Raw genomic sequence first — 1,090,243 nt, 5'->3', positions numbered from 1 at the left:
TGTGACTTTCTTCTGATTGGTTGGTGGTGAGGTAACAGGATGATGTTCCAGGAATTTTGTGCTCAGTCTGAAATTACCATCCTCCATCTGGGTGGAGGCTTTAGTTCCTCCAGAAGAACTCAAAAGTATTGTTATGTATATTTCTTGAGGAGGAACTAGAACCCTGCCCCAAGGCTGCAGTATTGTTTGTTGACTGCTCCTCCTTGCTTCTGCATTCTCTCCCTTCCCTGATCAACAACTGTTTGAATGAGCCCTTTGGAACTAGGGGAAGATCAAGGAGGCTGAATGAAGCCTATTTTGTACAAACAAGAAACTGGGAACATCGAAAGTTCTCCCTGCCCCAAACAGGGTCCTTCTGGGTTTCATAAGGGTCATAATATTGCTACCCAAAATCTGGGTGTGCCTCTTGGTGGGTGTCAAGCCAAAAGACACAACCAAGCCAAAGATGGGGAGAAGGAAGGATGTATTATGTGCAGCAAGTAAGGGGAACACTGGGGATCTTTCCCAAAGCTGTGTCTCCCTGAACAGCAAAGTTGGGTAAGTTTTAAGCTAAGGGCACATGGGTATTCATGAAGGGGCTTGAGCAGAGGAGAAATCAGCATAGAATTGGGGCAAATGTTGACATAGTCCAAGCTTTAGTTGATTGAAGTCACAAGGGCCAGAAAGGGTTAACATCATCATTCCTAAGGTTCGACCAGTCTGGGGTCTCAGCAAGTAGTTACCATCCTCCACCTGGGTGGGGCCTTAGTTCCTGCAGAACTCAAAGATATGTATCAGATTGTGCGGCATATCCCTTGAGGAGGAACTAGGACTCTGTTTTATATCACTGAACCATTGTTTCGTGACTGCTTTTCCTTTTTTCCTGCATTCTCTTAAGATCATTAATTACTGAGACCTGTTCAAAGGCAAGCATTGTGACCAGGCTTAGATCACAAAATGACTTAAGCCAAAAATGGCTTCTCTTATGTTAGGAAAACCATTCCTGGTTCTTTCTCAGGAGACCTACTAACCTAGACAGAATAACCTACTATTACAAAATGATAGTATTCATTCCAGAGCCAGGTCCACAAACATTTTCATATATTCATAATTTTTAAGCCCCCTCTAATGATTGCTTATATGGTTATATAAATATCTGGTGGTTTAAAATTAACTTTATTTTCATGTTAGCCCATAAGTTAACATATTCTTTTTCCAAATGAATAGGAATTATAACAACTGTCTGCAAAGAGTGTTTACAAGAATAAGAAAAGGTAGAATTTGATCCAACTTACTTTGCATACTAATCACATAATTTGGAAATCTTTGCATTAAAAAAAAACACACATTCTTCCATTCTGATTAATGTTGATTTCACTTCCAGAGTCATCTGTGTTGTCAAGACTATGGAAATTGAAAACTATCGATCCCAGTTTATCCACATGTACTTGAGAAATAAAATCTGCCTCATTTCTAACTTTTTTTTTAATTCATGAGCTTATATCTGGCGTTCAGTCATGCAGGACTGTAATTTGTTACTCTTATAGTCTCTTCATTTTAAAGTCAGCTTATTTGACTCTCTGATGTCAGAACAAATGTGTCCAGAGTTCCAAAGCATGTACATCACCCCTTTCATTTCACAGAGTCCCAGAGAAGTCTAGATCTGAAGCTACTAAGAAAACAGATTGTGCTGACCCCAGGCCAGTGGGTCATGGTAACCCTCATGCCCATGGATCAGAGACAAATGGATCTGTAAAGCAGAAATACAATTATATTCATGTCATTATTTCTGTGATTCAACTGATTTAACTTGGCATTTTATCACATTTTTCATTTGTTCCAACAGCCTTTTGGTAAATAACAGAAGAACCTTGGATTTCAATTAGCAGGAGAAATTCTTAGATGGCAAAAAGAATGAAGAGAGAAATGAGGGAAGGATGCAGTTCAGGATAAGGATAGAATATTTTTAAAAGAAAAGAATGAAGGAGGGGGGACAGAGGGAGGGAGGGAGAGAGGGTAGGAGGGAGTGAGGGAGGGAGGAAGGAAGGAAGGAAGGAAGGAAACCAAGGACTCCTCCAAAACCAGCTTTGTGTTTATTACATTTTCCCATGTTTTTGCTGCCTCTCATTTCCTAGCCACTACTATGCTAGGTAGTTTTCAGACTCTGACTAGGCTGACTTTGTGATTTCTGTCCATTTAATCATTCCTTTTTTTTCCTATTAACCCTCCGAAAGCTTTGAAACAGATATGTTTGCCTATTGACCTAAACATAACATTTTGATCTAAGCAAAAATACAGAGTGAATAGCTGATTATACAATTAACAGCATACACCATTTTAACCTCAAGATTACCAGGGGGTCCTTCCCAAACTCCGAAAGAAGAAGCAGGTTCCTCCTAGTCAGCAAGAGCAACAATAAATCTGCAATCTTATGCTTGGGCTGCTATATGAGAATAAAACGTGTTTGAACAGGGAAGGCTGCAGACTGGTATTGTTAAACTAAATTATCCAGATAATTGCACAGTTCTTCATATCATTACGCTATTAGCAGCTTAAGCTGATATAGGCATCGACCAAGCTAAAGGCTTGTCTGCAATGCTAACTTTTTATTCTGCTTAGGTACAATCATTGAGCTTTCCTATGTTCTTTTTTTAGTCACTAGACTTAAAAGTAAGGAAGAAAAAAAAGCTAGAAAGAAGAAGGAAAGATGAGTGATTTGATCATCACAAACCCCAGAACCCTGTTAAAAGGTATTTGTACTTTAAAAAGTCTTTTTTGCTGAAAGCTTTTTCAGGAGAAATAAATTATACTGACTCTATATAAATAAAAGCAGAAAGAGCAAAGACGAACATGAACATATATTACCAATGCCATTCATCAAATAGAGTTGACACTTCAATCTAATCCAGCAAATGAAAACACAGAAGTTTATAGAGTCATAGGAAGTAAGCAATTTAAACAAACCAGGGCATGAGGTCATCTAACAACACAAGAAGGAAGATGTTCCCTTTTCTTTTCTGTTTTTCTCTTTTGCATTCTTCCACTTCTCTCAGATACAGATTGATATCCATGTTTCTTGCAGGGTAAGGTGCTCTTCAAATCATATAATTAATAATAGCAGTCCAAATGTTCCTGGACAATCCACCGTCCTCTAATGTCATAAAGTAAAAGGACTTTTCATGCATTTCACACCATCATTATGGTGCAAGGTTTCTCTCTCCATAATAAAGTAATACATTTCTTAACTAATTAGGCCACTAATTTTAAATGTGATTCCCAGTAAAAACTCTTGGAGATAATTAATCTTTCTTAAAGTGTGTGAGGTTGTAAAAAACAGTTCCCCAAGCACTGTCACCACCAATCATTAATGGTCTGAATAGGTGAGGAAATACAGAGCTGCAAAAGCACATCTCATTTGTTTTTGAAAGAAAACTTCCAAGGCCACTTTATAACCAGAAATCATATCCACGTCATGAAGATGCTGCGGTAAACTTCACAGTTCCAATTAGGAACAGACAGTTTTCAATGCACTGTTCAAATGCTTTGCTAGCCTATATGTAAATACTTCACTAAAACCACTGAACGGTGATGGTGTTCAATATTAATATCACAAATTAAAGATGACATCTGAATGCCTACTATCCAGAATAGTGATCAGAGCTCATGGCAAGGCAATAATCAGCAGCTTAAGCAACTTTCAGGCACCAAGGGGGAAAAAACAAATGTGATGGAACTTGGAAATTGCACTGGTGCATGAAGAACATACCATATTAAAGAGCAACTGCCGATTGACCTGGTGATGAAGTGGCGGATACGACCATATGCTGCCATAAAGGACATTTGGAAACAGCTTTGAGATTGTCCCCCGAGAGCTCATGACTATTACCTGGTGGATTCCCATTAACTGACAATGTAAACTTTATCTGTAACTATGAAATAAGCTGTCAAAATAACTGCCTGTCCTCCTGGGAGGAAAAAGTTGCCTGAATAATTATCACGCCCAGCACATTTTCCCGACAGAAATACTGAAGGTTTATGATGTCTGGATTTACCTTAAGCTCTGTAGTCATTGCCTTGGAGAAAGAAATAGTTTCCACTTCTCTTCATTCCACGGATAAACTGGATGGGGAAAAATAGGTATGTAAACATGGAAATAGAAATATAAAGTCATAAGAGAGGTAAGACACAATCAATGAAAAGTTTATAATCCCAAGCACGAGGCCCTTTGCCATATGCTAAGGATACTACTCTGGGCCTGCTTCCTTTGGTAAATCATGTTTTACTTATAGAAACCAATCATACAAAGCAAGTAAGGGAGTAGGCACTGATGGTCCCAGACATGAGGCCTAAATCCAAGAATCTCCCCAAAGGAAGCTATGAATCTCCCAAGACACTGCTCCCCCATTTCGTCCTTCATGTTGGGAAAACGTCAAGAAGTGAAAGTGAGCACAAATGTAAATAGACATTATTTTCTCATGACAGTGTGTGCTGGGGTCACAAGAACAGACTCTGCGGGAAAGGCTGCTGGAGTTCAAATCCTGGCCCTGCTACCTCCCAGCTGTGTGGCCTTGGGCGGGTTCCTTAATCTCTCTGTGCTTCAGCTTTCCTCTGTAAAATGTGGCTACCTCACAGACCAGGGCCTGCTCTATGTCTCATAGCTACTACCTCTTATTATTGTCTTCCTGAACCTAGAACAGTGTAGGGACATGTTGAGAGAGCAAATAAAGGATCAAAGTTTGTTCTGGCCTCAGTTCATCCTCTCTCTGCTTCAAAAATGAGAAGGGGAATTTTTTTTTTAATGTCCAGTGGATGAGTTGGGTTTTTTTCTTTTTTTAACTATTATTGTTGGATTCCAAATTCCATTTATTTATTTACATACTTACTTACTTATTTTTGGCCACACTGCAGCATGCGGGGATCTTGGTTCCCTGACCAGGGATCAAACCTGTGCCTCCTGCAGCGGAAGCGCAGAGTCTTAACCACTGATCGCCAGGGAAGTCCCAAGAAGGGGAATTCTGAGGCTCTCTCATGATCGCCTTTGCTGTGTCTACGGGAGAATCCTCACCCTAGCTGCTGAACCTGGACCCAGGCAGGGATGTTCCTCCACAATACACTTTCCACCTGGGCAGAGACCTGGATGGCTGGCCCGGACCACAGTCACCTCTTCTCCTGCTGCCCTTCTCTGCACTCTGTCTTTCCACGACTCCTCTACTCCCAAGCAGGGGGAGACAGATCCAGCACCATGTGGAAAGTGGGGCCATCCCACCACTGACACCTGTTTCCCCCATGTCCCCTACCACTATGGGAAGCTGGAGTCGTCGGATTCCAAATGGCACCACCTCCCCTGGCTTCCTGGGGAAATTTGCATTAGAATCCTTGTCTCAGAGTCTTCTTCTGGGGAAACCCAAACTAAGACCCTCAGTGGGTGTCTTCTGGTGCTGTCACTAGAGTGTGAAATAGGTTCGGGAACTTCAGCGGTTACACTGATTTGGGTGTTACAGATACTGTCAGCAGCAACCACGAAGCAGGCACCTGTGAGCAGGTGAACAAGGTAGGAAATGACCATGGACACTGGCATGCTATACTAATCCTCATGACTTTTGTTTGTGGCCTACTCTTTTTCCGAATATCCTTTTGTTCCAAGAGGCTTTCAACTAGGAGTATGAAAAGAAAAGAAACGGGATACGGAAACAGTACCAAGAGAACGCTGCTTTACGCTATAATTGCCGTGAGCAGAGAGGCTATGAAGAACAGATGCCATGTCGGGTTGAGATTCTCTCCCCTGCACCTTTTCCAGGAGGCTGACGCAAATGGGAGGATGTGACACGAGAGCAGTGTCCCTGTAATAATAATCTACCATGACTGTACAATCCATAATAGCTGTAATAGAGAAAGCAACAGTAATAAAGGCACATTACCTTGCCTCTGTGAGATCAAACAATGCTCAGATTGATGGAGGGTACACTTTGATGTCTCCTGAAAAGTCCATATTTCTGGATATCGCTGAACTACCAAGGCTTTTCCTAAGGTAAGGTTAAAAAAATAATTGTGGTTTAGGCTTCTATTTCAAAAGGAGAACAAACTGCTATTTAAGTTCTGTGTGAGAACAACAGAGACCCCAAATACAGACAGTGTCTCTGACCCGCTGTGCAGCAGAAGAATAATAAAGCTGGGCCATCCATTAATACCTGCCTTGAATTCAGGAGTAGTTGGAGTGGATAGAATAGGCAGGAGGTATTATCACTTTACAATGGCTACTTTACCAGAGATGTACACATGAGCATTCTTCTTGGGGAAAAAGCTCCTATTCTCTAAGACACTTGTCACTCTTCAATTAAAAACATATTTATTGTCAAGGGGTAGTAGAATATTGGTTTCCTTCCACCTCTATTTTGTCTATTGTTGAAAATCTTACATAAAGAAAAAGTTAGACCCCGAGATGAGCTTTTTTCTAAGTCCAGAGTGGGGAAATACTGCCACTTAAAAAATACCATTTGTGAAAGAAAGCAGAGGTGTCAGACAAAGAGAAAAAGGGGAGATGTGTCAGTCAGTCAATAGTCTTTATTGAACACTCACTGTGTGGGGACAACACAAAGGGCATAATATACACTGTGCTTGTTCTCCAGGAGCTTGGAACCAGATGGAAGGACAAGCATTAACACGAGGAAACACGCTGAAAGCATACGACTAATTGAAACTTTAAAGAGTTGTGTGTGAGTGAATGAGTGTGAGAGTGTATATGTGTGTATGTGTGTGTGTGTATTTAAAAGGAGCTTGAAAATAAGACACATAGTAATGAAATCAGAGAATAAACACCATTGAACATAGGAGAAATAATACAAGAATACAAATTATCCTGTAGTACTTTTGTCTTTCAGTTGACTCTTCCCTGAGTGTAAATCAGAAGTAGAAATATAACACAAGATACCTTTCTTGTCATTGGGATGTCAAGTAACTGGCATCCTCCCATGTCTGATAGCTAACACTTCAAAGATATGCATCACATGTATTACTGTTCCACCTCATGGAAGTGACTTGACTTGAAAATGCAATGACAGGGAGCCATATTGGGGAACAGAAATTGTTTACATAATTGCTCGGTCTGTTGGTGAATGCAGGCCTTCACTTAGAATTCATTATTTTATAAACTGCACAAAGGGATTTCCAAGTTGTCAAGCTTGGTTTGTAAAAAATAAAATAAAGATATGATAAAATGTCTGGCACCAGCTTTTCTGACTTTAATTTTTTTTCCTCCGTACTATTCGTCTTCCCAGTTATAGCGGGTACTCCATCAGCTGTGATAGCTGCTATTTTCTCTGGATTTAGATCAAACAACCTCAGAACATCCATCAGGGCCATTTTTACATCCTTTCTCCTTTGATGCCAAACCCCAAAGATTCCCCATCACATAGAGTCTGAAAGTTGTTGGACTGACAAGCATTAGTAACCTTGGAATGTCACCCAGACACCAGCTTTCATACTGGAGAAGGCTAATGAATTTTGCTGCAACCAGCTTGGTCTTGAAATGATTTTTCTTTAGGTCACCTTTCATAGTTAAAATAGTTTGCTTTCTCATAGTTTACTTTTTGTCTGCCAAGTGAAGGTGGCAGAGAGGACTGAGCTGGAGGACAAGAGTCTGGAGCACAAAATTCTGCTAACATGCTTTTAAGACTGTATATTTTTAAATCATCTCAGCAAAACCCTAATTTCTTACACACATATATCAAAATTATATTAAATGTATGTATATTACCTGCTTTTATTATTATTATTATTTTTTGCGGTACGCGGGTCTCTCACTGTTGTGGCCTTTCTCCCATTGTGGAGCACAGGCTCTGGACGCGCAGGCTCAGCGGCCATGGTTCACGGGCCCAGCCGCTCCGCGGCATGTGGGATCCTCCCAGACAAGGGCACGAACCCGTGTCCCCTGCATCGGCAGGCAGATTCTCAACCACTGCGCCACCAGGGAAGCCCTGCACGCTTTTATTTTTAAAGGAGATCTTATGCTTAAAATATTGAAAACTCTAAAGTGTGGACTATACTTTTATAATCATATTTAGCAGATGAGGACCATCTAAGAAATTTAAGTTTTGTCCAGATGATTAAAAAATACAGTGTTAATAGCACATATCAGAATTTTGTGCCCCAGACTCTCTTGTTCCGGGGCTCAGTCCTCTCTGCCACCCTTACTCAGCAGACAAAAGAAAAAACTAGAAGAAAAGAAAATGATTTTAAGTGTGAAAAATGACCTAAAGAAAAATCATTTTACACACACGCACGCACACGAGACTTTTAATTGTCAATGCAATTTTGGCATGCGTAAAAATTGGCATGTCCTTCAAAATAACTGAGTTCCACGGGTTTGAGAACCACTGGTCCAGGGCTATAATATGCACAACTATTTCTGGTCTATAATGTACTCACATAGAGAAAAGTGCCCATGTGGCCAAGTCAAGAGTTGAAGCTCAGGATTCACTCTTTTATGTAATTAATAATATTTGTTGAAGACTAACCACATGCATTTCATCCACCATTGCTCAGGGCAGAAGAGGCGCTCAAAATTTCAATCAAAATAAATTAAAGAGTATATGTAACCTAAGTTTTCTTCTCTCTCTCCAGTTTCTAGCTACTAGCCAAGATACCGGAATAACGGGTTCCTGCCCTCACCACCGTATAGCAGGCCTTGGGCCACTTGAAAGACCCACCCACCGGCTCTGTTTTTCTGCGCCTGCGCCCTGCGCGCGGCTCCCACGCGGAGTCCGGCCCTTGTCTCGCTCAGTGGCTCCCCGGGTCCACTGGAGGGCGCCAACGCGCTCTATCAGAAGAAGCACTCGCCCGGCTTCCAAAGTCGCGTGAACACGGCTCCCACAGCTTTGCCTGCAGCCAGTATCCCATGAGCGCATGAGGAATATCTGAGGAACCCAGATCTGAAACTCTCGGGAGCTCTCCTCCCTATGCCCACCCCCTCCCCCTGCTGCCGCTTCTGGGGCAACTACAGCAGGGCATCGGAAGCTTTTATGCATCTCCATCACCTGGGGATCTCGTTAAAAAGCAAATTCTGATTTAGTAAGACTGGCCTGGGGCTGCATCTATCAGGGCTGGGACTAGGCACAAAATTTAAGGGAGTGACAAAAAGCTTAGTAATCAAGATAGATAATATTTTAATGCAATAGTAATAGTATTTAATGCAATACTTTGAAATATATTTATTAAAATTAAATCTTGGGCTTCCCTGGGGGCGCATACATTTGTTCTCTACATCTGTGTCTCAATTTCTGCTCTGCAAACTGGTTCATCTGTACGATTTTCTAGGTTCCACATATATGCATTAATATACGATATTTGTTTTTCTCTTTCTGACTTACTTCACTCTCTATGACAGTCTCTAGATCCATCCACGTCTCTACAAATGACCCAATTTTGTTCCATTTTATGGCTGAGTAATATTCCATTGTATATATGTGCCACATCTTCTTTATCCATTCCTCTGTCAATGGACATTTACGTTGCTTCCATGACCTGGCTATTGTAAATAGTGCTGCAATGAACACTGGGGTGCATGTGTCTTTTTGAATAATGGTTTTCTCTGGGTATATGCGAGGCAATATTGATCTGACCACATTTTTAGCAACAAGGCCCCATAGTCAAAAACATGTTGATTTCCTCCAAGAGGTAACACACACCCCACATTTTACCAACTGTGTACCGATCTGCTTAATTTGAGCCCATGCTAGGACCACTGATACCTATACAATATCTGTCTCACCCTTATAACAACCATGTGAAGTGGTAACTACAACTAGCTGAGGAAATACACTCTAGAGCAGTGGTTCTCAACTGGGGCAGATTTAGCAGTGCCTGGGAACATTTTGGGTTGTCACAGATCTGAAGGGTCTACTGGCATCTGGTAGGGAGATGCCAGGGATGCTACTGAGCAACATACAATGCACAGGACAGCCCCCCACAGCAAAGAATAACCTGGCCTCAAATATCAGCCCCGCCACGGCTGAGAAACCCCACTATAAAAACAGTATACCACATGTAGATTACACCCCAGATAATAGGGGGCATAACTGAGCTTGAACTCAATTTTCTGACTTTTAAATGTCTTTCTCCTCATCATCTCCGCTCTCCAGAAAGAAAGCATTTCTACTTCTGACACTGGACATTGAGTCAATAAATAACACCTCTTTATGTATAAAGGGACAATGTAAGAAAATTAATACTCTGGAAGTTTTAGGGGAACAGCCCACTGGATGAAAAATAGAAGAGGTTAGGAAAAGTTGCTACATGTTACTAATTTAGAGCCAATTAAGGATGCAAGCTCATTGTGGTCCTGTAGAAAGTTGGCTTCAATGATGCTTAATGAAAGTAAATCTTGAATCAAGTTCTCTGGTGTGGAATTTGGAAAGCTTAACCCTTCCTGAAATTTTGTAGCATGTTATATTTGAAGCCAGTAGAAACTCATCTAACTTTCTAAAATGTTGTTGTATCTGTCAGCTGATTCATAAGATCAGGTACAAAAAAAAGTTTAGAAACGTAATTTAATATATATGATATATAAATATGTATTATTGCATAATATATAGTTATATACACTAATTTGTATCTAATACATAACCTTATTTATAATGTTAACAGAGTATTTTCATCTCATAATAATCTTTTAGGAGTATTACAAATGATGCATTTAACCTTACTCTGTACCCTTGTGATCCCAAAGCTCCAAGGCATAAAACAACTACAGCTGGTTTCAAAGAGTCTTAAAGTAAATTTTGTCTGCTCTGTACAAAAATCTAAACACAAAGGTACTATATTAATTAGTGATTATTGCAGAGCTCTGGACTGGTGATTTGCATACTGTCTCTCAGCTCCAAAGCCACCTTTCTGTGACCTGCTCTGTGATGCTGGGGCTGAGATTCTATGAATGGCACTTCCCAGGCTACCCTGGGTCCACCTTCTGTTAGGTTCCCGAATGGAGGCAGGAGGAAGGGAGAAGGTATCTATCTTGTTCTCCAGCTCCAATAGCCACCAGTCTAGCCTCAGGCTTTTTTGGCACTCCCAGCACCTCAGGAGACCAACACCAGCTGTGGGGTGAAGTGGAGGCCGCCCCTGAGGTCCTAGGTCTTGATGATCCCCTTCCCCTCTCTTTTGTTCCCCCAGGCCTAGGGATGGTAGCTGCTTCCAGAGGTTACTAACCCTAGGGCTACTTCAGCATTTTCTCTCTGCTCTTTTAGACTTCAAACTCGTGTAAATAATTCCCTGTATGAAATTCCTCTGCTTGAAATACTTATTCTGGCGTCTATTTTCCTGACTAAAAACTAGCTGATATAGGCTATTTTAACAATAAAAATAGGGACTATATAAGATACAACAACAAAATGCATGCAAGTGTGACCTTTTCAGATACAGCTTATCAATTGTGCATTTCTCAGTGACCCTACTAGAAATAACATATGTAAAACATTACATTGCATGCTTGGAACAGAGGTGTTCATAAAAGGGGTATATTTCTTTGCCAATTGTACTGTCTTTTTTCTCCACCAGAGGAAGCTGAAGATTAGGCAGATCAAAATTATTAAGAAAAAAAAAAAGATTTCCAGCTGTTTGACCAAAAAAAGCAATGTCTGGAATGTATTTCAATAATGTACCTCAACCAGATGTGAACTAGAGTTTTCTCCTTTTTAAAGAGCAACGATGCCTGTCCAAGAGGAAACACTTTAATCATCCCACTCTCCCTTTGGGACTGTGGAAAATTGTTGCTTGCAGATGCCACAGGCCTCATTGATCATGTGTGGGTATATGTAAGTGACTGTGTATAACTTCCATTACTCTATTTCTGACTCGCCTGTTTATTTTTAACAAATACTTGTCCACTTTTCTATATATCCTAGATGTCCTTAAGTCTTAAGGAAATTTGAATATTTTGGCAGCCTGGCTTCAGTCATTTAAATTATACTATGCACAACTGTGAATGTTTTTCCTAAAATACAGAATCCTAGGAAAGTTGAAATTTTATGAATATTCTGACAATCATTTCATTCTATACAAACACAGCAGTTAGTGATTTTTATACCACCCCAATGACACTTGGTAAGTAGGTAGAAGATAAATAAAAAACTGCATTTTTAGAAAGCCAGTTAGACATCTTAAAAAATATAATACCCATTGTTTGTAATATTCCTGTTAGAGGAAAATGGTTTTTTGCCTCCATCCACATTGACTGAATTGAGTGAAGTCTACAGTTCTATTTATATGGCCACTTTCTGCAGGTTACCAGTGGTCCAACACCATAAACTATCCAGTGAATGTAAAACAACATCTTGGATGCTAGTAGGAGTACCAAAGGGACATAAGATATGGGCCCCTCTTTCTTAATCAATAGTCTCCAGCAGGCAGTGATGGGATAACCGTGTGTCTTTGTATCAGTGTGGTAAACTTTGTAAATATATGCACATGCAGAGGGCTCTTTGTGCTGCACTGAGACATGCTTAAGTGATAGATAATTCATAGAAGAGAGGCCGTGTGGAACTTAGGGGAATAATTACAGTGACCTGGGATGTTTGCCTGTAGTCTTAACCCAAGTTCCTCCTAGGGAAACAAAGCCTGAGCCCTAGGCTTTTGTGCAGGTGGTTTATTCTGTTAAGTGATCCTGGGGACCAAGAGTGAAGGACCAGGGAGAGTGAAAGCAGGAAGGAGGAGAGGGCAAATCAAGTGTTCATGACTGAGTTGGTCACAACTCTGGAGTTCTACCCTGAGGGCACCTCCTGAGTAGCTGAGTAGAACGGTCCACCTAAAGGATCACAGCCTTTATCCACTGGCTCTAGGATCTCCCTTGGCACTCCTTTGGTTGAGAGTTGCCCACTGGGAATTAACTCCTTCTCATACCCGAGGCCGTAGATGTCCCACACCACAGGCAGGGATCCCAGAGCAGGTGAGAGAAGAAATTCCTTCAGCATGAGGCAGAGCTTGTGCAGACCTGTCCACAGTAGCCATGGCTTCAGCGGGAAGCAAGACAGAGGACACGGGGCAGGGCTCAAGGGGGAGTCTGATAGGGCCAAGGAAGTCTCCTACAAAAGAGATTTCACCCTCTATGCTACAGTAAGTGTTTTCATCATAAGTGCCTATCAGTAGGTCCTGATTTACATTTTCTTTTTTTTGTAAAACATTTTATTTTCCCAGACATTTCACTACTAAGAATTAATTTACTTCTTAGCTCCTGTGTAAGTGATATCTCATCAACTTTGAAGAAGGGGAACCATCCTTGTCTTCTTTTAATCTGGCTAGAATTTTAATTCTTGTTGTTTACCACAGGGCCATCCCTACCTTGGGATGGGGGGAGGCAAATATTTTTTCAAAGAGAAGCTGTCTGTATAAACAACTTGCGTTATCCAAAATCAGTCTGGCAGCATCATTCTGGTAGCCCATACATTCCTTTGACAGAAAGACTGAACTTTCTGCAAGAACAATTTGCTCACGTGGCTGCCCTCCAGGAATGGGCAACCAGCCTCAGGGCCCCAGGACAAGCCTCACCAACGTGAGTCCAGCAGTTCCCCAGAGCATCTGGCTGACCCCATACTTGGGGGCTGGGAGGTGAGTATTGGAGAGCACCCCAAAGAGGAGCGATGGAGCCTGGGGCCCACACAGAGTGGTCTGGGGCAGGGCAACCTGCTGGGATGGCACTGCCACTTGGGCTGGTCACAGCCACCAGAGGAGGACCTTAGATCGTTTGAGGAGGTGCTCCAAGCACAAGGCGGAAGGAAGAGGAAGCAGCCGAGGTCCCCTGGCCCAAAGCCCAGCGCTTTTTGTCCAGGTCTAAGGGCAGAACTAGTTTTCCTAGTCACCTGCTTTTTCAAAAGTATCTTTTCTTGGGACCAAACCACTGTTATCCTGGAAGCCTAAACACTTGGAGAAATGGACTTTTCCTTTGTGTGCTAATGCCAAGTGTTTATAAATTGGGCTTCATGCAGTACAGAAATATGTATATATATCGGGAGCCCATTTTTATCTGCAATACAACCAAGGAAAACTCATTAGCAGTATTGAAACACCATCTTCATATGTTACTCTCCAGGATTCACATTACACTTAGAAGACGTTCCTGGTTTGAACAGAATGGAATGTATCTCATTTTCATTTGATCTGTAACAGAATCTATAGGTGACACTGTATATTTTCTTCTTTAAAAGATGCCTCTTTGTTATTTTAACACTTGATTAATATTTCTTCCAACCTATATTTATATCATAGATTCTACAGAAAACACCATTATCAAGGTCAGACAGTGAAGATATTATCACATACACCCTTTCTTAAGAAGACAGCATTAATGCTCCTGTTATTGTTGAACTGTTTCCGATTCATGAGGTTAACATATAAAAATGTATTATTCATGAGATAAAATGCATTACATATATTTGCCAATTGCTACTATGGTTCTAGAGGGGGAAATAAATGAAAATGGTGGTAGTTGTAGAAATGCATCCTTATCAGGAACTTAATATACAATACCAATTTAGACTACTTACCTTCTTCAACTTTACATCTTCCATTAAACTGTAAAGCTTGATGTCAGCTAAACTCTATAAATGTTAATTTAAGGTCAAGGTGCTCCTGGGAAGCATCTGAATGCTTAGAGCAGGGCCAAAGAAAACTTCTTTTCAAAGATTTATGGGATGATATGGCTCCTTTCTGAAAAATAGGAACTCTATTTCTACTTTTTCTAATTATTTTCTATTTCAAGCTCTAGGACACACTTTCTTTTATGGACCTTTCTTAGATGTTTAATAGCATCCTGGAGATGTTAAAATGCAAATATTTTCCCATGTGTAAGGTATAGAGTCTCTTCAATTTAATATTCAGTTAGTAATGGCAAATGCTCTGTATAGTAAGGAATGAATCATCCAAAACTCGGAAGCCCCTTCGTCCATAAAGTAGCCAAGATACAAATGCATCATTTTCAATATCTAAATTATCATGAGGTAGGGTTTTTAGCCAGTAGTCTCTTTTTCTGAAACTAAATCACATACCAAAATGCATTTAAGGTTTGGTTCAAAGAGGCCCAGGGTCCATTTTCCTTTGTTGCCTAAGTTACTAAATGAAATAAAGTTGGGCACACAGGAATCTATACACGTTCCCCCTTTTTAGCCTACCAAAGTTTCTTTCAACCGGGATCCGGAATATTTCTGGGGGGTGGTCAGGGGGAGCAGAACGGTTTATTATTTGCCTGGAAGCCTTGAGGTCACTCCATTCTATGCATGAATGCAGGCTGCTGAGAGGGAGGAGAAGCAACATCGCCTCATCCGCACGGCTTTTTGGGATTCGGACCAGACAGGCCACATTCACTGCTCTCCTAGGAATCACACCCCCTGCCCGTGCCCTGCCGCAGCCACCCAGCTGCTGGTCAAGGAAGGCAAGTCTCGATGGTCCCTTAAGCATTTTATATGACATTTTACGTAGCACACCATCTCCTAGAGCAAGTGACGGAAGACCAGCAAATATTCAGGTTCCCCAGAGGTTTATTAGGTGGTTTGACACAACAGCTTTCTCCAAAAAGGGATAAGGCAGGGCAATGAGATTTTTCTCTTAGAAATTTGAAAGTGAAAAAAGCAAAACCCAGAACTGAGCAATTAGCAGAGGGGTTGGAGGTGAAAGGATACACAGAGAAGGCTGTTTGGAGAGGCCATGAGGGCAGTAAAGGTTGTAAATAAGCAGAAGCTCTAATAATGCCAGAGTCATAAAGCAGAAAATGGACATTGGAGAGAAATTCCTACAAAATACCAGAAAGCAAACCGTATCCATGAGGCCTAGTTGTAAACCTTTTCTTAATTCCCTGAAATACTCGTTGTTCTCATTCCCTGTCTTTCTTGTTAATTGAGATGACCTGAATTTTTTGCTCAGGACCAACAAAAGGGGGCATGCAGATAGCTTAGGGAGCTTCCAGGTAAAGCTTGGAAATCAACTAAGGAATATTTATCTTCTGATGGAGGACTCTTGGAATTACATGACTGACAAGAGGTTGAATCATGCAGACTTAACAATAGTCAGTGCGTTCCTGAGGAAAGTTCTGTTTAAGTAGCACCTCTTTGCTTGGTGGGGCTGCGGGCAGCTGGGGGTTGGCATGGATGTGACTGCCCACAGCAGCTACAGGAATCTGGAGACGGCAGAGTAACCGATACCTTGCAGGCCTGGGGAAAGGATGCCATCCTAGACACACCCTAGTTGACACTATGAGGCCTAGCTTTCTAGATAAGAGCACATTTTGCAGCCTTTCTTGGTCATCTGAGAGTGGAAGAAAGACTCCAAAATGAAACAGTCTCTTGGAGGCCTTGACACGACAAATTTGCTGCAACATGCGTGGGCTGCCCATTAGGAACTCGTTCTCTCAGGGAAAATCTGGTCTATGATCAGAATCGAGGGTAGGAGTGAAATTCCAGTGACCTCATCCAGCCTTGTTTCTGAGGTTGTGGGATGTGGTGGAAAGAGCACTGGGGCGAGAACTGGGAACACGCTTGTAACTGAGAGCGCCTCACTGCACTTCTTGGGCCTTGGCTTCATCATGGGTACACTGGGTGGTGGGATTAGATAAACACTAAGATCCCAGTTCTGAGGTCTCTGATTTGATGCTGACACCTCCACAGGTTTTAGAGTTCTGTTCACTCTCCCTGGCACAAGCTCAGGGCTGGAAAGGAATACTTTTCTGCTAAGAGCTTTGTAATTGCTGGCTTTCATTACTGTACGGTAACTTCCGAGGTTGTAGACAGGTATGTAACTATTGATCCATAGTCAGCTCAGACTCTACAGTATTTTGGCCTAATCAGATTTGAAAGATACATGAATATGAGAAAGGGTAGAGTTTTCTTTAGTAGGCAACATAAACGGCTGACCATCACACAGGCTAGAAGAGCCGGGGAATTGATTCCCCTCTTGAACCCTCAAGCAAAGTCTGACCAGAGCTGGTATACAACTGCCCCTCAGGTAGGATAACTTTAAGGCACATGTCCTGCCCTGGGTTGCAGAGTTTTCCTAGTGAGATTTGGCTCCAGCTGCCCACAGTTTAACCACTTCTGTAAACCTGGCCCGCTGAGCCAGGGTCCACCCCCAATCTCCTGCCTGCCCAGTATATCTGTATGTGTGAAATCTGAGGGCAGGTTAGTTAGTTTCAGAGAGAGAATGCACATGTGCAGAGGCCCAGGGCACAGAAAGAGATGGTGAGTTAGGAACATGGCAAGTAGATCATTGTAACTGGAGCTTAAGGTGGGAAGCAGTGAGAGACGAGATCAGATATGGAAGCAATGGCCAGTTATGCCTAATAAGCCAGACTGAGGGTTTGAATTTTAGTATGTGGTAATGGGGAGTGACTGAAGGCTTTTTGGGGGGAAATGACATGACCAATTTTCCTTTTTGGAAAACTGCTCTGGCTGCAATGTGGATAAACAAGAGGAAGCAGCAAATGGGAGACAGGAAGACCAGCCCTGAGTCACCTGGAGAAGTTTAGATGAGAGACCCTGGGGTTTTGGATGAGGTGGTGGCAGTGGGAATGGAGAAGAGTAGACTGCTAGTCAAGCTTTCTTGGCACCCCCAAGCAGATACAGGTGGGCTTCCTCTATTCTCTCTTTGAAAACTATTCGTCTCTCTGTGTTTACATTTAACGTGACCAATTATAATTGTTTGCTTGCATGTCTATTTCGTCACCAGACAGTAATTTCCTTGAGGTGAATAAATGCTTATTTTCATCTTGTGTCCAGTCTGCCCACTCTCTGCCTGGTACAGAGTAGTTTCCTAGATGTTTGTTGAAGGAGAAATGTGTATCCCTTATACATTCCACCCAATTTTCTAGTTCTACCAGTAGGCAACTGTAAAGAATATATTTAAACCCATTTTGAAAGATACATGCACCCCCTATGTTCATAGCAGCACCATTCACAGTAGCCAAAACATGGAAACAACCTAAACGTCCATTGACAGATGAATGGATAAAGAAGATGTGGTATATATAGACAATGGAATATACTCAGCCATAAAAAAGAATGAAATAATGCCATTTACAGCAACATGGATGCAACTAGAGATTATCATACTAAGTGAAGTAAGCCAGAAAGAGAAAGACAAATACCATATGTTATCACTTAAATGTGGAATCTAAATATAGCACAAATGAACCTATCTATGAAATGGAAACAAAATCACAGACATGGAAATCAGATTTGTGGTTGCCATTGGGCGGGGTGGGGTGGGGCTGGGAAAGAGTAATGGATTGGGAGTTTGGGGTTGGTAGATGCAAACTGTTATATTTAGAAAGGATAAACAACAAGGTCCTGTTGTATAGCACAGGGAATTATATTCAATCTCCTGGGATAAACCATACCTATTTGTAGGGTAGGAATAGAGACATTGACATAGAGGACGACATGTAGACAAAGTGGGGGAAGGGGAGGGTGGGACGAGTTGGGAGATTAGGTTTGACATAAGTACACTACCATGTGTAAAAAAGATGGCTAGTGGGAACCTGCTGTATAGCACAGGGAACTCAGCTCTGTGCTCTGTGATGACCTAGGTGGGGATGGAAGAGAGAGGCAGGAGGTCAAAGAGGGAGGGGATACAGGTGTACATATAGCTGAGTCACTTCACTGTACAGAAGAAACTAACACAACATTGTAAAGAAATTTTACTCCAATAAAAAAAATGGGACACACTAACCCCTTTTCAAGTGCCACTACCCACACATTGGAGGTTCAGATAAAAAATAATATCCCAGAGCCCTGAACCAAGATAGCAGAGTAGAAGGACGTGCTCTCACTCCCTTTTGTGAGAACACCAGAATCACAACTAGCTGCTGGAAAATCATCGACAGGAGGACACTGGAACTCACTAAAAAAGATACCCCACATCCAAAGACAAAGGAGAAGCCACAGTGAGATGGTAGGAGGGGCCCAATCACAGTAAAATCAAATCCTATAACTGCTGGGTGTGTGACTCACAGACTGGAGAACAGTTATACCACAGAAGTCCACCCACTGGAGTGAAGGTTCTGAGCCCCACATCAGGTTTCTCAAACTGGGGGTCTGGAAACAGGAGGAGGAATTCTTAGAGAATCAGACTTTGAAGGCTAGTGAGATTTGACTGCAGGACTTCGACAGGACTGGGGGAAACAGAGACTTCACTCTTGGAAAGCACACACAAAGCAGTGTGCACGTCCGGACCCAGGGGAAGGAGCAGTGACCCCAGGGGAGACTGAACCAGACCTACCTGCTAGTGTTGGAGGGTCTCCTTCAGAGATGGGGGGTGGCTGTGGCTCACCACAAGGACAAGGACACAGGCAGCAGAAGTTCTGGGAAGTACTCCTTAGTGTGAGCCCTCCCCGAGTCAGCATTAGCCCCACCAAAGAGCCCAGGTAGGATCCAGTGTTGGGTTGCCTCAGGCCAAACAACCAACAGGGAGGGAACTCAGCCCCACACATCAGCAGTCAAGCGGATTAAAGTTTTACTGTGCTCTGCCCACCAGAGCAACAGTCAGCTCTACCCACCACCAGTCCCTCCCATCAGGAAACTTGCACAAGCCTCTTAGATAGCCACATCCACCAGAGGGCAGAGAGCACAAGCAAGAAGAATTATAATCCTGCAGCCTGTGGAACAAAAACCACATTCACAGAAAGACAGGCAAGAAGAAAAGGCAGAGGGCTATGTACCAGATGAAAGAACAAGATACAACCCCAGAAAAACAACTAAATGAAGTGGAGATCGGCAACCTTGAGAAAAATAATTCAGAATAATGATAGTGAAGATGATCCAGGACCTCAGAAAAAGAATGGAGACAAAGATTGAGGAGACGAAAAAAATGTTTAACAAGACAAGGAAGAATTAAAGAACAAACAAACAGAGATGAACAATACAATAACTGAAATGAAAACTACACTAGAAGGAATCAATAGCAGAATAACTGAGGCAGAAGAATGGATAAGTGACCTGGAAGACAGAATGGTGGAATTCACTTCTGTGGAACAGAATAAAGAAAGAAGAATGAAAAGAAATGAAGACAGCCTAAGAGACATCTGGGACAACATTAAATGCAACAACATTCGCATTAGAGGGGTCCCAGAAGGAGAGAGAGAGAAAGGACCCGAGAAAATATTTGAAGAGATTATAGTCAACAACTTCCCTAACATGGGAAAGGAAATAGCCATCCAAGTCCAGGAAGCACAGAGAATCCCATACAGGATAAACCCAAGGAGAAACATGCTGAAAAACAGTAATCAAACTGGCAAAAATTAAAGACAAAGAAAAATTATTGAAAGCAGCGAGGGAAAAACAACAAATAACATAGAAGGGAACTCCCATAAGGTTTACAGCTGATTTCTCAGCAGAAACGATACAAGCCAGAGGGAGTGGCATGATATACTTAAAGTGATGAAAGGGAAGAACCTACAACCAAGATTACTCTACCCAGCAAGGATCTCATTCAGATTCGATGGAGAAATCAAAAGTTTTACAGACAAGCAAAATCTAAGAGAATTCAGCACCACCAAACCAGCTCTACAACAAACGCTAAAAGGACTTTTCTAAGTGGGAAACACAAGAGAAGAAAAGGACCTACCAAAAAAAACATATAAAAATTAAGAAAACGGTCATAGGAACATACATATCAATATTTACCTTAACCATGACTGGATTAAATGCTCCAACCAAAAGACACAGGCTTGCTGAATAGATACAAAAACAAGACCCATATATATGCTGTCTACAAGAGACCCACTTCAGACCTATGGACACATACAGACTGAAAGTGAGGGGATGGAAAAAGATATTCCATGCAAATGGAAATCAAAAGAAAGCTAGAGTAGCAATACTCATATCAGATAAAATAGACTTTAAAATAAAGAATGTTAAAAGAGACAATGAAGGACACTACATAATGATCAGGGGATCAATCCAAGAAGAAGATATAACAATTATAAATATATATGCACCCAACATAGGAGCACCTCAGTACATAAAGCAACTGCTAACAGCTCTGAAAGAGGAAATCAACAGTAACACAATAATAGTGAGGAACCTTAACACCTCACTTACACCAAGGACAGATCATCCAAAATGAAAATAAATAAGGAAACAGAAGCTTTAAATGACACAATAAACCAGATAGATTTAATTGATATTTACAGGACATTCCATCCAAAAACAGCAGATTACACTTTCTTCTCAAGTGCGCATGGAACATTCTCCAGGATAGATCACATCTTGGGTCACAGATAAAGCCTCAGTAAACTTCATAAAATTGAAATCATATCAAGCATCTTTTCTGACCACAACGCTATGAGATTAGAAATGAATTACAAGGAAAAAAACACAAACACATGGAGCCTAAACAATACGTTACTAAATAACCAAGAGATCACTGAAGAAATCAAAGAGGAAATCAAAAACTACTTAGAGACAAATGACAATGAAAACATGACGATCCAAAACCTATGGGATGCAGCAAAAGCAGTTCTAAGAGGGAAGTTAATAGTTATACAAGCCTACCTCAAGAAACGAGAAAAATCTCAAATAAACAATCTAGTGTTACACCTAAAGGAACTAGAGAAAGAAAACCAAACAAAACCCAAAGTTAGCAGAAGGAAAGAAATCATAAAGAACAGAGCAGAAATAAATGATATAGAAACAAAGAAGACAATAGCAAAGATCAATAAAACTAAAATCTGGTTCTTTGAGAAGATAAACAAAATTGATAAACCATTAGCCAGGCTCATCAAGAAAATGAGGGAGAGGACTCAAATCAATAAAATTAGAAATGAAAACAGAGAAGTTACAAAAGACACCGCAGGAATACAAAGCATCCTAAGAGACTACTACAAGCAACTCTATGCCAATAAAAAGGGCAACCTAGAAGAAATGGACAAATTTGTAGAAAGGTATAACCTTCCAAGACTGAACCAGGAAGAAATAGAAAATATGAACAGACCAATCACAAGGAATGAAATTGAAACTGTGATTAAAAATCTTCCAACAAACAAAAGTCCAGGACCAGATGGCTTCACAGGTGAATTTTATCAAACATTTAGAGAAGAGCTGACACCCAGCCTTCTCAAAATCTTCCAAAAAATTGAGGAGGAAGGAACACTCCCAAACTCATGCTATGAGGCCACCATCACCCTGATACCAAAACCAGACAAAGATACTACAAAAAAAGAGAATTACAGACAAATATCACTGATGAATATACATGCAAAAATCCTCAGCAAAACACTAGCAAACAGAATCCAACAACACATTAAAAGGATCATACACCTTGATCAAGTGAGATTTATCCCAGGGATGAAAGGATTCTTCAATATATTCAAATCAATCAATGTGCTATACCATATTAACAAATTGAAGAATAAAAACCATATGATCATCTCAATAGATGCAGAAAAATCTTTTGAAAATATTCAACACCCATTTATGATAAAAACTCTCCAGAGACTGGGCATAGAGGGAACCTACCTCAACATAATAAAGGCCATATATGACAAACCCACAGAAAACATCATTCTCAATGGTGAAAAACTGAAAGCATTTCCTCTAAGATCACGAACAACACAAGGATGTCCACTCTTACCACTATTACTCAACATAGTTTTGGAAGTCCTAGCCACGGCAATCAGAGAAGAAAAAGAAATAAAAGGAATACAAATTGGAAAAGAAGAAGTAAAACTGTCACTGTTTGCAGATGACATGACACTATACATAGAGAATCCTAAAGATACCACCACAAAACTATGAGAGCTAATCAGTGAATTTGGTAGAGTTGCAAGATAGAAAATTAGTGCACAGCAATCTCTTGCATTCCTATGCACTAATGATGAAAAATCTGAAAGAGAAATTATGGAAACACTCCCATTTACCACTGCAACAAAAAGAATAAAACATCTAGGAATAAACCTACCTAGGGAGACAAAAGACCTGTATGCAAAAAACTATAAGACACTGATGAAAGAGATTAAAGATGATACCAAAAGATGGAGAGATATACATGTTCTTGGATTGGAAGAATCAATATTCTGAAAATGACTATAATACCCAAAACAATTTACAGATTCAATGCAATCCCTATCAAATTACCAATGGCATTTTTTAAGGAACTAGAACAAAAAGTCTTAAAATTTGGATGGAGACACAAAAGACCCCGAGTAGCCAAAGCAGTCTTGAGGGAAAAAAATGGAGTGGGAGGAATGAGACTCCCTGACATCAGACTATACTACAAAGCTACAGTAATCAAGACAATATGGTACTGGCACAAAAACAGAAACACAGATCAATGGAACAGGATGGAGAGCCCAGAGATAAACTCACGCACATATGGGCACCTTATCTTTGACAAAGGAGGCAAGAATATACAGTGGAGTTAAGACCGCCTCTTCAATAAGTGGTGCTGGGAAAACTGGACAGCTACATGTAAAAGAATGAAATCAGAACACTCCCTAACACCATACAGAAAAGTAAACTCAAAATGGTTAGAGAACTAAATGTAAGACTGGACACTATAAAACTCTTAGAGGAAAACATAGGCAGAACAGTCTTTGACATAAATCACAGCAAGATTTTTTTTGATCCACCTCCTAAAGTAATGGAAATAAAAATAAACAAATAGGACCCAATGAAACTTAAAAGCTTTTGCACAGCAAAGGACACCATAAACAAGACGAGAAGACAACCCTCAGAACGGGAGAAAATATTTGCAAATGAATCATTGGACAAAGAATTAGTCTCCAAAATATATAAACAGTCATGCAGCTCAATATTAAAAAAACAAAAAAACCAATCCAAAAATGGCCAGAAGACCAAAATAGACATTTCTCCAAAGAAGACATACAGATGGCCAAGAAGCACATGAAAAGCTGCTCAACATCACTAATTATTAGAGAAATGCAAATCAAAACTACAATGAGTTACCACCTCACACCAGTTAGAATGGGCATCATCAGAAAATCTACAAACAACAAATGCTGGACAGGGTGTGAAGAAAAGGGAACCCTCTTGCACTGTTGGTGGGAATGTAAGTTGATACAGCCACTATGGAGAACAGTATGGAGGTTCCTTAAAAAACTAAAAATAAAATTACCATATGATCCACCAATTCCACTACTGGGCATATACCCAGAGAAAACCATAATTCAGAAAGACACATGAACCCCAATATTCATTGCAGCACTATTTACAATAACCAGGTCATGGAAGCAACCTAAATGCCCATCGACAGATGAATGGATAAAGAAGATGTGGTACATATATATATTGTAATATTACTCAGCCATAAAAAGGAATGAAATTGGGTCATTTGTAGAGATGTGGATGGATCTAGAGACTATCATACAGAGTGAAGTAAGTCAGAAAGAGAAAAATAAATATCATATATTAATGCTTATATATGGAACCTAGAAAAATGGTAGAGATGAACTGGTTTGCAGGGCAGAAATTGAGACACAGATGTAGAGAAAAAATGTCTGGACACCAAGGGGGAGACCAGTCGGGGGGTGGTGGTGGTGGTGTGATGAACTGGGAGATTGGGATTGACATGTATACACTGATGTGTATAAAACTGTTGACTAATAAGAACCTGTTGTATAAAAAAATAAATAAAATTCAAAATTTAAGAAAAAAAAATATTATCCCAGAAGGCCCTGTTAGATAGCACTAATGCTTCACATGTTTGTCTATTTCATCAGTGAAGGCAGTGCTCTCTGTTATTGGATTTTTCAAGAAAGTTATTCCAACTTTATGTTAAAAAAAAAGGAAAATAAAAAATCATAATGAAAAAGAATATTAAAATAGAATGTCTGTATTTGTATAACTGAGTCACTCTGCTGTACAGCAGAGATTGGCACAACATTGTAAATCAACTATACTGTAATTAAAAAAAATTTTTTGTAATAACCCATTTTGTATTTAAAATCTCTTCAGAGTTCCCCTTTCCTCTTCCAGGTTCAACAACCTAATGCTTTCAATGGTTCAGTGTCTGACTTGGTTGTGAATCCTTCACCATCCTAGATCACCTAATTATGCTAAACTCCTAGGACTGGGCATTGCACTTCTGGAAACTTGAAAGAGAAAAGTCATGCTCCAGAAGATAAGTGAAACTGAAGACTCCACCCAGTACTGCCCTGTTGATCACTGTCCATGTGCTGCCTGCATGATCATTTTCTCCAAGGGCCAAGCTAGAGACTAAAGTGAAAAGGAAGTGAACTTCCCCAGGGAAGTGCTCCCCATGGAAGTGAACAATTTCCCCATGTATTCTACAATACTGTCCTTCATGTAAAGATTGGGGAGGGGTGGGGAGACTGTAGAGGAAGGGTCAGATGGGCAAGAGTGGATCTAGCCCCTAGCAAAGAGGACAAGGACGAACAGCCAGTTGAAACAAGAACCCCAGGCGGTCTGTGTTGCAGTTCATCCCTTTGAGGCCAAAGCACAGAGCATCAACTTCAAGCCCACTCACAAGTTACCAACCCTCTCTTTCCTACAAAACTAAAGTATTTAACACTCCTTGTCATTTTCTTTTAGATATACATGTACAAGCACATACTTTTGACAGGAGAAAGAGAGAGACAGCAATATTGAAGAAGAGAAGTTCCATTGTTCTGTTGCTTCTAAAGTAAATGATGGAAAATTATAAGCTAATTTACATATGGGAGATTAGCAGAGTATCCCTTTATTCCTATTAATATATTTTCTCTTCCTAATTATAAAGATTTGAATCTTTTTAAAACAACTTTATACAAAACATTTGTGTGGATATAAGAACTGCATGTTAAATGCTAATTCTGGATGAGTTATTTGCATAATCTCCCAAAGGAGCTAAATTGCTTGTATTTAATAATAAATAGAGAGTTTAAAAGGATTGTGGATATCTTGAGAGAATGTGAAACAGAGAAAGAATTTGCTTCTATTTTAAGATATAGACTGTTTTTTACCACTTTGAATTTAAAACTACTTGCCGCCCTCTAGGGAAAACTTGTCTTAACTTTTTGATAAGCTTAATATTTCAAGGCTCCAACAACATAGCAATTCAAATACATTGAAGGTGAAGGGCTAATATGTTTTAAAATGAACATGGATAATTTTCAAAAGATAATAAACTGCATCTAAAATAGTTCTACATTTGGAAAGTGGAGACTTTTGAAGACTGTAGATTCTGTGTATGACAAGAAAATGGAGAGAATTGTAGAAGTTATCCAGAGAATTCAGGGAGAATCAAAATTCATGAAGAAAGAAAAGATGGGAGACTTTTCTTTAAAGAATGTGATTTGACAGTGTTATGACTCAGCAGTTGTTATTTCTGCAGGTGAGCAGGAAAAACATGTTAGCAGGTAAAACACATGAAATAACAGATGCTAAATATATCTAATTTTGCTTTGATGTTTATGCTTTTTGAAGTCAAGAACCAGTCTTGGTGGCATTCAATACAGCAGACCATTCATCTTTCTCCTTCTCCTCCTCTCCTCAACTCTTTGTTTTCTTGGTTTTCCTTCTGTCTCTGCCAATTCCTCTTCGGACTCTTTTGCAGACGCCTCTCTCTCTCTCTTTGACCTCTCATTCAGTCCTAAACCCTCTTTCCTTTTCTCTTATACCCCTCTCTCTTGGTGATCTTTTCAGTTTCCATGGCTTTCAATTCTATATCTATGCCTCAAATACCAAATTTACATCCTAAAACCTGTCCTCTGAGTCCTGGTTTACAGATGCTTGTCAGCCTCCTCGTTCAGATGTCTGCCCGCATCTCAAATGCAGCAAATCAGTTTAAAACTACACTCTCGATGTGGCCCACCACCCATGTCTCCTCAGTCTTCTCCACTTCAGCAACTAGCACCACATCCACCCAGTCTAGCTGCTTGATATCAACACACTTTCTCTGTCATTTCATTGAAAAAGCATGTCAAATCCTTTCACTGGTCTTCATTTTCACCACTGTCACCATAGTCTAAGTCACCATCTCACGTAGACTATTTTGTTGGCTTCTCTGCTGGTTACTGACGCTCATGTCTCCTCCAACCTGTTTTTTCTCCAACCAGCTTTTCCCACAACGACAACAAAAAGTAATCATTATATGTCATTAATTATTACCAGCTGCCTTTCCTTAGAATTAACAAGCAGATTCTATAGCTACTGTAAAATAGCTACTCTGGGTTGCCACAAGTCTGACCTGGTCTATGAACATGTCACTTTTCTATTAAAACCCTGTCAGTGGCTTCCTATTACATAAGAATAAAATATAAACTCCTGACAATGGTGTTATATGCCGAATGTTTGTATCCCCCCAAAATTCATATGTTGAAATCCTAACCCCTAACATGATGGTGTTAGGAGGTGGGGACTTTGGGAGGTAATTAGGTCATGAGGTTGGAACCCTCATGAATGGGATTAGAGCCCTTCTAAAAGAGACCCCAAAAGCTTCCTCACCCCCTTCTGTCATGTGAAGACACAGCGAGAAGATGACCATTTGTCATTCAAGAAGCTGACCCTCACCAGACACTAAACCTTCTGGCACCTTGATCTTGGTCTTCCCAGCCTCCAGAACCATGAGAAATAAATGTTTGTTGTTTAAGCCACCCAGTCTATGGTATTCTGTTATAGCAGCCCAAATGGACTAAGACAAATGGTCTACAAAGATCACATGTGATCTAGCCCTTGCCTATCTGACGAAAGTCATCTCCTGCCCATCTACCTTTCTCACTTTCCTCCACCCACACTGACCTTTCAACCCCTCAGATGTTCCAGATGTTCCAGCCTCAGAGACTTTACACATGCTGTTCCTTTACTGAGAATAGCCTGTCCCCTACTTTTTATGTAACTGACACTTTCAATTCTCAGCTTAAATGGCACTCCCTCAAAGGTCTTCCCTGCCTACCAGTCCTGAGTAAGCCCTTCTCTACAATGTACTGTGTATCACTCTACCCTCTTTGTTTCTTTCAAAGCACTGATCATAAATTGTATTTTATATTTTTTTATTTACTTGTGCATTGACATCCTCTTCTACTAGACTGCTAATACCCTAAGGACAGGGATTGTACATGTTTTATTACCTAAAGAGCTTAGTACAGTACCTGTCACAACCTAGGCCTTCAATAAATATTTGTAGAATGAGTGAAGAGTAAATCAGTGAGCTGAGGGCAATTACAGAGATAATGTTTTCTATAAAAATTTTTGGTGAGTGAGCAAAACTAGTCAGCTGCTCAGTATCTGAAAACTCAGTGGTGGATGGCTGTAATTTGCTACCTGAAAACTTGATATATACTTTCGACACAGCGATCTTTCCATGTCTGGAGAATATTAAAAGTTTTGGGAAGTAGCCTTTCAAAATGTCAAGTGCCTATTGTATTGAGGTTTTTAATGTTTTCAAATGATTTAAGCTAATTTGCATTCTCATTACTTATTCCTCAAGCACTTGCATGGCCTGAAGGAATACAGTCAAGCCCAAAAAATGAAGACACAGGGACAGCACACAGAGACTGAAGTGGGCCATTTGTGCCAGTCTCAGATTTCCCTGAGAGGAGACGTAGAAACACCACAGCCAGGTGACTCTGGAGTAGAATTACTCACCAGTGTGGGTTCAGACCAAGTGGCTTGAACTCTGAGAGTATGTGATTCGATGACTCAACATAGTCAACAAGTTGATATAGCTCCTTGGACTTCTATGCTATTTTCTCTGTTCCAGTAAAGTTTTTCCTTGAGTTTTAAATATTGCTTCTGTAGTTACCTAATAATTACCTATGCAAGGATGATGTAAAATCCTTGGCAATTCCAAAAAAATGTTTTGCAACCTGCCAGGGAATAGCCTCTGCCCTGCTGATTCCACTGAGTGACATTTCAAAGCTGATTACTTAGTCCTATTCAGATAGATATCCCACTGCAATCAACATCCTTCTTGTGTTTACCTCAATAGGGATTTTGCCTTAATAAGAAATATAGAATTGGGTTCTTAGTGATAATTATGATAATAATTTTCAAAGGACAAGTCTTTCCCTTAATAAATAATCCTTCTCTAAGAGCAAGCATCCTTGAATCTTATCTCTGCTGTTTTTCAAATGAACATTCTTAAAAATCAATTTTGATACTTGAGACTTATGCAAGGATAAGTGGAACTCATAAATGACAGATTCTGTTTTCATGTGGCTATAGATGTTTTTCTAATGCCAACAGTATGGGAAAAATAAATTTGTTTATTAAGGTCCTCTTTAATCTTTCATTGCCAAAGATAACCTCAGATTCATATTAAATAAATATTTCACCATTGTCCTAAATTAATTAATTAAAATCAACAGAGGCTGCCATATCAGCATATTGTTATCATTGGAGTTTAATACAAGGCAGGCAATGTTTGGATGGCTTGAGGCTATTTAGCACCTCCTATTTCCATCCATTATCCCCATCCATCTCCAATAATATATAATTAAGTAAAAAGAGAGCATTTGTTAGTGTTTAATTCCTCAGCCCTCCAATTAACACTGCTGCCTCGAAGCTGTTCATTTGTGGGAATTATGGACCCATCAGTGAAGACAGCAATATAGTGAGTTAGCTAAGACCATGTAAAGGTTCTGAAGGAATACGTGTAAAGTAAAATACGTGGCCAGGAGGCAGTGGGAGTCTGTACAGGATTCTCATAACACTGTCTCTGCACCATCACAGTTCAAGGCAGATGCCTGCATTTCATTGTTACAATGGTGAGAACACTGAACAAAGAGTTGAGCAAGCAGGAATCTAATTCAGTTATGCCACTAGTAGCTGTGGATCCTTACCTAAGACTTCAATTTCCTCATTTTTAAAATTGAATGTATTGTATTTCTGCTCCTGGGAACATAGAGTAAACATCATTTCCCTGTTTGTCATATAAAATAAAACTTTAAAACCCTGAACATTTTATATAAAACACATAGGATGTCACTGAAAGGTAGAGAGAAGAAGGCAGACAAGAGACTTTGGGACATGAGACAAAACATGGTGGTGGGTTCTCTAAGTTTTCTTTTAACTTCATATATCCAGACCTGGAGCTGAAGAAGCCAACAATATGGGAATGCCAATGGAGGCAAGGAAAAAAGCCACAACAAAACCTGCTTTCTCTAGCCAAGCAATAAAAAAAAGGGCAACCCATCAAGACAGAAAACAATAAAAGCCAAGCACCATAGAAAAGGCTGTGGCCCTACTCCACTCATGCTGGCAAAGACTGAGTGGAGTGAGGAGCTGGGACTTCCACTCACACACACTATAGCAAAGTGCCCCAACACCACTACTAAGGGGATATCTGAGAAGGCCAAGCAGGAAGATGGAACATTTACCCCTGCTGACCAGTAATGAGCCCCCTCTCTTACACAATGTTCCTGGAGACCATGTGAGAGTCTGTAGTTCCACCCCAGTCCAGCAATAATTAGGCACTCCTCCTCCTCCCTGTTAGGGCAGTGTCAGAAGAAGTCTAAGGAAGTGTGAGGACTTTCACCATCAACCAGCAGTAACAAGGCCATCTCCACTGTGATATCAGTGGAGATCGCATCTGAGCTGAAAGTCCCACTCATCCAGCGAAATGAGGATCCCTCCAACCAGGTGTCAACCGAGCCTGGATGGCCACAGAGGCTACCTCTATCTGGCATTAACAAGGAAGTGCCCTCCTCTTTCCCCAAAAGAACAAGTGTCAGAGAAAGAGAGTTAGAATAAGAGGAGTAAATAAGATCCAGAGTCTTATAACAAAACACAAAAATATTCAGGTTTCCACTGAAAATTACTCATCATACCAAGAACAAGGAAGATCTTAAAATGAATTTTAAAAGACTATTGATAAATGTCAATGCTGAAATGGCAGAGATGTTAGAATTATCTGACAAAGATTTTAAAGTAGCCATTGAAAAATGCTTCAGTGAATGATTACAAACACTCTTGAAACTTTTGAAAAATAGAAAGCCTCAGCAAAGAACTAGAAGATATAAAAAAGAACCAAATGGAAATTTTAGAACTGCAAAATACAATCACTGAAATAAAGTGGACAAAACAGCAGAAAAGAGGTGATGAAGTAAAGAATCAATGAACTGGAAGATAAAACAATAAAAATTACCAAATTTGAACAAACAGAGAGGAAATAAGCTTAAAAAATACAATGAACAGAGCCTCAGACACCTGGGGGACTATAACAAAAGATCTAACATTTGAGTCCTCCAAGTCCTGGAGGAGAGAAGAAAATGATGAGATTAAAAAAGTACTCAAAGAAATAATGATTGGAAACTGCCTAAATTTGGCAAGAGACATAAAACTACAGATTGAAGAAGCCCAAACAGGAAAAACTCTATGAAATCCATGACAAGACACATCATCATTAAACTTCTAAAAGCTAAAGACAAAGACAAAATCCTGAAAGCAGCCAGATAAAATAACACATTATCAATGAGGGAAAATAATTCAATGACAGTGGATTGCTCATCAGAAATCATGAAGGTCAGAGGAAAGTGGAAATCGAAAAATACAATGAACAGAATGAAAAGGAAAACACAACATAAAATTTTGTGTGACACTCCTAAAGCAATGCTGAAAGGGAAATTTATAACACTAAAATCTCTGTTAATAAAGAAGAACATTCTCAAATCAGTAGTTTAACATCCCACCTCAAGAGCCTGGAATAAAGAAAGCAAAGTAAATCCAAAGCAAGCAGAAGGAAAGAAACAATAAAGAACATAAGTTGGTGAAATTCAAAACAGAAAAACAATAGAGAAAATCAATGGAAAAAAGAGCTGGTTCTTTAAAAAGATCAATAACATTGATGACCGTTTATTATGACTGACAAAGAAAAAGAGAGAGAAGAAAAATTATCCATATCAAGACTGAAACAGAAGCTATCACTAAAAACCCCACAGACATCAAAAGATAATAAGGGAATGTTCATCAACAAATGAATGGATAAAGAAGATGTGGCGTATACATACAATGGAATACTATTCAGCCATAAAAAAGAATGGAATTTTGCCATTTGCAACAACATGGATGGACTTGGAAGGTATTATGCTTAGAGAAATAAGTCAGACAGAGAAAGACGAATACTGTGTGATATCACTTACATGTAGAATCACAAACTAATGAATATAACAAAAAAGAAACAGACTCACAGATATAGAAAACAAATTTGTGGTTACCAGTGGGGAGAGGGGAGGGGGAGGGGAAAGATAGGTGTAGGGGATTAAGAGGTGCAAACTACTATGTATAAAATAAACAAGCTACAAGGATATATTGTACAGAATAGGGAATATAGCTGATGTTTTATAATAACTATAAATGGAGTATAACCTTTAAAAATTGTGAATTACTATGTTGTACACCTGAAACATATAATATTGTAAATCAACTACACCTCAATAAAAAAAAGAGAAAAGAAAAATAAATAAACATTTACCACCCCCACCCTGAAAAATAGCTCACCCTTGAACAACATGGGTTTGAAGTGTGCAGGTCCACTTATGCATGGAATTTTTTCAATTGTAAATACTACAGTACTACACGATACACAATAGGTTGAATATGCTGATGTGGAATCATGGATATGGAGGGCCAATTATAGGTTATACATGGACTTTTGACTGCATGGAGAGTTGGTGCTCCTAACCCCCATGCTGTTCACAGGTCAACAGTACTAAAAACAACTCTACACAAATATATTTGACAAATTAGAGAAATGGACAGATTCCTCAAAAATCACAGATTACTACAAGTCATCCAATATGAAATAGATAATGTGAATTGCCCTAAAGCTATTAAGGATATTGAATTCATAATTTTTTTAATTACCAAAAAAGAACTCTGATCTTCGATGATTCTACTGGAGAATTCTACCAAATGCTTAAAAAAAAAAAATTATCACCAATTCTACACACAAGCTCCTCCAGAAAATAGAATACCAAAGGATAGCTCCCAATTCATTTTATGAACTAGTATTACTCTGATACCAAAGCCAGACAAAGACAGAAAAAAACAAGAAAACTGTACAACAGTACAACAATATGCCTCATGAATATAGATGCAAAATCTTTAACAAAATATTGGCAAATAGAATTCAGCAATATATTTAAAAAAAGAATTATATACTATGAGCAAGTGAGATTTATTCCATGGATGCAAGACAGTTCCAATATTTGAAAACTATTCAATGTAATCAATTTGACATAATCTACTATATTAAAAAAAGAAGAAAAAATAACATGATGAAATCAATCAATGCAGAACAACCGTTCAAAAAACTTCATGAAAAATAAGAATAAGGGGAATTTACACAACTTGATAAAGAACATCTCCAAAAAGCCCTACAGCTAACCTTATGCTTAATGATACATGGCAAGGATATCTGCTTTCACCAATGTTATTCAACGTAGTGCTGTAATTTCTAGCCAGTTAAATAAGGCAAGAAAAGGAAATAAAAGACATACAGATCAGAAAAGAAGAAATAGAACTGTCCCTATGACAGAAGACACGATTGACTTTGTAGAAAATTTCAAATTCTACCAAAAAAATCTCATAGAACTGATAGGTGAATGCAGCAATGTGGCAAGATACAAGATCTACATACAAAACTTGATTCTTTTTTATATACTAGCAATGAACATATGAATACTGAAAAACACAACACTTGTACAATAGCTTTAAAAAATCCTTATGTGTAAATCTAACAAGACATGCATAGGATTTGTATGCTAGAACTACACAATGCTGATATAAGACATTAAGGATTTAAATAAGTCGATAGAAATACAGAGTTCAAAATCAAAAAAAAAGAAAAAGAAAACACCAGGTACATAATAGAAACTATCTTATTAACATCCATGAACAGTAGTTTGATTCCTATAAAGTAACTGCATAAAAAAAAGAGGGATTTCCCTCATGGTCCAGTGGCTAAGACTTCACCTTCCAATGCAGAGGGTGCGGGTTCAATACCTGGTGGGGAGCTAAGATCCCACATGCCTCATGGCCAAAAAACCAAAACATAAAACAGAAGCAATATTGTAACAAATCCAATAAAGACTTTAAAAATGGTCCACATCAAAAAAAAAAAAATCTTAAAAAAAAAGAACAAGAAATACAGTGTTCATGGATTAGAAGAGTCAACATAGTAAAGATATCAATTTTCCCTAAAGTGATATACAGGTTTGACACAACTCCTATAAAAATTCTAACAAGATTTTTTGGTGAGGAGGTATATATATATGTGTGTATATATGTATATACACACACACACACACATATATATATCTCCTAAATTTTATGTGAAAAGGCAGAGGAACTAGAATAGCTAAAACATTTTTGAAAAAAGAAGAATAAAATTGGTGGAATCAGTCTACTCGGTTTCAAGATGTATTACATAGCTACATCAATCAAGACTTTGTGGTATTGATGGAGGGGTAGACAAACAGAATAGAGAGCCCAGAAATAGATCCACAAAAATGTGTCCTATAGATTTTTGACAAAGGTGCAAAAGTGACACAATGGGAGACAGAAAGTCCATTCAACAAATAGTGCTAAGGAAAGTGGACATCATCTGTAGAAAAAAAAAAGACCCTTGGCCTAAGTATCACACCTTGTTCAAAAAAATTAACTCAAAAGGTATAACAGACAAATTTAAAGCTATAAAAATTTTAAGGAAAAAACTGAAAAATCTTGGATAACTAAGACTAAGCATAGACTTCTTTGAGTTGATGCCAAAATCATGATCCATAAAAGGAAAAATTGATAAATTAGGCTTCATCAAGGTTTTTAAATGTTTGCTTTGTGAAAGACCCTGTTAAGAAGATGAAAGGACAAATTACAGCCTGGCAGAAAATATTTTCAAATCACATATTCAACAGAGGGTTAGTATCTAAAATATATAAAGCACTCTCAAAACCAAAGAGCAAAATTCCTATTAGAAAATTGACAAAAGACATGGAGAGGGCTTCCCTGGTGGCACAGTGGTTGAGAGTCCGCCTGCCGATGCAGGGAACACGGGTTCGTGCCCCGGTCCGGGAAGATCCCACATGCCGCGGAGCAGCTGGGCCCGTGAGCCATGACCGCTGAGCCTGCGCGTCCGGAGCCTGTGCTCCGCAACGGGAGAGGCCACAACAGTGAGGGGCCCGCGTACTGAAAAAAAAAAAAGACATGGAGAGACATTTCACCAAACAGGATATAATGTGGCAAATAAACACATGAAGAGCTGTTCAACCTCATCTGCCATTAGAGAAATGCAAATTAAATCACAGTTAGATATCACTATATACCTATCAGAATCCCTAAAATAAAGAATAGTGATAACACCAAATGCTGGTGAAGATATGGAGAAACTGAGTCACTCATAATATTACTGGTGGGAATGTAAAATGGTACAGTCACTGTGGAAAACAGCTTAGCAGTTTCTTAATAAAGTAAAATAAACATGCAACTACCATATGTTCTGTAGTGGAGAACAGATTAGTGGTTGGCAGCCGTTAAGGAGAGGGTGATAGCAGAGGGGACGAGCAGTGAACCTATACAAAAGTAACATGTAGAATACTTGTGGCAGTAGAAGTGTTCGGCATCTTAGTATTTTGATTGTGACATTGCATTATAGTTTTATAAGATGTTACAATGGGGAGAAACTGTATAAAGGGTACACAGGATTTCTCTGCATTTTTTCTTACAATGTGAATTTACATTTATTCTGCATGTGAATAAACTGCATGTGAATTTACAATTATTTCTAAATAAAAAGTTTAATTTAACAAAAGAACGTATCAGCTGGGTAGTTTCTCATATAACTTCTCAATTCTGAGGGACTGTCTCTCAGTTATCATTTTAGTTGAACGATTATAAATACACAGAAGTGTAAACATAAGACACAAAGCTAATTTAAGCTAATACATTTTGGCATTTATGATTGAAGTAGAAATAGGTCACTAAGTTGAAAATTAATAGACTATATTCAGAATGGTAAATTCTTGCATATTTATCTCAGGTTGAGGATAGCAAATATAGGGTCAGCTTGTGAAATACTATTTGGAATAATGCAAAAATCTCATGTTCATTTCATATAATCCTGCAAAAAGCCTGCAGAAAAAAATTCTATCACAGGCATGTGGCCTAGGGTTAGACTAAGAAAGAATGAAATGACAATTTCCCATTCTCCACAAAATGTCATTCTATTTTATTTTTATTTATTTATTTTTTTGCGGTACGCGGGCCTCTCACTGTTGTGGTCTCTCCCCTTGCGGAGCACAGGCTCCGGACGTGCAGGCTCAGCGGCCATGGCTCACGGGCCCAGCCGCTCCGCGGCATGTGGGATCTTCCCGGACCGGGGCACGAACCCGTGTTCCCTGCATCGGCAGGCGGACTCTCAACCACTGCGCCACCAGGGAAGCCCCCACAAAATGTCATTCTAAAGAAACACAAGGTTATATAAATACTGTGTTAATCTGGCAAAAGCAAAGATAAAACAAACTGTATACATCAAAACAATATAAAAATAAAACAACGACGTATTTCCACAGTATAGCTTTCCCTAAACATAATCCATCCACTCCTGACTGCACTCTTCTCTTTCATTAGCCCAGTTTGACTAGAGGGACTGAGGACCAAGGAGCTCACGGTGCTCTCTGTCTAGTGCTGAACTGAGGTCAAGAATCGGCACTCAGGGTCAAGATTAATAGGTAGAAAGTCAGGCAGGCAGTCTAACTGGTTTCAGCCCCAGAGCCCAAAATGAGAGGCCAAGTCCAGATGTGAGACAGCAGGTAAGAAACCAGGGGGAGCAGAAATTCCATCCAGAGCAGAAGAAGCCTGGAGAGACTCTTCACACCATCAGGGCAAAACCGAAGACACGTTTACAAGGTGCCTGCACTTTCACTACAAGTGAGAGAACTGCTAAAGGTTCAGGTCAGTTCAGACACATTTATTCGACAGCTATTTACTAGGAACCTCCCTGTGTGCCTGTGCCAGGCTTTGTGCTAAGTATTGAGGGAGCAAAGGCCTTTAAGTGCTTACAGTTCAGTCGAAAAGAGGGATAAGGTAGCAATGACCAGGACCTGTGAAAAGATGGAGTAAGCACTGGGTGAGGTGGGTGCCCCCGAAGAGGCATTTCTGTTGATCTGTGGGTTTCTGATGGTAGAGGGATGGAGAGGGGGGCAGGCCAGAGAAACTGTTCCTGAGATCATACCACCTGAACTGGGTCTTGAAAGGACTCATGTGAAGGAGAGAAGGATTGGGAAAGAAATTTCAGGCAGAGGAAAGGAGAAGGAATCTGTGTGAGACACTGAGGCTTGAAAAACTATGATGCCACAAGAAATTTCATTTCTGAAGAAATCGACCACGTTGGGGACTTGGGGGACACTAGACAGAGATCCTGATGAGAGTGAGGCACAGAACCGAAAGCAAGGGCATTAAACTGCACAAAGAAAGATGGATCTTCCAGCCCTACTCTTCATGCAGAATGACAGCCTCTAGGCTCTTTCGCATGAGGGAGAGGTTCATTCAAACGTTAACGCATGGACATATATACACTACCAAATGTAAGGTAGATAGCTAGTGGGAAGTAGCCACATAGCACAGGGATATCAGTTCGGTGCTTTGTGACCGCCTGGAGGGGTGGGATGGGGAGGGAGACGCAAGAGGGAAGAGATATGGGAACATATGTATATGTATAACTGATTCACTTTGTTATAAAGCAGAAACTAACACAACATTGTAAAGCAATTATACCCCAATAAAGATGTTAAAAAAAAAAGTTAACGACGTATGATTCTCTAGGGGATCTTGCTGAAATGCAGACTCTGATGCAGTAGATTTGAGGATGGGCCTGAGATGCTGCATTTCTAACAGGCTCCTGGGATGATGCTGATTCTGCTAGTCCATAAACCACAGTATGAGCAGCAAGGGTTTAGAGCGCACTAGTCTCCAGAGTGGACTTGGAAATGTTCCACTGGAGTGAGGGAAGGAAATGTCAAGACATATCTATAGTCTTTATCAAAAAAGTAGGAAATTAGGAGAAGGCTGTGGTGGTGCAGCTCCGGAGGCCACAGTTGCGATGCTGGCTTTGGCCCCAGCAGCACCATGGTGACGCTTGCTGAGCTTCTCGTGCTCCTGGCCGCCCTCCTGGCCACGGTCTCGGGCTACTTCATCAGCATCGATGCGCACGCAGAGGAATGCTTCTTCAAACGGGTCACCTCGGGCACCAAGATGGGCCTCATTTTCGAGGTAGCTGAGGGCGGCTTCCTGGACATCAATGTGGAGGCTACAGGGCCTGAAAATAAAGGAATTTATAAGGGAGACAGGGAGTCCAGTGGGAAATACACATTTGCTGCTCACATGGATGGAACATATAAGTTTTGTTTTAGCAATAGTGTGTCCACCGTGACTCCAAAGATAGTGATGTACACCATTGATAATGGGGAGGCCCCCTAAGGACAAGACATGGAAACAGAAGCTCACCAGAACAAGCTAGAAGAAATGATTAATGAGCTCGCAGTGGCAATAACAGCTGTAAAGCATGAACAGGGGAGTTTGGGAGAGAATACACAGAGCAATCAATGACAACACAAACAGCAGAGTGGTCCTTTGGTCCTTCTTTGAAGCTCTTGTTCTAGTTGCCATGACATTGGGACAGATCTACTACCTGAAGAGATTTTTTTGCAGTCCAGAGGGTTGTTTAAAAAGCCTTTTCCTGATGAGCCCAAACTCATAATTCACTGTTTACCAAACATCTTGGTCATAATAATGTCATTAGTTTCTACGTTTTTATTTTCTGAACTGTACATTCACAGCTTCTGTTTCTTTGTGATTAAGAGATATTGGGGGAAAACACTTTTTTAGGAAAGTTATAGTGAAGTTTGACATGTGATTGGCATGATTTCATATTTGAATTCTGCCTTCATTATACAGGTCCTTCCAGAACTCAAGCACTGTAAGTGGAATATAGGTGTATAGTCCTTATTATATCTTCTTTCCTTTTGTTTTCATCATAAAATGCAGTTTGTTCAGGATAGTACTTTACTAAAATGACTGCATTCTTGGGATCCCTTATCCTGCAGTTCAAGTCATTAAAGATTCATTTTGTTGAGTCCTTATGAGAAACAACAATCTGAATCTTGACATTTTCTATCCAGCCTAATGGCAGAGCTCTGTGACTAGAATATGCTACCAGGTTGGTACTTTTATACCTTGCCTATCTTGTTTTTGCTTTAAAGATAAGACTTAAGCCAACAACCTTTTTCCCCTTATAGTTTTACTTTGAACCCTAGAACTCAATCACCTCCACTTAAAATTGTTGACACAAGCAGCTAATGACCCTTGTTTTGGTTTCTGCCTAACCTTGTAAGAAGTATCTATTAAAGCCAATTCTCTGCGTGTTGCAGTGAACGATAGTTCTTTTTCTTTCTATGCTAGCACATCCACTTTCTCTACTCTTGGCACATAGGAGGTATGCGTTCAAGTAATTGGAAAACTCTGGATTTCTGATGCCAAAGGGTTAAAAGCCTCTTGGATTTCTTTGCAGTGATATACAGCCACTGTTTTATTTTTGATCAGTGGCATTTGGCCACTGTTTAAGTTAGAGTACTGAACATTACTGTCAGTATTAGGGTTTCTGTTTTTGTTTTTCCTGGGTCTTTCTTTTATGGCACATGTGAATTTTGTATAAAATAAAATGACTTTCTCTTGGTCTCTGATGATGGGTTTGTACATTTTTTTTTTTTGGATCTTTGCAAGGGGAAAACTACAAGTAACGAGTTTTATATAACTAATTTAAATTTATTAAAAGTTTTTATGTTCAGGATAAGCAATTTTTCAACCTTGGGTGAAAATACTTGCAACAGTTTAAGGTGACTGTGTTTTACCTTAGGACAACTGTTGCATGCCAATTTGTGTGTGTGTGTGTGTGAAAACACTGCAAAACTGAGTTAAAAGATGTAAATTTAAAATTGGTTGTGTATCTAATCTGCCCAAGGTTCAGTAAATAAACAATTATTTTTAAAAACAAAAAACAACAAGAACAAAAGTAGGAAATTAAATGTTGTACAGTAATATACAGATCAAATCTGGTACCTTCACTCACTCTGTCTGCTGGACAATGGCATGTGTAATATGTAAGAAATCCTGTGGGGTGGTGGACATTCTGTAACTTGGAGGAGTTGACAATGGCACCTTTTCTCCTATGTCAAATTTCAACTTATAGTCACATACTGCAATTGTATTACTCAGTGGATTTCTGGATTATGTTACCTAATGTTAACTGAGCTTCATAAAATGGACAAGTGGCTTAAAAGGATTCCTACACACAAACAACTGATCAAGAATTACAGTAGGAATATAAATACAGGTGAACAATCAAGTGGCAGTGATAATGTTTCTACTATTCCTGGAATGAGGTCTTGGTAGCTACACAGTAACATCAAAATAATGATTACAAGATCTGACTCCAAGTTTGTTAAAAATAAATCTAAATTATGAATAAGACTATTTGCACTATGTGTTTACGTGTACAAGTATTAACAATTAACCCCACTATGACTGTATATTATTCCTTGGGATATTAGTGAAGCCATCATGATTAGCAGGACTTTTCAAAACAAAGCATTTCCATGGAGCAAACCTGTACTATTTTTCAGCTACACTTAAAGACATGCAACTCTCAATCTGGTACAAAATTTTATTAAATTTGATGTTACATTTTTAGAAACCACTTTTGCATTTTCTTACATAATAGTGGAGACAAAAAGTCATGCACTGGGGAGCGACTTAGTCTTTCTGGTGTATTTCACCACCAAAAATGTACATGAAAAACAGTATGGTAACCAACACATAGAATACCAACAGTGTCTCAAGGACTCCCCATCCTCTAGGTGCCAGGGTCATCTCCGTTCAGCTAAAAGTTGAGAATAGTACACAGGATTTTTTTTTTTTTTTTTTGCGGTACGCGGGCCTCTCACTGTTGTGGCCTCTCCCGCTGCGGAGCACAGGCTCCGGACGCGCAGGCCCAGCGGCCATGGCTCACGGGCCCAGCCGCTCCGCGCCATGCAGGATCCTCCCAGACCGGGGCACGAACCCGCGTCGCCTGCATGGGCAGGCGGACTCCCAACCACTGCGCCACCAGGGAAGCCCCACAGGATATTTTTGATGGGCCTAAAAATTGGCTTACATCACTTTTGCTCAGTTTCCATTCACCTGAACTCAAAACTTGACTGCAACCAACTGCAAGAGAGACTGGGAAGTATTGTCTACCAAAATTTTTAAAAGAGCTGTGTTTGAAGCCAGTATCTCTGGTGAGTAAGTAAAGCTGAGAAGAAGTGAGCCAAAGAACTATTGTATATCATTATACTTGATGGTTAAATTGTGTGCATATTGGCTTTTTGAAAATTATTTCAAAAAATAAATAAAAACAATAATAAAAGTATAAAATAAATGGGCATCCAGTCAGACATTTAGGACTAGCAGCCAATCTGATTTGTGTATGTGATTTTCTTTTTTTTTTTTTTTTTCTTTTTTTTTCTTTTTTCTTTTTAACATCTTTATTGGAGTATAATTGCTTTACAATGGTATGTTAGTTTCAGCTTCACAACAAAATGAATCAGTTATATATATACATATATTCCCATATCTCTTCCCGCTTGCATCTCCCTCCCTCCCACCCTGCCTATCCCACCCCTCCAGGCGGTCACAAAGCACCGAGCTGATCTCCCTGTGCTATGCGGCTGCTTCCCACTAGCTAACTACCTTACTTTTGGTAGTGTATATATGTCCATGCCTCTTTATCGCTTTGTCACCGTTTACCCTTCCTCCTCCCCATAGCCTCAAGTCCATTCTCTAGTAAGTCTGTGTCTTTATTCCTGTTTCACCCCTAGGTTTTTCATGACATTTTTTTTTTAAATTCCATATATATGTGTTAGCATACGGTATTTGTCTCTCTCTTTCTGACTTACTTCACTCTGTATGACAGACTCTAGGTCTATCCACCTCATTACAAATAGCTCAATTTCGTGTGATTTTCTTTTTCAGAGTTTTGTTTTGTTTTTGAGGATATAGCAGTGTCTAGCCCTATTTGAAAAATGTACATAAAGAAACAAACAGGGAAAAAATGCTTAAGGTCAGCTAGCATCTTATTCAAAATACATATAAATGACTTTTTACCAGATTCCTACAAAACTAATGACACATTAATAGATATTAGGGTGTATTATGAAGACTAAACATCAAAATGTATGAATCTAGGCGGGTTTACTTTCTTTTAAAATTAGTCTATAAACTAGTATATAAAATATACATTTCTGAATGCTTAATTGGTATCTAATAATATTCTCTAGAATTTAGGGAATTAATCTAATTAATTTTGCTAGGCTGACAACAAAATCACAGAAGACAACTCAAGAAATGCAGACCATATAACAGATGACTGTTCTTATTATCTCTGGATATAATAGTCCCAGGGAAGATAAAACATTCATTATACTGTTGTAAAATGAATGAAAGCTGCAAATTAAAATTCCAAATCCTGATAACATAACTGTACAAGAGGGAAAAAAGTGAAATTTACAAGGAACAATTATAAATACTTAGGTTTTCTAAAATTATTTTATAATGTATTTGATTGCTGAGCTATTAAGATTTTTCTCTCATAAAATTACAATAAATTCTAGGCAGTCTGAAAACTCTATCAGCAGGAAGCATGTGTCTTTTTTTTAATGCAATGTGGCTTTAAAATGAGCAATTCCCAATTATTAACCTTAAAGCATCCCAACAGACAGAAATAGAGATAAATGCTTTGTTTTTCTAGAGCCTCACACCATGCATTTTCATCCTCTCCTCCTTCCTTCATAGGAAGCAATTAAATCTTTTCATAGAAGATTTACAAGTCTTTAGAAAAGCAAAATCATTAGAATAAAACAATGTGGCCATTTGAAAAGCATATCAGGGTAGGTAATAACAACTGAACTTTCAGTTATTAAAGCAATAAATTTTTTAATCAATTTGGGAAGTATGAGTATCTGAAATCTTTACTTGGCATTAAATGACTTTTCTCTCCTAAGACAATCATTCTGAGACTGACCTCTTAAGGTTTCTCCAAGACCTAACTCAATTATTATTTTTTTCCTCAGACTTTCTAAAGAAATAATGTACTTTTGAAAATCAGTATGGAACAGAGTAGTAGTTACCAGAGGGAGAAGGGTGTGGAGGGAGGGCAAAATGAGTAAAGGAGGTCAACTGTATGGTGATGGATGAAAGTTAAACTTTTGGTGGTGAACATGCGGTAGTGTATACAGAAGTCAAAGTATAGTGTGGTACACATGAAACATATAATGTTATAAACCAGTGTTACCTCAACATACTCATTATGGTATTTGTTTTATTTTGTATAATTCTTTTTTTTCTTTTTTTTTTTTTTTTGGCAGTGCCTTTTGGCATGTGGGGATCTTAGTTCCCCAACCAGGGGTTGAACTCATGCCCCTTGCAGTGGAAGTGTGGAGTCTCAACTACTGGACCTCCAGGGAAGTCCCTATATTGTGTAATTTTTATAGAAGTTAGCTATCATATAAGTCTTAGGATATTTATAAAAACACTTCTCCTTTTTAACCTGATGCAACATTTAGAGTTGCTAGAAGCAAGAGCACCATCATTTATTGCTCTAAGCAGAGTTAAGGTTAATACATGATGATGTTTGGCAGGTCATAGTTGATGACATTATGGTGAGATGGTCCCAGAAACAAAGGAATGAAGCAAGGTACTTCAAAGGCCCAGTTTTAAAGTAAGCATACTTGAGGTTGCAGACAGGAGCTCAGAAACCAAGATTGGAATTTGTTTCAAGTCTCCCGGGAAACTCAGCTAAAGAGAGTGCAAACACACACACACACACACACACACACACACACACACAAATCTTTCAGTTGTTGAACAGCTGAGTGCTGATGAATGTACACCTGAAGGGCTCCCACCAGCAGATTTGCTGGATATTGTCCTGTTTGGGGGAGTCAGCACAATACTATGTACTTACAACCCGCCAGAGTCTAAGGATGGGCCATAGCCCAAAGATATGGACAGCAAAAGACACAGTTCAGAAACACACGACTATGAGTCAAGACCAATTCAAAAATGCCCCAAAATATTTTCAAAGGGATAGAACCATTTATTTCATGGTTACTTTTAAGAAACAAATAAAAATCCTGAAAATACTGCCTCTATCTTTGGCCTGACCTGTATTGGTCTAATTTGTTTTGTTTTGTTTTTTAATTTATTCATTTATTTATTTTTGGCTGCGTTGGGTCTTCGTTGCTGCGTGTGGGCTCTCTCTAGTTGCAGCAAGTGGGAACTACTCTTTGTTGTGGTGCATGGACTTCTTATTTTGGTGGCTTCTCTTGTTGTGGAGCACAGGCTCTAGGCACACATGCTTCAGTAGTTGCAGCATGCAGGCTCAGTAGTTGTGACTCATGGGCTCTAGACTGCAGGCTCAGTAGTTGTGGCACACGGGCTTAGCTGCTCCGCGGCATGTGGGATCACCCCGTACCAGAGCTCGAACCCGTGTCCCCTGCATTGGCAGACAGATTCATACCCCTTGCGCCACCAGGGAAGTCCCGTCTGATTTGTTTTTATCCCCTCAAGCTCATATTTTGAAATCCTAACCTCCAAAGGTAATAGTACTAGGAGGTAGTCCCTTTGGGAGGTGCTTAAGTCATTAGCTGGAGCCCTCATAAATGGGATTAAAGCTCTTATAAAAGGAACACCACAGAGTCCTTAGCCCCCTTCCACCACATCAGGACACAACGAGAAGGCACTGGCCATGACCAGGAAGAGGGCCTTCACCAGAACGTGACCAAGCAGGTGCCTCTAGAACTGTGAGATATAAATTTCTGTTGTTTATTAGCCGCCCAGTCTGTGGTTCTTTGTTATAGCAGCCCAAACAAAGACAAACCCCTTATACCTCTTACTAGGATTATTGATGCAGCTCCTTATCTCCTTCAGTCTCTTCCGTGACTTCTCAAATTTGAGTGTGAGCTCTTGCCAAGCTAGTCTTCCTAAAAATATATTTTCCCTGTTTCCTTATCTTTTCACAACATCTGTACCTCAGTGAGGTTGACCCATGTGGAAAACTGTTTACAAAAATGGCCACTCCAGGGGGCTTCCCTGGTGGCGCAGTGGTTGAGAGTCCGCCTGCTGATGCAGGGGACACGGGTTCGTGCCCTGGTCCGGGAAGATCCCACATACTGCGGAGCGGCTAGGCCCATGAGCCATGGCTGCTGAGCCTGCGCGTCCGGAGCCTGTGCTCCACACGGGAGAGGTCACAACAGTGAGAGGCCCACGTACCGCAAAAAAAAAAAAAAAAAATGGCCACTCCTTGTGGTCCACACCCTTTGCCCAGTGATTTTGCAGCTCTTCCTATTAAGAGGAGTGTAATTCCCCACCACTTTAGTCTGGCTTTGTGATTTGCATTGACCAACAGAACGTGGCAAAAATGATAGTGTGGTAGGTGTGAGTCTGGGCCTTGGCATACTTCTGCTCTTCTCTTCTCCCCTGTACCCCTACCAGGTGGGGAGGAGCATGGACTAGTCAGCTAGAGTATGAGAGACCACCATGTGGAGACCAGCCATAGCCCTTCAGACAACAGCCAGCAAGCCTAACATGTAAGTGAGTTTTTCTAGACTAGCCAGGCCCTAGCTGACCTCTTAGCTGACTACAAGCCTAAGTGAGATCCACTAGGCCTGGCCCAGATCAGTAGAACAATAGGCAACAGCAAATGGCCTAAAGTTGGGAGGTGATTTGTTACATAAGCAGCAATGGATGAATGTAGCCCCCACACATCCATGCTTATTTCCACCTCTTTGATTCTATCCTTACATTGTTCTTCCTAGAATGCCTCCTTCCCTCTCCTCCACCTTCAATCCGTCCAAACACTTCTAAGACCCAAGTCAAGTGCTATCTCACTAAGCCTTCTCTGACTACTTCAATCTATACACATATCTCCCTTTTGTTTAGTAAAAAAAAAAAATTTTTTTCTCCGTAATATTTCATGTATCCCATATTCGATTATACAGACCCTGAGTTACCCCAGTCCCTAACACAGAGCTAGCTCATATTGAATGTTTAATAAAAATTCACTAGCTGAAAGCAAACAGATCTGATAGTCTTTCCACCCATCCAACCTGTGGCCTGGTTTAGGCATCAATACAATTCCCTCAACTGACCATGTCTTGGAACTGATTAACAGGTGCAAAACTTTCCCTGTTGAAGCGCTTTATAAAGAGAATTGATGGCTACAGTTTACTTAAACCATCAATTTCCTTTAAATAAAAGAAATGTGTTAATAGATTTTTCATATATATGTATATAAAAGCTTAAGGGAATTCCTCCTTTATTAGGGCTATCAGTTTCTGTTTCTGCTTATTAAAGATGTACTTCATATTCACTTTACTTGACACTACAGGAAATTGTGCATGTCTCAGGCTACATAATTCTGAGCTTACTTCTGAAATGCTTTGTCTATTATTTCAAACTGTCACAAGGCCAGTTGACTCTTAACATATGTCAGGTAAAATAAGAAATATGTATATACATACTAATTTAAATTCCATAATAAATTCCTATATTCAGTATTATCCATGACCAACTCATGTTGTAATATCACTTATTTTTCAGAATATATGATACTTACACAAGATACTGCAAAAGTTACAACATTGGAGTTTTAGTGCAATAAACAGTTATAGCATATTTACCACTTTGGATTCATTCATTACCTCAATACAATTCCAACAGTGAGACTGAGTAATTTAACTATTTAAAAACTAATTTCTTTCAATATAGTTTTTCTTTTACTGGCTTTTTCTTAGAAATCAAGAAATGCATGCTCATTTCTTTTTTTTAAAAATAAATTTATTTATTTTATTTATTTATTTTTGGCTGCATTGGGTCTTCATTGCTGCGTATGGGCTTTCTCTAGTTGTGGTGAGCAGGGGCTACTCTTCGTTGCAGTGCACAGGCTTCTCATTGCAGTGGCTTCTCTTGTTGCAGAGCACAGGCTCTAGATGCATGGGCTTCAGTAGTTGTAGCACACCAGCTCAGTAGTTGTGGCACACAGGCTTAGTTTCTCCGCGGCATGTGGGATCTTCCCAGACCAGGGCTCAAGCCTGTGTTGTCTGCATTGACAGGAGGATTCTTAACCACTGCACCATGAGGGGAGCCCAAGAAGTGCATGCTCATTTCTAAAAAACTTGTCTCAGCTCAAAACTCTTATGATAAGATTAGTGTTAAATAATGATATCACTGAATATTATATAAAGGCCCCTCAAGAAGTCAATCTAAGCCAATTTACAGTTTACAACTTAGCTCATGCAGAAATAGTCATCTGTTAGAAGTCATGCTAGTTGGAAGGAGTAAGAGTAGCTCTTTCTAACTTGTGGCAACAATTTACTGAGTATTTACTATGCGTCAGGTACATGGAAAGAACTTCAGTTTTATAATCTGATACAATTCTCACAATAATCCCACAAATAATATTAGTCTCATTTTTGCCGATAAGGAAACTGAGGTTCTGAGAAGTTAAGTCACTTACCCATAATCACACGGATAATGAACAATGTTTTTAATATTACATTCCTCCCAAGTTGCTCTTGTTTTCCAGAAGTCCAGAACTATCTTTAAGTTTCCTCTTGAGATCATTGTGATGGCAAGTTTTCTTCCTGTTTTCATACCGTATCCCCTTTATCCAGGTAACTGCTGCCTTCTGTGCACAACCAGCCCACAAGAGTGGGTCTGCTGCACATGTAGTTTCTTTACACATATAATTTTAATTCTTATGTCTTGATATGAGTCTGCTAAACTCAGTGCTAAATTATTAGAAACTTGAGTATTAAATTTTGAAAAACACTTATGTTGTAAAAGAAGATATTTAAAGAGGAATTGCTTATCCAAAGGAAGCAGTTGCTAGTAGTAGAATTTTAGGCAGCTGTGAAGATGTAGGAATAGATCAGTGGTTCTCAGTCTTGGCAGCACATTAGATCACCTGTAGAGATTTTTAAAAAAATCTTTATCCAGTAATCCCCAGAGGTCCGATTCAATTGTTTTGTATGGTAGATTACTAGGTAGCAGTCTATTTTATAAAAGCTTCAAAGGTAATGATAATGGTGAACCAGGGCAGAAAACCAATAGTTTGTATAAAGAGATCACAAAATACCTACATATCTAAAAAGTTGGATTTGGTCTTGGTTTTCCTCAAATGGTGTGTCAGTCTGTGGCACTGAGCTTGCTCTCCCAATGAAACACAGATATTTTACCAACATTTGGGTAGGTGCACTTCAGGATTTAAAAAAAAACTTTTTCTATAGTGCTAGAAAAAAACACGGGGAGAAATGTTTGTAATGCTGAAGTGTGAAATACCTGAGTTAGACATGAATCCCAGAAGCCAAGACAAAAAATTGATAAAGCTACAATACGAGCAATTATTTTTGCATAGGCAAAATAACCATAGATAAAGTCAAAAGAAAAACCTCAAACTAAGAAAAAGCATTTGCCACATGTTGACAAATGGATAATTTCTCAAAATATAAAAAGCTTGAAAGAGCTGAGAGTGCTGTGAGCAACAACACCCCAACAGCAATGAGCACACTTGGAAACCAAATCTTGGTTTCTAAATACCATCCTCCATTAAAAGGATCTAGGCTTCTTAGAGAAATGGCTGATTCCAGCACGAGAGCAGCAAAAGGATGAGGTAATCCTGGAACATTTTTGTGCCAGAAAGTAAGGAAATGTTAAAAGAACTTTGATGAGATGTCAAAAGGACAGAGGAACCAGCTTCAAGAAGATCCCACTGGCTAAATCTGGGACAATTTGAGTATCAAAATAAATACAGTAACTTATTATAATCCATTTAATAAAATAGGGGCCCACAAGTCCATGCTGAAATGAATGAATGAATGAATAAATAAATAAATAGAAACTTAGATGAGGAACAGGATATTTTTGTAATCTTAAATTATCTCCCCACAAAATACTTATTAATTAAAAAGGGAACCTGTAACTTTACAGACACCACTGTAATCAAATGATCTAAGTTAACATCTTCAGTAATGAGATAAATCAAAATCACATTCCATCTGATAGAATGCAAGGAGAACAGAGCTCTGTTCTGTGGTATTCCTGCCAAAGATGTGTAACATCAATCTTATCATGGGGAAACAAAATGAAGGGGATTCTGTTAAAAAAAATTAAAAAACAACAACAAAAGCCCCACAAAAATCTACTGGATTGTAATCTTCATAAGTGTCAGGATCATGAAAGTCAAGAAAAGACTGAGAAACTGTTCTAAACTAAAGGAAACCATGGATACATAACAACTAAATGCCACACTTCATTTCCTACCAGATCCTTTTTCTATAAAGGACATCATTGGGACAGTTGGAAAAACTTGAACGGGATCTGAGGACTAGATGGTAGTAAAATATCAATTTTGATCTCCTGACGTAGGTACTTGTTGTTATATAGGAATATAACCCCTAAAGTATTGGGGGGATTTTAGGACATCAGGTCAGCAGCTTAAGCTCAGTGGTTCAGAAAAAAATCTTTGTACTGTATTTGCAATTTTTCTGTAAGTTTGAAATTGTTTCCAAAAAAATCCAATGCTGGATTCCAATGCTGGAATTTATTAGGAAAGCTCAACGAGATGTGAATCTACATATTTTCCCCCAAGAAAAGCAGGAATAATAACAACTCTCTAGATACTAGTTATGGCTAAACTATAGAGAATTTTCTGGTATCAAAAATCCTACCTTGAGGTTCCACCAGTGATCTTACCTTGCCTTCTAACATTTAGGACTGCTGGGAGTAGAGGGATTTCTTGTAAAGGAAATGACTTTTATGTCCTTCTCAAAATTCAGTGGAAGAAGGAAGGAATCTATAAAGAGAAATATATATAAATAAATAAAGCCCCAAAGTTCCATAGTCTGAACATTTATGTAACTGCGGTTTTTAAAAAATGTTTTTTAAGTACAGACACTTATGAAGTTTCAACAAATATTTCACGAGTACAATTTTTTTTTTCAGAAGTACACTAAGTTTTTTTAGAATGCTACCTCTTATCAGAGATAAGAAAAACATACTGTTCATTGAATTAGACCTTAAAGAGACCTCTGGAGCTCATCTGACCCAAATACCTCCTGCTGGATTATAACCCCCATCACTTTGCTCTGTCCTGGTAAGAGAACAGATAGAAGTCATCCTCTGATCCTGTGAGCTCTGGGGTCTGCAGGCAGAGAGCCTGCCCCCTGTGCAGACCTGTGCAGGCTTCAACCATGCCTGATTCCCCACGGATCTCCTCCAGCCAACGTCGATATTGATGTTTCGTGGTTCACAAGCTCCACGGGCAGCAACCTCTTCAGAACAGCAATGCTTACCTCCCAGCTGGTGTTGTTAATCTTCTTGAACTGTGTGGCTTGTGGACTAAGCTAAATGTAAAAGGGCAGAAACTGCCTTTCATTAGACTCTGAGGCTATCTATGGGACACAAAATGGTCATATTTCACCCCTTCCCAGAGTGTAATCATCTTTCAAACAAGATTGCTTCTTAAAGTTACCTGTCCAGCTTCTCTTCCCAGACTTCACATACCCTGCAAAGAGGACATGCATTCAATCTCATGTTCCTCCGTCCTTACCTATCCTTCTGTAAGATGTATTAACCAGTCACCCATCAAGTGGACTGACTGAATTATCCCTACATTTTTTGCTGTCACCTGATAGGAAATGAGGGCCCAATGTGGAGAGCACCACAGGAGAGGGAAGCCAAAGACAGAGATAATGCTAAAAATAGAGAAATAACTGGGGAAATCTGTCCCGGGGAAATCTGTCCCTGGGAAATCTGAATTCAAATGTTTTATACCTGAAATAAACCACAGGAAATCAATGAAGCTTCATAAAACCACAGAGTGGGAAAAGACTTTATAGTCACTTGTTCTGGCTGAATCCTGTTCACCATGGATATTTACAGTTCTTGAGCTATAATCTATACTCTTCATTAGCAAAAGCTTTTTTCTTTCCTCCTTAGATCCAGAAGAAGCAAGTTTGTGTAGTGTGGCCTGTCCCTATAATTTATTAAGTCCTTAACTTATGCCTGGATAAGGATGTATAGATTCTATATCTCCTAAGCCTCTCAACCTCCTTATGAATTAGGAGCTACTATTTTCCCCTCTTTCTCAGATGAGAAAATTGATTCTTAGAAAGGTGAAGTGATTTATCCAGGGCTACACAGCCTGAGTGGCAAGGCCAGGATTTGAAGCCAAAACTGTCTGATTCTGACAAGTTATTTTAGTAATCTCATTTTGAAAAGTAATTGTACTATATGATAGGTATAGAAGAATATATGTGACATATTTATAATATTCTGGTTATTTATTGCAAACCATGTGGCTTAAAACAGCAATTTATTACTATGGCTCACAATTCTGAGCATTGATTCAGCTCAGCAGGGCAGTTCCCACTTGGGGTTCTGCATGTAGTTGCAGTCAGGTGGTACCTGGGGCTGGTGTCATCTGAAAGCTTACCTGTGCTGGGCACCCATGATGATTTCTTCACTCATGTATCTTGTGCCTCAGCTGGGACAGCTGGTCAGATATCACCCTGTCTCTATGCAGCCTCTCCTTGGCTAACTTGGGCTTCCTCACAATATGGTTGTCTTGGGGTAGTTGGACTTCCTATATGGTGGCTTGCTTTCCCGGTGTGTGTGCTCTAAGAGGCCAAGAAGGCAGATACAAAGTTTCTTATGACTTTGGCTTATAAGTCACATAGTGTCACTTCTGCTGCATCCTCTTGATTACATCCCCAGGTTCAGTGTGGGAGGGGATTATACAGGAGCATGAATACTGGGAAGCATGGTGCATTGGAGGTTCATCTTTGTAGACTAGTTACCAAATATAAGTCATAATGCATAATCAAAACACCAACAGCCATCAAGCCACCCTTCAAATAAAGAAGCAAAACATTACTAACACCATTGAAGCTATTGTTTGTTTCCACCTGATGCATCCTTGTGCTCTACAAGTGGTAAATACTATTCTAAATTGTTTAAATTTGTCTAAATTGTTCTCTTGCTTGTTAAAAACAAAACAACAAAAAAACAGTGTGTGTGTACAAACTGTTTAATAGTGCTCACCTTAAAACTATTTGAATGGTATCATATAATGTGTAGTCTTCAGTTACTTGCTCTTTTAGTCTCAGAACTCTATTTGTAAGTTTCACCTATTCTGCTGAATGTAGACAATACTCACTCATTTTTACTGTTGTAGAATATTCTGTTTTTTGAAAGATATCACAATTCATCCATTCTCTTGTTAGTGGATATCTGGGTTGTTCCTGTTTTTTGCTACCACACACATCACAGCTATGAACATTCTTGTGCTTGTCTCCTGAGGTACATATATTGGATGTTTTCTCAGACACATACCCAGGAAGGGATACTGGGTCATAGATCACTGGAAAGATAGTCTTTCAATCAGTTTCCCTGTCCCCAGACGCATGCCTTTCTAGTCCATTCTCTACACACATGGTACAGTGAACTTTCTAAAATACAAATCTGGTGTTATTTCCTTATTTCAGGACCTTCAGTGGATGCCCACTGACGATACCAGTTATTCTCAAATTTTGTGTATGTTGGACGCAAACTTTGTGTATGTTGTCAAAAACATTAGTGTCCTGGTCCTGCCACTGAAGAATCTGATGCCATTACTAAAGGGAGACATGTGTGTTTTAACAAGCTCCCCATATAATTCTGTTGCATATCAAAATTTGAGACTCACTGGATACATGATAAAGTCCCAACTCTTTACTATAATGTTAAAACCACTCCACAATTTATTTCCTGCCTACGACTCCAGATTTATCTTTATCCCACCTTGTCAAACTCTCTCAAAGCCAGCCAGACCAAAGGGCTTAAAGTTCCCAAAATGTCTCCTCTTGCCCCAATCCCCATCCCATCTATTTCATATTGTTGCATCTGTAATTCTACAGTGTGATTATTTTTACAGTCTCTCTTTACTAAGGTGAAAGAACTTGGAAATCAAGGAATCTTGCCTATTGCCAAAATATCTCCAACATTGTGTATAGTATCTGGGTGCTTACGGAATATTTGTCAAATTCACTGATTTTCTCAAGGTCACAAAACCAGTTAATGGTGCATCTGGAACAAGAACCTAGAGGTCTTCATTTCTAGTCCAACGATATTTCTACACCATGTAGTCGATCTTAATGACCAAAACGCACATTATCATAGTGTTCCTGGTATCTGGACTAAAAGAATGGTGACATTCATCCCCATTCTTCAGAAAGGACTGCATATTCACTCCTGAAGGAGTATATTGAAAAGAGTATAGGAATCTATGTAAATCCTCAGACCTCAATTTCTTTCCCGTAGACTAAATTATGATTCTCCAAATCACAGGAAAGTTTGGTTCTATTAGCTTTGGTAAATATTTTACTTTTGAAAATTTATCAGTACTTTTAAGGTTGCTTTTAGAAAGGTCTGATCTGCTTATTTTATCACCTTATACATTTATCTGTATTATTTATAGTTGTTCCCATCATTTTAATAAAAACCCAAGTAGACAGGTAGGACCTATAGAAAACTGCTCATATTTAATAATGTATTTCAGGGAGATGCTTTTTGGAGATTCCCCATAGAGCAGAATGTGAATGGAGTTGTTGATGTTGTTGTTGTGTTGTTATTGATTTGGCTTCTAGCTTTAGGATTCTCTCCAAATGCTTTCTCAGTCAGACTTCTCGGTTCTTCTACAATTTAGTGTTTTCATGTTTCTGAATTGCTGCTTTGTAGAAAAGCCATGCTGTATGCAACTTCAAAAAATATATAAACAACAAAAAGATTTTTCTGAAAAATCAGTTAAGGTGATTTACTGGTTAAATGAGGTTAATTCCATGCTGAAATAAGCCGAGATATTTCCCTTTATCGACAGGTCCTATTTTACTAATATGAATTCTTGTCCTGACAGTGAGCCACAGAAGACAATTTGAGACAAGAATAATTAATTAAAAGATACATTTCACGAAGCAGATGACATTGACAGAGTAAGAAATGAACAAAGCAGAATTCACAATCTGAAGATGAGGCACTAAAAAAAATTCAGCCCTTTCAAGTTGTATAGGTATTTTCTTCTGATGCACAAAAATGCAGAAGGCAATTCAACCCTTTAGAGGCCTGTTTTTCATCAGCTTTGATCTTAAAATTGAGACAAGTGTTTGGAGTACTGTCGCTGATAAGGAGCAAAGTGAGGGCTGGAAGCACACTCGAACAGAATGTGGTTACTCACACCCGGAACGATTAAACACTCACGCATTTTTTTAAAAGCGAATTCCACAAGTCACACAGTTTCAGAAATCATTACTGAGAAAAAGAACACCACACACAGTACTTTCATAAGAGCAAAAACTGTCATGACCACAGAATACCAAAGCATAAGCTCTGCACATATTCCCAGTTTCAGCTTTAGTTTTTCTTATTTGTTTCTAGACACTGTTTTCTCTGCCACCGACAGTGTTTACAGTCCCTGCCTGTCACATAATGAAACAGAAGCAGAAAGCCTTACTATGGTGCTAGCAAGGCTTTAGAAAGATACCAACATAGCTGGGTATCAGATTTCCTTTGTTTTATTTTATTATGTTTTAAATTCTCTCTCCTGGGACATGCTATTTTCTTGAGCTGAGGATTCTGAGGAATCCTAGGTCAGCAGGGTTTTGGTAACTGAAAAATCACGTTCATAGTCAGTTGCATGGTTGAGATGCAATCCGGTGAGAGACCTAAATTATTAGTTTGTCCCCTAGAAGAGGAAGAGACATCCCATAAGCCAACCCCTCCTTGCGTTCTGAAACCTTAGTGACCAGGCAAGGGGTAGATTGATACAGAGTGGAACTTCCTCAACTGTCCATTTCATTCAGTGCCCCTCTCCATTTCAAGGAGGCAATACTTCATACTCCACAGCTGAAAAACAGAAACTTCTCGCTTAGCTATTGAGCTTTAGTTTCCCGTCTTGCATTAGCAGAATGTGTGAAATCTCTTAGTGTTTGTACCTTTTCGATATTTGTGCTAAATGTGCATGTGAGACAAAGAAGTATAATTCATGAAATCATTTAAACATTACTCAGCACCCACCATGCAGCAGATACTGCAAAGCTCTGGAAGCACAAAAGGGAATATGACATAACATGTCAGGCCTCGAGCAGTCAAGGTCTAGTCAGGGAGACAGAATGGCAAACACCTAATTACAACGTAGTAACAGAAAGTGGGAAATGCTATCATAGGGCCTATGTGGGGAGACGGAGGAGCAGAGAGAAGCATGAACTCATTCTGCTGAGTTTCAGGGAGAAATGAGCCCGGGACACTGTGACAGAGGAAGGGATATCTTTATCACCTGAGCTGAGCTCTCCAGGAAGAGAAGGCATAGAAAGCCATTCCAGAAACAGCAACCTACAAAAGCCAAGGCTAGTTGAGTGTTTGAAAAGGTGTGTGGGAAACAATTCGTTTGGAAAGTTTGTTATCAAGTGACCTTCTCGGGTAAGGGGAAACCTTGGAGAAAAGAACTAATTCCAGTCTCTAACACTGGCATCCAGAGGAAAGCAGACAAAATTGACATTAGAGTTGCTTTGAAAGGGGAAAGAAGAGGTAGAGATGGTACAAAGAGGCAACAGGCGGTGTAGGAGGGAGGGAGGGAGGAGTGTAAGAGGAGGTGAAGCTGGCCCCAGGCCAGTGCCCTTCTGTTTACATACTGTTTCCATGTCCAGACCTTTATCTGGCAGATTCTTAAATTTATTTATTTATTTAGTTAGTTAGTTAGTTAGTTAGTTATGGCTGCATTGGGTCTTCATTGCTGTGAGGGCTTTCTCCAGTTGCAGCGAATGGGAGCTACTCTTGGTTACGGTGCGCTGACTTCTCATTGTGGTGGCTTCTCTTGTTGAGGAGCACAGGCTCTAGGCGCATGGACTTCAGTAGTTGTGGCACGTGGGTCCAGTAGTTGTGGCTCGCAGGCCCTAGAGCACAGGTTCAGTAGTTATAGCACACGGGCCTAGTTGCTCCGCAGCATGTGGGGTCCTCCTGGACCAGGGCTCGAACCCATGTCCCTTGCATTGGCAGGCATGTCCCTTGCTCTCTCCCACTGCACCACCAGGGAAGCCCTATCTGGTGGATTCTTTTTCATTTCTCCACACATTACCCTAGTGATGTGGCCTCTGAAGCAGCACTGACCCCATGAGTGACTGGAATCAGAGATGTTCCTGGCTTTGCCATATCCTAGGGACAGTGCTGTCTAAATCCTAAGAGAGACCTGTAGGCTTGAGGTCTCTTCAGAAGAACAAAAATAGAAGAGAGACAAACACCACCTCCATAGAAGTTGGGATCCTGAGGAGATCAGCTCTTTGGTAGAACTGAGCCTTTGACAGCAGTGAAATTGGGGAGAAAGCAGAAGCCTGTTACCTGAATGACCAGGAACACTCAGCCAGACTTACTACTGATGATGGGAGGAGTGACTGAGGAGAAAGAATTTCCAATCCAATGGGGACTCACCAAAAAGATTTGGGACAGATTGAAATTTGAAAGGAAGAAAGACACGTTCTCACTCATCTCCAGGTCTTGTTACTCCTTCTACCCCAACTGACACTGTATTACTGGTTTTTGTAAATTTAAGTTGTATTGAAACACAGCCATGCTCATTCATTTAAACATTGTCTACTGCTGCTTTTTCCCTACAGTGACAGAGTCGAGTCGTTGTGACAGAGCTTTGTAGCCCATAAAGCCTAAAATGTTTACTATATGGCCCTTTCCAGAAGAAGTTTGCCAACCCCTGCTCCAGATCTATCTTACAATTTTCAGGAAATACAGTGGCTATAAGATCAAGTTAAGGGCTTCCCTGGTGGCGCAGTGGTTGAGAATCCGCCTGCTAATGCAGGGGGCATGGGTTCGAGCCCTGGTCCGGGAAGATCCCATATGCCGCGGAGCAACTAAGCCCGTGCGCCACAACTACTGAGCCTGCGCGTCTGGAGCCTGTGCTCCGCAACAAGAGAGGCCACGATAGTGAGAGGCCCGCGCACCGTGATGAATAGTGGCCCCCACTCGCCGCAACTGGAGAGAGCCCTCGCACAGAAACGAAGACCCAACACAGCAAAAAAAAATAAATATAAAATAAAAAATAAATAAATTAAAAAAAAAAAAAAGATCAAGTTAAAATGGTACAACAATGACGCAATCAGCCAAATCCAGAATGTGGCACATTTTACCCAAGTTTCTTCAAGAAATAAACTGCATTAAAAAGAGGGGAGGGATATTGTAGTACACAAAAGACTTAATGAACACAAGTGCTTACAGGGGGACAAGGAGATAAGTAAATGGGTAAAATTTGCCAAATGTAAACAAGAAGGAATGAGTGGCAGGACCTAAGTGAATTCAAATGCAGTTTTCTAAAAAATGTAATGGACCCAACAAAACATGTTGACAGAAATGACCAGGCACAACTTGTGAGCTGTTTGTGTAGGTGATGAATGCTCCTTAATGCAGTTGATTATTATTATTCATTTATTTCTCAAGCTTCTTCAACTTAAATATCTGTGATTTTATGGTATTAGTTATTAATAGGTCTATTTGTCACTCCCAAGCCCTGTAGAATTTTATCCACTTGGATTTCTTTACACTTGAAATACTAATGTTTTCCCACAATGAACATTAGTTGGTGTTTTCCCAAGATTAATCACGTCATGATTGTTTACCCACACGTTTCTAACCTTGTTAGTTCCATATGTACCATGTTCTATTCTTTCCTCTGTTGAAAACATCTCATTTAGTACAATCTGCAAAGTTTAATAAATTCTTTATTTATTCTCTCATAAAACTAATAAGAATATTAAATGAAGCCTTTTAAATAGTAACCAGAATTTTCACAGCTCAGTCTTTGACTCTGTATGCGATCTTAGTAAAGCTGTTTAATCTCTAGGTACTTCTCCATTTTGGTACTTTTCACCATTGCTTCATGTTTTCCACTTATTTTATTTATTACCTTGAGTGCAATGATTTCTGAGGCTTTCTCCTGCTTTTTATAAGAATGAGTGTCAAAATTATAGAATGGACAAGTTGATATACCTTCTTCCTTAAAAATAATTTTTCATTTGTTCTCACTAAGTAAATATCTCATGAAGGCGTTGCATGAGGGAGTCGTGCATGAATTTGTTTCTTTGATTCTGCTGTTGTCATTTAGCCACATTTTGATCAAAATGTGTTTGTAAAATGCAAACAGTATAACTACAAAAAAAATATGCGAAGTGCTGCTCTAAATTCCTTCTAAGGGAAAATATGGATTATATAAGTTAAATAAAACTATATAAGATAAATGAAAGTTTATCACATAAGCATCAGAATGTGTACAGAATTTCAAATGACACACCTATAGAAAGAAGCCTAAATTTCCCCTTCGAAAATTGAGGAATAAAGGACTAAGAACTTTGTAGGAAAATGGAGAAAAGACACAAACACAAGTCACCAAAAAGATATAAAAATGGTTCATAGTATATGAAAATAAGTTCAATAAAAATATAATGATATTATAAATATTAATTAAGTGTTTTACTCATAATTAGAGAAATTCAAATTAAAACAGCACTTGAGATACAAGTTCTCACTTACGTAATTGGTGATATTAAAAAGTATGACCGGGCTTCCCTGGTGGCGCAGTGGTTGAGAGTCCACCTGCCGATGCAGGGGACACGGGTTCATGCCCGGGAAGATCCCACATGCCGCGGAGCGGCTGGGCCCGTGAGCCATGGCCGCTGAGCCTGCACGTCTGGAGCCTGTGCTCCACAACGGGAAAGGCCACAACAGTGAGAGGTCCACGTACTGCAAAAAAAAAAAAAAAAAAGTATGACCAAAAAATAAAATTAAATTAGAAATATGACAAAAAAAATTAAATTAAAAAAAAAGTATGACAACATATTCTGTTGACCTAGCTATGGAGAAATAGGAACTCTCATACATTGCTGGGAGAAATTAAACTAGTACAACCATTTTGGGGGGAGTTTGGCAATTTCTAACAAAATCATATATATGCTTACTTTTTGACCTGATAATCCCACGTCTAGGAATTTACCCTGATGATATATCTCCAATAATATGAAAAAGTATACTCACACAGCTATTAACTTCAGCATTATTTTTAACTGCAAAATACTTGAAACAACTTATGTGCCCATACACCAAAGGGTGGTTGAATAAGTATGGTATAGCCACACAGTGAAGTACTATGCAGCTGTAAAAAAAAATGAGGAGGATCTTTATTGACTGATATGGATTAATTTCCAGGATATATATTTTTTTAATTTAATTTTATTAATTATTTTATACAGCAGGTTCTTATTAGGTCATCCATTTTATACACATCAGTGTATACATGTCAATCCCAATCTCCCAACTCATCACACCACCACCACCACCTGCCACTGCTTTCCCCCCCTTGGTGTCCATATGTTTGTTCTCTACATCTGTGTCTCAGTTTTTGCCCTGAAAACTGGTTTATCTCGACCATTTTTCTAGGTTCCACATATATGCATTAATATGCGATATTTGTTTTTCTCTTTGTGACTTACTTCACTCTGTATGAAAATCTCTAGATTCATCCACGTCTCTACAAATGACCCAATTTCGTTCCTTTTTATGGCTGAGTAATATTCCATTGTATAAATGTCCCACATCTTCTTTATCCATTCCTCTGTCGATGGGCATTTACGTTGCTTCCATGACCTGGCTATTGTAAACAGTGCTGCAATGAACATTGGGGTGCATGTGTTTTTTTGAATTATGGTTTTCTCTGGGTATATGCCCAGTAGTGGGATTGCTGGGTCATATGGTAATTCTATTTTTAGTTTTTTCAGGAACCTCCATACTGTTCTCCATAGTGGCTGTATCAATTTATATTCCCACCAACACTGCAAGAGGGTTCCCTTTTCTCCACACCCTCTCCAGCATTTGTTCTTTGTACATTTTCTGATGATGCCCATTCTAACTGGTGTGAGGTGATACCTCATTGTACTTTTGATTTGCATTTCTCTAATAATTAGTGATGTTGAGCAGCTTTTCATGTACTTCTTGGCCATTTGTATATCCTCTTTGGAGAAATGTCTATAAAGGTTTTCAGCCCATTTTGGATTGGGTTGTTTGTTTTTTTAATATTGAGCTCCATGAGCTGTTTACATATTTTGGAGATTTTGTCCATTGATTTGTTTGCAAATACTTTTTCCCATTCTAAGAGTTGTATTTTTGTCTTGTGTGTAGTTTCCTTTGCTTTGCAAAGGCTTTCAAGTTTCATTAAGACCCATTTGTTTATTTTTGTTTTTATTTCCATTACTCTAGGAGGTGGATCAAAAAGGATCTATCTGGCTGTGATTTATGTCAAAGAGTGTTCTTCCTATGTTTTTCTCTAACAGTTTTATGGTGTCCGGTCTTACATTTAGGTCTCTAATCCATTTTGAGTTTATTTTTATGTATAGTGTTAGGGAGTGTTCTAATTTCATTCTTTTACATGTAGCTGTCCAGTTTTCCCAGCACCGCTTATTGAAGAGACTGTCTTTTCTCCATTGTATATCCTTGCCTCCTTTGTCATAGATGAGTTGACCATAGGTGCATGGGTGTATCCCTGGGCTTTCTATCCTGTTCCATTGATTTATATTTCTGTTTTTGTTCCAGTACCATATTGTCTTAATTACTGTAGCTTTGTAGTATAGTCTGATGTCAGGGAGTCTGATTCCTCCAGCTCCATTTTTTCCCTCAGGACTGCTTTGGCTATTCGGGGTCTTCTGTGTCTCCATACAAATTTTAAGATTTTTTGTTCTAGTTCTGTAAAAAATGCCATTGGTAATTTGATAGGGATTACGTTGAATCTGTAGATTGCTTTGGGTAGTATAGTCATTTTCACAATATTGATTGTTCCAATCCAAGAACATGGTATATCTCTCCATCTGTTGTTACCATCTGTAATTTCTTTCAACAGTGTCTTACAGTTTTCTGCATACAGGTCTTTTGTCTCCCTAGATAAGTTTATTCCTAGGTATTTTATTCTTTTTGTTACAATGGTAAATGGGAGTGTTTCCTTAATTTCTCTATGAGATTTTTCATCATTAGTGTATAGGAATAAAAAAGATTTCTGTGAATTAATTTTGTATCCTGCAACTTTACCAAATTCATCGATTAGCTCTTGTAGTTTTCTGGTGGAATCTTTAGGATTCTCTATGTATAGGATCATGTCATCTGTAAACAGTGACAGTTTTACTTCTTCTTTTCCAATTTGTATTCCTTTTATTTCTTTTTCTTCTTTGATTGCTGTGGCTAAAACTTCCAAAACTATGCTGAATAATACTGGCGAGGGCTTCCCTGGTGGTGCAGCAGTTGAGACTCCACCTGCCAATGCAGGGGACACGGGTTCGTGCCCCTGTCCGGGAAGATCCCACATGCTGCAGAGCAGCTGGGCCTATGAGTCATGGCCACTGAGCCTGCGGGTCCGGAGCTTGTGCTCTGCAACAGGAGAGGCCACACACACACACACACACACACACACACAAAAGTCAATACCTACTGAATAATACTGGTGAGAGTGGACATCCTTGTCTTGTTCTTGATCTTAGAGGAAATGCTTTCAGTTTTTTGCCTTTGAGAATGTTGTTTGCTGTGGGTTTGTCATATATGGCCTTATTATGTTGAGGTAGGTTCCCTTTATGCTCACTGTCTGGAGAATTTTTATCATAAATGGGTGTTGAATATTTTCAAAAGATTTTTCTGCATCTATTGAGATGATCATATGGTTTTTATTCTTCAATTTGTTAATAGGTATATCACATTAATTGGTTTGTGTATATTGAAGAATCCTTGCATCCCTGGGATAAATCCCACTTGATCATGGTGTATAATCCTTTCAATGTGTTGTTGGATTCTGTTTGCTAGTATTTTGTTGAGGATTTTTACATCTATATTGATCAGTGATATTGGTCTATAATTTCCTTTTTCTGTAGTATCTTTGTCTGGTTTTGGTATCAGGGTGGTGGCCTCATAGAATGAATTTGGGAGTGTTTCTTCCTCCACAATTTTTTGGAAGAGTGTGAGAAGGATGGGTGTTAGCTCTTCTCTAAATGTTTGATAGAATTCACCTGTGAAGCCATCTGGTCCTGGGCTTTTATTTGTTGGAAGATTTTTTTTTAACATCTTTATTGGAGTATAATTGCTTTACAATGGTGTGTTAGTTTCTGCTTTTTAACAAAGTGAATCAGTTATACACATACATATGTTCCCATATCTCTTCCCTCTTGCCTCTCCCTCCCTCCCACCCTCCCTATCCCACCCCTCTCAATTTCATTACTTGTGATTTTTCTGTTCATATTTTCTATTTCTTCCTGGTTCAGTCTCAGAAGGTTGTGCACTTCTGAGAGTTTGTCCATTTCTTCCAGGTTGTCCATTTTATTGGCATAGAGTTGCTTGTAGTAGTCTCTTAGGATGCTTTGTATTTCTGTGGTGTCTGTTGTAACTTCTCCTTTTTCACTTCTAATTTTATTGATTTGAGTCCTCTCACTCTTTTTTCTTGATGAGTCTGGCTAATGGTTTATCAATTTTGTTTATCTTCTCAAAGAACCAGCTTTTAGTTTTATTGATATTTGCAATTGTTTTCTTTGTTTCTATTTCATTTATTTCTGGTCTGAGCTTTATGATTTCTTTCCTTTTCCTAACTTTGTATTTTGTCTGTTCTTCTTTCTCTAGTTCCTTAGGAATAAGATTAGATTATTTATTTGAGATTTTTCTTGTTTCTTGAGGTAGGCTTGTATAGCTATAGACTTCCTTCTTAGAACTGCTTTTGCTGCATTCCATAGGTTTTGGATCTTCATGTTTTCATTGTCATTTGTCACTAGGTATTTTTTGATTTCGTCTTTGATTTCTTCAGTGATCTCTTGGTTATTTAGTAATGTATTGTTTAGCCTCCATGTGTTTGTGATTTTTACATTTTTCTCCCTGTAATTCATTTCTAATCTCATAGCGTTGTGGTCAGAAAAGATGCTTGATATGATTTCAATTGTCTTAAATTTACTGAGGCTTGATGTGTGACCCAAGATGTGATCTATCCTGGAGAATGTTCCATGAGCACTTGACAAGAAAGTTTAATCTGCTGTTTTTGGATGGAATGTCCTGTAAATATCAATTAAATCTATCTTGTCTATTGTGCCATTTAAAGCTTGTGTCTCCTTATTAATATTCTGTTTGGATGATCTGTCAATTGGTGTAAGTGAGGTGTTAAAGTCCCTCACTATTATTGTGTCACTGTCGATTTCCTCTTTTATAGCTGTTAGCAGTTGCCTTATGTATTGAGGTGCTCCTATGTTGGGTGCATATGTATTTACAATTGTTATATCTTCTTCTTGGATTGATTCCTTGATCATTATGTAGTGTCCTTCCTTGTCTCTTGTAACATTCTTTATTTTAAAGTCTATTTTATCTAATATGAGTATTGCTGCTCCAGCTTTCTTTAGATCTCCATTTGCATGGAATATCTTTTTCCATCCCCTCACTTTCAGTCTGTATATGTACCTAGGTCTGAAGTGGGTCTCTTGTAGACAGCATGTATATGCATCTTGTTTTTGTATCCATTCAGCAAGCCTCTGTCTTTTAGCTGGAGCATTTAATCCATTCACGTTTAAGGTAATTATTTATATGTATGTTCCTATGACCATTTTCTTAATTGTTTTGGGTTTTTTTTTTTTGTAGGTCCTTTTCTTCTCTTGTGTTTCCCACTTAGAAAAGTTCCTTTAGCATTTGTTGTAGAGCTGGTTTGGTGGTGCTGAATTCTCTTAGCTTTTGCTTGTCTGTAAAGCTTTTGATTTCTCCATCAAATCTAAATGAGACCCTTGTTGGGTAAAGTAATCTTGGTTGTACACTCTTCCCTTTCATCACTTTAAGTATATCATGCCACTCCCTTCTGGCTTGTAGAGTGTCTGTTGATAAATCAGTTGTAAACCTTATGGGAGTTCCCTTGTATGTTATTTGTCATTTTTCCCTTGCTGTTTTCCATAATTTTTCTTTGTCTTTAATTTTTGCCAATTTGATTACTAGGTGTATTGGCGTGTTTCTCCTTGGGTTTATCCTGTATGGGACTCTCTGTGCTTTCTGGACTTGGGTGGCTATTTCCTTTCCCATGTTAGGGAAGTTTTTGACTATAATCTCTTCAAATATTTTCTTGGGTCCTTTTTCTCTCTCTTCTCCTTCTGGGACCCCTCTAATGGAAATGTTGTTGCATTTAATGTTGTCCCAGAGGTCTGTTAGGCTGTTTTCATTTCTTTTCATTCTTTTTTCTTTATTCTGTTCTGCGGCAGTGAATTCCACCATTCTGTCTTCCAGGTCACTTATGCGTTCTTCTGCCTCAGTTATTCTGCTATTGATTCCTTCTAGTGTACTTTTCATTTAATTTATTGTATTGTTCATCTCTGTTTGTTTGTTCTTTAATTCTTCTAGGTCTTTGTTAAACATTTCTTGCATCTTCTCAATCTTTGCCTCCATTCTTTTTCCGAGGTCCTGGATCATCTTCACTACCTTTATTATGAATTCTTTTTCTGGAAGGTTGTCTATCTCCACTACATTTAGTTGTTTTTCTGGGGTTTTATCTTTTTCCTTCATCTGGTACATAGCTCTCTGCCTTTTCATCTTGTCTATCTTTCTGTGAATGTGGTTTTTGTTCCACAGGTTGCAGGATTGTAGTTCTTCTTGCTTCTGCTATCTGCCGTCTCCAGGATATACTTTTAAGTGAAAAGGCCAGGTGCAAAAGAGTGTCATAGTATGTGTAATATAGTGTGAGAAATATTCCCATATCGTCTCATTCGTGCAAACAGAAACACAGGAAGCATAAACCAGAACTAATTAATTTGGTCACCTAAAGGAGGTGGGTGGGCCTAGATGGAAAGAATAGGAAAATGCGGACAGGGGAAAGGCTGAGGGAAGAATGACACTGCTCTGGGTGTAATGTTTTTGTTTTTTTTAAAGCTTTGACTTTTGGCATCATGGTAATTCTAAATGTAAGTTATACTCAATAAATAGTTAAAATGAATCAGGGAGTAGAGGAAACTCAAAGTACACACAGCAAAAATTTGGAAAACAGTGTTTGGACTATGTATTGTAAGGTTAACTACGAAGAACTGAACAATAGTAAATATTGTTACTAAATTTGTTTTTCACTGAGGTATTGGTTAGCAATTCAATAACTTCTTTACATGCCTTCCAGAATTGATTAAATAAATAAATATGTTGTGGATAATGAGAGTCTGGTTTCTCACTGCTGGAGAAAGAAATGAGGCAGGCTAGGGATTTGGAATCAGAGGTATCAGTGTGAATTCACAGTTTTTAATATATTTAGAGAGAGAGAGAGGTAGAGGAGTGTGTGTGGAATGTATGTGTTAGGCACACATGTATTTCTTATCTTTTTTCCCTACAAGAGCCTAGAAACAGTGACATCTCAGCAGTGAGCCCACCTGGCACTCAGATCTTGGTTTTGTTTTTAAACCATTGTCCAATAAAAGCAGCGTGCATATTCTTGGCTGATTCCAGGACTGAGGCAAGAAAAATGCAAGAGGAGCCTGAAGTATATATTGTGGTGCCAGAGAGTGAGGAAGTGCCACAAAACTGATGGGGGCATGTGAAAAAGACACAAGAGTTCACTTGAGGGAGCTCCCCTGACCAAAGCTCGGGAAAGCCACAAAATAAATAATGAGACTAATAGAATATAACCTATAGAAGAAAATAAAATACCATGATCCATACTGAGAGAAAGAAATCATTAATATTTTTATGCAGACCTTTTTTCCCCATAATATCTTCTTCTAGGGCTAGAAATATTTACCTTGCAGTATTGTTGTGAGGATTAATTGAGGGACAGGGTTTGAAAGAACAGTTCAAAATACATGAAAGGTGCCTATAAATTACTTTATTTTTCTGCCTCATTTTCTTTTTACACAGAAAACCAGAATATCACAATTTTGAAGTTGAATAACTGTAGTTTTGATTTAGTTTTAGAAACATGGTCTTAGTCTATCTTTTTCTTTTAGCAGCTTCCTTCAAAATGGAAGCATCTACCTATTTACTTGTCAGTGATAGATAACCTATTGTAGAATAGTCTTTAGGAATTCATTGTCATTTCCCTGTGCATTCTGCTCCAGCTGCTTCATCCCTCCAGGTGAATTGTGGAAGTGATGCTGAGACTTGAACGGTCAGAATGCTGTGATTCTGAGGCATGCCCTGGACAGCTGGCCATTAGGGAGCACTGCAGGCTTAGAAGAGGCAACTTGTTCCCTGCTTGGAGTTCCGCTCACTAGGTAGGCAGCTGTCATCTGAACAAAGACGCTGATCTCCCGCGGAAGGAGTTTCAGCTTGGCTGGAAGAGGACTTTTTCTGTCCTAATATTTGGGTGGTCCACTTTTAGCGTTGTTAAAAGGAGTTTGATGAACATGTATTTTCTATGCATGTCATCCTGTCCTTGAAGTAATATAATCCTTGAAGGCAGAGAATGTTTCTACTTTTCTTTGATAATCCCTTAACATCTAATTTAATAATCTGCACACTGGACTTGATGCTATCAACTGGGTGCAAACTAATCCTAGGAAACAGATATAAATCCAATCTTCCTTCTGTTAGAAGGAGATAACACTACCTGCTTTTTACATATTATATAGAGGTGTGTGGTAGCATCATTTCTAAAGTTAGACAAACACACTGTGATTTGTGAATAAGTGCTTTGGACTCTGGCATAAAGGCAAATAACTCATTGAATACACTATTACTTCACTTATTCAAAATTATATTATTATTCAAAAGTATTTACCAAGCTTTCATGATACCCCTGGCACTGTTAAGTAGTGAAGATGAATAAGACTTAGGGACAAATAAATGACAGCATCTGCCCTCAATGGACTTGCAGTCAAGTAGAGTGTGATGGTTGTGTAAATACGTGTAGCAAAGTGCTGTGGTATATGTGTCATGATAACCACCTGTACAAGATACACTGGGACACAGGGAAGGTCCAGCAATTCCCCTGAAATTATTGAAAAAGCTTTCACAGAGAAACTATCAATTTGAGCTCTGTTGGAAAGATAATCTAGCAACAGCATGATGAACAGTTAAAAGGGAGGCTTGACTGCAAGCAAGGAGACCAGTGAGGAGAAAATTTCAAGAGTCCAGGCCAGAGAGAGTGAGGTCTAGAGCAGCAGATGGGTGAACACCAGCACTGTGCAGGTCTCAGACGAGGGCCTGAGTCAACATTTATAGAATGTGTGAAAGGGGAAACTAATAGAGACAATACATGTTAAAGTAGACGTGACAGGAATTAATCATTCATTTATTTAACAAATATTTACTATGCATCTACTAAATGTCAGACACTTCTAGGTGATAAGGATATAGAGTTTATAAAACAGACTCTGCTCTCAGGAAATGTACATTCTGATGGGGAAGTTACAGTAAACAGACAAATAAGTATAAGTCAGGTGTATATAAGTGGTATGACGAAAAATGAAGCAGGATAGGGCCCTAGAGGATAGCAGGGGAGTGAGTTGCTGATTTTATGTCAGGTGGACAGGGATGACCTTTCTGATGATTTTTGTATCAGCAGAGAGCTGAGGGAAGGAAAGTGGGGAGTCATGTGAGCATCTGGGGGAAGAAAGGTCTGGTGGAAATAAGAAGGCTAGTATTTCTGGCACAGAGGGAGTGAGGTGGAGGGAGGTAGCAGGTGAGGGCAGAGAGGAAGAGTGGGATGACCTGGGCAGATCATCGTGAGATGTCCTTCCAGGAGCACAGGAGTTCTATGGGTCTGTGCACAGATATTGAAGGGGATCCCTGGGGTCCTCCGCTGGCAGCTCCATTGATGGTGGAGGTGGCGTCTCCTAAAGAACATGGGGCTCCAGAGCCCTAGACCATTGAAAGGGAAGACTCAAGGGTGACTTCTCTTTCTTTGTCGGATTTTAGTGCCATTCAACCAGATATATAATATAGGAAAAGCAGACTGGGAAGATGGCAAATTGATTTCAATTTGGATATTTTGAGTTTGAGGTTTCTAGGGGACAGCCAAGAGAGTGAGTGGGTGGTTTACGTAGGAATCTGTAGCTCAGGAAAGACTTAAGAGCTGGAAAGGAGAGTCATGTGCTTATTAGTGATAGTGATCTCAGGGGAGTTATGTGGTCACCGAGGGAGGGAGGAGAGGAGAGTGAGTGCTGGTGTCAGACCTTGAGGATTATCAACATTTTAAGACAGGGCAGGAATAAATGAGCCTGCAAACAAGTCTGAGAAGGAAAGTTGGAAAGCAGGAGGGGAATTGTGGCAACATAGAAGTCAAAGGAGAAGAGATTCCTCAAGAAGACAGGAATAATCAACATTGTCCAGTGAGCAAATGCCAATAGGAGGTGAGAACACAAAGACATTGAGCATAGACTCTTTTTCAAGAAACTTTGGTATAGGGACTTCCTTGGTGGTGCAGTGAATAAAACTCTGTGCTCCCAATACAGGGGGCCCTGCATTGGGTTTGATCCCTGGTCGGGGAACTAGATCCCACATGCATGCCACAACTAAGAGTTCACATGCCGCAGCTAAGGAGCCCGCCTGCCACGACTAAGATCCAGCACAACCAAATAAATAAATAAATATTTAAAAAAAAGAAAAAAGTTTCAAAATCAATATTAAAAAAGAAAAAGAAACTTTGGTGTAAAGGGAAGATGAGGGAGGTACCAGCTGTAGCAGAGTCAAGGCAATTGAGGTGAGGCAGTCTTAGCTTTGTTTTTATTTTAAAGGTAGTTGACACTTAAGCAGTTTGTTGGTTTTGGGGAGCAAATCTTCCTTAAGAGGAAGCTGAAGATCTAGGAGAGAGAGGAAATAGCTAACTGGGCAAATTCTCACGAGAGACATGAAAATGGGAACAAGAGCTGTCCACTTGGAAGACTGGTTTACAAGTGAGAACACCACTCTTCTTACTAAACAATAATGCTGTCATTATTTAAAATTTGGATATTTCATAAATTATGGATTTTTGCATTAATTTTGATACCTTGAAACATTGCATTAAAATATTATTTATCTTGATTATGAAGTATTTTGAAGTTTTTTCTTGCCCCTTAAATTTTGCACCAGACGCAAGTCCACTTGCCTCAGCCTAGTCCCAGCCCTATTTGAAACAGACACACCTTATCTACCAAGGAAAATGTTGTTAGGATTAATCATCCAGGAAAGAAGTTAATTCTAGAAAAGCACTGGGGAATAGGGATACATTATGGACTTAGGCAGAGATGGACACTGTCTGGGATTCAGAGGTGTGAAGAGCTTGGATTCCAGGAAAGCAGAAACGGTCAATTCCATCCCTAGAAGGACACTATACAGAAAGGCACCCACAAAGAACCCATCCCCCCACATACAAATGGGCCTGGCTTTGAATGTGAGCACATATGATAATAGCCATTAGATGTCCACTAAATCATTCTTTTATGATCTAACCATTCTAACTTCAGTAAAGTCTTCTTTCTACCTATGACAAACTGTTTACTGCCCAGCAAAAATATCCCAGACTCTAGCTAATGAGTTCACATTATTACCAAATTATGAACCCATGCAGTACATTTCTTTCTTTTAATACATTCCTTTCCTTTCGCACAACACAATTTATGTCCTTCCTCTTGTGATAGCTTCTTCTCCATCTCTGTCTGATATATTCACGCAATAGATTTATGAGTTTCATATCTTTACCACTTTTCTAACAGTATAAGGTGCTACCCACACAATTGATTGGCGTAGTTTTTATTTCTTGTTGAAACCTAACTTAATTCTTTACTGCTACTGATTTACAGTGTTCATTGGTGAAAAAGAGAGAACAAGGGACTCCACTTGTGACTATCAGAGTTCACAGCATTATAAAAATAGCTAGTTGATGGTGAAATGTCCCACTAGCTAGTCATGTAAATTTAACTCAGTGTTTTGTTGGGCATCTGCAAAGGAATAGACATCCATTCATACTGTCTTTGCCAAGAATGTGATGGCAAACATTTAACAACTAGCTATCCAGAAAATTTAAAAAGCCCTAATTTTGTTGTGTTCAACAATTTCCATGGTATAAATGTTCTTACCATGATTGATTTCAAGTTGCCAACCTGACATCACTGAATGTAGAATGGGAAAGAGTCACAAAATAGCATAACTGTCTATGAAATTTCCACCATACGCATACAATGAATGCATAAAAGTACAGGTAGTTGTAAAATAACTAGTAAGTGATGAATTTTGAGTGTTTATTAGTTTAAAAAAATTTGCTTAGTTCTAAGTTTACACAATTTAATTTTTAAGAGTGGCTTGCAAAAATTTTGAAAATTTAACAGTCAGCCCTAATGAGCCTTTGTGACAGACCTCCAGGACAACCCTACTCCTTACTACCCTTAGTGAAAAGGAGTAGGTTATGAGGAGACAGACCTGAAGCAAAACTTCCTTATTGATAGGACTAGCAGCAGCTTGGAGGGATGGTGGCTGCCTGCATTGAAGGAACAATGGCAGAGGAAATGCAAGACTGAGGAAAAGGAGCTTTTCGATGCAAGGGTTCAAGAGTAAGTTACATTATCATGACTGTCTTACCCTCTGAAAAATTCTTGATGCTTTGACATATCGAGTTTTGTGCTGCACACGTAGGACCATGCTACTGTATCTGCCCTACTCCACTAGTCTGCTGGGTAACTTTGTTTAGAAACTTGAAAAAATTTCCCCTCTAGGTTTATAAAAACCAAGGATCCCACTCTGGAGTTGGAAAATGGGAGCTCATCATAAAGATGGTTAATTTTCTCAAAAATAATACAGGGGGTTGTTATTATAAAGTAATGCCTCTAGGATCAAAGCTCCTTTTAACGAAATAAGATTTAACATCCTTGGGTTGAGGAAAAGTTCCATTCTCCCCAGTTTTATGTCAAAGTCAGAGCAGTTTAGGAGAATGTCTTTGTACCATCTCTGCTAGAGGTTCCTTCCAGATGGGCCATAATCTGGAACCACATTTCCAGTGATCAGTCACCAGGATTGAAAGGCCTGGTCCTAGGACATGTACAAATTCTAACTACTGGGGGGATGCTCACTCAGGAGAGAGGCAAGAGAGCCTACTGCTTATCATGGGTTGTTCCAGAGCTCCAGCCCGTCACACCTGAGGGAAAGTAGAGAATGCAGACTGGAAAATGCAGTCTTGAACCTGCAGCCATTTCTATTCCTAGTGGCAAGGCATAATACTGTAGTGCAACTTTTTCATAAATGTAGCTATTATATTTTATAATGTTCTATTTATGTGCTACTTAACAAATTTCCATACTTTGAGCAAATTACATTTTGATTGCTTCTCTATTCTGGCTATGAAATCTGCCAGTCAAACAAAGCATTCTTAGCATAGGGTAGTGGTTTTCCAATGATCTTCCTGATAGCAGATGCTTCCTGAGCAGTTCCTTTCGGCTGTTGAGTTCTGAGTAGGGTTTTATTTGATAAAAGAGTTTCCTCAGCTCAAAAGTCAAGTCAGAAACCACTGGTAAGCAAGAAAAGAGTCTGTACCTGTGTTACATGACAAAAGTAAGAAAGAATTAATCTGGAAGCATTGGAACGTCATTGTTGGAATTTAGACTATGATACAAGCCAGTTGGTTTAAAGCTAAAAGAGATGTGAAAAAAGCCCTCAATATTAAATTGAAGATTGTTGTCCTGATATCATCCTTATTCTAGGACTATTGATTTTTTTAAAAAATCAAACTGTTTAAAAATGTTGTGCTAAGGATGAGACCATATTCAATGACAAATGGACTGCATAAACTGTCTTCCTGGGGCCTTATCAAAACTTTTCACATGGTGCTTGGATGGTTTGATGGGCAGAATCTGAGTGGTTCACCCTTATCTGGCTTCATTATTATGGATATGAACATGGTTCCCGAGACTCTCACTGGTTCCACAAAAGGAGATTTTTTTAAAAGGCAGCCCGATAAATTCCCCATTCAATAAGAGCTGAGAACCGTTTTATTCCACTGTGCTGCAGTTTAAAGGCATGTGACCTGAGTTTCTGTAGGAAGTTGTTTTCATAGGGAGAATATTTAGGTTACAAACCTTGACTATTACTCTCCCCACCTTCTCCTCCTCCAAATCTGATTTAAGTGCTTTTCCCCCCACATTTATTTATGCAGGAGAACCTGGAATGAAAGAAAGGGATCAGGAAAGAAGGAATTGAGAGCCCTTTCAAACACCTGGAAAAGCATTTTAGAGGAACCTCCAGCTCACTTCATCGCTGTATGAATTCAGATCCATCCAACTCACTTCGAAAAAAAAAAAAAAAGATTAGTTTTTGATCTGAAGCCCCACAGGACCACATTTTCTACTACTGATGCTCCCCAGTTTGTGCTATTGATCTCTTATGTTTTTTTCATGACTCAGAAGTTGAAAAGGACTTAAGTTGTAGGTCAGGAAAGAAAGAAGCCTGTTACTGGGGTGAGTAATATCAGGCAAGGATATTCATTACAGGCTGGGTATTATGCAAAGGTTATCTGATTTGTTTCTTATAACAACTCCAAGGAAGGAAACCTTATTATCTCTACTTTGTAGAGTAGGAAATTGAGATTTAGAGAGATTATATGATTTACCCAAGGTCACTCAGCTAAAAAAAGGATGTGACACCCCTAGCAGTGGGATCCCAGTTCTGAGCACTTCACTGCAGATCCTACCACAGTGGAGTCAAAGGAGATGGAGGAGGAGTGTGACTCCATCAATGCAGGGATTAAGAGACAGCAGAAGAGGAAGAACAATTGTCCTTTTCCTCGTAGGGGCTATTTTAGGCCTTGCTTCTTAGCATTCATCTATGCACTAAAATACTTTTCATTTCCACACATAATGCAAAATTTTCTGTGTCTCTAAAATTTTATTCTGTGCCTTATGTAATAATTTGTATAAAGTCAAATTTGCATAAGTTGAGTGTTGAGCAACCCAGTGAACATCTGTACAACATTATGTGTAACTAAATAGAAAGGGAAAGGAGAAAGATGGGTAGAATAGGTTTTTTATTTGGAGGCTGAGAGAGGGAATTTATAGGGAATAAAGAAGTAGGGATGGAGAGGAAAACAGAAACTATGAGAAAGGAACTGGGTTGAAGGGGAGAACGGAAACTCTTACTCAATTATAAACATGCACGTGCTAGCTGTGATCCTGCTCATTTCTTTCTCCTTCCCTCCCTCCCTCCCTCCCTCCCTCCCTTCCTTCCTTCCTTCCTTCCTTGTTTTGTTATTAAGCTCTTTCAGATTCTCAGGAACATAAATGTGCTCAGGGCATCTCAACTATGGTAGTTACTTGTAAGAATACTGGAGAAAATAAGGAAATAAGAAAAAAAGGGACAAGTCCAGCATTTAAACTACCAGGTCTTGGGAATAATAGCCTTCCTTTCACAGAGTCAGACCTTGAGGAGAACAGGAACAGCGCTCGTCTACTCGCTGGGTCGCATCTCATCATCTGCCCTCCCCCACATCAGCAAAGCCTCTGGAGTCTCTGTCTCAGCGTCTACTTCTCTTGCAACCACGTATTCTACTTACTCTCTTCCTACCCCATGGCTTTTTCTTACTCTTGACTTTGACTGCCTCATGGCTTTGTCTTCCTTCTGTATATATCACAGCTTTTGACAAACCATACAAGAAAATCTAGTTTACTCATTCTTTTATTCAAAGAATATTTAGCATGAATTAGACACCTCTCTTATATGTTCCCTTGACACCCATTTCTTCCCTGTATTAAATGCTTTTTAGAACATCTGACCAGTTCACAAGAATCCCCTTAACTATCTCATCTACCCCCTTGTGGACCCAACAGTCATTTTGTACATGCCTATCAGACAGACCAGTCCCAAGATCAGCCAATCAGAGTTTCTTTTCTGGCAACATGAAATAGGAGCAAAGAGAATGAGTCTCTCCAGGTGGCTGGGCCACTAACTTGTGTAACTTGGCTGTCTTCCTCTTGCCTATTCATGGACTGTCTCATTTTGCTCCAACCCAGACAGAACTCAGCTCTCTATCACCATTTCCATTACAAGTATCTGGTCATTGAGTATCTTTTAACTTTTGTAGTCTTTGTTGTTAATGAGGTGAAGGGTAGAGAGGTCATTCAGTCTCTTCTCTAAACCCTCTCCTTCCTAACTGTCTCTCCTGGGTCACACCCATTCTTCTTGTTTTATGCATAGAGTTGACAGCAATCAGCTTGTGCAACTCGAGCATGCCCTGAGGGCTCACCCACTCAGCCTACCAACTTATCCAAGGATGATTTCAAACTAGATATTCCTCCTCAGAGGAATTCTGGTCAGTTTGATTATCTTCCTCAGACAGGTTTGTTCTTGGAAGCTGTGACCAGCTTTATAACTGTGACCAGTGCTTTAGAGCAGCAGTCAGACTGGGGAGCAGTCTTTGGGAAAGGATAAAGAGAAGTAGAGAGGAGAGTCAGAAAGAACACTTCTGGGTGGACAATGTCTCTCCAGTTCTTGTCCCTGTCCTCACTAAGGCTAGGCTGCATTCTTTCCCTTGGGTTCTGTGAAATAGCCCATTAGTTAATAATTCCCTTCTTTGCTTAGATTAGCTACGCTATCTATTTGTCACCTAATAACCCTAATTAAATACTCCTCTATCAAGCATCACTTTTTATTACCATTGCCGGGTTATGTCTGTGCTCTCTCTGGATTGAAAGCTTCTTAAGGGCAAGGACTGCAATTGTCTTGCTCACTGTTTTATTCCCAGCACTTAGCATGTTTCCTGGATACTTAATAAATGTACTTGGAATGACTCTGCAGTTATTGATTACCAACAGTACCAAGCACTACTTCACGCACTGCGATTATAAAGATGAAAGACATGATCCTTGACCTCACATTGCTCAGAGTCTAGTTACTTCCAAGTCAGTCCAGTTCTACTTCTACTTTAAGTGTCCCTTGTATTAGTTAGGACTCTTTGAGCTTTGGTGAAGGGGGCAGGGTTGGCTCAAGTGACCAAATCTCACAAGGGCCAAGGATAAAACTGGGCCATGGGAACAGCTAGAACCAGGGACAAATGTGGTCAGGACTTTTCTCCCTCTCTTTTTTCTATCTGTGGGTTGACTTCTCCACGTCAGACTTATTTCCTCCTGAGTATGGAAGAGTAACAACCAGCAATTTTCACTCTTACATTCTTCCAGCTTACCATGATTTTCCATGTTTCCAATTTGAAAAATCCTGGGGAGGCCTTCCAATTGGCTCAGATTTTGTTAAGGGTACTTCTCTGGGCCAATCACTGTGGAGAGAAGGCACCAGGATTATTTTACTTTGGGTTTCCATCCCTACACCAATCAGAATCAGCAGGACCTGTCAGATGGTGGCATGTTCCAATCTTAGCCACATGAATGGGGCCTGGCCAGAAAGGGGGTGGGAACTCTTCTGGGAAGACAAACTAATAGATGTCTGCCTACTCCATCTCCTTAGTCCCACATGCATCAACTCCTTTCCCTGACTTTAACAAATATCTATTAGATGTTCATTTAATGCAAAGCATTGTGCTAGGCTCTTAGACTAAGCATTTACATTTTATGTATCAAAATTAATTTTTTTAAAGGAAAGCAAACATCTTTCCTTAATCCCCACAATCATAACCCAATCTTTCCTGCATTTATTTTTCAGAGTCACAGTATAGCAAAACCTTCAAGCACTGGTTTATTTGGACCATCCCAGTGCACATGAATCAGGTGATTTTTATCTTTTGTTCCTATCCTTGCCATCCCTAATCTGTCAGGCAGTCCTAATCTATACAATCAGGCTTGTTTGTTCTACTTCTCTATTCTTTTATCATGGTTCCATTAACTCACATCCAAGGATGTCAAGAGAATAAATAGCCCAATAAAACAAAAGAATATACTTCCAGGTTTGAAAAGAAAGAAACATATAAGAAATACATAAATCATACTGTATGACAGTAGCCTAGAAGATTGCATGGGAGGATTTTTGTGTTTTTTATAGAAGAAAAGAAAAATGGAATTTTCATGCCTTGCATCAGCACTTGACAGCTGTATATTGGACACTAAAAGGAGGGATGGGCATTAGGAATAATTTTGCCTGAAATAAGCACAATTCCATGGAGGATGACTGCACATTTTCTCTGGTGATCATCTTATAACTCAGGATAATTTAAACATGAGCCTAATTTTGTCTAAGAAATTCTTAACCATGAACATTTCCTCCTCATAAAACATGGTCCCTTACAACATGGGCTTGGCATGCCAACTTCCTATCACTTAATGTCACACCTACGTAATGGACACTCATGTCTCAATGAACTCTTCCCAGATAAGCAGAAGGCTCTTGTCCAAGAGTAATAAACACCTGGTACACAGGTTGCTAAGAGCACAAATAAAGATAAATTTGTTAGTCTGACCTAAATGTTCTCTGGATCTCAAATTAATCTAATGTTATCTGACATTTGGCACTTTCTCTATCTATCCCAAAAAGACCACTCTATTGTCAGGGTCTCATCACTCTTTTTCAAGAAGTAATTGTTCTTTTGCCTCCTGGTGCTTCTCTGCCGCCTCAGTGGGGTACATTGTGAGCTCCAAATGTAGCACCCAGATTCAAGCAGAATATAATTCAAGGTTATTCAAAATCAAATGTTTGGTTCCTAGAGTCAATGCTGTTGTAAGGCTAAGCCTAACATCTAAGGGGAATTTTTTTTCTTTTTTGAGATTCTCTACATGGCTTGAATTAGAAATAAATTATATCAGCATTTAAACATGTACTTTAGCGTTCTCAATTTAAAATCATAGTTTTACAGTTGAGGAAACTCAGACTCCAAGATCTAATTTCCCCAAGGTCACACAGACCTTAGTGAGTGCCAACTTATGTTAGAACATTCAAAATATGTTCTATACATCTTAATATGTTTAGTTATGACAAACAAAGAATTTTTCTCTGTCAGTAGAAAGCTGGATTGGTGAGCAGCCAACAAGCTTACATGCCAGCTTCTATAGACTCACAAGTCAACAATTACTTTACCTTTCTAGGAAATAAAGATTCCGTACACCAAGTTCTGAGAAGAAGAGAATGCAGAGGTGAGAGGAACCACTGAGAAGGTCACCAGCTGTAGGTACAGAAAACACATGCCCCAATCTCCCCATTAAATAAGAACACACTTACACACTAATATTATTACTACTATTACTATTTAACATAATCTAACCTCTGATGTCCTCCCAGAGCAAGCTCTGAAATGTGGTTTACAGCTCTTAGGAATTGATTCTCCTTTTCCAACCTAAGTCTGTTAGCTGTAGTCTGAAAGTCTGGTGTTTGAAAACAGCAGCTTACTGACAGCTAAGACTGAAATGAAACCTTTTCCTCATCACTTCTATTTGAACCTAATCTAATCTTCTGCCTGAAACAGGCAAGATGGCTGTACAATAGGACAGAACAGACCACTGGAGTCACACTGCATGTGCCTCAAACCCACAACTCCAAAGGGCCGTGTGATCACTGTGTGCTCCCTGCAAACCCTCCTGGACTTGCAAATTTCCCTTGTTTACCACTTTGGCCAACTGGTCAATCCCTCTGCTTCATGGTTCTGCCTACCCTCTCCACAGGATTATCATACAATGCTACAGATTTTCCCAAACATCTGCACATTTTATTTATTCAGAAGCAACAGCTCTCCAGCTGACTACATCTGACGTCTTATCAAGACCAAATAGTCTTAGGGAAATTCTTTTTTTATTATTTTAAACTTCCTCCTCTTAAGATAGTTTATTTAATCATGCATATGTTTAACATCAGAGTGAAATTTAAATAAAAGGAAATTCATTAGCCTTTCTACATTCTGCAGGAGGCAGATTACAGGAATTGTAAATCCACATTGTAAATTGACAATACTACACAGCACTGAAACAGAATGGATTCTAGATACATGCATATCATGGAGGAATCTCCCAGATGTAATACTGAGCAAGAGAAGGGGGCACAAAAGAGTACATGCTGAATAATCCCATATTTGTCAAGTTCAAACGCAGCAAACCTAAGTCTATGGTGATACAGGTCTGATAGTGGTTGCCTTTGGCTGGGTTATCAACTGTGAGTGGGCACCAAGAGCCTGCTGGTACTGCCAGAAAAGTTCTGTCTTGATCTGGGCAGTGGCAAAATTAACTTATACTTATGTAAATATCCACCTAGTTGTAGGCTTGAATTGTGTACTTTTCTATATGTAAATATGTATGCAACATGCTGTAATATTAAAAATTGTAAAAACATGTTATATCTTAAAAACTTCTGTTTAAAGATCCAGTGATGTGCTCCAGTCTCTGATTCATATAAGGAGCACTCCTCAAGGTCACCATTCCTGTAATTATAAATTTCCTTTTCATAGTACACAGTCTGTTGTCCTAGCCTTGGTCAGTGGGAAGGCCCACATCTCACCCCCCCGGTCTGGCTGCACCTCCAGGAGACAATCTTGGCCAGGCTGCTCTGCAGAGGATGTAGGCACCCCACCTCACTGCACTTGGCTACATCTTTCAGTGTTGCTATGATCCTGGTCAGAATCATTTTCTAGACTGAGTATCCACACATCTTTCTTTATATGCTAGACATATCCAAAGGAACACTCAGAAATCCTCCTTCAAGTATTTTCAAAATGTTTTAAATATAACGACATCACAATACTAAAGAACACTGTGGTTGATTCATAATCTTCATAATTAATGCAATTATGAGGAGGAGTGGGATACCAACGATTATACCATGTTAGTGAATCACTTGGTTTCCTGTGTCCATGTTCTTTGTCCATCCTTGTATATATATAAAAATAATTTAAAAGATATAATCATATATTGGCATTAAAAATAGGCACATAGATCAATAGAACAGAATAGAGAGCCTTTCCAATTTGGATTACTTTTATTTCATTTTCTTGCCTACTTGTTCTAACTAGTACTTCTAGTACAATATTGAGTAGACGTGGTAAAAGCAGATATTCTTTTATTATTCCTGATCTTGGGGGATCTAGTTTTCCATCATTAAGTATGATGTTAGCTGTGGATTTTTAGAGATGGCCTGTATTAGGTTGAGGGAGTTCCCTTCTACTTTCAGTTTATTGAGTGTTTTTTTCATGAAAGGGTATTGGATTTCATCAAATGCTTTTTCTGCGTCTATTGAGATGATATGTTGTTTTTTCCCTTCATTGCATTAATGTGGTATGTTATATTTACCCATGATTTTTTGAGATAAATCCTACTTGGTCATGGTGTATTATATTTTTATATGCTGCAGGATTTCGTTTGCTAGTATCTTGTTGAAGATTTTTGCATCTGTATTTATAAAACATATTGGTCTGTAGTTTTCTTGTGATGTTTTTGTCTGGTTTTGGTATCAGGGTCATACTGGCCTCATAGAATGAGTAAGAAAGGGTTCCCTCCTCTTCTATTTTTTAGAAGGGTTTGTAAAGGATTGATGTTAATTCTCCTTTAAATGTTTGGTAGAATCCACCAGTATATAATTTCCTTGACACATTTAAATGGTACGGTATTAACACAATGTTATTTTAACTGGAATTTCTTTGGTAACTAACAAGGTTAAACATTTTCCCATATGTTTGCTTGCTAATTATCTCTGTCGGTATGTCCTGTTTGTTCATATCCTTTGCTCATTTTTATATTGGGGTCTCAGTGTTTTTCTTATCAATTTTAATGAGCTTTTAGAGTAGTAACCCTCAGAACATTATATTTTAATCTACTAATTTTTCATTATCCAGAAATGTTAAAGTATTTTAGGCATAGGGAGGATAAATCAGGTTTTAGAAGCACTTCTGCTTACAGTTATTTTCTCACAACTTTATCCTGTTGGCATGCAAAAGTATTCCATATTTAATGGGGAAAACAGGAGGTCACAAATCTAATTAAAAATAAATTTAGATTCCTTGATGCCCAGGCCAATTTTTTAAAATTTATTTTCTTGAATATTTATTTGTTTTTACTATGCCAAGCCAGGCACATATATCAGACATACCCACCCCATAAGGTTTTATCCTCCCTCTGATTTCTTGCTGATGGTTCCATTTAGTGAGTCTGACTTACTGAGTATCATGCCTACAGGCTCAGTTCAGCATCTAATTCAACTTCCCCAACTTTTTTTACCCCAGGAAAACATCAAAATGAGAACCAATTTAACCAATAAGTACCTTGAAAAATTAAGTCTGTTCACTATTCTAATGAAAAACTAATGAAGAAGATTTGATGAGTCTCCTATAGTGTCAAGCATTTGATTAAGAAGGCCAGTTGGCATAAGGTCTGCTTAAAGGATTTTTAGCTAAAATATCATTCCTTATAAGCCTATCACAATGCCTGGACATCCCCCATTAGAAATGTATTATTTGTGATTAGATTTAGAGAAGACTTAATCTATATATATTTTGTGTGGGTTATGTGTGTGTGTCTGAGGGTGAGTGGATTGTGGGTGTGTGAGTTTAAATGAAGGAAAAGGGAATAAAACACACAGAGGCTCAAAGGTGTATTTTTGCTAGCAAAAAGTAGGAATCAAATCACTCTTAAAGTCAGCCTCAAGAAAGTAATTTAAACTACCTAGTGTAGATTTTGCTTGGCTCTTTGCACTGTCATTGGAAACAAAACTGCTGTTTGTGTTAGGAGATTTTTATCTCCTACTCTCTTGTCATTTTAGATGAGCACACAGACCGTTATACAACGTCTTTTCATTCCAAACCTATAGAAATAATACACATGCTGAATATATGGAAGGTGTTTTCATCATTCTTGGGTTTTTCACTCCTCTTTGGTCCATTTCTTGTGATCATAAATTGATGCTATTCGTATACATTTTATTCCTTGAAGAAGTATCCCCACATATTTTTATGTGCAATTTAATAAAGTATAGCTATCTCTAGAAGCTTGCTAGACAATGTATTAAATAAAATTCTACTTTTTATCCCTAAGTTATCATTCTCATTCCATTTTTTGAACTATACAAGGCTGCAAGCTCTATCGTTTATGTCTATGTGATCCTTGTACAAAGTACCTAACCTCTCTGGGTCTCAGTTTCCCCATTCATAGTAGGATGATGACTCTTTCAAGATTGTTGAGAGGTTCTACCAAACTTTTGCTCCAGCCATCTTAGCAGATGTTGCAAGAAGAGAGGACACTGTCCAAAGGGCAGCAGCATAGGACCAAGGAGCATCATCAAGGAAAAAACCCTGTCCTCTCTGCTGTCCAGATGATTCACAGTCCTTGCCCATTAAATGAAAAATCACCCTGGGTGAAGGGAAGGAGAAAAGAGAGAAAAAAAGTGCTGTGTCTAGGGCAAACCATGAGTAACCAAGAAAACACTGGACTGACTGAGTCCACCATGAATTGCCCAGATTGACTTTTCTACATTAACCTGCAGTGGTGAGGCACCTTCCTTAGAGACCAATAAATACCAGCGGTCTATTGTCTTCAGTCACAGCTGGATCTAGTTTGACAGAATGGTTGGAAGATTTGGGAAGGAGTTTAATTAAAGACTGTTTCTGTAGCCTTTCCTCTTATTATTATATCTTTCATGGATATCCTATCCATTACTAGATCCGAAGTGTTGACATTAATACACAGATACCCGCTTCTTTTTGAAGCAGACAAGTGTGTGAGTCACTGCTGGAAGACTTTTCTCCAACCTTAAGTCACGAAGAGCTTCAAGACAGCGGAAGAGTAAGACACGGAGATAACCTTCCTCTCCACAAATACATCAGAAATACATCTACATGTGGAACAGCTCCTATAGAACACCTACTGAATACTGGCAGAAGAACTCAGACCTCCCAAAAGGCAAGAAACTCCCCATGTACCTGGGTAGGGCAAAAGAAAATAGAAAAAACAGAGACAAAAGAATAGGGACGGGACCTGCACCAGTGGGAGGGAGCTGTGAAGGAGGAAAGGTTTCCACACACTAGGAAGCCCCTTCGCGGGTGGAGACTGCGGGTGGCAGAGGGGAAGCTTGAGAGCCACGGAGGAGAGGGCAGCAACAGGGGTGCAGAGGGCAAAGCGGGGAGATTCCCGCACAGAGGATCGGTGCCGACCAGCACTCACCAGCCCGAGAGACTTGTCTGCTCACCCGCCGGGGTGGGCGGGGGCTGGGAGCTGAGGCTCGGGCTTCGGTCACGTCGCAGGGAAAGGACTGGGATTAACTGCGTGAACACGGCCTGAAGGGGGCTAGTGCACCACAACTAGCGGGGAGGGAGTCCGGGAAAAAGTCTGGAGCTGCCAAAGAGGCAAGAGACTTTTTCTCGCTTCTTTGTTTCCTGGTGCGTGAGGAGAGGAGATTAACAGCGCTGCACAGAGACTGGCGCAGGTGGCGGCTATCAGCACGGACCCCAGAGACGGCATGAGACACCAAGGCTGCTGCTGCCGCCACCAAGAAGCCTGTGTGCAAGCACAGGTCACTATCCACACCTCCCCTCCCGGGAACCTGTGCAGCCCGCCACTGCCAGGGTCCCGGGATCCAGGGACAACTCCCCCGGGAGAACGCACAGCGCGCCTTAGGCTGGTGCAACGTCACGCTGACCTCTGCCGCCTCAGGCTCAACCCGCAGCCGTACCCCTCCCTCCCCCAGGCCTGAGTGAGCCGGAGCCCCCGAATCAGCTGCTCCTTTAACCCCGTCCTGTCTGAGCGAAGAACAGACGCCTTCAGGTGACCTACTCGCAGAGGCGGGGCCAAATCGAAACCTGAACCCCAGGAGCCGTGCAAACAAAGAAGAGAAAGGGAAATTTCTCCAAGCAGCCTCAGGAGCAGTGGATTAAATCTCCACAATCAACTTGATGTACCCTGCATCTGTGGAATACCTGAATAGACAACGAATCATCCCAAATTGAGGACGTGGACTTTGGGAGCAAAGATTTTTTTTCCCTTTTTCTCTTTTTGTGAGCGTGTATGTGTATGCTTCTGTGTGTGATTTTGTCTATATAGCTTTGCTTTTACCATTTGTCCTAGGGTTCTGTTGGTCCATTTTTTTAATTTTTTACTTAAAAATTTTTTTTCTTAATAATTATTTTTCATTTTAATAACTTTATTTTATTTTATCTTCTTTCTTTCTTTCTTTCTTTCTTTCTTTCTTTCTTCCTTCCTTCCTTCCTTCCTTCCTTCCTTCTTTCTTTCTTTCTTTCTTTCTTTCTTTCTTTCTTTCTTTCTTTCTTTCTTTCTTTCTTTCTTTCTTTCTTTCTTTCTTTCTTTCTTTCTTTCTTTCTTTCTTTCTTTCTTATTTTTTCTCCCTTTTATTCTGAACTGTGTGGATGAAAGGCTCTTGGTGCTCCAGCCAGGAGTCAGTGCTGTGCCTCTGAGATGGGAGAGCCAACTTCAGGACACTAGTCCACAAGACACCTCCCAGCTCCATGTAATATCAAATGGCGAAAATCTCCCAGAGATCCCCATCTCAACACCAAGAGCCAGCTTCACTCAACGACCAGCAAGCTACAGTGCTGACCAGCCTAAGCCAAAAAACTACCAAGACAGGAACACAAATCCATCCATTAGCAGAGAGGCTGCCTAAAATCATAATAAGGGCACAGACACCCCAAACAAACCACCAGACATGGACCAGCCCACCAGAAAGACAAGATCCACCCTCATCCACCAGAACACAGGCACTAGTTCCCTCCACCAGGAAGCCTACACAACCCACTGAACCAACCTTAGCCACTGGGGACAGACACCAAAAACAACGGGAACTATGAACCTGTAGCCTGTGAAAAGGAGACCCCAAACACAGTAAGTTAAGCAAAATAAGAAGACAGTAAAACACACAGCAGATGAAGGAGCAAGGTAAAAACCCACAAGACTTAACAAATGAAGAGGAAATAGGCAGTCTACCTGAAAAAGAATTCAGAATAATGATAGTGAAGGTAATCCAAAATCTTGGAAATATAATAGAGAAAATACAAGAATCGTTAAACAAGGACCTAGAAGAACCAAAGAGCAAACAAACAATGATGAACAACACAATAAATGAAATTAAAAATTCTCTAGAAGGGATCAATAGCAGAATAACTGAGGCAGAAGAATGGATAAGTGACCTGGAAGATAAAATAGTGGAAATAACTACTGCAGAGCAGAATAAAGAAAAAAGGATGAAAAGAACTGAGACAGTCTCAGAGACCTCTGGGACAACATTAAATGCACCAACGTTTGAATTCTACGGGTGCCAACAGAGGAAGGGAAAAAGAAAGGGACTGAGAAAATATTTGAAGAGAGTATAGTTGAAAACGTCCCTAATATGGGAAATGAAATAGTTAATCAAGTCCAGGAAGCACAGAGAGTCCCATACAGGATAAATCCAAGGAGAAACATGCCAAGACATATATTAATCAAACTATCAAAAATTAAATACCAAGAAAAAATATTAAAAGCAGCAAAGGAAAAACAACAAATAACACACAAGGGAATTCCCATAAGGTTAACCGCTGATCTTTCAGCAGAAACTCTGCAAGCCAGAAGGGAGTGGCAGGACATATTTAAAGTGATGAAAGTGAAAAACCTACAACCATGATTACTCTACCCAGCAAGGATCTCATTCAGATTTGAGGCAGAAATTAAAACCTTTACAGATAAGCAAAAGCTAAGAGAATTCAGCACCTCCAAACCACCTTTACAACAAATGCTAAAGGAACTTCTCTAAGCAGGAAACACAAAAGAAGGAAAACACCTACAATAACAAACCCAAAACAATTAAGAAAATGGGAATAGGAACATACATATGGATAATTACCCTAAATGTAAATGGATTAAATGCTCCAACGAAAAGACATAGACTGGCTGAATGGATAGAAAAACAAGACCCGTGTATACGCTGTCTACAAGAGACCCACTTCAGACCTATGGACACATACAGACTGAAAGTGAGGGGATAGAAAAAGATATTCCATGCAAATGGAAATCAAAAGAAAGCTAGAGTAGCAATACTCATATCAGAAAAGTACACTTTAAAACAAAGAATGTTGCAAGAGACAAGGAAAGACACTACATAATGATCAAGGGATCAATCCAAGAAGAAGACATAACAATTGTAAATATTTATGCACCCAACATAGGAGAACCTCAATACATAAGGCAAATGCTAACAGCCATAAGAAGGGAAAACCACAGTAACACAATCGTAGTAGGGGACTTTAACACCCCACTTTCTCTGATGGACGGATCATCTAAAATGAAAATAAATAAGGAAACACAAGCTTAAAATGATACATTAAACAAGATGGACTTAACTGATATTTATAGGACATTCCATCCAAAAACAATAGAATACACATTCTTGTCAAGTGCTCATGGAACATTCTCCAGGATAGATCATATCTTGGGTCACAAATCAACCCTTGGTTAATTTAAGAAAACTGAAATCATATCAGGTATCTTTTCCGACCACAACGCTATGAGACTAGATATCAATTACAGGAAAAAATCTATTAAAAATATAAGCACATGGAGGCTAAAGAATACACTACTTAATAACCAAGATATCACTGAAGAAATCAAAGAGGAAATCAAAAAATACCTAGAAACAAATGACAATGAAAACACGATGACCCAAAACCTATGGGATGCAGCAAAAGCAGTTCTAAGACTGAAGTTTATAGCAATACAATCCTACCTTAAGAAACAAGAAATATCTCAAATAAACAACCTAACCTTACACCTAAAGCAATTAGAGAAAGAAGAACCAAAAGAACCCCAAAGTCAGCAGAAGGAAAGAAATCATAAAGATCAGATCAGAAATAAATGAAAAAGAAATGAAGGAAATGATAGCACAGATCAATAAAACTAAAAGCTGGTTCTTTGAGAAGATAAACAAAATTGATAAACCATTAGCCAGACTCATCAAGAAAAAAAGGGAAAAGACTCAAATCAATAGAATTAGAAATGAAAAAGGAGAAGTAGCAACTGACACTGCAGAAATACAAAGGATCATGAGAGATTACTACAAGCAACTCTATGCCAATAAAATGGACAACCTGGAAGAAATGGACAAATTCTTAGAAGTGCACAACCTTCTGAGACTGAACCAAGAAGAAATAGAAAATATGAACAGACATATCACAAGCACTGAAATTGAAACTGTGATTAAAAATCTTCCAACACACAAAAGCCCAGGACCAGGTGGCTCCACAGATGTATTCTATCAAACATTTAGAGACGAGCTAACACCTCTCCTTCTCAAACTCTTCCAAAATATAGCAGAGGGAGGAACACTCCCAAAATCATTCTACGAGGCCACCATCACCCTGATACCAAAACTAGACAAAGATTCACAAAGAAAGAAAACTACAGGCCAGTATCACTGATGAACATAGATGCAAAATCCTCAACAAAATACTAGCAAACAGAAGCCAACAGCACATTAAAAGGATCATACACCATGATCAAGTGGGGTTTATCCCAGGAATGCAAGGATTCTTCAATATATGCCAATCAATCAATGTGATACACCATATTAACAAATTGAAGGAGAAAAACTATATGATCATCTCAATTGATGCAGAGAAAGCTTTCGACAAATTCAACACCCATTTATGATAAAAACCCTGCATAAAGTAGGCATAGAGGGAACTTTCCTCAACCGTAAGTCACCATTTATTTTTGACCTATTGCTAATGGAAATATTCTACCCAAAGACCAGGAAAAATATACCCTTTATTCACCTTACTCACATAATCATCAAATTATGAAAGTATCTACAGTCCTAAGCATATCAACATTGCCAATAACTTCAACTAGGTCGTCAGAACTTGAAATTGATAATAAGCATTATCACCAGCAAGAGCCCATAAAGCAGAGGTCAAGAGTTAGTTAGGTTTTCATACAAACTAAAGACTTCTAAAATCTTTAGCATAGGAAACTTTATCAGCTCTTTCCATCCAGTGACATGGATATGCTTTATTCATCTATGGAGTACACATTGATGCTGTGAAACAAGCACTTCCTTCCCTGTAGACAACTTTCTTATCACCATCAGTGATGAATCTTCTGTTAACACAGTGTCTTCACATTATCTCTTTCTACAACTGTGAGCCCTTCTCAGCACATCAGCAAGAGCAGGAAAATGAAGAGCAAATGAAAACCTGAAAACAAGTTGGAAATGGAAGCACCTCATTTAATTGAACTGAAAAGTTCTTCCGAAACTTGCTGCAAACTTACTTGGCAGCAAAGCCTGAACTGATATAAGACTGTTTAAAGACTATTTATCCTACTTATAGTATGACTATTCATTCAGTTTTCTGCAAAAATAACAATACGGTTGATTATAGGGCACAGACCTGTTGGAGAGGTTATATTACATATCAGCACATTACATAAGTTATATGCATTTAATTACCTTCTGAAACTCAAAAATCTCTGAATTTTAAAATACTTGTAACCTCAAAGCTTTTAGATAAGGAAGTATGTACTCATTTTTCTAATTCGGTTATACAGAATTATTCTAGACACTTTTATTTCATATGGCAATATACTTGGTCCATATTCCTGATTCTAGTTTCCTCATCTGTATCCATAACATATCTCATCTTAACTGGAATACTAGGTAATTAATGATAGTTAAGCACTTAACATGATAATATGTGTATATACATATATAAAACAGATATATGTTTATGTGTTTTCAAATACACACACAGAACTGCTATGGAAATCACTTCAAATTTAGTAAACACGGGTTTATAATTGATACTTTCAATCAACAATCTATTTCTCAGAAGCAAAGCTTAAATCAAGAACCCTGGCAGTGATAGGATACCACTGAAATGTCTGGTTTTAAAGAGGCTATCTTCAGGCGGAGAACTCCCAGATCTCTCTTCAAATTGCTGAATACCTTAAAGGAATTTGATCGTCATACTGGAAATCAATCTATCTGTATATTGTTTAAAGAGCTTCTATGTGACATCCACATCTACACTTAGCACTGCAAGCATTTCTTCTTGATTATATTGCAGGAATAGCTTAGGTTTATATTATGTTTTTCAAAGAACTGTAATATGTATTTTCTATATTTGATTTTGTATAATGAGGGTAATAATAGACACAGGGGCTTCCCTGGTGGTGCAGTGGTTGGGAGTCCGCCTGCCGATGCAGGGGACACAGGTTTGTGCCCCGGTCCGGGAGGATCCCACATGCCGCGGAGCAGCTGGGCCCGTGACCCATGGCCGCTGAGCCTGCGCATCCGGAGCCTGTTGCTCCGCAACGGGAGAGGCCACAACAGTGAGAGGCCCGCATACCGCAAAAAAATAAAACTAAAAAAAAAATAGACACATCAAGAGTTGTTTTGAGGGTTAGATAACACACTAAATGTCAAGCCCAATGCATTCCACATGGTACCACTGTGAGGTAGTATAGCTAGCATCATTGTCCCCAGTTTCCAGATGGGGCCCATAAAGTGTAGGTGGCTTATTCAAGGTCACATGACTAGCATACTGGAAAACTGACACTTGATCTCATTTTGCCAGCAGCTAGTTCAGTGTTCTATCTACACCGTCTCACTATCTAAAATAAATGATAGTATTTTTACCATAGCTTTTGGCAAAATGGAAACAGCTTTGTTATTTTTGCTGATTATTCAAATAATACATGCGCATTGCAGATCTAAAATTGGATAGGTGTAAAGAAAAAGAGTACAGAAAAATCACATCCTCCAATCAGCCAGAAAGACCCATGTTTAAATTAATTAGGAGCATAAACTTTAAACGTTTTTCTATGCATAAACACATGTAAATACAATATAGCAATTAAAATAGAATAACACATTTTTATAGTGTGTTTCCTCATATAATAAATTTTAGCTTTATTTACATATTAATAAAGGTAAGTTTTAGTTATTAATTTCAAAATATTTACTGAAGTGTATGAAACTTACAGTAAAATACTGCTTAATTTATTCTGAAGACCCACAGCTAGTAGAAAAGTCAAACTTGGCAATTCATGGTGGACTCAGTCCACTGTTTTCTTGGTTACTCATGGTTTGACATAGTCACAGAACTTCAGGATTTTTTTTTTTCTCCTTCACTTCACCCAGGGTGATTTTTTGGTTAATGGTCAAGGGCTATGAATCATCTTGGCAGAAGAAAACCAAGGTTAGATCCTTAATGATCCTCCTCTGTCTTATGCTGCCTTTTATCTGCCCTTTAGGCAGCAGTTTTCATTCTTGTCACATCTGGTCAAAGGGTTGGAATCATTCCTTGACATCTGGCTGTCAGATTGTACATTCTCCATCCACTTTATACCAAACACAAGGTCTCTTCAAGTCTGCCCACCAACCCATCTGCCTTAGCCTGCTATATCTGAATATACTATAGACTGAGTGGCTTAAACAATAAACATTTATTTTTCACAGTTCCGGAGGCCGGGAAGTCCAAGATCAAGGTGCCAGTAGATTCAGTGTCTGTCGATAGCCCACTTCTTGTTCATAGACAGCTGTCTTCTCACTGTGTCCTCACATGGTAGAAGGGGCAAGGCAGCTTTCTGGAGCCTTCTTTATAAGGGCACTAATACCATTTATGAGGGCTCCACCCTCATAACCTAATTACCTCTCAAAGGCCCCACCTCCTAATACTATCACCTTTCGGGGTTATGATTTCACAGATGAATTTCGAAGGGACACAAACATCCACTGCTTAACATCACCTGTGCCCTGTCAGCTTTTTCCAATGCCAAACTGACGTTACCCTTGGGACCACCTGCTGTACACATCTAATACAGTCATTTCTATTCTACTTCTAGTGTACCATGTTATAATGGCCCCCAAAGATATTCACATTCTCATCATCAGAACTTGTTATTATGTTACTTTACATGGTAAAAGTAATCACAGGTGTGATTAAGTTAAAGATCTTTACAAACAGAGATGATATTGGATTCTCTTGGTAGGCCCAACATAATCATAAGACCCTTATAAAAGGGAAGCAGGAAGATCAGAAGCTGAAAAGGAGATATAATAATAGAAGCAGAGAGAGGGAGAGGCTGGAAGATTCTACACTGCTGGCTTTAGAGATGAGAAAGGGGTCTTGAGCGCATGAATGTAGGTAGCCTCTAGAATCTAGAAGAGGCAAGAGATAGATTCTCCCTTAAAGACTTCAGAAGGAATGTAGCCTTCCCAACCACCTTGATTTTAGCACACTGAGACTAATTTTGTTCTTCTGACCTCTAGAATTATGAGGTAATAAATTGTATTGTTTTAAGTCACCAAGTTTCTGGTAATTTTTTATAGCAGCAATTTGAAACTAATACACACACTAAACATAGAGTTTCTTTAAAAGACCTGCAGTGTCCCTGGGGTGTACTTAGAGAAGTAAAACCTAGGTACCCTCTTCATTGGTGCACCTTAAGTGAAATTGGATTTCTATTCTCCCCACTCATCCCACTTTCAAAGCTTAGTCAACAGGAAAGCAGAGAACTATATTCCTTCTCAGAGACCACTGATAGCAGCCAAGTTTATTACTCTACTCTATGTCTGTGAAAAATAAACTTGTTTCTTTGCCCAGAAAGGAGAAGAAACTCACCGGACAATCATCCAAATCTATAATTTGTTTGAACACTTCAGAGCTTTGGCTTCTAATATGCAAAGCCAAACTTTTCAAACTAAACATCGTTCTCTCACAAACTCCAGCTCTTAAAAACCTAAACTTTTTATTTTTTGCCTTTATTTTATTTTTAAACATCTTTATTGGTGTATAATTGCTTTACAATGGTGTGTTAGTTTCTGCTGTATAACAAAGTGAATCAGCTATACATAAACATATACCTCCTCCCTCTTGCGTCTCCCTTCCTCCCTCCCTATCCCACCGAGCTGATCTCCCTGTGCTATGTGGCTGCTTCCCACTAGCTATCTATTTTACATTTGGTAGTGTATATATGTCCATGCCACTCTCTCACTTCGTCCCAGCTTCCCCTTCCCCTTCCCCGTGTCCTCTAATCCATTCTCTATGTCTGCATCTTTATTCCTGTCCTGCCCCTAGGTTCTTCAGAACAACTTTTTTTTAAGACTCCATATATATATGTTAGCATATAGTATTTGTTTTTCTCTTTCTGACTTATTTCACTCTGTATAACAGTCTCTAGGTCCATCCTCCTCACTACAAATAACTCAATTTCATTTCTTTTTATGGCTGAGTAATATTCCATTGTATATGTGTACCACATCTTCTAAAACCTAAACTTCTTGATTTAAGTTTAAAATTTCATTCACATACATATATATTATGTTATATTTGCCTTCCTCCTGAGCCACTAAATGCATTGATTCAATGATAGGTGGAGAGAGAACCTGGGTTAATATAACCATAATTTAACTCTGTTCATATAAACCTCCATCAACATTTTTTTATTGAACTATAGTTGATTTACAATGTTGTGTTAATTACTGCCATACAGCAAAGTGATTCAGTTTATATATATATATATATATATATATATATAAAATATATATAGTATATATATTCTTTTATAAAATATTCTTTTCCATTATGGTTTATCATAGGATATTGAATATAGTTATCTGTGTTATACAGTAGGAACTTGATGTTTATCCATTCTATATATAAAAGCTTACATCTGCTAACCCCAGCCTCCCACTCCATCCCTCCCATAACCCCCTCCCCCTTCACAACCACCCATCTGTTCTCTATGTCTTTGATTCTGTTCCTGTTTCATAGATAGGCTCGTTTGTGTCATATTTTAGATTCCACATGTAAGTGATAGAATAAGGTATTTGTCTCTCTCTTTCTGACTTACTTCACTTAGTATGATAATCTCTAGGTGCATCCTTGTTGCTGCAAATGGCATTATTTCATTCTTTTTTATGGCTGAGTAGTATTCCATTGTATATATGTACCACATCTTCTTTATCCATTCATCTGTCATCCATCAATATTTTTAATGATAGTAGAATATTCTCTATTATATGGTTACTCTGGAATTTATTTACCTAATTCCCTTTTGATGGACATTTTGATTGTTGCCAAGTGTTTATTAATATAAAAATGCAGGGACTTCCCTGGTGGTCCGGTGGCTAAAACTCTGTGTTTCCAATGCAGGGGGCCTGGGTGTGGTCCCTGGTCAGGGAAATAGGTCCCACATGCCACAACTAAGAGTTAGTATGCTGCAACTAAAGGTCCTGCATGCCTCAACTAAAGATCCCACATGCCACAACTAAAGATCCTACATGCCGCAACTAAGATTGAAGATCCCATCTTCCATGACTAAGACCCAGCACAGCCAAATAAATAAATAAACAAATAAATATTTTTTAAAAATGCAGAAATGAATTCTGATCAGTTATGAAATCATTTATTTAAAAAAAAAGCCTTAGGAACAGATTTTCTAGGTCAAAGTGTATGCATATTTTACACTTGGAAACTTGTTACCAAATTGATTTTGTTTTATGGTGGAAGTAAAAATGAATTGTCCCTTTCATTGTACCAATTTTTCTTTTGTGTATACCCAAGTGTATGAGAGTCCTAGTTTATCCATGCTCTGTCCAATCACAGGAGTTAATAATTTTTCTTTATGCACAATGGATCAACAATAATATCAAATTTTTATTTTACTTTGTATGTCTTTGATTATTAGATTAAATATTTACTGGTCATTTTTATTCCTTCTCTAGATTCATCAATCATATCCTCGGTTCATTTTCTTACATTGCCTTCTTCATATAAGCCTTTACATGCCATCACAACAGTTTTCCCCATGCTTGTCACTTATCTTTTTCCTTGTATTTATTTTTACTTTTAATTTTACTTTTATGGTTTCTCTGCCCCCATGAGATTGTCAAGTATGTCAGTCATTCTTTTAAATTTTCTGATTTAGCTAGTACTTCAGCTTTTAATTTTAGTACTGTTTGTGATTTGCAGAATGTAATATCTGAATGGATTAAGCAGGAACATTTAGAAATAAAAACTTTTCCTTTTTTCCCCCCCAGAGAATATTTATTTGACACAGTTGCATTTAGGTCTCCAATCTTACTATTACTTACTTTTAAAAATTTAATTATAATTGACATACCATATTATATTAGTGTCAGGTGTACAACAGAGTGATTTGATATTTTTATATATTTCTAAAATGATCACCATGCTAATGTCCAGTTACCATGTCACCATACAAAATTATTACAATACCATTGACTATATTCCCTATGCTGTATACTATATCCCTATGACTTATTTATTTTATAGCTGGAAGTTTGTACCTCTTAATATCTCTCACCTATTTCACTCAACCCCCTACCCTTCTCCCCTCTGACAGTTTGTCCTCTGTATCTGTGAGTCTGGTTCTGGTTTGATTCAGTTGTTCATTTGTTTTGCTTTTTAGATTCCACATAGAAGTGAAATCATATGCTATTTGTCTTTCTCTGCCTGACTTACTTCACTTAGCATAATATTATCTACATCCACCCATGTTGTTGCAAGTGACAAGATTTCATTCTTTTTTATGCTGAGTGAAATATTACGTATATATGGAATATTATTTATTTATTATATATATACACCACATTTTTTTTCCATAGTGACTGTACCAATTTACATTCCCACTAAAAGTGCATGAGGGTTCCCTTTTCTCCACATCCTCTCCAACACTTGTTATTGATTGTCTTTTTTTTTTTTTTTTTTTTTGCAGTAGCAGGCCTCTCACTATTGTGGCCTCTCCCATTGTGGAGCACAGGCTCTGGATGTGCAGGCTCAGCGGCCATGGCTCGTGGGCCTAGCAGCTCCACGGCATGTGGGATCTTCCCAGACCGGGGCACGAACCCGTGTCCCCTGCATTGACAGGTGGACTCTCAACCACTGCGCCACCAGGGAAGCCCTCGTTGTCTTTTTGATAATAGCTATTCTGAAAGGTGTGAGGTGATATCTCATTTTGGTTTTGATTTGCATTTCTCTGATAATGAGTGGTGTTGAGCATCTTTTCATGTGTCTGTTGGCCACCTGTTTGTTTTCTTTGGAAAAATGTCTGTCTGGATCTTCTTCCCATTTTTTAATCAGATTGCTTGCTTTTTTTTATGTTGAGTTATGAGTTCTTTGTATATTTTGGATACTAACCTGTTATCAGATATATTGTTTGCAAATGTCTTCTTCCACTCAGTACGTGGTCTGTTTGTTTTGTTGAGCGTTTCCTTCATTGTACAAAAGCTTTTTAGTTTGATACAGTTCCATTTGGGTTTTTCATTTGTTTTCTGTCTTTTGGGGTTTTGTGTCTCTGTGTGTGTATGTATGTGTGTGTGTGTGTGTTTGCTTTTGTTTCCTTTGCCTGAGGAGATAGACTGAAAAAAAAATTGCTAAGACAAATGTCAAAGAGCATACAGCTATGTTTTCTTCCAAGAGATTTATAGTTTCAAGTCTTACATTTAATTCTTTCTTTCATTTTGAGTTTATTTTTGGATATGGTGTGAGAAAGTAATCCAGTTTGATACTTTTGCTCGTAGCTATCCAGTTTTACCAATGTCATTATTGAAGAAGTTGTCTTTTCCACATTGTATATTCCTGCCTCCTTTGTCGTAGACTAATTGACCATATAAGCATTGGTTTATTTCTGGGCTCTCTATCCTGTTCCATTGTTCTATATGTCTATTTTTATGCCAGCACCATACTGTTTTGACTACTGTGTCTTTGTACAATAGTTTAAAATCAGGAAGCATGATTCCTCTAGCTTTGTTCTTCTTTCTCTATTCGTGTTTCCATAAAATTTTAGAATTATTTGTTCTAGTTCTGTGAAAAAATGAGTTTGGTATTTTGAGAGATATTGCATTGAATCTGTATTTTGCTTTAGGTAGTATGGTCAATTTAACAATATTAATCGACCATGAACACATTTTCAGCATCTTACAGTTTTCCAAGTATATGTCTGTTACCCCCTTTGTTAGATTTATTCTTAGGTATTTTACTGTACTTCATGCAATTGAAAATGGGATTGCTTTCCCAATTTCTCTTTCTGATAATTCGTTGTTAGTGTATAGAATGCAATAGATTTCTGTATATTAATTTTATATCCTGTAAATTTGGTGAATTCATTTATTAGTTCTAATAGTTTTTGGTGGTGTCTGTAGGAATTTCTATATATATTATCATGCCATCTGCAAACAGTGACCGTTTTACATCTTCCTTTCCAGTTTGGATTCCTTTTATTTCCTTTTCTTATCTGATTGCTGTGGCTATGACTTCCAAAGCTATGTTGAATAAAAGCTGTGAGAGTGGCCGTCTTTGCCTTGTTTCTGATCTTAGAGAAAATGCTTTCAGCTTTTCACTATTGAGCATGATGTTAACTGTGGCCTTTATTATTTTGAGATGTGTTCCCTCTATACCCACTTTGTTGAGAATTTTTGAGAAATTTTGAATTTTGTCAGAAGCTTTCTCTGCATCTATTGAAATGATCATATGATTATTATCCTTCAGTTTGTTAATTTGGTGTATCACATCAATCAATATGTAGATGTTGAACTATACCTGCATCCCTGGGATAAATCCCCACCTGATTATGATGTATGATTCTTTTAGTATATTGTTGAATTCAGTTTGCTAATATTTTGTTGAGGATTTTTGTATCTGTATTTATCAGTGATGTTGGCCTGTAATTTGTGTGTGTGGGTGTGTGGGTGTAGTGTCTTTGTCCAGTTTTGTTAGTAGATAAGATGTAAATTCTGGCCTGGCAGAATGAGTTCAGAAGTTTTCCTTCCTCTGCAATTTTTTTGGAATAGTTTGAGAAGGATAAGTGTTAACTTTTCTTTAAATGTTTGGTAGAATTGACCTGTGATACTTTCTGGTCCTGGGCTTTCATTTGTTGGGAGGTTTTTTTGTTTTGTTTTCTAACTCAGTTTAATTCTGTTCATATTGTGTATTTATTACTGACTCAGTCTTAGGAGATTTGTAAGAATTTATCTATTTCTTCTTGGTTATCCACTTTATTGGCATATAACTGTTTGTTGTAATCTCTTATGACACTTTGTATTTCTGTGGTGTTGGTTGTAACTTCTCCTCTTTCATTTCTAATTGTATTTGGGTACTCAATCTTTTTTTCTTGATGAGTCTGGCTAAAAGTTTATCAGTTTTGTTTATCTTTTCAAAGAAACAGCTATTAGTTTCCTTGATCTTTTCTATTTTTTTAAGTCTTTATTGATTTGTTATAATATTGCTTGTTTTATGTTTTGGGTTTTTGGCTGCAAGGCTTGTGGGACCTTAGCTCCCCAATCAAGGATTGAACCCACACCCCTTGTATTGGAAAGCAAAGTCTCAACAACTGGACTGCCAGGTAAGTCCCTCTATTTTTTTTTAGTTGCTATTTCATTTAATTCTGCTCTGATCTTTATGACTTCTTTCCTTCTACTAACTTATATTTGGTTTGTTCTTAATTTTCTAGTTCCTTTAGGTGTAAACTTAGTTAGTTTATTTGAGATTTTTCTTGTTTCTTGTGGTAGGCTTGTATCACGATAACCTTCTCTCTTAGACGTGCTTTTGCTGCATCCCACAGATTTTGGATCATTATGTTTTTGTTTTTATTCATTTCTAGGTATTTTTTATTTCCTTTTTGATTTCTTCAGTGACTGATTGGTTGTTTAGTCATGTATTATTTAGCCTGCAAAAGTATACGCACACACACACACACACACACACACACACACACACACATATATATCATTGTTTATTATATACATGTAAAACAGTTAACATTATGTAATGTCTTTTGTGTCTTATAATCTTTCTTTTTTAAAGTCTATTTTGCCTATTATCAATATTCCTACCCTAGTTTTCTTTCCTTTCCTTTTGCATGGAATACCATTTTCCATCCTTCACTTGCAGTCTGTGTGTCTTTTTTTTTCCTTTGGTCATGCCACATAGCAGGTAGGATCTTAGTTCCCCGACCCTGTGCTTCCTGCATTGGAAGTGTGGATTCTTAACCACTGGATGGCCAGGGAAGTCTCCTGTGTGTCTTTAGATTGAAGAGAGTCTCTGGTAGCACATATATGGGTCTAGTTTTTGTAGCCATTCAGCTACCCTATATCATTGGATTGGAGAATTTAATCCATTTACATTTAATTATTCATTAGGTATGTACTTATTTTCATTTTGTTACTTGTTTTCTGGTTGTTTTTGGAGTTCTTCTCTGTTTCTAGCTTCTCTTCATCTCTCCCATTGTGATTTGATGACTTTCTTTAGTGCTATGTTTGTATTCTTTTGTGTGTCTGTTATAGGTTTGTGGTTACCATGACATTCATATATACAAGCATATATGTGCATGTGTGTGTGTATATGTGTATCATCAACTTAAAATAATTATGCATATATATACATAATTGTATTATACAATTATATATATAATATATATTATGCATATATGTCAATATTATTATGTACATAATATATTATATACACATACTATGTATATTTTATATGTATATTTTATATATACATATATTATATATATTAATTTATAATATTTACATATATTTTTATTATATGCAATTATATTATATATAATATATGAATAATATACTACATATTTTTTATAATATATATTATAATATATTATTTATAATTATAATTATATACTATACTATATATATTAAAATAATAGTATACTATATATACGAAAATAATATTTTAATTACATAATTATATATATTATATATAACATTAGATATTTCATATAATATATGATTATATATTATTATATGTTATACAATATAATTATATTATTTTATGTATAATTATATATCATATATATTAAATATAATATATAATTTTAATGTTATATAATATATATAGCATACTATTAAATATATATTACACATACATAAAATACTTTATATATAATGCATACTTATATATAAATATTATATATACAATATGTTTTGTATAATATATTATATATTATAGTATACATTATTATGTATTATATATAATATACTGTAGGTAATACAGTTTTTAAAATATATAGTATCGGGCTTCCCTGGTGGCGCAGTGGTTGAGAGTCCGCCTGCCGATGCAGGGGACATGGGTTCGTGCCCCGGTCCGGGAAGATCCCACATGCTGTGGAGCGGCTGGGCCCGTGAGCCATGGCCACTGAGCCTGTGCGTCCGGAGCCTGTGCTCCTCAATGGGAGAGGCCACAACAGTGAGAAGCCCGCATACCGCAAAAAATAAATAAATAAAATAAAATATATAGTATTATATAAATATTATATATTAGGTATATTATTTATTAATATATTATTATATAATATATTATAAATATAATGTTTACATATTATATTTCATAATATACAATATTGTATAATATTATTATGTTATATATTATGATATATATTATATATTACAATATATAATTATATATAATATATGTTATAGTATATATAATATCTATTAAGATATAATATCTAATTTTAGTGTATATTTAATTTTTATTATTTGTATTATTAATATTTATAATATAATATATTAATATATAATATATAATTATTACATTATAATGTACATAATATATAACATCTATGACATTATGCAATATGTATAATATACATAATATATATTATTACATTAAAATATATATTACATATAGTTATATGTAATACTTTATATTATTTATAATATATTATAAGTTATATTATAATATGTAATTTACTTTATTTTACATAATTTATACATAAAAATGTATAAATGCTTCAGAAATTATATATAAATCTATATAATATATAGATTATATATATAATTATGTATATAAATTATATACAATTTACTCATTATGTATAATTATATATGTAAATTATATATAATTATATATACTTGATTATTTTCAGGTAGTTATTTCTTAAGGTTGAACAAACTCTAACAACCCTGCATTTTTACTCTCCACTTCCCTATGTTTAATGTTTTTTAGTTCAGATTTTAATGTTTTGTGTATCCCTTAACTACTTATTGTGGATTTAGATGATTTTGCTGTTAATACTTTGTCTTTTAACTTTTCTACTAACTTCCTAAGTGGTTTTTCTACTACCTTTGTTATATGTTTGCCAGTGAGATTTTTTTCTTTTCATAATTTGCACATTTCTAGTTGCAGTTGTTTATGTTCAGCGAAGTTCCTTTAACACTCTTGTCAATCCAGTTTAATGGAGCTGAGCTGTTTTAACTTTTGTTTGTCTGTAAAATTCTTCCTTTTCTTCAGAGCTGTATGATGGCCTTGCTGAGTAGAACATTCTTCTTATAGATTTTTTATCTTTCATTACTTTTATTATATTATTCCACTGCCTTCTGGCCTGAAAAATTTCTCCTGAAAAGTCAGCTGATAGTCTTATGGGAGTTCCACTTTACCAAAATAGTTGCTTTCTCTTGCTGCTTTTAAGATTCTCTCTTGAACTTTAACTTTTGCCATTTTAATTAGAATGTCCTGTTGTGGACTTCTTTGAGTTTATCTTATTTGGGATTCTCTGTGCTTCTTGGACCTGGATCTTGTTTCCTTTCCCAGTTTAGGAAAGTTTTCAGCTATTGTTTATTCAAATAAGTTCTCTGCCCCTTTCTCTTTCTCTTTCTATTTCTTGATATTTTAACACACTGTTGCTCTTGGTTCTCTGAGGTTTGTGTGTGTGAGTGAGTTTGTGTGTGTCTGTGTGTATGTTGGGGAGATGCAAGTAGTAAAGAGAGAAATTCAAGCATGTAATTGTTTTATAGATAAAAGTGTTTTGACATGGGATTTTTTTTTCAAATATCAGTAACTCCTTCAAAGACAGTCTTGATGAACTGATATGAATAAACAATTATCTAAATAAATACTACTATAATTATGTTCCAGATAACTTACATGTCCCTACTTAAAATAACTAAGTAAACGATACTGTAGAATATTACATAGCTATTAAAAAGAATGAACATAAATTTAAAATTCATACTTGTTGAACCTTTTCCCTCATGTACGTCTAACAATTGAAACATACTTCAGCCAGCTGATAAACATATTCAAGAATTGTCAAGCTGTGAATGGAAACAAATTGCACTTATTTTTTAAAAAAAAACTTTGACTCAGAAACTATTATATTGAATATTTCTAATTCAATCTAATTGAATTTCTAATCTAATTTCTATCTTCAATACTAGAAATCTTTAATTTAATTTTGCTAAAACAGCTTGGTTAAAAATTGAGTAGTATGTTTTTTCCACTGATAAATTCAAATAGCTTGTATGAAAACTATCTGATATATTTTCGTCTTATAATCTTTACTACAGACATTCAGAAAGCTTTGATTTCTCTTGGCCACATTCCATCTAAATCAAACTCATTTTGTCCAATAAAACGTTCAGGAAGGCTGCATGGAAATACTATGAATGTTGAAATACCAGACATTTTCTAGATAATTCTATAGAAAGAAAAGATAATTCTGAATGGGATTTTTTTTATCTTGATAATGTGCTGTTATTCATTTTTCTTGGAACCATTTTTTTCTAATACATAGTTTTCCTCCTGTAGTGGTGAAACCATTATTTTGTTAATAGTTAACAATATATCTCCCAGATGGTCATTTCCCCTGCTTTGGTTCTTTGACCTTTCTCTTCAGCAGTGAAAAATTCTTTTCAACAAATTCTTTCCAAAGATATCCAGTAGCTTTTTTTTTTTTTTTTTTTGCGGTACGCGGGCCTCTCACTGTTGTGGCCTCTCCCATTGCGGAGCACAGGCTCCGGACGCGCAGGCTCAGTGGCCATGGCTCACGGGCCCAGCCGCTCCGCGGCATGTGGGATCTTCCCGGACCGGGGCACGAACCCATATCCCCTGCCTCAGCAGGCGGACTCTCAACCACTGCACCACCAGGGAAGCCCTATCCACTAGCTTTTAACAATGAGGTTTGCAAGGAACTCAACAAACTCTGTCTAATTGCTTTTCACCTTTGACCAGCCAGTCATTTTTGGCTGCTGATTTATATGTGTCCAGAATACCTAAATTCCTTATCATGCTTGTTATCACTTGTTACTTTGTTTCATACTTGTTATCACTTGTTACTTCATTATTTCTAAATTGCAAAAATTCCTCTTCATTTTCCTTGTTAAAGAAAAATAAAAAAAAAAACAATTTCAGTGTCATAGGACATAATTGATTTCATGCTTGTCCTCATTTATTAGTAAGCTTGCTTCCTTTCTTTGTAATTCCTTCCCCCGATATATTTGTTAACACCCTGCTGATTAGTGTTAATCCTTTATATTATTAGAATATTTTGCTTGCTTGCAAACATATATCTTTTCAACTAAAATTGTCTCCTTATGTGTTTACTTTGCTTCCTTGTCATCTCATTTCCCAAATAGATTTCATTCGTCAAAATCTTTTAGTGGTATGTGCTCAAGCCACTTGTTCTATAGAGTTCTCATTGTTAAGGAGTTAAATGTTAAGCTGGGTTTTCATTAAAATCTCTTAGATTGAACATTTCCTTCACATCTCTTGATTTTAACATATTTTTTCTCTGCACTTGGATTAGTTGGGTATTTTTTTTCATGAATTATTATATAGTCAAGTCTCTACTGTTATACTGGAGTTGTTAATTTTCTCTACTCGTATCTGCTTTTATATCCATAATGTTGTATAAAATACTTATATTTCAACAACAGTATATCTTTTAAAAATTCCTGAAAAGACAGGCATTGTCTTCCATCTCTTCTGTAACACCTTAAGAATCTAAAATTTAAGATAAAGAACTAATTTAAGAACATAATGATGCATCTGAGGATTATTTGGATTTAACCTGTTGAAATGGAAAAATCACAAAATCTATTTAAAAAAATGTTTGAGTCTTAGTACTGCAATTTACTAACTATTATCTTGGTTGGGTTACATAAGTGATCTGTGTCTAGTCTTCATCTATAAATGTTAATATGAAGTAATTTTGAGAATAAAATAAGCACACGTTATTGAAAGAGCTATGTAAGTTGCAGCACATTCTACATAAATTAAGTTTTATTAACACTCCCTCATTGTTTATGTAAGGGATCAGGAAATCTGATGTTAATTGATTTATAGGTAAAAGTTTGTTCTGGGGGAAAGTGTACACATTAAAATAAGATTAGGTGTTAGTTACTGAGGTTAGAGAAACAAGGAAAAAGAGAGGCCTTCCCTTCTTCTTTTGAAGACTTAGTTCTCTTTTTTTCTCTTCTCAGTAGTTAAAGTTAATTAAGAGAGCTTCTCTATTCTCTCCCACTATCTCTCTTTTCTACCTAGCCCATGTCTCAGAACAGCTGTTACCTCGAGCTGGAGAATGCAGCCAGGGTATACTGACTGTATAGGACAGGGTGTCACTTTCCCTGCCCCAAAGATCCTTTACATACATTTTATACCTAATCACTTCTCCTACATGAAAGTTTAGTAGTACAGATTTAGTGTATATCTGTTTCTGTACTGTGGTCATTTAGACAGCCACAAACCATTGTAACTAGTTAAATACTTTTTTGCCCTTATGTACCAATTTTCACCCTCTACAAGGTTATTATTGCCTCTGTGGAGAATTTGTGCTATGGGGGACACATGGGAGGATCAGTATTTCAAGCTCATCCTCCCCCTTCTGTCCATTCTTACAGTAAAACTCCCCTTAGCTGAAAACAACTGAAAGCCAGGGGACAGAGGAGTTCACAGATATAGTTTATGCAGGTCACCCTCCTAGGGCACAGGGCTGGGTAGAGAAGGGTGATGAGTAGACCTGGATGGGTGAATAGAAGATAGTAACACAGACAACACACCAGTAGCCATGAAATACATCTTCTATGTGTGGTGGCTTTGAGAACAGGCAAAGTCGAAAGTCAGAGGAGGTGTGTTCTGAAGGAGACAGAGCAGAAAGGCAGTCAGAGTAATAAAAAGAGAGCTTAACACAAAAAACAAGCTAACAGAAATGGCTAGGATATTTCAAGACCTAGTTCTTCTTCCCAAACTTTAAATGCATGAGTCCTTAAGTCTCATTCTAGGATTGACACTCTCCTGCTCTTGTCTTGGGCTCTTAGTTCATTAAGGTTCTGTCAGGGATGTGGTACAAAAGGGTTGAGTACAACATTTCATTTAATGAAAGGATTAATGAGGCTTAAGAGAAGATGTGATGTGGAAGAATTAGAACTTTTGTCTAATCTCTAATAGATCCCAGGACCTTCCTGGTATATCACATTATACCACTACATTTCTCTGACTGACCCAAATTTCCCAGCTCCCTCCCTTCTACTTAATTCTTTCCCATTTCACTTGACTTCTCTTTAGATTTTACAAACAGTATTGACAGTTATAAACTTTTATGTTGGGAAATTACGCCTAATAAATTATTCTCAAGCATTCACACATTTGACTTTTTCACTTATCACTAATTATGAATGACCTCAAATTTGCATGTCATATAATAATTTGTCATTTTGCTGCAGGTGTTATTTCTAGTTCTTTGTCTTACAATGTAGCTGTCCCTTAGCGAGTAAGTAAGGCTAGCTTACCAACCCACATACACATTTAAATCAGCCTTGTGTTTAGCAACTTTCAGGGCCACCCACAAAGTGATTCATAAACACAAAACATTTGTGTGCAGTGATTTATATATTCATTTTCTGGTGCAAATTATGCATAAAGGTGGTTTTTAGAAATAGAGCAATTTGCAAAGATATAGTGAGGGTCCACTACAGTTGAAAATCTAAGGTTATAAAACAAAAAAGAATGAGATTTCTCACAGGATTTTAATTTTGTTATTTCTTTTAGATGGCACATAAGAGAAGTCTTCAAAAAATGTAGGTAGAAAGAAAAAAGGAGAGAGTCTTAGTCATTATTCTCTTTCTGATAAAGTCCTAGAACAAACTGAGTTTTCTCAATTTATCTAACACTCTTTATAAGAGGCACAAAAATGAAACAAATGGTAATTTTAAGAGAATAAATACTGACTCTGTTCTGCTTAAAATAAAATTACATATTCCCTTGTAAAAGAAAAGATGTCAGAGTTAGCACAGAAGAATGAATTCATGTTATTAAGGATTCACAATTAAAATATTAAAATTCTGACATTATAAAAATGCTCATAAACCCACAACCATCTTTTGATGTCAGGATGATATTATAGTCATTAAAAAGTAATATTACCTAGAAATTCCATCTGAACAAAGAAATTACACAGAAGAATTTTATTAAATAAAATTAGCATTCCTACAGATGTTTGAAATCTACTTTGAGTAACTTTTATGATTGTGAACTGTAAATATGAGCATTAAGTACATATTTCAACCTGGTGAGGTACAATCACTTTTTATTTTGATTACATCTTGAGATCTGCAATTTGTAGGAAATACTAGCAAACTTATATTCAGATCAGCTTTCAATGTTTATGAGTGTATTTAAACACGTTAAAGGTACATTTCTTAGCAACGTGACACCTCAGTAGGCACTATATATAGTGAACTTAGCACTACAGGTGAATTTTATTCACCTATATGCTCATCAGTAAAATACAGAACATGCTTATTTATTTGTTTTTGTCTGCATGGTACAGTAGCATTGGCAGATGGTCAACCTTTAAATGAAAGTCTGAACCTATCCTTTAGCTTTACTTTACCTGGCATTAGAAGCAAGAATTGATTAGTGAAACAGTTTATACAGAGTTGGAAATATGTAATATAACTGCAAACTTATTTACTAACACAAATGATAGTAAAACAACAATAAATGGACATTTTAAAAGTATATTTTTCCCTATGCCATGTAAAATAGAAAAATTCATCTACAGACCATTATGAAATTTCATTTGCCAAGTTTCCTTCCATTCTGTGCTGTATGTATTAGCAATGAAATTTTCAAAATTTGTTAATGGAGGTATTTTTCTGTGGAAAAATGTCTTTATCCCTTATGACGGAGAAAATGATATTCACCACTTCACAGAATATGACACTTGGTTTTATCATACTGCAAATGTGGAAATAAGGATTTTATGATTTTAGGGGATGGTTAAATTTTGTATAACAAAATTATCATTTTCAATATACTCCAGTAAACTGTTATTTTCACTATCTTCATACATATATTGACTCTCTAAGGAAACATATTTGAAATCTCAGGGTTCATATATTCAGTTTAACCAGAAATATCTTTGCAAAGCTTACCAAATTAATTTTTTCCATGCCTACTTTTAGTCCTAGTAGTATACATTTCTTTGAGGTAACTATTTGCCTTAATTTGTAAATGAGACAAATTTATAAATTCTCCTATAAGAATATTTTAGTTACTTACAAGTAAAATATGCGAGACATAGGACATCCTGTCCCCAGTTATTTATTCTACCTCTATGATTAAGAATTAATGTTCTATGCTTTCATTTTCATTGCCACCTACATAATACCTTGCTCTGCTTGGTCAAGTATATTCCTCACCTTCTTCACCGCCTTACTGAAATCATATTGAGGCAGGAGATAGATGGGCCCCAGGTTAGACATTTACAACTGCCCTTCTGCTTATATTTCATGGGGCAGGAAAAAGTGGACTTCAGGCCAGACACTTACAACTAGTCTCCTGTTTGCATTTCCTGAGACAGGAGATAGATGGTCTCCAGGTTAAACATTTAAAATCAGCCTCCAATTTACTCTCTGAAATGGAAGCAACAGAGACAGGGTAAATAGCCAGGCTTTGTCTCTTATGGATGCCTTAATATAACAGTCATGGTAAGAACAAAGAGAGGGCAAAACCTTGTTTGAGTAAAGGATCAAGGGCTCTCCGCTTCCCCCCTCCTTGGGGCAAGGGAAGCACTACATATGCTCAGAAAGGCTCCTCGGGGGTCAAAAGTCAGGGGACAACACCAGGCCACAACGAGTCTTGCTTCCCCCAGACTCCTTTGCATCGAGATCTATCTTGGCTGAGAAGTGCATGTGCACCTAAGAGAAGGGTCCTGAGACAGACTACGCAGGGGAGACAAATCAAGATGATTGGCCAGAAGGAAGACAAAGACCTGGAAAACTGCCCCCTTATAAAGGATTTAAACTTCCCAAAGGCGTGACTCTCTAAGTTCACCTGTGTGTCTTTCTGCATGTACTTTGCTTTTCCAATAAACTTTTTACTTTTCTCTTTACCTTCTGCCTCCTTGCCTGAATTTTTTCTTGACAAGGCAGGCAAGAACTGGGGATCCAGGTCCTAGTCGCTGGCCTCTGTGGTCTAGTGGTTAGGATTCCTGGTCCGGGAACTAATATCTTGTTTCCAGCTACTGCTCCCTGTTGCTTGTGTGCATACGAAATCACTATCACACTTCCATAAACTTTTTCCAAAACTGTAGAATTGTACAATTGCCTTTCCTGATAAATGGCAATGGGTATTGACCATTGTGGAAGGCAGAATAATGGCCCCACAAAGATGTCAATGTTCTAATCTCTGGAATCTGTGAATATGTAAATTTACAGGGCAAAAGAAAATTCAGGGTGCGGATGAAGTTAAAGTTGCTAATCAGCTGACCTTAAAATAATGAGATTATACTTAATAATTGGGGTGAATCCTTAAAAACAGAGGACAAGACTAAAGAGTCACATGACTGCACATGACAGATGTGATGACACATGAAGAGGCAGGTGAGATTTGAAGCATGAGTGGGACTTGATCTGCAGTTACTGGGTTTAAGATGGAGGGAGAAGGCCATGAGCTGAGGCATGTGAGTCGTCTCTAGAAGCTGGGACCAACCTTCAGTTGACAGCCAGGAAGAAATGGGAATCTCAGTCTGCAACAGAAAGACATGGATTTTTTTTTTTTTTTAATTTTAATTTTTTAATTTTTTTAACATCTTTATTGGAGTATAATTGCTTTACAATGGTATGTTAGCTTCAGCTTCACAACAAAATGAATCAGTTATATACATACATATATTCCCATATCTCTTCCCGCTTGCGTCTCCCTCCCTCCCACCCTCCCTATCCCACCCCTCCAGGCGGTCACAAAGCACCGAGCTGATCTCCCTGTGCTATGCGGCTGCTTCCCACTAGCTATTTACCTTACGTTTGGTAGTGTATATATGTCCATGCCTCTTTATCGCTTTGTCACCGTTTACCCTTCCCCCTCCCCATAACCTCAAGTCCATTCTCTAGTAAGTCTGTGTCTTTATTCCTGTTTCACCCCTAGGTTTTTCATGACATTTTTTTTTTTAAATTCCATATATATGTGTTAGCATACAGTATTTGTCTCTCTCTTTCTGACTTACTTCACTCTGTATGACAGACTCTAGGTCTATCCACCTCATTACAAATAGCTCAATTTCGTCTCTTTTTATGGCTGAGTAATATTCCATTGTATATATGTGCCACATCTTCTTTATCCATTCATCCGATGATGGACACTTAGGTTGTTTCCATCTCCGGGCTATTGTCTCTAGAGCCTACGGAAAAGAATGGGCTCTGTTGACACCTTAATTTCAGCCTAGTGAGACCTATTTTGAACTGATTCCAGAACTGTAAGATAATAAATTTCTGTTGTTTTAAGCTTAGTTTGTGGTAATTTGTGTGATAACAATAGGAAACTAATACAATCACATTCACCTCCAACCATTAATGTATTAATTAATTTAGTTATTCTACAAGCATCCATTACCTGTCTTGTAGATAGATAGGGTTGGTTCTGTTCCACTGTGACCAACTGGGTAAAGGGATTTAGCTCCTATTCTTCCCAGAATTCTATTGAAATATTAGTAAAGAAGCAAATAGGAGAATACATTCATTAAAGAATCAAAAAGAAGAGTGGGAACATCAACAGATAAGAGAGTTTAGAAGACAGAGAGTAGTTTGGAGAATATTTATGAGTAATCTGGACTGGAAGAATCTACAGACCAATACCTGCACAGGAAATCTTATAGGGGGAATGAGTATGGTTATTTCCTGCTAAGTAATGGGAGACTTCAGATTCTGTATTGGACAGTTTAAAAATAAAGTGAGACGGAAATCAAGGTGATTATGTGAAGCAAAGTCTATAGAACAGCTGTGCAATTTTCGTCATTTGCATCTCTAGGTTAAAAATAAATGGGGTAACCTGCCAAAGGAGGGCTAAGGATCTAGTGTGGGGATTATCCACCAGAATAAGCCTCCCTCAGACTGAAAGATGGGAGAGAAGAGGACTCCCTGCCTATTCCTTCCCTTAAAGTGAAGAGAGTCAATAGATGTAATTATATTTGTCAGGTAAATGTTATAAATGTTGACAATGTAAAGACAGTAGTCTAAATGATAGAAACAGCAGTGGGGGGCGCTGCTGAGAGAGGTGGAAGGAGCTAATTTCCTCGTTTTACGGTAGTTGAGAGATGTCATCTAAAGATGCTGAAATAAGAAACAAGATTTAAGTATGCATATTATTTAAAATTATGAATGTAATATATTGTGGTAGGCAGCCTCTAAGTAGCCCCAGTAATCCCTATTTCCTGGTATTCACATCTTTGTGTTATCTCCTAACCTTGAGTGTGGGCTAGGGTTATTGATTAACTTCTAATAGAATACAGCAGAAACGACAGGATGTGAATTTGAGATAGATTATTAAAAAAAGACTGTGATTTTAACCCTGAGTGCTTCCTTGGATTGCTCAGCTGCCAGGTTGTGAGACAATGTGGTGAAAAGTCCTGCAAGTGATCCTTTCCCCATCAGTGAACCTTCAGACAACACTGATGTCCTGGTTGGTAATTTGACTGCAACCACAGGAAAAATTTTAATTTTTGTATAGTCAAATAGAGCTCATCCTTTTGCCAGAAATTTTATTTTCCTATCCATAGATTATACATAGAGTATCGAAGATTTTTGTGTAAGAATGTTTTTTTAGTTTTACAGCTATAACTTTAATTCATATGAAATTTATTTTTTGTCTAGAAGAGTTTCCAATTTGACTTTTCCTGTATGCCTAGTCAGTTTTACCAGAAAAATTTATTAAATAATCCATCATTTTGCCACTTATGTAAACAAATAAAATAAATTTAATCAATTATCATATGTACTTGGATTTGTTTTTGAAGGCTATTCTGTTATGCAGATCTATTTGTTTCTTCCTATACCAACCAATATCTTACTGATTTGCTGAATGTACATTCTAGCTAATTAGTAAAGCAAGTTCTGACCCCATCCAAATTGCTTTTCTTTCTACATTTTTTGGCTAGTCAAAATATAATGTACAAAGAGCTCAAGATGGACAAGAAAAAGACACCTCAATTTTTTAAATGACCAAAGAACACAAAAAAAGGTTATTTACAAATAGCAAGTTCAAATGACCAACAAACATAAAACTCTCCAATATTCAATAATAGTCAATTAAATTAACAATAAGGTATAACCTTACCTTATCTGACTGACAACAATTTAAGAGTTCTAATTTCTATTTCCAGTGAGAATGCAAAGTAAAAGGATACTTACCTTAGTGACAAGGGACTGAAATATGCATTGTTACGGCCTTTGGTGAAGCTATCTCGATATCTAAGAGTATACATTTGACCTAGCAATTCCACTCTTGGGAATCTATATCATAGAAATAAATCAAAAAGTACTTAAGACTATTTCTACAAAATGTTTATTCAGCAATGATCATTGTGGCAGAAAGCTAAAAACGTTTTTCATGACCATTAGTAAAGGCATGGTTCAAGAAATCATAGTACATGTATATTATGAAATTTTCAACTATTTAAAAAGAATCTCTTACAATTATACTAATCAATTTAAAGATATTTCCACAAAAAAAATGAGTGAGAAGACGAAAATGCAGAAAAGTGTAGGTAACATGATCTCAATTTTGTAAAATAAACAATGACCAAAAGAACTTCTACAGTATCATCTCTTTGCATGTAGAGTAAGACCATAAAAAATGACTGTGCAAGCTGAAACCATACGCATTGGTTTAATAATCAATAGAGAAAACTAAGATTGTTCTGAAACCCTTAACAAGTTTAGTCAAAACATTAAAATTGCTCTTACTGTCAATTAGGTATAGAGAAATTAGCAAATGTAAAACGATATATTTAGTACACTGTAAGTTAAAACATTAGGAGCATTAAGAATTAAATCGTTTTATTTCATTGTAAAAAACTTATAAAACAAACTTATCAAGGATGATTGGAAGACTACTGCCTTCTCCATTGGATAACTTACTATATGGAGTAAGTATCTTTTCTATGCCTTAGCAAATTATCATTCTTCTTTTTTTTGAATTTTTTTCTTTTGGCCATGCCGTGCTGCTTGTCCTATCTCAGTTCCCTAAACAGGGATTGAACCCGGGCCATGCCAGTAGGCCACCAGGGAACTCACGTCATTCTTCTTTTTAAGATTGATTCAGCTTCTGACATTTTATCCTTTCAGTGTTGTGAAATATCTCCAGAAATGCTTTTAACGTGAAGTTTTTTTTATTGGCATCACTTCCTCAGGGATATCATTCTTTTTATTACAGTCACTTTCCTTATTTATGTTGATAAGTTCATCTTCACTAAGTCCTTCTGGCTGCACAGCTAGAGTCTCTTGAATGGCAGCAGTGTCAGCATTCCCATGGCCAGTTATTTCTTTCATAACTCGATTTATGTTCAGTTGGAATTTCACTGCCAGCATTATGACTTTTCCTTTTATGGCTGCACTTTGATCTTTGTTGCCCATTTCCATTTTTGATTATTCATTTTGTAAAATGTCGTGTAGTTTTATCACGGGAGACAAGGACACAACACACTACATGCTTTGCTGTCTGTGCATGACCTGAATAAAAGACGTGCAGTGACCAATCAATCATCAGATTTTGAAAAAAGTGCCATGACTGGTTATGATCATGGTGTACATTTGTTATTTACAAGATGGTTTGTAGACTGACAAGTTAGCAGTGAACTTTGTACTTTTTTTTATATAAAATTATTTATTTTTGGCTGCGTTAGGTCTTCGTTGCTGCTCGCGGGCTTTCCCTAGATGTGGCAAGAGGCGGTTACTCTTTGTTGCGGTGTGCAGGCTTCTCATTGTGGTGGCTTCTCTTGTTGCAGAGCATGGGCTCTAGGCGTGTGGGCTTCAGTAGTCGTGGCATGCAGGCTCAGTAGTTGTGGCTCATGGGCTCTAGAGTACAGGCTCTGTAGTTGCGGCACATGGCTTAGTTGCTCCCTGGCATGTGGGGTCTTCCCATACCAGGGCTCGAACCTGTGTCCCCTGCATTGGCAGGTGGATTCTTAACCACTGCACCACCCGGGAAGTCCTGAAGTTTGTACTTTATGCAATCATTCACAGTTAATATACTGTGGCAACTGAAATTTAAACCATGTTCTTGGGATACTGGTGTTATTCAACTGAACTGTGGTAAGTGAAATTTGTTTATGTAGGAACTGTGCAAAGTGAAGACTTCCTATATATGAACATATGTGTATGATTATATAATCATGTATTTTTAAAATTTCTAAATTTTGGTAAAAACACATAACATAAAATTTACTCATTCCAACCATTTTAAGTGTGTAGTTCAGTAGTGTTAAGCATATCCACATTATTATACAATAGATCTCCAGAAATTTTTCTTCTTGCAAAACTGAAACTCTATATCCATTGAGCAATGTGTATGTTTTACATGATTATAAAATCATGAAGAAATATCAAAAGATTCTTTATAGGCTGTAAACATTTGTTAATGGAAAGGGACTGTGTTTCTGAATAAAGGGAGGGAAAATTAGGCAAAAAAAAAAAAAGAAAAAAACTGCACTAAGATAAAAGATATACTATATTATCACATTTATGTATTATAAATGTAAAAATATTTGTGTATATATGTAAATAAAAATAAAGGTAACTAATTAAACAGAAATAAAAGTTAAATTAGCAAACCTTGGAGTGAGGAGGTAGCAGAAGGGGTAGGGGTAAGCTAATTTTCTCATCTTTCATAATAGAGTCAGTTGATACTGTTGAGTACTTATAAATTGCAAAAACAAGATGTAAGTGTAATATTCAGTATTACAGAAGTAATGACCAAAGGAACTTGAAATAAAAACAGTTAAATGTGGTTATCTCTGCTAAACAGAAGTAGGAGTAAAGAATGGGAGATTTTTGCTTTGTGCTTTATAATCTTCTGTAAACTGGATTTTTTTATTACCATATTTATTTTATTTTTATAGCTTAAAAAAATGGTAAACTGAGTACATATTCTCTGGGTGATTACCATCAAGTTACACACCACATAAGAATTAAAGTACCACACACGGCAGTAATCATTCAACTGCATAATTATCTGTTTTGAAATATGTATATAATATAATCACTTTTTCTTAAGAAGTGAAGTTTAGTAGCAGCATTAATGAGGAGAGAGGAGGCACTACATCTAAAACTTCTGTGATCATTATGCAGACAGTAATGTCCAACACCATAAAATACTAAGATAAATTAAGGTAAGTAGCAGGACAGCAGTAAGAACATTAATCTAAAATTTGAAACCAATTTAAATATTCTATGGTCAGCTCTACTATATAATGGAAAACCGTGTCAGTTTCCTCATTAAGTGGATCAAGGAACTTTAGCATTACTACTATCGGGCAGACATAACAGAAAAATGGGTCCTGATCTAAAAGGTTTTCTAAAACATGCTTGATGTTGAGTAATTTTAGTAGAAGTCATTCATTTCATTCAAAACTAGTCACATTTAAATCATGGCTTTAAACATAATTGTGGGCAAATTTCCAGACTTCCAGAGAATGTGTGAATATGCATGAATATGGTGGGGGTTGGGAGAGTGACTGAATTTGCCAGAATTTATGAGTAAAAATAAGATAAACTTTTATAGATGTTAAATACCTTGGAGAGCATGATAGTGTGGTAGCAGCTGTGTTTTTTGCTTTGCTGCTGCTGTTCTTTGAAGGGTGTGTGTTGGTATTTCTGTATGGAGCTAAAGAATAAAGATTTTTTATTTGTGCATGATATAAAGTTGTGGTTGGTAACAAACATTCTTCTCCCTAAGTTTTGGCATTGAAAGATGACATATTAATGTGAGAAATTAGATTTTGTTTTTCAAGAGGAGCAGAAGAGGGCTTCCCTGGTGGCGCAGTGGTTGAGAGTCAGCCTGCTGATGCAGGGGACACGGGTTCATGCCCCGGTCCGGGAAGATCCCACATGCCGCGGAGCGGCTGGGCCCGTGAGCCATGGCCGCTGAGCCTGCGCGTCCAGAGCCTGTGCTCCGCAATGGGAGAGGCCACAACAGTGAGAGGCCCGCGTACCGCAAAAAAAAAAAAAGAGGAGCAGAAGATTCAGTTACACTTTCTCAATACTCATTTTCAGAATGGATTGTGTAAATGGACAGAAAAAATGAAATAAATTAGCAAATCACATGTAAGAAAACCTCTGTTGTCTAATCTTATACATGACAAGTAAGGCAAATAGACTATTTGCTTGGTCCCAGCTATCTCTGAATGCATGTGAAAATCCATCTTGCAGCTATGACTGTTGCTTTTCCAGAACTATTACAAAAGCGTTGACTCCTCAGAGTCTGAGAGAGAGAGAGAGAGAGGTTGGTTATATATGTAACATTTAGCATGATTTCTTCATGAAAAAATAAAGGATTAAATATATACAGAGGAGGTTCCATGAACCAGTGCATATAAAACTCTATATTTTCAATTATATGATTTATTTTGCAACCACACACACACAAACCTACTAATCACCTACCATGATTGAATTTTTTTTCCTTCTTAGTTTAGTTCTCAAGATATAGTCCATATTAACAAAAGTAAAGCACAGAAAAGAATCAAGTTAGTTAAATAGATAATTTTCAAAATGTTTAGCTTTTAAGATGACTGGCTATTTACATTAGTGATTGTGCAGTTCTCCTTGTTATCCTGACTATATAACAAAAACAAAATGTTGATTCTACCTTTATGTTTTTCTTTTATTAATTCTCTTGTCTATAATAAATTCCCTATTCAGCTCTTCCTAGAAATTAAACTTAATTCCTTTCTCTCTGAGAGTGTGAAGAGCCTCTTTCTATTCTTCATAAACTTTCAGTAATGCATGGGCAAAGGTGTAGCCAGTATACCCATGTGTAAAAGAAAGGAAACTCTATATAGTTCAAAAGCTGAATGAAAAAGGCAAAGAAATGAAACAGTCTGGATACCTGAATATGTAATGGCAGGTAGGGAATGTCTATAAAGGAGATTCTTAGGATTCTTAGGAAAGTTATACTTGGTAAATTTTAAAAATTCCCTCTTGTTATTTCCAAATCTTCAGAAGAGATTTGTTTATCATGGCAGACTGTCCATCCGTACTGAGGGGAATTAAGGGACAGATCAAATTTTTACAAATAATGTGCACTGGCTCTACTTATGAAACCTGCTCTGGAGAAGAGTAATAGTCTTCACATTGTAAACACAAGTTTCTCGTCACTGCCCTTCCATTTGTCCTCCAGCTTTCTCTCAACCGTTTCTTTTTGTTTTTGTTTTTAAATTTATTTAGTTTATTTTTGGCCGCATTGGGTCTTCGTTGCTGTGCGCGGGCTTTCTCTAGTTGCGGCGAGTGGGGGCTACTCTTCGTTGCAGTGCGCGGGCTTCTCATTGTGGTGGCTTCTCTTGTTGTGGAGCAGGGACTCTAGGCGCACGGGCTTCAGTAGTTGTGGCACATGGGGTCAGTAGTTGTGGCTCGCGGGCTCTAGAGCGCAGGCTCAGTAGTTGTGGTGCACGGGCTTAGTTGCTCTGTGGCATGTGGGATCTTCCCGGACCAGGGCTCGAACCCGTGTCCCCTGCATTGGCAGGTGGATTCTTAACCACTAAGCCACCAGGGAAACCCCTCAACCGTTTCTTATGTGAGTTTTGCAGAAAAGGTTTAGAGCCAGCCAGACTCACTGTGCAGTTTATCCTTTTATATATAAATCCAAAAACTGTACCACTATCCCAAATTAATGATGACATTTTTATACCCTGTGATGCACACTTACATTAGAGAATGTAAAATAAACTAATATTTACTGAATGTCCATACTATAGTATTAATCATCTCACATAATCTTTACACTGTGGATCAGAAAGATTAAAAAACTACAAACAATAAGGATGACAAGTCAAACCCAATGGGTTTTATGTGGATATTTCAGTTTTGCCTACTCAGGATACTGTTCCATCTCATCTTTATTAGTGCAAGCATCCCAATTTTCTTTAAGGAACTCCACAACAATTCCTTGTGATTTGAATGCATCTGCCCACCCCATTCTCTCACTTGGGTAACTCCACCTCTCCCCTGCTGGGTCCCCTCAACAAACCTAGGCATTTCACTCAGATATGACCCGTCGGAGACCTCTCTAAACATTATTTGCTTGAATTAGCAAAGAAGACTGGCTCAGCCATTGCAGTAGGAAAGAATGAGGAAAACATGAAAAAAGAAACAGAGAAAAGTGAATGTGAGCGATGTCAGGGAGAAAGAGAGAAGGAAGGTCTTGGTTGACTTGAATCTCTAGCACACCATCTTCATGGGCATACAACCTGCATGTCACACAGGATTCTGAACTTGGAAGGGCCTCACACATAATGTTGACTGCTCTGCTGTAGTCATCTTGAAATTCTTAATAATTTTTAAACAGGGCATCTTGCTTTTTCATTATGCAAATTATGTAGCCAATCCTGATCTCCAGGCCCAGCTTCTGAGATCTAGTTCTTTTTATTATGTGAACTTCCTTAGTATTTTTTTGTTATACGAAAAGACATGCCCTTCTGTGCTTCAGCTAGTCTGAGCTGAGAATTTGTGACTTGCAACGGAAACAGTGGTGACAAACATACCTTCAAACCTGCACTTTCTATCAGTCTTCAGGTTGTGATACCATCAACCCTTGATCATATGTGAAGGGTAAGGTATTCACTTATGAATGATTTATGACACAGTTTTAACACTAAGTGCTGTTTTCTGGCCATCTGTCATGCTTTCAGCTAGCTTCAAAACATCAATTTGATAGTCTATGGAATGAAAACTAATGTTAACAACTCCTAAAAATATATATGTTTCATTTATATAAAATATAAATACTTAAAATATATTTAAAAAAAGCATATCTGATACCTATATAGCATGTGGCAAATACATGCCAGGGAAAATTATAATATATATATATACTTTAGAGTGATTTTCAATTTATAAAATGTTTATACATATAACATATTACTATAAGCAGTTCTCTATTTTGAATAGAGCTACTGGGCCTATTGATAGGTAAATTATTTTGCATTTTAGTATTTTAAAAACAAATGAAAATTGTACCCACTGCCTTACAGAAGCATGGTTTACCTACATCTGAAATTCAGTTTGTGGTACTGGTAATTATAAGTTAGTAAAGATTTGGACAAGTAGGGAAAAATTCACCTATGTTCAACCAAAACAGCTGAAGGGGTTGGGCGCTGCTCTACTGAGACAAGAACTCAAAGACAGGAATTCTTTCAAGTGGAAGAGAGAAAACTAAGAGAGGACATGGTCAAAATACACGAAATCATATATATGAATTAGATCAAAAAGAACATGTGCTTTACATTCTGAAATATTAAAATGAGGTCCTGTCTTCTAAAACCTCAGTTTAGAAAGTTAGGTTTAACTAGAAGTACTACTTAATTTCAAAAAGCATTTGAGCAAATTTATTAAGGACAGAGAAACATGTGGTTACTAAAAGTAAACAGACTAAGACTGAACACTAAGGTTTAACACAGGTTTGGTGGAGGGCTAACACATGTTTCCATAGCCCTGTGGTTTTATCTGTCAAAAATATAAAAATTAGGAGAAAAAAAAATTCTGGGCTGGAGTCCCCTGTGTGTCCATCCCACCTGAAGACTTTAAGAGGGCCTGGTGTACCCAGCTGTCTGTTCAGCCTCCTTCTGAGCTCTCCTCATTTCTTCCTTTGCCAGCCTAGTTTGTCCTTGCTCAAGACCACTTTTCAGGAAATGGGTGAGGTGCAGCTCTTCCTTGTTATAGTGTAAATGAAGAGAGGATGTTTTATTTTGCTTACAACAGTTCACTCCCTCCTGGTAGTAAGAAGTGAAAATTAGGTCTAGGGAATCACATAACTGAGAGAGGTGAAAATAGAGTTAGAGAAATGGCAGGACCTTAAAATGAATTCAGGATTTAGTAACCATCTGAAGGTCAATAACAGATGGTAAGTTTAGAGGTGTACAAATATAATGGGAAGAGGTCAGATGAATTTCGATAGCAATCGCAGGAGAACTGCGTGATAGTTTTGAGGAATAAAGAAGAGAAGAGAAACCATACGGTGAGATGATAATTAGCCTCCAGCATTTGCCTTTAAGAAAAGAAAAATCTTGGAAACTTATTTATGAAGATGTAACCTGGGGTAAAGGTAAAGATTTATCGGAAAATAGAAGAAAGAGAGATGACATTATGAGTCTAAATTGCAGAATCTTGAAGAGATTTTACAGTAAAATTAAAACTAGGAAAATAAGTAAAGGAAAAATAGTAATTTAAACAACACAGAGCTATGAATCAGGCTTCCTAATGATAGGAAGAGTAGAATAGTACTGAGAAATTGAACAGAGTTCCCAAAGAAATTTTTTTTTCTTTTTCTTTTTTTTTTTTTGTCGGTACGCGGGCCTCTCACTGTTGTGGCCTCTCCTGTTGCGGAGCACAGGCTCCGGACCCGCAGGCTCAGCGGCCATGGCTCACAGGCCCAGCCGCTCCACGGCATGTGGGATCTTCCCGGACCGGGACACGAACCCATGTCACCTGCATCGGCAGGCGGACTCTCAAGCACTGCGCCACCCCGGAAGCCCCCAAGTTTTCTTTTAAGGTCAAGAGAAGGTAGATGTTTCATATCAGGAAACTAGTTAAAATGTTTTTCAGCTGCCCATTCTCCAGTCAAGGCAATGCGTATGCCACATTGGTTTATGGCAGTTTCTGCTTTAGAGGTTTCCAGTCTTATTCTTCTGAGGTATCAGAGAGTTGTGATAGCTGGAGGAGCTGGATTTTAAACCCGAGGAGAAATTAGGCAATCAGATAACCTTTTCAGAGAGAGCTCTGTGGCAGCAGCCTCTAGGATACACTGGTGGGACCAGAGCAGAGTCTGAGAAGGCAGTCAGAGGTTGGTTCAGCCGTGCAGGAGAATAGTGTCTGAGGCAGGGCAATGGTGTGGAGAGAATGGATTTGAGGCGTGTTAAGGGCTAGGAATTGACAGGATTTAGAGACTGGATGCCAAAGGGAGCAGGTTTCTGCTAAGGTAAGTGGGTAGGCCGTGTTGCTATCTGCTGAGGTGACTTGACTGGGTGAGAGGCAGGTAAAGAGACAAAGATGTTGATTTCACTTTTGTATGTGTTGGATTTTAGGTGTCTATGGGATAGTCTCATTTTTTCCCCTCTCCAGTTCTGACTGCCTGCCTTCTGATGAATATTTTTCTTTACATGGAAGTCAAAGTTATCAGTCCTTTAACGTAGGAAAAAACCCAACAATTTCTGATTATATGTTAATTTAATTAGTTTGATTATCAGAAGGGCAAACATTCCTCCTTTTCAGATTTTGGGGTGGTGCTCACTGTTCACCCTGTACCACCGTGACTTGGGTGTAATTTGTCAAAGAGAAGAAACGTCAAAGAGAACTTTCAGGATTGCTGTCTGGAATATTGAAGAACAGCAGTGGTGCTGGCAAACATTAACAACTGGGGTGGAGATTGTGAGAGGTTCAGTTTTGTTATATGCCTAAATTGGGAATATACTAGAATTGAGATATCATAGAATGTCAACATGGATGGGACTTTCAAGGAGAAGGAAAAATAACATTGAATATATAATATGTACCTAGCACTTTGCTAAAACACTTTTGTATATGTTACTTCAATTAATCTTGATAATATGCTTGTAAATTATTTCTCCTGTTTTGTAAATGGAAATAGAGATTCTCAGAGGATAGTAAGTAGCTCAAAGTGACCCAGTTAGTTATGTAGTGGATTATTTAGAGCATTTAGAGGATGGGAAGGGAGCCGATATCACCCTTGGTACCTCATGTCAAAGGTATGAAAACTGGTTCTTAGGGGGCAAAAAAAGGTCTCTCTTTATGTCTAAAGCACTGATAAATACATGGCATATCTAAAGTATTAAAATTTTACCGGGAGGCAATTAGGAAAAATGTCTACGAAGGCTCCTTAAGGGAAAGATAATAAAAAAAAGATTGAGAAAAACTGATTTAGACTCCATTTCATTTAATAATTTTTTTTACTTTTTTCCAAATCCTTTTTTGTTCCACATGAAACCTCTTGTTGAAGAATTCTATGTACAAGTAAAAGCAGTGTTGGTTTAAATGTCTCTTGGGAGAGGGCGCAGAATCATTCCATTTCCTTTTCCCTCCCCTTCTGTGGTGGCCCTGGAGGTACTGATATGAAAGATTAGAGCTCTGAGCATCTTAGTTGGAATATCTGAAGAACAATTTAACCTCTTCATTTTTCAGATGAGTAAACTGAGGCATGCATGTACCGCAGAAGCATGAATTCCACCAGTCATTTGTTATTTGGAGGCTCTGCAAAAAGTGGAACTGAATTAGGTTTTCTACCTTGAGGCATACTATAGGGTGAGATGCTATCCCGAGCAAAGGTCAGGGAAAGAATGTTTAGAGAGATGATGAGAGAAATAAGCGAGTAGAGATGTTGAAGAAGGATACTCATCACAAGAAAAAAATTTTTTTTGTAACTGTATAAAGTGACAGATGTTAAGTAGACTTATTGTGGAATCATTTCAAAATATATACAGGGGATTCCCTGGTGGTCAGTGGTTAGGACTCTGCTCTCACTGCCAAGGGCCTGGGTTCAATCCTTGGTTAGGGAACTAAGATCCCACAAGCCACGTGGCACAGCCAAAAAAATAAAAAAATATATATATATATGTACAAAATCAAATTATTATATTGTATACCTGAAACTAATACAACATTATATGTCAAAAAAGAAAAATAAAGAGAATGCTGTTATCAATGGCAGCAAATGGAGAGGTGATCAAGGATTGAGACCTGACAGCATAAAATTTTGTGGTCACTTGTGACTGCAGTTTCAGAACAGTGTGCAGGCAGAGCTTGATTTCACAGGAAATTGTAAATATTTCAGACATCATAGGCAAAAAACCTAAGGATGCTAACTTTGCTAACCATTGCAACTAATTATACAATACCCTCTCATGACCAGATAGAGACATCAATAGATTAATCATGGCAAACTGACAAAACTGTATTTATTCTATTGTATTAGGATGGGCTCAGCTAAAGAATTAGAACCAAAGCAAATAATACACACAAAAGAATGCCTTCAGGAGAGAGCTCAATAAAGACAGGTTTTATGTACATTTGATTTTACAGAATGTCCAAAACACAGAAATTCATCTGAGGTTAAAAAAAGAAAAACATATATGGTGATGAGAAAGAGACATTAATGAAAGAAAAAGAATATTTGAAAATCTCTATAGGGTACCATAGAATTCTAGCTTATTTTACATGTATTTTTAGCTTTGAGTTACGTAGTTACTATTTGCTATTGTTAGACAAATTATTATCCAAGTGACTCAACAAATTATATGTGGGTGTTAGTAATTGTGTTTTAATATGAAAGAATTAAACTGTAATCTTACAACAGTCTTAATGATTTCTTAATTCCTTTTTGCTACTTATTTCAAATATTGGGAGTGTGATCTGGTAGTGACATCTAACACTTTCAACTGAACCTTAGTTAAATGTTAATATTAGTTAATGTAAGTTAGTTAATATTAAGGAATATTCCTGTTCCCTTTTAAATGGCTCTATCATCTACAAACATGGGTAAATTAATTTTCTAATCAAAATCTGATAGTTTCTAATCCCAGGAAACTATTAAGCATGACATTAAACTGTGTTAATATATTAACTATATTCCCTATGAAAAATTTCTATCTGAACTTACAGCATAAGGCCCTGGAGAAAACTTAGCAGAGCACAAATTACTTAAATGTGTTTTAAGAAGAATCACATATCTATATAATAACTTTCCTTTTCACACCTACCTTGAATCAACTGTTCTCCACAGTGACTCATTATGGTAGCAAGATCTTCTTGGCCTTGCTAAACAGACTTAAAAAAAAACTGTTAAAGCCTGTGTAAATGTGTAATACGGCAAAGGGAAGAATGTGGCTCTATCATGAACATTTGTCCAAAATTAATATTTGCTTCTTACTGGAATACTACTCTCATTGAAGAAAAATAAATAACCGGACAAAACAAATTGTGATACACCAAGGGGGAAAAATAATTTAGCAGGGGTCAGAAAATATTTTTCTGTAAAGGGCCAGATAGTAAACATTTTAGGCTTTGCAGGCCATATGGTCTCTGTCCCAAGTATGCTACAGTTGTAGAGCAAAAGCAGCTATAGACAATACGTAAAAGAACAGGCATAGTTGTATTTCAGTAACATTTTCTTTACAAAAAATAAGCAGCATATCAAAATTACAATGAGATACCACTCCACACACACTAGCATAGCTAAGTTCAAAAAGTCAGGTAAAAAAAAAAAATTGTTGGCAAGGATGTGGGGAAATTGGAACCATCCCTGCTGATGGGAATGTAGGATGGTGCAGCTACTTTGGAAAAGTCTGACAGTTCCTTAAACTGTTAGCATATGACCCAGCGATTTCTCTCCTGTGCATGTATCCAAGAGAAGAAATACTTTTGTCCACACAAAAACCTGTACATGAATATTTATAGCAGCATTATTCATAATAGTCAAAAGGTAGAAAAAAATCCAAATGACCATCAACTGATGAATGGATAAACAAAATGTGCTATATCCATACAGTGAAATATTCCTCAGCCCTTCAGGGATACTTGGCCATGCTTGGGGAAATTTTTGGTGACAACTAGTGGGTAAAAGTCAGGAATGCTGCTACACATCCTACAGTATATAGGACAGTCCCTCCCATAACAAGGAGTTATCCAGCTCCAGAAGTTAATAGTGCCGAGGCTGAGAAACACTGGTGTAGACACATACATCATATAACTGTATCAGTGGTCATTCTGAGGATGTGATTTACTTTTTTCTCATCTAACATTCTATTGTAAAACAGAAGCAATTTTAACCAAGACGGACAAGCATGTGGAAAGTGTGGAAGAAGCCATGCCTCATATCCCGTCTGGGAGGCAACACTGTTTTATCTTGTCATTGAGGGTTCGGAATGAAAGCGCAAAGTTGGTGCTAATGGCCAGACAATTATTTGAATACACTGTCATTAAGCACAAAATGCTACAGAATTTATGTACAGTGAGGCATTCCTCCACTGTAGTCAGGTGGTAAAGCAATGATGAAAATGATAAAGTTAAATTACTTAGGCTTGAATTAGGCTTGTTATTAAGTGGTTCTTGTTTTAATGCACTGACCACTTGGAAAGTATTCATGGCAAAGAACTGAACTTGTAGTTTAACTGAAAGAGGGAAATGTAGCGGTTTTCCTTGTTTCCTAGCTCTCCACCTCTGTGCTAATTTAAGGGAGAGAAGGGAAATTCATGTGAGAAGAGAAGACAGAAAAAAAAGTGGAAAGGCAGGTGGAGGAGGAAATATGACTGATTACTCAAAATTAAAAAAAAATTAAAGTCATCCTAAAAGAAAATTAATTTTTCCTTACATGAACTTAATAGCTCATTGTGGTCTCAATGCCAACAAACTAAAATTTTCTGAAGGAATAGGAAGAGTTAAGGGAGCTATTTCTAAAGTTACTTTATTTCTGTTAGCTTATGTATTTTGTTAAAAACCTTATATATAAAAAACTTATTTTCAACCCCCCCAAAAACCCTTAATATGAAACATTTCCAATAAACAGAAAATTACAGAAAATAATAAAAAATAAAATAGACACAAATATACCCACCATTGAGATTAAATGTGTTAACATTCTGCTAGATTTACTTCAGATGTTTCACTTTTAATAGATAAAAACATTTACCGATACTTCAGCTATAACATTTCAGCTTTAATTCCTTCCTTCTTCTTTCTTCCTTTCCTCTTTGGAACTAGATGACGTTGTTGTGTTAATTTCCCTCGTGTTTTTGCAGTGTTATCACGCACATACACATTACATTTATATATATATATATGTATATATATATATATTTTGCCACTTGATTTTCCTCTTTATTTTTGAGATTTATCCAGATATTCCCTGACTGCAGGATGGCTAAATGCTTTACCCTTTTTTGCTCTTACAGATGTTCAGGAAATACCTTTGTATGGTATCTTTGGCCTTCTCCAGGGAGACTTTAGACATGGAATTGCTGGGTCATAGGTACATGTACCTTCACCATTACTAGGTGTTTCCAAGTTGCTGCCCAAACTGGCTGTACCAGTTTTGCACTCTTATCATCTACGAAGAAATCCCTACATCTTGGTCAAAACTTGGTGATGTGGAACTTTGTAATATTTGCCAGTCTGATGAGGGTAAAATGGTATCTCATAAAATTGTTTGTCACTAAAAAAAAATTTTGAATGGGAATGATCCATCCCTTCCCTCAACTTTTCACAACTTTCTCTCTTATATAGTCATTAAGAGTGAACCCTCACAAGGATTGCATGACTAATTGTCTAGATGTTTAGAATGAACAGACATGATAACGGAAAGAAACATATTCCTGGATTCCAAGCTTCTCCAGGTCTGCCTTTGGTGCCATTCAACTTTGTCCCAGCCCTGGGTACCAAGGCTGGCACAAGGTAGCACTTCCAAAATTGTTGACTCAGTAGGGTATATCATATCCTTCTTGTTGGGGCATCAGAACGAGGGGCAGTGCATGCTGTTGCGATGTCTAAATAATAAACACATATAAAATGCACTTTAAAAATGTGAAATTTAGACAAATGTATTATTTTCACAGGTGCATTGTGCTTGCAAAGAATTTCTATGAGAAAAATGTCAGAGTGCTCTATGTAAAGCCTGAAAATCAATTATAACAGCTCCTGCTTATTTATATTTAGTATCATCTACATGCCAAGAACCTGAGAAAGAAAAAAGCAGCCCTTGACATGAGGGAACTAGTTGCCACTTCCAGCTGGGCCTCAGTGTTTTTAGAAGCTGGCCTGACACTCACAGATAGGCCCTGTTGTTCTTCTCAAGGAAATAACCCATCTTACAGAATAAGGTCAGTGGGCAAATCACTAAATACCAAACCTCCCGAGACTATCAATGACTGCTCCTCCTTTGTCAGTTACATCTTTAGCCTCATTCTTTAGCCTGCCATCCATCTAGATAAGATTTACTAAGCTACACACTCATCAAACTGTCCCCAATCCCTGACAGCGCTGAAATTCAGAGTAACCCTTCTCATTCTTTTTCTGGACTCTTACTGAGAAACCCCATCCCATAGTGCATGTCCTCATTCTTTATGAGTAACAAACTCCACTGGTTCAACTACACATGTTCCTTCTGGTGGTCTTTGGTGGGAGAGGCTTTCACAGACATTTCTAAGAACTTTACATATGCTACCTCATTTAAGCCTGACAACACTGCTTGTTAGGTATTATTATCATCCCCTTTTGCATATGGAAAGGCAACAGAACGAAATTTTAACATCACCTCCAACATCACATAGCTAGTAAATAACGGGAATAAAATTTGCATCTGGGTCTAACGGTCACCAATACATAGGAACGACTTGCAGTTCTCCTGAACTTTCTGTTCTCCTGGACTTTCCCCTAAAAATAAGGTGATTTTTGAGGACAGAGACTGGCACAGAAAGTTTGGTACAGTAAACAAATATAAAAACAAACAAACATAAAACAAACAACCCCCCCCCCAAAAAAAAAACTGTAGTGTGAAGACTTACTTGAAACTAAGGCCCATTTTCTCAACCTCTGTGCTAATCTCCTGAGTTCTTAGAGTTGTTTCTTGTACCCAAATCAGTACTGCATGTTTACCCACACCACCTCCATGGAGTCAGAAGATGGGTAGCTTAAGGAAATAGTTCAAAGGGAGAGACTGCTTTTCAAGGGGAAAGAAAACACGCTTATGTGTGGGAAAACCTCTTTGGCCTTGTATCTCGACCTTGGCTATACACAATAAACTCTTCGGAATGGTTTCGCTCGAGGCCCTTCATTACATGCCCTTGAAGTTTTTTCAACTCTTTGATCTTCACTCCTCTTGGCCTTGCTCCTGCCTGGAACGTCTTTTATCTGAAAGTCCTGCCACTCTTTTCTGTTCAGAGAAAATCTAGGTATCCTTCCTTTCGTCTTTCCAAATCCCCTCCTTCAGATTTAATGTCAATTCCTCTCCCTTTTGTTCTCAATGAACTTTTAAAATAACTGCTATAACATTTACATTATTTTGTTATTTGTGTAAGGATTTGTGAAGCACATTAGACTGTGAGCTCCCTAAGGGCGTGGCCCAGCGCTGATATTTGGTGGCCGTCTCTGCCACCCTGAGCGGGCTCGCAGTACTCCGGCACTCAGCAGGCATTCTGACAGTCTGTTGAGAAAGCATCCTTATGGAGCGCCGTGGGCGCTGGGGTTCTCTCCCGCTTAGCACCCCTTCAAGTACGGGTCCCAGAACTACTTTTCTCAGTGGCCATCGCACCGAGACCTCCCGAGACTTGCAGAGAAGGTTAGCAGATGATTTCACATCCCAGCGCTGTTCATATGGTGGTGTAGGGCGGGTCTCGCCAGACTCCCAGGTTAGCAAGAACCCATTCTCCAAATTCCAAATATACCCAGACAAGAAACTTCCCCATAAATTCTCCACACTTCCCCAAACCCAATCCCGCCCAGTTCCCTTAAGGTGGACTGCCTGGACCAACAGAAGCTTGAACAGCGAAAAGAACGGGCGGAACAGCCAATCACGTTTATTTTTTCCCGGAAGGGGCGGCTCCCGGGACCGTCACTGACCGCGCAGCGCGCGATTGGCGGGTCCCGGGCGGTCAGCGGCGGCGGGAATTTTCGGATGTGTTGGATGTGGCCCGGGAGGCAGCGGTTGGGCTGAACCCAACTGGCGGCGTGGGGGGCGGAACCGGGAAGGCGAGTGCGCCGCAGACCCCTGGGCTCCCGCCTGTGGCTTGTAGAGCTCCCGCCTTCTTTCTTCTCCTACTCCCCCGGAGCTGCGGGGAAGCATGGATCGGTACCGGCCACGGCTGCACCCCGCGGCGCAGGGCTCGGCCGCCGGAGCCCCCTATCCCTCCTCCGCCTCGTTCCGCAGCTGCCGGGACAGCAAGATGCCGCGCAGGAAGGGCCTCCAGCACCCTCCGCCGCCCGGAGGCCCCGAGGAGCCTGGAGAGAAACGCCCTAAGTTTGTAAGTTAGGCCTGAAGCTGGGGGGTGGGGCAGCTCCCACAGTGCCGGTAGGCTGCGGCTCGGTCCCGGGTCCTTCAGTGTCATTCAGATCTGACCTGACTGACAGCGTGGGTGGGACCACAGGGCCTAACTGGGGGCTACATTTTGTTCTAGATTGTCAGAGCTGCCAATCTCTTCGTAGACTTATGACGGCAGGGTCCAATTCTATTTGGATCCTTTGACAAATACCCTGATCAGTGTGTTGCCCCAGATTTTTTAAGGCTGACGTGAGAAGCAGTTCAAATGTCTGAATATTGACGTCACTATGGACTTCACATTTTTTTAAGTTAAACTTTTCCTTTCCCCCCCAGCATCTGAGGGTATGAGATATATCAAAGTGAACTTTTAGGTGATAGTATTTCTTTTTCTGCTTAATATTTAAATCCCAAGAAGAATTTTTAAAAGTAGATTATGATTTTCCAAGTTGAAACAGCTCGTTTAAAATTGGCGGGTCATGTGGTCACTGCTAAAGAATGTTTAGTTTGGAAAGAAGTCTAAGTATTTGAAACCTGCTGTTCTGGTTGCTTCTCTGACTCACTTCAACAGTCAAAGGAAGTGTCATGATTAGCGACTTGTAAATCTTTCTGTTGGCATCAACTAGTGAAAGAATAGACAGTGAAGATTGTTTTGTTGTGTGTGTGTAAATAAATCACAAATTAATCACATAGAGAGTGGATACATTTGGGGTGGGACCAACGGAATTGAAAATTTAATACTAACCCCTCCATTTTACTTCGGAATATGGAAAAACATTTTAGTCATAGGTGAAATTTTACAGCACAGCATGTGCTTTCTGTGAACAAATGAAAGTTGTTAGGAATGTAAGTCAGGATACACAAATTAAGGGAATAAAGTCTTCTGGAGGAGGAGTGAGTAGCTACATATAACAATTAAAAATGATAGATGAATAAAACTGAGAGCAGAGCTAAGAGATGTATCAGAATACTGAAAATGAGGGACAACATGGATTTATTACACAAAATTAAGTATCAACATGGCCATAGGAATGGTGAAATTTCACAGGAGGATCAACTATGTTGTTGATTGTTATCTTGACAGAGCTGAGGAATAAATAAGATAGGGTTAGACTGGCAATGAAAGATTCTATCCCATATGAGAAGAATCCACTGGGCAATGACTTTTCTTCCTTTTACAGTTTACCATCTGGGTTAATGTTGTCATTCCATTTTGTCTCCGACTTCTGTGCTCTGGAATACATGAAGTGTAATTTTCTGTGACTCATTCCAGAACGGAGGTCATGAAAACAGAACCTAAGATAATATTTAAGTTTAGTTTCCTTGAGAAAAGTATCAGGTGATGTGAGTTCTAGGGTCTGTGCTGTTTTTCATAGGTATTTTGTAAAGATAAAAAAATGTCTGAAGACAACACTTTTAAGCCTTAAATTTAATAAACACATCTAAAATACTGTGTGTGTTTTTAGATAGGGGTCTGATTTGAATCAAAACTTTAAATTAATTTAGAAGTAATTTGGATTCTTTGTAATCTCGCAAACTAATTTAGATTCTTGCTTACATGGTAATTTCTTGGTATTTTACATTTCACTAGTTTTGTTATCAGCTATGTCTAATCTATTTAACTTGTGAATATGTGTGTTATCAATTATTTTTTATTTCTGTAAGTTCCATTTGCTTCTTTTTCCAATCTGCCTGGTTATTGTATTCCTGATATTCCTTGTTTCTTATTCCTTTATTTCTTTAGACAATTCCTACTTTACTCTTTTTATTCTTTATTTGGCAGTTCTGGTATGTGCATCTTTGAACTGTCTGACATTGACTTGCACCCATGGTAGCTTGGTCTCTCCCTCTGCGCTTGTTAAACTTTGTATTTCAATAATTTCAAACTCAGTAATTTCATTGCTTTGTCTTAAACCTGTCTTCTAGGAGGCCTAACCGGGGAGGGTTTTCTCTGGAGATGATCTGAGTCTGTTTCCACCAGGAGCCTGGGGGTGCCACCTCCCTATTGAACTGGACTCTTAGAGGGCCTGGGGTTCCAGGCTCAGCTCTAACTCTGTCCTGGCCTAGGCTCAGTATCCCAATCTCAAGGTTACCTTCTGAGCAGCCCTTCCCAGTCTGCCTACTTCTCACTGTTCTCAGTCCCACTCCAGTAACACTTGTTAATGGGTTGGAGGGTGATCTTTGGAGACCACCTCTTCCTCACGAGATCTCTGCAATGCCTCAAAAAATGATTGTTCAGTTGTTCAGTCTGCTGTATTGCCAGACATCAAGTTGGTTCTTGGCTTTCTCTTGATTTGGGATGAAGTGATGCTAGCTAGCCTGAATCTCTTCAGGTCACCTAGTCATTAGGTCCTGTAGTTGCCTGGGGCAGCTGCTTTTGACTGGAACAGGTAGTGCGGGTTGGTGATGGGACAGTAGTAGGGATAATGTAGGTGTTTGGTGTTTGCAACCACAAAGCTACAGACTGGTAGTGGAACTCAGGGCTAACCTGGCCACTGACTCCTGTCTTAGTGTAAGAAGGTAAAAGTGTAAAAGTGTAAAAATCCTGTTTTACTTTGAACCTGGATAAAGCAGACAAACAAATCCTTGTTTTCTACTGCATGTTTGGTTGTGGGCCTCAAGTTACTTCTGAATTGTTTATAAACATCTCTAGCATAGAACTTCTCCCCATAGATGTGTGTAAATAGTAGAAGTCTGTCTATTATAAACGTAGGATAGTTTGGCTGCGTAATGAATCAACTTCTTTTGGGCTGCTTGCGAACTAACCAACTTGGTTTCAGCAGGGAATATGGCAAGCAGTGTGTGTGTATTAAGTTACTGGGATAGTTACTGGGAGATGGCTTGCAACCAGTGGAGGCTGGAAGGACAGTGCAAGAACCTGGGTGAAGACTGTGAAGGTGAATAGAATTCAGTAGGATCATTAAACTTGTACCTGCCCTAGGTCACAGCGTCAGTACCTGGACCCGAGTCCTATTTCCCTTCTAGAACACAACAAAACAGTTTCTTACTCGTCGTGAAAAGCCTGTCAGTGATTCTGGGCATTCCATTCTTACCTCCCACTATTAGAAACACACAGTACGCACAGTGGTGGCTACCAGATCCAGAGTGAGAGCAGGACGTGTGGCTTCTGGAGAAGTTTCCGTCTCTAGGATGTGTGCCAGCCCTTTGAAAGGGGGCCAGTAAATTCCGTGATCCAAGCTGGAAGAGTAGCTCTTCTTTTTCAATTAGGAATATCCTTTAAGTTCTCACAGACTTTAGTGTAAATCTGGCATCTATCTAATCATGGTTTCCATTGTATACATTGTTACTGTCCAGTTATGTCATTACAGTACCATCAGTTTTGGTTGTGAGAGGTTTTTCACCATGTCCATTAATATCTGTATGTCTACTGTGTTTGGTCATTGTTAGCAATAACAGTTAACCTTAGTGAGCCGAGCACTGTTCTAGGTGCTTCATAACTTTCAAGTGCTTTGATCCTTATAACAAGCCTATGAGGTGGATAGTATTAATTAGCCTTGTTTGCTAGAAGGGGAAGCTGAGGAACAGAGGTTAAATTGCCTTTGGTTGCACAGCTGCCAGTGGGTGAGGCTGGGATTTGAACCTAGGCAAGCTGGCTTCAGAGTACACATCCTTAATCCCTATCCTGTATTACTCTCCCATGCTAGTGGGAGTTTTACTGTTTTACTGCTTCTTTTTTCATTCAGAAACCATTAACAATAGTTAGTAATGCCTTTAATGAATATAGAATTAGTGATTTCCTGATTATAGGCAGATTGTGAGGTGGGAAGAGGTATCAGGTTGGAGAACTTTTGCTTATTGTTCTGGGAACTTGAGAGTTGAAATCGTAGTGGGCTTGGTGAGAATAGTGCCTGCTCGCCTTATTTCCTTGGGCTTATTTGGAGGCAGGTGTGGTAGGCTGAGTAATGATCCCCCAAAGTTATTCACGTCTTAACATTCACGTTAATTCCTGGAACCTGTGAATGTTACCTTATGACAAAAAAAGGACATTGCAGGCATGATTAAGTTAAGTTTTAAAAAATGGGGATATTTTCCTGGATTATCAGGGTGGACCCTAAATGCAAACACACTTCCTTATGAGAAGGAGGCAGAGGAAGATTTGACTACAGAAAGGGAGAAGGTGAGGTGACTACAAGGCAGAGAGATTGGGGTTGCAGCCACATGCCGAAGAATGCTGCAGCCATCAGACACTGGAAGAAGCAAGGAACCCTTCTCCCATATCGGGAGATCGGCCCTGCTGACACCTTGATTTTAGCCCAGTTGAACACATTTCTGCTGTTTTAAGCCATCAGGTTTGTGGTAATTTGTTACGGCACCCACAGGAAACTAACAGCAGTTATGAGGATGACCACATTGAAAGTTTTGGTTTCACAGTTTATAAATGTATGTTTTAGGAGAACCATCAGATTCATTTAAATCTCTTCCTGTGGTATCGTTTATTTTGGAAGATTTGTGATTTGAGCGAATATTAGATAACCACAGTTTGGTTTCCTGGAATAATGACTAGAACCTTCATTCATCTTGCTGTGCTGTATCATTATCATAAAGCAACTATGATAATGATACAGGTGATTTCTATGTGCTCTTTTTGAATTTATTTCTTCATTGAGTCCTCAGTTAAAGTGATGCTCTCAGTTGTCCTAGAGTTACACTGTCAAGAATTGGAGATGGTGTTCTTAGTTGAAGGCTTTAGGCACCTGAGTTTTATTCATGTCAAAATTCCACCTAACCTAGCAGGCACTGAAACCTTCATAAGGTAAAAATCACTTTATTCAGTCCAGTCTTCTAAGTATAGTCGTCCTTCGTTATCCACGGGGGGTTGGCTCCAGGACCCTCCTTGGATACTAAAATCCATGGATGCTCAAGTCCCCTACATAAAATGGCATAGTGTTTGCATATAACCTATGCACATTCTCCAGTAAATCATTTCTAGATTACTTATAATACCTAATACAATGTAAATGCTATGTAAATAGTTGCTAGTGTGGGGCAAATTCAAGTTTTGCTCTTCGGAACTGCCTGGAACTTTTTTTCCCCAAATATTTTTGATCTGTGTTTGGTTGACTAGTCAGATTCAGAACGTGCGGATACAGAGCGTTGAATGTAAATTGCTCTGAATCATCCCAGACTTTCTTTTCTTCTATCCTTCTAACAGGAAAAATAAGTTTACTTTTATTTGTTAATAGATGATTTATCAAGAGAACAAAATATATCAAGTGGCTTTTGGGGAGTATATTTAGCTGCTGAAAATAGATAATATATGGTATTTATTACTTCTGGATCACTCTGGATCTTTGTGAGTAAAAAGGGGTGGGAGCAGGGATAATTGTCTTAGATTTAGAGCAAGGCTTAATTGCTTTTTTCAAAGACTTGGGTCTTTAATTATGAAGAAGCAAACTGACATACATTTATTGCACTGTGAAACCTTGCATCTCATCTAGTCTGTCTTGTAACAATTGCTTCTGAACAGATGTTACCTGAAATACCTTTGCGCAGTTGGTAGAATGTGAAAATTTGTCATGTTTTTATTATCGTTGTCTTAAATTAACTCTACTATACGGCATAACTTTATTGCTGTGTCCTAGAATCTTTATATATTTACTGCCTTATAGATTGGATTTAAAATTGGCTTTTTACATAGAATGTAAATTAACCTGTGTATAACTTGTTTATGCTTGCAGAATAATACAAGAAAAAACTGCTATGTATTACACTAACGTAATTGTCTTTAACTCAGCACATAGTATCCTCCAAACTAGGAATGAAATGAATGCTACAGAATATGCTTACCATCACACTCTGCTTGTTTATCCCAGAAACTAATTTGACTTTTAGGTCTATAAAATATAGATTAAGCATAACCTTTTACTTTATGAGATATTAAGGATCAAAGCACCAGCTTTCTTTGAACAGGATCTACAAAGGTAACTTTCTCTCAATAGCAGCAGGGTGGCATTGAAATACCTTACCATTGGGAGTAATTTTCTCAAATAGCAAATCACATAATCGTTATTAACTTAGAGGAGAATTTCAGAGTTTCAGTAAGTTAAGTTTTGGTGCTGGAGTATTCAAGTTTCTATCTAATTAATGAAAAGTACTCGGAAATGCTTTGCCATAGATTTTATTCTTCAAAGGACCCACTGCCAACCTTTCTCACAGTTTTTTGTAGAAGAGGCATTGTGAATGATGTTTACAAGCAGTGACTTGTACCATTTTTAGGGCTTCGATTCCAGCTATGTCACATATTAGCTGTGTGAACTTGGGTGAACTTAGCCTCTCTCTGTGCCTGTTTCCTCATGTGTAAAATGGGGTTGTTGGGAAGATTAAAAGTTAATGTGATGGGCGGAGAACAGGACCTGTAACAGCACTGTAACCTCTAAATATTTACCATTTATAGGTTTGTTGTTGTCATCATTAGTAGTAATAGTAGTAGTAGTACAATTTTGGTCTAGATTTTAGGGCATTGGGGATGTTACATTGGATATTGGAATAACTTTCTTATACTGGGAAATCTTAATTGGAGCAGACTTTTTCCTCATGTTGAGGCGGAGGCATTCTGTTCCCAGGTCTTATCCTGGCAGGTCAGGTGGTGACATGTGCATTGATGCAGACTTCTGATTCTTATTACTGAAAGGTCAGAGCAAGTTTCTGGAGCTTTCTGAGGTGTATGTTCTTATTTGTAAAACGAGTTTTATGCAACTATGAAACTTAGGTACCAACGAAACTTACAAAAAGAAACTGGCAAAGGAAATGACCTCAAACTTAGAAAAAAAAAATTCTTGTGATACTCCATTGTGGATTGAATGATAGTAAAAATGTTACTTATATATGTATAGATATAAAACCAAGTATAACTCTTTATGCTTATGGCTCTTTTACAAAACAGATTTACATATAAAATCCAAAACAAAGGTATAAAACCCATAAAATTTAAATTAACAACATTAACGTGATTGATAATTATTTTTGTTGGAATTGAGTCATCACTGTTGGATTTAATACTGGAAAGATATGTGTGTGGTTTGCTGTTTTCCTTTTTGTCAACTTGACTCTTGGATAGAAATGGAATTCCAGAGCTGAGGAGGCTAAGCACAGACTGATGGCTCCAAAGATCTGGCTGCACACTGTTGGTGGAGGCCTGTTATCTAACATCCCTGTTATTTTCACAAGGTCTGGACTTGAGGTTCTGGGTGAAGTAATGAACTCTTATGATAAAAAGAAAAGAGCCATATGTAAATTTTTTTTTTTTTTTAGTAAATAATTTGAAACTGTTGATAAAGAGCAGAAAGAATTGGAGCCAAGACCACCAGCCTCTATATTCATTTTTCTCTTGAAATTTAACTTTCCATAGCTTTGGGTATATTGTTCCTTGAATAGTGTCATTTTGGAATTAGAACTTTTCGAAACTGAATTCTTCTTAAGTGCAGGAGCTTGTGAACCGTACGTGGCATGATGTCCATGTTGTTGGGCCTGCTGATACCATATTGGTAGAGCACACAGATGCAGGCATGGTCACCAAAAGTGCCTGATGGAACATGGTTCTAGAGGGGTCATTCAGATTGTACAGAACGTGCTTGCTTTATTTCTAACGTTTAATATAATCCTGGAAAAATACAAAGTTTCAAAAGTCTGATAGAATCGGAGAGTCTGTGGAAGGGCCCTGCAGACCTCAGTTTGAGGAACCTGGAGATGCCTTAAGACAAGACGTTAGGAGAGTCCTTGAACAGGCAAAGGTTTTGCACCTTTGCACCTTGAACAGGCAAAGGTTTTGCACAAAGGTTCTTCACCTCTACGTGAAGAGCGAAAAGTGATTAGTAAGAATTTATCAGTAGTGAAGGATGCATACAATGTGCTTTAAAACAGTTTACCTCTAAGTGCTTTTCTAAGGGTCAACATTTCCCTTGTAATCTTTAAACAATATACTTTATCATACAAAAGAGGTATAGAACACAATGTAACTGCTCACCAGTAAGCTTCAGAAATGAAACATCATAAATTCTATTGAAATGTTCATTTCTTCCCTTTCTATTTATATCTCCTTATAATATTTACTATTCATTTCTTTGAAGTAAGGGCTTACAGGATTTAATTTTTAAAAAATTTTGATTAGTATTTTTGTTGTTGTTGTGGGGGTTTCCAATATATATCTCTCTCTTTTCTGTGAAAATAGATACATGAATGGAATTAATACCTAATAACATTCTAATCCCTCCATCTTTTAGCATCACAGCCCATCTTAAATAGCAGAAAAAAAGGGTATTTTCCCCTAAAAATAGATCCATGAATGGAATTAATATCCAATAACTTTCTAATCTCTCTATCTTTGAGCATCATAGCCCATCTTAAATACCAGAAATAAAGGGGGCACTGGGATTTAATGTATCAAACATGTACTAAGAGCATCCTGTGTGCTGAGGGCCTTGGGGTATACCCAAGTAGCTGTGGTCTACGTCAAACCTTCATGGATTAAAGATGGCTAAATAACCTGCTCAAAGCTCTCCAAGGAAATTATTGCTAATTTTAGGTCATTCTAGATGTTAAAAGAAAAAAAAAAGTATATGCCTTTTCTGGGGTTAAGGTGTAGAATTTCTTGAAACTCTCAGTAAGATACATGGATTAATCTAATTGTAAGATCTGTAATGTTACATTTCTTTAGCTAATTTTATTGTGAGGTGTCTTCCCAAGATGCGGGGGAGTTTATCCTATAATTGCTGCATTTTCCTGAGGCAGGCTGTTTATTTGGGTGTCATAAAAATGAAACTTTGTAACATTCAGTTTTTAACCAGGATTTACAAATTGGTGACATTGATTATGGACTGTACTGTAGTATTAAACTGTTTTTGTTTATCAAAACATTGGATAGAATGCAATTCATAAAGACAATTACAATTCATTTCTAATGAAAAATTGACAGCCTGAGAAATGAACATGAAAAATAAAATGCACATAATCTACATTCAGAAACTCAGTATGACAGTTTCATTTCTTTATAAAAGGTGATGGTCTTCATTAAAACCATGTTCTAACTGCACTCATCCTATCTTCTGAGGGTATCATTTTGCTCTTATTGATATGTTATGTCGAGCCTGCTTTCAGTTGCTGTATGCATATGTTTGTAAGCTTTTGGAAGTCACTTTCTCTCATGGTGGTACCTGGTATAGGCTTGAGCTTATGATGTGAACACTTGGCTAATTGAAAATCTATGCAAAACTACTCTTGTAACCTTACACCACCTGGTTCATTAATCTATTCATGATTAATTTTAATTTAAATAATATTGATATACCCTAAATGTCTATTTTATTTTTAAAAAAGATTGCAGTGGTGGTGGGTGAGGGCATGTAAAGACTACCAGAAACATCTGGGTCATTGGAGAACTGAACCTGCCGACTCAAGCTCCTCCAGGGGCCTGGCAGTGTGACTTTAGAACACCCCCTCCAACCCTCCAACCACTGTGATAAAGAGGGCTTGGGCTGGATTCAAATATGGCTGTATGTCCTTGGGAAAATTAACTTCTGTGCCTCAGTTATCCTATCTGTAAAATGGAATAGATAATCGTAGTATTGTGACGATTAGTTGAGGTAATGCATGTTACAATAGCTTGGGCACAGAGCCTAACTGTTAATACATGACAGCTGTTATTCCAGATCTTTCTGGATTTACCATGTGGTTGGGACCCAATAAACCTGTTGTAAGTTGAAAATATAATCAAAAATGCATGGAATATGCCTAACTTACTGAACATTATAGCTTAGCCTAGGCTACTTTAAACGTGCTTGGAAAACTTAACATTGGCCTATGGTCAAGCAAACTCATCTAACACAAAGCCTATTTTATAATAAAGTGTTGAATATCTCATGTATTGAATACTGTACTGAAAGTGAAAAACAGACTGGTTGTGTGGGTCCAGAGTGATTGTTTCTCTCGTGATCGCATGGCTGATGGGAGCTGCGGCTGCTGTCTGCCCAGCATCACGAGGGAGTATCCTACCACCTATCTATCACTAGCCTAGGAAATGATCAAAATTTAAAATTTGAAGTGCAGTTTCTATTGAATGAGTATAGTTTTCACATCATCGTAAAGTTGCAACTTTGTAAGTGGGAGACTGTAGTTTTATTCTTTTGGTTCCTGAACCCCAAAATAGAGGAGATTCCACCTCTGTAGTGTTGAATTCTCTCAGGCTGGTCATCTTGAAGGGCATGTGACATGATCTCAGTTATTGACAGCATTTTGACCTTTCTTCTGCTTCCCCCTTCCCTCCTCCTTCCTCCATTCCGGCTGGACACCTGCATTGTGTCCAGGGACCTGACCTTAATTCCAGTGGGGAACATGCCAAGAGGCTTGGTCCCTGGACATATATCCCCTCCTTTCTGTTTCATCTAGACCTCCATCCCTTGACCTTGCCTCTCTTTCTTTCTCTGTCAGCCTCCTGCTGACAACACTTGCTCTACACTAAACCCACACCCTATGAAAGTAACCCAGGGCTTCCTTTTGAACTAGGATGCCTTTACGTTCCTCGCCTCCTCAAACCTGCCATAAGGTAGAATATAAATAAATAAAGCAGCTCTGGCCTTCTTGTCCACTTGCCTCCTATCTCCAAGCCTGGAACAACCTGATAGGCTTCTCTGTGGCTGACCCGTGCTGCTGCATCCTGGTGGAAACCCCTCCAGCTCTGTGAACTGACGCCCTTAGACATCAGGAATCTACAGACTCACTGATTAGCAGGGTCTTCAGAGATGTTGATCACAGTCATCATCATGATAGCTATGCTTATTCAGCTCTCTTGGTGGGCTGGATACTCTTTTAATCACTTAGTCCTAATACAATGCTTTGAAGTAGGTACCCTTGTGTTACACTTGATGGAACTGAGGCAGGGAGAGAGGTTTGGGGATGGTCCTGAGGTGCTGCAGCTGGGAACAGGGAATGATGGATGTGAAAGCAGCCAGGCTGGGCCAGAGCCCTGGCTTTGAACTAGCTTTTTGGTTACGTCCTTTTTTACTTCTCTCAGCATTTATGCTGAGACTGTATGTATTCACTCTTTTTACCTTCTCTATGGGCCTGATTCCTTTTTGTTGTAAATCATTTTTTAAATTGAAAAAGTAATGTGTGAAACTCTTAAAAAGCCCAACAGTGTATGAGTTCAGAGTGAAATTCACTAAGACTCCCTTACATCCTAGACCACCAGTTCAGATTTTCCCCATACAGAGGCAATGATGACTTTTATTATTTTCTTTTGGATCCTTTAATGATATTCTCTGTGTGTGTGAAGCTCCCACTTGATACTGCACAGGAACATGCCACAGCATTTGCTGAAATGATCTTAGAGATGGTTTCTCCTGACTCTTCACACTCACCTTGACACATTCTTCAGAGAGAAAATAAAGGCCGTACTGCTTGAACTGGCTCAATTTCCTGCTACTGCTGCTGTAATCTTCTATATCTGCAACTCTTCATCCTTTCTCTTCCAATATCCACAGAAGAAGTGTCTGTTTTTCTATTCAAGGTTAATCCCTTTGCCACTGATCTTGATCCAGTCCCATTCCATGAAGCTGTTTCACTCTTCACAGGCTCCATCCCGTAAGAATGCTCAGATATCTTCCATTCTGAAAGAAAAAGCAGAAGCAAAACCAAACAACCTCCCTCTCCAACTTTCCCATGACCCTGTGACCCACTCAATACCATGCTGTTTCCTTCCCTTATAGCCAAATTCTGTGAATTAGCTGTTTTCATTTATTCTGTAAATATTTGAATGGCCTTTAATACCAAGCATAGCACAGGTGGGTACAGTTTGGTTCTTGACTTCAAGAGGCTCCCATTCAGTCTGGCATGGAGAATAGTGGTACAGACCAAGTGTGTGGTATTACCAGGGAGTCCATATTGTGTAATTTTAAAGAACTCGGGCCCTGAAGTTAACCTGGGTTTAAGTCCTGGCTCTGAAATTGGTAGCTATGTGACCTTGGGAAATTACTTTTGTTGTTGTTTGTTTCTTCATCTATGATGTGGGAACAGTAGTACCCGTATTATAGGTTAGACATGATGTTTCAATGTGTTATAATGGGGGTTAACATGTAAGTACTAAATAGCTCTTAGCTTGCTGCTGCTGTCATGATGGCATCGGCCAAGGGTAGGGTGCGCTCATAAGGGAGGGATTCAGACACCTCCCATAGGCTCCTCAACCTGTCTTTGCTTCTGTCATTCCACTGAAATTGCTTTGGCAGGTCAACAACTGCCAACCCAGTGGCCGATTTTCAAGGTTCATCTTACTAGATGTCAAGGTATTAGCACTGATCCCTCACTTCTTCAAACCTTTGCTGTAACTTATTCTTCTCTTCTAATCTTTGCTCATCCCTCTTCCTACCCTCTTAGTGTTCCCAAGTACTGTCTCTTTGATCTTTTACTTTTTTTACTTGATACCTCCTTCCAGCATGAGCTCATTCATTTCATTAGCTTTTACTACCACCTAGATCAGTGCTGTTAAGTACAACTTTCTGTGATGATGGAAATGTTCTGTTCTGCCGTGTCCGATTTGATATTCACTAGTCATATGTGGCTAATACTACCAAAGGGCTGACTTTTTAATTTGAATTAACTTTTGAAATAGCCATATGTGGCTAGTGGCTAATGTGGCTAGTGGCTAATGCTAGCCATATGTGGCTAGTGGCTAATGCTAGACAAATAGACATATGTGGCTAGTGGCTAATGTAGACTTTGGCCCACATTCATGTTTAAATGGACTGCCTGTGGCCTCAGGCACAGGCCATCTACAGGTCAGACTGCCTTCCAATGATGTGACAGTTTATTCCTGCTGGATAACTTGTACATCTTGTTCAGGCAAAGATGGTACACTTTCTTAGCCTCTGAAGCTACCCTCAATGATGGGTTTATGAGCAAAACGACATCAACGATGACAGAAACAGGCATGGGATCACACCTGTTAGAATGGCTGTGATCAAGAAGAGAGAACAAGTGTTGGTGAGAATGTGGAGAAAAGGCAACCCTTGTGCGCTGTTGGTGGGAATGTAAACTGGTTCAGCCACTATGGAAAACAGTACGGAGGTTTTCCAGAAATTAAAAATAGAACTATCATATGACTCATCAATCCTAGTTCTGGGTATATATCCAAAGGAAACGAAAACTGGACCTCTAAAAGGTATCTGGACTCCCATGTTTATTGCAGTATTATTCACAATAGCCAAGATATGGAAGCAACCTAAGTGTCCATCAACAGTTGAATGGATAAAGAAGATATGGTATATATATATATATACACACACACACACAAAGAATGTTTATTCACCTGTGAGAAAGAAAGACATTCTGCCGTTTGTGACAACATGGTTGGACCTTGAGGGCATTATGCTAAGTGAGATAAGCCAGAGGGAGAAAGACAAGTACTATATGATATTATCTATATGTGGAATCTGAAAAAGAAGGGTGGGGGAATGTGTTAAGGGAGATAAACTTTGGGGAGATGAGTTAAAGGGTATAAACTTACAATCAGAAGATAAGTTCTGGAGAGCTAATGTATAGCATAGTGATTATAGTCAACCATACTGTATCATAAACTTCCGAGTTGCTAAGAGACTAGATCTTAAGTGTTCTCCACACAAAAAAGAAATGATAATTATGTGAAGTGATAGAGGTGGTTAGCTAAAGCTACTGTGGCAATCATATTGCAAAATATAAATGTATCAGATCAACACATTGTATGTCTTTAACTTACACAATGTTATATGTAAGTTATACCCGCAGTCCTTGGTCATTTGCAATAGGTTATTAAGATCACTGGGGGCCTTCCTGTGCCTGTTGCTGTCAGCTGCTGACTTCCCCATAAACCTTGTTGACTCATTTTATTAGTGTGTTTGAATCGTGCGATGATCAATATGAAATGTGAAATTATGAATATGAATCAATATGAAACTATGTGTTTTCAGAAATCCTTTACAAATATACTTGGGTTATTACTAGAGAGTCATCACTGAAGTCTCCTTGGTATTGTTGGAAGGTTGCCAAGGGCAGTTTAGGCTGTAGTTTCTTGAGCCTGCAGCTTGACTACAGAAATTGGTGTGTTCAAAACCTAAGTTGTGAGATAGAATTTTATGTGTTGGAATTTCACTATGTCATCGTGTGACATAGTGTAAGTTTGATATAGTATTGGACTGCTCTGTATGTAACCCCATTCAAGGATTTTTCTCTCCAAATTCCCCAAATTTCTTTGGGTGAGAAGTGCAATGAAAAGTATTAAGGTGAGGAACCCATGTATTTCTGTGTGTGTAGCAGTGGCATGATGGTTACTTATGTTACATTATTTTTGAATCACTGAAAAGGGAAAATAAGTGACCCAGGTTATTTCTGTTTTCCTCTAGAACCTGTTGAATTGTAAACTCCTTCAGGGCAGGTGCTGTGTTTTATAGTTCTTTATATACCAGGCCGGGCATGATGTTTTGTTAGCTTAGATGCGCAATAATGATATCTGGCTTGGTTAGTATTTCTAAGAGATGTAAAACATAACCACATTTTATGTATAGTACTGGGACTGCATGTAAGAGCTGGAATTGTGCTCTTTTTCCTCCTTTTTCAGATATTAAATTTGTAAATATGCAATCACCTTTTTGACTTAAGTGACAAACCAATTTAGAGGGTAGTAATAAAAAGTAGTAATCAAATTATGCAGGAAAACTTAGTGGTGATTTAATTATTTAAAAAAGAGTTTAAACATCAATAATTTAAAAATTAAATTTTCTTTATTTAGCTTTTGCCCTGTAATTAATTTCTGACAAGTATGTGTGTGTGTTTTTTTGAATGAGATTTTGAAATGTGGATATTTTTGTGGCTCATGTTTAGTCTGATTTGGAAGGACATGGTGTATAAGGCTTGTGGCATGTACTAACGCTTAAATTCTACAAATAAAAATATAAAAACTATTGATTACATTTCTATTTTACACTTAAGCAACTTTAAAAAAAATAAAGGGGGAAACTCCCTAGCAAAACATATATTTTTGTGTTAGTCAGTTTTCAGAAATTACAATCCCCCCAGCTTCTTATCACCTCAACTTTTAAGATAAGACTTTGTACTCAGTGTTATAACACTTAATAACCGTTCAATTGGAATTATACTTATCTTTCTTTTTATTTATTTTATTTTATTATTTTATTTTATTTATTTTTTTGGGCTGTATTGGGTCTTCACTGCTGCGCGTGGTGAGTGGGGGCTACTCTTTGTTGCAGTGAGTGGGCTTCTCATTGCGGTGGCTTCTCTTCTTGTGGAGCACGGGCTCCAGAGTGCGGGCTCAGTAGTTGTGGCGCACAGGCTCAGTTGCTCCGCGGGAAGATCGTGTGGGATCTTCCTGGACCAGGGCCAAGGAACTGTAAACAAAAGGGCTGTGGGGGACAGAATTGGGATCTTTTCTTGATGATACTGAAGGTTCACCCACCCTTACTGTAAATTTATATGTGCAATACCTACTCAGTCTGTTTTCTTCCCTCACATTGTATTCTCCCCTTTAGCTGTCAGTCTCCTGAGGCCCAGGCAACATGCTGGCTGTAGGGATGGTGCTGGGAAACTGCCACTGCTTGGAGTTCTCAGCCCCAAAGAAAAATCACAGCATGTGAGAGGCCCCAGCAGCTGAAAGGAGGGTGGTCCAATGCAACTGACACCCAGCAAAGCAGAGCTGCTGGCAAAGTGGATTCAACTGTTATTTACTAGTTAAGTTGATTACTTATAACATGTTTTTATACATAAACATTTGTGACTGTTCTGTTAGAATAAAAGCCCATGTCCTTAAGATGGCCTGGGATGGATCTGCCCCCCTTCCTCTTTGATTTGTTTCATGTTGCTGTTGCCACACTGGCTCCCTCCTTCCCTGAACCCTAGAGGTGCTCTTTCCTAATGGCCTTTGTTCTCCCTGCTCTTTTATCTGAAACACTTTCCCTGATTCCTTAGTCCACTCCAGTCTGCTCAGATGCCACCTTCCCATTCAGACTTATGCCTACCCCAATTCCCACGTTTTAAATTGCAGCCCTGCTTTCTGGGCCTGCCTTACTTTGTGCTAATTTTCATTTTTAGCAGAGCTCTCATCACCTTATAACATCCTCTATAACTTATTAATGTGTTTGTTGTCTGTTCCCCAATAGAAGGTAAGCTTCTTTAGGACAGGAATCTTTGTTTTATTTACTGATGGTTCCCTTGTCAATACATAGAAATGTTTAATATTTGTTGAATGAATGAATGTTTTAGGAATCTGTCATTGTGTAAAAAGGACAAATTCTGTACTACCAGTTTTACCTAAATCATGGCTTAATTTGACTTTAGTTTTAGATCATTGCTATAATGTTTGCATGTTCATTAGCAAGTATTTATGCACATACGATTAAAAATGCTGCCTTTTCTTCCTGTCAGCATTAAATACCTCTGTTATGGTGCTTATCCCACTGTCTTGCATTTTGGTTATTCAGCTACTTGTCTTGCTGCTCCTTTGGTTGTAAGCTCATAAGGGCAGGGACTGGGTCCTCTTTATATATATATATATATATATATATATATATATATATATACATATTTATATATATATATATATATATATTTTTTGGCCCTAGACACCCCCCCATCCCTTTTGTCTCTGACTCTACCTCCTAGCACTCTTCTTCTTTTTTTCTTTTAAAATTTATTTATTTATTTACTTATTGGCTGCAGCAGGTCTTAGTTCTGGCACGTGGGATCTTTTGTTGCAGTGTGTGGACTCTTTGTTGTGGCGTGCGGGCGTCTCTCTAGTTGTGGCGCTCAAACTCCAGAGTGCACGGGCTCAGTAGTTACGGCACATGAGCTTTCTAGTTGTGGCACGCGCCTTCTCTCTAGCTGTGGTGCGCAGGCTCTTTGTTGCAGCATGTGGGCTTGTCTCTAGTTGTGGTGCGTGGCTTTTCTCTAGTTGTGGTACGTGGGCTTCTCTCTAGTTATGGCGCTCAGGCTCCAGAGTGCACGGCCTCAGTAGTTGTGGCACGTGAGTTCTCTAGTTGTGGCGTGTGGCTTCTCTCTAGTTGTGGTATGCAGGCTCTTTGTTGTGGTGTGTGGGCTTCTCTCTAGTTGTGGTGTGTGGCTTCTCTCTAGGTGTGGTGCGCAGGCTTCTCTCTAGTTGTGGTGCTCGGGCTCCAGAGCACACGGGCTCAGTAGTTGCAGCGTGTGAGCTCTCTAGCTGTGGCACGTGGGCTCCAGAGTGCATAGGCTCAGTAGTTGTGGCGTGTAGGCTCAGAGCGATTGGGCTCTGTAGTTGCAGCATGTGGACTCTCTAGTTGTGGCACACAGGCTCAGTAGTTGCAGCACGTGGGCTTAGTTGCCCTGCAGCATGTGGGATCTTAATTCCCTGACCAGAGATCGAACCTGTGCCTGCATTGGAAGGTGGATTCTTAACCACTGGGTGGGTCTTCTTTGTATTTAATATAGTGTCTTGCACATGTTGGCAGCCTAATTGTATTGCGTAGTAGAAAAATAGGGTTATGAGGGACTTCTCTGGTGGTCCAGTGGTTAAGAATCCGCCTTCCAATGCAGGGGACGTGGGTTCGATCCCTGGTCGGGGAACTAAGGTTCCATATGCCGCAGGGCAACTAAGCCTGTGTGTTGCAACTACTGAGCCCCCGCACCACAACTAGAGAGAATTCCGCATGCTGCAACGAAAGAGCCTGCGTACCACAACTAAGACCCAACATAGCCAAATAAACAAACAAACAAATAAATAAATAAAAGAAAAAAGACAAAAAGGATTGTGAGACTAGTTCTTACTTGAACAATCATGTCTTATTTCTTATACTTTGTTATCATGTCTTCATTTGCATTGAGTTATCAAGTGAGTGGTATTTACCTTAGCTTTCTTTTTTAAATTTATTTATTTATTTTTGGCTGTGTTGGGTCTTCGTTTCTGTGCAAGGGCTTTCTCCAGTTGCAGCAAGCGGGGGCCACTCCATCGTGGTGCGTGGGCCTCTCACTATCGTGGCCTCTCCTGTTGGGAGCACGGGCTCCAGACGCGCAGGCTCAGCAGCTGTGGCTCACGGGCCCAGTTGCTCCGCGGCATGCGGGATCCTCCCAGACCAGGGCTCGAACCCACGTCCCCTGCATTGGCAGGCAGATTCTCAACCACTGCGCCACCAGGGAAGCCCTACCTTAGCTTTCTTAAGATGGCATGAGATAGTTTACATTTATAATAAGGAAAAATGATAGAGTTCTTTTATTTCTGACATTAATAAGTGTCAAAGTAGAAAAATAAAGCTAAGTCAATATATTATTGTTGCCACAGAAATTGAATTTGTGTCAAAAGGATTTGTGCTTGTGATGTAGTGATTCATATAGTTTTCTTGGAATTAAGTCTCTAGCAGGTGACAACATCAATAATTCACAAAACCAAGGAGACTTTTGAGATTGGTTAATTTATATATGTGGATTAGAAAACAAATGAATAATGTGCTTAATGTATTCTGACGTATTTGAAAATATGCATTAAAGATCCAGCCTATTAAAAAGTCTCTGTTCACAGTATTTATTAGATTTTTTAGATTTTTATTTCTTTTACTGTCTCATACATACATTTTTATTTGAAAAGGAACAAATCTATATTTTCTGTTTAGCGTGAAAAGTATTATCCATAGTAATTAAAAAAAACTTTTCTCATTATAAAAATAAATATGCTCATTCCAGACAGCTAAGAAAATACAGAAAAATGTAAAAGAAATTGTTTCAAATCCCACAATCCAGATATATAAAATTAACAGTGGTTCCTGTCTGGTTTTTTTCCATAAATGTGTATATTAATGAAGTTAGAATTATATTGCAAATGCAATTTTCAATACAGCTTTGTTTCATGTAACATTATATTGTAAGCATTTTTGCTATGGTAAGACTGTAATTTAATCTTTCACATATTCTGGGAAGTTTTAGGTTGATTACAATTCTAGCTATTTAAAATAATGCTGTAGTGATATATATCTATGTATAAGAATACTTGATTGTATTTCTTATTTCCTAAGTATAGATTCTACAAATAGAATTACTAGGTTAAAGAGTAATTACTAGTAGAATTACTAGGTTGAACATAGGATTTGTTTCACCAAATTGTTCTCTCAGAAGGTTTCACCAGATTTATTTCCTTATGGTGATGCTAAAATGTAAACAAATAAAATCCTTCTCAAATATAGAGCAGTGTGATGCGTGGTACTATATAAGTCTCAGGAATATCCAGTCTAAATTCATGTCTTAGACATGACATCTAAGAGGCTGAGGCACTCTCAGAAATAACATAGTAATTAGATAAACTTAAGGGTGATTTTGGAAGCTCTGGGACCATTTAAAATCCATCTACAGCTAATATCTTACTTTTCAGCCTTCTCCAGATAATGAAAAAGGTCTTGGGTTCTGATGACCTCGAACCAGACCTAACTTGTAAAGGGGTTCAGGGATTTGAATTGTCTTTTCCTGGACCCGTTGGAGAAGAGTTTTTGATCTGGTAATTTAGTGAAAGAAACTGGAACAGCTGAAGAGAATATCTTAAAATAGGTATGAAGGCTGTGTTACTAGGATTAGTCATTATGTTTTCTCTTTGAAAGAAAAGGAACACTAGAGTTCTGCTAGAATAAAAAATGACTTGTTAGGTGTTCAGCCCCTGTGATGTGTAATTCAGGTGAGAGTTACAAGTAGCAATTTGAGAATTGGTTTTTCTGGAGAGGTGGTTGTTTTCGAGCAGTTATGTGGTAGACTTTTGATCCTTTTGAAAACCTTGTGCCCTCTTAGAAATGAATCTTTTCATGTCTGTAAATGGTTGAATGATGCCTCCTTCTGAAACCTGGTCTTTCACAAAGAAGGAGTCATGGAGAAGGCAGGTCTGGATTCTTGGATGCTAAGGTGCATAAGCCTTGGAAAATGGGCAGTGGGCAGGTGTTTATCATCCTAAGATGGGCAGGATTACAATTTTGAGTAAATGAACAGATTAAAAGATGCTGGTGAGCTTTTTCTGATTCTCACCTGTTCGTAACATCTCTCTCACTTTTCTCCACCTCAAACTAAAAAAATGACCACATGAAGAGCGAGGCAGCTTAAAAGCTTTACTTTATAGTATCAAAGAGCCAGCTCTACTCTTGTCCTCAGAGTTGGGAAAGCTTCAGTATTATTTTTGGACCCTCCTGAGCTGTTAAATCTGGAGCCCTTGAAGAACAATATTTTCAGATCTAGGTGTGTTGTGTGGTTGCTGGGGAGATACCTCTTCGACCCATCCACAGCTGTGTTTAGTGTCACAGTTGCTAGTAGTATTATTTCACATTGCTACAATCTTTATAATTGGCATTGATATTAAAATAAAGACAGGTGTGTGGATAAGAAATGTTACTAGATTAAAACACATATTTATAAGTGTATTAGTGGAAGGGAATAAGCTGGACTTTAAAACAAAACTTTGAGCACATTATAATTATGATTAAACAGATTACGATTAAGAGAGGACTGAGCCTGGCCCTTTCCCCTTAAGGTGTAACTGTGTTCTGTTGATCAGAACCTGTCACCCGTTTTTTCAAGCAAATAGTGTCATGTCGTGGTTTGATATAATGAACAATTTTTGATACTTAAGTACTAAATATATGCTTATGAGATTGAATTATTGTACCTTAGAGAGAGACTAAGTATTTGAATAAGTGATGCAATTGGTGATTCATCCTGCACTCAGAGATCGTTGAATTTTCTTAAATCAGTGCTAATTGGTGCCAGTCACTTCAGGGCACTAAAGCCTGTCCCAACCGTACCAGCTCCCTGTCTCTCACTTCTTTAAAATCCTCTGTGCTTCCTGTCTGCACCCTTTTTTTCATTTGTTTCTGCGACATAGATTTTAAATGAGGCACGTGACAGACGTTGGTCTGTGTGCAGCCCAGGGGATGTTTAATGCTGATAGTGGTGGAGTGTGGCCCCAGACTCGCTGCAGCAGCAGTGCCCTCGAGCCCCTTAAGTGTACAGGTTCCTAAGCCCCACCTTAGACCTACTGCACCAGGATCTTGGGAAGCTGAGGTCCTGCCATCTACTTTTACAAAGAAAGTCTTGGTGTTTTTCTTGTGCACACTAACAAGCTGAAAACCACTTGGTTTGGAGGGTCTAGTTTATGAGAATTGGGTCCAAGTCACTTGTGTTCGGAGGCTTTAATCTTTTTAATTTTTCCTCTTGTTGCTAATTTCTCATAATGACCCCGTTAAGTGGTGTAAACTTAATAGAATTAAATTGCAACAGCTAAAGATTATTCTAAAATATTACTGTGTATTGCCTCTGCTAACAGTGATCCGAGCCTGCTAGCTTGATGCCTGGTGGGCCTTCACGTGTCTAAGGACATCAGTGGACAGAGCCTTTGCTGTCTGCTAATCCACATGTGCCAACCAATAAAAGAAAATGTAAAATTTGCTAAAACGCTTAGGTTACAGCTTGGAATCTTTTTTTCATTGCATGTGAACCTCAGGGGTTTGTATGTTGCTTTGTATTACATAATTTGTTTGGTCTTTGTTACTTATTTGTCAACTAAGTTGGTGGTGGTGTTCTCCATACCTCGATATTGACAGCATTTTGCACAGTGCTCTGTAAGCTCTGGATCTATTTTTTGACATTATGTACTGTCTTCAATAAAGGTTTTGATGCCTTGCTTAAATGGGAATATAGAGGACGATGTTCTGTGTTTCTGTCAAAACTGCCCCCCCCTTTTTTTGATTCTATGTTCTTTTGAAGAAAAATCTATAAAGACTTGTTCTCTCTTTCAATTCCAGAGTGATCCTCTTGACCATTCATCCTAGGAACTGTCATTAGCAGAAAACCTGTCTACATGTAGAGCTGCTTTCTTTTTAGGGAGAAATAGAATTAGCAGTTTGAGAAACATAGGACCGCAGGAAGAAGGGTGAGGTTTGGCTTGGGAAAAGAGCCCCAGTGTGCTTTAGTACCACACCTTAGCCAATTAATTACCAGTGGTCCTGTGTTCAGAGTTGTTTATATTTTGATAGTATCACCACTTTTATTCTATCTCATGGTCATAAAGCATTAACACTATAGAGTCATAGGCCAGATAGTGTAACTAAAGGTCACAAAGTCACATCTAGGTGTAAGTGTTTTAATGTATCTAAAATTGTATGCTTTTAACTTTTCTCCCCCCTGGCAAATATAACCCTAATGTTGCTATCAGGTTGTTATTTTTAAGAGTGTTCCTATTTGATTCCATTTAATAGTGGTTTTATGATTCTGTTTCCTACTTGGTATGAATGTTAGCAAATTCTACCCATGAACTGGATTGATATGGGCAGTTCCTGTTTTCCCCAACCAGACCATATAGTAAAGAGCATGCTGGTAGCTATAAAACAGAAATACTTCATTTTTTTAAGTGTCTTAGTTAACCAGACATTTGAACAGTATTTCAAGTACTAGTATAAAAGCAATACTTTTTTGTAATAAAGTTTTTTTTTCTTTTATACATTAAGGATGTCACCCTTGCAGTTTTGTATCTCCAAAAGCAAGGCCAAAACCCCAGAGTTATCTGAGGATTTTATGTCAGTCGTTCTCTTCTCCCTCTCCCTCCACTTTTTAGAAGTCTGTAATCTAAACAGGTAGGACTTTGAGATAATGTAAACTTTACAATAAACTTGAATTAATATTAGCATTCAAAGATCCTACAGAAGGATGCCACTTGATCTAACCTTTACATTTTTTCACTAAATATTTAGTGTTTCTTCCTTTTTTTTCCCCAATCATATTTGAAGTGGACTGTGATTAGACATTTAAGTTTGTAGGGGAAATTACTCACACTTAGATCTACTCAAATTTTTTAATGCTAGCTTGTGTTTAGTGGTTTCTTTCAGATTGCATGTGGGTAAACAAATACCTATGTAATCTCTGTTTTCTGAAAGCTGAATCTTGAATTGAAACTTATTCTGTCTCTACTGTTTGGATATAGAAACCAACATTTTTAGATGAGTTTTCCAGTTGTTTACTCTGTTAGTCAACATCTCTAGTTCTGTCATGGGCCCTTGAATTTGCTGTCATCATGCCCTACTGGCTTATCTTGCTGGTGGTAAGAATTGATAGATAAGTGTTTCCCAGAAGAGAAGGAATAGTGAACCTGACCTTAACTTCTTGCTTGTCTCTCAGACTGTTAAACTTCCCACGCTTACATCCCTTTGAGTTTTCTTATTTTTCTATGTAAGCATTATAATTCTGTTGTAATTCATTGCGTGTTCTTTTTTGTGAAAGATTGTGTATAATAATATAGCTTGTAATTGGACTTACATGCATGCCTATATAGTGTTTAAAAAACAGGCCAAGCATTTAACAAATTAATTGAGTTGCTAGATCCTCAATGAAATAGTTTAAGGATATTAAAAAAAAATTAAAAAAATACTATGACCAAAAAAATGAATCCTTATGTGTCTTGTTTCTACTCAAGAGTGACTACTCTTTTTCTGTAAGTTATGAGTCCAACTCTAATTTAAAAGCCTGTCCTATTTTAGGCCATTGAAGGTAAATAAAAATGTTCCTCTTGGTTATTTACATATTCTGAATTTTACATCATGTAACCTACATTCCCTACGTTTTCTGTATAATACTTTCTGTATCTTCTATGCAGCTTTTAGTTCATAAATCTTACATAGGCCCTAGTGTCATTTCTCTTAAAATTGTTTGTCTGCTTTCATTGTTTCTTTTCTCTTCTTTAACATCACTTTATGGCATTTTCTTCAAGGCAACTCAAACTGGCATTTTGGAATATTTCACTTGTGTTAGTACATGTTTTCGCTTTATTGTGGCATACTATTCCAAGTAGGATTTCTGCATGATACTTTTTCATTAGCCTTACTTTTCAAGCATTAGGCCACTTAGAATGCTGTTGTGTCAGAAGTTGGCTCTATTCCTTTTTTCTTGTCAGAGGAACTTGAAATTATCCCTTTCAGGTGTGATGTGAGTTGTGACTGGTGTGATGTGAGTTGTGACTGGGTTGGAGAGGGAGAGAGCAGTGTGGTTAACCAAATGCAGTGGGCTGGAAATCTCTACTGGTGGGAAAGCACACAGACAGTAGCCATGTGGATTTGGGTTCAATTCTAGTCATGGTCTCTGGGATGAGATTGTGACCCTAAGTGCCTCAGGATCACACCCACTCTCACGGGCCTCTGTGCATACTTGTTAATTTCAACTGCTGAAGTTAATAGTGATTAAAAGTAAATTTTACAACCCAGGATTCAACATTAAACTTTTGTTAATCCAGTATTATTATTTCTTTGCTCCTAGGTCAGCATATGTGGTCTACTGATCACGTAATTCAGTCTAGAACTGGCATGATCACTTATCCAGCTGCATTCTCTTTAGTATAAGCAAAGCTCATGCTGTGTCCCTCCAGTTACTGTTTTTCCTGCCGTAGAAGAAGGAACATCTTCTCTGAAAGGGTGGAGAATCTGGGACAGTGATTTACACTGTACAAATTTTTAACCTGGATCATCATCGAGGTAGATTCATGAGCATAAAAGTGCCATCATCAAAAAATCTACAAACAAATGCTGGAGAGGGTGTGGAGAAAGGGGAGCCCTCCTGCACTGCTGGTGGGAATGTGAATTGATACAACCACTCTGGAGAACAGTATGGAGGTTCCTCAATAGAACTACCATACGACCCAGCAATCCCACTGCTGGGCATATACCCTGAGAAAACCATAATTCAAAAAGAGTCATGTACCACAATGTTCATTGCAGCTCTATTTACAATAGCCAGGACGTGGAAGCAACCTAAGTGTCCATCAACAGATGAATGGATAAAGAAGATGTGGCACATATATACAATGGAATATTACTTAGCCATAAAAATAAACGAAACTGAGTTATTTGTAGTGAGGTGGATGGACCTAGAGTCTGTCCTACAGAGTGAAGTAAGTCAGAAAGAGAAAAACAAATACCATATGCTAACATATATATGGAATCTAAGAAAAAAGGAAAAAAAAGGTTATGAAGAACCCAGGGTCAAGACTGGAATAAAGACGCAGACCTACTAGAGAATGGACTTGAGTATACGGGGAGGGGGAAGGGTAAGCTGGGACAAAGTGAGAGAGTGGTATGGACATATATACACTACCACATGTAAAATAGATAGCTAGTGGGAAGCAGCCGCATAGCACAGGGAGATCAGCTCGGTGCTTTGTGACCACCTAGAGGGGTGGGATAGGGAGGGTGGGAGGGAAACGCAAGGGGGTGTAGATATGGGGATATATGTATATGTATAACTGAATCACTTTGTTTTAAAGCAGAAACTATCACACCAGTGTAAAGCAATTATACTCCAATAAAGATGTTAAAAAAAAGTGCATTCTAGTTACAAGCATGAATGATAAATTTCATTCTGTCAATAAATATTGAATTTATTGATACCTATTTGCCACTTATTCCGTTAGATGATGATTGCTAACACATATCCTTTTATACTTTTCGTAGACCTGACCTAATTTCCTGTTTAGGAAATGTGCTTGACACTTTCTCTGCCCTTTTAAAGGTCTAATGCTACAATGAATAAGAAGAAGGAGAATTGGAAATTGATTCCAGCTACTTAAATACAAAATCTTCCCCAGCTCCAGAATTTATAAAAACTTGGATTGTTTTTCCCCCCTAAATGCTTAATTTTGCTTTCAACTCCACTTTGCAGGAAACTAATTTATTCACTTTCTAAAGTGGCCTTGTGTATGTCTAGCAAGGAAATTGGCAAAAGGGTTCTCAAAGAAGTAGCAATGAAATTGAAAAGTGTCTACTGTCAATAACTGGTGATAAATCAAACTGATGTTAGAGATGCAAATAGTCATTCCAGTACTCTCTTCTCTTTTATTAGAATTGTTTAAGTTAATTAGCCAGCAAAGTACTTCATTATCTATTATGCTGCATGCTAATGGTAGATTTAAAGTTTCACTTTTATAATTTGAACACTTTTCTGAAAATCTTATTTAAACCCCTATATCCATTGCATTCTAAGTCTGTATGGTAGCTAATACTGTTATTTGGGAGAATATATTTATTGTTCTACAGTGAGGTTTCTAGTTTGTGAGGTTTACAAAGACAAGAAATTTTAGGAGACTATCACATTCAAGGTAACTTTTGTCCATCTTTTTGAGAAAGTGATTAAAACAATATATAATGCATTTTTATCAGACTGTCAGAAATTGAATTACATTCAACTTAGCGTAGAATTTTAAATGTACTCTATTAACTAATATTAAAAAAGCTGTTATAAATTACTGATATGATTGGTTTCTTTCATTTGCAGCATTTAAATATTAGGACACTGACAGATGATATGGTAAGATTATCCTTGATGTTTCCTTTGTTGTACATCTTAACTAACCATGTAATGTTGATGGTGTGCTGCACTAACACCTTTGAAATTGCTACAAACTGCATGTTTTGGAAATGGACTTTCTTTATAGTGCTAAAGTAAGAGGTAGAACTGGTTGTGAAATACATTAGATTGTTGCTTTCAAATAGTAAAAGGGACTAGTCAATATGTTCATTTAAAAATTTTGTTTAATCACAAGTTGTTAGTCAACTTGGAATCATTCAAATCATCTCTCTTTCTTTGAGGGTGAATCGCACACTTCAAAAAGAGGTACAAAGGATAGCTAAAGACATGTCAGCTTTTCAAAAATATGTAGTTGCTAATTAAAGTAAACCAGACTAAAATATCACACATATAGTTTTTAAAAGTTTTGTTTAAAAACGAGAGAACTAAGCATGCCTTATCCTATATTCTGCATGCTGAAAATAATCAGCTTTCTTATAAGTACTTAACATTTTATATCACCGTTACAGATTCTTATATATTCAAATGAATTTTTCTGAGAAGTATATTTTTGAATGTAACTCTTGGTTAACGGTAAAAAATAACAATGAGAATAACAACAAGACCCAAATAAACAGTAGCACCAAAAACACAGAAGCATGATAAGGAGGACCAAGCACAGCACTTCGATAACTAGGATTTGAATTCAGCTTCACTTTATGTCAAATATGAAACAGTGCCTAGAACTCACTGAGCACTCAAAAAGTGTTTAGCACCCCCAATATCCAAAGTAACATCTTAGGCACGTGGTTTAGGTGGGCATAAAAAGATGAATGAGATGTAGATCTGGACATGCACAATTTAAAAAATTGAATCAGAATGCTATGTTTTATTCCTCTGGATAGTATCTAAGAAAAGGATATTTATGTAAACTTTTCTGAATAACATTTATTTCTCATAGGATAATATTCAGAAATGGTAGTAATATTGAGCACTTATGCAGATTATGTATATAACTTCTCACCCTGCAAGGTGGGTGATGTACTTATTGTAGTGCGGAGTGCATCGGGGCTCAGGCAGCCTAAGTAGGTAGCTTACCCAAGTATGCACAGCTCTCAAGTGGTGTAGCTGTGGCTTGAGTCTTGTTCCATGTAGCTCCAAACCCACACACTTGCTGTGCTGATTTAGCCTTCAGATGGCTCCTAAGGCCAATAATAAAACCATGTGCAGTTATTAAGTATTAACTTTTATGAGAATCTACAGTGGTATATTTGCAAAGCCTTATTGAGGTATAATTCACATAGCATGTAGTTCACCCATTTAAAGTGTATGATTCAATGGTTTTTAGTATATTTGCAGAGTTGTAGAACCATCACCACAATCAATTTAAGAACATTTTCATTACTCAAAAGAATATATATATATATTCTTTTTATATAGGATATACTATATAGAATTTTTATATAAAATATACTATGCCTGTGAATAGTCTCCCGAATTATTCCCAGCTCGCTCAGCCCTAGGCAATGTCCAGTCCACTTTCTGTCTATAGGTTTGCCTCTTCTGGACATTTTATATAAATGGAGTCTTACGTGCGCTTTTGTGACTGAATTCTTCTACTTGGCATAATGTTTTCAAGGTTCATCCATGTTGTGGTGTGTGTGAGTGCTTCCTTTCTGTTGCTAAATAGTATTCTATGTTATGATATTCTTGAGGTTTGTTCATATTTTGTGGGCACTCTACAGTTTTTTTTTTCCTCTTTTCATTCAGACCCCACCCTTACCTTTGTTTCATGACTCTGTCTCTGCACTTTGCCAACACATAATCTCTATTCCAAGTTCTAGAAACAGAGTCATGTTGTGGAGTGGCTTCAGTGGGCCACTCTGGAAGCTATCGTGCTCTGATCTTACATTAGTAAATGGGTTCCTCCTCAGTGAAGACTTTCTCTGTCCATCCTGTCTCCATTCCTTGCCTCTCCCCTCATCCTTGCCCCTGGGCTTGGTAGGGTCAGAACTTTTGGGTTTTACCATAGTGCCCTGTGCATATTTTTATCAAAGCAGTACATGATTTATGGTCTGTCTTTTTTTTTTTAATTTTTATTGGAGTATAGATGACTTACAATGTTGTGTTAATTTCAGATATACAGCAAAGTGAATCAGTTATATATATATATATATCCATTCTTTTTCAGATTCTTTTCCCATATAGGTTATTACAGAATATTGAGTAGAGTTCCCTGTGCTATACAGTAGGTCCTTATTAGTTATCTGTTTTATATATAGTAGTGTGTATATGTTAATCCCAATCTCCTAATTTATCGCTTCCTGCCATATTTCCCCTTTGGTAACCATAAGTTTGACTTCCAGATCTGTGAGTCAGTTTTTGTTTTGTAAATAAGTTCCTTTGTATCATTTTTTATTAGATTCCACATATAATATCATATAATATTTGTCTTTCTCTGTCTGACTTACTTCACCTAGTATGATAATCTCTAGGTCCAACCATGTTGCTGCAAATGGCATTATTTAGTTCTTTTTTATGGCTGAGTAAAATTCCATTGTATATATGTACGACGTCTTCTTTATCCTTTCCTCTGTCGATGGACATTTAGGTTGCTTCCATGTCTTGGCTATTGTGAATAGTGCTGCAGTGAACATTGGGGTGCATGTATCTTTTCGAATTATGTTTTTCTCCAGATATATGCCCAAGAGTGGGATTGCTAGATCATATGGTAGCTCTATATTTAGTTTTTTAATGAACCTCCATACTGGTCTTCATAATGGTTATACCAATTTACATTCCCAATTTACAGTGTAGGAGGGTTCCCTTTTCTCCATACCCTTTCCAGCATCTATTTGTTTGTAGATTTTTTTTTTTTTTTTTGCGGTACTCGGGCCTCTCACTGTTGTGGCCACTCCCGTTGCTGAGCACAGGCTCCGGACGCGCAGGCTCAGCAGCCATGGCTCACGGGCCCAGCCGCTCCGCGGCATGTGGGATCTTCCTGGACTGGGGCACGAACCCGTGTCCCCTGCATCGGCAGGCGGACTCTCAACCACTGCGCCATCAGGGAAGCCCTGTAGATTTTTTTGATGTTGGCCTATGGTCTGTCTTTCTCACTGGTTTAAATCGTTTGAACACAGAGACAGTGAGTTGTTATTAATACTTCCAGGCATGTTGTCTGGCACATGTTAAGCATTTTCATAAATTAATTCAACAAATGAAAGAACGAGTCTCTCTTTTGATAACCTGCCTGGTATTGTGGTTTCCTGGGATCTGGGCCTGGCTTGGTCCTGGTCAAGCTTCCTGGAGATGGAGTCTTGCCTTTGCATAGAGTAGAGAAGCTTTGACCAGGACCTGATGTCAGCCTTTCTGACCACCTGGCTGGATTTCTGACTGTTGCCTTGACCTACCTTCATCTTAGATGTTCACATGATTGACTGTCCTGGATTCCTTGCTACCCTCTCCTTCCAGGGAAAGATTGAGCAGGCAGTCTAGTTTAGGCAGCTGGCCCATTGTTGTGGAGGTCAGAGAATAAGCACGGCTCTCTTGAACAGGAGACACTGACAACTCAGTTCTTTCTTGGTCATTGTTGATTGATGCCGTGTGGAAAGAGAATTGGACTTGGAATCAGAAGACTCTCGTTGGAAGACAGAACTTCACCACTTCTTAGCTCTGTGACCATGGCAGATCAATTATTAGATTGTTCACTTGTCAGTGAAGCAGGACTAATTTTATGCCTTCTCTGCCTTCCTCACAGGGTTTTGGTGAGTCTCATTTAAGCTCAAGTATCTTGACTACTGCATTCAGTTCTGTCCATTTTTACCCCCTTTAAAAAATACTTCCCGATGTATGGACAGAGGGGTGGTGTGACTGACTTATTTGCAGTTGACGCTTACAGGGTATGTGTGTTACAGAGCAATGCAGAGCTTTGAGGAGGGAGAGGATAGCTGGATATTTTGAGGGCTCTTTAAACTATTTCTGGTGAGTCACAGCGCAGGGAAACATTTGCCATTATGCTTTGATGTGTGCTAGCGATATGTTTTGTAATTAAAGTTTGCCACCCCTGCAACATGTGTTGCATGTGTGCTTTTAATTTAGAACTTCCTAAAGTGAATAGCCTTTTTTGGGCAGGACTTGAGAGAAGAAATATAAGAATGGCATCTGCTGTAGTCATATGTTTGAATAACAGTATTTTAAAAACATTAGATTGAAACATCCTGGGAAACATTAATGTTAGAAACCCATCTCTTTAGGTTGCTTTGTTAAAGCCCTGCAAAAGTACTTCACATTTCAAGGTTATTTCTTAAATTACTGTCAGAATTTAATTTCATAGGACACTGTTGGGTTAAAGGAATGAAGTATTACTGTAGCCTTGAGGCCCCTAGGCAGATTTAATATACTTTAAACAGCGTTTGCTCTACGAATATTTGGGCACCCGCTAGGTATAAAGTGCTGTCCAAGGTGCTAGGGTAATATAAAGGTGAAAAAAATCATTTAGCTTACAACGCTTCATTGTTTATACCTGGGTTGAAAGGAAAGCTTTCCTTGTAGAGGCAAAAAGGTTGGGAGGAGGACAGTGAAGGGGGGCATGTGTGAAAAGGTAAGCTGGACAAAATTGAATGTGGATGTCACAATGCTGAGTTTTCCATCAAAGTGTCCACTGGGTGTTTCTGTGGGGCAGGCGTTATTTTTGACCTGCTTTTTTCTCCCTTGTCCCTCACAACTATTTGCCTAAAGTACAGCGCTCCTGCTGATCTTCATCTCCCCTTTCATCTCTCTGCAGCCAACGTTACTGCCGTAATCCCTTGTGTGGCCTGCAGCGATGGTTTTCAAAGCTTTTTTGACTAGGACCCACAGTGAGAAACACACTTTATTTTGTAGCCCAGCACACATACAGAAATTCTCTCTGTCAAAACGAAAGTTTTTTTAAGAACCAATATTTAATGTTTCTAAGCATAATGAACTCTAATCATTTTCTTTTCCTTCCTTTCTACTCCTTTTTTTTTTGTTTGTTTGTTTTGCGGTACGTGGGCCTCTCACTGTTGTGGCCCCTCCTGTTGCGGAGCACAGGCTCCGGACGCGCAGGCTCAGCGGCCGTGACTCACGGGCCCAGCTGCTCCGCGGCATGTGGGATCCTCCTGGACCGGGTCACGAACCCGTGTCCCCTGCATCGGCAGGCGGACTCTCAACCACTGCGCCACCAGGGAAGCCCCTTTCCACTCCTTTTTACTCCTCTCCATTCCATGAAAAAAAAGAAAGGTGATCCATTCCACTAAATTGACTTCAAGACACCAGGTAGTCCACAATTACAGCTAGCAAAACAGACATCGTCCTGTACAGCAACTAGAGGAAGTTCTGAGATCTCCATTAGTGTCTGCTCTTCATTACATGTAGGTGAATGTAGGGGAGCGGGGTTCGGGTGCCAGCTCTGCCATGTACTAGCTTTGAATGTCATTTAGCTTTTGAGCCTTGGCATCCTTGTTTATAGGGGTTTTTATAAGAGCTAAATTAAGTAATATATACTAAAATGCTTGGTAAACCATGCATTCACAATATTAGTGATTAGTAATATGCACTTTTAAAAATTGAGGTATGATTTACATATAATATAATGTATTAATTTTAAAAGTGCAGTCTGAATTTTGACAAATGTATACAATCATGCATACACTACAGTTATATAAAACATTTCCATCACCTCAGAAAGTTTCCGCTGTGTCCTTTGCAGTCAGTTCTCTTCCCCCTTCCCAGCTCTTGGAAAATACTGATCAGTTTTCTGAACTATACAGTAGTTCATTTTCTAGAATTTCATATAAATGGCATTACATTGTATTTTGCCATTGTGTCTGGCTTCTTTTACTTAGCATAATGCTTTTGAGACTCATCTAGTGATTGGGTGTATCAGAAATTTGTTCTTTTTGTTACTGAATAGTATTCCCTTGTTTGATAATACTAAAGTTGGTTTATATATTCAACAGTTTGGGTTGTTTGCAGTTTTTGGCTGTTAGGAAAAACTGCTATGAACATTTGAGTGCAGTTGTTTTTGGACATATGTTTTCATTTTGGAGGGCGAGTCATGTGGTTTTAACTTTATAAGACACTGACAAATTGTTTCCTCCAGTGACTAATTATGTTGGACATCTTTTCATGTGTTTATTTGCCATTCCTATCTTGTTTGAAATGAAATGTCTATTACTAAATATAGGACTATTCAAATTTTCTGTTTCTTCTTGAGTGAGACCTGGTAGTTTGTCTTTTAAGGAATTCTTTTCCATATTATCTATGTTGTTGAATTATTTGTGATATTTCCTTATCTTTTTAATGTAGGATCTGTATTTATTTCCCCCTTTTCCAATTCTGATATTGATAATTTGTCTTCTGTTTTTCCCCTGATTAGTTTGTCTAGAGGTTTGTCAATTTTATTGATATTTTCAAAGAACCAGGTTTTGGTTTCACTGATTTTCTTTATTTTATTTTCATTTATTTGTTAATCTTTATCATTTCTATACTTTTGCTTTATTCTTTTTCTGGCTTCTTAAGGTGGAAGCTTAAATAATTGAGAACTTTGTTTTCTAATAAGAATTTTATGCTATAAATTTCCTTCTGAGAGCTGCTTTAGCTGCTAATCTTCTGAATATTCAAAATAGTTTTAAATTTCCTGTTGATTTCTTCTTTTACCCATTGATTATTTAGGTATATGTTGTTTAATTTTCAAATATTTGAAGATTTTCCTGATATCTTTATGTTACTGATTTGTAATTTAATTCCCTTGTGGCCAGTGACCATACTTTGTATGATTTTAGTCTTTTTCAATTCGAGTCTTGCTTTCTGCCCCAGAATGTGGTCTGTCCTGGTGGATGTTCCATGTATATTCTGCTTTTGTTAGAATTGGTCCATAAATAGTTAATAGGCCAAGTTGGTCGATAGTGTTGTTCACATCTTCTATATTCTGATTTTCCGTCTGCTTTTTCTAAAAATTATTGAGGAGTGTTGAAATCTCCAAGTATAATTTTGGGTTTTTTAATTTTTCTTTTTAGTTCTTTCAGCTTTTGCTTCATGTTTTATGAAGCTCTGCAACTGAGTGCATATACATTTTGGATTGTTGTTTCAATTTATCATTATAAAATAATCCTTTTTATCCCCAGTGATATTCATTACTTTTTAGTCTTTGGAAGTTTAATGGATTTCTCTGCTCTGCCTGATACAGTTATTTCCTTCCTCTTTGAAAAACAAAGATTTCTTGGCTTCTGTGGCACCAAACTATAGGTTTTCATATCCCTCTGATTTTTCCTTTTCTATCTGTATTGTGTGTGTTTTTCCTTTGCCTATCTTAAAACTATTGTCATTTCTCAGGTTGCTTTCCTGAAGCCATTGCTCCTTTCCTGTGTATATAGTACTTGACTTGGTATATCTTTGTGTATATCTCTGTCTATGATCTTTCCCTCAAGTTGAGACATTCATGCATTGACCTAGAATACCTTCACATGGATGTCTCATTTGTACTTGAAACTCTATGTGCCCCAAATTAAACGCTTTACTTCCCTCTTAAACACATTTCTATTCCTATATTTTCATAGACGGTAACTTCACCCTTCCAGTGTTTGATTATTTCTTGAATATATTCTCTTCTCTCAAGTCTTCTATGACAGCACTAGTCCCTTTATTATCTCGTCAGGACTCTCACAACTTTCTATTGCTTCCTAAAAAGCCAACTTCCTGCACAGAAACCAGAGTGACCTATCTAAATTGCATGTCTGACCATATTTTATCCTATTTGAAACTGCTTAATTGCACCTGTTATCTATAGGTCAAGCCTAAAGCTTTTTGACATGGCACATAAGGCCTCCATGGTAGAACCCTGCTTCTCTAACTTGGTATACGTCTCTCAGTCAACATGCAGGAATCTTCCAGGGAATAGAAAGATGTAAGATAAGTTGCTGGAGAATTTACTTAGAGAATGTAGAAACACAGCTGCTGATTGGAAAAAGGAGTGTTATGTGATGGTAAGGACAGTTAATTACTAGCTATGTGCCAAGTAGCATTCCAAATGTTAGCTTTATAAGCACATTCAGTTTTCACAACAAGCCTCTGAGTGGGTATTATTATTATTCCCTTTTTCAAATACAGAGAAACTGAGGCAAGAGATAGTATAAGTAACTGGTTCAAAGTCACATGAGGCAGCTGGGAAAACTGGCAGACTGGCCCCAGAGAACATGATCTTTACCAAGAGAGTTATACTGCCACTTAAGTCCTATCCCTTTCTCCACTCAGAGTGCCAGTGTAAAATCTAGACGTATTCAATATATCTCCTTATTTTCTGCTTTTCTCTTGCAGCCACCCATATGAGACTACTGACCTTGAAACTGACAAGGGAAAGTTGTATCATAGCCATCGATCTTAATCCTGAGAAAATTATAATTGTAAAGACATATTGTATCTAAGAATTTTTCTGTGATAAGAAATGAACTGTTTTGAATATTTCTAGTAAACAAAACTGAAAAAGGTCTGTCTGAAAGGAATAATGATATGTGTGACTGAGAGATGGCAACGGGTAAAGGATATAAGGTTTCTTAATTGCCAAGGGCGTAGAAAAACTTCTGTATGGAAATCACAGATCCAGCAACAATGGCAGCCTGCTGCCAGGTATACGTGCAGGCTTTCCTGGTTCCCCTCGGGAATGGGGTCTTAGAGACGCTGAGGGGTTCATGGTCTGGGTGTGCATTCTGATGGGTGCTTTGAGAAGATTTCCCTGTTCTCCATGGGCTTTCAGACTCACTCAGTATAACTAACTGCTGCCAGGCCACTCCAGCATATTCCTGGGTGTTTTCTGTGAGACTGGTTCACTCGAAGATGAGTTTCCAGATGGATGTGCCTGACAGGCTTGGATTTTGTCTACCTGCAGAGTATTCCTGTGCCTACCTAGATGTGCTGTGTCTTGTGGGATATATGTTAAATTAGATGTCATACTTATGAAAGAAAATAAAATGATTTTGATTATCTGAATTTGTGTCTAACTCGCACGTACGGTCACGGGACCTAAATCATTAACTTTACAAAAAATGCTCAATGGAAAAGAATAATTTAAAATAATTATATTGGCCTAGTAAGATATAAAGCTTTCTGTACTATAATTTGTTTATTTTGCATTTTTATTCTTATTTTTCCTTTTTAAGTTAAAAACGAATGATAAAGCAAAAAGTATGATAATATATTCAATAGCTTTTCTGTAAAACTATATATTAAAAATATTCTGTCTGAAGTAGGTATACCAGCATGGACTGGGACAACTGAATATACATGAAAATAAGTTCTATAAAACTTAAACTATTTACTAAGTTGGGTGGGCCTTTCTGAGTCCATTAATATGAGTTAATTAGAGCTTCCTGTACTTAGATTTTCAGTAGTAACACTTAAGTGCTATCTTGGACTTTTTAAATATTTATGGACTGGTTTAGAGAGCTCCTCTTCAAATCAGTAGAAACTTGGGAATAAGATCAAGAGCTCTCAGAGTTGAATATGCTAAGATGTAGTAGGGTATGCAGACTTGTTTATTCATCCTTTTATCCATTCATTCATGAAGCCTTTATTGCGGGCTTAGTACTAGTATAGGAATACAGAAATGAATAATCTGTCTCTGCCCTCTGGGAACAGTGGGGAAATAGATGTGTACACAACCAGTGTACAGTTGTAGTGCAGTGATATGGGCTGGAATGGCACAGTGGTGTGGTCAACTTTGGTCTTTGAGAAGACTTCATAGAGAAGGTGACTTTTCAGCTGAGTTTTAAAGGACAGGTTGGAATACAGGCTGGCAGGAGTGGTAGTAATTTTTTTACCCTGTAATAATTTTACTTCCTGGATATCAGTGGAATGGATTCCTAGTGGAAGTGTCAGGTTGGCAAGTAGAAAGCCATTGTTGATGTCTTCAGATAATTTTTGTGTATGGGTAGTATTGGTCTATGTCTTAAAAATAGTCTGATACTTATTTACAGAGCTAATTTATATTTCCTTTCAAGCATATAGTATTATAATATTTGAATATATGCAATTAGAAACTATTTGAGTAGATGTGGGTATATATAACTTTGAGGTATTTTGAATATTAAATTCTTTTAAAATGTATTTGTGCTCTTTTCCTTTGAGTGGGTATTTTCCTTACTATCTTATACCATGGTATTAAATTACAGAAATTCATACTTGTTTTTAGTGTAGGGGACTGCACTTTGAAATAACAGTGTTGGGAAGAGTCTGGGTTTTTAAATTTAATATATAAAAGGCATAATGTCTGGCATTCTCCGTGATATGCTGTGTTAATTATTCCTTATTTAAAATATCGTTCAGAAGGATTTAGAAGTGTAAGATGCAGTAGCTTGTGTCCTGGGCATGGAAGCTCTTCATTAATTAACCCAGTTAACAAATATTAATAGAACACCCACTACATGCTTAGGACCATGCCAAGTTCCAGGAACATTTAGTGAATAAAATAACAATTCTTGTTCTCAAGGAGTTAAAGGTTTGTTGAGTAAACATATGTATGATGAAAGGCAGTTTCAGAGTAGTATACATATAATATAATGGAAAGCACTAGGTCTGTGGGCATCTAATCCAGTCTTGAGGTGTCAGAAAGGCTCCTATGTGAGATGTAGTTCAAACTGAAAGCTAAGGATTGAGTTGAAATTAGGCAGATAAAGGGGATGGGATAGGAGTTGTGGGTGTGGATAGGTTCTAGGCATGAGGGATAGCTTGTGCATGTGTAGAAGACTCTAGGTTATTCATTACATCTAGATCATATAAGGGTGGTGGAGTAGTGAAGAGATTGTCTGGAGAGGAAGTAAGATTTAGATTAAAGTGGACCTTTGAGCCATGGTAAGATATTTGAGGGTCATCCTCTGAGTAATGGGGTTACAAAGGCTGAAGGTTTTAAGCACGGGAGTGAGGGACATGATTTGATTTGCGTTTCAGTAAGATCAAATTGACATCAGTGCAGGGAGTAGCTCGGGGAGGGGTAGAGGTAGGGGGCAGTGAAGACACAGGGACAAGTTAGGAGGCTGCAGCAATTGTCCAGGTGGCCTGAACTAGGGTAGTGGCAGTAGGGGCAGAGGGCAGAGAGAAGATAAATTGAGAAGATACAGTCCACATGGTTTGATTTATGTTTCCTAGTTAATTTTCATTAAAATTATTACAATTAAAATCACTTTTCTACTGACCAGAGTCAACATCAGAAGTCATAATCAATCCACATCTTCACTAAGCACCTATGTGCTTCTCCCTCATCCAGGTCTGTTTATTTTTCTAATCTGACAGTATCTCCCAACTTCTCCAGCCTTCGAAAACCCTCCTACTTTGTTCTTTGGAACTCAAAGCCTGTTATCTTTGAATGTTTGCTTTCCTCTTGCTCTACTTGAAACCTAGGGGTTATTTGAGGACTTTATTTTCCTGGTAGCTCTTCATTCAAAAACTTCCAGCTCTTCTTGAGCATTTTTATTTCATTTCTCCATGTTGGTCTCAACTGTAGGTCATCTAGTCCCTCCCATTGATTCACTGCAAGCATTAGAACTTGAGTTGCTTTCTTTTCCACCACTATTTCTGTTATTATTCCATATCTACCTACCAGGGACTCTTAACCTGTGGTCTATGGACTACCAAGGGGTCTGTGGTAGAATTCATGGTGTTATTGAACTTAATGGGAAAGGATTAAATCTTTTTAATTAACCTTTAAGTGAAACTTAGTATTTAAAAAAATTATAAACATAGGCAAAACATAAAAACAAATGAGCAACCGAACACATGCACGCTAGGATTGGACTTGTGACTTTATCACAGATAAAGAAAGACTGAGGCCTTCGTTCTTCCCTACGTGGGCATTTCCATTGGCTGCTCTGCACATGGCACTTGGCTGTGGAATACGTATTGCATGTGGTAACTTATTTTCAAGAAATTTAAAGGAATTTCAATAATATAATGTTTTTCATTTAATAATATTAAAATACTATATGAAATCTAAATGTGAGCAAATCATTGTAAGTAGTTAATTTTTTGGGGGGGGTGGTACTTTTTCATCTTTTCAAAGAAGCGTCTGGCTAAAGACCTTTTCATAAATTTCAATAATACAAGTTAAAAGTGGGAAATGCCCATTTGTAATATTTAGGAACATTGAAGGTAGAATGAGGTAGTTGGTGGGTTTGCGGGAATTGTTATTGGGTGAACCTATGACTGGGGTGGTTAGCTTATCACACCTGAAACAATGAATGGCCAGTTTTCCTCCCCACGACAATGTCTCTTTGTAATAGTGATGTCACTTGCATTTTAATAAAGACCATGGAACAACGCAGGTATACTGCTTAGCTTGTAACATGCACCATCTCCTGTAATTCTCATATCAGCCTCACCAGATTCCCTGTGTATCCCCTTTCCAAAGCCTCTCTTGAGGTTCCTTCTCAACCCCAGAATTAATCACTGGTCTCTATCTGTTGCTAATTTACTTATGATTTTCTTGAGGGCATTTACAATACTTTATTTGTAATTTGTTATTATATTTTTCCCTTAAGTGGTAAACATTTGTGGGATGGCACTATGTTTTATGTGTTTTATCTCTAGTAATTTCTTATTTATCCATACCTTCAAGTACTTATTGACTGCTAGCTTTCTGCCAGCAACTGTTCCATAGGCTGAACACACAACAGTGGCTGTAACAGTTACCTGCTGCTGTGTAACAAACTAAACCAAAACAGCAAACATTTATTATCTCATATTGTTTCTGTGGGTCAGGAGTTTGGAATTTGCTTAGCTGGATGGTTCTGACTTGGTGTCTCAGGAGGTTGCGGTGAAGAGGTTGTCTAGAGCTCTCATATCTGAAGGTTTGATGGGCTTCTGGGATGGCTTAAGCACATGGCTGTCGGCAAGATGCCTCCCTGCTTCTCTGGCTTCTTTAGCTCAGTTCTTTGCCCTTTGGGCCTCCCCCTAGGTCTTCTTCAGTGTCCTCGTGATCTGGCAGCTGGCATATCCTAGAGTGAGTGATCCAAGAGGGAGCAAGACAAAAGCTGTAATGTCTCTTATGATCTAGTCTTGGAGATGACACTCCATAATTTTCACAGTGTGCTGTTGGTTACACAAGTCAGGGGATCACTGGGGGCTGTCCTAGAGACTGGCCACCACAACTAAGACAGTTGATGGTTTGTCTAGCATGGAACTTACATTTTGGTGGGAAAGAGGCAGAGTCAACAATTACAAAATATATGAAAATTATAGGTTTTCGTAAGTCATATGTCAGGACGTATGAAGGAAATAAACCGTGTGCTGTGACAGAGAAAGGGGAGTGGGTGAGCTCATGTTCTACTTTAGATAGAGTGGTCAGCCTTTTAACCCGAAGCTGAAAAGTGAGAAGTAGTTTTATTTCCTATTAACAACTCACTGCCATATTAATTAAGTATGGTATACCACCTCCGAATAGCACTATAATAGAATTCCCTCAGTCTTCTGTATATCTAACCAGTTCTTCACCAAAGATACTATCGTGGAAATTTTAAGTAGTTTGGTTAGGGTAACCCAGCAAGCAAGGGGCTGGGCAGGATTCAGAAGTCAGACTCTGGAGCCATGTTTTTAATCAGCAAGTTGCCTGGTTAGTAATAAAGATAATTAAAAAGCCAAGTTATTTTAGCTGTTAAGGTTTTTCCTTCTCTTAAATGTAGTACAAGATTGCATGAAAATTGATAATTTTAAGTGATATATTTTTCTGGATTTCAGGTATATGTGTTCAAATAGAACTTTAAAAAAATATTTATTTATTTATTTATTTACTTGGTCGTACCCGGTCTTAGTTGCGGATCGCCGGCTCCTTAGTTGTGGCATGCAAACTCTTAGTTGAGGCATGCATGTGGGATCTAGTTCGCTGACCAGGGATCGAACCCAGGCCCCCTGCATTGGGAGCACAGAGTCTTAACTGCTTCGCCACCAGGGAAGTCCCTCAAATAGAATTAATTCATTACTTAAAATGAACTGTTATTTGCTTAATAATTCTCCTGCGTTGCATGAAAATAATCCCTTCTGGGTTCTAAGGAAGTATGTTTATGATCACAAATAGTTTTTCTGACTTTTCAAATTCTAAGATGACTAATAATTACATATCTTCCTTTTTTTTAACATCTTTATTAGAGTATAATTGCTTTACAATGGTGTGTTAATTTCTGCTTTATAACAAAGTGAATCAATTATATACATATGTCCCCATATCTCTTCCCTCTTGCATCTCCCTCCCTCCCACCCTCCCTATCCCACCCCTCTAGGTTGGTCACAAAACACCAAGCTGATCTCCCTGTGCTATGCGGCTACTTCCCACTAGCTATCTATTTTAAGTTTGGTAGTGTATATATGTTCATGCCACTCTCTCACTTTGTCCCAGCTTACCCTTCCCCCTCCCCATATACTCAAGTCCATTCTCTAGTAGGTCTGCATCTTTATTCCCATCTTGCCCCTAGGTTCTTCTGACCATTTTTTTCCTTTTTTTTAGATTCCATATATATGTGTTAGCATACGGTATTTGTTTTCCTCTTTCTGACTTACTTTACTCTGTATGACAGTCTCTAGGTCCATCCACCTCACTACAAATAACTCAGTTTCGTTCCTTTTTATGGCTGAGTAATATTCTATTGTATATATGTGCCACGTCTTCTTTATCCATTCATCTGTTGATGGACACTTAGGTTGCTTCCATGTCCTGGCTACTGTAAATAGAGCTGCAATGAACATTGTGGTACATGACTCTTTTTGAATTATGGTTTTCTCAGGGTATATGCCCAGTAGTGGGATTGGTGGGTCGTATGGTAGTTCTATTTTCAGTTTTTCAAGGAACCTCCATACTGTTCTCCAGAGTGGCTGTATCAATTTACATACCCACAAACAGTGCAAGAGGGTTCCCTTTTCTCCACACCCTCTCCAGCATTTATTGTTTGTAGATTTTTTGATGATGGCCATTCTGACTGGTGTGAGATGATATCTCATGGTAGTTTTGATTTGCATTTCTCTAATGATACGTGATGTTGAGCATCCTTTTACGTGTTTGTTGGCAGTCTGTATATCTTCTTTGGAGAAATGTCTATTTAGGTCTTCTGCCCATTTTTGGATTGGGTTATTTTTTTTTATTTTTATTTTTTTGCGGTACGCGGGCCTCTCACTGTTGTGGCCTCTCCCATTGTGGAGCACAGGCTCCGGACGTGCAGGCTCAGCGGCCATGGCTCATGGGCCCAGCCGCTGTGCGGCATGTGGGATCTTCCCAGACCGGGGCACGAACCATGTCCCCTGCATCAGCAGGCGGACTCTCAACCACTGTGCCACCAGGGAGCCCATGGGTTATTTGTTTTTTTGATATTGAGCTGCATGTGTTGCTTGTATGTTTTGGAGATTAATGCTTTGTCAGTTGCTTCATTTGCAAATATTTTCTCCCATTCTGAGGGTTGTCTTTTCATCTTGTTTATGGTTTCCTTTGCTGTGCAAAACCTTTTAAGTTTCATTAGGTCCCATTTGTTTCTTTTTGTTTTTATTTCCATTTCTCTAGGAGGTGGCTGAAAAAGGATCTTGCTGTGATTTATGTCATAGAGTGTTCTGCCTATGTTTTCCTCTAAGAGTTTGATGGTATCTGGCCTTACATTTAGATCTTTAATCCATTTTGAGATTATTTTTGTGTATGGTGTTAGGGAGTGTTCTAATTTCATTCTTTTACATGTAGCTGTCCAGTTTTCCCAGCACCACTTATTGAAGAGGCAGTCTTTTCTTCACTGTATATTCTTGCCTCCTTTATCAAAGATAAGGTGACCATCTGTGTGTGCGGTTATCTCTAGGCTTTCTATCCTGTTCCATTGATCTATCTTTCTGTTTTTGTGCCGGTACCATACTCTCTAGGTTTCTGTTGCTTTGTAGTATAGTCTGAAGTCAGGGAGCCTGATTCCTCCAGCTCCGTTTTTCTTTCTCAAGATTGCTTTGGCTATTCCAGGTCTTTTGTGTTTCCATACAAATTGTGAAATTTTTTGTTTTAGTTCTGTGAAAAATGCCAGTGGTGGTTTGATACGGATTGCACTGAATCTGTAGATTGCTTTGGGTAGTAGACTCATTTTCACAATTTTGATTCTTCCAATCCAAGAACATGGTATATCTCTCCATCTATTTGTATCATCTTTAATTGCTTTCATCAGTGTCTTATAATTTTCTGCATACAGGTCTTTTGTCTCCTTAGGTAGGTTCATTCCTAGGTATTTTATTCTTTTTGTTGCAGTGGTGATGGGAGTGTTTTCTTAATTTCACTTTCAGATTTTTCATCATTATTGTATAGGAATGCAAGAGATTTCTGTGCATTAATTTTGTGTCCTGCTACTTTACCAAATGCATTGATTAGCTCTAGTAGTTTTGTGGTGGCATCTTTAGGATTCTCTATGTATAGTGTCATGTCACCTGCAAACAGTGACAGCTTTACTTCTTCTTTTGTGTTTTGGATTCCTTTTATTTCTTTTTCTTCTCTGATTGCTGTGGCTAAAATTTCCAAAACTATGTTGAATAATAGTGGTGAGAGTGGGCACCCTTGTCTTGTTCCTGATCTTTGTGGAAATGGTTTCAGTTTTTCACCATTGAGAATGATGTTGGCTGTGGGTTTGTCATATATGGCCTTTATTATGTTGAAGAAATTTCCCTCTATGCCTACTTTCTGGAGGGTTTTTTTTTTTTATCATAAGTAGGTGTTGAATTTTGTCGAAAGCTTTTTCTGCATCTATTGATATGATCATATGGTTTTTCTTCTTCAGTTTGTTAATATGGTGTATCACATTGATTGTTTTGTGTATATTGAAGAATCCTTGCATTCCTAGGGTAAACCCCACTTGATCATAGTATATGATCCTTTTAATACGCTGTTGGGTTCTCTTTGCTAGTTTTTTGTTGAGGTTTTTGCATCTATGTTCATCAGTGATATTGGCCTGTAGTTTTCTTTCTTTGTGACATCTTTGTCTGGTTTTGGTATCAGAGTGATGGTGGCCTCGTAGAATGAGTTTTGGAGTGTTCCTCCCTCTGCTATATTTTGGAAGAGTTTGAGAAGGATAGGTGTTAGCTCTTCTCTAAATGTTTGATAGAATTCCCCTGTGAAGCCATCTGGTCCTGGACTTTTGTGTGTTGGAAGATTTTCAATCACAGTTTCAATTTCAGTGCTTGTGATTGGTCTGTTCATAGTTTGTATTTCTTCCTGGTTCAGTGTCAGAAGGTTGTGCATTTCTAAGAATTTTTCCATTTCTTCCAGGTTGTCCATTTTATTGGCATAGAGTTGCTCGTAGTAATCTCTCATGATCATTTGTATTTCTGCAGTGTCAGTTGTTACTTCTCCTTTTTCATTTCTAATTCTATTGTTTTGAGTCTTCTCCCTGTTTTTCTTGGTAAGTCTGGCTAATGGTTTATCAATTGTTTATCTTCTCAAAGAACCAACTTTTTACTAAGGATTTTTTTTTTTTTTTTTTTTTTGCGGTACGTGGGCCTCTCGTTGTGGCCTCTCCCATTGCGGAGCACAGGCTCTGGACGCCCAGGCTCAGCGGCCATGGCTCATGGGCCCAGCCGCTCCGCGGCATGTGGGATCTTCCTGGACCAGGGCATGAACCCGTGTCCCCTGCATCGGCAGGCGGACTCTCAAGCACTGCGCCCCCAGGGAAGCCCAGAATTAGCTTTTAGTTTTATTGATCTTTGCTATCGTTTCCTTCATTTCTTTTTCATTTATTTCTGATCTGATCTTTATGATTTCTTTCCTTCTGCTAACTTTGGGGGGGTTTTTGGTCTTCTTTCTCTAATTGCTTTATGTTTAAGGTTAGATTGTTTAATTGAGATGTTTCTTATTTCTTAAGGTAGGATTGTATAGCTACAAAGTTCCCGCTTAGAACTGCTTTTGCTGCATCCCATAGCTTTTGGGCCACTGTGTTTTCATTGTCATTTGTTTCTAGGTATTTTTTGATGTCCTGTTTGATTTCTAGAGTGATCTCTTGGTTATTAAGTAGTGTGTTGTTTAGCCTCCATGTGTTTGTATTTCTTACAGATTTTTTTTTCTGTAATTGATATATAGTCTCATAGTGTGGTTGGAAAAGATACTTGATACAATTTCAGTTTTCTTAAATTTACCAAGGCTTGATTTGTGACCCAAGATAGGATCTATCCTGGAGAATGTTCCATGAGCACTTCACAAGAATGTGTATTCTTTTGTTTTTCGATGGAATATCCTATAAATATCAATTAAGTCTGTCTTGTTTAATGTATCATTTAAAGCTTGTATTTCCTCATATATTTTCATTTTGGATGATCTGTCCATTGGTGAAAGTGGGGTGGTAAAGTCCCCTACTATGATTGTGTTACTGTGGTTTTCCCCTCTTATGGCCGTTAGTATTTGCCTTATGTATTGAGGTGCTCCCATGTTGGGTGCATAAAGATTTACAATTGTTATATCTTCTTCTTGGATTGATCCCTTGATCATTATGTAGTGTCCTTCTTTGTCTCTTGTAATAGTCTTTGTTTTAAAGTCTATTTTGTCTGATATGAGAATTGCTACTCCAGCTTTCTTTTGATTTCCATTTGCATGGGATATCTTTTTCCATCCCCTCACTTTCAGTCTGTATGTGTCCCAGGTCTGAAGTGGGTCTCTTGTAGACAGCATATATATGGGTCTTGTTTTTGTATCCATTCAGCCAATCTGTGTCTTTTGGTTGGAGTATTTAATCCATTTACATATAAGGTAATTATCGATATGTATGTTCCTATTACCATGTTCTTAATTGTTTTGTGTTTATTATTGTAGGTCTTTTCCTTCTCTTGTGTTTCTTGCCTAGAGAAGTTCCTATAGCATTTGTTGCAAAGCTGGTTCGGTGATGCTGAATTCTCTTAGCTTTTGCTTGTCTGTAAAAGTTTTAATTTCTCCATCAAATCTGAACGAGATCCTTGCTGGGTAGAGTAGTCTTGGTTGTAGGTTTTTCTTCTTCATCACTTAAATATGTCCTGCCACTCCCTTCTGGCTTGCAGAATTTCTGCTGAAAGATCAGCTGTTAACCTTATGCGGATTCCCTTACGTGTTGTTTTTCCATTGCTGCTTTTAATATTTTTTCTTTTTAGTTAATTTTTGATAGTTTGATTAATGTGTGTCTTGGCATGTTTCTCCTTGGATTTATCTTGTATGGGACTCTCTGTGCTTCCTGGACTTGATTAACTATTTCCTTTCCCATACTAGGGAAGTTTTCAACTATAATCTCTTCAAATATTTTCTCAGTCCCTTTCGTTTTCTCTTCTTCTTCTGGAACCCCTATAATTCGAATGTTGGTGTGTTTAATGTTGTCCCAGAGGTCTCTGAGACTGTCCTCAATTCTTTTCATTCCTTTTTCTTTATTGTGCTCTGCAGTAGTTATTTCCACTGTTTTATTTTCTAGGTCACTTATCCGTTTTTCTGCCTCAGTTATTCTGCTATTGATCCCTTCTAGAGAATTTTAAATTTCATTTATTGTGTTGTTCATCATTGTTTGTTTGCTCTTTAGTTCTTCTAGGTCCTTGTTAAACGATTTTTGTATTTTCTCTATTCTGTTTCCAAGATTTTGGATCATCTTTACTATCATTATTCTGAATTATTTTTCAGGTAGCCTGCCTATTTCCTCTTCATTTGTTAGGTCTGGTGGGTTTTTACCTTGCTCCTTCATCTGCTGTGCGTTTTTCTGTCTTCTTATTTTGCTTATCTTACTGTGTTTGGGGTCTCCTTTTTGTAGGCTGCAGGTTCGTAGTTCCCGTTGTTCTTGGTGTCTGTCCCCAGTGGCTAAGGTTGGTTCAGTGTGTTGTGTAGGCTTCCTTGTGGAGGGGAATGGTGCCTGTGTTCCGGTGGATGAGGCTGGATCTTGTCTTTCTGGTGGCAGGTCCACATCTGGTGGTATGTTTGGGGTGTCTGTGCCCTTATTATGATTTTAGGCAGCCTCTCTGCTAATGGATGGTGTTGTGTTCCTGTCTTGCTAGTTGTTTGGCATAGGGTGTCCAGCAGTGTAGCTTGCTGGTCGTTGAGTGAAGCTGGGTCTTGGCCTTGAGATGGAGATGTCAGAGAGATTTTTGCTGTTTGATATTATGTGCATCTGGGAGGTCTGTTGTGGAGCAGTGTCCTGAACTTGGCTTTCACACCTAGTGGCCCCACTGTGATGCCTGGCTGGAGCACCAAGAGCCTTTCCATCCACATGGCTCAGAATAAAAGGGAGAAAAAATAAGAAAGAAAGAAGAAGATTAAAATAAAATAAAGTTATTTAAACAAAAAATAATTAAGAAGATAAATTTTTAATTAAAAAATATAAGAACAACGAAAAAACGGACAGACAGCACCCTAGGTCAAATGGTAAAAGCAAAGCTATACAGACAAAATCACACACAGAAGCATACACATACACACTCACAAAAATAGAAAAAGGGAAAAATATATATATACATCGTTGCTCCCAAAGTCCACCTCCTCAATTTCGGATGGTTCCTTGTCCATTCAGGTTTTACACAGATGCGGGGTAAATCAAGTTGATTGTGGAGATTTAATCCACTGCTTCTGAGGCTGCTGGGAGAAATTTCCCTTTTTGTTCGCACAGCTCCCGGAGTTCAGGTTTGGGTTTGGCCCTGCCTCTGTGTGTAGATCTCCTGCAGGCGTCTGTTCTTTGCTCAGACAGGATGGGGTTAAAGGAGCAGCTGATTCGGGGGTTCTGTCTCACTCAGGCCTAGGGGAGGGAGGGGTACGGATGCAGGGCGAGCCTGCGGTGGCAGAGCCATCGTGACATTGCACTAGCCTGAGGTGTGCCATGTGTTCTCCCGGGGAAGTTGTCCCTGGATCTCGGGACCCTGGCAGAGGCGGGCTGCACAGGCTCCCGGGAGGGGCTGTGTGGATAGTGACCTGTGCTCGCACACAGGCTTCTTGGTGGCAGCAGCAGCAGCCGCCTTAGCGTCTCATGCCCGTTCCTGGGGTCCGCGCTGCTAGCCGCGGCTCGCACCCGTCTCCTGAGCTCCTTTAAGTGGCGCTCTTAATCCCCTCTCCTTGCGCACCAGGAAACAAAGAGGCAAGAAAAAGTCTCTTGCCCCTTCGGCAGCTCCAGACTTTCCCGGACTCCCTCCTGGCTACCTAGGGCGCACTAGTCCCCTTCAGGCTTTCACACAGCCAACCCCAGTTCTCTCCCAGCGATCGGACCGAAGCCCAAGCCTCAGCTCCCAGCCCCCACCCGCCCCGGTGGGTGAGCAGACAAGCCTCTCGGGCTGGTGAGTGCTGGTCGGCACCTATCCTCTGTGTGGGAATCTCTCCGCTTTGCCCTCTGCACCCCTGTTGCTGTGCTCTCCTCCGCGGCTCCGAAGCTTTCCCCCTCTGCCACCCGCAGTCTCCGCCCGTGAAGGGGCTTCCTAGCGTGTGGAAACCTTTCCTCCTTCACAGCTCCCTCCCACTGGTGCAGGTCCCGTCCCTATTCTTTTTGTCTCTGTTCTGTTTTTCTTTTGCCCTGCCCAGGTACGTGGGGGAGTTTCTTGCCTTTTGGGAGGTCTGAGGTCTTCTGCCAGCGTTCAATAGGTGTTTTGTAGCAGTTGTTCCACATGTAGATGTATTTCTGAGGTATTTGTGGGGAGGAAGGTGATCTCCACGTCTTACTTTCTGCCATCTTGAAGCTCCTCCCCTGCCTTTTGTTTTTAAATTAAAAATAATTACTGCTCTGTTAGCATTTAAAACATTGTAACAGTAAAAACTGTTTTTTCACTCTTACAGTGTTATACAATAGCTAAACATCCAGATAGAGTTTTAAATTTTTTAAAACTGTCATTACTGATTATCAGTATGAGATAATACTCAGTAGAGTGCTCATTTACCTTCCCCTGAAGATAAGTGATATTAATTTACAAAACCCAGTACACCCCAGACACAGCTGAAGCCATATTAATTGTGTTGTGTACCACCTCCAAACAGCATTATAATAGGATTCCCCGAGTCTTCTGTGTATTTAACCAGTTCTTCAACAAAGGCAGATTGTGTACTTCACCTGCTTGGGTTGTGTTTCTAGCTGAACTTTAAGAGAATTTCAGGTGAAATTAGGAGTAGCAGTCCAAGTGCACATTGTAAAACACATACACTTGCAGTGAAATTGCCAAATTAAATAACAATCGACTTACAGTTAGTATGATGGGGATTTCTATCGTGTTTTTATGTACAAAAGTGTTTTAAAAGTTTGCTTTTATGTTCTCTTGTGTCGTGTTTAAGCAAATTGTATGTGTAATTCCATGAAAGATAAATTAGGAGTGGTTTTTTTTTCCCCCATTTATGTGTGGAGTCATAGTATCATCCCTTAAAATAAATGAAACTTCTTTAGAACATTTACACTGATTTGATAGTAATGTTCACTCTGTACCTAGCTTGTAATAGTGCCCAGATTATTTGGAAACTACTTGTAGTGCTCAATAGAGCATCACATACCTGGGAATGCTTTTACTTTAAGCCCGAGGTATTCAACAAATTCAGTTTACTGTTCTAATATAGACGGATTGTATTTATTTTTCTCCCACGGCTCCTTCCTTATTTTGTCTTTCATTCCTTTCTAATCAGGGAAAATAAATAAAAGCATTGAAATTATGAAACACTGATTTTTTTCATCTTTATAGAGTTAGAAGTTAGAAAAGGAATATGCTAATTTTTCCTATCTTGCCTTTATCTAGCTAGGCTAGTGGTCCAGTGCACATTTGTTTTAACACTTGGATAGAAGGCAACCCTCCTGCAGAGTTTAGGTGCTAAGCATGTGGGGGAGGTGTGCTGATTTTGTATTATTGTACAAATTCTGGTATTGTTTATTGATACAAATGCAGTCCTACATCTAAAAACATAATGGGTTGATTTTTTTTTCTTTATGCTATTTTTTATGCTAAATACTATGGCATTTTTATGTTTAAAAGTGTTTTGGAGCTTGTTCTTTGTTATTTAAACATATAGTTTCCTCATTGAAGGATTAAACAAATACATTCAACCTGATGCTTCATTTCAAGCTCTTAGCACAGTGTGTAGATATAGAAGGGGCTCAATAAATATTAGTCATTGTTATTTTTATGACTTTCAGAGATTTTTATTTAAAAAAATTGTGACTTTTGGTGAAAACTAAAATTTTGATTTCTTCTACACTGTTGGAAGTTAAGTATTCACAAATTAGCTTGTGAATTGCTTAAACTTACTATTCCCATTCATTGACATGTTTACATTTATAATATTGATGTTGCATTAGTGATGTTTTGCTTAATTTCACTTCATTATAAGTTTAGCATATTAATTAACTTTTTTTGTGTGTGTGTGTGAAGAGGAGTTAGCATAGTTTCTACACTCAAGAATTGGTATTACATGTATAGAAATGATGGCAATGAAGTAGTGATTCAGAAGACAGACAGAGGAACCAGCCCCATTTCTTAAAACAGCTGTTGGGTGTCCCTAGTTTTTTAAAACAAGTATCAAGGATTGGAGTACTGATGTACATAGAGACATAACTTCTGGACATATATTCATGTGGAGATAATTTTATGTTTCCGGGTTATTTCAAAGGAGGGAAAGTTTATGTTGGTGAGTTAGAGGGCCCTCTTCTTTGCTACTGTGATACACTGTATACACTTCTTGCTACATTGTCTACATAGCTTTATAATTACCTGTCTATGTGCTGGTCTCCTCCACTGGACTGTTATTTGTTATTTACGTTCTAAATAGCTCATTTATCTTTGTATCGCCAACTTCTAATAGAGCAACCTCTCCATTGCTCTTCATTTCTTTTTGTAAATATGGGATTCCATTTCCATCAATTCTGCCTGAAAAGCTTCTTTTGACACTTTTTGTAGAGGAGATCTGCTGCCGACAGATTCTCTAGCTTTTGTCTGTCTGGAAATGCCTTTCTTTTGCTTCTATTTATGAAAAGTATTTTTACTAAACATAGAATTCTAGGATAAGGGTATTTTTCTTTCAGTACCTCAAAGATGCCATTCCATTGTCTTTTGCTGGCATTGTTTCTGGTGAGAAATTTTCATTTGTATCATTTTTGTTTTATATATAATGTCTTCTTTTCTCTGGCTGTACTTTTGTGGTTTGCCATTTATTTTTAATTTTCAGCAGTTTGACTATGAGGCTCCTAGCTGTTTTTGTTGGTTTGGTTTTTGTTTGTTATTTTAGTATTCTTTCTGGGATTTGCTGAGCTTCTTGGATCTGTGAATTGATATATGTATATGTCTGTCTGTCTATCTATCTATCCTCTCTCTTCTGCTTCTGGACCCCAGTTACACTTGTGTTACAACATTTAATATTGTATCACGGATTGTAGTTACTCTATTCTTTTTTTTCCCTTTTCCCATTTTTTTTTTCCTTTTTGTTTCAGTTTAGATTCTTTCTATTGATATGTGTTTAGGTTCACCAATTCTTTCCTCAGCAATGTTCAGGCCATCTAATGAACTCTTCATTTCTGATACATTTTTCATTCTAATAGTTAAAAAAAAATAGTATCCATGGTTTGCTGCTGAAATTCTCCATCCTTCATGCATGATGGCCACTCTTCATTATATCCTTTAGCATATTTTTATAAATCTTATTTTAAGTAGTCTGTTTAGTAATTCTACCCTCTGGGCCATCTCTAGGTGATTTCTTTTGACTATGGGCGCATTTCTCGCTCCTTTGTGTGTCTAGCAATATTTGATTGTATGGTGGACATTTTATTTAATTACAGTAGAAATTAAATAATATTTGCTTCCAAGAAAGGGCATGCCCTTCTTTCAGGCTGTTGGAATGGGGTCTGAGTCACTGTGATCTCTAGTTGAGCTGCATTTGGTTTCCTGCTGCTTCGGTTTTTTATTCAGCTCATCTGTGGCCTCAGATGTTTTGAGGGCTTAGGATCTGAGTGCTAATGAGATTCTGGAAATCTGCTTTTTGACATTACAACTGAACTTTAGCTTTGAAAACGTGGAATATTTCTTTCTGCTTTAAAGTCCTGATGCCCATCTTTAGGGTTACTGTAGCATTCTCTTTTTTGTTTTCAGTTCCATTGCTGTCTCTCTGTTTCTTCAGAGAGACCTGTTATCCTGCTCCCAGCCTTCGTGTGCTCTCTGTCAGCTGTGCTCAGCTGTTGTGTGCTCTCAGAAGGCCTAGATTTCTCTCAGGTCTTCTGTCTGGTCCAGAGCCTTCGGAGAGCAGCTCCTTTGCATTGGGAGAGACCTTTCATGCTTCAGGGAGCAAGCATCCCGCTCAGCTTTCCTGCTCTGCCCCCAGCCATTGGCCTCCTACCCCGTGTAGCTGGTGAAGACTTGAGGGAAAGAGTTGGTAGGAGGGTGCAGACTTGCTCCATGGTTGGGGCTTCATGACCGAGGCCCTTGGAATTCTAATCTCTCATGCCAGTACCCATGCAGCTGTCAAAGTTCATAAAAAAAACTTGGCTGGTTTTTCTTTACCTTTATTTTTCTTCAGCTGTTCGTCAGGGATAAAAGCAGTTTGTCACGTCCCAGTATTTAGTTCTTACAGGTTTTCTTGTTTCCTCAGCTTCCTGATGGGTTGAAAACAGTAGCAAGTACAATTTTGTAGGGTATCTGGCTTCTTTTGTTGTTAGGATGAGAGCAGTGGTGTTTTGTGACTACTTTGTAATCCTGCCAGAAGCTGTCATATTGTTAGTACTTTAATGTTTAGTTCATGTTAGATGGACCATGTGTGAGTGTATAGTACATGGTGTTTTTCCTAGGGATTATCTCCAAAGTGAACTTCAAGACCTATTTTGAAAGATAAACATTATTATCTTTGCATATCATTATTTGAAAAAAGTCCTATTTCTTTAGTGAAGTGAATAATCAATACTGTGACTTACTGTCCTTTTAAACAGAATTTTAAGTGTTATATTTCTTTAATGGGCTGTAGTAGCCCTATCCAGTAGAAACCTTCTGTCACGATAGAAAAGTACTTTGTGTGCTTTGGCCAATACGGGAACCACTAGTCTCTTGTGGTTCTTGAGCACTTGGTATGTGACTAGGGCAACTAAGGAGCTGAATTAAAAAATTTAATTTACATTTAAATAACCACACATAGCTAGTAGCTACTACAATGAATAGTACAGGACTATGTACTACACATATATATGGTGAAAATAGTAGCTTAATGTGTGCACAGTTATGCTGAACAATTCCAGAATCATTGTGCTTTTTAAGTACACACTTCTTTACCTTTTTTGCTGGTTACCACTTGAAACACTGTATGTGTCTGGATTCTCTGTTAGGAATAGAACTTGTGAAATTCAAGCAATTTTCAATGAATGAACAATTAACTTTGTAAACTAGTCTATGCATTTTCAAATATCTGTGGACTATTTGATGATATAATTGTAGAAGAAATCTCATTGCAGCAAAAATCCAGTTTTATTTCCCGAGGCTTTAGCTACTCTATAGTTGTTCATGAAGTTCAAATACAGACCAACCTGAATAAAGAGAAATGTGATGTCTATCAGGCCAGCAAGTTATGGAGGTGTAAGTAAAAGTCAATTTTTAAAATGCCTAAATCATGCCCTGCTCCCCCACCTCCCCACCCCATAGTCTGTACTATGAAAAGGACACTGGATGAGGGGCTGGGGGGCAGGACACTGAGTACTAGTTAGAATGCCAACCACTAAATTAGCTAAGTTACCTTTGTAAAAATGCTTAATTTGTTAATCTGTAAAGCAAACGTCACTCATTAGACTCTTAATTCTATAATCTTAAGATTAGAAGGAATCTTTTGAGGTTGTATATCTCTTCTGCCTTTAGACAGGATGGTTATGAAGACTCTTATTTTTATATTTATTATTTCTTTTAATTTTAAAGATTAAGTGCTGAATTAATTGAAAGCCTCCTGATGAAATCACAGTGATAATGTAATTGACCCTGTTTGTTTTTTCATTTTGGGAATTAGGTAAATAATGTTGGAGAAGAGAATACTTACGTGTGTGCTATTTATTTTATCTTTCTTCATAGCTGGACAGATTTGCCAGCATAAGAATTCCAGGGAGCAAGAAAGAAAGGACTCCACTTTCCAACCTGAAGACTGCATTTTCAAGCAATGATTGCTCTTCAGAGATGAATGAAAACATTCCAAAGCCACTGTCAGAGAAGGAAATCTTAGAGCTATTTGAAAAGATGATGGTAAGAATTTTGATTCCTTATATAACGTTTGATGTAAAAAAAAAGCCTTTGCTTCGGCTCATGTTAATGGAACCACACATGTCTGAAACTCAGGTTCCATAGGTGATTTCTGATGTCACTAAGATAGTACTTAAGGCATAGAGAGTTTTAGGATTACAAAATTAAGAATCCGAAGAAAAATGTCATACCAGTTGTTTTACACAGAAATACATAAAAACGTAAACCTCTGAAGTATCAAATGATATACTTTTTGCCTTAAATGGATTATCTAAGTGGTCTGTCTGGGTCGGTTGCATTTGAGAATGACGGTCACAGCTCTCTGCTGTGTGCATTGTTAAGTGTGCTGATTTTTGGACCTTGTTTGAGTCCTTTCTCAGTTCTCACGATAACCAGGTTTGCATAGTACTGCAACAGTTAAATCTGCACTTGAACTCACTGAATTTGGGGTGTGCCTTTGTAATTCTTTTATCACCACAAGTTGATATAATTTCAGTCTAGAACAAAAGAACGTAACCATTTTTGCTAGCCTTTGCATCTGTCAATGAGACTTGTATAAGGTAGATTTTTTCAAGACTACCTTTGAGGACTCACGATAATAAAGTGCCCCCTCATTCAGGTATCATATGTGGAAGCACTACCTAAATTATCTGTGAGATTCTGGAATGGTACTTTTTTGGTTCACTTGTGACTACCTTGTTAAGAAAAATTTTTCTTTTGGTTCATAATTGCTGGTGTCATCTGAGTAAGTAAAGCAAGTAGGCCAGTGATGTTAGACATTTATGGAGGCTTACCGCAGCTAGTAGTTGTTAAAGTACAACTACCTAGGAAGTACAGAACATAGTTGATGGTATTCTGTTCTGAACATGATGACTTTAGAAGTATGTTTCTGTTAGTCTTTCTTACCCTTCTCCTAGCTAAGAGTATCAATTTTAATTGTATGAACAGGGCAGATGGATTTTGGCGTTTTTGAAGTGTTTACACATTTTAATAACTGGGTCAGATCACTTGTTAAAATCTTTTTTTAAAAAATTTTACATTAATTAATTAATTTTATTTATTTATTTTTGGCTGTGTTGGGTCTTTGTTGCTGCCCACGGGCTTTCTCTAGTTGCGGTGAGCGGGGGCCACTCTTCGTTGCAGTGTGCGGGCTTCTCATTGCAGTGGCTTCTCTTGTTGTGGAGCACGGGCTCTAGGCACGCGGGCTTCAGTAGTTGTGGCTTGCGGGCTCTAGAGCGCAGGCTCAGTAGTTGTGGTGCATGGGCTTAGTTGCTCCGTGGCATGTGGGATCTTCCTGGACCAGGGCTTAAACCTGTGTTTCCTGCATTGTCAGGCGGATTCCTAACCACTGCACTACCAGGGAAGCCCCACTTGTTAAAGCTTAAACAAGTCTCCTTGTTGGCAGAAGACCTTTTGCAGTCAAACTCACTTTACTCAGCAGAAGTAAAATGAATGATTGCTTTCTCAGGGCTGCCCAATTTGCTAATGAGTGAGTTTGTCACAACTAAAGACTTTAAAAAAAATAAAGGTTTTTTTTTTTTTTTTTTCTCCCTTTCTGATACCTTGACCATATCACAGTGGTCAATGCAGGGAAAACCTGCTGGAGATTCTAAAGCTGAGAAGGGTCTTTCTCCTTTAAATGTGGACTAGTGATATTTCTCAGGCTTGGCAGGTGGGATACCACATCTTTGACAAATTTAAAGCTGTTTTTATATCTGGGGAGGATGCTAGATTTAGGTTGGGTTTTATTTTTGGCTTGCACCTATCTGTACCATTTTTATTAATAAAAATTCTTTTGAGGAAGCAACATTGAATAATCTGCCATTTTCATTTTTTGGCATTTGCCAAAATGAGGTTTCATTTAGAAGTTGTATCTAGATTCTTTGTTTTGGCATTGTACAGTTTAAAAAAATCTTGTTTAACGTTATCAAAGGTACTTAGATGATTTTTTACATGAAGTAAAATCTTTGTTTTGAAGAACACCTCTTTTCCCTCCTCAAGACGGTCCTTTGAAAGACAGTGTGTTGACTTGATTACTTAATGAATGCGAAGTACAGTGTAATCCTTCAACATTTGTACTCATTTCACTTTTATTTAGGAAATTAATTTAGTTGGTCGCTGGGTAACATTTTCAGTGCACTTTTTAAAAGTAGTGATGAATTTTTAGTTATGCTACTTCTTAAGGGCTTTTTTTCCTGTTTGTCATCCAGTGAAAGCAGAGTTTTTATCTGAAAGCTCATCTTGGTTTCTCTTTAGATCTTAGATATGTGAAATAGTTGTGTGAGCATTGCTGTGTATACAGCTTTGATTTATGGATGTCAAATTTCAGTGGTTGCTCTTGAACTCACAGTAGATCTGTGTAGCTGCCTTTTTGACCGAGGTGAACATGGTAGGTACAGATTGAAAGTGACTTGTTTGTTCCAGCCATTGCCCCTTTAAACCAGCTCTTTCAGCTTGTTCTTTCCTGCCCCTGGATAAAATTCACCGTAGGTCCCAGAGTTTTCTGTTTGCTTTCAGATAATGAAAACCCTAGTTTAATTTAAATAAGTTAACTTTTATCCAGAGAAAGCCTCTCACTTTCCCTCTTTCAAGGCTGCTCCACTTAAAGCCTCCAGTGCAGGCTGTGGTCATGGTCGTGGCCGTGCTTGGGGCCGTGGTCAGGCCCGTGCTTGGGGCTGTGGTCATGGCTGTGCTTGGGGCTGTGGTAGAGGCTGTGCTTGTGGCCGTGGTAGTGGCTGTGCTTGTGGCCGTGGTTGTGGCCGTGCTTGGGGCCATGCTTGGGGCCATGCTTGGGGCCGTGCTTGGGGCTCTGGTGGGCTCTGCTCTGTTTCCCCACACTGCAGTTCCCTTCTTTCCTGCTCTCCAGACTGAACCTATCTCCTCCAGGATGACATTGGAGATGAGGGGAGGAGGAATAAAAATACTTTGCTGGCTGAGGGTATTTATAATCTAGCGCTGGTGCCGTGGGATGTTGTGTTAGTTTTATTGCTGGCCGTGACAAATTGCCACAGATTTGGTGGCTAAAACCACACCATTGTATTGTCTCATAGTTCTGTAGGCTGAAGTCCAGGTCGATTTAGCTGGTTTCTGTAGGCTGACAAGGCTGAAGTCGGTGTCAGAGGCTCTTATCAGAGGCTTTGGGGAGAATCCTCTTCTGATTTCATTTTGTTGGCAGAGTCCAGTTCCCTGATGTTGTAGGACTGAGGTCCCAGTTTTCTCCCTGATTGTCCTCTGGGGGCTGCCTTAGCTTTGAGAGGCCTCTTTCCTATCCTTCACATGGGCCCTTACATCTCAGATACATCACGTCCATCTCACACTTAGAATTTCTCTGAATTCCCCTTCTGTGGCATCTCTTGCCTCCATCTGGAGAAAGTCCTCTGCTTTTTAGGGTTTATGTATTAGCTTGGGCTCACCCAGAAAATCCAAAATAATTTCCCTGTTTTAAAGTTTGTAACCTTAATTACATCTACAGAGTCCCTTTTGCCATGTCATTTGACGTATTTACAGAAGCCAGGGCTTAGGGCATGGATATCTTTGGGGGACCATTTTGCCTGTCAGAGGTTAGGGGATTACAAATGTGGATTCCTTTCTCCTATGGTATTTTCAGGCTCCCCTGCTCCCAGTCTCACCTATAATTCCCTTGTCACTGGTGACGTCTCCTTTGGCCTTCTGCCCCAGGCTTCCATGAAACCATTCCTCTGGTGGGGTTACCTTTGGGATGCAGTATCTCTTAGATGGCCCGGGCCTGCTTCTCCCTGGGATCCATATCCTGTCCATGGGAAGCTCATGTGTCCTTTACCACAGCTCCTGTCCTTTATCTTGTTCCATTCAGAGCCTGTCCTCCACAAAGAATAGTTTACTCTGGCTCTTTCTACCAATAGCTTTTCATTTTTGCTGTTGTTTTGCTGTAGATGTTTACCCCTCTAACTGTAAGTGGCTTTCCAATCATCAGATCCTGTTTGCAACATGTAACACAGCACAGCTGACCTCTTGTTTGTGTTTCTCTTTTTCCTTTGGGTACCGTGACACTTTTTTCCTTTTCCTGATTTTTCTCCTCTCTAGCCAATTCATACCAGTTTACTTTCCATGCCTCCTCTTCTTTTTATTTCCTCTGAGTGTTGCCTCTGTCCCTCTTGTCTTTTCTTTATCAATTGTTCCCTACACACTCCTTCTAGGGGATTGGAGCCCTTTCATACTGTAGAATATTCCCTATATTCTGACCCTTTGCTGTGTCTTCTACAAAGAGCAGCTATAATCAAGCTCTCGAAGAGATGTTAAACCTCAACAAACCAGAAACTGAACTTATTTTCTTATTTTTTTCCAGTTTTATTGAGACAAAATTGGCATTTAACATTGTGTAAACTTAAAGTATACAATGATGATTTGATAGAGGTATATTTTTTAAGATGATTGCCACAGTAAGGTCAGTTAACACGTCCATCACCTCACATAATTATCATTTTTTTCCCTGTGGTGAGAACTTTAAGGTTTACTCTCTTAGCAAATTTCAACTATATAATATTTTTTTAAACTAGAGTCACCATTCTGTACATTACATCCTGAGAATTTATTCATTTTATAACTGTAAATTTGTATCCTTTGAAGTGGAATTGTTGGATCATGTGATAGTTCTATTTTTAATTTTTTGAGGAACCTCTGTACTATTTTCCATAGTGGTTATAACAATTTACACTCCACCAGCAATGCATAAGGGTTCTTTTTTTTCACATCCTCCCCAGCACTTAATATATATATTTTTGAGAACAGCCATTCTGACTATGTGAGGTGATATAACCATTGTGGTTCTGATTTTCATTTCCCTGTTGATTAATGACGTTGAGTCCCTTTTCATGTACCTATTGGCCATGTGTTTAACCTTTTTGGAAAAATGTTTATTTAGTTCTTCCCATTTTTAATCAGATTTTGTTTCTTTGCTTTTGGGTTATATGTGTTCCTTATGTATTTTGGATATTAACTTCTTACCAGATATGTGGTTTGCAAATATTTTCTCCCATTTCATAAGTTGCCTTTTAATTTTGTTGATTTTTTTTTTTTGCTGTGCAGAAGCTGTTTAATTTGATGAAATCCTTCACGTTTATTTTTGTTTTTGTTGCTTGTGCTTTTGGTGTCATGTTCAAAAAACTCATTGCCAAAACCAACATGAAGGAGCTTTTCCTCTATGTTTTCTTCTAGGAGTTTTAGAGTTTCAGGTCTTAAATTTAAGTCTTTAATCCATTTTGAGTTAATTTTTGTGAGTGGTATAAGGTGGAGTCCAGTTTCTTTCTTTTCTTGCTTTCTTTCTTTTTTTTCTTTGCATGTGATTATCCAGTTTTTCCTCCTTTATTGAGGAGACTATCTCTCCCCACTGAGTATTATTGGCTCCCATTTCAAATATTAGTTGACCATATATGCATGGGTTTATTTCTGGACTCTTGATTCTGTTCTGTTGTTCTTTGTGTTTGTTTTCATACCAGTACTATAATGTTTTGATTACTATAGCTTTGTAATATAGTTTGAAATTGAGAAGTGTGATGTCTCCAGCTTTGTTCTTTTTCAAGATTGCTTTGGTTATTCATGGTTTTTGGTGGTTCCATACAAATTGTAGGACTGTTTCTATAAAAATGCCATTGGAATCTTGATAGGGATTGCATTGAATATATAGATGGCTTTGAGTAGGATGAACATTTTAACAATACTAATTCTTCCAACCCAAGAACACAGAACATTTTTCCTTTTATTTGTGTCTTCTGCAGCTTTTTTCATCAGTGACTTACAGTGTTCAGTGTACAGATCTTTCACCCCTCAGAGCTGCTTGTGTATAAGTCCCTTGTGTAATTTATCCTTTATTTATTATTTTGATATGTCTCTCTGCTAGATTAAATCCATGCAGCATCATCCAACTGGTTTATCATCGCAAATAACTGCCTGTTGAATTAGGTGCATCTTTCTAACTTTTAAGATTTCTAACACTTTACATTTCTTTTCACCTTCAATACTGTGTTTAGGTGGAAATTAGCTTTAATTGCCAGTTTGCTAAATAACACAAAAATGTTAAAATAGTGAATAGGAAGAGAGATTTCATGCATTCATATCTTTTCTTTGTTTTCTCACTTTCACTATCTGTTGAGAGAACGAAAGCTGCAAGAACGGTCATCTATCAAGATGTGATCATCAACAGGCATTAAATGAATGCCAATGATGACAGAATTACTCTAACAAAAATTATTTAAATTCTGGACTTCCTGTCATCATTTGTAAGCATAGAAGAAATGGTCTAATAAAGTTGCACGAATACTTAAGTATGAATAGTAATGATCTAATCTTTTCTTGGGAAGATGTTTACTGTAGGAGGGAGCACATTTATAAAATGCCATCAGCATTATCTCTTAAGCATGTGTTTGAAGTGTTTATTGGCATTAAGAGCTTAGATGACCTACTATTTAATACATATTTTAGCTTTTAGTGTGGGGAAACATAGTATAGATAATCCAAAAGGCATTCAAAAGTTAATTTTGAAACAATTTTCAGTATGTACTTTCAAGTTGAATCTATTTTTGTTCAGTGGTATTTTTAAATAGGGTATGTGAGGTATACAAAAAAGGATAGAACATATATAATTAATTGAAATACTTTGTGTACTCCTTTCAATCACATTCTTCTTTAATTCCTGAAGGTGAACAATACCCTGAATCTGTTGGTTTTATTCCTATATGTTAAAAAAAAAAAGTTTTCTGTGTCTTAATGATAAATGTACAGGAAAAGACTTTTTTTCTGAACTACTTGCTGGTAAGTTGCTGACTCAATGCCTCATAATCCCTTAATATTTTAGTATTAGTCTACAAAAAAGGACATCCTCCTACTTAACCACAATATAACCACCACCATCAGGAGGCTAACACTGATCAATTTCTGTCAACTAATCCTCACGCTCTTAAGTTTTACCAGTAGTACCAGCAGTGCTCTTTATAGCAAAAGAATCCTGTTCAGAACTGTGTGTTGTATTCAGTTGTCATGTTTTAAAATCTCCTCAGTCTAGAAGAGGTCCTTAATCTTGTATCTTATGAATTTGACACTTGAAGATTCCAAGTGATTGGAATTAATTTGTAGAATGTCACTGAGTTTGCAGTGGTATAATAAGGCTTTTTAAGTTTTGAAAGTCTGTTGGATATAAACAGGTTACCTAATACTTTAAACATTTTTTTTTTCTTTGATCATAAGTGAGGTTGAACATTTCTTGACACACTTATTGGCCCTTTGGTTTACTCTCTGGTTTACTCTCTTGTTCATATCTTTTGCCAGTTTTTTCCGTTGAGGTTTTTTTCTTTTTCCTATTGATTTGTAGAATTCATCACATATCCTTAATACTCATGTCAGTTTATGTGAGTTGTAAGTATCTTGTCCCAGTCTGAGTCTTGTCTTTTTACTTCCTTTTGGGGGTGGTAGGATGGATGAAAGTATAGAAATGTAAAAATCAATGTGGCCAGATTTATAAATCCTTTTATGGTTTCTGCTTTTTGTATTGTTAACCAAAATTTCAGAAACAGAGACCTGATTGAATAAACAGGTGTTTATTTAGGGTTTGTTAGGATTGCAGCCCAGGAGATAAAGATTCAAGGACCATTTGAATTGTGTTCCTTTGGACCACAAAATTGGGGAGGGTTATAAAGGCAAAAAACCTGCAAGGTTATTTACATAAGTTGTCTGTCAAGAATTAGGACTGGAGTTAGAAAGAAGTAAGGGTGCTTGTTAATCAGGGATTGGCCGGGGTCTGAACTGATTACATAACTGTGAAGGGGGACAGACTTTGAAACTGCTACGGAGTCCAAGCTGCTAACTTGCTCCTTGCATGACAGGCCAATAAATGGAGAGACTGAGGTGCTGGGGCAAAGAATAGTGACTTTATTCAGAAAGCCAGCAGACCTAGAAGATGGTGGACTAGGGTCCCAAAGAACCATCTTACCCGAGTTAGAATTCAGGCTTCTATACTAAAAAAGGTGGAGGTGTGGCTGGTTTTGCAAACTTCTTGGTGCAGGAATCCCTTGTTCTTGCAGCTGTCCACTTAGGTCTGATCACAATGTTCCTTTAAATAGTCAACAAGACAAATGTTATTTCTGTTCTGGAACTTTTTATCTCTGTAGGAATGAAAGTTTTATACCTTAAAGGTCAAGCCTGGGAGGCAGACCCTTAAGAATGGGCTATCATGTATATTTCAGGCTATAGGCAACTTCTTTTACAAAGGTGCACAGTCAGCATGACTAAGCAAGGCAACAGAGCACAGAGGTTAGAGCTAAAGGAATAGATACAATATGGAGTCAGCTTTGTTCTTCTCTGTTAGAAAACTACAAGGGTGCAGCTGGCAGATACTAGGAGATATTGTTTTGAAATGGCTGGTCCTGTTCTTGAATTTGATACAGTTCAGAGAAAATTCAAGTTCTTAGAGATGCAGGAATGTGTCTGAAACCACATCAACAATGGTCTGGCTCCATTTTGGATGCCTGAGCCATTGTTGCTCCATTTTGATTTTTAAACGGTCTTAAATATGTCATAAGTATATTATTTAAGAAATCCTTCTCTATCCTGACATTATAGATCTGTTCTTCTACATTCCTAAAATTGTTAGAATTATGATATCTTTATGTCTGACGTGAGAGATTGGATCCAATACTTTTCCTACATGGATAACTAGTTTTTCTAGCAGAATTTATTGAATAGCCATTCTTGTCCATCATTTGTAATAACACCACTGTTATACATCAAGGTATTGCTCATATGTAGGTTTGTTTCTGAGGTTTGATTTTGTCCATTGGTCTCTTTGTCTAGCTCTGCATTTATATCCACTGTCTTAATTAATATAACTGTATAATAAGCCTTCATATCTAGGACCCCCTTCCCTTCTTCAAAATTGTCCTGGCTCTTCTTGGCCCCTTTGTGATTTTATATTAATTTTACAATCAATTAGTTAAGTTTTATTATAAACCCTGTTGGGATCTTGACTGGAATAGCAATAAATTTATTGATTTAGACAGGATAAATGCCTTTGTGATATTAAATTTTTCTGTGAACATTGGATATCTTATATCTATTTATTTATTTTGATTTTCTCTGTTCCTGAACTGCAAAGTTTATAATTTTCTCCCTAGAGGTCGTGTACATCTTTTATGAGCTTTATTCCTTGGTTTATTTCTAAAATGTAACTAGTATTTAAAAAAAATTAACATTTTTACTAAGATTATTAATTTGCATGTTGCTTTTGGTATTCAGTAATCTTATTGAATTCTCAGTTTTTATTCTTTGTAGAGTTCCTCATAGTTTTCTGTGTATGTAATCAGAATATCTGTGACTAATTTTTGTATCTTTTCCTATTCTTATTCCTTTCTTTTTCCTTTCTACTCCTTCTGGAGTAGAAAACCCCAGAAAAGAGTTTTTTTTTTTTTTTTTTTTCCTGTTCCTGAAGTATTTGGTAAAGGCCTTTTTTTCATTTTACATTTCAGTTATTTGTATTAAGTTGGCTAGCCCTTCACTAGACTCGCCTTCCAATGAGGTTGACGTGTAGTTCTGCTAATTTTTATCCTTTAAACTGAGTATATCCTCCATTACTGATTAAATGAGTGACTATGTATGATACATTTCTGTTTTCTTTTATTTATTATGCATTAGATCAGTTTTCTAATCTTTTCATAAGAACTCTATTTTATTGGACTATGAACATTTAACTTTATTCATCTTTGTTCCCTTCGTGTCTTCACAGTGCATACTTCATGTATTGTTGAATGAGTTAGTCTGTTTCTTCTGCTTTGGTGAATACCATGTCTAAGCAAGAAAAGATATAAATTAGTACACGTAGAGTTAAATACTGAGATGTCTTTGTGTTCTTTGCTTTGTAGTCAACTCAGATATCTTTGAAACTAAGGTCCAGAGGAAGAAAGAAGAGCTCAAGTGAACTGATAAAATTGAATTTGATTCTTTTTGGTACAGTTGGTGGGAGGAGGGCTCTTACTGCTATCTTTATTCCACATTGCCACTCTTTGGGTACACGCTAAAGACAATTTTTCTTTTTTCATCTTTTTTTCCGCTTTCATTGTTGGTGTTAAAGATTTATGCATAGCTATTTCTTCAGTCAGACAAATGAACACCTATTGTGTTGGATGTGTAAGTGATGTCTTAAGGGTCACCAGGAGTCTGAATGAAACACCAAGGAAAACTCGTTTGTGTTAGTTCTTTAAGGGCTAATTGACTGCTATAGATTCCTACTGGCAGTTCGCTCATTTCAAGTATTAGCATTTTTTACAAATCTACTTTTCTGTATCATGGGTGTTTTTTATTTCTTATAAACTATAAAAGTATATTTTGGGTTGACCAGATAAAACGAGAGAGGTTCTATGGTAATGCTTTGTTCTGATCTATTAGTTGTCACCCATCTCCCTCTCCTTCAGGTAGAAATTGAAAAATTCAGGGAAAGGTTGTTTAAAAGCAATCCAAATAATAATCCAAATGGAGGAGGAGGAAGAGAGGGTAGAAGTGTAAGGCTATTGTCAACTTGATTCATGGGTTGTGTTTGTCAGGGGGATAATGTCAGTGCCTCGTTGTTTCTTCTAGATCCAGATAAATGAGAAAATAAATGATTTAGGAGCCTTAGATTTTGCCTGGTGGGAGTTCGTGGAACCAGTCAAATGATTAGAAAGGAGAGTTTTAAAAGGATAAAGGTTATGTTAATGTTTAAGCTTGCTCTTTCACTAATTAGGAAGTGTGCAGGTACAGCCTTTCCAAACGATGAAGGCTTTTTTTTATTCTTATTTTCTTCTCTAGAAAAGTCAGCCTTTGTGCTTTGTGAAATAACCATTTTATCCTTTATGTAATTTATGAAGGAATGGCCATTTGTTTAGAAAAGTTGAAAAGCAAATAAGTGAATGAAGCCCTTTTTATAAGTAGCAGTGTTCTTTTCTGCTGGATTACGTAACAGTTGCCTGTGATTGTAGGTGCTTATGCATAAGCTTGAACAGTTTCAGCCAGATTATATTCCAAAGTAGAGTTGTGCAGCATGCTGCATATTCATCTCATTTCTTGTCTATTCTGCTAAAATTTATAGCATGTGAGAAAAAAAAGTGGTATTTAAGTTTCTTCTCTGTTTGTTTATTCCCTGATACTGGCATTAGGTTAAATTGTAATTTGGTTTCAAATTGAAATAGTTTGCACTCTTTCTATAAGCTCCAGTTAGAATATTCGGTCGAATAACAATGTTTATGAGTTTGTTGTCAATCTCTGGGTAAATGCTATTTTATGGCTGCTGTCCTGTTAATGAGCTAGCTATCTGATTTCCTGTTAATTTTAATTGGGATCGAGTAAGGACATTGTGGATAGAACAGTGAATCCAACCCCACTATTGGTGAAACCAAAAAATCTGACCTCTTTATAATCAAAGTTATGTAAAGGAAATGAAACGATTATATAAAGGTTAATATAAGAACATAGTAAAAATGATGGACAAAGAAAGATAAGCCGTTTTATAGCTTTAGCATATTTATGGGCATCTTCAATATAAAGTAGTAATAGGGCTTCCCTGGTGGCGCAGTGGTTAAGAATCCGCCTGCCAATGTAGGGGACACGGGTTCGAGCCCTGGTCTGGGAAGATCCCACATGCCACGGAGCAATTAAGACCGTGCGTCACAACTACTGAGCCTGCGCTCTAGAGCCCGTGAACCGCAACTACTGAGCCCGTGAGCCACAACTGCTGAAGCCCACGCACCTAGAGCCCATGCTCTGCAACATGAGAAGCCCGCGCACCGCAACGAAGAGTAGCCCCTGCTCCCTGCAACTAGAGAAAGCCCACGTGCAGCAATGAAGACCCAATGCAGCCGAAAATAAATAAAACAAACAAAAAAATAAATAAATTTATTAAAAAAATAGTAGTAATAAAGTTAATTCCAAGTTCCAGGGTTTTGGTTGTATTTATCTTTTACAGGTTTTCTCATTTTACTTAAGCCTAATCTAAGAATACAATATATTAAATTGCAGAACTACATGAGATTCAGTTAATGTGCACTATTTGGGAGTATATAATTACCTGGAATGAGATCATGAAATCTTTGATGTTTTTATTTGGCACTAAACCACTCATGGTAGTAAGAACATTCCTCAGTAGGGATACACATCAGCAAGACCTTTTGACATTGTGTGATATGGAAGATGAATTCCAGTGTGGTGAAGGACAGAATTATACTTTTAGAAGAAGTATGGGTAAAATTGCTCTTGTAGGATGTTGAGCTCTGAGGTCCCAGGAGAAGTAATTAGGGGATCACTGTGGACCTCTTAAAACGTATAACCAATTTGTGGCTGTAGTGAAAAAAAAACATTAGCAAAACTGCTACCAAGAACAATTATTTTGGCTTTAACCCATGAAACAAAGCATTGAACACTACTGAAATGAGATGATAGCTGTTGACAATAAGAATGTTTGGTTTTGATATTGCTGTGCTTCCAATTTTTACCTTTTAATATTATGCTTATTGATCCTTATGAATGTTTTGATCCATTATTGTACTGTTTTTCCAGGATCCGTTTTATAACTCTAGTCGTGCTTCTGCCTGTCTGTAGTGTTTTTCCTTTCTGGGTAAATTTCCTCACACCTGACCATCTTCAATTTGCTGCTTGTATATTCACTTAATTCTCCAAATAAGTCAATCATTTAAAATTTAGTCTGACTTTCCATGACATTAACTATCCCACTCAACTTGATGTATGTAAATTTAATGAACATGCTGTCTTGTAAAATCCACATCCATGAATGAAAATAGTGAGTCTAATGTTTGTAATTCAGTTGAAAAAATGTCCACTCTCTGTTTGCCATTCTCTGCTTGATTACACCTTGGTGCTCACTAGTTGCATGCATGTGCATGAGTATTAAGATTACATCTTTTTTTCTCTCTCAGTTTTGCCAGAGAAGAAGTAGAAGGTATTTATTTTGTGTTGGTATTTTATCAGCCTAGGATGGAGTCAAGGTGTCTAAAGATAGTAGCAAACTTGGATTTTCCTGGTTTGTGAGAACTTCTGGCCCCATCTGATACATAGGAAAAATCCTTTGGAGCATCTTAAAAGCTGCTGGCTTGACTACATGTCATTGACCTGGTTTCCAGGTCAGGGCCACAGCTACCCATCTGGTGTCCTTGTGCAAATTAGAAAAATGTGTACACCTTCTTTCCTCTGAGAGGACACAACACCACACAAAGTCACACAGCCTGGTGAGTGAAGTCTTGGTAGGATCTCAGTGCTATTCACCTCTCAAGCAGGTGCTGCTTTGCACAGCTCAACCACACACTGACGGTTCCAGGTCACAGAGGTTGTGTGTGGTTCTGCTAGTGCTCCCTGAAGACATGATGGATTTTAGCTTGGCCAGTTTTACCTGTGCCAGTGCCACTGCCTGGAGACCCTGCCTCTGGAGCTGGACTTTGTTTCCATTACTCTTCAAGACTGGGGCTGTGAGTGTTATCTCTGGCTCCAGCTCCATTTCCCAGAAAATTACCTGCATTTCATGTTTGTCCCAAAATAGGATTAGCAAATTCTATTTGGGAAGTTTTGTTATATCTCATTTGACAAATATCTAAAAAGTATATGCAACGTAAAAGAGACGGCAAGTGTAGAAAAAAGTTCTTTTAAAAATTATTTGTGAAGGAGGAAAAAGAAAGGCATATACAAAGGAGAGCTAGGGTTGAGGGGAGGCTTTTTTCTTTTAATTTTTAATCCATTAAGGATTAACATGTTTATATACTGAGACCCAACCAACTGAGAAGAATTTAGTGAAATGGGATTAAAACAGGGTAACTGATGTGCAGTGCCCTTTTAGGAGGTGAAAGGAAAGAGGATCCAGAGCATAAATGAATGGGATTATCTTTGGATAGAGGCAAGAGTTGGCACAGAAAAATTAGTGTGCAAATAAATTGGTAATAGAGGAAACAGGAAATTGAATTATAGGTTCCTTTTCATGGAGGAAATTAAAATTTGCTTACTGAAAATGGTAGGTAGAAGCAATGGTTTCATAGCTCCTGGAAATGGCAAGTTTGAAATGAGTACTCTAGGGAATGTGAGGAGAGACCACTAGGATTTTCCATCAATGTTATAGGAAGTGATGGACCATAAGAGACTAATTGGGAGAAAATGGAGGGGGTCACGACACTGGAGGTTTTATTGAGGTCAAAAAATAGGTGGCTTGGGAGTGGGAGAAGTGAAAAGATAGAAGATTGAGGTCAGAGAAAAGGATCTTGGGGATTATGATGATACTAGAGGTGGAACAGTTTTTAGCTAATGAAAAGGCCCAGGTGTGGTCATGAAGACCGAGGCTGAGGAAAGTGGAAATGAAGATTGCTGGTTGTGGGTGTGAAGGCATGGACTGGCAGAGGAGTCAACACAAGGTGTTGGCTGCCGAGCATGTCAGATGGCATTAGGCCCAGAGGAAGTAGGATTTTATTTATTTTATTTTATTTTTATTTTAATTTTTTGCGGTACACGGGCCTCTCACTGTTGTGGCCTCTCCCGTTGCAGAGCACAGGCTCCGGATGCGCAGGCTCAGCGGCCATGGCTCACGGGCCCAGCCGCTCCGCAGCATGTGGGATCCTCCCGGACCGGGGCACGAACCCGTGTCCCCTGCATCGGCAGGCGGACTGTCAACCACTGCGCCACCAGGGAAGCCCAGAAGTGGGATTTTAGATAATGGAGATAAATAATATGGAAATAAGAATGGAGAGACAAATCTAAGCTACAGGACTGTGGCCAATTTACAGGATTTCCCTAAGTTTTAGTTCTCTCATCAATAAAGAGAGGATAGTACATACCTCAAAGGGTTATTACTGAGTATTAAATAAATTGTGCTTATAAGTATTTTAGCACAATGCCTGGCTCAGACTTAACCGTTATTTAAGATTATAGAAATACCAGGTCCTTGTGAAAAGGTGTAGCAAGTGTTGCTTCGAGAATGAATGAGAAGGATGGTTCAGAGAGTAGATTTGGAATGAAAATGGGAAGACATGTGAGCAACTTGAACTTTGTGTTTTGGAAAATTCCGAAGGATGCCTGACCTTTAAAAGATTTTGAATGGGCTTCTGTTACCTGTGTCTTAACTCTTCCTCTCGGTAGCCTCAGATTTGTCTTGATAGTGGTTTCTTTACTTCCCTCCCCTCCATCAAGTTTGTGTGTATTTATTGTGGCCAATACACTACAAACATTTATTTAGTGGATGTTTAAAAAACTACTGTATTTTTAAAGAATGTAGGATGTTCCATTTTTCTTGTTCTTTTCAAATTAGTTTTTTAAAGCAGAAGTTTTATGAATATTTTAATTTAGTTTTTAAAAAACTTTATTTTGAAATAATCTTAGACTTACAGAAGAATTGCAAAAATAGTACAGAGAATTCTTTTATACCCTTCACCCAACTTCCTCTAATGCCAGCATCTTATATAACTTTAGTGCAATTATTAATACTAAGAAATTAATGTTGGTACAGTAGTTACCAAACCATAGACTTTATTCAGATTTTAGCAGTTTTCTCACTGATGTGCTTTTCCTGTTCTAGGTTACAGCCCAGCATCACATCTTATGTTTGGTTTGCCATGTTTCTTTCATCTCCTGATCAGTAGTACTTCCTCATCTCTCATGACCTTGACACTTTCCAAGAATCCTGCTTATTTTTTAGCATGCCCCTTAATTTTTTTTCTTCAGTATTTCCTCCCTGTATTTCTGAAATCTGCCCCTAGTGCCAGTCAGACTCACATAGTGAAGTAGCACAGTGATTCAATTTAAGTATAGTTTTTAATTAGAAAGTAATTAACTAGAGGAAAATTACTTTTTGATGCTGCGACTCCCAATTTCCCCAGGCAAAAAACTGTGTTTAAGCATGTATATGAAGGTAGTGCTATAAGTGAGTTAATTCATTATGTATGTTGCTAAGGTATTAATAGAACTTTCACAACAAAACCAATAATTACTCTTCAGATTGACAGACACTAAAGTTTTGATTGATGACTACTCAAAAAATATTTTTAAATGAGCTATATTCAGTTAAACAGCCAACTGATAAGGTTTTTCCATTTAAAGAAATAGAATTTATCTCATACCCACTGAAATATTAGCCTCATTCAAATCATTCCTCAGGCCTTGTACAGTTATGTGTTCTATGTATTTGCTGTTTATTATTTTATTTATTACAGATATTTATTGAGTTACATATATATCAATATATAGATATATATATTGAAGTAAGCTGTTTTTCAGGGCTGTTATAAAATCTGTAGCTACAGTATCATTCTGTATCCATACAGTGTACTACATGTCCTGACCTGTGTTTGAATGGAAGAACTGGTTAACACACAGAGGTTTATATTGCTTTTGTAGGCCATAAATGTGGGTTTCTGTATTATTCAGTTCTGCTTAGAAAGAAGCCTTATTATAATATAAAGTAAGTTATTTTCAAATGCTGTAGTGGACACTGTTGGTGCCCCTCCAAGACCCCCTTCACCAGGCTGGTTACGGGCGTACCCAGGTGTGAGTGTTGGCTCCTGGTGGTTCACATCTGCCCTCTTAATCCAGAGATTTGGCCTCAGGGAACTGGGGTCCTGCAGCTGATGGCTGACTGACTTGGGTGGTGTTAAGGCTGGCCTCTCCCTCCAGGTACTATCTACTGCTGTGCACTTCAGGCTGAAGCGAGAATCCAGCTGAGGCCACATTTTCGAATGTCCTTGTCTCAGTCCCCTTTTCCTGAGAGCATCCCCCTCATTAATCACCTGCACCTGCATCCCTGTCCCAGGTCTGCCTCTAGGGAACGTGCCCTAAGACAACAGAAATGCGATATGATCATACTAACCAGCTGTGAACTCACTAATGTGAAAACTGATGACTTGCTCACAAGAGACCCTTTACAGTTATCTGGAAACTGCACTAGACTGGGTGTCTGGGCTCCAGTTCTCAAGCTTCTAACAACCAGATAACTCTGAAAAGTCATTTCATTTCTCTGAGCCTGTATTTTCTGTTGTGTAATACATACATGGAGTTTAGACTATGTGATATTCAAAATCTCATGCTGAAGGTTTTGCCTTAAGGCAGGGGCTTATTAAATAGAGATGCTTGGCTCCCGCATTGCCGCCGACCTCCAGGTTCTTGGATAGCCTTGGAAGATGTTCAGCTTAACTTGAATTGGAACTATAACATAAAATATGGACGTGCATTTTCTGGGAAGAAGCTTCCAATACATTTCACTAGGACTCTGTGGCCCTCGGAGGTTCAGTGCCAGTGTCTTGTAGAGTTTTCTTCTTTTTTAGCCCTGTTCTCCACTGATAAAGATTCAAAATCCATTCTAAAAATCCTGTACCCTATTCCATAGATACATACATTTTTTTTCTTTCCATCACTCCCTTATTTCTCTTTTTCCTTTTGTAAAGGGCAGAACTTTTCTTACTCTTTCGAGTGCCATTTCTTCCTGGATGTAAAGAGAAGGACCATCTGTTAGATGAGTTACATACCTAGTGAGTGATCCTGGAAGGTTTGTGCGATTATGTAGGTGATTCCAAACTTCTCTGTAGTATCATTTCTTCTTTGTTTCCTCTTGTTTTTAAGCAGCCACTGTCATTAAACTTTCGTTATGGAGTTGAGTGTCATATTTAGACAAGAGAGGTGGGGTAAGCCAGAGGAAAGAAGTTGGGAGAACTCTGCGTTTCTTCCTTAATTCCAAACATACAACTTTTGTGTATAAGCTCATGTTATCGTGAAGATGCCTTTCCAGAAAGAAAGCAGTAGTCTTTTCTTTCTTACAACTCTCCACCTTAAAATTTTATTTTGATTTCAGCCACAGCTAATGGGTTTTCTGTTTTTTAGTTTTCTATATCTGTTAAGTATTTTAATTTGCTGGTTAAAGAGGCTGGGTCACATTTGGCCATTAGACAGAAAATAAAAAATACAGTGAATAATTTAAAACAGATGTTCTCTGTGCTCTTAGGTGCCCCTCACACACACCTTTTATAGCAATTGCTCCTTAACTTCTTCATTACTTTTTCTTAGTTCAATTCTTTATAGATTATATAAACTATCTCCACTCATAATTTAAAAAAAATCAACATATAATGCCTACTGTACTATATAATAAAACAGTATGTATTTCATTGTAAACAGTTGGCCATCGACTACTCAAGAAGGCACAATAAAGTCACATTCTGGAGTCTTTGCCTCATGCCACTGTGAGTACAACAGCTACGATGTAGGTTGGTATAGGTGTGTTGTTCTGTTGATTCAGATACCACAAGCAGCATTGTCCTGGGATACCTAAATTTCAGAAATGGAACACAAATGATGGTAAAGCTTAAAACAAAAACAGTGCAACTATAATTTACAGAGTAGTTGGATTCTTGGAAAATTCAATGTATATTAAGTTACATAATATATAAAGTATTAAATATGTAACAATTTACATATTCTGTTTTACATCTAATTTCATTGAATTAGAGTCTAGGCATAGATAATTATGATTTTCCCTCTCTCGTTCTCTCTGTTTATCTCTCTGTGGGACACAGGACAGTTTCTTATTGTGTAGGATTAGCTCATGTGTTGCAGAATGTCTAGCACACCTTTCCCCTGTAAATGCTGGTAGCATCACCTCAGTCACCATGACAACCAAAATGCCCCGAGACATTTCCGGAATGCTTCCTAAGTGGTGTTAAGGTGTATTGAAAATCACTGGCTTAGAGAAAAAAAAAGAAACAAACTAAACCATTATTCACATAATAGGATATTTCTAACCAGAATAGCCAAGAGTGACGTTACTAATTGCTACCTTTTATTGGAGTATCAAACGGGACAACTTCTAAGATCTTAAGTTTTGTATCAAGGTGAAATGAAGGGAATTTTGACTTTTAATTGCTTCACAGTTTTGGTAGCCAAAAACTGAGTCAGCTAAAGGCATAAACTACAGTGTCTGAATTGTAGAACCCTTATAAAACTTAGAAGAAATTTAACTTTCTGGGCTCACTGGGTGATCCAAAGTCCTGATTTTTATGGGCACGTTTCTGAGTGGATATGTAGTTTATATACATTAAGATGTCCTACATTGCACACAGATGACCCAAGGCTAAGATCAGGAGGAAATCCATTTGAGCTGCCCTCTCCTTCAGCCATTTTTGTCTTACCTCAGCCTCCCTTCCTTTGTCAACTGAGCTGATGGATTCTGGTCGCAATTCATATCTTTATGCGGATATTATTGACTTGCAGTTTTTAGTCAGAATTAGGTCTGTAGCAAGATCTAGCTTACCTAAACCTTTATTTTGATTGGTGCTGTTGAGAAATGTTAGGTTTTTAGGTGGTACTTCTTTTTATGAGTGCCACTTTTATGTGATTTAGAACATGCAATAAATTAATTAATGAATATTTTTGATAGGGGTGGAGAAGAGACAGTTAAAACTGTAGGATGCTTCACCTTTTGCTAGGATCAGTATTAGGTATTTGGTATGTGCTTGTAGCTTATCAGAATCTGAAAAGGGATTGGCTTATTTACCTTTTAATTCTTATGATATATGGAGGAGCGCTTTCAGAATGGTGCAAGATGGCTTCAGGTACAGCTGTTGTAAAAATATGTTTATATTTTAAAATATATTTATATAAATTATAAATATTATATATTGACTATAATATATATAGATAAATATATTTTTATATGTAATATATATATTTCACAATTATATATAAATTGTGAATCCTAATAAGCTTATGGAAGGCAGAAATCTTCAACTGTCTAATTATCTATAGTGATGTGAATGTAATTTTACTAGCCTGCTGTGAATTTAAAAAGTTTTTCTGGTAAGTGTTTTACCTGCTAAAATGATCTAGAATACTCTGTTCTCTGTATCTCCAGGTCCTTTCTCTTTTTTCTCCTGGCAGAGCTACATGTAAATCATTCCAAAACAGTTAATGCTGCTTTAGTCACAAAGTATTGATTTTCTGTTCATTGTGTATGTAGAACTGTTGCTCTACTTAGATTCTAAAACGAGGCTTTTTAATTGTGTTTTCCAGGAAGATATGAATTTAAATGAAGATAAAAAGGCACCATTGCGGGAAAAGGACTTCAGTATCAAAAAAGAAATGGTGATGCAGTACATTAATACTGCTTCCAAGACAGTAAGTAAAACTGTCAAGTTGAGAAGTACTGCTGAAGCATGTTGTGGTATGGAAAACAATACATTTACCTAATGAAGTGCCTAAGTTTGCGGGCAGCTGTAATCATAGAGCTTTTGTATGTATAATTAAAGGTACAAGTATTATAATAAGTTTGTTTAATTTGAAAGCATTTCTCACCTTATAACTTTTAAACTGCTTTTGCTGTTTGGCCACTCACACTGTTAAGAAGCACTGTGGTTGCTTGGTCCACTCACTCTAGGACACCCCTCCTTGTTAGTGAATTAAGATGGGTATTGATTTCTAATGTCACTTATAAACTGGGATAATACTTGTATTGTAGAAAAGTGAGACTGATTTTACTCTAACTACCTAAATCAGGATACATAATAGTGGCTTAGAGGCCTATCTTTAATGTGAGTTTCCCTGTGGATAAAATTAGCTTGTAACAAATTATAAATGTAGACACTGCAAGGAGCATTAAGAATCCACGTGGCTGCCACTTTTCTAGGGAAACATGAAATATGTGGGTGGAAGTAATAACTAAATGTCTGAGAAACATGACCAGCACACAGAATCAATTATATTTATTTCATGGAACAACAAATGAGCTTTGTTGTCATAAAAAAATTGCGACTAACTGGATTGGATGAAAAATATAAGATGGAAGCTAATGAAGAAGCAAGGCTCAGTAGAAAGACAGTAGAAAATGCTTTTGGCTGAACATAAAATAGAATTGGATTTGAGAAAAATAACTAAACACACTGTAGTTTTCACTGGATACTTTAACCCAAGGGCAGCTTTTAAGAATGTAAGTTATTTATACTTTAACTCCATTTATCTACTAGACCAGTCCGTGATTCTGAGGTATTTCTTTTGGAGGAAAGACTCAAGTGATGTTTAATTTTTAAACATGTCTCATTTTTTGGCTGCCTGATGTTCAGGTGTAGAATTCACTGAGTACTGTGCTTTTCCCAGTTCTTTCTATGGGCTCTGTATCTTGCCATTGAGATGTGAATTGCTTTTGTCCCTTGATGATACTTGGCCATCACAAATTAACAGTGGGGATTTAGGAGTCAGAGCTCTGTGTTTTGGATTGACTGTTTATCCTCTGTTTGATCTTGGACATCTTATTTTATCTTTCTGATCCTCAATCCCCTCGTCCATAAGATGGGGCTAATACGTACACCATAGGCTTGTTGTTAGAATTAAATTGTTTATTCTGTGATTAGAACGTAACAGATTTTTAACTGGTGGCTGCCTCTTGTGGTAGCAGTGGTTGTAGTAGCAATTGTTTGTTTTTTATTTTTCTTTGTGATTTACTGTTGAAATCATTACACCACAATTAAAAATATAAGTAAATGTACCTCAGTAAAAATACAAATTTCTTATTAGTGAATCTACATTTCTAAGACGTTCATTTGTCCACTCAACACATTTATTAAGCGTCTGTATGTCGGGCACTTAATAAAAGTGTCTGTATTTAAGGCCCCAGCGACTGAGCACCAAGATAGTGTGTCATTGTTTCCTATGGAGCAATGAGACACACATGACAGAAACACACAAACACATGTAATGGGAGGTGAAATGTGATGTGGGGAAAAAAATGCAGGGGGAGTGGAGATGGTGTACCTGTTTTATGTTGAGTCATCAGGGCAGAGTCTCCTGTTAGGGAATTTTAAATCCAACAAGCATGAATCCACTTAATATAATTACAAGAGATAATACATTAGTTAGAACTGGTATAGAAAACCCTAGCATAATAGTGCAGTTTAATTCTGGAATTTCAGATAAACAAACTTTTTTATAGAATAAAACATTTTGGACTTCTTCACAGTGGATCTGTTTCAGCTTACATTCACTGATTTTAAAGTTTAATATTTTGGACTTGGGCTGGAATTTATTTACTAGAATTAAGTAATTAGGTTATCAGGATTGAAATAGATTAGTTATCTAAAGTATGATTAAAGCATTTAATTGGTGTGTGGAGAGTCATGGCTTTTCCTAGGAGGGTTCTGAATAATTCAGCAAATGGTTAACATTGTAGAAAGTTCAAACTGACCAGTCATCTGTTTTTGCTCTGGAAGTAAAAACACATTTTATTAACTCTAGGATATGGGCTTTGTTATGCCAGTATATTTAGGTCAATGAGTACTGCAAAAGTTTCTCTGAGAAAAACAAAGTTCATAGATAGGTTGTTCTAGAGAGGATGTGGGGACTTTGTCAGATGTTAACATTTTAGCCTTAGAATTTGCTTTGCGATTCTCTTTTGTGGGTAAGCATTAATATTATTTTTTGGAAAATAGTATTGATGCCTACAGTTGATTTTTTGAAAACGCTTCTGAAACGTTAACACTCAAACTAGCCCTAAAGTAGATCAGCTTGGTTTTAAAATAGGAAAAAACAAAAAAACAATAAAAACCATCGATCAAACTAGGTTGTTTCCAAGATCTTAGTAGGTTTCAGTTTAGGTGGCCAAATAGTAAGACTGAATTTCTTCATTTAGGAAAGATTATTAAAATTTACTAAGCAAATATCATACTTGAGGCTAAAAATGCCAGATTCACGTGTTTCTAAGTTCCTAGGGCATGGGTATGTGATCCAGGTTTGGCCAGTACAGTCTGATGGCCAGGTCTGGTGGGGGCTTCTGAGAAAGGTTTCTCTCCCTCATAAAAGGGTCCAGAGCAGGAAAGCTGCCATTCCCTGCTACTTGTCGTGGCTGTGAGGGGGTGTGGAGTGCTTGACGCCTGACGTCATGGAGCTGCTGCTCTGGCCCAGTGCAGTCCTGCCTCCCAACTCTTCCATTATATGAGGTGATGCCAGTTCTTATTGAAGCTGCTTTAAGCTGGGCTTTTGCTTTGCTGCTGTAAACATCCTGATAGACCATCCAGATACATTTTGGCCTACGTGGGCTATTTCTTTAATTCACTCTGGAAATTTCTTTTTCCATCCAAAGGAGTATCTTAAAAGATCCTCCCCTCACCCAGTATACTCAGAGCATAGATGGGGAGGCACTGCAAGGCCAGGTGCCCATCCCTTGGTAAATGACTTGTGCTTAGCAGCAAGTTTATTGGAGAAAACTTCTTTCAAGAAAGAACGATACAGATTTTACCTATGTACTGTGACTTGCTGGAGGGTAAGACTATTCTGCAATTAGTGGTAAGGACCTTATAAGTAGGATGTGACATGATAGTCCAAATGGAAGAGAACCCACAGTTCCTGAACAAGGTAGGATGAAGAAAATTCTAGAACAAGAGAGGATCTCTTAAACCACAGTTGCCAAAGAATTTTCCTATTTTCTAAATGGAAGTGAGCTAGAATTTAAAATACAAATCTACTATATAAATGTATTTAATTATGCTTAACCCAACTGTGAGTATAATTCTCTTTTATTACGTGTGGTTCAATTATTTTTAATCCTTTTTTTCCTTAAACATTTTTTAAAGCCCCCTTCAGATATTAAGTGATGATTTTTGTAGTCAAGATTCTTTTGAGTGGAACCAACCAAGCTTGGGAGATATATCCTAATAGAGTTGCTGCCTTCACCAAGTTTTCCTTTTCTTATTTCTTCTTTGTTTAGGTGTACCATACCCTTTATCTGTGACATCAGTGTATATGTTGTGTTCATTTTCTGGGTGTATTTTGTCTGGGTAATATGGAAGTCTCCCATGACAGGGTTAACAGAAAACCATGGATTAATTTATATGCAACTAAAGAATGTGTTAAAGAGGATAGCTGTAGAGAGTAGGATTTAGATCAATGAGTTGCCAACACCCCCCTACTCCCACCCCAACGCGTTACAAAGGATTAGTAAAAATAAAATCTCTTTTCTATTTGTTGAGAAGAAAAAATTTGCTGTTCCACTTCTAGGCTTTTTCAGGGTGATGCGTGGCAATTCAAAACTAGAGACAACTTAGAGAGGCCAAAACCTATATCCCAGAAAGTGAAAGGAGGAAGAGGAGAATCAGCCAGGCGTGTTTGAGCGATAGGACAGGAGAACCAGAAAGATATCTGGTCCTCTGTGGGGAGGTGGAGTCTCAGGGGGAGAGAGAGAGAGACATTTAAAGAGTTTTGAGGAACATTTTGTTTTATGCTGTGTAGTATAACACCTTTATGATGTCTTTAAGAACGATTATGTTTCTAAGAACCATTCATATTCTTTTTTTCCTAATTTATTTTTATACATTGAGATGACGACACTGTCCAGACAGTTTACTTCTATACAGACTACAACCACTACAACTATGACTTATCAGCACATGGTCTTTTTTGGCTGTACCATTAGGTGTGGATATAATGCTTTAAAGATCTCTCTTCAAAATGCATACTTCTAGTTCCTGAGGATTGCACTAGGTTGGAATCCAAAGTTCTTACAGGCTCCTTGACATCCCCCGCTGCCCCCCAATATGTCATAGGAAACTGTATCCCAGCTGCAAGTAACAAGGTCATTTTAGGTGGGCTGACATGAAATAAAAAAGGCCTAATCTCACATTTCTAAGGTGCATAATTATAACATCCATCCTTTAGTCCCTATTTGTATTTAGTTTTTTCCTTTTTGATTTCTTTTTCCAGGGAATGAAGCAGAAATCCTCTTTTATAAGTGCTCCTGGAAGTTTACTAGCTTCCTTTGACTTTGTTTCTAATTTTTTTCTTTCCTAGTCAATCTAGACTGCAGTCAAGTGACTTCAAGGGCTCCTCCGAGGCATTTGTTAGAAAAGTTTGGATGGCGTTTAGCTTTACTCCTTGAATCCTTTCTTAAGTATTTCTGTAGTTCTTGCTTAGTCTTCTTTAACAAAAAATAAAGTTAAATAACAAGTATTATAGAACATAATTTTAAAAGGCACATAGAAAGATTGTAACAAAAGTTTCTCATGATGAAATGACTGAGTGTAAATTGAGTTCGTAAGCGCAGGATTATAGACTTTCACATATGTGTATGTATGTAGGTGTGTATATGTAGTGTTAAAAGTATTTTGGAAGGTATCATCACTTGTTCTAGCTCAGTAGGTCATGGTGTTCTCAAACATGGAGGACAGAGTTTTCTGCAGTATCAGCCTTTTAGGCATATTTTGATCAGAAGAGAACTGTGTTTTGAGAAAATATTAGTTGTGTGTTCATTTGTATATATGAACGATTTCTCCAAGTAGAAAATCTAGACTTGATTGAGGGTGTTTTCATAACTTTCAGTGTGTGTTTTATTTTTTAGATTTCAGTTTCATATGTAAATTTTGGAAACATTGTCAGATACAGGTAAATCAAGTTGTTGTTGTCCTTGTTTTTGTTTTTTTTTTTTTTTGCGGTACGCGGACCTCTCACTGTTGTGGCCTCTCCCGTTGCGGAGCACAGGCTCCGGACGCGCAGGCTCAGCGGCCATGGCTCACGGGCCCAGCCGCTCCGCGGCATGTGGGATCCTCCCGGACCGGGGCACGAACCCGTGTGCCCTGCATCGGGAGGCGGACTCTCAACCACTGCGCTACCAGGGAAGCCCTTGTCCTTGTTTTATTTCCTCTATTTTTTGTCATCGTTGTTATTTAAAAAGCTTATATATTTTAACCACTAGAAACTTAGATGAACCATAAATAGTTACACATTCTTGGTAAAATAAACACGGGTTATTTTTTGGCTTACATTTCACGTTAGGGATTTGATCAAAGCATCCCTGCCACATAAAAACTTGGTAAAAGGGGCTGGAGCTCAGTATTAGACACTTACCTGTTTATCATCAGTACCCTTACAATACTTTGCCTGTTTGTCTCCAGGTCTTGCTTGCTGACTAGGAGAAAATTTCAGAGCCTCAGGGCAATGAACCAACTTCTTCTTGAGAGTATTTCCTAATCTGTCTGGCATTTTAATTTCCATTTGTGCGTATATAGGACAGGTTTTATTTATGTACAATTAAAATTATCTTCTAACAGCTCAGATTCATCCAGCTTTCTTACACGTCGTTCTGAGCAGCACCAGTGGTGTATAGTGTTCTCTGATGTTACTGCATTGTGTTTTTGTTTAGGCAGGAGATGAATATGAAGAAAGCAGTCATCTTTTCTTTTTTTATATAGGATGAAATTATATTAGGTTCAAACTAGAATTGTGTATTTTGGGTCTTTTAAAAATGTTATGGCTCGTTAAGACATCTTTTCTTTCATTATAGCACTTTTTAAAAGATTCGCCAGATATAGAAACATTGTTAGTTACTAGTAAAATTTACTAGAATTTTAGAGCCTGAGAGGGCCAATGGCGCTTATACCAGTTGCGGCATTAGAGGTCATCTGAGGTTGTTTTCATCTTGGTTATTGAGTTGTTTCTTGATCTAAGATATTTTTCTATGTTCATGCTTACTTTTTAGACTTTAATGAATATAATTAAGCTTATTTCTGATAACTGCAAAAGTAGTGAAAACTTTGAAAGTGCCAGAAAGAAGAGGCATGTGATTATAATGGAGATGAAAGTGAAGAGCAAATATCCATATGGAATGAACCTTTTGAAAGAAGGAACAGTTCTGAAGGAATAAGTGAAAAATTGAGAAATGCTATGTATTATGTACAGTTGGTTTTCAGTGAGTGAATGGAAAAGGTATGTCAGTGGAAATAATCAATAAATGATCTATAATGGGAATAGAAAAGAGTTTTATTTGAGCCAAACTGAAGACTATAGCTTGGGAGACAGCCTCTCAGATAACTCTGAGGAACTGCTCTGGAGAAGCATGGTTTTCAGCACAATTTTATGTCTCGTCAGAACAAAGAACATCAAACAAGTCAGGGATACATTCCTTCAGGGTTTCAAAAAAATACCCAAAACACAGATCAGCATGTACATAGTATGGCCTTGGCATCTGGGAAGGGAGTCTTATCATTTAAGGAGAATCAGCATTGGCCTCCCAGGTAGGGAGGCATTTAATCTTTATTTTTAACATGGACATTCTTTACTCCTGGTCAGTGCACACTTTTCTTTAATGATTAAAGCAAATGTACAATGTATGTTTGATAGGCCACAAACAGACTGTTTTAGTCAGCATAAAATACAAATTAACTCATGTATAAACCAGAATAATGTCCCCGTACCTCAATATGTGAAAATTTCTTCTATTAGGTAATTGAAGAAATAGGAAAAAAAGTTGCCAGGAACAGTAGTGCTCAACCTTGATATCCATTAGAATCATCTGGGGAGCTTTAAAAATCTTGATATCTGGGTCCTGTCATTTACAATTAAGTCAGGTGGGCCCCAGGCATCAGTATTTAGTAATGTTCTCTCGGTGTTTCTAGGGTACAGTCAAGGATGAGAACTGGGCTGGACAAGATGAGAGTCTTTTAGTGTAACGTTAATTGAGCCAAAGACTAGAAGTTAATAGGATTGAAAGGCTGAACATGGTGAACATTACTCATAAAACTGTTATCAAGCCATTGTGGGTTCCACGCTAGTTTGCACGTGCATAACGTCAAAATGAGTGTTCAAATGGCATACTGTAGCTACGAAGAAATTCTCCGACACTTGGCCTCTTGTAAAAATCATCAAAGGGGGGAAGGTTATCTACTGTAACAGATGGAAGAACTTGGTCTTTTTTGGAAAAGGATGCCCAGTAGAACACGTATGAACAAGGAGGAGAAGAGTGTGTCTGGTTTTAAAGCTTTAATGGTGGCAGTAAACTTAAACCCCTCTTTATTTTGGTTTGTACTTGAGAGACATCCTTTCAGTTCTTACTTATTCCTAAAGAGAATAAATTCTATACATACTTTAAAAATCCATAATGGGTTAATCATCTTGATGTACAAAAGGTATTCATTCCTAATTTCATGCTTCCCTGATTTACTACCATTTCCTAACTGGTACAATATAATGGTTTCTCCCCACCCTCAAGAAAATAAGTGTGGTTGGTATAGCTTCTTATCCTCAATGTAAAAATTATTTCAAATTCTTTTACTGTCAGAAGTTTTCCAGGGTAGTTTACATAAACTGGGAACCCTGCCCTTGGGATTCTTTGAGGTATGAAAATAAAATTGTCCAAAAGAAAATTCAGGCAGTCTTAGGTTTTGTCTACTCCTTGTATATTATTACTGTTACGCTAGATTTTTTTCTTTGGTAGCCTTTGGGAAAGCTGTATTGCATTGTTTTGGTGAGTTAAAAATCATCTTCTGGCTTTTTTTTGTTAAGGATGGCTTTGTTATACTCTTTCATTTAGTAGAGATTTTTGTAGTTACTGAGGTGGTTTTTTTTTTTTTTTTTTGCGGTACGTGGCCTTTCACTGTTGTGGCCTCTCCCGTTGCGGAGCACAGGCTCCGGACGCGCAGGCTCAGCAGCCATGGCTCACGGGCCCAGCCTCCTCGTGGCATGTGGGATCTTCCCGGACCGGGGCACGAACCCGTGTCCCCTGCATCGGCAGGCAGACTCTCAACCACTGCGCCACCAGGGAAGCCCTGAGGTGTTTTTTAATTTATATTAGGTCTGGAATTATCTTAGAGCATCTCTACATTTTGCAAATGAAGTGTGCAACAGCCCCCAGTTAGTAGCTAGGACTAGAAACCAGGGTTTCTGATTTTTTTAACTTTTGATTTATAAAATGAAACACAGTTATAGAAAACACCAACAAATAAATATGTAGCTTAATAAGTTATCATAAGAACACCACCCAGATCAATAAAGAGAACCTTGTCAGCCAACTTAGAAAGCCCTCCATCTACCCTGTCTCAAATCTTGCTTTTTTCCTAAATCACTACCTTGACTTTTATAGGAACTACTTCCTTGACTTTCTTTAATTTTATCTCCCAAAATTATACCACTAGACATCATAGTTTATTGTTGCTTATATTTTAAAATTGGAATATCTTTAACTTTTTTTAATCTTCAGGTTCCCTTTATTTTATCTAAGGCAGTCTGTATTTTGCCGATTGCATACTCGTGGTAAAGTTAACATGTTTCTCTTTCCTTTGCATTTCCTGCAAAGCCGCAGCTAGATCCAGAGGCTTGATCAGACTCAGGTTTGATCCCTTTGGTAAGACCGTAGGAGGTATGTTCTGTATTAGGGAGTACTTCATATCCAGTTTATCATTAAAATTCTGTAATTTTATTTTCATTTATTAGTTGGAATATATTTATAAAGAGACATTTTCTCACAAATACTGATTACCTTATGATATAGGAAATTTAGGATAAATGCTTGATTCTTTTATTTGCCAGTTTTCAAGATATTGAATTGGTTCCCTATCATCCTCTAAAGGTGATATATTATTTTTAATATTATTATTCTTAGTGAAGCTTAAATGTCCCATCTGCAACCAGTGGGACCTTGTCCAGTTGGCTTCTAGTCATTTTGGTTGGCATAGCCCTGTTATTTTACATTGTTTCATTTCTATCTGGTAAGGTAAGATTACGCAGACTCCCCTCTTTTCCCACACTAGACCTGGAATCTGTCATTTCTTTTAGTGGGAAATGATATTTCAAGAACAATCTGGGGGTCAAGGATACTTATTGCTATTGGGTTAATCACTGTTTGTAGGCCTTTTCAGTGGAGAGAGAGCAAAGGAAAAAAGTATGCGTATGTATTTATGTGTATGTATTTAAAATTTTTTTCTTTCGCATATGCTGCCCACATCTCCAGCTGTTGTTTTTCCTGTTGTACTAATGGAGCATATAGCCATTACATTTTATACTCCTTTAGCATTTACTAACTGTGTTTAACCCCTATTTAGTCTTTAATTCTCTGAGTAACTGTATTTTAATGCTCACAACCAGTCCTTTTGTTAGTATTTCTCTTAGTCATTTTGTTTGTCTGAAGTTTGTTCTTTAGTAGATTTGTCTGAAGAGGTCATGGAAACAGTATTCCCTGAGTTTTTCATGTTGATAACAGTATTTGCCCATTATTGTTTAGTCAGTTTTACTGGATATAAAAACTTTGGCTCACATGTTTTTTTCCTGTAGGATCTTAAATTTACAATTTTTTTCCCTTTTCTTTTTTTTAAATTTTATTTTTATTTTTGGCCTTGTGGCATGTGGGACCTTAGTTCCCTGACCAGGGATTGAACACATGCCCCCTGCAGTGGAAGTGCAGATTCTTAACCACTGGACTGCCAGGGAAGTCCCACAATTTAAAATTTTTTCTAGCATAAAGCATGACAGCATTGCTCTTAAAAGGTCTGCAGATAACTAATTTTCATTCCCTATAGATTACTAGCTCTCTTTATTTATATGTCTGACTTGGGATTATAAAATATGCAGATACCCTTTCATTATGTACTTACTTTGATTTTCTTCTTCATGGATCCTATTATTGGTATGTTGGATTTTTATATATCTTCAATATGCCATTTTTTCCCAAATCCTTTTACCTTACTCATTTCTTTTTGATTGTTTTTGAAAAAAAATTCTGTATTTCATTTCTAAATCTCTTATGATTTATTATTTTTTGTTCTTATATTTCTTCTAGTTCAAGCTTCATTTCTGAAGTGATTTATTTCCATTCTTTTTCCTGAGTTTGCTCTCCTCACTTGTCTGAGTTTTTCTAATTCTGCTTTAGGTATTTGTTTTCATGTTTTATATATTTTTTAAATGTCTCTTAGTTCATTTTGAAATCGTAAGTGACAGTTTGCTGTGTTTTATGGTTATGTTTTTGTGGTCAGTAGGAATGTTTAGCTCCGTGTTGATTTCACTCTCAACACTTTCTCCACATTGTGGGGTCCTGTCCTGGAAGGGAGCCCTGACCTCAGTGTTGGGACTCAGAGGACATTGACAGTTCCAGTCTCTTCAGCTCTTTTCTGCTTCCTACGCTCACCCACAGCTGGTGTGGGCCAAACCCCAATCATTTTCAGCTGCTGTTCTCAAATTGCTAAAGAATACCTCTGGGCTACTTTAGAATTCTCCTGTTTTCACATCATCAGACATCTTGTTTATTTCTCTGCTTCTTTCCACACAGACCGTGATGCTGTGCAGATCGTGTGACTGTTAGTGGTTTCTCTCCAGCTGCTTGTATTTTGAGGATCATGGAGATACCTTATTGCTCAATATTGTTAGGTTTTTGGTTTTGCTATTTAGTTGTTTTGTTTCTTTTTCTGTGGAGATCCAGGCACTTTCAGAAACTATGCTCCTGCTGCCATCTGCCCAGGTCCTTTAGTCTTCTGATTTTTGAATTATTTTCCTCATTTTAGGTCAGTTTATATGTTTGGTTAAAAAACCATTTCTGGATTGTTGGTATTCTTCCTCTTACTCTCCCCCAGCCCCTCTTGACTTTCAGTGGAGAAAATGATGATATATTAATTCATGACTTTTTCCTATATAATGTCAAATGATAGCTCTAGATTTTGCTGTTTATTTTACCGGTAAACTGTCATCAAACCTCTTAATGGTCCATGACCTACAAATAGAATTAAATAAAACACTAGTTTTAGTCTTAATTTCTATATTATGTTTGTGCAGTGCTATCATCTTATATAATTTAAATAAGTTATGCAAAATGTATTCTTTCTTATATCCCACTGATAGTTGGGAAATTCAGACTGCCCTTCAGTACTTTAACCCCACCCCTGGAAAAATAGGTCTCATCTGCTTGTGTGTGTCTATAAATTAGTGAGTGTGTTAAATCTATCACAGCATGAAATCACTTCAAGTGCTGAAAGACTATCTTAAAGAATTTAAATTGATTGCAGATGTTGGTGCAATTAAGCAGGCCTGATGAGCCTCAGAATCATGTTTCCCAGATTTGAATATGAATGCATTTAAAAAATTATAGTGATGTACTCCATGTAAATGGAGTTCATAGGCATCTGAGAGTTTCTATCACCTTGTGCTTTAAAATGGTTTAGCAATGTGAGAAGTGATGTGTGACCCCTTATGCAGATACCTGTATTACTTAGAATGAAAATGTATTATTCATCTTACGTATGTACTTCCGTGCCATCCTTAACCAACTAGAATTGACTTAGAATGATTATTTTCCTTCGTTATTCCATTTGTCTACCAATTTTTCTACCTTTTATGCCTGTAATTCATTTGGAAATTATTCTATAGACAGAGAAGGAAGTATAATGTTATTTCATTTGCATTTTTAAGAAGAAAAAGAGTATAACAAGCCGGATGTGTTGGTTTAGATAATAAAAGCATAGGACTTTTTTTCCCCTTGAGGTCAGATCTTTTGACTAGTAGGACTCTTCTTACCTTTAGTTGCTTTGGCTTTAAACTGCTGAGATGTAAAAGAAAGTTTTCTATTTATTATTTTAAAATATAACCTACTGGGTTGCAAATTAGGAAGTGAATTTTGAAACAAGTTTGTAACAAGATTAAGTAGAGTGTACGGCATGCTCATTTTCAATTTATTTCAAATTGATCTGTGCACATTAAGTAATTAAACTCATCAATTTCTGTAACACATTGTAAAATGTTATGGACATTAGGACTTTATTATATATATAGTAGTAAAATAAATTACAAAAATGGTGAGTATATTTAGATACTATTTTTAAATACTAAGAAAATTACTGAAATAGTATAGTAATATTAATGATTTGAAATAGGAACAAAGAATACATTATATTTTTTTCTGGATGGTGTGAATTAAAGCTGTGTTCTACAATATTTTATAAAAGGTTATTTTATTCATCACAGCACACTATACTTTGTTTTTAGGAGTTGAGAATCCAGCTTTGCTACTTCTAGCTTTGTGATTTCAGAAAATTCATTATGCCTCTTGAAAACTTAGTTTACCAAATAATAAAATTTAGGAGTGTTTTTATGAGAATTATGGTATGAGAAGTAGGGCAATGATTAAATAAAGTCTCTTATGTTATCTTTATCTTAAATCTCTTGATAAGTCATCTTATCAAAGTTTAAAGTGTAAAATGGGACTGTGTGAATGCTACAGATGAAGCATTCTTAAATCTGATTATATTGGAATAAAAAGTTAAATACAAATTATTAAAACTGGTCATCATAAAAAAATACATACAATCTTTTTTCTACTTAGAGCATAAAATTATATATTCACATCTCAGTATTTGAATACAGAGCCAAGCCCTTTTCTTTGAGTAGGAGTTGTTCCTACTTTGATTTTTCCTACATAAAGCATGAAGCATCATCTGTGATCACCACTTGTGTATTTTAATTCAGCCAAGAATTTATACTTGTAAAAACAGTCTAAGTTCAGACCTATGAGAATTTGTATGATTTTTACAGTGAGATCTTTTCAGTTCTCTTGATCATACCTAATTTGAAAACAAGTTTTTTTTAAAGCAACTCAGCCTAATCTTGATGTTTCTAAGCATTAATTTGTTACAGAAACAACTCTTTTCATTCTCGTATATTATTACATTAACAAGAATGATATTATCATACTTCATAAACAGTTTGGGGTTTATTTAAAAAAATCACCTCTTGGTATTTACAGAATTTGATTCATAGGAGTAACTGTGTTGCCTACAGCTTACTTTGGGCATCAATCACTCTATTACAGACTAGTGGAAAGCCTGATACTGGATGTCTGTCTCTAGCACCTTAAACAAGTCACACTCCGGTGAACTTTATTTTTCTCTTTCCTTTATCTCTCCAGTGGGGTCGTAAAAATACAATTTTCTGTAACTTGTTTTATTTGTTACCCTATGTGAATGTTCTACCCTCTGTTAGAAGTGACTGACTCAGCTCCAAGTGACTCAGAAAAACAGGAACATGTTGGTTCCTGCATCTGGGAAGCCCTGGGATATGCTGGCTTCAGGCCGGCCTGGATCTAAGTTTTCAGGTGACGTAAGGACTCGGTCTTCCGTATCTCTTAGCACTGTTTCGCTATGTCTTGGCTTTATTCACGCAGGTTCTTTCCATGGTATATCTAGATGGTTAACAGAAGCTTCTGGCTTGTTTCCTGTATTTTAGGTCAGTAGTCTCCAAAATTTTTTGATCACTTAAACCCTTTCAATTTAAAAAAAGCTGATCATATATGCCACTAAGCCAATAAATGTTTATTATAAACATTTCCATTGTATTAATACTTCATATATATTACAGTAAGTCCCCTACATACGATTGAGTTCTGTTCGGAGAGTGCATTCTTAAGAGTCCAATTTGTTTGTAAGTCCAACAAAGTTAGCCTAGGTACCCAGCTAACACAATTGGCTATATAGTACTCTACTATAGTAGGCTTATAATACTTTCCACACAAATAATACATTAAAAAACAAACACAACAAATAAAGAAAACATTTTTAATCTTACAGTACAGTACCTTGAAAAGTACAGTGGTACAGTACAACAGCTGGCATACAGGGGCTGGCATGAAGTGAACAGGCAAGAAGATTTACTGACTAGAGGAGGGGAAGGAGGTGGGAGATGGTAGAGCTGAAGGATTGTCAGCAATAGGAGATGGAGGGAAAGCTGCAATTTCACTCACACCTTACGTGATTGGACATGCGAACGCACATTTGCATCTTTGAAAGTTCACAACTTGAAGGTTCGTATGTAGGGGACTTAGTAATATAAATTAATGTATTAATATTTTATCCCTAATATATAATATGAATTGAAGATATCATTAAGATTTATAAATCAAAGTTTTAATAATTCATTAGAAAATTTTGCCTCATTCACAAACCCATTTGGTTTTTCTTTTTTTGTTTAGTTTTTTTTTTTTTTTTTTTGCGATACGTGGGCCTCTCACTGTTGTGGCCTCTCCCGTTGCGGACCACAGGTTCCGGACGCGCAGGTTCAGAGGTATGGCTCACGGGCCCAGCCGCTCCGCAGCATGTGGGATCTTCCTGGACCTGGGCACGAACCCGTGTCCCCTGCATCGGCAGGCGGACTCTCAACCACTGCACCACCAGGGAAGCCCTTTTGTTTATTTTTTATCACACTTTAACTATACTAGATTCATGACAAACAGATAAATATGCCTTTTTTCCCTACTCACATATTTTTGCACAACCTACAAATTACTTGATGACTTGTTATTTTCAAGAACTATACAACTTTCTGGGCTTGGTGCCTTTTAAAAGTAAACTTTTAACTTAAAAATTTTTTTTTATCAGTTTTCTAAAAATTATACTCTAACCCCCAATTTTAAATCTCCTTTTAAATTTAGTTACCCATTATATTCATCCTCTTATAATGGAATCTATCATACCCATTCAGGAATGTTCTGGGAGCATGTCCAAACCTGCAGTAACCTTTGTTCATGGGGAAACCTTTGTTCCCCGAAGTTCCTTTTGACTTCCATCTTGTCCACATCAACCCTTTTTTGTTCTTGCCTGTACTAGTTCCTCTATTCTTGTACCGCTATCTAGCTCCCATCCTCCACTTAGCCACATTTAATTAAAGACTCAGTTTGTGCTGTTTTGACCTCAGTACTGCCACTCTCTTTGCCAACTTGGTTAGTGCTTGAGGGCCCAGAGAAGGTACAACGTGCCCTGGCTCTGCCTTTGTGTATTGTACTTGGAGGAAAAAGACAGAAGAAAGACATGCATCGAGCTCATGAGTTATCTGGACAAGGTAGATTCCTTTGTGACAGTATTACCTTCGTGAATTCATGACTGTCTACAGGTGATGGATTTTGAAGCCTCACAAACTTGACTGGTCAACATTCTAAGACTCTATGTATTTTGTGGGTAGGTATACAATCTAAGCTAATAGGGACTGATGTATTAAAATCCAAATATCACTTTAACAGTCCGTAATCAGAAATACTATTATTAAGGAGAAAATTCATATATTTTCTTCTCTTTTTAGGCTAGTCTATATTGGATGCCAAATGACAGAGAGTTGCTTACTTGGTTTGTCGATGATCCACTATGAGGGTAATGGGGTGTGTGCCCATAGCATCATATGCTTTTCCTATCTGAACTGTCCTCATACTTCATGTATAAATTAAATTAGTTGAGTTAATGTGATGGACTAGAAACCCCATGAAGGCAGGGAATACATGATGCAGCACAAATTAGATGATTGTGTTAATATTTCTGGCACCCCTTTTTCTGGGGAGTCTTAGTGGGGCTCTCTGAAGAACTCTGGGTCTCTGGACATGTCTGCAGGTAGGCCTGCAGACTGCTTCCTCTTATAGCACATACTCAACACTGTTAGAGTACCCTGCAATTCTGGAGGCCATACTTTTTATTGTAATTAAAATAAATTCTTGATCTTGGTGCACATGTGTAATCTCTTGGGTCATTTTAATAGGAGGCTAATTATCTGTTATATTTTGATTTTTCCTAATTCATTATCTGAAGTCAGTTGTAATTTAAGATATGGGGGTATCTTAACAGTTGGTAAAATGTACCTCCCTTGAGGTTCACTTCTTAACTCCTTTTAGAGGAGAAAGTGACAGGAACTGGTGTCCTCATTTTACTCTTTCACTAAGAATTTTTATTTTTATAACTTCTGATCTTTATATATTTCCCCCTGTCATTTAAAAAAAAATTCTTAGGAGACAAAGGCTGTTTAATCAAAATGATTAGAAATTCTAAGATCAACTTATTTAGTAATCAAGTAACATTTTAAGTGTCATTCATTTATTCAGATGCTCAAATTTTAAATTATTAAAATCAAAGATACATCTTAAAAAGCTACAGAGTATCACTTAATGAGGTGGTCTTCAACCCATATGGTACTATCCTGTTGTTTTGTCTGTTCTTCCTTACTGAGAAAAGTATATGATTTCTAAATACTTTTCACATTAAAAGTTCTGTAGAGGCCTGGTTTTCTTGTGAGATATGATCAGAATTCAAATATCATCTTAAAACAAAATAGAAATAAATAAATGAATGAATAGAATGGCTGTAAGCAATTATTTACTTTTGTATAAAGCTTATTTAAAGTTAATAACAAAATCTAAGTTAAGAATGTGCCTAATGGGGAATGGACTGAATAAAGGTACTTAAACTGTAACAATTTTAACAATCTTTTTTCTTCTTATTTCAAAAACAATGCATTGTTACAGAAAATTTAGGAAGTATAAGACATTATAAAGAAGGAAAGAAAAAAAAAATCTATCAACCCAAGATAAGGCATTCAGCTACAGTATTAAGGATGTTTTGATTCTGAAAAAGTCTAAAAAGGAATTATTATAACAGTAAAACTAAGGTTTCTATAGCAGAAATATTTAATGTGACTTCTACTGTGTTAGCATTTTGGCAGAAGTACAAAGGACAAGGATAGCAAGTGGGCTAATGATAGCAGATATCAGAGCAGTGTGGCCATGAAAAGTGATTGTGAAATGGATTGTGCTACCATTAGCTCATTGAATTCCAGGCTCTATAAGAATAGGTTAACAAATATGTAAAAAATAGAAGATTGATAGAGGCTTTCTTTGGAGATACAGGTGTCAACTATGGCATTATCTCCGACACCTTTTAAGGGAGTAGAACCAAATGAGTGGACATTTGAGAGAAGCTGACTGTATCCTTTCCAATTTAAGGACATAGGAATTAGAAACTGGCTCTATTTGTGAATGGTGGCTCTAAAGGTAAGGGCTATGTGAACTGCTTTGGTGGCAGAGCGAGGAGAACGGCTTAGACCTATTGTTGGAACAAGTTGGACTTGTACCAGAACATTGACTGGATGTGGACCTCTCCGAAGGGAGTTGACTTTGAGTTGTCTTGGAAGGAGTTTTGCCCAAGGGGCCCACCTGCACGTGCAATGACCCCCAACAGAGAGAGTATGTGGAGTGGACTGCCAAGTCTCAGCAAGGGAGTCTGAGTAACCCACATGCGCATCCCACAGAAGGAGGCAGCATTTGCCTATCAGCCATATCCAGAGGACAGTGGCACCGGCGTGTGCCAGTGATACCTGATTACAGCAGTTTTCTACATCTTAACTTTCCTCCCTACTCTCTCTCTTTTCAACCCTGAAGGTGTTGGAGGAAACGTGGTGAGTAGGGATGATGGAATTGAAGGACAAGGTGGGAAGATAGTGAAGATCCACAGCCCTGTCCAACATTATAGATTTCCTAGTCCGAGTGAGGGCCACACTGAGGAAAGGGGAACTTTAAGTTAGTTAAGATTGAAGTTTTAAGATTAGGCCTATCTCTTCAGTAAGAAAAACTCATCTTTGCTAGGCTGGGTAAGTTATATGAAATGTAGAACATCATTCTGGGGTGATATTACTAAAAATAAGCTTGGAGTGAGACAGTGTTTTTAAGCAAGTTTAAATCCAGAAATTGTATAGGAAAAGATGGGTACATTTGTTAATATAATAACTCAAAACTTCTATATGGGCAGTGACAGGGAGAGGGAGGGAGTAAACAAAATTAGAAGACATAAAAAACTGGAAGAAAATAGTTGCTAACGTATCACTAACGTGTAAAGAACACCTACAAATCATTAGGAAAAAGATGAATAACCCAATAGGAAATTTTTTACTTAGTATGAGTAAGCAATTTGCCCAAGGAAAATACAAATGGCAAGCAGCCACTTGAAAAGATGTTCAATCTCAATATGTAAATTAAAATAGGTATGGAGAGCATTTTTCATCTGTCAAAATAGAAAAGCTAAAAAAGAGTGCTGACAGTAAGTGTTTGGTGAGGGTGTAGAAATATAAAGCAGTTCAACCTTTTGGGAGTATAATTTGGCAGTATCTTTCAAAATAAAAAACTTGCATACCCTACTGATCTAACAGTCCCAGATTTTGAATCTGTTTTTATCAATAGCTTTAATATATAAAGATCTATGTATGAGGTTGTCCCTTGTAGCACTGGGTAAAATGTCAAAGAAATTTAAAATAACCAAAATAACCATCAATGGAGAAATGATTAAGTAATTTATAGCACATTCATGTAGTGATCGATAATACAGCTATTAAAATGAATGAGTTTATGATTTGGAAAGTTAGCTGATATAGAAAATGGTATAGAAGCACATGTATAGTATGAACCACTTTTTGTTTAAAGAAAGTTGTGTGAAGATGTACATGTATATGTGAATGAGTTGGTACCTGTGTGTATTTATTCATTTAAAGGAAAACTCTATGTATTCTAACCAAACTTGTTAAAACACTCACAGTTGTCTGTCATTTTGGCCTAGAATTGGAGAAACTGAGGAAAGAATTCCCATTTCCTCTCATATTCAAACAAAAAGGAGTAGTGGGATTATGGGTGACCTGTTTTTTGATGTTTTTGTGTATTTCTCAAGATGAACAGGGCTTTTTTTTGGACAAAAAGCAAAGAGGATGATATGGGGGGAAGAGTGGGACAACCATCTACCAGATTATATCAGACTGTTGCATGTTGCCAAGTGCTTGCTCCTTGATTTTAAGCTGTAGTGATCTGGTCTTTCTTCTACTACATGCGAGAAACTTGGAGAAGCTAATGTCAGTTAAGACAAGGTCTCAAGTACATCAAGGAGCTCACAGTTTAGTAGAGACAAAGTGTATCGGCAGGTGAAACGAGTACAGTGGAATACATGGGCCCTAAGTGCATGTTAAAGTGCTGGATTGTTGCCTGCAGCCATGTTGAGAAGGCCTCATACTCTGTCTTGGGAGGGTTAGTGGGGAGACCCTGGACTCTCCGCAGTCTCCTACGGGCTGCTCCTACTGCGGCTTCCTTTATCCAAGTTTTCGGTACTGGTACCAGAAACTGTCTTTTCAGAATAATATTTTCTTAGCAGAAACAAAATCTGATGTTGTTGCTAACAGAAAATACCATTTTTATCTTGTTTACCAAGTCATTTTGCCATGGCGCAGATGGCCTGATAACACGGACCACATTTCAATTAGGAAAATAAAAACAAATCAGCAGAGCTAATAGTATGCTGTTTGCAGAGCTTTTAAATGTAACTTGGAATAGCACACAGATTCATTTTACATTCTTGTAGTAAATTGGCCCTCATTTAATAATCACTTTTATTTACAGAACTTATGTTTTGGAAACATCTGGATAAATCTATGAATAATTTAAATGTTCAGTTTGTGATCATTGCCAAATAGTGTTTATTAAGCACTTACCTATGTGTGACAATGCTGGATGATGCAAATACCATAATAAATGAAAAATATAGGAAACCTTGGAGACTTGACTCATAAGAGGTGTATTACTACATTAAAATATATGAAAATAATTATTTATACTTGAAGTATTTCATGTGATTTTTCTGTCTGCCTTAGAATTTATTAAGTATTACTAAAATTGATTTTTTTTCAATATGAAAAATTAGGGGGATAGATCTGATAACATCTAAGTTACTTTTCATTTCTGAAAATTCTTTGATTCCTTCCTTTACCAGGAAATGTTTCTCAGTTAGATTTCCTGCTCTCAAAAACTTGATGTCTTCATCTTAATACGTTTCAAAAGTAATATATAATCATTGCAGAAAATACATATAAACCAAAAAGGAAAAAATGAAAACCATCCACAATTTCTTCACTAGAGATAACTGTTGTTAAACATTTTTGGTTACTTTTATTCAGAATGGAAAATGTGGTTGAGAATACCAACCTCAAGATGTAGTTGTGGAAAGAATGAAATACGGAGTGTTATTACCACACACATGGTATCTGGCATATATGTTAGGTAAAGCATCTAGTAGTCCTAATGAAAGGTATATTCTTTGTTTTCTAAAGTGTCAGCATTATTTCTGATGTTTTTCTTTTTTTTCTTTTAATGTTGTCCTAATTATGTTCCAACTCCTTTTGTTCTGAGACTGGTTAGAGACCCTTAGTAACTGTAATGTATAGTAAGTAGTATAAGATACTCTTTGTAAAAAATACATTTGTCCTCTAAGTGTTTTTTGGCATTATCCAATGTCCCATTTCAAGAAAATTTTAGTGTTTGTGTATATAGAAGTTCAAGAAGTACATATTTTTTCCTGAAATTCATGAAATTGGTCATGGCATGTCAGAAATTGGTCATGCCAGAGATTAGTTTTCATGTTTCTTGGTAAAAAGACATGGTTGAAAACTTCTCAATGAAGTTAACTTAGCAAGAAGAGACAAATGATGGAACCATTGTGAAAGTTTCTGTTAAGTGGATAGAGGAGGAGATTCTGGAAAGGTGCTACAGCTGTATCTTCATCTAGAGATATGATATAGACAGCTAGAGAAGAATTAGAAGGGATAGTCTAGGGAGAGGAGGGCTCAGATGGGAAAATACAAAAAACGTTTTGCTTCAGGGAGACTAGCAGAGGGGGACCGAAAAGAGACATGGATTAGGAGTTCCCTGATGGTCATTTGTAAGAGAAACTCTGGGAGAGGGCTGATGAGGGCAGAGGTAAGCAAATCTATGAAGGCTTAAGAAGTGAATGCATATTGAGGAAGGGGGGAAAGTGAATACACACCATACTTGTCATTGTTTTAGTGGTGATAGAAAAAAAGAAATGAATTAGTAGCCTGAGGGGAAGCAGAATTGAGGGAGGTTTGGGTGAGAGGGTGGGTCTGGTTGAAAGGTTTGTAGAAAAGGAATCACTACAGAGAAAGAGGGAAATAAGGACTGGGATTAGACTGCTGGTTTAATGTTAAAAGTCATAAGAATAAAGAAGCACACATGTTTTTCTGGGCAGGGAGTCTGGTAAAGATAGAAGAAAACTGTTTCCTTGATGGAAGAGGAAAGTTGAGTCAACTGCCTAGTTTCACTGTTCTTAGTGAATTAAGGGGAAAGTCATAACGCTAAGAATAGGGCAGAGACAGGGATAGAGCTTTGAAAAGAGCCGATGGGATTTAAACAGGTATTGAAGGAATGGAATATGAATAAAAATATCTGAAAGCTTCTTGAGGGCCCATGTGAGGTTGGAAAATATAAACAAATACTAATGAAAATTCTCTTTAGTGTAAGAACCTTTTTGTGACTATATAGTCTTATATAGCTCCCTCACTACTCCCCCATCATATCTCAAAAATAAAAGTGGATCTGTTCTGTTGAAAAAGAGTAGTGGGCCTTAGAGGCCATGGTTAACCCTCCTGTGGTCAACTCTGACCACGTCTACAGAAGCCTAGAGTTCCAGGGGATACAGTATAGACTAACATAGCCTGTCCTGATAGGGGACAAGTAGAAGGCACAGTAAAGGAAGATGATAAATTAGAACCTTGATATCATCTTCCCTTTGACTACAAATGGGCCAAAACAATTCTGATCCGGCAAATAGCACCAATTCAAGTGACTCCCAGGTTAAGGCCAGGCTGAGGAGCAAGTAAATACCAGAAGTTCAAGTAAGAAGCTAGAATACATGCCTAGGAAATCATCCAAAGAAGGAAGCAACATGTGGTTCTGAGGGGTTCATGTTAAGCAAGTGCTTCCAGAAGTCTGGGAGTCAAAGAGAAGTTGTGCAGAAACAGTATAACGGATGAGGTCAGTACTGAGTGACTGGCCGTCATCCCATCTTTGTGATACCACTGGGTATGGATAAGTCTGAGTGTGGTGTTGGTGTTGGGAATGAGGTCTGGGGACTAAAGACAAATGTTGCTTTTGGATTTATGTTTGGCCATTGTTGAGAGGAGGTGTCTGGAGGCTTCCTCAATATCCCCTTGCGTGGGTGCTACAAACAGCGCTCAGTGCTTCCGTGAGTCTGCTGCTGCCTTGAAATGTGGCTTGTAAAGCTCAGGGAAGGCCTTGCAATAGCCCATCAAGTTGTGTAAATGCAGTGTGGGCTTTATTAAAACTTCCTAGAGATCTTGATAAGGGTTCATGGCTCTGTTTTTGCCCAGATTCAGAGCTCCTGTGTGCTGAGCCTGCGTGTCTGAATTCTCACTCCTTTCCTCCCAGCACGAGAGGATCTCAGCACTGGGTATTTGGGGCAGCAAAGTGTTGACATAAATTTTGCCTTATGTGGTTGTTATTAAATGGTTATTATGTAGCCCAAGTTTCTTTTCTCATCTTCCTCTAATTGTTAAGAGGAAGAATTGTAGAATTATATATATAGGAACAAGGCCTTCAGGAATCTTAAGTTTTAAAATGAGAACAGCCATGTAAAATTGTACTTTCTAAAATTAAGGATTAGGCGTCATATCCATAACTTTCTAGCCCAGTATCTGGAAATGAAGCTTACTTCACTTATGGTATAAAAAGATAAGATTCAAAGGATAAAAATTGTGTGAAATTGTGTGCTAAGAAAAAGACACATTTTTCAAATGGAAACTCTGAGTGTACTTTTACTGTAGTTCTTAAGGGTAATTTAAATAATACTGTCAATTATATATAAGTTTCAAAAGCTTTAGCTGTTGTGCATTAAGAAATAATTAGATTCATTTTTCTTAAACCATGTAGTGATATTTTCTCTTTATAAATATGTGGAGACTTAGGAACATTGACATGGGTAATGAGAACAGGAAATAATTGATATAGTACTGATTTTCTGGTACTGTCATAAAACCCACATTGTGTCAAACTTAGCAGTTCATTTGGGTAAGAACATTGCAGTATTAATCAAATCTCTTTTAGTTGTCAGTGATAGAAGCTTACCTTGAACTAACTTGAGCAAAAAAGGCAATTTATTGATTTATTGACTCCTACCTGGAAGAGAAGGGATGGCTAAAATGAAGATCTAATGCCAGGACCTTCTCTTCCCTTTCCCCTTGGCCTCTGAACATTGGTGTTGTCTTCTGACTACAGAACAGCTTTCCCCCAGAAATGGAAACCTTGAAACTAAAAGAAAACATAGGCATAATCAAGTGTTCAAAGAAGAATTTGTATAGCAAACTAAGCATAGGTAAAAGACAATAGATGTAGTAAAAAATATTACTAATGATTTTGACAAAGGGCTAATATCTGTTATCCTACGGTGAGCTTTCATGAGTTGACTAGAAAAAAATCCAATAGAAAAATGGGCTAAGGACAATTTAAGAAGAACAAATCCAAGAAGATAAATACATATGTAAAGATTTGTAGTTATGGATATTCAAATTAAAGTAACTATATCCATCAGATATTTACTGTTTAAGTGGGAATGTGGGGAAAAAGTACCTTCATATGTTGCTGGTGGAGCTGTAAAATGAATACAGCATTTTTGGAAAGCTATCTTAAATGTTTATGAAAAAAGGAAAATATACATGCTCTTTGACCCAGGGATTCCACTCCTGGGAATCTGTGAAGAAGGAGCAAAAGCACTAATAGATGAGGACATATGCACAAGGATGCTTCTTTCATTATTATTTACTAAGTTAAAAACCTGGAAACAAAAGGCAATGGCTAAATAAATTATGGGTAGCCATACTGGGGAGTATTATGCCAATATTAAAAACAATGAATTAAAGTTATACTAGATAATTTGAGAAACTTCCATGAGGTTTAAATCACAGAAGAGCAAGATGCAGAAAATTATGTAACATGAGGCACGGATAGCTCTCCCTACTAGGAAATCTTTCAGTGGGTGCTGGGACCTGCCCTGCTGGCCGGGGAGGGTGCGGATAGGTGCCCCCTCTAGGAAATTTGCCCAGAAGAGGGGCTGAAACCACAGCTGAGCCCCAGGGGCTATGTGACTAAGGAAAAAGAGCTGAAATCTCTCCTTGTGGCTGCATGGACTGCAGAGTTACACCCCTGCTGATGGCTTCCTAAATTCAGCGGCTGTGAAACATCCGAAAGGACAAGTGCTCCTGCAGCTGGGACGGGTCTGGCTTTAGCAGCTGTGGGCTCTGTGGGCGCGTACACGTGGGGGTTGGGCCAGGCCAGAGTTCAAGTGGCCTCCATAGCTCCCACAGCGGGTCCAGGTGCATGACTAGTGCGGCACTGGGACCTGACCTCAGTGGACCTGTGCTGGTGGCCGAGTGAAAACAACTCCTGAGGGTCACCAGGGCCAATTGCCGGCCTAACCCCAGTTAAGGCAGGACTGAGAGCAGTGCCAACAACAGTGTACTTTGTGAGCCTGCGCAACAGGTGAAAGGGGACACAACAGAGCGCATTCACAGGTGAACAGCTCCAAAGGGAGAAAACTCAGTAGCTTCTCTCCTAGTGGGAGTGCTCCAGTCCCACTTACCTCACACCGTAGATCAGAATCACAGCTGAGAAACAGATCCGGGGGCCTCAACTGCAGCAACTAGGGAGCAGCCCCTGCCCCTGACAGTGACAACCACAGAACAAAGGGGAGGTCCCACTCAATCTCTAGGGCAGGCTCTGGTCACCACAACAAAAACCCCCTGTCAAGGGGATAACAGCACAAGCCTCTGGACCAATCTCACCCACCAGGGGGCAGACACCAGAAGCAAGAGGAGCTGCAGTCCTGCAGCCTGTGGAAAGGAGACCACAAACACAGTAAAGTTTGACAAAATGAGTTGATAAAGAAATATGTTGCAGACAAAGGAGTAAGATAAAAACCTACAAGAACAACTAAATGAAAAGGAGATAATCAATCTGAAAAAGAATTCCGAAGTAAAGATGATTCAAGATTTTGGGAAAAGAATGGAGGCATGGATTGAGAAGATAACAAGAAAAGTTTAACAAGGACCTAGAAGAACTAAAGCACAAACAAACAGAGATGAACAAGACAATAACTGAAAAGAAAATTATGTAAGATGATAACATTAAAAAATAAACTTTCTGGGCTTCCCTGGTGGCGCAGTGGTTGAGAGTCCGCCTGCCGATGCAGGGGACACGGGTTCGTGCCCCGGTCTGGGAAGATCCCACATGCCGCGGAGCGGCTAGGCCTGTGAGCCATGGCCACCGAGCCTGCGCGTCCAGAGCCTCTGCTCCACAACGGGAGAGGCCACAACAGTGAGAGGCCCGTGTACCGCAAAAAAAATAAATAAATAAACTTTCTACCTGTATAGTTCTGTGTGTGTGTGTGTGTGTGTGTGTGTGTGTGTATGTATGTATATATGTATGAAATTATGTGAGCCTGGGTTAAAATATGGACGGTTATATATACCAGGCTTTTTACATGGGTTACCTTACAATGGGAAGGTGGGGAAAGAGCAGCTAGGTAAAAAATTTCACTTTTATGGATTTATGAGAAGTTTTATATATATGTGTATACACACACACACATGAATAAAGAAATTAAGAGTTTTAAAAATTATGAAAACCTTATCAAGACGGCAATACAGGTTTGGTTATACTCAGAAATTATACTAAAGGATTACAGAATGTCACATTTATCAATAACATGTTTTACATTGAAATATAGTTGATGTACAATATTGTATTTCAGGTATACTACATAATGACTTACATTTGCATACATTATGAAATGATCACCATGATAAGTCTAATAACCATCTGTACCCATGCAAAGTTATTACAAATTATTGTCCATATTCTTTATGCTGTATATCACATCCCCATGACTTATTTATTATATAATAATAACACTGGGGGTTTGTACTCTTAATCCCCTTCACCTACCCACCCCCACCCCCCAGTTCCTTCTGAGAATGCTATGTTTTAAATCCCACTACTCAAATTAAAGAAGTTGAGAAACATTGAAGACCCTGATCTTTGGGCATAAATTGAAGATGACTAATAGATTTACTGTGAAGGAAATAAACTTGAGGCAGTGATATATCTTAATCACTTTTGTATCTTCTTATCCTAGCAAGGGGTCTGCTATCAGTGTATATATGTATATCTGGCATTTAATAAATGTTGAATAAAGGAATGTGTATGCCGGGCTTCCCTGGTGGCACAGAAATGTATATGCCTAATGAATCTCTCTCTTTCTCTCTCTCTCTCTCTCTCTCTCTCTCTCTCTCTCTCTCTCTCTCACACACACACACACACACACACACACACACACACACACACCAGGCATGCTCGTGCTCCCCCTCCCCCACCCCATATATAAAATGCTTAATAATATTGGTTGAGTAAATGTATTGGAAGATGCAAATTAAAAGAGAATCAGACTTTTAGAAAGAAAATAATTAAAAAAATATAATTTAGAGTACTGATTACATACATGTAATAAGCATAAAACTCTTAGGAAGAAATCTTTAATTCATTGTCACTTTGCTATATTTAGGTTAACTTGTTACTTAATATTGAGACAGGATGAAGTGAGATTGGTGGTTGAGCAACCTAAAATGAATATTAGCTGTTGCAAATGTGAAGATGAAAGAAATATGTTTGTTTTAGATTTTTAAGTAATTTGAAATTACATGCCATTGTGCCATTCCGATTTTCACAAGAACTCTAATTTCACTGAAGGCAGGAATTGTGTAATTTTTATCATGCCTCCATGTACAGTAAGTTACTGATGAATAAATAAATAAATGATTTATAAGTACAGTATGTGCCAAACACAAATTAGTCTAGCACAGTGTATTTTTCACTGGTGGTCTAGAGCCAGTTTCTCTGTCACATTTGGTGGCATTGCATTTGTTGCTTGTAATCGGCCATTTGGGAGTACTTACATCCCATACATTGGCAAATACTACCAATAAGTTGTTTTTCTTTCCCTGAGAGATGGTTGTAAAACATTTACCAGCAACGCCACTGTATTTAATTATAAGTCATGACCTGTGAGGTGGTAGCTGTAAAAAAGGGAAAACCAATTATATATTCCAGAATTTAGTTTTTTTATCAGGAATTCAAGTGTAACATGTTTATAACATACAGGATATTTGCTTTTCTTATACTTAAAACTTTATAATTTTGTTTTATGCATTCTTACTTAAAAATTCAAGTGTGAATTTATTGCTTTTCCATTAATACATTTGGGTGTGGTAGTACTTCAATGATAATCCCAGTTTATGCTTAGTAAGTGACCTATGCTTATGATACATATCAGTGAATGGAAATGGCATTAAAATTATATTCCTGTAAATTAATATTATCTACTTGAATTTTCTTAGCCTGTTTATCAAGAAATATGTTTTATTAAAAGTCATATTTTATTTTGCTATTTAGTAATAATTTGTAGGGAATGTATAAGTTTCTACAGATCGTGAGCATTATTCATCATTCTGAAATATATCAATCAAAGCAGTGATTAAATAATGCCTTTTCAGGACCACTGTATTTTCTCATTGGTTTTCTGTTGACAAATTAGATACTTAATTACCTTATCTCCTTCCTATACGTGAATGTGTACAGTTCTTTATGGAGCACTGTGTTTTGTTGCTCAAAGCTATGATGAGTGGATTTACCCTCCTCTTGTGTTAGCAGTGATGACAGTACAAGTTAATGACAGGGGCTGGGAAGGTGGCCTATTTATAAACTACCCAGGGGATTTTTGAAAAAAAATTATTTAATTAATTTATTTTTGGCTGCATTGGGTCTTCGTTGCTGTGTGGGCTTTCTCTAGTTTCAACGAGCAGGGGCTTCTCTTTGTTGCGGTGCCCATGGGCTTCTCATTGTGGTGGTTTCTCCCGTTGTGGAGCATGGGGCCTAGATGTGTGGGCCTCAGTAGTTGTGGCATGCAGGCTCAGTAGTTGTGGCTCACAGGCTCTAGAGCACAGGCTCAGTAGTTGTGGCATGAGGGCTTAGTTGCACCACGGCATGTGGGATCTTCCTGGACCAGGGATTGAACCCGTGTCCCCTGTATTGGCAGGCGGATTCTTAACCACTGTGCCACAAGGGAAGCCCCGAAAATTGTTTTTTAAGATCCAGTCCAGAGATGAAAAATGTTGATGGATTGACACAGGGCTGGTCTCCAAGTCATGATCTTTAGTTTGAGTCATTATAGTACCAGTGTATCTCTTAGGATAATAGAGATATTTAACTCTCATTCATTCGTCCATTCATTAATTCATTTTCTTTTTTCTTTAAAGAAATACTGCTCTGTGCCCGGCACTGTTCTAGGCAGTAGGGTTATTGTGATGAACAAAGCTGACCATATCCCTGCTCTCACGTAGCCTGTACTTTAATAATAGAGGAGACAGATAATCAATAAATATGTAATATAAGGTCGGGTCTGAGAACACGAGGAACTTGTATTAATTATTTTTTACTAGTAGTATTTATGTTCATATTCTTCCAGACTACCACAGAGTTTGAGAATCTGACATGTTTATCCTTTCTACCAGGACAGATATTCTTATTTATCCATAAGGTTCATGAGGGGCAGTGCTTGGTAGATACCTGAAGGAAAGGTTTAGGAGGTAATTGAAAGGAAATATGCTGAATCACTGTCTAAGTAGTAGTGATACTGGAACTACTCTGGGAAGGAAAGAATTACCTACCAAATAGGTAAAAATCTCAAGAGTATATTTCCAAAACTTAATAGGAAGTTTTGATGGTTTTGTTCATTTCACCATTTTTAACATATAGAACACTGCCTGCATGTAATAGATGCTCTGCAAATATTTTTGAATGAATGAATGAGTGTAACTATTGTTTTAACCAACTGCCCTAATGTATTAATAGTTTTGATGAAGGTAAGATTTTTAAATTTCTTAAATGGTTTGAATTCCTGTTTTCTGGGATGCATATAAACATAGCTGTAGGAAACACACCGGCAAAGATGCATGTATGTGGGAAAAACTGTGATGTGCACATGTGGATGGGAATTTGTTCTTTTATCTTCGGTGAAGTTCCTATGAAAGAGAACAGTGGGATATGGGGTTGAAAAGGTAGGCTTGGAAAAATATATATATTTTTTCTTTGGTAGAGCATTGAATATTTTTGAGAAGAGTGGGATGTTTAGAGAGAAAGTCCTTTGTGTCTAATTACAGGAGAAACGATTCTTCCTGTATTTTGTCTCAAGTGCCTTGGAGACCGAACGTGTTAGGTCTCCTTAATGTGAGGTGAACCCACTTTTGTGACCAACTCTAGTAACTCATTCATTCATCCCTCCATCCTTCCCTCTCTCTCCTTCTCTCTGCTTTTCTGTCTGTCTGTCTGCCTCTTCTTTTTAAGGTTATAATAGAGCTGAGAAGATGAGTTCTATCTTACAAGTTCTGAACTGGCCTTGTCTCTCTAACCTTATAAGCGTTCTATCTAACATACAGCTTATTGTATTTTATTTCCAGTTCTGCAGTGACTTCCTATTATATGTGGGTGAAAGTCTGCTTTCCTTGGTGTGAAGTAGGCACCTTGTGTGTTCTGGTTCCTGTGTATTTTCTGACTGCATTCTCTCTCCTCCCTACACCACCAGTGATGTATGTAGACATGTAGTTCCTGAAAGGCACTGGCTCTTTCACCTAACTGTTGTCTGTGTTATTCTACTTTGCATTCCCCATCCTTTAAGATTTGGTTCTTGAATTATCTCTAATAGGCAGCCTTCCCTGATTATCCACATGACAGTTGGGACATCCTCCCTTCTGCTTATTGAGAATGGGTTCATATCCAGCCTCCCCCATCTTACAACTGTTTAGATGCTCTTTCTTGCCTGATGACGAGCACCTCATGGACAGGATTTTCTCCTAACTTGATTTTGAGTCTCAGTGTTCATAATAATGGTTGGTACATAAAAGATACAGATGGTTATTATTGAATCAATTCTTAGATGGATAGATAGGTTTTATAGAACATCCTAGAAATTATAAACTTGTAAAATTGTTACCGTGCTACTATCAAAGTTTTTAACCTTTTTTGGATGTTGTTAGCAGGAGCACAGAAGTTGCTCAGTCAATTCAGATCCATTACCCTCTTTATTTTCTCATTTATTTAAGAAGCATTTATATAGTATCTGCTTAGAACATAATAAGGCCAGGGATTCTGGGAAATACTAAGAAATTTGAGACAGTTTCAGCCTTTTCATATCTATATACTTAGTTTCAAGGAGGGTGAACATCTAACCCCTTCTGGACTTGAGTTGTTTCTCCTCATTTTGATGAATTCATTAGTTCATGTGGCTCCTTCTCTCACCCACCCTACAGAATGTGAGTCCTTCCTTCCTTTCCTTTGCTTTGATCTGTATACTGCACAGCTTTAAAACTTAATTTAAGAGAAGGGAATATTTGTTTATTATGACAAAATCAGATAATACAGGTATATTTCAAGTGTGTTTCAGTTGCACAGCTTCCTCCACTCTATAAGCACTGTAAATATTTTACACCGAGGAAATCATAGGTCACGGTGGAATGTGATTCTTATGCAAAGATCTTGTTTCTTCGTCTCTGCTATTTATTTTTATCCTATATTTAGCTGTTAATATTATTTATAAGAAGAATAATCTCAGAAGTGTATTAGATTTTGTGCTGTTATATGTTTTTGAGCTTTTTACTAACATAAACAGATTAGATTTGTAGGCTAGCATGTATATATGAAGAGGCAGGGTGGTTTTCTTCTATAAATCAAGAAAAAGAAAGAAGAAACAAAGGAAGATGGGCTTACACTATAAATGTGACAGTGACACTTGAAAGTAGTATTCAGAATTGTGGAGGCAAATAATTGTGTAATTACCTGGAGGGGTGGAAAAACAAATTGCCTAATTTTAAAGACTAGAACAGCTGGTGTTTTCTAACCCCTCACCCCACTACAACCTTTTTCGGTAAATGCCCAATGAAGTTTTGTTGTGTTTTTTCTTTCTACATAAACATAATCAACACAGTAAAGAAGATAAGGAACCAGTGACTAAGAACATCAGCACATTTTTTTCTTTCTGTTCAGATATGCCAAATAAATCTTTATCCTTCATTGAACCATCAAATAGAGACTGGCAAATTAGAACATCCATGTTTATTTAATCAGCTCCGTCCACCCCCAAATTTGGGCTTTTTCCCCCCCAGTTCCAAAAAATATACTGAAGATGCTAAATAAAAACAAGTTGGCCTTATTTGACTTAGTGTAACTTTTTTCATTTAATTTAATGTTTTAGCAGGGAAATATACTATATTCTGTTTAAAATATTTTAAATGGCATTTTTTAAACATCTTTATTGGAGTATAATTGCTTTACAATGGTGTGTTACTTTCTGCTTTATAACAAAATTAATCAGCTATACATATACATATGTCCCCATATCTCTTCCCTCTTGCGTCTCCCTCCCTCCCACCCTCCCTATCCCACCCTCTAGGTGGTCACAAAGCACCAATCTGATCTCCCTGTGCTATGTGGCTGCTTCCCACTAGCTATCTGTTTTAAGTTTGGTAGTGTATATATATCCATGCCACTCTCTCACTTGGTCCCAGCTTACCCTTCCCCCTCCCCGTGTCCTCAAGTCCATTCTCTAGTAAGTCTGTGTCTTTATTCCCATCTTGCCCCTAGGTTCTTCATGACCATGATTATTATTTTTATATTCCATATATATGTGTTAGCATGCAGTATTTGTTTTTCTCTTTCTGACTTTACTCTGTATGACAGAATCTAGGTCCATCCACCTCACTACAAATAACTCAATTTTCTTTCTTTTTATGGCTAATATTCCATTGTATATATGTGCCACATCTTCTTTATCCATTCATCTGTTGATGGACACTTAGGTTGCTTCCATGTCCTGGCTAAATAGAGCTGCAGTGAACATTTTGGTACATGACTCTTTTTGAATTATGGTTTTCTCAGGGTATATGCCCAGGCGTGGGATTGCTGGGTCGTATGGTAGTTCTATTTTTAGTTTTATAAGGAACCTCCATACTATTCTCCAGAGTGGCTGTATCAATTTATATTCCCACCAACAGTGCAAGAGGGTTCCCTTTTCTCCACGCCCTCTCCAACATTTATTGTTTTACATTTTTTGATGATGACCATTCTGACCAGTGTGAGGTGATACCTCATTGTAGTTTTGATTTGCATTTCTCTAATGATTAGTGATGTTGAGCATCCTTTCATGTGTTTATTGGCAATCTGTATATCTTTTTGGAGAAATGTCTATTTAGGTTTTCTGCCCATTTTTGGATTGGGTTGTTTGATTTTTTGATATTGAGCTGCATGAGCTGCTTGTAAATGAGATTAATGCTTTGTCAGTTGCTTCATTTGCAAATATTTTCTCCCATTCTAAGGGTTGTCTTTTCGTTTTGTTTATGGTTTCCTTTGCTGTGCAAAAGCTTTTAAGTTTTATTAGGTCCCATTTGTTTATTTTTGTTTTTATTTCCATTTCTCTAGGAGGTGGGTCAAAAAGGATCTTGCTGTGATTTATGTCATAAAGTGTTCTGCCTATATTTTCCTCTAAGAGTTTTATAGTGTCTGGCCTTACATTTAGGTCTTTAATCCGTTTTGAGTTTATTTTTGTGTATGGTGTTCGGGAGTGTTCTAATTTCATTCTTTAACATGTAGCTGTCCAGTTTTCCCAGCACCACTTATTGAAGAAGCTGTCTTTTCTCCATTGTATATTCTTGCCTCCTTTATCAAAGATAAGGTGCCCATATGTGCGTGAGTTTATCTCTGGGCTTTCCATCCTGTTCCATTGATCTATATTTCTGTTTTTGTGCCACTACCATACTGTCTTGATTACTGTAGCTTTGTAGTAGAGTCTGAAGTCAGGGAGCCTGATTCCTCCAGCTCTGTTTTTCTTTCTCAAGATTGCTTTGGCTATTCAGGGTCTTTTGTGTTTCCATACAAATTGTGAAATTTCTTGTTGTAGTTCTGTGAAAAATGCCAGTGGTAGTTTGATAGGGATTGCATTGAATCTGTAGATTGCTTTGGGTAGTATAATCATTTTCACAATGTTGATTCTTCCAATCCAAGACCATGGTATATCTCTATTTGTATCATCTTTAATTTCGTTCATCAGTGTCTTATAATTTTCTGCATACAGGTCTTTTGTCTCCTTAGGTAGGTTTATTCCTAGGTATTTTATTCTTTTTGTTGCAATGGTAAATGGGAGTGTTTTCTTGATTTCACTTTCAGATTTTTCATCATTAGTGTATAGGAATGCAAGAGATTTCTGTGCATTAATTTTGTATCCTGCTACTTTACCAAATTCATTGATTAGCTCTAGCAGTTTTCTGTTAGCATCTTTAGGATTCTCTATGTATAGTATCATGTCATCTGCAAACAGTGACAGCTTTACTTCTTCTTTTGTGTTTTGGATTCCTTTTATTTCTTTTTCTTCTCTGATTGCTGTGCCTAAAACTTCCAAAATGATGTTGAATAATAGTGGTGAGAGTGGGCAACCTTGTCTTGTTCCTGATATTAGTGGAAATGGTTTCAGTTTTTCACCATTGAGGATGATGTTGGCTGTGGGTTTGTCATATATGGCCTTTATTATGTTGAGGAAAGTTCCCTCTATGCCTACTTCCTGGAGGGTTTTTATCATAAATAGGTGTTGAATTTTATCAAAAGCTTTCTTTGCATCTATTGAGATGATCATATGGTTTTTCTCCTTCAATTTGTTAATATGGTGTATCACATTGATTGATTTGCATATATTGAAGAATCCTTGCATTCCTGGGATAAACCCCACTTGATCATGGTGTATGATCCTTTTAATGTGCTGTTGGATTCTGTTTGCTAAGTGTTTTGTTGAGGATTTTTGCATCTATGTTCATCAGTGATATTGACCTGTAGTTTTCTTCTTTGTGACATCTTTGTCTGGTTGTGGTTTCAGGGTGATGGTGGCCTCGTAGAATGAATTTGGGAGTGTTCCTCCCTCTGCTATATTTTGGAAGAGTTTGAGAAGGATAGGTGTTAGCTCTTCTGTAAATGTTTGATAGAATTCGCCTGTGAAGCTGTCTGGTCCTGGGCTTTTGTTTGTTGCAAGATTTTAAATCACAGCTTCAATTTCTTTACTTGTGATTGGTCTGTTCATATTTTCTGTTTCTTCCTGGTTCAGTCTGAGAAGGTTGTGCAATTCTATGAATTTGTCAATTTCTTCCAGGTTGTCCATTTTTTTGGCATAGAGTTGCTTGTAGTAATCTCTCATGATCCTTTTTATTTCTGCAATGTCAGTTGTTACTTCTTTTTCATTTCTAATTTTGTTGATTTAAGTCTTCTTCCTTTTTTCTTGATGAATCTGGCTAATGGCTTATCAATTTTGTTTATCCTCTTAAAGAACCAGCTTTTAGTTTTATTGATTTTTGCTATCGTTTCCTTCATTTCTTTTTCATTTATTTCTGATCCGATCTTTATGATTTCTTTCCTTCTGCTAACTTTGGGGTTTTTTGTTTCTTCTTTCTCTAATTTTTTAGTTGTAAGGTTAGGTTGTTCATTTGAGATATTTCTTGTTTCTTAAGGTAGAATTGTATTGCTATAAACTTCCCTCTTAGAACTGCTTTTGCTGCATCCCATAGGTTTTGGGTTGTTGTGTTTTCATTGTCATTTGTTTCTAGGTATTTTTTGCTTGCGTCTTTGATTTCTTCAGTGATCTTTTGGTTATTAAGTAGTGTATTGTTAACCTCCATGTGTTTGTATTTTTTTTTACCGATTTTTCCCTGTAATTGATATCTAGTCTTATAGCATTGTGGTCGGAAAAGATACTTGATACAATTTCAATTTTCTTAAATTTTCCGAGGCTTGATTTGTGACCCAAGATGTGATCTATCCTGGAGAATGTTCCATGAGCACTTGACAAGAATGTATATTCTGTTGTTTTTGGATGGAATGTCCTATAAATATCAGTTAAGTCCATCTTGTTTTATGTATCATTTTAAGCTTGTATTTCCTTATTTATTTTCATTTTGGTTGATATGTCCATCGGTGAAAGTGGGGTGTTAGAGTCCTCTACTTTAATTGTGTTACTGTCGATTTCACCATTTATGGCTGTTAGTATTTGCCTTATGTGTTGAGGTGCTCCTATGTTGGATGCATAAATATTTATAATTGTTATGTCTTCTTCTTGGATTGATCCCTTGATCATTATGTAGTGTTCTTCTTTGTCTCTTGTAATAGTCTTTGTTTTAAAGTCTATTTTGTTTGATATGAGAATTGCTACTCCAGCTTTCTTTTGATTTCCATTTGCATGGAATATCTTTTTCCATCCCCTCACTTTCAGTCTGTATGTGTCCCTAGGTCTGAAGTGGGTCCCTCATAGACAGCATATATATGGGTCTTGTTTTTGTATCCATTCAGCCAGTCTATGTCTTTTGGTTGAAGCATTTGATCCATTTACATTTAAGGTAATTATCGATATGTATGTTCCTATTCCCATTTTCTTAATTGTTTTGGGTTTGTTATTGTAGGTATTTTCCTTCTCTTGTGTTTCCTGCCTAGAGAAGTTCCTTTAGCATTTGTTGTAGAGCTGGTGCTGTATTCTCTTAGCTTTTGCTTGTCTGTAAAGGTTTTAATTTTTCCGTCAAGTCTGAATGAGATCCTTGCTGGGTAAAGTAATCTTGGTTGTAGGTCTTTTTCCTTCATCACTTTAAATATGTCCTGCCATTCCCTTCTGGCTTGCAGAGTTTCTGCTGAAAGATCAGCTGTTAACGTTATGGGGATTCCCTTGTGTGTTATTTGTTGTTTTTCCCTTGCTGCTTTTAATATTTTTCTTTGTATTTCATTTTTGATAGTTTGATTAGTATGTGTCCTGGAGTGTTTCTCCTTGGATTTATCTTGTATGGGAGTCTCTGTGCTTCCTGGACTTGATTAACTGTTTCCTTTCCCATATTAGGCAAGTTTTCAACTATAATCTCTTCAAATATTTTCTCAGTCCCTTTCTTTTTCTCTTCTTCTTCTGGGACCCCTGTAATTCGAATGTTGGTGCGTTTAATGTTGTCCCAGAGGTCTCTGAGACTGTCCTCAGTTCTTTTCATTCTTTTTTCTTTATTCTGCTCTGCAGTAGATATTTCCACTATTTTATCTTCCAGGTCACTTATCTGTTCTTCTGCCTCAGTTATTCTGCTATTGATCCCTTCTAGAGAATTTTTAATTTCATTTATTGTGTTGTTCATAACTGTTTGTTTGCTCTTTAGTTCTTCTAGGTCCTCGTTAAACGTTTCTTATATTTTCTCCGTTCTATTTCCACGATTTTGGATCATCTTTATTATCAGTATTCTGAATTCTTTTTCAGGTAGACTGCCTATTTCCTCTTCATTTGTTAGGTCTGGTGTGTTTTCGCCTTGCTCCTTCATCTGCTGTGTGTTTCTTTGTCTTCTCATTTTGCTTAACTTACTGTGTTTGGTGTCTCCTCTTCACAGGCTGCAGGTTTATAGTTCCCGTTGTTTTTGGTGTCTGTCCCCAGTAGGTTAATTTGGTTCAGTGGGTGTTGTAGGCTTCCTGGTGGCAGGGGCTAGTGCCTGTTTTCTGGTGGATGAGGGTGGATATTGTCTTTGTAGTGGGCAGGTCCACATCTGGTGGTGTGTTTTGGGGTGTCTGTGGCCTTATTATGATTTTAGGCAGCCTCTCTGCTAATGGGTGGGGTTGTGTTCCTGTCTTGGTAGTTGTTTGGTATAGGGTGTCCAGCACTGTAGCTTGCTGGTTGTTGCGTGGAGCTGCGTCTTGGTGTTGAGATGGAGATCTCTGGGAGATTTTCCCCGTTTGATATTACGTGGAGCTGGGCGGTCTCTTGTGGACCAGTGTCCTGAACTTGACTCTGCCACCTCAGAGGCACAGCCCTGATGCCTGGCTGGAGCACCAAGAGCCTGTCATCCCCTCGGCTCAGAATAAAAGGGAGAAAAAGAAAGAAAGAAAGGAAGAGAAGATAAAATGAAATAAAATAAAATAAAGTTATTAAAGTAAAAAAACATAATTATTAAAAAATATTTTAAAAAAGTAATTAAAATAAAAACGGAGAGACAGAACCGTAGGAGAAATGGTAATAGCAAAGCTATACAGACAAAATCACACAGAACCATACAGATACACACTCACAAAAAGAGGAAAAGGGAAAAAGTATATATATCGTTGCTCCCAAAGTCTACCTCCTCAATTTGGGATGATTCATTGTCTATTCAGGAATTCCACATATGCGGCGTACCTCAAGTTGATTCTGCAGATTTAATCCGCTGCTCCTGATGCTGCTGGGAGAGATTTCCCTTTCTCTTCTTTGTTCGCACAACACCTGAGGTTCAGCTTTGGATTTGGACCTGCGTCTGTGTGTAGGTCACCTGAGGCCGTGTGTTCTTCATTCAGACAGGATGGGGTTAAAGGAGCAGCTGTTTCTGGGGCTCTCTCTCACTCAGGCCGTGGGGAGGGAGGGGTACGGATGTGGGGCGAGCCTGCGGTGGCAGAGGCCAGCGTGACGTTGCACCAGTGTGAGGCACGCTGTGTGTTCTCCTGGGGAAGTTGTCCGTGGATCACGGGACCCTGGCAGTGGTCGGCTGCACAGGCTCCTGGGAGGGGAGGTGTGGGTAGTGACCTGTGCTTGCACACAGGCTTCTTGGTGGCAGCAGCAGCAGCCTTAGCGTCCCATGCCCGTCTCTGGGGTTCATGCTCTTAATTTCCTCTCCTCGTGCACCAGGAAACAAAGAGGGAGGAAAAAGTGTCTTGCCTCTTCGGCAGCTCCAGACTTTTTCCTGGACTCTGTCCTGGCTAGCTGTGGCACAGTAGCCTCCTTCATGCTGTGTTCAGGCAGCCAACCCTAGTTTTCTCCCTGGGATCTGACCTCCGAAGCCCAAGCCTCAGCTCCCAGCCCCCACCCATCTTGGCCGGTGAGCAGACAAGCCTCTCCGGCTGGTGAATGCTGGTCGGCACCGATCCTCTGTGCAGTAATCTCTCCGCTTTGCCCTCTGCACCCCTGTTGTTGCGCTCTCCTCTGTGGCTTCGAAGGTTCCCCCTTCCACCACCGCAGTCTCCGCCTGCAAAGTGGCTTCCTATTGTGTAGAAACCTTTCCTCCTTAACAGCTCCCTTCCACGGGTGCAGGTCCCATCCATATTTTATTTTATTTTATTTTTGCGGTACACGGGCCTCTCACCATTGCAGCCTCTCCCGTTGCGGAGCACAGGCTCCGGATGCACAGGCCCAGCGGCCATGGCCCAGGGGCCCAGATGCTCCGTGGCATGTGGGATCCTCCTGGACCGGGGCACGAACCCGTGTGCCCTGCATCGGCAGGCGGACTCCCAACCACTGCGCCACCAGGGAAGCCCCCTTCCCTATTCTTTTGTCTCTGTTTTTCCTTTTGCCCTATCCAGGTATGTGGGGAGTTTCTTGCCTTTTGGGAGGTCTGAGGTCTTCTGCCAGCATTCAGTAGGTGTTCTGTAGGTGTTGTTCCACATGTAGATGTATGTTTGATGTATTTGTGGGGAGGAAGGTGATCTCCACGTCTTACTCTTCCGCCATCTTGAAGCTCCTCCTAAATGGCATGATTTCTAAATGTAAATTAAAGATTTAAAAGGAATTCTATTTGCATGTACCTGTCTAACCTTAGAAATAGCATAAGGCATCAAACTTAGCAAATTTGAAAATGGCTTTTTAGTACTCTACATTCATAAAGTCCACATATCTTTAGTCTAGTGCTAGATAAACTATTACAGAGTAAATGCACCCATGTAATCAGGACTCAGCTGGAGAACTAGGACTGCACTAGCAAGCTCCAATGTCCCAGTCATTCCCCTTCCTCCTCCCCAAGATATTTCCTGTTCTGACTTCTAACACAACAAATTTATTTTTTTCTGTTTTATAAATTTTTAAAAAGTTTCTTGTGGTGATATAAAATTCATCATTTTAACCATTTTATAGTGTACAATTCATTGGCATTTATTATCTTCACAGTGTTGTGGAACCATTGCTACCATCTAGTTCCAGAACATTTTCATCAACCCCAAAGGAGACCACATGTCCTTTAAGCAGTCACTCTACATCCCCTACCCCCCCCTTTATATTTGACCAGTAGAAACCCTTTCAAGCTGGTTCTTCTGTCCTTCGGCATATCCCCTTCATTCTTTGAGCACTTCCTTACTGTCTTGCATAAAATCTTCCAAGATCATCTTGTTCTGTCCTAGCCCTTATCCTTTTTGTGGAGAATGCAATTTAAAAATCATTATCTGGGTTCTAGGTCTTCTACTAATAGGATGGCTTTACTTCTAGGCCCTTCAGACAGAGCTAGGACATAAACATGTGTATGTATGTGCATGTAGACATACATACATACATGTATATGCTTGTATGTATGACACGTATATATAGTGTGCATATTTGGATATTGCATATATGTATGTATAATGTGTACATATATAATATATGTATATCCATATGTGGAATACACATGATATGTGTATACAGACATGGATCTTACATATATTTCATTCTCTATCTTTATCTATTTATGTATCTCTCTGTCTCTGTATCTATCTAAATACCCCCCTCCCAAAACCAGACCTTCAAATTTCATATTCTTGCTTATTTCTCTGCCATTATTATCCATTTGAAATCCATTTGTATTTGGATTCATTTCATTTTAGGATTTTCTTCCCATTGTTCTTGATTTTTTTCTTTATGAGTATATGAAACATCACCATAGTTCCAAAAATCTGAACTATACAAAAAGGTATATTCTGAGACTTGTCACTTACCGTCCTTTCTCTTAGGTGTCCTACTCTCCCATCTTATCTACTATGTTCCCTTTCACCCCTGGAAGGGATAGTCTCATTAGTTCCTGGTTATTCCTTCCTGTGTCTTCCTGTACAAATAAACAGATATATGTATATTTTCTTATTTATCTTTTATAATATACAAAGTATTATACTACAGATATTCTTTTATAATTTTTCCACTTCAAAATATGTTCTGATAAGCATGCCATGTCAGTTCATAGTGATATCTTCATTCTTTATAACTGCATGTTGTATTTCATGCTATGTGTTCACGGTGTGTGGTGCTATAGTTTTTGCAGTGTGTTTGTGGGGTATGGCTCACCGTGGTTTATTCAGTAACTATTCTCTGGTAGAAGCAGCTGACTGTTAACTGTTATGGTATATCCTTTTTGAGGCTTAAAAGCTAAAGAACACCTTAGTTCTGCTCATGGTAAGCAGGTGGAAATGTTATAATGCATTCAGCAGTTGGAGCAACACTTTTTAAATACATAAAATTGTCTAAATAGTCGAGTGTCTTTTGAAGGCAATGGGCCAGCAAAGGAAAGCTTTCCTTGTGAATGGAAGGGAAATCGATGCTAGTTAGGTATTGATGGATAATAAGAGAAATATAGTGTGTTGAATTTCTTTTATTATTTATTCAAGTTAACTTCTTAGTGACTAAAATTAGTATGGGGTCAATCAGTTTTTTTTTTTTTCCTCTATAAAGATATTTTAGAAACTGACAGGGGGAAGAGCAGTAGATTTTCTGTATTTTATCATGTTTCTTTGTAAAATGTACTTGGTAATTCTAAACTTTTAACATATGTTATTTTTACTGTACACTAAAAGCAGTTTTCAAAATTATAGGCAGAATTTTTGGTTCATAATGGTGTTCATTAAATGCTTATGGAAAAAAATAACTCGTTAAGGGAGTTCTTTGCTAAACTTAATTTAGTGAATGCTCCTTTCTGCAGTACTTTTCATCGCTCATTGTTTCTACTATGAAACAATATCTTAATATCATAATATAGCATAATAGCATAATATCATCTCTGAATGACAGGTTTTATTGGCAGCGGAGATCTATTGGGATCACAAATATTCTGAAAACAAGTAATTCATACTGCAGTGACAGGTTGGTGTTTCTTTTGATCAGTAACATTAGAGATGCTAGAAATCATTTGAAAAATGCAAGGAAATTGTCACAATGCATTTTAATAGCAATATACATGATAGTAATTTAGATTTATTTACCCGCTTGGCAGCAACTGTGCCACCCCTTTTTTGTACAGTGGTGACTCTGCTGTTTTCTTAAAATGTTGTCATTATCAATGCAAACTTTTTCTTTAAATACTCTCCATATTTCATATTATCTTATTTATCTTCACAAGTCTCATCATCTGAATAGGTACCAGGAATTTGGGAATTGCAATGCTAAAGAGAATCTGAGGCAGTTAATTTGTTACTGACATAAATAAACAGACATAGAGATAGACATATACACACCCATGCAAGAGTACACATACTCAATACTATGAGAACTTAGGTGTTTTGACTATTTTGGCTTTTTGTTTATGGAATTTTTCTGTATTCTGAAGTTAACCTGCTGAAAATTACAAAGTGAATGTCATGGAGAAGGATCTTGAGTCTAGTAACTCTTCATATCTTCATACAAAAAGCACTTAAATCTTCAATCTATTCTTACAGTCCCCCAATATTTTAATTTTTTAATCTCTAGAGGCTATATTTTGGGTCTTCATGTTAAGAAATGCTGATTTTTCTTGATAGGTTTAGGTATAATAAAAAAACTGAACAATTCCCTGCAGTTGGAGATGCTGCACGGTGAATTTTGGTATAGGCTACCTACTTTCTGAGAGGAATAAGATATGATTTAACAAGTTGAGCAATAGTTTACAGTGATTGGAATAGTATTTTAAGGATACAGTTCCTGAATTCTGTGATGTCTCAGATAATGTAGGCAAAGTTTTGCTTAAAGCAACCTACCATGTGTTAAACACTCTACTAGGGACTAAAAGGCCATTGTCCTCACCCACATGGGCATTATGCTGTGTCGGCTTCCTGCAGAGCATGCAGACTTTCTAGATTTAGCTTTTTACTTTTATTATTTTAAAAATCAGGTCATCATTAAGTGGTAGATTCACCATGGTTGTATAGAAATAATTCAATTATTTGAAAAAGGAAAGAAAGTCAGCTCTTTAGTACTTTTCACCAGTAACTCGGAAATACAACAAAACAAAATACAATACAGTATTTTTAATTTGTCATAGAAATGGTATTCCAAATTACTCTCCAAACAAATAAATGAGACAGAATAATGAAGAAATATGCTGAATAAGTCTTACACCTAAAATGAGATGAAACGCCGGCATCAAGGCAGGTACAAATGAATCTGTTCTAAGACAGGTCAAAGGAAATGGTTACTATTACCTTTAATAGTTACATAGCAAAAGAATGAATGTTTGATTTTAGAGAAATAGAACAGGTAAGGGAAATAAGTTGTGAAAGGGTATATTACTTTTTGTACCTTAGAATATTTTTTAATAAAAAATGACAAGAATAGTGTATGTACTTTTCTTTTTATCCTGCATATGGTATTTTAGAGTAAAATTTACTAAGGGATTAAAAAAGGTTTAAAAACTATGTTGTATAAATATCATTCTAATTTTTGTGATGTCAGGCGGACATCCTTCTCTCGCTAATGTGTTTTGATGCCACGGGATAAAGCTTTCTAAGTATTTTCATCTTCATGGCTAATGGACTTAGAGATAGGCAGACGTGAGTATCCTCTTCTTCCTGGCTTCCTGCTTCCTTTGAAGTTATGTAAAATGAAAGAAACACTGGAAGGGCTTTGTTTAAAAGGAATATTTCTGATTACTCATGTAACATAATATTTTCTCCCCTCAATTTCCTTTCTTTTGTACCTGTATTTTGATAGTAATATAATAAAAGGGGGGAAATGGTGCTGAAAACTAATCTCCCAATTATCTGGTCTATTTCCTATGTCTTTACATTGAAATAGTCCTTTCTAGCTAAGCATTCATTCTTCAGAATTTTTTTTTGGTGTGACTTATCTGCCTCTCCTTTCTTGTTGTAATCCTTAGTCCATGTGTGCCTTCCATTTTATAACCTCATTCATTCATTGAATGCTAGGCACTTTACCAGGGACTGATGACACAGTGCTGAATTAGGCTCCCAGAAGCAGACGCTGCCCTAGTAGATGTGTTCTAATGGAGAAGATGATACCACACAGAGGTGCTGACTATTCCCAGGAGGTTTGCTGACCTAGCTTATTGCTTTTCTTCCTGCTCCCTCCACTGTCATCATCCTTCCTGACTTGATCATTCACATAGATGATCAATCTAATACTTCATCCTCTTATCTCCTTGACTTTATCACTCCCAACAATCTTTGTTTTTCCCCCCAATCTCACCCACCCATTTCCTTGGATAATATTGATAAAATACCACCTCTAAATATGGTTTACAATCTTCCTTTCCTGACCTACTTACTTACTTAACATTCCCACGTTAAGAATTCTATAACCCTTTTAGAACTGCTAATCTGTCGACTCTACCATTTTTTCATGTCCATCTCCTCTCCACCCTCACCATGCTCTTACTTCTTGTCTTATTGACCTTAGACACACAGTCCTTTGTTATCTTACATAAATTTTCAGTTCATTTGCCTCTCTGTTCATATAAACTCTGCCCTTGGTTAAATGGAACTTCCCACTTCCTCTGCACTTGCACGTCAGCACAGCATACATCTGGGAGGAAGCACACAGCCACACTGACTAGTGTTTTCTGAATGACCACAGTTGGCAAAGCGAGCCTTTAACAGATTACGTTAACAGATATTCTACCACATGGCCTTTGTCAGTGTGCTTTTTTACTTTCTGAAAATGATTTCATATCTCCTCTCATACCTTTAGCTCTGCATCCTCACTTTTAGCTGGTTATATTGCCGCTTCTATAACCGAGACTGTTGATGTAATCAGAATAGAACTGCCGTACCTTACTTCCTAGTCACCAGATCTAACAAGCTACCTGAATCTGTTCCCTTAGATTCTGCTTTTGCTCTTCTTAGAATGATCCACTTTCCCTGCAATTGTGTAAGGTCAATCCTTCCTCTTGTATAGTAGGTCACATCCTCTGTCACCTACTTAAGGGTTTTTTGTTGTTGTTCACTTGTTTGTTTTCCTGCATCTATACCTATGCTTTTCATCATCAGTTTCTTCCTCTTTGCTTGGTTATTCCCATCAGCATGCAAACATGTTGTGGTTTTCCCCCCAACACCCCAAATCACACTGCAGGTTCCTTTCTAGCTACTGCCCTTGTTCTTTGCTCCCATTTACAGAATCTTCTCAAGAGTTGTCCATTCTTCTTGCTTTCTCCCTTGAATTTCTGTTCAGGCTTATCTCCAATCCACCATTCAAGCTGCTCTTGTCAGGGTCACAGTAATCAGAAGATGGTGACACCATTCCCTTAGTTGTTGAGAACAAAAGGTTTGTCATCATCTTTGAATTTTAATTCTATCACACCTCACCCCTCACATCCAAACTATCAGTAAGTCTGATCTGATCTTCCTTCATATTGAGCAAATCTGTGCCTTCCATCACTGACGTCATATACTAGGCTGCTGTCAACTCTTTTTTTGTTTTCTTTTTTTGCGGTACGCAGGCCTCTCACTGTTGTGGCCTCTCCCGTTGCGGAGCACAGGCTCCAGACGCGCAGGCTCAGCGGCCATGGCTCACGGGCCCAGCCGCTCCGCGGCATGTGGGATCTTCCCAGACCGGGTCACGAACCCGTGTCCCCTGCATCGGCAGGCGGACTCTCAACCACTGCGCCACCAGGGAAGCCCTGCTGTCAACTCTTGACCAGACAATGTAGAAGGCTTCTACTTTGTTTCCTTGTTTCACGTTTTGCCACTTAGAGTTTGGTGCCACACAGTAGTTAGAATAATCTTCTAAAAATGTTTGCTCTATCTTATAATTTCTATGCATGTTTTTCCATCCACTTAGAATACAAGCTAAAGTCTCTACCATGGTTTTTAAGACCTTATCAGGGGCCAGTAAACTTTTTCTTAAATGGCCAGATCGTAAACATTTTAGGCTAGGGTGTTATGTATGCTTTCAGTTGTTTCTGCTGCTGTTTCTTTCTCTTCTTTCTCCGCCTTCTCCTCCTCTTCTTCTTCTTTTTTACAAGCTTTCAAAATGTGAAAACCATTCTTAGCTCAAGTCATACAAAAACATTTGGCTGTGGTTTGTCAGTCCCCTGCTTCCAGGATTAGATGTCTGCCTGTCTTATCTGTCCTTGTCATCTATAACTCTTTGTCACACTCACTGGGATTTAGATGAATTTTCTTGCTGTCCTTCAAATATGCCAAGTTCATTCCTACCTTAGGGCTTTGTATTTGCTTTTCTATTTGCTTGAAATACCCTTCTTCCAGAATGCCCATGTTCCCTGCTTTTCTTTATTTTGGTCTCTGCTCTGATTTTATTTTCCTAGACAGAAAAAAATGTCATTTGATCAAACTTACGACTTTTAAATAGCTGCTTCCTCTATTACTCATTCTTTTTCTTCCACCTTTCCCATTTAAGTAGTTAGCACTACATTTTGGCTTAGGCCCTAAACCTAGGAGTCATCTTTGACTTTTATTTCACCAGTGTAGCCACATCATATAAACAATGTGGGCACACAGTAGGTACTCAATATATCCTTTAAGCAATAAATAGCAATTAAAGTTATTACAATACAGAGTGGTGAGTGTTTTGAAAAAGAAATCCATAGATGGGGTGGGGGGGACTCAGTTTGTGTGGCTTATAAAAAAATCCTTCCGGGAAGTTAGTTTTGGCCCAGATCTAACTGATGTCTGCGAGTAGCCAGCACGAGGAACCTGCATAGTAGTGATGCTGCGGGTTTGGGTAAGAAGGGAGGGTGTTAAGGCAGGAATCTCAGGTGAAAATGCAGAGACCTTTACACAGTAAATGTTTCAAACTGGAAAAACCTAATATGGTTGAAATAAATAATTATTTTTTGCCAGTAAGTTTATTCTTTTTTTCCCAGTGTTTATTGGGAAAGTCTACTTGTTGCCCCATTTAAGATGTTGTCTGCGTTTACCTTCATTCTCTAATCAAACACACAGATAATTAACAGCTCAGCTTCTATGTCTTGAACCAGAGTGGCCCCAGAGAAAAGATTGACAGATTGGTCTTGGTCTTTCCTATAAAGGGAACCATACATTATGCTCTATTTTTTGTTTTGACTTCTTTAACTCAGCATAGTTTTTTGGATTCATCTATCTTGTTGCATTATCAGCAGTGAAGTTTTTTATTGTTGCATAGTATTCCATTGTATGGATACACAACAACTTGTTGATGATTGCTTGCATTGTTCCCAGTCTTTGGCTTTTATGAATAAAGCTGTTCTGAATGTTGTATGGATTTTTTTCCCTCCTGCTTGTGCACTTGCTGAGTCAGTGTGCACTTGCTGAGTCAGTGTATATTTAACTTTAAAATAAATCTCTAAACTGTTTTATAAGTGGTGGTACTGTTTTACATCTCCACTAGTTGTGTAGGAGAGTTCCAGGGGCTTCACACCCTCACCATTCCAGGAGGTATGTAGCATTATTTTGTTTTTGGTTTTATTTTGCATTTCCCTGATGACAAATGATCTTGAACATCATTTCATGTGCTTATTGGCCACTCATACATCTTCTTTTGCAAAGTCTGTTATTCACGTTTTTAAATGGACTGTTTGTCTTATTACTATTGAATTGTAGGAGTTCATTAAATGGTTTCATCTGCTGCTCCCCATCACTTGCATTACTGCCTGAACCATCCCCCCAAGCCCCTCTGTCTGTGGAAAAATTGTCTTCCACAAAACTGGTCCCTGGCGCCAAAAAGGTTGGGGACTGCTGTTGATGAGATATATTTATCGTTGGGAGAGCCAGTCTACCATGGGCCCTGGATATCCCTGTATATTCTTTCTGGTTATGCCAACATGCAAGGCCTGACCATTCTTTATCCAGGTCATTTCTCAGGACTGCATTTACAGTGAAGCAACTTTAGAGATGAAGTTATATCTCTGTGGATAATGAGCGGGTTTGTTACTGTTCACTATAAAAGTGGTGATTGCCCGAAGCTCAGTGTTCTTCCCTTGTTATACAGTCCACTGTGTGTGTAGTATCCGTCATTCATCAGGGATCTCTGCATCATCCCTGTGGGTTGGTGGGTTAGGGAACCAACATGTATAATAGAGTCCTTTTGTCTCTAACTGAGGAGTCCTGTGTTTTCTGTCGGAATTCATGAAATAGTAACAGGCTAACTTAGCTTGTATGTGGGGTAAAATCTCAGCCTCTGTACAGTTCTTGACACATATTGCAATGTTTTCTCAGTCTGTGGCTTACCTTTCATTTTCTTAATGAAGCTATCTTAATAAAAAAAGAGGTTTTTGAAAAGTGGAAGGTTTACATTTTGATGAAATCCAACTTTATAGTTAGTGCTTTTGTATCCTAAGAAACCTTTGCCTTCCTCAGGGTAGTGAAGATTTTCACTATGTGTCCTTCTAGACATTTTATAATTTTAGCTTTTACATTTAGGTCTAGCATTTAGGTTCACATTCTTTCATGTGGATATTCAATTATTCTAACACCAGTTGTTGAAAAGATTCTTCTTACCCCATTGAATTACATTGAGATCTTTGTTGAGAATCATTGACTACATAGATTCAATATATTTCTGTACTCTCTTCTGTTCTGTTAATGTTCCATTAATTCTACTTTGATTACTGTAGCTTTTCAGTAAATCTTGAAACCAGATAGAGTAAGCCCCTAACTTTATTCTTTTTCAAAATTGTTCTATTGTAGGTTCTCTGCATTTCCATATTAATTTTAGAAACTGCTTCTCAATTTCTTCAAAAAAGCTTGCTGGAACATTGATGGTGATTATATTGAATCTATAAATTATTATTTTTTAAATGTATTTATTAATGGATTTCTTGATATTGAGTCATCTGATCCAGGAACATGGTATAGCATCTTCATTTATTTAGGTCGTTTTTCTCTCCACAATGTTTTATAGTTTTCAGTGTATAGGTATTTCCCTTCTTTTGTTAAAAATTTTCCTAATGATTTTGTATTTTTTTGATGCTGTTAGAAAACGATATATTTAAAAGTTTTATTTTCTAATTGCTGGTAGTAGTTAGAAAAAAATTGTTTTTCTATATTGAATTTTATTCTGTGAGTTTGCTAAATTCATGTACATAATCATCTCATTTGCTAATAGACATACCTACTTCTTCCTTTCTAATCTGTGTGTCTGTTGTTGCTACTGCCTTACTGCACTATCTAGGACCTTCACTACAATACTGAATAGGAATGGTGAGAGCTGACATTTCTTCTCTTGTTCCCAATTTTAGGGGGACCAACATGTTGATTTGACCAACATGGAAGTTATAACAGCTGGAAGACTTTACTAATGGGGACATTCTGTTCATTAAGTGCCCTATTCTGGGCAAATTAAGGCAAATTATTGTTAGGGTTTTTGGATGCCTGAACTCATCTCTTTAGGAACTTTGCTGTAAGGATCCCATAGAATGTGGATTCAGTTAGCTCCCATTTCATGGAATGGCATATTTTTCTTTAGTAAATTATGACTTGCTATTTATGAAAATCACCTGTTTCCCAGGGCTAATTTGTTTTGCATTATTGGGAATGTTTCCTTGTGCAATGCTGTAGCAAATTAATAAAAACAAAAAGAAATGAAAAAATACATCTAATTTCCTACCATCTCAACTTAGCTGCTTTTGGGCATGTACAGTTCCTTTTCTTCCCATTAGATTTGTAATCTGTAATTTAAATAGATATAATTCTGGAGTTTATTATTAGTTGGGCATCCTCATCATTTCCCATCTGGACTATACACATACCTTCTCAACAGGTCTTTCTGCTTCTGATGCTTCTGATCTCAGAGTAAAAGTCAAGTTCTTTGGTGGCCTGTAAGGACTGCAGTCCCCTCCATCACAAATTTTTTCCAGATATCTGCATGTTTAGAGCTCTCACCTCCTTCAAACCTTTATTCTAACATTCAGGTTTGAGGCCTTCAGAGTCTTTTCTGTGAGACTTTATTTTTTCTTCGACCACCCTCTTTGAAATTGCATCCCACCTCCTAATGCTGCTTATTCCTCCTCCTGTTTTTATTTTTCTCTATAGCACTTAACACTACAGTGAGATGTATGTTAATTATTTTACATTTATTGTCTGTCATTCTTTATTCTTCCCTGTGGAGAATAAAGCTCCGTGCAGGTAGGTATCTTTGTCTCTTGTTCACTGGTCTTTTTTCAGCACTTAGCACAGCGACAGGCACTTAGTAGGGAATTAATGTTTGTTGAATAATGAATGAACTCCAGCTCTTCTCATATGTATTTCATACTGCTGCCAGTGTGATCCTTCCAACCCCCCTGGAAAAGCTGTTTGTGTGGTAGTGCTTTACCACTCCAGGACCTGGCGTCTATCCTCAGTTATATGTGCTATGTGCTTTTGTTTTTCTTTTTGGGTATGTGCTTTTGTGTGATGTTTTAGCCTGAAAGGTATTCTTGTCTAAGTCTTTGCCTCCCTCTTACTTACCTTCCCCTTGGCTTCCCTTGTCTGTTCTGCCAAGTTGGGTGTTCCTCCTTTGGTCCCTTGGTGGCATGTTAGAGGAATTAGACTGCTCTGAATAGTACTGTTTCCTTGCTTGCGTTTCTCCTTCCAGACTTAGGTTTTGATAATCTCTGTGTCTGTATTGCCTAGAACTAGGTGCTTAAAGATTTACAGCTTTTTCTGTGTTGCTTGGAATATTAATTTTAATAGGGTCATTCTTGTATTAAGTTTTGGTTTTTATTTTACATGTGCCTAAAACACATTGGTATATTTTCAGATATTTCCTATGTTTTCCACGATAGTCTGGATTTGACAAAGCAATTATTTTAATTTGAAAACCTTTTGATATTATGTTGCTATCTTTTGTGGATACCATGGATTATGAATTTATAGATTTATGGGCAGAAGTAAGGAAATCATCCTCTCAAAGTAATGCTACTCAGAGTAGTTGTGTGCTGCTGTTAATATGAAAGGTGGGATTAATGTAGTTACTATTTTAATGGATAATCTTCACACAACATGAATTAAAAATTTTTAACTTATTTTACAGGGAAGTGTTAAGAGTAGTCGACAGATCTCACCTCAGGAATTCATCCATGAACTGAAGATGGAGTCTGCAGATGAAAGGCTCTTCACGTGCCTGGAGTCCCTCCGCGTGTCTTTGACGAGTAATCCCGTGAGGTAATTCGTCTTTCTGAACATGAGGGCATATTACTGAATTAAACAGATGCCATGATCTGCCACTTTTATGCAGTACTTCATGGTGCCTGTGAGTAAATAGGTGGTCTACCTCAACAACTTCTCAAGGTAAAAATTGAATGCATAATTTTTATATGCATGTGGAAATACAGTCTCAATAGTACCTTTTGTGTTTATTACTGAGTGATATGTAGCCTGTGGACTTTTAAAAAAGTCATTCTTTTTTTTTTCTTAGAATTTTTAAAAACTTGAGGCGTTTTTCAAAAGAGAACAGTCATCAGAAACTGTCAATTTAATGGGGCTGAGTTTCACTCTGAATTTTGGTATTGTACATATATATTGGCTCATTCCTGTTTGATATACAAGAAATACCATTAATTTATTATTTCCTTTATTGGAATTGGTATCTTTGTAGGAGCCCATAGGAGGTTAGCGTTGTCAGACTTAGCAAATAAAAATATAGGACGCCCAGTAAAATCTGGGTTTTAGACGTAGTTATGCTAAAAAATTATTTGTTGTTTTTCCAGAATTCCACGTTTAACTGGGTGCCCTGTATCTAGCCACACTACAATAGGTGTCTTGATAAATCAGTTTTTAGACCTTTTAGTCCAGCATATTCTTGAAAAATTTTAAGTAGGAATTGTTATAAAATGTCTGAACAGTCATAGAATCAGAATTTCTGAGCTGCAAGAGTCTATGGTAGATTAGTTTTGATTTCTTATTGTATAATGAATGCTTATTTCTGCATAAATATATATGAATATTTTCTAGCCCTCTCTTTATATACATATATATATATATGCATATATGTGTGTGTGTGTGTATAAAATATAGACAAAGGGCTAGAGGGCCAGAATGAAAAACTATGATTGGAGGTTAATGATATATAAAAGACTTTTTTTGGTATTCTGATATTCCGAATGTTTCTGAAGTTTGGCTACAGTATGATAAAGATCCTTGACAGTATAAGTATTTGAAATAAAAAGACCCTACCTGCTGAGAGACATGAAAGTGAGGTTTAAGTAAGGAGCATGAAGAGTAAACAAAGAATCTCTATTATTTCAATTTTATCTTTATTTTTCCATATTTTACCACTTTCAGTGTGTTCTCTAGGCTGTAAATTAATGGTGGGCATGAGACCAGGGATTTCATATGTCTTATATACCTCTCTTTACCAGGCACAGTGCTTTTAGCACATAGAAAGTGCTCAGTGAAGATTTGATTGAAACAATTTTAACCTTCTTCAGTTTTATGTTGGCTATTGCTAGAAACTAAGTTGAATTAGGAGTTTGTTTATTTGACAGGTATAGTCATACATGAAGAGCTCTGGTCTCCATCTTAATCTTTACCTATTAAATGTTTTCATTTAAAAAATGGTTATTGAGCACTTGCTGTTTTCCAAGTACCAATGTTTTGTTTCCAAGTACCATCTTAGACGTGGGGCTTGAGTAAATAGCAAAGCAGGTCCAGGCCCTGTTCCTGTGGAGTTTAAATGTAGGAAGAGGGTATTTTGGGGTCAACTGGGGAGCTACAGTCATTTTTCAGTTTATCCGGCAGCTAATGGACACCGGAAATAACCATGGAATTTCAGTATAATAAGAAATAGACCCTGCCATTACCTCTTCTAATTTTTCATATTTTGAGTAGATGAACATGATAGTGAAAGAAAAACTGTGAGAGGATTTTATGTATGAATTCAGGCATATTACAATGGATACAGTTATTTATTGTGATTCCATATAAAGACAGTGGGAAATAATGCTGTATGTTTCTTTCATTTGAAAGAATAAATATTTCAAAAATAATAATTTGTGGAATTATTTCCCTGAGAGTGGCCAGTTCTATTGAGCCAATATACGTACAATAGAATATATTATCAGCAATTCACAAGTGTTGCTGTTTCCTACGAAGTAGTCTTTTTAATTGGAAAGAATAGAAAACCATGTCATTGGAGAAAGTTTTCTGAAATCATGGCACTTTATGTAGATAGAAAATTGAGACATGAGTATTTCTGTGCCCAGTGCTCCAATTAGAGGAATGACTTAGCTGAACATGTAAAACTTGAAGCTATTTCTGATCAAATCTTTGGACTTTGCAGTTAGTTATGATGTGTCTGCTGATAAAGTCAGTTTTCATATTTTCTTTTTTATGTACAGTATGTGACTAAATTTCAAGAGAGAAGGAATTCCAACTTTTTGTAAGCTTTTGAGATTATTATTAGATCTGTAGTATTATTGAGAAAATCAGAGTGAAATTCTTTAATGTCTGTGAATACAATTGAAAAAGAAGCAAGTGAACTAATTAATGACAGTTCTCCAGTGCTGGTTTGGGATCAGGATTTATTTAAATCAAAAATCAAGGAGGGCTTCCCTGGTGGCGCAGTGGTTGAGAGTCCGGCTGCCGATGCAGGGGACACGGGTTCGAGCACTGGTCTGGGAAGATCCCACATGCCGCGGAGCAACTAGCACTGTGAGCCACAATTACTGAGCCTGCGCGTCCGGAGCCTGTGCTCCGCAACGGGAGAGACCACAGCAGTGAGAGGCCTGCGTACCCCCCCAAAAAAAAAATCAAGGAAAAAGTAGAGCACCCCTGCACCACCCCATCCCTGATATGCAGTATTTTAGAACCATTCACCAACCTCTGAAAGTCTGCGTAACGATTATGAGACATGTCATCCTTTGACTATCTGCATAGTGAATTATGTGAAAACCAGCACTTTAAATGCCAAATTATTGGCCTTGTTTTATAAAGACTTGATTTGAAGATCACATAGTTCTTCTGTTTGAAGTTATATTGATTATTCAACATCAAGGACAGTTTTGAGCTTAAAGACATAGAAGCTTTATTTTTGGAACACAAGTGAAAAGACCAATTTCTTCAAATTATCAAACATAACTTTTAGTGGATCTCAACACAGTCAACAGTTATGTTTGAGCTTTCAAATACGTGGAGGTAGAAACATAAAAAGGTAGACACTAACATCATTATGATTGATATTAAGCGTTTTAGTCCATTACCCATCTTTGCATATAGCAAATTAGTTATAGAATGCATCTTCATTTGCTCAAGTTGATGTGGTCGTCAAGGATAAGGTTTCTGTCTCAGAAATACCAGTCTTCTTAGATTTTTGTGTTTTGTGATATTAGGCATTATCTTTTTTTAAAAAATTATTTATTTATTTATTTTTGCTGTGTTGGGTCTTCGTTTCTGTGCGTGGGCTTTCTCTAGTTGCGGCAAGTGGGGGCCACTCCTCATCGCGGTGCGCGGGCCTCTCACTATCGCAGCCTCTCTTGTTGCGGAGCACAGTCTCCGGACGCGCAGGCTCAGTAATTGTGGCTCACGGGGCTAGTTGCTCCGCGGCATGTGGGATCTTCCCAGACCAGTGCTCGAACCCGTGTCCCCTGCATTGGCAGGCAGATTCTCAACCACTGCGCCACCAGGGAAGCCCTAGGCATTATCTTCCTTTACTCATGCTTAATGTGTGCATTTTGAAGTTTACAAGAGATATTTTACAATTTATCATTTTGTTAGAAGATTTCTAAGGAGGTTTTGGAACTAGATTTGATTGTTAACTGTAACTTCTAGAAGATCACTTTAGAAAATTTTGCAGTAAAATATATGTTTACTGCAGAGCAAGTAAGCAGCCTGTATGTGTCATTATTCCATTTAATCAGTTTTATGTTTAGAGTGTAGTTTTCCTGCATTTCTGGGCTTGAAAACATAAAGCTGGTAGGAGAGCTTATCTTTGGATTGCTGAATGTTTTGTGCCACGTACTGCACATGAGGATAGAGACAGGAGGCTTGTGGCAAGCAACGAGATCACTGTATTCCTTGATGTCAACCTGATCTGAAGAGAAAAAGTCAAGACAAAAATTTGAAGTTACTAATAGTTTGACTTACTATAAAAATTATTTTTATAAACTGTTAAACATATAAAAAAAGGCTGTTTGTCATTATAGTGAAATAAGTGCCCACTCACCTACTAATGAGGCTAGCATATAGATTACTGCCTATAACTCTGAAGCTTCTATGCCTCCCTCCTTAATTCAGTGTCCTTTTCTTGCACTATTCCGTGGTGACCACTGTCATGAATTTTGGATTTCTTTGCATTATAGATTACCATATATGTATTCCTAATATATTGCTTGGTTTTATATCTTTTTGAACATTATTTAAATGGCATCATCTTCTATGTGCTCTTTGAAGACTTGCATTTTCCTCTCAGTATTTCATATATTTATGTATGCTGTGTGCAGCTACTCACATTTTATCACAATTAATCATTTTTCATACCTTGTTCTTATATTTTAGGAACATCCATTGTAAATAGTACATGGATGCTTTTAAAAAAAATCTTGTCTGATAATCTTTGTTCATATCAATTGTAGAAATATATTGGGATTTATATGACATTCCATTTAAAATTTTCAGTTTATGCTGCTTTTCCATGTTCCTCTTCCTCCTCCTCCTGCTCACCCCTCCCCCATTCTTTTCTGTATTCTTCCTTCTTCTTCCTCAAATTCTTTTGATAGATTTTAAATTTCTCATTTCATTTTTCCTCATTTACTAATTTGGAAGACATTCTCTTCGATCTTAAAACAGAAGAGAAATTTATCATGCACACGCTTAAAAAGGAAACTGTACATGCGTGTACTTAAAAGGGACACAAAAAAGCAGTCTCTCTTCCTCTGAACCTAAAATACGTTAACACCAATCATCCTCTCTTGATTTGTATGCTAGTTCTGTGTGATATTTTAATTTTCTCTTTTTTCTTTTTTTGTATTGTAAATTAGCTATTGTTACTACTGAGATATACTACAAATATGTATTTATGTATATGTGTTTATACACATACATACTCATCCTTTTTTGGTTCTTGCACATTTTTTTCTGATTTTACTTTTAGCTCAAGTATATCATTACATTCTTGTAGTGAGGGTCCTTTGATGGTAAAACTTTGTTTTATTTGTTTGAAAGCGACTTTATTTACCTTTACTTTTGAAGAATAGTTTTCCTAAGGGCATGAAATTAAGGTTTTCTGATATCTTTTCTTAGTCCATTGAAGATATTATTTTTTCTTCTGTCTTACATTGCTGTTTTTGAGAGGTAGGCTCTTTTATCTAAAACTCATGCTCTTCTAGGTAATCTGCCTTTTCTCTCTGGTTTTATTATGTTTTGTTTTTGGTGTTCTATAGTGTGTTCTATGTGTCTAGGTGGAATTTCTTTCTTATTTGTTTTTACTAGGGATTTTTTTGGACTTCCTGAATATGATTAGTGTCTTTCATAAGTTCTGTGAAAATTTCAGCCATTAACTCTTTGAATATTGATTCCCCCCTCTCTCAGTTTTGTATGTGTTAGAGCTTCTTACTCCATACACCATTATTTGCTAATCTCTTTGAAGTTTCCATCTGTTTGTCTCTCTGTACTGTATTCTGGGAAAACTTTGTAATATCTTCTAGTTTCCTAATTCTTCACCATTGTCTAATCTGCTATTTAATTTATAAGTTGTATTTTAAATTTCCATTATTATAATTTCATCCTCATAATATTTTTGGCTGTTTCAAAACTCCTTATCTTTTTTCATGATTTTTCATAATACTCCTTGCTTATTTTATTTTATTATTTTATTTTTTTGGTATGCGGGCACCTCACTGTTGTGGCCTCTCCCGTTGCGGAGCACAGGGTCCAGACGCGCAGGCTCAGCGGCCATGGCTCACAGGCCCAGCTGCTCCGCGGCATGTGGGATCTTCCCGGACCAGGGCACGAACCCATGTCCCCTGCATCGGCAGGTGTACTCTCAACCACTGCGCCACCAGGGAAGCCCCTCCTTGCTTATTTTTATCCTGTTTATTATTTCTCTAAACATATTAAATATTTTATATTCTCTGTAATTTTAGTAAATAAAGGTTTCCTAGGCCTACTCCTGGTGGTGGTTATTTGTTTGTTTACTGTTTTCACCTTTACTCATTTCTTGTTTCTTTGTGTGTTTTGTAATTTTAGAGTGTGACCTCCTATTCCTTGGACCTTTTTCTTTGAGATTTATTTTGAAGATATTTTGCTAGAATGAATTAATGCTTTTCTACTACTAGGAACGTAATGATCCAGGGCTGCCTTAAACTAAAATGACCAGTTTGAGGTTTTTGTTTTTTCGTTTTTTTTTCCTCCACATATGTGTGTGACTGGGTTATGAATTATCAGAAGAAATTTGCCTTGATGTCCTCCTTTACGGGGCAGGTTTATTGCTAGGTCACCTTCTTACTTAAGGTGTGGCCCTTTGAGAGCCTTGCTTTTTGCCGGCGTTTCTCAGGCTTGAGGCTGTAACACTTGTTCTATTCGCTCTGCTCAGCTACCACAAAGGAGATGTTGGGTTTCCAGGGCTTCATGTTTGTCCCCCAGAGCAGATGAGGCTTGAGGCAGGCTTACCTGTCTAAATTCCTCTCTCTCTCTCTTTAAATTTTGCTTTTGAGGAGACTGTACTTTCTTGTCACCTCAGACACAATTTTAAAATCATGTCTCAGTGACTGTTGTTGGGAGGGTGGTCATGGATATCTAGTTTAATACCAGGAAAAAGAAAGTTGGATAAGAAATTTTAAATTATAAAGGCATTGTATTCTTATGTCAAAAATCTGAATTTCTTAGACGGGTATAACCAGAAAAGAAAAAGTCTTCATCTCTTTTGTCATTTGATTGTCAAAGCCTGCTGCTCAGTGGTGAACTGTTAATAGGGTCTTGTGTGCCTTTGCCCTAAATTTTTAATGCATATGTTAGTATTATGTTATTTTACTTTACTGTTGCTTGCTTTTTAACTTTTTATTTTTTAAAGATAAACCCCAGAAGTTGCAGGTTTATTGCCCTGCAGGATATTAATTAGTTTTATATTTAAATTATTGTTCTTCTTCTACTATCCTTTCTTTAAGTCATTATATATCTTCTGATGTTTTTCCAATTCTTTTTGAACCAGCCTCACCATCTTGCTGGTTCTCTCATTAATGTGGTAAGTATTTGACACTGCTGGCTTTATTGGGGTGAGCAATGTTTTTATCTTTCTGAAAATCATACTTTGACATTAGACATTTGTGGGTGTGTTAATATTCCTCAGAAACATCCAAGAAATGCATGGAGAGAGTGAACCCGGTAAAAGTCTGGGTTTCCTACATCCCCTTTCCCTCCCATAGTTGAGGGAAGGGACAATGAATATGATGTAGAGATTGGGTGTTACTTGAGTGAGGAAGGCTTCTTGTCCCTCCTTTATTATCACTGCCAATCCCCCCAGGCCTTCATCCTTCAACTGTGCCTGCAGAGTCCCTCGTCTTGGTCAGTGGATTCTATCAATGACATTGTGGTGGGGTAAGGGTGGTGCAGGCTCTTTAGAGCACTCAAACTAAAACATCTACAAGTCAAACGTTTCTCTTCTTAAAGCTTTATTATACCATATTATGATTCTTAAAGAGTTTCTGTTCCTTTCCTTGTTCTTACCAAAGATGCTTTCCTAGGAAGAAGTTGGAGATGAAATCGGAATCAAACTGTAATGCACAGATATGTATATGTGTGTATTATACATGTTGTCAGGGTCCTGAGAGGAAAACAGGAACCAGAGCGCATGCTATACGCTTTTTAAAAAAGAAGTTAATGCCAGAAATTGGTTAAATGGGTGATGGAAAGACTGAGAAACCAAATAGGGAGCAGTGAGGTAGTGGAGGTTCGCAACAGCCAGAAGTTGCTCCACCCCTGTGCTGGAGGGAAAGGCAATGCTCTGGAAGCTCACAGCCTGGTGTTGAGTGGAAGAAACTGGATCCATGGGGAAGATGCAACTGTTGCAGAGAAACTGCCAAGGGAGAGAGAGAGGCCTTTTTATTCTTTCTTATTCTTTCTTCACCTTCCCTCTGGTCAAACCTAGCAGAGAGCAGTTGATTACAAAGCCTGGGAACTGCAGCCTGCAGGTTCAGCCCCTTTGAGACGAGAACAGAACAGAATAGAAGTGGGGAAGGGGAGTGAGAAGAAATGGGCTGAGTACCAGTGCATTATTTATTGGGATACATAATAGGTCAATAAGTGTTAAATTTTTGTTTCTTCCAGTTTTTAGTTTCATTGGACATTTAGCTTCTTTATTTTAGTATTAGAAAATATAAACAAAAGTGCTTTTATAGTGTGCCTCAGGACTTGAATCAGGTCAAAAACTTTCTAAGATACAAAGGGTTACCCTGCTCTGAATTTCTTGAAACGACCTCTACTTAAACACAGTCAACTTGGTCAAGTGAAATAAACAGTCATCTCTCAGGTCCTGCATTTGCTTCAGCACTTTTTCAGTATCTTTCTTTTGCTTGGCCTCCCAAAGTCTTCTTTCTCTATGACTCACCCCTAAATCCCACAAAAAAGAGACCTGTTACCATTTATTCAGTTTCCTGTAATTCAACTTCTGTCCTGTTTGACATGTATACATGCAAAATACTGGGTTTTATGGTGATGCTAATTACACCGTCTTTTTGCTTTTGCATTCTGAAATACATTTAAAAAGTAGATACAGAAGCAGGGTAAGAAACAAAATCAGCTGTACTGCTGGAAAAGCTAGAGTGAAAAGCAAAACTGGGGTTTGAAGGTGAAATATACTTCTTACTTCTTCCCACTGAATCACTTATCATGTAGTAATAGGTAGAGAGAATAGGTAACTGCAGGCCAGGTTCCTATGCAGGTAGGAGCGTTCTGTTTTTTTCTCCACTTTCACCAATTTGATAAAGTAATTTTTCCTGGGGGATATTCCAATAACGAGGTAGAGGGAGTGACCAGAAGTAACCCCCAATGTTGCTTTATGGGGAATATAGTAGAAGACCTCTCCCTTTGTAGAAATGAGGAAGGAGGATAATGTTCTTTAATAATATGCTCCAGTTTATTTTTATTCTTGTGGTGTTTTGGAATTTAAATTAAGACATGAGATAAAAAGTTTTTTTTTGAAAATCAGCCTTAGAAAAACTAGCAGTTTATACATATTTACAGTGATAATTTCTGAATGGGCAAGAGGAGTAAAGGTGTTCCTTGGTAATGTACATTCTTGTAGTTTTCATCTTTCCTTTTCCTTTCCTTTCTTTCTCTTTCTTTCTCTTCAGTAATGATGTCAGGAAGGTTAGTAATGTAGATGACTGTGTTTTCTTTCCTGTGCTGTTCAATACAGTAGCTACTAGTCACTTGTGGCTATTTAAATTTAATTAATTAAAGTTTAATGAAAAAAAGGGCAACATTTCACGTGCTCAGTAGACACATGTGGCTGTGGCTACCATATTGGACAACACATACATACCATTTCTGTTATATTTTATTATACAGTGCTGCTTAAATGCCTTGGTTCTTCTGAGTAGCTGCATATTTCTTTGATATATTTATTGCATGATTATTATTTTCTCAAAGGTATGTTCAAGACTATGAGAATACATATGAAGTTAAAGTCTTAAAGACTAAAGCTTATATTTTAAAATCTCCAAGGATGAGTAGACATTCATATCAAGAGAATCAAAGAGTGATCTAAGGGAGGCTGCCTATGGCAGGGACTATAGTCTTGGTGGGATAAGGCTAAGGGAGTGGGCTTCATACCAACTATAAAAAGTAGGAAAGGAAAGGAGAGGCTGGTCTGACAGAGTGCTATAGCTTTGGTCCATGGTGGCCTTCACTTTGGCTACCTGTGGTCAGGATGAGGAAATTGGCAATATGGCACAGCATAGAAACATCCCCTTTGGTAGAGTAAAAATATTAGTGAGGTTCGTGTTTTTTTTAAACAGAAATTTCCTCAGAGATGTGCTTACTTTTACCTCTTACAAGCATTTTTTCCAGGCTGTTTTCCAGTAAGAAGTCAAAGCGTAAGGTAGGATGTTAATATTCTTCTTTACCTCTTTAGACATTGCCATATATCTTGGGATATGCCTTGCATTATTTATGTGTAAATTATCATTCAGGATTTGTAACTTTTATGACAGTATTGCTTATTAAAGAAATATTTGTTGAGAATTACCTCTAATTTTAGGCCATTTTGCTTGCTGTTCTTTCCAAAGTGCTTTAAATGAATGAAATATTAATAAAACATGCCCTGGAAGAAAATAGGTATTAATGTTTTCAAGTGAATACTAACTTGATATTTTTGAAAGGCAAGCCATTACTTTCCAATGCATTTTTCACAACAGTTCCAAAGCTGGTGTCATTTTTCTGAGAGACTCTCTAGAAGGTTGAATGTTCCCCATTGGTTGGGAGGCTTTCTCCTTTGTGTATTGTCATTCATACTGTAGCTTGGCTTTGGCTCATAGATATATTAAAATGTATTATAATTATTTGGTTTCAAAGTTAACTTTACCTGTATCTTAAAGCTTTGACTTTGAATGCAAGGTTAACAATAAAAGTAGAGTACATCGAAAATAGAGTAATTGCTTTTAACAGAGAAATACATATTTTCTGCAAATGGTGAATAAGAGCTATATAGCTCAGTTTATACTTGACATGAAAAGTCCTAGAATTGTAAAGTGCTGCCAATCTATTTTAAAATATATGTCTCCCAGTCTATTCAAAGTGAAATATAAATTGCTGTTTGAATAGCCAAGATTAATTAAAAAAAATCCTATTCAAATATAAAGTCAGTTACAATGTAACATAGAGTCTCAAATTTTTGCTTTTAAAATAGAGTAGTTTGATATTCAGGCATAAAAGGGAGAATATATGAATGAAAACTATTTGAAAAGATTCGATTACTGCAATTTGGGGAAAAAAACTGCTGTTAATCTTAAACAATTTCTTATGGATGTAAAGGCAAAATATAAGAAACTTTCTTCTTTTCAGTGATGATTGTCTGCGTTTTCAGAAATGTAAACCTTCTGTGTTCAAATCTATAATAGCTATCAGTATGATGTTATTTACTGAATACTTTGGTTTCTTTGGTAAAGATAAATATTTTCAGTGGAAAAATTATTTGTACTGCAGGCACTAAAGCTTCTAGTTATTTGGTATCCTACAAACGAAAATTTATATAGTTTAGTTCTGAGACTAATTTTTTGGTCTTGGCATTATGTGTTGAGTATATTGCTGAGTGGGTTAAGTAAAGAATTTAAGTAAGTTGATCCTTGTCTTGATATTCTCTGACATAACTCTACATAGAGAAATATATAACTATAAATAAAGAAAGGCCTTAATATTAAAGGAGGCACAATATATTGGCAATAGAAGGAAGTTTTAATTTCTTAGATTCAGAAAATCGTATAGAGTAAAACTCAATTTTATACTGGCCACAGATTTCTGTTTATTTTGTTACAGGTGTGATATACATCAGAAAGAAATAGGTATACTTTTCATATGTTAAACATCTTTTGTATGTTAAAATTTATAAAAGGTAACAGAAAAGAAACACTCACATTAAGCTTAGAACCAGGAAGGTCACCTGGAGTGTCTCTGCAGGGCCAAAGAGAAATTAGGCTCATTTGAACAGAAGTCCAGTAACTTTGTACAGCGATGGAAATGCTCTGTGTCTATGGTGTTTCGAACTCATCACAGGTGGCTATCAAGCGCTTGAAATGTGGCTACTGTGACTGAGCAATCAAATTTTAATTAATTTAAATTTAAATATACATACGTCGCTAGTGGCTACCTATTGGACAACACAGTTGTAGAGATCAGAAATTCATGTAATTTTCCTTGTGCATTTGTTTTGAGCCTTTTCACTCTTGAGTCTAGGTATGGCTGCTTCCTCTGTCATGCTGTGAATTTCTGAGGAGGGGGACAAAATGTTCTGTTGTTGTAGAACCGTAATATGGGGCTCAGAAGAGAATATCAGAGTGCAGGTTAAATGAACTTAAATAGTAAGGAGAGAATAGGGAACTTAAAGCATGAAATGAAGTGATATGCATGAGCCTGTCTTGCTCATTCTTCAGGGTAGAAGGCCAGGTACTTTAGTGTCTATATGGACCTCCCTGTTACAAAACTAGAAGAGGTGCAAGCACTTCTCCTGGTCCTCACATTGCTCAGATTCCATTTGGAGAGAAATGCCTAACAAACACTAAAGAATAAATGTACCACCAGCTCTTATCTAATTAAGTCCTTAAGTATGTGTCATGGATAACATGCCACTAGAGTACAGCCGAGGGTGTAATATTCTACCTTTGTGAGGTACCACAGTAACAAGAGGCATACTGGGGAAAGTCATAGAAAATAGAAGTAAATAAAAGATATCATCAGTTCAGTCAAGAAGAAGTATGAGACCAACAGTAAAGCATAGAGAGCTTTTAGATGCAAGCTGGTCAGAGAAAGTCTGAGATGGTGAAGTTTAAGAGATCAGGAGGACACGGAACTAGATAAGAGAAGCTTAGGCATTGGTGCTGGTCCTGGAGCACCTCCTGGGCAGCAGAGACCTGAGGTGGAGAAACAGTGGCAGGCGGATGGGGCCGTCAGAGAGGTGGGCAGTGGCCAGGTCATGAGGGTCTTAAAGTCATGGTAGGGAAATTGGATTTTTATTCTAAGTAAGTGGGAGGCTATTAAGGAGCTTAAAGCAGGAAGTGATGTATTCTAACTTACCTGTTTAAAAGATCACTCCTGCTCTGTGGAGAGAATAGATTCAAGATGGGAGAGAGTGGACAGGGAGAGCAGAAGGGAGGCTGTGGAAGTAGCCACAGGAGGGATGAGGAGGCTTGGATAAGGATTGTAGTAGTGGGCGAGGAGCTGGGTGGATTTTGCAGATAAAGTGAAGTAGAAACAGTAGGACATGTTGATGGATTGGATGTGGGCTGTGAATGAAAAGGAGAACCCAAAACCTGGAGTTTTGACTTGAGCAAAGAGGTGGATAGCAGTGCTGTTAACTGGTGTTGACTGAAAAAAAATTGCACAACCTAAAAGTTGAGAGTTATGTTTTATTTAGCAGACTTACTGAGGACTTAAGCCCAGGAGACAGCCTCTCAGATAGCTCTGAGGCACTGTTTGGAAGAGGTAAGGGAGGAGCCAGGATATATAGGAGCTTTTGTAAAAAAAAAAAAAAAAAAAAAAAACCCCAGGTAGTCAGAATATCTAAAAATTACTGCTAATTAAAGAAAACCAGACATCTCAAGTTAATGAATTTAGCAGTTTTCTGTGTATGGGAAGATGCAAGAGTCTGGGCTTGTCGAAATTGTTCTTTGATATGCACCTTAACTATCCAGGGCCAGTATCATGTTTTTCTCCATCCTGAATCCCCTCAAGGTGCACCATTGGGGGTGGCTACAGAGGTTGATGTCTACAACATCCTTCGTGCATGGCAGGCGACATTCGTCATCCATGCTGGGAGAGAGGAAAATGATTGTTACTGATTCCATGCATTTTGGAGAAGAAAATCAAATATCTCTTTTAAACATGTTAAGTTTGATGTGTCCAAGAGTTTCACAATTTGAGATATCGGGCAAGGAGCCAGATATGTGAGTCTGCAGCTCAGTGGAGAACTGTGGAGTGGAGATATGTACTGTTGTTTACATGTGGATTGTACATAAAGCTCTGAGAATGGCAGAGATCCAGGGCTGGGGTGTGTGTATCTGTGCACATGCATCTGGAAAGAGAGCAAGGTACAGAGGAGTTCCTGGAAGAAGCTCTGAGGAACTCAGCAATTATTTGTGGCCCAGAAAGGGAGGAGAAGCCAGGGAAACAGATTGAGCTCTGGCTGGTGGGGAGGAGGAAAAACCAGGAGGCTGATTTCCTGAACCTAAGAGAGGAAGAGTGTTTCAAAAGAAGGGGGTGGCAAACCACATAGAATGCTGCTGAGGTGGGGCAAGGTAATACAGTGGGAATTAGCAAGGGGAGGGCTGTTAGTGACCTTTGAGAAAAGTAATTTTGTGGAGTCTGCGTGGCAGAAGCCAGATTGAAGTGAGATGGAGTGAATGGATGAAGATGTACTGATTACACCTGTGATGAAATCATTTGAGACCTGCTATAAAAGAAAGGAGAGAAATAAATGGGCAGTAACTGGAGGAATATCTGGGATCACGGGAATGAAACCCTTTGAGCAAATGGAGAAACTTAAATTAGTGAGAGTTCAAACAAGGAGGAAACTTGAACTGGCCCTTGAAAGATGAAATCGTTTCATTGGTTAGAGAAGAGGTAATTCTGTGGAGGGGAGCATTATGAGTGAAGCTAGGAATGAACTTGACAGAATTAAGGGCAGATTATGGACTTAATAATTAGATTTATGGACTGATCTGATCTGTTGGACTAGTATTGGGCAGTAGTAGCAAGTATTTAGGGTGGGAACAGATGGTGGAAGGCCTGAAGTGTGATGACAATTTTTCTTTCCCCATTTGTTGGCTGTCAAATTAGTCTGTATTTAAAATGAATAATTCAGTTAGTGCTTTCCTAAAGTAATGATGCATTTGATACTAAGAAATTTGCTTACTAATACTAAAATGAATAATTCAGTTAATGCTTTCCTAAAGTAATGATGCATTTGATACTAAGAAATTTGCTTACTAATACTTAAACTATTTAATAGTTTTAAACTATTTCAATTTCTGCAATATGTTACTTTTAATAGTAGGCTTAAGTTTTCATTAGAGTGCATAGTGATTATGTTATTTTAAATCTGTAGTTCTCCTACTATCTTTTCATCTAAAGATAAAGAACTCATGTTTCTTGTATAAAGTGCTTTGTTTTTCGTCATTGCAGTTCATCTGGTTTTCTTTACATTTTATTTGGAATACTTTCTCTAGACATTTTATACCCTTGAATATGTTGTAGCTAAAAAGTAACTATGAGAATGGATTATTCAGTTTGTTACTTCATTATTTCATCTAATATTAGAGGGGGGAATAAATAGCTAGTTTTAAATACATAATTTCTTTAAAAGTCAATTCCTAGAAAATATACGTTAATGGTTGTATTTTGAAGTTTGGTAGCTTTTACAATCAGAACATTATTTAGTTCCTAAATTCCCTATCCGCCTGTATAATTTAGTGTCATTTTTGTGGATGGCCTGTTGAATGGGATGTAGGTGTATGTTTGTTTTGCCCTACAGAGCATGTTAATTGCTCTGTACTCTCCCCAGAACTCTTCATCTTAAGTAATTAGTCACCTTGCTAAGAGTAGGTAAAAATGAAAGCTTAAAATAAGCTATAATTATATTCGGCATTGGTGATATATTGCTCTGACATGGGAATGTAAATTGGATCTGGATATTATACATATTAAAGCTGACCTTCTAAGTTTAAGGTCTGAAATTTGTTGCTTTGTCACATGTGACCGGTGATGTATTTTTTCCTCTTTTAAGAAGCTCCTTATGTTGATTTTTAGCAAAATAACTTTGTGCTTCCCTAGGCGTTCATGTAAAATTATTGTTTTTCGTAATTAAAAAATGCTGTCTTACTATTAAAAATATAAATTCATGGCAGGAAAATAAACAATACACAAAAGCAAAATGAAGGAGAAATGACTAGCATCACCTACTTGGACACTGTAACTTCTTGGGTAGGAGTGGGTGTGTGTGAGGAGGTTCTCTTGTTTACCTCTATTGCTGTTTATTTGAAAAAAGTTGGTTAAAGCAGGGAATCATAAACTAAATGATTCACATATACCCTTTTTTTTAAAAAGTTCAAAACATAAACATCCATTTTTTTCTGTAGATATTCGATGTGGAACCCAGAGCTGTTCTTGGAGGAGACAAAGGCTGACTGCATAAACCACAGTCATGATGCGTTGTCGCCCTCATGATGGTGTTTTACTGGGGAACAGGAAAGTGGGGGCTCTAGAAAGTAACCTGAGAATAGAATTCTTACTCTTTAAAAAGAAGTCTTTTTGATGATCTCTCAATATATTTACGCTTGCGTCTACATCTACTTCTATAGCACTGTTTAAATGTCATCTTTTAAAAAATGTTTCCAAAGCATTAGACTTAATTTTCATAGGAACAACAACACTTTTCCCAATGATATGTTGTCTGTTTATGTAGTTTAAATTACATGATTATAGCAATAAGTACAACTGGCAAAAATGGATTTGGAAACCAATCCATCTGATTCTTGGTGGGAGCAGAAGCATGTGGATGTATGAGAGAGTAGAACACTTGCCTGGAATGCTCATTTTGCAATGGATGTTAGCCAATGTTTCATACATGGATTGGAAACCAGCAGGTAAATGAGTGAGCTGATTAGGTAGGAGATAATTAAGAATGTGTCTGTATAGCTCCGCATACGTGACACATTTCCTATAAAGGAACAAAAACACATATTTTTGAAAAAAAGTAGAAATTACCGTATTACCATATCTGCTTTTTAAACTGAAGATATGTTAGCATCTTTCCATGTGAAGATTGTAGGCGTAAAAGTTTCTTTGATTGAGGATTTTTTTCTAGCCCCTGCCACATTAGGTACTTACCTTACCTGCTTCTTTAGCATCCTTTGCTTACGTTTGTCCTAATGCTTGTTATACCCTATTTTAATTATTTGTTTGTTTACCTCTTCTTGTTTCTCCTGCAGATTTTTCCCATTAAATCTTTATCCCCTATTACATTTATTATGTCTATTTTAATCACCCTTTTTCTTTTTTTAATTCTTCTGCAATCAGAATTTTACTATTACAGAGTTATTTATAAACTGGTCTTGAATTCAGCTTTTAATGGTTCTTTTCAGTTTTTATTTGACCTCACTTCAGCAGTTGACCCTTGACTCTTATCTATTTTCTCTCTTCTTATGATTTGTTTTTTTTAAAAAATTATTTATTTATGAAGTATTGATTTACAATGTTGTATTAGTTTCTGGTGTATTCCTTAAGATTTGATGTCATCTTCACTGCCTTTTCTCAGGTGCCTTGGTTGGGAGTTTCTGCCGATTCTCACATGTTAACTGTAAATGTTTCAAACTTGTGTTTCTAAGAAGATGAAGTAGATGTACTTTTACCTATTCCTCACTAAGCACAACTAAAAAAATAAGACATTGTATATGAAATAAATACAAAATGGCACGTAGGCTAGGGAACTTGGGACCCAAGGAACAACATGGTGGTGAGTTCTGTGAATTTTCTTTTTGCCTCTTCGATCCCAGATTTGGACCTAAAGAAGTCAGCAACCTAGAAATACTAATAAGCGTAGACAAAATCCCAATAAAAGGCTACTACTACTCTTAAGCCAGGGGACCATGAAAGGGGCAGCCAGCAAGACAGAAAACTGTGACAGTAACCAGTGTATGCCTACCAAATACCACAGAAGAAAAATAGTGTCCCATCCCCACCCTCACCATCAAAGCCTAGTAGGGAGCCTGGACTTAGACCCCCAGACAGCAATAGCGAGGAGCTCTTCCCTCTCCCCACTGCGATGGTGTCATAGGGCACCAAGTAGAGAGTCAAAACTTGCACCACAATCCATTGGTTAACAAGATAACCCTCCTCCCTACCTCCCTTGTTGGTGCCAGTGGAAGTTCCATGGTGAGCATAATGAGGCAGTCCTATCTTTCCCTGCCAGGGAGGTACCATGGTGGCCAGGTGGGGAGCCCACACACCCACCATGTCCACAGTAACAGGGAACCTCTCGTCAGAGATGTGAGTGGAGGCCAGGTGCAGAACCTGGACTTCTGTTCCCACCTTGCAGTCTTGATGTGCTGCCTCTCCCTCCTCTACTGGAGCAGTATCACAAGAAGCCAGCTTAAAAATAAGAGATTTAAATAGGTCCAAAGTCTCCTAGCTTGGTACCCAAAATTTCCAGGATTCAATATAAAAACCTGTCATCCCAAGAAGCAGGAAGATCTCAAACTGATAAGATAAAAAAGATAATTAATAGATGCCAGTACTGAGATGACGTAGATATTAGAATTATCTGACAAGGATTTTTAAAGCAGCCATCATAAAACTATTCTAATGAGCAATTATGCATATGCTGAAACAAAAGAGAAAATAGAAAGCTTCAGCAAGGAAATAGGAGAAACTTTATTCTTCTTTTTTTTTTTCCTGTATTCTTCTTTAAAGATCCAAATGGAAATTGTAGAAGTGAAAAGTATGGCAACTGAAATTAAAAAAAAAAAAACTTACTGAAGGGGGCTCAATAGCAAAATGTAGGAATGAGAGGAAAGGATTGGTGAACTGCAGTATAGAATAATAAAAATTAAAAATTACCTAATCTGAACAATAGAGAGAACATAAAAAAAAAAAAGAACAGAGCCTTAGGGGCCTATGGTACTATAACTAAAGATCTAACATTGCTGTCTTTAGAATCCTGGAAGGATTTGAGAAAGAGAGCAGGATATTAAATTATTTGAAGAAACAATGGCTGCACACTCCCCAAATTTGGCAAAAGACATCAACCTACAGATTCAAGAAACTTGAATGAACCACAAACAGGATAAACCCAAAGAAATTCACGCTAAGACAAATCATAGTAAAACTTCTGAAAGCTAAGATTTTTTAGAGAGAAAAATCTTGCAAGCAGCAAGAAATGACACTTTAGTTATGTGAAAAAGCAATTTGAATGACATTGGATTTCTCATCAAACTATGGAGGCCAAAAGCAAGTGGTAAAAGTTTTCAAATGAAGAAAAAAAGAACAGTCAGATCAGACTCTTACATACTGTGAAAATATCCTTCAGGAATGAAGGGTAAATCAAGACATACTTAGATGAAAGAAAACCAAGAGAATTTGTAGCCGGTAAACTTAACCTAAAAGAATGACTAAAGAACATTTTCTAAGCAGAGGAAAAGATAAAAGAAGGAACCTTGGAATATTAGGAAGAAAAAAAGAACACTGTAAGTAAAGATAAGGGTATATATAATATACTTTCCTTCTCATGATTTCTGTAAATTATGTTTGATGGTGGAAGCAAAATTTATTATGCTGTCTGATGTAGTTCTGAATCCATGTAGAAGAAATACTTAAAAAACAATGATTCTATAAATGGGAAGAGTAAAGGGAGAGCTGTCATAACAATATACTACAGACTGGATGACTTAAACAACAGAAATTTATTTTCTCACAGTTCTGGAGGCTTGAAACCTTAAGATCAAGGTGCCAGCAGGGTTGGTTTCTTCTGAGGCCTCTTTCCTAGACGTGTAGACGGCCACTGTCTTACTGTGTCCACACTTGGCCTTTTCTCTGCATCCCTGGTGTCTCCTACTCTTGTAAGGACACTCGTCATACTGGATCAGGGCCCTCCTCTTATGACCTCAGTTAACCTTAATTAACACTTTAAAGGCCGTATCTACAAATATAGTCACATTGTGGGTTTGGGTTTCGACATATGAATTTTGAGGAATACTTTTCAGTCCATAACAGGAGGCAAAATTTCTATAATTCACTCAAACTTGTGAAATGGTGACACCAATAAACTGTGACATATTATGACATAATATCTAGAACAAACACTGAATAGGCCATACAAAGAGATATACATGAAAAACACATTAGGTAAATCAAAATGGAATTCTAAAACATGTTGAAGTAAACCATGGGAAGTCAGGAAAAAGAAGATAAAGTGAACAAACAAAAACCAAAAAAAAAAAAGGTTGACTGAAACCTTAACATATTAATAATTACATTAGGTGTAAATGGTTATATGCTAATTAAAGGAGATTTGCAGACTGGATTAAAAATATCACTAGTTATATATTTTCTATTAGAAATTTACTTCAAATATATTGATATAGGCAAATGGAAAGTAAAAGCATAATAGACATATATACAAATGTTAATCAAAAGAAAGCAGTTGTGGCTATTTTTAATATAATTTAGACCTCAGAGTAAAGAAGTAAAAGAGATTGATTCTATATAATAAGAGTCAAACCACCAAAAGCTCAATCCTAAATGTGTATGTGTCAAATCACAGATATGCAAAACACATGAAACAAGAAATAATAGAACTGAAAGGAAAAATAGATAAATCCACAATTAGATATGGAGACTTAACAACTAAGTCAACAATTGATACAACATGTGGACAGAAAATCAAAAAGGGTATAAAAAATTCAACACCACCATCAAGCAAAAGCATATATTTATAGAAGAATCCATCCAATGATAAAAGAATACACATTCTTTTCTTATTACCACAAAACATATACCGAGACAGACCATATCCTGGGCTACAGAGCAAACCTCATCAAATTTAAAAGAATTGAAATCATACTAAATGTGTTCTCTCACCAAAATGGACTCAAACTAGAAATCACTAACAGAAAGATAACAGGAAGACTTGTGAACATTTGGAAAGTAAACAACACACTTCTATCTAGTCCTTGGGTCAAAGAAGAAGTCTCGAAAGAAACAAAAAATATACCAAGCATAATGAAAATGAGAATACCACATTTCAAAATTTGTGGGACACATCTAAAGCAGTACTATAGCACTAAACACATACATTAGAAAAGAGGAAAAGGCTCACATTAGTAATTTCAGTTATCACCTTAAGAATCTAAAAAAAATAGGGAATTCCCTGGCGGTCCAGTGGTTAGGACTCCGTGCTCTCACTGCCAAGGCCTTGGGTTCAATCCCTGGTCAGGGAACTACGATCCCGCAAGCTGTGTGGTGCCGCCAAAAAAAAAGAATCTTAAAAAAAAAAGAAAAGAAAGTAAGCCCAAAGCAAGCAGAAGGAGGGAAATAATAAACAGCAGAAATCAATTAAATTGAAACCAGAACAACAATAGAGTAAATCAGTGAAACAAGGAGCTGGCTCTTTGGAGAGATTAATAAAATTGACAAGCCTTTGTTAATATTGATGAGGAAAAAAAGAGAAGACACAAGTTACCAATATCAGGAATGAAACAGAGAATATCACTATAGACCCTACATCAAGAGGGTAATAAGGAAATGCTACAAACAACTGTAAACACACAAAATTGACAACTTAGATGAAAAAGACCAATTCTTTGAAAAGCATAAAGTACTACAACATTCCCAATATGAGATAGAAAATTTGAATAGTCCTCTATTAAGGAAATTGAATTACTAATTTGAAACTCCTTGAAAGATCAAGTACAGATGATTTCACTAGAGAATTTTACCAAATATTTGAAGAAAAATAATATCAATTCTACACAGTCTCTTCCAGAAAATACAAGAGCAGGGAACAGTTTGCAATTTATGAAGCTTGTACAGATAGCAAAACCAGACAAAAACAATAACAAGACAAAACAAAAACAAACCTGAAACCTCCACCTTTACAGAGCAATGTCCATCATGAATATAGACAAAAAAACTTATTGTAATATACTATATGGACAAGGCTAGAGAAGAACAGTCGCCTGATCATATCAATTGATGCAGACAAAGCATTTGATAAAACTTAACCCCTATTTCATGATAAAAACTGTCATAAAAATAAGAATAGATGTTGTGGATTGGATTGTGTTCCCCAGAAAGATATGTTTAAGTCCTAACTTGCACCTTAGAAATGTGACTTTATTGCAGATTAATTAAGATGGGATCATAGGGAGTAGAATGGACTCTTAATCTGATATAACAGGTGTCCTTATAAGAAGAAAAGAGACATCGGGAGCACACAACGTGATGACAGAGGTATGGGAATCCTAGATTAACAGCTACCACCAGAAGCTAAGAGGAGGCAAAGAAAGATTCTATCCATAGCCTCAGTGGGAGCCTGATTCTGCTGACAATTTAATTTTGAGCTTCCAGACTCCAGAGCTATGAGAATAAGTTTGTTGTTTTAAGTCACCCACTGTGTGATACTTTGTTATAGCAACCCTAGGAAACTAATACAGAGAGGTACTTTAACTTGATAACATGAATCTACAAAAATCCTGTAGCTACTATGGTATATAGTGGTGAACTACTGAATGCTTTTCCCCTCTGACTGGGAACAAAGCAGGGACTTTCCCTCTTAACACTCTTAACACAGTGCTAGAAGTTCTCGCCAGAGCAATGAGGCCACAATGAAATAAAACACATGAATCAGAAAGGAAGAAATAAAACTGTCTGTATTTACAGGTGACATAGTTGTTTACACAGAAAAGTTCAAAGAACTTTTTGAACTAGAACTAATCACTGAGTTCAGCAAGATTTCAGGATTCAGGATAAACAAAAATCAATTGTGTTTCACAAGAGGAAACGTTTTAGAGCTCTGTTGTACAACAGTGGGAATGCAGTTGACAGTACTGTACTGAACACTTAAATATTCAGAGGGTAAATTTATATTATCTGTTTTTTACCTGAACAAAACGATCAATTGTATTTCTATATTCTAGCAATGACTTTTGGAAAACAACACTATTTACCACTGCTCCAAAACAAACAAACAAACAAAATACTCTGGTGTAAGTCTAAACAAATTGTGTATAGGACTTATATGCTGAAAACTACAAAATCATGGTGAAGGAAATCAAAGAAGGTCTTAATAAATGGAGACATGTTGTATGTTCAAGAATGAGGAGACTCAACCCTGTTTGCTTGATCATTTGGGTTATTAGCAGAATTCAATTCCCTGCATTCGTGAGACTGGCGTCCTGTTTCCTTGCTAGCTGTCAGTTTAGGGTTGTCTCAGCTTTTTAGATTCCACCCACATTCCTTGGTTCATATTCCCCTTCCTCCATCTTTAAAGCCTGTAAAGGCAGGTTGAGTCCATCTCATGCTTTGAATCTCCTTTCTTCCATTTCATCTCTCTAACCCACCTGGGAAAGGGTCTCAGCTTTAATGAATTACGTAATTAGATTTGGTCCATCTGGATAATCTAGAGTAATCTCCCTATTTTAAAATCATCTGGTAGCAACCTTAATTCCGTTTTTAATTCCCCCTTTGCTATGTAGGGTATTCATAGGTTCTGATGTTGAGACGTGGCCATCTTTGAGGGGTAGGGGTGGGATTACTCTGTCTACCACGTATGCCTAACCCTGTAGTGGCTTCTTATTGCCCATGGCATTGTTCAGTCATCCCTTGGTATCTGTGGGGGATCAGTACCAAAATCTGAGGATGCGCAAGTTCCTTACATAAGATAGTATAGTATTTGCATATAACCTATGTACATTCTCCTGTATACTTTAAATCATCTCTAGATTACTTATAATACCTAATAATGTAAAGGCTAGGCAAATAGTTGTAAATACAACAGAAATGCTATGTAAATAGTTGCTGGTGTGTAGCAAGTTCAACTTTTGCCTTTTGAACTTTTTGGAATTTTCTTTTTTTCAAATGTTTTTGATCTGCAATTTGTTGATCCCATGGATATGGAGTGCTGACTGTATATAGGTTTTTCACAAGCTCCTTCCTACCTGTTTGGTTTTTTATCTCAGATACAGCCACTTGTGCTTAGCACAGGCCATGCCTTTCATATTTAATGTTTTTGCATGTATTCCCTCTGGCTTAGCGACTTCTCTTTCTTTCTGTAACTTATCCATCAAGACTGAGGGCAGACATCAGCTGCTTTGTTCCCAGGAGAGGTAGGTGCTGCACCTTCTTTCTGTTCCCTTAGCACCATGATTATAGCATGTCTTACATTATGGAAATAATTTTGCTCGACATTTGTTTCAACCAGTAGTCTGTGAATTTTTTCAAGGGCAGAGAACATGTTTTATTCAGCTTTGTATTTCTCATCCCTAGTGCAGTATCGAGCACACAGTGCGCCCCTACTAAAGGCCGACTGACTTAGTTAATGACCATTTGTTTTAGTAGTGGTGAAACATCATCCTTTGAGCAGCAGTCAGTCAAGTCCTAAAGTGTGATGTAGGACAGGGACTCAGATTTATCTTTCTTGGTTAAGTATGTGTAAGTACCAGTTCTAGAATCAGAATTGATGTTTCTGGCATGAAGATTGAAACAGTGTCAGTGATGTTGCATGGAATGCGTCATCACTTGGTGCCTTTTTCTAAATATATAAAGTTAAGGTCATGAGCCAGGGCATGCATCGGCAGACTTAGTGCTATTTCTAAGCGACCTTAACTTCTCTCTGTGTCCCTTTCCTTATACAGTTGACCCTTGAACAACATAGGTTTGAACTACATGGGTCCACTTATAAGCAGATTTCTTTCAATTGTAGATACTACTATACTACACAATCTGAGGTTGGTTGAATCTGAGGATGCTGAACCGCGGATATGGAGGTACTGCAGATACAGATGTGGAGGGCTTACTATAAGTTATACACCGATTTTTGACTAAATGGAGGGTCAGTGGCCTTAAGCCCTGTGTTGTTCAAGGGTCAACTGTATATAAAAGTGGAAGGAGTTTCACTTTCATTCCAAAACTATCTTAGTGCTTAATATGTGCTAGGTGCTGGGATTTAAAGACAAATAAGCAATAGTCCCTGTCCTGCAGGTGTATGTAACAGGTGAGGTTGCCCTTATGATCTGGTAGGTTTATTCCAACTCTGACAATCCATGATGCATTTGTCTTTCTCTTCCTTAGAGCACACTTGGGAAGAGAGGTAATAACTTTTAACTTTAGTCTATGGGAAACATATAGATGGTGATTTGTTCCTTTGGCCAGGAAGTAAATTTGAGACCTGATTACCATTTCTGCTTTATGAGGTGACTGTATTTGCTTCATACACCCAAAATTACACTGTAAACCACTCTGCACTTTTGATTTCATCCTCTGTCTCTGGAAGCAATAACAATTTCCAATCCTAAGCTGCTTTGAACATTTGAAGGTGGTTTGACATTTAATCCTAGAGACCAGTTGCCCCTCTCCCTCTTTTTATTTCTTCTGTCACCTTTTCACCTCTTTTTTTCTCCTACATTGAGACCCCTACTAGGAAGTGCTAAATGGTAATACACTTAGAAGTTTTTCTTGAAGCAATTAAAAGAGAAGGGTTTGGTATTTCCAGTTACGGAACTTTTTTTTTTAAACATCTTTATTGGAGTATAATTGTTTTACACTGGTGTGTTAGTTTCTGCTGTATAACAAAGTGAATCAGCTATACATATACATATATCCCCATATCCGCTCCCTCTTGCATCTCCCTCCCACCCTCCCTATCCCACCTTTCTAGGGGGTCACAAAGCACCAAGCTGATCTCCCTGTGAGATGCAGGTGCTTCCCACTAGCTATCTATTTTACATTTGGTAGTGTATATATGTCAGTGCTGCTCTCTCACTTCGTCCCAGCTTACCCTTCCCCCTCCCCGTGTCCTCATGTCCATCCTCTATGTCTGCATCTTTATTCCTGTCCTGCCCCTAGGTTCGTCAGAACAATTTTTTCTTTTTTAGATTCCATATATATGTGTTAGAATGTTGTATTTGTTTTACTCTTTCTGACTTACTTCACTCTGTATGACAGACTCTAGGTCCCTCCACCTCACTACAAATAACTCAATTTCATTTCTTTTTATGGCTGAGTAATATTCCATTGTATATATGTGCCACATCTTCTTTATCCATTCGTCTGTCGATAGACACTTAGGTTGCTTCCGTGTCCTGGCTATTGTAAATAGTGCTGCAATGAACTTTGGCGTGCATGTGTCTTTTTGAATTATGGTTTTCTCAGGGTATATGCCCAGGAGTGGGATTGGTGGGTCGTATGGTAGTTCTATTTTCAGTTTTTCAAGGAACCTCCATACTGTTCTCCATAGTGGCTATATCAATTTACATTCCCAACAACAGTGCAAGAAGGTTCCCTTTTCTCCACACCCTCTCCAGCATTTATTTGTAGATTTTTTTATGATGGCCATTCTTACTGGTGTAAGGTGATACTTCATTGTAGTTTTGATTTGCATTTCTCTAATGATTAGTGATATTGAGCATTCTTTCACGTGTTTGTTGGCAATCTGTATATCTTTTTTGGAGAAATGTCTATTTAGATCTTCTGCCCATTTTTGGATTGGGTTGTTTGCTTTTTTGATATTGAGCTGCATGAGCTGCTTGTATATTTTAGAGATTAATCCTTTGTCAGTTGCTTCTTTTGCAAATATTTTCTCCCATTCTGAGGGTTGTCTTTTCGTCTTGTTTATGGTTTCTTTGGCTGTGCAAAAGCTTTTAAGTTTCATTAGGTCCCATTTGTTTACTTTTGTTTTTATTTCCATTTCTCTAGGAGGTGGGTCAAAAAGGATCTTGCTGTGATTTATGTCAAAGAGTGTTCTTCCTAACTTTTTCTCTAAAGAGTTTGACAGTGTCTGGCCTTACATTTAGGTCTTTAATCCAGTTTGAGTTTATTTCTGTGTGTGGTGTTACAAAATGTTCTAATTTTATTCTTTTATATGTAGCTGTCCAGTTTTCCCAGCACCACTTATTAAAGGTACTGTCTTTTCTGCATTGTATTTTGCTACCTCCTTTGTCAAAGATAAGGTGACCATATATGCATGGGTTTATGTCTGGGCTTTCTATCCTGTTCCATTGATCTATATTTCTGTTTTTGTGCCAGTACCATACTGTCTTGATTACTGTATCTTTGTAGTATAGTCTGAATTCAGGGAGCCTGATTCCTTCAGCTCTGTTTTTCTTTCTCAAGATTGCTTTGGCTATTCGGGGTCTTTTGTGTTTCCATACAAATTGTTAAAGTTTTTGTTCTAGTTCTGTGAAAAATGCCAGTGGTAGTTTGATAGGGATTGCATTGAATCTGTAGATTGCTTTGGGGAGTATAGTCATTTTCACAATGTTGATTCTTCCAATCCAAGAATATGGTATATCTCTCCATCTGTTTGTATCGTGTTTGGTTTCATTCATCAGTGTCTTATAGTTTTCTGCATACAGGTCTTTTTTCTCCTTAGGTAGGTTTATTCCTTGGTATTTTTTCTTTTTGTTGCAATGGTAAATGGCAGTGTTTCCTTAATTTCTTTTCAGATTTTTTCCCTATTAGTATATAGGAATGCAAGAGATTTCTGTGCATTAATTTTTTATCCTGCTACTTTACCAGATTCAGTGATTAGCTCTAGTAGTTTCCTGGTAGCATCTTTAGGATTCTCTATGTACAGTATCATGTCATCTGCAAACAGTGACAGTTTTAGTTCTTCTTTTCCGATTTGGATTCCTTTTATTTCTTTTTCTTCTCTGATTGCTGTGGCTAAAACTTCCAAAACTATGTTGAGTAATAGTGGTGAGAGTGGGCATCCTTGTCTTGTTCCTGATGTTAGAGAAAATGGTTTCAGTTTTTCACCATTGAGAATGATGTTGGCTGTGGGTTTGCCATATATGGCCTTTATTATGTTGAAGTAAGTTCCCTCTATGCCTACTTTCTGGAGAGTTTTTATCATAAATAGGTGTTGAATTTCGTCAAGAGCTTTTTATGCATCTATTGAGATTATTGTATGGTTTTTATCCTTCAGTTTGTTAATATGGTGTATCACATTGATAGATTTGCGTATATTGTAGAATCCTCTCATCCGTGTGATAAACCCCACTTGGTCATGGTGTATGATCTTTTTAATGTGCTGTTGGATTCTGTTTGCTAGTATTTTGTTGAGGATTTTTGCATCTATGTTCAGCAGTGATATTGGTTTGTAGTATTTCTTTTTTGTGACATCTTTGTCTGGTTTTGGTATCTGGGTGATGGTCGCCTCGTAGAATGATTATGGGAGTGTTCCTCCCTCTGCTATATTTTGGAAGTGTTTGAGTAGGATAGCTGTTAGCTCTTCTCTAAAAGTTTGATAGAATTTGCCTGTAAAGGCATCTGGTCCTGGGCTTTTGTTTTTTGGAAGATTTTTTTAAAAAATAAATTTATTTATTTTTGGCTGTTTTGGGTCTTTCATTGCCTCCTGCAGGCTTCTCGTTGCGGTGGCTTCTCTTGCTGTGGGGCACGGGTTCTAGGTGCGTTGGCTCAGTAGTTGTGGCTGACGGGCTCTAGAGCATAGGCTTAGTAGTTATGCCACACGTGGCATGTGGGATCTTCCCGGACCAGGGATTGAAACTGTGTCCCCTGCATTGGCAGGTGGCTTCTCACCCAGTGCGCCATCAGCAAAGCCCTGTTGGAAAATTTTTAATCACAGTTTCAATTTCATTACTTGTGATTGGTCTGTCCATATTTTCCATTTCTTCCTAGTTCGGTTTTGGAAGGTTGTGCCTTTCTAAGAATTTGTCCATTTCTTCCAGGTTGTCGATTCTATTGGCATAGAGTTGCTTGTAGTAATCTCTCATGATCCTTTGTATTTCTGCAGTGTCAGTTGTTACTTCTCTCTTTTCATTTCTAATTCTGTTGACTTGAGTCTTCTCCCTTTTTTTCTTGATGAGTCTGACTAGTGGTTTATCAATTTTGTTTTTCTTCTCAAAGAACCAGCTTTTAGTTTTATTGATCTTTGCTATTGTGTTCTTCATTTCTTTTTCATTTATTTCTGATCTGATCTTTGTGAGTTCTTTCCTTCTGCTAACTTTGGGGTTTTTTGTTTCTTCTTTCTCTAATTGCTTTAGGTGTAAGGTTAGGTTGTTTATTTGTTTCTAGGTATTTTTTAATGTCCTCTTTGATTTCTTCAGTGATCTCTTGGTTATTTAGTACTGTACTGTTTACCCTCCATGTGTTTATGTTTTTTACAGTTTTTTTCCCCTGTAATTGATATCTAACCTTATAGAGTTGTGGTGGGAAAAGACACTTGATATGATTTCAATTTTCTTAAATTTACCAAGGCTTGATCTGTGACCGAAGATATGATCTATCCTGGAGAATATTCCATGAGCACTTGAGGAGAAAGTGTATTCTGTTGTTTTTGGGTGGAATGTCCTATAAATATCAGTTAAGTCCATCTTGTTTAATGTGTCTTTTAAAGGTTGTGTTTCCTTATCTATTTTCATTTTGGATGATGTGTCCATTGGTGAAATGGGGTGTTAAAGTCCCCTACTATTATTGTGTTACTGTCAATTTCTCCTTTTTTGGCTGTCAACATTTGCATTACGTATTGAGGTGCTCCTATGTTGGGTGCATAAATATTTACAATTGTTATATCTCCTTGGATTGATCCCTTGATCATTATGTAGTGTCCTTCTTTGTCTCTTGTAATAATGTTTATTTTAAAGTCTATTTTGTCTGATGAGAATTGCTACTCCAGCTTTCTTTTGATTTCCATTTCATGGAATATCTTTTTCCATCCTCTTACTTTCAGTCTGTATGTGTCCCTAGGTCTGAAGTGGGTCTCTTGTAGACAGCATATATATGGGTCTTGTTTTTCCATTCATTCAGCCAGTCTATATCTTTTGGTTGGGACATTTACTCCATTTTCATTTAAAGGTAATTATTGATATGTATGTTCCTATTACCACTTTCTTAATTGTTTTGGGTTTGTTTTTGTAGGTCTTTTCCTTTTTTTGTGCTTACTGCCTAGAGAAGTTCCTTTAGCATTTGTTGTAAAGCTGGTTTGGTGGTGCTGAATATTCTTTGCTTTTGCTTGTCTGTAAATGTTTTAATTTCTCTGTCAAATCTGAATGAGATCCTTGCTGGGTAGAGTAATCTTGGTTGTAGGTTTTTCCCTTTCATCACTTTAAATATGTCCTGCCACTCCCTTCTGGCTTGCAGAGTTTCTGCTGAAAGATCAGTTGTTAACCTTAAACCTTATGGGGATTCCTTTGTATGTTATTTGTTGTTTTTCCCTTGCTGCTTTTAATATTTTTTCTTTGTATTTAATTTTTGACAGTTCAATTAATATGTGTCTTTGCGTGTTACTCCTTGGAATTATCCTGTGTGGGACTCTCTGCACTTCCTGGACTTAACTATTTCCTTTCCCACGTTAGGGAAATTTTCAACTATAATCTCTTCAAATATTTTTCAGACCCTTTCTTTTTCTCTTCTTCTTCTTGGACCCCTATAATTCGAATGTTGGTGCATTTAATGTTGTCCCAGAAGTCTCTGAGACTGCCCTCAATTCTTTTCATTCTTATTTCTTTATTCTGCTCTGTGGTAGTTATTTCCACTATTTTGTCTTCCACTTTGCTTATCCATTTTTTTCTGCCTCAGTTATTCTTCTATTGGTTCCTTCTAGAGAATTTTTAATTTCACTTGTTATGTTGTTCATCATTGTTTGTTTGCTCTTTAGTTCTTCTACGTCCTTGTTAAGTGTTTCTTGTATTTTCTCCATTCTATTTCCAACATTTTGGATCATCTTTACTATCATTACTCTGAATTCTTTTTCAGGTAGACTGCCTATTTCCTCTTCATTTGTTTGGTCTGGTGGGTTTTTATCTTGCTCCTTCATCTGCTGCATATTTCTCTGTCTTCCCATTTTGCTTAACTTACTGTGTTTGGGGTCTCCTTTTTGTAGGCTTCAGGTTCATAGTTCCTGTTGCTTTTGGTGTCTGCACCCAGTGGGTAAGGTTGGTTCAGTGGCTTGTGTAGGCTTCCTGGTGGAGGAGACTGGTGCCTGTGTTCTGGTGGGTGTGGCTGCATCTTGTCTTTCTGGTGGGCAGGGCTGTGTCACATGGTGTGTTTTGTGATGTCTGTTAACTTATTACGATTTTAGGGAGCCCCTCTGCCTAAAGGATTGTTTGTTTTCTTGCTAGTTGTTTGGCTTGGGGCATCCAGCACTGGAGCTTGCTGGCCATTGGGTGAAGTTGGGTCTTAGGTCTCTGGGAGAGCTCTCACCGATTGATATTACATCGGGCCAGGAGGTCTCTGGTGGTCCAGTGTCCTGAACTCCACTCTCCTACCTCAGAGGCTCATGCCTCACACCAGGCTGGAGCACCAAGACCCTGTCAGTCACATGGCCAGGTACGTGTGGATTTTTTAATCCTTTGGGACATTTGAGGTCCTCTGCCAGCGTTCTGTAGGTGTTCTGTAGGAGTTGTTCCACACATAGATGTATTTTTCATGTACTTGTGGGGAGGAAGGTGGTCTCCACGTCTTACTTCTCCACCATTTTGAAGGTCCACCCTAGCAGTAGTTTTTTAATGGATAGTTCCATTGTGAAATCTCTAGAAAATACAAGTTGCTCACAAACCACAGGATTAACATCTGAATGTCCTCTCTGTGATCACCCTCTTTGAGGAATGGGGATGGTAGGCATCCCTCTCTCTTCAAAAAGAGGGCTTCTAATAGTAGCTGCTGTCCGGTTAAGGTGTCCGAGAGAGTTGTTGTCAGTTTTCATTTCTCAGATTCGTCCTTGATGGAATCAAGACATAACGTTTCCTTCTAATTTGCTGCAACATTCTTCAAAAGTCAACGCTTTCTGCCTGTCCTCTTCCTGTGAAAGAAGTTGTGTCTGATGTACTGCACCCATATCATTGAGCTCTGTATCTCGATCTTTCAGTTCTCCAGTGAGCAGCTGCAGCTCATTTCCGTTGTTTCTCAATAGTGGAAATCTCACCTTCTCCCGTTATGGAATTTTAAGAGGTAGATTTTGTGTTAAATTAGTACTTAGCACATTACTTTCTGCTGTTTTAAAGCGTTTTTTTTTTTTTCCATTACACGTCATAGTAATCTCTGTCATTTCTATTCACAAATAAAAAAACATTTGCCCAGTGCTTATTCATCCATGAATGCAGGTGTTTTAGTTAAACCACATAATGCCCTATGGCACTATGCTGTCAGGCACAGAATAAATAGCACAGATTTTGTTTCCTGAATATTGATCATTTATAGATCAGTTGATAATTTTTTTCCAGGTTGCTTCTTACATTGATGATGAGAAATTTTTCACTTCTGTAGAAAGCTATCGATTTTAATAAACCTCTGTCAGCACTGCAGACCTGCCTACTCAATATCACTTTTTTATCTTGAACATCTTTTCCAGAAGAGATAGGAAATGATATTTGCTCCTATTCTTAAAAATAACATGCTGAAAATAATAGGGGTGAGGGCAAGGGTTTTGAGAGAATGGGTTTGTGAATGATAACTTGTTAATACAAGAATATGTTGGCCTTGCAAATTTTTAAGAAAAACATGGAAACTTTTTATGAACATTTAGTTTGTATTATAATATTACCTTTTCAGTAAGTATTTTCATCAGCTTTCTTTTTATGTTTACATATTATTGTTTCTTTTGTTATCAAGCATCTTATCTTCCTTTCCCTGCACCCTGTCTGACTTTCCTTGTTATTGACATGTTTTATGATGTAAAGTATAGTCTGGCTTTCAGAAGGCTGTTGCCAATCTCTCTGATATTATCATTGTCAAGAAATTAATTCCCACCGTGAGTTAAAAGGTTGTAGTGTAAAGTAACTGGGTATAATGCTTCTTTACATTCAACCTTAGTAAGTTTCTTTTATAGAGAATTAGTTCATATGTAATATGCATGAGTGGACATAAGTTTTACTTTAATGACTCATGTTCTGCATTGTAGAAGAGAGTTATTTAGTGGGTCCAGAAATAGTTGATTTGAGAAATTCTGTGGGTCCCAGTATTGTATAGTTAAATAGTTGTTATAATAGGGTGATAAATCTTCAAAATAGCTGTGTTCTATTATTTATTACTCAGACTTGATTTACCTGGATTGATATGCTTCCTGAATTTTATAGTGGGCTCCAACATGAGCATATCATGTGCAAGAAAATCTTTTTGTTACATTAACATAATTTTAAAATACTTTGTATATTTTGTTATAAGGCAGTTTTAGGAATAGTAACTTTATTCTGTATGATGATTGAAGGTGATAGCAGTATGAAGAATCCTAAACCATTTATATTAGCTTTATGATATCTTAATGGATATACTTTTGAATATAGAGATTGTTGAGAAACACTTCAAACAAAATACTGAAGTCTTACTGTGAGGTACTAAGACAGGAGGGTCTGATGAACAGTCTGTCCACACATCTCAGTTCCAGCCCAAGCAAAACGTTCAAATTACTCCTTGCATGTTTGATTTCAAGCTTCCCTGTTGCAAGTGAAATAAGAATAAATACAGAATTGGATGCCAACAAGGCAAACAGTTAAGTGGGATGCTGTAGGCGTTTTCATGAAATATGAAAGCAATATTTGAAATGCCTACAAGTAATCTGTGTGATGCTGATAGTGGAGAGTAAACTCTTAACTTTTGAAGTAGCATCCTGGTTTGAAAACACCAACTTATACTGAACTTTTTTTCTTCACCTTAGCTATAATAGTGATCTTCAGTCTTTTCTTTTACATGGAGTATCTTTCCTGTTTAAGTGCATTCTTGAATTAGTTATTCTGTGGTTTTCATAGAGAAGAGATGAGTAAAATAGTCTGAGATGAGTCTGCCAATCTAAATGGCAAATTCTTTTCTTTGTGGGGGGGGGTGGTTAAAATCAGAAACTCTGACTATTTGTAGGTGATTAAGTCGTGTTCACAGAAGTGTACAAGTGAAGAAGAGGGAATTTTTTTTTTTTTAATTTTTGGCCACACCATGCCAGAAATGTGGGCTCTTAGTTCCATAACCAGGGATCAAACCTGCGCCCCCTGCAGTGGAAGTGCTGAGTCTTAACCACTGGACCACCAGGGAAGTCCCTGGAATTTTTAAAATAATATTTTTATTTTTCATGCAAATATATTACATTTGGTGTTTACTCTTATTTTCTAAGGAATTAATATTGTGTCTTAAGTAAGAAAATGGCATTATAAGCTGGTATGTGACTTAAATTTTTTATTCTTTATAACATCCTGCTTTTGATTATTGGATGAAAGTTTGTTATTAATATTCCATTTTTCAAAGGCTACACACAGACACACATATACACATAAAATCATACATACAAACAAATATGTATACAAGCACATATATACAAAGAAATACACATATATAGCATATTATATCTTTTTCTTTCCTCTACTTTTTGGAAGACTTATTGTTAACATTATTTTATTTATTGTGCTAGGCTTTCCAAATCAACACTGATTTGTCCTAAGGTGGTTTTCCTATAATCAAGGTGAGCTGTTGTCTATTGGCACTGCTATCCTAATTACATACATACTTTGATTATATTAATGAGTTTAATGGAATAGAGGTGGTTGGGTCAAGATGAAAATATTTATTTAAAAATAATGATAGGGCTTTCCTGGTGGCACAGTGGTTGAGAGTCCACCTGCCAATGCAGGAGACACGGGTTCGTGCCCCGGTCCGGGAAGATCCCACATGCCGCGGAGCGGCTGGGCCCGTGAGCCATGGCCGCTGAGCCTGCGCGTCCGGAGCCTGTGCTCCACAACGGGAGAGGCCACAACAGCGAGAGGCCCGTGTACCGCAAAAAAATATAAATAAATAATAAATAAAAATAATGATAAAGCTCTTTTTAAAAGTACAACTGAACGTTGAAATTTAAGAAATTGTTAACATTTATAAAGATGTATTTTAGTGGTTTGGAAAATTCTCCTAGAACATGCTTTTACAATATTTTGACTAATTTTTTCAGTAATCTTTTTCTTTATGTAGACTGGAATCTTTTCTCTTTAAATATTGCTCCCTTGCCCAATTTCTGCTCTTTGGAATAGTCCAGAGTGAGGCTTATCCAGTGGTGTGCTGTTAAATGTTTAACAGCCAGCTCTGGGTGAGGGGATACTCTGATTGGCAGCATTTGCTGATTTCTGTAGTGTCAATACTTCCAACATGGCAGGTTTTAAGCTACTAACATGATGTCAATGGACATGGGGCATGGAAGAGCTGGGCACACTCAGCTCTCACAAGCCAAGTGCAAGCTGGGTTCAGCACATCACTGGCTTATCACATCATCGCTCCTTTTTTCACAAAAATTATGAATCCTGAATGATTTTACACATAGTGTTATTCTTTTATTGTATTTATGAGTAGAATACAACAAGTGCAAAATATTTGTGAGTATATAGCGTTATTGTGATATTCCAAACTAGAATACTGACTTAATATATGACTACCCTTTCTTCTGTTTTTCAGTTGGGTGGAGAGCTTTGGACATGAGGGGCTTGGATTATTACTGGACATTTTGGAAAAGCTGATTAGTGGCAAAATGTAAGTATTGCTAATCATTATTTCTAATTAAGCTACATTTGCATGTCCAGTGATGATTCCAACATTGATATCTTTTATGCAGACAAGAAAAAATTATAAAGAAGAATCAGCACAAAGTCATACAGTGTCTAAAGGCCTTGATGAACACCCAGGTATGTACATAGGTAATTGTAGTTGTTCTTTATCAGTTCTTACAGAAATTCTTATGAAAGAAGAGTTATGTAATATAGAATTTGCACTAAAGTGATGCATTGCTTTGATAAGCTCTTCAGTATACAATGGAAAAAATATTGAAGTATTGATTTCTAGTTTTCTGTCAAATCAACTCTCTCAACAGGAGAAACTTGGGGATGAATAGATCCTCTTCTGGTGCTTAACCCTTCATGCACAGATTAATTTTCTTTTCCTCCTGTCCTTCCTCCCTACCTCTCTACATCCTTATCTGTCCTCTTTTTTGTTCCCTTCTCTTCCTCCCTTCCCTCTTCTCTTTTAATTTTCAGAAGTATAGCATGAATCAGCTTTGAAATCATAAACGATTATTAAATGTGGTCTGCAGTAATACTTATTACCAAAGAATTAAGTTGGAAAGACTTCGTTTTTATAGTCTAGAGATTTAAATTTTTAATGAAATTAATGTGAACAGATATGAACAGGTCCCAGAGGTGGAGGAACAATGATGCTTAATGCAAGTACAGTTGACCCTTGAACAATATGTGTTTGAACTGCACTGGTTCACTTATATGTGGATTTTTAAAAATAAATACATGTTTGTACTGTAAGTGTATTATTTCTTCCTTCTGCTTTTTTAAAATAACCTTTTCTATACCTTTATTGTAAGAATATAGTATATAATACATATAGCATACAAAATACGTGTTAATCAACTCTGGGTTATTGGTAAGACTTCTGGTCAAGAGTAGGCTATTTGTAGTTAAGTCTTGGGGGAGTCAGAAATTATACTCGAATTTTTGACTGCATGAGGAGTTGGTGCCCCTAACCCCTGTGATGTTCAAGAGTCAACTGTAATATTGAAACCAAATATAATATGACAGGTCTGCAGTTTGAATATTTAAAGAGGATACATTAGAAGAGAGAAATGGTTTATGCTCTGTACTGAAGCTGGGTTTATCTAACTGTGTTTCCTTTTTTTCATACTGTTAATTGCAGAAATTAGCTCTATTCCATGCCATGTCTCTAGCTCTAACATCTAATCATATCTATCTCATGATGTGTGCAGTAATGATAGGTGTTTTCATTCATTAGACAGCGGGAGAGGAACTTTTATCTATATTGGGTGATGATTTGTGTTTTATAGCAAAACTGTGTATTTCTGATTAATTTTAATTTTTAATATTTTTGCCTTATCCTTATTTATTTATTTTTTGAAGATGTTGGGGGTAGGAGTTAATTAATTAATTAATTTATTTTTGCTGTGTTGGGTCTTCGTTTCTGTGCGAGGGCTTTCTCCAGTTGTGGCAAGCAGGGGCCACTCTTCATCGTGGTGCGCGGGCCTCTCACTATCGCGGCCTCTCTTTTTGCGGAGCACAGGCTCCAGATGCGCAGGCTCAGGAGTTGTGGCTCACAGGCCTAGTTGATCTGCGGCATGCGGGATCCTCCCAGACCAGGGCTGGAACCCGTGTCCCCTGCATTAGCAGGGAGATTCTCAACCACTGCGCCACCAGGGAAACCCTATCCTCATTTTTAAAATAAACTTGTAGAGAACTTCGTATTTAAGTACTTGTACTTAAATTATTGACATTTACATTTCTTTTTATTAAATTCAGCAAATATTTATATTTTCTAATTATTTTTTAATTGAATTATTTATGGATTTTTCATCATTTTCTGGAGTTAAGTTTTCTATTTTTAACCAATGAAATATTTTTCACCTCCCTGCTTCCTCCAATCAGATACGATTTTCAGGGAAAATATCTGATGTAGAAATCACAAGTACTTTCTGTACTGAACTCACTGTTCTGTGAGAATTTGATTTTAGATATATTATGTAACCTTTGTAGAGTATGTTTTAAGAGTGAGTGAATAAAGGAATCAAATTGCTCATAGGGAGACTGGAAATTTCACTGATGATGGGAAGGCTAAGAGCAGCGAAAACCCAGGAACCTTTTTCCAAAACAAAGGGGCACGGGGCATTTGGATCATAATTTGAATTTAAGAATGTCATGGTTAAAGTGAAGTGGTATATAGAAGATAATATTCCTACTTGGTTTAAGACTGAATTGGAAAAGGAGTAAACTTTATGTATTTATATTCTAATTAATATAATGTGATTTATTGTTAAATAATGGATTATTTTGTTTATAGTTTATGTGGAGCTGGAATATATTCCATTTGCATTTATTACTGTCATGCTGCTATGAATAAAAAGTTATTGGTACTTGGAATTATAATGTCTGAATTCTAAACATAATTATATGTGAAATTTTTTGGTAAATATATTTTTTCCAGGATTGGTTGATGGTTTTTCCTCTACCTTACTGTGCAGTCTTTATAAAAGTTCATTGAATGATGAAAAATATAGGCTTTAAGAGAAAAAAATGTATGTACTAGTACCTTATTTGGTACTAGTAATTAATCATATAATTGATATTATGAATGAATCTGATATCATTGTATGAAATTGAATTTTTTTATAATACTAAATTGAACTTTATAATAGTGTTTAAATAGAAGAAGATTTTGAATATTTATTAGGAAGAAAATAAAAGTTAAGATAAAAAGTTAAATACCTTTAAATTAAGAGGTAGTCAAAACAGGGGTTTCTTTTTGGCCAGTTAACTTTTTGTGTTAAGGTGTGTACCCCCAGCGAGGGTGCCTTTTTCCTGAAGCCAGCCCCCTCCCTACGTTATCTCTGCTGCTGGTATTAACTCAACGTGGGTAGTCATTCAGCACCAATGTTCATGTAGGGCATCTGACACAGGGATTTAGGGTATTCACCTTCCCCTGCCTAACACACCTTCAGTGGCCTGTAGTTCTATGAGGTAATAATAGGCCTCAAGTAGAATGCAAAGGGAACTTACCACTGGTCCTCAGTTTAGAACATTTGAGTTTTCCTAAACTCTGGAGTGGATCCTTGACATTCAGTGGAGAGACAGACCTTCCAAAATTGGTCACTATCTCTCTAACCTTGTAATAGCCTTCATTTAATGCACTTTAAGTGCCAGCACTGGTAAGTTGACTATTTCTCTCACAGAGTCAACGGGTTTAGTTTTGCTTTGTTTTTTTAAATAATTGAATGAGTAATTTTATACAAGTAGGCAGCAGTTCAGTCTTTAATTCTAGATACAGTAGTGGTAACCTGGCCTCATTCCAGTCTCAAAATGAGCACCGTACAATTTTCCATTAGCGAAGTCAGAGAATATTGCCAGTGATGCAGCTTTGAGTTCACAGGACACTGGTCGAAACTAGGAGATCAGAGAATGCTCCTGTTCCACTCTTGACACGTGGTTTAGGGTCAGAGGGCCTGACAGAGAAGGTAGGTGGTATCCCTTAGAGGAAATCAGTATGAGTTGCTTTGAATGGCTGGAGGAGCCACAGGATTCTGATTCCAGAAGGGCAGGTGCTGGCTCATGCCAGCCCAGAGTGGGGGAAGTGAAGGAGGAAGTGCTGAAGGCAAGCTTTACTCAGTCTCAGGTTTATTAGGACAGATCTAGCCCTTTGGTACTTGGTAATCATTGGCTGATTGAATTTTTGAATTGGGTCTAAGTGGTACATTACAAAACTCTGACAATTCCCTGGAATGATTGTCGAGGCATATTGTAGTCTTTGGCCCCATGCCTGCTTTTCTTTGTTTCCAGTTATGAAACAGCCCAGAGTACCACAAAAGTGAGCATTTCCTGGTTGGTTTAGCTTTTTCCTTGTAAACGTTTCCCTGTCACCAACAGGACAGAGAAGTCCCTTCAAAAATCATACCCTGGGGCCCTTGACCCTTCTGTTTGTACTTCCTTCTTTGTACCTGTGTTCTTTAGATAGTGGTTTAAAGCAAGTGCAATATTTCACCACAGTGTGAAGCTTCTTTACGTAAATGCGATATACAAGACAGGAAACTTATAAATAAGTTTTCATAACATTCATAACATTCAAAGCATTTGGATTTAAGCTTGTTATAGATTTTACTTTGATACCAATACCTAGTGCTAATTTTGAGTTCATAGGTCTGTAATTGAGATTAAGTTCCTTTTTAGTGCTTAGTAGTAATTCTAATCAACTAAATTCTCACTCTTTAAAAGGATCCTCTGGGATGTATGGTAGATAAATAGTACTGTTTTATTGCTTGTATTCATCCTCTGTTATTTGATACTTATCTTCCATAAATTGTGAGTAGACCCTAAGAGATGTATACATCCTTAAATCAAAACACTAAGTCATTAACATAACTCCTATCTTCCAATTGAATGTGACATCCTGGCAGTAGCAAACTTTGGCCTCATTCAAAATCATTCCATTTATATAATGTGTTTACAACTGCATTGTCTTTCTGATAACAAAATATTGTTCAGATCAGAATACACGTGTTCTTATGGCAGTTTCTACATGGTATCAGTCCGAATCACCCTTCAGCTTTTGCCTGTTCATGAACTAAGTGTTACTATCTAGGCCTGCACTGTGTAATGTGGTTGCCACATGTGGCTACTGAGCCCTTGAAATGTGGCTAGTCTGAACTGAGATGTGCTGTAAGTGTGCAATACACACTAGATTTTGAATACTTAGGAAGAAAAAAAAGTAAAAATATCTCATCAATAAATGTTCTATATTGATTATATGTTAAAATGATAATATTTTGGGTATATCGGAATAATTCTATTAAAATCAGTTTTACTTTTTGTTTGAAATTTTACATTGCACATGTGGTTCACATTATATTTCTCTGGGACAGTGATCTGTGCATTTATTTGTGGTACTTCTTACCAACCTTCCTTGCCAGTAGAGCTCCTCACGGCCTCAGTGTCTGGTTCAGTATCAGTCTGTTCATTTTGTATGTTCCTGTTGGGAATCTCAGTATTCCTCACTGCTTCTCTCTTTCTCTAGTTGGCCACTTATCTATCTTAGTAATTATCAGTCATATTGCTATAAAATTACCTTTGAGGGGTTATCTATATTTGATTGATTCTCATAGTTCTTAATGTAAAGGGAATACTTCTATGAATTTTTTTAGGATGTTATGCATTCTTTATATTTTCTGGCTTTACTACATGTACACGTGTATTATCTTATAAACATTTTAAAAATAACTACATTTCCTTCAGGGCACTATTTTTTCAACTAACCACTAAAATTTAACCTCTTATTTCCAAAATGTTGTAGTATGGCTTGGAAAGAATTATGAGTGAAGAGAGGAGTCTTTCTTTGTTAGCCAGAGCCATTGATCCTGAGAAGCCCAGTATGATGACGGATGTGGTTAAACTCCTTTCTGCAGTGTGCATTGTAGGGGAGGAAAGCATGTAAGTCTTCTCAACTTATTTCTCTCATTACATAATAATTTAATACAGTTTGAGTCATATAATGTTTTCATTATTCTATTTTAGTCTAGAATTTACTTTAAAAAAATGAACTATACTTAAGCAGGTGATTTAGATTTATATTGGCTGAACAGAAATGTTTGAGTAGTAATTTTTTTCTCTTAATCAATATAGTAGTTATGGGCTAACATGTTTCTATGAAAAGTGGATTTCTTCATTATATTTAAACTGTTCTGAACTCAAAACCTAAATAAATATTCTAAATGGAGACTTTGAAAAATATACAAATTGGTTCTGTTTCTTATTTATTTATTGGATAGAATTAATTCAATAATAAGTGTGTAATTGATAATGTAATGGTTGAGGGTGCAAGGTCCTTGACAGTAAAGTACATACTAAAGTTTTAACTTTAAAGACATTATCCACAATTGCTAGAGCTGTAACTAAAAGACCATTATATACATATTAAAAGATAAATAAAAATAAACCTGTTTTTCTTTTTAAGGAAGATTAGTGTTCTTATTACAAGAAAGCATTTAAAATTTATTTAAAATACTTTTTATAAATGATAAAGATATACAAGCTGAACAACCAAAAGAACAAACAGAAATGGCCCTCCCTCCTATAAGGGTAGGCAGAGCCCTGTAAGTGAAACCTCCTGCACACATTTAAAAATTGTCCATGTAGAGGTCCTGTGGGGCCGATGACTGTTGCGCCGCTCAGTTTGGACTTAGTTGGAGAGTCAACAGGCACCACTCAGCCCCGGCCCTCTGCCCCCATATGTAGCTATAGTGTGTATCCCTGGATGAGGCCGTGCCTGCTGCAGTCCCAGCTGCAAAGCCAGGCGTACAGCTTCTGCACTTTCCCATTTTAAAAAGGCCATGTTAATTTTGGTGCAGAAACCTAAGTGTGAGTTTAATGTCGACACATAAGATACTTCCTGTTCTCCCCCAACTCCTTTCTGCTCCTCCTCCATCCTCCTCCCTTGGCTTCCCTCCTTCCTCTTCCCCCCTCTCTCCCTTACTTCTTGTTTCTTCTCTTTTCTCTTCTTCCCTTTTCCTTCCCTATCCCTTCCTCCCTCCTTTCCTTTCTACTTGTCCTTCTCCTTTACCTTCTCTTTCTTAATCCTCTTCCTCTTTTTCCTCCTCCCTCTTCTACTCCTCCTCCTCCACTTCCATATTATTTTTATTATTTCTTGACTTCAGGATAGGTCATCAAAATGAGTAAATAACTCTTAGGACTAAAGTGTCTACGTCCACAAACTGTGTGAGCTTTTACAGTATGCTGGGTACTGTTAGCATAAGCATTCTTTAAAGAAGTAGCAAGTATACTTCTTGCATAACCATTATTCTTTATATTTGACTGTAATTCCTTAGTACTATATGTTTTTGGGCACCAGAGCTTCATTTATTTATACTCAAGACAGAGTAGGGTTATAGTGGTTAAGAGCATTTATATAGTGCTCACTACACAGGTTTATCATTTAGTAGACCTGAGACCCTAGACAAATGGCTTAACCTTTTTCTTCCTCAGTTTCCTAACCTATAATATGGGATAAAAATAATTATCCCATATTATAGAGTTCATAGAATTATATACATTAAAAATGGTTAATATTTGTAAACCGGTTTAAATAGTGCCTGATGTGTAGTAAGTACTATATAAATGCTTGGTAAATAAACATGATCATAGGGTTATTATGAGGAATAAATGAATTAAAACATGTAACATAGGTCATGCTTGATATGTGCTATATGATCAGTAAGCTACTTTTAAAATGTTATTGGTTGCCTAGGAGTAGTCACTCTGGAGTTTAGTAGATTAAGCTATTGTATTGGGTTATTTGCTGTTTGTAATTTACTTTATAATTTCAAATTTTCCAATAGCCTTGAAGAAGTTTTAGAAGCTTTAACATCATCTGGAGAAGAAAGAAAAATTGACAGATTTTCTTCTATTGTGGAAGGTCTTCGGCACAATTCAGTTCAATTGCAAGTAGGTTTCATGTTTATCATTCATACTGTTTTTTGTAACTGTTTCCTGATTGACTTATATTTAATACTGTAGTATGAAACCCCACATGCCATTTAATATTTTATAGCATTTTAAATAAATACAGAATTCTAACATATCATAATTTATCTTATAGATACAAATTTATGTACACCTATAATTATTTCCTTAGGTTCCTAGAAGTTGACTTACTAGATTTCTCTGTGAAATATATAATCATAGTCCATGAATTGTTATCTCAATTGTTGATTTTTATAATTTTTTAAGAAGTCTAGGCAATTGAGTGAATTGTGGCTTTTCGTTGTATTAGTTTTATATCTGAAAAGTTGAGAGTGTCCATGAGTAAAAAGACCAAGATACACTTAGAAAAATCCTTTCAAAGATTTTTTTTTCTTTCAAAGATTTTTAAGCACTCCCAAAAAGTCACATTTAGACTTGAAACACTATAATACCCAAGCTGCATGTCTAATATTCATTTAATTTCTCCCTTTTTTTTAAAGACACAAGAATTTTATTGCTGGAACTATTGTTACAATCATTGCTAATCAAACCTAAGTATTTTTAAGGAATTATCAATGACTGATTCCTACCTTCAAATTAAAAAAAAGAATAATTGGTGTGGTTGGGACCTGGCTATTGGGATTTTTGAAGGATCCTCAGGTGATTCTAATGTGCAATAAAATTTGGAAACCAAGGTGCTAATAGCTGTGAAGTAAATCTGTTTCACACTTAATAGTAAAATATTATAGTTTTAATTTTTACTTGAAAGCTCTGTGTACTTTAGCCATTTAATTGTTTCTCATTGTGGTAGGAATGGAAAAGCCAGATCTTAGTGTTAAGTTAATAAAAAATAAACATGGTATTTGATGAAAAATCAGAAAATGTTAGGGACTGTCATATTAATAATTTATTATGACATTTCTGAAGATGGTATTTTGTGAATCTGCTTCTGGTGACAGTGTTTGTGAATGGTGGTGAGGAACCCTGTGTGACTGGTTTCTCGGGACAGTATGCAGACTTGAAGATCTGAGTACGTGTATGGTCACTATTGCGTGGGTCCAGTTCCTGGAGCTTCTGGAAAAGAGCTCCTCCTTCCACATCTGGGAGTGGGGGCCTGGGCTTTGTGTCCACCGCTGACCTCAACCCTGCTCCTTCAGTTCCTCGGTGGGCTGGGGTCTGTTAATCCATTTACCGTTACCCTCATTTCCCTTTCCTTCTCATTTCTCATTGGCCCCAGATTTCCTGTTCACCACAGGACTAATGAAGAGTGAGCCTAAAAGAAACTGTGTAGAGAAAAGCTGAACAATTACTTTATCTGGGTTTTCCTCTAGTACTCATGTAACTTTTACTTGCACGGTGTTTGTGCAAATACCATTAGGTTATTAGATTAATTTTGGTAATTTGTGCAGCTTATTAGAAATTATGTCTAGTTTAAAAATCTCACTATGAAATGTAATAGTCCCATGTAAAGTTTATTCCCTAAGTAAAGACCTTTTGGTTCTAATGCATACTTTTTGTATTTAATGACACACATGTTACAGGAATGATGAAAACAATAGAGTTCTGAGTCAGGCAGGCTTGAATTTGAGTCCCAGCTCTTCACATCGTAGCTTTAGTGACTCTGGATCAGTTCCCAAATCTTTTCTATACTTCAGTTTTCGCAGTTGTAAGATGGCAATAATCTCAGTACCTAGCTCACTGTTGATGCAAGGATTACATAGGATATAGGTTTAAATGCTTAGTACGCTGCTTGGTTCATTAGCAGAAACGTTCAGTAAATGCTAGCTTTAAAAAGTAATTTTGGTAAATTAAAAAAATAAAGTCAGTGGAGATTAAATGTGATCTTCATTTTTTAAAGAAACATTACCAGTGTTGATATTAAAATTGATACTTTACTATACAACCCAGCATTTAATGAAAACTTGCTAATGAAAACTTATGTTCACACAAAAATGCATGCACAAATTTTTATAACAGGTTTATTTGTCATAGCCCCACACTGGGAACAACCCCGTGTCCCTCAACAGGTGAATGGTTACACTGTGGTACACCGTACATATAATACTATTCCACATCAAAGAGGAATGAACTACTGACTTAACGCAACTTGCGTGAATCTTCAGAGAATTATGCAGATTGAAAAATGCCAGTCCTAAAAGGTTACACACTGTTGAAAAATGCCAGTCCTAAAAGATTGCCCAGTGTGGTTTCATTTATATAACATTCTTCTTTTTTTTTTTTTTTTTTGCCGTACGCGGGCCTCTCACTGTTGTGGCCTCTCCCGTTGCGGAGCACAGGCTCCGGACCCGCAGGCTCAGTGGCCATGGCTCACGGGCCCAGCCGCTCCGCGGCATGTGGGATCCTCCTGTACCGGGGCGCGAACCCGCGTCCCCTGCATCGGCAGGCGGACTCTCAACCACTGCGCCACCAGGGAAGCCCTATATAACGTTCTTGAAATAACCAGATTATAGAGAACAGTTCTCTAAGAACAGTTTACTGCTTTACTGGTTGCCAAAGATTTGGATTGGGGTCCGGGAAAGTGTTGGGTGTGGCTGTAAATAAATAGCAGGAAGGAGTGTCGTGCAATTAAAGCAGTTCTGTATCTTGATTGTGGTGATGGTTACACAAATCTATACATGTGATGAAATTGCATAGAACTGTACATGCATACACAGATGAGTGTAAAGCTGGTAAAATCTGAAAAAGCTCTGTGGATTGTACCAATTTCAACTTCTTGGTTTTGGTATTGTACTATAATGATGCAGGATGTTACCAATGGGAGGAATTGTGTGACGAGTACTCAGGACCAACCTGTACGTATTTTTTTTTTTTTTTGCAACTTCCAATGAATCTATAATTACTTCAAAATAAAAGTTTAAAAAATCTTGATAAAATTGGGGTTCCAACTTTTTTTACAACATTATTACATCATTTGATGTTTGAAAGCTGTGAGGGAAAGGATAAAGAAGGGCTCTTTAAGAACAAAGTCAAGTTTTGCCTAGGTAAATGACATGATTGACTCATTAATTGGAAAGTTTGACTATTGCAACCTTAAAATTCTTGGTTATTTGGCATATTAAATTTGTTTTGGCTACCAGACATTAAACTAAATCTATCTGGTCTTTTAAAATCCTGATTACTGTATGAACTTGAAGGCAAACTACATGAGTCAAAAAAATTCTTGGGTAAATTTATTCATTTCTATTATGGGTAGTTAGTCTGATTTTACTGAAGGTGCTAAGTTATGGAAAAATAACTTTATAGTTACGATAAAATATGATAAAAAGAACTATTAATTAAAAACTATAAATTAAGATTACTATTCCATAGAAGACAGTAAGACTTGAAGAAATGAAAATATATTCGTCTAGAGAATTGATATAATTTTGAAATGATTTTTTTAACAGTTTTATTGAGATAAAATTTATTCATTTAAAGTGTACAATTCCATGTTTTTATGTATATTCAGAACGGTGCAATTTTCACCACAATCAATTTTAGTACATTTTCATCATCCCCAAAAGAAAGCCCTCATGCCCTGGCCGTCACCCCTCGGTGCCCTCATTATCTCTAGCTGTAGGCAGCCAATACTCTACTTTCTCCCTCTATAGAGTTTTGTATTCCAGATGTTTGGTATCAGTGAAATCACAGAGTATGTGGTCTTTTCTTCCTTCTTTCACTTAGCATAGTATTTTCAAGGTTCATCCATGCTGTAGGATGTATCAGAGCCTCATTTTGTTGTGGTTGTTGTTGATGCCATATATGATGCTGCTGTATGGTATCCGGCATTTCGTTTATCAGTTGTCAGGTGGTGGGCATGTGGGCTGTTTTAAACTTTTTGGTTATTGTGAACAATGCTACTGTGAATATTTGTGGGGATGATTTCTTTCTTAATGACGGCTTATTTGCCATATTTAGTGTTAAGGCATTAAGGGTGGAGAGGAGGGGCTAGCAGCAGCCTCTTTCTGGACAGCTGTGGAAATTGCTTGAGGAATTTTTATCAGGATACAGGTGGCTGATTATATTAGCTTTTATGAAACTAATTGCTTAAGTTGTAATTAAGTATATTTTCTGTTACACTTAGTAGTGTCATTATTTTTTGATGTCCTATAAACACTATAATTTCTTGATATAGTTTTTAAAGTTTAATTTTCAGTGAGAAGTGAAAGGTCATTTTAGCATCATTTAAATTCATTTCTTGTGAATTGTTCTCAATCGAACAATTCAAAGAATTGTTCTCAATTCTAATATTCCCTACTAAACCATTTTGTTGTGTGTTTATACTCTAATGGATGTTTCTTCTTCCTGTTAAGTCAAATGTATGAAATAGCTAGCAGGTAGCAAGCTTAAGTTAAGAGTAAAGTTATTGTTTTCCTGATAGCTAACTTAGGGGGAAAAAAGTAAGTAGATTCTCTTTTCTGGGGTTGCTAATTCTATTTCCTTTAAAATGATCAAGCAGTACTTTAGTAATATCTAAATACTTTTCTCTCTGGGTGTTTCTAAAGTTAACAAAAATAAAAAAAATATTTTAGAACTAGCTGATTATCAATTTTCCCATAAAGCTATTGCTCTAAGTACCCATTTTATTCCATTAGCTATTTAAGTTGCATTTATTAAAATGTACTAGTCAGGGGTGATATTAGCAAATGAAATTAAAAATAAAACTTGTTTGTTTGTCTCTGAATAAAATAGAAACCAATTGTTTGCTTTTAAATTGGAGAAAATGGGAGATAGTAAAATTAAAAAATTCCTCATTTTTCTCTTAGTGCAAAGTATATTTATTTCAAAGTACTTTTTAAGGGAGGATTGTTACATTTACTTAAGTCTGCTAATAATAATGATGAAGATAATGTGACTACCTCTGATTCTGATAGGGTCCAGTCTTCATGTGTGTGATTAGCTCCTTGTGTTGCCTGGGTCTTCCTTAGAAGAGGGTTGGAATAATGTGAGTGTACCAATCTCTAGTATCTGTCACACTTTGATTTTCATTGTTATTTTCATTTCTATCCTCTTATTATTATTTTTTCTTTCTATGTGTGTCTTCTTTCTTCTCTTGTTAGAGCCATACTTTGCTAGAGTGTCTGAAGCATTATCTAGATCCTAAAGAGTTTGTTCAAACCCATGTTGTTGGGCATAGGGCTGATGGGATTGTGGTAGATTTTTGTCAGGAAAGGAATCAAAGTGTGGGAATCCTGGAGTTTTTGGGGTTGGCTATTTGACTTTTCCTCTGCATCTGTGTCCTCAGTGACGGCACGCTGTACCTTCCCTTCCTATGGTGTCTTCCTAGACTCCTGGAGTGTCAAGAACACAAAGAATCTGTGGTTTTATGCTACTTGTAAACTACTGTGTTAGTCTGCCACACTTGTATGGGTGCTGCTGTCAAAAGACACAAACTTCTAGGTCAAAAACAAAGGACTTCAGTTACCCACAGCCATAGCAGTAGCTCAGGTATCAGCTTTGTCAACCCCAGTTTCCAGTTTCAGTGGGTTGTGTTATAGGGACGACACCCTGAGCTTAGAGAATCCAAGTCTGGTATCATGGGCAGCAGTTACTCTGACTGATACAAGCTGTGATGAGCTCCATTCCATTTGTCTCCCAGAGTATTTAATTAAGCCTGCTGGTCAGCAGTGCTCCAAGCAGCAGGTTGAGGCTGCCCTGCAGTACTGACCTCAGGCATGCCTTCCAGGTCCCAGATCCCATCAGCTGAACAAATCCTGTAAACCGTCAGGGTCTATCTTAGGACACCAGGAGGCTTTCTTATCTTCTTCTGTTGCTCTTTCACTCGGCCTGAGGTATTAATGATTGCACAGACTTCTCTTTGTTCAGCAAGGAGGACATCTGGGGCAACTCTTTCATCTGTAACAACCCTGCCAGTGAGTGAAAGCTGACCTGAGTGCCTTGCAAGGCTGCTGCAGTGTCACTGATTACTTCAGCTAAAACCAGGGACACATTTCGTATCATCTGTTCTAATTCAGTGACTCATCGTAGGGATAACTGTCTGCAGGTGCACGTATGTAGTGATCAGTGTTCTCTCCAGGAAACTCCCCAGAATAACCAAAGTTCGCCTGGGTGTGGAGAGATGGCCACAGTTGTCTGAGGCTGTACGTGTGCTGGTACTGTTTCCTCACACACCTGAGCATCTCTTATGAGCACCTCTGTGGTGTAAGTCATGGTGTTTTCGGAGAGAGAGGCATGTTAATGCCTGGCTTCCCCACAAGATACATAGTTTTGAAGGTGCACATGGTGTTCCTGGAAGGAACATGTTGTTTATAGTTGTTGGGGACCCCCAATTGGGATCTCTATCAGTTGGGGCTACCAGGTGACAGTGCTTTCAACAAGGCCTCCCAGCCAGCTGATAAATTTTTGGGTTCTCAGTTCAGGAAATAATTGAGTCCAGTCTTTATTTTGGAGGGACTGTCTGAAGACATGGCTGCAATGGCAGGTCGTGTTACAGGAGCTTGGAGAACACAGATCTTTCAGAATGGGCTGTGGGTCTGCCTTCCCTTTTGCTCTGGAGGGGAGATGCTGTCTCTGTCTTCCAAGATGGTGTGCTATACAGACATCCTTGTCAAGGTCTTGCAGAAGAAAACCATCTGTACCTCTACTTGCAATACATGCAGAGACACAGAGAGAATTGCCTGGCAGCAGAGAGCAGACCGTTGCACCTCCTTCTGTCACCTTTTTGGCTTCTTTTCCTTCAGCCTGATGCTCCTGGTGTTGTTCCTGTATACACAGAGGTGTGCGTTTGTTGTACCTTGATGTTGAGTGAATGGAACAAAACCTTCACTAATTTCGGTTCATATGATATTACAGAGTAGTAGTACAAAGTACTCTGTACTTTGAAATATGTTACTTGGCAATAATCGACAAATATGACATTGAAACAAATCAGTTACAATGCCTTTTTGAATTTAGCCAAGTTTATTAGCTTCTGTTTGTTTTGTTTCCCTTACCCCTTAAACGCTCAAAATGTACCCAAGTTTAATTTTGCACGAGACCAAACGAAGGTCTTCCTATAATGAATAGTCATATCTTGATTTACTGTTTCTTTTTGTTTCAAGTATCTCCTACCCCCTCAAACAAGTCAATGTTAACTAGAGTTATTTTTAATATCAAGTAAGTCGTTCGCACATTTAATGAAGGATACAGAGTGTAGTAGAACGTTTATCTTTAGGATCACTGTTGGGGCATTCCAGAAGGATGCAGAGATCAATTTATTTTAATTCCTCTCTTTTTTTACCACTACTTTTATTGAGGTTTGCAGCAGTTTGGTTACTGTATCTATATGAATCAAACTGTTAAACATATTAAAATGGACTAGTAAATAATATGCCATTAAGCTAATAAACATTAAAGAAACAGTAAAATAATACACCAACGTGAACTCATATTGTCATGTGGAGCACACACCTACTAAACTAAAAAAAAATTTTTGTCCTAGAGTATACTGCCAATTTTCTGAGTCTGTGTAATACATTTTTTCACTTCTGCTACAATAGACCACCAAAAAGATACACTTAATTCATGACTCAAGGTAACTGCAAAATTTCATAATTAACCAGTCAATTAGTTAATTATTCAGAGATTGCCGTTCAGGGTTCTGCTAGATATTAGAACTATAAAGATGAATGAAATACACTGCTTAAGTCCTTAAGAAGCTTATACTCAGGAATTTATAGCTGGCTAATGTTTCATATGAAAATTGCGATACTAGGAGTTTCAACAAAATGGGAGAACACAGAAGAAATTCATGATGTCTCAGGGGGAGTGTCTGAATAAACCTTTAAAAATCCAAGTTCTGTCTTGAATCCAACTGTTCCTGTTCATATAAATTAGGGCCTCTTGAATCCTTCAGTTTATTTCTCTGCATCTGTATGAGATATATGCAGTTACCTCAAGCTCTGACTTGTCCTCTTACTGTGTTCATTTACCGAATATTTAATTGGAAATATAAGTAAAATTATAGGACTTTATATATGCTGATATACTTCACTCTTTCTGTGTTTGTCTACATGATGTAGTAGTCTATTTTAGTTTATATTCTGAATTAACACATGAGATTTTAAAATTCTTTGGAGTTTCTTTAGTTGCACTGGAGGCAAGATATTTCTCTATAAGCATCATTTACTCATTTTAACTTGATAATGTAGAATTTGATTGTGCAAAGAGAGACAGATGATTTCTGCTATGGGGTAGAGAAGATGAATAGCGGTCTGACCTGTGTCTTCCAGGCCCAGATAGTAAGTATTCACAGATTCTGATAGGATTTTTATTTAAGTACTTTACTGGTGCTTGTTTCCAGTCTGAATTTAGCTTTGGAAGCTGATACGTTTTCAGTGTAGTATAGCCATCATTTTACATGTGAAAACATGTTATATTCAGGATGAATATGTTGACCAAGTGTGAACTTTCTAAAGAATGTTTGCTTTTGCTGTTTGTTGGATACCTTTTCAATTCCTTCCACATAATCGTGGAGAAAGCATCTGTGTTGGTGGTCTTTGCAAAACCTGGACAGGCCTGTGTTCGAGGCTCAAGCATCACTGCTGTTAGTATACCTGGCATTTTGTACTTAAACTTGTTTGTCTGAAAAGGGTTGGAAACCAAAGGTTAAAGATGCATAAAGTGTTTATTTTTTCTCCTGTTTGTGTTGCACATAGTGATAGACAGCAGTAAATTAAATTGTGTGCTAGAGGAACTTTAGGTGATGCATATTCACATGTGAAGAAACCTTCTCACTTCATTTTCAAGGGCAGAAAGCTGCTTTGCTGATTAAGTGATGTCAATTCCAGCATGTGTCTTTGTCTTGCTGTTTAACCTCTTTCTACTTCTAAAGATTTTCCTTTGATCATTTGCCTTGTTCTTAAGATTGCCTTTGACAAGCTCTATCCCTCATATTGAATATCTTTGAGATTTTTGCTTACAGTTTATCTACTTTGTCCCCGTTATATGTCTTTACCCCTCTAGTTTACAACATTGCTGACATTTGTCCCACTATTTGTAATTACTGTTTTGTCTGCTTATTTTCCTAGTCCTTGGCTATGTGGGGTTTGCTGGTCTCAGCTTTTGTAGGACATTTTCTGTCTGTTGCTGTTCTTGAGGAAATCCTCAACTGTTCCGAATTCTAGCTGGATATGTGTGTGCCTCTGTGTGCAGACACATCTTTATAGCTAGAAGTTATGTTAAAAATACCTTTTCTCATGTAAGGCTCCTTTTTGATAATTGGGGCAAGAGTAACAAATGAGGTTACAGCATTTACTTTCCATATCATTAGAACTGAGTACATATCTAACACCTAAAGATGTGTCGAACTTATAAGCCTTGTTTAAACCAAAGGTTAATGAGCAGTATTTCTAAAGTATAAAGGTACATTTGGAGCAAGGAGAATATTTTAGAGCCAATTTTAATTGTATGCTTTCATTTACTGGTTGCATATGGTACATGTGAGAAGAAAATGTTTTCCATGTGCAGCAGCAGTTCTGTCCCTTTGTAGAAACTTCTCGTCAAGTCACCAATTTGCCAGATGCAGTGGTAATTATCTTATTTGACCTATTAGAGCATTTGACACAGTTGATCACTCTCCCTGTTGACACACTTTTCTCCCATTCTTCCAGGACACCACAATCTCTTCATTTATCTTCTACCTAGTTGACAGCTTTTTACTTTTCTTTAACTCATTTCCTCAACCTTCAAATCAAAACCTACAATTGAAATGTCCCAACCAGTTCTTGTACCTCCTCTTCTCTCTCTCTTTACTACTCTCTCGGTGATTCCATCTAAGGTCTTGGTTTTTACATACAAATGCTATGGTAATCTCTTTCTCCAACTGGAGTCTCCTATATCCAATTTCCTTTTCTAGTTTTTTCGATGAGGATCAATAATAGACAATATTTCCAACTTAACATCTCCAAAACTTAAGTCCTGATCTTTCTTCCCAAGTCTGTTTCCTCTGTTTATGCTGATTTTTTTTCTAGCTTAATAAATGTCAGCCTTTGAATTGCCCAGGCAATTCAAACTGTGGATTCAGTCTTGCCTCCTCTCTTTCTATAGTAGTGATTTCTGTCTTTTTCATTTCATAGCTGCATCCCTAGCACCAAGAAGTGCTTAGTAGACATCATTAACAGGCTTGGAAGGAATGAAATGCATGAGCTAGTAAACAGAGAAGGTCTGGTGCCCAAAGATAGAACCTTCAGATAAGTTAGGATGCTCCCAGGAGGGCAGAAACTCTTGTTTTCTTACCCTCGTCAGTTCCAGAGGAAGGTGGCTTTTGCCTGCTGTTGAAACTGTTAGTATGGCATAATTAGTGCAAATTAATGGAGATCATATATGCTACATTTTGGGAACATCAAACAGAACATGGTGATTAATTCTTTATGATGAATATCACAATTTCATTATTTTCTTGAGCTTCTGTTAATATTCCAGCATTCACTAATTTCTTAAATGAATGTATGATTCCTAATGTACATTTCAATCTCAGAATTTTAGAAGCAGGATTTATCCTATTCTCCTGTGAAATTTGTTTCTTTCCTTGCATTTTATGTCTCCGTTAATGGTCCCACCTCCTATCTAGTTGAACAACAAAGGTGGGAGGACTTGTAAATTCTTTTCTTTTGCCTCAACCACATGTTCACCCAGCCATCAAATGTTTTTCAAATGTTGTTCAAGACCTCCTCATCGCTCAACGAAGCTACCTGTATGATAACTTCTTAACTTGAATCTATTACCTCTATTATCGCCGCTCCTGCATAAAATCCTTTATGATTTCCCCTATTTCCAGCTGAGTCAGAAAGTTCCGATTCGGCACATGAAGCTGTGCCTCCTCTGTCTGGCTTCATCTTTATTGGGTCCTTCCCCTGTTCTCCCACTTTCCGCCTTACAAACTGCTCAGGAAATCTGAATTCCTTGTAACTCAGCAAAAGAGCCCAGATCTTTGAACATGTAAACTGCTCTGCTTTAAACATCTTGGTCCTCCTTTTCATCTGGCTGTCTCCCTATTAATCCTTAAGAGTCAGTACTGTTCCTCAGCTTTCCTTGTTTTTATTTACTGTCTCCACATTCTCATCATATACTGAACACATCTCTTACAGTACATAGTATATTTGTGTTACTGAACCTGCTTATCTTCACTAGGGGAGGCAACATGTCCTATTTTACCTTTTTAGTTCCTGAGCCTTTTCTACTGTCTCTAGGAATTGAGTTATATGGGATAGATGCCAGATTGGCTCCCGCTTATGCTGGTATGCTATACCAGTGTGAAATCATGTGATAAAAAAGGTCTAAATGTCTCAATATATGTATTAGAAACCTAGAAGGAACTCTTTGGTCTTTATCTTGATTATAGAATTTTTTATCTGTAAGGATGTAAATCAATACATTTTACTGTATGTAGACATATGTTTACATGATATAAATTAATCAAAGAGTGGTTGTAGGTCATGATAGTGGCAAATTACTGTTACAGTTGGGAAGGGATCCTAAAGAATTAAATTCATTCTTTCGGCTTAAGTCAGTTCCTAGTTTTCTTTTTATGAAAAATTGCCTTTTAAAATGTTTCCTGGGAATAATTTGGATGATTCTTTTCCCTTCTTTCTCCTCAATTTCATGCTAATATTATTCTACACATATCAACTTTCCATTTAGGTGATATTTGCTGCTAATTTTTATGTTGTTTATTTTTGCTTCTTTCTTTGAGTTGTCTATAATTTGCATCTTTTCCTGGAAACCTGGTGGCTAATACTAATTTAATTTCTCTGAACGTAGAGAAATTAAATTAGTATGCTAATTTAAATATTTGTATGCTGTTTGAGATCTTTTAAAATGCTGAAAAAAACATTTGTGGGTATTGGGTAATGACTGGCAAGGAAGTGGAAAGAAAGCATTTTAAACTTGACTTTCTGACATGACCTGGTTACAGCTGAGTGAACGTGTACTGGAAAGGTAGACGCTGTTTTAAGTTTTTTCTTTTTTTCTTTTAAATATGTTTTCTTTTTCCCTCTCTTTCAAGTTTTGGCAGTAGAGGCATGCTGGCCAGATTTTAGTGTTTAGATATCAAATAGAACAATTATAATATATTTCAACCAGCAGGAACTGAGACCCCTGTTGGTGTCTTAATCCCAAAATGGCATTTTAAATTCATATAAACCTTGCCTTAAGGGATGGAAAAAGGACAATTTAGGGAACAGCATGAGGTTAAACACATTGATCAGTAAGCTGGTCTTTCTTGTTAGATTTTGGTAGAATGTGGACTTAGAAAAATAACATCATCAACAACAGCAGAGAATTCTTTGCTTCTCTAGAAGCAACCTCTTTTGCTTCCATTATATAGATTTTGGATAATGAAAGATATAATTCAGCCAGGGATTAAAAAAAAAGGAGATCCAGGTTGAAATTTGGAGTGTTAAATATGAATGGGAAAATACAGCGATTTTTAATTTTCATCATTTAAGTTATAAACTAAAGCATTTAGTTAGCTATGTTATTTCTTTATGTCTTCTTAATAAGCGTAACACACAGTAAGCTGAATTTTTGTCAAAGTGTAGGAACCATTGCCTGATAAGTTAACTTCTAGTAATTAGCTGTGCAATGTTCATAATATAATTTTTGGTTATAACAACCCCATTAACTAGTTTCAGGCCTTTGCTAACTCTCATTGACTTAAAGTCTTTGGGTTTCTCTTGATGAATGAGAAATTATTTTATTATCCTATTTTAGGATAGGATCTATCTAAGGATATTTATAGTTTTTCAACTAGTGTGTGTTCAGTTTATGTCTTATGTGTATGGAATGATATTTTTGGAGAAGAACTTAACTTTTGGATGGAGTGAATTAAAAATTCCCCTGAAACTATATTTCTTGTCTAATTTATAATTGACTAAAATATTTTACATACAAATTATCGTTTTAATAGACTCACCTGTGAAGGAAGATATTTGATAATACTTGGAACACAGCCTTGATGTTTCAGTTCTATTACTCCTTTAATGTCAGAATCCAAGTCTAAGTCTTGCTGTGTAATTTATTGTAGGTAGCATGTATGCAGCTTATCAATGCCCTTGTTACATCTCCTGATGATTTGGACTTCAGGCTTCACATCAGAAATGAATTTATGCGTTGTGGATTGAAAGAGATATTGCCAGTAAGTGCCCTGCAGACTCCTTATTAATATTTAAATTAGAGAAGTACTTGAGTAGGGGGAAATTTAGATAAATTACCTTCAAGAATAATTTATCTGTGGGAAAAAAGGCTTGAGTATAAAATCTATTTTTGAAATAGATGATAAGGTTTGAGTATTATTTAACACTTTAAGTGTTTGAATGCTGTAAATCAAGTTGAATGGTTGGTTTATTGTTTATGTTTTTCATTAATTTTTTGCATCGTTAAAAACAAAACTGTTCCTTATAACTCCTATTTAATATCTCTAGAATTTAAAGCGTATTAAGAATGATGGCCTGGATATCCAACTTAAAGTCTTTGACGAGCATAAGGAAGAGGATTTGATTGAGTTCTTCCATCGCCTCGAAGATGTTAGAGCTGAACTTGAATATCCTTTTGTTCTGAAGTCTAATCAAATATGTAAAATTACTGCTAACCCTTAAACAGCCCCCACCCCATAAAATATTAAACTTCTGAAGCCATTTCTAGATAAATGATATAAAATCAAACCTTTATTGAATCAGAAGGATGTTTGTATAAACCTTTTTTATTTTATTAGTTTATGTGCGTTTTTGTGAATACATGCATATGCAAATGGATGTTACAATCTCCAAATGGATGCTTTTTAGACAAGCCTCTTATGTATACATGTACAATCTGTTCTTTTTGTTTGGCACCTCCCCTCCCCCTAGTCCCTTCATCATTAGGAATAGGTGCCCTTAGCCTGCTGGTTAGTTCCTACCCTGTACCTTGGGTGTATCCTCATACGGGCCTTTGTTAATTCTGTGCATCTGCAGATGTCTGTGCTTGTCCAGAGATCTGCCACCTTTCTGTCTTCCACTGGGGCTGCTCCATGGTAGGTAATGCCTGGCACCAGCCCTCTTGGTCAGGGCTCCCCCAGAACCCAAAGACTTCATTCACAACCAGCTGCCCACTACTCTTTCTGCCAGCAGTATCTTGGCTCAAGAGAGGAATATTGGTTGGAGTTGATTGTGGAGGAGAAGCCAGGAAGTGTCAGGTCAGGTTGTCATTTGCACATAGTTTTCCCTCTATTCTCATTCCTAACTACATGTGTTTTATTATATGCTGAGTATATATGATGCCTATTTTAGGTTAAGATACACAGTAATCTTTCGAAGCCTTACAGAGCAGATTCCGTGTCACATTATTGCAGTTGTTCGGTATAGAGGATAAATAAATCCACATATTCCTTAATCAGTTTACTGAAGCGAATGATCTTCACAACATGGTGTGGAACACAGTTAAGGAAACCAGAGCAGAGGGATATTTCATTTCAATTCTGCAGCATCTTTTGCTGATTCGAAATGATTATTTTATAAGGTAAGAGGAAGCTATATTCTAATATTTTCTTTCACTAATAAAATTCTATTAATTGTGAAATTCACCTGATGTTTGATTTGGGCAAGCAAATATTTTTAAGTTTTGTATTTCTTTCGTAATATTGATTCATAGAATGCACTGTTTCCTCTGGGCATATATTTAGGTAGAAAATAGTATAAAATGATATTACTATTACTTTCTAAGCTCCAGCAGATTCTTGGTTACAACTTTTCAGCTGAATAAAAATGCAAACTAGCAACAAATTACTAGTTTACTGCGGATGAATAATGTTTTCTGGTTAGTCCCTAGGCAGTAGGAATGGCAGATACTAAACATCACTTTTATTAGTGTTTAAGTAGCTAGCAAGTTCCTTAATAATACAGTTGTGTTTAATGTTGCTAATGTATCAGAAAGCTAGACAAATGACTTCTCAAGTTTGATTATATCCTAGACATCTTGAGCGTAACAAATTGTTTAAAGAAAATAATTGTTTATCCATGTTTATCTGTAGTTATATATGGATAGTAACACTTAAGCTGCTGGACTGTTATGAAGATTAAAATGGTAACATGAGTGAGACTCCTAGCCAAATATCTGGCAGATGGTGTATGCTCAATAAATGTCCTCTATACCCTCTTAACTCTTTTATTACTGTTTTATGAAGGAAGCTGAGATCTTTGAATATAAAACCACTTTGGTCACCTTTAATTTAATTTTGCTGAAATTCATTCTCAAATACTATGGGTAGTATGTCTTTTCTTACTCTAATTTCAAGTAGAAGGAGTTGCTAGACAGTCTCATTCAGGCTGTGTCCTCTAGGTGATGTCAGAGGGTGCAATTTATGTTTTTGATGTACCTAACAAGTGAATAGAATAAAAGTCTAAACGTGGTAAAACTTTAGGTTCTTCGAGATGAGCACAGATCATCCACCCTACCTCTTTCCTTTGTAGAATTTGGAAGTCCCAGTGATATTCTAAAATAGAGTTCAGGAACCTGTTTTGAGACTTCATTTGCTTCTTTCTCATATTTTATTAAAATAAGACACTTTAAATATTTAACCACTCTATAAATGCTAGATAAAAAATACTAATACTTGATTAATAATATTTTTAAGTATCATAGGTACCCCACTAATTGTAATACTATACTCTCCTGAAGATTTACCTAAAAATAAACTTGGAACTTCCATTTATTCTAAAGTAGCCCCATCCTTTTCTTGATACCTGTGTGGTTGGTCCTGTCAACCTCTGATTTTTTGCCGCTTGAATTTCCAAGAATTTAAGACTGCTGTTTGCTTTTGAAGCGTTGAATGTGTCTACAGTGTTACAAAGGGGGTTATTTAATCCCTTCATCTGTGTTCCAGGGAGCATGTGGTTGTGTCTAACTTCAAAACAGATTAAAAAGCACAACTGTAGTGGGGCACACTCAGGCGAGCCTTTCACTTTAGTGGAATCAAGAGTCTAAAGAAATATTACATTGTAGCATTACCAAAGTGACATTAGTGAGGCATAGAAGTTCATCTAGTTTGGTCATTTTTTGAGTAGTACCTTTTAAGTTTGATACTCGTCTATGTTGCCTTCTTTCTTGGCTCTTTAAGCCCGAGGCCCTTGGTCTTTGTTCCAGATATGGTTGCTATGAAGGCAGAATTCTTCCCATGACGGCCGTAGTGAAGATGATCCCATCGATTCTTTCCTATGTTCCAAAATTCTCAGTTATTTATTACTATTATTGTTGTTGTTGATTCTTATAGTGAGTATACATTTATTACAAGATAGAGTCAGAATTGTGGTCACTTACATAATATTTTTATTATATATTCATCCTTTTAATTAACATACAGTAAATTTTACTCTTTTTGCTGTGTGGTCCAAGATTCATAAATCTTGTTCTTTTGGTTTTACCTTCATTTTTCGGTTTTACTATCTCGAATGGACCTAGATTTCGCCTTTCAGAAATATTCAGTTATCTGAACATTTTTGACTGATGAACATTTAAAATTAATATTGACATTAATAAATACAAATTTTGAAGTTTTTTATAAGTTATTTTTCATTGTAGAATGCAAAATATTGTCATTTAAAAGAATTAGTGGATAGGAAAATTAAAATCTTTGCTTACTTTCACATCTGGAACAAAAGGAAATTTTACTGAAATGGAACTTGATTGGAGAATGTACATCAAAGGTCCCCAAGAAAAATCAAATGCAGTAAGATAATTGGAAGGTGGATAGAAGATCAAATTCAATTCTGTAACAAATTACTAATGGCTTATTGTGTGCAGAATAGCATGTTAGTTGAATGTGCATGGGAGATAATTTCTGATATTTGGTAAAAAAAAAAAAACTGCAGAGAAAGTGAAGGTGATTTCAAAATATTCTCCAACAAAAATGACTTTTATTAATGAAGTAATGACATTTATGTTTATCCCTTAATTAGGTTGTTTACATATTCCTTTGACATATTCACTACCTTACCAATATCACTCATAGAGATTATTTTCTAGATTTACATTTCTGAATTCCAGACGTACATTGTTCTTTACTAGTATTGCCTTACTGAAAGAGTTTTTGCATGAATTTTCAGCTACATTATAAATGAGCTCATAATTTAGGGTTGTGGAAGTGAGAAAACACTTAATGACATTATGTTTTTTAAAAACATTATACACAATAGCTGGTGTTAATTTAAGCCATGTTTTTATTAAAACAACATCAAGATAACATTAAAAAGAGTAAAAAAGGGACAGAGTGTGTCATCTCAGTTTTTAAATGTGATAGCTAGAAACGTGTGTGCAATTTATGTACCTCAAGTGTAAATGTGGTTATTATAGCTAAAATATTAGGGAATGGGAGATTATTTCATTGAAAGAAGTTGAGAAAATTGATGAAAGCATTGATAATACCTTCTTGCTTTAATTGGTATCCAAGAACACTATGTCTTGAATATTCTTACTCTATGACAATTAATGAACATTGTCTTATTTGCTAATGTTAAGCTGTAGTGAATTTTATTCAGCATAATGGATGGTTTATTAGGTACCAGGTAAATAGGTCCAGGGCAGTAGGTCATAGTATACAGGGAAGGAAGTCTCAAGTAGCTGGAGGCATCATCACATACGTAGTGAGAAGGGGTTGGAGAGGAAAACTGCAAAAAGTCATTGAGAAGAAATAGTCCTAGGTGGTGGTTCGGATGGAGGACTGTATTCATTAGAATATTACCCACCCTCTCTATCACTGTCTCTATCACTGTAGTTTGGTTTTGTTTGTAAAATCTTCTGGATATTTCTTTCACGTTTGTTGGCTTGAGTTTTAAGGGATGTATTTTAGCTTATTACTAACACAGGTGGATTGAACTTAATTGTACTAACACATGAAGGCTATTTGGGGATTTTAATTAAATTTAAATTTTGGACAAAAATTGTTATACTGAAGTTTTCTAGCTTTCTTTTGAGTAAGGAACATTCATTTGATATTGTTTATAATTCACAGTATCACAAACATTCTAAAAACAGTGAACTGTATGTTTTTAAGAACCTTCCAGATAATTTTTTAGAAAATATATCTTTTGGTTTGTATTAATAAAATGAATTAATGGTAGCTCTTTCAGTATGGTACAGTGATAGGTTGATGATCTCTGCTGAGGACTGCTTTTAAGTACATGTCACTTCATTTTAATATTCTATTTCTTACTGCCTACTAATTAAGTCAATATTCTGACTTTTGCAAGAAAATGATCTTTAAAGCACACTGTATTTATAGCTAAAAGATCATAAAAAATGTAATGTGTTAAAATCATTAGAAGGAAAGTGGCAGTTGTATTTACTCTCACTCGCATGTTAAATCTATATGTCAACTGTTGAAACTATACAGTTGTATATTATTGAAGTAGAAATCAAGCTACTGAAATGTTTTGATGTAAAGTTACACTAATAGAGTGTACATTTATTCTTTTCCTTGGTTCTAGGCAACAGTACTTCAAATTAATTGATGAGTGTGTATCCCAGATTGTACTGCATAGAGATGGGATGGATCCAGACTTCACATATCGAAAAAGACTAGACTTAGATTTAAGTCAGTTTGTTGGTGAGTGTTTCTCTGTTATTTAAATGAAAGTACCTTATGTCCCTTACCCATGGGTTAGTGCTAGAGTGTTGTTTCTCACAGTGTGGGCTGTAGACTCCAGAGGGTCCTGGATACCTTTTCAGGAGGTCCTAATAGTCAAAACTATTTTCATAACAATACTGAGACAGTTATTTGGCATTTTTACTCTGTTGGTATTTTCAACGCAATATTGGGAAAACTGCTGGTACTTTGTTGTGAATCAAGGCAGTGGCACCAAACAGTATTAGTAGCCATGGGATTCTTTATTCTCAGTAAAACAAAGGAAATTAAACAAAAAAAGTGCCATTTTTTATTTAAGAATGTCCTTGATAAAGAACTAAAAAAAGTTAATTTTATTAAATATCTACCTTTGCACACACATCATTTCAATATTCTGTGTGAATATATTCAATATTCAATATACTGTGTGTGTGAATCACTTGTGCTGCAAACCAGAGTCCAATTGGAAATACTTGTGTAATCGTCTGAGCTGCCAGCTGAAATGCCTGCTTTTTTTTTTTAACTTTGAAAAAAGGATCGTCATACAAATTGTGGCTACTCAGATGTGAGTGTTTGGCACACACTTTCCTAAAAATGAAATAAAATGTGTCTGTAACTTCAATGAAAATGATAGAATATGTTACCAATGATAAAATTGGAATATTCAGGTAAATATTTGAGTTTTGGAAAACTTGTACTTGCTACCATCATCTTGGCAACTTTGCGGTCCTAAATTTTTTTTCTGATGAGATCAGTGGTGGTATTACCCTATCTGTTTATTTTGATATTGTATGATGAGATGTGTCACCATTTGGAGGATCTGCATGACTCTGCAAACCACTCTTTCCCAAATGACCAGGGCTTGATGTGTCTAAATGATTTAAAAGTAACAGTACAAAATGGTCATTGACATCATACCCGATTCCACATTGTAACTAATGTTTAAGAAATTACCATATGTCAAATCTTGGTTTAGCATTAAAAAGGAATATCTATTATTTGCATGAAGTTGTTTTTTCTTCATATAATATTTGAGTTCAGGAAGAAGTGTGGAATGTATAGAATGAGAAAGGAGTACATAATACTAGTGAGACTGATAAAGTGAATACTTGTTTCTCTCTGCAGGAGAGAAGAAATTAGGAGTTCTTGGGGGTGGGAGGGACATAGAAATGAAGAAAAATATGCTCTAAATATGTAGCAAACTAAAATGTGGAATGATTCTGAATAGTGTCTGAAGAGAAAACTTTTTCTACCTGGACATTAGGAATATTTTTTCTTGAGTAGGTGAGAGGTTTTGACATTGAATTCTTGAGAAGGAAATACTATATAATCTTTGAATACTTCTTGGCTATATAAGTGAAACATGTTACATAGTTATAATAAGTCCATTGTGTTTATTTATTGTAAATGTTTAGAATAAACTTATAGACACAATGCAGAAGACTTAAGTACAGAAGAGAGTGTCCCTGTATTTACACGCTTAGGTGAGAGAGGACAGTAGGGGAGACAGATATTGGAAAGTATAGGGCACAGATAACTCCATATATTAAAAGAGGGATTCAAGAGATGCTGTCTGTGCAACAGGAATCAGAGGATTAAGTATTAATTTAGTGCTACAGAGCCAGCCAAATGAAAGTAAAATTATCAAAAATTGGGATTAGATGGGAAACAGTGTTTTCTTATTTCATAGTAGGAAATTATCTATAATGTCCTAAATAGTTAAATCAGAAAATAATGGTGTACACACTTTATTTAGAGTTAGGAAGCTAACCACCAGAGCTGTAAGAGGAAGCATTTAGGAAGTGGGGCTGAGTTTTGGATGCAATGATTTGGTTGACTTTTGCTTCTTCTAACTTGTTCTGTGGTATATTTTCTTAAACCATTTTCATTATTACTTTCATTAAAAAAAGAAAGAAGGGATACAGTACATTCATGAGACATCCATAATGAATTCATTCATAATATGAATTACTTCTCTTGCCAAGTATCCCATCATGTGGATACATATCAGAGCTTATTAGTCAATCTATTATTGGTGGACATTTAAGTTATTTGCAGTTTTTTGCTAACATAATATTTTAATGAATATTCTTGCTTAAAGGCGAAGTCCTAGAAATACATTACTGGGTGAAAGAAAATATTAATTTTAAGTTTTAGTACATATTGCATCATTTCTCATCAGCAAAGTTCCTTAATTATACTTCCACTGTTTTTAGGAGAGTAGGGTTCCCTGTGCTATCTCCAATACTTGACATTAGGGATCATTTAATCTTTGCTTATTTCTCATTAAAACTTTTTATATTTTCATATTACTAGGGAAAATCAAGTATCTGTTCTTATGATTTAGCAATTTTTAATTTTTTTATTCCTAATTTTCTGCTCATTACTATTGCACATTTTCCTAGTTGGTATTGACTATCCTCTTCTCCTCTTTTTTCAAAATATTTATGAATTGAGGATAGCAACCTTTTAGTATTGTATGTTACAGTTGAACTCCCTCCTCCTTTTGCCTAATACAAGGTTAGAATTGTAATTTGGTTTATCTTTCTCCTTATATTTTGTGACCTTGGTATCATGCTTAGAAAATCCTCCATTCCAATATTATATGTTTCACCATTTTGTTGATTTTATTACTGACACTATTTCTAATTTTTCTGTTTTTTTTCTTTTTAAACTTTTAAAGTAACAATGAATTTAATAAAAATTTTGTCATTGCAATTTTAGATATTTGCATGTATCAGGTGAAACTAGAAGAGTTTGAAGAGAAAGCATCAGAACTTAACAAGAAAGTAAGTAATCTGACTAACTTTGCAAGACTATATGGGGGCTCCTGCAGCTCTGCTTCTGCCTCATGGACTCTGTGCCTTCTTCTCACTTCCTTCTTTACCTCCTTCAGGGATTTGCACAAATGCCATTCTCTGAGGAGGACTTCCTGGACCATTATATTTAAACATTTAAACTCCCCACTCCCAACTCTGACCCTCCCTGTGCTTCTTTTCTTGTTTTTCTACTGTTGTATTTATCACCATCTGATCCTTTGCACAATTTAGGTATCTGTGTGTGTATATGCGAATGTCTTGTTTATTTCTCCCTCTGGAATAAACTTTATGAGGGATTTGTGTTTGCTTTATTCACTATCCTGGCACCTAGAACAATTCCTGGACTGAGAACTAAAACATATTCTTTGAATGAGTTGAATGAATAAATGATTGACAATGTATAGCGTCAGCATTTTAAGATTGGAGTATTTCTCAAGACATCATATAAATTCAGGCCCTTAAGATTGAAATTATGTCTAAAAATTTTAAGAGAAAAAGTTTAACTTGCTTTCTGTTTTGATTAAAGTTACTTCATTAGACTAAGAGGAACCACATAAAATTATCATTTTCATAGATAAAAAGTATTGAATGTCAGCAGTTTCATTTGTTTCTGGCCAATAGTATTGCTGACCATCTAGCCATTCCCCACTTTTCTTTAAGGTACTGTTTTGTGCTTTTATCTCTACTTAATGGGTATCTATTGGACTTTTTCTCTGTTTTTAAAATTTTTCTTTTAAATTTTATTATTTTTTGTTGTTGTTGGATTCTTTACATTTTAAGTAGTCATTCTGATTTGAATTCTTAGGGCTGGTTCCTCACATTCAAAGAATCATGGTAATTACTGCTACCACCACCTCAATGAACACATACAAAAGGAACATTTACACTGAGTTAGGCACTATTCAAGAGAGTCTACATTTTTGATGTGTCAGGCCCTAAATGAATCTTGAGAGAATTGTACATTTTTTATAGACTTTTAAGATAAAACATAACTTGCAAATGGTAGACACTTTCATAAGTTATTTGTAACTTATGAAAAACTTTGTAAGTATCCTGTCTAAGAAGTCCTAAGTTTCATCAAATACTTAGTGAGAGGATATTATCTCCCAGGCCTTTGGCTGTAGGCTTGGATTACAGCTGTGGATATATCACCATTGCTGCGAAGCAACTTAGTTTACAGGGGGAAACAAATTATTAGATCCTTTAAATTAAGTGTCATAAGTGTTCCAGTTGATAAATGTTTGTGTTGTATGGTGACCTTTCACCCCACTGACTCTGTATTCCAAGCTCAGTAAATACTTCAATTCATCGTGGGAAAGTAGTAGCAAACTTTCAACTGTTTGATTTGAATGCATCCCAGATAGTTTAAATTTCCTTTTTTTTAAAACATCTTTATGGAGTATAATTGCTTTACAATGGTGTGTTAGTTTCTGCTTTATAACAAAGTGAATCAGCTATACATATACATATATCCCCATATCTCCTGCCTCTTGTGTCTCCCTCCCACCCTCCCTATCCCACCCCTCTAGGTGGTCACAAAGCACCGAGCTGATCTCCCTGTGCTATGCGGCTGCTTCCCACTAGTTATCTATTTTACATGTGGTAGTATATGTAAGTCCATGCCAATCTCTCACTTCATCCCAGCTTACACTTCCCCTCCCCATGTCCTCAAGTCCATTCTCTAGTAAGTCTGTGTCTTTATTCCCATCTTGCCCCTAGGTTCTTCATGACCATTATTATTTTTTTTTAGATTCCATATATATGTGTTAGCATATGGTATTTGTTTTTCTCTTTCTGACTTCACTCTGTATGACAGAATATAGGTTCATCCACCTCACTACAAATAACTCAATTTCGTTTCTTTTTATGGATGAGTAATATTCCACCGTATATATGTGCCACATCTTCTTTATCCATTCATCTGTCGATGGACACTTAGGTTGCTTCCATGTCCTGGCTATTGTAAATAGAGCTGCAGTGAACACTCTGGTACATGACTCTTTTTGAATTATGGTTTTCTCAGGGTATATGCCCAGGAGTGGGATTGCTGGGTCATATGGTAGTTCTATTTTTAGTGTTTTAGGAATCTCCATACTGTTCACCATAGTGGCTGTATCAATTTACATTTCCACCAACAGTGCAACAGAGTTCCCTTTTCTCCACACCACCTCCAGCATTTATTGTTTCTAGATTTTCTGATGATGGCCATTCTGACCAGTGTGAGGTGATACCTCATTGTAGTTTTGATTTGCATTTCTCTAATGATTAGCGATGTTGAGCATTCTTTCACGTGTTTGTTGGCAATCTATATATCTTTTTTGGAGAAATGTCTATTTAGGTCTTCTGACCATTTTTGGATTGGGTTGTTCATTTTTTTGATATTGAGCTCCATGAGCTGTTTGTATATTTTGGAAATTTATCCTTTGCCAGTTGCTTCATTTGCAAATATTTTCTCCCATTCTGAGGGTTGTCTTTTTGTCTTGTTTATGGTTTCCTTTGCTGTGTAAAAGCTTTTAAGTTGCATTAGGTCCCATTTGTTTATTTTTGTTTGTATTTCCATTTCTGTAGGAGGTGCATCAAAAAGGATCTTGCTGTGATTTCTGTCATAGAGTGTTCTGCCTATGTTTTCCTCTAAGAGTTTTATAGTGTCTGGCCTTACATTTAGGTCTTGAATCAATTTTGAGTTTATTTTTGTGTATGGTGTTAGGGAGTGTTCTAATTTCATTCTTTTACATGTAGCTGTCCAGTTTTCCCAGCACCACTTATTGAAGAGGCTGTCTTTTCTCCATTGTATATTCTTGCCTCCTTTATCAAAAATAAGGTGACCATATGGACGGGAGTTTATGTCTGGGCTTTCTATCCTGTTCCATTGATCTGTATTTCTGTTTTTCTGCCAGTACCATACTGTCTTGATTACTGTAGCTTTGAGTATAGTCTGAAGTCAGGGAGCCTGATTCCTCCAGCTCCGTTTTTCTTTCTCAAGATTGCTTTGGCTATTCGGGGACTTTTGTGTTTCCATATAAATTGTGAAATTTTTTGTTGGTAGTATCATCATTTTGACAATGTTGCTTCTTCCAATCCAAGAACGTGGTATATCTCTCCATCTGTTTGTATCATCTTTAATTTCTTTCATCAGTGTCTTATAGTTTTCTGCATAGAGGTCTTTTGTCTCCTTAGGTAGGTTTATTCCTAGGTATTTTATTCTTTTTGTTGCAGTGGTAAATGGGATTGTTTCCTTAATTTCACTAACTGATTTTTCGTTGTAGGTGTATAGGAATGCCAGAGATTTTGTGCATTAATTTTGTATCCTGCAACCTTACCAAATTCATTGATTAGTTCTAGTAGTTTTCTGGTGGCATCTTTAGGATTCTCTATGTATAGTATCATGTCATCTGAAACAGTGACAGTTTTACTTCTTCTTTTCCAATTCGTATTCCTTTTATTTCTTTTTCTTCTCTGCTTGCTGTGGCTAGGACTTCCAAAACTATGTTAAATAAGAGTGGCAAGAGTGAACATCCTTGTCTTGTTCCTGATTTTAGTGGAAATGCTTTCAGTTTTTCACAATTGAGTATGCTACTTGCGGTGGGTTTGTCATATATGGTGTTTATTATGTTGAGGCAGGTTCCCTCTGTGCCTACTTTCCGGAGAGTTTTTATCATAAATCGGTGTTGAATTTTGTCAAAAGCTTTAGCTGTACCTGTTGCGATGATCATATGGTTTTCCTCCTTCAGTTTGTTAATATGGTTTATCACATTGATTGATTTGCATATATTGAAGAATTCTTGCATTCCTGGGATAAACGCCACTTGATCATGGTGTATGATCCTTTTAACATCCTGTTGAATTCTGTTTGCTAGTATTTTGTTGAGGATCTTTACATCTATGTTCATCAGTGATAGTGGCCTGTAGTTTTCTTTCTTTGTGACATCTTTGTCTGGTTTTGGTGTCAGGGTGATGGTGGCCTAGTAGAATGAGTTTGAGAGTGTTCCTCCCTCTGCTATATTTTGGAGGAGTTTTAGAAGGATAGGTGTTAGCTCTCTAAATGCTTGATAGAATTCACCTGTGAAGCCCTCTGGTTGTGGGCTATTGTTTGTTGGAGGATTTTTTATCACAGTCTCAATTTCAGTGCTTGTGACTGGTGTGTTTATATTTTCTATTTCTTCCTGGTTCAGTCTCGGAATGTTATCCTTTTCTAAGAATTTGTCCATTTCTTCCAGGTTGTCCATTTTATCGGCATATAGCTGCTTGTAGTAATCTCTCATGATCCTTTGTATTTCTGCATTGTGAGTTGTTACTTCTCCTTTTTTCTTTCTAATTCTATTGATTTGAGTCTTATCCCTTTTTTTCTTGATGAGTCTGGCTAATGGTTTATCAATTTTGTTTATCTTCTTAAGGAACCAGCTTTTAGTTTTATTGATCTTTTCTATTGTTTCTTTCATTTCTTTTTCGTTTATTTCTGATCTGATCCTTATGTTTTCTTTCCTTCTGCTAACTTTGAGGGTTTTTTGTTCTTCTTTTTCTCATTGCTTTAGGGGTAAGTTTAGGTTATTTATTTGAGATATTTCTTGTTTCTTGAGGTAGAATTGTATTGCTATAAACTTTCCTCTCAGAACTGCTTTTGCTGCATCCTACCGGTATTGGGTTGGCGTGTTTTCATTTTCCTTTGTTTCTAGGTATTTTTGATTTCCTTTCTGATTTCTTCAGTGATCTCTTGTTTATTATTAAGGAGTGTATTGTTTAGCCTCCATGTGTTTGTATTTTTTACAGATTTTTTTCCTGTAATTGATATGTAGTCTCATAGTGTTGTGATCGGAAAAGATGTTTGATGCGGTTTCAATTTTCTTAAATTTACCAAGGCTTGATTTGTGACCCAGGGTATGATCTATCCTGGAAAATGTTCCATGAGCACTTGAGAAGAATGTGCATTGTGTTGTTTTTGGATGGAGTGTCCTATAAATATCAATTAAGTCCATCTTGTTTAATGTATCATATAAAGCTTGTGTTTCATTATTTAGTTTCATTTTGGATGATCTATCCATTGGTGAAAGTGGGGAGATTTTCAACTTCCCTACTATGAGTGTGTTACTGTCCATTTCTCCTTTTATGGCTGTTAGCATTTTCCTTATGTATTGAGGTGCTCTCATGTTGGGTGCATAAATATTTACAATTGTTATATCTTCTTCTCGGATTGATCCCTTGATCATTATGTAATGTCCTTCTTTGTCTCTTATAATAGTCTTTATTTTAAAGTCCGTTTGTCTGATATGAAAATTGGTACTCCAGCTTTCTTTTGATTTCCAGTTGCATGGAGTATCTTTTCCATCCCCTCACTTTCAGTCTTTATGTGTCCCTAGGTCTGAAGTGGGTCTCTTTTAGACAGCATCTATACGGGTCTTGTTTTGTATCCATTCAGCCAGTCTGTGTTTTGGTTGGAGCATTTAATCCATTTACATTTAAGGTAATTATCGATATGCATGTTCCTATTACCATTTTATTAATTGAATTGTGTTTGTTCTTGTAGGTCTTTTCCTTCTCTTGTGTTTCCTGCCTAGAGAAGTTCCTTTAGCATTTGTTGTGAAGCTGGTTTGGTGGTGCTGAATTCTCTTAGCCTTTGCTTATCTATAAAGGTTTTAATTTCTGCATCAAATCTGATTCAGATCTTTGCTGTGTAGAGTAATCTTGGTTTTAGGTTTTTCCGTTTCATCACTTTAAATGTGTCCTGCCACTCCCTTCTGGCTTGCAGAGTTTCTGTTGAGAGATCAGCTATTAACCTTATGGGCATTCCCTTGTGTGTTATTTGTTGTTTTTCCCTTGCTGCTTTTAATATTTGTTGTTTGTATTTAATAGTTGATAGTTTAGTATGTGTCTTGGCATGTTTCTCCTTGGATTTATCCTGTATGGGACTCTCTGTGCTTCCTGGACTATTTCCTTTCTCCTATTAGTGAAATTTTCAACTATACTCTCTTCAAATATTTTCTCAGACCCTTTCTTTTTCTTTTCTTCTTCTTGGACCCGTATAATTCGAACATTGGTCCACTTAATGTTGTCCCAGAGGTCTCTGAGGTTGTCCTCAATTCTCTTCATTCTTTTTTCTTCTTTCTGTTCTTCAGTAGTTATTTCCACTATTTCGTATTCCAGGTCACTTCTGCGTTCTTCTGCCTCAGTTATTCTGCTATTGCTTCCTTCTAGAGAATTTTTAATTTCATTTATTGAGTTGTTCATCATTGTTTGTTTGCTCTTTAGTTCTTCTTGGTCCTTGTTAAACATTTCTTGTATTTTCTCCATTCTATTTCCAAGATTTTGGATTATCTTTACTGTCATTACTCTGAATTCTTTTTCAGGTAGAGTGCCTATTTCCTCTTCATTTGTATGGCCTGATGGATTTTTACCTTGCTCCTTCATCTGCTGTGTGTTTCTCTGTCTTCTTATTTTGCTTAATTTACTGTGTTTGGGGTCTCCTTTTCGCAGGCTGCAGGTTCGTAGTTCCCGTTGTTTTTGGTTCCTTCCCCCAGTGGCTAAGGTTGTTTCAGTGGGTTTTGTAGGCTTCCTGGTGGAGGGGACTACTGCCTGTTTTCTGGTGGATGAGGCTGGATCTTGTCTTTCTGTCTTGCAGGACTGCCTCTGGTGGTGTGTTTTGGGGTGTCTGTGACCTTATTATGATTTTAGGCAGCTTCTCTGCTAATGAGTGGGGTTGTGTTCCTGTCTTGCTAGTTGTTTGGCATAGGGTGTCCAGTACTGTAGCTTGCTGGTTGTTGACTGGACCTGGGTTTTAACGTTCAGATGGAGATCTCCAGGAGAGCTTTCGCTGTTTGATATTACATGGAGAAGGGAGTTCTCTGGTGGACCGATGTCCTGAACTCGGCTTTCCCATCTTAGAGGCGCAGGCCTGACACCTGGCTGGAGCACCAAGACCCTGTCATCCACACGGCTCAGAAGCAAAGGGAGAAAAATAGAGAAAAATCAAATCAAATCAAATCAAATAATTAAAAAAAAATGATTAAAAATAAAAAAAGTTAAAAAGTAATAGAAAGAAGAAAGAAAGAAGAGAGTAACCAAACCAAAAAACAAATCCACCAATGATAACAAGCGCTAAAAGCTATACTTAAAAAAAAAAAATGGACAGACAGAACTCTAGTAGAAATGGTAAAAGCAAAGCTATACAGACAAAATCCCACAAAGAAGCATACACATACACACTAAAAATAAGAGAAAAACGAAAAAAAATATATATCTATATATTAAAAAAAGAAAAAAAGGAGGAAGAGTGAAACCAAATCAATAAACAAATCTACCAATGATAATAAACTCTAAATACTAAACTAATATAAACGTAAAACCAGGAACAAATTAGATGCAGAAAGCAAACCCCAAGTCTACATTTGCTCCCAAAGTTCACTGCCTCAATTTTGGGATGATTCGTTGTCTATTCAGGTATTCCACAGATGCAGCCTACATCAAGTTGATTGTGAAGATATAATCTGCTGCTCCTGAGGCTGCTGGGAGAAATTTCCCTTTCTGTTCTTTGTTTGCACAGCTCCTGGGGTTCAGTTTTGGATTAGCTCCGCCTCTGCGTGTAGGTCACCCTCTGGCGTCAGTTCTTCGCTCAGACAGGAAAGGTTAAAGTAGCAGCTGATTCGTGGGCTCTCGCTCACTCAGGCCGGGAGGAGGGAGGGGTACGGAATGCGGGCAGAGCCTGCAGCTGCAGAGGGCTGGGGATGTTGCAACAGCTTGAGGCGAGCCGTGTGTTCTCCCGGGGAAGTTGTCCCTGGATCATGGGACCCTGGCAGTGGTGGGCTGCACAGACTCCCGGGAGGGGAGGTGTGGATAGTGACCTGTGCGTGCACACAGGCTTCTTGGTGGCTGCAGCAGCAGCCTTAGCGTTTCATGCTTGTCTCTGGTGTTCGTGCTGATAGCCGTGGCTTGTGCCTATCTCTGGAGCTTGTTTAGGTGGTGCTCTGAATCCCCTCTCCTCATGCACCCAGAAACAATGTCTTGCCTCTTAGGCAGGTCCAGACTTTTTCCTGGACTCCTTCCTGGCTCACTGTGGCCCCCTAGCCCCCTTCAGGCTGTGTTCACGCAGCCAACCCGTCCTCTCCCTGGGATCTGACCTCCGAAGCCTGAGCCTCAGCTCCCAGCCCCTACCTGCCCCGGTGGATGAGCAGACAAGCCTTTCGGGCTGGTGAGTGCTGGTCGGTACCGATCCTCTGTGCGGGAGTCTCTCCAGTTTGCCCTCTGCATCCCTGTTGCTGCGCTCTCCTCCGTGGCTCCGAAGCTTTCCCCCCGCCACTCCCCGTCTCCACCAGTGAAGGGGCTTCGCAGTGTGTGAGAACTTTTCCTCCTTCACACCTCCCTCCCAGAGGTGCAGGTACTGTCCCTATTCTTTTGTCTCTGTTTTTTCTTTTGCCCTACCCAGGTACCTGGGGAGTTTCTTGCCTTTGGGATGTCTGAGGTCTTCTGACAGCATTCAGTAGGTGTTTTCTAGAAGTTGTTCCACATGTAGATGTATTTCTGATGTATTTGGGGGGAGGAAGGTGATCTCCAAGTCTTACTCCTCTGCCATCTTGAAGGTCTCCCCTACATTTGCTTTTATAATCATTTTTATGTATACAGTATTCATATATGACTGGTGTTAAACTTGATATCTTTCTTAAGACATTGTTTTAAAATTGTATGCTTTTCATGTAAATAGAAGAAAGAACTTGTTCAAGGTTAGTTGTCTCCTTTTAGTCAGCAGTTATATGTGTTAGGTATACTCAGAAAATATTTTTTGCTCCATAGAAGATTTCTATTGCCACATCATTTTGTATGTGTCAGCAAGAATTTTTTTCTGATAGCTTTATAAGGACACATGTAAATACTTTGCTTTAGGCAGGAAGCTATCATGGTTGCTAGACACATTCTTTATTTTAGTGCATAAATTTGAAAAATGAAGACCAGAAATGTCAGAAAGTACATAGAGTATATTGAGTTATCCACCTTCTTGTACAGATGCACTAATACATTTACCCTAGGGAATGAAATTAAGCAGAGCTTCAACCTTAACTGTGTTTCTTGACATTTTTGCATGTAATTTTGTAAGCATAATACTGCTCTGCTAACTCTTTTGGAGAAGAAGGCTATCATATCAGTTTTTATAAAGTACGTCTTTAATGGAGATTCATTTTATCCCCAAGGCTACTGTGATTTGACTATAGATATAAAAATGCTAAAGCACACTTTATATTTCGTCTGATCGTTTTATAGGGGAAGATGTAGAAATTTATCTCTTTGGTAAGTAATACAGATACTCTCAGTATGGTCAAGTTAATTTTAATAAGTTTTCTTTGAGTGTACTAATTATGACTGGTTGTTTTTATAGTTTTATTTTTATTCCTATAAATAATTCTTTTTCCTTTTGCATCTTATTGTAAGGCCTATAAGATAGGATAGTGTACATATTGATATTGTGAAAAAGACTTCTTCATTCTTAATCTCCTAAGAATTTAGTTTTTTATTTCTTGCTAAGTAGCAGTAAACATTGGCTGAGCAGTTGTATAAAGGAGAGTAGAAAAAATGACCTCTCAAAGATTTTTGAGGCTGGGAGATTGAGGACCTAAAGGTATATATGATATTGACATGGTTATACAACATATAAAGGAAGGTGTGACAGAAACAGTCTCATGACTTCACTCAACGAATATTTATTGAGTTTAATTATAAGTATAAAGCTTTGGAAAGGTGATGAATAAAATAGAAAAGGTTCTCACTATTAGTGAGCTTCCAGGTTGGTGGGTATTATTGAGGTGTGTGATACTACATTTTGATAATTTTGTATTACAGTGTGATAATTGTTGTGGTAGGAAAACCCTATGTGGTTTGTAAGCCTATAGATCTTGTGTGGCCAGGGAAGACTTACCCAAGGAAGTAAGAGCTAATGTGAGCCCTGATGTATTAGTGTGAGGCAACAAGGTGAGATGGCCAAGGAGGAGGCATATATAAATTTTTTCTTTTTAATAAATTTATTTTTTTATTTTTATTTTTGGCTGCATTGGGTCTTTGTTGCTGTGCGCGGGCTTTCTCTGGTTGCGGAGAGTGGGGGCTGCTCTTCGTTGCAGTGCACAGCCTTCTCATTGCAGTGGCTTCTCTTGTCGCGGAGCACAGGCTCTAGGCACGTGGACTTCAGTAGTTGTGGCACGTGGGCTCAGTAGTTGTGGCATGTAAGCTCTATTGTGCAGGCTCAGTAGTTGTGGCACACGGGCTTAGTTGCTCTGTGGCATGTGGGATCTTCCTGGACCAGGGCTTGAACCCATGCCCCTGCATTCGCAGGCGGATTCTTAACCACTCCGTCACCAAGGAAGTCGTGGAGGCATATATAAATTTATTTTGAATTTCCCATAAGTATCTGAAGCTTAATACCTTCAAAACCAAATTCATCGTTTTTGCCCATAAGTATGTCATTCCCTCAAATTATAGTACTTTGTTGCTGGCTTGCAAAGCAACAGAACAATGTCGTGATCTTAGATATATTCCCCTCACTCATTTCCTTTGTTCAGTCAGACACTAATATTTTGGATTGTGTTTATATATATATATATATATATATATATATATAAAATACATATTTTTTTCTTTTCTTTCCGTTACCCTATTTTCTACCTTCATTTAGGAAGGGCTTCGGTTCTTGCTTGGATAACTTCAGTAGCTCTACACTCATTTCTATGCCTCTAGTATTTATCTTTCAGTCCATTGTCCACACTGCTGCTGGTTGGGTTTTCCAAAGTGCAAATTTGATTATGTTGTTTTCTTATGATAAATACTCTAATAGCTCTCTACAGTTTTTAGGTTTTACAAAAAAGAAAAAGCTTCTTGGTTTATTGTGAAATTCCTTTCAACAGTTTCACTCCTGTCTACCTCCAGCTTCATCCTGTGCAGTTTGTTCTCATACCTCCTTTTGTGCCCCTTACAGGGGATGGCTTGTCATTCATGTACACCCTGTGCTAGTCACTCTATTTGAAATGCAAGCTACACTTCTCAGCTAATGACTCAAGTTCTTTAAACCTGAGATCAAGCATCATTCCTCCAGGAATGATGCACATGCCTCCAGTCTTTCTCTCTTTATTGCTGGTAATTTTCATAGATTTTGGGTGGTTAGTTTGCTTTGACTTTGCCACCAGACACTATGCTTACTAAACACAGTGATCATACTCTCTTAAACTCTGTACCCCTAGTCTCTGCTACTCTGAGAAACACATAATAGTCATGCTATTAGATATTTATTGAATAAAGGAAAATGATGGTATGGGACCAGATATCAGGGGATACTTAGATATTAGGTTAATGAGTGTGGCTTTTATAATGAAGCCACTAAAGGTTTAAGAGCAAAGGAGTCATGATATATGCGCTATCTTTTAGATGAAACAGCAGTATTCAAAAATCGAAGTTTGTAGAGAAGATGATAATATTGGCTTTGAAAATACTGGAATGCTTTCTTAGTCTTGAAAAATGTTCATTAAGTTGGAAATATATTTATAGACTGGTTTACATTTTGGAGTGCAGATGTGAAGCTGAGCTGGTGGTAGGGACTTGGAAGCCATCAGTGTATGGAGTCCCTAATCCTAACCCTGAGCCCAACCCTAACTCTCTCAAGGCTGCATTTGTGAAATATTTGTATTTTCTTAAATGATTATTATTATTTTTTATTTTTAAAAGGCAGTCAAATACTTGTTCTTGATTATGAGCAGTACTCTATTTGAATTCACCTCTGCTAGTAGAGGTTTTTAGTCATGATGATGGCGAGGTGAAGGTGTTTGAATACAGGATGGTGACTTGTGATGAGTGGCTGTATCAATTAGAAAACTCATTCAATTCACCAAATTTTATTATTTGCCTTCCTCCCACAAAGTGTTGCACTAAGGACTTTGAAAGACTAATTTATCATTCATTTCCCAAAGATTAATGATAAATAAAATGGACTTTATCCTCTTAAACTGTTGTTGAAGGTTAGAGCCTGCATCAGGTCCTTAAACCTCATGATGTTGTAGTAAGAAAAAAGAAAGTAATTGATGCATTTACAAAGTGGAGTTATTTATTAATAAATAAATATTCAAGTGGAATTCTTTTAAATCATGTTGATAAACTTCAGACAAGTTTCAAGTATAAGTTTTTGCAGGTAAGGGTCAGGGAATTCAGTACAATGCCTAGCTCTCTATTATTTTACACAAAGTTGCAATGATATTTAGGGACTTTTAAGAAAAATGCCAGGGTTCCGGATAACTGTGGGCCCAGTTTGTTCTGCTGAGAGGAGATGGTCACAGATTTCATTTCTGGCTTTGTCTGCTCCTTTGCAAATGAATGATTTTGGTGGGACCTAGAGGGACCTAGAGAAAAGCTGTGGGTGACTTAGCAAAAATCTACCACTCCTTTCATAAAAGTTTATGTTCTACCAACAGATCATTAGAATCAAATTTCTAGATGAAGAATAGTGCTTTGTATTTTCATCTTACTCTCTTTCTTGTGTGTTTTTGTTTCTTTTTCTTTTTTCCTTTTCAGTTTGAAAAAGAGTTTACCGACCACCAAGAAACTCAGGCTCAATTGCAGAAAAAAGAGGCACAGATTAACGAGCTTCAAGCAGAGTTACAAGCTTTTAAATCACAGGTAAAATACCATCTACCTGGAGTGAATTTGGGTATTGAAAGCTCACCAGGGGAACAAAGGTCGTATCATATCTTCATAGCATCAAAATGTTGAAACTTTAATTTCCCTTGTATGTTTTCATATTATTGTTTATATGTATTTCTATTCCGCTGTGTTTATTTTTAAAATGATTTTGCCCCTTTTTTTCTGCTTGCATTTTTAAGAACGTCTAAACTTTTACTAATCTACTTCCTTATGTTTTGTTTGGGTTTTGTACCTGATGTCACGTGTTTGCTAGGTAATTAAGCGTTAAGGGTAAGAAAGTCTTTTATTCTTAGACTTGTCATTCATCACTGATCTTTATCCCACTACAGAAAATTATTGCTCAAGCTATTTATTTTTTGAAAACCTTCAGCCTATGGGTACCTTGCAGTGAAAGATAACCTCTAGCTGAATGAGAACATTTTCTGATAATTTTTCAATTTCCAAAAGTAAACATTTAAAACATGACAAAAAAGAGAGCAAATCTGGATTATGGAGCAGATAATACATACACTCACATACGCTCTCTACACATAAAGCATTTAGGTAGCAAGAAATATATCATCTGCATGTTTTAAATGGATGAAAGTAAGGAAGTAGAATTTTCACAGCTAAATTTTTTCATGTAGATTTACACATAAGATGATGAGCAATAAGTATAGTTTTGCTGTTTTCCTTTCATCCTAATTTATGGTTATGTTGAAATAGTCTTAGGTATACTATTTCTTATGTTATTTTGAGAGTTTGTTTTCTTTTATACTTTAGTGCATAGTTTTGTTGCAGAGTCTGTCTGAAGATACCCTAAGAGCTATATGTTAGTGTTCAGTTTTGGAAAAAAAAAAAATAGAATCTATCTACAAGAAAATTCTCACTGATCATCTTTCTTTAGTGCTGCAAGAGAAGGTACCACAATTTATTGAAAGTTTTCATCTTTCTTATGTGGCTCCTTGTCTCTCATATTAAAAAAACATTTGTGTTTTTTAATTTCAGACTGAGTTATAGACAATGGCTGAAATATTCATGAAAAGTTTTTCCTGGTCTGGGCTAGTATAAATTTAGACTTTCCTTTCTTTTTAATTTTTCCCAGTTGAAGCATTACTCGTAAATCTACTCTAGAAAATTTCAATTTATAGAAAACATATTCACCATCTTTGGATATGTTATTGCTGCATGTGCTTTTATGTCAAATGGGAATATATTTACATTTTGAAGCAGATTAAATCAAGGAATCTCCTGTGTTGTTTTAAATTGTGTACAGTGATGACCTTTGTTTATGTCTATTAGAGGAAAGCCTGTAATTAGAGACTTGACACTGGCCACAATATTCATTTTTGAATAACAACTGACAAATACTTCCTTTGGATAAGTTTGTATTTCTCATGAAATCTATGCATTTGTCTTAATATACTTCTCTTTGATCAAAGCTATGCTGATTATAAAGGTTATGAATAAAATATGTTTTATTATCTGTGACTTCATTCCTTCAGTCACTTAACAGCCAAGTACTGTTAGGTGCTGGGGATAGAATGGGAGGCAAGGTGGTCACAGTGTCTGGCCCCATCAGTGATAAGTCTGTCACACCCATCAAAATCTAGAGCAGAAATTCAACCATACCTTTGTTTTAAGACATTAATTGTTAACCATAAATGTATACTGAGTGTGAGTATAATGTACATACATCCTTAACATTGAGAGGGCTGTGCTATTCATGATCACAGCAACCCAGCATAACACTAAAGTGATTCTTCTTTATACTTAATGTTTTTGATAAGGCATGTTTTTTGACTGTGGTTTCAACTTCTCTTAAATACTTTTTCTTTGTGCTGACCTTGGATATCGATTTCAAGCCTTTATACATGATCTATTTTCCATAATTGTGCCATAAAACTTTTAAATGATTTATTAATACTCCTATAGCTGTATGGCTCAGAGTTGAAGTTAGTAATTTCAGGAAATAACCATATCACAAAAAATTATTTATCAACCCAGATCACCTTTATGATAGTAAAAATGCATCTATTGTTATTATGCCATGGAAACATAAGGACAGAAGTGCCTAGTGGTCACAGGGACCAGATCGTGACATGCTCTGAAGGTCCTCCTAAGAATCTTAGATTTTTTTTCTCAAGGGCAAAGGCACGATGTGGCAATATTATTTACCTCTCTTTTTCTGGATCTTATTTTTTTTTTACTTACCACTTAAATGCTGGTGTCCTGTAGAATTCTGTATACAAACTTTTCCTCATGCTGCATACTCTGGGTGAACATATCTACACCCATGGCTTCTTCAGCTGTCCTGTAGAGACTGCTGACTTTCAGATCTTTTAGGCCCATGTTGCCATTTGCCTCCTGGACATCTCCACCTGGTTGGCCATAACTACCTCAAAACGGGGAGTAATATTTCTGACAATTACATTTTTATGAAAACAAAAGCTATAATATTCTTAAATTGGGAAAAAAAATCTTTGAAATTTTGTTTTTAGGTTAAACCACATGACGTTACTGAAATTCAGTTGTTTTTGGTTTAAAATAATACTTTATTTTTGAGAAAAGTGTACTTTAATGTGTTTTATAGAGAGTTCTTTGTCATATTTCTTCTTTTTCTTTCCCCTATAGTTTGGTGCCTTGCCACCGGGTACCTATTTGCCTTCTTCAAAAGAAAATGGAACTGGCCACGCAGCACTTCCTCCACCGCAGCCACTGCCCTCTTGTGGAGGCTTGCCCCCTCCCCCCCCACCTGCACCCCCTCCCCCCCCCACCTGCACCCCCTCCCCTTCCAGGAATGCCCATGCCATTTGGTGGTGGTCCTGTGCCTCCACCACCTCCCCTGGGATTTCTCTGTGGACGAACCTCTCCCCCACCACCAACCCTGCCTTTTGGGTTAAAACCAAAGAAAGAATTTAAACCGGAGACCAGCATGAGAAGATTGAATTGGTTAAAGGTAAAACAGAAATAGAGAAATAATACTGTTACCTAGATTAAAACTTAAATATAATTGTATTTAGTTTCCAATGGGATCCCTATTCAAAATGACATTAAATAAACAGGCATTATTTTAAATAAAAATGTTGAGTCAAAGCCCTTTGCTATTGACTAAAGCTCTCTGGTTTATAAATTGGGTAGGAATTGATGTTAGTTGTTACAATGGGATTTGATTGTAATTAAATTGCCAATTCAACATTATTGTGTATACTCTGTATTTTGAAGTGTTTTTCAAAAGTACAAAAAAAATAGTATTCTTAGGAACTTTTTTATATTGATAGCTTTTGGGAAAAGTATCACTACTTGTCAGAAGTGGATAGTTAGTCGAGACATAGGAATTCTGAATCCTGCAGAATGATGGTTCCATGGTCACATAAATTGAACATTGCTAAAGACTAGGAGAAGTATAATTGAGAAGAAACAAACTTCATTTCATTCAACTTCAAATTCCCAACTATTTGAGAGCGGAACCTTTTTTTTTTTTTTTCTCCCTAATAACACATTAACTTCCTGCAGAACTTGTATTTCATTGAACATACTTTGGGAAAAAAATCTTACAGAGATTACTTCATAAACATCTACTGGCAGCTCTGGGGCACTGGGTGTAGACATGGTGATTGGGTGTGGGGGACAGATGAAACACTCAACTGTGTGTGAATCTGTCTTCTCTCTGGCTGCAGATCAGACCTCAGGAAATGACTGAAGACTGTTTCTGGGTAAAAGCAAATGAAAATAAGTATGAAAATGTGGATTTGCTTTGTAAACTTGAGAATATGTTTTGTTGCCAACCAAAAGGTAAGTTTAATATCTTGGTTATTTGTCACTCTTAGTATTTTAATATTGTAACTTTTTATATGCTTACCTTTAGAAAGTATTATTTGTGTCATATAAATGGTATTTTTTTATGTTACTAATGGATAAATGAATAATCCAATGAATAATCTGAAGTTAATTTTTTATATAGAGTATCAACTGAACAATTTTTAAAATACAAATGATTTAATACAAAACTTAAAAAAATTTCTTTATAATACCTTCTTTGAAGATATTCTAAATTAGACTTTCGTAAAGGAGGGTATTTTCAGAGAAAATTTTGGTGTGAAAATTCCCTGTAGTCAATGAGAAATAGAAAAATGAAAACAAAATGTAACTCTTCCTCTAGTCAGAATTTTCCCACCCTTTAATGTTACAGTGGCTATCACATAATTAATTAGTATGACTCACATGGGATAGAAATATCAAATTTATAGAGCGTCTTGAAAATTAGTTTGAAATAGAGTCTAAGCGCAGTCAATTTCGCAGGTGAAGTCTAAATAGAGAATTAGTTTGAAATAGAGTCTAAAAAAGCCATCACAGATAGCTTTTACCTGTGCAGTGTGATTTTTCTCTTTTTAACAATTATATTTAGGAATTACTCTTATCTGAAATTTGATTTTTTCTCATCCAGCGTCATGGGCCTACCACTTATGTTTCAGGGCTGATATGCACATATACTGTTCAGTTCATTTTTAAGTAACACATTTTAGGTTTGTAGTACAAGGCACTTAGGTCAGTCGTTATCTTTTTTTGTTTGTTTTAATTATTTTTTAAAATTATTAGTTTTTTAATTTTTGGCTGCGTTGGGTCTTCTTTGCTGTGCGCGGGCTTTTCTCCATCTGGATGGAGATGGGAAGGCTTGGTATAGACAGAAGAATTGATTTCTTAAAGTGCCCACCGTGTACTAGGCACCATGCTAGATGCTTTATATACGTGATTTAACTTGATCATCACAGCAACCAAGGGATGTTGGCAGATAGCAAAAAAACATTTGCTTTCCTTTGAAATGCTTTCTAAAATATAAATTAAAAACTTAAAAAAAATAATTGTAAGTTAGAAACTCTAAAAGGTAATTGTAAATTAGATTTCTAGAATTTGTGTTAAATCCAAAGCCTTTATCAGATATTTTGGAACACCATTGGTCTTGACCAAAATAGTAAAAATGAAAACCAGGGGCATTTTCTTAGCAAGCTTACCATAGGGAAACTTGTGAAGTAAGCAGATCTTAATTTTATCTTTTGATTATGGAGAATCAAAATTTTCTTTGAATAAGATTAGTGCACTCTTCAGGCAATCAGGGAAAATATATGGCAGTTAAAATGTGTATTTACATGTAAAACACTTCAGAATTTCAGATTTCATAATCTGGAATTGATTAGTTTTCCCTCTGCTTTTCTAGTAGGTAGAAAGGGTGGTACCTAAAAGCTATTTAAGTAATTCTGGGATCCAGCTTCTCTATTTTTTTTCCCTCTTTACTCTGATTACTTTCTTAATTAATGAGGCTCAAAAGGGAAACTTGTTAGCATGTCTTTAATTTAGCTGTAGTGTTAGCCCTAAATGAAATAATTGGACCTTTAAAAAATTCTTGTCATCTAACTTTAGTCTTACGATTTAAGGTTGAAAAAAATCAACATATTTGCTCAATCTAATACTAGTTGTAAAGGTTAAGGTGAGGAAATAATGATCCTTTTCTGAATATTCCATATATCAGTGCCTCTCTGGATTGGTGCATGCATCCACACTGCCCTGAACCTCTCCTTGGTTTGACTTAGAGGCTGGCAGAGGCTATGACTTCTTTTCTCTCAGCTCAAATGCTGCTTCCTCTTTTCTGGGACCAGTAGATGATATTTCCATAATCAACAGAAAGATAGGGAAGCCCAGGGTTGTAACGCGGGGCAGTGCCAACATTTCACAATGCCAACAGGTGGCGAGCTGAGAAGGTGACTATTTTTGGTTCGGATTTTAAAGAATAATTCCTAGAAGGCATTATTTGAGGAGCCTTAAGTGTTCTTTTTGGCATTATTAGTATTTCATTAGAAAAGGCTATTCATTGCTGCTTTCAGAAAGACAGGATTTCAGTAGATATTTTATAGGAAAGGTCAGAAAGGAAGGTAAGAGAAAGGTGCTTAGAAAACTTGGACAAGACAGAGGGCTGGTGGATAGGTTGCTCCTTGTCTCTTTATTCGTGGCCTGGCTGCGAATATTTGCCTGTTTCACGTGACACCAAAGGTTACTTTGAATCAATTTTGTCATTTCTGCAGAATTCAAAATTAAACCTATTATGCATTGTTGAGTTCCAGGTAGAAATATAGTTGCTCTCCACTCTCTAGCAGGCAGGGGGAGATAGAGGCACGGGCTGCTAGTTGATTGTCATCATTGGCTTGCATCACAACTTGGCAGGGAAGGACAAAGAATTCAGATTACTGAAGAGTTGTGGATTTTTAGAGAAAAGATTTTTTTAAACTTTTTTTTTAATTGAAGTACCTGTTTGGACTAAGAACCAGGGCTCTTTCTCTGACATAGTTGAATGTTCCATTCCAGGCATTTTAAATGGTAGATGCCAATGTTTGTGCTTTCTAAGCATTTGAAATTGGCAGAAAGGAAAAAGAAAGAAAGGAACTGAATCCAATAATCTAAAAAGAACCTTGGGATTTTCTCTCATGTTCTTTATTTTTTGTCCTAAGTATGGCTATTTATTTTACACTGCTTTAGGTTTATGAGACGTTTAGGTTAAGATTGTTGGGTTTCAGAGGTCTCATAACCTGGGAGTTGGAAGAGGAAGAGGAACTAATAATCCCTATTGAGTACCTGTGGTATACCAGCCCTGAGCTGGGTCTTCTTCATGTGACTTTGTTTAAACTTTACCACATCTCTGCTGAGGTTTTTCTCTTGGTCTATGATTGCAAAACAGTTCTAACTCCCCACAATAGCACCCTGCCCCACTGACTCATAGATGGAGCAAGATGTTATTGGTAAGCGAGTTGGACGTTCCCTCTTAACTCATATTGCCCTTTATTATATTTCTTCCTTTTTTCCAGTTAGATTTTACTTACTTTGCTTTCTAAACTAATCCCCTCCCTGTGACTTTTATAGCATTGCTTCAATGAAGCGTGCCTCATGTCATATCTTTTTTTTTTTTTTTTTTTTGCGGAGCATAGGCTCCGGACGCGCAGGCTCAGCGGCCATGGCTCACGGGCCTAGCAGCTCCGTGGCACGTGGGATCTTCCCGGACTGGGGCACGAACCCGTGTCCCCTGCATCGGCAGGTGGACTCACAACCACTGCGCCACCAGGGAAGCCCCCTTGTGTCATATCTTAAGGAGTACGGAAACCCCCCTCTAAGCCATTTCCTATGAAATCAACATTTTTTTTCTGATTCAGTAGTATCATTTTCTTTTTTATACTTTATTTCCCTATTAAGTATCTCACTTTGTTTTCCTTGCTTCTCTCCATCCTGAACTTTTGAGATACATCTTAGCTTTCCATAGTTTAGATTCTTTTGAAAATAACATGTAGACATTTTTCCTGATCATCTTTTTCTTTTATTTTTCTCATCTGCCTCTTTAATTTCTTCTGCTTTTTCTCTTTATCCTATTTGGCTACCATTGTTCAAGTCGACAAGTATTTACAGGGGACACATTGAATGTGAGGCCTTGTGTTTAGCACTGGGGACACTGTGGTGAGGGGCCCTGTACTCATGTTACTCTGTGGCCTTGGTGAAGCGCAGTCAAGTTCGCAGGTGAAGTCTAAGAACAAGGAGTGGGACAACCAGTACTGATCTTGATTGTAGAAAAGACTGCCATGTTTTACTGTCTCTGGCTTCTGTTAAGACTTAACAAGGTTATAAAAGAACATTGTTTGTATATCTCTCAGAAATTTAATCACAATGTTCATATACTATATTGAACATTTGGTATCATCAAAATAATGCTAATGGCCTGCATATTTTTTACCAGAGTGGAAGCATCTGTTGGTTAATTTTTACAGGCTGTTGGAAAATGGATTAACGTATACTAACGGGTTATTGGTGTTGGATTTATCGACTAAAATTAATATTAATTACTTTCATTATTCACAAACTGTTAACTTAATAGGGATTAAAGGGCTTTCTGAAAGTATATGAATAGTCTAATTCTCATAGACTGATTTATTATGAAAATGTGGTTCCACAATTGTTAGCTTTCTGAAGTAATCGAATTTTATAACAGGTGCATCATATTTGCCAGATAGGGCCAATAAACTGGTTTATAAATAATTTCTCAACTGAACAGTTATGGCATATGGAAACAGTTAATGGATTATGTACTTAAAAACAAATCAAGCTTCGATTTCTGACATCATAGTTCCGTGGACAAAGTATTGGGGTAGGAAGTGATAAACCATGGAGTATCCCTGTGACTTGGCTGTGTTCAGTTTGTTGCTTTGTATCTGAAACACAATTTATTCCTCTGTATGAACCAAAGTGTATAAAAAATCCTGAACTACCTCAGAAGCCTACATTAAGGTGAACAATATAATTTATAACAGAAGTATGGTTCTTGAGAGCATGTTAATATAGAGATGATGCCAAAATGAATGTAACATATCTTCAACATCTTAAAGGTTTCTGAAAAGACATTTGACAAACACTAGTTTGGGAAGATTGGGGAGGAAGTCAGTGGCAAATTAAATATTTCTCTAGGGATTTATTTTGGTTCTTGTCTGTGGCTGAATCTGGAAAGAACTTAAGGAAATTATGAGATAGGTCAGGAATGTCTTGCTTGTTTCACCATTAGAGAGTATCTCATTGTTACCAATTATATTCTCTGTTGGGTTGCAAAAGAAACAGAAATTTATTCTGAAAGCTTTAGAGAAATAAAACCTATAGAGAGAGCGTAAAGAAAGGGGTTATTTAGGTTGGAGCCACAGGCAACTTTCAAGTCCACAAAATGCTTCAGTTACACACTTAGTTACCCAGCATATCTTTGGCATGGTGTGATAGAAGGTTTAAAGGTCCCTGTAAATAGGCATGTTTCTTATATATTGTACTGATGCTATAAACAGAAAAGGAGGAGGCTTGGACTTGTATGTATTGTATTGGGGGGGGTATGCCCATAAACATGGCTTTTTTTCTTTCCTTTTTTCTATTCTCTTTTTTTCTTCTTCCACTGGAGAAAAGAATGGTATTAGGGCACTGGATTCAACTAGTGTCACTTGACTAGTGGTAGATTGGGGGATGCTGTCTCCCTTCCGTATTACAAGTGGCTCATCGTGGTATTTTAATTCTGGTAGCAGTTTTCAGTGGTGCGCCTGTAGCTGTCAAACCTTAACAAAATTGTAAGGTCATTACATGCCATTGTCATCGCTTAGGATTTTGTCTCTTAGGATTTCTCTTCCATTTCCTGCATTTCCTTCTTCTGTCTTCTTCCCCATTTACCCTGGCATCTCTTGTTGCCCTCTGATTGCTCAAAGTGCATTTTTCGACTGCCTTGTCTGCAGTATGTTCTATCACTCAGGACTCCCACTCATAGTTAGTGCACACCATTGTTCTTCTGAAAATATAAATGAGGCTCCTCCTTCTGAATGTGCTATTTTAATCTTAAAGTAATATTTTGTAAATCTGGCCATTCATTTCCTCTCTTCTCTACTCTCTCTGACCCCCATGCCCTCCTCCACACACACCACTTGCCAGGCTTGGAAGAGAGAGAATCACATGGAGTTAGCACTGTACCTGGATCCATCCCTGGAGCACAAGGAGGGAGTGGGATCGTGGTAGGAGAGTCATAAGGAGATAAGCGCTTCTTGCTGGATTCCATGCTATAGGAATTCGATATTAAATAAACAGTGTAGTAAATTCTTTTGTAACAGAAAAAAAAACTTTCTGTGGAAATAACTTTATTGTAATTTTATAACTTTGAATTTCATAACTTAGGTTTGGAGGTGATTATATATTCATGTGTTTAGGTAAGCTGGGTGTTGTTGTTGTTTTCTTGGTCCCTCAAGGTTAGGTCATTTGGGCATATGCTCTGATACCTTGAACATGTTCTGTGTTTACCACAAGCTTTCATGGCTGTCATGGCTTCTGAGGAGAATGCCAGTTTAGAGACCTTTGCTTATCACAGCTCTGACTTGTCTGAGTAGGTGTCTGTGCCTTAAAAGAATGGATATTTCAAAGTCAGACACACACTACACCAGGAGTTCTTAACTTGAGGCCTATGAACTTGGCTAAGAAAAAAAAAAAATTAGCATCATCACTTTCATTAACCTCTAACTGAAATTTAGTTTTTCCTTCAATGATAAATATAGGCAACAAACACAGCAGTACCTATGTCGTTTCCACCTGTAAGGTTCATACGTACTTTCATATCACATGAGAATTGCTTCAGGTACATTGAAATATCATTGAAACTCATCACTACTTCAAAATTAGAGTAATTATTAGACCTGCAGCTAGACCTTGTTACTTAAGACATTAATAAAGAAGCATATTTTGTCTGTTGGGTCCTCCAGGAAGCAGATGCTGAGATGTTGAAGTGTAGGAGGGTTTTTTTAAGGGGCAAGGGATGGGTTATGTATGTGAAAGGTAAAGGCAGTTGAGAGCAGGACTAGGCAGGAAGAACCTGGGACTGTGATGCAAATCTGAGAAATCTTCTCAGCCAGCGCAGCTGGGAGGGAGTGCTGGAGCCCAGAATGCCTGTCAGAGGAGTCCCAGGTTGGGCCGTGATGGCCAGGCCTGGTTACTTCTGCCGTGCTCAGTCCTTGGCTGGGGCTCCAAAACTGAGGAGGGTCCTGAGGGTGCTCATGGCTTGGAGCCTGTCAGCTAAGTGTGTTCCTTTGTAACCGAGTGGAAAGTTCTTTCCTAAAGGGAGATCTGAGCAGTCCATCTCCATGGTTGCCATACATGTTTGTTACCAGTCCATAAACAGTGCATTTTAATAACTGCGTTCGAGAACAATTTGCTTCCTTTGAAATCTTATGTATTTAAATTATACATTTAAAAATTATTCTGAGAAGGGGTCCACTTCTCTGATTGCCAATGGAGCTCCATGGCAAAAAAGGTTAAGGACCCTGCTGCAGCATGTAGAGGTGGGAGTGAGGTGGAGGTCAGGGGCCTCGCCTCAACTGCTGCCTATTCACAGGTATGTGGTTTTTGGGTTTGTTTTGTAATTTAAAGGGCTAGTGTGTTATTTGTAATGAGATATTTTATCCAGCTTAGAATAAGTTTTTATGGTGGTTCCAACATCTGGCCATCCATTTTTTAAATCCATGTTAACAGGCCATAATGCATTTGTTAATAAAAGCATATATCAAAAATGGAAAAAAAATAGAAAACTTATTCCCTAATTAGACAGTAATAAAACAACAGTATTAATAATGTGTCTTTCTTTTTAGCAGTTATGTTTACTTCATTTATATCGTTTTATTTGCTCCTCAAAACAGTTCTGCAAAGGGCCCCAGGCAAATGTTGTATACATTTTATCATTAAAAAAATTTGTGCTCTTCAAGTGAAGTTCAGCTAAAAGGAGCCGCCACTGTGAATGGAATACAGATATGAGTGTAAAGCCATTGCTCCTTCTGCTATGCCATGCTGCTTCTCTGATTAAAAGAAATCCTATTATGTTTTATTTAAAGTGCTCTTCTTTGATTTAAAATAATTTTCCTCTCATCTCCTGCCACCTTACCACTGCCCCACAGCAGTTCATCCTCATCCCACAATTTATATTAAAGGCTTTAAAAACCTGCCGTTTTTTATTAAGACCATCTTTCATCATTTGGTACCTCTCTTTACTTCTGTAAGTATTTGAACTGTAAATACTAACATCACGCTGTGGAGTCTGCAGGAGAAGTGAGGCACTGTGGAATCCACCTACAAGTGTGCGACCCCAGCCCTTACAGCTGTAGGTCTTTCCTCTCTAAAATGGGGGAGTTAAGATCCAGCTCATAAGTTTATTGTGAGGATTATATGATGAATATTTTAAAACATATTTTGCAATGCCCAGTTCATTGTAGCAGCAGTTGTGGCTCGCAGGCTCTAGAGTGCAGGCTCAGTAGTTGTGGCGCACAGGCTTAGTTGCTCCGTGGCATGTGGGATCTTCCCGGACCAGGCCTCAAACCCTTGTCCCCTTCACTGGCAGGTGGATTCTTAACCACTGTGCCACCAGGGAAGTCCCTGGCCTTATTTCCAAATGAAGCTTTCTAAACCATGAAACTGCTCTGTTAATGGACCTATGTTAATAGCCACTTAGGAAGACTTTTAGAATACTGGTCTATACCTCTTGTTTCTTGCATTTTTGTGTACATCTTAACTGTCAAATGCTTTATTAAGTTTCTGTAGAGAAGGATCTGTTGAATCAGGAATAAATGTAAAGACCTGTTTGGGATTTTATTTCCCTCTTTTTTTAAAAGTTTTTCTGTGATGTTTTTTCTTTCTTTCAGTTTATGTCGTTAATGGAGCTGGTGCCCATTAATGGAGCTGGTGTGTAATTTCATGAACTTTAAAAATTGAAAAATTTAACTTTGTTTTTCTTGGTGTGATTCTGTTTTAGAGCATTGAGCTGATGATTCGAGAGTGATCTTGGAAAGCTCATTCAGTTCTTTATAAAAGCTTACTGGATCGTGTCAATAATTCCTTTTTTTTTTTTTTTTTTTTTTTGCGGTACGTGGGCCTCTCACTGTTGTGGCCTCTCCCGTTGCAGAGCACAGGCTCTGGACTCGCAGGCTCAGCGGCCATGGCTCACGGGCCCAGCCGCTCCACGGCATGTGGTATCTTCCCGGACCGGGGCACAAACCCGCGTCCCCTGCATCGGCAGGCGGACTCTCAACCACTGTGCCACCAGGGAAGCCCAATAATTCATTATTTTTGACACTTATTTACAGTTTCAACCTAATGAGGATGGTACGGACGGCTTAATGTCATTGTGGAACTGGGGTGCATTAAGGCGTAGGGAACATTTAGTTGATAGGCAAATAAGAGTACCAAGTAGAGCTGATGGCCTAAATTCCCCCCAGGGTTTGCAGAAAGGATGATAACTGTTCATTTTCTTCGTTTCATAGAGTGTTAGCATGATGTTCACAGGAGTGATAATTTCTCAAGAATAGGTTACTCCTCCAGCTCTGTGATGTAAGCTAAAGAAATTATTTAGGTCAACTGTATACAATTGTATTTTATACATATGGTTTAGCCTAACTCTTGTTTCCTGAACTGGTGACAAATTAAGGAAATACATGAACAGATGTCTGGAACTTAATTGAAAATGGGTGTTGGTATTTCTTCTTCTCTGACAGCCTGTCTAGTAATAGATAGGGGAGGCAAAACTCTTGAAGTGAAAAGTGTTTATCTCAGAATGACTCACAGCCCCCAAATCAAAGATTGGATGATGAACTTAGAAACTTACATGCTGCATTAGTGTATGTAAATCAATCTTTTCTGGTGACTCTGTGAGAAAGTTTGCCTGCGGGAGACAGTACCCAGTTAAAAGTGATTTAAAAGGGAAGTCTGGTGGTTGGTAGTCCCAGAGTTAGTAAGTTCAGTATCCCAGTGATGTCAGGACTCTCAATAGGCTTCTCATCCGTTTTCCTCTCTTTCCCTCCAGTTTCAGCATAGTTTAGCTGGCAAAGGTGGGAAGAATTATTATGCTCACAGGTGGGGCTTTGTCTTAGTTTTTTATTGCTGCTATAACAAATTACTCCAAATTTAGCAGCTTAAATAACGCAAATTTACCATCTTACAGTTCTGTAGGTTAGTCTCACTGGGTTAAAATCAAGGGCTATGTTCTGGAGGCTCTCAGGAGAATCTGTCCCTTGCCTTTTCCAGCTTCCAGAGGCTGCCCACATTCCTCAGTCTGTGGCCTCCTTCTAGATTCTTCAAAACCAGCAGCAGTGAGCTGAGTCTTCCCCACCTGATTTCCTTGAGTACATGCTTCTCAGATTCTGACCTATGTCAGGAGAGGTTCTTTAAAGACTCATGTGATTAAATTGGGCCCATCTGGATCGTCCAGGAGACTCTCCTAATCTCAGGGTCTTTAACCTTAACCACACTGGCAAAGTTCCCTTTTCCATGTAAGGTAAGATATTCACAGACTCCAAGGATTAGGACGTGGACACTTCTGACAGAGGACGGGGTTTGGGATAACTGGATGCCATAAAATTGCAGCATTTCACAAGGTACTTGGCCCTGTTGATTCCGCTCATTAAAATTATGCCAGTCTCCTTTAGCCCTGCATTCCCTTTATAGGAATGTCATTTTTGGGTCCTGGGGCATTTTGGCTTAACTGTTTAAATCATTTGTTCTGTTCACTAAATGTTTATTGAGCTTTGGATCTTTACTAATCACACCAACATATGTTTTTGTTACCACAGCCAAGTGCCTTTCCGGAGTTTTAGGAAAAATCCTCATATGTCTAAGTGCCAGGAATGATTTTTCCTCTTCTTTATTTAAATATACTATATTAAATTAATGTGAAAAGGTATCACAGACTACTGTATATTTTCCAGTTTGTAATGTATACTATTAATTTCATTTTTTCTAAGATGTTAGTAAATTCTGTATATATGTTTTTACTTAATTTTTTTTTTTTCCAAGCCAGAAATACCCTTCAAAAAGCTAGGGTAAAGAACCACTGGTATTTAAAAACAAATTGGTTCTTGACTTTCACTTGTTACTATGTAAGGAAGAAAGAAAGACTGGTTCTAATTTAGAAAAAGAAATGTGTTATATTTTATACATTATAAACTTGTGGGAGATGACTGTTTCTATATTGCCTTGTTGAAAAACTTAATTCCCTCACCTTAAAGTTTAATTATATTTTAAAATACAGATTGTTACTCTTGTTTTACGAAGTTTCACAACATATTTTTATCTGAATCATATTTATTATATTTATGTAATATTTATATATTATAAATATTTATATAATATTTATATAATAGGGACTTCTGGAAGAGGGACCTTTTCCTAGTCCAAATATTACTCAGACCTAATATGAACACACAGTTTCATTACAGGCTGGGAAATGTTATTATAATTGCATATTTCACTGGATAATTTAAATACAATATATAAAAAGTTTATTTTAATTGGAAAAATTTCACCACTGAGGGATATCACATTTATCAAAAGATCTAATACAACCACATTTCACACAAAGTAAGCAATTTATTTTAATTTAATTGTTGGCTCAGTTACTTGCCAGTCTACTCTTCTGTCATCGTATTGTCTGAGACTTTTTCCTCCTGAAGCAGGGCTCTTTTCCCTTCTTTAATCTTCTTTTCTTTTTCAATTAGAGAACCAATTATTTTTGAGGGTTTCACAGGTCACAATGGGATAGTTTGGCGTTCTTGGTCCCGTTAGTGTAAGATTCAACCCAGAAGCGTTGAAATAGCCAGTGGGATAATTGTGTTTGTTTTTAAATGATGGACATTAGTTTTTAGAGCTTTTAAGTTTTTGTTTAAAAATTATCCTTTTTCTGAATAATATTTTTTAATTTTCCCAAGTTTTATTTAACTTCATTTAAAATCTTATCTATCTGTAAAAGTGAATATGAGTTTTTAAAATTGACCAGTCATTTGTATTTCCATTAAACTTAAGCAGATTTATCTGCTTTTAATACCAATAGCAAGGAAAACAGCAGTTTGTATCAACTTCAGTGTGGTAACAGTACTTTTGTAATAGAATTTACTCTGTATGTGTGTATACATACATATATGTATATATACACATATATGTATATATCTGAAAGAATACTGTTCTGTAGACTAGGCAATCCAAAAATGACTAATCAGTGGATTACTGGTTTTTTCTTTTTTAGCTATCATTTTTCCTCAGCAGGATTGTTGAGTGCAGAGAATGAAACTGACATGATGGTCCCATGCCCACTTTTGTATCTCTGAGGTGTGCTTTGTCAAAAGAGCCATTTTCGTCAGTGTGTTCTTGATGAATAAGCATAACCTACAATCTCAGTAAATCAAAATTTCTCATTATTCTTGATTATTCTAGAGTTATAAGAAGGCCAGAACAGCTGGTGGAAGCAAACAAGAATGAGAGAAAGGAACTGACTTACAAAGTAAAGGAGAAGTGGGTGCCTGCTCAGCTCCTAACTGGGCCCGGTCTTCACATTATAAGAGTTAGTGTGAGAAGCTGTTGCCTGGAGAAGTTAAAAATCTAATCCTCAAGGTCGCATCATTAGAAAGAAGTTGAAAGTCAAGGGTTTACTTCTTAACTTCATGCCTCATGTTCGTTCCTCTGACTCCTGTTGGGACACTAGAGAGAAGGAGGGAGGGAAAGGCGTGGGAGCATGTTGGGGGGAGCCTGGGTGGAAGTCGATACGCATCGGTGTGGAAATGACCTTGAGACCAGCTACCGTGACTATCAGTGCAGCATAATGACGTACCTTCTGTTTTGGTCCTTTAAACTTTAGAAGCCATGATAGCCATTTCACTCATTATGTACTTTCTTCAAATCTTTTTTTTTGTATTGTTTTCTCATAGTCTTTCTGTTTTTAAGACAGTAATATAAACTGTCTTCAGATTTATCGTCCCTACAGGTCTCCCACATGTGCATTCATTCTAAGGGATTAAAAGAAAAAAGGCCTTCCCTGTCTGGCATTTGTAGCCTTCTGCATTCAGGTCCAAATTGTATTTTTAGCTGTATACTTCTTGCTATTTTTCTATTCTACACACCATTCTCCGGTAAATTTGGTCTACTTTTTCCATTAAATTTGGCCATGCATTGCATTGCCTCTCTCTGTGTCATCACTTACTCTGAATGTTTTAATTTGCAGTCCCTACCCATTCTTTATCTCCTAGGAAAATTCCCCATGGGAGCCTCTGCTGCCTTGCTGCCGATGTGTCCTTCACCAGGTTAGCACTGGAGAGCCTGCCTGGCCTCCACCTCTGTGCAGCCGTCCCGTCTGCCGTTACGTGGGCCAGCCCTTTCTGCTGGGAGAGGGCTGAAGCTTTGGAAACCACTCTCACTCCTGCTCCTCTGCTTTCTCACTTCCTCTGCTACAACCTTCGTCTCAGTTCTTTCACTGCAGTCACACTGGAGAGCCTCTGTGATTCACCTCAGACATACCAGGTAGACTCCTGCCTTGGGCTCTTTCCTGCCTGGAACACTGTTATTCCAGGTGTCTGCTTGAGTCAGCCCGTTACCACCTCCAAGTCTTGATTTAAATGTCACCTTCTCAATGAGGCTCCTGTACTTACCCCCAGTTTAGTACTGCCACACTGCCTGTGTTCGCCCACAACCTCTCCAACCCAACTCTCCCTACCTTATTTTTCTTTTTTTAAAATACCATTTATCACCTTCTAACATATTGTTTATTACTTATTTAGTAGGTATGCATTTGTCTTTTTCTCTCTCCGCACCAATTGGAATTTAAACTCCTTTAGGAGAGGGATCTTTGTTTCGTCCTAAGTACCTAGGGAACTGCCTGGCACCTAGTGGGCACCAAATTAATGTTGGCTGAAATTAATGTTTTTTTATTCCTTTAAAGCAGAAATATAATAATTTCAACCTCCTCAAGCAAACTGTCATTTTTCATTTTAAGCAAATAGGAATTTTGGAAGGAGAGTAGAATTATTTAAATGATCTAGATTCCAATTAACTCTACCACTGATGACTTTAGCTCTAAGTGAATAACGGGCTAAATTAGGTAAAAAATTCAGAGAATAATGAAGGTGGTTGAGAGTGGGGTAAGTTCAGAATCTAGATGCTAAAATGCTTCACCTTTTTTTCCTGTTTTAGCAGCAAGAATCTGTATAAGAAGGAGGAAAAAGTTTAGGTAAATTCTGTTATCGTTGGATGGACCTTGATTTGATGTCTACAAACCCCAGGAATAACTGTTAGCAAACAGATTGTAACACATTTTATTGTTCATAGTTTTTTTTTTCCTTAAAATTGCTCCTTTGTTGAGTATTGATTTTTTTATAGTTGTTGTTAATTGAGGTGCAATTCACATCACATAAAATTAACCAAAGTATACAATTCAGTGGCATTTAGCACATGTGCCACCACCCCCTCTATCTACTTACAGATGATTTGCATCAGTCCAAAGTAAAACCCTGTACCATTAACCAGTTTCTCCCCATTGTCTCTTCCCTCCAGCCCTGGCAACCACCAGTCTGTTTTCTGTCTCTGAATTGATCTAAGCTGGGTGTTTGATTTAGATGGGATCATGCCATACGTGGCCTTTTGTATCTGGCTTCTTTCAGCTATCAGTTTTGAGAATCGTCCACATTGTAACATATATCACTACTATGTTCCTTTTAATGGCTGCATAATATTCCCTTGTATGTATTATACCATGATTTGTTTATCCATTCTTTCTTTGATGGATTTGTGCTGTTTCCTCCTTATGGCTATTGTGAATAGTGCTGCTCTGAACATTTTTGTACGTGTATTTGTTTGAGTACCTGATTTCAACCCTTTTGGGTTGATTTTTTTGAGTGGAATTGCTGTATCCTATGGTAATTCTATGTTTAGTTTTTTGAGGAACTGCCAGCTGTTTTCCAAAGCAGCTGAATTACTTTATATTCCCACCAGCAACATACAGGGGTTCCAGTTTCATCCTTGCTAATATTTCTTTTTCTTTTTTTTTTTGGATACAAATAATATTTAAATATAACAAATTTATTGAGTGAAATGTGGTATAGTATTCAAAGGTATTATAACTGGGAAGCTTGCAATTTTACATGAAAGATAAATGTTTTATGGGTTATTCTGTATTATAACTATAAAGTATTATATGTGTGTTAGTAATCAAGCAACAAAATATTACTTATGTTTTTATAAAATTATGTAAAGATAATTCACTTAACTATTTAAACTGCTATAAAACTATTATGTTAGAGAAAATTTAGAAGTGGCTGAAAGAAAAAATACTACCCTAAACTCTACTACCTTACTTGAATTAATTATAGGATTTGACTGTATTTCCTTTTATCCTTTCAACATTTGTATATGCAGTATAATTTTTTGTTATTTTCATACATACTTTCTATGCTAAGTAGCTTTTATCATACCTTGACTGACCATATTACATCAAGTCATTATATCACAACTATTAGACATATTTAAAAATCGTTGATTTACACTGGGGTAATTAGAAAAGACCTTATGAAGGAGGTAGCTTCACCTTGCTGACCCCATACATAATTCATTTCTTGACTTATGTGTCATTTTCTTAGAGACATGCCTTCTCTAACTTCCCAGATTAGGGTAGATCCCTTTGTAATTCAGTCCCACATTGCCCTTTGTTTTTCATTCATTACACTGGTTTGTGATTCAAGTAAAATTCATATCTGTTTGTTTATTTAATGTTTCTTTTCCTATTAGATTGTAATCTTTCCATGCGCAGATACATGTCTTCTCCCTACTGCATTCCCTTTACTCAGGCCAGTGTCTGATGTTAATTGTGCTTTATAAGCCAGTCGGATGGATGAGTGAATGAACACACAAGGAGAGGGAGCTGAAACTGTGAACATGTTTGCTGGGCACGTTTGGCAAATATGTAGGCTTGGAAGTTAAGAGTACTGATGGAGTGTACTTCAGTCTCTGTGGGGATGGGGAGATGGATGGGGCAATGATGAACCTGGAAGATGAACCTGGAAAGAGGTTCATGTCACTCATTTATATAGATTAAGTTAATAATTTAAAATATTAAATATATTAAATTCTATCACAAAGGTTGGACTGTTTTGAATAAATGTATAACATGATATAATCTATGCTTTGGCATGAAAATTCAGTATCGAGTTGCTCTGTGACATAGTAGAAAGTCCAGGGGCTGGAATATCAGTTAAGAGACTAATTTAATTACCAGGGGATTGGTGATGAAGTCCTGAATCTAGGATACTTCCATGGGAATGCATACATAGGAGAGAGATTTGTGGATGTATAATCAACCAAGTTTAGATAATCATTAGCTGATGGACTTTGGAAAGAATTGTAGAACCATGGGGTAATTTAGGTTTATAGCATGAATTAGACTGGTGTCTATAGATTCTAGGCTGAAGACAAATGGGTTTTTATCCAGTTGACTTGAGATGCTGTTATGGATCTCCAGCATAGGGTGGCAAAGCTTTTCTATAAAAGGCAAAATAGTAACTATTTTAGTCTTTGTGGGCTTATAGCTTCTGTCATACTTATGCCCCTGTGCTGTTGTAGTACAGAAGTAGCCACAGACTCTATTTTAACTATTGGTCATGGCTGTGTTCCAGTTAATAATTTGTTTACAAAACAAGTGGCAGATGGGCCTTAGCCCATGGGCCTATAGTTTGCTGATCCCTGGGTTATGTTACTGAGGTCTTATTTTAGATCATATTGAATATTATTAAAGCATAGTGGATCCCAATGTAGGTTATGTGATTTCCTTCAACAAGGATCACTAATTGGAAATAGGACTGCAGAAACAGACATTATATTTACTTAGGTTTGGTGATCCACCTCCCAGACATTTGTGGTTAAATGTCAAATAAGCAAGACGGAAAAGACATAGTAGGAGCTACCTTAAGAAGTTTGATCTGGAAATCTAAGGTGGGTGGTGAAAGAAATAAAGGCTGGTGGAGTGTCAGAGGGAAACTAGGTAGAACTACAGGGTTAGAGATTTTATGAATGCTAAGAGCAGGTTTCTTGGACATGAGAAGAGTAGAAAACTGTGGAACATTAAGTGCTGTGTCTTGGAATGCAGTTAAGTCCCCTACATACAAACCTTAACGTTGTGAACTTTCAAAGATGTGAACGTGCATCTTGTTCCAGCAAGGAACCAGAACCTGTGCCATCAATGTCAGGCGTGAGTGAAACTGCAGCTTGCCCTCCGTCTCCTTTTGCTGATGATCCTTCAGCTCTACCATCTCCCACCTCCTCTCCCTCCTCCAGTCAGTAACTCTTCTTGCCTGTTCGCTCAATGCCAGCTCCTGTATGCCAGCTGTTGTACTGTACTACTGTACTTTTCAAGGTACTCTAAGATTAAAAATGTTTCATTTTTTGTGTTTGTTTTTTATACATTATTTGTGTGAAAAGTATTATAAACCTATTACAGTACAGTACTGTGTAGCCAATTGTGTTAGTTGGGTACCTAGGCCAGCTTTGTTGGACTTACGAACAAATTGGACTTATGAATGAGCTCTCAGAACGGAGCTCGTAGGGGACTTACTATAAAAACCTTGCAGAGATAGGTCTAATTCTAACAATCGTGCAGCCAGAATGTTAAAATGAAATAATGGCAATAGAAACAAGATTCTAATGCAGAAATTAACAGTGAAAACCTTCAGTTTTTGAATCAGACTGCCTGATTGGAATCCTATCTCTGTTTTTTTTTTTCTGTTTGTTTGGGTTTTCTTTGACTTTGGATACATTTTCACTCTTTTTCAGATTAACTTCAATTTTCTCATTTGAAAAAGAAGGTTAATAGCTTCTTAAAGTATTATTAAGAGACTATGTCTATTGAATACCTAGCATGATACCTGATTCACATTACTTCATAAATGGCAACTAATTTATCATTATATTAATTTCATTTTATTTGTATTGCATCATGGCAAAGAAGTAGAGTAGCTGTTGAAGCTTTTATTAATGGGACATTGGACTGGATATTCTCTAATTCCCTTCTATATCTAGGATTTCTTTTTTATTGATATCATTCCAGGTTTCTTCAGTGGTATTAATTTCTCTGAATTCACTTTTTTTTTTTGCCGTACGCGGGCCTCTCACTGCTGTGGCCTCTCCTGTTGTGGAGCACAGGCTCCGGACGCGCAGTGGCCATGGCTCACGGGCCCAGCCGCTCCGCGGCATGTGGGATCTTCCCGGACTGGGTCACGAACCCGTGTCCCCTGCATCGGCAGGCGGACTCTCAACCACTGTGCCACCAGGGAAGCCCTGAATTCACATTTTTAAAGCATAGTATTTAGTCCCACTTTTTTTAATAAAGAATAATCTTATGAGATTTATTACAAAACAATGTTATTGGAAAGATGTGAAACTCTCCCTTCCCTCTTGATAGTCTTTAACTTAGATCATAGGTTTAGATTATGTCAGATGGTACTGCATCAAAATTATTGCTTCTGTTAATGCAATGGTGCAGTAACTGGGGTCGATGGCTGCCACTGGTTTATTTCAAAACAGTAAAGTGTTAAAAGAAGCAGACAGTGGGCCATGCAGAGTTAAAGTTAGGATCACTGTTTTTGCTAATCACATTTTCTTAACAGTTTTTGAAAACTATTGAACATGAGCATATGAGTTTTTATACTAATTGTAATGCATTACTGTACCCCATAATCTATGAGAGTGTTCACCTCTGCACTCTGCCTGTCCAGCTGTTGTCTTGAACAATTATCAGCGAATTATTATTCTGGTATGAGCTGTGTCATGCTTGAAAGTGGTATGAAAAAAATGTTAATGAGTGTGCATGAATGTTGGTTGATGAAGGTTAAGTGGTTGCAGATATGCTCCCTGCATTCTTTCCTGTGAATGTTCAGACTGAGGCAATGGGTTCTGATGAGGGATTACAAACAAATGGTGCCGATTGACATTTTTTGATTGAACATTATAGTGGTATATAAAGGCAGATTGTGTGTTTCAGCTGAACAATAGACACAGTGTTGTTGACCCCCAGTGCAGCACCACACTTCAGCCATCAGTTTTATTTTACAATTTCCATTTTTTTCTATTGTACTAGATTTTCACATTCTCTCATTTTATATTACACATTATTTTAAAGATGTGCCTGGCAGTGGTGGTGTCGTTTAACAAATTTTTCAACATGTCTATTATGTACTTATGTTTTTTTAGACTAATAACTGCAATTTTAAGTATGATCAAATTATTGTATCCAGTAGCTGTTCATGTTGATAAGCCTGGGCCAGTATTCATCAGCAACATGTCCTTTCCTTTGTGTCTGTTTGCCTGTATTTTGTTATTTGTGTACTAATTAAAATTAGCTGTGTATATATTCTTTTGGAATCTTTCGGGTTGATCTTTACGAACATTGCATTTCATATGCTATATATTGAACAAGAACTGTACTTTTTTTTTTTTTAAAGAAATGACAGTATAAGGAACAATATGAAGTAGTGTTGATAGGGCTTTTGTTTCCTCATCATTTTCTTCATTACTGATAAACTAGAACTTGGTGTTCCAACTGGAAACTATGCTTTGTAAAGTGTAAAACGTTATACAGATATTTGTTTTTAACCTTTTTAGCCAAAAGGACCACCCATAACGATCATAGTGCTTTGCATCTTGTAACAGAAAAAGTAGGAATGTTTGTTAAATAAACATTAACTGGTAAAGTTAATAGGATCTATAGTGATCATTTTATCATTTAATAGGTGAAAAATTTGATGGCTAAACATAGTAGACTTAAAGCCTTTGCCGATAGAACCGTCATTGGATGCATTTGGGTTATTTGTTGATCATTGAGAAATATTTTCTTTCTTTTTTATATTCCCTATAATTCATTGCCTACTTAATGTAAGAGATTTTAATAATAACCCAGAAGGTTATTCTTAATTTTTTTATATAAGCATATTTTTAATGTGTAAAACTTGCTTTTAAAAATTTAATTTATAGGTTTAAATAAAAATTAATTCATGATTATTATAGAAAATACTCATACACACACCCTGAGTTCTGAAAGAAACAGGACAGGAATACCCACCCGTACCTCTTGGCACTTGTTCCCACATCTATTCTGCGGATCGATACTCCTCTGCAGAAGAGGGGCCTTCTTATCTCTAGCCCAGCAGCTTTGTGCTTAAGGACTATTTCTCCTCAGAGCTCTGTAATCCTTATTGTATTAAGTGCTTAAGTTTTCGTGCTCCTGTGGCTTTTTTTCTGTCAGTGAGTGAAATTGGATATACAAATCATACTCCCTCAGGGCTAGCTACTTCTTAATTCTATGACTAGGATTGCAGTTATCTGCCATCAGCAAGCAATGGCTCTGGTTTTGGTTATTGAATAAATCATGGCAAATCATGCAGCTCAGTCGACCAGCCAGCTGACCAAACAACCAGTCAGCCAAACAACAAATAATATTGGATGTCTCCCCTATAAAAGGTACTGTGCTATCTCCTGAGATGCAGTGCTGAGCAAGACAGATACAGATCCTGCCTTCGTGTAGTGTATTTTCAAATGGAGAAGATAGAAAATGAATAGGTAGATAAAGAAAAATAACCATAGTTTTTGAATGTGCTCTGAAAGTAATGAGCAAGTTGTGATAGGTGCTGGATTGGAGAGGATGGTCATGGAAAGCCTCTGAGGTCATGACATTTAAATGCAGACTCAAAAAGAAGTAGGAATTTGCCAGGCAAGGGATCAAGGGACAAGATCTCCAGATGCAGGAAATCGCACGTTCAAAGTTCCTCAGGTTGGAAAGAATCTGTAACCTAGGATCCGTCAAGTTCAGTATGGCTTGGGCACATTGTGTGAAGTGGAAAATGGCAGGAGATGAAGTCTGAAGCCTGGACTGTTTGGAAAATCTGAGTTGTAATGAAGGATGACTATGATTTTTGAAAGCAGGGAGGAAGGAGAACGCTGTTCCTGCAGAAGGAATGGTCGGGGCAGAGGAAGAACTGACACACTATTGAAATGCCTGCTAACTTAGGCATAGGAAGGTAGATGGTGATGATGATGGCATTGCTGGCCAGGTTGGATGGTGGTGGTGTTACAAAGCTAGGAAGTGGCCTGCTACGAGCCTAGAAAAATTGATGCTAACGGCAAGTTCTTTTTAGAGGCTTTGCCTCTCTTAAAAGAGGTGAAAAGGTCTATAGCCCCTTTATTTCTAACACACAGAAAAGTTTGGTTGAAACTAGTTTTTGAGTCAACTCTGCATTAATAAATAAATATATTTAAATAAATAAACTATCAAAAATCCCATTGCATACAAATCATGGTGTCCATTGCTTTAGTTCTGCTTTCCTGTAAGGATTGGTTTCTCTTTTGTCTCAGAGATTCACGAGGAGTTCATGTATGATGATAATTCTTATATTAAACCCTCCTGTTCTGCAGTTGCCTTAAGTGGAATAAGACTGGAAACAACCGAAGCTCTTGCCCTTTGGATTTGTTTGTTACTCAACTTTCCTTCTACATTCTATAGAAAACTTATTCAGGACTATATTTTACTATATTGTGTGTATAAACAAATTCATATATTTATATACAGAAAGCGACTATTTATGGGGGGTGAGAGAAAATGAATGCATTCTAGTCCTGTCTATTCATCTTTTAAGGCCCACATCTGATACCCCTTGCTCCATGAAGATTTCCCTGATCAATCTGGCCATATGTTATTCTTTTTGCTTCTCTGAACCTCCATGCATCTTTTTCTTGATTGGCCTCATTTCTTTTAGTCATTCAAAATTTTACTAATTTTTCAATAAACTCTTTTTCTGGGCTTTTGATTGGTTATGTATCAAATGATGCTGACTTCTCTAAAACTTTCCACTTTATGTAAGTGATTGTATTATTCTATAATTTTATCTCTGCCCATCTTATTGCTCCAACTTTAACTAAAATTCTTTAAGGACAGGGACTGTTTTACTTTCCCAGTTCTTCTGTGGATAGCCTCAGTGCCTTCTGAGTGAGTAAGTGAGTGAGTGAGTGAAATTTAAGATTGTCTTTATAGTGGCAAAGGCATCCTTGGGGAGCTCCATACTGACAACCATTACAGGTCCAGTTGTTATCACTGCTCTGACAGGGCTCTCTGCCCTGGATGTCCTCTTCCAGGAAGTGGAGTATGGTACAGTGAGAATGGCCTAGAATCAAGCTGGATTCTAGTCTTGAATCTACCACTAGGTAGTTGTATGGCCTTAGAAAGGTTAGTTCTCCTGGCCTCAGTTACATATCAGTAAAATCAGAGTTAATTTTAGTTTAATATTTATAAGCTACCAAAGTAAATTTTAAAAAATCTGTTTTATCCAGGTAGTAGAAGAACTGTGCTAATAGTGATAAATTGACCATACTTCTTTTTTTCATATAAGGGAATGAGATTATCACTTAGGCACAGTTAAAAGCAGAAACAAAAAAGCTTATACACATAGGAAAAAATATATGTATAAGGATGTTCACTGTAATGACATTTTTGATAGCAAAAGTTTAGAAACAACTTAAATACTCACCAATAAGGAAAATAGTTAAATTATGATATTGTTGAATTACGGTACCTAGGAGATATACTATGAAGCTGTTAAAAAGAATGTGGTCAATCCATAAGTATGAATATAGAAAAATATTAAGGGTTTATTGCTTTGTGAAACAAGTAAAATATAAAATATTATATATGGTAAAAGCTAATTTGGTTAAAAAGAAAAAAAAAACCTAAAATGTAGTTTGGTATGCACGTAATATACATCTGTTTGTGTTTATACTCATACCCATTTTATGTGTAGCCTTTTAGAAGACTACCAGTAGCAGTTTTTGTTACCAGTAACTATCATTACCAGTACTCATTATCTTTGGGGAATATTTATAGTAACGTGTAAAGGAACCTTCACTTTATGTACTTTTATACTGTTTGAATTGTTTTATAATGAATTTTAAAATTAATTTCTTTTTCCTAGAGAACAATTCCAGAATAATTTGGCAATTAGCTGGAATTTTTATGTTCAGTCTTTTTTTAAAAAAAAATTCTTATATATTTTATATGTGTATTGTTTAACCAGAAGGTAAAAGGGTGACTTTGCCTTAGTCAATGTAAATGAATCCCCAAACTTGTAACAAGATATGTAAGTCATTTGTTTTATTTTTAAACAGTCACAGCTTAGGAATGACCTTAGGTTTCTGAAGTGGAAGAAATTTTTGTCAAATATATTACATACACAAGGTTCCATTAATTCAGTAAACTGCTTTCAGAAGGCAATATATTTGATAGTTAATTATTCCAAATGGTGCCAGTGATCAAAAGAGACACCCATTTGTAATACAGGGAATCTGTGTAATGGTTATTCCTGAAGAATGTTTGCTCACCTGCGAGGACAGAAGTAATTGATGAAGTGAAAAGTTGCATATCTCTTCCTCAGGCTTAGAAGGAGCAGTTTGTGAAAAGCTGAGAAGGCATTGTGAGTATTCAAGTAACCTAGGAGGACTAAGTATTGGGATAAGATTTTAAATTTGATAATTTGAGGTCAAGTTTTATGTGTCAATAGAAAAGATATTTTACATGTTACTTTACTTTGGGACATTTGTATATACATATTGGGAAGAAATATTTTTTTGCAGTTCCTCTCACCGACTTAGTCTTTAAAGTTTAGAATATAATATTTACTGCTAGTATAGATTGTTTTCCTATTAGAATTGCAGGGGAATTTACATCCAGTGTGAATTTCTCAATCATTATTTGAGAAGTCTAATGTAGTAGAGCACATATTTCTGAAAATATGTCTACTGATGCTTTAGCACTTGCACGCCCCTGTTTACAGAGCAAGATACTCTTACAGGCGCCCTCACTGTCTAAATGTGTGGGCGCCATTCTTCTCCAGAGTTTGCCCTGTGTTGGTAAAAGGCCACTGAGAGACAGTCTGCTCTGAGGTTTCCAAACCCTCTTTGGTGTCTCTTTACTCCCCAGGCCTCTCCCCCAGCCCACTTCCATCTGTGGCAGGAGGAGGGGAACACACCTTCCACAGTTGGGTCTAAAATCTGATCCCCTACAAATTCTCCATTGGCCCAAGAAGGGTTTTTTTGTCTTCCCTGTGTCTAAGACTTCGTGCTTCCCCTACATTCTGCATCTTTCCTTTCCACTGCTCGTGGGATCCTGTCCTCAGTTTTATGTAGTTAAAGGAAAATTCTGCAAATGCATTAAACTTTTTTTCCCTCTGAGTACTCAGTTCTTGCAATTGAACCACATAGCTTTCAAGACTTTTGTCTCACTGTAGATATTAACAGTAATCTAATTTTATACTCAGTGTTGAGGGATGACCTCTTATTCTAAGTGTTATCTTTACCCCAGAGGAAATAAATGCCATTGATCCTGAAATGGCAAGGCTGTGGGAAAAATCTCAGCAAAGAAAAAAAATTAATCTTCAGTTATCATCTCCAATTATTATCTGGCTCTACTTTCTCTGCAGGGTAGAATGACTCCCCGCCTTTAATTCTGTTCACTTCTCACATCATCACATTCGCAGTTTCTACTGATAGGTAGACTAGATAGGTTTCAAGTGGCCAGGATGGTAAAATTTCTAGTGGAATAAGCACAAGAAACAGGAGTCCGGAATCCTGATGTGCATTTGTCAGACTCTTAGCCTCACTCTGCTTTAGTTTTCTTGTTGTAAATTGAGATTTTTATTAGATGATTTTTTTTACTATCCATTTTAATTGGGGGAAAAAAGGATTTGAAGCTTTCAGAAATTCAAGTAATCATTTGATATATGGAGTTGATGTTTCTAGCATGAAGTAGAATAGTCTTAAGAATAGAAATACAATATATTAAAACATTTTAAAGGTTAGGAATTTTGACATGCACCAGAGAATCCCAATTAATAGGTGTTCCTAGATGTCAAAATTGTTGTTTTGTTTAATATTTCATTTCCTGTTCTGCATTGGCTTGTTGGTATATGCCTTTTGTTCATTAACTTTTAATGTCTGAGATTTTCATACAGCATTTAAACTAGAGATAGTTTTTAATTAGTAAGTTTAGATAGTTTACAGTAAGTGAGTGATGTTTCAGTTCCTGTAGATTCTTCTCCACTAAGATGTTAATGCTTCTCTGCTCAATTGTCAGGTGGCCCTACATAATTGTGAAGTAATTGAGTTTAAAGTGAGATTCTCTAATAAAATTTAAGCCACTGCATTCCCATTAATGAAAGGTTTCTTCCCTTCCCCTTTCACAGAATGGTCTGTTAAGTAGTTTCTTTTTTCCTTTTAATAGCACATTTGGTTAGTCTACTAAAGGTAAGATGGTTTTCAGGAGGCAGGCTGGAAGACATTGGGAAATTATGATTTAAAAACCAGTAACTCTAAATATAGACATTTGGAAGGAGGTGGAAATTATGTTCCTCTTAAATTCTGAGGAATTTTTGTTGGGCTTGGAGATTATAAAGCATCAGGGGTTTCTGAATCCAGTGTTGGATCAGCTCTCCTTTCTCCTTTTTATATAGTAAGATATACCCGTAGGGATCCACAGCACAGGAAGATAAAACCATTTTATTACAGTGGCTTTTGTCTGAATATGCTAAATAGGACTCTCTGGCCTCAGGTAAGTGGCTTGAGGCTAAGAACCCATGTAGCAGCTGCCTAGATGGAGCAGCAACCAAGGAGATGAGAGGGTCAATTCCAGTGCTGGAAAATGTCAGGCTGTCTTACCTGTGCCAACTCTTAAGCAAGGAAGGAATTAAAAGGCGGGAGGACTACACTGTGTGCCTAACCTCTTAAAGTGGAGGGATAAGAAGAAGTGAGAAGAGGAATTAGATCTCCTTTTGTATAAAAATCCACCCTTGTTTTCTCACTTGTCATCTCTAATTGCAGAGTAGTTGACATAGGCTACCATATTCTTAGAAATCTGAGAGCTGGGTTCTGACATTCAAGAAAATGGAAATATGATTAGGTACTTAAAACACTGAATCGCCCAAGAATTAAATTCCTTGTACAATTTGAAGAGATAATCCAGGGTGAAGGGTAAGAGAGGAAGGATTCTTTTGTAGCAGTATTTTCTGTGTCATCAGAGAAGTAGTCAAACCACTGTATACATGTGGGGGTATTGTGCAGAGTAAGTACCATCTTGGCCTCACCACTTCTTGGGAAAGTGGGAAAAACCATACGCATTTTAAGTGATCCCAGCTTGGTCTGGTTCAAGAATTTTGGAATCACTTAGATTTCTGTTTCTTCTATTTAAAAAAAAAGTTTGTACTCATTCCTACATATATTTCCAAATCAAGAAGAGGTCAAATTAATATTATTAAAAAAATGGTTTGAAATCCAGCCTTAATAAATAGTTTTCCTATTTTTGAAAATTGTGGTTAATTTACATAACAGAATTTTACAATTTAAATTATTTTGAAGCACAGTTCTATGGCATTAAATAGATTCACATTGTTGCACAGCCATTACCACCATCCATCACTAGAACTTTTTCATCTTCTCCAACTGACACTCTGTAACCATCAAGCACTAACTCCCCAATTTCTTGTCTGCCAAATAAAGATCATTTTTAGAACAGTTTCCCAGTCACAGTATAACATATACCCTCCTAGTGCTCCCTTAACCACTTCCCTATAGTGGAAAGGTACATATGGAACATTTGGGTTGCATCAAAGGAGGGTGATGCACGGAAAACAGGTGTGTACATGAGCCAAAGTTCAGGTGGTTATGGGAAGGAAATTAGCACATAATAGTTGATTCTAGAAAATAGCCCAGACAAATAATGGAGCTCCATTTTAGGTAGAACACCTGGAGACCAGAATGGTCTAGAACATGGGCAGTATCCTGGAACACAGAGGAATAAAGATTCAATAACTGAGAAATCAGGCAAATAACTTGAATTTTTAATGGAGCTATCGGAGACAGGAATATAAAATCAGAGGGACAGGATAACTACTTATCAGAAAGGCTGTATAATTAAGGTTGAATTGAATTGAATAAACATCCAGGCATTGTCTCCATCTCTTCTTCCCTATACTGGCTCCCGTGCACACAACACACACACACACACACACACACACACACACACACACACACACACACACTACGGTATCTTTTTGATCAGAGACGACATATATACCCCTTTCCCAGGGCAATGCCAAGCCCATAGTTGTAGAAAAGTCCAAGGTTTTTATGATAGAGTACCAGAGCTTATTTTTCTTTTCCTAACACTAAAATGTTAATGTGAAATTTGTGTGTATCCTCCACACTCTGATTAGTTTTTTGCAAAAATACAAGATCCTGAAGAATGTAAGCATGCTATCATTGAATAGAATTATGTTCATTGTAAAATTCTGCTTTTTTTTTTTTTTTTCTTTGCGGTACGTGGGGCTCTCACTGTTGTGGCCTCTCCCATTGCGGAGCAACAGGCTCCAGACGCGCAGGCTCAGCGGCCATGGCTGACGGGCGCAGCCGCTATGTGGCGTGTGGGATCTTACCGGACCGGGGCAAAAACCCTCATCCCCTGCATCGGCAGGCAGACTCTCAACCACTGCGCCACCAGAGAAGCCCTCTGCTTCTTAAACCTGAAATTCTTTCTCAGTATTTTGGAATAATGGTCATTTTAATGTCTGATCACATTTCTCCTACCAAGCTTTGGATAGTCTTGCAGGCCACTCTGATGAAAAGCTGTATTGTTTTCCCCGCACACTGATACATCAGGGATGACCTGCTCCCTATTTATTTATTTATTTATATTACTGTTTTTCTTTTTTTTTTTAATGCTTACTTCTAATTTTTTTTCTTATTACGTATGCATTTTATACACATCAGTGTATACATGTCAATCCCAATCTCCGAAGTCATCACACCCCCACCCACAGCCCCTGCCACTTCCACTTTCCCCCCTTGGTGTCCATATGTTTGTTCTCTACATCTGTGTCTCAATTTCTGCTTGGCAAACCAGTTCATCTGTTCCATTTTCTAGGTTCCACATATATGAGTTAATATACGATATTTGTTTTTCTCTTTCAGACTTACTTCACTCTGTATGACAGTCTCTAGGTCCATCCACATCTCTACAAATGACCCAATTTCGTTCCTTTTTATGGCTGAGTAATATTCCATTGTATATATGCACCACATCTTCTTTATCCATTTATCCGTCGATGGGCATTTAGGTTGCTTCCATGACCTGGCTATTGTAAATAGTGCTGCAATGAACATTGGCGTGCATGTGTCTTTTTGAATTATGGGTTTCTCTGGGTATATGCCCAGTAGTGGGACTGCTGGGTCATATGGTAATTTTATTTTTAGTTTTTTAAAGAACCTCCATACTGTTCTCCATAGTGGATGTATCAATTTACATTCCCACCAACAGTGCAAGAGGGTTCCCTTTTCTCTACACCCTCTCCAGCATTTGTTGTTTGTAGATTTTCTGATGATGCCCATTCTAACTGGTGTGAAGTGCTACCTCATTGTAGTTTTGATTTGCATTTCTCTAAAAATTAGTGATGTTGAGCAGCTTTTCATGTGCTTCTTGGCCATCTGTATGTGTTCTTTGGAGAAATATCTATTTAGGTCTTCTGCCCATTTCTGGATTGGGTGCTTGTTTTTTTTTAAATTGAGCTAAATGAGCTGTTTATATATTTTGGAGATTAATCCTTTGTCCGATGATTCATTGCAAATATTTCCTCCCATTTTGAGGGTTGTCTTTTCGTCTTGTTTATGGTTTCCTTTGCTGTGCAAAAGCTTTTAAGTTGTGTTAGGTCCCGTTTCTTTCTTTTTGTTTTTATTTACATTACTCTAGGAGGTGGATCAAAAAATATCTTGCTGTGATATATGTCAAAGAGTGTTTTTCCTATGTTTACCTTGAAGGGGTTTATAGTGCCCGGACTTACATTTAGGTCTCTAATCCCTTTTGAGTTTATTTTTGTGTATGGTGTTAGGGGGTGTTGTAATTTCATACTTTTACATGTAGCTGTCCAGTTTTCCCAGCAACACTTATTGAAGAGACTGTCTTTTCTCCATTGTATATCCTTGCCTCCTTTGTCATAGATTAGTTGACCATAGGTGCGTGGATTTATCCCTGGGCTTTTTATCCTTTTCCATTGATCTATATTTCTGTTTTTGTGCCATTACCATATTGTCTTGATTACTATAGCTTTGTAGTATAGTCTGAAGTCAGGGAGTCGATTCCTCAAGCTCCGCTTTTTTCTCTCAAGACTGCTTTGGCTATTCGAGGTCTTTTGTGTCTCCATACAAATTTTAAGACTTTTCGTTCTAGTTCTGTAAAAAGTGCCATTGGTAATTTGATAGGGATTGCATTGAATCTGTAGATTGCTTTGGGTAGTATAGTCATTTTCACAATATTGATTCTTCCAATCCAAGAACATGGAATATCTCTCATCTCTTGGTATCATCCTTAATTTCTTTCATCAGTGTCTTTTTTTTTTTTTTTACATCTTTATTGGAGTATAATTGCTTTACAATGGTGTGTTAGTGTCTGCTTTATAACAAAGTGAATCAGTTATACATATACATAGGTTCCCATATCTCTTCCCTCTTGCATCTTCCTCCCCCACACCCTCCCTATCCCACCCCTCTAGGTGGTCACAAAACACTGAACTGATCCCCCTGTGCTATGTGGCTGCTTCCCACTGTCTATCTGTTTACGTTTGGTAGTGTATATATGTCCATGCCACTCTCTCACTTTGTCACAGCTTACCCTTCCCCCTCCCCGTGTCCTCAAGTCCATTCTCTAGTAGTTCTGTGTCTTTATTCCTTTCTTACCCCTAGGTTCTTCATGACATTTTTTTTCCCTTAAGTTTCGTATATATGTGTTAGCATACGGTATTTGTCTTTCTCTTTCTGACTTACTTCACTCTGTATGACAGACTCTAGGTCCATCCACCTCATTATAAATAGCTCAATTTTGTTTCTTTTTATGGCTGAGTATTATTCCATTGTATGTATGTGCCACATCTTCTTTATCCATTCATCCGATGATGGACACTTAGGTTGTTTCCATCTCCATGCTATTGTAAATAGAGCTGCAATGAACATTTTGGTACATGACCCTGTTTGAATTATGGTTTTCTCAGGGTATATGCCCAGTAGTGGGATTGCTGGGTCATATGGTAGTTCTATTTGTAGTTTTTAAGGAACCTCCATACTGTTCTCCATAGTGCCTGTACCAATTCACATTCCCACCAGCAGTGCAAGAGTGTTCCCTTTTCTCCACACCCTCTCCAGCATTTATTCTTTCTAGATATTTTGGTGATGGCCATTCTGACTGGTGTTAGATGATATATCATTGTAGTTTTGATTCGCATTTTTCTAATGATTAATGATGTTGAGCATTCTTTCATGTGTTTGTTGGCAGTCTGTATATCTTCTTTGGAGAAATGTCTATTTAGATCTTCTGCCCATTTTTGGATTGGGTTCTTTGTTTTTTTGTTATTGAGCTGCATGAGCTGCTTGTAAATTTTGGAGATTAATCCTTTGTCAGTTGCTTCATTTGCAAATATTTTCTCCCATTCTGAGGGTTGTCTTTTGGTCTTGTTTATGGTTTCCTTTGTGGTGCAAAAGTTTTTAAGTTTCATTAGGTCCCATTCGTTTTTTTTGTTTGTTTTTATTTCCATTTCTCTAGGAGGTGGGTCAAAAAGGATCTTGCTGTGATTTATGTCATAGAGTGTTCTGCCAATGTTTTCCTCTAAGAGTTTGATAGTTTCTGGCCTTACATTTAGGTCTTTAATCCATTTTGAGCTTATTTTTGTGTATGGTATTAGTGAGTGATCTAATCTCATACTTTTACATGTACCTGTCCAGTTTTCCCATCACCACTTATTGAAGAGACTGTCCTTTCTCCACTGTCCATTCCTGCCTCCTTTATTCAAGATAAGGTGACCATATGTGCGTGGGTTTATCTCTGGGCTTTCTGTCCTGTTCCATTGATCTATATTTCTGTTTTTGTGCCAGTACCATTCTATCTTGATTACTGTAGCTTTGTAATATAGTCTGAAGTCAGAGAGCCTTATTCCTCCAGCTCCGTTTTTCGTTCTCAAGATTGCTTTTGCTATTCGGGGTCTTCTGTGTTTCCATACAAATTGCAAAATATAATGTTCTAGTTCTGTGAAAAATGCCATTGGTAGTTTGATAGGGATTGCATTGAATCTGTAGATTACTTTGGGTAGTAGAGTCATTTTCACAATGTTGATTCTTCCAATCCAAGAACATAATATATCTCTCCCTCTATTTGTATCATCTTTAATTTCTTTCATCAGTGTCTTATAATTTTCTGCATACATGTCTTTTGTCTCCCTAGGTAGGTTTATTTTTAGATATTTTATTCTTTTTGTTGCAATGGTAAATGGGAGTGTTTTCTTGATTTCACTTTCAGATTTTTCATCCTTAGCGTATAGGAATGCCAGAGATTTCTGTGCATTAATTTTGTATCCTGCTACTTTACCACATTCATTGATTTGCTCTAGTAGTTTTCTGGTAGCATCTTTAGGATTTTCTCTGTGTAGTATCATGTAATCTGCAAACAGTGACAGCTTTACTTCTTCTTTTCCGATTTGGATTCCTTTTATTTCCTTTTCTTCTCTGATTGCTGTGGCTTAAACTTCCAAAACGATGTTGAATAAGAGTGGTGAGAGTGGGCAACCTTGTCTTGTTCCTGATCTTAGTGGAAATGCTTTCAGTTTTTCAAAATTTAGGACGATGTTGGCTGTGGGTTTGTCATATATTGCCTTTATTATGTTGAGGAAAGTTCCCTCTATGCCTAGTTTCTGCAGGGTTTTTATCATAAATGGGTGTTGAATTTTGTCGAAAGCTTTCTCTGCATCTATTGAGATGACCATGTATTTTTTCTCCTTCAACTTGTTAGTATGGTGTATCACATTGATTGATTTGTGTATATTGAAGAATCCTTGCATTCCTGGAATAATCCCAACTTGATCATGGTGTATGTTCCTTTTAATGTGCTGTTGTATTCCGTTTGCTAGTATTTTGTTGAGGGTTTTGCATCTATGTTCATCAGTGATATTGGCCTGTAGTTTTCTTTCTTCGTGGCATCCTTGTCTCTTTTTGGTATCAGGGTGATGGTGGCCTCGTAGAATGAGTTTGGGAGTGTTCCTCCCTCTGCTGTATTTTGGAAGAGTTTGAGAAGGATAGGTGTTAGCTCTTCTTTAAATGTTTGATAGAATTCGCCTGTGAAGCCATCTGCTCCTGGGCTTTTGTTTGTTGGAAGACTTTTAATGACAGTTTCAATTTCAGTGCTCGTGATTGGTCTGTTCATATTTTCTATTTCTTCCTGATTCAGTCTTGGCTGGTTGTGCATTTCTAAGAATTTGTCCATTTCTTCCAGGTTGTCCATTTTATTGACATAGAGTTGCTTGTAGTAATCTCTCATGATCTTTTGTATTTCTGCAGTGTCCGTTTTTACTTCTCCTTTTTCATTTCTAATTCTATTGATATGAGTCTTCTCCCTTTTTTTCTTGATGAGTCTGGCTAATGGTTTATCAATTTTGTTTATCTTCTCAAAGAACCAGCTTTTAGTTTTATTGGTCTTTGCTATCGTTTCCTTCATTTCTTTTTCATTTGTTTCTGATCTGATCTTTCTGATTTCTTTCCTTCTGCTAACTTTGGGTTTTTTTTGTTCTTCTTTCTCTAATTGCTTTAGGTGCACAGTTAGGTTGTTTATTCGAGATGTTTCCTGTTTCTTAAGGTAGGATTGTATTGCTATAAACTTCCCTCTTAGAACTGCTTTTGCTGCATCCCATAGGTTTTGGTTTGTCGTGTCTCCATTGTCATTTGTTTCTAGGTAATTTTTGATTTCCTCTTTGATTTCTTCAGTGATCACTTCGTTATTAAGCAGTGTATTGTTTAGCCTCCATGTGTTTGTATTTTTTACAGATCTTTTTCTGTAATTGATATCTAGTCTCAGAGTGTTGTGGTTGGCTAGGATACTTGATACAATTTCAATTTTCTTAAATTTACCAAGGCTTGATTTGTGACCCAAGATATGATCTATCCTGGAGAATGTTCTATGAGCAGTTGAGAAAAATATGTATTCTGTTTTTCTTGGATGGAATAACCTATAAGTATCAATTAAGTCCATCTTGTTTAATGTATCATTTAAAGCTTGTGTTTCCTTATTTATTTTCATTTTAGATGATCTGTCCATTGGTGAAAGTGGGGTGTTAAAGTCCTCTACTATGAATGTGTTACTGTCGATTTCCCCTTTTATGGCTGTTAGTTTTTGCCTTATGTATTGAGGTGCTCCTATGTTGGGTGCATAAAGATTTACAATTGTTATATCTTCTTCTTGGATCGATCCCTTGATCATTATGTAGTGTCCTTCTTTATCTCTTCCAATAGTCTTTATTTTAAAGTCTATTTTGTCTGATATGAGATTTGCTACTCCAGCTTTCTTTTCCTTTCTTTTTTTTTTGCGGTACACAGGCCTCTCATTATTGTGGCATCTCCCGCTGCGGAGCACAGGCTCCGGACGCGCAGGCTCAGCGGCCATGGCTCACGGGCCCAGCCCCTCTGCGGCATGTGGGATCCTCCCGGCCCGGGACACGAACCCGTGTGCCCTGCATCGGCAGGCGGACTCTCAACCACTTTGCCACCAGGGAAGCCCCCCAGCTTTCTTTTGGTTTCCATTTACATGGAGTATCTTTTTCCAGCCCCTCACTTTCAGTCTGTATGTGTCTCTAGGTCTGAAGTGGGTCTCTTGTAGACAGCATATATATGGGTCTTGTTTTTGTATCCATTCAGCCAGTCTGTGTCTTTTCGTGGGAGCATTTAATCCATTTACATTTAAGGTAATTATCTATATGTATGTTCCTGTTCCCATTTTCTTAATTGTTTTATGTTTATTATTGTAGTTTTTTTCCTTATCTTGTGTTTCTTGCCTAGAGAAAATCCTTTAGCATTTGTTGTAGAGCTGGTTTGGTGGTGCTGAACTCTCTCAGCTTTTGCTTGTTTGTTAAGGTTTTAATTTCTCCATGAAATCTGAATGAGATCCTTGCTGGGTAGAGTAGTCTTGGTTGCAGGTTTTTCTCCTTCATCACTTTCAGTATGTCCTGCCACTCCCTTCTGGCTTGTAGGGTTTCTGCTGAGAGATCAGCTGTTAATCTTATGGGGATTCCCTTGTGTGTTATTTGTTGTTTTTCCCTTGCTGCTTTTAATATGCTTTCTTTGTATTTAATTTTTGACAGTTTGATTAATATGTGTCTTGGCATATTTCTCCTTGGATTTGTCCTGTATGGGACTCTCTGTGCTTCCTGGACTTGATTAAGTATTTCCTTCCCCATGTTAGGGAAGTTTCCAACTATAGTGTCTTCAAATATTTTCTCAGTCCCTTTCTTTTTCTCTTCTTCTTCTGGAACCCCTATAATTCGAATGTTGGTGTGTTTTATGTTGTCCCAGAGGTCTCTGAGACCGTCCCCAGTTCTGTTCATCCTTTTTTCTTTGTTCTACTCTGCATTAGGTATTTCCACTACTTTATCATCCACGTCACTTATCCGTTCTTCTGCCTCAGTTATTCTGCTATTGATCCCATCTAGAGTATTTTTCATTTCATTTATTGTGTTGTTCATTATTGCTTGTTTCATCTGTAGTTCTTCTAGGTCCTTGTTAAATGTTTCTTGCATTTTCTCTATTCTGTTTCTAAGATTTTGGATCATCTTTACTATCATTATTCTGAATTCTTTTTCAGGTAGACTTCCTATTTCCTGTTCATTTGTTAGGTCTGGTGGGTTTTTATCGTGCTCCTTCATCTGCTGTGTGTTTTTCTGTCTTCTCATTTTGCTTATCTTACTGTGTTTGGAGTCTCCTTTTTGCAGGCTGCAGGTTCATAGTTCTCATTGTTTTTGGTGTCTGTCCCCAGTGGCTAAGTTTGGTTCAGTGGGTTGTGTAGGCTTCCTGGTGGAGGGTACTAGTGCTTTTGTTCTTGTGGATGAGGCTGGATCTTGTCTTTCTGGTGGGCAGGTCCACGTCTGGTGGTGTGTTTTGCGGTGTCTGTGGACTTATGATTTTAGGCAGCATCTCTTCTAATGGGTGGGGTTGTGTTCCTGTCTTGCTAGTTGTTTCGCAAAGGGTGTCCAGCACTGTAGCATGCTGGTCGTTGAGTGAAGCTGGGTGTTGGTGTTTAGATGGAGATCTCTGGGAGATTTTCCCCGTTTGATATTACGTGGAGCTGGGAGGTCTCTTGTGGACCAGTGTCCTGAAGTTGGCTCTCCCACCTCAGAGGCACAGCAGTGACTCCTGGCTGCAGCACCAAGAGCCTTTCATCCACACGGCTCAGCATAAAAGGCAGAAAAAGTAGAAATAAAGAAAGAAAGAGGATAAAAGAAAATAAAATAAAGTAAGGTAAAATAAAGTTATTAAAATAAAAAAAATAATTATTAAGCAAAAAAAATATTTTTAAAGTAGAAAAAAAAAAGAAAAAAAAAAACGGACGGAGAGAACCCTAGGACAAATGGTGAAAGCAAAGCTAAACAGACAAAATCTCACACAGAAGCATACACATACACACTCACAAAAAGAGGAAAAGGGAAAAAATCATAAATCTTGCTCTCAAAGTCCACCTCCTCAATTTGGGATGATTCCTTGTCTATTCAGGTATTCCACAGATGCAGGGTATATCAAGTTGATTGTGGAGCTTTAATCTGCTGCTCCTAAGGCTGCTGGGAGAGATTTCCCTTTGTCTTCTTTGTTCTCACAGCTCCCAGGGCCTCAGCTTTGGATTTGGCTCCGCCTCTGCCGGAGGGCGTCTGTTCTTCGCTCATACAGGACGGGGTTAAAGGAGCCGGTGATTCGGGGGCTCTGGCTCACTTAGGCTGGGAGGAGGGAGGGGCACGGAGTGCAGGGCGAGCCTGCTGCTGCAGAGGCCGGCATGACGTTTCACCAGCCTGAGGCGCGCCCTGCATTCTCCCTGGTAAGTTGTCCCTGGACCAGGGGACACTGGCAGTGGCGGGCTGCACAGGCTCCCCGGAAGGGAGGTGTGGAGAGTGACTTGTGCTCGCACGCAGGCTTCTTGGTGGCGGCAGCAGCAGCTTTAGCGTCTCACGCCTGTCTCTGGGGTCCGCACTGTTAGCTGTGGATTGCACCCATCTCTGGAGCTCCTTTAAGAAGCGCACTTAATCCCCTCTCCTCATGCACCAGGAAGCAAATAGGGAAGAAAAGGTCTCTTCCGTCTTCGCCAGGTCCAGACTTTTTCCAGGACTTCCTTCTGGCTAGCCATGGTGCACTAACCCCTTCATGCTGTGTTCATGCCACCAGTCCTCTTCCTGTGCTCCAACTGAAGCCCGTAGCCCGAGCCTCAGCTCCCAGCCCTGCCCGCCCCCGCGGGTGAGCAGACAAGCCTCTCGGGCTGGTGAGTGCTTCTCGGCACTGATCCTCTGTGCGGAAATTTCTCCGCTTTGCCCTCTGCACCTCTGTTGCTGCGCTCTCCTCCATGGCTCCGATGCTCCCCCCTTCCACCATTCGCAGTCTGCGCCCGCGAAGGGGCTTCTGGTGTGTGGAAACCTTTCCTTCTTCACGACTCCCTCCCACTGGTGCAGGTCCCGTCCCTATTCTTTTGTCTCTGTTTATTCTTTTTTCTTTTGCCCTGTCCAGGTACGTGGGGAGTTTCTTGCCTTTTGGGAGGTCTGAGTTCTTCTGCCAGCATTCAGTAGGTGTTCTGTAGGAGTTGGTCCACGTGTAGATGTATTTCTGATGTATCTGTGGGGAGGAAGGTGATCTCCGCGTCTTACTTGTCCGGCATCTTCCCCCACTCTCCCATCAGAGTCTTATAGTTTTCTGCATACAGGTCTTTTGTCTCCCTAGGTAGGTTTTCTCTGAAGTATTTTATTATTTTTGTTGCAATGGTAAAAGGGAGTGTGTCTTTAATTTCTCTTTCAGATTTTTCATCATTAGTGTATAGGAATGCAAGAGATTTCTGTGCATTAATTTTGTATCCTGCAACATTACCAAATTCATTGATTAGCTCTAGTATATTTCTGGTGGCATCTTTAGGATTCTTTATGTATAGTATCATGTCATCTGCAAACAGTGACAGTTTTACTTCTTCTTTTCCAACTTGTATTCCTCTTATTTCTTTTTCTTCTCTGATTGCCATGCCTAGGACGTCCAAAACTATGTTGAATAATAATGGTGAGAGTGGGCATCCTTGTCTTGTTTTTGATCTTAGAGGAAATGCTTTCAGTTTTTTGCCATTGAGTATGATGTTTTCTGTGGGTTTGTCTTATATGACCTTGCTATGTTGAAATAGGTTCCCTCTATGCCCACTTTCTGGAGAGTTTTTATGTTAAATGGGTGGTGAATTTTGTCAAAATCTCTTCCTGCATCTATTGAGATGATTGTATGGTTTTTATCCTTCAGTTTGTTAATATGGTGCATCACATTGATTGATTTGCGTATATTGAATAATCCTTGCATCTCTGTTATGAATCCAACTTGATCACGGTGTATGATCCTTTTAACGTGTTGTTGGATTCTGTTTGCTTGTGTTTTGTTGGGGATTTTTGCATCCATATTCATCAATGATATTGGTCTGTAATTTTCTTTTTTTGTAGTATCTTTGTCTGGTTTTGGTATTAGGGTGACGTTGACCTCATAGAATGAGTTTGGGAGTGTTTCTCTACAGTTTTTTGGAAGAGTTTGAGAAGGATGGGTGTTAGCTCTTCTTTAAATGTTTGATAGAATTCACCTGTGAAGCCATCTGGTCCTGGACGTCTGTTTGTTGGAAGATTTTTAATCACAGTTTCAATTTCATTGCTTGTGATTGGTCTGTTCATATTTTCTGTTTCTTCCTGGTTCAGTCATGGAAGCTTATACCTTTTTACAAATTTGTCCATTTCTTCTAGGTTGTCCATTTTATTGGCATAGAGTTGCTTGTAGTAGTCTCTTAGGATGCTTTGTATTTCTGTGGTATCTGTTGTAACTTCTCCTTTTTCATTTCTAATTTTATTGAATTGAGTCGTCTCCCTCTTTTCTTGATGAATATGGCTAATGGTTTATCAATTTTGTTTATATTCTCAAAGAACCAGCTTTTAGTTTTATTGCTCTTTGTTATTGTTTTCTTTGTTTCTATTGCATTTATTTCTGCTCTGATCTTTATGATTTCTTTCCTTCTGCTACCTTTGGGTTTTGTTTGTTCTTCTTTCTCTAGTTCCTTTAGGTGTAAGGTTAGATCGTTTATTTGAGATTTTTCTTGTTTCTTGAGGTTGGCTTGTATAGCTATAACCTTCCCTCTTAGAACTGCTTTTGCTGCATTGCATAGGTTTTGGATCGTCGTGTTTTCATTGTCATTAGTCTCTAGGTATTTTGTGATTTCCTCTTTCATTTCTTCAGTGATTTCTTGGTTATTTAGTAATGTATTTTTTAGCCTCCATGTGTTTGTATATTTTATGTTTTTTTCCCTGTAATTGATATCTAATCTCATAGTGTTGTGGTCAGAAAAGATGCTTGATATTTTTTCAGTTTTCTTACATTTACTGAGACTTGATTTGTGACCCAAGATGTGATCTATCCTGGAGAATGTTCCGTGCACACTTGAGAAGAAAGTGTAATCTGCTGTTTTTGGATGTAATGTCCTATAAATATCAATTAAATCTATCGGTCTATTGTGTCATTTAAAGCTTGTGTTTCCTTGTTAATTTTCTGTTTTGATGATCTGTCCATTTGTGTAAGTGAGGTGTTAAAGTCCCCCACTATTATTGTGTTACTGACGATTTCCTCTTTTAGAGCTGTTAGCAGTGGCCTTATCTATTGATGTGCTCCTATGTTGGGTGCATATATATTTATAATTGTTATATCTTCTTCTTGGATTGATCCCTTGATCATTACATAGTGTCCTTCCTTGTCTCTCGTAAGATTCTTTATTTTAAAGTCCATTTTATCTGATATGAGTATTGCTACTCTAGTTTTCTTATGATTTCCATTTGCATGCAATATCCTTTTCCATCCCCTCACTTTCAGTCTGTATGTGTCCCTAGGTCTGAAGTGTGTCCATTGTAACCTGCATTTATAGGGTTCTTGTTTTTGTGTCCATTCAGCAAGCCTGTGTCTTTTGGTTGGAGCATTTAATCCATTCACGTGTAAGGTAATTATCCATATGTATGTTCCTATGACCATTTTCTTAATTGTTTTGCGTTTGTTTTTGTAGGTCCTTTTCTTCTCTTGTGTTTCCCACTTAGAGAAGCTCCTTTATCATTTGCTGTAGAGCTGGTTTGGTGGTGCTGAATTCTCTTAGCTTTTGTTTGTCTCTAAAGCTTTTGATTTCTCCATCGAATCTGAATGAGAACCTTGCTGGGTAGAGTAATCTTGGTTATAGTTTCTTCCCTTTCATCACTTTAAGTATATCATGCCACTCCTTTCTGGCTTGTAGAGTTTCTGCTGAGAAATCAGCTGTTAACCTTATGTGATTTCCCTTGTATGTTATATGTCATTTTTCCCTTGCTGCTTTCCATAATTTTTCTTTGTCTTTAATTTTTGCTAGTTTGATTACTATGTGTCTCGGCATGTTTCTCCTTGGGTTTAACCTGTATGGGACTCTCTGCACTTCCTTGACTTGGGTGACTATTTCCTTTCCCATGTTAGGGAAGTTTTTGACTATAATCTCTTCAAATATTTTCTCGGGTCCTTTCTCTCTGTCTTCTCCCTCTGGGAGCCCTATATTGTGAATTTTGTTGCATTTAATGTTGCCCCAGAAGTCTCTTAGGCTATTTTCATGTCTTTTCATTCTTTTTTCTTTGTTCTACTCCACAGCAGTGAATTCCACCATTCTGTCTTCCAGGTCACTTATCCATTCTTCTGCCTCAGTTATTCTGCCATCGATTTCTCCTAGGGTATTTTTCATTTCATTTATTGTATTGTTCATCTCTGTTTGTTTGTTCTTTAATTCTTCCAGATCTTTGTTAAAAAATTCTTGCATCATTTCGATCTTTGCCTCCATTCTTTTCCCAAGTGCCTCTTCTTCACTATCATTATTCTGAATTCTTTTTCTGGAAGATTGCCTATCTCCATTTCATTTAGTTGTTTTTCTAGGGTTTTATCTTGTTCCTTCATCTGGTACATAGCCCTCTGCCTCTTCATCTTGTCTATCTTTCTGTGAATGTGGTTTTTGTTCCAGAGGCTGCAGGATTGTAGTTCTTCTTCCTTCTGCTGTCTGCCCTCTGCTGGATGAGGCTATCTAAGAGGCTTTTGGAAGTTTCCTGATGGGAGGGACTGGTGGTGGGTAGAGCTGTCTGTTGCTCTGGTGGGCAGAGCTCAGTAAAACTGTTATCTGCTTGTGTGCTGATGGGTGGGGCAGCGTTCCTTCCCTGTTGATTGTTTGGCCTGAGGCTACCCAGCACTGTAGCCTACCTGGGCTCTTTGTTGTGGCTAATGGTGGACTCTGGGAAGGCTCACGCCAAGGAGTATTTCCCAGAACTTCTGCTGTCAGTTTTCTTGTCCTTTGGTGAGCCACATCCACCCCCGCCTCTGCAGGAGACCCTCTAACACTAGCAGGTAGGTCTGGTGCAGTCTCCTATGGGGTCACTGCTCCTTCCTCTGGGTCCTGATGCGCCCACTACATTTTGTGTGCCCTGAGCGGAGTCTCTGTTTCCCCTAGTTGTGCCGAAATCCTGCAATCAAATCCCACTAGCCTTCAAAGTCTTATTCTCTAGGAATTCCTCCTCCCGTTGCCAGACTCCCAGGTTCAGAAGCATGACGTGTGGCTCAGAACCTTCACTCCAGTGGGTGGACTTCTGTGGTCTAAGTTTTCTCCAATTTGTGAGTCACCCACCCAGCAGTTATGGGATTTGATTTTATTTTGAAAGTGCCCTTCCTACAATCTCATTGCGGCTTCTCCTTTGTCTTTCCATGTGGGGTGTCTTTTTTGGTGAGTTCCAGTGTCTTCCTGTCAATGATTGTTCAGCAGTTAGTTGTGATTCCGGTGTTCTCGAAAGAGGGAGTGAGAGCATCGACCTTCTCCCTATTTAATATGGCATGGCTTTATATCTGTCAGTTAATATAATTTATTGTTAGTTTTTCTGTTCCCAGGTTACTTAGCACTGTGTGTACAAATACTAATAAGTTGGCTTATTAAGTCTTTCCATTCTACAGCATGCTAGATATCCTGAATTACCTGTGTCCTCATTTGGACTTAATCCTTCTTTTAAATTAGGAATGTACACTGAGTTCTCATTCTTTTCATAATAAGGTTCTTTTCCCCTTCAGTTGATTCTCTTGTGTATGCATTAGCATGTCATACATTAACTTTTATTCTTTGCTTTGTAATTTCTTTAGCAGAGGTATATTTCTACTTTGTAATATCATCAGAGGATATATGGGAGTAGCTTGTACTGGCAAAAACAATAGTTAGAAAAAATATTTTTTATGAATACACATATTATTCTATGAATGGGAAACAGCAACATTCAGAAATAATTCATACGGGTGGGTTCTAGAAACATTCCATATAGTGGAGAGATTTTGAGGATACAATTTAGGGATGTTTTTATAAGAAGTTGTGATGAGCCAAGAAAGATCATGTGAGAATGGGCTTCATTCTCTGGTAGCTGAGTGATTCCTTTTACTTTCTTCCCTCATACCTATGGTTTATTCAATCAAAACTCATCTCAATTTGTAACTAATTTAATTAAAACAATTAACACTAAGATATACATGATAAATAGGCTTAACTGTCCTAGGGTTATTTTTCACCCCAGCAAAGCTTGTTGAGTTAAAAAAAGTTGTTGAATATGTGATTTTGAAGGGTGTTGATAATTTTATTTGGTTTGAACTCCTGTTTTTCTGCTATTTAAGTCTTTGGTCATGAAGGGTTGTTCACACAAGGGAACCTGAAGAAAGTGGTTCTTTTAGTTTGTAGTGGTAATACTTTTGAGATGAGCAATATTGCTTATTTCTGTGGTTGCAAAGGTCCTTAGAGATGAAGTAGTTTCTATAACAGTTTGTTTTGATCAGCTTGTTTTTTCATAAAGGAAAAAGAGACATAGAAAACAAACTGCTTTTAGTTAAGTATGTAGAAATCAAGTGATCACTTTGAAGTGTATGTTTTAAGTTTTTTATAAAGTGTATTCTCAATGCCTTAATAATCCTTTTGTACATCGTTTAAAAAAAAAATCTACCTACACCTCTAGTTCAAGGCTTGTTAAGTAGTGAAATCCTTCTCCCTTATCCATATAGGACTTGAGTTATAGAGAAAAAGTCCTTCAAGAAAAGTTGTTTTATACCCTTGTCTTCTAATTGTATAGAGAAATGTGCATTTATTTGCTATACTTTTGATCGTTACTGATGTTGAAATCATCTATTCCATAAATTTTATTTAGTGGTTCAACTAGTCTTCTTATATACTATATAATTCTTAGCCTTGGGTTGCCAAACAGATATCTTTTTGCTAGTAAAATGCTCTGATTAGTTATGGCAGTCATATATTAATATTTGAGTAAAAAATAATCTGTTTCTGTCCTATTTATTTTCTTTGCAGTTAGGCACATAGCCATTTATTTTTGTGCCTAGAAATATTAAAACTGGGTTTGACAGATCAAACCATTGACAGATATGACTAAAGCTATTTATGCAATTATAGTTTTCAGTACCAAAGTGTTTACTTTGATATTTTGCCAAGGGGATAGTGCCAACTTAAAAAATGCTAATTTATTCCAAGTTTTCACTTTTTTCTATGGATTTTGTATGTATCTTCTATCTTCGATCTGCCTAAACCTTCCTTGAAACCATATCGTCCTATCACAACTCCAGCAGTACTAACTCTCAGAAATCTGCTTTCTTTTCTCAACCATTCACCTGTTCTCAATACCACCCCTAAGACTTCCATTCCGTTCACCCCACGTAGCTGAATAACTGAGCCTCGTCCAAAGGGAGCCACCATGTGAGAGTAGTGATGGGTGAATTCTCAACTTTCCCTTTGGAAGTATAGTTTTTTTCCATAACTTTAAATTCTGCTCATTGTGTTCAGGAGACCAAGCATTTCTCTTCCTTCCCCGGGTCCACTCACTGCCTCACCTCCTCTCCCAGTAAACATGTGCAGCAAGGGAAAATTCCACTACCTGAAAAAGCAACGCTTGGGGAGTTAACTTTCTCTTATGAGCTTGGTTGCAGACTGTTTTCCTGCTGCAGATTCCCTGTCCCAGAGCTGCTCTGGGCCTGTGATGCAGTGGTCAGTGTTCTTGTCTGGGATCTGGTGACAGCTGAGGCCTTTGTGTGACCTCGTGCAAGTAACTCATGTTTTCTCTACTTACGTTTCCTCACTGATAGATGAGGTAGTTAAACTTCATATTCAAGGGCTGTTTGCTTCTAAATATCGGCCCAATAAATTTTTGATACTCTTTATTGGCCTCTTAGAACCTCAGTAGTTAGAAAAGTCAGGAAGAAAAACAACCACAATTGTGCAAATAATCTCTAGTTTATAGCTCTCTCCCTGCCCCCACCTTTCACCCTATTTGAAGGTTGTGGTAGGCCTCAGTTTCATTTCCTAATCATATGATTTATGTTCGCTTTATTTCTGTAGTTGAGATGATTTTTATTGGCTTCTTTTAGTGTCATAGAGAATGGTTATTTAATCATTCAGTCACTTCCTTTTATCCTCTGAAGGCTAGTGCTATAATAATCTAATGAACAAAAAAAAGGTAATTTATTTTAAACATACAACATGTAAAATTTAATAGCACTTGTACTAAATGAAAACCAGAAAAAATTAAAATGCTTAGTATTTTAAAAACGTTGTCATAAGATAGTTACCCAGGAAGCTCTGACAAAAATAGAATAAAAAATTGTTATTCACATTTACTGATTTAAAATACTCAACTGTGGAAAGAGAAACTATAGTATTTATTACATTTTGTGCTTCTACTAGGTACTCACATGTTTAGAATTGTGAGAATTGTGCATATTCTAGAATTGTGCATATTCTAGAATTATTTGCAGTGGTTAAATAATGTACTGTAAAATTTATGTGGAATCCTATTCCTAGAAAAAGGTCACATTTTTAATCAATCTGATTAGAAAATAATGGAAAATGAACTAGAGTAAGATGTATAACCATGTACCATGGAACTGTGATATTTAATGGAAAATTTAGTATGAAAGAAAAGATTTTGAAAGGAGATTCTTTATATAATTCTGCTGCTATTTTTGAAACTTTGAAAACAGGAAAAGAATAAAGAGAAAATGTAATTAAAAAAGACTTTTTCAGTTCATAGCTCTCGGCAACAAAGAGTTTTGCCATCTTTGACTTCTTTCTGACATAAAACCCTCATGAAATGCGGCATATGCTGTGTTAGTGATCAGAACCATTCTTGAACAGGATTAATCTTCTCTCGGAAAAATGTAGCCTTACTCAACATCTCTAGGAAGTAAGGTTAAACATGGACTTCTAATGGCAGAAAAGCTAGATCACAAGTACAGATGGCACTAATAATCTGACTTTATGACTCATACTTGAGGAGAGGTAGTCTTTTAGTGAAAATGTGTTGGTACTGGGTTTAGAATAGGAGCTCCACCCATGCATGAGATGAATCTAAAATGTGCTCGCCTCTGGGCTCCGGAGCTGTGGTCAGGCACTCTGTTTCTTATCCCTTTTTTCTCTGTCACTGCTGAGGTAGGGGATGGTTTCAGGAAGGTAATGATCATTTCACTTCATTCTCACAAGTCCTTAGAGGGCCAGTGTCTCCAGGTGAGGGATGTAAGCCGCAGTGGACTGTGTCTGGTACTCTGTGGGGCCAGGATGGCAGAACATGGCATTGAGATTCCAAGCCTGAGTTCCCTGCAGGACCCTGCACTCTCCTGGCTAGTATTCCACAGAGATACTGTCAGCATGGGAAACTGAAACAGGATTTTGTAAAAAAATTTCATTCCCGCTAAACAGCCTCCTTTATTCTTATTCCTCTTTAATGCATCCCTGTTGTTGTCAACATGTATTTTCTGCTTTATCAGTGACATTTGCATAAACATTTTCACTGGTTTTACTCTGATTTGAGGCAGTCCATTATCTGGCTGTGTTTTTTCCCCAGCAGTACTTTTCATTATTTCTCAGTATGAAAGATTTTAACCAAATCAGTCTGTTTGGATAATAAACTGATTATCTGGTTTCATATCTACATAAGCATATTTCTACCTTTTTTTTTTTTTGAATCTTGTTTTCTGTCTTAGAAAACTCTGCTTCTTCCCCCCTTTACCCTATTTCCATTCCATCTTTCCCCAATCATCCTTTGACTATATGGAGTAGATAAGAGAGGAGAAAGCCATGATTTCATTGCATTATGGGTATGCTGATACATTAAACTCAATAAGAGTCTAATTTGTCGTTTCTATAAAAAAGCCGAATTGGTTAAAATTGCTTCAGTTTCTGATTTGCAGGTTAAAGTGGTCAAGATTGCTAGATAAACTTTTTTCTTTTTTTTAATGTGACACCTAACATATTTTACAACTAGTGGAAAGAATATTAGAGTCAAAGTGTAGTGACCCTTATTCTTTTATCAGATCTGTTGCTTTTAAAGCTACTTACCTTAAGCATTATCTTTCTCATCATGATTATGATGATGATGACAGTAGTCACAGAAATAGTATTACTCTTATGAGAATTATATAAGCAAGTGTAACAGAAAATGTTCAGTGCAATGCCTAGTAGATGTTAAGTCAATATTATTTAAAATTTAAGGTTATTCGTTTCTTTGACTTTTTTCTTTATGTAGACCAGAAAATGTTTCAGAATGTGGCAGGTTACTGCTGTTGAGAAATAAACTGATTTTTAAAAACTTAGAATCAGCCTTTTTCTTGAGGATAAAGATAGGAAAATAAAATGTATACATTTTCTAACGAGTAAAGGATTGCCATTTGGTCAGGTTGAGGAAAGGAAGTTCACTAATAAAATTTTTACTCACCTTCATCTGAAAATTTTAACCAGTATAACAAGACAAGGAAAAGATTTCAATACTAGGAATAAGGAGACAAATGTGTCATTATTTGCTGATACCTGGAGAACCTGTGACAGTCAGTAGAGTAATTATTAGGACTGATACCTGTATCACTGTTTCAGGTTTCTCTTCTGTACATTCAGCTGCCTCTTGTACATGACTATGTGGAGATAAAAGAGCTCCTCAAACTACACATGTTTAAAACTGGACTAGGTCAAAACTGTTCCTCATTTGTTGCTGAATTAAATAAACAGCACCATCATCATCTGCCTGGTTACTTAAATCCTTCTTTCTCCTTTAGTCTGCAGGTACGTACATACCTACAGACATTTACTGAGCTTCTGTTATGTTCCAGGCTTGATGCTCAGCATACAACGGTGAACAAAGTTCCTGCCTCTAGCAACTTGCTTTCTAATGGGAGAAGAGAGACAGTATCAGATTTATGATATGTGAGGAGTAAGTGCTTTGGAGGAGAAAAAAGGCAGAGTGATGTTGATAGAAAATACTGGGTGAGGGTTGGGGTGCTATTCTGTATAAGGAAGTGAGAGAAGTAAACCTTTTCTGTTAAGGTTTAACAGGAGTCTTTTGCTGTGTTGTGGTGAAGAGACTGCAGTTGGTTAAGCTTGGAAATGGGGAGACTAGTTAGAAAGCAATTGTGATCCAGGTGAGAAAGGATGGTAGCCACAAGTGGGGGAGTATAGTAGCCCCTGCTTATTTTAGTGAATATTAAATTTTAAATTTAATACTAAATTTTAGTGAACATTTTAGAGTTAGAATTGATGGGGTTCACTGATGGACTAAATGTAGTTTTGGGTTAATGGAAAGAGGATGACTTCAAGCTTTGTGACTTGAGCAATTGCAATAAGAGCATTCCCATTTCTAAGATGAGGAAAATTCCAGGAAGAGCAGCATGGAGGTGTGTGAATGTGGGTTTTGGACACGTGAAGTTGAAGGTGCCCATTAGACATCCAAGTAGAGGTGTGAGACTAGGCAGTTGGATAGTCAAGTTGGAACTCAAGAGATGGGTCTGGACTGGATTCTGCTTTGAGGGCTCATCTATTCTCTCCATCCTGGTGGTCTGGGTGAGGTCCCATTTTTTTCTCATTTGGATTACTACAACTCCCTTCTGTCTTGCCCTTCTACAATTATTTTTGCCACTCTTTCAATACACCTTCAGTAAGCTGAGTTTTTTCTATAATTCAGTTCTTTTGATGTCTCTCTCATGCTTAAGCCTTCACTGGCTCCATGTTGCTCGGAGGATAAAAGCCAGAATTCTTATCATGGCTTAAAAGGTCTTGCATGATCTGATGTCTGATTAATTTCTGGTGTCATTTATTTACACCCAATATTCTTTGTTCTTCTTCTTTAATTAATTAATTTATTTATTTATTTTTGGCTGCGTTGGGTCTTCGTTGCGCGCACGGGCTTTCTCTAGTTGCGGTGAACTGGTGCTACTCTTTGTTGTGGCGTGCGGGCTTCTCATTGCGGTGGCTTCTCTTATTGTGGAGCATGGGCTATAGGCACGTGGGCTTCAGTAGTTGTGGCACGCAGGCTCAGTAGTTGTGGCTTGCGGTCTCTAGAGCACAGGCTCAGTAGCTGTGGCGCATGCACTTAGTTGCTCCGTGGCATGTGGGATCTTCCTGGACCAGGGATCAAAGCCGTGTCCCCTGCATTGGTAGGCAGATTCTTAACCACTGCGCTGCCAAGGAAGTCCAGCTCTTACTATTCTTTTTTTTTTTTTTTTTTGTGGTACGCGGGCCTCTCACTGTTGTGGCCTCTCCCGTTCACAGGCTCCGGACGCTTAGGCTCAGCGGCCATGGCTTATGGGCCCAGCCGCTCCGCGGCATGTGGGGTCTTCCCGGACTGGGGCATGAACCCGTGTCCCCTGCATCGGCAGGCGGACTCTCAACCACTGCGCCCCCCAGGGAAGACCCCAGCTCTTATTATTCTTAATTCTTTCTGTGCCCTTCAAGTTCTCGCAGAACCTGAAACACTATCCTTCCGTTATCTGTCTGTGTCCTTCCTTCCCGCACCCTAAAACTTTCTCACCTGACTAACTTCTTTTCGCTTTCTAGCTTTTGCTTAGATATCATTCATTCCATGAAGACTGTCTCTGGCAAGTATAGGTTAATTTTCTTTAATATCCTGTGGTTCTTACCCAAACACTGAAGATATATCTATGTACTGTAATTGCCATTTACTTTGCAGTCCTCTCTATTGGTCCTTAAATTCTTTGAGGTCAAGACATCTCCATTTTGTCTACCATGGTCTTTTTTAGTTGGTGCTTAATAAATACTTCTTACTTGAATGAAAGAATAAATAAGTAAAGTGAATGATTATAAAACATATATGTAAAATTCAACAGTTTCTGTATTCCAGCAGTAACTAGTTGCAAAGTATAGTGGGGAAATGTAGAATTAATCAGTACCCCCAGGAGTATAATAGGAGTGTAATAGACATACTTAGGATACCTAACACTAACAATAAATGTACAGGATGCCTACGCAGAGTACTGTGTTAAGTTAAAAAGTTATAGACACATGTCATGTTCATGATTAGGAAGTTTAGAAATTGTCAACATATCAAATTTGCCTGAATCTGTTTACAAATGCCTTGCAATTCAAATACAATTCAAGTGGATTTTATTTTTGGAACTTCGGAATTACTCTAAGGTTCCTGTGGAAAAATAAATGAGAAAAGTGAAGCAAGTTTAGAAAAGGAAGAAAAGTAATTTGAACAGCCAATTATATAGTAAGATATATCATAAATCCTATGATGCTTAAGACAGAATGATAATAGCACAAGAGTAGTACATGGAACAGTGGAGCAGAATTAGAAGTCCAGGAAAACACATAGACTAAAAGTGTAATATAAAATCAGTTGAGAAAGATGGTTGATTATTCATAAAATGATAGAGATAATTAGTTAATAAACATTTTGAAAAGTATAAAATTTGATCCCTATTTCACACTGTGTACCTAAACATGTAATTATAATGCTTTTCTGATATACAAAGAATTTAATTATAATGTGCTATCTTGTATGTGAAGATTGTTTTCGAAGTTATTCTTCCTCAACATTTGTGATTTATTTGTACGTATCTAACTAAACAATTTGATCCGTTGTTCTTTGTTATCAAGATCCTAATTTTGTAAAGATGACTTACGTTCATCAGAAGTGCTGTCAACGTATGCAAAAGAGACGAGAGGAAAGATGACAGGATCGCTTTATAGGTTACAGCTGTTAACCTTGACTCTCATGTGCTGTGCTATAATCACAGTTCATATATTGTTGTTTAGCATGATGTATTTATTCTCTTATTTTTTAGCAAAGACAGAGAGGTTAAGTGCATTTGCTGAGTTTTAAAAGCTCAGATACAGTAGGTTGATTATCAAAATTTGAATATTTTTCTAAGATTTGGAAAACGAATTGTAAACATTCTACTCTTCAAGTTTTACATGAGCTGTCTTTTTAAATGAACAAGGTATATCAAACGTAAAACAGCTAGGTGTTTGTCTTTGTTTAGCGCTCTTAGAGCTAACTCCTTAACCTATCCTAAGTGTAATACATTTACTTTTATAATTGTGTACTGTACATTGTTCAAAGGAGCTAACTGTACTTATTCTTCACCTGATAGCATTGGTTTCCATAGTGCACATCAGCTTTGTTTTTGTTTTTGCTGTTTAGACCTCTAAATATTTACTCTTAGTGGTTTTTCTAGGGAAAGAGCCGCCACTCCCTATCTGAAATAGTTTAGGTCTTGGGATATCTATTATTCTATTATTTTTATAACTGATTTAAATGATTTATATCTCTTTTTAGATTCTTTTATGACAAAGTTCATATCCTGTCTTTTGGCAATTGAGTGCCTACCACCCTTAACATGGATCTATCCTTGATTTTACAGAGAGAAGAGAAGAAGATTTTGAAGAGAAGAAAGCTATTAAGAGAAGAATTAAAGAACTTAAATTTCTAGATTCTAAAGTTGCCCAGAACCTTTGTAAGTATCAGATTTCAATACAATTAAATTAGTGAAACACACCACTGAACACTCTGGTTCGTTTAAATTATTTCATTTTCTTTTTGACTTGCTTTTCATTTTATGTTAATTTTATTATTATTTATAATAAATTCAAAGATAATTTTCCTTTCCTTTAGGTAAATTATGAGTTAAATTCTTCAAAAGATTAATGCATATTAGAAGATAAAACTAAGAAAGGGAAATATATTTCCCGTAACTGAAAAGAGACCTACCCTTTAAAGTCTTTCTTTTAAGTATAACAGTAAAGAATTATGGAATTTCGGTGATGACATAATATTTTGAAAAATATTGGTAGTGGATTATTTCTTCTATACCGCTGAATCTCTATTATTTGTGATACTTGATCACACGCAAAGGAGGTTGGAATGTTAATGGAAATAAGGATGATGATTAAAATGAATTCTGTTATCCCATCTGAGCAGTTCAAAGCCTTTCCTCAAAAGTACTGACTGGAAATATTTTAGATTTAATTACTGTTACAGGAGCTAAATTCTTAGTATTGAATTGTTTTCCTGACTGAATTATTGTGGGAGAAGAGGGCAAATAGTTTTGCTTTTGACTGATTTCTAACTGCATCTTAAATGCATCAAAGATAGTTCTATTTGGAACTGAGATAGTATGATCTGGATATATTACTTTTTTGATGCTATAAGAGGGATAAAATGTGGAGAGTCTAGAGGCATGAAGAGCTAACATGGCTTTTAGTCTGCTTTTCAATTATTACATTCCTCAAGTGAGCTTTTTGCAAGTATTGGGACAAAACAATTCTTGATGAGAGGATAAAGATCCATGCTATTGATTAAAGAGGGAGTTAAGTTAGTGTACAGAGAAGGCAGAGTTGACATTCCTTTTGTGAAAGGTTTGGAACCCTCTTGTTTTGCAACTCATTATGGCAGAGGGCCATCTCTTGTCTGCAGTGTAAGCCTGACAGAATCCCCACGGGCAGTGTGCAGACATTAGTGCTATTGGCCAATACACAGTTTTCTATTTCTGGGCACATACCTGCCCCTTTCAAGTTAGGTGGTACCATGTGACCTGCTTGGGCCAATGAAAATATCAATGGGGATGAGGTAACTTATGTGTGGAAGCGTTAATTGCTGATGGGAGCAGTGCTCTCTGCTCCGCACCCAGAGTGGTGTTCATCATCCTGATATGAGGATGATAAGTAAAAGAGCCTGTCTTCCTGGTGTGTGATGGACATGTAGTCTGAATTAGAAATATGTTTTGCAGGGGAGGTTAGACCAGTGAAATTTTGGGGTTTGTTATGTGATACAGATATTTCAGGGCATTTCCCTCTTAAAGGAACATTGTCTCTGTTAAAAGCATTAGTAACTTAGATAATGTCAAAAAGTTCTATACTCTGTGATTTGAAAGATGATTTTTGTCTTGAAAAATGTTTATGACCTGCGTTACAAATTGTCTTGTTAGGTAGGTGTCCTAAAGAAATATCATTTTGAGTATAATTCTTTTTAGATGGGTTAGCCATGATAAGATAGCCTAAATAGCCATCTCAAAGTTGAATACTTGACTTGTTGAATAGGGTTCTACTTACATATTACACACGTGCTAAATGGGATTTCAAATTTAATTGTAATAGCTGCTGTGCTAGTTCTGTATTTAGCTCTTTAACCTTTACTACAGTCTCATCATGTAGGTAGTAGTATTGACATTGTAAGTAGGGTATCTGGTGGGTGTAGCAGTTCAGTGACTTGAAAAAGATTGCTGATTTCGAAAATGGCCAGTAGGTATAGGGCATATTTATTCCTGTTTAGAGATAACAAAATTATATTATCATAAAGAAGGATATTATTGTCTGGGTTGCTGTAGCTAGGGCATATGTATTCATTCATTTAATTGTTATACATGTTTTAATGTATAAGATCAAAAGGTCAGAATTCATACCAGGTCATCATATTATGAGGTAATCCATCTCAGATTATTCTTACCCTCTCTGATTGTAGCAAGTGTTATGATTTAAGCTTTAAGAAGCTTTAGCAGCCTGTAATCTTTACTGTAATTATAGTCTGATTCACAGCTGGTTTTTGTCTAGGAAATTCAGAGTCTTCTGAGATACTGAATTCTGAGAAGAGGCTTGTGATGGTGACAAGACTCTATCATATCACTTAGAAATCTAAGATACTTTCTCTTAGATTTCCCTTAACTGAAATATTTCACAGAGTTTTGCAGAAAGGATCTAAAATCCACAGATTTATTTACCTATTTATTTAAAGGTGGGTTGAGATCCCTATATTTTGAGTTTGTAAAGGTTTTGGCAGACTCTGGGCTCAGTTTAAAAGATAGAATTCTAGCCATTCTAGGATCAAGATATGGCTCAGGAGTTTTACAAGGTTCATGTGCTTTACCAGATTTTTTGGAGTGGGTAGTAGAGCTATAAAGGGAGGAACCCTGAAACCTAGGAATTAATGTAAAGGTTTAAATATTTATAAGTTCCCTTGCAAAAAACATGTGTGACTGGTTCCAAAATCTGCACACTTTACACTCCTTCACTGCATTCAAAGCTTCCCACTGGGGTCAATATAATCACATTTTGAAGGATAAAGTGCATGCTAGTACAAAGATTCAGTTTAATGGATATTTTTTAAGCTTTAAATGAGTATCTCATTATTCTCAATAACTTAAAATTTTTTTTAAAGGTCTGTGCTTATTTTCTGATTTGTGTTATGCATTAGGCCATTTTTAACTCTTCTGTAGTTGATTTGCCCTTAGTTATAGCAAATGTTTTCCCCAAAACTTATTCATAAACTATAAAAAAACATACTTCAATCTTTATAAATATATCTGTTTAATATATATGTTAATTATGGAATAATACCTGAAAGTAGTGGATGAATTACAAATATAGAAGAAAGTTAAGGAATAAGTTACGTCTGTCTGCAAAGTAGATTTTTCTAGTCACATTTAATTTTTTCTTTCATGTATTATTGTATGTTGTTAAACATGTATTATTAATTGTATATTATGTTATTTATGTTTATATAGTTACGTAATTGTATAAGTGAGATCATATAGTTGTTTTATTTGCAAAGTTAGGGGGTCCCCAAGACTACCTTCACTTCTGACACCAGTTGCAAATTTGGGGGTCCCCAAGACCACTCTTAAGTTTGATAATTTGTTAGAAGGACTCATAGAATTGACTGAAAGCTGTTTTACTCATGGTTATAGTTTATTACAGCAAAATGGTACAGATTAAAATTGGCAAAGGGAAGAGGCATGTGGGGCAGAGTCCAGGAGAGTTGTAAGCATAAAGTTTGTAGTTGTCCTCTCCCAGTGGAACCATGGACAGTAGTAGCTTCTCCCAGCAATGATGTGTGACAGTTCTCACAGATTATTGCCAATAGAGATGCTCACCCTAGCCTTGGTGTTCAGAGTTTTTACTGGGTCTTGATTATAGCTAAACCCCCATATGATGGCCTTAGTTCCCAGCCCCTCCACAGTGCAAGCTAATATTGTGTGACCCAAAGCCCCCACCATAAATCACATTATTAGCATAAACTGTCTGGTGTGGTCCAGTGAATGCCCCCAGTAAACAAAGACACTTTTTTCACACAGGGCATTAGGGCTTACAGAATACCTCATAGGAGCCAGACCTTACTTGGGTAAACTTAATCCTTTACCACACAGTATGTCACCTTTTTCCAAAACTTAATCCTTTACTACACAGTATGTCACCATTTTCCACCAGATGCATTTTGTTTTCATATTATTCATTTAAATTTGTTTTAAATATATTGTTATGACGTATTATACATACGAGAGTATATATGAAATGCATGATATATAAATCAAACATTCATACCTAAAGAAATGGAACATTACTAATACTTAGGGACTTATATATGACCCTCTCTAATCTTATCCCCCTTCCTGTGAGAAGTAACCTTATCCTGAATCTTGAGTTAAATATTCCCTTCCTTTTTTCTCTACAGTTTTACCAACCACATACATGTTCCTAAACAATAAGTTGTTGGTTTTGACTAATATTGAATATTACATGTATAAAATCATACCATATTAATGCATCTAGCTGTAGTGTATTCATTTTCATTGCAGTTTAGTGTGTATAACATTCTTTGAATATTATACTTTATTTCATTCGACCTCTGGATTGTTTCCTACTTTTGGTGATACTAAGGGTGTGGCATACTATAGTTCTCAGGCTAAATGTCATCCATTGCCTGCTTTTTTAAACAGGTTTTATTGGAACTTAGCCAGGGCCGTCTTTTACATATTATCTATGGCTGCTTTGGGGGCTGCAATAGCAGAGTTGAGTAGTTGTGACAGACTGTATAGCTCACAAAACCTAAAATATTTACCATGTAGCCGTTTACAGAAAAAGTTTGGCTTTTCTCTAAGTATACCTCTACCCTAAGGATATATACCTGTTCTGCATTCGTACCAATTTTCTCTTCCAGTATCAAAGCTTGAGTGTTCCCACTGTACAAACTCTCCCATGCTTGGTGTTTTACAAGAAGCTAAGGTAGCTTTAAAGAAAAAATTATGTTTAGGACTTGTTGAGCCTCCTTGTTCTGATGATTTGTCTCTCTCTAAAATTCTGGAAAATGACATTTTCTCTTTAAATAGCCTTCTTCCCTGGTGTGTGTGTGTATGTGTGTGTGTGTGTGTGTGCGCGTGCGTGTGTGTGTGCGCACGCACACGCGTGCATGCGTCTGTGTATGTGCATGTGTTCCTTTTGGAACTCCAAGAAGACATTTTTAGGTGTCCTTACTCATCTTCTATGTCTCTTAACCTAGTACTTTTCCATCTCTTTGTCTTTGTGTTTTGGGTAGCTTCTCTGCCTATGTCACCAATTTTCTCTTTATCTGATGTCTAATCCATGTGAGTTTTCCATTTCAGTAGCTAAATATATATATTTTTATTTTTAAAGTTTTTTTCTCCCTCAAATCTTTGTTTCTCTTTAATAATGTTCTTTTCTTTCCTGTCCAGTGTTTCAAACTTTTCTTTCATTTCTTTAAGTAATTATTTCATTTTCTCCAGGATTTCTATTTTCCTTTCTTTCACTACAGCTCAGAAATAGATTTAAGATTAAGATAAAAAATAACTTTTAAAAAATATTTCAAGGTTCTCTGTCTACTTTGCCATGCTGCCTGAAATACAAAACTATAATTTCTTTCTCTCAATTACTATATTATGCCTTGGTATAATTCTTTCCTTTTAATCTTGCTATTTAACATTATAACCTTTTCTACATTTTGTTATTGTGTCCATGGTTAGGTTTCTTGAGTAGAATTTACTGTCTCTCAAAGGGAATTTTAAGGATTCTGATTAATCTTACTATCTTTCTAAGTTTGCAATACAGGTACTATCTTAACAATTTGCCTTCTCAATTTGCTTACTTCTGATGTTTAACATATATTTATTATTTTTTTGTAACTTTTTTCTTATTCCTTTGCGTTTTCATACATTTTTCTCATTTTCCTATTTGGACCTCACTGTTTTCTAAATGAAGTGGGAGAAAGCCCTCTGAATTTTGAGGCAGGTTCATTCCCCCAATTTCCTTGCTTTCTAATTGTTTTAAGCGCTTTTAATTGTTTTAGTGTTTTCTTTTTATTTTGTCAGATATCAATCTTTTCATATGTTTTTCACTGATTTTTATGATTAAGAAGTTCTTCTCTAACCATAAATGAGCTAATTTGCCATGCTAAATTTCTTTTAATATTCCTATTTGTTAATATTTATATTTAATCCTACAATCATATGCAACTTGTTTTATACATGATGTACAGATTTAGATTTTATTCCCTCTCTATCAATTATTCATTGATTATCTCTTTGAGATCATATATATATTATATTTTTGTGCTTTCTAATGTCTATAATGGGGTTATCCTTTTATAATTCCACTAATCTCTATCTTTTACAATATCATTTAGCTCCTTTGTTCCATCTTATGCTTGGGATATTGAGGATTATACACATTTATAATTTCTAGCACTATTATCCCACATTTATGACTGTGTGAGTTCAAAATGTGTGAATGAAGCTGATGATAAGAACACAGATGGTGCTCTCGTTGTTTGTCTGTAATTGATCCATGGTATCCTCAGGAATACAACCTTACTCCAAGAAAGATCATGTTTTCTCTGTCTTATGTAAAATAGTGTTTTTATATGAAAATACCTACAAGTGAAATGATATGTTTGGTATATAAAACAAAGTAGTAGGTAGTGGTAGCAAGGTCTGTGTGTGTTTAAGAAGTGACATCTGTCACTGGACAGAAGAAACAATAATACTAGTCAAATAAGGGGGGAAACAGTAAAAGCATTAAATCTAATGCTATGAAAATATTCTTATATACTTTTGAAATCATTGTGTTTTAACATAAGATGTATGAGGTATAAAAATGGAAATAATGTTGAAATTCTCATTAATAACATATTATCCCATCTGGTCCATTTGGACAGTTTTCCATTGAAATTTGTGTTCTAATATTGCATATTTAAGCTTTAGTTACATAAAAAAGGTATTTCTCTGGCATATTGTCTACAATATTTCTGAACAGTGAAGTGCTATTATAACTTGGAAAAGTGTTAATGCACTGCTTAGCAGTTTTCTTAAAAAAATTTTTTTTCTGAACTATTTAGTAAGGCCAGAAGATATTATGCAGGCTAATAACACACATGTGTAGATAAATATTACATGTACATATTGAGGTTTTATGGTTCTTTTCATTACAACGTGATATCTCTATAGTGTTCTAAACATATTTCAGTTTTCTAAAATCACATCAAAATTGGCACCATTCCTATGTTAGGCTAATAACTAAACATTCAAAATCAACCTCAGAACCAGCATAATAATATAGGACTGTTGTTTAAATACTAGTTCTAAAACTGGAGAAGGGTATAAAATGTGCTAATGAAAGTTTCCCCCACAGTAATTATATTAAATAATTAAAATCTCTCACTTTATGAATTATTTTTTATTTTATATATAGAACTACATCTCAAATTGTTTTCTTACCTTCTTCATTATTAACCGTTTTTTTCCTCTTCCTCTTAGCAATCTTCCTAAGTTCTTTTCGGGTGCCATATGAGGAAATCAAAATGATGATATTGGAAGTGGATGAAACACAGTTGGGAGAGTCTATGATTCAGGTAAACAAACAGGCAGAGAGCTTAAATTCCAATATTTCATTGCAAGCTTCTCATTAAATAGAAATCTGTAAGTGAAGCAAAATTCTTAAACTAAATCATTCAACTGGAAAATCATTGCTGCATAATTAGTTTGAGCATAACTTCTGCATTGCCAGGAGATAAAGCTCTGCATCTTCTCTTAACTGCAAACTAAATATAATGCTATCAAATGATTACATTTCAATTATTTCAAATGACTGTTTTCGAAAGGCAAATTGTTTACTTTTACATGTACGTTTATGTTACAGTTAAGACTAGTAATATGCTAATTTAAATTTATTTGTATAATCCTTATAGAATGTATTTTTCTTGGGCTTATATGTCTTATAAAGGTATATTATTGTTTGGTATAGAAGACTGAGGGAATTTTCTCTTTATTTAGAGTTACCTTGATTAACAACCCTTACTTGAATCATTTATGTTCCCATGAATTCTAGAAATTTGTTTGCATGGTATTCTGAATCATTCAGAAGGCTGGAAGATTTTTAAAATATTTTCTACTCACAGGATTATTTAACGAATGCTAGTATGGTTTCAGAATTACTTGCTGAATTCTATACATAAGGTACAGTAATGCATGTCTTGACAGAATTTAAAGTTGGAGAAGCAGACCACAAATCATACAGTGAGAGAATAATATCTTCAGTTTGCTGTCTTTTATTCTTATTAGTTATTTTAACAACTGATTAAAAATATTCTAGATGTTTTAATCCATTGTTAACAACTGATTAAAAATATTCTAGATGTTTTAATCCATCAATAAGTGGTATCCTTGGAAGTTCTTGGTTTTGTTTGTCCCATCTTCTAAGTGTGGTGGTAATATATAATCCCATCAGTGATTTGTGCTGAGTCTCAGACTCATAAACTATCTAATTCAACAAACCTTTTTCAAGCATTTTTTTTTCCTCTAGTAGTTTCTCTTTACTACATTTTGTCTTTATTCCTGTTGATTGTGAATGTGCTTTGTTCTTGAGAGTAGATTTCCAAGTCCCTTCAATAAAATATTTCTACTTAATGCATATGTAATTTTTACAATGTATTTGTTAAATATTTACAGATAGCTTTTAAGTTGATTATATGAATATTTTGGATGATCATGTGGCTTTTGTTGTTTGAGATGGAAAAAAGTTTGCATTTTAAAATTCATGTCCTAAGAACATTCAGTTCCATATAATTTATTAATATATTAGTTTTCTATTACTGCTTTAACAATTTACCACAAATCTAGTGGCTTACTATAAAACAAATGTATTACATTTTTGTAGAACAGAAGTCTGGTGTGGGCCTTACCGTGCCAAAGTCCAGGTGTCAGCAGACTTGCATTCCTTTCCGAAGGCTTCAGAGGAGAGTTCATTTCTTTGTCTTTTCCAGCTCCTCATGGTTGCCCGCATTCCTTGGCTGGTCGATGCCTCTCTTTAATTTCGAAGCCAGCAATGTTGCAGCTCTCTGTTCCTGTCTTATATAGTCATATCTTCCTCTTACTCTGTTATTCTCTCCCTCTTCCACTTTTAATGACCTTTGTGATTACATTGGGCACATTGGATAATCCAGGATAATCTCTCTAGTTTAGGGTCAGCTGATAGCAACTTTAATTCCATCCCAAACCCTAATTCCCTTTGTCATGTAACCTAATATTTCACAGGTTCTGGGGATTAGGTGTGAACATTTTAGTGGGATTGGGGCATTATTCTGGTTATCACACTTGCTAAATATAAAACCAATCTTATGAATTTAAAATCTAAAAATTTAGTTTGGACATATGCAAAGTCTTCAAATATTCATTAACAATAAGAATTTTATGCTATTTGAAGTTTTGTTTTTAATTTTAAAAATACTTTCTAATTGTAAAGTGAAGAACTTGCCTGTTTTGAACAGGGCATGGAAAAAGCATTACTTTGTAATAATCATTATTTTGGTAGGCTTTGTTCATTGTCATGATCTTATTATGGCATATCTAGTTATTTATTCATATATAACAAGATGTCAGTATTGATGTCATCTTTGCATGTTATTTTTCCACCTCATTGTTACCCATTTACCTTTGTCCCGTCAGTCTTTAATTAATTAATTAATTTAGCACGTATTTCATGGTGCTCACCATGTGCAGGGCATGGTGTTAGGCTCAATCGGACATAGACTTTACCTTTCTGGAGTGGCAAGGGAGATGGCATTTATATATAACTATAATACAGGATAAACATGGCTGTGTTGATAGAACTAGGTAATGTGCTAAGTGTGCGTATCTGTGTGTAAGTGTCCTTAAAGGTTGAATATGGCATGTATGTAGAAAAGAGCAGAGGGATCCTGTGAGGGAAAAGCTGGGTGTGTGGGGGCAACTGAAGAATTTAGTTCGATAGGAGCTTAGGATGGGAAATATGATAAAGGGAGAGACAAAGGAAGGTCGGGCCTGTACTCTTATAAATCACAATAGTTTCATTACTTTAGAAAGCAAAAATAATGAAGTGAAAAATTAATGAATTTGTGATGAAAGATGAAAACTTAAGTATATATTAACTAAAAATACTTAAGGGGATATGATGATTATCTGAAAGGATGCTGAAGAAATTCAGAAGCCCAATGTAATAAATAGATCAGATGTCAACTAGAATGATTAAAAGAAAATATTAATAACCAGGTGTTTTGATCTCAGGCAATTCTACTAAGGGAAGCTTCTGTTTATATGGGAAAATCATATACCTTTATTGTTTTTATTCAGTTTGATAGTATTAATGGTGAATACTTTCTTTAGGGATGATCTTAAATTGCCACTTTTTTGTTTGTTTTTGGCCAGTCAATCAAGTTTATGTCCAAAGGTACACAGTGAGTCAAAAACTTGTTCTTTGATCTAACTCTTTGATATGTAACATTCTCTAACATTATTTTTTAACTAATAACACCTTTGGGTTTTTTTTTCCTCCTTAAATATATTCAGCATGATGTAGGGTTAATTATAATTTGTACTTGACTTTGGGCTTGTACAGAGTTTATAGATGGTGTAATTTGGAATTGTGAGCACCAACCACTCTTTTCTTTCTTAATTTTAATATCCGTATACTAACTCGCTATAATACTATTATAGTCGATTATATTTTGATTATATTTTGATACAGAGGATCTATATAGACTTTGTCTAAGGGATGGTTTAACAGAGAAGCATAATTATATGTATTCCCTTGGTCTTTCTCCATTGGGAGTGTTTCTGTTGTCTAAGTGTGTGGCTTGTGACATGTTGACATGTCCTGAAATGGAAGTGATCCATTTCTGTGGCTGTGCGTGGACAAAGGAGCCAGAACAACCAAATGAACCTGTGGTTTCTGGGCTGCAGATGATATAGGCAAAGGGCTGTTACAGCCATGGCACTTAAGTTCTCTCTATATGCTTTCATCTGCAAGGTGTATCATCCTGTGTCTTCAATGCCTTTTCAAATTTTCTTTCGCATCAGAAAAGTTACTTTGTTTTAGAGATGTCTTCATTTTTATTATTAAAACTGTAATCATATTGGTTAAATCTTGCAAATGCTGTCATTACAATTCCCTTGATTTCTTTTCCATTCTTTACCTTGCCTATTAATAGCAATATGATGATTTCTTTTATCCCTGTGAGTGAAGTGCTAAAATATGTTTGGCTTTGCCTGAAATTTATGACATTTAATTCCCTAAAGCTGAAATGTAATTGATCACATTTATCCAGGTGAGAAAGCTGTTCCTTTGGTATAGGTTGAATTCTTCTTTCTCCAATATATAGCTAATCAAATAAACATTCAGTAGTACTTGATTTGAATATATAATAACCCTGGATAGAGAAGAGGAAAATTGGTTGCTTTCAAGATGCAGAGAATGTAGCTTAAGGTTTAGTATTAGGGAGGTTACCTAGAAATAAAACTAAAGATTAACTTCTTCAATGATTTCCTTCCCATAGTTTATTAAAAATTTTTCCTAGAATTTAAGAAGCACATTTAGTGAAGATATTTTCTTTTGGTTTTAATTTTTAGAACTTAATGAAGCATCTTCCTGATCAAGAACAGTTAAATTCACTGTCTCAGTTCAAGAGTGACTATAACAACTTATGTGAACCCGAGCAGTTTGCTGTTGTGGTAAGTACTGTCTCTCAGTGTCAGCTCTCTTTGGAGGGGATTTTTATACTGTGCAAAAACAGAGAAAAGGAAATGTAAGGCTTTTCACATCATCATTGCTCAAAAACATTTAATGTCCATCTTGCATTTTTTTTAAACCTGAGGATATTTATGGGAAATTATCTTGATTTTAAACTATATATTGAAATTCTAGCCATAAATGAAGTCCAAGGATTTTTTTCAAAAGCATAAACATGATTTTTTTTAAGTTCTCTTTTTAATGTCAAAATATAAAATGAAACCTGTACTCCTAAGACTAGAGAGTATATTTGTGATTTATTCTAGAGCTGTGTATTCCAACATATTGCAAGAGTATCTTCAGTTTTTCGTTCTAATCATTCACGTCAGTTCATCTCATATTTTAGACTCTGAAATTAGAAATATAGTCTCTTTCTTGGCAATGAGGGTGAAAAATGAATACATTTTAGAAAATCTTCAAGACACCTTGATAATCACCTTGTTCCGGCTTCCTACTTTATAGAAGTTGGGGTCTAAAGAGGTGAAAAAAGACTTTCCAGTGTTATATATTAGTGGTATTGTAACTTTAAGATTTTTTATCAAGCTTTCTTTTCTCCTGCTCTTTCCTTCTACCATTAAATTATCATTTTGAGATTGGTTACACTCAGCCATCATGATGATATTTTAAAGTAGTATTTCATTTTTTTTAATATATAAGATTATTTTTTTCCTGCAGCCTTCAGCTATATTATTACCAACTTCCAGGGACATGATGGAATTGTATTTGATATAATTTTGAAAATTTGGATTGGATAACTAAAGGACTATGTCTACATACTATATTTGGCATGCTGTCGACGTTTGCTCTTAAACTCCTTCCTGTGTCTTCATGAACCCATTCTACTCAGCCCTTCCTACAGCACCTCCCCTCCTCCCTCACCCTCCATCCTGAACCCAAAGTTCACAAACTCAGAAGAAAAAAAAGCACCTTTTTCCTGTTCACAGCCTTATAATTTTTATTATGAAACTTTTAAATTTATTATCTTTAGAAAAATGCTTTTTTTTTTACCCAATTCTCCAGAGTACTCTTTCCTCCTCATCTTGTTTTTCTCTTTTCTTTTTTTTTTTTATTTCCTTATTTATTTTCTTTCACCTGGTCACTCTGTCGTTCTCTTGATCCCTGTTTGGCATAATATCTTCCATATGAGACACAGGAGAATTTGCATTACATTTTTAACCACAGACTACTTAGAGTTTTGATTTTTGCCCATCTTTTTTGACTCTTGAATGAAAAGCATAACATGTAAAATTATAATTTTGAAATATTCCCATCCACATTAAGCCTGAAACACATACAAACTTATGTGAAAATGTCTATTTAATGAGTAACCTTTTATGTTGTATATCATCACAGAGATTTAAAACTATTCCCATGTTCTTTCTAGTGATTGTCACAGAAGAATGAACTCAAACTTGCAGATATTTCAGGTTTATTTAAATAGCCAGGTTATGCCCGCCTTTGAAAACGAGAGTTCACATCAAAGAGATATGATTTACAAGCAATGTGCTCAGAGGGATCAGAAAGTTAAAACAATTATATTCCCAGATACCAGGGCTAGAGGTTATAGTTTTGATTTTAAGACAGAAATGGATCGCTTCCATTTCAGGACATGTCAACACAAACTTGACCTTGACTCTCCACATTCCATGCTGGATCATACCTGACTACAAATGGAATATAATGAGAAAGGAGTGACACTGTTGAAAACCATCTGCTATGGAAATATAAACAGAGCTTCATTACCTGTTGATTATGAATATTCCTAAAAATATTGTTTCAAGTTCTGGTTTGTGTTGTACTAACATTGTAAAATATAATTGTCTTGGTGAAGAAAGCAGAAAGACAGTTGAAGAAAAAATGAAAACTTTCTATATACTCTTTTTTGGGAGAGGGGGTGACAAATGGTAATGTTCTTCAACTTCACCTTTTTTTCCATATCAATTATTCACCATTTCCAATCTGGCTCTCCCTACTTCTCAAACTCCCGCCCATCCCCCAAAAGACAGGAAAATTTGCTTAGAGTTCTCAACAATACTTGAGAGTTACCCAAAAAATGATGAACAACATGGAATGCCTTGAAGTTTTCTGTTCTCCTTTCTGGATTAAAAGCTCAATAAGTTCACTAATTCATTAAAGAGTGATGTGTTTTCAATTTATCAACATTGTATAAATGATATAAATTTGGTGGTTTTAGGAAACTGAGTATAATTACCAGGTACATTTTTAAAGATTCCCATAATGCTGTTTTATTTTTATTTTTATTATTTTTTTTTTGCGGTACGCGGGTGTCTCACTGCCGTGGCCTCTCCTGTTACGGAGCACAGGCTCCGGACGCACAGGCCCAGCGGCCATGGCTCACTGGCCCAGCCGCTCTGCGGCATGCGGGATCCTCCCACACCGGGGAACGAAACCGCGCCCCCCGCATCGGCCGGCGGACCCTCAACCACTGCGCCACCAGGGAAGCCCCGTTTTATTTTAAAAGTTATATGCTTAATGTAATTGTGTATATGTCAAAGACGGGCTGTTATCTTGAGGTAAGCTAAACTGCAGATTCCTACAAGACTTTTCTCTTGTAGAAAAGCCTTTACTTATTGACTAAACCTACAGTGCTAATCATTTCTAGATGAAAAATCATCAGAGTCATAAACAAGGAAGAGTCAAAGGTTGGGATAGCCTTTGCACCCAAATAGGGCCAAAGCTTGCCTTTTTATTTGTTTTCACTATAGATAGACTTGCTGTTAGCTCTGTTTCATCTTCAGGTTCTATACACTGATATTGTGATTTCTAGCATTGTTTTCATGTTAACAAAAATCAGTTAAAACCCTGCAGTTATGTTACTTGCCAGTCAGTTTACATTTTTCTTTTATCCAGTTATGTAAATTCATTAATTTGACTCATGTGAATTACAGAAGTATTCTTTTTAAATAAACACTCAAATTTGATACAATCGATAAAGTCACTAAGGTTGTTTGCATTATATAATCAACTTTAATTCCAAACAAGAATTATGTAAAATAGTAAACAAACAAAATGCAGCTTACCTGGACATCTGTGTTTGTTTACATTATTTCTCTTTGGTAGAAAGGCAGTGTTCAAAAGTAACACATCTAAAATGCTAATAACCAATGTCAATTAAAGACCAAATAGAATGTATAAAATATAACATATAAATTAGAAATATGTTCTACTTTTGTCATGTATTACATACAACTATCCAGGGTTCTATGTCCTATAGAGTATGGTATACAAATATAGTATTCAGAAATATGTGAATATCCATTAAGTTGTACATCCTTTAAGCTTTCTTTCAACCACTAAACCATTTGCTATGTCTATATTCTTTCCAGGTTTCCTGTAATACAGAGTTTCATATCCACTTTTATTTATTTCTCCCTTGAAATTGGAAGCAAAATTCTTTAATCCTGATATTATCTCTATTCTTTAAAAAGCAGTCTTAATGCAGGTGTAGTAGACCTGGGTACTTTTATGGTTCTAAGGGTTTAGTCACTCATCTGTTATTACTGGTAACTCAGAATCTTAAGGTATCTCCCTGAACGAATTCTCCCTGCAGCCCTTCTGACTCGGGCATTGGCCAGTTTGAGCAGGACAGTTCTGAGGTGTTCCAGAGCTGGCCCTGTCTATGCCTTGTAGTCTAGTAGTGGTGTTGACATGGTGGTGGCTGGTACCTTTTAGAAGTGATATCCAGTGCTGTGAATTCAGGACCTAGTAGTTTAATGCTATTATTGACTTGTTTTGTGTCTGATAGTGTATTTATATGTCCTTTGTTTTCCAGGGGATTTTGGCATAAGAAAAACAATAACCCATCAAAAAGTCTGAACAAGCTGTCATTTAATGTTGAAAGACTAAGTGTTCTAGTCAAATGGTATTTTGTTATTTTAGAGGAGCGTTCTGGGAGGTGGTTCATCTCTATATCTTTCTGTGTGACTTGAAATGAATGAGACCGTTTACATGCTCATTTTATTTGTTGGTTTAGGTTTGGGGCAGAAGACACTGAGTACTAACTGATGTGCTGAAGTTGAAATATTCTTTTCCCTGGATAGTCCAGGACACAACTTTTTGCTGAGAAATTGGTTCATATTTGGCATGTCCTTGCCTCATGCTTTATTCAACTTAATTTTCTATCAATAAGATTTAGAAATGAAAATATTCTTTCTAGAAACTCTCACTCATTGGATCAGTTACCTGTCTCTTTTCTTGGATTCTTCCCTTCCCTCTTTAGCCCCAGAACCTTCTCATTTATTTCCCCAAAATATTGCCTACTTACCAAAAGTTGGTTCCCATTGTGTAGAACCTGATTTTAGTTACGTGACTGTATTTTTATATTAGCAGTGATCTTCTGATCAAAAGCCATTAGGTAAAATCACTGTGCTCACAGTAGCATGGTTAACTGTGTGAGAAATAAGATATGTAAATATTCAGTGGGATCACAAGATTTAGCTGAAGTTTAGAAAGAGGCCTACAATTTGCATTTGAAACTTGGTGTACTAGACTTTCTTTGATTAAAAATGCTAGGTTTTTGAGTATTTGTTTCCACATTATTTAGTTCTGTTAAGCTGCCAGTTCTTCAAAGGAATCATAATGTTTATAGGAAATTGAATTAAACAATGTTCTTTTTGTGTACTGTATTTTGATCTACTACCATTTGGTGTCACTGCAGGGCAGGGCTTTTAAACTTTGTGCAGTAGAGACCTCCTGTTTTGTTTTTTTTTTTAATCAAAAAATGTTGTAGGAAGTTCATGCAAATTTCCCTGCATTAAAAATGCCTCATTTTAAAATACACCTAAATATTCGTGTTATAAAATATTTAAATAGCATATAAAAATATTGAATACAATGTAGAAGCTCCTTGTTTCTCACTACCCACTGCATTCCATATAAATGATCATTTTTAACATTTTGTTGACTTTCCGATCCTATTTCTTTGTATTTACAAATGTATGCATGTTCATATGCACATTGTTCTGAACGTTTTCACCGTGAAATATGTTTTGGAGGCTTTTAGTTTTATAATGTGTTGTTTTGAAATTCCTATGTGGTATTTCATGGTCCCTACTATGACTTTTTCTGTAACTATTCCCTTAATGAAGGATAGTTGAAAGAAAGCTTCAAGGACGTACAATTTAATGGATATTCACATATTTCTGAATACTATATTTGTATACCAAACTCTATAGGACATAGAACCCTGGATAGTTGTATGTAAGTAATACATGACAAAAGTAAAACATATTTCTCATTTACATGTTATATTTTATATATTCTATTTGGTCTTTAATTGACATTGGTTATTAGCATTTTGGATGTGTTACTTTTGAACACTGCCTTTCTACCAAAGAGAAATAATGTAAACAAACACAGATGTCCAGGTAAGCTGCATTTTGTTTGTTTACTATTTTACATAATTCTTGTTTGGAATTAAAGTTGATTATATAATGCAAACAACCTTAGTGACTTTATCGATTGTATCAAATTTGAGTGTTTATTTAAATAGAATACATCTGTAATTCACATGTGTGAATTGAAGATCCACATTACTTACCTAAAGGAACGTTCTGTGTTTTGGGAGAAGCTTGGTTCTTTGCACATAATAGGAACGTGATAAAATAGCAGTTGATTAAGTCTTTCGTTTGATTGTGTGGAACATCTTGTAAAGTTGTGAAATAAGCAATGAAATGCCACTGACCATCCCTCACTAGCTCCCTAAACTGCTTCAGTTGCTTCCCATAACTTTTACATGGATGTCTAAAATTTTTAGAATAGCATTAAAGTTTTAAAAACAAACAAACCAACAAAACTTCATTGAGCTATATAATTGACATACAGTAAAATGCACATATTTAAAATTTGCAGAATTTGATTAATTTTGACATAAGTACACTCATGGAACCATCACCATAATTAAGATAATGAACATACCGATCACCCCCAAGTGTTTCCTCAGACTTCTCCATAATCCCTTCCTTCCTAGCCACCCAGTCACCCAGCATTAGGTCTTTAAGGAGGCAATTCCTGCCCCGTCTGCTGTCTTACTTTCTCCTTGTGCTTTGTCTTTCCTCCACAACTTGCTGTGCTCTCAAGGCACCACACTCAGGGCTGTCAATAGGCTGCTTTTCCTTTCTTTTTGCTTTGAGGAAGCCCTTTCTGGAATTCTTTCCCTAGCATTTCTGTTATTCCCTGTAGAATTCAGGATCCTGCCTCTTTGCTACCATAATACCCAGTGTATATATCTAAATGGTTCTTATTACCCTGGAATATAGTCATAGTATTCATGTATGCTTGGAACTTTTTGACATGGTATACTACACAGACACATCATAATTGTCCAAAGTCCATAGATTACCTTAGGGTTCACTCTTTTTTTTAACATCTTTATTGGAGTATAATTGGTTTACAATGGTGTGTTAGTTTCTGCTTTATAACAAATTGAATCAGCTATACATATACATATATCTCCATATCTCCTCCCTCTTGTGTCTCCCTTCCACCCTCCCTATAGGGCTCACTCTTGGTGTTGTGCATTCTGTGGATTTGGACAAATATATAATGACATGTATCCATCATTATGGTATAATACAGAGTATTTTTTTTAAATCACATTTTGAAATGAAAATGTTAGATAGTTTTGAGATAGTTTTTTTGTTTTTGTTTTTGTTTTTTGTGGTACGCAGGCCTCTCCTGTTGCGGAGCACAGGTTCCCGACATGCAGGCTCAGTGGCCATGGCTCACGGGCCTAGCCGCTCCGCGGCATGTGGGATCTTCCCGGACCGGGGCACGAACCTGCGTCCCCTGCATCGGCAGGCAGACTCTCAACCACTGCGCCACCAGGGAAGCCCTGAGATAGTTATTTTAATTTTTGTTAAAATGGGTCTCCAGACAATTATTTCTCTGGGTAAGAATGGGTTAATTCAAAAGTAGACCAAGTACCCAACACTTTTGGGCATAAAAGTATAATTTCACACTTTTTTTCAAAACAGAATATAATCACCCTATATGATCCTGCCACCTAACTTGTAAACTTGTCACAGTATTCCACTTTTCTCCTGGTACCACACCTACGTTGGACCTTTTCCTGATCCTTCTTTAACTCAGAAGGCCATGGTGTTTAAGTCTGTCAATACTCAGGTACTCAGTGGTTGTATATTCTAAAAAGTGTTGAGGAAATTGTGATTTGGTATAAGAATCACAGCTTATTGAAACAATTTAAGAAAAGACTGATCAAGATTGGTGAGGGACCTGAAAGAAGATGTCCACTGAGCCATCGCTTTCCCATATTTAAAATATCCATCTCTCTCATTCCTCAAGTGCTGATTATTTTGAGTGCTTTGCAAATGTCCAGACAAAAAATCATTCATGTTTCACAGAATTATCACTTTAAAACTTAACAAAAGACATGGAATTAGTGTAATACAGTGTCTTCTTCAAGGACCCACTTTGGCTTCTTATAATTACTATTTCCTTTACTCTTTAATAATTCATCTTCAGTCTTGTCTGTCAGTGGCATAAATCTTGCCAGTCTCTCCTCCTGGAAAATATGAAGTTCTTTTTGTCTTCAGTTGCTGCTTTTTGGTACCTGTCCAGTTGTCCCAGGTCCTTCATATTCCATGATGTTCTAGATAGCACTCTGGCAGTCTCATCTGCAAATCTACCCAGGAGGACATTTGTTTAGAATAATAAACTGTTATAACTCTATCCATAGCTATTTAAATCTTAGAGGTCTGCTTCTCTTAAGATCACAAACGTTCAGCTGTTGTTCAGTTATTCTTGTCACTTTGCTTTGCAACCTTCTTGACATGCTTCTACCAGGATCCAGGACTTAATATAGGCTCACTAGCGCAGATGGCTTTTCTTCCACCTAGTTTAGAGCTTATTAATTTAGCTTGCTTTCAATTGTCATTGATCTGTAGCCTGAAATTCTTCAGACATGTAATACTTCTGTCATTTTCCTTATGATCTGATTTCTGCTTTTCATCTCCTTTAGCAGTCTAAGTCAAAATGATCACAGTGCCATTTGAATTTTTAGTGAAACTTATAGAAATTCTGTTGGTTTAAGTAGTTAAACATCAGTTGTCAGCTAATGTCTGTTGGTTTAAGTAGTTAAACATCAGTTGTCAGCTAATATCTGTCTTGCCCATCGTAGTATTTTCTCTGAAGATCTTTTCTCTCACAGATTTCTTCTTAATTCTGCCTACATATGACACAATGGGGGTACATGTTGACAGAACTCTTAAAAGGCCATTTACACCTTTTTCTTTACATGTTTAACAGATAGTATAAAATGTGTAACAGATTTATCGATTTAGGCAAATATACTGAAATTCACAGAAAATTAGAGGCTTTTTTATGGTGGAACTTAACATAGCTTCACTGCTGATAGATTGAGTATATTTAAGAACATCTCTGGTATTGATCTGAGTTCTCATTAGATGCTTCTGAGGAAATAGCTTCGGGTCCATTAGTGTTGCCTCAGCCTTTTGGTGTTACAGGGGTCTGGATTACCAGGTGTTTTATGGATGAATTTAGACCTTGAGATTATATTGGTAACTGTACTGCTGTCTCATGTGTTTTATTTCAATACCCGTCTCCTTGGTTCAGCAATGATTCATTCGTTTGTTCATTTATTTGGCAAATATTTATTGAACACCTACTGTGTGCTGGGCATTGCTCTGGACTCTGAGTTTGTTGCAGTGAACATGTCTCTTACTCCTTCTTGGTCTTACATTTTGGTTGAGTATAGTAACAATATACACAGAAACAAAAACGTGATGTAATATCAAGTAATACTAAGTACTCCTCAGGAAGTGGTGGCATGAGGGCGGTGCATACGTGTGAGATTAACATGGCTGGGGAAGGCCTCTCCCATCTGAGCAGAAGCCTGTGTGGCTGTCTTGGGGAAGCATGTTATAGACAGAGGAGACCACAAGCGCCAGGCTTTGAGGGATATGTGAGTGTGACACAGCTGAGGCCGGGGCTGTGGCAAAGTGAATGAGGGGGTGTGGGAATAGGAGGGGACATCAGAGAGATGCCACCAGGACCTTGCAGCCATGTTGTGAGGCCCGTGGACATTATCCTGAGAAAGCCATTGGAGAGTTTTAAACAAAGAAGTGAAATTATCCTATCTGTGCTTTAGATTTAGATCAGATTGATTATTCTGGCAGCTGTGTGAGGAACAGATTGCGGGCTGGGGCGTAAATTGAAGGCAGTGGCCAGTTAACATGTTATGACAATGATTAAGGTGAGACATAGTGGTGGCTTGACAGGCTTGATGGCAGTGTCTCTCGTAAGAAGGGCAGATTCCATATGTATTTTGTAAGTAGGGAAGCCGGGATTTCTGACAGATTGGATTTAGGGTATGAGAGGGAGTCAAGGATGACTCCCAAGGTGCTTGGCCTGTATAATTTGAAAGATAGGAGATCCTGTTTACAGAGAAGAGGAAAAGACTTGTAAGAGAGACAGACTTTGGGAGGGAAGATCACTTAAAACACCTATAGACATATAAGTGGACCTATGAAATATGTAGTTAGGATGTAAGCTGGGAGTTCAGGGCTGGAGGCATAAATTTGGGAGCCAGTCATGTACATGTGGAATTTAAAGCTGTGGGACTGGATGAGATCAGCCAGGGAGTGAATTAGAAATGTAACACAGGAGACAGTGAAGGGTAAGACAAAATATGCAAAGCTTACTGGTTTTCTCAATCTTCTCCTTTGAGAGAGACTCATCGTCAGCAAGGTTTTGTTTGTTTTTGCTGCTGGTTACCACCTCTCTGAGGAAAATTGCAATCCATGGTCTAGGGAATTGTACAAGGTGATTTTATAATGTGACACTATTGCAGTTTGTTTCAAAAACTAAGCATGAGGAAGGGTGAGAGGGCTGTTTGGCATTTGTGGAATATAATTCATCAGGGACCTTTGGAAAGAAGCTAGTGGTCATGAGAATGTGTATCTGTGGAAAGGAAGAAAAGACTACTTTTGCCTCTAGATTTTGCTCTCATATGAAAGAAAATGGAATGATCTCTAATATATCATAATAATAAATGTATAGCGCCTATATTATGAACTAAGATAAAGTTAAAATGCCAAAAGTGTGCAGGCATATTCTGTGATAAAGTCTTGTTTAATCAAGGGATTGAGTTCATTTAGTTCAAATCTACATCAAAATAGTAATATCAAATCCTGCCATTAATGGGAAAAAAATCACTTACATACTACCAATTGTGTTCTCTGTAGAGTGGGAGGATAAGTGGAATTGAACTCTGAATGAATTCTCTTATGAGCTTTTGTTACCTTTGTTCCCCTGAAATTAGTAGAATGTCAGCTATATTAAATAACTTTGCAATTCTTTAATTTATTAGAACGAATAAAAACACAGCATGATCAGAATGATATGCTATTTCATTGAGTTGCCAACTCTAGTGAGTTTCTCAAAAACTGAATTTTGTGATTTATATTGATCTTACCCCTTTTTTCATGTGGTGGCAAAAGGTACGCAATTTTGTTTGTGTTCTATCTAACATGAAAGTAAAATGTAAAATGTTGTGAAATAATTTGATAATATTAAGAAGTGATATCTGTGTCAACTTATCTATATCACAGTCTGTTCTTAACACAGCAGCTAGTGACATAAGGCAGATAATCTTCTGTCTCTACCTGTAACCTTATACTGGCTTCCCACCTCAGAGGAGGAGCCTAAATCCTTGCTATAGTTGACAAGGTTCTGCATATGTGCCCCTGCCTCGCTGTTTCGTGCCTCATTTTCTACCACTCTCCCGTAACTCAGCTTTAACCACGTGGCCTCTGTACTGTTCTTCAAACATGCCAATCACATTCTTGGGAGGTTTACATTGGCTGTTTATTCTCCTTGGACTTATTTCCTACATATATCCAAATGGCTTGCTTCCTCATGTCCTTTTGATTTTTCTTCCTATGTCAACTTTTGGAGGTCTTCTCTGAGTACCCTATTTGAAATTGCCCATAACACTTCTTTTCCTCTTCCCTGCTTTATCTTTCCCTCAAGCACTCATTACCTTCTCATTTACTATATTAAGTTCTGTCCATTAATCTGTCTATTAGTTTATCATAAGAATGACCGTGATCATGGCAGGAATCATTCTCTTAGACACCTACTGGTGAATTTCTAATGTCTTGAACAATACCTTGCATGTAATAATCACTAATAAATATCTGATAGATGGATAAATAACTTTCCCTAAGGTGCTTTATGGTTTATTTTAAATACTGAAAAACTAAAACCATTTAGCTCTTGGCTTACTGAGACTTGCCATGCCACATGTTCCTAGTACTGAAACACAAATCTGGGTTAAAATGACTTTGTCTTGGTATTCCAGGTTCCTTCAAATATCCTCCATTGCATTTCTAGTCTAATTAGACTTGGGTTTGAATTCTTAAAGTACCATATACTGGCTATAAAATTTGGGGGAAGTTTCTTAATACCCCTCAATTTAATTTTCTTTATTTATAAAGTGTATGTGAATTTAGAGCCTATCTCATTAGGTTGTAGTGAGATTTAAGGGAGAGCGTGCATGTGTGGAGTCAATAGTGAATAATAAGTGCTCAATTCTGTTAGCTGTTTCATACCCTCCTCTTTCTCAATGATTTTATTCACTCCACAGTTGTTTTCTAATAACTCTCTTTGACCATTTTTTTAGATCTCCCAGACTTTTTTGTACTTTGACTTTTAAATATACACAATTTAATGTCCAAAGCAGCAAAGGTCATGGGTTAGGAGTGTGGCCTAAAGGCCAGTTCTGACTCATGAGCCATCTCAGTTATGATCAGCTTTCATGACTTCCAGGTCTCATGATGAGATATGGTGCTGGAGTATTTATTTTCTGTTCGTGGGACCAGTTTTCAGGGGGACAATTCAAATTACTGAAAACCTGATTAGGATGAACGTCTCGTATTAGTGGCACGTGTTGGAGCCAGAAATAACCTCTAGCTCTCTGACTAGGTATATCCAACTGAGGGTCTCTGCCTTAGGAATCTCCTGAAATTAAAATCACCCAGTTGCATACAATAATAGCTTGATGGTTATTATAGAAGGTGTGCTCAAGGACCAAAAAATACTCCCAAATTCATTTTAATTATCTGAGATATTATAATATAGCAGGTTAACCTTCCGCTTGTAAATCATGTCATGCAATAGGAGAGCAAGAGGAGATTAAAAACTTACTCTACATTAGTTTAGTCTGATTATTTTTTAATATGGTTTCTGAGACTTATTACACTTAGAAGACGAGAGTTTGGATAATAGGAGCAAGGAGAGAGATTAATTTTGGAGTTTCAGGTCAGTGACATAGGTATTGTATCAAATTAGCAACTATACCACAGTCAAGTAATTACATGACAATTATATTATTTGGCTTTAGTGATGCACAGTTCACAAGGTATATTTGTATACATTGACCTGGTAGATCTATCCCTCTGATACGACAGCCTCTTAGGCTTATAAGAACTGAAACTCATATAGAAGAGGTGACAACCCAGGACCCCGCCCCCCACCTCATAAACAGAAGAGAAGGATTCAGACTCAGGATTTCTGACTCCACATTTCCATATTTTATTTTGTCTCCTCCATACATGTTGCTTCTAAATACAGGGTTCCTGATCTATTGGTAAAGAATTGTATATATACGGGAGGTGGGAAAGGCTAATGAATGCAAAGGGAAGGTTTTTAAAGGTAGACTTTAGCCTACATTACACTTGTGCTCAGGACTAGTCCCATCCCTGCTTTTCTTTGTAGAAACTAAATGCTAACCATTTTTTATCTTTAGAAACTCAGGGCCCAAATGGGAGGGAAATCTTCTGTCCTTCCTTGAAAAGCCTGGAATATAAACTGCCTTATCTGGCTCCATCACTCTGTGAGCACTCACTTCACTTGAGAAGCCTTCTCCTCATTTTCTGTCCCCTAGTTGACAGGGAATTGGTGTTAAGAGCCCTTGAAAATATCTTTGGGATACCCAGAACCTCAACTGCGTAAGTTTTATTCATTTTAATTTGCTTGTGGCTCCTGGCACAGAGGATGGCGGTGTTTCAGTCCTGTGTTTATTTGGTTCTTTACACACTTGTCTGGGCTTTAAAAACTTTTTTTGTTGTTGCTTTTTGGTTCTTTTCCCTCTTTGCTTATATTTTTATTTTGTATTAAATTGTATGTTTCATTAAACATCCTTATCTTCCATACCAGACTTGGCTCTTTTGAAAGGATAAATGTATTTGTTTTCTTTTCTCTAACACTGGGTCAAGTTTCCTGTCCTGAAACTTAGCTATTATCCGTTATTAATGCTATTTTTCTTTCTTTACCAAGAATGCCAATTTTGTATCCAAGTTGACATATTTATTTAAGGAATAAGATGGGGAACAAAGTAATTCTTTTCCCCTTTAGTGAAAAGCTAAGGTTAACTTCCATACCACCAATATCACTGCTACCAAATCATTTGACTTTTATTTTTGTCCAAATTCCCATCTGCTAGAAATATCTAATTCTGAGTGTGTGTATGTGTACTGTACCACTTATTGACTTAATGTTATTGACCACCACTGACTTACATTAATATATTAAATAGTCAATTCCGTATAAATTTTAATATGTTTGAGTTCTCATAGTTTGTGGCTTTATGCTGAAACTGATTGGACTAGTATTCTGTCAATGTTTTGTTCATTGGTGTCACATTATGGATTTCTTCCTGTAGAAAGAAATTCAGGATTTTTGAGCCCACATTTCCATATTTTATTTTGTTTCCTCCATACCGTGTTGCTTCTAAATACAAGACTCCTGATCTATTGGTAAAGGATTGTATATATACGAGAGGTGGGAAAGGCTAATGAATGCAAAGGGAAGGTTTTTAAAGGTAGACTTTAGCCTACATTGCATTTTTGCTCAGGACTAGTCCCGTCCCTGCTTTACTGAAGTTTTGTGCTATGGGCAAGTAGTCTTTCAGTCCTCTTTTCTCAGTGTTTACTTTGTAAGTAGCTCCACTTGGAACTACTCACCACAGTAAAGCACCTCAGTCATTCTGATCAATTGAATGCTGGTATATTCTGAAAGGATTTAAGGTTCCAGTAGCTTTGTATTATGGGTTTCCTTGACACTATCGTTATTTATGCTTTTTCTAATTTCTGACCCAGAATTTTTTGAGGCATTCTATATATATATATATATATATATATATATATATATATTTTTTTTTTTTTTGGCAGTATGCGGGACCTCTCACTGTTGTGGCCTCTCCCGTTGCGGAGCACAGGCTCCAGACGCGCAGGCTCAGCAGCCGTGGCTCACGGGCCCAGCCGCTGCGCGGCATGTGGGATCTTCCCGGACCGGGGCACAAACCCATGTCCCCTGCATTGGCAGGCGGACTCTCAACCACTGCGCCACCAGGGAATCCCGAGGCATTCTATATTTTGAATGCAATTAAGAAGAAACTAGTTCAGTTAGCTTCATGACAGTCCTTTCCTTTATTGCTTAATTGTCTGTTTGCTATTCTGTTCTCATTCTATTACTTTATGCACTCTTTTTGCCTTTTTTTTTTTTTTTTTGCTTTGCTTGTTCTTAGCCGCTTATTTCTTAGTGGATTTTTATAACCTCCTTTGGAACTCTCATTCTGACTGTTGGCTTTAGTAATTACCTCTTTTGCCAGTTGAAGACTACTTTTTCCCCTCAACTTTAACCACCCCAAAATTCAGGTTTCCATCTATTTTTTTCTAACCACGGGTCTTAGCTGTAGCCTAATCCTTTGTTAGTTATGTGCCTTGTCTAAATCCTGCCTTCACACTTTCCTTTGTCTTACCACACCTTAGTCAGTATCCACATAATTCTCCCATTTTGCCTGAAGTGCAGATCACAGACCTGGGCCCTCTAGCATCTTCAGACAAAGCAATAGACATACTTTATTACTGAAGGGCAGAAGAGTTGCCTGAAAAATGTATCAGGGTGATTTGATTTGAACACTCCCAAAACGCACCCACCAAATCAATGGCTTGAACTGAAGCATGAACCCAAACACTGAATGAATTTCTGAGAGGCCATTGATTTGCTTTTAGAAGCCCCTGAATGAACTGTATTTGTCCTAATGTAGAAACAGAATAAAAACTGCAAGCAATCAATACTAAGAAATGCAGCAAGGTGTCATTCCTAATGGGTTTCAGTTTGGAATAAATACAGAAAAAGCTTTGCCATTAATATTCTGGTATTAGAGAAGGAGCAAGAATTTGTAAAATGGCATAGGAAAAAATAAAGTCGAGGCAAAGAGTAGATCATTTAAGGGTATTTTGAGGACAGTTATTATTTTAAAATATGACTCAGATAACAAATGTTACCGGAAAAGGCCCTCTTATTCTTTATTACTTTTGAGTAAGCTAATCTATGCCATAGTTTTTCCTGTGTCACTTTCTCTTACTTCCACTACCCTGACCCTGCCACCCTGAAGTACCACCCCAAACTTTAGTGCCCGCTAGTGAGGTCAGCTTCTGGAGATAGAGATAAAAGGGTCAGCTGGCTGGCATCGCATCCAAGGATCCGAGTTCGACTTTTTGATGTCCAGCTCCAACTTTCCCTTTTACTCTGTGACTAACCTTTACCTGGTCCACTGATTAATCTTGAACATGTAATTAATTAACCACTTGTGAGTTTAGGGGATTTAGCCAAAGTGCCTCTTGAATGTAAGTATCTTGTTTATGGTATTTTAATGATTTCTCATAATCCCTCTTTTGTTAAATGAAATTCTGAAAGTCAGGCAGGGGTTGCCACGCCTAAGGTGCTTTTGTTTCATACACGTTAATGAATGGCAACGGGAAGACAAATTTAAAGTAGAATAAAGCATGGGTATTCATTTTAGAATAATATTGTTGAGAAAGGATAAAATCTCAGGGGTGGTAATGCTGGGTCAGCCCATCATAACTGTATATATTTTTGTGTTTGCCATTTGTTGATAACCTATTGTGTTTCAGGCCCTATGCCTCATGTTTTGAATGCTCTGTCCTTTTCCACATAGCAGCTAGAGATCTTTTAGTATAAAAGTAAATGTGTGCTTCCCTGGTGGTGCAGTGGTTGAGAGTCCACCTGCCGATTCAGGGGACGCGGTTTCGTGCCCCGGTCCGGGAGGATCCCGCGTGCCGCGGAGCGGCTGGGCCCGTGGGCCGTGGCTGCTGGGCCTGCGCGTCCGTCCGGAGCCTGTGCTCTGCGGCGGGAGAGGCCACAGCGGTGAGGGGCAGAGTCTTAAAAGTAGATGTGATTATGTCACTTCCAAGCTTAAAATACTCTAATTGTCTGAAGTTTACTTTGTGTTATATTAATATAGCCAGTCCAGCTTTATTTTGATTAGTGATAACTAATTTTTGTCCTTTTCCTTTTAACCTACTGTTGTTACAGGCAGCATATTAGTTGAGTATTGCTTTTTTTTTTTTTTTAAATCCAGTGTGATGATTTCTCTTTTTTAACTAGAGGGACCATTTTCTGTTAATGTGGTTATTAATATGGTGGGATTTGAATCTCCCATCTTGTTATTTATTTTCTATTTATCTCATCTATTCTTTGGTATTCTTTTTCTCTTGGATTGAGTATTTTAATAACTTTATTTTTCTGTTGGTTAATTAGTTATTACTTTTTGTTTTATTTATGGTTGCTTTAGGGTTTACATAATATATTTTTAACTACCTTCAAAGGATATGATACCACCTTAAGTGTGGTGTGAAACCTCACAACAATGTTCTCCCATTTTGGGCTGTGTGCACTTGTTATCACACATCTTACCTTGGCGTATGTTTAAACTCATAACATTTTGTTATTTTTACTTTCAGCAAATCAGTTGTCTTTTTTATCTACATACTCCAGCATTCTTCACTCTGTTGTGTACATCTTCCATCTGGAATCATCTTTCTTCTGCCTGAAAAATTGCCTGTAACATTTCTTCCAGTGCTAATGAATTCTTTCAGTTTTTATATGTCTGAGGAAGTCTTTTTTAACCTTCATTCTGAAGTGTTTTCATGGGCATGAAATTCCAAGTTGATAGTTCTTTCTTTCAGCACTTTAAATATGTTACTGCACTGTCTTCTTGTTTGAATTATTTGGGCAGGAAATCTGCCATCACCCTTAACTTTGTTCCTCTGTACATGTTTCTTTTTTTCTCTGGTTGTTTTTGAAGATTTTCTTTATCGCTTGTTTTGAATAATTTGATTATGATGTACCCCGGGTGTGGTTTTCATCATATTTTTGTCCTTGGGTTTCATTGAGTTTCTTGGATCTGTTGGTTTATAATTCTCTTTAAATTTGGAATTTTTTTAGCCATTATGTTTGTCAGATATCTTTTCTATACCTCCCTTCTCACCTCTGTATCAGAGACTTAAGTTACACATATATTATTCTATTATTACATATATGTTAGGCTTCTTAAACTTGTTCCACAGCTCATTGATGCCCTTTTTATTTTCTTTTTCCTCTTTTTTCATTTTGGACATGCATTCCAGTTCACTAATCTTTTCTTTTATGGTGTTTAATTTGCTGTTTTTCCTATTTAGTCAGCTCAGATATCATAGCTTTCTATTCTAGAAATTCAGTTCAGGTATTTTTGAAAAAATACCTCTCATGTCTCAGCTTAAAATCCTTGATCTTTCCTCAACCTTCTCAAACATATGAAATATAATAACTTTAAACTTTCCCGTCTAGTATTTCTATCATCTGTGCATTTGTAGGTCTGTTTTTATCAAATTTTTTCCTCATTGTTTGTATTTTCCTGATCCTTTGGGCTCCAAACAAAAATTTTACCATGTTGTACTCTAGATACCTTTGTATTCTTATAAATATTCTTGAACTTTGTTTTAGGAGGCAGTTAAATTACTTGGAAACCGTTTCAGACTTTTATGGCTTGTTTTTAAACTTTGTTACATGGTATCAGAGTAGCCTTGAGACTAGACCTTATTTTTCCCCACAACTAAGGCAATACCCTTCTGAGTACCCTACTCAATGTCCCATGAATTATGAGGTTTTTCCACTCTGCCTGTTGAGAACAAATAAGTGTTCCCAGCTTTGTCTGAGAATCGGGCACTATTACCTCCAGTGCTTTTGACTGATTCTTTCCCCAGCCTTCAGTAGTTTTCTCACATGTATGTGGTGGATACTACAGTTAAAGACATGAGCGGGAAACTCTTGATATCTCTGGAGCTTTCTGTCTGTGCTACTCTTTCCTTTCTGATACTCTGTCCTGAGAACTCTAGCTGCCTTGGCATTCCCAGACTCTCACCTCCTTCTCAATCATGGACACCTCCTGCTCCACCTGGGTTCCTTCTTCCTGTGCTGCAGTTTGGAAACTCTTTCTAAACAGTAAGCTGGGACGGTCACGGGGCACACCTGTTTTCCCTTTCTCAGGCACCACCATCCCACACTGCCTGGAGTCGGTGCCTGAAAACTGTTGCCTCAGGGCAGCAGGGGGAAGGGAGATAAGTCCAGTCCCTGTTTTTCCATCTTTGGCCAGAAGGGGAATTTCCTTCTGGTCATTCTAATGGTTTCTACTTTCATTATAATTTGTAAGATAATCTTGTGTCTGTTTCTTCAGTCTCATTTTTTTTTTTTTTTTTTTTTTTGCGGTATGCGGGCCTCTCACTGTTGTGGCCTCTCCTGTTGCGGAGCACAGGCTCTGGACGCGCAGGCTCAGTGGCCATGGCTCATGGGCGCAGCCGCTCCGCGGCATGTGAGATCTTCACGGACCGGGGCACAAACCCGTGTCCCCTGCATCGGCAGGCGGACTCTCAACCACTGCGCCACCAGGGAAGCCCCAGTCTCATATTTTACCACTGCCTTCATTGTCCGCTGTGTCTCAGCCACATTCGTTTTTTGCTCCCACCTCAGATTTGCACTTACTCCTGCTGCAACCTCTGCTTCAGCCCAGGTGCTACTTTCCTGTGGTAGGGCTCATCATCCTGGTGTCCCCCTCACCATCATCCTACTTATTCATGAGCACTTATCCTTAACTACAGTGATCCTGTCTATTTGTTTTATTGTTTTTCTGTCTTTTTCTCTCCCTTTCTCCATCTGTTTACTTTAGTACAGCCATTTGGACCAGGTTCCTGTCATCTTATTTTCAGTGTGATTCCCCAAGGCCTTAAACAGAGTTTGGTACATAATAAGTATTCAGTAAATACTCTGATACATAAATAAATGAGTAATTATATTTGACTCTCACATAACTCCAGAAATAGGCATTACCATTTCAGAGCTGAGGCAACTTGTTCACTCAACTAGTAACTAGTACAGCTCAGCTGTGAACCATAGTTTTATGACATTAAAGGATGTCCTTCATTTTTTATGGTGGCAGTCACTCTTGTGTGTTTGTTTGCTGTAGGTGCCCACTGTACTCGAAGTTGCTTTTAGCACTGGTTTCTGTATGCTTCATCACTGGAGAAAATTTATTTTTGATATTTAAAGATTAACTTGAGTTAATAATAAGTACAAATTACTTAGTATGTTTATGTAGGAGCTTAAATTATTGAGTTGTTGAACTTGAAATTAAGTTTTAGGAAATTTTGTCAGTTACTCCTTTTTCTTCTTTGGGATTTTAGATCTTCTAAATAGGCAACTAAAAAGTGGGGCATCGGGCTTCCCTGGTGGTGCAGTGGTTGAGAGTCCGCCTGCCGATGCGGGGGATGCGGGTTCGTGCCCCAGTCCCGGAGGATCCCACATGCTGTGGAGCAGCTGGGCTCGTGAGCCGTGGCCGCTGAGCCTGCGCATCTGGAGCCTGTGCTCCGCAACGGGAGAGGCCACAACAGTGAGAGGCCCGCGTACTGAAAAAAAAAAAAAAAAAAAGTGGGGCATTTGAGTCCATAATAGGAATTATGGTTGTTTTTTGGTATAGAAACATGATGCTTTCTAGTTAGACCATCTATGTAGTATTGAAATTTTATGGCACAATCTGCTTAATGTGTTTCATTTGCAAAAATGAAACAAAACATCATTATAGTCACATACTAATTACTAGCCATGCATCATTCATTTGAAATAAAGCCTAAAGCATTTTGTAGTTGTAAGCAAAAAGGTCTCTTATGATTCATCGCTTTGCAAACAACATTGTTTTAAGGTTGCTTTTTAGATCTGAGTATCATCTAGTGCCTGAGAAGCATTTCCTGTATTCTGCAAATCTCATCATACAGGTCTCGATATTCTCTTCTAAGACTACTTTGGAAACATAATGGAAAAGAGAGACTGGACTAATGAAACTAAGTTACTATAGAGTTAGGCAGTTTTATCGCAGTGGTGGCTTAAGGTGTAATTGTTGTAGATATAGACTGGCTTATTTTATATCTCATTCTTGACGCCATCTGGAAAGGTCTGTAAAGTGCATTTTTAATAAAGTTCAGTAAATACTATAACCAGTATTCTACTTAATGGCTCTCCCCATTAACACAAAGGTGAAAATTTGATGAAAATAAGTTGTATGCATACTATATTTATATAGTCTCAAAGCATCTTCCTATAAGTAACATTAATTATATAGGGAATATGTTGTAACTTTACATTGATTGGAAAAACTGGTGGACATAACCTTAGCTAAATATTTATGTATTATATTATAGTATATATACACATATGTATTTCCTTTATAATACATATATGTGAAGAGGAAGAGAGAGAATATGATGGAGCAAATGATACAAAATGGAAACACTTGGTTAATCTGGGTAAAGAGTTTTTTGTATTCTTAAAACTGAAATTGTAATAAAAAGGTTTTAAAATTCCATTTACAGTAACAAAACTATAAAATACTTAGGAATACATTTTTAAAAAGCTGGGTAAACCACTAACAATGATAAAATGGATAAAATATTCAGGTCCTCCATTTTAAGGCCATAGACAACCAGTAGAAGAAAACTGCAAGCTTTGGGAGAATACAAACTGCATGAACTTGTGAATGCCCAGCTTTTGTTCTGGCGAAAGTTTTCCGATAATAGCACAGAGAGCTGGGGTTTGAGCAGAAAGTGTGGTTTTCTCTGGAGCGTGGAAGCAGGGATCAGAATTTATAGCAGCTGAAACAGGGCAGGCCATTATAGGGGAATGAACTGTTCAGAAAGGGACTCCAGTTTTCCATGTGGGAGTCTCCCTGGAGTCTGTGCCTGGAGGCTGAGCTGTTCATATGCTGAGCAAGATTTGCCAGATAGCACCTGCTGCACAGTGAGAGTAGAAGAGAGATACTAGGGGTCCACATTCCTAGGAGGCGTTGGAGTTCTGGCCCTGCCAGAATAGAGATAGCTTCTTGACACCTCATTAACTTACTTGGTATTCACTCAAACAACTGGAAAGGTTATATCTTAAGAAAGAAGACCAACATCCTAAAGGAGTACCTACTCTAGACTCACCCTAAGAAAACCTATAATCAAGTCTACAGGCTTCTTGGGAAGAATGAGTCCTACCAAGTTAGAGGGGCTAGAGAAACAACTCCCACTTTCCACAGAGCCACACTAACAAAGTGTGAGCTCAAGCCTATTAAGCCTCTAAATAAGCCTACTGAGAAATTTAAGGTGATCACCCAATGACTGATTTGCCTGCTAAAACAAGAAGGAACATTCTTCAAAGGAATATTGAAACTCAAGAGTGGTTATAACATTTCATCATTTCATTAAGAAGTAAAGATTAATAAAATGGGATGTATTGTAAAAAACAGTCAAATGAACAAGACAGCCCAGGTTTTAGATTTCAAATGCAAAGACTTTAATGTGCATATTATAAATATGTTCAAAGAACTAAAGCAAATTATCTTTTAAGAATTGAAGGAAAACATGATCTTAATTAAGGAATCTTTGCAGAGAAATGAAAACTATAAAAATTTGCCATATGGGAATTCTCAAACTGAAAAGTTCAATAACTGAATTAAAATATTCAGTATATGGGTTAATAGTATATTGGAGAAAAACAGTCTAAAACACCTGTAATTGTAGTCCCAAAAGAAGAAAGTGAGATTGTGGCTGGCAAAATATTTGAAGAAATATGGGCCAAGAAATGCCAAATTGAGTGGAAAATATAAACTTATGGTTCAAGAACCTCAGCAAAACCCAGTCAGGATAAATATAAAGAGAAAGACATTTTGGCACATTCTAGTCAGACTGCTGAAAGACAAAGACAAAGTCATGAAAGTGATTTGAGGAGGGGAAACATGTAAGAAAACGAGGAGAGAGATTTAGCTGCCCTTGCAGAAATAATGGAAAGCAGAAGTCAACATTAGGGTGTATTTTAAATGTTGAAATAAAGAAACTGTAAACTCAAAATTATCTCTTTAGTAGATAGTCTTCCCAAAATAGGGTAAAATAAATACATTTTTAGTTCTGTGAAAACAGAGTTTGTGACCATCAGACCTGCCCTACAAGAAATGCGAAAGTTGTCCTGCAGGCCAAGTGGAAATGATACTAAATGAAAAGTGATATCCACAAAAAGGAATGGAGACCATGTGAAATAATCAACGAACTATGTTTTCTTTCTTCTCATAATTTACTTAAAACTAATAATTAAAAAAATAACATTGCAGGATGAGGTTTATATGTATATAGAAGTAAAAGATATGATAGTAGCACAAATGATTGGGTAGGACAAATGGAATTATGCTGTTGTAACATTATACCACACATGAAATGAACCAGAAGGTGGGAAGTGTGAGTGAAATACTGGAAGGGGGAGGCAGGAAATGAAACCTACGAACAGGCACAATACTGACTTAATAGTCACTCTAAGTAGACTACATAAAGAGGCATATTGGTAGTCCTAGAGCAGCCAGGGAAATATAGTAAAGAGATATAGTTAAGAAGCCAGTAGAAGAAATAAAATGGAATACTAAAAATTGCTTGATAAACACAAAAGCAGGAAGGGATAAAAGAGAGGTAAAACGCAGAAAGGACAAATGGAAAACAGATACTAGACAATAAGAAAAGTAGCATAGCTTTGTATATTTCAGAGAATGTATATTTCAAGACAAATCATATTATAAGAAATAGAGGCATTACACAAGGATACAAGGAGTAATTTACAAGAAACAGTCATCTTAAATATGCATGCACCTAATAAAGAACATTAAAATTCATGAAGCAAAACCTGTAGAATTAAATGGAGAAATAGATAACTTCACAATCATAATGAGACCTTAATGCCCCCTTTCAGTAAATTCTAGAAAAAGTAGATCAAGAAACAAATCAGTAAATAATTAGAAAATCAAGACAGTTCTATCAACCAGCTTGTTCTAATTGGTATTTATAGAACATTGCCCATATAACTGCAGAATATACATTTGTTTCAAATACACATGGAACATTCACCAAGGTGTAGACTATATGGGAACATAAAATAAGTTTCAGTAATTTTCAAAAGACTGAAATCTTGTAGAGTATGTTTTCTATGTAAATTGGAATTAAATTGGACAACAATAATAGAACATCTCTCACTGTTTGAAAATTGGATAACATAGTTTTAAATTATTTATGGTCAAAGAAGAAATAATTTTAAACCTAATGAAAATGAAAGCACTGAAAAAGAAAACTAAATTCTCATATTTCCATCAGGAATCAAAGAACGGAATCTACTACAGAAAATTAGAGACCCATATCATACATAAACATATATACAAAAATTGTCAAAATATTTTTGTATCAAATAGTGCAATGCCTAAAAAGGAGAGTGTGTCATTACCAAGCTGTGCAAGGTTGGTTTAACATTTGAAAATTAAGGTAGTTGACCATATTATCAGAAAATAGGGGAAAAAATCATATAATTATCTAGATACAAAATAAAAAGCATTTGACAGAATTGTATCTTGTTTATGATATATAAAAACTCTTAGCAAGTAGAAAAAGAAGGAAAGTTTCTCAACCTGATAAAGGACATCTATGGAAGACATGGAGCTATCCTCATACTTAGTTGGGAAAGATTAAATTCTTTGTCATTTATGATTGGAAACCAGGCAAGGATATCTATTTTCATCACTTTTCTGCATTATAATATATGTTCTAACTTGTGTAATAAAAAAAAATGAGATAAAAGGCCTGTACATTGGAAATGATGTAAGTGAACTTATTATCTATGTAAATACATAAGGAATCTGTAGTAAACTTTGTTAGAAGGTCACAAAATAGTCACTGTACCAAAATCAGTTGTAATTTTCTCTATAAGCAATGATATATCGGAAAGCAAAATAAAAATAGTACTGTTTTCAATAGCATCAAAAAATGTAAAATACTTAAGGATGCATTTCCCTGAACATACGCAAATTTTCTACACTGCAAACTACAAATTATTGGTGAGGGAACTTGAAGAAGTTGTAAATAAATGGTGATACATACCATGCTCCTGGAGTGGAAGACTCAATTTGTTAAGACCTCATTTTTCCCTCAAATGATCTATAGATTCCTAATACACATACGATACACATTCTCAATCAATCCCAGCAGGTCTTATAATAGTAACTGACAAGATATCACAAAAATTCATATGGCATGCAAAGGACCTGGAATGGACAAAATCAATTTTGAAAAACAAACTTGGAGGACCTAGACTACTGATTTGATATCAAGACAGTAAGGTTTTGGTTTAAGGATATATAAATGTTTTTCTCAAAAGTATAGAGATAGATTTACAAAGATACCATCAATTGATTTTTCAACAAAGACTTTAAGGCTAGTGAGTAGAGAAAGGAACTTCTTTGTACCAAATGATGCTGCGAAACTTGGATATTCTATTGACTAAAATGAATCTCAACTCCTTCATCACACCACGCAGAACAGTTAATGAGGGATGGAATATAGACCTAAATGTTCAAAGATAAAAGCTTCAAGAATAAAGCATAACATTGGCAAAGGGGGCGTAAAGTGTCATAAGCCACTTTGTAAAAAATTTGACAATTTATTGTAAGGTTAAGTATGCATTTACACTATACTATTTAATGGAAATGAAAAGACTCATACGAGAATATTCATAATATCCTGTATTAGTTTCCCTGGGCTGCCATAACAAATGTCCACAACGTTAGTGATTTAAAACAACAGTAATTTATTCTGTCATATTTCTGGAGACCAAAAGTCCTACATCAAGCTGTTGGCAGGGTTGGTTCCTTCTGGAGACTCTGAGGAAGAATCTGTTCCATGCCTCTCCTTAGCATCTGGTAGCTGCTTGTAGCCTTTGGTATTTCTTGACTTTTAGTATCACTCCAGTCTCTGCCTCCATCTTCACAGTCTTCATGTTGCCTCCTCCTGTGTGTGACTTTCTCTCTCCTTTCTCGTAAAATGACATGGCATTAGATTTAGGGATCTCCCTGAATCCTGCATGATCTCACCTGGAAATCTTTAACTTAATTACATCTGTAAATACCCTATTTCTACATAAGGTCACCTTCACAGGTACCTGGTTTAGGATTTATCCTTCCAATGCCTATTCATTCCAACCCACTACACAGCGCCAAACTGGGAAGAAACCAAAAAGTCCATCAACTTTTTGGTTTAGGAAAGAGGCTAAACAAATTTTGGTGTATTCTTGCAATGAAATATTGCTCATTCTTGCAATGAAATATTAATAAAAAGGAACACAGTACTCAATCATACTAACATGTGTGTGAATCTCAAAGTCATTTTATTGAGTGAAAGAAGCCAGACACCAATAGTGTTTCCTGAAAGTTTCATTTATATAAATTTCAAGAACAGGCAAAACTTAGTTATAGTGATAGCAATCAAAACATTGGTTTCCTATGTTAGGGTGGGGATCGTCTGGAAGCAGACATGAATGAATTTAAGACACCAGAAAGTTTCTGGGTTTTATGCCAGCTTTTTAATTCATCAGATATGAAACTTATGTGTTGAGTGTTTGCTAAGACTGCCAAATTAAATAAGAAGTCTCTCGCTCTCTAACTTTACCACTTTCAGATCCTGAGTATCTGTGGAACTCATTTGGACCTCCTGTGAAATCCTTCATGGTCCAGAATTGATAAGCATTTGTAGACAAAGAGAAAGCATATCTGATGTCTATAGCTAATTGTCTATTTATTGACTACCTGGAGGAATATACATTTTATCCTTTTATTTTTTTTTTCTTTTTGTATAATTCTTGGCTTTACCTTGCTCCTTTGGAAAAATGTAAAAAATGCGACTTTGGGGCTTCGCTGGTGGCGCAGTGGTTGAGAGTCTGCCTGCTAATGCAGGGGACACGGGTTCATGCCCCTGTCCGGGAGGATCCCATATGCCGCGGTGTGACTGGGCCTGTGAGCCATGGCCGCTGAGCCTGCGCGTCCGGAGCCTGTGCTCTGCAACGGGAGAGGCCACAGCAGTGAGAGGCCCGCGTATCACAAAAAAAAAAAAAAAAAGCGACTTTGCCATAGCAAAGTACAAAAAATGTACTTTGCTGTTGTGTAGTTTTAAAAAAAATAATTTTAGCTTATGAGTTTTATTATCATAAGAGCACATTTATTTTAAAAATACTCTTGATATTCTAAGCACTACCCAGGCATAAGGCACTTGAATAGCTATGTTTTTGATGCCTTTCCTAAAGTGAAATGAACTTTTTTTTCTGAGAATTCTGGAGATTATGAAAATATTGGCCAGCTAACAGTAAAGGGAAGACATTTTTCATATAGTTTAATTAGAAAAATCAAGTTCAAAACTTTTTCCTAAGTGTCTTAAGTCTGTTGTTAGATCACCTTCCTTTCTCAGATGTCACTTTTCTCCCTCAACCCTTTGTTGTTTTCTCTAGTTTTGTCTTTCACAAAGATGCACTAGTTTTTTCACAGTCTCCTTGCTTCTCACACCTCTCTTACGGGGAGTGGAAGAATTAGCAAATATGGAAGTAAGAGTGGAGAGTGCAGTGTAATGGGACAACAAAAGTGGATCTGGAAACATACAGGGGTAGTTAGGTATACCAAGAAGAAAGGAAAGAAATATGAAATAGTAGCAGGCAGAGCTCACAGCAGGGTCAACCTGTCTCCATAGTGATTTGTCTGATAACTACCATGGAGAAATGAAAGTCTCTTCCTACTCATAGGAAAACATAGTAGAAGTATTGGTAGTTTGAGTATCAGGTGGCTTTTAAGTTGCCGTTATTAATTTCCACATTGTGATTCTCTGAGTGGCATGCACAGTTAGTTGGCAGCAAGTTAGCTCTAGGCTCATGCCCTACTGTCCCTGTGCCCTTGAAGGAGTCATTTAACCTTACAGAAACGCCGTCCCATTATTCCTTATAATTATGTATTTACAACATGTATAACGTAAAGGTTTAGAGTAGTAAATCGATTAAGACTCAAGCTAGTAGCTTTTCAATCAGCAGGTTACTTGTATTAGAAGGAAAGTTGAATGATTAATTAGTCTTACCACAACTTTAGGGAAGAATAATGAAGATGTAGAGGATGTTCTCAAATTTCTTTTGAGGTGCGCCTACACAAGGCTGCAGGCAAGAAGTGGGGGAAAACCCAACAAGTTTTGAATAAGTTGGTTTCTGAAAATCTCATATTTATAAAAGAAACTGAATAAAGAGGATATAGTGTTAAATGTAGTTGGTATAAAAATGTCAGATGGATTCTGTTTTTTCCCCCTGTGAAATAATGGATAAACTTAAAATTATATGAGAAAAAGATAACCATAGTGAGATTATGGGAGAGTACATCTCCCTGAAGACTTTTTCTCCTTTTTGCCCTCTAAGACAGATGGAAAGAATTCAGTGATACAAGGGCAGCAACCACCACTTCTGTGCCTTTTGCAACACTGAGTGGGCACCCAGTCAATGCTTTTTGGTTCACAGATTTTCTCAAGGTCTTTTCATCTTACTTTGTACCTGCTCCAACAATGTGTATATTGCCAACAAACAAAATTTTGAAATAAAAATTACCCTTAGTGTTCTGGATATTGTTTGTTGATTTTATCCAGTCACTGTTCTTAAGGTGTTTTCATTCAGGCCCATGACATCTGCGGTGGTGTGATGGGGTGGTTGCCGGAGTACTGCTGCCTGCTTTCCAAAAATAGTAATAAAACCAAAATATTTTAACTTTCCTTTTTATGCCTTTAGGTTGGTCTCCAGACTATAACTCATTATTGTCAGATTTTGGTGCTATGTGTTTACATTGCTAGGACTCTGTACTAATAAATGTAAAGGATACCTCTGTAAAAATGAATTCTAATTTCTTCTAACATTCTAATTATTAACTATCTTACAGTTAAACTTTTGCAGTAACCCTTCCTTTCTTCATCTCTTTTTTAATGACTTTCTGTTACAATTGAGAATATTATTTGAGCATCATAGCTCTCCATTTATGCATTCAGTCTAGTCTTTGGCAGACAAGTCATAGTTCTAGATTCTTGGGCAAGCAAACAGAATGCAAATGTCCAGTGTTTTTTTTTTTGTTTTGTTTTTTTAAATATTTATTCATTTGGCTGCATCGGGTCTTAGTTGTGGCGCATGGGCTCCAGAGGCGTGGGCTCCCCAGTTGTGGCACGCGGGCTCCACAGTGCACAGGCTTAGTTGCCCTGCAGCACTTGGGATCCCAGTTCCCTGATCAGGGATCGAACCCACGTCCCCTGCATTGGAAGGCCGACTCTTAACCACTGGACCACCAGGGAAGTCCCAGCAAATGTCTAGTGTTGATAGAATATGTGAGGGGGTGAAGAAACATTCTTCAGGATTTAAAAAATATATATATTTTCCCTTTTTTTACCTTTTTTCTTTGATCCCATCTGAAGAAATAGAGTTTGATTTGCCCAGTGAGAAAAATAACTCTGCTATTACCTTCATAGATTACAAGATTTAGATCTTAGAACATTAACTTTCATTGACTTTTTTTTGTTGTTGTTGTTTTTTTTTTTTTTGCGGTACGCTGGCCTCTCATCATTGTGGCCTCTCCCGTTGCAGAGCGCAGGCTCAGCGGCCATGGCTCACGGGCACAGCCGCTCCGCGGCATGTGGGATCTTCCCAGACTGGGGCACGAACCCGTGTCCCCTGCATCAGCAGGCGGACTCTCAACCACTGCGCCACCAGGGAAGCCCTGTTGTTGTTATTTTTAAAATAAAAGGGGCAGCCGTTTGGCCTAGGGGATTAGCGTAGGCTAAATGGTAGACCCTGGACAGGATCTAGTTCTGGTGATCTCTCAAATTCCTTTCCAGTGCAGTAATTTTGTTCACTAAAATGCATTTGTTTCTTATCAGCCAAAATACTCACTTTTTCAAAATTTGGAAGAAAGAACAATATGAAAAGGACATCTAATTTAAAAAGGTGTTCAAAGATCTGTTTAGGTTACCCTTCCTGACTTGGCTTTGTCAGGGTATTTGATAAACTCAGCACTTTGTTCTGCATTACATCACAGACTTACTCTGTTTTTTCAAGGTACCTGTCCCTAGTGCCAGGTAGACTCATTACTCATACAAATCTAGGTTATATTTTTCTAGGAAAATTAATTACTTTGTACTGGCTACATATGGCTAGCTTGTCAGCAGGAAAGCTTTAACATACTTTGGGGTAGTTTTTTTTTTTTTTTTTTTTTTTTTTGCGGTACACGGGCCTCTCACTGTTGTGGCCTCTCCTGTTGCGGAGCACAGGCTCCGGACGCTCAGGCTCAGCGGCTGTGGCTCACGGGCCTAGCCGCTCCACGGCATGTGGGATCTTCCCAGACCGGGACACGAACCCGGGTCCCCTGCATAGGCAGGCAGACTCTCAACCACTGCGCCACCAGGGAAGCCCCAGGGTAGTTTAATGTAGACATTTAAGTAGTCTTTTTTCTCTTTGCACATGAAGTGGTACATTAATATATGTTAAAATTAATATATTTTGCAATACTAATGTTTTGCATGGGGTACTGGAGAATTCTTCTCTTGTTATTGCAAAGTACCAAATACCTGATTTCATAATCATGATTGAGGGCATAGGCTGAAAGCAGAGATGCTGTGGGCCCATCATACACCTTCTGAATGGCCATAACTGTATGAGCTCATGTGAGTGTTCCCTTTATATGTCTTAGTATTCTAAAGGATAAATTAAATGTAACAGAGCATGGTACAGCCTTGGTCCAGTATAATATGAATGTGTATAAATATTACATTTGTAATATTTAAGTAAGCGTACAAGTTCCAGGTAAGTGAGTCCATTTGGGAGCATTTTAAAACAAATGAAATGACTTTATCAGAAGTAATCACTGCTTACCTCTACTTTGTGTGCTAGACATACAATGTCCAAACAATGATTCATGCCCACTAAGAATTGGTATTCTAATAAGGTCTCACTTTGTCTTTCATAAATTTTTATATTACTAAAATATATTTTATAAAACCATCGTTAGTAATGTTTCTTTGTACTTTAAAAAAATGTCATTTTTGAGCTTACAGTTTCTTTCCTCTCTTCTAGGAGAAAAAATTTTATTTTCTCTAGATGGGATTTTGAAGATGTTTCTTGAATTCAAGGAATTTTAAGACATTCCTTAGAATACTTGTAGAGGAGACTTCTTACTAATTATATTAGTTGAGCTCTTAGAGTCTTGGTTGCATACACATAAGCATTTAACACGTCAAGTTGCTGGGGAGAATGCTTTATGTAAATTAGATATATTATTTGCTGAGAAACTATTTAGTGACTGTAAGAACTTGGTTCCTCTGAAGATATTCTCTCAGAGGTATCTACTGAGAGCTCTTTATTGCTCCGATTTTGTTAGATGAGTAAACTGGGTTATGTTGTTAAGTCATTAAAGCAGTGCCTGTAGTATCCTATTGGAATCTAATAAGTTCAGGCTTTTGTATGGTACAGTTTATTTTAAATAACAATCGTTATATTATGAGCAGATAGTTTTTAACAGAAATCCTATAAGCTTTATGTGGCATTGTTTTTTAGCTTTTCGTTGAGGGTCAGTGATTAACAGAACTATTCCCTATTTTGATCCTATCATGTTCTGTCACTGTTTTTTTTTTTTCTGACCTTGCCTCAAAGTGCTTTTGATGTTTATAATCGTTGTTGAAGTTCACCTGTTTTACCACTGCTGCCCCATCAATCTGTTTTAAGTCTCAAATTCCTAACATGTTTGGTCAAGGAATTCACACGTAACTTAAATGTGGTATGTCTCCAGCCTTCAGGCTCTACCCCCTCACGTGTGTTGCTAGCACATGGTTCGGGGGTAAATTTAAGGCAAGAAGTTGCTGACCCTCTAGCCCTTTTGTTCTTTCAACACTTTCAACCCCCTTTATACCCAGTAAGGAAACACAGAGTCCCAAACAGGGCTAACCTGGCACGTGGTAGACCTGTGGCTTTGCACCGCTTCTGTCTCCTGCTCTGCCCATGTTTTCTAACTCTGACTCTGCTAATTTAGCATGTGTCAGGAGTCATTCTGCTGTCCTGTGTTTCTGAAGAAAGTCAATTTAGTACAAATTGGGACCTATTTACTCTCCTTCAATCTAACACATACTGTTAGTCAGCAGGGCTCCTGTGGACATCAATTGCTATTTGAAGAAACAAACCCTCTTTAGACCTTTCTGAATATGTTTTAAACATGACCCAGCATATTTCAGTATTGAACAAAAATTAAAGCAGTGCTATGAATGCTTTGTAATTTGTTGCCTCTGTATCCTGTTACCTTTTAAAAATTCAGTTTTTTTAAAAAAAAGATATATGTACTTTATTTCTTAAACTTTGTCATTTAAGTAAAGCTCTCTTTTCATCGAGCATCTAAATTTTTAATGTTTTCTTTGAGTGATGACTCAGGATTCCTCACAAAAACACGCAGGGCTTTTCTCTCTTCCTGCTATCAGTTTCAGGGGACATATTGCTTTTTCCATACTGTCATACCAATAAATCATCCCAGATTACTTGCAGCCGCACAGTACTAAAGTATACCATGCATTTTAAAGGAAATCTGCTATTTTCTTTTCAATCAGATGAGCAATGTGAAGAGACTACGGCCACGGCTCAGTGCTATTCTCTTTAAGCTTCAGTTTGAAGAGCAGGTGAACAACATCAAACCTGACATCATGGCTGTCAGTACTGCCTGCGAAGAGATAAAGAAGAGCAGGAGCTTTAGCAAGTTGCTGGAACTTGTGTTGCTAATGGGAAACTACATGAATGCTGGCTCCCGGAATGCTCAAACCTTCGGATTTAACCTTAGCTCCCTCTGTAAAGTGAGTTTGTTTTTTCAGAACATATAATTTGCCTGAACACTTATTCTTAAATGTCAGCCCTGATTACATTACGTATTTTTTATTTTGATGTGCTCATTGTCAAGAACTTAAACTGAACCATCAACCCAAACCCAGAGTGAACTGAGCTCAACTCAGCCTCTGAACTAAATCCAAATGTTAATTTTCTCTGATCTGCAAATTCAACTGAAGAATTTTGTTTAACTGCAAAATTATGTTGTAAACCTGTGCTTTCTCGAACTGATGAAATGGAACATCAAAATATTATTTAAACCTAATATTCGTTCAATATAAATACGTGCATATGACAGTATATATATTGAGCATTACTTGGAATTGCCACGAAAATCTTTACCTTTAACTATTTAAATATTTCTTTGCATTTTTCTTTTTTGAAAGCTGACTAAAGGGAGAGAAAAGTGAGACTGCTTTATATAAAGGGAAAATCATTATATTAGGAATGCACATAACTCAGATGTTATTATTTTGAAATGTTTCTATCTAAATATAATTTTAGAGGAGATGAAAATTGAGTAAGTTTAGAGATTTTTTTTCTTCCAGGTTCTTCCATAGTTTAAATTTTCTTACAGCAAATGTATTCAGTGTTGTATATAACAGAGCTCTCTGTCTTAAGAAGTGGGCCATAGTAACAGTGCTTTATTGATCAGCTTACAACAAATTCTTCTCAGTTACACATCACAAGAAAAGCTTTCTCTTGTTCTTGAACTCGTAACATCTACGCTCCCTGATTAAGGAATTTGATTATTGCGATTACCGGTTAGATTGGAAGGTGAGAAACAAGTTCAGCTTTAGCTATGGGTTTACTGAATAGTTGATCTCTTCGTGCTTTCATGGCTTTTCTTACACAATTTCCCTGGCTTATGCTTTCTGTTGGTATCGGTGACTTGTGAGCTTTTCCCCTCTCCCATCTCCATCTTTTTATTTTCCTCTCCTTGCTTTTCATAGCCTGCTGTGTTCAGTTAAGATTCCTAGCAAGTATTATGATGTGATTCATAAGACTGCACATTTATAGAGTGCTTACTTACCCCTGTGCCAAATGCTTGACCTGATCATCTCATTTAATGTATGTGATTAATATTTACCTGGGATAATGGGACTCATATTTTTCACATGTAAGCCATTAATTATGCTTAGATATTTTAATGGCGCTCTATACTAAAGTTATGGCAGCAGAGTTAAGAGAGAGTGGCTAGCTTGGCTAAGGAAGGGCAGTTTCACACTCAGAGTGGATCAGGAATTTGAGCTGGATCTGGAAGGACGAGTGGATGTTCCCTGAGAGGAAAGGGCATTCTAAGCAAGTGTCAACAGTTCACATTAAGGGTTATATCATGGCACAGTTGGAGCCTGGATGGAAGAGGAGTGGAGAAAATGGAAATGTGATAGTAAATGGGTCTAGATGGTGAAGAGCTTCAAATGTCACACCTTATACTGAAGGTTTTATGGAGACATGTTACTTCTGTAAGTCAAGTGATATTATCATCTATCTTCCAGGAAGATAATTCTAACAGCAGTATGGAAGAAAGGTAAGCTGCACTTCCCAGTACTGTCACCATTAGCCATACATATTTAAATTTAAATCAGTTACTATTTAAATAAAATTAAAAATTTAATTCCTCACACTTACCATGTTTCAAGTGAGTCAGTGTCCATACATGCTGGCAGCAAATATGGCACATTTCATCATTGCTGGAAGTTCTATTGGACAGCACTGGGTTGGGGGTGGGGGGTTATAGTGGGTAGAGACTCGGTGATTGGCTGACCTGTGTCATGTGACCTGGGAGGATGCCAGAGGAAATGGAGCTGAGAAGATAGATGGGAATGGTGGAGGAAAAAGGGAGGGGTCAAAGATAACTCCTTGCTACTGACATGTTTGAAGTAGTTGCTCAAAAGAGAAAAGAGTTCAGGCTGATTTTGGTGTGTCCTTCTCCTAGCTTACCTCAGTGTCTTAGAAGGCATCTGACTGAAGCTGCCTTATTCAAATGTTTTACCAAATATTTGAGTGTCCACTATGAAACTGTCACTGTGCTTTGAGATGTTGGAGGTCTGAGCTAAGGTAGTGGTAAAGGCGTTGAAGGGGAAAGGGGATGGAGGGAAGTGTACACATTTAAGGAACATCTAGTTATTGTCAGGCCATGGTGATTATTAACTTGGAGGCTGAAGGATAAGGAGGCAAGTAAGACTGCCAGGTTCAGGCTTTCTCTGAGAAGGGAAGCAAAGGAAGAAAAACAGGATGAGGAACGAGGTGGGGGAGAAGTTAATTCCACACGTACAGACCTACTGGAGTTTGTTTCATAGTGCCAAGTGTCTGTTCCTCTTTAGATTTTGCATCTCAGAACTACAGCCAACTCACAAGAAGTTGACCACGTACCCTCCCTTATTTCTGCCTTGAAAGAGAAGTGTAGACAAGAGATTAGGTCTGATTAATGAGGTGGAATTCCCTAATACAGTACTTGGTACATAGTAAATACTGAACAAATAGCTGTTGAATGGATAACAGTGCAGTGGACACAATGCAGTACATACAGTGTTGTGTAGAGACAATGTTATTATGTAGCTGAAAATAGAAATCCTCTCATGTTTATATACAGTCACTGATGCATAGTGATTTAAAACCTCTTACAAATACAATGCATGCTGCTACGATTTTACTATAGTCATGCTGCAAACCAGTTAATCTGTCTCCAGGTAATAGAGTTGACTGTATTTTCAGTCAGTGGTACTGGCTATTTTGATCATCCCTATTAGGAGCCTTATGTTGTACAAGAAACGAAATAAATACTACAACTTCATATTTTTTTATTAGCCTACATGTCAAGTAGGCTATATAAGCATATATTGAACAAGATGATATCTCATCATGTTTGTCATCAGAAGTAGCAGCTTGATCGTTGACAATTGTGAATTTCACACCGAGTGTAAAGCATTTGGTTTGATAATAAGCCCACACACAGGGAATTCCATATTTATTTGACAGTAGAAAGACAGGGTAATATTTTAATCTGTTCGAACATGCTGGGTAATTATATGACATTTACTATTCTATATCCAAAATCTTTACTTTTAAATGCCCTTTATAAATTTAGCTTAAGTATGAACAGTGTGTGAAAATTCATATTAAATTGTTAACTTTGCGTTGTTTAGAAATAAATACAGGAGTCATGAATCCTGTATGCACTGTAGTTTGGTTTTAGGGTTTATATTATATATTTGTATACATTTGTAATTGAGATGACTAACTACAATAAATGAGTTCAGAGAGAAAAGATTTTACTTTCTTTTACTTAAATATTCGATAGGGTCTGTGATAAATAAATATAAATGTTAAATATGAGATATAAAGTAACCATAGACTAGAATGTATTAAGATGTAAACATAAATTAAAGTAGACGTATAGGTTTGAGGCTTTCGGATGGAAAAAGTGAAGTGCAAAGCATGGTCATGAAACTTTTCCTGAGCTAAAAATTGTGGTTTCTCCTATTAGCCAAAGCTGAACTTCACGAGAAATTTTGCGTTTGTGTCATTATAAAGGGAAAATACAGTGTTGAGCAGTGTTCCTTTAAACAGCAAGTGAAAAAATCCATTTCATGAGGTTCTTTCTTTTAGAACCATCTCCCCTTGTCTCCTCCATCTTCCCCTCCCCTCCCCTCCCCTGACAGATATGTACTCAGAGCCTCTTATGGGGTAACACTCCAAGAGAACCCTCATAGTAAGATACATATGTACTTTTCAGTTACAGTAATGCTATCCCTAGTTTAATCAAAATGGTGTAAGTATTCAATACCTTGCTTTCTGGCGACTTGGCTTTTTAAAAGGATAAACCTCAGACTATATAGAAGAATGGACAGACTGCTTGTCATTCATAAAATCCTCCAAAGATATTACTAAACTTTAGATAAATTTGGATAATAAGCAGTTTGAGATTATATTCTTTTTTCAGGACCTGTATTGGTTAATTTGTATCCTTAGAAATACAAGCAGCAAAATAGTAGGTGCTTGCCTGACCAGAATGCCCACCTAGAAAAATTTGTATGTCATTAGTGTTGAAATTAGTGATTGTAGTGAATCTGTGCGTAGAGCCAAGTAGATCAGCATTCTAGCAAAAAATGAGTTGACTCAACCATCAAAGTTCAACACCATATTAAATATATGAGATGATTTTAACTTGTTATTTAAAAAGCAGACGTTATTAATCCACGCACAATGACTATAACATGTGTTTGATAATGTTTACTAATGTCTACTGAAATGTTTGATTCCTGAGTAACAAATCATCTCAATCAATACAACTGGATGATGGAGCTGTAAATTGTAGCTCTTTGTTCTGTATAACTAAATAAAGTGACTACCTATATTGGGATAGTAAATATAAATTGTGAAAGAGTTTACCAATTGTAATAACTTATTTCTATCAGTTTATGCTGTTATTTGGGGGGAAAATTGCAGAAAAATTCACTATTGATTTCCTCTATAAATTTATCCATATCATTACTTTGTAGGAAATTTTCTGTTATCAATAGAATATGCAATTAGTTCCTCTCAAAGATGAAATTATCAAAGGATACATAGTAATGGGGCTGTTGGTGTTGGGAGTTAGGTGATAAAAGGCAGTGGTGGCAGGTCAGATTGATTTTTGTCTAAGTTATCTTTTCTAGTGCATGAAATTCTTATCTGGTCTGTATATTTCTTTCACGAGCACAGGCTAACCAAAAGTAGAATAACTTCACCAGAGCTGTGATGGGGAAGATTTTTTAGAAAAAATGTTTAGTTTCCTCATTCTTTAATGCCGTCACCAACTCTAGTGAGTGATTTCTTAAAGTTGTGAACAGCTCTCCTTGTGGGACATCAATTCTCAACCCACAGTGCCCTTTAAAAAATACTGATGCATCAGCCTCACGTCAGATCAATTACTTCAGCATGTATGCATGTGGATCCTGTTTAGTGGCATTTTTAAAAAGCTCCCCCAGGTGATTTTAATGCACAGACTGAACTGAAAATCACTTTGTCTGTCTTCTGCCCTGCTTACTTATCCCAGAATGAAAACCCAATTGGTGGCCTGGAACCAACCAACCAACAAACACACAAAAGCAAAACCTTACCAACACAAGAACAAAATCAGAAATGAAACAACTCTACTTCCTCACTTAAGGATGAGAGGTGAAAATATTTCCAAAACTGCTGCTTTTCTTTCATGCCACGCTGGACATTATTCTGAAAGGAAGAAAGGGAGTGAAAGGAGTATGAATCTCAGGCACGTGGTGGAACTGAAATAAGTTGATGGTCAGTGTTCTGAGTTATTTTGCAGGACTTGACCTTGGAAAGTAGAGTTTCAGTGATTATGAAAAGCAGGAGGCAAATCCCTCTGCCTGTCACAGACAGTTTCTATTTCATAAGCCTGTCACAGTCACGTGGGTTGCCACTGTGAATCTTTGTGAAATTTTGGTTCTTGTATATCACCTTTTCCTTTACTCCATGAAGTTATTTTTAAGAAAGACTTCTCCCAAACAAATCCATTATTCCATCTGCATTTACTGTTTTATAAGGATTTTAGAGGGCTTTTTATTCTTTATCAGATTGGAAAACCACCCTGGTAAGTTTTGGCACCCTTCGAAAATAAAGCAGTTTTTGGCCAAAGACTTACAGATAACAAATGCCATTCTTATTTTACATCCAGCCAATTAAATCACTGAAAAATACTGACTTCCAAAGCAATGTGAAACTGTTTAGAGTCCTTAACCCTCTTTGACTCATTCGTTAACACATTTAGTCTATAGCATTTTCCAGGAATTATTTAATTAGCTTTACTAAGTAGTGTTTTTGGTAAATGTATTCACATTACCTTTGTTTTTTCAGTTACTACTAAACATTGTAAATTAGAATTATTCCTTTAATCAAATTATAAAAGATAAGTGGCTTTGCTCATGAACAGCAAATGCACTGCTTATGTGCTGTCGTCTCACCACTCTCAAAACCAGCATTGCTAATCTGTCAAACTTCCTTTCCCTGAAGCAGACAGCCTCAGAATCCTCCTTAACAACATGCTTAGAGATAGCTACTACCCATCAGAGGTAGTAATGAATCTTACCAGCCATCTTTGGTTCAATCTAGTCTCCTGTTTTTACACATTTTATAAATGAAAATAAAAAATTAAACAAGATACCCCATTCCTGATACTCTAGGAGGCTTTCTTTTATCAAAGGTCTGGATCAGAGACAAAACATGCAACACTATTATCTGTATAGTAATACTTAGCCAATAGTATTTGTGAACATATGTGCTTAGGTAGCAGGGAAGAGTCTGATGATGAAATGAGTGCACACCAAAACCAGACAAAGACATTATAAGAAAGGGAACTTATAGACCAATATCTCTTATGAACATAGATGCAAAAATCCTCAACAAAATATTATAAATCAAAGCCAACAATATGCAAAAAAGAATTAGATACCATGACCAAGAGGGATATATTCCAGGTATGGAAGGCTGGTTTAACATTTGAAAATCAATTAATGTAACTTATCAAATCAACAGGCTCTAAAGGAGAAAAACCATTTGACCATATCAATATATTCAGAAAAGACAGCTAATCAAGTACAATACCCATTCATGACAAAAACTTTCAACAAACTAGAAATACAGGGGAATTTCCTTAAGTTGATAAAGAACATCTATAAAAACTACAGAGAGCATCATACTTAATGATAAGAAACTAAATATTTTTCCCCTAAGATCAGGAACAAGGAAACATGTCCCTTCTCACCATTTCTATTCAGCATTGTACTGGAGGTCCTGGCTTAATGCAACAAGACAAGAAAAGGACATAAAAGTATACAGATTGGGAAGGAATAAATAAAATTGTCTTTGCTCATAAGTAAAATGATTGCCCATGTAGAAAATCCCCCAAAATTGATCAAAAAAAAGGAAAGAAAGAAAAACACTTTCTGGAACTTAATAAGCAATTAGAACAAAGTTTCTGGATATGAGATTGGCATTAAAATGTTGACTACTTTTTTAATATCAGCAATGAAAAATTAGAATTTGAAATAAAAAATGGAATATCATTTACTTTAGCACCAAAAATTTTCTACAATATTTGTATGAGGCAGATGACAAAACTTTGATGAAAGAAATAAAATAAAATCTGATAAAGAAATAGATATCCCATGTTCATGGAAAGGAATATTCAATATTGTTAAGGTGTCAGCTCTTCCCAGCTTGATCCATGTAGTCAATGAAATTCCAATCACAATCTCAGCAAGTAATTTTGTGGGTATTGACAGATTGATTCTAAATTTTTTATGGATATGTGAAAGACTCAGAATAGTCAATACAACACTGAAGAAGGAGGAAGAAAAGGAGGAGGAGGAAGGGGAAGGACTGACTTCAAGACTTACTATAACATTACAGTAATCAAAACTGTGGTATTGGGGGGAAAAAGATATAGTCAGTGGAACAGAATAGAGAGCCCAGAAATAGACCCACACAGGTATAGTCAACTGATCCTGGACAAAGCAGCACAGGTAATTCAATGGAAAAGAATCGTTTTTTAAAGAAATGATGCTGGAAAAACTGGACATTTATAAGTTAGCCATTATTTGAATTTAAAAACTTCTGCTCTGTGAAGTGAAAAGACAGTCCATAGAGTGGGATAAAATCTTTGCAAAACACCTATCTGACAAAAGACTTGTATCCAAAATATACAAAGAACTCTAAAACTCAACAATAAGAAAACAACCCAATTTTTTTAAAAAGGCCTGAACAGACATCTTACTGAAGATTTACAAATGACAAATAACTGTATATACTCAACATCATATGTCGTGAGGGAATTGCAAATTAAAAAAAATGAGACACCATTACACATCTATTAGAATGGCTAAAATCCAAATCACTGACAGCACCAAATGCTACTGAGGATGTGGTACAACAGGATCACTCATTCACTGATGAAAGGAATGCAAGATACTACAGCATCTTTAGAAGACTGGCAGTTACAAAGCTAAACATAGATTTAACATAGGATTCAGTTATCACATTCCTGTTTACCCCAAGGAGTAAAAAACCTGCATACAAGTAGCAGTTTTATTCGTGGTTGCCAAAATTTGGAAGCAACTCGAGAAGTCCTTCAATAGCTGAATGGATAAAACCCACTGATATAGTCATACATATAGTCATACAATAGACCAGCGATGGGGAACGACAGGGGGTGGCAGATGAAGCTTCGCTTGCTCGCCTCTCTGCTGCTCACCTCCTGCTGTGCGGCCAGGTTCCTAACAGGCTGTGGACCCATACTGGTCTGTGGCCTGAGCGTTGGGGACCCCTGCAGTAGACTATTAAATCAGTCATAAAAAGAAAATCTCTTAAGCCAAGAAAAGACATGGAGAAATGCATAATACTAAGTGAAAGAAGCCAATCTGAAAAGCCTCCATCCTCTGATTCCAGCTATATGACATTCTGGAAAGGACAAAATTATAGAGATAGTAAAAAATTCAGTGGTTTCTGGAGGTTTGGGGGGAGGGGGAAGAAGGAAGAGATGAATAGGTGGAGGACAGGGGATTTTTCAGGATGTTGAAACTATGCCCTATGACTCAGTAATGGTAGATACGTGACATTATGCATTTGGCAAAACCCATACAACTTTAGAACACAGAGTGAACCCAAAAGTAAACTGAGGTTAATAATTAATAATAATGTATCAATATCATCAATAAAGGTACATAAATTTTAACAAATGTAACGCATTAATGCAAAATGTTACTGATAGGGGAATTTGTGTATGTGGAGGGGAGAGTATATGGGAATCTGTCTTTTCTGCTCTATTTGTCTTAAAGTGAAACTGCTCTAGAATATAAAGTCTGTTAATTAAAAAAATTAAGAAGTATAAAAACCATTTAATTTAAAATTAATGTATTTGAGCCATTTATATTAACTAAAGAACACTGAGCTATTTTAAATCTCTTGTGAAATAAGGGAATAGTGTAAATAATAGAACATTGAACAATATAGTACTGCAACAAGATAAAATTTTACTAAAATGCAAAAATGCTTTTCATGCTGAAGTGCTCACTGAAATCCAAGAGAAATACGTTTAAAATATAATTCAGAGATAGTGTGTCTATGGAGATATAGTAGAAGTCAGTTTAATTATAGAAGCTGACATTATTTAAAGCATTTTCTTCCTTATTTAATGTTTCACCTGTCATCATTTTAAAATGAAAACTAAGCAATAAATGTTTTTTAATATGTGAATGCTATAAATTTATCTAATATCTATTTTACCTAATATTAGTTTATCGCTACCTATCTTTAAAATCACTATGAAAGTTTTATTATAGGTATTAATAGTGACGGCAGTGACATAGATGATGCAAAGCATATTGTTTAATTTATGTTAAGATTTTAAATTTCCTTTCATTTTGGAGGGATACACAGTATTTTTAAAAATTTAATCAGCACAATGATTGATTTTTAAAAATGTATTTATATATATCAGGAAACAGTTCATTCTATAATTGTAGTTGGTTTCACTAGTGAATTTGAACCTACGCATTGACTTTTTGAGCTTCATATCTGAGCAATTATGATATATTCTTTGGCAGTTCATATTCACACATCCATTTTCATGTGGATACATGTAACTTACACTTAGAGATGTTTCAAACATATACAAAGCACCTTATTCTGCAAATGATTTAAGATGGAGTATGATGTTAGTAGATATGCTTGGTTGGGTCTGTTAAAGATGAAACTTTACAGTTTCATTCAACCATATTTTTATCATATTTTGTGAGCACTGATCTATTAGCAATATGGAAAGACTTTGCATTTGCGGTAAGATTCAGGTAGCATTTTATTAATTGTATAGATAAAACAATAGAAAGAATGCCATGCTTTTAGAACTAGAAGTGACCTCAGGATAGGGGTGTAGAGGCTTTCCAGGATAGAATTAGCAGGTTATAGGGCTTCAGTATTTTAAATTGCATTAATGAACACTATTTTACTGTTTTACTACTATTTTTATCCACTGTGTTTTTGAGAATTTTGTTTCTTTTGATGCATAATAATCTATATTAAATAAAGATTTTGTAGAGGAACTGCATTTTATAGTGGTTAAGAGCTTTGGATTCACACAGAAGTGGGTTCAAATAAATCTTGGCTCTACTGGATAGTAGCTATGTGATCTGGGGTATGCTACATGATGTTTCACATCTCTTTTGCCCTCTTAATACCAGTTCCTTCCTCATAAGGATGGTGTGTGTTTCAAGCACTTAACAGGTTTGTATTATTTGGCCAATCCCTGTCTCTTAGGAAGTGCCACACAAATAAGAGTGGCTGCTGTTGTCCTCAGCATTCATACTGTTTACAAGGTAGGGTCTTCTAGAATGTTCATGGAGCCATTACAGACCCTCATAATTTTGTCATTTTTCTGGTGTTCATCAATGTCTACAATATCCAAAGAGTGCTGTCTGGATAACGTAATTGAAGTATAGGAACATGATAATGGGGAACAGCTACTAGTTTAACAATATTCTTAAGATAAAGTTTTATTATTCAGAGTGTAAGGGGTTGTAGTTCTTTGGATTCTGAAAATCACCAAGACGATACTTAGTTTTTATTTTAGGAATTTTCTTTCTTGTGACTAAAACAATGGAATTTTCTTTAAATGTCATCCAAGTTCGTGCTGAATAGCTTAAAAATATTCCCAAACCTTGCATTGTAGCTACAAAGGAGTTCTATCCAGACTGACAACTAGGCCATGATTTATTACAGGGTCTGCTTTTAACATTATTTTGTCTGGAATGAACAGAGCGGTTGAAGAAACTCCATCCATCTTTTTGTTTATTTGACATCTATGCCACATTAAATGTTCCTTAAAGAAACAATATATAAACAAGAAATTCTCCTTAACAGTGACGATTACTCATCAGTAAGATAAATCTCTTGACAGTGATACCAAAGGAATCCTGTCAAGCAATGCCGGTGAAAATTTTTAAAAAGCATTTTTTTTAAACTTAAGAATAAATTTTTAAGCCAGATATTTTAGCTTCATTTTCTTTCCAAGAGTTAGCACTACAGAGTATGCTCAAGTTGTTTTTTCTCTTCAACAAAATTAGCACCATCTCTCAAGCTTTCCTTGTTCTAGCTCAATCGCTGATTATGTATGATATGAATAATTAGTAGAAATAGAGTGTGCCCTTTTTGTTGTTAATGTTTATCAAAAGGTGAAAAAATATTGAGCAAGTAAATGAAGACTGTGATAAATATATTTTGCTCTGCTTTCATATATTTTCACGTGCTTTCTGGGAGGGTGTTTTTGTTTGGTTTTTGTTTTGGGTTTTTTTTTTTTTTTTAAGTGATTTGGGGGAAGGAAGGAAGGAAGGAAGGAAGGGAATAGAGTAATTGAGGCAGGAGGAATACCTCCCCAGCACTGTGCAGTTTTTCCTGAGAACGTTAGGAACTGAATGAAGAATCTCTGTCCTGGAATTTAGAGCAACTAGTAGTTTGTAAGTAACCATGCATTGTCAACAAATAGTCACTCTCTGTGTTTCTTAACTTCTTATCTTTTATTAGGTATATTTTCAGATTTATTTATTTGGGAATTTGAGTGGGTTTTTTTTTTAAGTCTCCTGGTTGTTAAATATAGATTCTGTTCTGGAGGGATGGGAGATTTCTATTTATTATTCAGTGAGTATATTTTAAATATCAGACTGTGACCAGTATGTGAGTTGCTAACCAGTTGATGTTTTCAATAGTACAGCCAGGATAGCAACATCCTCCATAAGTTAGTGTTTAGCTTTATGATTGCCTCTAAATATTTGAATCTGTGTTTGACCTGCATCCTTAACATTTATTAAATTGGTAGATGCTATATAGGTTATAGAATTCTAATTCTGAATTCTTATTGCTCATGAATAAAGATCAAGATTGATCCAGTTGCTTATTGTTGGATCATAGAGATTTCTTGATATATTAATACTAGCAATTGCTGGCCATTTAGCTATATCACAAATAGCCCTGGAAAGCTCTTTCCAGGTGCTTGTCTTAATCAACATTCCACACAGGACATGTGTCTAGTTTCACATGAACGGAGCATGATAAGAAAGGTGTAAATTGGTGACAGTCAGGAACTGGGAGTCCACCGAAGGAACGGTATTCTCTAGTCATTGCTATAAAGAGGGAGGTGGGGGAACAGAAGAGTTAACCATTAGAGTGCTTTAAAAAAAATAGCAAAATTAAAATCAAAGGACAGTTTTTATACTGACTGATGGTTGTACCAGGGAAAAGTATTATATTTGTGAAAGTTTGCTACTTTTACCCTAGCCTTATCCATTAAAGATGATAGTACGAATGAAATTGTAGAGTTGAAAGGTAACTTTTATAAATCGGATTAACATTCTCAGTGTATGTGAAAGCTGAAACTGAAAGATTTTAACTGACCCAAGCATGCGAAAATAACTTCTGGACTGAGATTATAACTAAGTTTCTTCATTTTTATTCTAGTATTTTTTAAAAATAGATTTTGCAATGTCTACTAACACAAGTCCACTGTAAAGTATATTTAATATTTTTGGAGTGGAAAGTGAATTTAGAGTTTCCTTTTCCTGTCCAGTTCCATATTCTCACTTTATTTATGTGAATCTGAGGTCCAGTAACTGGCCCAAGGTGACATAGCTAGTTAAAGGCCAGTTTTAGTGTTATGTTTTAGCTGGTCGTTCACACGTTAGTGGCAATCAGTCTAGCTAGTGATCAGAGTCAGTTTTTGAGGAATAATTTTTCAGAACACTCAGATGAATGTTGTGATTTATGTTCCTTTTAAGAGGCATCAAATAATGGACTCTGTTCATATCAGTTTTTAAAGTGCCAGGAACAATTGCTGCTGAATGGTTTGCATGCCGAACAGGCCAGTGCAGCATTTGAACCTGTTATAAGAGTAATCATGTGAAAGCCTGGCTGTCTATAGTAGGGTAGCTCTGTGTTTCCAGGGACAAGATAGTTTGTGCATTAATAAGTCATGTGTGTTAATATTTGTGATGGCACAGAATATCTCCTTCTGCCACAATCGGATAGTAACTTTCATTTGATATTTTTCTGATAGTGATATAATACTTAGTGACATAGAGTTTGAAAAAAATACATATGGATATATATGTGTATGTGTGTGTATACACTTATTTTAAGGTAGGAAATTGTTGGAAAGGAAGCAATAGGGTTGTGCACAGTTAAGTATACCAAGAATTTCCAACTCTAAATTAAATCCTGGTGTGAAAAGAGTGGTTTTTTCTCCCCTTATATGTGTATCTGACCTGGATGATTACTCATTTGTAGGGAACACTATCAGATTATGTATTTGCCCTGTGTTCACACCCAACACCCCCTACCCCCATCACTCACAAAAGCTAAGCTGACCTCTATTTGTACCTAGGTTGTAGCCTAGCCTTTCTCCCTTCTAATTCATTCCTCGGCCTTTTCAGATTAGGATTGGTCCATCCTGGCCTTCTCTTCAAGCCTCTGTTCTCCTTTCTTTTATGCTGTGTACTTATTTGTGTTTATTTGGTCAACGTTTTAGCTTTGGAGGCTAAGAGCTCACAAACCGGTAATCCTAGAATAAGTTCTCACTATGTATTCTCTACAGTTTATCACCCTCAAGGGATGGAAAATTCGTTCTCGGGGAGCAAAAATATCTTTCCTATCTGCCTCTGTTTTTATGTGTAAAGCACAGATGTACATGCAGTACCTAAACAGATATACAGTATATGTATCATTTTAAAATTTCATAGGTGCAAATGATTCGGAAAAATACGCCTAAAAAAACTTAGCCAGCAATAATGAAATAAAGGTTGAGAACACTGTTCTACACCTATATATATCTATATCCTTTCCCAGCGTCTCCACTTAGATGTTATTCAAAAACTTCAAGTTCACTTGTCCCAAACTGAAACAATTCTTTTTTCTCCACCCCACCCAAATCTTTTTCTTATTCTTTCTGTCCCGTTTCAATAGATGTCATCATGTGGGTTTCCATGCCCACCCTGTCCCATTATCTCATGCCTAAGGCATTACCTCATCTCAAGGCTGTTTTCTTTCCCTGCCTGGATTATTGCTACAGCTTTTAAAATTATTCTTCCTGCTCTGTTTTTACCCTTGCTCTAATCTTTTATCCACACTGTGCTACAAGGAGCTTTCTAAAATGTACGTCTGATTAGCTCTCATCTAGTTTAAAACCTCCCAGTTCTTAGGGATCAGAATCCTATATCCATAGCATGGTCTGCCTTTCTTTTAATTTTCTGGCCTTCTCCTCATATTTCTTTCTACTCTCCCTACTTCCCCGTCCCCGCAACATGTACTTTTATTTTGGAGTCACTTGGACTCCTCTAAAGTGCCACTTTCTTCCTCATCTATGTGCCTTTGAGTTTTTTCCTTCCCTTCCCCAACCCATACAACTTCCTGCCTGCTGGTGTTCAGTTCAGGTGCCCTGTCCTCCTAGGCATACTGTATGATTATTTTCACTATACTCTTTGTCACACAGGGGAAATGCATATTTTCTGGGGTTCCCCCCCCCGCCCCCACTAAATGGCTTCTTGAGGAATGACTTATTGGTTGTTGCGTCTCCGACTCCTGCCGTACCTAGTAGGCATTCTATAAATCTGTGCCAAATGAAAAAATGAGCCAGCATGTGGGATTGTTTTAAGTGTTGATATTATATACGTTCCCAGGTTGTCCTGTTTTCCTGGGCATTTCACCATATTTTTTTTCCCCCCATGAAACATTGCATACTAGATTGAATTAAGCTTATTCCTTCTTTACAGTAAATATTAATGACTTAGACCAAACAACAGTATATGAAGAGTAGCTTTTCAAGTGTTTAAATAGTGGCTTTTCAAAAATAGCATTAACTAATTTTACAGCTCATTTATTTCTTATCTATAAAAAACAGTATTAACATTATTTAAGTAGAGAGACTATCAACATATTTTTGACTCTGTATTTTTTCTCCCTCTCATTCTGTTTAGCTAAAGGACACAAAATCAGCAGATCAGAAGACAACACTACTACATTTTCTTGTGCAAATATGTGAAGAAAACTACCCTGATATCCTCAATTTTGTGAATGATTTGGAACATTTGGACAAAGCTAGTAAAGGTTTGTACTTTTACAGAAAAGATTTTCGTGCTCTGGGTCTTCAGTTGGTACAGAAAATAATGTCTTTTATTTGAACATACTTGCCACTTTGTCACTGTGTTTTCATACTGAATATGCCATTTTAAAAATAGAAAGTTGTAGGACATTTACTTTATCAATTGTCATTATTGGAGCTATGACTTTAATTTTTTGACTGGATAGTGAGGCCCTATATACAAAAACATATAGTTTTGCAGTTGTTTTTTTTTTTTTTTAACATCTTTACCGGAGTATAATTGCTTTACAATGTCACGTTAGTTGCTGCTGTATAACAAAGTGAATCAGCTATATCTATACATATAACACCATATCTCCTCCCTCTTGCGTCTCCCTCCCACCCTCCCTATCCCACCCCTCTAGGTGGTCACAAAGCATCGAGCTGATCTCCCTGTGCTCTATGGCTGCTTCCCACTAGCTATCTGTTTTATATTTGGTAGTGTATATATGTCCATGCCACTCTCTCATTTTGCCCCAGCTTACCCTTCCCCCTCCCCACGTCCTCAAGTCCATTCTCTACCTCTGGGTTTTTATTCCTGTCCTGCCCCTAGGTTCTTCATAACCATTGTTTTTTTTTTTTTTTTTAGATTCCATACATATGTGTTAACATATGGTATTTGTTTTTCTCTTTCTGACTTACTTCACTCTGTATGACAGACTCTAGGTCCATCCACCTCACTACAAATAACTCAATTTTGTTTCTTTTTATGGCTGATTAATATTCCATTGTGTATATGTGCCACATCTTCTTTATCCATTCACCTGTCGATGGACACTTAGGTTGCTTCCATGGCCTGGCTATTGTAAATAGTGCTGCAATGAACATGGTGGTGTATGTTGCTTTTTGAATTATGGTTTTCTCAGGGTATATGCCCAATAGTGGGATTGCTGGGTAATATGGTAGCTCTATTTTTAGTTTTTTAAGGAACCTCCATACCGTTCTCCATAGTGGCTGTATCAATTTACATTCCCACCAACAGTGCAAGAGGGTTCCCTTTTCTCCACACCTTCTCCAGCATTTACTGTTTGTAGATTTTCTGATGATGGCCATTTTGACCAGTGTGAGGTGATACCTCATTGTAGTTTTGATTTGTATTTCTCTAATGATTGGCGATGTTGAGCATCCTTTCATGTGTTTGTTGGCAATCTGTATATATTCTTTAGAGAAATGTCTATTTAGGTCTTCTGCCCATTTTTGGATTGGGTTGTTTGTTTTTTTGATATTGAGCTGCATAAGTTGCTTGTATATTTTGGAGGTTAATCCTTTGTCAGTTGCTTCATTTGCAAATATTAGCTAAAGGACACAAATTTCTCCCATTTCTCCCATTCTGAGGGTTGTCTTTTCATCTTGCTTATGATGTCCTTTGCTGTGCAAAAGTTTTTAAGTTTCATTAGGTCCCATTTGTTTGTTTTTATTTCCATTTCTCTAGAAGGTGGGTCAAAAAGGATCTTGCTGTGATTTATGTCATAGAGTGTTCTGCCTATGTTTTCCTCTAAGAGTTTGATAGTGTCTGGTCTTACATTTAGGTCTTTAATCCATTTTGAGTTTGTTTTTGTGTATGGTGTTAGGGAGTGTTCTAATTTTATTCATTTACATGTAGCTGTCCAGTTTTCCCAGCACCACTTATTGAAGAAGCTGTCTTTTCTCCATTGTATATTCTTGCCTCCTTTATCAAAGATAAGGTGACCATATGTGTGTGAGTTTATGTCTGGGCTTTCTATCTTGTTCCATTGATCTATATTTCTGTTTTTCTGCCTGTATCATATTGTCTTGATTACTGTAGCTTATAATATAGTCTGAAGTATGGGAGCCTTATTCCTCCAGCTCCGTTTTTCTTTCCCAAGATTGCTTTGGCTATTCGGGGCCTTTTGTGTTTCCATACAAATTGTGCAATTTTTTATTCTAGGTCTGTGAAAAATGCCATTGGTAGTTTGATAGGAATTGCATTGAATCTGTAGATTGCTATGGGCAGTATAGTCATTTTCACAATGTTGATTCTTCCAATCCAAGAGCATGGTATATCTCTCCATATTAACAAATTGAAGGAGAAAAACAATATGATCATCTCAATAGATGCAGAAAAGCTTTCAGCAAAATTCAACACCCATTTATGATAAAAACTCTCCAGAAAGTAGACACAGAGGGAACTTACCTCAACATCATAAAGGCCATATATGACAAACCCACAGCCAACATCTTTCTCAATGGTGAAAAACTGAAACCATTTCCACTAAGATCAGGAACAAGACAAGGTTGCCCACGCTCACCACTCTTATTCAGCATCGTTTTGGAAGTTTTAGCCACAGCAATCAGAGGAGAAAAAGAAATAAAAGGAATCCAAATCAGAAAAGAAGAAGTAAAACTGTCACTGTTTGCAGGTGACATGATACTATACATAGAGAAAACTAAAGATGCTACCAGAAAACTACTCGAGCTAATCAATGAATTTGGTAAAGTTGCAGGATACAAAATTAATGCACAAAAATCTTGTGCATTCCTATACACTAGTCATGAAAAATCAGAAAGAGAAATTAAGGAAACACACCCATTTACCATTGTAACAAAAAGAATAAAATACTTAGGAATAAACCTACCTAAGGAGACAAAAGACCTGTATGCAGAAAACTATGAGACACTGATGAAAGAAATAGAAATTAAAGAGGATACAAACAGATGAAGAGATATACCATGTTCTTGCATTGGAAGTTTTGCAGTTTAAACCTTTTGAATACCTGCCAGCCCCACCCTCTGCTGCTAAGCCACTTCCACTGTGTCCAGTGCAGTTCTCTTTGGATGAGTCATTCATAAGCACCTGGGATGATTATGCATCTGAGCCAAGCACCTGTAGTCAGTGTCCCCCTTGACCTGATTCTGAATCTCCATCTGCCTACCTTGCAAGTAGAGCCTGCTTCCTTTGCCTCAGTAGGCACCAAACTGTCATAGATTCCAGTCACTCCTTCCTAATAGCTCAGTTTCTAAGCTCCTTCTTAGCCCCTGCTGTGGGCTTAGATCTGGTTACAGAAAGGGTCAGAGAAAGGATACTCCTATTATTTATATTTGGTTTGAATATGACTTATGCAGTTTTTTGAACATCTGAAGCATCCAGGTTATATATCACATAGGTTCTGTGGGAAAAAAAACTTTACTTGCCTCAAAAAATAATGAATTTACGAATACACATTTGTGTGAATATATACAAATGTATAGATATACATTTTGGAAGATATCTCATTTGGTCTGGGAGAGTATCTCTATTCTTTTTGTACAGACCAATGGTCATTTGTCAACGTAAAGAAAGATACTTTTTTCCGGTATTATAGTGAATTTTTCTTTTAAATTAAAAAAAATCACTTTTATCATTTCATACCCTGTTTATTTTTTATTTTTTTGAATTTTATTTTATTTATTTTTTTATACAACAGGATGTTATTAGTCATCAATTTTATACACATCAGTGTATACATGTCAATCCCAATCTCACAATTCATCGCACTACCAACCCCAACGCCCACCGCTTTCCCCTCTTGATGTCCATACGTTTGTTCTCTATGTCTCTGTCTCAATTTCTGCCCTGCAAACCGCTTCATCTGTACCGTTTATCTAGGTTCCACATATATGCGTTAATGTACAATATTTGTTTTTCTCTTTCTGACTTACTTCACTCTGTATGACAGTCTCTAGATCCATCCACGTCTCAAAAAATGACCCAATTTGGTTCCTTCTTATGTCTGAGTAATATTCCATTGTATATATGTACCACATTTTTATCCATTCGTCTGTCAATGGGCATATAGGTGCCTTCCATGACCTCGCTATTGTAAATAGTGCCGCAATGAACATTGGGGTGCATGTGTCTTTTTGAATTATGGGTTTCTCTGGGTATATGCCCAGTAGTGGGATTGCTGGATCATATGGTAATACTATTTTTAGTTTTTTAAGGAACCTCCATACTGTTCTCCATAGTGGCTGTATCAATTTACATTCCCACTAACAGTGAAAGAGGGTTCCCTTTTCTCCACACCCTCTCCAGCATTTGTTGTTTGTAGATTTTCTGATGATGCCCATTCGAACTGGTGTGAGGTGATACTTCATTGTAGTTTTGATTTGCATTTCTCTAAAAATTAGTGATGTTGAGCAGCTTTTCATGTGCTTCTTTGCCATCTGTATGTCTTCTTTAGAGAAATGTCTATTTAGGTCTTCTACCCATTTTTGGATTGGGTTGTTTGTTTTTTTAATATTGAGCTGCATGAGCTGTTTATATATTTTGGAGATTTATCCTTTGTCCGTTGATTCATTTCCAAATATTTCTCCCAGTCTGAGGGCTGTCTTTTCGTCTTGTTTGTGGTTTCCTTTGCTGTGTAAAAGCTTTGAAGTTTCATTAAGTCCCATTTGTTTATTTTTGTTTTTATTTGCATTACTCTAGGACGTGGGTCAGAAAACATCTTGCTGTGATTTATGTCAAAGAGTGTTCTTCCTATGTTTTCCTCTAAAGGTTTAATAGTGTCCGGTCTTAAATTTAGGTCTCTAATCCATTTTGAGTTATTTTTGTGTATGGTGTTAGGTAGTGTTCTAATTTCATTCTTTTACATGTAGCTGTCCAGTTTTCCCAGCACCACTTATTGAAGAGACTGTCTTTTCTCCATTGTATATCCTTGCCTCCTTTGTCATACATTAGTTGACCATAGGTGTGTGGGTTTATCGCTGGGCTTTCTATCTTGTTCCATTGATCTATCTTTCTGTTTTTGTGCCAGTACCATATTGTATTGATTACTGTAGCTTTGTAGTATAGTCAGAAGTCAAGGAGTCTGATTCCTCCAGCTCCATTATTTGGCTATTCGGGGTCTTTTGTGTCTCCATACAAATTTTAAGATTTTTTGTTCTAGTTCCATAAAAAATGCCATTGATAATTTGATAGGGTTTACACTGGATCTGTAGATTGCTTTGGGTAGCATAGTCATTTTCACAATATTGATTCTTCCAATCTAAGAACATGGTATACTTCTCCATCTGTTGGTATCATCCTTAATTTCTTTCATCAGTATCTTATAGTTTTCTACATGCAGGTCTTTTGTCTCCCTAGGTAGGTTTATTCCTAGGTATTTTATTCTTTTTGTTGCAGTGGTAAATGGGAGTCTTTCCATAATTTCTCTTTCAGATTTTTCGTCATTAGTGTATAGCAATGCACGAGATTTCTGTGCATTAATTTTGTATCCTGCAGCATTACTGAATTCATTGATTAGCTCTATTAGTTTTCTGGTGGCATCTTTAGGATTCTCTATTTATAGTATCATGTCATCTACAAACAGTGATAGTTTTACTCCTTCTTTTCCAATTTGTATTCCTTTTATTTCTTTTTCTTCTCTGAGTGCCGTGGCTAGGACTGCCAAAACTATGTTGAATAATAGTGGTGAGCGTGGACATCCTTGTCTTGTTCCTGATCTTAGAGGAAATGCTTTCAGTTTTTCACCATTGAGAATGATGTTTGCTGTGTGTTTGTCGTATATGGCCTTTATTATGCTGAAGTAGGTTCCCACTATGCCCAGTCTCTGGAGAGTTTTTATCATAAATGGGTGTTGAATTTTGTCAGAAGCTTTTTCTGCATCTATTGAGATGATCATATGGTTTTTATTCTTCAATTTGTTAATATGGTGTATCACATTGACTGATTTGCATATATTGAAGAATGCTTGCTTCCCTGAGATAAATCCCACTTGATCATGGTGTATGAGCCTTTTAATGTGTTGTTGGATTCTGTTTGCTAGTATTTTGTTGAGGATGTTTACATGTATATTCATCAGTGATATTGGTCTGTAATTTTTTTTTTTTTTTGTAGTATCTTTGTCTGGTTTTAGTATCATGGTGATGGTGGCCTCGTAGAATGAGTTTCAGAGGGTTTCTTCCTCTGCAATTTTTTGGAAGAGTTTGAGAAAGATGGGTGTTAGCTCTTCTCTAAATGATTGATAGAATTCACCTGTGAAGCCATCTGGTCCTGGACTTTTGTTTGTTGGAAGATTTTTAATCACTGTTTCCATTTCATTGCTTGTGTTTGGTCTGTTCATATTTTGTTTTTCCTCCTGGTTCAGTCTTGGATGGTTATACCTTTCTAAGAATTTGTTCATTTCTTCCAGGTTGTCCATTGTATTGGCATAGAGTTGCTTGTAGTAGTCTCTAGGATGCTTTGTATTTCTACATTGTCTGTTGTAACTTCTCCTTTTCCATTTCTAATTTTATTGATTTGAGTCCTCTCCCTCTTTTTCTTGATGAGTCTGGCTAATGGTTTATCAATTTTGTTTATCTTCTCAAAGAACCAGCTTTTAGTTTTATTGTTTTTTGCTATTGTTTTCTTTGTTTTTATTTCATTTATTTCTGCTCTGCTATTTCTGATTTCTTTCCTTCTGCTAACTTTGTGTTTTGTTTGTTCTTCTTTCTCTAGTCCCTTTAGGTGTAAGGTTAGATTGTTTATTTGAGATTTTTCTTGTTTCTTGAGGTAGGCTTGTATAGCTATAAACTTCCCTCTTAGAACTGCTTTTGCTGCATCCCATAGGTTTTGGATCGTCGTGTTTTCATTGTCATTTGTCTCTAGGTATTTTCTGATTTCCTCTTTGATTTCTTCAGTGATCTCTTGGTTATTTAGTGATGTATTATTTAGCTTCCAATGTGTTTGTGTATTTCACGTTTTTTTCCCTGTAATTGATATCTAATCTCATAGCGTTGTGGTCAGAAAAGATGCTTGATATGATTTCAGTTTTCTTAAATTTACTGAGACTTGAATTGTGACCCAAGATGTAATCTCTCCTGGAGAATGTTCTGTACACACTTGAGAAGAAAGTGAAATCTGCTGTTTTGGAGTAGAATGTCCTGTAAACATCAGTAAATATACCCGGTCTGTTGTGTCATTTAAAGCTCGTGTTTCCTTATTAATTTTTTGTTTGGATGGTCTGTCCATTGGTGTAAGTGAGGTGTTAAAGTCTCCTGCTATTATTGTGTTAATGTTGATTTCCTCTTTTATAGCTGTTAATAGTTGCCTTATGTATTGAGGTGATCCTATGTTGGGTGCATATATATTTATAATTGTTATATCTTCTTCTTGGATTGATCCCTTGATCATTATGTAGTGTTGTTCCTTGTCTCTTGTAACATTCTTTATTTTAAAGTCTGTTTTATCTGATACGAGTATTGCTACTCCAGCTTTCTTTTGAATTCCAATTGCATGGAATATCTTTTTCCATCCCCTCACTTTCAGTCTGTATGTGTCCTTAGGTTTTAAGTGGGTCTCTTGTAGACAGCATATATATGGGTCTTGTTTTTGTATCCATTCAGCAGCCTGTGTCTTTTGTTTGGAGCATTTAGTCCATTCACGTTTAAGGTAATTATCAATATGTATGTTCCTATGACCATTTTCTTAATTGTTTTGGGTTTGTTTTTGTAGGTCCTTTTCTTCTCTTTTGTTTCCCACTTAGAGAAATTCCTTTAGCATTTGTTGTAGATCTGGTTTGGTGGTGCTGAATTCTCTTAGCTTTTGCTTTTCTGTAAAGCTTTTGATTTCTCCATCGAATCTGAATGAGATCCTTGCTGACTAGAATAATCTTGGTTGTAGGTTTTTCCCTTTCATCACTTTAAGTATATCATGCTGCTCCCTTCTGGCTTGTAGAGTTTCTGCTGAGAAATCAGCTGTTAACCTTATGGGACCTTCTTTATTTTAAAGTCTGTTTTATCTGATACGAGTATTGCTACTCCAGCTTGTATGTATGTTATTCGTCGTTTGTATGTTATTGTATGTTATTCGTCGTTTTTCCCTTGCTGCTTTCCATAATTTTTCTTTGTCTTTAATTTTTGCCAATTTGATTACTATGTGTCTCGGCGTGTTTCTCCTTGGGTCTATCCTGTATGGGACTCTGCACTTCCTGGACTTGCTTGGCTGTTTATTTTCCCATGTTAGGGAAGTTTTCGACTTTAATCTCTTCACATATTTTCTCTGGTCCTTTCTCTCTCTCGCTTTTCCTTTTGGGACCCCTGTAATGCGAATGTCATTGCGTTTAATGTTGTCCTAGAGGTCTCTTAGGCTGTCTTCAATTTCTTTTCTTTCTTTTTTCTTTATTCAGTTCTGTGGCAGTGAATTCCACCATTCTTTCCTCCAGGTCACTTTTCTGTTCTTCTGCCTCAGCTATTCTGCTATTGATTCCTTCTAGTGTAGTTTTCATTTCAGTTATTGTATTTTTCATCTCTGTTTGTTTGTTCTTTAATTCTTCTAGTTCTTTGTTAAACATTTCTTGCATCATCTTGATCTTTGCCTCCATTCTTTTTCCAAGGTCCTGGATCATCTTCACTATCATTATTCTGAATTCTTTTTCTGGGAGGTTGCCTATCTCCACTTCATTTAGTTGTCTTTTCTGGGGTTTTATCTTGTTCCTTCATCTTGTACATAGCCCTCTGCCTTTTCATCTTGTCTGTCTTTCTGTGAATGTAGTTTTTGTTCCACCGGCTGCAGGATTGTAGTTCTTGCTTCTGCTGTCCTCATACCCTGTTTAAATTGTTTCTTCTATAAAGTGGGGATTGTAGCACTTTTTTTTTGCAGAGAGGCATGTGATTGGATGAGATGTTCCTTCACACTTTTTCCTGAGATATATGTTTGTTTGAAGTGTATATCTCATATAGTCTGTTGAAAAAAAAAATTGGAAACAATATGGATTTTTAAGCCAAAAATAAGTCTTTTAACTTTTCACTCTTGCATCCTAATGTTCTAATGGATTACTACTTACTTTGCCCTGTGTACCTTAAAATGTTCATGGCATAAGAAGATAATGTCCCTATGTATAGTTGTAAGTGTTTTAAGGGAATTTAAGAAGGGAAAATAATCCAAAGCATCTTCTCATATTAAACAATGTGAGACTGGGCAAAAAGGCACAGAGGAAAAGAACATTAAAAATAACTCACAGAGGGCTTCCCTGGTGCACAGTGGTTGAGAGTCCGCCTGCCAGTGCAGGGGACACGGGTTCGTGCCCTGGTCCGGAAAGATCCCACATGCCGCGGAGTGGCTGGGCCCGTGAGCCATGGCCGCTGAGCCTGCGCATCCCGAGCCTGTGCTCCGCAATGGGAGAGGCCATAACAGTGAGAGGCCCACATACCAAATAAATAAATAAATAAATAAATAACTCACAGATACTCGCAATAGCTTTTACGTGATTAGTTCATTAACTCAAGGAAGGCACCTTTCTTATAATGAGATTTCTGGAATTCTGGAATAAAATTTAAGTAAATGGGATGAAAAAGAATTGAAAATGCGTGTTCTTGATGAATATTAAGCTTGATAAGCAACAGAGTACTAGGTGAAGAAGTGCTACCTTCAAGTGCCTTGAAATATAGAGCAATTTCTTTTTCTAGGGAAAAGATGGTTGAGTAGTTAATAGCTTACATCAGCATTAGGTTTTTAGCAAAAATAAAATCAATATGGGCGTTTTCTCATAACAGCAGTTTGAATTTCTGGTCACTTTACTATTTTTCCTACTAGTTCTCAAACAAAATAGTAAGCTGGAACATACTTCTCTTTCAGATGTATTTTTTATTGTATAATACATTTTCTAGCAGTTTTTGCTATGAATTAAGATAAATGTCATTTATCTATTTTGACTCATTTGATTGTACTTAAAATTCTGTATAAATATGACAATATTTTGCTTTTGAAAAGTATGTAACATTCATATGGGTTTGCTTGCAGAATTGTAACTTGGTAATGATATTCTTCTGTTTGTTTTCTTTCTTGGTGTTTCTGTGGGGCATTTTGGGGCCTTTAGGGGTTTTAGTTTCCATCTTTTATAGCGGAGGCATGCATATGTGTATGGGCCAGCAGATACTGAGAATGTGTTTCACAGGGAGTAGCCAACTTCATATTTGAAATAGAAAAGCCATCACTGAGAGAATTTTTTTTACAGTGTAGGTGATTGTTGAGCTAGATTTCTTTTCATGAGTTTATTACCCTATTAATGGATGAGATTTTAGAGGAATTAATGTAGTCTTGGATGAAATAAGTCTTTATTTTCTTTGGAAAATTTCAGTGCTCTTATATTATACATCATCATTTGAAAGTTTCCAGATTTGAAATCTCCTCAGTGAGCTATCACATGAATTTAAAAGTACCTTTGTTTTTGAGACATAACATATCCTGGCCATTAGGTACTCCTGGATCAGCAGGGGGAGCTTTCATTGTAACTAATGAGCTTACCCGTATGACAGTTTTCAAGAATCTACTTCATTAGGGCTGCTTCTTTGCTTAAAGATAACGGCTTACAGCTTTTCTGTTGTATTTCAGTGAAAATATTTTTTGATCATTATTGTATTTCTGTATACCATTGTAATATTTCTTTCCTTTATGGACTTCTAAGGGTTGAATACATTTTTCCCTTGTCTAAACAGTTGAAATTAATGAACTCTAATCTGTGATGGTTTTATTGATTATTTCACAATAACCTGTTTCATATTAATTTGGAATGGTATTTTATTAATGAATAGAAAATATGACCAAACTTTGGGGGGGTTTGGAGTGTATTAAAATAATACCAAGGTAAATTTACAGTGTCACCTTGTTCAGCCCATGTCTTTTTTAAGGTATTATAGCTCTTCCATATATTTCCATTTTTCCCTAAATAGTTAACTCTGAATTCTAGAGATACCATGCTAGTCTAGTCTGTAACTCACTTGTTCACTCATTCATTTAACAAGCATGTGTTGTGTGATTACTGTGTCAGAAACTGTGCTGTCTTGCTGCTGGTCCAAGGTGTGGTTTCTGTGTCTTGGTGCAGCCCTGGTTACCTCACTCACATCTGACTTCTGTCCCAGCTGTCTCCTCTCTTTATATACGCAACTTCCTCCCCTTTTTCTATGCACCCTCTAAGTATTGCTTATATTATTAGCCTAATACTGAGTCCTTCTCTTTTTTCTCTCTGTAGCTTCTCCTTAGGTGATCTCTTTAGTCTCCAAGGGCTTAAATAGCATCGTTACATTAATGACTTACAGATTTATATCCCAGACTTCCTTCTGAGCTCCACACTTGCATATCCAACATCTTACTTGCCATCTCCAGCTACACTTCAGTGTGTAGATCATGATGTGCTGTAAAATGTGGCTCTTGATTCCTACTCCCTTACTCTGTCCTCCCCAGATTTTATTTACTTGAGAAAAATCCTTTTTGGCTCACTTTCTTCTGATTTCCTTTTTCTCATTTCCCCTGCCTCTAGCCTTCAGCACGTCAGCTGAGAGCTGTGTGGTAGGTTCTGTGGGAAGTGGCAGCTGTGGCCTAGAATGTTGTCTAGGTCTCTCCTTTGTCAGGTACCTTAAAGCAAATGTCCCTTTCCCTTTGGTACTTTTTCCTGATGCTTGCTGGGAACCTCACCTAAGTTTCTGTGTATTCCAATCTTTCTTTAATGATAAATTCATAGGTTTTCCAGAAAATCTTAAACCACTATTCAAGAACTACTACTCTAGATTAGAGACTATTCCTGGAACTGCTGGGAATGAAATTAGCTTCTTGAGAAAGGACAATATTCAGTGTATTATCAGAGTGGATTTAATGATTGCCCATTATAAATTTTTTTCACTTTTACCATTTCCACATTTTCACCTTTCAGGAGCATTCTTTGATGTTTTATATTTGAGTTTTTGTTTGCTCTGTTTTATAGACCTCTCTGCTTTTAAGACTGTTTGTTTGCTTTTAGCTAGTAATACCTTGGTCTGGCCCAAATATTTGTCTAGTCAAATACATCTCCTGGTTTTCAATTCCTCATGACTTTCCAACATTTTATGATAAATGCCTTACTAAATACTGAATGCTTGTCTTTTATTCACCTACTGTGAGCACTTAGAACACTTAATTTCCAGGTGGCTGTCACCTGGAAATGCAGAGTGTTTGAAAATTTCAAATTCATCTGCTGTAACAAGCAAAAAGCATTTTCAAAGGCTTCCATTAACCTCCTTATACTATAAACTTCCAAAAATGCCAATTAAAATGTATTAGCAAGTTGGATATGTATTTTAGATATTCAGTATTAGTTATTAATTCAACTGCATTTTATATTTTAAGTGTATATTGTAAATATATAAAAATGTTTATTATGCAACAAAATTAACAACACAACTAACATGGTGTTAGTTGGAACCATTAAGTCATGGAGATTAAAGTTGGGGCCTCATAATTTTGCAAGATAAATAAATTCTTTTGGTATTTTAAACCAATTGTAAAGTATTAAGAGTTTTATGAAAATACACATTCTTAGTGTATATTTCTGACAATACAATGAAATAATTTGACAGGACACATTGTTGATGGTGGGGGCATTTATAGTAAGATAATTTAGTTACAGAAGACAACCATGTAGGATATTGCTTTAATGGTCAATAAAGAGCACAAAATATATTCTGTTATGGGCTGAATTCTGTCCCCATATATTGAAGCCCTTTGTTTGTTGAAACCCTGACCCCTGGTACCTCAGAATGTGACTGTATATGGAGAGAGGGTCTTTAAAGTGGTGCTTAAGTTAAAATGGGACCCATAGGGTGAGCCCTAGTACAATCTGACCTGTGTGCTTATAAGAAGAGGAAATTTAGACCCAGAGAGACATCAGGAGTGTGCATACCAGACCAGCCATGTGAGGACACAGAGAGAAGATGGCTACCTGCAAGCCAAGGAGAGATGTTTCAGAAGAAATCGAACTTGCCAACAGTTTGAGCTGTGAGAAAATAAATTCTATTGTTTAAGCCACCCAGTCTGTGGCATTTTGTGATGGCAGCCCTAGCAAACTAATCCAATAATTTAAGACATTCTTCTTGCTTAGTTTTCTGGCTTTAGAAAAGAGTGGCCTATACTGCATGATTTTTTACTTTATCAGATAATTTGAAGAAACAGCCCTAGACCTGCTGTGTTGGATGCTCACTAGTAATCAATTTAGGAACAGCAAAGGTTCTTACACAAACCATGAATTATCACATGATTTTAAATAATTCCAAGTATGCCTCAATTACTTTTTTTGAATAGACAACACATAAATTAGTACATGTATGAGGAAATATTGAGGCATTCTAAATAAATATATTCATGAGCATTTACATTTAATTTTCAGGGTGAGATCTGTGGCATATCCTGGATCTTATTTTAAAATGCATTCATTTACGCTGAACTAAGTGTACTAAGTGTAAATTTTTGTTTTGTGTTATCATGTCTTTTACTCAGTATATCCCTACATATATTTCTTTACCACTTCTCCCTGTTTTGCTACTTTAATAGTTGTAATTTTCTTATAAGCAAGTAGCTAACAAAGACTAGTAACACTCTGAACTATCTGTTGACAGTTTTCTAAATGTGAGGTATGAATAGATGGTTTTACCTTTTTTTTTTTTCATTGTCCTGTGGAAATAGTGAAAGTATTCGATGTCTCCTACTTGTGTACCATTGATTCCACATATAGATGAAGAGTAAGAAGCTATGTCTGGAAAGCTAGTTTATGACTCCTATGTAGTTATATCTCAACTATTTTGACTGTCTGTAGCCATCTAATACATATGCTCAGGGACTGTAAAACAGTTTTAATATTACTACAAGCTAAATATAATTTAAAAATAAATTTATTTTTAAAAGGCAATTCACATGTAGGTCTCCATATACTTACTAAAAGGACTATATATATAAAATTTTACATTCAGCAAATTAATACTTTTAACATAAAAAGTTATGATGAAATATAACTGAACCATTCACAAGGTAATTGCAGGATTTATGAAAAATATTTCTAGTGTACTGGGAGTGCAGTGTACTGGTAAAGAGCCACTAGGTCCAAGTTGTTTGATGAGCAACATTTTATTTAAGTCCTGCCAGTTTATTTCCAAGGATTATCTATGTAGATTGGCATCAAAAGTTTAAATTGGAGACCTGAGTGTGATAAGGTTGTATTACACTATTTTATGGTGCAAATATAAACTATTTTGGAAGGCAGCAGAAAGGAATATAGACAGAACATGGCCAGAATCTCTAGAAGGATTAAGGATTCTTTAGAGTGACGTTGAAGAACACTGACATGGAGGAACTACTTGCAGCTAAAGATTGCTTTTTAAGATACTGAGCTAGGAACATTTCCTGAATTGGCTGCTGCTTGGGCTGATAGATGATGATGAAGAAGAAAACCACACCAGGAAGACCTCTGTATCTTTTTTGGAGGTTAGCAGACTGAAAGTGGCATCAATACAGCATTAATCTTTTCAAGAAACTAACAGTTTACAGTGTTTGCAGATTTTTGGCCAGCTACAGATTTGAAATAGCTATTTGGATAGTTCTATCAGTGTCACCTATGAGCCATAGCTAACATCAAGTAACAGGACAGGATCAACAGTGATGACCAAGGTCTTATTCTTAGACTGCTGGCTGGGAAGCAGTATTTACTGCACTTCAGTTTTGCAACATGAAGTGAGAAATTACAAACCAGGTAGATGAAAGAAAATTTTCCAGCATTTTGAAGGATAGCTTAACATAACAAATTTGTATACTATAAAGAAACCTAAGCAGTGGATGGAGCAAACACAGTTATGGCTGTCTGTTGAATCTCATTGCTTACAAAACTGACATGTTACCAACTGGGTGAAGAGGCATGGAGCTGATAAGATGCCGAAGGTAGAATTGCCAACTGCTTCCCAAAACCAGACTGTGTTTATATAGCTTGCAAAATCTTGAATTAGTAGTTTTAGTTTCCTAGGGCTGCCATAAACTATCACCACATACCAGGTCACTTTAAACAACATAAATTAATTCTCTAACTGTTCAGGAATACAGAAATCTGAAATCAAGGTGTCGGTAGGATTGGTTTCTTCTGTAGTCTCTCGGGAGAAACCATCCAATGCCTCTCTCTAAGCTTCTAGTGGCTGCCAGCAATCCTTGGCATCTCTGTGCCTCTATTTTTATATTGCTTTCTTCTCCATGTCTTTGTATCCTCACATCTCTTTTTAATGAAAGCAATCACTTGATTTAGGGCCCACCCTAGATCCAGGATGGTTTCATCTTGAGATCTTTAACTAATTCTCTTTGCAAGACCCTGTTTCAAAATAAGTCACTTTCTGATGTTCTGGGTGGACATGGAGTTTGGGGGACACTCTTCAACCCACTCCAGTCATCCTTGTCATCACTCCTATAAGTGCATGGAGGCAGCACCATCATCTCTGAGTATTATGAAATAGTTAAGGGTAACTGCACTGTTAGCTTTATATATAGAAAGCGTTTATATTGTGAAATGTTTTGGTGTTTAAGGGTTATTGTTGATGATGAGCTTCGAAATACCTTTTTCTTATATCATCATATGCAAATACTGAAGCAGTTAAAGCTGAAATTCATAATATGCCACTGAATTTAAGGAGTTTTTATTGACAGTCAGTGACAATTACAGTAATTCCAATAAATGATTTCAGTGGGTGAAATAAAAACGTGATAGAGGCATTATATTATAGGAGAGGCTGTTATTACAGTCATGGACTCGAGCTAGACACCTGGGGTTCAAACCCCAACTCTGCCCATTGCCAGAGGAATAAACTTGGATGAGTTTCTTATCCTCTCTAGGACTCTGTTTTCTTGTATATAAAATGGGGATAATAGTAGTATTAATTTAGAGGTTTGGTGTGAGGATTAAATAGGTTTGTATGTGTACATATTTATAAAGCTTGTATGTAGCACCTAGTAAGCACTATGTAAATATTCTCTACATTTGTTGTAGTTGTTTTTCAGTGGTTCTTTCTTTTTTTTTTTTTAACATCTTTATTGGAGTATAATTGCTTTACAATGGTGTGTTAGTTTCTGCTTTATAACAAAGTGAATCAGCTATACATATACATATGTCCCCATATCTCTTCCCTCTTGCATCTCTCTCCCTCCCACCCTCCCTATCCCACCCTCTAGGTGGTCACAAAGCACCAAGCTGATTTCCCGGTGCTATGCGGCTGCTTCCCACTAGCTATCTGTTTTACATTTGGTAGAGTATATGTGTCCATGCCACTCTCTCACTTTGTCCCAGCTTACCCTTCTCCCTCCCCGTATCCTCAAGTCCATTTTCTAGTAGGTCTGCGTCTTTATTCCCGTCTTGCCCCTTGTTTACACACATCTGCCTATGCTGTCATTAATGATGCAGGTAAGCATGGATATAATATATTATTACAGAATTTTAATATATATTCTCGAAAATTGTTTGAACAGATGCCAACTGTCTTGCCTAAAAATCATGCAAGCTTTAGAGTACAAGGCCAAGAATTCTGTAGATTTGTGTTATTGAAAAACTGTTGTACTTTCTAAAAATTAGATAATAATATACATAGAGGAAATTGTACAAATCATAAATGTACAGCTCAATGCATTTTCTCCAATTGGACATAATAGCATAAGGAATGGAATATGGAAAATTCTATTTACTCTTCTGTGCTTCAGCCTGACACTATTATTAATTCATATTTTGAACTTTGATATAAAATTTCTTTTGAAAAAGGGTTCCTACTACTAAACAACCTTTGAAAACAACTAGTCTCCAGCAACTCTTCAACAACTTATAGTTATTTTTTTCCTGGAGGTGTTTGCATGTTATGTAAAATCAAATTTATCAGCCCAGAAATATTGAGGAATGCCATATGGAAATATGAACTAATACTGAACATAGATGATAGAAGTAATAGAAACATCTAAACAGATGTTTACTCTCCTTCATAGGAAAACCTAAAGAAAATGTCTTTTTAGTTAATCTTCCCCTCTGTCCTCAGAAGCAAAGATTTAAAACTGATCCGTTGGGAGACCCTTGTGTCATGTAAATATGTCTGTCACCTTGATGGCAGCTTCTCAGTAGCTGTCTGTCAAACTACATATTTTACGGAAAAAAGAGCTAGTGCTCATTAATAGTTTTTGATGTTTTGACCCTATAAGGAAAGAATTCTTTCCAAAAAGTTTATCGAACTCTTGCTGCATGGTAGACACTGTCCTAGGCACTTGAATTAATAAGGATTAGACAAACACAAAAAACAAAAACCAACCAAACAAAAAAGAATAAGGATTAGACTGACTTTGAGTGACAGAAAAAAAAGTAACAGTGGCTTACATAAGATTCATTCATTCAGTATTTCGTGAGTTGTTTTCTGAATGCCTCTTCTGTCTCAGGTTCCATTTGGGTTACTGGATAGAGTAGTATATGAACACAAAGGAAAAAGTCTCTACTCTCTTGAAATTTACATTTTAGGTAGTGGATACAGAACAAAGAAAGAAGTCAATGTATATTATGTCAGGTGGTTAGCTGTGGAATCCTAGGCCCGGTGTTTTTTTGTTTGTTTTTTGGAATGTAGGTTGGGAGGTCAGAGAAGGCCCCATAGAGAAGGCCTTTGCGTGAAAGCCTGACAGAGGAGTGAGGAGGCATGACAAGGTGTGTGAGAGAAGCACTCTAGGCAGAGGGAAGAGCAGGTGCCTAAGCCCTAGAAATGGATGTGAGACTGGATCAGAGGGAGGCGGGGGTGGGGGGGGGAGGGCGTAATGGGAGATACGGTCAGAAAGGTAGCAGATCCAATAGGACGTTATTGGCCATTATAAGGATTTTGACTTTGCTCTGAGATGGGGAGCCATTGGAAGGGCTTTGAGCAAAAGAGTGACATCTGGCTTGCATTTTCAAAGGATTGCTTTGGCTGCTTCTTTGGGGAAAAATGTAGAGGAACAATGGGCAGATGCAGTGAAACCAGTTTGATGCTGTAAGAATAATCCAGGGGAGAGAGCATGTTGGCTGGGACCGAGAGGTTGTAGCAAGGGAGGTGAGAAGGACTTAGGCAATGCACCTACATTGAAGGTAGAAATCAACAGCATTTACTCTGTGATTGGGTGTGTGGGGTATGAGGGAAAGAGAGGAGTCATAACACCAATCATTTACTGAGGTGCAGGAGCAGATTCCAGAAGGAAGATAAGTTCCAATTTGAAAATGTGAGTTTAAGATGCCTATTAAATATTAAGTAAAGATACTCAATGGGCAGTTGGAGTTCAGGGGAAAGATCTAAGCAGGAGAAAAAATCTGGAATTTTTCAAGTTTAGAGATATGCATGCAGTCCAGGACTTGTTAGGCTGCATGGTCTCCAATAGCCATACATGAAAACTCATCTCATAATTTGCATGTCAGTTAGTCTATATTTATCATGGGCCACATTAAAAGCAGCCACACCTCCCTCCCACAAACATGCACACAAAACCATTATCTTGAGGGAATATTTTGAATATTGTTACGAACATCTCTATTACGGGCCTCTTTTCTTTAATATTTACCATTTTCTTGAACATCTTATTTGCAGAAAGGAGTTTTCAAATTCTTATAGGTAAACATGATTTTCCATTAGATAGGCTTCTCCCACTAATATTGTTTTCTCTTGTAAAAAGGTTGTTATGCCTTTAGCACCTTCTTTATAGTCAGAGAGGACAAAGCTGCTTCTTTTCTGCCCAGAGTGGGGGAAATGGGTCAGCAGAACCGACTGGAGCCCTTTCACTGGTTGTGCTTGTCATTTCCTCTGCTTGCCTTCTGCCTACCTGTCCTCTCTCCAGACTCCATAACAAATATAGGCAATTCCTTTGCAGTGTGATGTATATAAAAAAGGTAACAGCAAAACCGTCATTGCATGTATAGATCTTCCTTGACTTATGATGATGTTACATCCAGATAAACCCATTGCAAGTTGAAAATACCATAAGTTGAAAATTCATTGAATACACCTAACCTACCAAAGTTCATAGCTTAGCCTGGCCTAACATACACGTGTTCAGAACACTTACATTAACCTATAGTTAGGTAAAATCATCTAACACTAAGCCTAATTTATAATAAGGTGTTGAATAGCTCATGCAATTTATTGAATACTGTGCTGAAAGTGAAAACCAGAATGGTTCTCTGGGTACAGAATGGTTTGTAAGCGTATCGATTGTTTACTCTTGCATGGCTGACTAGGAACTGCGGCTTGCTGTCCATCATCACAAAAGTGTGTACCACATATTGCTATCCTGGGAAAAGGTCAGCATTCAGTATATGAAGTATGGTTTCTATTGAATGCATAGCTCTCCCCACCGTCGTAAAGTTGAAAAATTGTTAAGTGGAATGTAAGTCAGGGGTCCTCTGTAGTACTGGGTTGGACAAAAAGTTCATTCGGATTTTTCTGTAACATCTTATGGAAAAACCCAAACGAGCTTTTTGGCCAACCCAATATAATAAGTTAATTAGGGGATGCAAATTATAATGTATTATTATGTGGAGTTCCATCAAGAATCAGAACAATGGGAAGAAGGAAAAGCTGAGCAGAAGACAAGCTGAGGGTGACTGGCCAGTCACTTAGCATTGCTTCTTTCAGTTTACACCTTTGCCTGTTATAAACCAAGCTGCAATTTATTTTGAGTTTCTGCTTTTTTTACCATCTTATTTCAGTTTTATGCTTTTCCATCAACATAATGAATGTTATAATGATACTGTAGATCTTAGATTTTGTTCTAGGCCTATTTAATGTTAGGGATTTCTTTTAATGGTACTGAGGTTTTTGTCCATCTTGTCCATTCATTTTATTATTTTTAATGTGCATTTGTGAAATATTCTTACAGCTTTATTAATACCTTTATTATTACAATCGTCTAGGAAAAATCACTATGTTGAAAGCTTGAAATGCTATAGGCTCTAGTTTCTCTCACAAAACAATTGTGTCTAGGAGCATAGGGAGGGTAATTTAGTTTGAATGTTTACAGTTTTTTGTTAATAAGTTGCTGTTTAAGCATTCTTTAAAGGAATCAACTTCCCTGAAATGTATCATGCTATGTAAGAATGACTGTGACATTTCTTAGTAAGCTTGTTATAAAATAATGACCAATACCTCCATGAGATATTCATAGACAATTATTATTTAATTACAGAGATTACTTAAATGTATACAATTTCTCCTTTTTTATTTGAAATCTTAACGTGGTAAATCATAGAGGGCATCATATTACAGAGAGCCTATATTCATGATTTCTGTAAATCTAAATATTTATGGTTGTGATTTTGACTTTTATTCAGAACTTTTCTAACACCTCTAGTGTATAATTATCATAATAACTAGGCACTTGGAGAAAAGTCTGTGTCTTGGATTTTAAGGTTTTAGATATTTAATCTGTTATATTTTCCCATTTTTAATGCTTTTATCTCAAGAGGTTAAAGTTAAATACAAAATCCATTCCTTCAACAAACATTTGAGTATCTGCACTATGTTATGTAACCCCAGGTACAAAGATGAATAAAATATGGCTCTCTTCCCTTAGGAATCCCCAGTTAGTTGGGAGAGGAAGACACATAAAACGATAAAAGTAATAGAGTGTAGTAATTGCAAAGATAGAGATAATTACCAGGTATGACACGTAGGGAAGGCATGTCACCAGGGGCCTGACCGGGGTTTTGGACTCATATTGTAGAGTATGAATAAGAATGGCTTGGGTGGAGTGGGCAAGGCAAATAGACACGGTACTTCCATCATCAGGTACGGAATAGATGAAAGGGTTTGGGAGGAAGGGAGCTACAAGCAGGACTGTTGACTTGGGAGTAAAGTGTGGCTGATTAGGAGGTAGAGCCAAGTTGTGGGTGGAACTCTGATGTTGTCATGTAAACAGTTTATTGTCTGGTTTTTAAGCAGGGAAGGGACATCTTTAAATTAATGTTTGTCTGGAAACTTCCATGTACAGTGTGGATATGGCTCTGAGAGAAACAGTAGGAGACAAGAGGGCAGAGAAAAGTGTTCCAGATGCCTTGAATAGTGTTCAACCTAGCAAGGAAGTAGGTCCTATTTGTCAAGTAAAATGTGAGGAATGTCACGATCCTTTGGATCTGAGGGTTCAGGAGAGGGAAGGGTCAAGACTAGCAGGTTTCTAGCACAGGAAACAGAATTTATGGTTCTGCTGCCCACTAACGTGTGGAGATTACAGATGGGCAGTTAGCTGGGGACAGAGATACATGGTATCTGAGGTGACATCCCATCTGATTGAATATTGAGTAAAATGCAAAAATTGAAATTGCCTTAAAAAAATCTAGTGAATTCTGTTTGATGATGGCTATGTTTTGTTACTTCTAAATAATGAAAAGGAATTAAAAATAAAAAAATAAGATTAATTTCTTGGTCAAGAAATGTGACAAAGTTGAAAGATAAAATTCATACACAGGTCAGATACAGAGACACCAGTAAATTAACACTTCTTTGAGGGTGTACAGTTTAAAATTCTCTGCTCCAGTTGGGATTTCTAATACAAAAAATTATAGTCGCTGACCTCAAAAAACTTGACACATGAGAAAAGTGTGGCTAAATGATGTTCACGGATGTATAAAGGTGCTATCTTTGTAAACATAATTGCTGAAAAAGAAAAACACCAAAGAAATTCTTAAATACTCTTTAGTTTTACCCATCAGATGGCCCCAAACATTGGATTGTATTTTATTCTCCTAGAACTTGCACACACGTTTCTTTCTTTCAGTTGTGCTTTGGTCTTCATTTAAAAACCAGCACTGCTGGTTTCACTAAAAGTTGATCAATCACACTTAAATTCTCTTAACTATAATACATAAATGTAATCAGATAGTGCTGATGAAGCTTAAATAATGGCTTAATGGGATTTCTATCTGTAGAGTAGCCACAGAACCATTTTTTAAGACAACCTGCTTACTCCTTATGATGTCAACCTTAAATGTTTGAATATGCCCCAAAGCTTCCTAACATCCCAAACATTTTGCTCTTGAAATTAGCAACTTTTCTTTTTAGCCTGAGTTCTACAACACTGTTCCTGGCATGTTGATGATGATGGTGATGATGACGATTTTTTTTTTAAGTTTCCTTAGATTCTAATATTACTGACTTTAATCTTTAAGGTCTTCATGTCTTACTGAGTTCTAAGAATAAGAGTAACATCTCATAATCCATTTTATTTAAAAAAAAATTCTTCATCCTATATCATAGCATTTGATCTTTATGAAATAGCAGTGAGGTAAAGGTATGAGGCGAGATTCTTCCTATTTCACTCATGTGGAAATTGAGCCAGTGAGAAGTTGCTTCATATCACAGTGATAGAACGTAGTCCCTGACCCACTGCTACCAATGAGTTGGAAGAGGCTCAGAGGATCCCCTAATAAGCCTTTCATCTGAACCTGAAGCCCTTCTCTCTTCCCACTGAGAAGCACTCACTCACTGGGATAGCTTTATGTTCAATTACAAGCAGCTGGTCTCCTCTGAGGGCTGCCCAGGCTGTTAGGCAGCTCTGAGGGTGACAACTCATAAATCAAAAACGTACTCATCTTATACCTCCTCACAGGTACTGGAGTTCTGCCTTCTGACCAGACATGCACTTCAGTGTCCATGCGGCAGAGTAAAAACTATATATTGGGTCTTATTCCTGATTCCTAAAATCTTTCTTAAATGATGAGAGTGTATTTTGTATGCTACTGAGATGACTCAAGGCAGATGGGGGGGAGGGCCAGCTTAGGGAACTTCAGGATGGGGGCACTGGTTGACAGAGGTACCAACCATGTGATTAGAGGGTTAGAACTTTCAGCCCACCCTCTGAGCTCCAGTTCAGTCACCAATCGCCAGTGATGTACTCAATCGTGCCTGTGTCGTGAAGCTGCGATGAGACTGAAATGACGAAGCTAAGGGAGCTTCTGCTGTAGTGAGCATAGGGACATGCTGGGAGGGCAGCGTACCTGGAGAGAGCATGGAGACTGTGCTACCCCCTCCCTCCCCATTCCTTGCCCTATGCATGTCTTCCATTTGGCTATTCCTGAGTTATATCCTTTATAATAAAAACTGTAGTAGCAAGTATAGTAAGTACTTCCCTGAGTTCTGTGAGGGAACTCACATTATAATTTTTCACATTCTAAAAAATAAATGGGTTGGTGGGGAGGGCATGGGAACCCTTGAATTTATCATTGGTTAGAAGTATGGGTGATCCCTGGGACTTGTGACTGTCCTGTGAAGTGAGGGCAGTCTTGTGGGACTAAGTCCTTAAACCTGTGGGTTCTGGGCTAACTCCAGGCAATTCATGTCAGAATTGAAGTGAATTGGGAGACACCCAGTTGGCGTTGGAGAATTGGTAGCTATTGGAATGAAGTATTAGGTGTCAGAAAAAAACAAATAATCCACCTATGTTCCTTCCCAGTGTTTGCCTTGTGCGTTTTGTTACATGGGAGTCCCTCAGATTTTATTTGTCTTTTCACTAGGTGTTTCCCAAATTTGATGTGTGTGTGTAATAAAATTTGATCAGCAAACTTAATCATAATGTTTTAAGTATGTGATTTTGTCCAATGGTGTGCTAACACATTCAATTTAAATGTTAATTAAAAATTATAGTATATCTCTCTTCCATCCAGCCATCTATCCATCCATCCTGGGTTTAGCTGTATGTGAAATCACTTGTGATTTGCACTGGGCAAGAATGTACACACAAAAAAATCTTTATTAGTTAATAAACACAGATTGTCCTCATAGTACCACTAAAGAAAGTTTGACATTTGTTTCACATGTTATTCAGATAACCCCTGATACCTTTTCGTTCCTGTCATGGGAGACCTTGAACAGAAGAGCATACTTTCTCCATGTTTTCCATGTATGTTTTATTTTTCCCTCTCAAAAGATCATGATTTTGAAAAATGCTAAAATTATATTGAAATAGTTTTAATTTTAAAAACAATTGTCTTTCTTTGCCTTCTTTTTCTGAATAGACTGTTTATTTTGTTTTGTTTGTAGAGGTCAAGGACTCTGATTTTCAACAAAAAGTATTTCTTGAATGTGGTTTGTACATGTGAGCTTTTCCTAAATTTCATCTTCTGTTTTAAATAATCTTTTATTAAATTTTCTTCATTTCTGGATTTAAAAATCAAAAAATTTAAATGAAATTTACCTTTCATTTATTTTAGTGGATTTCCATTATTATTTTAAGGTTTTTCACAAATGTTTTGCTTCTAGAGTGTTTTACTTTTTTATATTATAATTTTGTCCTTCTAATGCGTATAATATTCTCTCTCTTAGTTTCTGTAGAAACGCTGGAAAAGAATTTGAAGCAGATGGGAAGGCAGCTTCAACAGCTTGAGAAAGATTTGAAAATCTTTCCCCCTCCTGAGGACTTGCATGATAAGTTTGTGACAAAGATGTCCATATCCTTTGATATCTAAATAGCTTAAGTCACTAGTCAATTAGGAGTACGATTTACTTAACATTTTAAGTATACTTGCATAACCAGAGATCACCCTACAGAGCCAAGAGCCAAATTATAGAAGGTTTAACCTTTGCCTTCTTGCAAGGAAATTTATCAAGGCTTTTACATATCAAGAATAATATAGAAGTTTATTGATTTCAATCCTTTTTTTCCTTTTTATTAATATGAATAATATGTTGTCTCATCTTTTTCCTTCCATATGCCCTATTTCCTTCTGATGTTCATGGTAAACTGAAAGGATAGGAAAACTCAATTTGAGGAAGTTTGAATCTAATGTCATGTTGTGATTTAGATACTTTTGAAATGTTTTAGGAAGCAGATGAAGACTTTATAAACTGTTGTGACTAGTCAGCTTAATTTCAAGAGTTGTTATATATTAAAAATTAACTCATATTCAAGAAGCTTTAAAATCTCCTTTAGAAATACGACATGGTTCCAAAATCAGAACCGAACCTATCCCAGTCACTACTGGTGTAGGTATTCTCTAGACCCAAAATGACATTGACAAAATATGTGTGTGTGTATGTTTATGTGGAAGTGTGTGTGTGGATATACATATATACATAAAAACTAATAGCATTAGGATTGTGTCCTGCTTAATTTAAGGTTCCTTGATATTCAGTTTTCTTTGGTTTTACTAAGTTTGTCAGTTAATCTCTAATGAGTGATTGAAGTAGTAAACTTTTTTTTTTATTTCCAGAAACTAATGTTGAGTTGCTTTCCAAACCATTCTGTGAAATTAGATGTCTTTTGCCTTCTAATAAAGTATTACTACTATGCATTATCAAAATTCCATATGAACTTCAGAATTCTATATGAAAGGATAACCCACTTCTAAACGAGCTCTTATAAATAGATACTCCTAATATTTTATTTTAAACTGAGATACTTGAAATAAAGTAACTACTTTTCCTCTTTCTATCTCTTCTCCCCTGAGATTTGTCAAATCACAAAATTATTACCTGGCTTGTCATAGATTTTATTGTATTATATACTTTCAGCTTAATTGTTAATTAGTTCAATTTTAGCTTTCTTCACTGTCTCTTTTGGGAGATATCATAAAAATGCACTCCAGCAACAATCAATTCAGGCTAATGTGTTTGTTTCCTTTCATATGTTTCCTATCCACCCAGTTTCTTCTTTTATTAGGCAGGATGCCTTTATCACTACATTTGAGAAGGTTGTTTTTTTAAAACTAAAATCTGTGTTTATCCATCAAATATATATTTGCCACACCTTCTAATTTGGCAAAGTATGCTTTTTAAACAAAATTTGTTATTGTAGAATTGTATCAGATTCATCATTCTTAGCTTCCCCCCCAATTTTATCATATTAAAATATTCATATGTGACAATTTATTATAATCATTAAGAACTGTTCACTGAGGCACTTTTTATTGTTCCCTATAGATAGAAAGCATTTTATAAAAGGTTTTGCTTGCATACAGTTTCTGGTAATATACTGTATGTGTACTAATTATGAAGCTCAGTTACCTGGAACATAGGACCTGAGATAAATTCCTGAGCTTAGAATACAGGTGGTAGAATCCTGCTCAGCAGGTGATCTCAGGACCTATGCATACTTGTGTTCATATGACACAGAAGCTGAATGATGTCAGCTTCTTGAAAGGTATGTAGCTCATAAAAAGCAACGAGCAGGAAATCAGAAGTAGGAAGGATGAAGCTTTGTTGGAAACAATTTTTCATTCTGAGTACAATTACACTCCATGGACAAGAAAGCTTCTACATCCTGTCGCTAAATATCACAACCTAGAAGCCTCTAATGAACTGATTAGCATTCATGTATTTCTTGGAAGTCAGATATATGAACAGTTGGTGCACTTTGCTATTGACAAAGCTTATAATCATAAATATTCTTTGCTGAGATTAGATTGTACTCATTTGCTTTTCATCTTAGTTAGACATACTAGTTTCAAAGTAATTAAATTCATTCATTGCAAAGCTTTGTTTACTTTAATTAGGACTGACAACAAGTCAGATTTTGAATATTAAATGCATTTATACAGACCTTATTAAAATGGCAAATTGTGAGCTTCTTACATCTTAGAAACTGGAAGAATTTGGAAACTAAATGCACAATGAATAAAAATGTGTTTAAAGTTTGGGTTGTTAACACTGGAATTTTATGTTTTAAGTATTAGTGCTTATTAGCTAAAGCACATATCAAATGTTTGGATCATCAACAAATTCTGAAAGCATATGTGTGTTACCTAAGTTGTTAAGGATGCATTTTTGCAAATAGATATTTACGTTAAACAATCATGATTTAGTGAGCTTTTAATCTGTTAACTGAATTGTTTTAAACTATAGTGTACAATTTTGTTATAATTTTACGAAATGAAATTTCACGAATAGCACTCAACTATAGTATACTGTATTTTTATTCTGCGAGTACTTGCTTTCTTTACATACACTTCTTAATATTAAAAAATACAAATTTAGTACATTCTTTAAAAGGCATGCACAATTATTTCATATACATCACATTGACTTTTTAGTAATAATTATGTTACTTTTCGATTGCAAAGCCTGGTCAAAAGTATAATTAGAGTAGAGTAGTTTCACTGTAAATATTTGCTTGAAAATGTGTAATGTGTTTTGTGGTAGGGTCACCAATATTGTTATATATAAAGTATTATATGTGAGGTATACACATTTATTAAATTCTTTATCAGTGAGAAAATTAGGAAAATGCCAGGATTGGTGTCATGCGATGCTTTTGCATTTCTTCTGAACTTTACATTCTGGAATATATGTTATTTTGAGGAAAATAACAAATAGATCCTAGAGCATCACCCTTGAAATTCTCCTTGCACAAGGCTTTACCTTTCTCTTTTCTCCTCATCCTACCCCCTCTCCCAAGTCTCTTAGAAAAAATCATTTTGCTAGACATTTCTATATTTTTGTATTTGTCACACAACTTACGTGACACGTTATTCGACTCTTCTCCATTTTATAGTCTTTAAATTTCTTCATTGTTATTGCACTTTATTTTCACTTTCTTTTTTGTTATTACACTGTATAGCAATATTTTGGATGCTCCTCAAATTACTATGTAGATGCTAAAACTGAGAGAAAGACTTACATCTTACTTATATCTATATTCCACACTGCATAAAGCACAGCATTTTTCAGGTAAATGAATTTAGTACATTTTTATTTAATTGAACTGTGGTTAGGAGTAAAATAGAAGAGTAGAATGGGTGAGATGTAAACTAGTATAATACATGGTCCATTTGCAAGAGTGGGAAGTTGCGTAATTGAGTGATTTGTAAGAGGAGAGTTTTTCTTTTGAATTAGTCTTCTTTCCTCCCTTGCCTGTTTTCTCTCTCACCTGTTTTCCATTTAACCCATTCTTAATAAACTTTTAAGTCTCAGATTAAAATATCCTGCTCAAGAGCCCTTCAAGATGACAGAGGAGTAAGACGTGGAGATCACCTTCCTCCCCACAAATACATCAGAAATACATGTACATGTGGAACAACTCCTACAAAACACCTACTGAACGCTGCCAGAAGACCTCAGACTTCCCAAAAGGCAAGAAACTCACCACGTACCTGTGTAGGGCAAAAGAAAAAAGAAAAAACAGAGACAAAACAATAGGGACGGGACCTGCACCTCTGGGAGGGAGCTGTGAAGGAGGAAATGTTTCCACACACTAAGAAGCCCCTTCGCTGGTGGAGACAGGGGCTGGGCAGAGGGGAAGCTTCAGAGCCACGGAGGAGAGTGCAGCAACAGGGATGCAGAGGGCAAAGTGGAGAGATTCCCGCACAGAGGATCGGTGCCGACCAGCACTCACCAGACCGAGAGGCTTGTCTGCTCACCCGCCGGGGCAGGTGGGGGCTGGGAGCTGAGGCTCGGGCTTCGGAGTTCGGTTTCCAGGGAGAGGACTGGGGTTGGCTATGTAAACACAGCCTGAAGGGGGCTAGTGTGCCGGGAGGGAGTCCGGGAAAAGTCTGGAACTGCCTATGAGGCAAGAGTCATTCTTTCAGGGTGCGCGAGGAGAGGGGATTAAGAGCACCGCCTAGGGCTTCCCAGGTGGTGCAGTGCTTGAGAGTCCGCCTGCCAATGCAGGGGACACGGGCTCGTGCCCCAGTCCAGGAAGATCCCACATGCTGCGGAGCAGCTGGGCCTGTGAGCCAAGGCCGCTGAGCCTGCACGTCCGGAGCCTGTGCTCCGCAACAGGAGAGCCCACAACAGTAAGAGGCCCACGTACCGCAAAAAAAAAAAAAAGAACACCGCCTAAACGAGCTCCAGAGATGGCACGAGCCGCGACTATCAGCACAAACACCAGAGACAGGCATGAGACGCTAAGGCTGCTGCTGCAGCCACCAAGAAGCCTCTGTGCAAGCACAGGTCACTACCCACACCTCCCCTCCTGGGAGCCTGTGCAGCCTGCCACTGCCAGTGTCCCGTGATCCAGGGACAACTTCCCCAGGAGAACACATGGTGCACCTCAGGCTGTTGCAACGTCATGGTGGCCTCTGCCGCCACAGGCTCGCTCCACACTCCGTACCCTTCCCTCCCCATGGCCTGAGTGAGTCAGAGACCCCGAATCAGCTGCTCCTTTAACCCCGTCCTGTCTGAGCGAAGAACAGATGCCCTCAGACAACCTACAGGCAGAGGCAGGGCCAAATCCAAAGCTGAACCCCAAGAGCTGTGTGAACAAAGAAGAGAAGGATCTGCCAGCAGCCTCAGTAGCAGCAGATTAAATCCCCACAATCAACTCAATGTACCCAGCATCTCTCGAATACCTGAATAGACAACGAATCATCCCAAAATTGAGGCAGTGGACTTTTGGAGCAACTGTAGACTTAGGGTTTGCTTTCTGCATCTAATTTGTTTTTGGTTTTATGTTTACCTTACTTTAGTATTTACCCTATATTATCATTGGTAGATTTCTTTATTGATTTGGTTGCTCTCTTCCTTTTTTTTTTTTAATATATATATGTATGTGTGTGTGTGTGTATATATATATATATATATATATATATATATATACACATACACACACACTTTTTACTTTTTCTCTTTTTGTGAGTGTGTATGTGTATGCTTTTTTGTGTGATTTTTGTCTGTATAGCTTTGCTTTTACCATAAATCCTAGGGTTCTGTCTGTCCTTTTTTTTTTTTTTTTTTAGTGCTGGTTATCATTTATGGCTTTGTTTTTTGGTTTGGTTGCTCTCTTCTTTCTTTCTGTCTTTTTTTTTCTTTCTTTCTTTCTTTATTACATTTTAATTTTTTTAATCTTTATTTTAATAACTTTCTTTTCTTTCTTTCTTTTCTTTCTTTCTCTCTCTCGCTCTTTCTTTCTTTCTCTTTTTCTTTCTTTTCTTCTCTTTTTCCCTTTTCTTCTGAGCCATGTGGCTGACAGGGTCTTGGTGCTCCAGCCAGGTGTCAGGCTTGTGCCTCTTAAGGTGGGAGATCTGAGTTCAGGGCATTGGTCCACCAGAGACCTTCCGGCTCCATGTAATGTCAAACAGCGAAAGCTCTCCCAGAGATCTCCATCTCAACTCTAAGACCCAGCTCCACTCAATGACCAGCAAGCTACAGTGCTGGCCACTCTATGCCAAACAACTAGCAAGACAAGAACACAACCCCACCCATTAGCAGAGAGGCTGCCTAAAGGCAAAATACTTAACAGACACCCCAAAACACACCACTGGATGTGGTCCTGCCCACCAGAAAGACAAGGTCCAGCCTCATCACCAGAGCACAGGCACCAGACCCTCCACCAGGAAGCCTACACAACCCACTGAACCAACCTTAGCCACTGGGGACAGACACCAAATGCAACAGGAACTATGAACCTGCAGCCTGTGAAAAGGAGACCCCCAAACACAGTAGGTTAAGCGAAATGAGAAGACAAAGAAACACAGCAGATGAAGGAGCAAGGTAAAAACCCACCAAACCAAACAAATGAAGAGGAAATAGGCAGTCTACCTGAAAAAGAATTCAGGGTAATGATAGTAGAGATGATCCAAAGTCTTGGAAATAGAATGGAGAATAAACAAGAAATCTTTAACAAGGACCTAGAAAAACTAAAGAGCAAACAAACAATGATGAACAACACACTAAATGAAATTTAAAATTCTCTAGAAGGAATCAATAGCATAATAACTGAGGCAGAGAACGGATAAGTGACCTGCAAGATAAAATAGTGGAAATAACTACCACAGAGCAGAATAAAGAGAAAAGAATGAAAAGAATTGAGGACAGTCTTAGAGACTTCTGGGACAACATTAAACACACCAACATTTGAATGATAGGGGTCCCAGAAAAGAAGAGAAAAAGAAAGGGACTGAGAAAATATTAGAAGAGATTATAGTTAAAAACGTCCCTAATATGGGATAGGGAATAGTCAGTTAAGTTAAGGAAGCACAGAGTTTCCCAAACAGGATAAATCCAAGGAGAAACATGCCAAAATACATATAAATCAAACTATGAAAAATTAAATGCAAAGAAAAAATATTAAAAGCAGCAACAGTAAAACAACAAATAACATACACCAGAATCCCCATAAGGTTAATAGCTGATCTTTCAGCAGAAACTCTGCAAGCCAGAAGGGAGAGGCAAGACATATTTAAAGTGATCAAAGGGAATAACCTACAACCAAGACTACTCTACCCAGCAAGGATCTCATTCAGATTCCACAGAGAAATCAAAACCTTTACAGACAAGCAAAGGCTAAGAGAATTCAGCAGCACCAAACCAGCTTTACAACAAATGTTAAATGAACTTCTCTATGTAGGAAACACAGGAGAAGGAAAAGACCTACAATAACAAACTCAAAACAAATAAGAAAATGGTACTCGGAACGTACATATTGATAACTACCTTAAATGTAAATGGATTAAATGCTCCAACCAAAAGACATAGACTGGCTGAATGGATACAAAAACAAGACCCGTATATATGCTGTCTAGAAGAGACCCACTTCAGACCTAGGGACACATACAGATTGAAAGTGAGGGGATGGAAAAAGATATTTCATGCAAATGGAAATCAAAGGAATACTGCAGTAGCAATTCTCATATCAGACAAACTAGACTTTAAAGACTATTTCTAGAGACAAGGACACTACATAATGATCAAGGGATCAATCCAAGAAGAAGATATAACAATTGTAAATATTTATGCCCCCAACATAGGTGCACGTCAATACACAAGGCAAATGCTAACAACCATAGTAGGGGAAATCAACAGTAACACAATCATAGTAGGGTGCTTTAACACCCCACGTTCACCAATGGACAGATCATCCAAAATGAAAATAAGGAAACACAGGCTTTAATTGACACATTAAACAAGATGGACTTAATTGATACTTATAGGACATTCCATCCACAAACCACAGAATACACTTTCTTCTCAAGAGTTCATGGAACATCTTCCAGGAGAGATCATATCTTGGGTCACAAATCAAGCCTTGGTAAATTTAAGAAAATTGAACTCGTATCAAGTATCTTTTCTGACCACAATGCTGTGAGACAAGATATCAATAACAGGAAAAAAATCTGGAACGAATACAAACACATGGAGGCTAAACAATACACTCCTAAATAACCAAGAGATCACTGAGGAAATCAAAGAATACCTAGAAACATATGACAGTGGAAACACGATGACCCAAAACCTATGGGATGCAGCAAAAGCAGTTCTAAGAAGGAAGTTTATAGCAATTCAATCCTACCTCAAGAAACAAGAAACATCTCAATTAAACAACCTAACCTTACACCTAAAGCAATTAGAGACTGAAGAACAAAAAAACCCCAAAGTTAGCAGAAGGAAAGAAAGCATAGAGATCAGATCAGAAATAAATGAAAAAGAAATGAAGGAAACAATAGCAAACATCAATAAAACTAAAAGCTGGTTTTTTGAGAAGACAAAAAAGATTTATAAACCATTAGCCAGACTCACAAGAAAAAAAAGGGAGAAGACGCAAATCAATAGAATTACAAGTGAAAAAGGAGAAGTAACAATTCACACTGCAGTAATACAAAGGATCATGAGAGATTGAGACGGGCAACTATATGCCAATAAAATGCACAACCTGGAAGACATGGACAAATTCTTAGAAAAGCACAACCTTCGAAGACTGAACCAGGAAGAAATAGAAAATAGAAAATATAAACAGACCAATCACAAGCACTGAAATTGAGACTGTGATTAAAAGTTCTCCAACAAACAAAAGCCCAGGACCAGATGGCTTCACAGGTGAATTCTATCAAGCATTTAGAGAAGAGCTAACACTTATCCTTCTCAAATTCATCCAAAATATATCAGAGGGGGGAACACTCCCTAACTCGTTGTACAAGGTGACCATCACCCTGATACCTAAACCAGACAGAGATGTCACAAAGAAAGATAACTACAGGTCAGTATCACTTATGAACATATATGCAAAAATTCTCAACAAAATACTAGCAGACAGAATCCAACAGCACATTAAAAGGGTCATACACCCTGATCAAGTGGGGTTAATCCCAGAAATGCAAGGAGTTTTCAGTATATGCAAATCAATCAGTGTTATAAACCATATAAACAAATTGAAGGAAAAAAAATATGATCATCTTAATAGATGCAGAAAAGCTTTCAACAAAATTGAACACCAATTTATGATAAAAATGCTCCAGAAAGTAGGCATATAGGGAAATTACCTCAACATAATAAAGGGCATATATAACAAGCCATAGCCAACATCTTTTCAGTGGTGAGAAACTAAAACCATTTCCTCTTAAGATCAGGAAGAAGACAAGGTTGTCCACTCTCACGACTGTTATTCAACATAGTTTTGGAAGTTTTAGCCACAACAATCAGAGAAGAAAAAGAAATAAAAGGAATCCAAATCGGAAAAGAAGAAGTAAAGCTGTCAGTGTTTGCAGATAACATGATAATATACATAGAGAATCCTAAAGATGCTACCAGAAAACTACTAGAGCTAATCAATGAATTTGGTAAAGCAGCAGGATACAAAATTAATGCACAGAAATCTCTTGCATTCCTATACACTAATGACGAAAAATCTGAAAGAGAAGTTAAGGAAACACTCCCATACATCACTGCAACAAAAAGAATAAAATACCTAGGAATAAACCTACCTAGGGAGACAAAAGACCTGCATGTAGAAAACTATAAGATACTGATGAAAGAAATTAAGGATGATACCAACAGATGGAGAGGTATACCATGTTCTTGGATTGGAAGAATCAACATTGTGAAAAGACTATACTACCCAAAGCAAGTTACAGATTCAGTGCAGTCCCTATCAAACTAGCAATGGCATTTTTCACAAAACTAGAACAAGAAATTTCACAATTTGTATGGAAACACAAAAGACCCCGAATAACCAAGGCAATCTTGAGAAGGAAAAATAGAGCTGGAGGAATCAGGCTCCTGTACTTCAGATTATACTACAAAGCTACAGTAATCAAGACAGTATGGTAGTGGCACAAAACAGAAATATAGATCAATGGAACAAGATAGAAAGCCCAGAGATAAACCCACACACATATGGTCACCTTATCTATTACAAAGAAGGCAATAATATACAATGGAGAAAAGACAGCCTCTTCAATAAGTGGTGTTGGGAAAACTGTACAGCTACATGTAAAAGAATGACATTAGAACACTCCCTAACACCACACACAAAAGTAAACTCAAAATGGATTAAAGACCTAAATGTAAGGCCAGACACTATAATACTCTTAAAGGAAAAATAGGCTGAACACTCTGACATAAATCACAGGAAGTTCCTTTTTGAACCACCTCCTAGAGAAATGGAAATAAAAACAAACTAATGGGACCTAATGAAACTTAAAAGCTTTTACACAGCAAAGGTAACCATAAACAAGATGAAAAGACAACCCTCTGAATGGCAGACAGTATTTGCAAATGAAACAACTGACAAAGGATTAATCTCCAAAATATACAAGCAGCTCATGCAGCTCAATATCAATAAAACAAACAACCCAATCCAAAAATGGGCAGAAGACCTAAATAGACATGTCTCCAAAGAAGATATACAGACTGCCAACAAACACATTAAAGAATGCTCAACATCATTAATCATTAGAGAAATGCAAATAACAATTACAATGAGGTATCACCTCACACCAGTCAGAATGGCCATCATCAAAAAATCTACAAACAATAAATGCCGGAGAGGGTGTGGAGAAAAGGGAACCCTATTTCGCTGTTGATGGGAACGTAGATTGATACAGCCACTTTGGAGAACAGTATGGAGGTTCCTTAAAAAACTAAAAATAGAACTACCATGTGACCCAGCAACCCCACTACTGGGCATATACCCTGAGAAAACCATAATTCAAAAAGAGTCATCTACCACAATGTTCATTGCAGCACTATTTACAATAGTCCGGACATGGAAGCAACCTAAGTGTCCATCGACAGATGACTGGTTAAGCAATATGTGGCATATATATACAACGGAATATTACTCAGCCATAAAAGGAAACGAAATTGAGGTATTTGTAGTGAGGTGGATGGATCTAGAGTCTGTCATACAGAGTGAAGTAAGTCAGAAAGAGAAAAACAAATACCGTATGCTAACACATATATATGGAATGTAAAAAATATATATATATTGCTTTGAAGAACAAAGAGGCAGGACAGGGTTAAAGACGCAAACATAGAGAATGGCCTTGAGGGGGAAGAGTAAGCTGGGACAAAGTGAGAGAGTGGCATGCACATATATATACTACCTAATGTAAAGTAGATAGTGGGAAGCAGCCATATAGCACAGGTAGATCAGCTCGGTGCTTTGTGACCACCTAGAGGGGTGGGATAGGGAGGGTAGGAGGAAAACACAAGAGGGAGGAGATATGGGGATATATGTATATGCATAGCTGGTTCAGTTTGTTGTAAAGCAGAAACTAACACACCATTGTAAGGCAATTATACTCCGGTAAAGATGTTAAAAAAAAAAAAAATCCACAAGCAGTAAATGCTCGGGGGTGTGTGGAGAAAAGGGAACCCTCTAGCGCTGTTGATGGGAATGTAAATTGATACAGCCACTATGTAGAACAGTATAGAAGTTCCTTAAAAACCTAAAAATAGAACTACCATATGACCCAGCAATCCCACTACTGGGCATATACCCTGAGAAAACCATAATTCAAAAAGAGACATGTACCACAATGTTTATTGCAGCTCTATTTACAATAACTACGACATGGAAGCAACCTAAGTGTCCATCGACAGATGAATTGATAAACAAGATGTGGCACATATATACAATGGAATGTTCTCCATAAAAAGAAACGAAATTGAGTTATTTGTAGTGAGGTGGATCACCTAGAATTTGTCATACAGAGCGAAGTAAGTCAGAAAGAGAAAAACAAATAGTGTATGCTAACACATATATATGGAATCTAAAAAAAATGGTTCTGAAAACTCTAGGGGCAGGACAGGAATAAAGGTGCAGACGTAGAGAATGGACTTGAGGATATGGGGAGGGGGAAGGGTAAGCTGGGACGAAGTGAGAGAGTGGCATGGACATATATATACTACCAAATTTAAAATAGATAGCTAGTGGGAAGCAGCCATATAGCACAGGGAGATAGGCTTGGTGCTTTTTGACCACCTAGAGGGGTGGGTTAGGGAGGGTGGGAGGGAGACGCAAGAGGCAGGAGATATGGGGATATATGTACATGTATAGCTGATTCACTTTGTTATAAATCAGAAACTAACACACCATTGTAAAGCAATTATACTCCAATAAATATGTTAAAAAATTGTATATACTTCTCATCCTGTATGAATCCTCAAGTCTATGATGATCTCTTTCTTCTCAGAAATCTTACTACATTTATAACGTCGTGTTCACGGCTTCTTGACAGTCATGCTTCAGTCACTGTCACCTTCTCTGCCAGGACTTCCCTGACTACGCAGCATAAGTTAGCCTCTGTCACTGTATACAATATCACACACAAACTTTTGTTTTCTTCATCATGCTTATTATTGTCTGAATATCTCATTAATTTTCTTCTTTATTACCTGTTCACCACACTCTAGAATTCATGTTTCATGAAAGCAGGGACTTTGTTTACCTTGTTAACTACTCGTTTTCCTCATGTCTAGAAGAGTGGTACTTAGTGGTGTTTAGTGACTACTTATAGATTGGCTGCCAACCTGGCTGGCTGGCTGGCCAGATCCCGGGTACTGAAGAAGATCTATAAAATGTTTTAGATGTAGGGCTTCCCTGGTGGTGCAGTGGTTGAGAGTACGCCTGCCGATGCAGGGGACACGGGTTCGTGCCCTGGTCCTGGAAGATCCCACATGCCGCGGAGCGGCTGGACCCGTGAGCCATGGCCGCTGAGCCTGTGCGTCCGGAGCCTGTGCTCCGCAACGGGAGAGGCCACAACAGTGAGAGGCCCGCGTACCGCAAAAAAAAAAAAAAAAAATTTTTAGACTATAAACATTGTAGGACTGATTGAAGCTGGTCCTTGTAAGATGATTAATGGAAGTAATAGACATCCTTGGTGGGGAAGGTGCAATAATGGGGGCAAAACATGAGAATAAATGTAGATTTACATTTAGAATAAATTTATGCTGGGTGGCTGGGTGGCTTGGGAATGAACAGTACTTGCTAACCAGGAGTTAAATCCCACATCTCATTCTGACTACTTAGTTGGCCAACACTAAACATTTTTGGTTCAATGTGTGTGAACACAGTTCTGGTTGTCATGTACCTTCATATGGGAAAATTATACTTGTTCAAGTAGAAGTTAATCAGAATTTGGCCTTAGTCCTGGTAAAGGAAAAGAAAATAGGTTTTACAAAAATATCAAGTAGTTGGATATATATCAATATTTCTGTAATGAATTTTATCAGAGTTTAATTTTGTTGTATAGCTCACCTATTTTTCTCAAGCTCTTTACAAATATAGAACTTTCTGGGGAAGAAAATAAAGCCTTATGACTACTATGGATATGGGCATTAACTTCTAGCTGGAGTTTAACAGTTGGTACAAGAACATCTGTGTTTGTTTTTTTCTTTTGGATAATGATGATTTTTTATGTGAATGTTCCCTCATCTGTTAATGAGAAAGTACCCAGCGTAATGATGTAGAGTGCCTCATTAAGGTAACCATTTATTCCATTCTATCAAATAGTCATTTTAAACTTCTGAGAATTTATTTGGCTATTTCCAGAATTATTTCAGTTCAATCACAATTTTACCGTCTTTGTGGATAATTCCACTTATTTAAAGCTCTACTTACTTTCCTTTGGGAGCAAATTGTTTTGTAGATAAAAATGATAAGAAAGTTAACTTATAAAACTCTCTAGCTGTTAAAACAAGACCATGTAATTTCCATCGTTCTGGCTCTTGGTCTTCTTTCCCATCACATCATTTAATAGAATTTTACTGTTTTATTTAAGTATGCTCAAGCATATTTCTGATATGTCATTAACTTTTGATTCTTAACCTACAATCTAAGAAGTGTTATTGAGTAATAGAGCTTTATTTTAACCTATTTGCCAAACTGATTCCTGTGAATGGGCATATTCCCAGGTATTAGAATAAAATTACTCATATTTATTAAAACTCAAAGCCTTATAAGCAGTGATAAGGGCAAAAAAGGAGTAGCTGTAGAACCATACAATTAGAAACACCCACCATAGTAGTGCAACCTGTTGTCCAGGGTAACTACTTTTTAGGAACTCTGTTAGCTCTTAACATTACATCCAAATTGTATGTGTTCGTGTGTGTGTGTGAATGTGTATATGTGCAATTTTATGAAGAGAAGTTCCTTGACTTACATCAGACTTTTGAGGAGGCCTGCTACTCTTCCCACCGAAGTTTGAGTGATGACAGTAGGGTGAAATAAGTCATTGGCACCAATGTAGCTGCAGATGATTAGACTTAATACAGCATCTAGAAAAAGGGTTAATAATCACAGGTGATCACATGGCAAAAACAAAACACTACTAGGGGATTGTACTAGAAGGGAAAACAGAGAACTTCATTACAGAGATACCTGGACTAAAAGTGCTATATATTCAGTGGAAGAAATGATCACTCACAGTTGCAGAGATTAGAGAAGGTGGCTTCATGGAAGAGGAAGAATTGAACCAAACTTGGAATGATAGGTTTGGACAAGCAAAGGCAGAAAATGATTCCTCTTTTAGGCAGGAGTTAAGGATATATAAATAATCCATGTGGATATAGTCTCTATCTGGGACATAAATTTTAGGTGAGAGTTTATAGATGGAATATATAAACCAATGTTGATTTCTCAATTTGCTAGGTAAATGAAGGGATACTTACTGCACATTACAAATCAATCACCAGATGTTCCATTTAATGATAGTTTCTGAATGCATTTCAAGTGTGATTTTTATTTACATAAATTTACTTTACTTACAGCATTTCACAAATATGGATGTTTCATGAGACAAAGTATATGGAAACTTGTGACTGTGTTATAATTTCTTATGATTTTGTGATTTCACTAATACAAAATCTTTTGTTCATCCAAGGATTAAAAAATGATGCTACATATAAATGCATCGACCACTGGTACTATTATGATTTAGATTCTTAGAAAGTATGAGGAGGCATTTTGCTGTTTAAACTAGCCAAAGAAAGATCCATAGATTTTCTAAGCTCATTAGAAAAAAAAAAACTCAATTTAACCTATTGCATTAGAATCTAGACTCCTTACATTCTAGTCTGTTCTTCTAAAATACTATATATTTAATTAAGCAGAGCATAGTATTAAAAAACAAACAAACAAAAACAGGCATGGAAGGGCAGTATGTAATCTGTGGATTGACCGTAGACATGGGTACAGGTGATTGATGGGGATGCCTTGTTTCCTTGTGGGAGCAGCATTCTTCTCTGCCCCAGGTTCACCACATATCTGGCAACAGTGCTACCTCTTTCTTTCATTCTTTTTCTCAAAACAGAGGGCCTGGATCATTTTCCTTATTTCATCCTGTACTGGAGAATGCTCTGACCAGAGGAACCATATCTTTTTGAAATTGTGGACAATTTTTCTTTTTAGACATAAACATTCCATTTTTTTATTTTGTTCTCCCAGTCTGAGTCTAGTTATTCTTATTTTCTGACTTCTGAAAAAATGTGTTAATATCTGTTTATCCTTTTGTGTTAGAGACAATATAATGACTTCAGTAAGTTTAATGTCCCAGTTTAAAAGAGCCATAGATAATTATGACTGATGCTGTAGCGGAGTCGCCTTTTCAGAATGTGGTATGGAGATTTTTTATCTGGCTACCACAGCAATCTGTCACACCACAAAGGAAATTCTATTGTTTGTTTAGAAAATGTGTTCTAATGCCACCACCACATTCACAGAAAGTTAGTCTTCTCAGTCTCAGTGTGCTTTCAACTAATTGTCATAAATAAGTGAGAAAAGAACATTTCTGTGTGTGTGTGTAATCATAATTTTAAATCATGTAATTCATAGAAGAAATTGTATACCAATTTTCCAAAGAAGTTAAAACATGAATTTACTTATACAATATAAGAAGTTTTTAATGTAACTCAAAAAATTTATTGCTTTTAGAACCTTAAGTAGAGCTTAAATTGAATAAGTGGGCAATAATAAGACCAAGTATTTATATGTATTACGAAATACCATTTTTCTAAGAACTTTGTATGTATTAACTCATTAGTCCTCACAACAGCCCTATAAGTGATGTTATTATTATTATTCCCATTTTACAGGTGACAAAATTGTGGCACAGAGAAATGAAGGCATTTGTCCACAGGCACAATACTACCAAGTGCAGGAGCTAGAAATTGACCCCAGGTTGTCCAGTGTAACTACTATGCAAAATGCCTATGTTATTGATTTCAATATCATTGAAACTACTGAACTATAATTTTAAATCATATTGCATGATCTGATAAGATAGGCAAATTTGAAGAAAAATTTCCTTGAACTTAATTGTAAAAGAGAAATATTAAATATATAAATAACTTTTCTGATAACTTCACCAGTGTTAATTAGGAAGCACACTTAAGATTTCATCACTGTACAGTGTAGATTGAATTGTAAGAATGGTTAACTATTAGAGCTAATTTTGGCATTTTGGAGATATGTAATAATGACTAACAATTAAATTAAAACATTGGACTTATAGGATTTTTTTTCCCCTAAAGCATTACTTTGTAAATTTCAGAATACCTTAACTGTAATATACAGCTTTGTTATCAGTGCAAAAGAACACTATGAGAAACTTTCAAAATTACATGAAAACATGGACAAGTTATACCAGAGTATAATGGGGTACTATGCCATCGATGTGAAGAAGGTGTCTGTGGAAGACTTTTTGACTGATTTGAATAACTTCAGAACCATGTTCATGGTATGTTAAAAATCTTAATTTGTTTTTTAAAAGTATTTGTATCTATATTACTATTATTACATTACTATAATGTATTACTATATTACATATTATAATTATATATTATACATATAATGTAATATATTACTATCTATTATTACTCTTATTACTTCATTCTACTCCTGTTGTCTGTAGTAAAATCTACCTTTTCTGATATTGAAAGTTAGCTTTAAAAATTTCAGATTTTTAAATCTATTGAAAAATGTGTTTTGTCCTTTTTTTGGCCTTCCCAACATTAAGCTGTAATCAGAAATTTTGATTGAAAAAGTGACAAATTCTGAAGCTTTTCGTAAAGACTCCCCTCCTGGCTGACTACAAAGCACTTTTGTAGTAAGCTTTTGGCTATGAATTTGTTTCTTTATACTTAAGATCAATTTGTATTTTTGTGGTATAATTTTACCAAATTCTGTGCAGTTCTTATGAAGCTTTTTTCCCCTTTTCTTAATGCATTGTATAATAAGCTACCTGCAATTTGCCTTTGAATGGATTTTACATTCCTAGGGTTTCCTTTAGATACTTTAATAGGGAGGTCAGGTCTCTGATGTGGAATCCTTTCATTTAGGCATTAAAAAGATCTTTTGAAAAGTATTAGCTGATTAGATGGGGGAGAAAACCACACACGTATTAAAGTGAGAAAGCATTGTTTCCTCTAGGGAAACTGGTAATACATTTCTACAACAAAAAATAACGTTATTCTTAATAGATGGGTGAGTCACTTTTGTGTTTCAGCAAATGTTTGTGGGGATTAAAAAGTTTTGAGGTGTAAAGAAAAAGAAGGTTGAATTTAAAGAAGGTTGAATTTCTTTTTAATCTCAGGAAAACTTTATTGCTGAATTTATTGGACTTGATTATAATCACCTGGTTGTGACTAGATACCCTTTCAATAAAAACTCAATATTTTAAATGAAAACTGGTCTACAATAAGTGCACATTTGCTCACAGCTCTAGTTTATTTCTTCCACAAATTCAAAGTGATTTTTTAAATTATTTTTTCACTACCAGAAATGAATCTATTAAATATATTTATTATGTGCCTATATTTGTGACGTATAATATACTACTTTAATTTTTATCATATTTTATGAGACAACATGGCTTAGTGGAAGTAGCAAAGGCTTTGCAGTTTGAGAGAGCAAGGTTTGGATTCCACACTAGTTAATATATGACTATGATTCCTTTTAACTTTCTCGAGCCTCAGTTTCCATATTTGTAAAAGGGGATGTTAATTCCTTTCTCATGAGAGTATTTAAATATTAAATGAGATAATATATATTAAGTGTCATAGCTCCTGGTGCATGGTAGTTGCTTAATAAATTATTATGCAGTAAAGGGTTAACTCAGTGGGCTTAAGGTACTCAAACCCTGTACATTTTAGAGAAAGTAGTGGCCCTTGACTGGCTCTGGAGAGAGCAGCTGTGAGCCTTGGAATATCCTGCCCAGTATGGCCTTCTTTGTATACCTGGGGCCTTGGGCCAAGCTAGATAGTTTATGCAAAAAATGTGATTTACGGTGAACACCTACTTTTGTTCACCAGGGGCCTTGGGCCACACTGTCAGTTCATCGTCTGTGGGGTGCTGGAGACTGAGTAGCCAAGGTCATTCATGCAGGGAGTCTATATTCATGCCTGCATGACTGACCTCAATAACTCTTATTATTTATTTATTTATTTAAATTTTATTTTTTTTTTTGGCTGCATTGTGTCTTAGTTGCGGCACGTGGGATCTTTTGTTGTGGTGCATGGGCTTCTCTCTAGTTGTGGCATGCAGGTTTTCCCTTCTCTAGTTGTGGCGCGCAGGCTCCAGGGTGAGTGGGCTCTGTATTTTTGGCATGCGGGCTCTCTAGTAGAGGCACCCGAGCTCAGTAGTTGGCTTAGTTGTCCTGAGGCATATGGGATCTTAGTTCCCCAACCAGGGATCGAACCCATGTCCCCTGCATTGGAAGGTGTATTCTTTACAACTGGACCACCAGGGAAGTCCCCTCAGTAACTCTTGACATCAAGGCTTGGGTAAGCTTCCCTGGTTGGCAGTACATCACACGTGTTGTCACACATTGTTGCTGGAATAATGAAACTCCACTGGGAGAAGACAACTGTGATTTTAATCTATATCCTTTCACTGTAAGAAACTGTTAACAGTGAGTGTAACAACTTTTCTGAGTTCTGTGAGTCCTTCCAACAAATTATCAAGCCTGAGGGTGGTCTTGGGGACCCATGACACAATTATGCATAAAATTATAAAATGCATATATAAAATAATAATACCCATCAGATATTGAGTATTTTGTATGAACCAGACATTTTTCCAAATGCCTAACATATATTACCTCAGTCAATCTTCATGATAATTCTGTATCTTTTCGTTGTTTCTATCCCCCTTTGGCAAATGAAGAAAGAGACCAAGGCCGTATTGTCTGGTTTTGAAACCAGATCTAATTCCACATCTTCCTGAGATCTGGTAGGAGTTCTCTGGGTGACTTGGCATTTCTGTTACTAGGTGATGGGCAGAGAGAGAAAGTGTTTGAATGGAGAAGGATTCAAGGTGGAGGGTCATAGAGTGACAGCTATATTTTGCCTATTTCACAGTTTACATGGTCCTAGAAGTAGCTGCTATCACACACACATACATATAGACACAGACACACACACACACTCATATACACATTGTACTAAATTAAAATCATTAGAGCTAAGTATAAAACACTTTATCTAAATAAGTAATCTGGAGAGGGAATTTTCTTTAGAATAAAAATAAGCATAAAGAAGACTGTAAGGGAAGTATAATTTCACACACAAATTTTTTCTTCCTTTCTTTATAGTTATACTCCTTGAATTTTGGACACTGTATCTTTAAAAAGACCACAGCGTCAAGACTGATAGAAATTACTGACAAATAGATGTCTATTTGTCAATGTCTTCTGATCTCTTAGGTTGCTATTTAATTCCATACAATTCAATTGTGGAAACCAGGCTAATTTCAATGAGTTAGTGTGAAAATATTGGGGATAGATGTGGACCTTTAATATGTTGAAGGTTTGTTCTGGAAAGCCACATTAATACAATAGGCAAAAAATATATTTTCTCTTTAAGATACACTTAAGATATGTTTACATTGTTAAGTATAGTTGATACATTAAACTATGTTTACACTATTACTTCATCCACTGACATTCATGATCCCTGGTCATGAATGAGCAGCAAATGTTCCGGTAAATTGGAGGTCCGTTTTGTATTACACATAAGAAGTTGGAGCACTGTCCTCATTCTACACCTGCCCTCCACTACAGCAGCTTACTATGGAATGTTTTCTCTCAAGTTCTGGCCACTCTGCTCATTGTTCCCTATGCCTGGCACACTCCCTCCATATTTTGCCGGGCTATATTATTGTACTCGCACTTCTAATCTGTGCTCAGAATTTCCTTCATCTAGTATCAGATGCCCCCATCTACAGTGGGTGGCATTCTCTAATAGCTAACACATATACTGCCAACCAAGTGCCAGGTGTTCTCATTCATTTTGTCGTTACAACAACAAACAGATGTGGTATGTGTACTGGATTATTCCCATTTTACAAATGAGGAAACTGAGGCTTAGATAGATAGTGACAGCTAGCAGGTGACTGAACGGAGATGCTAAGCCAGGGAGTCTCACCAGTGTTAACTAGGATCTCTCAACTAATTTGCATAGATAGAGCTGTTCAGCATCTTCCCTTCCTTCCTTCCTTCCTTCCTTCCTTCCTCCCTTCCTTCCTTCCTTCCCTCCTTCCCTCCTTCCTTCCTTCCTTCCTTCCTTCCTTCCTTCCTTCCTTCCCTCCTTCCTTTTGTCTCCCTGAGAGACTTTTTACAATAGGTAACAAAGGAACATCTGTTTCAGTCTGCTGCCTCAAGCCCAGTAGACCAAGGGGGGAAGCTTTCATGATCTTGTGGCTTCCTCTGAGGAACAGCTGTTCATTGTGACAGTTTAACTTACCCCTTTTCTATCATCTTCAACCAAATACAGCTGCCACTGATGGAATTGCTAAGACCCTGTGCTAGGTGCTCTTCATGTGTCATCCCACTTAGTCTTCACAACATTTTTATGAGATACAGAATGTTACCTGGAGGGAACTACAGGCCAGAGAAAGAAAATCCATGCCTTGGCAGACGCACTTCAGAATTGGCAGGGGCAGGATTAAATGGAGGCCTGACTGCCTGACTCCAAAGCCTGTACTTTTTTTTTTTTTTTACCATTTCCAAGTACATTGCTCTCAGAGAGTTTGTAAGAACAATCAAAATGTAATTTTTAAGGTTGTTTTTTATAACTTACTAGAGGGAATCAGCACAAGGCTCACCTTATTTCCTCACCCCTTGATAGAATAACTTTCTATTTACATTGATGAGCTCACGATAGAAAAATGTTTGCAGGTCTGGTTCTATTTCAAAGCATAAAATGTTCACTTTTAAAATTATAGGCCTATTAATGCAAAGCCTTGTGGCTGGGATGAGGGTTAAGGTGAGCGGTACAGAGTCAGCACCTCTCTGTAATAGATTTTTATTTCCCATAGGACTCATGTGAGGCATAAAGTTCAAATTGGAGGTACTAGGTGGAAATGTTTGGCCTCACACTATAGGCTGAGCAAATTGGTGACCCACCAGGAATCAAACTTCACCAAATGAAATTCGTGCCTTCAGTGGTGTAGTGTTACATAGAAATCATCGTTTTCCACTGTGGTCTGGTTTTAGACTCATTGTTATATGCCATTACCAATGCACCTGTTATTAAAAGAGATAACATGCTTCTCCAGGATGAATTGAGCTCATTATGGAATTTTGGTTGGATCTTACAAAGACCCTCTTGTCCCCCTTTATATATATATTTTTAACATCTTTATTGGAGTATAATTACTTTCAATGGTGTTAGTTTCTGCTTTATAACACTATATCCCCATATCTCCTCCCTCTTGCGTCTCCCTCCCACCCTCCCTATCCCACCCCGCTAGGTGGTCACAGAGCACCGAGCTGGTCTCCCTGTGTTATGTGGCTGCTTCCCACTAGCTACCTATTTTACATTTGGTAGTATATATATGTCCAGGCCACTCTCTCACTTCGTCCCAGCTTACCCTTTCCACTCCCCATGCCCTCAAATCCATTCACTACGTCTGTGTCTTTATTCCTGTCCTGACCCTAGGTTCTTCAGAACCATTTTTTTTTTTTTTAGATTCCATATATATGTGTTAGCATACGATATTTGTTTTTCTTTTTCTGACTTACTTCCCTTTATCTTATCCAACAGCTGTAGCAGGCTCATGTTTGTCATTTGAGTTTAAAACTAATTTTTGTGTCTCTCGTTGGTCACTGTGGCTTTGAAGCATATGTATGTCCTGGTCCCACCTCCCACTCATCTTTATATTACATAGTCTGCTCAAACTGCTTTTACTCCCTTGGGCCCAAATTACATGGTTTCTTCTTCAACACACTCACGTCTTATCCTGATGATGCTTCTTTTTTATCATTGGAAGGTCTTTTGCTATTTTCTTTCTTTACCCAGAATTATTAGCACAGTACAACAACACTCTTAACTCCTTGAGCAAATTTCACCTGACACCTCATTTATTTTACTTAACATCTCATCTTAGAGAAATACTTCCGAATGCTTAGGATTCCTTTGTTATTTGTCTTCTTATAAGTAACATGTTTGAAAACAAATTTTCTAATAAGTTTTACTTATTAAGAATATGTCATTTTTCTGTTTTAATTAGACATATGTAACTATGTAGACCCTTTGAGTTTACAATATTATATATTCGTGTATAGAATTGATGTGATTACACTTAAAGAAGTCAAACTTTTTTGTTCACGTAGCTTTTATCCTGAGCACATAAACATTCTCTGTTGGGATGTTGAAGTACTAGAAAAGTCACTAGACATCCTTCTTTATTAATAGGTTCAAAGACCCTGCATATCTGGACACCCCACTTTAGCGTTAGGATTTTGAGGATAGCAGAAAGCAATCCCTGCCTTAAAAGGGATTACTGTTGCATACACAAAAGGTGGAGGTGCCTTGTATTTTTTTTTTTTTTTGCACTGGGTTTAGATATATGTGCTGAAATTTGCAGTTATTAAAGTCTATAAAGTCCAGTTTGTTTCTCCCTAAATTTTGTTTTCCACATATATACCTCCCATCTGAATTGTGTGATGACAGTCAAAGAAAAATAATTTCCTCTGATTTCTTCACATTTTAAATGATTGCTGAATTCTGCCTATGATAAGCCTCACACTTTGTTTGTTTTAAATAGTGATGTTTTTCCTGTCCACGTCACTACTGGGGAGACAGCAGTGGCTGGGAGTGCAGGCTTTGGCATCCGAGTGCCTTGGGTGTTATGACTTAGGCAGATTACTTAACCTCCTGAGTCTCAGCTCCCCATTAATAACAGCATGTGTTTCTTAAGGATGTTACAGTTCGAAGATCAAATAACATAATGTTCATATACCCTCAAAATAAGTGATCTCTCTACATAGAATAGAATTAATTTTTACCTTTCCCATTTCATTTTAATAAGATCTATAGTTTAAGGATTTTATCTCTTTTTAATTTTATGCTTCCATATAAAATACTCTGAAATAAATGGCTATTTTCCATCAATAGCTTTGTCTTTAGATTATGTCTACAGTTTTGTTAAAGTTATGTTTCATCTAGTTAAAGATTTATCATTCATGCTGTTTGCAGACTTTAAGTTGATTTTTGGTTCACACAATTGAAAGATACCGTGTAGTAAACAAATATAAAATCAGTTATAACTCATTTTGTCTTGCTGCATGTGTTGATCAAATACAATTTATCCTTCTAGTGAATACTCAGACTAAAGTAGTGATTTGCCAAACAAAAATGAAATCATCCAATGAGAGGGTATTTTTAGTGTAAATTTTTTTCATATAGAGTACAGCTAGAACAAAACTCATTTTGCCGAATCATTTAAATTACCCCAGTTTGATGCTTCTCAACTCTAAATGTCATTTCTGATGATTACTATATAGACCAACTGGGTGACCAGCAGGAACTCCAAGGCATTAAGCATTTTCTGTATGCTCCTTAAATCTTGTAGATGGACTCATTATACACTGTCAGAGAAAAGAAAATCATGTAAAAGTCCTGTGATTGGATGTTGAGCCAGCTTATGTAATTATAATAGGAAGTATCTTCTATCCTTGCTGATTTGGGTGAGGTTACGACTTGAAAATTATCTTCACTGGCACCATTGTTATTCTGAGATCGTACTTAGAGGTATAAAGCTTAGAGGTATAAAGCTCCAAACCTAGAACAAAATAAATATTCTAACTATAGAATCTTCTTTTCTTCTTACCTGTTAACATCTGTTTATTTAAAGAACTAGATCAATTCCAGGTGCTGAATATTTGGGTTTGCAGCCTTGAAAATGAATTCTGTTTGGTTCTTCTAATCTTTGTTCTTTAGGCTTTTCACAATAAAAACACACCTAGATTACTTGGCTTAATTTTTCTTTTTACTGATAAGATTTATTCTTAGTATGCATTGCTTAGTGGGATAATAAATGCATTTGACTGACAGATTTCTGTATGACTAAATGACTGGTGATTTGTATATCCCTTTTACATTTTAAGTATTTTGTATATGGAAATAATATAGCAAAAAGTAAAGACTGAATTATTTTAATACTGTAATAAGAACAACAATTGATAATGGAGAAAAAAGAAATCAACTACATAACTGATACAGCATAATAAGTATATTAACCCATGTAATTGGAAAGATAGCACTAAACGAGGATACCACAAATGAAAATGAATAAAACGGCATATTCTTTGTACATCAGATATACTGGTCTTCCATGTCCTGAACAGGAGAGGACAGGGGCTTCCCTGGTGGCGCAGTGGTTGAGAGTCTGCCTGCCGATGCAGGGGACACGGGTTTGTGCCCCGGTCTGGGAAGATCCCACATGCCGCAGAGCGGCTGGGCCCGTGAGCCATGGCCGCTGAGCCTGCGTGTCTGGAGCCTGTGCTCCGCAACGGAAGAGGCCACAACAGTGAGAGGCCCGTGTACCGAAAAAAAAAAAAAAGAGAGAGAGAGAAGGACAGAAAAAACACTATTGGCTTAAGGCTACTTTTTATGTTATGTTTAAATATTACCATGTTTATATGGAATATTGTTGGGCTTTGGTTGGATGTTTTCCTTGAGGAGCTGATTAGCAATAGCTCAAAAAAAAAAAAAAACAATGCTGTCCTATCAACAGGCCTATCTTTAAGCACCATTCTTCATGGCTGCTGTCTTGTGCCTAATTGTGCCTTTATTTAGCCTCATGATTGGCAGATAAAAAGAAAAAGAATATTTTTATAGTATATCACTTCAAAACACAAGAGAAGAGAACATATTTAATGGAAAAATCAAGTTCTACTTTGGGAAAACCTTAACTGTGAACATTTTATACTTTATTTATTAAAGACATTGTTTAATAGTTTGAAAAATCTCATTTGCTTGAAAATTTTGCAAAGTACTTGGACGAATTACAAACAAACTCATGGCATAATTATGAAGGGCCAGTAATGTTAAGTCCCTGATGGGCTAATAAGTAATTTGGTGTTTCATCTGAGGCTGACTTTACAATAAAGAGCAACTTGAAGCTAAAACTGTTTAATCATCAGCACCTGCACATCCTTTGGGACATTCTCAAAGGATAGTTTTCCATTTTCATAAGTTTCTCGGGTCGTAGAAAGTTCAACTAAAAACACTTTGTCTTGAATGTTAAGGTGATGAAGCGTTGGTGCCGGTGTATAGTATATCATGCTTTCCTGTTCTCACTGATAGCATTTTTTAATTGGATTTGGTAATACCAGAGAAAATAATTTGATTAATTTTAACTGTCATTCTAGATTCCTTTCTAAAGCATCTACCTTATAATTATTGCAAATAAAGGTTTCTAAGAATAAACGTATTTTCCACAAAGTAGTTATAATCTATTTAGTTAAAAAAGTAATTTTGATGGAAAACTGATAAGTAGATCACATACCTTTTACATTCTTAGAGACTTATGACTGGTATTAATTATCTAAATGTTTTTTCTTTCATGTTGTGTATATACAGGAGTACAGGAATGCGTTTTTAAAGTAGTCATCAGGAATTTCTGGGAAGCAGTCATTCCATATGGCTGAGTGTTGCCTCTTAAGGTTAGGTAAAGTCCTAACAAGCATTTAGTGGGAATGTGCTGGACTCTTATGTGGTTGTTTACTTTGAGAGAATTAGCCTATGTCTTCATAGTCCTAACATCCATCTCTTTGGAAGGCATGCAGATTTAAATTCAGTTTGTCTAATCTCATTTTAGGGACTTGAGACAAAATTGAATACTTAGGCAAGAAGAAAAGATTCTTGAGTTTAGTAAAAACTGTACTAAGAGATCCCTGGCTGACATAGGTTAAATATCCATTAATGGTGAAAGAAATATAACTCTGAACAAGAAGATACTTATAAACTTAATATTTTTTTCATTTAATAAAATTGCCAAAATTTTCTGTTACAAAAATATATAAGACATTATCATATGTTGAAAAATGTTGAGTTGGACAGATTAAACTATTTAAATAGGCTAAGAATCAAATGGAGAAATGCAATCAAAAAGTGAGGATCGGGCTTCCCTGGTGGCACAGTGGTTGAGAATCTGCCTGTTAATGCAGAGGACACGGGTTCGAGCCCTGGTCTGGGAGGATCCCACATGCCGCGGAGCAACTAGGCCCGTGAGCCACAACTACTGACCCTGCGCGTCTGGAGCCTGTGCTCTGCAACAAGAGAGGCCGCGATAGTGAGAGGCCCGCGCACCGCGATGAAGAGTGGCCCCCACTTGCCACAGCTAGAGAAAGCCCTCGCACAGAAACGAAGGCCCAACACAGCAAAAATAAATAAACTAATAAACTCCTACCCCCACCATCTTCTTTAAAAAATAAAAAGTCAGGATCTGTGGAAGTCTGCTTGTGTCTTATACTCAAAATTTTATTTTACTACAATTTTATCTTATAACTTAAGGCTAATATATTTGTCAAGTAAAGGCGTAGTTGGAATATAGACTATTTCTTAGGCTTTTTTGGGAGGGGGTAATATGCACATTGATTTTTTAAAATTTTACTTTTGGGGAAAATAAAACGACTGTTGTATAATAGGGCAATATTTTAAGTTTATCAGAAAAGTCAAATTTCAAGTGAGGAATTTATCGAGGGGAAGAACACAGGAAACTAAACTCTTTTCCAGAAAAAATCTCTTAAAGTTTACAAGAGTATTAAAAACAATGTGTGTGTGTGTATGCCAGGCACTTCTGTAAGCCATTTACATGTATTAGGTCGTTTAATTCTTAAAATATCCCTATAAGCTGTGTATGTGTACATTTATACATAATTCATATATATATATATGTTAAATTTTTAGCAGTAAATAGCTAGACTTCAGGTCAAGAGTACACCTAGCTTCCATGTTTAGTTCATCTCTTTATCTTCCCTGCCAAGTAATCTAGCTGTATTGGATGCATGCTTTGGTACTTCCTATCAACTCCATGTACAATCATATTCCAACGTCTCTGGATGGAAGGAATTTATATTCTCATAAGATCTGTGAAAATTGGCATCCCCCCTTTTTCTTGATAGAAACATATAAATGATGTAAGCTAGAAATGGCTCTTCATTGATTTGTTACTGGATAAATAATTGTGTGTTTGAGGTATTTGGTTAATGACATAGTAATAATGAAAATAATTTTATAAGTTTGTAATAATATAATATTACTACTAATAATATTAATAATTGCTAACATTTATATAGGTCCTACTATGTGCCAGGCACTTCTGTAAGCCATTTTCATGCATTAATTTATTTAATTCTTAAAATATCCTCATAAAGTAAGTATTATTTTACCCATTTTACTGAAGAGGAAACTGAGATACAAGTCACACAGCTATTTAGTGTCAGGTGGAGATTCAAACAAAGGCAATATGACTTCAGATTTCCTCCTTCTAACCAGTATGCTCTTTCTAATATACAGTAATAAGCTCAGATAGATTTTTAAAAATAATTTCTGAAAGCAGTGAAAGGTCATATTTACTGTATTTTTTAAGACATTCTTTTCATTCAGCAAACTGTTTTGAGTGCCTGCCTAGGACTGACTTTATATGGCTGTGCAATGTTAAATTGTTTACCTTTAGATTCTAAAACATACATGTATAATGTACCCAGGGAGAAATATACAGTGTATAAGAACTGCCACATTATACAAAAGTATTTAAAGATTTATTTTTCATTTTATTTATTTATTTTTAAATTTATTTATTTTTGGTTGCGTTGGGTCTTTCATTGCTGCACGCAGGCTTTCTCTAGTTGCTGTGAACCGGGGCTATTCTTCGTTGCTGTGTGCGGACTTCTCATTGAGGTGGCCTCTCTCGTTGCAGAGCCAGGGCTCCAGGCACGCGAGCCTCAGTAGTTTGGGCATGCCGGCTCAGTAATTGAGGCGCATGGGCTTAAATGCTCCACAGTGGGTGGGATCTTCCCGGACCAGGGATCGAACCCGTGTCACCAGCATTGGCAAGCGGATTCTTAACCACTGCACCACCAGGGAAGTCCCTACGAAAGTATTTAAGAAATAAAGATTATGTGTTGGTCAACCTTCTATAAGAACAAACTTTTGAGGACTTTGCTTTTCACAATATGTTAATAGGAATTCCTTTTTTTTTTAACATCTTTATTGGAGTATAATTGCTTTACATTGTTGTGTTAGTTGCTGCTTTATGATAAAGTGAATCATCTATACATATACATATATCCCCATATCACCTCCCTTTTGCATCTCCCTCCCACCCTCCCCATCCCACCACTCTAGGTGGTCACACAGCACCAAGCTGATCTCCCTGTGCTATGTGGCTGCTTCCCACTAGCTATCTATTTTATGTTTGGTAGTATATGTAAGTCCATGCCACTCTCTCCCTTTGTCCCAGATTACCCTTCTCTACGTCTGCGTCTTTATTCCTGTCCTGCCCCTAGGTTCTTCATAACCATTTTTAAAAAACTTTTTAGATTCCATATATATGTGTTAGCATACAGTATTTGTTTTTCTCCTTCTGACTTACTTCACTCTGTATGACAGACTCTAGTTCCATCTACCTCACTACAAATAACTCAATTTCGTTTCTTTTTATGGCTGAGTAATATTCCATTGTATATATGTGCCACATCTTCTTTATCCATTCACCTGTTGATGGACACTTAGGTTGCTTCCATGTCCTAGCTATTGTAAATAGTACTGTAATGAACATTGTGGTACGTGACTCTTTTTGAATTATGGTTTTCTCAGGGTAGATGCCCAGTAGTGGGGTTGCTGGGTCATATGGTAGTTCTATTTTTCATTTTTTAAGGAACCTCCATACTGTTCTCCATAGTGGCTGTATCAATTTACATTCCCACCAACAGTGCAAGAGGGTTCCCTTTTCTCCACACCTTCTCCAGCATTTATTGTTTGTAGATTTTTTGATGATGGTCATTCTGACCAGTGTGAGATGATACCTCATTGTAGTTTTGATTTGCATTTCTCTAATGATTAGCGATGTTGAGCATCCTTTCATATGTTTGTTGGCAATCTGTATATCTTCTTTGGAGAAATGTCTATTTAGGTCTTCTGCCCATTTTTGGATTGGGTTGTTTTATCGATATTGAGTTGCATGAGCTGCTTGTATATTTTGGAGATTAATCCTTTGTTAGTTGCTTCATTTGCAAATACTTCCTCCCATTCTGAGGGTTGTCTTTTCACCTTGCTCATTGTTTCCTTTACTGTGCAAGAGCTTTTAAGTTTCATTAGGTCCCATTTGTTTATTTTTGTTTTTATTTACATTTCTCTAGGAGGTGGGTCACAAAGGATCTTGCTGTGATTTATGTCATAGAGTGTTCTGCCTGTGTTTTCCTCTAAAAAAATGTGTCTGGCCTTACATTTAGGTCTTTAATCCATTTACAGTTTACTTTTGTGTATGGTGTCAAGGAATGTTCTAATTTCATTCTTTTACATGTAAGCTGTCCAGTTTTCCCAGCACCACGTATTGAAGAGGCTGTCTTTTCTCCATTGTATATTCTTGCCTCCTTTTTCAAAGATAAGGTGACCATATGTGTGTGGGTTTATCTCTGGGCTTTCTATCCTGTCCCATTGATCTGTTAATATGGATTCTTAAATATCCATCCCACTGCAATACAACAAAGCATTTTAAAACATGGCTGTTTGGTGTGAAAGCAAGGGAGATCTCTGAGGGTAAAAAGGGTTAAAGAGAAAAGGACAAAGCTGAAACTTACATGTTGAACATAACATAGGTACACAAGGGGGAAAGCCAAGCTTGCCTTGGGATGCCAAGATTAAGACCAGGACTAAATGCAGGTTAGGTACACTGCATAAGATTTATATGCCAAGCCTAGGACAAAGGAAATTAAACTTATACAGGTTACAAATGATACCTGATTATTTACAGAAGCAAATTAAAAACTCTGTGCAAGAGGCAATTACAATTTTGATCCTCTAGATTCTTGCAAATTAAGTTTAATCAAATAAGAGCACTTAATCGCAATCAACAAACACACAAAGAAACAAGGCGTTGTATGGTGAAATGATCATGATAGAACAGAACAATAGATATAAACCCCCAAGACTCTAGATATTGAATAACAATTTTTGATGTTGAAGTAAATAACAGATGAGATTAAAGAGAGAGAAAGAAACAGGAAATTACCAAAAATGACGAAGTAGGTTTGAAAAAGAATTAAGATAGAATTTAAGGAAATGGAAGCATGATGGTTGAACATAAACATGTATTAAACAGCAGACTACATTCAGCTGAAGAAAGAAATGGTGAATTAGACAATAGATCTAAAGAAATTGTCCAGTGCAATCCAGGGAGACAATAAGATAAGAAGTGTAAAAGACATGTTAAGAAACATGGAGGACAGGGTGAGAAGGGCTACCCCTTGTACCATGAGAGTCTCAGAAAGATAGACTCGAAGGAATGAATGAAAGACAATATTCAGAATGACGGCTGTGAGTTTTCCAGATCAAGAATCCATAGAATAGGAAGTACAGCCTATACCAAGCCAGATGAATAAAATGAAATTCACTTAACAAATATTGTAGTGAAACTGTAGAACACTACAAGACAAAATCTTAAAAGCAGCCAAAGAGAAAGATACAATCACTAATGTAACGACAGTTAGATACAGATGACTTCTCATTAGCAAAAATGGAAAATAGAAGAAAGTGAGATATTTTCAAGTGTTGAAAAAAAATTACTGTTCTCTTAATTTTGGGTATTCAGCATAAGCTCTTTATAGAACAAGGGCAAAATTAAACTAATTTCATGTAAACAGATAATAAAGGTGTTTTCTGTGAATATCCCTTTGTTAAAAGACCTTCTAAAGCAGAGATTGGCAGACTTTTCAATGGGCCAGATATTAAATATATGCAGCCTCTGTTGCAACTACTTAGCTCTGCTATAGCCATGCAAAATCAGCCACGGTCAGTAGGTAAATGAAGGGGTGCAGCTATGTTCCAGTAAAACTCCATGTACAAAAATAGGTGGCCGAACAAGTATTGTAGTTTACTCACTCCTGCTCTGAAGGATGCATTTAAAGAAGCAGAATTTTTAAAGAAAAAGTTGAGAGACAAGAAGGCATACCTACCATGAAACTAAATGTATAGAAATGAAGTATACAATAAAACAATGTGTAGCTTGTTTTGCAGAGAAGGGGAGACAGAGCTTAACTATTGGACAAATTGTTAAGTAAATTGAATGATATGTTTAGAGTTCAGGTATTTTATATTCTCTGTATTGTTCAAAGGGGAGAAAGGGAGGTCAAGATATCAATTAACTTTAAACATCATTAATTTGTGTGATAAAATTACAAGTATAGTCAGTAAAAAATAGTATAAGTTCCAAACTATAGGGTAAAATGGACTAAGAAAGACATATGAAGTAAAACAAACAGACAAAAACTACATGTAAAAGGAGGATAGATTAAACAGAATAGAAGAAATAATGTAAGTTGTGGACACAAATATTTTATAAATTATAATAACATTTTAAAAGACCATAAGATTGGACAAAAAACAAAATATAGTCTTATGCTGTTTATAAGAAAATAACCAATAACCCAAGGATATGGAAAAGTTTGAAGTAACAAAACAGTTAGTGAAATACAAGACAAATATTAATTAAAAGAAAAAGGGAAACTATGTTAATAACAGATAAAATAGACTTAAAGGAATATTATTTCATGATAAAAAGCTTAATTCACCAGAAAGATATGATTCAAAAATTTGCATGTGCATTATAACATGGCATCAAAATAAACATGTAAATTATAGTAAACTATAGGAATAAGTTGACAGATAGCATTATATTGGAAAACTTCAACAAAGTTCTCTAACTTATTCATGTGTCAAGCATAAAAATATTGCCAAAGATATGGGAGCTTTAAACAATTCAATTAATTGATTTGATTTGATACATGTGTATAGAACCCAACCCAGCAATTAAAGAACACATATTCTTCTCAATCACAGGTAGACCTTTTGTCAAGTTAATCACATACTAGAGATTGTGAAACAAATCTTGTAAGTTTCAGGTTTATTCATGACCACAATAACATGAAGTTAGAAATAAAATTTTAAAAGGGTGACCTTTTAAAACCTTTTTAAAAAATTCTAAAAACATACTAAATTATTCATGTATCAAGGAAGAAATCATAGAAACAAACAGACCTGAAAGTACTGAAAATACATCAGAATTTGTGGGCCAAAATAATAGTCGTGTAAAGAAATTTATACCCTAAGTCTTTATATTAAAAAATCAGAAAGACAGAGCTTCCCTGGTGGCATAGTGGTTGAAAGTCTGCCTGCCGATGCAGGGGACATGGTTTCGTGCCCCGGTCCGGGAAGATCCCACATGCCGCAGAGCGGCTGGACCCGTGAGCCACGGCCGCTGAGCCTGCGTGTCAGGAGCCTGTGCTTCGCAACAGGAGAGGCCACAACAGTGAGAGGCCCATGTACCACCAAAAAAAAAAAAAAAAAATCAGAAAGACAAAGTTAATAAGGTAAGCATCTGACTTCAGAAATTTAAAAACAATTATACAATCCAGAAAAAATGGAAGGAAATGAAGGGGAAAAAAATGACTTTAGAGAATTTTTAAGAACCAAAATGTGCTTATTTCAATAAGACAAGTTAATTAGATAAGTTTCTGAAGAGATTAATCAAGAAAAAAGAGAAACAATATTGAGAATGTAAGGAATATAACTATAGATATAGAAGATACTAATAAAAAGAGCATATTGTAAAAATTTGTAGGCCAGAATTAGAAAGGTCAATGAAATGGATAAGTTCCTAGGAAAAAAATTACATATTGAAACTGACTTTAAAAGAAATAGAAATCTTGAATAGGTCTATGACTAATTTTTAATTCAATGACTTAAAATCTTCCAACAAATTAAATACTTGGCCCAGAAAGTTTTACAAATGAGTTTTCCCAAATTTTAATTAAACGATTATTCCAAACTAATAGAGTGTAAAAAAAATTATGACCAAATGTTCAAAAAGGTAAATTCTTCATGTCCAAGTTGAGCTTATCTCAGAAATGGAAGCGTGGTTTAGTATTAGAATATCCATGTCACTACATTAAGAGTTTCAATAGGTTGAGAAAACATTTGATAAAATTCAACCGTTGTTCATCTTTTAAAGCAAGAACAATAAACTGGTTGAACCCTCTATCCCTAAATATGAAATGTAGGACAAAGGGAACCTTCTTTACCTAATAATGGAAATTTAACTTTTAGCTACTACAGTACAATAAGACAAGAATGAAAAGTATAAAAACTGAAAAGGAAGAAACTAATCGTCCATTATGTATTTCTTATTTTTAATAATTTTAATAATTTTCCTGTAGGTTCCTTTTTGCATTATTCATAGGAAAAATTCATAGGAATAATGCAAAAATGAACCTACAGAAAAATTATTAAAAATAAATTTTGTCAATGGAATGTATAGAATCAAATACATTTTTACACATTAGTTACAAAATATTGAAAACTCATAATTTTTAAAAAATACATCATTTATAAGAAATAGGAAGAGAAGATACAGACAATAAATCTAACAAAAGATGTCCAAGACCTGAATGGGGTAAATTCTAAGTTTTTTTCAATAGACTTTTAAAAGATGAAACTTAATGGAGAGCCACATCATGTTCATAAATAGAAAGATTCAATATTGATATAAAGATATTGATATAAAGATATCAATTCTCAATTAATCTACAGAATCAGCAATTCTGTTCAAAATCCTCATAAGCTTTTTCAAAACTCTTAATAAGTCTATTCTGAAATATAGATGACAAAGCAAAGGCCCAAGAATAGTGCAGTCATTTCTAAAGAAGAAAAGGAAGAAGAAGAAGAATATATAAGCTATCATAATTAAGACAGAGTGTTATTGGTACAAACATGGATACATTGATCAAATGTATTAAAACAGCCCCAAAACATCAACATGTATATGGACACTTGAAATCCAGAAGAGATGGCTTTGTAGATCAATGGGGGAAAGGACAGGCTACTTGTGAAATTGTTATGGGTCAACTCATTTTTCATATGAAAAAATGAAATTGGATTCCCAGCTCATTTTATTCACAACTGTATTCACAAATGTTGATCCCAGTTAAATAAAGTAGCTACTGAAATGTGAGCATCATTTAAAATTTTAAGAAGAAAATATGGAGGAATATTGTTGTCTTTGATGTAGGGAAGGATTTCTTAAATAATATATTAAAGGTATCAACAATAAGGGAAAAGAGATTTTTGACTACTACATAAATTTGAGAACTTCTGTTTACTGCAAGACAACATACATAAAGTACAATGACATTTACAATCCAGGACATATTTATAAAGCTAACAAAAGATTAGCATCCAAAATATTTAAAGAACTACAGTCATTAAGAAAATGATAGCCAAATGGAACAGTGGATAAGAGATAGGAATAGGCATTTCATAGAATAGGAAATACAAATATTTTATAAACATGTGAGAAAATACTTAATAACATAGATATACAAGTTAAAAGCATGATGTGATACTATTATATACCTTCCATATAGGTAAAAACTGATGATAACAGTCTTGGTGAGTATGTAGGCTATGATTATGTACTGATGGTGGGGGTGTACTTTGGCTCAAGCACTTTGAAAACACTTTTACATCACCTAGTGAGACTGAAGACAACCCTCTCCTTTCATTTGTCAGTTGTGCTCCTATCCTAGAAAGCAGTGGCTTTCAAAGTATTTGACCCTAACCCACATTGTAAAATAATATTTTATAATGGGACCCAGAACTCTTATATTTATATATTTTTTTGAACAGAAACAAGCAATACTTATCCTCACTGCTTATGTTATGTTCTAAAATGTTCTGTTCTCTTTCACTTAAAGAGTATCTTTCAACAATTTCTAAACAGATCTAAGAGCCAACGAGACCTGCCATTAAGAAAAACTCTTAACACATGTACACAGGGAAACATACAAAAATGTTTGTAACTGCATGGTTCATCATAGCCCCAAATTGGAAACAACCCAAATCCCACTGATAGGAGAATAAATAATAAAACACAAGTTATACATAAAAATATGGATGAATCTTAGAAATGTAGAGTGAAAAAAGCAAGTCATAGAAGTTTATAATAAAGGATAATGCAAATATAAAAAACTCAAAGATAACATTTATGATAATAGCCACAATTTCTGGAGGATTATACTCTAAATTTTAGACTTCTAAATTTTACATACATACACATACACACATTCATTTAAATTTACTGACTTTGGTTTATTTTGCTTTCTCTGGGAGAAAATGTGTTGTATAATGCTATAATGTGTATTTAACTAGTTGTGGGAAAGTTCTTGTTATTACATTTAGTTATGTAGAAAACAAACTATAGGAGGAAAACAATTGTGAACTGGTGTATTTTATTTTCTTCCAAAATACACAGACATGAACACATACAGACACATGTATATTTGTTAACATATATCTATATATTTTTATATGTACATTTATTAATATACCTCTGTATTTTTTAGAGATATTTTAGAATCTTCTATTACCATAAAAAGCACGTGAGCCTTAGGAACCCAGGTAAATTATTGGTTATACCTTTGAAGTGAACAGTCAAAATGTGACTGACGTTTTAAAATCCTCTAGACTGGTAAGCCCATAGATCTTTCAGACAAGAGCATGTACCAGGGTGTGTCTGGAAGTTCTGCAAGCACTCAAAGAATTTCTTTTGGCTTTACATAGATGAAAGTAGTTAGTGGCAGGGCAATTTATTTACCAACTGACTATATGGAAAACCAGGTCAAGAATAAGTTGATTAAAAAAGAAATTGTTGTCTTATAGATAACTATGTATATGGTTCACCCGTAACTTTCCTTTCTGGCTTCAAATTTTAGAATTGAAGTAACTAAGAGGCAATTATATCTAGAATAATGCGGTTTTCTAAACTTTTCTGTTTTAGGCTGCTTTTACTTCTCAAAATTTAGAATAAAAGAAAACTCCAAATTACTATTTGAACTGAGATAGTATTTTCAGACTAACTGCCTATTTCTGTGCTGTCTGTTGGTATTTTTCCAGCTAAAATTCTTCTAATAGTTATAATGTTAGAATAAGATATGTTTTCAATGAGATAGGCTTTTAAATGAAACTCTATAGTGCATTTTCCATAAAACAGAATAGCTTTAAGAACTACTTCAGACCTTATTTCTAAAGGTAGACATTATTTTTATAGATCCTAAGAAGTAAATTTGACTTTTTATTGCCCAATGGAATATTAAAAGGGTGTGGCAATTATATCTGGTAATAGGTGATCTATTCAATGTTCTCATTGAAATGCATCCAGTCATTAAAGTAGAAAATTCACATCTGGAAATTGTATGCTTTAATAAGTTTGAAAAATAATCTACATGATATATTTTTTATCTATTACCCGTTCCTCTTACTCATTTCCCTCAAACAAGAAATAAGCTTTGATTCCCAAATATTTGCCTAACCTTTGTCCTCCACAATCCACCTTTCCTTTCCCATCTCCCTTATACATACATACACAGGTGCACATGCACACACACATACAGATATACACACTTGTCTGTGAAACCACATGTCTTTTCTTTTTAATAGATCTTTATTGGAGTATAATTGCTTCACAATACTGTGTTAGTTTCTGTTGCACAACAAAGCTAATCAGCCATATGCATATACATGTCCCCATATCCCCTCCCTCTTAAGCCTCCCTCCGCTCCTCCCTCTCTCACCCTCTAGGTCATCACAAAGCACCGAGCTGAGCCTATCTCCCTGTGCTATGCTGCTGCTTCCCACCAGCCAACTATTTTCCATTCGGTAGTGTATATATGTCTATGCTACTCTCACTTCGCTCCAGCTTCACCCTCCCACCCCATGTCCTCAAGTCCTTTTTCTATGTTTACCTCTTTACTGCTGCCTTACAACTAGGTTCATCAATACCATGTTTTATTGTTTGTTTGTTTTTAGATTCCATATATATGTGTTAGCCTACGGTATTTGTTTTTCTCTCTCTGACTTACTTCACTCTGTATGGCAGACTCTAGGTCCATCCACCTCACTACAAATAACTCAATTTCATTTCCTTTTATGGCTGAGTAATATTCCCTTGTATATATATATGCCACATCTTCTTTATCCATTCATCTGTCGATGGACACTTAGGTTGCTTCCATGTCCTGGCTATTGTAAATAGTGATTCAGTGAACATCGTGGTACATGTCTCTTTTTGAATTATGGTTTTCTCAGGATATGTGCCCAGTACTGGGATTGCTGGGTCATATGGTAGTTCTATTTTTAGTTTTTTAAGGAACCTCCATAATGTTTTCCATAGTGATTGTATCAATTTACATTCCCACCAACAGTGCAAGTGGGTTCCCTTTTCACCACACCCTTTCCAGCATTTATTGTTTCTAGATTTTTTGATAATGGCAATTCTGACCTGCATAGGTTGATACCTCATTGTAGTTTTGATTTACATTTCTCTAATAATTAGTGATGTTGAATATCTTTTCATGTGCCTCTTGGCCAACTGTATGTCTTTGTTGGTGAAATGTCTATTTAGGTCTTCTGCCCATTTTTTAACTAGATTGTTTGTTTTTTTGATATTGAGCTCCATGAGCTATTTGTATATTTTGGAGTTTAATCATTTGTCTCTTATTTCATTTGCAAATATTTTCTCCCATTCTGAGGGTTGTCTTTGTGTCTTGTTTTTGGTTTCCTTTGCTGTGCAAACACTTTTAAGTTTAATTAAGTCCCATATGTTTATTTTTCTTTTTATTTCCATTACTCTAGGAGGTGGGTCAAAAAAGATCTTGCTGTGGTTTATGTCAAAGAGTGTTTTTCCTCTAAGAGTTTTATAGTGTCTGGTCTTACATTTAAGTCTTTAATCCATTTGGAGTTTATTTTTGTGTATGGTGTTATGTAGTGCTCTAATTTCATTCTCTTACGTGTAGCTGTCCAGTTTTCCCAGCACCACTTATTGAAGAGACTGTCTTTTCTCCATTGTATTTTCTTGCCTCCTTTGTCATAGATTAGGTGCCCATATGTGCGTGGGTTTATCTCTGGGCATTCTATGCTGTACCATTGATTTATATGTCTGTTTTTGTAGCAGTACCATTCTGTATTACTGTAGCTTTGTGGTATAGTTTGAAGTTGGGGAGCTTGATTCCTCCAGCTCCATTTTTCTTTCTCAAGATTGCTTTGGCTATTTGGTGTCTTTTGTGTTTCCACATGAACTGTAAAATTTTTTGTTCTAATTTTGTGAAGAATGCCATTAGTAGTTTGATAGGAATTGCATTGAATCTGTAGATTGCTTTGGGTAGTATAGTCATTTTCACAATATTGATTCTTCCAGTCCAAGAACATGGTATATTTCTCCATCTGTTTTTGTCATCTTTGATTTCTTTCATCAGTGTTTTATAGTTTTCTGAGTACAGGTCTTTCGCCTCCTTAGGCAGGTTTATTCCTAGATATTGTATTCTTTTTGTTGTAATGGTAAATGGGAGTGTTTCCTTAATTTCACTTTCTGATTTTTCGTTGTTAGTGTATAGGAATGCCAGAGATTTTGTGCATTAATTTAGTATCCTGCAACCTTACCAAATTCATTGATTAGTTCTAGTAGTTTTCTGGTATCATCTTTAGGATTTTCTATGTATAATATCATGTCATCAGCAAACAGTGATAGTCTTACTTCTTCTTTCCCAATTTGTATTCCTTTTATTTATTTTTCTTCTCTGATTGCCATGGCTTGGACTTCCAAAACAATGTTGAATAATAGTGGTGAGAGTGGACATCCTTGTCTTCTTCCTGATCTTAGAGGAAATGCTTTCAGTTTTTCACCATTGAGTATGATGCTTGTTTGTCATATATGACCTTTATTATATTGAGATAGGTTCCCTCTATGCCCACTTTCTGGAGAGTTTTTATCATAAATGGGTGTTGAATTTTGTCAAAAGCTTTTTCTGCATCTATTGAGATGATCATACGGTTTTTATTCCTTAATTTGTTAATGTGGTATATCACATTGATTGATTTGCATATATTGAAGAATCCTTGCATCCCTGGGATAAATCCCACTTGATCATGGTGTATGATCCTTTTAATGTGCTTTTTGCTAGTATTTTGTTGAGGATTTTTGCATCTATGTTCATCAGTGATATTGTTCTATAATTTTCTTTTTTTGTGATTTCTTTTTCGGGTTTTGGTATCAGAGTGATGGTGGCTTTGTAGAATGGATTTGGGAGTGTTTCTCCATCTGCAGTTTTTCGGAAGAGTTTGAGAAGGATCGGTGTTAGGTCTTCTCTAAAAGTTTGATAGAATTTGCCTGTGAAGCCATCTGGTCCTGGACTTTTGTTTGTTGGAAGATTTTTAATTATGGTTTCAATTTCATTACTTGTGATAGGTCTGCTTACATTTTCTAATTCTTCCTGCTTCTGTCTTAGGAAATTATACCTTTCTAAGAATTTGTCCATTTATTCGTGGTTGTCCATTTTATAGGTTGCCTTCACTTTTCCTAACTTATGTTGACTTTTTAGCAGCTGTCGTCTTATAGCTGGTGCTTAACGTATGCTGCATCAATATGAAGCCACATGGTGGAAAAAATATAAACTGTAGATAGCTTTCAAGTCTTGCTTCTGCCTCTTACTTTCATTGTAGTGAACAAGCACACAATCATTCTGAGTCAGAATGGAGGATGCAGATTCCATTTTGAGGAAAGGACGGATTGCATATTAAAATATGTATTATTGCAGCTGGTATTTCATAGCTTAGCAATAATATTTAGTGTTACTATATGTCACGAACTGTGAAGAATCTGAGAATTTATCAAAGTTTCATGATTTCCATAGTTTCGTAGATGTTGGTAAAGACAAAAGACCATGGGGTCAGAAACAAAGAATGGTTTATTACAGCACTAGTCATAGCTAGAGTAAATATTTTCATAGATTACTGATCTCAGGTTCCCACAGGGCAATGTGAAGAGGGCTGGGTTTAATACCTACACACATAGTGCTTTGTATTACTGGAAGGAAATCCTGAATTTAGGGAACCCAATCGTTTTTCAGAATTAGTAAGACTATTTGACCTTTGCTCCAGTTTATCATACTGGACAGTAAACATATCCATTTGCTTAAGAGGTAGACACTACCTCTACCAAGAGTGTTCACTATATAAATATCTTTGAAAAAATAGTTTGGAACAAAGGTGCTTCATTAGTACTTGTATCTTAGAGTACTTAGTTTCGCACTCTCTTACTTGAAAGTCTTTAGTTGTTTCCTACTTCCTTGAAAGAAACTCTAACCCCCTATCTTGTTCTAGAAGATCCTAAATGATCAGGCCCCAGCATATCTTCTGACCTTATCTAACACCACCATACTGGCCTCTTTCTTCTCTCTCCAACCCACCAACAGCCTTTGCATTTGTTTTTTTCCCAGATCATTATCTGGGTAGGTCCTTGACTTTGAGCTTGAATCAAATCAGAAAGGGAGGCCTTATCTGACCACCTAATTAATGTAAGTTAACTGTCCAGGCATTCTATCACATCATTCTTTTAATTTTTTTTTTGTAGTACTATATTTATTAAAGATTTTAATTGTTTATCATCTGTCTTTGCCTCCTGTCCCACACTATCACACAGAATGTAAACTTGTTTTAGAACTATATCTCTATTTCCCAAGTCTTTAGGTTAGTACCATTTACTATTCAGTCTTTCAGTAAATGTTTATTGCATGGATGGATGAATGGCTGAGTTTAATATTCCCTTTATTCTGTGCTTTTTATTCCTCCTTTTTCTTTGCAATTTTCCTTTTATTGTTTTGATCAATAATACTTTATTCTGTTTTTTATTTTATTTCTAAAGAAAAACTTGCATTATCCCTAGGGTAAAGAAAAAAGAAGAATATTATAGTAAAGAAGAAATTAAAGCCTCCCCCCAAAATAACATGCCACCTACTTGCTAAAGTTTAATTATATACTTTTCTACTTAATTCTATTAGTGATAAACTAGCAATTAGATAACCTGTTTGGATTCATTGGTCCTGAGAATATGGTCTCCACAGGAGAGTGTAATATCATGCCATGCTGTTTGTTGGCACTTTGAAAAATCTGTGATTACCTGCTAATTCCCACAAATGCCACATGAGTGGCATTTCTTGATTTGCATAAAAATTTAAAAAATAAGAAAGTAACTAATCACATATCTATTGAGATCTTCTTATGGTTCACATGTCATTATTGGTTTTGATGAACAGTCAGAGGGCCTGACTTTGAAATGCTAAATATTTCTTTAGTCATCCTTGTGACACTTCTCTCTGTATGAAAGAAATTGTTAAATAATGGTTTGTAATCTAAGGTAGCTATTCATGTGCTAATATTTTAAAAGATTGTGTTACTAATATAAGAAGTAGCCATTACTTAAAGGACATTTAATCACAATTCTACAGATTAATAATTTTCCATTTTCTTTGTGGAATCCCTGTGGTTAATATTGATCATTTTCCAAAATTTGTTTGTAATAGCAAGCAATGAAGGACAATTTCAAAAAAAGAGAAGCAGAGGAAAAAGAAAAACGTGCCAGGATAGCCAAAGAATTGGCAGAGAAGGAAAGACTTGAACGCCAACGAAAGAAAAAGCGCCTGTTAGAAATGAAGACTGGTGAGTACTATCAAATTTGCTATTTATACTGTGTACACCAAGATTAATATGGGTTACTTTATCAGCAGTTTAATATACTTCTGTGAAAAAGGAAGACAGGATTGCTTATTTGTATAGCTAAACAGTAGAGCAATTCTTTCTTTTATGGGCTTTCCCCACTTTAGTTTACTAACAAGTAGTGGTTTAATTCTGATATTGGTCATAGGTGATTTTGGTCCTCTGATGTACTGTTGTAGTTCCATTATATTAGCAGTTCTTTGGCAACTACTTAAATAACCAGTTCTTTGGCTACTACTTAAATAACCAATCTGCAAGAATTTATGTCAGTGAATAAATTAACTATAAGAAACTGTGGGAAATTCTCTGGGACAAGTAACCTGTTTTCTTTAACAAAATACTCTTAAGGAAGGGGAAAATATGATGGAGGGGAAACTTACTGATTAAAAGAGACTTAAAGAGACATATCGACTAATTGTAATAAATGAAACTTATATATACTCTGATCCAAACAAATGTAGAAAAAAGTAGTCTGAAAAATTTCAATACTTTATTTTTTTCTTGTAGACGTGACAACATTGTTGTGAATATGTTTTAAAGTCTCTTTTAGAGACTCGTACTGAAAGTTTATAGATGAAAAGATATTATATCTGGGATTTCAGTCAAAATAGCCTAGCATGACTGGAAAGTAGGCAGGTGTATAGATGACACAAGATTGGCTGTAAATATTACGCGGTAAAGTTGGGTGATGGGTACTTGGAGGGTTGGATGTGTTCACTACACCATTTTCTCTACCTTTGTATTTTGAAATTTTCTGTTTTTTTTTAAAATTATTTTGTTTATTTATTTTTGGCTGCGTTGGGTCTTTGTTGCTGCGCACAGGCTTTCTCTAGTTGCTGTGAGTGGGGGCTATTCTTCGTTGCAGTGTGGTGGCTTCTCTTGTTGTGGAGCATGGGCTCTAGGCACGCGGGCTTCAGTAGTTGTGGTACATGAGCTCAGTAGTTGTGGCTCATGGGCTCTAGAGTGCAGGCTGAGTAGTTGTGGCGCACTGGCTTAGTTGCTGTGTGGCCTGTGGGATCTTCCTGGACCAGGGATTGAACCTGTGTCCCCTGCATTGGCAGGTGGATTCTTATCCACTGCGCCACCAGGGCAATCCCTGAAATTTTCTTTATTAAAACGTTCTTGGGGGCTTCTCTGGTGGTGCAGTGGTTGGGAGTCCTACTGCTGATGCAGGGCACACGGGTTCGTGCCCCGGTCTGGGAGGATCCCACATGCCGCAGAGCGGCTGGGCCCGTGAGCCATGGCCGCTGAGCCTGTGCATCCGGAGCCTGTGCTCCGCAACGGGAGAGGCCACAACAGTGAGAGGCCCGCATACAGCAAAAAAAAAAAAAAAAAAGTTCTTGGAAAAAATTTAAAAGAAAACGTAGGAAAACTACTGTTTTACAGAGACGTATATGTATATTTTCTAAAGCTAAAAGTTACCACTAAGTTAGAAGCAAAAGAATTAAGTAAATTGTAGTTATATTTTTACCCTCTCAAAATTCCGTCTCTTCCACCTCCAAGCCACTAAGGATTGCAGAAAACTTTAATTAAAATCCATCAACTTCACTGCTCAATTACCATAGTTTACAACTCAGGGCTGCAAATTCACCTAAGGTTTCCCTGGGGTAAACCGAGATGCCTTTTTTGCCTTCTTTACTTTCACTTTTACAGGCATATTTTATCTTTAATAAAGCAAGCTGAGTATCTTAATGTATTGTACATGTTTCTTCTAGGGGAAAAAATTATCCAAGCACAATTTCTTGTTCACAGGAGTACATTTGAAATTCAGGAAGTGTTCTCAGAGGTATCTTAAAGTGTTAACAAAATGGAGATCAGGAAAACTTAGCACTGATTTTTAAAAGAAACTTCTGGACACCTTTTTAAAATAATGTATTACTGCCTAATTTACCAGACATTCTGATATTTGAACATTAGCTCATTTTGTGTTGGTTAACAAGTCATCTAGATGGGTTACTTGATGGCAGATTGGCTGTGTACTGTTTGTGGGTTTTACCTAGGGGTCTGTCACACAGAGCCTTTTTAGCAATCAGTCTGGAAAGTTGAAACCTGACAGGAAGCAAAAATTTTAATGAAACCTCACATCCAATGTAATCTTAATAATGTTTTCATTTAAATTTCTATTTCTCCTGAAGGAAGTTTTCATTTTTAAAAATAATTAAGTTTATTTTATTTTCCAATTTGAAAATAATATTTTCATGTTATAGAAAATCACCTAAAAAGTATTGGATCAAAGACCATTATCCATAATCCAAAGAATCACTGTTAATATTTTGACACATTTTTCCTTCAGTTTTAAAAGCTTGTACCTTTTAACAACGTGAGCTTAGTGTCTCACATTACCTTGCTGAACTTCCTGAATGTTTCATGTTTTACATAACTTGTGATTTTTAATTTGTAATTTGTAATATCTATGTTGTTGCCTCCACTGGATATACCATGTTACATTTGTCAATGTGAGGTCATAGAACAATAGTTATTTCCAACTTTTCAGTGTGTTATTTATTTATTTATAACTAATTGAAACTATTCGTAATTATTAGAATATGGAATAGAAAAGGGTAAATATTTTTAAGACTTTTGGTGCATGTTACCAAATTGATTTCCAGAAGTATTATTCTAATTTCACCAACTTTTAACATTTAGTTAGTTTATGAATGTGTCTTAGTTGCGTATTCTCATTTTTTAAGGTTTTTGTTAATTTAATAGATTAAAAAGTTGTATTTCATTATCTTCAGTTGCAGTTCTTTGAATATTACTGAATCTGGACATTTTTTCAGTGTTTATGGTGCATTTGTATATCCTCCTTGGTGAATTGTGTTGTCTTAGTCTTTTTCCTAATTGATTTATGTGTTAGTTTATTATGCATCAATATTTACCTTTTAAATAGATTTTCTCAATTTGGCTTTTTATTTTTATATCTTGTAATGTGTTTCTTTTTATGTAATGTTTTATTATAATCGTTGTTTTTGTGATTTTTTTCTATCATCTTTAGGTTTAGAAAATCATCCCTTCAGCAATTTCATATTCTGCTTCAATCTTTTTTTAGTTTAAGTTATTCATAATACTATTCTGCTCCATTTATTTGTAATTCTTTCTTAATCATTCATATATTTGATGTATAATTTTTAATTTACTAGGGTCTGTTTCTGAATTCTATCAAAACTGTTCTAAAATTTGACGATCAATTATGGCTAATAGCTGGTTTATTTTGTTTTCAGATACGTAATTTTATGTTGAGGTTGTTACTTTTCTATTCTTAATTATTAAAATAAATTTGAATATTTTTGATTTTTCAAATAAATTTAAGGAAAGTTTTCTATTACATCTTTTGTAAATTGGAGCTCATCTTATTCGACCTATTGGATTATTTTATGAGATTTTTCTATACTATCTCTTCCCAAACATGGTCTGGAAATTATCGTAGATGGGTTTCAAATAAATGTAAGGCTCTCACTTGATGGGAGCTCCCAAAGCCTTTATATGCAGAGGTCCATATGTACCATACATTTTGACATTTTCCGGAGAGTATTCTTCAAAGGATAGTCTGGCTAACATTGATTTATATAAACAATATTAAATAAATACTTTAATACTATATATTATGTGAATATTTTAATAGATTTAATCAGTCATTTGATAAAAGATCATACAGCATTTGATACAATAGAAAGCTATGATGCAGTTCTTTTGAAAATTTTGGAAATCAACTTTGAATTATTTTCCTGTACTATAGAATTTTAAAGAATTTAGGGCTATATCCCAAATTTCATAGCACCTAAATATATAATTTTCTCACTGAAGTAAAAGACCTCTTCTAAAATCCCAGTAGATGATGATTATTCTGAATGGTCTTTAATTTTCCTTTAACCATAACATGATTATTAGCACAGAAAAACAAAATATTCAGTCTCAGTATTAATGTAGTGGTTATAGCCAAGTAAGTCATATAAGAATCAAATATATTATTACTATTTGTTGATACCTTTTTTCATATTTAAAAATAGTACTGTTTTAAAAATAGTACAAATATGAAGTCACCTTTTTCTTTCCATATTAGATGTAGAACATGCTTTTCGTCAATACATTGTATTATTATGAAAAATATAATTGCAGTGGTCTTCCATTATTATTTTATTGGTATAGAAAAAATTAATAGCTAGGCCACTTTTGTTTCTTTTATTCATCAACAGTTTTTTTTTCCTATGTGCTGTGATTACAGTGGTAAATAAGGATAAATAAGGTTTCTGCTGTGATGAAGTTTATAATTATAATGAGTGAATCAGACAACCACATATGTAAGATAATTTCAGATTATAAAAAGTTATGAGAAGTAAAGTAAGACAGGATAATGAGATGAAAATAGAGACTGGCTGTGTTGGTGTGTGCTGGAGATGAAATTTGGTCTTCAGAACTAAAGAGAATATTAATGTATATCAAACTTATTCATTTAAAATATTGGTTTTAAAACTCCTTATAAACTGATAGGATAACCGGTCTCCTGTATATTTACTATGCTATATATGCTAATAGTAGGCATTTTTTAAACATCTTATTGTGAGGATCAGCTAAAACTTTATATTATTTTTCTTTCTGGGTGTTATATTTTCATACAGAATATGGTATTGCTCTAATCTTTGTAGAAATTGTTGCCCTGGTTTTCCTTTTTTCAAAAGAATGTAGAAGGGCAAATTGTTCAATTTATAGTAGTGTTTTGCCACCTCTCTGGACCAGGAACTTCTTGTTTTTTCTTATTTCTGTATGTAGAGCACATACCCCTGAATGATAGAGAAGGAGAAAAATCTTCACATAACCCTACCCTAAACCCACAGGAAGCTTCCTTCCGTATATTTTCATGACTTTAGTATTTTCACCATGCAAATAAGAACTGTGTTTTTTCACAGATGTACAAACTCTTGTACCATCACCCGAGGCAGTAGAGTAAATTCAATCCCTGCTTTTCTTATCCATCATAAATCACTACTTGCCCTTGGCAAGACAGCAAGCAACTATTTTCAAGTCTACTATTTATTGTCACTATCATTTCAGAATCTTATTTTTGTTAGTAGAATGAAAATAAACATGGGATGGTGGGGTTGTTTCCCTAAGAAGAAAAATGAAGCATTAAAAATCCTTTTGAGCAGCAAAACTAAGAAGCACAGCATCTTGTATTATGTAATGGCATTAAAAGGTCATTTGTCTCATTTTTGTTTTCTTTAAAAATGATGAGCCTGGAGGTCTCTTAAATATTCACATACACAGTTGTGGTTATTTCTGTTGAATGATTCGGTATTACATTAAACAAACAAGCAAATTAACTACATTTTCATGATGTCCTTGTTTAATTGGTTGAATTTTGAATATTCTCTGAGGTTGATGTGTAAATTTGAATTATTTTTATTTAGAAGATACTGAAAGTATTAAACATCTGATATAGAAATTAAAGTGTATACAGTGAAATTTATTTAAAGTGTGTAGCTATCCTTATGTGTGATCATTTCTAGTAAGACAAATAGTGATTTTATGTGATTATGTACAACTTTTTCAAAGCTGCACTTCTGTTTCTTAATCATGGAAATGAATAGGGTGTTTGATAATAGAATTCAAATATTATGCTTTAAGACTTCCTGAGTATGTAAGTTGATTCACTTAATTTTTAAATAGCACATCAGAATGGTCTTGAAATGGACCCAGTGTTGTATAATTATGTTTTGTGAAGGAAGTAAATAAGAGCTTATTTAATGCAGCAATAAAAACTGTATGAGCAGCTTCTATATTTTAGTCTTTAGGTTACAATTTGTTTATTATTTATTAGACTTAAATGTCTCATTTGGTACAACTTCAGTCTATTAAATAAAGAGATAATTAGCTTTTAGAAATCTGTTGTTTACCTACATGGCCAAAACTGCTCCTTTGTTTTCCATTCTGCAATTTAGAATAACTAAGCAATTAGGCCTCCATTTTAGAGGAAGTACATATTACAGAAATACTACTTGGGAATGTCTCTTCCAGTCTCAAAGTTATGCAATTAATGTGTGTACTTGCTTTCAAAGGCTTGACAATTACCGTGTCCTCTACATATATCGTAAAACTTAGATTATTTTCCATAATTGCATACATTCTAGTTTTATAGAGTAGTGCTTTCAGTTTTTTAGCATCTTTTGGCCATTTATGCATATCAAACAGTTTTAATTATTTCTCTACTTAGAAGAATAAATAAATTAGATTGCATTGGCATTGATTATTTCTCTTTTCTTACCTTCATCTTTTAAGGAATAATAATAATAATAAAAGCAACAACACCCACTACTACTGCTATCATTACCACTACCACCACCATTTTATGTATCACATATTTGCCAGGCTCTGTATGTGTTCATTATTGCATGCAATAGTTGCAGTGATCTTAGAAGACTATTTTTATCAAAGAGTCAGTTAATTCCTTTTGTACATGGTCACAGTTTTAGCAAGAAGTGAAGCCAAGACTCATGTTTTCTGACCAGAGGTCATGTTTTTATTTTTAGTTCTTTAAATTTTTTTAATTGAACTATGGTTGATTTACAATATTGTGTTATTTCAGGTGTACAGCTTTAGATTCTTTTTCATGATAGGTTAATACAAGATATTGAATATAGTTCCCTGTGCTATACAGTAAATCCTTATTATTTATCTGTTTTATATATAGTGGTGTGTAGCTGTTAGTTCCATAATGCTAATTTATCCCTCCCCCTTCTTCTTTCCCCTATGGTAACGATAAGTTTGTTTTCTATGTCTGTGAGTTTGTTTCTGTTTTGTAAATAAGTTGATTTATATTATTTTTTTAGATTTCATCTCTAAGTGATATACTTTTCTCTCTCCATCTGACTTACTTCACTTAATGTGATAGTCCCAGAAGTCGTATTTTTAACTATTGTGCTGTTATTCCTTTACCACTGATGACTTAACCATAATGCAGAAAATAGGGACCAAAACAATTTTAGTAATTGGTGACTGGCACTAGACTATACCTATGTATTGTATACATTTGTTGAGAATTGTCTTCCCTTAAAACCTGTGAGAGGGACAACTATCTCTTTAGTGCCATATCAATGGTTTTAAACTAGATAGCCTCTTCCTCTGTCTTGGGAAGTTTTGAGAGAATTGCCAAATTAGGAATGCTTCCCAAATTCTTCAGATTCTACTTTGATTCTTCTGCTTATCCAAAGATTTGTATATCCCAATGCCTAGAACTAGCACCTCCCTGCCCCACTTTTTCTTTTTAATTTTTTTATTGAAGTATACATGATTTACAAGAGGTTTAATTTTTTTTAATTTTTATTTTATATTGGAGTATAGTTGATTTATAATGTTGTGTTAGTTTCAGGTGTACAACAAGGTGATTCAGTTATACATATACATATATCCATTATTTTTCAGATTCTTTTCCCATATAGGTTATTACAGAATATTGACTAGAGCTCCCTGTGCCATACAGTAGGTCCTTGTTGATTATCTATTTTATATACGGTAGTGTGTATATATAATCCCAAATTACTAATTTATCCCTCCCCCCACCCCACATTTCCCCTTTGTAACCATAGCTTGTTTTTGAAGTCTGTGAGTCTGTTTCGATTTTGTAAATAAGTTCATTTGTATCTTTTTCTTTTTGAATTTTATTTTATTTATTTTTTTACATAGTAGGTTCTTATTAGTTATCTATTTTATACATATTAGTGTATATATGTCAATCCCAATCTCCCAATTTATCCCCCCACCCTCACCCCACTTTCCCCCCTTTGCATCCATACACTTGTTCTCTACATCTTTGACTCTATTTCTGCCTTGCAAACTGGTTCATCTGTACCATTTTTCTAGATTCCACATACATGCATTAATATATTTGTTTTTCTCTTTCTGAGTTACTTCACTCTGTATGACAGTCTCTAGGTCCATCCACGTCTCTGCAAATGATCCAATTTCGTTCCTTTTTATGGCTGAGTAATATTCCATTGTATATATATACCACATCTTCTTTATCCATTCATCTGTCAATGGGCATTTAGGTTGCTTCCATGACCTGGCTATTGTAAATAGTGCTGCAGTGAACATTGGGGCACGTGTGTCTTTTTGAATTATGGTTTTCTCTGGGTATATGCCCAGTAGTGGGATTGCTGGGTCATATGGTAATTCTATTTTTAGCTTTTTAAAGAACCTCCATACTGTTCTCCATAGTGGCTGTATCAATTTACATTCCCACCAACAGTGCAAGAGGGTTCCCTTTTCTCCAAACCCTCTCCAGCATTTGTTGTTTGTAGATTTTCTGATGATGCCCATTCTGACCAGTGTGAGGTGATACCTCATTGTAGTTTTGATTTGCATTTCTCTAATAATTAGTGACGTTGAGCATCTTTTCATATGCCTCTTAGCCATCTGTATGTCTTCTTTGGAGAAATGTCTATTTAGGTCTTCTGCCCCACCCTGCCCCTCTTGAAGGAGGGATTTTTCAATAGTCTAAATAGTTCTGGGCCCAGAGCTCAACAGCTCTGAAAGGGGTGAAACTGTCTTCAGTATTTTCACTGTTTGACCCACGTTAGAAGTTAAGGACCCAGGGAACTTGCAGTATAGTATTTTTGAAAGGGCACAAACACCTTAGTGTGCTTTACTGGAGCACAAATGCCCTGAGACACCCCGTCTCCACCCCCATCTCTACCATGTGACATTTTCTTTTTCTGATGGTATTAAGAGACTGAGACCCCATGAATAGTATCAAGGGGTGTCTGGTGGGAGACTTTTCCTAGAGAGTCTCACTAATAGTTATACAGGTTTTCATTTGTGTGCAGGAGTCTCTCACTGGAAAACACAGCTTCAATTTGTGGAAACTCATTTAGAGAATAGCTTTTGTGTGCACTCATAGATGGCTTCTCTGTGTAGCTGTGCAAGGCTCACATACCATTTTGTCTCCTTCCAAAATGCCCCAGAGAAGAGAAATTAGGAGAGGAGGCTCTCAGACTTCTCTAGCACAACGTATCTTGAAACCTTGATTCTTTTTTTTTTTTTTTAACTTTGAGCTATGTGTGTAGTTCTTTGTTAAACATCATTCTGGTACATCCTCACACTGATTGGTTTACTGCTCATCCAATATTTAAAAACCAGGGCTTCCCTGGTGGCGCAGTGGTGGAGAGTCCGCCTGCCGATGCAGGGGACACGGGTTCGTGCCCCGGTCCGGGAAGATCCCACATGCCACGGAGTGGCTAGGCCCATGAGCCATCGCTGCTGAGCCTGAGCGTCCGGAGCCTGTGCTCCGCAACGGGAGAGGCCACAACAGTGAGAGGCCCTCGTACCGCAAAAAATAAATAAATGAATAAAAATCATTTGCATTGCCCTTTTTATGAATATTATATAATATTAACTACATGCCAAGTAGAAAATAGACTCCGTTTTTTGTTGTTTAGGTTTGTTTTGGAGTGAGAGATTAAATGCCAATCATCGGGGGAAAATCATTTAAATCTTTATAGCACAGATTTCTTTTACGAATTTTACCAAAGAAATCTTTATATTAACATCACTTATTCATAAATTTTTGTGTTACTAAGCCTAGATTCACCCTGTTTATATTCTAGGCAGAAATCATATCAATCAGTAATTCTGATCTTATTACAATATGGAGATGCTATAACTTTGATAACATCAGTTACACTTATTGTACTATAATTGAGAACTCAATCACAGTAGCATCTTCTTTGTGTACAACATTGAGTACTCCTTAGATAACTGTCTCCCTAATCAGTAGTTATTTACACAGTGTACACTTTCCAAGCCAGTGGATTGTTGTCACCATGAGCCCTTCCAAGTCAGATTGCCAGTTCTGAGTGGAATTATTATTTGTGTTTGATGGGAAGTTGTTCTCTTCAATTTCAGAGATAGACATTGAATGTTGTCTTATTTCAGACATAATCACAAATCTCTTTGTCTTTTAACAGACTTATCTTGTTTCTGTAATCTAATGTATTCCCTTTAAACATTTTTTAAACCTCTGTTTTTAGCATTTACCCTGAGAAACAGAGGCCTCCATAAACCTCCAATTGTTTTAGATCCATAGAAGATAGACTTTTGAACCTGGTTGTTACCTTAATAGAGTCCAACCCAACACTTTACACTATATATATACACACACACATATATATATGCACATATGTATGTACATACATATGTATACACGTATATGTATGTATATGTGTGTATGTGTATACATACGTGTGTGTGTGTGTAATATATATATACACACACACACACGTACCAGGGATGGTATAAATTTTACCTTTTTTCCAATTGTTATATGTGTGTGTGTGTATGTGTGTGTGTATGCTAGTCAAAAAAACTATAGCAAACAATCAAACAAAATTGCAACCAAAACAGAATTTCTTAGGTCCTTCAAGCAGTTAAATATGTCTACATCCCCTTTTATAATTCAAAAATGCAGGATGCTCTGAAAACCAAAAATTTTAAAGTAACTTTAGTGTCCAAACTGATCTGATGCCAAATCTGACCTGAACTGATAAGAGGTTCCATCAAATGTGAATATTCATGCTGCAGAAATAATAAAATTTTTAATTAGAGGATGCTGCTCTAAGTTGCTCTGGATGTATTATGATTTTACAGCATATACACCTTTTTGACCTTTCTGCAGTCTGAAAAACTTCAATTCTGAAATATCTGACTGAAGAGGTTACAGATAAGAGACCATGAACTTGAAATTCTCAGTGACTGTCCTCTGTCTCTGTTGAACTGGTTATACTATCCAGTGTACCTCTGGCATAGTTATTCCTACTTCTCTGCATTTATTTCTGATGTTCTCTCTCCCATAAATACCTTTTCTCTAATTCTTAACTGACTGAATCTAACAAAATGTGATTTAACAATTCTTGCATTCTCCAAAAAGTCTTCTCCTAATATTTGCTCTTGATAATAGTCTATTTTTTATAAACCATTATAGTCTTGCCATATAAATTATGTGTAGAATATTTAGTTATCCTCATTTTATTTGCTTTAGTCCTGTGCTTCTAATAGTTTGTGCATTTTTCAAGAATATGGCCTTATGCGTTCTTCTCGTAGGACTTAGCACACTGTGTGCACATAGTAAATACCATGGAAGGCAGTCAGAAGATTTGCCAAAAAAATGATACATATTTAATTGGCTGAAAGACATCTCTTCCATTTTGTGTTCAGTTGAGCTTATTGTTATTTATATGTAAAGTAAAAATGTAGATCAAACTACAGCCCTTGAGCCAAATCAGCCTGCACCTCTTTTTATAAGTAAAGTTTTGTTGGAAAATAGACACACTCATTTCTTTACATATTGTCTGTGGCTGCCTTTTTGCTACAAGTGCAGAGTTGAGTAATTGGGACACAGACCATTTGTCCCATATTTGCTATCTGGTCCTTTACAGAAGAAGTTTGCCAACTCCTAATATAAATAATCTATAGAGACTATTCTTTTGAGTTTTATGACACAGAGTAAAAAAATTGTTGTTAACTTTTTTCTTATCTTCCTATAGCCAAAGCATGCATTTGCAAAATGGCTGATCTGTGTTGCAAAACGAGGATCTAGTAGTTAAATGAGTAAAAATATTGACACAAATCATGGTAATTGTTAGGGAAAACTTAATCTTTCAACACATTTCCGACAGCAGAAAAATTACCTGACTTTTAGATTCTGTTAATTTGAAATGGAAAGTTGTGCACTTGAACTTTTGAAATGCTAACAAGAGCCTGGGCTGTCAATTGTTCCAGTAACCAACCTAGCACAACCATTGTGCTCCTATCCTTTTATCCCAGCTTTTGTCCCCAGTATTTCTGTACTATTGTTTGTATATCTTTTGAGATGAAAATATCAATGTGTCAAAAGGTCATAGGGGGAGCCAGCTTTTTCTTTATTAATAGGCTGTCTCTTTTCTCTTCCTATTTTTGGTCATTTTGACATTAAATCCTTAAAGTTGAAGGAAATCCATTCAGTGGTGTTGAACTTGGTCATGAAGGTTGCTCAAAGTCTGAAGTGATTATCTTGCTGAGTAAAAGAGGAACTCAATAGTATTTGGCTTTTGATGGTAAATAAGTATACCCTAGGGCAGACTGGAAAAATTAAGCAGAGAAATTGAATATTTATGTGTTACTTGAAAGTGGTATAAATAGGCATTAGTGTTTAGATGAAATTAGACATTATTTTGTGATAGGATTTTAAAATATTGTTTCCTGAATAGCTTCCTTCCTCAGATACCCAATGTTCTTCAAGAAAATTAGAAGCAGCATAATATTAACAAAGTCAACATCGAGGGCAGCCTTAACACAGGAGAGGATGCCCCAAGGCAGGAAGAATTTGACAGACTAGTGTAATACAGAAAACAGATGACTGACTGTTTTTGGAACAAGCAACTCTTGGGAGACATTACTGGCTAGAATAAATTGTGTCACCATAGAACTGTCACCAGTAATTATCATTAATGGGTAAAAGTGACAGTAATTTTAGTAATATAATCCTTTGAATGTTCATTTTTAAACTATTAGTGGTATTCATGCAGCAATTCTTGCAAAGTGGAAACATTTTTTGTCAAATTAGTGTTGAGTCAGAGGCTCCATCACTAACTTTCAAGAGGGTTGTGTAAAGGAAATACAGCATTAGGAGGCTGGATAGTTTCCCTCCAAAGCCATTCCCACTCTGATTCTTTGACTTGCCGTTAGTTCTAAGCTTCTAAATGTGCAACAGTTCCTCTTTTTTAAGTTAACTCAGAATAGCCTTCAAATGTCATAAAGTCAAGAAGATTGGTGAACAAAAGGGACTCTCTGTATTCAAAAGCTAAGAATTAAGAAAAAGGGGGGTTTTTCTATTGCTATTTTCTATTTCTATTACTTCAGATATATTTTATAACTATTGATTGTGTTAGTGCTGAATTGCAGTTATTAGCTCGTTTCCAGTGGATATTCTCAATGCTAATTAGATTATATTTTCTGTTGGTTTCATGAGTGAATAAAAGTACTTTCTTTTCATTTTCTTTGCCCTCCATTATTTATTTTAAATGGAACAATGTTAAGCTCTCAAAAAAACATGGCAACTTTTGATAGTAGTCGCTCACTATTTCTTGTTTGCGTGGAGTATTTTTATTAGATAGATATTAAATCAGTAAGTAAATAAATAGATCTATTAAATGTTTTAATAGACGATTCTACCATTTTGCTGTGCCTCTATCATTATCCTCTGATTTCAACTTTGGTAGATGAAAATATCATTTATGATCATTGGAAGCACCTTTCATCCTTTCAGAAAGACCCTAATGTTGCTCACCTTCCCTGTAGACTGCAGCCCTTGGAGAGCTTTTCCATGGGATGCTCAAGGAACTTGGTCCAAGGAAACATGGGGTTGGGGTTATACTGTGTCCTAACTGATTTTCCCATTTCACTTTTCTGTGCCCAGCATTGCAGTCTGGGGAAGTGATGTTTCCTAAATCATCTGCTGGGATTGAACATAAAATGGCTTCATGTTATATTTGGAGGCATAGTAGGGAGTTTATGAACTATTTCTTCTCTGCCTGGAAAATTAGAAGAGCCCAAATGACATCAAGCTTTGTTCAGAACTACTGCACTCATGTCATAAGGGAGAGCTTGGGAAGGAGTGTTGTTTTTCCAATCTTTCCTCCTCCCGGGGAGGAAATTCCCATTTTATGTTTGGCACCATCCTATTCCTAAAGCAGTGCACTTTGGTGGAATAGAAATGGAATACCAACTCAGTTGCTATCTATCAACTTTAAAAAGAGAAAGGTAAGAAGAGAAGGGAGAAATATCTGCAACAGTGTTTACATTGTTAGAATCTGAGGAACTCTTCAAGGTAGAAAAATTTCCATCTGAGAATTACAGCTTAGCTAAGGGAGGCCTGTGTGTGTGTGCATGCTTTTAGCCTTCTCCAATCTGAGATCAGTTAATTATGAAAATAAAAATCAAAAAATTTGAGAATTTGTTGTATTCCTCCTAAAAACTTATCAGAGGCCTCTTTGGAATAAAAGGTTTATCTCATTTCACTAATTAGATATTTATCTTCTATAAAATGTGAAAAAAGAAGAAAATGACATGAAACATTTGCTATAGTTATTTGGAATGATACTTCAATTAATGTTCTGATTTAGCTATAAAAAATCTGCTTCTTTATACATGAAAATCAAACATACTATTATTTCTCAAGAAATCTCACAAAAATAAAATTCTTTCATACAAAATTAGTCATGTTTAAAAAAACAATAAACCTTTCAAAGTGAGTTTCTATTTCTAATATAGTATCTTTCCCTAGCAGGTATTCAATAAGCACTTTTAAAATATTTATGGAATTCATGGCTGCAGGACAAAAATTCCTCAATTGTACATATTCTATTTGAGCAGACTCACTTAAAGGTAAATTGGCCCAGTCCTAGGATGAGATATGACATCTGTCATGTTTGTTTTGTTTTGTTGCTTTTATAGTATTGGTAGCAAATAGGTATTTCAGTCAAGAGAACAAATCCATGTGTAATATTTCTATAGATGTAATAGAAATATTACACGCAAAGATGTAATATTTCTATAAATACAGTTTAATTTCTGACTCTGAACCACCAGCCTGCCTAATGGTAAACAACTTAGTCAATTCTCTGTCTCTGTGTGTTTTAGCTCAGTAATTCCAGTGTAGAATTCAGTTATTCATGTTTGAAATTCCCTGCCAAGCTCTCTCCCTAAAGGGGACCCCAAGCTTGAAAGTCAGCTTGGGGTACACATCTAAGAATGTGCATTCTTCTTGGTTCTGTTCTGTCTGGGCCCAGAACACCCTCCCTACTTCCACATAATTTCTCCTGCCTGCTTTTGGTAAAGGTGATGTCTGTTTTGCTCTTGAATGGTGATGCCGGAGATCTGTCAGATTGCTCATAGATACCTACCTCCTTTGCTCCCTGACATTGGTGATTCTCAGGAGTATATCCGCGTTCTTTGGTTGGACTTTCTCTCTAACTTCCTTTCTCCCCAGCCAGTGCCCATAGGGAGTTCCTGTGTTCCTCCCACAGCTCTCAAGTCCTAGGGGGGCTTCTGCAGCCCTCTTGTGCCTAGACTTGTTCCCGGGCCACCTCTTGGGAGCACATGGTGCATCCACACGATGCTTCCCTGGATCCGCCGCTCTCCCAGATCTGCTCGTTGGACACAAAATGCTTCCACTCTTGGATTCCACTCTCTGTGACTCCATGGGAAATTCTGCCCTTTAGTCCCATATCCTTCTGGAATGAGGAGCAGTGTGCTGGGATCCTATGCTGCATGGACTCTCCTCATTTTCTAGTCTCTCTCCCAGCAGATGGGGGCATCTTTTTCATTTATAACCCAAGTATGGGGACTTCCCTGGTAGTCCAGTGGTTAAGACTCCACGCTTCCAATGCAAGGGGTGTGGGTTTGATCCCTGGTCAGGGAACTAATATCCCGTGTGCCACGTGACCAAAAAAAAAAAAACACCCAAGTATGTGGTTTGCATCCTCTCTTATGTGGATAGGCCCTATATTTTAAAGGTCCTTTTGGCTTCCACATTATGGTGGAAGAAGGGAGGTGGGCTGACATCTGAGCAGTAGTGGTCAGACCTCTACTCGTACTTAGAAATCCAGAATCTTGAATTAGGTGGATACCAAGTGAACACAAACTGAAATAAGTCAGGGCTTCCACTGAGCCTTCCAATAAGCCTTGGAATCCACTGGGCTAAATTAAGACACAGAGCCATCAAATTCATATTTGGACAGCAATAAACAGTGTAGCAGGCCTGGAATGATCGTTGAGTAGCGCTGTGGGGAAAGACGAAGCTAAATTGGAAGACTGGGGAGTGTGCTGTTTTGGGTTTCTGCTTCATCCTCCAAGGGCATTGTCTTCTTTTAGAGAGATGGATCTCATGGCAAAAAGGCAGATGGATGAGTATATGTAGAGGGAGTAGAAAGACTGAGACCAGTTAGGAATCTGTTGCAATTTTGCAGGAGTTAAATGCCAAAGGCCCAAACTAGAATGTACTGAAAACGGGAAGACAAGATAGATTGGAAAGGCAGTTAGAGGTAGTACCAATAGGCCTGTGTCGCTGATTGGGTGTGGGGAGGCAGGGAGAAACTTCCACGACAGGGTGGATTATGCCTATACTAGCTTTAGGACACATTGAGTTTGCATCTCCAATTTAAAGCCTTTTTATTTGGGGGGTAATTTTACCTGAAAGGGACTGGCATAGATTATGAAACACAACAACTGCACATAAATGTTAGCTTCTTTCTTAGAGGAAAGAAACAAACTTCTTTGTTAACAAAGACAGTTTAGGTGTTTTAGTAACTACACTAACCAAGAACATTTAAAAACAAATCATGTTAGATCATAAGGATAAGCTGGGGGCACCCTTCCCCTGGAGTCTGACAGAAGCTTGGGATGCCGGTAAAGTAAGACAGAGAATATGTCCCATTCTCCCCTTTGAAGGAAAATGGGTCACTCCTCCTTCCACTTCAGCTGGTATCAGCTCAGATATTCAGTTCCAAGGCTCTGGGATTCTCAGTATTAAAATTTGTTTTCTTGTTTATTTACCTGGCATATGCGATGTTTCAGTATTTTGTGATTTTTTTAAAGCATTAATCACACCTTATCTAGCATAACAAAAGGCATTCCTAAGGTTCCTGTGTGATTTGCTCTTGTGGTTTTAAATTTCTGACCAAAAATTTATAAAAATTGGCAGTGGAGTGCCTTCCTTCATTAACAGAATTATTACTGTAATGGTGAAAAATATCCTTCCTATCAAAATGTTGCCTTCATTTAACAAATATTTATTGAACACATTATGTCACGGCACTATAAAATGAGCAAACATCCCTGCCACTTGAGGGCTTGTATCCTGGTGGAGAAGACAGTGTTTAAGATAAATATACTATAGTGTTAGAAGTCAGTAAGTTCTGAGGAGAATAAAATAGAGCAGGGTCGTGGGGACTGGAAGCGTGGGAAGGAGTAACATTTTATATAGGGTAGTTTTTTTAATTTGCCCCAGTTCACCATGTTGTGGACAGTGCTGTTATCCCCTTGGACTATGAGCAGCCTGGTACAGTGCTGAGTGGCCCAGCCTAGTGGTCAGCGTGACCAGGTTTGCAGACCAGGTAGCTTCCCAGAACAGAAGTCTTCTCATCCATAAAATAAGGTTCCTTTGGCCTCTGAAATCTCATTTATATTCTGCAAATTAATTTTTAAGTAAAAAAACGAACCTTGTTAGAGCCCAGGCAATCAAACTTAGTTTAGTTCTCCACTCACTCATTCTACAACACTGTCCTCTATTAAAATACAAACTCTATTATGGTAAGACTCTTTCCATTTGGCAGTAAATAGGAGTCTTCTCTCCATGTGCAGTGTATTGTTTTTTTTTTTTTTGCGCTTCCCATTTGGTTATAGGACAAATGTATTTGAAAGTTAACCTGTTTCGAATGTTTTCTCCACATTTTTGATCAGTAAAAGAGAGACCTGAGTTTAGAAAAAGTTACTGATATGGGGAACTTAGGGAAATACGTATATATGCAGATATGTATGTATGTATGTATGTATATGGACAAATCTTTTCAGTAATGAATTGTCTCATGTCAATTACTAGTTTGCTTCTATGCTATCTTAATTTTCTGAATGGAACGTGGTTAGTATGTATGTAGAACAGAAATGAAAATGCCATTTATTATAGAACCGGTTGACCTTTTTACAGATTGACAACTTCTCATCTTCCCTGACATATACTCAATCAGCACTTCAGTCTATTAAGAGCAGAACTCGTTAACATGCATAAACTAGCAGCCTGATCTAGTTATAATGCATCTTTAATGTGTGACTTATACAGCATAGTGTAGGTCCTCAGTCTTGTAATAAAACGTAGAGTAGCCTCCAGTGATCAACAAGGTTCCGAGATCAATTTAACCTGGGTAAAACCTTTATCCATAAAAACTGTCATTAGGAATGACTAACATTTCACTAATTAGCTCACCATTTACAACCCATAAGCTTCTCACAGATGGTGAATGTTTATAAACACCCACAGATGTGTGCACAGCTGACTCCCAGTTATCCGCAGGAGTAGGGGACATAGATAATTTAGATTCGCTTACAATGCAAACCCCTCATTTTAGCTAGTTTCAAGCTCCTTTCTCTTTGGACTTTTTACCACAGCTGTTAATGAAGTAGCAAATTAACTAATCTTATTTCAGCTTCTCCTCTTACTGATGCATATACCCCCTGGTGAAAGCACTAATATGTACAAATGTGATCACAAGATGGCTGGCAAGAGGATGAAAATGGGAAGTTCACGCTTAGATGAATATATGGAGCATGGAAAATCATCATATACGTTTGTAGCTGTGTGTCTAGTAAGAGGTTTCAAGTTGTGAAAGCACAGCAAGGCTCCCATTTCAACAATGTTATACCTAAACTCCCAGAAATAGAAGAGAATATCTTCTTAAATTTGAGAAAAAGGAAAGGACACCATTTCCCTTTCCCATCAGGCAGTCTGATCCTGTGTTAATTGTTTCTTTTCCAATAACTCTGTAATTTGGTCTCAAGTTTTCATTGTAACTTAAGCCTCTTTATTGTCTGGTGCTGAATTAAGATGAGGAGATGTAAATATGATAAGTTGAGTACCATGAAGTTATTTATTTTCTTCAGTCTAAAGAGTCTTAGATCTTGCTCTTCTCTTGTAGGTTCTTAATCTGAAACTTTTCTTCATTCTCCTTTGTGCACTGGGCTGTATTTCACTTGTCCAAGCAGTTTAAAGGCATTGTTTGATTGAGCACACCCAGAGTCAGGAGTCATGTGGAGATAACTGAGGTCCACAGACCATTTACAGCAGTGCTCCCCAACCTTTCTGGCACCAGGGACCAGTTTCATGGAAGACAGTTTTTCCACGGAAGGGGGGTGGGGGGATGGTTTCAGGATGATTCAGGCGTACTACATTTATTGTGCACTTTATTTCTATTATTATTACACTGTAATATATAATGAAATAGTTATACAACTCACCATAATGCAGAGTCAGTGGGAGCCCTGAGCTTGTTTTCCTGCAACTAGATGGTCCCATCTGGAGGTGATGGGAGAGAGTGACACCCGAAGTCTGTTGCTTATGTCTAGTCTACTCCATAAGATGCAGCTTAATTGTCACTTGCCACTCACTGATAGGGTTTTGATATGAGTCTGCAGCTCTAAGGAGAGAGGAGAGGGTCTCTGTGCAGTCAAACCTCTCTGCTAATGATAATCTGTATTTGCAGCTGCTCCCCAGCGCTAGCATCACCGCCTCAGCTCCACCTCAGGTCATCAGGCATTAGATTCTCATAAGGAGCACACCACCTAGATCCCTCACATGAGCAGTTTACAATAGGGTTTATGCTCCTATGAGAATCTAATTCTGCCGCTGACCTGACAGGAGGTGGAGCTCAGGCGGTAATGTGAGCAATGGGGAGCGGCTGTAAATACAGATGAAGCTTCTCTCACTCGCCCTCGGCTCACCTCCTGCTGTGCGGCCCGGTTCCTAACAGACCATGGACTGGTATCGGTCCGTGGCCCAGGGGTTGGGGACCCCAGATTTACAGAATAAGCTGTGAAGGGCAACCATTTTGCTTCCCAGTGACCTGCAGGATATGTACCATGTCTTCAGGCTGAGATATTCATAAGTTAATACAAGCTGTTTCCCAGAGTTTCCTTACTCAAGAAACATTGCTTTATTTTAGCTTATTGAAGAGGAAAATTAACCATTCCATAACAGCATGTTAGAAATATCCAAAGGAGTTTAAAGAAGAAATTTTATAAATTTTATAATTTTATAATTTATAGAATTAGTGTCAAGAACATGAATGGCAAAAGAACGTGGCACCGGCATCGAGGAAAGAAATGTTGCCCCACTGGAGCTTTCCAGTAGATCTGTAACTTTTCAGATAAAAGATACATTAGTTTTTGTTGTTTTTTCATTGGGGAGAATTTGTAAGTGCTAACAGGTTCTATAGGAAACTTATTGGATATTTCCCCAGTGAGAAAAGAGACTGGGAACTCAGTGCTTTGAGATAGAGAGATCCTTCTACGTATACCTGTCTTCAACAGCTGCCATCTGACTTTAACAGGTGGTGCCTTTCACTGACATAAGGAACACCAGGACAAGATGAAGTTTGGGGGAAATGGTGATGAAGTATCTGTAGGACACCTGAGTTACCATGTCTAGTGAATGATTGGGTATGGTCTAGGGTGCTCAGCTCATCCCAGTTTGCCTGAGCCTTTCCCAGTTTTAGCACTGTAAGCCCTGTATTCCAGGAAACCCCTTAGTCTTTGGCAAATGGGGATTGTTGGTCACTGTAGCCAGAGCTCAGGAGTAGAGCTTGTGCTCTGGTGATGGAAACTTGGAGTTCTCAACATGCAAAGCTGTGGGAGTTAAAATGCCAGTGGAGACTGTGAGGAATGGTGTACATGTAGGCAGAGGAAGAGGAGCCAGGAAGAGAGTGTGAGAAGGAGTCGCCGTGGAGGTGGGAGGGGAACTAAGAAATTCTGGTATCATGAAGCCCAGGGAAGAGACCATTTCAAAGGAGAAAGGGTAGTCAATATTGTCAAATGCTGCCAAGAGACCATAGAATAAACAGACTGACAATTGTCCCATTGACATCAGCTCTAAGGAGAGAGGAGAGGGTTGATAAATGAGTATGGGAAGGGAGACTGAGATGTAAGAAATGTAGTAGCTAGAGGGGTTTGTTGTCGAGAGGGCAAAGCATGTGTTTGAATTTGTTTAATTGTAGGTTGGGGAAGATGAGGAAGGAAAGGAGGTTGGGGAAGAATGATACTCAATAGAGCAAGGTCCTGAGGGCAGCTGGAAAGAGTGTGGAGGATGAGATATCAGCACAGGTGGAGGAAGTTGTCTTGGAAAGTGACATGCTCTGCTAATGTGATGAGTGGGAAGGAGAAAAAGCTGGGCCCAGGTGCAGATACATTTGTAGATTTGATGGTAGGAAGTTAAGGTTTTTTTCATCAAGTAGTTTCTATTTTATATATGAAATAGAGCAAGTGCTCTGCTGAGGAAGGGTAGTCGGTTGAAAGAAGCATTGAAACAGCCCCTCTCAGGGAGTGGGAGTGAGAGCCTCCAGGTAAAACATAGATGGTGTGTTGGATAGTACTAAGAATCCAGTTGAGGTTGGTAGCTGTGATTATGTACCAGCCCTGATCCTGCAGTATTATTTTTCACCACAGTTATTCAGCAGCTAGTGTGTAGTGCCAAGAAGATAGAATTTTCAGTTCATTTAAGTTTCACCAGTAGTCTGAGAAAGGACCGTAATGGAGGAGGAAAATAAGATATTGGCCAGTGAACCGTGGTCAAAGTGATGAACCACGGATAGGCAAGGAAGTGAAGACAGTGGAGCCAGGGTGTAGGAGATTTCCGTGGATAGATGACAGGACGAGGGTTAGGGGGAGGGAGAGGGACAAAGAGAGAGAAAATAAGGACAGATGGCTTGTATGAATCCAAATTAATAGAAATAAAATAGTTGTGGATGGTAGTAAAGTTCAGATTATGGATGTGAGGGTGGGTGACGGAAAGTAGGGAGAAAGGATTCGTCCCTGGAGATGAGGGAGGTCAAGGAACTCATTTGCTGTTGGATTAGTAGTTCACATGGAGTTGAATTCATGCAGGATGATGGCAAGACTTGACTGGCAGAGGAAGACTGAATCAGGTGACAAAGTCAGATGACAAGGAAGTATGAGAGGATGAGCAATGTCAGCTAGAAGGGGGCAGGGAGATCATCCCTCCAGTTTTCCAGTTGCAGTGAAAGGAGTGTTCATTGAAGACATCAAGATAGTAGAGAAGTTGCTTACGTTAATAAATACTGGAAGAAATAGGGATCAGAAAGAACCTATCTCTTAGATGGAGTAACTGAGAATGATAGTGGTTTGACTGGCCTCAAGGTTTTAATCCAACTGTAGCAGTTGTCCAGTAGGTGGCTTGTAGGGAGGGACCAGGAGGCCACTGCAGACTGGACTGATTCTAGTATGTCCAGGTACTCCTGGTCCTGGGAGAAGGACGATGTCTCTGGCCTTTCCCTATAAGGAAGGAGTCATCAGTGACCTGCATCTCACTTATCACCTGGTTCTGGAGAAAAGTGCCTGGCTCCCAGTGAATTTGGGGAGGCCTAATCTGTGCTTGTTGGTTGAGTTCCCAGCTATGAAAGCCACTGTCTCTTTGTGCCCTGAGGCATTTCCTAAAGCAACTCTAAGTACAGCTCAACAAAGCTGAGGGTCTGAGTACTTCTCAGTTATCACACAACGCAGATGCGGAGTATCTAGAGGATCGTAGTATCAGTGTGTCACAATACAGAGGGTCAAGAAAAGTGAGTGTAACGGAAAGAATGTCAGTTTCAGAATCAAAAGATTTTGGTTCAAACCTCCCCTTTGCTACCTACCTGTTGTAGGGCTTTTGGTGCATTACTTTACCTGTGCGGGCTTCAGGTTCCCTGGCTTTAAAATGGATCTGACAATAGCTACCTTGCAGGGCTGGAGACTTATATCAGAAAATCTAGGTAAAATGCTCCACACAGATCCTAGTACATGGGCATTCAATGATGTTTCCTCATATATCTAACTCACATTTAGTTTATGTTCTTTTTGTTATGTATTTTTTCTTTTCTAAATAAAATTGTTCTCAAACTTACCTAATATCAGTTTTTATTTAGGGGCTTCTGTATTCATTTTGTCAGCTTTCTGTAGCTGAGGGAAAAACTTCCATTGTTCTATTGAGAGAGTTTAGCACATTTTTGCCTCCAGTTTCTTTGCAGTCGTTAATGAGTTAATCAAAAGTTCAGTTGTCTCCCATTTTCTTTTCTTTTCTGTGTTATTTGCTTTCTCAAAGCATATGTCAATTCCTTTTCCTCCTCACTTTCCACTCATTCAGACTTGCCTTATTGTCTTTTCTGACTTCCTTTCTTTCAAAAATATGTTGCTGTTAACCTGATTAGGATTTTAAAATATCTTCAGTTTGTAATATTAATGTCATCATTCCTGCATCTGATTGGGGAAGGAATACTATATTTGTGCAGAAGAAATCTGTATTTCTCCTTTGAAATGAACTGAAAAAATAATGAATACTTAATACTTGAACCACAAATTCATATTCGAAATGAACCTAGAACCTGAATCTAGTAAAATTACTTTGGGCAGGATTGGCAGTAGTGAGGTGGCACTTGACTACATTCTTGGCACCCAAAATACAAATACACAAATTTCCACTGTTTACTGTGCTATCTATAGGGTCATGTGTTTTAAAGTACAAATAAAACCTATCTTCAGAAATTTAAGTGCAAATACAAGTACAGGTACCAAAGAATAACCTCTGAAATCATCACTGGGCAGCCATAGCTATACCTCTAACCTACTGCCTCTGTATTAAGCAATTTCATACCACTTGGCTTTCTTTTTTGGAACATTCGTCATACAGGTAGTGACGAATTATGTGTTGAAATTGCCCTAAGACTGCAAGTCCCATGAGAACAGGGCAGGGCCTGGTTTCAGTGCCTGCCACATATTCCTTGGTGCACATTTGTAAGATTGAATTGAACTACAGACTTTATAGTTTTATATTTCCAACTACTTCCTGGACAAAAGAGTTTGACTGTTCTGCCAGCACCTCAAAATCAGTTCATCTAAAACCTAACTTGTCATGTTCCACATAAAACCTGATTTTTATGTTCTCATTTTGGGTTAATGATACCACTGTTTCCCCAGTCACCCAGGCTTGACACCTTCACACTGTGCCAGCTTTAATCACAATGAAGTCCAATTTTGATTATTTCACACCTTTCAAAAACATTCTATGGCAGTTCTTCAGCCTTGAATCCAAGCTCCTTCAGCCTCCCTTCCTGACCTTATTTTCCCCTTCTTCCAGTATGCACCATATGCTGCTGTCACAGTATGACTGGTGGTTCCCTCTGGGCCCCATTCACTCTTCCAGGTACCGCTGGTTGAGAGTGGCCTCTCATGGCCTCAAGTCCGTTTGTCCCAGCTTCTCCTGAAAGAAAATTCCTGCAAAATCACCTCTATTCCCTAGCTTAGCCTCCCCTTGATTCTTGGTATTGAATAAGCATTTTTATTTTCTCTATCTGAAATCATTTCATTCTTTGTTCAAAAACTTCATGAGGAACAAAGCCATTGAAAAGTCTTTTCAGATTTTTCTAATATATGAAAATATTAAAACAAGTTTAAAATACATCTAATATATTTTCAACAGGAAGTAAGCAATTGCCGAGCTTAAGCACTGTCAGACTAATTTCTCAGGATAAAATGAAGCTCTTGTGGGTGACAAGTTAAGCTTCTGCTTAGAATGGTGGTGTTCTACCGTGTAATTAACCTTTTCCTCTCTGGGTTACTCTGTGATTATAGGGTCATGGGTGTTCACTGTGAGTGATAGTCACATCTTGTTAAATGTCATTATCATTTCACGTCTACATATGTATGTAAATAGATACATTATTTTTCCCCAGACACTCTGTACTTTTGCATCTGAAGACCTCTGTTCAGCACACTCAGCCCTGTACAACACACAACTTTGGCAATGTTCTTTTTGCCAGGGAGACAATACTGGTTTTAAATTTTGTTTTCTTTAGTAATTGTTAGAAAAGGTCACTGTGAACAAGCTAATCAGAGTTGGTCACTTGGATACTTACATGGGAGATATTTTAACAAACACTTAACACAGAAAGAATGATTAGTTAGTGCCTTTCTTCAACATCATGTGGTGGAGTAATTGCTAAGCAGGAAGTCAGGAAATTTATCCTCTGCTTTGTAGCTAATAGCCGTGAGTGATCATAGAAAGGTCTGTACTCAATGTCCTCATTGATAAGTGACTGGCTTTTTTCACTTACTATGTTTTGGATATGGTCCATATCAACAATTTAAATATGCTTCATTATTTTTTCCTCATCTCAGCATATTTTAGTATATGAATGTCATAGTTTATTAAGTCTGTCTCTTGCAGATGGGCGTTTAGGTCATTTTCAATCACTTGTTATTATAAACATTGTAATAAACATCCTTTGTACATATGCCCTTGCACTCATGAGTTATAAGTAAGATAATTTTCTTAGAAAAAAATCATTTCATCAAATGGTATGTGCAGTTTTATTTCTGATACAGATTGCCAAATTGCATTCCCAAGAGGTTGCATTAGTTTTATATTTCCACCAATAATGTGTGGAATGATCTGTTTTCCAACCTTTACCAATTATCCTCAGTTGTTATTATTGCCATGCTGATAGGTAAAAATGATCTCTCATTGATGTACTTGGAAAATCTTTAATTATGAATGACGTTGTGGATTATATCCTCTATATAAAAGCCCTATTTGTCTTTATGATGGATTCCCTGAACATATTATTTGCCTGATTTTTTGTTATTTTTTTATTGATTGTTGATTTTTTTTTTCTTGAGTCATAATGTTCTTTATTTCAAGAAAATCAGTTTTAGGGAATACCTGTTTTCAATTTTTTTTTTCCCCTGGTTTCTCCTTTCATTGTTTATGTGTAGACTTTGTTCTTATTGTTCTTGCGATTTATAGACATTTATTATAGTACAAACTATATGACATTTGGGTATTCAGATTTTTCCCAGGAAAATCGTCTCCTTTCAGAACCAATGAAAAATATACTTTTCTATACTGTCTGCTATATTTTGCAATTTAATTTTTTCATGTTGAAATAGTTGGTATAAATAGCAGGGTGGGATCCAAGTAAACTACCATCATAGTAGTTATTGAATCTTTTCTTATCCTTTACTGATTTGAAACGCCACATTTATCATGAATCATGAATTGAGTTTTCTTAGTCAATGTGAAATTCAACCATGAATTTCGTTTCAATACTCAATATGAATTGCCAAGAGCAATATATACTATACATTATTTTCCAAGCATATCTGACAGCAGAACCGCCCTACTTCCCCCACAGTACACACACATGGACACACACACAGAGCTTCTCATGGGTCTAGCGTTCTGTGGTACACATTTTGGGAAATTCTGTCTGTCTGATTGAAGTTGTGTTTTGGTGTATTTTTTTTTTTAATGTTGGATGTCAATTTAATACAGCACAACTAAGTTTTTGCTATAATATTTCGTAATGACAAACTCATTCATTGACTATATGGTTTCTTTAAATTTTGTGCCTTAAGTGTGCTTACATTCCAAAAGTGGTTATGCCCTTTTTATTTGAGAGGAGAATTAAGTGAGCAGACAAGTAACTTATTTTTCTGGAATTTGGTCAATTGTTTATATTAGTTTTTAAAATGAAAGAACTTTCATAAAAAATTCCAGAAGAAGGTAAATTAGATATCTTCATGAGTTAAGCTGAATGACTATGATGCCAAAATCACTTTCGTACAACAGAATCTAGATCATAAGAAATTTGGAGATTAAAAGTTAACAACAATACACTTTGATTTATATATAACAGTATATTTATTTTACCGCTTTTTCTTGGTGGTTTGTATAATTAGAATAGAACCATGCTTTATATATGACATCCAGTAATGGATTTTTTTTTCTTTTTGAGACTGGAGAGTTCATATAAGAAAAATTCTTTATTTTACAAATATCTCTATAACTATACTTACTATAAGACATGAAATCATTTAGATTCCAGTCTGAATACAATGTAATAGTATAATAATTATGGTTTACACATTCAAATGTATCTGCAAAATAGTTTTCACTGAAGCTTTGAAAAATATAGCCTTATATTTTATCCAGAGCAACTAAAAGAATGGCCCCGTGGTCTGTGCTCAGAGTTATGATGACTGTCACATGTCCAAGCATATTCAAGGTAGCGAGAAGGGGTAGCAATGTGCGATAGCAGCCACAGCTGTCACAGCTCCGGTAGATATTCAAGATAGGAGGAAGGGGGAGAGTGGCTATCAGCATCTGCCTCTTCTGTTTCTAGCAGCACCATACAGGTGATCACTTACACTTTATCAGTCAGAAATGCATCATAGGGCCACCCTCAGCTTCACTACAAGGAAGCTTTGGAAAATGAGGTTTTAACTTTTCCAGCTTCTGTAGTGGAAGCAGACAAAGAGAGGGTAGGGAATGGATGTGTTGCACTGGCCATTCAGCAATGTGTGCCATATTAGTGAAAAAGAAGAGTCATCATAATATTAAAAATAATAGTAATATTTATTGAAGCCTTACTGTGTGTGAGGCATTATCCTAAGCTCTTTACATGTATTAGCTCACTTAATCCTCACAACAGCCTTTTGAGGAGCGTACTATTATTATCCCCATCTTATAGAGGAGTAAATAGGGAGGCACAAGATGGTCTTTAAGGGGCACACAGCTGGCAAGAGCCAAGATTTAAGCCCAACACTTTGGCTCCTTGACTTTGCTCTTAAGTTTCTTTTGGAAAAAAGAAAAAATAACCTTACTTCACTGTAAAAGATTCTACATTTTTCCTTCTAGCTTGTAACAGGAAATATATTTAATTCAAGATATGCAAATAATGAAGAATAGTGAATAAAACCAGAAATATTAAAGTATTGGGTTTCTAAATATAAAATTCCACTTCTTATGGTTGAGCCAGTCATTATAATATACAAGAGAACTGTTCTAATTATCATTTTATCAGTTAAATCCCAATGAAAATTGGCTTTCTAATTCCCTTGACTCAAATAAATTTTCAGTTTCACATCTAGATTAAGACATGTTCGAAGATGTTGTTTTGTGTTATTCCTGTCTTTTTGCTGTCTGGGTTAAGTAGTATTTTGAGCTTTGTTCTAGAAGGTTAAAGACTGAACTAGGTTAGCAAGTAAATCAAATACAGCTTTGTCCCCAGAAGGTCTATAACTAGCAGCATGAACAGTAAATTCATGTAATTTTGTTGGGGCAACTGTCTTGTGTTTCTTTTAGAAAGAGGTGGGTTAAATTCTGAGTCTCTGAATTTTGAGTATCAGCTGCGCACTTCCAACAATTCTTTGGAGAAACTGAGCTTTCCTTCCCTATCCTCTTGCCAAATTCCAGGTGGTTATTATATGTCTTACTACTACTAAAGTCATATCAAATGTGATGAGACTTAAAGAAAGTGTGCCAGAGACTGTGGGAGTGAAAAGGGGAGCTCTGGAAGCACGTGCAAAGTGAACACAATGGAAAATGGTCACAGGTTGAGAACAGTTGGTTCCTCCTAAAATCCCCTTTGCATATTAGCTTGCCATGTGGCTTCCCCTCAGCTCTTTCCTTATGTCTACACACACCCTTCCTAACAGAACTCATGCTCTGCCATAACATCAGTAATGACCACAGCAAAGATTAACTGTTATTAAGTTCTTATGATATGCCAGGCACTCTGCTGAGTGTTACACATGATTTATCTCCTTTAATCCTCCCAATAATATTATGAAGTAGGCGCTATTATTAATCACACATCAAAGTTGAGGAAAAAAGAATGGAGGTTAGTAAGGTTAAGTAATTTGCCCAAAGCCACACTGATTTCTAATTGGAAAGCCAGAATTTAAATACAGGTTGTCTAAATTCAAAACTTGTGTTCATTATCATTTCACTGTGTTTATGTTCTTTTCTGTAGCTTCCAGTATGACCAGTATGCTTCTAAGTTCAACTTGTTAGTATAATTAATTCCTCTCCCCCAAGTTGTAAACCTGTGAAACCATCATCCTTCTAGACACCTTTAATCACCTGCAGTTGGATATCTCATGAAGATCTCAACATATCCAAACTGAATTCTTCTCTTGTCTCAGCCCCATTCTACCATGAAACAAAAATAATTCAGTACTTGGTGAATAATACCAACATATATCCAACTGGCCGAACCGGATACTTGGAAATTAGCCTCGACTTCATTTTTTAGTACTCACATCCACGCAGACCAAGATTTTTCTGTTTTTCCTCCTTTCTCTTTTCCTTTTTCACCACTTCTGTTCTTTACCTGATTCCCACAATCGCATTTTGCCTGGACTTAAACCAGGAAACCTGCCTTCTCCTTATTTTCCTTGCCCTTTGTCTTGTCTCTTCTCAGAGTGATCTTTGTAAAGTAGAAATTTGACCATGTTAATTCTTCATTTAAAATAAGTTAATGGCTCCCTTCCAAACTCCACAGTCTGGCATGTTCTTCAGCGCTTGGTGCTTTGGCCACTACCTGTCTCCTCAGCATCACCTCTCAGTAACCCCTACTGTAACCTGCCCTCCATTCCCATGGACATGAGAGTTCTCCCAAGTGTTTCATGTCCCCTGTACAGCTGTTCTGTGAACTCTGCAGGACCTTCCCTCTTCAGGAAGCTCTGGCAAATGTAAAGACTCCTTTAAGTCTTAGGTCTTCAGGAGGCCTTCTGTGACAGCTTTCCCTTCTCCCTCTGCCCTATGCCAGGTGCCCTTCCTGGGTGGAGATCTCCATCACAATGCTCATCATTGTATATTGGACCATTTGTTACCTGTCTTCTTCCCCTTGTCATAGGAAAGCACGTTAAGGTCAAGAAGCAACCTCTTTCTCTCCTCTTCCTCCTTCTTGGTTGCCTCTTCCTGTCAGGAATGTTTTAGTTTCTTTGTGTGTATCAGTGTGATTTCTGCACATTCCTAAATGAAATACAGTAGGCTTATAGCAAAATAAAATACACTCTCCTTCACTGTCTCAACTTCCTCCCCTTTCCCAGAGGCAACCACTTTTAATTCTTAGTGGGTTTTTTTTTTCCTGATATTTACCTCTTCCTTATTTCTAGATAATGTACTTAGATTATTATTTGTCAGTTTTTCATTTTAGTCATTGAGTTCCTAAGTGGTAGAAGGTTTAGTTCCTTTATACCTCTCCCCGCTTATACTTTCCTCGTATACCCCTTCTCCTTTACCTCTGCTGTCTTCACATTATAATTTTATCATACCTGATGGTCAGACGAATAGCCAGTGTTTATAATAGTGCAATGGTGTAAATATTCCTCACCCCTCCAGTTAACATGCCATGATTACTTCCTATTGGACAACAATATTATTTCTAGGTTTATACTAATATTTTTTTAAAAAATGTGCTGGGTATTTGTGTATATATACCTGTCACTGTTTTATCCAAACTCTCTGACAGGTCTGTGAAATAAGGAACAATCCTTTTTCCAAATGGTCAACCCAGCAGATTTGCTTTTAGTTTCTCAGCCACTGTTCTCTCCTGTGGCCCAGTTGTCTCCCATGTGATCTCCTTAGCAGATCCCCCTCTGCCTGTCCTCACATCCTCTTGATTCTCCTTTAAAAATATCTCATCCCTACCTCTCCCTTCTCCATTTCCCTTGATGCTGTACGACTTCTTAAAATACGATTTACAAATTAAACAAGGTGATATGTTATTCACACAAAGCACAGCTTTGACTATTGCAGTTAGTCTATTTATTTAAAAGAGTTTTAACAGCAGGAGAGAGACTATAATAAATATTTTGAATATCAATTGACTTGTAGTTAAAGAAGTTGAATTCTAGTCTACAATAAAAATGGCTAGTTTTTATTTCTTTGGTTTGTATTAGAATAATGTAAATATGAGTCCTTTAAATACTTTATTATACCTCACTTTTGTTTTTATTTATAACTTTTGCCTTTGAACCTGCTATCTCTTCTGCCAGGTATGCTGTTCCCTCCCCAGTCCCTGCCATGGTCAACTTATGCTTGTTCACCAGGTCATAATTCACTAGGAAAACTTACATCTCCGATAGAACCCTCCCATACCTAGCACACTGTTCTGCTTCTGGAGAGCTGAAAACATTTCTTGTTAATTCTTGGGATCTAGATATCCTTCATGCCTAGTAATGTTCTGGCGCATCATAGCCCTCAATAAACATGTGTCAAATGAATATTCTAAATGCATTTTCAGCGTTTGGAAAAACATCTTCATTTTATGTCTCCATCTTACACATTGGATTGTTTTAAGAGTCTACCTGTATTTCTGATCAGAGCTTCCCTTAGAAATGATGTTATTAATCACATATGCTATTAAAGAGTTATTTAATTTATAATGGATCTAAAACAATGCTGAAAACCTAATCAGATATTACATAAACTTCCTATAGTGCACTATGGAGTTCATTTATGAATTTATTTCCCTACATTTTTTTATCTCTTAGCAATTTACCACTGCTTTCATTTGTATGATCTCATTTGATCCTCTCATCAACCCTAGATAGGTATTATCTCTATTACACATGTCAGGAACATGTAGGAACATGTAGCCAGTTGACAGCTCAGACTAGAATGCAGATCTTCTTTCTCTGATACACTATTCTTTCCATCGCGGGAGTGGGGAATGAAGGCCAAGCAAAGCCATTAGCTCTGGGGGACAAGACCAAGGATAGAATTTCCAGGTAGAGACTGAGGGATGGGAGAGAAAATGTTTGTGGAGAATCACAGGCAGTTGCCTTTAGCTGAGGAACAGATTGTGATGTTGGAAACCAGAGATAAGATTTAGAAAGCAGTTGCAGTCAGTGTCAGGGCCAAGAGAAAGGGTTGGGACTTTATATTGTGGGAAGTGAGTGATATTGAAAATTTGTGACCAGGGGATCATAATTCCGCTTTAGTGCTCTATGGGATGAATTAGAATTAGGGAGAAACGAGAAGCAACATCATTTTAGGCAACTCATGCGATATTTCAGGTGAAAAATAATTCAGTTCTGGACCACCAACATTAAGTTTAGTCAGAAAAGGAAACAATGGATCACTTCTTGGGATACTGGCATGTACATGAGCAAGGTTTGGCAACTGAATGGTTGTGTGAGCCCAGGGAAAGGAGGGAACAAAGCTGTGCTGTTTACAGTGGTGGTGGGAATGTGCTCCTGCTGGTTCCCTCCCCATCGTGACCTTTATTCTTCTACGTGGTGACTCCTTCCAGCTGACCACGCTAGTGCTTCATTTGTTAATATAGTCAGCATACGTTAATGAACACTTTCTTTGCTAGGTGTTAAAGATAAATGGAAACCACAATCCCTGCCCTCGACAAACTCTCTGTGGTAGAAACCATCAAGTAAACAATATTGTAAAGGATTTATTGCTATATGTAGCACAAGTCATTAGGACACAGAGGGGCAACCAGTTCAGCACACACAGCTCAGGAAAGGATTCTCAGTTATCTATCTTGAAGGAGAAGGAGTTAGATTGGTGAAGAAAGTGGGAAGGATGTTCTGTGTAAACAAAACAGCATGATCAAAGGTGTGAAATTGGGAACGTGGAACTGTGATGTAAGTTGTTTAGTGAGCCTGAACATGTCAGCATCTATCTCCTAAGAACAGTGACATTATCCTCCCTGATCATAATATAATTATCAAACTCAGGTAACCAACATTGGTACAATATAATTACTTAATACCCAGCAAATTTAAAATTTGTCTAATTATCCCAATAATGTCATCTGTGACTTTTTTACAATCCGAGAGCTAATGGAAGATTGTGTGTTGCATTTAGTTGCCATGTCTATTTAATCTCCTCTAAGCTAGAATGCTGCTTCCCTAAGCTTTTCTCCTCTCTTTCTCTTGCTTGGTCTTTCATGATATTGATGATTTTTAAGAAACCAGACCAGTTGTTTCACAGAATGTCGCTCACTTTGGATTTGTAAGATGGTTTCCTTACGTTTAGATGCAGGTTAAATTTTTTTGTTGTTTGTTGTTTCTGTTAAAGATGGTTTTAAGCTTTTGTTTATTTATTTATTTATTGTGGCCATGCCGCACGGCTTGTGGGATCTTAGTTCCCCAGCCAGGGATCAAACCTGCGCCCCCAGCAATGGAAGTGCATAGTCCTAACCATTGGACTTCCAGGGAATTCTCAGGTTAAATATTTTTACACAGTTTATATTGTGTCCATCTCACTGCATCACTTCAGGAGACAATTATTGTCAGTGTGCCCCATTACTGGTGATGTCAAATTTGATTAGTTGGGTAAGGTGATATCTTTGAGATTTCTCCATACCATGTTCCTCCATAACCTTACATACAATGGGTTTTGTAACCATCGATGATTTCTGCCTAATTAATTCTTACTGTGTGAGTTGTGATATGGTGAATTTTCTGTTTCCCTCATCTATCTCTTATATTAGTGGAACTCGGTCCTCTTTATATCTTTGACATCTATTGGTTCACATTCTTATTTAAAGCAGAGCTTTTTCTTCCCCGATATTTAATAAATTTTTAAATTTTCAGCATCAGTATGGATGCATGATTCTTTTTTCCAGTGTGTAATAATCCGTTCCCATCATTACCCATTCAGTGCTCCAATTGTCCTAAATTTGGCCAAGGCTGTCCTTCAGTCTGGCTCTCTGCCCTTTTGATATATCCCTGTCTGTCTTTGAGCACTTTCTTATTTTCTGGCACAGTAATATTTTCTCAACTCATTTCATACTTTCTTGATCTCAGTCCTAGAATCAGCCATTTTTCTAAGTATTCCGGTTCCTATTAGTGAGTAATAATATTTAGAAACCAAGATCTGAGGGCCGGCTGTGCTCATTGCTACTGTAGTGTCATTACCTCTAGGCTCTTTTGGGCCACGAAGCTAGAAAAAGCATTTTTCTTAAAGCTTGATCTTCTATGATACCTTTAGATCCAATCCAGCACTTCATGGTTCTTCCTCTCCTTCTCCCACTCCATATTTGTATCTCGCATCCCACAGCAAGCATCCCTGTTGCCAACAGCATCAGCATGTTTACCCATCTGCTCAGGCTTATAATACACATGTAATACTTTCACAATCACGTCATCAGTACCACTAACAACAGCAAACTTACTAAAGAATGTTCAGTGTTTCCTTTTACTAATGAAATATATTCACAACCTTAAATATTTAGCTTTACCTGGAGTTCTTTTTAGAAAAAATATAGTTGAGTTTGAGTGTAAATTTTCAAAGATAGTTACTAATTAAAGTGTCTGAAATATTTGACGTATTTTAATTAAAATAGCCATCAAGCCACTTTAGAATTAAATTTACGTGTAAGTTAACAACCTCCAAATACTCTGTTTCTCACCCACCTGTTTTTGGATTATACCTACGAGGTTTAGTACTTCTCTAAAAATGAAACAGAACCAGATTGAAAAGGGCTGACACATGTTTATATTCACATATCTGTTTATAAACCGTAAATGAATGTGTTATTTGTACTCTACTGCATTCATTTGTCATCTGTTCCCTATAAAGGGATTGCGTTTCAAAAAAAGAAATAAAATATCCAGAGGAAAATAGTTTTCTAGTACTTTACACATGACGGTATACCAGACATAAAATTTCATAGAGAATGCCTGAAAATAACTTCTCTCTAAGGGACAAAAAAAATCTTTGGCATTTTCATGAATTTAGGTTGATCCAATAGTTTGTTTGAAGCTTTTTTTTTTTAACCGTTTCCTTTAAATAACATCATTGACAACTGTAAATAGCTATAGATTATTACAAGATAACCAGATAGAGAGAAATGGCTCTATAACCACATCTTCATCAATTATATACAGAATATCAGTTTAAACTAATCATAATGTGATATAATCATTCAGATTTTTGAGAGCCTCTTTTGGTTTATTTTTCATTGTAGAAGACAAACTTTTCATACATTCTGTAAAAGTTTGCAGTGATTGTTCTGTGTCACCTAAAGTCTGGGGACAATTATCCTGATATGAAGAATCAATTGTTGGGAGCATGTTCACAGAAATTAGCCTGGAAATATAATTTTGTATAAGTTTAGACAGCAGAATCTCAATAACGACAACAGAAATAGTCTCCCACACCTGGTCGATTTTAGAAAAGGAGCCGATGCCTTGAAAATAACCCATTTCTACAAGGGAAATGTGATTTATGATAACCTGAGACACAGATATGACTAGAACCACCTTCCATTTAAAGTTATTTTGCCACCAGACTATAAAAGCAGTGCTCTGAAGTGAATCAGTCGAACTCGGTTGTCTTTAGTGGACAGTAACACGGACACTAATGAGACAGATTTCATTAAAAGATATTTGATTTATGAGAGAGTTAAGTCATATCATATTTTGAAATTGCTGGCTTAGTCCTGGCATCTGATCTTTTTTCCCCCTACCATACCATCACCAGTTTCTGCGCATGCTTTGACATTGCTATGGTAACCCCGAGGGCTGATGGAATTCCCTGCATCTCTTTTCACAGAGGGTGATGAGACAGGAGTGATGGATAGTCTGCTGGAGGCCTTGCAGTCGGGGGCTGCCTTCCGCGACCGAAGGAAAAGGACACCGAAGCCGAAAGGTGAACGTTACACTTGTTTCCTGTTCCTTTCTAGGGGACTATCACAAAGAACAACCCCCCCCCCCAGCACCCCGCGCGCGCCAACATCCCCCCCGCCCCCACTTTTTGTAATTCTTTTAAAGTCATGTGTCAAGAATGCAGAGCTGTGGGCAAAAACTCTTCAGAAGTTTTATAAGTTTGTTTAATCCTTCCCTCGCAAGTGTCAGAGAGAGAAGCGTTCCAGTTGGCCAGTGTCAGTAGCGCATTAACAAATCAATGCACTGAACCTGGAAAAGCCTGATTAGTGTGACAGGTCTCATCTAAAGAACCATATGTACCTTATCCCAGTGGAGTTCACAGTAGCATAATTAAATGAGAAGTAAAAGTCATAACATTATTGCTTCAAGTATTTCAGGGTATTGAAGCATTGCTTTGCTTCCAGAAATACTTAACCTTGGAAATACGGTGAATACTGTTATACTTCCTGAGATGAACAGACCTCTATATTAAGATTCTTTTATATATATTTTTTAACAGATATTCGGCGAAGTCTCAGTCCAGCGTCTCAGCCTGTTCTGAAAGTTTGTAACCATGGTAATAAACTGTATTCATAAATTGCACATTCTCCTTATCTACTTTTATCCTCTTGATCTGTGATTTTAGTAGGTTGCTGTGAAGTTCTCGAGTTTCAGTATGACTAAAATAGTAAAAATGTGTGGATGTACATATTTGCGATGCGATTGTGCACTCATATTTTCCATCCTTCCATTATTGCCTTGAGGTAGTGTCGAGAATTCTTCTTTCAGGTCTCAAGTGCATGTTTTACTTTTAATATTATTATTTGAAGTTAGCTCACACATTTCTGATCAGTGTTGTCCAGTGTATCCTTTCAAAAGCATTGTGCTTTCTTAGAACTATTTTAAGTAGTGGGTTTGCTTTACATTAAGATACAATTTGAAATATTGAATTGTTACCTGTTTTACTGTACCGTATTTGCCAGTACAGTGTGAAACACTGTGACCAGCATTTTGGCAAAATCTTCAATACAGGTGAGCTTCATGTGATATTATTGTGGCGGGATGTGCTAGAATCACTAAAAAGAAGGTGAGTTAACTTAGTCTCCGATATTTATCTGAGACTGACTCCTTTCAGACATCTCTAACTGGCTCCTGAACACGCAACCTCTTGGAGCCCTCTTCCTGTCTTCAAGATGCCATTTTGTGTTGATTGGGTTTTGTTTACTTTGGTTCCCTTTCCCTCACTGTTATGTACTACAGGGTTCTGCTTACCTTTCATAGTCAAAGTCAAATTCATCCATCATGATTGCCGTTTATTCAGTGAGATTGTTACCAAAGTTTACCAGATTTAGAAATGAGAAGATACTTGACAGATTTTTTTCGAGAGTTGTTTTGGGTACAGATGAATTACGTTCTAGAAGTATTAATGTCTGACTGAGTAGAGAAACTTAAGTAGAATTTCTAGGATAACATAAAAAAGAGTATGCGGTAAATAAGAAAAAGACATGAATGTAATGATCTTTTAATAGCTGTGTAGATCCTGACTGCTCAAGGTAAAGTATACATAATACATGCTTAATAAATGAGAGAAAAGGTAAAAATCTACACCAAAATTTTAAATAGATCTTTTGACTTTTTTCAATAGTATGTTTTTATTGTTTTGCCTTTTCCTAGTCTAACAATAGGAAGAAAAAATTGTAATAAGTCAGAAAAATTCATTGTGGATAATTAATCCCTAGCTTTGGGTTATTATTTAGAGTAATTGTGATATAGTAAATAATGGCAAAAACTGTAGAGGACAGAGAAACTCAGAGAGGCGGAAAACTTTCTTAGAGTACAGAGCTTTTTAGTGACACAACCGTAATATAGTTTTGATTTCCATCATGTTTCTTGTTTGATTGAATATAGGTACTTAGATTTTTTAATGATTATTATCAATACAATATATGAAATAAACAACTCAGCCTCCATTGTAAGTCATTAAAGAAAAGACCCACAGCCATGATATGATATGATTATAATGGCATACATATACCCATGCTGTGTTTAATTTAAAATAAATATGTTGGCCATTTTGTAGGGGGAAATTATTTAAGATAAGTTTGTGTACTGGCCTTGAGAAACACAGTCCTTCTGTGACTGTAATGTTAGTAAAGTGTCCAGGCTACAAAGGTTCATCTATAGTTGTAAATTGTGATACTTTTGGTCCAGATGAAAAAAGCAGGTGAGCATTACATTTCTATCTCTACCAAGGCCAATGTACTATCGTAAGTTCTAAGGCTTTTGTGATAATTAAGCAAGTAGATTATACAGCAAACCAAAGGAGATATACCATAAAGATCAAATTCTCTGTTCTAATAAAAATGTAGTGGATTAAAATATTTTAAAAACTTATTTTCATTGATATTTCTTTTGTTTTCCCTTTATACTTCTAACCAAGTGAAAAAAATTCAAACCACCAGACTAATCTTTAAGGATTGTATGTATAAAGATAGATTTATCCGACTAGACATTGAAAAATGCAGAATTTGGTTAAGGACATTGCAACAAGCATCATGCATATTTTTTAGAAAAAGGTGACATTTCAGAGTTCATTTTGAAATCTTTTTCTAAAAATTAGTGTGTTTTCACTGGAAGTACTAACCCTACAACTGAACTATGCAACTGAAATTTAACATGGAAACCCCGTTTATTTTTTAATTTGCTTTCATGTACTTAAACAAAACTAACACCTGATATTTATATTTTCTAAAAATATATAGTAGTTGATATTATCTCATTAGTTTTAAAAGATATATGAGATTTTCTACAATTATTTTAAATTTATTTGCATCCTAAATAAAATAATAATATTAATAGTAATAATAATAAGTTAATATTTACTGTTACTTTGCTTGAGTTATTTAAATTAAAAGCCAAGCAATATGTTGAAATGCTTTATACATATCCCATTTAACCTTCTCAATAATCCTATTAGATAGTCAATGTTTTTATCTCTATTTTATAGTCAAAAATAACCAAGGATTGAACAGGTCTGATAGTTTGTGTCCAGTCCTATGACCAAATTTCAAACCCAGGTCCATCTGACTTTTGAGTCCAAGCTCTTAATCTCTCTCCCACATCGTGCTCTGAATACAACTGCTTGAATCCCTATCTTTTCCTCTTCCCATCATCTGGGTGAACCACGTGTGTACATTTTTTTCTCTTGTGGCATAAGTTCGAGCTATTGAGATACACCCTCACACCCTCTCAGAGGTTTTCTAGCCTCTGGTCTATCTTCTCCCTTGTTCTCAGATTGAACCACTAGATAGCATTCTTTTCTTTATCTGAGGCTTCGATTACAAGGATAAACCACCTTCTTGAATGAGGACCACTATTTATTTCTTTTAATAAACTCTCTATTAAAAGATCTAAATTAATCTAATAAGTTTATACTCTGTTAGAAAGATCATGGAAATTTTAGATTATATATAGATTATAAATATAGACTTAGACTATATATGTGTGTGTGTGCGTGTGTGTGTAGAGAGAGAGAGACAGAGATCATCTTTTATTGCAGAATGAGAAAATCCTTATAAAGTATCCTGTGAGACCTTGGGGCTAAAATATCACAGAATATATTTTGGCAAAAGATGACCTCAAAAGTACAATATTCTAACTCCAGAAATTGTACACACTGAATAATTCAGCCCTTGTATTGTGCTCCAAATCTCTACCCAAAATACTTTGGTTAAAACCTTTCCCTGTTTTATCTTTTGCTTTGTCTGTTAAGACCTAGGAAGAAATTAAGTATTTGGTATTTTTCCTTGCTAAACCTTCACTCATTCATTTATTTAGACAAATATATTAAGCACTTGCTGGGCACTTAATATGTAGTGATTCCCTCTAAGAACCCACTATCCAGTTGGGAGACAGATGAGCAACAATTCGCATATATCTGATTAATGCCAAGATAGCGGTAATGCACAGAGCTTTTGGAACACCAAGAAGTCTGAAAGACCAATCCAGACTTTATGAGGACAATTCAAACTTGGCTTCTAGAAGGACCTGAAATCAAAGCTAAGTTTTGAAGGATAAGTAGAAATGAGGCAAAACCCTGAGGGCAAGCGTGAGCGAAGAAGCAGAAGCAGCATGCACACACTTTCCCAGGAGGTCTTTTCTGAACCTTAGTCTGAACCCTGTAAAACTGTATGCTCTTATAAGCACCTATATGCTCTTACTAGCACCCTGGTTGTTCCTATTATGCAACACACATTTGCCTTAAAATGTTCTTATTCAGTGTCTGCCACACTACTCCTGAGATCCATCAGGGTGCAGACAAGACAATAAAGGAGGGTTTCTGGCTTGTTTACTGCTATAACCCCAGTTCTTCCATGGTTGGTGCCCGACACATGGATATTTAGTAAGAATGTGTTGAATGAACAGACATGCTTATGTTTAGGCTTGCATAGAACAATTAGTGTACATTGAGCAAAATCGGGTCTACGGTTGTCACCCAAATAAGTAGGACTTAGTATGCCAATTGCTAAAGCTCTATCTGTAGCTAGAAGGAGTTATCCTTCTCATCTTCTCCCTAATATGTTATCTGTCATCAAAAGGAGATATTTGACCGTCACAGGTTTGAAGGTTGTTGCATTAGATGTGAAGGGTTAGGCTCAATCTTGATTGGATTATTTACTCCTTAGCAGTGGAGAGTTACTTATTAATTAGATTTCTTTCCCTTGCTTAATCAAGCAAAGTTTAACAACAGTAAATAAATGAAAGCATCTGCTAATGAGTACAGGGCATTATCTCATTTCTTTACTTAATACAGTGCATTTGAAATCTAAAGATTTTCTATAGTTTGTAGAAAATAGTAAGTCAAGATAATCAAAATATTTATTAACGCATTTTAATAAAATCATACTATATTTGGGTGTTGGTGAATCAGTGTCAGTGAATCACCTGCCTGGTTAAAAATAAAGGACCAGATAGGGAATAAGTATATTGAGAGTCTGATGCCAGACCAAGAACTTGGACTACTGAGGTTTTTGAGCAGGAAAATGACAGGTCTGAGCACTTTGTATGGAATCAAAGTGACAAATGTTAGAGAGAAGAAAGAATCGAAAGGACTTTGTAGCCGCTTTGAGCCGACATGGTTTGGCTGCAAGGAATGGGGAAAGTTAGAGAGCTGATCAAGGTGCGAGGGGAGAAGCCAAGTCTAGAGCTCTGTGTTGATACCCTCACAAAGACTTGCTAACACTGCATAAGCAGATGAGTTACCTGCAGGAAATCTTCAAAGCTAGAGAATGCAAGTCAAGGACTGAGCCTTAGGAATGGACACAGGTGAGTAACAGAGTGAGTGAGAGACAGAAAAAGGATGAAGATGGGAAGGATTGCATAATAGTGGAGCCCACATTATGAAGGTTGAAAGAAGACTTTCAAGGACTTGGTATGACTCCAAGTCCTTGAAATGACTTGGTATGACTCCCATTTCTTTTTCTTTGGTTGTTTCTTTCTTTTTTTCTTTATAAAACTGAGTGGTATTACCACTGAGTGACTAGTGTTTTTCAGGGTACAGTGATTTCTGCTCTCTTCAGGGACTTCTTTTCCCTTGTAGACTCTGTAAAATGTTTGTGACAAAGCTTCCACAAATATGAATTGTTCGGCCACACCTTATGGTGCATCTGCCTGCAGTTTGATTGCATCTCATTAGATGGTTCTCTTTTCATTAAGTGGTACAGTGGGATTTTTTTTTTTAATTAACTGGATATAGAGTAATCAGAAAGAATTCTATAAACTATATGCTATTAAAATGCCTAATGATAAAACTATTTAACTGTGACAAAATAAGATAAAACATAATCAAAATTTTAGGCAAACAAGGATTACACATTTTCAGTGAGCATCCATAACCTAAACAAAATCTTGCTATATTATCTTTACACCAAATCAATTCTTAATAGCCTTAATTTGGATTTGATTATCTATTTTGACTCTTCCACTTATGTATGGAGCTTTGAGAGATTTTTATAGAAATAAGATTGTATTGCCTCCAGGCACAGCTGCTCTGCCACTCCAAGACTGGAAGTCAGAATTAAATGTGAAGCTAGGTAGATATCTTTGAACTGGCATTATTTCCCACAAAATAACACTAAGGGGGGCGCACAAGACAGGCTTTGTTGTTGATATATTAAAACTTCACACACAACCATCCCCCCTCCCTGCTTCACTCAGCCTTGGGTCCCCTTATTTCTTGACCTACCTTTTTCCGAAACAGCAAGAATTTGTCTTGAGGCAGAATTATGAAATTTGTAAGCTTTTCAGTGGTGTCTATTGAGCACTAACTACCATAAGGCTTTTCTGAAAACAGTGAGGACGATACCAAACCAGTCTTTGTCTAGAAAACCTTATCTATCAAAGTAGTAAATGGTGACAACTACCATTTCCATTTTTTTTAACTGTATCCTATTTTAAAGTAGAAAGAGCATAAAGAATAATATAGTCAAATTATATGATTTTGCTAAATGTCATTGGCTTAATTTCTTGAGAATCTTTTTTGTTCTCTTTCTGATGAATTTGTGCCTGCCTAAGGAAGGGAACTATTAAAATACTAATTGTTTTTGACACCCTTACACTTGGGCTTTCAAGCAGAATTAAGTACTACCTGTAAGTGTCAAAAGACTTAAACATTTTTTAAGGAGACTTTTCTAGCCCAAGAATATAAAACAATTTGGGTGATTTCACATTTTATTCAAACATCAGTCTCTGCTATTTACTATGTAGTCAAGCAAAAGGAAGAACAAACTCAGCAGGGCTCCTGCCTGGGTAAGGATGCCCTGTGGGTAGACGGAAAGGCCTTTCTAATTTATAGTCAGGGCAGGACAACCTTTTGGCTAGTCATTATCAAACAGACTCTTAAGCATGAACAGGTTAGAAAGTTCTCAAGTAGTGAAGACCTCAAGTTGTTTTAAAAGGACATTTATGCAAGAAATAGCAAATGCCTCTCATTTAATGAGTACTCACAGATGTAAGTTGAAGGCTGAGACTAAATTGAGTGAAAGGAGATAAAGAACTATTGTATAAGAAAAGTTATGTCCTTGACTTCTCTGAAATAGTTGTTATGATTAATATGTCTCTTGTTCTATTTGTGTTACACAGTGGACTATAATTGTTATCTTTAAATTTTGGGGCCCATTCTAAATGTCTCCTTTTCTTATAGCATAGGTTCAGAGTCTGGATTTATAAGGAGTCAATGGATAGACTCTAGAAGCTCCTTTAACTCTGTACTTTCATTTTAGATTTTGTGCTTGGGCATATTTTTTTTCCTGCTCAAAGGATCTGTTGATTTTATCAAATTCTCCAAAGAATAAAAAATAATTCTTTTATTGTTTTATTACTGGTTTGTTACAAATTTTCTCTATTTTTACGTTACATTTTTATGCATATATACATGACATGTTTTCCCCATTTGTGACTACGTCAATAAGAGTCTAGTTCTCAAATGACTTTTACTGTTATTTTTTTGTCATTTGAAAACTAAACTTTCATTGACATAACCACAAATGTGGAAAACATATCAAATGGTTGGTGGATCTACAATTTTAGTGACAAATAAATTGTTTCGGATAAACAGTTAAGGTCCAGTGAACTTGTGCTACTGTGGAGGTTCACTCAGGAGGCAGGGAGGGCAAGACATCACCTGTACCCAGGACTGTCATTAGTCTTGCTGGATCTCCCAGGCAGGAAGGTGTGTGTGCAGGACTCACTGGGTTATGCAGCTGGGAAAGAGCAGTCTCCCAGAGGCCAAGAGAAAGAGCAGTCAGCAAAGCCATAGGCTTCAGAAAGGCCAGGTAAGGAAAGGATGGAGGAGTGCCCAGGCACAGATTGGATTGAAGGACACAGGTCTCACTGTTCACCTCTGGAAGAGCAGTTGTGGTAGAATAGTAGAGAATGAAGCCAGACAGTGTTGGTTAGAGTAGTGGAGGCTGTCCTTTCTAAAAGCCTGGGTATGAAAGAATGAAACAGAAGGGAAATAGCTGGAACTAGAACAGGTTGTAGTTCAATGAAGGGGTTGTGTTTCTTTGCCTTTCGTGTGGCTCTGGCTTTACTGTCTGTATTCTGAAGGGAAGGAGCTCCGGAAGGGAGGGATGAGTGTTTGGTGGGGCAGTATTGAGGGTGAGGTTGCTGGGGGATGGGATGGGAGAGCACCTGGACGGTGGAAAGAAAGGATATATGGAGAGAAGTGGATACAAATATTGAGTAAGGGAGTTTAGAGGTCTCACGTGATGAAGTTTTTTTTCTCTGAGAACTAGGATATAAGGTCTCCTCCTGAAAGTGACCGTCTCTGGGTGAGGAAGGAAGGCAAGGGCAGTGGAGGATGCCATGTCTCCTAGATGGATTGTGAGAGGTTACTGCTCAGGGAGATGCAAGATAATTTTTGCATCAATGGCCCAGCTGAAAAAAGAGGCTATTACTTGTGTAATAATAGCTGTCCGTAAAGTCTGAGGGAAAGAAAAGTAGCCCAGGTGCTTCACAGGCCCTGTGACAAAGGGCATTTTGTTCTCCAACTGCCTAAAAGTTCTAAAGGTTAATCTCCAGATGTAACCATAGGGGTCAGTTTGGCAGTAGGCCAACTGAGTGTGCTTTAGAGCAGGAGTCCCCAACCCTCAGGCCACGGACCGGTACCGGCCCGCGGACTGTTAGGAACCGGCACAGCAGGAGATGAGCAGCGGGCAAGCGAGCGAAGCTTCATCTGCCGCTCCCCATGCTCTCATTGCCGCCTGAACCACACCCCCACCCACCATCCCTGGAAAAATTTTCTTCCATGAAACTGTTCCCTGGTGCCAAAAAGGTTGGGGACTGCTGCTTTAGAGCACCAGCCAAGCAGAGTCATCCCTTTTTTAGAGGATAAGGTATTTCATGTTTTAAAATAGCGTAGTACTTAATTAGGAAAATAATGGACACTCTGTTGGAACATCTATGCCATCTAAACACAATGCTGAAACTGTGTTTAAGCATTGTTTGGGTGTCGTGCTACATATGAGGAAGGCACTCTAGCAGGGATGGTGGGGACCCTAATGCAGCTGGTTTTCCTCCAGGCATGTGCCAACTACATCATGTGTCTGAGACCTTTTCCTACAAAAACAACGCTTGGTGCTAAACTCAATATTTCTAAGGTACTACTAGATTTACTTTTATATTTTATTTTATTTGCCCCTCATTAAAGTTCAGTCTGGAGTAGCCACAGATACAGAAACCACTTTTCAAGATTGTCATCAGTATCAGAAATAAAGGTTTTGCCAAGTGCCTGTCAGGTATTGTAGTTACTTAAAAAATAGCAATAGCTGTTCTTACTCGCTGACTATTTGTGAAAGCATAAAACTAGCCAGATTTTGAATCCTGCTTATAGAAGCCTTGGGTGATCTGGTCAAACAGTATGACTTGAAAACAGCATGGAGTCAGGCTCGGGCTTTAGAGGCAGACAGGCCTTGGTTTGACTTCTTGACTTAATAAAAGGGTGACCCTAGCAGCTTATTTAACCTTTGGATTTCCTTTTCCTCAGCTGTAAGAGAAATTACACTATGTGCTTCATAGACTATTTGGAAGATTAAATAGGGACTATACTAAAGTACCTACAGTTGAGTAGATAGTTAATAAATTCAATAGATGTTAGTTCCTCCTCATTCTTCCCCTTCTCTGCCTACCTTCCATGATGCATGTGTCCATAGAAAGATTATAAATTCTTGAGCAAAGTGACAGTAGTATGCAGAATGGGTGTGCTAATTGGAGAGATTGAAATTAATTCTGTTACTATGAATAGTTCCTATACTGCACTTAAAGTGCATTAATTGGTATGAATTAGTTTAGAAAAGAAAAAGACAAAAAATTAAAAGTCTATAGAGACTTTTGGTTTTAAAATAAAATAATAAAGGTATTTTTACCTCCTTTTCCCCATGGGAGTCACCACAAAGCCACAAGGAAAAGGAGTAATGAAAACCAGTGTCAACTTCTATGAAGTCAAGACATGTTTAACCTGGAACAACTGCATATAAAGACAGGGAAGCAGATGTTGCGGGAGAGAGGAAATTGGAATCCAGGTGTACTCATTTCCAAGGCTACCAAACAAATTACCGCAAACTGTGGGCCTTAAAACAACAGAAAATTGTTCTCTCACAATTCCAGAGGCTAGAAGTCCGAAATCAAGGTGTTGGCAGTGTTGGTTCTTCCTGGAGGCTCCGAGGGAGGACCCGTTCCCCCTCTCTCATTTCTGGAGGTAGCCGGCATCCTCGGTGTTCCTGGGCTTGTGGCTGCGTCACTCTCATCTCAGACTCTGTCTTCTCATGGCCTCCCTGTGTGTCTCTGTGTCTTCACATGCCCTTCTTATACGGCCACGAATCATTTGGTTAGGGCTCACCCTAATCTAGTGTGACCCCACCTTAGCTTGATTACATCTGCAAAAGCCCTATTTCCAAATAAGGTCACATTCACAGGTACCAGGTGTTAGGACTTCAACATAAATTTTGGGTGACACTGTTCAATCCCCAACAGTGGGGGATCCCAATGAGAAACAGACTGATGTGCTCCTCACAGCATCACATAAGGGCTCAGGAGTCACAGGTGCCAGGAACCACTGACAAGAGGAATGAGACATCCAGCTGAAAGTGGGGGTGATGGCAAAGGAGCACGTCAACCTCCATCCAGGCAGCATGGCTCCCAAGTCCAGACTTGTGACCCTCCGGCTGCACTTCCCTCCCTTCCTTTCCTCCTCCTCTCCAGGAGGTGGGAGGTACAGATGTTGTTTGGAAAAATTGTGCTGGAAACTATAAATGGGGTGCAAGCCAGAGGTGAGGTGCTGCACTGGAAACAGGGGTTACCTGAACACAGAGGTGGATCTCCAGGAGAAAAGAGGAGACGTGAATGGCACAGTCCTCTTCTGGCCCCAGCCACCACTCAGTGGAAGCCAAGCTTATACTCCAAGCAGATGACAGAAGATTTTTCTGGAGATAATGAACAGTCTAGAGAAAAGATCTTCAGATACTGGCATTATGGGCCCGCTTCCCTCAAAAAATGCTAACTTACTGCAAGAGCATTCCACTAGTTAACTAGAGAAGCCCACTAGTTAACAAGCCTACTCACACAAATTATTTTCTCTGAAATATTAATTTGGCCCAAGGACTCATCAGCTGACATTTGAGGAAAACATTCAACATGAAAAAAGAAGGGAAACAAACCAGAGGAACTCTTAGTAAACAGAGAATAACACCATAATAATTGCAAAGATGTCAAATATTTCAATGATGAAAAGAATAGGATGATATATGTCATATATATAAGATATATATGTATGTATAAAAGGATTAGAAACAAAAATCTTTTGGATATGAAAAATATAGTAGCAGAAAAAACAGTACAGTATTTTGAAAAGCATAAACATACAGAGTTCTAGGGAAGATAAGGGGGAATGTAGAATTTACAGATAATCTGATATATCTGACTGTACAATTTTTATTATATTTGTATAACTGTATACGACTGTGTACAATCGTATAATTGTATTATAAAGCTTTGGGGACAAGTATGGAAAGAGTGACAGGCACTAGGAAAATAAGAAGCAATTGTTAATTCTAGAAAAAAGTGATATACAGTTGACCCTTGAACAACATGAGTTTGAACTATATGGGTTCACTTATATGCACATTTTTTTTTCAGTAGTAAACATTATAATACTACACGATCTACTGTTGGTTGAGTCCATGAATGTGGAACCACAGTTGGGAGGAACCTCGTGTATGGAGGGCTGACTATAAATCCTATGCAGAGTTTCAAATGCGTGGAGGGTCAGGGCCCCTATCCCCGTGTTGTACAGGGGTCAACTGTACAATCATGGTACACTACTGGAATTTGGCGTGGCCTTGTATGCTATTTTACAGTCATAATAGTAAAAGCACTGTGGTAGGCAGATTCCAAGATGGCCCTCGGTGATCGCTGCCTCCTGTTGTTCTTTCTCATGTAACCCACCCCCCAAACATTTTCCAGCATTAGTCTGTATAACCAGCGGAATGGGGTAGAAATGATAGTATGTCACGTCTGAGATTAGGTTACAAAAGATACTGTGACTTTCGTCTTGGGTGCTGTGTCTCCCCGTTTCTTGGTTCTGGGAGAAGCTATGTTGTGAGCAGCCCTATGGAGAGACCCAAGCTGTGAGGATATTAAGCTTCAATCTATCACAATAGAAAATCAATAAGTAATGTCTATAATTGATGAATCAAGAGATAGCAGGAGAAGCATCAATAAGGAAGAGAGTCAGGGACAGTGGACTGCTGTGTTTCATTGGAAGCCTTTTGGATTTCTTCATAAAGTAACCATTAACTTTAAAGAAAGTTAAAGTTAGAAGTATGAAACATCTAAATGGGCAGCAGGTGGGCAGTCAGGATGGCGAAACACCTAATGACTCAGTTTATCCCTATTGAGAATAACCAGAAGCTAAAATCTCTCGTAAGTTGTCTATCTCCTTCTTTACTAAAATACACAGATTTTACTTTTATTTTTCATTTTCACTTTCTCTCTTCTAATAACTGTGTATAAAGGAGACTTCCCTCTGTTCTAGCTTTCAGCTTTTCATTTTTATGTGATCCAGAGACTAAAGTGCTCTTCACTATGCTTTCTTAAAGAGTGATGATATGGGTGATGAGAGTGAGTTACGGTGGTACCTCTAGCTCAGGATAATGACTGTGCTTCTCCATATAAATCATACAGTCTTCCCACTTTTTTTTGTGTCCTGTAGATAGCATTGGCCAGTGATTTTGCAGCACATATCTGAATATATTTGTCCTTTGTAATTCTTAATGTGAGAGAAAATGATGGAAATGCATAATAGAGAAAATCAAGCACCACTCTATTTTTTTTCTTTTTTTTTTTTTTTTTTTTTGCCTTTTAGAGCAAAAGTAGCCTTCCGGTGCTGCATAAGAACTTGATGGCTAATCTGTATTCACTGACTCCTTAGGAAACAAGAGAATGGGATGAGATTTGCATTTGGAATTCATATTAGTTACAGTTATTGAGTGAGTGTTTGTAAATTAGTGTCTTAATACATTACACCGGCCTCATGAAAGCCAAGGATGTAGCTAATGTAGCTAGAAGAACTATTTGTGCTTTGGAGGGGAATGGTGGTATGACTACTTTGTTATGTAGTCTAGGTAAGGAGGTAAATATTTTCTACTTTATGAGGGTCTATAAATTTATTTAAGAAAGCATTGACATGCATTAAGAAAGCTGCATGTCCCATTGATTCCCAAGTAAATTAGAAATTATTAGTGTTAGCCATGATGTACGTTATTGTGATATGATAGCATTTGGCTTAAACAGTTTCACCATTTATTAGCTCTGATATTAGAATAAATGACAATGATCATTAAATGCTATGTACATTATCATTTAACTAATTATGCTCGCAATCTCCTTCTATTAGTCAAACATCTTTGGGTTAATTAGAGGAGCTGCCTAATCCCGATTTCTAGAGGAATAATGAAATAAAGGAACATTGAAGTATGCTAAAGAAAGTGTTAGCGCATCACCGTTTACCTCATATATCGACTTCATTTACCCTCACCCAGTGCATTATCGTAGCCTCGAGGTTAAAAGATTCTGGCAATTCTTTTTATTTTGAAATATGATTAGGCCGTTAAATTATATGTTCATACTTTTCCCATTAAAGCATGTATGCAGCAGAAAAGTGCTAATATGCAGATGAAAACAAAATTCTCATACCCATATGGAAAGATGAACCAAAAAACACTGTTTAGATTAAGCATTAAAAATGTTAATAACACCTTGTACTTTGATTCTGACAAGCTAATAACTCAAAATCCATAGAATTTTAAGGTTACAAGTATAAGACACAACCAAGAAACTTTTATTATTAGTCCTTTTATTTCTTATTCTTGTTAATATAGTTAGGCTAAGGGATTCTTAAGCTGATGTTTGTTAAACCATGAGCAGGGTTTTATTTAATCCAAAGTATATTTTATCATTGGGTGAAAAGTATAATTTCATCCCTTTGTCTTAGTCTTCCCCATGTCCCAAAGGAGGAGAAAAAAAGAGAAAAGTATCTTTTAAAATTCATTGTGACCTGTCATGAGGCAACTTCTCAAATAATGATGATGAGGCTCTATTTTTGAACGTGCAGACAGAAATAAATGAAGGGCATAGGGCGTGAAGAGGTAACTAGTACAGTCTCCCAGGCAGAGAGAAGCACTGCCCAAGAGAGCCCCTGGGATCCCTGCTACACTTGCAGCCGTTGGCAGCAGTATCCTCTCTAATAAGTCTCAAGGTTTTCATCACTTCCTGAACACTGCTCTGTCTGTTTGCTACTCATTTGCTGGAAACTGGACAAGGCCTATTACTCTCCATTCTATTAACCTCCTTTCTCTTCATTCACTGATCCCCATTCCCTTTCCTCACCTAAATATAAAAAGACATGATCTGCTCAGGGTGAGAGATAAATATATTCAGTAATGGAACTAAGTAGGCAGAGTCAGTAACTCTAGGTACTATGTCATAGTAACTTGTAATGTTTCCTAGAAATTAACTCTGTGTCTTCTACATATTTGTTTGTTTTAAAGCCAGGAAAAGGGAAGGTTTTGAGAGTAATGTTTTTAGTTATTAGTTTGTGATGAGTTTTCATGTCTTGCTGGTATGCTCTCTTTGTGGTAGTTTCTCTGCCCCTGGGTCCATGCCTATCTGTTTTGAAAAGTGTGATTTATTTGTTTCCATGTTGTAGACCTATAGGGTTAGTCACGTGTTCCTCTTCTAAACAGATCTGTAGTCCTACCTAGAATGTCTTTATAGTTTTACACTAAGATCTTCTTTAACCCTTCACTGTCCTCTTTCAAGAAATACCAAATACTATTTCTACTTTCTTTTTTTTAAGTAAAATTATTCTTTATTATTTGAAAAAAATTTAAATTTAATTTTTATTTTATATGGGAGTATAGGTAATTTACAATGTTGTGTTAGTTTCAGGTGTACAGTAAAGTGATTCCGTTATCGCTTCTCAGCCTTTTGGCTGAGATCAGGTGTAGTATCTGTTCTTATTAGTATTTCAAAATCAGGAATAAAAGACTTATAAATGTACAAAGTATTGCCTCAGCAAAGCCCTCTCTTTGTTTCAGTAAAGTACTTGGCACTATGCATTTCACTGCACTGGGAAGTATTATTTTGTTTTGTTTAAACATTTCTTATACTCTTATACTTCTTACTGCATTTTAAATGTATACTGTATATAGAAGAATAACATATAGAAAAGTACACACTTCCTGAGTACCTGGCTTGATGAATGCTCGTAAAGTAAGCTTACCTATGTAACCAATACCCAGATCAAGAAACAACGTTATTAGAAACACAGAGCCCCTTCCAGATCCTCCCTTTCATAACCTCGCATCCTACACGTATCTTGACTGTGACAGCAGTAACTAGACTTACTTTGTCCTTTTTATAAATACAATCTTACACTTTGTATCCATGCTGTTGTGTGAGGTTGTAATTTGTTTGTTCTGATGGTTATTTAGCATTCCACTCTGAATATGTGAATTTTTTTTTCTTTTGTTCGTGGATATTTATATTGTTTCTAGATTTGGGCTATGACAAATAGTGCTGCTAAGAACATTCTTATACATGTCTTCTGGCTCTGTCAGAAATATACCTATTGATCTGCATGAGCTGTTTGTATATTTTGGAAATTAATCCTTTGTCTGTTGCTTCATTTGCAAATATTTTCTCCCATTCTGTGGGTTGTCTTTTTGTCTTATTTATGGTTTCCTTTTCTGTGCAAAAGCTTTTAAGTTTCATTAGGTCCCATTTGCCTATTTTTGTTTTTATTTTCATTACTCTAGGAGGTGTGTCATAAAAGATCTTGCTGTGATTTATGTCAGAGTGTTTTTCTTATGTTTTCCTCTAAGAGTTTTATAGTGTCTGGTCTTACGTTTAGGTATTTAATCCATTTTGAGTTTATTTTTTTGTATGGTGTTAAGGAGTGTTCTAATTTCATTCTTTTACGTGTAGTTGTCCAGTTTTCCCAGCACCATTTATTGAAGAGGCTGTCTTTTCTCCATTTTATATTCTTGCCTCCTTTGTCATAGATTAGTTTACCATAGGGGCATGGGTTTGTCTCTGGGCTTTCTATCCTGTACCATTGATCTATATTTCTGTTTTTGTGCCCTACAAACAATAAATGCTGGAGAGGGTGCGGAGAAAAGGGAACCCTCCTGCACTGTTGGTGGAAATGTAAATTGATACAGCCACTATGGAGAACAGTGTGGAGGTTCCTTAAAAAACTACAAATAGAACTACCATATGACCCAGCAATCCCACTACTGGGCATATACCCTGAGAAAGCCATAATTCAAAAAAACACATGTACCCCAATGTTCATTGCAGTACTATTTACAATAGCCAGGACGTGGAAACAACTTAAATGTCCATCGACAGATGAATGGATAATGAAGATGTGGTACACATATATAATGCAATTTATTCAGCCATAAAAAGAAATGGAATTGGGTCATTTGTAGAGATGTGGATGGGCCTAGAGTCTGTCATACAGAGTGAAGTAAGTCAGAAAGAGGAAAACAAATATTGTATATTAACACATACATGTAGAATCTAGAAAAATGGTACAGATGAACGTATTTGTACGGCAGGAATAGAAACACAGAACTAGAGAATGGACATGTGGGCACAGGGGGGAAGGGGAGGGTGGGATGAATTGGGAGAATAGGTTTGACATAAATACACTACCATGTGTAAAATAGATAGCTAGTGGGAACCTGTGGTATAGCACCGGGAGCTAAGCTCGGGGCTCTGTGATGACTTACATGTGTGGGATGTGTGTGTGTGGGGTGGGGGATGTCCACGAGGGAGGGGATATATGTATACATATAGCTGATTCACTTCACTGTACAGCAGAAACTAACACCACATTGTAAAGCAATTATACTCCAAAAAAAAAAAAGGAAATATACCTAGATGTGTAATTGCTGTTTCAGTGGATAAGTGTATCTTCACCTTTAGTAGATACTGACCAGCAGTTTTCTAAAATGATTGTACCAGCTTATACTTCCATCAGCAGTGTATGAGAGTTTTCACTTCAGCAATTCTGGTAGGATAGCTCATTGTGGTTTTGATTTGCCTTTCCCTCATGAGTAACTTGAATACCATTCCATGTTCTTTTGTCTTTTTGAATATCTTATTATGTGAAGTGCCTATTCAAGTCTTTTGCATATTTTTCTATTGGCTTGTAGGTGTTTTTCATATTGACAATAAATAGATTTTGGTACAACTTAGAACTCCATCGTAACACTTATGTCAACCTGCCCATTAAAGGAAAGACTGTGTTACTTTTTAGTAATATAATACTCCACATCACTCAGATGTTCTAGTGAGAGACCTTAGAATGACAGGTCTGGTCAATATATGTTAAAAGAGCAAGCATGTTGTAGACTCTGCTGCCTATTTACCCTCTTCTGTTAAATTCCCTTTGGTGTACCTGTCCATTGTCTTTTCCTCCTTGTTGTCATGTGAGAGCAATTCAGGGCCCCTCTAGCTTTTCTGACTGAACTGGGGACACTACAAGAACATTATTCTAGAAAAGCTATGTCATGGTAAAACTTCAGAAAACCATTTGTAAAATGAATGAATGAATAAATGAGTGAATGAGTGAATACATGAGTGAATATGTGAATACATGGAAGAAAGAATAAACACATGATGGCATAACTGGGTCTTGAAGTTTGGCCTTCCAATGCTAATCTTGATATAAATTCCATTATGCCCTAATATTTACTGTTAATCAGGAAATATTGAATATGGTAAACTATTGCCATAAAACCTTGTCCTCAACTTGTAACTCACAAACGTGTATCAGAGGTGAACTCTCAAAGTAACAAACTTGTGATGCATTTAGATTTAATTTTATGATAAAATTTGAGTAGCTTTTTTTATAAACTATTTTTGAATACATAGTCTATTACCAAAGAAAAAATTCAGTTCAATGCACATGATTCTACTATTGATGAGTTAGATCCAGATTAAGTGAATAAATGTATACATTTCTCCTAGAAGATCACTGTCATTTATATGTCACAAAAAAATGTATCATATCTTCCAAGGTCAAATATCAACATATTAATTAAGGTAGTTTTAAACTGATACAGAATTAATATGAAGTAGAAGCTACTCTTAGTTTTTATTTATTTTTTTATTAATTTTTTTTTAAATTGTGGTTAAAAAAAACACATAAAATTTACTATCTTAATAATTTCTAAGTGTATAGGTCAGTAGTGTTAAGTATATACACATTGTTGCACAAACAGACCTCCAGAACATTTTCATCTTGCAAAACTCAAGCTCTATAACTCATTAAACAACAACTCTCCATTTCCACCTTCCCTCAGCCCCTGGCAACCACCATTCTACTTTTCTGTTTTTATGAACTTAATTACTATAGGTACTCATATAAGTGGAATCATACAGCATCTGTCTTTTTGTGACTGGCTTATTTCACTTAGCATAATGTCCTTAAGGTTCATCCATGTTGTAGCATGCGTCAGGATTTCCTTCCTTTTTAAGGCTGAGTAATATTCCATAGTATATATGTACAACATTTTGTTTATCCATTTATCTGTTGATGAACATTTGGGTTGCTTCCACTTCTTGGCTATTGTGAATAGCGCTTCGATGAACACAAGAGTGCAAATATCTCTTCAAGATCCTGCTTTCGATTCTTTTGGATATATACCCAGAAATGGGATTGCTGGATCATATGGCAGTTCTATTTTTAATTTTTTGAGAAACCACCATACTGTTTTCCATAGCAGTTGAACCATACTCTTAGTTTTTAAATGTTGATTCTAATTTATGGAAGGGGGAAAATGATATGTAGTTTACTAAGTATGTGTTCTTAAGTTCATTACTTACCATGCTTCCTTCTCTATAAAATGTGGTGTTAGACTATCCCATAGTAAGGATGGGCCCTACATTTTTAACCAGCTTCTTTAGGGTTTTATCTTTACATGGTTTAAAAATTTTTACTGTTTAATAAACAGCACTATTTATTCAGGACAAGTTAACAGATATGAACAATTTTAAGGCTTTGTTATTCATATTGCCACACCGACGTGGGAATGGTGAAGAGATTATACTAATTTATACTCCTACCAGCATCCAGTGACTGTGTCCATTCCTCAAACCTTCAACAGCACTAGATGTGTTTCACAATTTTCAGCAATTAGACAAAATAGTGTCTCATCGTTTTGCATTTTTAATTAGCAATTAAATTATATCTTTTTGTCTTTTATTATAACTGACAAAATGTGAGGGGCAGGGAGATCAGAAACAGAGGAGGAGGAAAGAAACTTTCTCAGTATTTCTTTTCAAAATATGTCATCCATTAAGGAAAAACCATACATTTTAATGTTGTTATCTCTTCTGTCTTATTTCTCAGCTAGGAGGAGTTATTATTACTGTTTATTTGTGATGATTTTTCAATGCTGCTAGTCCAGGAGTAGGTTTTTTTTTTTACATTTTGGTTGTTAATAACAATACATATAACCATCTCTTGATTTATTGGAGTAATGAGGTAGAGATAGAGGGATGGAAATCAGAGACAGACCTAAATCCCAGTGGCACGTAAGTGGTAAAGGGAAAGCTAAAATCTCAGGGGGACTCACACCTCCTTCCCTGGGGGTTTTGGGTCATTAGGCAGCAGCTAATAGATCTGTATAGATGCTTGTGACTAAACTTAGTCTAATTGATGCCAGCAGAGCCAGTTGAAAGGTAAAGAAACTGAGCCAACCAACAAACTGCTTTGGGACAATTTTGGCAGCAATATTAACAGATTTTTTTTTCACTGAATTTATCACATGAATCCTTTTAATAAAAGGTATTTCAGTAATGAAGGCATTGTACATTATGAGCACTTGGCTAAAATGTGAGTTTTTAAAAATTTATAATTTATATACCTTACTTACTTCTAGGAAGAATTTGGGATGGCTTTCAAAAGAAAGCATATAACAATCCTAATTGTAATTATAAGAGAAAACAGATACTGTAAGAAAACAAGAAAGTTGACTCCTTAGCTTACAGCTTTGGTTCTCAACTTTAGCATCTATCAGAATCCCTTGAGAGGCTTAACCAAACACAGGTTGCTAGGTCTACCCCAGAGTTACGGATTCAGGAGGTTTGTGGTGGGCATGAGAATTTGCATTTCTCATAAATTCCCAGAGGCTGCTCATCCAGGAACTACACTTGGAGAACCACAGATCTTCTATCATCATGTTTCTTGAGTATTTGGAATCATGATTGATTAATATTAGATATTTTTATTAAATAGTTTCTTTTTGTGAACATATATCTCACTATCTAATCACACATAACAGCTATGTTATTATTTTCATAAGGCTCTTCATATGGATATAAAAGATATGATTGGTTATAATTTCCAGTCATTTTGAACCTTGGCCACATTAAATACACCTAGAGAGTTTTTAAATAACACCAATATAGAACCTTATTTCCACGGATTCTGATTTAATTGGTCCATGATGAACAATATTTTTTAAAACTTTCCTTGTGATTCCAAAGTGCAGCCAGAGTTGTAAGACACTGATAGGTAGAGAGAAGAATAGCCCATATTGCCAACAGATAATTAGGTTGTTTCATTTGTGGCTTGGGTCCCCCCCCCCATCAATTTGCCTAGCTACTCATTCCCATTTTTATCTGTGTGGTATGCTTTTGGTTCTTAAGTATGCCATTTTGTTCTTCTCTTAATTGAACTTTGTCTGTTTTTGATGAACTATTTCTCTAATCTATCAAGGTCATTTTAAATTGTATTTCTTTCTTCGAAAGTGTTTAACCCCTGCCCAACTAAGTATCATCTGCCAGTTTAATGAGCAGATTTTCAATTTCCTAATTGAGATTGTACTCATTAAGTTTTAATATTTTATAATTTTATTGCAAATTATTTCTAGCGTGCGTGTGATGCTACCTTGACTTTGCCTTGGCCGTGCACATTTTCTTCATTATCAGTGAACATTTATTTAGTGCTTACAGGTTGTGTGTTATTGAATCAAGTTCCATGACTTCTAAATAGTTGAAAATAAGTGCTGAATCTGACTCTATGTAGTTTTAACTCTAAGGAGAATGTGTATGTAACATGAGCTGCATGAACAACACAGGACATATAAGCATTTAAACACAAAAATTGAACATTGAATCTACAGTTCATTGGTCAGGTGGATGTTGTGACACTAACTGTGGCTGTAGAGAATAGAGGTCAAGAGTACCATCTGCCTCTTATTAGTTGTGTAACCTTGAGCAAGTTACTTGCTCCTTGTGCCTCAGTTTTGTCATCCATAAAATGTGATTCTAATCATTCCTGCCTTGGTTTGTTGTAAAAATTTGTGTCAGATAATGCATGGAAGATTCTCAGCACAGCCTAATACATAGCAACAGTTCAAAGAAATAGTAATGATTAAGAATCAATTAATTGAGGAATTGATAGTGGAAGGTATTTAAGGTTTGGTTTGACAAGACTGATCGTTAACAATTTAAGTGACACAGAGATGATTGGTCTGGGATCTGTCCCTAATCTGGAACTTTTGGTTTTTACAAGTTCAAGCATGTTTTTATGTAAGCAAATAGTTTAGATTTTCATTCTCAGTGTGCTATGTTTATTATTGGAAAGGGTTCTTTTGCAGATAATTATAACTACTGAGTGGCAGAGCCAGGATTCAAACTCAGGACTTCTGTCTACATGATGCTAATTGCTAAATGGTAGAAACAGAGAGAATAGATTGCCCCAGACATAAAGGGTGAGGGGAGTGAGAATCTATTTCAAAAAATAAGATTCCATGAAGAATAAAGCAGCCAGTATTTGACCACTTACTACGTGTTAGACATTGTTGAGTACATTATTTGCATTGTCTCATTCAGAGGCTTAAAAAGGTTAAGTAATCCTTGCCCCAAATCATAAAGCTGATAAATGGCAGAGCTAGGAATTGAACCCAGATATGTGACAGCAAATTCCGTTTTCTGAATCACTTCAATAAACTGCCCATCCTTGAATAGAATCAGATTACTTTTTTCTAGAATAGAAGATGCACTCAAAAATATGATTTAGGGTACAGAAAGATAAGGTGAGACAAAAGTTGTGTTTACTTCCTGTTTTGTGACAGAGTAAATTGGAACAGTCAACTGAGGAATTTTGTCTTGAGTTTAGCATGTATTTAAATTGTTTAAAAATAGCTGAAAAGTGAAGGTGTCCCGGGAGAAGAAGGCTGGAGATGGCCTAGATGAGGGTTTTAGAAATAGAGAGAGATTGGAAGGGGTGGGTTAGAAGCGGAGGCAATTTATGTACTTCATCTTCTTTTCTCCACTGATTTACTTAAAATAAGTAAACATCAAGAGTGATTTCTTTGAGCTTTTGAAAGCTAACACATTTTTGATGAAACACACATTTTTATGTCACATTTACAGTTTTCAGAGGGCTTTCACATACATTCTTTTAATTTTTTTATCTTGTATTGGTGGGCACTTTTACAATTTTGCTTCTATTATCCTAAAATATCCGTAAGTACAAGAAACATTTATACCAAATTGAATAGAAGCTACAACTGCACTGAGTTTCTTTGCACGTACCTTTTTAATGTGTTTATTTCATTATAAATGACGTTTAATTATGGTCAAATTAAACGTAGGTATTATTTGGAAAATAGTGGCCATCAGGCAGTGTCATGGAGGATCTTGCTTTTCTCCCCTGTCATTTTACACATTGTTTTTCTATCTTAAAAATCTCAATACTGCCACTGCTCAAACATGTTCAAAATGAAGTAATTTTCCCTATGTAATACAGTTTTGAGTCCCAAAATATCAGTTTGATAAAAAACTATATTTTTCAGACTTCCATTACTATAGCATTTTTTATGACTATAAAAAAAGAGCACTTTGTACTGCATTTTGTCTGAAGTTTAATGATTTACAAAAACTCTTGTTTTCTTAAATTAGAATTACATAAATAAATATCTAGTGAGTCATGAAAGTAGAAGCTGAATTTCCTGGAAAGTCTTCTAATATTTGCCCCTTACCATTAGATTGGACTAAAATTAGACTTAGTCAAGTTTATTTATCTACATATATAAACAATTTTTTTAACTCTAAAATTATTTATTTTTGTTCTTTGACCTGGCATTAACTGAAGTGCTAAGTAATACTGTATGACCTGAACTCTGGAGGTATCATTTAAAAACTATAAAGCAGGATTATTTCTACCAGACAATAAAATAATCTTACTTTTCATTAATAGCTATTTACTACTAATAAAGTGTTTACTTTTTAAAATAATCTTTTATGGGCTTCCCTGGTGGCACAGTGGTTAAGAATCCGCCTGCCATTGCAGGGGACACGGGTTCGAGCCCTGGTCCGGGAAGATCCCATATGCCGCGGAGCAACTAAGCTCGTGCGCCACAACTACTGAGCCTGAGCTCTACAGCCTGTGCTCTGCAACAAGAGAAGCCACCGCAATGAGAAGCCCACACACCACAATAAAGAGTACCCCCCGCTCGCCACAACTAGAGAAAGCCCGCACGCAGCAACAAAGACCCAACGCAGCCAAAAGTAAATAAATAAATAATAAATTTTAAAATAATCTTTTATAAAAAGAAAATAAATGTCTATATAAGTTAAGGGTTATAATTTCTGGTCAGATTGTTTGTATGTGTGTTTTCAGACATTTTGTACCAAAACCAGTAGCTAATATGCTCAGTGAGAGTTCATTTCTCTCTCTCTTCACACCGACTAATCCATAGCCCCAGATAATTAAGAAATCTGACTAAATTGAGCATCATTATGCTTATTATATGTACTGCTAATTTTGTTTTCATTTAGACTTTTCCCATTTTAGAATTTGTACTTACTGTTGTTCTCAAAAAAGACTGAAGCTTTAAAATTACTACATTAGTAGTTGTGGTGTAACACAATATAGCTGAAATAAAGAGAATACTATAGGATAGAACTAGTTTTGAATTTCAGCTTTTCTGCTTATATGCTGGCAGTTACTGAATCTCTTTGCATCTTGGTTTCATCATATGTCAGTGGGTGGAAACTATGCCCACCTTATAGGGTAATTGTGAAAACTGAATTTAACAAGCCATACAAAACACTGTGCATTCAATAAATGTTCACTGTTATTATTGATAATATTTGGTCCCGTGCTGACAGGAATGTTGGTTTGGGAGGGGGAAATATTTGAGTTTTGGAAATTTTAGAAAAGAGGATCGTCATCTGCCAAATAATAGCAACTAGCCTCATTGTCCCGTGCTGCCTGCACATCCTCCCCTTCATGGCTCATTAAAAAGTGCTCCTGGATCATATCCACGGAATGGTTTACATGACTATGAGTGGGGCTGATCCAATTATGTAGCTTGAATGCAGAGCCATTTAATGGTAGCCAAGGTAGCTTATTTCTGTGTCATTTAGATTAATTTTTTCCATTTTACTTGTATTACTACCAAACCGATTTCAAGATATTTTCAGCTTTCTGCTTTAAAAGTTTACTTTAAAAACAGTGATAAACAGGCTTCTGTTTGATTTTAAATGATTTTCTATAACTGTACGATTGTAGCTCTTGATATAAATTGCTTAGATATTGTTGTTCCTTCCTAAAATTACACACAGCTAAGGCTTGGTTGAATATCCAGGTGTAAGGAAGCTCCTGTTAATTTTTCAAACATTGTATACATTTCTATCATAGCAACTGATTGAGGGAAAAATGAGTTTGTAAATAACACTGTTAACAGCAATATAAGTAGGAAGGTAGGAGTATTTCCTACTCTTAAGGTAGGAAATAGAAAAATCAAGTTAAGACGAATCTAATGTGATCACCTAATGTGATCACTCTAATTGTTTTACTGGAGTTTTAAAAGAATGGATCAATAATGATATTTTGTTTCAGGCTATTAGCAGCCAGAACCTTGTCTTACAAAATTAAGAAATCAGCTCGCGTTAATTAAACTTAAATATGGTGGCAGAGATCTTTGTGCCGTGAAGCGAGAGCCTGATCTCTGGCTATTTTGTTCCGTACTTGGTATAATGCAGTACACTATTCTCAGCCAAAGCCCTATGTTGTCTGGGCAACTCCCGTTACCATAGCAATGAAATTCTTTTGCGAGAGCAGGGCGAATGCTAATTGTAGCCATTTGTTGTTCCTTCTGTCGATCCCTTAACTAGCACAGTTGTAGAGCAGCCAGAGACTCTGGGTGAACAGCACGAAGTGCCCCCAAAAGCATTGCTGCTGAAGGCAACCGGCTGCTCTGCTTAAAAAATTATTTGAGTAGCTGACAGTGCTGACAGTGCCACTGTGGGCAGAAGCACAGCTTGACTCAGACCCTGACAACTGTTGATCTGGGACTTAGAGAAAAAGAGAAGACTGTTTAAAACCTGTTGAGAAGGTACTGATGACATGGAGATTAATTTGACACCAGTCCCTCAGAGGTAGGTGGTAGGCATATCATAACAACTGTTTATCCGGGCTAAATGCAGTACTGGAATGCCCAGAGGCTGTAGGAGACAGATCAATGGTTCTTCCTTTTATTTCCATCTGAAACTGCAGTACTGTGGCCTAAGGTAAAATAATTCATTTGTCTAGAACCAACCAATTGTAATTCATATAGGTATTAGATTCAGTTAATACTGGTAACTCCCCCCTCTCTTTATAAAACCTTATTTTTAGAGACTTATGATTTAGTTGCTAGAAATGTGTTGAAACTGAAAATCAACTCAACATGAATGAGAACAGACCCCTTTTGAAAAATAAATGACCAAGTGATATCTACCAATTGTGTGGTCTATCGTGCTACTTTAATTTGAGAAAATCTTATTAACCTGGCTCATGATTCATTGTAAAACCTAATTGTTATAGGTACTTGGGGAAGAAAAAAATATTATAATGTAAGAGAAAACATGTGAGGCACAATTATACTATTATATCTTCCCTTTAAAAGTGTTTTGATCCTTAAAAATAGTCAAGTTCATGAGATTTTTAAAAGCAGCTACTGTGTAAACATAGTAATAAATTTCAAAGTATTTTTTTAGGTATAAATTTAACGTATGTGTCTCTCAATTGAATAGACTAAAGGTACATCCTGGCTGAAATGTCCTTAAAATGTAGAGGAACTAGTATCATAGGCTTGTTTTAGCAAGCTATTCCTCACCATAGCTTTATATTTGTTTGTATTGAGATGGTCAGAATTGGTATAAAGATAGCCCTATCATAACTACAGATTCCTCTTTTTACTGGCAAGTAGGGAAAGAAGGCCTTTCAATTCAATGTTGTTGTTTTTTTTTCCTTGAAAGAACTCTATGTGTATTTAATAATTTTATTGCTTGTCCTGCTCTTTCCAGGGAGGCAACTACCTGAATATCATTCAGTGCCCTGAAAGAAATTAGTGTCCTATGATAGTGATCATAGTAAGTCATTTGTGTGCTTCAAACACTAAACAAATTAGTCCCATCCCACTGGTTAGATATTCAGTCCATAAATTCCAAGGAGGAAAGACTTGAAATTTACTTGTTGAAATTTTCTAAGATGTACTATTTTCTTCTTTTAATAATTTTTAATTAAGACAAGAAAATACCTATAAACTATATAATAAATACTATTTTTTTTTTTTTTTTGCGGTACGCGGGCCTCTCACCGTTGTGGCCTCTCCCGTTGCGTAACACAGGCTCCAGCGGCCATGGTTTGCGGGCCCAGCCGCTCCGCGGCATGTGGGATCCTCCTGGACCGGGGCACGAACCCGTGTCCCCTGCATCGGCAGGAGGACTCTCAACCACTGCGCCACCAGGGAAGCCCATAAATACTATTTTTTAAATGTATATATCTTTTTTGTGAATTTTATATGTAAGGTATCTCAGATATTCCTTAATAAGTTTTTTTGGAATATTCTTTTAAAGGTTATTTTTACTAAATCCTCAACTTTAAAATATTTGGTTGTACTTCTAAAACACTGCATTCTCAGTATAATAAATGAGAAGAGAGCTTATTTGTTATTAATGCTCTTAATTCCTCTTAATTCCTCAGTCAACGAAGTTCCTTACTGTCAAATTTACTACCAATCATGACTTCTCCCATAGTGTTCAGAGAATAAATGAAGTCTAACCTTACCATGAGGCTGCACATCCATTTTTTTTCTTTTATTTTTTTGATAGAGAGAATTTGTGTTAACATATAGCTTAGCAGTGGACTGGATGATAAACGGCACGGTAGATTTCCATCACGATTGGTCTACAGTAGCCCTCTGGAGAAATCAGAGTAGACCATCCATCCTCACTCAACCAAAGTTCTTTCTCAATGACCAGAGAGATGACAGTCCTAAAATCTGAATATGGGATGAGGAGTGCTCTGATATCAAGCAGTGTTCTGAAAGCACATCGTATGAATGTTAAACCTCATCCGGAAAGCCAGCTCTTTGTGGTACCTAGAGCCCCCACCAACTTTCTTCCAGGGGCAGACCCAGACCACTGCTGAGGCTGTGTTCCAGAGCCTCCCTGTGTAGAAACCTGCAGCCCAGCTTGTCTTATTGGGTTCTCTGTAGGCCTTTGCTTTTAGCGATACAGCATGCCAACATCTTGCTCACTTGGGCCAAACAAACCAAAGCATTTCCAAACAACTTCTAGTGGACGTGACAGTACACAGGCTTTTAGAATCAGGTTACTTGATTGGAGTGAGTCTTACAAGGACTATCACCTGGGAAGGAGGAGTTGACTATGAGGAGACGGAATCCAGGGCCCAAGCTGCTTCTCCTGGCCTCAGTCTGGTGTGGGTGACAGGATAATCACTTCCTGAAATGATAGGTCACATGTGAGATAGTTGGCCTCTTGAAGAGAGAGCGCCTGCTAGGGTGTGTGTCAGGAAACCCAAGAGGAGATAGATGTGTCTGAGCAGTCATGAAGTTAGGTGGCCCTCCATTTCAGCTTGAGATTTCTTCTGAGGAGGGTGGGCGTCAGCAGGGAAGACAGAGCCTGATGGCTTAAAAGAACCACCCCACTGGGAAAATGAGGGAATGAGTGACCTAAATTTTAAAATTCGTTTTTAACCCCAGCTCAAAGCACTCACTCCTTGTCCCTCCTTTTAAATCAAGGAAGCTCAAAGAAGGTATGTCCCACTGTGATTCTCCCTGGAAGACTGATGAACCATTCTAGCAATACATAGATGGAGGCAGCCTGACTTAAAAATGTAGCTGCAAAATCTGTACCTCATATGGATATTTATTAGAAGATTCTTGATCTATGCCACAGTCAAGCCTTCCAAGGACATTATCGGGAAGTCCATTCCTTAAGTACATACACCTCACTGACAGTCCTGAATAATGGTGGCGTTTTTTGTTTTTTTTTTTTTAATGTATTGGTAATTGGTAACATGGATCACCTTAGCAACCTGTTAGATATTTTTTAGTAGTTTTGTGGTTTACAGTTTGGCTCATTTTTACAGTTATTTCTCAATTATTTTTAGCCAAACATGTCTTATTCACAGTTCAACATTCTTTTTCATTGTGCCCAGCATTTGCTCCTAAGAAAACTGGTGGAAAATTAATGATTCCACCTACTAATTATATATTCTTTTTTCTTTTTTGAAACTTAGCATGATTTTATAACTTTTGGATGATAGTTCAAGGTTAAATTTTTTAAAGTTAGACTCATTTTTCTCCTTGTCAGTCATTACATGAAAATGATTAGTCAAAAGCCAGAAACTAGCACTCTATAAATTATACATAATGAGAAAAACTATCAGTGGTTCCAAACCTTGCTCTGTGTCATAATCATTGGGAAGCCTCATTCCAGACCCACTGAAGCAGAGCCTCTGGGGGTAGGTTCTCTGTTTTTAAACAAATTTCTAAGATGATTATTGTGTTCGTAAGATACCCCTAGTTGGAGAAAGAACATTTTGGAAAAAATGGTCTGGGGGTAATCTCTCTCACCTTTTAATATCAGGATTCAATGTGAAAAAAAGTCTTAAAATGTTGATGTCAATTCCAGAAATATTCACAACTAACTGGCTCATATTTTTCATTTTGGTTCTTTTTTGATGTTTGTTTTTCTTTAAAATGAAAATATTTCCAATATCTGATTATAACAGATATATAAAATTAAAAAACGATGTTAAATAGGTAATGTAAGTCTTATTGACTGGAAATAAATTTTTAGCAATACAGAACATGGACAGAATTGCTGTTTTTAAGGTATAAAAAGTTCTTTAAAAAGCACACCCCAGGGCCTCCCTGGTGGCGCAGTGGTTGAGGGTCCGCCTGCCGATGCAGGGGACACGGATTCGTGCCCCGATCCGGGAAGATCCCACATGCCGCGGAGCACCTGGGCCCGTGAGCCATGGCCGCTGGGCCTGCGCGTCCGGAGCCTGTGCTCCACAGCGGGAGAGGCCACAGCAGTGAGAGTCCCGCGTACCGCAAAAAAAACAAAACAAAACAAAAAAAGCACACCCCAGAGTACAAAAAAAAATAATTGTGACTGCATGAACCAGTAGATTGAAAAGATTCATTTTCAATCCATATCCTTCCAGACTATTTACTTAGACTAGCTTGAAACATACTTTCAACATTAGCGGAAACTGCCAAACACAACAGACATAATTGGCTGAAATTTCATTAGAAAATTTCTTCGTTTAAAAAATAATTTTTAGAAAACCCTAAAGTGTGCATTGATTATATGCATTCATTTTTAGTCAGTTTGCTAGTGACAGTTCACCTAGAGCTGAGAAGGACGACTCTAGGTCCAGCCTGCAGTTTCCGAGCTATTAGCAGCTCATTGTTTCAACAAAGTCTGGGCTATTGGGAATGGGACTATACTGAGTGACAACTTAATCTATACTTATACGTAGGTGCAACCTCATTTTTGGTTTTTTTTGAATTTTATTTATTTTTTTTACAGCAGGCTCTTATTAATTATCCATTTTATACATATTAGTGTATATATGTCAATCCCAATCTCCCAGTTCATCACATCACCACCCCTACCCCGCCACTTTTCCCCCTTGGCATCCATATGTTTGTTATCTACATCTGTATCTCTATTTCTGCCGTGCAAACTAGTTCATCTGTACCATTTTTCTATGTTCACATATATGTGTGAATATATGATATTTGTTTTTGTCTTTCTGACTTACTTCACTCTGTATGACAGTCCCTAGATCTATCCACATCTCTACAAATGACCCAATTTCATTCCTTTTTATGGCTGAGTAATGTTCCATTGTATATGTGTACCACATATTCTTTATCCATTGACCTGTCGATGGATTTAGATTGCTTTTTGAAGCATTTAGATTGCTTCCATGACCTGGCCATTGTAAATAGTGCTGCAGTGAACATTGGGGTGCATGTGTCTTTTTGAATTATGGTTTTCTCTGGGTATATGCCCAGTAGTGGGATTGCTGGATCATATGGTAATTCTATTTTTAGTTTTTTTAAGGAACCTCCATAGTGTTTTCCCTAGTGGCTGTATCAAATTATATTCCCAGCAACACTGCAAGAGGGTTCCCTTTTCTCCACACCCTCTCCAGCATTTGTTGTTTGTAGATTTTATGATGATACCCATTCTAACTGGTGTGAGGTGATGATGCCTCATTGTAGTTTTGATTTGCATTTCTCTAATAATTAGTGATGTTGAGCAGCTTTTCATGTGCTTCTTGGCCATCTGTATGTCTTCTTTGGAGAAATGTCTAGGTCTTCTGAACATTTTTCAATTGGGTTGTTTGTTTTTTTAATATTGAGCTGCATGAGCTGTTTATATATTTTGGAGATTAATCCTTTGTCCGTTGATTCGTTTGTAAATATTTTCTCCCATTCTGAGGGTTGTCTTTTCATCTTCTTTGTAGTTTCCTTTGCTTTGCAAAAGCACTTAAGTTTCATTAGGTCCCATTTGCTTATTTTTGTTTTAATTTCCATTACTCTAGGAGGTGGATCAAACAAGATCTTGCTGTGATTTACATCAAAGAGTGTTCTTCCTATGTTCTCCTCTAAGAGTTTTATAGTGGCCGGTCTCAAATCCATTTTGAGTTTATTTTTGTGTATGGTGTTAGGGACTGTTCTAATTTCATTCTTTTACATGTAGCTGTCCAGTTTTCCCAGCACCACTTACGGAACAGACTTTCTTTTCTCCATTGTATATCCTTGCCTCCTTTGTCATACATTAGTTGACCATAGGTGCATGAGTTTATCTCTGGGTTTTATATCCTGTTCCATTGATCTATATTTCTGTTTTTGTGCCAGTACCATATTGTCTTGATTACTGTAGCTTTGTAGTATAGTCAGAAGTCAGGGAGTCTGATTCCTCCAGCTCCGTTTTTTTCCCTCAGGACTGCTTTGGCTATTCGGGGTCTTTCATGTCTCCTTTCAAATTTTAAGATTTTTTGTTCTAGGTCTGTAAAAAATGCCATTGGTAATTTGATAGAGATTGCATTGAATCTGTAGATTGCTTTGGGTAGTATACACATTTTCACAATATTGATTCTTCCAATATGAGAACATGGTATATCTCCCCATCTGTTTGCATCATCTTTAATTTCTTTCATTAGTGTCTCACAGTTTTCTGCATACAGGTCTTTTGTCTCCCTAGGTAGGTTTATTCCTAAGTATTTTATTCCTTTTGTTGCAGTGGTAAATGGGAGTGTTTCCTTAATTTCTCTTACAGATTTTTCATCATTAGTGTATAGGAATGAAAGAGATTTCTGTGCATTAATTTTCTATCCTGCAACTTTACCAAATTCATTGATTAGCTCTGCTAGTTTTCTGGTGGCATCTTTAGGATTATCTGTGTATAGTATCATGTCATCTTCAAACAGTGACAGTTTTACTTCTTCTTTTCCAATTTGTATTCCTTTTATTTCTTTTTCTTCTCTGATTCCCAAAATCAGAGAAGACTTTCAAAACTATGTTGAATAATAGTGGCGAGAGTGGACATCCTTGTCTTGTTCCTGATCTTAGAGGAAATATTTTCAGTTTTTCACCATTGAGAATGATGTTTGCTGTGGGTTTGTCATATATGGCCTTATTATGTTGAGGTAGGTTCCCCCTATGCCCACTTTCTGGAGAGTTTTTATTGTAAATGGGTGTTGAATTTTGTCAAAAGCTTTTTCTGCATCTTTTGAAATGATCATATTTTTTTTTCTTTAACTTGTTAATATGGTGGATCACATTGACTGATTTGCATATATTGAAGAATCCTTGCATCCCTGGCATAAATCCCACTTGATCGTGGTGTATGATCCTTTTAATGTGCTATTGAATTGTATTTGCTAGTATTTCGTTGAGGATTTTTGCATGTATATTCATCAGTGATATTGTTCTGTAATTTTATTTTTTTGTAGTGTCTTTGTCTGGTTTTGGTATCAGGGTGACGGTGACCTCATAGAATGAGTTTGGGACTTTTCCTTTCTCTGCAATTTTTTGGAAGAGTTTGAGAAGGATGGGTGTTAGCTCGTCTATAAATGTTGGTAGAATTCACCTGTGAAGCCATCTAGTCCTGGACTTTTGTTTGTTGGTAGATTTTTAACCACAGTTTCAATTTCATTACTTGTGATTGTTCTGTTCATATTTTCTTTCTTCTGGTTTCAGTCTTGGAAGGTTATACCTTTTTAAGAATTTTTTCCATTTCTTCCAGGTTGTCCATTTTATTGGAATAGAGTTGCTTGTAGTAATCTCTAAGGATCCTTTGTATTTCTGCGGTGTCTGTTTTAACTTCTCCTTTTTCATTTCTAATTTTTATTGATTTGAGTCCTCACCCTCTTTTTCTTTTTCCTTTTTTTTTTTTTTTTTTGGTACACGGGCCTCTCACTCTTATGACCTTTCCCGTTGTGGAGCACAGGCTCCGGATGCGCAGGCTCTGCGGCCATGGCTCACGGACCCAGCCGCCCTGCGGCATGTGGGATCATCCCAGACCGAGCCACGAACCCGTGTCCCCTGCATCGGCAGGCGGACTCTCAACCACTGTGCCACCAGGGAAGCCCTCACCCTCTTTTTTTAATGAGTCTGGCTAATGGTTTATCAATTTTGTTTATCTTCTCAAGGAACCAGCTTTTAGTTTTATTGATCTTTGCTATTGTTTTCTTTGTTTCTATTGCATTTCATTCTGCTCTGATCTTTATGATTTCTTTCCTTCTCCTAACTTTGGGTTTTGTTTCTTGTTCTTTCCCTAGTTCCTTTAAGTGTAAGGTTAGATTGTTTATTTGAGATTTTTCTTCTTTCTTGAGGTAGCCTTGTATTGCTATAAACTTCCCTCTTAGAACTGCTTTTGCTGCATCCCATAGGTTTTGGATCGTCATATTTTCGTTGTCATTTGTCTCTAGGTATTTTTTGATTTCCTCTTTGATTTCTTCAGTGATCTCTTAGTTATTTTGTAACGTAATGTTTAGCCTCCACTTGTTTGTGTTTTTTATGGTTTTTTTTTTCCCTGTAATTGATTTCTAATCTCATAGTGTTGTGGTCAGAAAAGATGCCTGATATGATTTCAATTTTCTTAAATTTACTGAGGCTTGATTTGTGATTCAAGATATGATCTTTCCTGGAGAATGTTCTGTGTGCACTTGAGAAGAAAGTGTAATCTGCTGTTTTGGGATGGAATGTCCTATAAATATCAGTTAAATCTGTCTGGTCAATTGTGTCATTTAAAGCTTGTGTTTCCTTATTAATTTTCTGTCTTGATGATCTGTCCATTGGTGTATGTGAGGTGTTAAAGTCCCCCACTAATATTGTGTTACTGTCTATTTCCACTTTTATAGCTGTTAGCAGTTGCCTTATATATTGTGGTGCTCCTATGTTGTGTGCATATATAGTTATAATTTTCATATCTTCTTCTTGGATTGATCCCTTGATCTTTGTGTAGTGTCCTTCCTTGCCTCTTGTAACATTCTGTACTTTAAAGTCTATTTTATCTGATATGAGTATTGCTACTCCAGCTTTCTTTTGGTTTCTATTTGCATGGAATATCCTTTTCCATCCCCTCACTTTCAGTCTGTGCACTTTCAGTCCCTAAGTCTCAAGTGGACCTCTTGTAGACAGCATTTATATGGGTCTTGTTTTTGTGTCCATCCAGCAAGCCTGTGTCTTTTGGTTGGAGCATTTAATCCATTCACGGTTAAGGTAATTATCGATATGTATGTTCCTATTACCATTTTCTTAATTGTTATGGGTTTGTTTCTGTAGGTCCTTTTCTTCTCTTGTGTTTCCCACTTAGAGAAGTTCCTTTAGCATCTTTTGTAGAGCTGGTTTGGTGGTGCTGAATTCTCTTAGCTTTTGCTTGTCCGTAAAGCTTTTGATTTCTCTGTGGAATCTGAATGAGATCCTTGCCGGTTAGAGTAATCGTGGTTCTAGGTTCTTCCCTTTCATCACTTTAAATATATCATGCCACTCCCTTCTGACTTGTAGAGTTTCTACTGAGAAATCAGCTTTTAACCTCATGGGACTTCCCTTGTATGTTATTTGTCGTTTTTCCCTTGTTGCTTTCAGTAATTTTTCTTTGTCTTTAATGTTTGTCAGTTTGATTAATGTGTTTCTCAGCATGTTTCTCCTTGGGTTTATGCTGCCTGGGACTCTCTGCACTTCCTGGACTTGGGTGGCAATTTCCTTTCCCATGTTAGGGAAGTTTTCAACTATAATCTCTTCAAATATTTTCTCGGATCCTTTCTCTCTTTCTTCTCCTTCTGGCACCCCTATAATGCAAATGTTGTTGCGTTTAATGTTGTCCCAAAGGTCTCTTTGGCTGTCCTCATTTGTTTTCATCCTTTTTTCTTTATTTTGTTCTGCAGCAGTGAATTACACCATTCTGTCTTCCAGGTCACTTATCCGTCTTCTGCCTCAGTTATTCTGCTATTGATTCCTTCTAGTGTATTTTTCAATTCATTTATTGTATTGTTCATCTCTGTTTGTTTGTTCTTTAATTCTTCTAGGTGTTTGTTCTTTAACTCTTCTAGGTCTTTGTTAAACATTTCTTGCATCTTCTCGATCTTTGCCTCCATTCTTTTTCTGAGGTCCTGTATCATCTTCACTATCATTATTTTGAATTCTTTTTCTGGAAGATTGCTTACCTCCACTTCACTTAGTTGTTTTTCTGGGTTTTTATCTTGTTCCTTCATCTGGTACAAAGCCCTCTGCCTTTTCTTGTCTGTCTTTCTGTAAATGTGTTTTTTGTTCCACAGGCTACAGGATTGTAGTTATTCTTGCTTCTGCTGTGTCTACTCTGGTGGATGAGGCTATCTAAGAGGCTTGTGCAAGTTTCCTGATAGGAGGGATGGTGGTGCATAGAGCTGGGTGTTGCTCTGCTGGGAAGAGCTCAGTAAAACTTTAATCTGCTTTTCTGCTGATGGGTGGGGCTGGTTTCCCTCCCTGTTGCTTGTTTGGCCTAAGTCAACCCAACACTGGAGCCTACCAGGCTCTTTGGTGGGGCTAATGGCAGACTCTGGGAGGGCTCACACCAAGGAGTACTTCCCAGAACTTCTGCTGCCAGGGTCCTTGTCCACACGGTGAGCCACAGCCACCCCCTTGCCTCTGCAGGAGCCCCTCCAACACTAGCAGGTAGGTCTGGTTCAGTCTCCTTTGGGGTCACTGCTCCTTCACCTGGGTCCCGATGCGCACACTACTTTGTGTGTGCCTTCCAGAAGTGGAGTCTCTGTTTCCCCCAGTCCTGTGGAAGTCTTGCAATCAAATCCCGCTAACCTTCAAAGTCTGATTCTCTAGGAATTCCTCCTCCCATTGCCGGACCCCCAGGTTGGGAAGCCTGATGTGGGGCTCAGAACCTTCACTCCAGTGGGTGGGCTTCTGTGTTATGAGTGTTCTCCAGTTTGTGCATCACCCACCCAGCAGGTATGGGATTTGATTTTATTGTGATTGCGCCCCTCCTACCACCTCACTGTGGCTTCTCCTTTGTCTTTGGATGTGGATATCTTTTTTGGTCAGTTCCAGTGTCTTCCTTTCTATGACTGTTTAAGCAGTTAGTTGTGATTCCAGTGCTCTCGCAAGAGGGAGTGAGCACACATCCTTCTACTCCGCCATCTTGAACCAATCTACAACACCAAGTCTTCATCCTCAATGGAGAATCCGAGGAGTCATGGTTTCAGATCCCTCTCAGCTGATTATGGTTCTTAGAGGTAAGGGAACCAAGGCTTTCCATAATCCAGACAATGCAGAGCTTGTCTTTTAGAGTACCAGCACTGGATAAATACTAATCAATTCGGAACCTCGTTTTGCCTCATATATTACATACACTTGGGAACTGGTAACCATTGGCTCACAGGTAATTCTCAGTTGAACAAGGAATATCTCTATTGCACACACCAGTGTCAACTGAAAAAGAAAAAAGAAAAGAAAGCACAGAAGCCTGCAAGTAAGAAAAGAGTTTATATGGGGTCTTAAGAATTATAATTTGGGAGACACAGATTCAGGGAAGAGCAATAGTTGGGTTTATAAAGCAATAGCTGTGAAGCGGTACTCTGACACAAGAAAGGAAATATTTGTCCTTGAGGAATGGCTGTCCCAAGTTCTTTCAGGACAAGAGTCTGATAAGTATTTTGAGTTTCTGGCTAATGTTCTGGATGCCTTAATTAAGACAGTAAGTGGTAAAAAGATGAGATTCCATGCAGACTGGGACATGTGTAAGCTACGCTTCCTCAGTGGCTTCTGGCCTCCATCTTAGAGAGTTCGCTTAGCAATACTGTCTCCATTGTGAGTTTCCTTCCACACCAGCCATTAGTGAATGGCTTTACTTCCCTTTACCGTTTCTTCCCTTTACCCACTAAAATTATAAGAGAACTCAGTATCCTTGAACTATTTATCTGAAATACTTATTCCAAGTGCTCCTCTAGTATTGGAAGGATCACCCTCCAGATATAGCAGAAGAATTGCTAAAACCTTTTGCATTCTGTTTTTAAAAGATAGTTAACCCCTAGGTTAAACAATATTCACACTTGAAATAGTACTGGCCCCTGCCATGTTGGGTTTTGGTCCTTTCTCCCTTCTATTTCGCCATCTTTTTTTTTCTCTTGCTTTGTTCTTGTTTAACATGCTGACAAACCTCAGGCTGTGTGTTAAAGCCAGAGGAAAAAGAAAGACGTTTTAAAATACTTACTTCCAGGCAGGCTAAAGTTGTCAGGTCTTATGAAAGCAAGTGCAGCAAGAAACCTTTCTGGAACAAAAATGCCCTGAGTTTTACAAGTTGTCCATCAACTCGACTCTACTCGTCCCTAACTAAAATACTTTATTCGCTCCACATCTTACTCCCTGAGATTCTTTTTCTCCCTTGTCAGGCACATTCATCGTTTCAAAGCTCCCTTTCAGATGTTACCTTCCAGGCCCACCTCCCATCCCACTCCTGGTCAAAGAAAAATAATCCCAGCTGCTCTGTGCTGCTCCCTGTGCCACCTGGTTATTTGTCGATGCAGTTGTCATTCTTACTGGAGTATGAACTCCTGGAGGGCGGGGACCATCATCTTCATTTCCCATTCCCTAATACTTAGCAGAGTGCCCAGAAGATACATGTATTAAGTGACCTTAATGGTTATTATTATTTCTACCCATAATGTAATTTGTCTCTAGATCATAATTTTTCGGATAATTGACTGGTATCAGAATCCAGATATTGGATATTACATCTTCATGGAGTATCACACTTTTAATCATTTTAAAAGTTGAGGTTTTAGTTTTAGTTGCTGCAATTTTCTTATTTAATTTTTCATACGTGCAGAAGATGCACAAATCATGAGTTCAGTGTATTTCCTCAAAATGAACTCACCATGTAACCAGCACCCGTATGGTTTTTCAGCAGTATAGAAACTTAAAGAATTGATTCTAATACAAACTTAGTGTAAGAAATGGTTTGCCACCGGTTTACTTGATTTTGTGTGTGTGTGTGTGTGTGTTTGTGTGTGTGTGTGTGTGTGTATGTTTTGAGACAAGGAAGTGACAGTGATACCTGTAGTGTGTAGTTTTTTCCTCTATTAAAGTGCTTTTTAAATTCTCCCTTTTGCATTCCCTTGGCAATTTCAAAGGAAATTGAATTTAAATGTGTTTTTCTAGCTGCATTTAAATGTATGTAAATGGATTGTAAATAAAAACTTTAAAGGAAATGAAAATGTTTTACAAATATCCCATTAATTCCCCAAGCATCCCTATATGACTCTGAAAAGAGCAGTTCTTTTCAAAAGGCTACAAGAGACCCTTCAGTAGATCTATGAGTAGCCATTACAGAAAGATAATTGGCCACTTTCTCTTTAAAATGTTCAGAAAAGGAAATTTCATACTTTTTCAGGACAGTCCTCAGTCTGGGCTGTCATGCAGACCTGTAAGTGTTGAGGCTAGGATGAGAGAGTTCTCTCCGTGGGGAGTCATTCCTCAGGCACCTCCACCACATGGTGCATCTGGAGCCTCTTATCCTACATCCTAACTCCTGCTAACCCAACCTTTATTACCATCCCTATGATGGAAACCTCCTCCCTTGCTTTGTCACCTCCACTACCACATGTACACAGCATTCGTCACCAAGGGCAGTTTATCCCACTTCCCTGAGGTTGCTCACACCTGGCCTTCCCTCTCTTTGAACACCACTGCCTTCTTCCCATCCATCCTCATTTCTAGATGGTTGGTTTTATTATAGTATCCCCATTAGTCTCCTTCCCTCCAGGTTTCCTCCCATCCACTTCACTCCTCTGCACTACTACTACTAAAGAGATCATCCAAAAATACAGACATTTTCATGCTCTGTGTAAATGCCAGTGGTTCAGAATGTAACCCCTCACGTGATCCTGCCTGTACCTCCCTAGCCTCACCTTTCTGCGCTCCATCACCGGACTCCACCACTTGGCTATACTTGAGCCATTTGCAGTTCCCAGTGTGACCCAAACTTTTCAACTTGTGCAGTTTCTTCCTGTTCTCGGAATGGTGCCTCTGTATTTCACATTCAACATTTCATTAAGATTAAAAATGTGAACTCCCACTCTGAGCACTGCCACCTTCAAAGTCTATCATTTCTTCAATTCTGAAGAATCTTGTCATAATTCATGAAGGGTGAATTGTCAAAGCTGCTTCAATATAAACATAAAATATGATAAAATAAAGTAAAAACATGACCTACTGTGTTGAGTAGACATGTCTTGATCTGTTCTTTTTCTCTTTTTTTCCCTCCTTTTAGCAGGATCTGTATTCAAATCACATGCTGGTCTTTTTAGATTACTACTCATTTGTGGATTGCTGGAAATAGTATGAGGAGGGATTGAGATGGGTGGGTGGTGACAGTGAGTTCGTGTAGTCTCAGGCTGAGATTCAAATCTCTTCAAATATTTTCTTATTGCCCTGAGTCTTCTCTTGCTTTTCAGTGTCCAGGTAGTTGTGGCTTGTGGTAATGCTTCTTATGTCACAGGCTTTTTGTCTTGGAACCTAGTGTTGTCACTGCTTTGCCTGTCTCCCTTGGCTAGGAAGGTGGTATGTCACCATTATTTCTCCTTCAAGCCTACATTCTGTACTGTATTGTGGTGTCTGACTTGTCTCTCCTTTGCCCCAGCCATTTCTTCATTTGGCTTTTGAATCAAATACTGTTCAGGACTCTGAAACTTAAATTTAGAGAATTTGTGTTTGCTGCAAATCTGCAGGGGTATGTGTCAGCAATTAGCATCCTCCATTTCAGTGTTTTACAGATAAGCCTTTTAGTGCATTATGATTCTTTCCATTATTTCATTGAAAATTGAGGATTTTTTTACATTGTCATTAACTGTTTTCTACTTTAAGTTTTAATGTGCTGTTTCATTTTTGAACTTTTTACTGAAATATTACATACATGCAGAAAAAGGTACAAATTGTAGAAGTATATATAGCTCAGTATATTTTCTCAAAATAAACATGCCATGTAACCCCTCTCATACCAAGGAATAGAGCATCACCAATACCCCCAGAAGCCCCATTACTAGACCCTTCCAGTCCCTAACTCCTCTGCTCCCTCCCCCCCACCATCTCCTCTCAAGGATAACCATTCTGTGCCTTCTAAGACTATTGGGTACTGTTGCTTCTTTTTGAACATCGTATAAATGGAGTATTAGTCTGTTCTTTTTGGAATTTGCCTTCTTCCACTCAACATGTCTATTATAGTCAATCGTGATGTTACACAGAACAACTGTTTGCTAATTCTTACTGCTAATGTTCCATTATTTGAATGGTCTATAACTTGTCCATTCTGCTGTTGAAGTACCTTTGGTAGGTTTCCAGTTTGGAGCTATTCTGAATAGTACTACTATGAACATCCTCAAACATGCCTTTTGGTGCACAGATATATGCATTCCTATCAAGTAAACACCTAGGAGTAGAATTGCTGGATAATAGTGTACGCTAATGTTTAGCTTTCACGAACACTACTAGAAGATTTTCCAAATAAATCTTACTAATTTATACTTCGATCAGCAGTGAATGAAATTACAGTTGCCTCATATTCTCAGCAACACTTGGTGTTGCCAGTCTTTTAAAGTTCTTTTTTTATTTTAACCATTCTACTGGTGTGTATTGGTGTTACATTGGGGCTTTAACTTGTATTTGCTTTAATTTTGTAACCTCTTTCATGAAATGCCTGATTAAGTCTTTGTCCCTTTTTCTATTAAGTTGTCTTTTTCCTATTAATTTGAGAAGTTCTGGATATATTCTGGACCCAAGTCCTCTGTTGGATATATGTAATACAAATATCTTCTTCCTCCCTGTAGCTTGTCTTTTTCACTTTTTCATTTTTTTAAAACAAAAAGACCTTAATTTTAATGTAGTCCAATTAATTGAACCTTTCTTTATGGTTAACACTTTTAGTGTCCTGTTTAAGAAATCTTGCCTACCTCAAGGTCATAAATGTTATTTTCTTCTAAAAGCTTTTTTAAAAAGATTTTTTTTAATCTCCTATATTTAATGCTACTATTCAGAATATGAAGTCTTTAATCTTCTATTTTGTATTCCTTTTATTTACATCTTTATCTTGTATTTTTCATCCTTTTTCTCATATATGTATTTTTTACTATAGTAAAATATATTAATCATTTTATATTTAAATATAAAATAATTAATCATTTTAACCATTTTTAAGTGTACAGCTCTTTGGCATTAAATGCATTCATATTGTTGTGCAAACATCACCACTCTCCATCTTCAGAACTTTTCAGTCTTCTCCAACTAAACTCTCTCTCTACTCGGTAAGCCTTAGCTCCACATCCTATGCATATATTTTAAACAATAATACTTTTAATTCTTCCCACTTTTCTTGTAACATTAATACCAGATCTGCATACAAAAACATATTTTGCTCTTAATTCCAAATTTTTACAATTCCTAATTCATAACTTTAAAGTGCAAACTGTCAAAAAAGAGCAAAATGTAAATATTTGAAAATTTTTTGTTGTTCATATATTTTTTACTTTACACTACATGAATTTGATTTAGCATTATTTTGTTGAAACTACATAGAGGAGGCTGAAAAATATTCTTATGTCAATTTAAGGTAGTGCTCATGACAAAAAATCAAATAAGAAACCATGAATAATTTCCCCAGTAATTTCCACAGACTTCTTTTCTTCTATTTATAAATCATGTTATATTGAATAATATTCAAAGGTCCAATTTTGGAATTTAAGAGACTTTATTTTATAAACTTTTACTCTAGGCATATTAGCTATATTTGAATTGGGCTAAAGATTTTACTCTTGTATGAAATCTTTATCAGTCTAGCTAATCATTTTTAATTTATTTAAGATTATGTAAATAATTTAGCGTTATAGAGTGGAATATATATCTAAATAAGTAACATTTTGCAACCCTGTCTCTAATTGCTAGCAATACTTACAGTTCCCTGATTACTAGCAATTCCTTTCATTGGTATTCTTCTTTCTAAAATACTCTTAAGTCTGTAATATTAAATTTGTAGTATTATGCAGATATGAGAAATTCAAGTAAGTAGTATAATAGCATAAGGACTATTAGAATTTTTTCTTTTCTCTTTATATTTACTCACATTTTCTCTTTGTGTTTTTGTCTTCCATGCACGTACTCCTAAAATATCCCTGTAATGGGAGGAAGTTCAAGGAGAAAAAAACAACTTCTCTGTGAATTTCTTCTTTCCTAATTACCCTATCCCTTTTACCTATTATCTTTCTTTTAAATAGCACCTGCTTGATTTTAAATTTTTCTTTACGGTGATCATGTTTGTCTTGTCAGGGATGACAGGTGGTTAAACTGTAAAAATGACCTGTTAATGGCTAGAGTGGGGCACAGGAAATAACTAGCCCCCTTGCTCCCCTACAATTCCAGGTCACCTCTTAACCTCACCACAGTTTGCTCACCATCCCCATTGTTCCTTTTCCCTTCCCGGCCTTAGTTGTGGATACCTAGAGCTACTCCACTATTCACCAGCTCAGAGAAAATGCCCTCCATGCTTTTGGGCTACACCTTCTCTATTCATCTTCTTGTTCCACTATCCCCTTCTCCTCTTCCCTTATAGTGTGAAAAATATGAGAGGAGGAGTAAATATATTGTTTCTCTAATATAGATCAAATGATTCTAACTTATAAAGGAAAGATAGATAAGTTATCTAATTCAAGCTCGTTAAAAGTTTCTTGAACCTTTACATACAACTTGATGACATTTTTCTCAAGATACCAAAGCTAGAATTTAACTTGCTTTCACTTTCTTCCATGACATTTTTATTACTTCTTAGATGTTCATCGTTTGCTAATTTTACAGTTTCTAGAAGGCCTTGGTCCAGGGTGTTAGACATAGCATGTGGGAAATCCCAGTACACAGGCTAATTAAATGTCATTAGTACTATCATTGTAATTAATATTAGAAGGCACCGTTTACTGAGCGTTCTCTATGTGACAGGCACTGTGTACTTACTTATCTTAACTCTTACAATGATGCTGTGAAGCAAGTCAGACTATTCCTATTTCCAAGGTAAAGAGTGGTGAAATCATTAATATATGGTCTCATAGGTAGAGTATGGTAGGGATGGATTGGAACTTGGATCTTTCTGACTCCAAAGTAGGTATCTCTTGAGTTCTGTGCTTCAAATGTCCCTTAATTGTTCTTAGACAAGAGTATGTTTTCAAAGGAAACAAAGAAAGAATATTCTGAGATGATTCTGCAACCTAACCTTGGATAAGTAGGTGAGAAGGGTGCATACACGGTATCAAAAAGGTGCATGGTGCATGTCTGCTAAACTTCCATGATTGGCATGTAAGTACGTACACTCTTGTGTATTTTCCAGTGCCCTTGGTTGCATTTTTGTAGTGCTTAACAGGAGTCTATGTAGCACTGTGGTAAGAGGATATGCATTGGGATAAGCAGACCGGGGTTCAAATCCCAGCTTTGATATTTACTTAATGTTTACTCTCTCTATGCCTCAAGGATCCTCGTCTTTAAAATCCATAAAATGCATGTATTTTGTAGATTGCTGTAGGTATTAATTAAATTCTGTGTTTCAAAGCTTTTCACAGAATGCTTGGTCCAGATGATACTTACAGACCTGAAAAACCGTAGATGGCATTGTACTTCTGATGCTACTGGTACTGGTGGTATTGTCATTGGTCCTCTGAACAGCACCAGGAGCCACACATGCTGATATTAGTATTCCCAGTTAATAAATGAGAAAATGGGTGCCCGGAGTAGTTAACTATCTCACATGGGTACATAGAGATAAAGAATTTCTAATTCTTGCATCTAATGTGGGTTTTCTACTATACCTTGCAGCTTCCAGTAGTTCTGTATTAGAATGTCAAATACATTCAAGATTCAAATTACAATTCAGTAGATGAAATGTCATTAGTTTATTTTCATACAGCACGTTATTCTAGAGGATCACCTTCTTAACAAAATGCAGATTCAAAACTTCAAATCCCTTTAATAATCCCTCTATTAACAGTGGTCAGTTTTGATACTTTGGACCTAAGCATGAGGGAGATAGATCCTTAAAGCATGGTCAGGAGAAATGGAAGGCCAGTAAGGAGAGAATTTAAACTTCACCCCTGAAATGTTCTTAAATGTTCTTAATCTGAAATTGAATTGCTTCACTGTTGTTTGACCAAAAAACAAGGAAAGAAAAAAACTTCCAGAAGTGGGAAAGCCATTGGTTGTGAACACAGTCAAGTTTTTGTGGACAGATGATGTATTGGTAAAAATATTTCAGTATAAAAGAGACATAGGTAATAATGTTCAATTGTTGACTGACTAACTAAAATTTAGTAAGAGAAATTCAGGTCAATCTGTAACTGTTATTGTAACAGATGCAGAACTGACTTGATCTACAGAATTCCCTTATGGCACTTAAAACTATCTTCATGGGTTAGTGGAATTATAGGTTTTAATTATATAATGTTGAGGAATATAGTCTCTTGTGCATATTTTCTTCTTGGTAGTCATAGTATTTGACAGTCTTGCAAATCTTTACCAGTTGGGGGCTGCCTAACATAACAGCCCCTTCCCTTTCCAGCAGAAGGAGAGAGGAAGTGCACTGAAGGGAACACGACAAGTCTTAAGCACCTTAGATACTGCTTTGGCAAGTCCGCATCTTCTGGGTCTGGCCAACATGTAGAGCACAGTCCCTCTGGAGGCAGCTCTCCTGAGCCCTTCCTACTTCTTCAGCAGCCACTCCAGGTGCTGAGACCCCATTCTTCACCCTCTTACTGCTGTGGTCCCTGTACTTTCGCAGGCCACCTTCTTGACGAAGATCTTTATTAAAAAGACCTCAAACCGTTGTTACCACGGGTACCAGTTTTGGTCAGGGAATTCTATAAATCAGGTAATTTTACATTTTAAGTGAAGAAGGTAGGTCTTGTACGTTTCTGAGGATTGGCAACTAAACTTGGAAGGTGTTTGAAGGTGAGGATTTGTGTATAAAGGGGAAGTGAAAGTAATATTTAATGAGCAACTATCAAATGCCCAGTGTTTTCTTGAATAGGTTAATTCATTTCAAACTCAAATTAACCTTTTTGAGGTAAATCCATTTTTATAGGTGAGAAAAAGGCAAACTAGGAGAGTAGCTTATCCCAGATCATGTATCTAGTTAGCTGAACTGAGATTTTAATCAAGCTTTGTGAGTACATACATGTTGGGGTTTGGAGCTGGTAGAACTGTTACTGCCTTACTCACTGCGATGCTCTCTTTTTATAACCATGGCTGCTACAAGCTCTCTGGTTTGGTGTCTGTTTTGTTTACCTGTAGTCCCCGTGCCTGTGTTTTATTCATTTTTCTATGTCTGATGCTTAGTTTAGCATAGAGCACATAATAGGTTCTCAATTAGTAGTAAGTAAATGATAAATGAACATACAAAGAATATAGGCATTGAAATCAGGTTGAACTGACTTCAAATTCAGTTTGACATGCCCCTATGTCCTTTTTTGAAAATTGGAATAAAAATGTCTACCTTAGGTGTTTGAGGAGCCAATGAAATCATGTATATAAAGGCCCTATCAGTGCCTTATGTAAAATACGTCCTTAATGTTTCTTCCCTTTCCTTGTCCTCTCCCCTTATATAAATGCTTCTGTTATTATGAATGATCTTTGTTTTACTTTTATTGTGCAAGATTCCTGCAAGAATCATTCATTCCCGCTTAAATGAGCTTGCTACCTAAGCGATGCCAGATGTATCCAGGTTTTTTATTAGGTATTTTTTGATGTTGAAAATTGCATAGTGAGGTGTCACAAATTCTCAAAGTGTTCTCCAAGTTCTACAAATTCAATCAGGGTTGTTTTCTTTTCCTTCAAATAACTCAGTGTTATTCAACTTCACAAAATATTTAAAGGGCACTAGTCTTAGTCCATAAGTAATAACTTTTGCAGAAAAAAATTATGTATGCATATCTGCAAAGTACAGTCTTCCACAAGCAATTAATATTCAATGCTTATTGACTGATATTTGCTTATAATATTATATTTAAATGTTTAGTGCATTTTATAATGTCATAGCTAAATAGTAAAAAAAAAATCTGGTTTGGGGAGATTTTGTTGAAATATTTCTTAAATAGTCATTTAAATACATGATGTCGGATCTGAAATAATCTAAAAGGAAATGTCATTTGTCTCTATTATACATAAAATTGTAGCATTTGAATCTAAAATTTCCTCTTGCAAAGTTTTAGTGGTGTTTTAGTCATTCACCTTAAAAATCAAATTAAAGAATAAGAACATTATGTGGTGTTAAATTATGAGATTACTTTCATGTAATATTAGACACTTCAAGAAATAAACTTTGGGCATTAATCTACCTTAATAGTTATATATTTTTTAAATTTGAAAAGAAAATGAGGCCAGATGGACTAAAGAGAGTTGCCAGCACCTTTCTGCCTGGTGGAATTGCTATTGATTTATGACAAATTCCAGTAAGAGCAGGCTGGGACTGGTTTGTTGCTGTCAGATGAGAACTGAAAGCAGACAGGTTTTGTTATCAATCTCTGGTTGGCCGTGTCAGACAGCAATGGCTGTTATAATTGATTTGATGGCTCCGAATGACTTGAGCTTTAGTGACCAAAGCAGATTGTGGCAACTCAGCCATGCAAGATATTGACATGAAGAGGAGGTGACACGAGCCCTCAGAGGCAAAGTCAGATGATCTAGAGGGGCAAATTTACTCACCAATTCAATAATACACAAACTTTAACTTTTTTTTTTTTGCGGTACGCGGGCCTCTCACTCTTGTGGCCTCTCCCGTTGCGGAGCACAGGCTCCGGACGCGCAGGCTCAGCGGCCATGGCTCAGGGGCACAGCCGCTCCGCGGCATGTGGGATCCTCCCGGACCGGGGCACGAACCCATGTCCCCTGCATCGGCAGGCGGACTCTCAACCACTGTGCCACCAGGGAAGCCCGCAAACTTTAACTTTTGATATGAGATGATGTTGATGAGCAAAAAGAGAAAATTAGGTTTTTGTTTTTGACAGACTTTATGGTGCTTTTTGTTGGGTTAGACTAGCCTTTCATGTTTTTCTTTTTACCCCAAGACTCTGTTACCTATAAGTAATGCTTACTATATTTGTTTTAATGCAGAACATCATGTATTATATATCACTTCCATTACTAAGCCATTTGATGGGAATGTGTGCTTTAATGGGGAGCAAAGAAAGGGAGGTAATATGGACCAGATATCTACCTTCATATATGACCTTGATTCCTGAATTTGAAGAATATAAATAAGTTGAGTTTCCTTGAATAAAGCAACTTCAGGAACTAAACACAGTAGAAGGTTTGAATTACTGACTATATCTGCCTCATTGTCTGAATGAAAACAGATTTCTGAAGGCATGTATGTTATCAGTCAGTTGGGCAAACATACAGGTGTGTGTGTGTGTATGTGTGTGCATGTGTGTTGACAACCTAGTTTCCATGCCCAAGTTTTCAGACATACGTGGATTATGATCTGGGCCAGATGTGGAAAATGTTTCCTCTCAACAACCTATTGATTGGCAGTCATTTCCTGGAGCACTGGGTTGGGAAAGGCTCAGTTGGAAAGAACATTGTGCTCATTTAGTGACGTCTGTGGTGGATGCTGAATAGGGAAGGGAAACATTTGCCCTCTCTGGATGCACCTTCGACCTGTTGAGGTTAATAGTGGAAAGAGATTGGGGTGAATATTTGTTTGGAGTTTTCTTTTCCTAAGTAAACGTATGTCAGAAATCTAAGAGACCACTGATACTGCAGGCACAGAAGACTTAAATTAAATATAATTAAACCACCATATCTTGGATATCATTCTTCAAATTTTATCTGCAATGAATTCATCAGAGGTGATATATTTTTCTTTTTCTAATTTATATTTAACTCTTTTTTAATATAAATTTATTTATTTATTTATCTTTGGCTGTGTTGGGTTTTCGTTGCTGCACGTTGGCTTTCTCTAGTTGCGGCGGGCAGGGGCTACTCTTCCTTGCGGTGCACGGGCTTCTCATAGCAGTGGCTTCTCTTTGTTGCAGAGCATGGGCTCTAGGCACGCGGGGTTCAGTAGTTGTGGCACGCAGGCTCAGTAGTTGTGACTCGTGGACTCTAGAGCTCAGGCTCGGTAGTTATGGTGCACAGGCTTAGTTGCTCCGTAGCATGTGGGACCTTCCCGGACCATATATTTTTGTTTTATAAGGATGTCTTCCAGAAACCTTTCAGGATATTTTTATTTTAAACTTAAGAATAAAATGATGGAACACGCTAGTTATACACTACTTTTTCAATAGTAGCTTTTATTATTTTCTTCTCAGTAGTTATACTAGATTATGGTGTTTTAAATTGAAAATTTTTATGGAAATTAAGTTCTGGCTTTGTTTTGAGAAAAAGGAATTGCAAGGAATCTATTTCTTTCAAGTTTTACTCAGTAATGAACATTTTTTTATTCATTAATGTACTTATCTATTCGAATTTTTTAAATAGTCTCCTCTGGACAAAGTTACATCTAATTCAGGAATAGTTCTTAATGAGCAGTGATGTAAGAAAAAAGATTAACACCTAAGTGAATGCCTTAGAAATTACAGAATGTAGATACTGAAGGAACCTAAAGATCTTCTATCCCCAGTGACTTTGGAACTTTTTTGACTTAAACCCACACTTAGAAAAACATAATACAAGACCCACTATATATACATGCACACACACCTATTTAAAACCAGAAAACAAAAAGTTCAGTTTTTACCTTTACTTCATTGTGATGTAGTCTATTTTCTTTTCTAATCCAATCTCTTCTAATCTACTGTATTTCATTAAAAGTAAAATATGGGGGCTTCCATGGTGGCGCAGTGGTTGAGAGTCCGCCTGCCGATGCAGGGGACACGGGTTCGTGCCCCGGTCCGGGAAGATCCCACATGAGGCGGAGCGGCTGTGCCCGTGAGCCATGGCCGCTGAGCCTGTGCGTCCGGAGCCTGTTGCTCCGCAACGGGAGAGGCCACAACGGTGAGAGGCCCGCGTACCGCAAAAAATAATAATAATAATAATAAAATAAAATAAAATATGTCGCACCAGTCTTGATGGATAGAAACCTGATATTTTAGAAAATACTTTTCTAATTTTATTCTCTCATTTTACTGATTAAGACACTAAAGCCCAAACTGAGAGGTACTCTGTAAAAAAAAAAAAAAATTAATTATATTAATAAGTTAGGACTGCCCTGATAGCGCAGTGGTTAAGGATCCGCCTGCCAATGCAGAGGACACAGGTTCGTACCCTGGTCCGGGGAGAACCCACACGCCGCGGAAAAACTAAGCCCGTACGCCATAACTACTGAGCCTGTGCTCTAGAGTCTGTGAGCCACAACTACTGAGCCCACGTGCCACAACTACTGAAGCTCACACACCTAGTGCCTGTGCTCCTCAACAAGAGAAACCACCACAATGAGAAGCCCGCGCACCGCAACGAAGAATAGCCCCTGCACGCGGCAACAAAGACCCAATGCAGCCAATAATTAATTAATTAATTATAAAGAAAAGTTAATGCAAACCCCACAGTCTCCTGTTAAAATGTAAGAGAAATTGAGCTCCAGGCCTTCAAGGAATGTATAGACTGAAATGTAAACAGGACAAACACAATTGTATATATTACATCATTAACAACCAACCTTCTTAATATCAGATTATAACAAATAAAATTATAAATACTTAGATTATACTAACGAGAAAGCATATGGATAGACTAAAAAACTTTATAAAGAAAATGTTATTTGAACTAAATTTTGAAGGCGTAGAGAAAGGTAATTTTTTTTTCTGGAAAACGACTGCTTAGGAAAGATGTTTTAATAGCATTCTGTACAGATAAAGAAAACATGACAAATCAAATTTTACAGAACAATGAGGGTCAAAGTTGGAGATTGTTAACTCACTGTTGTGGTTCTAAATTACTCTAATATCCTACAAAGTTCAGCGTAGTTTAGCACAATGATCAGAACACTGATCAGATCAATGTTCTCATAATAATAGGCTTTTAAAATATTTTCAGTGACGTAGACACCAGGGTTCTGACAGATGATCCGTAAAGACTATCTAGATGTTAAAAGTCTTCAAATTCAAGTAAAACAAGCAGAAAATAAGCTAGAAATCTTTCTAAATTTAGGTACAAACATTTTCATTTCAGCTAAGAAAAGGCAAGCAACCTGACTTTTTGGTTCTTCTTGCTGTTTTCCTTTTTTTTTTTTTTGGAATAATTATATTGAACTATAGATAACAAGCAGGCTTGCATGGTCTTTGAATATGGCAATTAACATCTTTTGCATTGATTTACTAGCTCATTCTCTTTCTAAGCTTTTTAACTGTGGTGATCATTGTAATTACAGAGCTGCCTGTATTGTGTGAAGGTACAATTTGTAGGTCAAAAGTGTTATACAGAAGTAGGTATGGTGGCTGTCTAATTAGATTGCTTAATATTTTTCAAAATGGCACTGTTTTTTGTTGTTGTGCTTTGTTTGTCTCAGTGTTCCAAATGTTCTCTTTTAATATAATTACATGATTGGATTTTCTTTTGAACTTTATGAGACATTAATTAGCATTAAACATTTAAGCTTGAAATATGATTTGCTGTTGGACAAAATTCTACAGTTTCTTCGTCAATGTTTTGTAGTCGAATGCTGAGAACTCACTCAATAGATAGATGTTCATTGTGCAGCTCCGGGTAGCATCTGTCGTAGATGCTGGGGCTCTAGCTATTTTTGCCATTATGGACCTTACAAAGTTCACCTTCTCTTGCAGCAGCATTCTGTATTGGTGGAAATTCTAAAGTCCACACCTTGCCAGCAAACCTGGTGCTTTTTTCTTCACCATGTGAATGTTTTGGTCACAAGCTGTTCCAACTTACTCCACCAAGTGCATTATTGTGCCTTCTGAGTATCTCATGATTAGTGACGTCCTCCAGAGATTTCAGCTCCCTGGAGCTAAGAGCAGTTCAGTGAGCAGAGTCTACTCTCCTGCCAAAACACTGGTTTATCTGACCTCTTGCAGCCCTTCTTTGGAACTCTTCCTACTTCTTGCAATATATCCTGTCTTTGTGGAACTATGTTCCTTACTTATAGTGCCCTAAATAGATGCTTCTCTATTTTATACAGGTGGAGAAAAATTCACCTACATAAGTGTATTGGCTTTTTTTCATTAGGTATAAATACTTCCCTATGGAACAAGGATCAAATCCAGTTTATAAATCATATATACAAGAGATGTAAGATGACTCCCGAACACCCCATCCCAGACACGTGGTTTGTGTTGTCACTGCAGTTGGTGGCTGGGCCTCCCTTTAACATCAACGTTCAGAAGAGAGTGCATTGTATTGTTCTCAGTCAGGGACAGAATTTAGAATCTTTGGTATTGACCGCTGAAAATCAGGGCATTCGGTTGTATGCCTGATCTGACTCAACCCAGTCCCTTCTGTCACAATTAATGTTTTCTGGTTACATTAAGAGCATTAAATTTCCACAGGGCAGATTCCCATTTCAACAAGGTGTGTACAGCACACTAATGATGTTCTCTAATGAGAAAGCGGTGTGCATCCATACAAATTGAGATCACACCTCCATCCTTAGAATACAGTTGTGATTACATTAAAGACACATTACAAGTCAACAACAAAAAACTTCCTTATGTATTAAATTAGTAAAAATTTATATATCTTATTATAGTCACCTGTTTTTGTATTACTTCATGTCCTATATATTAATTTTCCATTTTAATTGTCACAATTGACTACTGTTTATACATACTTAACTTATTCTACTAAGCCATGATTGTATTTATTTTATAATTAATTTCATTTTTAATAGATAGTACACTCTTATGGTCCAAAATTAAAACTTTATAAAACTTTCACTCCCACCCCTGTCCTTTATACACAGTTTCTTTTCAGAGTCAACTAATGTTACTAGTATCTTTTCTCTCTTTTAATTTTTATATATCTTACATCTCTTTATATCCTTTTCCCATTTTTGTTGTGTTATTTGGTCTTTTTCCTACTTTTTTCTAGGAATTCTTTATGTATTAGTTCATAAAGATATCAGTCAACATTAAGTCATTTACAATAAAATTATCCATTGAATTTTTTTTAGAAATAGATAAGCTAATTCTAAAATTCAAATGGAAAAACAAAGAAGCAAAAACTAGAAAAAATATTAAAAAAAAAAAAAAAGGGAGAGAGAGAGAGAGAGGCCAGTGGAGGTCTAGCCTTACCAGATATTATGACACAAAGCAACAACAAGAAACTCAGAGAATATATTTCAACTCCCGAAAGACTAATTTCTCTGTTTTCTTTTTGATGCCCAAATTGTCAGACTTGTCCAGTAAGAACCGTCTTCAAGTTTCTGTATCCTTTTAACACTGACCCAGGCTTTTTTTAATGTGTCCTTACATTTTGGCAACAAGATGCTCCAGGCTCATTTTGAGTATTTTTTTTCCCTGCTGTAGAACTTGGAATCACTTTCTTTAATGGAGAAGACTGTTAGAGACCAAAATGTGAACATTAGTGCTGCACGTCAAATTATGTACAATTGGCCCTCCATATCCACGGATTCAACCCAGTTCCAGAAAGAAAATATTTTTAAAATTCCAGAAAGTTCCAGAAAACAAAACTTGAATTTGCAGCAGGCTAGCACCTATTTATATAGCATTTACATTGTATTTACAACTATTTGCATAGCATTTACATTGGTTCAGGTATTTTAAGTAATCTAGAGATGAGTTAAAGTATACAGAGGATGTTGGAGGATGTTCCAGGATTACGTAAGTTATATGTAAATACTACGCCATTATATATAAGGGACTTGAGCATCCATGGATTTTGGTATCCACAGGGTTCCTGGAGCCCAGGGTTCCTGGTATCCTTGGATACCAAGTGACAACTATATATGGTGGTAGACTGGCTGCATAAGACCATAACCAGGCCACTTTAATAATAGACTAGACAAGATATTCCTTTTTTAAGTGCGTAAGTTCACGATGGTTTATTTTCTCTACATCACATCTTCCTAACAATAGAAATAACAGCCAACATTTATGTAGCTCTTACTATAGCTAGGTAGTGTTTTGCCCTTACATGTAGTAACTCATTCCATCATCACAAAAATCCCATAAGGCATAGATATTTATATTTGTGTGTGTGTGTGTGTGTGTGTGTGTGTGTGTGTGTGTGTGTGTGTATAAAAGAGGGACTTCACAGAAAGTTGTTAAATAACTTGCTCAAGTTTAAATAACTAGTAAGTGTCCGAGGTGGGATTCAAACCCATGCATTTGTCCATATTCTTTACTTGAGAAAAATGGATGAATGAGTATAAGGACTCCTATGGGAAAGAGTTCCAAATTCCCCGGTTCATTTCAGGCAAACATTTGAGAAAGAGGCTGACTGTGTCAGCCCAGACAAGTTCTAATAGTCCTCTTCCCTGAATATTAAATAATTGTTTACTATGCTTTATGTGACCTTAAGGATATAAGACCTAATTATTCTCCCAGTTTCTTAAACAACAACCTATACCCCTAAGGATTTGAGCACCTAGCTGTTGCCAGGGGGAAATAAACACCCCTTTGTTCCTGCAGGTCACACTGACCTTATAAGAAATCAACAGAGGTTGGCTTTGTTTTTGAAGAGGCTTCTTTAGATAGAATTAATTCACTGCCTCCATTGAGAGACACGGTAAAGAATAAAATATTTAATGTGAAAAAGAGACCCTCTTTCTTTGAAGGTCTTCAGTCTTTTTGTAGAAAAGATAATTTGTATGAAATGCCTTTATCAACTGAGTACATTTTATTATCATCGTTGATTTCTAGCCTCTAATCTCTTATACATTCATTGGGAGCTCTTAGCCAAAAGTCATACATTATTATTTTTAATGTGTTTGTGTTTACTTCTCTGTATTACCTAAGGCTAATTTTATTATTATTACCATCATTATTAGTAAATTGCATTTTAATACCCACTTGCCTGTTTTTCTCAAATGTCTAGTGAGGATAGTTAACTCTGAGACAGGAAGAGTCCAAAAGATCAACACTCTTATGAGTGAGGGGTCGCGAGATCAGCCATCTGAAGACTCTCACACTAGATCTGTGCCTCAGTGAATTGGAAGAAATACAGAAAGGGTTGGGGATTCCTTAGTTGGTTAGCTGGACCAGGAGGCTCAATTATCTCATGAGGCCCTGAAGTAGATATAAGGATCTATACACATAGTACAGAGCCCAGCGATGGCGAGGTCAGAGAAATGAGAGCAGGCAAATGGACCCCACCACTGCCTGGGGGTGATGGTTACCCTATCCCGAGGTGTTATGTTTAGATTAGCTAGTTCTATCTGTGAACAACATATTCACAGAAATTCAGAATCATAAGATTCCTGTCTTATTGTATGTGCATGCTGGAGAAAACATCAGTTACATATAAAGAATTACATATGTGTATACATATGTAGGTCCATACATATACATGCACACACAGTTATTATTTATATAGGGGTGGAAATAACTGGCTTTGTACAACATTCTTTCTATCAGTTTGGTTATATGAAATAATATATGTAAATCTATACATTTAATTCTAGAATACAACACTTGTAAAGTGAAGTTCTAGTTTATGTGATAGAATGGACCTCGTAATCTGTTAAATATGGCAGCTATGTTTTCAAAAGAAATACTTTCTCCCCAAGTTAATAATAATCAAGGTTTGAGTTTTAATAAGTAATTGTAAAATTTTAGCAGAGAAAAGACATTGGTCAGCAAAGCGTATGATGCTATTTTTTTCCTGTCTTTTATCTTTGTAATAAGCCATTTTTCATAAGTCACTTTCTGCCATTGAAAATGGTAGTATTCGTGTTCTAGCAATAATTGTAGAGGTTTGAGTTATTATAAACTTTGAATATCAATTCCCCCCTTCTGTGACAGTTCTACCACTAGGGAAGTCAGGCTTGCAAGGTCTAATTACTGCAGCGTTTTGATATCCCCAGCTACAATATTGGCAGGAATTTAAGCCATGGTAGAATTCATTGGTGACACCATTGTAACTAAAAAGCACAGAATCTGTTTTTAAGCTTGTTCAGGGTGGAAAAAAGTATTGGATGATGTCAAATAGTCTTGCTGTAAGTTCAGAAGTGCCTCGGATGATTCTAATATGAAATGCTAATTATTTGCAATAGGATGTAAATAAGGTGGCACCAAGTCTTATTTGCAGTGACTAATGAAAGCTGTTGTACGGTAATCAGTGAGATACAGAGCAACAGGGCAATTCATTAGGAAAACCATAGTTGACAAGCAGTTAATGCATGCCAGTCTGGACCTTTCCTCTTGCTTCTGTTTGCTTCTATTATTTCTCGTTGATAATAATAAGTCCCATATGGAAAACATATAACAAGGATAAGAAGAAACTAGCAGCTAAATTTTGCGAAGCTAGGCCGAATATCTACAGGCTGTAAGTCTCCCTTTAGCTTTTCTCTGCCTATGAAAAACAACTGCCATATTAGGCTGATTGAAAATACAGTGATTTTTCTAGTCAGCAAACTGCTAGTCTGAGAATTTTTCATGTTATCTCTCCAGACTTGAGCAAAACTTAACTATGCTGCAAATTATTTTATATTCCAGATATATATTACATTTCAAAGTTTAACCACATTTTCACTTCTCATACTTTAGCAACAGAATACTTTTAAGAAATAAAAACACAAAATTGCTTGATATACTGCTCTCTTCTCTGTGTTATCCAGTACATGCCTTAGTAAATAAAAGTTGAAACTCTGGAATAGCTTTTCTGCTCTGGGTTGTACGTTCATCACAGCAGCAATAGTATAGGACACTACACTCTTTTAAAACTTGTATAGCCAAATTTCTAACATATAGCTATTAAAGTAAAGGAAATAATTATGTTTTATTCCCCACAGGTGGAAAAATTAGGAAGGTGACTACTGTCGTCTGTAATTTTTAGAGCTGTTTCTATCACTGATTATCCATGACTACCATAAAGGAAAGCCAACTCATTTGATTCAGTGAGCATTTTATGGTCCCTCTCTTTTTTAAAAGATTTTAAGGTACCTTGTCTATTTAAAGCATGGAGAAGTAACTGAGAAGTCAGTACTGTGATTTATTTCTGAGCTTCCTGACAGCCAGTGGGAAGAAAGGAAGCAGAGCTGGTTCTAGAGTACCAAAACTTGGGCTGCATCCTCTGGGCAAGAGAATACTTGAATCTAGGTTCAAGGAAACAAAACCCAGGAAATACCAAGGGTCTAAGGCCAATGGAGAGTTTAATTTAGTCTTTATTCCCCATTATTTAAAATGCCATGAATTATCCACACTGAGCTCTTTCATTTTATCTGGAGGTGTCTTAAATCCTTTAGACAATCTCGGACCCCTAAGCTTGGTACAGAATAAGATCACTCTGCAGTGGTAGTGCATGCAAGGGGTTTTGCACAAGTAGGATTGCCAGATAAAACACCGATGGTCAGTTAAATTTGAATTCCAATAAACAATGAATACTTTTTTAATATCAGTATTTCCCATAAATACTTTAAAAATATTATATAAATATATCCCAAATATTACATGGGACTTACTGATACTAAAGATATTGTTTGTTATTTATCTGAAACAATTGTTAACCTGAAATTCAAATTTTTGTCCTAAATCTGGCAACCCAACCCACAGCCTGCAGGCTAAGCCTCACAAACTGTAATAGGGAACTGTCCCTTTATCACAAAAACTTAGTCTTTTTTTTCCTTCTTTTAACCTTTGTTGAGATATTGATGGTGATAGATAGAAAAACCATTATTTTCTAGCAAGGAGACACTTAACAAAGGAGCTTTAAGCCATACATGATAATCAACCCAAAAAGGAAGCTTTATCAAGGGGCTATTTCAAGTGAGCTGTGGATTGGTGGGGAAAGAACACACACACACACACAGAGTACAGTTAAATTAAGCTTCCAGTTAAAATTGCCAGAGAGATAGCATCTTATGGGAAGTTGGATGTCTGCATGGTGCGAGTGTGTATAGCGTATCTCAATACCCCATTGCCTCTGGAAACTGATAGGGGCCTGCAGCTTCAGGAACACAGTCCTGGGAAGTAGGGTCTCACTGACTCTGAAAAGCTTAGTTCTTATTGTACTTACTGTTCTTTTATCCTTGGGGTTTTAAATCTTGGATATTATTCTGGAAGTACTTCTACTAACAATCTGGACACTTTGCATCAAGGAACTGTTTTAAACATTGGCCTCTCATCCTTGAACACATGTCAGCGTCACCAAGAGCACAAAAGATTCTGAGTGAGGGAGAGCTGAGTAGCATCCTTTAGTCCCTGAACATTATTTTGAAGTGTTCCCTTCCGTATAGACTTTGAACCCTGTATTGCTCTTCCTCTCCACTACAAACTGGAAATTTATTTCTTGAAAGGAGTATGTATGTGCTGGCACGTGTTTAGGTCAAGCTTCAGCTTGAGACCAGAATTCAGTTTAAGCAGAGAAGTACTGATAATGGCATATTAAATGGATTGCAGTATCATTGGGAGAAATGAAGAAGCACTCTAGATTGAGTTTTATGAATAATATCCAAAGCCAGGACACAGGCCATTAAGGCAATTGCTCCCTCCTCTGTGAGACAGAACTGCCTGCTCAATTGGGAAGCTGCTGCTCTAGAACCTCACTGCCACTCCTGACACAAAGTCCCTATGATCTGGAAGCTACCGTCATTACTGCCAGCTACAGAACTGCACAGGGCCCTTGCTGTCTACCCCAACATAGCAGATACCCATCTTCCCTCTCAGCACCCACAAAGCTAGTGACCAGATACTGGGAACTTGCTGATGCTTCCAAAGTCACATTTGAGAGCAAAACCAGCAAAAACACGGCCTCTACTTTACTTCCACCTTTCTAAGCCTTGAGCAGTTTGGAGACTAGCCAAACCAAATCATATCCAAACTGCGAGGGGATCTTTGAGATGGTTCTTAGCTTTCCAGCCAGTATAATACAGGAAGGCACTGTAGTAGGTGGTTAAATGGACGTTGACTGTCAGTTCTCCATAACCTTGTTTACAAGTAATCGTCACATCTTATTAATTACTCTGTCCCCTACAGAGGGGAAAAATCAATAAAGACCATGTCATAAGGCTGTCAGATGCTTTTTGGAAAATGTTTCTGAGGACCTTCTGTAAGTTAGATCATTAGTATTTCCGTCTGTAAGGTCATATACCAATTCTTGAACAGTGGCAAGTTTTTTTTTCTGACCTTGAATTCCTAAGGGTTTTGAACACAGAATCTTTGACAGGGGTAATGACATGTCTTATGTACAATGTTCTGACAACAGTTTTATGTCAAACGTAAAAGCTTCTTTATATGGTTGTATCTTTATTCAGAAGTGTTTGCCTTGCTTCTGATGCTCCTGAAAGGGCATGAGCTGCCAGCACCATTCTGGCCGTTACTTTGATGGTGCTCAGAAACTGTTCTCAGAACTAATCTACCTTGTTTCTGTTTTGGTTCCTCCAGACACAAGCAAGTAACCTGATGGGACTGGAATTCCTTCCCTTTTCACCTACTGTTATGGCTGGATTGATGCCAAGTGGGGCATACGCAAATCCACCCAAGTTTTCTTTGGTTTATTGTACATCCTCTTTTCTCTGTCATTAACCATTATTTTTTCAAATAGACCCAAAGCGAAAAGGTTCCTAAGGCAATAGTGAGAGGCAAATAGAGTAGAATTAGTGATAGTCCAGAAATACTTACAGGGCTATTTACAGGACTGGATTTTCATTTGGTAGGAATTAGAGAAACCCACATCATTGATTCACCTGGTTCTTATACAGTTGTGGAAATGTTGACAAATAACTTTAAAAGAAACATGAGTTAACAGCTTGAGTACTGAAGTATGGTTCCTCCTTTTATATTACTTGAGGAGCCATTGTTGTATAAAAATCACAGTGCAATAAATGCAATAAGAATCATCTTTATTTATCAAAATATTATTTATTACCAAGACATGAAAAAAAATGAAACTGACAAAGTAAGTTACACATTACTATCAATCTTTTGCAAGTTTCATGGATTCTTTCAGTAAAAAGGCCATACTTGCAAATTCCACTTGAGCTTTTCTAATCAAATTTTCATATAAGTTGGTTATAATTGTTAACAATCCCTTGTGGGAAAACGGATGATTTTTTTTCTTAAATAGAACAAAAAAAGATGTGCTATAGTATAAATGTAAAATATAATTCAAAAATCTTGACTTATGTAATGTTTAGAGAGTTATTTGTGGAATTTTTCAATATGAAAATTCAGCCAAGTATACATTTAGTAAGTTGCATTATTTTGGATTGCTTTAATAGGGTAAAAATCTTAGAAAAATAAAAGTCATGGGAATTAGGGCTAAGTTCCTACAATACTTCTTTAATAGCAACTGTATGCCTCACCCCACATAAATATTTCTTAAACTTTCATTTGGGATTGTTACATATGCTAGTCAGTCAATGAAAATGAGTTATTGGGGCAGATAAATAAATGGGCTTAAAATATTTACTTACTATCTTAAATAACTACCAAGAACTGTATTCTGCTAAGCTTCGAAAATTCTAGTCATTTTCCTCTCTGTTTGCCTAAAGTCTTTCTCATACATTCAGCTTTATAGATAACTGACAGGCACATACGGAGGAGAACCCTTGCGTTGGTGATATATTTTATGGCATTTTATTCGCTCAACCAGCATTTTTGAGCACCAACCACATGTGGAACCTGCCTTTGTTACAAAGGTGACACAGTGTTTCCTGGTCTGATGTACTTCCGTGTTTTACAGAAGAAACTATTGAGGTTTATATTATTATACATTGCCCATATTTATTAAAATAAGTTATTTCCAGATTTTATGAACTTTTTTCATAGAATAAACCTAAATGTTTTCATTAAATGTTAATAGTTTGTAATATTTCAGACGTAGTATTTTATTAATATTTTTAGACTCTATATTTTAATTAATTTTAATTTTTGCTAAGTAAAACATTCACATGGTTCAAATTGAGAATTTCAAAAGAAGATGCAATGAACAATCCCCCTCCCCTTTGTCCTCCAACCAGCCAGTTTCGCCCTCCCCAGCAAAAATGCATATTGGTTAAGATTAGGTTCAAGTGCATATAAGAGAAAACTCAAATATCATTGACTTAAATACTTCAGTTAGAGAAATTCAGAGGTGTCGGTCTGATGCTTATATGGAAGTTCCACAATGTCATCAGGGACTTGGACTCCTGTCTTTTTTGTTTGTAGTTTTATAACTTTATTTCACAGTGGTTAGCTCTTATCCACACTGACTGTAGATTTTTGAAGGTGATGACAGGAACATTAATAACCAACATATAGAGCTTGTTTGGTGAGTCTTCATCCTCTTTACGTTTTCTAAACAACCACACATGGATCCAGTATGGGACATTCTGATTCCTTTGGCCCAGACAGCTTTGTTGAGCCTGATGTCAATGTGCACATCTGGAGTTCCCATCTCCTTCATGGAGAACTTCTAATTTTTTTGAGTGTCTGAGGGGCAGGCATCTTGAACCCCAGTCCATGGATGTGCTTGTGAATGTTGATGGTATATTCTCTGGTCACCACTTCATTGATGGCAGTCCCTCTTCTTGCCACCCTTCTTTGCAGGTGTCGTTCTTCCAGGCCCAGGTTGGAAAGGATGAGGGTGAGGGATTATCTCCTTCGGTCTTGATGCTTACCATCTTTAACCTTTAGCTTTTAGTCTGGAGGCTGCCCCCGGTCCAGTTTGGCTAGTGGAATGCCATGTCATTTCTGTATTCCAGGGAGGAGAAAGAAGTCAATAAGAGCCAAAAGTCATGGCTCTATAAACAGCTTTCCCCAACATGAAGAAGAGGAGTTTAGCTCACAGGGTACCCATGTGAAAGAAATGCCTGTAGCAGATAGGACATGAGCAGCTTGAGAGAAAGTATTCCCTGGAACGGAACATCACCAGGGACAGCAGTGGCCAAAGGCAGACTTCACGTATTTTACTTTTTTGTTTAGGACCAACCTTTTTAAATAACTTACATGTATCATAGTTTGTTAATACATTCTTCATCAAATCATAGTATCTTATTTGTAAACTGAAATTTTACCTAGAAATGTGACATGGAACTGATACTAAATGCTGTATTTGATAAATATTTTCCCTAAGTAAGAATATTGCTCTTTATTCATTCTACAGTTCAGCCCGAATTACATAAGTACCCGGGTCCCATTTCGCTTATACACTGTTTTTCGAGCAGGACATTTTATTTCATGGCTTAATTTCAAAGGGAAAAATATTCTAGAAGGAAGGCATTATATGGGGTGTTACAGAAAAAGCAGCCTACTGTTTTTTGTACTAAAGAAAACTAAGGACTTTTTAGAAAGATGTGATTCTTATCAGAAGCAGACCATGAGCTAAATCTCAGGTTAAGAGATGCACTATCAGTGGTTGTCACAGTATACTTGTTTCAGATTTGGATTCTGAATATACTTTGTATAAATTATCAGTAGAGTTGGCGGGGGGGAAAAGCTTTTTATGAGGTGGCACTCTCATTAAAGTATATGAATGTGAGGTATCTGTTACTTCTCACAGAAGCTGTAATAAATTATATGGAAAACTATTCTCCAGTCTTTTTTCAGCTTTTATGAGTTACAGTTGACATATAAAACTGTAAGATGTCTAAAGTGTACAACGTAATGATTTGACATACGTATACATTGCGACAGCACCCCCATTGAGTTAGTTCATGCATCCATTACCTCACATCTTTCACATATTCATCTTTCTTTCTTTTTTGGCAAAAACATTTAAGGTTTTCTTTCTTAGCAAATTACGATTATACAATGCAGTGTTACCAACTGTAGTCACCATGTTATACATTAGATCCCCTGACCTTATTCATTTTATTAATGAAAGTTTGTGCCCTTTTACCAATCTTTCCCTGTTTCCCCCACCCCCACCTCCTACTCCTGGAACCACTTTTTTACTCTGTTTCCATGAGTTTCTTTTTTCTTTTTCTTTTTTAGATTCCACAGAGAACTAATTCCATGTGGTAATTTCTGCCTAGCTTCTTTCACTTAGCGTAATGCACTACAGATTCATCCATGTTGCCAGGATGAAATGGCAGGATTTCCTTATTTTTAAGGCTGAAAAATATTCCATTACATATTGTATACGTATATATACACACCACATTTTCTTGATCCATTCATTCATTGATGAGCACTTAGGTTGTTTCCATACCTTGGCTATCGTGAATAATGCTGTAATGAACATGAGAGTACAGATATCTCCTTGAGATAAGGGTTTCGTTTCCTCTCTAATCTTATTGAAAATTAAAAACCAGCTCAGAGCCAGCTCTACCCACCACCAGTCCCTGCCATCAGGAAACTTGCACAAGCCTCTTAGATAGCCACATCCACCAGAGGGCAGACAGCAGAAGCAAGAAGAACTACAATCCTGCAGCCTGTGGAACAAAAACCACATTCACAGAAACATAGACAGGATGAAAAGGCAGAGGGCTATGTACCAGATGATGGAACAAGAAAAAACCCCAGAAAAACAACTAAATGAAGTGGAGATAGGCAACCTTCCAGAAAAAGAATTCAGAATAATGATAGTGAAGATGATCCAGGAACTCGGAAAAAGAATGGAGGCAAAGATTGAGAAGATGCAAGAAATGTTTAACAAAGACCTAGAAGAATAAAGAACAAACAAAGAGAGATGAACAATACAATAACTAAAATGAAAACTACACTAGAAGGAATCAATAGCAGAATAACTGAGGCAGAAGAACGGATAAGTGACCTGGAAGACAGAATGGTGGAATTCACTGCTGTGGAACAGAATAAAGAAAAAAGAATGAAAAGAAATGAAGACAGCCTAAGAGACCTCTGGGACAACATTAAACACAACAACATTTGCATTGTATACAAGAGAGAAAGGACAAGAGAAAATATTTGAAGAGATTATAGTTGAAAACTTCTCTAACATGGGAAAGGAAATAGCCACCAAAGTCCAGGAAGTGCAGCGAGTCCCAGGCAGGATAAACCCAAGGAGAAACATGCTGAGACACATAGTAATCAAATTGGCAAAAATTAAAGACAAAGAAAAATTATTGAAAGCAGCAACAGAAGAATGACAAATAGTATACAAGAGAACTCCCATAAGGTTAACAGCTAATTTCTCAGCAGAAGCTCTACAAGCCAGAAGGGAGTGGCATGATATACTTAAAGTGATGAAAGGGAAGACCTACAACCAAGATTACTCTACCCGGCAAGAATCTCATAAAGATTTGATGGAGAAATCAAAAGTTTTACAGACAAGCAAAAGCTAAGAGAATTTAGCACCACCAAACCTGCTCTACAACAAATGCTAAAGGAACTTCTCTGAGTGGGAAACACAAGAGAAGAAAAGAATCTACACAAACAAACCCAAAACAATTAAGAAAATTCGTCACAGGAACATACATATTGATAATTACCTTAAACGTGAATGGATTAAATGCTCCAACCAAAGCACACAGGCTTGCTGAATGGAAAGAAAAACAAGACCCATCTATATGCTGTCTACAAGAGACCCACTTCAGACCTAGGGACACATACAGACTGAAGGTGAGGGGTTGGAAAAAGATATTTCATGCAAATGGAAATCAAAAGAAACATGGAGTAGCAATACTCATATCAGATAAAATAGACTTTAGGGGCTTCCCTGGTGGTGCAGTTGTTGAGAGTCTGCCTGCCGATGCAGGAGACACGGGTTCGTGCCCCGGTCCAGGAAGATCCCACATGCCGCAGAGCGTCTGGGCCCATGAGCCATGGCCGCTGAGCCTGCGCGTCCGGAGCCTGTGCTCTGCAACGGGAGAGGCCACCACAATGAGAGGCCCGCGTAAAGCAAAAAAAAAAAAAATACACTTTAAAATAAAGAATGTTACAAGAGACAAGGAAGACAACTACATAATGATCAAGGGATCAATCCAAGAAGAAGATATAACAATTATACATATATATGCACCCAACAAAGGAGCACCTCAGTACATAAGGCAACTGCTAACAGCTCTAAAAGAGGAAATCGACAGTAACACAATAACAGTGGGGGACTTTAACACCTCACTTACTCGAATGGACAGATCATTCAAAATGAAAATAAATAAGGAAACAGAAGCTTTAAATGACACAATAGACCAGATAGATTTAACTGATATTTACAGGACATTCCATCCAAACCAGCAGATTACACTTTATTCTCAATTGGGCATGGAACATTCTCCAGGATAGATCACATCTTGGGTCACAAGTCAAACCTCAGTTAACTTAATAAAACTGAAATCATATCAAGCATCTTTTCTGACCACAACGCTATGAGATTAGAAATCAATTACAGGGGAAAAAACATATAAAACACAAAGACATGGAGGCTAAACAATATGTTAATAAATAACCAAGAGATTACTGAAGAAATCAAAGAGGAAATCAAAAAATACCTAGAGACAAATGACAATGAAAACACGACGATCCAAAACCTATGGGATGCAGCAAAAGCAGTTCTTAGAAGGAAGTTTATAGCTATACAAGCCTACCTCAAAAAACAAGAAAACTCTCAAATAAACAATCTAACCTTACACCTGAAGGGACTAGAGAAAGTGAACAAACAAAACCCAAAGTTAGCAGACGGAAAGAAAACATAAAGATCAGAGCAGAAATAAATGAAATAGAAACAAAGAAACAATAGCAAAGATCAATAAAACTAAAAGCTGGTTCTTTGAGAAGATAAACAAACTTGATAAACCATTAGGTAGACTCATTAAGAAAAAGAGGGAGAGGACTCAAATCAGTAAAATTAGAAATGAAAAAAGAGAACATACAGCGACACCACAGAAATACAAAGCATCCTAAGAGACTACTACAGGCAACTCTATGCCGCTAAAATGGACAACCTGGAAGAAATGGACGAATTCTTAGAAAGGTATAACCTTCCAAGACTGAACCGGGAAAGATAGAAAATATGACCAGGGGCTTCCCTGGTGGCGCAGTGGTTGAGAGTCCGCCTGCCGATGCAGGGGACACGGGTTCATGCCCCGGTCCGGGAAGATCCCACATGCTGCAGAGCAGCTAGGCCTGTGAGCTATGGCCACTGAGCCTGCACGTCGGGAGCCTGTGCTCCACAACAGGAGAGGCCCGCGTACCGCAAAAAATAAATAAATAAAAATAAAATAAAAAATATGAACAGACCAATCACACGTAATGAAACTGAAACTCTGATTAAAAAGCTTCCAACAAACAAAAGTCCAGGACCAGATGGCTTCAAGGTGAATTCTATCAAACATTTAGAGAAGAGCTAACACCCATCCTTCTCAAACTCTTCCAAAAAATTGCAGAGGAAGGAACACTACCAAACTCATTCTATGAGGCCACCGTCACCATGATACCAAAACCAGACAAAGATACTACAAAAAAAGGAAATTATAGACCAATATCACTGTTGAATATAGGTGCAAAAATCCTCAACAAAATACTAGCAAACAGAATCCAACAGCACATTAAAAGGATCATACACCATGATCAAGTGGGATTTATCCCAGGGATGCAAGGATTCTTCAATATACACAAATCAATCAATGTGATACACCATATTAACAAATTGAAGAATAAAAACCATACAATCATCTCAATAGATGCAGTAAAAGCTTTTGACAAAATTCAACACCAATTTATGATAAAAACTCTACAGAAAGTGTGCATAGGGGGAACCTACCTCAACATAATAAAGGCCATATATGACAAACCCACAGCAAACATCATTCTCAATGGTAAAAAACTGAAAGCATTTCCTCTAAGATCAAGAGCAAGACAAGGATGTCCACTCTCACCACTATTATTCGACATAGTTTTGGAAGTCTTCTCTGATTTTGGGAATCAGAGAAGAAAAAGAAATAAAAGGAATACAAATTGGAAAAGAATAAGTAAAACTGTCACTGTTTGAAGATGACATGATACTATACATAGAGAATCCTAAAGATGCCACCAGAAAACTACTAGAGCTAATCAATGAATTTGGTAAAGTTGCAGGATAGAATATTAATGCACAGAAATCTCTTTCATTCCTATACACTAATGATGAAAAATCTGTAAGAGAAATTAAGGAAACACTCCCATTTACCACTGCAACAAAAAGAATAAAATACCTAGGAATAAACCTACCTAAGGAGACAAAAGACCTGTATGCAGAAAACTATAAGACACTGATGAAAGAAATTAAAGATGATACAAACAGATGGAGGGATATACCATGTTCTTGTATTGGAAGAATCAATATTGTGAAAATGACTCTACTACCCAAAGCAATCTACAGATTCAATGCAATCCCTATCAAATTAACAATGGCATTTTATACGGAACTAGAACAAAAAATCTTAAAAATTGTATGGAGACACAAAAGACCCCGAATAGCCAAAGCAGTCTTGAGGGAAAAAAACGGAGCTGCAGGAATCAGACTCCCTGACTTCAGACTATACTACAAAGCTACAGTAATCAAGACAATACAGTACTGGCACAAAAACAGAAATATAGATCAATGGAACAGGATAGAAAGCCCAGAGATAAACCCACACACCTATGGTCAACTAATCTATGACAAAGGAGGGAAGGATATACAATGGAGAAAAGACAGTCTCTTCAGCAAGTGGTACTGGGAAAACTGGACAGCTACATGTAAAAGAATGAAATTAGAACACTCCCTAACACCATACACAAAAATAAACTCAAAATGCATTCGAGACCTAAATGTAAGACCGGACACTATAAAACTCTTAGAGGAAAACATAGGAGGAACACTCTTTGACATAAATCACAGCAAGACCTTTTCTGATCCACCTCCTAGAGTAATGGAAATGAAAACAAAAATAAACAAGTGGGACCTAATAAAACTTCAACTTTTTTGCACAACAAAGGAAACCATAAACAACACGAAAAGACAACCCTCAGAATGGGAGAAAATATTTGCAGACGAATCAACGGACAAAGGATTAATCTCCAAAATATATAAACAGCTCATGCAGCTCAATATTAAAAAAACAAGCAACCCAATCCAAAAATGGGCAGAAAACCTAAATAGACATTTCTCCAAAGAAGACATACAGATGGCCAAGAAGCACATGAAAAGCTGCTCAACATCACTAATTATTAGAGAAATGCAAACCAAAACTACAATGAGGTTTCACCTCACACCAGTTAGAATGGGCAGCATCAGAAAATCTACAAACAACAAATGCTGGAGAGGGTTTGGAGAAAAGGGAACCCTCTTGCACTGTTGGTGGGAATGTAAATTGATACAGCCACTATGGAGAACAGTATGGAGGTTCCTTAAAAAAGTAAAAATAGAATTAGCATATGATCCAGCAATCCCAGCCCTGGGCATGTACCCAGAGAAAACCATAATTCAAAAAGACACATGCACCCCAATGTTCATTGCAGCACTATTTACAATAGCCAGGTCATGGAAGCAACCTATATGCCCATCGACAGACGAATGGATAAAGAAGATGTGGTACATATATACAGTGGAATATTACTCAGCCATAAAAATGAACGAAATTGGGTCATTTGTTGAGATGTGGATAGATCTAGGGACTGTCATACAGAGTGAAGTAAGTCAGAAAGAGAAAAACAAGTATTGTATATTAATGCATATATGTGGAACCTAGAAAAATGGTAAAGATGAACTGGTTTGCAGGGCAGAAACTGAGACACAGATGTAGAGAACAAACTTATGGACACTAAGCGGGGAAAGCTGCAGGGGATTGGGGGTGGTGGTGTGATGAATTGGGCGATTGGGATTGACATGTATACACTGATGTGTATAAAATTGATGACTAATAAGAAGCTTCTGTTTAAAAAAATAAATTAAATTTTAAAATTTTGAAAAAGCAATCATATTAGACACTACAAGACCAAATATGTAGACTTTAATCTGGGAGAAATCAAAATGCTTTGTATGCTGAAAGCATCTCAAGAAAAGCTGGCCACACTTTCTCTCACTTCTGTTAGAACTAAACAAAATTATCTCTTTTTTTCACAACTTTATTGGATTATAATTGCTTTAGAATGTTGTGTTATTTTCTGCTGTGTAACAAAGTGAATCAGCTATACATATACATATATCCCCATATCTCCTCCCTCTTGCATCTCCCTCCCACCCTCCCTATCCCACCCCTCTAGGTGTTCACAGTGCACCGAGCTGGTCTCCCTGTTCTATGTGGCTGCTTCCCACTAGCTATTTTACATTTCGTAGGGTACATATGTCCATGCCTCTCTCTCACTTCATCCCAGCTTACCCTTCCCCCTCCACTCGCCCCCCCCCAAAAAAAAAACAGCTCCAAGGGTTACTGTATTGGATTACAGTCTACCGAAAGGATTTAACAAATAATCATTACTTTTTTAAAACAGATATTACTTTTTTCTGCCTTTCTCAACATTTCACTATCAAAGATGTCTCAATTACACATACTGTATAGTACATGCAGAGTTTGTCTTTAAGAGATATTATTAGAAGACAGTACCATCTGACTTTGGAAACTTGGTTATGGTGATCTCCTTTCTTCCTGGTATCATCTTAACAGTCTCATGGCATTAAGCTAATTATTTTAGCACTTCACATTCAGTAACTGTGAATAGGATTAGGTAGTCTCTTTTATTTAGGCCAGGAATACTCTGGTGTTTATAATTTATAATGCTTTTCCCTGAATAAAACCCTATCTATGTTTCTGAAAATTCGGATGGATTGTCAAGTGCTAGACAGCTTTGATTTTCTTTTTGAGCTATTCAAACATAGAATGTAGAACAAGAGGAATTTAGCTTTGTAATTACAAGGACTTATCACAGTACCTTCTCTAAAGTTTTAGGACCTTGTTAGAGTGGTTTATGTTCAATAATATTCTTTTTAAAGGGAGGAAAGTTTAGTGTGAGTTTTTCCTCACCACAGGCAACATCGTGTCAGGAAGGGAGCCAACAACATAACCTTGACCGTTAAGCCTGTTTGCTCACCATAACACTGAAATAACAATTCCAACCATAAAAGATTGTTATGAGTCTGAAAATGAATATATAAGGGACCTGGCTAGTGCCTTGTATATGCCAGTTCAGTAATTATTGATTTTTCTTTGTGCTGTTAAATTTCCCTGTTGTGGCGTAGTGTTCTCTGTAGAGATGGGTTAGAGATTAAAAGTTCAATATGATTAGTGACATATAGGACTGTCTATTTTAATAATTGTTTTTTTGTTTTGTTTTGTTTTGTTTTTACCCTTGGAACTCAGAGGCTAGCACTTTGGAAGATTTATCCTCCTATACTATAATTCTCTTCATTACTATCAACTCAATGGTGGTAATATTGAGGTGGGTTTATGGTTATAGGGAAAAGTTACCAATGTTTCTCTTGCATAGGTAACTGGAAACATAATGTAACCATTATGGGTTTTGTGGGGGGTTTAGTTCTATAAAGATAGTATTTTCGTTATATAATATTCATTATTAAGTACATGGCCAAAAAGTAAGATTTGTCCCAAAGGGTCTAAGTGAGTAGTCAGACTTGGCCTTGGTTGGACCAGGAGGAGTGAGCTGTTGGGTGACAAATTAATGCAGGACTTGGAATTAGATGAAGCAACAGAGACCACAAGTTCCTTCCACCATGGATCACTGGATGGCACTGAAGGTGGCTGGTTGGCAGATGGCTACCCTCTGTGCAAACTGTAAAGTAGGCCCCTAAGAAAGTGCTTGCAGCTTAAATAAATGCATATAGATTAAAAATTGAAAATTTAAAAATTGTACCCCATATATTATAAACTTTTAACATTTAAATGATGGTTAAGAGTTTTAATTGTTTCACAGCAAACTCAGAGTAGTTCTAAGCAGTGTTTTTCTAAAATTATACCAACCCTTGTTGATCCTATATTTTGATTACTATTTAAAATGTCAACACTCCTGGACTGTTATGTTGCAGAGCTTTTGAATATATCTTGTCAGTGGTTTTGAAAATATTACATTCGTACTTGATATATACCGTTCTGGGTGCATTTTGTGAGAGTTACTCCAGTGTACAAAATTTTTTTAAAAAATTAAATTAGAATGTTTTTATTAGTATTACCTTTTATTTTTTTAACAGGCATACCAGTCACTAGTCACAGTCATCATAAAGGAGAGATGATGTAATAATGTGAAATAGTCACATATTCCCCTATTGGTAGATAATCTCATTTAAAACAGAATTCAGTGCAGTGAGTGAATATATTTTATAATAATTCTCTCAGACCCACTTATTTTATGTGTTAAGGAACTAATAGAGGGAATATAACATCAAAGACCAGGTTTCAAATTCAGCCTTAGCCACTTATAGTGTGACCTTATTTGAGTAAATTAAGCTATCTTAGGTTCAGTATCATATTTATGAAATGGAAATGTTAATAATAATATCTACTTCAGAAGGTTTCTGTGAGCACGTAAAGCTATTTAGATGTGAAGAGTTTAGTATGTTGCCTGGCACAGAGCACTTCTCCATGAGAGGTACCTGTATTTTTGTTGTCGACATCATCTTCGTTATCATCGCTTTTGAATTAACAGTTCTTGGATGTCCAAGTCCAGCATTATTCCTGTGAATGTAAGAAAAGTGGAATCATGAATATTTATGCATTTCAATATAAAAATTTTCATCAAGAGACTAATACGGCTCTAGACATTATAACCCGTATATAACTGAGGTTATTTGTTAAATGACATATCTGTGCATTAAGATTTTTAATCTAATTGATATTAATATGGCTGGTCCACTTCACAGTGTAGTTTTTGAACACTTACTCTCATCCTTTTGCAAAGGGTAATCTTTAGAAGTGCTCAGTGGTGTCATCTTCGTGCACACCTTAAAAAGTGCTTACGTGGGGCTTCCCCGGTGGCGCAGTGGTTGAGAGTCCGCCTGCCAATTTAGGGGACACGGGTTCGTGCCCCGGTACGGGAGGATCCCACATGACGCGGAGCGGCTGGGCCCGTGGGCCACGGCCGCTGGGCCTGTGCATCCGGAGCCTGTGCTCCGCAACGGGAGAGGCCACAGCAATGAGAGGCCCGCGTACGGCAAAAAAAAAAAAAAAAAAAATGCTTACGTGCCAGCAAGCACTGTGTGTGCTCACTTATGTTATCTCATTTATTTTTTACAATGAATGTGGCAGGTGAAGATTGTCATTCTCGTCTTAGATAAAGAGAACATCAGTCTCAGATTGTTTATAGGACTTGTTCAAAGTTTTACCTCGTCTTGTGTCACTAGGTCACTCTTAATTCCATCAAACCTCCACTACTTTTCTTTAAAGGGCCATAATTGGGACAGACTATGGGAATTTCCTCTCTGTTAACTGGGGAACAGATTTTGTCTCACTCTAAAGGAGATCATGTTAACAGTCAGGACTGTATAATGACAGGCTGACCTCCCTCAGCACGGAACGACCTCTTTACCAGTTGTAAGATTCAAGCGCAGGCAGAATTGTTGTTTGGCAGGAATGTTATGAAGAAATTGAGGTTTATATGAAGGACTGGGTTTTGTATCTAATAAAGACCTTCCAAAGCTCAAAATTGTACCTTCTAGTGATTTATTTCCTCACCCCCTCCTCTAATCAGATGCTGTATCCTGAAGATTTTACCTTCACAAAGTTTCAGAACCCTCACAAATATTATACTAGAGAACAGATGCATTAAACAAATATTTGATTGCCTACCATGTGCTGGGAACTTTGCTAAGCAGGTAATTTGTGATGTCTTCTTAAGGTGAATTCTGAATAATTCTTTGAGGACAGAGAAAATGATGTGCTCTTACTAACATCTAAGTAATAGATGGTTATATGATGAACAGTAGCAAATATTGGATGGATGAAAGGAAGGAAAACAACCATATGCCTCATATAGATAGATAAAGGGGGAAATAGGGTCTATCCTACTTGCTGGTACATAAGCATCTCAGTTTATAAGAAGTTTTCATTAAAAGAAAGAAAATTATTTCAGTACTGCCCCTCCTCATTTGTCTCCCTGTTTTCTTATTGTATTTGGGGGAGGGAGAATTTAATTGGAGAGTTTTTTTGATGGGTAGAATACTTATTTATGTTCACTTTTCATATAAAATAGAGCTGTATGTTACATGTTAGAAAATGGGATTTCATGCTCTCCGTACCCCAGCCAGCTCCCTGAGAGCCCCAGTCAGCCATCTCATGAAGCCAAGAAAGCTGAGATTTCTTGATAACTGAGATAATAAATACACCTCTTATTTAAGTCACTTTAATAAGTAATGCATCTCTTAAAGTTGGAGCATGCTAACTTATTTGGATGGGATGAGTGGAAAAAGCCCTGTGAAGGTAAACTTTACCTTCACAGTTGAGAATATGACATCTTATTGGAGGAAGAGGGACAGAGGTTTAAGATCTCGACTTTTTTTTTTTTTAAGTAAACCTTATTTTTAGTTTGATCTTTATAAAGCCTTCAACAATGTCATCAAGGATTTGGACTCTTTTTAACCTTCCTCTTTGCTCTCCATGGCTGTTTTTTCTTGGGCTCATCAGTTTATGCTTGCAAGGTAACTGGCATCACAGCCACACACAGCCATGTCCAGAGATGTCAGGGTCTGGGAAAGGGATCTCTTCTTTTGAGTCTCTGCTTTCAGGAAGGAAAAATCTTTCCCGACAATCCTTTAACTGACTTCTCTGTCAGGACTAAAACACATGGCCATATGGGAGGCTGTCTCTGCCATTAAAAAAGCCTCTCACGTGTAGCGTTCTAATTGCACCCCTGCTCTTCCTTCTTCAAGTCTTAACACTCCTTAGTCCATCCACTGCCACCAAATTTTCCTACCTAAAGCACAGATCTGATCAGGTCATTCTACCACTTAAAGATTGTCAGTGGTTCCCCTTTAGATACTGAAGGAAGTCTACCTCCCACCCCTCCCCCATCCCAGATCACTCTGCGCAGTACATGTATGATGTCAGTCCTCCATGGAGGTGGGCTAGTTTCTAGTTCTGTTTGTAAACACTTTCAGATCATACCTTGAGTGTTTTTTTTTTTTAGGTTTCTAGAAACAGAGACCTTCAGGATACTGCAGATGATGTGTTATGTGAAGAAACAGTCATCAGTATTTATTAAGCAAATATTTATTGTATACTCCTTCTGGGTCAGGCACTGTACTTGGAGTATAGGATTGAACAAAACAAACACAGTATTGTCTTCAAGGAGCCTGTGATCTAGAAACAGAGACTTGTTAAATTGAACAAGTAATTCTAAGTCAGTGTGACAAGTGTTAGAAAAACAGCGAGTGTCAAAAGACTCACTAACAGGAGGACCAACCCCACTCTGAGGGTGAGCTTCCCCAAAGAAAGTGTTTTAAATGAGAGATGAGTAAGTCCTAGCCAAGTGCAGAAGGTGGGGCTGGAAGGCCAGCCATGTGGAGAATGGATGGAGATTGGCTGGAACTTGCCGTGATCCAGACAGGAGATGGTGGTGGGCTCGACCAGAACTGAAGCAGTGAGGATAGAGAGAAAATACAGAACACGATACGGGATTGTATGTGGGGAATAAACATGTGACTTGAGCAGATGGATGAAACTGTTGTATTCTGAGAAAAGGATTGGTGCTTGGATGGCAAAAGAGGAACAAGAAAGAGTTTAAAAGAGCACGTTGGCAGCCTCCGCATCAGTCAGCCACTTGGAGTACAGAGTGATGTTCAGGTTATTGCCATTGCCTCAAGGGTGCTGTGCCATCCAAATGATGTGTCCTCTGTCTCTGCCGCTGTTGTTACTACCAGCAGATATAATGCTTTTTACCTTTTTGGCTTATGTTTACACCGATTTTCTTGACTTTATGACTCTAACCTATTGCCTTCTCTCCTGTCCTTTTAGTGTTCCTATACTATGTGTGCCCCTCTCTATGTGTTTCATTGTCCCACAAAAGGAGTTTACAGGGTGAGCTAGATAATATCAAGTCTAGAATATCCTGTCAGTCAGCATCTCCTGCCAGTTGTCCAGTGAACCATTACCACTGCTTCATGACCTAAAGCGCGGCAACTTTTATTTATCCATTCATGCAACAAATAATTTTTTAGCATTAGCTCTGTGCCAGTGATACACTAGGCCATGGTAAGAACATGTGCTTTGTAGTTATTAAAACTTTGATCTAAATTCTGGCTTTCTCATTCACCAAATACATGAACATAGGCCAAAAACGATTCTTAAGTTCTCTGTGCCTTGATTTCCTCATCTATAAAACAACACATCTCAAGTTGTTGTGAGGATTAAATGGAATAATGTAAGTAAAGGGCTTAATTTATTCATATCGATCATGAGGAGGGGTATAAGGGTAATGGCGGTGGCCGTGATAGCAGGAAAGGGAATCGTTGAGGCAGTGGGAACATGTGGTGGGAATGGAGGCAAGGGTAGAGACTTTGATCATGAGAGGTGAGGGGGTGGTGATAGTTGGTTACAGGCACAAAGTATCTAAAGGGAAACCACTGCCCTTGGCTGCTTTGCTCAGAAGAGCTGTGGATAAGAAAGGTGCTCAAAGCTTCAAGGACTGTCCAGTACAAAGGAGTTTTTAAATTTAGTTGGGCTCTATTGTTAAGAAACAAATCACTGTGCTCACTTAAACTTGGACCTTGGAGAGTATATTTTATGAGTTCAACATGGAATTACTTTCACAGTTCAAGAACACTGACAAAGTGACTTAAAAGTGTACAACAATTATCTACTTCAGATGGGGGGGAAGTCTATATTAAAATGGAAAGAACAGTACTCACCTGCATGTGCTTTAAAAAGCAAGTTAAAGCCCCACTTCTTGGCCAGGGTGCATTATGGTCATTCAGTTACATCCTCTGAGCATTTTGTCTTTTTGACAGAACAAACTGATTTCAAAGTATAGCTTTGTTCTCTGTAATGAACTGTATTGCTTAAAAACTTTCAGGCAGAATTCAGAGCTCAGTGTGAATATTCTCTTTGTTTTAATTATTTTTGTTACTTGTTCATTTGAATAGCTCTGGTGAAAAAAAAACTTCTTAGGAAAAAAAACAAGGTGTAGTAAACAAATTTAAGAAATTAAATATAATGGTAATAATAGCTAATATTTGTTAAGTCCTTAGTTTATAGATCAGGCACTGTGCTAAGGTATTTACGTGTATTATGTTACTTAGTAATCACTGTCATGAGATGAGAGCCAGCCTTATCTTCGTTTTACAGATAAAGAAACTAAAACTTAGACTGCCCCATGCTCACACAACTTGGAAGAGACAGAGCCAGCATTCACACCCCATGTTTTTAACCATGTTGTTAGTTGAACAAGTTCTTTATTATTCCTTCACCCTGTTTGTTTAGCAATAATTGGATAAGGATTGAGTTCAAATTCAGTAGAAGTTGGATTGTATATTTTTTGAGAGTTGAATCACCATTTTATTATTACATCCCCAATCTCCTTCCATGTTTTAAATTGCATGCCTTTTTCAAATTGCAGTTTTGATTATCATGTGTTGTGTCATTTTTTAAACTAACTTTAAATGTAGAGAATACATTTGAAATAACAATAATGAAGGATTTTTTTTCCTTGAAGTCTGTAATAAGATGTTTGCAGATATACTGTAATTTTTTAAAGCACAAATTTTCTGTCATCCATCTGTTATTTTTCAGAAAGACCAACTTAATAAAAGTGAATCATGTTAAACTAATGCTTCTATAAAATCACAGGCTCACTCAGAAATAAAAGTTATTCAATAAAAATATGAAAGAGCACAAAATTATGTGCCCATTTAAAAACATTTTATCAGTTACTATTTTGTTTCAAATGGGCATAGATCCTCTTTATTTCTTCATAGACTTTAATGAATTTGTATGTGTATGAATATAGTTAGACCTAGGTTTTGGGAGAACAGGTGATTTATTCATTTTTATAGCCCTCATACCTAGCAGTTAAGAAAATCATACATGTTAATAAAGGTTTTTTGAATGAATGCACTTTTAAATTAGTTTTTTTTTAATAAATTTATTTATTTTATTTACTTACTTTTGGCTACGTTGGGTCTTCATTGCTGCACCTGGTCTTTTTCTAGTTGTGGTGAGCGGGGGCTACTCTTCTTTGCAGTGTGCGGACTTCTTATTGCAGGGGCTTCTCATTGAGGTAGCTTCTCTTGTGGAGCATGGGCTCTAGGTGCACAGGCTTCGGTAGTTGTGGTGTGCGGGCTCAGTAGTTATGGCTCATGGGCTCTAGAGCACAATCTCAGTAGTTGTGGTGCACGGGCTTAGTTGCTCCGCGGCATGTGGGGTCTTCCCTGACCAGGGATCGAACCCGTGTCCCCTGCATTGTCAGGCAGATTCTTAACCACTGCATCACCAGGGAAGCCCTAAATTAGTTTTTGATTGTCCACAATAAATAGAGTCCTTTTTTTTTTTTTTTTTTTTTTTACTCTGGAAGAAAGGCAGCATGGGAGGTGGGGGGAGATTATAAAAACAATACATCTTTAAAATATTCAGAACATGCATACCAAATATAGGTCAGGCCTGTGGAGGTATAAATTTGGGAATTCTCAGTAGGCAAATGGTATTTAAACAGTGAGACTGAGTAGCTGACTTTGGAAGTAAGTGTGGGCAGAAAGATAATGTTCAGGGCCTGAGCGCTGGGACTGGCTAATATTAAGGTCTCAGGATGAGCAGGAGACACATCAGAACACGGAGCAGGAAGACGAAGCATTCTGATGTCCTGGAAGCCAAAGGACGGTGATCTCAGGAAGGAGGCAGTGATGCCTGTGTCCTCTACTGACGAGGGGTCAAGTAAGGTGAGAACTGAGAAGTGACGGTTGGATTTATTATCATGGAGGTGACTGTGCAGTGGGTAGGACGGATACCTGATTGAAATGGGTTCAAAAGGGAATAAGGGGAACTAGAAACTGAGATTATAAATAACTTTTTCTAGGAAGTTTGCTATAAAAGGAAGGAGAAAAATGGGTTGGTAGTTTGAGGAGGAATTGGGGTCCAGGAAAGGGCATTTGTCTAAGATGAGAGAAACAGTGGCACGTTTGTTTGCTAAAGAGAAGAATCCAATGACGTGGGGAGAAATTGATGGTGTTAGAAAATGGTGAGTGGGTCACTGGAGTCTTGTCCTTGAAAGAGAAGCTGTGCGGTCTGGGTTGCAGGGGATGCGTTGGCCCTGTTAGAGCTCGGACAGTTCATGGGTGGAAATGGGAGGGAAGGTAGAGTGTGTGAGACAGTGAGGTGGGTGGAAAGATGTCACCAGTGAAGGGAGTTTCTGGAAGTTCTTGTCTCACTGGTTTATAAGTAATTTTCATTTCTTCTCTTCTAGTTTAAGAATTTTATGAAAAGCTTTTTCTGAATTGTACAGTTCATATAAACTACCTTCATGGAAATATCGAACCTTGATATGAAATGTATCATCCACTCTTTTAAGTTGTAAACTGTGGGGGATTTAAACTTTCCAGAAATAACAGATTTTTACTTCAATCCCTTTGAGTCCAATTGCCTTTAATATGTTCACCCAATTTTAACTTTCTAAAGCCTTATTCAGCAGTTTTCTTCCTGATATGTTGTAACTGAGAAAGTCCATTTTATTTCTCTGAGCTTTCACAGTTAACTTGAGAAAGCCCTGTTTTCCAGATATTTAACCAGTTTCTAAATTACCAGGTGCCAGTGTACTACATTTAATGTACCAAGTAATGATTACTGATTGCTGGTCAATCCATATTCTAATTGCCTTTCTCCTCAAGGTATTGTTCTCTTGGGGGAAATTGTCAGCTGTTCAATGTTTTGAGACCAGAAACATTTAAAAATGCATGAAAACTTAAACTATGAGCTTGGTAGAAACACACTTAGCTGGCTTTACTACTAGGTTCTGATCATTTTTCTCATGTAATGAATATGACTTCATTTTGTGTTAAAGTCTGTTTTCTCAGACAGATGGATATAACCATTTTCTGAAATTATTTCCACAATAACTGCTAATAATAGAATCATAATTACTTCCTTCCATTTATATGTATGTGTCAATTCTTCTCAATCAAAATATTCCCATAGAAAATATGTTATTAATATAAAATATTAATATTTTTGTTGGTAGTTTCAATTTGAAGAAATCAATTTTAACTCTCTTACTGTCCAAAAATGCTCATATGACTAACCTAAATTATCGATAGTAATCTGCGAATGACTAACAGGAGAGAGAAGGAGGAGAAGGAAGAGAGGTGACCTCTCAGGGGACTACTTTATTTCCTGGTATTAGTAACAGATCTCTCACAGCTAAAGCTTATTTTGTTCAAGAATCTAGGTAACAAAAGAAATAGCCTCTTAAAGTGGTAGTGTGTGGCTTTGGACACTTTTGAGTATCTCTTTGTTTTGGATCTTCTCATAGTTTATAAATTAAAATATCAGGACATTCTTCAAAGTATATTAAGAAAATATATTGAATTAACTTAAGCACCATTATTTGCAGCCAACTTTCAGCTTCATAGTTTGTATTTTACTCATGTTCTTAATGATTCTCATTTCTTCTTCTCTGTTTGATCTACTGACTCCTCAACTGAAGTTGGGAAGAGGTGGCTTTATTTCCTTACTTTTTTTTTTAATATGTATTATTGTTTAACTTTGAGGGTGATTCAGAATTGTAAGATGTAAAAAATACATGCAGACTTGTATCTAAGTGGATAACAAAGATATCAACAGTAAGGAAACCTATGAACAGTATGGACACAGTTCAGTCTCATGAAACACAGAATTGTTAGAGACCTGCTTAGTGACACTAGCACAGCAAAGTGTTGCATTCTAAGCTGGGACATACAGACTTTGTTTGTTTGTTTTTTTTGTGGGGTGTTTGGTTTGTTTGTTTGTTTTGCTCAATCCTTTTTTTTTGGTTGAAATATAGTCGATATAAAATATTATGTTAGTTTCAGGTGAACTGCACAACGATTTGACATTTGCATACATTGTGAAATGATCACCATGATATCTAGTAAAGGCTTTGTAAACTCTAAATAATTTCATCTAGGGCTTCCCTGGTGGCGCAGTGGTTGAGAGTCCGCCTGCCGATGCAGGGGACACGGGCTCGTGCCCCGGTCCGGGAGGATCCCACATGCCGCAGAGCGGCTGCGCCCGTGAGCCATGGCCGCTGGGCCTGCGCGTCCGGAGCCTGTGCTCTGCAATGGGAGAGGCCACAGCAGTGGGAGGCCCGCGTACCGCTAAAAAAAAAAAAAAAAAATTTCATCTACCATAACAATTCCTAGACTTCTCTGGATTCTTAATATTTTAGTTCTTCCATGTATTCTTAATTCTTACCTTCCAATGGGCATTGTATACTTTGAAAATTATATGTTTAACCATAGGACTAAACTAATGAAACAAAACACTAAAATACTTATTTCAACAGTATTTTCACTCTTATGTATTTTCCAGTTTCTTGAAATTGCCTTCAGAGCCAGTTTACAAACCATACAAGAATTCCCAGGAGCAGTTTTTCAGAGCTATCTGAAACACTGTCTCCCGGGCTGCAGTACTCATTTTGCCCCAAATAAAACTTAACTCCAAAAAAAAAAAAAAAAAAAAGAATTCCCGTTTACCACACAGTCTTCCCTTCACTGATCAGAAATGATTTTATGAGTTTCCTTTTTCATCAAACCTCACTCCAAAGGGATTCTATTTTTTTTTTCTAAAGCCAAGCCTACTTTCAAGGGGAAAATGTTTTGCCACCATTGAAAATTAAGATGCTGCTGGCCCTGAAGGCCATTATAAAAAAATTGACAGATTGTTCTGAGCAGAATCAGAGGGACGTCAAGGGAGTGAGAGTATAACTTCCCACAGAAACTTTTGGAGGAGTTGTTGTTAATCAGGGTCATTAGAGGTTTAAAGATTCATGGTTGCTCTCTTGTCATGCCAAGAAAGTACATTTTGTTTTTTTGGTAGGATGAATATTTCTCGGAGGGGTAAATTGGTTTGTCTTTACTTAAGAATCACTTTTATTCAGGCTTCTCTTATCTTACCAATGCAGTGGTCACAAATTCATTCTTTTATTCTTTCCATGTATTTTGAGAACTGAAGATGCAGATGTAAAACAACAGACAAAACTCCAGTTCTCCTGGAGGATACGTTCTACTGAAGCGAGAAGGTGATAAACTAAGAAAATAGAATACATAGTGTGTTAGATGGTGAAGTGTGCTCTGGAAAAAATAATAAAGCAAACCTCTGCTTCTGAGTGAGGGTGGAGCTGGTGGCAGGTCATCATCCCTAAGGCTGGAGACTGGAGGCTGGGAATCTTGCCTTGGCCCCAGAAAGAGGGTGGCTACTTCAGAGCAGCAAAACCAGCCAAGTTCTGGCAGTTGTGTGGTGCTGGACTGGCAGAAAAGGAGCCTGGAAGGTCCTCAGCACAGAGCCAGCTTCCCCTTTGTGACGTTTACTGTATTCTGAAGCTGTGGGAGGTCAGGAGTTGCAGGAGACTAAAAGTCTAAGCAGAAAATACCTTGTTGAGGACATCACAACCTGCCAGGCTGTCATTAAAAAACTCTAGAGGGCAATGCCCTAGGAACTGGGGAAATCAGAGTAGACTGAGTCTTACTAAAACTACAGCTTAGGCTGGGGTCAGTTCAGTCCCTGATTGAGTGAATCCTAAGGTAGTCACTCACTCATTCTTCCTAGGAGAGGAGAGTGTGAACCCTCAGGGAGAAGCATTATCATCAGGGCATAAGTATATACTTAACACATAGATTGCAATAAAATGTTTCTAGTTATGACAAGAGATAAGGACGTATGAACACACTCACACTAGAAATAGATACACAGATGATCCAGACATTAGAGTTATTAGACAAAGACTTTAAATGAGATTAAAATATTCAAGAAAATAAAGGAAAAGAAAAATAGTTAAGAAGATGGAGTGTTTTGCTGAAGAATTAGAATCTATAAAAAGAATTCAATGGAAATTCTAGAGTTGAAAAATACAGAATATGAAAACAAGTTGATGGGTAAAATGATGGTTGAAATGTCAATACAGACAAAACAGAATTGGTGAACTAGAAGACAGGTCATTAGAAAATATCCAATCAGGAACACAGAGAGGAAAAAAAAGGAGGAAAAATGTAATGAACATGAGACACCCAAAAATGTTTAACAGCACTGTCCAATAGACATAAGATGGCAGAATACATATTAACTTAAACAGTTGAAATTAATTAAAAAATATATTTTAGGGCTTCCCTGGTGGCGCAGTGGTTGAGAGTCCGCCTGCCGATGCAGGGGACACGGGTTTGTGCCCGGATCCGGGAAGATCCCACATGCCGCGGAATGGCTGGGCCCGTGAGCCATGGCCGCTGAGCCTGCGCATCCGGAGCCTGTGCTCTGTAATGGGAGAGGCCACAGCAGTGAGAGGCCCGCGTACCGCAAAAAAAAAAAAAAAAAAATGTTAAAAATATATTTTATTTGACCTATTATTTAGTAAAATATTATTTCAACATGTAATTAATATGAAGATATTGTTAATCAGACACTTCACTTTCTTTTATTCATGCAAAGTCTTTGAAATCAATGTGTGTTTTACACTTGGCCACATCTCATTCTAGACTCTCCATGTGGCTGTCACATGCGGCTGTGGCTGCCATACTGGCAGCTCAGGTTTACATGTGTGTAATTAGAACCCCAGAAGGAGGAGAGGAAAGGAGTCAGAAGCAATATTTTTTTGAAGATTAGGTAGGAAAAGCGATCGAGAATGCTAAATATTGGTAGTGGGGACATGAGGAGGTATATGGTTTTAAAGAAAGAAATGAGGGAAGGCCTCCCTAAGAGCAATATTTGAGGATAGACATGAAGGAGATGAAGGAGTAGGTGGCTTTTGCAGATGGAGAAAACAAGAAGATTGAAGGCAGGGTCATGAGGCTGGAGTATGCTGGCATTTTTTAAAAAAACATCAAGGGGCCTGGTATGTGATGGAGGGATTATCTGGGAGAGAGAAGATTTAGGGTCAGAGAAGCAAAGGGGGGCCGAGCATGTAAAGCTTTGAAGCCTTGATAGACTTTTTAAAGTTTATCTAGAGATAAAGAATATATGGGCATACCTCATTTTATTGTGCTTCACGAACACTGTGTGTGTGTCTTTGGTTTTTTGGTTTTGGGTTTTTTTTTTTTTACCAGTTGAAAGTTTGTGGCAACCGTGCATAGAACAAACCTATTGGCACCATTTGCTCACTTCATGTCTCTGTGTCACATTTGGTAATTCTCTCAGTATTTCAAACTTTTCATTATGATTATATTTGTTATGGTGATCTCTGATCAGTGGTCTTTGATGTTACTGCCACTCACTTGAAGGCTCAGATGATGATTTTTTAGCAATGTTGTATTTTTAAATTAAGGTGTGTGCATTTTTAAAACATAATGCTATCACACATTTAAATAGACTACAGTATAGTGTAAACATAATTTTTATATGCACTGAGAAACCAAAAGAATTGTGTGACTTCCTTTATTGCTTTACTGCAGTAGTCTGGAACCAAACCCATAATATTTCTGACATATGCCTTATGTTTACATTTTTATGTTTTGTTTACTCACTTCGTATTGTTGATCTAAATTGAATAGACTGCCAGTTATTTCTCCACCAAAAATGGGTTTGCTCGGGATCAATAAAGAATTGTAATTCAGGATTTGCAACCATGGCAAGCCATGTGCAGTTCCCACACAGCAAGGAGAGGCCTCTTTTAAAAAGGGAAAGGAAACTGGGAGGGCTATAGTAAACAAAGAGTCTATGTGAGGATTTGAGGATTTGAGAATTTGAGGTATAGTGGCTTTTCCTTGGCTGAGTTGTGATAAAACAACTGCTGTGGTAAAAAACTGCTGCTGGTAAAAAAAGAGTACCCAGATTCCTCTCAGTGTCTGAGTCCTTACCAGGCAAGAAAGGTAGTCTTTCTCCTTACTATTGAGCTCTGCTATCGTCATAGGGTGTGAGAGCTTCCCCTTTGGCCTCCCAACTCAATTTTAAGTGAGGTTTCTGTTTATTAAGTTTTACAATATTAAGGGGTGGGGGAAATCTTAAGCCTTAAAAATTAGCTTTGGTTTTTCTTCTGTTGTTAATTAAAAAAATACTTCCTAAGGGTAACTGACTGGTAGTCATGTGATACCATCATAAGTGTGCCACTAAATGTGCAGTGTGAAGAGTCAGGGAAAGCGTGTGTTTGTTTTCAGGTTGACTTTCAGAAATCCTTTTCCCCTAGTCCCTAGGATATGATCAAGCCTTGTTAGCATAAGTTTTTTTAAATAACAACTTTTCCACAGTGAATGTAATAACTAGCAAGAAAATCAATATAGTTATTCATTTTTTAAATTCTTACGTTTTGTTTTCTATTTTAAAGATTGAAAATAACCACTTTCAATTAGTTAAGCATGGATTTTTTAAATTATAAATAGCTTATTCTTCAGTATATTGTATGTTAGGGGACAGGAAGATACCTGGTTAGAAGGATAAGGCATTTCTTCTCCTGACAAATGAAGATATTAAAATGAATGATGCCTGAGTGTTATATATTGTCTTCCTGCTCAAAGATGTGTAAATATGTAATTCTTATAGCCAAGATGGGAAAATAAATATGAGTCTTCATTTGCTGAGGTTGAATGAGAGGATTAATTATGGTAAAGGAACTTTCTTAGACAAGGAAAACAAAAGGTAAGAAGAAAAAGTTGAGAAGTTTAAGGACTAAGTCTCTTCAGGGATTGATATTAGCTCTAGGCTTACTTAACACTTTTATAAATAATCTGGAGAAAGACAGTTCTTGGTCAAATATCAGAGGTTTTAGAGAACGCAAAACTTTCCAGTAGGAAAGAGTCAATAAATTGGTGAGTGTCCTCAGGGAGGCCCAAACAGTTCTGTGGAGGTGGGCAGTGAGTGTTGAAATGGGCAAATGCAACAACACAGAGCTGGTCATCGAGAGTCCTGTGTATGTGTGCCTCTGTGTATGTGTGTGTGTGCGTGTGTGTGTGTGTGTGTGTGTGTGTGCGTGACTTTAAGGCAGTGGCTTTTTCCCTTTTTGAAGAGTACCCAGATTCCTCTGAAAATCTGATTAAAGTTATGAATCTTCTCCTTAGGAAAAAGCTAATAATCCCCACAGTAAGAAGTCATGTTCCAAGATGGTGGTCTTGAACTAGCTTAAAAATTCAAAAATAATTTTCCTTAATTTATTCAGTGTGGGAGCAAATATTTATTGAGCTTCAGTTATAATCTTGGCCCTATATTAAGTACTGGAAAGACAAACTTGGTATCTGGCCTCACATAGGTTACAATTTGGGGACAGAGATAGACAATCAAGCATTTGTGCTGTAATGTGATAACTGTTCCCATCCCCATGCTAAAGGGCTGTAAGAGACCCTGGAGAGGCATCTAATTCAGACGTTAGAGGAGAAACGGAGATTTCAGAGATGGCTGTGAGGAGACATCTAATTGACATCCAGGGGTTACCTTCAGTCAAAATTTCACCCAAAAAAGTCCAGAAACAGAAATTTATTATAGCTATATTGCAAACATTTAGTATCTGTAGGTCTGATACACCTCAAGATAGGTTCAATGGAATAAAGCAACTAATATGAACAGAAGGACAAGAGCAATTTTTAAGTGTGATATTTTTGGACTAGAAGGCAGAGGCTAAGTAATGTGTATACACACACACACACACACACACACACACATACACACACACACGTACATTTGAGAAAACGAGAGAGTCAATGTAATGTTAGCAAAGACTTACTTACCAAATCCCTCAATACTAGAATAAAAGATATATAGCCTTGAAACTTGATCTGGGTAACTTCCTTTACTAAGTAAAGAAATTTCTGGATTCATTATCCTAAAGATGATACCAGAAGGAAATATTAATGGAAATTAAGATTTTAGAGAAATTTTAGAATGACACGAGTACTAAAATAATCTATTTCACCTTTAACATTGACTTACCAAGGGTACCCAATCTTTATTAGTCAGGGTAATGATGACTTAACTGTCATAGCAAACAAACCCTGGAATCTCACTGACTTAACACAGTACAAGTTTATTTCTCTCCCACATGAGGTCCAGCGTAGGTTAGGAGACCTCCTTCCATCACGTAGCTACACTCTCTGGAAGACCACAGTCTCTGCCAAAGGGAAGGAGGAAAGGAGGAGACACTTTGGCTCTTAATTGCCTCATCCCCAATGTGACACACATCACTTCAACTCATACTCAGAGACCAGAACTAGTCACATGACCCCAACATAATTGCAGAGCATTCCGGGGAATGTAGGAATGCACATGGAATATTTGGTGAGCACTGTATCTGCCACACCTTCCAATACTACATTCTTTATGGACAGTTGTTGGCCAAAATATCACTGTGGCCTAACAAAGGAATTTGTGTGTACCTGTGTGTGCACCCCTACACACACACATGGCTCCCTCTTTTCTAGGGTTCTCCAAAACAAGAAGCTCCTGCCAGAAAAATATCTGGCTACTATTACAAAGAGTTCTACCTGAGTGATTGCTGGATAAAAGGGAAGCGGACAATTTGTTGTAGAGAAATATGCTGTTAGAATTCCTGTTCCCTCCCCTTTGTCCTTCCCCAGGATAGAACTACTGCAAGGGGCTAAGCAGGAAAATGGCAGTACCACTAAACAAAAATGTCAAGGCAAGGAAGAAGAGCAGGTGTTTCTCCCAGGGAGAAAATAAGTCTGCTTTTAGACATGAGGAATTTGAAGGGGAAGGTGGCATTCTATACACAGACAGAAACTGAGATCTGCAACTCAGAAAAGTGTTTAGCATAGAGGTGTAAAGTTTGGAGCCAAAAACCTACAGTTGAAACCATGGGCATAGGTGAGCTCTCTAGAAGAAAGTGCCAACATTTAAAGTTGACAGAGAGAATGTGAGGTTGGAGCTCAGAGGATCACAGGGTAAAAGAAGTGAAGAAGCCATATGACTTTAGGGGCAGCAAGGATATAACAAGAAGTTTGGAAGGAAAAGGAAGAAAAAGAATAGCTCTTTCCATCCAATTTAGAGATTAGAAAATCCAAGTGAGGGAATTCCCAGTGGTCCAGGGGTGAAGACTTTGCCTTCCAATGCAGGTGATGCAGGTTCGATCCCTGGTCGGGGAGCTAAGATCCCACGTGCTTCACGGCCAAAAAACTAAAACATAAAACAGAAGCAATAATGTAACAAATTCAATAAAGACTTTAAAAAATGGTCCACATCAAAAAGAAAATCTTAAAAAAAAAAAAAGAAAAGAAAATCCAAGTGAGGCCATCATGCTAATTCCGCTCCAGCAGTCAGTGCAAGGTCACTAACTGCCCAGAGGGCTCTGCTTCCCTGGAGAAAGTCCAGCTACAGATTGTGATGGAGTGGATGACTGAAATCGCTTTCTAACAAAAACCTGGAATTAAGACCAGTCTCTGCCTAAAAGAATTCCTCAAAAGAGTGGGATGCTGGGAAATAAATTTAAAAGTCTATTAAAAATTGCTGTTGAATCGACATCTCGTGTTTTCTCTGGACCTCTTAGGAAGGAGAGCAAATCTAGTCACATCATCTGTCACGTGGATTATTGGAATCACCTCTTAACTGGCTTCCTGGTCTCCACCCTCATCCTCCTCTGGTCTGTTCTGAACACAGCAGCCAGGGTGAGCTTGTTCAAGTGTAGGTCAGACTGGATGCTCTTCATCTGAAAACCTTCCAGTGGGATAAGAGACGTACAAGGCCAAACCATCCACCCTCCTCATGTCTCTGACCTCATTTCTGCTGCTTCTGCCCTGGCTTACTTGTCAGCTGACCCAGCCACCTTGCCACCCCTAGAACACGTTAGTCTGTACCTGCTGTTCCTTCTGCCCAGAATGTTTTTCCTTTCAAAATTATGCATACTCATCCAGTTTTCCTGCAGATCACCGCTCCATTTTCTCTTGATCTGAGAAAGTTATTCTGACCGTTCTTTATAAAATAGCCACCCCAGCCCTCAGTGCGTTTACTTTGCCCTTTTTCTCCATTATGCCAACCACCCTCTGACATATGATACATTTACTTGTTTTGTTTGTGTCTTGTGAGCCTACCTACTGCCTTCCCCCAGAATTCAAGGTCCATGAGGGCAGGAACCTTTTCAGTTTGCTGTCTGTTCTTTCTAGAACAGAGCCTGACCAATAATAGGAGTTTAGTTACTAACTATTGAATGAATGAATGGATAGAAAAATGATCCTTTGTAGTCACCTATATTTCTTTTTTTTTAATTGAAATATAGTTGATTTATAATGTGTTAGTTCCAGCTATACAGCAAAGTGATTTAGTTATATATTTTATTTTTCAGATTATTTTCCATTATAGGTTATTACAGGATATTGAATATGGTTCCCTATGCCATTCAGTAAATCCTTGATGCTTACCTATTTTATGTATAGTAGTTTGTATCTGTTAATCCCAAATTCCTAATTTACCCTCCCCTCCCTCCCGCCTTCCCCTTTGGTAACCATAAGTTTGTTTTCTATGTCTGTGTCTGTTTCTGTTTTGTATATAGATTCATTTGTATTATTTTTTAGATTCCACATATAAGTGATATCATATAATATTTGTCTTTCTCTGTTACACATATATTTCACTTTTAATAAGAATATTTTAACACCCCCAAGAAAAAGACATATGGTAATTTTACATTTATATAAATTTAGCTTCAGGAATCATTATTTTTGTCACTTTGCCTCAGTGAATACTTGCGAGCACTGTTGAGGACCTCTTTACCATGCCATCCTAATTCTCTTAGACCTATTAATCCTTGCCGTGTAGTATTTGTGTTGTTCATAGGAAATAAATTGCTTCAAGCTGATTTAAGGAAATAAGAATATTGCTTACTTCCTATTTTTAAGGAAAGCAGGAATAGGGCTTATTGTGCTATTCTTTTTGTCAAAATATACAATTACAATACTTTTTTATGTACTAATTTAGCAACACTTGTTTTTTGCATATTCATTCCATAATGTTTTCAAGACAAATTTTAGAAAGACGGATGAAAGGAATATTTGTTGGTGCTTTGTTATCTTTAGTATCATTAAATATTATTTTCATAGTCAAGTTGCTTCAATAACTGCTGTGTTCTAAAGTTCCGATTTCCAGATGTATCAGGTTGTCATAGAAAGTTTGTTGTTAGTACTTTTGTTTTTTCTCCTTTTCTTTTATTAGTTGTTTTGAGGCAGTAAAATAGTCCTGTGTTCCTTCATTAGAAAGACATCACTTTAAGTTATTTTAAGTCCTTGAAAAGACCACTTTACCACAGGGAATCAGAGACAGCAGACGGGAAAAGACTTTAAAACCCCATATTAAGCTCAGAGTGAAATTGTAATCAGACAACCAATTATTTAATTTTCTTAACGATGCACTTTATAAATGTCAATGCAATAACTTGTAGAGAGAAAAATAGTAAGGGTATGAAATATATTGATAATTATAAAAAGGAAGAAGACAGATCTTTGAAAGATGCTGCCCCTGTTTCAATAGTCATAAAATAAGCTTTCTTTGTTTTATGCATATTTGGGCAAATGTACTTTATTGAACTTTCCTAGGTGTTTAATTCTTACCAACACATAACAGAATTTTCCTTTCTTTGACTACCAGCACTTAAAATATTAGTAGAAAAAAAAGCCAGGGGCATTATTTATTTCTAAACAAAATTTTTTATAGAAGTAACCATTTTATAATACAAGCACAATTAACATCTGACAATGAAAGCCTAATCATTCACTATTTCTAACCCCTTTCTTGTAAATATAAAAAGGTTAGTGTAATAAACAAGTAGTTGATAATTAGTTGGGTGATTTAAAGTTGTTTTTAAACATCATGAACGCTTGTCGTTCTTTGCTTTAATCAAAAGGTAGTCTTTATTCATAGCTTGTATGGAAGTGAAACCTCAGATTCCAGATTGGTCCATTGGTAAGCCTGAAACAGGAGTCACAGTCATGAAAGGGAGGAATGATTCTTAGATATGTCACACGTTTACAATACATGTCTGTTGCAGCCAAAGAGACAATATAGTCTCCTAGTAGCTATGATGAATAATGGGCACTCACACATTGCCTGTTTGTGGTGATATTTAAATATACTGTGTGTGTGTGTGTGTGTGTGTGTGTGTGTGTGTGTGTGTGTATATACACACACACACACATAATTATCGATGTTGGTACATGAACCTCAATTCCTTCTTTCAAAAGCCTTTCTGCCTTCTTGCCTGTTACTGTCAAAATGTAGAGTACTATGAGGAGGTATTACTAATAATATTTCACGTTGATGTGTCTGAATTTTTACAACTATCATTGGGTTATGTAGCCTTAATATACCACATGCTAGTCAAGTTAAATGATTCAGAGGTTTAGAATGAGATAATCCAGATCTCTTGGGATGTGATTTCTTAATCTATTTGAAATACAATTAAAAGTTTTGTTTTACAATAGGATAGAATTACAAGCCTGTACATCTTAATTAATACATCTTAACTAATAAAATGAGAAGATTTTTTGGTTTCTTTATTAAGGGTTGGCATAAAATCAGGAGCCTACTTATCATATACAAATAGAGAAAACATAAAGCACTGTAGAAAATTCAATTTAGCATTACAGAGATTACAGCAACGTAACAGCTCTTCATCTGTACTAGTATATAAAAGCACCCCTAACAGTGCATCAATTTTCACAGCCATTTAGTAGATTAGAAAGCAATTGTAAACAGTGTAAAACACACATTAACTCTTGTCAACATCCTGCCTTTTTGCTCAGTTATGGATTTGTTTGAAATAACAGTGAGATCTAAAGTGATTGCATCGACATCACAGATTGTATTATAAATTTGAATGAACCTACTGTAACAGGATGCATAGCACTATATGGCAGGCGTTTGTCCTCCCTATCATGGTAACAGGTTTGTGACATAAGGGAACATGGCATTGTCTCTAAGAAATAACTCCACATGTTCTCAAATGATAATCATATCGACTGACAGGTTTTCAGATTGCCCCAAATTTTGTATTCTAATATTCCACCATTACTAATCATATGTTGTTTAATGTTTAAAAATCAATCTAGATGATATGAAATCCCTTGAACTATTTCTCAAAAGTGATTATTAATTTAAATAATACGCCATTTTGATTTTAGTAGATTATCTTGATTGATCTCTGGCTAAAAGCATAAGATCAAGTAACCATCTCATCTGAATAGAAGCTAGTGAATGTGATTGGGTACAGCTAAAATGGAAATTCTTTTGAGTGAAAGACAAGAGTTGCTGCATCCTTACCTTTCAAGCTTCAGTAAGGATTTAGTAAGCTGCTGTTTTCTTGTGTTTGGAAGATGAGAGTATATCATAGTCTCTGATTTTTGTTTTGTTTTTAAAGATAACCACACTGAGAGGATTTGGTGGTGGAACAAGGAATTTTTTTTAAAGCCATTTTTTCCATACTGTTAGATTAGAAGAAAATGTACTAGTGCATATCTTTTTAATTGCTTGATTCAGCTTGAATTGTCATTCTTTTTTAGATAAGGGTCATTTTATCCTACTACTTAATGTCCTTTTGTTAGAATACTCTTACTCTTATAAAAGGTTAGTACTAACTTAAGTACATCTTTTAGTCTTCAGAAAGAATAAATGCTCGTTTTAGTATCAGAACCGTGAATCTAATTGTGTTGTGACAGTTCACTTAATAGGAGATGATTTACCTGATTGCTGACCTCTCTTCTTTGTTAGGAACTTTGCTGTTAAGTTTTCTGATGCTTAGCGGAGGGGGCAAGTGGGCACCTGATGGAAATATTTGTTTTGTGACTTTTACATAAGAAGTACCATGCTTAATGCTTTACATACATTCTATTATCTCATTTAATAGTCTCCTTTTAACTTGTAAATATTTGAAGGGGGGAATTATCCGAACATATTAAACAGTGGTTTATTTCCAAATACACAGTTTATTTGCAAAAGCAAGCCCCAGGAGAGAGAATATAGGATTTAGTATTACTCCCCCTGGCTTTTCTCATCCTAACTCTAGCCATCACCTGAGTTCCAGAACCAGGGAAGATGAGGAAAGCCCCACAGTGCTCATCTCTGAGGGAGAGACACCCATGCTTACCTTCAAGTAAACATCAGCTACACCCAGGAATATTAACTCCTACCTGCCTTTCCCTATAGATGGGACTGGCCACATCATATCTATGGGAGTCCTGTTCTTCAAGTTGAGACTGCGTGCACGATGAAACCTAACTAGAAACCTACAAAATATATTCACTAGACGCTATGGCAGTGGTTCAAAGTTAGAAAGATGATTAGTATATTCATTTTTATCCACTGTAGTACTTTATGATGCTTATGGAAATATTCTTGGTAAATTATTCAATCAAATAAATTTTGCATGAGGCTTTTACTAACAAGTCTAAAAAATTATTTTCAACTAAATTCAGTCAGACAGATGGATTTTGTTCTCCAGGTGCTTGCGTATTTTTTGCTTGATAACCTATTTGGCAGCACTCTTTTGAACCTGTGAATATTTATATTTCAGGGCCCTCTCAATAATTAAGAAATCCACATTCAGTACCAGATGTTGCAGATGACTAAACAAGTTTGTTTCATTCTAGAACTGTAACTTTTTTTTTACTCTCTTTTTTTGTTGTTTTTAGTAAAATTTTCCTAAAAATTGGAAACTAAGCAAGTATTTACTAAAGTCTTATATTCACCAAGAAGCTATATTAAGGCTAATTTCCTTTATTAAGCAGAAACGTAGGTATCCCAAGAGCATTATTTATTTAACAATCAGGTATTTTAGAAGCTATAAATATCAGCTGGTTTATGATGTTTTCAGTTCTTAGGTTGTTAAAGTACCCAACTAAGAAACAAATTTAACTTTAGAAACTATGAAAATATGCTTTCCTCCAATGTATTATGTAACTTTTTGATGTAGAGCTTTACATTTTTCTGTTAGGAATTGTAATACAAATAAAAAATGACATGTCCTCCTTTCTCATAAGCTAGACAAAAATCAAAATGTATCAACTTCATAAACTTATTCCTAGAATAAAAACCCTAACCTGAGAAGAGATTCTTGATTCCTATAGCAAATAAATCTTGAGTGTCCTATGGAGGTTGGTGGTCATACACAATTCTCTGAGTTTTTGCCAGTCTCTGATTTTGTTTTACCTTGATTAGATCCATTCAAAGACTTTTCTTTTTTTTTAATTTAATTAGTTTATTTATTTATTTGGCTGCATCGGGTCTTAGTTGCAGCACGTGAGATATTTGTTGCAGTATGCAGGCTTCTCTCTAGTTGCAGCTTGCAGGCTCAGTAGTTGTGGTGCGAGCTTAGTTGCATGTGGGATCTTAGTTCCCCGACCAGGGATCAAACCCATGTCCCCTGCGTTGGAAGGCGATTCTTAACCACTAGACCACCAGGGAAGTCCCAACTTATTTTTTTTAGTATTATTGAGGTTGATTATTGGTTATTAATTTCAAAGCCAAAAAATTTAATAGCGTCTCATATCTGTCTTTCTCTACAAAGGTAGGCAAATTGAAGGTGGAGTATTTGGCACCTGTGGTTTATATATAGCACCACAGGAATAATTCAGGATCACCAAAACAAAGCCACTTATTTGAACAATCACATTTCAGGATATTGCTAAGGATTTTTCTTTATGGTGAATTTAGAATGTTGTATACTAAACAGATTGTCATTTCAGAAAGTTTATTTCAGAAAGTATTTCACTGAAAATTCACTTTTGACCTTTTAAAATAAGAATTATAAAGATCCTTTAAAATTCAGACTAGAAAATACAATTTCTGAAGTCTGAGTCTGTTTCTGTTTTGTATATAAGTTCATTTGTATCATTTTTTTAGGTTCCACATATAAGTGATATCATACATTTGTTTCTGTCTGACTTACTTTACTTAGTATGATAATCTCTAGATCCAACCATATTGCTACAAATGGCATCATTTCATTCTTTTTTTATGGCTGAGTAATATTCCATTGTATATATGTACCACATCTTCTTTATCTGTTCCTCTGTTGATGGACATTTAGGTTGCTTCCATGTCTTGGCTATTGTAAATAGTGCTGCAATGAACATTGGGGTGCATGTATCTTTTCGAGTGGGATTCCTGGCTCACAGATTTCGAAAACAAACTTATGCTTACCAAAGAGGAAAGGTGGGGGGGGGGATAAATTAGGAGTTTGGGATTAACATATACACACTACTATATATAAAATAGATAATCAACAAGGACCTACTGTATAGCACAGGGAACTCTACTCAATTTTCTGTAATAACCTATATGGGAAAAGAATTTGAAAAAGAGCAGATATATGAAAATGAATCACTTTGCAGCATACTTGAAACTAACACAACATTGTAAATCAACTATACTCCAATATAAAATAAAAATTAAATTTAAAAAAAGAAAAAGAAAATACAATTTCCAATATAAATTATGCCTCCAGTTTTACTTTGCAACTCATACTCAAATTTGTCATATAATTTTGTAACAATTTCCTTTGTTTTTTTATAAAAAACACTATATAGTTTTCACTATTTTGAAGATATCACATACTTTGTGAATTTTGCACAAGCTTTGTTACTTTTCTCTAAGATTGGGATGTATGCTATTTTTGTTCTGCAGTTTGTTTTCGTGTTAGATTGCAACACTAGGGTACTTTATATGATGCTACATAAAGACTATCAAAAGAGCACTTGCCTTGAATTGTTTTTACAAATAGGAGAGAAGATTTTGCACTGTTAACTCTATTCATTCTTTGAACTCAGAAGCTGAGTTCTAGTGTCGGTTATCCATTTTAAATATAGTGGTGTGTACCAACAGGGACCTACTGTATAGCACAGGGAACTCTGCTCAATATTATATAACAACCTAAATGGGAAAAGAATTGGAAAAAGAATAGATATATGTATATGTATTACTGAATCACTTTGCTGTACACCTGAAACTAACACAACATTGTTAATCATCTATACTCCAATATAAAATAAAAAGTTAAAAAAAATACCTGAGTTTTATGACAAGGACCATCAGAGAAATGCACATCTGGATAGGTCACACTCCTGCTTAACATCTGTTAGTGGCATCCCATGGTTCTTAGAATAAAATTCCAGACCTCTGCAATCTCAGTTGAGTGAGTCACTCTTACTTTTGGTCACTACATTCTAACCACAAGAGTCTTCCACCCAAGGGCTTTATGTAGATCCTTCTGCCTGGAATGCAGTTCTCCCATTAAACCTGTCTCGCTAACTCTTTAATTATCTTTCTGGTCTCAAGTATTATTTTCTCACTGAAGCATTCCTATAACTGCCTTGTCTCTGAAACTTAAGTCAGGTCCCCCGTTACACTTCATAATCGCATCCTTTACTTTTCCTTCACTGCATTTACAAATTATAATTACATATTTGTTGGATTATTTGTTTAATGCCTGCCTCTCCCAATAGAATATAAGCTCTGTGATTAAAGAAAGAGTTGGAGTCAGAGGAAAGACTTTATTATATACAGTATTTCATACTTTTGACAGGTAAATTAGACCAAAATATTTCCTAGGGAACAACACACAGCCTGCAAACCATAAAATCAAGGAGCAGCTCTGTAGTGTCATTGAGGTGCACAGACTGATTTTCAGAGGCCTCAAAGAGGAAGGGGTGCTGGTGGTAGGTGTGTTTTATATGGAAAGCGTGTACCATGACTATTCATTTGGGGCATGTCTCTTGACTACTCTGGGCTTCAGTTTCCTTGTCAGTAAAAGAAAACCTAAAGTTCCGTGACTATAATATTGTCAGCCTCAAACGGAATAGAGTGAGGCTTGGGCTCTAGTACTCTTTGGTTTCTAGAAGGTGGGTTATAGTTGGGAATCATGCTAAGGATTCCAGACAGCCAAGAATATAAAGCTTCTTGCAGGAAGGGTGGTATGTAGAAGGGCTGGAGGAGGGACACAACTAGAAACTAATAACCTCTTTGGCTCCAAATTTACAATGAGTTATTTATCATTCACACCCCTTCTTAGCAGACTAGTCCTAAACCTCAACCCTCCTTTCTGTCACCAAAATTTCACTGATAAATTCTCAGGATTCGGGAAAATAGCCATGAAAGCCAGTAATTTCTCAAAGCTATGAGGAATCTGTACCAAGTAAGATGGGAAAAATATAAAATTTCATTCTGTTTTTAGTTACCAAAAACATAAAACAGATTACTAACCACTACAGCTGGGGTATCCTACATTCTAAATGCTGTGAGTGGCTTTTTAAAATGCTTTTTAACTTGTCTTAGGCTCAATGAAGTCCTAACATGTACCTTGTGTAAGCGTTACACTGAAGGGTCAAGATTATTTTTAACTAGTGTTTACAATGGATCAGTGGACTGTATCCTTTTGTTTATATTACACTTGAAAGAAATATAGTTTACTTAGTCCTAAACACTCTCCTTCAGCCCTCTGCAAATGGATCATGTACTTGAATATTAAAAAGTTCCTTGTAAACTTAAAAGGTACTTGAGCTGAAACATTCCTTCCTTTTTGTTTCTTTCTTTACCTTTCTCTAGCTTTGCTTCCTTTCTTTTGTTTACGTATATGCATTAACTAAAATTGATCTGTGTACAGACTGAAATGTTGGATGAACTTTTATTCTGAATCTTCCTGAAGCATGTGTTTACAGTGAGACAGTTTCATATAGTGAAAAGGATTATAATTTTGCTCATATAAAGAACATTAGTTTAACAGAAGCAAGCATAAGGAAATGGTTAAAATATGCCAATTTTTATTTTAAATGCTGATCCTTTATCATATTTCCTAAAACACTAAATATCATTAGGCAAGCTTTCATCATCTTTGATTTGATATAGTTCAGCAAAAGATTGGTGACAGTTAATAATACAACACATGGAGTTAAAAACAATACTAATGAAATGAGTAGGTAGAAATCTCCATCTTCTGTGCAAGCCAGGGATCTATTTAACTTTCTTGATCTAGCCATCCTCTTTCCTTTGGAAAATCCAAGATGATAAGATAGTCCAAGAGGCCCCAATATGGACCAATTTTGCTTATACACTAATTTTGATCCTTTCTTTTTTGGGGGTGGGGGTGGGGTTCACTTTTGCTAGAGAGTGAATTTTTTTCTCTGTATTTTAAGAAGTATGGTTGCTTTACAATGTTGTGTTAGCTTCAAGTGTAAAGCAAAGTGATTCAATTATGCATATGTGTGTGTGTGTGTGTGTGTGTGTGTGTGTGTATTTTTTCAGATTCTTTTGCCTTATAGGTTATTACAAATTATTGAGTATAGTTCCCTGTGCTTCTTTCTTATTCCCTGCACATCTTAAGCACATTTTATAGTCTGCATTCCACAGATTACCATATGTTTTTTTCTTCTTGGTATCAAGAAAAAGGTCCCTGTTGATCATCTATTTTATTTATAGTAGTGTGTATATTTCAATCCCAAACTCCTAATTTATTCCTTTCACCCCTCCACCTTTCCCCTTTGGTAACTGTAAGTTTGTTTTCTATGTCTGTGGGTCTGTGTCTGTTCTGTTTGTATATAAGTTCATCTGTATCACTTTTTTTTTTAGATTCCATATATAAGCGATATCATATATTTGTCTTTCTCTGTCTGGCTTACTTCACTTAGTATGATAATCTCTAGGTCCATCTATGTTGCTGCAAGTGGCATTATTTCATTCTTTTTTATGGCTAAGTAATATGCCATTCTGTCAGTATACCATATCAACCTACAGAATGGAAGAAAATATTTGCAAACAATGTGACCAACAAGAGATTAATCTCCAGAATATACAAACAGCTCATACAACACAATATCAAAAAAAAAAAAAAAAACTACCCTCTCCCTTTTTTTTCTTAATGAGTCTGGCTAAAGGTTTGTCAATTTTGTTTATCTTTTCAAAGAACCAGCTTTTAGTTTCATTGATCTTTTCTATTGATTTCTTCATTTCTATTTCATTTATTTCTGCTCTGATCTTTATGATTTCTTTCCTTCTACTAACTTTGGGTTTTGTTTGTTCTTCTTTCTCTAGTTGCCTTAGGTATAAGGTTAGGTTTTTATTTGTGATTTTTCTTGTTTCCTGAGGGTAAATTGTATTGCTACAAACTTCCCCTTTGAACCCCCTTTGCTGCATCCCATAGGTTTTGGATCCTTGTGCTTTCATTTTCATTTCTCTCTAGGTATTTTTTTATTTCCTCTTTGATTTCTTCAGTGATCCATTGGTTGTTTAGTAGCATATTGTCTAGCCTCCACATGTTTGTGTTTTTGACAGAGTTTTACTTGTTGATTTCTAGTCTCATAACGTTGTGGTCAGAAAAGATGTTTAATATGATTTCAGTTTTCTTAAATTTACCGAGGCTCGCTTTGTGGCCCAGCATGTGATCAATCCTGGAGAATGTTCCATGTGCACATGAAAAGAACGTGTATTCTGCTGCTTTTGGATGGAATGCTCTATAAATATCAATTAAGTCCATCTGGTCTAATGTGTCATTTAAAGCCTGTGTTTCCTTACTGATTTTCTATCTGGATGATCTCTCCATTGGTGTAAGTGGGGTGTTAAAGTCCCGCACTATTATTGTGTTACTGTCGATTTCTCCTTTTATGGCTGTTAGTATTTGCCTTATATATTGAGGTGCTCCTATGTTGGGTGCATATATATTTACAATTGTTATATCTTCTTCTTGGATTGATCCCTTGATCATTATGTAGTGTCCTTCTTTGTCTCTTGTAAGAGTCTTTCTTTTCTTTTTTTTAAAACATTATTCTTATTTAGTTGCTAGAATCTTCCCCCCATATTTCAGACCTTAAACTAACCTAGCACTAACCTTCTATTTTGATTCCATTGTTGACAAATACAGAGCACTCATTTTTTGATAACCACATGACTTACTCCCTTATTTCCCTCAAGTCTTTTTTTTTTTTTCAAGTATCCAATTATATTCTGGGGTGAGCATAAAAATAAACATCACAACACAAAGTTTTAACAGACAGTTCCAGTATAATAGCTGCTGGAAGCACCAGACATTATTGGAATCTGTGGGGGTTTTTTGGGGGGGGTGGTTTTTTCTTCATTTTTTTTTAACTTTTTATTATATATTGGAGTATAGCTGATCAACAACGTTGTGATAGCTTCAGGTGCACAGCAAAGCGAAGAGTCTTTATTTTAAACTCTATTTTGTCTTCTATGAGTATTGCTACTCCAGTTTTCTTTTGATTTGCATTTGCATGGAATATCTTTTTCCATCCCCTCACTTTCAGTCTGTATGTGTCCCTACATCTAAAGTAGGTCTCTTATAGACAGCATATATATGGGTCTTATTTTTGTATTCATTCAGCCAGTCTGTGTCTTTTGGTTGGAGCCTCTAATCCATTTTCGTTTAAGGTAATTATTGATATGTTTGTTCTTATTCCCATTTTGTTAATTGTTTTGGATTTGTTTTTGTATGTTTTTTTCCTTCCCTTCTTCTTTTGTTCTCTTGTGATTTGAAGACTGACTTTAGTGTTGTGTTTTGTTCGATTCCTTTTTCTTTTTTGTGTGCATATCTGTTGTAGATTTTTGGTTTATGGTTACCATGAGGTTTTGATATAGCAGCCTATACATAAACAAGATTGTTTTACATTGCTGGTCTTTTAATTTCAAATGTATTTCCAATATCCTGCATTTGTGCTCTCCTCTTCTCACAATTGCTGTTTTGATATCATGTTTGTGTTTAGATGATTTCCTACATTTACTATATGTTTGCTTTTACTGGTGAGCTTTTCCATTCATAATTTTCTTGTCTCTAGTTGTAGCCTTTTCTTTTCTGCTTAGAGAAGTTCCTTTAGCATTTGTTGCAAAGATTTTTCAATATCCACAAATCAATCAGTGTGATACACCACATCAACAAGTTGAAGAATAAAAACCATATGATCATCCCAATAGATGCAGAAAAAGCTTCTGACAAAATTCTACACCCATTTATGATAAAAACTCTCCAGAAATTGGGCTTAGAGGAAACCTACCTCAACATAATAAAGGCCATATGTGACAGCACTACAGCTAACATCATACTCAATGGTGAAAAGTTGAAAGCATTTCCTCTCAGATCAGTGGACAAGGATGTCCACTCTCACCACTTTTATTCAGCATAGTTTTGGAAGTCCTAGCTACAGCAATCAGAGAAGAAAAAGAAATAAGAGGAATCAAAATTGGAAAAGAAGAAGTAAAACTGTCACTTTTTGCAGGTGACATACTATACATAGACAATCCTAAAGATGCTACCAGAAAACTAGTAGAGCTCAACAATGAATTTGGTAAAGTTGAAGGATGCAAAATTAATACCCAGTAATCTGTTGCATTTCTATACACTAACAATGAAAAATCAGAAAGAGAAATTAAGGAAACGATCCCATTTACCATCTCATCAAAAAGAATAAAATACCAGGGAATAAACCTACCTAAGGAGACAAAAGACCTGTACTCCAAAAACTGTAAGATGCTGATGAAAGAAATTGAAGATGACACAAAAAGATGGAAAGATATACCATATTTTTGGATTGGAAGAATCAATATTGTCAAAATGACTAAACTCCCCAGGGCAATCTACAGAGTCAGTGCAATCCCTGTCGAATTACCAATGGCATTTTTCACAGAACTAGAACAAAACATCTTAAAATTTGTATGGAAACACAAAAGACCACAAATAGCCAAAGCAATCTTGAGAAAGAAAAATGGAGCTGGAGGAGTCAGGCTCCCTGACTTCAGACTATACTGCAAAACTACAGTCATCAAAACAGTGTGGTACTGGCACAAAAACAGAAATATAGTTCAATGGAACAGAACAGAAAGCCCAGAAATAAACCCACGCACCTATGGTCAATTAATCTACAACAGAGGAGGCAAGACTATACAATGGAGGAAAGATAGTCTCTTCAATAAATGGTGTGGGGAAAACTGGACAGCTACATGTTAAAAAAAAAAAAATTTAGAACATTCTTTAACACCATACACAAAAGTAAACTCAAAATGGATTAAAGAGCTAAATGTAAGACCGAATACTATAAAACTCTTAGAGGAAAACATAAGCAGAACACTCTTTGACATAAATTACAAGAGTAATGGAAATAAAAACAAAAGTAAACAAACAGGACCTAATCAAACTTACAAGCTTTTGTACAGTAAAGGAAACCATAAACAAAAAGAAAAGACAACCCACAGAATGGGAGAAGATATTTGCAAACAGTGCAACTGACAAGGGATTAGTCTCCAAAATTTATAAACAGCTCATACAGCTCCTTCAGCTCAATATCAAAAAAGCCAATAGCACAATCAAAAAAATAGGCAGAAGAACTAAATAGACATGTCTCCAAAGGAAACATACAGATGGCCAAGAGGCACATGAAAAGCTGCTCAACATCACTAATTATTAGAGAAATGCCAATCAAAGCTACAGTGAGATATAACCTCACCCCAGTTAGAATGGCCATCATCAAAAAATCTACAAACAATAAATGCTGGAGAGGGTGTGGAGAAAAGGGAACCCTTTTGCACTGTTGGTGGGAATATAAATTGATACAGCCACTATGCAGAGCAGTATGGAGGTTGCTTAAAAAACTAAAAAGAGAGAACAATATGATCCAGCAATCCCACTCCTGGGCATATATCCAGAGGAAAACATGGTTTGAAAGGATATATGCACGCCAGTCTTTGTTGTAGTGCTATTTACAGTAGCCAAGACATGGAAGCAATCTAAATGTTCATCGACAGATGAATGATTTTCTTTATTAGTCCTTTCTCCAGCAGTTAAATTTTTATGAATAAAAAGCATCTTGACAGTTCACAGCCCAACTCCTTCTGCCAGTATTCCTGCCATCATTTCCCCAAACCCACCAGACGCTTTCACATCTGGTATTTTGTTTCTGCTCCTTTTACCTGAGATGCCCTCCTCCCTTTCTTTATGTGATAGACTTGAACTCATTTGTCAAGACTCGACACAAATGTTACTTCCACCATCAGTCCTTTGGACAGAGGCTTAGTTCCTCTGTCCTCTTTGCTCCAGCATCATTTTTCCCCATAACTCTGTTTTAGCACTTATTTATAATTTATTTGTTTTAATAATGTGCTTTTCCCTGCTAGATAGGAGTGCCTCAAGGTCTAGGACCTCCTTCACCTTTGCATTCTCAGCCCCAGCACCATGACTGGTAGGTGTGTAGTAGGCAATCTGTTACTGTTTCTTCAATGCATGAATTAAGTAACCAATTATATGAAATGTCTGAGGGACAGTCTTCTGCTTTGAAACCACTTATATTCCCAAAGTTAATTTTTAAATCTGTTGTTTTGGAACTCACAAAGCAATTTCCCACAGAAACAATGTTATAAATGTTACAAATGGTGGGTAGGTTCCCAGGCTAGACCTCAAGAGTCTGTTTAACCCATAATGTAGCTGAAACACTATGCAATTGTAATGAAAAATAGCAGAAAGCAACAGTGATACAAACGTGCAGTATTTTCATTACATTAAGTAAATAAATTCCTCTTCTGTGTAGAAACTGAATTCCGGGGCAAATTATACCGATGGGCAAGCGTAACATGACCCAGCAACAAGAGCTGCATATAGGCCAAGCTTCTCTCACTAACTTGCCTCATAAGTTGCTTGACTTGACTATCCCTGAGTTTCTACATCTTTCCCCCCCAGCTTGGTATTTCTTGCCTGCTCCCCCTGAAGAAAGAGCAAGGTATAAGTACATATTGAAACATATAGGGGGAACACTGTATAAATGCAATGTGTGTCATGGTATAAAGTACCTACAGACAAATGAAATTAAACTGAATTATAAACATTTAATAGAGTAAACCTGAGGTTTAAACCTCATTTGGCCTGCCCCCGAAGCTGGGAGTTGGACAACCATCATGTTACCCTCCTTCCATAATGTCCAGCTCTAGGATCTTTGAGTTAATCTTTCTGGGCCTTAGTTTCCTCTTGGGCAAAGTGACACTGGAGTTGATGACCTTCCAGTTCTGAATGTTGTCTATCCTTAATATTATTTGGACAGAGTGGTAACTTTGGTAGGATTTTAAAATGTCCTGGAGGGCTAATAAATATGCTCTCAGTTTCTTCAATTTGCTCTTCTGTCATGGGTTTGCTTCAAGCTCCACTTTGCATACTTCATATCTTTACTGCTTTATGCAGTTGTTTCCTTAGTGTGCTGAATATGCCTACCTTAAAAGCAATGTGTTCCCCAACATCTGCCATGGGAATCTACATAGAAACTAACTTCTGTCACATAGCGTCTCCACCCAAACTTAAAGAACAGCTCTCTTCTTATTCCTTACCCAGAATTCTGGTTTGTCCCAGGAAGAAGAAAGTTTCTCCATTGATTCTGGATCAGTAGATACATGCGCCAACTAACTGTCTAATCCAACTTTCTTCTCTATTAGGAGCCATCTGTTTGCCAATGACTACTCTGTTTGTTTTTTATTTTAGTGCAAGCCATTTTAGCTCCTTCGTCTGTTTTTATCATGCCACCTGTGCTTCCCAATTTCCCCGCTCATTCATTCCTTCATTTTGTGTGCGTGCCGGAGGGGACAGAGTGTGATGGATCAGCAGGGGTCTGCTGTCCTCCAAACAAAATGCTGGAGGCTCAACCCCTTCTCTCTGACTGGCTGGAATGCTTCCATCCTCAGTCTGTCCAAACCCTCTTCATTTTCTGCCCTATATTTAAGCTTCCCCAGAATATTTGTGGCCTTTCAAGAGACTTTCCTGGAACAAAAGAAAGAAGTTGGTAAATTCTTGAAATTTTTAACTTTCTGTAACAGGAGGTTCACATTTGTCTCTCCCTCAGTCATTGCTTTCCTTCTGTGCCTGAGGGTCCAATAGTATGTAATAAACGTGTAACCCCTTCTGTGGAAACAGTCATTATTGGGTCAAACACCATTAGAAAAACGTTTTCTGTGTGATATTCCTGACACAATTTGATATTAAAAATGCTAGTATTTGATGACCCATGTTATGTTTTCTTGATTGCCTTCATATGTTCATCTGCATGAGTGTCACTTGTCCTGAGCCTTAAGATCTACTAGGTCGGACCTTTGTAACATTTTTTAGTAAATTTCCCCTTAAGTGGGGTGCCCTGCAAATTGTTTCTGAAGTGTCTTAAGTCCTAAGTAAAAAGTGTCTTTTTACTGCAAAGCTCAGCTGAGTCCCTGCCATTGTGAAGCCTGCCTTCACTTAAACTATCCCCAGGTACACCTCACTCCTCTGAAATCCTAGTGCGTTTGCTGTGTGCACAACTCCTCTGGTACTTCCCTAACACTAAAAAATGAGCCCAATAAGCACTTCTTTTGTCCACGGTCCCTTTCAGACCAGCAACAGTACCTTCAACTTCTTGGTAGTATGTAACTCTGTAGTTCATGCATGTAGGTGCACTGTAAACCTTCATCGATTCATTATTCAATTACATATTGACTTATTTGTTAAGTTGAAGTTTTCAGCGGATTCATTTTTTGACCTTTTCAGTTATTAGTTTTTTTGTCAGTGTTTTTGATCACTCAGTTGCATTTTTGCCATCAATAGGTTATGTCTATAAATAGAGGTCTAGAGACATTTTTAATGTGTTTGGGAAGAAGTTCAGATTTTAAAATTGCAGATGAATATTGTGTTAGTGATTAACTGTAGCAAACATATTTTGAAGCAGTTTATCTAGCTGAGAAAAAGACAACAATAGAGCCATCCCTTGTGACTAGAGTTTCAATGGCTTCCTTCAAAAACAGTCATTTTAAAGTTTGTGTTTCCTTTTCTTTTAATCTCTCATGTAATGAATAATACTTAGTTGAACTCCCAAAGCAACTGGGGAAAGAAAATCTTTGCTGTTGATTTTGGATAAAATATGAGACATTTACTTTTGTGAATTTTAATCTCAGGAGACTTGAGCACAATCTTTTGTTCTCTGGTCTCTTGGGTCATTCAAAGATTTAAATTTAAATCTTTGTGTTTTTGACCATAAGAAAGCCCACTGAAACATGTAAGTATGGCAGTTTTAGTTATTAGTATCTATAGAAGTTCAGTACTCTTTTAGTTACCATTTTAGCAACTTCCAGATGGGTAATACCTGTCCTTCTGTAGGCAGTTTATAGAATAATCATCCTAATGTTATACTATGTTGCAGTTCATTATTTCTCTGAGCTTTTTGTTTTACTCATATTTGCTTAGCAGCCAAGTTAATTGTTCAAAAATTATCATTCTGGGCTTCCCTGGTGGCGCAGTAGTTGACAGTCCACCTGCCGATGCAGGGGACACGGGTTGGTGCCCCGGTCCAGGAGGATCCCACATGCCGCGGAGCGCCTAGGCCCATGAGCCATGGCCGCTGAGCCTGCGCTTCCGGAGCCTGTGCTCCACAAGGGGAGAGGCCACAACAGTGAGAGGCTGGTGTACCGCAAAAAAAAAAAAAAAAAAAAAAAAATTATCATTCTAATTAATTATGCTCTGAATCCTTTAGATGTATCATTTCAAAGCACTGAGATGTGAGATTTTGTCCTGACTTGTCAAAAGAGGTAACACTCTACTTCCTACATTTTTGACCTTATAAAGTCCTTTCTTGCTACAAATTTCAAAACCTTATTGATCACAAAGTACACTAATAGATCTGAAAATTCATGTGTTCTTTAAAAATATGTACTTGTCGAGGACATATATTAGATCAAAAGTTTTGTCAGCTGTAATTCCCTTTTATAATTGTTTTTTAAAAGTCCAAACTAAGTTACTTCTCTCTGGTTTAAACACGTTGGCTGATTTTTAGACTTGGATGAATTTCACTGTAAATTGCTGTTTGATGTGACTTGAGTACCCAGGAGCTGTCAGGATGGCTCAGTGATTTAACGTTGGTGTCCTGCAGCTTTGACTGTAATCAGCAGATGCTGTGGTATTACCATAAATGTTTTCCTAACTGCTTCTGTCAAAAAGAGAAAATTCTTCCTGCCCCGAGTCTGCTGCTTCTGATTAAATTCAGTTTGCCTTCTTTTGCATAATTAATATCCCATGATAATCTCTAACCTTTTGTTTTTAATATTGCCTTTTGGTCTAGACTCACTCTTTCTGGGGAGGCTCCACTAAGAGCAGACAAGGAGAAAGGGATGTTGCTTTTACATGAACCCCAGCACCTCCATGGCTCTGAAGTTGTTACTGTTTTCTGTACCATCACTTGTCAAAGATCATGAAAGGTTCTGGTCTCTGCAATGTTTTTCATTGTTGTGCCACTGCTCTGTTCTACTTCTGAAGGCTGTTTCTGCAATGCTTTGGTGTACATGGTTTTACATGAGGATGTGTGATGATGGAATCTGCTTTAGAATGTGCTCACCCTGGGTGTATAAACTGTGATAAACTTCTGGCACCAACCAGGCAAAAAGCTTATTAGCCTGCAAAACTTTCTGCACCTCTAACCCAAAGCAGATCAGAAAACTGTACGTGGCACAACAAAGTAAACGTCTACAAAATATAAGTATGTTAAAAATGAATGCCCTGTTTTGTCAGTGAAAGCATTCTTTATGTTATCTCAATGGGAAAAAGGTCCTTGAATTTCTTAAATAGCAGTAACTTTTCCCTGAAGAGCCCAAAGTGCTTCATCATTTTCCTGTTTATTCTTTTAGAACCTGTGAGTACTCCTGCTGGTAACCACCTGTGACTGTTTTTTCTTTTCCTAGTAGAACATTGATGTAAATAGATAGCCTTTGTGATGTTATTCTTACAGTGTAAGATAAAAAGTATACGTGATATCTCTAAGGTACTAAATCCAGCCAATAGTAACTGGCAAATTTACGTCTTAGAAATAGTCTGTCATCTTATCATCTGAACTTAGGATTCTGCATGCTCCTTTGTTTCAGAAGAAAGGATAAAAGGCTGAGCTTCACATTTTCTGTGGTTTATCTACTTCTTTCTCATATAGGAGATTCTACTAACAAATATTTATCACATTATTTTTAGTATCATTTTCTTCATTGAATCAAAGAACTTTAAAATGGAAAAGGATCTTAGAAAAGCGTTCCTTTTGGCACTGACCAAGCTGAGCCTAAATGTCATAAAGCCACAGGTAGTGGCACATTTCGTTTGGGGATTTCCAACTCTTAACTATTGAAATGTTAACTTTGAATATAGATTTTTGTTTATCTCAGATTAAAAGCAAATAAGAGAAACAGGGGAATTTCAGAATAAACCTATCGATCCCCAAACAGATTCCACATAAAAGCAAGAGTTATGATCAACAAAACTCGTTTTTTCTTACTCAAGCTCTGTTGCTACAAAGTCTTTAAGCTCATAGCTGCTTAGATCTCCTGAAACTCCACTATATTCTTTTTTTTCCTACACAACCTCCAGCAATACCACTTTTCCATATCTGTTCATATTAGCCAACCACTTCTACAATAAAGAGCACTCCCTTCAGCAAAACAGCTAATCTGTGACCCAGAAGACGATGGCAGGGTCTCACATAAGACAGAGAGACTTTTAAATGTTCATTCTGCCTCTGCTTTTTCCTCACTGTGCCACTGGAGTAATCCACTTAATGTCTGGGCTCAATTTCCTTGTCGGTAAATGGAGATAAACAATAACCACCTCACAGGAGGATTAAATGGATGCCGTGTGTGCTAATGTGTCCACACACCTGCTTCTTTGAGACCTGTATTTGATAGCCAAGGAGAATGAGGAAGACACTTGGAAAAGGGGAGAATATAAGAACAAGAGTGCTTATATTTAATTAGAGATTTCAATGGTTCTTCTTAGTCTGTTTCCTCATTCCCAGTTAATTCGTGAACATAATGTTACTACTCAAAAAGACAAAAAGTCACAGATATGTCTCTTTCAGGTTAGTTGAATGTGAGAGTAGAAGGAAATCACTTAGAAAAGCACCAACATTTTAGAGAAATGTGAACTATTTATCTGGCTCTATGAATGAAAAATCTCCTTTCTACCCCAAGTGCTACCCCCCCCAAAAAAAAAAGCTTTTCTTAATCTCTTTCTTAATAGGTAGAGGCCCTGAAATCCTCAAATTTGATTCTTAAATGTATTGCTGTTATCATGCTTTAAGAGGAAGCTGCCAGCTTATTTTAAATGACAAAGAGCTGTAATTCATAAGTAGTGCAGCTTCCATTCTCATGAGATATAGTCAGAATTTGGATATCCACCCACCTATTCCCAGAAAATTAACACATAAATACACATGAGTGGATTTATGACTTTAACCACGAATTTAATGATACATGTAAGTATAGCCAGTTTGCTGATGAAATGGATTATGCTGAAAATATTAGAAATGAATTTTTATTTTTGTTTTTTACATTAAAAGACATATCTTGATCAATTATTCCAAAAGCATCTATGCCTCTGTTTTTACTCAGAGTTATATGACTTCAGGAGTATGCGTTACTAATCTTTATGCTGTAAACATCAGATAAGAGGCTGAAACACAGCCACTTTCAAGATTTGTGATGAGTGGACCCTTACAATGCTGTACATTTGTGTGGTGATCTGTCCATCTAAGAGCTTTCATACATATTGTTTTTGTCATAAATATCCTGTGTAGATTTGGCTTATTTAATCAGGGCCAGTAAACAAAGAAAGATGCTGAAGTTAACAGAGATTAAAAGAATCATTCCAGGATATAAAAAGTGAATGATAGTGCTAAAAAGAAACCCTTACAATTTTTCCTTTTAGATATAAACTAACCCCATAATAGAGCACCTTCTGACCCAAGTTGTCACAAATGTGGAGTTTGCAGCTAGCCAGATGAGCCAGGGAAAATTGGTGTTGGTTCTCTTTCACATAAATCCAAAGAAACAAATCAATGAGCATACAGCTTGATAAACAAAAAGGCTGTTCCATGGTGGTAAGCTCAGTTAAAACCAAATCTGTAGAGACAGCAGTGGAAGGAGTAAAGCTAAACTTGCCTCCCACAGAAAGGCCTTTAACCTGCCTGAGGAGATCATCACAGCCTCTCCAGGAGACAGGGAAGAGTCACAGCAGCAAAGCCAAGAGCATTGTCATGGTCTGACAGATCAGTGGCTGACCTCTTGGCCTTGATTTTCTTCCTGTATAATGGGGATATCAACAACAGCTTCGGGCTTCCCTGGTGGCGCAGTGGTTGAGAGTCCGCCTGCTGATGCAGGGGATACGGGTTCTGTGCCCCGGTCTGGGAAGATCCCACATGCCACGGAGCAGCTGGGCCCTTGAGCCATGGCCGCTGAGCCTGCGCGTCCGGAGCCTGTGCTCCGCAACGGGAGAGGCCGCAACAGTGAGACGCCCGCGTACCGCAAAAAAAAAAAAAAAAAAAAAAAAAAACAGCTTCGCAGTGTGTGAGAATGACCTGGGGAAATGTTATTAAAGACCCCTCCAATCATGTCTAGCACACGGAGGCATACTAAATGGTAGCAGTTTCATCATTACTATTTGGCTGAGACCCGGTGAGAGATGTTTTTGGTAGAATGTAGTGGAGAAAACAGATATTAAATATGCAATTACACAAACACATCATGTTTATAGTAAGTGCCGAAGGAAAAGAACTGTGAGAATGAACAGCAGGGGTGGAGGGGCAGGGGTTAAGGAGGCTTCCGGGGGAGTGACTTCCTGTGCCAAAGCACTTTGACCTGGTTTCAGGCTGACTGGAGAGAATGGGAAACTAGAACACCAGTGTCTTAAGAGTGGGCGAGGTGGAATGACGAATTCGGGTCATACTTCTCCCTTTTAATACAGTGTTGACAACAAGGAGAATAATAGGACTTTAACTGCAAGGAAAGAACAGTGGAGGCAGCCACCATTCTCAACTACATCTGGAGCAAAAGTGTCTCGAACTCAGAACTTCTGATTACAAATCCATCTCCTTCTTCATGTGGTATTCCCCAAATCCTGCCCAATTCACCCTTTATAAACTATTCCTGATTTGATCAGCTCCTTACCTGCATTTCTACATAGGCTCTTTTTTTCCCTCCCTGTCTCTTGCCTGTCAATCCATCCCGCAAGTAGCCTAGTTCATTAGCTCTCCTTAGATTTTCTCTGATTAGGCCCTGTTACCTTCAACACTACTTCTGTTCCCTTCTTCATCATCTCCTACAAGTGACATATCCCCCTGCACCCTACGCATTCTCTTTTGAAATCTAACACACCCACAGGACTTAAACATTTGTGTTTATTATTTAAGAGGCATGGGTCCTAGTTTTGCTAAAAGCCGTAACAGATACCAAATCCAATAATGCATTAAAAAAGTGAGAGACATAATTGACAGCTCAGAACACTTTGAGCAGTTCTTGCTATTTCTCTTTACTATATATGGAAGATAATAAGGAAATATCTCTATAAATATAGATATGTCAAGGCAGTTAGATGGCAGGCTTCCTGAAGGCAGGAACCATGTCTGCTTATTCTCTGCTGTATTCCTGACACTTAGCATAGTGTGGCCCACTGTACATACTCAGCGTTTTTTGACTAAAGGAGTGAAAGCAGTTGTCCATCTTGTATCCTACATCATGCCCAAAAATGATGGAACATAGACTCTGCCCCCTTGAGTCTTATGATGAAATACAACACACATTTGCATATAAAGCACTGCATCTAACACCACGAGGGATTAGAAAAACACAGATCCTACTCCCAGTATTTTATGGTCTTGTCACTCGACTCTGGCCTGTAGCAGGGACACAAAAAACTATAACACTAAGCAAACAGGATGTGTAACACATGAAAGTAGTACAGCAGAAGGCAAGGGACTTCACAACCTTTTGAGAAATCAGGAGGTAGCATTTGTGAGACTCGAGGGATTATAGATTATTGTAGGCAATGCTTAGGACAGAGGAATAGAGATGGGTAGAAGAATTGCATATAGAGTTCACTGCATAAGTACAGCTACAAAAATGCATGTCTTAGTTTAAGGAATAGTAATTTCCTCAATTATGGATTGCTAGTAAGAGAAAAACTATATGCAAAAATTTTCTAATTTAAGATAGAATTGAGGCATTGTGGTTAGTTCATTTTATTTTTTTAAAAACTAGAAAATTTTATAACTCTGGACTCTCCTTGGTACAAATTTGGGTAGTATCAATTAAAATGTAAAGTTATTACATGTAATAATGTCAAAATAACTAGCTTTACCTATTTTCTAATGTACTAGTGAATCTGAGCCATAGATTTTTCTTCTATGAATAACTAGTTATATTGCAGTTTTAAGTACAGGCAGTACTTTATACCATACAAGCAAAAACCCTGGAAAAGTATATTCCTGGTTCATTTCAACTAGAGAGCTCAATAGATTTTTAAGGTATTTGTCAGAAACAATATTGGTAAAAGTGAAGTGTCTTGTAGTTCCTTTTTGGTTCCTTGTGCTAATATAGGAATACTGTCTGCTTCTCCTTAAGCATTTGTAGCTTATTTTTTTTTTTTTTTCTTCAGTTAGATAACAGTGCTATAGTTTGAAGCCTGGAGCTGAATCTGGCTCCAATTGTGCTTGAATCCTCCCTCCACCTTCACTTTCCTCCTGACCTTGGGCAAGTTTCTTAACCCCTCAACGCATCCCTTCCTCAACTGTGAAACGGGGAGAATAAATGTCACACTCCATTAGATTGTATGATGACTCATGTAAAACACCTCGTGCAGACGGGCACTTAAGTGCTCAAACACATTAGTATTGTTTTTATTATTAGTCTTTTATAAAACAAAACCTGAAGTGGGGGGGAACCTTACATACAATTATTTTATTAATTGTAATTTTATTCATTATAATAAGATGGTGATAATGACTATATTTTTGTTAGAACTAAACCTGAATTCCATCTTTGCAGATTGTGTTATAGTTGAAAATTTTGTTGTTGTTTCTTTTAACCAATATTTTTGGTTTGTCACATAGTAAACCTCATTGGACAGATGAGGAGTGACCCACCCCTTCATTATAATTACTTCTTTCCTCTGATAAGATATAAGATGATAAGGCTTGTATACCCCAGGAGAAATCAGACACAAGCTATTACATTAGAGAAATAAAGTCATTCATGTTGGAAGGGCCATGAATGTTAGGGTCACCAAATGGACTTGGTAAAACTGCAGAACACAGCACTTCTCTGTTATACTCCAGAAGAACCCTTTTTATGTTGTGGGATTCCATTATTTGCAATGGTTTCTTTCCTCTTCCAATCAAGTGAGAGCCCATATGGAAAGCTAGTACCACTGCAAAATCTAAGTCCATTAGAAATAGAATAGTCAATTAGCAGACATGTTATTACTATATTGTAACAGTTGTAAAAGAATGTATTATGTTCCATATTTTTAAGTCACTAAAAGTTATTCAAAGTGCTATAATACCAACTTAATGATTAGTGACAGGTGTAACTGTCTGACCTCTAGTGGCTATAGCTCATTGCTGCATCTCAGTTGATGGGTTAAAAAAACAACAACAAACTAAGACTATGGAAAGAAATCTCAGCTCCTAATAATAGAGTTATACAAGTGAGTGTATAGAAAATTTTATAACTAGAAATTATAGTTGCTCTGAATTTCTGCTGCTCTGATTTTTGGGGTGCTGCCTCAAAGGACAGAGTCCAGAACCAACTTTGTGAATCTCTGAGTTCAGGTGCTTGAAATGTGTCAGCAGATGCTGCCCTGAGGCCCAGTAGTCAGGTTTCTCTACAGCATTTTTAATAGACATTCTGAAGTTCATAGCAAGCTTCCAGCATCGATGTTCAGCATTATTTTATAGGTTTGCACGAAATTTTTTTAGAAGAGCTATCAAATGTCTATATGAATAATATGTCTTTCATAATGTGCAGATGTTATAGGTTTATGTGAATATTTTCTGATTCAAGTTGAATAGCATTACCGTTCCTTATATACTTCATCACAAGTTAAGGATGCTGTTTGTAAACAGGAAGCAGATTGGAATCGACCAACAATTGGGGAGATGAACTGATTATACTAAAACACTGAACTAAATAGACTTAGATATTCTGTTTAGTATGGTGCCCCAAACTGAAAAAGACTAAAAAAATTCACATTATCTTAAGGCTGAATAATAAAAAATGAGAACATTCTGCCGTATGCTAGTAACATATTTTCCTGTCTTTAACATAAACCATTTTGGAATATTTGATTTAATTTTTTTCTTTTCATACTTGGTATCTCAATTAACTGAATACTTTCATCTCAATAGTTTAATGAACTATAAATTGCTGGACATATATGGCTAGTGTGGATCTGCAGTAATTTTTTTTTAATTTCAAATACCATGTGGGTTATAAAGTTCCATATACTTTAAGGCTTCTTCTGTGCCAACACTTGTAGCTCTTTTAGGAGAATATACAAGAAATGGAACAACTAACAATTGCTCCATCTTGTCCTCTGTCCATTTTCCTGCAGTCAGCACCTTCTTTAGCTTGCCAAGAGTACTGCACTCTAATTTCTTTCTTTTCTGCCTGCTGTACAGTACATTTCTACTGCTTTGTGTTTTGTGTTACCATAGAGACAGGAGGTGCTCCAAAGCCCTGGGAAGATGGGTAGAAGCGGGTCTTTGAGGAAACAGTCCCTGCTGGCTAGCGAAGCCTGAGGCAGGAATCTATAGCAGTAAATGGAAAGAGGGAATTACGTGGTCAGATCCGACTGTGCGTCCACAGGGTCTTAGGAAGTGCAGGCCCAGCCTGTGCTGCATTCAAAATGAGTTGTTTACAGAAACCAGTTTTTCAGAGATCTCGATGCAGCGTGAGGTTTCATAGGAACCAAGCTTAGGGTTTTATTTGCAAGAAAATAACTGAAGTGACATTGACTTATTCCTTTTACTGTTTCCTCATTAAAAGGGAGCAGCTTCTAAGAAAGGTCCTCTTTGCCTGACTTATTTTGCCAATCAAAAATTTCACCTTTAAAATGCAGATCAATATTCTTTGACTCAGCCGAAACCATCAGAAGTCAGATTGCAGGCTGAGCACAAGGGACTCTACATCCAGCGCCCAAGTCATTGATCCAAATATGCTAGTTCTAAAAATGAGTAGTTTTTACCCTAAATTGTCATGTACCCCTTCCATATTTTAGAAACATAACTTCAAGCTTTTAAACATTTCTGTTCTATGTCCTACTGTATTATTTTAGCTCATACTTGTTAATATTTTTTATTTAGGAGAAATCTATAATATTTCAAAATAATATAGTTTTTTTTCTTGCCTTTTCCTTCTGATATGTATGTGGGAATTATCGTTAAAGGCAGCCTTTTTTTTTTTTTTTTTTTTTTTTTTTTTTTGGTGGATAAGATCCATACTCAGAGTATTTGTTGGATTTTTGTCATATATGTAGTAGTCTAAGCAGGGAAAGAATTCAGAGAAATTCAGAAAACATCAACATGTCTTCCTAGGTTACCAGTCCAAGGGCATAGTATGCAGAATTGTACTTTGGATGAAGAAGGCCAGTAATCTGTAAATCTGTAAAAAAGGAATATGGTTGAGGAAGGTCCTCTGAGGTACTTCTTTCCGTAGGAGGCAGTAGTTTACTAGCCTGAACTCCTCTCTAAGGTAATGCCAATGACTTGTGCCAAATTTTTTTTTACTCATTTTCTAGAAATACAAGAAACCAAAATCTTAGAAGTAGTTTAAGATTTCATAATGAAACTTGGTACCATTAATACAGTACATATTAATGCTGCTGGGCTATGAATAGAACAATCAAAAAAGGCAGGTCTTTCAGCCTTAATAGTGGTGCCTCTGTGCACCTGGCCCCAATGTAGGTCCTGTTCCAATTCGAATGGGAGAGTGACAAGAAATAAAGGTCAATCTCATTTTGGAAAGAAGGAGAGTCACATTTAATATGTTAGATCCTTCTAATTTTCACTAATTTACTAAAATGTCTACAGAACTATGAAGTAAAAATAGAAGAGTCTGAATGGTAACCTGGTCTCCCTATGCCTTGGGGGCTAGATAAACATATGTCAAAACAGAGAGAGTAGAAACAGTAGGTATGTCATTATAGCAATCAATTTCATGATTGCATTTTGAATCTTTAGCCATTGTCTGTTTTACCATTCACAGAAGCTACGTAAATCCAAATTACCTAGGAATGTACAACTGTGTCTTCCTTTCTGTATAAAACAAAATCACAGTGAAATGCTAAATTTTGGAATATTGCATTCTTTCATTTGATTGTTTTTCATGTAGCTAAAAAAATAATGTTTGAAAAGCATTTTACTTCTGTAATAACTGATTCCATTCACACGTTATCTTTCACTTATTGACCTAATCTCAATAATGTATGTATTTTGGGATTTTTTTTTCCTCAGTATTAGGGTTATATTTATATCTGCATTTATTTCCCTATGTAATTCAAACAGCACATATTTATTTGGTAACTAATTATGATTATTATACAACCTGTGACCATAGAATGAAGCTAAGATTACTAGTCTGAATTACACAGGGAAATAAATTGCTGATATAAATGCATCCCTGATACTGAGGAGAAAAGTTCCAAAGTGCATATCCACATAAGGTTGGGGCCTGTGATCTTGATATTACTTATTTTTGCTTTAGCCCTGTGAACCATATGTCCCTATATGGTGCCTTATAACAAATTATAGAAGTATTTTTAGTAAATATGGGGAAATGAACAATATTAATTTCCACTAGGATATGAATTATTCCAATTTGAACGTCTAACTAAAGTTTAAAAAATTATAATTCCTAAATTCTTTTTAATAATAATTATTAGCTTTCTAACAGTACAAAATCCAACTGAGATTGTTACCCATCACTGGAATTTTCTATGAAGATATCTGACTCAAAAATTTATAGGTATTAGCACTGTAGGAACTCCAGGTTACTATGCTACCAATATAGTAGCCAATAGTCATATGTGGCTCTTGAGCTCTCGAAATGTGGCTAGTCTGAATTAAGATGATCTCTAAGCGTACAATACATATTTGATTTTGAAGGCTTAGTACAAAAAAAAAAGTTAAAGATTTCATTAATACATTTTTTATTTTGCTTACATATTGAAATAATAGTTGAAATTTGGTTAAGTAAAATATATTGTTAAAATTAGTTACACCTGATTTTCTTTCCCAATATTTAATGTGACTACTAGAAAATTTTAAGTAGCTTATGTAGCCCGCTTTCCTGACACTCATATTTCTATGGGACAGCGCTATTCTAGACTCAAGTCTAGGTCCTCAAGAGGCCAGAAAGCACAAAAATATACATCAAATAAAAATGACATGTAATCAGTTTGTTATTCAGGGAATGTTATTCTGAAGTGTTTTCTTTGGGAAGGATTAATATGAAACAAGGTGGTAAAATTATGCCATGCTTAGGTTCAGTCACTCAAGAAATGATGTTTTAAACACTCATTATAAAGCAGGCACTATTCTAAGTACTGTTTTATTCTAAGTGAATAAAACAAAGATTTTTGCCTTTGTGGAGCTTACATTCTAGCAAGATAGATCAGAATTAGATGGATATGAGTTTGTTTTTCTTGCTCCTTGAACATATTACTATCTCCTGGATATAGCTAGTGACATTTATATTTAGTGACAGGCTGGGGAGAAGTAAGGGAACATTTCTATATATAAAGTCATACATAAAATTATTTCATTTAAAATCATCTTTATTACAAATGTATCCCAGGATTGAATTCTCTAATGAATAAAAACAGATAATTTTAAGCAGCTTTTATTAGGCTGAAAATCAACTTCAAGTTTTTTCTTTTTTTTTTTAATTTTTCAATTTTATTTTATTTATTTTTTTATAGCAGGTTCTAATTAGTCATCAGTTTTATACACATCAGTGTATACATGTCAATCCTAGTCGCCCAATTCAGAACACCACCATCCCCACCCCACTGCAGTTTTCCCCCTTGGTGTCCATACGTTTGTTCTCTACATCTGCATCTCAACTTCTGCCCTGCAAACCGGTTCATCTGTACCATTTTTCTAGGTACCACATACATGCGTTAATATACGACATTTGTTTTTCTCTTTCTGACTTACTTCACTCTGTATGACAGACTCTAGATCCAGCCATGTCTCAACAAATGACCCAATTTCGTTCCTTTTTATGGCTGAGTAATATTCCATTGTATATATGCACCACAACTTCTTTAATCATTCGTCTCTTGATGGGCATTTAGGTTGCTTCCAAGACCTGGCTATTGTAAATAGTGCTGCAATGAACATTGGGGTGCATGTGTCTTTTTGAGCTATGGTTTTCTCTGGGTATATGCCCAGTAATGGGATTGCTGGATCGTATGGTAATTCTATTTTTAGGTTTTTAAGGAACATCCATACTCTTCTCCACAGTGGCTGTATCAATTTGCATTCCCACCAACAGTGCAAGAGGGTTCCCTTTTCTCCACACCCTCTCCAGCATTTGTTCTTTGTAGATTTTCTGATGATGTCCATTCTAACTGGTGTGAGGTGATACTTCATTGTAGTTTTGATTTGCATTTCTCTAATAATTAGTGATGTTGAGCAGCTTTTCATGTGCTTCTTGTCCATCTGTATGTCTTCTTTGCAGAAATGTCTATTTAGGTGTTCTGCCCATTTTTGGATAGGGTTGTTTGTTTCTTTAATATTGTGCTGCATGAGATGTTTCTATATTTTGGAGATTAATCCTTTGCCTGTTGATTCGTTTGCAAATATTTTCTCCCATTCTGAGGGTTGTCTTTTCGTCTTGTTTATGGTTTCCTTTGTTGTGCAAAAGTTTTAAGTTTCATTACGTCCAATTTGTTTATTTTTGTTTTTATTTCCATTACTCTAGGAGGTGGATCAAAAAAGATCTTGCTGTGATTTATGTCAGAGTGTTCTTCCTATGTTTTCCTCTAAGAGTTTTATAGTGTCTGGTTTTACATTTAGGTCTCGAATCCATTTTGAGTTTATTTTTGTGTATGGTGTTAGGGACTGTTCTAATTTCATTCTTTTACATGTAGCTATCCAGTATTCCCATCACCACTTATTGAAGAGACTGTCTTTTCTCCATTGTATATCCTTGCCTCCTTTTTCATAGATTAGTTCACCATAGGTGCTTGGGTTTGTCTCTGGGCTTTCTATCTTGTTCCATTGATCTGTGTTTCTGTTTTTGTGCCAGTACCATATTGTCTTGATTACTGTAGCTTTGTAGTATAGTCTGAAGTCAGGGAGTCTGATTCCTCCCACTCCTTTTTTTTCCTTCAAGACTGCTTTGGCTATTCGGGGTCTTTTGTGTCTCCATACAAATTTTAAGATTTTTTGTTCTACTTCTGTAAAAAATGCCATTGGTAACTTGATAGGGATTGCATTGAATCTCTAGATTGCTTTGGGTAGTATAGTTATTTTCACAATATTGATTCTCCCAATACAAGAACATGGTATATCTCTCCATCTGTTGGTATCATCTTTAATTTCTTTCAACAGTGTCTTATAGTTTTCTGCATACAGGTCTTTTTTTCTCCCTAGTTAGGTTTATTTCTAGGTATTTTATTCTTTTTGTTGCAGTGGTAAATGGGAGTGTTTCCTTAATTTCTCATTCACATTTTTCATCAGTGTATAGAAATGCAAGAGATTGCTGTGCAATGATTTTGTATCCTGCAACTTTACCAAATTCATTGATTAGCTCTAGTAGTTTTCTGGTGGCATCTTTAGGATTCTCTATGTATAGTATCATGTCATCTGCAAACAGTGACAGCTTTACTTCTTCCTTTCTAATTTGCATTCCTTTTATTTCTCTTTCTTCTCTGATTGCCATGGCTAGGACTTGCAAAACTATGTTGAATAGTAGTGGTGAGAGTGGACATCCTTGTCTTCTTCCTGATCTTAGAGGAAATGCTTTCAGTTTTTCACCATTGAGAATGATGTTTGCTGTGGGTTTTTTGTATATGGCCTTTATTATGTTGAGGTAGGTTCCCCCTATGCCCACTTTCTGTAGAGTTTTTATCATAAATTGGTGTTGAATTTTGTCAAAAGCTTTTTCTGCATCTATTGAGATGATCATATGGTTTTAATTCTTCAATTTGTTAATATGATGTATCACATTGATTGATTTGCATATATTGAAGAATCCTTGCATCCCTGGGATAAATACCACTTGATCATGGTGTATGAGCCTTTTAATGTGTTGTTGGATTCTGTTTGCTAGTATTTTGTTGAGGACTTTTGCATCTATATTCATCATGATATTGGTCTGTAATTTTCTTTTTTTGTAGTCTCTTTGTCTGGCTTTGGTATCAGGCTGATGGTGGCCTCATAGAATGAGTTTGGGAGTGTTCCTTCCTTTGCAATTTTTTGGAAGAGTTTGAGAAGGATGAGTCCTAGCTCTTCTCTAAATGTTTGATAGAATTCGCCTGTGAAGCCATCTGGTCCTGGACTTTTGTTTGTTGTACGATTTTTAATCACAGTTTCAATTTCGTTGCTTGTGATTGGTCTGTTCATATTTTCTACTTCTTCCTGGTTCAGTCTTGGAAGGTTATACCTTTCTGAGAATTTGTCCATTTCTTCCAGGTTGTCCATTTTATTGGCAACTGCTTGTAGTAGTCTCTTAGGATGCTTTGTATTTCTACAGTGTCTGTTGTAACTTCTCCTTTTTCATTTCTAGTTTTATTGATTTGAGTCCTCTCCCTCTTTTTCTTGATGAGTCTGGCTAATGGTTTATCAATTTTGTTTATCTTCTCAAGGAACCAGCTTTTAGTTTTATTGATCTTTGCTATGGTTTTCTTTGTTTCTATTTCATTTATGATCTTTATTATTTCATCTTTATGATTTCATCTTTATGATTTCTCTCCTGCTAACTTTGGGTTTTGTTTGCTCTTCTTTCCCTGGTTCCTTTAGGTGTAAGGTTTAGGTTGTTTATTTGAGATTTTCCTTGTTTCTTGAGGTAGGCTTGTATAGCTATTAACTTCCCTCTTAGAACTGCTTTTGCTGCATCACATAGGTTTTGGATTGTCGTGTTTTCATTGTCATTTCTGTCTAGGTATTTTTTGATTTCCTCTTTGATTTCTTCAGTGATCTCTTGGTTATTTAGTAACATATTGTTCAGCCCCCATGTGTTTGTGTTTTTTACGTTTTCTTTTCCCTGTAATTCATTTCTAATCTCATAGCATTTTGGTCAGAAAAGATGTCTGATATGATTTCAATTTTCTTAAATTTACTGAGCTTGATTTGTGACCCAAGATGTGATCTATCCTGGAGAATGTTCCATGCGCACTGGAGAAGAAAGTGTAATCTGCTTTTTTGGGATGAAATGTCCTATAAATATCAATTAAATCTATCTGGTCTCTTGTGTCATTTAAAGCTTGTGTTTCTTTATTAATTGTCTGTCTGTATGATCTGTCCGTTGGTGTAATTGAGGTGTTAAAGTCCCCCACTATTACTGTGTTACTGTCGATTTCCTCTTTTAGAGCTGTTATCAGTTGCCTTATGTATTTAGGTGCTCTTATGTTGGGTGCATATATATTTATAATTGTTATATGTTCTTCTTGGATTGATCCTTTGATCATTATGTAGTGTCCTTCCTTGTCTCTTGTAACATTCTGTACTTTAAAGTCTATTTTATATGATATGAGTATTGCTACTCCAGCTTTCTTTTGATTTCCATTTGCATGGAATATCTTTTTCCAACCCCTCACTTTCCATCTCTATGTGTACCTAGGTCTGAAGTGGGTCTCTTGTAGACAGCATATATATGGGTCATGTTTTTGTATCCATTCAGCAAGCCTGTGTCTTTTGGTCAGAACATTTAATCCATTCACGTTTAAGGTAATTATCGATATGTATGTTCCTATGACCATTTTCTTACTTGTTTTTGGTTTGTTTTTGTAGGTCCTTTTCTTCTCTTGTGTTTCCCACTTAGAGAAGTTCCTTTAGCGTTTTTTGTAGAGCTGGTTTGGTGGTGCTGAATTCTCTTAGCTTTTGCTTTTCTGTAAAGCTTTTGATTTCTCCTTCGAATCTTTATGAGATTCTTGCCGGGTAGAGTAATCTTGGTTGTAGGTTCTTCCTTTTCATCACTTTAAGTATATCATTCCACTCCCTTCTGGCTTTAGAGTTTCTGCTGAGAAATCAGCTGTTAAACTTATGGAAGTTCCCTTGTATGTTATTCGTCGTTTTTCCCTTGCTGCTTTCAATAATTTTTCTTTGTCTTTAATTTTTGCCAATTTGATTACTATGTGTCTCGGCATGTTTCTCCTTCTGTTTATCCTGTATGGGACTCGCTGGGCTTCCTGGACTTTGGTGGCTATTTCCTTTCCCATGTTAGGGAAGTTTTCAACTATAATCTCTTCAAATATTTTCTCTGGTACTTTCTCTCTCTCTTGTCCTTCTGGGACCCCCATAATGCAAATGTTGTTGCATTTAATGATATCCCAGAGGACCCTTAGGCTGTCTTCATTTCTTTTCATTCTTTTTTCTTTATTCTGTTCCACAGCAGTGAATTCCACCATTCTGTCTTCCAGGTCACTTATCCGTTCTTCTGCCTCAGTTATTCTGCTATTGATTCCTTCTAGTGTAGTTTTCATTTCAGTTATTGTATTGTTCATCTCTGTTTGTTTGTTCTTTAATTCTTCTAGGTCTTTGTTAATCATTTCTTACATCTTCTCGATCTTTGCCTCCATTCTTTTTCCGAGGTCCTGGATCATCTTCACTATCATTATTCTGAATTCTTTTTCTGGAAGTTTGCCTATCTCTACTTCACTTCATTGTTTTTCTGGGGTTTTATCTTGTTCCTTCATCTGCTACATACCCCTCTGACTTTAATCTTGTCTTTCTGTGAATGTGGTTTTTGTTCCACAGGCTGCTGGATTGTAGTTCTTCTTGTTTTTTCTGTCTGCCCTCTGGTGGATGAGGCTGTCTAAGAGGCTTGTGTAAGTTTCCTGATAGGAGGGACTTGTAGTGGGTAGAGCTGGCTCTTGCTCTGGTGGGCAGAGCTCAGTAAAACTTTAAACCACTTGTCTGCTGATGGGTGGGGATGAGTTCCCTCCCTGTTGGTTGTTTGGCCTGAGGCAACCCAACACTGGAGCCTACCTGGGCTCTGGTGGGGCTAATGACAGACTTGGGAGGGCTTACACCAAGGATTACTTCCCAGAACTTCTGCTGCCAGTGACCTTGTCCCCACAGTGAGCCACAGCCACCCCCCGCCTCTGCAGGAGACCCACCAACACTAGCAGGTAGGTCTGGTTCAGTCTCCCCTGGGGTCATTGATCCCTCCCCCGGGTCCCGATGCGCACACTACTTTGTGTGTGCCCTCCAAGAGTGGAGTCTCCCTTTCCCCCAGTCCTGTCAAAGTCCTGCAGTCAATTCCCACTAGGCTTCAAAGTCTGATTCTCTAGGAATTCCTCCTCCTGTTGCCAGACCCCCAGGTTGGGAAGCCTGACGTGGGGCTCAGAACCTTCACTCCAGTGGGTGGACTTCTGTCATATAAGTGTTCCCCAGTCTATGAGTCACCCACCCAGCAGTTATGGGATTTGATTTTACTGTGATTGCGCCCCTTCTACCGTCTCATTGTGGCTTCTCCTTTGTCTTTGGATGTGGGGTATCTTTTTTGGTGAGTTCCAGTGTGTTCCTGTCAATGATTGTCTAGTAGTTAGTTGTGATTCTGGTTTTCTCGCAAGAGGGGGTGAGAGCATGTCCTTCTACTCTGCTATCTTGGTTCCTGTCCAACTTCAAGTATTAAGTCTATATGGAAAATTTTTAAAGGTTATATTCAAAAGGATTCTCTGAGCAAATTATTCTTTTGTGTTATAGTACTGGATACACTAGTTGGATTTGTTTTTTTTCCATAATTTTGAACTACTAAATGAATATGGTTTTGTATGTTCATAAAAATGACAGGACCCTAAATGTTTCAAGGACTCAGCACCTAGCATGGTGTATAAGTACACAGCAGGTTGAGTTGACTTAACCATAACTTCAGCTCATGATCTCTGGAGGGACAGTTGAAGAAATTGTGGCTGTTTGGCTTGGCAAAGATTTGGGGAGTGTGATAGCTGTCTTTAAGTATTTGAAGGGCTGGTGAGTGGAAGAGAAATTAGACTCTTAATATAGCCCTAGTGGGAAAATCAGTAGGGCTAGTGACTAAGATTTCAGGGGAACAAACACTAGATAAATATAAAGTAAAACATGTAATTAGTAGAGGAATATATTGCCTTGTGAGATTGTGAGGCTGTGACTGGAGGTCTTCAAACTTAGGCTAGACAGCCACTTGACAGAATGCTGAGTGAATGGAATTCAAGCATTGGATAGGTGGTTCTACCAACTAACTAAGGGCTTTCCGATCCTGAGATTACATGATTCTATATTATATGATTCTATGAAAGTGAAATGGAGTTGAAATAGCATACATTACTCATTCAGAAAAAAAAATCTGTACATTCGAAATATCTAATAAATATTGAATTAGGAAATATAAAAAATAAAGAAAAATACTTGAAAGCACACTGTAAGATACTACTTAGAAATGGCTTCAGGAAAACAGCTTCCTTCCTGGTCATTAGCACTGGGAATAGGCCTGTCCTCAAACCCCAAAATATAAAGTGCTCTTTACCTTTCACAGTATCTTTTTGCCATGGCTTCATCATGTGCCCCCAGAGCCATGCATGGGGGAATAAGATTTGGATTGGATTTCCCAGAAGCAAATATCAAAGTCTGTGTGGCCTTGACAGTTCGTGAACTTCTCTAAGCCTCAATTTCCTCATTTATGAAACAGTTGGTAATACCTATATTTTAGTGTTGTTGGAAAATCTTTTAAATAACATGTAGAGGGTTTAAGATATAGTATGTGTTCAATACTGTAATACCAAAGCATATCCCTGTGTAATTTTCCTACCTTCTTGTCCTTATAAACCACCAGACCAACCGATTATTTATAATTTATAAATAAATAAATTATTTATTGTCTGGTATCTATTAGCTGACAGGCAATTGCATACTTTAGAAACCATTTATTTAATAGCTACTAAGTCACACACTGGTGACCACAAGTGCCTGGTAGCCGAGACAACTGTCAGTGACAAATAGCAGGACTGGTAAACAGATGCTATCATTGATTTTGGTATGTTAGTATAAAGAGGAAGTTGCTTTGAATGTGAAAGTTTGACTCAAAAAAGTGTTGTGTGATTATGGTAGGGCGTTTAGATGGAAATGCTGAGGTAGGCACAGTACCAAAGCTCTCCCGTTAGGGCTGGAGATGCAGATGTGGGTGTCTCCTTCCTAGAGGAGATAGTTGAAGCTGTGAGATCTTGGTAAAGAGAATGTAGAAAGGACAGAAATGAGCCACGGATCTAACCATGAGAAATGGCCACACGAAGAGAGGTATCCTTGTGTTTGGGAGGTCTGAGAAGGTAAAGTAAATTAGAAGGCTAAGAATGAATCATCAATAAGTGGAAGAGTAAGCATGGTAAAGGGCCTTGTCATGATGGAAGGTGCTAACCAGGGGTCTGAAGACTTGAGTTTTGTCTCTGGCTCTGCCTGAAAGTTATGTCTGCTGCCTCAACTCTGTAAAACAAGGTAAATACATCCATGTCACTTATCTCACAGGAGTGTTATAAGAGTAAAATGAGTAGATGCGTGGGGAATTGCTTGCAAGCTATAGCATATCTATGCATAAAGGTAAGGCGGTGATACTGATGTTAAGTTATAGATAACATATAATGTATCTGTAATGTAATGACTTATTACATTACAATTACAATTGTACATTACAATTACTTATTACAGCTGGACGCCAGCTGTCCAGAGTTAGACCAAACTTTACAAGTCACAGTCCTCTAAAAGACTGCTCTTACTTCATACACTAGCTGCAAGTTTGAGGGCTCCCAAGTCCTCCCACACTTCTGACCAGCTGGGTACAAATTTAGGGGTTTTCACTATCTCCTCAGGTTCAGTAATTCACTAGAATGACTCCTAGAATTCAAGAAAATGCTCTACTTACTATTGCAGCTTTGTTATAGCAAAAGGACACAAGCCAGAACCAGCCAAACAGGTTCCAAACATAAAACTTCTGCTGTCCTCAGGGATATATTACCCTCCACCCCCCAGCGCATCAGTGTGTGACAATATACATCATATTGTCAGTGTGTGATAATACTTATTGCCAACCAAGAAAACTCACCTGATCCTCAGTGCCCATAGTTTGTACTGAGGCTTCATTACTTGGGCATGATTGATAGGCCACATGATTGAACTCAGTCTCCACCTCCCAACCCTCCAGTCACATGATTGGTCTTTCTGATTTGGCCATCCCCCATTCTGAATCACTCATTACCACAAACTAAATAGGGTCCCGTCATGAGTCACCTCATTAGCATAAATTATTAGGCATGGTCTGAGGGGCCCAGGAGTGGGAAAAGACTAACCAAATTCTTTATTACACACACTCTGAAGTGTTGCAACTGTAAGAGAAAATGAGGCATGGGAAAATTCCATTGAGTTGAGGGATTTTGAGGCTTCTGATAATCTTGTAAAGAGCAGTTTTAACAGAGAGGTATGGCTGAAAGCCAAATTAGAATTTGCTAATAACTGGGTAGAAAGGTGAGAAAGAGGGAAGCAAATATAGAGTGAGACATTCAATTCAGGTAATATATTGCAAATCAGAAAGATAAGCAGTTGACTGGAAGGGTTTGCATTACTATTCCCTTTAGAGAAAAGAGCTGGATTTATCCTGGTTGTCCTGTGCCCAGGAGCCTGCAGCATCTCTAGTTCCTTCTCACACTGTGTCAAATTAGGAAGGCCAGTATAGGAAATTGTAAAATGGCAGTGCTGTCTTTAAATTTTTATTTAAAGGGCAGTGAAATAGACCAAGACTGAATAGAAGTGTATATATGACGAGTTTATGCAAAAAACCTTCTAATTTAATTGTCAATTATCTCCTTTATTCAGAAATAACTTGCATCTATCATCTCTGTCTTGTCTGTTTTGTTAGAATTAGGGGAGTAACTGCTTTGTTTTTTTGTTTTTGTTTCTACATAATTGGTTTCAATAAGAGTTTCTTGGCACTCCTAAAAAAATTTAACTATATACAAAATGCCCTTTTTGCTCTTTTTATCATTTTTATATATTTTCAATACAAAAGATAAAATAAACAGCAAAATGAAGAAAGCGAAGACAATTATTTATAGCATCAGTAAATCAACAGTAAGAAAAACCACAGGGATATGGGCTGCTGGTGGCCAGCACTAACTTCAGTTATTGCATAGATTAAAAACATATATTTGTCACACATTTTACTATCATGCAGACCCACTAGTGCTTTAAAAATTATATTTATGGGTCATTTTCTTCTCCTGTCAAAGTAATGGCATTGCTGGGGTGAAATAAACAGCTACTTAGTAGGTCAAAGTAATAGTTAAGAGCAAAAGGTAAAGAATTGTAAGGAGAGATCAAATTTCAGGAAGACTGAATAGATGCAGTCAATTTAGAACACCAGAGTTCTATATTCTTACTCCTGTCAAAGCTGCCACAGCCTCACCATTGACCACAAAAGGCAGGAGCTCAATTTTATATGTCATCTGAGAGTTGGCACTTCTGAGAAGCCAGTGCCCATTAGAACCACAATGTGATGGAGGATCAATACCGACTTAAAGGGAATAATGCCTCTTTCTGAACCATAACTGAGATTTCCTGTAGCAGAGAGGGTTTTCCGCAAGGGCTGTCAGCCAGGGCCTTAGCCTTGCCTTCTTAGCAAAGGAAGCATAACAGCTGTTGGCTGAAATATTTTCTCATTTAGATGCCAAGTTGCATATGTTTATATTTTCGTTTTTGTCAGCAACTTTCCTGGTTCCTATGTCTTTTGTGTTACTTAAGAAACAATGCAGGGACTTCCCCGGTGGCGCAGTGGTTAAGAATCCGCCTGCCAATGCAGGGGACACGGGTTCGAGCCCTGGTCTGGGAAGATTCCACATGCCGCAGAGCAACTAAGCCCGTGCGCCACAACTACTGAAGCCTGCGCTCTAGAGCCTGCGAGCCGCAACTACTGAGCCCACATGCCACCACTACTGAAGCCTGCGCGCCTAGAGCCCATGCTCCACAACAAGAGAAGCCACCACAATGAGAAGCCCGTGCACCACAAAGAAGAGGAGCCCCCGCTCGCTGCAACTAGAGAAAGCCTGTGCACAGCAACAAAGACCCAATGCAGCCATAAATAAATAAATAAATAAATTTATTTTTTTTTAAAAAAAGAAACAATGCAAAAGTTAGCTCAGGATGGTGGGTTTGGGGGTGGTTTTTTGTTTGTTTGTTTGTTTTTAGCTTTCTTTGTCATCCAAATCTGTAGTCTGCCAAGGTCATATGGGATCCAGCCCTGATGTGGTTTAAGGCGTTTATTCTCTCTCTCTCTCTCTCTCTCTCTCTCTCTCTCTCTCTCTCTCTCTTAAGTCTAGTGGGTTCTCTGTATTTGAGAGCCATTCAACTTTTCAACAATTTTCAACTTTTCATTTAATTTCAGGAAAAAGCTGTTGTGGGACTCCAGAATCAATTCTTATAGTAAGAATCATATGAGGAATTAAATTGAAATAAGTGAGTTTTCCTATCTTAAAGGAAAACAGCATGTATTCTCACCCTGTTTAATATTTCCACAGAAACATAAATACAAGATGTGTGGATTGGATTCCCTTACTGACCTAGCACTAAGAAAGGCAGCTGGTCCTTGCCCATCTGTACTCCAATCACCAAGGGCCTGGATATTTGCAATAGTCCTAGATAGATCATACTTCTCTTCACAGACATCAATTATAGTGTCTTAAAGGCAAAAACAAAAAACAACCTTGGATTCAATTCATAAAATAATAGCACAAGCTTCCTATCTTTGGAGAGTTAAGCAATCATTCTACTTTGCCTTAATGTTTTTTGTTTCCATTTAAAAATGTGTATTGGTAAGGATTTGACTTGAGGGGAAATAGAAAATGCTTCTCTTTTTATTGACATCCAGCCTTATCTTCCACTGAAAGAGTCCGTGTGTCCAAGTGTGTCATCTTGTATTTGGAACTAATTTCATATAAGAAAGGTTATGAGCCCACTGGCCTCCAATTACAATTTATTTCATACCTCTGAATACCTATATAGAGTTTTCGCCAACTTGCAGGGTTGTGGTATCCCCCTGATGTTTGAAGTGAACTATTTATAAACTAAGTGCGTGTTTTTGTGTAGAATTTGGGTCTCCAGTTCAACCCACATGAAACCACCAATAGTGGACTCTCAAAATAATAGTAATGGCAAAAGACACCTGGCCTTGAACCAACATTGTAATAAAATTTCTGTATAAAAGTGAACTTGCAACTTGAGAGCTTTCTCTACTTGTAAACATTTTCTCTAGTTTGCAGTGGGACAGGAGATTCATTCTCCAACCCAACTTCATTTGTCATTTTGCAGTTTAGGGTGTGACTCCCTCAGTTCCACAGTTTGGGCCTCCCAAGGCTGGGGACCCAGATGGGGGCTGTTAGGATGCTGAGAGATAAATGTGAGGGATGGAGTGAAGAAGTGTTATCTAGGAATTTCTAACAGCTATAAGCTCATTCTAAAATAAGCCCCTTACTTTCTTTTTTATTTCTTCAATGGTCTCAGGAATGACCTCTTTCCGTTTTATACTATCTTGTCTATTGCTTCTCATGAAAGATTCTCCACCTAAAACCACAGAAGAGTTACATGCCAGCTTGGGTTTTCTTCTTATCATTTTGTCCCTAAAGCTAGCCCACACCTATCTGGAGTTTTCTCAATAGGGTGGAAACACTTTTGCCTGCATTGGCCACCCATTGTTATCCCCCTAAGCATCCAAAGAAGTTCAAAGAGCAAACAGTAAAGAAAAACCCAGGCTCTGCTGGGCATTTCATCCTTGGATCTGGTATAGGTCAAGTAAAGGAGGACAAAAATATCCAAGTGTGTATACAGGTCTTGTTTTTGGCAACACTAGTTTATTAGTGACCTTGACGAGAACTGTTTCAGAAGAGTAAAGTGTCAAAAGCATGACTGGAGTGAGTTCAAGAGAAAAATGGGAAGAGAGGAAATGAGACAGTAGTATGGGCAATTCTTCTGAGATGTTTTGCTACAAAGGCAGTCAACAACGGAAGCAGTAAATGGAGCAGGATGTGGAATCAAATAGAGATTTTTTCTCTAAAGATTGGGACTGTAACTACACAGTATTTACGTGCTGAGGGGAATGATTGCATGAAGAAGGAAACCTTTATGACGCAGTAGAGAGAGGGCACGGCTGCCAGAGGGATGGACAAGCTGGCACCCACCTTGAGGGGTTGGTTGTCCTCAGAGGGGAGCACAGGAGATCCCCAGGAGGGAAGAAGTGGGCGTGCCTGCAATCAGCATATAGGTGTCGGGGGCACAGGAAGCTCATGGGGGTTCTCTTCTGATTGCCTCTATGAGTGAGTGAAATGAGAGTGAAGGAGAACAGGTTGGACGTTTGATGGGAGAGAAGAAGGGCTGAAAGGGTTGTCTAGGAGAATGGACAGTGAGTGCTAGGGAACTGTAGTGAATAAAGGTCGAACTTGAAGTTCGCAGTCAGGAACTTAAGTAATACCAGGAGAGAAAAGGAGTCCACGTGTGACCTTGGAGATACAGTGCTGAGGTAGTTTCCATAGGTATACTATCTGCTTTACAAAGTTATTGGGCGTATTAAATGTGTCAGAAAGCATTTTGAAGCATAAGTACAGGATATCCTTATTATGAAACTTAGCTTTGAATTACTTAGCACTTTTTCTTGGCAAAAAGCTTTTTAAATTTCTTTAAGACAGCCTTACTATCTCCAGAGACAGCATTTGGCTTCTGCCACTGATTTACTTAGTAACTAAGTCTAAGCAAATGACTTAACCTCCTTTTGCTTTTTACCTCTCAATCTATAAAATGACAGTGGCAATGTTTCAAGTGCAACAGATGCTTTAGAAATAAAGGTGCTACATAAATACAAGCTATTAATAGAATGGCATTTCAGCTCTCATGGGTATGGTCACCAGAAAGTCAGAAAGGTCAGAGCATCTGAACAAGCCTTGGGTGGTAGAAGCCTCCCTTGGAAAGCTTGGAGGGAGCTACCTCAAAGAAGGTGTCACCCACCTCCTTTCCTTTAGTTCTGGTGGAGATTGATTATTAGAACCTGAGACTCAAAGAGGTGAGATAACTTGTTAGGGCCAAGGGGTTGGATTTCAACCCAGATTTGCCTTAAAATCCCATGCTCTTTTCACTTTGCCACATGTGGAATTGGGCTTGATACATTATAGCCAGGGAAGGTATGGAATACTTTACTTATGTATATTACAGACCCATATTTTAGCCAATTTAATCTCTTCTCTGTTGTCAAAAATGTAATGAGAGTCGCCCAGCGGCAGAATAAACTAGTTTGTTGGAGATATCATCATGATGGAGTTGTTTACAAGAAATCGAATGACAAGAAAAGGTAGGAACATTTTTAGGGAAGGAGCAGTAAGCTGACTAAAAATTTGCACTTAGCTACGATGCAGTTTTCAAACACCTTGGGGCAGGAGAGTGGGTGATAGAAAATAAATAAATTTGTGCGGTCATGGAAACTGTAGGAATAGAGTGTCAGCTGTGCTTTTTTACTGCAAACATGATATGTACATTATAAACTATAGAGCATAAACAGCTCTAAGAGAAAGTCACTGAACTGTTAGTAACTTTTGAGTAACAATTGCCCACCTGATAGGGAAGGTGATGATAGGAAAAGTGTATTTATTTTCTTCCAAGAGCTAAAAAGTGATCAGACTTCTAAAACTTGTTGAGATTGTCCAGGAAAGTGTGTAAAATACTCATCCATCATTGGAAGCCCCTGGTCAGGAAATGACAGTGCAGTAAATATCTTCAGCAGTCACCTTTTAATGTACAAGCTGTTTTCGGTTGGAATTTTCAGCACTCACATAAAACACACTGTCATGAGTGACTGCTTCTGCTCCAAAGTAATCACTATTGGGATAATGGAACATCTCTCTGCAAATAACCAAAAAACGTTAAATGTCATGTCAAGTTTGTTGAAGCCATTTTCAAGCTCTGTTCAAGGTTACATGAATATTGAGGGTGTCTGTTTTTTTTTTTTTAATTTGAGATCTACGAGAGAGATCACTCATAAGGTTGTGCAGTGTGAGAGTCAAGTTAATTAAAAGAAAATCTGTTGCTCTTTGGGAAAGTCAATCAGCTAGCACCATTTAGCCGTTAGCTATTAAACCTCTCTCCTCACAGCCTGGATAAGTCCAGATCACTGTCACTTACCAATGAAAGAATATATATGTGTGTATAGGTTATAGGTCTGTATGAATATATGGGTACGTATTTGGCAAATTATGACATTATTTTGATTTGCTAGGAAGTTTTAACAATTTGCCTGCCAAATTCAGTATTTTTTTTAAAGGAAAGCATTGAATTTTAAAATTCCTATTAGAAACTTTCCTCCTTAGATTTGTTTAAAAAGGAAATTAATCTTTTTATTATTCAAACTAACGCCTGTCTTGGGTCATAGAGTGTGGAAATAAATTCTTTGCCCAATGCATATTTACTGAGCATCCGCTGTGCTCCACGGCCATCCTAGGCACCGACGTTACAGCAGTATTTAGAACAATGTCCTTGCTATCTTGGAGCTTACATTCTAGTGAAGAGGTAGACAACAGACAAGTAAACAAGTATATGATGTGTCTGGTGGTTATAAGTTCTGTGAAGGGAAAGATGAGTGTAAGAAGATAGAGCGATGAAAATGTGAGTGCTATCTTAGATGGATGGTCAGAGACGGCCTCTCTCGATAGCATTTGAGCAGGGACCCAAATGAAATGCAGAACTAAGCCTTGCTAATAACTGAGTGATGGGCATTTCAAGCACAGAAGAAGTAGGAAATAAGTATTAATGCTAATGAAATTGTTGTCTATATTTTTTAGCTCATTCTTAACCTCTGTGTGTTTATTTTATTTATTTATTTTTTTCCAATTCAGCAAGCATTTATTTTAAAATTTTAAAAATTTATTTACTTTTAAAGTTAGTTAATTAATTTTAATTGAAGTATAGTTGATATACAAAATTATATGTTACAGGTGTACAATATACTGATTCACAATTTTTAAAGGTTATATTCCATTTATAGTTATAAAATATTGGCTATATTTTCTGTTATGCAATATATCCTTTTAGCTTATTTTATACCTAATAATTTGTACCTCTTAATACTCTACCCCTATATTGCCCCTCCCCACTTCCCTCTCCTCGCTTGTAACCCCTTAGTTTGTTCTCCATATCTGTGTCTGCTAATGAAATAGTTGTCTATTTATATTTTTTAGCTTATTCTTAACCTCTGCGTGTTTATTTTAAATCTACCTTACTCTTTTGAATATTTTTTAGTTTAGTCTGTCTAAGAGGACTTGTTTGTTGAGAATAATTACTTTAATGTTTCATAATGTGCACAGTGCTTGCTTATCACAGTGGTAAGTTTTATGTTTCTTTCTTCCTTACTGTAGAAAATCAGAAGTTGCAGTTGACAGAAGGGTCACATTCACACTACAGTATCAATTGCAGCTCCACAAGGACTGCAGTCACCAAGGAGCTTAATTATAATCTAGACACTCACACGTCTACCGAGAGGATCAAGGCAGCTGAGAAGAAGGAAGCCTGTAATGTAGAAAGCAACAGAAAAAAGGAAATGGAACTTCTTGGCTCTGTTTCTAAAAACGAATCCATTCCCGAAGTTGAAGCCCTGCTGGCAAGATTACGAGCTTTATAAATTAAAGTGGTAAAAATGATTAAGCCAAATATAAAGCCATGCTCTAAGCTATACCACTTGAAAAAATTGCTTCTTATATAAGTGACTTTATATGGTTTTAATTTATGATATATATTAGAAAAATAAAACTCAATACATGATTGCAGTGCTTTTCCTATGTACTTGAGGTCTTGGCTTATTCAAGATTGTAATGGGCTTTAATGCTTTTTTTGTCTCCTGGTGTTCATGTGTTCTGTATTTGGTGGTTGAATTTTCATATAATGCTTTAGAGAGCAGGTAGGTGGCCATGTGTTCAGCAGTGTGTCCTTAAGAAAATACCATCTTCCCAAGTCACCGTAATTTTTACTTTAGTATTTTCCAACATTAATGAACATCAAATCATCAACCTCAAATCTTGCTACATACCCCATGTATATTTCGTTTATGTTATTTATATAGGCCCAGGTTTCTCTTTAATTGGGATCTGTATGCTATCAGCGTAGCACGGAAAACATAAAACTGAATATAACATCTATGAGGAAATGATTGGTAAGCTCATTATCATCATTGTTGAATTCATGTTAATTAGACCCTGTAGGAGACTATACAGCAATTGAACACAGTTCCAAAAATGATGAATAGGAATATATGCTCTCTCTTTGCAAAATGTACATGCCTTTGTATAAAGTGGGTGTACACAGTATTACAGTGCTGCCGAAACTCTTAGCCGGGAGAGCATTCCCCCCGCGCCACGCCGCCCCCCACCCGGTAATTATGACTCTAGGATCGAATTGCCATTTTGAAACTTCCCAAGTAAGGAATTTTTTTAATTTCTGTGAACAAACTAGAAATTGCAGATTCTCTGATCTGACAATCAATAACTTTAACAAAGATCTGAAGTGTTTCAAGGAAAGCTTTCCTATGCAAATGTTGCAACTTTTCCTCACTGGGGGCATAAAATTAACTCTGTTAATTCTATATCAAAGAAAATAAACTTGTTACTTGCACTAAATGGAAAAAAATGCTTCTTTTTTTTTTGTAATTACCATGTTCCATGGATTAGCTGGAAACAGACTGTGCTCTGCAGTCTATCTAAGCATCTCTTCTGCTTTATGACGTACAATAAGCAAGTGACTGTTCTTTTACCTCCAGTTAAAAAGCAGTTACATGGAACTAGTCTGCGAGGTCCACTGCCTTTTATTTCCATGTTTAAGTTGTCACCTCCTTTCAGCTCCAAGTTAATAAAGTTAATTAATTAGAACTCTGAGCCAGGCCCTGGTTATAGACATTGGGGAACAGAGTGTTATCCACAGCCAAGGTGGGAATAAGTTGTTCTCATCTGTATCGCTGAAATGTGCATTTTGCCCTCCAGTTGCAATTCCTGTTTTCCTGAGAGCAAATCTTAAAAATCAGGAAAGGTGAAGGACATTTAAGCAGATGGAAGACCTAACCACAAGGAAAGAAGTTAAATGAAGGAATTCTGACTGTTCTTAACATAATTTTGCAAAGACTTGGGATTTTCAGAAATAAAACTGAAATTCAACCCAGTAGTTTGGACACACCAGATGGCAGGTAAATACTGTCAACTTAGGGCCGGGGAGCAGACACAGGGGAGAAGCAGCCTGGCCAGTAAAGGGAAGTGATGATGACACAACCTCCCAGGGGCAGAGGAAGGCAGGGAAGTCCCGAAACAGCAATCAGCCCCCAGAGCATCTGTCTGCAGAGGCTGAAGGACAACCTTCAGGTGAGGGCCAGTAGCCGGGAACTGTACACACCTGTACTGCCTCGCCCTCGCTGAGGGAGCTTTTTCTGAACAGGCCTGAATAGGAGGGCTATAGCTATGAGGAGGAAAACACAAAACAAAGAGTTGACAGAGGTAAGAGCCAACCAAGAAACATTGGTTTCTGTTGCAGATATTTCTTTCAACAATAGACGGGGGTTATAATTAGGGTTTTAAAATTCATAATATTCCTTTAGTCAACTACAGATGGAAACTGTAGCGATGACCTTTAATTTGAAGGCGGACATTGCGGTACAAGGGTGTGTTTCTGAGCAAACAGATTTTGTTCATTTGAATTAGTGGATAAAAGGCACACTGGTCGGTGCCTTGATGAGGGTGTTCCATCCAGGCTAGTGACAAGCCCCGAATAGATTCCCTTCCCCTTTCTCTCACACCAGGGGAGAGAATTTGGCAAGAACACAGACCACTAAGTGATCACTGAGTGGTCCAAAAGCAAAGACTTGTTGCTAACAAGTTTCCCAATCAAATATTTAAAGTAATTTAAAAATAAGGGGGCAATCTAATCATATATGCATGTATGTCCTTTTGTTAACATACTTGAATAGTTAAACAAAATGTGCCAAACACCTAGTATTTATATGAGGAAGTAAACATTTCAGTAATTTATATGAAAAAAATTCTGCTAAATCTAGAAAATGCAATTATTTATACCAAGTAACTCCAAAACCCTTTTAGTTGTTACCATACAACTAAAACCATTATTCAAAAACAGGAGTTATTAATGACTTCAAAATGTTAGTTTAGCCGCAAATGATTATTTCCTGGGTGATTCGTTCTCATTTTAAAGTATCATAATCCAATGTAGATCTGAGTTTACTAGTTAGAAACTAAATCTATAATGTACATATCTGTGCTACATTTCATCTTATTAATTAAACTTTCATTTATAGATAAACGGGTGCACTGGGAGCATATTTGGTGATTAGTTTTGTGACAACCTTTTGTACAGAGTGTAACTTTTGGAAAGTTGTAGGTCCTAATATAAACTGCTAATATGAATGAAAATTTTTAAAAGTGGCATTCATTGTCTTTTTCTTCATATTAAAAATTTTGAGATCCAGGAATTGTAGCTGGCAGTGACCCGGTCCCCATTTTTGTCTGGTGAATTGTTGAATGGTAGCTGTTACCTGCCCTTGCCAGGCATGACTGTTCTTAAAATACGTCCTAGGGCCAAACTGTTCAACCATTTTGCTCAAGAGCTACTGTTTAGCAAAACACGTGGAGCTGCCAAAGAACCACAGAGACTGGATGGCATTTCAGAACTGAATCCAAATCTCCCTATAAAATGAAAATAATGGAACCTTAAACCATAAAAATTCATTATTTCTAAATAGGCCATTGACTTCTTTGTGTGTGTGTGGTACGCAGGCCTCTCTCACTGTCGTGGCCTCTCCCGTTGTGGAGCACAGGCTCCAGACGCGCAGGCTCAGCGGCCATGGCTCAGGGGCACAGCCGCTCCACGGTGTGTGGGATCTTCCCAAACCGAGGTACGAACCCATGTACCCTGCATCGGCAGGCGGACTCTCAACCACTGCGCCACTAGGGAAGCCCAGACCATTGCCTTTTAAAATAGGTATGAAGGAAGAGGTTACAGCTAGGGTGGGGATGGGGTCTGAGTTAGAATGAAAGTTAGCTGTGCCCCTAATTAGGGTTTGGCTGTGGTAGGCTCTTCGACTCCTACTCACCTAGTTAGAGTTGAGTGTCACATTTGTCTGCAACCATACTCTCCCTTCAGCATCTCCAAGAGACAAGAACTTAAAAGGAATCTTAATTTATTTCAGGAAACCTTAAAATGATAGATTTTTTTCCCCTCTACTATCCATTTTGAAACTCCAACCATTGGATAAAAAATGTTTTGAAAATTCCAGAAATTGCCTCCTTCCAATGAATATCACTAACATGCTCCAGGTTCTGGCAGATCTATGTTGTTATACATTTTTTAAGCTATTTGAAATATAATTTTTTTAAAGGGATTCTGTTGATGAAATTAGAAGCCGAATTTTTGGATTATCACTTCAGGACTGCCTATTCATTTTCTTTTACAACAGCCTTTTAACATATTTTAGTAAGTCTATTATTTACCTTAGTTTTTTTTTTAATTGTATCTGAAGTTTGAGACTTTACATTTTTTCTTGGCATTTTTATTCCATGTTATGTTTGGATTAAAAACCTATTTATAAAAATTTCTCCTTTTTCCTTGCTTTCTAACTATGCGTTATTAAATATTTATTTTAAACATGAATCTCCAATGACAATCTAATGTTAATATTTTATATATAATCTGACTGGGTGTGATTGATGATCAAACATTAAGATGCCAGAATAAATTAATTAAACAGATTGAATCAAGCATTCTGATGAATTATTTCTTGAGAGGGAGACCAAGTGCTCAGATGGGTATATTCCAGTTAATTTTTCCCCAAAGTATCTGTTTTCACAGGCATGGCTGATCCTGGTGGAACAGGTCTATCTTTGCATAAAAGAACAAATATTTATGGTATATTAACCATAGATATTTAATAACATGCATATTTAATTTAATATACTTAATAACATGTATAAAGGCAAATTATTGTTGTACAGATATATTAATAATATGGATATTTTTATTTACATGGTTTGTCATAATTTTAAAGTTCAATATGTGTAAAGCATTCTCTGTTAAAATATATCACAATCTGGCAACAAAATTTAGACATCATTATTAAAGTATCCGACCTCTGAGGGAAGGTTGATTTTTAAATGAAGTATTTCTTCCCTTCCCTTCTATCAGGCACAGATGGCCCTTTCCATGCAAAACCAAGCAGTTGCCTAATAAAAACAAACAAGTGCCTCTCCAGCCTGAAAAAAAACGGCATTTCTTTGGAGGGTCTCATCTTGACTCCTTTCCTTTCCTTAATGACCTAACAAGGGCCATTCTGCTGATTGTGAGAGCCGTGACTAACATCCCACACCTGTGGCCCACCCAGGGCGTCAGAGTCCAATTTGGGGTAATAAATAAAATCTTGTCATACTATTATAAGATGTTTGGCAAGGACAAGAATTAAGGCACTTTTATAACTCCCCAAGGAATCTGGTGATATTTCTAACATGATCTCACACATCATTCTGTCCTGCCTGACCTTCCTTGTATCACCCTCCTGAATTATAGCTTGTATCCGTTACCCTCCCCTCCTTCCACAGCCTCTCCCCCAAATAAAGGAGTGCTGACCCGAAGAAAACATCTGATTTTTTTTTTTTTTCACTTTATAAGAAAGTCAGTTAAAATGTCCTGGAACTCACTCCATATGTTTTCTGCAGAACATTTACTGCCCCCATTCGATTAAATGTATGTCTCACATTATGAAATGAATACTGAAGGTCTCTTAGAGATTAAAGAAGTGTCCAGAGTGTCCACCGAGAAGTGTCCAGCAGCTTCATGCCTTAGTAACTTCTGGGGTCTCAGGATGTTATAGGAAACATGTATTCACCAAGTTCACCAATGTACCACCCACTTTTTCAACGGTTAGTTCCTTTATCCTGTCACTTGGAAGTGTTGCCTCTCAGGCACTTTCTCATGATTCCACTTCGGGAGTTTTTTGATATGTTGTAATAGCTCTCCTCATACTCTACAGAGAATCTTAACAGCTTCTGTCTGATGAGCCGGAGGAGAACACACTTACGTAAGAACAGGCACACTTCAAGGACACTGTTAAGCATAAAGATATTAGTGGCTCATGGGAACGGCAGCCATGCCTGTGGAGACCAGATGCCCTGTTCAGGAGGGTGACCTCGGTCAGGATGACGGTTCTCTGGGCATGCCCCAGGTACAGCATGAGGAAGGTAAGTTTGATTTTGATAAGCCCCAGTGTTCCTGAGAAGCTGGGCTTCTGCCATCCTTATGGCTTCTCCTCCTCTATACTTGAACCTCCTTTGAGTTCTTTAAAGTGTATAGTAACAGCAGTGTTACCCTTTGTTGAGGGCATATGCATTTTACATCTGACCTGTAAGGGTTGAAGGCCTACTGATGGAGAACTGAGAAGCAACAAAATGAGGGAATCTACGCCCACACATTGAATGGAACGCTGCATCCCAACTTCCCCTTGTTTCAGTCTGAATAGCATTGTCGCCACCATCTTGTCTTCAAGGGGAGCCAATTCCCCTTTAAGGCTGTGGTCAAAACATGGACAAGAGTCCCTTTCCTCCATCCTCCTGAAGAGTTGAGACAAGATAGGATTTTGAAAACACTTCACAGAGCTCTGAGTAGAAAAGCAGAGGGATAGATTGAGGCAGGAAGAAACAGAAAGGCATCCAAGTGAATAAGCAATAGTTATCCTCCACAGCAAACACATACCCCACCCTGTGCCATTTTGAGGAGAAGCTGGCTGGTGGGCACAGTCCTCTGGTAGGACAGCACATGAGGGAGGGGTCTAGTGGCCCATTTCTTAGGAACAACCCAGCCCTCTTACAGCTTTGGATATCCTACAGAATGGCAACCAGATTCATTCCCAGAATTATGGCTCACATACCCATTGGGATTGTCGGCATTTTAGCCTTCCCTAAAGCTCAGAAACAAGACACCATGCCTTGCCTGAACTATATATACAGACTCTGGGTTGACTGACATCTTTGTTGATTTGGGTTTGGGATGGTGCACTGACTGGAGGGTGTGGGTGGGAACAGAGGCCATGCACACATGTGGGGAGTTAGGAGGAGGGCAGAATAGGCCACCGAGATCAGAAGAGATTTGCTGAGCGGTGCTGGAAGGGAGGTCTCCACGGTGAGGGCTGGAAGCAATACTGACGCACAGTGTGTCTGTGTTCAGAGCACGGGAGGACTCAGAGGACAGGACAGCTGCCTTCAAATCCTTCAGATTAGTATGGAAAAGATAATGAATGTATCCTGTGTGTCTCCAGAGGATAGAGCAGGGGCCAACAGCCTATATGGGAAAGTATTTTAACCATAGAGCCGCCCAGTGAGAGGCTGTCCTTCAAGGTTATGAAGTCATCGAGACTTAAAATTCAAACAAGTCCTTATGAGGGACATTGGAGGTCACCTAATTCAAACCCCTTGTTCTTCATCTGAGGGATGAACGGACTTGCTCCCCCATCGGAGCCCCTGTCTCCTTGCTCTTTGTACTCCCCGCCCTTATTACACAGCCTCCTTCACCAACTTACTTCAGCAAGCAAGGGCCAGTCTCTGTTTGATTGGGATGTAATGAAGGAATCTATTACTCAGGTAGAAGGTTAGCCTATGTGAGCCCTGGAGGATTTTATCACTCTCAGAATCTGTGTTCTGTGACTTCATGAAATCATAAGTGGGCACCCTAGCCTTGGGCTTATCACCTTCGCTGCATCACACACTCCGCTTTGCTTATCTGAGGGTCATAATAACTGTCCTGGTTTATTCATGTACCTGCACCAGGTCTTGCAACTGAAATAAATCAGCCCTATCCTAGAAAGAAGGGGTCTGGAAAGGCAAAAAGCCTAGTGGGAAAGCATAGCTGCTAAAGATCTGGGCTGGTGTGCTGCCTCGGTCTGAGCAATAGAGCAACTCATTCCCAGCATGTGGAAAACATTAATGTGGGCTAAGCACAGTTCCAAGCATGTTATGTGTCTTATCTCACTTTATGTGTGTAACACCCTCATGAAGAAGAGTTGCTTTTGGAGCCCATTTTACCAGTGAATGAGTAGAGAAGTTAAATAATTTATCCATGGTCATCAGCCAGTAAGGATTGAACTCATAATTAAAATCTAAGCATTCAAAAACTCCAGACCCTGTGATCTTAAGCTATACTGGCTCCTTTTGCGATTCTAAAATGCCTTCTAGAAAAACAGTGGAGATGTAAGACTCAAACACCCTGCCTGCTCCATGTTTTGCAGACAGTTTTGTAGTTGCCCTTAGAGATGACTCACCACTCAGCTTCATTATTTTGTTTCAAAATGCTATGATTTCCCAGAATCTCCTATACCTATATGTCAAAGATGAAAATAGATAATTTTATAAAATATTTTCTCATTTGAATTCCTGTCATCAGTGCTTCTCTTTGAGTACAGTATTGTCAAATAATCACACATAAGGCGACTAAGTTTAAACATGAACATTTGCTGCCATTGTTGGTCAAAGACAGAAATGTTGGGTCCTCTGAGGTTAGTTGACTTTGCAGACACTCCTCCCACTAGGAATGCTCTTCCTGCACAGATGAACAGCTTGTCAAGCCCTCCGTGTTTTGAAGACTCGTGAGATTTCTGTTAGCATGGTATGTACAAAAGATGAGTTCTTCCCAAACCGTTAGCCTCTCAGCAAAATAAAAATGTACATCATTTTTGTTTTTCCCTTGGCTTCCTTTTTTCTTTCTGAATTTAGGGAGAAATGGAAGTACAATACATAAGCTGTAACTTTGATAAGACTTATTTTTTGCCAAAACAATCACTTTGTTTAAAATAGGCCTTTTAATAATATCTAGAAAATTGAGTACATTCGAGCTTGGGGTTTTTGAAAAAATAAATTCAGAATGTGTGAAGTTTTTAAAGTTTTCAGTTCACTCATCAAGGTATTTCTCATACCTTCGATTAGTAGTAAGCTGTGCATTTTGGATTAGCATTTTTTGAGAGGTTTCTGAATTCCATTATTTGGATGAGCAGCAATTTATGTTCCAATCATACTGAAGATAAGAGATTTATTGTACATGAACTGAACTGGGTATTGGCCTCCCATATGTATGCTTTTTCCATTCTATAGTCAGCAATACTAGCAAATAAATAATTGAATTTTTAAAAGACAACTTAAATGAAAAGCAAACTTGCCTGTTATTACTAAAACATTCCAGTATAAAGTTTCTATCTGTCCATCCTTTTTGTTCCCAAATTTAATCCTTTAAAGTTAAGAGTTGCTGACATTATCCTTACACACAAATCTAGTGGCATACGTCTCCAGTATCTGACTTGCTTACAGAAAACAAGCTCTATGTTTGGTTAATTACCGTATCTTCAGTGTCCTGCATGATACCATAAAGCTTAATAAAATTTACTTCAACTGTGTTGCAAATAATTAATGAACAATTCATTTAATGAAAGAAAACTGAAGGATCTGTTAGAGAATGATATTGGTTTATTCTTGGACAACTCTGACCGTTTTGCTAAAGTCCAGCTGTGCATGTAAAATATTAATTAGATGCAAGAGCCAATCATAAGCTGTTCAGATATCAGTTCTTACTATAAACCCACTCATTCAGTAATGCCAGGGACTCTGCTAAAAACTGGGGCTATAAGGCTCAAGAAACAGAGCCTCTGCCATTGAGGGGTGTATAAGTCACCAAGGAAGACAGAGTAAGTGTGCATGGTCTAGGAAACAGGCTTTAGGACAATGGGAGGCTAACTGTGTTGATGGGGGGTCAGGGAAGCTCTCCTGGGTAGTGACTTAATTCACGTGGAGAGAATGGTAAACTAGGCAGGCAGAGAGAGCTCCAGGTAGAGGGAACAATATAGACAGAGGCCCTGAAGATGGAAACAGCATGAAATTTTCATTTGGGGACACAAAATAAGTCTGAGGTTGAGCGGCAGGTAACCAAGCCAGCATCCTACTTTGTCTATAACAACACACAGACATACATTTTTCTTGAACCATTAGAATTTTTTTTTTAATTTGACAGGAGGTTGTGTAAATTTTGTTAAGCCACCTACAAAAGGAAAATAACTAACAATTACTCATGGTATCAAACATCCTAAGTTTTATTTCATCTTCATAAAAGCAAATCTAACTAAATTAGGAGGCTTCAAATTTTTATTAATTTTACATGCATCAAGATTTATATTTGAGGTATTCCAAGGTGAACATCTGTTACTATATTAATTATGGCAAAAATTAGCCTGTACTAAATTATCTTGGTATTTAAGGCAAGCATATCACCTTCCTACCTGATACATTTTCAGTATATGCTTTCCTGTGTTTATTTTAGGAAATAACCATAGCGTTTGAGATTGTCTGTCACTCTAATTTTTTTTAACTTATTTATTTAATTCATTTATTACTTTTGGCTGTGTTGGGTCTTCGTTGCTGCACGCGGGCTTTCTCTAGTTGTGGCAAGTGGGGGCTACTCTTCGTTGCAGTGCACGGGCTTCTCATTGCGGTGGCTGCTCTTGTTGCAGAGCACAGGATCTAGGCACACAGGCTTCAGTAGTTGTGGCGCACGGGCTCTAGATCGCGGGCTCGGTAGTTGTGGCGCCCGGGCATAGTTGCTCCGTGGCATGTGGGATCTTCCCAGACCAGGGCTCAAACCTGTGTCCCCTGCATTGGCAGGCGGATTCTTAATCACTGTGCCACCAGGGAAGCCCTGTCACTCTAATTTTTAACACTACTGGTACATGCCATTAGATCACCCACATCACTGTGGGACATACATTCTTTAGAAATGATGGGGAGAAAAATAAGAATATGTAGAAATAAGCATCTTGTCTGATTTTTCAGAGAACTGAAAAAAAATTTTTTTTTTTCTCCACAGATGCTTACTTTTCTGACAAATGCTAACAGTGGTGTTTTATCTAAGATCCATGCAGACAAGGTTGTATCCACTAGGGAGCTTCCCAAAGACAGTCATTTACGAACAATAGAGCAACAATGCACAAATCAGCCAACTAATTTATGCTCCATCAATTTTACACACCCAGAAAGCATGAAACTTTAATATGATCTCACCAAAGTCAAATAAACCGAACAGAAGCTACCAAAACAGGCCTGGCGCTTTTATCTAAACAAGCTCTGTCACGCGGCCTTGGAGAGCACAGTGTGTTCTGAAAGGGCAGGCCAGTCTTGCTCCTACACGCATGTTCTACTAGACGGCAGAGAACTATAGAGGACGCTCAGAGCAAAGTGTCTGGGAACCCAAGCTGATTAATGTGTAGCTTTATTTCACTTCAGGGTAAAGCACTAGAGGGAAAAAAAGACCATAAGCTCATTTGACAGCTGTAAAGGTCACAAAGGAAATGATTGTAGGAAACATGAAGTTGTCAGCGAGGCCGGGACCCCGCACTCAGAATGCGAGGCAGAGCCTCCAGGAGTGAGTTGCCAGGCGGGCTGCCAGCCAGTGAGGGCTCGAAGACAATTGAAAAGGGCAACAGAAACATGAGCCCCCTAGAACCCCAAATTCTAGTTCGTGGCCCTCTTCCCCAATAAGTGAAATGAAGCGAGTTGTCTGACACTAGGATTCTCAGCTCCTAGGTCTTCAGTGTGGTCAGTGTATTGTAAGTGTCTGACAGTAAGCTTTTGACTGCTGGGCATCCGTTTCACAACCATGCACCTCAAATTAACATATTGCCAGCTACACAAGTATGGAAGGAATCAGGCCGCCCCACCCATGAAGTTCTCCTTTGAGAAAGCCCTGCGTAACTAGATAACTGACCACTTAGGGGACCCTGTTTCTCTCTTCCTGTGCTCTTATGTTTTAAATTTGCCAATAGAGTGAACCCCTGACACCCTAGACACCCTACCTTTGGACCCTAATGAAGGCAGGCCCCAGGTCCACATTCCTTCCCTCTCACTCTGTGCCGTGTACCCACCAGGACTTGTGAGTAATAAATCTTATTCCTCAAGTTCCCTGACGATGTGTTACTAGAGGGCATCCTGCAGTCATAAGGACCACAGAGGTTGGTCCAGCCACCACACTGGCCCTGGTGGCAGAGGGGAGCGTTCCCTGGGGCTCACTACAAGTCCTGTGGACATTCCTAGCTGAGAACACTGCTAGCATCAGACTGGGACCAAACAGAAAAGGCGGATATCTTCTGATCTCCTGCTCTCACTGGCTCATGGAAATCAGCTTGACACAGACCTGAGGGTCACTGAGAGCTAGAAATGGTAGTGCTAGTTAATCTCCATCATTCCCTGTTGCAGAGCAAGAATTTGGACAGAACCACAGCCATCAGAGGGCTAAGACAGGCGCTTCCACCGGTTTGCTTTTTGTCTGCAGACAAGGAAATACCCTGTTCTTTTATTTCTCTAAGTCTTCAGGCAAACAACCTGAAGAGGTACCTGTCCTCAAAGATCATATAAAGATGGACAAATGAGCCTTACACAACCTTGCTTTTAGGACCTCCATAGAGTGAGAGTTCTGGGGAAAATGGAAATAAACTGAACAATTCCCAGCCCCTTCTGTCAGTGGCCTGGAGCATTAGCCTCCGAAACTGGTAACTAAGAATTACAACAGACATTGGTAGAGATCAAAGCCTCACCCTCAATTTCTGGGCCTTGCACTTCCCTAAAACCTTCCCAATTCATTTAGTTAAGGGCTGTGGGTCTGTTGGAGAACTAAGAGCTTCTTCCTAAAAAGTGGAAAGAGCATAGAAAAGAATCATCTGATCAATACCATCCCACAAAGCTCACATATCAGTATGATAGGGACAAAAAAATTAATGTGGAAGAATTCACTCACACCCTCTTTCCTACCAACCCGCATCCCTTTGCTTGGATATTTCCACGGAGATCAGGGAGCTGAGTGAGGGGTGGATATTTGGGGAATCTGTAGAATAGGGTAGCAGGATTTACACTGAAGAGAACAGAGAGGGATGAGCAAAAGGCAGCAGAGGATAGAGGAGGAAAATGTAGAGATTTCCACAGTGCGAGGTGCTTTTGCAGCCACTGTAGGTATCTGGTGAAGATGGAGGGTGAAGAGGCGTCAGAAGGCATTTTTCTGTGTGTACCATGTTTGAAGCCCTGCAGCGCTCCTTCCTAAAGACCTTTAAGAAATATCCATATGATTTCTCAAGGCATCCGGTGTCAGATTTGCGGGATGTGTATAAACGGCTCAGCTATACTTGGATAACATCTGAGACAGGCTCAAGAAGAGCCATCAAAACAGGAGACGACTCTTCTGAAATTCCTGCATCCCGTTCCAGAACAGCCCATGTCGTTTAGTTTCTGTTATAATTCTAGTTTTAAACCTTTTGTTTCCTGTAAATATATGACTTGTTGCTGCTATTTTTGCACTCTCAGAACTGCGGCTTCAGCTTCCAGATCACATTTCCATCCGTAATTGTAACAAACCAAATGGTTCTAGTGGAAAATACCGCTCTGCTTAACTTTTGGCATCTGAGATGTACCCCACAGAGTGTGCCTCTGTATCACACTGAGTGAAAAGACGAACAGTTCTGCACCCAGGAGATCAAATTAACTAATGAGGTAAATCTGACATTCATGGGTGAAACACCACACAGTGTTTAAGAATTCATCTGAAAAGAACTTTAGAGAAAATCATTAGAGAACGAAGTTTCATTCTCAGGCTATTAGGAGCAACTCTTGAGAATGTGCCACTCGTTGAGTTAGGGTAGGAAGACAGTGCAAACAAAGAGACCCGAAGACTCCGGGCTCAAGACGCTGGCAGCTCACGTCCTGCTCCCCTCACAACCCAGAGCGGTTAAGGGCTGGCCTGCAGGTGGGGCGGGATGCCCCACAAGTCTTTCAGAGCCCAGGCTGGCAGTGGCTTTGCCACTTCAGCATCTGGCTCTGGGGTTGCTGCGGGTGAGGAGGTGGGGAGAGTGGGGGGCAGGCAGCTTAAGGAGAAAAAGACCATGAAGGAGGGGACACCGGAGGTTTTCCTGGCCAGGCCTGGGAGTAGCGGACACCATTTGTGTTCACGTCCCAGTGACGAGAAGCGAATCACCTCACTACAGGGAAAGCTTAGAACTGTACCGCCGCTGTGCGCCCAAAGGAGGGGAGAAGAGTGGGAAAACGGATGATCTCCACCACAGCCGCTTCCCTGATCTTCCCTTCTGCCTTTAGGGATATTATTTCCTGGAGAAATTTATTTGTATTTAATATGAACAGCTAGTTATTTGTATAAAGGAAGGGGAAGAATCATGACTCCTGGCCCAAGATATTGAAACGATGATGGTGCCATCGATGAAAATGAAAGAACTGGGAAGTGTGCACGTGTGTGTGGGGGGGGGCGGGGCATGTGTGAGTGTTGGGAGGGAGGGCTGAAAAGGATGGAGGGTAGAGGCGTTTTGGCAATGAGGAGAAAATAAACAACAGGATAGTAGTTAGAACAGGTAAAATGATCGAAAAAATATTATTTACATGTATTAATAATTACAGAAGGCCCACAATATGGGAGTCCTCTGTTGTAAGATGACATAGTTTTAAGATGTGGTTAGGGCTTCCCTGGTGGCGCAGTGGTTGAGAGTCCGCCTGCCGATGCAGAGAACGCGGGTTCGTGCCCTGGTCCGGGAAGATCCCACATGCCGCGGAGCCACTGGGCCCGTGAGCCATGGCTGCGGAGCCTGCACGTCCAGATCCTGTGCTCCGCAACGGGAGAGACCACAACAGTGAGAGGCCTGCGTACCGCAAAAAAAAAAAAAAAAGATGTGGTTAGATGACACATTCGTGTCGCAGCATGAATGTGGTTTTATTAAAATGATCTCTTGAGAGAAGAATGATCGCTAAATACTAACCCATGTAGGAAAGGTAGTGATAACAGTAGCATAGATGGGGCTTGAGAGTTTATAAAGCACAGCCCACCTTAGGAAATTCAGTTAGAACATTAGAAACTCCAAAAAATATACTTTCAGGGTGACTTCTAGGGAATTACAAACATTGGCCCTTTGAAAACACGGAAAATTCCCTTTGTTGTGTCCTGCAGTCAGATAAATTTAGTTTCATACACATCTTAGTTTTTATGTAAATATTATAAATACAAATATGAAGAAACTGACAAATACCTGAAATTTCACTAAGAGTCATCACCACTAACATTTTGGGATGAAGGTGCTGCTGAAAACTGGTCCTCATGCGCCCTCCTCCCCAGCTCTGCCCTGGGTAGTCCAAGACCATCCTGCTGGCAACTCCACTGAGCCCAGACTAGCGGCCACACTTTGTGTCCAGTCTCCACAAGCTTTCTCTGTGGGTTTTCCATATGTGTATATATTCCTAAAAATTGCATTTTAATCCTGTTCTACCCCACCCCCAACTTTTCTCACTTCATTTCTTTCCTCTATCTGTTTGAAAGTTACACTCTATTCTTTTAGTAGTTTCCCTATTTTGATAGCTTTATCTTTAAAAGTTAATTAATTATTCTTTGTAATTGAAAAACTCAGTTTTTTTCTTCCTATGCAGGGAAAAACCCAATTTTTCACTTTTGCGTTTTCCTCCTGTGACTCTCATTTACTACTCACACAGGACGCTTCTGACACTTCTGGTCACCAAATGTGTGGGGTTTTTCCCACAACAACAAGCAAGTCTCAGACACCAGCTGGGTGTCCTCCAATTTAATTTGATTCTGATACTATCTACCTGGAGATAGCATCATATCCCACAGGTTGAGGGCTCAGTCCCACAAATTACCACCCTCCCAAACACACACACACACACACATACATACACACTTTAGAACTCAATCCAAAGCCCAGGTTATCACCTGCTCTTCTGACCAACCACCTAGAGATCAGAGGCTCCAATGACCCCCTCCATTGGTTTGCTTAATTTGCTAGAGCGACTCACAGAACTCAGGGAAATGCTTACTATTACCAGTTTATTAAAGATGATCATAAAAGATACAGACAAATAGCTGAATGAAGAGATACATAGGGCAAGGTCTGGGAGGGTCCTGAGCAAGGTCCTGAGCACAGGACCTTCTGTCTCTGTGGAGTTGGGGTGTGTCACCTTCCCAGCATGGATGAGCTCATAAACCTAGAAGACTCCGCAAACCCCCAATTATTGGGATTTTCATGGAGGCTTCCTCATGTAGGCATGATCAATTATTGACTCCATCTCCAGCCCTTCTCCTCTCTCTGGAGAAAGGGGGGTGAGGCTGCAAATTCCAAGCTTCTCATCATGGTGTGGTCTTTCTGGTGATCAGCCTCCATCCAGGAACCCACATGGAGTCACCTCATTAGAACTAAAGATGCTCCTGGCACCCTTATCACTTAGGAATTCACAAGAGCTTAGGAGCCCTGTGTCAGGGACAGGGTCAAAGAAAGACTAAATGTTAGAACAAGGGATGCTCCTTGCACTCTCATCACCCAGAAAATTACAAGGGTCTGTGCCGGGAACCACGGGCAGAGACTATATATATATATATATTTTTTTTTCATTGTTTAACTCTTCTTCCAAATAATACAACTTCTTAAATACTTTAACATCAACTAGACCCTTCAAAACTACATACAATCTTTCTTTTTAACTCCATAAATTAGTGTTATCACTGTTTTACACATTTTTTTCATTTATGCTATATTTATCAGTATCATTTCTTCTTTATTTCAAACTCTGCTGGAATCATTTTGCATCTACCTTCAGAATTTCCTTAAGTAAGAATCTATCAGTAGTAAACAGTTTTTGAGAAGTTCTCTTTATTTCACTCTCACTCTTGAAAGATGTATTTTATGTTTGCCTATTTTCTTTGAGCACAATGATGGTATCATTCCACAAATTGCATTTTTGCTATTGAGATATTGGTTTTCAGTCTAACTACTGTTCTTTAGAGGTAATCTTGCTTTTCTTGCTGAATGTTTTTATATTTATCTTTGAGGTTCTGCAGTTTCACTATGACCTATATAGGTATGGCTTTGTTTTTATTTATTCTCCCCAAGATTCATTTAATTTCCTGAATTTGAACTTTGGTGTCTCTCCACAATTCTGAAAACTTCTGGCCGTTTTCTCATTGGGCATGTTTTCTCTTTTGTTCTATCATCTTTTGGAAAATTAGATATGTCCAAGATGTTGTCTATCTTCCATGTCTCTTAACTGTACTTTTGGATAATTTCTTCCAATCTATCTTACAGGACAGTAATTTCTCTCCAGCTGGTGTTAATCTTCGGTTTAATCCACCCACTGTTTCTAACATTAACTGTTATATGGTTCATTTTAGAAATCTGTTTGCTTCTTTTTCTGGTCTGCTTGGTTGTATCTAGTACCCTACTGTTTCTTTCATATTATTATTATTATTATTATTATTATTATTATTATTATTATTATTTGCGGTACGCGGGCCTCTCACTGTTGTGGCCTCTCCCGTTGTGGAGATGCTCAGGCTCCGGACGCACAGGCTCATCGGCCATGGCTTACGCGACCAGCCGCTCCGCGGCATGTGGGATCTTCCCGGACTGGGGCACGAACCCGTGTCCCCTGCATCGGCAGGCGGACTCTCAACCACTGCGCCACCAGGGAAGCCCCTCCTTTCATATTTTTATTCTCTTTTATTTACCAACACATATTAAATACATATTTTAGAGTTTATATCTGATAATGCTGATGTCTAAACATTTTGCAAGTTTGTATCTGCTAGCTCTTGCTTCTGGTGCCTTGTTTCCTTTATTTTTGAATATGAGCTTATTTTCTTTGGACTCTTATCTCTAAGAGTTCTTTGAGGCTTGGGTTGAATTTTCATGCCTTCAGAGAGAATCTGTACTTGCTTCTGCCTGTTGCTTGGGGTCACTGCCAGCTGGAACCTTTTTGGACTAACTGTACCAGATAATGAGAATTCTGGGTGCAGAACCCCAGGAAGGCTGGCAAGTCCTCAGGGTAGGATTTTTCCATTCAGTGGAAATGGACTGGTCCATGCAGTGCCAAGGCAGTGGCAGGCAAGTTTCCCTGCTCTCTCCTTCTACACAACAGGCCTTAGTTCTTGTTCACTCTTACAGGGAAAGGTATAGCCTTAGTGGTCCCAGTCAGGCCTTTGCTTTATCTTGTCCCCTTCTCCTTGTAGAAGCAACAAAAAGAGAAGATCTGGGTCATAAGGGTTGGCAGACACTCTCAGAATGAAAACTGTTTCAGTCCTCACTTATCTCACAGGGTTCTACTACAATTACACTTTTGACCTCTGGTAACTCCTTAGTTTTATCCCAGCTCAGTAATATATTTAAAGAGCTTTAACAATTTTTAATCCAGCATTTTTAGTTGTTTTCAGCAGAAAAAAAATTCAGGCTATGTATTCCACAATACTGCCAGTAAGTTCTCTATACATAGAGAATTCTAAAGATCCATCAGACAACTACTAGAGCTAATCGATGAATTTGGTAAAGTTGCAGGATACAAAATTAATGCACAGAAATCTCTTGTATTCCTATACACTAATGATGAAAAATCTGATAGAGAAATTAAGGAAACTCTCCCATTTACCATCGCAACAAAAAGAATAAAATACCTAGGAATAAACCTACCTAGGGAGAAAAAAGACATGTATGCAGAAAATTATAAGACACTGTTGAAAGAAATTAAAAATGATAACAACAGATGGAGAGATATACCATGCTCTTGGATTGGAAGAAACAATATTGTGAAAATGACTGTACTACCCAAAGCAATCTACAGATTCAATGCAATCCCTATCCAACTACCAATGGCCTTTTTTACGGAACTAGAATAAAAAAATCTTAAAATTTGTATGGAGACACAAAAGACCCCGAATAGCCAAAGCAGTCTTGAGGGAAAAAAACGGAGCTGGAGGAATCAGACTCCCTGACTTCAGACTATACTGCAAAGCTACAGTAATCAAGACAATATGCTACTGGCACAAAAACAGAAACATAGATCAATGGAAAAAGATAGAAAGCCCAGGGATAAACTCACGCACCTGTGGTCAACTAATCTCTGACAAAGGAGGCAAGGATATACAATGGAGAAAAGACAGTCTCTTCAATAAGTGGTGATGGGAAAACTGGACAGCTACATGTAAAAGAATGAAACTAGAACAGTCCCTAACACCATACACAAAAATAAACTCAAAATGGATTTGAGACCTAAATGTAAGACCAGACACTCTAAAACTCTTAGAGAAAATTATAGGAAGAACACTCTTTGACATAAATCACAACAAGATCTTTTTAGATCCACCTCCTAGAGTAATGGAAATAAAAATAAACACATGGGACTTAATGAAACTTCAAAGCTTTTGCACAGCAAAGGAAATGATAAACAAGACAAAAAGACAACCCTCAGACTGGGAGAAAATATTTGCAAACGAATCAATGGGCAAAGGATTAATCTCTAAAATATATAAACAGCTCATGCAGCTCAATATTAAAAAAACAAACAACCCAATCCAAAAATGGGTAGAAAACCTAAACAGACATTTCTCCAAAGAAGACATACAGATGGCCAAGAGGCACATGAAAAGCTGCTCAACATCACTAATTATTAGAGAAATGCAAATCAAAACTACAATGAGGTATCACCTCACACCAGTTAGAATGGGCATCATCAGAAAATCTACAAAGAACAAATGCTGGAGAGGGTGTGGAGAAAAGGGAACCCTCTTGCACTGTTGATGGGAATGTAAATTGATATAGCCACTATGGAGAACAGCATGGAAGTTCCTTAAAGAACTAAAGATAGAGTTACCATATGATCCAACAAGCTCACTACTAAGCATATACCACCCAGAGAAACCCATAATTCAAAAAGACACATGCACCCCAATGTTCATTACAGCACTATTTACAGTAGTCAGGTCATGGATGCAAGGTAAATTTCCCTCAACAGATGAATGAATAAAGAAGATGTGGTACATATATACAATGGAATACTATTCAGTCATAAAAAGGAATGAAATTGGGTCATTTGTTGAGACATGGATGGATCTAGAGACTGTCATACAGAGTGAAGTAAGTCAGAAAGAAAAACAAATATTGTATATTAACACATGTATGTGGAACCTTGAATAATGGTACAGATGAACCGGTTTGCAGGGCAGAAGTTGATACACAGATGTAGAGAACAAACATATGGACACCAAGGGGGGAAAGTGGTGGGGGGGTGTGGGTGGGGGTGTGATGAATTGGGCAATTGGGTTTGACATGTATACACTGATGTGTATAAAATTCATGACTAATAAGAACCTGCTGTATAAAAATATAAATAAAATTAAATTAAAAAAATATTTTTTCCTCATATATATACTGTGGAGTTCTTTTTTAAGAATACAGAATTTTGTATTTTACATAACAATTAAGAATGAAAACTATATTATTTCATATTTTCTTGACATGATTAGAAACAACCATAAACAATTTCTCCAAGATTATAAATTATGTTCTTCGAGTATTTTTATTGTTTGTTTTTTTCCCATTAAAATCTTTGATTTCTCTGCAATGTGTTGTGATATAAGTAATGAGGTTGGGAATCCAGTGTTTTATTTTTTACAAATGGCTGGCCAGTTACCCTAACTCTTTTTTACTAAATAATCATTATTTTCCCTAATGATTGGAAATACTACCATTTTCATACATTCCTGAACACTTTCCCCACATTTTTTTGTGTGGATTTCTAGACTCTCTATTCTCTTTAACTCATCTGTCTTCTGCTCTCGCACAAGTGTTAATTTGTTTCAATTTGTGAAATATTAAAATCAATTGACATATCTGCTAAATTGAGAGCTCTTTCATTGCTTTTGCTTTTTAAATATTTTTTCAGAAAATTTTGGACTATGTTCTTGAGTACTTTTTCTTCCAGATGAAATTCAGATTTATTCTATCAAGTTTCTTTGGTGTGCTCCAAGGACAAAGAACAAGATAAGCTCAAAGGGCCAATATTGCCAGAACAAAAAGTTACAGGACTCCTATCACTGTCATAATGCGACCATTGGAATGTCCCAGAGCCTTCCCAAGCAGCATGCCCTGTCCCTTTCCCATCCTATATAAGGAAAGACATTTGCCACATTTTTCTCCCGCTCAGCACACTGAAAGTATACGTACTCTGCCCAGTCAACAGATGACTTGCAGCTTCCCTGGCTATAAAAACAGACAAGCAACCCATGCTCATTGTCGACTTTCCCTGGCTACCAAGAAGTCAGCCATTGTTCTTGCAGCCATCCTTCTCTTTAATAAACTCTATCTTCCTTACATTCTGCCTTATGTCCAGATTTCCAACCCATGCTCGGATCACAACATTTTCTATCAAGTTATTCTATCAAATTTCCCAATAGTCCTGTTAAAATTGTGACTAGGATATACATAGTTACTTCCATACTTCCCTTTACATATTTTTAAATGGGTATCATTAAAATATTGCCGTGGTCTCCTTCAAGGAGCAGTCAGAAAGCAAAGGTACCTTCAAAGGGTTTCACTGAAGAGAAGTTAATGAAAGGACTACTTCCAGAGGTGTGGCCAGGTATGAAACAGATGGCAGAGCATGGGGAAGCACCAGGGGCAAAGGGTGGGAAGCCATTTAGTGCCCCTGAGTCTGCAGGGGCAAAGGAAGAGACACTGAGACCCGAGCCCACAGGAGGGGCCACATGGCAAAACACAGCCACTGCTCAAACTTTGACAGGGAAAGGACAGGTACCCTGGCCTCCCTCATCCTGTCCTCTGATCTCCTGCTGGCGCCCCCTATTGGACAAGCCCAATCAGAAACCAGAGAACAAGGAGATTTGGTGAAAGAGTTTTTAAATGTCAGCCTCCTGCAGCACAGAGAAGGTGGGAAAATGGATCTGTAGGGGCAAAGGCAAATGACAGCACAGCTTAATTTATGGCCTGGTAGCTTTTATACCTGCAACACTGTAGTGTTAAAATTTGAAATGTATTCACAAACTCCATGGAAAGTCATTCTAGAGAAATAACTGACTCATTATTATGTAGCCAGATGACTTTGTGAAAATCACATACGTTGTTACCTGAATTGGTAACAGTTGTTTTTCAGTTGAGGCATGACTTGTTCCAGGCTGCAAACCTTTCTTGTTAGATGGTAAAGTTGAGATTTTTCTGGTGACAGAGAACAGCAGCAGGCAGATAACCTGTTTTCTCCATCCCTTCCCTCTGCAGACACAGAGCCTTACATTCCATCTATTACAGGACATGCTCTCATTAGCTTCAAATTTGAAATGCAGTTTTCTACTTTCTGATTGTAAAATCCCCAGCGACGCTGCAGAAGATTTTAATTTTTTCTTCCAAAAAATGCAGAATGGTAAATCTTTCATAAAGAGAATCCAAAGAAACTAATAAACAGTCATTTAAATTCAAGAGTACCTGGAAAGTGTGCAGAGATCAGCAGGTGAGGATAAATTGGGCCCTTTCCAGGAAAGGTTATTTAGGATCATTGCTTTCCTCCTTTTGCCAATTTCTCTGCTGGTCTAACCACATGAATCTGCAGTCAAAGGCCTTTGACTTAGAGAGTGAGAGGTAAAAAATCCAGTGAAATCAGCCTTTGTCAGTCCTCTGCCAATGGACATCACCCCTCCTGATTTTAGCTGGGACCAAGAAGGATGCTGAGCCTTTGTTCTAAGAACAAACACAGCCCACTCTTCCTGGGAATGCAGGGCAGCATGATAGCACAGTGCCAATAGGCTTCAGCTGAAGGACAGACGTGAGCTGCAGTGAACTCTCTGCTCTCGCATTATCGCCAGTCATCTCCCCTGTTATATGCCAACAGGGTGGTATTAACCACGAGCCATTGTTTTCTGTGGAAATAACCGCCTTTGGTCATGATAATGTGCTTTGGCATCAGAGCATCAAAGCAAATGCAGAGGATGCCCCTGTGCAATCCCCGGCTGCACTGATAAATCACCCATCGATGGAGTATCAGAGAGAGACAAGAGCAAATGAACAGATTATTGAATTTTTTCAGGTCATTTGACATATGCAAGCCTGCCTAGGATAAAGAAAGCAAATAGGTCTGTCGCTTTTCTGTGTCACATTTGTTCTTCTTTTTTTTTTTAACCTCTGCATTTTTATAATTAATTAATTAATTAATTAATTTAACATCTTTATTGGAGTATAACTGCATTGCAGTGTTACGTATTTTCTGCTGTATAATAAAGTGAATCAGCTATATGCATGTGTATATCCCCATATCCCCTCCCTCTTGTGTCTCCCTTCCACTCTCCTTATGCCACCCCACTGTGTGATCGCAAAGCACAAAGGTGATTACCCTGTGCCATGCAGCTGCTTCCCACTAGCTATCTATTTTACACCTGGTAGTGTGTATATGTCAATGATACTCTCTCACTTTGTCCCAGCTTACCCTTCCCCCTCCCCGTGTGCTCAAGTCCATTTTCTATGTCTGTGTCTTTATTCCTGTCCTGCCCCTAGGTTCACCAGAACCATTTTTTTTTTTTTTAGATTCCATATACATGTGTTAGCATACAGTATATCTTTTTCTCTTTCTGACTTACTTCACTCTATATGACAGACTCTAGGCCCATCCACCTCACTACAGATAACTCAGTTTTGTTTCCTTTTATGGCTGAGTAATATTCCATTGTTTATATGTGCTGCATCTTCTTTACCCATTCATCTATCGATGGATACTTAGGTTGCTTCCATGTCCTGGATATTGTAAATAGTGCTGCAATGAACACTGTGGTATATGACTCTTTTTAAATTATCGTTTTCTCACAGTATATGCCTAGTACTGGGATGGCTGTGTCATATGGTAATTCTATTTTTAGTTTTTTAACAAACCCCCATACTGTTCTCCAGAGTGTCTGTAACAATTTACATTCCCACCAACAGTGCAAGAGGGTGCCCTTTTCTCCACACCCTCTCCAGCATTTATTGTTTGTAGATTTTTTTTTTTTTTTTTGCAGTACGCGGGCCTCTCACCGTTGTGGCCTCTCCCGTTGCGGAGCACAGGCTCCGGACGCGCAGGCTCAGCAGCCATGGCTCATGGGACCAGCCGCTCCGTGGCATGTGGGATCCTCCCGGACCGGGGCACGAACCCGTGTCCGCTGCATCGGCAGGCAGATTCTCAACCACTGCACCACCAGGGAAGCCCTGTTTCTAGATTTTTTAATGATGGCCATTTTGACTAGTGTGAGGTGATACCTCATTGTAAGTTTGATTTGCATTTTTCTAATGATTAGCGATTTTGAGCGTCTTTTCATGTGTTTGCTGGCAATATGTATATCTTCTTCGGAGAAATGTCTATTTAGGTCTTCTGCTCATTTTGGGATTGGGTTTTTTTTTTTTTTGATATTTAGCTGCATGAGCTGCTTTTATATTTTGGAGATTAATCCTTTGTCAGTTGCTTCATTTGCAAATATTTTCTCCCATTTTGAGGGTTGTCTTTTCATCTTGTTTATGGTTTCCTTTGCTGTGCAAAAGCTTTTAAGTTTCATTAGGTCTCATTTGTTTATTTTTGTTTTTATTTCCATTTCTCTAGGAGGTTAGTCAAAAAGGAACTTGGTGTAATTCATGTCATAGTGTGTTTAAGAGTTTTATAGTGTCTGGCCTTACGTTTAGGTCTTTAATCAACTTTGAGTTTATTTTTGTGTATGGTGTTAGGAAGTGTATTAATTTCATTCTTTTACATGTAGCTGTCCAGTTTTCCCAGCACAACTTATTGAAGAAGCTGTCTTTTCTCCATTGTATACTCTTGCCTCCTTCATCAAAGATAAGGTGACCATATGTGCATGGGTTTATCTCTGGGCTTTCTATCCTGTTCCATTGACCTATATTTCTATTTTTGTGCCAGTACCATACTGTCTTGATTACTGTAGCTTTGTAGCATAGTCTGAAGTCCAGGAGCCTGATTCCTCCAGCTCCATTTTTCTTTCACATGATTGTTTTGGCTATTCAGGGTCTTTTGTGTTTCCATACAAATTGTGCAATATTTTGTTCTATTTCTGTGAAAAATGCCATTGGTAGTTGGATAGGGATTGCATTGAATCTGTAGATTGCTTTGGTTAGTATAGTTATTTTCACAATGTTGATTCTTCCAATACAAAAACATGGTATATCTCTACATCTGTTTGTATCACCTCTAATTTCTTTCATCAGTGTCCTATAGTTTTCTACATACATGTTTGTCTCCTTAGGTAGGTTTATTCCTAGGTGTTTTATTCTTTTTGTTGCAATGGTAAATGGGAGTGTTTCCTTAATTTCTCTTTCAGATTTTTCATCATTAGTGTATAGGAATACAAGAGATTTCTGTGCATTAATTTTGTATCCTGTTACTCTACCAAATTCATTGATTAGCTCTAATAGTTTTCTGGTAGCATCTTTAGGATTCTCTCTGTATAGTATCATGTCATCTGCAAAGAGTGACAGTTTTACTTCTTCTTTTCCAATTTGGATTCCTTTTATTTCTTTTTCTTCTCTGATTGCTGTGGCTAAAACTTGCAAAGCTATGTTGAATAATCGTGGTGAGAGTGGGCAACCTTGTATTGTTCCTGATCTTAGAGGAAATGGTTTCAGTTTTTTACCATTGAGAATGATGTTGGCTGTGTGTTTGTTATATAGGGCCTTTATTATGTTGCGGTAGGTTCCCTCTATACCTACTTTCTGGAGGTTTTTATCATAAATGGGTGTTGAATTTTGTCAAACCTTTTTCTACATCTATTGTGATTATTATATAGTTTTTCTCCTTCAATTTGTTAATATGGAATATCACATTGATTGATTTGCATATGTTGAAGAATCCTTGCATTCCTGAGATAAAACCCACTTGATCATGGTGTATGATCCTTTTAATGTGCTATTGGATTCCATTGACTAGTGTTTTGTTAAGGATTTTGCATCTATGTTCATTAGAGATTTTGGCCTGTAGTTTTCATTTTTTGTGACATCTTTGTCTGGTTTTGGTGTCAGGGTGATGGTTGTCTCATAGAATGTGTTTGGGAGTGTTCCTCCCTCTGCTATACTTTGGAAGAGTTTGAGAAGGATAGGTGTTAGCTCTTCTCTAAATGCTTGATAGAATTCACCTGTGAAGCCATCTGGTCCTGGGCTTTTGTTTGTTGGAAGATTTTTAATCACAGTTTCAATTTCATTACTTGTGATTGGTCTGTTTATATTTTTTATTTCTTCCTGGTTCAGTCTTGGAAGGTTGTGCTCTTTTAAGAATTTGTCCATTTCTTCCAGGTGGTCCATTTTATTGACATATAGTTGCTTGTAATAATCTCTCATGATCCTTTGTATTTTTGCAGTGTCAATTGTTACTTCTCCTTTTGAATTTCTAATTCTGTTGATTTGAGTCTTCTCCCTTTTTTCTTGATGAGTCTGGTTAATGGTTTATCAATTTTGTTTATCTTCTCAAAGAACCAGCTTTTAGTTTTATTGATCTTTGCTATTGTTTCCTTCTTTTTTTTTCATTTATTTCTAATCTGATCTTTATGATTTCTTTCTTTCTGCTAACTTTAGGGTTTTTTTGTTCTCTCTCTAATTGCTTGAGGTGTAAGGTTTGGTTGTTTACTTGAGATGTTTCTTGTTTCTTGAGGTACGATTGTATTGCTGTAAACTTCCCTCTTAGAACTACTTTTGCTGCATCCCACAGGTTTTGGATCGTCATGTTTTCATTTGTTTCTAAGTATTTTTTTATTTCTTCAGTGATATCTTGGTTATTTAGTAGCATATTGTTTAGCCTCCATGTGTTTGTATTTTTTAGAGTTTTATTCCTGTAATTGATACCTAGTCTCATGGCACTGTGGTAGGAAAAGATATCTGACACAATTTCAATTTTCTTAAATTTACCAAGGTTTGATTTGTGACCCAAGATATGGTCTATCCTGGAGAATGTTCCATGAGCACTTGAGAAGAAAGTGTAGTCTGTTGTTTTTGGATGGAATGTTCTATAAATATCAATTAAGTCCATCTTGTTTAATGTGTCAATTATAGCGTGTGTTTCCTTATTTATTTTCATATTGAATGATCTGTTCATTGGTGACAGTGGGGTGTTAAAGTCCCCTACTGTGATTGTGTTACTGTTGATTTCCCATCTTATGGCTGGTAGCATTTGCCTTATGTACTGAGGTGCTCCTATGTTGGGCACATAAATATTTACAATTGTTATATCATCTTCTTGGATTGATCCCTTGATCATTATGTAGTGTCCTTCTTTGTCTCTTGTAATAGTCTTTGTTTTAAAGTTTATTTTTTCTGATATGAGAATTGCTACTCCAGCTTTCTTTTGATTTCCATTTGCATGGAATATCTTTCTCCATCCCCTCACTTTCAGTCTGTATGTATGCCTAGGTCTGAAGTGGGTCTCTTGTAGACAGCACATGTACAGGTCTTGTTTTTGTACCCATTCAGCCGGTCTACCTTTTGGTTGGAGCCTTTAATCCATTTACATTTAAGGTAATTATCGATATGTATGTTCCAAGTACCATTTTCTTAATTGTTTTGGGTTTGTTTCTGTAGGTCTTTTCCTTCTCTTGTGTTTCCTGCCTAGAGAAGTTCCTTTAGTGTTTGTTGTAAAGCTGGTTTGGTGGTGCTGAATTCTCTTAACTTTTGCTTATCTGTAAAAGTTTTAATTTCTCCATTGAAGCTGAATGAGATATTTGCTGGGTAGAATAATCTTGGTTGTAGGTTTTTCCCTTTCATCAGTTTAAATATGTCCTGCCACTCTCTTCTGGCTTGCAGAGTTTCTGCTGAAAGATCAGCTGTTAATCTTATGGGTATTCCTTTGTATGTTATTTGTTGCTTTTCCCTCAATGCTTTTAATATTTTTTCTTTGTATTATTTTTTGATAGTTTGATTAATATGTATCTCAGTGTGTTTCTCTTTGGGTTTATCCTGTATGGTACACTCTGCGCTTCCTGGACTTGATTGACTATTTCCTTTCCCATGTTAGGGAAGTTTTTGACTATAATCTCTTCAAATATTTTCTCAGACCTTTTCTTTTTTCTTCTTCTGGGACCCTTATAATTCGAATGTTGGTGCTTTTAACATTGTCCAGAGGTCTCTGAGACTGTCCTCAATTCTTTTCATTATTTTTTCTTTATTCTGCTCCCTGGCAGTTATTTCCACTATTTTATCTTCCAGATCACTTATCTGTTCTTCTGCCTCAGTTTTTCTGTTATTGATTCCTTCTAGAGTGTTTTTAATTTCAGTAATTGTGTTGTTCATCACTGTTTGCTTGCTCTTTAGTTCTTCTAGATCCTTGTTAAATGTTTCTTGTATTTTCTCCATTCTGTTTCCGAGATTTTGGATCATCTTTACTATCATTACTCTGAATTCTTTTTCAGAGAGGTTGCCTATTTTGTCTTCATTTATTTGGTCTTGTAGGTTTTTACCTTGCTCCTTCATCTGTAACATGTTTTTTGTCATTTCATTTTTTTTTTTTGATGGGTCGTGCTGTATTCCAGTCTTACTGGTTGTTTGGCCTGAGATGTCCAGCACTGGAGTTTGCAGGCAGTTAGATAGAGCTGGGCCTTGGTGCTGAGATTAGGACCTCTGGGAGGCCTCATTCCAATTGATATTCCCTGGGGTCTGAGGTTCTCTGTTAGTCCAGCAGTTTGGACTTGGAGCTCCCACCACAGGAGCTCAGATACAACCTCTGGCCTGGGAACCAAGATCCCACAAGCTGGTAACTGGGCATTCCTCCCATCCCCTTAGGTGTCCATGGTCCCCAACCAGTGCCTGGTAGTTACCCTAGTTGTGAGGAGATGCGAATTCCACATCCTCCTAGGATGCTATCTTGACTCCACCCCTCATGTTCATTCTTTAATAGAACAGAGTGGTGCCAACCTTAAGGCCAGTCTCACTCTGGCTAATTTTTGTGCATCATTTCTGGTTAATGCACCATGTTGTGAATATAGTTTAAAAAATAATTCCAGAAACAGATTTGTTTTTTGTTGGTTTTCTGGACAGGAAGTTGTTTGGGCCTGATTTCACCTCTCCTTGTGGAACCTTCCCTGTTTGCTTCCCATGGCCTCTGCTATCCTGGGTCACTTACTAAGGCTTTCTTCCTCCACCCGGTGTCTCAGTGAAGATCATCGCCAACATCTGTCTTCAGGCACCATGCCCCCACTCTCTCCACTCGCTTAGGCTTTCACCCAAGTCTGCATCCACAGCACAAATTCCTAGCTTGAACCCTAAATTTTCTCTCATCTGTTATATATCCCATTGTATGTTCTCCTCTTACCCAAACTGCACATGTGGGAACTCAGCTGGCCATTTTCCCTCAACACCAAAGCTCTTCTTCCCCCTCACTTGCCTGTTCCTTCCCTACTAGCCTTGCACCATTTTCTAATACCCAGGATGAAGACCTCAGACTTAATATTTCAGTTTCCCTTATTGCTTCATGTTCATTCTTTTCAAGTAAGGCTCTTATCATCTCTTACCTAGATTATTATTATTACAATAGACACCCAAGTTCTCCTCTCTGTGTCTCTAATCTCTTCTGATTCAGGGATCAGAGGATGCTGCCAGATTAACCATACTAAAAACACCACTTTAATCACATACCTTCTTTATCTAAAACTTGCTATGGCTTTTTGGGCCATATGTGGGCCTATTACCTGTCTGGTAACTTATTGAATCCACAGTTTAGGATTCAGGGTGCTGTACCAGCCTCAAATGAATGGTAACCCTCTCATTATTCCCTGGACCAGGGGCCAGCAAACTGCAAACCACTGGCCAAATTTGGTCCATCACCTTTATTTTTAATTAATTAATTAATTTTTTGGTTGCATTGGGTCTTCATTGCTGCACGCGGGCTTCCTCTAGTTGCAGCAAGCAGGGGCTACTCTTCGTTGCTGTGCACAGGCTTCTCACTGTGTTGGCTTCTCTTTGTTGCAGAGCATGGGCTTTAGGCGTGCGGGCTTCAGTAGTTGTGGCTCGTGGGCTTAGTGGCTCCGCAGCATGTGGGATCTTCCTAGACCAGGACTTGAACCTGTGTCCCCTGCACTGGCAGGTGGATTCTTAACTACTGCACCACCAGGGAAGTCCCCATCACCTATTTTTGTAAATAAAGTTTTGTTAGAACACAAGCACACCCACCTGTTCACATGCCATCTATGTCACCTTTCACACTGCAGTGGCAGAGCTGAGTAGTTGCCACAGAGCCTCCGTGGCTCAGAAAGCCTAAAACCTTTGCTATTCAGCCCCTTACGGATAAGTTGGTGGATCCCTGCCCTAGACATATCCTTATATTAAACTAAACTCTGTTATTTGCCACGTTCCAAACAGTAAGCCCTGAACTTCTCATTTATACATTCTTCACTCTTCTGGAACATTTTTCCTGCCCCAACTCTACCATTTCTTCAAAATTCTCCTCAAATGTCACCTCCTACAGAAACTTTCATCTGGTTGCTCTTGTTCTTTCATCATTGAATCACTTGTTTGGCAAATGCCTTTATTGAACATCTATCATCCAAGCACTGTGATAGGCCATGCAGGCATTGTGGGAAATAATAGCTCCGATGAACTTGCTGTTTACTAGCAAAGAACCACTTCAAACAACTACACACCTATGTGTGTGATGGCAAACTGTAATAAATGGTATAAAGAAATGTTATGGTGCTATGAAAGAATCAAGAGAGTCTTCTTTGAGTTTGAGACCTAACTGGTGAAAAAATTGGGGGTGAGAGGGTTCCAGGCTCGGGGAGTAACTGGGGAGGTGGCCTTGGGCCAGGACAGAGCTTGGCATAACTGAGGAACTAAACGTGGATTCATGTGGTTGGTGCCTTTCCAGGAAGCAAGGAAGAATATGTACATGACAAGGTTGAGAGGCAGGCAGGGGCCCAGTCAGAAGGAGATTTGAAGGCCATACTAGGAGTTCAATTTTTTTTTTTTCATGAAAAACCACTGTATAGTTTTGAGCCTGAAAGAACATACTCAGAATTTTTTAAAACTTATTTTGGCTTCTCTGTGGAGAATAGATTGGAGAGGATGGCAAGGTACATTCTCTGTCATCTAACTCCCAGTGCACTTTGTTAAGCCTCTTTTATGACCTCCATCACCTTCTACCTTGTCTTATTGTTAGTTGTGTAATAGTTATGTGTGAGCATGTCCTGTGGCCCTGCTAGATGCTCACAAACTGCATCCTGGATTCTCTTACCCATCTTAGAATCTTCTGCACCATCCACCACAGTACACTGCACAAAGTAAACACATAATATTTGATGAATTAGGTTGAATTAGTTGTCCAGATTGCCCTGAAGTCACAAACTTCCAAATTTTTCTGACCCCAAATTTTTAGGCTCAGCTGAATTCATTAATCTCATTGGAAGGGAACTGAATTTCTCCTGGATATCTCCATAGGCAAAATCAGGACTGATGGGGAAAAGTTATAGAGAGTCAATTTGGGCACAATATTGGGCACAGTAAGAAGACTCTTTACGAAATTTGAATTTAGCAAAGATGGAATCACCTGCCTTGTGAGGGAAGGAGTTGCTAATCATTACAGGTTTGTGCTGTGATGGCCAGAGACACCACGGATGATGCTGTGGGTTGAATGGTGGCTCCCAAAAGATCTGTCCATGTCCTAACCCCAAGAACCTGTGAATATGACCTTATTTGGAAAAAGGATCTCTGCAGATATAAATAAGTTAAGATCATCCTGGATTATCTGGGTGGGCACTAAATCCAATGAGAACAGTCCTTGTGAAAGACAAAAAGTGAGAGGATGCAAAGCCAGTGGAGAAGACCATGTGAAGATGGAGGCAGAGATTGGAGTGATGCTGTCACAAACCAAGGAATGCCTGAAGCCACCAGAAACTGGAAGAGGCAGGAAAGACTCTCCCACAGAGCCTCTGGAGCAAACTGACCTTGCTGACACTTTGATTTCAGACTTCTGTCCCCCAGAACTTTAATTTCTGTAGTTCAGAAAAAATGAATTTCTGTAGTTTTAAAGTTTGTGGTAATTTATTACAGCAGCAATAGGAAACTAACACAGAGGGGGTTCCTGGATAGGGAAATACGGTTCCCTAGATCTATGGTTTTCAAGCAACTTTTTCAAGGTTTAGATCCTTTAGTTCAAGTGGAATATTACCTGGAAGATGAGAGGTAAAACATATAGAAATTCCCGTGCTCTAGCTGAAGAAAATGGCCAGAGTCCTGCTTTCTTGCCCTTCCTCCACCCCCAAAGGTCTGTCAGGAGCTAGAAGATTTGGAAGGTCCCGTGCAACTCTATGATTCAGTAGGAAGACAGAAGTCCAGGAAACATGGGTGAGTTAGGTTGGGTACCCCCAGAAGCCAACCTTGAGTTTATTTGGGAAATTATTCCAGGAGGGGACAACAGGGAGTGGGGAAGTGAGATTGGGAATTGAAGGAAGCCGAGACAGGGTGCTCAGAGGACAGGTTACTTCTGTGGGTGACTGGGTTGCATCCTCTAAGGGGCGTCTGAGAGATGGTATAGAATATGCCTCAGAAGTATTCCACCTGAGAGGCCAGGAGGGTGGAACGCGGATCCACTCATCCCATTTCACATCTGGTTAGTGCTGCACCAGCGGTGGCCACTCCCCAGTGCCTCTGACATTTCCTCCTCTCAGGCTGAGCATGCTTGTGGCCAGAGGGAACCCTTAGAACCCGGGGTGCTGGCAGCATAAAACCACTGGCACAGACTGGAATGATCTGAAGTGAGAGGATATGGCTGGGGCTTGGCTGGCAGGTCTGGGAAACCCTCCAGTTGGCACCCCACACCCTGTGTGAGAAACAACACTGTGTAAGACCACTTACCCTGTCCAGGAGGGAATAGGCAGAGCAAGCCCTTTGTCTCCCCATTGTTAATCTTAATCCTGGAATGGAAACTTTCCTCTAAAATGTGCTTCTGTGCAGCTATAGTCAATCAACTATTTGTATAAATAACTCACAGAACAACTGAGCATTTGCAACACAGTGACACATATAGCATATGGGCATACGAAGAAAGGAATAGAAAATGTTAATTATCCAAATAAATACACTACCTTTGTTTTAAATAAGTTTTCAGGGGGCTTCCCTGGTGGCGCAGTGGTTGAGAGTCCGCCTGCCGATGCAGGGGACACGGGTTCGTGCCCCGGTCCGGGAAGATCCCGCGTGCCGCGGAGCGGCTGGGCCCGTGAGCCATGGCCGCTGAGCCTGCCCGTCCGGAGCCTGTGCTCCGCAACGGTAAAGGCCACAACGGTGAGAGGCCCGCGTACCGCAAAAAAAAAAAAAAAGAACAAAAGTTCTCAGGAAGAAGAACTAGGAACAATGTCCCAATATTTTTATTAAAGGGTGTTGAGGATAAAACGCCCTTAAACAACAGGGGCAGCCTAATTCTAGTGAGGCTGCTGGAGTGACATAGCGAGATTAATGCCTATACATAGTGGGGCTTAAAACATCATTTATTCACCTCTGTTGTTTGTAAGATTCTCAAGACTTTGGTTCTATGTTGCTCAGGGAAACACAACTGAAGGAACAAGCAGAGAGGAGATTTTGGACCTCCTGCTCCTGCAAAGGCACAGGGCAGGGGTAAAGATTTTAGGTTACTGTAGTTTTCTATGGAGATGTTCAAACCTGGGGCATAATCATTGGTTGAAAGCATGTCAAGCAGTGGCTTGAGAGCTAGGGTAAAATCAAAGCCTGTAGAAAAAGAGGAGTAACCTCTCTGCCCAGGAACATGATGTCCCGAAAGGTCTGGAGTTCCCTGGTCTGAGAGGAGATGAGTGCTTCCGGTGGGCAGGTGGCTGTGCGGCTTCCAGCTTCCCCGACAGTCCTGTTCCGGCTCCCCAGACTCAGTCCCTGTTGCATTTTCCCAGAACATCCACATTTCCCACTAAATTTTCAAAATGCCCCCACTGTGAACCCTCCCACTCCAAACTACTGACTGTTCATAATTATTTTAAGCAGATGTAGTGGAATTAACAGAAAATCTATTTATAGGGTTTTTTTCTTGAGGAACTTGAAGATAAAATTTGAGCAATGCAGAAGTCCTCCTAGAGTTATTTCCGTACCTGCAGAAAGGTAGATTAGCAAGATGACTGTTGTCTGATGAATGGCGTGAATCGTTTTCGGGCTAAGATCCTGGTGATTCGGTGCCCGCTGTGAGGCCAACCCCCTGGCAGGCCAAGGCAAACTGCTGACACTCAGTGTGCCTCAGTTTTCCCATATGCAAAGTGGAGATAAAAATATACCTCTCCAGTGGGGATGTTCTGAGGATTAATGAAACAATATCAGGGAAGCACTTTGTGGTGTTATATATATCAAAAGGTATTACAATTATAAAAATGCACAAGGTAAGGCTCTATTTTTTACTTTGTGACTTTGATGACATGAACAAACTTCACCCTCCAGCTTTTAAAATATGATTATAAGCTCTTTACAGGAATATAGCTTTCACACGGCACAGCAGGATACATAATATTTCTTATAAATTTAATTTAGAAAACGGCAGGAAAATAATGTCAAGGATTTTCCTTAAACCTACTAAAGCAAGGCAGCTCCATTAGTACTGCCCCTCCATCTATAACTCCACACACTGTGCTGTAAGATGACAGTCTTCTAAGATCCCTGCTATTCTTTGGAACAATAAAGGTAAACTAGAGATATAGGACACATTTTGTCTCTGAATTTGTTTTGCTAAAGCTGCACAGTCAGATCCCTAACAACGCCCTTCAAGTTTAGCTCTTCTTTTGAAGTAGTAGGCTGAAAAGTTCTAAGGTAAGTTTCACTTTGACTTCCAATAATGGATGTTCTTCCCTTAGCATTCTGCTGCCCACCCAGGGCTTATGAATGCCTATGGCCACAGAGGAGCTGGTCTGAATAGCATATGCCACAAGAGAGAGTGGAATTGGGAAGCTTTCAGCTTGTGGTAAAAGATGAGCAGGTGCTCTCCACAGAGACTGAAAAATGATTCACTACTTTGGATAAATTATCCCTGGTAGGAGGGCATCTGGATCTCCACCTCAGAAGGGACCTGTATTAGTTTTCTGTGGCTGTTGTAACAGGTGATCACAAACTGAATGGCTTAAAACAACACGCATGTATTATCTTACATGTTCTATAGATTATAAGTCCAATGTGGGTCTCACGGGTACCCACAGGGCTGTGTTCCTTCTCCAGGCTCTAGGAGAGAATCTGTCCTTGACTCTTCCTGCTGTCTGTATTTCTTTCCTCGTGGCCCCCTTCTCCCATCTTCAAAAGCAGCAGTAGGGGTCAAGTCCGTCCTATATCATCACTCTGACCTCCTCTGCAGGTTCCCTCTTTTACTGTTTTTTTTTTTTTTTTTTTTTTTTTTGCAGTATGTGAGCCTCTCACTGTTGTGGCCTCTCCTGTTGCGGAGCACAGGCTCCAGACGCGCAGGATCAGTGGCCATGGCTCACGGGCGCAGCCGCTCCACGGCGTGTGGGATCTTCCCGAACCAGGGCACAAACCTGTGTCCCCTGCATCGGCAGGCAGACTCTTAACCACTGTGCCACCAGGGAAGCCCCCTCTTTTACTTTTTAAAGATTTTTGTGATTACATTTGGCCTACCCAGATAATTGAGGATAATCTCACCTATCTCCAGGTGAGCTGATTGAGACCTTAATTCTATCTGTAACCTTAATTCTCCTTTACTATGTAATTTAACATATGCAAAGCTTCTGGGGATTAGGACATGAACAACTTTGGGGGTGGGAGCTGTTATTCTGCCTATCACAGGACCCAAGTATATTCCCCAACTGTTGTTACAATGGTTGGGCCTCACCAACTCCAAGGATGACACCATGGGATGTTTTCCCTGGTGTTGGAATGTGGGATGGACCACTGATCTTCCCCACTGCTTGAGTTTCTCATTCCATGGGCAATGCTGTCTTTCTTTTCAGTCCTTGCACCCCAAATCAAATCTTCACTCTACTCGTGTGAGCAGCTCATCAAATCCAGGTCAATGACGATATAGGCATCTCATGTAGACAATAGTTATCATCTTACAAGTGGCCTGAATGCATTTTGAATATTCTAAACACTTACTGATGAACCGAGTCCTCATGATAGACTTCTGCCCTACATTTATTGAAATAACAACTGATTTATGTTTTTGTGTTCTTGACTGAAGCCAGGTCTGGTCATTGTTAAACTCACTTGGGCACCCACTATGCACGGGGACCCAGCACCCTCATACACCTTGAGACACTCAGAATGCCTTTTTTGGTGCCCTTTTCCATCCGTTTCCCTTTATTTTTGTGTGGAATCTGTCTTAGAGCAGACTCCCGGGTTGGAAGCAATTGGTTATTTGCCTAGGAATTTCTTATCCTTGGAAAGAAGCCCTAAGGAGCAAAAGAAAGGAGTAGGGGTAGGTTCCCACACCCTGACACTCTGACAAGAAGATGCCTTTGGTCCCCAGGGGTCCTCAAATCCTTCCATAGCGCAGCCATCTATGTTTCAGCCACAGTTCATTCCACATGGAAGAAAATGAAGCCGAAACTTCCCTTCTGTGAGATTCTATAGAATTCAAGGAGGAAAGTGAGTTAGACTGACTGGCAACCAAAGATTAATTGGGTCTGTGTGGGTAAGTGGTTGATGCGACAAGGTCAACTTCTGCTCAGTGTCGGCTTGAAAGGGGATGTGGGGAGTGGAGTCAGGAGGCTGTGAAGGGCAGCCTCAGGGTCAGAATGACAGCAGCTCGGGGAAAGCTCTGGGCTGTGAAGTAAGACAACCACAAGTGTAAATGACCCGGGGCTCTGATGATGTGTGGCAGAGATGTTCATGCTTTTAGACTGACATTCAAATGACTGAAATATCACCTGCCTCAGCAGCCTGATCTGCGCTAAGGGAGAGTGAACTCAGATCATCGACCAAGAGTTTATCGTTTACTAAACAGAGTGTTAAAAGGTTCTGGGTCCCTGAGGTTTGAAGCCTCTGTGATAATGCCACAGTAAGGTGCAGTTAAGGCAATGAGTGGGTGGCCCATTTAAAATATTTACTTCTAAATGAGCCCATTAAATTTCTAAAAATATTAAGTCTATAACAGATATAGCTCTTTCCCCCAAAGACAGATTAAAAGAAAAACACATGAAATGTCTCAGCCGGTGTCACTCCTGACCCATTTGAAGCTCAGAACTGTAAAGTGGCCCCAGTGATTTCTCATTCTATGCAGATATCCATCTTCAAGGGAAGATTTGGGGGAGGGAGGTAAAAGAAAAATAGAAAATTTTCAGTATTGGAAGAGTTATCATGTGGAAGAGTGATTAGATTCAAAGCACGGGAGTCCATGTGCACAACTGGGAACGGCTGTCCAGGACAGCCTGGGGTTGCTCTCCTGGGCCTGGGCCTTTGGTGCAGCCATTGGGCAGGGCCTGGACAGCAGCCTTGGAGGTCCCACACCTCTGTGTTTGTTTTTTCCCAGAGAGGAATAAGTTCAGGGGACTGATTCAAGCTAACAAAACTCAAAAGAGACTAAATGTAAACATGGTGTTATCTTATTAATATTCATCAGGAAATATGCTTTTATTGGCAGCCAAGGATACTAATGAATCAGGTATGTAGGAGGTCAAGTTAATAATCAGAGAGTTGCTTGACTTGCAGAGAATCGTATCGAAAGAGGTGGAAGCTATGGAGGTGTAGTTCATCCCACTCATGGGGTGACATATTAGAAGTGTTCAGGTCCATAACAGAGCACACCTAATAATATCACATTAAAACTAATATTTATTTAGCATCCACACATAACAGGAAGAAAGCTGAGCAGTTTATATGCTCACAGTTATTATTCCTACTTTACAGAAGAGGAAATTATGGCTTAGCATTGATAACTTGGGCTAGATCACATAAACTGCAGAGTGACAGATTTGAGGTTAAACCCAGGTCTCCTCCCCTCCTCTCCCTCCAGTTCCTCATTCTGCCCCTCCCCCCTTTTCTAGCTGACATCATTCATCCTTTTATTCCACAAATATTTATTGAGCATTGGGTACATTATCAGGCACTGTTTTAGGCCCAACGAGATAGACATGGAGCTTCCATTTTAATGGTGGTGGACAAACAACAATCAAATAAACCAATAAAAAGGGATAACCCCAGAGTGTGATAAGTGGTATGTGGAGAATTAAACTGGTGGTGATATGATGGTAAAGGGAGAGCTCAAAGAAGATGTCTGAGGCTATAACTCTATGCTGTGATCTGAGTGATGAGAGAACCAGCCACGTAGATTAGGAGGACCAGCCTGTACAAAGGCTCAAAGTGGGAAGGCAGTTGGTGAATATGAGGCACAGAAAGTCCAGTATGGCTGGGAGTGGGCCATCATAGTAGGAGTTGAGCTTGGAGAGAAAGACAGGGACTAGATCATATGTGCTTTCATAGCCCCGAAAAAGGAGTTTGAATTTTATTCCATTCAAGGGGAGCCACTTTGCACTGATAAGTGGCACAATCTGGTTTCCTTTTTTTTTTAAAATTGAGATGTAATTGACATACAGCTGGTTTCCATTTTAAGAAGTTTGCTCTGGCTGCTGAGTTGGAAATGGATGGTGTGTGTGCTGGGGTTGGAAGGGCAGAACAGAGGCAGGGAACTCAGTTAGGGCTCCACCGAGGGCCAGACGAGAGGTGGCGGGGCTGGACAAGAGCAGTGACTGAAGACTGTGAGACGGTGTACATTCAGTGTGTTTTGGAGTTGGCCGAGTTTGCTTCTGAATTGGGGGTGAGAGGTCAGGGGAGGTTTGAGGTTGAAGGAAAGAGGTGAATCAAGGTTGATTCCTGCTATTTGGTCTAGGCAACTGAATGGATGTGGGGACATATTCACAGCTGGGAAAACTGAGGGAGACACTGGTAAATAAGGGCTGTAAGTTCTGTGAGGGCACGGAAAGGTATGCGAATGATAAATACATGATATATGAGTAAGTGAATTATTTCACCTTCTTCTATTTACTGTATTTGGATTAGTTAATATCTCTGACTCAACACAAGTGATTGTGTACTGGTTATGTGTTGTAACATCTTGGCCATGCACAGATTATTTCTTGAGGTCAGTCCTTTCTCTATCTAAATAATCTCATCTCCTAGATTTTGATTCTGATTTTACACTTAGCATCATTGAGGGTCCTAGGGAGAGCAGGGGCTATGCTTTATTTGTTTTATCACCAGCCCTTAGTGCGGTATCTAACATGTACAGATGTTCAGTAATAATTTATTAAATGAATAAACTGACCAATGTCTAAAATATACATGAAGGCAGACTTCAACTTTATCAAACATTTTATAACAATTGGGGCATTGGGATTGCCAATCTGTCATCTCCCAAATCTGAGTTTTTTATAATAGAGACGGCTGGGTGAGGTGATAAATGAGCTTACAAAGGGATATTATTTAAAGGAATGTATTATTTACAGCAACACAAAATGAAGTTTCAAACATTCCTATGACTCTATTTATTATCTTCTCTTTTCTTATGGGAAGATCACTTGGAAACTGAGGAGGCTCCCGGGAACAAGATGATATTCTGAGTGTCCCGAGCTTAGATTTCCAAACCAATTTCAAGTAGCTCAACTCTTGTGCTATAACGCAGAGGATCATATTATTTCCTACTTTCTACCCACCTACTTTAGGGAGACCTTGATGTGAGGATTAACTAAGAGATGAGTATAAACAACTTTGCCTTAGTAAGTGCTGGGTGTTACACTGTACAACCAATTTGAGCAATGTCTGTATTTATCCAGTAAAATTTGCCTTCTAATAATAAGTATTCAGTTATCCTGTGATACCAGGGCTTGGGTCATTTTGGTTACAAGTTCTAAGTCTGAATAAATACAGAAAGCAGCCTTTGTGTATTTATTGTGAAATACACAATAATAAATGTGTGGAATAATAAATTATGTGAAAGCTTTGGAGTCCAGAACAGCTTTTGTCTCCATTTTCAATAATCAGACTCAAGAAACACTTGTCTATTAAACCATCATATATTGAGTTTCATTGTGGTTGTAAAGTAGGTGGCAAAAACCGAATGAACACTTTAGGATTCAGCGTAAGCACTCTTTGGGAAGTAACAAAAGTTTAAGTTCGTTCCAAGAGTAATTATAGGTTTTTAACAGAAAGGAATGTTGAGTAAAGATTCCAGTCTTAACAAAACTTTCCCCGGGAGCAGTGACACTGAAATGACTAAAAGATCCTGTAGGTAAAGCAATCAGATTATACCTAGTACTTTAGATTTATCTATAATCTCTGAAGTTTTTGTTTCCTGGCAAGAAGATAGAAATCTCTGAGTTAGAGGATGTATATGGAGACAGACTAACCAGGTGACTGGGGAATTATTTATTTTTTTTGCAGCAAAGGAGTAAAAAGCAAAAAGAAGCAGGAGTTAACTTGTTTTCCATACAGGAAAACAAACAAACTCCTTCACTATAGCTAAGTCTTGATGATTTTGTCTTCCAACAAACCCCCAAACATACAGAAAGTGCTTCAAGTGCCAGTTTGAATTTGGCAGGCAAGTTGGGCTGCAAATGATCTAATTTATCTCAATTCAAATCAGCTTAGCAGATTTGGAAGATGCTACATGAAAATAGGTAACGCGGGAGTCACAAACACATGAATTTTAAAGTCTTTAAGTAGCAGTGACTTCCTAGGACAAGCTGCTTCCTGTTATCCTTCCAGTAAACAGTACACACGGAAACCGGGGAGATAGGGTACTGGGTAGAAAGCTTGCCTATTTAAATGCTTGGCTCAAAAATAACAATTACAAGCCACCTGCCTGCTTTTCAGAAGGAAAGAAACTTTCAAGAGGCAACAATCTAGCTGAAACCCTAGGGAGAAGTGGGAGTACAAAGAGAGGCCGCAGTGGGAGAACACAGTAATTATTCAATAATTATTGGCAGTGAATAAAATGCATGAAATGCAGGTGTAAATTATAATGCAAGAATGCCATAATATCCTAATGGCACTGCCTCCTCAGGCCAGAAAAGAGCACCTCTGTGGATTCCTTTTCCAAACCCTTTACTTTGCTAAGGGGAGCTTTAGAAAGGGCAGCAGATTGGGGTTTTTAAAAGTCACAGCACATTTAGTAAGAGGATTGGGCCTCGGGTCACTGAAGAATTTTAGAACTTTACCTTCCCTTTTCTGAGTTTGGCAATTTTAGTATAAAACATAAGCAGTAAGTGGGAGGTTTGGTTCCTTAACCTAAGAACAATAACGAAAAACAGTAACACAGGGACTTCCCTGGTGGTCCAGTGGTTAAGACTCTGTCCTTCCAAGGCAGGGGGCATGGGTTTGATCCCTGGTCGGGGGAAAAAGGATCCCACATGCCGTGGGGCACATCCAAAAAAGAAAAAAAAAAAAAAAAAGGAAGAAAAATAGCAACACAAAAGAAAACTGAACCCCAAAATGAGGCTTTCAGACATGGGCAAACTGATTGCTATTTCTGTGGCAATTAGGGCCACTGAAAACCCGTGATTAGTGTTATAGAATGCCTTATGTGGTGTATTGCTTTATGTTTTACAAGGTGCTTTTATATCCATTTCCCGTGGCTCTTACAGCAACCTTGTTTTAGGTAGGAATTATTTATTTATGTATTTATTTGTTTTTGCGGTACGCGGGCCTCTCACTGTTGTGGCCTCTCCCGTTGCGGAGCACAGGCTCCAGACGCGCAGGCTCAGCGGCCATGGCTCACGGGCCCAACCGCTCCGCAGCACGCGGGATCTTCCCAGACCGGGGCATGAACCCGTGTCCCCTGCATCGGCAGGCGGACTCTCAACCACTGCACCACCAGGGAAGCCCAGGTAGGAATTATTAAACGAAGCAAGGGGTATGCAAGATGTCTGCCATATACTTGGCATGTAGTTGGCACTTTACAAGTGAGAACACTGCAGGGCAGAGAGGTTAAGTGAGGAAGCCAAGGTCACATGTCCTGTTTGTACCTAAACCACCTCAAATTCAGGTCTTCAGATTCTCAGCACAGACCACATTTCCACTACCTCATACTGATTTTCTGAGTTCTCAGGGCACAGAAAGAGACAACCTAAAAACGTCCACTTATGCTAGAGTTTCCATTAGTTTCTCCACAGAAGCTGTTAATTGGTAGTAATGTTAAATGATTTCATTTCTTTGTCCTCTTCTAGAGGTGATGATGGGCAGAAAAATGAGCCATCAAAAGGAAAGAGGATATTTCATCCCTCAACTCATTAATCATTGTGCTCTACTGAAATAATTGCAGGAGATTCAAGACTTTTTTTCATGCACTCATTCCTCGGTTATACAACCTCAAACAAGTAGTGCATTTATCTGATCTGTGAATGGTGGAAACTTTCCAACTCATACTTTTCAAAATCTTGGTGCCCATCCAGCACAAAATGAGGATGGGATTTAGAAAACATGGGATTGATTTTATCAATATATAAAACTGGAAACCATTTCTGCCTGCCCTTAAATGTTCCCAAGGGGATTGCCTTCAATTAAAGCCTGAGACTTCAATTTATCCTTTGCCCAAGGACGGTGCCTTTATATGTCCCACCCAGACATCTTGTGAGCTCCAGACCCTAATCCTATTGGTCGTCTCTACTTGGATAACAAAGTCAACATCATAAATGAAACTCAACATTTTTCCCTCAAAAGTGTCTCTTCTTCCTCACTTGCGTTTTGGAAGGTGACCACACCATTTACCCATTAGTCTAGCTAAAACCCAGGAGGCCACAGCAGGGTCTGAGTGGGCCCGCAGAGGTCCAGATGCCACAGGGAATACCCAGCTCTCACCCTGCTGGCAGGATGCAGGGCCCTAGAATAACATCAACTCTCCGTGAGAATACTATTCCCACCACCCTCCTCTGACCTCAACCTGCTTTATGCCTGCAACCACCCAACTAACAGTCCCCAAAACTCATCAATCAACTCCACCTCAGGCAGGGGTCGGCTAACTACCAGTTTCCTCTAATGAAGTTTTACTGGGACTCAGCCACCCTCATTCGTTTACGCACATCTGAGGCTGCACTGCCAGAGCTGAGTGATCGTCGTGACAGAGAACTTACGTTCCACAAAACCTGTCTGGCTCTTTACAGAAAATGTTCTCTGGCTCCTGCCCTGAGAGAACATCAGACTAATCCCATGAGTGCTCAGGGTATTATCCCCATCATGGCTCCATGCAGCTCTCTCCCGACCCCAGTTCCTACACCTCGGAGCCTTAAACTTGGCAACTGTATTTTCTAGAACTCACTGAGGGTCATCAGCAAAATCCCCTAAATCCTTCAAAGTGCATTCCACCTTCTCGTTCCTAAGGAAATCTGGCTGTCCCTTGAGGCCAGCGTTTTCCCTGTAGCTTTCTCAAATGATGGCCGTTTTCCTTCCCACCACCCCATGGACCACTGGACCTAGAGTGGTAATGCTCTTCATTCCCACTTCCAGACCATCATTCCCCTGCCTCCCTGACCCCACCCAATGATTTGACTATGCTATTTGGTACCCCTCTTTTTAATAATCACTTACCATCCTTCTAATCTTTTGCCTTAACTAGTTGAAGAATTTAGGCCCTGGATCACTGGAAGTTTCCCTATCACTATTCTATTATTATCCTTTGTATCTTTTATATCCTTTATATCTATATGGATAATTTGTCCAACACGTTGTCTTTACTTCTAATGTTCTTGTCTTCCATTGCACCTTAGTTATCCAAATCCATGGTATGCTTTGTTACCCTTACATACATCTCTTTCAAAATCTCAATTTGAGGCATCCCTCTCTGATCATTACCTCCTATTTTTCCATCTCACACTAATAGCCCCATACCAATAATTTTTTATCCCCCTGAGACCTTCTATCCATTGACCCTACCTCTTTCTGCTGTCCTTCAATGCCCCATGTCCTCACTTTGCTCCTTTATATAATTTAAATGCCAGAGTCCATATTTATAATTGTTCCCTTACACACCCTCAAATCCGTTCTCCCCTTCTCTCTCCATTGTGTTCACATTCAAAACTCTAATCATGATCAAATCCAACTTTTCATATTCTTCATTACTGTTCCCAAGCAGCTGATCATGGCTGAAACCAAAGCATGCAGGCGATGTTGCTGGCTTTAAATTAATGACTACAATCCTCAAGGGGCTCTCAATATTGCCCAGGAAACCTACAACATTTCCATAGTCAAAGCATTCTGTCACTCTCAAATATTTCACGCTTAGTTTTCTCCTGTAACACCCCCCCCCCAACACACACACACATGGATTTAGCAATGCCCCTGCTTCTTATTCCACCAGGGAAATAGGTGCAGTGTACTGGTCTCCCTACGTCTGTCCCTTCCCTCTGGTTCTACCTTTCCCACTTGTTAATGAAGGAAGAATAGTCTCTGTTCCTATCGTACATTAACCCCTCGTCTTGTGCACTGGATCCTATTGCCTTCTTGCCCAGTCAAGGACTTTGCCTCTGCTTTTATTCCCTTCTCTTCCTGTATCACCCATTTCTCCTTCACTAGACTATTCCCACAGGCACATAGACTTGCTGGTATATCTCTAATGTGAAAAAATGAATAAAAACAAAAGCAACAACACCTCCTTTGACAATGCATTGTCCTTCAGTCCTTTTTTTCTGTTATTCTTTGGAATGAAATTCCTTAAAAATTTCTCCACATGGCATCAAAAGTAAACCTTCAAAACTGTAAACCAAGTCATGCCACACTTGGCCAATCCTCCAGAATTTTCCCTACACACTGAAAATAAACTCCCAAGTCCTTACCACAGTTTAAAAATCTTACATAATCAGGCCCCAATTTGACCTCTCCTTTCATTCCTTTTCTCCCCAGTCATACCTTCCATCTGCTTATCCTGCTTTATTTTTCTTCATAGTAGTCAGAACTTGACTGTGGTTGGATGAATAATGGTCCCCAAAAATGTCACATCCTAATCCCCAGAATCTGTCATTAATTTTGTCAGTTTACATAGCAAAAGGTATAGAAAAACGGACTTTACAGATGTAATTAAGTAAAGGATATCAAGATCATCCTGGATTGTCTGCGTGGGACAAGAGTACTTATGTGAGGGAGGCAGGAGGATCAGAGTCAGGGAGGGAGATTAACAGGGGAAACAGAGGTCAGAATGAGGCTGTTGTAGGAAGGGGGCCATGAGCCAAGTAATGCAGGTGGTCTCGAGAAGCTACAAAAAGCAAGGAAATGGATTCTCAGAATGCGGTCTTGTTGACACTTTGACTTTAACCCATAAGATCCATTTTCAGACTTCTAAACTTCAGAACTGTAAGATAATGAATCTGTGGCATTTTAAGCCGCTAAGTTTCTGATATTTTGTTACAGCAACAATAGGAAGCTACTATACAGATATTATGTTGTTTCTTTACCTCTTATTATCTGTCTTCCCTAATATAATATAAGCCCCATGAATTGAGGGGTTTTCTTTCTCTTTTTCACTACAGTATGCCCAGCAGTCAGAATGATGGATATTTGCTGAATTAACAAATGCCTACCTGACTATAGAAAAATGAATGAGAATCACTTCCTCCCTAGCTCAAGTGTGTCCTTCATGCTTCCTTTTGGCCACATGGCCGTGGTCTCTGGAACCAAAGACCACAAGAGACAACCCAGGGTACTCCTTTGACCTCCATGATTCTGGATTTCCACACAGGGTCTAACAGTATCAAAGAACAAGTCCTGAACTCTCTCCAGCACCCAGATAATTTGCCCGTGGATCACCATCAGAATGTTAAATTAAGGAGTTCATCTTATTTTCTGGAAAATTGTCCATTTCTCCTGTATACTGCCTGGTATATGAGAAGATGGATTAAGAGAAAAGGCATGAACTAGAAATTGTCTTAAACTCATTTAAACCCATTTGTTTTTCTTCCTCACTAGAATATAAGTTCATGAGGGACCAAATGCCTTATTCATTGCTTTATCCTCAGGGCTCAGAAACATGCTTAGTACTTAGTAGTCTGTCAATCAGAATTTAATGAATGAACAAGTTTTCTTTAATTTCTCCTCCCCTCAACCTCAAATGCAGGCAACCTCCAAATCCTGTAGATTATCTTCCCTAGCACATTTAAATCTTCCCTCCATGCTCCATCCCTCCTCTTTCTGGCCTTCTTTCAGGGCCCCTCACCCTCCCTACTGGGATGAATGGAGTATTCCCAGGGCTTCTGCACACTGCTGCTAGAAGGGCTGTCTCAGATCTGATCATATTAACCTCCCACGTCCCCTCTAAGACCACTTCAGTGGCTTCCCCATTGCCCATAGAATAGACTGCCCCCCTTGGTATGGCATCAACAACTGTCCATATCCTGTGCCTGACCCTGCAGCCTTATGCCATGCTTTCCTTCTATCCCCTTTCCTCAACTTCAGTGAGCCTGTGATGCCCGACGTCAGGCTGTTGTTCAGTGACCCTGTGCTGTTACTTCAGCTTCCTCCTTTGTGCTCTAGTTTCTACTTCTATGTAAGAAGCTGAAACTGCACAATTAAGATTGGGACTGGAACCCACAAGCTGGGACTCAAACCCAGCCAACACCGAGATTGGAATTTAAACCCAAGGGCTGAGACTCAAACCCGCACAAAACCCAGATTGGGACTTGAACCCACTGTCTCTTAATTGAGATCACACACCTGGTCTGAGGACTTAATGAAGCACAGGTTTTTTTTTTTTTTTTTCTGTTTTTGCGGTACGCGGGCCTCTCACTGTTGTGGCCCCTCCCGTAGCGGAGCACGGGCACCGGACGCGCAGGCTCAGCGGCCATGGCTCACGGGCCCAGCCGCTCCGCGGCATGTGGGATCTTCCCGGACCGGGGCACGAACTCGTGTCCCCTGCATCGGCAGGCGGACTCTCAACCACTGCGCCACCAGGGAAGCCCAAGCACAGGTTCTTGATGTCTTGTCACAGAAAGAATTCAGTGAGAGACAAAGTGATAGGTGAGAAGTGGATTTCTTTTAGAGAGATACACATTCCATAGACAGAACGTGGTCCATCTCAAAAGGTAAGAATGGCCCTGGGAGAAACATACTCCACAGACAGAGTGTGAGCCATCTCAGAAGACGAGAGGCCCCAAAATATGGGGTAGTTAGTTTTTATGGGCTGGGTAATTTCATAGGCTAATGAGTGGGAGGATTATCCCAACTATTTTGGAGAAGAGGTGGAGATTTCCAGAAATAGGGCTATTACCCACTTTTTGGCCTTTTATGGTTGGCCTCAGAACTGTCATGGTGCCTGTGGGTGTGTCATTTAGCATGGATATGCATTACAATGAGTGTATAATGAAGCTCAAGGTCTACTGGAAGTAGAATCTTCTGCCATCTTGGACCTAGTTCATTCTAACCAGTTTTTTTCATGTCCTATGGCTATGTCATTCTTTTAAAGGTTGTGCCCTGCCCCCTTCCCTCCTGTTTCAAACCACCCCAAAATACTCTGGCTTACAAACAACAGTCATTTACACACAACTGTTTTCACTCAGGGTGGTAGAGGATGACTGGGCTCAGCTAGATGATTCTCACCTGTGTTCTCTCATGAGGCTGAAGTCAGACAGTCGCTGGGGCTGGAGTCACCTCAAAGGTTTCCTCATTTGGAGGTGTGGCAATTCATAGTGGCTGTGGGCTCAGCCAGGGCTGACAGCTGGGGTCCTTGGCTCCTGTCCACATGGGCTCCCCCATGAGGCCTGGGCTTCCTCATAATATATAGTGTCTGGGTTCCAAAAGCAAGCACCTCACACACACTAGGTAGAGGTGGCATGGCCTTTTAAAATCTGGTTTTGGAAGTCACACAGTGTACCTCTGCCCCTTTCTACTAGTTAGAAGGGGTCACTAAGATCGGCCCATATTCAACGGTTGGGAAATTAGATCCAACTCTTGATGGCACAAACATCATTTGGGTATGAGGTGGGAGGGAATTGATGGTGATGGTCTTTGGAGACTAGTGGCCACAGTCAGGAATGCTTTCTTCTCTTCCTCTTCACTTCTATAAGCAAAATCCTTTACCTTTGAAGAACAACTTCATCTCTGACTCACGGACCTCAAAGCAGAATGAAGCCCACCCTCCTTTGTAAGCCTACTCTTCCTCTGTGGGCTTCTCATTTGCCATCCACACATATTGTTTAATTACTCCTTGGCACATACACCTCTCCTAAGCACTTCTAGGAGCCCGAAATTTCTATTAGTCTTCAGGGAAGAGCTTTTATGGGCAAAATCTGGGGAGAGGGCTGCAGGGTGTGTGACTTTTTTCTGATTGGTTGGTGGTGAGGTAACAGGGCGGTGATCCAGGAATATCAATCATCAGCCTTCTGGTTCCAACTAGTCTGGGTTCCACTGCTTGTGCTCAGACTGAAGTTACCATCCAACACGTGGGTGGAGGCCCTAGTTCCTGTGTGACTCAGAGCTCTGTAGCAGACTGTTATGTATATTCTTTGAGGAGGTACTAGGACCCTTTCCCCATTGCTGCACGATTGTTTCTTGTCTGCTCCTCCCTTGTCTCTGCGGCCCCTCCCTTCCCTGATTAGCAACTTTTGAACCTGCCCTTTGGAACTCAGGGAAGGTCAAGGAGGTTGAATGAAGGCTATTTCCTACAGATAAAAAAACGGAGACACTGAAAGATTTGTACTGGGAGGGCCCCACAGGGTTTTGCTCACTTTCAGTAGTTCCACTTGCCGAACGGAAAAAAAATCTGTTTGTTCTTGAAGATTAAATTAACGAGAAATATGCTTCACACGATTGGTATTTAAGAGAAGAAAATTCAAATGGAGATGCTGACAGGGGAGTCCTAGGAAGCTCATCCCTGAGGCACACATACCTGGGTCACCCTGCACATTGGGATTTCATAGGATCCTGGCCATATTTAAGATAAAAGGGGAAAAAATCACCTCAGTGTCAGGAGGTATTTTAGACTCATTTGAAGAGGTCGAAGATCATAGCTGTAAATGGAACCTTCTGTTGAAGTAAAGGGGAATTTTGAATGTCGCTGAGCATTTCAAGTGCTCCCAGGCTGGAAATGCCTTTGGAGGTAGAAAGAGCTTTAGTGCTCTTTTTTCCCCTTAGTGGACTCCAGCTGTTTGTGGTGAGTGCCCACGGGGCGCCAGGGCACCCACAGAGATAATGGGCCGGCTCTGGAGCTCCAGCTGACACCACAGCTAGGAATTATCACCAAAGTTTACCGACTGATCAAGTGCATAATAAATTAAGGAAACATTTAGCCAGGAGTGATAAGAAAGTCTAAAATACTTCTCTATTCAGATTTAATTTTCCAAGCAATAGTTTCTAATATTAACCAAGGCGGTGGAGCTCCTAAATTATTTTTAAAAATCTTTTAAAATTTCTTTGAATATCTCATTCCAGTGACTAATCAGATGACACCAAAATAGCAGGTGACTTAAATTGTTCCATCAGTATAACAAAGCCAACATTTTATGGATTCAGTCCTTTGGGGTTTGATTTCCTAATTAGCTTTTAAAAGAGAAATACAAAGGTTAAAAGCTGCTGCCTTTCTAGAATTCAAGTATTTAAAACTCCACTGGAAACTTAATTTCAAAATTAAACAATCTGCCCAGAGCATCTAAATAAAAATCTAATAAAATCTGTTTATAGGTGAACCAAAGTAAGACTTGTGACAAATCTTGCTATGATCTGCTCCTTTTTAAATTCAACACTTTGTGGGCATAAATAGTGTCTTCATAAACCCTATACTAAGGCTTATTTCATGCTGTTGGCAAGGTGTGAAACAAATTTTATGTATATGTCTGATAGTCTTTCAACTGGTTCTTTAGATCAGATTAACAAGAGGTTAGAGAACCAGAGAAGAGTTATAAATGAGGCAGGCAAGTTTGGAGACATAATGACTCATATTTTTTCAGAATCCTATCTATATAGTACATTTTCTTATTTAGTTTGACTCACCAAATTATAAATATTTTCACCCATCAAATGTATTCATCCTTTCCTTTGATTTCTTTCATGATTTTATATATAGAAAGCTCCTCCAAATCCAGATTTTAGAGCATATGCATCCATGTTTTTTTCTGTAATTTTATATACTTACATTTTTATTGAGGTGAAATTCACATAACTAATCATTTTATTATACATATTTATTATATATTTTAATGTATTATGTATATATTTTACATATATGAATAACCATTTAATTTATAAAATATATGACTTAGTATAATGTGTATGGAGCAAAACTTGCCACCCCAAAATGTGTTTCTTTGGCATGAGGATTAATCTAGGCAGATTATTTTTAAGACCCCAAAGACTCAGGAAGAACCATTGACCTTCTCCATAACTGCCCAGAAGAATGTAGGACTTGTTCCGACAAGGGAGCCATCACCATAGATAATATGAACTAGATAGATGTGGTCAACAGAGAGGAACCCAGCAAAGTCTATTTGTTAAAATTACTCTCTTTGTCCCACTGTCTCTGAATAGCCCAGCAGACATTTGTTTACCAAACATTTGCTTTTCCATCTCCACATGAATTGCTTTCCTTCCCTTGGAAGCCCCAAATCCCTAGGCCCAACCACCTCTTTTGTTTTTAGCTAAAGATGGTATTTAAGGTGAGGGTGTCAGCCATTTTGGGGAGTTAGTTAGTTTTGGGGAGTTATTCAGTTTGGTCTCTCCCATGTATGCATGTTATTAAACTTTTGTTTGATTTTCTCCAACAGGAGAAAATCCGTCTCATGTCAGTTAATTCTTAGGCCAGCTAGAAGACCCTAGAAGGGTAGAGGAAAAACTCTTCCTCCCCAACAAATATTTTTTAGGTTCATCCATCTTGGAGCATGTATAACTGTTACCAAATTAAGTCATATGGACCCCTGCTTGAGCCCTAGGCTTCTGCCTTCTTTTTCTGTTGGGTTCATACAGCCAAAAATGAAACCAAAACTGAGATTGAAGCAATGCAAGTTTTATTCAATTGCCAGAGACTGGAGAAGTGGGAATTTATTTCACAAATCAACTTCTCTCCTTAATGGTGAGAGGAATTTATTTTAAGGACTAAGGACATTATGGGGAGGAGTGAGACTAATGATGGGGAGGCATAGGCATTAGTTTTCTGGGAGAGAGGCAGGGCTTTCCTGGAAATGGTTTTTTGGTCACTGAATTCCCATTGTGGTGCTTGTAGGTGTGTTAGCTAATGTAGTAAAATCAGTGTAGAATGAGACTCAGGGTCAGCTGGAGGTCAGATTAATCCCATCTTGGTTTTAGCTGGTTCTCTCTGGTTCTTCCTATAGCTTCCTTTCTTTGTGTACAGACCTGTGACTTAAAAATATATGTTAGCTCCTTTTCAAGGGAGGGGTTTTGCAAGGGTCTGGTGGCAACTCTGGTAACATAACCACTTCAATCCTTTGTATGAATAGTATTTCATTATATGATATACTATATATTTTTAACCATTCATCCATTGGTATACATTTGAGTTGTTTCCACTTCTGGCTATTGTGAATAGTGCTGTTGTGAACATTTGTGTACAAGTGTTTGTTTGAATATCTGCTTTTAATTATTTTGCTGTATACCTAAGAGTATAGTTTCTGGGTCTTGGCATAATTATATTTTAACTTTTTGAGTAACTTATTTTTATGTTTAATTTTTTAAATTCATCTGTAATGTGAGGTTCTAAATGGATTGTTTCTAAATTGTTGATGTAACCAAAATTATTTATTGAATAATTTATTCCTTATCCTATAAATTTGCAGTTCTATTGTTTCGTCTGAATATTTTCTCAGAATTAGACACTTGAAAAATTATTACTGTAGCTCTGAAGATTTAAAATATCTGGTAAAGAAACCCCTCCTTTATCATTTATCTTTTTCAAGATTTTCTCAGGTAGTCTTGCTTTTTAATTTTTCAGATTAAATTTAGAATCATGTCTGTCAAATTTTTTTAAAAGTCATTGCTCTTTTAATTGATATTGTATTCAAGCTATATATATTATTTTGGAAGAAATTGAGATTAGTTAGTGTGCCTTTCCACTTGGTCATATTTTCTTTGGGATCTTTCTGTAGACTTTATAGTTTCACTTGTAGGGGAGGAAAAAACCCTCTTCCTCTGCCTTCATAGGTTCAATGGCTAGGGCCTGAGATTCACACTGGTAAAGACATTAAAGAGAGAAAAAACAATTTTCATTACTTATGATGACTGATGTCCAGAGTTTTGTATAAAGAAACGAGACTCAAATTGGTAGCCAGATGATTGAGGCTCTATACCATCTGACACTTAACGAAGAAAAAGGGGTTTGGGGCTTCAGGGCAAAGAGGCAAGTTATATAGGAAGGTGAGGGGAGAAAATAGATGGTAAATAAGTGTTGTCTTATGCAGGTAAGAGTCTCAGGTGATAAGGATTATCTCAGGGGTAGCTCTCTTCTGGGTGTGGAGACCCCTTTACAAATGAAAATTTCCTTCATAAAAGGGGATGTTTCTACAGTTGACCCTTGAACAACATGGTTTGAACTGTGTGCATCGACTTATATGTGGATTATTTTCAATAGTAAATACTACAGTCCTACATGATCCACTGTTGGTTGAATCCATGGATGCAGAACTGTGGATACAGAGGGCAGACTATAATTTATATGCAGATTTTCCACAGCTCGAAGGGTTGGCGCCCCTGACTCCTGAGTTGTTCAAGAGTCAACTGTGGTCTATTTTTAGGCAGTTAGGGAGAGGTAAATAGATTGCCCTGCCTTTGCTGGATCTCAGTAGTCTGGCCCCAAATAATCCATATGCCAAAGAGGCATATTTTGGGGTGGCATATTCTAGTACTCTTCACATTCATTCTGGTGTCTGCATATTCCTTGGTAAGGTACTTAATTATTTTATCTTTTTATTACTTTATGCATAACATTTCCTCCCAATATTAATTTGGAGGCATTTATGTTTTTAATTTCACTTATTAATTCTAGTTCATTTTCAGTTTATTATCTGATATTTTCTACACAAACTACTGCCTACATAAACTTACATGATTTGTAAGTGACAATAATTTTCTTTCTCCTTTCCAATAGCTATATCTTTTTTTTTTCTTTCTTTTTTTTTTTTTTTTTGCAATACACGGGCCTCTCACTGTTGTGGCCTCTCCCGTTGCGGAGCACAGGCTCCGGACGCGCAGGCTCAGTGGCCATGGCTCACGGGCCCAGCCGCTCCGCGGCATGTGAGATCTTCCTGGACAGGGGCATGAACCCGTGTCCCCTCATCGGCAGGCAGGCGGACTCTCAACCACTGTGCCACCAAGGAAGCCCCTCCAATAGCTATATCTTTATATCTTTTTGTTTGGTGAGAACTTTCAAGACAACAGACTTTATTTTGTTCATTTTTATACCCCCAGGGCCAAGAAAAATGTATGTGCTTAATATATATTTTTGAATAAAGATGAGGGATTTTTGTGTAATAATTATTTTAGTAGGCGTTATTGCTTCATTCAGATTTTACTAGAAATATGTACAGTATTTTACCATTGACTATGATATTACCAATTGGTTTGAAATAGGTATTCATTATAGGAAAATAGTTTTCTATTCCTAATTTTTAGAGACCTTAAAGTTAAGAATAAATTTTTATCAAACACGTCTTCTGAATGCACTATTATATTTTCTACTTATTTTGATGTTTAAAATGTTATATTAACAAACTTACTGTAACAAATTATGCTTGGTGAGATAATGAATTATTATTTTAATGTACTGTTGAATTTAAATCATTAGTACTATATTTGGAATTTTCATATAAGCTTTCAAAATTAGTTTGGAGGGTGTGAAGTTCAAAGGCTTGCCTCTGAGCTCACTTCCTGCCTCACTTCCCCTCAGGGTGTGGTCCATATGTTCCTGGAAGGAATGGAATTAATATCAGAAAGGATAGGATTAGCACAGCCCCTAAGGAAATGGGGACTTAGTATTGCACATTGGAAATCAATCCTCCTCGTTTTCTTCAAATTCTCGGAAGCCACAGACTGGTGTCAGCTAAGGTAATGTCTGGAGCCTATTGTTAGGTTAAAGTGTTTGCACCAATCCCTCATTGTCTACAGATTTTTCTTTCCTTTTCCATGGTCATTTCCTTGAAGGAGACTCAAGCTATCATGTAAGTTGCATTTTCCCATTTCATGGGATGTTTTTATTGTTGTTTATTGTTGTTGTTCCCGTTGTTTAACAGAGATAAGTTCAGCACCATTATTTGCATACACTTTGTTGGGCATTAGGAGTCAAAACCCTTTCATCAGAAGCCAGAATAACTGGTAGAAAGAGGATTAAACAATTCATATGCAGAGCACACCACACAGGGTAACCTGAGAAGAGTGCTTCCTGGCTCATTGATAACCATCCTGTGTCCTAACACCACAAACATGGTGCAAGAATGCATAACATGGAGAATGCACAATGCAGTTTACCATGCAAGTTTTTGCTGCCTCAAAGTACAGAATAGTGTCAGGGCAGGGGAAAATCATCTAGTAACCTTGAAAAATGTTTCTGCTACCGACAGAACACTTGTGTCCCCCTCTCCCCCAATTCATATGTTGAAATCCTAATGCCCAGTGGATGGTATTAGGAGGTGGGGCCTTTTTGAGGTGCTTAAGTCATGAGGTGGAACCCTCATGAATGGGATTCGTGCTTTTATAAAAGAGACCCACAGAGTTGTCACTCTCCTTCCACCGTTTGAGGACGAAGATTGTTTCAGACATAGTTTGTGACTAATCAGTGCTTGCCGTGACCGCATTAAATCGAATATGCATGTTTCAGAACACACCTCAAAGACAAACAGAAATGATTATTTTAAATAACATACCAACTTGAATAATAGAAAATATTATTACCTCCTTGTAGATAATGGAAGGTTGATTATAATCTAGGTTCATTTCTATATGAACATAGTAGATTTGGAAAAGGCTAAAATAACTTGTGGGTGGCTAAACTTTATCTTTTTGGCCATACTGTGGGTGGAGTTGTGGAAACATTTTCCACATTCTCAGGTGGTTAGGACCTGCCTAAACAAGTTGACCTGACCAAAAGTTAATACCACATCCACCAGATACGGTGTTCACAGTGCCTGGCACATTCTAGGTGTTCAATATTTGTGGACTAAATAAACGAATGGATATTTTTGGTACCAAAAGATGTAACTGATTATGTTTGGATAAGTATGAAGAAAGTGACAAATATTTTCTACCCTTTCATGTAACACTATAATTTTTAACAAAGAACTGAGAAAAAAATTACCGATTTCTGTGAAGTTACTTTAAAGACCTGGAGGAGTAGCCCCCAAGGTTATGCATTCAAGGTTTCTGTTGGCACATCCCCTTCCCCTCATGTCCTCTTAGTAACAGAGGTGGGGACAGGAGTGGGGTGGAAATTGAAAATGGCCTTCAGGGAACAGCCATAAAAATGATGAGCAAGTGGGCTTCCCTGGTGGCGCAGTGGTTGAGAGTCCACCTGCCGATGCAGGGGACACGGGTTCGTGCCCCGGTCCGGGAGGATCCCACATGCCGCGGAGCGGCTGCGCCCGTGAGCCATGGCTGCTGAGCCTGCGCGTCCGGAGCCTGTGCTCCGCAACGGGAGAGACCACAACAGTGAGAGGCCCGCGTACCGCAAAAAAAAAAGAAAACACCCTCATTCTTGTAGTTTATATTCATCAATGCTAGAAACCTCAAGGAATAAAGGTTGTCTCTTGTAAGATAAAATTATTGGTTGTTTTGGGATATAACCTAGATTGTAATCAACAATAGTGAAAACTGCCCCAGAGTAAAAGGGAATTCCTTTTGCTCCAGAAGTTACTAAAGGTACTTCACAGAGAGTGCCACCTTAGGAAAAAAAAGAAAAGAAAAAGTAAACCACTGGCATTTGAACATCAAAATTTCAGGATCTGGCAAGAGATGTGGACACACAGTGTGACGATTATGATTAGGGATGCTCTTATGAGACAGCGTTAATGAAGAAATGAAGAATAGTTTGTACTAGGGAGGGTGCTATAAAATAGGCACTCTTACACTGCTAGAAAGATTGAAAAAGCTACAACCATAGTCTTTCTGGAGAAAAATTTGGCAGTGTGCATTAAGAAGATGTTCTACCTCATTAATTTACTAATTTAATTTTTCGCAACTTAACCTAAGGAAACAATCAGAGGTGTAGACTAGAATGTTTGTTGCAGTCTTATTTGTGGTTGTAAGAAATTTTAAAGCAATCCCTGATGGCCTGCAGATTTTTCACACATAGTCAAAGAAGTAAAAGTGACAATATATAAAGGATATATATGTAAAAGAAGTATTCATATATTGTTTGTAGTGCCAAAAACCCCCACAAAAACCCAAAACAACTCAAACAAACAAAATCTAGAAACAAGTGAATGTCCTTCCTTAAGAGAATGGTTAAATAAACCCTGGTAATTTCATGGAATATTATGTTGACATTAAAAAGAACGAAATTTAAACCACTGTCTTAGAGGATTTTCCATAATGCATTGTTAAGTGATAAAAGCAAGATGAAAGGAAGAATTCATAATATGTTTTCATTAAAAACAACTCATCCCTATATGTGTACATGTTTGATTATATTAGAATGTATGAATGTGGAAGCAAGCCAAAATATGTGTTTAAAAAAACATGGCTATGATAAAATTAACATGCATAATAAGGCCCTGTTTATGTAAAATTATACAAATTTATGTGTATTTGTTTGTAGTAAGATATTTGAAAGTTTGTTTACTGACCGTAGTTCTCTTTGGGTTGTAGGATTTAACATGATTATTGCTTTAGTCCTTATTCTTTTATATACTGCTTGATTTCTTTGTATAATGAGTATACAGAACATAACATTTTTTGTTGTTAAAACAAAAAAAGCCCCACCACTGGAAGTATAAAAATGAGCAGAATCCACTCTCTGTCATTATTTAGGAAATAGGAAGCAGAGGAAAAGCTGTGCTGGAAAGTATGAATGACCAGAGATGGCTTTCATAGAGAAGTGTTGGATGAGGCTGAACAGAGGGGAAGGAGTTAAGGAGAAATGGTGGAGGAGGCATCAGACACAACAGTTAGAGGTGGTCTGTGCAGAAAAGGGCTCTGAGAGCCTAGAATTGCTTGCATTCTGAGAAGAAGGAATCCATGTGCCTAAGGTCCACTGAGATGACTACACCAGCTCTGTTGGTGGCGGGGGAAGGTAAGAGTTGGGGTATTTTCAGGAAGCTTTCCTGTTGACCCCTGGCATGCAAGTTACCTGTCCCTTCTCACTGTTAATGACTCCTATTATCTACACTCCCTCGAATATTCTCCGCTCTGCCCTGCTTGTACTTCTGGACAACTGAGGCAGTAAGACTGGGAGAAAAAAGCAGGAAAGGAGATCCCTGACTCCTGAGTCTCCCTGCCTTCTCCAGTCTTGGGTCCCTGGTGAGAGGAAATGGGTTTCCCTTCTTATTCTCAATCAAACGCCCTGTAATTGGCTTCCTTATAGCACTTACCATAGTTTCTAGTTTCTTGTCGTTGTTAGTGGAATTATCTTTAAAGTTCTTTAAGATTACAATCTGATATTATAAGATGTAAAATGTAGGTTAAGCCCATATCCAGGGATTAATTTAGAAAGCACGGTCAAGACTGGTCAGCTAGGATGCTAATTAAGTATAGCTGAAGGGTCAGAAAGCACTCTATCAGAAAGGACCACACTCCAGAGGTAGCTATTGCAGGCCCTCCAGTTATCCACATCTCCATCAACAACATTGTTTCTAATTAGCATATTTGATGTCAGAAATAGGTTTCTATTTGCATAAAATGCAGCCTGTTGTTTAATGTGGGGAACATTAGAAAATAAGCTGTCAGTTGTGAAATTAAGGAATTTAATATCCAATGAATGTTGAATAAATAGCATAAATAGGGTATAAGAATCCAGCAAGATTTGTGACTGTACCCTCAGGGACTGCGCTTGAAAGGTCTGGTTTGTAGCCATGAGCTCTAGACTCTGTCAGGCTATCAGGGTGACAGAATCCTGCCTCTGGAAACTTGGCATTGTCCTAAAATGAGCCTTTCATGCAAGTTAGTGGTTAAAACATCTGAAAGGGAAGAGAATGGAGGCCTTCTCCAGTCTACAGAAGTCATAAGAAATTTTTTTTTAATACTTGCTTTGCTAATAAAATTTTAGTTAATAAACATCTATTGGTCTGACTTGTTTTAAGCATAACTTATTGTCAGGAAATGGCTGACTCTCTCTACTTGAAACTTCTTTGGTGGCCACCATTTTCTACAAAAGACCCTAAGAATTGTGCATGTGGTCAATAGGTCAGTTTGCAGTAGTTGGCATCGTGTTTGTTGTATTCCTCTTTCCTTAGTCTGTAAACTCCTCATCTGGTTTATACACTGACACCTAGTGCAGGGGCTGCTACTGTAAGTGTGTAGAAATAACTAGGTCGTGATTCAGTTGGCTGTGCTCTCTGGTGCTCTTTCCTACTCTTCTCCTATCTTCCTGCTGAAAGTAATCAAAGAAGCAGGACCTTCTGACACTGCCCAGAGAACGACCCAAAGCTTCAATGAGTTTAGTCAAGGAAAAGGGACTCTCTCCAGGCTGAGTTATGAATCTTATTCTTGGCCCTTGGGAAATATGTATAGTGGCCACATGTTTACACAAACTTCTTTTTAGGAGTGGTTGTGAAACCATGCACCTCAGATTGGGACTTGAACCCGTGTGCCAGGACTCGAACCCAGCCAAAACCCACAGTCTTCCAACTGAGATCACACACCTGGTCAGGACTTAATGAAGCTCAAGTTCTTAATGTCTCATGGCAGAAAGAATTCAGTGAGAGACAAAGAGATAGGTAAGAAGTGGATTTAATTAATTAATTTCCTTTTGGGCTGCGTTGGGTCTCCGTTACTGCGCGCAGGCTTTCTCTAGCTGTGGCAAGCAGGGGCTACTCTTCGTTGCCTGCACAACGACTATAGTCACAGGCTTCAGTCATGTGCATGGGCTTCTCATTGTGGTGGCTTCTCTTGTTGTGGAGCATGGGCTGTAGGCACACGGGCTTCAGTAGTTGTGGCATGCGGGTTCAGTAGTTGTGGCACATGGGCCCCAGAACGTGCAGGCTTCAGTAGTTGCTGTGCCTGGGCCCAGTAGTTGCAGTGTGCGGGCTCTAGGGCACGTGGGCTTCAGTAGTTGTGGCATGTGGGCTTTAGAGTGCAGGTTCAGTAGTTGTGGTGCACAGGCTTAGTTGCTCCACAGCATGTGGGATATTCCCAGACTAGGGATCAAACCCATGTTCCCTGCATTGGCAGGCAGATTCTTAACCACTGTGCCACCAGGGAAGTCCTGAAGTGGATTTATTTAGAGAGAAACATGCTCCACAGACAGAGTGTGGGCCACCTCAGAAGGCGAGAAAGGCACCAGGGTATGGGGTTGTCAGTTTTTATAAGGGTGGGTAATTTCATAGGCTAATGAGTGGGAGGAGTATTCCAGCTATTTTGGGAAGGGGTGGGGATTTAAAGGAATTGGGCCACTGTCCACTTTTTGATCCTTATGGTGGCCTTGGAACTGTCATGACGTTGGTGGGTGTGTCATTTAGCTTGCTGATGTGTTACAGTGAGTGTATACTGAGGCTCAGGGTCTGGCGGAAGTCGACTTCTCTGCCATCTTGGACTCATTTTGTTCTAATCAGTTTATGTCATGTCCTTGGGCTATGTCATTCTTTCAAATGTTGTGCCCTGCCCCCTTCCCTCCTGTTTCAGTTGTGGCAGATTGGACAAGTGGAAATGAAATAGCATGGTCATAAAAAGAGTGGTCGTAGAATCAAACAGCCTAGTTAAACTCTGCTCCTCTTCTTCCTGGTATGATTGTGGACAAGTTTCCTCATAAAAGCAGGAGTGACTTACTTACAGGTTTGCTGGGAGGATTAAAGGAGATAATACATGTAAAATATTTAGAAAAGAGCCTGCTGAGCCTGAGGTAAGCTCTAGGTGATAATTAGCATTTCTTATTATCGTCATTATTTATACCAGGAAACAGTTGTGAATAAAGTGTTTGGGTACCAGGTGCTCATTTCTCTAAGTAAGTGTTTTCAAACTGGGAAGAACATTGAATCATCTGGAGAGCCTGTTAAATATTTGGATTTTCATCCCCTGCCCCTGGAGACTGATTAAAAGTCTCTGATCTGTAGTCAGAGATTCCCCTCAGGTGATCCTTCTGTTAAGCCAAGTTGGGGAACACTGCTTTAAGTGAGTAAGGAAATGAATTTCTAAGCACCTGCAATCATCTAGTTTAAAGTTGGTTTCTGATTAAGAAACCTGCCTGGGGCCATCTTTGGTGCCTCAGGGCACCTTTTGGTAGAGAGAGCTAATTTTCTTCCTTAAAGCAATAAGAATTTGGACTTTGGACTCTAAAACAGTTGGGTTTGAATCTGTTACTGGAGTGTGACCTCTAGCCTTTCTCCACTTCCATTTCCTTGTCTGTAAAATGTAAACAATAACAATTTCCTCCCCCGGGGATTCTTGTAGGATTAAATGACATTATTTATTTATCTACCTACCTATCATCATCATCTACCAACTATCTATCTATTTATTAATCACCGAGCAAATTACTTTACTGAGCAAAGGCTCAGTAAGTAATTATAAATCATAATTAGGATTAGTCATAATCTGACCTCCCCTTCCAATGTGGCTTGGGTAACCTCTACTGAGCCTACCCTCCTGCTGGTAACTATAAGTTCTGGACAAAACTGAAAAACCAGTGACCTAAAGGCATGAGAGAATGAACAAAAGCAGGCAGATTCTGGAGAGAAGCTGACACTTTAAAAAAGTGAACTGCATGGATGAATTACCCATTTTCCAATAGTATTTAGTCTGAGGGCAGGCCAAAGTTGGCATCAAGATGTCACTAAAACTCTAAAAGAGGGGCTTCCCTGGTGGTGCAGTGGTTGAGAGTCCACCTGCCGCTGCAGGGGACACGGGTTCGTGTACCGGTCCAGGAAGATCCCACATGCCGCGGAGCGGCTAAGCCCGTGAGCCATGGCCGCTGAGCCTGCGCGTCTGGAGCCTGTGCTCCGCAACGGTAGAGGCCACAACAATGAGAGGCCCGCGTACCTCAAAAAACAAACAAACAAACAAAAAACCTCTAAAAGAAAATTTTCAATTTTTCTGGCCTAAAGAACCAGAGCACAAGTTTGGGCAACCACAGTTTTGACAAATGAAGAGGAAATTCCAGAGACTTTGAGAGGGAGATCTCCAAGTTCTGTTATAAAATCTGCCCAAGTCTCTGGCTAAATGTCAAACCATGCATGGGACAGATTCCAGCCAAATATTAAAGAACTGAACTAAGTTTTAAGCTATTTTCCAAGATACAGTGTTTTCAGTTTGACTCCAACCAAATAATTGTTTACTAAAACAAAATTTACACTCTTCAGAGGAATATAAGTATCAGTTTTTAAAACACAATCCTTACAATGTTGAGGATACAATCCTGAATAACTAGACATTTAAAGAGCCAGGAAAATATGATCCGTTCTCAAGAGAAAAGACAAATTCTGAGGTGGACAAGATGTTAGAATTAGCAGGCAAAGATTTTAAAGCAACTATTTAACTATGCTTAAGGATGTAAAGAAAAATATGTTTGCAGTGAATTAAATATAGAAAATCTCCACAAAGATAATGAAAAACCATTTGGATTCTATAGAAATAAAAATACCATATCTTAAAATTTTAAAAAGTTACTGAAGTAGACTGTAGCTTAGCAGTAGACTGTAGATGAGAGAGGAAAACCAGTTAACTTGAGATAGATTAATAAAAATGATCAAATCTGAATTCATAGGAAAAAAGATTGAAAAAATTGAATGGAGCCTCAAGGTACTATGGAATGATATAAAAAGTCTAACATATGTAAAACTGGAGTCTCAGAAACTGAGGCGAGAATGAAATAAATTCTAATTCTAACCCTGATGTGAGTAAAGAGAGATAGGGTAAAGATGTAGAAGGAGGCATGAAGAAATTTACCAGAACTTCGCCCGGTGGGGAAAAAGTTCTTTTAGATGTCTTCCTCTATCATCTATTATAATCTTTCTAAACTTTCAAAATGCAGATAGCATCTCTTACTTGAAATGTTGATTCTTTGAAAAGTTCTCTCTCTTTCTTTTTCTGCGTTCCTTCTTTCTTTTTTCCTTCCTTCCCTGCATTCCTCCTCCTTTTCCTTCTCCTTCCTCTACTACTACTACCTCTCCTTCTCCTCCTTCTTTCTCTCTCTCTCTCTCTCTCTCTCTCTCTCTCTCTCTCTCTCTCGCTCTCTCGCTCTCTCGCTCTCTCGCTCTCTCGCTCTCTCTCTCGCTCGCGCGCTCTCTCTCTCTCTCTCTCCTCCTGTCAGCAAATGTTTATTGAGTTCTTAATACATTTTCTGGAGAACAAGAACTTTATCTAGTTCCTATTGCTGGCCTCCTACTGGAGAGTACCTATAAAGCTCTTTTCTTGGTTTTAAAGGTTTAATGCATGCTTGGGTTGAATTGGGGCGGGGTTCGATTCAGCAGCACTTTTCTCTTGCCTAATAGACTTTCCTGTTTTCCTTGCTCTCTGGAAATATATCCCTTAATCTTCTCCTTTACCGTGCAACTGGAGTGGGTTTTAATATCTTAACACTGGTTTAAAATTTCAGTGGCTCATAGTTACCTTCCCAACAGAGTCTAAGCTTTTTATTTTGAGATCTAGGCTCCTTGTGGCTTCCAGGCTCACCTTAAGCTCTCACCAACTCATTTATACCCCACTGTGCCCTGTTGCTTCATGTCTCCATGTTTTCTCCTCCCCCTCCCATATCTGCCTGATGGAGGCCTATCCAGCAATAAGACAACAATTGAACAAAAACATATTCAGGTATGACCTCTGAGAATCAACCCAGACCATCCTAGAGAAAGTTAATGATTCTTTCCTTTATATTACCATATTAGATCAAATCTAAAACACAGTTTTTCCCCTACATCTTATCATTTCTGAAATCAGAGAGCCTTTATATTTGCTGGTATCTTCTGATCACTGGTGGCCGGGCAGACAGCAGTTATAACATGGTTGTTGCTTTATGCACATACTTAAAGTTGGTTATTATTTATGGAAACATGACTGAACAACTGCAAACCCTCATTGTAAACACACTATTTAAGGAAGGCTTTCAAAGAAGGATCATGAATCTTGTTTGAAATCTTTTGTTGACAACTTCTCCATAAAGTCAAGAAAAAAGTGGGCAAATACTTGCAGAAAGAGTATCAGCAACTTGAAAGAAAATCCTACACTGTGTTGAAAGACATAAACATGAAAAACTCTGACTCAAAAAGTAATATTGAAAAGAAAAACTCTGAATTGGAAGAAATTTCAGGAGCATATTAATCAATTTATTTCACTTACATTTTCCTTTTAATGTACACACAATATAAATATGTATGTTCAAAATATATATGCAATGATATATAAGCTATCTATCTATGCACAAAGTACAGTGTCATGTATATAGGAGATTTTTATAAATATTTCTTAAAATAAACTAAACACAACTTGTAAAGGAGACCAAGAACTGACAAAGAAGCATTAAAAAGATCAAATGGGTCAGAAGCAGTCCTAGGTCAAATGTGCTCACAAACCTCCTTGACTAATTGTCTCATTCACTTTTTGTTTAGATTGGCATTGAAAGTCTATTATCTCCACACCCAGAACACCTGACTCTAAGACTAGCCCTAGGAAGAATCCAGTAGTGACTATGATAGAAGTGCAAATAGAAGAGGGGTTGAATCCTACAAATCCAGTGTGAGTGGCTATGTAGCCATGTGGTGGTGATAGATGGTCAGCACCCAGAGTGGTCTGGGACCATTGGGAAGAAGGTCAGGTCTGAGAGATGCTGGGCTTATGGATATGGTCTTCAAACATTTTTTTGCCCTTCTATGTATTTTTAAAATGACCTCAAAGAATTTTTACCATAAGTTTAGATAATTGCAAAGGGATGCAGATTTCTGGTATTTTCTAAATATTGACATTTAAGTGTGAAACTGTTACATCACCCTTTTAGATGTATCCAGTGGAATCTAAATACCACAATGATTTTTTTTTTTTTTTTTTTTTTGTGGTACGCGGGCCTCTCACTCTTGTGGCCTCTCCCGTAGCGGAGCACAGGCTCCGGATGCGCGGGCTCAGCGGCCATGGCTCACGGGCCCAGCCGCTCCGCGGCATGTGGGATCTTCCCGGACCGGGACATGAACCCATGTCCCCTGCATCGGCAGGCGGACTCTCAACCACTGCACCACCAGGGAAGCCCCCATAATGATTTAATATCCATTATCATCCAGTTTAAATATATATAATTTTGCTCTTAAGTTTAGAAACTTTTATAATTTTCCCTGTCTCCTTGAACTTGAGTTTCTGATTTCAGGAAAGCAAAGTATGCCAAAAAGATTCTATCAGACTTATCAAATGACAATTAATTGTACCTATTATTTTAAAACTTATAGGCACCCTGTTTACTCAAACCCAGTGTATACTCAGAAAGGATAGGGAAACTAAATACAGTGTTAATTTTATTCCACTTTTGCCAGTATTATATTTTGATAAAATACTTCTATTTTATCATGTAGCTTAAATAGTTTTTCATCTAAAACTTAGAGTAGAAAATTTAGCTCATTAATGATCAACATAGAGATTACTTAAAAAGCAAAGGCACATTGCCAAACTGATTAACTTAACTTCATCTCAGAAGATGTCTAACTTCATTTTTTTGGAAAAAAATTTTAAACATTTTTAGATCATTATAGATTCACAGAAAATTCCAAAACCAGTAGAGAGAGATCTCATGTACCCTTCACTCAGTTTCCCCCACTGGTTACATCTTACATATCAAAACGAGGAATGTTAGATCTTTTGTTATAGTCACAAATCTTTAAGGCTCTGTTAATTGTTTTCAGTTCATTTTTCTTTCTGTTGCTTAGACTGCGTAATTTCTATTGTTCTGTCTTTTAGTTAACTGATTCTTTCCTCTGTCCTCTTATTCTGGTGTTGACCCCATACACTGAGGTTTTAAAATTTCAGCTATTGCTTTTTTTGGTTCTAAAATTTCCATTTGTTTTTCTTTTTTTATATCTTCTATTTCTTTGCTGAGGTTTCTATTTCCTTCCTGAACCTTCCTATTTCTTAAAATTTGTTTAAATCATGTTCGTAATTGCTGCTGAAACATTTTTATCATGGCTGCTTTAGAATCTCTATCAGATAATTCTACCATCTGTGTCATCTCCATGTTGGGGTATGTTTGATTATCTTCACTCATTTGAGTTAAGATTCTCCTGGTTCTTGGTAAGATGAGTGATTTTTTTATTATATCCTGTATATTTTGAGTATTGTGTATTAGACTCTGGATTTTATTTAAATATTTTGTTTTAGCAGACTTCCTCTGATGGCATGCTGGTGGGCAAAGGTGGACACCACTCAGTTGCTGTCAGGTGCAGGTAGATGTCCAGATTCCATGAACACTCTGGGAGAGGGTGCCTTTGTTACTGTTGGACAGGGGTGGATGTTTAAGCTCCTCATGTAGCCTCCACGGGGATCTCTTTTTACCACTGGGTGGTGGTGAATGTCCTGGCTCCCTGCTTAGCCTTGTCTGACACCACCCTGGCAGTAGGAAGGCACACCTTGGGAGTGGGAGTATGGCCTTGACTTTTTTCATGGTATGTGGCTGGAGTAGGGCAGTATTGTCTAAAACTTTTCTTTCTTGCTGGGTAACCCTTTCCTGGCCCTTTGGCTAGAGAAAGCAGGCTTTGGGGGCGATTTTTTCCCCCCTGTACCTGTTGGTGTTTCTGGCTTCTCTGGTGCCCAGTCTAGAATATATAGAAGGCAAACAGAAAAACTAGGGAACTTATTGCTGTGCTGTTCCATAGGTCCCAAGGTCCCTCACTGGTCCAACTTCTTCCTTTCAGAGACTTCTTGTTTGTTTTTTTATATAATGTACTGAATTTTAAGTTGTACTTAGTTGGTGGAATATAGAGAAGTGTGTCTACTCCATCTTTTCCTAGAATTGGAGATCTCTCTGGCTTCATTTTTAAATTAAATAAATGTATCAATAAGTGGGTTTTGAAGTATATAATGGAAACTCTGAAGAAAGAAATTATAGAATACATCTTATAAAAGTGATTACTAAAACTGTTAAATCAATATTTAAATGTTTTTGATTTAATACATCTAATTTATCCATTTATACTAAGACATAAAAACAAAATAATTCAATATATAGTTTCTCATTACTTAATTTGTAACAATGTAGTGTAATGTATAGGTAAACTTATGTCACCAAAAAATTAAAGATTATAGTAAAAGTCATGACATTTCTTAGGTAAATATGTGTGCATGTGCATACGTGGTGTGTGTGTGTGTACATCATATTTTGGTGTCTGGTTGTTAAGTATAATTAAATAATATGCAGCTATACACATAAGTAATAACTCCATTATTTTAGTTTGACACTATGATCAAAGTTCCTACATATGAAACAAAAGAGAAAGGTATATAAACTGCTGAAAATGAATCAGTCTGGCAGCTAGCATAATTTTCTATTTTATTAATAGCAGGTAGAAATACTAAACTTTTCATAAGATGAAGATTAGAATAAATATTTCAAGATATGACTAGATAAAATAGTTTTAACTACCTTATTTAATAATACACACCAATTTCTGAAAGAAATCTTATAGAGGTTTATATGTGGGTTTTACCTAATCTATCTTGCAAAATTTGGAAACCTAGGAAACATTCCACTTACATTTAAAAGATCTATGTCACTAACCCATACTGTTTTGGCTGATGGAAAGTGCTTTTCTTTTTTCTGATGCAAGCTGTTTTTTCCCAGCTAATAACATGTCTTAGGGATGAGCACTGAGAATAGCTGAAAAGAAGTGCTTATATTTAAATACATAAAAAGAAGGTACCATTTTTAGACTTCAATACTTCCCATAGATACTCCTTTTGCCTTACTCTCAACAGATTCTCCCTCATGAATAATGAATCTTTTGATAATAATCTGAGTATAAAAGAAGTAAAGTCATTAAGCAAAAATGATCGTTACTTCCACATTATTTTATTTTATTATCATCAGCCCCACTTTATTGTATATGTGCTTTTAGAACATACAAACAGGGACCAACATTTTTCATTTTTAATGCCCGCCTTCATTCTTATCAGAAGTACATAAAAAAGAGGAAACGACTGGAAGCTGTAAGAACTTAGAGTGTCTTGCGTAGTCATGAAAGAAGGTCCTCTTCCCTGATGATTCTTACAGTGGGGGTGGGGAGTGAAGCTGTGGCTCACTTTTTGTAAAGCAAGAAAGGGGCTCTTGGTGAACCCAGGTGCATTCTCAGGCAAATCCTTCTTAGGAAAGGGTATGAGTGGAGTCTGAGAACCTGGAAATTGATTTTCTTAAATCTATAGGGGGATTCTGATTCAAGGTGGTGACATAAGAGGATCCTGAACTCATCTTCCCCCACAAACACACCAAATATACAGGTACATATAGAATAACTTGCTCTGGATAAAACCTAAAAACTGGCTACACATCAGGCTCCTACCCATCAGGCGAATGAGAGGAGACCCACATAGCTCAAAGCACGTAGGAGAGGCTGGGACACAATTTAGTCATAAACCCCACCATGGTAGGTATGGCAACTACAGTTAATAATACTGTATTGCATGTTTGAAAGTAGCTAGGAGAATGGATCATGAAAGTTCTTATCACAAAAGATTTTTTTGTAACTATATGTGGTGATGGATGTCCAGTGAACTTATTGTGATGATCATCTTGCATCTTGATACAAATATGGAATCATTACATTGTACACCTGAAACTAATGTAATGTTCTGTCAGTCATACCTCATTTTTAAAAAAAGGAATGCCCAGACAACTATAGGAATTCCCATACCCTTTGGAAAGCCTTTATACTCCCAGAGCTACGAGTATCCCATTTGACCATCCCTGCTCAGATCACTGCCTTAGCGTGTGGACCTTGGAACATGAGAGGGAACAAGAGAACTGACATGATATCAAAGCCCTAGGAAGAGTGCCTCTTTCAATAGCTGTTAGATTATCAGTGTGTTCGGTGATAACAGTGACACAGAAGTTGTGAGAGATATCAGGACACACGCTGAGTTTGAGAACTTAGAATTGTTTTTTTTTTATTGGTTAGAATAACCATACATTCCCTTTATGTGCACTCTTGCTTATTTATGAAATTTTGACTCTTTTCATTAAAATTATATGGGGTAATCACCCATTGATAGAGGTTTACAATTAGCTGGAAGGGTACAAGGGTCACTAATTGGATTAATTAATTCAAACAGTGATGCTCTCTCAGGGTTAGTAATACTGCACTATGCTCCCTTTCTCATGTGACAAGTTTGACTTTTGTTGATAACATTGGCATATGTGTATAAAGGAGACAAAAATCTTGCAAGTTGCTTGTACAGCAGTTAGAGAAATCCTTAGGATTTCTGTAGCCAGAATGAAGAAGATCTATTGGTTAGGGATCATTAAAATTGTAAGTCAGAGACTGGGAGCTGATGTTGCATAACATCCTTGAGTAGAAAAGAGTGAATTGATATCATCATTGCATCTAAAAAGACAGAGTAGAAATTTTATGTCAGGACCTACAGGCATATTATCAGCCTCCACGTCCTCCACATCCCCTTTCATTCAGGCTCAGTGTGGTTAGTTTGCAACTTGTCATTTCCATTATTTGCAAAGTCTGATGAGAAGCTAGATTTGAAGGTGATGTAAGAAGGAAATTATATGGAGTAAAGTCCGGGAGGCCAACAACTAGGGTGGTCCTCACTGAAGTTAGAACTCCCAGTTTCCTGCAGAGAAATTATGCATTGGAATGCACAGTCTACGTGTCTGGACGTCACCCATTCACCCACCTGGTTCTGTATCCAGTCAAAGAGGATCACTTGGGGAGCTAACTTTCTATCCACCTTGGAAGAACCCCTCTGAATCAGGAGTGGGATGGAGTACTTGTTTCTTTTTTTTTTTTTTTTTTGCGGTACGCGGGCCTCTCACTGTTGTGGCCTCTCCCGTTGCGGAGCAGAGGCTCTGGATGTGCAGGCTCGGTGACCATGGCTCACAGGCCTAGCCGCTCCGCGGCATGTGGGATCTTCCCGGACCGGGGCACAAACCCGTGTCCCCTGCATCGGCAGGCAGACTCTCAACCACTGCACCACCAGGGAAGCCCTTGCTTCTTTTATTTAAAGTATTCCCAGTTCTCCATTTACAATTTTGTTAGGTCCTTCATGAAAAATTCCTTTGGATAAGCTATAATTAATTTATGCCAGAAGAACAAGACAACAGAAATTGTGCTTCTTTTTACATGTTATGTCTGACTGAATTGATTCTAATCAGTAAATCTGTACATTTGAACTTAATTTTGGTGCTTTTCTCAGTAAGCCCATAGTAGTTATGAGCTTGGGATGGAGGGTTTATGGAGATATCTTTTAATGGCCTTGATGTAAAGCACCAAGAAACTTTATAATAATTTTAATTGATAATGAGCAAGCAGAGGAGCAGAACAGAAGATAGTTTCTTAGTGTATAGAGACCTTGAATTTATTGTTTCCTTTGCAAATTCTATTAGTAACCCCTGACAAGAAGCCTGCAAGTTCAGGTGTTTGCAGTTGCCTAACCCTTCAAAGCTACTCTTTGTGGGCTCTTGATCTGGCCTGGCTGCTGGAGGCTCTATTTTATATTTATTATTTGACTGAAGACTAAATAACTTTATTAAAGAGGTATTTTCCCCATTGTGCAGCTGGGAAGTGGGAATCAGAGAGGGTTGACCCACAGGTCACAGCTGTTGTCACTGTCAGAGTTGGGATTGACCTAGGTCTGCTCAACTCAGCTGGACGTACATTTTCTACTACATTTATCCTATCCACCATTCACTGAAGCAGGGGCAGAGCGAACCCAGACTAAAGTTCTCAGGAGCCAGTGGACATTGTGTGTCAGAGAGGACTGGAGGCAGGTAAATCTCCTCCAGGACCATTGCCCACTCCCCACTGAGCAGTGAATCTCAGGTGGTTCCTGTAGTCCTGGCTGGTAGAAGAGGGTTGAACTCTAAATTTGGGTTCACAGGCCTAGGTCTTTGCCTCCTACCCATCCTTTAGAGCTTTGCCTAGACTTGATTCCCTCAAGAAAACCCTCTCTGCACTCCTATAAAATGGGTTTCCAGATCATAATGCTTATCAAATCATGTTTACTTATCTTTCTCCCATTAGACCATAAGATTTGTGAGGCTAATCTGATCAGCAAACACAGCTAGCAGGTATGAGAATGTCACACGGTCATTAGAAACAGGAGAATATGTTAGCAATTGTACTTAACTCTTGAGCTTATTTAACCTCAATTAAATAAACTCAAGAAAGATTGCCCCTTCAAAAAAAAAAAAGATTTGTGAGTGCTTTGTTTACTGTTGTTTTCACAGCATCCAGCAAAACGTCCAGAGCTCAAATATTTGTTGATAAATGAAGAATGTCATTAGCTCCCTGAGTGACTTGGGAAAGATATGTGTCTAGGTATTAATTTCCTCTAATGAAAAATGAGGATGTTTTCCTGTATGGTCTCTAAGATCATGTCAGACGTAGGGTTCTGATAGTAGCTATGCATGCTACTAGAAGATATTTGACCTCCTTGATAAATTCCAGAATGCTTTTCTTGCTTATTGATGCAGGGAGAGGAAGGGACTCTGTTTTATCCCCCTTTTTTCCCAGAGCCCATGGTATAGGCTCAATATATAATCACTGAATGCATCGATCTTTAGTCTTTAGTTCTTAATAGATAATGTCTAAAGACAACAAAATCTACTTCATCAGCATGATCATGTGGCCTTGTGAAGGCAGGATTCTACCTGTGGCTCTGAGACAAAGTCAAAATGCTCCATTGTGGCCTTCATTTAAAGATGTCTAGTTAGGCTTGCTGGGCAAAGGCTCAGTTCCACTAAGCCATAGAAACTTAGGCCTCCAGTGACTTTCAATATTCCAACAACATTTCACAGCTGAGATTTCCTTGCAACTGGAGTGATTTTTTTCAGGGTCACATAGGCCGGTAGTGGCAGAGCTGGGACTCAGTGCCAGGCCTTCTGACCCCAAGTCTAATACATTTTTAATCCCACATGTTGTTTGCAATAAGTTGATTATCTTGGCTCACCAAGACTAGCATCCTGAATATGCATGTCATTGATCACACACGAGAATGATTTACTGCAAACCCATCACCATCGCTTGAAACAGTGGCAGACACATACCCTGCCCCTTAAAAGGCCCCATTAAACAAGGATAATGTTGAGAGGGGAACATGCTCTCTGGGGCTCACAGCCCCTATAACACCTTTCTTTGATGCTCTTGAAATTCCCATTGGCAACCAGGAATTTCCTGCTACTTCTTACCTCCTTCAAGAGGAACACCAAACTAGAGTGTTCTGTCAACAAGTATCTCTGTCTGTTTTCTCTCTAGACTGTCAGATTCCTAAGGGCAGTGACCATGAGTAGTCCCTTTGAAAACTCCTGTCTATTACAATAACTATCGCATTGAGACATCCAACCCGCAGATGCTGAATGAATGAAAGGGCTTAGAGAACTCGAAATGACTTGTCTAGATGGAATTAGCATTGAGGAAGTTAAGTAAATATTGCATTATTGAAGCAAAATAAATACTTAAATAACTGCTTATTTTTTGAAATGCCAGTTTCCTTCACCGTTAGGGGCTTCCTCCAGGCTTGCTGAATTTGACTCCCTGAGTCTGTAGTTTCATTTGCTACAATTTTGTGGATCTGGTCTTTCCTGCTCCATCAGTTGTCAAGCTGCTTCTCTTTTAATGCATGCATAAAAACCTATTTTAATAATGCATTTGTTGTACAATGAGGTCCTCTTAAATCTAGTTCTGATGGCCGTTTGGAAGCGCAATATGCTTATATTCTCAAATTTCACTGTTAAAGAAAACTGAAATCTGAATATTTTCCTATCATTCTGATAAATTTCCATCATGGACCCTCATGTGAATAGTACAATTTAGCCAATGGCCTCCTATGGATAATAGAACAATATGTCAGAATTAAACAGAGCCGAGTCCATGCATCTTTTAAAATTGTCAAATACAAAGTCCTCCTGGTCACATAAATATACATGAAAGCTTGATTGTATCACAGTCTGCAGGCGTATAGCAAGCGTGTGTTATGATAGCCACATGCCAGCATATGCTATTGATTATTAAAGTCAGATATGAATTTTTCCAGCAGGGTCTTCAGAATTTGGACTCCTTAGTTTTTTCTTGTTGGCCACATTTTATAAAATCTATATATTTTTTCCTTTTGTATGCAGGAGGGAGGGATCTTTCTTAGGAGGCCAGGACAGTGCTTTGGGTCTAGTGGGAGGGAAATGGGTTCTCATATTGCAATGTGCTGGCACTGTGTCCTCAGCACAAGACCACCATGGTCCTTGGTGGGGTGGTCCTGGGAAGCTGGAGGAGAATTCTGCACTACTGCACTGTTTCTGACACAAGCTAGACTGTAGATGTCTTTCCATTGGTCTTTTCCAAGCAAACCCCGAAGGTTTTCAGACTACCTGTCATTACTCCTTCAACCCAACACAAATTCTGTGGAAGGGAGAATCCTCAAGTGGGGTAGGAGGAATGGGGGATTCACAGAGGTGTTGCAACAGGTACGTTCACAGAAAGAATGGCTCAGATTGTTTTTCTTCCCTATGATCTCAGGAAAGGACGCACTGTAGATATCAGTGGCTCTAGAATTTCTACAATATTAAGTTCAACCATGTGAAACTGTGGACATGCAACCATTCTTGACATGTAAAAAGGGTTATTTAATATGGTTCAAACTAATAGAAACGGCTTAGGGACAGCAAGTGGGTTGGAGATGGGAACTTGGGAGGCTCATAATTGGGCTTGCTAAAGAAAAAATGAAACCACGTTGTTTTACTTATATATATGTTTTTATTGTATTTTTATATGGATTGCTTAAGGGAAGCACCAATGGAGATTATCAGTGGGTGTTAGGGGGCCAAAACCCTCTCAGGAGACACTCGCTATGCTGGGCTTGATGGAGAGAAGGCAGTTGGGTGAAGGGCCCTGGTATAACCATCAAGTTAACAGTAGTTCGTATTCCTCTCATACACACACTCTTTTCCTTTCCTTTGCCTTTGTGGTTCTTCTATTTTTCAATTGGTCAGTGACCTGAAGAAGAGAGAAAGAGGTAATTTTCCAGAAATTAGAAAATATCCCCCAAATGTATCAGCTATAAAAAGAGTCAAAATTCAGTGAAGCAGAATCAGACATGAATCATAAGCCGTGATTTTACTAGGGTAAGCACTTATGGGAGCAATTTTTCAATATGAAAGAATGTATTGTGAAAATCAAAGAAAACATACTTTAGGCACTCAATGGCACTGTATTCTATGTTGCACAAGAATCCTGGTCAAGCAGACTGTAGGTGTGTGGCACTGATAGGGGAGCACTCTCCGTTTGGGGGGCTCAGTGTGTGTGTGTGTGTGACGTGGGAGACTACAAGGACATTTATAGGTGTGTAAACTTCTTTGTGAGTCTCCTTTCTTTACTTCATCCCCCTCAATTTTTCTGCTTCCTAACTTCAGTCTTGGCTGTCATTTAGTAGAAGGAAAATGTCACGTGATGAGGCTGTGTTCTCAGCATGAGACCACCCAAAGCCCTCAGTGGAGTGGTTTTGGGATGCTAAAGCTGTTTATTCTACAATTTAAATCCTCCGTAAAACACCAGTACCCCTAAGAAGGATAGCACACTGACTTTTCCATCATTTCCGATCTCCACTCCATTACCAAGTCCTGTGTTTTTTATTTCCTACATGTTTTTCAATTTTTTTTCTCTTCTTGTTATATCTATCATCACTGCCTTAGTTCAGTCTCTCGTCCTCTTTGTCCTGGACTTCTACCACCACCTCCCAGTGGGGGTTCTGCCTCCAACACTCTGGTCTCGTCCTCCTCAAATGCCCTCTCCACACTCTGGCCGGGGTGACCTCTCTGACATTCAAAACTGACCAGTTAATCTACCGTGCAAAACCCTTTCTCCACAGGGTAAAGTCTAGGTGCCAGTCATTACATACACCAGCCCCCTCCCTACCCTCATGGAGTGATCCCATCTCTTGCACTGCCCCTTCTCACTGGTGATTTGCCACACAAAGCATGGTGCTTCACACCATCTCCCTTTGCTCTGCCCGGAAAATTCTCTTCTGCCTAGAATGACTTTCTCCAAACCTGGGCCCACAGTATTTTCACAGTCACGCCCATGTGCTTGCTTCATTCACTCATTCTTTCTTTCTTTTTCTGCTCTGTCGTAATGGACATAAGGTTAAATCACAGGTAGTACTGACCTTACTTCTATGTCAGGATGAATACAGTAGGCCCTCTGTATCTACAGGTTCTGCATCCATAGATTCAACCAACAGTGGATTGAAAATATTTGAAAAAAATTCCAGAAATTTCTAAAAAAGCAAAACTTGAATTTTCTGCATACCAGCAACTATTTATGTAGCATTTACATTGTATTAACAACTATTTATATATGTTTTACATTGTATTAGGCATTATAAGTAATCTAGAAATGACTTAAAGTATACAGAGGAAATATATATGCACACTTATGCTCATTGCAGCATTATTTACAATAGCTGAGATGTGGAAGCAACCCAGGTATCAATAGATGAATGGATAAAGAATACATGGTATGTATATATATATATATATATATATATATATATATATATATATATATACAATGGAATATTACTCAGCCATAAAAAAGAATGAAATCTTGCCATTTGCAACAAGATGGACCTAGAGGGTATTATACTAATTGAAATAAGTCAGAGAAAAACAAATACTGTATGATTTCATTTCTATGTGAAATCTAAAAAACAAAACAATAAGCAAATGTAACTAAACAGAAACAGAGTTATAGATACAGAGAACAAACAGGTGGTTGTCGGGGGTGGAGGTGGGACATGAGAGAAATTAAGTGAGGGTGATTAAGAAGTACAATTTTCCAGTTACAGAATAAATGAGTCATGGATATGAAATGTACAGTGTGGGGAATATAGTCAATAATTATGTCATATCTTTGTATAGTGACAGATGGTAACTAGACTTATCATGGTGATCATTTTGAAATGTATAGAAATTTTAAATCACTATATTGTACACTAGGAACTAAAATAGTGTTGTAGGTCAATTATACTTCAAAATCAACAAACAAACTCATCGAAAAACCGATCAGATTTGTGGTTACTGGAGGTGGGGGTTAGGGGAAGGGGGATTGGATGAAAGTGGTTAAAATGTATAAACTTCCAGTTATAAGATAAATAAGTATTAGAGATGTAAAATACAACATGATAAATATAATTAACGCTGCTGTATGTTACATATGAAAGTTGTTAAGAGAGTAAATCCTAGGAGTCCTCATCACAAGGAAGAAAATTTTTTTTCTATTTCTTTTATTTTGTATCTATATGAGGTGATGGATGGTCACTAAATTTACTGTGGTAATCATTTCATGATGTATGTAACTCAAATCATTATAGTGTATACCTTAAACTTATACAGTGCTATATGTCAATTATACCTTAATAAAACTGGAAGGAAAAAAATCCAAACACAGGCTTCCCTGGTGGCGCAGTGGTTGAGAGTCCGCCTGCCGATGCAGGGGACACAGGTTCGTGCCCCGGTCCGGGAAGATCCCACATGCTGCAGAGCGTCTGGGTCTGTGAGCCATGGCCACTGAGCTTGTGCGTCTGGAGCCTGTGCTCCGGAACGGGAGAGGCCACAACAGTAAGAGGTCCACGTACTGCAAAAAAAAAAAAAAAAAAAAAAAAAAAAAAATCCAAACACAAATAAAATAAATAAAGTATATGGGAGGCTGTGCCCAGTTTATACACAAATACTATGGCATTTTATACAAGGGATTTTAGCATCCACAGATTTTGGTATCCATGAGAATCTTGGAATCAAACTCCATAGGTACCAAGGGACAATTGTACTAAATTTCAACCAATGGGGCTTTGGAGCAAAAGGGGAGCAAGAAGGTATTTTGACTTAATTATCTAATATTATTCCCTTAGAGATAGGTTGATGGGTTCTTAAGTTGGGCTCCATGGACCTTGTGTGTCAATGTATTTCTGTCTGGGGATAAATCCATAGCTTTATTTAGATTCTCAAAGGAATCCAAGACCCAAAAGGATTAAGAGAAGAGTGTCTGTGTGTGCATGTTCCAACTACATTTTCTTATTCTTAGAAAATTTCCTTCTATTTTAGACCATTTCTACTCATATGCTTTTTGCAATAAATTGCTTTTTCTTTTATACATTCCCATTTATGCCTCAATTGAAAAATCCTTACTGAAATTTTAGGCAATTCTTTATCTTTTCCATAAAACTGTATTATTAGTTAAAACAGATGTCTGACAGTCAATAGACAATGTTTAAACTTGGGCTTCAAAGTTTTTGAAAGATGTCAGGTAACAGAAATAATGATTACTTTTATCATGGATCTATTACTAAAGATCAAAGTCACAAAATAAAATTTGTCAAAACAAGTTAGAAAAGGGTAAAATAACAATAGCAACACAGATAAGAAAATATCTAAAGGGGTTAAAGGTACTGTTCTTGGAAATATGTACTTAAATCTAACACAGTAAAACAAACATAGAAATATGTAGACAGATTAAAAGCCTATCAAATGCTCAGTTTAAAACACAATTATCTAATGAGACCATCGATGTGAAAGAGGGTTTTTATTTTGAAAGAAAAATTATCTTAGATAGAAATTGAAACTGAGAAAATTTGTAAAGAATGTATTAAGGAATTTGCAAACACTTCCTCTGATATCTAAATGAATAATTTTTTTAAGTGAAAAAATCAAAGCTTGAACTTTTAAAATAAAGACAAATGAGAAATGTTTCTATGCTAGGAAGAATAATTTAGTGTAGTAGTCTTAAGGTTTGTTTATTTGTTTTTTCTGAATGTTCTAAGTTACAGTATGCCTGGGGGTCAAGTGGGATAAAGGTTGCCCTGGGAAATTTAGGTAGGAATTGGGCTTCTCCCCATTTGGAAAATACACTAAGTGACTGAAACTACAGAAATGATAAAAAATGTCCAAGGTGAAGGAGGAGAAGAAAGAATTAGCGAAAAAAGGGAGGAAGGAGAAAAGAGAGAGGGAGAGTGAAAAAAGAATAATGGCAAAAAGGCTAAAAGAAAGGAAGGAGGGGGAGGTGGAGGGAGGGGGGAGGAGGAGAAGGATAATCGAGAGGAGGAGAGGAGGAAAGAGGGGAAGGTAGAGAGACTGGAGATACAAGACTGCTATAAACGTGGCCTCTCAGAATCCTGCTGGGCTGGAATACCTTACTTGTGATTGCTATGTGATCCTGAGGAATCTTGAGAATCATGTTCCCTGACCCCCTAAACTGCCTGGAAAAGGGTCAGGGGAGAACTTTGTGGCAGCAAGACCCAAGTGGCTACCCATTTGAGAAGTGTATGATGATTGCCTTTTCCCAAGGTCTTAGCTGGGCCCAGAATTTACAGAACAGAGAATTTATTTCAGAGCAAAAGACATGAGCCAATGTGCACATGCCATAGGATTCACTGGCCCTACTGTGTACCCTGACATTCAGAAACAGCTGGCCTGGTAGCTCAGTGGGATGGCCCATGAAGACTCAGTTACCACTCTGGTTGGGTAACAGCTCTGTGTGCAGGCTGTGTGTTATTTTCCAAGATGTGGTTTTGACCTGAGCCAGTGACCAATATGTGGTGCCGTTTCCTCCATAGCCAGAACGCAGGGGTCCTGAAACCAAGGAAGTGGGTAATAGTGGCATATTTCACTATTATCACCAAATAACTCTAACAGTGTTTACTTCCTCTCCTTGGGTTACCAAACTCAGTTTTGGCTGCTCACAGCTCAAAAGCCAATAACTGAGAGACAAGTGTTGGTAGGAATGCAAAAGTTGCTTTATTCAGGAGGTCAGCAACCAGGGGAGAAGGTGGACTAATGTACAAAAGCCAACTCCCTGCTGCCAATCAGCAAGACCTTTTAAAGGAGGATTTTAGGGGTGTATAAGCAGAGGGAGGGGGCTACATGCAGAATAGCACAGTCGGCTCTGGCAATCATCTTGAAATTAGTCATGTGGTGGTCTGATCAGTGCCATCTTGATTGTTGTTAGTACAGTTAATCTTCGGATCCAGGATCAGTTTGATCCCATTTCTTTGAGGCCAGTTCTTGGAATTATGTAAGATGGAGCAACTTATGTCATGGCTGCACTCTGTTCATCATGCAGTTAACTTCTTCCACCTGGTGGGGGTTTCAGTATCTGCAAAACAGCTCAAAGGATACAGCTCAGAATATTATCTGTAACCCTTGAGGAGGAACTAAAGGTCCTTGACTTTGTTTAATAACTAAACTATTATTATTTTGTCCTGTTTGACTGCTTTTCTTTGCTTCTTCATTTTTTCATTTCTCTGATTAAATTTATTCGAAAAATCATTGCCAAGACCCATGTTAAAAAGCTTTTCCCTGTGGTTTCTTCTAAGAGTTTGATGGTGTCAGGCCTTACATTTAAGTCTGTAATCGTTTTGAGTGAATTTTTGTGAGTAATGTAATAGAAGGGTCTAGTCTTATTCTTTTGCATGTGAATAGCCAATTTTTCCACAACATCTTTGTCCCTGTTAAATATCCCTTTTAAAAACTTCTTATTTCATCACCAGAGCTGGCTTTGTTGTATGTAATCAAGAGCTCTGCCTGATATCATCCATTGCCCGCTTACTATCTTACAAAACTAGTATTTACAAAACTAATAATTTATGAAACATTCATTTAAGTGACTAGGAAGATTCTTGGATCTTGGAAATTGTAGGCAAATGACAGTTTCTAGACATTATTATGATATCCATTTTTTATAGATGGGAAAACTGAGGCTTATAAGAGTCAAGTAACTTAATCAAGATACCATACTACTATGTGGCAGAGCTGAGGCCTGCCAATGATGTGTTGCTCTATCCTGTAATTCTTTTATCAACAACTATCCGGAAGAGATGAGAGGAGAAATTGTCAGACCTGAGAGTTTGTCATAACTGAACTGTGAGTTCACTGTTGTCAGAATGTATCAATATTCACTTGAAAGTTTTGTCTATTCTTAGTACACTTGCTGCTGGGATGAATAACCTACCTGCCACTACAGGAGAGTTAATTCTTAGAGGACCCCAGGAATATGGGTCAGAGATCTCTTCTAAGCATTTCCTTTGATATGTGAATGGAATCTTTTCTGCTCATCCTTTCCAGGACTGGAAGGAGTTCTGGAAATCACAAGTCTTCCTTATTTGTTTGTAATGCATTCTCTTAGCTGCATAACCCTGGCCCAGAGCTCCCTATCTCAAGGGCCTCAGAGGCCTGTGTTGGTGCTACTGAGCCCTAGGGTCCTGATTTCCCTGCTCTTTGCTCACTGGTGGGCTAATGTTTTCTCTTAAACTACCTTACAATCCTTCCCACTACTTCTCCTCTTCCCCACAGAATGGGAAGTTCTGGAAGAATGTTCTTTGCACCTATCACTTAGATCTAATAGCTTTTGTGGATGGGAAAAAAGTTTCCTGATATTTCTGAAATAATGCCATACTTAACTTCATTATTTCTAGTTACAAGCCTTTCCCCAGGCGAAATAATTGTTATTCATGGTGTTTGCACCTTCCAAATAATTGCAGACTTTTCTTTAGTCTTGAAATTATAAATATTTATCCCCATTAACTCTTTTATTTGCATCACACTTGGTGATTCTCCATTCAGCTTTGTTCTCTATTCTCAGGCTTTTTCAGATTGAATACAGGGTTCCAAATTAGACATGCTGTTCCAAGTTCAGGTCCATTAGAGTTGTAAGGAAGGGACATGGAATTTCCTCTCTCCATGAGCCAGTGCCTTCATATTTACCCTAATATAGGTCTCCTTTTCGGGGGCATGGTAGCTCTCACATAACATTATAAGACACACGTATTCTGTATTGCTATCATATTTGTATTGCATATTCTGTATCTCTTCCTTCTTTTTGCTTCCCTGTATTTTTAACCATCGCAGGTTTATTTATTACTGTGTTGTCTTCACTGGTATTAGCAACAGCTCTTAATTTAGCGTCATCTGCAAATTTCATTTAAGTACCATTTGCTGTCTCTGCAAGATCATTAATAAAGATGTCAACCATAGCACCTTAGAAAGTCGCTACAACACTTCTTCATCTTTAGGAAAAAGGGAAGATGTAGAGGAAGTTTTCTCTGACATAAAATATTGAGCTCCTCTCCTTGTTTGACTTCTGAGGCCCTCCCAAGTGTCTGTTGAGAGGCGGCCACACCATTAGCAGGGACCTGGCTGCATGCTGCTTCTTGTCATGTTTTCATTGTGTTAAAATGAGTTTTCTTAAAAAAAAAAAAATCACTGGTTTGTATTAAATCAACAGGAGAAATGTCAAATATTTCTAAAAATTTGAAATATTGATGTTTGGGAAGTCAGATAGGCCAAGAACGGAGAAATAGGAGATTTGATTCTCAAAAACCTGATTTTGAGCCAGAGAGTTCTGTTCTCTCAGGAGGTGGATGTGGATAGAAAGCAGCCTAAAGAAAGAAAGGGACCCATTTACCTGCCCTGGGTGTGATTTGAGTGAAATTTATATTTTTCCCTCTTTGCCTCTTCTCTGTTCTGCTCGGGGCTCCCAACACTATTCCACGTCCATCTGCTGGCCTGGGTTTGTGTAATAAATATAAACACTTCAAGCTTTATGACAGCCTCCAGGTTCTTTATCTTAAACCAGGGCAAACTTTGTGGGTTTGACAGTTAAATGAGGAACCTCTCCTTTTTTCATTGTGTCCTCTTGCCACTCTCCTTTTCTTCTCAGACATGAAAGAAGACTCAGACATGGACACATCACTTAGGTGCAGGTTAGCTGACCTTTCCAACTCTCCAAAATCTGACCAGTAACTAGGAACCAAGCAGAAAAGAACCTGCCAATTTAAAACAGATAGTCCATGTACCAAAGTACATTCATTCTGATTTTACACACAATTCCAGTAAGTTGGTGGCAAAATAAGTGATTCTTTGTGTGTGTATTTGCTGTGTTTTCCCCTCCTCTTCCATTCTAAGCAGGTAGAAATTTTGCAGGGTGGAAAGCAAAGCCTGCTGAAGGCTGGAGCCTTTTCTGTCATTTGTAATGTTAGTCTGGACTTCAGGCTTTCACAATATTTCCCTGAACGTTACTGTGGGAGAGAAGAAAGGTTTATACAAAACTGGGATAGTCAAAGCAGAGCTGGAGGCCTTGACTGCAGCAGTTTTAGGACCCAATCCCCGGCAGGGCTGGGGTGGGGCTGGGAAATGATGGTGGAAAGATCCCAGAGGTAGGGCCTGTGCTGTGCACACGTGGCCTCAGAAATACTCCTGGGTTCTTTGTGCCACCCAGAAAGCACGGAGTCTGGCACCTGGAGGAAACCTGCACCTGATGTGCAATGACAGGTGGTGACCACAGGAACTCAGGGGAAACTTTGACACAACCCTGGGAGAAGAGACCAGTAATGCCAAAGAGTGAATTTCTTGCCAGCCAGATGGCATGGGGCTTGGAGTTAGATTTAAAGAAAATAAAGGAATACAGTTACTTTTTCCCACCCAAGTTTGTGGTCTTAGATTTCTCCTTTGCTCCATTTGACTATCTACTTGCTCAATGAACAGTAAACTAAAGTGGGTAACTGGTTTACTGACAGTCACAGAGTGTTTCCACTACTGACATAAGGAAAATAAAACCCTTAGATTTGGAGGGAACAGTTAATAAAGGATCCCTGGGGACCTAGCAGTTGTGGAAGAGTTTATTGTCTCCAAGTATCTCTTCTCTCCTTCCTTCAAGTCATAGAGCACATCCCCTCCCACTGTATTTCCCAGCGTCCCTTACAGCTAAGGGCAACCATGTGACCAAATTTTGGCTGCTGGGATATGAGCAGAAGCCACTTTGCCACACATCCTTAAAAATAAAGTAGAACTTGTTCTCTTTCCTCCTTCCATTAGGCTAGAACTGGAACATGACACCAACTCAGCTTTGATCATGCAAGAAAAAAGATAAGCTGGTGGAAGGTGAAGAACCAAGATAGAAGAAACCTGGTTTCCTGAATGACTTTTCAAAGGGAAGCTACCCAACAAGCCTACACCACCCAGGTGAGTACATGAGAGAGCAATAAACCTCTGTCTTATTGAAGCCTTTGTATTTTTGCTGTCTTTTTGTTATAGGAACTTAGCATTTACCTTAACACATATAGCAGATACCAATATTCACTTGCTATATCTTTTGTCAAACATGTAAACAATAATGTTAGCATCTTCTGTTTAAGAAGTAGAGAGTGAATTATAACAATTCTGAAGATTTGATGTTTAAGTTTTAGGCAGTACCATATGCATAAACACTAGCTTTGTCCTTGAATTTTATGTTTAATATATAATGAGCAGCTCCACCTCACCTCCCCCCACATCACCAAATATTCTCCAGAAACATTCTTTTTAATGACATAGCATCTGGATATACGTAATTTATGAATGAACCTCCTGTTGTTAGGTATTTAAATCATTTCCAGGTTTTTCTGTTATTTGTAGTGCTACCATGAATATTTTGGTACAACAATCTTGGTCTTTATCTTTTATAATTTCTTAAGGATGGAGTCTTAGAAGTAGAGTATGCTATATCACATTTCCTCTTTTTTCCAGTCCTGGACCACCCAAGACCCATCTTCAAATAGCCCCAATACCAAAACTTCTCCTTATGTATCCCCAAAAGAAAATATTTGAAACAATGTCTTGTCCAAACTTTCCTCTAGAATGAAATCTATTCTCTGTAATACAGACTTCAGGACCTTCCTTGATTACCAATTTACCTTTTACAAACTTATTTTTAAATTACACTTGTATATGAATACTCTGCTTCAGTTCAAAAACTCTACTCCTTGAATGCACCTTAATATTTCCTACCTTCATGCCCTTTTACTTGAATGGAGCACCCTTTAATCTTCTTTCCATGTCATCATATACCCATTCTTCAAGATACCATTTACTATTCACCTCCTCTATTGAGGCTTCTCAGAGCTTCCACCCACATGGATATCTACTACCATGGAAACGTTGGAGCACTTCCCTTTTTACTATATATTTGGCATATACCTTACATGGCACCACTGGGGTAGCCCTAAATGCCTTTGAATGGCATGTATATATATGTAAAAAGGATATATTTGGAGGTGCTTACTTTCCACAGTCCTATAAAGCTCTAGGTGCTCACAAACCTCCAGCCAAACTGATAAACAGATGAGCTTCTGAGTCAAGGGCAAGCAATGCAGAATGACTATAATGGTAAGGAGGATCCTACCCGACAGAAATGACAGACACAATGCTGGTCACGTGAGGCAATGGGCCCTAGAGTTCAGAGTCAGGGTGTGTTGGGCCATGTTCAGATATGTGAGCAGAGGAAACCAGGCAAGACAGAAAGTAATTCAGAGTAAAGGATTCATGAAAGGTAGAGTTTAGAGATCTTATCATCAAAAGAGGGAGAGTAAGTCCCTGCCTCAATTCCTAGAACCGTTCTGATTTCCAATCTAGTTTACATGAGGCTCAGCCATATTTCCTTTTCTTGTTTAAGATAGCCTTACAATAAATCACAATTTTATTTGAGTTCTCTTGAATGGGTTTCTGTTTCATATGATTTAAAGAAACTTGAGTAGGACAGGTCCAATCAGGGGTCTAGGTTCTTTAACAGTAAGAACAATACCCTATACTTTGTTATCTCTCCTGCAGCTTTGTCCTATAAATTGGTTCAAGCAATTTCTTTAAAAAAATCTTTGTCTCTTCACAATCTCTTATTTCTATCATAAATGATATCCTCTCCAATGTATCATATCATCCAAATATTCTTACAACTTCAACATTTATATGGGTCTGATTGGATTTGAGTCCCAATTCTACCATTTACTAGCTGTGAGATCTCACTATGAGTGAAAAGATTATACCAGCAGACAGCTAGAAAGCATTTATACCACTGGGATTAGAAGCCATCATTAACCACCAGGGAAAGAAATCTGAGTTAGTGGTCTAACAATTACATTCATAATTTTCCCACTGAGCAAGTGCCATGCATGGGATAAAAATATAGCATTTTTAATAAAAACTAAGTTCATCAGCAGAGCATATGAAAATATTATGCTATTTGGGGTTGGAAGATGTAGCACTCTATTCAGATACAGTGTGTTTGTGTAAAATATTTAAAGGAAAACAAAACATATGTAAAATTGGAAGGTAATTGAGACAATGCTACTGGATAAAATTTAAAAAAAGAAACCCAAGACAGACAATGAGATCTTTCAGGTAATGCATTACTCAGTTTATTATGAATGTTCATTATTAACAGATATCTTTATTTGGGGAGAGTTATAGCAAGAGCTCACATTTCTGGGGTTCTTACTTTATGATCAGCATTTTACTCACTATATGTGGTATACAAATCAGCCTCAAACAGTCCTATGATGTGAATTCTGTAATAGTTTCCATTTTACAGAAGAGAAAATTGAGGTTTATGGAATAAAATGATCTTTCCAAGGATTTGAACATAAATAATCTCTTTGATTATTCACGTCAAACTATATCACTTCATTGATGACTCCCTTTTGACATGTAAGAGTGAAGAAAACAACAAAACCTTGTATATATCATGGTGTTTCTTGCTTACACCTGCTAGAGTGGGACCTCCAGAGCCTTATGAAGTTCAGCCTAGTTACTTCTGGCAGTGTCCAGAGGGTGTTTTGTATGTGTTAATGACCAAATCTGATGGGCCACCATGGGATGCACCAATTACTTGGGGTCAGATAATTGAAAGGACTCGAAGGACTCTAACAAGGTATATGCTCATGAAAGATTGATTACAAGCAAAGGATACAGGCACCAGGAGCCAGAAAGCACAAAGCAACATTACAGAGGCTGGAACACCTGGGCACAGCTTCCAGGGTCCTTTCTCTGTTGTGCAGAATATGCTCTGTCTCAGGATCATGGTCTACCAATATGAGCACGAGATATCTGTTTCAGGGAAGACAAGGCACCAGTTTGCTTGGAGATCTTTCATACCTCACTGATCACACAGCCAAAATCAGGCTGAGTGAGCAGGTAAACCAGGTGGGGAACATCAATCTATACATTGTCACTAAACAATGCAGACAAGCTGGCACTGGGCATCTCCAGGGGAATTTGGGGCTTTAAACAGCACATCATAAATCATTAGCTAGAACATTTCATTGCTATCTTGGCCAAGGGTCTGTACCATAACTGCAGGCATCCCTGGAGATGCCTGCAGATGAGCTGTAATTTAATCTTATTCCTATGTAATGTGGATTTGTCGCTTCAGAAGTTCTTCCTTTGCTCTAGCCCAGTGCTAAAACAATAAACTTTCTGTAAAGATGAAAATGTTCTTGATCTGTGATGTCCAATACAGTAGCAATAGCTGTAGCAACTCGTGGCTACTGCACTCTTAAAATGTGACTAGTGTGACCAAGGAACCGAATTTTAAATTTAATTTTTGTTTAAGAGCCACCTGTGGATATTGGTGACCACATCAAACAATGCAGCTGTAGTCTGTCCCTGTGCTGGACTCAGCTCTCTCTGTCGGACACCATCGTGTCTGCTGGCACCACTGTGGCTTCCATTTGGTACCGCCTTTCTATCTGGGTACTGCTTTGGTAGGCATTGTTGCTACTTCTGCTAGTATGGCTCTGTCCACTGGCACTGCTGTGCCCTCTGTGGGGTATGGTGGTGGATATTCTGAGCCACCCAAGGTAAGTGGTAGGCACTGTTGATTGCCTATCCAACCCCCCACTTGCTTGATGGCAGAACCTGCCTCCCACTCTAGAGACTGAAAATTCTAGATTCTCATTTCCATCCCACTTTGTACTTATGGCATGAGCACGTACCCCCACCCTGGTGAATGCAACCCAAAGGAACATCTGCTTTAGTTGTTAAGATACGTTTCCTCTGTAATAAAAGAGGTGGATTCAAGGAAACAACTCTTTTCTTCAAGCTGATATGGGACTGTGGCATCTGCATGGCCACATTTGCGAGGGGCAAATCTCCTCAGATTGACCCAGCCAATGCTCTGAGGATGCCCGTGTAGAAGGAGCCTGGCTCCTGGTGACAGTGTTGCAAGACTGAACCAATCCTGGAAATTGCTACTTCCTGATTTCGCGTTATGTTTAATGATGAAATTGTGCTGTAAATCTCACAGTGCTTTAAGTTATAGCTTCCCCTCTCCAAAGATATGATGGCAGGGTGGGAGGAGGTAAAAAACAATTTTAATTAATAACACTATATTTTAGTCAGAATATAATCCTACTGAGGCATAGTTACTTCAAAAACAAGAAAACCCTTAAGAGTGGATGGGAGGTAAGGAAATGTGTGTATAGGAAGCTTGATGGAGCAGGACTCTAAGTGGAGGGAGGTGTAGTCATTGCGAGGGCACATTGGAATGCTGATGGAAAGACCACACAGACAACACTCAAAACAACAACAACAAAACAAAACGGAAAAAAGAGAAGTGAAAGAAGACCCTACATGGAGGGGTGAAGTGTTGTCAGAAAAAGGAACACAGCTCTGATTTTAAAGTTATGATTGCTCTTCATGTTTATCCTTCTCTTTCTTGCATCTCTAACGTCTTCCTGATTTGTCTAACTGGATTACTTCACCTCGTTTGCTTAGGAGACATTTTTAGAGAAATAAAACATTCTAGAGTGAAGGCATTCCTGGCACTGCTCTCTGACCTCATCGTCCTCCCTCCAAGAGACCACTACATTCTGAATTTGTTGTTTATTTTTGCCACACAAGTCTTTGTTCTTTAGAACATATGTATGTATGTATAAATAAAACACAGTACTGTCTTCCATTCTTTTAAAGGTTTTATGTCTACCACACTCCACATCTCTTTCTGAAGTTTGCTTTGTTTTGTTTTCTGTTCCACATTATTATTGAGCTTTATCCACCTTAAAACGTGAGTCCCATCTGATTACTTTAAGAGCTATACAAAATCTACCGATTAAATTTACCATTTGGTTATTTTCTTACTGATGGAAAAATATTCAGTATTCTTAAAATTTAAATTAAAAAAATCTAAGTTTTATATACACTTGGAGTTTAAAAGGGTCGCATTGTTCCATAAGCCTTCTTAAATGACTCTTGCCACCCTTAATGCGGAACACCCTGACACAGCCATGTTCAACTTTTGCAGCTGATTCATTTGGTATTTGCCTCTAAAACTCTAAATGTTTATAGCACTACTTATTTTTAGACTTTAAGCTTTACATATTATTTGATTTTCCGCTATCGGAGACAGTTTTAGCTCTCTTTTCCACAAATACCCACCTCTCCCACACGTTGCGGTTCTTACCCTCCATCTTTTCAGTATATGTAGTTCTATCATAATATTTTAAATTTTTATTAAAATTAAAAAAATTATGCAATATTTAAAGGTTACGTTCCATTTATAGTAATTACAAAATATTGGCTATATTCCCTGTGTTGTACAATACATACTTGAGCCTATCTTACACCCAGTACTTGTACCTCTCACTCCCCCCACTCCTCTATTGCCTCTCCCCCCACCACTAGTTTGATTCCTGTATCTGTGAGTCTGCTTCTTTTTTGTTGTATTCACTAGTTTATTGTATTTTTTTAGCTTCTAAATCCTCTAATATTTATTTTATTTTTTAAAATTAATTTTTATTGGAGTATAGTTGCTTTACAATGTTGTTAGTTTCTGCTTTACAGCAAAGGGAATCAGCCATACATATATGTATATCCCCTCTTTTTTGGATTTCCTTCCCATTTAGGTCACCACAGAGCACTGAGTAGAGTTCCCTGGACTATACAGTAGGTTTTCATTAGTTATCTATTTTATACATAGTACTGTAGATGAACTTATTTGCAAAGCAGAAATAGAAACATCAGACATAGAGAACAAACATATGGATATGAAGAGGGGAAAGGGAGGGTGGGATGAATTGGGATATTGGGATTGACATATGTACACTACTATGTTGTATTTTTTAGATTCCCCATATAAGTGATATCATACAATATTTGTCTTTCTCTGTCTGACTTATTTCATTTAGCATAACGCACTCCAAGGTCATCCATGTTGCTGCAAATGGCAAAATTTCATTCTTTTTTATGGCTGAGTAGCATTCCATTGTACATATATACCACATCTGCTTTATCCATTCATCTGTTGATGGACACTTAAGTTGCTTCCACATCTTGACATTTGTGAATAATGCTGCTATGAACATTGGGGTGCATGTATCTTTCTGAATTAGTGTCTTTTTTTTTTTTCAGATATATATATACAGGAGTGGAATTGCTGGATCATATGGTAGTTCTATTTTTAGTTTCTTGAGAAACCTCCATGCCATTTTTCATAGTGGCTACACCAATTTACCTTCCCATCAACAGTGTGCAAGTGCTCCTTTTTCTCCAGATCCTCGCCAACATTTGTTATTTGTGTTCTTGGATGGTGGCCATTCTCACAGGTGTGAGGTGATATCTCATTGTGTTTTTGATTTGCATTTCCCTGAGGATTAGTGACATTGAACATCTTTTCATGTGCCTGCTGGTGATCTGCATTTCCTCTTTGGAAAAATGTCTATTCAGTTCTTCTGCACATTTTTTAATTGGGTTGTTTGTTTTTTTGATGTTGAGTTGCATGAACTGTTTATATACGTTGATATTAATCCCTTATCAGTCATATCATATGCAAATATTTTCTCCCATTCAGTATGTTGTCTTTTCGTATTGTCGATGGTTTCCTTTGCTGTGAAAAGCTTTTAATTAGGTCCCATTTTAATTTTTGCTTTTATTTACTCTATCATAATTTGATTAGATCAATGTATAATGTTTATTATGACTTTGAGACCATTATCAGAGTTGAGTCATACAGTGATCAATGATTACTATTTTCTTTTTCCTGCCCAACTTTTTGTCCCTTTTGGAGTTAATAACAGTCATTTTGTTTATTTGGATAGTTCTGTGTAGTTGTGTGTTTTCTGAATCCATATAAACATAGTTGATATTCTCTCAATCTCATCTTCCTGAAGCCATTTCTACCAAAACCTTGTGCTCTGCTCCAGTCTGGAGTGGGTGCCCTGTGTGCTGTATGACTTGCAGGCTTGGTATTTTGCTTTACCACAATCTGAGTTCTAAGAAATGGAAACTAATTCCTGGTTTCAGGATCCTATGTCTTTTTCTTTCTTGACTTTCTTTCTCATTTTGATGAAGCTCACTGTTGGTTAGCTTCCTGAGAAGAGGTCAGTGGGAAATAACATTTTTGAGACATTATTCACTCCTCACTTTTATTTCATAATTTGGCTGGGAGTAGAATTCTACATGACAAATACTTTTCCTTCAGAATTTTACCAACATTGAAAAATTGTCATGCAGTCTTCAGTCTGTTGATTGCAAAGTCTGATGCCATTTTGATTCTCGATTCTTTATGTAAGTTAGGGGTTAGCAAAGTATGACACACTGCCTGTTTTTAATAAAGTTTTATTGGAGCACAGCCATGCACATTCATTTGCATATTGTCTATATCTGCTTTCACACTATAACTGCAGAGCTGCATAGTTTTGACAGAGATATTATGGCTTGCAAAGTCTAAAACATTTATGATTTGGCTCTTTACAGAAAAAGCTTGCCAATCCCTGATATAAGTCCTATGTTGGTTTCCTCTTTAAAGGCTTGTAAGATTTTGTTCCCAGTGTTCTAATGTTTCTTGGTCCATGTTCATTCATTGTGTTAAGTACAGTGTCCTTCATTTCTGGTATATTAACTTGAATTATCCCTACTATAATTTCTTCTCCTTCTTTTATAATTTCCTCATTTCTCTATTTTTGGAGCTTCTATTATGTGGATCATCCTTTATATTTTCTCTCCTTTTATCTTTTTTAAACCTCTTTGTCTTTTTACTCTAATTTCTGGGATATTTTTATAACTATTTGCTAAAGTTTCTACTAAGAAACTTTAAAAAGCAGAACTTTTTTGGTTCTGCTATCATACTTCAATTAAAAAATACTTTTCAGTTCTCGTTTCAATATACCCTCCTTAGTCTCTGATGATAGTTTTTGTTTTTGACATTTTTCTCTTTCCTTTATAGCTTCTGTCTTCCATGTTTTTTGTTTGTTTTGTTTTTTTACATTTTTGCAGCTCTTTTTTTTTCTTTTTTTTTTAAACATCTTTATTGGGGTATAATTGCTTTACAATGGTGTGTTAGTTTCTGCTTTATAACAAAGTGAATCAGTTATACATATACATATGTTCCCATATGTCTTCTGTCTTGCGTCTCCCTCCCTCCCACCCTCCCTATCCCACCCCTCCAGTCTGTCACAAAGCACCGAGCCAATATCCCTGTGCCATGCGGCTGCTTCCCACTAGCTATCTACCTTACTACATTTGTTAGAGTGTATATGTCCATGACTCTCTCTCGCCCAGTCACAGCTCACCCTTCCCCCTCCCCATAACCTCAAGTCCATTCTCCAGTAGGTCTGCGTCTTTATTCCTGTCTTACCCCTAGGTTCTTCATGACATTTTTTTTTCTTAAATTCCATATATATGTGTTAGCATATGGTATTTGTCTTTTTCTTTCTGACTTACTTCACTCTGTATGACAGACTCTAGGTCTATCCACCTCATTACAAATAGCTCAATTTCCTTTCTTTTTATGGCTGAGTAATATTCCATTGTATATATGTGCCACATCTTCTTTATCCATTCATCCGATGATGGGCACTTAGGTTGTTTCCATCTCTGGGCTATTGTAAATAGAGCTGCAATGAACATTTTGGTACATGACTTTTTTTGAATTTTGGTTTTCTCAGGGTATATGCCCAGTAGTGGGATTGCTGGGTCATATGGTAGTTCTATTTGTAGTTTTTTAAGGAACCTCCATATTGTTCTCCATAGTGGCTGTACCAATTCACATTCCCACCAGCAGTGCAAGAGTGTTCCCTTTTCTCCACACCCTCTCCAGCATTTATTGTTTCTAGATTTTTTGATGATGGCCATTCTGACTGGTGTGAGATGATATCTCATTGTAGTTTTGATTTTTATTTCTCTAATGATTAATGAAGTTGAGCATTCTTTCATGTGTTTGTTGGCAGTCTGTATATCTTCTTTGGAGAAATGTCTATTTAGGTCTTCTGCCCATTTTTGGATTGGGTTGTTTGGTTTTTTGTTATTGAGCTGCATGAGCTGCTTGTAAATTTTGGAGATTAATCCTTTGTCAGTTGCTTCATTTGCAAATATTTTCTCCCATTCTGAGGGTTGTCTTTTGATCTTGTTTATGGTTTCCTTTGCTGTGCAAAAGCTTTGAAGTTTCATTAGGTCCCATTTGTTTATTTTTGTTTTTATTTCCATTTCTCTAGGAGGTAGGTCAAAAAGGATCTTGCTGTGATTTATGTCATAGAGTGTTCTGCCTATGTTTTCCTCTAAGAGTTTGATAGTTTCTGGCCTTACATTTAGCTCTTTAATCCATTTTGAGCTTATTTTTGTGTATGGTGTTAGGGAGTGATCTAATCTCATACTTTTACATGTACCTGTCCAGTTTTCCCAGCACCACTTATTGAAGAGGCTGTCCTTTCTCCACTGTACATTCCTGCCACCTTTATCAAAGATAAGGTGTCCATATGGGCATGGGTTTATCTCTGGGCTTTCTATCCTGTTCCATTGATCTATCTTTCTGTTTTTGTGCCAGTACCATACTGTCTTGATTACTGTAGCTTTGTAGTATAGTCTGAAGTCAGGGAGTCTGATTCCTCCCGCTCCTTTTTTCGTTCTCAAGATTGCTTTGGCTATTCGGGGTCTTTTGTGGTTCCATACAAATTCTGAATTTTTCTGTTCTAGTTCTGTGAAAAATGCCAGTGGTAGTTTGATAGGGTTTGCATTGAATCTGTAGATTGCTTTGGGTAGTAGAGTCATTTTCACAATGTTGATTCTTCCAATCCAAGAACATGGTATATCTCTCCATCTATTTGTATCATCTTTAATTTCTTTCATCAGTGTCTTATAATTTTCTGCATACAGGTCTTTTGTCTCCTTAGGTAGGTTTATTCCTAGATATTTTATTCTTTTTGTTGCAATGGTAAATGGGAGTGTTTTCTTGATTTCACTTTCAGATTTTTCATCATTAGTATATAGGAACGCCAGAGATTTCTGTGCATTCATTTTGTATCCTGCTACTTTACCAAATTCATTGATTAGCTCTAGTAGTTTTCTGATAGCATCTTTAGGATTCTCTATGTATAGTATCATGTCATCTGCAAACAGTGACACTTTTACTTCTTCTTTTCCGATTTGGATTCCTTTTATTTCCTTTTCTTCTCTGATTGCTGTGGCTAAAACTTCCAAAACTGTGTTGAATAAGAGTGGTGAGAGTGGGCAACCTTGTCTTGTTCCTGATTAGTGGAAATGCTTTCAGTTTTTCACCATTGAGGATGATGTTTGCTGTGGGCTTGTCATATATGGCCTTTATTATGTTGAGGAAAGTTCCCTCTATGCCTACTTTCTGCAGGGTTTTTATCATAAATGGGTGTTGAATTTTGTCAAAAGCTTTCTCTGCATCTATTGAGATGATCATAGGGTTTTTCTCCTTCAATTTGCTAATATGGTTTATCACATTGATAGATTTGCGTATATTGAAGAATCCTTGCATTCCTGGAATTAACCCCACTTGATCATGGTGTATGATCCTTTTAATGTGCTGTTGGATTCTGTTTGCTAGTATTTTGTTGAGGATTTTTGCATCTATGTTCATCAGTGATATTGGCCTGTAGTTTTCTTTCTTTGTGACATCCTTGTCTGGTTTTGTTATCAAGGTGATGGTGGCCTCGTAGAAGGAATTTGGAAGTGTTTCTCCCTCTGCTATATTTTGGAAGAGTTTGAGAAGGATAGGTGTTAGCTCTTCTCTAAATGTTTGATAGAATTCGCCTGTGATGCCATCTGGTCCTGGGCTTTTGTTTGTTGGAAGATTTTTAATCACACTTTCAATTTCAGTGCTTGTGATTGGTCTGTTCATATTTTCTATTTCTTCCTGATTCAGTCTTGGAAGGTTGTGCATTTCTAAGAATTTGTCCATTTCTTCCAGATTGTCCATTTTATTGGCATAGAGTTGCTTGTAGTAATCTCTCATGATCTTTTTTATTTCTGCAGTGTCAGTTGTTGCTTCTCCTTTTTCATTTCTAATTCTATTGATTTGAGTCTTCTCCCTTTTTTTCTTGATGAGTCTGGCTAGTGGTTTATCTATTTTGTTTATCTTCTCAAAGAACCAGCTTTTAGTTTTATTGATCTTTGCTATTGTTTCCTTCATTTCTTTTTCATTTATTTCTGATCTGATTTTTATGATTTCTTTCCTTCTGCTAGCTTTGGGGATTTTTTGTTCTTCTTTCTCTAATTGCTTGAGGTGCAAGGTTAGGTGGTTTATTTGAGATGTTTCCTGCTTCTTAAGGTGGGCTTGTATTGCTATAAACTTCCCCCTTAGAACTTCTTTTGCTGCATCCCATAGGTTTTGGGTTTGTTGTGTCTCCATTGTCATTTGTTTCTAGGTATTTTTTAATTTCCTCTTTGATTTCTTCAATGATCACTTCATTATTAAGTAGTGTATTGTTTAGCCTCTATGTGTTTGTGTTTTTTATTTATTTGTTTATTTTGGGCTCTGATCTTCATATTTGTTATCTTCCTCAAATGCAGGTGATTCTTGGCTTTTGCCACTGTGGGCTTCTCTATAAAGTAATATGACAAGGACTTTTTCTGGGAGAAATCCTTGATAGAAGTATCTCTGTAGCCTTTTCTTTGGGGCTTGTCAGGTTTTCTAGGGAAGGCTCTTACAATATCTGGCCTGGGGGCTTAAGCTGGATTAGAGTTAAATGGGAGAAGAGGTCTGGGGGTGATCTCAACATTTAATATGTTCAGTTTATCTAACACCCAAGTTTTAAGAATGGTCTCCCAGCCATCAGCTGACTCTAGTGCTCCAGTCAAGACACGATCTGTCCTACCCCTCATCTTCTACCCACAAGAGGAAAGGGTGATTGCTCAGTTGCACGAATGGGCAATGGGGTCTGGGAGGGACTCCGTGTTGAACAGATGTAGCAACTCAGCTTCAGTACTCTTTCTGTTCCCCCTGCTATCATGACTCTTTTGAACTCTTGCTTGTATTGGAGGAGCTAGAAGCCCAGGAACTACATTCCCAGAATTATTTGCTGGCCAAGTTCTGGATTCAAGTCTGCCAATAAGAGACACACCTACAAGAATGGAAGGCATCAAAAACGTGGAAACCATGTTATTTATTGCCCTCTGGCAGTTGTAGGGAATTTTGTGGACTTCAGCATATATGAGATTTTACAGCAGCCTCAGAGTATTTTCTTGCAAATCACCTGCTATGATGCTTCAGACAGCTGTGATCATCTTTGGCAGTTTTCTGAAGTTTTGCAACTTCTTGATTTTCTGAAAACTGACAGTGAAACTGAGAAGTAACCATGGCTTTCTCTGACCTGCACTTCTCTAGTTTTCCCAACAGTTTTGTAAGCAGCTAATTCTCTGTATTGAATCATTTCTTGACTGGTACAGAGTTTCTCTGATTCTTTTTTTTTTTTTGCGGTACGCGGGCCTCTCATCGCTGTGGCTTCTCCCGTTGCGGAGCACAGGCTCCGGACGCGCAGGTTCAGTGGCCGTGGCTCACGGGCCCAGCCGCTCCGGGGCATGTGGGATCTTCCCGGACCAGGGCACGAACCCGTGTCCCCTGCATTGGTAGGCGGACTCTCAACCACTGCAACACCAGGGAAGCCCTTCTCTGATTCTTGAATGGACTTTCAAGCAATCCTTCTGTTTTTAGATTCACCTTTACCCCATGTCTAGAGGTAACTTGGTAAACTGGGCAACTTCTTCACTTTCCCCACTGCTGACTTTCTCAGAGTTGATAAATCAATTACCACTTGCTCACATGCTTTTCAGACTATAAAATTTTGATGCCGTTTGTCTCTTCTGCATCTTTCTTTGTTCTTGGGGGTTTATGCCTTTTATAAAAGATTTATTTTCTGTTTGTCATTTTATAATGAATTTGGGGAGGAAGCAAAGAAATTTAATCCTGCATTCAATTCACTACTAGTCTATATCAACTCCTCTATTCACTCTTCAATCACTCCAGTCTGGACAGTGGCCTCATCTCCAGCCTCATCTTGTACCACTTTCTCCTTTACTCCATTTACACTGACCTTGATGATATTCCTTGAACCCACCAAGGTCTTTCCTGTTTCCAGATCTTTTGCATTTTCTGTTACTTTGCCTGGTCCCTCTTCCCTCTACTTGATGAGTCTAAACTTGCATCTGTTCTTTACATCTCTCAGAGAGTCCATCCCTGACACACTCACATATAAATAATGTTATCCCCATTTTTCTCTCATGGAACACAATTCTTTTCCTTTATTGCACTTATGTTTTATGGTCATATTTATTTGTTTATTTATTTAATGTCTATCTCTTTTACAAGAATATAAACTTTATACCTAGTATACATAATAGAATCTCCATCAATAATTGAATAGGGGAAATTATTTTTAAGAAAAATTACAGAAAAGGAACATTATGTATTGCCTGGCCTGTCTGTTGCAGTATCATTAAATAGAAAGGACATTACAAAAGATTAATTTCTTAAAAGACTCACCCTCAAAATATAAATTTCCCCATCCTCTTTTAATTCTACAAACTATCATCAAGGATAAAAGGAAAAAGGACCAATTTATAGGCTATATGGCTTAGTATCTCCATAAACCCTTTCTTTCTTCCTTTCCTTTGTTTTTTAACTGAAGAAACTCATTCATTTCCTTTTTTTCATCCCCTTAGGCTTGAGCCTGTTGGGAAAAAACTTCCTTAATAGTGTTCAAATGAAAACAAAAAAAAAGAAAAAAGAAAAGAAAAAGTGATGAGAAAATTAATATAATGAAATAATCAATGCAAATGACATTCCGTTGTCCAGGAAAAAACCCTCAATCAAGTCTCTTAGAATTACAGAATCTGATGAGCAATTGTGGCTTAATCTCTAATTGTAAGATCAAGGCACATTGTCAGGAGTACTGCCAACATTAAATAGACATTTTATAGTGCTCATTTTAAGGTAGAACTTTAAAGAAATTGAAAACCATTAATCAAAAACATAAATCACCTACACCAAATATTAACTGAAAATCCCTAAGTCTGGTAGAACTAAAATTTACATTTGTCATCAAATAACACTCATCAATGCTTTATTTTTCTAGAGTCTTCAAGAGTAAGAAAAGTTTAGAGGAAATTTTTTATAATAATTTCAAACTATATCCTTATCAGATGACTGAGTGTGAAGTGTGTCCACACAGCTAAAGAATCAGGGTTTTGGGAGTGGGGGTTGGGAAGGGGAAGATACTTATTTATAGTATTTGTTTTATGAAAATATGTAACAATGAATACATTGCTTTAGTTTTTCTTCTATGTTGTTTGGGAAAACAATTTAATAATATTTTGTGTATGCACACGCACAGCAGTTTACAGTTTTGAAAATGCTTTCCCATGTATTACTCATTTTATAATAAGTTTTATTTTTATAATGATTTCTTAACCTCATTAGGTCTTAACAAATGAAGTGGCCGGGGTGAGCAATCATTAAGGCTTTTTCCAGCTTTTATCCTATTATGTGTTCAAGCTATGACTCTGCCTAATCACAAGCACAGCTCAGTAAATTCCTCTCCTCTGTGTGTTTCTGTTTGTCTCCGTCACTTTGGCGTTCTCCCAGTACACACGTCGAAGGGCTTGCTGATTAAATTAGTCAAATTAACTCTTTGCCTGACTCGATCCTCATTAGGCTAATGAGCAGACTCAGGAGTACATCTGTGTGTCTAAGTTGTTCTAGGTCAGAGGTACCGTCACTAGGAGCACCAATGAAAAGTTGTAATTGTGACACTCTTTAGGAGTTTTTAGCTGGCAGCTCATTTTCCTTCCTTTCTCAAGAGGGAGCATGTGGCTCCGCTGATAGAAGCTGTAATGTGTTGGGTGATCTCATTTTCTCTGCTGGATCATTGTAAAGGAGGGTGTAATTTTGTTTCCTCCCGCAGGAAAGAGTGTCTTGGGTAGGCAACTGTGAGAGTTGTTGAACAAGCGTTCATCAAAGGGGGAACATTCTATTACAGCCATAAGGTGCTGGGAAGTGATAGATCTTAATGATGGAGTAGCCATGAGAATAGCTACTCCATGGGTTTGTTTTGAAAAAGTGTGTGTTTGTATGTAGGGGATGAGAGGAGGTGACTTGGAGATGGGTGTGGGGGAAAGATGGGTGAGGACGGGAAGTGGGGTCGACCAGCTTTGAAGGTTGAGTGTCCTCTGATTCTAAAAGGCGTGCATCCTGGTCCAAATGACACAACAGGACAATTTATTTGACTAAGTCAGCGGTCCCCGACCTTTTTGGCACCAGGGACCAGTTTTGTGGAAGACAATTTTTCCAAGAATGGGGGTGGGGGATGGGGGCGGGATGGTTCAGTCAGTAATGGGAGCCGCGGGGAACAGCAGATGAAGCTTCACTCACTTGCCCGCAGCTCACCTTCTGCTGTGTGGTCGGTTCCTGGGTGTTGTGGACCCCCGGGCTAAGTGACATTTCATATACATATTAAGCATGGATCTAAAATTTTCACACTGGCCAAATAATTTTCAGCGTTTGGGTACATTTATAAAACTTAAAACACTGAAGGTTGATAGCAAAGTGGCCTGCACATGATAGGTGCCAAATTCATGGATCTGAGTGGTCGGAAGGCCACTGTGAGCCACAGTTGTGTTTAGATATCACCTCTGGTGGAGTCCCACTGGGGCCTGCAGTGGCCTATACAATAGCTTCCTCTGGAGGAGCAAATAGTGTGGTTGAAGAGATAGCAATACATACAGGGATTATGGTCCATTTATGAGGGAAGTCCTTATTGGTTTTCTAGAAGGAAAAAAAATTGCTGTCTCTAACCTTATGAGTATTGGGTGGGGCGGAAGTTTCTCTCCTTGGGGCTTTCAGGTGAAAACTGTATCACCACATAGGCCTGAAAGTAAAAAAAAGATGCATATACACAACCAGCAAATGTCTAATGTTCTAGAAATTATGTGAAAACTGTGAGTCCTTCAAAGATGTTTGACAATTTTTTTTTTCAGTTATGGTTTGTAGGGCACAAAACCCTTTTTTCAGTTCAAATCTGAATACTTCTCAGTGTGTGACATTCTCCTGGACAGCTCAGAACATTGATCAGTAGATCCCAGAGCTGTGTTTATGGCTCTGTGGCAGCTGAGAAAGTTGTCTGCTGGGAATCATAACTGATCCGAGGAGTGCCTGGCACAATTTCTGTAGCAACAAAATACAAGTTTCTACACTTTTTGACTTTTTATTTGCCCAGCTCTTGCCAAGATGGTTAGCAACTGCAAAATATCTAGATCCATCTTTGTTGTAGGGAACAGGCATACCATAGGGACAAGTACCATGGGAAAAACAAAGGCTTTCAGTAATGGAACACTCTTGTCACCACACTGTTTCAGATTTCACCGGGAGGTTTATGTCCTGGCTCCACATTCTACCATCTGTCTGTTCTTACTGTCAGTCTCCCCATCCGTAAAATGGGGATAATTAAACTACCTACATCATAAGGTCATTGTGAGGATTAAATGAAGTAATCCATGCAAAATGCTAATACTCTACCTAGCACAGAGAAAGCATTCAATAAATGTTAGTTGTGATTACACGTGTAGCCTGTTGGAGCTAGGGCTGGCATAGTTGCTTGAATCTTTTTTTTTAATTGCAGTATAGTTGATTTACAATGTTGTGTTAGTTTCAGGTGTACAGTAAAGTGATTCAGTTATGGAGTAATTGCTTGAATCTGGAAGTATTACGGTGATTAGTGACAACTTTTTTTTTATTTGACAAAATACAGCTTTTTTATTTGATGAAGTGAAATCTTCCTAGTCAAGAGGAGATCCCATAGCTACTATGGGCCCATGGAACTAGAATGATTCTTTGAAGACTGATTTCAACATTGTCATTCTTGCAAAATGCAGAGGATGCTCTTTCTCTATTTTTCTCCATTGGAGGGAAGGGCTATGCCAGCAAAATGACTTATGCCCCACAGTCTGAGTTTGGTGACGTAGCTCTCTTAGTGAACACTAGCCTACCCAGTGCGCACAGAGGAATGGACTTTTAAAATGGTACTGAAGTTTCACAGGATATGGGGAACGTTCCAGACCGAACCGCGCTCAAAGGCCCAGAGCAGGCTGGGGAAATGTGAGGAAGAATTGTTGGTGATGCGTGACCTGGGGCCACAGTGAGGTGCAGCCCAGGAACCTGGAAAGATTACCCTCCAAGTGTTTCTATGAAACAAACATTTAATATATCAGAGCAAAGATATATGATTACCTTACAGAGGCAGAACGCCTCCCAGGCTAAAATTGAAGGGAAGGTATTCATGTGGCAAAGGGAAAAAATGTCTTAATCTGAAAGCTGATTGGTCAATAATAGGGCCAGTCAAAGGGGACGAAGATGGGCTCTCCATCTCCAGCCTTCTCCGGAAGACTGGGTGTCCTGAACCATGAGCTCAAGGTCCTGGCCTGTGCAGTGCAGGTATCTCACAGCAGATGTTCAGGTCAGGCAGTAAGCTTCTGACTCTATATCCATCAAGCAATCTTCTGGTGAGCATTGCCGTGTCTGGATCTACCCATGCAGAGGGACAGTTTTGCTATAAGTGAATAAATTGGCGCTGTGGATTCTTAACATCAGACTTGGAAGCTGGATTGGTGTGAGTATGTCTCTGAGCCCAGTTACCTCTGGATGCGCTGACCACTGAATTTCCAACCTGAGTATCCATGATCCAGACCCCTGGTAACCACATGAAGGCTCTCCTTCTCTGTGCGAACTTGTCGGAGGCTAGTTGGCTTTTCCCAGGAAGTATTGCTTTATCTTTTTCAAACTACAGTATGCATTCAGCATAACCATAAGGGGAAATCAAGGGCTTTGTCACTGCAGTTAGTGTTAATATTGTTTTTGCCATTACCATAGAAATACTTGGGAAGGGGATTTAAAACTTGCCTCTGAATTTGAACTTCTTTCCAAAGTCTTCCAAGTACTAAAAAATGAGTCTCTACAATAGGACTTTTCTACTTACAGAAAAACAAAAGACAAGTCCCTTTGCAAAAACCATCTCATCTACTAGTTTTTAAGTAGGAATGTGTTAAGACTAAGTTTAAAAAACAATAAAATTAATATGCATGCCATAAATTGTAATGAAATTTGAGCTTTGAGCAGATGTAAGAATGATCTCTGGTACCATAGATCAACAAATCTATCAATGGTTTAAATCTTTTCTAAAGTTCTTTTCCTTCTTTCATATAATTTGATACTCATAACAACCCAGTGGGGTAGTAGATAAGTGAATATTATTATATCATTCCCATCTGAAAGTTGAAGAAACTAAGAGATAGGAGTTTATAGGGCTTCCCCATATGGGACATCAAGTGGCTGGTTAGTGGAAAAGAAAAAAACAGGCTCAAGCCTCACCTCGATTCTTTGGGTGTGTCCCCCCACTGCACCATGCTGTTTGCTCATGTTCACTTTGGCTGTTGATAACAATCACAGCTGCAGAAGTGATTGCAGAACAATCTCCACAGATAGTAACAATGAAGCTTGTGCCATAATCCACTCATTTCTTGTCTATGGGTAGTTGTAGCCTAAGAAACCTCCAGCTCAAATAATCATTCAGATTAGTTCATGGGACTGTCCTCAATTGACATGATCACCCTGATCCTTTATTATGCGTTGTTTCTCCACAGATTGTGATGGAATCAACTCTAAATAATCAGGTCCATATTTCTAGGTCTTTTCAAGATTTTTAGCCGGGGATGAAAGTCTATTTCTTGTCGTGGAAAAGTTTGATTCCCATAGAGGCATCAAATCTGTAATTCTGGTCTTTTCATTATAGCCTCAGATTAAAAAAAAAAAAATCACCTTATCCCTTCCAACATAACTCTCAAAATGGCTATTTATTCTTTTATAAACCCTTTTTACTTTGCTGCAGTTTCCTTCTGAGACTTCCTGCTTTTCACTGATTCCACTCTGGTCAGTTGAAAATGCTAAAACATTTTTCTTTTTCAGCAGATCTGTTCTCTTCAAATTCCTTTGCTGCCTTTTGGAACCACATTTAAACTTTGTGGGATTTTTTTTTTCTTTAAGATTCCTAACAAACTGAATTTTTAAACCAATCAAAATGAATAATAACTATAATACAAATTTTCAGCAATAGATAATTCTGGCAATCAGAAGGAAAAAAAATTAAACTAATGAGTGCATTTCCATACTACGCTGAGAAGAATAACTGTAGGAAATTATTAGAGTCTCTTCTGTTAAGTGTGTTAGCATAGAACCTGACGTTCTGCTCTGTTCCTGCCCCCCTACCCCCCGCCCCCCAACAAAGGGTGTGAATTATCTAGTCAGAAATTTCTATAAAGGTAAATGTGAACCAGGTAGTATAAATAGAATAAGAAAGGGAGCCAGGGAGGGGAGAGAGAGAGAGCGAAAGATTGGGATGATTGGAGAAAGAGAAAGCAGTGCTTAACACAAGTTTGTGTTACGCAAATTCTCTGACATGATACTGCCTAGGAGAAGGATCTGGCAAGATTTTTCTACATCCATAGAAGCAAGGAGCTCTGACACTTTCCAGCTTCTTTAGAACAACATGTGATGGCTCTGGCTCCTACAGTTCCTGTGTTTGCCCCAAGGAATAGGAACTGATGTGTAAGGAACAACCACAGTTCACTGGAGACTCGTTTGTAATCAAATTAAAAACTTGAATTTTCATTCTTCTCCCATTTTAGAAATGCACCACTTATTGAATAAAATGACCAAGGCACTCCACAGTGCATTGTAAGTATTTCTATAGGCCTTCGTGAAGGATATTGCCTCTGGAGACAAACATGGTGTTTTCTATAAATACAGCTCAGGTCAAAACTTGTTAATCTTTTTTTAAAAAAAATTTGGTTGTGTTGGGTCTTTGTTGCTGTGTGCAGGCTTTCTCTAGTTGTGGCGAGCAGGGGCTACTCTTTGTTGCGGTGCGTGGGCTTCTCTTGTTGCGGAGCACGGGCTCTAGGTGCCCGGGTTTCAGTAGTTGCAGCGCATGAGCTCAGTAGTTGCAGCGCGCGGGCTCTAGGGCGCCTGGGCTTCAGTAGTTGTGGCTCGCGGGCTTAGTTGCTCTGTGGCATGTGGGATCTTCTTGGACCAGGGATCAAACCTGTGTCCCCTGCACTGGCAGGCAGATTCTTAACCACTGTGCCACCAGGGAAGTCCCAAGACCTGTCAATTTTGATTCACTGGTATTTCAAGCTGTGTTACCAGAAGTCCGGGGCAGGTGGGGGATGACTGAGCAGACACCAGTCAATCCTGAACCCACAAGGTATATTGAACTTGATATTCAAATACTCATGATAGAAGATATTTGTCATGTCGGTCTCCCATCAGCAGGAATGAATGCAAAAAGCTTTAGCTTTTCAGAATTACTTTATGTAAAATGACATAAATCAGAAATTAAGTTTAGGAATAAGGACAATTTTGACAACAGTACATTACAGTTAGCATTAACTGTATTGACTGGTCTATGACAGCACCGTTTACCAAAGCAATCAAGACGCGTCTGCTCTTCTGTAACTGCTTATTTGGGTGGAAGTTTATGACGTTTCTATGCGAAGTGTCTTGCCTTAAATCTCTTTTTCTTTCATGTTGGTAAATAGAAATAAGAAGTTTTCTTCTTTATAAATACAGACCAGAAAGAGATCAATAGAAAGCCAGTAATATATTTTTAAGCTTAACAGATGTTACTAAAATGAGATAATAAAAATTGCTAATTGGATTTGGAAGGCAGAACTGTGGCAAGGAATAATTTTTAGAGGGTTTAAAAAAATTTTTCTTTTTATTCAAAGGAGGTAGATTAGAAGACAACCCTGGCGTTGGGATCTGGAATGGTCTAATTTTCTTTGGAAGGTCTCAACTTGTTGGTTTATTGAATCCTGTTTTCATTAACTTCTTCGAACAGGGTACTCAGTTTTCTTAGATTATCTTCTCTGTTGCAAAATGATTAAAACTACTTGATCTCAATGGATAATTTTTTTCTCTGGAAAGCTGCAAAAAAGGCAGCAGGCAGCAATTATTTATGCATTTACTATTTCATTGTTAGTGCCCATATACCTGCTACAAATAAGCTTTTCATATTTGCCAACCTTCACAATGATACATTGGTCTTAACTACTACTGCCTTTTCATATGTGTGTATATCTGTACATATATGTCTTTGCAGAAAAGAATATCCTGTATACCGTTGGAAGAATTTTAATTAAAAATGGTTATAACTTCAATTTTCAGTTAGAATGCAAGGAAATACAGTTTTAGTTTTAGCCTATTGTCGAGATAATTTGAGGCCTAGAAAATTACAAGCCTTTCATTAATATACTTATTGGAAGAGAAATTCCTCTCTGAATATTTAGTAGGTTGAAGATTCCTGGACAGTGAATGAGTCTTACATGCCTTTTTTTGCCACAGCATCTAGTAAGAGTTCTGTAATTTGTAATCTTCTTGCTTCAAAAAAGTATCGAATGTAGATTACCACTGAAGACACATGTAGAGTAGAATTGCTAAAGATAAAAGGAAAGAATTAAAATATGATAGGCAGGAAGAGAATTATATCCCAAACCTGGGCTAATATTGAATTCTGCAATTTTATCTCTAAGCTTCCTAAGACAAGAAATAAAACATAACGGATAAATATTTTTCATTATTGAGTACAAGAAAGTAAATCATTTTGACAAGAGCAACAAGCTTTCACTGGTAAAAACATCTGAAATAGATTCATCATATGGATCTGCAGGAGGAGACTACTGAGCTACATCAAGTCTATCTTAAAGAGGATTTTTTTTTAAAGCCGAAATGTTCTTGGTATGATTATTTCTTATACTGATACGTGAACAAAAATAAACTTGCTTGCCTATTATGAAGACGTAACTCAGCAGTCACCACGGACAAAAATGCTGCATGGAAAGATCGTCATATCCTCGAAATTAGATGGCTGCTTAGAGTTACATAAACAAAGAAGAGCTGGAAAGAGTTCAGCATTATAACAGCAGCAACAAAAATACACTCAGGCAAAAGCTGCACTAAACAAAAGCCTCACCCTGGAAAGCCACTGAGGGAAGTTACTCAGACCAGGCAGAACCCTTCCTGAGAAACCTCTGCTTCCTGGTTGGAAACCTTTCCTCCAAATCCTAAGTTTTCCAGTCATTTTTTGAGAATTTTGCCCAGAGGGACATTTGTTGGGTTCCACGTCCCTCACTGCCCCCTGATCCAGACACCAGGTGAAGGAGCTCTCTCTTACCTCAGTGCCTTGGCACATACAACTTCTCTGCTAAACGCCTCCATGGCCACCTCCTCTCCCTGCTGGGCCAAAACCTACTCATCAGTCCTGGGGTAGTCTCTGCTTAAATACACTTTCTTCACAGACTAGTCCTTGCTGCCCAAATCCAAGATAGGTGTCCCCAGATCAGTGGGTCTTATCCCTGGCTACATGTTAGAAACACCTGGTATGTGTTTGAAACATGCCAAGTCCCCATCTCCATTTTCTCAGATTAAAACTAGAACACTCTGCTTTGATTGGTCTGGGTGAGGCACAGACAGAGAGAGGTTTTTTTTTTTTTTTTTTTTTTTGCGGTACACGGGCCTCTCACTGTTGTGGCCTCTCCTGCTGCGGAGCACAGGCTCGGGACGTGCAGGCTCACCTGACATGGCTCACGGGCCCAGCCGCTCCGCGGCATGTGGGATCTTCCCGGACAGGGGCACGAACCCGTGTCCCCTGCATCAGCAGGCGGACTCTCAACCACTGCGCCACGAGGGAAGCCAGAGAGAGTTTTTAAAAGTTCTCCAGGTGATACTAATAAGCAGGCAATGCTAGGAAACTCTGTTCCATATGATCTCTTAGTTCTCTGGCCTTCCCTATCATGACACTCACCACCAATTCAATTTAATTCAATACTAATTTATTGAGTCTTTTCTATGTGTTTAGGATAATTTGGTGACTAGTTAGTGAGTGAAACAGGCAAGATCTCTACCTTAATGGAGCTTACAGATGAGTAGGGAGACAAATACTGAACAAATTATTTATAAGGGCAATGAATAATTAAAAAGGATCAGTACAAGGTACGATGGTTAGCTGTAACAAAAAAAGTAACCTAGTAGAGTAAATTGAATCATAGTTTGCCATTCTTGACATTCACCCTGTTATAAGCAGACTATGGAACTTGGCAGTGCCCTCCCACAGTGGTCACATCCTGTTGCATTGACGCTGAGGTTGCATTGACATTGGCCATTGACTTGGCCAATAGAAAGTTAATGGATGTCATGGAGCAGACAATTTTAATGCATTTGACATTTTGTGCTTCAGCAATCCACCATGAGGAGAGCATGCTTTGAGAAGTCTGTGTCCCAGAATGAACACAAGTGTCTTAGACCAGAAGCCAACTCACAGCGAGGAGCGAGGCCCAGCCAAACTTCGGCTTGAAGCAGAATGTCTGCAGGAACCCAGCCTGGATCGAGCAAACTACAGAGAACCTGCAGACCTGTGGGCAGGAGAACACATGCTGACTCTTGTAAGCCTCCAAGTTTTGGGGTGGTTTGTTATGCAGCATCACAGTGGAAATAACTAACTAACGCACCAGTCTGGGGGTCAGACCACATTGCATTTGCTGAAATAAGCCATGTTTACTTGTTCATCATTGTTTTTCCTGTTCCTGTCACACTGTGATATGTAACAGGTGCTCAAAAAATATGTATTGAAAGAATGAAAATGTGGTTCCTGGCCTCTGTGACCTCTTAGGCTAGTGTGTGAGACAGGTCTGTGAACAAATAGTTACAATGTGAAGTAATAAATGCAGTAATAGAAGAGCTATGATCACATGGAGGTAGAAAGCCTTCAAGTGTGGTGTTACCTACACCAAGGGAAAGTGTCAAAAACCAAGCACTCAGATTTGAACATAATAAGAACCACTTACTTTATCATCAGAAGCTTTTGTTAAGCTTCCTGATGCAAGCCAGGTTACTTTAAAAGTCACATAAATAGATGTATAGTTTCTCCCAAGACCCAATAAATTGTATGTGTTTAAAAATTTCCAACATATATACTATATATATAACTATATAACTATATGTATATATAACTCTCTATATATAACTATATATATATAACTATATATACATATGTATATTTTAGCTGGGTTTGGGAAAAGAGAGGGCCAAAGTGTTTGTAGTTAATCTGCCATTTTTCAAACCAGAAATCCAAAATATTGTTCATTATAACTAAAAATCGGAAACAACCTATATTCCTCCAAAGAAGGAAGTTGTTGGATAAATGAGGTATATGTGCATGCCAGAATAACATGTAGGCACTCAAAATCATATACTGAAGATTATTTAAGGACAAGAAGAAATAGAATAGAAAATGATTGCAGAAGTCAGAATATAGAATTCTCTTTACCATGTGACCTACCTCAACTTATTCACTGACATATTAAAATAATAGTTCTTAGTATATTTGGATGAGGAGATTGCAACAAATTTATTTCATTTATTTCAAGACATTCAGCTTTTTTAATGTTACTTTTATAATCAGAAAAATAATTTTAAAAAACTATACCAATATTTTCTTCATGTCTAATTGTTTAGCAAATCTCTCCAATCTTGACTACAGATAATTTTATCTATTGGTGAATAAAGCAATCATAATCTGATTATTTTGCCATCCAATTACCAGATTGATTGGTTACATAATTTTTCAAAGCCTCAAATTCCCAAAATGTACATGCTTAAAAATAGCATTTCTTCTGGGACATTTTCCTGCTTCCCACCACTTTCCAGATGAATAAAAAAAGGTAGTGGGGTTATAGAGAGAAAAGTCTTCAAAATTCAGCATTACTAACACAAATACACTTTTTCAGTCAACTACCCTTTTGCATTCAGCTTTGCACAACTGGGTATGAAAAGCATTCCCATTTCATCTATATTAAATGTTCTAAATTACATTCTCAAAAGTCCCTTAGGTGTATCTAACTAACAGTCCACTAATAATTTCAAACAGCATGACCAAAGCAGGAAGTTGCATCCCTAAATAAAGCAGGAGGTTCTGCTTAAAGCCTCACCATGGGACATTTCATTTCTTCTGAATCTGTGTGCCGTGATTTGTTCATTTCAAAATTTTCAGATTGCAAGCAAGCCTTCTAGATTATAGAGGTGAGAGTACTAACATTTTCATCTAGGTTGTTACATTTCTTAGCTCAAGTGAGAGGGTATGTACATCTATAGTCAATTACCTTAAATGTCATGATAGTTGTTTTTTTTTTAAAGTCTCTTGCCCTTGAATAAAAATCCAAGGTCCTCACCATGTTCTTTAAGGATCTGTTGTGCAGTCTGTAAAGTTAACGTTAAAGAAATGAACAGGATTAGTAAGGGTCTTGGAGGGTAAGAGATGGGATAGTGTGGAGAACCCAGAGCTTGTGATGAGACAGAGCTTGGCTTTTTCAAGGAATGGCGAGAAAGCCGCTGTGGCTGAAGCACAGGGAGCAAGATGGAGAATCATATGGCTTTTCAACAATACAGTAGCCGCCCTCCCTTATCTGCAGGGATGTGTCCCAAAACCCCTGGTGGATGCCTGAAACCGAGGATGATACGGAGCCCTATATATACTGTTTTTTCTTATACTAATGGGCAGGTGGTGTGTTCAGCGTGGACACACCAGGCAAAGGGATGATTCAGGTCCTGTGGGATTGAGGCCAGAGATCTCATCAAGCTACTCAGAAAGCAGGCAATTTAAAACTTATGAAGTATTTCTTTCTGGAATTTTCCATTTAATATTTTCAGAAAACTGTAGACCATGGCTGGCTGAAACCACAGAAAGCAAAATTTTGGATAAAGGGGGACTATACCATATTGTTCTTGATTAACCCAGATCTCTGAGTTGGCTATAGTGCCTCCTCCTTAAATTGTTGATCCAGTGTTCTGTGTTCTCAACAGCCGACATCAAGGCCCTCCTGCCCAGCTTTGGCCCCAGCAGGCTGGCACTACAGCAGGCCAGCAGGGACACTGGGGTGCGCTCTGACCCCAGGATGAAGCCCCTAGAGCAACCTTCCCTGCTGGCTGAAGACAGCCCTAGACTTGTAGTTACTTCTTACTGACTCACAGGACCACCCTGCCTGCGATTCAGACAAGAGAGAAACTTTGAGATAAGCAGAAAATAACTTAAGAAAGTAACTATTCTCATTCAGTAAATATGCAATCCAACTTGTGAGAAATTCTTGTACTTCACCACAAAGAATAGGATGAATGGGTGTGAGATATGGGGAAAAAGACTAATGTTGGTCTCTTCTTGTTAACTTCATCTGTGAAGACTAGAAGTATGCCTGGCACATGTAGGTACTAAAATATTGTGATATGAATGATAAATGGCTTATTGTAGGGCTGGGACAGGAAGGTATAAGATGAGCCTGGACCATCTTGTTATGCCAGAAGTAAGGAAGTGATCAAAAAAATGCATGGACATAACAAAAGCATAGGTAAGCCAGCTTGAAGAAGTTTTGCTGGCCAAATCTGGGACAATTTTAAGCATCACAGTAAATAAGGATAGTAACCCACTGAATAAAATAGTAATCTATGAGTCTATACTGATAATATTAATATAGTAAAAAAAATTGGAAAAGGGAGTGTTCTTCCTTTAAGAATAAATTCAGACAGATAAATGTGGATGGAAGGGCTTCCCTGGTGGCGCAGTGGTTGAGAGTCCGCCTGCCGATGCAGGGGACACGGGTTCGTGCCCTGGTCCGGGATGATCCCACATGCCGCGGAGCGGCTGGGCCCGTGAGCCATGGCCGCTGGGCCTGCGCGTCCGGAGCCTGTGCTCCGCAACGGGAGAGGCCACAACAGTGAGAGGCCCGCGTACCGCAAAAAAAAAAAAAAAAAAAAAAAAAGTGGATGGAATAGTGGACTTGGAAATTCACCATTTTCCAATTATCATAATAAAGATTTATTTGGGCAAGAATCATTAACAGATGCTAAATCTTGGGGAAAGAGTGTGATGAAGAGCAGGATTTTTATATATTCTTAATATGACTACCTCCAGTTTGCTTATTAGCTGTGATGATAAATTCAAAGAAATGACATGACTTTGATTAAATGCAATCTAAATGAACTATGTGATCTTAAACTGGATCCTGTGTTAGAGGTTACAAAAAAATTAAAAAGGACTTTATTAGAATAATTGACAATATTGGAATATGGACTGCTTAGATAAAAAGTATCATATCTATGTTAAATTTCCTGAAGTTGATAACTGTACCAAGGACACATAAAATAATAGCTTCATTCTTAGGAAATACATACTGAAATGCTAAGGGATAAAGGGGCATGATAAATACCACACATCTGAAAGAAGTTCATGAGGGATATATTGGACATAACACATGCCTACAGAGAAAGGAAAAGATACAACAAATATTGCAATGTTAAAATTTGTTTATCTGTGTAAAAGGTATTATGCTTTGTATTATGTTGGCAACTTTTCTGTGAGCTTGAAATTATTTCCAAATGAAAAGTTAAAGATATAATATAGCAAATACATAGAACAAAATAAGGTCAGAGAGGGTATAATCTGAGTACTACTGCTGGTCAAATAATGGGAGGAATTTTGACCAGAGGAAATGAGAGGGCAAGGAGGTCTTTAAGCCAGGAAACAAACAAATAAAAACAAAAGACAAAAAAACTTTACAGGAGCAGAGATATGGAGGAGAAAAATAAAGGCATAGGGAGAAAAGAGTCCTGTTTAGCTAGGTGTATACGATTATAGAGATAAATCAATAATGGTAATTTGGAGATATATTGTGAGAATCTATCTTGAATGTCCAAGTACAGATTATCAACTCAAATCCAAACAACTATATTGTAAGTAATACATCCTATCTTCATATATGATGTTACAATAAAGGCCATAAAGGAAGATTTTTTAAAAGTATCATTTCAGAGAAGAAAAGATTATTTCTAGCTCCTTTTAAATCAAAATAAATGCTAATCAAACAAAAAAATTGGAATATGCTGCTCACATGTTTAGTTATAAAACCAAACCCCAAATATGCTGCTCAGAAAATTAAAAAAATAAAAAGTGGAGACAAGTTATTACAGTGAACTTTGGACCCAATTCAAATTCCCTCAGAATTTTCATTTTATTCAACTATTTGTTAAGTTCATGAAAAATTATTTGAAAGAAGATTTGCATTTTCTAATCATAGGCAGCTCTTTTCTTTCCTCAAGTTACTTCAGCCTGCAAAATCAACACTTTCAAATGAAAAGGATTCTCCTGTCAAGGCTTCTCTCTCTGAGCTGGGAGCTACTTTGTAGCAAGCAAAATATGGCGGGTCAGCTGCATGCTGTTCTGCATTCTGGGCAAAAGAACACATTCTGCCTGGTCCTTGCAGGAGTTATCAATGGACCCAAGGAGAGTGTTTCACAAGATCAAAGGGAGCTGTGAGGCCAAGGGGGCCTGGCTGGTGCAGAGGTCAGGAGGCTGAGCCCCCTGGAGGAGCTAATTGGTAGCTTTGTGTCTCAATGGAGTGAAGTGGGTAAAAGCTGGATTAGAGAAGGTCAAAGAGAGAATTGAAGGAAAGAAATTTACAGGAAACAGTGTGAACTTTTAGCTAAGAGAAATTATTTAACCAAAAGAACAAGGTTAAGAGGAGAGATAATCAAAGCCCAAGGAGTCAACAGGGAATATGGTACTCTCCCTGGACAGGGCTCAGAACCTGGGCACAGTGAACATGAGGGAGCTGGCAGTACAACCAGATGAGGGGGGTTGAAAATCAAGGTTAATGGAAAGCTACCTATTATGAAACAAGAGTTGGGAAAATCAGACTTGGAGAACTTGAATCCAACAGAGTATGTAATAAGAAGGGCTTTTAAATCCATATGTCAGAGTGGTTAATGGATTAGAAGCTGTGAAAAGTATAAGTGGGACAAAGAAAAAAGAGGAAAGAGTGTTACTAAAGAAAAAAGACCAGAGAGAGGCTTCCAGGAAGAAATATTTTATGTTAAAAACAGTGGCTAAGCCAACAAAAGAAACTCAGCAGCATGTTCTTTTATATAGGTATCTATAAGATTTGTTATTTAAAAAGTTTTAAGCACAAAATATTTGCTTCATAAAAACTCTACATTTAATACACATATAAAATGTAAGACATAGTAATCAAATGAATACTCACAACACTAGCACCCTATGTAGGAACTAGCACATTACCAACTTCCTGTAAAAGGGAAGCCTGAGCTCCCTCCCCTGCTTCCCTGCACAGAGGTTATGTGGAATCATGCAGTGTGGGGCTTATCTTTTCCTTTGTAAAAATATTTTTTCCACATATGTATATATCCCAAAACATTATATTGGTTGGTTTTCTCTCTTTTTGAGCTTTATAAATATGGTAACACAGTACCACTGGATGTTATTTTATATGCTTTTATCACTGATGTTTATGCATTGTGTTAGTCAAGTTTCTCCAGAGAGGCAGATCCAATGGGAGGTAGATATATATTTATTTATTTTAAGGAATTGACTCATATGATAGTGGGGACTGGCAAGTCTGAAATTTGTAGACCAGGCTGCCAGGCTGGAAATGGAAACTCAGGCAGGGTCTCTATGTTTCAGTCTTGAGGCAGAATTCCTTCTAAAGCCATATATGACAAACCCACAGCCAACATCATTCTCAATGGTGAAAAACTGAAAGCATTTCCTCTAAGATCAGAAACAAGACAAGGGTGCCCACTCTCACCACTATTATTCAACATAGTTTTGTAAGGTTCCATGGCAATCAGAGAAAAAAAAGAAAGAAAAGGAATCCAAACTGGAAAAGAAGAAGTAGAACTGTCACTCTTTGCAGATGACATGATACTATACATAGAAAATCCTAAAGAAGCCCCCTGGAAAACTTCTAGAACTAATCAATGAATTTGGTAAAGTAGCAGGATACAAAATTAATGGACAGAAATCTCTTGCATTCCTATACACTAACAACGAAAGGTCAGAAAGAGAAATTAAGGAAACACTCCCATTTACCATTGCAACAAAAAGAATAAAATACCTAGGAATAAACCTACCAAAGGAGGCAAAAGACCTGTATGCAGAAAACTGTAAAACACTGATGAAAGAAATCAGACTATACAAACAGATGGAGAGATATACCATGTTCTTGAATTGGAAGAATCAACATTGTGAAAATGACTATACTACAAAGCAATCTACAGATTCAATGCAATCTCTATCAAATTACCAATGGCATTTTTCACAGAACTAGAACAAAAAATTTTACAATTTGTATGGAAACACAAAAGACCCCAAATAGTCAAAACAATCTTGAGAAAGAAAAACGGAGCTGGAGGATTCAGGCTCCCTGACTTCAGGCTATTGTACAGTAATACAAGGCAACAGTAATCAAGACAGTATGGTACTGCCACAAAAACAGAAATGTAGATCAATGGGACAGGATAGAAAGTCCAGAGATAAACCCATACACATATGGTCACCTTACCTTTGACAAAGGAGGCAAGACTATACAACGGAGAAAAGACCATCTCTTCAATAAGTGGTGTTAGGAAAACTGGACAGCTACATGTAAAAGAATGATATTAGAACACTTCCTAACACCATACACAGAAATAAAGTCAAGGGCTTCCCTGGTGGCACAGTGGTTGAGAGTCCACCTGCCGATGCAGGGGACACGGGTTCGTGTCCTGGTCCAGGAAGATCCCACATTCTGTGGAGCGGCTGGGCCCATGAGCCATGGCCAATGAGCCTGCGCTTCCGGAGCCTGTGATCCACAACGGGAGAGGCCACAACAGTGAGAGGCCTGCATACCGAAAATAAATAAATAAATAAATAAATAAATAAATAAATAAATAAAGTCAAAATAGATTAAAAAACTAAATGCAAGACCGGACACTATAAAACTCTTAGCAGAAAACATAGGCGGAACACACTATGACATAAATCACAGCAAGATCCTTTTTGACCCACCTCCTAGAGTAAAGGAAATAAAAACAAAAATAAATAAATGAGACCTAATGAAATTTAAAAGCTTTTGCACAGCAAAGGAAACTATAAACAAGACGAAAAGACAACCCTCAGAATGGGAGAATATATTTGCAAACGAAGCAACTGACAAAGGATTAATCTCTTAATTAATTAAGCTGCTTGTAAAGTATACAAGCAGCTCATGCAGCTCAATATCAAAAAAACAAACAATCCAATCCAAAAAAGGACGGAAGATGTAAATAGACATTTCTCCAAAGAAGACATACAGATTGCCAACAAACACATGAAAAGATGCTCAACATTACTAATCATTAGAGAAATGTGAATCAAAACCACAATGAGTTATTAGATAAAGAAGAGATCTCAGTGGAGTTGGAATAACTAGGCTCCAGTTGTGTCCATGGGCCAAGCATGTCCCCCTGTGGACCTCAGCTTCATCATCTCCAAAATGATTAGATTCAGTTCATGGGACCTCTTCCAGCTCCAACATTCAATGATCCTATTATGCCCTGACCCTCCATTCCTACCTGACTGCAGAGCACAGCAAGAAATAAGCTTCCTTCCAAATAATGACTTGGGACACCTCCACCCCTGTCCGTGAGCAGCCCCACCACAGTGCTCTGGTAGACCAGGAGAAGGTTTAGGTCCCTGCCACCCCCTCGCTGCTCCCTCTTCCCTTCCACTTTTCCCCTCCACACCTGTCTCCAGACCTCGACTTCCTGGGTCACAGTGGGAAACTCCCACCTACCAGCCGGGTTGGTTTTATTCTTGAGTAAAGAGAACAGCTGGATGATTTAAAGATGGAACTTACGACCCACTTAACTAATCAACTCTAGTTGTCAAGCCCCAAAGCTGTATTTAAGGATAGGAGTTGTGGATGTGACATGAAAGCCAAGAGGCAGTATGGGATAGATGCATACGATCTAGACCCTGGCATTAAAGACCCGGCAATATCACTGGGGAGACAGTATAATAATATAAACAACTTGTAATAAATAATGTTTCTAGGCACAAAAGTCCTTATTGCTACACCACCGAATATGCTGAATGCACCTGAACAAGGTACTTAACCTCTCTGTTTCTTGGATGCTACCTCTGTAAGAAGATATTATTTACATACACACAAATATAGGTAGTAACTAATAGAATTAAATATAAAAATTTAATATTTAGAGAATTTATGCTCATGACCCTGGGGATGGGGAGAGGTCTACAATTTACTTTGGAACTTTCTGCCACAGGGCTGCTCACAGATCACAGAGAACGCTGAGGTTCCACTGTGGCATTTACCCTCTCCTGGCCCTCCCTCAAAACAGGGTCCTTCTCTGACCATCCGTCTTTGGGGGTCTTACCTCTGATGTAGCCCCAATGTATTCCTTTGTGATAGACCCCCATACTGCCCTTACACAAGACCTTGATAAAGGAGTGTGTTTCTCTCACTCTTTGAAGCACCCAAGGTGACAACATAACTAGTCTAACAGAGAGTGATCGGTGTTAGAAGGTGAGGGTCACAGATGAAGTGGCTCCTTGTAACCCTTTGCGAGGTTACAAGTGATTTAGCAGGTACCTTGGTGGTCTAAGCCAAAAAATGAGACAAATGATAGTAACTGAGGACTATGTCTTGAGAACTCTGACAATCCTTTAAGGATTCCTGCATTGATTCACTGAGTCCCCTTGTCTAAATATAAACATTATGCAGTCAGGTGTAGAACGGAGCCGGGAAACCTGGGTTTTATTCTTCCCTCTGCCACAGCTGTATGATCTTGGTGAGAACTTATATCTCTGATTCCTAGTTTCTTTGTTTTCTCTGTGTGACCTATAAGGTTGTTAAGGGACTGTAATGAAATAATGTATGTGAAGGCACTGACTATAAAGAATATCACACCTAGGAGAAAAGGAACCTTCCCACACTGGTGGTGGAAATGTAAATTAGTACAGCCGCTATGGAAAACATTATGGAGGTTTCTAAAAAGCTAAAAGAACTACCATATGACCACCAATTCCACTCCTGGGTGTATATCTGAAGAAAAAGAAAAACACTAATTTGAAAAGATACATGGACCCCAGTGTTCATAGCAGCATTATTTACAATTGTCAAGATGTGGAAGCAACCTAAGTGTCCATCAGCAGATGAATGGATAAAGAAGATGTGGCATTTGCAGCAGCCTGGATGCATTTGGAAGGCATTATGCTAAATTAAATAAGTCAGAGAAAGGCAAATGCTGTGTGATGTCACTTGTATGTGGACTCTAAAAAGAAATACAATAAACTAGTTAATATAACAAAAAAGCAAACTCACAGATATAGGGAACAACCAGTGGGGAGATGGAAGTGGGAGGGGCAATAAAGGATTAGGGGATTAAGAGCTACAAGCTATTATGTATAAAATAAGCTATACACAGGATATGTTGTACAACATGGGGAATATAGCCAATATTTTATAATAACTACAGACCATAACCTTTAAAAATTGTGAATCACATTATTGTACACCTGTAACATCTAATGTACAGCAACTATAGTTCATTAAAGAAAGAAAAAGAAAAAAAAAAACCCACAATGAGGTATCACCTCACATTGGTCAGAATGGCCATCATAAAAAAATCTAGAAACAGTAAATGCTGGAGAGGGTGTGGAGAAAAGGGAACACTCTTGCACTGCTGGTGGGAATGTGAATTGGTTCAGCCACTATGGAGAACAGTATGGAGGTTCCTTAAAAAACTACAAATAGAACTACCATATGACCCAGCAATCCCACTACTGGGCATATACCTTGAGAAAACCATAATTCAAAAAGATACATGTGGGACTTCCCTGGTGGCATAGTGGTCCCAATGCAGGGGACACGGGTTTGATCCCTGGTCCAGGAAGATCCCACGTGCCACGGAGCAGCTAAGCCTGTGCACCACAACCACTGAGCCTTCACTCGAGAGCCCGCAAGCCACAACTACTGAGCCTGCACACCTAGGGCCTGTGCTCTGCAACAAGAGAAGCCACCTCAGTGAGAAGCTTGTGCACCACAATGAAGAGTAGCCCCTGCTTGCCACAACTGGAGAAAGCCCGCGCGCAGCAACGAAGACCCAATGCAGCCATAAAAAAAAAAAAGATACGTGTACCACAATGTTCATTGCAGCACTTAGCCAGGACATGGAACCAAACTAAATGTCCATCGACAGATGAATGGATAAAGAAAATGTGGCACACATATACAATGGAATATTACTCAGCCACAAAAAGGAATGAAATTGAGTTATTTGTAGTGAGGTGGATGGACCTAGACTCTGTCATACAGAGTGAAGTCAGAAAGAGAAAAACAAATACCGTATGCTAACACATATATATGGAATCTGAAAAAAAAATGGTTCTGAAGATCCTAGGGGCAGGACAGGAATAAAGATGCAGATGTAGAGAATGGACTTGAGGACACAGGGAGGGGGAAGGGTAAGATGGGATGAAGTGAGAGAGTGGCATGGATTTATATATACTACCAAATGTAAAATAGATAGCTAGTGGGAAGCAGCCACATAGCACAGGGACATCATCTCGGTGCTTTGTGACCACCTAGAGGGGTGGGATAGGGAGGGTGGGAGGGAAGCTCAAGAGGGAAGGGGATATGGGGATATAGGTATACATAGAGCTGATTCACTTTGCTGTACAGCAGAAACTAACACAACATTATAAAGCAATTATACTCCAATAAAGATGATAAAAAAAAAAAAGAACAGAAGCTCTCCCTAATTTCCTGGGTCACAGAAATGTTGCCATTCTCTTCAAGCCTAAGAAAGGGGGGAGCAGATGTTGAAAATTACAAAAAAAAAAAAAAAAGAAACCTCAGTCTTTGCTCTTAAGTCCTTCAACAGATTGGTTGGGGCCCACCCACATTATGAAGGATAATCTGCTTTACTTAAAGTCTACTGATTATACATTTTGATCACATCTGAAAAGTATCTCCACAGCAACAACTAGGCTAGTGTTTGACCAAACCACTGGGCACCATAACTTAGCCAAGTTGACATGTAAAACTAACCATCACATGTTTCTAAGATTCACCCTTGTTTTGTGTAGCTTTAGTTCATTTCAGCTCACTTGCCATTCCGTTATTTTCACATTCTCTCCTCAATCAATGCTTAGGTGTGTCCATTTCTCTGGTGTTGTGAACAAAGCTGCAATAAACATTCATGTGCATGTCCCCTTGTGCACATATGCAAGAGTTCTTAAAGAGTGTAGGAATGGAATTGCTGGGTTGTAGACTATATTAATTCAACTTTAAAGGATAGTGCTAAACTGCTAACTAAGGTGATTGCATCAAGTTACATTCTTTCAAAACATTTAATTAGGTGGAATTGTGGTTTTCAAAATTCGAGTTCCAAAAACAGGTGAAGAGTAGAATTCATTTGACGATTTGATCCTTTTCCATGCTTTCTCCCCTTGTACCTCCATATCCACCTCTCAATTATTTAGAAGCTGAAATGTAGAAGTGAGGCAAGGTTTATGAAGAGCTTTTTTTTTTTTTTTTGTGGTACGCGGGCCTCTCACTGTTGTGGCCTCTCCCTTTGCGGAGCACAGGCTCCAGACGCGCAGGCTCAGCGGCCACGGCTCACGGGCCCAGCCGCTCCACGGCACGTGGGATTCTCCCGGACTGGGTCACGAACCCGTGTCCCCTGCATCGGCAGGCGGACTCTCAACAGCTGTGCCACCAGGGAAGCCCTATGAAGAGCTTTTAATAAAGACATAGTAAGCTACTCCTTCATGAAGCAGGAGCATCTGCTAAGTACCCAGCACTGTGCTGGGCATTGGGCAGGGTATGTAATGTTGGATGATGCCCCATGCACGCCTTCATAACTAAGAGTCTGGAAGGGACACAGATGTATCAATAGGCAATTATAACTGCTAAGATTGAGTAAGTATACATATCAGGATACAGTAGGAGTACCTGTTTATAGTCTTGAGGATTGGAGGACATTTCATAGGATATTTAACCACTTATGGTAACTAATAATATATAGGCATTGGTAGACATGGTAGATATATGCATGGGTAGATATGTGGCATTAAAGCTATTAAATATTTGAGTTGCTATATAGTGTCCACTGGAGACTGTACTAAGCCTACCTCCCTGGGGTAGTATAAGACTTCTCACATATACAGAGAAGTTCAGTGAAGGAAAATTTCAGTTTTCCATAGTAAGAAATCACTACCCTCAAGGTGGGAGAGACTAGTATTAGGGACCCCAAATTCTCCTGATCATTTCAAAGCCATCTTTGAACATTTCTTTTGGAAGCTTCTTCTTATCCCTTTGAGCAAGGTACCAAGGAAGCTGTAGAAGTGAATTTTTTCTTGATCCTGACATGAGTGTAACTTGAACCAAGAGTTTAGGAAGAGAGCAGAGAGACTTTTCATTACCTCCCAGTGATGGCACAAGAGCAATTGCTTTTCATCTGCTTGTTGAGTTGTAGGATGTCATTCACATAAGTTTTCCAAATGATGTGGTTTATTTCTAAATGATACTCTTCTTAGAATAACAAGCATTTATTTCTAGGGTAGTGGTTCTTAGCCTGTTGTTTCTTTGCTGCATATTTGTTAGCAAGTATATTGATTAAGAATGCAAGCTCTTTTCTTTGCATAATTCATTTTCTGTAGCTACTCTTCCTAATCAGGTCTTTGCATTCTGTAATAAGCGTCTTTATAGGAATGCATGACTATAAAAATAGGTTGAAATTCAATACACAGAAACAGCGAGCTTCAGACCAGCTAGCAGGAAGATTTATTTTAGCAATATAGCTCTATGGAGGCTGCTGCTTGGTACTTTTTATCCAGCTTACAACACTTTATCTCCTTATGTTGGCCAGAGTTAGTCCTAAGAGTAGGATTCATCTTTAGGAAACCTTAAGTGTCAATAAACTGCATTGGTCTTGCAGAAGTCTCCAGCCCCATGAATTCTGAGAAGTATGGCATACCATCCCAGTAACATATCAGTTCCTTCAGACTCTATACTTTACCTGCCTCTTTTGTCAATTTGTCTGTCTCCCCTCTCCTAGTAACACTAGGCATCATAGTACTTGCAGTGGGTGGGGCAGGGAGCTGGAAGCAGGGCCATTAAACTGCACTAATCTATGGAATCCTCCACAGTTCACTGTCCTCCCTAATCCCTGCTTTTCTAGAATGCAAATGTAACTACACAGGACCCTATGGGGCCTTCCCAGGGCAGACCCCTCTCCCAAATCCTCTGCTTTAGCTCCTCTCTGAAGTACCTAGATATTAGAATCTGATGCATAATTCCTGAGTTGTTTTACAGATGCTAAAATCCCCACCAAATAGAAGAAATTAACTACTTGATGACCATGAGCACATAACCCCCAGGCCTCCTGGTGCCTTAGGATTGATAATGGTAACTCCTGTGACACCATCATCAACCAATCAGAGAATTGTACACGAGCTGATCACATACCCTGGGATGTCCCTCCCTCATCTTGCCTTTAAAAATGCTTTGCTGAAAGCCATAGGGAAGTTTGGGCTTTTTGAGCACTAGTTGTCCTGGGCTCCTTGTGTGATGCCTTATAATAAACACTGCATTTTCTTTTACCACAACCCGCTGTCAATAGATTGACTTTACGGTGTGCTTGCGAGTGAAACCACGCTTGGTTGGGTAACACTAATAGTCAGTTTTATGATGCCTCTTCACAAAATTCCCCTGCCCCCAGGGAGGGATTAGAGAATTTTTAAAGAAACACAACTCTTCCAGAGAAGGGATCTCCACATACTGATATTTCTCTTTTACCAAAAGCCTTGTTTTCTTCAGAGCTAAACATCACCAGTTTAGCTCATGAGTGGACAAGTCATGCCCATGTGCACCACACTCCACTGATGGACAAGTCATACTTGGGAACGCTGAACTTCTAATCAGCAACTTTGAAAGTGTCAGCCTTAAATGTGAATGTTCAGCCAAGGATCACTATATATTTGAGGAATGCATCCAACATTAAAGAGAAAAACAAACAAACAAGTAAAAAAGGTCCCATAAAGCACAGAGACAATGCAGAAGAAAACAAACAAAAATCTATATTTAATATCTTCAGAGCAATAAAAGATACTACATCTATAAAACAAACACAAGAGGCTATAAAAGAAATCAACGGATTAGAAAGAGCCCTTAAAATTAGAAATATGGTAGTAGAATACAAAATTCAATAAAAGGACTAGAGGATGAAGTTGAGGAACTCTCAGAAAATAGAACCAAAGGGGACAGAAAATGGAAGAAAGAAAAGGAAATTAGAAAATCAATCCAGAAAGTCTAACATCAGACTAGTAAGAGAGACATAAAGACAAAGATGAGGAAATTATAAGAGAAATAATAAAAGATTTTCCAGACATGAAAATACTTAAAAAAAGAAAAGATCTTCCTTGCTTCCCTTCTTGGGAGGCAGCTGGAAGATGAGCTCCAGCAAAATAGGGAGTAAACAAAGAGGAAGACCAAGAAAAATTGGTACCCATCTAAAATCAGAAGGAAGAAAGGGAAGCCCTAGATGTGCTTGCGGGGAGGAGCTGACTACTTGATCTAGATCAACATCTAGTTAAACAATCGAAAAATATTAGGGGGCGTTGTAGAGAAAAGGAGAAACTATTAACTTTAGGAAAAATGTTGTACAAGAAAGGAAATGTAATTGTAGCACACTTCTTGACTCAGTACAGTATATATGTAGCTATGATAATATAAAATAAAGATGGTGAGATAATATCGGGAGGAGGAAGGGACAGGAAGTAAGGATGAGTGGGGATGGGGATGATGCAGGAGAGCTGAAGTCTCAGCCACCATAATAAGATCAGTATATTATGTCTATAATTAACGAATCAAGAGGTAGCAGGATAGGCATGTTATTTTAAAATACGAGTTACACATCAGAAGAAGCCTATCGAAGAGTTGAAAGAGATGGAATCTATGGAATGGGCTCTGAGATGGGAAATAGGGGGGCAGGGGTGGCTATGTTCACCATAAATCTTATAACTCGCTTCCTGTTTAAACTATGTGCATACATTCCATCGATAGAAATAAAAATTAACTTTCAAAATAATGCGATAGGGGTTCTTTCATATAAATTACTATGCATAGCTCTAATTTTTTCCTTAGGATTGATCACTAGAAATAAAATTACTGGATCAAAGGACTTGATCATTTTAAGGCCACATATATATCTATAGGTCTGTAATTCTCAATCTACTATCTATCTATCTATCATCTATCTACGTATCTATCTATCTATCAGTTTTCTCCCTGGCTTACTGGCAATTCATAGAGTGCCTGTTTCCTCACATCCTCATCAACGTGAGATATCCCCATTAAAAAGTTTTTGCTGGTCTGATAAGTAAAACTATTTTAAAATTTGTTTTAAAATTATTTTAGTCTCAATATTTTGATTTATTTTAATTTTTGGTAGTGCAGTGTAATACATCTATGGTAAATGATTCAAGCCTTACATAAGCAAAGATTAAACAAAGAAGCTAACCTTTCAATCCCTTTCTAGTCTCCACTCCCCTACCTAGGAGTGACCAGGCTTAACAGGTTTTAGTTTATAGATAAAATAGATATACAAATAGTTATTTTTATATAAATGGAATAATACAACACTTGTTTTACAAATTGCTTTCTATGCTTAAGAATACATCTTGGCAATTTCCCCAAGTCAAGTTTTTAAATAATATTTGCTCGTCTGCATTTGGAACAAGGCGTTGTGGTCCATCCAGGGAGGCAGGTGGACCTCCACCTCAACCGTGGTCGTGATGACATTACACAGGCATCAAGAAAGTGTAAAAATGTTTATTACTCACATAATGAGGCTCTCTGGGGAGAACAAAGCAGGCTCCCGAGCTGGTCTGAAAAAGGCTTGAGAAGAGAAGGGAGATTCTAGGGTGCTTAGGGAGCTGTGGCCGGGGAGGGGTTGGGGTAATGTTCCCCACCTCCGGACTGTGGCTTGTGTGGTTTGAACTTGGCTGTGAGCGCCAACGGCTTCCTCGTCAGCTAGCTGGGATGTGAGGCAGGGGAAGGGGATGGGGGCGCCTGGAGAGCTGTCAGCAGCCAGACATCAAAGGTGGAGTCTCACTCGTCCTTTCAAAATGTTGGCTGTTCCTTGAGAGCTTAGTTTTCACGGGTCCCCTTTACTCTGGGAAAATAATTCTCCGGCTTCCAAAGAGTAGATGGAGCTAAGGAGACAGACTAAGGCAATGACTTTGTGTTTGCTGTTGCTTTAGTAACCTCCCAGGCTGCCGACCACGCTCCTGATGGCCGAAGAATGGCGGGTGACGAGTCAGGCTGGCTCGCCAGCGCACGCGGCACCCACGCGGGTCTCCATCTGGAGAGGCCGAAGCGCGCTCTTCTGCTCTGGTCTCATTTTACTGCTGTGTGCGAACCCACCCACCTTGTTCTTGACAGTCCGCGTTGCCGGCCTGGTTGTGACCAGCTTCCTCGTGCGGCCTGATGTTGCTTCAGGCCTGTTTTCCGCTAGCCTCTGAAGGGCTTTCTCTGTCTCTTTTATGGAAGTGAGTTACCCTAGGCTTTGGTCCCAGGAGGAGGACTCATCTTTGGCCTTCCCCCCTCAGAGCTCTGTAGGCAATGAGATTAAGAGTGGAAGGAGGGGGCTACCCTAGTGGCGCAGTGGTTGAGAGTCTGCCTGCCGATGCAGGGGACACGGGTTCGTGCCCCGGTCCGGGAGGATCCCACATGCCCCCGTGAGCCATGGCCGTTGAGCCTGCGTGTCCGGAGCCTGTGCTCCACAACGGGAGAGCCACAACAGCGAGCGGGCTGCGTACCACAAGAAAAAAAAAAGAATGGAAGGAGGCCTAATATGTTCCGAGTCTCAGAACCACATGATTGACTGTTGTCTACTCAGCAAGTGTGAAGGGCTAAGTGAGAGTAACCGGAAGGCATGATGACTGAGGTCTAATCACTGAATTTTGAGTAAAAGCTTGAAAATGGCCTGTTGATAGTACATAATAGCCAGAACAATTGTTCTCTCCCTTGCAGAGAATTCTAATTAACATGGAAATGCAAAAGAAAAGACTGAGTTGAGAACAGAAGGTCTTAAGACATCAAGAGCTTGGCTTGATGCCTTAAGCAGAACTTACAGCCCTAGGAAGTATTTAGGCCCAATTTGACATTTCAGATCGGAAAATTGAAGTCCAGGGTTTTTTCCACCTGGCATAATCCCAGCCTGTGGAAGCCACAGTTAATAATTATTTCCCTGGGCCTAGAGAGCGTTTCACAATAGAATCTCTGACCCTGGCAAGCCCAGGGTGAGTTGTGGCCAGCATTTTCCAAGCTGGCAGACAAAGGCTTGGCCTGCTCTGGGTGAAAAAGTCCTTGGCATGAAGTGCTGCTGTTCCTTTGTCCCCCGCCACTTTTTGACCACCTCTGCATCACTAATCTCTCAATTCCACTTGCACTCTTGGCACTTGAGAGTGACTTGGCACTTGGAGGAACTGGCCGGCATGTGCAGGAACAGGAGGGAGAGTTTTAATGGCTGTGCATATCAGGATAGATCGGCCAAAGGTCTACAGTGGGGCTGGATCTGTCAAGCACTTTGGAAACTTGAATTGCTGACAAACTGAAGGGTAAGGATTTGGTCCCTCACTAATGACAACAATGCGGGGTCACTCAGGATGCAAGAAGTTACCATCCAAGGCAAACCCACACATGAACATTGGGCACCTGTGCTGTCCAGTGTGCTGTGCCAGATATTAGGAGACACTCAAAGCCAAGTTGGTAAAATGGCAGATAATGTGCCCAGAGGAAGGAGCTTTAAGGCAGAGTTCCGGCCATTGACTCACTGCTCTCAAACCACAGGCCCCAGCTTTGCTTTGTCATCCGTAATTGATGCACTTTTGCTCCGTTCCTTTTCCTAGAGGTAAGTCTTAGGAGACAGGTACTAATCTACTAATGATTCCAGTTTCTTCCTGGAGATGTAAAATCACAAATACCATCAACTAAGGTAATGTATATATCACAACACTATGCTGGGGACACAGTGCTCACTTAACTGTTATCATCATCTACGCAAAGATGCATGTCCCAGTCCTTCTCTTTCATCCATTTACTTCTTCCCTTCCCTCTCATGCCTCTTCTGCATTCCCTTCCTCTCCCCTTTCCTCCCTTTGCCTGATCTTGTTATTTTTGTTGGGTATCTCTCTCCATAGATGCTCTCTCTCCTGCACTGGATTGGAAGCTCTTGAGAATAGGGCCTGTGTTTCTGGGTTTTGCTCTCTACTTCCATTGACTAGCACAGGGCCTCGCTGGTGGATTCACTTATACACACCAGAAAATGACCTGCATCTCAGCCCTAGTGGAGATTACCTACTATGGGAATTGCCTACCTCATTATATCGTCACCCAGTTTAAAGCAGGGCAGGATTGGTCCCAGAGCCCTTAAGTGTTACCATAACTACTGTGTCCAGCCTACATGTATAAGGTATGCAGGTGGAGAAAAGGGAAGGGAGGCAGAGGTGCTGCTAGGCAATAGCTGCAGCTCTTTTCCTGTATTTTGTGGACTTCAAAACTGACCAAGGCCACCTCGAGGAAGCTTTGTAGCAAAAGGATGGGAGGAGGATGGTTTGTTTGGGAGGTTTATCCCTGCTGCCTGAACTCAGAAGATTTTCTCAAACCGTGGCCTTTCTAGCTAAGGGATTGAACACCTGTATGTCATACATACTTAGAGAAAACCTTAGGCAAAGTGCCTAAGAGAGATGCAGAAATTTTCTTCCCTTTTCTGAGAAAGAAAGGAATGAAAAGGTAAAATGCTGCTAGGAGATATAGTTCTTCTCCAGGGAAGGAAGTACTGGTCATTGGTCATTATTCATGGGTCCTTAGTGTGTGGGTATCAATCACCCACCTACTCCAATGCTCTTTCTCAGTCTCTTTCCCTCCATTTCCCCACCTATTATAAATACTCACTCTGCCCCTCAGAGGCATGTTTACTATCCAGACCTTCAGATTCCAGGTACCCAGCATGGCTCTGTACCGCGCCCAGGGTATCCTCCCTCATCCCATTGCATCAGTTACCTCTGTCTTCTGTCCCACTAGTTCAGGCCCTGATTGCTGACTGGAAATCCACACTTTCTTGGGCCATTTCAGGGGACAGCCTCTGCTGTCTAATGCATTATTTCCATTTAAACAAGATTCTACTTGGAACCCAATGGTTTAAATCCAAAGAAGAACTTCTGATGGTGAGGTTTTCAGGCATAAAGCCAGAGTAGTAGGGTTGGTCGATCTGAGTGGAGAAGAAGACCAAACTTGAGCCCTTGGTGTTCCATTGCTCAGGTTGGAACAAAGCTTCAGTCTTCACTCGTAACGCTCAGCTACCATTTCTGAGATGTGCTCTAGTACATGTCTAAAACTATTTCTTGGGTAGGGTGTCAGAAAACCTGAGTTCTAGGTCCAGGCTACTGCTATACAGCTGTGATATTAGGAGTCTGGGTCTGAGTTTCTCATCTGTGAAATGAATGTGAAGGATTAGGTCACCTTGGAAGTTCCTTTCAGCTGTGATTCCACGACTTTCTGATACGGAACTTCGTAGGACTTGATTTAAATGTGGTAGTAGGAAATTATCAAATGGTACCTGGAGGGGGAGGCTGAATGCATATGAAATGCCAGGGTAAATCTGGTCGTTTTGTCATCTCTGTGTGAAAGGCAACCCAGAAGGCAGTCCTTCCCTAAGCAGCTCTAATTTGTGTGGAATTTCTGTTGCTGAAGTAGAAACACTCATTGCTAACACTTTCAATTAAGTTAAATGACTTCATGTTCTGTTAAGTTCAGGCTGGCTAGGAATTTCATGACTTTTCCCTGAGTTCATTACAATAATGCTTAGCACTAGGTTCACATGGGTGATGTCTACTTGACAGTATTTTCATAATTGTGCAGCTATCATCAAATTATGTTGATTCATGGCTGGTTGAGAAATGACAGTGAATAGCATAACTGTGAAACTTCACAAGGCACTGACATTTGTGCTTAAACCACAGAAAAATTCAGCAACTAAGACTACTACGACGGGAGTGCAATTGTGAAGACTTCGTGGAAAAGTTCACGGATTCAAATGTAATTAAGCATGAATTAAACATGGTGAGCTACAGGGCTAGTTCTAGCAGTGCTGAAGCTACATTATAGAAAACCTCTTCAGAAATATGACCAGCTCCTTTTTAAACATATGTCAGATGCCTAACATATGGTCTCCTAAGGCCTCCAGCATACCTTGGGTGAGCCAGGGCAGTCAGCATATGCTTGGCACTGTTGAAGGTCTAGCTTATCAAGCCAAGAAGCCAGGGAGCATGATGGGGAATCAACCCATGATTGTCAGAATCTCACTTCTCCTTTAGAACAAGTATTATAAATTCAAAGAGAAGTTTGAGCCTTTGTAGGATATAGTGCTGTGTTCCGACTTTTCATGCTGGTGTAAGAAGCAACAAACCATGAAAGTAGGCTGATGTCTATTTACAATCAGTTTATGGGGATGATAACAAAGTAAAGAGAGAAATTTCATAAGCTATGCTCACTAATGAAATCAATTGACAACTCTATACCTTGTATTGGTTGAGGGACAGAGGTAACATGGAAAACAACATCCTTATAACTATCTCTCATCCCCTGACCTCTCTCACATCCCTGTCCCCCAGTCTCCTTTGCACCCTCCTCTCAACCTCAAAGAGAAAAAGTAAGAAGCTAGGAGTCTGAAAAGCAGAATTGCATGTTCAAACCTTCCACTGACTGCCGCGGGTGGGGAGGGGTGTTGATCTGCTTTCGGGGTCACCTTCCTTATATGTAAAATTAGGATAATTATGTTACCTTTCCTACCTCACAGGGCTACTGTGTGAATGTGATGTGATGACTGCAAAAGACCTTCATCTGTATCTGTCTGTATTTATATCACCTAAGTAGAAGATAAAGTTATGATTGGCTCTCTTTTCTGGTCATATCCCTAGTAGACTATGGGAGATAATGATCAAAATGATGAGAATAACAACAGCAATGATGACCATGTATTATATTATTCTGTGCCAGGCACCATACTAAACATCTTATATTTGCTTTGTGTATTTATAGAGAGAATTTAATTGTATAACACGATCCTTTCTGAATCCTAGAACTGTAAAGTGTAAAAAGAATAAAAATATCTAAAATGTAATAGCTAGTTTCTCTTAAAAATAACATACTTTCCTGGCTGTAATTACTGAAGTGAAATATGTTTCTCCATTATTGGCAGTGTTTTGTGGTCTTCATGTTGAAAGTTGTGGCTGCATCCTGCCCCAGTGAAAGGTTTTGGGAACATTAAGTATTTTTTAAATCATATCTCATAGTAGTACAAAGGAAGTTCCCTCCATCCAGCCCTTTGTTTTTTTCCCCCAAATCCAGGTACACAGAATGACCTTCTTTCAACTGGAAAGAAGTAAACTTGGAACTTGAGAAGCTCACTGCCCAAAAATGGTGGAGGATACTAATCACATAAACAGCTTGCAGGCCTAGTTTAGATAAATAACAATGACAGAGCATTAATGGAGGTTCAGGTGTGTCTTGAAGGTTGATGTGGAAGAGCACAGAGACATCCTTTTGCAGCATAAATTTCAGTGACTCAGACAGAGACAGGATCTGCCACCTGGGACCCTGCAAAAAATTGTGTTTTTTTTGTTTGTTTGTTTTGGGGGGGTGGGGTTCACGGGCCTCTCACTGCTGTGGCCTCTCCCATTGCGGAGCACAGGCTCCGGACGTGCAGGCTCAGTGGCCATGGCTCACGGGTCCAGCCGCTCCGCAGCATGTGGGATCTTCCCGGACCGGGGCATGAACCCGTGTCCCCTGCATCAGCAAGCGGACTCTCAACCACCAGCGAAGCCAATTGTGTTTTTATGTAAAATCTTCCTGAAGGTTACAGGGGTTAGAGGCTTCTTTTGGCAAGCTTAGGTAATATAGGTGGGGAAGAGAAGAAACTGTTTATTGGCATCTTCACTCTCATCATTTGATCATCTTATCATCATCAGTTACCTAAGGAACATCAGTTAGAAGTTGAGCTTCCACTGTGTGCAATATAGTTCTTGCCCTGTATGTGTCTATACTCAAAGGTTTCAAAGAAGTGAACAAGCAAAGAAGAACGTGCAAATGAATCATCCCCAACGGAAATAAAAATAAGAAACCAAAAAAGAGATCTCACAATTAATGTGATTTTTTAATCTCAAATTGATCTGCAAAACCCAGGAATGTGGTCTTTGGACTACCGAGGTTCCTAACTGGCATCATAGTAGCAGTTGCCTCCCCCTTAGCCTGGAATCTGAGGTCTGCTGTGCTCATATTTAGTTTTCTGTGCTTACAGAACACTGGGATGCAAACCACCAAATCCTCTGCTGAGTGTCTCAGTCATTTATTTATCTATTGAACATTTATTGAATTCTTACTGGAATATTCTCTAATTTGTCTGAGTACTCTCTTTGTATGAGATACTTTTCTGACCATTTTATATGTACTAACTCATTTATGCCTCACAAAAACCTTAGGCAGTAGGTATTATTAATTCCCAAATAACATACTTATTAATAGGGGTGGTAATTGTGTTCTTCAGACTGAGAATCATCTGTATGACATGCTAGGAAGTTTTGTTATTTTCCCTGTAGTATGTATTTTAAGGGACAAAAGCAGAGGAGAACTCTTTAGGATATATTTAAGGGGGAGCAGAGGAGACACAAGGAAATATATCAGGAGTCCAGTGCTACATTTCAGGAAAGTAATGACCAGAGCCTAACCATAGCATTGAAAGTGGAGATGGATGTGAGTGGAGCTGTGCAGAAGTATTTAAGAGGGACAGTCAATAAGATTGGGTGTGAAGGCAAAGGATAGGAAGAATCTCGATGGCCTCTCAGGCTCTGGGTTTGGGTGACTAGGGGTGAACTGAGAAGCCATCAGGGACAAGATGTTTTTTGTGAGGAAGCTTTATTCAATTTGGGATGTGATGAGTTAGACATAGTTCTGGGCTTTCTAAAGAGAAGCTTTTAGTAAACTCATGGACAGGGGGATTGGGAACTAAGGAGAACAGGATTGCTATTTGAAAGTCCTCTGTGTATAAGTGTTCAGCAATGGCTGGTGGGCGAGTTCTTGTAAGTAATATGTGACGCTGAGACAAGAAAGGGAGCAGAAGAGAAGTCAGCAGGAGAGACTACAAAGGGATGGAGAGATTGAGGGTTGGGGTCATAGGAGCTGCAAGAAGAGAAGGTGGCCAATGGTGTCAGATGCAGTGAGTGAAACAGACAGAAAAGTGTCCGTTGGGTTGTTGTTGATTTGGTGAGAGCTGTTTCAGTTATGCCAGGTGAATCAGAGGGGACAAAGTACAAATTGTTAAGTATAAAAGAGGCCTTTTAAGTCACCTATGAAAGTGGGGAAGGAAAGAGTTAAAGGGATAACAATTCTTTTAAGCAGGGAGAGACTTACCTGCCAAGAGTGAGTAGCACAGGAGAAGCTGCAGACAGAGGAAGGGAAGGGAGGCCATAACTGATGGAACAGGCTCTTTGAGGACTTGGACGAAATGTGATCCTGAGCGCATGGTGGGGGGGCTTCACCATCGGCAGCAGAAGAACCACCTCTCCTTCTGAGGTGGAAAAGAAGAGAGCAATTATCCAGACACCTTTTGAGGTCAAAAAGTAGGGAGGGGAGGTTGAGGTGTTTCCTTTTCTATGGCTTTTATTTTCTCCATAGAATAGGAGGTGTAGTTGGCTGAGAGTCAAGGTGGGAATGGGATTTGATGGGAGCGGAGACAGTTCAAAAGACCCTGCTCAGATGTTAACATTTTGGGACGGCATCTGGAGAAAGGTGACTAGGTGCACCGGGAGCTCAGATTGTGGGCACGGGTGGGGGTGGGGTTCGTTAATTAGGAATTGTACCATTCTACACAGTTAGGACAATTTTATCCTGAGTTATACAGTCGTCAGACCAAGTATGTGAAAGGAGAGGTAGATGGGTGAATTGATTGAGGAGGTTTTCCTGGCAGGTTCATCCAAGGGACAAAGATCAGAAGATGACTGATTAAGAGCCTGCAGATAGAATCTCAGGAAGATTCAAGGGCAAGGAAGCGTGATAAGGTAGGGGTCAACCTGGTCAGCTTTATCCTCTTTGTTTCTCAATTCTCTCCCTCCCCCTAATCATGAACCATTTGCTTGGCCATGGACCTTGATTCTACCTGCCTGGTTCCCACTATCCCTTTTCTTTGCATTGAATCCTGCCTCTAGCATCTTTCACTGTCCGTGCCTCAGGCACCACCTGATGCCCAGAAATTCTGCCACCTGGAGATCCCCCGTGGTGTCAGCCAGGCCCCTGGGACTAGACCCCTGCATGTTGCTCCATTCCAGAGTAGGCAAACCTTCATTGCACACCCTGGGCCAGTGTTCCTGAGCTCTTGGCTCCTTCCTGGAGGTGGTGTGTCCCCTCTCCAGGGGGGTTACTCTCCTGCCTCCATGTTCCAAGGCCAGGATGCGATATTTTTGTGGGAGCAAGGAAAGAGAGGATCAGAAAGCATTACCCTTATATTTACTAAATATCTTACTAAAATATGTCACCTGGAAATGGCAGAAAGAAGAAAAATCACCGTTGAAACATTTAGTCTCCTGCTTTTTGAGACTAAAAAGATGATCGCACATTATTAGGTCATACAAGAGTGGCTGATAAATGGTCATATATTCAAATATTGGTCATATTTTCAGCTTTTCTGGAATAACTCCAAGAAATCAGCCCATTCCTTTTCTCCATCTGTACCATGTTTTACTGGACCCGAGAGGGTCAAAGCCAGAGCTGGCCTTGTATTTTATGGATGTCAACAGGCTGCTGGCTTTCTGCCCTGGAGTGTTTTCCTGCTCCCTACTTTGTATGCAGGTCATACCTGAGAGCCCTTCTATGAGGCTGCTGCAGGGTTTCCATCTGTCTTGAGCTCAGCAGAACTTCAGGGATCACAGTAGGAGATTCACGTGCGCTGACAGGGTTTTTATTTCACCTGCTGTTGACAGTTGATAAATAAGACAAAAGTGAAAATTCTATATATTCAGGCTATTCCTTTTCTTTCCAGAGTTCATTGAATAAATATTTATTGACCACCTAAGTGCCAGACACCCTCCTTGTTGCTCAGGATGCTAGAGAGAACCCAAGTAGACATAATTCTTGATAGTCCAATGGGGGTAGAAGGAGAGTAATTAAATAATTTTTGAAACAAATGTAGAATTTCAGTTATAATCAGTGTTACGAAGAAAAAGCATATTGTGTTTTGACAATAGATGAGAGGTACCCTGCCTTACTCTGTGAGGTTAGGGAGGAGTTTTTAGAGGAAGTGACATTTGAGTTGAAATACGAATGATGGGTAGGAACTAACTAGGTGCAGAGTGGGAGGGATGGGTAAAGGCAGAATGGAACTGAAGGGTGGTTATGGGCATGAGTTCAGAGACTGAGTGAAATGTGGGGCAAGATGAGTCCCCAGAAGGAAATGGGAAACTTTTAACATTCTTTAAACAAAGGAGTAATATTATTAGTTAATATTTGTGAAAGGTCACTCACTTACTGCAGTACAGAGGATGGATTCAAGGTGGGAAAAATGGATATTGGGATAACAGTTAAGGGACAACCTCAGTGGTTCAACTAATCACTGTTAGTAGGCTGGATTAGGATTGCGACAGTAGAGACTGAAAGGTGTAGAAGAATTCATGCTGCATTTTGGAGATAGAACTAATAGAACTTATTGGTGGATTAATGTGCCCCAGGGCAGAGAGAGTGAGGAATGACGGATGATTTCCAGGATCTGGCTTTGGCAACTGTAGGGATGGTGGTGACAGTTTGTGTTCATTCAGAAGACTAAGGGTGAAGCAACTTTGGTCAGTTAGGTCCTAACATTAACGTAATGACGTGGGATTTTTTCCATTTCATGTAAAGTTCAGAACTCCTAAATTATTATTTTCAGTTTTTTAGAATTTGGAAACAAATTATTTGTGAAAAGTGTATTTGTGGGTCATTTGAAGTCATGATTGGAGATAACGTGTAGTCAAAGATAGAACAACTGCGTTTGCAGCAAGAGACATAATATATGTATAGAAATATGTAGGACAAAAACTCAAAAGGAAGTGGGAATTTAAGGCTTCCCATAGAGGAGTGTGTGTGTGTGTGTGTGTGCGTGTGTGTGTTGGCTGTATGTAGGAGTATATGTGGGCAGATTATAGTCAGTAGATGAGCTTATTTCCTTAGCTACCACATCTATAAACTGGCTACAGTCTTCCCCCACCTTGGTGTGTCATGAGTATAGTAGACCTTATCCTCCTGTGTAATGATAAATTGAGACAAATTTTTCCTTCTTGGTTTTATGGCTATTTCTTCTCTCTAAAATCTGGAATAATGTTTTTTCTTTAAGTTACTGTAAATAATCGTTCAACTTCAATGCTGAATATTCCAGCTCTTTTTCCCCCCTAGTTCATAGCTATTGCTATTTTGTGTAAGATGGGGAACTGGGTCCAATTATAGCTTTGCATTTCATTATAAACTTTGCATATGTGTGCATTAATTAGAAGATTTTATTGCTTTGTATTTTATGGCTGGAGGTTGTGAACTATAGCAATCCAATATACCACTTAAGGGTATAATACAAATTTAGAATAATACAAAGAAATTTATAATGATCGTTTCAGGCATCCAAAGTATTGTATAGAAAAATAATAAAGCATAAATGCAATATACACAAGACTCAAGCCCATTCTCCATCTTTAATTAAGAGGTTTAATCTTGTAAAGAAGACATGTAAAGATCTGGCGCAATATATATTTGACACTTGTTTAGGCTAAGGATCTAAAAGTAGGACCTCAGAAGTGTGTTTAAATGTGCCTGCTCTCTAGAAGAAAAGGGACCATTATGTCAAAACCCAATGCTCTAAGGTCATATGTAAGTGAAGAAAGGGTCCCATGCCTATGAGAAGGGACACAGGTTGCTTGAAGAATCCCTCAGTCAAGAATCTTACTGCTAGAAAAGAGTGAACCTAAGTAACTTTGTAAAAGAGTATTCTGACTGAATATTGGAAGACTAAAGACAAAAGTAACTGTATACAAATGCTGTAATCTAGTTAGTAAATGTGCTTCTAACAGGGGCATGGGCTAGAAATCCTGAAACACTTCATGTAAACGCTAGAGATGAACAAAGGAGGTCATATATTCACTTATAAGTAATAAAGTAGACATTAAACCAGGTTTATCTTTATTGGAGGAAGGGGGAAGGCTAAAACCTATAAGGTTGGCCTGGAATCAGAGGTATCAGTATAAACTCATGGACATATATATATATATATCACATATATATATATATAATATATATATATCACATATATATATATATAATATATATATATATCACACACTCACTCACACACACACACACAGATGGATACAAAAATACAGATAAGTGTGTACGCATGGGTTAGTATACACACAGGTATTTCCTAGCTCTGTCTGCTAAGAAGGCCTAAGAAGCAATGGCACTGCAATAGCAGAGTATGCCTGGTGTCCAGATCTTGGTTTCTGAACACTGTTCTTCAATAAAAGGAACCAGAGCTTCATAAAGAAGTGATTGATTCCAGGGGGAGGGCAGGGAAAACACAAGATTAACCAGGATCATCTTGCGGCACAAGGAAGTGCTAGAAAAAGGAAGCATGCTTGCTGTAAGGACATAGGAGGAGTTAACCTGAAGGGACTCTTAATGCCCAAAGCTGGAACAATTTGAGCAAGAAAATAAATAATGGAAACACTGATTATAATTAGGGTTTCCTCAAAGGGTGTCTTTGAGAAGAGCTGGTTCTAGAGACCATAAGGAATTTCAAGAAGCAGCTTGAGGATCCAGGGGAGGAAATTGGGCACAGTTGTCTTTGGTTTGGGAGGGAAGTAGCCCCCTGAAGGAGCAGAGCCTTGGGAGAGGCAGTGATGGCAAGAGCTAAGTGGGGTAAGAGGCATTATTTAGGCAGAATAGGTCCAAGTGGGAAGAAGACTCTGAGCCTGGGTTAGGTTGTGTCACAGTGTCGCAGGGTTGTCCCCCTCTAATGATTCCGGATAAACAGACCACATGGTCCCTTTGTTTTCTTTGCAAGGACAAAGAAACATTTTGGGAATGAGAGTGGGAAGGGGTTTCCAGGACTGGCATACACAAGGTGCTTGTCAGGTATCTCTCTGCAGTGAGTATATTGGCTCCTCTCTGAGGGAGGGGCCTCTAGAAGGAGGCCTGAGAGACCTGGTGTTTCCCTCCCTTGTGGCTCTCAAGACCTCCGAGAGCAGAATGTGATGAGGAATATTATGAATTATGCCACATGCAAGGAGTAGGCTCACCTGCTGCCTTTCTCCAAACTCTGCTCAGGCTTCCCTCAGTGGAGTAGTCTGAATAGCCAGACACCAGCCTAATGGCTTTCCTTAGTTCCTTTTATTGTCCCAACTAACTGCTTTAGATTATCCTGATTATTTCCAGGATAAAACCCCTTCTTATTACTATGTAAACTTTAGTTTGATTGCTTCCTCAGAATTATATGGGTAAAATATATAAAGTGTTCCAAATATTAAAGTAGCAAAAGATTAAATAAAGGTCAGTGGACTTGATAACATCAGTAATCTTCCCTTCTACCCCAAACGAAGCTAGGATGCTAGGACAAATGGATCTGTGAAGAGAAGCTTCTATGAGTCTGGTCCTTGCCCCTTGGAAGATTACCTGAAACCAGTAAACCGCTTTAAGATTCACTATGACCAAAGTCTCTGTCTTTTCAAAGTTCCCCAGGCCAATAGGTGATGGTGCTGGTGAGGAAATGGGGTTAAAAATGAGGCTGTCAGTTGCCTATCTAACATTCACTGCCTATCTACTCTTAACACAAACTCACTTTTGTTCAGTACCCTGCCCACCCCACTGCAGCCAAATGGGGAAGTGGATCTTACCTCCAGCTCCAAGGACCTGACTGGTTCAAGGGGTATCACATTTGTTTAACAAATATTGAGGGAAACTTATGTGCCATGCCTTGTTTTAGGTAAGTAAGGAAGTTCCAGATCCCTGACACAATGAAGTTGATGTTATAGTATGTGTGAAAAGAAAATGTACAAATAACAGTGCGAAACACATGGTGATAAAGACTAAGGAGGAAAATAGGGCCTCGGCAGGGCCAGAAGGGGATGTAGGAAGATGGTGCTGGGGAGCAGTTGTTATTTTAAAAGGCTGATCAGGGAAGGGCTTGATGAAGTGACATGTTCTGCTTCCCATGTCCTGCTATAAAATGAGGTCAGTTCTGCTAATGAAACCAGGGGGCAGTCTACTGGGGAACCTGTAGGAAAACGTTTCCTCACAACAAAGATAGAGACGCAGGAAGAGGCGATCTCTCTTCTTCCTCTGGATGTTACAATTGTATGTGATGCCAGGAAGAGCAGCAGACACCTTGCTACCAGCTTGATGACACCAAGAATGATAGGATGGAGAGAGAGAACAAAATTTGACCTCGATTATTTTTTTGAGCCACAGAATTAACTAACCCCGAAGTCTGATCTGTGTCTATACTTCTTGTAACATGAAATAGTAATTTTTCATATTGTGTATGCCAGTTTAAATCAGGGTTTCTTTTTCTTGCAGCTGAAGTCATCCTAACTGATATAGAACAGGTTCTGGTAGCTCTAATTGACTGCAATAAACCAGTTTGCAAAATTCGAAGTAGAGAGGGGTAGGAACTTGTGACATTGCTCATAACACTGGCATTTTTCCTGCACACAACCTTAGAGGTAAGCTTAATAGAGTTTGAAGCAGTTGGCTAGAAAAACGACTACCTGTTAGAGCTCATTTGCCCAAGACAGTGACATAAGGGAATCCAGACAACATTCTTAAAAACCTTGTGTTCAGGGAGTCATGGTCCATATACCCTAATTTCCAACTAAGTGTGTATAAGAGCTACATAGATGGAGGAGGTGTGGGTTAAGACTACTCTAGAATAAATAAATGATGTAGAAGCACTGGAGTGGCTGTGATGGTGGTTATGGTGGGGAGGTGGCCACATTGAGAGTTTGGAGTTAGCCTTTCAAAAATTCCCATTGTAACTGAGAGCTGGTAAAGAACTACAGCCTCTGATTTCATTGCCACAGGTTGCTAACTGTGGTAGGCAGAATAACAGACCCCACCTTCCTCCAAGATGTCTACATCCTAATCCCCAGAATTTGTCAATATGCTATGCTATGTGGCAAAAGAAATTTCTGCAGATGTGATTGCAGAAGTTGATAAAAGTTATGGAGATGGGGAGATTATCCTAGATTATCAGGGTAGGTCCAATCTAATCCCATGAACACTAAAAAACAGAAAACTTTTCCACCTGGAGTTAGAGAAATGTGATGGACAAAGATGCAGGAGAGATTCTAAGTATGAGAGGGACATCACCTTGCTGGCTTTGAAGATGGAGGAAGGAGCTAAGACATGTAGGTGGCCTCTAGAAGCTGGGAATGGCCCTTAGCTGACAGCCAGCAAGGGAACAAGGTTGTCAGTCCTCTAGAAGCGAGGAACTGAATTCTGCCAACAATCTGAATGAGCAGGAAAACAGTCTCCTCTGGGGGCTCCGATAAATGAGCACAGCCATGCCGACACCTCAATGTTAACCTGGAGACCTGTGTCAAACTTCTGACCTACAGAAGTGTGAGATCATAAAGGTTTGTGGTTGTGAGCTGCTAAGTTTGTGGTAATTTGTTATCACAGCAACAGAAAATGAATACGCCCACCTACTAGAGAGCTGTGTCCTGCGCGGATGAGCATGGACCGAACTACTGGGCAGTGTGGAGGGGGAGGGAAGTGCAGCTTTGAAGCGGCCCAAGTAAGCTGGAGGCAAGGGGGTCGGTCTGAGTGGTGGGGTGGAAAAGACATGGAAAGTGATGGAGACACAGTGGGTATATATTCTGTGTAACAACTATCCCCAAACTTAGTGGCTGAAAACACCAACAGTTGCCCATGGGTCAGCAGTTAGCACAGGTCAGTTCTTTGGTTCTCCCACTGAGCTCAGCTGGGCCCTGCTGCTTTCGTGGGCGGCTGCCTCTGGGTTGACTTGCGGGCTGGGGTGACAAGAGGACTGGCCGTGTGTTTCTTACCATCCAGCAGAGTAACCCAGACTTGTTCACAGGGCTGCTGGCAGGGATCTTGAGTGCAGCAAGAGACACTGTTCCAGTCTCTGCTTGTGTCATATTTGTCCTGCCCCACTGGCCCAGGTGAGTCACATGTGTGGCCCAGAGTCAGCATATTAGTTTGCTCAGGCTGCCTTCACAAAACACCACAGACTGGGTGCTTTCAACTCACGAAACACCACAGACTGGGTTCTTTCAACTCACAAAACACCACAGACTGGGTGCTTTCAACTCACAAAACACCACAGACTGGGTGCTTTCAACACAGAAATGTATTTTCTCACAGTTTTGGAGCCTGCACCTTCAAGATCGAGGAGCTGGCAGGCTTGGTTTCTTCTGAGGCCTCTCTCCTTGGCTTGCAGATGGCCTCCCTCCTGCTGCCTCTTCACATGATCTTTTCTCTGCATGTGCTTCCTTGGTGTCCCTTCTTCCCAGACAATTTGGATAAGGGCTCCACCCTAACGTAATCGTTTTAACATAATCACCTCTCTAGAAGCCTGATCTCCAAATGTGGTTACATTCTAGGTACCAGGGGTTAGGACTTTAACATGAGTTTTGGAGAAACACAATTCAGCTCATAACAGTCACTATGCGGGGAGACTGCCCAGAGGCATGGCTAGTGGAAGGCACAAAGAGATTGGGCGTGGGGAGGGAATCATTACTCTAACAATTTACCATAGAAGGTTATTGAAATGTGGACTAGGAACTGAAAATTCACAGTATTTCCCAGGGTTGACTTTGTTTAAGATACAGTATTTTAGAGAAGCGGGTCTGCAAACTATGGCTGTGGGCTAAATCTGGCCCCCAAATTATTTTTGTAAATAAAGTTTTATTGGAACCCAGCCACACTCATTCATTTGTGTCTGGTCTGTGGCTGGCTGGCTTCCTGCTACAATGGCAGAGTTAAGTAGCTGTGACAGAGACTGAATGGCCTATTGACTTTTAACCTTTTCACTATCTGCCCTTTTTTTTCTTAATGTTTATTTTTTATTTATTTATTTTTCTTATTAGTCATCCATTTTATACACATCAGTGTATACATGTCAATCCCAACTGCCCGATTCATCACACCACAACACCCAACCCCTGCCTCTTTCCCCCCTTGGTGTCCATACGTTTTTTTCTCTACTTCTGTGTCTCAATTTCTGCTCTGCAAACCAGTTCATCTGTACCATTTTCTAGGTTCCACATATATGCATTAATATACGGTATTTGTTTTTCTCTTTCTGACTTACTTCACTCTGTATGACAGTCTCTAGGTGCATCCACATCTCTACATATGACCCAAGTTTGTTCCTTTTTATGGCTGAGTAATATTCCATTGTATATATGTACCACATCTTCTTTATCCATTCATCTGTCGAGGGAAATTTACCTTGCATCTATGACCTAGCTACTGTAAATAGTGCTGCAATGAACATTGAGGTGCATGTGTCTTTTTGAATTATGGGTTTCTCTGGGTATATGCCCAGTAGTGAGATTGCTGGATCATATGGTAACTCTATTTTTAGTTCTTTAAGGAACTTCCATGTTGTTCTCCATAGTGGCTGTATCAATTTACATTCCCATCAACAATGCAAGAGGGTTCCCTTTTCTCCACACCCTCTCCAGCATTTATTGTTTGTAGATTTTCTGATGATGCCATTTCTAACTGGTGTGAGGTGATACCTCATTGTAGTTTTGATTTGCATTTCTCTAATAATTAGTGATATTGAGCAGGTTTTCATGTGTTTCTTGGCCATCTGTATGTCTTCTTTGCAGAAATGTCTATTTAGGTCTTCTGCCCATTTTTGGATTGCGTTGTTTGTTTTTTTAATATTGAGCTGCATGAGCTGTTTATATATTTTGAAGATTAATCCTTTGATGATTCATTTGCAAATATTTTCTAGCATTCTGAGGGTTGTCTTTTCATCTTGCTTATGATTGCCTTTGTTGCACAAAAGCTTTGAAGTTTCATTAGGTCCCATTTGTTTATTTTTGTTTTTATTTCCATTACTCTAGGAGGTGGATCAAAAAAGATCTTGCTGTGATTTATGTCAAAGAGTGTTCTTCCTATGTTTTCCTCTAAGAGTTTTATAGTGCCTGGTCTTATATTTAGGTCTTGAATCCATTTTGAGTTTATTTTTGTGTATGGTGTTAAGGATTGTTCTAATTTCATTCTTTTACATGTAGCTGTCCAGTTTTCCCAGCACCACTTATTGAAGAGACTGTCTTTTCTCCACTGTATATCCTTGCCTCCTTTGTCATAGATTAGTTGACCATAGGTGTGTGGGTTTATCTCTGGGCTTTCTATCCTGTTCCATTGATCTATATTTCTGTTTTTGTGCCAGTACCTTATTGTCTTGATTACTGTAGCTTTGTAGTATAGTCTGAAGTCAGGGAGTCTGATTCCTCCAGCTCCATTTTTTTCCCTCAAGACTGCTTTGGCTATTCGGGATCTTTTGTGTCTCCATAGAAATTTTAAGATTTTTTGTTCTAGTTCTGTAAAAAATGCCATTGCTAATTTGATAGGGAATGCATAGAATCTATAGATTGCTTTGGGTAGTATAGTCATTTTCACAATATTGATTGTTCCAATCCAAGATCATGGTATATCGCTCCATCTGTTGTTACCATATGTAATTTCTTTCAACAGTATCTTATAGTTTTCTGCATACAGGTCTTTTGTCTCCCTAGGTAGGTTTATTCCTAGGTATTTTGTTCTTTTTGTTGCAATAGTAAATGGGAGTGTTTCCTTAATTTCCCTTTCAGATTTTTCATCATTAGTGTATAGGAATACAAGAGATTTCTGTGCATTAATTTTGTATCCTGAAACTGTACCAAATTCATTGATTAGCTCTAGTAGTTTTCTGGTGGCATCTTTAGCATTCTCTATGTATAGTATCATGTCATCTGCAAACAGTGACAGTTTTACTTCTTCTTTTCCAATTTGTATTCCTTTCATTTCTCTTTCTTCTCTGATTGCTGTGGCTAGGGCTTCCAAAACTATGTTGAATAATAGTGGTGAGAGTGGATATCCTTCCCTTGTTCCTGATCTTAGAGGAAATGCTTTCATCTTTTCACTATTGAGAATGATGTTTGCTGAGGGTTTGTCATATATGGCCTTTATTATGTTGAAGTAGGTTCCCCCTATGCCCACTTTCTGTAGAGTTTTTATCATAAATCAGTGTTGAATTTTGTCAAAAGCTTTTTCTGCATCTATTGAGGTGATCATATGGTTTTTATTCTTCAGTTTGTTAATATGGTATATCACATTGATTGATTTGCGTGTATTGAAGGATCCTTGGGATAAATCCCACTTGATCATGGTGTATGATTCTTTTAATGTGTTGTTGGATTCTGTTGGCTAGTGTTTTGTTGAGGATTTTGGCATCCATATTCATCAGTGATATTGGTCTGTAATTTTCTTTTTTTGTAATATCTTTGTCTGGTTTTGGTATCAGGGTGATGGTGGCCTCATAGAATGAGTTTGGGAGTTGCCTTCCTGTGCAATTTTTTGGAAGAGTTAGAGAAGGATGGGTGTTAGCTATTCTCTAAATGTTTGATAGAATTCACCTTTGAAGCCATGTGGTCCTGGACTTTTGTTTGTTGTACGATTTTTAATCACAGATTCAATTTCATTACTTTTGATAGGTCTATTCATATTTTCTATTTCTTCCTGGTTCAGTCTTGGAAGGTTATACCTTTCTAAGAATTTGTCCATTTCTTCCAGGTTGTCCATTTTATTGGCATAGAGTTGCTTGTAGTAGTCTCTTAGGATGCTTTGTATTTCTGCGGTGTCTGTTGTAACTTCTCAGTTTTCATTTCTAATTTTATTGATTTGAGTCCTCTCCCTCTTTTTCTTGATGAGTCTGGCTAATGGTTTATCAATTTTGTTTACCTTCTCAAAGAACCAGCTTTTAGTTTTATTGATCTTTGCTATTGTTTTCTTTGTTTCTATTTCATTTATTTCTGCTCTGATCTTTATGATTTCTTTCCTCCTGCTAACTTTGGGTTTTGTTTGTTCCTCTTTTCTGTTTCCTTTACGTGTAATGTTAGATTGTTTATTTGAGATTTTTCTTGTTTCTTGAGGTAGGCTTGTATAGCTATAAACTTCCCTCTTAGAACTGCTTTTGCTGCATCCCATAGGTTTTGGATCATTGTGTATTCATTGTCATTTGTCTCTAGGTATTTTTTGATGTCCTCTTTGATTTCTTCAGTGATCTCTTGGTTATTTAGTAACGTATGTTTAGTCTCCATGTGTTTGTGTTTTTTACGTTTTTTTCCTTGTAATTGATTTCTAATCTCAGAGTGTTGTGGTCAGAAAAGACGCTTGATATGATTTCAATTTTCTGAAATTACTGAGGCTTGATTTGTGCCCCAATATGTGATCTATCCTGGAGAATGTTCCATGTGCACTTGAGAAGAAAGTGTAATCTGCTGTTTTTGGATGGAACGTCCCATAAATATCAATTAAATCTATCTGTTCTATTGTGTCATTTAAAGCTTGTGTTTCCTTATTAATTTCCTGTTTGGATGATCTGATCTGTCCATTGGTGTAAGTGAGGTGTTAATGTCCCCCGGTATTATTGTGTTACTGTCAATTTCCTATTTTAGAGCTGTTAGCAGTTGCCTTATGTATTGAGGTGCTTGTATTTACAATTGTTATATCTTCTTCTTGGATTGATCCCTTGATCATTATGTAGTGTCCTTTGTCTCTTGCAGTAGTCTTTATTTTAAAGTCTATTTTGTGTGATATGAGAATTGCTACTCCAGCTTTCTTTTGATTTCCATTTGCATGGAATATCTTTTTCCATCCCCTCACTTTCAGTCTGTATGTGTCCCTAGGTCTGAAGTGGGTCTCTTGTAGACAGCATATATATGGGTCTTGTTTTTGTATCCATTCAGCAAACCTGTGTGTTTTGGTTGGAGCATTTAATCCATTCATGTTTAAAGTAATTATAGATATGTGTGTTCCTATGACCATTTTCTTAATTGTTTTGGGTTTGTTTTTGTAGGTCCTTTTCTTCTCTTGTGTTTCCCACTTAGAGAAGTTCCTTTAGCATTTGTTGTAGAGCTGGTTTGGTGGTGCTGAATTCTCTTAGCTTTTGCTTGTCTGTAAAGCCTTTGATTTCTCCATCAAATCTGAATGAGATCCTTGCTGGATAGAGTAATCTTCGTTGTAGTTTATTCCCTTTCATCACTTTAAGTATATCATGCCACTCCCTTCTGGCTTGTTGAGTTTCTGCTGAGAAATCAGCTGTTAACCTTATGAGAGTTCCCTTGTATGTTATTCGTCGTTTTTCCCTTGCTGCTTTCAATAATTTTTCTTTGTCTTTAATTTTTGCCAGTTTGATTACTATGTGTCTCAGCGTGTTTCCCCTTGGGTTTATCCTGTATTAGACTCTCTGCACTTCCTGGACTTTCATGGCTGTTTCCTTTCCGATTTTAGGGAAGTTTTTGACTATAGTCTCTTCAAATATTTTCTCGGGTCCTTTGTCTCTCTTCTCCTTCTAGCAGCCCTATAATGTGAATGTCGTCCCAGAGCTCTCTTAGGCTGTCTTCATTTCTTTTCCTTCTTTTTTCTTTATTCTGTTCCACAGCAGTGAATTCCACCATTCTGTCTTCCATGTCACTTATCTGTTCTTCTGCCTCAGTTAGTCTGCTATTGATTCCTTCTAGTGTATATTTCATTTCAGTTATTGTATTGTTAATCTCTGTTTGTTCTTTAATTCTTCTAGATCTTTGTTAAACATTTCTTGCATCTTCTCAATCTTTGCCTCCACTCTTTTTCCGAGGTTCTAGATCATCTGCTCTATCCTTATTCTGAATTTTTTTTCTGGAAGATTGCCTATCTCCACTTCATTTAGTTGTTTCCTGGGGTTTTATCTTGTTCCTCCATCTGGTACATAGCCCTCTGACTTTTCATCTTTTCTATCTTTCTGTGAATTTGTTTTTTCCCCCACAGGTTACAGGATTGTAGCTCTTGCTTCTGCTGTCTCTAGTGTGGTGGATGAGGCTATCTAAGAGGCTTGTGGAAGTTTCCTGATGGGAGGGACTGGTGGTGGGTAGAGCTGGCTGTTGCTCTGGTGGGCAGAGCTCAGTAAAACTTTAATCCACTTGTCTGTGATGGGTGGGGCTGGGTTCCCTCCCTGTTGGTTGTTTTGACTGAGACAACCCAACACTGGAGCCTACCCGGCCTCTTTGGTGGGGCTAATGGCGTACTCTGGGAGGGCTCACGCCAAGGAGTACTTCCCAGAACTTCTGCTGCCAGTGTCCTTATCCCTTGGTGAGCCACAGCCACCCACCACCTCTGCAGGAGACCCTTTAACACTAGCAGGTAGGTCTGGTTCAGTCTTCTATGGGGTCACTACTCCTTCCCCTGGGTCCCAATGTGCACACTACTTTGTGTGTGCCCTCCAATAGTGGAATCTCTGTTTCTCCCAGTCCTGACAAAGTCCTGCAATCAAATACTGCTAGCCTTCAAAGTCTGATTCTCTAGGAATTCCTCCTCCTGTTGCCAGACCCCCAGGTTGGGAAGCCTGATGTGTGGCTTGGAGCCTTCACTCCACTGGGTGGACTTCTGTGGTATAAGTGTTCTCCAGTTTGTGAGTCACCCACCCAGCAGTTATGGGATTTGATTTTATTGTGATAGCACCCCTCCTACCGTCTCATTGTGGCTTCTCCTTTGTATTTGCAAGTGCAGTATCTTTCTTGGTGAGTTCCAGTGTTTTCCTGTTGATGATTGTTCAGTAGTTAGTTGTGATTCTGTTGTTCTCGAAAGAGGGAGTGAGAGCATGTCTTTCTACTCCACCATCTTGAACCAATCTCCACTATCTGCCCTTTTATAGAACAAGTTTGCCAACTCCAGTGTTCGAGAATTACAAGAAAGCCATGAATCGAGTAGAAGTAGGGTAAAAGAACCAGACAACCAGCAGCAGGACACATGCAGTCCAAGGAAGGTGGAGGCAGAATTTCCCTTGCTGACTTCTGGTGAACAAATTACCAGAGAAACAACAGGTCAGGAATTGTTACAGGCTTTGTTCCTAATGTGCTGCTTGTGAAGTTGGCTGAACTGCTTTCTTGGAATGCTGTTTCACACAGCCTTGGCCGCCCACCCATCTGCTGCCCACACAACTTAGTCCTTTCAAGTATTATCTAGAGGTATCTAGTTGTCATCCACAGAGAACAAAGTAAGAGTCTCCGCCTTGACAGGGATTTCTCCTCTTTTGATATTTCATGCTAAGCCTCATTCACACCCAATATGAAGGCAGGGCTGCTTTTAAAACCCACTTCACATTTTAAAACCAATTCTGTTAAGCATGACTTCAGCTGTCACTTCTTGTTTTTTGGAGAAGCTTGACGCTCATGGGTTTGAAACATCCCATCCATTTGTTCAATGGACTTCTGATAACTATCCCTGACCAAATTAGTATGAAGTTGACACCAATTATGCGTCTGACCACCTTCACAATAGAGTGTTTTAGAACAGCCCACGATGCTTGGTCATTCCTTATCATGTGTGGATGCATTGTGCTGAAAGGCCTTGGAAAATGGTGCCATTTTACTACTGCTGCAAGTGAAGAGTGCAGGGAAATTTTGGGAATGAATGAAAGCTGAGAGTAGGCTGAGGGCTGTCTGCTCTGCAGACATGGTCCGTAACCCCTTTGGATTCAAGAGAAGCAGGCTTTTCAAACCCTTGCTGCATAAGCGTTGTTATCACCAAAATAGACCACTTGAGATGGAAGTACAGACAGATTTGCTGATGATGACAGCTCACCAGGACCCAGCTCTCCATTCAGGTACATTGATACGCATATTCGCTCTACTGGGAAAAAAAAAATCTCTTCTTCTACCCTGGGATGCTGCTTCTGTAGGCTCAGATTCTGCTATTTTATACCCACCCGCTGCTGCAGTATAAGCAGCCGCAATAGGCGTCAAGCTATGAAAAGCTCTGAGGACCACTGTTGCCGTGCAAATTGCTTCCTTGCTGGGTACTGCTTGGTGATTGCAAGATGGATTGCCAGATTAGCATAGGCATGTGGTGTTTGTGTAAGGAACAGGGAGGGTGATTTTCCCCTGCTTCTCCCACCAGCTATTTCTTACCAGTCCCTTTGCTTCCCACAAAAAATGAGGTATTTGTTAATGTCATTTCTTAGTGGAAATTCAAAGGGCAGAATCACTGACGCAAGCCCAAAGTGAAACTACTCTGTTTCTTTCTGCCCTCCTACTGCCAGATAAGAGCCTCTCAAGCTACTGGAAAAAGAGGTCACTGGCCTATGCCACTGCCAGCTCGTGGAAGCTTTCAACACAGTGGTTTGCTGTCCTTTGCTGTTTTATATCATGAACTAACTAAATCAACATAGCTACCTTTCCTGAATGCAGAAGGTTGTTTCCAAACACAAAAACAAGTTGATGAAACAGGTAGAACTACAGGTGGCCTGGAGGCATGGAGGCTGCCTCATTCTTTGGGAGACTTGTGCAGCCTGTGTGGGTAATCTGTGTTAACATCTTGTCTTCAAGACGTTGACCTCACTTTGATTCAGACATTCTAGAAAAGAATTCATTTCTTCTCCATTTCAAAGCTGTTTATCTGACTTAGAAAATAGCTGCTTTAAACAGAAGCCTTTATACTTGTCTGGGTAAATTCTGTTCCAATTTTTGCTTTGGCCACAAGTCAAAGATAACAGCTGTGCACTTGTGGGTTCACTGAACTCTACGTGCTTGTTGGCTGCATCACCAACCAGAGGGAATAACCAATAATTAGAACATTTCAGGTCATCTTGGGAAGAACAGAGTTTTCTCATGTTTGGAAAGGTGATGCGACCTCCCTCTGATTTTCCTGAATGTGGATCTGTCTGTGACTACATGTGGAGCTGAATATACAAGCCTGGACTCACAGCCACTGTGTCCTCCCTTTCCCAAAATATCGCCTGATAAATGGAGGCTGAAAACTATATTTAATGTTTTTCAGCTTAACTCTAGCACTGCAACAGGCCTGACCCATGATAACAAGCAAAAGTCCTTGCGTATTCCTAGTACATCAGCATTTCTGGTCATAATGATTTGTGATTCAGACCTTGAAAGCTGTGGGGTTTCTTCCTAGTTGAATCAATACAAGTTTACATAAATATATGTTTCTGTTTTCCTTTTGTTCTTGCTTCAGCATTCATGTTTCCTCGCTGGCAACAACAGACTCTGGGAGGGTGGGGAAAAGAGAAATGGAGCAGATAGAGAGACAATTCAGAAGAAATTATTTGGGCGGGTTCTAACTTCTTTCCTGATTATGACTTTTTTGTTCGTTTCATTTATGAACGGTAATGTGTTGGAATTTTCATTGGAAAAGGTAAAATATATCCCATGTATTTAAAGAATATAATCGTACATGTCTTACATCTGATTGTAAACTAAAGCCATTCCTACACGAGCTGCTTGTGTCAAGGTGTTTGGTGTGCTAGCACTTTTCGTGGCAGCACTAGGTGTCCCAAACCATTAATCCAACAGTGAAGGAGAGGCTGGTTTGCTACAGATGCAAAGAACCAAGTGATCATTCCCTCTGTCTTCAAAATCCCCCCGGTCAAGGAGACAAGGTTGGCAAGAGATATGGTGGTTATTTTTTGCTTGCTTTTATGCCATGGATGGGAGAACTTTTCACTTTCACTTGAATAACCACAGGAAGAGGCAGAGGCTACTTTTTTGAAGACTCACCTGAGGGACAGTCCTTATTACCAGCACCAACCCATCCAGATGCCTTCTTTCACTCTGCTGTGGGAGGTGCCCCGTGCACACGGAGGCTGCAGCTCTCTGTGACTGTGCTGCTTGTGAAACATACAACAACCACTGAAGTCACAAGTGGGATCTAAAATTCAAACCCCCTTTTTCTGCTCAACAAACTCTGGGCCCACAGGGCTGCCTCTGCTCAGGGTTGGGGCAGGGATCCGTCTACATTTTCTGTATTGGCTAGTGGCAGCTCTCAGCATGTTTGTGCTCTTGGTATCAGTTTGAACCCAAGACCCTCTACTTTAATCAACCCTGACTTCCCTAGCCTTCAATCCTATGACAATAAGAGAGTAAATGAACGATTGTTGTTATTAGTTAATATTGATACATTTTCTGTCTGGGTTCACTTGGGTAAAGCCCAGCTACATATAGATATTTGTGTGGGTTATCTACATATCTCCCAGTTATTTCTTTAAGAATACTTCCAATGACATTTTATACTCAGAGAGAAACATTGGAACTAATTAGAAGGCTATGGGCATATATTATATCCACTCTATTAACCAGCATTTGACCACTGAAATAGATTCTTGAAATCTAACCTAGATCAGGATTGATATTACTGGTTGGTAGCAAGGAATCCTGCCTAAAAAGCCACAATATGAAAATATCCATAGCTTGTCTTGATTCCTGAGGTTACATACTCAGAGCACAGTGGGTACCACCAAGCCGTTTACTGGCTGTGTCCTGAGGGCTGTTTCCTAAACTGGTCCTGAGAACAAAGAGCTCCAAATGAGCCAGGACTGTTTAAATTTTTCATCAAAGATGGAACGTGTGAGTTCAACTGGAGGAGACTGGGAACCACTCATCTTCCTGAAACAAGACACAAACATGCTGCCACACTTCTGGGTCACATTTCCTGTCTGCTGGGAGCATTCTTCTAGGATTGAGGGAACAAAGAGAGGTGGGAGGGACAATTCACCGAATCTCAGAGATGTCTGTGCTTGCAAATTATTTGTGTGTGAAGATTTAGAATCTGGGGAAAGACAGGATAGTGTGCAGCAGGGACTTCTTTTTTTCCTCTTCAGCACTTCTAGCAATGGACTGATTGGTGTGAGAAATTAGCTGTCCTGCTGAGGAGTTAGGTGTAGCATCATAATCGGTCCTTCAAGTGAGCCTCTGTTTCTAGTCTTTTTCTAGTCTTTTCTGGTCTTTTAAACCGTGGGGCCTTTCCAGTAGTTTTCCTCATTACCTTCCTTGCATTGTCACACAATGGGTATAGTAAACAGATGGCGGGTCTGTATCCATTAATATGTAAAATCGGATTAATTTTTATTAATCAGTGCTTTTTCTCTTTTATTACTCAAAGTGGCTTTATCTCCTTCACTTCTGTCCACGCCACCTAGGTGCTCATTTAACGATGAAAGAGGACCTCCAGAGTGTCTCCTTCTGTTGTGTGGACTTAAATGAATTTAATGACTGCAGCAGGGCTGATTTCCTCCTAACACACAGGAGTAAATTATGATTATGTTTTCTAGGGACCTAAAGAGAAAAACATAGATGTTTCTATTAAAGAAACAGAAGGCACTTTGCCTATGATCTGAAGTTAGATATTATTAATAATCATTATTATTGTCATCCTCATTTTATTCCTACATAGAAGTCATTCTTTCTGACCTATAAACATCATGAGAAACAAATATTTGGGGAAGGAATAAATCAGTAGATATTGTATAGGCAGCAGTGTCTTAATGCTAGAACTGATTCCCTGCTTCCCATTAGCCTTTTAACCTTAAATTATTAGTCCCTTAACAGTGTTTAGTAAATGCTGTCTTTAGCTTAAGGAAAGAAGAAAGGAAATAAATCTTTTAAACAACCTACTATGTGTCAGGTGTTATGCTAGCTGCTTCTTATTTGTTATCTCAGTGAATACTCATAACAATCTTGTGAGGTGGGTGGTGTTTTTGTTTTACAGATGAGGGAAATGAGTAAAATAGAACTAAGTAGTAGGTGGCGGGGGCGAGGGGGGCAGAAGGACCAGGAACTGGGGTTCCAGTTCTTAGTCATTTGGGCTCTGACTTTACTGTGCTTTCTGACCTCAGCATTACAGTGGCCCCATGTGGCATTTGAAAGGGGCAGAGCAGAGTTGTTCCTGCTGGGAGACCACAGGGGTACTTTTGGATCTGAGGGGGAGCAGGATTTGTTACCCCCAAATACTCCTTTTTGGCATAAAGATTATTTTAGGCTGATTATTTTTAAGAAACAGCAGACAACGGAGAAGCTCTGAAGACTGAGTAGCACTTACCCTTTTCTAAGAGACATTTACATGCATAAGGGAACTGTCCATTTCTAAGTGTGTTTTCCTTTCTGTACCAGGAAGAAGAGGATAACCAGATCTCTAGAAACTCTTAATCAATGGAGAAGGCATAACTACCATGCCCTTGTTTACTGCACTTTTCCTGGTAACGGCCTGTAACTGGCCTTCCCCGTACTCCCCAACATCTTTTGTCTTTAGCTAGAGATGGTATTTAAGGTGGTGTCTTGGGTCATTTTGGAGAATTGCTCAGTTTTCCTGGGTCTCTCCCAGGTATACAGGAGGTATACATGTTGTTAAACTTGTGGGTTTTTTTTTCTCCTGTTCATCTATCTTTTATAATGGGGGAATCTCAGCCAAGAACCTAGAAGAGTAGAGGGGAAAATGTCCCCCTTCTTTAGGAATGAACTAACCCCAACAGGAGAATCTGCTGGCGAGAGCATAGGGTGTGGGTGCCGTCCATGCAAAGGCTCTATTTTGGTCATATGGTGACATAGCTCCACACAACTCCAGAGCTTGCAAATATTGTATAAATAATGACTTACACTTACTAAGCACACACTCTGGGACAGGCACTGTTCTAATGGCTTAACATTTCATCCTCAGAACCCTATAACGTAGATAGTAATATTATCTCCATTTTACAGAAGGGAAAACTGAGGTAGCTATTGAGTAGCAGAGAGGATAAGTCCCCTGTCAAAAGTCACAAGTAAGTTAAGTGGAAGTGGGGTTTGCTCAGAGGCAGGCTGGCTTCCGAATGATGTTCTTCACCACTTCTGCTCTTGCCTTTCACCCAGGCCCTCAGGGCTGTCCTTGGTAAGGCTTACTTTTGGGGATGAGGCTCCTGTTCCTGTGACTGTTTTTTTCACCTCCTCCTTCCAAGTTGCTGCCTTCTGACTTACTTTCATTTTGGAGGGATCTCTCCTTCTTTCTTAGAGGGACTTCAGCTCTCTTGAAACCCTGTTTTCCTATGTTCTTGCAGAGTGGATGACCCATTATTGGGTTCAGCATTTTTGGAACCCAAATTGTTAGCAATCGGTAAGATAGCTTCTTTTTCTTGGAGGGCAGGGAGAGCTCAATCTTCACATTTTCTAGGAGATGAGAAGAAATGTTTTCTTTCCATCTTTTTAATGTAGCAGAGAAAAAAAAGCCAATAAAACAGTAGCATTTAGACAAACAACTACATATCCTGCCACAGAGATAATCAAAGGGTAGTTCACAGAACTATAGTAAAAGCTTCGGTTTATAGCTTCACTCCTTCACATAACTAGCCGGGTATGTATAGAACCACTCCAAGTCCTTGGCTTGTCATCTATAAAACAAGTTTAATTTCTAGCTTATTGCATGGTTGTGAGAATCAGTGAAGATGTTGTATAGAAAGTGCTAATCACAGTGCTTGGCTGTAGTAAGCTTTTAATAAAAGATATTTTTATTAATTATTATTATTAAAGCCTGGATGACTAAAAAACTGGCCAAGCCTATTGTATCTTAACTCTAGAGATGTCTTGAAGACACTTACTGTGACTTGGAGTATCTTAAATCAGTTTGGGACTTGCCATGCTTTGATAGCCCCTTCCTTATTGAACACTTCGCTACATGGGAAGCACTGTGCTAAGTGCTTTTTACATACTCTCTAAACTTCACAAACTAACGTCTTATGGGCCTTGTCCATCTCTAGCCTTATTTCACTTTTCCAAGCTGGGAAGGGGCAGAGGTGGGATTTGAATACAAGCTTCAAATCCTCACCATTATATTTTGCTTGTGTCCAGAAACAGAAGTAAGATGACTCCTTACTGGAATCCAAGTTCTGAGTGCAGACCCTTTGACTCAAATTCTTTTTTGTTTTAAATTGAAGTATAGTTGATTTACAATGTTGTGTTAGTTACTGCTGTATAGTAAAGTGATTCAGTTATACTTATATAAACATACTTTTAAAAAATATTCTTTTCCATTATAGTTTATCATAGGATATTGAATATAGTTCTCTGTGCTATACAGTAGGACCTTTTCATTTATCTATTCTATATATAAAAGCTTACATCTGCTAACCCCATCCTCCTGCTCCAACCCTCCCCCATCCCCCTTCGCCTCAGCAACCACCAGTCTGTTCTCTATGCCGTGATTCTGTTTCTATTTCATAGATAGGTTCATTTGGTTCATATTTTAGATTCCACATATAAGTGATATCATATGGTATTTGTCTTTCTCTTTCTGACTTACTTCACTTAGTATGATAATCTCTAGTTGCATCCATGTTGCTGCAGATGGCATTATTTCATTCTTTTTTTATGGCTGAGTAGTATTCCATTGTACATATGTACCACATCTTCTTTATCCATTCATCTGTTGACGGACATTTAGGTTGTTTCTATGTCTTGGCTATTGTGAATAGTGCTGCTATGAACATAGGGGTGCAAGTTATCATTTTTAATTATAGTTTTGTCCAGATATATGTTCATGCGTGGGATTGCTGGATCATATGTTAATTTTATTTTTAGTTTTCTGAGGAACTTCCATACTGTTTTCCACAGTGGCTGCACCAACTTACATTCCCACCAACAGTGTAGGAGGGTTCCCTTTTCTTCACACCCTCTCTAGCATTTGTTATTTGTAGACTTTTTAATGATGGCCATTCTGCCTGGTGTGAGGTGGTACCTCTTGTAGTTTTGATTTGCATTTCTCTAATAATTAGGGATGTTGAGCATCTTTTCATATGCCTATTGGCTATTCTGAATTTCTTCTTTGGAGAAATGTCTATTTAGGTCTTCTGCCCATTTTTGGATTGGGTTGTTTGTTTTTTTGTTGTTGAGTTGTATGAACTATTTGTATATTTTGGAAATTAAGCTCTTGTCGGTCGCATTGTTTATAAATGTTTTCTCCTATTCTGTAGGTTGTTTTTTCGTTTTATGGTTTCCTTTGCTGTGCAAAAACTTGTAAGTTTGATTAGGTCCCTCTTATTTATTTTTGTTTTTATTTCTATTGCCTTGGGCAACTGACATAAGAAAACATTGGTATGATTTAGGTCAGAGAATGTTTTGTCTATGTTCTCTTCTAGGAGTTTTATGGTATCATGTCTTATGTTTAAGTCTTTAAGCAATTTTGAGTTTATTTTTGTGTATGGTGAGAGGGTGTGTCTAACTTCATTGATTTACACATGGCTATACAACTTAGACTCAAATTCTTGATAGCTAAGTGAGCCTAACTCCTCTGAACCTCTCTGACTCTGTTTTTTCAACTAGAAAATATGATGATGACCAATCCTGAAAGGCTATTTTGAAGAAACAAATGAAATAATGATCAGGGTCTGGCATGGATGTTAAATGGGCCTGATGTTGAAAAAGACCTTTGTTTCCCAGAGTATGAAACATGTGAAGCCAGATGGCTGGGGTATTTGTTGTTGCTCCACATCAGGGAAGCTGAGAAATGGGTTTACTCAGGAAAATGAAGGTACTTTAGGAAAAAGTGCTCATCTGGCAAAATAGCAGGGCAGACAGTCTACTTACCCCAAAACTCACTCTCCAAATTGTAGGATATGACTAAGAGAATATTCTAAGTATAGAAGGCATAACCATCAATGATTAACTATCTCTTTAAAGACGAAAACTGATTCTTTTATGATGTGAGACTGTAAATTAGCTGCTTCTAGTTCAGCAGTTAGAGTCATGTGGTCATGAAACTAAGGATGGGCTAGATCCAGAAGGCATGAGTCTAAGGTTAAAAGAAGTCAGTTTAGGGCAAGTGAAGACATGGATAAATTTGTAAAATATTGCCCAAAGAGCCTGAGTTTTCTACTTGTTCAGCCTTTTGATGCCATTACATGTATCATTTTGACAATAAGCATAAAACGGTGATTTGAGTAGGTGAAAATTTTGCTTCCTTGCAAAGAATTTTACTGGTTGGATTTCAAATATGTAGGAAAGGTTTATTCACGTAATTGAAATAAAAATTTTAAGTGTGACTAAGGTGGTAATGAAAAAAAAATCACAATTCTCTAAATGTCACTTCATTCAGCAGTGCCCATTGTCTGCATTTCTTCTCAGCAAGTGGGGAAATGAAAACTGTCATGTACACACAAGGTTGCCAAATTGATTTTTCTTTGTGAGTACACATCTCTGCGTTAAGAATCAAGAAAAAATATTTGTGCTTTACGTGTTTAATGCTGAATTTATACCACTTGGCCCATTTAAAAATTGCTGAGAAGAAAACAGAGGTAAGACATCAATATTTCTGTGATGTTTCGATATTTACTGGCAATGCTTTCTTAAGTATCACCTGCTCCAATGAAGCTGAATTCAGAAGGTAAATAGTAATTTTCAGGCATTATTATTTATTTTCAACATTTCTAGATAGAAAATGTAAAATGTTAAAAATAAATCAAAATGACTTGATATGTAATTTTTGCTCTTTCAAAAATGGCTTGATGTGTAATTTTTGTTCTTTCTTCACTCAGAATTTCTAAATTCACATATGGTCTTTGTTCTAAACTCTGCTCCTGTGAGAGACCACAGCCCTCAGGATAAATATCAAATATGTAATTTTCCCCCTGAGGTCATCTGTAAGATGATTCCCCAAAAGAACAAAAGAATTGCTTTTAAACAAAGGATAAACATGGAGTTTTGGAAACTCTGATTAAACTTCTTTGAAAGTTTTAAACCAAGGCAAAAGGGGACAAGTGAGACTATAATAGAATTCATCTTGCCAGCAGCATCATATAGCATTTGGTCTCCTGCACACTGATTTCAGCTGTGATTTATTAGGGGACCAAGTTCATGTCATTGCGCCAGATCTTCAGAGACCTGGCTTCAAACCCTAATTTTACTCACAATCGAAAATGAGGCTGGTGGTCAGGTCCTAGCCTCCTTTGACATGATTGTCAGCCTGCACTCGGGAGAATGGCCGTCTGGACAAACAGGGAGTGTTAACTTGCGGGTCAGGGACTCAACTGTGTATCAGTGGAGTTTTTATCTGCAGTGAGCCTGGGAGGGGCTGTGTCTGTGGCTCCTGACCCTCTCAGTGGGAAGCTTATTAAGCTGCCAGACAAAGAAGGCTAATACAATCCTAATATCCTCTGAAGGAAGCTTTTGTTCTTTCTTCTTCTTTTTTTGGGTCGAAGCTTAAGAAAAAGACTAATTATTAAAATTTTGGAAAAGAAATAGCTCTGGGACTTGGAATGTCTGTGTAAAATCTTAAAGGCAGCCAATTTTGCTTCCTGGCATTTACTTGCCCTGTGCAGCTTATAAACAGTTTCCATGTGGCTGCTGCTTCAGTGCAGACCTCTGATAAGACGATGGGGAAATTAGTTTTGTAGAAGTCTGTCAGTCTGAGGATAATGTGTATGCCTAAGTGTAATTGTTAAAAAAGAATTTTTTTGAGGGGTCTAGAGAAGGAAGGTTATTTGCCAGCTTCTGTGGAGAACAATAGGAAAAACAGAAGATTTATGATAATTAATTTTATAATCTAAGACAAAAAAGCCAATTAATGGAATTAATTTCAATGTTGAATTTAAGAGAAGAAAGAATAAAAGATTTGACTATAGTTCAATGCTAACTTGTTATCAGATCTTGAGATCTCTATTGCCTTGAGACCACCTCTTACTTTTGGTTGAATATCTATTTCATACAAGAAGGAGATGTTGGACCCCACTATGGCCAGTGTCTTGGGAAAATGTATGCCATTCATTCACTGGAGGGAAGGGGACATTATTTGAATATAATTCTAGTGAATCTTTTTGGTAGAGAGAAAGGCTGCTTCAGACAGATGCTCTCTTTCCCCCAGAGAAAGGTCATTTCATCTATAGAAAAGCAGATATTATCTGGAATGAATTATGGTTCGCCACCCTGTCTTGATAGGCATTGAATGGGGAAGGGGCTCATGATACTGACTTTTATTTAACATAACCTTTCAAAGCACTTACTAAGGGCCAAGCACTATTCTGAAAACTATACAAATATTAACTCATTTACTCCTCATAACAACCCTATGAAGTAGGTGCTATTATTATCCCCATTTCCCAGATGAGGAAACTGTGGCACAGAGAGGTTGAGCCGAAGGTCCAATATGTGGTAAATGGGGAGCCAGGTTCAAACCCAGGCAGTCCATTCAGCTCTGTGGTCCTTGCTCATTCTAAAGTGCTTGATAGTGGTGAACCCCGACTAACTAGTCTTTCCCACTGAACCAACCACAGATTTAGCACACAAGAACTTTCTACAGATGCTCAGGGGTCATCCTGACTACGGGATTCAATCCATTTTGAATTCTGCATGTGGTGCTGGGGTAGCTCATCTTGTGCAAGAACACAATAGTTTAACTTTAAATGCTTTTTCAAAATTGAAGTATAAGGTTTCGCTGGTGGTGCAGTAGTTAAGAATCTGCCTGCCAATGCAGGCGACATGGGTTTGAGCCCTGGTCTGGGAAGATCCCACATGCAGCAGAACAACTAAGCCTGTGTAGCACAACGACTGGGCCTGTGCTCTACAGCTGGCGAGCCACAACTATGGAAGCCTGTACACCTAGAGACCATGCTCCACAACAAGAGAAGCCACCACAACGAGAAGCCCGTGCACCACAACAAAGACTAGCCCTGCTTGCTGCAACCAGAGAAAAGCCTGCATGCAGCAATGAAGACCCAACGCAGTCAAAAATAAAAAAAAATAAAATAAAATTGAAGTATAGCTAATTTACAATGTTATGTTAGTTTTCTGCATGCAGCAAAGTGATTCAATTTCATATACATATTCAAGTTTATGTATATATACAAATATTCTTTTTCAGATTCTTTACCATTATACATTATTACAAGATATTGAGTATGGTTCCCTTTGCTACACAGTAGGCCTTAGATTGGTTCAAGATGGTGGAGTAGAAGAATGTGCACTCACTCCTTCTGGCGAGAGCACCGGAATCACAACTAACTGCTGAACAATCATCCACAGGAAGACACTGGAACTTACCAAAAAAGATATTCCATATCCAAAGACAAAGGAGATGCCTCAGTGAGACGGTAGGTGGGGCACAGTCACAATAAAATCAAATCCTATAACCACTGGTTAGGTGACTCACAAACTGGAGAACAATTATACTACAGAAGTCCATCCACTGGAGTGAAGCTACTGAGCCTCATGTCAGGCTTCCCAACCTGGGGGTCCAGCAATGGCAGCAGGAATTCCGAGAGAATCAAACTTTGAAGGCTAGCGGGATTTGATTGCAGGACTTTGACAGGACTGGGGGAAACAGAGACTTCACTCTTGTAGGGCACACACAAAGTAGTGTGCACAACAGGACCCAAGGGGAAGGAGCAGTGATCCCATAGGAGACTGAACCAGACCTACCTGCTAGTGTTGGAGGGTCTCCTGCAGAGGTGGAGGGAGGATGTGACTCACCACGGGGACAAGGAAACTGGGAGCAGAAGTTCTGGGAAGGACTCCTTGGCATGAGCCTTTCTGGAGTCTGCCATTAGCCCCACCAAAGAACCTGTAGCCTCGAGTGCTGGGTTGCCTCAGGCCAAAAAACCAATAGGGAAGGAACTCAGCCCAACCCATCAGCAGACAAGCGGATTAAAGTTTTACTGAGTTTGCCCCCCAGAACGACACCCAGCTCTACCCACCACCAGTCCCTCCCATCAGGAAACTTCCACAAACCTCTTAGATAGCCTCATCCACCAGAGGGCAGACAGCACATGCAAGAAGAACTACAATTCTGCAGCCTGTGGAATGAAAACCACATTCACAGAGAGATAGACAAAATGAAAAGGCAGAGGACTATGTATAGATGAAGCAACAAGATAGGCAGAGAAACGAAGTGGAGATAGGCAAATGAAGTGGAGATAGGCAACCTTCCAGAAAAAGAATTCAGAATAACGACAGTGAAGATGATCCAGAACCTCGGAAAAAGAATGGAGGCACAGATCGAGAAGATGCAAGAAATGTTTAAAAAAGACCTAGAAGAATTAAAGAACAAACACCTAGAAGAATTAAAGAACAAACAAACAGAGATGAACAATACAATAACTGAAATGAAAAATACAGTAGAAGAAATCAGTAGCAGAATAACTGAGGCAGAAGAACAGATAAGTGAGCCGGAAAACAGAAAGGTGGAATTCACTGCTGCAGAACAGAATAAAGAAAAAAGGATGAAAAGAAATGAAGACAGCATAAGAGACCTCTGGGACAACATTAAACACACCAACATTCTCATTATAGGTGTCCCAGAAGGAGAAGAGAGAGAGAAAGGACCCAAGAAAATATTTGAAGAGATTATGGTGGAAAACTTCCCTAATATGGGAAAGGAAATGGCCATCCAAGTCCAGGAAGCACAGAGAGTTCCAGGCAGGATAAACCCAAGGGGAAACACACTGAGACATAGGAATTAAATTGACAAAAATTAAAGACAAAGAAAAATTATTAAAAGCAACAAGGGAAAAATGACAAATAACATACACGTGAACTCTGAGAAGGATAACAGCTGAGTTCACAGCAGAAGGTCTACAAGCCAGAGGGAGTGGCATGATATACTTAAAGTGATGAAAGAGAAGCACCTACAACAAAAATTACTCTACCCAGCAAGGATCTCATTCAGATTTGACAGAGAAATCAAGCTTAACAGACAAGCAAAAGCTAAGAGAATTCAGCACCACCAAACCAGCTCTACAACAAATACTAAAGGAATTTCTCTACGTGGGAAAAAAAAGAGAAGAAAAGGACCTACAAAAACAAACCCAAAACAATTAAGAAAATGGTCATAGGAACATATATATTGATAATTACCTTAAATATGAATGGATTAATTGCTCCAACCAAAAGACACAGGCTCGTTGAATGGATACAAAAACAAGACCCATATATGTGCTGTCCACAAGAGACCCACTTCAGACCTAGGGCACATACAGACCGAAAGTGAGGGGATGGAAAAAGATACTCCACGCAAATGGAAATCAAAGGAAAGCTGGAGTGTCAATACTCATATCAGATAAAATAGATTTTAAAATAAAGAATGTTACAACAGACAAGGAAGGATACTACATAATGATCAATGGGTCAATCCAAGAAGACATAACAATTATAAATATATATGCACCCAACATAGTATTACCTCAATACATAAGGCAAATGCTAACAGCTATAAAAGAGGAAATCAACAATAACATAAAAAGAGTGGGAGACTTTAACACCTCACTTACACCAATGGACAGATCATACAGACAGAAAATTAAAAGGAAACAAAAGCTTTAAATGACAAAATAGACCAGATAGATTTAATTGATATTTATAGGACATTCCATCCAAAGACAGCAGATTACACTTTCTTCTCAAGTGCACATGGAACATTCTCCAGGATTGATCACAACCTGGGTCACAAATCAACCCTTGGTAAATTTAAGAAAACTGAAATCATATCAAGCATCTTTTCCGAACACAACACTATGAGATTAGAAATAAATTGCAGGGAAAAAAACATAAGGAACACAAACACATGGAGTCTAAACAATATGTTACTAAATAACAAAGAGATCACTGAAGAAATCAAAGAGAACATCAAAAAATACCTAGAGACAAGTGACAATGAAAACGTGACCATCCAAAACCTATGGGATGCAGCAAAAGCAATTCTAAGAGGGAAGTTTATAGCAATACAAGCCTCCCTCAAGAAAGAAGAAAAATCTCAAATAAACAATCTAACTTCACACCTAAAGGAGCTAGAGAAAGAAGAATACACAAGACCCAAAGTTAGTAGAAGCAAAGAAATCATAAAGATCAGAGCAGAAATAAATGAAATAGAAACAAAGAAAACAATAGCAAAGATCAATAAAACTAAAAGCTGGTTCTTTGAGAAGATAGCAAAATTGATAAACCTTAGCCAGACTCATCAAGAAAAAGAGGGAGAGGACTCAAATCAATAAAATTAGAAATGAAAACTGAGAAGTTACAACAGACACTGCAGAAATGCAAAGCCTCATAAGAGACTACTACAAGCAACTCTATGCCAATAAAACAGACAACCTGGAAGAAATGGACAAATTCGGAGAAAGGTATAACCTTCCAAGACTGAACTAGGAAGAAATAGAAAATATGAATAGACCAATCACAAGTAATGAAATTGAAACCATGATTAAAAATCTTCCACAAAAAAAAGTCCAGGACCAGATCGCTTCAAAGGTGAATTCTATCAAACATTTAGAGAAGAGCTAAGATTCATCCTTCTCAAACTTTTCCAAAAAATTGCAGAGGAAGGAACACTCCCAAATTCATTCTATGAGTCTACCATCCCCCTGATATCAACACCAGACAAAGAGACTACAATAAAAGAAAAGAAAATTACAGACCAATATCACTGATGAATATAGATGCAAATATCCTCAACAAAATACTAGCAAACAGAATCCAACAACACATTAGAAGGCTCATCTCTTCATCTATTAAGGAAACAATCACATTCACTACTGCAACGGAAAGAATATAATACCTAGGAATAAATCTACCTTAGGAGGCAAAAGGCCTGTACTCAGAAAACTATAAGACACTGATGAAAGAAATCAAAGACTATACAAAGAGATGGAGAGATATACCATGTTCTTGGATTGGAAGAACCAACATTGTGAAAATGAATATATTACCCAAAGCAATCTACAGATTCAATGCAATCTCTATCACATTACCCATGGCATTTTTCACAGAACAAGAACAAAAAAATTCACAATTTGTATGGAAACATAAAAGACCCTGAGTAGCCAAAGCAGTCTTCAGAAAGAAAAACAGAGCTGGAGGAATCAGGCTCCTAGACTTCAGACTATACTACAAAGCTACAGTAATAAAGACAGCATGGTACTGGCACAAAAACAGAAATATAGATCGATGGAACAGTATAGAAAGCCCAGAGATAAACCCATGCATGTATGGTCACCTTGTCTTTGATAAAGGGGGCAAGAATATACAATGGAGGAAAGACAGTCTCTTCAATCAGTGGTGCTGGGAAAACTGGACAGCTACATTTAAAAGAATGAAATTAGAACAATCCCTAACACCATACACAAAAATATACTCAAAATGGATTCGAGACCTAAATGTAAGACCAGACACTATAAAACTCTTAGAGAAAATCATAGGAAGAACACTCTTTGACATAAATCACAGCAAGATCTTTTTTGATCCACCTCCTAGAGTAATGGAAATAAAAACAAAAATAAACAAATGGGACTTAATGAAACTTCAAAGCTTTTCCACAGCAAAGGAAACCATAAACAAGACAAAAAGACAACCCTCAGACTGGGAGAAAATATTTGCAAATGAATAAACGGACAAAGGATTAATCTCCAAAATATATAAACAGCTCATGAAGCACAATATTAAAGAAACAAACAACCCAATCCAAAAATGGGCAGAAGACCTAAATAGACATTTCTCCAAAGAAGACATACAGATGGCCAAGAGGCACATGAAAAACTGCTCAATGTCACTAATTATTAGAGAAATGCAAGTCAAAACTACGATGAGATATCGCCTCACACTGGTCAGAATGGCCATCATCCGAAAATCTACAAACAACAAATGCTGGAGAGGGTGCGGAGAAAAGGGAACCCTCTTGCCCTGTTGGTGGGAATGTAAATTGATACAGCCACTGTGGAGAACAGTATGGAGGTTCCTTAAAAAACTGAAAATATAATTAACATACAACCCAGGAATCCCACTAATGGGCATATACCGAGAGAAAACCGTAATTTAAAAACACACATGCATCCCAATGTTCATTGCAGCACTATTTACAGTAGCCAGGTCATGGATGCAAGCTAAATTTCCCTCGATAGATGAATGGATAAAGAAGTTGTGGTACATATATGCAATGAAATATTACTCAGCCACTAAAAGGAATGAAATTGGGTCATTTTTAGAGACATTGATGGACCTAGAGACTGTCATACAGAGTGAAGTAAGCAGAAAGAGAAAAAGAAATATCGTATATTAACATATATATGTGGAATCTAGAAAAATGGTACAGATGAACCAGCTTGCAAGGCGGAAATAGAGACACATATGCAGAGAACAAATGTATGGACACCTAGGGGGGAAAGTACAGTGGGTGGTGGTGGTGGGATGAATTGGGAGATTGGGATTGACATATATATACTAATATGTATAAAACAGATAGCTTATAAGAACATGCTGTATTAATAAAATAAAATTCAAAAAAGAAGAAAAAAGGATTTTACTGTCAGCAATCTATGGTCATATTTAAGGTTGTGGAAATAAAACTTAACCTTCCATCATGCACAAAAAACTAACTAACTAAGTAACTTACTAACTAGAGATTTCTTCTCTGGGAGATAACAATCAAAGACACTCAAAACCAAAATAACTTAGACTCAAAACCAAAATAACTTAGACAATACAAAGTGAGAAGGCAACAATGGACTAAATAATTCTCACTTATCCAGGCTATTTATATGTTTTTGAGGGGCATAGCTGAGTTTCCCTTAATTGTTTTTTTCTCCTCCAATTGGTTACCTGCCTATTCCTTAAGTCAAATAAATCTTCACTGTATTACTATTCCTAATAAGTGGTAGACAAATTTGAAAGTAGTAGTAAAGGTAGGAATTGGAGATATCAAGGAAAAAAAACAAAACAAAAAATACAGTAGGTCCTTGTTTACCTATTTTATATATAGTAGTGTGTATATGTTAAGGCCAAACTCCTAATTTGTCTCTCCCAACCCTCCTCCACCCCTGCTATCCCCTTTGGTAACCATAAGTTTGTTTTCTATGTCTGTGAGCCTGTTTCTGTTTTGTATATAATTTCATTTGTATCTTTTTTTTAGATTCCACGTACAACTGATATCATATGATATTTGTTTTTTGCTCTCAGAGCTGGTTAACCCTGCCTGGGCATCTCCAGGTCGACTGAAATCCTCCATCAGAATGAACTTCTAAGAACTAAATTTTGGACAGATTTTCCCCCTAATTGGTCAAGAAGCTTTTCCCAACCCTTTGTGGGTAGCTGTCCCGTATTGATTTATAGTGATAAACCTGGATTACAATGACCCTTTCCTTGATTGCCTCCCTCATATTATATAAGGTTTGTGAGACAGGGTTTATGCCTTATTTGTCTTCTCTCAACCTCTTCCTAACAAAGCACCTGATCTGCAGTAGGTACTCATAGGGATTCAGAGAGGTTTCTGACTGCATCGGACCAGCTGAGCTTTGCTGCCTGGTTTCTGGGTACTTCCAGGCTGTGCCAATGAACAAAGACTGTCTCTTCTCTACCACGGGGGATATAGTTTGTGATTGATTTTATGAAGTTAGGAAGTATCTTTACTTGTGGCATTACTTGTCAAACTAAATTTACTGATTGTCAGAGATTTTAAAATAGAAATGGGGAAAAATGGAATTTTTTATTTGGAGAAACTCCCCAAATAGTTATTAAACATCAATTTCACAGAAGAAACTAGAGGGATTTAATTGCCTCTGGACACATTTTGCCAATGCTAAGGTGTCTTAAAAAATGAAAATAGTGCCAAATAAGAGGTTATTATGAACATAGAAAAAGTGATTTTAGAGTATAAAAGCTTCCCTCATATTTGTCCTGTTTGTCACTTGTGATATCTAGATTACAGGAAGTGGTGTAGCAATGAAACTCCCTTGACCTAAAGTCCAACATTTCCCAAGTAATCTAAGTACATAGTCTAACCTCTTAGACCTCACCCAACACACTTACTCACTCTAATTATCTCTGCCCCCAGAGTCTTGCAAGTCCTGTCTCCTCGCTGTCATCTGAGGTGATTTTCAATTTTATGTGGTCGTCTCTGCGTCCCTCCCACATGACTGTGTGCATGCATGCGCACACGCACGCACACGTAGAGTGGAGAGATTTTATCTTCTTTTAGCTCTTTCACTTCTCTCCTCTCTGCAGTTTCATAGTAAAGATCATAAGATAGCAGGGCTGTTCTGTGGATGTGGAAGGAGGAGATAGTTAAAGATAAAAATTGGCTACCTCTTGCCTTCTAGATGTGTGGCATTTTCTTATCTGCTTGTAGGCGAGGGTTAAGGTTTGCTCAGCTAGTAAGGAGTTATTTTCAGGAGTCCAGAGGATTTTCCAACAGGAGTGGTTTAGACTGTTTGCTAAAGCAGCAGAGATTACAAGCAACCTAGGGAGGGTATTTGTAGTACCGACTTCCAAGCAGGGATGAGCATGTTAGCTGTGGCCTGGCTTTGAGGTTTATAGGGCTAGGCTGTTTCTGCACGTGGTAGGTACATCACTGTTGAAGAAATATACTAAACCTTTGAATAACTGCATCCTTGACAATAAGTATCCTTTTCTAAGGAAGAATGCTGCAGTTATCTAACAATGAATTACAACACTCCATAGCTGTCTGGGCAGGTAATGAAAATTATCCTGGCTATCTCAAAATGGGTGTTTGGAGAAAGTGGGAGGGCCCAAGAGTTGCTACAGACTATTCTGGATTTAGGACGCTGAGCCTGCCTGATTAATTTTATCTCATATTACAGGGTCCTTGGCTATTAGATTTCAGATAGCTTTAAAAGATTTGAACCATCTAAAATCAAACAGCATGGTTACATAGATTCCAGACCTATGAATTAAAGTGAAAAATATGTCTACTTTTGGCAGTAGGAAGATTTCCCTTCATCTTCCCATGCGATGAATAAATTTCATTAAAAAAATTAATATCCGAGTTACCTCAAAGTTAAATGTGATGGAGCTATGACTACTGGGGTATCACTTAGTAATTATTATTCCAGAAGACAACTGGTCTTATTTTTATAAAGAATGTGATCATTGAATAACTGCTCATCCAATGGCCAATTTGTGTGCCGTCCATACCACTTCACAAAGTTGCATGTCCCAAGCACAGCTAAGATCAGACTACTCCTCTTCCCAAGGAACCATCAATGGCTCCCCCATTGTCCTCAGCAGTGTTTTTGAAACCATAATGTGCAAAGATTCACCTGGGGATCTTGTAAAATTGTAGATTCTGGTGTGATTGGTCTTGGGTGGGACCTGGGCTTCTGCACATCTAACAAGTTCCCATATGTTCCTGAGGTTCCTGTTCTTTCTAGTGCACTCTTTTTTTTTTTTTCCTTTGGCCATTCTGGGCGGCTTACTGGATCTTAGTTCCTCGACTAGGGGTTGAACCTGGGCCACAGCAGTGAAAGCGCCAAATCCTAACCACGGTACTTCCAAGGAATTCCCCCGACCAGACTCTGAGTAGCAAGGGTCTACAGGAGGAGCCCGACAATTATGGCAATACACTTGGCTTCCAACATCTTCCCAGGCTGATTGCCCTTAATATTCTTGATTCCCCACAGTCACTCTACTGTTTGGCCTTCCCAGGCTATTACTATTTCTCAGATGCATACATGCTTTCTTCTCTGCTTCTGGGATGTTAGTTCCTATCCATGTCTTACTTGCCTTTATTTACCCAAAGAGCCCGCATCTCTACAATCCCTTCTCAGACTTGTCTCTACCCTGCCTATCGTTAGAATCACTCTTTTCCTCTCCTACTCTCTTCTTGCATTTTAGTTGGAGATCGATTTTGCAGCTTAACTACTGTCTGCCAGATTATACATATTGGGTGTATATCTGTCTTTCTCAATGAACCGTGAAACTCCAGTGGACAACAATCTCATTCTACACCTCTCTGCTTCTTCTGCAGCATTTTGCACAATTCCCATGTAGAGCAGGTGCCAATAAAAGTTTGCTGGAATCGAATAAAATTCACAAATTGTGTAAAATCACTCTTCTAGATGGCTTTCTCTTGAAAAGCTGAAACTCACCAGCATTCAGAGAAACCTCTTCAGTGTTCTTTCCTGAGAGGGTATGTCTTACTCTTTGGTAGTTAGGAATCATTACTACCAAATAATGGGTGTTTTTAAAAAAGGTTTTGATTTAGAGGATCTACGAATGTGACTATGTGGGCTAAGCTACTTAAAGGGGCAACCAGCTGAGAATCACAAAAGAAAGCTGAGGCTGCTTCCTTTGCTGACCATACAAACTGGTTTTTCCTTGTGCTAATGAGAGCCACTTATGTTGACTGTCTAACAGGATGTACCTTAATTCTTTCTCATTAGACTTCTAAAATTAACCTTATCTTGCCCTGCCCAAAGAATGATGAGATACGCCACTTTTTCAGTTTCAGGCAGCATGATGGGAGAATTGGTAGTCCATGCCTAGAGTCTGGGAGGACATTCCTAGCTGGGCAATATTAATGAACAAGCTTTTTGAATCATAGTGACCTGGGCTCTAATTTTGTCACTGCAATGTGTTAGCTTTGTTATCTTGAACACAATATTTAGCCAATTTGAGCCTCATTTTCCTCATCTCATAATACAGTAAATCATACCCACCTGAAAGATTATTGATATTAAATAGAAGAATGTGTATAAACTGTTTGGCCCCATAACAAATAGTGGTGGGTGTTATTACAATCAGCTTTTGAACATCACCGGTCAATCTTTCAGTACTTGAAGTCCATCATCCACGTTTATTGATCACATCTCAACTATTAAAACTCGGGGATGAGAGAGGGGCTTTTTTTTTTTTTTCAGGTTCTTCAGGAGGCAGGAAGCCAAGAATAACACAAGTTGAGTTGGCACCATAGAAGACTGGGAAGGTTAATGGAAGGATGGAGAGAATTACCCAGTCCTCCCCCAGTTCATTTTCCCTGCTCAGGAAACCCTAGAGCAAAGATGACTATTTGAGGCAAAGAAGGAAGGGTGGTTTGATAACCTTTCCTATTATATCCTGTGCTGGGAACTATTGTCTTTCAACCATATCTGGGTTTTTGATATAAAATGGTTTCTAAGATAAAATGATGATCTCAATAAAGTTTGCAGTGATAGTGAATAACATTCCAAGTTAGGAAACTTCTGTTTTGGATGTGGAAGTGAATTTGCCCAAGCAACAAGTACACTGTTCACCATTTATCTTGGTCCAGGTGGTAGATCTGTGTGCAGGGCTGACTTGCATCAATAAACGTTAACACAGTGGATATGGAAACATGTCCAGGCTTTGCTCATCCGTTCCCATTTTCATACTTCTTGCGTAGGCTGGGAAATGTGGAAGGACAGCATGAATTCAATTTAACAGTCCAGTAAGTGCCAAAGAAATGATCATATCTCTGAAACTAAGTGTTTTAAACAAGATTTTTCAGATGGTAAGAAAAGACAAATTCCTTGTTTAGTAAACAACAAACACTTTAAACATTAATCATCCACCAGACATTAAATGTAATCAAAGGTTCAATTTTAGTTCAAATACAACTTATGTTCCCCAATTAATTACTTACAGGACTATGTAGTTTGCATTTTTAAATGAATTTTCTGCTTCCCAGATGTCTCCTTATAGGGATGCTGTGACCCTTCATAGAGAGGCTGGTTCTCTTACCACAGTGTTTTCAAGGCCCCTTGGGGTGTGAAAAAATACGATTTAAGTACCACCTGCCATATTGGACTGAATAAGGAATTCGTGAAGTTGGAATGCAGTTCCTACACTTAAGTAGGTTATATTCTTGGCAAAGAGGCTGTGAGTTGAGATGATGTAATTCAAATTTGATTTTTTTCCGGAGAAACATTATTATAATGGGGTTATTTTCTTGACCAAGGGTCAAGTCTTAGTGGGTTAGCAGAAATGAGACTATCAGACTAGTAAGAAACATCAGAATAATCTGGGTCAGTCCTCTTTCGTGAATCAGAAAAGTGCTATTCTCACTTTTCAGATGAGACAAGTGAACTTTATTTAGAGGCTAAGTGTTCTGCTAATATGCCAACTAAGGGTGGGGTTTTTGGAGGGTGAAGAAAGGATCTAGAACAGCACCGTCCAATAGAACTTTCTGTAATGATAATGTTCTATATCTGCACTGCTCAACACAGTAGCAACTAGCCACATGTGGCTACTGAGCACTTGAAATGTGGCTAGTGTGACTAGAAAATGGAATTTTCAATTTTATATAATTTTAAATCATTTAAATTTAGATATAGCTAGCCACATGTAGCTAGCACAGGTAAACTAAACCTAATTTTAGGCATTTTGAAAGGCAAGGGCTAGGTAACAAAGTGAAAAGCATAGCCAAGAGAATAAAATCTGATAACTACCTTGCTGACTGAGTTGGTTATTTCATAGTGATGTTTAAGGATCGTCAATCTGTTGGTCAATACCAAGGAATTTTAGTGGTTTATAGCATGGTAAAGTCTCAGAGTCATTTAAAAAATTTTATAGTACAGGGAGGAAAAGGCACACAGAGAATCCTAAGGGCATGGACAAGTATGGAATAAAACATTTAGACTTAGGGCAAGACAAAAATGCCATATCTCATGACAGAGTTAAGAATTTTAAAGAAAGATTTCCTAAGGACAAAGGAGGGAGTTGCCTTGGAAAATTATGGAATATATTTCAAAAAACAAAACTATACATGGTTTTGACTGTGGCTGGCCGTAGGTCTAGAGGCAAAAATTACACTTCTTATAATTCCTTTCACTAGTTCGCTTTTACTTTCAATTTTAACATATACCTACCTTTAAAAAAAATTGTAAAAAATACACAAGACGTAATCTTAAATTTTTAAGTGTACATTACAGTATTGGTAATTATAAGAACAATGTCATACAGCAGATCACTAGAATTTTTTCATTTTGCATGACTGAAACATTACACTTATTGAACAACAATTCCCAGTTTCCCTCTTCCCCCAGCCCTGAAACCACCATTCTACTTTATGGTTTGTTTGACTGCTTTAGATACTTCATGTAAGTGGAACCATACAGTATATATCCTTCTGGAGCTTATTTCAATTAGCATAAAGTCCTCAAATTTCATCCATGTTGTAGCATAGGACAGGATTTCCTTTCTTTTTAAGGCTGAATAATATTCCATTGTATGTATATACCACATTATCTTCATTCATTCATCAGTCAAAGGACATTTAGGTTGTTTCTACCTCTTGGCTAGAAGGTTTATAAATAATGCTGTAGTAAACATGGGAGTGCATACATCTCTTGGATATTCTGATTTTAGCTTCTTTGTGGGGGATAAATGACCAGAAGTGGTTGCTGGATCATATAGTAGTTCTATTTTTAATTTTTTAAAGAACATCCATACTGTTCTCTGTATTGGCTACACCATTTTACATTCCTACTGCAATGTGTAGGGGTTCCAATTTCTCCACATCCTGACTCATACTTGTTATTTTCTGTTTTATTTATTTATTTATTTTTATAATGGCCATCCTAATAGGTATGAAGTGATATCTCATTGTGGTTTTGATTTGCATTTCTCTGATGATTAGTAGTGTTGAACATCTTTCATATACCTGTTAGCTATATGTATGTCTTTTTTAATTTAAATCTTTTGCCCATTTTTAAATCAGGTTATTATTATTTTTTCCTATTGACTTATAGGAGTTCTTCAAGTGTTTTGGGTGTTAATCCCTTTGGAGATATACGGTTTGCAAATATTTTCTCCCATTCCATAGATTGCCTTTTTACCCTTTTGATTGTTTTGTTTACTTTGCAGAGCTTTTTTGTTTGATATAGTCCCACTTATTTATTTTTGCTTTTGTTTTCTGTGTTTTTGGTGTCATATCCATTGCCAAGACCAACATCAAGAAGTTTGCCCCTATGTTTTCTTCTAGGAGTTTTATGAGTGTAGATCTTACATTTAAGCCTTTAATCCATTTTGAATTGATTTTTGTGTATGGTATAAGATAAAGGTCCCATTTCATTCTTTTGTGTGTGGTTATCCAGTTTTTTCAACACCATTTGAAGAAATAATGCAATCTCCATTGAGTATTCTTGGCATCATTGTTGAAGATCAGTTGATCATATATGCATGGGTTTATTTCTGGACTCTCTATTCTGTTCCATTCATCTATATGTCTGTCTATCTGCTAGTACCATATTGTATTAATTACTGTAGCTTTGTGATATGTTTTGAAATCAAAAAGTGTGAGGCCTTCAGCTTTACTCTTTCTTAAGATTATTTTGGCTATTTAGAGTCTTTTGTGGTTTCATATGCATTTTAGGATTTTTCTTCCTATTTCTGTAAAAAATACTATTGGGTTTTGATAGGGATTGAATTGAATCTGTAGATCACTTTGGGTAGTATGGACATTTTAATAATGTTAAATCTGCCAGTCAATGAACGTGGGAGGCCTTTCAATTTATTTGTGTTTTCTTTAATTAATTTCAGCAACGTTTTGTAGGTTTCAGTGTACAGCTTTTCCACCTCCTTGCTTAAGTTTATTCCCAAGTATTTTATTAATTTTGATGCTATTGTTAATAGAATTGTTTTCTTAATTTCCTTTTGGATTATGCATTGCTAGTGTATAGAAACGCAACTGATTTTTATTTGTTGATTTTGTAGCTTACAAGTTTTCTGTATTCATTTATTAGTCCTTACTTTTTGTGTGTATGTGTGGAATCTTTAGGGTTTTCTACATATAACATTATGTCATCTGTGAACAGAGATAAATTTACTTCTTCCTTTCTGATTTGACTACCTTTTATTTGTTTTTCTTGACTAATTGTTTTAGCTAGGACTTCCAGTACTATGTTGAATAGAAACAGAGAGAGTGGGAATCCTTGTTTTGTCCCTGATCTCAGAAGAAAAGTTTTGAGCTTTTCATTGTTGAGTATGATGTTAGCTGTGTATTTTTCATGTATGGCCTTTATAATGTTGAGGTACAATCTTTCTATTCCTAGTTTGCTGAGTCTTTTCATGATGAAAGAGTGTTGAATTTTATCAAATACTTTTTCTGTGTCTATAAAGCTGATCATGTAATTTTTATTCTTTATTCTGTTAATGTGATGTATCACCCACATAGATTTATTTTCATATGTTGAACATGAACATCCAGGGATAAATCCTACTTGGTCATAATGTATGATCCTTGTAAGGTGTGTTGAATTTTGTATGCTAGTATTTTGTTGAGGATTTTTTTAAACCTATATTCATCAGGAATATTGACTTTATAGTGTTTTTTCTGGCTTTAGTATCAGCATTAGCTGGCCTGATAAAATGAGTTTAGAAGTGTTTCCTTCTCTTCAGTTTTTTTGAAGAATTTGAGAAAAATTCGTGTTAATTCTTCTTTAAATGTTTGGTAGAATTTACCAGTGAAGTCATCTGGTCTTGGGCTTTTCTTTGATGGGAGGGTCTTGATTACTGATTCAATCTTCTTACTAATTATGGGCCTATTTGATGTTCTATTTCTTCATGAGTCAGTGTTGGTAGATTGTATGTTTCTAGGAATTTAACCATTTCTTCAAGGTCATCCAATTTGTTGGAGTATAATTGTTTATAGTTGTCTCATCATCCTTTTTATTTCTGTGGCATCAGTTATTAACTTCTTTCATTTCTGATTTTATTTATTCGAATCTTCTCTCTTTTTCTTGGTCAGTTTAGCTAAAGGTTTGTCAATTTTGTCCATCATTTCAAAAAATGGACTCATTTTTGTTGACTTTTTCTGTTGTTTTTCCATTTTCCATTTCTGCTCTAATCTTTAGTATTACTTATCATCTGCCAACTTTGGGCTCAGTTTGTTCTTCTTTTTCTAATTCTCTGAGTTGTAAAATTGTGTTGTTTACTTGATTTTTTTTTCTCTTTTAATATAGACTTTTATCCCCATAAACTTCCCTCTTAGTACTGCTTTTGCTACATCTCATAAGTTTTGGTATGTTGTGTGTTTTGTTTGTCTTGAGATATTTTCTAATTTCCCTTTTGATTTCTTCTTTGTTCCACTGTGCAAGAGTATGTAGTTTAATTTCCACATACGGCAAATTTTCCAGTTTTCTTTCTGTTATTGATTTCTATTGTGGCTGGAAAGATACTTGGTATGATTTCAATTTTCTTAAATTTGTTAAGACTTGTTTTGTGATCTAACATGTGATCTGTCCTAGAAGTGCTCCATGTGTGCTTGAGAAGAACATGTATTTTGCTGCTGTTGGGTGGAGCATTCTATATATACCTGTTAGGGGCATTTGATATATTTTTTCATTTTAAAATAAATTGATTTATTTTATTTCTTTATTTTTGGCTGCATTGGGTCTTTGTTGCTGCATGCGGGCTTTCTCTAGTTGCAGCAGGTGTGGGCTACTCTTTGTTGTGGTGCACGGGCTTCTCATTGTGGTGGCTTCTCTTGTTGCAGAGCACGGGCTCTAGGCATGTGGGCTTCAGTAGTTGTGGCACATGGGCTCAGTAGTTGTGGCTTGTGGGCTCTAGAGTGAAGGCTCAGTAGTTGTGGCACACAGGCTTAGTTGCTCCATAGCATGTGAGATCTTCCCAGAGCAGGGATCGAACCTGCATCCCCTGCATTGGCAGGCAGATTCTTAACCACTGTGCCACCAGAGAAGTCCCAGGACAATTTGACCTTTAGTCTTAGTCAAGTCTTTTGTTTCCTAATTCATCTACTGTTTGGATATTTTATCCATTATTGAAAGTGGGGTATGGACAACTCCTACAATTATTGTGTTGCTGTCTATTTCTCTCTCCAGTTCTGTCAATGTTTGCTTTATGTATTTAGGTATATATACCTCTGATGTTGAGCTATAATTGTTATATCTTCTTGTGAATTGACCCTTTTATCATTATATAATGTTTTATCTTTGTCTCTTTTGACAGTTTTTGACTTAAAGTCTATTTTGTCTGATATAATTATGTCCACTCTTGATTTCTTTTGGTTACCATTTGCACATAATATGTTTTCCATCCTTTCATTTTCAGCCAATGTGTATCCTTAAATGTAGAATGAATCATTGTAGACAGCACATAAGATTTTGTTTGTTGCTTTTTAATTAATTCAGCCTTTCTATGTATTTTGATTGGGGAGTTTAATCCATTTACATTTAAAGTAATTATTGATAGGAAAGGATTTACTATTGTCATTTTGTTGTTTTCTGTCTTGTAGTTCTTTGTCTTTTACCTTAGAATTTTCAGGATGCTATTAAAAAATGCCACAGACTGGGTGGCTTATAAACAACAGGAATTTATTTCTCATAATTCGGAAGGTTCAGAAGTCCAAGATCAATCTGGGGGCAGATCAAATTTTTGTTTTGTTTTGTTTTGTTTTGTTTTGTTGTGGTATGCAGGCCTTTCACTGCCGTGGCCTCTCCCGCTGCAGAGCACAGGCTCCGGACACGCAGGATCAGCAGCCATGGCTCATGGGCCCAGCTGCTCCGCGGCATGTGGGATCTTCCCGGACTGGGGCACGAACCCACGTCCCCTGCATTGGCAGTCGGACTCTCAGCCACTGAGCCACCAGGGAAGCCCCAGATCAATTTTTTCATGTTGCTGATGTTACTCTTCTACATACCTGATTTTGATTGTGTTTAGTGCTTTCATCTAGGCCAAATGATTGAGAAACACTGTATTTAAAAGTTACAAATTATTTCCTGTCACTTAGTCAGGGTTCTTCAGAGAACTAGAACCTTCAGGAAACATATATATATATATTTTTTTTTTCTTTTTTCTTTTTTTTAAGGACCTGTCTTATAAGATTGTAGGGGCAAGCTTTAAATCTATAGGGCAGGTTGGTATACTGAAAACTCAGGTAGGAATTGGAGTCTTGAGTCCAAAACTGGTAGGGTGGTCTAAAAGACTGAACACTCAGGCAGGGTTTCTCTGTCATAGTCTTGAGGCAAAATTACTTTTTCTCTGAGAAACCATAGTTTTTCTCTTAAGGCCTTCAAATGACTGAATAAGGCCCACTTACCTTATTGAGGATAACCTCCTTTACTTAAAGCCAACTGGTTGTAAGTGTTAATCACATCTATAAAAAATATCTTCACTACATCATCTGGATTAGTTTTGACCAAACAGGTGGATACGATAGCCTAGCTACGTTGACACATAAAATTAACCATCACAATACCTTATAGTATATGAATTGACTAACCTAACCTCACAGAGAATCAAAGATATCAGGGTAAGGACACTGAGACCTAGCTTAACAACAGGGCTCTCCCTGGTGACGACGCCACAAGAAGATGGTGGAGACAAAGAAGGCACAGGGTCTTGACGTTCTGGCCAGGTGTCAGGCCTGTGCCTCTGAGATGGGAGAGCCGAGTTCAGGACATTGGTCCACCAGAAACCTCCTGGCTCCACGTAATATCAAACGGTGAAACATCTCCCAGAGATCTCCATCTCAATGCTAAAACCCAGCTCTACACAATGACCAGCAAGTTACAGTGCTGGACATCACATGCCAAACAACTAGCAAGACAGGAACACAACTCCACTCATTAGAAGAAATGCTGCCTAAAATCATAATAAGGTCACAGGCACCCCAAAACCCACCACCGGACGTGGTCCTGCCCACCAGAAAGACAAAATCCATGGTAATCCACAAGGACACAGGTACTAGTCCCCTCCACCAGGAAGCCTACACAATCCATTGAACCAACCTTAGCCACTGGGAACAGCCACTGGGGGCAGATCAAAAACAATGGGAACTACAAACTTGCAGCTTGCAAAAAGGAGACCTCAAACACAGTAAGTTAAGGAAAATGAGAAGACAGAGGAAAACACAGCAGATGAAGGAGCAAGGTAAAAACCCACCAGACCAAACAAATGAAGAGGAGATAGGCAGCCTACCTGGAAAAGAATTCAGAGTAGTGATAGTAAAGAAGATCCAAAATTTTCAAAATAGAATGGAAAAAAGGCAAGAAATGTTTAACAAGGACCTAGAAGAGCTAAAGAGCAAACAAACAATGATTAACAACACAATACATGAAATTAAAAGTTCACTAGAAGGAATCAAGAGCAGAAAAACTGAGGCAGAAGAACAGATAAGTGACCTGGATGATAAAGTAGTGGAAAGAACTACCACAGAGCAGAATAAATAAAAAAGAATGAAAAGAATTGAGGACAGTCTCAGAGACATCTGGGACAACATTAAATGTACCAACATTTGAATTATAGGAGTCCCAGAAGAAGAGGAGAAAAAGAATGGGACTGAGAAAATATTTGATGAGATTATAGTTGAAAAATTCTCTAATATGGGAAAGGAAATAGTCAATCAAGTCCAGGAAGCACAGAGAGACCCATACAGGATAAACCCAAAGAGAAACACACTGAGACACATATAATCAAACTATCAAAAATTAAATACAAAGAAAAAAATATTAAAAGCAGCAAGGGAAAAGCAACAAATAACATACAAAGGAATCCCCATAAGATTAACAGCTGATCTTTCAGCAGAAACTCTGCAAGCCAGAAGGGAGTGGCAGGACACATTTAAAGTGATGAAAGGGAACAATTTACAACCAAGATTACTCTACACAGCAAAGGTCTCATTCAGATTCGATGGAGAAATTAAATCTTTACAGACAAGCAAAAGCTAAGAGAATTCAGCACCACCAAATCAGCTCTAAAACAAATGCTAAAGGAACTTCTCTAGGCAGGAAACACAAGAAAAGGAAAAGACCTACAACAACAAACCCAAAAGGATTTAGAAAATGTTAATAGGAACATACATATCGATAATTACCTTAAATATAAGGGATTAAACGCTACCAATAAAAGACAGAGACTGGCTGAATGGATACAAAAAGAAATCCTGTACATATGCTGTCTACAAGAGATCCAATTCAGACCTAGGGACACATACAGACTGAAAATGAGGGGATGGAAAAAGATATTCCATGTAAATGGAAATCAAAATAAAGCTGGAGTAGCAATTCTCATATCAGAAAAAATAGACTTTAAAATAAAGACTATTACAAGAGACAAAGAAGGACAGTACATAATGATCAAGGGATCAACCCAAGAAGAAGATATAACAATTGTAAATATTTATGCACCCAACATAGGAGCACCTCAATACATAAGGCAAATGCCAACAGCCATAAAAGGGGAAGTAGAGAGTAATACAATCATAGTAGGGGACTTCAACACCCCACTTTCACCAATGGACAGATCATCCAAAATGAAAATAAGTAAGGAAACACAAGCTTTAAATGATACATTAAACAAGATGAACTCAACTGATATTTATAGGACACTCCATCCAAAAACAACAGAATACACTTTCTTCTCAAGTGCTCATGGAACATGCTCCAGGATAGATCATATCTTGGGTCACAAATCAAGTCTTGGTAAATTTAAGAAAATTGAAATCATATCAAATATCTTTTCTGACCACAATGCTATGAGACTACATATCAAATACAGGAAAAAAAAAACTGTAAAAAATACAAACACATGGAGGCTAAACAATATGTTATTAAATAACCAAGAGATTACTGAAGAAGTCGAAGAGGAAATCAAAAAATGCTTAGAAAAAATGACATGAAAACATGATGACCCAAAACCTTTGGGATGCAGGAAAAGCAGTTCTAAGTGGGAAGTTTATACCAATACAACACTACCTCATGAAACAAGAAACATCCCAAATAAACAACCTAAACTTACACCTAAAGCAATTAAAGATAGAAGAACAAAAACCCCAAAGTTAGCAGAAGGAAAGAAATCATAAAGATAAGATCAGAAATAAATGAAAAAGAAATGAAGGAAACAATAGTAAAGATCAATAAAACTAAAAGCTGGTTCTTTGAGAAGACAAATAAAATGGATAAACCATTAGCTAGACTCATCAAAAAAAAAAAAAAGGGAGAAGACTCAAATCAATAGAATTAGAAATGAAAAAGGAGAAGTAACAAGTGACACTGCAGAAATACAAAGGATCATGAGAGATTACCTCAAGCACCTATATGTCAATAAAATGGACAACCTAGAAGAAATGGACAAATTCTTAGAAAAGCACAACCTTCCGAGACTGAACCAAGAAGAAATAGAAAATATAAACAGACCAATCACAAGCACTGAAATTGAGACTGTGATTGGAAATCTTCCAACAAACAAAAGCCCAGGACCAGATGGCTTCACAGGCGAATTCTATCAAACATTTAGAGAAGAGCTAACATCAATCCTTCTCAAACTCTTCCAAAATATAGCAGAGGGAGGAACACTTCCAAACTCATTCTATGAGGCCACCATCATTGTGATACCAAAACCAGACAAAGATGTCACTAAGAAAGAAAACTACAGGCAAATATCACTGATGAACATACATGCAAAAATTGTCAACAAAATACTAGCAAACAGAATGCAACAGCACATTAAAAGGATCTTACACCATGATCAAGTGGGGTTTATCCAGGAATGCAAGGATTCTTCAGTATACTCAAATCAATCAATGTGATAAACCATATTAACAAATTGAAGGATAAAAACCATATGATCATCTCAATAGATGTAGAAAAACTTTTTATAGAATTCAACACGCATTTATGGTAACAACCCTCCAGAAAGTAGGTATAGAAGGAACTTACCTCAACATAATAAAGGCCATATATGACAAACCCACAGCCAGCCTAGTTCTCAATGGTGAAAAACTGAAAGCATTTCCACTAAGATCAGGAACAAGACAAAGTTGTCCACTCTAACCACTATTATTCAACATAGGTTTGGAAGTTTCAGCCACAGCAATCAGAGTAGAAAAAGAAATAAAGGAATCCAAATCAGAAAAGAAGAAGCCAAACTGTCACTGTTTACAGATCACATGATGCTATACATAGAGAATCCTAAAGATGCTCTGAGAAAACTACTAGAGCTAATCAATGAATTTGGTAAAGTAGCAGGATACAAAATTAATGCACAGAAATCTCTTGCAGTCCTATACACTAATGATGAAAAATCTGAAAGAGAAATTAAGGAAACACTCCCAGTTACACTGCAACAAAAAGAATAAAATACCTAGGAATAAACCTACCTAAGGAGACAAAAGACCTGTAGGCAGAAAACTATAAGACACTGATGAATGAAATCAAACACAATACAAACGGATGGAGAGATATACCATGTTCTTGGATTGGAAGAATCAACATTGTGAAAATGACTCTGCTACCCAAAGCAATCTACAGATTCAATGCAATCCCTATCAAACTACCAATGGCATTTTTCACAGAACTAGAACAAAAAATTTCACAATTTATATGGAAACATAAAAGACCCCGTATAGCCAAAGTAATCTTAAGAAAGAAAAATGGAGCTGGAGGTATCAGGCTCCTGGACTTTAGACTATACTACAAAACTACAGTAATCAAGACAGTATGGTACTGGCACAAAAACAGAAAGATAGATCAATGGAACAGGATAGAAAGCCCAGAGATAACCCATGCACATATGCTCACCTTATCTTTGATAAAAGAGGCAAGAATATACAATGGAGAGAAGACAGCCTCTGCAATAAATGGTGCTGGGAAAACTGGACAGCTACATGTAAAAGAATGAAATTAGAACACTCCCTAACACCATACACAAAAATAAACTGAAAATGGATTATAGACCTCCATGTAAGGCCAGACACTGTAAAACTCTTAGAGGAAAACATAGGCAGAATACTCTATGACATAACGCACAGCAAGATCCTTTTTGACCCACCTCCTAGTGAAATGGAAATAAAAACAAAAATAAACAAATGGGACCTCATAAAACTTAAAAACTTTTGCACAACAAAGGAAACCATAAACAAGATGAAAAGAGAACCCTCAGAATGGGAGAAAATATTTGTAAATGAAGCAACTGACAAAGGATTAGTCTCCAAAATTTACAAGCAGCTCGTGCAGCTCAATATCAAGAAATCAAACAACCCAATCCAAAAATGGGCAGAAAACCTAAATAGACATTTCTCTAAAGAGGACATACAGATTGCTCACAAATATGTGAAAGAATGCTCAACGTCAGTAATCATTAGAGAAATGCAAATCAAAACCACAATGAGGTATCACCTCACACCAGTCAGAATGGGCATCAACAAAAAATCTAGAAACAATAAATGCTGGAGAGTGTGTGGAGAAAAGGAAACCCTCTTGCAGTGCTGGTAGGAATGTAAATTGATACAGCCACTATGGAGAACAGTATGGAGGTTCCTTAAAAAACTAGAAAAAGAATTACCATATGCCCCAGCAATCCCACTACTGGACAACTGAAAAAACATTCCCTGATTTTATTTCAGTCTAAATAAATGAGGATGGCATGGATTAAAAAGTATATGCAGTTGACTGGATAGTCTACCACATTTAATAAAATTTCTTCTTATTTAATATATTTAATTATATTATTTATTAAATTTATATTTAATAAATAATATAATTAAAGTTATATTATTTAATTATTTATATTTAAATAAATTTATTAATATTAAATATATTTAAATATAAATTATTATATTTATTTATAAAATTTATATTTAATTAGTCATATAATTAAATTTATATCATTTAATTATTAATTAAATTTATATTATTTAATATATTCTTATTATTTAATAAAATTATTTAATATAATTTCTTATAAACCCTGAGAAAACCATAATTCAAAAAGAGTCTTGTACCACAATGATCATTGCAGCTCTATTTACAATAGCCACAATATGGAAACGACCCTAATGTCCATCGACAGATGAATGGATAAAGAAGATGTGGCATATATATACAATGGAATATTACTCAGCCATAAAAGGAAATGAAATTGAGTTATATGTAGTGAGGTGGATGGTCCTAGAGTCTGTCATACAGAGGGAAGCAAGTCAAAGAGAGAAAAACAAATACCATATGCTAACACATATATATGGAATCTAAAAAAAAAAAAAATGGTTCTGAAGAACCTAAGGGCAGGACAGGAATAAAGACACAGACGTAGAGAATGGACTTGAGGACATGGGGAGGGGGAAGGGTAAGTTGAGACAAAGTGAGAGAGTGGCATAGACATATATACACTACCAAATGTAAAATAGATAGCTAGTGGGAAGCAGCCGCATAGCACAGGGAGATCAGCTTGGTGCTTTGTGACCACCTAGAGGGGTGGGATAGGGAGGGTGGGAGAGAGTCGCAAGAGGGAGGAGATATGGGGATATATGTATATGTATGGCTGATTCACTTTTTTATACAGCAGAAACGAACACACAATTGTAAAGGAATTATACTTCAATAAAATTGTTAAAAAAAAAAGATATCAGGGTAGAAAATGACATGGGAGACCATACAGTCTTCATTTTACAGGTAAGGAAAGTGAGGCACAGTAAGGTGTACTGACTTAGTGGAGGCAATGTGAATTAGTAGATAGGATTTGAGAGTCAGAAAGATATAAATGTAATGGGCAGTTTCATGTTTTATCAGTTGTATATCCTTGGACAAGATATTAACCTCTCTCTGTCTCAGTTTTAACATTTGGGAATTATCTACTACCCTTACAGTAACATTTTGTAATAACAGTCTGTTGCTTTATAAATGGAAATTAACTATAATCATTGTTGACAACAACATGGATACTTAAAAGGTGGCTTTCCACTTGCTTAAGAACTCAGCTAAGTGGCGGAGAATCTCACCTTCCTAGATCTTTGTTCTCTATCATAATGGTGCCGTCACTAATAATAAGAAATTATATTAAATGTAGTAGACTATCCAGTCAACTGCATATACTTTTTAATCCATGCCATCCTCACTTATTTAGACTGAAATAAAATCAGGGAATGTTTTTTCAGTTGCAGATTCTCATCAGGGTTAGGAGATTCTAGAAGTTTTTCCCATTTACAGAGAAATATTTGGAGGACTGTTCTGGTAAGGAGTCCTGGATCCATGCTGGTGAATTTCTGAGGTGTTGATCCAGGGTTGTTTGTTTTGTGGCTTTTGTGTTCTCATCATGAACACAGCTTTGCAAGCATGGGGCTTAGAGCTCACGGTGCTGTCCTCTCTGTTTGGAGTCAGAATGTCTGTTTTTGCTGCCTTGAGCCACTGGCTTGCCAGCTTAGCCACTTCCCCGTGCTTGTGGATGTTATGCAGAGAATACCTACATTGGCAGAACCTGAACTAACCCTCCCTTGTGAAGAAGTCTCCATCTTTTGATCCTTTACCATGCTGTTGCTTCAGTGTCGAGAGCCTAAAATCTTTGGTTTGAATGGTAGCCAAATGTACAGGCATTCAGGACTGAGCTTGATCCTTAATCCACAAAATCAAAGGTTCTCGTCTCTCAGCCACAGGTCCTGCTGGTTACCTTATAAAATTGGATTAGTACTGTCACTGGAGCACTGTCTTTTCCTTTATCAGCCCATCTAAAAACTTCACTGCAGGTGTGCTTTTTTCTTTTATGTATGTATGTATATATTTATGGCTGCATTGGCTCTTCGTTGCTGCATGTGGGCTTTTCTCCAGTTGTGGCGAGCGGGGACCACTCATCGTTGTGGTGTGCGGGCTTCTCATTGCGGTGGCTTCTCTCGTTGCAGAGCACAGGCTCCAGGCGCATGGGCTTCATTAGTTGCGGCACGCGGGCTCAGTAGCTGTGGCTCACGGGCTCTACAGTGCAGGCTCAGTAGCTGTGGTGCATGGGCCCAGCTGCTCCGCGGCATGTGGGATCCTCCCAGACCAGGGCTGGAACCCGTGTCCCCTGCATTGGCAGGCGGATTCCCAACCACTGCACCACCAGGGAAATATTGAGACAGCCCCCACTCCCCACAAACACAGCAGAAAAACTGCCAACTAAATCTGTCTTTGGAAGTCATTTTTCTTCAAATATTGTTGAAACTCACTTCTTAGAAATTAAAAAAAAAATGCCTTCTAGTGACAGTTTTAACAAAAGAGAAAAATTAATGTTGTTACGTTAGAGTCGGAGGACATTCTTCTAGGCTTTATGGTATTTTTCCCCTTCATTTTCCCAGTTTTTCTTGGAGAATGGGAGGTGGAGGAAAGAATGGGGGAGTCAAAGCTAAGAAGTCAGACAGAAGCTGGGGGACCTGGATGGAAAGCATAGGGTAATGCTTCTCAAACTTTAATGTGCATGAAAATCTTTGGGGATCATGTCAAAGGGCAGATTCTGATTCAGCAGGTCTAGGGTGGGGAGTGAGGGTCTATGTTTCTAACATGTTTCTAGATACTGCTGCTGCGGGTCCATGCCCTGTTTTTTTTTCTTTTTTTTTTTTAATTTAAGTACAGCTTATTTACAATGTTGTGTTAATTTCTGCTGTACAGCAAAGTGATTCAGTTGTACATACATATACATTCTTTTTTATCTTTTCCATTATGGTTTATCATAGGATATTGAATATAGATCCTTGTGCTATGCAGTAAGACCTTGTTGTTTACCCATCCTATACATAATAGCTTACATCTGCTAACCCCAACCCCCCACTCCATCCCTCCCCCAACATGCCCTGTGCTTTAAATAACAAGAACACAGGGAAAGGAGGAAGCCAAGGTATCAGGCTCACTCTGGACCAGATATTTAACAAGCTCACTCAGTCACCCCTCACCACAGCCTTGTAAGGTTAATTTTTCCCTGTTACAAATAAAGTTTCAGACTCAAGAGAGTTTTGGTAGCTGAACAGAGTTGGGGTACAAATGCCGATCTAGCTGACATCAAGGATCACAGGTGGCCTCCTATCAGCCCTTCCTGCCTTCTGATGCTACTGTTGCTCAGTCCCCAGCAAGGTGCATACAATTCTGCTCCATGGAGGTTTCTCATATCAGCTGTCCCTTTCCATTCTCACTCATCCAGGGGCTTTGGTTTGGCTACAGCCTCCTTCCCTACCTCTATCTCTTTTTCTCCTCCAGTGACAGTACTAATCTCTTTTTCTCAGACAGTGACAGTACTAATCCAATTTTTTGGGTTGAATTCTCTATTCTAAGATTTCCATTTATTTCCTGGTCTAGATTTTCCCTTATGACAGAGCTGGCAGAGTGATGTTTAAAATGCAGCTCTAATCAAGTGCTCTTCTGCTCCAAAAGCTTTTGAATATATGACACGCTCTTTGGCTTGACATTCAAGGCTTTCCATGATATCATCCTGCCTTCCCAGGTCTCTCCTGCATATCTGCTGTGCTGCCACCAAATGGGGCCACTCCCGTTTGCTTGAATAGACCCTGAACTGCCCTGCTGCCCAACCTTTGCTTATCTGATCTTTCTCCTGCGATGCTCGATGCTCGACCCTCCATCTCAGCACATTAAGATCCTTCCTGTGCCTGCTCTGTCCCCCTCAGCCAGATACCAGTGGAAGTTTCCAGAGTCTGTCCCTGATTAAATGTTTCTTACTCATGTGGTATCAGCTCATTTGTTTGTACCAATCCCATGCTAGAGTAGGATGCAAGGCAGTCTTCATAGGTGTCATCATCATTTCATACTTAACCGGCCCTCACCTTGCCTATCAGGGGCCCAGGGAGTAGAGCCAGCACTAAACAATATTTCATGAATTAAGTTGCGTGATACTGTGAGAGTGAAAACTGTGAATAGGATTAGATGGTGAATGAATTGTAAGTTAAGCACCACTGGAGTATTAGTTCTTAGGTTTTTGTGTTTTTGTTTTTTTTGAGACTCTAATGAGCTAACTAAAGCTCAGAATCAAACCTATGCATGAAAACAGAATGTAATGTGTCCAAATGCTCATTCTCATCATTATCTGTAAAATGCAATAAATAAACCCCTGGCTCTTAAGATTGCAGGGTTTTTTTTTTTTCTTTCTGAATCTGAGGCCATAGGAGGATAACTAGCACAGTGCCTGGCATAAAGGAGAGGTTTACCGAATATTGATTTCCATCACGGCTCTCTAACTTAATTGTATAGGACTGCTGAAGGGATTTCTTTGATCTAGAAAGCTTGCATAGCAGTGAGAAGGGAGTGCTCGGTTTTCTGTTTTATTTAACTGCTAGGTGTAGAAACATCTTGTGAAGGAGAATGTGGGAAGCCACATCTCCCTGGAAACCTTTTTAGTATTAGACAAATCAGAAGAGCAATGAATAGCCACTGATAATAACAATAACTCACTAAGCATCACATGCCTTTGTCTTGGTGGAATGTTTTCGAATGACTGTCAGTCTTCGAGTTCTTCCATGAAGCAATCTTCCTGCTATGATTCAGTTTGAGGGAAGACTACCCCTTCTTCACCTATGATGGAGACTAAAGAAGGAAGATGAAACACAGTAGAGACACAAACTTAGTGAGAGAATTATTCAAATCACTGTACTCTTCCCTCATGTCACTAGCATTGATGTCAAGATAGAAAAGATTATTCCCTACATGTATTGACAACAGTGACCATTAAATTAAAATGTGCATAAGAACCTGGGAAGCTTTTTAAAATGTAAATCTCTGAGAAATTCTGATTTAGTGGTTATAGAGTAGGACTGAAGACTCTGATGCAAGTGACTCTTAGATTACTTTACAGTGTTTATAAACAGTTGAGGAAACTGGGGGTCAGAAATGCCATGGGATTTTCCAAAGGTCACATAGGTAAGAAATATAGAACAGCCAGGATTCCAGCCTAGGTGTTTTGTTTTTTTTTTAATGTCATTTATTTGTATGACTTCTAACTCACAGTTACCTCCAATTATCTAGGGATATGCATCTCAAAAATTAATGTACATTAAGAATCAACTGGTAAACTTGTCAAAATGTAGATTCTGACACAGTAGGTCTGAGGAAGGGCCAGAGATGCTGCATTTCTAATCGCCTCCTGGGAAATGCTGCTGCTGCCTGTCTGTGGAGCACATGTTGATAGCCAGGATCTAGTACCTCACTAGGCATGGATTGAAATACTTAAGGAAATGAGAGCTGGCCATGAGCTAAAATAAATTGACCCTTTCTGACTTGTAGCCTCTATTGTGGATAATACAGGCCTGAGTAAACCGAAGGCTACTAGATAAGTAAAAATAATATTTAGTTGCTGCAAGGCCCAGGGGAATCAGTGAGCCTAAATTTAGGTGGTGGCCCTGAGCAAAACTTGGCTTGCCTCTTTTTTTCCCCCTTTGGTATAGTTTTCATGGTGGTCTGTTTCCCTGGGAAGTGAGTGAGTCTGATGAAGGCAGATGCTTTTTCCTAGAGAAATAAGCAAAGTAGCAAGAAATAGAGAAGATGCATGGGAAGAAATAGAACCCAAAGCATGGCTGGGATTAATGTGGATTTTTTAAGTTTCTGAAATGACCTAAAAACAAAAAATGAAATGAAAAACATTTCTGTGTGTTCATAAGTACAGGCAACAGGTTTTCAAAAAATATCATAAAATTAGGTTGTGGAAGTAAGATTATTAACCAGAAAAAGAAAAATGGACACATAAAATTACTTGCTACTTTTTCTGAAGTTTTTCAGAAGACTAGCTGTTTTATACCTTTTCAGAAAAGGGAAGAGAAGTAAAAATTTGCATTGCAGTAGAAGTATTTCATTTGGCATAAGAGAAAAGTTCAGAGTCTCTAAAGTCTGAAAATAGTGTATTGGGGGAGGATATAGACACAACATTCCCAGAAATTTTTAGAAAGTAGTGTTTCTTCTCTGAAGAACTTTAATCAATTAAGATTTGAGTTCCTATTATGTGCCAGGCACTGGGCTGGGCACAGGAATACTGCAATGATAAGAACAGGCACAGGAGACAGGAAACAGATATGCAAATAGAGAATTACAGCACAATGGAATGAGTGCAGTCTTGGAACTGTGATCAAAATGTGGGAGATCAGTGGAGGAAGTCGCTCCATCCAGGGCACTTAGGGGAGTCTGCAGAGAGGATGTAAGCATGGAAGAGATGGTCCAGAAAAGTTTCTTAATATTTACTCAGTAAATATTATTTACTGGTACACAATGTGGATAATGAAGGAAGATGTCCTACGGAAGCTGATAGTCTCGGTTTCAAATCCCACACTACTGCTTCTTGGTTGCATATTGGTCATATTATTTAATCTCTCTGAGCCTAGATTTTCTAATTTGAATAAGAATATGGTATGTCCTATGAGGAAATAAATGAGATAAATGAGAAAACAGTAAGTGCTTGCCTTTCAGTCTTCTAGATATGCCTGAATTCCAAGGTCAACAGATTTAGTGTCTAACTGGGATCCTAACTGCATTCCCGAACACATGATTCTTTGGAATGAGGCTGCTCTTCTTGGGTTGAATTCTCTATTCTAAGATTTCCATTTATTTCCTGGTCTAGATTTTCCCTTATGACATTTGTACTGTGTTAAATAGTGTCCCCCACAGAATTCATGTCCATGCAGAACCTTAGAATGTGACCTTATTTAGAAACCATGTCTCTGCAGATGTAATTAGTTACATTACGACCAGGTCATACTGAATTAAGGTGGGGCCAAAAGCCAGCATGACTTGTGTCCCTAGAAGAAGAAAAGAAGACACACAGAGAACCTGGGAAGAGGTCATTTAAGACAGAGGCAGAGACTGGAGTTATGCTGCCACAAGCCAAGAAACACTGAGGATTGCTGGCAACCACCAGAAACTAGAAGCAAGAAAGGATTCTTCCCCGGACTCCAGAAAAGCCTTTGAAGGAAATGTAGTCCTACTGACACTTTGATTTTGGAATTCTAGCTTCTAGTACTGTAAGAGAATAAATTTCTGTTGTTTTAAGCTGCCCAAATTATGACACTTTGTTACAGGAGCCCTAAGAAATGGACACAACACCTATACACCATCCACGTTCAGTTAGAATCACAAAGTCAGTTCTAAAAGCATGTTCTTGCTCTGCAGCATGTTGACTTGACCAGGCTGGGCTGCATTTCCCAGAATCCCCCTCCTTGTATGTTTCTAATCAAGGCAGGTACAAGAGATATTTTTGTGCAAGCTTTAGGGGGCACAACTGTAACAGCAACTACCCTATTGTTTTTATGCTTGGAGGACCGGGAAGGGTCACCAGGTCCTTTTGTCACTCCTACACAGAGGTGAGCATCTGCTCATCCACTGCCAGGGTGAGGGGCAGCAGCTGGGTCTACAACTGCTCCGTCTTCTCCTGAATCCTTCTGCAGCTTCTCCGACTCCTGGCCAAGTGTGAGTTTGTCCTTGTGAGGGACTCTCCCCAGATTCCAGCTCATCCTCCCTCACTGACCACTTTACATCCACCTTCCCTTCTGGGCTGCCTGCCCTCTGCACATCAGGCTCCAGCATCAGATGCAAAGACAACAGCTTTGCAGAGGCTATTTACCAGCTCCCTCAATTTTGTAAGTCAAATCCGCACAATAAATTGCTTTTCTGATTGGACCCTCACAGATACAGGCACTCAGAGCCTCATAGTTTAGTCCCAAGGTTTCAGGCAATCTGTCCCTGTCTGCAGATGAGACGGCTGTATTTTTAAAATCCTTGCACCCGAGGTTCTTGAACACACAAGGTGAAACGCCAAATGGTGTCGGAAGTGAACTTAACCTATTGCGGTTTTCAGATTCCAGTGAATTTAGCGGCTCAGCATAAAGATCTTTTCCTCTCCCTTCTGTTTCCTCTCCCTTCTGTTAGTGACACTTCTCCTTGCTCTGCTACCACAGAAAAAGAAAATTACAGTCAGTTCCTACCATTCCCTGATTCTCCTCTTACTGGGAGCAGGAGGCTCCAGGGTTCACGTTCTGTTTTTTTTTTTTTTTTTTTTTTTTTTGCGGTATGCGGGCCTTTCAATGCTGTGGCCTCTCCCATTGCGGAGCACAGGTTCTGGACGCGCAGGCTCCGCGGCCACGGCTCACGGGCCCAGCCGCTCCGCGGCATGTGGGATCATCCCGGACCGGCGCACGAACCCATGTCCCCTGCATCGGCAGGCGGACTCTCAACCACTGCGCCACCGGGGAAGCCCTGTTCTGTTTTATAAAGGCCCTTTCAGCCCTTGTTCAGGCCAACTTTGGCTCGACTCTCAGCTTGGTGCGTGGTGTCTGCAGCTGGGGCCTCAGAGGAAACCCTGCCTCTTCAGCGACACCCCTTCCCTTCAGCCTGGCCCTAGATCTTTTCCCCAAATGCCAGATAACCTAATCTGAGACATCCTGGTGCTGATGGGAAGAAGATGAATCACAATGATAATGGACGTTGACTTTTTTTTAAACTCCCATTCACTTTGTGCATAAAAGCTGGACATGACATTAGCAGCTGGCTCTACCAGCCCATTGTCCTCGTGCCAGCCCTGAGTATGCTCTCCTAATGCAGCCCACAGTGAGAGCTTCCTGCAATTATAGTGAAGATCCTGTAGTTGGATGAATGACTCCATTCACTGCAAACATAGAACTTTCTATGGAGGTTCAATTACATGAGATGCCTCCTGGATGGTGTAGAAGGGGAGGTGAAATGGTGATATCAGCTTGGGGGAGGAAGGTTAGTATAAGCAAAAGGACCCTTGCTGTTCTCAATTCATGCCAGCATGCCAGTAGAGTGGTGTCTGCAACCTGGAACTCTGCTCCTAATAGGTTGTTGATAACAGTTGTTACTCACTGGTTTTAGAGGATCCTTCCATAGCTCCCTTGGCCCACAGGACTGACTGCCAGTTCACTAACCTAGCATACAGGCCCCTTACCAACCCAGTCCCAATGTAGTGGCTCTAAACCATTGACCATTCCTTTAGAATACCTGTGGTCTGTATATTTTTCTGCCTTTATTTACCCTATGCTTTCTTCCAGGACATTTCTTACCTCTTTTCTACTTTGGAAACTCTTACATTTTAAGAACTAGCTCAAACATTACTACCTTTGACATCCTCAGACAAAATTGAGAATTTTTTCTACTGTTTTCCTGTAGCATCTTCTTTGAGCTTGTATTACTATCCACAGAACTAATCATGTAATTATTGACTTACCTGTCTAACTTAAAAGTTTTGAGTTTCTGTGGACTTAACTGATTCATCAGAATCTAGAGCAGTTTCTGGAACTCATGCAGAATTAAAAGCTTTTCTTTTTGAAGAGAATTAGATAGTGTTGGGAAGAGGGAAATTGATTTCACCAAAGAGCTTTAAATTAGGGATTTGGGCACCTGGGTTCTAATCTTAATTTTGTTTATCTCCATACGACCTTTGAATGACTGGCCATAGTTGAGTGACACTGACAACCATGGAAAGTCTCAATTTCTTCTTGCCTTGATTTCTTCATTGGTCCTTTGGAGAATGTGATATTTACTTTTGCTAACTCATAGTTGTGTATTAAAAATCAAATGAAATAAAAAATATAAAAATAACCCCCCCACCTCTATCCCCAGAGAGCATTGAGAAATACTGGTTATTTCAAATAATTCTTTCCCCCTTTCTTCAAAGGTCACTAACGCTCTGACAGTGGGCTGTTAGAACAGGCTGATCTGGACAGAGGGTTGGTTTCTCTGACAACCATGATTGGTGGGGAGGAGGTCCAGTGAAGGGCAGTGGCTTCCAAGACTTAGGAGCATGAACCTTGTTGTGTGGCCTGTTTGTTGTGGGCTTTCCTGCTCCTTCCCCCCGGCTTCTAACATGTGCCAGAACCTTGGTAAAAATAGTGGTGATCAAGAGAAAAACATGAGCTTGAAATCCCAGGTCATTTAATGGACTGAACTCCCCAAGAATGATCATTCAAAGAACATTTCTTGGGAGGCTCTGGAGGGTTACCGAGGGATAGTGTAGCTCTTCAGAGGCCTTTACAAAGGAGAGACTCTTACTGGCCCAGGGCTCCTCTTATTTGAGACTGTTTCTACTTCCTGCCCAGATATAAGCTGACATAACTATTTTCTTTGGCAGTTGGCTTCACTATAACCCAGGAAAAACTAAAAAGCAGGAAAAAGTGGCCTCTGGTGTCTTCACATCCCCTTATGTACTTTCTCCAGCATTCTTACAGGTTCTTTTCCTTTACTTTCTAGGATTCAGGGGCCTTATTTTACCCCTTAGCTGTCCAAAAGTCACTGCTCCCTTTTTTTCCTTTTCCCAAAAAGAATTAGTAGCTTATTGTTTTAATTATAAAAAATGCTCATTTTTTTATGAATTGATATATCTTTCTTCTCTGTCTCCAAGCTTTTATTGGGAGTAATACAGTACAATTTCAAAACAGACTATAGTGATACAAACCACAGAGGAATGTTTTTCTCTGATAATTTCAATATCTGTGCTAATTAATAGTTGTAGACATCTGCACATTTGATTGTGATGTGTATTGTCAGAATTTTAGTGATTTCTCTTGTGTCTATAGAGAAGAGGTGAACTTCAAACACTTTCCAAGTGGAGGCTCTTAAAATCAGGAAACAATTCATGCCTCTAGGCCAAGTCAAAATAAGACAATCATTGCATTTGGGGGTGGGGGCAGTGGTGGATATAAGATAAAAGGAGCAGATTTTGTTTTGCTTTTGTATTAATAACACAGATGGTGACACTACTGAAGACAGCCACATCTTAATAAATTATAGTTACACTGGGAGCAACAAAGAAACCTAGAATGAATACAAAGCAAAGCAACACACTTCTTCATGAAGTAATAAGAGTTGCCATTAACATGATGAGTTTTCAACTGGTCAGGTAAAAATACAGTTTGCTAATGAGATATGACAACCTTAAATAAGGCACACGTAGTGAATTCACATATTAGGTACAGAAAAAACGAGTTTTCTAGTTATAAACACAAGATATTTGTGTCTCATTAGCGAAAAATAAAACTTACTAATAGGTGATAGCCTTGTTATATCAGTGACATCAAGAGTGCCTTAATTGTCGTAATGCTGTAGGAGTGCCTTCTATGTCTATTAGCAAAATAGACTAAAATTATCCCCCTGTGAAAACGAGTGATTTAGTGCTATTCCCTAGACAGGAATGGTTTCATTTAAAGCAGTAATAAACACCTGGCACGTGCTCATCTCTGCTTTCTCTTTCTGTCCAGCTTCTCTCTTCATTTCATAGACCCTTAGTTGGGAAGGGTCCCCTTGCTCATCCACTCATGTGATGCTTGGATATTTTCCAAAGAAGAACAAACAGAAGGGCTTGGACTGCTCTGGTGAGTGACCTCCTGAGGTGACCCATTCTGAGTTTGGACGCCCCTGACTTCTCAGAGTCCTCCCTCTGCATCTCTTTTGCACTGACCCTGACTCCACTTACTGGGACTACACAGAATAATGCCAGCCCCTCCTGAAAATGATAGCCCTTCAAGTATTCATCAGGTCATATGGAGGCTTTTTTCCCCTCAGACTAAACATTCTGCATCTTTCTATCATTCCTCACAGGACAAAGTTCAGAGTCCCTTCACCATTCTGGCCACTTTCTTCTGGTTATCCACGTGCTTCTTAAATGCAGTATCAAAATGAAATGCAACTCTAGATGTGGTCTAACCAAGAAGAGGAGGACTATAATTTTCCTTAATTTATATTCAAATGAACATATATTAATGTTGCTTGAACTTAACCCTTTCAAAGTCATATGAGATTGACTGGTATCAGTGACTTTTAAAAAATCATAGAGCTGCTAAACAATGGCTTCACTTCATCCTGTCCTTGTACAGTTACTTATATGGATCCACATATCAGACCTTTTATTTATTCCTACTAACCTTCATTTTGGGCTTTTGATTCATTATTCCTACCTATTACACTTTTTTTCAAAATACTTTCAGAGTATGAGAAAAATGTAGAGATCATCCAATCCAACCCCAGACAAAGATGCAAAGTCATTGACCTCAGTGACTGACAGTCAGAGGTTTCCTTGCATCCTTTTCTCTGTCTTGGTCTCTTGTAATAATCTCTGTGCTCTCAGCAATGTTGCCTTTTCCCTTTGGGTTATTGAATGACTGATTTTAAGAGCCCACTAACTTTCATTTGGATAACTACTGTAACGCATTATTGTGAAAGATACTTTCTCATTTCCTTTACAGAAGAAGTCCTGAGATGAAAACAATTTCCTGTCTGAGATCTGGTCTCCCATTGACCTTTTGAGATACAAAGTTAATGATCATGCTGATTGATCAGCACTTACCTCAAATTGTAATTGCTTTAATAATAATAACAATAAAAAAGATGAACCTCCTTACAGTGTTGAGATTCAGGAAATGTTCATTCTAATCGGGACAACTCCCTGGGCAAGTGAGTTCATGTCTCTGGGACTCAGTTGCTGGAACAAAAAGAGCCAGATTGTGTTTTTTGGCCTCATGATCAGTGCTTTGGCTATGTGTAGACACACCATAGTTTCTTTATCAAGGAAGCAAGTTTAAAGTTTCGTCATTAGAAATTGAGTCCTCTGCGCTAAGGCAAGAGTTTTCCATTCAAGCCTAAATACACCATGGGAAAGTTCACACATTTAAATTAGCTGCTAATACTTTAGAGTACAGCTTTGTGGAAGGTGTCCAATGGAACAGATAGCTGAAGGAAGCTCTGAACTGGATGAGATTCATGGTAGGAAAGTATAGGTGGGAGATAGCTGAAAAGGCCCACGCTGGGAAATGGAAGGTCTCATGTGCTCTATGGGGCATCTGGAGGTAGGCTTAGAAGCTGTGAGCCCAATTATGGAGAGATGAAGACACATTATTGTGGGAACTGGAAAGGGAGTTAATGAAACCATTCAATTCAATCCCCTCATTTTCTGGATGATGAGACCCGAGGTTGCCCAGCTGTTAAGTGGTGGGGTCAGGTCCCTGATTCCGGTGCAGTGATTTTCCTCTAGATCATGAAGACAAACTATACCATTTTGCCTAAAATGTCATGCTCTCAGGTTCCAGCACCATGCAAAGTGAGCAAGATTGATGAGGTGGTTGAAGCAGTCTCTCTGGGAGTAGAAAAATCCTCTCCCTGACGCTGCATGGCCATCGTCTCAGCAATGTTTGGGTAAAGGCATCAGTGTGGTCGGTCTCTGTGGAGATTGGCAGAGACCACAAAATAGAGTCCTCTTATATTGCTCTTCTGTGGAGGCAGATTGTACTGATTAATTGGACTCAAAGTCCTAGCTGAGGACATTCACAGAATGATTTTGTGGCTGAACATGTAGTCCCAGATGTAGATAAATATTACCAGGCAAACGGATCCTAGATGAGAGGAGAATGTTCATGGAATGACACGTGAAAGCCTTTAGTGGGGTAACGAGCTCCATCGTCTTTGCTGTCTCCCAGGGCACGTGCTGAGTACTCTCAGTATTAGCATTTTCAGGATTTATTCCTGAAAGGTTTCCTCTTTAGGATTTCTCTTGAAGCTTCAAGCTTGCTCATTGTGGCTGAATAAACACTGGTCATCTCCTTCTACCATCCTGGCTCTCATTTTAAAGGAAAACCTCCAAGGATAACACTCCCCCCCCCACTTCCCCCCCGACCCCCCAACCTAACTCTGCAGACTTAGAACCAAGGCCAACCTTGTTTCTGGAGCAGCTATCTATGGTGGTGCTTTTCAAACACGCAGGGGCATATGAATCACCTGGGCATCTTACAGTAATGCAAATTCTAATTCAGTAGTTCTGGGATGGGGCCCGAGATTCTGTTTCTCAAACAGGCTCCCAAAAGATGCTGATACTGCTGCTCTGTGGACCATACTTTGAGTAGCGAGGTGGACCATACTTTGAGTAGTGAGGCAGAGCTCCATCTTAGCATCAGCCTGACATGGGGAGAAGCTTGTGAGGTCTGCTTAGGTGGGCTTTTCCCCACTCCATTCCTAGAAGAGTGTTTAACCTGGACTTTCCTGGGCCCAGAGGGAAAATTATTGAGTCTATTAGGCACTAGCAGTGAACACGGATCTTTGCACCTAAGCCTTCTTAATCAAATCTGCAATATTTGTGGGTGGCACTGTTTGCTTGCACAAACACCCTACACTTGCCCACAGTAATTAGGTAATTGAATTGCAAACAGTAATTAGCTGCCTAACTGCCTGCTTGTTCATGCAGGTATCTAATTTGCTTTTGAAATATAGGCTTATACTGGTGAAAATGGAAGCTGCCTTTATTATAAAGACTCCAGACAGGATTAGGAAGACCCACTGAAAAACCAATCCTAAGTTAGCAGCTGATGACTACTTCTCCCTTATATATATATATATATATATATATATATATATATATATGTTTATTTTCTCCCTATTCTAGTTACTCCAATTACATTTTTTCTCTGTGGACTTGGAGAATCTCAATTCCATTGTATTACTTAGGAGAATGGAGAGGTGGTATTGGATGTCTGTTTTTGTGTCTCTGGGATAAAATGAAAGACTAAGTGTTGTGCAACAGAGTGACAGCTGGTTCGCTGCTTTCTTAGTGAACTGACAAACTTGTTTACTTTTCAAGAGCTTGTCTTTCTGCACAGCCCATCAGAAAACAGGTGAGGGCTTCTGCTGCCATTTCTCCCATCTCTCCCATACCTGTGGGATTCGTGCTTCAAATCGTGGTCCAACAAACACAGTTCTCTTTTAACCTGTGCTTATTTTCATAACAAAGAGAAAGCTAGAAATAAGAAACATCTGCTTCTCTGATGCAGTGGGTTAGTGTCCAGGCTTCACAAGAAGCTTCAGTGAGGACATGAGGCGATTTCCTCCCACTCTTTCGGAATCCTTAATTCTTTTAAAACATGTCTCACAATACTGTCATCCCACCCACTTCTAACGTCTAAGACTCAGACTCCTCTGTATCCAGGCTGTGGGTCCCTGAGCATCTGAGTGCCAAGCTCTGCTGAGGTTGGTATGGTTATCTAATTCACATCATGCTCTGGAGCTCTTCAGAAGGTGCTTCTAAGGGGTGACCTTGAACCTGCTGACCTACAAAACAGTGTTCAGCTAAGCCGGCCCATCCTTCCTAACAGGTGAAAACCTTTGGAATACACAATTATTCCAAGTGTAGAACAACAGAGAGTTTGGTTAGCATGGTGCAATCTTTGTAAATTATATTATAATAGTATTCATCTACCCACACTGAATCGTGGCTCTTTTCAGTGCTTTCATGTAGCAATAATTTTGACCAGATTTTAGCAGAAGATTTAAATTTTTAGGGGGAAATGTATCTTGCAAAACTCCCCTCTTTTTAAAAAATAATTGGCACAAAGACCATTGTGTGGTCTCCAACTTTAAAGGATATATATATAAAAAAGGATGTAGAAACATTAAGTTGAAATCTATTTAGTTTTAATTTTATTATGAAGTGTACTAAAGGTCCCATGGTCAAGGCTGTTACTGAGCTTTTGGAGGTGGAAATCTGAGGTGTCATCAGAAAAAAATGAAAAGAAAGAAACACCAAAGGTGTTTTTATACTCAGTGTAACAGAATAAAATTAGGATACAGAAAACTATGAGTTTTAGAAATCATGAGGCAACTTACACGTTAAGATGAGAAATTAAAATATTAATGACTGTCGCTCCTATAAGATAAAGAAATAAGGTGTATAATTTTAAGGTTCCCCCAATTTTTTCCCCAGTATTTTTCAACAAGCGTGAAGACTTCCTAATATTCTTCTTTATATAATAGGGGCTGTGAAAATCCCCAGAAGGATTCCTTGGGGGTTCTACTTTTGCTTTGTTTTTTGACAAGAGGAGAGTAACTTTTCACAGTGTATAATTCTGAGTACAACATTCAACTTGGGTTTTCCTCTCCATACCTACAGGAGTTGCTTTAGTTTAGCCTTCATATGTCTTTGCTGGACCATGGCAATCCCACCAAATTGTCCCCTCATCTTTTTTCTCATCTTGTGCATATTGTCCACACTGTCACCAGGATTATTTCTTTCAAACAAAAAGCATCACATTACTGCAAAGGATTCCTGTTGCTCAGATATGAAATCCATTCCATAACATATAAGGCTATGTACAGCCTGGCTCCTAACTCATTAGGCAGACCTGTCATCAGCCCTCTGCCTGGCTGTGCACCCAGCACCCTTGTCATGTTCAACTTCTCAACCTTCCCTGAATTCATCCATCTTGTTACACTCTATCCCCTGGTCCAGTGGACAGGGACTCAGACTGGGATAAAAACAGGGACCAGTTGTAGGGTATGGTCTAAACTCTGATAGAAGGGAAGAAATTATGGGTAGATAATTGGGAGTGATTGTACTTTAATCCTTTCAAAGGTTTATTGAGTAGAAAGAACACTTGTCTAAATAAGCTCAGTGCATAGCAGTTATCCATATCACATTGCTTTATAACCAACATTCAAGGAATTATATTAGCCTCCTGGCTACAGAACATATGGAAGTCCAGATGGATGTAGGTTTTTTTCCCTTTTCATTTTGTTCCACTTGTGCTGACAGTATCAGATTTTCCATCTCCAGAGTCGTAGCTTGTACTTGTAAACATAGTGGGTTCAGTGGAAGAGGAGAGGGAAAGGCAAAAAATGTCTTTTGTGAGGAGAGAACAGAGTTCACCTTCCTTCTTAATGTCTGGTAATAACATGGGTATCCATGAAGATCAGCTCCTCTCTGGCAGGAAAAATTCAAGGTTTGGTGATCTTTAGGAAAGAGTCCATTTATAACATCTGCAGCTTCATAGAGCTGAACGGATTTTTTGGTTGAGTGAAATTTTCCCTTTAGATAATCTGTAATCTGAGAATGGGAGTGAATTCCTGGAAACAGCAACCAATCTTTTATTTTGCTGCTTATTCTGTCTTCTCTATCTTGTGACACTCAGAGCAGGGCAGGGACCCTTGGTCTTCTAGAAAAGAGGAATGACCTCCATTTCCAGGAAGCTGGAGAGGGGAGGGCCAGGGGAAGCAGTGCTGGTACTGAGATTCCTCTTGTAGTTGGGAGAGGTCTCTAATGCTCGGTCCACGTTTCTTCCCCAGGAATGCTGGCAAATGAGGGGTGTCTAGGAGTCCTCACACTAGGAAACAGGACCCAGCAGGCATGCAGACTTTAAATTTGCATAGACCATGATAAAAATGCACATGGACATGGCTGCCTTTCAGTCACAGTTGTGTGACTTATTGTAAATGAGTGCATGTTCATTAGGAGGACACTTTGTGAGAAATTTAGTGAAATGGATAATGTCAGATGTTTAGTTAGAAGAAACAAAATTTACCCTGTATTATGTAAAATATAAAAGCACATAAACCCTTACTGCCAGCTGCACTCTTGTGAAGGCCCTTCCTTGATTGCCATTCAGATGAATCAAACCAGAAGCAAAGCCAATCAATGGAAAGTCAATCCTGTTTAGAGTTGTCTCCTTCAGCTAGATAATGAGACTACATAGAGCAATGGGGAAAAAAGTGAAAACCAATGACTGATAAGCTCAGACTACCTTTCTCTCATCAAGAATGGGCAGACAATCTGAATCAGATTACTTGGAAAAGCCAAAGGCAGTGATTCAGGAAGCTTAAAACTTGCCTCACCTATGACTGTGGTAGCCCTAGAGCTGCCCCTAAAGGAAAAGTATATTCACTCATCAACAGGCTTCAATTAGAGTTGACATTTGAACAACATGGGTTTGGACTTCGCAAGTCAACTTATTTGTGGATTTTGTCAGTAATAAATATGGCAGAATTACATGATCCATGGTTGGTTGGGTCCACAGATGTGAAACTGTGGATATGGGTAAAGGTTTATACAGAGGGCCAACTGTAAGTTGTATGTTTTCCACAGTGTGGAGGGTTGAGTGTCCCTAACCCTCGTGCTGTTCAAGGGTCAACAGTACTATGTATCTACTACCATGACTAGAACTGGGGAAATCTAGTGAATGTGGTACATCTCTGCTCTGACAGGGGTTGATGTCTGCTGAAAGATACAAACAAGAAGGAGTATGATGGAGGTCAGCTTACTTAGAGATACATTATTCAGATAGCTCCTGATTGTGTCAGACACTGTGGTAGACAAGGCTTTAAAATCTCCCAATGGACCCAGTATTCTATTTTGAGGTTTCTAAAGCCTTGACTCTCATAATCCACACTGAATTTCTTCTTTATTTCAAGAGCAGAAGGGAGAGGCTGAGAGCTTCACGTGCTGCAGTGGGGAGTGCTGCATTAACTGTCCATATTGTGCTAAGTCTTCTTTAGTCAAGCAGATCAAAGTTGTAGCTTGTGAAGTTGGATAAGATGATGCCTGGAACTCTACCCACCACCAGTCCCTCCCATCAGGAAACTTACAAAAGAGTCTAAGATAGCCTACTCCACCTGAGGGCAGACAGCAGAAATAAGAAGAACTACAATCCTGCAGCCTGTGGAACAAAAAACACAACCACAGAAAGAGAGACAAGATGAAAAGGCAGAGGGCTATGTACCAGATGAAGGAACAAGATAACACCTGAGAAAAACAACTAAATGAAGTGGAGATAGGCAACCATCCAGAAAAAGAATTCAGAATAGTGATAGTGAAAATGATCCAGGACCTCGGAAAAAGAATGGAGACAAAGATCGAGAAGATGCAAGAAATGTTTAACAAAGACCTAGAAGAATTAAAGAACAAACAAACAGAGAGGAGCAATACAATAACTGAAATGAAAATTACACTAGAAAGAATCAACAGCAGAATAACTCAGGCAGAAGAATGGATAAGTGACCTGGAAGACAGAATGGTGGAATTCACTTCTGTGGAACAGAATAAAGAAAACAAGAATGAAAAGAAATGAAGACAGCCTAAGAGACCTCTGAAACAACATTAAACACAACAACATTCACATTATAGGTGTCCCAGAAGGAAAAGAGAGAGAGAAACGACCCAAGAAAATATTTGAAGAGATTATAGTCAAAAACTTCCCTAATATGGGAAAGGAAATAACCACCCAAGTCCAGGAAGTGCTGTGAGTCCCATACAGGATAAACCCAAGGAGAAACACACTGAGGCACATAGTAATCAAATTGGCAAAAATTAAAGACAAATAAAAATTATTGAAAGCAGCAAGGGAAAAAAGACAAATAACATACAGGTAACTCCCATAAAGTTAACAGCTGATTTCTCAGCAGAAACTCTACAATCCAGAAGGGAGTGGCATGATATACTTAAAGTGATGAAAGGGAAGAACCTACAACCAAGATTACTCTACCAGCAAGGATCTCATTCAGATTCACTGGAGAAATCAAAAGCTTTACAGACAAGCAAAAGCTAAGAGAATTCAGCACAACGAAACCAGCTCTACAACAAATGCTAAAGGAACTTCTCTAAGTGGGAAACACAAGAGAAGAAAAGGACCTACAGAAACAAATGCAAAACAACTAAGGAAATGGTCATAAGAACACACATATTAATAATTACCTTAAACGTGAATGGATTAAGTGCTCCAACCCAAAGACATAGGCTTGCTGAATGGATACAAAAACAAGGCCCATCTATATGCTGTCTACAAGAAACCCACTTCAGACCTAGGGACACATACAGACTGAAAGTGAGGGGATGGAAAAAGATATTCCATGCAAATGGAAATCAAAAGAAAGCTGGAGTAGCTATACTCATATCAGTTAAAATAGACATTAAAATAAAGAATGTTACAAGAGACAAGGAAGGACACTCCATAATGATCAAGGGATCAATCCAAGAAGATATAACAATTATAAATATAAATGCACCCAACATAGGAGCACCTCAATACATAAGGCAACTGCTAACAGCTATAAAAGAGGAAATCGACAGTAACACAATAATAGTGGGGGACTTTAACACCTCACTTACACAAATGGACAGATCATCCAGACAGGAAATTAATAAGGAAAGACAAGCTTTAAATGACACAATAGAGCAGATAGATTTAATTGATATTTATAGGACACTCCATCACAAAACAGCAGATTACACTTTCTCCTCAAGTGTGCACAGAACATTCTCCAGGATAGATCACATCTTGGGTCACAAATCAAGCCCCAGTAAATTTAAGAAAATTGAAATTATATCAAGCATCTTTTCTGACCACAACACTATGAGATTGGAAATGAATTACTGGGAAAAAATGTAAAAAACACAAGCACATGGAGGCTAAACAATACGTTACTAAATAACCAAAAGATCACTGAAGAAATCAAAGGGAAATCAAAAAATACCTAGAGACAAATTTCAATGAAAACACAATGATCCAAAACCTATGGGATGCAGCAAAAGCAGTTCTAAGAGGGAAGATTATAGCTGTACAAGCCTACCTCAAGAAAAAAGAAAAATGTCAAATAAACAATCTAACCTTACACCTAAAGGAACTAGAGAAAGAAGAACAAACAAAACCCAAAGTTAGCAGAAGGAAAGAAATCATAAAGATCAGAGCAGAAATAAATGAAATAGAAACAAGAAAATAATAGCAAAGATCAATAAAAGTAAAAGCTGGTTCTTTGAGAAGATAAAGAAAATTGATAAACAATTAGCCAGACTCATCAAGAAAAAGAGGGAGAGGACTCAAATCAATAAAATTAGAAATGAAAAAGGAGAAGTTACAACAGACACCACAGAAATACAATGCATCATAAGAGACTACTACAAGCAACTCTATGCCAATAAAATGGACAACCTGGAAGAAATGGACAAATTATTAGAAAGGTATAAACTTCCAAGACTGAACCAGGAAGAAAGAGAAAATATGAACAGACCAATCACAAGTAATGAAATTGAAACTGTGATTAAAAATCTTCCAACAAACAAAAGTCCAGGACCAGATGGCTTCACAGGTGAATTCTATCAAACATTTAGAGAAGAGCTAACACCCATCCTTCTCAAACTCTTCCAAAAAATTGCAGAGGAAGAAATCCTCCGAAACTCATTCTATGAAGCCACCATCACCCTGATGCCAAAACCAGACAAAGAGACTACAAAAAAAAGAAAATTACAGACCAATATCACTGATGAATATAGATGCAAAAATCCTCAACAAAACAATAGCAAACAGAATCCAACAACACATTAGAAGGATCATACACCATGATCAAGTGGGATTTATCCCAGGGATGCAAGCATTCTTCAATATATGAAAATCAATCAATGTGACACACCATATTAACAAATTGAAGAATAAAGACCATATGATCATCTCAATAGATGCAGAAAAAATTTTGACAAAATTCAACACCCATTTATTATAAAAACCTCTCCAGAAAGTGGACATAGAGGGAACCTACCTCAACATAATAAAGGCCATATACAACAAACCCACAGCAAACATCATTCTCAATGGTGAAAAACTGAAAGCATTTCCTCTAAGATCAGGAAGAAGGGAAGGATATCCACTCTCACCACTGTTATTCAACATAGTTTTGGAAGTCCTAGACATGGCTATTAGAGAAGAAAAAGAAATAAAGGGAATATAAACTGTTAAAGAAGAAGTAAAACTTTCACTGTTTGTAGATGACATGATACTATGCATAGAGAATCCTAAAAATGCCACCAGAAAACTACTAGAGCTAATCAATGAATTTGGTTAAGTTGAAGGATACAAAATTCATGCACAGAAGTCTCTTGTATTCCTATACACTAATGATGAAAAATCTGAAATAGATATTAAGGAAACACTCCCATTTACCATTGCAACAAAAATAATAAAATACCTAGGAATAAACCTACCTAGGGAGACAAAAGACATGTATGCAGAAAACTATAAGACACTGATGAAAGAAGTTAAAGATGATACCAACAGATGGAGAGATATACCATGTTCTTGTATTGGAAGAATCAATATTGTGAAAATGACTATACTACCCAAAGCAATCTACAGATTCAATGCAATCCCTATCAAATTACCAATGGCATTTTTTTACGGAACTAGAACAAAAAATCTTAAAATTTGTATGGAGACAAAAAAGGCACTGAATAGCCAAAGCAGTCTTGAGGGGAAAAAATGGAGCTGGAGGAATCAGACTCCCTGACTTCAGACTATACTACAAAACTACAGTAATCAAGACAATATGGCACAAAAACAGAAACATAGATCATGGAACAAGCTAGAAAGCCTGGAGATAATCCCATGTACCCATGGTCAACTAATCTATGACAAAGGATTCAAGGATATACAATGGAGAAAAGACAGTCTCTTCAATAAGTTGTGCTGGGAAAACTGGACAGCTACCTGTAAAAGAATGAAATTAGAACACTTCCTAACACCATACACAAAAATATACTCAAGATGGATTTGAGACCTAAATGTAAGACTGGACACTGTAAAACTCTTAGAGGAAAACATAGGAAGCACACTCTTGACATCAATCACATCAAGATCTTTTTTGATCCACCTCGTAGAGTAATGGAAATAAAAAGAAAAATAAACAAATGGGACCTAATGAAACTTCAAAGCTTTTGCACAGCAAAGGAAACAATAAACAAGACGAAAAGCCAGCCCTCAGACTGGGAGAAAATATTTTCAAACAAATCAATGGACAAAGGATTAATCTCCAAAATATATAAACAGCTCATGAAGCTCAATATTAAAGAAACTAACAACACAATCCAAAAATGGGCAGAAGACCTAAACAGACATTTCTCCAAAGAAGACATACAGATGGCCGAGAAGCACATGAAAAGCTGCTCAACATCACTAATTATTAGAGAAATGCAAATCAAAACTACAATGAGGTATCACCTCACACCAGTTAGAATGGGCATCATCAGAAAATCTACAAAGAACAAATGCTGGAGAGGATGTGGAGAAAAGGGAACCCTCTTGCACTGTTTTTGGGAATGTAAATTGATACATCCACTATGGAGAACAGTATGGAGGTTCCTTAAGAAACTAAAAGTAAAATTACCATATGACCCAGCAATCCCACTACTGGGCATATACCCAGAGAAAACCATAATTCAAAAAGACACATGCACCCCAGTGTTCTTTGCAGAGCTATTTATAATAGCCAGTTCATGGAAGCAACCTAACTGCCCATCGACAGACAAATGGATAAAGAAGATGTGGTACATATATAGAATGGAATATTACTCAGCCATAAAAAGGAACGAAATTGAGTCATTTGTTGAGACATGGATGGATCTAGAGACTGTCATACAGAGTGAAGTAAGTCAGAAAGAGAAAAACAAATATTGTATATTAATGCATGTATGTGGAACCTAGAAAAATGGTACAGATGAACCAGTTTGCAGGGCAGAAGTTGAGACACAGATGTAGAGAACAAACGTATGGACACCAAGGAGGGAAAGCCGTGGGGGAGTGGGGGTGGTGGTGTGCTGAATTGGGTGATAGGGATTGACACGTATGCACTGATGTGTATAAAACTGATGACTAATGAGAAAGAAAGAAAAAAAAAAGACGATGCCTGCATTCATCCTTCAAGCAAGAATAATGTGCAAAACTTTATGAACAGTAGAGTCATGATCACTGATCTCAATAGATGATCCCCATCTTTTGCTGTTACAGGCAGAAGTTTCCCCCCATAATTCATTCATTAAGGTCCTACCCCCCAATATCTCAAAAGATGACTTTATTTGGAGATAGGACCTTTAAAGAGGTAGTTCAGTTAAAATGAGGGTGTTAAGGTGGGCCTTATTCAATGTAACTCATGTCCTTATAAGAAGAGACTAAGACACAGAGAGAGACACCAGGGGTGTTCATGCAAGGAGGAGAGACCATGTGAGGACACAGCGAGAAGGTGGCTATCTGCAAGCCAAGGGGAAAGGCTTGGAACAGACCCTTCTTTTATGGCCCTCAGAGGAAACCAACTCTGCCAGAACCTTGATCTTGGACTTCCAGCCTCCAGAACTATTAGAAAATAAATTTCTGTTGTTTCAACCACCCAGTCTCTGGTTTTATATGGAAGTCCTAGCAAAGTAATATACTTGACTTTGTATCCTTTGAGTATTCTGTGGTCCAGTAACTTGACGGACTAACCTTTCAAAAGAGAGGGACTTTACTTTTCCTTAGTTGCCACTCAAACAAGGATTATTTTTCCATCACCTCCCATGGCCACCAACCTGGACTCATTATGAACACTATATTTACTATTTAGTAATCTCCCAAATACAAGGAGGCACTATTAACTTGCCTTACATGGATTGAGTTCTTTAAGAATGGAACCTGAAAAATCTGCTAATATTTGATATTTTAATATTGACATGCTTGAAGAGAGGGCTAGGAAATAAATGACCACTTCAGATCTGTTCTGGCTCAGTGATCCACAAGCATACCTTGAAAGGACTTTGATCTTCTCCAAGCCTCTATGTAAATTCAAAGTACATAGTATTTCTAAAATATCATCTGCGACTAAAATTATTTTTCTATTGGATGTGGTTGAAAATCACATAGATAATATTTAATAATCAGGAGATTGACATGTAAATCTCCATTGTTTGAAAAAGCTCACTGATGCAAAGATGTAATTTTCTCTCTCCTCCCTAAACCAGTAAGAAAGCAAATAATAACCTTCTTGTAATCCTGTGGTTAATAGATTGAAGATTTGTGTTGGGGGATATTAGAAACGCTATTTTTCTGGAGCTTTCTGGTTGATAAAGTGTTAGATAATGCAAGCTTTTTACTGAAATTCATTTCCTCTGCTTAATGACTAATTGCAGCAGAATAGACATGGCTTCAAAATCATGTCTTTTCTATTTGCATTTTTTCCTTCTGATTCTTAGATTTAAAATTCCAGTTGTGCTAGAAATCATGATATGTCTAACACTTTTTGAAAATTATATAGATCAAAAGAGAAAGCATGTTCATAAAAAGCTTTGATAGTCTCCTTCTAATAAACCCCCTTTTAGACATTTTTAATTTATACAGAAAAGTAATGTTCCGTTGGGAAATGTTCAGATATTGTGCTTTAAAGTCTTAATTTATGTGATCAGTTTGATTCACATGGTGCACATTATCCCTAACTGTCGGCAGAGGGAAAAATTTAGCTTGATAATATTTTCTACCCTTTGTGAACAGAGAATATGCTTATTAGGGAACCCAGGAGGCAATGCTGAGCTGCTGCTAGCACAAGTACTAACCTAATGTGTGCTGAGTTGCTATGATTTGGCTAAGGAGACCTTTCCCTGTCCTTTTCTGTTGCTATAGTCCCTTAGAGATCACTAATTCCTTTCTTATTCTATAGACAAATCCAATAGCAACAGAAGACAACATCTTTGTTCAATGGGTATATTTTTGCCAGCTTACATTAAATAATTCATTACAAATGTTTGTAGGGCTGAAACTAGCCTTTATTAAATATAGAAGCAGGCATCATCACCATTCCCCGATGAGAGCAATCAACCCCTTTAATGATTCCTCTCTCCAAGTGCTATTGTAAGGACTTTACATTTTTTTTAAGCATTTCTTACCAATTTTTATGGTTGGAATTGTGTCTCCCCCCCAAAGATATCGAACTCTTAAACCCCAGGACCTGTGAATTCAACCCTATTTGGAAATAGGATCTTTAGGATCATCAAGTTAAGATGAGGTCATCAGGGTGGGCCTTAATCCAATGTAACTGGTGTTCTCATTAAAAGGAGAAATTTGGACAGAGACAGACATGCACATGCAGATGCTTACAGAAGGAGGACAATGTGAAGCCACAGGGAGAATGCCATCTACAAACCAAGGAATACCTGTGGCTACCAGAAGCCAGGAGAGAGGCCTGGAACCAATTCTCTCTCACAGCCCTCAGAAGGATCCAGCTCTGCTGATGCCTCGATCCCAGCCTTCTAGCCTCTAGACCTGTGAAGCAATACATTTCTGTTGTTTAATTCACCCAGCTTGTGGTTCTTTGTTAAAGCAGCCTTAGGAAACTAATGTACCAACTAAGTCTACTGTACCAGGGTTAGGACAATTCCATCAATTAGAAGTCTTTGAGTAGTAACATGTGCTCCCATGTTAAATTATCCCCTCGTAAAATTGCATTCCCAGACACTTCTTATGCCCTTCTATTTTATTTTTCTCCTTAGCACTTATTGTTTAACATGCAATACATTTTATTTATTTGTTCTTTTTTCATCTGTCCCCTCACTAGAATGGAATCTTCACAAGGGCAGGGAGTGTTGACTATTTTCCTAAATGATATACCCAGCTTGTACAAAGGTGGTACTCGGATACTGTGAAATGAATGATTAAAAGAATTAATTGCTTCCTCCTCTTTCTCATCTCTCTCCATTCCACATAATCCTCAACACCCATCCTACTGTGAACACAACCGCTCCACAGAGACCACTGCCAATTAAGAAAAGGAAGAGGAGAAATGAAAGGATGCTGTCTATGAGACGCTGGAAAACTTGCCTAATCTAGGATCTATTTCATTCCAAGTCACAGGTAGTAGGAGAATAAGATGATTGTTCTTTAGGACAGATCCTTTCATCTTTCATTTCTGTTCATCCCTATGCCTTGGGGTCAGCCCATTTCAAGTCTATGAGATTTCAGTAATTTTTGAATAAGTACCATTTATTTCCTAAGGGATGGCACAGCAACTTGGAACGTCCATGTTGAAATCTCTGGTTTTTAGATTAACTACTCATAGGGAAAAGTCATGAAGTTATAACCTGCCTGGGTTCAGATTTCCATCCAGTACACTTCAGTACACTATGTGTGAACAAGCAAATCATCAAGCCCTAGTTTAAGGTTCTGAGAGGGTTTCGTGTCTGTGAAAATACTGTCTTATAAAAGAGAGGGCAAGGCTCCATTACACTGGCCCCTGTGGGCAGGGAATTCATTTATCTGGTTAAGGTTACAATGTCCCAGTCTGAGCTCCTTCCTCAACCTCTTCTAACCTAGAATAATGTGGTCTGGGCTTTCCAGGGGTTTTGTTCAATTTCTCTCAGGGTTAGCCCAATATAGTTATACCTAGTTGATCACCATGGTTTTACACTGCTTAGACTGCAATATATAATTCACTTGTGGGTTATATTTCCAGTTCCAGAACAGAGAGGAGCAATGGTCTGGGATCAGAAAGTCTTACCACTCTCTGTCATGGGGTCTTGGGCAAATTATTTTGCCTTTTGAAGCCTATGAAAAAGGAATAATAGTAACTAACCTTACAGGATTATTGTTTAGAGAAAAAAGAATATGTAAGGCTCTGGAACACGATAGGCGTTCTGCAAATGGCACATTGCTGTTTCCCCTGGAGGCTGGCAATTCTGATAATGTATTTACTTAACCTATGGGCTCTGGGCTGCTCAGACTTCAGCAGAAGTATTAACAGTGGAGCTCTTCCCCACTGGTGGGGCAGGGAGGGATGCCTCTGATCGAATGGGCTCTTCTGCGTTGTAGATCTGGATGTGATTCTGTGTGGGAAATTCAGGTTGCAGGTGCCAAGGGGAGGAAGAGGAGGGATGTGTGTGAACTCTCACGAAGAGCCTCGAGGGCTCTCTGACAGAGTCTTCCATAAAATCCCACTTCGAAAACTCCCCAGGGACCAAAAACCTCTTGCTTTGATAGTCGCTGTGATTGTCCTGGGCCCAGCAGGGGCTTTGTGAGTCCACTGCTGTACCCCTTGGGCAGAAACACTCAGACATCCTTGAGCAACAACCTCACCTGTTTTTCCAAAAAGCACTATCTCCCAATTCCACTGAGATGGTGTGAATGTTCATTAAAGCACTTCACCAGCATACAGAGAAAAAGGAAATCAAATTGAAAAATAATTGATGAGCAACACTTTTCAGTGTTTGAAAATATGCCAGCACATCTAGCAGAAGCCACTCTGGTTGTCATGGATTTTTTGTTATTGTTGTTTGTCATTTTGGTATGATAACCACCTGTAGTCATTAACTCTCCCTGTTTCTAGCACAGGGTCTCAAACATCTGCTGCTGCCGTCAAAATGTCCCTCAACAGACTTAAACTTTAGGTCCTTGAAATGGGAATTTCATCTCCCATTGTTGGAATTACGCATATGTCTTCTTCAGCCTGCAGTCTGGTGATTCTCTGTGCTCCTAAAGCTCTGTGCTCCTAAAGCAGTTTGCGCCACCCTGCTCATCCTCGTAACTGGGCTTTTGTTTTTAGGCGTTCCCATGAGTGTCTTATCCCTCCTGCTGGACTTCAGGCTCACTTAGGGCAAATATAAAGCTTCCTGCAGTTTTATGTCTCATTCTGAACCTAGCAGAGTAGGGGGCTCAGTAAATGCTTCTTGTATATATTTTGCATGCAGTTCTGTAGAAATAATAATACTGGACAGCTGACAGATAGGAAAAAGGGAGGAAAGGGAAGAAACTAAAAGAAATCACTTTGGTTGTTTCTTTCAATGAAATTATTCCTAGAGTCATACATTGGTCTTAAGTCCTAAATTACTGCAGCAACTCGAATTATTCATACTTATGATAAAGTGTGAAAACTCTACACTGATATATATTGGAGGTTTTTGTCTTCCGCTCTAAACGTAGGTTCTCAAAATAAAGGATGCTAGATTTTATTTTCCCTGCAAATGGTTTATTCTGGAAATCCTTTTCTCCTAAGCACAACTCCGGGTATTTACAGCTGCTGCAGTTTATTGGTCTCACTTCAGTAAATTATCCTGAGAGATCACAATATTGCATCTCAGAGGTTTTAAAGATATTAACATTCTAGTATGACACTTTTTTTTTAACTGGAAAGAAACTGATGTAATTTGACCTAAAACTATGAAAATGTGATCTTCCATTCAGACCAAACAGAGGCTTCATATCTCATGGACCATATTTCCTGTAAATGTTCTACGTGTGTTCTAAAGGATGTGTTTTTCATGGTCCCTAAGTGAAACTTAAGTCGCGTGCACTCAAAAATGTTTTGCTTTCCAGAATTTCCTGAAGGCTTAAAGAAATTTAAGTATGAATCACAATATGAATATAATTTACCACCTAGGTGGCAGTTATTTTGAGTAAAAAAAAGTTTTTATTTTCTATAGATACAGATATATTATTCTTATAAATGATGAAATTATATATTATGTTAATTATAAAAAGAAATGTAGAAAATGAGACATAAAGAAAACTGCTTAAGTTAGTCTATATGTACTCAGGGGGATCCCCTGGCAGGCTGGAGTCACTGTCTTGGTCTATATACTGACTTTCTCCAGGTTTAACACAGACAATTTCTAAAAAGAAACCAGATGAAACTTAGGAAACCAAAATGTATTGGTTTTTCTTAATTTACGACATAAGCGGCCAGGACATCATCTGCAGTAGCTGAGGACAGTGCTGCCCAAAGTCCCTTGTGCTGCCTTTCCAGATAGCCCTCCTGGCACGGACACTGAGCTCAGAAACACAAAGTCTTTCTAATGTCAAGTCATTAGAAATAGAAGATGAAGGAGATTTGCAACATTTCTTTGCTGCAGGCTCAGGATTGCTGACAATGTCCAGTCTGTCAGAGAACAGAAAATAAGTGATATAAAGTAATTTTCGTGAGCATTGCCTTTTGAGCTCATTTACCTCATGATAGAAGCCAGAGAATGAATGTGAGTATGTGTCAGTGTGTCGGTGTTGTGAGTGTGTGTGATGTATATATGTGTGGTTTACATGTTGTATGTGTGCATGTGGTGCTAGTGGGTGTGTTCTGTGCTATGTTTGAGTGTATATGTACATATATGTATATCTGGGATATGTGTGAATGTCTGTGTGTGGTACATATATATGTGCCTGTGATGTGTATTTGTGTGTACATGTGTGTGTTTGTTGTGTATGTGTATGCATGTGTACATGTGTGTGTTTGGAGTATGTGGTATATGTGCATTTACGTGCTGTGTGTGGGTGTGCAGTGTATTATGTGAGTTTTGTGAATGGTATGTATGTGTGCACAGGGTTATCTATAAATATGTTTTTGTTGAAAGAAAAGTCCCTCCAAATTTTATCCCTTTCAATCCATGCTCCTCTTTGCTTCAGGGTTATCTTTCTAAAGCACAAAGCTGAGTTGAGCTTATCCCTGCTCAAGAAAAAAAAAAAAGGAAAGAAAAAGGAAAGAAAAATATGGCTCCCCAGAGCCTAGAGAGGGCAATCGAAGGAAGGCCTTTCTCAGCCTGGCCACAAGGTGCTTTTCCAGCTCTCCTTAGACAGAGGGAATGATAATAGTACCTTTTCTCCTTGAAGAATGAGGATGTCACTGTGAAGATGAAACAAGTTAATATATAGAATGAACTTAGGACTGTGTTGGAGCAGCGAGTGAGTGCATGTAAGACTCAGTGATTATTTGTCTCCATGCATACTAGTCTCCATGTGTACATTTTTCCCTTTGGAATGCCTTTTCCTCTCCTACACATGTGAAATACCTTTGGGAATCAGCAGTGTTAAAGGAGCTTATGTATGGGAACACTGTAGTGGAGCAGTCCCCTCCACTTTGGATTCCTTTGGCATTTTTTTTTCTGGATGCATACACCCAATTATCTGCCTTGTGTTATCCTTACCTTAGTGCATGTCTAGATTGCATCAATTATTTTTCTTTCCCTCCTTTGACTAGTACAGTGTTATGTTCGTGATACACCCTCAAAAAATATTTGTGGAATAAGCCAATAATGAGAATGAAAGAGGAATCAGAAAGTGAATCATGAGTTTCTAGGGTCAGCCTAAAAGCCATTACTGTAAGAATATATAACGATATTGATAAACATTCAAAGAGCTGCCTTTAAAAGTTTCACAGCTCAAAGAGACCCTGAAATCTTTGGAAGGCAAAAAAGACTTTTAAGAACATACTTTAATTTGTTTTCATCCCCATTTCTTTTGTTGTCATGTGGTGAAGAAGGCTGATTCTCAGGGTCATAGCAAATTGATTTTGTGCTGTGCACTTAAAAACTGAAGTGGGTTCTTAGAGTTTTGTTCACTGTTATTGCTCCTAAGGATTCTCATGCTGATCATTGATTTAATTTTTTTTTCGGTAATAGCTTTTTGAACTACAACAAAAAATTATTTTAGCAAAAATATTAGCCCTGTGGATAATTGTTAAGGGACTTTTTTGGGTGTTGTAAATATATGTGTAGAAATACTGTAAATCATATGATTTTCAAACATCAAATTTGTGGAGTGCAATAAATATGGTATGTTTCTGGTAGTTATATTTTTAAGTGCCTTTAAAGGTCTTTTTATAATCCGTTATGCAAATGTTCATGATCTGTAGTTGTAGTCAAAATGTGGACAGTAAGAGGGAATGTGTGTAAAATGTTATATTTTATCATTTTATTATTTGTATACCTCTCTTTGAGTGTTTCAAAACTGCCATTTCTTAATTTTTCTCATTGTACTTGAAAAGGGCTTTCACACTGCCTGTTCTAACAGTTTACAGCAGAATCCAACAATCACCTTTGTAAATTTCAGAACTGATACATAAACTCCAGAGGGACCAATCTTTAGCAGCCCGAATTGATCACTAGGAGATTGATTTTATGAATTGGTATTCAAAGTGTTTCTTGCTTTAATAAAATGTAGCCTCTTCATCCACCTGAATAGGGTTCTATAATCCACTATTTTCTCAGATTCTTCAGCTGTTTTTTCAAATAGTATTCTTCTGGGAGGCTGTGTCCAACCATCTTACACAACAGTAATAAATGGACTGTTTGCCCTTTGCTGTGGTTTTAGTCAGCACCTTGGAGAGTAGAGGTTAAACCTTAAAAAAAGGAAGTGATGGAAAATAAAAAGGGAAATTTCACAAGGTGATAAAAAAAATCATTCCAATTATAAGTGGGTGATATATACAAATGCTCCATTGATGAAATGGCTTTCCTCACTGTGTGTAAATTAAAGAATCCTTGGACCCAAACCCCTTTAATACCCCCAAATAAGACTCCTGCCACACCAGGAAGTCAATTATCTCCATGGCAACCAAAACAAATAGTGAATATTGCCTTAGCAGACAAGGTGGATAAAAGGTGCATCTAAAATTAATTTATGTCTTGAGATTGCGCTTGCGATGAGAGAACTGGTCCATAAAGTACCCAAAAGGAGCTATTAAAAGAGAAACAAAATAAGTCCCTTGTTGAGTTCCCAAGAGAGCTGTGGCTGAAGCATATAAATCCTTTTTGCTCTGCCTTTAAGTGGGAAAGTTGTCAATATGTCCCCATTTACATGGCTGCTTTGATGATGGCCCCTGTAAATCTCAGGCCTGCCAAAGAATGTCTATTAAGAAGTGCCTTCAGGAGTGATCTCTTAATCCATCCTCTAGTACAGTGGGGATATTTTTTATTATTATATACATCAATTCTGAGATGCAGAGATGCTCCCAAAGATTAAAGTTCAGAAGATTTTGAGTCTATAAAAATCTTGCATTAAAAAAATAGGAAGAAAGAAAAAAGTTCTTTCACAAATACATAGAATCCTCAGAAGCAAACGTGGAGCTGTAAATTTTTCATTAAGTGCAGAAATTATAAACAGTAATTAAACCACTGTTTGGAAAATAACTCCAAATATTGAAAGGAACTTTTCAGGGGGAAAAGTGTCTCTGCATTTCTGTGCCTGGAGCTGTGGCTCTTGAAGTCAGGGGAACTCAGGTGGGTACCCGCTTAGTGGGGAGTCCATTTCTTACCCTATGCATGGACATGAAGGCTGAACAGGATGCTGACCCCAACCCCTCCCTGTTAGGGCAGAGCTGTTCTTCCCAGACTGGAATCACACTTAATGCTTAACCTGACTCAGCCTTCCTCTTTGTAGTAGATTTCATCCTGTCCCACCCCTCTACCATTTCTCTAAGATCACAGTTTCCTCTTTTACATGCAACTTTCAATGAATCCCAGAGTGCAGCTGTTTCTTTCTTCCTGAGACTTCTTGCCAATTTCCCTTCCTTTCTATCCACACTTATTATTGCACAACTGGATGACTATAATAGTCCCCTAATTTACTCTGCCATCTTCTTGCCCTCCTCAGTCCTATCTTTCCTATACACTGGTTGGATTCATTCAGAAGATCATTTTATTATTCACTCGTTCTAAAAAACATAATGACTTCCTGCTGCCTGTAGAATAAAACTCAAATTCCTCTATGTGGCATTAATGGTTCCCCACCAGCTGACCTTAATCTGTATTCTAACATATCTTCCCACTAATTGCTTCCACAAATCCATTGTTCTAATCATTATCATTTACTACAAATGCCTTATACTTTCCTGAGTGTCCTTACTTGTGCAATTCTTGTTACTAACTGGAATAGCCTCCCGCATGGGCATTTATTTCTTCCTCCCCAACACAAAGAGCAGGTCTCATGCATCCTCTTAAAAGCCAACTCCTGTTTTATATCCCTGAACACTTTCCAACCTCCCAGTCTTCATTATCTCATTTTCCTCTGAACTCCAGTAGTACTTAATACCTGTGGTAGGCAGAATAACCTACAAAGATGTCCATACACTAATCCCTGGAATCCATGATGTGTGACCTTATGGGGCAATAGGAATTTGGCAGGTGTAACTAAAGTTACAGACCTTAAAATAGGGAGGGTATCCTGGATAACCCAATCTTATCACCTGTAATAAGATTGATAAGGGCTTAATCTTATCACATGAGCCCTTATAAGAAGAGAACTTTCTCTGGCTGCAGTAAGAGAGATGGGGCAGAAGAGTAGCCAGGTGAGATGCAGCAGAAGGAAACGTTAGATATAAGTGTGAGGACTATTTCATGTACTGTTGCTGGCTTTGAGATATAGGGGCCCACATGGAAGGACTGGAGAGAGGCTTCTAGGAGCTAAGTGACTCCAGGCTGACAGCCATCAAGAGAATGAAACTTCAGTCCTTCAGCTGCAAGAAACTGAATTCCTCCGACAGCCCAGATGAACTAGGAAACAGATTCTTTCCAGAACTTCCCAGTAAGAGCCCAGTCTTCCAAGTACTGACCAGGCCTGACCCTGCTTAGCTTTTGAGATCAAATGAAATTGGGTGCATTCAGGATGCTATGGCCATAGACAACATATAGAATGAGAGAAAATATTTGCAAATGATGTGACAGTTGAGGGATTAATCTCTAGATTATACAAATAGCTCATAGAGTTCAATATTAAAAAAATAAATAACCCAATCAAAAACTGGGCAGAAGACCTAAATAGATATTTATCCAAAGAAGACAAACAGGTGGCCAACAGGCACGTGACAAGATGTTCAACATTGCTAATTAATAGAGAAATGCAAATCAAAACTACAGTGAGGTATCACCTCACACCAGTCAGAATGGCCATCAACAAAAAGTCTACAAATAACAAATGCTGGAGAGGGTGTGGAGAAATAGGAACCCTCTTACACTGTTGGTAGGAATGTGAATTGGTATAGCCCCTATGGAGAACAGTATGGAGGTTCCTTAAAAAACTAAAAATAGAGCTATCATATGATCCTGCAATCCCACTCCTGGGCATATATCCAGAGAAAACCATAATTTGGAAATATACATGCACCCCAATGTTTATTGAATCACTGTTTACAATAGCCAAAACATGGAAGCAACCTAAATGTCCATTGATGGATGAATAGATAAAGAAGATGTGATATGTATATACAATGGAATATTACTCACCCATAAAGAAGAATGAAATAATGCCATTTGCAGCAAAATGGATGGATCTAGAGACAATCATACTAAGTGAAGTAAGCCAGACAAAGACAAATATCATATGATATCATTCATATGTGGAATATAAAAAAAATACAAATGAATAAATCCATAGACATAGAAAACAAACTTATGGTTACCAAAGGGGAAGGGGTGAGGAATAAATTAGGAGTTTGGGATTAACATATACACACTACTGTATATAAAATAGATAACCAACAAGGACCTATTATATAGCACAGGAAACTATACTTAATATTTTGTAATAACCTAAAAGGAAAAGAATCTGGAAAAGAATATATAATTGAATCACTTTGTTGTACACACCTGAAACTAACACATCATTGTAAATCAACTATACTTCAATTAACAAAAAAAAAGAACTTAAAAAAAATAGAGGGCTTCCCTGGTGGTGCAGTGGTTGAGAGTCCGCCTGCCGATGCAGGGGACATGGGTTCGTGCCCCGGCCCGGGACGATCCCACGTGCCGCGGAGCGGCTGGTCCCTTGAGCCATGGCCGCTGAACCTGCGCGTCTGGAACCTGTGCTCTGCAACGGAAGAGGCCACAACAGTGAGAGGCCCGCATACCGTAAAAAAAAAAAAAAAAATAGAGCCCAGCCTTTATTTTGGTTTTGTGAAACCTGGAGCAGAGAAACCAGTCAAGGCAACCCAAGCTTCTGACCTACACTACTGTGAAATAATACATTTGTATTGTTTTAAGTCAATATCTTTGTGGCAATGTGTTATGTCAGCAATAGAAAATTACTGCAGTACCCTAACAGCATTTCACAAACTGTGGTGTTCAAGAGAATGGGATTTAGATTTGACTGCTTGGGCCTGCATTCTGCTTCAATGCCTTCAAACAGCATGACCTTGGTCAAGTTACTTAACCTTTTAGGTACTAAGGTTTCATCATGTCTACTAATAAAACCTATTATCACTCAAAATAATTCATAGGACTATAATGAATACTAAGATAGATGATACATATAAAGGCATTAGAAACTTGCCTCACACATACCAGTAAAATATTGCTATGTCTGGTGGCAATTTATACTTATGATTTCTGCAACTAGATTCTAAGTTCCTGAGATAGGGAGAAGTGATGGATTAAAAATGATCACCAACCCTTCACAGCTCTTCCCGCAAAGAGATGAAGCCTCTTTTTCCTCATCACTTACATCTGAGTGGGTCTTTTTCTCCTTTTGTACAGAAGAGCATAATAGACTTGATGCTGTGGAAGTCTCAAGGAGACTGCAGATTTTGGTTTTGCTCTTGCTTCTTTGAAATGCTCTGCCATCACGTGAAGAAGCCCAGGATGAAGGATCAAGTAGAGAGAGGTCCAGCCATCTCCGTTACCTTAGACATTCCCACTTAGACCCCAAGCCATCAGAGCACCCAGTGCCAGCCAAGCCACCAGCCTACTGCAGCCCCAGAGTCCACTTGAGATCAGCAGAACTGCCTGGTCAGTCCACCAAGGGGGGAAAGTGGCGGTGGTGGCGGTGGTGGTGGGATGAATTGGGAGATTGGGATTGACATATATACACTAATATGTATAAAGTGGATAACTAATAAGAACCTGCTGTATATAAAAGAAATAAAATAAAATTCAAAAAAAATCCTGAAATATAATAAATTGTTGTCTTAACCTGCTCAGATTCATTTTTTGTTTTGTTTTGTTTTTTTTTGGCAGCAATACATAGCTGATGCTGGAGGTTACCTTAAATTTCTTTGCATTTGCCCCATTAGCCTCCTTAGAACTTAGCCCAGCACCTTGTATATTATAAACACTCAAGTGTTTGTTAATGCAATTAGTACCTGCTTTTTTCTTGATCTTTTAAAATATTCAACTTATTGAATTTTATTTAATTGTTTATTAAGTTAAAAGTTTTAGTTTACTCTGGTTATAAAGAAGCCTGACCACATATTTGTAAACTAGTTTCATAACTTGAATAAAAATAGACTTATTTTTAAACTGTGTAGACAGGGTAAGGCAAGTAAGAAAGGTATCCCTGACTATAATAACTGGATAAATGTGTGAGTTGCATATCTTTGATTTATGCTGATTTTGCATAAGTCATATAACTTCTTGGGCCTCAGTTAGCTTGTCTAAGCTGGGAGGCCTGGATCAGAGGATCTCTACCATATTTTCCAAACATTCTATTTATAGACCTGGCTTAGATAGTTGTGGCCATAGGGGCAAGAACTGCTGAGTTCATTCCAAGTTTAAAGTAGTTGTCAAAGAGGAGAAACCGTTGCCTTTGGGGTAGAAGCCAAGACCCAGTGGTCACCAGTTTCATGATACGTTTTGTCGTTTGTTGGGAAGGAAATTAATTGGTGATCCTTGTCTAGCTCCCTCCATCTACATCATAAAATACATCACAATTGGCAGGTGGCTGGCATCCTCAGCAGGGAGAAGAGAACACGGAATGATTTTAAGAATGAATGGGCCTCGGAAGGAAGGCTTTGCTCCTGCAGATTCCAGTGCCTCATAGCCGACCTGCTACTGCTTTCCCCTGGGTACTGGGTCAGAAATGATGAGTTGCTTTGACCTTCAGGAAGGATTGGATACAGTCATTCTTTAAGCTATCCTACTGGAGGTGTCCTGCAACGTTGGACATACGAGGTTCAAAAGAGGGATCTGGGCTGGAGATACAGATGAAAGGAGTCATTATCATACAGAAGAGATGGATCCCATGTCACATTTACCATGTAGTACTGCAGTCTCAAGCTCTTTTACATTAAAAAGAGCTGCCAACCAAGGAACCTCAATTTATTTGAACCACATTCAAAGGACTGTGTATTGAAAATGGCTTCCTAGTTCTCTGCACTCAATTATTCTAACAACAAGAAAGATCTCTCTAAATACAGAGTAATGAAGATAAACAGCAGACTGCGAGAAGCAGTTTGTGGGACCTCCCATACATAAGAGAGAAAAGTCAACAATGGTCTGGTCATGGAGAGGAAAGGAAGTTTCACAAAAGTTCAACGAAGAGGAGAGACAGGAACAAAAAGGCAACCAGGAACATTTTCTGACTTACTGGTCTACAAAACTGAAGCCTAATTTTTCCATTAGTCCAAGATAAATACCGACTTAGCTTTGGTGGTAGATTCAAATTACTATAGTCTGCAAAGGAATACTCAGACCCCCTGTCTTTTCAGAGCTCCACTAGGTCAGCAGACTTTGTTGTAACTGAAGGCTGGCCACCCCGGAAAGTCTCGGACAATGACATGTTTCTTGAGCAACCCTAAGAAGTAAGGAAGGTAATCTCCATTTTACAGAAGTAACAGAGGCTCACGGGGATCCAAGAGCTTGTCCATGGTCATCCCTCAAACACCCTCGAGTCTGTCTAGCTCCTTTGTCCACACTTCACAACCAGGAGAGACTATGCTAGATGCATTCCAAAAGCCAGTTAACTAAATGCTAGGAGAGTGAATTTTATGTTGTCCCTTAGTATCCTAGGGTGATCAGTTCCAGGACACCCTCAAACACCCATCCCCGTGGATACCAAAATCCGGAGATTCTCAAGTACCTTACGTAAAATAACTAGTGTCATTGGCCCTCTGCATCCATGGGCCTGACTGTACATTCCTCCACAGATCTACATTGAAGTTTCAAGAATTAGAAAATAAAATTCATTGATATACTGTACTATTTCAATCTTTTAAGAAACCATCTTGAGTAATTGGCATGGCACAAGGAATATCACAGAAGTAATGTTAGCCATGATTTTAAGTACTTCAACAATCTCTAAATTAATCTGACAATTGTAAATTTCTTTTCTGAATCTCAGAATAAAAATTCAAAAATCAAAAAAAGAAAAATAATGAATGGGCCTCTTTCACCTTGCAGAGTGGCAGTTTCTTTCACATTTCTGTTGCAGTAAACATGTTGCAGCAGTGCTAGAAGATGCCAAAACTTGTTCTATGTCTGGTCAGTAAGAGGAAGTAAAAAGATAATTTTCTTAATCTAAACTAATCTAAATAATGTCTTATGCCTTAGGGAGATAATTTATGCACACAAATTTCTTTTCTGTTGTTGTTGTATAATTACTGCTCTCTCTTAGTAAATGCGTGCTGCTGATCACAACAGAATGAAATGCTCTGTCCCTCTGGATGAAGTATTTAATGCCCACTAATGGAGGGACAGAAATTGCTAGATTACAAGCTGTTCCATCCACTCTCAGCTCTGAGGATATACAAGCTGCTACCTCTAACCTCCTGCTCTCGAATTCAGACCTTCTTATTGTGGCTGGTTTCTCTGGTCTTCATTTCATAGCTTAGGAACCTGAATACTTCATTCTTCCTCTTGGCCATTCCCACCTGCCTCTCCTGGTTCTAGCCCAGAGACCTGCAGTTTGAGAGCAACTGACCTCCCTCCTCTGAGCCTCGTCCACATTCTTGGAACTAATACCTTAACCCTGTTTTGGGAAGGAAAGATAAAACATCTTTCAAAGTTTCATAGGAATAGAGACAAGTATAAAAGTTCTCTTTATTTCTAGTCTGTCTCATGCAGATGGAATACATCTCCACATATGAGATAGAAATAACTTCAATGTCAGTCACGAAACCCAGCAACTTCCGGTTCTTTCATTGTGGATCCTGTTACAGACAGTCATGTGTCACACACCTGCACATTGTCCATAACTTTGGTTCAGTGTACTTCCCACAGCATTCTTACAAGTAATTACCAAATATTTTTAGACTTAAAAATAAAGTCAGCATTATAAAAATCAATGGTCACCAGGCCACCTGCAAAATGTTAATATAGATTAAAAATTATAATACTTAAAAAATTTTTTTGATAACCCTCTCTTCTAAATCGGTATAAATTGAGGTATATTGAGGAGCTTGCCGTATTCACTAGACTTTAAACATACAAACACTAGAGATAAAAATACGTTTCAAAACTCTTGCAAGTACTTCTTCCAGCTATAATGGAACAGAGGGACCAGAACTACCCTCCCTTCTTAAACTACTAGAAAACTGGACAAAACATATGAAAAAATGATGTTCACCCATTGGAAGATAGGTACTTGGACAGTGATTCCTGGAGAAGGAAAACAAATGAGGTATTTTCTGTAACTGACCCAGTTTACTGACTGGAAAGGGTGTTCCAGCTACACAGCAGGGAGGGGGAACCAAAAGCAAGCCTGAGGATCCACTGACTTGAGGATACAGAGTTCAAAATTTAGGAAGGACAGGATCAGGGCCAGGACTAGTGTGAGGAGAGTAAGCCACTTGTCTCAAGCACAAGTTGAAAGGGATGCCAAAAAACTAAGTAATCAAGATAAATACTATTTTAATCCCATAGTTTAAAAATTAAAATTAGTATAAAAAGTTCATGATGAACAAAATATCAAACTTTTAAATAAAGACAGAGACTGACTCTGAACGTGCATGATTTGGCTGCTCTTGCCTCACCCTGATCCTGGCTCTGTCAGAGATTTTTAATTTTGATGAAGTACAACTTATCAATTATTTTTTGTCTTCTGTTTATGAAATATTTACCTATATCAAGTTTACAAAGATTTTCTCCTATGTTTTCCTCTAGGAATTTTATTGTCTTCTCTATTAAATTTAGGTATGAATTTTATCAAATTAATTTTGTATATGGTGTCAGATGCGGTCAAGATTCATTTTTTTTTTTCATACAGGTATCTAGTAGTTTCAGCACCACTTGATGAAGTGAATATGTTTCTTTATTTGATGACATTTTGGCTTTTGTAAAAAATCAATTGGCCACATATATGTGTATCGGTTTTTGGACTCTATTCTATTTCCATGATACTTTTGTCTGTCATTACACCATTATTGCATTGTCTTGACTAGTGTAAATTTTAGTAAGTCTTACCATGAGATGGTGTAATTATTATAGCTTGTTCTTTAATTTTAAAATTGTTTTGACTATTCTAGGTTCTTTTATTTGTATATCAGCTTTTGAATGAGCTTATTAATTTCTACTGCTGTGACTTTTAAGTGAGATTGCTTGAATCTGTAGTTCAAATTTGGGGAGAATGAACATCATAATATCAAGCCTTCCAGTTTATGAACTTGAACTTGTAATATTGTATATCTCTCCAGTTAGTCCACTGTAATGTCTGTCCATAATGCAGTATAGTTTTTAGTATAGAGATCATGTACTTTTTAAATTAAATTTATTCAATTAATTTTAACTTTCCAGTTTGTTGTTGGTGTATAAAAATACAATTGATTTCTGTGTATTAAATTTTGCTAGCTAAATTCACATATTAATTTCAAAAAAATTTGTAGATACCTTAAGAATTTTATGTAGAGAAAATCATATGGTCTGTAAACAGAGATAATTCTGCTTCTCCATTTCTCTTTTCAAATCTTTATGTGCTTCCTCCCTCCCTCCCTCCCTCTCTCTCTCCCTTCCTTTCTTTATTTTGTCTATATCTATCATCTATCATTTTCCAATTGTAACACTTGAGACCTCTTGGGGCTCTGTTCATTTTTCTTCAGTATTTTCTTCTTTCTGATTTTCAGATTGGATTATCTCTCTTCATATATCTTGAAGATCACTAAATCTTCTGCCAACTCTAATATGCAGTTAACCCCATTTTCTCATTTTAGTTGTTCTACTTTAAGTTGTACAATTTATATTTAAAAATTTTTAAATTATCTTCTGAGATTTTCTACCTATTTACTTGTTACGACCAACCATATTTTCCTTTACTTTTAAAACAATTTTTCTTTAGCTCTTTGAACATATTTATAGTCACTGCTTTAAAGTCTTTGTTTGGTAAATCAAACATATGAGTCATCTTGGGAAGGGTTTTTTATTGACAGCTTTTTTTTTTTTTTTGCGGTACGCGGGCCTGCCACTGTTGAGGCCTCTCCCGTTGCGGAGCACAGGCTCCGGAGCCATGGCCGTGGCATGTGGAATCTTCCCGGCCCGGGGCACAAACCCGTGTCCCCTGCATCGGCAGGCGGACTCTCAACCACTGCGCCACCAGGGAAGCCCTTGACAGCTTTTTTACTATGACTCAGTTTTCTTGTTTCTTTATGGATTTGTTTGTTTGTTTGTTTTTTAAAGTCTTTATTGAATTTGTTACAATATTGCTTATGTTTTATGTTTTGTTTTTTTGGCCCTGAGGCATGCGGGATCTTAGCTCCCCTACCAGGGATCGAACCCGCACTCCCTGCATTAGAAGGTGAAGTCTTAACCACTGGTCGGCCAGGGAAGTCCCTGGATTTGGTTTTATAGCCATCATCTTTGATAGTACATTGTTGAGACTCTGGAAAATGTTGATTTTATTTTAGCAGTCAGTTCAATTATTGGCTGATCACCTTGCATTTTGTAACCTTAGCCTTAGTTATATGCTTTGTCAGGATAGATGTTCGGAAAGGTGTTTGGAGGTGTTTTCCAACCTCCTCTTGATGGGACTCAATTTCTGCACTCTGTCTTCCAGCTGATCTTGTCAGAGTTTGGTTTTAGGTTTTGTTTGGGTGGGTATGGAGTAAGACAGAGGCTTTACTTCTAAAGGGCAGTCTTTTTTGCCCTGGAGGATATCCAAAGTGCTAGTGACATTTTAGCTTGACCACTAATATCTCTTTTCCAGGTTGAACCCTGTAGCAGCTGCTCTCTGGCAAGCCTCATGTGATATCATTTTGACCATGCACAGCACAGCCTTTTGTCATGTGGTGCATGAGGAAACCCCATTCAAACTTTTAAAGTTCCATGCAGCTTCTGCCTCTGGCGTTCTGGTCCTATAGATTCTAGCTGCTTCAGTTGCCCCAAATCTGATCTCTGGCTCCTCAGCTCAGATAAATTGCCTTGATCTGCTTGGACTCCAGCTCACTGCACTGTAATCAAGAATTTGTCCCTAGTCAGACACCTGGGCTATTACGAATGAGACTCACATCTTGAGTTCCTTTTTCAGGGAGCACAGCCTTATACTGTTTGTAGTCCAGTACCGGAACCAAGTTGCCTCATATATTTGCCCCGTTATTACACTCATTTATGATGGGAGTGCTACTTTGGTACTAGTTACTGCACTATTGTCAGGATCATTTTAATCTTTATATAATATTAATGAAAGAGCTCATTTATATTTATTTGACATAGTATTTTTTGATCATACATCACTCCTGTGAATACATGTAAAACAAAAATGTAAGTGAAATGAATTGGATATTATTCCTAAAACTTCAAATTCTTTTGAATTACTTCAGCTCAAAGCTGTCAGTGCTTGTATTTTTCCATACCACTGTATGGCTCTCTGGGCCATTGAGATCACTAGTGACGCGGGATTCCTCAAATGACTGATTTATTGATTCTGTGATTCTCTTCCAAGTTGCTGTCACTTCTACATTTTGATGTTGATACGTTTAAGGAGTGTAAATGTTCAGGCAGCGTCATATGTTATGACTGCCACCTGGTCCATGGTAATTATGAGATGTCATGGACAGTAAGAAGGCATCCAGATCTCCAAGATATTAAAATGTGGGTAAATGTGCAGACTTGAATCAGTGTCATACGGTATCTGACTCTTAAACTGTATGTATCTTAATTGTGAGAAAAATAGAAACTAACTCTTAAAAAAATAAAAACATTTTTCTTATGGGGACTGTATTTAGCATGACTCTAGAGTTAATCACCAGTCTTTACTATTGTAACAAACCTTGGATATATAATGTAATCAAGTAGTAATTTTTATTAATGTAACTAAATAGAGAGTCAAAGTTAATTTTGAATGCCAACGTGAAAAAAAATGTGGAGAGGAAAGAAGAATATTTACCTACAAGTATCAATCTATCTCCTGTGTTAGGGCCAAGGGCAGGCTGCCCCAACACATACCTCAATGGCATACTTATTATTTTGAATTAAAGGTAAATGAGAAACAGCTGGTTAAAAAAAAAATGATATGTAAAAAACACTCTTACCCCCCAACTTTCCCCTAAAAGCAGGAAATAAATCTCCCATGTGAAGGCCTCCTTCCTATACCAGGAGGATAGAAAGCATTCTTATCAACAAAGTTAGGGAATTCAAGGCTAAGAAAGCTGTATAAACAGACTTTGTTATTTCTTCATTAGCCTGCTACCCGAAGCACAGTCCCTTTCATAAATACTTTTTTCTTTGTCTAAAAATGATATATAAACAGCCTACTTTGGTCACTTCGGGGGCCCTATTTCTATGAGAGCTCTGTGCATATGAATTAAATTAGTCTTTTTCCCTTGTTAATCTGTCTTGATCAATTTAATTATTAGACCAGCCAAAAGAACTCAAGAGGAGTAGGGGAGAAATTTCCCCTTCCTGACACTTGAGAAGAAGTTAGGAGAAATGAGTTCTAAACTTGAATAGCTAACGTACTGGCACTGTTCTGTGAACTTTCAGTACAAGTTTCCTTGGCCACCTGGATTGAGAAGACTACTTACCTTTCTCCATATCATCTGTAAAACACACTGACATACTTAAGGCACATCTTCAGGAAGCTGACCACCATTGCTCCTCTAAATCAAGGTACATGTTATCGAGTCAGAGATATTCGGACCCAAATCTGATTATACCAGTTGCACTTGTTACAACAAAACATATTTTTATTGAATATAACACAATTCAATGAAGTAAGAATCCCAGTAGAAAAGAAGGTTATGTTTATAAAAACTAACTTGAATGTACTGGGAGGATTCAATCAATATGATATAGTTTTCAAAAAGGTGTTGAATTAGGTACAGGTAAGACAACAGCTATACATTTGGAAACTGTAAAAATCTAAGAGTTCTGTGCTTAGATGGACTTACAATGTCTTTAAAATGCTTGCTGTACTTTGAAGGAATGGAACCTTTATGGATGACTGGAAACAAAGTAGGATGGCTTGTACTCAAAGAAAAGGCCTTGGCCCTACATGAAAGATGGATAAATAAAATAAATACGTTTTAGGTTAAAATAAGTAATTTATTGTGTATTTTTTAATGTATCACTGCTTACAATGAAATTTTGATACTGTTGTCTTTATGACATTGAATAAGAGGGCTTCCACTCTGCTATTATTATGTCTATTTTACAGATGAAGAAATTGAAATAGAAACCTAGAAAGATTAATAAAGAAACACGCTATGGTCACATAGTCACCAAGTGATGGAAGGGGGATGCTCAGCAGGCAGTACAATTCCAGAGCACCCACCCTCAAGCTTAACAGCCTCCCACTGATTCACCGCGTGTACTTAGAAAAAATATTCACCTTCTCCAAATGTGAATATTTATATCTGTAAAACAAGGGAGTTGTTTCAGATATCTTAGTTCCCATTTTAATTCTAAAAAATTAACTTCTGTGACATAATTCTCTACCACTTGAGCATGGTTCTGATACTTAAGCTCTTCATGAGTGCTTTTACCAGACAGGAGCAGGTGAGGAAAAACACTTTCAATCTTTATTTGAATTTTTACAACATCATACGGATAACAGCATGGCTGAACTGGGACAGTCCTACTAAGAGATGCTGAGCTCCTCTTTGATGATTTTATACTTATTCCAAGTTTCAAACTCATTTCTAAGGACTCAAAAATAAAGACAGTGACATTTCCCTTGTCAAATATCGTGTAACTAAGGCTGTTCAAATTTTTGATACCTAAATTCAAATATCCTTTTTGAATAATTGTTACACTCTGTTCCTTTTGCAGCCTCATAAATCTTTCCTGGCCTTAAGTAATGAACGGCCTTTGGTGGACATCTAAGAACACCCTCTGATAGCACCTCACTGTTCTGGAATCTTCCAACAATCTCTCTTTGTTGGTCAATATGTAATAGGCATTCTGTTTCACTTTAATCATAACTAAAAAATCTACCACTATTTGGTAAGCTTCTCAAAAGATTTGACATTATCAGTGTCTACTGGGCAATATATCAAAAATGGTATTTTTCTATAAAACTGTGCATGTTTGGAATCCTAAGTGTCCTTATAAGTAGAGTTGAGCTAAAAATGTGTATAAAATAAATGACAATGATTAGCATAGAGTGCCATTGAAAAAGTGTGTAATACTACATAGTAAAACAGATATACTCAGGAAAGTATAATTTTGCAATGTATGGAAATAATTCTATTTTCACATAATCTATAATTTGATTTAGGTCAGAGAATTTTATAATTAATTCCCAATCAATTCTTGGCACAGTTTGTTGCTTTTACTTCCAGAAGATAAAGTGCATAGCAAGAATAAGCTATTTCTGAATTTTTCCATGTTCTTGAATTCTATTACTTTAGCCCTGCATTTATCTCTATGTGTTCATGTACAATGATCTAAATGAAATTTTTGTGATGAATATTAGTTTTTTACAACATACCAACATCTGTTCCCAATAGAGGTAATAGGGTTATAGTCAATGGGATATAAACTACTCATGGAAGCATTCATGTTGAGAAAGAACCTTCTGGGACAATTGAAAAATGGATCTTCTGTTTCCTAGGTGAGTGCCTTCCACTGGAGGCTGGGGAAGCATCAAGACTGGACGACAACACAGATTAGCACCGATACAAAGATGAATCTCAGACACAATCTGAGATCAGCCACCCACAGAGCTTTGTTTATTTTTAAAATGGTTGATCAGATATGGCGTTCCTTATGTGGAAAAATGTAGTAAATGAAAAGACAGAGGGAGAAGTGTGACTGTTCACCAATAAGCTTGAAACATTTATTAAACCTTGTTTTATCTTAAGCATTTCACTAGGAGAGTATGTGTAACTTTGACTTAATATCAGGGTAGTGACTGAGGAAACTAAAAAAGTGTATCTCAGAATATATTTCTTTAAACAGATTCTTCATTTATTTATTTAAAGTCTTTTTTAAAAGAAGACTTTGTTTTGATCCATATGACAATTTTAGATTTGAGGAACAAAGGGAACCACATAGGATAAGTTATCAGCAAAGGGAACAGAAGTTAATTACATATACCTTCTTGCCTTTTCATATTTAATCAAGCTTGTTTCATTCTATTTTAAAACACTTTTGTGTCAAATGGAATATTGATAATTAGTTTCGATATAAAATCTGAGCAAGGGTGAGGTGGCATGTTCCAGGATGCTCTGATCTCAGGAAGTTTTCTTGTTGTTCTGAGACAGACACTATAGGAACGTTTGTTTCATCTGTCTTCCTGGAATCCCTCACTCTCCAGCAGAGACCACAAACTACACCTGAGGGTCTTTGGCTTTTTTTTTTTTTAACATATTTATTAGAGTATAATTGCTTTACATTGTTGTGTTAGTTTCTGCTGTATAACACAGTGAATCAGCTATACATATACCTATATTCCCATATACCCTCTCTCTTGCTTCTCCCTCCCACCCGCCCTATCCCACCCCTCTAGGTGGTCACAGACCACCGAGCTGATCTCCCTGTGCTACGCGGCTGCTTCCCACTAGCTATCTATTTTACATTTGGTAGTGTATATATGTCCATGCCACTCTCTCACTTCATCCCAATTTACCCTTCCCCCACTCCATCCTCAAGTCCATTTTCTACATCTGTATCTTTATTCCCGTCCTGCCCCTAGGTTCTTCAGAACCATTTTGGTTTTTTTAGATTCCATATATATGTGTTAGTGTACAGTATTTGTTTTTCTCTTTCTGACTTACTTCACTCTGTAGGACAGACTCTAGGTCCATCCACCTCACTACAAATAATTCAATTTGTTTTCTTTTTATGGCTGAGTAATACTCCATTGTATATAGTGCCACATCTTCTTTATCCTTTCATCTGTCGATGGACACTTAGGTTGCTTCCATGTCCTGGCTATTGTAAATAGTGCTGCAATGAACATTGTGGTACCAGGCTCTTTGAATTATAGTTTTCTCTGGGTATATGCCCAGTAGTGGGATTGCTGGATCACATGGTAGCTCTATTTTTAGCTTTTTAGGGAACCTCCATACTGTCCTCCATAGTGGCTGTATCAATTTACATTCCCACCAACACTGCAAGTGGGTTCCCTTTTCTCCACATCCTCTCCAGCAATTATTGTTTGTAGATTTTTTTATGATGGCCATTCTGACTAGTGTGAAGTGATACCTCATTGTAGTTTTGATTTGCATTTCTCTAATGATTAGTGATGTTGAGCATCCTTTCATGTGTTTGTTGACAATCTGTATATCTTCTTTGGAGAAATGTCTATTTAGGTCTTCTGCCCATTTTTTGTATTGTGTTGTTTGTTTTTTGATATTGAGATGCATGAGCTGCTTGTAAATATTGGAGATTAATCCTTTATCAGTTGCTTCATTGGCAAATACTTTCTCCCATTCTGAGGATGTCTTTTCGTCTTGCTTATGGTTTCCTTTGCTGTGCAAAAGCTTTTAAGTTTCATTAGGTCCCATTTATTTATTTTTGTTTATATTTCCATTTCTCTAGGAGGTGGGTCAAAAAAGGTATGCTGTGATTTATGTCATAGAGTGTTCTCCCTAAGCTATCCTCTAAGAGTTTTATAGTGTCCGGTTTTACATTTAGGTCTTTAATGCATATTGAGTTTATTTTTGTGTATGGTGTTAGGGAGTGTTCCAATTTCATTCTTTTACATGTAGCTGTCCAGTTTTCCCAGCACCACTTATTGAAGAAGCTGTCTTTTCTCCATTGTATATTCTTGCCTCCTTTATCAAAGATAAGGTGACCATAGGTGCGTGGGTTTATCTCTGGGCTTTCTATCCTCTTCCACTGATCTATATTTCTGTTTTTGTGTCAGTACCATACTGCCTTGATTACTGTAGCTTTGTAGTATAGTCTGAAGTCTGGGAGCCTGATTACTCCAGCTCTGTTTTTCTTTCTCAAGATTGCTTTGGCTATTCAGGGTCTCTTGTGTTTCCATACAAACCATGAATATTTTTGTTCTAGTTCTGTGAAAAATGCCATTAATAATTTGATAGGGATTGCATTGAATCTGTAGATTGCTTTAGGTAGTATAGTAATTTTCACAATGTTGATTCTTCCAATTCAAGAACACGATATATCTCTTCATCTGTTTGTATTGTGTTTGATTTCATTCATCAGTGTCTTATAGTTTTTGGCATATAGGTCTTTTGTCTCCTTAGGTAGGTTTATTCCTAGGTTTTTATTCTTTTTGTTGCAGTGTATCTGGGAGTGTTTCCTTAATTTCTCTTTCAGATTTTTCATCATTAGTGTATAGGAATGCAAGAGATTTCTGTACATTAATTTTATATCCTGCTACTTTACCAAATTCATTGATTAGCTCTAATAGTTTTCTGAGAGAATCTTTAGGATTCTCTATGTATAGTATCACGTCATCTGCAAACAGTGACAGTTTTACTTCTTCTTTTCCAATCTGAATTCCATTTATTTCCTTTTCATCTCTGATTGCTGTGGCTAAAACTTTCAAAACTATGTTGAATAATAGTGGTGAGAGTGGCAACATTGTCTTTTTCCTGTTCTTAGTGGAAATGGTTTCAGTTTTTAACCATTGAGAATGATGTTGGCTGTGAGTTTCTCATATATGGCCTTTATTGTGTTGAGGTAAGTTCCGTCTATGCCTACTTTCTGTAGGGTTTTTATCATAAATGCATGTTGAATTTTGTTCAAAAGCTTTTTCTGCATCTATTAAGTTGATCATATGGTTTTTATACTTTAATTTGTTAGTATGGTGTGTCACAATTTTTGATTTGCATATAGTGAAGAATCCTTGCATTCCTGGGATAAACCCCACTTGATCATGGTGTATGATCCTTTTAATGTCCTGTTGGATTCTGTTTGCTAGTATTTTGTTGAGGATTTTTGCATCTATATTCATCAGTGATATTGTCCTTTAGTATTCTTTTTTTGTGACATCTTTATCTAGTTTTGGTAATAGGGGGATGGTGGCCTTGTGGAATGAGTTTGGGAGTGTTCTTCCCTCTGCTATAGTTTGGAAAAGTTTGAGAAGGGTAGGTGTTAGCTCATCTCTAAAAGTTTGATAGAATTCGCCTGTGGTGCCATCTGTTCCTGGGCTTTTGTTTGTTGGAAAATTTTTAATCACAGTTTCACTTTCAGTGCTTGTGATTGGTCTGTTTACATTTTCTATTTCTTCCTGGTTCAGTTGTGAAAGGTTGTGCTTTTCTAAGAATGTGTCCATTTCCTCCATGTTGCCCATTTTAATGGCATATAGTGGCTTGTAGTAATCTGTCATGAACCTTTGTATTTTACAGTATCAGTTGTTACTTCTCCTTTTTCAGCTCTAATTCTGTTGATTTGAGTCTTTTCCCTTTTTTTCTTGATAAGTCTGGCTAATGGTTTATCAACTTTGTTTATCTTCTGAAAGAACCAGCTCTTAGTTTTATTGATCTTTGCAATTGTTTCCTTCATTTCTTTCTCATTTATATCTGATCTGATCTTTATGACTTCTTTCCTTCTGCTAAGTTGGGTTTTTTTGGTCTTCTTTCTCTAATTGCTTTAGGTGTAAGGTAAGGTTGTTTGTTTGAGATTTTTCATGTTTCTTGAGGTAGGATTGTATTGCTATAAACTTCCCTCTTAGAACTGCTAAGCTGCATCCTATAGATTTTGGATCGTCGTGTTTTCATTGTAATTTGTCTCTAGGTATTTTTTGATTTCCTCTTTGACTTCTTCAGTAATCTCTTGGTTATTTAGTAGCATATTGTTTAGCATCCATGTGTTTTTATGTTTTACAGTTTTTTTTCCCTGTGTTTGATATGTAGTCTCATAGCATTGTTGTCGGAAAAGATACTTGATACGATTTCAATTTTCTTAAATTTACCAAGGCTTGATTTGTGACCCAAGATATGATCTATCCTGGAGCATGTTCCATGAGCACTTGAGAAGAAAGTGTATTCTGTTGTTTTTGGATGGAATGTCCTATAAATATCAGTTGAGTTCATCTTGTTTAATGTGTCATTTAAAGCTTGTGTTTCATTATTTATTTTCATTTTGGATGATCTGTTCATTGGTGAAATTGTGGTGTTAAAATCCCCTACTATGATTGTGTTACTGTCCATTTCCCCTTTTATGGCTCTTAGCATTAGTCTTATGTATTGAGGTGCTCCTATGTTGGGTGTATAAATATTTGCAATTGTTATATCTTCTTCTTCTTGGATCAATCCCTTGATCATTATGTAGTGTCCTTCTTTTTCTCTTGTAATAATCTTCATTTTAAAGTCTATATTGTCTGATATGAGAATTGCTACTCCAGCTTTCTTTTGATTTCCGTTTGCATGGAATATCTTTTTCCATCCCCTCATTTTCAGTCTGTATGTGTCCTTATGTCTGAAGTGGGTCTCTTGTAGACAGCATATATATGGGTCTTTTTTTCATATCCATTCAGTCAGTCTATGTCTTTTGGTTGGAACATTTAATCCATTTATATTTAAGGTAATTATCGATAGGTATGTTCCTATTATCATTTTCTTAATTCTTTTGCATTTGTTATTGTAGGTCTTTTCCTTTTCTTGTGTTTCCTTCCTAGAGAAGTTCCTTTAGCATTTGTTGTAAAGCTGGTTTGGTGGTGCTGAATTCCCTTAGCTTTTGCTTGCCTGTAAATGTTTTAATTTCTCCATCAAATCTGAATGAGATCCTTGCTGGGTAGAGTAATCTTGGTTGTAGGTTCTTCCCTTTCATCACCATCACTTTAAATATGTCCTGCCACTCCCTTCTGGCTTGCAGAGTTTCTGCTGAAAGATCAGCTGTTAACCTTATGGCGATTTCCTTGTATGTTATTTGTTGCTTTTCCCTTGCTGCTTTTAATGTTTTTTCTTTGTATTTAATTTTTAATAGCTTGATTAATATGTGTCTTTGCATGTTTCTCCTTTGATTAATCCTGTATGGGACTTTCTGCACTCCCTGGATTTGATTGACTATTTCCTTCCCTTATTAGGGAAGTTTTCAACTATAATCTTGTCAAATATTTTCTCAGTCCCTTTCTTTTTCTCTTCTTCTTCTGGGACCCCTATAATTCAAACGTTGGTGCATTTAATGTTGCCCAGAGGTCTCTCAGACTGTCCTCAATTCTTTTCATTTTTTTTCTTCATTCTGCTCTGTGTTAGTTATTTCCACTATTTTATCTTCCAGATCACTTATCCGTTCTTCTGCCTCAGTTATTCTGCTATTGATTCCTTCTAGAGAATTTAAAATTTCATTTATTGTGTTGTTCATCATTGTTTGTTTGCTCTTTAGTTCTTCTAGGTCCTTGTTAAATGTTTCTTGTATTTTCTCCGTTCTATTTCCAAGATTTTGGATCATCTTTAGTATCATTACACTGAATTCTTTTTCAGGTAGACTGCCTATTTCCTCTTCATTTGTTTGGTCTGGTGGGTTTTTACTCTGCTCCTTTATCTGATACATATATCTCTGTCTTCTCATTTTGCTTAACTTACTGTGTTTGGGGTCTCCTTTTTGCAGGCTACAGGTTCATAATTCCTGTTGTTTTTGGTGTCTGCCTCCAGTAGGTAAGGTTGGTTCACTGGGTTGTGTAAGTTTACTGGTGGAGGGGACTAGTGCCTGTGTTCTGGTGGATGAGGCTGGATATTGTCTTTCTGGTGGGCAGAACCACATCCAGTGGTGTGTTTTGGGGTGTCTGTGATCTTATTATGATTTTAGGCAGTCTCTCTGCTGATTGCTGAGGTTGTTTTCCTTTCTTACTAGTTGTTTGGCATGGGGTGTCTATCACTGAAGCTTGCTCATTGTTGAGTGGAGCTGGGTCTCATCGTTGAGAGGGAGATCTCTGGGAGAGCTCTCACTGATTGATATTACATGGGGCTGGGAGGTCTCTGGTGATCCAATGTCCTGAACTCGGCTCTTCCACTTCAGAGACTTGACTCCCGACTGGAGCACCAAGACCCTGTCAGCCACACAGCCAGGTATGTGGGGAGTTTCTTGCCTTTTGGGGCATCTGATTTCTTCTGCCAGCTTTCAGTAGGTGTTCTGTAGGAGTTTTTCCACATGTAGATGTATTTTTGATGTATTTGTGGGGAGGAAGATGATCTCCATGTCTTACTCCTCCGCCATCCTGAAGGTCCTCCACCTGAGGGTCTTATAAGTACCTGCCCACATCTTGGGTCTGGCTGAGCTTCCTTTGTTACCACTGCTCTAACAGTGCGACTGGTTCAATTTCCTCCTTATAGAAAGAAAAAAAATGTCTTTATTCCTTGAAGTGTGATAGCTTCTGGAAGTATTTTTGAATAAACATCATTTTCACTAAGAAGAATTTTCTCCCTGTATCTCTTTGTCAGGCTATTGTTCTCCCAGAGGATTGGCTTTGAGGTTCTTCTTTTCCAATTGTGCTGACAAAACCAGCCCGTGTAGGTGATCCTACCAGGGGTAGTACTGCTTTCTCAGGGAAAGCTCCTTGGACACTTATTTAAGATTCCTTAACCTATGCACCACTGAGAACTTCTCCTCCAGTTTGAACGTATACACATCTATGGAAGATAATCTCCTTCCCTCTACCTTCATCCATTCCTGTGTCTCCCCATCCTTAATAAAAATGATCTACAGGTTCTGAGAGGCACCTCCTGAGTTGTTCGTCTCTCTTTGCCTCAAACCAAAGAAGGCCTTTTAGAAGCTGGGATTGTCTTTAACCAGAAACCTCAAAAGTGAACTCTACAAAGAAAATGTGTATGTTTGCGTGCATGTTACAGGATGATAGGAGAATAATACCTTTACGAATTTCTTATAATAAACTGTTAATTAAAAAGTTTAAGAGTTCACTTAGGTCCTAAGGGAAGTACAGAGACAAAAGTAGACCCCTAATAGTTGGAGTCTCCTAGAACCTAAATTATATTCTTAGAGTTTTATCAGGTTGTTTTATCCTTTAATTAAAAGAACAAGTTTTGAACATGGGGTAAATCCTGGGAGGTGCCACTTAGTTCGTTGTAGCAGGAATTTAAAAAATGGCAGCCTGGTGACTTGACAGATTTTATGCCATTTCAAAAAGGCCAGCCAAGTTTATATTCAGACCCAGGAAAAATCTGGAATGTTATCTGCATATATCTTAATCAGCTACTTCCTCTCAAAGAGACCTCAATGACCAGTGTACTACAAAACCAGGGCTTCTGAAGGTGTTGTCAATGTCACCTCACCAAACTCCCAGGAGCAGTGACCTTGGTTCACCTTAAAACCATCATGCCTTTGCTCTGTGTTTTACAAGGTGTTCACCTCCACTATGCGATTTCACTTCCAGGCTCTTCATCTCTGTGGAGAGAGTCAGTGCCAGTGCCTGCACCAACATTTCAAGAGGGTAAAGGAAGAACTCTCAGTGTGGTCAGAGGTGTCAGAGACCTTAACACCAGGCCCAAGGACTGAAATCTGGTCTGAACGTGACAAGTCAAGAGGGAATGGCCAGCACTGCAATACACTCACCTACCAAGTCACTGTGATTAAAAAAAAAAAAAAAAAGCCTTTTAGAGAACATATTGGCGTAACACGGAACGGGAAAATGTCAAGTTTAAGGAGAAGGTATAGAGAAGGTAACTGTTGCATTTTCAGAACCGTTGCCATGAGTTTCAATGATTTAAAAGTTTTGAGTTCTAATCCTACCTTCAAAGCTTTCTTATTCCTTACAATTTTGTTTCCCCATTTATGGTAACATCCTCCTTAAGGCATTATGGTGAGAAATAAGTCAAATGCATTTAAAATTATTTTTTTCTTTGGGACAAAAACATTGCTGTTTAAATGTGAAATAAAAGTTTCTGGTTTCATTATTTATTTTTCTCCATCTGAGGTGTTGAACCAGTTGGAGACTAAAACTACCAGCCCACTAAAGATCCAACAGAATCATGTTCACTGTTCAGCCTGGGTTGCAAGCAGTGTTTCTAGTGCAAATGCTCAACAGACATTCAGTAGAACTACTCACGCTTCAAATTCTGTAACACCTGGCTAGTCATCAAACCTCTTTTTAAAAAAGTAACTGAAAGAAATATCAATTATAGCAGATATTTTAAACTCTTATATTGTCTGTTCACAGCAGACCTTTAGATTGGTAGATTTCCAGAGAGAATGAGCTACTCAGTGAGTTCAGCCCACAGTATACCAGATGCCTTGTCCAATCTGCATATATTCTTTCCCCAGCTCCCATTGCCTAATTACATGTAATAAATGTGTTACAGAGATTTGACTTTCTTCCCCTGACCACAATGAAAAAGAGAGCTTATGTTTTCCATACTTATTCACATGCTCATGATTTTCCTGCCCTTCCATGTAGGGTACGTTTTGGTCACAGGACAACCTCCATCCAAATTCTTGTAGCTAAGAGCTTGGTGATGAAATCTTTGAAGGAAACTGCTTTTAGCTGCAGCTCTGTCATGGGACTACAGGACTCTGTTGGAGTCTAGGTATATTCACGGGATCTAAGTATTGGTGGTCCATTCTGACTGGACTTATCTTCCTTCCCGGGAAAACAGACAGCCACTGTTTAGGATGATTTTGGAGTATTAGGCCTACTATTAAGCAGGATAATTTTTTGTTGCGAAGGACTGTCCTGATCTTGCAGAATGTTTAGAAGCATCCCCAGCCGCTGTCCTGCTGATGCCAATAGCCCCTCTCCTCTGCTCCTGGTTGTGACAACAAAAAATGTCTCCAGGCATTACCAAATATCTCCCGGGAGGTAAAATCACTCCCAAGTCCACTCCCCTGAAAACCAATGGGTTAAAGGACTGTTTGACAACATCCTGCTGTTAGTACTTGGAATTTCAGTTTCACCTGAGTTAACACATTCGTAGCAGTGTATTGCATTTATAATTTGCAAAGTGCTTTTCACATAGAAGTACTATATTTAACTTTCCCAACACTCCTAAGACACATTTGTTGATATTCTTTCAAAGAAGTAGAGACTAGCTCAAGGATGGTAGGTGACAAACTCTTAAAGTGACAGGTGACAGCATACTTAAGGTGGGGCTTCTGGGATACTCCCCTTGGCCTTCAGCCCCTACATTCCAGTTGTTCAGTCTGTCTGCTATGACCATGCACTGGGTTGTCTTATTAATTTTTCTTATGTTAGGGATGGAAGGAATCCAAGGGTTTTCAGGTCCATCCCTTCTATTTTAGAGAGGAGAAAACTGGGTTGCAGAGGACATAGGTGAGTTGCCCAGATAACTAATGTGGCAAAGTCAGGACAAATCCAAGTCTTCAAATTTCCTAACCAATGTCCTTTTTATTAGGTGTTGCTGGATCAATATTCCATGAGTGGATGAAAAAACAGGATAAAAATAAATACATTTGTGTGTTTGTGTGTGTGTGTGTGTTGATGAAGACAGAGCTCCCCTCTGTGTTCTGCAGTGTTGGAAATGGTTGTGGCTGCCTCTCCCAGTATTATCAGGCAGAATATTTGTGCCTTGGAATGAACATCAGAAGAGAAAGAGGTGGTGGGAGGAAGGGAGTCCTTTAAGGAAAGAAATTATTGTGCTTAAGAAGACAGCCTTCCTGGTAAACCTCAGCTCCGTAACCTCTCTCCTTATAGTAGATGAGAAATCTTCAAATCCTAGATTTGATTGGGTGGGGGGTGGGGGTGGGGGAAGGTGCCAGTGGTTTGCTGGACCCGCTGTCTGGAAATCAGAATGCTCTATGCTAACAGCGCTCCAGTCCTTCACACTGATCCTTTGTTTCCATGTCCCCAAAGTCTTTGCTTATGCAAATCAAACTACAGGGGCACTTGAACATGGAAATCACATAATCTCCCTCACGTGGGATGAATTGACAGGATTTAAAACTCCTTGACTGTTGGGAGATGATGAAGGGTACTTATTTAACCGGCATCGTTGCACTGGGCACATCTCACACCGGGCTTTCCTCGGTGGTGCCGCCCTGCCAGCGGAGAGCCGGCGATTATGAACATCGCTGTCAAAGGAATCAGAGGGCCTCGAACCTCAGAAATACTAACCCCCTTTGAGGAGGAAAGTAAGTCATTCCTCAGGAACTGCTCTGAGCTCTGTGTCTCCCTTGCGGGCGGGTTTTTCTTTGATTACGTTGAATGAACATTGAGTCTTCCTGGAAAAGGCTGTTTGCGGCCTGTTTCACAGGTAAAAGAGCCAAAGAGAGTTAAAGGGACATTTCAGGTCCCGCAGCCCTGAGGGAGTCCCAGGCGGAGGCTGGGGCAGGGGCAGGCCCGCCTTCCCAGCTGCAGGCTGCAGCCCTGATCCTTCCTCACGCCAGCTTCCTTCGTATGACGGGGATCATGCTGGCGATGGAGGGAGCAGTGACCAGACCCTGTTGATAATGAGAGCTGAGCTGCTTGGGCAAGATGTGCTTGTTCCAGAAATGAAGTGCGATTCCATTAAAACGTGTGAGCTCTAGAGATAGCCTACCTTGTTTTGGAGTGTGTGTTACTGGATTTATTTGTTGGGAATAAATTGATGAGAACTATATTTTGGCCCTCCAGCATGAGTTTGAGCAACTTCAGCTTTTAATCGGCTGGTTGCTCTTCCTCTGTGTGTTTGAAGGGTTTGACAATTATGACGTACTCATTTCAGCCACTACCTGTGTGGCAGTCCCCAGCTGGCAATGTTCCAAGACTTCTTTTGATCTGAGTAGTTGGAACTCAATACACATTTTCCCATAGGAACAATGGCTGTAAGCCTTCTTGGATGGTGGACAAAAATTCATTGGACCAGAATGTAGCGGAAATACTGTGCGTTTTGTATTTCAAAGCTAGCAAGAAAAATTAGAAGTATTAGAAATTTCCTTTTGTAAAAAATATTACATAATGTATTTAAACCTATCTAAGCACTGCAGAATTTAAAACTACAAGACCCTTGGCCTAAGCTGCCTGCCTTAGTCGATCCTTTTGGAGGAGTGGAAACAAGAGCCCCCTTGGAGCATTTCCTTAACATACCACCAGAGTTTAGGAGGGAGGAGGAATGAAAAGGGGATGCTGACTTAATAAGAGGGGAGAAAATTTGACTTAATCACCCTAAGTCAGACTCTCTCCACCCCTCGCTGCTCCTCAAATTATCGGGTGAGGGGGTGTGGTCAATGCTGTGGAGCAGCATCCACGCCCCCTTCCAGTGAAAGACACCAGTCCCCCAGATTCTGGGGGTGTTGCTGCTGAAGACTCACAGCTGAGCCCCTCCCCAGGAATCGCTCTCTATCTGCTGGAGCTGCCTTACCCAAGGCCAGGATCACTTCCTAGAGCAGCCCTCACCTAAGAACCTGTCAACTGAGGAATATAAAGCCCCAGCCCCCTTGCCGTAACTGGGACAACTCTGAAGGACCATGCTAGCTTCAGTGCTCTCTGTAGCTCTGGCCCCCAGTGTGACTACATCCCAATTCATCTCCTTCCTCTTACCGCGCACCCCTTTCCTTCACTTCTGTTCTTCACTTCCGTGTGCACGTCGGTCCTAACTGCATGCCCCAATAAAACTGTGTGCAAGTCTCTGTCTCAGGGTCTGTTTCCAGCAAACCTGACCTAAGACAGACAAGCAGACAAAGACAAGTGAAAATAAAGAAGTGACCGATAGATACGCTGTCCATTACTGGTGGTAAAGGGGCTGGTAGCTGCCCCAGAAGTAAGAAAAGCACCTGTAAGGATTCTAGAAGAGTGAATCCCACACTGAGGTGAGAACAGTTATTCAGGCAGAGTAGGTGGTTAATATTATTTCTATGTGAAATAGATCCAATGACTTGGCCAAAGCCATCTTTACACAGAGTGGTGAAGAATTCAGGTGAGCTGCACTCGCTGACCTTCCTCTAGAGTTTCAGGAAGGTGAGTGACATCTCTGTTTCTGAAGCAATTTGGGTGTCTCATTGCTTTCTCAGGAAGACTCTTGTTGAGTTCTAAAGCCTGATATTTCTGAATAGGATGCTCAAAGATTATTGATCACAGAAACACCTTTCCTCCAAATGACTTCTTGCTGCCAGCTCAATCAGCAGTGGTACTGTATTGGGGTGGGGGTTTGCTCACATTATTAACCTGAGTTTATATGGCTTCCTCATCCCATGGCTCCAATTCTTAGTTTCATCACATTGAGATTTTTATGTGCATCAGATACACACTAAAAAATGGGCAGTATGAAAAAGTATTTTCAAGATTTCTGAGAGCTGGCCATCTTCTCCAAATGCTGAGACTAAGGTATGTCCAGTAGGCAGTGGACTTCCAGCAGCCGTGAGTTTACAGTGCTGTGGGAGGAAGTTGGAGAAGGGCAAGGACCCTAAGGTCAGAGTGTAACTATCTCCCATGCTAAGGAGCTGGCTCTCAAGGTCCATCAACTCTTGTTTTCAAAATGTCTGTTTTCCTGAAGACGAAATATGGTGCAATGCTATTCGGGGAGTTCACAAAACAACTGGAAGGCCAGAAAAAGGAGAATTTGACATGACATGCTCAGCAGACCCCAGAACAAAATATTATTTCATGCTCCGATGTTTAGCTATTGTTTTCCGGAAGGATAAGAAATGTAAAATGGTAGTGGTAATACTCATCCAATGATCGGCAGCTTGCAGGAGGAGTAAGAATACAGAATTGTTCTGGAGGCCAGAGTGGATGGTTTAAACCTGACCTTCCCAAATCCAGCACTGTGTTGGCTGATCTGGTGATGCCAGGGCTGAATTTTAGGAGGAAATCTGACTGCAAGCCTGAATTTTAAGCAGTTATTACATGGGTTTCTTTAGAGAAAGGCTTTTTTACCATGTCAGTAAGAGGTCACTAAAAGACCCTTTGATTTGGAATCGTGGGTACATTGCAATGGTAAGATGAGGATCATAATAACCTCAGAAAAAGCCTAAACCCATCATTTATTAAACAAATGTCACTGACGGCTAACCATGTGGTGCTGAGCAAATGTTTGAAAAACTGGAGAAGTGAAAATTTCCTTCCAGATTGCAAATTATTTTACATAGAACAAATGATTCCAATTATTGTTAATTTTCATGATATTAGGAATATTATAGCATTTTTATAGATCTGTGTGTAAAATCCAAACTTCTTATGAAGGCTTATAAAAGACCTGTGTGACTGTGTCCTGCTAATCCTTTTACAGCTGCGCCCCTCTCGCTCAGTGTGGACCGTGACTGTGTCTTGTTCTCTGTATCTGCTCCTCTCTTTGCCTGGGAAACATTTCCACATGACACCTTCCCCCAGCCCCTCTACCAACTCTCCCTTTGACTTGCTAACTATTACTCATTCCTTGGATCTGGTATTAAATTTCATTTTCTCTTGGGAGGACTTCTATAAACCCTTAAGATTGGGTTAGGTGCTCCTATAATGCTCTGTGATTTTCCTATTGAATCAGTCTGCTAGAACTGACATCACAAAATACTACAAACTAGGTGGTTAAAGAACAGAAATTTTCTGGAGGCTGGAAGTCCCAGACCAAGGTCCAGCAGGATTGGTTTCTGGTGGGAGATCTCTCCCTGGCTGGTAGACAGCCACCTTCGTGCTGTGTCCTCACATGGTGAGGAGAGAGCAAGATTGTGAGCTCTCTCCACTCATGTCTCTTCCTACAAGGACACTAATCCCATCAGATGAAAGCTCCAACCATGTGACCTCATTTTACCTTAATTACCTTCGTAAAGTCTCTGTCTCTAAATATAATCACCTTAGGGGTTGGGGCTTTACATATGAATTTCAGGGAGACACAAACATTCAATCCATAACACCCATTATATTTCTTATCCAGAGCACTACCCACATTGCGGTTTGTGAAAATGTCCTTCAGGGAAAAATGTAAATGTCCAGGTACACAGACTACAATGTGAGTGGTGCCCTCCCAATACTGCACTCATCATACTGTATTGCAATTGATTGTTTACTTGTCTTTATCCTTCACTAGAACTAAAGCTTCATGAGGGCAGGATCATGCTTATCTTATTACTGTCTTCTCAGTACTGACCACAGTGCTTCATAAATATAGAAACTAAATGAACTCATTGAGTAAATGACCTTGACAACAAAACACAACCAGATCAAATCTGTTTGTGATTTTGTTGTAGTCATTTGAGGACAACATATTTACTTGGATCATGGGTTCTGGTGCAAAGCCTTTAGCTATGTCCTCTCGTCCTATTGCTTTTCTCAAATGGATGTCTTTATCAGTTGTACTTTCTCTAGAATGTACTTTAATTATCTTCCTTCAGATACGTTATTTCTTCTCCAATGTTGTCTTCCTGTACCAGCCAGCTTTTTCCTTCTGTGCTTCACAAGTTCTGAGTATCTTGACTTTATTTCATAAAGTATCTTTTAATTAAGGTGTATGTACACTGTTTTTTAAAATTTATTTATTTATTTTTAAGATTTGATTTAATTTTTATTTTTGGCTGCGTTGGGATTTTGTTGCTGCGGGCTTTCTCCAGTTGCGGCGAGCGGGGGCTACTCTTGGTTGTGGTGCACAGGCTTCTCATTGCTGTGGCTTCACTTGTTGTAGAGCACGGGCTCTAGGCACGTGAGCTTCAGTAGCTGCAGCATACCGGCTCTAAAATACAGGCTCAGTAGTGGTGGCACACAGGCTTAGTTGCTCCATGGCATGTGGGATCTTCCCGGACCAGGCATCGAACCCCTGTCCCCTGCATTGGCAGGCAGATTCTTAACCACTGTGCCACCAAGGATGTCCCATGTATCTTGACTTTTTTTTTTTTTAAAGGGATGTTGTTGGTTAGTTACAGACCCAGCCAAAGCTATTTAGCAAAGTATGTGATTGTCCTGCCTGATGGAAAATTTTTTTGATGCTGGGGGTAGGAGTTTATTAATTAATTAATTATTATTTTTGCTGTGTTGGGTCTTAGTTTCTGTGCGAGGGCTTTCTCTAGTTGTGGCAAGCGGGGGCCACTCTTCATCGCGGTGCACAGGCCTCTCACTATCGTGGCCTCTCTTGTTGCGGAGCACAGGCTCCAGACGCGCAGGCTCAGTAGTTGTGGCTCACGGGCCTAGTTGCTCCGCGGCATGTGGGATCCTCCCAGACCAGGGCTCGAACCCGTGTCCCCTGCATTAGCAGGCATATTCTCAACCACTGCACCACCAGGGAAGCCCTGTATCTTGACCTTTAATCTTGGCCTCTCCAGATATTTCTGTTAAGGTTTTTACAAGACAGAAAGAGACTCACCGAAGTTGACACTTTCCCAAGGCCTTTTGGTAATACAGAGGCAGTGCTAAAACTAGAACCTGGAAGAGTTCTAATGTTGCAGGACAGAAGCATTCTCAGGAGATTTCCAGGCCTGTTTGGTCAAGGGTTGCTTGCAGTTTGGTAGGGGAATGCGGAATAGAGAGGGCAGTGTAGTGCCCTCTCTACACTGGGTGTGAAAGAACACCCAGCAAACCAGGAGATATTTGAATAGTTACAACATACAAAGCACAGGACTAGGTGTAGTGGAGCTATAAAAATAGCATAAACCAAGATTCTTGGAGATTATAACCATTTGGAAGATATATCAATACATTCATAAAAAGTTAATCTTCAGTACAAGGCAGAATGTGGGAAAGACTGAATGATCATCTAGAGAGTGAGAATATTAGGAGTTAAAAGGAGAAAGATCATCCTGGGAAGGGGTAGTCCAGAAAAGAGTCATGTATGAGGTGGGGCTAGAACTTTTCCTAAAAAGGATGGCTTTAGATAGATTGACTTCTAAATGTCTTTCAAATTCATCCTTTCCATTCAAGGCCACAGAGTTGAGTCACTTGGTCATTATTTCTTAAATTTTCTTTCTTTAAATTATACAACTAAGAGTTCTCATTTAAAAAAATTCAGGCAGAATATAGTAGTAAAATGTGAAGTGACACATAAGCACATAAATAAAGAAGGTTTTAAAAATTAAACAAGATTATATTATACAAAATTTTTTGCAATTTGGTTTTACTGTGAAAAATATTCCTTGAAGATTTTTTTTTATGACAGGATATACAGCTCATCCTTTTGTCTTCCCTTTTTGCTTGGACTTTCGTGAAAGACTATTCTATTGACATCTGGCCTCTTCTAGTACATTCTTTTCCCAGTTCCTACCAGTAATATTTTAATAAAATGTATATACAATTATGTTACTTCTTTGCTTAGAGTCTTTTGTTGGCACTTGTATTAGTTAAAATCTTTTGGTGGAAAGAAACAGCAAAACTCAAAGTGGTTTAGGTAATAAATAGAATTTTATTGGTTCACATCACAAAAGATCCCAAAGTAGGTGGACTTCAGACAAGACTGGACCCAGGGATTCAATGTAGTCATCAGGAGCCTGGTTTCTTCTTCTCACTCCAGTATACCTGCCAGAGTGTCCACTTCATTCTAAGGCTGTCTTCCCTCTTAGCCACAGTGAATCCTGTACAGTGGTCTCAGCATTATCAATAACATTTTTGGGTTTCATTTTGTTTGGACAATCCCTGGAACTATCTCCAAATGGACATTGGAGGCTGATGGGAAATGGAGAAGTTATGCTAAGGCAGCAGTCATATATTTACACTAAAGCTCTTTGTTGTTGAGAGTAAAGTACAAATTACAGTTGACCCTTGAACAGCATGGTTTGAACTGTGTGGATCCACTTATATGCAGCTTTTTTTTTTTCAGTTCTAAATATTACAGTACTACACGATCTGCGGTTCATGGAATTTGAGGATGTGGAACACGATATGGAGGGCTGACTATAGTTATATGCATATTTTTGACTGTGTGGGAGGTTGGCGCCCCTAATCCCCACATTATGGGAGAGTTAACTGCATCTGGCATGGTTTACAAGGTCTTTCACCACATGGTCTCTTTTTATCTTTTCAACTTCATATTTTGGTCATATGTGTACTCCACCTACTTTGGCAATGGTGGTCTTGCAATTCCATGTTCACTTCATATATTCTCATGCACTTTTTCTCTTTTCTGGAATGGCCTAGATTAAATGTTACCTCTATGAAGCTATTATTAACCTTTTTCTGTTACCAGCAGGATTGCTGTGGATGGCTTCTCAGGTGGTACATTACACAACGCTAGTGTCATCACTCACAGACACTGTGACATGAATGTTGCCCCCTGGATTGTGCAGTGTAAAACCTTCACACTGTCCATGGTGGCCTTTGCAGGCTTTCCATAATATCACACTACATTCTAATGGTTTATTTAAATGTATACCAACCTTCAAGTCTGTGAGTTTCATGAAGGCTAGCACTGTATCTTAAGAGTATGGTTATATTACTTGCTTCCTCTAGATCTGTATCTTTCTTGTCTGTCAAATGCTAAAAACACTAAAATAGTTATTGAATGAGTCAATAAATAAATAGCTATCATTTTTGAGTGTAAGTTCAAAAATAAATTATTTAACCATCAAACCATTCTTAAGAGGTAGGTATTATTTCCCTTATTTTGCAGCTGAGGAAACTGAAGCTCAGAGAAGTTGGGTCATTTGTCTAGGGCCACACAACTAGTAAGTGAAAGAGCTGAATATTTCTCTCTTCCTCTCTCTCTCAAGTCAGAGTTTTTCAGTTCTGATAAATGGTAGACATAAAGTTTCAGCATTGAGAATGTCTTGTTCCGTTGCTTTAACTGCATAATGGAAAGACGAACCACTCAATCTACCTCACAGAGTTCCCAGGATTAAGTGAGATTATGTCTGTGACTATGCTCTCAAGCACAGAGGTACATAATACTATGTAAATATAAGATATCATAAGATTACCTTGGTATTGATAGCTTCAACTTCATAATTAGCTTAGGATGCACACTTTAAGGAGGTGCATATTTTAATATTTTTATGCATGTGAAAATGGAATCTTGAAATACATTTGCAGAGAGGTGCTGTAGTCCCTAAGGGAAGCAAGGCAGCCTAATTTTATGGCCCATGTACAGGGCCAAGACCAAGAAGCCTCACAAGGCATCTTCCTTTTCTCTTAGTTCTCATTAGCTGAATTCAAATTCCAGCGGTGATAATACACAATTCTTCAGCTGCTTATAGATTCTGCCTCTACAAAAGGAAAAAAAAATCTATAAATGTAAGCATCTCTCCCTTGTCAGCTAATGTACCACAGTAGTAACTATAAAACGGTTTTCTTTAGGTGCTTTTGTGCGATTTATTCCTACTGGCATGGATCGGGATATGAGCAGCATTTTGTTTCAATAGAGCCTTTCTGTAGCTTTTAACCAGTTACAAAGGGTGTCTCTCTATACCTGGACACAATCCTGCAATAGAAATGAAACAGGCTTTTAAGTCTTGAAAGAAAGAAAAATAGAAGGCCAGTGGCAAATTGTCATTTCATCATCTTGTGGGGCAAATATTATATATCTGGGAAAAAGACTTTTTAAAAGTATGTAATTTAGGAGTGTGTAAAGGTGTTTTGTTAGGTCAATTGTGTACCAGAAATTTAAAAGGAAGGTCCTATAGATCTTTAAATGCCCCCAGATAAGGGGAGCTTAATCTATTGTAAATTATACTTCCCACTCCCTATCTAGGAGAAAGGTTTTCTGTCTTGCTTTCAGTATTTAAAATCTGAAATAATATAGACCCAACTACCCAGGGGTCTGCCTCTTGGCCTGATGCTTTGTCATCATAATTGAGATGGGCAGGCTGGAAGCAGCGGCATGTCCCCCAGTGTAATTCACAGGGGCGAGAGACAGTGTTGTCTGCGTTTTTCCCAGAGGCTGGCTGGAACTATACTCCCCTTGAGTTTCCGCCAAAGCACATCACTAAATAAGAGGGAGGCAAAATAATGATAAGATTTCACTGCTTCTTTCCAGGGAGGCTTGGAGACAGTCTCACTTCCTTTTTTAAAAGTTGGAGCAATTTTATTTGTTTGGGCAAATGTTATGGGAAATGAATAAGTATCAACTGACATGCTTCAGTAAGCTGAAAATAGATCCCAGTACACGATTTCTTTTTTATTATCAGCCATACGTATTTATTCCAGGTTTCCTTTTCACAGCCTCCCAGATTGGGAGCATCAGAGATAGTAATAGCTAGCAGGCACAGATCACTTTTAGTTTGTTTGTTTTGGAGGTTACCTCCCAAAATTTTATTTTGAAAAATTTCAAACCTACAGAGTAGTTGAAAGAGTAATATAAACATTTTGCATGTTTGCTTTCCCTCTCTCTGTCTTTCTTTTTGCCTGAAGTTTGAAAGTAAGGTTCATGTAGAATCATGACAGTTCATCTATAAATACTTCAGCATATATTTTCTAAGAACAAAAACATCTTATTATAATCATATCCAAGGAACTTAACGTTGATATGATGATATATTTTAACCTACAGTCCATATGCAAATTCCCCCCAACTGTCCCAATAATGTCCTTTATGGTTATTTTTTGTGGTTGAATTCAAGATCCAAGAAAGGATCACACATTATATTTCATTATCTTGTCTCTTTGGTCCTCGTTCATCTAGTACAGTCCCCCTTGCCTATTTTTTTCAGTTTTAACATTAATATTTTTGAAGATTCCAAGATGGACACCCTATAGAAAGTCCCACAATCTGGATTTGCCTGATAAGGTCCTACCAAGTGTATTGTCAAGACTACAGTGTTCAAAACAGTCTGCTTCTCTGTGTGGTTATATCATCAAGTTGATATATGGTTAAGTTCATTTTTTTCTGTTTGTATTCAATTTTAGAGCTTGCTTTTTGTAAATCCTTTTTCATTTAAATTTAATTTTTGAATATGTAAAACATATGGTTCAAAAGGCAAAACTGCATAAAAAAAATCTATTCAGAGAAACCTTATTTCTACCTTTCTCCCAATTTCCATCTACCACTTATGGGTTGTTGTTTTTATTAGTTTCTGGTTTATTCTTCCTATATTTCATTTTGCAAAAGTTGAGCAAATAAGTTACATATGAATATGTGTATCAATATTTGCATAGGTATACATGCATATGTATATGTATGTGTTTCTATATATGCATGTAGATACATACATATTTCTGATTTTCTGTCTTATGATGAAGGTTTTACATATATATCATAATATTCTTTTGCATTTGCTTTTTTCACTTAGTACATCATAGAAATCCCTTGATATCAGTTCATACAAGTACTTCTCACTCTTTTCACAACTGCATAGTGCTCTATTGTGTCAATCAGCGTTCTGCGGTGGCACATTTAGATTTTTTTCAATACTTTGCTATCACAAACAAAGCCTTGACAAGTAACCTTGTGTCTATGCTGTACTCTACTTGTGGAGGTGTACTTGTAGGTGCAATGCTGGACCAAAAGGTAAAATACACACGTGGTTTTGTTACATATTGCAAATTCCTCTCCATAGGGTTGTATCATTCTGCACCTCCACAGTGTGTGAGCGTGTGTGGCACAGATATAAACACTTCACATTATCTCACTGAATCCTCACAACAACCTTTTCAGGAAGACTGTTTTATTACCCCCATTTTATACCTAGGAGGATAAGGCTCAGAGATCTTGACAAATATCTCCAGGTACACATCGCTAGTAAATGGTATAGCTAGGATTTGAACCCAGACTCATGCAACTAGCCACCTCACTGTACCATGTGTTGCTTGCATTAAGCTGCATGAATCATATTTTGGCATCCTGATAAAATTAATGAGAAATCATTTATTTCCGGAAATGAAGTTCCTGTAAATGTCAAGAAATACGAGAGAGTCAAGAAAATTTACCATCTCAAGGAATGTTGGAGGAGTAAGAAAACAGTCTTCATGTTCAGCCTGTTTCTCAAGGAGGTGAATATTCAACCAAAGTTCCTAGGTCCAAGCCAAAGATTCTGATCTAGTGAGTGTAGCTTAAAGATAATAACTTTTAGGAAGGTCCCTTTGTGAAAACAAGGCATGAGGGTACAGGGAGCCACATCTAGTTCTGAGACAGAAGGTGCTGGTAGGAAGAAGACAGGCATCAGGGTCAAACATAAACATGTCAAGATTTGAGGCAGCCCCCAGTCCCAGCAGAGAGTGGGAAAACAAATCAGAAACCTGGAGAGAATCTAAGGACCACACTTAGATGGTCAGAATGGAGGAGAAGCCCCAGGGAAGAATGAGGCTATTCAGAGACTCAGCCTATGGCAGACAACAAGAAAATACCTGATGTCAGATACAGATAAATGCTATGATCCAAGGAAATGGAGTAGAGAGCAGTTAGAATTTTAGAGAAGACCTCTTGAGGATGTGACATTTGAGGTAAGACTTGAATAAGAAGGAACTGGTTATCCAAAGACTTGGAGGAACAACCTTCATGGTAGAGGGAACAGCAAATGCAAGGGTTCTGAGGGGAAAATGAGCATTGCAAGTCATGTAACATGAAGATTGGTATGGCTGGGATATATTAAATAAGGCAGTAATAATTGATGAGCAATTGACAGATCAGGCAAGGCCTTGTCGGTCAGGGTTAAAGAGTTTGGATTTTATTCTAAGTGCATCTTGGTATTCTTGGGGTAGGCATGTTCCAAAGGACTTTTGGAATGAGTGGCATTTTAGTAATCTGAGAATGTATTTAAATTCATTTATATGAGATATGATGCATTCCAAGGAAATATAAATAGAAGAAATTGTTATTGATGGTCATATGTTTATTTATTTTTAAGTGAGAGTTATTTTTCTTAAAGCAGCCTATCAAATGAGGCTGAACCTGAAGTTTGGCCAGCAGTGTGGGTTAAAGGACATTTACAAAAATAAATACATTGCTACTTACATTTACCACCTCCAGATGACTCATCAAGAGAAGCATGTTCTTTACATTCAAGTGTGAATAAACTACTTGTTTCAGTAGTATATGTATAGTAAACATATTTTATTTCATGGAAATAAGCAAAAAATATAAAATATCTTGTAATGTGCCACATGTGAAGCTCAGAATGTGGGCCACGGATGGATTTAAATAGGCAGTACCACCCACCCCCACCCTGTTCATCAAATCTTCATTTTTTGGTGAAATTAGGTAACAGAAACTTTCTTGTGCTTATATCCCTCATTTTGCCTTCAGTATTTTTATAGATTCCTGAAATCAGAGAGATTTGTAACATTAACTAAGAAATCAAGCTGTTAAAATTATAAATCCTCAAGAAATAGAGTGAAAAAACTTGAAATATGCCATATTACAAAACAGCTAAAACAGAGTAAATGGCAAGAGCATAATTGAGAAGAAACACTGAAGTAAAATGAATGACAGTAAATATATTTAAAGTCGTGACAGACACATCAAAATAAGGATAATTTAGTACCAAGTCAACTTATAAGAAAAAAAACCCAAACATAATATTTAACATTAAAGCCAAATCATAATTAGCTAAGTAAAAATTCAGTAGGAGCATTAAAAATATGGAAATGTGTTTTACATGTCCTAATTATCTTTCTTCCTTAGGCTGATCTATAAGATATGCCAATGATCCAGGTATCTTTAAATATCTAGGTGTTTGATATCATGTAGATCAGAAATGCAGACTTTTGACTGAATTTTCTAATTTTAGCTGGCTATTTAGAATCATATAGAAATAACCTGAACAATCTCTTTAAAACTTATAAATTAGGCATAGATAATTTTCCTTGTAGGTAACATATTATCTTAGGGAAAAACCAGAACGAACTTTTTGGCCAACCTTATATAATGTAATAAAACCAAAAGAGTGACCACCCAAAGAACTAAAGATTGTAGTTGTTTGTTTATTTAAGATAGCCATCATAGATTTATTTAATAAGCATTTTTTTACATCTTTATTGGAGTATAATTGCTTTACAATGGTGTGTTAGTTTCTGCTTTATAAAAAAGTGAATCAGTTATACATATACATATGTTCCCATATCTCTTCCCTCTTGCGCCTCCCTCCCTCCCACCCTCCCTATCCCACCCCTCTAGGTGGTCACAAAGCAGGGGGCTGATCTCCCTGTGCTATGCGGCTGCTTCCCACTAGCTATCTATTTTACGTTTGGTAGTGTATATATGTCCATGCCACTCTCTCGCTTTGTCACAGCGTACCCTTCCCCCTCCCCATATCCTCAAGTCCATTCTCTAGTAGGTCTGTGTCTTTATTCCTGTCTTACCCCTAGGTTCTTCATGACATTTATTTTTTCTTAAATTCCATATATATGTGTTAGTATATGGTATTTGTCTTTCTCTTTATGACTTACTTCACTTTGTATGACAGACTCTAGGTCCATCCACCTCATTATAAATAGTTCAACTTCGTTTCCTTTTATGACTGAGTAATATTCCATTGTATATATGTGCCACATCTTCTTTATCCATTCATCTGATGATGGACACTTAGGTTGTTTCCATCTCCGGGCTATAGTAAATAGAGCTGCAATGAACATTTTGGTACATGACTCTTTTTGAATTATGGTTTTCTCAGGGTATATGCCCAGTAGTGGGATTGCTGGGTCATATGGCAGTTCTATTTGTAGTTTCTTAAGGAACCTCCATACTGTTCTCCATAGTGGCTGTACCAATTCACATTCCCACCAGCAGTGCAAGAGGGTTCCCTTTTCTCCACACCCTCTCCAGGATTTATTGCTTCTAGGTTTTTTGATGATGGCCATTCTGACTAGTGTGAGATGATATCTCACTGTAGTTTTGATTTGCATTTCACTAATGATTAATGATGTTGAGCATTCTTTCATGTGTTTCTTGGCAGTCTGTATATCTTCTCTGGAGAAATGTCTATTTAGGTCTTCTGCCCATTTTTGGATTGGGTTGTTTATATAAGCTGCATGAGCTGCTTATAAGTTTTGGAGATTAATCCTTTGTCAGTTGCTTCATTTGCAAATATTTTCTCCCATTCTGAGGGTTGTCTTTTGGTCTTGTTTATGGTTTCCTTTGTTGTGCAAAAGATTTGAAGTTTCATTAGGTACTATTTTTTTATTTTTGTTTTTACTTCCATTTCTGTAGGAGGTGGGTAAAAAAGGATCTTGCTGTGATTTATGTCATAGAGTGTTCTGCTTATGTTTTCCTCTAAGAGTTTGATAGTTTCTGGCCTTGAATTTAGGTCTTTAATCCATTTTGAGCTTATTTTTGTGTATGGTGTTAGGGAGTGATCTAATCTCATACTTTTACATGAACCTGTCCAGTTTTCCCAGCACCACTTATTGAAGAGGCTGTCCTTTCTCCACTGTACATTCCTACCTCCTTTATCAAAGATAAGGTGAGCATGTGTGCATGGGTTTATCTCTGGGCTTTCTAACCTGTTCCATTGATCTATCTTTCTGTTTTTGTACCAGTACCATACTGTCTTGATTACTGTAGCTTTGTAGTATAGTCTGAAGTCAGGGAGCCTGATTCCTCCAGCTCCGTTTTTCATTCTCAAGATTGCTTTGGCTTCAGGGTCTTTTGTGTTTCCATACAAATTGTGAAATTTTTTGTTCTAGTTCTGTGAAAAATGCCAGTGGTAGTTTGATAGGGATTGCATTGAATCTATAGATTGCTTTGGGTAGTAGAGTCATTTTCACAATGTTGATTCTTCCAATCCAAGAACATGGTATATCTCTCCATCTATTTGTATCATCTTTAATTTCTTTCATCAGTGTCTTATAATTTTCTGCATACAGGTCTTTTGTCTCCTTAGGTAGGTTTATTCCTAGATATTTTATTCTTTTTGTTGCAATGGTAAATGGGAGTGTTTTCTTGATTTCACTTTCAGATTTTTCATCATTAGTGTATAGGAATACCAGAGAATTTTGTGCATTAATTTTGTATGTTGCTACTTTACCAAATTCATTGATTAGCTCTAGTAGTTTTCTGGTAGCATCTTTAGGATTCTCTATGTATAGTATCATGTCATCTGCAAACAGTGACAGCTTTACTTCTCTTTTCTGATTTGGATTCCTTTTATTTCCTTTTCTCCTCTGATTGCTGTGGCTAAAACTTCCAAAACTATGTTGAATAAGAATGGTGAGAGTGGACAACCTGGTCTTGTTCCTGATCTTAGTGGAAATGTTTTCATTTTTCACCATTGAGGATGATGTTGGCTGTGGGTTTGTCATATATGGTCTTTATTATGTGGAGGAAAGTTCCCTCTATGCCTACTTTCTGCCGGGTTTTTATCATAAATTGGTGTTGAATTGTGTCAAAAGCTTTCTCTGCATCTATTGAGATGATCATATGGTTTTTCTTCTTCAATTGGTTAATATGGTGTATCACACTGATAGATTTGCGTATACTGAAGAATCCTTGCATTCCTGGAATAAACCCCACTTGATCATGGTGTATGATCCTTTTAATGTGCTGTTGGATTCTGTTTGCTAGTATTTTGTTGAGGATTTTTGCATCTATGTTCATCAGTGATATTGGCCTGTAGTTTTCTTTCTTTGTGACATCCTTGTCTGGTTTTGGTATCAAGGTGATGGTGGCCTCATAGAAGGAATTTGGGAGTGTTCCTCCCTCTGCTATATTTTGGAAGAGTTTGAGAAGGATAGTTCTTAGTTCTTCTCTAAATGTTTGATAGAATTTGCCTGTGAAGCCATCTGGTCCTGGGCTTTTGTTTGTTGGAAGATTTTTAATCACAGTTTCAATTTCAGTGCTTGTGATTGGTCTGTTCATATTTTCTATTTCTTCCTGGTTCAGTCTTGGCAGCTTGTGCATTTCTAAGAATTTGTCCATTTCTTCCAGGTTTTCCATTTTATTGACATAGAGTTGCTTGTAGTAATCTCTCATGATCTTTTGTATTTCTGCAGTTTCAGTTGTTCTCCTTTTTCATTTCTAATTCTAATGATTTGAGTCTTCTTTCTTTTTTTCTTGATGAGTCTGGCTAATGGTTTATCTATTTTGTTTATCTTCTCAAAGAACCAGCTCTTAGTTTTACTGATCTTTTCTATTGTTTCCTTCATTTCTTTTTCATTTATTCCTGGTCTGATTTTTATGATTCTTTCCTTCTGTTAACTTCGGGGTTTTTTTGTTCTTCTTTCTCTAATTGCTTGAGGTGCAAGGTTAGGTTGTTTATTTGAGATGTTTCCTGCTTCTTAATGTGGGCTTGTATTGCTATAAACTTCCCTCTTATAACTGCTTTTGCTGCACCCCACAGGTTTTGGGTCGTTGTGTCTCCATTGTCATTTGTTTCTAGGTATTTTTTTAAATTTCCTCTTTGATTTCTTCATTGATCACTTCGTTATTAAGTAGTGTATTGTTTAGCCTCCATGTGTTTGTATTTTTTACAGATCTTTTCCTGTAATTGATATCTAGTCTCATAGCATTGTTGTCGGAAAAGATGCTTGATAAAATTTCAATTTTTTTAAATTTACCAAGGCTTGATTTGTGACCCAAGATATGATCTATCCTGGAGAATATTCCATGAACAATTGAGAAAAATGTGTATTCTGTTGTTTTTGGATGGAATGTCCTATAAATATCAGTTAAGTCCACCTTGTTTAATGTATCATTTAAAGCTTGTGTTTCCTTATTTATTTTCATTTTGGATGATCTGTCCATTGGTGAAAGTTGGGTGTTAAAGTCCTCTACTATGAATGTGTTACTGCTGATTTCCCCTTTTATGGCTGTTAGTATTTTCCTTATGTATTGTGGTGCCCCTATGTTGGTTGCATAAATATTTACAATTGTTATATCTTCTTCTTGGATCAATCCCTTCATCATTATGTAGTGTCCTTCTTTGTCTCTTCTAATAGTCTTTATTTTAAAGTCTATTTTTCTGATATGAGAATTGCTACTCCAGCTTTCTTTTGGTTTCCTTTGCCTGGAATATCTTTTTCCATCCCCTTACTTTCAGTCTGTATGTGTCTCTAGGCCTGAAGTGGGTCTCTTGTAGACAGCATATATATGGGTCTTGTTTTTGTATCCAATCAGCCAATCTGTGTCTTTTGGTGGGAGCATTTAGTCCATTTACATTTAAGGTAAATATTGATATATATGTTCCTATTCCCTTTTTCTTAATTGTTTTGTGTTCGTTATTGTAGGTCTTTTCCTTCTCTTGTGTTTCTTGCCTAGAGAAGTTCCTTTAGCATTTGTTGTAAAGCTGGTTTGGTGGTGCTGAACTCTCTCAGCTTTTGCTTGTCTGTAAAGGTTTTAATTTCTCCATCAAATCTGAATGAGATCCTTGCTGGGTAGAGTAATCTTGGTTGCAGGTTTTTCTCCTTCATCACTTTAAATATATCCTGCCAGTTCCTTCTGGCTTGCAGAGTTTCTGCTGAAAGATCGGCTGTTAACCTTATGAGGATTCCCTTGTGTGTTATTTGTTGTTTTTCCCTTGCTGCTTTTAATATGTTTTCTTTGTATTTAATTTTTGACAGTTTGATTAATATGTGTCTTGGCATATTTCTCCTTGGATTTATCCTGTATGGGACTCTCTGTGCTTCCTGGACTTGATTAACTATTTCCTTTCCCATATTAGGGAAATTTTTAACTATAATCTCTTCAAATATTTTCTCAGTCCCTTTCTTTATCTCTTCTTCTTCTGGAACCCTTATAATTCGAATGTTGGTGCATTTAATGTTGTCCCAGAGGTCTCTGAGACTGTCCTCAGTTCTTTTCAGTCTTGTTTCTTTATTCTGCTCTGCAGTAGTTATTTCCACTATTTTATCTTCCAGGTCACTTATCCGTTCTTCTGCCTCAGTTATTCTGCTATTGATCCCATCTAGAGTATTTTTAATTTCATTTATTGTGTTGTTCATCGTTGCTTGTTTGCTCTTTAGTTCTTGTAGGTCCTTGTTAAATGTTTCTTGCATTTTGTCTATTCTATTTCCAAGATTTTGGATCATCTTTACTATCATTATTCTGAATTCTTTTTCAGGTAGACTGCCTATTTCCTCTTCATTTGTTAGGTCTGGTGCATTTTTATCTTGCTCCTTCATCTGCTGTGTGTTTTTCTGTCTTCTCATTTTGCTTATCTTACTGTGTTTGGGGTCTCCTTTTTGCAGGCTGCAGGTTCATAGTTCCCATTGTTTTTGGTGTCTGTCCCCAGTGGCTAAAGTTGTTTCAGTGGGTTGTGTAGGCTTCCTGGTGGAGGGGACTAGTGCCTGTGTTCCAGTTGATGAGGCTGGATCTTGTCTTTTTGGTGGGCAGGTCCACGTCTGGTGGTGTGTTTTGGGGTGTCTTTGGACTTATTATGATTTTAGGCAGCCTCTCTGCTAATGGCTGGGGTTGTGTTCGTGTCTTGCTAGTTGTTTGGCATAGGGTGTCCAGCACTGTAGCTGGGTGGTCGTTGAGTGAAGCTTGGTGCTGGTGTTGAGATGGAGATCTCTGTGAGATTTTCGCCGTTTGATATTATGTGGAGCTGGGAGGTCTCTTCTGGACCAGTGTCCTGAAGTTGGCTCTCCTACCTCAGAGGCACAGCACTGACTCCTGGCTGCAGCACCAAGAGCTTTTCATCCACATGGCTCAGAATAAAAGGGAGCAAAAGAAGAAAGAAAGAAAGAAAGAAAGAAAGAAAGAAAGAAAGAAAGAAAGAAAGAAAGAAAGAAAGGAAAGAATGGAGGGAGGGAGGGAGGAAGGAAGGAAGGAGGGAAGGAAGGAAAGAAAGAAAGAAAGAAAGAAAGAAGATTAAATAAAATAAAGTAAGATAAAATAAAATAACGTTATTAAAATAAAAAATAATTATTACGAAAAAAAGATTTTTTTTAAAAGAAAGAAAAACAAAAACGGATGCATAGAACCCTAGAACAAATGGTGGAAGCAAAGCTATACAGACAAAATCTCACATAGAAGCATACATATACACACACACAAAAAGAGGAAAAAGGGAAAAATCATAAATCTTGCTCTCAAAGTTCACCTCCTCAGTTGGGGATGATTCGTTGTCTATTCATGTATTCCACAGATGCAGGGTACATCAAGTTGATTGTGGAGCTTTAATCCGCTGCTTCTGAGGCTGCTGGGAGAGATTTCCGTTTCTCTTCTTTGTTCTCACAGCTCTCGGGGCTCAGCTTTGGATTGGCCCCGCCTCTGCGTGTAGGTCGCCAGAGGGCGTCTGTTCTTTGCTCAGACAGGACAGGGTTAAAGGAGCAGCTGCTTTGGGGACTCTGGCTCACTCAGGCCGGGGGGAAGGAGGGGTACGGAGTGCGGGGCGAGCCTGCGGCTACAGAGGCCGGAGTGACGTTGCACCAGCCCGAGGCGCGCCGTGCGTTCTCCCGGGGAAGCTGTCCCTGGATCCCGGGACCCTGGCAGTGGCAGGCTGCACAGGCTCCCCGGAAGGGGTGTGTGGATAGTGACCTGTGCTCGCACACAGGCTTCTTGGTGGCGGCAGCAGCAGCAGCCTTAGCGTCTCATGCCTGTCTCTGGGGTCCGCGCTTTTAGCCGTGGCTCACGCCCGTCTCTGGAGCTCCTCTAAGCAGCGCTCCCAATCCCCTCTCCTCGCGCAACAGGAAACAATGAGGGAAGAAAATGTCTCTTGCCTCTTCGGCAGCTGCAGACTTTTCACCGGACTCCCTCCCGGCTAGCCGTGGTGCACTAACCCCCTGCAGGCTGTGTTCATGCCGCCAACCTCAGTCCTCTCCCTGTGCTCCGACCGAAGCCCGAGCCTCAGCTCCCAGCCCCGCCCGCCCCGGCGGGTGAGCGGACAAGCCTCTCGGGCTGGTGAGTGCTGGTCGGCACCGATCCTCTGTGCGGGAAACTCTCTGCTTTGCCCTCCGCACCCCTGTTGCTATGCTCTCCTCCGCAGCTCCAAAGCTTCCCCCCCCCCGCGCCACCCGCAGTCTCCGCCCGCGAAGGGGCTTCCTAGTGTGTGGAGACCTTTCCTCCTTCACAGCTCCCTCCCACTGGTGCAGGTCCCGTCCCTATTCTTTTGTCTTTTTTTTTCTTTTTTCTTTTGCCCTACCCAGGTACGTGGGGAGTTTCTTGCCTTTTGGGAAGTCTGAGGTCTTCTGACAGCGTTCAGTAGGTGTTCTGTAGGAGTTGTTCCACATGTAGATGTATTTCTGGTGTATCTGTGGGGAGAAAAGTGATCTCCACGTCTTACTCTTCCACCATCTTCCCCTCGTCTTCCTAATAAGCATGTTTTAAACAGTCTTTTCGTAGAAACTTATCTGGTGGATATGTGTGGTTGATGGAAACACCCATTGAAACAGGTAAAATATTCAAATTCTTTTAATGCAGGTAAAGGACTCAATTTACTATACATAAATGGCCTTCTACAAAGGGGCATAGCAACCTCTGGTGTCAAAGAATGGAGTTTTCCTGGCCCTCAAATAGTCTTGAAGATGTCTGTGGCCCCTGACAGCATGTAACTGAGGTGAGGAGCACTTCAAGCTCTTCCAAAAGACTTGCTCCATTTCTGGAGGGATTCCCTCTTGGGCTTTACCACATTCCATGGAGATTATGGCTTCTCGTCTGTCCTTTCCCCAGTACACGACATTCCAGAGTGTTTGCTTTGAGAGTGGCTGAACCCCAGGCCCACTTCCCACACATCCCATTTCCCCAGTGGGAATACCTACAGACTGTTACAGTCTAATTGGTTGAAGCCACCTTAATGACACCCAGGGTCTAACTTAGGAGTTTTTTCTTGATCTGGTAGGCAATAGGGAGTCATTGTACCTGCTTGAGGAAGGGTGTGCTAAGATGAAAATGATGTTTGAGGAAAATACTGATGGCTTTTTTGGAGTGACCTGGAGGTAGGAGAAATGGAAGAGAGGCAGAATATGTGATAAAAACATGATACGTATGGGTCTGTCTATCCTTCTCTGCTACCTTTGGTTTCAACAATTTTCTCAGCTACGTTACTAGCCTGAGTCAAAAACCGTTTACAGGTGATCTCGGTGGGAGGTAGGAAGTGAAGGGAAATGGTTAGTGGCACTCAGGTAAAACACATGTGTCTGTCTCTAAGGGGCCAGTGGACGTGAATTGAAAGATCAGATGTAGTGACAAGTGTTGCTTTGACAGAGAGCCATGGTTAGCCTGAACAGTCATGGAGATCAAAGTTATTTGAGAAATGCCTATATTGAGTAGGTTGGTGCAGAACTGACTAAGCTTATGGCTCAAGATTATTCCCAGAAGGGATCCTGGGATAGAGTCTAAAGAGGACTTTAAGAAGGATGTACAACCCATGTGTATCACTCAGAGTCCACTCAGGAGGTAAAATACACACCCATTATTTTAATAGAAAGAATTTAAAATAGAGAACTATTCGATACCTATTGTTACCAGGTACTGCAGAAATGAAAAGGTCAAAAGGGAACACTAAGCACAACCCCAGGACGGCAGGAAGAGGGAAGAGATCGGGATTATCAACACTGAGTGGCTGTGAGAGGGGCTCTGCAGAGCCTCTGAGTCGTGTGTTGAGGCTGGTTCTCTGAGTGTTGTAGACTGAGATCAACGACTACATTAGAACCAACCATCAGGGTGAAGAAAAGCTGTCAGAGTGACACAGAAGAGGAAAGTCAAGCAACAACAGAAAATGAAAATGGAAGCAGGACGCAAACAGGAAGGAAGAACTTCCCTCTAGCATCCCCTTGTGTCAGAGCCTAACAGGGAGCTGCTGGCAAAGGAAGAGGAAGGTTTTTAGAGTCTCAGCCCTTGTGTTGCCAAACAGAGTATAGAAAATAGGGTCTGACGCTGAGAGACAACAGTTTAATAATTAGGAAACTGGGACATAGATACTGATTGGTGGAATGGGTGTCACAAGGAGAGTGGAGTGATCAGTAAAAACTGGCCATGGACATTTCTTTGACAGAACATGATTGAGACAAATGATGAGCTCAGGGCCTCTTCCAGAAGGAAGACCTATTTATCTTGAGACTATGAACAGCTAATGGTGAGTAATAAAAGTACTATCAAGAGCATCACTTGATGAGTACTTTTTAATGTGCAAAGTTGTGAATATAATCTCATTTACTCTTCACAACCATACAGTGAGGGTAGGTATTATTGTCCTCATTTTGCAGATGAAAAAAGAAGAATCAGGAAGAAGAACATCCAATATGATTGGTAGATTTATGATTCAAACCAGAGTCTGTCTGATTCTAAAGCCTAAGTAGTAAACTACTACTTGAGTTTCAATGATTGTCAGCTCCATCAGCTCTCTTTAAAACAGCCATCAGTGATTGCTTTAATAAATTTCAACTATTCTGGGAGAGTATGTCAAAAGAATGTGGGCAAAGTTGAATTTTATGTTGAAAATGGGAGAACTCATTCAAAAAACCTCCACTATTTTATGTGGTGACTTTGTGAATGCCCCACAGATACTGTTTAAAAAAAAAAAATGAACCAATGTTCTCTTTTTCTTATGTGTGTTTTTGTCTGGATTACTTTGTCCCTTGGTGGTTTGTTTGGGCATGGTGTAAGCTTTCCTAAAGAGTTTAATGATATTTGGTTGATTATTCACACTTTGGTGAGGTACTGAAAACCTGATGAAATCTGCATTTTGTTGATAGAGTTTGTTGACTGAGGTCTTCTTCTGGTTAACTGAATTTTGGGGGGCAGGGGAAGGATCTTTAAATATTGGTATCTATAGGTATTTTCTCTGGCTACCAAATTAGAAAGAATTTCAAATTTAGAGAAAAATTTTAAGACTAGTAAATATACACCCCCCCCTTTTTCTTTTTCTGTATCATATGAGAGTAAGTGGCCTACGTGGTACTTTTGTGTGTATTTCCTGTATACAAGGACTTTTCCCTATATAACCAGATTGTACACCAAAATCAGGAAATTAAGATTGCTGCTGTTTAACCTTCAGATCTCATTTAAATTTTCCCATAGTGTCCATTATGGGAAGAATCCAGGCCAGTCTCATATGTTGCCTTTTGCTGTCATATCTCTTAGGCTCCTTCAGTCTAGAAAAGTTCCTCAGTTCTACCTCAACATTTATGACCTTAACATTTTTGAATGTCAGATATTTTGTGGAATGTTCTTCTATTTTGCCTTTTACTAATAGTTCCTCCTGATTATTTTCATGTTATGTGTCTTCAGCAGGAATATCACAGCAGTAAACTTCTTACTGCATTCTATCATGTGGTGCACAATTTTGATTTGATCCGTTATTAGTTATATTAAGTTTGAACATTTGAGTTAGTTGGTGTCTGCCAGGATTCTTCACAGTAATGTCACTCCTTTTCCCTTGGTAATTAAGATGTGTTTTATGTGGGAGGTGCTTCAAGATTTTGTAAATATCCTGTTTTTCATCAAATTTAATTCATTAGTTAAGATCAGTATGAACTCACAGATTTCTATTTTGTTGAATGGTTATAATTTGTTGCTACATAGTTTTCTATTGATACTCAAATTGTCCCAGATTTGACAAGTAGGAGCCCCTTCAAGATGACCTCTGTATCCTGTTGACACAGCCCCATTATTCCTGGAGCACTTCTTTTTGTCCTTGGCACAAGATCATCTAGAAGCCAGGAATCAGCCCTGGAATCAGCCCTTGTTCCTTTTAGCAACAAATAGTGTTTAGAAACCCTGATCTTTATGCTATGTATGCTCTACTCAGGTTCCAACATGCCACTCCAAGCCCCCTCCCCAACCCCTCAACTCTTCTCTTCCTACTTAGTTCTAATATCCCCTCTGTTGATGCTGCTTTGCCTTCCCTCCTTCCCCAGAAATGCAAAGCTATGTATCTGGTTTGGCCCCAGCTACTGATTTGAGGTCAATTTTTCAAGAATAGAAGAGAAAAAGGAGAGCCAAGACCCATATTCTAAAGGAAACTCTCAGAAGAATGGAGAAACTTCTGGAAGTTGGAGTGGAAAGGCAGAACTACGCTGCTGAGTTCCACTATGATTTCAATTTTAAGAATACACACATACATATAAGTAATATAAATACATATAAGTAATGTATAGCCTTCAAGCCAAGTCAGTTACTTTACTAGGTCCTCAACCAAAAAGAAACAATTTATTTCCACATTTTATTGAAAGAAAATATAACAGTTTTATTGAGAGCTCTTCTTGGGTTCCCAGGAGCTGACTTAGAGACAAAGATTCAAGTGTAAGTGATGTGTATGGGAGGTCATCCCAGGAAATACTGGGAGAATAGAGAAGTGAAGGAAGGAGATGAAGACAATTAAAGGTGTCCTCTGAACAGTTATCTCTGAGGATATCTGGAGCTCAGCCCCTCAAGGGAACTCTGGAGGACAGTGTGAACATATTTCATTTGTCCCAACTGATGGCCAAGGAATAAGTGACATTTACCTATCAATTGCTTGTTTGTCATTTGTTGAAGATTCTGAGAGGCATTAACTCTCCAGACTTCTGGCTGACCCTAAACATGGGCTGAGGGTGGGCCCACAGACATATGAAAAGTCCTTGAGCAGAGAGTTGGCAGGTGTTTGCATGCAGTAAGGATATCAACAGGGCACCAACCGTGTTTGATATAGATGCTGTGTCTTTTCAAGGCTCTGTACCCAAAAGAGTCCATACTACCTTAGGGAGATTTTCAAGGGCATGTTAGGTTATGCTGTAGTTTGTGTTACACCCCAGTGAGACTCCAGTGAACCAGAAAAAACCTAATAATATATAACATACATATATAACATATATAATAATAGCTTACAATATCCCATATTTTGAGTACTTACTATAGTGCTGTAATATTTTATACAGTTAATCTTCAAAGGAACTCTTTAAGACCAGTATTGTTAAGTATTTACATTTAATATATAAGGAAACTAAGACCTTGAGAGGATTAGCAAATTTCTCAATGTGGCAATGCTGGTAAGTGGTGCTGTTGGGTTATAAATGGAGGCAGGGAGGCTCCAGAGCTACCTCGTAGCCAGTTTCTCTGTTTGCTAAAGCAAAGCCATTGGAGCTTCCCCAAAAGCAATAGAAAGAAGACTTCTGGGGAGGAACCACTAAATGCTCCCACAATCAATCATCTAGTGAAGAAACATCGATTCATTGATGAGGAAAGCTTGGATTTAGACCGGAGGTCTATAAATGTAAGTAATCAGCCTTAGATTCTAATTGGAACCCTGGTGTAAAATTTTACCCCAAAGAAACCTATTGAGTTCAAAGCATCAGTCATGGCTATGGAACTCACTTCCAGCTTCCATAAACTGCTAATGAGAGAATCCCAGCAAATGCAACAGGGATCTAGAGGCTGGAAAAAGACCATTTGCTCTTCCAGGACCCTGACCTGAGAGTTGAGATGTGTGAGCCATACACTTGGGATCTTTCACTCACTTTTCAGTTTAAAAAAAAAGGTACCATGCTTGTTCTTTTTGATTCAGATTCTGACAGAGTAGAAATTCTTTTTCTTAAATTTTTTTAAATTGAAATATAGTTGTTTTATAATGTTGTGTTAATTTCTGCTGCACAGCAAAGTGATTCAGTTATATATATCCATTATGGTTTATCACAGGATATTGACTATAATTCCTGTGCTATACAGTAGGACCTTGTTGTTTATCCATTCCATATGTAATAGCTTACATCTACTAACCCCAACCTCAACCTCCCACTCCATCCTTCCCCCAACCCCATCCCCCTTGGCAACCACGAGTCTGTTCTCTATGTATGTGAGTCTGTTTCTGTTTCATAGATAAGTTCATTTGTGTCATATTTTAGATTCCACATATAAGATATATCATAGGGTATTTGTGTTTCTCTTCAGAGCAGAAATTCTTAATGCAACTAAAACTCTTCTTTGCAACATAGAGAATTACTTCTTGTCTCCAAAAAATCTAGGAAAAAAGGAAGATGAGTATTGATTATAAAGTCAATCTAAGTTTAATTCCAAATGGAAGTGATTGAAAACCACGTTAAGATGCTACAAAATAATTTAAATTGCATTTTTAAATGTCTTAAGGAGCTAAAAAAACTGTCCTTGGAACACAGGTGCAGTATGGTTAAATGGTTAATATGTTTTTGGTTGAAACTTCACCACTTTCTATTTTAACTGGGAAGCTTTTGTTTCAGCTTTAGTGTATTTTTAAATACAGTATTGAAAAATGCATTTGTTCAGAGGCATTATTTATATTTGGGCTTATGACCTCTTTAAGTGTGTGCATAGGAAAATGAGTAGAGCTATGAATCTAATTAATGTGGATCTAAATTGAAGAAATTTAAGGTGTCTATTAATCCAAATCTAGAGGAATCATTCAACAAGAGGAACTAGACAGAAATAACCAAGGATAAAAACGTAACCGTGGGGAGGACAATACTAGCTGGATTAAAAAACTGTTTCTACCATCTATACCACTGTTCACAAGACTTTACAGACTATGAAGTTACAAGCAATTATTTAAGTTTTCAGGTCCTGGACTGAACTGGTGAATAGTCATTTAGCTTTGGTTATTTAGCTAGGACTCAAATGGATCAGGAAGACATGTTTTGATTGTACTCAAGCCCAGTCATGTGTTTTGTACAAAAAAAAAATAAACTTTTTTTTTTCTTGTGGAAAAATATATTTTGGAAAAGCAGATATTGGCTTTACTGAGACATATACTCCATACTCCAGTGATCTAAGTGAGTAAACACTTCTCTTCCCTCCATAGATTTTGGGTAATTGTTTTGCTTCTTTCTTAGCCCTGTAAAGGAAACTTTTAAGTAGTAAGCACTAAAAATCCCAAGAAAGTAAAGAAATAATAAAAACAAATGAAAATGTTTCCATCTGGAATCTCTTCAGATTTCAGGGTGAATAAATTGGCACATACCTGGTAGAGCCCTGGGGCCAAAAGCTGAGCTTATTTTATTTCTGTTTTCATTTCTCCTTTTTCCTCCTTGTTAGTTGAATAAAATCTCTGCTGATTTTCTGGAGACTCAAGCCTTCCTGATGGCCATTTGTCACTCCCTCAGCTTCCATGGCTGCTGGCTGTGGATACCAAAAAAGCACCAAGGTGAAGAAAAAAAAATCAGGAAATAATGTTTAGTTGAATGTTGTCTTCCAGAATTTCAATTAAATCCATAAACTGAAGCCAAGTGGCAAAGTAAAGATTTTCTTCCCATGGATCTTCTAATTGCCCCCAAAAGGCAGCCCTTGGGGTCATTGAGGATTTTAAGCATTCAAGGTGTGTTGACTGTAGGCTGATAGTCATAAGGCAGATGGCAGGGAATCTACTGGAAGGCTGAATTTTCACTGGTGCCAAGTAGAGCTGACTGCACAGTAGTTAAGTGGGGTAGCTGTCAAGGAAAGAGACGCTTTCCCTCCCCTACAGGGACAGTTGAACCACACAGTTCCCCGTTCCCAGTTGCCCTGGGCATTTTTCTCTGTTACAGCATTTCACTCCTGAAATGAATGGCACTTAGCAGGGAAGGTGTCTTTGGTAAGTATTTTACAACAGTGCAGGAGTTAACAGTTTCTTTTTTCATTAAAAGTGAGTTTTGGTGGCTTTGTGACTGGCAGCCTGGAAACTTCTTACTTCCCTTTGATGCAGTGATCTCATAAAGGGTCTCCTTTTCTCAGACATCTGCCAAAGGGAAGGTTATGCTTCTTTCCTCTCATTCTTCTGCCTTTGTTCCCTGCTCCTTTTCCCTCCCAAGAGTCATAAGAGAGATTTTTGCAAAATCCCTGTGAATATGCAGCAGTGATAGATGCTAGGTAATACCATAAATACCACCATCAAATGATTTATTTAGTAAGGTGTGTGTGTGTGTGTGTGTGTGTGTGTGTGTGAGAGAGAGAGAGAGAGAGAGAGAGAGAGAGAGAGAGAGAGAGAGAGTTTCAAAATAAGCTTGGGTGACATAGGAGGTAAAGTTATAACTCATTGAAATAGATAACATAAAGGAGAGGAGAAGAGAAAAATAGTAGCCACTTTACAAATCAGTGGACATACCAATTGTTATTTTTTAAAATGTAGATCTGTTGCTGTTAATATTCCACTTACAGCCAATTAAATATTGATAAGGCAATTCTATTGCAAGGGGGATAATATACTGTTCCAAAGTCAGAATGTGTCCTCCTTAAGGACAGGCATTATATCACACTTATTACGGCTGCACAGAGCTTACCATGGGGCTTGGCACAAAGAAGGCGCTAGATAAAGATTTGTTAAGTTGAATTGAAAAAAGTTAGTAGATCACTACATTATGAACGCTGCAAAAGTATTTATGAGAATTAAGGTAGTGATTATATGTAAGTGGAAGCTGATTTATCTGTTATTCTTCTGACCTACACTTCTTTAGCACAATCACTCTTCTGCAGGAAGATGCACCTGAGACGTTAGCAGAGCTTAAAGTATCATCTGAAGCATCCAAGAAAAATTTCATTATATTCTGTATAATTTGAGTACTTTTAATCTTAAGGGTATTTTACTGTACTTTAATTATTTGAATATTGGCAATCCATTAATGATCCATAAGATAAATGGCTAGCATCAGTCTCTAATTAACTAGGGCGCCGAATGTGCATCGATTAAAAAACTGCTTTCAGGTGGACAGAACTGAGGTGGAAGGCTGATTTTGCAGTTGCTAGCTTTGGGATCTTGGGCAGGCCCTTGAACCTCTCTAAACTTTGGATTCCTCGTCTCTATAAAATGGGAAGAATAACACCTTCTCCCTCCAGGGCTGTTGGGAGGATGGAAGAAGATAATGGCTGTGCTCAGCAGTGACAGGTACTTGAAAACCGTTCTGTAAGTAGCAGGAGTCGGCGTCGTAGCAGCCCTGGTGTCTGTACCATGCTCCACATTGGCTGTGCCCTGCCCTATGTTTATAGTATGGAAGATATACTAGGAGAGAGGAAACCCTGGGTGTGCACCATTGGGCTTCCTATATTTCTGCTCTAGGGCTTAGAACTTTATACTAAGAAGGAAAATTATAGGTAGGGGAAAACTTTTCCAGTGTTTGGCAGCATGTTATTAGTATCAGGAGTGAATTAGTCTAGATGTATATTTTTCCAAATATAATTTGTTACTTTCTAAGGTGGATCTATACACATACCTGTGTTTTTACTCCAGTCCCACAGGCAATTTGAGATCAGTTCAGTGAAAATGCCATCTGTTCTTTGTAGTCAGAAATGAAAAGAAACTGAGTTTTCAGTCTCACTCTGAGATTTGCATTTGAATAATAGGTGTCTGGTACACTGGTACCCATTTCTTTGAAGTGTGAAGTTAAATGCTTGTGACTTCACTCAGTGTTGGGAAGCAAGACATTAATATCATAATTATCTTTTTCCTTAATCAGATGATATTGAGAAGCAGGTTTAGGAAAACTTATCGAATAAGATGCTGAGAATGAAGGAAAGGTGAGTTGGCTGGATTTTCTTTCTCTCTCTTGGTGGGGCTTACATTGGAAAGAGGAAGAAGAATCCATATGTTGTTGCTGAGAAGCTCAGGCTACCCTTCTTGGATGCCTAGACCCCATTTCTGTGAGCTGGATAAGGGCTGAAAGTCTGAGGAGCTCTGTCTTCTGACAATAGTTGGCTTTATAGGGCTAGAACCCTTAGAAAGTTACTGCAGAATTTCTAAAGCATTACAGATTCTCCCCCATCCCTCTGACCTTCTCCACCTGCAATTTCAGGGGTCCCCAAGACCATCCACAGGTTCAATAATTCACTAGAAAGACTTGGAGAACTCAGAAAAGCTGTTATACTCACGGTTTGGGTTTGTTATAGTGAAAAGATGCAGATGAAATCAGCAGAGAGAAGAGTTGCAAAGGGAGGGTTCAGAAGATATGGAATGGAACACCCAGTTTTCCTATTCCAGTGGAGTTGTGTGGACAGTGCCTATTTCTCTCAACACCTGGAGTACTGCCAGCAGGGAAGCTTACCTAATCTTTAATGTCCAGAGTTTTACTGGGGCTCAGTCATATAGACATAGTTGACTGTCCATGTGGCTGACCTTAGTCTCCAGCCCATCCAGAGATTGAGCTGATGCCATGTGGACAAAGCTCCCCACCATAAGTCACTTCGTTAGTATAGACTATCTAGCATGGCTCAACCACGCCATCCCCACCACCAACAAAGACACTCTTATCAGTGGACATTCTAAAGGTGTAGAGATTACTTCCCAGGAGCTGAGGGCAAAGGTCAAACCTCAATCTGGGCTAAATTAATCCTATACTGTATACTACTCTGCCCTCCTTCCATACAGAAACATAATTTTGATCCTGATACAGAATTCGAGTTGAGGTGACTATATAGAGCAAGTTGAGAAGCAGCATATCCAGTGTAGGTTCAACTTATTTCTGGCCCCTTGATTTCTGAAGGAACTTGCAATTGTCAGTGACACTTTCTATGTAGGTACAATTCTGCCAGAATTAAGGAAATGGACAAATTCTTGTAATCTCGCTGCCCTTTTGTACTCAGGCATTACCTTACCATACCATAAAATGTACCCTGATAATCTATTCAATTTTATTTAAGGACTTACTTATAAATATTATCTTCCTGATCCTTGAATAAAATTTAACACTGGAAAGCAACATCCCCCTGTTTGGGAGAAAGTGAATATTCCTGCTAGCTTCTATTAAAAGAGAATTCATCTAAGAATGCAGGCTCACTCATCCCAACACTGTAGAAGAGTCTCTTGGGAGTTATCAAGAAAATAGAATGCTTCCTTTCTTTAGTTTACCTTATTTTTTCATCCATACAGAGAAGGTATGGGAGAACGAGCCCTGAAGTTTGCATTTTCTCACTACATTTCAAGCAAACCTATTGTTAGGATGTATTGAGCTATTATCAAAAGTTCATGTCCCTCCATATCTCACCTCCCTTTTTACACTCAACTACGAATCATAAATACAAATGCATATGGAACTAGGTGAGTAATATAAATGTGTGAACTAGAACAAGCAAAACAGGAGGGAAGGGGGCAGGGCACAACCTTTAAAAGAATGACATAACCTGACATAAACTGATTAGGACCAAATAGGTCCAAGATGGTAGACGAACTGACTTCCACTAGCCCTTGAGCCTCAGTATACGCCCATTATAACACATCAGTGACCTAAATGACACACCCACAGGTGCCATGACAGTTCCAAAGTTGACCATAACGGTCAAAAAGTGGGCAGTGAGCCAATTTCTGGAAATCCCCACCCCTTCCCCAAAATAGCTGGAATACTCCTCCCACTCTTTAGCCTATGAAGTTACCCACTCCTATAAAAACTGACAACCCCATACCTTGGTGCCGCTCTCACTTTCTGAGATGGCCTACACTGTATCTGGGGAGTGCATTTCTCTCTAAATAAATCCACTTCTTACGTATCACTTTATCTCTCACTGAATTCTTTCTGCAATGAGACATCAAGAACCTGAACTTCATTAAGGCCTGACACTAAGTGTGTGATCTCAGTTAAAAGAAGGTGGGTTCAAGTCCCAATCTGGGTTTTGCCTAGGTTCAAGTCTTGGCCCGTGGGTTCAAGTCTCAATCTGAGGTCCATGATTTCACAAGTAGATGACTGGATATTACTGGAGATTATGGCAAAGTGGAGATTATCAGTCTGCTACAGAGTTCATGTTCAGATTTAAAAAATATTTTACAGGCAAATACAACACATCTTTTGGCAGACATGGCCCATGAATCTCCAGTTTGGGACTCCTATAACAAAGGGATACAGGAGCAAATGTCCATATATAAGTAGGACAGAAGATAGAATTTACCTTTTGGCTCAACATTTCAGGTATTTTCAGATTATGCAATCTAGCTTGATGTTGACTATAAAAATTCAGTTTTCCAGCTTTCATAAAAAATGTAAAAATAAAAGCTAAACAAAGAAATATACTAAATAGTGGACGGAGACATCAAGCAAAAAGAATTATGATTTCATCCTATTCATTTTTCATTCTTTATGGTAAGGACTTGACCAGGAAAGGGAGAATTGAAGCAGAGCAGGACCCTGTGAAGCTCCCAGGTCAAAACCTTTCTGTGTCCCTTGCTTCTTGTTTGTAGGAAATAAGCTTCATTCAGCCTCCTTGATCTTCCCTGAGTTCCAAAGGGCAAGTTCAAACAATTGCTAATCAGGGAAGTAAGGGGAGGCAGAGACAAGGGAGGAGAAGTCAAGAAACAGTAGTACAGCTTTGGGGCAGGGTTCTGGTTCCCCCTCAAGGGATATACATAATAATACCTTTGAGTTCTTTTGCAGAACTAAGGCCCCCACCCAGGTGGAGGATGGCAACTTGAGACTGAGCACAAGATTCCTAGAGCACCACCCTATTACCTCATCACCAACAAATCAGAAGAAAGTCACATACCCTGCAGCCCTCACCCCACATTTTGCCTATAAAAACTTCTGCCCCCTAAACCATCAGAGAGCTTTGGGTTTTTGAGCATAAGCCACCCCCCCCCTTTTCCTTGCTTGGCCCTGCAATAAACCTTTCTCTGCTCCAAACTGATGTTTCACTTTGTTTGGCCTCACTGTACCTTGGGCACACAAACTTTGTTTGGTAACAGAATCAGTGAAAACTTTTGATTAAAAGCACCTAACCTGCTCTGTGATAGAGATAATGGAAATATGTATTTTAAGGTGAAGAAAGTAAATAACAATATCTAATCTTTAAATTCTAGACAGTGAAGCAAGTGTAGTAGGGAGACTTACACAGTAACATTTTTGACATTTCTAATCTAATTTAAGGTCACAAAGTATACAGTCTATAAAATGTATTTATGAAAAGTAAGTCTATGATTATTTCATTGAGATTGAAGTAAAGCACAGTTTCCTGCACTTCTATCATGTAGCAGGCATTTAATAAACCTTTACTGAATGAATAAAAATATGTTTGTTTAGGTCTCTCCTCAGTGCCCTACTGGGATTTCTAATCATGTATAGAGCCCACCTCCCATGAAAGAAGATAAATTGTGCATAGTAAACAATGGCCCTCTTTTCGTCATACTCAGAATTAGAAGCAGAAAGGCTAGTGTTTGAGGGGAAATTATTCTCTTGATAAAATTCTAAGAACTTGAACTTTTATAAGGCCGACCTTCCCAGTGAGATTTTAGATCCAAAGTTTTAGTAAAGAATCAGCGTAAGCACTCACAAGTTTGGGTGCTTATCCAAACTGAAATTAATCTCTGAACCTTTTAAGGTTTTCTGAGTTCTAAACAAAGTTGAGAAAGCCAGAGAGGGCAGAGAAATCAGAGAAAAACCAAGGAGAGTGATCATAGGAAAAGCTTGGGAGGCCAGAAAGATCACAAGGGTGAGTGGAGGGCAGGGGGAGCAGAGGAGGTCATGGAAAGGGCTACTGAAATAGAATAGGATAACGGAGGAGCAGAGGCAGCTTGGAGACAGCCAAAGGAGCCAGAGCAGAAGAGATGCTGGGGGCAGGGACAGCACAAAGAAAAGAGAGCCGAGTGGAGAGATTACAGAGAGGAGAGCAGGGGTAAAATTGTGGACAGAGCAAGCAGCACAGAGGAGGAAGGGCAAGAAACATGTTCTCAAGAAGGGCTAGACTCTCAACTCCTTCTGTTTACAGGGAAGGTGTTTGTAAGAACTTTTATTTTGATAGTGACAGTCCAAAATCTTGAAAAGTTTCCTCTCCTTTCCTTTTCTCTTTTCTTCTCACCTCCCTTTGTTACATTTCCTCTAATAAAAGAGTAGAAGAGGAGAGAAAGGGGATGATTTGAATTTTTCCTAGATACTTTGAAGTTTGATTATCAATATGTCATGTGAGACTTAAAATGCAATGCAAGACTGAAAAGATGAAACTGACTTGAAACAGAATATATCTTTCTCCTTTCTGAAAACTCTCCATCTTTATTTCTTCTGAAAATTCAATGTGAAGAAACTACTATATTTGATGACAAGGAAAAAAGCATTTTTTAGAAATATTTAAAAAATGCTGGTAATAATACAACAAAAATAAGTGCTTATGAGTTCAAGTATTACACAGTAGTATTGTTTACTGGACAGAATCCCTTTATCACACAATGAAAGAAGAGCTGGGGTGAAGCACATCAGTGTAATACAATGTGCTGCAAGATCATTATGTCACAGTACCTAGAACTCCAGTTTTAGCTGATTTTGGAGTTTATATCTCTTCCCAATTCAATCCCATCTTTTACAGATGAAGAAAAAGATATTCAGAGAAATTGGCATAGTGTCTTAAGGCCATACACTACTTAACAGTAAGACTATAAAGTCTGTAGTAAACAAAATTCTGATAAGATGTGTAACATTTTATACCTTCTTAGGTTCTGAATCACAATTTATCTGTAGGTTATGTTGAGGTAAACTGTCATATGTAATTGAAATTAAAAGCAGAAAAGCAGCTATTTTAGTGTGACCCCTGAAATAACCTCTGGGTCTAGTTCCTGGGTACTTATGGTGGGATGTCTTCCTGGTTCTGTCATAACATGTTGATAAGAGCCAACTTTCTTTCTTTTCCCCAGACAGCTCTCGCATGTACAACCTAACCCAGTCCATTGGGATTCGTTTTGTTTTGTTTTTTTTTATCATAGATGTGTGATGTTTATTGAGAGGGAAGGTAGGAGGGAGGGGTCAAATAAGAGAGTAGATGAATAAGCTCTGTCTTTCACCAGTATAAAAACATGCAACTACGATCATAACAGGTAAAGGCAGTAATCTTCATGTTAGACATACAGTATAGAATATTTTTTAAAATTTATTTTATTTACTTATTTATTTTTGGCTATGTTGGGTCTTCTTTGCTGTCCTCCGGCTTTCTCCAGTTGCAGAGAGTGGGGGCTACTCTTCGTTGCAGTGTACTGGCTTATTGCGGTGGCTTCTCTTGTTGTGGAGCACGGCCTCTAGGTGTGCGGGCTTCAGTAGTTGTGGCACAAGGGCTTAGTTGCTCCGCGACATGTGGGATCTTCCCGGACCGGGGCTCGAACTCGTGTCCCCTGCACTGGCAGGCGGATTCCTAACCACAGAACCACCAGGGAAGTCCTTAGAATTTTTATCATTATAAAACTTTCCTTTTCTCCAACACAGCCTTACTACTGAACAAGAAACCAAGAGAGTACAGTGCTTACTCTTCCAACTTCTTAGACTGGCTGGATAAGAATGTGCTACACTCAAACGCCATCATTACTCTCATTTCAGATCTTGGTCCTGAGTTCATACAATGGAAATTTTTATTAACGTGACTTCTAACTTCCAGCAGCAATTGGGTTACAACAGCTCCTCCACCTACAGCATTATCCTACCCATCAACATGAAATCCTCTCCATCTGTTCAAGAATCTTACTCAATGATTTCATTGTGCTCTTTATTCTTTTCTCAATAATAACTTTAATTCTTTCTTTTGCAATAATCCTGTAAGTAATCTAGTGGATATTAGATTAGCAGACAGTTATTTTTTTCAAGTATCAATATTTTATTGGGAGCTAAAGTGGAGCTGTGTTGGGAATTTCCGGGTGGTCCAGTGCAGGGGGCTTGGGTTTGATCCCTGGTCAGGGAACTAAGATCCCACAAGCTGCACAGCAAAAAAAAAAAAAAAAAAAACCAAAATGATGAAGCTGTGTTAAATCTTTTTCTTATTTATATGGACTTATGTGCATATCTCTTCGTCAAATTATAAGTCGTTTAAAGTTAGAGACTTCAGTTCTCCTTATCTAACTCCCCACAGTCCATGGTATGGTATTCAAAAAACAATAATTGTAATTTCTGGGCTAATAGGCCTCTGCCTAGCCTCCCTAGGATCTTAAGCAGTTTGTCTGACTTATTCAACAGTCATTATGGGCAAGTCAACTTCTTCAGTCACAGCATCTATCATTTTTCCATCTTATTCTTTTATTTTTTCAGAATGGATCCCATTGATTATTGTCTTTCATTTACCCATGCCTGGTTCTTTGCCTTTTCACTCTGAGAGAATAACACCTATACTACTTCATGGGCTTGCTGTGAGGACCAAATGAAATGCTGTATACATTTGAACAGTAGGTATAGAATGCATTACAAGTAGATGTTAGTTTCTTAGAGCTGTTTCCTTCAGTGTGAAAGTAGAGAATATAGGCAATTTGTTTGTGAAGCAGGGTATAAATATATTATTCATAAGTTTGGCATATGGAAATGTTAGAAATTCTATACATTATAACAATTAGAAACACATTTTTATGAGGCCAACTATCAGTAGCAGTAATCAAGAAAAACAACAGGTAATAGAAAAGCAATTTTGTTTCACTGTTCAGCGGACCAGAGATATACAATTAGATGCAAGCACCACTTATATATGCATGATGCAAGATCACATGCCCACTCAGTCATCCTCTCAGGCTCAGGAAATATTGTCAGGCAGGAGCATGGACTCTGGAGCAAGACTGCCTAGGTCAGAATCTGGCTCTTCTACTTAGTAGCTAAGAGTTCTCTATAAAGGGCTTAAGAAAGTGCCTGGCATATAGAAAGCTCTATATAGTTGTTAGCTGTTATTAGTCTATTATATCAAAACAACTGATTGAAATGTGAGAAGTGTAGCCAACCATTCTGGGTTTTGTTTTCCCAGACATTTAACATCAGGCTTTGTTTGTGAACACGTAGATGGTAGACAGTACTTCTCGCTCACTTCCAATCCTGGCTGAGCTTTCCTGGTGAAGACCTCAGATCCCACTCAGTGAGGAGGGAAAGGAAGAGCAAATAGTAGATAATAAGTGAATGTTTTATAAGATGAAATCAAACTAGATAACCTGCCATTGCCAAATGGCCAAGAGCAAAGGCATTGGAGTCACTCCTGGGTTCTTATCCCAGCTCTTCCCTTGAGCAGTCAGGTGGGCTACACGTTCCAAGCTGGGAGGCTGCTTCATGGCACAGCGCAGAGCAGAGGGCATGGCGGGTGACGCACCCTGCACGGATGTTAGTTTCTGTTCAGTTTGGCCAACTACACATGGTTCTGTTTTGTTTAAACTCTCTGGCTTTGCTTTAATGACTTGAGAGAAACAGCAGATATCCACTCCTTTTTGCAAATATTTTAGCACTTCAAGATTATCATTCGCACAGTTATTACATCGATAACAAAGCAAGCCTGATCCCTGCTGGGGCAGGGTCTGTTCCCGGGGAAATAGCCTGTCTGTTTCTTCTTTGCCTCCTCTGCTATGTATATTTCAGTTGTTAGTTGGAGATGGAAATGTTTCCAAGCTTTCTTCCTCCCTAGGTATTGATCTTTTGGGTGAACATAAAGTCTTAACCTCTTAAGCTTTATCACCATGCTTTCTCTACCTTATCAATTCAGATCGATTTAGCATGTATTATCAGTATTTAGATTTTGACTTTCTACTTCTTTCTCCTTTAAAGCAATCTGTCTAGCTACAAACCTCTTGTTAGAAGAGATTATATGATTGTTTTGGGGGGTTTTAATCTGTTTGAAGAAGTGGCGGCACACTTGAGGATTTAAAATGATGTCTCAACAGGAAACAGCTTCTCTGTTGAAAACTTGATTTCTCACAGTACTGCTTTTTCTTTCTTTATACTTTTTTTTCACATTTGATCACATTGCTACCAGGATATTTGGTTTTATTTAAATGCAGCAACACAAACATCACTAATCTGGTTTACCCAAATTCATTTGTGCACTCCCTGTCAACAGTGGTTTTATCAGCCATCAAAATCTAATTGAAATGGCAGTGCTGCATGTAGTCATCCAATAATTAGAAAATAAACAGACTGAAAATTCAGATGCATTTGAACAAAACCATCAAAGTAACATAAACAGGAGAAAAGGTAATTAAAGAGCTTTCTCTCTTCAGCTTTCAACATTGCAGGTTTATTTAAATGCAGCAGTAGCAGGAGACATGAGCTGGATTGATTGGCCAAATTTGTTGGCTGATGCTATTCTGAAATGTGCCTCATTAAAAATGCGGCAAAGAAATTTAAAAAGCACGATGATCATAGTACCTCAACATCACACTTTACTTCCCCTTTGAGAACTTCCGTGGTAATGCACACATGTGACAGTTAATAATAGATGACAAAAGGCACTGCCCTTTATCATCTAAACACCAAATCTTCAGAGGCTTGGGCAAAAAGAGCAGTCTGGTCCCTGACTATAAAACTGTGGCGTCAAAAGATTGCTCTGCACAAGCTGCAAACCTCCACTTGGGTTTTTCACCTGCTGGAGAAAAGGAAACCGCCTGACTATCAGAGACTGTAATGCATGAATGCAAGCAGTTTAGCAATAAGAGATTCAAACTTTTGAAAGAGAGGTAACAAAGCCCTAAGAATAAGCCCTGGTCATGAATGTATATATAGTCCTGGAGCTGGTTGGCATGGCAACTATTTCTGAGAACCCTGGTGCTGCTTAAGTAAACAGCTGAAGCACAGAGCATGCCTCAGCTAAGCTGGGTCCATCTGTAGTATCAGCATGTGAGGATCAGAACAGGAACATTTTCTCCAGCGAATCAATGATATTTTGGTATTTCTTCCTAATAACTCTATTGTTCTCAGAGCTTCATGGCAAGCCTCTGGTTCTCTCTATTTTTTCATATGGCTGTTTTGTTGAACAATCTCAACATAGGTGAATCTGACTGGGTTGGTTTGGGGATAACTAAGAAGTGTCCAAGCCCAGTATCTTTCATCTGTTATTTGCCAAGAACTTCCAAGGAAAACAAATTGATGATTCAACAGCAACTTATTATGATGATTCAACAGAAACCATAGCTGCTGAAGTTTTTACTGAAAAGTTCAGCACGCTAGGTAATTGTAAAGGTTTTAGAATCAAACTTAGCTGTAGTTTCTGGCTCCACTATGAAAAATGCTGTGACACTGGGCATATCACTGATCTATTAGGCATAGTATTGATTCTTTCCACAACTGTTTTCTCATATGTAAAATGAGAATAGTAATAAATAGCTCATGAGTATTTGAAGATAAAATAAAATATTGTATTAAAATGCTAAATGCAGTACTCAGGAAATGACAATGCTAACAGACCCTGCTGGGTTCCTAACCAATGGACATTTTAGAACTTAATGTGTTCAGTGCCCACCCCTTCCCACATGATTCAGCAATAAACCCTGACTTGTCCTAGCCAAGTGTGGTAGTCTAATTCCCCTCACCAGTGGCTGGATATGTCACCAGAAGTGGATGTGTGAGTCCAAGCTTGTTCTGCTTGCCACATAACAGGCCAATAAAACAGGAGATGAGGTGTTGGAGCAAGGAATAATGACTTTATTCGGAAAGTCTGAGAAGATGGCACACTAACATCCTAGAGAGCCATCGTACCCAAGTCAGAATTCAGGCTTCTTTTATGCCGAAAGGGGAGGGGGTGTGGTTGATTGTTACAAACTTCTTGGTGTTGGAATCCTTTGCTCTTATAGCTGTCCAGGTAGGTCAGGTCAGATGTTCCTGTAAACCTCCAACAAGACAAATGTTATTCGCTATTCTGCAACTTGTTATCTCTATATGAATGGAAAAGTGTTACACCCTTAAAGATCAGAGCCTTGAGAATAGTCTATCCTGTACATTTCAGGGTATAGGCAACATTCTTAACTAAAGCTAAAGCAATAGAATACCAACGTTAAAGCAAAAGAAATAGATCTAATATAGAATCAGATATGTTCTTTCCTATTATATGACCTCATTCTGGCCACTGACACAGGAGGAGAATTCTTCGTAAACAGGAGAGTGGTAAGAGAGTACATGAACTTGGACTAGGGTAGCAGGAGGCTCCCAGGAGTTTCAAGGTTATAGAATAGACAAGTATACACATGATGAGAAGTTTTATGCACTTGTAAGCAGATACAGTTAATACTTGGGGTTTGTGAGTAGTGATTGGAAATTCCTGTTTGGGCTGGACTTCATTAGAAGTGATACTCTTTGGGAACTGCACTACGCAGACTATTGCTTTATAGGCATTTTAAAAGTACACACACTATGATGCTTTGAAAATATATGTAGTTGAGTAATTCACCAGTGTCTTGTTTCTGTGGAGAAAGGACACAAAAGAAAAGCTCTATCTCTTGGAAATGTTTGAGGTCTTCCTGGAAAACACTTTTTAGCTCTTGAGAGAATGTGAACAAGGGTTTTAACTGACAGACCGTTTCCTTCCTTGGGGGTCTGCTCTACCACCCATTTCTGATGAGGGAAGAAATTTTAATGAGAAAGACTCAGCGGTGAGGTCAATTTGAGTCTCTTTTATTGATATCAAAAGAACTGTGCTTCCTGAGAAAAATGAACTGAGAATCATTGAGAACTTCTGAAGTCTGGAAAAGAACTCTGAATGTTTTATAGTCAGACTCCCATTCCTAGATACCCCTTATAAATCTTTACCCCAAACTAGTCCTTCTAAGTTCAAAATGATTTATTTTTATCTTGCTTTTACCCCTGATAATTTTATAGTTTTGTGTTTCCAAGAACTTGGAGTGTTTTCATGAATCATGCCTTTTTCTGATCATTATAAGTTAAGATTTTTCTTACTCTGTGAAATTCAGGAGTTTACAAAGAAGGATGAGCTAACAAAGGATGAAACCTAGCGTCTGTCTGTGAGCTGCAGATTCCTCTCCTTGGGAGTTTCACTGAATAAGCTGCCACTAATATGATGCATGATATTGTCTTGTCAGTTTATTATTTTGAGGCAATAGAACACAACACATTGGAAGGAGCTATCTTGATCTATTATATCAAGAATCTACAATTTATACTTCTGTCTATTTGGTAGTAAAAAGACACTCTCTGAGAATTAGAAGGATTGTAGGTATATGTAGTGATAAAAATATGGTCCTTTAAAATATTTTGATATCATTATAAGGATGCTCAACATCACTAATCATTAGAGAAATGCAAATCAAAACTACAATGAGGTATCACCTCACACCACTCAGAATGGCCATCATCAAAAAATCTACAAACAATAAATGCTGGAGAGGGTGTGGAGAAAAGGGAACCATCTTGCACTGTTGGTGGGAATGTAAATTGATACAGCCACTATGGAGAACAGTGTGGAGCTTCCTTAAAAAACTAAAACTAGAACTACCATATGACCCAGCAATCCCACTATTGGGCACATACCCAGAGAAAACCATAATTCAGAAAGAGTCATGTACCACAATGTTCATTGCAGCACTATTTACAATAGCCAGGACATAGAAGCAACCTAAGTGTCCATCGACAGATGAATGGATAAAGAAGATGTGGCACATATATACAATGGAATATTACTCAGCCATAGAAAGAATTGAAATAGAGTTATTTGTAGTGAGGTGGATGGACCTAGAGTCTGTCATACAGAGTGAAGTAAATCAGAAAGAGAAAAACAAATACTGTATGCTAACATATATATGGAATCTAAAAATAAAGAAAGGGACTTCCCTGGTGGCGCAGTGGTTGAGAGTCCGTCTGCCGATGCAGGGGACGCGGGTTCGTGCCCCGGTCCGGGAGGATCCCGCATGCCGCGGAGCGGCTGGGCCCATGAGCCATGGCCGTTGAGCCTGCGCGTCCGGAGCCTGTGCTCCACGATGCGAGAGGCCACAACAGGGAGAGGCCCACATACCGCCAAATAAATAAATAAATAAATAAAAATAAAGAAAAAAAAAGTTCTGACAAACCTAGGGGCAGGACAGGAATAAAGACGCAGACGTAGAGAATGGACTTGAGGACACGGGAGGGGGAAGGGTAAACTGAGACAAAGTGAGAGAGTGGCATGGACATATATACACTACCAAATGTAAAATGGAAAGCTAGTGGGAAGCAGCCACATGGCACAGGGAGATCATCTCAGTGCTGTGTGACCATCTAGAGGGAAGGGATATGTAGGGTGGGAGGGAGATGCAAAAGGGAGTGGATATGGGGATATATGTATACATATAGCTGATTCACTTTGTTATACAGCAGAAACTAACACAACATTGTAAAGAAACTATACTCCAATAAAGATGTTAAAAAATATTTTAATATCATTACATTTGAATGGTATCTATGATTAGGGTGAAAATCCCTTTGTTTACAACCTTATATTTTATATAAACATATGAAATATGTGTATTTGTTAGATGTACATTATTATATTTAATCTCCACCACAATCCTGTAAGGTGAATTATATGAATTCTCGATGCACAGATGAAGAGCCTGGGATACAGAGGAAGTTAAACAACTTGCCTAAAGCCACATAGCAAATGAGTGACAGAGGGACTCAAACCCAGGTCTTTTGATTCTTAACGGTGCTGTTTATTTTTTCACAGCTGCTTCTGTGAGTATCTGTGGTTTGGCCCAGGGCTAATTCTATTTTTTCATAAACACTTGTAATTGTTTTGGAGATGCTGTGCTCACCCATGGCTAAAGGCTGGTCAGTTCCCCTTCTCAGAACTGGTCAAGTCCATATCCCAACCATTTCCCTTATGGAGCTTCCACACTCCAGGGCTAATATGCACCCACTGTAATTGCCCCAGAGCCAGATGCCAGACAACAAGGGCAGCCCCTATACCCGGGAACCCACGGAATTATTCAAATTAGCTGATCCACAGGAAGCTTGAAAAACCTAGCTCAGCCCACCCCACTTGCCATACTTACCCTGCCTCTGTCCCCAGCTTGTTGTCATTCTTCCTTTATCCAGCCGCTAAGTGGCCTTGCCTGATAGCCTTCTCTCATTCGATGCTGAAGTGATAGAGTTTGTTTTTTGTCTCATCTATCCAGCTTTCATTGCACTATGTCTCGCCCTCAAAAGATTCTTTAAGTCCTTATACAGCACCACTTTGGAGTTTAAATTGATCTCTAACCTTCTTAGTTGAACTGTGGTATATCTGGAAGAGCTTTGGCTAGAGAGACAAGTAACTGGTCTTCTACTACAAGCTTTGCTTGGCCTTAAGCAGGTTTATATGACTTCTCTGAATCTCAGCTTTCTCACCTATAATATAAGTGACAACCCTCAATGCAATGGCTCCTGTTTTGGGTTGGAATTCTAACATTTTGTGCTATAAATTGGTGTTGCCAAAGTACAAGGGTATCTGGGGTCAAATTGAAAGAGAAATATTCAGTTAGAAGGCAGAGCCTACATTCTGTAAATGTGAATCATTCAGTATGGTTCATCCACATTTAAGTCAGGATAACATGACAAAAGATGTCATGAAGAAATCCTTTTGTCAAAATGATAGAATAGCACGCAAAACTGGACTCTATCTAATAAAACAATAATGATCGGTACCTACCTAGGCTGGTTGGTAACCCATCATTACAGTCCCAGAAACTTGCTTGTTATGGGGTTCTGAGAGTCTCCTTTCCAGAACATAGCCTATGAATTCTAAGACCATGTGTTTTTGTTCCTTTGAAAATGTTTTTCCTTTCTCTCTCTCTCTCTCTTTATTATTATTTCTTTTCTGGTCAGGGACTTCAGAAGCTCCTGAAGCTGCAGATTTTGGTATCATTGACCTGCCTTCCTTTTTGTTTGGCAGTTGATGAATCCTTGGGGAGAGGTGTCTGCAACCCTGATGGAGAGCCAGAAAATAGAGTTTCTGTGAACAACAGCCCCTGGAGACCTGATTTTTCTAGAAGATAGGCTCTTGATCAGGCAAGCAGGGCCTTAGTGATTTATGCCTTCATGCTCAACTCCAGATAAATTTAGACTATATCATAAAGTGTATATAGGAGGAAAAGCTATTACAACACTTTACTTATTAGTGATAAACTCTGGAAAAAAAAGAGAGAGAGAAAGAGAAAGAGACATATTATTAAATAGCTTGTATTTGAAGTGGTCTCCAAATTTTAGCAGCCCAGGAATAATGATAATAATAGAAGAGGAAGTCTTAAAACACTTTAGGGATTCTCATCCTGTTCCACCAGGCTTTCTTCTTATTTAAGACCTAGCTCAGAGTTTTATGCTGTATTTGTACTTTAGAAACAGAATGGGTGAGAAATAGCATGTCTAAGGTTTAGAAGAAGCATGAGATTTTTCTAACCTTTCACCAGCTCTTTTCTAAAGACAAATGATTGTGTTTTAATAACCCCCAAAAGAGGTGAGCTTAAGATCCAGCCTTGGGATTAGAAATAGAATTAAGTGTCTAAGTTATAATATTGAATCATTCTAGAGTTCCCAAGAGGTTCTACCTGTTTTATAATTGGTTAGTCATCTCAGATTCTGTAAAATACTTTCTTCTTCGTGTCTATCCCAATTCTAGCTATCCCATAAGGTTCCTTACAGGTGATGAGCCTTCTCCTTGAATGGAATTTTCCCTAATAGAGAAGACCTTGGTGCTCTATGCAGATGACCTCAGATCTCTTCACCATTTCTGTGTTCTCACTTGGTTTCAGCGTGTTCTTTCTTCTGACCGCTGACAACTGCAGCTGTCTTTTGAGGACTTCCCTCAGGCTACTGCAGCCACTTCTTTGCAGTTCAAGGGGTCCCACCAGGAGCTGGTGTGCCTGGGAGCTTCCCTGTCTTTCAGAGGCCCTTGGCCAATGGGTACAGAAGTACGGAAGCTCAGGACTCTCTCTCTAAGCCGTTCTCATATTCCTGACTTATCATATAGGATCAGGTTGAAACCATCTTCCATGAGACTTTCAAAATTTTCCTGGCTTGGCTTTTTCCCTTTCCCTGCCCTGTTTTCTTCATTTCCTTAACAGTTTATTTTGAGGGCACTTTTGTAATGCAAATCCTATCTCAAGGTCTGCTTCTGGGGAACTTGACCTAAAATACAACTTTTCTGGTATCCCTTTCCTTGGAATTCTAACAGCAATCTCTGTGTGGTTGAACACTAGTAATAGACTGTGTCACATTACTTGGTCTCTTTTCTCTCCCATGAGATTGTGATCTCTCTGATGGCGGCTGGAACCCTATCTTAATGTCTTCTATTTTTACTTTGTTGTTTTATCCTGCATCTATTTCCAAAAAGACTTTAGGAGCTTTACAATAAAGGAGTAAGAAGAATAAAACCAAATTCAGTGGACAGAAGACAAAAGATAGGAAACAAAAAATAGAGGGGTGGGGGGAAGAAGATAAATCAATAACTATAGACTGAGAAAAGCAACCAAAATCAAGAATCATATTTAGCTTACATTTCTTAGCAGCGAGGACAAAGATGGAAACATGATTTCCTTGCTAGTTTTCAATGTTTAGTAGTATGAAGTTGCCTTAGTTATCTATTGTTGTGTAACAAGTTACCCCCAAATTTAGCAGCTTGTAACAACAAACATTTATTGTCTCTCACAGTTTCTCAGAGGCAGTAAACAGGGAGCATCTTAGCTGGGTGGTTCAGGCTTACTTTCTCAAGCTGCAGTCACACTGTTGGCAACAGCTGCAGTTGAATCAAGGCTTGACTGGAGCCTGAGAATCCAGTTCCAAGCTCACTCATGTGGTTGTTGGCAGGCCTCAGTTCTTCACTGGCTGTTGTCCAGAGGCTTCCCTTCCCACCACACGTGCATCTTCACAGGTGACCTGAATGTCTTCATGACACAGCAGCTGACTTCCCCCAGAGTGAGTGATCTGAGAAAGAGAAAGAAAGCCAAGACAGAAGATGCAGTCTTTTATATGTACTCTGGGAAATGCTAAGCCATCGCTTCTGCTCTAGGTCACTGGTCTCACAGACCAAGCCCAATACAACACAGGAGGGGACTACACAGATTGTGAATGCCAGGAGGTGGAGATCATGGGGGTCATCTTGGAGGAACATGACCACAGAAGTATATCACATATATTCATTTCTCCTGAAAGCTAAGAGTAAAAAAGATACTTCAAAGGAAGACCACATATGTACTTTTTTTTTGTATGCTCCATGTTCTTGTCATATAAAGGGTTTTCAATGAATATTGATGGGTATTCAAAACCTACTAGTCTTCCAGGATGTTTTCTCCATAAAGAAGAGTAAGTCAAATAAAATGAGGATAAAATACTCTGCCCTAGATACTATCAATACACTGGATGCTGATTTAGGTACTTGTAAATCAATCTTCTTTTAAAAAATGCGATAGGGATGCCACTTCCTCTTTATTTCTAACGCTAACACTCTAAAGCAAATGCTTAGATTTCTTCAGCAGTTTCTCAATGAGCCTTCCTTTGTCTAAATTCTCTTCATCCTATATCTCACTTTCATCATGTCATTATTGCTTAATGACTCATTACTAATAGAATAAAGTCCAATCTCCTTGACTTTTCAAAAGCAGAATTTATCTATCCAAGTCTCTCTTCCATAGCTTCCATCATGAGCCCTTTACTTCAACCTGGAAGTACTCTCACTGTATTCCAAATATCCATGTTAATTTTTAACTTGTAACTCATTCTTGTTGCTATTTAACCTGCTGGGAATTTCTTTTTCTAATATTTGTTATCTCCAAGTGCTTGTTGAATTGACCTCCTCAGTATTTCCTTTTCTTCATCACATTTGCCTTAGTCTGAGATCTCAGTATTTCTTAGCTGAATTATTATCTTAACTGTTTTTTAAAACTTTCTGGTTTCTTTCTTATTCAGTCAATCCTCCATATTGCTCCATTGTTTTTTATAACATGTCACACTGATCACACCATTTCCTTGCTTAAAATGAACAAAACACTTTGAGGGCTTGGCACTTAGTAAATACTCAGTAATTGTTAATTGCATGAATAAAAGGTCCAGGTAAAGTCCCACTCTCTATTGTCATGAAGTTTTCTTGTAATTCTGCCTCTCACTTTGATCTTTCCCTCTTTTGAAGCTCTGTGATCATCTGTATTGTCTGGGTCACTCATTTTGATGTTCTATAATGTGCTTCCTCCTATTATCACTTAACTCTTCTCTTTCATTCTTTTATCCATCTATTAATTCAGTACATTCTTTGAGTCCATATGATATGCCACACACCGTGCTAAGACTTGGGGAATACAATGATTAGGAAAAACAGAGAGGCTTTCTGCTTTCATGGTCTTTAGAGCCTAGTGGCCGATAGGGACAAAATTAAATAATCACATCAAAGAGAAAAGTGCTACAAAGGAAGGGCACGTAGTTGTATAAAGGCACATTACACAGAAACCAGCCCTAGACTCAGGCTTTAGAGAGAGTCCTCTGAAGAAGTGACTTTTGAGCTAAGATCTGAACAATGAGTAGAAACCACATAGCAAAGAGAGCTGGGGGGAAGAGTGAGGGTAAGAGAATATTTTAAGTGATACAATGACATGCATAATGGCTGTATGATGGGATAAGCATTTAAGAGAAGGGAAGGGTGATTAGACCCAGGAATAGAAAAAGAACATTAATGGAAAAACTGGTGAAATCTAAATAACGTATGGAGTTTAGTTGATAGTAATGTACTAATGGTAGTTTCTAAGTTTTGACAAACATATCATAGTTACATAAGATGATAACATTAGGGGAAACTGAAATTGAGTGAGCTGTGTATGGAAACTCTCTACTACCTATGCAACTTTTCTGCAAATCAATGATTATTCCAAATTAAAAGTTTATTTAAAAAAGAAAGCCAGAATAGAAGAAGCTCATATGTAAAGGAACAATGGTGCAAGATAAGGCTGAAGATTTCTAGGGACTTTGTGCAGTCTTTATCTTGCAGTGAGGGTAAGACACAGCAGAGCTACATTTGAAAATATTACTGGCCTGGGGGCAGTGTGGAGAATGGATTAGAAGTGTGCTTGGGTGGGTAAGCGAGGCTAGGTGTGACACTCTTATAGTTATTCAGACAAGAGCTAAGCTACATCGGGACTTCCCTGGTGGTCCAGTGGTTAGGACTCCATGCTTCCACTGCAGGGGGCATGGGTTCAAATCCCTGGTCTAGGAATTAAGATCCTTCATGCTGTGAGGCCTGGCCAAAAAAAAGAAAACAAAAACAAAAAAACAGGTAGATTAAGGTGGGGCAGACTCTCCTTAGCAAGATATATATGTTTTGGACTGCTTTTATTTCTCTTTAGTGTCTGTCACAGAATTCTGTACATCATATCTACAAATTACATATTTCACAGTTGAATAAATGAATAGATAAATAGATGAATTAATGAAAAAGGATCAGCTCAGGTGAAGTCAGCCGTGGAGTCAGCAGCCCCTTGGCAGTATCATGGTGACACTATCCCAAACTCAAGGGCTGGGACTGGTGATTTCTGACAGAATCAACAGACTATTCCTCATGGTTTTTCCCTAGTTTCATGGACCCTTATTCCAGAAGTGGGTGATTCCTTGTCTTATTTTTGGAATGCCCAGTGCTTGCACAGAAGTTCTGGGAGGAGCACTGAATGTAAAAGCAGAGGCTCAAGATACACTTTGAAAGAAAACTTGAGAGTGTTTGATACCAGAAAATGTAAGAAACAAGTCAAGGTGTGGTGAGACATCTGCACAATGGCTTCTTCTTTTGAGCAAGTTCATTCTGCGTATAATTTGTATTTCTTTGGCAATAGTAGCAATCTTAGCTTTCTTAGAGCATCCATAATTAGGAGATCTTCACCTCTTGGGGGAGTTTCTAATTTCCTGACAGATAAAGCAAGGCTGAGGAAGGGTTGTGTATGAGGAAGGTGCCAGACCAAGAGTTTTGTTTGCTCACTTTGGTGAGATAGAGGAGTTTGGGCAGGGGCAGGTCTGAGTTTTCTGCAAGCCTTTCTCATTTGAAAAGACGTTCAATGGTTTTTTAAGAACCATCTCTTGAACTAGCTTGAAGATCAGGAGGAGACTGCGGGGTTGCTTTCGATCTAGGGGAAGAAGAAAATACGAATGATTAACATTCCATGATTATTTCAGCCAGGTAACCCTGAAGATCCCAATTTCCCTCCTAGAACCTTTGTTCTAACATCTGAGCTCAGTGTATAGAGAGGGTTATCGCTATCCGTGTTTGGTTTCTAACACATGACCAGTTTTAGCCAATGGAGTTTATATCATGGATCTCAGAGGTTAATCTCTTCCCTTTCTTGTCTCCTCTCTGACCCCAGACATGCATTCATTTTGACTGGCAGCCTGGAAAATTGAAAAATGCCACAGAGGTTATTAAGGTTGAAATCGTCTCTGCTCTTTGAAGCTCTGCAAGCTAGTTATTCTTGCACCTATAATATTCAGGCATCAGAACAGCACATATTGTTCTTAGCTTGCTTCACACAGGCCCATCTCAGCTGTAACACCCAGATAGAATGAAGGGGTCTCAAGATGTCATTTCTCTACTCTGAACTATATCTTCAGTAGATTAAATCAGAGTCCCTGAAGTTATTAGAATGTATTCTGTGTCTTTGTGCACACACATTTGTTTTACTTTTGTTCTTATTAAAAAGGTAAGCCTAGAGAAAAGGAGAGAAGAGAATCTTCCATAATCCATATTTTAAAAATTGCCTGAGCGCAATTTACTCTACAGAGACTTTCCTGTTTCTGTAACTATTTACTTGGCTCCTTTACGAAATGTGTATTACTTACCTGGCCTGGTAGACCATGACACAGCTTCTGGCTTATCATGTAATCCTGCATTTGGCTCTCCGTGAGTCATTATGTCATGTCAAATCTGTCTGTAAGGTGGAGGTATTATTTTAAGGGATCTTTTTTCACAATAATGGCTGCAAGTTGTATAAATTGTATTGAGTCATTATGATGTTAATATATAAATATTAAGAAAACCTTTGAGAAAAAGTTACTGTGTAATTGAGATAGCTTATTTTCCAATGTTAATAACTTCTTCATTAATTTTTTTTTCTCCGTAAAAATATTGAGGGAGTTTAATGCACATAAAAACTTATAAACATTTATTTAAAAAGAAGAGATCATTTCTCACCCCACCTTAGTAACAGGAAAAAATACCACCCCTCCATAGAAAACTTCCATTTCTTTGTCATTCAAACAAAACAAAGAAAGAAAAGAAAAACACTCCAAAGTCAAAGTACCACCATGGTAATAGAAACTTCAGAGAGATTCTTCAGAAGAGGGAATTTGTTTCTATTTAGCTTTAGGGCAATAATCTTTTTCACCATGTTGGCCCAGGCAAATGATTCAATATTAATAGTAATGTCTGTTTATGACTAAGAACAGGAGGATGGAAGATACTCTACAATAACAAAAAACCCTAATCATAAAAATGAACTTAAATCCATGTCCTTCAAAAATTCCATGCATGTAGTTGGTTTACTACTATACTGGTGTATCAGTCAGGGTCCCTGCAAGAAACAGAATTAATTCCTGATGGTTCAAACGAGAAGACTTTAATAAAAGGCATACTTTTAGGGGTGTGGTGGCTGGGATCAAATGAGAATGAATGAAGGATGAACAGGTGCTCCACTCAGGGGCTGAAAGCAGGAACCCATTTCACACCCTGGGCTGAGGGACTGAGGGGAGGAAATATGTAACTGGAACCCAGTGAGCATTGGAATTGTGGAGGGAGAGGGCTGCTGTCATAGTGAGTGGATACAGTTGCCACCACAGATATGGTATGAAAACGGAATGAGTAGGGAAGAAACAGCCCAGCTTCTATCCTGCCAACCATCTCCTGCTGGTCCTTCTGTTGGCCGACACCACCCAGAAGGCAGCTAGCAAGAGATTCCAGGAGATGTGGTCTGCAGGAACCAACTCCTGAGCATCAAAGCAGGACAGAGGAAGAAAGGAAGGAAGTGAAAAATGGAAAATATCTAGAACAGTTGGTTTCTGGATCACTAAAGAGTTAGCATTATTGATGTCTAAAGAACTAAATTATTATCAAGGGATTATGCTTTTTACCCTTCATGAAAAAGTAGCTAGAAGTTCCATATTTTGTTCCACATAAGACAAGGATTTCAAAATGATCATAGGCAGGTCTTTCTCTTGCTTTGCAAAAATTTCCCAAATTTATAGAAAATTACCATTTTCAAAGGACTTTTTCCAGACAGTATCTCATTTAACCCTAACTTATATCCTAAGAGTTAGGCATTATTTGATTTATTTTACAGGTGAGGAGACTGAAGCTCAGAGCATAAAGTGACTTCCCCAACATCCTAAGTCAGAATTAGCAGCATCAAAATGCATCAAAATGCAAACCTAAGTTTCTGGACTCCAGCTTCCCAGTTGTTTGTCTTGCACCACTCTGCCTTTTTCAAAATAAGAATGTCATAAACTTGTGATAGCAGCTACGCTGAAAGAACAGAACTGTCTGTACCTTGCAGAAAATTGCATTTACAGGGGAACTAGAATCTTCACATCAGGCAAGCGCAGTTTCAGGAAGTAAAGGACAGTCCAAATTATCAAGTTTCAAGTGGAAGGAAATGATGCAGGGAGAGATTCAAGGAGATTTGGGAGGCAAAGACTGGAAAGACACCCCAAGGAAATGGTAAGAAGTAGGGAGGAACCTTTTATGAGGAATGTGCCTTCCTGAGAGTGTTTGGTAGAGAGTATTAAGGATGTAAGCAAGGCTTCTCAAGTGTTAAGCAGAAGGCTGCAATATTTCTTAATGTAAGTATTATTCATGGACCACTTACATCAGAGTCGTCTGGGTTACTTATAATACAGGTCTACACAAGATCTCCTCAGACTTACAGAGTCAGATCTATTTGAGAGGAACTATGCAGTTGGGCATTTGACATGTCCTCCCCATTAGTCCCCTACCCTGCCCCCTCATCCTTTCCCCTCCTACATATACACAGAAGTGGAGAACCACTGATGGAGAGCAAATTTAGACAGCTTGACTAAAAAGAGCTCTGTAACAGAACAATAAATATTTGGTCACAGCTCAATTTTCTGGCATGGCTGAACATAAGCCATCTGATTACCTATCTATCATCCCAACTTCTATTTCTTTGCTTCAATCATACATTTTGAATATGTTTTTGAAAATGTATTTTCTAATTTTATGCTTTCATAAACAAGGTATATGAAACGCAAATTGACTTTTCAGACTCTTATACTACCTTGAGTTTAATATTTTAAGCAACAGTTATGGTGAACATTAAAGATGTAATTGTAGTAAGTTGAGAAAGTGGGTTGAAACTGTTTGGAGGCTAAGATTGCTTTTATAAAGGAATCCCTAATACCAGAATATGCTTTTGTTATTTAATCTTGTTTTCAGAAAAGTAATGTGACGAATGAACAACTTGCAAGAATTCGAAGGTGAGATAATATGGTTGTCTTTTTTTTTTTTTCAAAATTAATTATCAACAACAGATGAAGTCATTTCCAAGATGTTTTCTAATCGACACTAAAAACTTCTTTTCTGTTTTTATCATCATCCTTTTGCAGCATTCAAAACATTATGTATTGTCAGCTTGCTTTAAGACTCAAGTGTTTGGGTGAGATTTCTGGGTTTAGTGTTTATGGTACAGAATGGAATTTTGATCTTCACTGTTTTCAGTAAAGGTTTTTTTGGTCATTTGGAACTTCATTCTGTAGAATATGGATGCTCTACCTTCCTACTCTATTATAACTTTCTTTCCATTTGGAACCCTATAATCTAAGTCATCTCTCAACAAATGGCATTTCAAATCCTGTTTAATAACAGTTTTAAAAGAGTGACTGAGGCCGGCTGTAACTTAACTGCGAATCTATAGGCCATGTCTGCAGATTGACCTTGCTGATTCATAGAGAGGCACAGATACTTTGTAACTAGTAATCTTTGGTTGAGTTTGAGCTAATTGTAGAACTTCCCTTTGTTTATTGCAATTCAAAATGGAAAATATATTGGTTTTCTTCCCCCTAAATGAAGGTAGCATTATTGATCAACCATAAGAACCAGGCCTACTGGTTGATTTTTTCCCCATTACTGAGTCATGTTTTAGGGTGGGTCTGTATATTTTGAGTTGTTTTTCCAGTAACGGTCACGGGTTTGAATTGATTCGTTTATACTACAGAGTAGTCTTGGATTAACATCTGTGGTTTTGATTTGGCTGGCCTGGTTGGAAGCTATAACCTATAGTCATGGAACAAAACCAAAATAAACAGCTTATTTCAGAATTAACTCAAGAGTTTGACCTCATTTGCAACATGCTCTACACCAGAGTTTATTGGTTTTAACCTAATGGCTATTTTTAAAATTAAAGTCCTTATCTTTGGTGACTTTTTTAGATAATCCAGCAAATACTTTTTCAAATATCCATTATTTCTTCTTGATAAGAGGCAGAAGAAAATATAAACATCATACATTTTGGTATAAAGATAACACAATCGCTATAGTAATTTCCTGTAAATTTTTATCAAAGCAATTTAAAGCAAACAATTGGAAAGTGAAAATTAAGTGTGATCACCTTTTTTGGAGAGGTGTGTTCACAATGCCAAATAATCAATTGTATTGATTTCCCCCCTTCTGAGCTGACCAGTTGTTTTGTTTCCCTGTAGTGTCACCTCAGCATGTACATCAGAGAGCTGTCTAGGAAGAGAACTAACAGGTGTTACCATTGGACCAGGTCATTATGTTTAAGATGGTACTTTTATAAGACCTGACGCTAACTTGAGTGTTATTAATTCTTGGATTGGCATTAGAAGAAAAATATCACTCAGCTATTCTTTTAAGGTTTAATTACATAAATGCATGAGTGTATGTCATTTCTCACACCCAATTTTCTTTGCCGTCTGTTACTCTATTACTGGAAAGCAGATGTTTGTTATAAATTATATTTCTTTAATATGTGACTAAGTAAAGATATGGGGTTGAATTATTTATTTTTTGAACTTCTGCCTAAAACATTAAACTATACAAATATCAACTCTACAGAATCTCTTTAAAAATAGGAACAACTGAGCTTCCCTGGTGGTGCAGTGGTTGGGAATCTGCCTGCTAATGCAGGGGACACGGGTTTGAGCCCTGGTCTGGGAGGATCCCACATGCCGCGGAGCGACTAAGCCCGTGCGCCATAACTACTGAGCCTGCGCGTCTGGAACCTGTGCTCCGCAACAAGAGAGGCCGCGATAGTGAGAGGCCCGCGCACCGCGATGAAGAGTGGCCCCCGCTTGCCACAGCTAGAGAAAGCCCTCGCTCAGAAACGAAGACGCAACACAGCAAAAATAAATTAATTAATTAATAAACTCCTACCCCCAACATCCAAAAAAAAAAAAAAAAAAGGAACAACTGGGATGCAGTATTTCATGACTGAATGCTAAAGCTTTCATATTGAAAGAAAGCCGGGAGGTAAGAGCAATTGAAAGACTCTAAGTGCATCATGTCTGAAAAAAACAAAAGACAAACTAAAGCTATCAGGACTTCTTGTCATATTCATTGCTTCTTTCTGTCCAGACAGTAAGGGTACTGTAAGCCAATTGAGTTCTTTCAAAACTCTTGACTGGAAATTTGTTTTCAAGCTAATACAAATTTTTCTATTTTGTAAATAGAGATTATTTATTCTTAATTTGGTCATATCCTGAAATTAAATAAAATTACAGTTCAATACTTTCCCCCAGTTGTCTTGCACTATTGCATAGAAAAACAGCAATAAAGAACCTGCTGATTCCCATCCTTTCAAGTTGACAGTCATTGCTATTTTTCCTTTTCCTGTTACCATTTGAAATTTTGGCATTTTTCCTCTATATTGATGTGAAACAGAAAAGCTTGACATGACAGGAAATGGAAACTATATATTTCTTTCTTTGTGGTTTAACACATACCGTGGTCTCTGCATTAGAAAGCAGTGGTTTTCAATTGAGTGATTTTGTAGCCCCTTCCTCTCTCCTTTCTCTGCCCTCAAAGGCAGATGGCAAAGTGTGGAGACAATTTTGATTGTCAAGACTTGGGGGTGAGAGGGGCTACAGGCATCCAGTGAGTAGAGAACAGAGATGTTACCAAACATTCTGCAATGCACAGAACAGCCCCACAACAAAGAATTATCTAGCCCCAAATAGCAATAGTGACAAGGTTAAAAAACCCTGTTCCAAAACAACCCCCTCCAAAACTTGGCTTGACCCTTGTATCCATTCTAACTCTGGCTCATCTCTGGCTTTCCACTGCCAGGCTTTCACTGCTTGCTGACCCATTTCCTAGTTCACACTAACAATTCCACTCCACTCCACTCTGCTGTTGGGAGTAACATAATTTTATGAAATTCTAAGGCTTTAAAACCTCACCTTCTTTAATTGTGGAGCATTTGATCTTCCTGGTAGAAGATCTTTTTTCTTTTTTTGCATACTGTTATTTTGTTTTGTTTTTTTAATTTTTAAAAATTTATTTATTTATTTATTTATGGCTGTGTAGGGTCTTTGTTGTCGCTCACGGGCTTTCTCTAGTTGTGGCGAGTTGGGGCTACTCTTCATTGCGGTGCGTGGGCTTCTCACTGTGGTGGCTTCTCTTGTTGCAGAACACGGGTTCTAGGCACACAGGCCTCAGTAGTTGGGGCGCACGGGCTCAGTAATTGTGGCTCACGGGCTCTAGAGCGTAGGCTCAGTAGTTGTGGTGCATGGGCTTAGTTGCTCTGTGGCATGTGGGATCTTCCTAGACCAGGGCTCGAACCCATGTCCCTTGCATTGGCAGGCGGATTCTTAACCACTGTACCACCAGGGAAGCTCTTGCATACTGTTCTAAGTGCTTCTTCATTTTAAGCTCACAACATCCCTATGAGGAAGATATTATTATCAATTAGCCCCATTTTACAGATGAGGAAACCAAACCGAGGTAACTTGGAAAAGGTCAATGCAGCTAGCAAGCCTTATGTTCTCTTGGGTCTCCCTTTCATCTTCCAATCTCTCAGTAGTCCTAATCTCTGACATCTTCTCTCTATCACATTCCTGTGTGCTCAAACTCTCCCAATACTATATTAATGTGCTTTTTAGGTAGCACTGAGCCCTAGATTGCCCTGTCCTGGGCTGGCAGGGGCATGGAGAACTGTCCTGCTGACTCTGTTTCCCTCATCCACTTTGGGGTCATACCTTGAAGGGTCCCTGGCCTGTGGAGTATCATCACATGGAGACCATGGTGCTAACAGAGGGCTCAAGCACCCATGTTTGCTCTCCTTCTAGAGCACCAGCTGTCTGTGTCAGGCACTATGCAAGGTGCTTTGCATACATTACTTCAACTGGGTAGACATTATGAACCCTATTGTACATAAGAGGAAAAGCAGGCTCAGAGAACTCAGCTATTAACTGAGGACAATGGCTAGTGACACTTAGAATGAGGAGTTACATTCAGAACTGTTTGGTTCTCACTCTTTCCACGGGATTCTGTTACCTCATGTCCTGCAAATAGTCGGGGACCTCCCAGCATGCCTAACTACTGGCATGCCCAGCATGCCATGGCTACTTTCTCTGAACCATAGAATGGCTTTCAGATGACCACAGTGGCTTGAATCAAACTGACCTGGTGCTCTCAAAGTTGGAAAATATTTCATTTGTTTTTACTCTCTCTTTTGAGGCCAGAGTAGAATTGGTTTCATTCACTTACTCAACATCTAACATAATGCAGAAATTTTGCTAGTTTGCTAGTTCTTGGCTAGTCTCTTAGACTTCCAGAATCAGAGCGTGCTCAGGAGGCACCACAGCAGGCTCTGTGGTCTGACGGTCTTGGTTTGGCACCAGGCTGCTGCTCTATGATGTTCCTTCTCAGTCATCTAACTTTACTTCTCTAAGCTTCAGGCTGCTCAACTTTCAAATAGGGATAGTAATACTTCAAATCATGGGGTTGTGGAGAGCCTCAAAAGTCCCAATGCATAAAGACTTCATTGACAGGGAGTAAGCAGAGAGCAAAACCCCCTACAGTTCCTCCTCATTTCAGGTAACAGGACAAGGGTACCCAGCAGGATGTGTCTGCAATTAAATAAAACATCCCCAAACAAGACAAAGTGCCTAGGTGCTACAAAAAACAGAGGTCACTTGTTTGATAAGAGACCAGAGAAGAGAGGTGAAATGTGGAACTTCAGTGGGAGATGCTTTAAGTAGATATATTCTATTCTAACAACCCGTTTTTGTAGCTTCGCTCTGGTGAAGGTGGCTTCTCTTTTCTTGTTTAACCTGTGTCATAGAATTCCTGTGTGCAGCATGGTCAATTACTGCCATATCCTGTTTCAGAGATGGCTGATCTTCTGTCATGGATAGAAATTTTCCAGTGCATAAAAGTGTGAAAGTGTATAATAAGGGTGTGAATGTTTTTGTAAGCAAGATATTCTAGATATTATTTCTACCCACAATTTACTTTTATGCTTTCTTTGGGTGCTTTGTAAAATCTTTCAAAATACTATCTAGATAGTTTCAGTCCTGAAAGTGAATCTCTCCATAACCTGTATATGTTCTCTTATTTGTCTGTCCAATTGTGGCAGGCACCAAGTTTTGGTAGATCATTAGACATTCCCCAGCTCTTTCTGCCAGCCATTCTGGAGACTGGAAAAACTCAAGGCTCACATTGTCAGAATCCCTGTGTTGTCCTGAGAAACACTTCTAGCTAATAAGATACAAGTAGAAGTCTGCAGGGGGGTTGGGGGCTTGGGGAAAACTTATACTTTTCCTTGTAAAAGTGGCATATACTACATATACCATGAGTACTAGTCATTCCTCCTTTCCTCCCCTCCCATCCTCTGTCATCCTTTTATCCTTTCTTTGCTTTGTTGTTGCCTTCAATGAAGTTACAATGACTGGACCTGCAGCAGCTATCTTGTGATCAAGAGGGAGGATCCCTCAAATCACAGAAATTCTAGCTCTTATCTTTTGAGACTGCAGAATTAATACCAGCAGCTGCCTATCTCTAGGTTTTTTATTATGTGAAACAAAGAAATCCCCATTGCTTTGAATTGCTGTCCATCACAATTTTTTGTTACTTGTGGCTAGTTAAATTATGGGTATGGTAACAGAATGTTCCATTCACCTGTGAATTCTCATAGATCTCCATCACTCCTTGTCTGTTAAAAACTCTCCTCTTTCAGGAAGACATAAATGATTGAACCCACATCTGCATCACAAGTATATTCTTTTCTTTTTATGGTAATTATTAAACACTGTATTGGGCATCCCTTTACTTCTTGACTTTGCGCTTTGCAATATGAATACCTTCTATTTGTTGCTATGTTACCTTGTAGAGATATTCTTATGTTTTGCTTTTTGTCTTTGAGATATAAAGTCTAGTTTTTTGTGTTTTTTTTAATTAAAAAAAATTAAATTAAATTAAATTAAATTAAATTTATTTTTGGCTGCGTTGGGTCTTCGTTGCTGCGTGTGGGCTTTCTCTAGTTGCAGCGAGCGGGGGCTACTATTCATTGCAGTGCACGGGCTTCTCATTGTGGTGGCTTCTCTTGTTGCAGAGCATGGGCTCTAGGCACACGGGCTTCAGTAGTTGTGGCATGCGGGCTTCAGTAGTTGTGGCTCATGGGCTCTAGAGCGCAGGCTCAGTAGTTGTGGCTCATGGGCTTAGTTGCTCCATGGCATGTGGGATCTTCCCGGACCAGGGATCGAACCCGTGTCCCCTGCATTGGCAGGCAGATTCTTAACCACTGCACCACCAGGGAAGCCCTGTTTGTTTTTTTATTCCCTTAAGATGAGTAACACAGAGCTCTCTTCTCATTAGACACTTCAGTAGGTATATTTGATGGATGGACACACTGCCCGCTGAATTCTGCCAGCTGCTACTAGGCAACCAGAAAGGGTGTCTGTGTGTGGTGGTATACACACACACAGAGCTAGGCCTAGATGTACTTTCATAGTGTCACTTACTTCAACTGGGAAAGAGCCAGCATTGTAACTAGATTTGCCACCCGCCCCCTCCCCCCCCATTTCTTTAGCTCAGAACTGCTTTTCTCAATAGCTCCCCACTGCAGGATTCCTTTCAGAGCTCAAACTCTGAACGTTTATGTGGCATGTATATTAAGAGAGTTCTTTTTTTCAAAGTGCAGATCTTTTCTCCTTGATTTGGCATCTGACTGTGGTTATTTCTATTCTTAAACATCAATGATTCATATTACATAACAGTAGTTATTCAGAATGAGAAGGTATGATACAAAGTAATAAGGTACCTTCAGCTATGCATTGCTTTATGGTACCTGGATGATTTTTTTTTTTTTTTTGTATTTCATTTCTGGCTGTCCCTATCATTTCCATTGAATTGCACACACAGTATTTTCTTTACATAAAAATTTGTCTTCTTTTTCCTTAAAGGAAAACATTGAAAAGGGCAATAGATTCCGACCCTTTGAATGTCAACTTCTTTTTTTACACAAATGCTTGAAAACCCTCATTAATTAGAAACAAAACAGCACCGCCCACATTCCTTTTGCTTCTCTGTGTCATCTCTGACAGTTATGAGAGACAAATACATTTCCTCTCATTACTAGCACTGTTCAAGCAGTAAAGCTCAGAGAGAAGAAATGCAAACAAATGCCAGGCCATGGACATCAGTTATATATGGTCATGGGCTGACCCAAACATGATTCAATCCTAGAGACAGGAAACTCCAAACATCATCCTATTTTTCCATATTATCAAGGATATGACATTTTAAAAAACATGGCTCTCCTATGTCATTTCTTCATTAACTGATTTAATATCCTTATTTCTGATTTGAAATCAATAAGGGGAAGACAGAGAACCTGCCTTTTCCTTTCTGAAATCCAAAAGGAATGCTAGCTGGGAAAGACTGGTTGATTGGAATGAATTGTTCAAGAACACGACGAAGACTGTAACACATCTTTAAAAACTCTGAAGCCGTTTTTGTGCTCAGCACAGAGCTAGCCCACTGTCGGCGTCCTGTACAAGAGTCCTATGAGATGAAATTTTTGTCGATGTAGGACTGTTATCACACCCTTCGCAGTCTCATTTTCACTTGCACCTCAGCTATACATTCATGGCTTCCTGACAATCCACTTGATTACTGTGGAAATGTCTAGGTTCAAAGCCAGGCTTATGTCCCCATCTACTCATGTAGCTTGTTTTCCTTCCCTTTCTCTATACTGCTTTGTTTTGACCTCTTTTAATTAAAGAAGCAGAATCTTTTGACTTCTTCATTCTGTATTCCACTCACTTTTGTTGTTGATAAATGGAAATGTCACAGCAACGCTGCCTGGAGATGTGTTGCTGAAGAGAAAACAGCGCTGGCTGGAAGACACATCTGGGCATGTCTGCCTGAGACATCTGTCCAGAGATCAAAGTATAGCAACCCATGGCAGCCAAGCCAGACGCTGCCACCATCCCCTCTTCCTGCTTAAGCAACATTTCATTGTAACCACTCATCCCAGCTGCTGTTTCCATCTTGCTTCACTCAGCCATCTCCATCCTTATAAACATCGCAGGGGCACAAGCTGTGGGCACTGAAGCCTCCTAACCAGCTTACCTGACTTGTGGCTCTCAAAGGGGGATGTTTCCTGAGTTCCTTGGAGTGAGTGGGAGAAGATGTTTGAGAAATCACTAATAATAACAGCTGTCCCTAACACCTGGAAGCCTTTTACAGCTAGGGTACCATTTCATACAGCATCTCACTTGACAGTTACACAATCCCTCACAGGAAACGATATTAATAAGGTGGTGTTATTATCCCCACGTTAAAGATGAGACGATACCTTAGAAAAGTCACTCAACTCATGAAGTCAGGACCAAATTCAAGTCTGCTGTTATTACCTGCTTTTGACATGCTATCCCACCTCATTTAGAATAGTGATTAATGACTTTTTGAGGCCATCAATGCCTTTGAAAATCTAGTAAAAGCTATGAACTTTTTTGAAGAAATATGCACAAATACTTCTGTATGCAACATTTTCGTATAAGGTTAAGGGGTTCAACTGCACCCTAGCTCATGGGCCCTGATTAGGAGCCAAGCGACCACATTTGGGGATGGGGAGCTGGAAAGAGGGATGGGACAACCCAGGCTACCCATCAAGCCTATCAGGGCAGGGGAGCCATGCCAAAGCAAACCAGTTGCCTATGTATTTCAAGAATTATCTTGTTTATGTAATTACGTATTATTTTTATTGGGTGCTTATTTGTGTCAGACATTCTGCTAAGTGCTTTTCAGGGATCGTTTCATCCCATGCTCATCACAACTCTATGAGTTAGGTACCCATATTGTCCTGAGGTTTAACCAGTGTGCCCAATGTCAAGATTGTTGAGCTGGTCAATGGTTGAGCTGGGTTTTGAACCCAGACTGTTTACCTCCAGATCCTGCTTCCTTGTCCATTATACAAGTCTTCTTCTTGAGTTGCAATATGAAGCCAACCACATGGGTTTTCTGAGATCTGTCTTCATTATGATTTAAAGGCAGGTGTGCTGGGCAGGAGGCTCACTACCAAACTTTTGCAGTCAGCACCTGTATTGAGAGCTCTGTGTCCTCTGCCTAAGAAGAGCTCCTTGAAATATTGCATTATTTTCTTCTCTATAATTTTCAGTTTACATCAATGCTGTTCTTCCTTCACATTAATATTGTTTTTATGGTGCTAATCTACTGTATTTTATGTCTGGGAGAGTTTTTCTCTCTAACTTAAATTGCAAGTCCCTTGGGTGGGAACCGCATCTCCATACACAGCATACATTCTAGAGCAGTGCTTCTCAAATTTACCATGCATACTAGTCACCTGGGGGTCTTGATAAAGTGCAAATTATGCTTTAGCAGATCTGGGGCAGGGCCTGGGATTCTGTATTTCTGACAAGCTCCCTGCTGTTGCCAATCCTACTGGTCTACAGATCACAATCTGAGTAACACATTCACTGTCAACCTATGTGAGGAGTCAGCAGCTACCTATACACCAGGACCAGGCTTATTTATTCAACAAACTTTTATTGAGCTCCTGTTGTGTGCCAGATATAAGAAACAGTAGATTTTAACTCTGGTTCTCCCACTCTCTTAATTCAAGGATGACAGAATGGACAATTTTGTTTCCACTTTTATCCACAATTAGCTGGGAGCCAGTATGGTACACTGGAAGAAGAATGGCTTGGAAATTAGATGAATTTATATTTTATTCCTTCCAATTCTCATGATTTCATAACCTCATGACATTTATTTATTCTTGAGTGTCAACAACTTTCATTGTTTACCTTTCAAATACCAGGCATTGGGCTAAATTCTGCAAGTGTAAGGGGCTCGTGGGCTTATTCTAGATACTGGAGAAAAGACAATCAAGTAAATGGATCTATGAAGGTGAGTGTGATAAGTGCTGTGACAGAGAAATGACAGGTTATTTAGGGGATATAGAAAACAGCATCGAAGTCAAATGATGGAGTGAGGAAGTTTGTTTGGGATAGGAGTTAGTGTGAAATGGTCTGACTCATGATGAAATTGACTTTGGAGGCAGGTTTCAAGGCTTCAGACCTCATCTCAACTCATGGCTGTGAATTATTGTGTAAGTTAACTCTTTAAGTCTCGGTTTCCTTGTCGGCTTTCCTTGGGAGAGAATAATAACCATCGTAGCCTCTTCATGGGGATTACATGAGCAATTCACATTGAGCGCTTGGCACAATGCCTAGCATATGTGAGAACTTGTCACATGGAGGCTTGGGTAGAAGCGTGTAAGTATGAAAGAGCGTGTTGTATGTGCAGATCTGAAATTGGTTCCATCATCTGGGTGAAGAGTGAGAGCAGAGAAGAGGCAGGAGATGGTCAGAAAGAATGCTTTTAACAGTCTTTTTGTACTAAAATACAGGGTTCGAGCAGAAATGTACAAAGATGGAAGTGAGGGTGGGGGTCATAATAGGGGATATGGGGACTGACACGGGAGGAGAGAAGACTGTATAGGATTTGGGTCAACTTTAGTTTCCCATCTGCGATTCAGGAGCCTTCCTGAATTGAGATTGAGCGTCTCTCTGCTAATCAAGGCAGATCAACTGGTCTGAGGGCCCAGGTTCTCTTGGCTTTGTTCCTCTGCCCAGGTATCTGATTTTTCTCTTTGTTCTCTTTAGCCTGAATTTCTGATCCTTGCTGCCTGACTCCCAGAAGTGTCACCTTTGGTCACCTGGATAAGGTTATCTGTGAACTCACTGAAAGCAGAGGTTGAATTTAGAATGTTGTAGGTGCTCAACAAATATTTATGACAGTTGAATGGACAAAGAGTGGATATTTAATAAATTCTTGCTGTACACCTTATTTGTCTACACCTTGTTTAGCCAATGTTCCTAAATTTGACTGGTGTTTAATTTATGCTCCTTATTTGACCACCTCTAATTCAACCAGACTCATATAGAATCCTATTCCAAAAGATTTTCCCCGAAGTTCTAACATGAAACTTTTTTTGCCTGAATGGGGTATATCCTGATATAGTAATTCCTAAGCACTTGAACATTACAAAGAATGGAAAAAAACTTTTTTCATCTCCTTTGGGTTCTTTCTATGGGTTTTGCTACAGTTCTGTCTCTCTCTCTGTCTTTCTCTCTCCTTCTCTCTCTGTCTTTCTCTTTCTCTCCCCCCTGCCTGCACACGTTACATACACACATGCATGTATGAGCACACATGTTCTTATGTCAGGCTTAATGAGGAAAGTGTGACACATTCAGAATTTTTTAATTTGTGTGTGTGTGCGTGTGTGTGTGTGTGTGTGCGTGTGAAGTCCAATATGTTTCCAAAAGGTACTGGCACAAATATGTAATTTATTTGATTTGGTCTCTGTGCACTGTGAAGTTTTGTCCTCTCCAGGTTTTCAGAGCGACTTGCTCCCAAGGCTTCAGCTGTCTTTTTGTAAAGATTTACTGTAAACTTTGTTCGTTTGAATTGTGACAACAGACTTCCTTACAGAAGGAAGTCAGAGATGAAGTTGCAATATGGATGCAGAGAGGAGTTTGTGGAAAATGAGAAGCCCCAGTGAAAAGAAGTTATTCTTATTTTCAGTTTATCTTCCTGGTTGTTTGGCTGATGGCAGCTCCTGGGGACAAGTTTGCTTCTTACACTTCCCTTGCCTGCCCCATCTACATATCCCCTCCAACTACGAAAAAGAGATCTGTTTTAGGTTTCATTGTCTCTGCTAACTGAACAGCCTGTGTTTTCTTCTTCCCCACATTCTCTATAAGAAAAGATCAGATAGGGCTTCCCTGGTGGTGCAGTGGTTGAGAGTCCGCCTGCCGATGCAGGGGACACGGGTTCGTGCCCCGGTCCGGGAAGATCCCACATGCCGCGGAGCAGCTGGGCCCGTGAGCCATGGCCGCTGAGCCTGCGCGTCTGGAGCCTGTGCTCTGCAACGGAAGAGGCCACAACAGTGAGAGGCCGCGTACCACAAAAAAAAAAAAAAAAAAAAGAAAAGATCAGGTAAAAGTTACTGTTCCTAGCCGGCTGCTGAAATCTCGGGGACTTATGCCAGCCACAGAGCTTCAGACTGGGTTTATGAACAAGGCAAAGAAGGAGGATATAGACACGTCTAAGAAAACTAAAATTAGACCCTAACATAGAAATGATTTGAGTGGTTGGGTAACCTGAAGTTTGCAGTCAATTATCTTTTTCCTTTTTGGGTTTGTAACGGAGTGTACTGTCTGCTATATAGCTTGCCTTCTTACTAATCATACAAACATTAAATGAGAAATTAGACTATTAAGGTGACAGATTCAGCTCCAATTATTTATATTTTTAACCTTACATATTATTTTTGAGTCGTTAACAACTTCTAAAACATGCATGTTGTATAACTTTATGGTGAATGGAGTGAAATAACTCTACGTGCCACCTAATTAGAAAAACGTTGTCATAGCAGCTTTTTCCTTCTCTACTCCTCATTTTATTTCTCACCATAACTCATTCCTCAAACTAGAGTTCTCTTACTAGATAGAAAAAAAGAATAATTGAAATTTCTATTATTTTAAAATTCCATACAAAATTATGTCAAAATAAATTTTTCATAAGGAAAAAGTATAGATTTTTTTCTACATTAACTGTCAGCATGGCTTGGGATTTTTTTTTTTCTAAACACGAGACCAGCTCATATACTAGCACCTGAGTGTCCACTGAGAGTGCTCTTGTGCATGTGTGTGTGTGTGTGTTGAAATGAGGTAATGAATTTTAGTTCATTCAAAGAACATAAAGATTCTCAATTAAAATCAACCATTTTAAACTCTATGTTTAAATTATTTTTTACAGATGAACCAAACCATTAAGTCAATGTATGAAATTATTTAGTTTGATATTTTGTGTGGCAAAACCCTAGGGATCGTGTTTATAACTTGTTAATTTAGTCTACATAGAGTCAAGAAACAAAGATAAAAGGGCTCAGTTGTATATGACTGATCCCACTCTGCCCTGAAACAAAGGTCAAATTTCTTCTGTGTCTGTGTCTTCGTTGTTTGAATGAGGAAATAAATATGTGTTGGTTGGTGAAGTTTGGGGTGGGGGTGGAGAATCATGTCTAATTTTAATGCTTTCCCTACATTTACCGAAATGTGTTTCAAATTTTTCTGAAAATGCATTTACTTTTCTAAATTGTAGTTGCCAATGCTTATGCAAATATTGCATAAACCTTAATTTCTTTTTTGAATACTTTCCACATCTGGTCTTTGCCCTTACTTTTATCATTTTACTTCACAAGGCTTAACCTTGCTACAGACAATATTCTCCCCCCAAATTGCTATGCTGAGGTAGACTGATTATCATTGCATAAATATCATCTCCAGATAAGATTTATTGACTGCCCACCCGTGGAAAGCACTGAACGAGGCCTCGCAATAAATGTTATTGAATAGCTTCCACCTCCGTTCATAAGATCTATGCTGCTCAAAAAGTAAGGCAAAAATTATCTCATATCCTATTTCCTCTGCTGTACTCTGAATATAGATTTATAGTTGGATTTCTTCTTTCTACTTTGTGATCTGGAAACTCTCATTATGAAGTAGTTGTTCTTTCCATAAACTTTTTAGATCTCTGTGAGCTCTCTTTTATTACTTTTTCATGCTGATATGCTCTGGCATCAAGGAGTCTTTACAAAGGATATCTCTAGGCCTATTCCTTGGTCATTATAGAAAACAGTACTTTTTTTCCCATAAAATAAGAATTTGGTGCAAATGCAAATCATATGCTGAAGTTCTCATTTAAGAGAAAGTTCATCACTATCCATCTATTTGGTAATGTTTCAGGCACTTTGATTTTGAAAATTAGTATTATATATTAAATACATGATTAGATTTGTAAACCTAAACATAAATTTAAAGATAAATTTGGGTTGAAAAGAAAAAAAATGGAAAGATGGGTTTGATAACATTAAATGCTTGCTTGACTTTAGCATCATTTAGAAAATATATTAAATGGTTTGTGTGAGAACGTTTTGGAGATGCAGGTAGGGAGTAAATATGCTCATAAGTTTATATCTTCAAGGAGAACAGGGGATGTTGCCTCATTTGCTCAGTTGCTTTTGGAGAGTGTTGCTTTCAGTGTCACACTTAGGGTGGGGCCCTGAACAGACTGGCTCAAATCACAGCTTTGTTTTTCTTTACTGCAAGACTTTGGACAATTCAAATTTCTGACCCTCAGTTTCCTTACCTGTAAAATTGGAGCAACGGTATCTATTTAGCTGGGTGGATGTTATAAGTATCATAGATAATTTAATGTATAGGTGTAATTTAATGTATAAGTACCTTATACCTAGTCAATATTAGATATATGGTAACTATTAGTATAGCTTTTAGCAGGTCTTACACATGTGTTTAAGAAATCATTTAGGTCCCCAAATTATACTGGATCTGTAAATCTTATTAAACCTACCATGTTTAGAGTAGTATTCTTCCTGCTCCTCTCTTAGTTTTCTTATTACCTTATATTGCTTTCCTTAACCAATTAGTTTATAGAAAATGTGCAATGTGGAATCACAAGTGAATTTTTTAAAAGCCTACCTACCAGGACTTAAACATCTAAATGAGTCCTTTAAAGTGCCCCCATAGAGAAGCTCTCTATTACACCAACATTACTGCCATTGCTTAAGATCATTTTAGAGCTTCCCTTTGAAAATTGCCTTCAAAGTCAATATGCAAGCCATCCAGGAAAATCAATCACGTTGCTTTAGAGTCACTCTTTATTCATATTGAAAAGCAAAAGTGTCATCTAGCTTAGCTTTTTATTTATTAAGGAAGTATTCACCCTGAATTAAGTTTAGTTTTTCTCATTTCCTTTCCTTTCCTTTTTCTTTCTTTCTCTTCCCTCCCTCCCCCTTCCTTCCTTCCTCCCTCATTTCTTTTCTTTTCTTCTTTTTTTGCTTACCCAGTTCTATTTGATTCAACAAATATTTATTAAGCACCTACTATATGTAGCATCAGTGGATAAGAAACCTAAAGATTCCTGCCCCATGGAGTTGGCAGTCTAGAATTCACTTCCCTTTTTCCTAAGTGCACCCTGATTCCCATTGAGGAATTCCTTCTCCTTCATCTTGTGACAACAAAGTAAAGGTAAGTCCATGTGCCTGGTTGCTCACTAGAGAATCCAAAACATCCTTGTAGGCTCCTCCCTCCAGATCCTTCTTCTCACCCCCAGTACTATCAAGGGCAACTTGCCCAATTGGACACTTTCTTCTGGGAAAATTGAACCTCGAGTGTGACGATGTAAGAAAAAAAGATTTTATTAATTCTAGTCACAGCAGTGCCAGGGCCAAACTTCTAGTGTTTCCTGTCACAGGGACCCTGTGGAGCTGCCTGCTTCCTGTTTCCATCCTGACTTCCCTTTGGTCCTGTGAAAGCCCTCATGTTTTTCCAATATTTTTTTTTTCCTTAGGCTGGTGAGCTATAGTTGCTTTCTGCTGCTGGTATATACAGCTACCATTTCAGCTTTGATAGTGATGACAGGTTTGTGTTAATAGCAGTGTTTGTATAATTGTTTGAATATCACATTGGATTGTCCTCACTATTTCCAAAAAATATATTGGAAAACAGAAAAAGCAAAATGCTGATACAAGTAATCAGAAGTAAATCTCTCAAACATTTGTAGATATATAGCTGAGATAAAAATGAAAACTTAGCATGTCACCAATTCAGAATCATTAGACCCATAGAATTAAGCTGACTGTATATTCAATTATGAGGAAAAAGAAGAAAATCAAAGAATAGGTATAAGTACTAAAATTATACAATCAAATGTATCTCCAAGGAGAAGGATAATAGAACAGATTTTTAAAAATAAGAAATAATATTTTAACTCTTTAGGAACTTCCCTATAATATATATTCTTAGTCAATTTTTATTCCGTTGGCACACACATGTTTTCAAGTATTAATTAGGTTGTTATTTAGTAATAAGTAATCAGAATACTTAACCATAGGGAAATGGTTAAATAAATTAGGATACATTTGTACAATGAAATACTATATAACCATTAAAAAACTTTTCTCATGAATCTTTATAAGTTTGGGAAAATGTCCACAAAGTGAAGTTACCTAGGAAAGAAAAGAAGCTAAACTGGATAAAAAATATAATCCAAATTTTAAAAATAAAGTCTTTATGTACATGCAGAAGGAAACCTGGAAAGAAATACATCAAAATGTTGAGTCTCGGTAGTAAATTTGTGAGAAGTTTTTATTTTCTTTTTGAAACATTCTTGTATTTTCCTAATTTTACAAAAAATGAATTTGTAAAATGGGCAAGAATTTTTTTAAACAAAGTTAAAAGATAAACATTTATATTTAGAGTTAAGATTTGGAAATACATTAGTAAAATTTTTAAATATAAAGCCAAATGAGTTGGACAAGAAATGACAGATAGGACTGATAATTTTTAATAGGTTATCTTTTCATATATCTTAAGTTCTACAAAATTGCATGTTCTACTCTTCTGTGGTTAACTCTTGTTTTTAAAAATATTCTGGGATAGTCTGTCCCCAAAAGATAAAATTCAGAGGGCAATGAGGAATTACCTAATGAATTAAACTAATTCAGAAAGCTTGGCTGGAAACTTCAGCTGCTTAAACTGATTTTCTACTTTAATATCACTACTCCACCTCCAACTGGCCTCATAAATAATCAGTTATCAAACCACCTAAATTAATTCTACTTATGGGAGCAACCCAAAATTTCAGATGCCTTAAACTATTAAAATAAGTCCATAAAGAGTAAGCACAGTGAAACTCCACTTGTTATAAACTTAGAAATAGCTGTAATCCAATAGAGCTCAGTATTACTTATACACAATAATTTAAAAAATTAATCAGCACAGTTTTATATGTATCCACAAATTCTTCTTAATATTTTAAACTTCTGCTATGATCTCTATCTGGATATGTTAATGGACTAGAAAAAAATGAACGTGGCACCTTTCACATGTTCAGATGTAACTTCTTCCCTTTGCTCACTGACTGTATCTGCTGTTGCCTTGGTTGTGACATATTGGGACATTTTGGGCAACTTCATTCTCTCCTATGCACAGGGCTATTGTGTCACAAAGTACATTGGATTGGAATTTTGGACACATTGTGTTGAATAGTTAAGACAACAGCAGTAATAAAAGGCATCAAACACCTTAACAAGTTGGGCCTCCAAGCATTTTCCTGAATAACGTGACATGCAACATAGATTGCCCAAACTTCCAAAATAACTCACAATTAAACCATGACTCCCTTTAGACATGAATAATATTAGGAAATATCTGGAAATTTAGGCTTTGAAATTTTATGTAGCACATTTAATTTCCTTGGTCTTCAGAAAGTAGACATTCAAATCTCTTCATTTTTCATCAGAGCAAGCTATTAAATGTGTTTGTTGATGCCCTCAGGTGTAGAAAAAAAAGCATTCAGTAGCTAACTTGCTTTTAAGGCATAATAGTCAACTTATTAAAGTTAGAGATTTAAAAACCTAGTTCTTCCTTAAGCCTTTAGTTTTATTTTACAAAATTTACTATGTAAGTCTACAATAACTTTTAAAGGCCTTTGAATAACATTTGGATCTGTTTGCAAGTGTATATACCTCTAAATCATTTAAACTTCATTAGCAGATTTAATATTTTCTTTTTAACTGTGTCAATGATATCATTGGCAAGTTTCACGAATTTTATTTCTTAAAAGTCTAATAAATTAAAATTACAAATATGAAAAAGTTTGTTTTTTTAAGTGATCTGATATATAAAACCAAAATTTCCACTTAAAATCATCAATATATTTAAATTCTGGTTACACATTTTGACTCAGAATTACAAGCCTGATGTGTTATTCCAATAAGCTGAATTCCCTTAAACACAACACATATTTAAAATACCAAATGTTTACTTGACTCATTGCTCAGTGAACATAATAATACAATGGATATGATTTTAAATCTTTGCCATAAGGCTAGAAATCTCAAACTCCACTTGACTATCTACAGACCTCTTAAACTTAACATATTCAGAACTGGACTCTTGATCTTCTAACCTAACCATGCTCCAATGGCAACCTTCTGTATCTATAAATGCCAACTTTATACTAATAGTTGCTCAAGCCCCCAAATTTGGAGTTATCTCTGACTCTTCACACTGACATTTGGTCCTGAAATTGTCTTGACTTCACCTACAAAATATGTCCAGAATCATACCACTCTCAACACCTCTGTTACTAGCCTTCTGGTCCAAGCCATCATAATTTCTTGCACATATTTTTTTTTTTTTTTTGCGGTACGCGGGCCTCTCACCGTCGTGGCCTCTCCCATTGCGGAGCACAGGCTCCGGACGCGCAGGCTCAGCGGCCATGGCTCATGGGCCCAGCCGCTCCGCGGCATGTGGGATCTTCCCGGACCGGGGCACGAACCCGCGTCCCCTGCATCAGCAGGTGGACTCTCAACCACTGCGCCACCAGGGAAGCCCACTTGCACATATTTTTCCCCCTTTTTAGATTTTTCTTTTTAAAACTGAGATAAAATTCACATAACATAAAATTAACCATTTAAAGTGAATAATTTAGTGGCATTTTGTATATTGACAATGTTGTCAACCACCACCTCTATCTAGTTCCAAAATAGTTTCATCACCTCAAAGTAAAACCCTGTCCCCGTTAGGAAATTACTTCCCAAATCATCTTCCCCCCAACCCCTGGAAACTACTAGTATGTTTCTGTCGTTATGGATTTACCTATTCTGGATATTTCTTATAAATGCAATCATACGGTATGTAACCTTTTGTGTCTGGCATTTTAAAATTTAGCATAATATTTTTGAGGTTTACCCTACTTTGTAGTATGTATCAGTATTTCATACCTTTTTATGGCTGAATAATATTCCATTGTATGTAAATACCACAATTTATATATCCATTCACCTGTTGATAGACTCTTCTTTTTAAATATTTGTTTATTTATTTATTTATTTTGTTGTGCTGGGTCTTAGCTGTGGCATGCAGCATCTTTAGTTGCGGCTTGCGGGCTCTAGTTCCCTGACCAGAGATCGAACCTGGGGCCCCCTGCTTTGGGAGCACCGAGTCTTAACTACTGGACCACCAGGGAAGTCCCTGTTGATGGACTTTTGTGTGTATTTTTGTAATAGATGTCCAACTGTTCTCCCTGCTTCTATCTTTTACCTCCTACAGTCTTTTCTCAACACAGTAACTAAAAAGATTTTAAAATGTCAGATTATGTTACTCCCCCACTCAAATCCTTCCATATCACTCTATTACTTAGGCTAACACCCAAAGTCTTTATAAGAGCTTATAAAATCTTTAATACCTCCCTACAGCTGTTACCTCACTCATATCCCATACTCTACTACTCCCTCCCTCACACACTCCATTGCAGTCACAGTGGTCTCTTCCAAAGTCCTGAAGGCACAAGGCGTACTCCTGCTGCAGGGGCTCTGCATTAGCTTTCCTCCCTTTATCCCCATGGTTTACCCTTTTATTTCCTCAAGTCTTTGTTCAAATGCCTTCCACCACCTTGTCCCTTGCCTTTTAATCCAGATCCTTCTTAATATGTTCTGTGCTTTCTCATAGCGTGTATCCCCTTTTAACCTACTATGTAATGTACTTGTTGCCTAGGACAGACAAGTTCTTCTAGAAACAGATCCCGAGACAAAATTTGAGTGTAAGTAGTTTATTTGGGAGGTGACCCCAAGAAAAACAGGTAGAGGAGTAGGGTAGTGGGTCAGGGAGAGGTAGGTTATCAGCAGATTATCTTGGTGGACAGCTGAGGTTCAACTGCTTGCCACCAAGAGGTGAGGAGCTGGGGTGTGTATCACCCAGCACCACTTCTGTCTTTGGATGAGGGCTCTTTTCAGGACTTGAAAGCTCATTTCTGCTGTTTCTTGAGTGTCAGAGGACTGTGCTCCTGCAGCTCAGGCAGACCTGCAGTTGTTTATTCACAATTAATAGCCTTCAACCCATGAGGGTGGAGGAAATGTAAACAGGGCACTGTCATCATCAGCTCTACTCATTTATTATGTTTATTATATTTATTCCCTGACCAGAAGGCAGAGTGACAAATGTAGAGACTTTTTCTGTTCTGCTCATTAATGTATCCACAGTGCCCAGAACAGTACCTGGCCCTAGCACGTATTCAATAGATACTTTTGAATGAATGAATGGATAAATAAATGAACACACAATTATCTTAAATACCCTATATTTAATTCTAAATATACATGGCTTGAACAATGTTTCCTTTGGGGGATGCAGTTTTGTTGCCTCAAACATTCTTTAGAGTGGCTTTCTCAAGAGGGATATTTTTGGTTGCCTTCTCAGTTTGCTGAAGTTATTAACAATCAGAAGTTCTTTTCAGGAAGCAGCAGATTCTTTGCCTGTGATGTAGATAAGGTGGACTGACTCTTATATATTGTATGCGACAGTGACTTCACAACTTAAAGCCACAGCTAATCAGATACACCACGAGTCCAATTACTCTATAATCCTTTCAGGGGGCTACACCTCTTGATTGAAATTTGCATCTCTTTGACTCTTAAAATATGCAGAATGTTTTTCCTTCTAACATTAGGGACCCCTGAATTTGACAAAGTTGTGCATTTTTTCATATACTTAAAAAATTGTTTAGTACCTCAACTCTTAAGAATTTAGAAAAATATGTTTGAATTTTTGACATCTCACATAGCTTCCTAGGTTATTCTACTAAAAGAAAGTTTTTATCAGATAAAACCTTATTTGGAAGTCCAGTCCACCAAACAAATTCTGAGATCCTCTGATGGAAGAATTGTGGGATTTGGGGCTCTGTCTTCTTAAAACCACTCCATCACTATAGAAGTCATGGAGGTACAAGGTAGGTCCACAGAAATGGAAGATTGGGAGGGACACTTCTAATCCCAACTTTCAGATTTTCTGTATAAAAATCCGTTGCCTTCTTTTAGAATATTCTTTGGCTTTCTAATGCACTTTAACATGTAATTAGACTATAAACATAATTTTAAAAGCTATCATTCATTGAGTATCTGCTACATGCATGATATCATAGTAATTTGATTTCATCTCTAATCTTCACAGTTATCCTGCAACATAAGTAAAATAGTAAAGTTATCCCCATTAAACATGCTGAAATAGGTGCAGAGTTGTCAATTTATACAGCTAGTAAGTAGCAGAACCAATATTTGAACCAATCCTATCTGTCCTAAACCTTCCTAGGTGTAAACAGTGTTTTGTCAATTAGTGGATATTCAATGAAGAACAGTGAAGAGCCAACATTTTTTATGAAGAATGCTACTGATTTTTTTTTTTTTTGAGAAGGCTCAGGATTTAGGATCCAGAGGAAGCATGCTATTTTTGACTCTAGTGTTCAATTCATGAATTCACCAGTATTATATGTGAAAATTAAAAATTGTATTGGACAGAAAGCTTTAATCTCCAACATAAGAGTTTTATTGAGAAAATTCCTAAATCAGTTATGCAATTTTATCCACACGGGACAGATGAATGAACCCATTATGAAAGAATACAATGTTGTTCTAAATGCCCTTAAAGACCCTTAGATAGTGGGAAAGAACAGAATAATGGGACAGGTGGGGAAACACTCCCAGTAGAACTGGTGCTACTGCGTACCTGTTCAAGGTGGTAATGGAGATCAGAGTTGAAGGAGGAAGTCCTATGTCACCTGTAGGCTCATTGTTTTGATCAGAAATGAAATATGCTTTCAATGAGACCAGTTCAGGGAAGGGGGAAAGAAAGAAAGGAAACCGAAGAACAAGAGGTATTGAAATACCTGGAAGCTCTAAGGCAAGAAGAAACTAGTTATAATCATTGGATTTTTATAAGAAGCAGCATTAATATAGTGTCTGTTGTGCAACTAGACATTCTTTCTTATATCATGAATACATTTTTTAATAATGTTTCCAAATTTGGTATGCTTATACTATGAGTGATACAATTTAGGTCATTGTCATAATCATGACTATGTTCTAGATTGCTTTTCTATTCCCATTTTTAACTGCCTGTTCTTTCAATGGGACCCAAGAGGTACAAAATTTGGTGGTATGGTTATGTAGCCAGCTGTCTCTGTTAATTAGATTAATCTATATTAGATAGAAATTAAATAATAAATTAATCTATATTAGAAATTAAATATTTCCTTAGAAGTCCTCTAGTGTAATGTTTCCAAGCGATGTTATGATTTACATAAATCATATGTTATAAAAGAGTTGGGGAGGACTAAATGTAATATTCTTCATCCAAAAGAAATATCACTAAATCGTCACTAAAAGAAAATCTAAACTACTTAGAATTTTAGAAAGTCTAGAGAGAATATTCCTTAGCCTTCTAAAATGTGTTTTCTAATCTTAATGTCATTAATTAAGTGTAAATTTTTTCTTATTCCTAATTTAAATTTTCTCTTCTTCATCGTAAGGTTATTTCTTTAGTCTCCAACTGTCATTACCTATTGATACTGTCATGCTAGCCCATTCTACTTAGCTGTCATCTTAGCCCATTCTACTTATTGCTTTTGAGTCTGTGGTATATTCCTAGGTAACTGAGGGTCAGGATAGCCTTCTAGGCCCTGCAGCTAGACTGATGGTGTTCAAAATTCTGACTGTGGGAACTTGTGGGCAAAATTACCTAATCTCCCTATACTTTAGTTTCTCATTTGTAAATGGAGATAATTATAGTAATATGATAATAATAGTATATATGATTGTATACTAAATGAGGTTTTATAAGTACAAAATACAGGACAGGGCTTGGTATATAGTAATTTTCAATAAAATTAGCTAGTATTTTCCTTATCTTTTTATTCTGAGATTATTTTTGACAAAGTGGGGATTCAGTGATCCTTGGAATCTGTAACCTTAGGTTGAATTTCCTCAGCTGTTTCTTTCAACTTTGCTCTATTGGTAAGCAATCTGACTAGATGTCATACTATATAGCACACAAAACAACTATAAATGTTTGAAGGTGTGTTCAGCCATGCACTCATTAACCAAATCACTTTTGAATGAAAGAGTATCCTGATTATTTTGAATACTTCCAATGACTGGAATCCCAGGCATACCATTGAATCATTGCATGCCTGTCTATGTGCTAGGGATTTTCCTTTCTGTTTAATGTAAATCATTGTCTGAAACAACTGGAATCCAATTGTTATTGGTTCTATCACTGCCTAATAAAAGCAACTTGTCCCTATCTTCTTTTTGGATCTTGTTCCCTTTGTGTATTTGGTTTTATAGTAATTATGTCCTCTCTTAGCTGGTTTTGGCTTTGCTTTTGACTGAACATAGACTTAATTCTCTTGATCTCTGAAAGCAAGTCTGGTTTTCTAAACTTTGTGTCTGATAGTTTGTCTGTCTATGTATCTATCTCCCTAACAATCCATATTAATTCATTTATTTTTCTTTGTGTTTGTTTTTTGTTCTCCTGTGAACTCTATACAACACTTTGTGCAATGATTGTGGTCAAAGAACAGGCGCTTTTCTAATTTTGGCCTAACCGATAGTGTTGAGAACTACTGCTACTGAAAAATTACCTTGCGTGTTTTACATGATATGTCTATTGATACAATCCTATATAGCATTTGCCTTTTGGTGACAGTGTTACACTGCTGAATCATATTCAATTTTTCATCCATTATTTCTTCCCTGGTGAATCACAGAACATTTGTCTTTATTAGCTCCTGCAGTATTGATTTCCGCCCTTTCCTTCTTCTATTGATATCAAACCACATTTTAATCATATCTTCCAAACTAGATTCTTGTGTCTTAACATAAAAAGTATCCGAGTGGGAAAAACTTTTTTTAATGAATTTAAGCAAGCAATGTTCTGTTGTATTACATTGTGAAGTTTTATGTATACAGAATCTTGGGGATGGTAGGAAGACCTCAATAAATGGTTGACACTAATTTTCTTTTGCCCTGAAGAGAGCTTTGTAGATATAAATTGCCAATGATGATTGGTTTCACCTAATTTACCATGGAAAACTAAGTCAGAATTTTATGTTTAAAAAGTCTATAGAATGGGCAGAATCATGTTTATCATCAACCAACATTTTTGAGTGTCTACTGTATGTAGGGCTCCATTCTAAAAGTGATGTTGAATAGCATAGTTTTCTTTCTATGATGATTGAAAAACATACTCCCAGATTATATGAATATAACAGGGTCAATTTTGATATTTATTCTTAGCCAATTAAATGTTTATGCAACAATTATAGAATGTAATCCTTTTTCAAAATATAAATACTCATGTTATATTACATACTCCAAAACATTTTTCTTTAGTTTCTACATTTCAGAAAATAATTGTTTCCCACTTTTTATGAAATAATTGGCTATTTATAACTTGACCATTAGGAACTTTCAAAATTTTAGTCTTGTATGGAAAATAATCCTTCATTTTGAAAAATGAATATAAAATTAAGTAACTGAATAGGCTGCAAACTACCAGCTAAGGGTTTACATCTCAATAGAAACAAAATGTTAGAAAGTTTTGTGACAGAATTACTACAAAGAATGATTAATTGGATCAGGTTTCTTTGACATATGACTATGCTTTCTTTATGGCCTCATTTATTTGTGGCCTCTAAAGGGGTGTTTCAGTCATAGTGGCTATAGGCAATTCATTATTTCTTTTAAGAAAAAAAATCAAAATGACAACCTTTTATTTTTAAACGATCAACTGCATTGTCCTTGCTATTTCTAATGATGGCTATTTGTTGAAAGTGACTATAAAAGCTGGCATAACCTAAAAAGAGTATTGGCTGTATCTATTCCAGCTGTGAAAATGTTTCAAATAGGAAAAGCTTAATTTAATTTGGTTCTCCATTTTTGACATTAAAATTCACGGGAGGACTCCGCAGTCCTCTCAGGTGAGCTCAACCAAGGTGCACTAGCTTGACATATTCATGTAAAAATCTGATACCATCTCACAGGGCCACTGCGGTGCAGCTGGTTTGTGCTTCACAGACAGAAAACATGAGGCAAAATCTCTGTCTGTTTCTTTTGAGTATAATTTACTGTGCAACTTAAACTCTAGACCTGTTTAATGGTCCTAACAGCACAGTTTCTAGGCCAACAACTAAATCAGCTACAGTGCTCTGCATTTTCAGACAAGGCTTATGATTTACAAAATTTAATAAGCTGGGCCCTCATGGCCTTTCCCCCCAAGTCACAAAGGCATATACATATACTCCTCCTATTGGTAATTCATTAGCAATGAATAAGTTCTGGAGTGTTCCCCTTGCCAGATACAGTAATACATTAGTGACTTTTTGCATTGCTTTATGGGAGTGATATTTCTTGGGAAGTATTTTTGTGGGTGTCTGCCAACCAGAGTACAGACAAAGGTCAGATGACTTAACAGTTTCTCATCTGCACACTGATTCTTGAAGTCAAGGTTTGCCATAAGTCAAAGCCCCTTGTCACAACTTGATAGTTTATCTTTTGTATTGAGGGAACATACAGTGTTTTGTTTGGATTTTTTTTTTTTGTCTGTTTGCTTTAAAAAGTACAACTGTTTAGCAGCTTTGCCTAAGAGGTTTCTGTTATTTCAGCCTGGATTGCGCTGCTTTGTTATATCAGGCTGGCTCTTTGGGGACAACTTTGGTTTTCAAATAGAAGAACAAAGCATTGGGATTATTCTATTTCATTCAAATAGATTCTACTCTCAACCATCATGCTTTGCTGGCCTTGGGTGCCCTGGTGTGCCCATTGTGTGATAGTGCTAATTGAGAAGCCTCATCCATCTGGGTTACCTGGCTTGGTTAACAGTCTCCTGGTAACTGGCACACCTGGTGGTGTTATTTGCTATTAAATAAAAGTAACTTATTGAATTAGAAGTAACCCCGAGGTGTCTCTTTTGAAGGGATGTTGTTCCTGTTGAGATTGCGCACAAAAATAATGCATCTCCCATTGTTTTAGGCTTATTCACCCTTCCTTTTAAAGCTGGGTTTCCTGATACCAAAATAGCCACATACTCCAAATCTTTAAATCGGTTTGTCTTCTGTGTCCTGTTTCCTGTCTCGCATTGTTCTCTTCTGTTTTATTTCTCCCAATCAACGCCTTGTTTGCTCTGTTACATGTGCTTGTAGATTAGTTCCACAGCATTTTTTCCCATGCATCTCAGTCTTGGGGGAATTGTATCCCTATTACGAATGTATACATTTTACACTTTTTGGGAAGATTGGCTTAAATATAATGACAAATGTGAGGAAAAACAGATATATCCTATTATCATAACCTGCCTGCTCTATTTTTTTTTCCGCTATAGGGAGTTTTCATGGGCGCATGGCAAAACAAATTGCAATCACCTGGGTGTTTTCCACTCTAATTCTATCATTCTGAATGATAAATGTATTTATTCTTTAGCTGAGAATTAATATATCTATACATCTATCTACCTATCTATACACACATAGATCTTTCTATATGCATGGACAGTTGATAAGCCACAACTAAAGAGGACAGGTTGAGAATATTTTTTTTTCTAGGATCAGTGAAAAAATGTTTTATGTTCACATTTAAACGTTTAAGACCTGAGATAAGACAGCTTTTAAGGTCAACCAGAAAGGAAGATTTTCCTCTCCTAAGTATCTATCAACAGTCCTTGGAAGAGCAGTCAGCACTCGCATAATTTAATACGCCTTCTCTGTGAAAAGAATGCCTCTTTGACATCATGTCACAACTTGTGCTTCAACTGAAGATTTTCTGGTGGTCTGTTTTGCTGTATTGATTTTCCTTTATCATTTAGTCACACACAGTTTCAAATCCCCTTTTTCCTTATGTGCTCTAGAAACAAGGGAAATAAAGACACCTAAAAATTATGCATTCCTCTGGCGTTCTTTCCACACTGGAAACAAGGCACATTTGCTCCCCTGCAGATGGTTGGCAGCCCTGTTCCAGGCTCTGCTGAGCCTGTGGGTCACCAGGGTTAGACTGTGACATAGCTCGTTGGGGATTTAACCACCAGGCTTGACAAAAACAGCTGATTGAGAAGGGACAGATAAATTGGATGATGCCTTTTACCAGCAGGGGCTGCTGCAGAGTAATAATAGTTGGGGAAGTTCATCTGAATAAGACAAAATAAAATGTGCAAGAATGTTTGTTCTGTTGAGGCAGGGGATGTGAGAGAGGGAAAAGCACAGGAGATAATGAAACAATTGAAATTAGCCAGGGAAGCCTATATGCAAATTTCTTGGGTAAAGAAGAATGAAGCAGTATCCAGGGAGTTCAAGGTTAATTAGTACATGTCAAAGCCAACTTTCAAAAAATCTTGAGAAACATAAATATGTTTTATCTTTGCAAATATAACTAGAGATTCCATTTAAGACTGCAGGAAAACGATGCCTTCTTCACACTCACTCTCCTCCCCCAAAGATAAACCACATGCCTTGAAGATATTGTAGTACACTTTCTTCTGGGGAGGTCCCTATTCAGAGAAATAAATCAGATATTTCTATACTTTTCCATTGTTTGTTTCTCTAAGACAGTTTTCTGTGAACTGTGGGCTTTAAAAATATATGGCAGTTGCACAGATGGGTAACACAAAGTGTATATTTACCAAAGAGACTTGGAATATATGGATTTAGGCTGGTACGTCATATTCAGAAGGGAAAGGTTATGCTATATTTTCTTAGAGTGGGATTTTCTATGTGTTTGGAATAGTAAGAGTTGTGAACATAAAGATGCATTCCTGGAATATCTTTTTTTCCCCCAGAATTTCAGTACTGAGGAAAGATGTAGGAAAGAAAACATCAGGACACTGTCTACTGACCACTTCTCATACAATGCTGGGGGTGCAGTTGGTCCTTAAATTTTTATTTTGCATGTAATCCAAAAGAGGCTTATTTGTAAAAATCAGTCTTTAGAGCAATCACAGTAAATTCTTCAATACAGAATTCTAGTTCTAGTAATCCAGCAAGTAAAGGGAAAGAGTACATAGAATGAAGAAGCTGGAGCACCTGTTGGCAAAATCTCACAGGAGACACTGGCTCTAACTGAAATGCATTTGCTTTACCCAGCAGTTCAGGAATATCAGCTGAAATGTCAGGCTAAATGGAGGAAAGGAAATGGATGAAATTGTTGAATTTAGCTTTATATAAATACTGCAAACACTTACGTATGCATTGGATTTTCTGATATCTAATTTAAACTAGTATTGATCAAAATTCTTTTAAAATGACATTTGGTAACTTGAAAGTGGTCCTGAAAGTCTTTATGAAGTGATATGTTATCATTCCTTCCAGGTATGAACAGGGATTAGCTGAAAAACTGGCTGAAAGCTAATGCATGAGTGAATCAGGTTATAAAACTGATACCATCTATGAAGGTCTTTTACAAATTCAGTTCACTTCAGCGAAAACTTGTTTAGCATCTACTAAGTGCCGGATACTATGTTAGGAATTAGCAACTATAAGAAGAATAAGACAATTCTATTGACCTAAAGAGACTTAAAGACTGGTGGGGAAGACACAAGTGATTTTCAAAGCAATAGGAAAGGTACTATGAAAGAAATATTCCCACAGTACTACAGGAGTTCTGGGTGTGGTGGATCTGTGTCGGGGGTGTGGTGAGTACTTAACCCAGACTGGGGAGTCAAGGCTGGCTTTTTGGAGGAGATGATGCTTGAGTTGATTTTCAAGTATTAATGGCAATGAACTATGGACATAGGTCTTGAGGTTATCTTTAGAGGATTGATTTGTGTGTTCTACCATCTCAATTTTTAAACACCCTTTTGTATATGTGACTCTATCCTACTTTCAGAACCTTTAAATTAAATTCCTCTAAGGATAGTCTGACATTTCAAGGAGTAGGATTAAATCAGTCAACAAAATTTTCTATTGATTTAACTTATTTTAATATGAGAGATGACCATTTATTCATTGACAAGCAACGAGTGAGCGTCTACTACATACCAGGCGCTGTTCTACCCACTGGGGTTAGAGCTGTGAATTAAAGACTTTCTCTGCCCTCATTAGTCTTATATCTCATCACATAGGCTTAAACCAAATTTATGAATAACAGCTATTGCAGCTTATAGGACACTTTGACATACATACTTTACTTTTTGTCAACAGTTTTGTGAGATGGTAGGCTATCTGCCTTTTTTCCCCTCCTTTGAAGCAGACTGCTGCACTTACATATCTTTGAAGTATTAAACATGAGGTACAGAACCCCAGGACTACCTCTCCTCTGGTTTGATCCCAACATGATCCCAAACTTTATTTTTGAACTTTAAACTGAATCCTGTTGATAACCTCTTAGTCAAATTTAACATACCAAATTCAATAAATATTTGTTGTTAACATGGCCAAGCCCTGTTTAGAACTGGAGATACTTCCTCTGGGTTTGGGTAAATTGTTTTATAGTTAAATTTAATATTATGTTTTCACACTTACTTAGCATGCACCAAATACTCCAGTGACAATAACAATTAAAACACCTTCCATTGAGTTTTGTGGTCCAGATGCTGCTACTTTTTCTTCCCTTTCTTTCATAGCCAGACATCCCTGAACCCTACATCTGCTTCCTTCCTTTTCTCACCAAGTTCATCAACTCCTTTTTGCCTGCCTTCTATCCCAAATAATAATCTCAGGGTTTGTCAGTAACTTTTCAATTATTAAATCCAAATTTTTCCTTAATGACTATTACCTTTAATGATTATAGAATTGGACTCCACTCATTTGACTCCTGTGGCATTTTATCTTCCTGGTTCTTCTTCTATCTAAAGAAGAATGTCTCAGTTGTGTCTATCTGTTTCTTCCTCCTCCCATTCCACCCCTGTGGCTATTTATCAGAGCTCTGTCCTCAGCATCTATTCTTCCCCCCTCCATTTCTTCCTGGGAGACCTTTCATGACTCCAAGTACCACCTCCATGCAGATCATTCCAAAATGTATTCCTCTAGTCCTGATATTTCTTCCCAGTTCTAGTCTCATGATTCCAACTAAATTATGCAGAGATTCTACTAGGTGCCCTGCCAGTATCTCAAAGTTAATAGGTCTAATACTGAATTAGTCATCCCTTGCGCTAGTTTCTCTTTTAGTAAAATGACCAGAAGATCATCTGGATGACAACAGAGGTTCCCAAACTTGACTGATAATCAGCATCTTTCTGGTGTGCGATGCTGGACTAGGTATTCTAAAAAGTTCTTCAAGTGATTGCAATGCTCAGCCAATTTGGAAGCACTGTTCTAGAGAGAGGATCATCAACGTAACTGATCTCAGGCCTTAAGAGGTTATAAATTTATTCTATATTCTCTCTTTCCTCAAATTGGCACTGATATTTAATAACAATATGATACTAGGAGAGCTGTTTTATTTCCTTGAGTCTCAGTCTTCTCATCTGTAAAATAAGTATCAAAATATCTATGGCAGATTATTGTCGTGATGAGTAAGTGAGGTTAGATGTGTAAAATATGCATTTTAGTGACTTGTACACAACGGGAGCTTTCTAATCTGCTTGCCTCCACCTCTATCCTTTTGAGTCCATTCTACACTCCACTAACAAATTGAGTTTCTGTGTCACTTTTATTTTGTCACTCTTCCTCATGACCTCAGTGGTTTTCCATTATCTTCAGCAATGACACTCAGACCCCTGCTCCAAAGGCAAAAATATCTACTTGAGAGCAGTTCGTGGTGTTTAATCACCTTTAATTTCTGATTTAGCATCCATGTAGTTCAAAATTTAGAAACAGATTTCTTTCTAATGTGAATGTTAGGAATTTTGAAATTTTGGTCACATCCTCCCATTGACCAATATTAGAAAATAATCCTTATCTTGTCAGGTTAGTCCTCAAAAACACAACTGACCTCTGTAGCAGAAAACCATACACTTGTAATAAAAATATTAAAAATTGGGGAAATAGCAGAAAACAATTCCACTGCACAATTATTTTAAATACTTTAGCTACATGTACTTCTCTAGCCCAGGAACTTCTGGAAATAGGCCCCTGAGTGATTCAGCCAGGCCTATATTGGCTCTGCAACACATTCCCACTAAGCTGTAAATGATTGATTTCAGATCAGCCTTTGAACTGATAGCAGGAAGGGAGAGAGAGCATGAATATTTTGGATGCCTGGATGGAACACTAGCAAAATAGTAGAGGCGGTAGTAAAAATAACTTAAATGTCTTACTAGCAGAGTTTTATTGTGTTGGCCTCCTTCAATCCATGTGGGTCATTTACTTTTTATATTGTCATGTGTACTGTCACTTCACTTTTTTCAGTTCCCTTTAATGTTTAGGGTTGAAGAGCACTATTATTAGCTGTTTAGGATAAAAAGGCTTCTCCCAGAACCCCCCAAACTTAAATTCCCTCCCAGACAGGAACCAGGACCCTAATGAGGAAGGGTTGTTAGGAGGCTATTTCTAAACATTCCTGTTGTAAGTCCACTTTCTTATTTTTAATTGTTGTTTATTGTTCCATGGTATGGCTCTTCCATAATTTATTTAATACTCCTATTCATGGGCATCTTTTCCCTCAATTTTTTATAGTTATCAACAACGATACAATGAACATCCATGTATACGATGTACCTGTGTGTGTTTCTTTAAAATTAATTCCTGGAAGTACAGAAGGGAGGCTCTGTTCTGGGCAGGAACCTCAACTGTGTAGGGACAATGCTACCGTTCCACAGAGTCACCTTTAGAGAAAAGATGCAGGTGGTAGAGTGGGGAAGGAATTGGAGGTGAGAATTTACTTTTTCTTGTATTTCTTACTTACTTCAGCACCATTTCATGTTTTTAAAGTAGAAATTTACTATAAGTTGAATTTCTCAATTAAAAATGAGCAGTATAGGGAGCGCCACACACTCTGGCAGGAAGAAGAAGACACAGTGATGCTTGCTGATCCCTCGGTTTAGGATGGCCTTTCCTGGAACCAACAGAAGAGAAGACGTTTTTTCCTCTCTCTGTGGAATGGATGTGTACACAACACAGACATTGTGTTAACCACTAAATTTGTTTCCCAAAAGGGCATGTTTCTCCAAATTTTCTTTTGTAAAGAAGTGATGAGTGGGGCCTCCTCTTTTCCATGTTACTCACTTCCTTGAAAATTTCCTTTGTTATTCTCTTCCCGCAGCCCTTCCTCGCCCCCCAGCTTCTCCATCCTCCTCCCACTTGCAGACCTGGCATTAAGACCTGGATAGTTTCTGTGAATTTTCCTTTCAAAACTTAGGTTAATGTAGCTTTTTAATATAATTAGAAAGCAGAAAGTGTGATGCCTCCAGTTTTGTTCTTCTTTCTCATCATAGATTTTGCAACTTGTTGTCTTTTCTGGTTCCATATGTATTGTAGAATTGTTTTTTCTATTTCTGTGAAGAGTGCCATTGGAATTTTGATAGAGATTATGTTGAATCTGTAAATTGCTTTGAGTAGAATGAGCATCATAACAATATTAAGTTTTCCAATTCATGAATGTGGAATATCTTTCCATTTGTTTGTGTCTTCTTTAAATTATTTCATCAACATTTTGTAGTTTTCAATACACAAATCTTTCATCTCTAGTGCAACAGCCCTAGAAAAGAGTATTGAAGTTCTTCAAAAAATTAATTAAAAAGAGAACTACCATATGATCCAGCAATCCTACTTCTGAATATTTATCCAAAAGAATTGAAATCAAGATCTCAAAGAAACATAAGCGACCAGTCCCTCCCATCAGGAAACTTGCACAAGCCTCTTAGATAGCCTCATCCACCAGGGGGCAGACAGCAGAAGCAAGAAGAACTACAATGCTGCAGCCTGTGGAACAAAAACCACATTCACGGAAAGACAGACAAGATGAAAAGGCAGAGGGCTATGTGCCAGATGAAGGAACAAGAAAAAAAACCCAGAAAAACAATTAAATGAAGGGGAGATAGGCAACCTTCCAGAAAAAGAATTCAAAATAATGATAGTGAAGATGATCCAGGACCTTGGAAAAAGAATGGAGGCAGAGATTGAGAAGATGCAAGAAATGTTTAACAAACAACTAGAAGAATTAAAGAACAAACAAACAGGGATGAACAATACAATAATGAAATGAGAACTACAATAGAAGGAATCAATAGCAGAATAACTGAGGCAGAAGAATGGATAAGTGACCTGGAGTAAAGAATGGTGGAATTCACTGCTGTGGAACAGAATAAAGAAAAAAGAATGAAAAGAAATGAAGACAGCCTAAGAGACCTCTGGGACAACATTAAACAAAACAACATTTGCATTATAGGAGTACCAGAGGAGAAAGAGAGAGAGAAAGACCAGAGAAAATATTTGAAGAGATTATAGTTGAAAACTTCCGTAACATGGGAAAGGAAATAGTCACCCAAGTCCAGGAAGTGTAGCGAGTCCCATACAGGATAAACCCAAGGAGAAACACACCGAGACACATAGTAATCAAATTGGCAAAAATTAAAGACAAATAAAAATTATTGAAAGCAGCAAGGGAAAAAAGAAAAATAACATACAAGGGAACTCCCATAAGGTTAACAGCTGGTTTCTCAGCAGAAACTTCACAATCCAGAAGGGAGTGGCATGATATACTTAAAGTGATGAAAGGGAAGAACCTACAACCAAGATTACTCTACCCAGCAAGGATCTCATTCAGATTCGATGGAGAAATCAAAAGCTTTACAGACAAGCAAAAGCTAAGAGAATTCAGCACCACCAAACCAGCTCTACAAAAAATGCTAAAGGAACTTCTCTAAGTGGGAAATACAAGAAAAGTAAAGGACCTACAAAAGCAAACCCAAAACAATTAAGAAAATGGTCATAGAACATACATATCGATAATTACCTTAAATGTGAATGGATTAAATGCTCCAACCCAAAGACACAGGCTTGCTGAATGGATACAAAAATGAAACCCATATATATGCTGTCTACAAGAGACCCACTTCAGACCTAGGGACACATACAGACTGAAAGTGAGGGGATGGAAAAAGATATTCCATGCAAATGGAAACCAAAAGAAAGCTGGAGTAGCAATACTCATATCAGATAAAATAGACTTTTAAGTAAAGATCATTACAAGAGACAAGGGAGGACACTACATAATGTTCAAGGGATCAATCCAAGAAGAAGATATAACAATTATAATTATATATGCACCCAATATAGGAGCACCTCAATACATAAGGGAACTGCTAACAGCTATAAAAGAGGAAATCAACAGTAACCCAATAATAGTGGGGGACTTTAACACCTCATTTACACAAATGGACAGATCATCCAGACAGAAAATTAATAAGGAAACGGAAGCTTTAAATGACACAATAGACCGGATAGATTTAATTGATATTTATAGGACATTCCATCCAAAACAGCAGATTACACTTTCTTCTCAAGTGCACATAGAACATTCTCTAGGATTGATCACATCTTGGGTCACAAATCAAGCCTCAGTAAATTTAAGAAAATTGAAATCATATCAAACATCTTTTCTGACCACAATGCTATGAGATTAGAAATGAATTACAGGGGAAAAAACGTAAAAAACACAAGCACATTAAGGCTAAAAAATATGTTACTAAATAACCAAGAGATCACTGAATAAATCAAAGAGGAAATCAAAAAATACCTAGAGACAAATGGCAATGAAAACACGACAATGCAAAACCTATGGGATGAAGCAAAAGCAGTTCTAAAAGGAAAGTTTATAGCTATACAAGCCTACCTCAAGAAAAAAGAAAAAATATCAAATAAACAATCTAACCTTACACCTAAAGGAACTAAAAAAAGAAGAACAAACAAAACCCAAAGTTAGCAGAAGAAAAGAAATCATAAAGATCAGAGCAGAACTAAATGAAATAGAAACAAAGAAAACAATAGCAAAGATCAATAAAGCTAAAAGCTGGTTCTTTGAGAAGATAAACAAAATTGATAAACCCTTAGCAAGACTCATCAAGCAAAAGAGGGAGAGGACTAAAGTCAATAAAATTAGAAATGAAAAAGGAGAAGTTACAACAGACACTGCAGAAATACAAAGCATCCTAAGAGACTACTACAAGCAACCCTGCCAATAAAATAGACAAGCTGGAAGAAATGGACAAATTCTTAGAAAGTTATAATCTTCCAAGACTGAACCAGGAAGAAATAGAAAATATGAACAGACCAATCACAAGTAATGAAATAGAATCTCTGATTAAAAATCTTCCAACAAACAAAAGTCAAGGACCAGATGGCTTCACAGGTGAATTGTATCAAACATTCAGAGAAGAGCTAATACCCATCCTTCTCAAACACTTCCAAAAAATTGCAGATGAAGGAACATTCCCAAACTCATTCTATGAGGCCACCATCAGCCTGATACCAAAACCAGACAGAGATACTACAAAAAAAGAAAATTACAGACCAATATCACTGATGAATATAGATGCAAAAATCCTCAACAAAATACTAGTAACAGAACCCAACAACACATTAAAAGTATCATACAACATGATCAAGTGGGATTTAACCCAGGGATGCAAGGATTCTTCAATGTATGCAAATCAATCAATGTGATACACCATATTAACAAGTTGAAGAGCAAAAACCATACAATGATCTCAATAGATACATTAAAAGCTTTTGACAAAATTCAACACCCATTTATGATAAAAACTCTCCAGAATATGGGCATAGAGGGAACCTACCTCAACATAATAAAGGCCGTATACCACAAACCCACAGCAAACATCATTCTCAATGGTGAAAAACTGAAAGCATTTCTTTTAAGATCAGGAATAAGACAAGGATGTCCAGTCTCACCACTATTATTTTAAAAAGTTTTGGAAGTCCTAACCACAACAATCAGAGAAGAAAAAGAAATAAAAGGAATACAAATTGGAAAAGAAGTGAAACTGTCACTGTTTGCAGATGACATGATACTAAACATAGAGAATCCTAAAGATGCCACCAGAAAACTACTAGAGCTAATCAATGAATTTGGTAAAGTTTCAGGACACAAAATTAATACACAGAGATCTCTTGCATTCCTATACACTAATGATGAAAAATCTGAAAGAGAAATTAAGGAAACACTTCCATGTACCATTGCAACAAAAATAATAAAATAGCTAGGAATAAACCTACCTATGAAGACAACAGACCTGTATGCAGAAAACTATAAGACACTGATGAAAGAAATTGAAGATGATACCAACAGATTGAGACATATACTGTGTTCTTGGATTGGTAGAATCAATATTGTGAAAACGACTTTACTATCCAAAGCAATCTACAGATTCAATGCAAACCCTATCAAATTATCAATGGCATTTTTTACAGAACTAGAGCAAAAAATCTTAAAATTTGTATGAGACACAAAAGACCCCAAATAGCCAAAGCAGTCTTGAGGGAAAAAAAAGGAGCTGGAGGAATCAGACTCCCTGACTTAGGACTATACTACAGTAATCAAGACAATATGGTACTGGCAGAAAAAAGAGAAACACAGATCAATGGAACAAGATAGAAAGCCCAGAGGTAAACCCACGTATATATGGTCAACTAATCTATGACAAATGAGGCAAGGATATACAATGGAGAAAAGACAATCTCTTCAATACATGGTGCTGGGAAAACTAGACAGCTACATTTAAAAGAATGAAATTAGAACACTCTCTAACACCATACACAAAAATAAACTCAAAATGGTTTAGAGACTTAAATTTAAGACCAGACACTATAAAACTCTTAGAAGAAAATATAGGAAGAATATTCTTTGACATAGATCACAGCAAGATCTTTTTTGATCCACCTCCTAGAGTAATAGAAATAAAAACAAAAATAAACAAATGGGACCTAATGAAACTTCAAAGCTTTTGTACAGCAAAGGAAACCATAAACAAGATGAAAAGATAACCCTCAGAATTGGAGGAAATATTTGAAAATGAATCAATGAACAAAGGATTAATCTCCAAAATATATAAATAGCTTATGCAGCTCAATATTAAATAAACAAACAACCCAATCTAAAAATGGGCAGAAGACCTAAATAGACATTTATCCAAAGAAGACATACAGATGGACAAGAAGCACATGAAAAGCTACTCAACATGACTAATTATTAGAGAAAGGTAAATCAAAACTACAGTGAGGTATCACCTCCCACCAGTTAGAATGGGCATCATCAGAAAATCTACAAAGAACAAATGCTGGAGAGGGTGTGGAGAAAAGGGAACCCTCTTGCACTGTTGCTGGGAATGTAAATTGATACAGCCACTCTGGAGAATAGTATGGATGTTCCTTAGAAAACTAAAAATAGAATTACCATACGATCCATCAAGTCCACTACTGGGCATATACCCAGAGAAAACCATAGTCCAAAAAGACACATTCACCCCAATGTTCATTGCTGCACTATTTACAATAGACAGGTTATGGAACCAACCTAAATGCCCTTTGACTGATGAATGGATAAAGAAGATGTGGTACATATATACAATGGAATATTACTCAGCCATAAAAAGGAACAAAATTGAGTCATTTGTTGAAACATGGAATAATCTAGAGACTGTCATACAGAGTGAAGTAAGTCAGAAAGAGAAAAACAAATATCATATATTAACACATATATTTGGAACCTAGAAAAATGGTACAGATGAACCGGTTTGCTGGGCAGAAATTGAGACACAGATGTAGAGAACAAACGTATGGACACCAAGGGTGGAAAGCCATGGCAGGCTGTGGGTGGTGGTGTGATGTATTTGGTGATTGGGATTGACCTGTGTACACTAATGTGTATAAAATTGGTGAGTAATAAGAACCTGCTGTATAAAAAAAATTTTAAAACTTCAAAAATTAAAAAAAAAGAAATATTAGCACTCTCATGGTCATTTTAACACTCTTCACAATAGCCAAGATGTGGGAACAACCTAAGTGTCCATTGACAGAGAATGGATAAAGGAAATGTGGTATATTTTAGTCTTGCAAAAGAAGAAAATTCTGCAATATGTGACAACATGTATGAATCTTGAGGACATTATGCTCAGTGAAATAAGATAGTCACAGAAAGACAAATATTATGTGATTCCACTTATATGAGGTATCCAAAATAGTCAAATTAACAGAATCAAAGAATAGAAAGGTGGTTGTCAGGGACTGGGGAAATGGGAAGTTACTAATCAATGGGCATAAAGGTTTTTTTTTTTTTTTTTTTGCGGTATGCGGGCCTCTCACTGTTGTGGCCTCTCCCGTTGCGTAGCACAGACTCTGGATGCGTGGGCCCAGTGGCCATGGCTCATGGGCACAGCTGCTCTGTAGCATGTGGGGTCCTCCCAGACCGAGGCACGAACCCAGGTCCCCTGCAGTGGCAGGCAGACTCTCAACCACTGAACCACCAGGGAAGCCCTAGACATAAAGTTTTAAGTAAGCAAGATGTGTAAGCTCTAGGGATCTGCTTTTCAACATTTTACCCATGGTCAATAATATGTATTGTACACTTAAAATTTGATTAGGGTAAATGTTATGTAAAGTGTTCTTACCACAATAAAATAGAATTAATAAAATTAAGTAAGCTGCATAAAAAAGAACTTAAATGAATAGTAAAAGCTAGCTAAGAAACCTGGCCTTCTACTTATGAATTATGCTTACCTGAGCAAGGGAATTAATTTTCCAGAACCTCAGTTTTCCTACCTGTAACGTGATGATGCAGGAATTCCCATCACACAGGGATATTGTAGGAACCAGATGAGATACTCTATGAAATTTTAATGGTATTTATCATTTTCTAAAGCTCTTCCCATGGCTCCTGGTGCATGCTAGGGACTGGGAACATGTTTTGATGATGTTTTTTATCAGTATGTGCATTAGTCAATACCAAATTGTGTTCCCTTTTGGTATAACACATGCTATTAATGTAAGAGATGAAGCAGAAGCAGATAGCAGAATTATTGATGATTTCTCCTAATTTCCAGAGGTCTGTTTTTACCTTTCTTCTTTGTTTAGACTCTTTTACTTTTAACCCACAGACAAAGCAGATAAATACAGTTTACAAGATATTTGAATATCTCCATGTCCTTATAATATTTCCAATTACCTTCTCTACACTGGAAAGGCCATAGCAATGACCAAAGTGGCTTGCATGAAAGGAGACTGTCAATGGAGAGCATGTGTCCATTAAGTCACCCAGAAAGAATTCTGACTTGTTAGGGCATTGCTCTGTAAGGAGGGCTGCTTATTTGATTTGATTTGTCTGTTATAAATGTAAAATTCCTCCTCCTATAGTGAAACTGTCTTTATTTTTTTTTTCTGATGGATGTATACATGTTCTTCAAAAAAAAATGTGAAATAAGAATAAAGTATAAGAAACCAAAAACAGGAGATTAGCTCAAGATGGCAGAGTAGAAGGAAGTGAGCTCATCCATTCTTACAAGAACACCAAAATCACAATTAACTGCAGAACGACCATCAACAAAAAATGCTAGAACCTACCAAAAAAGATACCCTACATACAAAGACAAAGAAGAAGCCACAACGAGATAGTGTGACCCCATAAGAGACTGAGCCAGATGTACCTGTTAGTGTTACAGGGTCTCCTGTGGAGGCAGGGGTGTGGCTGTGGCTTACTGTGGGGACAAAAACACAGGCAGCAGCAGTTCTAGGAAGTACTCAATGGCATGAACCCTCCCGGAGGATGCCATTAGCCCCACCCAACAGTCTGTAGGCTCCAGTGCTGGGATATCTCAGGTCAAAAAACCAACAGGGTGGGAAGACAGCCCCACCCATCAGCAGGCAAGTGGCTTCAAGTCTTCCAGAGCATGGTCCTGCCCACCACAGGGAAAAGACCCAGCTCCACCCACCACTGGGCAGGAACCAATCCCTCCCATCAGGAAGCCTGCACAAGCCTCTTAGATAGCCACATCCACCAGAGGGCAGACAGCAGAAGCAGGGAAAACTACAGTCCTGCAGCCTGTGAAACAGAAACTGCAATCACAGAAAGTTAGACAAAATGACACAGCAGAGAAATATGTCCCAGATGAAGGAACAAGATAAACTCCCAGAAGAATAACTAAGTGAAATGGAGATAGGCAACCTACCAGAAAAAGAATTCAGAATAATGATAGTGAAGATGATCCAGAATCTCAGAAAAAGAATGAAGGCAAGGATAGAGAAGGTACAAGAAATGTTTAACAAAGACCTAGAAGTGTTAAAGAACAAACCAACAGAAATGAATGATATAATAACAGAATTGAAAAATACACTAGAAGGAATCAATAGCAGAATAACTGAGAGAGAAGAACAGATAATTGACCTGGAAGACAGAGTGGTAGAAATCACTGCCATGGAACAGAATAAAGAAAAAAGAATGAAAAAAAAATGAAGACAGTTTAAGAGACCTCTGGGACAACATTAAGTGCTACAACATTTGCATTACAGAGGTCCCAGAAGGAGAAGAGAGAGAAAGGACCTGAGAAAATATTTGAAGATATAATAGCTGAAAATTTCCCTAACATGTGAAAGGAATCAGTCACCCAAGTCCAGAAGCACAGAGAGTCCCAGGAAGGATAAACCCAAGGAGGAACATGCGAAGACACATAGTAATTAAATTGACAAAAATTATAAACAAAGAAAAATATTAAAAGCAACAAGGGAAAAGCAATAAACAATATACAAGGAAACTCCATAAGGTTATCAAATGATTTCTCAGCAGAAACTCTGCAGGCCATAAGGGAGTAGCATGATATATTTAAAGTGATAAAAGGGAAGAAACTACAACCAAGAATACTGTACCGAGCAAGACTCTCAGTCAGATTTGATGGAGAAATAAAAAAAACTTACAGATAAGCAAAAGCTAAGAGAATTCAGCATGACCAGATCAGCTTCACAACAGTCACTAAAGGAAACTCTCTAAGCAGAAAAGAAAAGGCCACAACTAGAACAAGAAAACTACGAATGGAAAGGCTCACTGGTAAAGGCAAACATAGAGTAAATGTTGGAAATCATCCTCACAAAAATATGATATCAAAACTGGCAATTGTGAGAACAGGAGAGCACAAATGCAGGATATTGGAAATGCATTTGAAAGTAAAAGACCAGCAACTTAAAACAATCTTGTTTATATACAGACTGATACATCAAAACCTCATGGTAACTGCAAACTGAAAATCTACAAAAGATACACATACAAAAAAGAAAAACAGATCCAAACACAACACTAAAGTTAGTCATCAAATCACAAGAAAAAAGAAGAAAAGAGGAAGGAAAGAAAAAAAGACCTACAAAAACAATCCAAAACAATTAAGAAAGTGACAATAGGAAGACACATATGGATAATTACCTTAAAGGTAAACGAATTAAATACCCCAACCAAAAGACAGACTACCTGAATGGATACAAAAAGACCCATATACATGCTGTCTACAAGAGACCCACTTTTGATTTAGGGAACATACAGATTGAAACTAAGGGGATGCAAAAATTTTTCCTTGCAAGTGGAAATCAAAAGAAAGCTGGAGTAGCAATACTCATATCAGAAAAAATCGACTTTAAAATAAAGACTGTTAAAGAGACAAAGAAGGACACCTCATAATGATCAAGGAATCAATCCAAGAAGAAGATATAACAAAAAGCTACAGTAGTCAAGACTGTATGGTACTGGCACAAAAACAGAAAAAAAAAGATCAATGGAACAGGATAGAGAGCCCAGAGATAAACCCATGCACCTATGGTCACCTAATCTATGACAAAGGAGGTAAGACTATACAATGGAGGAAAGACAGTCTCTTCAATAAGTGGTGCTGGGAAAACTGGACAGCTTCATGTAAAAAATGAAATTAGAACACTCTTTAACACCATACACAGCCATAAACTCAAAATGGATTAAAGACCTAAATGTAAGACCAGATACTATAAAACTCTTAGAGGAAAACCTAGGCAGAACACTTTCTGACATAAATTTCAGCAGTATCTTTTTCTATCCACCTCCCAGAGTAATGGAAATAAAAACAAAAATATACAAATGAGACCTAATTAATCTTAAAAGTTTTTGTACAGCAAAGAAAACCATAAAGAAAATGAAAAAGCCCACAGAATGGGAGAAAATGTTTGCAAACAATGCAACAAACAAAGGATTAGTCTTCAAAATTTACAAACAGTTCATGTAGCTCAATATCATAAAACAAACAATCAAAAAATGGGCAGAAGACCTAAGTAGACATTTCTTCAAAGAAGACACACAGATGGTCAAGAGGCATATGAAAAGATGTTCACCACAGCTAATTATTAGAGATATGCAAATCAAAACTACAATGAGGTATCACCTCACACCAGTCAGAATGGCCATCATCAAAAAAATCTACAAATAATAAATGCTGGAGAGTGTGTGGAGAAAAGGGAACCCTCCTACACTGTTGATGGGAATGTATATTGTTAGAGCAACTATGGAGAACAGTATGGAGGTTTTTTAAGAAATTAAAAATAGAGCTACCATATGAGCCAGGAATCCCACTCCTTGACATATATCCTGAGAAAACCACGGTTTGAAAGGATACATACACCCCAATATTCATTGCAACACTGTTTACAATAACCAAGACATGAAAGCAACCTAAATGTCCATCAACAGATGAATGGATAAAGAAGATGTGGTACATATATACAATGGAATATTATTCAGTCATTAAAAGAATGAAATAATGCCATTTTCAGCAACATGGATAGACCTAGAGACTGTCATACTGAGTGAAGTAAATCAGACAGAGAAAGACAAATATCATTTATCACTTATACGTGCAATCTAAAAATAATGATACAAATGAACTTATTTACAAAACAGAAACAGACTCACAGACTTAGAGAATGAACTTATGGTTACCAGGGGGACAGGTGAGAGAGAGGTGTAGATTGGGAATTTGGGGTTGACATGTACAAAATGCTATATTTAAAATAGATAACCAAAAAGGACCTACTGTATAGCACAGGGAACTCTGCTCAATATTCTGTAATAACCTAAATGGGAAAAGAATTTGAAAAAGAAGATACATGTATGTGTATAACTGAATCACTTTGGTGTACACCTGAAACTAACACAACATTGTTAATCAACTATATTCCAATATAAAATAAAAATTAAAAAAAAGAAACCACTCACAAGACTATCACACAGAGATTCTTTTAACTAATACTCACCCTATGAGTATACCAAAACACTTCTCACTTCACTACTGATAATATCCATGGAATTGTTACAGTTTTTAAAAATAATAATATAAGATTCAGTGATGTATATTCATGTACAGCTAGTGTTGCCCATATGTCCAAATCTTTCCTTTCAAGAAATTCTTCCAAGATTAATTTCCTCAATGAAGCTATGCATTTCTAAATTACTTTAATGCATGTTTCTAACATGCCTTAAAAAAAGGCAGGTGCCATATCACAAAAGACCTTGTAAGTCATTTAAAAGCATTTTAGATTAAATGTAAAAACAGGGTAGACCAGTAAATTATTTAAAGCAGGAATGTCATGTAGTTTGATTTGAATTTTAGGTAGCTGTATTGGTCAAGTTTCAGTAGCAGACAACTGAACAATCTCTAGCCAGTTTCAGCAGAAAGGGATTTATTACAGAGTATTTAGCAGCTTACAGACTTGTTGGAAGGGCTGGAGAAGCTGACTCTAGTCTGAGCTTCCAGAAACAATTGCACAAGTCACATTGCCATGCTGGCTGGCCAATGAACTGCTGCGTTTGCTGCCACAACCTCCCATTCGTGAATCTCACTGCCTTGGCCACACTCAGGAAAGCTGTTGAATCAGGAGCAATGGCTGCTACCATGGCTTGGGCTTGGCAACCAGGAAGTTAGGGACCAGCTAGACATCAAGGTAATTTTTCCCTAACTTGGCTTCCCACCAGCATCCCTTGGAGTGCTTAACAAAGTGCTGATGCCGGGCTTGCACCTCCAGAGACTGTATTTAATTGACCTGGAGCAGGGCCCAGTCATAGTATTAAAAATTAAACAAAAAAAGTCCTCTCCAGGTGATGCTTGTACACAGCCAAGTTTAAGAACCATTGCATAAGGATCTCCAGGAAAGCTGCCACAGGATAACAAATTTGCTTCCCTGTCAGTGCTTTCAAGAGAACTGAATGACTGCCATTTCATCATACTTACTTCTATCCTCTAGCCTGGAATATAATTCTGCTTGAAAATTCAGTGTGGAAAGCCCAGCTTGAGGGTAGATTGGGAAATGTAATCCTTAAGCATGCCAGTCTCTGTTCATGTTGGCAGGATTGGCTGACCTGGTGGTAAGGGAGCCAGTCTATTGTATTTTCCACTCTAATTTGTGATTAGTTCAGGTAATTAATGAACAGGGCTGACCTAGGGCACTGATAATAGGGACATAGTGAAGGACCCTATTTCAAGAATTTAAGAGATGGAATAAGGTGGACTTGGATGTTTTACATGTGTGAGTTAATGGAACGGGAAGAGTAAGATAGGTAGAATGTTGGGTTGGGTAATCTACTGAATGGCTTCATCTTGGGAGGAATGGGTTGAGGTTTAGGTGGAGAGCAGTGAATTCAAGTTTAACCATGTTCAGTATGAGATGTTTATAGAATATACAGATGAAGATGTCCAGTAGACAGCTGGATAGCCAAATCTGGATATCAGGAAAGAGAACTGAACAAGAGGTAGAGATTTAGGAATATTTGATCTTTAGATTTTAATGAATTCCTGGAATGAACGAAGCCACCTAGGGATAGGATCTGGAGCAGAGTAATGAAAAACATCAATATTTAAAATATGGGTGGATGAAGAGGAACCTACATAAGACGGAGGAAAACCAGTAAAGTATGATCTCAGAGAAGTCTGAGGGAAGGGAAAAATAGATACTTCTCCAAAGAGAATAAACAATGACTAAGAAGCAAATGAAAAGATAAGATCATTAGTCATTAGGGAAATGAAAATCTAAACTACAATGAGATACCATTTCATACCAACTAGGGTGGCTATAATTAAAAAGATAGACAATACCAAATGTTGTTAAGGATGTGGAGAAATTGGAACCCTCTTATGTTGCTGGTGTAGCCACTCTGGCAAACAGTTTGATGGTTCCTCAAAAAATTACATATAGAGTGCCCATGTAACTCAACAATTCCACTCCTTGGTATACACTCAAAGAGAACTGAAAACATATCCACACAAAACCTTGCACAGGAATGTTCATAGTAGCCAAAAAGTGGAAACAACTCAAATGCACATCAATTAATTAATGGATGAATAACATGTATGTGATATATTCATGCAATGGAATATTATTCAACCACAAAAAGGAATGAAGCTCTGATACATGCTATGATGTAGATGAACCTTCAAAATATGCTAATTGAAAGAAGCCAAACCCACATATTATATGATTTCATCGTATGAAATGAATAGAATAGGCAAATCCAGAGAGTCAGAAAGTAGATTTATGTTTGCCTGGGGAGGAGAGAGTAGGGAGTGACTGTTACTGGGTATGGGGTTGCTTTTTGGAGGTGATAAAATATTCTGAAATTAGATCATGATGATCAATGAACAACTTTGTAAATACACTAAAAACCATTGAATTGTACTTTTGAAAAGTGTGAACTTTATAGTATGCGAATTACATCTCAATAAAGCTGTTATTTAAAAAAAAACCCTCAGGGGAAAAAAGCATTCAAAGGAAAATATCTAGCAATGTCAATTGCTGCCAAAATGTCAAGCTTTTATTGCAACAAATAACATTGGCAGAAAGAGTTCCAATTGTCTGGTGAGGTTCAAATCATATTGAAGAGTAAACAGGAGGTGAGAAAGTATAGATCATGAATATTAGACAACTCTTTCAAGAACTTTTGATGGGAAAAACCGAGAAATAGGTCAACAACTGGAGAGAATATGAAGAAGGATGGATTTAACTTTGAGATATAGTTTTGTTTGCATCTGGGCAGGAGAGAGACTCATATGTGATTCAATGCTGATGCAGAAGGTCCAAAAGAATATGATCCAGGAGTGAGAGGAAAATATATAGATTGCAATTCCTGAGAAATCAGGTGGTAGTGTACAGAAGGGTAGAGAATGTTTGAAATAACTTCTTTGAAAAAAAAGAAAAGAGATGACTAAGAAATAAGTCTACTGGGAAATTCTGAAGGTATTATGAAGGCCTTGAATTTATGGTAGCATTCATTCATTAATTCACTCATAATTCACTGAACACCTATACCAGCCCAAGGACAACATACCAAGTCATATGCCTTTTTATTTTTTAATGGTAATCTAGGACTGGCATTTTGTACAGTGAGTGCAATGGAAGTACAGTGGGGTAAAAGAATTGAGGGTATTGGCAGGAGAATGTCTAAAGTGAAAGACTACAATTTTTTAAGATAGGTAGAGAGGGAAGTGGGTTTAGAAGTGAGTTAACAAAGAAGAAATTAAAGGAGGGAAGTCACTAGAGATCTTGTTAATGTCAAATAATAATAAAAAGGACTATGATTTATTACATGCTTCCTCAGTAGCATCATGCTAAATGTTATGGGTTATGTTATCTTCTCAACAACAACGATTATTTACAAAAGAAAAAACAAAGGCTTAGAGAGGTTAAGAAACTTGCTCATGTTCATACATCTTAAACATAGTAAAACTGCTGTTAAGCCCAGAGTGTCTGCTCCAGAGCTCTTGCTGTAACCATTGGGATGCTTTGCAGCTACAGGTATTATGTAAGTAGCTGAGTGAAAGAATTGGAAAGTTAGGAGTTGTGGTTATTAGATTGGGATGTTTAAATTTAGGAAATCAGACATGAGCATTTCAAGTGATGACAAAGGAAGAGGTCCTATCTATGGGATGGGTAACAGAATTAGAATGTTGGGGAAGGTCATTGAAATTATAGAAATAAAGAAATGTTTGAGGACAGTTTTGGATATATGGTTCACCTGTATGGTCAACTTTCTGTTAATGCTGGTAGAACCTGGAATGGAGAGGAAGACTGTGAATTAGGTTATAAAGTTTTTAGTAAGTGAGGGACAATGAAAAGGAAGTTGGTGGAGGACAGTGATGCTGTGAGGATAAACATACAAGATGGTGGATGAGGAACGGTTTGGAAATGGTAGTGGAGACCATATTCAAGTGTTGAGATCTGTGAAGTTTGAGGAAATTAACAGACTCTGCTGGAGAGAACAGGAGAAGAAGGACTATTCCCAGAGTAGAGCTAGGGTTTGATTTAAGGCAGTGGGCCTTGGATTTCTAAATTTGTATTTATTCCTTTGAAAGTCATTTGAGAATTTGATGAAAGCCACAGACTTGTTCCTAGGAAACTGCATATAAACACACATATACATAAGAACTGCATACAAGGTATTCTGTTGAATGGAAAATTGATTTCTTTTCAGAGACAGAATGTAAAATCAATCTCTACAAATAATTGCATCTTTTGGTTTTGCTTTTTCATGCCAACAACAAATGGTGGATTTCCTAAAAAATTAACATAATTGCAAATTATGCAGATTTTAAAAGTAAATTTTAATGTGTTTTAAAGCTTAATGAGAAAGCTCAGTTTTATTCACAAAAAAGAAAGAGAAAGAAAGGAAGAAAAGAGAGGATGGGAGGAAGGAAGCAAGCTGTAGATATCTGCAAATGTAAAAAAAAAAGAAAGGAAGGCAGGAAGGAAAAAAGAAAGAAAAGAAAGAAAGAAAGAAAGAAAGAAAGGAAGGAAGGAAGGAAGGAAGGAAGGAAGGGAGGAAGGAAGGAAGGAAGGAAGGGAAACTAAGTTCTTTACGGTTTACTTCTACTTAGGTGACCTTAAAATCAAAGCATGAATTATTATAATTTTCCTGCTGACACTGAGAGTGTCTGTGTCATAGTCCTTGAAGGTAGCTTCTTTTGTTTGAAGACAAGGGAAATGATATTACATTCATTCATCATTCAATGATGTTACATTCACTCATCATTCAAATGATGTTACATTGAATTCAACTACTCAACTTGGAGAACTGGGTGATCTCTGGAATTCCCCACACAAGCCCACTGTTATCTGAGGGTGAACTAGGAGAGGGTTGGTTCCACTTCCTGCCTCAGCCTTTGAAGTCAGAGTGTTCCATATTTCTTGGCATTAAAATAAAGATAAATGTTTTAGTAATCCTTGGCCTTTCCCACATCAAAGGCACACTACATCTTTCTTCCTTCCTTCCTTCCTTCTTCCTTCCTTCCTTCCTTCCTTCCTTCCTTCCTTCCTTCCTTCCTTCCTTCCTTCCTTCCTTCCTTCCTTCCTTCCTTCCTTCCTTCCTTTCTTCCTTTCTTCCTTTCTTTCTTTCTTTCTTTCTTTCTTTCATTTCCAGGTATCTGCAGCTTTCTGCTTGCAGAGACATTAAAGCTTTGTCACTCTTAATTTTAAACTGTGGAAACACTTCATTAACATTACATTTATATAGTCCTCTACCTCTAATCTCTTCAAAAGTGAGCAGCTTGACCCAAATGCACATATTCTTGTAATAACCTCCCTGACAATGATGGAAGACCTTGAGTAAAAAGATGTATCACATTAATGTGGCCAAACATGGCTTCCAAATAAGGCAAATCATGAATGAACTCTGTTCTGAAAAACTATTAGAGTTGTCTGGCCTTTTTGCTCTCTCTCTCAAAAAAACAAAAAACAAAAACCAAAAAAACCCGGGCTTCCCTGGTGGCGCAGTGGTTGAGAGTCCGCCTGCTGATGTAGGGAACACGGGTTTGTGTCCCGGTCCGGGAGGATCCCACATGCCGCGGAGTGGATGGGCCTGTGAGCCATGGCCTCTGAGCCTTCTCGTCCGGAGCCTGTGCTCCGCAACGGGAAAGGCCACAACAGAGAGGCCTGCGTACCACAAAACAAAAACAAAAACAAAACAAAACAAACAAAAAACCCACAAAAAACAAAGCCCCCCCAAAACCTCCAAAAAACAAAAAGTGAAAAACAAAACCCCCAAAACAAATAGTGAAATATCTCCCCAGAGGTTAATCAAATTCTTCCAGATTTGCCCTATGGAAGATCAGAAAACTCTAGTATAAAAGTTAATATTTTCACATTCTGCTTTCATTTCTTGATTAAATCCTCAGGAAAAACTGGTCAGTCATGTTCGGTTTCTGATGAAGTTAATGACTTTCTCAGTGGAAAATAAGATTTGATGCCAATATATACCAATGGGGATAGCAGTGAGTCACATGGACATACGAGTTCCTTTCTTTACTAAGCTATCAAAAATATCATGCATACTCGAGTCTCGTCTTTTTCACTTGTTCCTTTCACATAGAACATTCTCTTGCAGACATCTGTATAAATCAATCACAAACTCCTTCAGCTCTCTGCTCAAATGCCATCTTCTTAGGGAGGTCCCCCTGATCTCCTCTTATAAATGGCATGGAGCCCTCCCCAGCTGCTGCAATCACATCAACCACACTTTCTTTCTTCCACAGCTCTTATAACCATAGGACATAATTTAGGGTATTTTTAAATTATCCATCTCTTGCACAGGGACCTATGTTCCACAAGGCCTAGGCTGTGGTAGTTTTGTTCACTTCTCTTATCCCTGGCACCTAGAGGAGTGTTATTAACTAACAATATAAGTTCGTTGAACAAATGTTCCATCAGCTCTAAGTACAAAATTTTGTCTGAGGATCTCCAGAAAAGGAAGGCTTCTGTTTTTACCAGTTGTTGCCCTTCACTGCTCACTCCTAACTACTGCTTGAGGCCCCTCACGTACACTCCTGGCCTTCCCATCACTGCTCTGTGAGCTGCTGTCCTCTCCCATACTGCTTTGCCACAAGCATAAATAGAGCCTATTTATTTCCTTCTCCAAGGCTATACTAACATGCTTTTCTAAATATGTGTGGCTTTCATAAGAGGATTACAGAGGAGAAAAAGGAAACTTGGAAGTCAGTTCATTTGTCATTAGCTGTCACGGGGGGTCCTTGCTGACTTCTTCCCTTGGCTCTAGCTATCCTTACAGATTTATGCAATCTGTGATCTGTTCCTTCTCAGGTCAGAGCCTCTTATCCCACCTCCTGCCTTTCCTGAGCCTCAACTACCCCATGAATCCCATCCCAAAGAACATAAAGGAATAACTCCCTTCTCTGGCTAACCATGTGACAAGTTAACATACCCTAACATTAAAAAAACAAATCACTGACATGATCCACAGCTTCCTTGAGGTTAAATAAAATTCTTGAAGCATGTCAGGATCATGAAGTAACCTATATCATGACACATTATGTGCACATTTGTGAATGAAACTGATTCTGGACATGGGAGTCACATCAGTTTTTTCATATGTTCTCTTAATGGCAGGAAGCTTTTCTGTAAAGTCCACACAGATATCTTTCTTTACCATCTCCACTTTCAGATCCCAGAGGAACTGCTCCTCTTTCATATCATCAGATACAAAAAGGCCTCCCCAGGTCCAGCCAAAATGCAGCAAAACCCAGATCATTCCATGAGCCAGGGAGCTGTCCTTGGTGGCCATCTGACAGAGTGATGAGACCTGGTTTTTATTGCTCATAATGAGATGGAAAGGACCATATGTGACCTGAATAAGAAAAGAAATAGCCTGGCTCTGTGTTTACTGTACTATGGGGTTGTTTCCCTTAGTGGGTGGGTGAGAAAATTCTCTACACAACAAAGAAATTGACTGAAGTATAAAGTGAATAGAAAGACTTTGTAGAGATGATCCAGTTCTCTATTCTGGGAACATAGAAAACCATGTTTCCCAAGCCCATTGCTTTTAGAGAGGGACTTCCAACTAGTTCTGATCAGTGGATCACTCCCAGACCAAAGCAGGACAAAAAATGTGTAAAGACCCTTGTGCTATGCATTCCCTGCAGAGGGGAATTGAAGAAGGCATGAACTTCAGATGATATATCACCATTATAGTGGAGTTTCTCTCAGCCTTGCCCCCTACAACTGAGGGAGCAGGACCCTCCCTCCCCCAGCAACCAATGTTGGCTGAAAACTTTGAGACAGAAATAAACCTTTACTGTATTAAAAATAAAACAACAAAGTCAACAAACTCTGATTTGTCCAAAAGCAACCTCTAATTTCATTATATTATTTTACTTGCAATTATAGTACAAATTAACCCCAAAGACTTTAATCTTCAATAAACAAAGTGATTATTTAAGATTTTCTTCTACCTCAATAGTTTTCCCTTCATCACAACTTTCCCCCAGAATTTCCAAAAAGTCTCAGTTTCAAAAACAACCATAGTGATGTATCTGTTTTCTCTCTTTCTCTTGTCTTGCAATGTAAGAATCACCCTGGTTGACTGCAGAATTGAAGGAAGTGAGGACTAACACTAGAGGCACAGAAAAGATTGCAGTAATTGTAGTAATAGGTGACCTCGCTTGGACAGGAGTGATGGCTGTGGGTATGGAGAGAAGTGGATGGATTTGAGAGATATTTAAGGGTTTTAATCCATAGGCATTGGAAAGTGAATAGATGTGGGGTGAAGAGTGAAAGACAGTGAGGAGTCCAGGATGGGACTTGATTCCTGGCTTGGCAAGGTTTTGGTAATGTTACAGTGTTTCCAATCCAAGTATATGGGTGCGTGTGTATGTGTGTGTGTGTGTGTGTGTGTGTGTGTGTGTGTGTGTGTGTGTGTATAAAGGTCCACAAATTCAAGGCAAACCTTTTGCCAGCTTTGTGTGTCCATTCATGCAAACCTTTTGATACAAAAATTATTGTGGCTTGTGTGTTCCTTTTCAAAGTTAAAACCAAAGGATATAAAACGATCCTTATAATTTATTTCCTTGGAAGTTTTCTGCAAGTTAATCTATGCTTAAAGTAAACACTAATAGTTCTCTTTAATCATAAGGCAGAGACATTTTATTTAATTTTTGTCAATAGAAAACATTTCAAAACATTATAAGAAGTTTTAATGTTGATTGCACGTTGCTTGATCATATAAACTAAGCAACCTAGACCTTTTGTAATAACACAGTATCCTTATAATACAGAGACAATTTTTTTAACAAAGACATATTTCAAAATAATAGAAAGAAAACTTAAAAATTGTCTTTTTAAGCATGTCACTGACTCCTTGAAACATAGTTCATGGACCTCACATCAGAAGCTCCAAGTTCTTAACCAAGGTGGAAGACATTGTTCAGGAAGAGTTTAAAGATGTAAGGGTTAATCAGAATGGAATTCCAGAGAACACAGTTGAAAGGTTTTGGAGAGTCAGTAGCAGTGAGGCATGGATTGGTGAGAACATGTACCAAGCAGTTTGGGTGTCAAAGGACTGGGTGAACAAGAAGGATTAGTTTGGTTGCTAACAAAGATGACTGGAGTGTGAAGTAGCTGATTTGAAGGGTGACACGTAATTTATCTTAGCCATTCTCTCACTGATGGAGAAGTGCATGTTTCTCAGGAGGTATGCATTACCTTAGATTGGATGCAGCTCCAAAGAAACCCTAGTCTCTCGTGGATTGAAAACTTTGGCCTTGTAGGAGCAGTAAGTAGCGTTCCATACTGATTACCTGGAGACTTGGGAGCAGCTCACACATTTTGGAAGCATTTCAGAATTGTTTAATGCTTATTTCTATTAATGTTTCACCTTGGCTTCAGTGGTCTCTTACAAGGATATGTAAATGAAGTACACTACTCCCTATTTTCATTAATGTGGAAACAAGAAATATGGATTCCTTAAAAGAAAATCAACCCAATTTCCCTTTTATATTTTTTACCAAAGTGCCTTACTGAATGCATGTATTTTTTGAGAGTCTCTTCATTCCAAGCTTCTGGAAGTGATTATACATGGTTTGCTGAAAGGATGCAGATATTTTCTTATCTTTCATACAAATGATATATGTTTCTTTTTTATGTTTCTGAAAATATCTTTATTTTCTCTCCTTTTGTACAATAGGTTAATTGGGTATAGAATTCTAGCTTGACAGTGATGTTCCTTTATAACTTTAAAAATATTATTGTCTTCTGGCATCTATTGTTACTAATGAAATATATTCTGTTGGTTTAATTGTTATTTCTTTTTTTAATTGAAATATAGTTGACATACAATATTATGTTAGTTTCAGGTGTACTCAATAATGATTTAACATTTGCATACATTAAGTGATAACCATGATAAGTCTAGTAACCATCTGTACCCATACAAAGTTATTACAACATTATTGACCATATTTCTTATGCTGTATATTACATTCCTGTTACTTATTTATTATATAACTGGAAGTTTGAACCTCTTAATCCCCTTCAACTATTTCGCCGGGTTTTCTACCCTCCTTCCTTCTGGCAGCTACCATTTGTTCTCTGTATCTATGAATCTGTTTTCATTTTGTTTTGTTTGTCTGTTTTGTTTTTTAGACTCTGCATTTAAATGACATCATGCAATATTTGTCTTTCTTTGTATGAGTTATTTCACTTAGAATAATACCCTCTAGATCCATCCATGTCATCACAAATGGCAACATTTCATTCTTTTTTTATGACTATTATTCCATTATATATGATTCCATTATATCTTCTTTATCTATTATTCTATCAGTGGACCCTTGTATCAGCTATCATAAATAATGCTGGAATGAACATTAGAATGTATACTTCTTTTTGAATTAGTGTTTTTGTTTTATTCAGCAAATACCTAGAAGTGAAACGGCTGGATCATATAGCAGTTCTGTTTTTAATTTTTTGAGAAACCCCCTTACTGTTTTCCATAGTGGATGCATCAATTTACAGTCTCTCCAGAAGTGCACAACGGTTCCCTTTTTTCTACATCCTTGCCAACACTTGTTAATTGTTGCCTTTTTGATAATAGCCATCCTGACAGGTGTGAGGTTGTGTCTCACTGTGGTTTTGATCTGCATTTCCTCAATGATTAGTGATTTTGAGCATCTTTTTATGTGCCTGTTGGCCATCTGTATGTCCTCTTTACAAAAATGTCTATTCAGTTCTTCTGCCCATTTTTTAATCAGGTTGTTTGTTTTTTGGTATTGAGTTGAATGAGTTCTGTTTTTTGTTTATATTTTGGATATTAAGCCCTTAACAGATATATTGTTTGCAAATACCTTTTTCCATTCAGTAGGTTGCCTTTTCGTTTTGTTGATAATTTCCTTCACTGTGCAGAAGCTTTTTACTTTGATGTAGCCCCATTTGTTTATTTTTGCTTTAGTTCCTTTACCTGAAGAGACCGATCCAAAAAAATATTGCCAAGACAGATGTCAAAGAGCATACTACCTATGTTTTCTTCTAGGAGTTTCATGGTTTCAGGTCTTACATTTAAGTCTTTAATGCATTTTGCATTTATTTTTGTGTAAAGTGTGAGAAAATAGTCCAGTGTGATTCTTTTGCATGTAGCTATCCAGTTTTTCCACTCCATTTATTGAAAAGGCTGTCTTTTCCTCATTTTATATTTTTGCTTTCTTTGTTGTAGGTTAAGTTGTCCATATAAGTGTGGGTTCATTTATGGACTGTCTATTCCATTCCATTAATCTATGTGTCTGTTTTTGTTCCAGTACCATACTGTTTTGATTAATCTGGTTTGTAGTATAGTTCGAAACCAGGGAGCATGATACAGCCAGGCTTTGTTCTTCTTTCTCAAGATTGTCTTGGCTATTTGGGGTTTTTTGTATTTCCATACAAATTTTAGAATTATATGTTCTAGTTCTGTGAAAACTACTATTGGTATTTTGATAGGGATTGCGTTGAATATGTAGGCTGCCTTGAGTAAGATGGTCATTTTAACAATATTAATTTTTCTAGTTCATGAGCACAGTGCATCTTTCCATTCCTGTTTGCTGTCATCAATATCTTATAATTTTCTGAGTACAGATTATTAACTTTCTTTGGTTAGATTTATTCCAAAGTATTTTATTCTTTTCGATGTAATTGTAAATGGGATTGTTTTCTTAATTTCTCTCTGACAGTTTGTTGTTAGTGTGTAGAAATGCAACTGATTTGCAATATATTAATTTTGTACCTTACAACTTTACTGAATTCTTTTATTAGTTCTAAAAGTTTTTTTGGTGACATCTTTAGAATTTTCTATATAGTATCATGTCATCTGTAAACAGTGACAGTTTTATTCTTCCTTTCCAATTTGTATTTCTTCTATTTCTTTTTCTTGTGTTATTGCTGTGGCTAGGACTTCCAATACTATGTTGGGGAAAAGTGGTGAGAGTGGGCATCCTTGTCTTGTTCCTGATCTTTGAGAAAATGCTTTCAGCTTTTCAATGTTGAGTAGGATGTTGGATGTAGGTTTGTCATATATGCCTTTGTTATGTTGAAGTATGTTCTCTCTATAACCACTTTGTTGAGAGTTCTTATCATAAATAGATGTTGAATTTTGTCAAAAGCTTTTTCTGCATTTACTGAGATGATCATATAGACTTTATTCTTCAATTTGTTAATGTGGTATATCACATTGGTTGGTTTGCAGATTTTGAACCATCCTTGCATCCCTGTCATAAATCCCACTTGATCATGGTGAATAATTCTTTTAATGTATTGTGAATTTTGTTTGCTATTTTGTTTAGGATTTTTGTATTTATGTTCATCAATGATATTGGCATGCCATTTGTGTGTGTGTGTGTGTGTGTGTGTGTGTGTGTGTGTGTTTGTTGTCAATGTCTGGTTTTGGTATCAGGGTGATACTGGCCTTGTAGACTGAGTACGGAAGCTCATAGAATGAATTTCTTCCTCTTCAAATTTTTCTGGAATCATTTGAGGAAAGGTGATAACTCTTCTTTAAATATTTGGTAGCATTCACCTGTGATGCCTTCTGGTCCTGGACTTTCAGTAGTTGGGAATTATTTTTTATTATTATTACTGATTCAGTTTCATTACTGCTAATCTGTTTATATTTTCTGTTTCTTCCTGATTCAGTCTTGGGAGATTGGATGTTTCTAGGAATTTATTTGTTTCTTTTAGGTTGCTCATTTTATTGCTGTATAATTATTTGTAGTAATCTCATAGTCCTTTGTATTTCTGTGGTGTTTTTGCAACTGTTCCTCTTTTGTTTCTGATTTTATTTACCTAGCCCTCACTCTTTTTTTTTTTCTTTATGAGTCTAGCTAAATGTTTATCAATTTTGTTTATCTTTTCAAAGAACCAGTTCTTAGTTTCAGTGATCTGTTCTATTTTTTTTTCTCAATTTCATTTATTTCTGCTCTTTATGATTTCTTCCCTTCTATGAACTTTGGATTTTGTTTGTTCTTCTTTTTCTAGCTCCTTTGGGTGTAAGGTTAGGTATTTATTTGAGAATTTTCTTGTTTCCTGAGGTAAGCTTGTATCTCTATAAACTTCCCTCTTAGAACTCTTTTCATTGTGTACCATAGATTTTGGATTGTGGTGTTTTCATTTTCATTTGTCTCCAGGTATTTTTAAATTTCTTCTTTGAATTTTTTGGTGAACCATTGGTTGTTTGGTAGCATACTGTTTATCCCGCATGTGTTTGTGGGTTTTGCATTTTTTTTTTGTAGCTGATTTCTAGTTTCATACAGTTGTGGTCAAAAAAGATGCTTAATATGATTCCAATCTTAAATTTACCAGGGCTCATTTTGTGGCCTAACATGTGATTTATCCTGGAGAATGTTCCATGTGCACTTGAAAAGAATGTATATTCTGCTTCTTTTTAATGGAACATATATTTATTAAGTATATCTGGCCTAATGTCTTATTTAAGGCCAGTGTTTCCTTATTGATTTCTGTCTGGTTGATCTATTGATGTAAGTGGGGTGTTAAATCCCCTACTTTTATTGTGTTACTGTCAGTTTCTCCTTTTATATGTGTTAATACTTTCCTTATGTATTTAGGTGGTCCTATGTTAAGTGCATATATATTTACAATTGTTATATTTTCTTCCTGGATTGATCTCTTGATCATTATATAATGTTTTTCTTTGTCTCTTGCAACAGTCTTTTGTTTAAAGTCTATTTTACCTGATATAATTATTGCTACCTGGCTTTCTTCTGATTTCCATTTGCATGGAATACTGTTTTCCTTCCCTCAATTTCAGTCTTTGTGTATTTTTAGATCTAAATTGGGCTCTTGTAGGCAGCATATATATGGTCTTGGTATTTTATCCAACTAGCTACCCTGTGTCTTTTGACTGGAGCATGTAGTCCATTTATATTTAAAGTAATTATGTTATCAATAGGTATGTCTTTAATGTCATTTTGTCATTTTCTGGTTGTTTTGTATTTGCTTTTGTTCCTTTCTTTTTCTTTTGTTCTTTTCCCTTGTAATTTGATGACTATTTTTAGTGCTCTGTTTGGATTCTTCTCTCTTTTTTGTGTGTATATATATATATGTTAGTGGTTGTTGGTTTGTGTTACTATGAGGTTCATATATAACAGCATATATTATTGATATGATTATTTTAAGTTGATTTTCTCTTAAGTCTGAACACATCTTAAAAACCCCACATTTTTACCATTTTTATTCCCCTCTCCTCATGTTTAATGTTTTTGAAATTATATTTTACATCTTTTTGTTTTGTGTTTCCCTTAACTGCTTGTTGTGGATATAGTTGATTTTACCACTTTTGTCTTTTAACCTTCTTATTAGCTTTATAAGTGGTTGAACATACCTTTATGTATGTTTGCTAATGAGATTTTTTCTTTCATAATTTTTATATTTATAGTTGTAGTCTTCTCTTTTCTGCTTAGAGGAGTCCTTTTAACATTTCTTGTAAAGCTGGTTTGTGATGCTGAATGCTTTTAGCTTTTACTTTTATGTACAACTCATTATCTTACCTTCAAATTTGAATAATACCCTTGCTAAGTAGAGTATTCTTGGTTGTAGGTTTTTTTTTTCCCCCCATCACTTTGAACATGTCATGTTTCTCCCTTCTGGCCTGCAAAGTTTCTGCTGAAAAGTCAGCTCATAGTCTTATGGGAATTCCCTTGTACATAACTAGTTGCTTTTCTCTTTCTGTTTTTAAGATTTTATTTTATTTTTAACTTTTGCCATTTTAATTGTAATGTGCCTTGGTGTGGATCCCTTTGGATTGATCTTGTTTGAGACTCTCTTTGCTTCCTGGAGCTGGACATTTGTTTCCTTTCCCATATTAGGGACGTTTTCAACTATTATTTCTTCAAATAAGTTCCCTGCCCCTTCCTCTCTCTCTCCCTCTCTTGTCTTTATAAGACCCATTGATTCAAATGTTAGCATGCTTGATATTGTCCAAGAGTTATCTTAAACTATCCTCATTTTAAAAAATTCTTTTTACTTCTTCTGTTCAACTTGGATAACTTCCACCACTCTGTATTCCAGTTTGCTGATCCATTCTTCTGTATCATCAAATCTACTGTTGATTCCTTCTAGTGTATTTTTTAGTTCAGTAATTATATTCTTCAGCTCTGTTAGGTTCTTTTTTATATCCTCTAACTCTTTGTTAAACTTCTACTGTGTTCATCCAGTCTTCTGAATTTATTAAGTACCTTTATGATTATTACTTTGAACTCCTTATCAGGTAGATTACTTATCTCCACTTTGTTTAGTTCTTTTTCTGGGTGTTACCTTTTCTTTTACTTGGAACATATTCCTCTGTCTCTTAACTCTGATTATTATCTATCTCACTAGACTATAGATGTCAAGGGAGCAGAAATCATGCTTGGCTATTTCCTCTTGTATGCCCAGTACCTAACCAACTACCCAACATGGGTAATTGCAAGAAATTGATGTTTCTTGATTGATTAAGTGTATACTTAAAGAAATGTTTTGCTTTTTTCTACCTTCCCTTACATAATTTCTATGACTAAAACACTTTAATCTGTCTTTATGGCAGAACATTTTCTCACTTGATGGAATAATCTGACCATGTCTAAAAGGAACAGAACGTACCAGATGGTTAACAGAACATGTGCAAATGATTTATGAATTAAAAATATCTTTTGGGTGTTCATTATTCAAGTCAGATACAGGCATACCTTGGATATATTATGGGTTTTGTTCCAGACCACTGCAATAAAGAGAATATCACATGAAGTTTTTGGTTTCCCAGTGCATATGAAATTTATGTTTACACTATATTGTAGTCTATTAATGATATCATTATGTTTTTTAAAAATGAATATACCTTAAAAATACTTTATTGCCAAAAAATGTTAACCATCTTCTGAGCCTTTGGTGAGTTGTAGTCTTTTTGCAATAGTAACATCAAAGATGACTGATCACAGATTACCATAACAAATATAATAATAATGAAGAAGCTTGAAATGCTGCAAGAATTATCAAAATGTGACACAGAGACATGGAGTGAGCAAAAGCTGTTGGCAAAATGATGCCAGTAGATTGCTCAATGCAAAGTTGCCATAAATCTTTAATTTGTAAAAAACACAATATCTGCTAAGTACAATAAAGCAAAACTCACTAAACAAGGTATATTTGTATTTACATTGTCTAATTCTCATTGATATTTTTTGTTTTTCCCTTTGGTGATATAACTGAACTTTTATTCTTTATTGCTGAAAAGAGAAAAGAGTCAAGCGTCATTAGATCTTGGTTTCACTCTGGTTTTATATGTGACTTTAGGTAAGTCATAAGCTGTGAGCCTAAACATTGTCAGCTGTGAAAAACTTACATGACTATATATTTTTTCTCCACAGAATATTGTAAGGAAAAAATAAGATAATTATACATACATATATATTGAACACCTTGACAAAAATGTTAATATATTAATACACACATATATTTCTCTTGGTCTGGCTGTGGATACAGTTAATAAAATGATAGGGGATGACTACATAAAAATTATAAAAAACAGTGACGGTAGCTATCAATTGTCACTTTGTAAAGTGCCAAGAATTGAGCTAAATGCTTCCCATATATTTTCTTATTTGATTTTCACAAACATATGTTAATTACTTTTCCCTTCTCCATTTCTACTCCTCTCATTCTTTCTTGAACTCACTTCATGAAATAAGGTGTTTGACCCATCACTCCACTGAATGCTTTCTTCTCGGGGTCACCAATGGCCTCTATCTTGACAATGCCAATGGTCAATTCTTCCTTCATCTCACTCAGTGCCTCTGTAACATATGACAGTAGGTCATTTCCTTTTTCTTGAAGCACTTTATTTGCTTGACTCTAAGAAACTCCCCTCCCATAATTTTCCTGCATTTTTCTTATTTTCTTGACCTCTAAATATTGGAGACCCCTAGAGATCAGACCCAGAGTCTCTTTTCTTTACTATTTTAACATATTCCTATAGCAATCTCACTCAGTTCTCATAGCTTAAATATATTTCTACTCTTTTAATGCCTATATTTTAAGATTCATTCTTGACCTCTTTCTTGAACGCATACAATTTTATATCCAATGGTTGACTGAATATTCCCACATGGATGCTTAATTACTATCTCTAACTAAACTCTATAATGCCCCTTCTTTTTTTACCTGTTCCTTATTCTGTCTCCATTCATCCAGTTACTTAGACCCAAAACTTTGACATCATTTTTATTTTCTTTCTCACAACTCATATTCAATCTATCAGAAGTTATGTTGAGTCATGAATCTAATTGGTTTTGGCTGCTGCCAGGTGTGGGGTGTCATCTTCCTATTTGAAGCCACCAACATATCTTGCCTGCACTATTGCAATTGTCTTTTCTTGGTTGTCCTGCATCTACTCCTGGCTCCCTAGAGTCTATTCTTCACATAGGACCCGTAGTGATCCTCTCAAAACATAAATTGCCATCATGATACTCCCCTACTAAAAAATGTCCAATGATTTCCCATCACAGAATAAAATCCAAAATCCTACTATGGTATATAAATTTCTGCATTACTTAATCCCTGGCTACCTTTCAAATTCAACTCATAAGTCACTGAACACCAACCTCTGTTGGTCAAACCTTCTGTCTTCCTTCTTCAGTAAGAAAGGTAACTGAGATTCAGAATAGTCAAGTCAATTTTCAAGATCACATAATTATTAAATGATACAGTTGGGATTTGAATACTGACCAGAGGATAAATCTTGCACTTTTAGCCACTATGCCATATTGCTTCCTTCTTTATACTATACTGTTTTCCCTCAACATGCAATTATCTTGGAAATTCAGGATCCCCAAATTTCCATAAACATTTTGTTATAATTGTCAAGATACTCATATGTATGCTCACATTTCAGCATTTGTTGCCTTTCAGGGTTTCAGGTCCACACACATGTATACCCAACAGCTTATAGTTCAGCTTCCCTAAAGGGAGATTTAAAAAGGAGAAAAATACCTTCCAAAAGACATTGATGCAAAAGATTTTTAAAAACAATCGATGACACATCACTGAAAATTGCATAAATGTACAAATCCTAGGAATTTCAGGCTATAAGTGAAAGTGATAGAGTCAGGTCACTTTTATCTCTTTGATCCCACATTCAAGTTTCACATAGGCCTGAAGCAGTGCTTAAACCATAACACCATTACAAGAGGAGCTATTGACTTCAGCATTAGAGGAGACCTAATGCCAGTTACTGAAGTCAGGTTTTACTGATTTTTAACACTAAGATTTCTCTAAAAGGAGCTCTGGCAATTGTCTTTTTAAGGTGCTCTTAAGAAATGCTAGATTCCCCTCCTCCCCCCTTTTAACCATTACTCCATTTTCATTTTGTCCACATTTAAAGAAAAACTTGAGTAAGGAAGTCAAAGCATGCAACATATCAATTTTGCCTGGATTTATATTAATGTTGGCATGGAAGTTGAAAAAAAAACAATCTTTCTTATCTGATGCTAAGAGTTGAAAATACCTGAGTAATTTTTCAGTTTTCTATGAAATGTAATAATAGTTAACATTTATGAAATCCTGGTTCTACCACTACCAGTTATGTGACTCTGTGTACATTACTTAACTTCTTTTTTGTCTGTCAGTTTCTTATTCTGTAAACAGGGGATAATACTAGGACTAATCTCATGGTATTTGGGTGAGGTTAGATGAGATAATGTCAATCACTTAAATAACCCTTAGCGTGGTGTGAGGGCTCAGGAAACACCAGCTATTATAATGTGTGCACAACTACTAGATCAGGATTTCTCATCCTTGGCACTGTTGACATTTGGGGTCAGATAATTCTTCATTCTTGGATGCTGTCTTGTGTCTTATAGAATGTTTAACAGCATCCCCAAACTCTTACCCCACTAGAATCCAGTAACAGCCAACCCCTCCCCAGCCCTAATAACCAAAAATGTCTTCAGACATTTCCAGATGTCCTCTGGGGAGCAAAATCACCCTGTGTTGAGAACCGCTGTACTAGACTAATGCTTTACATGTTACCTCTTAATTTTCACAACAAGCTTCTGGGGTAGGTACAAATGAGGAAAGTAGAATTTAGGAACATTAGGTATTTGCCTAAGACACACAGCTGGGAAAGGCTGAACTGTTACTGGAATCTGATGGTGTCTGACAACAAAGCTTTGATGGCATGTTAGTTATGTCTCCAGTTGAAGGGTTGTTCCTGTGAACAATGCCAAGAAGTCAACAGTCCAATGCATTTCTGCTGTCCTCTACCCAGGAGTCTACAGTGAGTTTACTTTGTCTGGTTTTATAGTCCAGTTTCCTTTCATTTTACAACTTGCTCTTGTCTGCATTGAAGAATGCTATGCTTTTCTATTAGGACTCAATTGATGGGCGAGGCTTCTCATCTCTCACAAAATACCCATTGCACTCTCAACATGACATTAAAGCCAAAGTTTCCACCCATAATTGGCAAGAGATAGAATCTGCACTCCTGGTACTTGTCAATGAGAATAACACTGAACTGACTTTTGCTTAACATTTATTACAAGTTTAATTGTGAAGAATGAATTTAGGAATTTTATCTAAGAAATTTGTAGTGCTTTGAGAATAAGGTAGAGAATGAATAAATAGAATAAACTTATAAAACTCCTAAATAATATGTGAGTATGCAGACTGTGGCCTTTCCAAATGTTTCTTCATTTTAGGTTTCTAAGTTCTTTTTTTTTTAATGATGTAGATTTGTATTAAGGTAGGGAGAGGTAGAGAGGGAGATTAATTTGTATTTTTCCATCTTTATCTTACTGGAGCCTTCTGCTTCATTTTTCACTTTTGGGGCTCCCATAATATTAATGTATTATGGATTCTCCTCCTTTGGTCAGCTCCTTGCTGTTTCCTTTCTTGGCTACTTTTCTTTTGGAAATCGCTAAAATAATTGTTGTGTCCCAGGGTTGGATCCTGAATTCATAACTTATCTCACTTGCTCTCTCTCTCTCTCTCTCTCTCTCTCTCTCTCTCTCTCTCTCTCTCTCTATATATATATATATATATATATATATATATATATATATACTTTTTTTAATTTATTTTTTGGCTGCGTTGGGTCTTCGTTGCTGCGTGCGGGTTTTTTTTTCTCTAGTTGCGGGTAACAGGGGCTCCTCTTCATTGCAGTGTGCAGGCTTCTCATTGTGGTGGCTTCTCTTGTTGCAGAGCACGGTCTCGAGGCACATGGGCTTCATTAGTTGTGGCACGCGGACTCAGTAGTTGTGGCTCACAGGCTCTAGAGCACAGGCTCAGTAGTTGTGGCACACTGGCTTAGTTGCTCCGCGGCATGTGGGATCTTCCCGAACCAGGGCTCGAACCCACGTCACCTGCATTGGCAGACAGATTCTTAACCACTGCGCCACCAGGGAAGCCCCTCACTTTTTATAGTTTTTGAACAATGTTATTCAGTCTCCTGGTTTCAGATAACATTATTTACCAATGGATTCCAAATCTAGGCCTGTGCTCTGAGCTCTAGACTCATCTACCCAGTTACTACGTGGGCATCTCTACAAGAATGTTCCATAGACACTTCTGTTTTAACACAGTTTCCCTAAGCTGGCTCTTTTCCCTCGGTTGGTTGGCACCACCATCCAGCCAGTTGCTCCAGGTAGAACTTGTGCATCATATAGTATTTTGAAATCTCTCATCTCTTCATGAGATGCCCAATCAATCACCAATGTTTGTTAATTCTACTTCCTAAACATATTTTCAACTCATCTTGTCGAATATTTTCCATTATTGTCATTATCTTTCATCAGAACTGCTACCTTCACCTCCCAAAAGGTCATTGGGACAAGATAACATGCAAGTAGTTAATGACTATGGAACCTCATTGATATGGCCCCTCTCTATCTCTGTCACTCTTCATTTCTACCATCTGCCTTAGACTGGGCACTCAGGCAACCCTGAGCTGTTTGTGGGTTTCTATATGTAATAGATTAATTTTCACTTTTCTTTGTTCAACTGTTCCTTTGTATGGAATGCCTTTTCCCTAATTATCACATTGTTAAACCTTACTGTTCTCTCCCTTCCCACAATCCTCCAATACAATTATTCTGGTTGCGTTTCTGTGGTTACTCTTCCATATTGCTTTATAATCATTAGATTCTTTATCTCTACCTCTATATATCTTATGTGCACACCTAGCCAAATATGGGGAAAAGAAATAGTGAATACTCCATAAATGTTTGTTGAGTGAATGACTGTGTCAGCTAGCTCACTGAATTGGTAGCAATCTACTAAAAGAGCTTTTTAAAATAATCTTTCAATGCAGTTAAAAATCTTATATTATTTACCGATGGAGGTTAGCCTTGACTTACTTATACATTAAGTAGAACACTATGTCTTTCTTTCATCTAAACATCCTTCAATAGATGTTTTCTTGGCTTGGGGCAGAGATCCTAAGCTGTCAACTATATATATAAACCTCTTGCACCATAGGGAGCAGTATGTAGCCACTGGGATTAGATTCTGGGCATGTGGGATATTGGATCCTGGGCCAGCATTCTTGATCAAATCTCTTTGCTCCAAAGAGATTTAATGCTGCCCTTGAAGCTATATCTCTCAGTATCACTTCTGGGGTTAAAAGTGGGAAAAAATGCCAACAACAAAAGCATGTATGTGCTTTAAACTTTTAATATTAAACACATCATTTTATTTATTTATTTATTTATTTTGCGGTACGCGTGCCTCTCACTGTTGTGGCCTCTCCTGTCGCGGAGCACAGGCTCCGGATGCGCAGGCTCAGCGGCCATAGCTCACGGGCCCAGCCGCTCTGCGGCATGTGGGATCTTCCCGGACCGGGGCACGAACCCCTGTCCCCTGCATCGGCAGGCGGACTCTCAACCACTGTGCCACCAGGGAAGTCCCTAAACATATCATTTTAAAATCATAGCTATAAAAAAAATAAAGTTGCAAAACAGATGTGGAGAGAATAGATTTCATATTGCAAATATATTTCTGGCTTTACTAACAGGTACACTGCAAAATGTATTTAAGTAGTGAGATCTAAGTGAAGTAAAATACTATATGATTAAAAAAGTATTTCAGATACATTTTCAGGAACAGATTGGAAATATTAGAAGATACTGTTTTTTAGACTCATAAATATATATTTCCTTATTAATCCTTATATTGCTATATGAATATACATTCAATATTTCTTTTCATTGTTTTTTTAAATGTGACCATATTTATGATAAATACTATGTATTTATTTATGTATTATGTTCACACGCAAAGTAATAAGCCTTTGAAAATGTCATTGTCCTGAATATTTATGTAGTGTCCTGTCAGTGCTAAAAACAATTTTAAGTAATAGATGTTCTGTGGCATATGCGTCATATGAAATAGATGTTAAGCACACCATTTAATGTGTATTGTGAAAAGAAATTATCGGAGTATATAGTATGTTTCGTTATTGACCAGTTTTATTTTATTTAAAAAAATTTTATTGAAATATAGTTGATTTACAATGTTGGGTTAGTTTCAGGTGTACAGCAAAGTGATTTAGTTATACATATATATATAAATATACATATTCTTTTTATACTTTCTCTGTTATTAACCAGTTTTAACCTAAAATTCAAGAAATTTCATGCTTATATTCTTTGTCAAAATCTCTCCCACTAATACCTGAAAGACTCTATACAGTTGTAAATAGTGTCACAAGGATGTCAAACTTGACTCAGGTGGATCAACAAGCCATTATTCCTCTCATCTGTACTCGTTTTTAATGATCAGCAGCCTAGACTGGCAGTATTTTTGTGACACTTTCAATCTACAGGACTGAGAGAGTGGCTGTTTATTCCTATCTCACCGGAGACATTAGCATTAATAAGCTGACTCCTGCACTGCCTGGTGCCAGCTACGGGTCACGCTGATGTGGAGGCAGCTGTCTCTTGTGTGGGCCATGCCATCTTTATTTCCCAGACAACAGCTGGCCGAGGGATCTCACACTATTAACATCAATGTGAACTGAATACCAGCTACCTGCGTTACGACCTTAGGTCTAGGAAGGGAAGCATGGCACTGCTAGCAGAACCCATGCACATTGCCCATAAGAAATGGAAGGAGTTACATATGGCAGGTGAACAAAAGAACTCATTAGACTTCCCCTTGTCCATATCCAGTCAACTGACACTGTTGCCCTTGCTATTTTAAATCAAGATGAACAAATTCAGGGCTGCCAACACTGATTTTAGAGTGGCATGGTTTTCTTTTCTAATAGTTTATAGATTAGCACAACAACTAGAGTTTATTCATTTAAAACAATTACTTTGATTTCCAATCATGCACATTCTCTGAGATCCACTAATATTAATAATATTTTTGGTATGCATGTGTTAAAAAGGTAGAAAAAGGAAATTACCATATTCTTTTCAATGTGAGAGTTCTTTCTGTTCTTGGTAGAGAAATTAAGCTCTCAAAGCAAATATGACCCTGAAGAAAGTTCTTCACAGAAAAATATATTATTGCATTACTATTTACTGAAAATGTTTCAAAAGTAGTTTTGATTGGCAGAGCTTTGCATAATAAATGTTAAATAGTTTTCTGCTTTACTTCCTGTGAATCTCATGGTCCTTTGCACTTTTAGTCTCAGATTAAGATGATATCTGATCATTTTGTTCATTGTTGGCAGTCTACAACATCTAGGCATAACATTTCTTCCTGCTCTGAGCAAATCAATGAATTTGGAAAAGAATGTAATTATCCTTTAAATTTGTGGCTACACAATGGCAGAATAAACAGTTGAAAATTGAAAACTGGTTATTTGCCTTGTTTTAGGTGAAAAGAAAGACAAGGGAAAAAATCCTACCATTTGAACTTAGATTTCAAAATGAGATAAATTAGTTACTTGTTGAGATACAAATTAATTTAGATTGAAAATACATGTTTTGAGGAGACATTTTTCTTACTTCATACCTCAGAAAAAAATAGTTGCATATCTATTTTTTTCTGGTACAAATAGATGAGTTCTTTTTGCTTTTTTCATCATTTGGAAAACAAAACCATCAGAATCAATTGTCCCCTCCTCCCCTGCAAGGATATAGTAGTGTTACCATTAAATTCAGGAAGTGGGTAAATGCTGAAATAACATAAACACATTCCATTGTATATAAATAAGTAAGCCAGTTTAAAGTAATTTAGTAAAGGAAAGGCTCTATTCCTTTCTTAATTTTTCCTAAACACTTTGTTCCATTGTAACATGTACTGGGCCTACATGTTTTAATGTTCGTTTTCTCTTTATGTCTCCCTCTGGGGTTTCAGTCCAGTAAATTCAAAAATCATTGCCTTTTTGGGATTTATTGGTATTTAAAAGCAGATCCCAGCACCTTACAAATTGCAGTTATAGTCTGTGTAAGGTAATGGTCAATAAGGGAGAGTAAGAACACTAAAGCTAGATTGTGAAAAAAGAAAGGAAAAAAGCTTACTACATTCTTTCTAAACAAACAGAAAGTCATAATTGGAAAAATTCTTTTTTATGTTTTCTTACATTAGATAGGACCACTGAATGAAACATTCACTGATGAATTACTCCCGTAATCTGTGTAGGAAAAACAGCTACTGGCAAATTAAAGAGTCCTGGAACAAAGCCATGAGAACTAAATGGCTAAAAATGAAAACAGGCAAACATCTGAGAGTATTCTACAGAATACAGATCCTTCACCACCTCCCCATTTTCACTGGTTGATTCATCGTCATGGAAACAGAATTTATCAAAATGTTCTTACTCACTCCTAGTGACCCAGTGAGTAGACTTACAGAGCTGGTGAAAGGTAACTCAGGCTGAAGCAATTTTTACAAATGATATGCTGCAAGTCATCAACTGGTGAATATTCAATGGTGTGATTGTGTCGGTTGAACAGGTTTCCAAGTCTCAAAGAGTTCACTTTTTTGTTTTTCTGTTTTTTTTTTTTTTAATCTGCCAGACAGAGAAACCAGAAACCTTTGCTAGTGATTGAGCATGGATGACTAACCCCATGGAAAGTGGCTGATTTGGGGTTTTAACTCACTTTTCCCCCTCAATTGTTTTTCTTTCCCCAGTCTAGAGAATGTTCAAATCCAGTGTTTGGTAGCATTTACTGGGTTATTCATTGTCCTCAGCAACTCTCTCAGCTCTAAGATGCAAAAATCCCTCACTCCTCATTGCAACCTTCTCCCCATATCTGTAGCAGAAGCTAGGTGCTGGCAGTCAAAGCCTGACAGATCTGGATGGCTTTAATCTGACACCATTGCCAGACCAGAGTTAACTCCACAATGAAGTGGCTTCTTCATTTCAGGAAAGTGACTTGAGGAATTGCCTAAGGAAAAGTGCCATTTTACTATTTACAAAAAAAATTCAGCATCATCCATGTAGCTGCCAAATTCAGGGAAGGTTGATTTTTTACTTTATGTTCACAATTAGTGACTCGTTGTCATGGAAACCACTCTTCAGATGATTCTTGAACTTAAATGACTGGATGTGATCAGGCAGAAACCCTCCCCCTTTTTTAGTCTCAGTAGTCGATGTCTCTCTCTGGTTATTCTGGTAACAGAATCACATAAAACATCTATAAACATGCAAAATAATAGCACTGGGGCAACATCAATTAAAACTGAATATTCAATAATTCATTCTTTAATTAAGCCTCTTTCCTCTTTTCCTGAAGCTGTAACCTTTCAAGTGTTAAAAAAGACATAAGAACTAAATCATTTAGTAAAAGAAATCTTTTCTAATTAGCAGTTTGTGATACACGAATGAAGAAACAAGATTTGAAATTCCTTTTTGGTTTTCAATGTTTAATATAGAAAGCAAAATGAAAGGCTTCATTTGGAAAGTCTATTCAAGGTGAAATAACTATGGTTTGAGGCTCTGGCCTTTTCATGTGTGTGTTTCTTTTGTCTCTGAGTGAGGGAGGGGTGGGGTTTATCATGACAACAGCATAGCCCACTCATGGTTCCTGGCAGCCAGAAATAATTAATCTACATTGAGACTGCAGGCATTGTGTCCATGTTTGCATATGTGACTACTCTGTGTTAGGGCTGGGAAATGAAAACCTCCAACCATCAGAGCATCTCGTCTTTAAAAAGGAAAAATCAAACTCTCAGGAACTCTGGATTTATTTGCCGATCTCTGTTTGAATACAGAATTCACTACTCTTCAGAAATACTATTATGCGGCATGTACACTAAGCTCTCTATATGTGTCTGGCTTTCTTTGCTCTCCAGGTATGGGGAGTTCACTTCTCTCACTCCCTTCATTAATGCTAATTCATGGACAAGAGGCCCTTAGGAGAGGGAACAAAGTAAGGCTGGTCAATTTTCTTTTTTAATTTAAGAGATATGCTCATTTTTTATTTTATTTTGTTTTGTTTTGTTTTGCTAGTGAAAAAGTCGACTCTGAACATTTTTTCAATTAACATTGAGTGTAAATTCACCATAAATTTTATGTAACAGGTAAAAACAAACAATTGCATAATGTTACATGAGATATACTTTACATGACATGTATATTACAGGAAGTACAGATCTCATGGGTCCTGATGTATGGTAACATTTGTAACAATTGTGTGTGAAAGTGTAAGTGAAATGATTTGGCTGACAATCATGAAGCCAGACTTAAAAAATGACTTCATTTTTGCAATTATACTCCATTTCTTAGTTTAGATAAATCGTCTAACCTCCCTGTGACTTAGTTTCTTCATCTTTATAATAGGAAAAGTATCTGACAAATTTAAGTTCCCACAGACGTTACAAAGGCTGTTTGAGTCTTGGGGGCACTCAATATATTTTGATGAATGAATAAATCACCTTGGTATTTTCTTTTGCAAATTGAATAGTGACAACTGTGGCCACTGTTTTTTCTTGGTAAAGACAAAGGAGTTATGAAGAAAAAATATTCAAAATAGTTGCCTTTTCTCCCCTAAAAATCTATCATAAGAAACAGATTAGGATGAAATGTGCTGCTTGCAGCCATGCAACAGTCAGGCTATAAGGTATGTGGAATCAGAGAAAACTGGTAAAATGAGAAAAGTGTACTGGTGTGCATTTTGTGTCAATTTCTTTTTTCTTTTTTTCTGCCGTACGCGGGCCTCTCATTGTTGTGGCCTCTCCCCGTTGCGGAGCAACAGGCTCCGGACGCACAGGCTCAGTGTCCGTGGCTCATGGGCCCAGCCACTCCGCGGCATGTGGGATCTTCCCAGACCGGGGCATGAACCCATATCCCCTGCATCGGCAGGCTGATGCAGGCAGACTCTCAACCACTGCGCCACCAGGGAAGCTCTTGTGTCAATTTCTTAAACACAGATATCTACTAGGAAAACACAAGGTATCACTATATTTTTTGCCAAGAAACAGTATGCACAGAGATAATAGAAAGGATGTGATGCATGAGGATAGTTCTTTTGATTCTGAGGCCAGAGAGAGTTAGTTGAACAGGAACAGGGTTCTCACCTTCTACCTTGTAGCCTTTGCTCACTCACAGCACTTTACATGGAGGTAGAGCAAAACACTCTTTCTCTCCCTGAGAAAAATGTCCTTGAAAGTCAGACACAGTCAAGAACTAAAGAGAATGATGCTGGTGTCTGGTACCTCTCCCTCACTGCTCTGTGTCCTATGTGTACAGGGAAGTTAGTTGAATACGATCTCTTGAAAGCTAGTGAAGAGAAAGCACATTCATATTTAACTTGAATTCCAGTGAAAACTAAACATTACTGATAGAACACTGCTTTCTTCCTACATTGATTTTATCTGTTTTAGAAAAGTAATATCCTAAATCGAAATCAGGTAAGTGGAAAATAATTCTTTTCAAACATAGTGTGCTCTTGAGGGGAAATTTTCATACACACACATGCCTATGTTTTAGCACACACACATTTTCCTCTATGTCTTTCAGCCACGTTTAGTAGAGGATGGTTGAAAATATTTGGGACAGGCGACACAGTGAAATAACTCAAAGAACGGGACCATCAAGTTGTGCACAGCTGTTCTTGGGGACATCGGATCAACATTTGTACTCTCTGTGTAGCTGTCTGCCCTGGTCTGTCACCAGAATGCTTTGAGTCATAGGGGCAGCCTAGTCCAGGTTCTGATGAATCTCAGAGTTTACCTTGGAGCTGTCATCAGCAGTGTTACCTTTCATACTCCCTGTCCCCCCATTGGTGGTTGTGGGGAATATGTAACATGGTGTAAACCAGAAATAGAACTCAAGGAGAAAAGGATACATTGAATCAAAGTTACCATTTTCTTTGGGTACCTAGTTTGCTTTTTGCAACATGCTACCAAAATGCCTGGTAATTCAGATAAATTCGTAACATACTGAGAGACTACCTTGCTAACAGTTCCTTCCAAACATGAACTAGGAGGCAGCTTCTGGTTCTTCATTCATCTTATCACATGATCCTTCTGCTTAGCTCAGAGATGACTGGATTAGGAATGGGCACCTGAGCTGCATATAGTCATCTTATAGGTTGGCCAACATCCTGTCAGGTGGTTTGATAAAGGAATCCTGTCTCGTAGAGGTTCTGATGCTGGAGGGTGATTAACCCAGTCAGATTTTCTCTTAGTGATAGGGACATCCAGAGAGGGACACGGACAATAAATTGATCACAAAGCTAAGAGACACACAGCAGGCATGAGGTGGTAGAAGCCATGTAAAAAAGGACATGAGGAAGAGAAGGAAGAAAGTAGTCAGAAAACAGACCATTTCCACTCACAGTAGAAAATTTACCTGTGAGGATAGTGACTGCTAGATGATTAGGAACTTGTTGCCTTGACAGCTGAATGTGGTTTTCTGCACTCCCTAATTTCCCCTTGTATCCTCACTACAAATCGCCATCACTTCATTAATAGTTTAAACATTTCTCCTTTTCTCTCTTTCTTCTCATTCTGATATCCCTATTAGGTAAATATTATACCTTTGTATTTGTTCCACAGTTCTCGGATATTCCATTCCTTTTTTTCCCCAGTTTTTAAAAATCTCTTTGCTTTTCAATTTGAGAAGTTTCTATTGACATACCTTCAAGTTCACTGATTCTTTCCTTGGCTTCATCCTGTCTACTGATGAGCGGATCAAAGACATTCATTCCTGCTGCAGTGTTTCTTTTTGTTTTTTTGGGTTTTTTTCTGGTATGCGGGCCTCTCACTGTTGTGGCCTCTCCCGTTGCAGAGCACAGACTCTGGATGTGCAGGCTCAGCGGCCATGGCTCACAGGCCCAGCCACTCCGCAGCATGTGGGATCTTCCCGGACCGGGGCACAAACCCGTGTCCCCTGCATCGGCAGGTGGACTCTCAACCACTGCACCGCCAGGGAAACCCTGTTGCAGTGTTTTTGATTTCTAGCATTTCCTTTTAATTCTCTCTTAGAATTTCCATCTCTCTACTTACATTACCCATCTGTTCTTACATGTTGTCCCCTTTTCCATTAGCAGCCTAAGGATATAGTTAAATTCCAGGTCTAACAATTCCAAAATATCAGCTAGATCTGTGTCTTCTTCTAATGGTTGCTATGTCTTCAGACTGTTTTTTGTCTTTTAGCATGCTTTGTAATTTTTGGTTGAAGGCTGACATGTGTATTGGGTAAAAGGAACCGAGGTAATGAGATCTTTAGTATGAGGTTTTTTAATTTATCTGGCTAGGTGTTAGGCTGTTCACTATTTGCTATAGATGTCACAGGCTAAACTTTGTTGTGTCTTTTGTCCTCTCTGGCTTTTGTCTTCTCTTGTATTTGGGTTGTATTTGGGTTTCCCTAAAGCCCCCTTTGTAAATAAGGTCTGAGCTATACAGTAATTTTTAGCTGTAATCCCCTGTTATTATTCAGGACCCCTATTGATGTGGTACATGTGGGAATTAGGGAATCATTCCATAGTCCTATGATTATGTCTAAGTCTCAGTTTTGTTTTGTTCTGTTTTCCCCCTGAGGTGAGACAGGAAGGCTAGAGGGGGTTGGAGTTGGACATTTCCCTTCCTCCAGATCTGTTAGGCTCTGGTAAAACAATTTTCCTTAAAGGAAGTCTTTTTTAAGGAGAAAAAAAAATGTTCTATTTATATTTCAGAACAGTTACTTTCCCCCTCCTCTTCCAGAAGCTTGAGGAGATTTTTCTCTGATTTCTCAGTAAGAACCTGGTAGTGTTACTGGAGGTAAAACTCATGCAAGGGATGGGGAGCACCCCCAAGGTTGGGTCTCCAGAAGGTTTTATTTCTCAAGCTTGGATTGGAAACTGAAAGTGATCCCTATTACTTGACAATAACCAAAATCCCCCTCTGTTCCTTGCAACCTATAAATGTATAAAGAACAAATTTGGGGTCAGCCCTGATTGAGGGCTTTTTTTCTCTCTCACTCTCTTTTTTTAGATAAGTTGGTCAGACATGATCTCTCTTATCATATTTGAAAGTTCTCTTATTAGATGTTCAAAAACTTGTCTTTATTCAGTAGGAGCTGAGGCAAGTTACTTGACTCATTTCCTTCTCAATTTCTTCATTGGAGGGATAGAGGGAGAGAGAGAGACAGAGAGAGAGTGAGAGAGACTTTTCTAATATATAATCAGATAACTATAGAAGAACACTTACGAATTCATGCATGGAGGATGATTGAAAAATATGGAGTGCTACATAAATCTAAATAATGTAATCCTGCATGCTCTTTTTTGACTATTATGAAGAACCTTTATGTGGTGTACTTTTTAAAAAACACTTTAAGGTGATATATTTTAGTGTCATTTCTTCCTTTAAATTCCTCTCCCCACCTCTCAATTTAGATGTGCCATTATTTCAGATAACTCTCTCATGTCTACAATTTTATAAGAATAATTTATGGGCAGGTATGCTCTTGAGAAAGTATTTTCTTATTATCAGTTTTGACAATAGACCTGTTATATAAAGGGAGTCTTTGAAATAGAAGCTATAATATCAGTCATCATTTTAACAATGTAATTTATGTACTACAATAGGGACTCAATCACTTTCTTTGCATTTTGGTTTGTTTCATGAATTTTCACTGCCTATACTCTCTTACTTGTTGTACTAATGTAATTTTTTTCATGAACTTATCAAATGTTATCTCTCTGTACATTAAAAACATACTGGATAAAGAGGATCAACTTACTAATTCAACTTTATAAAGGATAAAGCACTTGCCCTTGAATCTCTATCATCATTATTGCTTTTCAGTGTCTTCAAAGAGAGAAAAAAATCCTGGAATAGCAATGTTTTTCTTTTTATTTATCTAGCCACAAAGTAGCCTTGAAAGATCAGCTATCACACAATCCTGGAGACCTTTTTAATTTTTTTCTATTTAATGCTATGTGGGGTAAAAAGGATGTGGGTAAAGAAAAATAATTAGGCATGACAGGTTATTTGACAATTTGCTAACACAAATTAACCTTCTTTTAAGATTGGCTGCATGTGAACATCTCGTTTTACTCCAGCTTGACAATATAGTCTCGGTTTGTGGGATGTTCCTAAAGAATGTAAAGTTTGGAGGATGGCAGCAGTGGGGAGTGATGACACTGCTGCTCTATTCTGAGCGCTGTGAAGCTTTCCATGAACAATATGATGTTTTTGCTTGGTTTGGAATCTGTCTATTGATCTGTTCATCTCTGAGTTGTCTCCAGAGGATATGAGTACTTTGGGCAAGAATGCTGTTTTTCCTTTCTCATTTAATGTTTGAGGAAACTAATGCACAGTAAAATGATGTGGCCAAGGCAGGGCAGTAAGACTGAGATCAGCACTCACCGTGCTCATGTTTGAATCTTGTCCTTTCACCAATAGTCTTAGTCTGTTTGAGCTCCTATAATGAAATACCACAGTCTGAGTGGCTTATAAATTACAAAATTTTACTTTTTACAGTTTTGAGGGCTGGAAAGTTCAGGATCAAGGTGCCAGCCAGCATGGTCGCCTTCTGGTGAGAGCCCTCACCCTGGTTCATAGCCTTTGCTTTCTCACTCTTTCCTCACATAGTGGAATGGGCTAGGGATCTTTCCAGAGCCTCTTTTATAAGGCACTAATCCTCTTTGTGAGGGCTCCACCCTCATGGCCTAAGCACCCCCCCACAAAGACCCCCTCCTTCTAATACCATCCCATTAGGCATTAGGATTTCAACATACAAATTTAGGGAGACATAAATATTCAAAGCACATTTTGCTAGTGGTGTTCTTGAGTTCAGAATTAATCTCTTCTTTCTCTAAACCTCTAAGACTCTAGCTCACTCTTAAGGCACATGTTACAGTCTAAATTATGTATTAGGTATTTATGAATGTCTTGTCTTCTCTCCTAGGCTGTGGAGTCTTTGAAGACAGAAGAAACCTATCCTTACTCTTATGTGAAATGTCAATACCAACCCATAAAGCTAATAATAAAAATAAGTTGTCTTCCACATAATAATTGTATAATTTAAGCAATTATTTCTAATATGCCATATGAATGAAAATTCCAAATGGTATCCTGATAACATATTTTAGTGCCTTTTTTTAATGAGAAGGAAAAATAGATACATGCTGAAGTGAAAGCCAGTGAAGGACGTGAGTAAGCTTGTGGACTGAGCTCATCTTTCCCGCCTACGCTTTGGGCAGGAAATTTCTGGGCCCAGAAGAAAAGACTTTTTCAGGATGCATATAATTCAAAAACAATCTCTTCTACATTTAGTAGGGAACATAATGATTCCCAGAGATTGCCGATGATTTATCTCAATTTTGAGCTTGCATTGCTTCGCCTGCCACTTACCTAACCCTCTCTAGGCACATGTGTCTCTCACGTCAACACCGTAACGTGATACCATCCCAACTCATACTTATCTGGTGAAAAACTGATATCACCACTGTGGTCATCATCAGCTTTCCTTTTTTCCAGCATGTCAGCATCTGACCTCTCCCCTCCCTGACAGCCTGGTTTGAGGGATTTAAAGTTTAAACTATATTTTATCTCTGTACCTTTCTGATATTGGTAGTAGAATAGGTTGACTGGGTGACAGATTGTGAATGAGAAACTATGTTTCTCCTAAACTGTGAACCTGGCTTTACACTCTTAAAAATCTAGCCTGAAAAATGAGTTCTGCTCTCCAGGTACAGGGTAACTGCAGTTCCTGACCATTTTAATTTTGCCTCTTTGACATAACACCGGTTGTAGAAACAGAGAAAAGTGGCAGAAGTTCCTTATGGGATGTCTGCCCTTAGGTGTCAAACCCAGAGATTAGTTCCAGATTAAATTTACAATGTCCTTGCTAGTTGGCCAAGTTTCAGTTTTTTTAATTAAAAAATAAGTTTTTAGGTTACATTTATTTGCCTATTATTACATTTTGTGAGCTCAATATATTTGATTTTATCAGGTAATCAATTGAATTTAGCAGGTAACCAATTGAATTAAATATTATTACACAGATGGTAAAAATCTCAGGGTGTCACCAAAGTTTGGTGGGTGGGGTCTGTATGAAATATGGTAATAGAAGAATAGATCCAATTGAATAGAAATAGACTTTGTTTAGTGGAGAAATTCACAATAGTACTCTGTGTCAATATCATTTATGCCTGCTTAGAAATCCAAAATCCTAAAGCAGAAATTTATTGGAGATCACTGGCGTGTGTATGAAAGGTGAAAGGACAGAGGTGATATTATGGTGAAATGTACCAAATGTCATTTGACCTGATGTAAGAAGTAAATGATTTATTTCTGATTTAAGTCATATAAGTTGCCTAGATATAAAACACAGTAAGAAGGGGAATTTCTAAAATTGGGGGAAATATAATTGGGGTAGTCTCATTCAGCAAATAGTAAAACATCTGACAAGTTCTTTACTTGCTTTGTCTCAAAATGTATGTCTCAGAGTTATTGAAAATAACTGGGAATAATGATTACTTTGTATCTGTGTTTGAGTAACAGAGAAAATTTTTGGCAAAATAGAAGTTGTTACAAACTAGAAAGAATGTGGCCATGTCCTTTCAAGGTATATGATGCCAAGGAAAGAAAAGAGTAGTCATACATATTCCCTGGATTCTGGGAAAGCAGATTTCAATATATTCAGAAACATGGTCAGCATGATTTTGTGGCATGAAAATTCACAGGGGCATCTGTCTCAAGAGGAGTGTGATAATTGAAGGCTTATCATTTAGGACAGGGATTGGATGTACTGATTATGGCTCTAAAGATGAGAGCTAGAATGAGTGGATGGAAGCTAAAGGAAAACAGATTTTCAGCTCAATGTAAGAAACAACATTCTAACTTTCAGAACTGTCCAAAGATAAAAATGGGCTGGCGTGGGAAGTAGAGAGTTATTCATCACTTGATGTAGCCAAGCATAAGCTGGATGACTTCTTACCTAAATATTCTAGAGAAGAGTTGAGCATCAGACAGGTAATTGGACTAGGTGATTTATGATTCTTTTCAATATCACATGTGCCCGTTATTGACAAAAACACTTACAGCTCAGTTATTTAATTCTGTAGTAGATAACAGTGCTCTCATAATAAGTATTTATTTAAATTGTGCACTGTAGTTTCTTCCATCCTGTTAATAATTACTAAAACTGTCAATTAAAACTTCTATTTGCTTTCTTTCTCTGAAGTACACATATTTAGCTTCTACCATTTCAACTAAACACACACTTCATCTGATGGGGCACAACACTAAAACTGTGTTAGGTACTTACATCACTATAGTCACTTAAACAGGATGGAAATTTGTTTTTCTCCTATACAAATCAAGTCTGGAGATAGACACTGTTATGGCAGCTCTAGAAAATCATCAGAGACCCAGTTTCCTTATACCCTTCTGTTCATCATCCTCAAAATCACACGATAACTCTTGGAGCTCCAATCATTATAACTTTATTGCAGGCAGGAATACAAGACCAACGGACAAGGCAGTTTCCCTGGAGATCACTTACATCTCAATGGCCACCTCTATTTATAAATGTGGTTGGGAAATAAAGTTCTTTAGCTAGGCACATTTCCCAGGGCTCTCTTATTAAACATGAAAGGGAGAAAAGCAACTTCAAATCTTTGCCACCGGCATCTTATTTCACATTTTCATAGTTGGGCAAGAAATGACTGTTTCTCTTTGTACAGTTGTAATTTTCAGTGACATATAGCCAAAGTCTAACAGATTTTTAGATGTCCTGAGCATGTTTATAATTTGGTGCCCTTTTAAAAATTATTGTTCTTTATTTGTTCAACAAGTATTTAGAAGAGACCCTGAACCCTTAATGAGGAAGAGGGAGACAAGGAGAGCAGCTGGTAGGTGGACCCAGGCTTTCTTCTATAGACCTGAAAAATCAGTCCATCCCCCTAATTTTTTTTTACCCCTGTTAGCAACAGAGAAGACCTATAAGTAGCTAAGCTTCCTAATCAGACTTTTGAATTTATTAGTGTATTCATTCATTATCCAGTAGTCTAATAATTCTGCTGAACAGTTACTATATGGTAGGCAGTGTTCTAGGCACCAAGAATACCGAAGTGACTGAAATAGATAAAATTCCTCATCCCCATGGTGTACACATATGGTGCATACCTGAGAGGTCTACCTTCCTGAGAGACATTCTGAGGAAAATCTTCTCTCTTTACATTTCATGTGATGTTTTAACTGCCTGCTATTCCAGATTGGCAGCTATGGCAACTCTTCCCCTGGCCCACCCTTTTATCTAGCTCTTGACTTGATAGTCACCCCACAAGGGAACTGAGTTAAGGTGATAGTTCACACTCTCCATTTCCTTTTATCCCTTTCTCCATCAGAATCCTTATGCACCCCACGGGCTGTTCCAAAATACCTGTACATGCCCACAGTATCTGCTCTCTTTTAAAGGGCAGTCTCTTCCAAAATTACCTCTATCTGCTGTACCTAAAAATTCCTTTAAAAAGCACTCATCTCTTGTCAGGTGTTAGGCAATTTGGTTACAGTGAGTTTTTTTTAAAAGTTTATAGTTATTGATTGCTTATCCCCCTGTGCTAAGAGCTTATTGAATCCTCACAAGAAGTTTATGTAATCAGTATTAATATTTGCATTTTAACAGTTAGGAAATTGAATCTTAAAAAGTTAAAAAACATATTCATTGAGTGATTCGTCAAACTCTAACTCAGGTCTACCTGGCTCCAAAACCCCACTCTTTGTTTTCTTAAATTTATTTTATTGAAATATATTTGATTTACAATGTTGTGCTACTTTCTGCTGTACAGTAAAGTGATTCAGTTGTATATATACATACATACATACATATAAACATATATATATTCTTTTTCATATTCTTTTACATTATGGTTTATTACAGGATGTTGAATACAGTTCCCTGTGCTATAGAGTAGAACCTTGTTGTTTATCCATTCTGTATATAATAGTTTGCATCTGCTAATCCCCAAACTCCCAAACCATCCCTCCCCACTGCTTCTCCCCCTTGGCAACCACAAGTTTATTCTCTACATCTGTGAGCCTGTTTCTGTTTTGTAGAAAAATTCATTTGTGTCATATTTTAGATTCCATGTATAAGTGATATCATATGGTGTTTGTCTTTCTCTGACTTAGTTTGATAATCTCTAGGTCCATCCATGTTCCTGCAAATGGCATTATTTCTTTCTTTTTTATGGCTGAGTAGTATTCCACTGCATATATGTACCACATCTTCTTTAAACATTCATCTGTTGATGGACATTTAAGCTGTTTCCATGTCTTGATTATTGTAAACAGTACAGTATGAACATAAGGATACATGTGTCTTTTCAAATTATAGTTTTGTCTGGATATATGCCCAGGAGTAGGATTGCTGGATTATATGGCTCTATTTTTAGTTTTTTGAGGAACCTCCATACTGTTTTCCACAGTGTCTGTACCAATTTACATTCCCACCAACAGTGTAGGAGCAAAACCTCACTCTTAACCACTACACACATAGGTTTCTATGCTTGCTGAGTTTAATTCCTTCAGAGAGCATTTGGATTATACTTCTTCAAAAGGTTGCCTATTAGCCTAAATATATAAATGGTTTGATATGTATATGACATACCCTTTTGTTCACCCACATATTGTTCAGCGATGATCTGTTGTCCAGGTAAAGGCAAAAAACATAGCTGGCAACTGTTCTTTACTCTTTAGGCAGGTGGATGTCAAAAGGTTCTGGGAAAAAAAAATGTGTCCAACCTTGGACTGATCTAGGCAAAAATTACAGATGATTAGAGTTAGTAGAGAGAGTAGGCTTTAAATGGGACGAATTTTGACATCAAGAGCAGTGAGCTGAACTTGGAAGAAGATTGGACAGTGAAAAGAGCATGGGTTTTGGAGACAGCTGATCAGAGTTACTTATTGGCTGTAAAAATATAAGTTTTTGTCATTCCAAGTATCAGTTTCTTCATATCCCAAAGCAGATAATAACATCTGGTTATTAGCCACATTGTGAGGACCAGGTATAATATGCTTAGTATATTTTAATATAATTGACCTGTGATGGGGACTCAGTATCAGGTGGAATTCCAGTTAATAAATGTAGAAGGAACTAGAGAAATAGAAACTCACTTTATAAGACCACAGTCATAACTGTTGTAGACAAGATCTACTGATGAATGTTAAAATTCATGGATAAAAGTTTGAGGAGAAACATTATTTGCATAGTTTCAAAGTATCAAGATACTTATTAAATACTAAGGGAGACATAGTAACCTTACAGTGGAGAAATCCAGTAGACATGATTTCAACGAAGTTATCCAAGTTAGTATCACCAGGAAAAAGACATGGATATCATGAGCTCTTTGATATAATACACTGAGAAGGATCCATCACTTCTGGGTATTCTTACAAAAATCATCACTCCATTCTCATCATGAGAAAACAAATCCAGACAAATCCGAAAGGACATGAGTGGAACAACTTCAAAGACTCTAATAAGATTTTTAATTGAGTTAATATACTGTACTAATGTTAATTTGGCTCTGATCTTTGTACTGGGTAAGGAGTTAATGTCACAGGAAGCAGGTGAGGGATATATGAGAACTCACTCTATTATTTTTGCAATTTTCCGTAAGTCTAACATTAGTTCAAAATAAAGTTAAAAAAAATCCCCAGTGATTCTAATGTGTAACCAAGATTGAGAATCTCTGGATTAGAATGAAGTACATCCTCAGCAAATGATAGCTATTACCAAACCTTGCTAAATGTCATGCATGACCAATTAGTTTTGCTGTTCAGAAGTGTTCATTTTTTAATGTTTGTCTGACCTGGATTTGTCTTTCCAGACAGTGATGGTTGAATACATTCAAATATGACATAGTCTTAAAAAATAGTCAGTCAAAGGGAATTTTGTATGATTCAGCTTTAGAAACTGTGTGTTTTTTCTAGGTAATAAGGGAACACCTCCTATTTCCCTGTCAAACTTTCCACATTAAAAATGTGAGTGACCTTCACCCCTACATAATCCTTGCTTTAAAGCCTGAGTCCTTTCATTCCTCGTTAATTTTGTGATTGTTGATGAATAGGATGGGGTGTCTATTTAAGTTTGGCTTTGCATAGGAAAAAAAAAACAATAGTATGTTACTCACTGAACATTTTCTAGGGCAGAACAATTATCTTGGTTTGATTAGCAAGGAAGGAAGGAAGAGGAATTAAGGAGGGACAGTTCTGTTTATTTTCAGTCCCAAATTTAGAAATTCAGATTGTATCCTTTAAGTAGAAAACATTAGGTAAAGCATAAATATTTTCTTCAGCATGTATCACCCACAAGAGAGTTTAGGAAGGAAGGAGACTAGAGTAGCTATTTACCTCTTTGTAAAGTTTTAAAATAATTACTTGTATGGCAAGACTGCTCAATTTTTAAAATCAGAAAATTTGGAATAATAATTTCACTCCGGTTTATAACAGAGTTTAAAGTTCTTACTTCTTCCAAAGGGATCTCCAAATAAAGGACCCACTGCTTATGTGTTAAAGTAAAAATACAAGTGATGAAGACAACCTGTGGAAGCAAGGGGCTCTAAAGCCAGTAGTTCAGAATGTGCTGTGGTTATCTGCATAGGTTGCTTAATATCTTCATACTCTTTTTCCTCATCTGAAAATGGGGCTAATAATAGTGATTTTTTCATAATATTGATATAGGAAGCAGTAAGATAATTTTTAAAAGTGCCTAGTAGAGTACCTGACACATAGTAAGTACTAAATATATGTTGTCTTTTGTTGTTTTCCTTTTTTTTTTTTTTTTCCTAAGAAAAATGAAAAGAAGAAAAAGAGGTTAAAGAAAAAATCTGCACCCAGTTCTGGTAGAATCCCTAGATAGTGGCCTGCACCTACATCTACCTATTAGTTAGCTGGGTATTTTTGATTAGTTCTTTTTTTTTTTTTTTTTAAATTTTAGCCATTCTAACAGGTATAATGTGGTATCTCACTGTGTTTTTTTTGAATATTTCGATTTTATTTAGTTTATTTTTTTATACAACAGGTTCTTATTAGTTATCCATTTTATACATATTAGTGTATATATATTTTTGATTAGTTCTTGACATACATTAGGAGTTAGAAGATTATTGCTAAATAAATTAATATAATCATGCTCTTGCAAATGTCTTCAACTCCTTTGACTCTCCATTTCTCCTCCTCCTTGACCTGTGATAACCCTGTTTACTTGAGTTCACATGACCAGCTTCTCCTTGGATATCCCTGAGCATCTAAATATTGCTGGAGAAAGTTACCTGTCTGAGCTGACTGGTTTCCTGTGAACTATCACACACCTCAAATGGACCTTCACCACCACTCAGAAATGTTTCCTCAGTAACTTTGCTCTCCAGTAAGATTTTAATTTCAAACCCTCTCTCTTTTCACACTTCCCACCCTCTCATTCTTAGCTGAATACCTCACTTCATTTTTCATTTAGAAAATAGAAAACATAGAATGAAAACTCCATCTGCCCACAGCTAAATCTAGAAACCTAAGTTCATTTGCCCCCATGTTTGTTATGTTCCCACCTGTTACTATGGAGGCCAGTCTCTGCACTGTTGCTCTGAATCCCATCCACAGACTCTCAATCACCTTTCCTGATATACATCCACTTTCTTACATCCTCAGTCTTTCCCTCTTTCCTTGCTTATTTCCATGTACATGTAAACATGTCCCGCTACTTACCTTCTTAAAATATAGTGTTTCATTGATCTGACATCCCCATCAACTACAGCTCAATTTCTCCATTCCTTTCAGGAGCCCACCTTTGTGAATCATCAAGCCTTATTTTCTATCTCACCTTCTATTTGCTTTTCACCCAACTCTAATCTGATTGTCACCTTCACCATTTCATTGAAGGTAGTGGGTTTGTAGTATGGGGCGTTAAGTTTAATTTAGGAGGACATAGTAGCAAAGTCATTTAGCCTTAAATCCAATCCAGTCTCTAGTTTAGATCCATCAGTAAATGATAATTTGATTTTCAGTTTGGACTCCCATTAACATCTTGGCAGATGAAAAAAGAAAGATCATTTATTGGCCCCTTAAAAACCCTAGCAACTTTATGAATCAGCTAGGAACACTGGAAAACAGACAAGTACTGGAAATTGGGACTTAAAAGTAATATGGAGATAAGCTTTTCTGAATGATTGGTTATTCAGTTTTCATAAGTACACATCATGTTGATTTTGACCTTGGTGGGTCACAACAGCTAAATATGACTGATGTCTCAGAAGCAAGGATAATTTTGGTTAGATGAAGGCTTTTGTAAGCAGAGGCTTTATGGACAGCCTGGGGCAGCAGATGCTGACCTGAGCCAGGCAGGTGCAATTTCTACCTCAATGGCATAGTCAGTGTGTGGCTTAGATTAGCTGGAAAAATCATCTTTTCATCCTAATTAAGATCTGCCTCAAAACAAGCAGAGTTTTAACATATGGAGTCTAAGTAATTGGAGTTGAGGAACTCAAGAAATTGACAGAGACTGTGTCAGATGGCAGACAAAATTGGAGAACAGGACCCTGAGTAGAAATAACAGTTTGTAAATTCGGTTGAGATTTTCTATAGAACAAGGCCAAGAAACGTTTTGTACAATTTTGAATTATTTCCATGAAAAAAAACAAGAACATTTTCTTAAAATTTCAGCATTTAAAGTGTGTCAGCTCTTTGGAAAATTTACTCAAATGAATTACATGAATCACCCCGATCTTAATGGGTACTGTTAGCTCAAACCTCTAATCCATATCTTGAATACAGTCACTTTTTCAACATCTCCACTGCTTCCACCACAGCCTCAGGCATCATCATCATCTTTTTCCTGGGTATTGCGATAGCTTCCTGGTCTCCGTCGTATGCTTGCCCCTCTAGAGCCCAGTGCTCTACACAGCAGCCAGAATGACCTTTTACAAATGTAAATCAAATCATACCATTTTCCTGCTTAATATCCTGCAGTGGTTCCCATAGCAATTAAGTTAAAATCCGTTATTACTTACCATGATTTACAGGGACCCTACATAATCCACTCCCAACCACCCTTTATCATCTTTTCTCCTGGCAACTTTGCTTCAGCTGCAACAGGGGTCCCCAACCTCTGGGCCACGGACCGGTCTGCGGCCTGTTAGGAACTGGGCTGCACAGAAGGAGGTGAATGGCAGTGGAGCGAGCGAAGCTTCATCTGCCGCTTGCTCCCCACTGCTCCCCATAGCTCCCCATCGCTCGCATTACAGCCTGAACCATTCACCCCCGCCAGCACCGCCACCCCCCCGTCCTGTCCCCCATCCGTGGAAAAATTGTCTTCCATGAAACCATTCCCTGGTGCCAAAAAGGTTGGGGGACTGCTGAGCTACAATCTCAGGTCATTCTCTTTTCAGAGATTATGCATGTTTTATTCCTTTGGCCTTGGAATCCTTCCTCTTTCTTATCCCCTACCCGTCTCCACCCCTCCATTCAGACTTTAATTCCAATGTCATCTTCTCAGAGAGACATTTCCTGATCTCATTGTCTAAAGCAGTGCCCAACTCATTCTTTCACCTTGTCACCTTCTAACCCATGACCTTGTTTTCTTCTTTCTGTAACGCCTATCACTCTGAAATTATCTTATTTATGTATTTATTATTGTCTGCCTATCTCACTGGAATGGAAGTTGTATGAGGCCAGGGACTTTGGTTCATGGTTGCATCCCTAATATCTAAAAACCATGCCTGACAGCAAGGAGCATATGTCACGCTGGTGATTAAGCGATTTGCCTCTCAACACCAAACTCTCCTTTCAATGTTGTGCTTTGTGCTGCTGGGGCTGGGAACCTGCCAATCACATTTCTCTCCTAGAGTTGGGCTCCTCTTAGGTTCTGCCGATTGGCAGCAACAGAGGCAAATTACAAGGCTGGAAAAGAAGAGACCTCCTCCTACTCGTCCTTCTGTTATTCCTGTCAGCATCCCTGCACCAACATTCCTTCACCATGGCAGTGACACTTGATTCAGCAACAATCAGCTCCAATTTGCAGACTTCCATGCCTCCAGAACCAGCCTCATCACTCTCTCTCAGACACATTAACACCAACCTGCAGCGCCCTCTCAAAAGACTCCAGTTCCAGGGGGCCTTCTAAGCCTGTAATCCAGTACTGCCCAGTAGAAAGAAAATGCAAGTCATTTGTAAAATTTTGTTTCCTTGTAGTCACAGTATAAAAGTAAATATAAATAGATGACGTTATTTAACCCAACATATCCCAAAATATTATCATTTCAACATGTAATCAATATAAAAATTATTAATGAGATACTTTACCTTCCTTTATTCACACTTAGTCTTTGAAATCTGGTATTTTACACTTTCAGTTCATCTCAATTCAGACTAATGACGTTTCAAGCTCTCAAAAGCCGAATGTGGCTGGTGGTTACCATGTTGGACAATACCACCCTACCTGTGATAAAACCATGTTTCCAGTTTTTTAACACCTACTTAATCATTCCTTGTATAAATCATCCTTGATTGAAATAACTAGTCTGCTTTCTATTCCTTAACTGAATTCTAATCAATACTTTTGTCCAATAAATGAATGATGCTGTTGGGAAAATAAGATCATTATAACTTAAAATGCTACACAGATGATATGGTTTAATTATTTGGAACAGAGTAAAAGGACTGAGTGCTGCTGAAGAAACAGAGCCTGGCAGAGTAGTCATGTAATCTGAGATCTGCTCACTCATGAGCTGGGGAGATGTCTTTTCTCTGGACTGTGGAGCAGTCCAATTTTGTCACCTGCCCTCTCTATTCCCCTTCATATCACAAAGAGAGACATGACTATTATCTGATGGAATTTGGCCAAGGTTTTTGTAAAACCACAAGATGGTTTTGGAATTATCCAGTACAAAATCAAAATGCATTATAATACTTTGCTTCTAACGATTTAGAGAAAATTTGAAAATGCTACCTTTTGTAGGCACTATTGTCAGCTACATCTATGGAAAGCTTAGTCAACTTAGGTTAAAAAACAAACAGATAAACAAAAAAACTAACCATTTACTTGATTATAGGAGCCTGGAAACCAATTTAATTGTATCCAACTTTTTAATGAAATTCTGCCAAATTGCTTTTTTGTGTGCAAATACAGCTTTGGTGGTCGGAGTATTTTACGTTAGGAATTCTGAATGTGAATAAAATATTTCTTTTTGCCATATGCTAAGAGGCTAGACTATCTCTCTATTTGGTTTGGTCACATTGCTTTTGTAGCAGGAAGGTGACAGTATGGGCTAGCTCTGATTTCATAAAATCAGGACAACAATGCTTGCCCTTAAAATGGATTGGGGACTAAAGGCCTCTTTTCTTAGACCCTGTTATGGACTTCATGAATTTCATTCTCTATTGTCTTATCATGTCCCTTTCCCTCTCTTAACCGTTTTTGTTCTTTGTCTTCTTTTCCCTTTTCTTATGACCTGGTACTCTACTGCTACTTTCTCTTTTCTACACTTGGAATCATTATTCTTTTGTTGCCTAAAGGATATACTTCCCTTTAGGACTGGAAGAGCCTGCCTTAGCCAACACAGATGGAGGAAAAGTCTTTTTTTGGGGGGCAGTCTTTCCTATCCCCTACCTTGATGCATCTCATCTCTCATCTTTCCCTTAGACCTGCTTCAATTTATATTTCTCATTATAACTTTCTGGAACTTTCCATTCTTTTTTCCATTCTCCAGTCTTTCCCCTCCCACTAATGTAAATTTTCAGCACTTAAATCAAGACTTTTCTCTTCAAGGCAGTATGTGAACTTTAGTTAATCCTCAGTGTATGCTCTTTTATTACCACTGCTGTATAAGGCAGGAAAGAGATTGAGACTTTCCCAGCTCCCAGAGGGGTCAATTTGGCGTCAGAACTACAAGTCTGATAGGCGTTATGCTTAGTTCTTTATTAAGACTGGGAGATAAAGGCTCTGTCTCTCTCACATAATTGTTCCCTGGATTTATACAGTGCCCTATTCCTGAGGATCCAAAAGCGTTTGAACACAATTTGCCAACAGCTTCACAGGGTTCAAGGAAGTTAACGCTTGCCAATATACCTGTTTGTGAAACAGAATCAGAATCTGTCAAATAGGATTTCATCAGTAGGACTGAAACAAATGTAAGAGACTCCCTCTCCCTTTCTTTCGTTTTTATTTGGATTGTGCCGAGAACCTGTGTTTGTAAGAGAACTCTGCATGGGTACTTACTGCAGGCAGATGCTTGTTTCCTTGGCAGAACTGCATGGTATGCAAATCAGTAGCTCTGGGAGATACAAATCTCACAGGCAGAATGGATTTTCTGTAGACCAAAAGGCATTTCCAAATTAATCGCAAAGCTGCTCTATGACACTGTTGTGAAGTAGGTTAGCAACTTGCCCAAAGTCACATTGCTTGTGAATGCCGGACCTGAGACAAGGGCCTCCTTCTCTGGAAGGCTTCCCATCACCCCACACTTGGCCTCTGATTTCTCCCTACTGGTGAGTTGGTGAGTCATACAAACTGACTTGCTACCAGAATGGGTCCAGGGGCAACTGGCAGCAGGAGTGCATTGAAAAGGATATAGTCTCTTACCCACCGCCTAACTCTGCTCCTGAGTGGGGCTTGGCTGTTCTGATTGCACAGAAGTTTCAACTTCCTCTGGTGTGAGGATACCCGGGAGACTCTCTTCAGTTAAAGCAGTTAAAGCTCTGCCTCTTTACGAGGTAATATGCCCAAGACCGTGAGTGCATTGTGTAGGAGAACTGCTGAGTGGAAAAGTGAGTGATGAGAAGCATCTCCATCCCCCAGTATACCCAGGATGTCTGTATGGACTTCCTGTAGCTGCTGTGATAAGTCACCACAAACCTTGTGGCTTAAAACAAGATACATTTATTCTCTTACAATTCTGTAGGCCAGAGGTCCAAAATCAGCATCACTGATGTTGGCAAGGCCTGGTCCCTCTGGAGGCGCTAGGGGAGCCTTGTTCCTAGTCTATTCTAGCTCCTAGTGACTCAGGGGTTCCTTGGCTTCTGGCTGCATCACTACATTCTTTGCCTCCATGGTCATATCAACTTCTCCTCTTCTGAGTCAAATCTCCCTCTTCGCCTCTCTGCAGAGACACCATGATGGCATTTAGGACCCACCCAGATTTTGCAGGATCATCTTCCCATCTCAAGACCTTTAACTTAATCACAACTGCCAAGATGCTTTTTCCACGTAAGGTAAGCTTCTCAGGGGCCTTTATCCTCCCAAGGCAGGGTGTTAGATCAAGGTAGGTATTTGTCTAATTTCTAACATCTCTAAAAATACTTATTAAAAAGTTTCATCTCAAAAATTTAAGGCAATTTCTTTTTTAAGGGATGTAGTAACAATAAATACTACTCAGAGGAACTTAAAATATTCCTGATGTTTGCTGTGTGGTTCCATTGTAATGGTTGGAGAAATTTCTGGCTTGGTCATATATTTGCTGGGTTATAGCCAAGGGTTGTAATGTTAGGATACTGTTTTTCCCAGACTCAAACCTATCAACATATATTTACTAGATTTTACTTCTGACCATTCAGAGAAGGAGCAGTAAAAGAATAAAGTTCCCTTGAGTATTATGTTGGTTAGTTTGTTATGTGGGGTTTGGGGAAGAATTTTGCTTATGAACAACTCCCTTCCGTCTTCTCCCTTCTTGCAATATAACTGATCATTTTAGTGTCTCATGGCACTTCTCCCTTCTCAGAGTCTGGTTTACTTTTATTTCCTTAAAGGAGACTATCAGTGTGGTCTGTTTAGATTTTCACTGTTATTCCTCTCTGCTCAAAGCACACAGTACTTTTTCCCTTTTTTTTTTTTCTTCTTTTTGTCTCATGGTTGATGTGGTAAAAAGCAGACTTGATGGTAATTGGAACATTTTGAAATTTGCTTATATTTATCTTTGGCTGAGAAGGCTCTTAATAGGGAACTATACTTTCCATATAGATTTCATGCAAATGTGAAAAGAATTTCAATATATTCCCAGATTTTAGAGGAAAAAACCTAAAGTCTTGTGATTAGATTTGAGGTTTGTTTGAACTGTAGGTTCAAAGAAAAAAACATGGGATGTGAACTCATATGAAATAATAATCATAGAAACTTCTTTTGTTATGAAACAGCAAAACTAAATTCTGAAACACATCAGATTCATGGAGGTATTTATGGATGGTTTATAAACTCCTAGTAATTTATATGGAGAATAATGATTATAAACCTCAGTCCTTGTTCTTCTTACTTTTCAAGTATTTTTCATTCATCTTCCTAAACATAATGTTGAATGTTCCATTTTCCTAGAGCAGTGAAAAAATTCCTGTTAACTGGGCAGAATGTTTCATTTCTTTTATCACTGTTCCTAGGCCATCAATGTAAACAAATGGATGCAGCCCACATTGCAGCCTTCCATGACTTCATAGGGTGTTTAACCACCATTAGTGCTTAGCTTTCATAGGTCATGTAAAAAAAAAAAAAAAGGAAAAGACATGGTATAAAAAGCCTAGAGAGCAATTTCTTCTGTTTTAACTTCCCACGACTACATATCAAGTTCAGTCACATCTTCTTCATTCCTAATACCATCCCAGTATCTCCATGTCTTTCCACAGCATCACTGCTCTCTTGAATTAGGCCATCATCATCTCTTACCTAGGTTATCAGAACCATCTCCAAACTGTCTCCAGTCTTGTCTTATCCCACACTAATGACCTACAGTCTTTCTAAAACCCAAACTATGTGATTAAAACTCTGGTGCAACCCACAGTCCTCAGGATAAAATCCAACTCCTTCACTTGTCCTTTCCGATTTTTCATGTTTTGCTGTTTATCTTTTCAACCTCATCTCCTATCTTTTCTTCCACCACAATATAAATTACAAATATTGAAATGTTGGTAAATCCTTTACAAATATGCTTTTTTTTTTCTTTTGCAGATGCTGTACCTTCAGACAGGAACATCCTCTCTGTCCTCTGATTCCTTTTCCCTGTTGCTAAGCCACTCTTCTTTGCTTGATTATGTCAGTTTAGCAATTACCTCCACCTGGAAATCTGCACTCTAGCCCCTCCCCCAGACTAAATTATGTTCTCTTTCTACCTGCTTCCTCAATTTAGCCCTTATCACACCTTGATTTTGCCTTTGGTTAATTTACCTGCTGAGCTTCAGGGCAAGGACTGAGTTTTGTTAACCGTTGTGTTTATGTAATAGGCATGCAATAAACATTTATTGGCTGAATGAAGAACATTAGTCACATAGGTTTGTCATGAAAATGATAATAGAAAAGGAAAAGACAAAACCTGCTGAGTGGAAGTGTCAGCCCCATTACATATATGCTATCATTAAGAAGAACCTTAATTTTCTTTGTTCTTCTTTCTTCTCCAAAGAAGCAGAAATGCTAAAAGCAGAACTTTGCAGAATAAAGTTTCTTGTTTTCTTACAACTTACTTATATAGTACTTTAAATTGGTCTTGATATCTCTTATTGTCCTAAGCTCTTCCTGCTGCTATAACTTATTTAATTTAACTATAATGGGTTTATCCTTTTAGAGTATTTCATGTGTTCTTGTTTATTCCTATAAGAATTTTTTGAAGGACCTTTGACTTTCATCAGAGAAAAAGTAGACTCTATTTTAGTTTTTGGAACGTTGTTTTTCATGATTCTCACCATGGCCATGAAATGAAGTTGCCCAGAGGGAAGGCAGCTACCAGACAATGTACTGGAGGGATGTGATACTCTTCTAGTAGTAGAGGGAATTGTCAAATACTTCATAAACATAGTCAAATTTGACCTTATTTACTTTTTATAGTTGCACCATTTAATTGAAGAGCAGACCTTTTCTGACTTGCATAACTCCATAAGTCTTAGGAGAAAGTTAAATATTTAATAAAACATGGCTTTTCCTAAAAGATTTGTTTTTACTCTGTCTTCTAACTTAACATGCAATTTAAAATGAACCCTCTAGTTATTGAATTGTTTCTGAAGGTTTGGTAAAACAAAGTATTTAGCAGGAAGACAGAGGAATAGAGGCTCAACCTTCCACCTTGTGGTTCTGTTGGACATGTCCCAATGAATATTCTGTTGAAAAACTTAATATGTAAAATACTGAACTTGTTTTTTCCTTCCTTGCTTTCTCCTTTATTTCCCTCCCTCCCTCTCGTCTTTCCTTCCTTCCTTCCTTTTTTCTTTCAACAGTTACTGAATCTATGTATATATCATTCACATGAAGACCTGTGCCTGCATCTTAACATCTACATAGGAAACTTAGCAACTGTCAAACTGAAAAAAAAAGGCACAATCTAAAAGTTGAGAGTTATGTTTTATTCAGGGCACAAATCTGAGGACTTAAGCCTGGGACACAGCGTCTCAGGTAACTCTGAGAGACTTCTCCATAGAGGCAAGAAGGGGAGCCAGGATGTACAGGAGTTTTTGCAACAAAGACCAGGTAGTCAGAACCTCAAAAGATTATTGTTAATTAAAGAAAACCAGATATCTCAAATTAAGTAATTTAGTGCTTTTCTATTTATGGGAAGTTGCAAGAGTCTGGGCTCACTGAAATCATTCCTTTGAATATGCACCTCGGCTATCTGTGGCCAGTATCCTGTGTTCTCTCACCCTGGGTTCCCTCAGGGCTCACCATCAGAGCAGCTGTAATGTGATGGCTTGATGGTTGCAAAATCCTTTGTTTACTGATATGGCAGGCAATATTTTTCATTCACACATCTATATAGGAAAAAAAGATAAATCACCATTATAAAGCAGTTTGATAAATGCAGAGTTAGAAATATGCATAGATACTATGGGAAGAGTCTTCTACTCACCCCGGCCCAGTTTTGTCATGAGAAGAAATAATATTAGGAAAGGCTATTTGCAGGAAGGAGGCATGAGCTGCTATTTTGAAATATAGATAATATGTAGGAATATATCTAAGAGGAACAGAGGAACAGAAGGAAGGGAGCAAAGACTGTGTGCAAATGTGAGGAGAAAGAGCAAAAAATATTCAGTTACCAGCAAATAGTTTGGAATACTTGGAATTAAAACTTGCATGAAAAGTAGGTAGGAATTGATGAGGCTGTGACAGGACACAAAGTTGGAGAACTAAGCAGGGTCAGATATGGAAGGGTTTTGTACAGGTCAGAATACTTTTTTGAACACTAAGGCACATTGCTATGCTTTGAAACAATACACAAATAAATTAGACAATGTTCCTGAATAAGAGAACCCAGAATTTAGTAGGATAATAGGATACGACGACAAATAGTTGCAATAAATTTAACATTGTCAAGTATTTGGATGCTTTCCAAATGACTGGGAGCATGTGGAGGGCTTTAAGTGAGAGGAGAGAGAATTACATTGCATTTTAGTATCTCTCAGTATTGTAAAGAATGAAATGGAATGTTGTGAAGCCACAGATTATGACATCATTTGGGAGATGCTACTGAACTGGTCTAGGGGAAATATAAAAAAAATACCAGTGGGGATAGGCAAATGAGGACAGAGTTGGGCTGTGCTCAGGAGATAGAGCTGATCAGACTTCAGCATCACTCAACTGCTATGGGAGAAGAGAATGTTGTTGAAGGTGACTCTCGTGTGTCTGACTTAGAAAATAGAGGAAGGAAGTTCTCTGTTCTTTTTACTCTGTTGGAAATTTGACTTTTGCAGGGACATGCTGGGAAGGAAGCTTCTGCTTCTCTCTGTTCCCTTTGAGGAGGGGTGTTCAGCTTGGTCAGAGTTTAATACTCATTGGACAACCATTTATTAGAGGGTGGGACTAGTGTCCTCAAAATAAAGAGCCAGGCAGAAGACCTCCCCTTTCTTTGTTGGCTCTTATGGGGAGGGCTTCTCCTCTGCATCCTGTCTCCATCTGGGTGGTGAAGCTGCCCTTAACGCTGCCTGGGAAGTTGACTCAGGGTCTGCCCTGTGGACATACTACTCTTTCCCCAAAACTTGACTTGAGGCAAAAAAGGAAAGTTCTTCTGGTACATCTCCAATACAGTGTCCCAAACCTTACTTTTCGTTGTTGTTCTTCACCGGTTGCTAATAAAGTTGATGTTTTAGCCTCATGTGCACTGATGTTTGCATGTATGATCTAGGGTCCAGAAAGCTGAACAGAGACTTCTTAGCTTCTAATGAGCAATTGAATGCCATTCACCAAGATAGGAAAACAGAGTTAACTATTTTATCCCTCTAAGTCTTTTCTTCATTCTCCTTTTCCTTTCTCAGGTGATGGGGTAATATCCTTCACTGAAGCTCTAAAGCTTCATCATTATCTGTAATAGCTTCTTCTCTCTCATCACCAAGTTGCAGCAATTTCATTCTTGAAATGACACTTGAATCCACTGCTTCCTTTCTATTTCGGTCATCACAGGTCTGGTGCAGGCTGCCATAATCTCCAACTTAGATGACTATAGAAGCTTTTTCATCAATCTTTCTCCCTCCAGTCTCTTCTAACTGCTTTCAAAGTTTTTCTTGATGTATGTATATCTGATCATGTCACTCTCCCGCTCAACAACTTCACACTCATTATTGCTTACAAGACAGACTTCCCAGAAGGTGATGCCAACCTACACATGGAGTGGTGCAAAGGAAACTGGTTGGCAGAAGATTTGGGTTCAGTTCTGGCTAGATCTAGTGATCCTTGGGACCTTACAAGTTATGCTAGCTACTTTTTGTTTCTTCATTTATGAAGGAAGAGAGTAGAATCAGATGTTCTCTCAGGTCCTATTCAGTGGTACATTTTTTGATGACCACATTTCTACTTTTCTAGCTTCTTATTTTTCATATAAGACTTGACTTACAACAGGATACTTGTGGCACCATAAACACACTCTGCTCTTTCTTGTGTATTTCCTCTCACATTTGCTTAACACGAACTTCCATTCCCATCCATTACTAATTTCCTCTGTTAAAATTTTACTCATCTTTCAAGGCCCAGATCAAATTCAACATTCTTAACCAGTCCTCTCATTAATAATTCCTTTGTGGGTCCTCTCAGCTCACTCTGTAAGTCATTAAAGGCATTCTGCAATTGTCAAGGTTATCTATTTTTCTCTCCCCAATAGACTTTAAGCTCCTTAATGGGTAGGGTGCACATGTGTTCTTATTTGTATCTCTCCATCTTGGCACCTTACACAGGGCAATGTCTCAGTCCGTAAATGTTGCCTCACTGAGTGTATGTGATAAACATGGTGCTTACCAAGAAGTATTGTTTTTCAACATGATCACTTTAGGGGCTCTTATTCATCAGATGAGAAGAATTTCCATGTGAGCTTTGAAAGTTTTCAAAAATCACATTCTGCCTCAAGGGACAAATATTTAGTGAGTGAATGTACTCTAATACTTAAATTAAAAAAAAACATCAAAAAGGTCCAGTGCAGCAGAAGAATGCTTGGATTAAGTGTAAACTCTTATGGTAACACTAATGGGCAACGCATTTTTGTTGTGTGTTCTTTGCACTTGTTTTATGAAATCACTAAAAATATATTCATTTGTACTTCATACACCTCCAAAGATGATTCAATAACTTTCTGGTTTTTAAAAAATGATTTGTGCTGAAAAATTCCTGTGGAGATAAAAAAAAATGCTTGTTCACAACACTCTGCATAAGCTCTTATTCTGATGTTGAAGATGCTGACTATATTGCTATTTCTTTACCCTAAATACTCATCAAATAGAGTTAGCATACAAAGCTCTAATTTTGTCTTTGTAGGCAGAGGAGGGTGATTAATTGCTGCTTATTCAAAAAGTCAGTTAATGGAAAGAAAAAGGAACTAACCCAGTGTGGGACTGCGTTCTCCTTTTCTCCATCAGAAATGCTCATGGGGCACTAGTCTGATTTAGGCTCTTCAGATGTGGAGATAAAAACTTGAGCTAATTGTGTCTTTAAAATGGGATAAACACTTCGGCCTTTTTCTGAGCTTCAGCAGAGAGGTTCACTATCATGGACAGTGCTTGCCATCTGAAATTGTACTGCCACAATCAGAGTAATTTTCCATTTAGGAGCCCCCTGCAGCAGCTGAGCGCTGGCAGATCACTCCAGTCCCCTGTGCTTGATAACTTCCTGGGCTATGTAGAACTGGGGGTGAGGAAGAGGATAGAGAAAATCTTCTTATATCTTAGCAACTAATTGATTTAGTAGGATTCATGAAATTCAACAGACATACTTATTACTTGCCTTGTCTTGTCCTAAATCCATCTCAGACCACTGTGACATGGAAATGCAATTCCTTTCTGGAGGTACTTAATCCCGCATTGCCTAATGATGTCCAGGGCTCGGTCTGTCTTCCCAGCATGCTACTTCTTCAGTTTCGTGACCTGATTTGAGTGAATGACATCTGTTTTGGTGGAGGAAGTCTGATGTGTGGAGGATTCAAAAAGAAAAAAAAAAAAAAGAAAGTAAAAGAAACTTTGAAGAGGAGATTTCATTTTAAAATGGGACAAATGATGCAGTACCAAGAATTTCGATATGCAAATCAACTAAAATAAACTGTGCTGTAAGGTGGTGACATGCACACTGTCATTTAAAGAGGACTGTTTATCCTAGTTATTTCAACTGCTTAAAAATCATTCTCTGCATCTGGTAAGAATCTGCCAAGTTTTACAGCTAATTTTCACACACACACAGGATGGTTTTCTTGGTTACAAGACAGAATAGATACACTTGCTTGTTTTCTTGCATGGAGCTCTTTCTATTAGTTTTTTTTTTTTTTTTTTTTTTTTTGCGGTACGCGGGCCTCTCACTGCTGTGGCCTCTCCCGTTGCGGAGCACAGGCTCCGATGCGCAGGCTCTGCGGCCATGGCTCACGGGCCCAGCCGCTCCGCGGCATGTGGGATCTTCCCGGAGCGGGGCACGAACCCACGTCCCCTGCACTGGCAGGCAGACCTCCAACCACTGCGCCACCAGGGAAGCCCCTTTCTATCAGTTTTAAACTAAATTCTCAATGGTTATTCCCTGACTCAGGAACTAGTACTTTGTGCTAACCCCTTTTTACTTATGGTCCTATATTTAAATATTGGGAAAAAGGCTGTGTAAGTACCTGAGGAAGCTGGCTTGATATGGAATTAGGTAAATGGTGTGTAGGTAAGAAAAATAAAATGGGATTGGATTTATCCATTGAGATGAGAAAAGGTTACTGAGGTTTCTAGAAACAAATATTCTCTGCATCAGGCATCAGTTATCAGTGATACAAATAACCATTCTGGCTACATTGTTGGGTAGAGTAAGATTTTGGGGTGAAGGGAGAGGATATAATATTCTAGGTACAGGGCTCATAGAAGAGGCTGCATCCAATCATTCATTCACAAGAAAAACACATTTCCAAGTTGATTTTTTATAGTCAGATTTTGGGGAGTTGCCACGTTAATCAAAAAATACAAACTTATCCAAGTAGTATAATCCATGCAATAATCTTGGTTTCCTTTCTTACATAAATGTTGTCAAAAAATGTCACCACATTACCAAACCAATTTCTTCTTTCCTAAAACATATAAAATGGTTTTCTAGAGGTTCCCACAAGTGGAGTTTGTTTGGAAACATCACTCTTTCATCCTGTTGGCTGGCCTTAATTATTTTTATTTTCCTCTGCGGGGTCAGAAGATTTGGCTGCTTTTTCTCCTTGAGGTTAAAACAGGAACTTCCAAATGCCCAGGGAAATAAATGTGTTCCTGATTAGTTGCCCAGTAGAATACCGTAGCTGAAATTATTGTTTTTTTCACGGTTATTAATACTGAATTATGCTGGCAAAATGGTCTAAGATCCTACAATGAGAAGAGCTGTATAAATATGAAATCACAGTGTTAAACAACAGCTACATCCTCAAAGGATATTGGAAATTCACTTATCTAGATTTAAATATGAGAAAGAACCTGAAATATGTTAGCTTTTGAGATAGGGATGTGGATAAATTTGCAGGTTCATATAGAGTGATTATTTGAAATCTGTTCTGATTTATCCAGCTGGCTCTTGCCTCCTGAATTGGTAGTAGATTTTTAACATAATGCATTTCTTTCATGTTTCAGCCACCCATGTGACTTTCACCGGTAGGTAGTATAACACAGGGTGTGCTCTGGTCATTGATGAACTTCAGTAATCAGGGAACATCATCTTTGCTCTAAGTAAATAGAACACAGGTGGCAAGCTTAATGTGCTGTTCTAAATTCTTTATATTTAAATTGGGAATTTTTGAAACATTTCATTAGAAAAGATTTTTTCCATCTTCCATTTTTTTCTTTTTCTTTAAAACCTGTTAGGGTGGAATAAATGTAGAACATTTATTTATCCAGAGCTATGCCAGAGATCCCACAGGGGAGGCCAGTCCTGTGAAAGGCCTGCAACAGGATAGGGTTGTTGTCCTGGGGACCATCCCTAAGAATGTCTCCTTTTTGTCCCATGACTATGGAATCTCGTTGAAACCACCTTCTAATGGTTACCATATCCAATCTCTTGTACTGTTTCTCTCTCCATTCTGTAAGCCATCATTTGAAATTGTGGGGACATTGGGAATAATGGAGTGTATTGGGCAAAACAGAGAGGAAGCACCTTAGGTGACTATTGGCTTATTTCAGCTTTAGCTGTATACTTCCAAACTCAGTTGGTGACACAGGAAACCTAGAATGGGTAACTTGGGAGAAGGAGGCTTTAAAACTTTTCCACTATTTCTGAGACATATGCACTCAGGGCTTGTTACTCTAAGACAAACCACCATTAGCCATCTGAACATTTGTATTAATTTTCTAAAATTCCCTTGGGGTAAGATTGTCAAATATAGCAAATAAAAATCCAATAAAGAGAAATATTGCATGGGACATACTTATATTTTGAAAAATTATTCATAGCTTATCTAAAATCCAAATTTAGTTGGTTATCCTGTATTTTACCTAGCAACCCTATCTGGGAAACATATGGAATTTACTACCAAATCCTTGTTTCCTCAGGTTGAGTTTGATGTGTTAACACTCAGAAAAACAAAAAATAAATAACCAAAGGAGACCAGCTAAATCTCCTTTGAAGCTGTAGGCTTCTCAATATTCCTTCCTTCCAAATTTTTTCTTTTGGTAAATATTTCATATACTCTAATGAATGAAATATATGTATGTACTCTAGTGAAACGAATATATGTGGATGTATGGTTAAGGTTTTCCTTAAAACTCTCCACAAGCCGCCTCAGCTATTTTGCTCTCTTTGGACGACCTTGGCTACCACTGTAGTGGGAGGTGGACACCAGAAGGAGGGCTCACTCTTGCCTTTGCCGTCTCTGCAGCCTCGGAGCCTTACTGACAGGAGTCAAGAAGGCGTCAGAACACTAGGGACAGCCACTCCTCTGCAGGCCACAGCAGCAGGGTTTAGGAGATTAGCTGTGCCTTAAGAATAAGACTGCCCCTCTGCAACTTCCACATTTCCACAATTAAGAGTCTAGAACACTTGAAGTTCCTGAACAAGAGCTCACTCGCTGGAATGAGAGCCCACTTATAAGGATGAGAGAGCTCACAGCCTTGAAGCCATGAGGACTAACCTCACCATGCCTTTCACCCCTGTTCAGGTCAGTTACCACAAAAAGCCCAGGGACCCCAAGTCATTCCAGACTCTCATCCTCATTGCCTCACTTCTTAGCTCCTGAACCATGTTAACTTTTCTGGAACAAATGGTCAACTGCAAAAACATCCCTATATTCTCAACCTCTTCTGTCAAAGTTCCTTTCATTTTTCTTGTCTAACTAAAGCCTGGCTTACTTCCCCTGGAGACCCCCAAATATAGCATTTATCTCCCACATTCCTTGTAAAAAGGATGAGATGGATTAGGCTGTTTCATTTTGACCACTTTCAGATCATTCTGTCTACCCTCCTCTTCCTTAAATAGACTTAACTTTTATTCCCCTGTCATCAGACTACAGTATCATCTGCTACACCTTTTGTTGCCACCATCCACTGTCCCATCCATTCCTTTGGCTAGTATGCTGCATCCCTTGAGAATTTATCTTACTACTCCTCACTCCAGTACCACTCATGTCACATGCTTAGTGATTACAAGTCCACACAAATCACCTTTCCAGTCAGTCCTCTGCACTCCCAGTTTCTTAGCCTTCATTGGACCTCAGCCAACCACTCCTATGGCTATAATCTTGATCATTTTATTATCCAAACACATTTTACCTCAATCATCTCATTAACTGATTACCAACTCCACCCCTTCTTCCCAGTTTGCTTCCTCAGTTACCTCAATTGCAACCATTTTTCACTCCCGCCACCCCCCGGTTCCTACTACTTTTTCACTTTCTCTAAATCCCTAACCTCCTCTCCTAACCTCTTATCTAGTTTGAAATCTATGGCCAATCATTATACTCATTCACTTGTCATCTGCACATACAGTCATCCATCAAAATCCAGTATCCATAGGGGATTGGTTCCAGAACCCCCTCACCCCCCCCGGGATACCAAAATCTGGTGATGCTCAAGTTCCTTATGTAAAATGGAGTAGTGTTTCCATATAATCTGCACACATCCTCCTGTATCTTTAAATCATCTGTAGATTACTCATAACACCTAATACAATGTAAATGTTATATAAGTAGTTGCTGGCACACAGCAAATTGAAGTTTTGCTTTTTGGAACTTTCTGGAATTTAAAACAAGAAAAATTTTCAGTCTGCAGTCAGTTGAATCCCCAGATGCAGAACCCATGCATATGGAGGGCCTACTGTACCCTCAACTCCCTTGTTCCCTTTCCCTTTGTTATACTTGGCTGAATCACAACCTTGATTAAAACAAGCTTTTGAGTACTTCTGTGACTGAATCCAGGCAGCTGGTACAAGTGAGACAAAATCAAACTCACGATGATTGTTTTCACTTTAGACACATGATCATTACTTTCAAGGCAGAATTTAAGGCTGCCAGCCATCCTACCAATCCATTCATTCTCCCAGTCTCCTAGATGCGTGCTATGTACTTCCTCTCTGTCAATCATTCCAAGCACCCACATCCCATTCTAACTCTGGCCTAACAATGCTGCTTTTTACTTCATTGGTAAAATAAGAGCAATCAGAAGAAATGTCCACATGCTCTAATCACCTACCTTTATCTCAATTCTACCTTCTTTCTTTTGCTGTAAGTGAACTTCATATTCCTGGCTAAGGCTAAACACTCCATGAATGATTAGACCCCACCCTGCCTTCCCTACTCAGAGACAACACTTCAGCAATTCTCCCCCTGTTTTTGTAGCTCGGCAAACCTCCTTAAATTGGATTATTCCAATTAGATTATAATTGTGTCCTTATTTTTCCAATATTAAAAAAAACAATACCCTCTCATGTCCCTACTTCCTCCTTTAGGTATGATCCCATTTTCCCTTGAAAGAGTTATCTATGTTTGCTGACTTTCTGTTTCCAATTACTCTTCTCCTCTCTCTTTTTAATCCACTTAAATTATCCTTTAATCCCCACTATACCAGTGAAACCATTCTTAACAAGGTCACCAATGATCTCCTTGTTGCTAAATCTAAAGATTATTTCTCATATTTCACTTGACCTATCAGAGGCATTTGACTTAGATTATCACTCTGTCTTTGAAATACGTTCTTCACCTGACTTCTAAGATGCCACATTTACCTAGATTTTCTTTTACTTTTCTAGATATATCTTTACCATTTTTTTGTCTCTCCAATTTCTACATGTTGAAATGTGCAAGGCTCACTTCTTAAACTTTTTCTCTTTTCTAACCCTTCTCTCCCACTCCCCAGGGGATCTCATCCTGTTTCATTTCTAAATATTATCTTTACCACCTACATGCTTATTAATGCCTATGTTTATGTCTCCTGCCTGGGCCTCTTCTCTGAACTTCAAAATCCAAATGCATCCAAATATTCCATATACACAATGCTTACTTGAGGTTCCACAGGAATGTCTAATAGACATCACACACTTAACATTTCTCAAGTAGATCTGCTGATATTCCCCACCTCCAAATCTGCTCTTGCACTTGCCTTCCATATCCTCATTAATAGAAAATTCATCTGCCTACCTGTTCTAGCCAAAATCTTTGTGTTATCCCCGACTCCACTCATTCTCTGGTATTCTACGTATAATTTGTCATAAAATCAACTGATTCTACTTTCAAAATATATCCTAAATTTATCCCGTTCCTACCACATTCACTATGACTCCTGAGTCACTTGCCTGCATTAATGCAATAGACTCCTAACTGATCTTCCTTCTTCTGCTCTTGCCCATTTTGGCCTAGTTTCAACCAATCAGATAGATATCTTGTAAAGTATAACTTAGTTCATATCATTCTCTTCACACATGGTCTCCATCTCCTACCAGGCCCTGTATTATTATCATTCCAGTGTCTCTCTGACTTTACTTTCTACCACTATGTCCTCATTAATTCCACTCTGACCACACAGGCTTCTTTGTTCTTGCTTGAAACATATAGACCTCCACCTCAGGGCCTTTGCACTTGCTATTCCTTTATATGAAATACTCTTCCCTCAGATAGTCACATGGCTATCTCTTTTGCTTCATTGATTTTCACTCAAAAGTCCATCTTTTCAGTGAAGCCTTATCCACTTTTTCAAAATTTTATCTACTTGCCTCCATCCTGACACTTTTTTCCTTCTTTACCGAATTTATATTTTTTAGACTCTATCACTTCTATAAATTTCTTAGCTACTTTGTTTACTGTTTGTCTTCCCCACTAGACTCTAAACTCAATAAGTTCTGGAATGTTAGTCTGTTTCATTCTCTGCTACATATCCGCAGTGTCTTGGTACATAGAAAATGCTCAAATGTTTATTGAATAAATGAAAGAAGATATGAACACTCATATGGAAGATGTTCCTGAATTTGTGAGGCATATAAAATGACTAACATTGTGGATTTGATTCACCTTAACTGTTCCTGGGCATTTTATGGATGCAAACATGATTTTTCAGAAGACTAGGGAAAGAGGCCTAGAGAAATGAGTGTATTAGGGATAATTGCTTGGGGTATGAGATTATTTTAAGTTAATGAAGGTTTTCATTAACTGAAGGTTTTCATGGAGTAAATTGCATTTAGTAAACTAAAACTATTAGAAAGAAACAGCAGACCATTCTAGATGTGGTAGAGCATTTAAGTAAAGTGGCAGAGGAAGGAGGGAGATTTGTGAATAAAATGGCCAGCTTTCTTAGCTGTAGTAAGTCATCTTTTGTATTGAAAAGGACCAGGAATCAGAAAGTATAAGCGCTTGAGCAGAAATGAAGCTTGATTTCTCATTTTTCAATGGGCTATGTTAATATTTGCCCTACCCTGACTTTCATAGTGAGCTTCTATGATTATCAAATGATATGGATACAGAAATATGCCGTAACTTCTGAAGTGCTACACCAATGCAAGGGATTATTTCAGGGTGCCACCATCCAAGAAATGATCCCGTAGGGAGTGTGAGGCAATAGACAGTCAACAGAATGAAAATCCTAATTTATCTAAAAGCCTATTGTTGGCTACTGGGGAGAGGCAGAATGTGGTTAAACCTGCATCGTCTGATGGATTATTGTGGTCTGTGGTGCATAAGAGGTTAAAGCAACTGATTTGAAATCTAATGACATTTCTGGGTGTAGTTTGGAGTCTGCTCCCAGTATCTCCTCAGGGCTATAATGTGACTTGAAGTGGAGGAGAGACTGAAGGCGTAAAGTAGCTTTCAGAAATCTGTGTGCAAAGTAAACAGCATCTGGCCAGTCACTTTGGTGGACACGTGTTTCCAGGGAGGTATCACCAGGGAGTCTGTGATAAATGCCTTGGTAATGTTACAAATGGGGAAGACAAAAGATGGTGAGCCACACAGAGCAAAACAAATGGTCATGGGCTTTGAGGTTGAACAGTTTCTGGTTTGGCTAATAGGAGTGACAAATCCTGGTAAAGCTAAAGAAAATGTGGCAAATCAAAATACTCTGACTAAGCCTACACACAGGTCTTACGACTTTTGTAGTTAGGAAGTTTTTCCTCATTTCTAACCTCCTGTAGCAATTTAAGCCTGTCTCCTCTTTTATAGTGGTCATAAAATTATTCAACTTCCTTTTAAAATACAGCTGCTGCATTTGACTCTCTGATCTCCTGCAGCACTGAATTCCACTGTGTGCAGAAGTATTTCATTTTATTGGTTTTTAAATTTTCTTGCTGTACCATTCATATGAGTACTTATTCTCATATTGTGCGATGGCATTTTAAGCTTGGAATTGATAACTTTGTTCCCCTTGTACCTTTCCTAATCTTAAATGGTGCAATTAAGTTCCTTTCTAACCATGCTCATTGTCAGACTGGAGAAACCAGGTTTTTATAATCTTTCATTGCATGTCAGTCCTGCCAGACAACTTACCTCCCTCCCAGGCGTAATCTGGATCTTTCCAAGAAACACACTGCTCCCTACCCTATAATCACCACCAGACAGCAATTGTGAGATACGGTGAAAATCGTGAGGTCATTACCTGACAAAATCTTGCATTTAGGTAATGCTTTTATCTCTAAAGATACCCGTTGTTCTTTGCCGACAATCTCAGCATTGCAGACGGCACTCAGCCTGGGAGGAGGAACGTGCCTCTCAGTGTGTGTCTGTGGTGGCTCCTTGTAAGAAGTTCGTCCCATCTTTGTTCCCCACCAGGCAGAGAGTATGAAGATCGCTAGAGAGGTCTTGTGAGTCTCCTGGAAGGGAACCATGTTTGCTATCGCTGCAGGACGGGCTTGTAGTGTGGTCAACCAAAAACCAAATAAAATAAAACAAAACACTGAGCAATTGCTAGAGGCAAAGAAGAGTGTCAGTCCAGCTTTTGCTACGGCTGTGCTTTAAGCATCAGTGCATGTAAGAAACCCCAGACTGGCGCTTGGATGATGCTGTGTAATTGGAAGCAGGCAAAGCAGAGATACTGGTTCTTATTGAATATCTGCAGGTTTTAGTAGTTCTGTGTACCTTCTTTTTAAAAGGAAGAAAAATCCTCCAAAGCGGTTCACAACTGAGTATTCACCCCATTTGCAGCTCTTTGACATGTCCATGTGGCATCTACCTCAAGGATGGTTGGACCAACTCTGTTATGAGCCTGCCTTATGCAGGTAGGGGCTTGTATTTTTGAGGACAACAGCAAGACTGCTTTTATGTTATTTAATGTCAACTCTTCAGGCATCATGCATGGCACAGGCTTTTCCTATTGTCAAGTAATAACGTGAAGCAAGGAAGCATCAGCTGGTGACTCATCTCAGATATTCTAAGGTCCAGAAATGCAGATAAACTTGGCAGAAGTCACACAGATAGCCAGTGCAGGACTCTGAAATGCGGGGCTAGGACTAGGATGAGACCCCAAGACCCTTTTATCTATCCTCATCCAATTTTGTTTTGGGTGCCAAATGTAAGGAGGAGCAATAGAGATAAATAATGTCCCAAGAAAATATTTAAACCAAAAATAGCACAAAAAAATCCACGATGAACAAAATATCAAAACTTTAGATTTAAAATAAAATTTTAAATAAAGACAGCCCAGGAAAACTGATTTTTTCCTTTACCTCAGGCTCTGATATAGGTTGGCATGATACTGCCGCAATGGTACAGACCTCCTTATCTGCGCAGTAGATGTACTGGGGCATGATAACATCTAACTGCTCTTGGTTGTGTAAAGCTTATTCCCTGGCACTTTTCTTAGGAATATCTAAGATTCCACACACAAAAAAATGCCAGATACCTGCAGTTTACTCTTGTTTCCTTGAGCATTACATTCCTATTGTCATCATTGAAGACATTGCTCAGTGGGTTGAAAATGGTACAATATTGTGATTCTTTTTTTTTTCAAGCTCAGATCACTAATATATAGAGGGGTGATGATTTGTGTGTGTGTGTTGTTTTATTGGATATGTTTTTTAAAACCACAGACCCAAAGAGGAAGAAGAAAAAAAGAACATATGATTTCTATGGAATATTTTTTAGAATCATAGTTACTTAAAATGGACAAATATATAGAACTGGAGTATTAAGGACCACTTCCTGATTTGACTTTGCACTGATACACTGAGGAGAAGCTCAAAATATCATTGCTGGGGTGGTCTCATTACTCACCTCTCTTCTCCTCAAGGCCTAAAATTGATAACAGTAACAACAGGGCAGGATAGGCATTAAAGTAACTGCCCTATTCATACATAGTTTAGCTAAATTGTAGAATTGGGCTTGGCTCTGAGCCTAAAATAGGTCTTTCTGTTCCATCCACACTGTCTTGAATTGGTCTATCCACTTATAGGAGCAAGATGGAGGAGCCTGACTTATTCTTTCTTCAGAGCCTGGAGGTTGAGAGTAGATGTCCATTGTTTTCAGGTGGACAGAGCCAAGAGACTGGGCCATGAGTGAACAGAGATCCTCCTCATGTTAATTCTACCCAATAAGTAAATGTGGCCAAAGCAAGTCAGGTTCTTACCAGAATGAGTCACTGGAAGAGAGCCTAAAAGTGCAGGCTGGTAGATGGATTTCTTATAGAAGGCAGAGATATTGATGAGAAAGCCAATTTTGTAGGCCTGGCCTCTTTTCCTAAACAATGTTCATGCACTTACTTGAGACCACTATCCAAATAACAAATTATCAACAGTTTTAAGCCTAGAGGTTCAAGACTGGTATTGTACCGGGAGGTGGATTTCTTCTGATTTGCTCTACCATTCATATCTTTCATTCTTAAGGTCACCTTATGGTCCAGAATGGTTAGTCCAGCTTCTGTTATCACATTAGCACTCCAGAAAACATCAAGAAGAAAGAAGTAAAAACAGGATAAATGGTGAGATTAGATGACTATTTAAAAGAGCATTTGGAAACTGCCATTTGACTTCTGTACCATAGGCCTATGGTCACACCTACCTGCAAGGGAGGCCAGAAAGATGAAGGCCTATGGTCACACCTACCTACAAGGGAGGCCAGAAGGATGACATTATCTGGGCAGGCAGCTACCTAAAAAAAATTTGGAAGAAGGAAATATTAATGAAGAAGAAGAGAACAGCTATTGAGGTACAGCTAAATCTTCACATGAGAACTACTACTGGCCTCAGAACTTTGGGAAATACTAAACTGTTACTAAGGGCATCAGCTCATAAATCTTCATTTCTTGTTGAAGACTGAATCACCATATTTGAAAAGCTGGATTCTTAACAATAACAGCCTGATTATTTAATCATTTGATGGTTGGAATTTTAAGTGCATTAATTTTTTTGTTCAGTTCTTTTATCTTTGATAAATCTGTTTTTATTTTCTGATCAATTTATTAGCACATATTACACTGAAATTCTTCCTTCCTTTATATTTCTTTAATGATAATCTATTTGATTATTTTCTCTTTGTTTCCTTTAACTTCATACCTGTAGGTAAAATTATGTGTGATTAACTATTTCATTCCACTTCACTGTAACTTATAGTTGACCCTTATTTACTTCTTACTTTGCAGATTATTTTAAAAGATTCCAAGGTGGACTTCCCTGGTGGTCCAGTGGTTAAGGCTCTGTGCTTCCAATGTTGGGGGCACGGGTTTGATCCCTGGTTGAGGAAGTTCTGCATGCTGCATGGCAAGGCCAAAAAAATAAATAAATAAAGATTCCAAAACATTGTAGAAAAATACCATATGGATCTACATACATACACATGTTAAACATGAAGGATTACATTTTGGTATTCAATAGAAATCTATAAAACTTTACTCAACATTTAATTAAACATAACATCAGGTTTAATTTATTATTGCCTTAATATTAAAAATGCTATTTGCTCTTATCAAAAGCAAAAAACATTAAATTTAGGATTTTTGCAATTGTTGGCATTAGTAAATTTAGTATTTATAGTTCTGACATTCCTCAAGGGATCCAAATGTCCATAGATGGAATAAGGAAAAACATACCTACTTCCTGAAGACATTAAATGATATACCCCTTGAAAACAAAAATGTGAATTTGAGTCACATGGCTACTAGCCTGGAAATTGGATGAATTCAATTTACTGGTTAGAAAGCCTAGCCAGCTTCCCAGCATCTCCATCTCAATTAATGGAGTTCATAATTTTGAGGATCGTAGAGTTCTGAGGATGTATCCATTGAGAATGCCAAAGACATACAGTATTATATCGATTTCATGGAGTTCAAATGCCTGTGTGAGATAATATCTCTTCTAATTTAGAAACAGAAGAGTCAGCTATGTTGGAAGCAGCAGAATGTTTATGATTCTCCAGCTCTTTGCTAGAAGGAATTAGTGACCAAGCCAGGTATTGCTTGAGAGAAAATTTGTCTGTTCCGGTAAATGAATGGTAAATTTAGAAATTTTGGAATAAGACAATAGTAAGAAATGGTGTAAATATACATTTATTAAATTCTAATGACTGAATAACTTTGGTGATATCTATTATTAAGGATATGGCAGCAAATTCCTCCCTTTAACCCTTGGTTTAACTCATTATTTTGGTCACCACACAGCCAGAGTCTATTCTGTTCACTCTATTCCTGCATAATAAATGATAATTAGTAAGTTGGCAGGAGGTGGGACAATCAAATAGAATCAATTAATATTGAGACCATCTCAACTTGTCACAAAGCAATATTGTATGTGTTCCCTATGGTGGAGTTCCAGTTTCAGGAGTCCTAGCACTGCTGCCCCTTACGAGTTTACCTGGGTGAGAGTCATGAGTCTCTGTCAAGGCTTTGATCCTCAAACATAAGTGGCTATTTTTTTTATGATGTAAGTCTCTCTGATAAAGTTTGGATCTGTGCTTATTAAGGTTAAACCTCTAGACTGTAAATTGTGACATTGCATTCAAGATTAACGAGGTGAGGCCAGTGAGATTTTTGTCTTGGCCAAATAAAAAATAGTCTCAAAGTCAGATTTTAAGGATGGTCCAGGAGGCTTAAGCAAGCTCCTTATATCTTGTGGATCATATTAACGTTCCTTCTGGATAACTGCTGCTACATAAGCTGAATTTATCTGCCAATGAGAAAGAACTAAATCAATACAATTGGCTAAAAGAAAGAAAGCATATGATGCTCTTGACTATATAATTCATTGCCTAAGTTGATAACACATAAGTAAATAACATTGAGATACAGCCAGCCTCACCACACACTAGGAAGTAGAGAGAAACAGAGAAAGCCAAGTGATCCAAGCAAACTTTGGTGCTATGTTATTTGTTGCTTTGATTAGCACCAAGCTTGCAATGCCAGTCAAAGGACTTGGAAGCTTAGATTAACAACACAACTAACATTTTCAGCAGTGTTAGCTTTTGCTCCAGTTTTGAACTTTCAGATCTCTTGTTTCCCTTTGTATTAAATGTTTGTAAGCTTTTAAAATCATTATAAAATTAGACTTATTTTTGAATGTTGTTAAAAATGTAAATTTGTGGCTGTCTTTTACACGTTTGCTCTGTCACCATTTTATGATCTGTAAAATAAATGAGGAATTTATAAAAATACCAGTAGGACAGCAGGAATTTTTGTTTTCCTTGCATAGTAAAACCCTTATAATCTGAGACTGCCTCAAGCAGAGTTTATGATAAGTCCTTGATAAGAGGGATATAATAACGATCTTAACAAGTCTTTTTTAAGGTGCTGTAAATATGCAGGATCAAAAAATTTCTATTTTCTTCTTGCTTGGGAATTTCAAGTAGATATTCTTCTCTAGACACCTTTCTATTGCTTGAAGAACTATATAGAAAAGAACATTTCCGTATTTTTGGCTTTCAGAGAGTTCCCTTCTCAAGAAGCATCTTCTCCTGTTTGGAGATCCATAACTGTGTTATGAAAAGAAGTGTTGTTCAGTGAAAACACACTTTATTATAACTTGTCATGTGGCAATGCCAGAAAATGATTCTAAAAATGAACATTCCCTTTTTGTTTTACTTAATTTTTCTTTGCCAGGGAATTAGTGACCAGACACATGACTTTCACACAGACATGCACACATGCAGATGTATACACATACACATGCAGGCACACACACACAGACTCACATTTATACACAGAGCTAATTGAGGATAGAATCATGACCCTAAGTGTAATTTGCTATCCCCTTGCTAGTGTCTGTGAGTGGCCACTTTGCTACAGGCTACCCTTTTTATCACTAGTAAGAGTCAGTAATAGGCATAGAATTATTGCCTGATAATGACACCATTACTGCATGTCACTACTGTATTTGGGCTTGGGGCTATTTGTAACTTGTTTGATTCCCAGCACAGAGCTATAACTGAACAGAATATTCTAAATGTGCACATTTGTTATCCAGATACCATAGATCAGGGTCAGCTGGGAAGCACCAGACAGTACATTCAGGGCTGCTGTAAACTCATGTTGAGTTATGTCTATGCACCCAACCCAACACCACTCACTCTCGGCATTTTCAGATGGCACAGCCTCTGTACTGGTAATTGGTGCATATTTGTGATAAAAAGTTGATCCAGTAAGGGAAGCCATATGGTTTGCTGCTCAAGTCCAATGTTTGTGAAGTAACAGATGCAAAATCGAGCACACCTGGAATTCAGAGGCAGAAGCCCTGGCAGAGCAATCTGTTGTGTAACACCATATATGCTTGAGGATTTGTGGGAATGAAGTCCCTGCAGAAATAACCTGCCTTGATATAACCCACATCTTAATACATAATCTACATTGGCTGTTGGGCATTTATTTATTTCTTATGGCTGGCTACATTTATACTTGCATTAGTTTTCTGTGACAATTGAATAAATATGGTAGAAAACACTGTATTTGAAGGAATAAAAAGAGTAGGATGGATCATTTAAAAATGCGAACAGTGCCTTAGCTCTGTTCTTTTGCCATGCTGTAGTAGGGTCTTTGTGAATATAGACAGTGCACTTATATGTGGTGGGTGCAGTGTGTGGTCATTGCTGAGTTTTGTATAGCTAAACATAGTGGCTTCTTTTGCATTATTTCTGTGCTCTACTAGTAATGGGAACATCTCTGGTAGAGAGATTGACAGTATTGCCAAATTTCACACGGATTACACAGGTTAAATATTATCGTATAAAGATGGGCTCAAGGGGGAATTAATTGGACCGGGATACAATCTAGTTCTAGTGCATCTGGCAGTTAAAAATCCCTCTTATATCTCTATTGCATATTAATGCAGTAACCTCAAATGACTGACAGTCAGAGGGATAGCATAGGCACATAGAGACATAGAAGCTTCATGACCTAAGGATATATAGAAAAGGCTCCTTTGGCTTGGTGCTATGGTCAACATCCTAGCTGCCACCTGAGAATACATTAACCCATCTTGGAAGAAACTTCAGGATTTTTTGCCCATGGGAAACAATTGAACAAAGAAAAAAATAAAGATATCTACAGTGGTCAAAAGGTGTGCTTCTGTATTCAGGAATTGTGTTAGGTTAGGGGAATGTCACTGTGTAGATTGAGAAGAAATTCCAAATTTGGACATCATTTTATAGTTTTGTATAAGAATTATGATAAAGGAGAGTATCATTATTCTTCAAGAATACTATATTCTAATAGCAGTATACAAATTGAAAAAAATGAAATAAGCAATTTTTTAAAGGTAAAACTCAACAATGGGCCTAAATTTTTTTTTTTTATAAGAAGATAAAATTTTAGAAATTCCTTTAAAAAGTGGAGAGATGTTGAAGAAGTGTGGGTCATAGGAGCAAATCTGTGCAGGTCCCCCAGACTTGGAGGAATCAGAGACAAGACTAGGAAGGAATGGCTCCATTGCAGAAGGATTTGCAGTACTTTAACCCAAGTGTGAAGGCAGTCAATACAAGAAGTCCTCTGACCAAATGGAGTTCAAGTTCTTAATCCAAGTTTCCCCACTGATGCAAGTTACCCCATTCCTGTTGCCTTGGCAATAGGACATTTACCTTATGGTAATGACATTATAATTAGGAACAAAATGTGCACCTTTTAAAAAAGGGGGGTACCCAATTACCTTCACTTTGGGGAAAGTCTGGGAGTAATTTGGGAGGTTTTTGTCCTACATAGTATGTAATTGATGGAAAGAATATTACTTTTAGAGAAACTGATTAATCATGCTGCATGCACAAGAGGGCCTCCAGGGACTGCTGGTCCCTTGCTACTCCACTTACTCTTATCATGTCACTGCTCTATAACCACCTGACCTCCCTGGTACTTACTATCACCATGAATGCCTGGAATTAAAGCAGAGAAATCAAACCCCCCTGGACTCAGAACGGCAGAAGCTCACACTCTTGGAGTCTTGAGAAGGGTTTGGAAACATCTAGGTAGTTGCTGGTTGGGTTTCTCCCCATCCTTGACATCACAGCATAAAAATCCCTCACAACTCTGTGACAGCTTAGTTCATGCTCTTTTTATCATAGTCTTATGCATTTGGAATATAGTTGCCAGGACATATATTTTGTTTCACTAGTAATTATGCCATGTAACAGCAATATATTTCGAACAGCTAAGAAGAGAGTGGGGGTTAGTTCAAAACAGTTTTACTTTAGTATATTTATCAAATGCTAATAGGGTGCTCTGTATGTGCCAGGAACTATTCTTAATACTTTTACCAATATTAATATATTATCAATTAGATAGATGATTCCTGGCGGGGTACAGCAGAATTTATTTTGACTTGAATAATTCAGATTATTGGAAAATTTATTATGTATATGTTGAGAAGTTCAAATGTTAATGTAGAGAAATCTGACTGGAAATCCACATTATGTGGGGTCTGTGGTCCTTAAAGGAGTCCATGAACGGGCTTTCAGGTGACAGCATTTATGAGTCTGCCTATAAAGGTCTGCCTGTCATTTGTTCTTATCAGACTCCCAAAGGCATCTGCAACTCACGATGGCAGTGGTGGTTCCCACTATTTAGCTTCCATCATCATTTCTTCCTTTTAAGTTTGGTCTCATACAAACAAATTCAAGAGGAAAATTAAGATATTTACGGTGTTTGCAGAATGCAAATTGGTGATGTTGGTGTGGAAGGCTTTTAGTTAAATTTCCTCTCTTGGCATGCATCAAAACCTGGAATAGCAACAAAAAGAAAAATAGAGGTTAACTATTTAAAAACTGTCATCAGTGCAATGAGGATAAAGAAGCAACCTCCAACTGCAAAATATTAAACAAAACTCTAAAATCCTTCAGGCTTAGCTTGAGACAAGAGAGTCTGCTGGGATATGACACAAGTCTTCTCCAATCTAGAGAGAAGAACAGATTTCCTCTAAAGTGTCACAGTCCTGACTAGAAGTGGTAAACAAAACATTCCTGCCATCATGGAATTTACATGATTCTGTGGGAAGACAGAAAATAAAGTGCTGAACAAGGGAGTTTCTGAGAGTGATAAATGCTCTAAAGAAAATTAAACATGGTGATATGTTGAGTATCTTGAGGGTCTGTGGTCAGGGAAGCCTCTCAGAGAGGGTGAGGTTTGAACTGAGACCTGACTAATGAGAAGATGCCAGCCTGGCAGATATTTGGGGAAGAGTATGCTAGGAAGAGGGAGAAATAAGTAAAAGGAACCCAAGGCAGGGATGATCTTGGCAGGGATGAGAAATAATAAGAGGGTCAGCATGGCTGACTTGAGACAGTGTGAGAGGTGGTAGGAAGATGTAAATGTTATATAGCACAAAGAAGTAATTGAATACAATTTTTTTTAAAAATCAGGAGGTAGATAGGAACAAACCTGCCTAAGGAGGTGAAAGACTTGCACTCAGAAAACTATAAAACACTGATGAAAAAAATCAAAGATGACAAAAACAGATGGAGAAATATACCATGTTCTTAGATTGGAAGAATCAATATTGTGAAAATGACTATACTACCCAAAGCAATCTACAGATTCAACGCAATCCCTATCAAACTACCAATGGCATTCTTCACAGAATTAGAACAAAAAATCTTACAACTCGTATGGAAACACAAAAGGCCCTGAATAGCCAAAGCAATCTTGAGAAAGAAAAATGGAGTTGGAGGAATCAGGCTCCCCAACTTCAAACTATACCACAAAGCTATAGTAATCAAGACAGTATGGTACTGGCACAAAAACAGCAATATAGATCAATGGTACAGGATAGAATGCCAAGAGATAAACCCATGCACATATGGGCACCTAATTTACGACAAAGGAGGCAAGAACAAACAATGGAGAAAAGACAGCCTCTTCAATAAGTGGTGCTGGGAAAACTGGACAGCTACGTGTAAAAGAATGAAATTAGAACACTACATAACACCGTACACAAAAATAAACTCCAAATGGAATAGACTTAAATGTAAGACCAGACACTATAAAACTTTTAGAGGAAAACCACTCTTTGACATAAACCACAGCAGGATCTTTTTTGACCCCCCTCCTAGAGTAACAGAAATAAAAACAAAAATAAACAAGTGGGACTTAATTAAACTTAAAAGCTTTTGTACAGCAAAGGAAATAATAAACAAGACAAAAAGAGAGCCCTCAGAATGGGAGAAGATACTTGCAAATGAAGCAACAGACAAAGGATTAACCTACAAAATAAACAAACAGCTCATGGAGCTCAATATCAAAAAACCCAAAAAATACAGTTAAAAAATGGGTAGAAGACCTAAACAGACATTTCACCAAGGAAGACATAGAGATGGCCAAGATATGCATGAAAAGATGCTCAACATCACTAATTATTAGAGAAATGCAAATCAAAACTACAATGAGGTATCACTTCACACAGGTCAGAATGGCCATTATCAAAAAAGCTAGAAACAGTAAATGCTGGAAAGGGTGTGGTGAAAAGGGATCTCTCCTACACTGTTGGTGAGAATGTAGACTGATACAACCACTATGGAAAACAGTATGGAGATTCCTTAAAAAACTAAAAATAGAACTACCATACAACCCAGCAATCCCACTACTGGGCATATACCCTGAGAAAACCATAATCCAAAAAGAGTCATGTACCACAATGTTCATTGCAGCTCTATTTACAATAGCCAGGACATGGAAGCAACCTAAGTGTCCACCGACAGATTAATGTATAAATAAGATGTGGCACATATATACAATGGAATATTACTCAGCCATTAAAAGGAACGAAATTGAGTTATTTGTAGTGAGGTGGATGGACCTAGAGTCTGTCATACAGAGTGAAGTAAGTCAGAAAGAGAAAAACAAATACCATATGCTAATACATATATATGTAATCTAAAACAAAACAAAACAGAACAAATGGTACTGATGAACCTAGTAGTTTCAAGGCAGGAATAAATAGGTTGACATAGAGAATGGGCTTGATGACATGGGGTGGGAGGGTGAAGCTGGGGCTAAGTGAGAGTAGCATCAACCTATATACACTGTTGAATGTAAAATAGTTGGCTGGTGGGAAGCAGCAGCATAGCACAGGGAGATAGGCTTGGTGCTTTGTGATGACCTAGAGGGGTGGGATAGGGAGGATGGGAAGGAGGCTCAAGAGGAAGGGAATATGGGGACATGTATATACATATGGCTGATTCGCTTTGTTGTGCAACAGAAACTAACACGGTATTGTGAAGCAATTATACTCAATAAAGATCTATTAAAAAAAATCAGGAGGTGGAAAGAATTGGAAGTGGACTAATTTCTTCATCTTTAATAGCATGGCATTGGTGTGTGCTTCTAAAGTGAATACATGTTGCTAAACAGCATAATGATCCCAACTTCTTAAAAATTTGAACTAATTTCCTAGTATTTAAAAATAGTAATGTCTCTGTAGTAAAGAAAATGGTTAAGTAGTTTTGTATATGTGTTTTCTTCTTTTTAACTTTATTTCTAGCATTTAAAATTTTTACCCAAGATCTTTGGCCATCTTTTATAAATTGTAGCTTTCTTATTTTTTTCAGAAACACTGCAATATAAACAACTTTATCAAGATATTTCCTATTTCTACACTCATGAATTTGAATACCTTCTTTGAGCCCACATATTAAATAGAATTCTATTATTTTATTTTTTTTGCAGTACACAGCCCTCTCACTGCTGTGGCCTCTCCCGTTTCAGAGTACAGGCTCCGGACGTGCAGGCTCAGCGGTCATGGCTCACGGGCCCAGCCGCTCCGCGGCATGTGGGATCTTCCCAGACCGGGGCACAAACCCGTGTTCCCTGCATCGGCAGGCGGACTCTCAACCATGCACCACCAGGGAAGCCCACATTTTATTATTTTTGCATTGATTTTTAATATCTTTCTACTGGTGAGATCTGTAAACTAACATGATAATTTTAGTAGCTAATGGCTATTGATATGACAGATTTAAAAATGACTCTTGCTGATAATCAATTTTTCTTTGGATATGGGAACTTTGGAACTGCCAGCTTCTATTTCTGAAACAGTCTGTTTAATAATATTCTTAAAACAGTTGTATACACTTATCTTTAAGTTTATATGTAAACTTACATCTCAAAATAAGCATTTTTGTCAATAAATTTATTTTAAAAGGGTTGCTCTACTTCTTTTATTTTGTCTTTAAGTAACTAGATCCAAGATTGCTCCTTGAACTCAAAGACCAGTTGTATGAATGCTGTAGTAGATTGTATCATGATTCCCAATTTTTCACTATCTTTGTATTATGGGTTTATACATTCATGCCTTTTACTATGTAACTTTGTAGTACCTCACATAGTCCATTTGGTGAAACGTAATTCCTTGCCTACTTGACTTTGGACCAGGCCATGTGACTTGCTTTGGCCAATGAAATGTGAAAGCAAGCAGAAGCTTTAAATGTGTTGCTCTTTGCTTCCACTTGGTTTAGTCTTTTTTGTTTCTGCCACCTGCCCTAGATAGTTCTTGCCTCAGGCTGATGAAGAAATGTAGAAATAGACCTGAATTTGACCTTCAGCTGGAGACCAGCCAAGCCCAAAGGAATCTAAGTGAGAGCAGCCAAGATCAATCAAACTGTAGTTGACATAGAGACCCAGGCATGAAAAATACAAATGCTTATTGCTGTAAGCCATTGAGATGTTGGAGCTGTTTTTCTGCAGCGTTAGGGCAGTGATAGGTGATAAATCTGATTAGTTTTAAAACTAGGTATCTTTACTTACATTCTGGTCCCATAAACACAATTGCTTGGAAAACTAAGATCTTCATTCATTAAACTGACTGCAGTTTATGATTTCAGTTGTGGTTCTGCCATTTACCAGCCTTCTGCCATTGAAAAATTTTCCTAACCTAGGTAAGTCTAAGTTTTCTCTTTTGTAAAACCTGGCTAATAATATCTTCTTTATAAGACCAAAGATATATGTGAAATAATTTGGCACAATTATAAACACTAAATAGGTGTACAATAACTGTTTTTTAAAATTCATTGGATTTATTCTGAACTATTTACCACTTTAAAATATCTCTTTACCTTGGCTTTTTGAAAATTAATACAAATATCATTGTACAAATAACAATTTTAGGTTGAATAAGTGCAGACTTTTAAAGTAAATTTCATTAAACAAAAGTCAGACTTACTAGATCTTTTGTTTCTTTTATCACATCATCAGTAAATATTTATAAAATATTCATAAAGCCTCTGTTAACATAGCTGGTCAGATGAAGAAATGCCAAGATGCTTATTTTTGTGAGCTACATGTCAGTCAAGATGAGGCCACAAGACCTTTGAGATCAACCCACAGCCTATGGAGAACAGAGTCGGCAGAAGGACATAGCAAAGAGAAGAAAATGGGTCATGGATTCACTAAAAAATAGTTAAGGTTGAATCAAGATAACAAAATTATGCACAGGTAAGTATCAGTGACTACAAATATACCTGTGTATGTGAGGTAGTTAGATACAGGTTTCTGTGGAAAATACCACATATTTTCTGCTCTGTTGAGAAAAAGATTAAATCAAGTAATGTCCAGAGTGACTGCGACACTGGATTCCAAAGGCCATAAGTCATGTCCTACGTGTGTACTGGGTGAATTTTCTGTGTCAGTTCTGTAAGTATCAGGCCAGGTGAACTAGTGGATAAGACAGTTAAGGCCCTACCACCACGGAGTCTACAGTCTCACACAGAGACACAAAGGCTGTCTTTTGAAAAAAAAAAAATTCAGCTTCTTAAACACACATAGCTCTTTCCCATCTCTGATCAGAAGCCTTGCACATGCTGGCATTTGCTCTTACCTCTGCCTGTAAGGCTCTTCTCCTTTCTCTTGGCAGCCAACCGTCTGAAATTGCCAACTATGAATTGTTATAAAGCAATGGAGAAACTGGAGGGAGGAGAAGGTGCAGGGACCTTGAGGAGGTGGGGAAGTAGCATGACACCTCAGAGAGGAAGGAGATTTTCCTCTCCTGGAAGTGAACAGAGATGCTACGACTGGTGCAGCGGAGCAGGGATAAGAGTGAGAGGTAAGTCATGCAGGCTTGGGGGTAGTACACAGTACCTAAAGGTGACAATTCTATTTGAAGTGCAATGGGAAGCTACAGACATTATTTGGTGGGTGGCGGGGGGAGCACATAATCCATTTCTACTTTAAAAATCTTTGCTATGTGGAGAAGAGATTGGGGTTGGATAAGAGAGAAAATGGGGAGAACTTTGGGGTTATTGCAGAAATACAGGTAAGAGGTGATCAGTGAGCTGGAGGAGAAGGATGGTTATGGGAAGATTCAAGAGATATTTTGACTGTAGAAACAACAGATCTTGGTGATGGATTGAATGTAAGAGTGACTTAGAGGGAAAACTTAAAGGCAGCTTGTAGGTTTCTTCAAAGTTGAATAACAGTGGTCAAAGGAGATTATTGGTAGCTTTGCAGACCAGCCTGCTGTCTGAAGGCATGCCCGGATGACTGATCAGGAGCAACATTGATTTAAAGAGGGGCTTTGATCATAAAAACTGAAGTGCAGACAGAGCACAGTGGTAGGTGGGATTCAGAGAAGAGAGAGGCACAGACAGGCACAAGTCTAGACAGGTCATGTTCACAGGCTATTCTTAGTCTGGAGACCTGGTCCCATCATCATGTTTCAAAACCTCACTAGGCCACCGAGGCAGGGTGGGAAGCAGCATCAAGGGAGACAAAGTGATGGAGTGAAAAGAGGTTGCAGAATCAAGCGTGTCTGAGAAGCAATTACTGGTTGCATGATCTTGTGCGAGTTACTTGAATTACTTAACCTTTCAGACCCTCAGATTCCGTATTTACAAAATAGGATGAAAATATTTACCTTATATGTTTGTTATGGAGATTAATTTGAGCAATGTTTACAAAATACCTTGCATAAAAATGTATTCTCTCGGACTCCCCACCGTGTAAATTAATTCATGTCGTTCACTCATTCAGCTACAGGGCTAATCAGACCCTGACACTAAAGGGCTTGTTCTCGTCAGGCTCCCCTCAAGCTGCAGAGTAAGTAGTGGGGAGATCGGAATACATAGGAATTATGGTACATTCTAAATCATATGGTATAGTCCATATCATACCACCTTATACACCGTATTACATGGTATTCAATTCTTTATGTCTTACATCTTCACAGTAACACTGTGAGAACGGTGTTATATTTGGTTTCTTTTCTAAATGAGGAAACTTAGGCGGACTTCTAGAGATCTGAGCAAGGTTACCAAGCTCCTGCCAGAAGAGCCAGGATTGGAACATCCTGGGTGTGGTGCTTATACATTTCTCCCTCTTGATATTGCAGCCTCTGCAAAAGGCAGGCCTTTCTGAACTTTAGCTCCTAAGGCTTCAAACAAGTCCTGAGTCCCAAAGGAGGAAATTGTCCTCATCTAAAGAATAACCTTTCCCCTCTGCTCCTGGGGTAGACACGAGAGCTCTATTTGTGAGCAGTGGCTTGGGAGGATTTATATACTCTTTGAATTTGTAAGAGCTGAGTCATTCATTCATGGAATTTAGTCACATTTCTTTTTTTTAGAGGTGAGAGATCTCCCAATCTCTGAAATGTTGGCTGACACACTGAGATCATTCAGCTAACGTCATTTTAGCTTTTCCAGTTCCAGAGCCTTTCTGTATCTCAGGCATCTCCTCTTAAGAATTTTTTTTTTTTAATACATGATTTAATCCTTACTAGCAGCAATAATGATTTTTCTCAGTAATATGACCAGGGAAAGACACACACCCACTCTCCTTGGATATCTAACTGTCATCTCAGTTTCGATACGATCAGAATAATTCCTCTGTCTCAAATCTGCTCACCTTCCCCTACAGTCTTCCTCTTCTTAATAAGTGGCAACTCCAGGACATAAACCTCAGCCATCCTTGACTCCTCTTTCCCTATGGAAAAGGATCTATGGAGATCAGCACCCGGATGTATGTCAGCTGCTCCTGTCTTTAAATTGTCACACCCTCCACTGTCATCTCCTACAACATCTTTTGCCTGAAGTACTCCAACAGCTGCCTAAGTGGTCCTCCTGCCTTCGCTTCTCCTCATCTGCCTGCTCGCACTGTCTGCAGACAAGCCCCTTTGGTCCATTGACAATGTAGGATCCAAGGTCTGTACAACAGCTTCCCACGCCCTGCTTGATTTGAGCTCTGACACGATGGCCAACACGATGGGCCACGGTCTCCCACACCTTCTTGGCTCTAGCCACCCTGGCCACATTTTCGTTCCCCAAACCTGCAAACACTTCCTATTCTTTCTGCATGGAACTCTCTTCTGTCAGATAGGCACATAGCTTATTTTATTATTCCATTTCTTTTTAACATTTCTGCGAAAATATCACCTTGTCAGAAAGTCTTTCTTGACCACTCATTATAAAATGGAAACACTCTCTCCATCCTTCAGTTCTCTTCACAGCATTCATCATTCATAACATTGGATATATTTGTTCATTTTTCTTCTCACAACACCCTCCATCCCACTTTCCATGTACAATCCACGAGGACAGAGACTTCTCAGATTTGCTTAGAATAATGTTTGACTTGAACTAGCAGCTCAATTTGTATTTGTTGAATGAATGAATTGATGTTAATATTTGTAATATAACTTGTCATTCTTATAGATTGGGTCAACGTTCTTAAGTATAAGAATTTTAACTACTTTTTCTTTGATTGCTCTTGTACCACTAACCTCTGGCTTTAGTATAATTGACTCGGGCTTTGATAAGAAATATTCCCAACTTTGAAGAATAGCAATTTCTACAGTAAAACCTTACAATTGAATGGATAATATTATGAACAAGTCATTTCTGGCAAAAATATTGTGAAATAAAATGCATCTCTTTAGAGCTCATTTCTTTGGTAGAATTTTTCCTTATGCCCATATAACACTAGATTCTCCTGCATTTATTTTATTTGCTTTAAAATGTAATGCTTATTATATTTGGGAAACTAGAACTGAGTAAAAAATGAAAACCTTTTCCAATGCTATCAACAGATATGGTATCAAGAGTTTTTACCTATTTTTAGTAAGTTTTAACATGCAGTGGAACAAGTAAGGATCCTTTTGTCCCGACTTAATTCCCATTGACCATCATTTGTGCTGCAAAGATGGGGCTCTGCACTTTAGCTTGACTTTCAGACAAACTCAGACTGTCGTATTGAATTTCGAAGCATGTGCACTTGAAATTGGAAGTCTGCTGTCAGTGAGGACAACCCGCTGTAGCCACATCCTGCCCCCTCTCCTGTGATGTGCTACAGCTAATCTCAGCTGCAATACTTGAGATGCCTGTTTCTGCTGCAATCTCAGTGAATTTAGAGTGGTGATCAATTAACAGTAAATAGGTTTCTTTGTCAATTTGGAAGAATCCCAATGAAGGTAAAGAGAGTGGAGTAAGGTGATGAATAATTTATAGCTGGAGAGAATCCCTAATTCCCTCTATCCACTTAGAGGTTCTAAATCATATTTTTAGGGGAAACATGAGACCAATAACCAGAAACTTGGGACACAAATTAACTCTGTTTAAGAAAGAGATTTTTTTTTTTTTTTTTTTTTTTTTTTTGCGGTACGCGGGCCTCTCACTGTTGTGGCCTCTCCCGTTGCGGAGCACAGGCTCCGGACGCGCAGGCTCAGCAGCCATGGCTCATGGGTCCAGCCGCTCCGCGGCATGTGAGATCCTCACGGACCGGGGCACGAGCCCGCGTCCCCTGCATCGGCAGGCGGACTCTCAACCACTGCGCCACCAGGGAAGCCCCGAAAGAGATTTTTAAACTTAAGGATGTGCCAGCTTTGCTGTTTACACCTGGATTTTATACAAATGCTGTAATTGCAAAGGGCCATTTGTCTGTGACCCTCCTGAGGAACTCTTTGCCATGTCTGTAGTAAGGTTTCAGCAGGTCCTTCCTCACCAGTGACCTCTGGGGATAGTGGATTCATAGTCTAGCTTGCCCATCCTCACTACACACCTAGAAAGTCAGTCGGCTGACCAGGAAGTCTGGCTTCCTGGTCTTTCCCTCAACCCTCTACCTGGTCCCCTAACTCTAGAGGTCAGTCCTAACTGCTGACTAGGGCTCTGGGCCCCTCTTTTAGATATTGCCAGCTCCTTAACCTGGTTTGGATCCCACTTTTGATCTTTTTTGTTTTACATTGTCCTATAGGTTTTCCCTTACCAGGGTCTCTCCTACATATCGTAATGAGAGCTGCCCCCACCTTGAATGTCCTCACCACATATGTACCTGCCCTTCCCTCTTGAATATTGACTCCCTTAGATATAGACTCTGGCCAGAATTGAAAAATGAGAGCTCCCTGACCCCACTGAACTCGGTGATTTTTTATTCCAGGAGGGGGCAGCCCTTCTGTTCTTCCAGAGGTACTCACTCTATGCTAGTTTTAGTTAGCTGAGAGCTTTGGGGATTTAGGAGTGGGACTAGGTATCGATGCTAGTGTACGTCCAATAAAAAATCATCACCATCTCTAGAACCAGAAGTGGATTTATGTGAAGATAAAGAATCTTAAGTTTCGGGGTTTTCATTTGCATGGGCCCCTTCTGATGCACAGACAGGGACTCCTGTGATGTGTTGGCATAGACAAATGATTTTGTAAATGTGCAAAAGTAAGATAGTTTAACTTCAACCAGTGAACCAAACCACTGTGTCTTTTCACTCTGAATTCTACTCTGTCATATTTCCACTTGTGGCTGGTGGCATTGCAGTAGGCCCTGACAGTTTTTTGGATTTGGTGAAGGAGAATGTGAATAAGATACATTTAGCCTTGGTACATTGGAATGGATTTACATGTTTAGCAGTTACTTCTAGAAGTAAGCCATGGCTAGTGGAGCAGTCTTGAAGGTTCACAGCAGAGACCTCCCTTCAAGAGAGTATATCAGCATGCTGCCTCCAGCCACGCACCTTCAGATCCATCAGGGTATCACACCGACCATGCTCTCCCTAGGCTGCTCTCAATCAATGACTGAGCATGGCCAGAGTTCTAGAGCTGGGCCATCCCTGCCTGGTGCAGAATGGGCAATCTTTGCCCTGGAGCTTCAGCTTTCTCAGAGCTGCTCTGCAGTCTTAGGGTCCTCCCACCCAATTCTCTTTCCTTCTCTCTTCTCACAGGTGTCAGATCTTCATCATGTTTGAAAGATTCTCTGTATTTTCTGTTCACCCTCTTTTTTATCTTCCAAGTATATTCCCCTTAATCAGTCTCTGGCACACCTACTTCCATCTTGGTGTCTGCCTGGCAGAGGATGTGAACTGATGCAATGAAAAGTTTCACAAGCTAGTTTGTGTCAGATCTTTGTTTAAACTGAGTTTGGCTGACTCTGATGCTAATGATTTTCACACGATACTGTCTTTTATGTGCTTCGTGGTCCATCAACCAACTTTTGATTCCTTAACCCAAAGTTCAATTCATGGTCATCTATTCTTAGTTTCTGGCCAGCATGTAACAGTATTTCCCAGCTCTCCTCCTGACTCCAGAGTATTTTCTCTAATGTTCTCATCTTAAGCTGCTGCCTTTCCTATGTCTCACTCTACCCAGACTCTGTCATTGCTCAGACATACATTTGCTTATGCTCTTTCCTCTCTCTGAAATACCTTTGCCCAACTAAACCTATGCATATTTCTTATTAATTTCTTGCTAATGTGACATGAAAATCTAACACTGACAACATTAATATAAAACCCATAATATACCACTGCAATGAGGACATCTGTGACAAACTGGTAAACACGTGTCATTAATTCAAAGAGCATTTACCATTAATCACTGTTCCAGAAAACTCAGAATGTCCTAAAATCTTAGAGGCCATTTAGGCGAGAAACTTGATATTTTCCCAAATTTGACAACAATTATAAAAATTTACATATTACCAATAAAGAGTTGTAAAACATATAGAAACTTTCCCAAAATACTAAAAAAAAATTTTGACTAACCATAATAAAGACAGTTATGTATCTGCTATAGATTGAATTGTGTTTCCCCCCAATTTCGTATGTTGAAGCCCAAACCTTCAATGTGACTGTATTTGGAGAAAGGGTCTACATGAAAGTAATTAAGATAAAACGAGGTCATAATCATGAGTCAATAGGATTAGTCTCCTCATAAGAAGAGATTGTTCTCTCTCTCTCTCTCTCTCTGTCTCTCTCTCTCTCTCTCCCCCCCTCCCTCTATCTCTCTCACCCTCTGCCATGTGATGACTCAGTGAGGAGATGGCAATCTGCAAGTCAGGTAGAGGGCCCTCACCAGAAACTGAACCTGCCAGAACCTTGATCTTAGGCTTCCTAGCCTCCAGAATTGTGGGAAAATTAATTTCTGTTGTTTAAGCCACTCAGTCTATAGTATTTTGTTATGGCAGCCTAAGCCGACTATGACATTATCTTTTTCTTCTTGCTACAAAACAGTGATTCTTAACTGGGTGTGATTTTTCCCCCCAGGGAATATTTGACAATGTTTGGAAAACATTTTTGGTGGTCACAACTGGGGGATGCTACTGGCATCTAGTGGGTAGAGGCCAGAGGTGCTGCAAAAATTCCTACAATGCATAGGATATCTTGTCTCCCCTCTTTCCTCTGCCTGCTCCCAGCAAAGAATTGCTGGCTCAGAATGCCAATAGTGCCAAGATTTCAGAACCTGAGTAACCCTGCTATAGAAAATGATATAAAATCTTGTCTTATGAAGAGGTGATCAAAAAGGATGTATGTAGCCAGTTACATGGGAGAAGAAGTATATAGGAAGATGTTGAGCAAGTAATTAACAAATATCTTATATTTTCTGGGTTTTGTTTGTGATATTTTCATATTGTTAAAGCATGTAATTTATATTTTTTCCTAACCAAAATTTATTTTTATACCCAATTTTGCATTCCTTTTTAAAAAGACACCCCTCAAAATTTTATAACCTTTAGTTCCCCAAACTCTGAGTTAATCTTGGTTTAGATTTTTTTTTTCACATCTTTATTGGAGTATAATTGCTTTACAATGTTGTGTTAGTTTCTGCTGTATAACAAAGTGAATCAGTTATACATATGCATATATCCCCATATCTCCTCCCTCTTGCGTCTCTCTTCTACCCTCAGTATCCCACCCCTCTAGGGGGTCAAAAAGCATGAGCTGATCTCCCTGTGCTATGCAGCTGCTTCCCACTAGCTATCTACTTTATATTTGGTAGTGTATATATGTCAACACCACTCTCTCACTTCGTACCAGCTTACCCTTCCACTTCCCTGTGTCCTCAAGTCCATTCTCTACGTCTGCATCTTTATTCCAGTCTGACCCCTAGTTTCTTCAGAACCTTTTTTTTTTAAGATTCCATATATATGTGTTAGCATATGGAATTTATTATTCTCTTTCTGACTTACTTTACTCTGTATGACAGACTCTAGATCCATCCACCTCACTACCAATAACTCAATTTTGTTTCATTTTATGGCTGAGTAATATTCCATTGTATGTATGGGCCACATCTTCTTTATTGACTCATCTGTTGATGAACACTTAGGTTGCTTCCATGTCCTGGCTATTGTAAATAGTTCTGCAATGAACATTGTGGTACATGACTCTTTTTGAATTATGGTTTTCTCAGGGTATATGCCCAGTAGTGGGATTGCTGGGTCATGTGGTAGTTCTATTTGTAGTTTTTAAAGGAAGCTCCATACTGTTCTCCATAGTGGCTGTATCAATTTACATTCCCACCAACAGTGCAAGAGGATTCCCTTTTCTCCACACCCTCTCCAGCATTTACTGTTTGTACATTTTCTGATGATGGTCATTCTGAACGGTGTGAGGTGACACCTCATTGTAGTTTTGGTTTGCATTTCTCTAATGATTAGTGATGTTGAGCATCCTTTCATGTGTTTGTTGGCAATCTGTATATCTTCTTTGGAGAAATGTCTATTCAGGTCTTCTGCCCATTTTTGGATTGAGTTGTTTGTTTTTTGATATTGAGTTGCATGAGCTGCTTGTATATTTTGGAGATTAATCCTTTGTCAGTTGCTTCGTTTGCAAATATTTTCTGCCATTCTGAGGGTTGTCTTTTTGTCTTGTTTATGGGTTCCTTTGCTGTGCAAAAGCTTTTAAGTTTCATAAGGTCCCATTTGTTTATTATTGTTTTTTTTTTCCATTTCTCTAGGAGGTGGATCAAAAAGGATCTTGCTATGATTTATATAATAGAGTGTTCTGCCTATGTTTTCCTCTAAGAATTTTATAGTATCTGGCCATATATTTAGGTCTTTAATCCATTTGGAGTTTATTTTTGTGTACGGTGTTAGGAGGTGTTCTAATTTCATTCTTTTACGTGTAGCTGTCCAGTTTTCCCAGGACCACTTATTGAAGAACCTGTCTTTTCTCCATTGTATATTCTTGTCTCCTTTATCAAAGATAAGGTGCCCATATGTGTGTGGGTTTATCTCTAGGCTTTCTATCCTGTTCCATGGATCTATATTTCTGTTTTTGTGCCAGTACCATACTGTCTTGATTACTGTAGCTTTGTAGTATAGTCTGAAGTCAGGGAACCTGATTCCTCCAACTCTGTTTTTCTTTCTCAAGATTGCTTTGGCTATTCGGGGTCTTTTGTGTTTCTATACAAATTGTGCAATTTTTTGTTCTAGTTGGTGAAAAATGCCAGTGGTAGTTTGATAGGGATTACATTGACTCTGCAGATTGCTTTGGGTAGTATAGTCATATTCACAATGTTGATTCTTCCAATCCAAGAACATGGTATATCTCTCCATCTGTTTGTATCGTCTTTAATTTCTTCCATCAGTGTCATAGCTTTCTGCATTCAGGTCTTTTGTCTCCTTAGGTAGGTTTATTCCTAGGTATTTTATTCTTTTTGTTGCAATGGTAAATGGGATTGTTTCCTTAATTTGTCTTTCAGATTTTTCATCATTAGTGTATAGGAATGCAAGAGATTTCTGTGCACGCATTTTGTATCCTGGTACTTTAGCAAATTCATTGATTAACTCTAGTAGTTTTCTGGTGGCATTTTTAGGATTCTCTATGTATAGTATCATGTCATCTGCAAACAGTGACAGCTTTACTTCTTCTTTTCTGATTTGGGTTTCATTTATTTCTTTTTCTTCTCTGATTGCTGTGGCTAAAACTTCCAAAACTATGTGGAATAATTGTGGTGAGTGTGGGCAACCCTGTCTTGCTCCTGATATTAGTGGAAATGGTTTCAGTTTTTCACTATTGAGAACAATGTTGGCTGTGGATTTGTCATATATGGCCTTTATTATGTTGAGGTAAGTTCCCTCTATGCCTACTTTCTGGAGGGTTTTTAGCATAAATGGATGTAAACTTTGTCAAAAGTTTTTTTCTGCACCTATTGAGATTATCATATGGCTTTTACTGTTCAGTTTGTTAATATGGTGTATTACAGTGATTGATCTGCGTATATTGAGGAATCCTTGCATTCCTGGGATAAACCCCACTTGATCAAGGTGTATGATCCTTTTACTGTGCTGCTGGGTTCTGTTTGCTAGTATTTTGTTGAGGATTTTTGCATCTATATTCATCAGTGATATTGAACTGTAGTTTTCTTTTTTTGTGACATCTTTGTCTAGTTTTGGTATCAGGGTGATGGTGGCCTAGTAGAATGAATTTGGGAGTGTTCCTTCCTCTGCTGTATTTTGGAAGAGTTTGAGAAGGATAGGTGTTAGCTCCTCTCTAAATGTTTGATAAAATTGACTGTGAAGCCATCTGGTCCTGGGCTTTTTTTTGTTGGCAGATTTTTAATCACAGTCTCAATTTCCGTGCTTGTGATTGGTCTCTTTATATTTTCTATTTCTTCCTGGTTCAGTCTCGGAAAGTGGTGCTTTTCTAAGAATTTGTCCATTTCTTCCAGGTTGTCCATTTTATTGGCATATAGCTGCTTATAGTAATCTCTCATGATCCTTTGTATTTCTGCAGTGTCAGTTGTTACTTCTCCTTTTTCATTTCTAATTCTGTTGATTTGAGTCTTTCTCTTTTTTTCTTGATGAGTCTGGCTAATGGTTTATCAATTTTGTTTATCTTGTCAAAGTACCAACTTTTAGTTTTATTGGTCTTTGCTGTTTTTTCCTTCATTTCTTTTTCATTTATTTCTGATCAGGGTTTTTTGATTTCTTTCCTTCTGCTAACTTTCAGGTTTCTTTTGTTCTTCTTTCTCTAATTGCTTTAGGTATAAAGTTAGATTTTTTATTTGAGATTTTTCTTGTTTCTTGAGGTAGGATTGTATTGCTATAAACTTCCCTCTTAGAACTGCTTTTGCTACATCCCATAGGTTTTGGGTCGTCGTGTTTTCATTGTCATTTGTTTCTAGATATTTTTTGCACTCCTCTTTGATTTCTTCAGTGATCTCTTGGTTATTTAGTAGTGTATTGTTTAGCCTCTTTGTGTTTGTATTTTTTACAGATTTTCTCCTGTAACTGATATCTAGTCTCATAGAGCTATGGTCTGAAAAGATACTTGATACAATTTCAATTTTCTTAAATTTACCAAGGCTTGATTTGTGACGCAAGATATGATCTATCCTGGAGAATATTCCGTGTGCACTTGAGAAGAAAGTGTATCCTGTTGTTTTTGGATGGAATATCATATAAATATCAATTAAGTCCATCTTGTTTAATAAGTCATTTATAGCTTGTGTTTCCTTATTTATTTTCATTTTGGTTGATCTCTCCTTTGGTGAAAGTGTGGTGTTAAAATCCCCTACTATTATTGTGTTACTGTCGATTTCCTGTTTTATGGCTGGTAGCATTTGCCTTATGTATTCAGGTGCTCCTATGTTGGGTGCATAAATGTTTACAATTGTTATATCTTCTTCTTGGATTGATCCCTTCATCATTATGTAGTGTCCTTCTTTGTCTCTTGTAATAGTCTTTATTTAAAGTCTATTTTGTTTGATATGAGAATTGCTACTCCATCTTTCTTTTGACTTCCATTTGCATGGGATATCTTTTTCCATCCCCTCACTTTCCATCTGTATGTGTCCCTAGGTCTGAGTGGGTCTCTTGTAGACCTGCATATATATGGGTCTTGTTTTTGTATCCATTCAGCCAGTCTATGTCTTTTGGTGGGAGCATTTAATCCATTTACATTTAAGGTAATTATTGATATGTATGTTCCTATTACCATTTTCTTAATTGTTTTGGGTTTGTTTTTGTAGGTCTTTTCCTTCTCTTGTGTTTCTTGCCTAGAGAAGTTCCATTAGCATTTCTTGTAAAGCTGGTTTGGTGGTGCTGAATTCTCTTCGCTTTTGCTTGTCTGTAAAGATTTTGATTTCTCTGTCAAATCTGAATGAGACCTTTGCTGTGTAGAGTAATCTTGGTTGTAGGTTTTTCCCTGTTATCACTTTAAATGTGTCCTGCCACTCCCTTCTGGCTTGCAGAGTTTCTGCTGAAAGATCAGCTGTTAATCTTATGGGGATTCCCTTGTATGTTATTTGTTGCTTTTCCCTTGCTGCTTTTAATAATTTTTCTTTGAATTTAATTTTTGATGGTTTGATTAGTATGTGTCTCAGTGTGTTTCCCTTTGGGTTCATCCTGTATAGGACTCTGTGCTTCCTGGACTTGATTGACTATTTCCTTTCACATGTTAGGGGAGTTTTTGACTATAATCTCTTGAAATATTTTCTCAGATCTTTTCTTTTTCTCTTCTTTTTATGGGACCCCTATAATTCCAATTTTGGTGCTTTTAATGTTGCCCCAGAGGTCTCTGAGACTGTCCTCAATTCTTTTCATTCTTTTTTCTTCATTCTGCTCTGTGTTAGTTATTTCCACTATTTTATCTTCCAGGTCACTTATCTGTTCTTCTGCCTCAGTTATTCTGCTATTGATTCCTTCTAGAGAATTTTTAATTTCATTTATTGTGCTGTTCATCATTGTTTGTTTGCTCTTTGTTCTTCTTGGTCCTTGTTAAATGTTTCTTGTATTTTCTCCATTCTATTTCCAAGATTTTGGATCATCTTTAGTATCATTACTCTGAATTCTTTTTCAGGTAGACTGCCTATTTCCTCTTCATTTCTTTGGTCTGGTGGGTTTTTACCTTGCTCCTTCATCTGCTCCATAGTCCTCTGTCTTCTCATTTTGCTTAACTTACTGTGCTTGGGGTCTCTATTTTGTAGGCTGCAGGTTCATAGTTCCCATTGTTTTTGTTGTGTTCCCCAAGTGGGTAAGGTTTGTTCAGTGGGTTGTGTAGGTTTCTTGGTGGAGGGGACTGGTGCCTGTGTTCAGGTGGATGAGGCTGGATATTGTCTTTCTGATGGGCAGGACTGTGTCTGGTGATGTGTTTTGGGTTGTCTGTGAAGTTATGATTTTAGTCAGTCTCTCTGCTAATGGGTGGGGTTCTGGTCATGCCTTGCTAGTTTTTTGACATGGGGTGTCCAGCCCTGGAGCCTTCTGGTTATTAGGTGGAGCTGGGTCTTGGCATTGAGATGGAGATCTCTGGGAGATTTTTGCTGTTTGATATTATGTGGTCCTGGGAGGTCTCTGATAGTCCAATGTCCTGAACTCGGCTCTCCCACCTCACAGGCTCAGGCCTGACACCGAGCTGGAACACCAAGACCCTGCCAGCCACATGGTAATCATTCTTTCCAGTGGTGCACCAACAGTGGGGCAGGGAGAGTTGTTTGTCCAAGCTAAAGTCCAGCTGGAGGAGGTCATGGAGAGGACATAATGGCTGGTTGAATGGAGAGGTGTACCCAGGCCATGCAGTGACTTGACTCTTGGGTAGTGGAGGTGCCTTCCCGCATCCTGGTTCCCTGGTTTAGAATTGTGATTAAACACTTTTATACAACACCAGTAAAATTTGACTTCATTATGATTCTCTTTCTCAGTTTTATAATTTTATTTTTGGGGTTTAGTCAAACAATCTAAAAATGCTTGGTAAAGTGTAATGAAATAGAACATTTTTATAAGTGCAATAAAGTGCTGTTATTATTGTATATGTAGGCAAGAGATTTGGTCTTTCTCACTAAATCCTTTTTGCTCTTTGTGTATGTGGCGGGGGTGTGGGGGTCAATTTTCCAGGAAGCAGTGAGGGAGAAAAGGGAGGACTGGGTGAAGGAATCTTGGGTGCCTATCCTTGCACCCCCTGCAGAGCACCATTTATTTCCATCTCCATGACTGAAAGACACTTTGTCCTCATTTCAGCAACTTGATGGTGATTCCCCTTCTAAATACATGATAAAACCTATGAAGTACTGGCCTTCTTGAATCTGTAACTGCTAACAGGATCCAAGGAGTTTTCAATCAATGACAGAAAAAGAAATGATACAGAACATAAAACTGCCAAGAATTCCTATAGACAGAGTTATCATAGACTCTTTAACAACAACAAGAGCAGTGGGCGCATTTTTGGCTTCTTAAAGGAGGGAGGCCACATTCTCAGGCAGGTTGGCTCACCTGGGCATTTTCCTCAGGTGACTGGTCCTGACGGCACCGTTAAGGTGATGCACTAAACACACAGGAGGAGACCTTCTTGAATGACCTTCCCGGGAAATGAGGGCATGATTCTGGCAGTGGCAATTGCTGCCCTTAGCTTCAGGGTGACACGCGGTCCTGATGGCACCAGGCAAACCCTCTCCTTCCTCCCTCCCTCCCTCTTGGGGCTTTTGGCCTCCTCACTGAAGGGAGGAGCCCAGGGCCCAGCAGGAAAGACTTTCTGGTGATGTGTTGCATGGTGGCTACCATTTTACAAACTTGAATGGGATAGGTAGACACAGTCATCCCATGTTTTACCTCAAGCTGGAGAAACAGAAACTATCATCTAAAAGCCTACCTTCATGGTGTTTCAGTGTTCAGGGCTCTTCCTCACGTGGTATGTCCTGGGGTCTCTTCTTTAGTGGTGGAGGTACACATGGGAATCCTCCATAATTTACCCACATCTTTCACCCCACTCTTGTAAAATTAATTACTGCAAGTCTTGCCAATTTTGAAATTTCTTGAATATTTCCCATTGTTTCATTACCTTATTTAGGGCCTTCATCAATCCTCTTTTGGACAGCCGAACAGATTCTTATTTGGATTGCCCACTCTTCTTAGTCTACACAGCTACCAAATGATCTATCTATCCCTCTATGGTACAACAGAACTCATTGTATTTTATTACTGAACTTATCTTAGTAGATTATTGTTATGTTATTTAGTATCCTTTTCTTCATTAAAGTGTGAGCTCTCAAGAGTAGGATCATACAACAATGTGTAGCACATAGTAGTTACTCGGTAAGTGGCTGATGAAGAAATAGGTTGATACATGAATGAATGAAGATGATGTTCATGACTTCTCCTAATTCTTTTGGCTTCCAAATAACTATTCTAGGTTCAACCTCAAATTATCTGACAACTTATTTTTACCAAGTGATTATAGTGTTATGTTGTTTAGAAAATTATCTAAAAAACATAATGGTATATGGATATTAAAGTCCTAAATCATATATAGATGTTTGGAAATCTCATCATATGGCATTTTTGAATTGAAAAAGAGCCTAGAAATCCACTAGATTTCTACATTTTATAGATGAGAAACTGAGGCTTAGTATCTCATTTCTCAGCAATTCCTCAGAAATAGAACCTGAGATAGCAACCCCGGGCTGTGTTCTTGACACATTTCTAAGTCCCTGGCCCAAGAGCTAATGTCTGGCCCAAGTGTTAGGGTCAGGCACTAAATAAAATGACTATAAGTCATAATGTTGTAGGTTGTATTTCCTAGGAAACAGGCTCTGAGATGGAGTTTAGCTTGCAGGATGTTTATTAAGGAGTACCTTTGGGGTGAACACCTGTGAAATGGAAGGGAGGAAAGCAGGACTGAGCAGAGGAAGAGGTTGAGCTGCAATACATTCCTGATGGTTGCCTTAGCTGATCTCAAAGGAGCTCCAGAGCAAGAGTGGGCTTTCAGAGTTGTCCCGAGTTGGGTCTGGATGGCCAGCATTTTATAGTCCTGCATTGAATGTGGGCCAGCTTAGATAAGGTCTGAGGCAGTTCTCTGCATTTGAGTTAATCCCCAATAGGCTGAGAGCTGAAGGCTGTCTTTTGCTAGCACTACTAGCATCTGTCTGGGAAACACATTCTTCCTTGAAGGAGAATCTAGGTAGCAAACCACAGTATTATCTCAATAAGCTTTCATAAGAATAGGTTTTTCTATGGATGT

At 37.9% G+C, this 1,090,243-nt stretch overlaps 1 protein-coding gene and 3 pseudogenes across 1 annotated transcript; 3 read left to right on the top strand and 1 right to left on the bottom strand.

Annotated features, from left to right (window-relative positions):
• The first annotated feature begins 38,024 nt into the window (after window positions 1-38,024).
• Window positions 38,025-38,785, top strand: LOC132508863 (transmembrane emp24 domain-containing protein 2-like; annotated as a pseudogene).
• Window positions 38,786-125,995: 87,210 nt separating this feature from the next.
• DIAPH3 (diaphanous related formin 3) lies at window positions 125,996-672,223 on the top strand. Its single transcript, XM_060128783.1, is given in 29 exon segments — window positions 125,996-126,175; window positions 152,491-152,523; window positions 179,491-179,658; window positions 199,693-199,797; window positions 250,074-250,204; window positions 284,834-284,908; window positions 284,991-285,060; window positions 290,231-290,367; window positions 292,272-292,377; window positions 305,420-305,530; window positions 305,817-305,935; window positions 306,772-306,888; window positions 310,851-310,969; window positions 313,712-313,776; window positions 326,335-326,439; window positions 329,077-329,208; window positions 329,210-329,401; window positions 330,123-330,237; window positions 379,657-379,749; window positions 386,833-386,927; window positions 390,958-391,059; window positions 422,998-423,237; window positions 438,286-438,415; window positions 462,504-462,629; window positions 478,905-479,068; window positions 504,245-504,380; window positions 539,587-539,682; window positions 540,199-540,255; window positions 671,089-672,223. Coding segments are annotated over 29 exon segments (3,582 nt in total). The 3' UTR covers window positions 671,352-672,223.
• On the top strand, window positions 554,705-554,906 carry LOC132509077 (U2 spliceosomal RNA; annotated as a pseudogene).
• On the bottom strand, window positions 599,928-600,896 carry LOC132508972 (large ribosomal subunit protein eL31-like; annotated as a pseudogene).
• Window positions 672,224-1,090,243: the final 418,020 nt, after the last annotated feature.

Source organism: Lagenorhynchus albirostris, chromosome 18, assembly GCF_949774975.1.
Source record: "Lagenorhynchus albirostris chromosome 18, mLagAlb1.1, whole genome shotgun sequence".
NCBI classification, from domain to species: Eukaryota; Metazoa; Chordata; class Mammalia; order Artiodactyla; family Delphinidae; genus Lagenorhynchus; species Lagenorhynchus albirostris.
The sequence above is the reverse complement of the archived record's forward strand: the minus strand, read 5'-3'. Positions and strand labels throughout refer to the sequence as shown.